The sequence below is a fragment of the Stomoxys calcitrans genome, chromosome 1 (genome assembly GCF_963082655.1).
Source record: "Stomoxys calcitrans chromosome 1, idStoCalc2.1, whole genome shotgun sequence".
In the NCBI taxonomy this organism is placed as follows: Eukaryota; Metazoa; Arthropoda; class Insecta; order Diptera; family Muscidae; genus Stomoxys; species Stomoxys calcitrans.
In genome coordinates, this window is record NC_081552.1 from 73,877,513 (window position 1) to 74,767,428 (window position 889,916).

Sequence of the window (889,916 nt, forward strand, 5' to 3'; positions counted from 1 at the left end):
GGGATCTTGACCTCTTGAGCCTCTGGAGGTCGCAATTATTATCCGATTTGCCTGAAATTTTGTACAGCGGATCCTCTCATAACCATCAACAAACGTATTTGTTATGGTCTGAATCGGTCTATAGCCCGATACAGCTCCCATATAAATCGATCTCTCTATTTTACTTCTTGAGCCCCCAAAGGGCGCCATTCTTATTCGAATTGGCTGACATTTTACACAGGTCTCCAACATATAATTTAATTGTGGTCTAAACCGGATCATATCTTGATATCGCTCTTATAGCAGAGCAAATCTTTTTTAATATCATTTTTTGCCTAAGAAGAGATGTCGGGAAAAGAACTCGACAAATGCGCCCCATGGTGGAGGGTATATAAGATTCGGCCTGGCCGAACTTAGCACTCTTTTACTTGTTAAAACTTACTTAGTCAGCCAGTGTACATTTCTTAGGAGAATTTACATGTTAAGTTTCAGAGCTCTGGATCGATCCGTAAAAAAGTTGAAATGGTACCAAACGTACGTTTCTTCCGTTTCCATTACTAATTTTCATATTTTTATAGCCACCACCGAAGGATGCGAGTGTATTCATTTTGTCATTCCGTTTGCAACACATCGAAATAACCACTTTCGACCCTATAAAGTATACATATTCATGACCAGCATAAAAATCTAAGAAGATCTAGACATGTCCGTCCGTCTGTCTGTTGGAATCACGCTATAGTCTTTAAAAACTGAGATATTGAGCTGAAACCTTGCACAGATCCTTTTTTGTCCATAAGCAGATTAAGTTTGAAGATGGGCTACATCGGACTATATCTTGATGTAGGCCCCATAAAGACCGATCGGCCGATTTACGGTCTTAGGCCCATAAAAGCCACATTTATTATCCGATTTTGCTGAAATTTGGGACAGTTAGTTGTGTTAGGCCCTTCGATATCCTTCGTCAATTTGGCCCAGATCGGTCCAGATTTGGATATGGCTGTCATATAGACCGATCCTCCGATTTAGGGTCTTAGGCCCATAAAAGCCACATTTATTATTCGATTTTGCTGAAATTTGGAACAGTGAGTTATGTTAGGCTCTTAGACATTCTTCGTCAATTAAGCTCAGATCGGTCCAGATTTGGATATAGCTGCCATATAAACCGATCACTCGATTTAAGGTATTGCGCCTATTAAAGGCGCATTTATTGTTCGATTTTGCCAAAATTTGAAATAGTTAGTTGTTTTAGGCTCTTCAATATTCTTCGTCAATTTGGCCCATATAGGTTCAGATTTGGATATAGCTGCCATATAGACCGATCTCTCGGTTTTAGGTTTTGGGGCCATAAAAAGCGCATTTATTGTGCGATGTCGCCGAAATTTGGGACAGTGAGTTGTGTAAAGTTCTTTGAAATTTTTCTGCAACTTGGCCCAAATCGGTCCAGATTTGGATATAGCTGCCATATAGACCGATATCTCAATTTAATGTCTTGGCTCCATAAATGGCGCATTTATAATCCCCTTTAACTAAAATTTGACACATTGACTTATGTTATGCTTTTCGAGATCCGTGGCGTATACCATATACGACAATAAGGTTTATTCTTAGGTATAGCTACTAAAAAGACCAAAAAAGGATCTACACAAACGAGGGCAAGCTTCTTTGGTTGTTTCGAGAACAATTGCAATTTTGAAATGACATCTTGATGGCGAAATGGCGGATGATTTGTGGTTGTTATACAAGTGAGACCTCCTTTAAATGCTTCACCGAAGGAGAAGCATTACTTGAGCAGAACGTAAATGGCTCGTCGTAATAATTGGTGAAAATTTAGTGTTATATCAAACATTTCACATTTACAGTTGCTTCATCTTTCTATTTGTTTGCGTAAAATTTTATGGACATAATTGTACGAAGTTCAAGAGCATCTTCTTTTCGCCCAACATATGCAGTAAGGTGGTTTGATTTGTACGAATGAAAAAAAGTAAAAACGTGCTTAGTTCGGCCGGGCCGAACCTTATATACAATACCTTGCACCATGGAGCGCATTTGACGAGTTCTTTTCCGGTTTCTCTTTTTAGGCAAACAAAGAATAAACGAAAAGAATGGCTATGCTAGACCATAGTAGAAGTCATTGTGTACAATTTCAGCCAATTCGGATGAGAATCGCGCCTTTTAGGGGCTCAAGAAGTAAAATAGGGAGATCGGTATATGTGGGAGGTGTATCAGGCTATAAACCGATTCTGACCATAATTGACACGTATGTTGAAGGTCGGTTTATATGACAGCTATATCAAAACATGGACCCATATATCCCATTAACAATCACAACCGACCTACACTAATAAGAAAGTTAGCGTGCTTTCGACAGACAGACGTACGCTAGATCGACTTGTCATGTCATGACGATCAAGAATATGTATACTTTGTGGGGCGAATGTTTCGAGGAGTTACAAACAGAATGATGAAATAAGTTTTTAAAATCGTATAGCAAAAATGTAATTTAAATTAAATTCTTAGAAATTTCTCTGAAGAAGCTATGTATCTAAAATAAAATCCTAATCCGCGCCTCTCGACTTTAAAAAGCTTTTTATAGTGGTGGCACAGGGTATTATAGATTTGTGCATTTGTTTACAACGCTAAGAATGAGAAGAGCTAGACCCATCGATAAGTATACGGATCGGCTTAGAATCATTTCCTGATTCGATTAAGCTAAATATGTCCGTCTGTCTGCCTGTCCGACCTGTCTGTATGTCCATGTATTCTTGTAATCAAGGTACAGATCGCATTTGTTGTCCGATTTTCACAAAATTTTGCAAAAGTGTATTTTTTGGTCCAAGAACGAACGCTATTGAAAATCGGTTCAGATTTAGATATAGCTCCAATATATATCATTCATCCGATGTGCCCTTTTAAAGCTGTAGAAGCCACAATTTTGGTCCGATCCTTACAAAATTTGGCACGAAGTGTTTTTTTTTACGGTCCAAAATGCTTGCAAAATTTTATTGAAATCGGTCCAGATTTAGATATAGCTCCCATATATATCTTTCATCCGATATGTGCTTTTGAAGCTGTAGGAGCCGCAATTTTGGTGCGATCTATATCAAATTTGGCATGAAATGTTTCGTGTGACGTCCCAATATGTGTGCAATACTTCATCAAAATCAGTTCAGATTTGAATATAGCTCTCATATATAACTTACGTCCGATTTGACCTATTAAGGCTGTAGAAGGCACAATTTTGGTCCGATCTTTACAAAATTTGGCACGTAGTGCTTTTTGTGACGTCCCAATGTGTGTGCGAAAGTTCACCATAATCGGATTCGATTTATATATAGCTTCGATGTATATCATTCATCCGATATGCCCTTTTAAAGCTGTAGTAGCCACAATTTTGGTCCGATCTCTAAAAAATGTTTCATGAGATGGTTTAATTGGCATCCCAATACGTGTGCAAAATTTCATCAAAATCGATAAAACTCCCATATATATTTTTTATACGCTTCGATTTTTAAGGCTGTAGAAGCCACAATTTTCGTACCATCGTAAGAAAATCGTATAAGGTAATATTCAATATTTCCATAGGTATGCAAAATTAAGGTCTGACTAAATTTGGATAAAAGTGCTATCTATTAAAAGTATTACGCATACTCGGTTGTGTAGGGTATTATATAGTCGGCTCCGCCCGACCTTTACCTTTCCTTTCTGATTTTTTTTCGGATTTATGTTTTGCAATCAAGGTATATTTCGTATTTGTTATCCAATCATCACGAAATTTTACACATATCACTTTTTATACCCACCATCATAGGATGGGGTTATAATAAACTAGACATTCCGTTGGTAACACCTCGAAATATTGATCGAGGACCCCTTAAAATATATTCATACATATTCTTGATCGTCTGAATCGATCTAGCCATGTCTTTCCGTTCGTCCGTCTGTCGAAATCACGATAGCGATCGAACGTGTAAAGTTAGCCGATTGAACTTTTGTAGAGATACCTAATGTTGACGTAGGTCGTAGAGGATTGCAAACGGACCATATCGGATCACATTTGGATATAGCTCCCATATAAACCGATTTACTGATTTAACTTCTTGAGCCCCTGGAATCCGCAATTTTTTGCCTGAAATTTTGCACCTAATCTGATGTAGCTCCCATATAATAATAATCTGATGTAGCTCCCCGATTTCACTGCTTGAGCCCCTGTGAGGCTCAATTTTTGTCCGATCTGGCTTAAATTTGGCATGTTGTGTTCTGCTATGGCTTTCAATAACTGTTTCAAGTACGATCCAAATCGGTCTATAATCTGATATAGCTTCCATAAAAACCTCTCTCTCCATTTGACTTCTTGAGCCCTTAAAAGACGCATTTTTTGTCCGATTTGGCCGAAATTTTGCAGGCGGTGTTCTGTTATGACTTCCAACAACAGTGCCAAATACTGTCCAAATTAGTGTATAACCTGATACAGCTCCCATATAAACTGGTCTCTATCATCCTTGTTCGATTCCTAGAGCTTTAATTTATTGGGATCAACTGGGATCTGTGGGACATTAACAAAGGTATCATTAAGCCCATTGACGTCCAAGTTTGTTGAATATCTATTAGTATCTTTCCCAATTCCTATGTCTCGAATAACCTTCAAAGTTCTCTTGGAGCCTATTGCAGAAGTAAAACGTCTGTAATAGTAGTCGTGACGTGGTCTCTTGCGTCCTGAAACGTCTCCACCTGCGATGCGACATATACCTCTCGTGAATAGCCGAACGAATATCCCGGGGGAACCACGGTTTCGATCTGGAGGTCACTTCTCTAGTCTTGAGTGGAACCGTAAGTTCCTGTAGGTCACGGATATTCCTCTGTAGAAAGTCAGTTTTATGATCGATAGTTTCCATACGAAATATCAGATACCAGTCGATAAGCACAGCACTCGAAAGCAAAAAATCCTGGTAGAGACTGGCAAAATCTCTATATGAATAAGATTCCCTAGTCCTGGTGCGCTCAAATTCATAACATTTGATAGATCAAGTCATGGTTCGAAAAACATGAGGCTGACAGTTGGTCGTATGGGAGGACTTTAGAAGTGTCACTTACAAAGTACAGATCGAGAAGCGTGCTGGAGGATGCAGAAAAATGCGTGGGAATTGTTGAATTGACAGGCAAAAGCCCCAAGGACGACGTTTCATACGTCAAGCCCGTGACATTTTTCGCAGAATCCATGGTGGTGGGTTCTCAAGATTCGACCAGGCCGAACTTAGCACGATTTTACTTGTTATTATTAATAAATCGAAGCAATTATTGTCCATACTTCGGTATGTTTAGAAGAATGCCATTTTTATCACCATTGAATGATGGTATACTAATCTAATCATTCCGTTTGTAACACCTCGAAATCTTCGTCTAAGACCCCCTAAAGTACATATATTCTTGATCCTCTCGACGTTCTGAGTCAATCTAGCCACGTCCGCCCATCCGTCCGTTCGTCTGTCGAAATCACGGTAGCGGTCGAACGCGTAAAACAACCCGCTTGAAATTTTGCACAGGTACTTTATATTGATGTAGGTCGTTGGGGATTGCCAATGGGCCATATCGGATCAGGTTTGGATATAGCTCCCATATGAGTATAAGCCGATCTCCCTCTTTGATTTCTTGAGCCCTAAACAAGCCGCAATTTTTGTTCGATTTGGCTGAAATATTGCGTGTAGTGTTCCGTTATGACTTCCAACAACTGTACCAAGTCTGGTCTACATCGGTCTATAACCTGATATAGCTCCCATATAAACCGATCTCCCGATTTGAATTCTTTAGACCTTACAAGCCGCATTTTTTGTTCGATTTGGCTGAAATTTTCCACGTTGTATTCTGTTAAGAATTTCAATTACTGTACCAAGTACGGTCCAAATCGGTCTAAAAACTTATATCACTCCCATATAAACCAATCTCCCGATTTGACTTCTTGAGGCCTTACAAGCCGTAATTTTTGTCCGATTTAGCTGACATTTTGCATCCGATGTTCTGTTACGACTTCCAACAACTGTGCCAAATACGTCTATAACCTGATAACATGCCCATGTTAAAGCAATATTGAGATTATACCTGAAAGTAATTGGTTACTGAATTTAGTTTCCGGTTACCCATTGACTTTATCGCGACTGTTTTGGTGGATATTTACTAACTGCGGGAGACTTCTTCCATAGGAATTTAGTCTTATTCCAGTTTCAGCTCAATGCTAAGGGACCTCGGAGTGAGAAAGAGAGGAGTGAAATCACTTAGTGAAGAAGATATATAAGAACGAAATATTCATAAATGTTGTTGGCATTTACTGAGGGGATGCTTATATACATATTTTTGTACGGCTTCCTATACAGGTTTTTTTCGCATTCTAGTATAAGCTATGTGAATCTCCAGTAGGTACCTAATTTTCATTCTGGCATGGCAATCCTACCTCATCTAGACTTACTATTTTCCAACCCTAGCAAACATGACACATTGCTAATTGTCAGATTTTCTCACAATTGTTGTGTGTTTATACAGTCATTGTGATTCTCGTCACTCACTGCAGTCATCTTAACTGCCGGCTCTAAACAAAAGCAGTGAATGAACACAAAAAGCGAAAATAGTTCGCACAATTAAAATGGGCGGCATATCTCAGGTATGTTTAACTTCCATGATTTTCTTAGATGTGCACTTTGATATGAAAAAATTCTCGTCAAACAACATCAGCAAGTTTTAGCTTCAGGTGAAAAATGCAGATTTAACGAGATTTTGCCCATTGATAAAATGGGGATATTCTTTTAACTATACTAGCTTCATAAGGCTTTTGATCGTTCGCTATAATACCAAGAATTTAAATAAATTTAATCCGATTTATAAACATTGCTCATTTAAGTCGGGGGTTCTAATAAAAGTCTATGTTCAGAAAAATCGGATTTCAATCTGGATCATATTTGACACGGATTTCAGGGGATTCCAGTAGCTAAAATTGTATGGGCTCAATGCTTTTAACATTGGAAGATCGGTCTATAGACAACTAAATGTTTCAAAAGAAATCGGGTTAAAAATACGCCTGTCATGGACTCTAGGCTTTAAATCTATATCTATGTTTTAGCTTCATCCACATATAGCTCAATCTGATTAAATTCGCCAATGATATATAGTGGCCTTATTCAACTCCCTTTAATTCCGGGCAAATCGTTAACCCTTCGAAGACAAGGAATAAACCGCTCGCTAAAGTTTTGATTTTATTGCATATTCCTTAATGGTTCAAATGTTGTTTCTTCTATGAAATAAATCGTGGGACATATATGTATCATTCGTCCTTAAAAGAAAGTGTCCTTCACTTAGACTGTCAGAAATGAAAACACACCCTACGGGAAATGTGTAGTAAACTGTCCTATATATACCGGTCCTAAACTGGAGATTAAGTTACCTGTCACAGGACATATCCTGGGAATGACAAGTTTAAATTGTCACAACCTATGATTCTTAATTATTTTTTAAAAAGTCGCTTAATTATTGTTAACAATTGCTTATCCTTTAAATATACGTGCTAAGTAATGTTATATCCCTTAAAAATACTTGCAAATTATACTCATCCATTTCGAACTGTCCCAGGACTTATCCTACGGTGTTGGTGGCAATTCGTCAGCGACAATTCGTGAGCGACAAACCCCTGTAAAAGTGATAGGACCGGTTTCTATCCCTAGAGGACCTACTCCGTAACAGGTTTGGGGCCTGTCCCATTTCCCGTAGGGCAGTAACAATCATGCCTACTCTACTTGTTGTGGTGGGATATTGACTTGAGGATTTTGAGCAATACTTATATAAAGGCTGATATGACCCATTTGCAATCACTTATCACCTATATTAATAACAAGTAAGGAAAGGCAAAAGTCGGGCGGAGCCTACTATATAATACCCTACACTTGCCCTGTAAGTGGAAATTGGGACCTATATCTTATTCTGAACTGCATTAAGTGGACTTCGGTGGAGATTTACAGATGGGTTATAAAACAGTCCGCATCGAATTTCGAGCTTCAAAATTGTAATAATTACGGCTCTATGTGTGCAAATAGGGCGGTGTATATGTATATGGAAGCTAAATAGAAATCTGAATCTTTTTTGATAAAATTTAATAAAATTCCAATTTTCGTGACTATTGGTTGAGAAATTACCACATTATTGAAATCGGACAAACATATATATATCTAAATCTGAGCCGATTTCGGGCAAACTCTTTAGGTATTGCGGTAGTCGATGAGAAATGTATTTCCCAAAATTTTGGGAAGATTGGTGAATATGTGTGATTGCGGTGGCTCTAGAACTGAAAATCGTGTGAAATATATATATATATATATATATATATATATATATATATATATATATATATATATATATGAGAGCTATATCTACATCTGAACCGATTTATATGAAATTCATCAGAAGTAAAGCCTTCCTGTCAAATTTCGAAAGAATCGGTTAACAAATGATACCATCATGCAATATTACTCCAAATCGGACGAACATATCGATGGAAGTCATATCTAAATCTGAACCTATTTCGGCCAAATTTTTTGATATTGTGGTAGTTGTGCAAAATTTTGGCAAGTTTGGTAAATAAATGCGCTCGCAGTGGCTCTAGAAGTGAACTTCGGGCGACATATATATATTAATTTTTCCGAATCTGAACCGAATCTTTCCAATTTCAATAGGCTTCGTCTCCTTGCTATAAATAGTGTCGGTGCGAAATTTGAAGATTGGATGAAAATTGGGACCTGTACTTAGTTCACAATTTAACATGGACAGAAAGACAGACGGGCATACCTAAATCGATTCAGAAAATGATTCTGAGTCGACCGATATACTTATTAAAAGGTCTACCTCTGTTCCTCCTGTACCACATTAGTGGTGTAGGATATAAAAAGTATCTGTGCAAAATTCAAGTCGCTCGTACGCTATCATGATTTTGGTACATGGATCGACTTAAAATGTGAAAACGAATACAATTTTTCGAGGCGTAACGAATAAAACTTTGCTTCCCATGCTATCGCGGTGAGTATAAACAAGTAAAAGTGTGTTAAGTTCGTCCGGGCCGAACTTTGGATACCAACTACACAGGATATCTACTACCATATCCATAGTTATAACTAAATAGGGGATGGTCTCGATCATGTTTTATTCAGGTCCTGAGAAATCATATACAAGTGGCAATTTCAGCGAAATCAGGCAAGAAATCCGCTTTTTATGGTATTAAGACTCCAAATAAGAAGTTCGGTCTTTATGACAGCTATATCTGTATAGTCTGATATAAAGTCTGATTCATATTAAGGTCAAATGTCGGGAGCTTTAAAACAACTCACTATTTAAAATTTTAACGAAATCGGTTGATAATTGCAGGTTTTATGGGCTTCAGACCCTTTATCGGCATATCTGTTTATATGACTGCTATAACTAAATATAGTCCGATCTAAACCATATTTGCGTCGGTTGTTGGGAGGCCTAAATCAACTCACTGTTTCAAATTTCAGCGAAATCGGACAAAAACTAAAGCTTTTATGGTCTCACCCTTTTTCGGGAGATCCGTCTATATGGCAGCTACAATATATAAAAATATAGTCCAATCTGAACCATATTTAAGTCGAATGTCGGGAGAAATTCAAAATAACCTACTGTTGTAAATTTGAACGAAATCGGGGAAAAAATAAGGTTTTTATGGGCTTCAGGCCCTTTATCGGGAGATCAGTCTATATGGCAGCTATATCCAAATATAGTCCGATCTGAATCATATTTAGGTCGAATGTCGGGAGGCTCAAAATAACTCACTGTTTCAAATTTCAGCGAAATAGGGCAATAAATAAATCTTTTATGGACTTCAAACCCTTTATCAGGAGATCGGTTCATATGACAGCTATATCCAAATATAGTCCGATCTTAGCCATATTCTGGTCGGACGTCGGTAGGCTAAAAATAACTCACTGTTTTCAGCGAAACCGGGTAAAAAATAAAGCTTTTATGGGCCTCACACCCTTTTATCGGCAAATCGGTCTATCTGGCAGCTATATCTAAATATAGTGCCATCTGAACCATACTTGGTTCGTATAACTATTCACTGTTTCAAAATTCAGCGAAATCGGATGAAAAATAAAGCATTTATGGGCTTTAGTCCCTTTATCGGCAGATCGGTCTTTATAGCAGCTATATCCGAATATGGTACGATTTGGTCCGTTCAAGAACTTAAGCAGCGTGCATCAAAAACGTATCTGTGCTAAATTCCAGCTCAATCACCCCACATTTTTTCAAAACCGAAAAATGCAAACATGTGAAATTGGTAAAGATACCTCAATTTTTTTTTTTAATTTTACGCAGATATATTAAAACATTAGGGACAATAAATGTTAAGTATTCCAAAAAAAGAAAAATAAAATTTGACCAATTATTACGACGAGTCATCTACGTTCTGCTTAAATGATGTCGGTTATTTCTCCTCCCGTGGGAAAACAATTAAACATGGTCTCATTTGTTAAACAACCAATCCGCCATCTCGTCATCAAGATATCATTTCATAATTGGCATTGTTCTTAACACAACCAAAGAAACTTGCCCTCGTTTGCGTACGTGTGCCAGTTAAATGAGAGAAAGAGAAACTTAAGCAAAGAGAACGAGCTGAGAATGTAAACACAGCACTAAACACAGCACTAACATTTTAATACCGTCTGTTTTCAGATGTTCGTCTAAGCCCACCTTCATTATTCTACCTTGTTGTCCTCCGAACTTAATGAAAATCGATAGAAAATCGAAAATTTTGAAGGAAAAGATGTCCGTTAAAAATTGCATCCAACTATTGCCGTATATGGAAGACTAGACTAGGCAAAGAACCTAAAACGATGACATCAGGAAGTGCAGTGACAGGAAAGTCAATGCAGTCTAAAGAACAGGGAGCAGACGATGAGATCATCACCTACTCTCAAGATGCAAATTTACTGGAGGACCAGTGATTGAGGTAATCCAGATAAACCTCCACCGAAGCGAGACTGCTACACACACTCTGATGGAGAAAATCAGCAAGGGCAAGATACATATTGTTTTAATTCAGGAGTCATGGACGACCCGGAACAAAGTTTCTGGACTGAACCATATCAACTACCAATTATTCTGTGCTAACACTGGTACTCGGCCGAGGACCTGCATTATTTGAATTATATATTTTCCCCAGAGTTGTCAACGTCGGATGCAACAGTGGTGAGACAGGGAGACGGTGGTGCATACCTGGCATCACTTCATCTTCCTTTCGAATCTCCGACACCGCCAACCACGTCGGAGCTGCAACGGCTGGTGAGTAAAGCAAAACAGACAGGAAACGAGGTACTAATAGGGTGCGCACCACATTTCGTGGGGTAGTACCAACACTAACAAATGGGGCCAAGCCCTGGCAGAGTTCTTGAATACTAAACACCTAATAACACTTAATGTTGGTAACACCGCTACCTTTGTTAATAGGATTAGGGAGGAGGTATTAGATGTGACGATATATTCAGAAAATCTGCTCGATGAGGTTCAGGATTGGAGGGTCTCCATGAAACACTCTTTCTCTGTCCATCGCTACATTTGGTTTAGAATAGCACGGCCAGCGCCTAATCCGATAAGATTCCGGAATAAGTTGAAAACCAACTGGACAAAATTCGAAAGGCTACTCAGAAGAAGACTTGGGCAAGATAATTTAGATTGTACATGTATAGAAGAGATTGACGAAAATGTCAACAGGATTACGACTGCACTGGTGGGGTCCTTCGAAGATAGTTGTCCTCTTCGGGAAAGAAAATTAGCCCAAGAAAAACCTTGGATTACCGGGGAGATTCCCAATAAAGGTCCGCAGATATTTTAACAGAGCACGTCGTAAAATAGCGGAAGATTTTTGGGATGTGTATTACACATGGCTCAAGGAATACAATAAGATTGTCAAAACATGCCTCCTGGAAGCTTTTCTGCAAACAGATCGATAGCGTTAACGACGCTATAACGATAAAAAAAAGTTTCTCTCAAAAAGCAGAGAGAGAGAGCAGAGACAACAGACGACATGTTGAGGCTTTTGATAAAAACCCATTTTCCACAGGATAGAAGGGACTCACGGAGACACCGGAATCTTGGAATAATGACGTTGATCGAAGGTTTGTAATAACGGAATTTATGGTGAAGGAATCCTTGAGGAGCTTCAAACTATTTAAGTCACCCGGACCTGATAGAATATTTCCGGCGTTACTACAGAAAGAGGCAGACTATCTGGCGTCTCGTTTGGCCAAAATTTTCGCAGCGTGCCAAGTACTTGCATATACTCCGAAAGCCGGGCAGGAGGCAAGGGTGGTGTTTATACCCAAGCTCGGCAAGGCAAGTTATGCGAGACCAAAGGCCTACATACCCATAAGCCTTACGTCCTTTCTACTCAAAACCATGGTACGTATTGTGAACACCGTGGTAAAGAGTAGGACATCCAGCGAACCGTTTCAATACAAACAGCATGCCTATGTCAAGGAAAGGTCGGTGGAGACTGCCCTGCACGTGGTTGTGCATAAAATAGAAGAATCCTTCGATGCCAAAACGTACATACTGGCGGAATGCATTGACATCGAGAAGGCTTTTAACAATGTGCGGACCGACACACTGATCCAATCCTTAGAACAGTACCGGGGGGACCCGGTCCTTGGAGACTGGATAAATCATATGCTAAGGAACAGGTGGATAAATTGTGTGTCCCATGGCATAAATATAAGAGAAAAAATGGCACAGGGAACGCCACAGGGGGGCATTTTATCACCACTCCTATGGGTGACCACCATAAATGACCTTTTACGGATGCTGACTGAGGAGGTCTTTGATGTTATAATACTTCTAAAGGGTAAGGATTCGAACGAGCTATGCAGATGGGCCGAAAGGGTCTTGCATATGGCATATGACTGGGCTAGACCCAGAGGTTTCAATGTTAACCCAGAGAAAACTGAAATATGCCTGTTCAAAGACGAAGGTGGGCCAATTTAACGCACCACGTTTCTTCAATAAGACGATTTCGATATATGACAAGGTCAAATACTTTGGTGTGATCTTGGACAGGAAACTGAATTGGAATTGTCACATTCAGGAGCGTACTGAGAAGGCTCACAGATGTTGGGCACTATGTAGACGGGCCGTAGGCTCGAAATGGGGCCTGAATTCTAGGATAGTCCACTGGCTCTACAAGAGCTTGATTAGACCAATACTTACTTACGCCCCAGTAGTTGGGTGGACTGCTAGGGAGAAAAAGTGCAGCATAAGGACCATAAAACAGGTTCAGAGAACATGTTGTCTTGGCATAGTCGAAGCGATGAGGACCGCGCCCACTAGGGCACTGGAGACTATTCTAGATATCCGACCCATTGACATACAGCTTAAGTGTGAGGCAGCCACTGCGGCTATGATACTTAAGGCGATGGGAGAATGGAATGAGAATGGGAGCAGCTCATGCCATCGCGGTATAATCGAGGCGACGATAGGAAACCTGGAAGGAAGGGAAGAGGTTTCGGATCGGATACCAGAGATGAACCTTGCCTTGAAGTCGAGTGCGAGGCACTGCTGCCATTGGCACAGTTTTGGATTGACGAAACCTTAGTACTGCCATCTGGAAGATCATGTTACACGGATGGATCAAAGCTAGAGGACAAATGGGACTGGGGTTTACATTGAGAACCCAGGGACTGAGATCTATTTTAGACTGCCTGACCATATTACTCGTCCTGCAGGCGGAGATCCGGGCGAACACGGAATGCGTGAAATGGTGTGGTGCTAACGTGAGGACGTCGAGTGTGAACATCTTTACCGACAGTAAAATTGCCATAAGGGCAATAGCAACCAGGACGGTAAGGTCACGAACAGTCTTGCTGTGTAAGAAGGAGATTAACGACTTCTCTGAGGATGGGAAAATACGCATCGTTTGGGTGCCGGGTCATAACGGAGTAAGGGGAAATGAAAGGGCAGACAATTTGGCGGTGAAGGCTAGAGCACTGCCGTTAATAAACTTGGATAACTCGAAGCCTTTCGAGTCGACGCAGTCCGAGTTTAGGGAGTGGGCGCATTGTTTTCTCTCTGAAAATGCACAATGGGACGACTGAAGATTCCAAGTGAAGAAGAGTGGACTGTAGGATCTTTTTGTTGTCGTTGGAAATTATTATTTCTCATAAGAGAAATATTATCGTCGTTGCAGCAGTTGCCCAAAGTGATAAGACAAACAAGTAAAAGCGTGCTAAGTTCGGCCGGGCCGAATCTTATATACCCTCCACCATGGATCGCATTTGTCGAGTTCTTTTCACGGCATCTCTTCTTAGGCAAAAAGGATATAAGAAAAGATTTGCTTTGCTATTAGAGCGATATCAAGATATGGTCCGGTTTGGACCACAATTAAATTATATGTTGGAGACCTGTGTAAAATGTCAGTCAATTCGAATAAGAATTGCGCCCATTGGGGGCTCAAGAGGTAAAATAGAGAGATCGATTTATATGGGAGCTGTATCGGGCTATAGACCGATTCAGACCATAATAAACACGTATGTTGACGGTCATGAGAGAATCCGTCGTACAATTTTTCAGGCAAATCGTATAATAATTGCGCCCTCTATAGGTCAAGATCCCAGATCGGTTTATATGACAGCTATATCAGGTTATGAACCGATTTAAACCATACTTGGCACAGTTGTTGGATATCATAACAAAACACGTCGGGCCAAAATTCATTCAAATCGGATAAGAATTGCGCACTCTAGAGGCTCAAGAAGTCAAGACCCAAGATCGGTTTATATGACAGCTATATAAGGTTATGGACCGATTTGAACCATACTTGGCACAGTTGTTGGATATCATAACAAAACACGTTGTGCAAAATTTCATTCTGATCGGATAAGAATTGCGCACGCTAGAGGCTCAAGAAGTCAAGACCCAAGATCGGTTTATATGGCAGCTATATCAGGTTATGGACCGATTTGAACCATACTTGGCACAGTTGTTGGATATTACAACAAAACACGTCGTGCCAAAATTCATTCAAATCGGATAAGAATTGCGCCCTCTAGAGGCTCAAGAAGTCAAGACCCAAGATCGGTTTATATGACAGCTATATCAAAACATGGACCGATATGGCCCATTTACAATACCAACCGACCTACACTAATAAGAAGTATTTGTGCAAAATTTCAAGCGGCTAGCTTTACTCCTTCGGAAGTTAGCGTGCTTTCGACAGACAGACGGACGGACGGACGGACGGACGGACGGACGGACAGACGGACAGACGGACGGACATGGCTAGATCGACATAAAATGTCACGACGATCAAGAATATATATACTTTATGGGGTCTCAGACGAATATTTCGAGTAGTTACAAACAGAATGACGAAATTAGTATACCCCCCATCTTATGGTGGAGGGTATAAAAACAATAGCCGTTAGTATGAATTCAACGTTATAAACTTTATTCATAGGAGTGAAGACAAGAAAACAGAGAAGAGAGGAGATGCTCACTTTTACGTGGTTGTGCCAGTGAAGTAAAATACCTTCACATATGAAAGGGAGATATTTTAGTACTTAAAACCTAAGTGCTTATTCTATTACCACTGAGCATATGTGGTAGAGAAATTCAAGTAAATCTTTTAGTTAGTGCATAATAAGAGACGTTAGGAAATTCAGTTTTTAGATTTACACGTAAATAGTAAGGGACAAAACTTCAATTTTGTGCAACATATTTAAAATGTATAGCAAATATACCAATATTAGCATTTTGCATACAATACCACGTAGCCCAGAGGTTAGCATGTCCGCCTATAACGCTGAACGCCTTGGTTCGAATCCTGGCGAGACCATCAGAAAAAAATGTTCAGCGGTGGTTTTCCCCTCCGAATGCTGGCAACATTTTTGAAGTACTATGCCATGTAAAACTTCTCTCCACAGAGGTATCGCACTGCGGCAAGCTGTTCGGACTCGGCTATAAAAAGGAGACCCCTTATCATTGAGCTTAAACTTGAATCGGACTGCACTCATTGATATGTGAGAAGTTTGCCCTTGTTCCTTAGTAGAATGTACATGGGCAAAATTTGCATTTACCACGAACACTTGATCAACATATGTTATTTTCTGTTCTCAGCGCCATTAGCCTAGTCAATATAATCCCTTTATGGTATATAAACTAGTAAAATAAGATAATGATAATAACATTTATGAACCCCTCGTTTGCATTCTCCAATGTCCTCTAATTTGATGCGTTTGGAATTCATCCTTTCTATTTGTTCACATCAAAATGTTTCCGCTTTTCACTATTTGAGAATAACGTTTATCACAAAAAATTTTTTACTTTGAAATGAATTATATTTTAAGGAGCGATAAAAAAAACTACACTTTCTATTTTTATACCCACTACCGAAGGATGGGGGTGCATTCATTTTGTCATTCCGTTTGCTACACATCGAAATATCCATTTCCGACCCTATAAAGTATATATATTCTTGATCTGCGTAAAAATCTAAGAAGATCAAGACATGTCCGCCCGTCTGTCTGTTGAAATCACGCTACAGTCTTTAAAAAGAGAGATATTGAGCTGAAATTTTGCACAGATTCTTTTTTTGTCCTTAAGCAGGTTAAGTTCGAAGATGAGCTATTTCGGACTGTATCTTGATATAGCTCCCATATAGACCGATTCTCCGATTTAGGGTCTTAAGCCCATAAAAGCCACATTTATTATCCGATTTAGCTAAAATTTGGTACAGTGAGATGCCTTAGGCCCTTTAACATCTTTCTTGAGTTTGACCTTAATCGGACCAGGTTTGGATAGAGCTGTCATATAGACCGATCCCTCGATTTAAGGTTTTGGGCCCATAAAAGGCGCATTTATTATCCGATGTCGCCGAAATTTGGGACAGTGAGTTAAGTTAAGATCCTTGACATACTTCTGCAATATGGCACAGATCGGTCTAGATTTGGATATAGCTGCCATATAGACCGATCTCTTGGTCTTAGGTTTTGGTTTTATAAAAGGCGCATTTATTGTCCGATGTCGTCGAAATTGGGGACAGTGAGTTGTGTCAGGCTCTTCAACATCCTTCTTCAGTTTGGCTCAGATCGGTCCAGATTTGGATATAGCTGACCGATCTCTCGTTGTAATGTTTTGGGCCCATGAAAGGCGCATTTATTTTCCGATGTTGCCGAAATTTGGGACAGAGAGTTAAGTTAAGCCCCTCCACATATTTCTGCAATTTGGTCTAGATCTCGATTTTAAGTCTTGGCCCCATAAAAAGCGCATTTATAACCCGGTATCACTGCAATTTAAAACATTGACTTATGTTAGTTCAGTTCGGTTTATTTTTATACCCTCCACCATAAGATGGGGGGTATACTTATTTCGTCATTCTGTTTGTAACTACTCGAAATATTCGTCTGAGACCCCATAAAGTATATATATTCTTGATCGTCGTGACATTTTATGTCGATCTAGCCATGTCCGTCCGTCTGTCTGTCCGTCCGTCCGTCCGTCCGTCCGTCCGTCCGTCCGTCCGTCCGTCCGTCCGTCCGTCTGTCTGTCGAAAGCACGCTAACTTCCGAAGGAGTAAAGCTAGCCGCTTGAAATTTTGCACAAATACTTCTTATTAGTGTAGGTCGGTTGGTATTGTAAATGGGCCATATCGGTCCATGTTTTGATATAGCTGTCATATAAACCGATCTTGGGTCTTGACTTCTTGAGCCTCTAGAGGGCGCAATTCTTATCCGATTTGAATGAATTTTGGCACGACGTGTTTTGTTGTAATATCCAACAACTGTGCCAAGTATGGTTCAAATCGGTCCATAACCTGATATAGCTGCCATATAAACCGATCTTGGGTCTTGACTTCTTGAGCCTCTAGCGTGCGCAATTCTTATCCGATCAGAATGAAATTTTGCACAACGTGTTTTGTTATGATATCCAACAACTGTGCCAAGTATGGTTCAAATCGGTCCATAACCTTATATAGCTGTCATATAAACCGATCTTGGGTCTTGACTTCTTGAGCCTCTAGAGTGCGCAATTCTTATCCGATTTGAATGAATTTTGGCCCGACGTGTTTTGTTATGATATCCAACAACTGTGCCAAGTATGGTTTAAATCGGTTCATAACCTGATATAGCTGTCATATAAACCGATCTGGGATCTTGACCTATAGAGGGCGCAATTATTATACGATTTGCCTGAAAAATTGTACGACGGATTCTCTCATGACCGTCAACATACGTGTTTATTATGGTCTGAATCGGTCTATAGCCCGATACAGCTCCCATATAAATCGATCTCTCTATTTTACCTCTTGAGCCCCCAATGGGCGCAATTCTTATTCGAATTGACTGACATTTTACACAGGTCTCCAACATATAATTTAATTGTGGTCCAAACCGGACCATATCTTGATATCGCTCTAATAGCAAAGCAAATCTTTTCTTATATCCTTTTTGCCTAAGAAGAGATGCCGTGAAAAGAACTCGACAAATGCGATCCATGGTGGAGGGTATATAAGATTCGGCCCGGCCGAACTTAGCACGCTTTTACTTGTTATATTTAGCTAAAGGGTGATTTTTTTGAGGTTAGGATTTTCATGCATTAGTATTTGACAGATCACGTGGGATTTCAGACATGGTGTCAAAGAGAAAGATGCTCAGTATGCTTTGACATTTCATCATGAATAGACTTACTAACGAGCAACGCTTGCAAATCATTGAATTTTATTACCAAAATCAGTGTTCGGTTCGAAATGTGTTCATTCACCGTAACGTTGCGTCCAACAGCATCTTTGAAAAAATACGATCCAATGATTCCACCAGCGTACAAACCACACCAAACAGTGCATTTTTCGGGATGCATGGGCAGTTCTTGAACGGCTTCTGGTTGCTCTTCACTCCAAATGCGGCAATTTTGCTTATTTACGTAGCCATTCAACCAGAAATGAGCCTCATCGCTGAACAAAATTTGTCAAAATTTGAACACATTTCGAACCGAACACTGATTTTGGTAATAAAATTCAATGATTTGCAAGCGTTGCTCGTTAGTAAGTCTATTCATGATGAAATGTCAAAGCATACTGAGCATATTTCTCTTTGACACCATGTCTGAAATCCCACTTGATCTGTCAAATACTAATGCATGAAAATCCTAACCTCAAAAAAATCACCCTTTACATAAAAAACCAATATTTAGTTATTCACAGTTGAACAATGACTTGTACTTATTTGTATTTGGTCCAAATCGGAACATGTTTCGTTATAACTGCTTTGGGACACAGGGTATGCAATTTTTACCGGGTTTTGATGAAAGGTGATTTACATTTATACGCGAGGTGGTGGGTATCCAAAGTTCGGCCCGGCCGAACTTAACGCCTTTTTACTTGTTCTTGACAGTTTAGTTTTTGTCTTGTCATGAGACTTTGTGCCTGTATATGATAGAAGCGAGACATATATTTGACTCACTCTCACTCCTTTTCGCATTACAACGAATATATATCTGGGACCTCGTTGCCCATTGGAGAGTTTCGTTTCCCGGGAAATGAGTAACCAGGACTTGCTCTGATGTTGCTGACCTAGAAAGCCAGGGGCCATTGGCTGGCCTAGAAAGCCAGCGGCCATTGGCTGGCCTTCAAAGTTGGTCACCATGACGGCCTGCCAAAATTTTGTTCGGATGCCAATTTTGTTCGGCCTGCCAAGAGCACATTAATGATCCGATTACCAAAAATATACTCAAAATACCCTACAAAAACATGTTTTCGTGTGTGGGTGAATCGTGGTAAGTTCGGCCAAGTCAAATCTTATATATCCTCCACCATTTATCGTATTTGTCAGGTTCTTTGCCCAGTATTTCTTCATAGGCAAATTAAAGATAATGGATAAAAATTGTCATGCTATTGGAGCCATATCAGGTTTTGGCTCGATTTGGACCTTACTCGGTTAGGATGTTAAAGACCATAGTAGAAATCATTGTTAAAAATTGCAGTTAAATCGGATAAGAATTGCGCCCTATAGGAGCTCAAGAAGCAATATCAGGATATCGGTTTACATGAGAGCTATATCAGATTTTCGACCGATTCAAATCATTTACTAACACGCATGTTGAAGGTCATAGCAGAAGTCGTAGTAAATAATTGCAGCCAAATCGGATAATAATTGCGCCCTCTATAGGCTCACGAAGTATATTCGGGACATCATTTTATATGGTAGTTATATCAGCTTATGAGCCGTGTTTGACCATACATGGCATAGTTGTTGGAAGTCAAAACAGGGGACTTCATAAAAAATGTTAGCCAAATCGGATAATAATTACTCTCTCCAGAGGCTCAAGAAGTCGAGATGCAAGTTCGGTTCATATGGCAGCTATATTAAAACTCCAGCCGAACTACACTGATAGGAAGTACTTGTGCAAAAATTCGAGCTCCTAGCTTTACATTTCATTCAAAAACGATTCAATGCTTGATAATTGTTGCCATTAAAGGAGGGAAGTATTTATGTCAACGCCTTCCAGGTGTTTTTCATGTCAGTGGATGATGGCAACAGAGCATGGCTCAAAGAAATGGAAGAAAATACAATCAAAACGACTATAAAGACGAAAATAAACACTCAGTGACACACTCTCAACTACAAATGCAAACGCAGAAGCAGAAAAAGTATAGATGAATGTGTGTCGATGGAAAAACATGACAAGATCCCATAAAAAATGATTGTTTTCAGTTTCAGTGACGTCTCCTTTAGTATAAGGTGTACACAATACGCATTCATGGCCCCAAAAAACGCTTTGCACACAGACAGATGTATTTGGGACACCTCCAACAATTGTTTATGGCTCCAATGTGCCATCCTGAAAGCTCTCACTTGTCTTCTACTACCCCAACATGTGTTTCCTTCTTAGCTTCGATGAACAACAAGGGAAACGAAAGCGCAAAAAGGAAATCGAGAGCAAGGGCATAAGGTAAAAAAAGGCGAACGGAGCAAACAAGACGTAAACTAAGTCAACAGTCATCGTAAAAACTTAGTGCCAACTATAGGTACGCCTTCTGACAAGTTACAACGTTTCGTTACACGTATTTGCCACATAAATTCTGATAAAACTCATCCCCCCCTCTAACTTGCTAACTATTGTACATAGTAGTCTCTAAGGATATGTAGACATAAACACACACACACATACACCTGGCACAAGCATTATATATTGCTATATTAAGCTACCCCTTGCGTATGTATGTGTGTAGGTAAACAACTAACCATAAGCATGATATTGCCAATACTTGTTATAACTGCTGACAGGGCTCCCATTTCCATTCCTTATAGCAGCAAGGCACCATAGACAGCTTCAGGTAAAATCCAAGGCGTAAGCTACAAATCAACTCAATTGTTCAATTTAAGCACTTTCTGCATTGGAGGATTTTGTGGCGACGCCTGATGGGAAGGGGTTGGCTTGTTTGCGTGTTACACGTCTATGACTCCTCGTAGGTCGTCGCTTTCGTGCGAGTTGATCCCTTTGTCAAGATTTAAGGCAGGCAAAAGGGTAAATAACAAATAAATGTTTACTTATCTCGCACACAAATATCAAGAATAACAAATTTTCTATGTCAAATATTTGCAAAGATAAGGCAAAAGAGAGAAAGCAAGAGGCCAAAGTAGATATCCCACTTAAAATAGGGTTAAATCACAAATTGCTTTTGATATCCGATATATGCCAGTAAGGGAATGAATTATTTGGGTTGCAAGTTTCAATAAGCCTCAATGATTTAGCACGAGAATCCTATCAATAGAACTTTCTGGTCAATAAAACAAAGAACTGGGCTTACATATCAAATACACGGCTGTTTTCATGGGTAAACAATAAAATGGGGGGAAAAAAGAATGCTAAGCAATTCTAAAAACAATTACGTATAACAACAACAAGCATGATATTGTCCATGGTAGCGTATGAGTTATATGAATTATGCTTCAACAATTAAAATAAATCATACGAGATGAGCGATGGGTAACAACCCAAAAGGTATTTACCCGTTGTATAAATACCCGGTTATTTGTTGTATAAATACCCGGTTATTTGCCCATTTATATCCAAAAGCTGGGTATTTAGAATTTCGCAGGTATCTTGGCTATAAAAAGATTTTTCAACAGATTTTTGATGATTTCATATTCTTTGTATATAAACCTGACCTTCTGATCTCATAAAATCGGATTTTAGTTATATATAGCCGCTATATAGACCGATCTCCAGATTTAAGGTCTTGAGGCAATAAATTGGTCATTTTCCATAAGATTTGGATGAAATTTTGCACAGTGAGTTCTGGTAGACCCCTATTCATTTCTGTCAAGTGCGGTTCAGTTCGGACTATATTTGCATACAGCTGCTCCATAGATGTAGGGTATTGAGGCCGTAAAAGATCCATTTTGTTACCCAAATTCGATGAAATTTGGCACAGTGTGTTCTGGTACCCATTCCTGTCATATGTGGTACAGATCGGATCATATTTGCATAAAGCAGTCATATATACCGATCTCCCGATATTGTGTAATGAGCCTATAAAAGGAGCATTTTTCATCCTATTTGGATGAATTGTGGCACAGCGAGTTCCGGTGTCTCTCTTAACCTTTTTGTTGAGTATCGTCCAGATCGGACCATATTTGGATATAGCTGCCATATAGACCGATCTCCCGATGTTGAATAATTATTTAACACGGACATTTTGCAGCCACACAGAATGGCTACGACAGTATTATCCTAAGCGATTGGAAGTCTGCATTTGTTTACATTGGAGCGACAGATCAGAAGCCTGGGTGTAGGCATAGAACGGACCCCAATGACTCAACATCTGGGGGTAGTATCAGGCCTTAGAATGATATCCGATGCTTGCACCTGGCTCTACCTGCTAACAGACGGCTGGTCTGCAGTGCATTCTGACGAAGACACCTGGTTAAGGGCTTGAGGTTGCAGCTGGTTAGGCTACCCATACGGCTCATATCCCACTACGACTACGATATATCAGTTGTCCAATTGACTCGGTTATTTGGTGAACTTTGCTAATGTTGCTAAGGCGATGAACGTTTATAACAAAGTAGAAGAAGAGGGATGCATACCTAGAAACATATGGAGCCTATGGACTGTCTTGGGCATAATTCAACGATGTTAAGGAATTATCAAGGCCTCGTCTAGACTGTGACGATGCAGGGTGGTACTGGGACCTATTCAAGCTAACATAAATTGGGTATCAACGCTCGCTAAGGCGATGAACGTTTATAACAAAGTAGAAGAAGAGGGATGCATACCTAGAAACATATGGAGCCTATGGACTGTCTTGGGCATAATTCAACGATGTTAAGGAATTACCAAGGCCTCGTCCAGACTGTGACGATGCAGGGTGGTACTGGGACCTATTCAAGCTAACATAAATTGGGTATCAACGCTCAACCAAAATATACCTACCGTTCCACCCGAAAAAAGTATTGGTGAAATTTGGCATGGACCAGCGGAGGCCTCCGTAGGGCAGAGGTTAGCATGTCAGCCTATGACGCTGGACGCCAGGTTCGAATCCTGGCGAGACCATCGGAAAAAATTTTCAGCGGTGGTTTTCCCCTCTTAATGCTGGCAACATTTGTGAGGTACTATGCCATGTAAAACTTATCTCCAAAGAAATGACGCACTGCGGCGCGCCTTTTGGACTCGGCTATAAAAGGGAGGCCCCTTATCATTGAGCTTAAACTTGAATCGGACTGCACTCTTTGATATCTGAGAAGTTTGCCCCTGTTCCTTAGTGGAATGCTCATGGGCAAAATTTGCATTTTTGGCATGGACCAGCACTTGATTTGGTCACCAAAGAATCCTTTAGATCCCTATTCCATTCATGGGAGACTACCGGACGGCAATCTCAATATTTTTACCACCTACTGGAATTTAGGTAGAGATGAAGATGATGGGAATCGGTGACATGTGTCTTTGAACTTGCTAAGATCGTTGAAGCAGCCGAAGTACAAAAACTACAACACCTACTGGTTCAACAAGGTGAGGCCAAAGGTTTAAAAAAACCACTAGGTTGAGAACTCAGTAGACAACTCTACAGTTATTGCTGAAAACTAATCCGAGGAACTTTCGTCGACACCGCTGGAGATTATTGGAAAGGGCCCTGTGTATATGCGTTATTCGTTTGGACTATGCTCATGGTGTACGCTAGCGGTGAAGAAAGGAACACAAGAGATATTTCGCTCGTTCATACAACATGAGGATTAATTCATATGTTACACAAACGAAGAGGGTAACGCAACAGAATTTGAACCCTGACCTTGGTTCGGTTTCCACAGATGAATCTCTACCACAGTAATGCCGTTACGGGGGTTTTCAAAATCCTCTGGTGGCGAGATGCCGCTCTCAAACCTTAAGTGGATACTGGAAGCCATTCTGCAGAAAAGAGGATCCTCATTATAAGTACTGGCTGGTCTAAGGAAAGCCTGCAGAGAACGCTTCAACAGGGCTAAAACCACAATGGCACCACAATCCTGAAACGTCTATAAGGCTGACCTAAGAAAATATAAGGGCAAGCTGAGAAAGGCTCGAAACAAATCTTGGGTGGAGTTCTGCAGCTCCGTGGAGATCTGAAGCATCTAGGCTAAGGAAGACCCTATCCTCGAAAACTTTTATGTTGGGATGTTTTCAGAAATCAGAGAATGTGTGGACAATGTCTATTGAGGAACTACTTGTTGATACACACATCCTGGGGAAATCTCAAACTGAAAACGTGGCGCTAGAAGAGGTTGTCGCTGATATGCATTCTTCGAAGGTCATTGGGGAAATTGTGTCTGAGTCTAAAATCTTTTGGGAGATAAATGTTTCGACTCCTTCAAGTCGCCAGGCCCTGACGATGTATCACCGGTTGAATTACACAGACTAGCTCCTCTGCTTGTATTAGCATGTCGTATATACCTGTGGGATGGAGGGACACAAAGGTCATTTTCAGTCCGAAGGCGAAAGATTTTCGTACTATCAGTTTGTTATCCTTTATGTTAAGGACTCTTGAGAGGTTGATAGAAATATAACCAACTCGCCTGTCTCGGAAACATCATATAGTAAGGCCAAGTCCACTGAATCCGCTCTATACGACCTAGCCGCCTACATAGAAGGTTCTCTCACTGTCAAGGAATATACTACAATGGTAGAATTTCTGGGAATCAAAGGTGTCTTAAAAATTGTGAAACCGACGCCAATCTCGAAGGGCTGGGTATTTACAGGCATCAACACTATCGTTAAAAGTTTATTAATAACTTACTCCCTAAAAGGTGTATTACGGCGGGATTGAGATCTGAAGATCTAAAAAGACGAGTCAGCAGAGGAACATCTCAAGAAGGTGTACGGTCTCTTCTACTTTGGCATATAGCCATTAACAAGATATTATTGTCTCTGGAAGAAAAAGGTGTACAAGTTGTCGCGTATGCTGATGACGTGGCAATTGCGGTTGGGGGAAAGCTTCCCAGTACTCTAAAAGATATACTTCAGAAAGCTCAAAGTGCGACAGCGAGGTGAGCTACCGAAAGTGGCCTAAGCGTTAGTCCGTCTAAAACAGAAGTAAATCTTTTCATCAGGAAATACAAGTTGCCTACAGTGGCACCTGTCTCCTTGGGTGGAGAGAATGGTCCATTTGCTAAAGGCGCGAAAGAACTGAGTATTTTGCTGTACAGGAAATGGAACTTGCCACAATTCCTACATTTTGAAAAGGGCAACTCTTTCCCTTTACATCTCCAAAAGAGCCATAGGCAATATTTGGGGGTTTAAACCGCGTTTCATGCACTGGCTGTATATTGGAGTTGTCAGACCTTTAATGCTGAAGTCTGGTAGACGGCGCCTTAACGAACAAACTAGGGACTGGTCATATAGAGAAGGATATCCGACCACTGTGGTGTGTATCAAGCGGAGAAAAATCTTGCAATTAAAGAAGTGGTGGAAAGGCTAAGATAAAATGTCACAACGACGGATATGTGGCCTAATTTAGACTTGCTTTGCTGTCGCTGGCTAGAGCAGACGTCTCAGTCATTGCGTTCGTCGTGACAGGCCATTGTCTGATCGGAAAATAAGCTGACAGACTGCAGGTAGCAAGTAACGACTTTTGCAGAAGCTGCGAGGATATCGAAGCAAAAGAGACTATGGATCATCTGCTGTATGTGTGTGCCGCACCCACACTTAGAAGGAATTCCACTTTAGGTTCTCATTTCTTTGAGAACTTGTCTGATTTAGCGGATGTTAACATTCGTAAGTTGTTGGGTTTTTTTAAGCGATCTGGATGGTTTACGGTAGGATTTGGAAGGCGTTTTCATTCTTCTGTTCCGTGTGGTAGCACAATGGACTAAAATGTCTAAATGAGTGGGACTGCCACTTCACCGGTTGTGAAGCTGTCGCCAAAATTTATTGTTTCAGCTGGCTTTAACTAAGTGAAGGAATGCCTTTGTTTCACTCAACTAACCACTGCTAAAGTTTGTCACATGAAGTTTTGTCACCATAAAATTTTGTCACCAATTGGATTGCCATTAAAAATAAACTTTTGTTAATCACTTTTCAGCAATTAAAAGCCAAGTTCAACTCAATCACCATATATCTAAGCAGGGCTTGTCTGTTTGGAAAAACAAACAAGAAATATGAAATATTTCCCCGCCAGACTTTGCCGTAATAAATTTGTAAGAGAATGTCAAAAGTGTCACTTTTTGCCTTGTCAATAAATCAAAACAGAAAAAAAGTTCAAATAATCTTTCGATGAACAGAAAACCTCGTAAGTTTTGTTTTTTTATTTTAATTTAAAAATTTTCATAACCATGTAATGCTTAACCCAAAGCCTTGGCGAGTAAGAGCAGCAGTCGTGGCAGCAGCATTTAACGCCAACAGGGCAAAACTCAAATGGAACTCAAAACTCAGGCAAATAAAAAATATGTAAGCCTAGGCAATGGCAATTGTTAAAAAGTTGTTGTTTGTTTTTGCCTTGACGTTGTAGGATTGGTTTTCTTCGCTCTTTTTTCTCTAAGGTATAATACCATAATTTATGACAAGCTTTAACATTTGAGACATTAAAAAGCTTAAAAGCTATGGAGTTGAAAAGGGAGTTTAGGCAAACCGCCATAAGGAATCATGAATTCAGTCTTAAAAATCCTTAGTCTAGAAATTTTCCACACATTACACCAAGATATCCTGGTCCTAGGACTGGGTGATGGTTAAGAGGCTTTCTTTGTTATGTTCTGCCCAGCCTCCTCGATGTCATCTCTTAGTTTGGCAGCCAACAACAACAAAGAAGAACTTAATTCTGATTTATGACTTCCATGTCCCCATGAATGTGGATATCAGTGTGGCCAAAATAGGCTTGAATGTTGCAATACCCAACATTTTGGATGCTACGCATAAATTGTATCGAATTCTTTTCAAACTAAGCCACAAAGTATGTAGAGCTGGCACACATACATAAAGACGGTGAGAAATTTAATCATGGAGAATTTTGAGTAGCCTTTTGCAAGGATTTTGCCTACAAGGTCTTATAAGAGATTTTTGGATAAGCGTTTGAGGTGTAAGGCTTAGTGCAAGACTTCCATCGGCGGGAGTGGGTTCAAATGTGAAGCTGGGGTCCAACTTGCAAGTCGATGACCGTTGAAAACCGAAAAGTTTTCCACAAGAAGGAATACCAGTTCACAGACACTCGATGCCCAACTAGGAAAGCATGCTTATCTTCATAAATAACACCATATGTTCTCCAATGGAATAGAAAATGCCACGCATGCAGCCGAAAGAGAAGCTCGTATTTGCGCCGTTTCTTGTGTTGCCACTTATAAAAGACGAGTAACACTATTTCTACAAATGGAGGACAAACTGCTGATACCTCTCCGCTCAATATTTCGTTGGACCAAGATGTGCCAAAAGATTAAAACAGCTAGGTATGAGATTTGCAAACAGTCCCACTTTTTTAACGCTCCACTCAGTGAACATTTGTAACGATAGGCCGTAGCTTATACTGGGAATCGGTATTGATACGTTAGCCATTATACGACCAAAGCACTTCTGCCGAGAATATATTTGCTGTCGAAGGAATGCTTCGACGGTTAAACCGAATGACGAATTTTGTATACCTTCATCCCATAGTAGAGTGCCCACAAATAAAGAAACAATTTTGTGGCAAAGACAAACGAAAAGTCATTTTTATTCTCCAAATTTTTGCCACACTCATTCATTGCTGATTGTGGACGGGGAAATTTTTGTTTCATTTCATTCACGTAAGTCTCTGGGGCCTTATAAACAGCCAATTTGCACGTATTTTTATTGCCAACTTTAATTTTGTTCGTGTTCGTGTTCGTGTTGGCGGCTACGCAGCAAAACCTCAAGCCAGCGAAGGAAAATATGTTTCCAGAGTCTTCAGGAGCGATGCCGACAAGCATTTCACTTGAACCCTTAACAAAGTCAAAGAAAGTTTTTTAACCTGATTAGGTGAGTTATGTTCTTAAGCTACTTTTTTAACACTCTCACAAGGAAAGTCTCCAAGCCAAGAGGCATGAGGAAGCTAGAACGTTAAAGTTGCTCTTTCCTTTTGCAACATCATACAGACGTGACTTCTCAGAAGTAGGTAATGAAACACTCTTTTATCATGGTTAAGGCTACAGTAAGCCTAGGAAAACAATACAAATTGAAAATATGTTTAATTACAGCAATGAAGGAGAATTATTGTTGGTTCATGGGGGAAAGTGTGCCGCATGGGTGTGTGCCTTGTGAAACGTTCCACAGTTGATGGGTTTAAAAATGAAGTCACATACTCACTCAATTTAAAATATGTGGCAAACTTTAACTTGTGTGGAAACATTTTTTTTACAATATATTTCTCATCGGTAGGAAGTGGTATTAAAACTTGATTTGGAAAGAAAAATTTTTCAAAAATTCTTTCTACACGAAATTTGGACAAATTTTCATTTCTAAAATTTTGTTCAATTCATTTAAAACAAAACTGTCAACATTATCGAAATTTCATTTCTATTGACATTTTTTTCAAAAAATGCTTTTAATGCTTAAATTATTCAAAATTTCTTCTCTATATGAAGTTTTGCCATAAATAAATTTCTATAGGAATTTTATGTGATTTTCTGTCCATAGTGGCATTAGGCGGATTTGTATCCGCACCCTCTTTTCAACCTTACCTAATCTATGTAATTTTCTAATACAACACACGATACAAAAATGCAAACTAAGAGGTTGTGGTATACTCTTTTACTTACCTGTAAAAGAACCACATTGTGGAAAGTGATGCTAATGTGCATCATCAAAGTGGCAAGCTAAGCAGTTTCTTATCAACTAACTAATTGGTTAGTTTGTAATAAAGAAAAAAGATTGACCTCTATTATCTGGAACATACGGGAAGTACTAGACGTTACATTTGTCTGAATTTCAACGGCTTCTTTTAAAACGTAAAAGGGCCAAGAACCTTTAAGTGTTGATAAAGACTCTTCAACAGGCCGAAAGCCACAATGGAAAGCGCCTGAATGGGTCATCTAAAAGGATGAGTTAAGAAAATTCATTGGTGAGCTAAGAAAGGCTAACAAAAACCGGTGCAAATACTTCCGAGTTCTCTACACTGATGGATCAAGGCTAGAGGACAGAGTGGGCCTGGGGCTTTGCATTGAGAACCCAGGGACTGAGATCTGTTTTAGACTGACTCACCATAATACCGTCCTGCAGGCGGAGATTCGGGCGATTACGGAATGCGTGTGGTGCTAACGCGAGGATGTCGAGTGTGAACATCTTTACCAACAGTAAAATTGCCATAAGGGCAATAACAACCAGGACGTTAAGATCACGAACAGTCTTGCAGTGTAAGAAGGAGATTAAAGCCTCCTCTGAGGATGGCAAAATCCGCATCGTTTGGGTGCCGGGCCATAACGGAGTAAGGGGAAATGAAAGGCCAGACGATTTGGCGGTGAAAGCCAGAGGACTGCCGTCAATAAACTGGGTTAACCCGCGACGAATGCGCATGCAACATTGTGGAACAGCGAAGCCGTCGGTAGGACGGCGAAAATCTTATAGGGGGATCGAGATCGAGCGAAGACGAGGCTTTTACTGAAAGGAAGCAAGAAGGAGGTCAGTAAAGCTATTGGTATCATAACGGGGCAAATAGGACTACGAGCTCACTTATGTAAAATCGGTGCGGCACATACTAACATTTCCTTTGTCATTGCCCGGCTTTCGCTTCCAACAGATACCAGTACTTATGTGGAGACACAATATCAGACATGAACCAACTTAGGATAGTGTTATTGAAAACAATTAAAGATTTTCTAAGTAGCACGGAATTCCTAACTTAAAATTTTCTTTTTTGAGGTTACTTTTTAGTTTTTAGAGCGCACAACAAGCCGATTACTGGCTTAGGTTAATGTCCATAGTGGCATGGGGCGGATTAATAAATGCACCTTCTTTTCAACCTAACTTAACCTAACCCTAACGTGGTGTCTGAGGAGCCTCCAAATCCAAGAGAATGAAGTAGATCTAATATACAAACTATAAGCAGAAATTTTGTATCCATATTATGGGTGGGATACCTATGGGGGGCCGCTCCATCTCCAAAGCCCGCTAAATGGAAATACTAATCAAAAATGACAATATGGTGCTCAAATCAAAGCTATTTGAGACTAAAGAACGAATCTGATATATGACGGTCCACTTCACCCCTAAATATACCCTCATACCGGACTTATTTACCGACCATACCAATTGAAGGCTGAAATGAAAGGTATTGGGGAGTAGAGCACCAATATGATATCCCAATTTGGGCGAAATATCTGAAAGGCCGTACCAAAGCCCCCAAACGGGACTTGACCGGGCCAGTATAGGGCTCAGACAAAATAAGAGAGTGAGAGAAGGCACTGCGAAAGGGGGCCCTGTCCAGCTATAGTTCATAAACTTGAATTTGGTAGGTAATTTTACTAAACCAAATTTCTATTTAACAAGTAAAATATTCCTTTGCTAGACAACGCTTTTATTAACCCTTGATAAAAGTTACGTCGTTTTCAGTTTAACGATCCGTAAAATCGATTTCAATATAATTTTTTAAAAACTAGTTCATAAAATTTTCTAAGTTTGAATAGTTTTGTGTAACTTAAAAAAAGCACAAGTTTTGACTTAAAATTTTGTAAAAATGTAGTTGTTTTGAAAGATTTTTTAACAGGACTAATCGGTGCTACTAACTTTCTAGGAATACCAGGATTTGCTTAATGTTATTACAAATTACTTAATTAGATTGTCATTTGCATTTGAAATTTTTTTTCTAATTAGTAAAGAACATTTATTTACAGAAATAACTAGATGGATAGGGCCCGCTCCGCTGCACCTTCTTTTACTTTATATGGAACAAAATGTTCTTAGGAATATTTATTTTCGACGATTAAAGAGCTTTTATTGAAATACCATGCTACGACTGACGAACAGTTTAACAATATAAGTTCCTTTATCTGAATCCCATATGATATTTATTGGTCTACGAATTTAAGTTTGGATGTAAGGTGTACAACGTGCTCTATTCTCATATATTTGAACCCCATATTGTCATTGGCCTCAAAACTGGATATAAAATTCGCTTTCTAATCTCAAATACCATTCAATTAAACCCCTTATTGAAAAAGCCAGCAAATATGTCCGGTTTGGGGTATGGACCCTAAAAACTATGAATATCGAGCTCCACTGTCTTGAAGACCCAAATTGTCTTGGTGAGCAAATACGTCCTACTTGGAGGTTGTTATAGTGGTGGCACGTTCCCTAGACAGTTGGTCCCGAATGCTTATGTCAGATTCATGATCTACTCCCAAATACCCCTCCAGTCGGCAAACATGACATGTCCACTCAGTGACTTGGCTTTGAAAAGATTCGTGTTCTACTCTAAAATACCTCTTACTTGAGCCTCACATTGCAATGGTCAGCAAATACTTCCTATTTGGGTGGGGTTATGGGGTTATTTTTTCCCGAATATTGTAATCAGATTCGTTCTTTACTCCCAAATATTTTTATTTTGAGCCCCATATGACCACAGCAATAAATTTGTCTCCTTTGGGGAGAGGCGGCCCCCCAAACACTTGGTCCCATATTTGGATATCAGATTCGTATTCTACACTCAAATACCTTTTATTTAAGTCCCATATTCCCATGGTCAGTAAATAAGTCCTGTGTGGGGGGTGTTTTGGGGAAGTGGAGACCCCCCAGAAACGTGGTCCCACATTTAAATATTAGATTCGTATTCTACTAGCAAATACCTTTCATGTAAGTCCCATATTGCCATGGTCGGTAAATATGTCCGATTTAGGGGTGTTTTGTGGGTTGGGGTGGCCCTCCTAACACTTGGTCCGACAATTGGATATCAGATACGTTTTCTTATCCTAAATACCTTTCTTTTGAGTCCCATATTGTCGTGATTGGTCTAAATATATGTTTGGTAGGTTTTAGGTTGGGCAGCCCCCCTAGGTAACCCATCCGAAATTTGGATACCAAATTTTTATTTTTAGGGTACTATATGAGAACACACAAAATTTCGCTTAAATCGCACTACCCATCTTCGAGATCTGGCGTTTCTGAAAATTAGGATAAGGGGCAGGGTAACATTGAAAACCAGTAAAGAAGGGCAAAAGTCAGGCGGTGCCTACTGTTTAATACCCTTCACCTACCCTATAAGTACAATGAGGGAGCTATATCTAATTCTGAACCAATTTTGATGGACCTCGGCGGATGTTTTTAGATGGGAGCAATTATGTTCAAATTGTAATAAATACGGTTAACAAATGTCAATATTATTGAAAATAAGTAAAACTCAGGCGAACATATATATGGAGCTTACTTCTTGGATATTGTGGTAGTTGTCGAGGAAAGCGTTATACAAAGTTTTGGCAAGATTGGTCAATAAATGCGCTTGCAGTGGCTGTAGAAGTGAAAATAGGACGAAATATATAAGAGAGATTTATCTAAATCTGAACCGATTTTTATGAAATGTACCGGTAACGTCAAGAGTCAAAAGAAAAATTTCAAGATAATCGGTTCAGAAATAATAATTCTACTGCATTATTACTGCAAATCGGACGAACATATATATATGGAAGCTATATCCAAATCTGAACCATTTTTTCCAATTTCAATGGGCTTCGTCTCTAGGCCAAAAAAACATGCCCGTACCTAATTTGTAGATGATCGGATGAAAATTGCGACCTGTAGTTTGTACACCAATTAACATAGACAGGCAGACGGACATAGCTAAATCGAATCAGAAAGTGATTTTGAGTCGATCGGTATACTTATCAATGGGTCTAGCACTCTTCCTTTTGGGAGGTACAAACAAATGCACTAAGTTATAATACTCTGTACCACAGTAGTGGTGTAGGGTATTAAACAAACACTAAATTTTGCTCACAAAAGTATTCGTCGGTTAATTTATCACAAAGTTTGGACAATATGTTGATTTCATTTAGTACTTTCTGTGGTAATCGTTAATGGTACAGGTAGCCTATATTCTTCTTGGCATCGATTTTCCAATTTTCGACTCATTTTTGGAGTAATATTGTCCCATTATTCCTGTAGCACGTGTATTGAATTGTCCAATCCGGGACTCCATTTCACAGCTGAAAAGTTATGTCGATATTCTTCAAAAATCTCCAAACAAAAAGTTGTTGGAAGTCATAATAAAAATCGGACAAAAATTAGGGCTTGTAAGGACTCAAAAAGTCAAATCGGGCGATCGGTTTATATGGGAGCTATATCAGGTTATAGAACGATTTGGACCGTACTTGGCACAGTTGTTAAAAGCCTTAACAAAACACTAAGAGCAAAATTTCAAACAAATCTGACAAAAGTTGTTGGAAGTCGTAACAGAACACCAAGTGAAAAATTTTAGCCAAATAGTACAAAAATTGCGGCTTCCAGGGGCTCAAGAAATTAAATCCGGAGATCGGTTTATATGGGAGCTTTATCAGGTTATAGACCGATTTGTACCGTACTTAGCACAGTTGTTGGAGGTCGTAGGAAAACACTACATCCAAATTTTCAGCCAAATCGTACAGTAATTGCGGCTTGTAAAAGCTAAGGAAGTCAAATCGGGCGATCGGTTCGTACCGTATTTGGCACAGTTGTTAGAAGTCGTAAGAGCACACTACATGCACAATTTCAGCCACATCGGACAAACAATGCGACTTTCAGGGGCTCAAGAAGTCCAATCGGTAGATCGGATTATATGGGAGCTATATCAGGTTATACACCGATTTGGACCGAACTTGGTACAGTTGTTATAAGTCATGACAAAACACAACGAGCGGACATGGCTAGATCGACTAGAGCGTCGGGACGATCAAGAATACATATACTTTATCTAACAATTAATTTCATATGAATTAAAATAGTCATACACGAGACACGGTCATACACGACCGTTTAACATATGTACAGAATGAAGAAAAAAATAATTTTGCAAAGTAATCATTAAACTAGCCAGAAGTTTAGAAACTTAGTTCATTTTAACTAAACCATGGGGTCACTTTTTTTGAGCGTGGTTTAAACAGCTCACTCACGTTTCGTGTTTTGTTTCACTGTCAAACATCTTCAGTTTGGTCTATAATTTAAGCTTGAATCGTCTTACAAACAAACAACGTTTGCAAATTATTAAATTTTATTATCAAAATGCGCGCTCTGTTAAGAGCGCTTCTTACATTTTAGGGTCAGTTTAATCAACCCACTGAATGAACGGAATTGTCGATTTTGGAGTAAAGATCAGCCAGAAGCATTGCATGCATCCACAAAAAGTCACAGTTTTGTGCGGTTTATGGGCTGGTGGCATCATTGGACCGTACTTCTTCAAATATGATGCGAATCGTAACGTAACTGTGAATGGGGGGCGCTACCGTGAGATGATGCCCAACTTTTTTTTTCGTCCAAAATTCAAGAGCTTGATTTGCATGACATGTGGTTCAACAAGACGGTACCACATGCCTCACAGCACGCGTAACAATGGACTTATTGAGAGCCGAGTTCGGTGAATATTTTATTTCACGTTCTGGACCGCCTAGATTGTGCGATTTAACGCCTTTAGACTATTTTTTGTGGGACTATGTTAAAGGTCATGTCTATACAGACAAGCCCGCTTCAATTGACGCATTGAAAGACAACATTGAAGCATTTATTCGTGACTAAGCGGATAGACTATTTGGTCACGGTCAATATTTGCATGAAATCGATTCAAATAAATATTCAATGCATTTTTCGGAATTTTATGTTTTTGCTCAAGAAACCATGGGTCTAAAATCAAAATTCAAAGCTTCCAATTTTCAACGACAAAGTCCGTCCGTGATAATTTTGTATGGGAGCTATATCCAAATATAAACAAATTTGAATGAAGTTTTACAAAGAAAGTACACCATTATATGGCAGCTATATCTTAATCTAAAGCGATTTATCAAAATTTATAGCATTTTCCTTAAGAAAGTAATATGTGACGAGTGGATAACAAATGTGACGTGCACCGTGATACCGAAAAAAGGACAGACAGACAAATATACGGAAACAAAACACAGACAAAGCCAAGGATCCTTCAATAGTTTTGTCTGGGCGTAGAAGATTAATAGGTTACGGACGGACTATGTCGTGAAAACCGGAAGCTCAATTTTGGCTTTAGACCCATGGTTTCTTGGGCAAAGCTTCTCAGAATTCGACGCAGATTTCGATTTTGATAATCGCTTGGTGTGTTTTTTTTTTATTCCACACTAACTGGCTCAGGCTGATCTGCGTATCTTCCATTATCATCGGCTTTATTATCAAATTGCAGCTCAGACAATGTGTTGTGGACAACACTGCCTGGATATACGAGCTTTTTATCAAGTTTAGTAGTTTTTTTATCAGTCTCCGTAGCTGCTATTTGGTCGAACAGCTCCCTTATCCTTACGGCACAAAGTGTGATGGAAAACAAATCAGTGGAAATAAATCTGCCATTTTTTAACGGATGAAGATATCTTCACGAAACATCCTATGATTAAAGCTTAGATGTTTACCAGTTCAAGTGCAAAATTCACAAGGCCCAACCATTTCAAATTGGGCGTCATGTCCGTTGGACATTTTGACGGGTCACCCAAAAACTTCATAGCATTAGAGGGCCCTGGGCCCATTGGTGGGCCTTCACCAATTGGTCACCTTGGCACAACAAATGTTTTTGGGCTGTCAAAAGCGCATTTTAGGTCACATTCTATTATTTGCTGGAAAGTGCTCAAAAGACCCTACAAAAACATACTTTTGTGTGTCGGGTATCTTTAATAGTGTCCAAGAAATTGTACTTGTACAACTTTTTTTCAATTTTCGCAGAGGCTGGTCCCTTCTATTGTTCGTAGTCCACGTATCGCTCCTCCACACACACTCACAAAACACGTTACGTTATTTCATGATCTTAACTCACGTTTAATTAAAAATTCGTTAAAAGTGAAACTAATTGTTCATAAGTATAGATGAAATAATTAAAAACTCAGGTGGCGTTAGTAATTTTTCTTAAGCAAATTTTATTGGAATAAGCAAGAACTTTACCAAACATGGGTAAAAGCATATTATCGTCGACGATACCTCATTTGAAACCTATTACTGAATTAACTGCTCAAAGAAATTTGGAATGTTAGTCCAATATATGCAACTCAAATGTTGACAATTATGTATATCTTGAGTTCACAATAACATGCTCGGAATTAAGCATAATTTTATAACTGTTAGTAAGTGTTGAATTGTCAGCTCCAGTAATATATTCTATTATTTCCTTTGTTGTTACCAAATATTGAAAGAAGAAAATAGTCGAAGACTCAAGTAATAGTAATGCGGATGAATACGTAGAGCGTCTGCTTTGTAAACGGAGGGTTCTTGGTTCAATACTTGGCTGCGTCAAAGGTAAAGATTTATTGAATTTATAATGGCAATGTTTCATACTTAATTTTGTCTTCTTCAACTGCTGAGCAATTGATAGCGTGGGGGGACAAGCGGAACTGGGTTATGTATTAAGATGTGTCCGCCAATCTCCAATTAGATGCTACGAAGGGTTCGGAATAACGATTTTTTCAATAATTTTACCTTTCAGTTTCAATGCTCGTTAGTTCATATTTACCAGTGGGAAGAACAAGTGAACTAAGTGAACTAACTGAAATTGTTGAATCCGTAGCGAATACACAATTTTTTAGCTCCATAGGACGTTTAATACTTCCCAATGTTAGTTCATTTTAACTATTATTGAGGCTCTACAATGCTTGAGTGTACCCATGTTTGCTGGCTAAGAAAAATTTCCGATCCTCCTGCCATAAAGGGGAGTTGCTTTACAATGGTATACATTTACCTAGAGAAACCGGACCGTGGCCAAATTTCAAATTTTCCATCACTCTTGTTTGTGTGCAATAGAAGTTCATCCTCACAAGACTGTTGAAGAATGCATTTAGGCGCTGTTGAGAAAGAAGTGGCATCTTTCTTCCTCAGAGACTCTTGCGGTGGGGCAGCTACTGAATTCCATCCTCTTCCGCTAGAGCACATCTTTAGCCTAATCTAATAAAATGGCCCTCTCGCATAGGGCTTGTTAAGTTCGGTCTTGGAGCTCTGGCTGCTGTTTTCATTGAGATAGGGGATTACCCGTTGTCAACAATCCGTCAGGCTTTAATGATAGTTCCTCAGAAATGTCTTCAGCAACAACTGCCGAGTCGTGTCCTAATTCCTCACCATGCAAATGCAAATTTGCCCCGGAACATTCCATTAAGGAACTGGGGCAAACTTCTCATATATCAATTGGCGCTGTCCGATGCAATTTTCAGCTCAAAGATGGGTAAGGAAAAAGTGGCAGTTATTTATAGTCTCACTTACACAATTTTAAGTCCATTGTGATACCACAGTAGCGACAGACTAAGGCTTCTGGCGGGAATCGATCCCACGACCCCTGCACTGGTAATCCAAGCATGCTACCTACTCGGCTATCGGGGCGCCTTAATGATAAGGGGCCTCCTTTTTATAGCCGAGTCCGAACGGCGTGCCGAAGAGCAAAGTACCTCACAAATGTCGCTAGCTTTAGGAGGGAATAACCACCGCAAAAAAAAATTTTCTGATGCTCCCGCCAGTATTCGAACCCAGGCGTTCAGCGTCATAGGCAACCTCAACCTCTGCGCTACGGCGGCCTCCATTCACCTTGTTGAATCCGTGGGATTCAACTCCTTCAGTTAATTTATTTGCGATAGCCGGAGTTCAGTAGGGATACCGCATGTCTTCAGTATCCGTGACTGAAAATTGGGATTTTAGAAGGATTCCTTGGTCTCTTCCTTAACCATATCCAGTGCTGCTTCTGGCCAAATTTCACCAATCTTTTTTAGTACGCAACGGTAAACTTTGATCCACAAAAGTTATTCGCTTGAAATGGCCCCTATACCAGCCTCGCACTGTCATAATCAGGAGGCGGCGCTGGAAATTCCGAAAGGTCTTCGGTGTATACCGATGATTTTCCGTCTAGTATCACACTCCTCATGTTGTTAGGAGAAAAGGGTTCTCCCTAGTTGATAGCGGCCTTCGCCAAGCTGTCCTAAGCGACATTAGCAAAGGCTCTGGACCCAGAATTCTATTTTTATCTTAAGAAGGGGATGGCTTGGGGAGGTAAAGTTTACAAACTTACCGTAGACTTTGGAATGACTGGTGTACCGTTGCCGAATTAGGGCAGGGGTCATACACAGTTACCTGGCCGCTACCATTCACTAAGCCCAGTAAAAAGACTCTCTTTCGAAATTGTTGAGAGATTTAAGATCCGTCACACTAAGCCTTTCTATAAACTTGACAGCAAGACGGCTTTTATTATTCCACCTTTTTAAGCGACCTATGTTTTTGGCAGAGAAGGCCAAGGTCCTTGGCAAATGGCAGGCATGCGAAGACGATTTTTGACCAGTCTTGTTTTCATTATCTGAACCAGATATCTTAATCTAAAGCCTCTGCAGACCAAATGTGGATTGATGCAACCAGGTGCAGCGGCTCAACCTGTGCAGGTTTCAAAAGCAGACAACATGAAACGGCCTAATACCACCAGCGTAGCTGTTGGGTCTTAGTAGTCTGTTTTAATCCACTGGAAACAGACGCAAACCACCGACATCTTAAAGAATGGTACTACTGTAGCTATACAGAAAGGCTGCCAGATTTCTGCGTGGAAAAGTTCAAACCCTCCCCCTTACCCTAAAAATAAAAATTTGGTATCTAAATTTCGGATGGGGCATCTAGGGGGGCCGCCCCACCCTAAAACCTACCAAACATACATGTAGACCAATCACGACAATATGGGACTCAAAAGAAAGGTATTTAGGATAAGGAAACGTATCTGATATCCAATTGTCGGACCAAGTGTTAGGAGGGCCACCCCAACCCACAAAACACCCCTAAATCGGACATATTTACCGACCATGGCAATAAGAGATTCAAATGAAAGGTATTTGCTAGTAGAATACGAATCTAATATTTAAATGTGGGACCACGTTTCTGGGGGCTCTCCACTTCCCCAAAACACCCCCCACACAGGACTTATTTACTGGCCATGGGAATATGGGGCTTAAATAAAAGGTATTTGAGTGTAGAATACGAATTTGATATCTAAAGTGTTTGGGGGGCTGCCTCTTACGAAAAACATCCCCCAAAGGGGACAAATTTACGACCATAGCAATATGGGGCTCAAATGAAAGGTCTGTGGGAGTAAAGCACGAATCTGATATCAATATTCGGGAAAAGTATCTATGGCGCCACCCCACCCCGACAACACCACCCAAATAGGAAATATTTGCTGACTATTGCAATATGAAGCTCAAATAAGAATAGAACACGAATCCGATTTATATTTTCATGGCCAATTCACTGAGAGGCCACCATCCTCAAAACATCCCCCAAGCCGGTCATGTTTGCCGACTATGGAAATATGGGGCTCAAATTAAAGGTATTTGGGAGTAGACCACGTATCTGAAATCAACATTCGGGACCAACTGTCTAGGGGACGTCCCATCACCATAACAACCCCCACATAGGCCGCATTTGCTCACCAAGACAATTTGGTTCTTAAAGAGAGTGGAACTAAATATTTATAGTTTTTAGGGCCAATACCCCAAACCGGACATATTTGCTGACTTTTGCAATAAGGAGTTTAAATGAGATTAGAAAACGAATTTGATATCCAATTTTGAGGGCAATGGCAATATGGGGTTCAAGCACGTTGCTGATATATTTTCCGGGCTTAGTGTTTGGGTGCCCACCCCAATCCCCAAAACACCCCTAAATCGGGCACATTAACCGACCATGTCAATGAGGAGCTTAAATGAAAGGTATTGGGGGGTACAACAAGAATTGATACTCACTTTCGGGACAAATTTTTTGGGGGTCTACCCCTTTCCCACAATAACCCACAGACAGCAATTTTTTACTGACCATCGCAATATGGGGCTCAAATAAAGGTATTTGGGAGTAGAATACGAATTTGAAATCCAAATGTAGGACCATGTATTTAGGATATCAGTCCTTTCCCAAAACACCCCAAAGGGAAACAATTTTTCGACCATGCCAATATGTGGCTCATATGAAAGGTATTTGAGATAAGAAAATGAATTTGGTAACCTATTTTGGGGCCATGTGTTTGGGGGACGACTCATCGTGTAAACTTCCCTAAACCAATAGCAACATGGTATTTGAGAGAAAAGCACGATGCTGACATTTTTTCAGGGCCAAGTATCTGGGGGACTACCTCTCCCCCGAAAACACCACTAAATCAGACATCATGTGAATTTCGGGCTGAAATGAAGTATTTTAAGAATGGAGTACATCTTACATCCAAACTTAAATTCGTAGACCAATAAAGACCACATGGGATTCAGATAAAGACACTTTTATTGTTAAACTGTTGGTCAAGCGATATACTATTTTCGTAGCATGGTATTTCACTTAAAGATCTTTAATTGTCGAAAATAAATATTCCAAGAAAACATTTGTCCCATATCAGCTAGTCTTATATATAAAAATTAATTTGTGTTTGTTTGTTTATTTGTTTGTCTGTTCCGTATAGACTCAAAGACGGCTGAATCGATTTTCATGAAATTTTCACAGATGGTAGAGTTTGAGCCCCCGGTGAAAATAGCTTACTAAATTTTTTTGGTATCCGAAGGGGGGTCCGCCGCCTCTCCCATACCACCATTTTCAAAAAAGCCAGATCTCGGAGATGGGTGCACCAATTTTTGTGTGCCACGAAATTTTGAATACCACCTTATGTTAGCCCAAACACACGAAATTGGAATAAAATTTTGGAGTCAAATAACCTGGGGGGACGCACCATCCCGAAACCCACCCGGACGGAAATGTTTACCGATTGGGACAATATGGGTAACAAATGAAAAGTATTTAAGAGTAGAGCGCGAAGTTGATATACAAATTCCGCCCAAAGTGTACAGGGCGTCCTCCAACCCCAAAAACCCCTCAAACAGGACTCTTTCACCGCTTTGGGCAATATGGGCACAAATGAAAGGTATTACAAAGCAGAGTACAAATCTGACATAAAAATGTATTTCTTCGTGTCTGAGGGGCCTCCCCACCCCCAAAACCCCCGCACGGACATGTTTACTGGTTGGGACAATATGGGTATCAAACGGAAGGTATTTAGGAATAGATTACGAATATGGTGCACAAAATTCACCCAGAGTATTCGGGAGGTCCCACATCTCCAAAAAATCCCCCAACAGGACCCTTTCACCGTTTTGGACAATATGGGTATCAAATGAGTGGAATTTAATAGCAGGGAACAAAACGGACATAAAAATTATTTCCTAGGTGTCATTGTACTCAAATGAAAGGATGTGTCAGAGTGCAATACCCCTCCCCTCTGTTTTATGGCCATGTGTATCGGTAATGGGTGGGCGATTTAAGCGAAATTTTGCTTGTTTATAGTATTTCAAAAACAAAAATTTGATATCCTTGTTTGGGGTGGGTTATCCGCGCCACCTCGAAAACACGCCAAATGGAAATATAAATCAATAATGACAATATGGGGCTCAAATGAAAGGTATTTGAGACTAGATCAAGAATCTGATATATGAGCGTCCACCTCACCCCCTAAAATACAACCATGCCGGATAAATTTACCGATCACAGCAATATAAGGCTCAAGTGAAGGGTTTATGGGAGTAGAGCACGAAAATGATATCTACATTTGAGCGAAATATCTAAAAGGCCGTACCAGCACCCCCAAACAGGAATTATTACCTGACCGTGCCAGTATAGGGCACAGATACAATAGGAGAGTGAAAGAAGGCGCAGCGGAGCGGGCCCTGTCCAGCTAGTATATGTATATAGTATACTATATATTGGGTTGCCCAAAAAGTAATTGCGGATTTTTCATATAGTCGGCGTTGACAAATTTTTTCACATCTTGTGACTCTGTAATTGCATTTTTTCTTCTGTCAGTTATCAGCTGTTACTTTTAGCTTGCTTTAGAAAAAAAGTGTAAAAAATATATTTGATTAAAGTTCATTCTAAGTTTCATTAAAAATGCATTTACTTTCTTTTAAAAAATCCGCAATTACTTTTTGGGCAACCCAATATATTCGTACCTTATTGCAGCTACAACTATAAAAGCTATGCCTCATAACAGCTTTCTATGTGTGTCATGATTTTACATTATTGTTGAAGAACTTGCTGCAATGTTTATATTTAGAAATTTGTCGGCCTCATTGGAAGCATGCCAATTTAATGTACTTAAAAATCATTCAATGGTTTTGAGTCTTTATTTTTATATTCCTTATCGTATCCTTTAACTCACTGAATTCTTAATTCCTATTAAAGCCTAAAAATTTTCAAGCAGTCAGATTTCGTTTGACTTTTGCTTTGCAGTACGTATCCCGTGATGCATAAAAGCAAATAAAAGTTAATTGGCTCTTTAAATGGCCAAACATTATCTCAAAGAAAATTCTATATTAGACAATTAACATTAACTACAGACAGCCTCCCCACCAAAAAACGACAAACTTTTAAGGCTAATCGTTTGAAAAAAAGAGACCAAACAACCAACAACACTTTAGCAAAGACACCAGCAATATTGGCTTAGCCATCCACCAGTCAACAACCCTCCAGCCTCTTAATTACAAATTAAATATTTAAATGTTTCTACATTTCCCGGGCACATTATGTTAAAACGACATCCGGCATCCTTTTTCACAGGCATATCCGGCGATAATGTTTTGGCAATTAACGCCTGATTACGCCCGAGTACATCAACACAAATATGCCAAGTATGCCCTACCCCCAACAAGAATTACATCCTAACGAATTTTGTACTTTTTGCTCTTTGGGCATATCAGAAACACCAACATACAGACGCATACTTAGCTGAGAAGAAGCTTATCCTAATACAAACGAACTTATTCATTCATGTACACACACACAAGTGTAAAAAGGACGTCAACCACAAAGGCAAATACGAAAATCAACAGCATTTCCACACAAAACAATGACAGCAAATAGGAACACACAAAAAGCGCATTCCCACCGCATAGACCAAGAGAATACCCGTCTCGTATGAATATTAATATGATGTTTCATTTGCCAGCTCAATAATGTGAGGGCTGCCAGATACTTAAAGAGAAAAACAAAAGTTCCTTGGGCCCTTTCGGTAAGTTCATTTCTCTATGAATGAGTTTAGACCATACATGGATATTGGATATCATTGCAGAAACAACATGCTAAGATTTATACAATTCGGTTAAAAATTTTTCTTTCTTGTATTATTGTGGAAACCGTTATAAATAGAATTCAACATGCGATTTTTCATACAAATCGTTTAAGAAATATGCCCCTCAGACCATCAAAAAATCAAATAGAGTATAATTGTATACCAGAAGTCATTAAAAGCATCATATTTAAAATTTCAACCAAATCGTTTAACAATTACACAATCCAGCAGCCCAAGGCGACGGATTGGTTTATTGCGAACTATACCCAAATAATGACCTACTTGGCCCGTTAATAAATGCAACTATGCTTCACCCAGCGGCTTCTACAATAAGGTCTCCCGAAAATAGTTGTACGCTTTAAAAGAACAAAACCGCCAAAGAAAATTCCAAAATGATCGCGGAGTGATATTGTTAAGAAGATCCGCAGACAGCAATAGGAAATATCGTAAGCAAACGTCTATTTGGTTGGTAATATCAAAAAATAACAGGTAAAAAAGACATTAAGTCCGGCGGGCCGAAATTTGAATACCCACCACCTCGGATATATATATTTTAAAAACCTTTCGTCATAATACAATGACAAATGCATCATTTAAAAACTCAAAGCACCTATATCTAAATAAATTTCGATCTGAACCATAAAAATTAACCTTGCATTGGCCAAAAAACTTTAATCGGGGGATCGGTATACGTATGTATCTGCCAGCTATATCCAAATATAGACCGATCTAAACCATTTTGAATACGGTTGTCGAAGAGACTAATACAGCCCACTGTGCCAAACTTCAGCGAAATCGAGTGATAAAAGTGCTTTTGTCCCAAGAGCTTAAATTTGGAGATCGGTATATATGGCGGCTATATACAAATATAGCCCGATCTTGACCATACCATAACGCCTGTTAAATTGAGAGATGGGTATATATGGCAGTTATGTCGAAATAAAGACCGATCTAAGCTCATACTCGGTACGAATTTCGTGGGGCCTAACGCAACTCATTGTGCCTTATTTCAGCAAAATCAGTTAATAAATTCGCCTTATATGGCTTTAAATCGTGAAATCGATATATATGGCAGCTATATTCAAATATGGACCGATCTGCCCTGTATTGATCAGGGACGTCGAATGGCCTAACACAACTCGCTGTACTAATTTTCTTCGAAATCGGACAATAAATGCGCCTTTTATGGGCCCAAGACCCTAAATTGAGGGTTCAGTCTATATGACAGATATATCTAAATCCGGACCGATCTAAGCCGTATTGAACAAGGATGTCGTTATTCAGAACCATCAAACGTTACCACCGCAAGAATTTTTACAAACAAGTCGCCAAAGCTTATGATGCTGTTACGGCAAACAAAAATAAATATGAAATATTGTCCGATTTGGACCGAATTCGGCACGGACATTGAGTGATCTAATAAGTACAAGTCATTGTTCAATTTTTTTTGGTAGCTAAATCCAAATATAGACTGATCTGAACCACATACAAAAAGGATGTCGAAAAGTTTAACATAAGTCACTGAGTCGAATTTCAGCGAAAACAAATTATAAATGCGTCTTTTAGGCGGCCAAGACTTTAAATCGAGAGATCGGTCTATATGGCAGCTATATCCAAATCTGGACCGATTTGGTCCAAATTGAGAGGGGTGTCGAAGGTCCTAACAGAACTCACTGTCCCAAATTTCGGCCACATCGGATAATAAAAGTGCCTTTTATGGGTCGAAAACCATAAATCGAGAGATCAGTCTATATGGCAGTTATATCCAAAACTGAACTGATCTTGGTCAAATTGCAGAAATATGTCGAAAAGCTTAACACCAATCACTGAAATCGGACCCAAAACCTTAAATCTAGAGATAGGTCTATATGGCAGTTATATTCAAATCTGGACCGATCTTGGCTAAATTGCAGAAAAATGCCGAGGGGCCTAAAACAACTTACTGTCCCAAATGTCAGCAAAACCGAAAAATGAATGCGCCTGTTATGGGCCTAAGACCCTAAATCGAGAGATCGGTCTATATGGCAGCTACATCCAAATCTAAACCGATCTGAGAATTAGAATTAAAGAAGGATGTTGAAGGGCCTAACACAACTCACCGTCCCAAATTTCAGCGTCTTCAGATAATAAATGCGCCTTTTATGGGCCCAAGACCTTTGATCGGCCGATCGGTCTATATGGCAGCTATATCCAAATCTGGACCGATATGGGCCACAACTTACTGTCCCAAATTTTGCCAAATTCAGATAATAAATGTGAATTTTAGAGGCCTAAGACTTTAAATCGGCGGATCGGTCTATATGGGGGCTTGATAAAGATATAGTCCGATATAGCCCATCTTCGAACTTAACCTGCTTATGAACAAAAAAAAAAGGATCTGTGCAAAGTTTCACCTCAATTTTTCTATTTTAGCGAGATTCTAGCGTAGCGAGATTTCAACAGACAGACGGGCGGACATGGCTTGATCGTCCTAGATTTTACGACGTCAGGATAATATATACCTTATAGGGTCGGAAATGGATATTTCGATGCGTTGCAAACGGAATGACAAAATGAAATGAATGAAACGTGCTGGATAATTTTAGGCAATAAATCCGCCTTGTATGACTCAAAATTGGATGGTCAGTCTATATGGCTGCTATATCTAAATATAGTGTAATCTGAACCATATTTTGGTCGGATGTCAGGCGGCTTTAACCAACTCACTATTTCAAATTTCAGCGAAATCAAGTAATAAATAAAGCTTTTATGGGCTTCAGACCCGTAATCGGCAGATCGATCCATATGGCAGCTATATCTAAATATAGTCCGAATGAAACCATATTTGAGTCGGATGTCGGGAGGCTTAAAAAACTAACTTTTTAAAATTTCTGCGAAATCGATTAGTAAATGCAGATTTTATAGGCATCAGACCCTTAATCGGCTAATCGATCTCTATGGCAGCTATATCTAAAAATGGTCCGATTTGGCCCGGTCAAGAACGTAACCTGCGTGCGGCAGAAAGAATCTGCGCCAAATTACAGCTCCATATCTCAATTTATGGAGGCTGTAGCGTGATAACAACAGACGGACGGATACATATGCAGACATCGTTAAATCGCTTTAGAATTGTACGACGATTCGAAATATGTACACTTTTGTTGGGTGGGAAATGGATTTTTCCGATTTGTTGTAAACGGCATGACTAAATAAATATACCCCCTAACCTATGGTGGTGGTTTGAAAAATGTTTTGAAAAAAGGGAGACTACGGAGAATAGTAGGTCATAACCAAGAGATTGGCGAAACCGACGCATGGGACAGAGAAATAATGGAAATATTTCAGTGGCTTAAGCTACCAGCACCCGTTGTAATAGTTGCAACTTTACTAGAGAAGAATGTTAACCCCATCTGCTCGCCATATCCACAGCATGCCTTAGGTGAGCATGCATTATACAGGGCCGATAGGTGGAAAGAATAGTATTTGTACCTAAGCTCGACAAGGCGATATAAGCGGCAGCAAAGACCTGTCGTTCTTGTCGGCATGGTCAAATCATATATACTCTCCACCATGGACCGCATTTGTTTTTTGAACGATTTATCCATAATGTAAGATGGGCAAGAGAGCAGATAAGAAATGCTATATGGACGCTATATCAAGTTATGAACCGATCCTAACCATACTCAGCACGAATTTTATTTCGCACATTTTTGGCATAATCGGGTAAGGATTGCGCAATCTTGAGGCTCAAGAAGTACAACGGGGAGATCGGTTTATATGGGAGCTATATCAACTTATCAACCGATTCAGACTATACTCGGCGGAATGCTGCAGGTCATAGTGGAAGCCATTGGGCAAAATGTCAGCTGAATTGGATAATAATTGCGCACTCTAAGAGCTCAAGAAGTACATTCTGATTTATGTGGCAGCTATAGCAGCTTATAGACTTATTCAGGCCATACTCGGTACATATCTCGAAAATTGGTGGTATTTTAGCGAAATTTGGTTTGCACTATTGCAGCAACCTTACGATTAAAATTGAAAGTTTAACAAATGAAAATTCCACTAAGGAACAGGACAAACTTCTTACATATCAATAAGTGCAGCCCGATTCAAGTTTAAGCTCAATGATAAGGGGACTCTTTTTTTTAACCGAGTCCGAACGGCGTGTCGCAGTGCTACAACTCTTTGGAGAGAAGTTTTTACATGGCATAGTACATCACGAATTTTGCCAGCATTAGGAGGGGAAAACTACCGCTGAAAATTGTTTCTGATAGTCTCGCCAGGATTCGAAATCAAGCGTTCAGAGTCATAGGTGGATTTGCTATCCTCTGCGCTACGTAGACCTCCTTATGGGGTATCCAAATTTTTGGGTAGATACCTAGGAAGTTGCCCCACCCCCAAATATTGCCAAATAGAGATATAGACCAATCGCGGGAATATGGGACTCATCTGAAAGGTATTTGAGGGTAGAAAACGAATCTGATACGGCCAAGTGCCTGGATGGCCACTCCACCCTAAAAACTCTACCCAAACCGAACATATTTGCCAAACATGGCAATTTATGGCTCAAATAAAATATCGTAGAGAGTGAAAGAGGGCCGGATTCGGCTAGTTTATTATAAATCCTAAGACTAGCCTACTTTCCATGGAGCGTATAATCCTGGCAGCTTTCTTTCTCAAGACCGTGGAGTTTATAGTAAATAGCATGCTAAATAATAGGACTGCAAACAATTACTCAAGTACAGACAAAACTCCCTTGTTTGAGAACAGTACAAGTACAAGCTACCCTTCATGAAATAGTACATAGTGCTCCTTTAATATATAGATATACACGTCGTATTGACGTTGAAGAGGCTTTAATAATGTGAAGATCACTACACTCGTCCAGCTGTCAGGGTTGCCTGGTCGACGATAGACTATGGATAATCGGGAAAACAAATTGTCTACGGTTTTTATGCCGTTGGGGTGCTTGCCACGGGGCTTTATTTCATCTACAATACTGAGGGTGACTACGCGAAACTTTCACAAATTTTACCCAAATACTTCCTATTAGTGTAGGTCGGTTAGAATTGTAAATGGGTCATATCGGTCCATGTTCTGATTTTGCTGTCATATAAACCACTGTTTATCCGATTTGGCTGAAATTTCACATGAGGTGTTTTGTTTTGACTTCCAACAACAGTGCCAATAATTGTCCAAATCGGTTAATAACTTGATTTTACTGCCATATAAACCGATCTGGGATCTTGACATCTTGATCCTCTAGAGGGCGCAATTCTCATCCGATTTGGCAGAAATTTTGTACAACGGCTTCTCTCATGACCTTCAATATACGTTTCTAAAATGGTCTGAATCGATCAATAGCTTAATATAGCTCCCATATAAACCTATCTCCCGATTTTGCTTCTTGAACCCCTACAAGGCGCCATTGTTATCCGAATGAACTGTAATATTACACAATGACTTCTACAATGCTCAGCATTAATTTATGGTACGAATCGGACTACAACTTGATATAGCTCCAATAGCATAACAGTTCTTATTCAATATTCTTTGTTTGCCTAAAAAGAGATACCGCGCATACAACTCGACAAATGCGATCAATGGTGGAAGGTATATAAGATTCGGCCCGGCCGAACTTAGCACGCTCTTACTTGTTATCTTGTCAGATTGGCCAATGTTAATTTTCCTCATAAGGGAATTGAGTATTAGTTTTGTCTAGACTACTGCTCAGACCCCTAGATCTAACTCATTCGAATGGTATTTCCAAGAATCAAAAGCATAGCAAACAGATTCAAATCCTCATTCAGTTTTGATCCGTGGCGACAAAGTGTCGCTCTGTGGCATGCCCCGTGCTGCTTTATCCCTTATCATCATGTCTTATGACAAACATGTTATTCAAGTGGGTTTAAATAACTTTGGCATAAAATCGCACCTTGTGCCAAAGTAAGTAGTAGGCTAATAACCATAAAATTATTGTAACCTTCACCATAGGATGGGGCTATACTACTATCATCATTCCATTTGTAGCTCATCGAAATATGGATCTGACCCCATACAAAGTATATATATTCTTGATCACCTTGACATTTTAAGTCGATTTAGCCATGTCCGTCTGTCGAAAGCACGCCAACTTTCGAAGGAGTAAAGTAATGTATTGAAGTTTTCTTTCTATTAGTGTAGGGCGGTTGGGATTGTAAATGGGGCAAATTGGTCCATGTTTTTATATAGTTCCTATATACACCGTTCTCCTGGATTGACTTCTAAAGGCTCTAGAAGGATCAATTCTTATCCGATTTTGCTGAAATTTCGCACGATGACTTTTTCTATATCGCCCTTAAATACGTATGTGGACTGAATCGGCTTGAACATGCCAGTGGGCTCAATCAGCCTTAAACCAGATATAGCTTTCATATTAACCGATCCCCAGTTTGACTTCTTCAGTCCTTAAACGACACAGTTCTGGTCCGATTTGGCTGAAATGCACAACGATGTCTCCTATGACCTTCAACTTACGTGCCAACTACAGCGCGAATCGGTCTATAACCTGATATAGCAAATGCAAATTGCAAATTTTGCCCATGAACATTCCACTAAGGAACAGGGGCAAACTTCTCACATATCAAGGAGTGCAGTCCGATTCAAATTTAAGCTCAATTGATAAGGGGCCTCCTTTTTATAGCCGAGTCCGAACGGCGTGCCGCAGTGCGACACCTCTTTGGAAGAAGTTTTACATGGCAAAGTACCTCACAAATGTTGCCAGAATTAGGAGGGGAAAACCACCGCTAAAAATTTTTCCGTTGGTCTCGCCAGGATTCGAACCCAGGCGTTCAGCGTCATAGGCGGACATGCTAACCTCTGCGCTACGGTGGCCTCCTGATATAGCTCCAATGGCAAATCTTGTCCATCATCCTTTGTTTGTCTATACAGAGATACCGTGCGCAGAACTCGACAAATGCAATCCATTATTTTACTTCATTTTTTAATATAGAAATGCAACCAGACACTAAAACTGTTTTCAGAAATCTCATTCCTAAGAATTTTGAGAAAATGTGTTTTGTTAGTTATTTTTGAACTATAAAATATTGCCGACATTAGGCAAGCTAATTTCCTTACCCTTATGACTGCCACTAATGGCATATTGTACCAAGAAAAGGAATCGAATAGAAGGATTCGTCTTCTTGAGCTCCTTAAATTACCATTTTAATTCGTCTGTGCGAAAATTTGGAACATGAAGCACGCGTATGACCAGTTATATACCAAATACAACCAAAATGGATCCACGAGTGTATTTAGTCCACGATAAACCGATTCCTCAATTTGATTTCTTTAACTCATTAACGTTTGCCCTATTAAGCAGATATTTGGACGGTGGGAGAATTATAAATACAGGCACAAACGGACAAGTATTATAGCTCCCATGATGTGGTGGAGGGTGTACAAATTTCAAACAATTTTGACAAAAGAAATCTTAAACTGGCATTAAAAGATTCCAAACTAAAATATCCCATTCCTAAAAAAGATGGAAGTGTCTAATTCGGCAGCTCTGTTTTCCTTTCGCACCATTTCCATTAACATAAGCAGGCGAAACAAGACTTTTCATTGAAAATCCTTTGTAAGCCAAATAAAACGAAAAATCAAATAATGTTCGACACAAATGCTGCTTCACTATGGCAGACGTATGGCGGCACACACACATATATGGCAGCACCTTCACACAATGCACTCATGAATCTGTGGAAAATTTACATAAATATCTCGAAGGATTGAAATGCTTAAAGGGTCTTCCTTCCGGATGTGTGATGAGTGAGCGATGTCTCCATATACCTACACATGTATATATCTATGCATACCGTGCATGCATACAATCCAATGCAAGGATATGTGTGCGAGTGCTATATGTAGCTTATTTCGACCAAAAGGTATGTGAGACCAAGATACCAGAAATATCATTCTAACAGTATGTCTGTGTCCCAGTGGAAGGATATGGAAGTGTTTGTATGTACTTGTATGCATATAAGTAAGTATGTGTTAGCGGGTGTTATGCATACAAATAGGGAATTAATGCATCATTGATAACATCATTGATGAGCTTTACTGAGAACGCTTTAGATGTAATTGATACGTTTGAATGTGTTTGTGTTTGAACCTCCGCCATAAAACATTTGGCTGATTCGTGGCAACGTAGATATGCATATGTTTGGCAATGCACAAGTCCACAAGAAAAAAAGGATAATCTCCTATAGATTTCTGCCAAATGATACTCCAAGGCACACTTAAGTCGCTTAATGTTCGGAATATTTGATTTGCGCGACCTGGTTTTGAGATTTCATAATGATTAGCTGGGTGAATGGAGTAAGTTTGCAGCATACGTAATTGGCTATTTAGATAATCGCAGTTGAATTGAATATTATCAGTTGACTTATGAGCTGAACGAGGTCAAGATTTGAGCTATATGGGGAAATGATTGATACGTGTGTTGAAAATGATGAGGCATTGAAAGCTTTTGGTAACCAAATTAGCATAACAGAAAATTTGTTGTACTTTATTCTCTAAACTGTGGACCCACCTCCTTACTCTAATTCTCAGAAACGCCAGAACTCGGAGATGGGTGATGCGATTTTAGCGAAATTTTATGTGCTCTCATGTAGCACCCTAAAAATAAAAATTTGGTATCCAAATTTCGGATGGGGTACCTAGGGCGGCTGCCCCACCCTAAAACTTACCAAACATATATTTAGACCAATCGCTACAATATGGGACTCAAAAGAAAGGTATTTAGGATAAGAAAACGTATCTGATATTCAATTGTCGGACGAAGTGCTAGGAGGACCACCCCAAGACCCAAAACACCCCTAACTCGGACATATTTCTCGACCATGGCAATATGAGACTCAAATGAAAGGTATTTGCGAGTAGAATACGAATCTGATCTCCAAATGTGGGACCACGTTTCTGGGGGTACACCCCTTTCCCAAAACATCCCCCAAACAGGACTTATTTACTGACCATGGCAATATGGGGCTTAAATGAAAGGTATTTGAATTCAGAATACGAATCTGATAACTTAATATGGGGACAAGTGTTTGGGGGGCCGCCACTTCCCAAAAACATCCCCCAAAGGGGACAAATTTACGACCATAGCATATGGGGCTCAAATGAAAGGTCTTTGGGAGTAAAGCACGAATTTGATAACAATATTCGGGAAAAGTGTCTGTGGGGCCACCCCACCCCCACAACACCACCAAAATAGTAAGTATTTTCTGAGTATTGCAATATGGGGCCCTAATAAGAGAGTTTTTAAAGTGGAACACGAGTCCAAAATATATTTTCAAGGCCAACTCACTGAGTGGTCGCCAATCCCCCAAAACACCCCCCCAAGCCGGTCATGTTTGCCGACTATGGAAATATGGGGCTCAAATTAAAGGTATGTGGGAGTAGACCACGTATCTGATAGCAACATTAGGGACCAACTGTCTAGGGAACGTCCCACCACCATAACATCCCCAAATACGATATATTAGCTCACCAAGACAATTTGGTTCGTAAAGAGAATGGAACTAAATACTTATAGCTTTTTGGGCCAATACCCCAAACCGGACATATTTGCTGACTTTTGCAATAAGGAGTTTAAATGAGATTTGAAAACGAATTTGATATCCAATTTGGAGGGCAATGGCAATATGGGGTTCAAATAAGTGATATATATGATATATGAGAATAGAGCTCGTTGCTGATATATTTTCAGGGCTTAGTGTTTGGGGGACCACCCCGATCCCCAAAACACCCCTAAATCGGGCATATTTACCGACCATGTCAATGTGGAGCTTAAATGAAAGGTATTGGGGGGTAGAACAAGAATTGATACCCATTTTCGGAACCAATTTTCTTAGGGTATACCCCTTTCCCAAAATACCCCACAAACAGCAATTTTTTACTGACAATCTCAATATGGGACACAAATAAAAGTATATGGGAGTAGAATACGAATTTGATATCCAAATGTAGGACCATGTATTTAGGGCATTACCCCTTTCCCAAAACACCCCCAAAGGGAAAACATTTTTCGACCATGCCAATATGTGGCTCAAATGAAAGGTATTTGAGATTAGAAAACGAATTTGATAACCTATTTTGGGGCCATGTGTTTGGAGGACGCCTCATCCTGTAAACTCCTCTTAAGCCAATGGCAATATGGGATTTAAATAAATGGTATTTCAGAGAAGAGCACGATGCTGATATTTTTCAGGGCCAAGTATCTGGGGGACCACCTCTCCCCCGAAAACACCACTAAATCAGACATCATGAGAATATCGGGCTGAAATGAAGTATTTTAGGAATGAAGTACACCTTACATCCAACCTTAAATTCATAATCCAATAAAGATCATATGGGATTCAGATAAAGGCACTTTTATTGTTAAACTGTTAGTCAATCGATGTACTATTTTCGTAGCATAGTATTTCACTAAAAGATCTTTATCGTCGAAAACAAATATTCAAAGGAAACTTTTGTCCCATATAAAGTAAAATATGGCGCAGCGGAGCGGGCCCGCGTCAGCTAGTGCTTGATAAACCTCGCAAAGATCAGTCTTGGACCTCCTAAAGTTATATATTCTTTTTCAAGTTTTTAGCCCAAAGGTCAGAGGTTTTCTTTACAAATATATAACACTAGCTGAACCGGGCCCGCTCCGCTGCCCCTTCTTTTCAACATTGGGGGGTTTATGGGGAAAGAGCGGCGCCCCAAATACATGGTCCCATACTTGGATATTCGTATTCTACTCCCAAATACCTCTATTTGAGCACCATATTGCGATGGTCAGTAAATAATTGCTATTCGGGGTCTAGTTTGGGAAAGAGGAAAACTTCCAGAAAATTGGTCCCGAAAATGGGTACCAATTTTGTGCCCCACTCTCCAATATCTTTCATATTAGCCCCACATTGACATGGTCGGTAAACCCGATTTAGGGGGTTTTGGGGAGTGGGGTGGTCCCCCAAATACTAAGCCCTGAAAATATATTAGCATCGTGATCTATTCCCATATATCTACATATCGTTTATTTGAACTCCATATTTGCATTGACCTCGAAATTAGACATCAAATTCGTTTTCTTATCTCAAATAACTTTCATTTAAACCCCTTATTGCAAAAGACTGTCCGGTTTGGGCTATGAGCCCCAAAAACTATCAATATCGAACTCCACTGCCTTGAAGACCCAAATTGTCTTGGTGAGCAAATACGCCCTATTTAAGGCGTTATTATGGTGGTGGCACGTCTCCTAGACAGTTGGTCCCGAATGTTGATATAACATTCGTCGTTTACTCTGAAATACTTTTCATTTGAGCCCCATATTTAAGTAGTCGGCAAACATGACCGGTTTGGGGGTGTTTTTGGGGATCGAACGTGGCCTTGAAAGGAGTTATGAGGGTGAGGTGGCCCCATAGACACTTTCCCGAATATTGATATCAAATTCGTGCTTTACTCCCAATGACTTTTAATTTAAGCCCCACATTGCTATGGTCGTAAATTTTTCTTCTTTGGGGGATGTTTTTGGGGAGAAACGGCCTCCCAAATACTTGGTCCCACTTTTGGACATCAGATTCGTATTCTACACTCAAATAGCTTCCATTTAAGCGCCATATTGCCATGGTCAGTAAATAAGTCATGTTTGATGGGTGTTTTGGGAAAGGGGTGTACCCCCAGAAACTTGGTCCCACATTTGGATATCATATTCGTATTCTACTCGTAAATACGTTTCATTTGAGTCCGATATTGCCATAGTGGGTAAATATGTCAGATTTTGGAGTGTTTCAGGGGTTGGGGTGGTCCCCCAAACATGGAATGACAAAATGAATATACCCCCATCCGTTTACACCGTATTAATTATAATTTTCTTTTCATGTTTTTATAGAACTTTTACACAATTGTGGAAGCTTGTCCCAGGGTAGGATGGTTAAAAAAACTGTCAAAGATTAGTTCATTTATTTTATTTATTCGAAGGACAGCCAAGTTGTCGAAACAGTAGTGAAAAGCATATGATCAACTTTGAAAATACTCTCCTGTACCTCTCGCTCTCTTTTTCTTTGTTCGGGTTTGCTTAGCCATTCAAATAATTTCTACCTCCCAATAGATGGCGCTGAATGATTCCAATCACATTGTCATCATTTTGTCTATTTTGAAATTCAATCGAATTTCCACTTTTGTCGGCCTATCTAATGTCACAGTTGCGCATGGGTAAACATCTTTGACTTACGGTCCGAACTTTGGATACCCACCACCTGGCGTATATATGAAAACCACCTTCCATCAAAATCCGATGAAAATTGCATACCTTATGTCTCATAGCAGTTATATCGAAATATGTTCCGATTTGGACCAAATAATATTAAGTACAAGTCATTGTTCAATTGTGTATAACAAAATATTGGCCTTTTTAGAAGCTATATCTAAAAATAAACCGATCTGAGCCACATACAACATGGATGTCGAAAAGCTTAATATAAGCTAATGTGTAAAATTTCAATTAAATCGGATTATAAATGCGCCTTTTATGGGGCCAAGACTTTAAATCGAGAGATCGGTCTACATGGCAGCTATATCCAAATCTGCACCGATTTGGGCTAAGTTGCAGAAAAATGTCGAAGAGCCTAACACAACTCACTGTCCCAAATTTCGGCGATATCGAACAATAAATGCGCCTTTTATGGGCCCAAAACCTTAAATCGAGAGATCGGTCTATATGGCAGCTATATCCAAATATGAAACGATCAGGGACAAATTACAGAAGGATATCGAAGGTCCTAGCACAACTCACTGTCCCAAATATCGGCCAATTCGGACAATAAGTGTGCCTTTTATGGGCCCAAAACCTTAAATCGAGACATTAGTCTATATGGCAGCTATATCCAAATATGAAACGACCTGCGCCAAATAGATGTAGGATGTCGAACGGCCTAACAAAACTCACTGTCCCAAAATTTCAGCAAAATCGGATAATAAATGTGGCTTTTATGGGCCCAAAACCCTAAATCGGAGGATCGATCTATATGGCAGCTATATCCAAATCTGGACTGATCTGGGCCAAATTGACGAAGGATGTCGAAGGGCTTAACACAACTCACTGTCCCGAATTTCAGCAAAATCGGATAATAAATATGGTTTTTATGGGCCTAAGACCCTAAAACGGAGGATCGGTCTATATGGCAGCTATATCCAAATCTAGACCAATGTGGGCCAAATTGACGAAGGATGTTGAAGAGCCTAACACAACTCACTGTCTTAAATTTCAATAAAATCGGATAATAAATGTGGCTTTTATGGGCCTAAGACCATAAATCGGCGGGTCGGTCTATCTGGGGCTATATCAAGATGTAGTCCGATATAGCCCATCTTCAAACTTAATCTGCTTATGGACAAAGAAAGAATTTGTGCAAAAGTTCAGCTCAATATCTCAATTTTTAAGGACTATAGCGTGATTTCAACAGACAGACGGACGGACATGTCTAGATGGTCTTGGATTCTTACGCTGATCAATAATGTATATACTTTGTAGGGTCGGAAATGGATATTTCGATGTGTTGCAAACTGAATGAGAAAATAAATATACCCCCATCATTCGGTGGTGGATATAATAATCGGTCCAGATTTAGATATAGCTCCCATATATAACTTTCATTTTTGTCCGATCCCTACAAAATTTGGCACTCGGTGTTTTATTTGACGTCCCAAAATTTCATTGAAATCGCTGCAGATTTAGATATAGCTCCCATATATATCTTTCATCCGATATGCCTTTTTAAATCTGTATGAGCCACAATTTTGGTCCAATCTTTACCAAATTTAGCATGATATGTTTCGTGTGACGTCTTAATTCGTGTGCAAAATTTCATCCTTATCGATTCAGATTTAGATATAGCTCCCACATATAACTTTCATCCGATTTGACCTATTAAGGCTGTAGACATAACAATTTTGGTCCGATCTTCACCAATTTTGCCACGATGTGCGTTTTTGTGACGTCCGAATATGTATGCAAAATTTTATTAGAATCGGATCAGATTTATATATTTCTTCCATATATATCTCTCATCCGATATGGTCTTTCGAGGCTGTAGAAGGCACAATTTTGGTCAGATCTTTACCAAAATTTGGCACGAAGTGCTTTTTTGACGTCCTAGTATGTGTGCAAAATTTCATCAGAGTCGTATCAGATTTATATATATCTCCCATATATATCGTTTATCCGATATGGTCTTTTAAGGTTGGTCCGACCTGTACCAAATTTGGCACGAAGTGCTTTTTCTGACGTCCTAGTATGTGTGCAAAATTTCATCAGAGTCGGATTAGATTTATATATGGCTCCCATATATATATTTCATCCGATATGCCCTTTTAAAGCAGTAGTAGCAACTATTTTGGTCCCATCCTTACAAAATTTTGCAGGAAATGTTTTATTTGACTTGGCACTACATGCAAACAATGTCATCAAAATCGAACCAGATTCAGTTAAAGTTTCCACATATATCTTTTATGCGTTTCGACTTTTAAGGCTGTAGTAGCTACAGTTTTGGTCCGATCGGTACAACATTTTTCATGAGATGAAGTGCTATATATTAAAAGTATTACGTATACTCGTTTTTCATTTTATTTGGCCATTACGGTTGGATCTAAAACCAAATCTTTTTCAAAGACACACGAAAAAATTGTCTGCCACATTATCCAACGAGTGGCGTAGAAAGATTGCCTCAGATTGAAAGAAAACTTCTTAAAACGTGACTAATCGATAATAGCAATAGAACTGATATTCTTATGTATGATTTGACCGTCTGTATTGCCTACTACGTATCTAAGATGAGTCGTTTTTTATTGCCGATATTATGGTGTAAAAGAAACTACTCCATTTCTCCTACATTTGCTCTACCATTGCCTATCCTTGGGCAGTTGTTAAGACTCTATTAAGACAAATTGGAATTGCACATTCATTCATAGAGTTGCGAAATATTAATGTAAATTGTCTTTCTTCTCCTCAAGTTTTAACACCAAAACACGTTTAGTTTTAATTAAAATTCCATGTTCTGCGGCAACGGGGCATTGGAAAATAAAGCCAAATGTTAAACGATTTCATCATTTATACAAATTAAGTAACATTGTGTTGGAAAAAACACATCTCATACACTAAAGGAGTGCCGGAGACAGAGTTGCCAAAAAGAAATAAAACTCTTACTAAGGAAGGACGAGTGATAAGTCCAATACTAGCTTTCGCCTCTGTAGTTTAGTAAGCGGCAGCGAGAATTTCGAAAAATTGATCGGGCTGCCAAATCATTCGGGGTCCGATTTCCAAAATCCTTTTTTGCTGAATAGTGCTCAAAAATCCCTACGGTGAGCTTGAGGTATACATGATCCACACTAGCTTCGGGAATATTCGATTTTTATACCCTCCACCATAGGATGGGGGTATACTAATTTCGTCATTCTGTTTGTAACACCTCGAAATATGCGTCTAAGACTCCATAAAATATATATTTATTCTTGATCGTCATGTCATTTTAAGTCGATCTAGCCATGTCCGTCCGCCTGTCTGTCGAAAGCACGCTAACTTACGAAGGAGTTAAACTAGCCGCTTGAAATTTTGCACAAATACTTTTTATTAGTGTAGGTCAAGACCCAAGATCGGTTTATATGGCAGCTGTATCAAAACATGGACCGATTTGGCCCATTTACAAAACCAACCGACACTAATAAAAAGTATTTGTGCGAAGTTTCAAGCGCCTAGCTTTACTCCTTCGAAAGTTAGCGTGCTTTCGACAGACAGATGGACGGACGGACGGACATGGCTAGATCGACTTAAAATGGCATGACGATCAAGAATATATATACTTTATGGGATCTTAGACGCATATTTCGAGGTGTTACAAACAAAATGACGAAATTAGTATACCCCCATCCTACGGTGGAGGGTATAAAAACAAAACACACACAAAATTCAGAAAAATGCATTGAGCCAAAAATGAGAAACAAATATGCAATAATGAGCGCGCGACGAACTTTCTTAACCGAGCTCGCATTTTGATAATAAAATTAAAAAAGTCAATAATTTGCTGTCTGATTCAGGTTTAAGCTCAATGAAAAGGGACCACCTTTTTTGAGCAGAGTCCGAACGGCTTGCCGCAGAGCGACCCCTATTTGGGGAGAAGTTACCTCACAAATGTTGCCAGTGTAAGGAGGGGATATCCACTACTGGAAAATCTTTTCTGATGTTCTCGCTAGGATTCTAATCCGGGCGTTCGACGTCATCGGCATATTTTATACCTTCAACCATAGGATGGGGGTAAACTAATTTCGTCATTTCGTTTGTAACACCTCGAAATATTCGCCTAAGACACCAGATATATAAATTCGTGATAGTTATGACTTTTTAAGCCGATCTTGACCTGTCCGTCCGATCGTCCGTCATATTTTATACCTTCAACCATAGGATGGGGGTAATCTAATTTCGTCATTTCGTTTGTAACACCTCGAAATATTCGCCTAAGACACCAGATATATATATTCGTGATAGTTATGACTTTTTAAGCCGATCTAGACCTGTCCGTCCGTTTGTCCGTCCGTCTGTCTGTCGAAAGCACGCTTACTTTCGAAGGAGTCAAGCTAGGCGCTTGAAATTTTCCACAAATACTTCTTATCTGTGTAGGTCGGTTAGGATTGAAAATGGGCCATAGTGACCGATATGGCAGACGGACTGACGGACGGACGAACGGACGGACATTACTGGTGAAATCATAGAAATCGGTTCAGATTTAAATATAACTCTCAAATTTGTATATCTCTCGATTTTCACTCTTAATCTTCCCAAAACTTTGTACAACGCTTTTCTCGGCGACTTACAGTATCGGAAATCGGTTCAGATTTAGATATAGCTCCCATATATATGTTCAGCCGACTTTGAGAAATATTGCAAGAAGCGCTCTTAAAATTACCAGTGAATTTCATGGAAATTGGTTAATTGGTCTATATCGCCCGATTTTCACTTCTAAAGCCACTGCAAGAGCATTGGAGCATGCTGACCAATCCTGCCAAAATTGTGCACAACTTTTCTCGATTTCTAGCACAATATCTAAGAAGTTTAGTTAGAATCGCTTGCGATTTATATGTAGCTCCCATATATATGTTCCTCAGATTTTGTCAACCGTAGTTATTACAGTTTGAACATATTTGCCCGAATTTTGATACGGATTAGTTAATAACTCATCTGAAAATATCCGCTTAAGTTCATCAAAAGTGTTTCAGAATTAGATATAGCTCGCACTTTGTACTATATAAAAAGTTCGGATAGATTTTTATACCCTCCACCATTGGATGGGGGGTATACTAATTTCGTCATTCTGTTTGTAACAACTCAAAATATTCGTCTGAGACCCCATAAAGTATATATATTCTTGATCGCCATGTCCATGTCCGTCCATCCGTCCGTCCGTCTGTCGAAAGCACGCTAACTTCCGAAGGAGTAAAGCTAGCCGCTTGGAATTTTGCACAAATACTTCTTATTAGCGTAGATCGGTTGGTATTGTAAATTGGCCAAATCGGTCCATGTTTTGATATAGCTGCCATATAAACCGATCTTGGGTCTTGATTTCTTGAGCCTCTAGAGTGCGCAATTCTTATCCAATTAGAATGAAATTTTGCACGACGTGTTTTGTTATGATGTCCAACAACTGTGCCAAGTATGGTTCAAATCGGTCCATAACCTGATATAGCTGTCATATAAACAGATCTGTGGTCTTGACTTCTAGAGCCTCTAGAGGGCGCAATTCTTATCTGATTTGAATGAATTTTGGCACGACGTGTTTTGTTATGATATCCAACAACTGTGCCAAGTATGGTTTAAATAGGTCCATAACCTGATATAGCTGCCATATAAACCGATCTTGGGTCTTGATTTCTTGAGCCTCTAGAGTGCGCAATTCTTATCCGATTTGAATGAATTTTGGCACGAGGTGTTTTGTTATGATATCCAACAACTGTGGCAAGTATGGTTTAAATCGGTCCATAACCTGATATAGTTGTCATATAAACCGATCTTGGGTCTTGGCTTCTTGAGCCTCTAGAGGCCGCAGTTCTTATCCGATTTGAATGAATTTTGGCACGACCTGATTTGTTATGATATCCAACAAATGTGCCAAGTATGGTTGAAATCGGTCCATAACCTGATATAGCTGTCATATAAACCGATCTGGGATCTTGACTTTTTGAGCCTGTAGAGGTCGCAATTATTATTCGATTTGCCTGAAATTTTGTACTACTGATTCTCTCATGACCATCAACATACGGGTTTATTATGGTCTGAATCATTTTGCACAGGTCTCCAACATATAATTTAATTGTTGTCCAAACCGGATCATATCTTGATATCGCTCTAATGGCAGAGCAAATCTTTTCTTATATCCATTTTTGCCTAAGAAAAGATGCAGGGAAAAGAACTCGACAAATGCGCTCTATGGTGGAGGGTATATAAGATTCGGCCCGGCCGAACATAGCAGGCTTTTACTTGTTTTTTTTTTTTTTTTTTGGTTTTTAACGACGCTTTGATTTGAACAAATTAAATCCAGTAAGGAAGGGCAAAAGTTGGGCGGTGCCGACTGTATAATACCCTACACCTACCCTATAAGTACAATGTACTCGTACAATGTACGTGTAGCCAATTCTGAACCAATTTTGATGGACCTCGGCGAGCAAATATGTTCAAACTATAAAAACTAAGGTTGACAAATGACAACATTATGGCAAATTACCCAAAATCTGACAAACATATATAGGAGAGCTATATCTAATTCTAAACCGATTTCGAGCAAACTTGTCAGATAATAAGGTACTTGTCGAGGAAAGCCTTGTGCAAAATTTTGGCAAGATTGGTCAAACAATGCGCTTGCAGTGGCTCTTGGTGTGAAAATCTGGCCGTATACATATATTACAGCTAATCTAAATTTGAGCCGTTTTCTATGAAATTCACCAGTAATATTGATTGAGTCATAAGAAAATCCTTCCTGCCAAATTTCGAGAGAATCAGTTTACAAATGACTATTTTATTGAAAATCGGACGAACAAATGGGAGCTATAAAAAGATTTGAACCGATTTTTTCCAATTCAATAGGCTTCGTCTCCGGCCGTCTGTCTGTTGAAATCACGCTACAGTCTTTAAAAATAGAGATATTGAGCTGAAACTTTGCACTGATTCTTTTTTTGTCCATAACCAGGTTTAGTTCGAAGATGGGCTATATCGGACTATGTTTTGATATAGCTCCCATATAGACTGATCCGCCGATTTAGGGTCTTAGGCCCATAAAAGCCACATTTATTATCCGATTTTGCTGAAATTCGGGACAGTGAGTTGTGTTAGGCCTTCCGACTTCCTTTGTTAATTTGGCCTAGATCGGTTCAGATTTGGATATAGCTGCCATATAGACCGATATCTCGGTTTTAGGTTTTGGGTCCATAAAAGGCACATTTATTGTCCGATGTCGCTGAAATTTGAGACGGTGAGTTAAGTTAGGCTCTTCGACGTTTTTCTTCAATTTGGCCCAGATCGGTCAAGATTTGAATATAGCTGCCATATAGATTGATTTCTCGATTTAAGGTTTTGGGCCCATAAAAGGCACATTTATTGTTCGATTTCGCCGAAATTTGGGACAGTGCTTTGTGTTAGGATCTTCGATATTTTTTTACATCTTGGCCCAAATCGGTCCATGTTTGGATATAGCTGTCATGTAGACCGATATCTCGATTTAAAGTCTGGGCTCTAAAAATGGCGTATTCATAATCCGATTTCACTGAAATTTGACACAGTGACTTATGTTCGGCTTTTCGACATCCGTTCCGTATGTGGTTCGGATCGGTTTATCTTTAGATATAGCTACTAAAAAAATCACTTTTTTGTTATGTACAATTGAATGACCTGTACTTATTAGTATTTGGTTCAAATCGGATCATATTTCGACAAAACTGCTATGGGACATAAGGTATGAAATTTTCACCGAATTTTGATGAAAGATAGTTTACATATATATCCGAGGTGGTGGGTATACAAAGTTCGGCCCGGCCGAACATAACGCTTTTTTACTTGTTTTTAAATCATATTAAATTGTCATATTAAACGATTTTCTGTGGTAAAAAACTAATTTGCCAGTCTTCCAGGAACCAGCAACACGTCGTTAAGGTTTGCAACTCCTGCTTTCACGCTGAATATTATAATTTCGGGGCTATGGCGGCCTACACATGAATTAAATCACACATTGTCCCGTTAAGTCATTATAATTGGGGTGAGGTGGTCCGCTAGATTTATGAGCAGAATAATGATATCAGATTCGCAGTACACAACCTTATACCTTTAATTTAACCTGATATTGTCATGATTGGTGTATACACCCGTTTGGTGAAGGGCGTTTATATGGGGGTTGTGCGCCACACTGCCTCTTGAGCACAAATTTGAAGGACGCACTTAACTCAAAAAAATCTATCACTTCATTCCCCATTGTTTTGATAGGTCAAATAACCTATTGGAGGCGATTTTAGGAGATAAAACAGCACCCAGGTTCTTGGACGCAAAGTTTAATGTCATATTCGTAATCTGCTCTCAAATGCCTATCATTTGAGTTTCATCAAGCTATGGTTGAGCAGTATTCCTATTTGGGGAGCTTATCGGGGATGGGGAGACTATCAATTACTTGGACCTCGTTTTTTATGTCATATTCGTAGTCTACTCCCGAATACCTTTCATTTGAGTCCTATATTGATATATACGTCCAATATGTCTATTTGGAGCAGTTTTCGGGCTTGGGCTACTTACTCCTGGGATGCTTGAACAAAACTTTTTATACCACATTCGATTTCTACTCTCCAATATCTTTCATTTGATACCAATATTGTCCTTATCGGTCAACTTTTGATTTTAGGTGGCGTTTTTGGGGTAACGGGGGAGGGTCCGCTCCCCTCCAACATCAACAAGTTACATAGCCTATATCTCCTTAATGACCATATTCGTAATCTTGTCGCGAATACCTTTCATTCGAATATGGTCCGGAGGCCTATTGCTCCTTCCGGACCATATTCGTAATCTACTCCCGAATACCTTTCATTCGATTCCCATTTTGTCATTATCGTCCAATAAATCTATTTTCGGGGGTTTTTGGGGTCGCCCCGACCCCCCAATTTCTTGGACTCAATTATTAATATGGAAATAGTACTCTACTCTTGAATACCTTTTATTTAAGTCCCATATTATCCCAATCGGTCCACTTTTAATTTTGGCTGGTACTTTTGGGGTAAGGAGGAGGGTCCGCCCCCAATGCGATATCAAAAAATTATATAGCCTATTGCTCCGTCCGGACCACTCGCCACAATCTGTGAAAATTTCAAAAAAAATCGGTTTAGCCGTTTTTGAGTCTATACGGAACAAACAAATTTACAAACCCACAAACAAACAAACATACAAACAAACACAAATTCATTTTTATATGTATAGATATTTTCGTCAACTAATAAATTATGTATGTCCACAAAAATTAAAGCTTTGAAAGAGAAAATTATTTTCAAAAATGTCGACATGTTTTGACGCCAAACGTCAGTGTAATATTGAACTTGCTCTCATAGACAAAAATCTGCTGACGAATAGGGTTTATCAAAAATTTCACACATTTCCTTTCTTAGGGAGTCTAAAATTTTTTGTTAGCATGGGTTTTGACTCGTCAAATTTCATTAAGACCCAAATCTGGGTTGATCTGAGCCAAATTGACGAAGGATGTCGAAGGGCCTAACACAACTCATTGTCGCAAATTTCAGTAAAATTGGATAATAAATGTGGCTTTTATGGGCCTAAGACCCTAAGTCGGCGGATCAGTCCATATGGGGACTATATCAAGATATAGTCCGATAAAACCCATTTTTGAACTTAACCTGTTTATGGACAAAAAAAGAATCTGAGCAAAGTTTCAGTTCAATATGTATATTTTTGAAGACTGTAGCATGATTTCAACAGACAGGCGGACGGACATGTCTAGATCGTCTTATATTTTCACGCTGATCAAGAATATATATACTTTATGGGGTCGGAAATGGATATTTCGATGTGTTGCAAATGTTCGGTCGGGCCGAATATTGGGATACAAAATAAATTTAGTTGAAGGGCATAATTTTATTCTACCTACCAAAATTCTTCCAAACCAGCAAAAATTAAAGCATTTGGGAACCGAGAGTTATATCAGGTTATAGACTAATTTGGACCGTATTTGGCACGGTAGTCGGAAGTCATAATAGAACCCCGCTTGCAAAATTTCAGCCAAATAGGGTAAACAATTGCGGCTTGTAAGGGCTCAAGGAGTCAAATCGGGCGATCGGTTAATATGGGAGCTATTGTATATTTGGTCCGTACTTGGCGCAGTTGTTGAAAGTCATAACAAAACACTACATGCATGAATTCAGCCTAATCGGGCAAAAATTGCAGCTTTCAGAGCTCAAGAAGTCAACTCGGGAGATCGGTTTATATGGAAGCTATATCGTTCATAGACTGATTTGGACCGTACTTAGCACAATTCTTCCAATTCATAACAAAACACTACGTGCAAAAATCGGAAAAAAATTGTGGCTTCCAGTGGCTCTGGAAATCAAATCGGAAGATCGGATTATCGGCTATATCGAAATCTGAACCGATATGGCTCATTTATTATCCCCGACGACCTGCATCCATATTAAGTATCTGTGCAAAATTTCAAGCAGCTAGCGTTGCGCGTTCAACCGCTATCGTGATTTCTACAGACGGACGGACAGGGCTAGTTCGACTCAGAGGTCGAGACGATCAAGAATATATATACTCTTAGACGAATATTTCGAGGTGTTACAAACGGAATGACTAGATTAGTATACCCCCATTCTATGGTGGCGGGCATAAAAAGACTTTAAAAGGTTTGGGCAAAATGCAATATCGCAAAATGCGTTGAGCAGACACAAATTTAATTACCAAGGCTTAAAAAAATAATTTCGAGGTAGACCCAAAACTAGGCAAAAGTTTGTCTTTTGAAAATTTTCTACTAAAATAAAGTCTTTAGAAAAAATTATTTTGATATGAATTTTTGTCTTTAAATAAATTCACGCCCCCTAACTGAATTTCTGTCCTTATAGAATGTTAGGCTGAAATTTTGTTTTAAGAAGAAAATTCATTGAAGTTTGTTTAGAAAAAATTTCATTGAAGTTTGTTTAGGAAAAAATTCATTGAAATTTGTTTAGGAAAATATTCATAAAAATCTGGATTTTCGTTGGAATTTTGTTCTTAAGGAAAATTATCTTAAGGCTGCCCCGGCCTAAGCAAATTTTGTCAAAGGCTTAGCAAAGTTCTGTCGTCTATAGGGTCAAACATAGGATTCAAAAACCTTTAGTGATAACACGGGTTTATTGGAATCGAGGGTTGACAATAAGGTAGCTTCCCTGCAAACACTTTTCATAATTTTGCAAGAGCGTCCGTCCCCATGATAAATAAAACAACTTCTACGCATTTTTTCTTCCGTATGAGTCGCGAAACACTCTTCTGGGATATCATCGGGCAATCCATTGTGTGTGCGAAACTTTTAGCAACTCTTCGCGACGATTGTTACGCAACTCATAGCATTATAGTCGCCCAGAAGATTTGCTTATAAATCGCCTATGTTAAATTTTCATACGTGGTGTGTTTAGAACTTGTATTAAATAATGTTATTCGATGTTACGTTTTGAGTAGACAACTATCACGATACCAAATTGTATTCTCACTTGGCTTACATGGCGATTGCTAGGTACTAAGTATGACGAATATGAAGAGGAGTTGTTACGATTTGATAAGAAAACTAATGCATTTTTAGATATTCCAAGCGAACGACGGGCAACTCTTACAGAATAAAATATATATTATAAATACTACAAATCATTTATTTATTACTCGTCCGGGCGAGTAATGCGCAACTCTTCTAGGAGAGTATTTTATTAATCTTCCAAAACACTAATTTTTTACTTGTCCACACGCTTATTGTGAGTTTGCTAGATCTTCCAAGACTCTTCTGACTTATTCGTTAGCAATTTATGTGAAAGATATACGGAACACACTTCCAGAAGAGTAGTTTTGAAGACACAACTCCTCACGACGGGGGAATCGTCTACAACTCTTAGACGAGCTCGTCCGCGATCATAACCTTCATCTAGGAGATTCGCCGCAGATTGTTTGGCGATCAAAAATGTTTGCAGGGTTTATTGGTTTAGTTCTGTGTGTTAATTCTTGTGTTATGTATGTGTATGACAATGTGGCGAAGACGCTTCTACAGCCGAACGTTATATGGCGTCTTATGTTTCAGTGGTAGGGCCACGCTCCATCCCTATAAAGATATAACTGCACATTTGGGAGTTCATGTAGAGCTAATACAAAATGTACGGAACAAAACGATTTCTATGGGGAGCGTATTATGAAAACAAGCTATCTACGAGCAGATGCGAGCCAAGCGCGGATGCAACTAAGTGCGTATGCGAGCTAAGCGCGGATACGATCTAAACGCTGATGCAAATTAAGTGCTGATGCAACTGGGTTCGGATGCAAGCTAAGTTCGGAGGCGAACTGGGTGCGGATGGGTGCGGATGCAAGCTAGGTGCGGATACGATCTAAACGCGGATCCAAACAAGGTGCCGATGCAACTAAGTGCGGATGCAAGCTAAGTGTGAAAGCGAGCTAAGCGCGGATGCAAACTAGTTGTGGATGCATGCTAAGTGCGAGGCAAAAACCTAAGGCTATGTCAGGAGAATTTGTTTCGATTGCGGACACTGTCACTTATCTACCTAAGCCAGTCTTTCTCTTGAACCAGAGAGGTAATGATGATGGCAGCAAAGTCCCAACTTTAAGACCACAAACGAACGTTTGATAGAGTCAGTAGTAGGACGTCAGAGAGTAATCATAAGCACACACGAGTCAGGTTTGTTTGACAAAATGAAGTAACCGAATCGTACGTATCGGCAGAAAAATTCGTAGGTGGGCAAAAAGTATGCACGTGGCATGTACGATTGGTAGTACAAGTAGTAGCCGTTTAATATAAGTAGCGCGGGATGAACAGTATTTATGTACGGACAAATATAATTGTTTGGGTTCCGAGCCATAATGGAGAACGGTCGCAGACGACTTGCTGTAAGTCCCAAAGGGTTATCAGTAAACATAATGAATGCGAACACATTCATGGCAACGTAGGCCTTGTTAAGGGCGTGGACGACAAACGCGCACTGTGAAATATTAAAACGGTCAAATATTAAACGACGAAAATCCCACGGGGGATCCGGAGAAAACAAAGCCAATAATGAACAAAAGTAAGAAGGTTATGAGTTATGGCTTTATCTATCATTACGGGACCTACGTGACTATGGACGCACTTATGCGGAGTAGGTGCCGCAATTGATAACGTGTGTAGACCTTGTGCCCAGCTTTCGAGAAGCACGAACAAAACGGAATCCTGGCAAAACTGCGGGAAATGTCGCAAAACTGCGGGAATGGTCCTACATAACGAGCGTATGGGAAGAAGTCAAGGTGATATTTAAACCCAAGCGACGAAAAATAAACCACAAAATGGCAAAGGATTAAAGGCCTATCAGTCTGCTGAACGCTGAGGTTCGAATCCTGGTGAAAACATCAGAACATTTTTTTCAGCGCTGTTATCCCCTCCTAGTATTGGGAACATTTATAAGCTAGTTTGCCATGTAAAAACTTCTATCCAAAGAGGTTTCGTACTGAAAATTATTTCTTATATTTATGCCATGGGTAAGCCGAAGATGCTAACCTATGCGCAACGGTGACATAAGAAAGGCCGACAAAAGTGGAAATTCGATTGAATTAAAAAAAAAAAAACAATACCAGTTAAAATAGGTTTATTAGATTTTAATGACAATTTGGGACTCGAATGAAAAGTATTCGGGAGTAGATTACGAATATGGTCAGGAAGGAGGTATAGGCTATATAATTTGTAGATATTGGAAGGGGGCGGACCCTCCCCCGTTACCCTAAAAACGCCACCCAAAATCAAAAGTGGACCGATCAGGACAAAATGGGTATCAAGTGAAAGAATACGAAAATATTAAAACTGGGGTTCAAGTAAAAAACTTGCTACAAGAGGTCGCCCAACCCCAAAAACTGCTTCATACAGGCATATTGGCCGTACATATCAATATAGGACTCAAATGGATGGTATTCGGCAGTAGACTACGGATATGACATAAAAAATTAGGTCCAAGTAATTGATGGTCGTCCAATCCCTGATAAGCCCCCCAAATGGGAATATAACTCGATTATAGCTTGATGAAACTCAAACAAGTAAGAGCGTGCTAAGTTCTTTTATACCCTCCACCATGGATAGCACTTGTCGAGTTCTTTGCGCGGTATCTCGTTTTAGGCAGGTTATGAACTGATTTGAACCATACATAGCACAGTTGTTGGATCTGATACCAAAACACCATGTGCAAAATTACAGCCAAATCGGATAAGAATTGCGCCCTCTAAAAGCTGAAGAAGTCAAGACTCATTATATGTTTATGTCGCAGCTATTTCAGGTTACGAACCGAATTGATCCATACTTAGCGCAGTTGTTGAAAGTGATACCAAAACACATCATGCAAAATTTCAGCCAAATCAGATAAGAATTACGCCCTCTAGTGGCTCAAGAAGTCAAGATCCAAGTTTGGTTTAGATGGCAGCTATATTTGGTTACGGACCAATTTGCGCCATACTAAGCACAGTTCTTGGAAGACATAACAAAATAGTAAATAGCTTTACTCCTTCGAAAGCTAACGTGCTCTCGACTGACAGACGGAAGGCCATGGCTAGATCGACTTAAAATGTCATGACGATCAAGACAATATATACTTTATGTGGTCTTAGACGTTTATTTCGAGGTGTTACAAACAGAATAACGAAATTAGTATACCCCCATCCTATGGTGGAGGGTATAAAAAGAAGTCCCCTCATCATTGAACTTAAATTTGAACTGAAGATTTTTTGCATCATTTTTATTGAAGGCACTGGAAATGGCACATCACGCATATCTGAATTGTAGGTCAGAAAAAACAACCCTCTATAATTTTCCCCGACTGAATTATTCTTGATGTTTTTCTAGATCCTTGTGATAAATGAAATCCTATTGAATCTTAATTAGGACGGCAAAATATTAATTGCATATGAGGCAGATGTAGTATTGTCGATCCAAGGTAGTGTGGAGGCTGGAACTGTCGAGATGGGCGACAGGAAATGTGTTGGGAAAGAATCCGAAGAAGACGGAGCTTATTGTTTCAACTCAGATAGGATAACGGCCTTGAATGATGGAATAACTCTACAACTGGCGAAGGAGGCGAAATACCTGTGCCTAGTCTCAATTCGAATCTGTCCGAAAAGTCAATTTAAAGATAATTTACTACCGTTTCAAGGTGTGTGTTGATCTTTGAGGTACTGGTATTATGGAAACTATTGTTGGAAGGACTCACGCACGAAAGTTCGATATGGTCCAAAAACTGAAACAACACAGGCAACTTGTTGCCTGCCTGCAAGAGATTCTGAATATGCAGCTTTGTAAGATTTATATTCGGATTTGTGTCGCCCAGGGTACTGGGAGTTTGGCATTTTGAAAGAGGTCGGGTACGGTTACTGCTCTTATATGGAAATTATGGATGCGAAGGGAGGGCTGAACAATGTTTATGAAGCCTGTATTTGCATCTGATCTAAATCTGTCTTTGTTGAAATTTAATGCTCACAGATGTCGGCAGACCAACCGTAGGCTCGAAATAGGGTCTGAATCCAGGGGTATTCCACTGGCTCAACATTCTAAGTCGTTCTAGCCATGTCCATCCGTCTTTCTCTCTGTCTATCGAAAAAACGCTTACTTTCGAAAGAGCAAAGCAGGGCACTTGAAATTTTGCTCAAATAATTCATATAAGTGTTGGTCGGTTAGGATTGTAAGTGGGCCAAATCGATCCATGTTTTAATATAGCTGCCAAATAAACCGATATCCTGATTTGACTTCTTGAGCTTCTATAGAGCGCAATTCTTATTCGATTTGGCTGAAATTTTGCACCTTGCGTTCCGTTATGAGTTCCAACAACTGTGCTAAGCATAGTTAAAATCGGTCTATAACCTGATATCGTATAGTTGCCATGGAAGCCGATCTTTAGATTTTATTTCTTGAACCTCTAGAAAGCGCAATTTGCACCCCATTTGGTTGAAGTTTTGCACGTGGTGTTTTGTTATGATTTACAACAACTGTTCTGTGGATTACCTGGTATAGATGCCATATAAACTTATCTCTCGATTTGACTTCTTAAATCTAGAGCGCACAATTCGCAATTTGATTTGGTTGAAATTTTGCACGTTGCGTTTTGCTATGACTTCCAACAACTGTGCTAAGTATAGTCTACATCAGTTCATAATAACCTCATTAAGCTATTATATAAACCGATCTACCGATTTGACTTCTTGAGTTTTTGTGATGATCAAAGTTGTGATGATCAACAACCAAGTGTGGTCTAAATCGGTTTATCACCTAATATAGCTGCCATATAAACCTATCTTCCGTGTTGACTTCCTGAGCACAATTATTACTCAATTTGAAATCTTGGAGGTGGTATTTTCACATCGGTCTATAAATTTATACAGCTCTTTTTATATTTGGAAAAGTCATTGAAAGAATTTGTCGCATGCGATCCATGGTGGAGGCTATATAAGATTAGGCCAGACCAAACTAAACTCGCGTTTACTTGTTTTATTTTTTTTTTTATAATTTACTTGTTACAACCTTGCTTTATGTTTTTTCAATTTTTTTTAAGAACGGCAACTCTTGTATTCAGTCGTGAAAGAAGACTACCGAAACATACCAAATATAATGATGGTGGACAAGAGGCCTCAACTTTTTGGTTTCATATCATCTGTCCTCGGAGACCATAGACGGAGACAGAAATCCCCCAAAAGACATGTGTATGCCATTGCTGTTATTGCTGCTGTTACCAATTCGCCATAGAGGAACCGTGAAAATCCTCATATGTCAATGTCAAATGGAAATGCTTAAAATTTAAATGCTCCCACTGGAGAAGTAGACATTGCTGATATGCGGGCCCAAAAGATATACAAAAACAAGGCAACTGACAGAAGACACTCTGTTTTATGGCTTAGTATGGAAAATAAACTGCACACAGAGAATAATAATAAACAAATAAACTGGAAGTAGCTTTAAGAGTATGTGGTAACATAGAACAAACATATTAGCAATAACCACAAATTGTTTTTTATACGCCTAGAATATAGAAGCTAGCAACCATGCTACTAATATGCAGAATAAGCTGAAGAAAATAAGGAAAATGTGTATAAACCACCAAAGAGACAACCTCAAATTCTTCTTTTGGCTCAAGATGGCTCAAGAAAAATCAGCAGCATTAGGTAAAAAACATTAGTCTGATGCCTTTGCTGATATTGAACTCACCTCACGTTAACTATCCGTGTGTGTGTAGAAGTCCATAAATGGACCACGCTTGCAAATTGAAGTGCAGCAGTGCTACAAAACCACGAAGGAATGATGCGGTTAGACCTGTTTCCAATACCAAAGGTTATGCATACTCGTATGTGAACAGCATATGCAGCATGTGCCGGATTAACTAGGTAAAGTCGCATTAGGAAGCAAATGGCAGAGATGGACAACCTATGTCATAGTCATTTTAAAAAGAAACCAATTTTCTCTTTTTCTAATTTTTCTTCAATTAAATAAAGCCTTTCTTTGGGCCTCAGCCTTCCCTTTCCTGTTTTCTCCACAAGCGCTTTAAATGTGTTTTCTCGTGTGACAGAGTTTATGTTCATAGTCAACTTGCTGGTCATGGTCTTTTATTTTATTTTTTGTTTTCCTCATACTGTAACTCATTATCAGTTAAATCATTTTCCACGTTTTTCCTGCTGTCGGCTTTTTGTTATATTCGTGTACGCTGGCTTTTGGTTAATGTTAAGGTGAAAACCGTTGTTAGATTACTTAATTATTTTGAGTAGAACTGAAAAGGCTGCTGCGCATGCGCAATGTTACAGCAACTATTTCAGTTGATGAATAAAATCAAATTATTCACTGTAGCAAACAAATTAGAGATTATGAATTTTCTTAAAGAGATAATTTGCTCGTTTACAAACGTCTATTTAGATAATATAAACTTGAGAAGTTTTTTACAAAAATCAGTGCATTATTTCTTAAATATTTGCCAAATTATTGCAAACAAATAAAAAGGCGTTAAGTTCGGCCGGGCCACCTCAGGTATATATGTAAACCACCTTTCATCAAAATCCGGTGAAAATTGCATACCTTATGTCCCATAGCATATATATCGAAATATGATCCGATCTGGACCAAATACTAATAAGTACAAGTCATTGTTTACTTGTGTATAACAAAATGTTGGCCTTTTTAGTAGCTTTATCTAAAAATAAACCGATCTGAGCTACATACAACATGGATGTCGAAAAGCCTAACATAAGTCAATGTGTCAAATTTCAGTTAAATCGGATTATAAATGCGCCTTTTTTGGGGCCAAGACTTTAAATCGAGCTATCGGTCTACATGGCAGCTATATCCAAATCTGAACCGATTTGGGCCAAATTGCAGAAATATGAGGAGGGGTTTAACTTAACTCGCTATCCCAAATTTCGGCAACATTGGAAAATAAATGCGCCTTTAATGGGCCCAAAACATTAAATCGAGTGATCGGTCTATATGGCAGCTATATCGAAATCTGGACCGATCTGAGGCAAAATGAAAAAGTATGTCACTGTCCCAAATTTCGGCGACCTCGGCCAATAAATGCGCCTTTTATGGGCCTAAGACCCTAAATCGGAGGATCGGTCTATATGGCAGCTATATCCAAATCTGGACCGATCTGAGCCAAATTGATGAAGGATGTCGAAGGGCCTAACACAACTAATTGTCTCAAATTTCAGCAAAATCGATTAATCAATGTGATTTTTATGGGCCTAAGACCTTAAATCGGCGGATCCCAAATTGAATATAGCCCATCTTCGAAATTAACCTGCTTATGGACAAATAAAGAACCTGTGCAAAATTTCAGCTCAATATCTCTTTTTTTAAAGACTGTAGCGTGATTTCAACAAGAATATATATATACTTTATAGGATCGGAAATGGATATTTCGATGTGTTGCAAACGGAATGACAAAATGAATATACCCCCATACTTCCTAAAAATATGTTTTCTTTCCTATACCATTAACGTTGAACTCCATGAAGGCATTAAAGCATTTTCGTTTCCTTACCTTACCGTCCCCCTACAGTTTTTCAAACGAAGCCAATACTTGGCATAGATAAATTTTTCAAGCGTAAATAATGCCTTTTTTTACCCATATCTTTAAATCGACAAGGTGTATTATGTACTCTCCCAAATTGAATATAATTACATTACATGCACTAGGCACTGCATCTCGTTTGAAATAACTCCCTGAAGCAATACCTAGGCTATTTGCGGAGATTCCATCTTTAGTCATGGCCATACTCTTTCATCCTTTTAAATGTTTGTCTTAATAGAGACATTAAAGTGCCACTTCGCTTTACGAGTCCTACACCAGAAACATCGACCGGTCACTTGTGTCAGTTTCAAAACCAATTGGGTACACAGAAAAAAAGTACACCTAAATTTTAGCGATTAAACGTGGTATTGACATATAAAAAACTAAAATGCTTTAACTATTTTTTTACCCTCCACAAAACGATGGGGGTATATTAATTTTGTCATTCCGTTTGCAACATTTCGAAATATCGTAAAAATCTACAACGATGCAGCCATGTCCGTCCGTCTGACCGTCTGTCTGTTGAAATCACGCTACTGTCTTTAAAAATTGAAATGTAGAGCTGAAACTTTGCACAGGTTCTTTTTTTGTCCATAGGCGGGTTAAGTTCGTAGATGGGCTATATCTTGACAGAGCCCCCATATACACCAATCCCCCGATTTTACGTCTTTTTTTGTTATTTAAGTCTATAGATAATAAATACCCTAATAATTGCGACCTCTAGAGGCTCAATAAGTCAAGACCCAAGATCGGTTTATATGGCAGCTATATCAGGTTATTAACCGATTTGAACCATACTTGGCACAGTTGTTGAATATCATAACAAAACATGTCACGCGAAATTTCATTCCAATCGGATAAGAATTGCGACCTCTAGAGGCTCAAAAAGTCAAGACCCAAGATCGGTTTATATGGCAGCTATATCAGGTTATGAACCGATTTAAACCATACTTAGCACAGTTGTTGAATATCATAACAAACCACGTCGTGCAAAATTTCATTCCAATCGGATAAGAATTGCGCACTCTAGAGGCTCAAGAAATCAAGACCCAAGATCGGTTTATATGGCAGCTATATCAGGTTATGGACCGATTTGAACCATACTTGGCACAGTTGTTGGATATCATAACAAACCACGTCGCATAAAATTTCATTCCAATCGGATAAGAATTGCGCACCCTAGAGGCTCAAGAAGTCAAGACCCAAGATCGGTTTATATGGCAGCTATATCAAAACATGGACCGATATGGCCCATTTACAATACCAACCAACTTCCACTAATAAGAAGTATTTGTGCAAAATTTCAAGCGGCTAGCTTTACTCCTTCGGAAGTTAGCGTGCTTTCGACAGACAGACGGACGGACGGACATGGCTAGATCGACATAAAATGTCGCGACGATCAAGAATATATATACTTTATGGAGTCTCAGACGAATTTTTGGAGTATTTACAAACAGAATGACGAAATTAGAAAACCCCCAATCCTATGGTGGAGGGTATAACAAGAAATTTTCAAAAGATCAAAATATCTGGTAGGTCTAAAAGGAACGTTAAAGAAAATTCGACTCAAAAGAAAGCAGGAATCTATTTGGCCATGAATTAATTTAGTCAAAAACGTAATGTTTAGCATGGTTCTACGACTTTTTAATGTAGGAAGCTTTATAAGATTTAATCGGTACTCATACGAAGGTAATGAACTTCTGTCCCACCCATTTCGACGGAGACAAAATAGTAGAAATTGTTTTTGAACTGATTCTATCAAATCAGAATGAATATTGTAGTACGGATCCCATACCACTGAACCGTACTCGAGATTACTTCTAACTAGCGACGTATATAAGTTTTTCGTCACAGAGAAATCGTTAAGTTCTTTACTCCAGCGTTTCATGAAGCCAAGAGCACTACGTGCTTTGTTTACAACCATTGAGATGTGTTGACGGAAGTTTAAGCGTTGATCTAGAAGAAATCCAAGGTCTTTAAAGCTATAGACTACTTCAAGTTGATTGGAACCCAAAAAGTAGCTAGTTTTAAGAGAGGTTATTCTTGAAAATGATATGTGTTTGCATTTGGAAATATTAAGTTCCATAAAGTTCTGTTTGCACCATTCGTAAAGAGTATCAAGGTCATACTGAATATAACACTGTTCATCAGAGTCTCTCGTTGATCTGAAGATCTTGACATCATCTGCATACATCAAAATATTCGAATGCTTTAAAGCAAAAGGGAGATCGTTTATGAACACACAAAACAGCACAGAGCCAAGGTGACTACCCTGTGGAACACCTGAAGAGACAACAATTGGTTTGGAAACTGTAGTACCAAATTTAACTCTTTGAGTACGTCCAGTCAGATACGATCTGATCCACTTAAGTAAAGATGGACTGAAACCAATAAGATCTATTTTTCTTTACAGAAGGTTTTGGTTGACTTTATCAAATGCTTTATTAAAATCGGTATATATAGTATCCGTTTGGTAGCGTTCCCTAAAACCATTGTTGACTTAACAAGTAAATTCTAAAATATTTGTTATAGTCGATTTCGATTTCCGGAACCCATGTTGGTAGGGAGACAACATAGAAGAGATTTGATGTGAAATAGTGTCAGCCGGATTTTTCTCTAATAGCTTCGGAATAGCATTCAAAATTGAAATGCCCCTGTAATTAGATACATCATTGCGATTTCCAGCTTTAAATAAGATTGCTTCCACAATTCCGGCAGATATCCATGCTTTAATGAAGTGTTTAAAAAGCCACATATATTGTCCGATTTTACTGAAATTTTGGGACAGTGAGTTGTGTTAGGCTATTCGGCATCTTCCTTCCATTTGGCGCCGATCGGTCCAGATTTGGATATTGCTTTCTCGATTTAAGATCTTGGGCCCATAAACGGCGCATTTAGTTCCCGAATTTGCTTACATTTGGGACAGTGAGTTGCGTTAAGTCCTTCGACATCCCTTTTCAATATCGCCCAGATCGTCTAAGATTTGGATATAGCTGACATACAGACCGATCTCTCGATTTAAGATTTTGGCCTATAAAAGGCGCATTAATTGTCCGAAGACGCCGAAATTTGGGACAGTGAGTTATGTTAGGCTCTTCGACATCTTTGTGCAACTTGGTATAGATCGGCCCAGATTGGGATATAGTTGCCATATAGACCAATCTCTCGATTTAAAGTCTTGGGCCCATAAAAGGCGTATTTATTGTCCGTTTTTGCCAAAATATGGGACAGTGAGTTGCGTTATGCTCTTCAACATCCCTCTTCAATATCGATCAGATCGGTACCGATTTGGATATAGCTGCCATATACACTGACCTCTCGATTTAAAGTTTAGGGCCCATAAAAGGCGCATTTGTTGTCCAATTTCGCTGAAATTTAGGATATGGTGATGTGTTAGGCTCTTCGACATCTTTCTGCTATTTTGCGCAAATCGGTCCAGATTTGGATATAGCTGCTATATAGACCAATCTCTCGATTTAAGGTTCTGAGCCCATAAAATACGTGTTTATTATCCGATGTTGCCGTAATTTAGGACAGTGAGTTGTGTTAGGCTCTTCAACATCTTTCTGCAACTTGGTATAGATCGGCCCAGATTGGGATATAGCTGCCATACAGATCGATCTCTCGATTTAAGGTCTTGGGCCCATAAAAGTCGTATTTATAGTCCAATTTCGCCGAAATTTGGGGCAGTGAGTGGCGTTAGGCAATTCGATTTGCCACAGATCGGTTCAGATTTCTATATGGTTGCCATATAGACGGGTCTCTCGATTTAAAAGCTTAGCCCGATAAAAGCCGCATTTATAATCCGATTTCGCTAAAATTTGACACAGTGACTTATGTTAGGCTATTCGATATCGTGTCGTATGGGGTTCAGATCGGTCTTTATTTGGATATAGCTACCTAAAAGACTAATATTTTGTTCCACAAAATTTAACAATGTCTTGTACTTATGGGGCCAATCAATGTCCGTGCCGAATTTGGTCCATAAATTTAGGAGCATATATTAAGCATTTTTCACCGGATTATTACGAGAGGTGGTTTACATATATAACCAAGGTGGTGGGTATGCAAAGTTCGGCCCGGCCCAACTTAACGCCTTTTTACTTATCGAAATTCGATTTTTTGTTTTTTTCTTTGTATCATGGCAAGTTGTTGGTTAAGAAGGCATATTTTAAACATATTTTAAGTTGTGCGAATGAAACTGTTGTTTAATAATACAAATTGTGAGTAACTATTTCTGCGTTCTGCTGTGTCCTCTTTCACACATATGTAATGCGGAGAAGTGCGAATGATCCAAATATATGTCTTGTTTCTATCATACACAGGCACAAAGTGGCGTGGGTAGACAAAAATAAAATTAAGAAAAATAGAAGGTGTTGTTTTTATTTATCTCTTAATAACATAATTTATTAAAAAAAAAAAAAAATAGTTATGTAAAAACAATATATTTTAAAAAGTGTTATGCTGAAGTAGTGCAAAGGAGAAACATTAGGATGTGAACAAGCGAAATAGGCACATTCCAAAGGAATTTAATTTGAGGCCATGAAAAAATATTATTTTATTTTAATATTTTATTATCTTTATAGAGATTGTGTTGGCTTGGAAAACGACTCTGATGATGGAAGATAACAAGTGCAGTATTCCCTCATGTGGATCCAGATTTCGTGGTTTAGTGTGTTGCGGACAATAAAATTATGATTGGGATTTATTACAATTCACTTTGAAATATATATATATATAAGATAAATTATTTTGTTTATTATACTCCTTACAGATGGTATCCACGACGATGAAGCTCATCTGAAGGATTGGCAATTTTTTCCTCTTTCTTTTAGAAAATATAATAATATAAACCAGTAAGGAAAGGCAAAAGTCGGGCGGTGCCGACTATATAATACCCTACACCACCTAGTGCATGTAGTACTTTTTGTATGTAAAACTTATCTCGAAATCTGGTAAGACTTTAATTTAGTTACCAATTAAAATAGCAATTTAGAACCTTGTAAGATTTTCCTACAATAGGACAAAAGATTGGGATTTCCACATCTTCTTGAAGCGGGCTTGTCTGTATAGACATGAGCTTTAACATAACCCCACAAAAAAATAGTCTAAAAGCGTTAAATCACACGATCTAGGCGGCCAATTGACCGGTCCCAAATGTGAAATAAAATGGTCACCGAACTCGCCTCTCAATAAGTCCATTGTTACGCGTGCTGTGTGACATGTGGCACCGTCTTGTTGAAATCATACGATTTGCATCATCTTTGAAGAAGTGCGGTCCAATGATGCCACCAGCCCATAAACGCATTGGTAGCTCTTGCAATGCTTTTGGCTAATCTTCACTTCAAAATCGACAATTCTGCTTATTTACGTACCCATTGAGCCAAAAATGAGCTTCGTCGCACAATGGAAGAAGCGCACAATGAACTTTCTTAACAGAGCACGCATTTTGATAATACAATTCAATAATTTGCAAGCGTTGTTCGTTTGTAAGACGATTCATGGTTAAATTATCGAACAAAATGGAGAAATTTGACAGTGAAACAAACACGACACGTGCGTAAGCTGTTTAAACCAGTGCTGCCAAAAAGATAATAGCTAAAAAAGCACCCTTTATTTCTAATTACTAATTCTATAAGGACGGTGGTAAATGTATTTTTCATGGCTATTATACATACGAAATTAAATGGTTCTAAAGTAAAGAGGCGTTAAGTTCGGCCGGGCCGAACTTTGGATACCCACCACCTCGGGTATATATGTAAACCACCTTTCATCAAAATCCGGTGAAAATTGCATACCTTATGTCCCATACCAGTTAAATCGAAATATGGTCCGGTTTGGACCAAATACTATTGTATTAAGTAAATACAAGTCATTGTTCAATTGTGTATAACAAAATATTGGCCATTTTAGTAGCTATATCTAAAATTAAACCGATCTGAGCCACATACAACATGGATGTCGAAAAGCTTAACATAAGCTAATGTGTAAAATTTCAATTAAATCGGATTATAAAAAGCCTAAAAAGAGGCCTTTCGCGTCGAAAAATTCAACTGTGCAAACTAATGCCAAAAAATCAACTCGTAAAAGCTAAACAAAATTTTACTTAGACGACTTAAGACGCTACTTCAAGTATGGTAGCAAAGAATGGCGCTAGCTTTGAAGCGTCCAGCTTTGAAGCGTCCAAGGGTAACGTCCCCGTTACCCTAAGTATCAGAAACGACAGAACTCGGAGATGGGGGTGCGTTCTCATATAGTACCCTAAAAATAAAAATTTGGTATCCAAATTTCGAATGGGGTACCTAGGGGGGCTGCCCCACCCTAAAACTTACCAAACATATATTTAGACCAATCACGACAATATGGGATTTAAAAGAAAGGTATTTAGGATAAGAAAACGTATCTGATATCCAATTGTCGTACCAAGTGCTAGGGGGACCACCCCAAGCCCCAAAACACTCCTAAATCGGACATATTTCTCGACTATGGCAATATGGGACTCAAATGAAAGGTATTTGCGAGTAGAATACGAATCTGATATCCAAATGTGGGACCACGTTTCTGGGGGTCCACCCCTTTCCCAAAACATCCCCCAAACAGGACTTATTTACTGACCATAGGAATATGGGGCTTAAATAAAAGGTATTTGAATGCAGAATACGAATATGATAACTTAATATGGGACCAAGTGTTCGGTGGGCCGACACTTCCCAAAAACATCCCCCAAAGGGAACAAATTTACGACCTTAGCAATATGGGGCTCAAATGAAAGGTATTTGGGAGTAAAGCACGAATTTGATATCAATATTCGGGAAAAGTGTCTGTGGGGCCACCCTACTCCCACAACACCACCCAAATAGTAAGTATTTTCTGACTATTGCAATATGAGGCTCTAATAAGAGAGTTTTTAAAGTGGAACACGAATCCGATATATATTTTCAAGGCCAACTCACTGAGTGGCCGCCCATCCCCCAAAACACCCCCCAAGCCGGTCATGTTTGGCGACTATGGAAATATGGGGCTCAAATTAAAGGTATGTGGGAGTAGACCACGTATCTTATATCGGCCAACTGTCTAGCGGACGTCCCACCACCATAACAAACCCCAAATAGGAAGTATTTGCTCACCAAGACATTTTGGGTCTTAAATAGAGGGGAACTGAATATTTATAGTTTTTAGGGCCAATACCCCAAACCGGACAAATTTGCTGATATATAGATATATGAGAATAGATCACGTTGCTGATATATTTTCCGGGCTAAGTGTTTGGGGGACCACCCCAATACCCAAAACACCCCTAAATTGGGCATATTTACAGACCATGTCAATGTGGAGCTTAAATGGAAGGTATTGGGGTGTAGAGCAAGAATTGATACCCATTTTCGGGACTAGTTTTCTGGGGGTCTACCCCTTTCCCTAAACACCCCCTAAGGAAAACAATTTTTCGACCATGCCAATATGTGGCTCAAATGAAAGGTATTTGAGATTAGAAAACGAATTTGATAACCTATTTTGGGGCCATGCGTTTGGAGGACGCCTCATCCTGTGAACTCCTCTTAAGCCAATGGCAATATAGGGTTTGAATAAATGGTATTTGAGAGAATAGCACGATGCTAATATTTTTTCAGGGCCAAGTATCTGGGGGATCACCTCTCCCCCGAAAACACCACGAAATCAGACATCATGAGAATATCGGGCTGAAATGTATTAGTATTTTAAGAATGAAGTACATCTTACATCCAAACTTAAATTCGTAGACCAATATAGATCATATGGGATTCAGATGAAGGCAATTTTATTGTTAAACTGTTAGTCAATCGATGTACTATTTTCGTAGCATAGTATTTCACTAAAAGATCTTTAATTGTCGAAAACAAATATTCCAAGGAAACTTTTGTCCCATATAAAGTAAAAGAAGGCGCAGCGGAGCGGGCCCTGGTCAGCTAGTATGGGTATAAAATGAAAGGTGTTTGGAAGTTGAGTTAAGTACACATCTGTTATAAGAATTTGGCCCAAGTTCTTTACAGGCCTCCCCAACCCCAAAAACTTCCAAAACGGGCATAAGTGCCCAACGCCACAAAATGGGTATCAAATGAAAGGTGTTTGGGAGTTAACTACGAATCTGGTATACACATTTGGGACAGACTCTGGGACCGGCCCACCTACTAAATACCCTTCAATGGTACGTGTAGTTCGATCGGGCTAATATGGGAATTAAAGGATAGATCTATGACAGTTGAGTTCGAATCTAATGTTGCTATAAGCATGCAAGTAGCTGGTTCACGTCCTGCCGCTCAGCAGGACATGCGGATTGCCACAATAAAGAACTCAAATAGATTCTCTTTTGGATCTTAGGGTGGGGGGACCGAGCCCCTTCACCCAATAAAAATACCACTAAACTTTCATGTAGGACGACCGAGTATATATTGTACTCAAATGAAAGGACGTGTCAGAGGGCATTCCCACTACTCTCATCCTATTAAAAAAAACAACAGAAATTAAAAACATGTAAGAGCGTGCTAAGTTCAGATAGGCCGAATCTTATATACCCTCCACCATGAATCGCATTTGTCGATTTGTTTGCGTGGTATATCTTTTTAGACAAACAAAGAATAATGGAGCTATATCAAGTTATTGTCCGATTCGGACCATAAATGAATTAAATGTTAAAGACCATTGTAGAAGTCATTGGGTAATATATTAGTCCATTCGGATAAGAATTGCGCCTTGTAGAGGCTCAAGAAATATAATTGGGAGATCGGATTATATGGGAGCTGAATCAGGCTATGGATCGATTCAAACCATATTTGACACGTTTGTTGATGGTCCTAGGAGAAGCCGTTGTACAAAATTTCTGCCAAATCGGATAAGAATTGCGCCCCCTAAAGTCTTGAGAAGTCAAGATCCCAGATCTCTTTAGGTATATATGGCAGCTATATCGGGTTATGCCCCAAATGGACAATTCTATCGAACGGGACAGTATGAGATTCTAATGAAAGTTATTTGACCATGTCAAAACGGGGCCGCAAACACTCATGGGTTTAGCGAAGCACACCGGGCCAGCTACAATTACATTAAAAAAAAGTGTGGCGCTTTATTTGTTTGTTTGTTGACTCAAAAACGGCTGAACCAATTTTAATGAAATTTTCACAGAAGGTAGAGTTTGGGATCCTAGTGAAAATATACGCGGGGGGTGAGGGAGGTGGTACCGGTCCCCTAAGCACAATCTGTAGAAACTTCACATCTAGGAAATAGTTGCATTGATTTGGGCGAAATTTTTTATGCCGCATTTGGTAACCCAAAAACACAAAATTGGTATAAAACTTTGGGGTCAAATATCAGTAGAGAATGCTCAACACCACAACTCATCCAAAAGAACGTGCTCACCGATTGGGACAATATGAGTATCAAATGAAAGGTATTTGCAGGTAGATTAAGAAACTTTTATAAAAATTTGGGATCCCGTTGGCCGATCGGGGCCTACATGTCCGTTACATTGATGAACATTTTCAATATAATAAGTCTTTAATTTGTCATGGGTTCTTTACAGTGTGCCTGTCCATCTAAAGGCTGAAAAGCATTAATGTCACCACAATGATTTGAATTCAATTACAGAGAAGGGGACATTAGTTAAGGTTAGATACCATCTTTAAGAAAGATTTTCAACAGCATGACAAGATGGGAGGGAGTAACGAAAAGGCATGAAACATTTCAAAACTATAAACATTAAAAAGGTAATGTGGAATGAATTATTTTATTCCCTGCAAGACTCCGATCTCTGGCAAACCGGTTTCACTTTGCGTTAAAACTTATAACGGCATTAAATTTTCTATCCTAAACTCTTTTATTGATTTTATTTTGCCCATGCCTTTAAATGATAAATCAAAAAATGTCTTGACAAAATTAATCTATTTACATAATGCAAATCAATTGAATGACATGCAAAAAAACCTTCCCTGCCAAAAATATTCTCCATGGATAGTTTTCAATGATGCCATAGGCAAAATTATTAAAGTACTGTTAGAAGTCATCTATTATTTGTGCAGGATGAACAAGAGACATTTATCACTACGATGACTGATGAGCCTTGTAAGCGAATAACTTCATTATACGGCCAAGTCGCTGACAGGCCTATGAGCGACGAGCATCCAAAGAACTTACAAAATCACTACGGAACACATGACAACGAGGAGGCTATTATCAGGTGAGTTGCCGCATATTGTAGTTGGCTCCACCAACCACATAGCACTGTAGTTGCTGCCTGGGCATTGGCTCTTGTAACTCTCTTCAAGGCAATAGGGAAGGTGGCATGAATGCTTACGGAATGACTTGACTGCCGCCTTCCTTGGTATGAATTATGCGTATGATTAAAACGTCACAGTAGCATGTCACGTAGTCGAATAAAAATGAAAGGCCGTACCACAACGAGAAGACACAACCACCGCAGAGTTTTTATCAGTAGCGATGCCATTATAAGCACCTGTATTCACATTGGGAGGATTTTTGAAAATATTGTCGCACAAGTTTTGTTAAACATTTTTAGGCAATTTTATAAAAATTTAGTTTTTGGGGGAAATTTTATAGGGATTTTGATTTTTATTTCTACAGGACCAGGAGGCCACCGTAACGCAGAGGTTAGCATATCCGCCTATGACGCTGAATGCCTGGGTTCGATTCCTGGTGAGACCATGCCCCTGTTCCTTAGTGGAATGTTCATGGGCAAAATTTGCATTTGCATTTCTACAGGAGGTTTTTTTTTACAAATTTTAATGCTTGGAGCCATCAACACTACTTCCAAACGATGTACAAAATCATGTGTATAGCATGGAAAAAACAGTGGCTAGTTCGATTTGAATCGGTTTATAACCTGATATAGCTCCCACATAAACCGAACTTCCGATTTAACACCTTGAATCTCCGACCTCCCGATTTGACACCCCAAGAAGCCGCAGTTGTTTCGCTGTACTTTTGCACGTAGTATTTTATTATGGCTTTCAATGTACATGGTAAGTATTGCCCAAATCGGTCTACAACCTCATATAACTCCTATATAAACCGATCTCCCGCTTAATTTTCTATGCCACTAGAAGTTTCAACTTTTGCCTGATTTGACAGAAATTTGATATAGATGTGTGCTTCCACTTGATTTAACACAAACCATGCAGGTGGGTTTCCCAGATTCGGCCTGGTCGAACTTAGCTCGGTTTTCCTTGTTATCACTTAGGCGGAAGGATAAAGTAAAAGTCCATCAGTATCTTATCGTTTGTAAACAAAACAATGAAAAAATTGATCGAGCTATGGATGAGGGAAGGAGTAACGCTGAAAAACTTCAATAGGGCCCAAAATCATGAAAAGAAACAAAAGATTGAGATGTCTCTCTAACTGAAGGATTAAGCCTTTTCGGCGTTCCTGGCTATCGAAGGGGCAATAAACAAATTGGAGAGAGGGTCGATAGTCGCTGATTTGGAACGTACGGGGTCCGCTCGAATATATCTCGGTGGACTTATAATATGATATGAAGCACGCTTAGCAGATAGTATAATGAAGGGGCGGGCGAAAAGAGGAACGCCTCAAGGGGGTATTTGATCTCACAAAGATGGCAAGGTTGGTTTAGGACAAACCCGAGGAAGAATGAGCGAGTGCTCTTCACTCTTTACATACTTACTGTACTTTAATCGGCTATGACGGAACCTTTGTTCCACTAGCCAAACGTAGAATAGCGTTCCAAGTCCCTCGATCTTCTGCGCACACTTTATAATCTCTGACACCAAGTTTCGTTGTGTCTCCCACCACTTGATCTTTCCATCGGGCTTTCGGTCGTCCCGGTTTGCTTGAACCATCGTATTTGCCGTCAAAAGACTTCTTTGCTGGAGCTTCTTCATCCATTCCAACAAAATGACCTAGCCAACGCAGCCGTTGTATTTTGATGCGTGTAACTATGCTGTCGTCGCCATACAGCTCATACAGCGCGTGGTTCATACGATGCCTATATTCTCCACTAACGTAAACTGGTCCATATACAATATTTTGCGAATAAACTTTCTCTCAAATACTTCAAGCACTGCCTCATCTGCTTTCACAAGTACCCATGCATCAGAACTATATAACAACACGGGTAATATCAGTGTCTTGTATAGGGAAATCTTCGTCTGTCGAGAGGTGGCCTTGTTTCTAAACTCATTATTTAATCCGAAGTATCATGTATTTACCAGTATTTTATGTGCTAGCTTGTACAAGGCGCCTTGGGAGTTGAAAGTCTTATCTCCATTTACTGCCAGACCCATTTTCGCTGACTCTCTTCTTCTCCAGCAGGATATTAAAGAGATCACACGATAGGCAGACGTCTTGTCTGAAACCTCGTTTGGTATTAAATGGTTCCGAGAGATTCTTTCCTATTCTTACTAAGGAGATATAAAATACCGGATTTCAGGTTCCCATCTTTCGATGTGGTGGTCGATGGAGGTGCAAATACCTGGACCTTGGTTCTCGATGATAAAGTGTTCTGAAGGAGAGCACATATCTCAAAATCACTGTGAACATTGCTATGGTGGAAGGCTATAGGTAGGAAGTATTGTACCAGAAATGTTGATGCAAAGACTGCCCTTCGTCTGAATTATTGAATGTTGATATGTATACTACAGATAGGTTTGGAAGCGAAGTTGGATAGGTAACCTATTGAGGTCTGTATTAGTGACTGTTCGATTAAGCAGGGCTAAGGAAGATCGGTATACTGAAGTAGGATTGGTACGGCTACAGTTCCATATTGGATACTTAAGATGCAGAGGGAAGACTGGAGTAGGTTTCAGACTACTTGTCACTGAGAACGATTTAAGATAAGATTTTTAGCATTCGCTACTCCGAAAGATATGCTATCTATTATATAAAAACTAGCTGAGCCGGGCCCGCTCCGCTGCGCCTTTTTACAATATATGGAATACGATTATCGTTTGAATATTTACTTTCGACAATTAAAAAGCTTTAAGTAAAATACCATGCTACGAAAATAGTAGAGGTATATCGTTTGACTAACATTAACAATATAAATGCCTTTATCTGAATCCCATATGATTTTTATTGATCTATAAATTCGATCGGAAAGTTTAGGGTCAATTAAGTTTCGATGTTAGATGTACTCCATTCTTAAAAGACTTGGCCCGATATTCTCACTGGGATTTTGGGAGTGTGAACTTCGTGCCCTACTTTCAAATACCTTTCATTTGAGCCCCATATCGGTAAATATGTATGTCCGATTTAGAGTTGTTTTCGGGTGTGAGGTGGTCCCCCAGACACTTGGCATCGTGCTCTACTCTCAAATAACATTTATTTAAATCCCATATTGCCATTAGTTTAAGGGGATTTTATGGGATGTGGGTTCCCCCTCACTATTGGCCACAAAATTGGTTATCATATTCGTTTTCTAATCTCAAATACCTTTCATTTGAGCCAGATATTGCCATGGTCGGTATGTTTTTATTCTTTGGGGGCTGTTTTGGGAAAGGAGTGAGGCCCCAAATACATGGTGCCACATTTGAACATCAGGTTCGCATTCTACTCCCAAATACCTTCATTTGAGCCCCATATTGCAATGGTGAGTAAATAATTGCTCTTTGTCGGGTGTTGTGAGGATTGGGTAGATCACAAAAATTGCTTCCAAAATGGTTACCTATTTCATGCTCTTCTCCCCAATTCCTTTCATTTGAGTCCCATATTGACGTGGATGGTAAACATGTCCGATTTAGGGATGCCTTGGGGAGTGGGATGCTCCCCAAAACGGTTAGCCCCGAAAATAAATAAACATCGTTCTCTACTCTCAAATATCATTTATTTGAACGCCTTATAAAATTGGTTTCCTAATTTGAAATACCTTAAATTTAAACCTATTATTGCAGCAAATATGTTCAATTTATTGTATGGGCCCTAAAAACTACCAATATCAAGCTCCACTCTCTATAAGACCCAAATTTTCATTTTGAGTTACGCCCTATTTGGGGGTTGTCATGGGAGTGGGACGTTTCGTAGACAGTTGGTCCCGAATATTGATATCAGATTCGTGGACTACTCCCAAATATTATCCATTTGAGAGCCATATTTCCATAGTCGGCAAACATGACCGGTTTGGGGGGTTGATTTTCGGGATGGGGCGGTCGTTCAGTGACTTGGCCTTGAAAGTATATGTCAGATTCGTTTTCTACTCTAAAATACCTTTTATTACAGCCCCATTTTGGAATGGTTAGCAAATACGTCCTATATGGGTGGTGTTATGGGGTTGAGTAGACACCTTTTCCCGAATATTGATATCAAATTCGTGCTTTACTCCCAAAGATTTTCTTAAATCGCACCACCCATCACCGAGATCTGCAGTTTCTGAAAATTAGGGTAACGGGAAGGGTCCGCCCTCCCTTCAGATATAAAAACAAGTAAAAGCGTGCTAAGTTCGGCCGGTCCGAATCTTATATACCCTCCACCATGGATCGCATTTGTCGAGTTCTTTTCCAGGCATCTCTTCTTTGGCAAAATAGGATATAAGAAAAGATTTGCTCCGGTTTGGACCACATTTAAATTACATGTTGGAGACCTGCGTAAAATGTCAGCCAATTCGAATAAGAATTTCGCCCATTGGGGGCACAAGAAGTAAAAAAAGAGAGATCGATTTATATGGGAGCTGTATCGGGCTATAGACCGATTCAGATCATAATAAACACATATGTTGATGGTCATGAGAGGATCCGTAGCACAAAATTTCTGGCAAATCGGATAATAATTGCGACCTCTAGAGGCTCAAGAAGTCAAGATCCCAGATTGGTTTATATGGCAGCTATATCAGGTTATGAACCGATTTGAACCTTATTTGACACAATTGTTGAAAGTAAGAATAAAATACTTCATAGGAATTGCGCACTCTAGAAGCTCAAGAAGTCAAGTCCCCAGATCTGTTTATATGACAGCTATATCAGGTTAAGAACCGATTTGAGCCACATTTACCACAGCTGTTGGATATCATAACAAAACACTTCGTGCAAAATTTCATTCCAATCGGATAATAGTTGCGCACTCTAGAGGCTCAAGAAGTCAAGACCCCAGATTGGTTTATATGGCAGCTATATCAGGTTATGGACCGATTTGAACCATACTTGGCACAGTTATTGGATATCATAACAAAACACGTCGTGCAAATTTTCATTCCAATCGGATAATAATTGCGCACTCTAGAGGCTAAAGAAGTCAAGACCCAAGATCGGTTTATATGGCAGCTAAAGGGTGATTTTTTTGAGGTTAGGATTTTCATGCATTAGTATTTGACAGATCACGTGGGATTTCAGACATGGTGTCAAAGAGAAAGATGCTCAGTATGCTTTGACATTTCATCATGAATAGACTTACTAACGAGCAACGCTTGCAAATCATTGAATTTTATTACCAAAATCAGTGTTCGGTTCGAAATGTGTTCATTCACCGTAACGTTGCGTCCAACAGCATCTTTGAAAAAATACGGTCCAATGATTCCACCAGCGTACAAACCACACCAAACAGTGCATTTTTCGGGATGCATGGGCAGTTCTTGAACGGCTTCTGGTTGCTCTTCACTCCAAATGCGGCAATTTTGCTTATTTACGTAGCCATTCAACCAGAAATGAGCCTCATCGCTGAACAAAATTTGTCAAAATTTGAACACATTTCGAACCGAACACTGATTTTGGTAATAAAATTCAATGATTTGCAAGCGTTGCTCGTTAGTAAGTCTATTCATGATGAAATGTCAAAGCATACTGAGCATCTTTCTCTTTGACACCATGTCTGAAATCCCACGTGATCTGTCAAATACTAATGCATGAAAATCCTAACTTAAAAAAATCACCCTTTATATAAAACATGGACCGATATGGCCCATTTACAATACCAACCGACCTACACTAATAATAAGTATTTGTGCAAAATTTCAAGCGGCTAGCTTTACTCCTTCGGAAGTTAACGTGCTTTCGACAGATAGACGGACGGACATGGCTAGATCGACATAAAATGTCGCGACGATCAAGAATATATATACTTTATGGGGTCTCAGACGAATATTTCGAGTATTTACAAACAGAATGACGAAATTAGTATACCCCCATCTTATGGTGGAGGGTATAAAAATAGTACCCTATTTTCACCGCAGGATCATTATGCACTATGAGTGAAAATATCATGAAAATCTGTTTGGCCGAGTTTGATTCTATAAGGACCACACAAACAAACAAACAAGCACAAATTCATTATTATAGATAAGAAGGTTTTGTACAATTTCCCAATGTTCTGGTCAACTGACACATGGGGAAGATAGCAAAAAAATGCAATGTTGTTGGGAGCTAGTTTGACTTTTTCCATCCATACCGTCAAAACAATTACTTATTTTCTCATCAAGTATCCTATACCTTAGCACATTCTCATCTCGAGTCAATTCGTCGCAGATCTTCAGCAAGAAAGAACTTAAAAATGAAAACAAAACCAACTCTAACCTGAATTGGCTCTAAGAATACAAACATTGTTGCATTGAACCATCACACAATTCCCTGAATCGAACTGAATCTCGCACAGAAATGGCGACAGGTTACACGATGATGGATTGTAATCAATTTGGAATATATTCGCATCAAGATGCTCTACCAAAGCAAGTTCCAGTAGTCGTTGGGGAAATTGATAATTAACATTTTTTATGAGTCATTTGTTTCAATTTTGCATTTTTTTTCATTCTAGACCAATCAAAGAAGAGTTAAACGGACGGACGGACGGACGGAATGTTGCAAACGGCACCATCAACTACAACATAGTTTGGCGATAATTGAGGTGCTGAGTGATTGTTGATAAGTACACTGTCCTTAGAACACCAGAGGCTATTGTTGGGTACTAAATATTGATTGAGGTAAGAGTGAAGAACCCCATTACCAACTGAAGGAAGTGAGTAAGAACTTCAAATGATTGCGTTTAGCAAAGTGAATTGCTTTGAATCTTCAAACTGGTTTGACCATTGACCATAGCTTGTTTAAAAACATTTTATTATGGTGAATATTAGAGATGACATGTTGAAATTGTTGACGCTAAAATGGTAAAATAGATTCTTGATAGGGTAATTTAAGAATAGCTGAAAGTAACACCTAATATTAGATCCAAGAGTAACTACTTACTTTTCTAATCATGCTTCATATCCATATAAGAGCACAGGTACTACCAGTCTTTTGTGAGCATTATTTTTCCCATAGTGAGTGTATTTGCTCTTGAATTTTTTGCTTAGTTACAGTTGAAGCATTCGGCCAATAATAATGGCTTATCTCGGGTTTTCCTCCATCTAAAATGTAGACACAAAGCTCTTCGAGGTGTCACCTAGATAGCTAGCTTGGTTAGGAGTTAAAATGTGTCCCGAATTCACCCAGAGAAGGATAAAATGAAGGGTTGGGGTGTCGGGTCAGTAGTCCAACATACGCAAATCTTTAAAAATTTACTTTGAAAATACGATGAAGACTGAAAACGGCACCTCCTAAGTTGACGACCCCCGCAAACGTTTTAAGGATCATGGTTTGAGTATTGCACCTCTAATGTCCGAACTCTTTATAGAGAGGGTGCAGTAAACGCACTGGCGGATGTACTATTGGAGACCCACAAAGCAGACAATAGTAAGTGCGATGACTCGGGAAAGGCTCCACAACAACATCGAGAGGCAACCCCATATATTATAGCTGCCATTAAACGAAGTTAGTCTTGGACTGAAAAACTTTGTCTTCAGGTTTACTCTGGTGGATGAGAGGCTAGCATAAGGACCAAATTCTTATGGTGGCCTTAGTTGCGCCCATGCCCCAACGGAAGACAAGGACGAACAAACCAAGCATATTTTGTTATACCCACCACCAAAGGATCATTCCGTTAGTAACATTTCGACATATTCGTCTAAGACCCCATATAGTATACGAGGGTTGCCTTTTATATGCAATATGCCAACTGACAGCTTTATCGTAAAGCTTGACATTTTTGAGGTTATACGTACTCAGAACATTTTGACATACTAGCACTATTTGTGTTGTTTACAGTAACATAAATGAATCTTTTATATAATTAAATCGTGAACATTTTCGTGCGATTATTTTTTTTTTTTTCAACTTTCGACGTGGATTAACTCAACTACAGTGCATCGATGAGCTTATTTAAATTTTTGGCGATGAAGCTCCATCAAGGACTAGTGTTTATCGATGGTATGGTGAATTCAACCGAGGTCGTAGTTCAATGCAAGACGAATTTCGCAAAGATCGTCCAAAATCAATTGTTGTCCCAAAAACCATTGATGCTGTGCGCCAACTGATATTGCAAGATCGTCATGTGACCTATCGTGAGATTGAGACAACTTTAGGCATTGGTGGGACCAGCATACATTCAATATTGCATGAACATTTGAACGTCAAAAAAAATTTTTCACATTGGATCCCACACAATTTGTCAACAGCTTGAAAAAGGCTCGTGTCGATTGGTCGAAAAAAAAGCGGTGCTTCGAAACACGTCTATGACATCGTGATAGGTGATGAATCGTGGAATGAAACGCGTACAAGCCCGACAAAAAGTTGCTCGCTCACGAAGCACTTCCAAGCATGTCGCAATCGTACCACTAGAACAACGAGGAACAGTTAATTCTGAGTGTTAAACAACCAGTTGTTTTTGTCAGTTGTCTTTTAATAAATCAGGGAAACCAACCGCCGAATACGGTGGTGAAGAGTGACCACGACAATGCGAACTCTCACACATCGGCTCAAACAACTGAATTTTGGAACACTCAAAGCATCAGTCTCCCGATCACCCTTGTCCGGTTCCTGAAAGCTTTCTAATTTTGCTAGTTTGACAGAAGCTTGGCTCTCGCTGTTGTTTCGAGTACTCAGGTTCGAATCCTGGCCAGGTTATTTTCTACGAACGCCTTGAACGATAATATGGCCGCTATACCGCCCATGAAATTAAAATCGTTCTTGAAGGTTTTAATGCGAAATTAGAAAAGGAAAATATCTTTGGCATAACAGTCGAAAAATTAAGCCTGCATGAAGAAACTTTCGATAGTGGATTGAGGATAATAGAATTCGCCGCGGCAAATAAGATGGTAGTCCGCAACTCCAGATTCCAACATCGAAGGATTCACTCGGTCACATGGATTCACTCGGTCACCATCAAACACGACAAACCAAATATATCATGTTGTAAAAGATCTAAGGCATGATCAAGCCAAGCGGCGAACAACGATTCGGATAATTACCTTGTTGCAGCAAAGGTTCCCACCCGCCTTAGAGCGCATCCGGTTGATACAATTTCTTGAAAACAGCACTCCCTCTCCCGATAATATTGCAGCGCTTTGGCAAGCTATTGGTCACTCCATGGAAAGGGACGCAACATCCGTGCTTGGGAACCAAACGCTTTCACCAATGAAGCCATGTAACGACCAAGAGTGCTAGAACCTAGTGAAGCCATGAATGAGGCATGCAGGGCATTTACAGTCAGTAGCAACGCGCCAGGCGAAGGAGAATTATAGGGAGAAAGGGAGAGAAGAGAACGTCTCTTCTGCAAGAAGAAAAAGGAAATAGAAAGACGTGGGAGCTAATCGAGATGACCAGGAACCAAAATGAAGTCCAAAACTTGTCAAGGTCCACGTAGAAATAACCCGGCCAAAAACAATAAGGCAGTTGCCGTCAGAACTTTTTAAAACCGGAAGGTCCACGCTGAAATGTATGCATCAGCTCGTCTCCGAAATCTGACTAGAACCCCGGCATACTATGTCTCGTACACAATAAAGAGGACATAATAGTATATTCCAAGTCAGAGGAATAAGTTGGAGGCCACCATAGCGCAGAGGTTAGCATGTCCGTCTATGACGCAGAACGCCTGGGTTCAAATCTTGATGAGACCATCATAAAATTTTCAGCGGTTGTTATGCCCTCCTAATACTGGCGACATTTGTGAGGTACTATGTCAGGTAAAAAAACTTCTCCTCAAAAGAGGTGTCGCACTGCGGCACGCCGTTTGCACTCGGCTTTAAAAAGATAGGCCCCTTGTCATTGAGCTTAACACTTAAACCGGACAAGTTTGCCCCTGATTGATATGTGAAAAGTTTTCTCCTGATTGATATGTGAAAAGTTTGCCCTTGTTCCTGTAATGTTCACGAGCAAAAATTGTCGAAGATGCTGTTTTGAAGTCTTCAGATGCATCCTGGAACTTGGATCAAGAAACGATTGCGGGAGCCTTTGAAATCTAGCTTCAGTCGGTTGGGGCGTTCGCGTCCTTCTATACCAAGCCATGTTCGCATTACTTATAATTATTTTTATAGACTCCCTATTTAACAAAACAAACTTAAATGGACCAAATGCAAAAACTTTACAAATTCCCCACATAACAAAACCAAAATTTGAATTTGAAATCTGCTGACATTAGCCATAAGCCTCACAAAGCGGTGTGTCAACTCTCTGATGATATTGAGAGATACGGCCTCACTACCCTCGCCAACCTATGTCCTACGAGCACGAAAATATTCGGTAGGACCCCTAATGTGAATACCTTCAAATCTTATACCTCACGCCCTTCCCCGAGAAACGTCTTAAATTAATGCCTTAGAAATTCATTTCTCATTTAGTTTCAAATTCACAAAATTTTTATTCATATGGAACATCGACATAATATATAATTTCTAATTGTCAAAAAATAAATGCTAAAAGAAAATTGAGAACTCTACAAACTTCAAAAATTCGGTACATGCTTAGTGGCCCTTAAAGGGTTAGTTTCAAAGCAAAATTAACGTTAAAAAACAACAATGCAAATCCAAATGTCTCTTGTAATTTGTAAAAAAAAAAACAGAAAATAGAAAAACGTAGATACTATGAATTACAAGAGATGAAGAGAGGCTGAGAGTGATCACATAATAGTAGTGTGTTTCATTCATGTCATCGGAATTTATTAATAAAGGCAAAAAAACAACAAATCAAGTGTGATGTGCACTGACTTATTCAACATAAGGAAGAGCTCTATGCCTCTCTCATGTTCTCACTCTCAACATGCCCTTAAATAGGATGTATTAAATCGATGCAAGATATATGGATGAATGTTTAAAAAAAAAATACTTACCAACATGCTCTGCCTATGGTGAAGGCCTCCCACACAAACGGGCTGTTGTTTTTGTTGCTGCTGTAGGCTGAGAAATTAAATGGGGTTTCTTGCAAAGATTTTTATGTCATGCAATATAATTTGTACAAATTGTTTGCTATACAAATATTTTTATTCAAAATTTCATTTAGTGGGAATAGTACTGTATATATATATTTTTTTCAAATTGTTTTCACTAAAGAATAGGACAGAAATTATTTAAACATTTTTCTTATTTGTTTGTTGATTTAAATTTTGTGCATAACTCAATAACACTCATAACGTTTTACCAAAACCAGTGTATAGCAAACAATCAGGGATTTTTTTTCCTTAAATAAAATAACTAATATATATATGTAGTCACATTAAATGGTTATCCCATTAGTCATTATAACCAAAATGAGAAATAACAGGCGATGGGTGTGAATATCTTCCAATGATGGTGGTAATGCCACGTTAGACGAAAGATCAACTGGAAAAATTAGCCCATTGAAGAAAGGATTTAAATACCAAACAATGGGTGAAATTATATGCAGATGGTGTACCAAATGTTGGCCAAACGGAAATTATTTATTCTGCATTCCAACAGGTGATTGTCTGGTCTTCTCAATACTCAAATAATAAAAGATTAAATGAGCGGCAAAAGTGATCACCGAATTAGGGCTGGGACTGCCTTGTGCTCCAAGAGGTTTAGTACCATTCCTTTACTAGAAAACACTCTACAGCAGTAGTGTGTCGTAATTATGATGTTGGAGATGAGATGACGTCTTTTCGAATGGTCCGGACTGACCACCAAAGCACACAGGAACTAAAAAAATAGAGGTGATGTCCGAAAAGGTATCGTGTCTACCCTGTGGGTAAAAAATAAAATAAGTAAAAATGAAAAATAAAGGCGAATTTTTGAAAAGAATTTTCAATAAATGAAAATTGTATCGGGTTTTTCTTAAACTTTGAGAGAGGTGGAAATTTCAATGAAGCCGGCCACTACATTCCTTAGTAGAATGTTCATGGGCAAAATTTGCATTACAGAAGAATAAGTCTCCTCCTCATTGCATACAAGATACCCTCGATCGTACTGTGTGAAAGGTTATCTAGAGTCAACAAAATAATTGGCCCCATCATTGCGCTACATATTCACACTGCGCCAAATCCTGGAAAAGACCCGAGAAAGAAAAATCGACACTTGCCATCTCTTCGTCACTTTTGCAAGCCAAAGGTATTTCAAGACATGTCTGAGTTTGGTATCACTGCAAAATTAACACTCTGATGGATGACGCTTACTGATACACGCTCCTCAGTTAAAATATGAAAACAACCTCTCCTAACCGTTCGATACCAAACGAGGGGTTAGACGTGAAGAAATCTTATCGTGTGATCTCTTGTATATCCTGCTAGTGATTATATGAGATGCAGGTGTGAATAGGCATGGCACACTACTCAAAAAAAATATATGCTACTCGCTTCTGCCGACGACATCGATATTATTGGTAGGTCATTGGAAGAAGCAATTGCAGCCTTTATAAATATCGAAAGGGAATTAATAAGAGTGGGTCTGGCAATAAGTGGAGATAAGACAAAGTGGATGGCATCAACTTCCACATAGTCCTGTACATCCAAACATATAAAGAAAACAAGTGGAAAGGCATTAAATTCGACCGGACCGAACTTCGGATACCCACCACCTCGAGTATATATGTAAACCATTTTTCGTCATAGTCCGGTGAAAAGTTTATGCACTTTATGCTCCCATATCAGCTATATCCAAATATGGTAAATATGGTCCGATTTTGACCAAATTCGGCACGAACATTGATTGGTCTAATGAATACATGTCACTGTTCAATTTTGGTTTAATATTGGTCTTTTTGGCAGCTATATCCAATTATAGACCGATCTGAAGCATTTAGGATACGGATATCGAAAAGCCTAACATAAATCACTGTGTCAAAATTCAGCGAAATGCGCCTTTTATGGGGCCAAGACCTTAAATCGAGAAATCGGTATATATGGCAGCTAAATCCAAATTTGGACCAATTTGGGTCATCGAACACAACTCACTGCCCAAAATTTTAGTGAAATCGGAGAAAAAACGCCCCCTTTATGGGCCAAAGACCTTAAATCGACAGATCGGACTATATCCAAATCTGTACCGATCTGGGCCAAATTGAAAAAAAAAAAACATGACGAAGGCCTAACACCACTCACTGTACCGAATTTCAGCGAAATAGGGCAATAAATGTGCGTTTTATGGGCCCAAAACCTTAACTCGAGAGATTAGTCTATATGGCAGCTATATCCAAATCTGGACCGATCTGCAAAATCAGCAAAATCGGATAATTAATATGGCTTTTATGGTCCTAAGACCTTATGTCGGCAAATCGGTCTATGTAGGACTATATCAAGGTATAGTCCAAAGTTTAAGCTCAATATCTTTATTTTTAAAGACTGCAGCGTGATTCCAACTGATAGACTGACGGGCATGGCTAGATCGTCATATATTTTTACGACAATCGAGAATATATATACTGTATAGGGTCGCAAATAGATATTTGGATGTCTTGCAAACGGCATTACAAAATGAATATACCCGCATCCTTCGGGGTGGGTTTAATGAATAAAGTTTGGAACTATTACTTTGATATAGGCAGTAAATTCATCTAAGTAGGTACCGCCGTAAACGAAACAAATGACATACGTTTTGAAATATAACGAAGATAATATGCGTACTCAAAAATGTGTGCAAATTTGCACAAATTGTTACTGGAAGTCAGTCGTTCTCGTACTTTATTTGCCAGCAGAAGAGAGCGAGAGAATTCGTGAAAGCGAGCACAATTTTGAGAGTTTGGTAATTGAGCGCATGCAGATTTCTACTGGAGTTTTTTTCCAGCAGAAATAAAAAGCAAATTACTTTTTGGGCAACCCAATATATACTTTATAGGGTCGGGAATTGATATTTCGATGTGTTGCAAACGGAATGACAATATGAATATACCCCATCCTTCGGTGGTGGGTATAAAAAGGGCCCAAGGGAAGACTGAATTTAAGAACTAAAAATATTAAATAGTTCGCGGCTTTATCCATACAGCAGCAATAATGCAATAATGTATGGAATGTAATGCTTTAAATGTATATAACTCTCAAAAGCTGCCTTTCAATTGACAAATATATAGAAGTTTTCCTTTTTGCCAAGAACTGGCCAATTTTCTCTTCAAAGTTCAAACTGGCAACCCATTGGCTCCCGCTGCACTCTTTCTACGTGGTATACATTCTATACCGTCAACAAGAATTAGTTCTGTGATATCCTCGTCATTGTCACCGTCGGATATTGAGGTTTCCATCATCGGTTATGCCTTGTTGTTATTGAAATGGACTGTTGCAATAACCTTGTTGTTATTGAAATGGACTGTTGCGCTCTTAGAGAGAGAGATGCCTTCGATACTAAATTGTTGAAATAGTAAACAATGTCCTACTGCTGTTTCGTCGTTTTCCGACAGGCTTGCTGTCACTCTGACTACACACACTGATCGTCAGGGTATATATTTATATCATCAACAAGGATTGCTTATAGTATTCTCGCATGCGCCACTATTGGATACCAGCAGTTGCAAATAAACTTTATTTGCATGTCCTAAGCATAGTATATATTACTTGTGCCAATGTTCCTTCTTTTTCTCTGCAGATAAATGTGGGCCTTGGTACAAAGCCATTGGTGTGATGTGTTCTTATTTGGCAGAATTTTTAATCATTTTCTGACATCCAAAATGCTCATTACCATGTATTTCCAGTTGTTTATTCTTCTAGCAGAATTAACATTTTTATCTCACTCCTTATCTGCTAATACCTTGGCATCAAATGGAATTTTGACTGTTAAGGCGCTATTACACGCTACTTTGTTGTCTTTTAACATGTAAAATTAAGCTCATCTATAGTTGTACATGTCATGTCATACAGATGAAACTAACATATGAAAATCTCTTTTCAAAATAGCATATGTTGTTATTTCGATTAGAGTGTGCTCTATTTCTTTTGAAAAAAACATAAAGAACTCTGTTGTTTTTGTTCCAGTCTAATGAAAGAAACCCCAAATTAAATTTTTTCTACAACTCCATCATTTAGCCAGCTTTCTCATCATTTAACAATCTGTACGCATATAAAAATAGGGGTTTGCTCACATTTTCAGGTAACGTCATGCGACAATAACTTATATGTGTGGTAGCAAAAATGATGAATCGGCTTTTAACACCCTAGAATAATGATCCACTGGGTTTTTCACGTCTAGATCGGGGGAAAACACTCTAGCCTTTACGACAAACAAAATAATTTTATCACGAAATTTTGCTTTTATTGTAACTTTGTAACGTTTCACTTCAACATATACACCGTTAGCCATAAACGTAGTATTATTGAACGTAACTAACTTTGTTTATTGTAATCCCTTTAGCAGCTTCGTCGATGGTAAAAAGGACCTTTATTTTGTGGCACAACCAAAAATTCGTTCATTGCAAAAGTGATTCAATAGCCGCAAACTGGCTATTCGTGTACTGGACCAATAAATATTCTCTTGTGTCGCTCCACATTGCTTTGTACGTACACAAGAAAATAATCCAAAGCACACCCATAGCCATGCAAATGATTTTAATTATGTACCGGCCACTGGTAAATACACATTTTCACACACAATATTTATATGTTCATAAGTCACAAGCATTAACGCGATAAAGAAATATTCATCATAAAGTAGGTATTTAAATGTGCGAAAACAACAACAACCAATTTTTGTTTCATTAATAGCATAACGAATACAGCAGACCAAAATACGAAACCATAATAGAGTTGCACGAAAATGAAAGTCTTTGAATCCGTCTATTGAATAAATCCAAACACACTCTGAAAGAGTTTGAATTACCAACTGAGATCTGCTTATAATTCGTAAAAATTTAAGTTTGAATTATGTTACAACGTTAAAGTGAACTTGACATCCTTTTCAATATGCACAAATTATGTACGTCGTGATCCAAAACTTACACCGATGGGTCAACCATATAATATGGAGGAAACTGCCATATAAATCCCAAAATTTCATACTTGTGGAAAGGAAATTTTAAGAAGAAAGCAAAATACAACATCCCCTTTAACTACTTCTCCCCTAAAACTAGAAAAATCAGTCTACTGATAGCAGCAATCACTGTCTGCTGATGTTAAATTACAAAATTAAAACTTATGAATAAATCCATTCAAAATTTTTGAGCTTCTAAACAGTAATTGAGGCATTTGCTGTATATTTATAAAAACATTTGCCAATTATAGGAGTTAATTTTTTGCTTAAAAGCTAAAAAATAGCAAATTATAGAATATTTAAAAAAATTGGCATTATATGCCTGTAAATTAAATGACAGGATGGAATATAATTTTTTTTTATATTTATGACATATTTGAGCTTTTCTAACTCATTAAAATTTGAAAACAGCAGAAAATGTTTGCTATTTAAGCAAAAAAATTACTACTGTCCCATTTTCAGCAGACTTTCTGTTGTTACAGCAAACATTTTTGAGGTTTTACTAACAAATTTCAGACAAGACAAGTGCCTACGGCAACATATTTTTATACCCACCACCGAAGGATGGGGGTATATTCATTTTGTCATTCCGTTTGCAACACATCGAAATATCCATTTCCGACCCTATAAAGTATATATATTCTTGATCAGCGTAAAAATCTAAGACGATCTAGACATGTCCGTCCGTCTGTCTGTTGAAATCATGCTACAGTCTTTAAAAATAGAGATATTGAGCTAAAATTTTGCACAGATTCTTTTTTTGTCCATAAGGAGGTTAAGTTCGAAGATGGGCTATATCGGACTATATCTTGATATAGTCCCCATATAGACCGATCCGCCGATTTAGGGTCTTAGGCCCATAAACGACACATTTATTATCCGATTTTGTTGAAATTTAAGACAGTGAGTTGTGTTAGGCCCTTCGACATCCGTCGTCAATTTGACCCAGATCGGTCCAGATTTGGATATAGCTGCCATATAGACCGATCCTCCGATTTAGGATCTTAGGCCCATAAAAGCCACATTTATTATCCGATTTTACGATTGGGACAGTGAGTTTTCTTAGGCCCTTCGACATGTTTCTTCAATTTGACCCAGATTGGTTCAGATTTAGATATAGCTGTCATATAGGCCGAACTCTCAATTTAAGGTTTTGGGCCCGTGAAAGGCGCATTTATTTTCTAATGTCGCCGAAATTTGGGACAGTGAGTTATGTTATGCCCCTTGACATACTTCTGCAATATGGTACAGATCGGTCCAGATTTGGATATAGCTGCCATATAGACCGATCTCTCGGTTTTAGGTATTGGGGCCATAAAAGGCGCATTTATTGTCCGATTTCGCTGATATTTGGGACAGTGCGTTGTGTTGAACTATTCGACATTTTTCTGCAACTTAATCCAAATCGGTCCAGATTTGGATATAGCTGCCATGTAGACCGATTTCTCGATATAAAGTCTTGGCCCCAAAAATGGCGCATTTATAATCCGATTTCACTGAAATTTGACACAGTGAGTTATGTTAGGCTTTTCGACAACTGTGTCGTATATGGTTCAAATCGGTTTATTTTTAGATATAAATAGCTACTAAAAAGACCAATATTTTGTTATACACAATTGAACAAGAACTTGTACTTATTAGTATTTGGTCCCGAGGTAGTGGGTATCCGCCTCTTTACTTGTTTTTAAATAGGATGGTGGGGACTGCTATTGCCCTCTGACTCGTCCTTTCATTTGAATACAATATATTATCTGTCATCCTACATGACTGTTTGGTGTTGTTTTTATTGGGAAGAGAGGGTCGATCCTCTCTACGCTAAGACCCAAAAGACACCAAGGAATAAATTTGTATATCAGATTTATACTCAACTTTAAACACCTTGCATTTGATACCCAAATTGCCCAAAGCGGTAAAAGTGTAATGTTAGGTTGTGTTTTTAGGGGTGGAGTCCCCTCCCGACACTTAGGGTGCCATTTTTATGCCAAGTTTGCACTCTAATCTTAAATATCTTTCATTTGATACCCATATTGTCCCATTCGGTAAACATCTCCGTTCGGGTAGGTCTTGGGATGGGGCGTTCCCCCCAGGTTATTTACCCGCCCATCTCAGAGATTAAACGTTTTTGAAAATTGGGGTAAAAGGGAGGGTCCGCTTCCCTTTCGATATCAAAAAATATAGCGCCCTATTTTCACCGGGGGCTCAAACCCTACCATCTGTGAAAATTTCATGAAAATCGGCTAAGCCGTTTTTGAGCCTATACGGAGCAGACAAACAAACTAATAAACAAACAAACAAAACATGTAAAAACGTGTTAAGTTCGGACTGGCGGACTTTGGATACCCACCAACAAGGATATAATAATCATCGTATTTTATTATAACTCCACTACTATATCCATAGTTAGGGGCTGGTCTCGATCAAGTTTCATTCAGGTCTCGAGAACTAATATACAAATAACAATTTCAGCGAAATCAGGTAAGAAATCCGCTTTTTATGGGACTAAGACCCTAAATAAGAAAATCGATCTATATGACAGCTATATCTATATAGTGTGATCTAATTCATATTTGGGTCGGATGTCGGAAGGCTTAAAACAACACACTATTTAAAATTTAAACAAAACCGGGTAATAATTACAGCTTTTATTGTCTTCAGACCCTTTATCGGCAGATCGGTCTATATGACAGCTATATCTAAATATAGTCCGATCTAAACCATATTTGCGTCGGTTGTTGGGAGGCCTGGAGGTTTCAAATTTCAGCGAAATCGGACGGAAGCTAAAGCTTTTTTGGGCTTCACATCCTTTATCGGAAGATCGGTCTATATAACAGCTATATCCAAATATAGTCCGTTCTGAACCACAATGTGGTCGGATGTTGGGAGACTTAAAACAACTCTGTGTTTAAAATTTCAGTGAAATCAGGTAATAAATGAAGCTGTTATGGGCCTAATACCCTATATAGTCTGATCTGAACCATATTTGTGTCGAATGACGGGTGTTTTAAAGCAGCTCACTGTTTAAAATTTCAGTGAAATCGGGTGATACATAAAGTTTTTATGGGCCGCATACTCTTTATTGGCAGATCGGTCTATATACCAACTATATCGAAATATAATCCGATTTAGTTCGTTCAAGAACACAGAACGGAAATTGGTATTTCGATGTGTTGCAAATGGAATTACAAATGAATATACCCCTATCCTATGGAGATGGGTATAAGAACAAACAAACAAAACGCAACAATTTAATTTTTAAATGATAGAAACAAGTAAAAAGGCGTTAAGTTCGGCCGGGCCGACCTTTGGATACCCACCACCTCGGTTATATATGTAAACCACCTTTCATCAAAATCCGGTGAAAATTGCATACCTTATGTCCCTTATGTTTGGACCAAATACTAATAAGTACAAGTCATTGTTCAATCGTGTATAACAAAATATTGATCTTTTTAGTAGCTATATCTAAAAATTAACCAATGTGAACCATACACGATACGGATGTCGAAAAGCCTAACATAAGTCACTGTGTCAAATTTCAGTGACATCGGATAAAAAATGCTCCTTTTATGGGGAGAAGACTTTAAATCGAGATATCGGTCTACATGGCAGCTATATCCAAATATGAAACGATTTGGGCCAAGTTGCAGAAAAATGACGAAAAGCCTAACACAACGCACTGTTCCAAATTTCAGCGAAATAGGGCAATAAATGCGCATTTTAAGGACCAAAAACCTCAAATCGAGGGATCACTCTACATGGCAGCTATATCCAAAACTGGACCGATCTGGGGCAAATTAACGAGGGATGTCGAGGGGTTTAACACAACTCACTGTCCCAAATTTCGGCGACATTAGAAAATAAATGCGCCTTTCACGGGCCCAAAACCTTAAATTGAGAGTTCGGTCTATATGGCAGCTATATCTAAATCTGAACCAATCTGGGTCAAATTGAAGAAAAATATCGAAGGGCCTAAGAAAACTCACTGTCCCAATCGTAAAATCGGATAGTAAATGTGGCTTTTATGGACCTAAGACCCTAAATCGGAAGATCGGTCTATATGGCAGCTATATCCAAATCTGGACCGATCTGAGCCAAATTGGCGAAAGATGTCGAAGGGCATAACACAACTCACTGTTTCAAATTTCAGCAAAATCGGATAATAAATGTGACCTCTATGGGCCTAAGACCCTCAATCTGAGGATCGGTCTATATGGCAGCTATATCCAAATCTGGACCGATCTGAGCCAAATTGACGAAGGATGTCGAAGGGCCTAACGCAACCCTCTGTCCCAAATTTTAGCAAAATCGGATAATAAATGTGGCTTTTAAGGTCCTAAGACCCTAAATCGGCGGAACGGTCTATATGGGGGCTATATCAAGATATAGTCTGATATAGCCCATCTTCGAACTTAACCTGCTTATGGGTAAAAAAAGAATCTGTGCAAAGTTTCAGCTCAATATCTCTATTTTTAAAGACTGTAGCGTGATTTCAACAGATAGACGGACAGACGGACGGACATGTCTAGATCGTCTTAGATTTTTACGCTGATCAAGAATATATATACTTTATAGGGTTAGAAATGGATATTTCGATATGTTGCAAACAGAATGACAAAATGAATATACCCCCATACTTCGGTGGTGGGCATAAAAATTTAGTTGAAGGCCATAATTTTATTGTATGCAAAATTTCAGCCAAATCGGATAAAAATTGCGGCTTTCAAGGGCTCAAGAAGTTAAATCAGGATATCGGGTTATATGGGTTGTAAACCGTACTTGGCACAGTTGTTGGAAGTCATAACGGAACACTACGTGCAAGGTTTCAGTCAATTCGGACAAAACTTGCTGCTTCCAAGGGCTCGGGAGATCGGTTTATATGGGAGCGATATCTAAATCTGAACCGATATGTACCATTTGCAATCCGCTATGACCTACATCAATATTAAGTATCTGTGTAAAATTTCGAGCGACTAGCCTTACGCGTTCGACCGCTTTTGTGATTTCGACAGACGGACGGACGTGGCTAGATCACCTCAGAACGTAAAGACGATCAAGAATATATATACTTTATGGGATCTTAGACGAATAATCCGAGATGTTACAAACGGAATGACTCATCCTTTGGTGGTCGGTATAAAAATTGTTGTGTCTATACAAGTGTCGAGCATATAATTTAAATTGTTTGCAAGCCTATTCGGTTGCTTGGGACTATTTTCTTGTGTAATATACAAAAGTATGAGTATGGTTATCCATCACTGGTCTATTTCCTCAAATACTCACCCTTTCTTTCTATTAGGAGAGATACAAGAGAATAATTCTTCATTCGGAAACGAATAATCCATTGCAGCTATCAAAACACTTTTGTCATTTTGGTTTACAACAATACAAAGGCCCTTTTACAGTAGACGATAGGGGTCGGTTTAAGAAAATGAATCGTGCTTTTTCCTTGTGAAAAACAATTTGCACCACCAAAAATTCACATGCCACCGACGGAAGAAATTTTGTACGACGGATCCTCTCATGACCATCAATATTCGTGTTTATTATGGTCTGAATCGGTCTATAGCCTGATACAGCTTCCATACAAATCGATCTCTCTATTTTACTTCTTGAGCCCCCAAAAGGCCCAATTCTTATTCGAATTGGCTGACATTTTACACAGGTCTCCAATATATAATTTAATTGTGGTCCGAACCGGACCATATCTTAATGTCGCTCAAACAGCAGAGCAAATCTTTTCTTTTATCCTTTTTTTTGCCTAAGAAGAGATGCCGCGAAAAGAAATCGACAAATGCGATCCATGGTGGAGGGTATATAAGATTCGGCCCGGCCGAACTTAGCACGCTTTAACATTTTTTTAACTAATTTTGGAAAGTTCGGCTCAATTTTTATATATTTCTCATTAAATTTTTTTTAATTGGTTTCTACATTTTTATACCCACCACAATAGGACGGGGTATACAAATCTAGTCATTCCGTTTGTAACACCTCCAAGTGTTGATCTGCGGCCCCGCAAAGTATTCATATTTGGGATCATCTCGACATTCTTAGTCGATCTAGCTAGCCACTTGAAATTTTGTACATATACTCCATGGCGGTGGGTACCAAAGATTCGGCCCTGCCAAACTCAGCACGCTTTTACTTGCTTTGAATAAAAAGAAAGTTTTTTTTTTAAATCAAAAAGCTGACCAAAGTCAAAAATTTCCTTTTTTATATCGAATAAGTCGAAAATTTTACTTTTTTTCCATTGAAAAAGTCTGTACGGGTTAATTCCAAAAATATTACATAGATTTTGTTATTCTTGCTGTTCACATTTTCTTGCTCTATTTGAACACATTTTGTTTATCAAAAACATCTGTCTAGTACTTTATGTTTATACTGTAATAGATAGACATCAATTATCGTTAAAATCGAATGATTTAAACTTTTTTTGGATATGATTGACGGACATGTGCACATGTACATTTATTTTCACCTAAACTATTACAATTACCAAGCATCAGGATGTGCCATGTAATCTCCTCATAAAAAAATCGATTTTCTGTAGTCGAAAAATATATTTTTTTTTCATCTAACTTTAAATCCCTACTCAAATGTCCAGAATGGAACCCTGGCTGTATACTCTCTCCTTTAGTATGCCAAGTTGCATATCCACCTCTCTTCTGCTTTTTACCATACCAGTGCCCCATATGTCGGCACTGGTCACACAATGTCAGTGTATATTCAGAAAATTATCTTGGAACTAAGACCCCTTTCTACGGAACATCTAGGCACACAACGCTTTTCTGTTTCTTTCCTCCGTATCGCTTTTTCAGGACAGTTTCGAATCGAGGACCAGTCACAGATAATTTGCCTCTTTCGATTGCAGGATGATCACGTACAAAGACTGGAGTCTAATATCCGTTATCTTAAATGTCCGAGTGAGGATGACCAGCTTCGTGTTTGCCTGGGACCGCCGTCAACCCTTTTCTGGTAGTCAATCTCTAGTTACTGACTTCTTGTTTAGACCTCGCCATTCTTCAAAACCATGAATCATGCAAATTGGTTTAGCAGATCAAACTAGGTTGGAGAAGTGGAAAGTGGTCAGCTTTGACAAACTGTATCTAACCCTGTTTCACAGATGCAGACCATTTTCCTGAAAGCCTATGTCCTTCTCCACAAATGCCTTGAACATTTTGTACCGCTCAGATCAAGAGACAAAAAGTAGTGGACTTATTTCGAATTTTTCGCCGTTTGGAGCATTGTGTGTCATCCGCATATTCGATAATTTCACGATTGCTATAAACCTAATGTTGCCAGATGGCTTCACCTGGAGATTGATTAAAGATCGGAATTATTGAGTTGCTTGCAAATTTCAACAAATGAATCGCTTATGGTGACATACGATCTAAAAGCATTCCTTACCACTTCTTCGTTTACTTTAACCAGCATTACATCAATGAAAATTACATAAATACACATTGCTAATTTGTAATAACAAATTATGATTACAAATTCTTAATGAAATCAAAAATTAACCTGCACAGAACTTTTTTGCAAACTGTCAAAACAAGCGTCATATAAACACCTTGCTGCCATCTCAATGATACCTCATGTATCAATTAATGACCAGGATTAACAAGATCGCCAGCCGTGAATACTAATGAGGTGCAACATCAGTCATTCAATTTCGCATCTAACATAATATGGCCAACGAATTCATGTCCAAATGTTGTCGGAAACATTTTAATTAATATTTTAAATTGACTTCACCAGTACTGTTTAATATGCACATGGAAGCCAAAGTTAAATGCTTTCCAAACATATTAAACAGGTCAATTAACAGCTGAAAAGAAACTTTTGCGGCTGCCTTTTGCCTATGCAATTAATCAAATGTCTGTAGTGCTGCAACCGTGTTCTCGAACCCAGCGCATGATAAAAATGCTCGTATGAGAATTTTAGATAGCCTTCACTTGACCAGTTACTGCCGCTAATGTCTTGCATAAAATTATAGTATTTTCAAAAAAAAAAAAAAAAGAAACTAATCACAACAGTCAGGAGGAACTGGAGCAGATGCTTCCATCAACTTCCAATGGCAATAACAGCCTTCAAGTTTAGCCTTAAAGGAAAGCAGCAAAAATCTGTTCTCCCTCTCTGGCTTTGGTCTGGTGATTGGCCATTGCAGGACTGTGTGTTTAACTTTCGTTTTAATTTAAATGAATTGATACACTGGCTCATATGGGCCCATCTTTGTGACTTATGCAACGATAGTCTCTCTTTGTCTGGTACCTATGGCGCAGAAAAATTCCTAGTTGTATGCCTTCGGTGGACGTGCCTTTGAATGTGGGTAATTTAGCAGCAATTTTTCAAGAGAGCATAATTGCATAATTTCAAACTTGTTGGCAACTTAATTGCACGAAGCGTGGTTCAAATGTAATCGAAGCTTAACTGCCAATCAACAACCGAGGAGCAACAGCAGCAGCCAATGCTGTGAGGTGAGTATGCTGGTACATGGTCAACATAGCACCATCACCAAAGTGGCAGAAACATGAAGTAAAGTGGCCCAAGCAAAGACTCAGAACATTGTGCTGCCTCAAATTTGTTTTCTTCTCTTACTCTTGGCATTGACTTCCTAGTCAGCTAAATTGCAGGTCTTCTTCGGGAATTCATCAAGCATCCAGAGGGGGGGGGAAAGGAAAAATACATTGCTTGGGCGATTACTAGAGTCGTTCATTGGAGGTACAACTTAGGTACTGTCTCTCAATCTTACTTTTTTCCCTCCAATATGAGACAGTAGCCTCTTCTTCAGTTATTATTCAAAGCCAAGGCGTTGCATTCTCAATGCTAAACATATAAAAATGCCAAATATATCTTAACCACCCGTCCTTTTTCCGCCTGGCAAAATCTTTAAGAAGCTTTGCTGTAAGCCAAGCTTGTCATGCTGTGCCACCATTTATTCAAGATGCTGGTAGAGCATTAAATGTATTCACATTGTTACCCTACAGTGGGTTTCTATGACCTGCAGTTACCACAAATGGTAAAAAGAATGTAGTGTCACAGTGGCACCAAATTTCAACTCCGTCAGGCAAGTCCAATGAGCATCTTTAAAACGGAACAAGTACAAACGATTTAAGTTTTACCCAGCCAAACTTAAAATACTGAGTACACGCAGAGAAAAGGTATGATTTTATGTGATCGTGTTGTCGCAACAATGTCATGATTGTGGTAACAATATATATTGCAATTTGTATCATATAAATCTACTAGTTGCACCGGGCCCGCTCCGCTGCGCCGGGCATGGTGGGTAAATTTTTACCCTTTGGGGGTGTTTTGGAAAAGAGGCGGTGCCCCAAATACATGGTCCCTCATATGGATATCAGATTCGTATTCTACTCCCAAAAACCTTTATTTGAGCCCTATATTATGATGGTCAGTAAATAATTGTCCCCACAGAAAATTTGTCCCAAAAGTAGATTTCAATTCCGTGCTCTATTCTCCAACACCTTTCATTCGAGACCCACATTGACATGGTCGGTAAATATGGCCGATTTAGGGGTGTTGTAGGGAGTAGGATGTTCCGCACCCCCCCCCCCCCCCCCCCCCCACACACACTTAGCCCTGAAAATATATCAGCATCGCGCTCTATGCTCTTGTACCTTTCATATGAACCCCATATTGCCATTTTCCTTGACATTGAATATCACAGGCGTTTTCTAATCTCAAATACCTTTTATTTAAGCCCCTTATTGCAAAAGTCAGCAAATTTGTCCAGTTTGGGGTATGGGCCTTTGAAGACACAAATTGTCACATCATCAGCATACAGTTTGCCCAAACATCAGCAAAGATCATTTAAATCCATGGAGAATAAAAGAGGGCCATGGATACATCGTTGAGGAACACCTTTGGACAATTCAAGTAAATTGGAACAGCTTGTCTTCTTTGTGACATATATGACAACATAAGTTTGCAGGCCGAATGAGAAAAATGAACATTTTTTCACCTCACTGTGGTCTAGAAGAATTAAAAAGGACACCTTTTTGTTGCCCGCGATTTGTCGGATATTCTCAATTACGTCAATCAGGGCAGTGTTGCAGCTATTCTCCTTTTAGTATCCCGATTGAGTGTCAGATAGCAAGTACTTCTCAGCTAAGAAACCACGAATTTGATCACGAGAAAGGCAGTATGGCCATTGGACGGTACTCCTAATTTGGTTTGGGTACAGGTATAATTTTTGCGATTTTCCACTCAGTTGGAAAAATCGTTTTAGTTAGTATTGTGTTGAAGATGAATGTTACATAAGAGAATAAGTAAGGCAGTATTGTCTGAATCAAGCGTGGAGCAATATCATCTAAGCCCGTGGCAGTGGATTTAATATTATAGATCCTTTTGAAGACTTAATTCTCATCAACACACCGAAGAGTAAATGAGTTTTCATTGGAAAGGTGCACAATTGCTCCTACACATCTGAAATTGGCTGGACATTGTCGATATTAACGATACGTTCTTTAAGATAATTTATGTTCACACTAGAACTGTCAGCTGGACGGAATTTTGTACCCATCCTAATATTGCGAACTTCTATCCATTTGCTTTTACAATCGATAGCGTTTTGAAATTTGTGTTCTGTATATTGCAATATTTATATGTTTAGAAATAATTTTTCTGGCAGATATGAATTGATGATGTAGAAAGGGGGGTTTAAGCAATTTCCAGCGTTTGTAAACAATATTCCTTTCATCAATCAGACTTTTGATACGCTCATTAAACCATGGTGGTTGCAATGATTTTCTTGTACAGATTTTATTGGAACGCAATTATTATAAGTTAAATATAATCAGATCGATTCGATGGGAAGCAGATTTCTCTGTTATTGGCACATACTGCCTTGTCTCCTTTCTTGTGTATGGGAACTAGTATGCTGAGGTTGCAATCATCGGGTGTGGGTTCTTCTAGACAGACTGCGGCGATGAGCTGATGCATACGCCTTACTAGCGTGTCGCCTCAAGTCTTAAACCTTTCAAACGGCAACCCAGCTTTTGCTGCCTTATTGTTAATCAGCCGGGTGACTGCTACGTGAATATCGTTCTGACTAGGTGGTACACATTCTATACTATCATCTGGGATTGGATCTGTGGTAAACGCATGGCCACCATCATTGGATACCAGCAACTGGTATAAGTGTATTTTCAACATTTTCAGTACACTATCTGTATCTATTACCAATTTTCCGTCCTTTCTTGTCTTCATTAGCTTTAAGAAACTCCAGTTCCTACGATTGGTTGCTTGTGGGAGGCTTTAGGTACCAAGTTCCAAGTGCTTTCTTCAAGCAATTGGGTCAGCCGAGTTGAGTATGCCGTTGCCTGTTGTGTTTGCAGTTTTCCGACGTCCGCCTTCTATGCAATGCCATATCTAACATTTTTCGCCACATTAAGACGGGTGCGAACCTTTGCTGCAACGAGGTAATGATCCGAATGGATTTTCGGCCCTCGAATCGACCGCACATCTAACATGCTGGTTGTATGCCTTCCATCTATCACAACATGATCTATTTAGTTTATTTTCTTTTGATGTTGGAATCTTGTGCTGCTCCTTAGCCTCAATCCATAATCGGAAGTTTCTTCGTGTAGGCTAAATTTACCGACTGTTCATCTTGTATTCTGTCGGGGCATGGGCGCTGATATTGAAGAATTAGGCCTTTGTGCGGATTGTTGTAAGCCTCTTATGCACCGGAGTAAACCTAAAAACAAGGTTTCTGAGTCTCGGACTAACAACAAATCCACACCCAAATTCAAGCCTCTCTTCATGGCAGCTATAATATAGGGCGTCACCTCTCACCCGAGTAGCCATCCTATTTCCTGTATGAAGCAATGTCTGTCCTGTACTTCTCCAAAACATTCGCCAGTCTGTATACTTCAACGAGTTTAGATATTCCAGGTGCAGATACGCAAGTCATGGTCCTTATAACGTATGCAGGGATTGTCAACATAGGGGGGATCCGTTTTCAATCTTCGTTTCTTTTTCTTCTGAGGATGGGGGCATATTTATTTCCTCATTCCGTTTTTTAACACATCGAAATGTCGAAAGCACGCTACTTTCGAAGAAATAAAGCTAGGCACTTGAAAATTTGCACGAATACTTTCCATTAGGTGAATCGGTTGAGATTGTAAATGGGCTATATCGCTCCATGTTTTGATATATATAGCTCCTATATAAACCTTTGCTGGATCTTGATTTCTTGTGACTATAGAAGTCGCAATTCTTATCCGATTCGGCTGAAATTTTGCACCAGTTGTTTTATGTTCACTTCCAACAACTGTGCTAAGCATGGTTCAAATCGGTCCATAACCTGATATAGCTTCCATATAGGGACACCGATTTAAACCTACCAGCTAGCCCGAGAACAAAGGGAAGTGCGTAGCTGCTAGTAGTTCGAGCGTCACAGAGCCAGACTCCAGGTTCCGTCAACTCTTAAAATGCTCCCAAGGGGGGTTTCGGATCATTAGAGAGCACTATGTGGAACCCAGAGGATTCATTCACTCACTCAGCCGACTCGCAAAAACAGTCCCATAAGGCACTCTTAGACGATTCCACTTCATTCTGGTACTCGTTTAGGGATTCCCTGTACAGGACCCAGTCCGGACATGGCTTGCTTTTGTTCGCCCCCTAATAATTTGACTTTATCTGCCTATACTGCCAAGCTCACAAACACTTTAGAAGGTTCTTTCTAAATTTTTCACAGTGCTGCAGTAGCTGCTTGATCGACCAATAGTGAAAATATCACAATCGTAAATGAGTCCCATGAGTTGTTTTTTACAAAAGCAATCCTTATTTGAAACGTCGTTGCGATACCGCAAAGGATAGGTTAGGTTGAAAGGGGGGTGGGGATAATATACAAGTAATCGGCTTGTTGTAGGCTCTATATACTAAAAGTAACCTCGTCACAGAAAATCTATGTCAGGCGACAAAGAGATAGAAGCTCCCGTTTTGTCTTTTCTAGGTATTTTCCATGATCTGGAGTAGTCTGAATATCTGTGAATTTACCTGTTACCAAGCCACAGTGCTAAGGCCTAATCATTTCAAAGAATTTCTTTTGCATTCATTGCGCTTGGTTTTACTTTGTATATGGAGAAAATACTTATTCCTCTGTTAGTGGTACAAAAAGTTTTGTTTCCATACTTGTGCACTGAACATATTGAGGTTATGTTTTTTTCATTTTCCTTTTTAGATCACACAATCAATTTGATGCGTCAATCGTAACACCATCTGTGCTGGCAACCGTTGGCGGCGTAAACTAAATCGCAGATGATTGGTTGTTGCTAGAAAAGGATTTTCTAATAGGGACTTGGCATATTTGCATTCAGTTTGTGAACGCACTCTTACACTAATCATCGAACTGTCACTGTCCATTTATTTTCATCATGGTAACAACATTTTCATAAAGTAAAGTACACTAACGAATACACCCAGAAAACAGATTTGTTGTCTCAACCAATTTTTTTTTTGCCAAGCGCAAGTTTGCTGTTGTGACAACCTGCTTTTTATGTCATGCTACCAAAAATAAAAATTGCTTTAAGCGGGCGTCGTCGTTCGGGTGCGCTTCGCTTATTTGTTCTTTTCTGCTTGCTGCTGCTTCTCCCTCGGATTTCTCTCTCTCGACTTATTACTCTTTAAAATTTATTCTATTAGTTTTGTCGGTGGTCGAGGGGAGATTTGAACTCATGATGTCATGTTTGGTCGTCTTTCATGCATCCTCTAGACTACCGACATCATTTTTTTTTATAATGGTACAGGGCAATAAGCATTACTGTACAGTATTAAGTTTCTTAATTAAATTTAAATTAAAAACAAGGGTAGAAACCATTTTTAAAAAAAAAATGTTTAATAACAAATACATACTTTTTTAAGCCGAATTTTCTAAAATAAATTTAAAGAAAAAATAACAAAAACAAGTAAAAAGGCGTTAAGTTCGGCCGGGCGGAACTTTGGATACCCACCACCTCGGGTATATATGTAAACCACCTTTCATCACAATTCGGTGAAAATTGTATACCTTATACTCATATACCTCATACCGATCTGAACTATATACGACACGATATCGAAAAGCCGAACATAAGTCACTGTGTCAAATTTCAGTGAAATCGGATTATAAATGCGCCTTTTATGGGGCCAAGACTTTTAATCGAGATATCGGACTACATGGCAGCTATATCCAAATCTGGACCGATTTGGGCCAGGTTGCACAAACATGTCGAAAAGCCTAACACAAAGCACTGCCCCAAATTTCGGCGAAATCGGACAATAAATGCCTCTTTTATGGACCCTAAACTTAAATCGAGAGATCGGTCTATATGGCAGCTATATGCAAATCTGGACCGATCTGTGCAAAATTGAAGAAGGACGTCGAAGAGCGTATCCAAACTCACTGTGTCAAATTTCAGTGACATCGGTCAATAAATGAGCATTTTATGGGCCCAAAACCATAAATCAAGAAATCGGTCTATATGGCAGCTATATCTAAATCTGAACCGATCTGAACCAAATTGAATAAATATGTCAAAGGGCCTAACACAACTCACTGTTCCAAATTTCAGAAAAATCGGATAATGAATGTGGCTTTTATGGGCCTAAGACCCTAAATCGGAGGATCGATCTATATGGCAGCTATATCCAAATCTGGACCGATTTGAGCCAAGTTGCATAAACATGTCGAAAAGCCTAACACAAAGCACTGTCCCAAATTTCGGCAAAATCGGACAATAAATGCCTCTTTTATCGCCCCAAAACCTAAAACCTAGATATCGGTCTATATGGCAGCTATATCCAAATCTAAACCGATCTGTGCGATATTGCAGAAGTATGTCAAGGGGCTTAACGTAACTCACTGTTCCAAATTTTGGCGACATCAGACAATAAATGAGCATTTTATGGGCCCAAAACCATAAATCAAGAAATCGGTCTATATGGCAGCTATATCTAAATCTGAACCGATCTGAACCAAATTGAAAAAATATGTCAAAGGGCCTAACACAACTCACTGTCCCAAATTTCAGCAAAATCGGATAATAAATTTGGCTTTTTTGGGCCTAAGACCCTTAACCGGAAGATCGGTCTATATGGCAGCTATATCCAAATCCGGACCGATCTGGGCCAATTTAATGAAGGAAGTCGAAGGGCCCAAGACAACTCACTGTCCCAAATTTCAGCGAAATCGGATAATTAATGTGGCTTTTATGGGCCTAAGACTCTCAATCTGAGGATCGGTCTATATGGCAGCTATATCCAAATCTGGACCGATCTGAGCCAAATTGACGAAGGATGTCGAAGGGGCTAACACAACTCACTGCCCCAAATTTCAACAAAATCGGATAATAAATGTGGCTTTTATGGGCCTAAGACCCTAAATCGGCGGATCGGTCTATATGGGGGCTATATCAAGATATAGTCCGATATAGCCCATCTTCGATCTTAACCTGCTTATGGACAAAAAAAGAATCTGTGCAAAATTTCAAAATTTCGGTAAGGGGTTAGCACAACCCCAGTATGGCAGTTAGCACAAGTACCGGTAGGGTAGTAAGCAAAACTACCGTGTGGGTGTTGTGCTAACTCTCTGTACCATTCAGAAAATAAAACGTTGTTGATACAATTGGCAGAAGCAAAATTAATTTATTTTTTATGGAACTGATATATCGGTAAGTAGCATCTTCTATTTACCCTATTTATTGTATCGTGGTTAAAATAGCTACTGAACTATGCAAATAACCAAACTGTGGTTCAAACAATTGAAATTGTTTTGACATTATTGTCTTTTTGTTCTTATAATCGAATTCCAACCAATGATTCCTCTAGGTGCAACGTATGCATATCATCAAAATTTAATACTGAAAGGTGTCGGTGAACAAATGACGAAGCTCATTTTTGGCTTAATGGGTTCGTCAATACATGTGCCTCAAGAGTGAACACTTCATCCACAAAAAAAATAACTGTTTGGTGCAGTTTGTATGCCAGCGGCCTTATTGGGCTATACTTCTTCGTCGACGATGCCAATAGTCACGATACCGTGAATGGACAATGCTACCGCACGATGTTCACCGATTATTTTTGGCCTGATTTCGAAGATATGGACCTGGACGACATATGGTTTTATCAGAACGGTGCCACAAGCCACAGAGCACATGTTACAATCGATTGAGTTTGATGAGCGTGTTAGCTCAAGAAATGGCCCACTTGATTGCAATGTGACGCCTCTAGACTATTTTTTTTTTTTTTTTTTTGTTTAAGCTACGTCAATTCATCGGCCTATGCAAAGATGAATTCATTTACAGGTAGAAGCAGTTGTCCAACAACAAAAAACCGAGGATACTATCTATCAAAATCAGTGCTAGGTGCAACTCTTATTTGAGTATGTTACTAGTTTGCGTCCTTTTTCGTTGTTTGTGTGTGTTGTGGCTCTTAACTATAATGCACACACACTACCGACTGTTATGAAAACTCATTGACAGGTAGTGTACTGCGCGGAAAAAAATTGAACTCAGTTGTTTGCGGTACACTACCTGTAAATGAATTTATCTTGGGTCTATGTCAACAAGCCTACGACTTTGAAAGAGCTCAGAGCCAAATGGCGGCCGTTTCAGCTAAAATGTGTGACCTAGTCATCGAAAATTGGGTTCAACGTATTGACAGAATTGGAATGAAGTCAAGATCCATTCATAAATGTTTTGATTGAAATTATGATTTTGAAATATATCTATGGCTTGCGTTTTATTTGAAAAAAGTTGTCAAGTCTCTAATGTAAAACGCGATATTTGATGTAATTACTGTCACATGCCAAGCATTATGGTATTTATCACGTCCAATGGCTCAAAACACTAACCGTATTTTTCGTCCCTGCCGTAAGATATGCCTGTACTAAAACTTATCATCTGATGATTGACTTCTGGATAAAAATAGTTCAGTCACTTCAAAACCTGTATACTTGCGATCACGTCATTCCATTCTTTTTTTCCCTTCCTACTCCACTCCACTCTCTATATTCGCAGAATTACCAACTTCTGATTTTTACTCTTCTCCAATAAAAGGATATACGAACATGAAAAAGAACACTTTTAATGACACCTACACATGTATATTATGTGTATATATTTTTTTGTATCCTTAATCATTGATTAGGGTACCTGTAGTTGTCACCTCTGCCAATATGGTAAAACCACAATTTATTCACGCTCTTCATACTAAGCAGCATGTCCAACATATGTTAGACACACCGAACCAGATTTTCGTTCAAAGCATCTGTCAACCACATCCTCATGGTCATGGTTTCTATTCGTAATTTTTCGATTTTGTTACTTTTTCATTCTGAGCCCCTGCATACATATTTGCTACACTTACTAATAGGCTGATTGTAGGTTGCTTTGGATTGGATGTTGTTGCAAGAGACAGAACCATTTAATACACACCCTGCCATTAGTTATCAGTTTAAAGGCCTATGTTATGTATAGTATGTTGTTAAAACTGTGTCCGAAGGTGTCTTTCGTGTTGTTTTCAAAAAAAAAAAAAAAAAAAAAACAGCCCAGGGCTACATAATTTCTTAATCACTTAAATGTTGGAAACTGACATTCACTATATGAAGAAGATTTACTTTAATAGAATCGGAAGGGGTAAAAAAGCTAAATATTTTGCAAGGAAGTAGACCATTGACTACACATAAATGGGATAGGAGAATTGGATTTTTCTATCCAAGATCATTTCTAAATTGAATTTCAAAAGCTTTTCCATCTCCCTTTTCCATAAAAATACTTTCTAGTCTATGGATTTTTGCTTTTAAAATCTGATACTAAATGGATTAGCATTTTCATATTCCTATAACTAGTTTGGTAGCAATTTTTCACAATATTTGTTTTTACTCCATCTACAATTACTCAACAACAATTTTCCATTGCAATTTCTAGATTTGTCCGCATCTCTCTAAAGAATTATTTGCATAAGTGACATCACTATTATTGTAATATGCACATGAACGTTAGATTTCAGAGGAGGCAACACTTCAACTAGGGAGTGCATTTGAAAAGTTGTAAATAAAGTCAACAAAATATGAGGGATATTTCTGAGAGCGAAGCACCCCATTTTTGTTTTGAGGACAACTCAGTTCGAAAGAAATTAATAGAAGCCAACTCTGCTAAAAAAAAAGTTCCTACATCTTTGATACTCAGCAAAAAATCAAACACGTTTCCATACATGTGAGCATTATGTTGTAATGCTTGCAGCATATGCATGTTCCTCAGTTAGCTGATGTACCCCACTCCCCCCGGCCCAGTTAGCAACATGCATGTCAATGCCAACCGGCTCCAATGAAATGCAACAAGTGGAAAAAAGTGTTTTCCATCGCTGTTCATGACGCTGCTTCTGCTTCCACGCATCCTCCATTTCATTCAACAACAATAACCGGATACAATCGGTCCATACAATTCCAAGAGGTTCAGAAACAGCCACAGACTGATGTTGTGCTCGTTGGTTAGACTTTATTCAATTTAAAACCAATTTATGTAGCATGTCAAAGGCATAAATTTCTAATAAATGCTGTCAATGTTGTAACACTTCAAGTAAACCTTCAACGAGAAGATACAACTCATACACATATTGCACAATATTAGGGTGTATCGACTGAACATTGAAATGGCAATCTTCATTGACACTTAGGTTAGGTTAGGTTGAAAGAGGGTGCAGATATTAATCCGTCCCATGCCACTATGGACATACACCTAAGCTAGTAATCGGCTTGTTGTGCGCTCTAAAAACTATAAAGTAACCTCTAAAAACAAATTTTTAAGTTAGGAATTCCGTGTTACTTACAAAGTCCTTAATTGCTTTCAATACCACTCCCCTAAGTTGATTCATATCGGATGTTGTGTCTCCACCTAAGAACCCCTATCTGTTGTACGCGAAAGCCGGGCAATGACAAAGGAAATGCTCCAACGTCTCATCATCTTCCCCGCATGCCCTACCCATGCTATCATTTGCCGCACCGATTTTACATAAGTGAGCTCGAAGTCCTATGTATTTTACTGTCGCGTTAGCACCACACCACTTAACGCATTCCATGATCGCACGGATCTCCGCCTGCAGGACCGTATTATGGTCAGGCAGTCTAAAACAGATCTCAGTCCCTGGGTTCTCAATGTAAACCCCCAGGCCCACTCTGTCCACTAGCTTTGATCCATCCGTGTAACATGATCTTAAAGATGGCAATACTAAGGTTCCATCAATCCAAGACTGTGCCGATGGCAGCAGTGCCTCGCCCTCTACTTCAAGGTTGAGTTCAGGTATCCGATCGAAAACCTCTTGCCTTCCTTCTAGGTTTCCTATCGTCGCCTCGATTATACATCGATGGTATGAGCTGCTCCCATCCTCAATCCATTCTCCCATCGCCTTAAGTCTCATAGCCACAGTGGCTGCCTCACACTTAACCTGTATGTCAATGGGTCGGATATCTAGAATAGTGTTCAGTTCCCTAGTGGGCGCGGTCCTCATCTCTCCGCATATGCCACGACAACATGTTCTCTGGTCCTTATGTTGCACTTTTTCTCCATCAAACTACTGAGGCGTAATTAAGCATTGGTCTTATCACGCTCCTGTAGAGCCAGTGGACTATCCTTGGATTCAGGCCCCATTTCTAGCCTACGGCCCGTCTATTTACATAGTGCCTAACATCTGTGAGCCTTCTCAGTACGCTCCTGAATGTGACACTTCCAAGATCACTTAAGTATTGACCTTGTCAGATATCGAAATCGTCTTATTGAAGAAACGTAGTGCGTTAAATTGGCACACCTTCGTCTTCCTCGTGAACAGGCATATTTCAGTCTTCTCTGGGTTAACATTGAGACCTATGAGTCTAGCCCAGTCATATGCCATATGCAAGACCCTTTCGGCCCATCTGCATAGCTCGTTCGGATCCTTACCCCTTAGAAGTATTACAACATCGTCTGCGAAGCAAACGGGTTCAAATCCCACCCATAGGAGTGGCGATAAAATGCCCCCCTGTGGCATGCCCTGTGCCACTTTCTCCCTTATATTTATGCCATGGGACACAGAACTTATCCACCTGTTCCTTAGCATATGGTTTATCCAGTCTCTAAGGACCGGGTTCACGCGGTACTGGTCTAAGGATTGAATCAATGTGTCGGTCCGCACATTGTTAAAAGCCCCCTCGATGTCAATGCATACCGCCAGTGTGTACGTTTTGGAATCGAAGGATTCTTCTATTTTATGCACAACCTCGTGCAGGGCAGTCTCCACCGACCTTCCCTTGACATAGCCATGCTGTTTGTATTGGAGCAGTTCGCTGGATGTCATACTCTTTATCATGGTATTCAAAATACGTTCCATGGTCTTGAGTAGAAATGATGTAAGGCTTATGGGTCTGTAGGCCTTTGGTGTCGCATAACTTGCATTGCCGCGCTTGGGAATAAACACCACCCTTGCCTGCTGCCAGACTTTCGGAGTATATGCAAGTCCATCCCATTCCACCATTTCCACACGCTGTGAAAATTTTGGCCAGACGGACGCCAGATAGGCTGCCTCTTTCTGCAGTAAAGCCGGAAATATTCCATCAGGTCCGGGTGACTTAAATGGTTTGAAGCTCCTCAAGGATTCCTTCACCATAAATTCCGTTATTATAAACCTTCGATCAACGTCATTATTCCAAGATTCCGGTGTCTCCGTGAGTCACTTCGTATGCTGTGGAAAATGGGTTTTCATCAAAGCCTCAACATGTCCTCGGATGTCTCTGCTCTCACCCCCATGTCGTCTACTAAAGCTTCAGTTTGGACATGGGTTTTTGAGAGAAACTTTTTTATCTTGGTGGCGTCATTAACGTTATCAATATCGCAGAAGGCTTCCAGGAGGCACGTTTTGCTGCTCTGGTAATCTTATTCTATTCCTTGAGCCGTGTATAATACACATCCCAATAAACTTCTGCTTTTTACGACGTGCTCTGTTAAAAAGTCTGCGGACCTCTTTCCCAATATTGCGAATCTCCCCGGTTATCCAGAGTTTTTCTTGGGCTGATTTCCTTTCCCGAAGAGGACAACTATCTTCGAAGGATCCCACCAGTGCAGTAGTAATCCTGTTGACATATTCGTCAATCTCTTCTATGCTTGGACAATCTAAATTATCTTCCCCAAGTCTTCTCCTGAGTAGCTTTCCGAATTTTGTCCAGTCGGTTTTCAACTTATTCCGGAAGCTTATCGGATTAGGCGCTGGCCGCTGGCTATTCTAAACCTAATGTCGCGATGGTCCGAGAAAGAGTGCTCCATGGAGACCCTCCAATCCTGAACCTCATCGATTAGATTTTCCGAACATATCGTCACATCTACAATAATACCTCCTCCTTAATCCTATTAACAAAGGTAGCGGTGTTACCAATATTAAGTGTTATTAGGTCTTTAGTATTCAAGAACTCTGCCAGGGCTTGACCCCGCTTATAAGTGTTGGTACTACCCCACGAAATTTGATGAGAGTTCGCATCGCACCCTATTAGTACCTCGTTTCCTGTCTTTCCTCACCGGCCGTTGCAGCTCCGACGTGGGTGGCGGTGTCGGAGAGTCGAAAGGCAGATGAAGTGATGCTAGGTATGCACCACCGTCTCCCTGTCTCACCATTGTTGCATCTGACGTTGACAACTCTGGGGAAAATATATAATTCAAATTTTTATGACAAATAACGCAGGACCTCAGTCGAGTACCAATGTTAGTATACAATAATTGGCAGTTGATATGGTTCAGTCCAGGATCTTTGTTCCGGGTCGTCCATGGCTCCTGAATTAAAACAATATGAATCTTGTCCTTGCTGATTTTCTCCATCAGAGGGTGTGTAGCAGTCTCGCTCCGGTGGAGGTTTATCTGGATTACCTCAATCAATGGTCCTCCAGTAAATGGGCATCTTGGGAGTAGGTGATGATATCATCGTCTGCTCCCTGTTCTTTAGACTGCATTGACTTTCTTGTCACTGCACTTCCTGATGTCATCGTTTTAGGTTCTTTGCCCAGTCTAGTCTTCCGACCCTTTATAAAGTCGGTAATGGATCCATTGTCGGGTCCCTGTTCTTTAAGCTGTATTGGGTTTCCATTCCCTGTACTGTCTGATGTTTCAATACTAGGATCTTTGCCTATCTTAGCCTTCCAAATCTTAAGTAAATGGACTTCTTGGGAGTAGGTGATGGTACCATCATCGGCTCCCTGTTCGTTGGGTTGCATTGAGACTTCTGTCGCTGCGCTGTCTAGAGTTCCAATATTAGGATGATGGTTTCGTCGTCGGGATCCTGTTCGTTAGGCTGTGTTTTGTCTCTCGCCACTGCACTGCTTGTTATTTTAGTATTACGATCTTGGCTTTCCCTAGTCTTTCCAATATTGAGAGATGCCGTGATTGTCTCGTTGTCAGCCCCCTGTTTGTTGGGCGATTTTGAGTTACCTGCCACTGCACGGTCTCATATCGCAGAATCAAAATGTCTGCCTGTCCTAGTCTTTCCAATCTTGAAAAAACAGCTTTGCTCCCGTAGTGCGCCATGCCTTTAGTCTTAGCCAAACTTTTCACGGAGACTTGATCAATGCCAACCACAAGGAGAGTTCCTTCCTCCTTCTCTTCCCTGTGGAAGACCTCCCACTTCTCTGCGACCAAACCTTGGTTTTGCTTGCCCAAGAATCTCAACATGCGTTCCGTCGCAAATTTACTGCCCCATCCCTTGATGAGGACGGTAGCCTTTGTGAGCTGGGGGATATTCATCTTTCTCACCAGATCGAGTTTTGCGCCCTCCAAGGGTGCGTGAATACCTCTGACGAGCTGTTTGACGGTATCAATACATTCCGCTGACGCAAAACGCAGCGTAAAGATGTCCTCTCTAAACTCGCAGCTCATCATTTGTATGGGTGGACCCTCTACAGAGTTCCACACATGTTCTCAAATCCGATCGCTGGTTAACTATCCTCCACTTGGGTCCGATGATCTGGTGGAATCCAACCGGATGCACAGCCGATATTGATGACTGCATTAGTCAGCTAATCTTTGTTGTGCTTCCTAGCCACTCTGGCGTAAGAGGGCGAATCCGTACCATTCTCAGCGACCATGTTCTCCTTCCGTTATGGCTTTGGCCTCCCTCACAGTCCTCGACGAAAACTTAGGGGCCGTGCGCGCTTCCTTCGTTCCTGTTCCAACTTTGTCTACCTCCGATGGACACTGTCTGGAGTCTCCATTGCGGAATGGCTGGCTTGGTTTTCCCAGAGTACTTGAAAGCGGGGAGCTCTTTTTCTTCTTCAGTATTTGAGCAGTGTTATGCTCTTCGGGGCTCTGATTCTTTTTCCAGCTTCCGTAGAAGTGCTTGGAATGTCAGTTCTATCCCTTCCAGCATCCTGCACTTTCGCCCTAATACGCTGCCGGTACTTACTCCTCTGTATCCTTCGTCGTGCACCGGATCGCTTTGTCTGTCTGCTGTCATCCCGATGGCCTCATCTCTCGATTCGGTTGCGATGACTGCTTCATTGACACAATCCGAGTCAGAAGCACCACCTTTAGGCTGGGGACGAACTGTGCATCGCTTTGGTTTATCCGTCTCTTCCTCATTAATTTGTCTGACGATTAGTTGTGCGCTTGAAACATTAATCTCGACTACAGGTGCCAAGTCACCCACACCTATAGGGGGAGGAGAACATACTGCGGTCTGACGCCACCACCGCTGATGTTGAGTCTTTGGAGTCCATTTCTAGCCTACTCCAAAAGGATTAAATTTTTTTTTTTCGTAATAGGTAGTACCTATTCCGAGATACGAATATATATTTATTTTTTCTTTGAGGAGCGAAATAAAAACCCGTCCGCTTCACTCAACGGCTACTCATATTTTCATTGACACTTACACGTGAACAATTTTGACTATTATCTTACCGGGAAAAGAACAGAATGAAATATGTCACAAGACACTGAACTAGATACATAGATGTCTTCAGGAATCCAAGAATTTTTTAAGAGTCTTAAGCTACGTTCAGATTAGTCAAATATTTGACCCAATTTGTTTAATCATTTTGCCCAAAATGTGTCAAATTTGTACATTCTTGATTGTGTATTGACGTTAGACACATTTGTTTGTACAGAAGCAAATCAGATTGCGTTAACCATTTTACAAAAAAAAAGGATTTTTATTTGCCCAAAATCGATTGCATAAAAAATTTGTGTTTCCTTGTTTGATCTTTCCAAAAAATTGTAACATCAAACAAGGAATCACAAATTTTACATACTATCGAATTTAGGGCAAATAAAAAGCCCTTTTTCGATATAATGGCAAACGCTATTTGACTTGTTTTTTAACAAACAAAATGTGTTAAATGAATGTTTCTTATGTGAATATAAGATCAAGAGTTTGCGAATTCGATATATTTGGGCAAAAATTATAAAACAATTTGGGTAAAACATTTAACTAATCTGAACTTACTTTTACACTTTTCTATTGATAACAAGATAACATTTGCTATGTTTTTTTTTTAATATTCCTAAATTTGTTAAACCAATTCCAAACTCATTTCTCCCATTTATTAAGCAATGACAGAACTCCTAAATTAAATTGACAAAATTCTGAATTTGCTAAAAGAAGGCCAGGATTTCCATTTCTTCTTAAAGCTGATACTACGTTCTTTTTTGTGGAAACATTTCGTTCTTTCGGTGGTTTGACAAGATTACCACATTTGTTTTTTTTTTGGGGTTTCTTTGGCCAAAATGTTGCCATTTACATATAAAAATTAATATGGCATCAAACAATTTATCATCTGTTAACGTGCATTTGCACACACAAATGTGAGTGGGTCATACTGAAATGCATATATGTTGTTGTAATTTCAACCAAAACCCACCCCTTCATAATTAATAAATAATGAAACACAAAACAAGTTAAAAAGAGACAAATTCAGCATTTATTTGTAAAAATAATTAGATTTTGTAGTATTTTCACTGTTATAGTTTAAATAAGCGCTACTTTCCATAAGCCTTTGTCAGCATCTTCCACTTTTATCCAAATATTGTTGTTGTAATTGCAGACCTAAAGCACAACACATTCTTTCACAAACATTGTCATTTCGTACAGAATGATTGAGTTGCTTGTTGCGAAAGAAATATTTTTTTTTCGTGTATATTTATTTATGTTTTAAAAATACTTTCTTATGTATGCCTCCACAAACACTTTATTTTTTTTCCACCCATAGTAAATACATGTGAGCAACATCACTAAAACTAACAAACACTCAGTTGCAATTACAAGTTTATTTTGCATAAGAAAATGATTTGTTGCACAGCGACTGTGGTTGTGTTTTCAATGGGCGTCCCGAAATGTACATCTTCCTTAGATGGGTTATGAGGAAAAGAAAACATTTCGGCAAATTTTTCCGTTTGTTTTTATACCCACCATCGACAACACATTGAATATCCATTTCCGACCCTATAAAGTATATATATTCTTGATGAGCGTAAAAATCTATGACGATCTAGCCATGTCCGATTTTGCTGAAACTTGGGACAGTAAGTTGTGTTAGGCCATTCGACATCCTTCTTCAATTTGGCCCAGTTCAATCCAGATTTGGATATAGCTACCATATAGACAGATCTCTCGATTTAAGGTCTTGCGCCTTTTCATTTATTGATCCAGATTTGAATATAGCTGCGATATAGACCGATCTCTCGATTTAAGGTTTTGGGCCCATAAAAGGCGCATTTATTATCCGATGTCGCCGAAATTTGGGACAGTGAGTTAAGTTAAGCCCCTCGACATACTTCTGCAATAGGGTACAGATAGATCCAGATTTGGATATATAGCTGCCATATAGACCGATCTCTCAATTTAAGGTGTTGGGCCCATAAAAGGCTCAATTATTGTCCGATGTCGCCGAAATTTGGGACAGTGAGTTGTGCTGGGCGCTTTGACATTTTTCTTCAATTTCGCTCAGAGAGGTCCGGATATGGATATAGCTGCCATATTAAAGGCGCATTTATAATCCGATTTTACTGAAATTTGACACAGTAACTTATGGGTTAGGCTTTTCGACTTCCGTGTCATATATGGTTCAGATCGGTTATTTTTGGGTTTTAGGTCTTATACACAATTGAACAATGTCTTGTTTGCTACACTATTCTTTGAATAGAAAGCATTAAACAATGGTCTAAAGCCGGACAATATCTTGCATTGGAATCTCAATAAGATTTTAAGACTACAAAAAGGAAGCGCAAACAGACATTTCCTTAGAACTTAGAACGTGTCTTGGATTCTTTATGTATCTTTAGATTTTTCTGGTCTCTGCCAAGTCGATCATTGAAAAGATCCTATCCATCCTAATATCACATTTACATCTTCCTTCCATCCTAATATCACATTTACATCTTCTTCCAACAATATAAGAAAATCAATGGAATTGTAATAACCACAAGTATTTGTCTTAACCATTAGTTAGTATCTCTCCATATATCATTAATACCGTATGACCCATCAAAATCATTCATAAACAATTTTCCAATGTGTGGCATTAAACAACGGTCTAAGGAGCTCCATACTTTAATATTAGTAGGAAGCTTTGTCGGTTTACCTAACTGTATGCTTCATGATTATGACGGTGACATTGTGGCATGTTGCATGCAATAATTGACACACTTGAGGAAAATAATGTCAATATCAAGAACGCTAAAAGTTATATGAGGCACATGGATGATATTAGCTAAGCATCTAAGAAATTTTAAGTGCTTTATTTTCAAGGATGGAATAACGAATGAATAGATATGGAGTTTCAAAATGATTTTGCATGTGATAGATATAAGGATATAATGACTAATGTAAGAGAATAAGAGCAATAGGAGTGTATGAGCACTCAATGTGTCAGCAACATTCTGCATATTTTTTAACATTTTCAAATATTTTTAGCATTGCGAAAAAATGTAATTAACTAGAAAACAAATTAATAATTCCTTAAAGAAACAAACAATTCATTAATATTGATCACGCTATAAATAAAATCAATATAACAACAAAGTTCTGGGAGAATTTCTTATAGAAGTAAAGAAAGAGGGGGTAGAAAACATACCGGAAATGTCCAGAGGACTGTCATCAATAAACTTGACGATTGTGATTACTTTCAGGGCTATGCAGTCCAACTTATAGCGTGGAGAGGAAGTAGGAAGGAAGTCAGGAAAGAACTTATGCAAAATAGATGTGGCAAGTGACAGCATGTGTTGGGCATGTGGGGAAAATGATGAGACGTTGCACAGTGGGATCGGATTTAGTGGAAAAAGGTACAGTAAATTTTTGGACGGATTAAGATAAATTCACGTCACGTGTTTTAGGGAGTGGGGTGGTCCCTCAAACACTTTGCCTTACAAATATATCAGCATCAAATTGGTTTTTATACCAAGTTCAATTAAATGTGGTAAAACAATTCTAAATCAAATTTTTACCAATTATAAGTAGATCTAAGTTGGTAATTCAAAAGTTAACTAAATTCGTTAATACTACATTTATAGCTAGCGTTTGATGTGTTGAAGCGAAACTTAACATAGTTACAACAAGTAAAAGCGTGCTAAGTTCGGCCGGGCCGAATCTTATATACCCTCCACCATGGATCGCATTTGTCGAGTTCTTTTCCCGGCATCTCTTCTTAGGCAAAAAAAAGGATATAAGAAAAGATTTGCTCTGCTATTAGAGCGATATCAAGATATGGTCCGGTTTGGACCACAATTAAATTATATGTTGGAGACCTGTGTAAAATGTCAGTCAATTCGAATAAGATTTGCGCCCTTTGGGGGCTCAAGAAGTAAAATAGAGAGATCGATTTATATGGGAGCTGTATCGGGCTATAGACCGATTCAGACCATAATAAACACGTATGTTGATGGTCATGAGAGAATCCGTCGTACAAAATTTCAGGCAAATCGGATAATAATTGCGACCTCTAGAGGCTCAAGAAGTCAAGATCCCAGATCGGTTTATATGGCAGCTATATCAGGTTATGAACCGACTTGTACTTTATTTGACATAGTAGTTGAAAGTAACAATAAAAAACGTCTTGCGAAATTTCAGCCAAATCGGATAGAAATTGCGCCCTCTAGAAGCTCAAGAAGTCAAGTCCCCAGATCTGTTTATATGACAGCTATATCAGGTTATGAACCGATTTGAACCATATTTGGCACAGTTGTTGGATATCATAACAAAATACTACGTGTCAAAATTTATTCAAATTGGATAAGAATTGCGCCCTCTAGAGGCTCAAGAAGTCAAGACCCAAGATCGGTTTATATGATAGCTATATAAGGTTATGGACCGATTTGAACCATACTTTGCACAGTTGTTGGATATCGTAACAAAACACGTCGTGCAAAATTTCATTCCAATCGGATAAGAATTGCGCACTCTAGAGGCTCAAAAAGTCAAGACCCAAGATCGGTTTATATGGCAGCTATATCAGGTTATGAACCGATTTGAACCATACTTGGCACAGTTGTTGGATATCATAACAAAACACGTCGTGCAAAATTTTATCCCAATTGGAATAGAATTGCGCACTCTAGAGGCTCAAGAAGTCAAGACCCAAGATCGGTTTATATGGCAGCTATATCAAAACATGGACCGATATGGCCCATTTACAATACCAACTGACCTACACTAATAAGAAGTATTTGTGCAAAATTTCAAGCGGCTAGCTTTACTCCTTCGGAAGTTAGCGTGCTTTCGACAGACAGACGGACGGACGTACGGACAGACGGACGGACGTACGGACAGACGGACGGACATGGCTAGATCGACATAAAATTTCACGACGATCAAGAATATATATACTTTATGGGTCTAAGACGAATATTTCGAGTAGTTACAATCAGAATGACGAAATTAGTATACCCCCCATCTTATGGTGGAGGGTATAATAAAAGAAAAACTTCAAACTAAAAGTATGTTGTTGCTCGTAAAAATGTCTCAAACGTTTTATTTTTCCGCGTGTTGTAAAAATTACGAATAACATTTTATATATCAAGGATGAAAGGCATTGTCAGTGTAAGAAAGTAAAAGTGTGTTAGGTTCGGCCGGGCCGAATCTTGGGAACCCACCACCATGGATTCTGCTAAAATATGGGAGCTAAATCTGGTTATAGACCGATTTGGGCCGTAGTTGGCACAGTTGTTGAGACACATAACATAAAATTTCAGCCAAATCGGATAAAAATCGAGGCTTGTAAGGGCTCTAGAAGGCAAATCGGGCAATCGGTTTATATGGAAGCTATATCATGTTCTTGGCACAGTTGTTGGGAGTCATAACCGAACACTATGTGCAAAATTTTAGCCAAATCGGATGAAACCTGAGGCTTCCATGGTTTGAAGAAGTCAAATCGGTTTATATGGGAGCTACATCAGGTTATAGAACGATTCAGACTGTACTAAGTACAATTGTTGGAGGTAATAACAGAACACTTCATGCCAAATCGGTCAAAAATTGCGGCTTGCAGGGCTCAAGAAATCAAATCCGAAGATCGGTTTATATGGGAGTTTTTGTGCCAAAATATATACAAATTGATTTTATAAGAAGTGATGAATTTAATTTGTGGAATATTTTTGTAAAGAAGCCACCTGATCAATCCATTGGCATGCATTTCGAAATGTGGCTGAGCACGCTCAGATTTTTTGTTATTGCATCTAAATCTAAAGACTCATTGTTACAAATTTCAGCGAAATCAGATAAAAAAATAAGGCATTTATGGGCTTTAGACCCTTTATCGTCTGATCGGTCTATATTGCAGCTTTATCCAAATATGGTCAGATTCGGCCCATTGAAGAACAAAACCAGCGTGTAACAAAAGAATGTATCTGTGCCAAATTTCAGCTCAATATCTCAATTTTTGAAGGCTGCAGAGTGTTACAACAGACGGATGAAATTTTACACAACGGCTTCTACATTAAGTTTAATTTTGGTCCGGACCATAAGTTAATATAGCTCCAATAGCATAGCTACTTTTTTCTTTTATCATATGTTTGCCTAAAAAGAGATACCGGGAAAACAACTAGACAGATGCAATCCATGGTGGAGGGTATATAAGATTCGGCCCGGCCGAACTTAGCACGCTTTTACTTGTTTTTATTTGTCCGTTAAAAATGTGTAGGTTTTTTATACCCACCACTATAGGAAAAAGAGTATATTCCTTTAGTCATTCCGTTTCCAACACATCGAAATATCAATTTCCGACCCTACAAAGTATATATACTTCGGATCGTTCTAAAATTCTAAGACGACTAATCGATTTCCGTGTGTCTATCCGTCCGTCTTTTGTAATCACTCTACACATACTGATTTGAAAATTGGCGCAAATACGTCTGTCCGTCCGTCCGTATGTGTCGAAAACACGCTAACTTTCGAAGGAGTAAAGCTAGCCGCTTGAAATTTTGCACAAATACTTCTTATTAGTGTAGGTCAGTTAGGATTGTAATGGACTAAATCGGTTCATGCTTTGGTGTAGCTGCCATATAAACCGATCTAGGGTCTTGACTTCTTGAGGGTCTAGAGTGCGCAATTCCTATCCGATTTGGCTGACATTTTGCATGAGATGTTTTGTTATGACTGTCAACAACTGTGTTAAGAATAGTTCAAATCGGTCCATAACCTGATATAGCTGCCATATAAACCGATCTGGGGTCTTGACTTCTCGAGCCACTAGAGGACGCAATTATTATCAGATTTAGCTGAAATTGTGTATGACATGCTTTGTTTTGACTTTCAACAACTGTGCTAAGAATAGTTTAAATCGGTCCATAACCTGATATACCTGCCATGTAAACCGATATGGGATTTTAAATTCTTGAGCCTCTAAAGAGCGCAAACATTATCCGATTTGGCTGAAATTTTGTGCAACGGCTTCTCTCATGACCTTTAACATACGTGTCGAATATGGCATGAATCGGTTTATAGCCTAATATTATTATTATTTTTATTATTATTTATTAATAGATTGATTAAGAAATACAAAATAATACATGCATGTATATAATATTGATTCTTAAGCATACAATCTATATATGGCTTAGCACATATGCTGCTTGCCATGTTAAAATATTTAATCATTTATATAATTTTCAAACATCAAAACAGTTTATTATTAATTTTCTATATTTGATACAGCTTTCTAAATAAGAGTACAGAGAGGTAAGATTCGTGCCATTTAGTATGTTTAATGTTTCATTTTCTTCGAGACTTATTTTGTTAAAATAAAGTTTCCTAAATTCTTTCAAAATAGGACATTTTCCAATAAAATGTAAAGTATTTTCAGGTTCATCTGTGTTACAGATAGAACATATGCCAGTAGTGTTACTTCGAAATGCCCTGGAATTCAGATCAAGCAATCCACCTCTGGCTTTAATGATCAAGCTGGTAGCACGAGCAGAAAGATTCTCTGTCAGTGTTGGGATCATATTATAATCAAGATATGGGTAGAGATCGTGAAACTGAGAATTTCTGGCTGCCGATTCAAAACTATATCGTTCCTTTACATTCAAGGCATCAATTATTTCCCTCCAATAGGCGCATAAGGGCAATCTATTGTTGGCGGGCAGATAGTTCAAATCCTGACATAATTCCGACCACACTTTTGCCCAGGAAATATTTAGTTTAAGGATTTCCTCTGCTAGAATTCGAGGAAGTCTACTAACTTCTAGTTGAAGTACCCTCTTGATGTAAAGAAAATGAGTTTTAAGGGTGGAGGAGTATAAGGAGTATAGTCCGGATTCTAGATACAACATATAATTAGGTGTGTTGTTAGGTAAGTAAAACATCTTTTTAATGAAAAAACGAAACAACTTTTCAACATCATCATATTTTTCGTAACCCCATACTTGAGCAGCATAACACATGATAGACTTTGAACAAGAGTCAAATATTTTTAATTTATTATCGTGAGAGATTCTTGGGTTATTTATATATTTCGACCACGTGGAGTTAATAGCAATTTTCGATGCCGATAATTTGTTCTTTAAATGGTCTTTGAAAGACAAATTGTACGCGATTTCCACACCGAGATAAGTATATCTGTTAACTATTTCTATATCTTCATCGTTGTAGCGGAAACGAAGACCGGACGATATCCTAGTACTCTTTCTAAAAACCATAACTTTCGACTTAGTAAGGTTTACTTTTAAGCTCCATGTACTGCAATATTCCTGCAAAGTGTCAATCATAATCTGTAAATCTTTAGGTGTATCAGACAAGATCACAATATCGTCGGCATAGAGTAGTATCTTCACGTGTGTGTTCGCGATATTTATTCCTCCAGTTAGAGCATCGGGTAAGTCATTTAAATATAGTGAAAAAAGAACTGGGCTAAGAATACATCCCTGTTTCACTCCCGACTCTACAGGAAAATATTCCGAGTATGTATTTCCATCCCATACTCTGCTTTTAGTATTCTTGTACAGTAATGTCACTATCGATACAATTTTCGTTGAAAGTCCTAAAGATGAGAGTTTGTAGAACAGACTGTTTCTTGGGATAAGATCAAAAGCCGCGGAAAAATCAACAAAAAAGGCATAAGTGGTCTTACCTTTAGCCTGGTTCAACTTCACAATGCTAACTAAATTGAAAATGTTGTCAATCGTAGAATAATCCTTTCTGAAGCCAGCCTGAAATTCATTCAAAATACTATTCATTGACAACCAATTCGTTATCCTATTCAAAAGAATAGAGTTGAAAATTTTACAAACCGAGTCAATAAGCGATAAGCCTCTGTAGTTGCTTGGTACGTTTACATCCCCTTTTTTGTGTAATGGAATCAGAATGGATTCAGTGAATGTGATTGGTATGTCTCCCTTAAGGAAGATTTGATTGAAAACGTATAACAGTTTTTGAAGGAAACATCTGGGAGCATGTCTGTAGAACTCATAAGGGATACCATCCTGCCCTGGGGACTTATTCGGTTTCAACTTCCTTATAACATTATATAATTCATAATATTCAATAGGGGAATCTAAGAGCGGGTCTACGAAAAACGGCATGCACCAACTAATTTCCTGGGATTGACCAGACTTATCCAAAAGCGAGCTGAAATATCGTTTGAACTCATTTGCATCAATGTTTCCTTTCATGCTGTTCGAACTGGTACTTAATGATTTAGATAGTTCCCACCATTCCTTGCTACACTTTACTTCGTCTAACCTCATCAAGTTGTTGTTAAAATATTCCAACTTCTTTTCACTACACAGCCTTCGAAAACTTTTCCTTGATGAGTAATAGAGCCTCCTATTGTTCTCCGTATTCATTCTTTTGTACAATTTTAGCCTTCTGTACATAACAGACCGTGCACGGAAGCAAGACCAATCAAACCATCTTTGCCTAGGTTCAAAAAATTTTCTATTCCTCCTGTGGATATGAGCCTGTCTAATTGCCCGGGAAATGCTCTCGACCATAACATCAACAGGTAAACTATTTATTTGACCTAGATCAAGTAGCATGGAATTAAGTTTTCGTACATACTGTGCTTTATATATTCCTTTCCAATAAAGACGGTGTTGAATGTTGTTATCGCCTCCACTGCCCATTAGCCTAGGAATTCTGATTTGAAGGCACAAAGGCATGTGGTCAGAATATGGTTTAGGGGGAATCACAAGTTTCTCGACATAATGAATGAAAGTAGTGGAACAGATACAGTAATCAATAACAGAGTTACCCATTACACCGCAGAAACTGTATTCTCCCTCAACGTCGCCATCTATCCTACCATTTAATATAATACCGCCAATGTTCTCAACAATGTTCAATAGTTGTTTCCCACGAGAGTTTGTAGTTATATCTTTGGACTTTCTAACGGAATTAATATGAGAAATACCACGAATCATGTTGTTGTCTAAAATCTGGACGTTGCCAATTCTGGCATTCATATCTCCCATTAGGCAAAAGTTTGTTGGGCCAAGATCCAATAAAAAGGAGTCAAATTTTTCAGCCTCATGCTTCCAGCTAGTACAGTTTATGTAGGTGGGAATTAAATAGACTGTGTTACCGCAAATATTTAAAGATAGAAATGGATAAGAGTATGACGTTATAAAGTTAGCTTTGAGTGAGATTTTTAACTCTTTTTTGAATCCATAGAGGCCTCCTCCACTTGCTCTACCAAATCTATTCATTTTAATTGCGTCCACCCAGTGTAGGTAGTAGTTTTTGAGGTATGACGAAAAGTTTGATCGTTTATTTGCAGTTACATGTGTTTCAAATAAAAGGAAAACATCAAAATTATTTAAAAAAGTTACAAAATTACCAGAATTGAGACAACTTTGTAGATTTGAAACATTATAAGATAGTATATGGCACGAATCAAACTGCTATTGTGTGAAAGAACCTGAGCTTACATTACTTGAATTAACTGGTTTTTGACAGTGAACTTCAAAAGAACAATCTGTATCTGCTAGAATATTGTTGAGATAATCTGCCTCACGTTGAGAAGGTGCAAGTATTTTACCATCTCCCCAAGTGTATCTTATGTCGTCAACGAAAATACAGAATTCACCTAGACGAACTTTTATATTGTTTTTGCTACTGGATAGTACTTTAGACAGTTTTCTTAGATTGTATCTATTCATCTGTTCAACGGCAGTATAATCTTTTTGTATATATATAGATTTTCCATTTAGTTTTGTCCTTGAATCGATTACACGCTGCGCTTGTCCATAAGTATCAAGAGAGAAGATAAAGGATTTGCCAGACGATAACATTCTTGTTTTCACGATATCAACTTCCATTTTCAAATCATCTTTACATATTTTTTCAAATCTCTTCTTAGCTGATAAGGTGCTTTTACACGAAAGCCCACTCACCACAACATTTGCCGACCTGCTTCGTCTATCTATTTGTTCAATTCGGTTCGTAAGCTTCTCTACCTCGATTTTCAACTTAGAGTTTTCAACTTTCAAGTCTTCCACTTCTTGCTTAATTGCAGCCACATCCTCCTTCTTTATAGCCTAATACAGCTCCCCTATAAACCGATCACCCTATTTTACTTCTTCAGCGCCTAAAGTGCGCAATTCTTATTAGGTTTGGCTGAAATTGGGTATGACATGCTGTGTTTTAACTTTCAACAACTGTGCTAAGAATAGTTTAAATCGGTCTATAACCTGATATAGCTGCCATGTAAACCGATAAGGGATCTTGACTTCTTGAGCCACTAGAGGGCGCAATGATTATCCGATTTTTCTGAAATTTTGTACAACGACTTCTCTCTTGACCTTTAACATACGGGCCGAATATGGCCTGAATCGGTTTATAGCCTATTACAGCTCCCCTATAAACCGATCACCCTATTTTACTTCTTCAGCGCCTAAAGTGCACAATTCTTATTAGGTTTGGCTGAAATTTTACACAATGACTTTTACTATGGTCTCAATATTCAGTTCAATTATGGTCCGAAATGAACCATAACTTGATATTGTTTCAATAACATAGCAATTCTTTTCTTTTATCCTTTGTTTGCCTTAAAAGAGATACCGTGGCAAGAGCTCGACAAATGCGATCCATGGTGGAGGGTATATAAGATTCGGCCCGACCGAACCTAGCACGGTTCAAATTTGTCTATATTTGGATATAGCTGCCATATACAAATACCGATCTCCCGAATGAAGTTCTAAGGCCCAAAGGTAACTTTGATACAATAAGCTGGGTTGGACCCTTGCACAGCCTTCCTAAATATGTTGGACATCAGACTGTACTTAGAAACTGTATTTTTCACCGTATTTTAACGAAAGGTGTTCAATATACATATCTGAGGTGATGTGTATCCAAACTTAACTCCTTTTTACTTGTTCTATATGCTTCTTAAATATACTACAGACCCTAGGGTTTGTGCCGTTCAGTCTGTTTGATTGGCCTACCATATCTTGGGACTTTGGTTCGGTAGTGGGTTTGGAATCCATAACTGGTATATTTACTTTGGCAGAAGGTGCGGAAGCAATTGAAGGTATATTTGTTACGATACTACGTGGCATTGGTATGTTCGCCTTTTGTCGGTTGTACATGTATAGACCTCCTTCTTATAAATTTTCCACTTTCTGTTCTCGTAAAGGGTAATTTTTTAGCTATTATCTTTTTGGCAACACTGGTTTAAACAGCTCACGCACGTATCGTGTTTTTTTTTCACTGTCACACATTTTCAATTTGGTCTATAATTTAAACACGAATAGTCTTACAAACGAACAACGCTTGGAAACTACTGAATTTTATTATCAAAATGAGTGCTTTGTTACGAAAATTCATTGCGCGCTTCTTCCATTTTACAAGAGCTACCAATGTAAACAGACAAAGTCACAGGTTGGTGCGGGTTGTGGGCTGGTGGCCTCATTGGACCGTACTTCTTCATAGATGATGTGAATTCTAACGTTACTGTGAATGGTGAGTGCTATCGTGAGATGATATCCAACTTTTTTTTTGCCCAAAACGCATGACATGTGGTTTCAACAAGACGGTGCCACATGCCACACAGCTCGCGTAACAATGGATTTATTGACATTTAGACTATTTTTTGTGGAGTTGTGTTAAAGCTCATGTCTATACAGATAAGCCCACTTCAATTAGCGCATTGGAAGAAGGAAGATACCGGCCGAAATGTTGGAAGAGTAGGCCAAAATTGGACCGTTCTATCAATGTGTGTGTTTTTTTTTTGTGGAAAACTTTTCTATTGGTCTTAAAAATCGCTCTTTGTAAGAAGATACGCCCTATTTCAATTCATTTTGCAAACTTCAAATGCGTTTATCTTAAAATCATAAGAGTGGCGTATACATCAAGATAGCATTGAACGGGATGACTATCAGCACTACCACTGGTTAAAACACTGAGTTCCTTTTTGTGTGGCGTTTATCGTTATCATGAAGGCTCTTGCTTAAATACTGAGTTCCTGCGATTGACACGGCGAGTTATTGCCATTAAATGACCCCACTCCCTTCACATATAAAAATGTAGCTACAACAACAACACTGACAAAATGAAATTATTTGTCCAGGTTCACCATCATTTTGCCTCTACTGGGAAAATAGAGAAGAAACAAGTAAAAGCGTGCTAAGTTCAGCAGGGCCGAATCTTATATACCCTCCACCATGGACCGCATTTGTCGATTTCTTTCCCGGTATCTCTTTTTAGATAAACAAATGATAAAAGAAAAGAATGGCTTTGCTAATTAAATTGAATGTTGGAGGCCACAGTTGAATTATGTATGTAAAATTTCAGCCAAATCGAATACGAATTGGGCCTCTTAGGGGCTCAAGAAGTAAAATAGGGAGAACGGTTTTCAGGGGAGCTGTATCAGAGCTATTCAGACCATATTTGACACGTATGTTGGAGGTTATGGAAGAAGCCGTTGTACAAAATTTCAGCCAGATCTCACGAAGTCAAAATCCCAGATCGGTTTATATGGCAGCTGTACCAGGTTATATATTGATTTGAAACATATTTGGCACAGTCGTTGGAAGTCATAAAAAAACTACTTATGCAAAATTTCAGCCAAATCGGATAGGAATTGTGCCCTCTAGAGGCTCAAAGATCAAGACCCCAGATCGGTTTATATGACAGCTATATCAGGTTATTGACCGATTTGAACCGCACTTAGCATAGTTATTGGAAACTATAAAAAAACACCTCATTCAAAATTTCAGCCAAATCGGATAAGAATTACGTTCTCTAGTGGCTCAAGAAATCAATCAAGAATACTTTATGGGGTCTTAGACGCATATTTCGAGGAGTTACAAACAGAATGACGAAATTTGTATACCCCCATCCTATAATGGAGGGTATAAAAAAAACTTTTCAATTAGTAGGGTTAAAATAATGGTGTTTTATACTACCTGAATATTAGTTTCTTGAGATCAATCCCACACTGAATCCATATAAGAGGTCTCCACGTTCTCTTTTCATATATAAACAGATTTTTGAATATCTACGCATTTCTTTGAAATAACGTCTTAAATCACAGTTCGTAACAAACAAACATCATATTAATAATTAGTGTTCAAAAGGAACTCAGCTGCGTTTCGAGGTGCAACATTGCACAAATCTATCAACTCAACTATCATATCATAACCAGTGTTGCCACATTTAGGAAAAATCCTACCACAACATACCAAATGGTCTACAAATCAAAAATGCCATATATTTTTTGAATATCCACCACCAAAGATTTGGCATTTTGCCATTCTATTTGCAACACATCAAATTATATATTTTCAACTCCATAAAGCGGTATACATACTAGAACGCCGTTATATTCATAGACATTCTACACATGCCCGTCTGTCTGTTTGTAGGAATCATTCTACAACCTTCAGTTCAAAGATGGCCCATATATTGATATAGCACTGATCTCCCGATAAGAAGTCTTGACTTCATAAAAATCGTGTTTTTGCCCCCATTTCAACGAACAACCATGCCGAGTTTGGATAAGACGATGTCCTGATTTAAGGGGTTGAGCCCATAAATACGCTTTACTACCCACTTTCGACGATTTAGTGAATTACACGGGCTGTGCGTACCAAATTAACCCGATGTAGTCCTTCATCGGCAAGGGTTGCCGCCTTAGTGTACAACACACTGCTACACACCCTTGTAACAGTAATTGTCCCCTGGCATCCATGGTTTTATTCTGCACTATTAGTACAAGAAAATTTACCAAAAATTGAGGTCAGCCTACCAACCTGCCAAGAGAATAAAAACCTACTAATTTTGGTAGGAACACACCAAAAACGGCAACACCCATCATAACTATTGATTTAGATAATTTATATTCCACTTCAGACTTTTTATCTTCTCTGATATAATTGCAGCTAATGATGTGGACGTGCCAGCAGACGTTCTAAATTGCATTCTGTTCAAGTGTAATCTGAAAACAAAATCAATGCCCATGCCACATAATATGTGGAAATTATTAGCTATAAATGTTTACGAGACAACATTATAAGAAAATGCAATCCAACCACCATAAAGAAGCTACTATACAAAAAGACAAGAATTTCCTTCTCATAGCTAAGCTATTCAATAAGGTGCATACATATAATTGCCGCCACGCAAAGAGAAAACGACAAAACTTTCTTTTCGATGCATGGTTGATCTTTAAAATATGAGTAATCACTTATCGCATGCTTTTAAACCTCTTTGGTCTTTAGGTAAGGATGTCTAAAAAATATATCAAATCCAACCTGTTTTTATACCCTCCACCATAGGATGGAGGTATACTAACTGCGTCATTCTGTTTGTAACTACTCGAAATATTCGTCTGAGACCCCGTAAAGTATAAACATTCCTGATCGTCATGACATTTTATGTCGATCTAGCCATATCCGTCCGTCCGTCCGTCCGTCTGTCTGTCGAAAGCACCCTAACTTTCGAAGGAATAAGGCTAGCCGCTTGAAATTTTGCACAAATACTTCTTATTAGTGTAGGTCGGTTGGGATTGTAAATGGGCCATATCGGTCCATGTTTTGATATAGCTGCCATATAAATCGATCTGGGTCTTGAATTCTTGAGCCTCTAGAGGGCGTCATGTCATTTTAAGTCGATCTAGCCATGTCCGTCTGTCTGTGGAAAGCACGCTAACCTTCGAAGGAGTAAAGCTAGCTGCTTGAAACGCACACGAATACTTTTTATAAGTGCAGGTCGCTTGGGATTGTAAATGGTCCAAATAGGGCCATGTTTTGATATAGCTGCCATATAAACCGATCTTGGGTCTTGAATTCTTGAGCCTCTAGAGGGCACAATTCTTAAACTATTTGACTGAAATTTTGCATGAAATATATTGTTAATGACTTTCAACAACTGTGCCAAGTATACTTCAAATCGGTTCATAATCTGATATAGCTGCCATATAAACCGATCTGGGTTCATGACTTCTTGAGCCTCTACAGGTCGCAATTATTATCCGATTTGCCTGAAATTTTGTACGACGGATCCTCTCATGACCATTAACATACGTGTTTATTATGGTCTGAATCGGTCCATAGCCTCATACAGGTCCCATATAAATCGATCTATCTATTTTACTTCTTGAGCCCTCAAAGGGCGCAATTCTTATTCGAATTGGCTGAAATTTTACACAGGTCTCCAACATATAATTTAATTGTGGTCCAAACCGGACCATATCTTGATATCGCTCTAATAGCAGAGCAAATCTTTTCTTAAATCCTTTTTATACCCAACACCGAAGGATGGGGGTATGGGGGTGAAATTTTGCACAGATTCTTTTTTTTGCCATAAGCAGGTTAAGTTCGAAGATGGGCTATATCGGACTATATCTTGATATAGCCGCCATATAGACCGATCGGCCGATTTAGGGTCATAGGCCCATAAAAGCCACATTTATTATCCGATTTTGCTGAAATTTGGGACACTGAGTTGTGTTAGGCTCTTCGATATATTTCTGCAACTTGGCCTAAATCGGTTCAGATTTGAATATAGCTGCCATGTAGACCGATATCTCGATTTAAAGTCTTGGCCCCATAAAAGGCGCATTTATAATCCGATTTCACTGAAATTTGACAAAGTGACTTATGTTAGGCTTTTCGACATCCTGGTCGTATATGGTTCAGAGCGGTTTATTTTTAGATATAACTACAATACTAAAAAGATCAATATTTTGTTATACACAATTGAACAATGACTTGTTCTTATTTGTATTTGGTCCAAATCGGATCATATTTCGATATAACTGCTATGCTATGCATTTTCTCCTTTTGATATACGAAATATTATAGAGATCGGTTAACAATAACCCGTGCTCCTAGGGCGTCCAAAGTTCGATGTACACAGAAAAAAATAATTCTTAGAAAAAACCATCTACGCAATTTGTATGTGAAACTTTAAATTTTAGCATTGAATCAAAGACATTATTTGTTGAAGTATGTAAGTAAGTCTTAACAAGAGACTTGACAGACAAAATATAGAAATTTCGTTGATTTTCAACAAACTCTTTAGTTGAGGTAGTTGTTAAAATAGCAAAATAACATTTAGCGCACAAAACTCCCATGCCATTCATGACTTGCAAACACAGGTTCGAGTCTCCCGGTCGGTCAAAAATATTATACCCTCCACCATAGGATGGGGGGTATACTTTTTTCGTCATTCTGTTTGCAACTCCTCGAAATAACCTTAAAGTATATATATTCTAGATCGTCGCGACATTTTATGTCGATCTAGCCGTGTCCGTTCGCCTGTCCGTCCGTCCGTCTGTCTGTCGAAAGCACGCTAACTTTCGAAGGAGTAAAACTAGGCGTTTGAAATTTTGCACAATTACTTCTTATTGGTGTAGGTCGGTTGGGATTGTAAATGGGCCATATCGGTCCATGGTTTGATATAGCTGCCATATAAACCGATCTTGGGTCTTGACTTCTTGAGCCTCTAAAGAACGCATTCTCATCCGATTGGGCTGAAATTTTGCACTAAGTGTTCTGGTATGACTCCCAACAACTGTGTCCCGTATAGTCTAAATCAGTCCATAACCTGATATAAACCTATCTTTGGTCTTGACTTCTTGAGCTCCTAGAGGACGAAATTATTATCTGATTTGGCAAGTAATGTTTGGTATCACTTCCGACAACTGTGCCAAGTATAGTTTAAATCGGTTCATAACCTGAAATAGCTGCCATATATATCGACCTTGGGTCTTGTCTTCTTGGGCTTCTAAAGGGCGCAATTCTTATCCAATATGGTTGAAATTTTGAATTTGGCATATGTCATTTTGATATGACTTCCAACAACTGTTCCAAGTATGGTCTAAATCGGTATATAACCTAATATTGCTGCCATGTAAACCGACCTCCCAGTTTGACTTTTTGAGCCTGTAGAGGGCGCAATTATTACTCGATTTGCCTTAAATTTTGGAGGTGGTGTTTTTCTATGACTGGTGTTTTTCTATTTGAAAAAATCATTCAAAGAACTTGACAAATGTGAACCATAGTGGGGGGTATATTAGATTCGGTCCGGCCGAACTTTGCATGCTTTTACTTGTTTTTCATTAAAATTATTTGAGAGAATTTGGCAACAACAAATATGAATTTCGTATTCAGATAAAAAATTTTTTTAAGTGTTTTGTACCTTTTTTTAGAGTTATTAATTGAGACACTTATTACTGTTTCCTTATTTAATCATAAGGAAAATGATGTCGGTAGGGTAGAAGATGCGTGCAAGACTACCAAACATGAGATCATGAGTTCAATGCTCTGCGGCATCAAAATTTAATTTAAGTTCTAGCATGAGATAGATGAACTAAGGCTACATTTACAATATGCAACATCCATATTCGTACACCCATGGGAAACCAGGAAAATCACAAAAATTTTTAGATATGTAATAGAAAAAAAAACACAAAAATCTTTCATATTGCTTATGGAATACAAGTAAGAGCGTGCTAATTTCGGCCGGGCCGAATTTTATATAACCTCCACCATTGATCGCATTTGTCGAGTTTTATGCGCGGTATCTCTTTTTAGACAAACATAGAATATTGAATACGAACTGTTATGCTATTGGAGCTATATCAAGTCATATTCCGATTGGGACCATAAATGAATGCTGAACATTGTAGAAGTCATTGTGTAATATTTCTATTCATTCGGATAAGAATTGCGCCTTTTAGGGGCTCAAGAAGCAAAATCGGGAGATAGGTTTATATGGGAGCTGTATCAAGCTTTTGATCGATTCAGACCATATTAGACACGTATGTTGAAGGTCATGAGAGAAGCCGTTGTACAAAGTTTTTTAAAATCGGATGAGAATTGCGCCCTCTAGAGGTTCAAGAAGTCAAGATCCCAGATAGGTTTATATGCCAGCTATATCAGGTTTTGAACTGATTTGCTCCATATTTAGCAAAGTTATTGGAAGTCATAACAAAACACCTCATGCTCTTCTGGCTCAAGAAATCAAGATCCAAGACCGGTTAATATGAAAGCTATACTAGATTATGAACTGATTTCAATCATACTAAGCACAGTTGTTGAAAGTGATACCAAAACATTACGTGCAAAATTTCAATAAAATTGGATAAGAATTGCGCCCTCTAGCGGCTCAAGAAGTCAAGACCCAAGATCGGTTTATATGGCAGCTCTATCAAAACATGGACCGATTTGGCCCATTTACAATACCAACCGACCTACACTAATAGAAAGTATTTGTGCAAAATTTCAAGCAGCTAGCTATACTCCTTCGAAAGTTTGCGTGCTTTCGACAGACAGACGGACGGACAGACAGACGGACGGACGGACAGACGGACGGACGGACAGACGGATGGACGGACTGACGGACGGACGGACGGACGGACGGACAGACGGACAGACGGACGGACGGACAGACGGACGGACATGGCTAGATCGACTTAAAATGACATGACGATCAAGAATATATATACTTTATGGGGTCTTAGACGCATATTTCGAGGTGTTACAAACAGAATGACGAAATTAGTATACCCCCAATCCTATGGTGGATGGTATAAAAATGACACAAAAGGATGTGGTACCCTATGTCGGGAATTACATGGTAGATGAAGCTATTTTCATTTAATTGAAAACAAACCCTGTATTCGTACAGGTGGTAGCGCTTTGTAGCTGTTGTTTTTACAGGAGTTGCAAGTACAACTTTATATCCGTGATTTCCCAAATAAACCGTGATTTCCCAAATAAACAAACCAATAAACCTTATGCAAGTCGTGCTGGAAATTTGATATGGGTAGAAAATCAAGTGAAAGTTTGGACCAACAACGAAACATTGTAATTGATCAGCATATGGATGAAAAATCCTTTCATGAGATCGCTAAAATAATGAAGCCCAGTGATTCTACAATACTTAATATCATACTACAATGCAAATATAGTGGCCAATTTAAAACCAGTAAGGAAAGGCAAAAGTCGGGCGGAGCCGATTATATAATACCCTACACCACCGAGTCTTCGTAATACTTTTAATATCTAGCACTTATATCCAAATCTAGTCATCATTCGATTTTGATGAAATGTTGTACACGTGTTGGCATGCCAATTAAAACACCTCAAGTAAAAATTTGTAGAGATCGGACAAAAAAGTCGAAACTAATGGTAATGGTAATTTTTTCCACTAAGGAACAAGGGCCAACTTCTCACATATCAATGAGTGCAGTCCGATTCAAGTTTAAGCTCAATGATAAGGGGCCTCCTTTTTACGGCCGAGTCTGAACGGCATGCCGCAGTGCGACACCTCTATGGAGCGAAGATTTACATGCCATAGTACCTCACTAATGTTGCCAGCATTAGGAGGGAAAAACCACCGCTGAAAATTTTTTCTGATGGTCTCGCCAGAATTCGAACCAAGGCGTTCAGCGTCATAGGAGGGCATGCTAACCTCTGCGCTACGGTGGCCTCCTTAAAAATTAAAACGCATAAATATATCTTTTATGCGTTTCGGAAACTTTACCTAAATCTGGATCGATTTTGAAATTTTTTGCTTGTAGTGCGACGTCAAATAAAACATCTCCTGCAAAATGTTGTAAGGATGATGCCAAAATTGTGGCTACTGTAGCTTTAAAAGGGCATATCGGATGAAAGAAATATATGGGAGCTATATATAAATTTGATCCGGTGCTGATGAAATCCTGCACACATACTACGACGTCAAAAAAGCACTTCGTGCCAAATTTGGTACCGATTGGACCAAAATTGTGCCTTCTACAGCCTTAAAATAACATATCGGATGATAGATATATATGGGAGCTATATATAAACCTGACCTGATGCTGATGAAATTTAAGACGTCAAAAAAACACTTCATGCTAATTTTGGTAAAGATCGGACCAAAATTGTGCCTTCTACAGCCTTAATAGGTCAAATCGGATGAAAGTTATTATATGAGTTATATCTAAATCTGAACCGATGTTAATAAAATTTTGCACACATTTTGGAACTTCGAAAAAACACGTTGTGCCAAATTTTGTAAGGGTCGGACCAAAATTGTGGCTTCTACAGCTTTAAAAGGACAGCTATGAGAGGGAGCTACATCTAAATCTGGACCGATTTTTTTCAAAACCAATAGCGTTCGTCTTTGTACAAAAAAAGAGACTTGTGTAAAATTTTTTGAAAATCGGACAACAAATGCGACCTGTACCTTGATACATGGACAGACAGACATACATTGCTAAATCGAATCAGGAAGTGATTCTAAGCCGATCGGTATACTTATCGATGGGTCTAGCTCTTCTACTTCTTAGCGTTGCAAACAAATGCACAAATCTATAATACCCTGTACCACAGTGGTGGTGTAGGGTATAAAAAATGCGACACAATGTAAACCGTTCCAAGCTTTCAAGAAGAAACTGCCCATACCTTACCCGTCTCATCGATCCGAGTCGCTCTGCGCTCTCCGGTTGTAAGTCCCGGATTGATCCGATGAAGTCCTCCATCGGCAAGGGCTGCCGCCTTAGTGTACAACACACTGCTACATCAACAACAACAACTATATCCATAGTTTTATCTAAATAGGGGCTGGTCTCGATCATAATTTATCCAGATCCCGAGAACTCATACACGGCCGTGCCGAACTTTGGTTACCCACCACCATGGATATAATAATCATAATCATCCTAATCATAATTTATTCAGATCCCGAGAACTCATATACAAGTAATAATTTCACCGAAATCACGCAACAAATCCGCTTTTTATGGGATTAAATTGGAAGATCAATCTATATGACAGCTATTTGTATATAGTCTGACCTGATTCGTATCTGGGTCGGATGTCGGGAGGCTTAAAAGGACTCACTGTTCTAATAACGCTTTTATGAGCTTCAGACCCTTAACCGGCAGATCGGTATATATGGCAGCTACATCTAAATATCGTCCGATCTTTGCCATATTTGGGTAAGATGGCGGGGGGCTTAAAACAACTCACTGATTCAAATTCCAGCGAAATCAGATAATAACTAAAGCTTTTATGGGCTTTATACCCTTAATCGGCAAATCGATCTATATGACAGCTATATCTGGATATGTTGCGATCTCAACCGTATTAAAGTCGAAGGAGAGGGGCTAAAAACAACACACTGTTTCAAATTTCAGCGAAATCGAGTAATAAATTCGGCTTTTATGGGCTCAGACCCTTAACTTGCAGATCGGTCTACATGACAGTTATATCTAAATATAGTCCGATCTGAACCATATTTGGGTCAGATGTAGGGAGGCTTAAAACAGCTCACTGTTTCAAATTTCCGATCCAAATATGGTTCACATCGGACTATATTTAGATATAACTGCATTATAGACCGATCTGCCGGTTGAGGGTCTGAACCCTTGAAAGCTGAATTTATCACCCGATTTCACTGAAATATGAAACAGTGAGTTGCTTAAAGCCTCCCTTCATTCGAGTTTAATATGGTTCAGATCGGACTATATTAAGATATAGTTCTATAGGTCGATATGCCTATTAAGGGTTTGAAACCCATAAATGCTGTATTTATTAGCCGATTTCGCTGAAATTTGAAGCAGTGTATTTTTATGAGTTGTTGTGAGTTGCCTCCCGCTATCTTACCCCAATATTATAAAGATCGGACGGTGTCAAGATATAGCTGCCAGTTATGGGTCTGAAGCCCATAAAAGATTTATTTATTATCCGATTTCTTTGAAATTTGAAAAAGTAAGTGTGTTTTAAGCCTCCCGATATCCGACCCAAATATAAATCAGATCAGACTATATAGATATAGCTGTCATATAGATCGATCTTCCAATTTAGGGTCTTTATCCCATAGAAAGCGGATTTATTTCCTGATTTTGCTGAAATTGATACTTCTATATGAGTTCTCGGGATCTGAATAAAATATGATCGAGACCAGCCCCTAGTTGGATATAGCTATGGATTGTCACGGTCGAACTTAACACGTTTTTGCTTTTTATATATAAGATATTGAAATTTATTATTTCAAAAAATTTTACTGAAATTTGTAAAGCCCATTTCGTCATAATCCCAAAGCAGCATTAACCAAATTTGGTCAGATTTGGACCAAATTCGGCACTGACATTAAGTGGTCTAATAAATACAATTCACTGTTCAATATAGGTCTTTTTGGCAGAAATGTCCAAATAAAGACCGATGTTAATCATGTAGCAAACGGATGCCGAAAAGCCTAACATAAGACACTGTGTAAAATTTCAGCGAAATCTGATCATAAATGCATCTTTTATGGTGCCAAGACTTTAAATCGAGAGATCGGTCTTTATGGCAGCTATATCTAAATCAGGACCGATCTAGGTCAAACTGAAGAAGCATATTGAGTGGCGTAACACAACTCACTGCCTCAAATTTCAGCAAAATCGGATAATAAATGTGGCTGTAATGGGCCTAGGACCTTAAATCGGCAGATCGGTCTATATGGGGGCTATATCAAGATATAGTCCGATATAGCCCATCTTCGAACTTAACCTGACTATGGCCAAAAAAAGAATCTGTGGAAAGTATCAGCTCAATATCTCAATTTTTAAAGACTGTAGTGTGATTTCAACAAACGGACGGACATGGCCAGATCGTTTTAGATTATTACGACGATCAAGAACATATATTCTTAGCAGGGATAAAAATGGATATTTCGATATGTTGCAAACGGAATGACAAAAGAATACACCCCCAGACTTCGGTGGTGGGTGTAAAATAACCCCCTACAATTTGCGTACAAAAAAAAAGAAACAAACAATAAATACAAATCAAACAACGGCCGGTTGTACGTACCGTATTGAGCCGATGGAGTCCTTCATCGACAAGGGTTGCCGCCTCAGTGTACAACACACTGTCACAACAACAACAAATCAAACAATAAACTCAAAATGCATAGTCTAAAGAAGAAGCATATGTAATTGGCTGACCTCTGTATGAACAAACCTCAACAGGGATCTCTATTTTTCAGACATCCAACTTTTATCTCTCATTCTCTCATAGTGCTCTTATATAATACCACTCTATGCGTGCGGGCGTCATAATGATTTCTATAAGCATACTCATTATCTTGCACCTAACTGGTTTCTCTCGAATTTTCACCTAACTACCGTGTTGTAATATGGCTTTGCATAAGCACAAACAAATGAGTCTTAAATGAAAGACAACAACAATGCTGTGTTAAATAATTTACCAATTTTTATATCTTCTAGTTCAAATTTAAAAAAATCCAGCCTTACCACGCACCTTCGTATCAAGAGTGCCTTTTATGCAAAATTTCAAGTTTGCAACATCAGCAAATTCTTCTGGGCGAATATCAGTCAGCAACACTACTATTTTATATATATAGACTAGCATACGCCCGGTCCACTTTGCTTCCCCTTTGATTGGTATTGATGATGACATTACATTGGATTGCAAATTGTCAAAGTCTATAAATTTCAAATGCCATGTTATGAAAACTACATAGTTACAGTGCATACGTAAAGGAATATTAAAAAATTCTTCTAATCGACTAATGCACATAGTCAAGGTATAACTGTGTGACAATTTCAAGAGCTTTAGCTCGATTCATAAAGAGCGAACTAATTTGTACCTTTTAGTACCTTAGTGTAGGAACTTCAAAAATATTTAATAGTCACTCAATACTGTCAAGGTGTAACTATATCTCAAATTTCAGAGCTCTAGCTCAATCCGTAAAGAAAGTGCCAATTTTTTCGTTTTAGTACCTAAATGTACGAAATTAAAAAGTTGTCTTGGTGCCCAATATATATTATACATCTGAAACCCTTTTCCAATTTTGAGAGCTCTAGCTAAATATGTAAAAAAGAAAGTACCATTTTGTACGTTTTAGTACCAAAATGTACCAATATCAAAAAAAAAAACAAATAAAAGCGTGCTAAGTTCGGCCGGGCCGAATCTTATATACCCTCCACCATGGATCACATTTGTCGAGTTCTTTTCCCGGCATCTCTTCTTAGGCAAAAAAGGATATAAGAAAAGATTTGCTGTACTATTAGAGCGATATCAAGATATAGTCCGGTTTAGACCACAATTAAATTATATGTTGGAGACCTGTGTAAAATGTCAGCCAATTCGAATAAGAATTGCGCCCTTTGGGGGCTCAAGAAGTAAAATAGAGAGAACGATTTATATGTGAGCTGTATCGGGCTATAGACCGATTCAGACCATAATAAACACGTATGTTGATGGTCATGAGAGGATCCGTTGTACAAAATTTCAGGCAAATCGGATAATAATTGCGACCTCTAGAGGCTCAAGAAGTCAAGATCCCAGATCGGTTTGTATGGCAGCTTTATCAGGTTATGCACCGAATTAAATCATACTTAGCACAGTTGTTGGATATCATAACAAAACACGTCGTGCACAATTTCATTCCAATGGGGTAAGAATTACGCTCTCTAGAGGCTCAAGAAGTCAAGACCCAAGATCGGTTTATATGACAGCTATACCAGGTTGTGGACCGATTTGAACCATACTTAACACAGCTGTTAGAAGTGATACTAGAGGCTCAAGAAGTCAAGACCATAGATCGGTTTATATGACAGCTATACCTGTAATGTACAAGACCACGGAGGGTTCTGGATGCGAGTTCTAAAAACTTTGTAAGCATCCTTCAGTATATGCCGAGTTAGGACAACGGGAGCCTTTTCTAGCTAACTTCAGTCGGGTGGGGGGTTCGCGTCCTGCTCTCCATAGACTATGTTCCCACTACAAAATTATTATTATAGACTCCCTATTTTTTTAACTGAGATACAGAAACCACATGGGCCAGTATGATAAAAAAAATACACCCGCTTTAATCCTACAAAAAAAATTGAACTTTGTATGAAATGGGTATTTTCCCGAAAGCCTTTACATTGGGTCTCTCAGTTGTTGTTGAGAGACTTGCCTCATAACCCTCACCTTCCTTTGTTCTAGTGGCATAATGATTTAGTCTAGAACCCCAAATTTAATGCTTATTATTTCATCCCTATCGACCTACATTCCAGTAAGAAAACATTCCAAATTCGGTTAGCAATCCATTATTATTTTTTATAAATATTTAAAATATATTAATCATAAAATTTCAATAATTATGCAGCTTAAAATTAGGTTAGAAATTCTATTGACTGTTTGCATAAAACAAAAGACAAAAAAAAAAATCCAAAGATATATGTGATTTTCAACAAAGACATAGGATATTGTTGAATGATTATAAAGCTAAAATATTTTAAAGAAATTAGTCTCACAACCTAAATAAATTACTCAAGTCGTATGAAATACATTTTTTAATTTCAATGATTTGTTTACTTAATTTTTTTATGTGTAGGCAAAATAGATTCTTTTTGAAATTCGCATAATGAGCAGTGGGGTACACAATAGAAATAAAAGAAACGTTTGGTACTTTTAAGAAGTTGCATTAACTTTCGGCAAACCCTTTAAGAAACAATCTTATATCTGTTGTTTCTGTTTCACTTCTTCATACATTTTGTAAAATTGATAATTGAGACCAAATCATAAAGACGTTTGCAATGACAGTGCGCCCACGAATGATAATGATGATGAGTATAACACTTAGAATCAACTGGTTTTACTAATAAACATTTGTTGGGCATCAGTGACGTCATTACCGTGGGAGCTGTACTCCAGTTATAAAAAGAAGAGAACACAAATTCATCAATGAATTTGTTTTTGTTATTATTGCAAGGCAATAGTCACAGAATCATTGCAAACATTTTTATACACTCATGAAAAAATATTAGTGCAAGACAATATAAATTTATATGAAAACAAAGCATTTACTTAAGACTCACCAGCAAATCGTCCCATTGTGAAGGCCTTCGTATGTTGCGATACTGCAGATGCTATTTAAAAGAGATTTATAATATCTTGCATAAATATGTAAAATTAAGTAAATTTCATGATACTTAAAACCTTTAAACCACAACAAAAATTATGCGATTTTCAAATGGAGAAATGTTCTTTTAAATTTAGCACATTGTGTATGAAAGCGATATTTTGCTGCTTATGAACTCCACTTCTTCTACGAGCTCCACAATGAACATACTGAAATTTTATGATTGTTACAAAAGTTGGCCTGTTTCAGATAGGCGAACTGGTACTAGTCAAATTAGACATCTCGGTGTATGGGCTGCATCATGGACAAAATGAAATGAACATTGTTGAGATTAAGATTACAATGGTCGGACTGGAAATTCCAGGGTATGCTCGGCATCAGGTGAAGTTTTATCAATCTGGCTTTTACTGTTGCGGCACTAACCGTCGTGGGCTCCAGCAGCAATCAGAATTTCAATGAGACTTGCTGTGTTCAGTGTTGGCTCGATCAGTGTTCTTTCTGTTGATTTCTCCCTGGCAGACAATTGTGGACAAAAGCACTCGGGAGAGCAGCCTCCTCGCAAAACCGAAAAAGGTCTGATATGGCAAAAGCGTACCAGTGTCGGTCTGGGTACGTCTGCCTGTGATGGATGCTGCCTCCCAGTAGATAATAGGTTTAAATATTCTTATTCTGGACAGGCGGCATAGGACATTGGACATAAGTCCAGTGCCACGTGATAAGATTAACCTAATTTTAGCAACCAAAGTCAAACTAGGGGAGAGCTGTACGGAAAATAACTTCTTAGGAAATTTGCACATTTTACAGCCTATCAACGGAAAACATACAGAAAGGAAGTCTCTCGAAATTTTGCAATCATTTTGGGGCTTGGTTTTACATATTAGATATGACCAAAGCAAAACGTCAAAATGTGGATTGTACCCTTTGCAACATCAATGTACCATTTTCAGGTCTAAAGTCATCATTCGGTAATTAGGCTTTACCAAGAAAAATGCTGCCACTACAGGGTGGTCTGAGTGAAATGAAGTACAAATTCAGGCAGTCAGCTGAGAATCGGGCAGAGGGTGATTAAAAGAAGAGAGTGTTTTTACAACTTTCTATAGAAGATATAAAAAAACAAAACAAATTCAATGAGAACGGTACAACCTTATCGCCAACCAAATTTATTCAATCAGGGTAGGAAAAATTACTTAAAATTCTTCTTTTGGTGAAAAATATCGTAAATTTAACAAAATATGGAAAACTTTACGGTCTAAATGTATGCATAAATAAATTCGACCCTTGGGTAAAAAAATCTCTTCTCCAATTATATCAACAAGAAAAAGCAGAAAAAAGATTGGAATTAGCCTGAGCCGTCCACTACATACCAGGTTATGAACCGATTTGATCCATACTTAGCACAGTTGTTAGAAGTGATACTATAACACTATGTGCAAAATTTCAGTCAAATCGGATGAGAATTGCGCCTTCTAGAGGCTCAAGAAGTCAAGACCCAAGATCGGTTTATATGGCAGCTGTATCAAAACATGGACCGATATGGCCCATTTACAATACCAACCGACCTTCACTAATAAGAAGTATTTGTGCAAAATTTCAAGCGGCTAGCTTTACTCCTTCGGAAGTTAGCGTGCTTTCGACAGACAGACGGACGGACAGACGTACGGACATGGCTAGATCGACATAAAATGTCGCGACGATCAAGAATATATATACTTTATGGGGTCTCAGACGAATATTTCGAGTAGTTACAAACAGAATGATGAAATTAGTATACCCCCCATCCTATGGTGGAGGGTATAAAAATTATATGTCAGACAATTTTTATACCCTCCACCAAATAGTACCAGTGTCACAAGTCCCAAAACTCTAGCTCAATCCATAAAGAAAGTGCGATTTTGTGTGTTCTAGTACCTAAATGTACGAATTTCAAAAAAAAAATCTTCCAGTTGCCCACTTTATGCTGTCAAAGTGTAACTGTATCCCAAATTTCAGAGCTTAAACTCAAATTGCAAAGAAAGTGCCGATTTGTAAGGTTTAGTAGCTAAATGTACAAACTGCAGTAAACATCTAATAGCTGTCCGATACTTGCTATCAAGGTATACCTGTATCAAAAATTTCAGAGCTCTAGCTCAATCCATAAAGAAAGTACCATTAAGTACGTTTTGGTATCCAAATGTATGAATTTCAAGAAAATCGTCTAGTCGTGTACAAATTGTGAATAGATTATTATATCATACATCAATTATTTCCCAGTTGTACCTACATCCCAAATTTCAGACCCCTCGCTCCATCTGGGACGAAAGAATGAAATGGTGCAAATTTTAGAACCAAAATGTACGAATTGTGAATAGATCATTTAGTCACCCACTATTTATTTCATAATTATATGTACATGCCAAATTTCTGACCCCTAGCTCCATCTTGTGCCAATTTTGGTACCAAAATTTTCGAATTACTAATAGATAATTTAGCCATTCTTCAATTATTTCCTAGTTGTACTTACATGTCAAATTTCAGACCTCTAGCTCTATCTGCGAAGTAGGTACCAAATGGTACCCATTTTAAGCAAATACGTCCTACTTGGGGGTAGTTATGAGGGTGGGTGGGTCGTTCCCCAGACAGTTGGTCCCGAATGTTGATATCAGATTAGTGGTCTACTCCCAAATATCATTCATTTGAGCCCCATATTTCCATTGTCGGCAAACATGTCCGGTTTGGGGGGTGTCTTGGGGGAATGCGCACCCACTCAATGACTTGGCCTTGAAAATATATATCAGATTCGTGTTCCGTTCCAATATACCTTTTGTTTGAGCCCCATATTGTAATGGTCAGCAAATATTACTAATATCCAATGGGGTAGGGTGGTCCCATAGACACTTTTTTCCCAATATTGATATCAGATTAGTGCATTTCTCCCGAAGACATTTCATTTTCATTTGAGCCCCATATTGCCATGGTTGATAAATATGTCCGATTTTGGGGTGTTTTGGGGCTAGGGTGGTCCCCCAACTACTTGGTTCTGAAATTGGATATCGAATACATCTTCTACTCTTAAATACCTTTCATTGAAGTCCCATATTTATGTGATTAGTCTATATATATATTCGGTGGATTTTGGGGATGTGGCGGCCCCCTAATTTAAATTTTTAGGTTACTATAAGCGGGCACACAAAATTTCCCTTAAATCGGACCACCCATCTCCGAGATCTGGTGTTTTTGAATAGAAAGGTAAGGGGGAGGGTCCGTCCGCCCTTCAGATATCAAACAAAGAAGTAACCTATTTTCACCACGGCGCAATGGTGAAAATTTCAAGAAAATCGGTTCAGCCGTTTTTGAGTCTATACGGAACACACAAACAAACTAACCAACATACTGTAAGCGGGCATACGAAATTTCCCTTAAATCGCACCACGCATCTGCGTGATCTGGTGTTTTTGAAAATAAAGGTATGGGGGAGGGTCCGCCCGCCCTTCAGATATCCAAAAAGAAGCTCGCTGTATTCACCACGGTCCAATGGTGAAAATTTCAAGAAAATCGGTTCAGCCGTTTTTGAGTCTATACGGAACATTCAAACAAATTAACCGACATATAAACAAACAAACACAAATTAATTTTTATTCCCACCACCATAGGATAGGGTGATGAGAATTTATCTAGTCATTTTGTTTGCAACACATCGAAATATCAATTTCCGACCCTACAAAGTATATATATTTCGGATGGTCGTAGAATTCTAAGACGATTTAACGATGTCCGTGTGTCTGTCCGTCCGTCTGTTGTTATCACTTTACAGCCTTCAAAAATTGAGATATTGAGCTAAAATTTGGTACATATACGCCGAAATTTGAAACAGTGAAATGCTTTAAGCCTCCCGACATACGACCCAAATATGGTTCAGATCGGACTATATTTAGATATAGCTGCCATATAAACCGATCTGCTGGTAAAGGGTCTAAGGCCCATAAAAGCTGCATTTATTAACCAATTGTGCTGAAATTTAAAAGAGTTATTTTGAGGCCCCCGACGTCAGATCCAAATATGATTCAGATCAGAAAATATTTAGATATAGGTCGATAAAAGCTGAATTAATTACTCAATTTCGCTGAAATTTTAAATGGTGAGTTGTTTTAAGCCTCCCTACATTCGACTTTAATATGTTTCAAATCGGAACATATTAAGATATAGCTGTAATATAGACCGACATGACGATTAAGGGTCTGAAGCCCATACAAGCTTAATTTATTACCCGATTTCGCTGATATGTATATCAGTGAGTTGTTTTAAGCCCCCCGCCTTCTTACCCAAATATGGTTAAGATCGGACGATATTCAAATATAGCTGCCATTTATAATGACCTGTTGGTTACAGATATGAAGTCCATTAAAGCTTTATTTATTATCCGATTTCGTTGAAATTTTAAATAGTGAGTTGTTTTAAGCCTCCCTACATCCGACCCAAATATGAATCAGATCAGACTATATAAATGTCATATACATCGATCTTCCAATTTAGGGTCTTAATCCCATAAAAAGTGAATTTATTGCCTGATTTCGCTGAAACTGTTACTTGTATATGAGTTCTTGGGACCGGAATAAAATATGATCGCGACCAGCCCCTATTTAAATGTAACTATGGATATATTTGTGGAGTTATAATGAAATAGGATGATTATTATATCCATGGTGGTGGGTATCCAAAGTTCGGCACGGCACAACTTATTGTAATACGTTTTTATATGTTTTTTTTGCAGCTGACGTTTTCAAGGCAAACTTTAAAATTCTGGCCCTATCCAACAGCCCTGTTCAAAAGTCCATCCATTTCGTACATTTTTGGTACTTTTTTAGTACCTAAATATACAAAATTCTAAAAATTCATATAGTGACCTCATTAAGGTTGCCAAAGTGTACCAAAATTCCAAAATTCAGAGCTCTAGCTCAACCCGTAAACAAAGTAACAAAAAAGTACCAATTTCGGCACTAAACGTACTATTTCTCCCACTTCTGGTACGATTTTCTTTAGTTTGAGCCCAAGAACATTCTCCTATCCCTATTCGTTCGACCTTGGCAAGTAGTTGTAATTTTCGTACTATTACGAAATTACTATTTAGTACCTTATCGTACGAGTATCACTAAACCCAGCCTTATCCAACGCCTCCGACCCATGGCCAACATTCGTGCAAAATTTCATAACTCTAGCTATAGCCGTTTTGGCTGGGCAGCGATCAGTCAGTCAGTCAGTTGATGACGCGACTCTTTTATATATAGAGATTGTCCTATTTTGATATAAGTGCTAAAGAAGGAAGCTGAAAAGCATACTAATTGAATTTTATATCATTTAAAGATGAAGTCTTCGTAATGCAGCCACACGTCTATAATTACAGAGTAACTGACACAAAATGTAACGAATTTAAATGACCACCTTTTATGTGTGAAAGTATTTTTTATACCCTTCACCATAGGATGGGGGGTATAATTATTTCGTCATTCTGTTTGTAACTACTCGAAATATTCGTCTGAGACCCCATAAAGTATATAAATTCTCCCCCTTTACCCTAATTATCCCCTTTACCCTAATTTTCAGAAACGCCAGAACTCGGAGATGGGTGGTGCGATTTAAGCGAAAATTTATGTGCTCTCATATAGTACCCTAAAAATAAAAAATTTGGTATCTGATATCCAATTGTCGGACCAAGTGCTAGGGGGACCACCCCAAGCCCCAAAACACCCCTAAATCGGATATATTTCTCAACCATGGCAATATGGGACTCAAATGAAAGGTATTTGCGAGTAAAATACGAATATGACATTCAAATGTGGGACCACCTTTCTGGGCGTCCACCCCTTTCCCAAAACACCCCCCAAACAGGACTGATTTACTAACAATGGCAATATGGGGCTTCAATAAAAGGTATTTCAATGCAGAATACGAATATGATATCCTAATATGGGACCAAGTGTTTGGGGGGGAGAGACTCCCCAAAAACATCCCCCAAAGGGGACAAATTTACCACCATGGCAATATGGTACTCAAATGAAAGGTAATTGCGAGTAAAATACGAATCTTATATCCAAACGTGGGACCACGTTTCCGGGGGTTCACCCCTTTCCCAAAACACCCCCCAAACAGGACTTCTTTACTGACCATGGGAATATGGGGCTTAAATAAAAGGTATTTGAATGCAGAATACGAATCTGATAACTAAATATGGGACCAAGTATTTGGGGGCCGGCTTTTCCCAAAAACATCCCCCAAAGGGGACAAATTTACGACCATAGCAATATGGGGCTCAAATGAAAGGTATTTGGGAGTAAAGCACGAATTTGATATCAATATTCGGGGAAAGTGTCTGTGGGGCCACCCCACCCCACAACACCACCCAAATAGTAAGTATTTTCTGACTATTGCAATATTAGGCTCAAATAAGAGAGTTTTTAAAGTGGAACACGAATCCGATATATGGGTTGCCCAAAAAGTAATTGTGGATTTTTTAAAAGAAAGTAAATACATTTTTAATAAATCTTAGAATGAACTTTAATCAAATATACTTTTTTTACACTTTTTTCTAAAGCAAGCTAAAAATAACAGCTGATAACTGACAGAAGAAAGAATGCAATTAAAGAGTCACAAGCCGTTGAAAAAATTTTTCAACGCCGACTATATGAAAAAGCAATTACTTTTTGGGCAACCAATATATTTTCAAGGCCAACTCACTGAGTGGCCGCCCACCCCCCAAAACACCCCCAAGCCGGTCATGTTTGCCGACTATTGAAATATGGAGCTCAAATTAAAAGTATGTGGGAGTAGACCACGTATCTTATATCAACAATAGGGGCAAACTGTCTAGCGGACGTCCCACCACCATAACAACCCCCAAATAGGACGTATTTGCTCACCAAGACAATTTGAGTCTTAAAGAGAGGAGAACTAAATATTCATAGTTTTTAGGGCCAATACCCCAAACCGGACAAATTTTCTGACTTTTGCAATAAGGAGTTTAAATGATATCAAATTCATTTTCTAATGAATTTGATATCCAATTTTGAGGGCAATGGCAATATGGGGTAAAAATAAATGATATATAGATATATGAGAATAGAGCACGTTGCTGATATATTTTCCGGCCTTAGTGTTTGGGGGACCACCCCAATACCCAAAACAAAATCGGGCATATTTACCGACCATGTCAATGTGGAGCTGAAATGAATTGATACCCATTTTCAGGACTAATTTTCCAAAATACCCCACAAACAGCAATTTTTTAGTGACCATCGCAATATGGGGCTCAAATTAAGGTATTTGGGAGTAGAATACGAATTTGATAACCTATTTTGGGGCCATGTGTTTGGAGGACGCCTCATCCTGTAAACTCCTCTTAAGCCAATGGCAATATGGGATTTAAATAAATGGTATTTCAGAGAAAAGCACGATGCTGATATTTTTTCAGGGCCAAGTATCTGGGGGACCACCTCTCCCCCGAAAACACCACTAAATCAGACATCATGAGAATATCGGGCTCAAATGAAGTGTTTTAAGAATGGAGTACACCTTAAATCTAAACTTAAATTCGTAGACCAATAAAGATCATATGGGATTCAGATAAAGGCACTTTTATTGTTAAATTGTTAGTCAAGCGATATACTATTTTCGTATCATGGTATTTTACAAAAAGATATTTAATTGTCGTAAACAAATATTCCAAGGAAACTTTTGTCCCATATAAAGTAAAAAAAGGTGCAGCGGAGCGGGCCCGGGTCAGCTAGTTATATATATATATATATATATATATATATATATATATATATATATATATATATATATATATATATATATATATATATATATATATATATATATATATATATATATATATATATATATATATATATATATATATATATATGATCAAAAAAAAAATATATATATATATATATATATATATATACTTTATTTAGCTATATCAAAACATGAACCGATTTGGCCCATTTACAATCCAATCCGACCTACACTAATAAGAAGTATTTGTGCAAAATTTCAAGCGGCTAGCTTTACTCCTTCGAAAGTTTGCGTGCTTTCGACAGACAGACGGACGGAAATACCTTGATCGACTTAAAATATCATGGCGGTGAAGAATATACATAATACTTTATGGGGTCTAAGCTGCATATTTCGAGATGTTACAAACGGAATGACGAAATTAGTATACCCCCCATCCTATGATGGAGGGTATAAAAATGCGAGCCGGCTCAGCCACATTTCGTATACCAATGGATTGTGTATACCAATGGATGCGATGTAATGTGTACAAAGAATTTGTTGATCAGGTAGCTTCCTTACAGTAATATTCCACAAATTAAAAACATATCTTCCAACAAAATGTCTAAAAACAAGTAAGAGCGTGTTAAGTTCTGCCGGGCCGAATCTGTTATACCCTACACCATGGATCGCATTTGTCGTGTTCTCTTTTTTTAGGCAAACAAAGAATATTGAATATGAGCTGTTATGCTATTTGTAGAAAATTTCAAGCGTCTTGCTTTGCTCTTTCGAAAGTTAGCGTGCTTTCGACAGACAGACGGACGGACGGAAGTACAGACGGACGTACATGTCTAGGTCGACTTAAAATGACATGACATGTTACAAACAGAATGCCGAAATTAGTATGGTGGAGGGTAAAAAAATAGCATAACAATTTTTTCAGCAGACTTGTGTTCTTAAAACAGCACATTTTGTTTGCGATTTATTTGACCGATATGTTTGCTAATACAGCAAACATATAAAAACAAGAAAAAACGCATGATGTCGCAACCGATGTCGCCGCAATTTGGGACAGTGAGTTGTGTTAGCCTCTTCGACATTTTTCTGTAACTTGGCCCAAATCGGTCAAGATTTGGAAAAGATGCCATATAGACCGATCTTTCGATTTAAAGTCTTGGCCCCATGAAAGGCGAATTTATAATCCGTATATGGTTCAGATCGGTTTATTTTTAGATATAGCTACTTAAAAGATCAATATTTTCTTATACATAATTGAATAATGACTTGTACTTAGAGGTGCTATGGGGTATAAGGTAAGCATTTTTCACCGGATTTTGACGAAAGGTGGTTTGCATATATGCCTGAGGTGGTGGGTATCCAAAGTTCGGCCCGGCCGAACTTAACGCATTTTTACTTGTTTTAAATAACCGTTGTCTCTTTTTGTGATTCCTAAAACTTTTGATACCCTCAACCATAGGATGTTGGTATACTAATTTCGTCATTCTGTTTGTAATTCCTCGAAATATTCTTCTAAGACCCCATAAAGTATATATTTTCTTGATCGTCATGACATTTTATGTCGATCTAGCCATGTCCGTCCGTCAGTCTGTCGAAAGCACGCTTACTTCCGAAGATGTAAAGCTAGCAGCTTGCAATTTTGCACGAATACTTCTTATTAGTGTAGGTCGGTTGGGATTGTAAATGAGCCATATCGGTACATGTTTTGATATAGCTGTCATATAAACCGCAATTCTCACCCGATTTGACTGAAATTTAACGTGAGGTGTTTTGTTATCATTTCCAATGACTGTGCTGAGTTTGCTTTAAATCGGTCCATTACCTTATATAGCTGTCATATAAACCAATCTTGGGTCTTGACTTTTTGAGTCTCTAGAGGGCGCAATTCCTTTCCGATTTGGCAAGAAGTGTTTTGTTATGACTTCCAACAGATGTGCCAAATATGGCTTTAATTGGTTCATAATCTGATATAGCTCCCATATAAACCGATTTGGGATCTTGACTTCTGGAGCCTCTAGAGGTCGCAAATATATATAATCCGATTTGGCTGAAATTTTGTATGTTGACCTCCAACGTACGTGTCAAATAGGGTCTGAATCGGTCAATAGCCTGATTCAGCTCCCATATAAACCGGTCTGCCTATTTTACTTCTTGAGCCCCTTAAGGGCGCAATTTTCATTCGAATTGGCTGAAATGTTACACAACGACTTCTACATTCGGTTTAATTATGGTCCGGACTATAAGTTGATACAGCTCCAATATCATAGCAATTTTTTTTTCTTTTATCATATGTTTGCCTAAAAAGAGATACTGGGAAAAGAACTAGACAGATGCGATCCATAGTGGAGGGTATAAAAGATTCGGCCCGGCCGAACTTGGCACGCATTAACTTGTTTTGTCTTATATTATTGTTTAAGCATTCAAAATGCCTATCTACTTGAGCTCATCTTTAATGCAAAGCCACGATCGTTGATACGAAAATCTAAACATAAATATTTGCTTTCTAAATATTTAAGTCTTCTAACTGTATTTGGTGTAAGAAACAGCATTTAGTCATTGGCACCATCTCTAACAGAGATGCAAAATTACAAATGCTACCAGGAATGTGTGTCTGGATACCTGTTCTAAAAAGTCATCATTTGAATTCTTCAGGATAGTCTTAACCAAAAGCTCGAATTTCTTAAACATAAAACATATGCAAATTGCCCATCTTGCAAAGCTAGGGAGTGTTAATAACAATTCCTCCCTGACAGTGTCTAAGACTTATTGATCCTGCAAACACAATATGTTGCACTAATTTTGTTTAAGCACATTCCGAAAAGATCGGTTTCCCAAAGTCAGCATTTGAATATACAATTCCATATATTATAGCAGTCAGTGTCTACGTGTAGCCACTTAATGTATTTCTCCATGGCAACGTTCAATATGAAAGAAATTTACACCAACCAAATACAGTTCGGTATCCCAACTAATTGCTATGGTCAAGGCAGAGGAGGATAAATGATAACCATTTTTTGTTGTCTCTTGCATACACGACACGCACAGTATTTGTAAAATCTGTCATGCGTGCGTGCTTTATCTTCTTTACTTTGTGGCAGCAGAACCTGTTTGATTTGGAATTTGTTTGAGACATTCGTTACATGTTCCATATCAGACAAGTGCCCTGGGTGCATTTGAATATGCAACAGGTTACTGTTTTAACTTTGTGACGGTTACTCCAAGCTAATCTTGAAAGTGGAAATGTTTAAATGTACTTTTAATTAAACTAAAGGCCAGTTGATTCCTGGCTCTTCCTCTTCTAGCGGTTTATATTTAGTAGGTTATTGGGCATGAACACCGTTACTGACAAGATTTATTGAATGAAATTGGTAGTAAACATGGTAGCAAGTGATAGCTATGAATTCCTTCTGCTGCTTTTTTTTTTGTTTTGGTACACGAAATCTATGGCAAAGTTTTATTATCGCTTTGTTTGGCCGCAAATTATTCGGCAGTTCATCTGAATTTCGAATACGAGGGTTGACTCTTAAATTTCGCGATTGGACAACCCTTGTGTTGCAATCTGCCAACTGACAGCTCTATCGTAAAGCTTGACATTTTTGAGGCTATACGTACTCAGAATGTTTTGCCATACGAGTGCTATTTATGTTGTTTACAGTGACTAAAAAGATTAATCTCGCCCAAAAATTGGAATTAAATCGTGAACATTTCGGATGAGAATTGCGCCCTCTCAAGAGGTCAATACCCAAGATCGGTTTATATGGCAGCTACATCAAAACATGAACCGATTTGGCCCATTTACAATCCCAACCGACCTACACTAATACAAATTATTTGTACAAAATTTCAAGAGGCTGGCTTTACTCCTTCGAAAGTTAGCGTGCTTTCGACAGACAGACGGACGGACGCATGGACAGACGGACGGACATGGCTAAAACGACTTGAAATGACATGACGATCAAGAATATATACGTTATGGGGTCTCAGACGCATATTTCGAGGTGTTACAAACAGAATGACGAAATTAGTATACCCCCATCCTATGGTGAAGGGTTTTCGCTTTTAGCGAAATTTTTTATGATTACTTTTTTAGATAATAGATTTTGAAGCCAAAGATCGTGCTACTTTCATTCAATATGACATTCCCTCATTACTTATGAAGAAATCTTCACAAAAGTATTATGTTATCATTGAGATTTGTTTAGTGTTTCGAAAAAGTAACCGTGAAAAACTTGTGTTTTCACCGGTGAAATGCGAACATAGTACCAGCCATAAAGATGCAATTTGAAAGACATATTTTTCCCGGGCATCCTAGAAATTATTTTTCCCAAAAGAAAGATTTCGATCAATTTCAATAACATCTTTTCAAACGAATTATTTTCCTAACATTTTTTTATAGACAACTAGCTGAACCGGGCCCGCTCCGCTGCGCCTTCTTTTACTTTATATAGAACAAAATTTCCCTTGCAATATTTATTTTCGACAATTAAAGAGCTTTTAGTGAAATACCATTCTACGAAAATAGTATATCGCTTGACTAACAGTTTAACAATATAAGTGTTTTTATCTGAATCCCATATGATGTTTATTGGTCTAAGAATTTAAGTTTGGATGTAAGGTGTACTCCATTCTTAAAATACTTTATTTCAGCCCGCTACACTCATGATATCTAATTTAGGGGTGTTTTTGGGGGTGAGGTGGTCCCCCAGATACTTGGCCCTGAAAAAATATCAGCATCGCGCTATTCTTTCCAATACCATTTATTTAACGATGAGGCGACCCCCAAACACATGGCCCCAAAATAAGTTATCAAATTGGTTTTCTTATCTCAAATACCTTTCATTTGAGCCACATATTGGCATGGTCGAAAAATGTTTACCCCTTGGAGGGTGTTTTGGGGAAGGGGTGATGCCCTAAATACATGGTCCTACCTTTGGATATCAAATTCGTATTCTACTCCCAAATACCTTTATTTGAGCCCCATATTGCGATGGTCGGTATCTATGCCCGATTTAAGGGTGTTTTGGGGAGTAGGGTGGTCCCCCAAATTCTTAGCCCTTTAGCCCTGATATATATCAACAACGTGTTCTCTTCTCATATATCTATATATCATTTATTTGAACCCCATATTGCCATTGCCCTCAAAATTGGATATCAAATTCGTTTAAACGCCTTATTGCAAAAGTCAGCAAATATGTCCGGTTTGGGGTATTGGCCCTAAGAACTATGAATATTTAGTTCCACTCTCTTTAAGGCCCAAATTGTCTTGGTGAGCAAATACGACCTATTTGGGGGTTGTTATGGTGGTGGGACGTCCGCCAGACAGTTTGACCCTAATATTGATATCAGATACGTGGTCTACTCCCACATACCTTTAATTTGAGCCCCATATTTCCATAGTCGGCAAACATGACCGGCTTGGGGGGTGTTTTGGGGGATGGGCGGCCACACAGTGAGTTGGCCTTGAAAATATATATCGGATTCGTGTTCCACCTTAAAACTCCTCTTGTTTGAGCCTCATATTGCAATAGTCAGAAAATACTTACTATTTGGGTGGTGTTGTGGGTGTTGTGTGGTGTCCCTATAGGCATTTTTTCCGAATATTGATGTCAGATTCGTGCTTTACTCCCAAAGACCTTTTATTTGAGCCCCATATGGCTATGGTCGTAAATTTGTCCCCATTGGGGGATGTTTTTGGGGAGAGACATAACATAAGTCAATGTGTACAATATCAGTAAAATCGGTTTATAAATGCGCCTTTTTTGGGGCCAAGACTTTAAATCGAGATATCGGTCTATATGGCAGCGATATGCAAATCTTGACCGATCTGAGTGAAACTGAAGATGGATGTCGAAGGGCTTAACACAACTCACTGTCCCAAATTGCGGGGTCATCGGACAATAAATGCGCTCTTTATGGCCCCAAGACCTAAAACCAGCTATATCCAAATCTAGACCGATCTGTGCCATAATGCAGAAGTATGTCAAGTATGGGTTTAATTTAGCCCACTGTTAAAAATTTCGACGACATCGGACAATAAATGCGCCTTTTATGGGCCTAAAACCCTAAATCGGAGGATCGGTCTATATGGCAGCTATATTCAAATCTGGACCTATCTGGGCCAAATTGACGAAGGATGTCGAGGGGCCTACCACGACTCACTGTCCCAAATTTCAGCAAAGTCGGATAATAAATGTGGCTTTTATGGGCCTAAACCCCTAAATCGGAGGTTCGGTCTATATGGGGGCTATATCAAGATATAGTCTAGATCGTCTTAGATTTTACGCTGATCAAAAATATATATACTTTATAGGGTCGGAAGTGGATATTTCGATGTGTTGCAATCGGAATGGCAAAATGAATATACCCCCATCTTTCGGTGGTGGGCATTAAAACATATTTTTAATACTTTATAACCATTTAGCGAAGAAAGGTGGATTTAATTACATTGACATAAAATAGCACCTATTAGTCGACTGACTTTTATCTATGAGAGCAAGTTTTATATAACACTAACGGTTGTCGCTAGGCCAATTGACATCAATTATTTATTATTTCATCTACCGAGTAAAAATTAGTGGGTAAAGAAAGAAAAAAGTTTACAACTGGAATAATATGGAAATTTCTTCGTATTTCTGATTTCTAGTTCTACTACCTTTTATTATTTTATTTCCAGTAAATTGGGAAAACTTTAGGACTTAAGCTGAGTATTCAGTCCAATTCACCAAGACACCAAGAGTCGTTAAAAATCAGTTGTTGTTTCAAAAACCATTGATGCTGCGCGCCAACTGATATTGCACGATCGTCATGTGACCTATCGTAAGATTGGGACAACCTTAGGCATTGGTGGGACCAGCATACATTCAATTGGTTGCCACACAATTTTGTCGAAAGAAATGCTCCAAAAATACGAACGCGATGCTTTGAAACACGTATATGTCATCGTGACAGGTGATGAATCGTGGTCTTACGCGTATAAGCCCGAAAGTAAACAGTGTTGGGTGTTTCGAGAAGAGCCAAATCCAACGAAAATTGCTCGCGCTCGAAGCACTTCTAAGCAAGTGATCACCTTTTTTTCGGAAAAACTGGACATGTCGTAATAGAACCACTAGAACAACAATGTTAAGTGGTACACAACCATTTGTTTGGCACTTGTCCTCCAAGAAATCAGGAAAACCAACCGCCAAAGACGGATGACTCTTCAACACGACAATGCGAGCTCTCACACATCGGCTCAAACAACTGAATTTTTGAGCACTCAAAACTTCGATTTGATGAGCGATACGCTGTATAGTCCTGTTTCGGCACCGAATGACTTCTTTTTATTCGCGTACGTAAAATATAAAATGAGAGTTCAACGGTTTTCGACACCTGAAAAAGCGGTTGATGCGTTCGGAATGCATGTTTTGGAGATACCTTAATCAGAGTGGCAAAAGTGCTTCGACAATTGGTTCAAGCGCATGAAAAAGTGCATAGATCTTAACGGGGAATATTTTGAAAAACAATAAAGCGATTTTCGATGATTAATATTTGTCTTTGTTCTCTAATCCCGAAATATAAAAGCCAACCCGTACCAGTGACTGAGTGATTGATTGTGACCGTTATCGATTATTAATTGTATATTTTATCGGCTAGTTCATCAGTTGATTTGATCATACAGAAGTAAAATCGAGAGTTCTTTGAGGTGATGGCAGGCAGCACCTTGGAGTAAGTGGGTTATTAGTTGAAATATTTAAATATTTGGTAACCTTTTCTTACCTCGTTCAACCTTCTACGTTTAAAGATGAGGTGATCTTTCGATTTAGTGGAGTTGCAAGTTTCACACATTTTTATACCCACCACCATAGGATGGGGGTATATTCATTTAGTCATTCCATTTGCAACACATCCTAATATCAATTTGCGACCCTACAAAGTATATATATTTCGGATCGTCGTAAAATTGTAAGACGATTTAACGATGTCCGTGTGTCTGCCCGTCTGTCCGTCCGTCTGTTGTAACCACTCTAGAGCACGGGCCAAATCGGACCCTATTTGGATATAGATGCTATATAGACCGATTTTCCGATAAAGGTTCTAATGCCCATAAAAACTTTATTTTTCATCCGATTTTGCTGAAATTTTAAACAGTGAGTAGTTTAAGGCTTTCCGACAACTGACCCAAATATAATTCAGATTGGACTATATTTAGATATAGCTACCATATAAAACGATCTCCCGATAAAGGGTCTGAAGACCATAAAAGCTTTATTTATTATCCGATTTCGCTGAAATTTGCGACAGTGGGTCATTTTAAGCCTCCCGACATCTGTTCAAAATATAGATTGGATCGGTCCATATTTAGATATAGCTGCCATATAGACCGATTTCCCGATAAAGGGTCTGAATCCCATAAAAGCTTTATTTTCTACCCGATTTCGCTGAAATTTAAAAGAGTGGGTTATTTTAAGCCTCCTGACATCTGTCCAAAATATAGATTGGATCGGTCCATATTTAGATATAGCTGCCATATAGACCGATCTCCCGATAAAGGGTCTGAATCCCCTAAAAGCTTTATTTATTACCCTATTTCGGAGAAATTTGAAACAGTTATTTTTTCTGAGCCTCACGATATCCGACCTTAATATGGTTCAGATCGGTTTATAATTGGATATATCTGCCAAAAAGGCCAATATTTTGTTCAACAAAATGGAATATAACATATATATTAGACCACTTAATGTTTGTGCCGAATTCCGGTCTTTAAGTTATCCAATTTTTACCGGATTGTGACTAAATGGGGTTTACATATATACCCGAGGGATGTTTTGGTTATAATGTTGATGTTGTGCAGGTATGGTTTGTCACAGCTATGGCCTGTATACAGCCTATTAATGGTTTCAATGTCAGATGATGACAGGGACACTCTGCGAATCAATGCTAGGTGGAGTGGGGAAAGGTTGCGAAAAGTAAGTACCAGTATTATTCATCGCTTTATTTTAGAACGAGAGCCATTCGTTTCGGATACAGCTGTGCCGTAACCTGACTATCTCAAAGTTATGGTTCCAAAATTCTCTATTTCTTTTATCGGTATAGGTGTAGCATATGCTCTCTGTTGAGTAGTGTGCCATATCTATTCACATCTACATCTCGTATGATCTTCTCCAACAGGATATTAAAGAATTCAAACGTTAGGCTGTCTGCTTGTCGGAAACCTCGGTTGACATTGAATGATTTGGAGAGAACTTTCTGAGAAACGTGTGTCAGTAAGTGCCATTCTGCAGAGTCTTATTAATTTTGCAGGGATACCAAAGTTAGATATGGCTTGGTACATATAGGGTTGTCGAAAACGATTTTGTAGTCTACGAACAGATGGTAAGAGTTGTGATGTCTTTCTCTGGTCTTTTCCAACATTTCGCGAGAAAGTCTAAAGCCGCATTGATTTTAAGTTTCAATCTTTCGCACAGTACGCTCGAGGGTATCTTGAATGCGATGTGGAGGAGACTTATTCCACTGTAGTTGGCACATTCTGTCTTGTATCCTTTCACACAGTATGCAGAGGTTACAATCATTGGGAACGCCTCCTTCCAGTTAGCATATTCTGACTTGTATCCTTTCTTGCGTACGGGACACAGTATGCAGAGGTTCCAATCATTGGGAATGCGTCCTCCTAGCCAGACCGCGCAGACAAGCTGATGCATACGCCATATCAGTGCGTCGCCTCCGGTCCTAAAAAATTCAGCGGACAACACATTGTCTCCTGCTGCCTTTTTGTTCTTCAGTCGGGCCACTGCTACTTGGACCTCATTCTGACTGGGAAATAAACAAACATTATTTTTTCATCTGTTGCATGAGTGGTACCCAAGTACGGATTACGTGGCATTTTGCATGGGGTGGGCAATGGATAACCTCTTCGCCATTATATAATCAGTTGGATCAGTCGAGTGGAATATGCCGTTGCCATCTGTTGTATTTGCAGCTTTTCAACGTCCAGCCTCCGTGCAGTGTCAGATCATACTTTTCTCGCCATGCACAAACGAATGCGAACCTTTGCTGCAACAAGGTAGTGATCCGAATCTATGTTCGCTCCTCGTATCGATCGAACATCTACCACAATGTAATCAATTTGGTTCTTTTCTTCTTCATCTCGGGACAACCATGTGGCTTTTTGATTTTTTTAGTTGAAATCTTGTGTTTTTCTGGTTTTTGCCGCGGCGAAATCCATTATCGGACCTTATCTCGTGTAAGCTAAATTTTCCGACTGTTGGACCAAAGATTTTCCTTCCATATCTTCGCATTAAAATCTCCCAGAACGATTTTAATATCATGGGCGTGGCAGCGGACGTATTTGTATACTGTCAAGCTATGATGTCCAGAGACTTCAAGTGCTCAATAATACTCAATACGGTAATGATGCTTCGACAAGCAAGTAGAGTAGAGTTTTCATAAGACCTTCGTTTGCAATTTAGAGATTTTACACAGTTAAAACACAGCACAAACTTCTTTTAAAATAAATCAAAGAATTTATTTTCAACGAATCGAATACTAATAATTAAAACCTCTCGGCTGGTTATAAGATAACTTACTTAATACTAACTTAAATTCTTTTTTTTGATACTTTTGGAGTTTGTGCAACAACTTCTTCTGAAGGTTTCTTTTTGTTCTTCAATACAGTATTGCGTTTGACGGCAAATGCTGTTAAGGGAAGACGAGCCTTTGCAGTAGGTTTGGGTGATTCATTTGCCTCGGTAGAAGATGAAGTTGAGGTGTTAGCATCAGTTTGTGGACTAGCAGTGGAAACTGTCGAAGATTCTTCTGAACTGATCTGTCTTTTGGTGACTTCTCTACGCTTTTCTTTGCCGGAGTTTGTAGAATCTGGCATGTTAGGAACATTTGGACGTTCTTTAGCACTGGCTTCTTTAGACTTTATCACATGAACAACATCCCTACGCCTGCGTGGTCCAGAACTTTCAGAAAATTCTTTAAGTTTTATATGGTGCGGTGTTTCCAGTTGATCGTTAGGTTTTTTCAGAACAATATGTGGCATTTCAAGCATATGGTCTATTTGTCTTACAAGACGTGCAACTTCCTGTGGTGCTTGGGTGGTCCCAATTTCCTCCGTTGGGGGTAATGTAGTCTCGCCCATTAAATTGTTTTCATCTCGCTCCTCACTCTTTGTTTCAACTGGTGGCACGCCGGCTTTTTCCTTATTCTTTTCACACTCACCTTGTTTATCGGCTCTTTCGGCCTTCCACTTGAGAGTATGATCATTGGGATCACGCTCCAAATGATCATGTGAGCCAACATGTTCTATGATATCTTCGGCAACTTCTTGTGGTGTATGATGGACACTAGGAGCCATGGCATTTGCTTCTTCTTCATCTGTTAGTTCTTCAAGGCAATGGATAATGCCCTGCAACAGAGAAAGATTGGTGGCCCTTTGAGCCAAATGAGCAACACTGCGAGTGGAACGATGAATATTATCCTCAATTTGCTTATCATTCATGTCCTTTAGCATATGCAGTAAATCTCTGGCAGCTCGTTTGCCATGTGGTTCTAAAAACATTGCAGGACATGTCATTTCTTGTGCAGTTTCATTCCTTTTCATTGCATTAGTCTCCTCACCCGCCTGAACCTCAGGCAAGTGTGCTACATCTCTGACTTGGCGTTTAACTTGGGAGAGCTTCTGAAGTTCCTCATTTGATGCCTCTGATTTTTGTTTTGCATATTTGTCCAACATTTCCAAGATATATCTGGCATAACGTTCTGTTTCTTTAAGTCTTTCGTGCTTCTCGTGTTTTTCCTCTCTGTTATTGAATTCTGGATGGGGTTTTATGCCGCTGTTTTCTTCAAAATTAGAACGAAGATATTCAAGGTCTATGGCATTAGCAACCACAATGAACACTGCAAACCAATAAAATATTTAAATCCAATGATTGTCTCTTCACTTATATTTTCAGCTTTGGCTTCGAACAACTCACCTAGTATTACAAGAAACTTCTTCATGTTGTAGTTTGCCGCGGTAATTTGGATAGACTGGCGAGCTTTGTTTACATTTCATTGGGTTTTATATTTGCCATGCTATGAGATGAGCAGAGCTCACTAACCACTCGTTCTTGTAACCCATATTCAATGTTGCGACAGAGTACTTCTTTTTTTTTTTAAACGCATGATTGTTTTTCTTTTTTTGGTGAGTAGGTTCCCAAACTCGTTTGGTTTGTATGACTTGTTGGAATATCGGGTATCAGAGTCGCACCTGCTATTGGATGCCGGTTATATAACATTCATGTGGTACAATTTTAATTATTTTAAATGTTTTGTTTTTTGATTTCACAGTCATTGAGCCAGAGATGTGTAAAAAGATGTTTAAATGGAAGGGTATTGGCACAGTGACCCATTTCGCAAAGAGGTTATAGAGTTCTTCTCCCGCACTTGGCTTCAAATTATTGGTGAAGAATGTGGGGAAGTTTGGTGAAAAGTTTGTTTGATAAATCCGGAAAAGTAGTTGAGTGCGTCACACATGACATTGACCGTTTTGCAGTTTAAGTTAGCTCTTAAACCTGTTGAAGTGAGCTATCACATTCGTTGTGCGATATCCACACAAAATAACTTTTGGTAATAGTACAGCAATGAAATCTTCTCAACAAACTGAAGAAAGATACTGTTGAAAAGAGAAGAAAGTTGAGGTATGAAGCACCCCATGTATAACTGATTCAATATTTTTACAACCATCTTAAACAAAATCTAGAAAACTGCTCAAACTGGAGAAGAATAACAGCGAGATGCTACACATTAATCTTGCTGATTATCCGTGGTTTTGAATATTTGAAGTTTGGGCCAGCCAAACTTGACGCTTTACTTTTTGTTGTACCCAACACCGATGAATGGGGGTATATTAATTTTGTCATTTCATTTGCAACACATCGAAATATCCATTTCCGACCCTATAAAGTATTCTTGATCGTCGCAAAAAGCCAAGACAATCAACCCACTTCTTTTGCAAATCGAAATCTTTTCAAAATCCTTCTGTTTTCGGAAAATTCGAGGAAGTTCCTATTTCAGAAACCGACCCATCTGCGTCGACATTTGGTTATAAAGTGAGAGCTAAACTTTGTATTGATTGCCAAAAAACTATTCATGCACGAAAAAAAATATAATTCGTTTGATATAAGAGAAATTTTCGCCAAGTAAACTTCTTTTCTGAAAAACGTTGGGCTTTGTCTACGATGAAAGTACATTGCTATGAATTCATGCAGAATTTGTGACAAATATAAAGTTTTTTAACCTGACAATACCTATCGTTTGTGATGTATAGAATATGTTATTCGGGGTTTCAACTAGTTTTTCTTCATTCGTAATTAGTTAAACGTTTTTATACCCACCGCCGAAGGATGGGGGTATATTCATTTTGTCATTCCGTTTGCAACACATCGAAATATCCATTTCCGACCCTATAAAGTATATATATTCTTGATCAGCGTAAAAATCTAAGACGATCTAGCCATGTCCGTCAGTCTGTCAGTCTGTCTGTTGAAATCACGCTACAGTCTTTAAAAATAGATATATTGAGCTGAAATTTTGCACAGATTCTTTTTTTGTCCATAAGCAGGTTAAGTTCGAAGATGGGCTATATCGGACTATATCTTGATGTAGCCCCCATATAGACCGATCCGCCGATTTAGGGTCTTAGGCCAATAAAAGCCACATTTATTATCCGATTTTGTTGAAATTTGGGGCAGTGAGTTGTGTTAGGCCCCTCGACATCCTTCGTCAATTTCGCTAAGATCGGTCCAGATTTGGATATAGCTGCCATATAGACCGATCCTCCGATTTAGGGTCTAAGGCCCATTAAAGCCACATTTATTATCCGATTTCGCTGAAATTCGGGACAGTGAGTTGTCTTTGGCCCTTTGACATGTTCCTTCAATTTGGTCCAGATCGGTTCAGATTTGGATATAGCTGCCATATAGACAGATCCTCCGGTTTAGGGTCTTAGACCCACAAAAGCCACATTTATTATCCGATTTTGATGAAATTCGGGACAGTGAATTGTGTAAGGCCCATCGACATCCTTCGTTAAATTGGCCCAGATCGGTTCAGATTTGGATATAGTTGCCATATAGACCGATCCTCCGGTTTAGGGTCTAAGGGCCATAAAAGCCACATTTTTTATCCCATTCCGCTGAAATTCGGGACAGTGAGTTGTGTTAGGCCTTTCGACATCCTTTGTCCATTTGGCCCAGATCGGTTCAGATTTGGATATAGCTGCCATATAGATCGATCCTCCGATTTATGGTGTTAGGCCCATAAAAGCCACATTTATTACCCGATTTTACTGAAATTTGGGACAGTGAATTGCGTTAGGCCCCTCGACATCTTTCTTCAATTTGGCCGAGATCGGTTCAAATTTGGATATAGCTGCTATATAGACCGATTTCTTGATTTAAGATTTTGGGCCCATAAAAAACGCATTTATTGTCCGATGTCGCTGAAATTTGAGACAGTGAGTTTAGTTAGGCTCTTCGACGTCCTTCTTCAATTTTGCCCAGATCGATCCAGATTTGAATATAGCTGCCACGTAGACCGATCTCTCGATTTAAAGTCTTTGCCCCATAAAAAGCGCATTTATAATCCGATTTCACTGAAATTTTACATAGTAACTTATGTTAGGGTTTTCAACATCCGTGTCGTATATGGTTCAGATCGTTTAATTTTTAGATATAGCTACTGTACTTATTCGTATTTGGTCCAAATCGGAACATGTTTTGATATAACTGATATGGGTCATAAGGTATGAAATTTTCACCGAATTTTGATGAAAGGTGGTTTACATATATACCCGAGGTGGTGGGTATTCAAAGTTCGGCCCGGCCGAACTTAACGCCTTTTTACTTGTTTAACCTGACAGTACCTATCATTTGTGATGTATAGAATATGTAATTCGGGGTTTCAACTAGTTTTTCTTTATTTGTAATTAGTTAAACGTTTAAAATGGACTGTGTATAATGAAAAGGGTGTCAAGTTCAGTTCTAACATAATTCAAATTCAATATTTCACCAATTATAACCAGATCTCAGTTGGTAGTTCAAACTCTTTCGGAGTATATTTGGATTTATTTCGATGCTATGATACACAATTATACTGATAGCCTCCCAGTTTCGCATAACTCCATTCTGGTTTAGTATTATGATCTGATGTATTATTTACGCTTCAAATAAAACAAACAAGTTCTTTTCCCACTATCTCTTTTCAGGCAAACGAAGGATAAAAGAAAATAGTTGCTACAATATTAGAGCTATATCAAGTTATGGTCCTATTTGGACCATAATTGAATTGAATGTTGGAGACCATAGTACAAGTCATATAATATTAGCAAATTCGAGTAAGAATAATATAGAGATATCGGTTTGTAAGGGAGCTGTATCAGGCTATAGATCGATTCGGACCATATTTGACACGTATGTTGAAGGCCATGGGAGAAGCCTAAATTTCAGCCAAATTGGATAATAATTATGCTCTCAGAAGCTCAAGATGTCAAGATCCCAAATCGTTTTATTTGGCAGCCATTTCAGGTTATAGATCGATTTAAACCATATTTGGCACAGTTGTTAGAAGTCATAACAAAACACCTCAGCGCAAAAAGTCAAGATCCAAGATCGGTTTATATGACAGCTATACCAGATTATGAACCGATTTGAATCATACTTAGCACAGTTGTTGGAAGTGATACCAAAACACCTCGTGCAAAGTTTCAGTCAAATCGGACGAGAATTGCACGCTCTAGAAGCTCAAGAAGTCAAGCCCCAAGATCGGTTTATATGGCAGCTATATTAGGTTATTAACCAATTTAAACCATACTTAGCACAGTTGTTGGAATTCGGAACATAACACGTCGTGCAAGATTCCAGCCAAATTGGATAGGAATTGTGCCCTCAAGATACAGGATTGATTTATATGACAGCTATATGAGGTTATGAGAGGCAACCGTAGCGCAGAGGTTAGCATGTCCACCTACGACGCTAAACGCCAGGGTTCGAATCCTGGCGAGAACATCAGAAATAAAATTCAGCGGTGGTTTTCCCCTCCTAATGCTGGCAACATTTGTGAGTTACTATGCCATGCAAAACTTCTCTCCAAAGAGGTGTCGCACTGTGGCATGCCGTTCGGACTCGGCTATAAAAAGCAGGCCCCTTATCATTGAGCTTAAACTTGAATCGGACTGCACTCATGGATATGTGAGAAGTTTGCCCCTGTTCCTAAGTGGAATGTTCATACCATACCCAGCACAGTTGTTTGGAAGTCATAACATAACACGTCATGCGAAATTTCAGCCATTTCGGAGAAGAATTGTGCCCTCTCCTCTAGTGGCTAAAGAAGTCAAGATCCAAGATCGGTTTATATGGCAACTATATCAAAACGTGGTTCGATATAGCCCATTTACAATCCTAACCGACCTACACTAAAAAGAAGTATTTGTGCAAAATTTCAAGCTGCTAGCTTTACTCCTTCGAAAGTTAGTGTGGTTTCGACAGACAGATGGACGGACATGACTAAATCGACTTAAAATGTCATGACGATCAAGAATATATATACTTTATGTGGTCTTAGAAGAAAATTTCGGGGAGTTACAAACAGAATGACGAAATTAGTATACAAACAGAATGACAGAATCCTATGGTGGAGGATATAAAAATGATTGTTGTTCTTTTCGCACATTACAACAACGTTTTACAACAAAAGGAAGGTCCTTTTACCATAGACGAAGCTGCTAAAGGGTTTACAATAAACAGAGTTAGTTACGTTTAATAATACCACTATGGCTAATGTTTGATATGTTGAAGCAAAACGTTACACGATTACAATAAAAGCAAAACTTTGTGATAAAAGTATTTTGTTTGTCGTAAAAATTTCCCTAACGTTGTATTTTTATGCATGTAGGGGAATTAGATCCTTCAAAATGTGCTTGTTTAAGCGGATGTCTTAGTTTTGTAGTACTAAGATATGGGCTTTTGAATTACTTTGTTAAATATTTCTGCTAATAAGCCTTAGTATTTTGATTTAAATATTCTAAAAAGTTTATTTTGCGCCTATTTTTTAATTAATTTAAAATTTTTTTTTTATTATTTTATTGGATATTGTCCATTTTTTTATTCTTATAAAATTCTATGCCAACATAATTATACGATATTTCTAATAAATAAATGTTGACTATTTTTACGAAAAGAAATCCTCATTTTGCCTTAACGACTTCTTTAAATTCTCCTTCGAACTTCATTAAAACCTATCGAAAATCCGTTTTTGGTGGAAATGAAAATTGATAAATGTTCTATCCAACTATTGCTCCACATGCCCATATTTTGCATTGTGTTATTATAAGTCCTTAGGACTTTTTTCTAATTTTTGGAGAAAGAAGGAAAACGAAGAGATATCTATGTTCTTACTGCTGTAAACTTGTTTCCTGTTTTCGTCAATTTTATTTAACGTTTTAAATATTATTGGATTTATTTTCGTCATCTATTAAATAATCTATGTCCTTATCAAAACTTGTAATTTTCAAAACAAAAAAAATCCTTTCGAAAATGTTTAAGCAGTAAATAAACGACAGAAATCTTTTATTAGCCTAACTTAACAATGTTTTCGTTTCCCAAACGTTATAGTATTACAAAAATTGCTTCCATGAAAAAGACTTGCATTCTTTTGGGGGGTCAGCGGAGCTCAGAGGTGAGCATATCTTCCTTTGACTCTGAACGCCTGGGTTTAAATCCCGGGGAGAACAGCAGAACAAATTTTCAGCGATGGTTTTCTCCTCCTAGTGCTGGCGACACTTGCAAGGTTATTACAATGCCACCACCATGGATTCTGCTAAAAATGTATGCAAAAAAAATTTAGTAGTCAAACCAGCAAAAATTAAAGCTTCTAGAATCCGAACAAGGATGATCGAGAGACCGGTTTACATGGGACCTATATCAGGTTATAGATTGATTTGGATCTTATATGGCACAGTTGTTGGAAGTCATAACAGAACACAGAGTACAAAATTTCAGCCAAATCGGGCAAACATTGCGGCTTGTAAGGGCTCAAGAAATCAAATCTGGAGATCAGTTTATATGGGAGCTATATCACGTTATAGACCGATTTGGACCGTACAAGGCACAGTTGTTGGAAGTCATAACGGAACACTACATGCAAAATTTCACCCAAATCGTACAAAAATTCCGGCTTCCAGAGGCTCAAGAACTCAAATCGGGAGATCGGATTATATGGGAGCTATATCTAAATCTGAACCGATATGGCGTATTTGCAATCCCCAACGACCTACATCAATATTAAGTATCTGTGCGGCTGACTTTACGCGTTCGATTGCTATTGTGATTTCGACAGACGGACGGACGGCGGACATGGTTAGATCGACTCAAAACGTCGAGACGATCAAGAATATATGTACTTTATGTGGTCTAAGATGAATATTTCGAGGTGTTGCAAACGGAATGACTAGATTAGTATACCCCCATCCTATAGTGGTGGGTATAAAAAGGAGGTCCCTAATCATTAACCTTGCACTTGTATCGGTTATTACTTATTGCTGTGAGAGAAGTATACCCGCTGATCCTTAATGGAATGTTCATGGTCTTATTTGCATATTTACTAATTGGCTCATTTTAATGAATTTCCGTTTATTTTGGGAATTTGACACAACTTATTAAATGAAGGAACCCAGGGGCCACTCCAACCCCAAAAGTTCCTGAAATAAACATATTGAACGTACATATCAATATGGGACTCAAATTAAAGGTATTCGGGAGAAGATTACGAATATGACGTAAAAAATGATATCCTAATATTTGCGGGTCGATCCACCTCCATTCCTTAAACAGGGTCGAAAAATAAAATGCATATACAAGGATTTTGTGTTATATAGCTTCATATCAAATTTACTTACTTTCACTTCTTCAGGAGTTGGGACTGTTATTATCTTCAGTACCAATAGTTATATTTACCTCCTAATAGTAAATTTAATAATTTTGAATAGTATCAAATCAGCTGAAACAAGTAAAAAGGCGTTAAGTTCGGCCGGGCCGAACTTTGGATACCCACCACCTCGGGTATATATTTAACCACCTTTCATCAAAATTCGGTGAAAATTTCATACCTTATGTCCCATATCAGTTATATCAAAATATGTTCCGATTTGGACCAAATATTATAAAGTACACTAGCTACATCTAAAAATAAGCCGATCTGAACTATATACGACACACATGTCGAAAAGCCTAACATAAGTCACTGTGTTAAATTTCAGTGAAATCGGATTATAAATGTGCCTTTTAGGGGCCCAAGACTTTAAATCGAGATATCTACATGGCAGCTATATCCAAATCTGGACCGATTTGGGCCAAATTGAAGAAGGACCAAATTGAGGAAAGATGTCCAAGGGCCTAACACAACTCACCGTCTCCAATTTCAGCAAAATCGGACAATAAATGTGGCTTTTATGGGCCTAACACCATAAATCGGAGGATCGGTCTATATGGCAGTTATATCCAAATCTGAACCGATCTGGGCCAAATTTGAGAAAGATGTCCAGGGGCCTAACACAACTCACTGTCCCGAATTTCAGCAAAATCGGACAATAAATGTGGCTTTTATGGACCTAACACAATAAATTGGATGATCGGTATATATGGCAGCTATATTCAAATCTGAACCGATCTGGGCCAAATTGAAGAAAGATGTCCAGGGGCCGAACACAACTCACTGTCCCAAGTTTCAGCAAAATCGGATAATAAATGTGGCTTTTATGGGCCTAAGACCCTAAATCGGCGGATCGGTCTATATGGGGGCTATATCAAGATATAGTCCGATATAGCCCATCTTCGAACTTAACCTGCTTATGGACAAAAAAAGAATCTTTGCAAAATTTCAGCTCACTATCTTTATTTTTAAAGACTGTAGCGTGATTTCAACAGACAGACGGACAGACGGACGGACATGTCTAGATCGTCTTAGATTTTTACGCTGATCAAGAATATATATACTTTATAGGGTCGGAAATGGATATTTCGATGTGTTGCAAACGGAATGACAAAATGAATATACCCCCATCCTTCGGTGGTGGGCATAAAAAGCCACTTCTGTTTTCGATTGATTTATGCCTAGGACACTCAAAACGGCAATTCAACAGGTCCTGACAACGTACCTGCCGAATTGTTGCGGTATGGAGCACACCCCATTACTCAATCAATCATCAGAGAGGGCTGGGAAACAAATGAAAGACGATCCCAAAGAAGAGTGACCTCACCTAATATAAAAACTGGAGAGGGATAACATTGCTAATCGCAATAAACAAAGTATTGGCAATCCTTCTGCTTCAGCATATTTCGCCTGCTGAAGGAAGAGGCGTTCTTGTGCCTTGCATATAATCATTGAACAGTGTGCAGAACTTAATACACATCTACATCTTTTATTCATCGACTTTGTGCGTGCTTTTCACACAGTTTCGCGAAGCTCTATGTGGAGCACGCTATTCAATAAGGACATCCCAGAATAGATCATTTCGATAATTAGAGAGCTGTATAGGAATGCAGAAGTTTCAGTACGTTTCAATGGAAAAGAGAGCCGTCATTTCGGGATCAATAAAAGAGTGAAGCAGGTGTGCAACTTATCGCCGACGTTATTTTTAATTTTAATAGATGCTGGCGTAGAGGCGACAAAAGCTGAAGCAACCTATGGCATTATCTGGGGATAATAGAGACTTCCTTTGAGACATCGACTACGCCGATGATATATACCTCTTTGTGCATTGCTTTGAGCATATAAAGGCAAAATTGTAACGCTTGAATGAAAACGCGGTCAAAGAGGATAGGATCTAATCTGACACCACTCACTAAACGGCCATGGCATTGAAAACGTGACAACTTTTCTTATCTTTGAAGAAAAATTACTATGGAAAAAGAATCAGAAGCAGACATCCATGAACTTATCAGCAAGGCTAGAGGTGCCTTTTTAAACTCAACAAAGTTTGGAAATGCAGTGACATTTCATATAATACAAAAGTGAAATCTATTCTTAATATGGCTGTACAACTTGAAGCTTGACACAAGGAACCACTCGCAAAATCCAAGTTTTTATAAATCGCTGCCTACGACAAATACTTCGGATTTTCTGACCAAGCCACATTTAAAATGAGGAAGAAGACCCCCGAGAAACACATGGATCCCCTGAACGAAACGAGAGTTGGAATCAACCTATATATCGTGGAATCCAGCCAAGGCTTTGACCAACGATAGGGTTAGATGCAGAGTGCTTGTTGTTTAACAATATAAGTGCCTTTGTCCGAATCCCATATGATTATTATTGGTAGACGATTTTAAGTTTGGATGTAAGGTGTACTCCATTCTCAAAATACTTTATTTCAGCCCGCTACTCTCATGATATCTGATTTAGGGGTATTTTCAGGGGTGAGGTGGTCCCCCAGGCACTTGGCCCTGAAAAATATCAACATCATGCTCTTCTTTCAAAAACCATTTATTTAAACCCCATATTGCCATTAGTTTAGGCGAGTTTACATGATGAGGGGTCCCCCAAACACATGGCCCAAAATAGGTTATCCAATTCGTTTTCTAATCTTAAATACCACATATTGTCATGGTCGAAATTTTTTTACCATATGTGGGTTGTTTTGGGGAAGGGGTGATGCCCTAAATACATGGTCCTAAATTTGGATATCAAATTCGTATTCTACTCCCAAATACCTTTGTTTGAGCCATTTTGAGATGGTCACTAAAAAATTGCTGCTTGTGGGGCGTTCTGGGAAACGGGTTGTCCCCCAGAAAATTGGTCCCGAAAGTGGGTATGAATTCTTGCTCTACACCCAGAACCTTTCATTTAAGCTTCACATTGACATGGTGAGTAAATATGCCCGATTTAGGGGTTTTTTTGAGATTGGAGTGGTCCCCCAAACACTAAGCCCGGAAAATATATCAGCAACGTGCTCTATTCTCATATATCTATATATCATTTATTTGAATCCCATTTTGCCATTGGCCACAAAATTGGATGTGAAATTCGTTTTCTAATCTGATTTAAATACCTTATTGCAAAAGTCAGCAAATATGTGCGGTTTGCGGTATTGGCCCTAAAAACTATAAATATTTAGTTTCACTCTCTTTAAGATCCAAATTGTCTTGGTGAGCAAATGCGTCCTATTTGGGGGTTGTTATGCTGGTGGGACGTGCCCTAGACAGTTGGTCCCTAATGTTGATATCAGATACGTGGTCTACTCCCAAACACCTTTAATTTGAGCCCCATATTTCCATAGTCGGCAAACATGGCCGGCTTGGAGGGTGTTTTGGGGAATGGGCGGCCACTCAGTGAGTTGGCCTTGAAAATATATATCGGATTCGTGATCCACTCTAAAAACCCTCTTATTTGAGCCTCATATTGCAAAAGTCAGCAAATACTTACTATTTGGGTGGTGTTGTGGGGGTGCGGTGGCCCCATAGACACTTTTCCCAAATATTGATATCAGATTCGTGCTTTACTCCCAAAGGCCTTTTATTTGAGATCCATATGGCTATGGTCGTAAATTTGTCCCCTTTGGGGGATATTTGATTATCAGATTCTAGTTCTAAACTCAAATACCTTTTATTTTAGCTCCATATTTCTATGGTCAGTTAATAAGTCCTATTTGGGGGGTGTTTTGGGGAAGGGGTGGACCCCCAGAAACGATTCTACTCGCAAATACCTTTCACTTGAGTCCCATATTGCCATGATCGGTAAATATGTCTGATTTAGGGGTGTTTTGGGAGTTGGGCGGTGTTGTGGGGGTGGCGTGGCCCCATAGACACTTTTCCCGAATATTGATATCAGAATTGTGCTTCACTCCCAATGACCTTTAATTTGAGCCACAGTGGCTGTGGTCATAAATGTGTACCCTTCGGGGGAGGTTTTTGGGGAGAGACGGCCCCATAAACACTTGGTCTCATATTTGGATATCAAATTCTACACTAAAATACCTTTAATTTAAGTTCTGTTTAGGGGGTGTTTTGGGGAAGGGGTGGACCCCCAGAAACGTGGTCCCACATTTGGATATCAGATTCGTATTCTACTCGCAAATACCTATCATTTGAGTCCCATATTGCCATGGTCGGTAAAGATGTTCGATTAAGGGGTGTTTTAGGGTTTGGGGTGGTCCCCCTAGCACTTGGTTCGACAAATGGATATCAGGTACGTTTTCTTATCCTAAATACCTTTCATTTGAGTCCCATATTGCCGTGATTGGTGTAAATATATGTTTGGTTGGTTTTAGGGTGGGGCACCCCCCGAGGTACCCTATCCGAAATTTGGACTCCGAATTTTTATTTTTAGGGTACTATATGAGAGCACACAAAATTTCGCTTAAATCGCACCACCCATCTCCGAGATATAGCGTTTCTGAAAATTTGGGTAAGGGGGAGGGTCCGCCCCCTTCAGATATCAAAAAATTTTGTACCCTATTTTCACCACGGGATCATTATGCACCATCTGTAAACAATTTCAAAAAAATTGGTTCAGCCGTTTCTGAGTCTATAAAGAACACACAAACATACAAACAAACAAAAAAAAAACAAACCTACAAACAAACACAAATTGATTTTTATATATAAGATCCTCCAATCGTAAATAAAGAACATTAATTGTTATATACTAGGTGGCCCGATAAGCTTCGCTACACCGTAAAGTGTTTGTGGCTTCCTTTTGACATGATCCAAATTTTAAAAGAATTTATATTTGTATTTAACTCTCAATTATCTTTAATTAGAATCCCGTATTGTCCCGTTCGGTGTACATGTCATCTTTGGGCCATAATTTTGGGGAAGGCGACCCCCCGGAATTGACCCCAAGTTTTTATATATGTTTTGTATCCTACTTTCAAATATCTTCCGTTTAAGTCCTATATTATCCTAGTTGTTGGGGTGGGCGGCCCTCGTGGGACTTTGTATATAAGTTTCGTATACCACTTCAAAATATTTTTCATTTGAAACCCATAGTGTCCCAACCGATAAACATTTCCATTTGGGTGGGTTGGGTTGGTGCGTTCATCTGAAACCCAACAAAGTTTATATACTTTTGAAAGGTCTTGACCTTCAAAGTCGATTTAGCGATGCCCAGCCGTCCTCCTGTCCGTATGTTGGAAGCACGCAAACTTTCAAAGAAAACAAGTAAAAGCGTGCTAAGTTCGGCCGGGCCGAATCTTATATACCCTCCACCATGGATCGCATTTGTCGAGTTCTTTTCCCGGCATCTCTTCTTAGGCAAAAAAGGATATAAGAAAAGAGTTGCTCAGCTATTAAAACGATATCAAGATATGGTCCGGTTCGGACCACAATTAAATTATATGTTGGAGACCTGTGTAAAATTTCAGCCAATTCGTATAAGAATTGCGCCCATTGGGGCTCACGAAGTAAAATAGAGAGAACGATTTATATGGGATCTGTATCGGGCTATAGACCGATTCAGACCATAATAACCACGTTTGTTGATGGTCATGAGAGGATCCGTCGTACAAAATTTCAGGCATATCGGATAATAATTGCGACCTCTAGGGGTCAAGAAGTCAAGATCCCAGATCGGTTTATATGGCAGCTATATCAGGTTATGAACCGATTTGAACCTTATTTGACACAGATGTTGAAAGTAAAAATAAAATACGCCATGCAAAATTTCAGCCAAATCGGATAGGAATTGCGCCCTCTAAAAGCTCAAGAAGTCAAATCCCCAGATCTGTTTATATGACAGCTATATCAGGTTATGGACCGATTTCAACCATACTTGGCACAGTTGTTGAATATCAACGAAATACTTCTTGCAAAAATTCATTCAAATTGGATAAGAATTGTGCCCTCTAGAGGCTCAAGAAGTCAAGATCCAAGATCGGTTTATATGGCAGCTATATCAGGTTATGGGCCTATTTGAACCATACTTGGCACAGTTGTTGGATATAATAACAAAACACGTCGTGCAAAATTTCATTTCAATCGGATAAGAATTGCGCCCTCTAGAGGCTCAAGAATTCAAGACCCAAGATCGGTTTATATGGCAGCTATATCAGGTTATGGACCGATTTGAACCATACTTAACACAGTTGTTGGATATCATAACAAAACACGTCGTGCAAAATTTCATTCTGATCGGATAGAATTGCGCACTCTAGAGGCTCAAGAAGTCAAGACCCAAGATCGGTTTATATGGCAGCTATATCAAAACATGGACCGATATGGCCCATTTACAATACCAACCGACCTACACTAACAAGAAGTATTTGTGCAAAATTTCAAGTGGCTAGCTTTACTCCTTCGGAAGTTAGCGTGCTTTCGACAGACAGACGGAAGGACGGACGGACGGACGAAGGACGATCAAGAATATATACACTTTATGGGGTCTCAGACAAATATTTCGAGTAGTTACAAACAGAATGACGAAATTAGTATACCCCCCATCTTATGGTGGAGGGTATAAAAAGCTAAGCCCTTCAAATTTACACAAATACTTCTTATAAGTGCAAGGCGGTTAAGATTGTAAATGGGCGATAACGGTCCATGTTTGGATATAGCTGCCATATAAACCGATCTTGGATTTTGACTTCCTGAGCCTCTAAGCGGCGCAGTTTCATCCGATTTAGCAGAGATTTTGTATAAAGTGTTTTGTTATGATTTCCAACAACTGTGCTAATAATGGTCCAAATCGGTTCATAGCTCTATATAAACCCATCTCTGATCTTGACTGCTTGAGCCTCTAGAGTGCGCAATTCTTATCAGATTCGATGATATTTGCGCAATGTCTTTTACTATGGTCTCCAACATCCAATTATCTTTTGTTTGCCTATAAGGAGACACCGGGCAAAGAACTTGAACTTGAATGCGATCAATGGTGGAGGTTATATAAGATTCGTCCCTGCCCAACTTTTACTTGTTTTGTATAACAGATATACAGAACTTCTGCTACTATTCCAAAAGCATAAGTCAGTGAACGGTTCTATTTCGTTACAACAGGCAGGGATTTGGAGCGGAACGGAATGGAGCATGGAGCGGAGCAGGCCTATTTTTGCCGGAGCGGAGCGGTTTCCAATCTTAAAATCCGCTCCGCTCAGACAAAAAACAAATCTTTAAAAAACAAATGTATACTTACATTGTTTTGGTTTGCGAAATTATTATTTTGGCGAATTAAAACAAAATTTTAAAACTATCAACACGAGGTAACTTTAGAGTTAACTTTCGTTAATTCGTCTTAAAGTTAAACCAAGCCAAAAACGAGCTAAGTTCGGTATGGCCGAAACTTGTATACCATACCCTTTATAGGCATAGGATTGAACGTATATTCATTCCGTTTGCAATACATCGTTATCTCCATTTCCGATTCTACAAAGTGTACATATTCTGGATCGTCGTAAAACTCCAAGACGATTTAACGGTGCATGTGTATTTGGCCATCTATCTGTCTGTTGTAGTCACGTTAAAGCCTTAAAAAATTGAAAAAAGTTAGTTTAAGTTTGGCACAGATATGTATTTTTAGCTGTTATATAGACGATCTGCCGGTTTATGCCTTAAGCCCACAAAAACAGCATTTATTGTCCGATTTCGCTAAAACCTTATATCTCGCTGGAATTTATTTAGAACAGAAAGTAAGATAAAGTTAGATTTACCGTTGTCCGTACCCAGGGACGTAGCCATGATTTACTTTGGGAGGGTCCCACCCCACACTTTTTCAAAATCGAAAATTGCCAAAATTCTTCTGTGAAATTGGTAGAGATACCTAAATTTTTTTTTTTTTGAAAATTGTGGTCGCTATTGTGTGGAACTGACCCTGCGTGCGGCGGTGATATTTGGTCATAAAGCCAGGGCTGGATTTTGTACTGATTGCCAACAGACTATTTAAAGGCCGATCCTAATCTTTCAAAGCCTTCCAAGTGTGGTTGACTTTGCGAATATCTTAGATTTATAGTGAAAGTTTCTGGGAATCAGCTACAGTATTTTGATGAAGTTTTTCCATTGCGCTCATTTTTGCTCTCAATCATTTCTCTTTATGATTTTAACTGATTATTGTTTGTGTCGTTATTGGTCATTTGACCAATTTTTACGAAGAACCTTAAATGATGTCGATCATTTTTTCTTCGAATCTAATTAAAATCGATCAAAAATCAGGCGCCGAATTACCGCATACGTGATCGAGTACGATTTTGTATCGAACGAGCTTTCGTCACGTATCTAATGGATGTATTACCGCACTCGAAAGCTATCATATCGAAATTTTTCAAATGGCTACCGATTATTTTTTGCATCAGAGTTGATTTTGTGTTTGTGGCAAATCAAAACAACACAACCAGGCTTTTGTTAAAATATTTGAATTTATTGAAATTTTTAAAAAGCAAACGTGAATTTATAAATAAACCAGTAAGGAAAGGCAAAAGTCGGGCGGTGCCGACTGTATAATATCCTATACCTACACTATAAGTACAATGTAGGACCTATATCCAATTCAGAACCAATTTTGATGGACCTCGGCGAGCAAATATGTTCAAAGTGTAAAAACTACGGTTCACAAATGACAACATTATGACAAATAACCCAAAATCTGACGTACACATATATGGGAGCTATATCTAATTCTGAATTTCTCAAAATCGGACTGATTTTGAGCAAACTCCTCAGATACTGTGGCAGTCGTCCAGGAAAGCGTTTTGCAAAATTTTGGCAAGATGGGTCAATAAATGCGCTTGCTGTGACTTTTGAAGTTAAAATCGGGTGATATATATATATGAGAGCTATATATAAATCTGCACCGATTTCCATGAAATTCACCAGTAATATTGAGAGTCAAGAGAAAATCCCTCCTGTCAAATTTCGAGAAAATCGGTTAACAAAATACCATTTTTCTGTAGTAGTACTGCAAATCGGACAAACATATATATGGGATCTATATCTAAATCTGAACCAATTTTGACCAAACTATATGTATATTGCGGTAGTCGTCGAGGAAAGCGTTGTGCAATATTTTGGCAAGATTGGTCTACAAATATGCTTGCTGTGGCTTTAGGAGTGACAATCGGCGATATATGTATATGAGAGCTATATCTAAATCTGAACCGATTTCCATGAAATTCAACAGTAATGTCGAGAGTCGTAAACAAATCCTTCCTGCCTAATTTCGAGATAATCGGTTAACAAATGACCATTTTATTGCATTATTACTGAAAATCGGACGAAGACATATATGGAAGCTATATCCAGTTCTGAACCGATAACACTCAGGAACTTGCATTTTTATACCCTCCACCTAGGATGAGGGTATACTAATATCGTCATTCTGTTTGTAACACCTTGAAATCGCATTTTTCGAGACCCCATAAATTATTTATATTCTTTATCGTCATACCATTTTAAGTCGATCTCGCCATGTCCGTCCATCCGTCTGTCCGTCCGTTCGCCTGTCTGTCGAAAGCACGCTAACTTTCGATGGATTTAAACTAGGCGCTTGAAATTTTGCACAAATACTTTTTATTAGTGTAGGTTGGTTGGGATTGTAAACGGGCCAAATCGGTCCATGTTTTGATATAGCTGCCATATAAACCGATCTTGGATATTATCTTCTTGGGCCTCTAGGGGGCGCAATTCTCGTCCGATTTGACTGAAATTTTGCAAGTAGTGTTTTGGTATCACTTCCAACAACTGTGTTAAGGTCTTGACCTCTTGAGCCTCTACAGGGCGCAATTCTCATCCGATTTGGCAGAAATTTCGCACAACAGTTTCTCTCATGACCTTCAACACACCTGTCTAATATGGTCTGAATCGATCAATAGCTTGATACAGCTCCCACATAAACCTATCTCCCGCTTTTGAACTGAAATAATTAGCTTGGACGGAGTTGATCCGAAATTTGCACGATTGTCACTTCCATATCTCCAGCCGTACTTTACGTACCTGTTTAATTCAATTTTGAGCTCCAGTGTGTATCCCATTATTTGGAAACATGCAAAGATTATCCCCATTTCCAAATCCAAGGTTGAGTATCGGCCGATATCAATTCTATGCTGTCTCTCCGAGGTTTTCGAGAAAATTATTCGTGGACAGGTGTCGGTATATCTTCACCAAGAGTCCCCATTGTCAGAAAGATTGTCCGGCTTCCGTTCTGATCATAGTTGCATTACTGCATTGGTTGAAGTGGCTGAATCGATCAGAAATGACATTGATGAGAACAAAATTGGCTTTCTGGTTCTTTTGGATCACTTCAAAGCTTTCGACACGGTTGATCACATGAATTTGTGCATGAAACTACGGAATTTTTATACCCTCCACCATAGGATGGGGGTATACTAATTTCGTCATTGTGTTTGTAACTACTCGAAATATTCGTCTGAGACCCCATAAAGTATATATATTCTTGATCGTCGTGACATTTTATGTTGATCTAGCCATGTCCGTCCGTCCATCTGTCTGTCGAAAGCACGCTAACTTCCGAAACAGTAAAGCTAGCCGATTGAAATTTTGCACAAATACTTCCTATTAGTGTAGGTCGATTGGGATTGTAAATGGGCCATATCGGTCCATGTTTTGATACAGCTGCCATATAAACCAATCTTGGGTCTTGACTTCTTGAGCCTCTAGAAGGCGCAATTCTCATCCGAAGGAAATTAAATTTTGCACGACGTGTTTTGTTATGATATCCAACAATTGTGCCAAGTATGGTTCAAATCGGTCCATAACCTGATATAGCTGCCATATAAACCGATCTTGGGTCTTGATTCTTGAGCCTCTAGAAGGCGCAATTCTTATCCGATTTGAATGAAATGTTGCACTACGTGTTTTGTTACGATATCCAACAACTGTGCCAAGTATGGTGCAAATCGGTCCATGTTTTGATATAGCTATCATATAAACCGATCTTGGGTCTTGTCTTCTTGAGCCTCTAGAAGGCGCAATACTTATCCGATTTGAATGAAATTTTGCACGAAGTTTTTTGTTGTAATATCTAACGACTATGCGTATGTATGCGTAAGTATGGTTCAAATCGGTCAATAACCTGATATAGTTGTCATATAAACCGATCTGGGGACTTGACTTCGTGAGCTTCTAAAGGGTGCAATTCCTATCCGATTTGCATGACGTATTTTATTATGGCTTTCAACAACTGTGCCAAATAAGGCTCAAATCGGTTTATAACCTAATACAGCTGCAATTAAACCGATCTGGGATCTTGACTTCTTGAGCCTTTAGAGGTCGCAATTATTATCAGATTTGCCTGATCCTCTCATGACCATCAACATACGCGTTTATTATGGTCTGAATCGGTCTATAGCCGGATACACCTCCCATATAAATCAATCTCTCTATTTTACTTCTTCCGCCCCCAAAGCGCACAATTCTTATTCGAATTGGCTGACATTTTACACAGGTCTCCAACATATAATTTAATTGTGGTCCGAATCGGACCATATCTTGATATCGCTCTAATAGCAGAGCAAATGTTTACTTATATCCTTTTTAGCCTAAGAAGAGATGCCGGGAAATGAACTCGACAAATGCGATCCATGGTGGAGGGTATATAAAATTCAGCCCGGCCGAACTTAGCACGCTCTTACTTGTTTTAACTCCACATCAACACCAACGAGTCTGGTTATGTCGTATCTGAGCGATAGACGGCAGTCTGTAAGCGCAGGGAATATGTGTATTCGAACCCCCTGTTCCCCAAGGCTCTATTATAGGTCCATTTCTTTTTTCATTATATGCGAACGACTTGCCTCGTTAACTAGCACACGGTCAGATTATAATGTATGCTGACGACGTGCAGATTTTTCGAAGCGGCTTTGTGGACAATGTGGCGACTGCATAAGTAAACTTAACGCGGACCTACATTGCGTTTATGACTGGGCGACTGCAAATGGTTTGTTGTTAACTCCAAGTAAGTCTAAATGTTTGGTTGTTCACAAAAATAAGAATTTCAACATGCGACAACCGGATATTTACGTTAATGGTCAGAGGATTGATATAGTGCGAAGGATTTAGGCGTGGTTTTTAACAGTTCTTTGAGCTGGTCTGATCATGCTAACATTGCTGCCGGACAGACTTATGCATGGCTTCGTCCTTTATGGATCACACACCCATAAATATCCGAATTCTTCTGGCGAAAACACTAATTTATGTCAAATAACCTAACGGCAGACGTAAGTGTAATAAAAAACTTGCTCTGGTAGATAAAAGTCTGCTGACTAATATTTATTCATTCATTCATTAGGGCACTCCCATAATTTGTGATAAAATTGTAATAAAATTGTTATTTTATCGGTAATATTTTTGCAGTTTTCGAAAAAGTATTGTAATAGTGAAAAACATGGGTATTGCACGAACGTAAACATGCAATTTGACTCGTCGAATTTCATTAAAGATTTCGTACATAACACTGAAGGAAATCACGATTTCATAGTTAAAAATTTCCTTGGAAGAAAATAGAAAATAAATATTAAAATATTTTTAATTTTATTTCGCTGTGCTCAAATCTAGGTCAAAGGCAAATGGACTAACAAATTTCTACTAGAATTTTCGTCCCTTAATCACTATGAGCTCCGCATCGATCGCCTTACATACTGTATTGTGAATTATAGAATTCCAAGAGAAAAAACGAGATAATTTTTTCGAAATAATTATTTTAAAATGTAAATTAACCTGGGTGATTTCTTCGGGGTTTTAAAATTGTGTGTTCCGAGACCTTAAAAATTTTCATGTCATTGCTGATGTAATTCAAATAGTTTATAATATTATTATTATTAATATTACTAATTATTCTATGGAAAAGTTTTTCAGAATAGCAAACAAAATATTTCATTCAAAGACATTTTTTAAGTATTGTTTTTTTTTTAACAGATTAAAACTTCAATTAAAACAATAATACGAAAACAAGAGAAAATTCATTGTATAACAAGTAAAAGCGTGCTAAGTTCGGCTGGGCCGAATCTTATATACCCTCCACCATAGATCGCATTTGTCGAGTTCTTTTCCCGGCATCTCTTCTTAGGCAAAAAGGATATAAGAAAAGAGTTGCTCTGCTATTAAAACGATATCAAGATATGGTCCGGTTCGGACCACAATTAAATTATATGTTGGAGACCTGTGTAAAATTTCAGCCAATTCGTATAAGAATTGCGCCCATTGGGGCTCACCAAGTAAAATAGAGAGAACGATTTATATGGGATCTGTATCGGCCTATAGACCGATTCAGACCATAATAAACACGTATGTTAATGGTCATGAGAGAATCCGTCGTACAAAATTTCAGGCATATCGGATAATAATTGCGTCCTCTAGGGGTCAAGAAGTCAAGATCCCAGATCGGTTGATATGGCAGCTATATCAGGTTATGAACCGATTTGAACCTTATTTGACACAGTTGTTGAAAGTAAAAATAAAATACGTCATGCGAAATTTTAGCCAAATCGGATAGGAATTGCGCCCTCTAGAAGCTCATGAAGTCAAATCCCCAGATCTGTTTATATGACAGCTATATCAGGTTATGGACCGATTTCAACCATACTTAGCACAGTTGTTGGGTATCATAACAAAACACGTCGTGCAAAATTTCATTCTGATCGGATAAGAATTGCGCACGCTATAGGCTCAAGAAGTCAAGACCCAAGATCGGTTTATATGGCAGCTATATCAGGTTATGGACCGAATTGAACTATACTTGGCACAGTTGTTGGATATCATAGCAAAACACGTTGTGCAAAATTTCATTCCAATCGGATAAGAATTGCGCACTTTAGAGGCTCAAGAAGTCAAGACCCAAGATCGGTTTATATGGCAGCTATATCGAAACATGGACCGATGTGGCCCATTTACAATACCAACTGACCTGCGCTAATAAGAAGTATTTGTGCAAAATTTTAAGCGGCTAGCTTTACTCCTTCGGAAGTTAGCGTGCTTTCGACAGACAGACGGACGGACGGACAGACGGACGGACATTGCTAGATCGACATAAAATGTCACGACGATCAAGAATATATATACTTTATGGGGTCTCAGACGAATATTTCGAGTAGTTACAAACAGAATGACTAAATTAGTATACCCTCCATCTTATGGTGGAGGGTATAAAAATATATGTCAAAAGTTGGTCTTCGGAACAATTTTTATAAAAAAAAAATTTGGCTGGAAAATTCCATGAAATTTGCCTTAAAAAACTTTTTATTACATTTTAATCTTTAAAAAAAAAAACATTGCGATTAGGACTTTAAACAAAATTGCATTAACCCGTTAGGTTAGGTTGAAAAGAGGGTGCAGATATTTGTCCGTCCCATGCCATTATGGACATACACCTAAGCCAATAATCGGTTTGTTGTGCGCTCTAAAAACTGTAAAGTAAACTCTAAGAAGAAAATTTTAAGTTAGGAATTCCATGCTACTTACAAAATCCTTAATTGTTTTCAATGCCACTCCCCTAAGTCGGTTCATGTGTGGCATTGTGTCTCCACCTAAGTGCCGGTATCTGTTAGACGCGAAAACCGGGCAATGACAAAGGAAATGCTCCTACGTCTCATAATCTTCCCCGCATGCCCTACACATGCTTTCACTTGCCGCACCGATTTAACATAAGTGAGCTCGTTGTCCTATGTGTTCCGTTATGATACCAATAGCTATACTGACCTCCTTCTTGCTACCTTACAGTAATAGCCTCGTCTTCTCACGATCTAGATCCCCCATAGGATTTTCGCCGTCCTACCGACCGTTTCTCTGTTCCACAACGTTGCATGCGCATTCGTCGTCCACTCCCTTAACTCGGACTGCGTCGACCCGAAAGGCTTCGGGTTAACCAAGGTTATTGACGGCAGTTCTGGCCTCTGGCCTTCACCTCCAAATCGTCTGCCCTTTTATTTCCCCTTACTCCGTTATGGTACGGCACCCGAACGATGCGGATATTGCTGATCTCCTTTATCTCTCCTTGTTATTGCCCTTATGGCAATTTTACTGTCGCGTTAGCACCACACCACTTCACGCATTCCATGATCGCACGGATCTCCGCCTGCAGGACCGTATTATGGTCAGTCAGTCTTAAACAGATCTCAGTCCCTGTGTTCTTAATGTAAACCCCAGGCCCACTCTGTCCACTAGCTTTGATCCATCCGTGTTACATGATCTTCCAGATGGCAATACTAGGGTTCCATCAATACAAGACTGTGCCGATGGCAGCAGTGCCTCGCCCTCGACTTCAAGGTTCATCTCAGATATCCGATCGGAAACGGAAACCTTCTTCCCTTCCTTCCAGGTTTCCTATCGTCGCCTCGATTATACCGTGATGCTATGAGCTGCTCCCATCCTCAATCTATTCACTCATCGCCTTAAGTCTCATTAACGACGAAAAATACTACCCAAGAACAGATCTACATTAGAAAAATTTTTGCTCGAGTTAGGATAGAGGTTTCGTAATGGAATTTGGATTGGCTTAAAGTGAATGACTGAAACCAGTTACAACGGAAGAGAAGAAACGGGAAGAAGGCTACAAACACTCGTTACGGTATCTGAGGAAGATGGAGGGTCTAGAGCCATCCACTCTGATGTTCCGTGACAAGCGTTTGATGCGCAAGCATAGGATCCATGTCAGGAAGTTCGAGTCTATAATGAATACTACATCGACGCGAACACTACAACAACTACCACGTACGCTACAAACAATACTGAGAACGACAGTGGAAGCACGACGTGCATAATACCAGGCCCAGAAAAGGGCAAAACTGTTAAACCGAGGCCTTTCGTTGATTCTGCCGCAAGAGCCAGGAAGGGTAGTCAAGAGAGTGCCCTCCCGACAAGGGTATGCCACTCAAATGACAAGCCCAATCCAGGGAACAAACGGCAGCGATCTGGCAAAAGAGCCAAGAAATTGGCCAGCTCGTCATCAGCGCCTGAGTGGCAGAAGGGCGTCTAGGTCATCAGTTGCGGTAATAATAAAGCTCTAGATTTTCTTTCGAGCTGCATCGGTGGCCTTGACCCCCTTTGGCCTGTCATGAAGATAGAGCTGGTCCCGATTGATTAGATCCCCCGTTGGACGACGCTGCGAGGGTGAATTCTCGCTCCATTATTGGAGGAAGAAGCTATACTCAGGCTACTTAAAGGCCAGAATAAACATCTGCTAGCGGAGAGCTGGACAATTGTAAGGGGACGAGCGAGTGATAAAGGTAATGGCAAGGACCTCTGGGCCAGGGTTGGCTCAGAATCCCTGTCACTCACTCGCTGGGAGTGGTCAAGTTCGGCTTGTGAGAATGATCCTGCCGGCCGATGAAAACAACGCCACCCAGGGTACTAGGGGCCATGGGCTGCCTGAAGCTAGTGCAGATTAACCTGCACCACTCGGAGGCAGCCACGGATGAGCTGCAGAGAGCTATGGGGAGAGATGGCACTGATGTGGCCCTCGTTCCAGAACCGTGGTTTCGAGGTAACATGTTTCGCGAACTCAGATCACGAAATCTGAATCTCAGGAGGGTGCCATACAGAAACCCGAGGAGGACCAACTGGGAGAAGTTCAGGGAACAGATGCGGAAATTGAGACCCCCTAGGGGTACTGGAGGACGCAAGGGAGCTGGAGACCGCAGTCGATCTTTTTACGGGATGCCTGAACGAGGCCTTTTTGAAGGCATGTCCCGAAAGAGTACCGCCACGGCGGGTTTCTCCACTCCTCCCGTATTTTTCTTTTATTCGAATATAACCTTTAGTACGAGGTCTCACATTTTCTTTTTTTCTTCCCTCTCTCTCTCTCTCTAGAGTACCACAATGGGCCAAACTGGGCCTCCGAGTGAATTCACCTTTGGTGGGCGACCCATTCAACCTAACCTAACCATGTTTTTGCTAAGAATTTTATGACAATTTTGTCCTTAGGAAAAATAATTTTAAGGCGGCCCTGGCTTGAGCGACATTTTGTCCTTGTAGAATATTATAAATTAGAAATTTTGTCATTTTAAAAAATCATACTGATATATTTTGTTTAGAATAAATTTAATTTAATTTTTTTCTTTAGACAGAATCGTTTCGATTTTTTTAATTTGGTAAGGAATTGCTTCCCGTATATGTTATAGAAAGAAAATTCCGTTGATCCGTTTATATGGTAGCAATAGAGACGGATTCAGACGGTACTTGGCATGTTCGTTGGAGGTTATAGGAGATATCATAATGCAAAATCAGTCAAATCGCACAATACTTGCGCCCTCTATTGGCTTAGGAAGTAGAATAGGGATGTATGATTATTCGGGAGTTAGAGGTCGGGAAGCAAGAACGGAGCGAAAAAAAGGGTGCCCGCTCCGGATACCTGGTTATAGGGCTTGTACTACAATTGGCACTACCGTTCACTCAACCAAATGTCTTATTCAAAATAGCAAATATGTTTGCTAAAATAGCAGTTTTTGTCTGCTGAAAATGGGAAAGCAGACATTACTGCTGTTTCAGCAAACATTTCGGTCGGCTTAATCAGTAAATAAAATCTACTATTTTAAGTACAAAATCTGCTGAAAAATTATTAATGTTATTTTTTATCTTTACCTGTTACTTCTTTTGATTACTTTACTAATTTATTTGATTTTTCTTAAGAAATTTTGTTGAAAGCGGTGACTTTAATTTGTGAAACATTACTGTAAAGAAGCTATTTCATCCATCCATTGGTAGGCATTTCGAAATGTAGCTGAGCTCGATCACATTTTTTGTTATTGCTCTACTAATGTGCACATGACTGGCATGGCCTTTTGTATCTAAATTTAAAGAAAAAAGGTGATGGAAAGTATGCATTCAGTGGAGATTATAAACATCCACTGAGACACACATTTACATTTGTATTTAATTTTTTCTTCTTACATTCCCTTAATAATTAATCAGCAGTAAGATTGCTGCTCTGAAATTGCAGAACTACTGATGTAATAGCAGAACTACTGCTACAATAGCAGCAAAATTAACTACTAATATTTAGCAGACAGTGTTTGCTATTTTCAGCATATTTTGTGTTGTACCCAAAACTTCCTTATTAAGCTTAATGACACAGTGAATGATAAACAAGTAAAAGCGTACTAAGTTCGGTCGGGCCGAAGCTTATATACTCTTCACCATGGATCTCATTTGTCAAATTATTTGTCCTATATCTCTTTACAGGCAAACATAGGGAATTGCTATGCTACTGAAGCTATGTCAGGTTATGAACCGATTCGAACCGTACTTGGTTTGGTGCATTGTAAAATCATTGCGCAAAATTTTAACCAAATTTGATACGAATTGCGCCGTTTAGAGGCTCAAGAAGTCAAGATCCAAGATCGGTTTATATGGCAGTCAAATCAAAACATGGACCAAATGGCCCATTTACAATCCCAAACGACCTACAAAAATTCGAAAGGGGTTAGAAAATTAACCTTGTACAAATTAAATACATAAGTATAGATGAAATAGTTAAAAACTCCGGCGGAGTTAGTAATTTTACTTAAATTCATTTCTTTGGAATAAGCAAGCATTTTCCAAATACGGGTAAAAACATATTAACGTCGACGATACCTCTTCTAAAACTTATTAATGACTGAGCTACCCGAAGAAATTTGGAATTTTAGATCAATATATGTAACTTAAATGTTTAAAATTTTTACTTTTCTAGCTGGACAGGGCCCGCTTCGCTGCGCCTTCTTTCAGTCTCTTATTTTATCTGAGCCCTACACTGAAACTGGAAGGAAATAAGTCCTGTTTTGGGGTGCTGGTACGGCCTTTCAGATATTTCACCCCAATGTGGATATCATTTTCATGCTCTACTCCCAAATAACTTTCATTTGAGCTTTATATTGCTGTGGTTGGTAAATATATCCGGCCTTGGGGTATTTTTGGGGGTGAAGTGGACGTCCATATATCAGATTCGTGATCTAGTCTCAAATACCTTTCATTTGAACTACATAGTGTCAAAACCTTCCATTTGGAGGGTTTTGGAGGTGGCGTGGCCCCCTAGATATCCCATCCTAAAAAAGGATGCCAAATTTTTTTTTTTTTTTTTGAGTTATTATAAACAAACCAAATTTCGCTAAAATCGCTCCACTCATCTCCGAGATCTGACATTTTTGAAAATAGGATAAACGGAGGGTGCGCCCATTAAAGTTTGGATGATAGATCAACTTCATTCTCTTGGTTTTGGTGGTGGATAAGAATTGCCAAACCCCTTGCCCCAAAAGTGGAAATTAGATTCAAACACCACATTTAAGCTACATATTGCTATAGTCGATATATATGTATGGGTTAGGGGAGGAGAGACGATCCTGAAACCCTTGGCCATAAGACATATATCAGATTTGAGCCCCTTTTTGCCATAATCCACAAATATGTCCAGTTTGAGGGGTATGTAGGGTCGGGCAGCCACCCACGCACTTAGCCCTGAAAAAATATCAGTATCGTGCTCAACTCTCAAATTTCTTCTTTTTAGCCCTAATTACCTTCAATATATTCAAAATCATATTTCAAAGCTGCCACTACGGATACCACATTTTTAAGGATATGTAGGTCCTCCTGTATCTATACCAATTTGAGGGTAAAAAGTGTATTCTACTACCAAAGACCTTGTATTGCTGTTCTATTCTATCCTGATCGGCCTTCGTATTTTATTATACTCTCCACCATAGGATGGGGGTATACTAATTTCGTCATTCTGTTTGTAACTACTCAAAATATTCATCTGAGACCCCATAAAGTATATATATTCTTGATCGTCGTGACATTTTATGTCGATCTAGCCATGTTCGTCCGTCTGTCCGTCCGTCCGTCTGTCTGTCTGTCGAAAGCACGTTAACTTCCGAAGAAGTAAAGCTAGCCGCTTGAAATTTTGCACAAATACTTCTTATTAGTGTAGGTCGGTTGGTATTGTAAATGGGCCATATCGGTCCATGTTTTGATATAGCTGCCATATAAACCGATCTTGGGTCTTGACTTCTTGAACCTCTAGAGGGCACAATTCTTATCCGATTGGAATGAAATTTTGCACGACGTGTTTTGTTATGATAACCGTCAACTGTGCCAAGTATGGTTCAAATCGGTTCATAACCTGATATAGCTGTCATATAAACAGATATGGGGACTTGACTTTTTGAGCTTCTAGAGGGCGACATTCCTATCCGATTCGGCTGAAAGTTTGCATGACGTATTCTATTCTTACTTTCAACTATTGTGTCAAATAAGGTTCAAATCGGTTCTTAACCTGATAGAGCTGCCATGTAAACCGATCTGGGATCTTGACTTCTTGAGCCTCTAGAGGTCGCAATTATTATCCGATTTGCCTGAAATTTTGTACGACGGATCCTCTCTTGACCATCAACATACGTGTTTGTTATGGTCTGAATCGGTTTATAGCCCGATACAGTTCCCATATAAATCTATCTCTCTATTTTACTTCTTGAGCCCCCAAACGGCGCAATTCTTATTCGAATTCGCCGACAATTTACACAGGTCTCCAACATATAATTTAATTATGGTCCAAACCGGACCATATCTTGATATCGCTCTAATAGCAGAGCAAATCTTTACTTATATCCTTTTTTGCCTAAGAAGAGATACCGGGAAAAGAACTCGACAAATGCGATCCATGGTGGAGGGTATATAAGATTCGGCTCGGCCGAACTTAGCACGCTTTTACTTGTTTTTTATTAATTTTTTTTATTGGATAGGGTGAGGTGGATTGCTCTGTAACACATCCTTTCATTTGAGTACAATATATTGGCGGCCGTCCTACATGACAGCTTGGTGTTGCTCGCACAGACGCTATTTGAGTCCTTTATTGTCGCGATTTACATATCCTGCTGAGTGGCTGGACGGCCGGACGTGACCCAGATTCTTGAATCCTTATACCAACATTAGATTCGAACTCTACTGACATAGACCTTTCTTTTAATTCACATATTATCCCACCCAAACCACACATCCTATTGAAGGGTGTGTAGTGGGTGGGCCAGTCCCAGACTCTATCCCAAATATGTATACCAGATTCGTAGTCAACACTCAAAGACCTTTCATTTGATATCCATTTTGTGACGTTGGATACTCATGCCCGTTTAAGGGGTTTGGACTCAACTTCCAGACACCTTTCATTTGATATCCATATTGTCCCAATTGGTAAATAAGCCTTGCTGGCGGGTTTTGGGGGGTGGAGGCGTCTCAGATACCAAGGAATATATTTTTATATCAGAGTCTTACTCTAGTGTTAAATAGCTTTTTTTTATATCAATATTGTCTCAATTGGTAAATATGCCCTGCGGGGGTTTTGGGGGGTGGAAGTCCTCTCCGACACCAAGGAATACATTTTTATGTCAGCTTTGTTCTCTACCTTTAAATACCTTTCATTTGATACCTATATTGCCCATATTGATACCTATATTGCTGTGAAAGAGTAATGTTGGGGTGTTTTTTGGGGTGGGTCCCCCCCCTCTACCTTTCATTTGAGTCCAAGTTATTGGACTTGAAGTTATTATAAACAAAATAAATTTCTCTTAAATCGCCCCATCTCCAAGATCTGGCGTTTTTGAAAATTGGTTAAGGGGAGGATCCGCCCATTAAAGTTTGGATGTTGGATCTACTTCATTCTCTTGGATTTGGTGGTGGATTGGAGTAGCCAAACTCATTGCCCCGAAACTCCCAAAAACCACATTGGAGATATATAATGCTATAGTCGGTACATATGTGTGGTTTAGGGGGAGTTTATGAGGTGAGACGTCCTTGAAACACTTAGCCAAGAAACAAATACAGATTTGAGCCCCATATTGCCATAATCCACAAATATGTCCGGTTTGAGGGGTATGCAGCCCTGAAAAAATATCAGCATCGTGCTCTACTCTCAAATTTCTCTAATTTGAGTCCCAATTGCCATTGGTTTAGGGGGAGTTTATGGGATGACACGACCACCAAACATTAGGCCTAAAAAATTGGATATCAAATTCATTTTCTACTATCAAATACCTATTATTTATGACTATAGCCAATCATGACCGGTTTGTAGGGAGTTTAGAGGCGGACCCTGAAGTAATATCAGCATTGTGCTAGATCGCGATTTTGTTTGAGCCCCATAATGTCAAGCATTTTGAAGGTGGCTATCAATATATTCAGGGCTACGGATCTCCTTCAGAGTCACACTAATTAATTTTTTTGTATTGGTTATCTACATTTTTTGGGGGTGGGGCCCCCCGACACTTAGGGTAACATTTCAATGTCAAGTTCGTACTCTGCTCTCGAATACCTTTCATTTGATACCCATATTGCCCAAAGTGGTGAAAGTATCCTCTTGGGCCTTTTTTGGGGTGGAGACCCGCCGAAACTTAAGAGTGTAATTTGTATACCAAATTCGTAATATACCCTTAAATACCTTTTATTTGATACCCATATTGTCCCAATAGGTGGACATGTCTGCTCGGGTGGGTTTTGGGATGGGGCGTCCCCCCAGGTTATTTGATCCCAAAATATTTTACCAATTTCGTGTCTTTGGTTTACCATAAGGTGGCATACACATAAAGATTTCACTTAAATCGGTGCACGCATCTCCGAGCTTTGGAGAAGATCGATTGATAAAAGAGTTAGCAAAGGCCTTAAAAGTGGAAATCGGGAAATGCATGTATATGGGAGTTATATATAAAACTGAACAAATTTCTATGAAATTAATCAGTCATCAGAAGAGTAATAATAACAAATTACTAAATTATTTAGTATTATTCCAAATCGGACGAAAATATATATGGGAGCTATATCTTAATCTGAACCGATTTCTATTAAATTCAATAGCAATACCGGGAGTCATTAGGGAAACCTTTGTGCCAATTTTCGTGTGAATCGATTAACAAATGACCAAATTATTGCAATACTAGTCCAAATCGGACGAACATATATATTGCAATTTTAGTCCGAATCGCATGAACATATATTTGGGAGCTATATCTAAATCTGAACCGGTTTCTATGAAATTATCACTAGTGCAAAATTTCGTGGGAATCGGTTTACAAATAACGATATAATTGCAATTTTAGTCAAATCGGACGAACATATATATGGGACCTATATCTAAATCTGAGCCGATTTCTATGAAAATCACTAATAATGTCGAGACTTATAAGAGAATCTCTTGTGCAAAATTTCGCGATAATCGGTTTACAATTGACGATATAATTGCAATTGTAGTACAAATCGGACGAACATATATATGGGAGATATATCCAAATATGAACCGATGTTTTCCAAATTCACTAGACTTCCAAGACGTCCAAGAAAATGCTTGTGCCAAATTTGAAGACGATCGGGTGAAAATTGCGACCTGTACTTATTAAACAAATTAACATGGACAGACAAACAGATTCTGATTCTGAGTCGATCGGTATACTTATCTACATCTCTTTCTTCTGGGTGTTTCAAACAAATTCACTAAGTTATAATACCCTGTACCACAGTAGTGGATGGAGTTTGAAAATGTTTCGCTTTTATGTTTTTAGCAAAAAGTGAAAGAGGAAAATAGTCGAAGGCTCAAATAATAGTGATGTGGATAAATGCGTAGAGCGTCTGCTTTGTAAACGGAAAGGTCTTGGGTCACACCCGGCTGCGGCAAAAGGTACAGTCTTATTAAATTCATACCTCATACTTTATATGTGTGTGTGTGTGTGTCTCTCTTTGTACTAAAGATGTCTCGCTTTCAGCAGCCTTGTGTACTCCGTCGGCCTTTTCCTTTTCTTTTTCCTATTTCAAACTTACTTATTATCTGGGCTTCAACCACTGCTGTTCTTCCTGGTAAGAGTTTCGTTCAATCTCCAATTCAGAGCTTTCTTTTCCATCCAATAAAGAGATAATTGTAAATTCCCAATTTCTAACCCACCTGTGTTTTCATTTTTTTCCTATTCTCCCCAAACTCACCTTGCGAGGAAAACATTTCTACTCCGAGAAATATTTTCCACGACTCCAGTGATTAAACCATCCACTTTCCTCCAGAGCTAACCCCCAACATTTTCATTGTGGTCCTTCGAACCGGATTTATTACTGGAAATCATCCCTTCATCACCATTTCATCCAACATACATATCATCATCGTCATCATAGAAAAAAAAGGTGAGTTTGTGCTTTGTTCTATTCCATAAAAAGTGAAAACAATAGTGCTTTTCTCCAAATATTCATTGTGCTTCAGTTGTGTTTTGCCGACGGCATTTCGACATTTCCTAAACAGTGCTTCGAAATAAAATTTTTCAAAAACCGTACTGAAAAAATTTTTTTTTCCAACTATTCGGTTATTAATTTTCTTAAAATTTGGTGGAAGTGAATTTCATTAAATTCCATAGAGAAATTTAAGTAACAGTGTGCTTTGCCTCTATAAGAATTGCCATTAATTTGCAAAAAAAATAACATAAGATTTTATATTTCAATCGGTGTCGCGGCAGTGTGTTCCTTTGGTTTCTTTTCTTTTTCAATCGTGGTGCATTGAAAGTGATCTTTGCCCTCTTTCATATGCTGCAGTCGCGCTGCCCATAGCATTATTTCGTCGTTGTTAATAGTTCTCGCACTTCCACAGCCTTTCCTACAAGCACAGTGATTGTTGTTATTGTTTTTTTTTTAGAACTAACCAACGTTGATCTCCATAACTAACATCCAATATACATACATCCATATATACACACAACTGAACGTACATACAAACATTTCTTGTTATTCGCTTCTATTGAGTTTCGTTGCGGGTGACATTGCTACTGCGAAGAGAATAAGAGACTTCTGTGTTGCTTTGAATTTGTTCATTCGCTCTTATATACTCTTTGTTTGCCGTGCACCCTACAGTCATTCCGTTTGTGTGGTCGCGACTCGGGGCGTTTGAGACATACCTTATATTTTGGTTCCATTGGCATATATATGCATTTGTGTGATACCCTGATCGGTCAGAGATATATATAGTGCACCCTACAGCCGGTCATAGTCGACTTTTGGTACAAAACTTTGATTTTTTCGAAAAGTAAATTTTTTTCTGATTTTCTTCACGAGACTGTTTTCGTTTGGTGTTCGTGTAAAGCAAAAATCGTATTTGCACCCTACAGTGAGCCAAGGTCGACTTTTGGATCCAAAAAGTTCGAATTTTCATAATTTTCAAGAGAATTTTTTTTCCTCTGCTGATTTTAAGAGTTTCAATACTATAGAGGCATTTCGAACTTATTTCAACCGGCGCAACTGTTCATTCTTCTGTTTTCCGGAAATATTACGCATACGCCTACGTCATTTTCAACGTTTTTTTTTCGATACCAGTTCCATTTTTTCGGATTTACTGTTCATTTAGATAGGTTTTTTCCCTAACCTATTTAAGAGAGTTAAGCGCGTCTGGTTCAGAGCTAATTCTACTTTTTTCTTTCAAGTTCGAATATGTCTTTAGAGTCGTTCATTCGCTTAGCTGATCGCCTTGTCGCATTCAATGCTGATATAGGTGATAATACGCTTCCGCTCTCATCGATTCACTTAATTAATATACACATGACAGAGCTGAAGTCATTATGGAGCGACATTAAGTCCACTTTCGATACATTCATGGCTGATCGTGATAGTGAGCAAGACGAAGACGAGGGCGGTGCAGACGATTCCGTAAATGCATCCGAGCTGGAGACCTTCCGAGCCAAGTTTAAGAGTTCTTATGTGACTTACTGCAACTGCTTGGCGACATTGTCACAGCTCGCGGAGGAGTTTCAGTTGCCGGCAACTAAGATTTCTCCAAGCCAACGTCTTGTCGCAAATCCACCTGTTTCCGAAGGTCATCCAGAATTTCAAGACACTCCGTCTTCTACGGGAAGGACTGATTATTCCTTTCATCTCCCGCCATGTGATACAGAGGTTTTCCACGGTGATTACATGTCCTGGCCTACTTTCAGAGACATGTTTACGGCAGTGTACATAAAGAATTCCAGACTTAGTTTTGTCGAGCGTCTGTTTCACTTGACGCTCGAAAAACGCGAGGCGAGGCTCGTGACATTGTTCAGAGGAGCCCTTTGACGAATGATGGTTTCCATTTGGCATGGAAAAATCTATGCGCTCGTTATGAGAATAGACGAATCCTTGTTAACGGGCAGCTAAAGGTTTTGTTCAATCTTCCTTCCATTTCCAAAGAGTCCGCCAGTGCACTTAAACAGTTGCAGCGCGACCTTACTTCTTGTATCTCGGCCCTAGAGTTGTATGACATTGATGTCAGAGGTTGGGACCCTCTATTCGTATTTCTCTGTTCGAATCGTCTTCCAGAGTCCACACTTACCTTATGGGAGCAGGGTCTCGCAGATAAGACTGCAATTCCTAAGTGGTCTGACCTTGACTCCTTTCTTACGAATAGATACCGGACACTGGAGTCCGTTTCTGAAATGCGTGCCAATCCCAATGCAAGGGATCAAGATTCAAAATCCAATAGCACGAATACTAAGAGTTCGAGAAATATTAATTCATTCCAAGTGAGAGTTTCGGGTCCACAATGTCCTTTATGTCCAAGAGAGTTCCATGTGATTAGGAAGTGTCCTAAGTTCATAGCAATGGACATTAATCAGAGAAAGTCCGAGATAAGGAAGCAAGGTCTGTGTTTGAACTGTTTTTCTAAAACTCATCACGTTCGAAATTGTACAAGCAAGAACACTTGTTTCCAGTGCCAGAGGAAGCATAATACTTTGCTTCATGAGAGTTCCGCTAATCCAGAGGCCAGTAACTCAAGAGTGCAGACTCCGGCAAATACAAATTCAGGTTTGAATGCAAACTCCTCACCTTTCGCTCCTAGTCCTATACAGTCCACTAGTTCTGGTACGGGAGTCGTTCAAACCTATTTCTCTTCCAGTTCTCGTGGCGTTTTGCTGGGGACTGCTTTGGTTGATGTGTTGCACTTGGGTGTTACGTACCAGGCACGAGTGCTTTTGGATTCTGGGTCGCAGGGTACATTCATTTCAGAGAGACTTTTCAATAGATTGCAGCTCCCATATAGAAAAGTCAATGCTCAGATTTCTGGTCTGAATGATTCCATGGCTGCTTCCGTTCGAAAGGAATGTACTCTGCTTCTATGTTCGAGATATGCAGATGCTCAAATTTCGGTTAAGGCCTTCGTTATTACTAATTTATCTGGTGCCCTTCCATCTCATTCAATACCCCCCTCCATCTTCTCTCAGCTGCCCCAATTCGAGCTGGCAGATCCACTATTTCACAGGAGTTCCAGTATTGATATTCTGATTGGTGGTGACTTCCTTCCTTCCATCATGCGGTCCGGCGTGAAGCATGATATTTGTGGTTCCTTGATGGGCCAAAATACCATCTTTGGATGGATTTTGACTGGCCCCATTCCGATCCAATCTCCATCTCCATATTCCAGAATTATTTCCAACTTTTGTGAAATCTCTTTGGACAAAGAGATTTCGAGATTTTGGGAGGTGGAGAATCTTCCAAGGAAGAACTTTGTGTCAGCAGCTGATAGATTTTGTGAGGAATTGTTCGTTTCAACTACTAAGAGGGATGAAGATGGAAGGTACGTTGTTCATCTTCCGTTCAAAAGAGATTTTCCCAAGAGTATATCTCTAGGTAATTCACGGACAAGTGCTATGGCCCAATTTTTGAGAAATGAAGTCCGCCTCCTTCGCAATCTTGCGTTCAAGGATGAGTATGATTCCGTTATCCAAGAGTACGCGAATTTAAGCCACATGTGTCAAGTTGAGACTTCTAGTTCTATGGGAAGTGCGTCTCATTACTACCTGCCGCACCATGCGGTTATAAAACCAGAGAGCACTACCACCAAAGTTCGGGTGGTTTTCAATGCTTCTTCACCTTCCTCTAATGGCGTGAGTCTTAATGACACTTTGCATACAGGTCCTGTGTTGCAGAGTGATCTGACTGTGTTGATTCTCAAGTGGCGATTCTTTCGGTATGTGTTCAATGCCGACATTCAAAAGATGTACCGGCAGATTAGAGTTCATCCCAATCACACACCGTTCCAAAGAGTTCTATTTCGAAGAGATCCAAGTGACGACGTTCAAGATTTCGAGTTGAAGACTGTCACTTTCGGTGTGAATTGTGCTCCATACTTAGCTATTCGCACTCTTTTCCAACTTGCTGATGACGTTCAATCCAGTCATCCTATTGCCAGTGAAATACTTCGCAGTTCTATGTACGTGGATGATGCCCTAGTGGGTGCACATTCGCTGCAGAAGGCAATGCAGTCTAAGGAGCAGTTGATATCCGCTTTGGCTTCGGCCGGCTTCCTCCTGAGAAAATGGACAGCAAATTCAAAGGATATTCTAGCAGGTCTTCCTTCCGATCATTTGCTGTGTGAAGATTTTTTGGACTTCGACGACAGTAGCACAGCAAAAATGCTAGGAATTCGTTGGAATGCTCGATCCGATTCGTTCTATTTCACTACCAAGCCATTCCCAGATTCATCCAGAGATACTAAAAGAGAACTCCTTTCCCAGATTTCAAAGCTTTTCGATCCTGCTGGTTGGCTATCGCCATGTATTGTGGTAGCAAAGATTCTTATGCAGAGGATATGGTCAGAGGGTACGGGCTGGGACGAGGTCGTTACCCCTGGCACACTTGCAAAGTGGAAAGAGTTTCAGACGTGTTATTCGGCTATAAATGAAGTTCGAATTCCGAGGTGGCTTCATTATGTTCCTTCCGCCGATATTCAATTCCATGGCTTCTGTGATGCTTCAGAAAGGGCATACGCAGCAGCTTTGTATGTGCGAATAGCTACAACTACTTCGGTCTCCACACATTTGGTCTATTCAAAGACAAGAGTGGCTCCTGTTAAGACATTGTCCATTCCGAGGTTAGAGCTTTGTGGGGCTGTTCTATTGGCAGAGATGTTAGATACATTACTTCCGACACTTAACATTCCCAAGTATTCTCTTTTCTGTTGGACAGACTCCACTATTGTCCTTTCCTGGCTTTCGAAACCTCCGTGTTGTTGGGCAACATTTGTTGCAAACCGAATTTCAAGTATAGTTCAAGTGGTTGACCCCTCCAAGTTCGGTCATGTTCCTTCAGAGACGAATCCTGCCGACCTCGCTAGCCGAGGTCTCCTGCCTCAGGATATCGTCGCAAATGAGTTGTGGTGGTCGGGACCTGAGTGGCTCCGCGACTCCCCTGAGTGTTGGCCTAATTCTGTTCAATCCACTATTCCCGAGATAGATTTGGAGCGTAAAGCCATAAAGGTTCATCATACTTACTTTCAGAACTACCAGGACGTTCTTGAACGTTTTTCTTCCTATCCACGAGCGCTACGTGTACTGGCTTATGTGTATCGATTCTTCTATCGTACTCATCCAAGATTTCGTTCCAGCTTTTCAAAGCAGTCCACTTTGATCACAAGTTCTGAGCTTGTACTGGTTAGAGATGGATTGATTCGAGTGTGTCAAAAAGCGTGTTTTCCAAATGAGTACAAGTGTTTGTCGTCACAAGAGCAAATTTCGAAATCAAGTTCTATTCTGAACTTAAACCCGTTCCTGGACGCTGAGGGGCTAATTCGTTCATGTGGCCGGCTGGAATCATCAGTCGGCCTTCCGTACAATGAGAGACACCCGATAATAATGCCCTACGGTTGTCAATATTCCAGGCTGCTCGTGAAGTTCATCCACCAACTTACTATCCACGGTGGGAATCAGCTTGTACTTCGTATGGTCAGATCACAGTACTGGATCCCGAAGGTCAAGAATTTAATCAAAACGACCATCCATAAGTGCAAGCCTTGCATTCTCTACAAGAGGCGTTGTCAGCAGCAGCTCATGGCGGCTTTGCCGCCAGAGCGCACCGAGTTCACTCGTCCATTCACTCGAACGGGTTTGGATTTCGCGGGTCCTTTCGACATAAAGAGTTACAGTGGGCGGGCCTGTCGTATTACGAAAGGCTACGTCTGCGTTTTCGTGTGCTTCTCCACAAAGGCGATACACTTAGAGGCGACGTCCGATTTGTCCACTCCCACGTTCTTAGCGGCTTTCCATCGTTTTGTTTCTCGGCGGGGTTGTCCGTTGCATCTATATTCCGATAACGGTACAACTTTCGTCGGAGCTTCCAGGATCTTAGAGAGAGAATTTATTCATGCTGCTCGTGCTGGAACTGAGTCGAACTATGCGCACCAGTCTTTGAGTTGGCATTTCATCCCGCCTGGAGCTCCTCATATGGGAGGACTCTGGGAAGCGGGAGTAAAGAGTTTTAAGTCCCATTTTCGAAAATTTGCTGGTTCCTTCAAATTTACATTTGAAGAGTTCTCGACAATCCTGTCGAGAATTGAAGCATGCCTCAATTCGCGCCCGTTGTCTCCTATATCCAGTGATCCTAACGATTTCGCTGCCTTAACTCCAGGTCATTTCTTGATTGGTACTCCCATTCTTGCTCCGATCGATCCACGCATTGAGGAGAGTCCTGTATCGATTTTGAACCGATGGCAGAGACTTAAGGCTATTCATCAGAGTTTTTGCGTTCGATGGAAGAACGAATATTTACGAGAACTACAAAAGCGAGTTAAATGGCAAAGTTCAGAAAAGAATATAGAAGAGAACACACTAGTCGTTATTCAAGATGACAACCTTCCACCAAATGTTTGGCGTCTAGGCAGAGTTTGCAAGACGTATTTCGGCACTGATCGCAGAGTTCGGGTTGCTGACGTGGTGACTCAGAAGGGCACCATTACGCGACCCATTACCAAGCTTGTCGTCATTTCCTCTCCGAATTAAACACAGATTTTCTATTCTTTCCCATCACTTCCCAGAGCTAATGTTGGGGGTTAGCTCTGGAGGAAAGTGGATGGTTTAATCACTGGAGTCGTGGAAAATATTTCTCGGAGTAGAAATGTTTTCCTCGCAAGGTGAGTTTGGGGAGAATAGGAAAAAAATGAAAACACAGGTGGGTTAGAAATTGGGAATTTACAATTATCTCTTTATTGGATGGAAAAGAAAGCTCTGAATTGGAGATTGAACGAAACTCTTACCAGGAAGAACAGCAGTGGTTGAAGCCCAGATAATAAGTAAGTTTGAAATAGGAAAAAGAAAAGGAAAAGGCCGACGGAGTACACAAGGCTGCTGAAAGCGAGACATCTTTAGTACAAAGAGAGACACACACACACACACATATAAAGTATGAGGTATGTGGGTGTATGCAAATGCAAATAGCTGCGAAACTTAGAAAGTAGATTAGGGGGACCAGGTAGGAACAAGGTTTGGCATTAACAAGATTCAAACACCACATTTAAGCTACATATTGCTATAGTCGATATATATGTATGGGTTAGGGGAGGAGAGACGATCCTGAAACCCTTGGCCATAAGACATATATCAGATTTGAGCCCCTTTTTGCCATAATCCACAAATATGTCCAGTTTGAGGGGTATGTAGGGTCGGGCAGCCACCCACGCACTTAGCCCTGAAAAAATATCAGTATCGTGCTCAACTCTCAAATTTCTTCTTTTTAGCCCTAATTACCTTCAATATATTCAAAATCATATTTCAAAGCTGCCACTACGGATACCACATTTTTAAGGATATGTAGGTCCTCCTGTATCTATACCAATTTGAGGGTAAAAAGTGTATTCTACTACCAAAGACCTTGTATTGCTGTTCTATTCTATCCTGATCGGCCTTCGTATTTTATTATACTCTCCACCATAGGATGGGGGTATACTAATTTCGTCATTCTGTTTGTAACTACTCAAAATATTCATCTGAGACCCCATAAAGTATATATATTCTTGATCGTCGTGACATTTTATGTCGATCTAGCCATGTTCGTCCGTCTGTCCGTCCGTCCGTCTGTCTGTCTGTCGAAAGCACGTTAACTTCCGAAGAAGTAAAGCTAGCCGCTTGAAATTTTGCACAAATACTTCTTATTAGTGTAGGTCGGTTGGTATTGTAAATGGGCCATATCGGTCCATGTTTTGATATAGCTGCCATATAAACCGATCTTGGGTCTTGACTTCTTGAACCTCTAGAGGGCACAATTCTTATCCGATTGGAATGAAATTTTGCACGACGTGTTTTGTTATGATAACCGTCAACTGTGCCAAGTATGGTTCAAATCGGTTCATAACCTGATATAGCTGTCATATAAACAGATATGGGGACTTGACTTTTTGAGCTTCTAGAGGGCGACATTCCTATCCGATTCGGCTGAAAGTTTGCATGACGTATTCTATTCTTACTTTCAACTATTGTGTCAAATAAGGTTCAAATCGGTTCTTAACCTGATAGAGCTGCCATGTAAACCGATCTGGGATCTTGACTTCTTGAGCCTCTAGAGGTCGCAATTATTATCCGATTTGCCTGAAATTTTGTACGACGGATCCTCTCTTGACCATCAACATACGTGTTTGTTATGGTCTGAATCGGTTTATAGCCCGATACAGTTCCCATATAAATCTATCTCTCTATTTTACTTCTTGAACCCCCAAACGGCGCAATTCTTATTCGAATTCGCCGACAATTTACACAGGTCTCCAACATATAATTTAATTATGGTCCAAACCGGACCATATCTTGATATCGCTCTAATAGCAGAGCAAATCTTTACTTATATCCTTTTTTGCCTAAGAAGAGATACCGGGAAAAGAACTCGACAAATGCGATCCATGGTGGAGGGTATATAAGATTCGGCTCGGCCGAACTTAGCACGCTTTTACTTGTTTTTTATTAATTTTTTTTATTGGATAGGGTGAGGTGGATTGCTCTGTAACACATCCTTTCATTTGAGTACAATATATTGGCGGCCGTCCTACATGACAGCTTGGTGTTGCTCGCACAGACGCTATTTGAGTCCTTTATTGTCGCGATTTACATATCCTGCTGAGTGGCTGGACGGCCGGACGTGACCCAGATTCTTGAATCCTTATACCAACATTAGATTCGAATTCTACTGACATAGACCTTTCTTTTAATTCACATATTATCCCACCCAAACCACACATCCTATTGAAGGGTGTGTAGTGGGTGGGCCAGTCCCAGATTCTATCCCAAATATGTATACCAGATTCGTAGTCAACACTCGAAGACCTTTCATTTGATATCCATTTTGTGACGTTGGATACTCATGCCCGTTTAAGGGGTTTGGACTCAACTTCCAGACACCTTTCATTTGATATCCATATTGTCCCAATTAGTAAATAAGCCTTGCTGGTTTTGGGGGGTGGAGGCGTCTCAGATACCAAGGAATATATTTTTATATCAGAGTCTTACTCTAGTGTTAAATAGCTTTTTTTTATATCAATATTGTCTCAATTGGTAAATATGCCCTGCGGGGGTTTTGGGGGGTGGAAGTCCTCTCCGACACCAAGGAATACATTTTTATGTCAGCTTTGTTCTCTACCTTTAAATACCTTTCATTTGATACCTATATTGCCCATATTGATACCTATATTGCTGTGAAAGAGTAATGTTGGGGTGTTTTTTGGGGTGGGTCCCCCCCCTCTACCTTTCATTTGAGTCCAAATTATTGGACTTGAAGTTATTATAAACAAAATAAATTTCTCTTAAATCGCCCCATCTCCAAGATCTGGCGTTTTTGAAAATTGGTTAAGGGGAGGATCCGCCCATTAAAGTTTGGATGTTGGATCTACTTCATTCTCTTGGATTTGGTGGTGGATTGGAGTAGCCAAACTCATTGCCCCGAAACTCCCAAAAACCACATTGGAGATATATAATGCTATAGTCGGTACATATGTGTGGTTTAGGGGGAGTTTATGAGGTGAGGCGTTCTTGAAACACTTAGCCAAGAAACAAATACAGATTTGAGCCACATATTGCCATAATCCACAAATATGTCCGGTTTGAGGGGTATGCAGCCCTGAAAAAATATCAGCATCGTGCTCTACTCTCAAATTTCTCTAATTTGAGTCCCAATTGCCATTGGTTTAGGGGGAGTTTATGGGATGACACGACCACCAAACATTAGGCCTAAAAAGTTGAATATCAAATTCATTTACTACTATCAAATACCTATTATTTATGACTATAGGCAATCATGACCGGTTTGTAGGGAGTTTAGAGGCGGACCCTGAAGTAATATCAGCATTGTGCTAGATCGCGACTTTGTTTGAGCCCCATAATGTCAAGCATTTTGAAGGTGGCTATCAATATATTCAGGGCTACGGATCTCCTTCAGAGTCACACTAATTAATTTTTTTGTATTGGTTATGTAAATTTTTTGGGGGTGGGGCCCCCCGACACTTAGGGTAACATTTCAATGTCAAGTTCGTACTCTACTCTCGAATACCTTTCATTTGATACCCATATTGCCCAAAGTGGTGAAACTATCCTCTTGGGCATTTTTTGGGGTGGAGACCCGCCGAAACTTAAGAGTGTAATTTGTATACCAAATTCGTACTATACCCTTAAATACCTTTTATTTGATACCCATATTGTCCCAATAGGTAGACATGTCTGCTCGGGTGGGTTTTGGGATGGGGCGTCCCCCCAGGTTATTTGATCCCAAAATATTTTACCAATTTCGTGTCTTTGGTTTACCATAAGGTGGCATACACATATAGATTTCACTTAAATCGGTGCACGCATCTCCGAGCTTTGGAGAAGATCGATTGATAAAAGAGTTAGCAAAGGCCTTAAAAGTGGAAATCGGGAAATGCATATATATGGGAGTTATATATAAAACTGAACAAATTTCTATGAAATTAATCAGAATCAGTCATCAGAAGAGTAATAATAACAAATTACTAAATTATTTAGTATTATTCCAAATCGGACGAAAATGTATATGGGAGCTATATCTTAATCTGAACCGATTTCTATTAAATTCAATAGCAATACCGGGTGTCATTAGGGAAACCTTTGTGCCAATTTTCGTGTGAATCGGTTAACAAATGACCAAATTATTGCAATACTAGTCCAAATCGGACGAACATATATATTGCAATTTTAGTCCGAATCGCATGAACATATATTTGGGAGCTATATCTAAATCTGAACCGGTTTCTATGAAATTATCACTAGTGCAAAATTTCGTGAGAATCGGTTTACAAATAACGATATAATTGCAATTTTAGTCAAATCGGACGAACATATATATGGGACCTATATCTAAATCTGAGCCGATTTCTATGAAAATCACTAATAATGTCGAGACTTATAAGAGAATCTCTTGTGCAAAATTTCGCTATAATCGGTTTACAATTGACGATATAATTGCAATTGTAGTACAAATCGGACGAACATATATATGGGAGATATATCCAAATATGAACCGATGTTTTCCAAATTCACTAGACTTCCAAGACGTTCAAGAAAATGCTTGTGCCAAATTTGAAGACGATCGGGTGAAAATTGCGACCTGTACTTATTAAACAAATTAACATGGACAGACAGACAGATTCTGATTCTGAGTCGATCGGTATACTTATCTACATCTCTTTCTTCTGGGTGTTTCAAACAAATTCACTAAGTTATAATACCCTGTACCACAGTAGTGGATGGAGTTCGAAAATGTTTCGCTTTTATGTTTTTAGCAAAAAGTGAAAGAGGAAAATAGTCGAAGGCTCAAATAATAGTGATGTGGATAAATGCGTAGAGCGTCTGCTTTGTAAACGGAAAGGTCTTGGGTCACACCCGGCTGCGGCAAAAGGTACAGTCTTATTAAATTTATAATTGCAATGTTTCATATTTAATTTGTCTTCTTCAAAACAGCTGAGCAATTGATAGCGTGGGTGGGGGTGGGAGACAGGCAGAACTAAATGCACTGAAAAAATTGTTATCCTAATTTTAAAGAATCGAGCCAAAGATTAGCTTAGATTAACTTTCTAAGGAAACATTCCCTATGGTGAAAAATATATTCCTTCATATTAAAGATTTATTATTCTAAATGGTAGGTTAATAAAACCTCTACTTTGCGGTGAAAAAACCAATTGAAGGTCAAAATATGGTTGGGTTAGGAAAGTAACCTTGGGACAAGACAACAATGAACCGTAGTTCATGTTTACTATTTTTAGGTCACGATGCTAAGATCAAACAAGTAAAAGCGTGCTAAGTTCGGCCGGACCGAATCTTATATACCCTCCACCATGGATCGCATTTGTCAACATCTCTTCTTAGGCAAAAAAGGATATAAGGAAAGATTTGCTCTGCTATTAGAGCGACTTAATATGGTCCGGTTTAGACCACAATTAAATTATATGTTGGAGACCTGTGTAAACTGTCAGCCAATTCGAATAAGAATTGCGCCCTTTGGGGGCTCAAGAAGTAAAATAGAGAGATCGATTTATATGGGAGCTGTATCAGGCTATGGTCATGAGTGAATCCGTCGTATAAAATTTCAGGCTAATCGGATAATAATTGCGACCTCTAGAGGCTCAAGAAGTCAAGATCCCAGATCGGTTTATATGGCAGCTATATCAGGTTATAAACCGATTTGAACATTATTTGACACAGTTGTTGAAAGTAAGAATAAAATACGTCATGCAAAATTTCAGCCAAATCGGATACGAATTGCGCCCTCTAGAAACTCAAGAAGTCAAGTCCCCAGATCTGTTTACATGACAGCTATATAAAGTTATAAACCGATTTCAACCATACTTCAACCATACAGTTGTTGGATATCATAACAAAACACTTCTTGCAAAAATTCATTCAAATCGAAAAAGAATTGCGCCCTCTAGAGGCTCAAGAAGTCAAGACACAAGATCGGTTGAAATGACATCTATATCAGGTTATGGACCGATTTGAACCATATTTGGCACAGTTGTTGAATATCATAACGAAACACGTCGTGCAAAATTTCATTAAAATCGGATAAGAACTGCGCCCTCTTGAGACCCAAGAAATCAAGACCCAAGACCGGTTTATATGGGAGCTATATCAGGTTATGGACCGATTGGAATCATACTTGGTACAGTTGTTGGATATCATAACAGAACACGTCGTGCAAAATTTCATTCCAATCGGATAAGAATTGCTCTAGAGATCCAAGAAGTCAAGACCCAAGACCGGTTTATATGGCAGCTATATCAAAACGTGGACGGATATGGCCCATTTACAATCCCAACCGACCTACACTAATAAGAAATATTTGTGCAAATTTTCAAACTGCTAGCTTTACTCCTTCGAAAGTTAGCGTGCTTTCGACAGACAGACGGACGGACAGATGGACGGACGGCTAGATCGACATAAAATGTCACGACGATCAAGAATATATATACTTTATGGGGTCTCAGACGAAGGTTTCGAGTAGTTATAAACAAAATGACGAAATTGGTGGAAGGTATAAAAAGAATTTTTTCATCGGTGAAGTAAAATTAGTATCAGTCAGCGATAAAAATTTGAAACGGATGGTTATGTTCGTTAGTAAATAGGGAATTCAATTTAAAGATAGCATTTTAATTTTGAAGTTTTGGTTATTTGGTTCGGTTTCATTGCAAAAATGCTATAAATAAGGAAATATCATAAGTTTTGGGACAAGTTTTTTTCAGTGTGGGTTACGTTATTAAGATTTTTTCTCCAATCTCCAATTGGATGCTTCAAAGGGTTCGAAAATAGCGATTTTTTCATTAATTTTTCCTTTCACTTTCAATGCCCGCTAGTTCATATTTTTCCTGTGGGAAGTTAAAAAATGAACTATTACTCTGTAAACAGAAATTCGTAGCTGTTATTAAATTATTGAACTCGTAGCGTCATAGGAAGTTCAATATTTCCCGAATTTAGTTCCTTTTTGAACTAGTGTTGAGATTCAAAGTTTTTTGAGTGCAGCTTTATTCCTTCGAAAGTTACGGCGGACATGACTAAATCGACTCAGAACGTCAAGACGATCAAGAATGTATTACAAACGAAAAGACGATGTGTTACAAACGGAATGACGAAATAAGTATACCCCCATCCTATGGTGGAGGGTTTAAAAAAAAAATCTTTTAAATAAAAGCATTATTTCTTAGTATATCAAAATCCTAAAAATTCTACTCTTTCTTTATTATGTACAAATAATAAAATGTTTATCTCTTCCTATTGCTCTTAATCTAAATCGATTTCCTTGCAGAAATCCAACCAACTCATCAGGCAGCGTTGATCGCGGGTGGCAACAAATTTGTTCTTAGGATGACGGCAGTTATATGTCTCCAGCATGCATTGATTTGGGAACTCGTGTAGGCATAGGCCGTTTGTGGCACAAACGGGATCAATTTCAAATTTGGTACATAGCAAATCACAAGGATCCATATGGGAGGTGGCAGCATCTTCAGCCTTAGTCTGGTGGTTGATGGCAGGTTTGTTTGGTATCATCTGGGCATTGTCATCGGTGACAGATCGCATGGCTCTATGATTTAGTTTAACCGATTTGGATTTGGCCAAAATATTGGCAATAACCTTGGGATCAGTTTCTAACTTGGGTTTGGCTGTAACCAAATCATTCTTGTCCCAAAATGGTTGGGCACGTCTTTGGCGTGTTACAATCTTTTGATGATGATTGTCTTTCTTATCCTCTTCGGAGTGATGATGACTTGCTGACTCATCCTCCTCTGAAGATTCTGAATCCTTGACATCTTCGGTTATGGGAGGACTGAGGGGTACATGTGGTACAACTGCCTCATCTTTAATATGGGGACGATGGAGTATGGGTGGCAGTACATCGTTTTGGCTTTTCTCATTGATATGCACAACTCCAGGCACAACTTCTTTCACCGCATCATCAGCAAAAAGAACAGGATGTACATTGGGTATTTCTTGTACATCCTTAACTATTACTCCATTGATATCCACCAAATTGGGTTTCACAGTGGTAACCATAACTTTTGGTACGGAAACCTTTTCTTTTGTCTCCATTGTTTCAGTGACATCTTTTACCATTGGTTTCACAGTGGTTACCATTTTTGATTGTTGCACTGGCATTTCAGTGGTAACCATCTCTAGTGATCTTCGCTTAACAATGTGATCCCCAACAGGAGAAACTTGGTTTACATTGGAAACCGGAGCCACAACCACGGGTTCACCTTTCATCATAACTTCAGGAACTTTGTTTACCTTGGGTTTAACGGTGGTTACTATGACTTGGGGTATCGGAACTTTATCAGCAGCCACCAAAGGTTGATCTTTGTTTACCACAACTTCTGCAGCATCATTATTGACTTTATGATCCTTGGTTGAGACTTCCAAAGGAACATGAACCATGTGATTTTCGGCATCTACCGATCTTCGTTTGACACTATGACCAGGACCCCCTATTACAACAGACGGCACCTTGGTGACCATGACAGGGTTCACAAAAGGTTGGACTTGTTCCTGAACGATTACTGGTACTTGTGCTTTCTCCATTACTTGATGAACTTCATTCACCATGGGCTTGACAGTGGTAACTACGACTTCTGGAAACTTTACCGAAGGAACTTTGGTGACGGTAACATCTTTCACAGGTTGAACGGGTACAGGAACAACCACAGGTACTTTAGATTTTTTCATCATAACCTCAGGAACCTCTTCTGTCATGGATTTAACGGTTGTTACCATAACCTCTGGAGCTTGTACATCAAGTGATCTTCTTTTAATTTCTTGGTCGGTGTTATGAATTTCGGTTATCCTGGTTATTTCTTTGACATTGGAAGGCACAACTGGCAGTGGAATACCTTTTACAGGGACCTGGTTTACATTTTGCTCAACTGGTACAGGTACCACTCCAACAGTAACCCCATTTTTTACTACTGCATCCACAACTGCAGGTTTAACAGTGGTCACCATGACTTCAGGTACTTGCACCATACCTTTAACGACATCAACTGATCTTCGATTTATGGCATGTCCTCCTCCAAGACTCGTTGATAGTGATTTAACAATAGCGTTTATTATAGTTTGCGGTAATCCCTGACTTATAGTGGGTTGACCTGTTACAGGAACAACAGGTTCTGCTTTCTTCATTACAACATCTGAAACTTCATTTTCCATGGGATTAACCGTGGTGACCACAACTTCAGGAACTTGAACGTCATCAACTTTGGGATCTATAACATTGGTGTTTTTCACCATCATCGCTGGCACCGGTACATCTTTCGTCATTTTAATATCCATGGCGTTATTGACCACAGGTTTAACCTCAGGAGTTGTTACCCTTACTGGGACATCTGTTGAAACTCGGATCACCTTTGGTACCATAACTCCAGAAACTTCATCTACCTTAGGTTTAACAGTGGTTACAACTACCCCAGGTACATGGACTGCAACAGATCTACGTTTTATCACATGCTCCATTTTGTCTTTCACATCAGATGCATCTTTCTCGACGGGAGAAACTGTAAGTGGAACAACTACCACTGGATCTTTTTTTGGCATGACATGAGAAGCTACTGTGGGCATTGTTTCACTCATTTTTACTACAGGTGCCGGTACAGGTACTTTCACTTCCGAAACTACATTCGCCAAGGGCTTTGCTGTGGTTACCATAATATCGGGGACTTTGCGAACAGGATCTACAAAGGGTGTTCCTTTAGATACCACAACATCCGAAACTTTATCATCGGGCTTTACAGTAGTCATCATAACTTCTGGTACCATTTCAGCAACCTTAGCTACTGTATGATCCTTCGCCATTGCTACTTCGGGGACTTGATCTACCATTGGCATTATCGTTGTAATCATAACTTCGGGTACTGCTTCATTTGAATTATGCTTATGATGTTTGCTGACTTCCACTACCAGTGCGGGAACTTCGGTGTCGACTTCCTTATGGCCTGAGAGTGGCATATTAACTTTATCTTCACTGACCACTGGAGGCACTGTCGCTGCTTGGACAGACAGCAGAACTGAAAAAAAAACCAAAACCAGTTGAATTAGAACTCTGAGAAACTTAAAACGAATCCCATACCAACCTGCCACTAGTATCACAAAAGGATTCATGTTTCCACGCCTACTACTGTATTCGCACTGAGTGTCTCTGTCAACAATGCTCAGAACTTTTATATGCTTATTTCAAAGTATTTCTATTTTGGTATTCGCTGTAACTTTCTTGGAGGAAGAAATTAACGAATGTTTCCAACGCATCGAATGGCTAAAAATAGTTCATACTCTTTAAATAACCAACAACATGAACCGGCGACTTTCAAACTCATAAATTTCATTAAAACCGGTTTTCAGTGCTTGATTCGATTAAAAAACATTGGATGTTGGCTTGGTAATACAAATTCCTTTAAGAAATTTATTTAAAAATATCTTAATTACACATGCATGTATTTACAGTACGTATGGTTTGAGAACATCTTTCACTTGTATGCTATGTTTATGTATAAATTTGTTAGTAATAAATTGCAATTTGTTTAATAAGTGCTGAATGGGTCTTGAAAGACTTTCAAAAACATGTTATGAGTTGGTATGGGCCATCTGGCCTTTCCCTATTTAATTATGCCTAAAAGTATACTTCAAAAAATTGTTTCAAGTTAAAGGCAATTATTTTAAGGCTTTAACAAATATGTGTATCTATAATACAATTTTGTAACATTTATTATTAAACTAATAAATCTATTGCAAAGAGCCGCTGGGAGTGACAAATTCCAGGAACTTTTTTAAATTAAAATTTCAAATAATATTTAAACATTAATAAGATAAATTTTGATTTTTTTTTTCAATTTTTTTTTTAACTTTTGCAAAACCACCTGGTATGCTCTTTGCAGAACTAATTTCGCTTTTGCTAGTAATTTTTATTTACATTTTTCGTTTTGAGACTTTTATAGATTGTCCGTCTGTTAACGCAAATTTTTGTGTGTTAGAGATTTGATTTTTTCACATGAGACAAAAAAAAAATTTGAAAAGAAATAATAATTTTTATACCATCCACCACAGTATGGGGCTATACGAGGGTTGCCTCTTATATATCGGGATTGAACAACCCTTGTGTTGAAATCTGACAGCTCTATCGTAAAGCTTGAAAATTTTGAGGTTATACGTACTCAGAACGTTTTGACATAGAGCGCTTTTTGTGTTGTTTACAGTAACTAAATCGTCAACATTTTCGTGTGATTATTTTTTACAACTTTTGACGTGGAGTGCCTCAACAACAATGCATCGAAGAAATTAATTCAATTTTTGGCGATGAAGCTCCATCATGGACCAGTGTTTATCGATGGTATGGTGAATTCAAACGAGGTCGTAGTTCACTCCAAGACGAATTTCATGACTGTGCATGATATTGCAAGGTCGTCATGTGACCTATCGTGAGATTGAGACTACTTTAGGCATTAGTGGGACCAGCATACATACAATATTGGATGAACATTTGACCGTCAAAAAAATGTGTTCGCGATGGATCCTACACAATTTGTCAATCGCGATTGTCGATTGATCGAAAGAAATGCTCCAATAATACGATCGGGTGCGTCTATGATATCGTGACAGGTGACGATTCGTGGATTTAAGCGTATCAGACCGTTTTTCTACACCTGAAAAAGCGTTTGATTAGTTCAGAATGCATGTTTTGGAGATACCTCAATCAGAGTGGCAAAAGTGCTTCGTGGCAATTATAGCCTAAATCAGTTCATAGCCTGATATAGCTTCCATATAAACTCATCCAAAAATTTTACTTCCTGAGCCTCAGGAGGGCGCAATTATCACTCGATTTGCCTGAAGTTTTGGAGGTGGTATTTTTCTATGAATAGCCATAAGAAGAACGTCGAAAAGGTCATATGCTTGTATAAAACGTTTAAAAAGTAGTAAACGTCATAAACATCGAAATTGCTCCGCTTCCTGTTTAGTTTCGACAACATATCATTGTTTTAGAATTTTTCAAAATTACAAATTTAATCAAAAAGTTTTTATTTTAAATCTATTTATAATCAGCGCTCTGCCTTCCGGAGCAGTTTGACCACGTTAAGATGTTCAGAAATACCGCCAGTATGTATTAGTGAGGGAAAAAAAACAGTAAAAAAAGGTTGTTGATGTTCTCGTTAGGATTGGAAGTCAGACGTTTTCTGCTATAGGAACACGTTCTTACCTGTGCTGCTACATTCTTCAATTCACAAAAGTTTAAACTAATTGTAAAATTTCCTAATTATTTCCCAATTCCGTCAAAGATTGGTTTTTTGGCTAAGTTTATGACGTTTTTTGACGTATGTATTAAACGTCGGCGTTTCCGACCGACTATTTCTGCATGCGATCCATGGTGGAGGATATATAAGATTCAGCCCGGCCGAACTTAACGTGCTATTATTATATCCACCACCATATGATGGGTGGTATACTAGTCTAGTCATTCCGTTTATAGCACCTCGAAGTATTGCAAATTTTCACAGACACTTCTTACTGCGTTAGATTGTTGGGGATTGCAAATGGACCATATCGGTTCAAATTTCGCTATTGCAACTTTGCCCATGAATATTTCATTAAGGAACAGGGACAAACTTCTCACATATGCATAAGTGATGTTCAATTCATGTTTTAAACTCAACGATTAGGGACCTCCTTTTTATACCCGAATCCGAACGACGTGCCCCTGTGTGACACCTCTTTAGGGAGACGTTTTTACATTGCATAGTACCTCACAAATGTCGCCAGCATTAGGAGTGGATAACAAATTTGGCTATAAACTGATCCCCTGTTTTGATTTTTTGAGTCCTTAGAAGCCTGTATTTTCATCCGATTTGGCTTAAATTTGGCACAAAAACTTGTGGTATGATTTCCAATATCTGTGTGTAAACTTTCAGAGGTGTTATGTTTGAAATGTCAAATGACAAATACGTGTCGTCTGATATCACCTTATTTAAGAAAACATTTTCTCAAATTTGTGCCCAGAATATCAGACCATATTTAAACCAGTAAGTGTCGTGGATTTGCTTTTAAATCGCTGCCCAAAAATATCACTTGACCTTGTTATAGGTAAACAGTGACAGTTTTACTAGCCAATCAAAAAAACTACAGGTAGTGTTATGCTCTAAGAAGTGGGCACCTGACTGCAGCGGGTCGTCTACTACGGACCCATCACTGGTTCAATGGCGACGGAACTGCAGATGCTTATGACGAAAACTAATATTTCATGTCTTGAGGGCATGAATTCTACAACAGAAATAAAATCGGGTAATGATTGACTCTTCTAGGACCACACAAAGTCCAATCGCCGGGTGGACTTATTTGAAGGATATATGCATTGAGTTGTGCATCAGAACCAAATTTCAGCGGTGGTTATCCCCTCCCAGTGTTGGCGACACTTTTTAGGTATTTACACCTTGAAATATTAGTCTGATGACGGACGGACCGACATGGCTAGATCGACTCAGAGCGTCGAGATGATCAAGAGTATAGATCAATATTTCGAGATGTTACAAACGGAATGACTAGAATAGTATACCCCATCCTATGATGGTGGGTACAAAAATGATTGAATCAATTAATTTTGGAATTGAAAATTTCCTAAATTTCAATCACGATCGTAATTTAAAAGAAAGAAACTAGAGGCTCAAGAAGTCAAGACCCCAGACCGGTTTATATGGCTGCAATATCAGGTTATGGACCAATTTGAACTATACTTGGCACAGTTGTTGGAAGTCATATCGAAACACGTTATGCAAAATTTCAGCCAAATCGGATAGGAATTGCGTCCTCTAGAGGCTCAAGAATTCAAGACCCCAAATCGGTTTATATGGCAGCTATATCAAAACATGGACCATCCCAACCAACCTACAACGATAAGAAGTATTTCTGCAAAATTTCAAGCGGCTAGCTTCACTCTTTCGAAAGTTATCGTGCTTTCGACAGACAGACGGACGGTCGAACGGACATGGCTAGATCAACTTAAAATGTCATGACGATCAAGAAAATATATACTCTATGGGGTCTTAGACGAATATTTCGAGGAGTTACAAACAGAATGACGAAATTGGTATACCTTCATCCTATGGTGGAAGGTATACAAATAGCATAACATTTTTTTCAGCGGATTTTTGTACTTTAAAGAGCAGATTTTGTTTGCTGATTTAGCTGACCGAAATATTTGCTGATACTGCTGTTTTAGCAAACATTTTTGCTGTTTTGAATAACAAATTTGGTTGAGTGTATGTTAAAAGTCGTAGAAGAAGTCGTAATACAAATCGGATAACAATTGCTCCCTCTAGGGGCCCAAGTATTATCGGGAGATCAGTGCCTACGGGAGCTATATCAGGTTGTGAACCGATTTAGACCATTGGTACACTCATCGAAATTTGTTATTAAAAATAACAAAAATGTTTGCTGAAACAGCAGAAAGTCTGCTGAAAATGGGACAGCAGAAATTTGTTCTAAAACAGCAAACATTTCCTGCTATTTTCAAAATTTTAAAAGTTAAAAAGCTCAAAAATATCGTAAATATGTGGACCCCTACAAACATGGTCCCGAAAATGGGTACGAATTTCGTGCTCTACTTCCAAATACCTTTCATTTGAGCCCCATATTGCCATGGATGGAAAATTTTCTCCATTTATGTTCAATTAAGGGGTGTTTTCTGGGGTGAGGAGGTCCCCCCGGCCCCTAAATTGTTTATCAAATTCGTTTTCTAATCTTGAATACCTTTCATTTGAGCAACCTATTGGCATGGTCGAAAAATATTTACCGTTTGCCATTGGCCTCAAAATTGGATATCGAATTCGTTATCTTATCTCAAATACGATTCATTTAAATCCTTTATTGTAAAAGCCAGCAAATATCTCCGGGTGGTGGATGAGCCCTAAAAACTGTGAATATCGAGCTCAACTGTCTAGAAGACCCAAATTGTCTTGGTGAGCAAATACGTCCCATTTTAGGGTTGTTATGGTGGTGGGACGTCCCCCTAGACAGTTGGTCCCCAATGTTGATATCAGATTCATGGTCTACTCCCAAATACCTTTCATTTGAGCCCCCTTTTCCATAGTCGGCAAAAATTACCAGTTAGGGGGTGTTTTGGGGGATGGAAGGCCACTCAGTGACTTGGCTTTGAAAATATATATCAGATTCTTGTTCTATTCTAAAAAAAACCTCGTATTTGAGTCTCATATTGCTATAGTCAGCAACTACTTCCTTTTTGGGTGGTATTGTGGGGGTGGGGTGGCCCCATAGACACTTTTCCCCAATATTGATGTCTTATTTGTGCTTTACTTCCAAAGACCTTTCATTTGAATCCCATATTGCTATGGTCGTACATTTGTCCTCTTTGAGGGATGTTCTCGGGGATGGGCGGTCCCCAAACACGTGGTCCCACATCTGGATATCAGATTCGTATTCTACACTCAAATACCTTTTATTTAAGCCCCATATTGCTATGGTCAGTAAATAAGTCCTGTTTGGGGGTGCTTTGGGGAAGGGGTGGACCTCCAGAAATTTGGCCCCACATTTGGATATCAGATTCGTATTTTACTCTCAAATACCTTTTATTTGAGTCCCATATTGCCATGGTCGGTAAATATGTCCGATTGAGGGGTATTTTGGGGGTTGGGTGTTCTCCCAAACACATAGTCCGACAATTGGATATCAAATACGCTTTCTAATCTTAAATACCTTTCATTTACGTCCTATATTCTCGTGATTGGTCTATATATATATATTTGGTAAATTTTGTGGGTGGCCCCCTAGGTACCCCATCCAAAATTTGGATAGAAACTTTTTTTTTATGTTACTATAAGAGAGCACACAAAATTTTGCTTAAATTGCACCACCCATTTCCGAGATCTGGCGTTTCTGAAAATAAGGGTAAGGGGGAGGGTCCCCCTTACCAACTTCCACATTTTCCACGACTATCCCTTTTAGAAAGGAAGTGAAACCGGTGGACATAGACATAATGTTCAAGTGGATGACGAAGACCCTGAATGACTCGCTTGTGTCAGTATGTCCTAGAACCAAGCCAAGGGGCAAACTGCGACCGCCATGAAGGACCACAAAATTGGTGGGTCTAAGGAAGGACTGTACAAAACTCCTCAACAGAGTAAACGACACAAGAGACCCACAAGATTGGAACGTCTATAAGGCTGAACTAAGAAAATACAAGGACGAGCGGAAAAAGGTTTAAAACAAATCCAGGGTGGAGTTCCACAGCTATATGGATGATACATCTGAGGCTTTTAGGCTAAGAAAGATCCTATTCTCGAAACCTATTACGGTGGGATATATTCAGAAGTCAGAGAATGTGTGGACAGTGTCTAGTGAGGAAATACTCTAACTACTCGTTGGTACACATTTCCCGGGAAATTCTCCAACAGACAACGTGGCGCCATAAGAGGTTGTCACTGATATGTATTCGTCGGTGGTTAGTCTGTCATCATTTATACTGAAGACTCCAGAGAGGTTGATAATACATATCTTAGGGCAATGATTCTTGGACAATGCCTGTTTCGGCAACAGCATGCATATAGCGCATATATAGAACTGGAGTTTCTAGGCATCAACACACTTTAGAATATAGGCATTAACAATTTATATATGGCGGTGAAGGCCAGGGGACTATCGTCATTAACCTTGGTTAATCCGAAGCCTTTCGGGTCGACGCAGTCCGAGTTTAGAGAGTGGGCGACGAATGCGTATGCAACAACGAAACGATCGGTAGGACGGCAAAAATCCTATGGGGAGATCTAGATCGTGAGAAGACGAGACTATTACTGAAAGGAAGCAAGAAGGAGGTCAGTATAGCTATTGGTATCATAACGGGACACATTGGACTACGAGCTCACTTTTGTAAAATCGGTGCGGCAAGTGATAGCATGGGCATGCGGGGAAGATGATGAGACGTTGGAGCATTTCCTTTGTTATTGCCCGGCTTTCGCGTCTAACAGATACCGGCACTTAGGTGGAGACACAATACCAGACATGAACCAACTTAGGGGAGTGGTATTAAAAACAATTAAGGATTTTGTAAGTAGCACGGAATTCCTAACATAAAATTTTCTTTTTAGAGGTTACTTTATAGTAACCTTTAGAGGTTACTTTATAGTAACAAGCCGATTACTGGCTTAGGTGTATGTCCATAGTGGCATGGGGCGGATGAATATCTGCACCCTCTTTTCAACCTAACCTCGGATGAGCCCGAAAGTTAACTGCAATCTACTGTATGGGTGTTTCAAGATGAGCCAAATCCAACAAAAGTTGCTCAAGCACGAAGCATTTCCATGAAAATGATCACCTGTTTTTTCGGAAAAACTGGATATGTCGCAACCGTACCACTAGAACAACGCAGAACAGTCCATTCTGAGTGGTACACAATCATTTGTTTGCCAGTTGTCTTTCGAGAAACGAGGAAAACCTACAGCCGAAGAAGGATCACTCTTCACCACGACAATGCGAGCTCTCACACATCGGCTCAATTAACTGCATTTTTGAGCACTAAAAACATCGATTTGATGAGTCATCCGCCGTATAGTTGGCTGACTTGGCAACATAAGAGGTCAACGTTTTTCGACACCTGAAGAAGCGCTGGATGCGTTGAGAATGCATGTTTTAGAGATACCTCAATCAGAGTGGCAAAAGTGCTTCGACAATCGGTTCAAACGCATGCAAAAGTGCAAATATCATAATGGGGAATATTTTGAAAAATAATTTTCGATGTTTAAAATTTGCTTGTGTTCTCTAATCCCGAAATATAAAAAGCAACCCTCGTAATAACTACGGTTGACAAATGACAACATTATTGCACTTTACCCAAAATCTGACGAACACATATATGGCAGCTATATCTAAATCCGAACCGATTTCGAGCTAACTTCCCTGGTATTGTGGTAGTCGTCGTGGAAAACGTTTTGCAAAATTTTGACAATACTGGTCAATAAATGAGCTTGCAATGGCTCTTGGAGTGAAAATAGGGCGATATACATATATGACAGCTATATCTAAATCTTAACCGATTTCTGTGAAATTCACATGTAATATCAAGAGTCATAAGAAAATCCTTCCTGTCGAATTTCGGTTAATCGGTTAACAAATAAGCACTTAATTGCAATATTTCTCAAAATCGGACGATCATGTATATGGGTGCTATATCCAAATCTGAACCGATTTCGAGCAAACTTCTCAGATATTGTGGTAGTTGTCGCGGAAAGCGTCGTACAAAATTTCGAAGATTGGTCAATAAATGCGCTTGCAGTGGCTCTAGAAGTGAAAATCGGGCGATATATACATTGAAGAGCTATATGCAAATCTTAACCAATTTCCATGAAATTCACCAGTAATGTCGAAAGTCAAGAGAAAATCATTTCGAGAGAATCGGTTAATCGGGGCAACATATATATAGGAGTTATATCCAAAACTGAATCGATTTGTTTCTAATTTCAAGAGGCTTCGACTCTAGGCCGAAAAACATGTCTGTACCAAATTTTAAAACAATATGATGATAGTTGCGACCTTTACTTTGTACACAAATTAACATGGATGGACGGACAGACAGCCGGACATAGCAAAGTCGCATCAGAAAGTGATTCTGAGTCGATCGGTATACTTATCAATGGGTCCAACTCTCTTCCTTCTGGGTGTTATGAACAAAAGCACTAAGTTGTAATACCATGTACCACAGTAGTGGTGTATGGTATATTGAAATTGAATTTTGTCCAAAAAAATTTTTCATAAAATCCAAATTGAGATTCCATTGAAGAATTTTATAGATAAAACTAGTAAAACAGCGTTAAGTTCGGCCGGACCAAACTTTGGACACCCACCACCTCAGGTATACATGTTAACCATCTTTTGTCATAATCCGATGAAAAATGCATAATTTATGCCTCCATAGTAGCTATAAAGAAATAAGGTCCGATTTTGATCAAATTCCGCACGAAAATTGAGTGGTATAATAATTACAAGTCATTGTTCAATTTTATTGAACAAAATATTAGTCCTTTTAGTAGCTATATCCAAATAAAGACTGATCTGAACCATATACGACAAGGATGTCGAAAAGCCTAACATAAGGCACTGTGTCAAATTTTTGCATAACCACATTATAATTGCGCCTTTTATCGGCCCAAGCCTTTAAATCGTGAGATCGGTCTATATGGAATCTATATTCAAATCTGGACTGATCTGGGTCAAATTAAAGAAGGATGTCGAGTGGCCTAACACAACTCAGTGTCCCAATTTCAGCAAAATTAGATAATAAATTTGGCTTTTATGGGTCTAAAACCTTAAATCGGCCGATCGGTCTATATGACAGTTGTATCCAAATTAGGACCGATCTGAGCTAAATTGCATGTGGATTTTGAAGGACCTATCCCAAATTTTGGCAAAATCGGACAATAAATGCGCCTTTTATGGGCCCAAAACTTTAAATCGAGAGATCGATCTATATGGCAGCTATATCCAAATCTAGACCGATCTGAGCCGAATCGAAGAACGATGTCGATGGGCCTAACATAACTCACTGTCCCAAATGTTGGCAAAATCGGACAATAAATGCGTCTTTTATGGGCCCAAACCTTAAATCGAGAAATCGGTTTATATGGCAGTTATATCCAAATATTAACCGATCTGAGCCAAATTTCAGAAAGATGTCGAAGAGCCTAACACAACTCACTGTCCCAAATTTCGGCGACATCGGATAATAAATGCGCCTTTTATGGGCTCAAATCTTAAATCGAGAGATCGGTCTATATGGCAACAATATCCAAATCTGGACCGATCTAAGCCAAATTGAAGATGGATGTCAAGTGGCCTAAAACCACTGTCCCAAAAAATTGTCAGCAAAATTCGATAATAAATGTGGCTTTTATGGGCCTAAGACCTTAAATCGGCGGATCGGTCTATATGGGGGCTATATCAAGATATATGCAGTCCGATATAGCCCATCTTCGAACGTAACCTGCCTATGAACAAAAAAAAAAGAATCTGTGCAAAGTTTCAGCTCAATATCTCTATTTTTAAAGACCGTAGCGTGATTTCAACAGACAGAAGGACGGACATGGCTAGACCGTTTTAGATGTTGACAGCGATCAAGAATATGAATCCGAAATACTAAATGTTGTTCAAAATTATATAAGCAAAACGAGTCAATGTAGACATAGCATAACCCAATATAAGTGAACCCTCAATATATAGTCAAGTCTCAACTGCATGCCACTAAGCGACACCTCTTTGTAATTTTTTTTTTTTTTTTGAACATGTGTCGCCGGCAATTGTGAGGGAGGTACCACCTCTGGAAAATTCGATTCAATTCAAACTATATACCACGTTATTTAAGTGAAAACAAACAATAAAAGAATGATTATTAAATCGTGGCACAGAGGAGTGGAAAAGTGGCCAATCCTCAAAAAGTATGGTATTAAGTAGCATAATCAAAAAGTGTCACACTAGTATCGTCGTCGAAAAAAGTGTCAAATTTTATACTAAAGTGGCACAACGGTTACGCTGACTGGCTATATACTGCAGTTGTCAGTCTAATAATGTTATATGGTGTTTGCGGTCTGGTGGACGACTCTTCAAAACTCCACCAACTGTTGATACTCAGGCGAATCTAAAGGATGGCTGACTACGCCATCTGATGCACTGAATCTAATGCTAAACCTTATGCTACTGGACATTGTGGGTAGACAAATTTGCTGCGACCACTACTGTAAGGCTTAGAGAGTTTTCCCCTTGGCTTGTGGAGGCTACAGACACTGTGTTATCCTAAATACAATGTCCGTTCCAGCCAGTGTGGATTACACATTGCCTGAACCGCATTTTGATTAAAAATACTGCACCACTATTCCTGATTGAACCGTTTTGAACTACGATATCTGGATACCCTTCTATACAGATGGTTCCAAACCAGGTATTCGGAATGGAGCAGGCCTAATTTTTTTAAATACACATTTTGTTTTTGGTTAACGAACTTTAACAAGTTCGCGAATTGGAACAAAAATTTAAAAATATTTAATTAACACGAGATAACTCAAGAGTTAACATTCGTAAAATCGTTATCGAAAACTTATTAGCGAGCCGATTTCTACCAATTTTAAAAGGTTTCATCTCAAAATCAAAAGCTAAGTTCAGTCGGGCCGAATATTGTACACCGTCCCCCATTGATCGCATTTGTCAAGTTCTTTGCACGGTTACTCTCTACAGGCAGACACTAAAAAGGATCAAGCAACAAACTCCATGGATTTGTATACCCTCCGCCATCATTCCGTTTGTTACATATCGAAATATCCATTTCCGTCCCTACAAAGTATATATGTTTATTCTGGATCATCGTAAAATTCTACGACGATTTAAAGATGTTCGTGTGTCTGTCCGTCCGTCTCTTGTAAAGTTAACGTTTGGCACAGATTCGTATTTTGTCTATACGCAGGTTAAGTTCTTGAATGAGCAAAATCAAACTATATTTAGATAGAGCTACCATGTAGTCCGATTTCCCGGTTTAGGGTCTGAAGTTCAAAAAAGCCCCCTTTAGTGTCCGATTTCGGTGAAATTCGAGACCGCAAGTTACACTCATATGCGGCCAACTGGCGCGCTTGCCAACCGATTTTATTGAAATTTAGAAAAGTGAGTTTTATTTGGCCTGTAGACATATGAAACGAGTATGGTATGGTATGGTATACACCAATCTACCTATTAAGGGTCTTAAGCCCATTTATTGCCCAGTTTCGATATAATCCGGAACAGTGAGTTCCATTCGACATTCAAACCGAATATGGTCCAGGTCGGATATAGTTGCTATATACGATTTGCTAAATTAGAGTTTTATTACGCGATTTCGCTTAATTTTGAAACAGTGATTCGTTGTTCGAACTGAACATGATCCAGATCGGACGACATTTAGATATCTCTGCCACATAGCTATTGGGTTGCCCAAAAAGTAATTGCGCCGAACCAAATTTGTTCCAAACCATATTTTGCTATAAATTTTGAACATGGAGTTGCGCTAGGCCATCCGGTATCCGAAACGCGTATGGTCCATATCAGATCATATTTGCATATTGCTGCCAAATGGACCAATCTGTGATCATAAGCAATAAAGTCCTCATTTATAACCTAGCTTCCCTGAAATTTCCAACAGTGACCTGTATAAGGCTTCTCAGCACCTGAACCGAATATGATCGGTTTATATGGGAACTATATACGTTTATGGACCAAATGAGACGATGCTTGACAAGAATGTTGAAGGTCATGAATAAAATCGGTTTGCGAAATTTCGGCCAAATCGGATGACAATTGCGCCCTCTAGAGGCTCAAAATATGAATGCGGTAAATCGTTTTTTTTTTTTTTTTTTTTTTTTTTGTTGCGGACTCTCAAAAATTATGTGATGCCACAGGAACAGGAAGATGCCTTCTAGTTTCTGTCATTGAACCCTTAAGTTTGCTTTAAAAAGCCCAACAAATGCGAATGTTCACATCACATAGACTTGCTGATTTTGCAACTGTTGGGTTTTTTAAAGCAATCTGGAGGGTTCAAATGGCAGGAACTGAACAAAAACATTGAGTCTGATGGCAGACGGCCACTTAAACCTAACCTAAACTTCTTGACGTAGTAGTTACTCATAGTCGTACAGCGCGGAGAGTTAGTGTGATGTCCATACTTTCTCAATTTCACCGCTCATGCAGGTTATTTCTGATCCTGCCATGCCGGTTTTGCAAGTTATTTTCACAGCTTTTGTAACATAAAGTTGAGTATACTTCAATAATTTGGGATCCATTTGGCATCGGCCTTATATGTATGCTTTCCAATCGGCCTTATATGCATGCTTTAGTTTATATTTAAACACCCGGCCCATACGGGATAACCATGAGCACCACACAGGCTGGAACTTTGAGCTCCGACTTGTGTGATGTCCATCGTTACCACGGGAAGCTAAGCTGAAAACTACCGTACGCGTCCACAGGTTGCGGATGGTGGAAAACTCCGTTTTTATGCGGAGTAGCTGCAAATGCGGCCGCGGGCAGTCAGTGATTTTCGAGAGGAGAGTCTCAGTGAGGAGTCAGGTGGCACTGGCTCTTAATTAAATACTGAGTGGAAATGATACTTGAGATGACAAGGCGAGCTATTGGCGCCTTCGGCTCGCCACAACGAGGGATACATGTGCAATCCCGCAAAACCCATGAGAATGAGAAAAAAAAGGAATAGTAAAAACGGAGCGTGTTAAGTTCGGCCGGGCCGAATCTTATATACCCTCCACCATGGATCGCATTTGTCGAGTTCTTTTCCTGACATCTCTTCTTAGGCAAAAAAAAGGATATAAGAAAAGATTTGCTCTGCTTTTACAGCGATATCAAGATATAGTCCGGTTTGGACCACAATCAAACTATATGTTGGAGACCTGTGTAAAATGTCAGCCAATTCGAATAAGAATTGCGCCCTTTGGGGGCTCAAGAAGTAAAATAGAGAGATCGATTTATATGGGAACTGTATCGGGCTATAGACCGATTCAGACCACGTATGTAGATGCTCGTGAGAGGATCCGTACTACAAAATTCCAGGCAAATCGGATAATAATTGCGACCTCTAGAGGCTCAAGAAGTCAAGAACCAGGCTATGAACCGACTTAAATCATACTTGACGCAGTTGTTGGATATCATAACAAAACACGTCGTGCAAAGTTTCAGTCAAATCGGATAGGAATTGCGCCCTCTAGAAGCTCATGAAGACAAGTCCCCAGATCGGTTTATATGACAGCTATGGACCGATCTGAACCATACTTGGCACAATTGTTGGATATCATAACAAAATACCTCGTCCAAATTTTCATTTCAATCGGATAAGAATTGCTCCCTTTAGAGGCTAAAGAAGTCAAGACCCAAGCTCGGTTTATATGACAGCTATATGAGGATATGGAGCGATTTGAACCATGCTTGGCACAGTTGTTGGACATCATAACAAAACACTTCTTGCAAAATTTCATTCCAATCGGATTAGAATTGCGCCCCCTAGAGACCCAAGATCGGTTTATATGGCAGCCATATAAAAACATGTACCGATATGGCCCATTTACAATCCCAACCGACCTACACTAATAAGAAGTATTTGTGCAAAATTTCTAGCGGCTAGCTTTACTCCTTCGAAAGATAGCGTGCTTTCAGACAGACAGACGGTGGGAGGGACGGACATGGCTAAATCGACATAAAATGTCACGACGATCATGAATATAAATACTTTATGGGGTCTTATACGCATATTTGGAGGTGTTGCAAACAGAATGACGAAATTAGTTTACCCCCATCCTATGGTGGAGGGTATAAAAAAATAGGATCAATTATCTTCGTGATTGAAACTTATTTTTATTTTTTTCTGTGTACCCAGAATTTACGAAAATTTGCAGGAGATCTCTCGCACCAGTTACAAACAATATCAGAACTTACGCCCATTTTCGTGAAATATGAAGCAATGAAAACCCTAGTAACAGTATTTGGCCACTCGACATTCATGATTTTATTCTGCACCCTTAAAATCCGTTTACACTACTCACTAAATCCGGATTTAAGCCTCTTGTCAGCTGATTTTATGATCGAGCCATTAAATCCGGACTTAAAGAGCAGTGCAAACGGGGCTTTAAAGAATACACAAAAAACGACAAGAAGTGGATTTTAAGTTAACCCCGGCGATTTTTCAGTAATTAACTTGGTATTTATATGATGGAAAAACCTACCAAAAATAGAGGCCAGCCTACCAACCTACCAAGAAATTAAAAATCTACCAATTTTTGTAGGAACCTACCAAAAACGGCAATACTGGTTGAAGGGCATAAACTTCTGTCAAACCAGCAAAAATTAAAGCTTCTAGGAACCGAACGAGGATGATCGAGAGACCGGTTTGCGTAAGAGATATATAAGGTTAAAGACTGATTTGGATCGTATTTGGCACAGTGGTTGGAAGTCAAGAACACCACGTGCCAAATCGGACAAAAATTGCGGCTTCCAGGCATTCAAGAAGTCAAATCGGGAGACCGGTTTACATGGGAGCTATATCTAAATCTGAACCGATATGGCCCATTTGCCGTCCCCAACGACCTTCATGAATATTAAGTATCTGTGCAAATTTTCAAGTGTTCAACAGCTATCATGATTTCTACAGACGGATGGACGGACATGGCTAGATCGACTCAGAATGTCGAGACGATCAAAAATATATATACTTTATGCGGACCCACGAATAGACGAATACTTCGAGGTGTTACAAACGGAAGGACTAGATTAGTATACCCCCATCCTATGGTGGTGGGTATAAAAATCATAGGCTGTAAGGAAATTGTATTCCCAAGACAAAAGTTATCATGACCGAATGTGAGGAGGAAAAGTGTTGCTCATTCCCTGTCAATTGCTCCTAAATGGGTCACGAAACTCAAGAAGTAAGGAAGAGGTCAAAATAAACAGTGCCTACTATAGCGAAAAGCTCATGTTATTGTTTAAAAAAAAAAACAAAATTTTTTAAAATTTTAAAATATTTTACATGCAGTACAAATTGTATTTAGGTTTAAAAATTTTCTTAAACAAAAAAACTTTTCCTAATTTTAAAGCCATTGAAGACAGATTAAGCTCTTTCTAATAATTAACAATTAAACAATTAATTTGGGGGGGGGGGGGAGGATACAGAGTCATTAACAATTTTTGCATGAATGTAAGTAGTATTTTGATTTGCAATAAATTATGCTAAAAATTAAATTTTTTAAAAAAATCTCTTGAATTTTACACAAACATCATTTAATTTAAATTTATGGTATAATACACCTCAGGTTAAAATTTAACAAGAAAAACATAGAATTTGGCAACATTAACAAATTGTTGTTGTTGATGATGACGTTTTTAAACCAAAATGGGGACTCTTAGACTTTATTTTACAAAACTATCTATCTAGGCATAAGTAGTATAACTGATCTGTATAATTCTCTAACAATATGTTAAGGGTAACTAAGATTTTTTGTTGAAGGGGGGGACGTTTATTTTTTGTTTTTTAGTAAATTGCTTTTTACAAAATAATATATAGTATATGTATAATTTTTAACAATAATGATTAGGATGTTTTCTGATTTTTGTTTGTAAAGTTTTATAGGAGGGGAATTATTAATTTTATTATTATTTTTTTAAATTATTACAACTAAAGATTTTTATAGTATTAAGTGTTTTGCATAATTTCTTAATTCTATTTAAAAAAAAAAAAAAAACGTAAAGGATTTCGTAACTAAATTATTATTTGTTTTTCTTTTTTTAAATTAGCTTAGAGATTTTATAATAAATTGGCCTTGGATTATTTTTTATTATTGTTTATGGCTTTGACTTCCAAAAGTTGTGGACATTTCTCGACAATATTCAAGAGAATTGTGTCGATGTAATGTTTAAGGCGGGTATTTTCTTCCTCTTTCTCCTGGAAGGCTTGTTGCAACTGAAAAATTGAAAACAATAAAAGAACACAGATTAATAAAATACATGAAGATTTAAAAAAAATTATTTACAAAAAAAAAGATAACCCAACACCTGGAATATTTATGAAAACTTAAGCATAGTTTTAGTAATTTTTTTAGTTTTTTCCTTTAATTTTTTAATATTGTCAAAGACATAAATCCCAAGTAAAAAATCCATTACAGATAATTAATCTTAGCAACCACAACCAAATATATACCATAATCAGCTAGATTCAGAAAAATCTTCAATTGTTTCAATTGCTCATGAATGGTTCTACATAAGTAAGGAGTAGATATCCCAAAGTTTACTTGGTGCGATTTGAAACATAAGTCCCTACTAACAAGTTCTCAAACACATGAGAACCTAAGGGGAATTCCTTCTGACCGCCAATGCGGGACACACACACACACAGCAGATGTTCTATAGTATCATCTTCATCGACGTCCTCACAGCTTCTGCAAAAGTTCCAACCTTCGGTCTGTCAGCATGCTTTCCGATCAGACAGTGACCTGTCATGACGGACACAATGACTGAGATGTGCGTTCTAGCCAACGACGGCAAAGCGGTGGACCTCGTCAAGTCTAGATTCTAGGTCACATAATTTTGGAGTGTTCACAACCTATCCTTTGTGACCATCTGTCATTCGTTGCCCCTCGGGCCTGATCATGAAGACCTAGCTTACATGGCGCTGGAGGTATACCTACATTTTACAGAATCCCAGGGAATCCGCTCTGCAATTCCCTGTGATATCTTTGTGGCACCCAGTACAGGTGTAATTTGAACTGTTCAGCCATCTCGTTGAGAGATCTGCGACAGTCGAGGGTGGTTTTGGAATTCATAAATACGTTCTCCAGGGACTTGATAGCTGCTTGGCTGTCTGAGAAGATATTTATACCAGTCGTCGTTATGACATTATATCATAAACACTCCAACACTTCTTGAATTGCAAGGATCCGCTTGATACACACTTCAGTAGCAACTTCTTCTTGATATGATCAGTTCTAGTTCTTCAGAGTACACTCCCAACTGGTAGTTCAGTTTAGGACTATCCGTATAGATGTGGATGTGGTACAGCACTTTTTATCAAAAAGCGACGAGGGCAAACTGTAATCCACATTGACATTGTATCAAGGATAACTCAATGTCCGTACCCGCTACACGATCAAAGAGATAGATCCCTTAGCCTCACAGTAGTTGTCGCAGCAAATTGTTTAGCATTAAATTCAGTGACCTAGATGATGTCGTCCTCAGTGCTGCTGTGATGCAAAATCAAGTCACCCCTAGGGTCAGGCTGAGTATTGAACAAAAGGTAGACTTTTGAAGCATCGTCCACCAGACTACAACACCATATAGCAATATTGGTATGACCACTGCAGTATACGCCCAGTGCATGACACGGTTTAAATAACTTTTTCCAATGGACAAGGGTTGCCTTTCATGCCAATTTCAAAATGTTGGATTGTAAGTTTACTTTCCTGACCAGCAAAACACCCAGTTATTTTTGGCTATCATTAAATGGAACATTCTTTCCTCCTAAGGGGACAGACAGATGCCACTGTAAGCAACTTGTATCTCCTGCTGAAAAGAACAACTTTTCTTACAAATATCCTTCTAAAATAATTTGAATAATTCTATTCTACTGTGAAGCGGCTGAGCCTAATCTAACCACGACATACACCGTTTAAATCTGAGAAGTATGGAGCCCGGTAAGCTGTCTGCACGCTGAACGGTCGACTGATGACGACAATTCATTTGAGATTTCTCTAACTTATTCTTATTTAATAATGCAATTATTTTGGGAAATCCTAAACTGAATAAGATTTTCTTTGGAAAGACATTGATCCAGTCTGGATGCCTGACTGAATAAAGTTTATTCAGCCCGGCTGAATAAGTTTTTCTATAAAAAAAACTTTAATTCAGCCTGGCTGAATAAGGTTCTCTATAAAAATACCCTTAATTTAGCCTGGCAGAATAAGGGTTTATATTGGAAAACTTTAATTCAGCTTGGCTGAATAAGGTTTTCTAAAGGAAAACTTTAATTCCGCCTGGCTGAATAAGGGTTTTATAGTTCAGTTGTCAGTTTCATTATTTCTTGTTGATACTTATACCCTGTATCAACAAGAAATAATAAAACTGGCAACCCCCTATGACGGCCTATGGAGTCAAAAAATGGTTTATGGTTAGAGCATGCTCCGTCTTAGGAGCAACAAATGCTGAGGCAACTTATAGAATTGGCTGGGGTATTAACGACTTCATTGGAGACATTGACTACGCGAATGATATATGACACTTTGCGCGCAAAGGCTATGTTGATGAATGTAGGAACAACACATTTTATACCGCTTACTAAAAACGGTCATTTAATGAAAGGTATTCGGTAGTAGATTATGAATATGGTCAGGAAGAAGAAATATGCTTTAAATTTGTTGATATCTGAAGGGGGCGGACCTTCCGACCCAAAATCAGAAGTGGGACGATAAAGACAATATGGATATCAAATGAAAGCTATTAAAAAAGTAGAATACGAATATGGTATGAAAATTGGGTCCAAGTACCCAGGAAGTCTTCCTAACCCCAAAATGTATAAAAACAGACAAATTGGTCTTCCATATCAATATGGGGCTTAAATGCAAGGTATTCGGGAGTAGATTACAAATCTGGCATACAAAATCAGATCGAAGTGTAGGGGGTCACCCCACTCCCAAAAACTCCCCAAATGGGCATATGAGCCATCATGAATATATGGGACTCGGTTTGTTTGTTTGCTCCGTAGAATCAAAAAAAAAAAGGAGACATAGGTTATATAATTTTAAGATATAGGATGGTGGCTGACTCTCCCCCTTACACCAAAAACGCCACCCAAATCCAAAAGAGGACAGATGGGCACTATATGGGTATCCAATGAAAGGTATTGGAGATTGAAAAATGAAAATCTTGGACCCAAAATATTACATTTTGGGTCCAAGTACCAAGCGGCCAGCCCCAACTCAAAAACTCCTCTAAACAGAAATATTCGATGTTCCTATTAATTTGGGACTCAAATGAAAAGTATCCATATGGCATAAAAAATTAGGTCCAAGTAATGGGAGGTCACCTCATCCCCATATACCCCCAAATGGGCATATCAGCCGACCATGGCTATATAGGGTTCAAATGAAAGATATTTTGGGAGTAGATTAAAAATATGACATTAAAACTTGCGTTCAAGTCAAGGTGGTTCTCTTCCTCCTAAAAATACGTCGAATAGATTAATTGACCCATTATGGCAATATGGGACTCAAATGAAAGGTATTTGAGAGTAGAAAACAAATTTGATATCCAATTTTGGGGGTACGCCCTAAATCACACCTTAAACTGAACTTTGTTTCCGACTATACCAATATGGAGCATATTTGAGTCGAAATGTTTCCCCTAAAAAGCACTTCTTATTACCCTAATTTTACAAATACCAGATCTCGGAGATTGGTAATGCGATTAGATCAAAATTTTTTGCACTCTAAAAAGCAGAGCGGGCCCTGTCTAGCTAATCACATATAAAACAAAAGTCTGAACCTTCAAAAGTGGTGTGAAATCTATTTTATTATATGGCTGCAGAAGTTGGAGCTTGACACCAGTGACTACCCGCAAAATCCAGTTTTTGTAAGTTGCTGCCTACGAAAAGCCATTCGAATTATCTGGCCAAACCGTATTTAAAATGACGAATTGCAAATAAGAACAAATACCACCCCAGTCGATCAAGAAATCCGGAAGATTTGAATTTGGTCATATCCTACGCCGACCGCGCGATGATATTGCGAGAAATGTCTTAGACTGGAAGCCGCAAGAATAGCGAAGAAGGGGGCACCCTAGAAACACATGGATGCGCTACTAAAAGAGAGTTGGAGTCAAGCCATATATCGTGGAATCAAGCCAAGGCTTTGGGCAACGATAGGGTTATATGAAGAGAGCTTCCAATTGCAAATAAAGGACATATGGGCAGATCCCAGAAATAGTTTACCACCCACCAAATTTTGAAATAAATCCAAGTGAAGTTTTTTGTTAACACAATGTTAGCGAAGTTATTAAATTTTATACATCTATAAAAAATCTGAACTTTGATGATATTTAATATAGAAATCATATCCAAAATCTACCCTACCTTGGGTCCCTTAGAATTAACATTAACATATTTTATGTGTTTTATGTGTTTATGTTACAGTTAGGTAAACGTAGATGGACCAAACTTATTAAATATTTTCATCCTCTTAATAGTAATCAGTTTTAGTAAAAAATAAAAAAGTTTATTCTATTAGAAACCTAAATATTAGACATGCAAAGTCAGGGCCTTGCATTGTAGCGTGGTTTACAAAAAAGCCTTTTTTAATTTTATTTTACAAATCCTATATTGTTCGACATGTAAACAAAATAAGCAAATTTTACAATACACTAAAAGAAAAAACTATAGCTAAATATTTTCTGTAGCGTGCGTCACGGTTTGTCCTGTCACCAACATTTCAATTTTATAAGTATTTTATTATTTTCTTTTCACCAGTACCAACTTTAAAAACAATTTTAATATTATGGACGAAACTAGCGGGGTGCCAGGAGGGGCTAAAATTTGGTTTCGATATCGTTATAACCCAAAACAGCCATTTGAATTGTGGAATTGTGGCTATGACAGAATATTTGTTGCACTAGCCGAATGTAGAATAGCGTTCCAAGCGCCTCGATATTCTACGGTCATTCTAAAATCTCTGACACCAAGTTTCGAGGTGTCTCCCACCACTTGATCTCTCCATCGGGCTTTTGGTCTTCCCGGTTTGCGTGCACCACCGTGTTTGCCTTTAAAAGACTTCTTTGCTGGAGCTTCCTCATCCATTCCAACAACATGACCTAGCCAACGCAGCCGTTGTATTTTGATGCGTGTAACTATGCTATCGTCGTCATACAGCTTGTGGTTCATATGTCGCCTATATTCTCCGTTAACGCAAACTGGTCCATATATTTTACGAAGAATCTTTCTCTCAAATACTCCAAGCACTGCCTCATCTGCTTTCACAAGTACCCATGCTTCAGAACCATATAATAGCACGGGTAGTATCAGTGTCTTGTATAGTTTAATCTTCGTCTGTCGAGAGGTGGCCTTGTTTCTAAACTGCTTACTTAGTCCAAAGTAGCATCCGTTTGCCAGTATTATTCTTCGCTTAATCCCAAAACTGGTGTCATTCGTTTCGGTTACGGCGGTGCCAAGGTAGATAAAGTTACTGACAGTCTCAAAGTTGTGGTTCCCAACTTTCTCCATATTCTTTATCTGCTCGGTTGTGCAAGGCTTTTGGGAGTTGAAACTATACATTTCGTCTTATCTCCATTTACTGCCTGACCCATTTTGACTGACTCTCTTTCGGTTCCTTTAAAGGCTGCAGTTACCACTTCCGGTGACCGACCTATGATATCGATGTCGTCTATGATATCGATGTCGTCTATGATATCGATGTCTATTCACATCTGCATCTCGTATAATCTTCTCCAACAGGATATTAAAGAGATCACACGATAGGCTGTCTCCTTGTCTGAAACCTCGTTTGGTATTAAATGGTTCGGAGAGATTCTTTCCTATTTTTACTAAGGAACGCGTATCAGCAAGTGTCATCCTGCAGAGTCTTATTAATTTTGCAGGGATACCAAACTCAGACATGGCTTGAAATACCTTTGAACGTAAAGGAGTATCGAAGGCGGCTTTGTAGTCAACAAAGAGATGGTAGGTGTTGATTTGTTATTCTCGGGTCTTTTCCAGGATTTAGCGCAGTGGTAGGTGTTGATTTGTTATTCTCGGGGCTTTTCTAGTATTTGGCGCAGTGTGAATATCCTATCCTCTTCGCCAACAACGGTGGACACTAGCAGTGGGGTAAAATTTTCTTTCCATATCCTCAGCATGTTACCTGTGTCAGTTACCAGATTTCCTTCTTTGTCTCTGCAGGAGGATGTGCCTGCACCCAAGCCATCGGTTTGATGTTTAATTCTTTGGTAGAATTTCCGGACTTCATTCTGACTCCTGTACATCTCAATTTACTCACACTCACGTCTTTGCATTTCCTTTTTCTTTCTGCGGAATAGACGTTTCTCCTCTCTCCTTTTCTCCCGATACCTCGCCTTTATCTGGCGCGTTACTACTGATTGCAGGGTTGCTCTATATCCCGCCTTCTTGGCTTCAGTGGCATCTCGACACTCTTTGTCGTATCAAGTACGGATTCCGCTGCATTTTCCATGGAGTGGGCAATAGTTTGCCACTGCGCCATTATATCATCGAAACAAGGAGTGCTTTCATCAAGCAGTTGGGTCAGTCGAGTGGAGTATGCCGCTGCCATTTGTTGTGTTTGCAGCTTTTCAATGTCCACCTTCCGTGCAGTGTCTGATCGCACTTTCCTCGCCATGTTCAAACGGGTGCGAACCTTTGCTGCAACAAGGTAATGATCCGAATCTATATTCGCTCCACGGATTGATCGTACATCTAATACGCTGGAGGAATGCCTTCCATCTATCACAACGTGATCAATTTCATTCCTCGTGTTTTGATCGGATGATAGCCATGTGGCTTTGTGAATATTTTTATGTTGAAATCTGGTGCTATTAACTACCATGTTTTTTGCCGCGGCGAAATCTATCAGCCTCAACCCATGACTGGACGTTATCTCGTGGAGACTAAAGTTTCTGACTGTTGGACCAAAAATGTCTTCCTTCCTTATCTTAGCATTAAAATCTCCAAAAACGATTGTAATATCATGGGCGGGGCAGCGGTCATATTCTCTCTCTAGGCGCACGTAGAAAATATTCTTGGTCTGCTCGTCTTTGTCTTCCGTCGGGGCATGGGCACAAATAAGGCTGAAGTTGAAGAATTTGGCCTTTATGCGTCTCATCCCCCAGAGTAAAGCTGGAGACAAGGTGTTTCAGTCTCCGACTAACCACAAATCCATAGCCATATTCATGCCTCGTGTTATGGCAGCTATAGTATAGTTCGTCACCTTTCCATCGCACTTCCTGTAAGGCGGAAGTGCCTTATACTTCTCTAATACGTCCGCCAGCGCGTATTCTGAACGTTCTCTATGAAGAGTGCGGACATTTCAGGTGCAGATCCGCAAATCATGGTCCTTTTTTCGTTTGCGTGGGTCGTCAACGTTGGGGGGGGGGTCCGTTTTTACTATTCTTTTGTTTCTCATAGTAGTTCTCATAGTTTTCCGGGGGCGGGTTACTGGCCCAGCGCCCCAACCGCATGGCTTTTGTGGGATTGCACGTGTATACCTCGTTGTGGCGAGCCACTTGCTCCAAGATTCGACGCTCACCCCCAGCCGCCCCTAACCTGGGAACAGACGCTGATGTTGGCCATTGGTTTTTTGGAGGCACCAAAAACTCGCCTTATCATCTCGAGTATCATTGGCACTAAGTATTAGATTAAGAGCCACTGCCACTTGACTCCTCACTGAGACTCTCCTAAAACTACTCCGCATAAAAACGAAGCTTTCCACCATCCGCAACCTGTGGACGCGCCCGGTAACTTTCAGCTAAGCTTCCCGTGGTAACGAAGGACACCACACAAGACGGAGCTCAAAGTTCCAGTCTGTGTGGTGCTCATAGTTACCCCGTGCCGGCCGGGACCCGTAAACAATACGCCCCGAAAAAGTCCACAGATAAATGTAACTGCCATATAAGTAAATATTGATTTTCTTCCTTTTAAGCCTATAAATGTCTCAATTTTTACCTAGTTTGGCTGTATTTCAAATTTCAATTTTGTATTCAAAGCACGTTGGTGCCCCCAAAATTAAATAGAGCTCCCATACGAGCCAATACGAGTATCCGTTTTTGCTTCTAAATCTCTCTTAAATGTTATTAATAAACGATAACACACATTATTCCGTTGAAAAAAAAATACAACTCCTTTTCATTATAAGCTAGTGGGACAATGCAGCGTTCATCACGTTGCGTGCGTCACATAGGGTTCAAAACTTTAAAGTTGTCGTTTGGTCATCTCTAAATCATAGAATATCAATTTTGAGGTTAACTACGCAACATTCGCCGGAAATGACCAAATTTTACACTAACCTCGAATGACACGTCAATTTTTTGTAGCGTGCGTCACATAACTGTATGACCATTTTTTCGAAAATGGCGTAAATATTCAGCGTTCGCCGCGCAGGATTCACCCATATATTGTAAACCCGGATCCTTTTCAAAATAATTTGAATAACTCTGGCTTAGGGAAGATATAGCTCTATCTTAATATTACTATTTGTAGATAGCCCGTTCATATTCTGTCGATTAAGTTGACTGGAAACACATATCAATTATTCACGCCATTCATTTACTGCGGGTGTTATGGCTGCCTTAGAATGCGATAATCGATGACACAACAACTGCGGTGTACTGTTACATAATTGCTTATACTTGTTTGTGGGCGCATTGATTCCTAGCCACCTTCCATGAGGGTGACGGTTCATCCCTGAATATAGAGCCGGCCGCTGTGAGATACTAATGCAATTATGATTACGACAAACCCCTGCGTAGGATAACCAGAGTTGCTCCGCCCCATTTGAGATCCGGATGGTATTTTTAGGCAATATACGTATCTTTCGAGACTGGACCCTCCCTGATCACTGTCATGCATGCAACAAAGGCCTCCATAACATCAATCATCTATTGATACGCTCAGCAAAACAGTATAATCTAACTAATCGCTATGAAACGCTACAATAGAAGCAAGCACTAGAGATGAAGACTACAACAAACTCGGAATAACCTTAGGATATAACAATTTGCATGCTTACAGCAATCGTGGTTACAACATACCCTACAACATTCCGACATTCAATTACCTTAAACTTCTTATCACTTTCGATGACCTATTGGGAACTATGTTTAAGGTCTTTAAGCCGGTCGCCAAAAAAAAATTGGGTAATCAACAATGAAACTTTGGTGACTTTGTATTCGGCAAACCTGCTAATGTCCTCTTGCGATCATATTCAATAGAGTCATTCAAATAGGCACTTTTGGTCCCAATCACTCTCCTTTTTTTCGTCATGGGAGAGGCACATCATGGAGTGCCTTCCCCGCACGCTTCTGGTCCGTGCCGGGATTGAAAGGAACCCCGGTCCCTGGTTCTGTCGGTTTTCCAGACCCGCCTCCATCATCGGTCGGTGTCGGTGAGGTTTAACCGGTGCATGGAGTGGGTACATTTCCGATCTTGCCCTGGCCTTACATCACTATGGGAGTATAGTCATATGTTGCAAGGTGCTGTGCGAACATAGCAGTGGGTCACAAGCGTCGTCGTCGTCGCCTTCTGCGTCCTTGTCGTCGGACTAGGTGACTCCCCCGACCTTACCCGTGCAACAATATACGCAACAGCAGCATCCCAGCCCAAATATTGCAAGGCCAGTGCCGGGAAGTGTATCATTATTCCAATTGAATTGCAACGGTTCCCGCGGCAAGAACATATCGGTTGCAGCGATCCAGAAGACAAAGCTGCCCAACACCTTCAGCTTGCACAGTTGTCACGGATACAAGGTGCTTCGTAGGGATCGCTCAACAAATGGAGGTGGGGGATTGGCGTTCGTGGTACACCATTCCGTGCAATATAGACCCATCGCGTCTACGCCTGGCGCTAGTGACCCCTACATGGAGTTCATGGGGATAGCAGTCGGGTCCGGTACTGCCGAGATAGAGCTATACAATGTGTACATACCGCCGGTTGGTAGCTGTGTCCCAATTAATGGCCAAGCTGACAAACCCGACACAAGTGGGCTATTGTCTGGCAATAATCGTCTCGTTCTAGGGGACTTTAATGAGGATCAGATTTCATGGCATTCTTCCCTAGGTAACGACCAGCGGGGCATAGCTTTGGTAGAGCAGACTAAAGGCTCCATGTTTTGCACGGTGAATGAGAATGCCCCCCACTAGGATTACAAGAAGGTGTAGTAGCTCGCCAGACATTTCCATTGCATCCCCTGATCTCCTGAGTGACGTATACTGGCAAGCCGTCATCTCTTTTGGGTCAGACCACGTCCTCACAATTCTCACCATCAACCGACCACCCGACTTCATAACCTCTGAGCGCCGGACGTTTGTCAATCAGAAGGAGGCCAATTGGGCTGCCTTCAGAGAGTGTACCAATCGGCGCTTCAGTAAACTGACATCCCCCCTCGGATGTGCTAGTGCCGAAAGGAAATTCCGAGACATAATTAACGCAGCAACCGCTCGCTTTATACCAGCCGGTCAACTACCCCAAGTGCGGTCTAATTTCCTGGCCCAGACAGTGGTATTCGCAGACGACCGTGATGGGATTTGTTGTACGGACCCCACTAATTGTGGTTAGAACACTTGGAGCAATGTTACTCTCGAACCAGATTGGCCAGATTGTTCAACCGTCAATTTATTGTGCATCCCGAGAGTGATGGTCGCCGTGGTCGCCGAGTCGATGGACAGCCATCACAATTTACCGGGGGTGAGGTTACGAATGTTATCTGTGGAGCCAAATCATCCAAGGCTTTGGGCCCCGACGGAATCTCTACACTAATGCTGAAGAATCTGGATTTACCTGAAGTTGAGTACTTTACTCACTGTCATCAACCTGATTTTAAACACTCTTATAGTTGCCGATGTCTGAAAAATGGGCAGAGTAATCCTACTATTGAAGCCTGGAAAGGACCCGGATTTGGGGGAGTCGTACAGACCAATCTCCCTTCTTTCACCAGTAGAAAAGACGCTTGAGGTATTACTCCTCTCGAGCCTCGTAGGAAAATTTCCATTCGCCGAGCATCAACATGGATTCCGAAGACTGTATAGCACAACAACTGCTTTGCATGCCATCACCGCATACATTTGCCGTGGCTTCAATCAGCCCAGACCATGTGATAGGACGGTCCTCGTGGCACTGGACCTATTGAAGGCATTCAACACGGTCAGCCATGCCAAACTATTTGTGGACATCGCCAACACGTCCCTCGAGCCAGGCCTGAAACGCTGGGTGGCGAATTATCTGTGTAGTCGCCAGCCATTTGTGGAATTTAGGGATAAAAAGTCGAAGCACCGCAGAGTGAAACAGGGAGTTCCCCAAGGTAGGATGATATCTCCGGTACTGTTTAACCTCTACCTATCCTTTATTCCACCCCCCTCCAGACGGCATGAAGATCGTATCATATGCGGACGATTGTACGATCATGGCAACATACCCCCCACCCATTGTTGACATCTGCGATAGATTGAACGTCTACCTCAACGAACTTGCCTAATATTTCTATCTGTCACCAAATCTTCAGCCACATTGTTCACTACAAATACGTGTGAGGTGAATGACGAGATGACTGTGATGGTCGTCACATTTGACAGCTCTTACACATTCTCACCACATGCCACAGCAATTTGCGATAAAGTCAAAGGTAGAAACAAGGTCTTCAAATCACTTGCCGGCAGGACTTGAGGTGCAGTTAAGGAAACCTTGTTGACCACGTACAACACAATTGGGCGGTCTGTGGTGGGTTGTGCAGCGTCAGCTTTTTGACACGCAGTGGAATAATATTCGCATCTGTCAGAATGCTGCCCTCCGAACTGCGATGGAATGTCTCCTCAGTTCTTATGTGGACCGCCTCCATCACGAGACAAAGATCATACCAGGGCGAAGACATAACTACATGCTGTCTAAGTAATATCTTTTAGACTGTTATACCAGAGACCATACAAATCGTCATCTTGTGGATAGATATCCACCGAGCAGAAGCCTTATGGTAGATCTACATGATCTAGAGCGTGAGGTTCAGCGCTACAAGAGAGAACCTCTAGATCAGGCGACATATCAAGCAGATCTAGGCAGCATTCATGCAGACACGGTAGCAGATGCAGTTAATACCTACCGGGTAAATTTAATCCTTGGAGAACAACCGCCTCGCACTGCACCTGAAGAAATTGACCCTCCCCGACAAACCAGAGTCAATTACGGTCCGGCACATGCAGCCGCCTTAACTTCTATAGAGTAAGGTTTGATGCCGATGTGCAAGATATCGTCACTGTTTTAACAGCTACAACAACAACAACCAACAGTATTCAAGCAAGACAAGACTGCATACAAGTTGTAATATACTAATGGGAAATGGGACAGGTGCCAAACCTGTCACGGGATAGGTCCTCTTGTGGTAGGGGCCGGTCCCAGTTCTCGTCCCATTACATGGAAAAAACTTATCTCTTTCATAAAGGTTTCCACCATTCTAACACCGTGGGATAGGTCCTGGGACAGTTCGAAAAGAATGAGTATACTTTGCAAGTATTTTTGGGGGGAGATAACATTAGTTAGCAAATATGTTTAACGGATAAACAATTTTTAACAATAATTGAGTGAAAATTAATTAGGAATCATAGGTTATGGCAATTGAAACTTTTCATTCCCTGTAGGATATGTCCTGTGACAGGAAACTAATTCTCCAGTTTAGGACCGATATATTTAGGGCAATTGACCACACATTTCCCGTAGGGATCCTTCAACAAAGTAACAGGTTTTATAAGTATCCGATACCATAAATAAACATAGTAAATGTAATGCAAACACTTCTTTGTTTTCTAAAGGTTTATGCATCAGCTTTTGGGTATGTCGAAACTGATGGTTCTGGAATTATGATTTTTTAACCTTATACTAATACCACATGTGTTGACCAAGCTTTAAGCTGTCATAAATATTTTCTTCGTTTAATGATATAAATTCCCAATTTATAAACCAAACCCTTAAATTATTAATGAATTATATTTCTTTCCAGGTTAGTTACTAAACAAAAGAAATGTATAAGATGAAATGTTTTAGAGTTTATGTTCAATGGGGGAGGGGGATAATGAGGCCATGAATTGTTTTAGTCCTTAGCCAAACAAAAAAAAAAACACACACACATATATATAGAGAATAAATGTTTCTAAAATTATTACCTGACTTAAGGAGGCTAATGTGGTTGAATCCACAGAATCCTGGAATTTTTCCATAAAATGTAAAAGAGAAAAGAAAGAAAACACAAAAATGAAAGTTACGTATGGAAAACAAAACTCACAAAAAGCAACATGAACAGAGTGAACAATGCTTTCAAAGCTTTAAGCTGTAACCACATTGCAGCCCTTAGTCAAGTTATTGATTTTATAGTGGGCTTATAGGTTAAGAGACCTCTAAAGCATGCGGAAACATTTTCTAAGACTAGAAACAATCAGAGCAAACAAAATTAGCATAAACAAAACGTGCTGGTACAAACTTAATATTTTTTTTTTTATGAGCAATATTTTTATTTTAAATTTCCAATTTTAGAAAAACAGCTTTCACTTTAAACGCTTGCAACCATGAAGACGGTGTGGGTGAATTACAATAGTTGAAGAAGTCATGCATATGCCATTTGAAAGTGCTCTTAATTATGATTATGGATCTATGGGATTTGAGGAAAATGTAACTTGCATTTAAGATGTAAAAGAGAGTAGAAAGATGCTATTAGATATCCAAACAGATGGATGCGATGGCAATGGCATAAGAAAGAACCCAAAGATTTTATAGAAGGATGGGTGATCCCGATCGCAGCAAGTATTTGAATACGTGCACATATGGTCTGTAGATGAAACTTTAAGCAGACTTAAAGTTTGGAACAAACATTTTTGAACTTTAGCTGAAATGTTCATAAATTTCTGTGAGGGGATAATCGCAACAAAAAACTGTTTTTGGTGTCAGCACTAGGAACCAAGGTGGCACTTTCCATGGAAGCAATATAAAAACAAGTAAGAGCGTGCTAAGTTCGGCCGGGCCAAATCTTATATACCCTCCACAAAGAATCGCATTTCAGGCAATCAAATAATATTGAATAAGAACTGTAATGCTGTTGGAGCTATATCAAGTTATAGTCCGATTCGGTTCATTCGGATAAGAATTGCGCCTTGTAGGGGCTCAAGAAGCAAAATTAGGAGATGGGTTTATATGGCAGCTGTATCAAGCTATTGATCGATTCAGACCATATGGGACACGTATGTTACAGGTCATGAGAGAAACCGTTGTACAAAATCGAAGCTGCCAAATCGAATGAGAATTGCGCCCTCGAGAGGCTCAAGAAGTCAAGATCTCAGATCGGTTTATATGGCAGTTATATCAGGTTGTGTACCGATTTGCGCCATACTTAGCACAGTTATTGGAAGTCATAACAAAACACCTCATGCAAAATTTCAGCCAAATCGGATGAGAATTGAGTGCTCTATTGGTTCAAGAAGTCAAGATCCAAGATCGGTTTATATGAGAGCTATACCAGATTATGAACCGATTTGAATCATACTCAACACAGTTGTTGGAAGTGATACCAAAACACTACATGCAAAATTCAGTTAAATCACACTAGAATTGCGCCCTCTAGAGGCTCAAGAAGTCAAGATCTCAGATCGGTTTGTATGGCAGCTATATCAGGTTATGTACCGATTTGCGCCATACTTAGCACAGTTATTGGAAGTCATAATAAAACACCTCATGCAAAATAGGACGAGAATTGCGCTCTCTAGAGGCTCAAGAAGTCAAGGCCCAAGATCGGTTTTATGGGCCGATTTCGCCCATTTACAATCCCAACCGACCTACACTAATAAAAAGAATGTGTGTAAAATTTCACGCAGCTAGCTTTACTCCTTAGAAAGTTAGCGTGCTTTCGACAGACAGACGGACGGACGGACATGGCTAGATCGTCTTAAAATGACATGACGATCAAGAATATATATACTTTATGGGGTCTCAGACGCAAATTTCGAGGTGTTACAAACAGAATGACGAAATTAGTATACCCCCATCCTATGGTGGAGGATATAAAAATGATTTAAGAGATAGTAAGTTCAAGATTTTTGCCGAAATAAGAGCAATTGTTTTATTGGCTATGAGAAACTTTGACAAAAAGTGCATGGAATTTAAAACACGCGTGAATGGCAGAGGCCTGGCTATCACTCTGCGAACGCTTTGAAATTATTTTAAAGGTCAAGGTCAAAAATAATTTTTTGGTTGTTGATAAAATCGGGCCTCACTTTGCTTTCGTTGCCTTAAATTGGAGTACAATTTTATATAGGAAATATCATTTTATACTATTCGAAACCACCGTAGCTCAGAGAATAACATGACGGTGAACGCTTGGGTGCCAATACCAGCAAGAACAAGAGAAAACATTTCAACGGTGGTAATCCCCTCCTAGTGCTGGCGACACACCTTAGGTTATCAGCCGTGTATACTTCTCATGTGGGTCGCTTTGCGGCAAGTCGTTCAGACACACGGCAATAAAAAGGAGGTCCTTATCATTGAGCTCAAACTTGTAACGAATTGCACTCATTGATATGCGAGAAGTATCCCCCATGTTGCTAAATGGAATGGGAAAGTGAATCTATGTTTCACCATTGCTGTTATAAATGAAAAGGGAGTAAATATTATGATCATGAATGTAATCAAAACAAGAAATATATGCACCCTCCACGAGTATGTCCTAAAAAAGATAAATCTTGGGATCTGGCGATCTATATTTTAAAGTAGGCCACAAGACTTTTTGTCTTCTTGTGCAGGAATAGCAAATAAATAAAAATATAAGAAGGCACTAATATACAACGGTTCAAAAATGTAGCCTTCACGAGTGAATGTGCGGCAAGAGACTAATAATAGAAAAGTAATACAATTTGTTGTGGCAATAAAACATGGTAATTTGCAGCACCATATTTCAACTGCGTGATAGGCACAAAACCACAAAGTACCGCCGAAAACCATATGTGTCATTATTAAGCTGTCAATGCAAAAATTTAAACGAAATATTTTTTTGCCGTTTTATGGGCTTCAACCGCGTCTCATGCACTGGGTATATACTGTAGTTGTCAGACCTATAACGCAGTATGGTGTTGTGGTCTGGTGGACGATTCTTCAAAAGTCCATCTACTGTTTAGTACTCAGCCGGATCCAAAGGATGGCTTGTTTAAGCATAACAGCGACACTGAGGATGACACCATCTGGTGCATTGAGTTTTATGCTACACCAAATGCCTCTGGATATCGTGGGAAGAGAAATTGCTGCGACCACTGCTGTGAGGCTAACGGTGCTTTCCCTTTGATCATGCGGCGCCTACGAACACGGTATTATCCTTGATGCAATGCCTGATATGCCAGTTAATGTGCAACACTATTCCTGACAGAACCCAAGCACGGGATAGCTGTGAGCACCACACAGGCTAGAACATTGAGGTCCGATCTGTGTGGTGTACATTGCTGTCACGAGAAGCTTAGCTGCGAGCTACCGGGCGCGTCCACAAGTTGCGGATAGTGGAATGCTCCATACGGAGTAGCTGCAACGGCAGTCGCGGACAATCAGCGGTATCGAGCGGAGAGTCTCAGTGACAGGCCGAGCGGCACCGGCTCTTGCACAAATACTGAGTGCCTATGGTGCTCGATATGACAAGGTGAGGTTTTGGGGCCTTAAGTAACCAATGGCCACCCTGTTCCCGCGGCGATCGGTTCTTTGGGCCGGAACGAGTTTGCTCATCTACAGGAGCTTGACGAGGATCGCCACCTCCACAAAAATGTGGCTACAACAACAACAACAATATCCCTGGTATTAGAAGTTATATAGTAGTCTATATACAGATGGTCCCAACTAAGCGAGCAGGTGTGATTTGGGGTGTACTCTGAAGAACTTGGAATGGTCATATCTAAGCCGTTACCCGGCCACTGCAGTGCATATCAAAGGGAAATCCTTGCAATTAAAGAAGTGGTAGAACGGTTAAGATGTAATGTCATAACGACGATTGGCATATATATCTTCTCAGACAACCATTAGAAATATCCCAGGGAAATTAAGAGCGGGCGAGACTAGGAACTTCTTTGAGAACTTGTCTGATTTAGCGGATGTGAACATTGCTATAAAGATATAAAGCCGTGCTGAGGCGCTGTCGGTTGTTGGGGCGATGATAACGGAGAAGAAGATAATCCGACCGATTAATTCGTTTAAGCCATACAAGTCGACTGGACCGGATGAAATATCGCCTGACATGCTGCAAAGAGCGGAACCGTTTGCCATGAGGCTTCCATGGGAGGGGTTTTTAGGGCTTTCGTATTGATTGGCTTTGTGCCGACTGAGTGGCGGGAGGTGAGAGTCGTTCACATTATCAAGGTGTGGAAACCGAGTTACTCCCGGCCGAAAGATATTAGGCCGATCAGTCTGACGTCTTTTATCTGGGAAGACAATTGAGTGACTGTTGGATACGTAAATCAGGGATCTTCTTGACCCATTGGTCAGTTGATAATGCACTCCACGACGTGATGAGTTACATAGAGGAGTGCTTGGAGACGGGGACTTCACTTAGGCGGCTTTCTTGGATATGGAATGGTCGTTGGGGTCCATTCGTCATTCTATGGTTGACATGGGGTCCCCCCTCGTCTGGTGAACTGGATTGATGTTATGCTCAAAGGCTGATTTATAAATGCATCACTGACTGAGGATGCCGTGAGGAAGATTTTGAAAAGGGGGACAATGGAGGGGGCGGGGGATAAATTCGTCCTCTTCTAGCTCTTGGTTATCAAGGGATCCGGGCGTACGTGGAGTGCGCGGCGTAAAACACTGCTCTCAGACTGAGGGTGTTAGGAACATGGCGCTCTTTAGATTTCGGGCACTCGTTTCTTCTACGAAAGGCCGCTGGCGTGGGACGTCTCCATCACATTGGCGACCCGACGAACTATTGTATGTACCGGGCGGATTTTTCTTCGAAGGCGACCTGGAGGTTGTCTTTCCGGGGGAGAGGGCTTTGGTCTGGGGGCAACCCGCCATACTGGGACTGGGATATGATCGTGAGCCAGGAGAGGCGGCCCTTTCAGTCTGTCGGAATTTATGTGGGCAGTCAAGCAACGCTGGCTGCAGGTCACGTAAGGTCATCGCTTGACGGGAGATGCAAGGAACGTCAGATTATGCCGGGTTCCGCGTCATCAAGGGGTGACGGGGAACGAACTGGCAAGGTTTGGAGCGCAGATGGACTCTGGCAGTGCGACGCCTATGGTGAACCCCCTCTATGTTGATTGTTTTGGATGGTAGATTCCTATTATGACGAATGTGCTGACTCGGCGTGGGCTAGCCTTGCAGGATTGGGGTTCTCCGGAACGAGGACGCGATTTTTCTCGAGCAGCGTAACCTTGGATTGTTGGTGGGCGTCGTACACATCAATGCTAGATCGCTGACATGGCGATGAGATTGGGAAAATGAGGATTTCTACAGGATCTGTGGGGTTGGGGAAGAATCTAAAACGGTTAATCATCTGCTGAGCCTGAGCCGCGCGCTGACGGGGAGAAGGCATAGGATTATGAGTGAATTCCTCTTCTCTTCACTGACCTCTCTGAAGTCTTTCTACCCCCGAGTCATTTTGGATCTCTGCAAGGGTCTAAGATGGCTGACGGAGCGGTATTCTAGTCGTTGCGACTTATTTTGATCTCTTTGCCGGCTTTTCATTTATATTTTTTTAATGGCTTTCGTCTCTCTCTCTCTCTCTCTCTCTCTACTCTCCTATTTAATTTATTTCTAAGACGAACACAGTGATCAGAGTGTGAAGTGTTTGCCTACTGCGTGTCCTTTCACCTCACTCAATCTCATAAATGGAGTGGTATGCATTAATGCTGTCATTTTGTTAACTGTATTGGGCCTCGTTTTGCTTAGTTATTGAATCAATAAATTAAATTAAAAAATTACAAAGTCATCTGCCAACAATTTGGCAGATATGGAGGCTATACCAAATCTGAATTTATGGTTACCATATTTGGCACAAAGACCACCATAACGCGTACTGTCAAATTTCATCGAATGCCAAGTGCGCATTCTGTGCCCCCACAGCTGCATCAAATTACAACCGATATGCCTATGTAAAAAACAACTAGTCGCAACAAGATCGTATCTAGATCGCCAAATCTTCTTAATTTCATTTGACGATCAGAAATATGTATTGTTTATGGAGTCGCAAATTAATATTTCGATATTTTGCAAACGAATTGAGAAAGTAGACATTGTCGTGGTGGGTATAAATATAGACAACAACAAAAAGGACTTTCAAACATAGTATAGCGCCATCTACCGGAGAGTGGGGGGATGTTAACAGGAGTGCTAAGGACTAACTAGTAAAAACTGATCATAAATAAACAAGTGAATTTAACAAGATCAATTACAGTTTAGAGAGCAGATTCATGTAATCAAATAAAGCAAAATGAGGGTGCATTTTGTTTGCAAAGCTGGTGATATCAGTTTCGAAATGCAATTAGAGCATATTTTAAGTTATTCAAAAAGCAAACTAAAATACTAGCAAAACTTATGAAGGCATTTTAAAAAAATGGATTAAAAGCTCCTCCTTTTATAGAAGCAAATGGTGCAAAAACAAAGTGCGAGCGGAAAAGTGAGCGGCGAGCGGAAAAGTGAACACACAAAACAATAAAAGTGCTTAAGTAAATCTTTCGAAATCGTGCTTAATGCATCTCAGGTAGCTTTCAACAGTTAAACATTTACCTGTGCTTGTGACATTTCTTCCAATTCTTGAGCCAAACTATTCAGGGTGCCATTCAGAAGATGGCGACCTTCTTCAACACCGCGGGTTAACACAGCCGCCTGCAGTTCTTCATTCTGTTCCTCCAGACCTGGGGGGAGATTTATAGAGGGATGTTGAAAGCTTTCCTTCTTTAAAAAAATTGCGGTACTTACTTTTATTCCTTTGCCTCATCTCCTCCAATTCCTGATGCAACTCTTCCAGTCTTATAGCCTCAGGTGAGGTGGTGGGCATGGCAGGTCCAGTTTCCGCTCTCAAACGTTCCAATTCTTTGCTCAACTCCAACATTAACTCCTCCGAAGTTTTCTTATCCTGCTCATATTTACGCTCCTTTTGCATAGCCTCATCGATTTCTTGTTGCATGGCGACAATTTGATCACGGGCCAATTCCAGTTTCTCCTCGGTACGATGCAAATCACTTGCTTGCTTATCACAGAGCACGCGCAGACGTTGGTTTTCTTCGCGCAAAGCATTTGCCTCAATTTCAATGGTTTTGATTTTAATTTGGCAATTTTCATTTTGCAAAGAGGCCTCACGTTCGACGCGAGCTAATAATTCACGATGGCGTTTTTGTTCTTCAGCTAAACGTTCTTCGGCACGCAGTTCAGACTGTAAGTGGGGGGAAGGAAGTCTAAGTTTGCTAAACGTTAAAATGTAAATTCGAACACTTTACCTCTCGAAATTGCTCCTCGAGCATGTGATACCGGGCTTGCAGTACAGCATATTCGGTCTTTGTGCGTGTGGTGCGATCTTCCGCTATTACCTGAGTGTCAGCCAAATCTGTGACCTGTCTTTGCAGTAATTCCAACTGTAATGATAATGCAAAGAGAAACAAATAGAAAATTACTAAACTGAAGAACACTGCAAAAAAAACGCATTCTAACTTTAAAGATTTTATTCATAGATAAAGAACCAAATGGAATTTGTCAATTGTTATCCAACCACGTACCACTACAGGCTGTGAACACAGTCTGGCTAGGGTGAGGTCTCAATATGTCAAAACATGACAGTGCACAGTGCACAAAACGGCGAATCTAGCGCGTCATAATTAAAATTTCACAATAGAGAAATAGTTATGTATTTTCGATGTTTCAAACCACTGACTTGTTATTTTATGTGCTCCTTAAACTAGCTGTGGACAGCATTACGGTTGGAAATTTTCAAATAGTGGCACAAAAAGTGACATTTGTAAAAAAATTGCATTTTTTTTTTTTTTGAAATGTTTCACAGAAAATGGCACATTATTTAGTTTTTATTAGAAAACAAAAAAACCTTCTGCTTTTTACATTAACAACATCGGTCAATCCGACTCTTAGACTCCCACCACCGTAAATCAATCCTAGGTTTACGGTCGAGACTTTTTGGAACCAAAAAGCCAAATTCAAATATGGACGGACGAACGGACTTCACAAAATCGATCTACGAAAAAATTGTTTTCATGAATTGTGACTTCTTTGTTTACTCATAAACAGCAACATAATTTTCTACTTTTTTTTTGCTTTTGTCTAATATCATATTTTTTCATTTAATGGAGTAGATCCATTTTTGTCCAAATTTTTCCACCCTGAAATCTTATTTTATTGTTTATGTTGATCGTTTTTAAAAGACTGAAGGTAAAATCAGCTGCAATATTTTAATATATATGCAATTTAAGCTACAATACCAAGCGAACTCTGCTTATAATATGGCACAACCAAAAGATGATTTTTCAAAAACTTTAGGCTATAATTGATGAAACCAAATCTAGTGATAATCAACGCTATGATATAAATTAAAATATATATATGAGTGTTTGACATAAAATTTGAGGAAATATGGAAGAATTCAACCGAGTTTTATAGATTTTCGCAGATCAATAAACAGCGATATAAATGATGACCTAGATTTAATTGCACCGGACAGTTTCAAAAAAGTTGGAGGCAAGAAAAAGAGTTATAATCATGTTCTTATCGCCACCAGTTTCAAAAATTATCCGCAATAATTGAAGAACATTCGACAAACGAGCTTATGGTGGTAACAAAGGCAAGACTCTATAAAGAAGAAAAGAATAATACATCTAATGTGGTCTCGTTGTTGTTAGTTAAGGTATATTGAAGTTGTTAACACATATCCAAGCTGAGGTGTTGCCAATTGCTAAGAAAAAGTGTTATCCGAGTGATAGTAACAGAAGTCTACGGCGAAGTAGATATTGAAAGCATGTAGATCACATTGCATCTGCAATCATAGAATGATATCCCCAAATTTGTAAAAAAAAAAATATATATGTATAAACTCGTGGAAAGGGGGAGAATTAAGTCACAGTCTACAGATAGGGTTGCGGCGGACTAGTGACCATCCCACTTATCGACAAAACTACAGTGATCACGAAAATCAAACGATAGATGTTCAAAATTTGTTTATTGGCCAAATTGAAGAAATTTGTCGATGGGTCTAACGCAACTTGTCCCAAAATTCAGTGAAATCGGACAATAAATACGCTTTTTTATGGGTCCAAGACCTTAAATCGAGAGTTCGGTTTATATGGCAGCTATGTACAAATCTGGACCGATCTAGGCTAAATTGAAGAAGGAAGTCGAAGGGCCTAACACAACGCACTGTAAGAAATTTTGGCTAAATCGGGCAACTAATGCGCCTTTTATCGGCTCAACACCTTAAATCAAGAGATCGGTCTATATGGCAGCTATATCCAAATCTGAACCGATCTAGGCGAAATGGAGGAAGGTTATCGACTGGCATGACACAACTCACTGTCCCAAATTTCAGAAAAATCGGACTATAAATGTGGCTTTTATAGGCCTAAGATCGGATCGGTCTATATGGGGGCTATATTAAGATATAGTCCAATAGTCCGAAAAAAAAGTCTGTGCAAAGTTTCAGCTCAGTATCTCAATTTTTAAAGACTGTAGCGTGATTTCAACTCACAGACGGACGGACATGGCTAGATCGCCTTAGATTTTTACGTTGATCAAGAATATATGTAGGGTCGGAAATGGATATTTCGATGTTTTGCAAACGGAATTACAAAATGAATATGCCCCCATCCTTCAGTGGTGAGTGGTGGTAAAAAGACTTGAAAGATAATAATGATGTCTAAATTTAACTTCCAACGAGGTATTGAGGAAGTGCCTTTTTAAAAACCACTTTAGCCACAACTTAAAAACAACAACTCGATCTGGCAAATTTTTACCTTCATGATAAAAACAACAACTCGATCTGGCAAATTTTCACCTTCATGAAAGCTGGCGTAGCACTAAGCATTCCCGCCAAATGTCAGCTATCTAGCTTTTATGGGTTTCAAGATATTAATTTTATACAGCTGAATTAGCCATTTCGTCCACTGTGCAGTGGTTCAAATCCCAACGGATGAAAAGGAATTCTCACCATCCCATGGCGAAACATCGGAGAGAGCAGCGCCGTAGCTTTCTCATCTGAATAAATAATGGGAATGGGTTTGAAAGAGCATCATGCCTTACAACAGAGTTAACACACCATAACCTTGGCTTATTCTTACTATAATTGCCTGAATGAAAATCATCAGGTGAATGGTGATTCCAAAACAAACGTATCGGTTAAAGGAGACACAGACACTTGGTTCCTTACAAATGCTGCGCCACGGACCTCTTTTAAGGGATTTTTTTTTTTTTAATAAATAGTTCTTAATATTTAGTAAAAATATACATATTTTTTTCAATACTAACACAATTATTTTTCAAAAATAAAATATCTTTTAGCACTTCATCCACAACACTGTCCGCCATTGGGTTTTTCACAAACATTGGTTCGTTCGAATGTAATGCAAAGGAACACTACGGTATGATTTGAAACTCAATGCTGCTGCTTCTGGTGATGGTTTCCTCTACGAAGATTGCCAGGCGTTGGGACATTATCAGCGCGAAGTAATAAAATCATGTTGTTATATTTGTTGTTGTTTTTTGTATACTTTTCTTTTATTATTTTTTTCCCCGATTTTAGCGTACAATATTACATTCGATTTTATCTACAACGTCGTCCGTTTTCTAAATACATTTTCAGTCAAACAACTGCAGCTACTGACTGATTAACGATGATGACGAAGATGGCAAAAACTATTACCACTGAAGTGTGATATGGCGATGGCGATGTCGATGTCGATGTCGATGATGTTGATGGTGAGTGATGTTGAAGGCGTTAATTGCCCATATTTTGCATATCTTCCTACTATTTATTATTATTTTTTTTTTTGTTTTGTTTCAATATTTTGTGGTTACTCGCATTTGTCTTGTTACTGTGGAGTGAGTCTTCTCTATTCCAGGCACACAAAATTAATAATTTGATGTTATTAATATGGTGTAGAAAACAAATGTTTAACTTGGCGCGCTTCATAAATTGAATTAATCACAATCGTTAGAGTGTTTTCTTTGGGGCTTAGCTCATTGACTTTAAGCGTTTCGTTCTGTAATGAAGTTCGTTGGCGTACGTACGTATGGTGTACTCAGTGTTTTCGAATATAATACACGGCCTTTCCATGTGTTACTCTCTGTATGGCTCTCTGTGTGGTGATAAGAAGAAAGTCATATACAGGGTTCGTAAGAGTATGATAAGAAATTTATTAAATAAGAGAAAAATGTGGCAGGAAGTTTACAACATTTTCATTAACAAAATTTTCACAGAAGAACAAAGAGGAACAAGTTAAGGTGAGTAACAAACAAAATTACGAGTATGGGGAGTCGGTGGAGACGGCACCACATGAAGTGATAAGAATGATCGAGATGAGTCTCAAACAGAAGGAGTACACGATGGCTGCCTTTTGCGATATTTAGGCGCCTTTAATAACGTGGAGATAGATCGACCCGATAGTCGCCGGATTGAACCACAGGGGGATCTTACCGAGTTTCTCCTCGTGAACGGAAGAAATGCTTCGCGGCGGGTTTATTAATACGAACTTGGAAAAAAGTGTGGTCCGAAGGCGATTGACAAGGGGAACGCCTCAAGGAAGGGTATTCTCGCCAATTCTCTGGGATAAACGAAGTCTTATCGGATATCAACGGAGATGAACCCAACGAAGACGCAGCTGGTGCTCTTCACTCGGAAATGTAATAAGATACTGCATTTCAGACTTCCGTCTCTGCACTTGTCAAGAGTGAAATACATAGGCCTAGTCCTCTATTCGAAATTGTCCTGGTTAAGGAATACGGAGGAAAGGCGCCTTCTATGCCTTTAGAAGGATGTTTGGTAGGAAGTGGGAAGTTCGCCCGAACTACAATAGATGTATGGGGTCTTTCAATATGAGCGTTACAAGTTTTCTTTAAATAAAACAAAAACGGTTTTGGATATTAATGAAATTCTGTATTCCTCTGAAAATGCGTTCGATGCATGGCCACCACGGGCACGCTTACAGCAGTCCAGACGCTGAACCCAATTCTCGACGGGTTTCAAGCACAAATTGGCCGATACTCCTGCAATTTCGCGTTCGATATCCGTACGAAGTTCATCAATCGTCGCTGGCTTGTTGACGTGGACTTGACGTAGCCCCAAAGAAATAGTCTAACGATGTCCAATTGCACGATCGAGGCGGCCAATCGACTGGAGCATTTTGTGAGATAACATGTTCTCCAAAATTGGTTTCCAATAAATTGATTGTGACATTTACTGTGTGGCTTGTGGCGCCGTTCTTTTGGAACCGCATGTCCTCCAATTCCATATCATCCGACTGGGTCCAAAAATATTATGTTGGCATTGAACGGTAGCGATTCCAACTCACAGTAACGGGCCGGCCTTGATCATCACAGAAGAAGTACGGCCCAATGATGAAGCCGGCCAATAAACCGCACTAAACATGGAGAACGTGTGGATTGCTGTCTGACCAATAACGCATAATTTGCTTATTGGTGAAGCCATTCAGCCAGAAATGAGCCTCATCGTAGCGTTCTCAACGTTGAGGCCACTGACTCCAAATTGCGGTAGTAAATTTTAATAATTTCCATCATGAAATGGCAAACCTTATGGAAAGGAAATGGTAAAAGAGCGTCAAAAATATGGCATTTGTTTGCTGTCCCTATCTGTGCTGACATATGGCGCATATGGTATAATGGAAGGCTGTGGAGAAGAGTTCACGGATCTAAAAACATCGAAAGGTGGACAAGCTGGCCTATATCTGGATCACGAAACCGTTAAAATCCACACCGCAGGCGAGTCTGGGCGGGATGCTGAATTTACAACCTGTTGAGGAATACATTCATGAGTGTGCCGTGAGTGTGGTGGAGCTTAGTCTGAGGAAACTCGGCATGCTGAGAGAAGCGGACACTGCCACTGTTGAGAAAAGTAGGCTCAGGATGTTCTTAGACTACCTGTCGCCGAGACCGATTCTTTCCCGGAATGGAGGATTGGGAGGCGGATGCTGTGTTTGAGTTAGGGTGTTCAGACCTCGGTGTTCACTGACGACACCTGGACGAAGGAAGGGACGGGACTGTGGGCTTACTCGGAGACACTCGACTTTGGTATGACAATTAATCGGCCGGACGGGTCTACGTTCTTTCAGAAAGAGGATTGTGCCTTTACGTTGACCGCTAAGGAGTTCCGGAAGATGTACCTGCCACTGAGAATGTACGAGGACAGTATGGTGGCCCTCAAGTCTTTCAATTCAAGTTTGAGAGGAGAGGATCCTCCAAGGCAGGCAGACCTGTGGCCGGTCTTGCGCACGTGCTTTTTGTTGAACTACTGAACATTGTAAAGGAGATGTCCAGGGCGGTGGCGATGACGAGTTGGGAATTTGTGGATGAATGTTGGATCCTCAAGAAATTCTGCAACATTCGATATACCTAATACTAAATATCGATAATATCGCTTATTTCCTTCATCTATGTATATTTAAAACAAAAATGAGAAGTAACAATCTGGGCATCGGTTTATATAGAAGCAATATGAATGCATGGACCGAAAAAAACCAAATTTAATGAACTTGCAGATGTGTATCTAGGAAGTCTCGGCAGATATGTGGATAAAACGGGTTCCATTGAACGACGAGGAACGCGATGAAATCTTCACGCATGCGCAGATGAGGAACACCAATGCTTGATACTTGGCAAGTGAATAATTGTGTGAGTGTGGGCTTACGCTCCGGGGAAGCACTGCCGGGGTAGCGTGATTAATAGAAGTTTGCTCCATATTCTATTCCTTTCAACGGGTTCTCAGAGACACTGATGATATGTGGCCGAATAAATTGTTGACAGAAAAATAAGCTGAGTTGAGTTATTGCAATATCCTGCTATCAAGTTATAAGACATGTTGACTGCTATTGTTATGGTCGAGACACAGATGATGCATATCCAAGAAAATGTTTACTTTTACCATCTCTTCTTGTATAAAACAACTTTTTCATGTTCTCAATCCTTAGCAAGATCGTGTTCAGTTGTTTAAAGTTGCAGTTGTCAAGTTAAATGGTATGACAATTTTCAACGTGGCCGTGGAGACACTGAGTATGCCTGACTCAAAAAGTCGTTAATACAAAACTCGTTGGGAAAATTCAACAAAACCGTTTTGAATATTTGAAAACTGCAGTTGTTGCGCCAAATAATATATTGAAGTTCAATATGGTCATAGAGACACTGATGATGCCAGTCCAAAAAAGTCGATAATGTAAAGAAACGTCGTCGAAAATTCACAAAATCGTCTTGAATTATACCATGGTGCAGTTGCCAAGTCTAGCGGTATGATTACTTCTAAAGTGGTGGCAGACACACTGATGATGCCCGACCCAAAAAGTCGTTAATACAAATCTCGTTGGGAACATAAAAAACCCTTATTAGATTATGGAAAATTGCAGTTGTCGTAACAAATGGTATGTTAAGTTCCAATGTGGTTGTAGAGACAATGATGAAAGAGTCATTAATAAAAGGAAATGTGGGCAAAACTCCATAAAATAATTTGGGATTGTCGATAAGTGCTGCAACCAAATCAAATGTTATGCTTATTTGCAACGTAGTTGCAAAGACACTGATGACACTAACGAAAAAATTCGTTAATAAAAGAAAACGTTGGTAAAAATCCACAAAATCGTGTTGAGTTAATCAACTTGCAGTTGTCTTGTGAAATAGCATGCTGACTTTCAACATGTTCATAGAGACACAGATGATGCATGTTCGAAAAAATAGTTAATCCAAGACACTTTGGTAAAAATCATCAAGGACATGTGTGATTTAAGAGACAATCTGAAATCTGACTCACTTGGACACTTTAGTCCATTACAATACCACAGGAACAGAAGAGGTAATATACCTTCTTGTTCTTACTGTTGACAGATCGCTTTATTAAGCCTAATAACCTGTGGGTGTTCACACCCACGATTTCAGATAAGTCTACAAAGAAATTTAAGTTGAACTTCTTCTTCATACTGGTGCAGGAGAGGCACACAACAAATGATCTATTGTATCCTCTTTGTCGACTTTCTCACAGATGCTACAAAAACCGTTGCTTGCAACCTTTAGTCTACCAGCATGTTTTCCAATCAGACAGTGACCTGACATGACGGTCTGGGTGAGAGAGACTTCGGTTCTAGCTAACGACTTTTAGTGCATATTGGGTCACATAATTTTGCAGCGTTTACAGCCCCTATTTGTGTTCATCTGTAATCCGTTGTCTTTTGGGTCTTATTATGATGAATAACCTTACATGTTACCAGAGGCAAACCCAAACATTCCAGTTCCCCTGGAGTTTGTAAACAAGTTTCTAGTCTTGCAAGCTTGTGCGTGCTAAAATTTCCTGGATTACCTCAGTGGCCCTGTTAGCCATCTGATTGAATTAAGAAGTACGTGTTAAATTATTGAAAAATTCCGTTGTCGTGTTTAATGGTAAGCTGAATTTGAGCGTGATCCGGGAGACTCGTTGTGGTATCGCAATGGACTAAAAGGGTCTATGTTAGTGAGTCGATTTAAAGACTGCCACTCCACAGAAGCTACGTATACCACAGAAGCATGCTTCCTAGTTAGTCTTACCGTTGAACCAAACAGATCGCTTTAGAAAGACACATAACTGTAGAATGTTCACATCCTCTAATTCACCAAATGAAAACGCACAAGCGGTACACCTCTTCTTGTTTAAACTAGGCCACATAATACTGAAGTGTTAACAAATTAATTTTGAAACGATCTAACATCCGTTTCCCTTTGAACCATATCTCGAAGAAATAGCTTGGTTTTCAGCAGTTTCCATGGAATGTGTAAGTAGTTTACAGACTTGCAATCTCATCTGTTCTACTGAATATATCTCTGTTGGCCGGCAGCCACATCAGATGGATTTTGAGCTGTTTAGCAATCTCGTTAAGATATGCGACAGTTAAGGAATTCTACATACCTACTGTTACCAACGATACTATAGTTCCAATCTGCTCTCTGCTTTAGGTATAGTGGTACAGTTTTTATTAAGCGATTTTTAATCCGGCTGAATATTGAACCTTAGCTGTATTTTTGAAGTGGCATCCGCCAGACCCCAATATCATATACCATTGTTGGTGTGACAACTACACTTACAGCCTTAGCTGTCTTATTGATATCTCCCTCCAAATGTATGAAATAAGCTTCATCTTTAATGTTGTCGATCGTAGCTAGAAAAATTCGGGGAAGCTTAGCTTAAGTTATGCAACATATAGGGCACGTTTACCACTAGATATAAAAGTCTGGTTCCGAATGTGGAATCATACTTTGTTTTCAAGTCAACATGATAACAAAATATCCCAAGTTGTCGAAAAGAGTTTGATTGCAGACTGCTACTATACACAGATCTCTTCATTCTTCCAAACGAAACTCTTGTCCTCTCATCCATCAATAAATCGCCACCCTGTATGTCATGCAGCAAGTGAAGAAGCCATAAAAGCAAAACAAAACAAACTGAATGAATAAGTTTGTTGCCGGTTTTTGTTTTTTTGTTTATTTAGCGAACATGAAATCATTCACACTATGTGATTCTTGCCAATGTGTCAGAACAACTAGAAGGTGGGTGCAGCAGCATTGATGGCAGCATTTTTCTGTGAAGACAAAACAACAAAAACAACCAACACTCTAAGGGTGTTTGGCATCCGAATGCACTAAATGCACCATTTTATCGAACACATATTGAATGGAAACTTTCAACATTTTAATGGCTAGCATTTGAAACCGCATATACTTGGTGATGTAGCAAAAGCCTCTGGCATTAGTAAATCTATAAAACACAAAAAAAAATAAAGAAAAATATATGCATAAAACTAATAAACAGTACTAGAGGAGAATCTTGCATATTGCAAAATCTTCTAGGGACTATTATGTGTTGAAAATACCATACATGATGTCTTTTTTATAGCAACCATATGGAATGACTAAAATATGAATGTACTGGATGAATGAAGATAGACAATGGAGAAAAGACCAAGAATGCAGAAACGCTTGACTGGAAGAATATATTTTTTTGGGACGGACGAATATGCCTGATATAGAACCATACAAATACAATACTTTACTTTGCGTTATATTTAGACATCACTGGTATAAAAGGACAGACACTCCAAATTAACACACTAGAAGACAAAAGCAATCTCAAAAAAAAAACCGAAATGTATGGAAAAATAAGATTTTAAAACAAGTAAAAGCGTGCCAAGTTCGGCCGGGCCGAATCTTATATACCCTCCACCATGGATTGCATTTGTCGAGTTATTTTCCCGGTGTCTCTTTTTAGGCAAATAAAGCCAACGAAAGGATAAAAGAAAAGAATTGCTATGCTATCTGAGCTATCTCACCATAGTAGAAGTCATTGTGTAAAATTTCAGCCAAATCGAATAAGAGAGGAAAATAGGATGATCATTTTATAGGTGAGCTGTATTAGGCTATAGACCGATTCCAGACCATATTTGACACGTAAGTTGAAGGTCATGGGGGAAGCCGTTGTACAAAACTTCACAAAAATCGGATAATAATTGCGCCCTATAGAGGCTCAAAAAGTCAAGATCCCAGATGGGTTTATATCGCAGCTATTGGGTTGCCCAAAAAGTAATTGCGGATTTTTTAAAAAAAAGTAAATGCATTTTTAATAAAACTTAGAATGAACTTTAATCAAATATACTTTTTTTACACTTTTTTTCTAAAGCAAGCTAAAAGTAACAGCTGATAACTGACAGAAGAAAGAATGCAATTACAGAGTCACAAGCTGTGAAAAAATTTGTCAACGCCGACTATATGAAAAATCCGCAATTACTTTTTGGGCAACCCAATATATCAGGTTATGGACCTATTTCAACCATACTCAGCACAGTTGTTTGAAACCATAACAAAACACCTCATGCAAAATTTCAGCCCAATGAGATAAAAATTGAGCCCTCTAGTGGATCAAGAAGTCAAGATGCAAGATCTGTTAAATATGGCAGCTATATCAAAACATGGACCGACATAGCCCATTTACAATCCCAACTGACCTACACCTATGAGAAGTATTTGTGCAAAATTTCAAGTGGCTAGCTTTACTCCTTCGAAAGTTAGCGTGCTTTCGACAGACGGACGGACATGGCTAGATCGACATAAAATGTCATGACAATCAAGAATATATATACTTTATGGGGTCTGAGATGAATATTTCGAGGAGTTACAAACAGAATGGAGAAATTAGTATACTTCCATCCTATGGTGGAGGGTAAAAAAAAAAACTTTTTTTAACATGCCTGAATAAGCTTTTCCATAGAAACATCTTGATTCAGCCCAGCTAAATAAGGTTTGCCTATAGGACAACCGTATTAAGCCAGGATGAATAAGGTTTACTATAAGAAAACTTAAATTCAACCTGATTGAATGAGGTTTTTCTATAGGAAAACTCTGATTCAGCCTGGCTAAATAAGAGTTTCCTATAGGAAAACTATAATTTAGTCAGCTGAATAACGTTTTCATATAGGAAAACTTTAATTCAGCCTGGCTGAATAAGGTTTCCCAACAGGAAACCCCTCTTTTCTCCAGGCACAATTAAAGATTTCCTATATGAAGACCTTATTCAGTCTGGATGAATTAGAGTTGTCCTAAAGGAAAACCTCATTCGAACTGCTTAGTAAGGTTTTCCTATAGGAAAACTTAAATTCAGCCTGACTGAATAAGATTTTCTATAGGAAAATCCTAATTCAGAAAAACTTTATTTTAGCCCGGCTGAATAAAGATTACCGTTACGAACCTTTTTAATTCAGCCTGGCTGAATAAGATTTTCCTACAGAAAAACTTTAATTCAACTCGACTGAAAAGGTGTCCCTATAGGAAAAATTTCATTCAGCCCGTCTACTAAGGGTTTCTCATAGCAAAACATTGATTCAGCCTGGCTTAATAAGGTTTTCCCATAGAAAAACTTTAGTTCAGTCTGGCTGAATAAGGTTTTCCTATAACAAAAATCTTAATACAAAAAAAAAACCTTAATTCAACCTGGCTGAATAAGGTTCTCTTATGGGACAAATTTTAATTTAGCCTGGCTAAAAAATGTTCTCCTATAGGAAAAATTTTAATTCAGCCTGGCTAAAAAAGGTTTTCGTATAGGACAAATTTTAATTCAGCCTAGCTGAATTAGGGTTTTCTTATAGCAAAACTCTTAATACAAAAAAACTTTAATTCAGCCTGGCTGAATAAGGTTTTCCCATAGAAAAACTTTAGTTCAGTCTGGCTGAATAAGGTTTTCCTATAGCAAAAATCTTAATACAAAAAAAACCTTAATTCAACCTGGCTAAAAAAGGTTTACCTATAGGAAAAATTTTAATTCGTCCTGGCTGAATAGGGTTTTTGCTATAGAAAAAATTTTAATTCAGCCTAGCTGAATACGTTTTTCCTATAGCAAAAATCTTAATACAAAGAAAAACTTTAATTCAGCCGGGCTAAATAAGGTTTTCCCCTATGTAGCAAAAAAAAAAAAAAATTATTTAGCTTGGCTCTACGAGTTTTTCTAATGGAAAACTTTATTTAGGTGCATTTGAATCCTACGGTTTTTGTGTCTAAGTTTTGTTGTTCTGTTTTGGAATCAGGTCAAGCCAATCTAGATCAGTGTTTTGTATGCGGAAGATGTTTCGCTTTTTCTTTGTCATGCCACACAATGACATACATTTCCGTTTTATATGATTTCGATATGTTATTATGTTTTTGTTATTGTAACACATTATTATCACTTCATTGGCATTATGTGTATGTATTCTTTTGTTGTTGTTGTTTTTTTTTTTTGTCGTTATGGGGAAATAAATTTGTTCACACACTGTGGACGCAAGAACGCCAAATCAACATCACCACCAAAACGAATCGCAGCACCAAGACTGAGTAGGCCAAAAACTAATAGACGCGATCACAATGTCTTTTTAAAACTTAATGTATGAAATGGCACCGCAAATGAGTGAAATTTTTAAAGTTTTTGGGAACTTTTGCCGATTTTTTGCATTTCGTGGGTTTTCGAAAAGAGTTTCCCACAAAAGCAATATGAACAGACAAAAAACGCGTTTCTACTCAAATTACATTAAATTAAAAACAAAACTCAAACACACACGACCCAAAGACGCTGTAGGAACACGTTTATCAGCCAATTACCGGGAATTTACAACAACAACCACGGTCAAGCTTCAAATGAAGGCGCAGTAATACAACATTTGGTAGCGCACAACGATGACGAAAGCATTAAAACAAAACAGAGTAATTATATTTCGAACCGTAAACGAAAGAAAAGACAAAAATATAAGAAACAAATTAAACGTTGAGGCGATATCGTCACCGAGTAGAGGCTGTCGTCGTCATCAACACGCGTCGTCGTATGGCCAACAACTGAAGTGACTAAACGGTTTTTCGCTCAAACATTTCGTTCAGAACCCCCATCCATAGGGAAAGAAAGACATTCTGAATGGAATGGCCTACGGTACTCTCGAGGCACATGGCTTTCCCATGGCATAGTCCCACAAGTTAGTTTGGCAGCAGAAGAAACTTTGGGTGTCATAACGCTCTTATTTCGAGTATTTTGAGCAGAACAACAGCTGAAAACACCACTCACTCACGAGCAAACAAGCCAGCGGAACACGAACCGAGCAGCTCAAACAGCGTCGAGCCAAAAGCAAAAACAAAAACAGAAAATATGGTCTGAACTGAAATGAAAAATCTGAAATAGCATTAAATTTAACAATTCAAATAAAAACAAAGACCCCCCCCCCAAAAAAAAAAAGCACTCTCCCCAACATGTTGGCTCTGAAATCTTAGAGTACAAACCATTTTAATCTCTAGTAAATGACTGAGAGTTGCTCTTCTACTGTCTTGGCCTAAATGAAGATCTAAAAATGGCCAATGAACCAAGAATAATACAAATCTATAGCATTTACAATCAAATGATATATGACCACAGCGAGTGAATTGAATGGGACGAACATTCCAATGGCCAATGGTGTGGAGAAGGGAAAGTGAAAATCTTTTAATCTTTGAATAGAACACAATAAAATTTAAGGTTTTTTCGGTTTCCATTGTGGTTGTTTTTGTAATCAGGTGAATTATAGTTTGTTTATATTTCATACATATACCTGGGTTGCCAAGCATTCACACAAAAAAAAAAAACACATAAAACAAAATCGCCTGATTATAAATTGAAACATAACAGGGCAGGCAGGGCCGAATCTTGTGCACCCACCTCCACGGATTCTGCAAAAAATTTATACAAAATATATTTGCTTGAAGGGCGAAATTTTATTCTACATACCAAATTTTTGTCAAACCAGCAAAAATTAAAGCTCTACGAACCGAACTAGGATGATCGAAAGACCGGTTTACATGGGAGCTATATCAGGTTAGCGGCTGATTTGGATCGTAATTGGGACAGTTGTTGCAAGTCTTAACAGAATACTGCATTCAAAATTTCAGCCAAATCGGACAAAAATTGCGGTTTGTAAAGGCTAATGAAGTCAAATCGGGAGATCGCTTTATATGGGAGCTATATCAGGTTATATTTATACCGATTCGGACCTTACTTGGCACAGTTGTTGTCAGTCATAACAAAACGCGATGTGCGATATTTCAGCCAAATCGGACAAAAATTGCGGCTTGAAAGGACTCAAGAAATTAAATCGGCAGATCGCTTTATATAGGAGCTATATCAGGTTATAGACCGATTTCGACAGACGGAAGGACGGACATTTATTTTCAAATAAAATATTAAAAGCCAACTATCAAAATGTTACCATTTAATTATACCCTACACGACTACTGTGGTACAAGGTATTATAAGTTTGTGCATTTGTTTGCAACGCTAAGAAGGAGAAGAGCTAGACCCATAGATAAGTATACCGATCAGCTTAGAATCACTCCCTGATTCGATTTAGCTATGTCTGTCTGTTCATGTATTCTTGTGATCAAGGTACAGGCCGTATTTATTGTCTGATTGTCTAGAAATTTTGCACATGCCACTTCTTTGGCCCAAGGACGAACGCTATTGATTTTGAAAAAAAAACGGTTCAGATTTATATATATATATATATATATATGTTTGAAGGCTGTAGAAGACACAACCGTAGCGCAGATGTTAGCATGAACGCCTAGGTTCCAATCCTGGCGAGACCATCAATTTTCAGCGGTGGTTTTCCCCTCCTAATGCTGGCAACATTTGTGAGGGACTTTGCCATGTACCGGAACTCCGTTCGCACTCGGCTATAAAAAGTAGGCCCCTTATCATTGAGCTTAAACTTGAATCGGACTGCGCTCATTAATATGTGAGAAGTTTACCCCAGTTCCATAGTGAAATGTTCATGGGCAAAATTTGCATTTGCAGAAGCCAAAATTTTTCTCCGATCTTTACAAAATTTGGCACGGGGTGTTTTATTTAAGGTCTACATATATGTGCAAAGTTTTACAAAAATCGGTCCAGATTTAGATATAGCTCCCTTATATATCGTTCATCCAATATGGCCTTTTAAGGCTTTAGAAGCCACAATTTTAGCCCGATCTTTAAAAGATTTTGCGCGAGGTGATTTATTGGACGTCCTAATATGTGTGCAAAATTTCCTGAAAATCGTTTCAGATTTAGATACAGCTCCCTTATATATCGTTCATCCAATATGGCCTTTTAAGGCTGTAGAAGCCACAATTTTTGTCCGATCTTTACAAAATTTGGCATGGGGTGTTTTATTCGACATCTACATATGTGTACAAAATTTCATAAAAATCGATTCAGATTTAGATATAGCCCCCATATATATCTTTCCTCCGATATGGAGTTTTAAGCCTGTAGAAGCTACAATTTTGGTCCGATCTTAAAAAAATTTAGTACGAGGTGTTGTGTTCGATGTTGTCGTATGTGTGCAAAATTACGTCAAATTCGGTCTATATTTAGATATAGCTCATATATATATCTTTCATTCGATATGGAATGTTCAGGCTGTAGAAGCCACAATTTTAGTCCGATATTTATAAAATTTTGCATGGGATGTTTAATTTGACGTCCCAAGACGTGTGCAAAATTTCATAAAATTCGATTTCGATTTCAATTTACTACTCCCATATATATTTTTTATCGGATATGTCAATGCTTCAATAGGTATGCAAAATTAAATTCTGACTATATTTGGAGATAAGTTTTATATATTAAAAGTAACACGTACACTAGGTGGTGTAGTGTATTATATAGTCGGCCCCGACCGACTTTTGCCTTTCCTTACTAGTTTTATTTAAAGAATAAATAAAATATAATTAATGTACAGCTAATGTCCAGGGTTGTCGAGCGTGGTTATTGTGGTAATTGTGTCATAGAGGCGTTTTCGCAATTAACACGATTCAAATACAACATACCAACGCCCGGCCCTTGAAGCCATCACACCCAATATGGTTGAAAAGTCTTCTAACCAAAGACGAAACGCATCCCATAGTGGTTGATGTGTGTTGAAGTCCTTTTCCATTTGCAAAGAAAATCTCCGATCATTGAGCTCGTCTCAAAAGAGAAACCAACAAAAATTGTAAAATTTAATGATCTTCGCCCTAACAGGCAAAAAAAAAACTTGAAAATTAAAAAATATAATTAATTTTATGATCAAATTAATAGAAAATAGAGCCAAGAAGAGTGGGTATGACCTTTGGCGAGCGTTTGGAGTGGATTTTATTATTGTTTTATTAAAATAAATTACTATTGTATATTTTATCGTAAGGCCAAAAAAAAAGGCATCCGATATGCCCTTTTAAAGCTGTAGAAGCCACAATTTTAGTCTGATCTTTACCAAATTTGGCACAAAGTGCGTTTTTTGACGTCCCAATATATGTGAGAAATTTCATTAGAATCGGATTAGACTTATATATAGCTCCCATATATACCTTTCATCCGATATGCCCTTTTGAAGCTGCAGGAGCCACAATTTTTGTCCAATCTTTACCAGCAGAAGATGTTTCGTATGACGTCTTAATACATGTGCAACATTTTATGTAAATCGGTTCAGATTTAGACTTAGCTCTCATATATAACTTTCATCCGATTTGACCTATTAAGGCTGTCAAAGGCACAATTTTGGTCCAATCTTTACCAAATTTGGCACGAAGTACTTTTTGTGATGTCCCAATATGTGTGCAAAATTTCATCAGAAGCGGATCAGATCTATATATAACTCCATTATATATCTTTAATGCCCTTTTAAAGCTGTAGTAGATACAATTTTGGTCCGATCTCTACAAAATTTTTCATTTCAAATTTCATCAAAATCGAATCAGATTTAAAAAAATATAACTTTCAGGCGTTTCGGGCTGTAGAAGCCACAATTTTCGTACCATCGTAAGAAAATCGTACAAGGTTCTATTCGATATTTCAATAGGTATGCAAAATTAAAGTCTGACTAGATTTGGAGATAAGTGCTATGTATTAAAAGTATTACGTATACTCGGTGGTGTAGGGTACCGTTTTATTTGGAATTTATTTTGTCGACATTGTTTGGAGATTATTTTGATTATAAAATAATTCCCAAATAAAGAAAGGAAAAAAATCAAAAAAAAAAGTTTGGTGATTATTTAATTTTTGGGGGCTATTTCATTTAGTTAAAAACTAAATTTTTATCGAGTTATTGCAAAAATTATTTCAAGAAATACCATTGAAATTTGCTTACGAATCCAGTAAAAGGCATATTTGCGTATTATTACCAGTTCAAAGTTAAAACTAAAGCGAAGAACAAGTGATTATGGAATTAGAAATCATTATCGGTAGACGCAGAAACAGCAAATTTTGTGTTTATTCCCAGTTAAGGGCAATTATTTGCTAGAAAATCTGCATATAAAGAAAAAGTTTATTAAACCCGGAAAGTCATCCTTATTTTGTTTACAATGATAATAGCCGTCTCGCATCGTCATTTTGACGAGGGACGACTGTCCAGGGTTAAGAGGTGGAAACCTCTTTAAAAAAAATAAGTAAAAGCGTGCTATGTTCGGCCGGGCCGAATCTTGGGAACCCACCACCATGGATTCTGCAAGAATATGGGAGCTATATCTAGTTATAGACCGAATTGGATCGTACTAGGCGCAGTTGTTAAGAGTCACAACCAAACGCTATATGCAAAATTTCATCCAAATCGGATAAAAATCGCAGTTGTAAGGACTCAAGAAGTCAAATCGGGAGATCAGTTTATATGGGAGCTATATCAGGTTATAAACCAGTTTGGACCGTACACGGCACAGTTATTGGAAATCATAACAGAACACTATGTGCAAAATTTCATCCAAATCGGATAAAAATCGCAGCTTGTAAGGACTCAAGAAGTCAAATCGGGAGATCGGTGTTTATGGGAGCTGTATCAGGTTATAAACCGATTTGGACCGTACCCTTCTAGTTGGAAGTCATAACAAAATACTATGCGCAAAATTTCAGCCAAATCGGATGAAAATTTAGGCTTCCAGGGGCTTAAGAAATCAAATCGGGAGATCGGTTTACATGGAGCTATATCCAATTCTGAACCATTGGCAATCCCCAACGACCTACATCAATAGAAAGCGTTCGAACGCCATCGTGATTTCAACAGACATGGCTAGTTCGAATCAGGATTTCGAGACGATCAAGAATATATATACTTTATGGGGTCCTAGATCAATATTTCGAGGTGCTACAAACGGAATGACTAGATTATTATACTCCCATGCTATAGTGGTGGGTATAAAAAATATTATTATTCACATATAAAAGGGTACATAAGAGCAAATTTGGAATAAGCGTGTAGAAGAACCGGTTACCAATAAAGTTCTGGCGAACGCATTAATAAACCGTGAAACATTCATTGCCCGTTTTGTGAAGTACCCTGATAGAAAAATGACGGTACTTTTCCAATACCGCCTGGTATTATTTTGTTTGCGTCATTGGCAAAGATTTTTAATACCATTTGGTATCAATTCAATACCAGACAAAAGAGGCTATTAAGAAGGAGGCTATTGTTGAGCTTTGTACAAAAAATATTGACGCCATTATAAAATATTGGTTAAAGAAATAAATAAAATATTTTAATAAAATTTGAGTGCGTAAAAAGCTATTCAAATACTCGAAGGCGGTGAAAATGAAAAAAAAAACATGATACTCTTTTGTGTGGAAAACGATGCTGTGTTGATGTATTCATATGAATACAAAGAATTGAGGTTGGTCACGGTGTAACATAACTTTTGGTAATTATTAACATAAATAATCATAATAAAGTTAGATTAAAAGTATTTTTAATAGTTTTTTTTTTTTGGTTCATTAGGGGATGGAATAATCAATAACGGTTTGGAACTAAAACCAATAACGGTCTGATGCTAAAACCAATAACAGATTGGTATTAAAACCAATACCAGTTCGGTAATAAGGCTAAGGTACTAAACGGTACGAAGCATTTTATGTTTCATCCTTACCACCCGGTATTGTTTTTATACCATACGGTGTTGTTTTACTATCAATACCGCATTCTACGGAAATGAGCATGTTTGATATGAACTTTTCTCTGGGTGTAGTTGATGATACAATACAGGTATTTTCTAATTTTTTGCATCAGGAGTTATTACATCTGCGCTTTGAAATAATGAAATTAATTAATTGGGGGTTATTTCGTAGCGCGGAAATCTTTTATTATTAGAAAACGGCCGGTCTGGGCGGTCTTAACGCCAAATTTCATTTATTTATAATTTGGTTTTGGGCCTTTTAAACGTAGGGCATTACGACAGGTCTCCCATCAGCCTCATCTAATCCACCAATCTTCCAGTCGGTGGTTGAAAAATTAAGATTACAGTCCCTTAGCCTCCCAAGTAGATGAGTTTTGATGGCTGGACTTTCATCTTACTTTGCTGAATATGGGTTTTCATACATAAACTTCAAATTCAACTATGCCGAATAAGGTTTTAGTGGGAAAAACATTGCCAAAATATTAATAGCTTCTACAGTGATATGTGAAAGAAAAACTTCTTTCACCCCAAAACCCAACCCTTTGCTATGTTTAGAAGTCCTAGACTTTCTTTCTATTCTTTTGACGACATCATTGTACAAAAATCATTTGTCATGTCTTGTGTTATTTCTCATTTTACTACGAATGCGCATTCTCCTTTGGAAATCCATGCAAGAACACCAAGACAACAAATGCCTTTATAATCTTCACAAAATGTACCATTCTATTGAGGAAAACATAGACGATGACAAAGACATTTCATGCTTTCCTACTATTCGTTCTTACTATAAGGGCTTAAGAAAAAACCCAATGAACCATAACACAACAAGTGTTTCATGTCATTATTCATGATGTTATCCCCCATTTGACATTTGAACGATAAACGTACACAGAAAATAAATCTATAGACCGGCGTGTATACAAATATCAAGAAAATATTTTTATTTTGACATTATTTTAATGGAAAATCAAGTGTAAGTGCATAATGGATGTGTAATAGATGAGAGTAACAGGTTCATTACTTTCCTTATGGTTTAGCTCAGGAAAATTATTTTTCAATCGTTTCGGTCTGCATGGAAGTGTAGACAAACAAAAAAAAAAAAAAAGCACAAGTGAAACGGCATTAAGTTCGGCCAGGCCGAACTTTAGATACCCACCACCTCGGGTAGATATGTAAACCACTTTTTATCATAATCCGGTGAAAAATGCAAAATGTATGTTCCCATAACAGCTTTATCGAAATATGGTCCGATTTGGACCAAATTCGATACAGATATTGAGAGGTGTAATAACTACAAATCACAAGACCTTAAATCGAGAGATAGGTCTATATGGCAGCTATATCCAAATATGGACCGATTCTGTGCCATATTCCAGGAAGATGTCGAGGGGCCTAACTTAACTCACTGTTTTACATATCAGCAACATCGGACAATAAATGCGCCTTTTATGGGTCCAAACCCTAAATCGGTCTACATGGTAGCTATATCCAAATTTGGACCGATCTGGGCCAAATTGAAGAAGAATGTCGAAGGGAAGGGCCTAACACAACTCACTGTCCAAAATTTCAGCAAAATCGGATAATAAATGTGGCCTTTATGGGCCTAAGACCCTAAATCGGCCGATCGGTCTATATGGGGGCTATATAAAGTTCGATAGAGCTCATCTCCGAACTTAACCTGGCTATGAGCAAAAAAAGAAACGTGCAAAAGTTTCAGCTCAATATCTCAATTTTTAAAGACTTTAGCGTGATTTCAACAGAGAGACTGATATGGCTACATCGTCTTAGATTTTTACGACGACCAAGAATATATACTCTTTATAGGGTCGGAAATGGATATTTCGATGTGTCGCAAACGGAATGGCAAAATGAATATGCCCCCATCCTTGGGTGGTGGGTATAAAAAAAGAGAAAAGTCTTTCTTACTTAAGATCATATTCAACTGCGCTGAATAAAACAGAAATCCATCTTACAAAGGTAAAGAAGTAAATTTTGCCTAGAGAAACCCGTATAACCTATAGAAGTCCTTCTCCTGTCAGGTTGTAAAAAGATTATCAAGCTACCTAGGAGGAAACTATTAAATATTATCCTGTCAACAACTTTTTTCTTCCTGAATACCATACATTTTTGTTATACCCTCCACCATAAGATGGAGGTATACTAATTTCGTCACTCTGTTTGTAACTCCTCGAAATATTCGTCTCAGACCCCATAAACTATATATATTCTTGATCGTCATGACATTTTATGTCGATCTAGCCATGTCCGTCCGTCTGTCTATCGAAAGCACGCTAACTTTCGGAGGAATAAAGTTAGCCGCTTGAAATTTTGCACAAATACTTATTATAGATGTAGGTCGGTTGGGATTGTAAATGGGCCATATCGGTCCATGTTTTAATATAGCTGCCATAAAAACCGATCTTAGGTCTTGACTTCTTAAGCCTCTAGAGGGCGCAATTTTTGTCCGATTTGACTTAAATTTTGCACGTTGTGTTTTGATATCACTTCCAACTAAATATTGGGTTGCCCAAAAAGTAATTGCGGATTTTTCATATAGTCGGCGTTGACAAATTTTTTCACAGCTTGTGACTCTGTAATTGCATTCTTTCTTCTGTCAGTTATCAGCTGTTACTTTTAGCTTGCCTTAGAAAAAAAGTGTAAAAAAAGTATATTTGATTAAAGTTCATTCTAAGTTTTATTAAAAATGCATTTACTTTTTTTAAAAAATCCGCAATTACTTTTTGGGCAACCCAATACTATGCTAAGTATGGTTAAAATCGATAAATAACCTCATATAGCTGTCATATAAACCGATCTGGGGTCTTGAATTTTGAGCATGACGCATTGCGTCGCAACTTCCAACAACTGCGATATGTATGGTTCAAATCGGTTCATAACCTGATATAGCTGCCATATAAACTAATCTGAGGTCTTGACTTCTTGAGCCTTTAGAGGGAACAATTCCTCCCCGATTTGGCTGAAATTTTGCATGAGTTGTAACGTCATGACATCCAACAAGTGTGCCGAATATGGCTTAAATCGATCCTTAACCTGATATAGCTGCCATATAAACCGATCTTGAATCATGACTTATTGAGCCACTAGAGGGCGCAATTCTTATCCGATTTGGCTGAAACTTTGCACGACGTGTTTTGTTATAATTTCTAACAACTGTGCCAAGTTTATGTGAAATCGGAGAATAACCTGATATAGCTGTCATATAAACTGATCTGGGGTATTGACTTGTTTAGCCTTTAGAGGGCGCCAATCCTATCCGATTTCGCTGAAGTTTTGCATGACGTGTTTCCCGATGACTTTCAATAACTGTGAAAAGTATGATTCAAATAGGTCCATAACCTGATATAGCTGCCATATAAACCGATCTGGGATCTTGACTTCTTGAGCCTCTGTAGGGCGCAATTATTATCCGATTTTTGTGAAATTTTGTACATCGGCTTCTCCCATGATCTTCAAGATACGTGTCAAATATGGTCTGAATCGGTCTAGAGCCTAATACAGCTCACCTATAAAATGATCTCTCTATTTAACTTTTTTATTCGATTTGGCTGAAATTTTACACAATGACTTATACTATGGTGAGATGGCTCCAACAGCAAAGCAATTATTTTCTTTTATCCTTTCCTTGCCTTTGTTTGCCTGAAAAGAGGCACCGGGTAAAGAACTCGACAAATGCGATCCATGGTGGAGGGCATATAAGATTCGGCCCGGCCGAACTTAGCACGCTTTTACTTGTTTTGTTATTAAAACGGCAGTTCATAAATTACCTAAAAAGCTCTCACATATATTTTTATTAGTCAGCCGGCATCTTTGTTGCCTCTGATTTAAAGGCTTATGACCATCTGCTTTTTAATCGCAAGTCCCACTAATTTAGCCTAATAAATTTCCTCTCCTCTGGCACATTGGTCGGAAAGTTGGCCAGCCAACGATTGTTTCGCTGTTCATTTAAATTTTTGTGAAGACTTATGGACCTCTAACAATTAAATGCTTATGACATATGGTTGCTAGTGTAGGGAAGTTCTCGCATATATGCTTAATTGAATCATAGCTAAGGAGGCAACAAACAGCATTGCTCATCATAGGCATGTATAGAAGGGGACAAATAGACATATTGACGAGTAACATTTTAGCAATTTGTGACAAGGTATAGATGATTGTGTAGAGGTAAGGCAAATAGCGAAAAGAACACTAAAATGTTTGGGCATTAAGACATTAGACTAAGTAAATATTATTCTTGCAACGAAAAAAAATTACGTTTAAAAATTTGTAATGTAAGCATTTGGAAAAAATCTTGTAGCTCAGGGTGTATGAAAACAAGTATATGGGCGTGAGGTGTGGCCGGGACGAATCCAATATGCTCCTACATTTTCTGCAATCAATGTAATTGAGAGAATTTTGAGTCCCTGGTACTCTGGTACAACCTCTAGTAAGAATGTGCACTAGTGAGTCAAACACCCTACCTACTCGGCTACCGGGTTGGGCAGTTGTACTATATGACTATATCTCATATACACATATTATTTCTGATACGCTACAAATACACACTGTAGAAGTTTGTATGTTGGTGGAGGTTATGAAACAAACACACATTGAATATAGCAAAAATACTTTCTACGAAATGAAAAATTATGAATGAGATCAGCATGACGACAATAACATTGAAAATATTTTCTTTTACATTTTGTTTTCTCTTTTGTGCTGATGAGCTGCCAAAACAAATTTTTTGTGTAAAAATAATAGGATTGGCCCCATTTATGGTGGAAATTTCAAAGTCGAAGAAAATCACCTCATTTTTTCAAGAATATTTTCGTAAATTTTCTAAGTTCATTACCAACTTCGACAATGCATGATGGCTCCAATGGCCAGTTTCATTTTTGAACTTGTCAATCTTCAACAAGTAAAAACGGTATACGTACGAAGATTTTCCTTTATGGTAAGTATATAACGTTTGTCGAGTTCTTTGCGCAGTATCTCTTTTTAGGGATACAAAGAAGAATGGATAAGAATTGTTATGCTATTGGAGATGTATCAAGTTATAGTGCGATTCGGACCATAAGTGAAATTAATGTTGAAGACCATAGTAGAACTCATTGGGTCAAATTTCAGTCCATTCGGATAAGAATTGCGCCTTATAGGGGCTCAAGAAGCATATTCGGGAGATCGGTTTATATGGGAGCTGTATCAGGCTATAGATCGATTAAGACCATATTTGACACGTATGTTAAAGGTCATGGGAGAAGCCGTTGTAGAAAATTTCAGCAAAATTGGATAAGAATTGCTCCCTCCAGAGGCTTAAGAAGTCAAGATCACAGATCGGTTGATATGGCAACTATATCAGGTTATGTACTGATTTGAACCATATTTATCGCATTTATTGAAAGTCACGACAAAATACTTCAAGCGCCCTCTAGTGGCTCAAGAAGTCAAGTTCCAAGATCGGTTTATATGGCAGCGATATCAGGTTATGGACCGATTTGAACCATACATATCACAATTGTTGAAAGTCATAACAAACAATTTTATGCAAAATTTCAGCCAAATCGGATGAGAATAGCGCCCAAGAAGTCAATATCCAAGATCGGTATATATGGCAGCCATATCAGGTTATGGACCGTACTTGGCACACTATTAAGAAGCATTTGTGCAAAATTTCAAGCGTCTAGTTTTACTCCTTCGAAAGTTAGCGATATTGCAACAGACGGACAGACATGGCTAGATCGACATAAAACGACCAAGAATATGTACACTTTATGGGGTCTTAGACGCATAGTTCGAGGTGTTATGAACGGAATGACGAAATTAGTATACCCCCCCATCGTATGGTGGAGGGTATACAAAGTAACCTCGAAAAAGAAAATCCAAGTCAGGAATTCCGTGCTACTTACAAAATCCTTAATTGTTGTCCATGCCACGCCCCTAAGCTGGTTCATGTCTGGTATTGTGTCCCCACCTAAGTGCCGGTATCTGTTAGCCGCGAAAGCTGGGCAAATGTAAACAGCGTTTACACGGCTCTTTAAATCCGGATTTAATGGCTCGATCATCAGTTTTCCATTTATAAAATCAGCTGGCGAGAGCCTTAAATCAGGATTTAATGAGCAGTGTAAGCAGGGTTTTTTTAGTTACACGTGTAACAAATGTAACTAACTTAGTTTGGTAAACCCTTTAGCAGCTTCGCCTACGGTAAAAGTACCTTTCTGTTGTAGCAAAACCAAAAACTCTCTAATGGCAAGGCCGCAAACCATTATTCGTTTACGGCACCAATAATTATTCTCTTGTGTCTTTCCTACTAGAGAGAGAGTGAGTGAGAGAGAGAGAGTGAGTATTTAAGCATATAGATCAGTGATGGATTAAAAGTGATGGGAAACTCGGAAATTGACAATTTTTTAAGTTTCGCCATAGGTACATCCAATGACAAAAATCATTAGAGCAACATGGAAGGCTTTTGTTCTCAGATTTGGCAGACATTTTGCTCAATGACTTCTGCTATGGCCTCCAACAACTATGCCAAGTAGGACCCAAATCGATTTTTAACCTGATATAGCTCCCACATAAACCTTAACCTCTATATATAAAATTTGGCGTGGCCGAATTTACCAAATTTTTATTTGTTCTGCACATAATGCACTATTTCATGGGATTTTATTAGATCTTCAGCTATTTGATTGCCACAGCAGAGGGGTTTTCGCCTTCACCCGCCGAACCATCACTATGGCGTTTGGCAATGCTACCAGTATCACTATAACGATTTATTTTTTTTTTTGTGGCTCAGGATGCGTAAAGCATTTTCTCATCCTGACCCGCAATAAAAAAAACACAAACATTTTGTTCACTTTGAGGTATTTGAGTCCGCCAACAAAAGCCGGTTGGGATTGTCCAACCAAATATAACGGCACATAAGTCACACAAATACCCTTGATCTCCATTACGAATAGTTTTCGTTTTAAATAATCTCAGAAGCATATTCTTTTGATGGGTTGCAAACAATATAATGAGATTTCAATATTATGCAGCTGTCATTTCTAGTCTGGCAGATATATCATGACTGTCAGATAGCAATCTTACCCTCTAAGGCTTAAGATGTCAGATCGGGAGATTGGTTTATATGGCAGCTATATCTAAACATATACCGATCCGGCCCATTTATAATCCCAGCAGACCTACTCAAATAAGATGTATTGGAGCTGTTAGCTTTACTGGTTCGAAAAATAGAATGGCTATTTTGAGCTAATACAAACGGAAAGATGAAGTAGGCATACCTCTATCTTATGGTGAAGGGTACAAAAATGTAACATCAACTTTCCATGCTGAGATTTTTATTGAGTTTTAAACTCATAGGCAACATTGTATTGCGAAAATGCAAATATGAAAATTACCTCAAAACTCAGCAACCAGTAAGGCGTAGGTTGGTTAACAAATAAATGGAAAACAAGTAAAAAGGCGTTAAGTTCGGCCGGGCCGAACTTTGGATACCCACCACCTCGGGTATATATGTAAACCACCTTTCATAAAAACCGGTGAAAATTGCATACCTTATGTCCCATAGCAGTTATATCGAAATATGTTCCGATTTGGACCAAATACTAATAAGTACAATTCAATTGTTCAATTGTTCAATTTTGCATACCAAAATAGTAATCTTTTTAGTAGCTATATCTAAATATAAACCGATCTGAACCATATACGACACGGATGTCGAAAAGCCTAACATAAGTCACTGTGTCAAATTTCAGTAAAATCGGATTATAAATGCGCCTTTTATTCGGCCAAGACTTTAAATCGAGATATCGGTCTATTTGGCAGCTATATCAAAATCTGCACCGATTTGGGCCAAGTTGCAGAAAAATGTCGAAGAGCCTAACACAACGCACTGTCCCAAACTTCGGCGATATCGGACAACAAATGCAGCTTTTATGGCCCCAAAACCTAAAACCGAGAGATCCGTGTATAAGGCAGCTATATCCAAATCTGAACCGATCTGTGCCATATTGCAGAAGTACGTCAAGGGGCTTAACTTACCTCACTGTCCCAAATTTCGGCGACATCGAACAATAAATGCGGCTTTTATGGGCCCAAACCCTTAAATCGAGAGATCGGTCTACATGGCAGCTATATCCAAATCTGGACCGATCTGAGCCAAATTGAAAAAAGATGTTAAAGGGCCTAAGAAAACTCACTGTCCCAAATTTCAGCAAAATCGCATAATAAAAGTGGCTTTTGTGGGCCTAAGACACTTAATCAGAGAATTGGTCTACATGGCAGCTATATCTAAATCTGAACCGATCTGATCCAAATTGACGAAGAATGTCGAAGGGCCCAACACAAGTCACTGTCCCAAGTTTCAGCAAATACGAATAATAAATATGGCTTTTATGGGCCCAAGACCCTAAATCTGAGGATCGGTCTATATGGCAGCTCTATCCAAATCTGGACCGTTCTGAGCCAAATTGACGAAGGATGTCGAAGGGCCTAACACAACTCACTGTCCCAAATTTCAGCAAAATTGGATAATAAATGTGGCTTTTATGGGCCTAAGGCCCTAAATCGGCGGATCGGTTTATATAAGGGCTATATTAAGATATAGTCCGATATAGCCCATCTTCGAACTTAACCTGCTTATGGGCAAAAAAGAATCTGTGCAAAGTTTCAGCTCAGTATCTCTATTTTTGAAGACTGTAGCATAATTGCAACAGACAGACGGACGGACATGTCTAGAACGTCATAGATTTTTACGCTGATCAAGAATATATATACTTTATAGGGTCGAAAATGGATATTTCGATGTGTTGCAAACGGAATAACAAAATGAATATACCCCCATCCTTCGGTGGTGGGTATAAAAATATTAAATCGTACGAAATAGTTAAACTCCGCCTACAGTGAACCAAAAAACATCATCGTCTTGAAATTAAAAAATTAAAAGAAAAAGAATATACACAACTTCATAAAACAACAACAATTCACAAAATTGAAGGGCATTTTAAAATAATTACCAAAGTCAAATCCATGTGTCAACTCAATTTTTTGATAGTACTCATATTGAGGTTATGTCACTCAATGAAATCCTACACATGCAGCTGCAAACGGTTGCAGCCAATTACAACTTTTCGTTTTCTAGAGATCCGAGGCTTTTAAACAATGAATATACGGTCGCTGTGTCTGCCTGAAAATTTTAAATAATTCAAAATTTGGCATTATTTTGCAGCTACTATTGTTAGTTGGAGGCCACCGCATCGCTGAGGTTAACACGTCCGCCTATGACGCTGAACGCCTGGGTTCGAATCCTGGCGAGACCATCAAAAGGAATGTTCAGCGGTGGTTTTCCCCTTCTAATGCTGGCAACATTTGTGAGGTACTATGCCATGTAAAACTTGTCTTTTATGTTCCTGAATGGAATGCTCATGAGCAAATTCGCATTTGGAATATTGTTAGTTATGGAAAAAAAGGGCAAGGCCTTCATTTATCACTTTTTTAACGGTGCTATTGACCTTTTTCTGGCAACACCTTTCTTCTCCTTCAAATGCGATATTTTGGGGGAAACATAACTGTGTTTATGAAGCGTCTAGGCAACAATACCGTTATAAATTGCGAAAAACTGATTATAGTTAAATAGTTTGACATGTTCTTAGAAGATTTACCTAAATAAACGCGTTGATCGCCAACATTGGTTTTTTTATTTTTGTCGTATGGGCGGTCGATTAATATTGAGGCTTTATCCAAGGGTGGATCGATTTGGATGATTTGCAGTTCCAACCAATCTATATCAAGACAAAGCATTCATGGACAATTTTGTAAAGCTAGCTTTACGTTTTTGAGCTTTCGACAGACGGACGTACGGATATGGACTACTGACAACAACAACAAAAATATACATATCATCATGATCTTAAAACAATATTTCGTGGGTTACAAAAGGAAGAACAAAGTTTGTAATGCCTTCTATGGTGGAGGGTATACAAATTTAGTTTCGAGACAATTTTTTATAAATTAAAACGAATTCTTTTTTTTTGTCTACATTCAACTAAGAGCCACACAATCACTTATTTAGGATGCCTCTTTCCATCAATTGACTCCTAATATTCCAATGGGAATGCACGATGGAACTGAAAACGAAACTTTTTGATGAAACCATGACATTTTGTCTTTTAATTAGTCGATAATTTTAAGTCTCACCACCATCACATGAAACACTACATGAGGAGAAAAGAAAACAGATACATTTTGGCTTTCGGATATGCTATACAATCAATGATACAAAAATGAAAATATTTGATTGCTCACATCAGCAATGGAAAAAGTTCGATTAATTAATAAAGTCACCAAATATACAGGTCAATTTCCGAGGTTAAGTAGAAAAAAATGCTGACAATGTACCACATGTAGAATCAAACACTAAAAAAGAAAGTGCAATGGTAGGCCGATAAGCTTAAATGCCAATGATATTTACCAATGGAATAACCAACACCAGAGAAATGTGGGAAATCAATTCATTTCGTTTTCTAAGAAACATTTTTTGGTAGCGAAAATTTCACTTTTTTGTTAAAAACTTGGCAACATAAAAAGGGTTAGAAAAGGCGCCTGTCTGTCTGTCCGTCCGTCTGTTGTAATCACTCTAGAGCCTTCGAGAGGGATACGTCTTTTTCATGCACGCTGGTTAAGTTCTTAAACGGGTCAAATCGGACCATATTTGGATATAGCTTGATATATAGACCGATTTTCCGATAAAGGGTCTAATGCTCATAAAAACCGATTTCATCCGATTTTGCTGAAATTTGATACAGTGAGTAATTAAGGGCTTCCCAACCCCTGACCCAAATATGATTCAGATCGGACTAAATTTAGATATAGCTACCACATAGACCGATCTCCCGATAAAGGGTCTGAAGACCATAAAAGCTTTATTTATTACCCGATTTCGCTGAAATATGCAACAGTGGGTTATTTTAAGCCTCCCGACATCTGACCTCGATATGGATTCCATCGGTCCATATTTAGACATAGCTGTCATATAGACAGATCTCCCGATAAAGGGTCTGAAGCCCATAAAAGATTTCGATTTCGAAATTTAAAACAGTGGGTTATTTTAAGCCTCCCGTCATCTGACCAAAATATAGTTCAGATCGGACTATAACTCGATATAGCTGCCATAGAGACCGATCTGCCGATAAAGAGTCTAAAGGGTCTGAAGCTTGGAGGTAGAAATATTTCTCCCCCTGGATAATGGCAAACAAATACCCAATTTATGACAGAGGCTCCAAAATCAATACTTATCATGAGCTATTTGTATGTGAGCAGGAGCACCTTTTCTGTCAGTAGCAACACTTAGCGCGGTTGAGAGGTACCAAGAGATAATGAAAAACAAAATACTTCAGTTATTCATTGATATAAAAAAGTAAAGGCGATATCTGCTGCCTAAACTAAGTGGCTTTGGTAGAAATATTTTTCCACGTAGTGTGAGTGGTGTGAGCTGGTTAACACCTTACAAAAAATGCAGAAGTTGAATAGAAACAAGTAGAAGCGTGCGAAGTTCAGCTGGGCCGAATCTTAAGTAAAACCCTCCGCCATGGTCAAGTTTTTTGCCGACAATTCTTTAAAGGAAAACAAAGGATAATGGATAAAATCGCCACACTCAGAAAAATTTGTTAGTAAAAACAGCAAATTTGTTTGCTGTAACAGCAGAAAGTCTGCTGCTAATGGAACAGCAGTAAATGTTTGCTATATCAGCAAAATTGTCTGCTGTTTAAAAAAAATTATCATCTTATCTATAAATTTTAAAGTAAGTAGCATAAACTTTTTTCCAATTTTCTACGACTGTCTCAATTTTAAACGAATTTAAATTACAGCAGACAAAATAGCCACTACTATCATATTCATGATTTTAACACAAAAAATTAACGCCTAAAATTGGTAAATATTTGTAAGCGGCTCAATTGTTGTTTAGAATCTCAAAAATGTTGTATGAATTCATTCCAAAGTTTAATATCTGTAATTTAATATCAGCAGACTAATTTCTCTGGGTACATGCTATTTGATCCATATCAGGTTATGCACCGATTCGGACCATAGTTGTTTTAGACCATAGTAGAAGGCATTGTGCACAATTTCACCTAAATTGGATAAGTATATCGCCTTATAGGGGCTCACGAAGCAATATCAGGAGATCGGTTAGGAGTTCAAAGGAGAAATAGTAATATCAACCAAATCGGATAAAAATTGAGCCCTCTACAGGCTCCATAAGTATAAACGGCAGATCGGTTTATATGGCACCTCACACAACTCGGATAGGAATTGCGCCCTCTTGATGCTCAAGAAATCAGGATCTATGATTGGTTTACATGGCAGATATATCAAAACATGGACAGATATGGTAGAATGTTAAGACGATTTCAGATGAATGTTTCGATGTCTTACAAGTGGAATGACGAAATTAGTATACCCCCCATCCTATGTTGGAGTGTAAAAAAGTATTTTACTAATTGTTTGTACCCCGTAAAATCGATATTAAAGCTACCACATAACCAATTCATTGTTATTGAGCCAAAAAGTGTTAAACTTGCTGAACAATAACAAGGCAGCAGGTACCGAGAGGTTAATAGAGGAGTAACCTAACACTGCAATGCAGATAAGAATTGTTTTTTTTTATAAATTCTCAATACGTCCATTCGAGATATAGGTTTATGTAGGAGGCATATAAATATATGGATCGACTTAAATCGTACTTGGAATATATGTTGAAGGTTAAAAACGAAAGATCGTTTCACATGGGATCTATATCAGGTTATATACCGATTCAGACTATATTGAGTACTGTTTGATGTCATAGGGAAAATAAACTAAATTTCAGCGAAATCAGAAAACCCCTGATTGGAAAAAAATGACTAAATAAGAATATAGCGGGTCCAACGACCTTGTAATCCAAATGTAATACTCAGAGAAAAACGTAGCTCAAGGAATAGCAAATTTCGCCTATCGCCTATGTCGCTGAACTTTTATTTAAGAAATCCGAGAACATCAAAATTTTCCAGCAAAGTCATTGCCTATTAAAAAAAAAAGCCGTTTTGAGAGAACGATTAGAGATAACTCTTAAAGATTTTGCATGGCAACAAATAAAGATTTGGCGGCCCGAACAATTTTCCGAAATTCTGAGGTAAGCATCTATAGGGCACTTGATCTCGACACACCTCAGCGTTTCCAAATGGCAGATTCCATGCGTTCCCAAATGACAGATTTTTCACTATTATCTTTTTCTATTCTATACCACTATGCGACATTTTAGAGTCTCTAAACCTTGGAAAACGCAGCTACCAAGTGGATTCCCCTACATTATGCCATTCGGACTCGGCTTTGAATACCTCATATCTTCCCTACCGTTTTTAAAGAGATACACCCAAGAAAAAAATCAAAGTCGTCTTATGAACTCATTTGTTCATAAAATTAAATCAACGCTCAGATTGTATCAGATCCATCACAAATTTGCCCATAAATCGAAAAGATTGGAAAAACTTTTTGTGCGCTGCTAAGAACTGAACTTGTGGTAGTGAGTTAACAAACGCCTTACCACATTGCACCACAGACGCATATGTACATTAGGGTGCGTCAATTTGTGTGGACCAAAACCAACCCATCAAGCGTTTATCAAAATCGGAATCTGCGTTGAATTCTGAGAAACTTTGCCAAAGAAACCATGGGTCTTAAGCTAAAATAAAAAAGAGATTCCGGTCCTTTTGCACATAGTGCGTCCGTAACTAATTTATCTATTACGCTCGGACGAAACTGAAACCCGGAAACTCGTCGGTGTCCACCATAAAAAGATACCACCTGACGGACGTACTTTGTCGTTGAAAAACGGAAGCTTGTTGGTGGCTCATAAAAAGACACCACCCGACGGATGGACTTTTCCCTTCAAAAACATATGATTTTGATTTTAGACCCATGGGTCCTGGGGCAAATTTTCTTAAAATTCGTCGTTGTTTCCGTAATGATAATCATAACGGTCGGTATAGAATTTGACAACGCGCGTTCGCAAAATCATTTCCGCTCGTTGTCTATATTTTCAACAACGCCTGTAAATGGTAATGACACCATTTTAACGTAATTTTTCTATCAGTATATTCATAGGAAGGCCACCGTAGCGCAGAGGTTAGTATGTCCGGCTATGACGCTAAACGACTGGGTTCGAATCCTGCCGTGACCATCAGAAAAAATTTTCAGCGGTGGTTTTCCTCTCCTAATGCTGGCAATATTTGTGAGGTGCTATGTCATGTAAATCTTTTCTCCACAAAAGGTGTCGCCGTTCAGACTCGGCTATAAAAAGGAGCATGCACTCATTGATGTGTGAGAAGTTAGCCCCTGTTCCTTCTATGCATAGGAAACTGTTTTATTTTTGTAAGATTGTTAAATTACCGCACAGTGTTTGGTTAGTGCCTTCGAGTTTGATCTCAACATTTAAGAATCAAATTAAAATTTTGCAATTTCTGCTTGTGCTGTGAACAAAACTTAAATCTCACTTTGCAGATTTGTTCAATTACAATTTCCGGTAAGCTTTGAAAATATTGAACACAGTTTCAAATAAGTCCTACATAGGTCTACGGAAAAAAACGCAAATATTGTAGCAACATTCCAAAATCCATACAATCATCTTACCTTGGCCTCAATTGAACGCCAGCACTAGTTCTAGATATTAAAAAAAAAAACAACTAAGATGCACATAAATTTCCGTTCAGCTTTGGTTGTAAAACATCATTGGCGATAAAAATAACGCATATACACACAAACACTTCGCTTACTTTTAATAATTCTAGATATTTTTTTTTAATTCAGATTCAGAAAAGTTAATGGCTTCTTTACACGATATTGTAACATCATAACTAATAATACAAATGGAGGGTGGCACAAAAACCGACTATCATGAATTTGTTCTCAAAGATTCCTGAGAAAATAAACGGCCATATGGAAAAAAATCGATAACCAAGGAGAAAATGTAAAAGCAACAAAATAAATAAAATCACTTGGCCATAAACAAAAATGGCAAGCACGATTGGCGTCAATTTTCTTTAGAGGAAATTTGAAATCTTTTCGCTATAGATTCTTAAACAAACACAACACTCACATCATCTATTTCCTCTTCTTCGTCGTGGGTATTATGCATGGTGCTTGGAGATTGATTTCTTTGAATTGTTTTTTTTTTTCTTGTATTTGTTTTTATTTTTATATATAGTATTATTAATTGATTTTTTTCCTTTCGTATTTGTTTTTATTTCACACTGGAGAATTTTCTCCCTTTGTCTTGTTCTAAACACTAACTAAACCACACGCAAATACTTGTTACTGACTAAATGTCGAATCAGCCAATCATAACATTTTATATGTCGTTTTCAGGTTTTTGTTATTTTTTCGCCTCCAGTTTTGACGTCGAGTCGTAATGAAATGTTTTGCCCGCGTGTCTCCTACAGTTTGTCCTCAGCACATTCCTTCTACGAGAAAGCAAAAAAAAAAAACACAATTAACTCATGTCGAAGTGCCCATATGAAGCGAATACCAAAAAATTATTGTCATTCATTGTTATACACTCGAATGTCGGGATTTGAATGGTGGTGCGCCTTTACGGGTTCTCTACATTTGGGGGAAATGGTGATATAACAACAACAACACCACAAAATTAAATTTATTGACATTTTTATTGAAGTGCCGGCGTCATAGTCGCTTCGTCCGACATTGCCTATATAGTATAGGCGACTGACCCAATATAGATGGGGGTAGCTCGCAGACTGACTAACCAGCGATTGACTGGCTGCCACAAGGCAACCACCCAACAACCATTCAACTATCGAATAATGTATGATCTCTCTGATGGTTGATGGTATCTACAAATTAACGATTGCCTTGTAAAAATGAATAGTAATTAATAAGTATATAAATGAAATTTTCCTATATGTGTAGCGCTTGAAATAAGCCCAAGAGGGGTTAAACATTTCAAGGTAAACAAATTTATTTTAGAAAATTTGGCTTTCTCTAAGGACTTAAAGTTAGGAAAGTTAACAAGTAAGAGCGTGTAAGTAAGAGAGTTCGGCCGGGCCGAATCTGTCGAGTTCTTTGCGCAGTCTTTGGTTTTAGTCAAACAAAGTATAATGAATAAGGACGGAGGAGCAGCTACATCATCTTATAGTCCGATTCGGGGCTCAAGAAGTGAAATCGGGAGATCGGTTTATATGGGAGCTGCATCAAGCTATAGATCGATTCAGACCATATTGCACACGTATGTTGAAGACCATGGGAGGAGCCGTTGTAAAAAGTGTGTGCCAAATCGGATGAGAATTGCGCCCTCTAGAGGCTTAAGAAGTCAAGACCCAAGATCAGTTTGTATGGCAGCTATATCAGGTTATGGACCGATTAGGGCCATACTTTGCATAGTTGTTGGAAGTGATACCAAAACTCTATGTGCGAAATTTCAGTCCAATCGGGCGAGAATTGCGCTCTCTAGAGGCTCAGGAAGTCAAGACCCAAGATCGGTTTGTATGGCAGCTATATCAAAACATGGACCGATTTGGCCCATTTACAATACCAACCGACCTACACTAATAAGAAGTATTTGTACAAAATTTCAAGCGGCTAGCTCTACTCCTTCGAAAGTTAGCGTGCTTTCGACAGACAGACGGACGGACATGGCTAGTTCGATTTAAAATGTCATGGAGATCAAGAATATATATACTTTATGGGGTTTTAGACGAATATTTCGAGGAGTTACAAATAGAATGACGAAATTAGTATACCCCCATCCTATGGTGGAGGGTATAAAAATTCCACGATTTGCTTACCCATCACCATTGGATAGGGGTATATTCATGAAGTCATTCTGCTTGCAACACTTCGAAATATCCATTGCCGGCGGCCCTGCAAAGCATATATATTTCTGATCATCGTAAACTTCTAAGACGTATGTCTATCCGTCTGTCAGTTCGTCGGTCTTTTGTAATCACTCTAATCACTCCTTAGAATTGAGATATTGAGTAGAAATTTGACACAGATCCGCATTTCTTCCAAACACAGGTTAAGCTCTTGAAAGAGGCGAATCGTACCACATTTGGATATAGTTCCCCCATAGACCGATCTGCCGATTTACGGTCTTCAGCCATTAGCAGGCGCCCTTGTTGTCCAATTTCGCTGAAATTTGGAACATCCAGTTTTATTCGGCCTGTGCGATTTCACTGATATTTGGAATATGGAGTTTTATTCATGCCGTCGGCATCCCAAACGAGTTTGGTTCATATCGGGCCATACTTACATAATTTAGTTTTGTTTGGTCAAGTTTGCGCTTTGAAATTCGTCATTACAATGCTTGTGACCCTATAATTGTGGAAATGAATCTAGAAATCAATAGGTAGGTTAACAACACAAGCAGAAATTATAGCCAGAACACTGAACTCAAGTGGACTCTCTCTCTGGGAAATCCTTTTTCATTTCCCAATGTCTGAAAAATTAACGGAGTAATGCAGCTAATAGATCAGTAAAGGATTCGAGTAAGGGAGAATCGTATAGACGGATCTTCCTTCTCTAGCCAGTAGCTTCCCAACCTTGTTGAAGAATTTTCAGTTGCTGAGCACCAGCAGGGATTTTGCATAGTGTATAATACGACGCTAAACTCCCGCGTTTAAAATGTGGCGAGAACATCCTTGAGAAGTCCATCTCTGTAAATCGTTTGATCCCCAGCCTGCCGTAACATTTGTTTAAGTGCGTTTGAAGGCCACCGAGCCAAATATGTTACCAGGTCCGCATATGGCATTGAACGTCTGGTTTTGAATTCTGGCGATAATGTCAGAAAAAATGCTGCGATTCTTGCTAATGCTGGCGAAATTTAGGTTTAGTAATTTGTCTTTACAAAGAGGTGTCGTGCCGTGGAATGCTGATCGGACTCGACTATTAAAGGGCGATCATTGAAATATGAGAAGTCTTCCAGCTTTTCCTTTCTGGAAGATTCGCGGGCAAGCTTGCGATCATTGACATACGAAAAACTGGATTTGTATGGTTTCAGTAATTCGTTGCTAGTTGAGCTCGTATTTAACTGTTCGTACACAAAGTGACAAGTTTGGTAATGCTATTTCTAACCCGATTGTTATTTCCTCGGGGGTTCCCCAAGGCAGCCATCTCGTCCCGATCCTTTCCTGTATATTTATTAATGGTCTGCCCACCACTATAAGGTATTCTAACGTATTAATGTTTGCAGACGATGTGAAAATCTTCACATCCCTCAGTGGTCCAGATGAACAGTGCTATCTCCAGTCTGACCTGGATTCCTTTTACGATTGGTGCGGTGTAAACCTGATGGAATTGAAATGTTAAGTAATGCGTTTTTCAAGAGGAAGTTCTTTTGAAAGCAGTTATTTTGTAAGAAGTAATGAGTAATAGTGTTTTGTTGTGACTTTCAACAACTGTGCCAAGTAATTTCCAAATCGGTCTAGAACCTGATATAGCTCCCATATAAACTTATCTCTCGATTTGACCTCTTGCGCCCCTGGTAGCCTCAATTGTCATCCGATTTGACTGAAATTCAGCAAATAATATTCTGTTATGTCTCCCAATAACGGATCCAAGTACGGTCAAAATCGGTATATAACCTGATATAGCTCCCATATAAACTGATCTCCCGATTTGACTTCCTGAGCCCCTGAAAGCCGCAATTTTCATCCAATTCGGCTGAAATTTTGCAATAGTGTCCTGCTATGACTCTCAACAACTGCGCCAAGTACGGTCTATAACTAGATATAGACCCCATATTTTAGCAGAATCCGTGATTGTGGGTTCCCAGGATTCGGCCCGGCCGAACTTAGCGTAAGTGGTTTAAGCTTTACTCCGTCTAAAACGAAGATTATTCTTATAAGCAGGAGATAAAAGCTGGCCACTGTTGCACCTGTCTATTTAGAAAGGAAAGATGCAATAATCTACTGAAAGCACAAAATGTGTGTTCGTTTTGCTGGAAAAAGGCAACTCTCATGCATTTGCAAGACCACCATTGCCAAGATTAACTGCAGACATCAATTGTCAGACCAACAATTTGATAAAGTTTGGTGGTCTAGTGGACGGCACATCAAAAATTCACCTACTGCTCAATATTCAGGCGCTTAAAAAATCGGAATTTGATGCAGAGAATACAATGATGTACCTAATGCCTCTGAACATTGTGGCTGCGCATGTTGTTTCGACAACTGCCGTAAGAGGCCTCCGTAGCGCAGAGGTTAGCATGTCCGCCTATGACGGTGAATGCCAGGGTTCGAATTCTGGCAAGAACATCATACAAATGCTGGCGACATCTGTGTGGTACTGTTCCATTTCGTATGGCAGCCATGTAAAAACTTCTCCACAAAGAGGTGTCGCACTGCTGCACGCCGTTCGGACTCGGCTATAAAAAGGAGGTCCCTTATCATTGAGCTTAAACTTGAATCGGACGGCACTCATTGATATGTGAGAAGTTTACCCTGTTCCTTAATGGAATGTCCATGGGCAAATTTCCATTTGCCGGAAGGTTGAGTAAGCTTTTTCTTTAGTCAAGCAGCGGCTTTCGACACTGCGTTATCTTTGATACAATGTCCGATATGTGTCGGAAGTGTCGCACAGTTCAAATTCACCTGACTCTTATAAAATTTGATGTCATTTAAAATCCATTTCGCCTGGGAGTAGAAAATAATTCCGGGAAACCGGAAGCTCGATTTTGATTTTAGACCCATGGTTTCATGGGCAAGTTTTCTAAAGATTCGTTCTATATTCCGATTTTGATAAACGTTTTGTCGACAAAAATATACTTTTAGTACGGATAAATCCACCATAGACCATGTCATTTAAAATCCATTTCGCCTGGGAGTAGAAAATAATTCCGGGAAACCGGAAGCTCGATTTTGATTTTAGACCCATGGTTTCATGGGCAAGTTTTCTAAAGATTCGTTCTATATTCCGATTTTGATAAACGTTTTGTCGACAAAAATATACTTTTAGTACGGATAAATCCACCATAGACCAGATAATTAAGCTACGCCAAATCCAGAAAGCGTCCAAGGTAGGGAGATCGATACTTGCCACCTTTTCGTAGACTATGAACATACGGCATAGTTAAGCGTATCAAAATACCACGATTACGTTGGCTATGTTCCTGTGGTATCACAATGGACGAAGATGTCTAAGTAAGACAGCCACTTAGACATAACCTCCCAAGTTGCAGTGTTCTTGGATCTGAATATTTAATTGCAACTACCTAACGAATTAATGATGAAGACACAAAATACTGTAACTTGTTTCTGATGATTTTTTTCCATCCCAACTTAATGCGTTTTCACCTATTTAGTGAAAGATGCAGAAAAATTTCGATCATTCAATAACGATTTAGAGCTCCTAAGTGTAGTATAGATTAAACTCAATATCCATTAAAACTTACGAGTCTAATATGATGGAAAATTCTATGTTTTCGCACTTCGTCCTTCGCGACAATTTCTTTATCGTTGAGAAAAATTCCTTTTTTTGTGTCAGCTTCAACACTTCATATAATCTAGTGACTTAACTCATTATTTTTTGAAAGGGCTAAGTCATTCATGATTTTAATTTAAACGTAGGTAATTTCTTAGTTATCGAGTTTTTTCTTATAAAAATTTCATCCGTAATTGTAAATCATTTCTCAACGACCCATCAAAACACAGTCATCCATAAAAAGGTTGAGTTTTTTATTTATTAACCTTTCTCTTCATATTGACAAACTTGCTGCAAAATTTCTTCGTTTGCATTTTTTTCAAAATAATCTCCCATCGGTCTGTGTCATCAGATTTGTTGAAAGGTATGACGATTAAAAAATTTATAGCCCAGTAATTATTTGGTCATTTTGTTGGTCATCGTTTGGACAGGAAAAACTGAAGTTTTTTTTCTTGCTTTTTCTAAGATTACTGAAAAGTTACGGCATTTAAGAAAACAATATTTTCAATTATGTTGTTTACTGTCCTAGTTTGTGAATTGTTTTCTTTTCTTTTCAGAGTCTGTTGAAAGAAGATGGATTAGACAACAAATCCAAACAATTTTCATTGTGTGGCCCCTGGCATTTTTCACTTCAACGGGTAAACAGAGATGAAGTAAGAGATTTAATAAGATCGTGGTAGTCATTGGAACTTAAATCTACAGTCATGATGAAAAGAAAAGAAAAAATCCAAAAAGATTATTTTATTCAAATCTATACAGAACTCAGAACAAAACGCCGAGTATTCAAGATATGATCCAATATCATTTTACCCTGGGACCTAATCTGGAAGTTTCCATCTATGTTATCTGATTTACTTTCCTTAGCAGAATAATGCCTTTGTGAATATTCTATAAAAGCTTATTTTCTATGAATCAATGCTTACTTGTTCATTGAGGTTTTCACACATTTCCAAGCTAATGCCATTCATTTTGTTGTTATTATGCTGATGAAGGTGATGATTGTTGTTGTTATTGTTATTATTTTCACTATTCAGAACCGCTGATTTCTCCTCGTAATCACAAATTAATTTATTTTTAAAATTTTTTAAATTTTCCAATTTAAAACCATTCGTGTTGGTATTATTGGTTTTATTATTCGACTTATTGGTTAGACTCTCCAAATTGATTATTTTACTACTTGTATTGTTGTTGTTGTTATTATTATATTCAGCCTCTACTAGTTTATTATCGATGAATATCAAAGAACTTGGACCCGAAGGTGATGGCACTATATCATCAAAATCTGCAGGATTCAAACTTAGAAAGGTCTCCTGATCAATCAGTACGGGCTGTTGACCATAGTCCGTTTCATAACCACTACAGCCCAGGGAATAGGCTGAATTGCTCATACACGATTGCTGCTGATTTGTATTGAAGTTCAAATTGAGATCTTCCAAACTTTCGCTCGATTGTTTATGACCCTGGGATTTATCACCAAAGGTCAGGGTATTGTTCAAGGATAATTTTTGAGTATTATTCGTTACAGCTGCTGGTCCAACAAATTCAAATTGCCCGGCCCACATATCATAGGCCAAATCGATACTATCCGGTTGACTTGCGGGTTGACTTGACATGATTTGCTTGAGTGAGGTGTTTGGTTTTTAAGGTGTTTTAGATGATTGTTTTTTTGGAGTTTTTTTTATTCACTCGAATCTTTTTCGACTTTTAAGGCACTTTCTTGAGTTTGGTTTCAAAAAGATGGAAGACTTGAGTTTTAATGCTTTGCCAAATAATTTTTACATGATACAATTTATGTTAAAGGCAAAATTGGCAAAAACTCTGTAAATAACATTTAAGGTGGATTTAAAAAATATGGAAAGAAAACGAAGAAATAAAAGATTTGTTGACATTATAGGTATGGTGATTAAATGATCTTGTGGACACACTAAAGTTTCATGTATTTTTTTATTATTTATTTTATATACAATTTTTGTAATTTCAACGAGAATTATTTTTTTCTGAAAGTGTACACTGATCGCCAGCGTGTGGCAGCAGAGAACATGTCTGTCTTTCATGTTATACGCCTTGATTCGAATCTTGGCGAGAACATCAGAAACATTTTTTGGCGATGTTTTATCCCCTCACTAATTGATATGTGCGTGTTCTTCATATCTGTAAAAGTTCTATACAAAGATGTGCCACTCTCGGCACACACTCGGGCATAAAAAACCGATCCTTTATCATTGAATAAAACATAAAAAGGCGAGCCCTTATTGATATGAAAGTAGTCTCCCAGCTGTTTCCAAATGAAGTCAAGTTTGAAAATTTTTGTACAAGTGGTGTAATTTTAACAAAATATACGACTGTGAAACCAGCTAGGTTGATGGTACTAGGTCAGCAGAGCAAACCTCAAAAGAGTTTGGAGTTTTTAGGCAAAAACTTTGTTTTATGGCCCTTTTGGTATCATGATCAAGATCAATGTCAAAGCGCTGCCAGATTTTGCGATTTATTCCCTTTTTTTAGTATCTTAATAGTAACTCAAAAACTCATATAAGATATTCAAATTTGGGTTCATCTTCCTAGGGGAGACGCGCCACCCCAAAAACCTACCTAAAGCGGGTATATAGGCCGATCGATACATTGTGGGACATGAAAGATATTTGAATGTAAAGTATGGATCTGACATAAAAACTAGGGGCCACAAATTGTTTTTCGTTTCCAAAAAGTTTTTATATCTCACGGTCTGTCTGTTGTAATGAAGACCGTTCAGGCCCACTTGGAACAGTTGAGTTTTTATTTTAAAGGTTAAGAAGACAGAAAAGACCGCAGTGCTATTGTTGATAGTAGGAAGTAAAGGCTCGCTTTCCAGACAGAGAAAAAAGTGCGAAAGATACTATTTAATGACAGTCCTTAATAATGGCCCCAAGATATGGATAGGGACGAGAAAGATACTATTTAGTACACGGTACCAGGGTACTGTTGTTGTTAGTGTTGTAGCAGTGTCTTATTCACTGAGGCGGCGACCCCTATCGATGAAGGACATCATCGCGTCAATCCGGTACGTGCAACCAGCTGTCATGGGATTGAACCAGTGTACTATTTAATATCAGGGTACTATAAGTACTAGAGTACTATTTAGTACTAGGGTACTATTTTATACCAGGACACTATTTAGTATCAAGGTACTAATTATTCAATCAAGGTCAATCAGGGCACTATCTAGTACCAGGGTACTATTTAGTACCAGGGTACTATTTAGTACCAGGGTACTATTTAGTACCAGGGTACTATTTAGTACCAGGGTACCATTTAGTACCCGGGTACTATTTAGTACCAGGGTACTATTTAGTACCAGGGTACTATTTAGTAACAGGGTACTATTTAGTACCAGGGTACTCTTTAGTACCAGGGTACTATTTAGTACCAGGTGACATATGGAGGCCGGTTACTTATACGGCAAAAGGCTTTCCATAATAAAACGCGTTCTAGATAATTCGAAAGATTCAATGGCTGGCCTGTGACGAAATTACGGAAGCGTTGAGTTCTGCAGCCTATTGAGGTCTATATTTGTTGTGCCGCCAAGGTTGCGCTTAGACTCAGGGAGGTCGGCATGCTGAAAGAGAACGGAATTCGAAAGAGTTTGGGTGATCTTGCAAACACATCTCTGAGGGAGCTTTCACATACATCAACTAAACGGCATTGTTCCGACATAAACTGGTTGTGTGCGGCAGCGCTTCTTCGTAAGATGTCTTATCTAGGTACAAAATTGTTTTAACATTTCAACAAGAGTATTCCATGCTGGGGCACCACAATGAGTCAAACAGTCCATCGAGTAAACACATCCAATGGTGGACTCGCAAATTGATCTTCTGTTGGATTATTAAGAGAAGGGTGATTTCTAGCGAGATTTCTGCGCCAAAGTGTTTGCAATTAAGGAGGTCTACTATGTTCACCTATGATGTCTAACGGCTGAGTTCGAATCCTCGATAGAATATCAGAAAACATTTGCAGCGGTGTTAACCCCTTTTAATGCTCCCGATATTTGTGAGGTGCTATTCTATGCCAGGCATAAACTTCCTCCCAAAAGGTTATAAAAAGGAAATCTCTTATCATTGAGCTTAATCTTGATTTGGATAGCACTTATTAGTATGTGAATCGTTTGCCCGGTTCCTTAATAGAATGTTAATGGGCAAACTTGAAACTTAGCATCAAGATACGAAATGGTACACCACCACCCTGTGAAAATACTGTGTTGCCAAATCGAAAAATTTTGGAAATAGAATTTTGAAATAATGTTGAGGTAATTTCCCAATTTGATTCTTTCTAATTGGGCCCAAATTGATTCTTTTTTCAAAAGATGAAGCTCGTAAAACCCTACACTTTTTTATTGGATTAGTATTTTGAAATACCTTTCCAACTATGTATAATACAAAAGTTGTAACATTCTCCCCCTAATTTTATTTGCAAATTGTTTACCTCAGGTGAAAATTTCCTCCGCAGGTGTCTAACTCGTACTTTGTGATTTGCAAAGACATTTGTAAACCGATTTTAAACTTAAATACAGATTCAGATTGCTTACAGAATTAATTTTGCTGTAACATGTTTTGAAATCCGATTCTTCAGTCAAAATTTATGGGGGTTAGACAATATTGAGCTACTTAACTCCAACTTATCGCATGCGACCTGATGGTGATGATAATGATGGCTATGATAGTGGGTTCAACTTCAAGGCAACCAAGCAGAAATTTTAATTTCCCTCTTAAACCAGCAAACATTGTCCGTGTAGTACGTACTACCATAACCAAAAATAGAAATATACACCAAACATGTTGTATAGTAAGTTGAATCAGATGGCAGAGGTCTACTGTTTGGCTGTTGGTTGTTTTATTTCTTCATTCATTTCTTGTCAATCTCTGCGTCTCCTTGCCATTTCCAAGTCATTTGCCAATAGTTGATGAAATAAACCGCCTACAAAGATTTGTAGATAATGACCACATGATTGCAAATTTAACAGCAGAATTTGCAGGGAGAGCACTTTGCTTAGACGGTGTAAAATGTGGTGGCAGTTAAGAGGGGGGAGAGGGCTATCATAGAGGTTTAAAGACAACATTTTCCGCATTTGAAAAGTATGAAATAATGAGATCACGTTTGACGTTTTTCCATATTTTGTTTTGCGTTGGGGGCAAGATATATAAAATGTTTATTTTATATAAGCATATGATTGACAATTTGGTAAAAAAAACAACATTGCATAATTTATTTAATAGTTAAACGGTAGTCTGGGGGTCAACTAAGTAGCTTAGCTGTCTGGGGAAGTTAAGAGACAATAAATTTAAGCCTTGATCCTATGGTAATATGGGATCGTGAAATGAAATGTTTTGATGTTGATTTTCAGTTTAACTGGGAGAATGTGAGTATCATACAAAGGTTATTTTAGGGAAGGATGTCATATAAGGAGCCATGTGCAGTCCCCTCATGTGTTTAATCAAAATCCAAACTTCAAAATTTCATAACTACAGGCAAATAAAAAATTTTCTAAATCGAAAAAAAAAAATGATTTTTAATGAATTAGTAGCTACTAGCAGGCAGCCTGATTGATCATTTAGGGGGTTCTATCGGGGTGGGGCTGTCCCCTGCACTTGGTCCCACACACTACTATAAAATATGATCTTACATTTAAGTGTCATTTTGTACCTATCGGACGGAAGGTGCCACTACATACTTGTCCACATATATGTGGCAAAAATCAATGGTCCAAAATATTAACAACAGATAAGTGTGCCGATATGCCTACGTAGCCATGAAGGGGAGACGACCTCTGGGACTTGATCCCAAACTTTAACATCAGATTCGTACTTTACCCCCACAGACCTATCATTTAAGCACCAGCTTATGAACGGCCGGCATGTTTTGCGGGGTTTTTTCATTACTTGTACCAGATTCAGCAGTACGACTAATGACACGTATGCGAAATTGACAAGATTGGAAGCTGTCTGGATGGGCGAGGGCCAACGGTCTTGGCAAAAAAACCCCCGTAGAAGAATGCTCTGTGTTTTAAGGCGACCTGTCCTGAATGGGGTAAAGCTGCCCGACCAAAAACTAAGCCAAATAAGGAACGTCGATGAAAGGATCAACAGGGGACAAAATGCGCTCTACTCTAATCGCAACGCGATATGAAGGAGTTAGGGACTTAGGCTTGGGGCGGTACACAGAGTTTTTACGGCAGTTGTTAGGCCGATTCTCATCTATGGATGACTGGTTTGGCATAGGGTACTGGACAACAGTACCATCCGTAGGGTCATCGAAAAGGTACAGGGTGTACGCCAATAGAGGCGTTGAATGCTATTCTCATCTTAAGCCTTTGCACCTGTATGTTTAGTGTGGGGCCAGGATGGTCGTCTTAAAACTGAGGGAGTCACGTACCTGGCGTTCATCAAAATTTGAAGATCCGACAAATCGTTGTCCCGAAAAGCAGTCTTCTGGCTGGGGGTACTCCACCCTCCCCTGCCACATTTTGTACACATAGATAGGTCGAAATTGGATGGGAGCACCAGGCCAGGAATCTCCAGGGAATCATGTAGGCTTCCGAACGGGTGCAGGTTCTTTCAGAAAAAGGTCTTTGCGCTACGGAAGGCTATGGGGACGATGTCGATTAGGGAACGGCGGACCAATCTTCCTATCACAATATACGTGGCCAACAGGTGGCGCTGGCATCGGGCCATGTGAAGTCTAGTTAGAAGATGCAAAGAACCCTTTCGAACCATGGGAAAGGCTGTCAGGATCCGCCGAAACCTGGGCCATCAAGGGGTAGAGGTGTGCCAAGGAGCCGACAAGATGACCAGGAATTGATGGCTCATTGGCCAAGAGCGAGTAATCTTGGTAGGGAGGACGTGTTCTACGATGACCTCGCGAATGTGTAGTGGTTTGGAGAAGGGGGTTGCAGGGTGGTAAAGGCATCGGGGCCAAGTATATCGAAAAACATGACGTCTCTTATCATGCGTCATTGCCATGTTAGGTCTTTGACGTCCGCGCTGTTGGCAGGGAAGGGCACATTTCTGGAGATAGCGAGATAACGAGGAGGAGTTGAAGACATTCGAACGCCTTTTGTATTAATTTCGAGACATGATAATTGGTGGATAATGGGTCTATGTCTGGACCTACCTGTACCACATTTAGTGTGAGTGTCAGAAGTAATGAGTGTGGGCCTCAATTAATAAATCAAATCAGGGGACCAACCAACACAGAAAAAATAAAAATCGATTTCAATCACGAAATTTATTGATCCAATTAATGTTTCAATTGAAACTGCTTCAATCACAAAAATTATAATATCAAACTGTTTTTAAAAAAAGGTGATTGAAAAAATTTTCAGTTAAACAAATTGCATATTGAATTAAAAAAATGTTTGCAAATTTTTTAAATTTCTAATTAATTTTTTATTTGATCCAATTAAAAAAACTCTTGGAATTTTTAATTCGTGTTTTAATTGATCCAAATAAACAAATGATTTTTTAATTGGATTAATTAAGAATTTAAAGGGAAATATGTAAATTTTATATTAAAATGTTTGCGGAAAGCGCGCTGTGTAAGGCACCCCCTGGATTTCGATGCAACATGGTTAACATATGTAATACTTCTGGAACACGAATTTGGGGTTTATGTTTGGGTCCTTCGAAATAAACACCTCCGCAGTAATTTCCAAAAATACAGCGGAAAATATTGTTTCTTGAATTATAAAAGACAGAGCAGCGAGGGGGGTTTAGGTCTAGCTACCGACATAGGCTAACAGCAATTAATATATTTTAATTTCAGTAGCTTTATGAATTACATACATTGGGGATGTAAACCCAACAAAAAATTTTTTATCTAGAATATGTTGAAATTAGATCGATGCTAAAGAGCCCGTTACGCCATTAATATGATTTTTTTTATTATAAATAAGATTAGAATTACGTCTAGAAATTTAAAACGGAAGTCGAAAGACTGTTTGGTTTGGGAGTTTTATCTTCTATATATAGAAAGTATTTATCAAAAACGGACAGTCATAACAGTGTTTATGGGTCTAAAACGTTTCCGATTTAATTAACAATTAAAAAATCGTTAAGTTCGGCCGGGCCGAACTTTGGATACCCACCTCCTTGGGTATACATGTAAACCATCTTTTGTCATAATCCGATGAAAAATGCATAATTTATACCCCCATAGCAGTTATATGGAAATATGGTCCCATAAGTACAAGTCATTGTTCAATTTTGTAGACCAAAATATTGGTCTTTTTGGTAACTATATCCAAATAAAGACCGAGCTGAACCATATACGACACGGATGTCGAAAAGCCTAACAAAAGGCACTGTGTAAAATTTTAGCGAAATCGCATTATAAATGCGCCTTTTATCACCCCAAAACCGTAAATAGAGAGATCGGTCTATATGGCAGCTATATCCAGATCTGAACCGATCTGCGCCAAATTTCAGAAAGACGTCGAAGAGTCAAACTTAACTCACTGTCACAAATTTCGGCGAAATCGGGCAATAAATGCGCCTTTTATCGGCCCAAGACATTAAATCGAGAGATCGCTCTATATGGCAGCTATATCCAAATCTGGACCGATCTGGGCCAAACTAAAGAAGGATGTCGAAGGCCCTAACACAACTCACTGTCCCAAATTTTTGCGACATTGGACTAATTTTTTAACTGAAAATCACAAAAATTACAACCACGATCGTAATTGAAAAATATTCGAATTCAATAAAAAAGGATTGATTCAATTAATTTTTTAATTGAAAATTTTGGATTTTCGATAAAATTTTTTATTGAAAACATTTTGGCCTTTTCTTCTTGTGGACCCATAGGTGTGTTTGTTTGAGGTGATGTATTTTCCATACCAACCTTCTGCCAAACCAGATGGGGCCTATATTTAGTTGTAGACCTACATAGACTGTATACGGTGTGGATTATGTAGACTCAAAAAAATAAGAAAGTCGTTTAATATGGGATCTGAAACCAAAAATGAACGGATATAGTCATTTAACAATAACAGCCGATAGCTCTATTAGTTCGAACTCTGATAACAGGCGCCCAAATGGATGCTGGTTATAATGCTTATCATTTCTTGAAATTGCCCATCCCTTTGCCCAAAATAATGTGGCCACCCATGTTTTTAATCATCGGAGAATTCTGGCATTCTGCCGCTAGTATTGACATCAACGACTCCCAAAAGTATGAAAAACAAAGCAAACAATTCCCCCCCAAGCAGAGCGTTTAAATTTTTCACCAATTCAAAAAATCTACACGGCAAAATGCATGGTGCACTTGCCAAGCAAAAAGCAGACAAAAACTCGGACATGCTTTGCAATAACTCTGCAGGAGACTCAACAGAAAAAGGGGACAAGGCAGTGCATAGGGGAGATGCCAGCAAGTCTAGATGACAAAAAGTATGTGGTGAATATTGAATTGCCCAGCAATCTATAAGCCAATGCAAGCGTCGATATGTCCGTCTATCGGTACACGATGCAAGTGAAAGTTGTAGGTTGAGATCACGTTGCAAGCATTGCCTTTGTGACCATGTGTTGTTGTTACCACCTTTTGGTGGTAACAACCATCATTTCATCTAAACTGGAGATATATATGACCATAATTATTAGCCACAAAACAACAATGACATTACCAAAGAAGCTGGCTGCCTTGGTTCCAACTCCCCTAGCAGAGAAATATCTGTTAAGCATTGGATAATCTCAGTCATCCAACAATGTGCTTGGTGGTAAGTGGAGGTAGTATGTTAGTTAGGCGATGATTATTTCCATTTTGTCCCTGCAAACAAAACTCGCTTTCATAATGGCCAATATAAACAAATGTTGACGAGTGATAATCCGTTAAGTGATTGGCCAAACGTTTAATAATTGAAGGCCGTTTGAAGATTTAAAGTTGAGCGTTGAGTTGAGCATTTTGGTCTCAGCTTTGTTTTCTGTTTTTGGTTTGTTTGTTTACTTTTTTATGGTTTTATTTATTGCGGCTTTAAAATACCAGAGAAAACTGTTCGCGTAGTCTTCGTTAAATAGCCAATTATAATGAACCGCAATATGAACTTTCAAATGAAGCGCCATTTTTCCCACACATCACATTGGTGTGGTTTCAGAGTAAAAGGCCAGCCAATGTGTTGTTGGGCCAATAATATCGTGCATGACCCATAGGTACTGCAAAGGAAAAGTTTTTGCCTCCATCATGTGTAGGTAACAACAACAATGTTTCACTTGTGGTAAATTAGGGAAAATTAAAAATAAAGGAAAGTAGGCACATATCGTGAATAGCAATGGAATATATTTTCCTGTAGATTTACGGGAAAAGTGAAATTAAATTGTTCCCTTAATGGAATTTTAAGAGATTTGGGAATAATTAATGGAATTTCGTAATATTTACTTAATCCATTCAGTCTTATTAAAATTATAGATGAATTTCAATATTTAGTAGAAATCAATATTGAAAAATTGAAATCATGATTTCTTGTTTGCCATTACCACCTATCGAAGTCCTCAATCACAAGGTGGGAGATGTCAGCTGGTGCCAAGGCAAATTGCAAATTTGACCATGAACGTTCCATTCAGGAGAGATGCAACCTGCCACACATCTCAATTAGTGCTATCCGATTCAAGTCTAAAGTCAATGATACGATAGGGGACCTCCTTTTTATAGCCGAGTCCGAACGGCGTGCCGCAGTGCGATACCTGTTTGGGGAAAAGTTTTTTCATGGCATACTACCTCACAAATGTCGCCAGCATTAGGATGGGATAACCAACGCTGAAAAATTTTTCTCATGTTCTCGCCAGGCTTCGTACCAGGAAGCCAGCGTCATAGGCGGTCATGCTAATCCCTGCGCTACAGTGGCCTCTAAGCTGGTGTCAGGGCAAAATTCAATAACGATTTTACTTTGCCACAGATCTAAAGCTTGGGCGTAGGTGTAGAATGAATAGTAAAGACCCAGAGGCTTCTGACGAAGGCACCTGATTAGGTCTTGAGGACAAGACCGGGCCAATATTGTGTTCGCATGTCTACCACTTGTGTAGGCCATGGGCTTTCTCCGGCAAAAACATAGACCTTGGAAAAGAGAAAGGATAAAAGGCGCCTTGCTCTCAAAACATTTGGAATATTTTTGCTGCAAGCTGATCTCTTTTATTGGGGAAGTATCATTTTTATTGAAGGTAAGGTTAGGTTAAGTTGAAGAGGGGGTGCAGATATTAATCTGCCCCATGCCACTATAGACACACACCTAAGCCTGTAATCGGCTTGTTGGGCGCTCTTACAATTAAAAAGTAACCTCGAACCGAAAATTTAAGTTAGGAATTCCGTGCTACTTACAAAATCATTAATTGTCACGCCCCTAAGTTGGTTCATGTCTGGTATTGTGTCCACACCTTAATGCCAGTATCTGCTAGACCTAAAAGCGGGTAATGATAAAGAAAATGCTCCAACGTCTCATCATTTACCCCGCATGCCCTACACATGCTATCACTTGCCTCACCGATTTTACATTAGTGAGCTCGTCGTCCGATGTGCCCCGTTAAGATACCCATAGAAATACTGACCTCATGATCTGGATCCCCCGTGGGATTGTCGTCGTCCTACCGACCGTCTCGTTTATTGACAGCAGTCCTCTGGCCTTCACTGTCAAATCGTCTGCCCTTTCACTCCCCCTTTCTCCTTTCTCTTTGCCATCCTCAGAGAAGGCATTAATTTCCATCTTACACTGCGAGACTGTTCGTGACCTCACCGTCCTGGTTATTATTGCCCTTATGGCAATTTTACTGTCCGTAAAGATGTTCACACTCGGCGTCTTTGCGTTAGCACCACACTACCTCATGCATTCCGTGATCACCCGGATCTCCGCCTGCAAGACCGTATTATGGTCAGGCAGTCTAAAAGAGATCTCAGTCCCTGGGTTCTCAATGTAGACCCCCCCAGGCCCACTCTGTCCTCTAGCTTTGATTCATCCGTGTGACATGATCTTCGAGATGTCAATACTAGGGTTCCGTCAATCCAAGAGTGTGACCGGGGCAGCAGTGCCTCGTACTCGACCTCAAGATTCATCTCAAGAATGCGATCGGAAACCTCTTCCTTCCTTCCAGGTTTTCTATCGTCGCCTTGATTATACCGCGATGGTATGACCTACTCCCATCCTCAATCCATTCTCCCATCGCCTTAAGTCTCATAGACGCAGTGGCTGTCTCACACTTAATCTGTCAATGGGTCGGATATCTAGAATAGTTTCCAGGTTAGATTGAAAAGAGAGTGCGGATATTAATCCGCTCCTATGGACATACGCCTAAGGGAGTACTCAGCTTGTGCGCTCTAAATACTAAAAAATTTAAACGCTAACCTTTATTGTAACTGTTTAACATTTCTCCTTGATGTTGAATGTTGGTCGTAAATTGGCCACTTTTTTAAGTAAAAGTCAATTCGTTTATGGTGAAACCCTTAGGATTGCGGTAAAAGGCAGGTAAATTAAAAACTATTTTTAGCCAAAAATAATTCATTTACAGCAAAAGATGCTATGTAACACCAAAAGATGACTCGTTTAACTTGTCCATCTCTTGTGTCTCTTCCATTTGCCAGAGAGTGTGAGCACGTGAGAGTATAAGGCGGGAGTAGGATTCGGTCACATTACAAGAGTGGTGTAATTGCTTTCTAAACGGTACCAGATTGTGTAAGGAAGCTCATCAAACGAAACTTGTGAGGATGAACTTCTGTCGGACAAAGACGATGAGCAGTTATGGTGGAGAATGTGAACCCTGACCACAATGATCCCATACTCCAGCATTCTAAAGTCATTTCGGCTGTTCTTAAGGTCCTCTTGATGGCAAGAGGATCTGACGGATGAATGAAGACGTGGTTCGTATGCCGGGAATGGGAGACAAAGAAGTATTTTAAATATTTATCTTCTTCTGTCGCTAAGCACTGAAGAAGTCGTAGTACACTCAAAAAAATAATTCGTTTGACATAAAGGAAATTTTCGCAAAGTAAATTTATTTTATGAAAAACGTTAGACTAAAAACACATGCTTTGCGATAAATTCTTGCAAGAACTTGTAATAAATATAAAGTTTTTATCCTGGCAATATCTGTTATTCCTGATATATAAAACATGATATGCGGGGTTTCATCTAGTTTTTCTTTAATTATAAATTATTTTTACGTCAAACGTTTAAAATGCATTGTGCATATTAATGTTGTAATATAATTCAAACTCAAATTTTTACGAATTATAAGCAGATCTCAATTGGTAGTTCAAACACTTTCGGAGTATATTTGGAATTATTTCAATGTTATGATACAAAAACCTTCCCTTTTCGCACAACCCATTATGGTTTTGTATTATGATCTGCTGTATTCGTTATGCAATAAATAAAACAAAAAAATTTTGTTATTGTTTGCTTTGTGATGGATATTTCTTTATGGCGTAAATGTTAGCAAACAATGTATGTGCCTTAGAAATTCTTATTGTTTTTTCTTGTACCTGGCAGCCATTTGTGTGTTCCTCTAATGATTTTTGTCATTGGACATATCAGCATTTTTATACTGAAACTTTGAAAATTTACACTTTCCGAAGCTTTTACGAAGCTGCTAACGGGTTTAAATTTCCCAAATGTTTAAATTTTTTGCGTGCATTTCTACAGTTAAATCTCCACGACGACGGATGAATGGAGACGTGCTTCGTGCTCGGGGAATGGGAGACATAGAACCGGTGTTCTTGCAAGGAGTATTTTAAATACTTATCTTCTTCTGCTTGGATATTTCCATTCCAAAATCAGAAAAACCATGCCGCATAAATGTAAAAGATTTTCGACCTATCAGTCTGTGTTCCTTTATGCTAAAGTCTCTAGTGAGGTTGACACATATCTTAGGGTGAAGATCCCTAAAGATCGCCCGTCTCGACAACAGCATGCCTATAGCAAGGGTAAGTCCACAGAAACAGGCCATTTATGGCTACACAGAAAGCTCATTCGCTGAGAGTGCATTCAATGATGTAAAACCGATGGCAATCATGAAGTAGCTGGAAACTCTAGTCATCAGTACTATCGTAAAAGATTTGATTGGCCACATACTAACTAAAAGATGCACTACGGCAGACTTGGGATCTGTAGATCTAAGCAGTTGAGATAGAAGAAGGGCGTATCAAGGAGTTGTACTGTTTCCACTTCTTTGGAATATACCCGTTAACAATATATTGTTGCCTATGAAAAAACTGGGTATAAAAGAGATCGCACAAGCTGATAGCCAGGGGGCTATTGCGGTTAGGGGAAAGTTTCCCGATATTCTTAGATAAATAGTTAAGAAAGCTCTATGCAAGACGGCGAAGTGGGCGGCCGAAAGATGTTTAGGCATATTTAGGAAGTCATTCCTTTTTGCAGGAGATACAAGGTACCCACAGTGACACCTGTCGTTTTGGGAGGCGGTAATCTTCGATTTTCTGAAAGCGGACAATACCAGGGTGTTTTGCTGAACTGAACTAAAAATCTAACACTTTGGCCAAAAGCGGAAACTCTTGCCTCATACCCCCGCAAGAGACCATCAAACTGCAAGCCGTGTATTGGTTATACACTGCAGTTGCCAGATGTAAATATAAAGGTATATAGCGTTGTGGTCTCATGGACGCTGCACCAAAAATCCATCCACTGTATAATAGTTCGGTGCGGATCAACAGCCGCATTAAGGCCGACACCTTCACTGAATTTAAAGCTTCTCCTATAGATAAGTGGCTAGATAAAATGCTATCAATTAGAATGATTTCTCAACCTGACGGACCACTGACGCATTCTTTAGGTCGAACAACGGTTACTTAGACTATGTTATCCTTGATGCATGCCCGATTTTAGCAGGCAGTGTATATAACTCATTGTCTGAACGGCTATTGTATTGAAAATGAGAGAGCTGATTGAAACTGCAATATTCCTAGTAACGGAAGTTACATAGACTTTCATAATTCGAAATCAGTTGAATTAATAGATGGAAAACAGCTAATTTCAAGAAATTGACAAACTAATGGAGCGACAAAATGTCAGTCGCCCCGCACGATAATATAATGACGACGGTTGGCATAAATATCTTCCCAAATAGGGAGTCTGCCATTACATTTCTGGAGAACGTATTTCTAAATGACCTGAACTTATGGCTGAATAGTTCAAAACGCATATGTTTTGGCAACCGGATAACAAAGTTATTTCAGGTTATTGTACAGCAGATGAGTTTGCATGATTGCATTTTCTTTATTATAACGTTTCGGTTCAACATATCAAATGTTAGCCATAAACGTAGCGTAATTGAACATAACTACATTTGTTTATTGTAAACCCTTTAGCAGCTTCGCCTACAGTAAAAGGAAATTTTCTTTGTTGTAAAACCAAAAACTATTTAATGACAAAAGCATTTCGATAGCCGCAAACGATTATTCGTTTACCGGACCAATAATTATCCTTTGTGTCTCTCCTTCTAGAACGAAAGAATGAGTAATTGAGCGTATAGACCGGAGATGAGCAAAAATACTCACATCATTGCACATTACAGTGTGTGTACACAGAAAGTAATCCCACGCAACCCCATCGGCTTGCACATAATTGCAATTGTGTATTTGTCACAGGTGTAGACACATTCTCCCACATAACATTTTTTTCGACTGAGTAAAGTATGTTGAGCATCTCGTCCAAGTGCAGATGGTAAACTCGGAAATTGAGAATTCCTCAGGTACAAAAATGCTGGAATGTCCAATGACAGAAATCACTATAGCAACAGGTACAAGAAAACACAACAAGAATTACCGTGATATTTACGCGATAAAGAAGTATCCGTCCCAAAGTAGGTATTTAAGTAGGCGTAAACAACAACCACCATAAGTAATTTTTTGTTTTATTTAAAGCATGACGTTCATAATCAGGGACGATAATCTTGATGCCTTGATACTTCTTTTTACTTTATAAAACTCGAAAGTACCTCGGTACCCCCGCGAGCAATTTGTTACCTTTTTCAAAAGTTTAAATTAAAAATTGAAAAATATCGAGGTTTCTGGGTTTTAAGACAAACTTTCTTTTGTCTACACATATACAACAGCCGTGTGTGTAACTGATTGGCCCAAATTAAGTGTTTTACCACGTTGGTTGAAGTAGATGGGCCTAAATAAAACAATTTCTTTTTAAATTCGCACATTCAAAAGTAAATACTTTTAAAAAGGAGTGGTCCTATTAAAAGCAATTTTAGTCTTAACTTATGTGCGGGTTCCGCAAAAATTTTATTTTTTTGCGGTAAAAAATACCATTCTGACTCGACTTTTGCACCATTTTCAAGACCACATATATCATTGGTAAAAATTTGATTTAATTTATATATAAAGAAAAACTAGTTGAAACCCCAAATAACATATTTTATACGTCAATAATGTAAGGTAAATAAATTAGTTAACTGAAATTTATCGCAAATAAATATGCACTTTCATCCGAAACAAAGTGCAACATTTTTCACAAAATGAGTTTACCGGTCGACAATTTCCTTTATGTGAAACGAATTACTTTTTGCGTCTATAACCTGACATATATTTTTTTAGTTTTCAAATTTTTCATCTGTTCTTAACTAAAATTTTCTTAGTGTAGCTGAAAGAAAATATCCCTCTATCTAAAAATCATTTACATCTTTTTTTGCAACAACAACTCATTTCATACCATCGAAATGTTAAAGATAACCCCACGAGGTATTAAAACAATGCCATATTACTTCAAGCACCTCCTTTGTGCTATGTCTCTTCAATATTTCCATTGATGACCTGCTGGCGATAAATTTGCTCAAGTATCCCCATGGAAGATTGTATCAATTAAATGAACGATGCAGCCTTGTCGTCAATATAGGCTGGCCACCAACTTCAATACCAATTTCAGCCATCTAAAGGCTTTTGTTGAAATCTTGAAAACAATCTTCGTAATGAAGGTAGGCTTGTGCCATGACTGCTGCTGCTGCTCTGTTGCTTCCCAAGTATTTCCTTTCTTTAGAAAATCAAGGCGTAACAAAAGCAACCTTCTACAAACGGCTAGCATTTCTTTCCCTTAGAATTTGTATTGTTCAGAATTGTACAGTGCAATGCCTAAGGTTATTTTTATAGAAGAAATAGAAAAAACACTACAAACAAATAACACAAATAATAAACCTTACATAAGCAATGGAATGGTAAGCAAAATAAAGTTTTGTTTTAGGGAACAAGAGAAAAACATTCGACATAGTTGATGTTATGATGTTTCCTAATTCTTCAAAAATTGGCCTTAATACTTGCCAATCAATGGAAAGCATCTGGTTATCGTAAATAGTATTATGAATCGACCTTCCAAAAAAAAAAGATGATCTAATCAAAAGCTCGAAAACAATGAATGAACCAAAACTACACTCATAGAAAATCATCAATTTAATTGATGATTCAAAATACAAATTATTCTCTGTTCCGACAAAAACAGAAAACACATAGAAATTGTGGACATAGAATAAGCTTTGGCGGCGGTGTCAGGAGACTTTTCAATAAGAATTTCCATAACAACAACTGACAGTCATCTCCATCCTCAACGCCATCCCGCCACTTGAATGTCGTCCATCTTTGCATGCGGCAATCTCTAAATGAAATCATTTGCCAACTAAAGTCTTTAACGGACATTGGACATTGCCTCATTTGTTGATCATGATCATAATCATCCTCTCCTCTTTATCATCTTTTGTTTTTTAAGAGTAGAATTCATGCAAGAGAATGCCTTTGACGTTATGAATCAGTTTTTATACCCACCACCAACGGATGGGGGTATATTAATTTTGTCATTCTGTTTGCAACACATCGAAATATCCATTTCCGACCCTATAAAGTTAAGTTTATATATATTCTTGATCGTCGTAAAAATGTAAGACGACCTAGCCATGTCCGGGCGTTTGACCGTCTGTCTGTTTAAATCACGCTACAGTCTTAAAAAATTGAGATATTGAGCTGAAGCAGGTTAAGTTCGAAGATGGGCTATATCGGACTATATCTTGTTATAGCCCCCATATAGACCGATCCGTCGATTTAAGGTCTTTGGCCCATAAAAGCCACATATATTATCCGATTTTGCTGAAATTTGGGACAGTGAGTTGTGTAAGGCCACTCGACATCCTTCTTCAATTTGGCACCGATCGGTCCCGATTTGGATATAACTGCCATATAGACCGATCTCTCGATTTAAGGTTTTGGAGCCATAAAAGACGCATTTATTCTTCGATGTCGCCGAAATTTTGGACAGTGAGTTGTGTTAGACCCTTCGATTTGGCCCAGATCGGTTCAGATTTGAATATAACTGCCATAAAGACCGATCTCTAGATTTAAAGTCTTAGCCCCATAATCCGATTTCGCTAAAATTTGACACAGTGACTTATGTTAGGGCTTTCGACATCCGTGTCATATATGGCACAGATTGGTCTATATTTGGATATAGCTACCAAAAATACGAATATTTTGTTCTACAAAATTGAACATTGCCTTGTACTTATTAGACCAATCAATGTCCGTGCCGAATTTGGTCCACAAATTTGGGGGCATAAATTATGCATTTCTCACCAGATTATTGGGAGAGGTTGTATACAGGCCAGGCCGGACTTAACGCCTTTCTACTTGTTAAAATTGACGCACATTGTCAATAGAACAGCCATGGTGGCTTTCCTTATTGTGCCTCTATCAAAATATACATTTGGACATCAAGATGAAGAAAGCAAAAAAGCTCAAATACTCAGCGTCGTCTCAACTCAATGAAGAGTACACACTGTGGCGGACTATTGCAAAAAAAAGCTATGAGCGAGAAGAGAAAAAGGCCTTTTGTAGAAGCTACCCACAGGGTGTAATAACAAGTCGAGTGGCCATTTATTTTAATTTATTTTAATTTGTTTTCTCAATGCTCAAGTGTTAAATACAAGCTATTTTTTACAAAGCAATGACTGTGACACATTTACATGAAATGGATCGCTAAGACTAATTTTTCCATGAATATTCCATTAAGGAACAGGGGAAATTTCTCTCAAATCAATGAGTGCAGACCGATTCAAGTTTAAAGCTCAATGATAAGAAACGGCGTGCCGCATAGCGACACCACTTGGTAGAGAAGTTTTAACCAGCATCAATTGTGGCCAGCAGTAGTAAGGGGTTTACCACCACTGGATCGATGATAAGAAATCCAAATTTCTAAGCTCTGAAGAAAATCTCTTCAATAAGTAATTTTCAAAATGATTCACACGGCGAAGTTATGATCAGATCGACAAATGGCTGCAGAATTCCGATTCTCGATAGGAACTATCATAACCCTAAAATTTTCAGATGGCTCTAAACTAAACGACAAGGTGGGCTTTGAGACGTACTCTCAAGACTAGGAATGATCATATCAAGAAGGTTACCCGACCACTGTAGTGTGAATTAAGCGAAGATTCTTCCAATTATGGAAGTGGTGGAACGGCTTATATATAATGTCATAACGACGATTGGCATTGATATCTTCTCAGACAGCCGGACAGCCATTAACCCTGGAGAACGTATTTCTGAATTCAAAAACCGCCTTCGACTGTCGTAGGTCTCTCAACGAGATGACTGAACAGTTCAAAATTCATCTGTTCTGGGTGCCGGGCCACTAAGATATCTCAGGAAGTGACGAGCTTACGAGACTAGGAACTATCTAACAAATTCCAACGGAACTAGAATCTGTGGATAAGCCTCTAACGAAATGTAAGCATAGTTTTCAAGATCTGGCCCGAATGCCAACGAATAACAGATGGTCACAAAGAGGGGTACAAAATTATGTGGCCTAATCTAGACCTGAAGCGATCAACCGCTTTGCTGTCGCTAACTAGAACAGACGTCTCAGCCATTGTGTCCGTCATGACAGGCCACTGTCTGATGGAAAAACCTGCTCACAGACTGAAGGTTGCAAATAAAAACTTTTGCAAAAGCTATGAAGACGTCGACGATGAAGAGACTATCGAACATTTGTTGTGTGTGTGTCCCGCACTGCCAATTAAAAGGAGTTTCACTTTAGGTTCGCATTTATGTGAGAACTTGTCTGATGTAGCGGATGTCAGCATTCGCAAATTGTTGAGTTCAACGGTGAGAACTAGAAGGCATCTTCTTTCTCTTCTTTTTGTGGTATCACAATGGACGAAAGCGTCTAAGAGAGTGCAATGGCAGACTTCGACTGAAACTTTACAGAAATTAGTTAGAACTTAAAAATGCGCCACGTGCAAAATTGCATTAGTTTATATGGCAATGGAAATGTTCATTTGCCATGAACATTAGCTGAAATCTGCTGCACTAAATGGTACAGAAACTCACAAATGTTGTCAGCATTAGGAGAGGATAACCACCGTACATTAAAATTTCAGATAATATACGCGCCATTTATGGCCTTCTCGATTCCTAGTAGGCCACATTGCTGTCAACTTGCAACACTGAAAAATGGTTTGCCCTTATTGTAAAGATTCGAGCCAAAGATAAGCAAACTTAATTTAAAGATGATCAATTTCTTACATTTAAAGGGAACATTCCCTCTGGTGAAAAATATGTTCCTTAATATTAAGGACTTGTATACCCCCCACCATAGGATGGGGGTATACTAATTTCGTCATTATGTTCGAAATATTCCTCTGATACCCCTCAAAGTTTATATTCTTGATCGTCATGCCATTTAAAGTCGATCTAGCCATGTCCGTCCGTCTGTCTGTCTGTCGAAAGCACGCTAACTTTCGAAGGAGTAAAGCTAGCCGCTTGATATTATGCACGAATACTTATTATTGTGGGTTGGTTGGGATTGTAAATGGGCCATATCGGTCCATGTTTTGATATAGCTGTACTCTAAACCGATCTAGGATCTTGACGTCCTGAGGCACTAGAGAGCGCACTTCTTATCTGATTTGGCTGAAATTTTGCAAGAAGTGTTTTGTTATGACTTCCAACAACTGTGCCAAATATGGTTTTAATTGGTCCATAACCTGATATAGCTGCCATATAAGCCGATCTGGGTTCTTGACTTCTTGAGCATCTAGAAGACGCAATTATTATCCGATTTGGATGCAATTTTGTACAACGACTACTCTCATGCACTTCAATATATGTGTCAATTATGGTCTGAATCGGTCTATAGCCTGATACAGCTCCCATATAAACCGATCTCCCTATTTTACTTCTTGAGCTCCTTAAGGACGCAATTTTTATTCGAATTGACTGAAATTTTACACAACGACTTCTACTATGGTCTCCAACATTCAATTAGATTATGGTTATTTTCTTTTATCCTTTGTTTGCCTAAAAAGAGATGCCGGGAAAAGAACTCGACAAATTCGATCCATGGTGGAGGGTATATTAGATTCGCCTGGGCCGAACTTAGCAAGCTTTTACTTGTTTATTTTAAATGGTAGGTTAATTAATCCTTAACTTTGCGTCTTGTTATTGAAGACAAAAATCTACAACGAAGGTCAAAATATCGTTGAATGTTAGGAAATTGGCCTTGGGGCGAGACAACAGTGAACCGTAGTTAAAGATGCAAAATAGCCAGGCACGGGATAGCTGTGACCACTACACAGGCTGGAACATTGAGTTCCTATCTATGTGGTGTTCATTGCATTACGAGAAGAAGAAGAAGAAAAAAAAATACAGAGTAGATGCAACGGCAGTCGCTGACAATCAGTGGTATCGAGCGGAGAGTCTCAGTGAGACGTCGGTCGTCTTGAAATGCTTAGTTCTTTTAGGTTTGAAAATGGGGGCTGGATCAAATCTGATATTCTGAGTTTATCTAGCCATGTCTGCCCATCCGCCTGTCCTTCTGTCTAATTCACAATAACGGTCAAACGCGTAGTTAGCCGCTTGAAATTTTGCGCAGATACTTCTTATTGATTTATGTCGCTGGCGATTGCAAATGGGTCATATCGGTTCAGATGTGGTATAGCTACGATATAAAGTGATCCTTCGACTGGACTTCTTGAACCCCTACAAGCAGTAATTGTTATGCGATTGGACTAAAACCGGAAACCGTAGTTTTTGTACGATTTGGCAAAAATTTAGCATGTAGTGTTCTTTTGTGACTTCTTGTAGTAGTGCCCAAGTACGGTTGAAATCGGCCTATAACCTGATATAGCACCCATATACTCTCTCGATTTAGTGTTTGGTTTGGCCGCAATTTTTCTCCGATTTGGCTAAAATTTTGCACGACTTGCAACAACCATGCCAAATACTACTGAAATCGGTTTATAACTTGATGTAGCTGCTATAAACCGATCTCTCGGTTTTACCGGTCTTGAGCCCCTGGAAGCCGTAAATAGCCGAATTTTAGCCGATTTGGCTAAAAGTTTAACGCTCCGAATTCCAACAACTGTTTCGAGTACGGTCCAAATCGGTCCTTAAAATACTATAGCTCCCATATAAACCAATCTCTTAATCATCCTTGTTCGGCTCCTAGAAGCTTTAGGTTAGGTTAGCTTGAAAAGAGGGTGCAGATATTAATCCGCCCCATGCCACTATGGACATATACCTAAGCCAGTAGTCGGTTCGTTGTGCGCTCTAAAAACTATAAAGTAACCTCTAAACTGAAAATTTTAAGTTAGGAATTCCGTGCTATTTACAAAATCCGTAACTGTTTTCCATACCACTCCCCTAAGTTGGTTCATGTCTGATATTGTGTCTCCACCTACGTTCCGGAATTGGTTGGAAGCGAAAGCCGGGCAATGACAAAGTAAATGCTCCAACGTCTCATCATCTTCCCCGCATGCCCTACACATGCTAACATATAAATGAGTTCGAAGTCCTATGTGTCCTGTTATGATGCCAATAGCTATACTGACCTCCTTCTTGCTTCCTTTCAGTAATCTTCGTCTTCTCACGATCTGGTTCCCCCCATAGGATTTTCGCCGTCCTATCGATAATTTCGCTGTTCCACAATGTTGCATGCGCATTCGTCGCCCATTCCCTCAACTCGGACTGCGTCGACCCGAAAGGCTTCGGGTTAACCAAGTTTATTGACGGCAGTCCTCTGGCCTTCACCGCCAAATCGTCTGGCCTTTCATTTCCCCTTACTCCGTTATGAACCGGCACCCAAACGACGCGGATTTTCCCATCCTCAGAGAAGGCGTTAATCTCCTTCTTACACTGCAAGACTGTTCGTGACCTCACCGTCCTGGTTGTTATTGCCCTTAAGGCAATTTTACTATCGGTAAAGATGTTCACACTCGACGTCCTCGCGTTAGCACCACACCACATCACGCATTCCGTGATCGCCCGGATGTCCGCCTGCAGGACCGTATTATGGTCAGGGAGATCTCAGTCCCTGGGTTCTCAATGTAAACCCCCAGGCCCACGCTGTCCTCTAGCTTTGATCCATCCGTGTAACATGATCTTCCAGATGTCAATACTAGGGTTCCGCCAATTCAAGACTGTACCGATGGCATCAGTGCCTTGCACTCGCCTTCATGGCTCATCTCAGTTATCCGATCGGAAACGTCTCTCCTTCCTTCCAGGTTTCCTATCGTCGCCTCGATTAGACCGCGATGGTATGAGCTGCTCCCATCCTCAATCCATTCTCCCATCGCCTTAAGTCTCATAGCCGCAGTGGCTGCCTCACACTTAATCTGTATGTCATTGGGTCGGATATCTAGAATAGTCTCCAGTGCCCTAGTGGGCGTGGTCTTCATCGTTCCGCCTATACCAAGACAACATGTTCTCTGAACCTGTTGTATGGTCCTTATGTTGCACTTTCTCCCCATTGCAGTCCACCAAACTACCGAGGCGTAAGTAAGTATTGGTCTAATCACGCTCCTGTAGAGCCAGTCTACATAGTGCCCAACATCTGTGAGCCAGTCCAAGATCACACCTAAGTATTTGACCTTGTCAGATATCGAAATCGTCTTATTGAGGAAGCGTGGTGCGTTAAATTTGCCCACCTTCGCCTTCCTTGTGAACAGACATATTTCGGCCTTCTCTGGGTTAACATTGAGACCTCTGGGTCTAGCCCAGTCATATGCCATATGCAAGACCCTTTCGGCCCTTTTGCATAGCTCGTTCGGATCCTTACCCCTTAGAAGTATTATAACATCGTCTCCTATAAGCTTTAATTTTTGCCTGGCTTGGCACAAATTTGGTACCTAGCCGCTCAACTAAATGAATTTTGTGCAAATTTTAAAAAGAATCCATGGTGGTGGGTTGTGTTCCCAACAAATACAAATGTTTGTATTTGTTTTTTTTTTCGATTATAAGGCGTGTGCTGTGCGGTGCTGTCCGCCCATCATTTCAATGAAATTAAATAGCCAATCTCTTCAAAGCCCGAATAAATAAACGAGGAAATGTTTCATTGATGCACTTGAGCGGGTTATGATTTAAAGAATTTTTTTGTTTTTATGCACTTCTTCAAGAATAAAATTATTTTTTTATTACATTTACACGTGACCACTAACAACGGCAAGGCGGTAAAATGTCTAATTACAATGCAGACCCAGACCCAGACAGAGCCCCTAAAAGGAAAGCCACATAAGACTTCCGTCTTCTTTTGTGTGAGCAACTGGGAAAATGTTTTTAGATTTTCTTTCTTGTCTTTTAAACAATATTTAAAATTTAATCTTCTCGTGTTGGATACATTTTACATTACACCTTTTTTTTTTGTTTTGAGGCAGAACAAACGTCTCAACCAGGGAAAACTACACTAATTCTTTGGGTTTTGTTTAAAGTTGTGGTGCTGTAAAAAAATCCATTTTTAATTTCAGTACATTCTTGGCTGCTCGTTGCTGATATTAACAAAAATTGCCTTCAAGCGTTAAATTATGGTTTTTTTCTTGGTGTGGTTTTGTTTTTTCTCTCCAGAACCTCAAAAGCAAAAAAGCCACAAGGAAAAGATGCAAACGGCACTGGACATAAAATCAGAAAAAAATATCTGGAAATCTTTGCCTTTGTTTAAGCCAGTCAGAGTCAAAGCAAACAAAGCAGAAAAATAAAAGGAAAATTCATGAAAAAGGGGTTATAAATGGAAATTAAAATCATCTAGCAAATCTGCCATTTGCTGTAATGCTTATATCTAGAATTCGATGGCCGGTCACGAAGAAAACTTTAGAACCCAGAAAGCTTTACGAATTCTTTCAAGGCACTTAACACTAATTTGTCCCTTCGTCTGTCCATTCAAAAAAAAAAAAGTGGAAAATAAGCAAAATCTTCATCGCTGCAGTAATTTTCGGCCCTGTCTAAATGCTTTTTTGTGCCTTCTCTTCAAGACCACTCAGCCATGCTTGGTTGCCTTTTCCGTAAGGCATTAAAAACTTGAGAAAAGAAAAAACACAAGATGGGCAAAACTACTAAATTAAGGTTTTTTGCTAAGGAGGACCACTGAAGAAAAATCCGCAAAATGGTTAAACAATTGAGAGCAATCCACAGTGTTTTGTCTTTTTTTTCTCTTTTTGTTTAGACCATTAAAAATGGTTGTTTTGCCTACTTAGTTACATCGGCTATGGCCACAAAAAGTTGTTAACTACTGTTTTTGATGAATTTTTCTACACCAGACATCAGCATTAGGTTTATTTTCTCAAACTACTCTAACAGTTTATTTGTTAGATTTTAAATTTACGTTAATGTCTATTGTGAATCATAACTAAATTTTGAAGCGAACAATGAAAACTATTAAGAGTTGACCATTTCGGAAAGAAATATAAGCGAATTACTAGGTGAACAGTTAACAACTATTTGATATAAGGCCATTTGGCCTTTTGCAAAGACCAAAGAGAAGGGCAACAGCAAATCTGTGGACTTTTTCATACATGTGTGGAGACTAGTCAACAAAATTGTGAAGCGATCACATCCCCAAAATGTTGTAACCATCTGGCATGTGACAATAAAATTGTTTCCAACCAAAATTCTAAGATTATTTTAATCAAGACGAAACATTAAACAATAAATTTAATGTTGACGAAATTTTTTTGAAAAAAATTTTTTTAAAAAGTTTCCGCCAAAATTTAAGTATTGAAAAAATTGTTATTAAGTTTTGAATTTAAAACTAGGAAAACCGCGCTAAGTTCGGCCGGGCCGAATCTTGGGGACCTACCACCATGGATTGTGCTAAAATGTACACACATGAACTTAGTTGAACATGAACAGGTGTACTTTACTGCCAAATCAGCCAAAAGTCGAAACCTATAGGGTTCGTAGAATTCTAATCGGGCGATAGGTTTATATGGGAACCCAACTAGGGCCATTCCTAACACAATTATTCGGCCGGCCAAGTTCGGCCGGGCCGAATCTTGGGAACCTACCACCATGGATTGTGCTAAAATGTACACACATGAACTTAGTTGAACATGAACAGGTGTACTTTACTGCCAAATCAGCCAAAAGTCGAAGCCTATAGGGTTCGTAGAATTCTAATCGGGCGATAGGTTTATATGGGAACCCAACTAGGGCCATTCCTAACACCATTATTCGGCCGGCCAAGTTCGGCCGGGCCGAATCTTGGGAACCTACCACCATGGATTGTGCTAAAATGTACACACATGAACTTAGTTGAACATGAACAGGTGTACTTTACTGCCAAATCAGCCAAAAGTCGAAACCTATAGGGTTCGTAGAATTCTAATCGGGCGATAGGTTTATATGGGAACCCAACTAGGGCCATTCCTAACACCATTATTGCGAGTCTTAATAGAACATGTCGTATGAAAATTTCAGCCGCATCTGATTACAATTGCGAGCCATTCAAGTCAAACTGGATGATAAGTTTATATGGGAGCTATATATACCAGGTTCTAGACCGATTTGGACCGTACTTGGCACAGTTGTTGGATGTTGTCCCCAGGGATTCGGAGCAGGTCTATTTTTGCCCTAGCGGGAGTACAGCGGGAACGAAGCTTTTCCAACCCATAGCGGAGCGGTTTCCAATCTCCAAATACGCTCTGCTCCGACAAAAAAAATCTTTTAAATACAATTTTTTTTCTTTGGTTTACAAATTTTTGTTATTTTCACGAATTAAAACAAACATATAAAATTATTAAATTAACATGAGATTATCGAAAATCCGTATCGAAAGCATATTTGAGAATAGATTTGTACGAATTTTAATTTTCGTCTTAAACTCAAAACAAGTAAGAACGAGCTGAGTGCGGTAGGGCCGAATCTTAAGAAGTAGTTAACGTCAGAAAATTCGAAAATGCTCCGCTATTTGCTTAGTTGCGGCATCATATCGTTGTTATATTGGTTGCCCAAAAAGTAATTGCGGATTTTTCATATAGTCGGCGTTGACACATTTTTTTACCACCTTGTGACTCTGTAATTGCATTCTTTCTTCTGTCAGTTATCAGCTGTTACTTTAAGCTTGCTTCAGAAAAAAAGTGTAAAAAAAGTATATTTGATTAAAGTTCATTCTAAGTTTTATTAAAAATGCATTTACTTTCTTTTAAAAAACCCGCAATTACTTTTTGGGCAACCCAATAGTTTTGTTGTTGCGCCCATATAAATTTTTCACAATGTAAATATGTGAAAAAAGTTTTTATTTTAAATCTATTTGTAATCAGCGCTTTGCCTTCGGAACTGTTTGACCAAGTAAAGACATTCACAAATTCTGCCAGGATGTATTAGTGAGACCGAAAAAAAAAATTTTAATGTTCTCGCCAGGATTGGAACTCAGACGTTTTCTGTTATAAAGGTTGATTTTTCAACGTTTTTCAAAAAAAATAACGCGCGCCTTAAATGGTCCATCCACTTAGTCCAATTTTGCAGATATTAATCCGTGCAGATATTAATCCGCCCCATGCCACTATGGACATACACCTAAGCCAGTAATCGGCGTGTTGTGCGCTCTAAAAACTATAAAGTACAGGTTACTTTATAGTTTTTAGAGCGCACACCAAGACGATTACTGGCCTAGGCCGGTATCTCGCGAATAAATGATTCAATGTTGTCTTCCAATGCGTCAATTGAAGCGGGCTTGTCTGTATAGACATGAGCTTTAACATAGCCCCACAAAAAATTATTTGAAGGCGTTAAATCGCACGATCTAGGCGGTCAGTTGACCGGTTCGAAACGTAAAATAAAATGTTTACCGAACTCGCCTCTCAATAAGTCCATTGTTCCGCATGCTAGGTGACATATGACACCGTCTTGTTGAAACCACATGTCATGCTGATACCCCATGTCTCACAATAGCGCTAACCATTCATAGTTACGTTACGATTCGCATCACCTTTGAAGAAGTATGGTCCAATGATGCCATCAGCCTATAAACCGCACCAAACTGTGCTTTTTCTGAATGCATTGGTAGCTCTTGCAATGCTTCTGGCCGATTTTCACTCCAAAATCGACATTTCTGTTTATTTATGCACCAATTGAGCCAAAAATGGGCTTCGTCGCTGAAGAAGAAGGAGCGCGCGATGAACTTTCCTAATAGAGCACGCATTTTGATAATAAAATTCAATAATTGCAAGCGTTGTTCGTTTGTAAGACGATTCGTGTTTAATTTATGGACCAAACTGAAGATGTTTGACAGCAAAACAAAACACGAAACTTGCGTGAGCTGTTTAAACCAGTGTTGTCAAAAAAATCACCCTTTAGCTCCCATAGAAACCAACAACACTATGGGCCGAATTGGCCTGCTATTACAAATACAAATTTGCTCATGAACATTCCATTAAGGAGCTGGGGCAAACTTCACACATATCAATGAGTGTTGTCCGGTTCCAAAGCAAGCTCAATCATAACGATATTGCTACCATATAAACCGAGCCTATAAAATTCGGTCCTGCCGCACTGAAAACGCTTTTTCATTTCTTATTTCACAAAAATATCCTATTTTTATATCCTACACCATAGGACGAGTGTATACTTAATGTGTCTTTCCATTTGTAACACCTGAACCTTAGAATATATCTTTGGGCACCAATACATTTTTAGTCACTCTAGCCATATTCGTCCCTTTGTCCGTCTGGCGAAAGTATATTTTCTTATTTATGTAGGTTGGTTGTGACTGTAAATTGACCAAATCGTTCCATGTTGAGATGTTGCTCCCATCTAAACGGATCTTCCGGTTTGACTTCTTAAGCCTCAAAAGAAAGCAGTTCTTATCCGACATGGCTGAAATATAGTGCTTTGTTACGACTTTCAAAAATCATGATAAGTAGAATCCAAATCGGTTGATCGCCTGACATACCTCCCTTACAGTGGCCAAGCATCTCCCCTGGTCGAAAATTCTATATTTTTGTTTTCATGGCCCCATAAAAGAGGCTAATGTTCCCATCAAGTTCAAGGCCTGAAATCATTGAAAATTATGATTATTTTTTGAAAAGAAAATGATGACTAAGATGATTGCATTGCCATATACCTTTAATTTCAAAACAAATTTGATAAGAAATAATACAATAACAAGTAAAAGCGTGCTAAGTTCGGCCGGGCCGAATCTTATACACCCTTCGCCAAGGATCGCAATTTTCAAGTTCTTTGAATGACTTTTTCAAATGGAAAAACGCCAGTGATAGAAAAACACCACCTCCAAAAATTCAGGCAAATAATGCGCCCTCCAGAGGCTCAAAAAGTCAAACTGGAAAGTCGGCTTATATGGCAGCTACATCAGGTTATATACCGATTTAGACCATGCTTGGAACAGTTGTTGGAAGTCAAACCAAAACGGCATAGGCAAAATTTCAACCGTATTGGATAAGAATTGTGCCCTCTAGAAGATCAAGAAGTCTAATAGGGAGATCAGTTTATATGGCGGCTATATCAGGAAATGGACTGATTTAGACCCTACCTAACACAGTTGCTGGAAATCAAAATAAAATACTTCATGCAAAATTTCGGCCAAATAGGATAAGAATTGCGAATTCCAGAACATCAATACCCAAGATCGGTTTATATGGCAGCTATATCAGTTTATCGACCGATTTCAACCATACTTAGCACAGTTGTTGGAAGTCATAACAAAACACGTCATGCAAAATTACAGCCAAATCCGATAGGAATTACGCCCTCTAAAGGCTCGAGAAGTCTTATCGGGAGATCAGAGAAATCAGGTTATGGACTGATTTAGACCATACTTGGCACAGTTATTGGGAGTCATACTAGAACACTTCATGCAACATTTCAGCCAAATTGGATATGAAGGTCGGTTTATATGGCAGCTATATCAGGTTATCAACCGATTTAGACCATACTTTACACAGTTGTCGGAAGTGATACCAAAACACTGCCAAATCGGATAAGAATTGCGCCCTCTACGAACTCAAGAAGTCCATTTACAATCCCAACCGACCTACACTAATAAGAAGTATTGGTGCAAAACTTCAAGTGGCTAGCTTTACTCCTTCGAAAATTAGCGTGCTTTCGACGGACGGACGGACATGGCTAGATCGAATTAAAATGTCATGAAGATCAAGAATATATATACTTTATGGGGTCTTACATGCAAATTTCGAGGTGTTACAAACGGAATGACGAAATTAGTATAACCCCCATCCTATGGTGGAGGTTGTCATAACAAGTTAGTTGCAAATACATAGTACTAAGAAAAGGTTCATTTCATATAAAATTCTATGGAAATATGACTTTGTACCAATGATATTATTTTATTTGCTTTTGCTAAGCCTATAATTAAAAAAAAAAAACAAAAAGTATAAAGAAATCTGCGCAAAACTTATTTTAAGCATAGCAAACGGCATAGTAAGTTTCACTTGCATAAATTATGCATAGTTAAAGAAATTGCATTTTTAATTATTAAATTGTGGTATGGTTGATTTTAAGCATATGCACATAGAAGAGTGCATATAATTTTCTTTTGTCGGCGGCAGCATATTGCAGTGAAAAGGCATGAATGGAGAAAAAATAAGGTATTAAATTTGCTTAAAGCTAACGAAATGCTACTCATTGAAAGATTTGTTTGTTTTCGCTTCGTTTGATAGGCAATGACCACAAAACATTTAAAAACTGTACAAGTTACTTAAAAATATGTATTCATTAAAAATCTTAAAATAGTATATGCTGGAAACGAACATTGCGGGCTAAACGAAACTACCATTACATTTGGTAATTTTAGTCCAAAAATCAAACAAAAGATTTGAATAAAACATTCTCCTGCAAAACTGTTTCGAATTTCCTTACAGCAATTTCATAAACAATTCTACGTCTGCATATCTCATTAAGTCGCAATGAAGAAACCTCCCTACTATCAATGAAAGAATGAAAGGCCAAAGAGCAGCACCGTTTACATTGAACTTTGGTGGGACTTAGATAATTAAAAATCTCAAAAATGTTGGTGAAAGGATAACCACAGCTCAAGAAAATGGTTGATGTTCTTGGCAAGATCAGAACCTAGGCCTACTTAGCATGTATTTTAAACCCTTGACGTTTATTTAGAACTCAACGTAATAACGAAAAAACAAATCTGTTTTAGTTTATTTTCTATATGTTTTTTCTGCTTATTAGCTAAAGACGAAGAAATTATTGATATTTTTGTGTGTATCCAATATTTCAGTTAACTTCGTGGAACCATTATGATTTTACCATTATGAATTAGATTAACGACGATATTTTTAAATTTCACTTTCTGTAATTTTTTTTTTATTTTTTTAATATTTTTTTTTATTTAATTTGGATATTTTTAATTACAACAAGATTTTGTAATTAAAAATATATTTTTTTCGCAAGTTTTCGACTGTAACAATTTTGTTTGTTTATTTTTAATTTTTGTTCGACCGTTCAATTAATTTTTTATAGGAATATTCTTACGCCTTTTTTCTCTCCTCAATTTTCGTAAATTTTCCTTTTTAGCATGTTTTTGTTTTCGTTTTTATTTAATTTTTCTTTATTTTTTCATTTAAATAATCTGAATATTCTTGACTGATAAGCCTGTCTTTATACAAGTTTCACGTTCATTAAAACCACATTGACATTTATTTCGTGTTAAATAACAAAAAAAAAAAAACACACATTTCAATTTATAACAATTACAATTCACAATAGGTATGTATTTAACTTAATCAATTTTTATTACATTGCTTGACCGATATTCGTTGAAAATTTAAATAATCCACAATAACAAAAGCTTAACCGATGTTCTTAGAACCGAGGGAAACACCTTCGTATAACACTTGGGAAAAAAAACTAGACTAACAAGACAAGAACCACAAAATTTTCATCTAATTTTCTGGTCACGTTCGATCAACTAAAGAAAATGCGCGATCTCGCAATTTTAAAATTCACGGACAACAGCAACACAACAACTCACGAACCCCCTGCGAGTGTAAACCCAAACAACCCAGCGACATAGAGAATATTGAAGGAAGGAAATACAGCAACAACTACAACAACGAGTATACAATCTTTCAACGAAATATATACAACAAGTACAATGACAACAACAATAAACAACAGCAGAATTAAGAATTTTTATTCTCACACTCTGTAAAAAAAAACACAAGCAAAAAGCCGATGGTAAAGAGGAGCAAGAACAACTACAACAACAATTGAAAACTACAATAATCATAAAACAAAAATTACGATCATAAAAATAATGACGGGACCCAACTGCCAGCCAGACAGCCAGCGAAAAAAACCGTATTTCATACCAGTAAGGCAACCCAGAGTAAGATCAGATGTTTTCATTAAAACGAAAAAAAAAAACAAATAAACAAAAAACTGAGAACTGAGAACACTGAGCAAAAGAAAATTTGCTCTATTTTCTTTTGGCCTGGGAGTAAATATAAGAGGGAGTGAAAGAGCGAGAGCCTATGATAGGGGATGCGGGCTGAGAAAATTGATTTGAGTCATTGAAAGTGAGAGCATGACAGTTTTTAGTCCATACATGGATTAAGTAAATTCAAAGGTCAAGCAGCATACCATGTGGGATGTGGGAGCATAAAAGCAGTGTTGCCGTTTTCGTTTCAATCTTGTATGCGAATTTGGTGTGCCATAAGGAAAGTAAATGTTACAAAATTATAAATAACTAGCTGAACCGGGCCCACTCCCCCGCGCCTTCTTTTACTTTATATGGAACAAAATTATCTTTAGAATATTTATTTTCAACAATTAAAGAGGTTTTAGTGAAATTCCATGCTACGAAAATAGTATTTGTATGTATACCGCTTGGCTGAACAGTTAAAATGTCTTTATCTGAATCTCTTTACTGATTTATGAATTCGATCCACGGATTTAGGGTCATTTGAGTTTGGATGTTAGATGTACTTTATTTGAGCCCGATATTCTGGGAGTAACAAAGTTTTGGGGGGTAGTGTGGACCCCCAGAAACTTGATCCCGTAAAAAAAAACTCCCAAATACCATTCATTTGAGTCCCATATTGCCTTGACCCGTAACTATGTATGTCCGATTTATGGGTGTTTTCGGGGTGAGTTGGTCCCCAGATACTTGGCGCTGAAAAAAATATCCGCATCGTGCTCTTCTCTCAAATACCATTTATTTCAACCCCATATTGCCATTGGTTAGAGGGAAGTTTTTGGGATGAGGCGTACCCCAATCATTTGGCCCCAAAAATTGGTTATCATATTTGTTTTCTTGTATCAAATTCCTTTCATTTGGTGGGTAAATTTGTACTCTTGGGGAAAGGGCGGTGCCCCAAATAGATTGTCCCACATTTGGATATCATTTTCGTATTTTAATACCTTTACTTGAGCCCCATAATACGATGGTCAATAAATATGAGTATCATATTCGTCCTCTACTCCCCAATACTTTTCAGGTGTGTTTTGGAGTTGAACCACGAGCTGTATGACGACGATAGCATAGTTACACGCATCAAAATACAACGGCTGTGTTGGCTAGGTCATGTTGTCAGAATGGATGAAGAACCTCCAGCAAAGAAGTCTTTTGAAGGCAAACACGGTGGTACACGCAAACCGGGAAGACCAAAAGCCCGAGGGAAAGATTAAGTTGTGGGAGAGACCTCGAAACTTGGTGTCAGAGATTTTAGAATGAGCGCAGAAGATCGAGGCGCTTGGAACGCTATTCTACGTTCGGCTAGTGGAAGAAATATTCTGTCATAGCCAATTAAAGTAAAGTAAAGTAAGTTTTGGAGAGTGGCCCTTAGCCCTGAAAATAAATCAGCATCGTGCTCTAGTCTCAATATCATTTATTTGAACCCCATATTGCAATGAACTCAAAGTTGGATATCAAATTCGTTTTCTAATCTCAAATTATTATTGCAAAAGTCAACAAATATGTCCGCTTTGTGGAGAGCTTCACTCTCTTAAAGACCCAAATTGCCATGGTGAGCAAATACGTCCTATTTGGGAGCTGTTATGGGGTTGGGACGACCCCTAGACATTTGGTCCCCAATGTTGATATCAGATTCGGGGTTTACTCCAATTTACCTTTCATTTGCGCCCCATATTTGCATAGTCGGCAAACATGTCCGCTTTAGGGGGTGTTCTGGGGAATGGGGCGGCGGCCATTCAGTGACTTTCTCTGAAAATATATATCAGCTTCGTATTCTACTCTAAAGTACATTTTATTGGAGCCCCATATTGCAATGGTCAGCAAATATTTCCTATTTAGGTGGTATTATGGCGTGGGTTAGGCCTATAACAACTTTTTCCCGAATATTGATATCAGATTCAGATATCAGAGCGTGATTTCAACAGACGGACGGACGGACATGGCTTGATCGTATTAGATTTTTTCGGTTTATATGGGAGCTATACCAGATTATAGACCGATTTGGACCTCACTTAACACAGTTGTTGAAAGTCACAAGAAAACACCATGTGCAAAATTGGGAGCTATGGGAGCTATACCAGCTTATAAACCTATTTGCACCGTACTTGGCACAGTTGTTGAGAGTCATAAAAGAACACTACATGAACAATTTCAGCCAAATCGGACAAAAATTGCGGCTTTTAAGGGCTCAATATCTCAAATCGGGAGATTGGTTTATATGGGAGCTATATCAGGTTATAGACCGATTTGAACCGTACTTGGACCGGTCTTTTATGGTCGTAACAAAACACAGCATTGCAAATTTTAGCCAAATCAGACAACAATTATGGTTTTTAGGGGCTCAAGAAGTCAAATCGAAGGACCATTTGATATGGGAGATCAATCTAAATCTGAAGCGATATGGCCTACTTGCAATCCTCATGGACCTACACGAATAAGAAGTCTCTGTGCGAAATTTCAAGCGGCTAGCTTCACGTGTTCGACAGCTATTGTGATTTCGACTTGGAATATCAAGACGATCAAGAATATATTTTTTTGTTGTCTCGCACAACAATATATCGATGTGTTACAAACGGAATAACTAGATTAGTATACCCCTTATATGGGTATAAAAAATTATTCGCCTTTGGCAACACTGATCACATGGCATATAACGTGAGAGCCTCCCAAGAAGAGCAACAATTGCAATAGAAATCAATTTTTCAACGCGACTAAGAGAAGAGAACAATACTGTCAATATACCATTTCTTAAAAAGAAGTGGTTTACAACCTGTGGAGAGTCCTTTAGTTGTATGGATATGGACGTTTGTCTTCGGTCTTGACTAACCACAAGATATTTAATTAAATTCTTGCTGTGTTCGGTTTTTAGGAAATTTCAATCGGAATTCATTTCAACTTCCTGTTATCGTTAAGCAGACACATATCGTAGTAGCATTAAGTGTGTAGTTTTATAAAAGTCGTAAGAGTGTAAATTGAATATTTACAGTGGTTTATGATAAACAAGTAAATTCTAAAAAGAAAATCTACTGTTTACAGCATGAGGAAATCAAAAGTCTTTTCCACAAACCACCCACAATGGAGGGTGAATTTTCACACCAATCTCATTGGTAGTCAGCCTGCAAATGGCGCCAACTGTTCATAAATAGAAAACGCTGGGACCAACGTTATAACTTCATTTCAGTTCTATAAAAGTCCGATTGGCGAATACCAAAAGTCTGGGTTCTAATCATGGGGAATACATGAAAAACAGGAGCCGAATTACCGCATACGTGAAAGAGTGCGCTTTCGTATCGAATGAAATTGTATCTCGTATTTAATGGATATTATACCATTTAATAATGGCCGTAGCGCAGAGGTTAGCATGTCCGCCTATGACGCTGAACGCTGGGTTCGAATCCTGGCGAGACCATCAGAAAAAACAAAAAAAAATTTCAGCGGTGGATTTCCCCTCCTAATGCTGGCAATATTTGAGAGGTACTATGCCACGTAAAACTTCTCTCCAAAGAGGTGTCGCACTGCGGCACACCGTTCGGACTCGGCTATAAAAAGAAGGCCCCTTTTCATTGAGCTTAAACTAGAATCGGACTGCACTCATTGTTATGTGAGAAGTTTACCCCTGTTCCTTAGTGGAATGTTCATGGGCAAAATTTGTATTTGCAATAATGGCCGATTTAAACATTCGCGTTCTTAAATTACAAAAACTCACAATTCACAATAGAAAGATTTCGAACGATTTTACTCATGCGGTAATTCGGCCCCAGATTTCTGGGAATCAATGAAAATGGAATCAATTTCGGAATACAAAGAATTAAGGTTGGTCACAGTGAAACATTACTTTTTGTCAAAAAATAATCGAAATAAAATTAGATTAAATTTTTTTCAATGTTTTTTTTTTATTTTTGTTCATTGGAGGGTGGAATAATCAACAACGTTTGGTACTAAAACCAATAACGGTCTGGTATCAATACCAATAACAGATTAGTATAAAAACCAATACCAGTTCGGTAATAAGGATGGTACCAAACGGTTCTAATCATTTTATGTTTCATCCATACCATCTGGTATCGTTTTTGTACCATACGGTGTGGCTTTACTATCAAAACCGTATGGCACTGAAATGAACACGTTTGATATCAACTTTTCTCTGGGTGTAATCTTATTTCCTTTTAAAAACTATCATGCTGCCCTTTTTCAATTTTTATTTATGAAATTTTTCCACTCTTATGACTAGGCACTGTTCACATATTTTATAAATACATGAGGCCTACTGCATAACTGTACTGATGAGCGATCCTATTGCTGAGAGTGAGAGTAAGTAAAACGGGAAACTGTGATTGACAGTGACGTTTTTATGAGTTCATAAAAAGATCAAAGGTTAAGACTTGCCAAATCCGTTTGGTGGTTAGGAGACAAACAGAAATAAGAACATGTGTGGGTGTGGGGAATTTGGTGCGTGCCGCTACAAAAAGATGAGTTAAAAATAAATGTGTTCCTTATTTAAAGTAAATGAGGGGGAGATAGGGATTTCATTGAATGCCATACAATACTGGAGAGAGTGGGTGGGTGTGTACGCTTTGGACTCACCCCCCACAACACCAAAATATACGCAGGGTCATACACAATGTAATTGAAAGAAAGAATCTCAGTACAAATTGATCCAACACAAATGACTAGAGTCCATAAATGTAGCTGTATATGAATGGATGCTCTTGCCCACTCCCAGTGTTTGTGGCCCTCACGATTAGCTATGAACATGAATTGCTTTATTTTTGTGCTTAGAGAAAATGCTATAAAATTGTCCATTGAAGAATACAACATATGGTGGAATTTCAAAAAAAAAATCATTTAAATTAAGAATGATAGGGGGAGAGTAGAGTAGAATAAAAGTGCTGGCAAATGTTTACAAAAGTCATGAAATTAAATGTACAACAGATACTGATATGCCATATGGTTTTCTCATAGGATGGTGTTAGTCATGTTGTGGGGGGGCAATGCGATGCATTGCAGATCAATTATTTGTTGGTGTTTTTTCATGGCCGACAGAAGAAAGACATCGTCGGATTTATTTAAATAACCAGGTTGGATGAATGAAGATAGATTTGGTTTTTATCTCGTAGAGTAACAAAGAGACATTTTAGACTGGCTGGCTTTTGAAAAAGTTTTAAATTTCCCAGATTTTTTACAATTTTGCTAAGGCAAGCTTTAGTTTATCTTTCGTATACATTTACCCGTTTCCCACAAATTCACTTGAAAATATTTTTCTCATTTCATATTATCCAATATTTCATAACAATTTTGCCATTTCTTTTTCTTTTGTTTTTATTTTCGGTTTCATAAATTCATTAAATAACCTTTAATTGCGTCGCACTATGTATGAGGAAAAAAATGTTATAACGGCCAAATAAATGTTATCTTAAATTTTCTTCTAATAAGCGATTAATGACGACAAGATATCACACACGAAAGCATGCTAGCCAGGGCATGTGAAGTTATCTCTCAATTGCCAAAACCCCACAAGTGTTGGCAATCAATTGAAAGCGTTTTGAAAAACCAAGTGTTTTTCTTTCCAATTTCTCTCGTTTTCAAGTATTTTGGGTATAATATTTTCCCATATAAAAGCCTTTTAACATTTTAAGTTTAATGAAGACAAAGATAAATAGATTGCTATCAATTAATGTTGTAATAGGCTTCTAGAGTTGAAATAGGCTTCGCCTAAGAAGCTCTTAGCAGAGCTCTTGAATAAACATCGCTCATGTAAAGATTACATTCATATATATATACACACATGGGAGTAATTTTCAATTGGCTTACTTTAACCGTTAGTGCAAAACACTTGAAAGAAATTGAAAAGTATTTCATCACTTCAGATTCAGAAAATCCAAGGGTCATTGATTTTTAAATAACTTCAGAACATAACATTTTTAAGTAACTCATCTAATATTTTTCAAATAAGTGGAAACCCCCGAAAATTAAGCAGCATATTTCATATATGACAGAGTTTGTAATACGGTTCTTGCCCAAATTGCGTCGATTGAGCTAACTGAACAGAAAATCGGAAACAAACATCACAATATGGGTAGATGGGTTTCTGGAATATTAATCCTTAATCAGAACCTCTAATTCTAGGTATGGATTGCAGTAAGGTTAGGCTAAGGTGGCAGTCGAGACTAGCTTCAATCGGCATAAAAGCCAATTCTTTTATATCAGTGTTATATGTGACCACGACCCGACAGAGCACAAGGACGAAGAGACTAAGGATACATTTTATGAGCGCCTAGAGAAAACAACTGAACGCACATGGCATTAAAATCGTTTTGGGAGAATGTGAAGATAGGAATGGAAAATATATTTGGTCCAAAAGTCGGGAAATTTAGCCTTCACAAGATAACTTCCGATAATGGATTGAGGCTAATAGTCCATAGTAGAGCACCATATTTCACAAAGTCACATGGATAAGCCAGATCAAGAAGTAAGGAACCAAATTGATCACGTTGCGGTAAATGGAAGACATGCATTCAGCGTGTAAGATGAACGACCGATCCGAGAAGCCAACATGGACTCGGATCATTACCTTGGTGCAGAAAAGGTTTGCACCCGTTTATAGATGCGGGAAACTATAGATAATCACAACATTCGATATTTCTAATAAAAAACATCGATAGTATTGGCACTTGAAGGCCACCCTGGCGCAGAGGTTTTCATGTCCGCCTATGACGCCGAGCGCCTGGACTCAAATCCCGGCGCGAACACCAGAAACATTTTCAGCGGTGGTTATCCCCTTACTAATGCTTGCTACATTTGTGAGGTATCCTGCCATGTTAAAACTTCTCTACCAAGTTGATAAAAAAGGAGGCCCCTAATCATTGAGCTAAAACAATAATCGGACTGCACTCATTAATATGAGAGAATTATCCCCTCTTCCTTAATGGAATGTTAACTTGAAATTTAGTAGTAGTAGAAAGTTAAGTATCGTAATCACCACCTATATGTCAAATGAAAATGAGAAGTAACATGTAAGAGCGTGCTAAGTTCGGCCGAGCCGAATTTTATATATCCTCCACTAGGATCGCATTTGTCGAGTTCTATGCGCAGTATCTCTTTTTAGGCAAACAGAGAATATTGAATTAGAATATGATATTGAGTAATATTTCAGTTCATTCTGATAAGAATTGCGCCTTGTAGGGGTTCAAGAAACAAAATCGGGATATCGGTTTATATAGGAGCTGTATCAAGCTATTGATCGATTCAGACCATATTAGACACGTATGTTGAAGGTCATGAGAGAAGCCGTTGTACAAAATTTCTTCCAAATCGTATGAGAATTGCGCCCCCTAGCGGCTCAAGAAGTCAAGATGCCAGATAGGTTTATATGGCAGCTATATCAAAACATGGACCGATTTGGCCCATTTACAATCCCAACCGACCTACACTAATAAAAAGTATTTGTGCAACGCGGATGGCTTAACACCTTCGAAAGTTAGCGTGCTTTCGACAGACAGACGGACGGCCGGACATGGCTAGATCGACTTAAAATGACATGACGATCAAGAATATATATACTTTATGGGGTCTCAGACGCATATTTCGAGGTGATGCGAACAGAATGACGAAATTAGTATACCCGCATATAAAAATCAGACGATCGATTTATGTAGAAGCAATATCAATACACAGACCAAATAAAATCAAATTTTATAAATTCAGAAAAATGAAAATTGTGCGATCTATTGGTGCAATGTTACTAATTGGCTACATTCAGTGTTGAATCGTATATTTTTATTAAATTTTGCAAAAAAATTGACTTTGCGGATAGTATCGATTGGAAAAATATCAATCGAAATTCAGACAAAAAATAAAATATCGATAGTGCCATCGATATTTTGCCTGGTTTACCCGTTTAAGCGTGGCGAGAAAAGTGCGATCAGACAACGCACGGAAGCTGGATTGATGAAAGTACTTCTTGCTGCGATGATATAACGGCGCAGTGGCAAACCATTTCCCACTCCATGGAAAATGCTGCGAAATCCATACATAGGTACCAGAAGCCTCCGCTAAGAAAAGCATGGTACGACCCAGAGTGTCGAGATCCTACTAAAGCCACGAATGCGGCATACACAGCAACCCTGCAATCAATACCACATGAAGGAGACGTCTATTCCGCAGAAAGATAAATTAAATGGGAAGACGGGAGTGTGAGCGAATTGAGATGTACAAGACTCAGAAAGAAGTCCCGAAATATTACCAAAGAATCAAACATCAAACCGATGGCTATGGTGCAGGCCCATCCTCCTTCAGAGACAAAGAATGAAATGTGGTAACCGATACAGAAACTGTGCTTGGAATATGGAAGGAACATTTTTCCGACAGTGGCGGCTGCCGATGGATTGTCCGCTGAACAATTTAGACCGGAGGCGACACGCCACGCCAAGGAGACAAGACAAAATGTGTCAATAAGTCTCCTCCCCATCGCATACACGATATGTGTGAAAGACTAAAATCTTAAGTCAATGAGAACTGGTCTTAGACTGCTGCTTTAGACACGGTAAATCATAATCACACTGCCCCAAATCCTCGAAGAAACCTTAGAAGAACAGGCCAACACTTACTATCTGTTCGTTGACTACAAAACCGCTTTCGACAGCCCTACAGATAGATATAGGTCCTTTATTTACAATTGCAATTTTTCATATAGAATAAAAAAAAAACAATAGTTTAATGTTCAGCGTGATTTTGCGGGTAGTTAAGCTCCAAGTTATACAGCCATATAGTAAAATAGATTTCACACTACAGTTAGAGATTCTGATGTTTGTATTATATGAGAGGTATCTGCATCTCCAAACTTTATTTAGTCGAGGAAAGGCACTTCTAGCCTTGTTAATACGTTCGCGGATATCTGATTCCAATCCACCGTCCTTTGTGATTTGGCTGTCAAGGTAAGAAAAGTCTTTAACGTCTTCAATGGCATGGCCGTCTAGTTCGTCTTAGTTCTGCAGACTGTTCAATGATTATACGCAAGGAGTTGATGTGGTCAGCAAAAGAACAAAATGCAGTCAAGTGTAAGCGAAATACGCTGAAGCAAAAAGCTTGCCATTACTTTATTTATCGCTTTTAACAATGTTATCCCTCTCCAATTTTTACACTGGGTGAGCTCACCCTTCTTTGGGATCGTGACCACGATTTCCTTCTTCTATTCTGGGGGACTAATATTGGTATTCCAGGCCTCTCTGGTGAATGGGGTGATTGATTGAGCAATGGGATGTGCTCTATACCGAAATAGTTCGGCAGGTACATTGTCAGGACCGGCTGATTTGGCGTTTTTGGGTGAGACCAATCTAATTGCTGTTCGGTGTTGTTAATTCCAATCCGTTTTCATACTTTATTTTTGCCCTTGGCCTTATGTTGTTGCCGCTCATTTGGCCTATATGTCCAAATGTATTTCAAGACATATTTGATTTTAATTTCCCTGCAAAATTGATAAGATTCTGCAGGATGACGCTTACTGATAAACTCTCCACAACAAGAATAGGAAAGAATCTTCCCGAATCATGTAATTCCAAACAAGGTTTCAGACAGGGATACGACTTATCTTGTGATCTCTTTAAGATTATGCTGGAAAAGATTATACAAGATGCAGATGTCAATAAGTATGTCATGGCACAGGATCACATGCTACTCGCCTATGCCGGCGACATCGACACTGAGAAACTATAGTTCACATGGCCAAATCCCGACGGATTTGTAATATCGCGATGCAAAAAAGCCAAAGGCTCTGAGACTGGACCCGACAGCCTCTGTGTGGGAGGGTAACTCGTTTAAGTTATGGTTAAGGTGTGCAAAGAGACACACGATATAAACAATCCAAAAGAATCATCATTTCGTATAGCAAACGAAGCATTGTTGGCTTAAAAGAAGCCAAAATAAAACCGACTTATCTGTCGTAAAGTCATTCCAAACGTTTTATTATTTTGTGTGCACAAATATATCCCAAGATTAGATGTCAGTAATGGCTTCGTTCGATTTATTTCGAGATTACTCAGAGATCACACTATACGAAACTTTGTAGATGGGTTCTCATCCGATGAACATGAATTGACCAGGGCTCCGTCTTCTCTCCTTCCATTTTTCTTACTTTCATCAACGATCGAAACCGGTCTACTCATTTGCGGATGACAGTTATCTCTGTCATGCGTACTCATTCAGGAAGCAGATTATGGACGATACACTCTACCAAGATTTGCTGGCCATTTCGGAGTGGGGACAATGAATTAAGAAGATTTCAGAAGACTCCGTGATGTTTGTTGGCACACCAAGAATTCGCTGACCCATTACGATCATCTCTGCCTATCAACGGTATAAATGTTGAGCAATCAGAAGCTTTTAATTTCTGGGCATGAAGATCCAATGTGATGTCCGTTGGGCTAAACATGTTATGCATGCCAAGTGACGAAAGAAGCATTCAAATGTGCAGGCTTTCTTAAACGGTGCAAGAATTAATTCACTGCTTCTGATCTTCTTAACATCTACACCACTTTCATAAGGCCGAAAATGGAGTACAACTCACATGTAGGGACTGGAGCATCAAAATCATCTTTGGAGCTACTTGACCGTGTACAGAGGAGAGCAAAGGCCTAGATTGGAGACAGTAGGGTATCCAACTCTATTGCCTCCCTTGAACATAGGCGTAATGTGAGTTGTCGGGCGCTGTTCTTATTCCTGATGTAAGGATGCTTGTCAGAAATACTAGACTTTCCAGTAGTTTGTAGTTGGTTGGCCTACGGACCGGACAATGCATTACAGAAAAAATTCGGTATAAGTACAACATACCAACGTACGGCCCTTGAAACTTTCACACCTAATATGGCTGATGAGTAATTGTAACCAAATACCGAAATGCGTCGCATAGTGGTTGGTGTGTCTCTGGTTTTTCTTTTCCATTTGCAAAGAAATCGACCTTAACCCGAAGCGTTTCAGGTCGACGCAATCCGAGTTAAGGGAGTGGGCGACGAATGCGCATGAAATATTGTGCAACAGCGAAACGATCGATAGGACGGCGAAAATCTTATGGGGGATCCACATCGTGAGAAGACAAGGCTATTACTCGAAGGAAGTAAGAAGGCGGTCAGTATAGCTATTGGTATCATAACGGGACACATAGGACTTCGAGCTCACTTATATGATAGCATGTGTAGGGCATGTGGGGAATATGATGAGACGTTGGAGCATTTCCTTTGTCATTGTCCGGTTTTCGCGTCTAACAGATACCGGCACTTAGGTGGAGACACAATACCAGACATGAACCAACTAAGGGGAGTGGCGTAAATAGCACGGAATTCCTAACTCAAAATTTTCTTTTTAGAAGTAACTTTATAGTTTCTAGAGCGCGCAACAATCCGATTACTGGCTTAGGTGTATGTCCATAGTGGCATGGGGCAGAATAATATCTGCACCCCCTTTTCAACCTAACCTAACCTAAGTTGGTACCAAAAAAATATATAAGGAAGGTATATAGGAATAAGGTAAATAAAGAAATAAATGAATGAGCCTTAACATTCATCAACATTATACAGCGAAATGTTTCCAAAGTTTAGTTTTACTGAGTAATTACAGATAGTTAGGAAGTGAGTTCCAGAGATGTACAGCAAATTGGAACATATGCCATTGGGAAACAAGACTCCTATGAATTTTGGGACCTCTATTAGACCTGGCGAAATCAATGAACCCATATAGATATTGTGGTGCCTGCGTGTATATCAGTTTGTTCAAGAAAGTAAGTAAGGAGACGACGTACAGGGATATAGAGTACACAGAGTCGCGTCGTCGAAAGCCAAAGACATGCCGTGTAACACTATTAAAAAAAGTGTTCAGCTTTCGTCTACTTACCGAGCCACAATAAGCATACACCTCCCAGCCGTAGAGAATGCCGGGAGAGACCCAACCCGTTGCGGTGTAACCGACTGAGTGGGCCAAAAAGCACGTAATTTCGAATATTCCTGGCCAACATCAGAGTCGATATGGTTAGTCCACGTAAGAGTGCTATTAACAATCAAGCCCAAATTCTAACGTACTTCATGAACTTCACAATAAGACAATTGATCTGTCAAATCATTTTTATACAAAGATCCCTGAGGAACACCTTTCAAAACAGGCAAAGATGATGACACAAAAGACTTATGGCTGACGGATTGAGTGCGGTATGATAGGTACGTAAATAAGACCAACGGACGTAGAAAAAAAAATTGATCCACAGTGTCAAATGCCTTAGAATGGTTCAAAAGAACAAGAAAATTGATCTTGTCATTACCCAAATTGACTCTGATCCTCTCAGTGACCTCTGCTAAGGCAGTTATGTAGCTGTGGTTATGGCGGAAAACGGACTGTCTCACATACAACAAAGAATTCTCGTTGACAAAAGATGACATCTGCAAATACAACAATTTCTCAAAGACTTTCGACAGGTAACTAAGGATCGCAATTGGTCTGTATTCCTTGGTGTTTTTAGGGAGTGGGATGATCTTGGCATGCTTCCACGATAATAGCCACGATAGCTTGTGGCCAAAATCCTGTTGAAAACATAGGTAATATGAGGGATAATAAGCGGGAGCAAGAGCCTTATACATCTGGAATCTATACCATCAGATCCAACAGCGTTAGACTTTATAGTCGCGGCACACTCAACGACATCGACTGGACCAACACAGCAGAAACCAAAACCAGCTTCATCACCGAGAGAGGGAGAGACATTGAAACCGTAGAGTGCCAGGGATCAACTGAAATCTGTCCATTGACGTTAAAGGTTGCTGTGCATCTGTTAGTATCTCTCCTATGTCTCGAATAACCTTCCATGTCCTCCTGGAGCCTGTTGCAGAACAGAAACGTCTGTCATAATAGTCTCTCTTGGCTGCCTAAGTCAACGTGGTCCCTTGCTGAGCGAGACAACATGCTACTCAGTCGTCATGAAACGTTTCCACCTACGATGCAAAATGTTCCTCGAGTGAATGGCCGAGCGAAAATCTCGGAATTCTTATACGATTCGGTTGAACATTTGCGCAATCACCGCACTCACGAGTCTAATATCTAAACCAAGTACGTCCCGAATCGCTCCATAACCTGATAAACATAGTCCCCATTTAAACCTATTCCCCAATTTGACTTCCGAAGACCCTACAGAGAGCAATTCTTACCCAGATAACTGTATAAAAACCCATGGGATGTTTCGCTTGACCTCCCATTATCCTATTTTTGTTTGTGCCTATAAAGTGATACCGTAAATACGATTCGGCCCGGCCGAAGTTAGCATGGGTTTACTTGTTACTCAATTTTAAGCAATCTGACTGGTCCAACGGCAGGAACTAGAAGGTATATTCTTTCTCCTGTTCTTGCGGTATCACAATGGAACAAAAAGGTTTAAATGAATGCAGATTGCCGCTAACCTAACCTAGCCATGTGCCATTTTCCATCAGGAAGTGATTCTAACTTCAACAATGTATGAAGCTCTTCTCTTTCTTTGCGTTGCAAACAAATGTGCAATGGTATCATTGTAGTGGTGCAGGGAATAAAAACTATTTAATGATAACTTTTTAATTTCAATTCGACATATGCATGTCTCGGTACTTCTAGCGCTGAGTTCCTTAAAGTATCTTGGAGAATGGTAAAATGGGATTTTTGATGTTGCCTCTATTACTTCCTCCAAGAAAAATTATTTCAGCAATAAACATGTTGTTTTGATGAGCAATACTATTTGACTAAAGGCAGAGTTACATACCCCGCGCAGCACTTATGCGTACTTAAGCAGTATGTAGCTCCAGCTTAAGACAGAATTTTCTAGAAAATTATAAGTTATGCCCTCTATAACAATTCTCCCTACTGACACATACAAAATTATTGTGCAATTTATTGCAAATTACAAATTTTGCCCGTGGACATTTCACTAAGGAACAGGGGTAAACTTCTCACATATCAATGAGTGCAGTCCGATTCAAATTTATTGGAATCCTGGTCTCGCCAGGATTCAAACCCAGGCGTTCAGCGTCATTGGCGGACATGCTAACCTCTGCGCTACGGTGGCCTATTATAAGTTGTTATTTTTAAATTGCTTACATACGTCATATGGGGCCTTTTCATTTCGTTTAATTGTCTGGTCTTATCACTTTTATCGTTAATTTCAACTGTTTGTGTTTATCGTTCACGTCTGTGCCATGGCTTGTTTGCCAGTGTCCAAAACGCCACTTTTGTTTTTATCTATCTAGTTTGTTAATTGACAATAATACAACAAAAATGCAGTGAAACGATTATGCAAAGCCCAAAAGTTAAAAAAAGCAACAAAAAAAAATCCAACAAACAATTCATTTTAATTTTTTTTTTTTTTTGTATAAACGTAATTGGACACTCATGGTATTTGACCAAAGCTAAGACACATTCAGTGAATCTTTTTATGGATTTTTTTTTTATTTCCACAGAAGTCTCATGACTTTGGTTAATATTTATTTTTCATTTTAATCTCTTACTAGTATGCATTTCCTCATTTCGTGTCATTCAATTAATCACACACCTATCTCACACATGTCAACAAACATTTTTTTGGATAATAATTTATCATGCATCCGATCATTTTGGTTTGGGGGAGTAACGCGGAACGGTTACTGTTGACATACCATCAGCAACACCTCAGCTTTTTTTGTAACGGCATTCACTTTTTCTTCAATTTCCTTACTTTTTGGTTTGAAGATTTTTTATGTTTTCCTCATCCGCTGGGTTTAACAATCAAGTGGCCGCCTTAGTGTCCACTTGGAGTAAAACATTTTCTTCTAGCAGAGAACACAAGGAATTCAAACTTTTTCCGGGGTCATTCTCTTGCAAGGAACACTTCATTTTTTGGGCAACGTAACTGAAATCGTAACCAAAGTAACTAGGCATAAAATAACAAGGCACAATTTAATGAAATCGAAACACTGCCAATCGAATGGTAATGAAACATTCACACACACACACACACGTTTGCAATTCGACTGCGGAACCGAGGAAAATCAAAGAAACAAATTAAACAACAAAAGGAATAAAAACGAAAAACCCGAATTCTATGTTTGAGAGAGTTGCACGCCTAGACGATGGAACCGTTGTCGTTGTTATAACACCGCGTCGTGTGTGTTGTTAACTCGTCAAACGTTAAAAAGCATCTAAATAAAGCATAGTAGCGCTTTACAGTGCCAACCAGCAGCCATAATAACAATAATAATAAAACAAAAACAAAAACAAAACAACGGCAAAAGAAAATCCACTGCACAGCGAAAAACAAGTACGATGAGAGATGTTCAGGGGTATTAGAGGTTTTTTAGTGCTGTTTATATCCACCAATACACCACCACAAAAACAAAGACTCTAAGGGCAGCGCATAAAATGCAACCAATTGAATGCACACAACACCATGAGGGGGCTTCCTCTGCCGCCAGAGAGAGCCACAATAAAGAGAGAGTAAATGAAAAAAAATTAAACATTTGAGAGCACAACCCGCCACACAATGCATTGCCAGCAGTAGAAAAACTGCCAACTAGAAAGATAACTTGTTTTTGTTTTGTCCGCAGAAATTTTTTGTGAATGAAGTCGGTCGTTCGGTTTCGTTTTCTTCTTCTACCACATTGCGAAAAGAAACCGGCATTTTTTGTATTTCAATTTTTAATTTTAAAAACCACACTGAACAAATATGCGAAAACTGAAAATATGGCAAAATTTATCTAATGTTAATTAGTGCTAAAACTGTTTTAGCAAATATTTAACTAATTGTTTAATAATAATTAATGCAGCTAATGACAAACATTCTACGCTCGTATAGTAAACATAGTACTGTACTGTATTGGTATTGGGGATAGATAACGTTTTTGATCGAACGGAAAACGATTCGCATATACGTACATACACATATGCAGGGGGAGTTTGAATATTCTAGGAAATAATAAAGAAATATTTATGGAGAAACACGAAATACCTATTTGGTGTAGGAGGGCTTTGGGCCATATTTTTACGGTAGCAGTATTAGGATTGGATTTTTGACTGCGATGAGGATTGGTATAGAAACGAGTTTGCGTTAGGGGTCTCCCTATGAAAAGTTGGTGGTATACAAATGAAGGTTAAGATAGGTTACAGCGGCCGTCTGCACTTAAACCCCCAAAACGACAATTTTGCTGCATAGACCACAAACTTTTTTCTTTTTATACCCACCACCACAGGAGGGGGGGAATACTAACTTCGTCATTCCGTTTGTAACACATCGAAATATTGATCTGAGACCCAACAAAGTGTATTTATTAGGACGTGTCGTTTTTTTTTTTAAATCGTATAGCAAAAACGTAAACTTCACACAATTCTAAGAAGTTTATCCGAAGAAACCATGTATGGGAGCTATATCTAAAACTTAACCAATTTTGATTAAATTATGCACACATATTGGAACATTAAGTGGAACATCTTGTGCAATATGTTTTAAAGATCAGATCAAAATTGTGGCTACTGGAGTCTAAAAATGTCATATCGGTTGAAAAATATATATGGGAGCTATATCTTAAACTGAACCAAGTTTGATAAAATTATGCACACATGTTGGAACATTAAGTGGAACATCTTGTGCAAAATTTTGTAAAGATCAGACCAAATGGCTACTAGAGCCTAAAAATGTCATATCGGATAAAATATATATATATATGGGAGCTATATCTAAATCTGAACCGATTTTGTTCAAAATCAATAGCTTTCTTGGACCAAAAAAGTGACTGGTGCAAAAATTTACGATATCGATCGGACAACAAATGCGATTTGTATCTTGGTTACAAGAATATCTAATATCGAAAGAACAGGAAAAAAGTTTTAAAGTCGAGAGGTGCGGGTTAGTATTTTATTTTTGTATTTTTTTCTTCGGAGAAACTTCTTAAAATTGTATGTAGTTTACGTTTTAGCTATACGATTTTTCATTTTTTTTTTTTCTATCTATAGAAATAAATCAAGCCGGCCTAATAAATATTCTTGATCGTCTTGACATTCTCAGTCGATTTAGTCGTCCGTCCGTGAGTTGAAAGCACGCAAACTTTCGAAGAAATAAGCTAGTCTTTTGAAATTTTGCACGAATACTTCTTTTGAGTGTAGGTAGGTTGGAATTGTAAATGGGCTTTATCGGTCAATGTTCTGATATAGCTGCCATATAAACCTATCCTGGATCTTGACATCTAGAACGTCTAGAGGACGCAATCCTTATCCGATTTGGCTGAAATTTAGCATGAAGTGTTTTTTTGTTATGACTTCCAACAACTGTGCCAAGTATGGTCCAAATCGGTTCAAAACCTGTTATAGCTGCCATATAAATCTATCTGGGATCTTGACTTCTTAAGCTTCTAGAGGACGCAATTCTTATCGGATTCGGCTGCAATTTAGCATGAAGTGTTTTTTTGTTATGCCATCCAAAAACTGTGCCAAGTATGGTCCAAATCAGTTCATAACCAGATATAGCTACCATATAAACCAATTTCGGATCTTGATTTCTTGAGCTGGTAGAGAGCTTGACAAATGCGATCCAGTTCGATCGGGGCGAACTTAACACGCCTTTCCTTGTTATCACGCAATTCGTTCGCCAACTCACAATCTAATCGAAATAGTATCAGATGATGATATAGCTTCCATATACTTATGAAGGTATGTAAATAATTCACCCGAACTAAACTCATAAAGCCATAGTTATTATAATTTTACATCGATTTATATGAAATATTCTATTCTTTACGAATTCTTTTATGATCTTACAATTTTATTCCAACATTTCTTACAAAAGAAGTTTACTTGCCAGAAAATTCGTTTATGGCAAATGCATTATTTTTTTGGGTGCACAGTTATGATTTCAAATGACAGACCAAAGCCCCGAATCTACGATCTCAATACTGTTAATCATAATAAGTTACCATAAAGAAATATTTGTCCAAAAATAACTGAATTTTGTTCTGTTGGCATTTCCAACATAAAAAAGGAAGCAAGGTATACCTTCGCTATATAACATCAACCGATTCTCTTTTTCACTTAAGGTGGGGAGAAAAAAACCTCATTGACCGCTTATAAGACAATTGGCCGTGCTGACGTGTCAAATCATTAAAGGGCAGTGAAATAAGATCCCGTATAGGGAGCACGAAATGCTCAAGAAGGACAAGTACGGTAACAGTCAATCTGTGTATTATAAATGCGGAGGGTAGACTGTCCGATTAAAGGTAAGATCAGTAGCATGCCCGGAAAAAAGGATGGGAGACGTATGCTGTGTTTGAGAACGATAAGACCTTCCACCACTTCTGTGATTGCAAGAAACTCCGCTTGATACACACACAGTGGTCAAATAACCTTCTCGATATCACTAGTCCTAGTTCTACAGAATACATCCCAAAGCCCATCATCTAGTTTGGAATGATCCATGTAACTTCTATTACCAGGGATATTGCAGTTCCGATTGGTTCGATCAGGAATTGTGACACAGTACTTTTTATCAAAAAGGGGCGCAGGCAATGCATAATCCTCGATGTCGTCCTGTGATTCACAAACAAGCCATGGCGAGGACCATTTCTGCAGAATTTTGTCTGAATTATAGTTTCAGCCTAATATAACGATGATCGAAGAAGCTGGGATCTTCCAACAATTCCTGATTGTATGTCCTTCCGATTATGTGTTCGGATATAAAGGTTACATATAGTATCTCCTGCCTGTTCCTGGTAACACTTTCGGTTTATTCCCTTTACAGATTACAACTTATAATATATCCAATAAGCAGCACATCTCCTTCGCTAATAGCCGAACTTTCTCACATATGTTGATTTGCATTAGCATCACTTCCTAAAATGAGGCTCCTGCCATCAGACGTTTTGGGCATCGGAAGCGGCCTTACAATGGTGGAGTTTAATCTGCAGACACCGGACCACAGTCAGGATTAAGAATCTCCACCATTGTTGCGTTAGTCTCATCTTCTGAGTCCGCTCAAAAAATTCGTACAATCTTCTCATGGTGAGTTTCCTCACGCATTTAGGTGCAGTTGAGAAAGCGTTTGAAACACTCTTCCTCAGGACTCTGGACAGTTGCGGTGTGGACGATTCCTCCTTAGATGCTTTAATAGCTGCTGCTGTCGAAGTACCTTTTGAATTCCGTCCTTCCCCACTGACGCACACCTTGAGCTCAATCCAAACGCATGGGCTCACTAGTAATGTAAAAGTAATTTTGTGGCAGAAATTAGAGATGAAATAGGAAAGCCTTAAAACTTGCAAAAAAAAAAATGTCCCAGAAGTATTTTCTCCAACCCTCGTTTTTCCATACTAACCATACACAAAAAAGTTGTTTGCCTTGCTCTAGCATGTTTTCCGTTTTTGTCTCGTTAACAAGTTTGTAACTTCATCATCTTCGAAACAAAATACCAAAAATGTTATAAAAACAACAGAGAAAATCGAACGAAAATCAGTTTTCCCAAAACACAAAAACCAGACTAGACACCATAAAATAACAAACGGACGAATGGCGACAATCAAATTCAAATCCAAATGTTGCAAGCCAACGAAAATAAAAAGATTTTTGTTTTTCGAGACAAATAACACATTGTCAACTACACCAAAATGTAACTAAAAACCAAATGCTTGTACTAACACTTGGCCACTGGAAACCCAGGTGAACTCACAACAATGCTATGCAATCCAATGGTCAGGTTTTTCATTTCTAGTCTTGTCGAGAATATAAAACCAGTGAAAAGGGTACTAAGTTCGGCCGGGCCGAATCTTGGGAACCCACCATCATGGATTCTGCTAAAAATCAATACAAAATAAATTTAGTTGAAGGGTATAATTATAACCAAACTTATGTCAAGCCAGCAAAAATTTAAGCTTCTTGGAACCGAACGAGGATGATCGAGAGACCGGTTTACATAGGAGCTATATCAGGTTATAGACTGATTTGGACCGTACTTGGCACAGTTGTTGAGAGTCATAAAAGAACACTACATGCTCAATTTCAGCCAAATCGGACAAACATAGCGGCTGTTAAGGGCTCAAGAAGTCAAATCGGAAGATTTATATGGGGGCTGGGCTATATCAGGTCATGGACCGATTTAGACCGTACTTCGTACAATTGTTGGAAGTCTTAACAGAACACCACTTGCCAAATCGGACACAAATTACGGCTTGTAAGGGCTCAAGTCGTAAAATCGGGAGACCGGTTTATATGGGAGATATATATGGGGTTATAGGCCGATTCGGACCTCACTTGGCACAGTTGTTGAGAGTCTTAACAGAACACTACATGCTCAATTTCAGCCAAATCGGACACAACTTGCGGCTTGTTAGGGCTCCAGAAGTCAAATCTGGAGATCGGTTTATATGGGAGCTATATCTAAATCTGAACCGATATTGGCCATTTGCAATCCCCAACGACCCAAAACAATATTAAGAGTCTGTGAAAAATGTCAAGCGGATAGCTTTACGCGTTCGACGGCTATCGTGATTTCGACAGAAGGGCATCTACAAAGATGGTATTTATAGACGGACCGACGGACGGACATGGCTAGATCGACTCAAAACGTCGAGACGATCAAGAATATATATACTTTATGGGGTCTAAGACGCATATTTCGAGGTGTAACAAACGGAATGACTAGATTAGTATACCCCCGTCCTATGGTGGTGGGTATAAAAAAATGTATTGAATTAGATAAAGACATGACCAGCAAGGTGGTGATAGCAGCTAGAACTCCTCGCAGGCGTTATGGCCAAATATTGAATGAAAAAAAAAAACCATGCAGGGAGGTAAGGTAAGTAGACACAAAAAAGCTACCACCACACATAATGAATGAAAAAAAAATCGTCTTGGTAACGAAAACGAGCCAACAAAAAGACTCGAACAATGTGTTGTGCCATGTTAACAACATATGCCAGCCAACTGCTAAACAGCAAGCAAATGAAAATGGACATTGAGAGCTAACCCAACGCTACCAATGACGTCTACTGTTTTGTTTTTCTTTGGCCACTAACTTGGTCTTCGTGGACATCTTGCTGGTTTTTTGGAAGGGCTTATACTTCTGTACCTTAAGTTAGCTGGCTTAAGGTTCTTACGATTTCAATAAACCACATCGAAAACAACATTGAGTAAGAAATAAAACAAAATTGGCTTAGCCTCCCAACTGGCTTAATGGGAAAAACAAAAACAAGTCCCACAAAGAGTACTTACGCACGCAATTTGGCTAAATCCACCAAATAACATTGGTTGTTTGTGTTAGATAAGAGGTGACATAAAGAAGCTTACCTGAAAGAACACAAGAAAAACAAGAAAAAAAAAAACAAAAATAAGCATTAGATTTGAGGAGTGTTACATAATGAGAAGCTATTACATAATTGAAGATATTAAAAAAAAATTATGAAATAATTCATCCACAAAGATGGTGTTTATAGCACTAGACATTAAGTTGAGTTTTAGGTGAAATGCTGAAAATAGTCCAATGTTCACAAAGTCTCTCCCTTAAATATTCAACCTAACGTACCAGTAACGTACCATAAATTATTGGCGCCATAAATTCTGGGTTTTAAGGAGCATAATTAGCGAGTAGACAACTATATTTGTCCCCTTATATGAAGTGTGCTACGTTGGCAGACGGAAAGTTAAGAATTAGTATATTTCGATCAACGGGTATCGAATTGCATCTTCATGACCAGAACATCAAGATCACGTGATTGCTTGATTGCTTGATACTCATACCGCCATCTAGCATATGTTAAAGTCCTTATTCTTCATTGGATGTCACTTAGAAATGACCATGCTGTCATTTCGTTCCGCACGAATACTTCTAGGTAGTAGGTAGTTTTACAGCAACTCAAAGATACCTACGATAGTGATATGTGCTAGGCGGTCATTTGTCTGTCTCTGTTTCCTGTGGCACGGCAAATCTAGGGACCGGGAATATGCTCAGAAAGAATTCGAAAGACCCAATAGTTGTGGTGTTGGTTTCAGGACGCAGCAATGTGGTTTCGGGCACATCGTTCTCTAGTTTATTGAGAGGATTGGTGCGAATGATTCTAAACCTCTCACCGATAAGGAGAGAGGCTCCCTTAATTGGGCTCGAAGGTCCGCACAACGGGATACCCAAAATAGCACTCGGTCACTTGGTGTACATCCCATCCCCAAGATAACTAAGGCGAACAACAGTAATCTGGGTCCAAGCACCATTGCTAATATCGCTAAGGCCAGCTTGATGATGGTGATTGTCGACGAGGGATAAGAAGAGGGCTGCATACGAGGGCTGCTAAATAAGCTTCTGACCTAGGCAACACCAAGTGTTGGTAGGTATAATCTGACAATCCATTGGAAAGTTTGACATTTTCTAGCACAATCGTACGTACACATCCGGAGTTATTGTCGCACGAGATAGTGGAAAGATCAAGTGGTGGGAGACACCTCGAAACTTGGTGTCAGAGATTTTAGAATGAGCGCAGAAGATCGAGGCGCCTGGAACGCTATTCCACGTTCGGAGAGCGGAACAAATATTCTGTCATAGCCAATTAAAGTAAAGTAAAGTAAAATAAATGTATTCCATCTTTATATACAGTATTTATTTATCAATACTTTATTGAATTCATTTTGTTAAGTTAGATTAACTTTATTACATTGAATTACTTTTGCCATATGGATTTTAATTGACGTTGAAAATCTGAACGTTAACTATGGTCGGATTTCTGCAGACAAATCCCAAAAACAGCTTCGGCGGAACTTAAGGTCTTTCTGATGATGGCAGGAACCATGGGTGTGTCGAGGAGTGGTTTGTGGACTAAGAATTCCTGGATTTGAACTTCTCAAGAGTACGGGAGATTGGAGACGCAGAGCCTGTATTCTTGCAAAGAGTAGTGTAAATGTTGTCCTTCTTCCGTCGCTTGGCACCAAAGTTTCAATCGTAACCAACTATCAAATTAACAAATCTCACTACTGTCAGACTTCCCTATGCATAGCACACAATTCAGATATGCCGCTCTTGAACCTTTGTTGGTGGTTGAAACCGCTTCTGCAGGGAAAAAGAGCCTCATAGTGAACAATGTTGCTTATGCACATCCACAGGAACAGTTCATATGTAAATGAAAAGGGTGAGCTACTTATCGAATATGTTGCAATTTGGCAGTTTGTAAACAAGAAAATAGACAGACAGGCAGGAGGTACTAGATGTTACCTTTGTATCGGAGAATATCAGCGAAAGGAATTGTGTCGTTATAGAAGTTTAGGTAAGTGGTCCCTCGCCGAAACAAAAGAAAGGGGAATTGGGAAAAACTTCGGCAGAGTTCTGCACTATTATCTCCTCTAGACCTGAAAAGGAAGTGGCAACTGTGTAGGATATAGGCATAATGGTCAACCGGATCACGAGGACTCTTAATAATTCGCTTTCTTCAGAATGTCCTTGAGCCAAACCAAGGGGCAAACAGCGAGCGCAATGGTGGACCCCAAAACTGGTTCGTCTAAGCAAGGACGGCAAAAAACTCTTCAACAGGGCGAAAGCCACAAGGGCACCAAGCGATTGGGACGTTTATAAGACTGCGCTAAAAAAAATACTAGGGCGAGCAGAAAAAGGCTCAAAACAGATCCTGAGTCGAATTCTGCAGCTCCGTGAAGGATATATCTGAGGCCTCTAGGCTAAGAAAGATCTTATCATCGATACCTATTGCGGTGGGATGTAGTCAAAAGTAAGATTATGGACGAAAATACTTTGGGCAACAAAAAGTTTCGACTCTTTTAAGTCGTCAGGCCCTGACGATTTATCACTGGCTGAATTACAAGCTCTGTCCGACGGACTGGTTCCTTGTCTAATGGAGATATACTCTGCTTGTATCAGCATGTCATACCTGTGAGATGGAGGGTCACAAAGATTATTTTCATTCCAAAAGCATGAAACCCTTACCACACGAAGACGAAAGTATGCGCTCTATTAGTCTGTCATCATTTATGCTGAAGATTCTAGAGAGGCTAAAAGAAACATATCTTAGGGCAAAGATTCCTGGAGATTGCATGTTTCGAAAACAGCATGCATATAGTAAGCCCACTGAAGCAGCCCTTCACGACCTAGGGGGCTACATAAACGAGTCTCTTACTGTCAACGGTTATACAGTAATACCATTTCTGGACATTGAAGGTGCGTTCAATAACGTAAAACCAAAGACATTCATGCGGGAACTGAGGCATCGATAATACTGAGGGAATGATTCCTAATAATCTTCTGACTAAAAAGTGTATTGCGGCAAGCTTTGTATCGGTAGGTCTACAAGTATGGATCAGAAGAGAGACGCCTTAAGGATGTTATAGCCATTAACAATTTATAATTGTTTCTGAAAGCAAAATGCGTAATAGTGGCCGCGTAAGCTAATGAAGTGGCCATTGTGGTTAGGGGAAAGTTTCCCGGCGCTTCTAGAGATATACTTGAGGAAGCTTTCCGAGCTAGAGAAAGTGGTCTAGGCGTAAATCTGTCTAAGAAAAAAGTTACTTTTGCAGCAGGAGATACAAGTTACCCACTGTGACACTTGTCTCCTTGGGGGAGAGTATTTTCCATTTACTGAAAGCGCAAAATACCTGGGTGTGTTCCCGGACAGGAAATTGAACTTCAAATCAAACACTTTAGAAAGGGCAAGAAAGGCAACTCTTGCTCTATACATCGGTAAGAGAGCCATTGGCAAAAGTTGCAGTTTAAACCGGGTGTCATGCACTGGGTGTACACTGCAGTTGTCCGCCCTATAATGTTATGTGGTGTTGTAGTCTGGTGGACGTTGCTTCAAAAGTCCACATACAATTCAATACTCAGCCGGATCCAAAGAATGGCTTGTTTGTGCCATGGCTGCGGAGTCTGACCCTTTAAGTCGGATTTGTAGAACGGTTCGGAAGCATGCTCAATTTCGAACCGAACTCCGACTCGGGCGTAATAGCCCGACTTCCACTCCGCGCTCAAAAACTCCGGTCAACTCTGCAGCCTTGGCATCATAGCCGCTCGTCTTCTTAATGCTACACCCACTGCCTCTGGACATTGTGGCTAGACATTTGCTGTGAGGCTTAGGGAACTTTCTCTTTTAGAAGGTTATCTGACCACTACAGTGTGTATCAAGCGGAGATCACTGCAATTAAAGAAGTGGTGGAAAGGCTAAGACACAATGTCATAACGACGATTGGCATAAATATTTTCTCAGGCAAGCAGAGTTTCATCTCTGGGGAATATATTTCTGAAATCAGAAGCCGCCCTCGACTGTAGCAAAGTTCTCAATAAGATGGCTAAACAATACAAATTTCATCTGTTCTAGTGGTGGGTCACAGAGATATCCCGGGGAATTGTAGAGTAGACATTCCTTGTGTAGTTTCTAGTCTCGTAAGCTCTCCAGAGGAACTGGAAGCGTGCGTATGCCTCTAACCACATGTAAGCTAAGTCTTAAGGATCAGACCCGAAGGGCAAAGAATAATAGATAGTCACAAAGTGCGGGTTGTGAACACTCCAAAATTATGTGGTCCAATCTAGACTTGAAGAGGTCCACCGCTTTGCTGTCGCTAGAACAGACGCTTCACTCATTATGTTCGTCATGACAAACACATGACAGACGGAAGGTTACAAGTAACGACTTCTGCAGATGCTTGAGGACGTCGAGGAGGAAGAGACTATTAAACATCTGCTGTGTGTGTGTCCCGCACTAGCAGTCAGAAGGAGTTCATCTTTAGTTTCTCATTTCTTTGAGAACTTGTCTGAATTAGCGGATGTGCCCATTGCCAAGTTGTTGGGCATTTATAATCGGTCTGGATGATTCAACGGATAAGGTTAGGCGACAATATACGATTTTACCCAGCCTATCGTCATTTTGGACACTAAAAAATATTTTATAGTTGTTTTTCCAACCATGAAATGGCGATTTAATTTGCAAATAATTTTATGCCAAAAATTTTTATACGGAAAACGAGTGTAAACGGTGGCGTATGACGAATGACATATGTGGGTATAATAATCAAAAATGTAAACATACGCACCCACGTCCGATAAATTCTGTAAAGAAATAATTGGTGCTGTGTCAGTGGTTCTCGCCAAATCATTGGGAGTTACGAACTTTAAGACATCTCTTCTTCCATTGGACTATATCCGTTGACATACCACGCATTTCTGACATGCAATATGAGAAACCCATTGCTAGGCCTTATGAATTAATTCTATTTTAAAGTACTGCTAACACACAATTTAGCGCAAGTCCGATATATGTATGTTTTTTTGTATACTTCAAATATATGTCGCCCAGAAATGTATTAAAACCTATTTCGATCAAGCGTACAACATCTTTGCCAAGTCATATCAAAAAAAAAAAAAATATAAAATATATTTTATAGCCCAAAAAAAGCTAACATCAATTAAGGCCATAAGCTATATCTCTGAAACGAGAGCTGTTGGAGAAAAACTATTGCCAGTTTTGGAAATATCGCGTCAATTTGAGGTCGAAATAACAAAAAAAAAAAAACTAGAGAAAACAAAATGAGTGATGACCAGTGTAATCGAATGTCCAATGATTCTTAATGATGCTTGCTAGAAGTTTCTCCAAATTTATACCCCACGGTACAGCTTTTGTACAGGGTATTGTAGGGTTAGGTTAGATTTAAGTGGCAGTCTGTCATCAGACTTAGACGTTTTCGTCTATTGTGATACCACAGGAACATCTAAAGTACATGTTTGTGTATTTAGCGAAAAACAACTTAAAACCAGGAAGGAAAGGCAAAAGTCGGGCGGTGCCGACTTTATAATACCATACACCTACACTATAGGCACAAAGTGGGAGCTATATCTAATTCTGAGGCAATTTTGATGGACCTCGGCGGATGTTTTCAGATGGGTTATTAAACAATCCGTATGAAATTTCGAGGAAATATGTTCAAACTGTAATAAATACGGTTGACATATGACAACAGTATTTCAAATCTGACGAACATATATATGGGAACTATGTCTAAATCTGAACCGATTACAAGCAAACTTCTTAGATATTGTGGTAGTCGTTGGGGAAAGCAAAATTAAAAAAGTACAAAATTTTGGCAAGATTGGTTAATAAATGCGCTTGAAGTGGCTCAAGGATTGAAAACCGGGCGATATGTATATATATGAGAGCTACATCTGAATCTGAACCGATTTCACCAGTAATGTCGAGTGTCATTAGGAAATCCTTCCTGCCAAATCTCACGAGAGAATCGGTTAACAAATGACCATTTTATTGCATTAGTACTGCAAATCGGACGAACATATATATGGAAGCGGTATCCAAATCGTCGTCAAGCCGAAAAACATGCGTGCACCAAATTTGAAGACGATCTGATGAAAACTGCGACCTGTAGTTTGTGCACAAATTAACATGGACAGACGCATAGACCGACAGACAGACGGACATAGCTAAATCGAATCAGAAAGTGATTCTGAGTCTATTGGTAAACTCTCAATGGGACTGTCTTCCTTTTGGGTGTTACAAACAAATGCACTAAGTTATAAAACCCTGTACCACAGTAGTGGTGTGGGGCATAAACATTTTCTAGTGCCCACAATGACGATAGTCTGGGTAGAATCATATATTATGACCTACCTTAATCTCAAAAACAAGAAATGTGGAAGAACAAGTAAAAGCGTGCTAAGTTCAGCCGGGCCGAATCTTACATACCCTCCACCATTGATCGCATTTGTGGAGTTCTTTTCCCGGCATCTCTTCATAGGCAAAAAAGGATATAGGAAAAGATTTGCTCTGCTATTAGAGCGATATCAAGATATGGTTCGGTTTGGACCACAATTAAATTATATGTTGGAGACATGTGTAAAATGTCAGCCAATTCGAATAATATTTGCGCCCTTTGGGGGCTCAAGAAGTAGAATAGAGAGATCGATTTATATGGGAGCTGTATCAGGCTATAGACCGATTAAAACCATAATAAACACGTATGTTGATGGTCATGAGAGGATCTGTCGTACAAAACTTCAGGTAAATCGGATAATAATTGCGACCTCTAGAGACACAAGAAGTCAAGATCCCAGTTCGGTTTATATGGCAGCTATATCAGGCTATGAACCTTATTTGACACAGTTGTTGAAAGTAAGAATAAATCGGATAGGAATCAAGAAGTCAAGTCCCCAGATCTGTTTACATGACAGCTATTTCAGGTTATGAACCGATTTAAACCATATTTAGCACAGTTTTTGGATATGATAACAAAACAAGTCGTGCAAAATTTCATTCCAATCGGATAAGAATTGCGCACTCTAACGGCTCAAGAAGTCAAGACCCAAAATCGATTTATATGGCAGCTGTATCAAAACATGAACCGTTTTTAACCATACTCAATACAGTTGTTGGAAGTCATAATAAAACACCACCTGCAAAATTTCAGTCAAACCGGACCAGAATAACGCCCTCTAGAGACTCAAGAAGTCAAGACCCAAAATCAGTTTATATGGCAGCTATATCAAAACATGGACCGATATGGCCCATTTACAATCCCAACCGACCTACACTGATAAAAAGTATTTGTGCAAAATTTCAAGCGGCTAGCTTTACTCCTTTGATAGTTTCCGTGCTTTCGACAGACAGACGGACGGACGGACAGACGGACGGACATGGCTAGGTCGACATAAAATGTCACGACGATCAAGAATATATATACTTTATGGGGTCTCAGACGAATATTTCGAGTAGAATGACGAAATTAGTATACCCCCATCCTACGGTGGAGGGTATAAAAACAGTCGCCAATTTGAAATAGAAACCCTAAATAACTCAGAGAAAACAGTCAACCTTTTTCCCCCTTGTTCACCTGTGTTATTGATCATAAAGTGAGATATGTCATGAAAAGTTCGAGAAATTGAACTAGGAACTGCTAGAAAGATATATAGCGAAGTTACATGTTCCACATGACGCAGATAGTTAGTTTTGACGAAATCTTTTCTTGATAGGGTAAAGGACGGAAGCTAACCCACAAGTTGAAACATTTCCAAATGCTCCATAAGCAAAACGTTATTATCCATTCGCCGCATATTATTAATTTATTAACAACACTTATACTCCCTGATGTTCCATATTAAGAAACTCCCATCTAAAATCAAATTAACATCAATTATGATTTGTTTATTAATGAACGATTATAAATTCTTAGAAATGCATTATCAAACTCATTATCCCAAATGAAGTGTTAGCAAGCTAAGAAATTAACATTAAAATAAATCAATGTGATTTTTCTCCCCCCCTCCCGCCAAATTACAAATGATCCCCTTAGTAGAAATTTCATTCATGTTGCCTGCAGCTGGGCCCAGACTGAATTAACAAATGGAATTTCAAATATTATGTAAACAATTTGTTATTCTACAGCCCATCATCCCCTACAAGAAACAAAAAAAAATCGCATGAAACCGAGAAGAAGATCTGAACATTTCAAATAAACAAAGGAATTAAAATCCAACACATGGGAAATAAACACATGCAGCAATTAACAAAGCACAAGAAAAAGGAGATGGAGATGGACCAGCATTGGCTCAAGGCATCAGTGATACACCAACCAGCCAAACAATTAGCATTAATTAATTAAAATGGGTTGGTAACTCTTCTCATTTGTACGTTGAACCAAAAAAATGGCAATTTCATAGCTTGCTTAAGGCCAGAGTTGCCAAAACAAACTTTTTTTTTTGATGTCTCAAAATCAGGGAAACAGATTTATCTTAAAGATATTACCCAAGTTACTCACAATCATTAGAGCACTGTATACGAAAACTTTGTAAGGCCGTTTGATGCAGTAATGTTTGCTTGTTTTTTTTTTTTTTGTTTATTTTTGCTGGCATTTTTCCGTAGAGTAATTTTTTATTTTTCACATTCCAGGTGCTGTAAATGTATACAAATTTAAATGGAGTAATCGTTGTAATGTTGCAGAAAATAAATTGTTATTGCCGCTGTTTCTTTTGCTTGTCTTGTATGAGGCTTGAAGTGGTAGAGCACCTTTTGTCTTTTTGTATGACTTTGTGGGATGGTATCTTTATGGTAAAATCTGATTATCAAAACAGTATGGGTCTGTCTGGCTTGTTTTTCTTTCTGCCTGTCTGTTTTGTTATGCATAATTTTCCATCTAATATGGAATGGTATGTTAAGTTTTAAATATGGGTAGCACAGAAGAAAACGCGGACGAGGAAACCGCACACACCTCAATATTGGCCAGGGCATAAAGAAACACAATTGTGGCTAATTTTTCTAGATGAGTGACTTTTTCGGTTCTTCTTCTTTTGCTCGTTATGTTTTTCACATGGCAATTATCAAAGACCGCTCTGAACTAGATCACTCGGTTTTGGTTATGTTAAATTAAATTAGAAAAAAATGCTAAACAAGAAAAATATTTGAATAACTTATTGCAGGCGTATTTCATTCTAATTTGAAACAAGTAGAGCTCAACTTGGATAAATATGCTATACTTCACATTTAAAACAGGCCGATATATGGCGCTGTGGAGAGAGACTTCCATATAAAGCTAGAATTTGGACAGATTATTACAAGTGCTAAGTTCGGCCGGGCCGAATCTTAGCTACCCTCCACCATGGCCCGCATTTGTCAAGTTCTTTGCCTGGTATCTCTTTATAGACAAACAAAGGATAATGGATAAGAATTGTTATGCTATTGGAGCCATATCCTGTTATGTACCGATTCGGACCATACTTAGATTGAACCTTGATGACCATAGTTGAAACCAGTGTGCAAAATTTCAACCAAATCGGATAAGTACTACGCCCCCCCCGAGGCTCAAGAAGTAAAATCTGGAGATCGGTTTATTTGGAAACTTTGGAAGCATGTATGTTCAAGGACGTAGGAGAAGTCGTTGTACAAAATTTCAGCTAAATCAGAGAAGAGCTGCGACCTCTAGGGGCTCAAGAAGTGCATTCGTGAGATCGGTCTATATGGGAGCTATATCAGGTTTTAAATCGATTGAAGCTATACTTGGCAAGTATATTGGAAACAACTGTGCAAAATTTCAGTCAAATTGGATAAGAATTACCCCCCTCCTACAGGCTCAAGAAGTATAATCGGGAAATCGGTTCTCATGGGAGCTATATCAGGTTGTGGACCGATTCAAGCCATACCTTGCACATCTTTCCAGTGTCGTAGAAAACGTCGTAGCACAAAATTTCAGTCAAATCGCAAATGCATTGAGCTCCAAAGAGCCTCAAGAAGTATAAACGGAAGACCATGGACCGATATGGCCCATTTACAATCCCCACCGACCTACACTTATAGGAGGTATTTGAAGCGCCTAGCTTTGCTTCTTCGAAAGTTAGCGTGATTTCCACAGGCAAACTGGCTTAAAATATCACGACGATCAAGAATGTATCTACTTTATGGTGTCCTACACGAATATTTCGATGTGTTACAAACGGAATGTTGGCATTAGTATAGCCCCATCTTATGGTGGAAATTATAAAAACTGAGCGACATGCATGAAAACTACCATAATTTTGCTGCCATACGGAAAAAGTCTTGGAACTACCACCATAAAAGTGGATTAAACAGTGGCACAGTGGCAACTAATTAATCGTGAAATTGTGTAGTGAGAGATCACTTCTCAAAGCTACCCAGTTATAGCGTCCGGTGTGTCCGGTGTGTCCGGCGTTTGTAGATAAAAAGCTCAAGGGCATTTCTTTTAGAAAACCCTGTACCACAGGTGTGGTGTTAATTACACTTAAAAAAAAGTTGTCGCAACGTTTAAGATTTTTCCTTGTTTGTAGAATTTTTGGCAATAAATAAAAACGAGCCAAAGAAACAAAACTTTAAAATAAAATGCTGTCTTTAAATTAAATTTCCCATTTACTAACGGGCATGACCATCCGTTTCGAATTTTGATCGCTGATTGATTCATATTCTATTTCATAGATGACTGTCCAATTATTATTTTTTGAAAAATTCTTATTTTAAACTTGGTATCACTGTTGCTTGTCCCAAGGTCAATTTCCTAACTTTCAACGATATTTTAATCCTAATTTTAGACGCAAAGTAAAGAAATTATTAGCCTACCATTTAAAATAAAAATTCTTAATAAGAAGAATTTTTTTTTAAAAAGGCAATGTTTCTTTAAAAATGGTGGAAAATTGATCATCTTTCAATTAAGTATGCTAATCTTTGGCTCAAAAGTAGAACAAAATTTTTTTCAGTGTAGGATATAAATACTAGAAGAGGCGAACAGTCAGAAGAGCTATATTCATGCTACTACTATGGTTAGGTAAGGTTTAATCGGCAATCTGCCATCAGACTCAGTGCTGAGTGCTGATAAACCCCATATTTATGCCAATCGACGAAATGGCATTACATCAAATCCATTCCACCACTTATTTAATTCCAAGGATCTCTCCTTGATATACATTACCGTGGTCGGGTAATCTTTTCGATATGACTTATCCAAGTTCCTCAAAGTACACCCCACCTGGTCATCTAGTTTGCAACCATCTGTATAGTGTAGAGTTTGTTGGCACTCTTACGCGGATGTGTCTTCATTGGGATGTCTAGTAGGGCCTGCCTAATAGATTTGCGGGCACTTAATAACGGCACTGGCACAAAATAAAGGATTTGGCTTTGCAGGCACAACAAAATGAAAACCACAATTTGATATAGCATTGACTTGGAAGTTGTTAGGCTCTTTTTGACTTCTGTCCTTTATATCTATTTCATCGTCCTTATATACTAATTTCACATAACGGTACTTAGACCATTCTGACAAAACCAATCCTTAAAAATACAACAGTTCCAATCATATGGTAATTTAGATTTATAGTGGGGCAACTCACACGGCACGATATGTCGTAATACTACAATAGAAGTAACTTCTACCACCAGGGATATCGTAGGTCCAATCGGCTCTATTAGGAATAGTGTAATCCACGCTGCCTGGAATATCGGGCATTGTTTCAAGGATAACACAGTGTCCGTAGGCGACGCATGACCAAAGGGAAAGCCCCCTTAGCCTCACAGCAGTGGTCGCAGCAATTTGTCTAGCCACAATGTCCTGAGTCAGTAGGTGTAGCATCAAATTCAGTGCATTAGATGGCGTCGCCCTCTACGCGATTGTGATGCAAAAACAACCCATCCTTTGAACAAAAGTTGAGCTTTTGAGGCGCCGTTCACCAGATCACACCAGACAGCATTATACGTCTGACAGCTGCAGTATATACACAGTGCATGACGCGCGGTTTAAATCCACAATTTTTTACAATGGCTCTCTTGCAAATGGCCTTTTCAAATTATTGGATTTTAATTTCAATTTACTGTCTAGGTTATATGCGCTTTCAGTTAACAGAACATTATTTTTTCCCAAGGCGACAAGTTTCACCGGGGGTAACTTGTATCTCTTGCTCAAAATAGCAACTTCCGTACTAGACAAATTTACGCCTAGACCACTTTCGACTCAGACACAATTCCTTCAACAACCCCCGACGAATGAATATCAATGACAGCCTCTTTTGTCCTCCTCCTTTGTCCTTTGGAGAGTTCCCCAGGGAATGTGTATCAACGATTAGTTCTAATGTTAACCCACTAGAAATTGTCCATACATTCTCTGACGGAATTCCTACCACCGTAACAGGTTTCGAGGATAGCATCTTCCTTAGCTTAGAGGCCTCAGATGTATCCTCCACGGAGCTGCAGAATACCATCCAACATTTGTTTTTAGCCTTTCTCAGCTCGCCCTTGTATTTTATTAGCTCAGCTTTATAGACGTCCCAATCGTGTGGTGCCCTTGGGCTTTCGCCCTATTGAACCTTCCTTAGAGCAACTAGTTTTAGTGTCCACCATGGCGGTCGCTGTTTGCCCTTGGCTTGGCACTAGGACATGCTGTCACAAGTGAGTCATTCATGATCCGCTTGACCATTATGTCTATATCCTTCGCAGTGTTCAATTTCATTTCGGGTCTAGCAGAGATAGACAAGCAGAATGTATGCCGAAATTTATCCCAATCCATCTTTTTCTGTTTAGCCGAAGGACCACATCTAAAGTATTTTGTCCAAGGCATGAACTAATGGACCGATGATCAGAGAAGCTGTGGTCACTCAACGCTTCTCCGTCGCATAGCTTTCCGTTTATATCCTACGATACAAAGATGACACCGAGTACCTCCAGCCTGTTTTTGGTAATAAAGGTGGGTTTATTCCCTTTATTACAAATCGCCAAAGTGCAACTTAAAATAAGTTCGATAAGCAGCTCACCCTTTCGTTGTTATCCGAACTTCCCCATGTCTGGTGTTGTGCATAAGCATCTATCACACAATGAGGCTCTTTTTCCCTGTAAAAGCGGCTTCAACCAGCAACTTAAGGCTTGAAGGCGGCATCTCAGAATCGTGAGCCATACATAGGGAAGCCAGCCAGTAATGAGACTTAGTAATTCCAAGACTGGCTACTACTGAATCATCAGTGCGAAGCGATGAAACAAGAAAAACATTTAGACCACTCTTTGCAAGACTACAGGTTCTGTATCTTCCATTCCGCGCACCTTTGATAAGTTTAAATCCAGGAATTCTTACTGCACCCATGATTCTTGGATAAGAACAACGTCAAATCCTACTGCAATCAGAGAGATCTTAAGTACCGCCGAAGCCGCTTTACAATGGTGGAGATTTATCTGCAGAAACCGGATCATAGTCAGGATTCAGAATTTCCATTACTGTTGCGTTAACCTCGCCTTCTGAGTCCGCCAGAAGTTCATCCTCACAACATACGTTCGATCTTGTCGTGTTGAGTTTCCTTACGCATCCATGGACTAATGAGTAAGCACTGGAATCACTCTTGCTCAGGACACTGGACTCTTGCGGTGTGGACAATTCCGCCTTGAATGCTTTACTAGCTGCTGTTGTCGAAGTTCCTTTCAAATTTGAGCCCAATCTCACCGTATGACCTACCCACTCAGGGCTTGTCGGGTCTCGGTTCGGAGCCTTCCCCTACTGTTTTGATCGTGGCGGAAAATTTTTATTCTCCTGCAATCCGTCATTTCGATAGTTTCTCAGACAAGTATTCAGCAACAACTGCTGAGTCGTCTTCTGATTCCCCAACCCCATCGCTTCTATTCACCTTCAGTTGCACTTTTCAGACTTGTTGAGATCTGCAAGACAGCTGGAGTTTAGTACGAATGCTGCAAGTCGCCGGTCGCCATCACACGGTAGTTCAAAGATTTAGATTACAGTCCCAAGAATCCGATGCATGGATTCTAGATCAGGGGGAGTCCTTGGTATCCAAGCGTTTGCCAGTGCTGATCCTGGCCTGATCTCGCCAATCTTACGATACATTTCAATTGAACATCGATCCCCAATTAGTGTGTAGCGGCCTCGATACCAGCCTGCATCGTCACAAACTGGAGGAGACCCAGATGATATAGATGACACTCCATGGACTATCTCATTCCAATTGTTCCTAAGTTAGCAGCCCTGTTCTTATCCCTTGTCGCCAACTACCATCACCAAGCTGTCCTTAGCGATATTAGCATACGTTCTTATACTCATATTACTATTGTTCGCCTTAGTTGCCGTTTCCAAAGCTAGACATGTAGCCTTTGGTGTAGCCTGTGTAACGAATCTCCGAGCCCAACTAAGAGAGCCTCTCTCCTTATCAGAGAGAGTTTTAGCATCGTTCGCACCAGGCCTTTAAATAAACCTGAGCGCGATGCGCCTATTATTATTCCAACCTCTTAAAGAATGCCAGAGAAGGCCCGTGGCCTAGGCTAACTATAGGCAGGCGATTAGTTTAGGTTCGGCCTTCTACTCAAGACTCGCACCAGGTGTCTTCATCCAAAGCCCCCTCAGTCGTCTGTCGGCTATGGGAGCCTGGAGCAGCCACTTTACACTCGAGGTCTCAGTAGCAGCCTGATACCCTCCCTGAAGCTGTTGGGTCGTTGGAGTCCATTCTCAGCCTACTCCCAAGCTCTAAATCGGCGGCTTCACTGGAAACAGGCGTAGATCATCAACCGATCAATAGAGAACACTATCGTAGGTACCCTTGAGTGACTTGAGTGTCCAGCATCCATTTAAAACATTATCTCCTTTTATTGGTAAGAAGAGGCTAATGAGACTGTTGCAACCCTATAACACCATAGATTACGGTCTGTGGAGAAGTTCAAAACTCTGATAAAATTTTCACCAGTTTATCTCTCACATATGGTTAAGCTTATGTAATGATGATTTGATAAAATGATATCGAAATAACACTATTTCTTTGCCAGATATTATTGTTGTATCTATACCAACATCAGTGCTACTTTTATCGCCATGAGTGTTATTTGTATGCTTTTTAATAAAGGTTTGTTGCACAGCAAAAGCATGTACTTTTTTCAATGGAGGTGATGTTTTTGTTTCACCTACCATGAAACTTGCGAAACACTTACTACCTAAAAGTATGCAAAAACACCTACAAGTATGCACCTTTATTACATAAGAGTCCTAGGTAATATTCTGCATGCCACAAAAACCTCTCAAAAATTCTACTCCACCACTGGTAAATGTAAATAAAGTTCTTACTATTTGCAAACATTTGGGGTTAATAAGCGATTTAAAGCAAAACAGAATTCGTAAAATCAAGAAACGTTTTGCCCACATTTATTGTAGTTTGTTTCTTTAGTCTACTTTTAGGCTAATGAACCAGAAAATGAACATTTTTCTCCCATGCACAGCAACAAACAGCCGGCAAGTATAACCCCCCCACAACAAAAAATCAATAATTTGCATAGCAATTTGCAGAGGAAAATTATTTTTGGCATGGAACGCAGGCAAAGCCAAAACAGCTGTCATTCCCACAGTCAATGCTGTTTCAAAGACAAATTGTCTTTAATTATAGCTAGCACAGAGCTCGATTGCTTGCTTGCTAGGCCAAGAAATGACAGCCAGCTGAATAACACCACATGAGCCGAATAACATTTTTATTTTTTTCGCAACTGATATCATGTTGACGCAAAACCTGTAACTTGGTGCGAGTGGGCTAGCCAAAGGCAACACCCACTACAGCAGGCTATTAACATTAATTTAACTTAGTGTTGAGGAATTGGATCGTTAGAGTTTGGAGGCATATTCTCACCCTATGCAGCCAACCACATTACAACTAATACCACAAAGTGTGGATAAGACAACTCATTTTTGGAAAATTCCAACATTAATATGCCTTTGGTGTCGATGATTTGAGTTGACTTCTTGGCTCATTACATTTAAAGGCAATCGATTTGGTTAGTTCTTGAGTTTAAGCCAAAGCGGAAAACCTATGGAACACGTGTTCGTAATATTCAATTTAACTTCCTCCAGAGAGCGCTCGCACACCTTTTACGGGCGACAACAGTTGCCGCCTGTAAATGCTGTCAAACAGGTTGGCAAAACAAGCTTCCAATGGTGAAGACTTTAAGCCTCCGAGTTCCCAAGACAGAATTAAATCCGTTTTATTTAATCATCGTAACGTAGTATGGCAAAAGCTTCAAGAACCGTAGGTAAGAAAACTCTTGCATAATGGCACAACAGCCACACCACACACCACAATGCATGGATTAGGCCAATCGATAGACATAAACCATACCAGGCAGGCAGGCGGCAGGCGGCAAACAGCAACATGAGCATATGCATAAACCATTGCGGGAGCAGCAGCTATCTCCTATGGAGCAATTGTTCCAACCAAGCTGGAGCAATTGCCCTGATGTATGCATATAGCAGAAATCTTATGCAAATTTTCCCAAACATGCGAACACCAGAATGTTTGATGGTGGAGTTTGTTTTTTATGTGAAAATCCAAACAACAAAGACAATGGCACCAAAATCTCTCTTTAAGGAAATGTTCGGGAGAAATACATTTGGAAAAACAAAACAAAAAAAAAGAAACATGTAAATCACGTAATGTTTTGTAACTCTTTTCATTTTAGTAATGAAAAAAAAAAACGGAAGAAAACGGAAAGGGAAGTGATATATAAAAGAACGTTTTTAAGATAACTTGGCAAGGTTACAACAACACAACAAAAACACTTGAAGTTTAGGGTAATTAAAGGTTGAAGGTACGGGAAATGTTTTAAAATGGTATGGTGTATTTGTTTAATAGAATTAACGGGAACAAGTAAGAGCCATATTAGACACGTATGTTGAAAGTCATGAGAGAAGCCGATGTACAAAATATCTGCCAAATCGGATGAGAATTGCGCTCTCTAGAGGGTCAAGAAGTCAAGATCCCTGATTGATTTAGTTGGCTGCTATATCAGGTTATTGACCGATTGCAACCATACTTAGCACAGTTGTTGGAAGTCAAAACAAAACACCACATGCAAAATTTCAGTCAAATCGGATAAGAATTGCGCGCTCTATTGGCCCAAGAAGTCAAATCAGATGAGAATTGCGCCCTCTAGAGCCCCAAGAAGTCAAGACCCAAGATCGGTTTATATGGCAGCTATATCAAAACATGGACCGATATGGCCCATTTACAATCCCAACCGACCTACACTAATAGAAAGTATTTGTGCAAAATTTCAAGCCGCTAGCTTTATTCCTTCGAAAGTTAGCGTGCTTTCGACAGACAGACGGACGGACATGGCTAGATCGACTTAAAATGTCATGACGATCAAGAATATATATACTTTATGGGGTCTGAGAAGCATATTTCGAGGTGTTACAAATAGAATGACGATTAGTATACCCCCATCCTATGGTGGAGGGTATACAAATGTAAAATAGGTGTCTTACTAATATTAATCATACGCTCTGGTGGCCAAAAAGTATATATTAACTACTTCTGATCAGTGTTGCCGTTTCTGGTAGGTTCCCACCAAATTTGGTCGGTTTTTATTCTCTTGGTAGGTTGGTAAGCCGACCAAGTGAATTACTGAAAAAATCGCCGGGGATGACTTAATGTTATTCCAATTCTTGTCGTTTCTGTGTATTCACTAAGAGTGTTGAATAAAACAATGAATGTCGTGGAGCCAAATACTGCCACAAAGGGTCTCACGCAACAAATTACAGGAAAAAGGGTGAATGTTCTGATATTGACTGTAACTGGTATGAATGTAAGTTGTTCCAAATTTCGTAAATTCTGGGTAAGAAATGCAGCTTTCCATACTTAGATGTTGAGGGGTTCATGCAACTCACTGTAACGGCAAACATGGGTAGTAAATGCACATTTCTTGGCCTAACCCCTTAAACTGGGACATCGCATCTTCCAAACTCGGCACGGTTGTACATTGAAATCGTTAAAACATTGGACTTTTATAAACTCAAATTTTCTTATCAGGAAAGGGTGCTATATCAAGATAAAGGGCATCTTTAAACTTTTGAGCTGTTGAGTGATTTCAAGAAACAGATGAACGGACATGTGTAGATCGCCTATGAATCCAACGACGATCTATTGGGTTGCCTAAAAAGTAATTGCGGATTTTTTAAAAGAAAGTAAATGCATTTTTAATAAAACTTTGAATGAACTTTATAATTGCCATTTTATTCGATAACCTTCTGCCATCTTCCTGGCAAATTTAGTATTCCACGCTCATAAAAATTCTGGCCTTTATCTGCAAAAAACTGAACCAAGTGCGATTTTATAGACTCATCATTGCCGAAAGTTTTACCATTTAAGGAGTTCTGCACAGATCGAAATAAATGGTAGTCTGATGGTGCAAGGTCAGGGCTATATGGTGGATGCATCAAAAGTTCCCAGCTAAGCTCACTCAGTTTTTGGCGAGTGACCAAAGATGTGTGCGGTCTAGCGTTGTCCTGGTGGAATATGACACCTTTACGATTGACCAATTCTGGTCGCTTCTCCTTGATGGCTGTATTCAATTTGTCCAATTGTTGACAGTAAACATCCGAATTAATCGTTTGGTTCCTTGGAAGCAGCTCAAAACATACCACACCCTTTCAATCCCACCAAACAGACAGCATAACCTTCTTTTGGTGGATATCAGCCTTTGAAGTGGTTTGAGCTGGTTCACCATGCTTGGACCATGATCGTTTTCGACTAACGTTGTTGTAAACAATCCATTTTTCATCGTTTTAAAAACGGATCGAATTCATTGCGTTTAAGGTGCATATCACAAGCGTTGATTCGGTTTGTTAAATTTCTTTCAATACATGTGGTACCCAGCTTTTTCACCAGCCCAAGACTTTTTATGTGATAATGAACGGTTGATTTTGGTATATTTAACTTCTCTCCTATCTCACGCTCAGTTACATGACGATCCAATTCGATTAATGCTTAAAATTTGTCAACGCCGACTATATGAAAAATCAGCAATTACTTTTTGGGCAACCCAATAGTTTATATACATTGCAGGGTTGAAAATGTATGTATTGATGTGTTGCAAATGAAATGGCAAAATGGGCAACTTTTCGGTGGAGGGTATTAAAACATTTACCGCATTCTTGGCTTTTGGTAGGGTTTGGTAGGATTTTTCTTGCATTTTGGTAGGAAATAATTTTCTAGAGTGACAACACTGCTTCTGATTACATTCAAGAATATTTTTTATACCCATCACCATCACCAGGCTGAGGAGCTATACTAATCCAGTCATTCCGATTGTAATACCTCGAAATATTGATCTACAAAGTATATCTATTCTTGATCGTCTTGACATTCCAAGTCGATTTATCCATGTCCGTCCGTCTGCCAAAATCACGATAGCGGTCAAACACATAAATATATCCGCATGAAATTTTGCTCATGCATATATATATACACTATAATAATATTGATCGTCGGTTCTTCTGTTCAATTTCTAGAGCCTATAGAAGCCTCAATTTTTGTCCGATTTCGCTGAAATGTTGCACTTAGTGTTCTTTTATGAGTTCCAACATCCTTGGAAAATTGGTATATAACCTGATATAGCTCCCATAAAAATCGGAATCTCGATTAGTCTTCCAAGGCCCCACGAAACTTCAGCTTTTGGCGGATATATTTTATGTCATATAAAGTACACCTATGCCCTTCAACTAAGTTTATTTGTGTAAATTTTGTGCAAGAATCCATGGTGGTAGATTCGGGTGGGCCGAACTTAGCACGTTCTTACTTGTTACTTTACTAGAGGATTAACTGTCTTCCAGATTCAAAATTCACCGGACAAAGTCATTATTTCGATTCGGAACGCCTGGGCTAGAATCCTGTCGAGAATATTATGAAGAACATCTCCTCCATAAGTCTAATAGAAAAAAGTCTAATCATTTCTTAAATGTAACTAACCAGCACACATTTTTAGCAAACAACAGACTTTTCAGCAGTTAGCATGTTGGTCTGAAATTGCCAATATTTTGCTATAACAGCAGCAAAATTAAATCGCCGTCAACAATCCCATGGCAGCCGGTTTTATGTACCGATATTATCCGTTTTAATGTTGACTGCCCTTTTTCATCATGGGCAGGCAGAAAACCGTGGGCCGTGGTTCTGTTGGTTTGCCACCCACTTCTAGTGCATGGAGTGGGTGCATTTCCGTTTGCGTTCTGGCCTGACGGCATTATATGAGTATAGTCACATTGCAAAGTGCTGTGCAAACGTAGTCAGCAGTGGGTCGCCAGCGTCGTCACAGCAATCTAGGAGATAAAGATGACCAACACCTGCAGCCTTTACAGTTGTCACGGTTACCATTTACTGCGTAGTTTAGGTAAGGTAAGGCTTGCAGTGCGCTCTAATTTCGAAAAATTAACCTCGACAAATAAAATCTAAGTCAGGAATTTAGTGCTACATACAAAATCCCTAATTGTATTCCATACAAATTTCATCCGCAGTGCCAAGTTATCGAAGGCACTGCGTCCAGACGGAAATTCTACATTGGTGCCAAAGAAATTCTATGTACCGAGTGCATGACACAGGTCCTCAACCTTTCTATGAGCACTATTCCATTTCCCTATGTCTGGCAAATGGCCAGAGTGATCCCGCTACTAAAGCCTAGAAAAGACCCTAGTAAAGGAGAGTCGTACAGAACGATCGCCCTTCTGTCGGCGGTATTCAAGATGCTTGAGGAAGTTCTCTTCCGAGCCTAGTGGGAGAATTTCTATTTGCCAAACACTAGCACAACGACTGCACGCCATTACCATGGTTTTGTACAGATCAGGCCATGTGATAGGACGGTTCTTGAGGTTAATGACCTATTGAAGGCTTTCGATACGGTAAGTCGCACTTCCGCAGGACCTTAAACTTTGGATCACAAATTTTCGGTATGTAATTTGTGGAATTTAGAAGTTGAAACCCTCGGAGAATCAACGAGGTAGTTCTCCAAGGAAAATTTCCCCAAAATTCTCACATATCCATGAATGCTGTTCGACTCAAGTTTAAGCTCAATGATAAGGGACGAGTCCATAGTACCTCACAATGTCGCCAGCATTAGCAGGGGATAACCACCGCTTACATTTTTTTGATGTTCTCGGCAGAATTCGAACCCAGGCATTCAGCATCATAGGCGGATAAGCTAACCTCTGCGCTACGGCATGGGGTTATCATGCCATAGCGCAGCGGGATGATATCTCCGCCACTGTTTATCTTCTCTACTGTAGACTGCATCGTAATCGTATCATATAGGGACAATTATGGTCGGTATGGCCCCCTCGTTGATGGCATCTGCGATAGGTTGAACTTCTACCTAACAAATTTGACCACCAACAATTCCAAAATACTTGGTGTCACATTTGACACCTTTTATAGGTCTTTCGTACATGCACCCACAGAAAAGTTAATACCAAACGTGCTTAGTTCGGTACCATACGGTATTGATAGTAAAGCAACACCGTATGGTAACAAAGTAATACCGCTTGGTAAGGATAAAATATGAAATGATTGGTACCGTTTGGTACCAGCTTTATTACCGAACCGGTATTAGTTTCAATATCAATCTGTTGCTGTTTTTTTGTGCCAAACCGTTATTAGTTTTAGTACCAATCCGTTATTGAATATTCCACCCCCCCTGAAAAAACCCATTTAAAATAATTTTAATCTCGTTTCATTTTAATTATTCGTATTAATAATCAGAATTTAATGACTACAAAACGTAATAATGTTACCCCGTGACCAATCTCGATTCTTTGTATTCAGCAATTGATTCCATTTCCGTTAATTCCCTGAAGTGGTTTTTATAGGAATACACAAACACCGCATCGTTTACCACAAGAGACTTTACCATGTTTTCATATAGATGGCGGTACTTAGAGCTTGCAGTATTTCCATTTTCACCGCTGTCGAGTATTTGAATTCGTTTCTACGCACACAAACTGTATTTACAGATTTTGTTATATTAAAACAAGTATTTTACAATGGCCTCTATATTTTAAGTACAAAGCTAAACATCACTTTTGCTGCGGTGACAAGAATGCAAATATGACGCCGTCAATTCTTAAAAAGCCTACTTCGTGTGGTATTAAATTGATACCAAATGTAGTTAAATAACACAAATATAATAATACCGGCCGGTATTGGTAAAATACTTTCCTTTTTCTACCAGTGTGGCGCTGCAATTTGTGACAAGGTCAGAAGTAGACACAAGATCCTCAAGACGTTTGCCGGCAGCACTTGCGGTGCTAACAAAAAAAAACCTTGTTGACTACATACAAAGCAGCTGAGCAACAAGCAGCGGAAAAAAATCCTGAATGCGACATACTGTCTCCTCAGAAGCCAGTAATCCCCCCCCGTGTGAAGGCACAAAAACATACTGTATGAGCAGTATCTGCTGGACTGCTGTCACCGAGACCATCCTAACTACTATCTTCTGGCTAGGTATACGACGCCCAGAAACGTCAGCGCTACAAGAGAGAACCTCTAAATCAGGCGAATCTAGATAGCTTTCACACAGTCACGGTAGGAGAAGCGGTGTACATCTACTGAGTGAATGCAATCCTTAAATTGCCCCGGCAAACCAGACTATATCCGGGTAAATTGCCTTCCGGCAGATGCTTTAGTGTTTCCCAAACATACCATTGCGGAACAAACATCCCATTGCGGAACAAACATCCCATTGCGGAACAAACATCCCATTGCGGAACAAATTAGAGGGGAAGTAACTTCTCACAATATCAATTGAGTGCTGCCCGATTCAAATTTAAGCTCAATGATAAGGGGGCGTTTCGCTGAAAAGTGACACCTCTTGGTTGAGAAGTTGTACATGGCTGAAATACTCACAAATGTTGCCAGCATTTGGTAAGGGGATAACCACCGCTGAAAAATGTTTTAAGGTTTTCTCGCCGGCAGGATTTGAACCCGGCCGTTTGGGCGCGATAGGCAGGCATGCTAACCTATGCTCCACGGTGACTCCGGCAGATGTAACCGCCTCAATTCCTACAGACCTAGGATTGATGCTAGGAGAATCGTTGAACACCTACCGAGTGACCGCCACCCATTGCACCTGAAAATTTAAATCTTCCCCAGGCAAACCAGGCTATCTAAATACAAAATTCTCAATGAGTGCAGTCCGATTCAAGTTTAAGCTCAATGATGAGGGGCCTCCTTTTTTATGCCGAGTCCGAACGGCGTGCCGCATAGCGACACCACGTGGTAGAGAAGTTTTAACACGGCAGGATACCTAACAAAAGTAGCCAGCATTAATAAGGGAATGTTGTTGATGTTCACGCCGGGATTTGAACCCAGTCGTTCGACGTCATAGGCGGACAGGCTAAGCCACAGTGGCCTCCAGGCAAACCAGACAAGTTCTGGCTAAATTTCCTTCCGGCAGATGCAGCCGCCTTAATTCCTAGACTTAAGATTTATGTCAGCGTGTTGGATGTGTGTCCCTGTTCTAACCTAAGGCCAAATGCCACCATTTTATTTGCCCACCCAATCCTACTCAAATTAGAACCAGGTCCGTTTGGACGAGTCCCATTGTGGTCGCAGAGTTCCTGGATCTGGATGTTTAGCGGAACCAAGCAGACAAATGATTGAAACACAGCTACAACAACAACTAACAGCGAGCAAAAAGTGTTGCTATGATCTGTGTATCAGTCTATGAGTGTATAACTCTCACATAAGCCGATCTCACGATTAAGTTTCTGAAGCTTCTATGGACCGCTGGAAATTTCCCCCCATAGTTCTTTGTTTCGTTTCCATGCCATTTATGGTCCATACCGGTAGATTTTAAGGTACAGATCCCACATAGAACGATCTCTCGATTTGACTGCTTGAGCCGCTAGGCTAGGGAGCTAAGAAAGGCACAATTATTATCCGTTTTGGATGCATTTTTGCACATGTTATTCTGGTATTACTTCCAACGTGTAGCTCCCATTAAACCCTATCTACTTCTTCGCGAGATAGTTCAAAGCACTTGCCAAATGCGATCCATAGTGAAGCGACCTAACTTTTTGAGCGATTACTGGTTTTAAAATTATATGTCCCACTTATTACTTCTCTTCCATTTTAATAATATTTAAAAAAAACATATATACTCTGAATCTCTAAAACTAAATTGTTTTTCTTATCTATTACCGTATCTGTATTTTTCGCCAATTGCTCTGCTACAAAGCCATTGACACTTCGCACCCCAGACCTTATCAGTATGGGAAATCTAATAGCGCTCAAAACTATCCAACACCTTCACAGCAAAGGTAATCACCGCGTTCACCACTTTGTGGTACCACGAAATGAATTCAAAGCCAAACAAAACGAAACGACTACAACTTTTGGACAAGGAAATCCATCAGCAGAAGGGGGGAAATCGTTTTGAACAAAGAAACAATGACCTTGTCGCGGTGATATGCGGGCATGAGGCAGTGGTAAATGGAAAAGTGACACCGAAAAAGAAATGAATTTCATTAATCCCCCGCCTCCCACGCATTATAGGCACACAAGTACTACGTTGTGGGGGTGTCCCTGACTGACTGATTATCTGTCTTGCAATGGCCCCAAAGAAATTCCAAACAAGACAACCAGCCAGCCAGTGGCTCCAAAACATACCTGCCAACAATCAGGTTTACCTTTTCGTTTTTCTCTTGGAAAAAAAAAACAAGGCAAAACACCACAACACAAGCAGTTGGATGACAATCGCCTCAAGTATTGTACTTTCGTTTGAAATCAATTTTCATTTCAACAGTAAACAAAATAAATTTCATACAAAACACCATAGGAACATGTAAATTATTATAGGGGCAGCCAGGAATTTTATGGCAGTAAATCGACCAATCTGGTTTTATTTGTATCATGGAATATTTTCGTGCGGCGGAATGACTATTTCGACTTACCTTATAATTAATATCTTGCACATTATCCAGACTGCAGTCGTACATTTCGTCTGTTGTATCACAGTTGGAACTACGACCAGATGAGTTGAAACTCGATGATCTGTAGAGTTGACTGAAAATAAAACAAAAGAAATGGAAGAGAGTAGAGAAGAAATCATATTAACAAATGTGATATATTTAAGAAATTTGTATTCCCAACAGTTATTAAAATTTTGTTTCAACAAAAAATTGTGTCAAAATTTCATTTCCATGGGAAATTTTGTCAACATTTCATTTCTATATGGGTTTTGGGCCTATATGGGCCTGCCAATCAGTGACTTGGCCCAAAAAATATATTTCCGATTCGTGTTCTATCAGATTCGTATTTTACTCGCAAGTATCTTTCATTTGAGTCCCATATTGCCATGCTCAATAAATATGTCCGATTTTGGGGTGTTTTGGGCTAGGGTGGTCCCCTTAACACTTGGCCCTAAAATTGGATATTGAATGCGTATTCTACTCTTAACTCCTTTCATTTGAATCCCATATTTTGGTGATTGGTCGATGCATAAATATTCGGTGGATTTTGTTGGTGGGACGGCCCCCCTAGGCACCTCATCCCCAAATTTGGATACCAAATTTTAGTTTTTAAGTTGCTATTAGAGGGCACACAAAATTTCGCTTAAATCGCACCACCCATCTCCGAGATCTGGTGTTTTTGAACATAATTGTAAGGGGGAGGGTCCGCCCCCCCCCCCCCCCCCCCCCCTTCAGATATCAAAAAAATTAAGTACCCTATTTTCACCATGGGTTCATAGTGCACCATCTGTGAAAATGTTAAGAAAATCAGTTCAGCCATTTTTAAGTCTTTACGAAACACAAAATCAAACAAACCGACAAACAAAAATTCATTTTTATAAATAAGCCTCGCTGAGCAGGGCCCGCTTTGCTGCGCCCGATAATGCTATGTTAGAGCGCAGTACTCTTCATTTGGAAATATCTGCTTAATTTCAATTGAAAATGTGTTCGAATTTTCCTCTGGATTTTTCTACACTTAAATATCTGCATTGGTCAGTAAAAGTATTGTTCGGGTGAGTGGTGGACCCCCAGAAACTTGGCCTCAAAAGTGGAATTCAATTTCGTGCTCTACTCCCAAAGATATTTCATTTAGGATCCATATTGTCATGGTCGGTAAATATGTCCAATATGAGGGGTTTTTTTTGGGGGGTGGGGTGACCCACAAAACGCTTAGTCGCGAAATTGGATATCCGACTCGTTTTCTACTTCCAAATACCTCTTATTTTAGCCCGATATTGCCATGGTCGGTAAATATATCCGATTTAGGGGTATGATTTGTCAAAATTTCATTTCTATAGGACTTTTTTTCAAAATTTCATTTCTATAGGAAATTTTGTCAAAATTTCATTTCTAAAGGAAATTTTTTCAAATTTTCCTTTCTATAGGAAATTTTGTCAAAATTTCATTGGTACAGAAAATTTCATTTCTATAGGGTTTCCTTTCTATAGGAAATTTTGTCAAAATTTCATTTCTATTCGAAATTTTGTCCAAATTTCATTTCCAGAAGAAGTTTTGTGAAAATTTCATTTCCAGAAGAAATTTTGCCAAAATGTCGATACAAAAGAAAATTTTTAAATTTTTCACTTATACTACAAGAAATGTTGTCAAGTTTTATGTCTATAGAAACCGTCAAAATTTAATATATATATAAAAATTTTTCAAAATTTGGTTACTTTAGAATATTTTTTCAAAATTTTTGTTTGGTTAAAAGTTTTATCTGGCTGTGAAATGACAGCCTAAACTGATAATAATTGCTAGCTCCAGTTGCTAAAGTAGTGAAATTTGGAGACTTTTTTTTATTAAAATTGAAATATTAAAAAACATGAACCGATTGGGCTCCTACAACCAAACCCAATCGACCTACATAACCAAATAGTATACATATTTGAAATACTTCGAGGGGCTGTTACTCGTTCAAAGGTTTAGGTACTTAAGCAAAGCCATCAATGAATAAGGTATAACGTCATTCACAATTGAAACAAAGTGTTCATGTTTCCGCTAAGCATTTTCATGCATTATTGTGACTGCACAAGTAATGCATAGTCTTAGTTCATACAAAAACCCGAAATGTATTGTGAATGTCTTTTTTCTTTCGTCATTGCGGAATAATGAACAGTGGACAAAAAAAACCATCCATATGGTTAGTGTCTTTGATGTAGTTAACCACAGTTTGGGAAGCATTGCAATAGGTTAAATCATCAGTGTTGCCACTGCCATTTTAACGCATTTTTTAAGAGATTCGTTGGTGCAAAACTTTATATGAGGAAAACCCAACGAGAATTTATGCAAAGACTATATCTAGTCTGTAAAACCCCGTTTACATTGTTCATTAAATCCGAAATTATGGCTGACTTCAACTGATTTTATAAAGCGAAAACATTTAATGGAGCCATTTAAACAGGTTTTTTGATGATTAGTGTAAAAGTGCTTTAAGGTTTCATTCTAGACAGGATGAAACAATGCGATTGAATAATTCCAATGTCAATCGGTTACACGAATCGGGCACGAACTTTCTAATAAGGAACATGGGACACTTCTTCTATAGCAACGTTTGCCTTCCGATTCAAGTTTAAATAAAGCAATTGGCGATATGACGGACCTTATGTAATAAAGCCCCAAACTGAAAATGAAATAAAGACCCAAAAATGGGGCTTTATTTAATTTTTTATTTTTTTATTTTTCAATTTGGCTTATATATAACTGGACAGGCCCGCTCCTCAACGCCTTCTTTCACTCTGTTATTTTTTCTGAGCCCTATACGGCCACGCCAGGAAATAAGTCCTATTTGAGGATACGGCCTTTCAGATATTTCGCGCCAATTTGGATATTATATTGGTGCTCTTCTCCCAAATACCATTCATTGGAGCCGTATACTGCTATGTTCGGTACATATGTGCGGTATGGGGGTGTTTTTGAAAGTGAGGCGAATCCGGATAAATCAGATTCGTGCTCTGGTCTCAAATACCTTTCATTTGAGTCCCATATTGTCATTATTGGATTTTACACCATTTGGCTGGTGGCTTTGGAGGTGGGGCGGCCCCCTTGATATCCCACCCACCTCCGAGATCTGGCGTTTTTGCATATAGTGTAAGGAAAGGGTCAACCCACTAAAGTTTGGATGTTACATCTTCTTCATTCTCTTGGATTTGGTGGTGGATTGGGGTAGCCAAACTCTTTGCCCCAACAGTGGATATCTGATTCATACTCCATTCCAGAAAATCACATTGGAGCTACATATTGCTATAGTCGGTATATATGTGTGGAGTTTATGAGGTGAGGCGCCCCTGAAACACTTTGCCACGAAACAGACACAGATTTGAGCCCCTTTTTGCCATAATCCACAAATATGTCCAGATTGAGGGGTATGCATGGTGGGGCGGCCACCCACGTATTTACAAACAAACAACAAATTTTGCCAACAAATATCAGCATCGTGCTCTACTCTCAAATTTCTTTAATTTGAGTCTCAATTGACATTGGTTTAGGGGGAGTTTATGGGTTGGCACGACCCCCAAACATTTGTCCTCAAACTTGGATATTATTTATCGCCATAGTAGGCAATCATGATCGTTTTGAAGGGCGTTTAGAGGCGGACTCTGAAGTAATATCAGCATCGTGCTAGAGCACGATTTTTTATGAGCCCCATAATGTCAAGCATTTTGAAGGAGGTTATCACGATATTCACAGCTAGGGGGTCTCGTTCAGATTCACATTAATTAATTTTTTTGTATTGGTTATCTTTATTCGAAATCATATTTCAAAGCGACCACTTGGAATACTACATTCTTAAAGATCCGCAGGTCCTCCTGTATCCATCCCAATCTGAGAGTAAAAAGCGTACTCTACTACCAAAAAAAGCTTTTATTTCTGTCCTATTCTATCCTGATCGGCCTTCATATATTATTCATATATTATTCTTAATTCCTTTTTTTTTGGGTAGGATAGGGGGAGGGGGATTGCCCTCTGACACGTCCTTTCATTTGAGTTCAATATATTCACGGTCATCCTACATTACAGTTTGGCGTTGCATATATTGGGAGGAGAGGGTCGCTCCCCCCCCCCCCCCCCCCCACGCTATAGACCAAACGACAATATATTTGAGTCTTTTATTGTCGCGATCTACTGTCCTGCGGAATGGTAGGACGTGACGCAGATACTTGAATGCTTATACCAACATTGGATTCAAAATATTCTGTCATAGATCTTTCTTTTAATTGACATATTATCCCGATCGAACTACACGTCCTATTGAAGCGTATTTAGTGGGTGGGCTGGTCACAGACTCTGTCCTAATTGTGCATATCAACTACCAAAGATGTTTCATTCGATACCCATTTTGTGACATTGGACACTTATGGCAATTTTGGGGGTAGACACCTTGGACCAAATTCTTAAAATAAATTCCAAATATCATTCGTTTGTACATATATTGTCTCAATCGGTAAATATGTCCTGTTCAGGGGTTTTGGGGAGTGGGGAGGCGTCTCAGGCACCAAGGAATAAATTATTATATCAGCATTTCACTCTACCTTTAAATAGCTTTCATTTGGTATCGATATTGTCCGAATCGGTAAATTTGTCCTGCTGAGGGGTCTTGGGGGTGGATAGGGCCCTCAGGCAGCAAAAAAAAATTTTTTTTGTCAGATTTGTATTCTACTTTTAAATAACTTTCATTTGATCCCCAAAGTGTAGTATTGGGTGGTGTTTTTGGGGTTGGGGCCCCCCGACACTTAGGGTAACATTTTAATGCCATGTTCGTACTCTACTCTTAAATACCTTTCATTTGATACCTATATTGCCCAAAGCGGTGAAAGTGTCCTCTTGGGGCTTTTTTTGTGGGTGGGGGACCCCCCGAAAATTAAGAGTGAAATTTGTATACCAAATTCGTACTCTACTCTTAAATACCTTTAATTTGATACCCATATTGTCCCAATCGGTACACATGTCCGTTCGGTTGGGTTTTGGGATGGGGCGTCCCCCCAGGTTATTTGACCCCAAAATTGTTGACCAATTTCGTGTTTTTGGGCTACCATTAGGTGGCCTACAACATTTCGATTAAATCGGTGCACCCATCTCCGAGATCTGACATTTTTGAAAATTGGGTTAAGGGGGAGAGTCCGCCCCGGGGCTCAAACTCCACCATCTGTGAACATTTCATGAAAATCGGTACGCATACGCGTACGCGTACAATATTGGCACGCAAATTTCGTCTTCCCTTATGCTTATTTGTTTCTTGTATAAAAGATTGGGCACCATTCCAAAGTACTGTGAAAAACTGATTTAATGAATTCAGCCGCGACGCTCGCCCAGAGTCGAATTCCGTAAAGGTCGCCCAAAACGGCCGTTGTGCCAGAGAACATTGATGCCGTGCCTGAACTTATCATGCGAGATCATCATGTGGCATTCCTTGGGCGATATTACATGAACACCTTGCAGTAAAAAAGGTTTGTTCTCGTTGGATTCCACACAACTAGACAGTCGCTCAAAAAGTACTCGTGTGGATTAGAGCGAAGAAAGGTTGAAAAAATACGATCGTGGTTCTTCCAAATACGTTGTTACTGTTGGCGAATCGTGGATCTATGCATATGAGCCCGAAACAAAACCGCAATCGACCTGGTGGATCTTCGAAGACGGGCCAAATCCTACGAAAGTTGTTCGTGAAAGAAGAACTTCTAAGCAATGTTTTCTTCAGCATGTCGCCTGTTTCTTTGTCATGTGGCAACTGCTCCGCTTGAGCAATGTCGGACGCTTAAATCTGAAAGGTAACCACAATTTGACTGCCTGAAGTCAAACACATCTCACACATCAGCTCAAACCAGCACACAGTGGGAGTAAATCGAAAAAAAAAAACTAGTAACAAATATGCAGTGTGAGAACAAATATGCAGTGTGAAATTTGGAATGGTTGGTGCTGAGGTATTAGCGAGATCGTGTGCAATTTCAGGGCCCTTAGTTGCCCGGGCGCTTTTGGTAGGCTCCAAAAGTTGGTCACCTCGCTATTTCGAAAATTTGTTGGGCTTTATGGCTTATGATCACAGATCGTCTGATATGGACCATACGCGGTTCGGATACCGGAAGGGCTAGTGCAACGCCACGTTTCAAATTTATAGCAAAAAATGGTCTGATCTGAAATGCTGCACATAATTGACACCCCAACTGACAAAACGGATACAGACCACTGTGCACCAATATATAGAAAAATAATAAAAAACAAGTAAAAAGCCTTAAGTTCGGCCGGGCCGAACTTTGGATACCCACCACCTCGGGTATATATGTAAACAACCTTGCGTCAAAATGAAGCAAAAAATGCAAGCCTTATGCCTCATAGCAGCTATATCCAAATATGTTCCGATTTGAACCAAATACTAATAAGTACGAGTCATTGTTCAATTGTGTATAACAAAATATTGAGTCTTTTTAGTAAAATAAACCGATCTGAGCCATAAACGACTCGGATGTCAAAAAGCCTAACATAAGTCACTACATCAAATTTCAGGGAAATCGGATTATAAATGCGCCTTTTATGGGGCCAAGACTTTAAATCGAGATATCGGTCTATATGGCAGCCGATTTAGGCCAAGTTTCAGAAAAATGTCGAAGAGTTTCACACAACTCACAGTCCCAAATTTTGGCGAAATCGTACAAAAAATGGCCTTTTATGGCTCAAAACCTTATATCGAGAGATCGGTCTATATGGCAGCTATATCCAAATCTGGACCGATCTGAGCCAAATTGAAGAAGGGCCTAACACAACTCACTGTCCCAAATATCGGCGGCATCGGGCAATAAATGCGCATTTTATGGGTCCAAAACCTTAAATCGAAAGATCGGTCTATATGACAGCTATATTCAAATCTGGACCGATCTGAGGCAAATTGAAGAAGGATGTCGAAGGGCCTAACACAACCCACTGACCCAAATTTCGGCGACATCGGACAAAAAATGCGCCTTTTATGGGCAAAAAACCTTAAATTGAGATATCGGTCTATATGGCAGCTATATCCAAATCTCAAAACATCAGAGCCAAATTGAAGAAAAATATCGAAGGGCCTAACACAACTCACTGTCCCAAATTTCAGCAAAATCGGATAATAAATGTGGATTTTATGGGGCTAAGACCTTAAATCGGCGGTTCGGTCTATATGGCAGCTATATCCAAATATGGACCGATCTGGGCCAAATTAACGAAGGATATCGAAGGGCCTAACATAACTCACTGTCCCAAATTTCAGCAAAATCGGATAATAAATGTGGCTTTTATTGGCCTAAGACCCTAAATCGGCGGATCGGTCTATGTTGAATGCTGTTGAAGCGTTCAATAACCATGTTTGGATGTTGTCTCAATCGGAGTGAAAAAATCTTGTTGGAGGATGATCCGAAAAAAACATTAAACCCATTGTTGATGATCAAAATTTACACTTTCATTACTAGTCCAGAAATTTATATTCCAGGCCTCGTATAGCCATTATGGATCCATGCCTTGACACAGCTAAACCAATCACAGTATATAAAAAAAATATTCATAGAACTTTCCAAAACCAACCCTTGGTGGGGGGCATACGAGTATAAGATTCGAGTCGGATTAATTTATTACACTTTTACTTAGTTTTAATTTAAATTTTTATTTTCTTAACCAGACTTCTACATCCATTATTCTATATTGATGGATATTTAATTACGAAATTAATAAAAATAAACGGAAAAAATTTCAACTTACGTGGCTAAGGCATTGGAGCCTAATTGCCTTCGACCGGAGCTAAAAGTAGTTAAAAAAATTAAAAAAATTAAATTCAGATATAAAAAATATGTTTTAAAAATTTTAAACATTTAATATATATGCATCTTTAAAAATATGTTTTTTTTAAGGTGGTTATTACAAAATTCAATCCACGTTGATAATTAATTAACTTCTTTAACATATTTCTATTCACCAAAATAATAATTTTTTATTTATATCAACGCCTAAAAGTATGCAAAATTTTTCGGTTAAGTTTTAAGTTAATATTTCGTAAAGTTATTTGTTACAGGCTTGTAGTAGACACAATAAAGCCATCATTTGGAAAACAAATACTCCATAGAATTTTTGTTAAGTCCAGCTTAGGCTAGGAAGTAATGGTAATTAACACATTTTGCTAAAAAAAATGTCTTTAGAAAATTAAAATGCATAGTACCATATGTTATACTCTTCAAATTAAAAAATGGAACATGAACTCGATTAAAAAATGCTTTAAATTGTTTTAATACTCCGATTTGCTTGTTTATATTTCCCCCCGCGCTATATGAAAATTGATTACCATTACCATCAACATTTCGATATGTTTTTTTGGTTATATTAAAAATGTTCCTCATCTTTTTCTGCCTTTTGGGCAATAAACCACATTTTTCGTAAACAGTCAGTGTAGTTTTTGTCTGCTTTCTTCCTCTATTGGCAAATTTAGGATAGACTATAACATAACTGAATCAAGCAACGAAAAAACACCAAAACATCAATTGCCACTGCTGCATTCCCCAGCATTGAAAACAAAATAAAAAACTAGTAAAAGCATGCCAAGTTCGGCCGGGCCGAATCTTGGGAACCCACCACCATGGTTTCTGCTAAGAATTTATACAAAATAAATTTAGTTGAAAGGCATACATTTATCGTACATATGAAGCCTCTGTCAAACCATCAAAAATTAAAGCTGAGCTCAAGACGTCAAATCCGGAGATCGGTTTATATTGGAGCTATACCAAGTTATAGATCGATTTGGATTGTACTTCACACAGTTGCGGCTTGTAAGAACTCAAGAAGTCAAATCCGGAGATCGGTTTATATGGGAACTATATTTGGTTATAGATCGATTTGGACCGTACTTGGCAGAGCTGATTAACGTCATTACAGAACACCATATGCAATTCAATTTCAGCCAAATCGGACAAAAATTGCGGCTTCCAGGGGCTCAAGAAGTTAAATCGGGAGATGTGAGCTATATCTAAATCTGAAATGCTATGACCCATTAGCAATCCCCAATGACTTACATCGATAGTGAGTATATGTGGAAAATCTCAAGCGGCAAGCTCTACGCGTTCGACCGCTATCGTGATTTCGACAGACGGACGGACGGACGGACATGGACATCAAGAACACATATACTTTATGGGGTCTTAGACGATTATTTGGAGGTGTTACAAACGGAATGACTAGGTTAATATACGCCCATCCTATGGTGGCGGATATAACAACGATAGTATTAGAATTGAGAATAGCAGATGAACCAAAAACACAGCAACCCAAAATGACGTCATTGTGACAAAGAGCATTAATAAGGCAAAAATCACCAATCACTAAATAATTCTAATGGTAACATCTGTTTGAGGGATGTGCTGAAAATAAACGCACTTGAAAAATGAACTAATTTTGTATGTCAAGAATGTATGGTACGAAAATAAGTTGTTTTTAAGACAATGGGGTTAAGTGGGGGATTTCCGGGGTATCTTAAGAAATACAAGATCTTTTAATTTAATCAAATGTTTTTTTTTTCTTTTTATCGAATAAATAAAACAGAAAAACTACGTACAAAGTCGATTTGATAGCAGTGTTGCCACTCAAGAATATTATATCCCACCAAAATTAAAGAAAAAACCTACCGAGCCCGACTAAAAACTACCAAATGTTCTAAAGCCAAAATGGGTGTCTATTATTTAGAGTTCACTATCTAGGGTTGGCCATTTTATCATTCCAATTGCAATGAACAACCGTGCGCAGCTCTAATGAGTCCATAAATGCGCATTTACTATCCATTTTCATAGTTAATAGTTAACTGCATGGGCCCCTCAAAATCTGAGGATGAATCAAAACTGACGGTATTTCTATGTAGCTAAAATATAGGCATTTAACTCACAATAGGCACATTTCTTGCCAAAAATGTACGAAATTCTGAAGAAATCCCTTGACACTCGTACCAGTTACAGTTAACAACAGAACTTACAAACTTTTTCTCCAAAAATTTTAAACAGTGAGACTCCATGTTAAGATATTTGACCCCCTCAACATGGTTATATTCTGCACGAATATACAGAAAAAACAGGAAGTTAAATAATTTTGACCTATTCTCGCCGACTTTTTATACCCACAACAATAGGGGGTATGCTAATGCCAATAGTCATTCCGTTTGCAACACCTCGAAATCATGCTCTGCGGCCCCATAACGTATGCATATTTTTGCTCGGTTCGATATTCTGAGTCGACCTTGCCATGTTCTTTCGTGAGAGTGGAAATCACCAGAGCGGTCAAAGGCATAAATTTAACCGCTTGAAATTTTGCACAGATACCTCTTATTGATATAGGTCATTGAGGATTGGAAATGAGTCATATCCGTTCAGATTTGGATGTAGCTCCCTTACAAACTGATGTCTGGAGGCCGCGATTGTTATAAGATGTGGCATATTGGAATATTTTTTTATAATTTCCAACATACGTCGTATGTACGGTACAAATCAGTCGATAACCTGATAGAGTTCCCACAAAAACCGATCTCCAGATTTGAATTTTTGAGCTCCTGAATGCCGCTATTTGTAGTCCGATTGAGCAAAAATTTTACACAAAGTTTTCTGCAACGACTTCTAGCAATCGTGTCAAGTATGGCCCGAATCATTTTATAACTTAGTATAGGTAAGGTTGGGTTGGTTGAAAAGAGGAGAAGAGATATTAATCCATATGGGTAATCGGCTTGTTGTGCGCTCTAAAAACTAAACAGTAACTTGAAAAAGAATTTCTAAGTTAGTAATTGTTTTCTCTACCACTTTCCCAAGTTGGTTCATTTCTGGTATTGTGTCACCACCTAAGTATCGGTGTCTAGTATCTCTAGCCGCGAAAGCCGGGCAATGACATAGGAAATGTTCGTTCCATCATCTTCCCCACATGATATCACTTGCTGCACCGATTTTGCGTAAGTGAGCTCGTAGTTCAATATGTCCCGCCATGATACCAAAATCTATATTGACTTCCTTCTTGCTTCCTTTCTTTAATAGCCTCGTCCTCTCACGATCCGGATCACCCCATAGGATTTTCGCCGTCCTACCGACTGTATCGCTGTTCCACGCGCCCTTAACTCGGACAGCGTCGACTCGAAAGGCTTGGGGTAACCAAGTTTATTGACGGCAGTTCAATGGCCTTCACCGCCAAATCGTCTGCTCTTTCTTTGCCCCTTACTGCGTTATGACTTGGCACTCAAACGATGCGGATTTGGCCATCCTCAGAGAAGGCGTTAATCTCCTTCTTACACAGCAAGCAAGTGATCGGCCGGATCTCCGCCTGCAGGACCGTATTATGGTCAGGCAGTCTAAAACAGATCTCAGTCCCTGTGTTGTCAATGTAAACCCCCAGGCCCACTCTGTCCTCTACTTTTGAGCCATCCGTGTAACATGATCTTCCAGATGGCAATACTAGGGTTCATTTTGAGCTCCTGAAAGCTCCAATTGTAAACCGATTTGGCTTAAATTTTGCACATAGTGGTTTGTTACAATTTCCAACATCCAAGTTAAGCATTGTTTAAATCAGTCTATAACCTGGTATAGTTCCCAACCAACCGATCCCCCGATAAGCCGTCCGACCCTTACAAACTTAAATTTTGAAAAAACCTACAAAAAATTTAGGTCAGCCTACCAACCTACCAAGAGAGTAGAAACCTACCAAAAACGGCAAAACTGTTTGGTAGACAACAAGTTTTTGATATGATTACTATGGAAATTTCAGTCAAATATTTGATCCAACTTGTTTTATCATTTTTGTCCCAAATATGGCAAATTTGTACATTCAAAAGGTAGAGGGGGCTCTACGATCTCAACTGGAGAACGCTTCTTCGGCATGGGAGGAAGTATCCAAGCGTTGCAAAGAAGTCGAGTTTGTTGGGACCACTCTGTGGACGATCGCGGGTGGCTGCTCCGTCGCCCTTGTTGTAGTCGGAGAGCGCTGGCAAGAAGGTTGCAACTTTCCCGCCACAGCTGGAGATCGAAGACAGCTGATTGTGGTAGCTCGTCTGATAAGGGGGGCTACCGGACGTTTCGGTGGAGTTGGCTCTCCTAGCCACAAGGGGGCGCAATTCTCATCCGATTTGACTGAAATTGTGCATTAAGAGTTTTATTATGACTTCCAGAAACTGTGCTAAGCATGTTTCAAATCGGTTTATAACCTGATATAGCTGCCATATAAACCGATCTGGGACCTTGACTTCTCAAGCCTTTAGAGGACGCTTATCCGATTTGACTGAAATTTTGTACAACGGCTTCTCCCTTGATCTTCAACATACGTGTTCAATATGGTCTGAGGCGATCTACAGCCTGATACAACTTTCATATAAACCGATCTCCCGATTATGCTTCTTGAGCACCTACAAGGCGCAATTTGTATCCGAATGGACTGAAATATTACCCACTTCTACTGTCTTGTCTTTAACATTCAATTCATTTATGGTCCGAATCGTACTATAACTTGATATAGCTCCAATAGCATAACAATTCTTATCCATTATCCTTTGTTTGCCTAAAAAGAGATACCGCCCAAAAAACTCGACAGATACGATCCTTGGTGGAGGGTATATGAGAGATTCGGCCTTGCCAAACTTAGCGCGCTCTTACTTGTTTTTTTTTTATACCCTCCACCATAGGATGGGGGGTATACTAATTTCGTCATTCCGTTTGTAACTACTCGAAATATTCGTCTGAGACCCCATAAAGTATGTATATTCTTGATCGTCGCGACATTTTATGCCGATCTAGCCATGTCCGTCCGTCTGTCTGTCGAAAGCACGCTAACTTCCGAAGGAGTAAAGGTAGCCGCTTGAAATTTTACACAAATACTTTTTGTAAATGGGCTATATCGGTCCATGTTTTAAAATAGCTGCCATATAAACGGATCTTGGGTCTTGACTTCTTGAGTCTCTAGAGTGCGCAATTTTCATCCGATTGGAATGAAATTTTGCACGACGTGTTTTGTTATGATATCCAACAACTGTGCCAAGTGTGGTTCAAATCGGTTCATAACCTGATATAGCTGTCATATAAACAGATCTGGGGACTTGACTTCTTGAGCTTCTAGAGTGCGCAATTCCTATCCGATTTGGCTGAAATTTTGCGTGGCGTATTTTATTCTTACTTTCAACAACTGTGTCAAAAAAGGTTCAAATCGGTTCATAACCTCATATAGCTGCCATATAAACCGATCTTGGGTCTTGACTTCTTGAGCCTCTAGAGGTCGCAATTATTTTCCGATTTGTCTGAAATTTTGTGCGACGGATCCTCTCGTGACCATCAACATACGTGTTTATTATGGTCTGAATCGGTCTATAGCCCGATGCAGCTCCCATATAAATCGATCTCTCTATTTTACTTCTTAATCCCCCAAAGGGCGCAATTCTTATTCCAATTGGCTGACATATTGCACAGGTCTCCAACATATAATTTAATTGTGACCCAAACCGGACCATATCTTGATATCGCTCTAATAGCAGAGCAAATCTTTTCTTATATCCTTTTTTTGCCTAAGAAGAGATGCCGGGAAAAGAACTCGACAAATGCGATCCATGGTGGAGGGTATATAAGATTCGGCCCGGCCGATCTTAGCACTCTTTTACTTGTTTTTATTAACTATTTCAATAATACTTCCATATACAATATAAACAAAAACAGTTCAAAGCTCCAAATATTACACATGGTAATTAGCAATTTATCAGTATCTCAAAGAATCAAAAATCCCAAGAAATTTCTTAATTAACTGTTTTTGTATGTCATCCTATTGCTAATATTTCCCCAGCCAACATCGTTTGCATACCATCCAAGTGGGACAAACTACGTTATTTAACCTAATTTAGCCCACTACAATCAAAAAAAAAAAAAAAAAAAAAAACAGAATTCAATGAATGAAATGTGTATTTATTTTTCTCCTTCTCAAACTATCCAAAAAAAAAAACTCAATCTCAGACAATAACGTGCGATAGAAAAACAAGTGGGTCGCAAGCAATTCATTGTATGCACCTGGGACGCAAAAGGAATAGAATTGCGACAGTGTATGACGCCTTTGGGACTTAGCCGAAATACTTATATGGAATTCCCATGAGGTTTTTGTCTATAAAGCCGCTATTACACGTCATGTAGTTGCCTCATGACACGTCATTTAAAATGCTTGCCAAAATTGTCAATACTACACTTAAAAAATGTTTGCTAAAACAGCAGTAATATTCTGAAATTAGCAAACATTTCGGCCAGCTAATTCAGTAAACAAAATCTGCTGTATAAAGTATAAAAAAATAGGTTTATTGGACGACAATGACAAAATGAGAATCGAATGAAAGGTATTGGGGAGTAGATTACGAATATGGTCCGGAAGGAGCAATAGGCTATATAAGTTTTTGATATCGCAAGGGGGGCGGACCCTCTTACTTACCCCAAAAGTACCACCCAAAACTAAAAGTGGACCGATTGAGACAATATGGGACTTAAATGAAAGGTATTCAAGAGTAGAGTACGATTTCCATATTGCAAATTGAGTCCAAGTGATTTGGGGGCCGCCCCGACCCCAAAACCCTCCAAATTGGTTTATTGGACGATAATGACAATATGGGGCACGAATGAAAGGTATTCGCGAGTAGATTATTAATATGGTCAGGAAGGAGGTATAGGCTATGTAATTTGTTGATGTTCGAAGGGGGCGAATCCTCCCCCGTTACCACAAAAACGCCACCAAAATCAAAAGTTTACCGATAGAGGCAATATGGGTATCAAATGAAAGATATTGGAGAGTAGAAAACGAATGTGGTATAAAACTTGGGTTCAAGTATCCAAATAGACCTATTGGCCGTATATATCAATATAGGACTCAAATGAAAGGTATTTGGGAGTAGACTACGAATATGAAATAAGAATGAGCTCCAAGTAATTGATAGTCGCCCCATCCCCGAGAAGCTCCTCAAATGGGAATACTACTCAATCATAGCTTGATGAAACTCAAATGATAGGCATTTGAGAGCAGATTACGAATATGACATAAAACTTTGTGTCCAAGAACCTAGGAGGCTGTATACACCAATCATGGCAATATGAGGTAAAATTAAAGGTATAACGTTGTGTACTGCGAATCTGATATCATTATTCTGCTCATATATCTAGCGGACCCCCTCACCCCAAACCAGTCGATCAATTATAATGACCGAACGGGACACTGTGTGATTTAATTAATGTGTAAGTCGACATAGCCCCGAAATTATAAAATTCAACGTGAAAGCAGGAGTTGCAAACCTTTTATGGGCCTAAGACCCTAAATCGGAGGATCGGTCTATATGGCAGCTATATCCAAATCTGAACCGATCAGGGCCAAATTGAAGAAAGATGTCGAAGTGCCTTAGACAACTCACTGTCCCAAATTTCAGTGAAATCGGATAATAAATGTGGCTTTTATGGGCCTACGACCCTAAATCTGGACCGATCTGAGCTAAATTGTCGAAGTATTTTGAAAATCGGATAATAAATGTGGCTTTTATGGGCCTAAGACCCTAAATCGGCCGATCGCTCTATATGGGGGCTATATCAAGATATAGTCCGATACAGCCCATCTTCAAACTTTACCTGCTTATGAACAAAAAAAAAGAATCCGTGCAAAATTTCAGCTCAATATCTCTATTTTTAAAGACTGTAGCGTGATTTCAACAGACAGACGGACGGATATGGCTAGATCGTCTTAGATTTTTACGCTGATCAAGAATATATATACCTTATAGGGTCGGAAATGGATATTTCGATGTGTTGCAAACGGAATGACAAAATGAATATACCCCCATCCTTCGGTGGTTGGCATATAAAAAGACTAAATGATGACTATTTAATAGGTAGTCATATGGTATGGTGGTTGTCTATGAATGACTATTCATGGACAACCACCATACCATATGATCCACTCTAAGCGAGTAGTACTAACATTTAAATTAGCGTCATCTGGCAGTCTTCAACTGATATTGTTTGATCCAATTGGATTTAGTTGATCCAATTAAAAACATGCCAACATGAACAGAGAGGGCTGAGTGGTAAAAATTAATCATCAGCATGTATCTTTGTTATGACAACCTATTGGTCCTTTGAATAAAGAAAAATAAAATATAGGAACATAGGAAGGGTCTAAAAGTAAAAAATTTGGTATCAAATTCTGGGGTGGGATGACTAGCAGAGCCGCCCACCCCCAAAACCCGGCAAAACGGATGTATAGACCAACCACTACAATATGGGACTCAAATTAAAGGCATTTGAGAGTAGAAAACGAATCTGATATCCAATTGCGTAACTACAATAAGTGTTTCGTGGGTCCCCCCTCAAATCGGACATATTTACCGATCATGGCAATATGGATCTTAAATGAAAAATCTTTGGGAATAGAGCACGAAATTGACTTTCACTTTTGGGACCAAGTGTCTGGGAACCACTACATCCCAAGAAGGACTTTTACTGACCATTGCAATTTAAATAATAGGTACTTGAGTGTAGAAAAATCCATAGGAAAATTGGAATACATTTTCAACTACAATTACGCAGAAATCTTCAAATTTAGAGTACTTCTCTCCAACATAGCATAATCGGGCGCAGCACAGCGGGCCGGGCTAAGCTAGTCTTATATATAAAATTGAATTTATGTTTGTCGGTTTGTTTTTTTGTTTGTTCCGTATAGACTCAAAAACGGCTGAACCGATTACCTTGAAATTTTCAAAGATTGTGTCTGGAAGGAAACATAGGCTATAAAATTTTTTGATATCGGAAGGGGGCGGACCCTCACCCTTACGCCGAAAGTTCTACCCAAAAATAAAAGTGGAGCGATCGGGACAATATGGGATCCAAATGAAAGGTATTCAAGAGTAGAGTACGAATTTCATAATAAAAGTTGGGTCCAAGTACCTGGGGTGCCGCCCCAGCCCAAAAACCCTAAAAATAGGCTTATTTGACGATCATGATAATATGGGACTCAAATGAAAGGTTTTCGAGAATAGATTACGAATATAGTCAGGAAGAAGAAATATGCTTTATAATTTGTTGAAAAGCGAAAGGGGGCGGACCCTCCCCGTTACCCTAAAAATACCACCCAAAATCACAAATGGACCGATAAAGACAATATAAATATCAAATGAAAGGTATTAAAAAGTAGAATACGAATATGATATTAAAAATTGGGTCCAAGTATTCAGGAAGTCGCCCTTACCCCAAAATGTCAAAAAACAGGCAAATTGTTCGTCCATATCAATATGGGGCTTAAATGAAAGGTTTCCGGGAGTAGATTACGAATCTGGCATACAAAATCAGATCGAAGTGTAGGGGGTCTCCCCACCCCCCAAAAACTCCCCAAATGGGCATATGACCCATCGTGACATCGTGAAATGAAAACATATTAAATTTTGGGTCCAAGTACCCAACTTAAAAACTCCTCTAAACAGCAATATTCGACGTTCCTATCAATATGGGACGCAAATGAAAAGTATGCGGCAGTAGATTACAAATATGGCGTAAAAAATTAGGTCCAAGTAATAGGACGTCTCACCCCTAAATACCCCCAAATGGCAATGCGGAGCTCAAATCAGCGAGATTTGGGAGTAAAGAATGAATTTGAAATCTATTTTTAGGGCAAAGTGCCAGTGGCCTCCCCAGCCTCAAAACACCCTCCAAACGGTTCATACTTACCGACCATGACAAAATGGGGTTCAAATTAAAGGGATTTGGGAGTGGACACAATTTTGATATCCATATTTGAATCGAAATGTCTCCCCTAAAAAGCACTTCTTACTACCCTAATTTCAAAAATACCAGATATCGGAGATTGGTAATGCGATTAGTACGAAATTTTTCTTCTACTATCCCTTTCGTAGTTAAGCTGCAGTCATTTTCAGCAAACAACAGACTTTTCAACCGTAAGCCTGTTGCTCTAAAATCGCAGAACTACTGTTGTAATAGCAGAACTTCTGCTACAATAGCAGCAAAATTAACTACTAACAGTCAGCAGACAGTGTTTGCTATTTTCAGCAAACTTTTTTCCATGAGTGTATCATAAGACACCTACATACCGTGTAATAGAGCCTTAACAAGCAGGCTTTGTGTGCTTTGGTTGTTTTTTTGTGTGGGGTGTGTTCTTTGGCAGTCCAATTGGCCAAATTTAATTATTTCTCTTTAAATGATGAAAGTCAGAAACACATGTTGATATGTTTATCGTCTGTTTTATAGTTGCCTTTCACACATTATTTTTTTGGTTTGTTTGTTGTTTTGCAGTTTCGCTTTTTTGCACTTTCATTGACAGCAATGGTGATGGTGTTTGTGAATGTAGACAATTGAATAGGAAGCCGGCAAATAAACTGGAAAATGTTGCTTATAAAGCATATTCCGACAATGTCTAATCTCAAGCTTAAGGAAACACACAAATTTGATAGTTGCCAACAAGTTTAACAAATACAATAAATAGCAAAAACGGAACATACTCAAATCACATCACATCAATTCGAAGAGATTCAGATTAAGTAAAAATTGAGGAAGTTCGGTGTTGTTTCTCAAAATACGAGTAAAAGGCTACTTTGCAGCATCGTATACCAAAGAATTATCAGTGAAAGTATCTAAACAATAAATTCAAAGTGGAATGGTATAGACAATAATAATATTAGATGTTGAAAACAAAGTTCTCACTTTGAGAATTGAAAATATTTCTGACTTAAACTTGTTCTATCTTAGGGTTAGGTTTAAGTGCCAGCCTGAAGTTGGACTAACTTGATGGTTTTGATCATTGTGATACCACAGCAGCGATAGACCAAAGCCGTTGGTAGAAATCGAATCCAAGACCTTCTTGATACTTATGTTACACTAGGTTGGATAAGGTTTATGTGGCAGTCTGCCATCAGTCTCTCTTAAACGTTTTCGCAACCTTCAATCTGTCAGCGTCAGCGTCCGATCGGAAAGTGACCTGCCATGACGCACACAACGACTGAGACATCTGTTCTAGCCAGCGACAGCCAAATGCCATTAAAATTTGAAGCCTCTTGGCAGGCCCCTAAAGTCGGCATTTCGAAAAATTGTTCAGGCTGCCAAATATTCAATTGGGGTTCGATTTTCAGAATACTTTCCATTAAATTTTTTTTATACCCTCCACCACAGGATGGGGGGTATATTAATTTCGACATTCTGTTTGTAACTACTCGAAATATTCGTCTGAGACCCCATAAAGTATATATATTCTTGATCGTCTGTCCGTCCGTCTGTCTGTCGAAAGCACGCTAACTACCGAAGGAGTAAGGCTAGCCGCTTGAAATTTTGCACAAATACTTCTTATTAGTGTAGGTCGGTTGGTATTGTAAATGGGCCATATCGGTCCATGTTTTGATATAGCTGCCATATAAACCGATCTTGGGTCTTGACTTCTTGAGTCTCTAGAAGACGCAATTCTTATCCGATTGGAATGAAATTTTGCACGACGTGTTTTGTTATGATATCCAACAACTGTGCCAAGCATGCTTCAAATCGGTCCCTAACCTGATATAGCTGCCATATAAACCGACCTTGGGTCTTGACTTCTTGAGCCTCTAGAGTGCGCAATTCTTAACCGATTGGAATGAATTTTTGCACGAAGTATTTATTTTGATATTCAACAACTGTGCCAAGTATGGTTGAAATCGGTTCATAACTTGGCATAGCTGCCATATAAACCGATCTGGGATTTTGACTTCTTGAGCCTCTAGAGGCCGCAATTATTATCCGATTTGCCTGAAATTTTGTACGACGGATCCTCTAATGACCATCAACATAAGTGGTTATTATGGTCTGAATCAGTCTATAGCCCGATAGAGCTCCCATATAAATCGAACTCTCTATTTTACTTCTTGAGCCCCCAAAGGGCGCAATTCTTATTCCAATTGGCTGACATATTACACAGGTCTCCAACATATAATTTAATTGTGGTCCAAACCGGACTATATCTTGATATCGCTCTAATAGCAGAGAAAATCTTTTCTTATATCCTTTTTTGCCTAAGAAGAGATGCCGGGAAAAGAACTCGACAAATGCGATCCATGGTAGAGGGTATATAAGATTCGGCCCGGGCGAACTTAGCACGCTTTTACTTGTTTTTTTTTTTTTTAATTTTGGCCGATATTGGCTTGCTTAAACACATTAATTTTTTCTTTATCTTTTGTAAAGAGGATATATATCATGGGAATTGTAAGTCAAGTTTAAACAAGATATGTCAACTAAAAAGGGCGCAATATGTAAATACTTTAAAATGGGCAATTTTTTTTTATTGGAAAAACCCCTCGAGCTCTCAAAATGCAAAGCCCATTCGTGCTTATGTTTTTATACCCCCCACTATAGGATAGGGGTATGCTAATTTCGTCATTCCCTTTGTAACACTTTGAAATAACCTCCTAAACCACATAAAGTATATAGCTTCTTGATCGTCGATCTAGCCCTGCCCGTCCGTCTGTGGAAAGCACGCTAACTTTCGAGGGAGCAAAGCTAGGCCCTTGAAATTTTGCACAAATACTTCTTATTCGTGAAGATCGGTTGAGATTGTAAATGGGCCAAATCGGATCACATTTTGGTATATCTGCCATATACACCGATCTCGGATCTTGACTTCTTGAGGGTGCAATTTTATCCGATTTTGCTGAAATTTTGCACGTTGCGTTTCGTTATGACTTCCAACATCAGTGCCAAGTGTGGTTTAAATCGGTCTATAACTTGATATGGCTACCATAAAAATCGATCTCCCGATTTGACTCCTTGAGCCTCTAGAAAGCGCATTTACCGCCCGATTTGATTGAAATTTTGCACAGCGACTTTTTCTATCACACTTAACATACGTGCCAACTATGGTCTAAAACGGTGTATAACCTGATATAGCGTCCATATAAACCGATTTGACTGAAATTTTGCACAGTAACTGTCTCTTTAACCTCTAGCATACGTGCTAGGTTAGGTAAGTTAAAGTGGCAATCCGCCATCAGACTCACTTACACGTTTTCGTCCATTGTGAGGCCACAGAAACAGAAGAAGGAAGATGCCTTCCAGTTCTCACCGTTGAACCATCCAGATCGCTTTAAAAAGCCCAATAATTTGCGAATGTTCACATCCGCTAAATCAGACAAGTTCTCAAAAAAATAAGAACTTAAAGTGGAACTCCTTCTGACTGCCAGTGCGGGACACACATACAGTAGATGTTCTATAGTCTCTTCTTCCTCGACGTCCTCACAGCTTCGGCAAAAGTTGTTACTGGCCAGTTCCAGTTCCCCTAGAAGGTGTACGGTAGTTCCTAGAGTCGCAAGCTCGTCCGCTTTACCATTTACTGGGATTGCTCTGTGGCCCGGCACCCGGAACAGGTGAATATTGAACTTTTCTGCCATCTCTTTGAGAGATCTGCGAAAGTGGAGGGCGGTTTTTGAATTCAGAAATAGTTGTCGTAATGACATTATATCTTAGCCATTCCACCACTTATTTAACGGCAAGGATCTCCGCTTGATGCACACTGCAGTGGTCGGGTAACCTTCTCGAAATGGCCAGTTCTAGATCTTTAGAGTACACCCCAAAGCCCACCTGGTCGTCTAGTTTGGAACCATCCGCATTGCAGTTTATGTAACTTCTACAATATTAACAGGAATATCATAGTTCCAATCGGTTCTATCAGGAATAGTGGTACAGTACTTTTTATCAAAAAGCGATACAGGCAGGTTGTAATCCACACTACTTGGAACATCGGACATTGTATTAACACAGTGTCCGAAGCCGCCACATGACCAAAGAGAAAGCTCCCTAAGCCTCACAGCAGTAGTTGCAGTAATTCGTTTCGCCACAATATCCAGAGGCATTAGGTGTAGCATTAAATTTAGTGCATCAGATGGTGTCGTCCTCAATGAGACTGTGATGCACAAACAAGCCATCCTTTGGATCCGGTTGAGTATTGAACAGTTGGAACATTGGAGGCCACCGTAGCGCCGAGGTTAGCATGTCCGCATATGACGCTGAACGCTTGGGTTTGAATCCTGCCGAAACCATCAGAAAAAAATTTTCAGCGGTGGTTTTCCCCTCTTAATGCTGGTAACATGTGCGAGGTACTATGCCATCTAAAACTTCTCTCCTTTTTATAACTCGGTTATAAAAAGGAGACCCATTATCATTGAGCTTAAACTTGAATCGGACTTCACTCATTCATATGTGAGAAGTTTACCCCTGTTCCTTAGTGGAATGTTCATGGGCAAAATTTGCAATTTGTATTGAACAGTAGGTGTACTTTTGAAACGGCGTCCACTATACCACAACACCATATAGCACTATAGGTCAGACTACTGCAATATAAACCCAATGCATGACACGCATTCTAAAACCCCAACTTTTGCCAACGGCTCTCTTGCAGGTATATAAGGCGGGAATCGCCTTTCTTGCCCTTTTCAGAATGTTGGATTTGAAGTGCAATTTCCTGTCCAGAAAAACACCCAGGTATTTTGCGCTTTCAGTAAATGGAACATTCTCTGCTCTCAAGGAGACAGGTAACTTGAATCTCCTGTTGAAGGAACTACTTCTGTCTTGCACGGATTTACAACTAGACCACTTTTGGTAGCCCACTTTGCTGTGGCACATAGGGCTTCCTGAAGTATTTATATCTGTAAGAGTGCTGGGAATCTTTCCCCTAACGGCAATTGCCACGCCATCAGCATCAAGTGACCACTTTTTCACATTTTTCTTCCAGAGACAATAATATATTGTTAATGGCTATGTTCCAAAGTAGAGGAGACAGCATACCTCCTTGAGGCAAAGCACCTTCAATGTCAAGAAATGCTACCATTGTATATTCCTCTTATCAGTCTTTTAGACGTTCCACTCGTGCAGTGCCTTTGTGGCTTTCACCGTGTTGAAGAGTTTTCTGCAGCCCTTCCTTAGACAAACCAGTTTTTGGCTTAGCTCTAGAACATGCTGACACAAGCGAGTCATTCAGGGCCTTCGAGATCCGCTTGACCATTATGTCTGTGTCCTTCGCAGATTCCACTTTCTTTTTTTGGTATAGAAGGGATAGCCGTGCAGAATATATGCCCAAATGTATCCTAATTCCGCCATATTTCTGTATATCCGAGGAAACATATCTGCATTCTCTCCAAGGCTGAAACTAATGTAAGAATGATCCGAGAGGTTGTGGCCATCCAACACTTACCAGTCGCATATCCTTTCGCTTATATCCTTCGATACAAAGATAACATTAAGTACCTCCTGCCTGTTTCTGGTAAGAAAGGTCGGTTTATTTCCTTTAATACAAATCGCCAGATTGCAACTTATAATATATTCGATAAGCAGCTACTACAACACCCCTTTCGTTGACATCCGAACTTTCCCATATCTGGTAAGGAGCCTTAGCATCACTTCCCACAATGAGGCTCTTTTTCCCTGAAGAAGCGACTTCAACCAGCAGCTTAAGGCTTGAAGGCGGCATCGCAAAATCCTGTGCCATATATAGGGAAGCCAGCCAGCAATGAAAATTATTAATTTCAAGGCAGGCCACTATTGAATTTTCAGTGCTTAGCGACGGAATATGAAAAACGTCTTTGTAACAAACCAGGCTCTAGTCTCCCATTCCGCATATCGCCGAAGCGGTCTTACAGTGGTGGAGATTTATTCGCAGAAATCGGACCATTATTAGGATTCAGAATTTCCACCACTGTTGACTTAGCCTTGTCTTCTGAGTCTGCAAGGAGTTCATCTTCACAAGATTCGTTCGATTTTATCATGATCAGTTTCCTTGTCCATCCAAGGGAAGTTGAGAAGCATTGGTACCACTCTTCCTCAGGACACTGGACAGATGCTTCACTAGCTGCTGCTGTCCAATTACCTTTTGAGTTCCATCCTACCCTGCTGGCGCACACCTTGAACCCAATCCAAACGCTGGCCCACTCATACGGGGCTTGTCGTATCCCGTTTCGATGCCTTCGCCTCCTGTTTTGATCGTGGCAGGGGAAATTTCAGTCTCCTGCAATCTGCCGGACTTAAGAAATGTGGTTGATAGTATCTAAGCCAAATGTTCAGCAACAGCTGCGAAGTCACACCGCTTCTATATACCTTCAGTCTCAATTTGTTGAATCCGTAGGATACAACTCCTTCAGTCTGCGAAACGGCCGGAGTTTAGTACGAATACTGCATGTCTCCGGCCGCAGTCAGTTTTATCCAATTTACCTATCTTCCAGTCGGCGGTTGAAAGATTGAGATTACAGTCCCTTAGTCCCAAGGATTCCCTCAGGATTTGAGGGAATCCTTGGTATCCATTCATGTGCCAATGGTCGGGAAAAAATATCTTCTTTCCTGACTAAATTCAGTGTTGCGTCGGCCAGATCTCCCCAATCATTTATATGATTAACGTTGATCCCCAGCCTGCATCGTCACAAACTAGAGGAGGCCCAGGCCATTCCGCAAGGACATCGAACTGTACAGATTGCAGCCGACTGACTATCCCACTCCAATTGCTCCTTGGCATGCAGTCCTGTTATTCTCCCTTGTCGAAAACTACCATCACAAAACTGTCCCTAGAGACATTAGAAAAAGTTCTTGGACCCATCTTACTATTGTTCGCCTTAGTTTTTTTGGGCGTGAGATGGTCTCCGGGTGACCGCAGGCATCTGGCTGACTGCGGTACCGTTTCCGAATCTTGACGTGAAGCCCTTCAGGTAGCCTGTGCAGCGAATCTTCGAGCTCAATTAAAGGAGTCTTTCTGTTTATCGGTGAGAGTTTTGGATCATTTGCACCAGCTTTCCAAATAACCTGAGAGCGATGCGCTTATTATTCTCCGTCACCTCATAGAGCGTATTGGTTTGCTAATGAAGACCGGTGGCCTAGGCAAAGATGTCCTCAAGACTCAGTGTCTTCGTCAAAAGCATCTGCAGACCAGTCGTTTGTCTGCTAGTGGAGCCTGGCTCATTCGCTCTACCAGACTACAAGAGCGCAGAGATTAGCACGACCCTGAACGCGATAAAAATTTTCAGCGGTGGTTTTCCCCTCCTAAGGTTGGCGACATTTTTGAGGTACGCACTGAGGCACGCCATTCGGACTCGGCTATGAAAAGTAGGCCGCTTAAACTTGAATCGGACAGCACTCACTGATATGTGAGAAGTTTGCCCCTGTTCCTTAATGGAGTGTTCATGGACAAATTTGCATTTGCTCCACTCAACGGTTCAAACAAGTGTGTCGATGGTCCAAATTACAGTGAAATCAGATGGAAAATGCGGTATGTAAAAGTGTTAGAGGGTGATCGGTTTCTATGAGAGTTATTTCAAGATTAAGTCCGATATAGCCCATAATTGAACTTAACTTGCCCATGGGCAATATGAGACAATTCCCTGCTCCATAGCTTCGTGTTGTGACTGGAGCGTTCTAATATCATTATAAAAATGACATAGACGTTTACGAAAATCGGCAATATGTGGAGTGTATTGAGTGGTAATAATTGAATGAATATTTCGATGCTGTGCAAACGGAATGACAAAATTATTGTAATATGACCCCCATTCTAGGGTGTCTGGTCTAATCGGCGCTATTAAAGTTTCACAACACATAGCATTCAACACTAATTGCCCTAGATTCCTTAACCAATAAAATTAACATAAATTAAAATCAAGTTAACAAGAAATCAGCCATACAAAAACTAATTTTAAAGTCGTGCGTAAACAGAAAGCGAACCCGATAAACAAATGTCTCTGCAAAATTTGCAACAACAAAAAATTGTTTGTTACACTTCATTGATTTAAGGTATTGCAAGAGCTTTAAAATAAAAGAAAAAAATGAAATAGTAACACTATGCGACTAAAAGTGGATTTTCTTTTTTGCTTACTTTACCCTTTAATTCAACGATATTGATCACTATATGAGCAATGGGTAAACTTCCACCAAGCAATTGCCCATTGACTTGAAAATTTTATACCAACTATGCCTTTGGAATTTCCCTAGCCAATGCGCTATGGTTGATTTTCATTTTTTGCACATTTTATCAACACACCGAGGGAGGTTTGCAATTGTTTTAATTTTTTACAATTCATTTGCCCATAGTTTCTTTGTATATTTAAAAAATCCCATTGAACTCAAGCATGACCGATGTTGGCAAAGTAAAAACTCAACACAAGACGTGAAAACATTAACATTAAAAAAAAAACATTACCTTTAAAATTACTGGGTTATCAAAGCCTTAATTGTTAGCAAAACTATGAAATGAGGATCCATGTTGTTAACAAGTGAAAATTGTTGAAACAAGAGATGGGTTAGATAGTTAATGGTAACAAAGTTATAAAAATATTTAACTTGGTTAGAGTAAAATTTTCCGAAACAAAACACTTTTTTTGTTAATTGGAACACTTTGGAAGATAATAAATTTTTTTTCTGCAAATTAGTAGCCCAACAACAGATTGGTTTTTTTTTAGGCAAATAATTTTCAATCACACTTCCTATAACAACTGACATTAATCCTACATAAGCTACACTAAAATCGTTACTACACCGATAAAATAATTTTGAAAAACAACAACTTTGGTCGAAGAAACAACTACGAAAGTTGTTAATTTTCCTGCAACAATTTATTTTAAATCTCAACGGCCCAAAGAACAAAAGTTGTTGTTGAAAGGTACTCTTTGCAAGCCAACATATAACAAAAAGCACAATATATCCATAAGCAAGGCAAACAAGTAAAAAGGCGTTAAGTTCGGCCGGGCCGAACTTTGGATACCCACCACCTCGGGTATATATGTAAACCACCTTTCATTAAAATTCGGTGAAAATTTCATACCTTATGACCCATATCAGTTAAATCAAAACATGTTCCGATTTGGACCAAATACTAATAAGTACAGTAGCTATATCTAAAAATTAACCGATCTGAACCATATACGACACGGATGTTGAAAAGCCTAACATAAGTTACTATGTAAAATTTCAGTGAAATCGGATAATAAATGCGCTTTTTATGGGGCAAAGACCTTAAATCGAGAGATCGGTCTAAATGGCAGGTATTTTCAAATCTGGATCGATCTGGGCAAAATTGAAGAAGGACGTCGAAGAGCCTAACTAAACTCACTCTCTCAAATTTCAGCGACATCGGACAATAAATGCGTCTTTATGGCCCCAAAACCTAAAACATAGATATCGGTATATATGGCAGCTATATCTAAAAATGGACCGATCTGTGCGATATTGCAGATGTATCTCAAGGGGCCTAACGCAACTCACTGTCCCAAATTTCAGCAAAATCGGGTAATAAATTTTGGCTTTTATGGACCTAACACCATAGATCGGAGGATCGGTCTATATGGCAGCTATATCCAAATCTGAACCGATCTGAGCCAAATTGACAAAGGATGTCGAGGGGCCTAACACAACTCACTGTCCCGAATTTCAGTGGAATCGGATAAAAGATGTGGCTTTTATGGCCCTTAGACCCTAAATCGGAGGGTCAGTCTATATGGCAGCTATATCCAAATCTGAACCGATCTGGGCCAAATTGACAAAGGATGTCGAAGGGCCTAACATAACTCACTGCCCCGATTTTCAGCGGAATCGGATAAAAAATGTGGCTTTTATGGCCCTTAGACCCTAAATCGGAGGGTCGGTCTATATGGCAGCTATATCCAAATCTGAACCGATCTGGGCCAAATTGACAAAGGATGTCGAAGGGCCTAACATAACTCACTGTCCCGATTTTCAGCGGAATCGGATAAAAAATGTGGCTTTTATGGCCCTTAGACCCTAAATCGGAGGGTCGGTCTATATGGCAGCTATATCCAAATCTGGACCGATCTGAGCCAAATTGACAAAGGATGTCGAAGGGCCTAACACAACTCACTTCTCCAAATTTCAGCAAAATCGGATAATAAATGTGGCTTTTGTGGGCCTAAGACCCTAAATCGGCGGATCGGCCTATATGGGGGCTATATGAAGATATAGTCCGATATAGCCCATCTTCGAACTTAACCTGCTTATGGACAAAAAAAGAATCTGTGCAAAATTTCAGCTCAACATCTTAATTTATAAAGACTGTAGCGTGATTTCAACAGACAGACGGACAGACGGACGGACATGCCTAGATCGTCTTAGATTTTTACGCTGATCAAGAATATATATACTTTATAGGGTCGGAAATGGATATTTCGATGTGTTGCAAACGGAATGACAAAATGAATATACCCCCATCCTTCGGTGGTGGGTATAAAAACCATCTAACCAACCAACGCATGTACCTTGCTTCAGGTGGTGCTTCGGGTGGAGGTGTTTTTGTTTTCTTTGTTCGGCACGCGCTGCTTTATCTTGTTCGTTTTACTGCTGCTCTCGAGTTTACCTTTGTCTCTCTCTACTATTACCCTTAAAAACAAATTTTAATAGTTTTGGTGCCGCAGAGAACTGAACTCTTGGTTGGTAGCCTTGCACGCATCCTCTAGCCATAGATAAATTATACATAGATAACACAACCGTAGTTGCGGTATATTCCGACATATTTGATTTATATAAAATCACATGATGTTCAACTCAAATCGCACGATAAACCACTCAAAAGCTCTTTTGTTTTGGTTTTATTTCCCAAAACACATATTCCAGATTAAAATAGCCGAAGAGTTAGTTATGAAATAAGGGTTGGTTTAAAAAAAAGGTTGACAGAAACAACAAATAAACAGGCAACGAACCGACATAAAATAATCTGTAATCAACAAATGCCTTATATTGGGTTGCCCAAAAAGTAATTGCGGATTTTTTAAAAGAAAGTAAATGCATTTTTAATAAAACTTAGAATGAACTTTACTCAAATATACTTTTTTTGCACTTTTTTTCTGAAGCAAGCTAAAAGTAGCAGCTGATAACTGACAGAAGAAAGAAAGCAATTACAGAGTTACAAGCTGTGAAAAAATTTGTCAACGGCGACTATATGAAAAATCCGCAATTACTTTTTGGGCAACCCATAGATATGGCCAGAAATTCCAATTACTTGTTCAGATCCATCGTAAGAATTTTTAGCCTTTTAGACCGAACGGCGCACTGTGGGGAATTCGACCCCATTCCAAGCTGTAATAAAGATTATGCACCATTCGAAAGGGTATAAAATTCCCTCTCATATTCCAGAAAATATGGTCTAAGGCTATCTAACCTGGTTGTAGTAGGTTAATGAACATGCACTTTTTTTGATTTTCAATTTAACATGATTTCGTATAACTTTTATACGAAATACCATATGTGATATGACTTTGAAACTTTCAACCTTTTTGTTTTAGTCGTTGAACGAATTTTAGAGATTTTGCTACAGTAACAATATATCGCAGACGAATTTAAAATTTGTATGTTTTTGAAAAAAAAAAAAACATTGATATATACTTGTATCAAGCTTCGAATCTTGGTTTTTCTAATTCAAAATCCAAATGTTTTTGGCACATTTGAAGCTTTCTTTTAAAATAAGTCGGAACCAAAAAAGCGCATATTTTTAGTATTATGCTGTTTATATTGCTTGTATGCCAAGTTTGCCCAACATCTTGGGCGGAAATTTAAATAAAGATTATTAAAGCTTGAAAAAGTGATCTGAGATTTTATGCAGATCTATTTTCTTAATCTTTGCTGCTATATGCAAATCCATATTCAGCGATATCTTTAAATACACTACCCTATAAAGTACTAGACATTTTAATTGAATTTTTTCGATAATCTTTTTGTTATTCTAGGGTCTTTAGCTCCGATTTTTATATAAAATCAACGCAACAATCAAAGTTACATTCTGATGACAAGCATACAATTTATCTAATGTAGTACTACGCTCTATGTAAGGGCATAGAGTCGTTATTTAATTACTATCAAATAGTATAGTTGTACTTCGATTCGATTCGATTTACTTAAAATTTATCACATATTTCCCTCATTTACGAACATCTGTGGTATATTTCGGTCCAATCATTTGTTAAATGCAAGACAACAGCATTTACAAGGAAGTTTGGATTTGGTTTAAGTGGCAGTCTGCCATCAGACTCACTTAGACGTTTTCGTCCATTGTGATAGCACAGGAACAAAAGAAGGAAAATCCTTTTAGTTCCTACCGCTGAACCATCGAGATCGCTTTATAAAAAGTGGAACTCCTTCTTACTGCTAGTGCGGAACACTTCGATGTCGTCACAGCTTCTGCAAAAGTCGTTACTGACAACCTTCAGTCTGTCAGCATGTTTTCCGATTAGACAGTGACCTGTCATGAAGGACACAATGACTTAGACGTCTTTCTAGCCAGTGACAGCAAAGCGGTAGACCACTTCAAGTCTAGATTAGGCCACATAGACCATCTATCGTTCGTTGTCCTTCGCTAGAGGCATACCCACAGATTCCAGTGTCCCTGGAATGTGTAGGGTAATTCCTAGTCTCGCAAGCTGTGCTCTGTGGCCCGGCATTCAGAATAGGCGAATTTTGAACAATTTAGTCATCTCGTTGGGAGATGTGCGACAGTCGAGAGCGGTTTTTGTGTTCAGAAATACGTTTTCCAGGGATTTAATAGCTACCTGCTTGTCTGAGAAGATATTTATGTCAATCGTCGTTACGACAAGAATCTCCGCTTGGTACATACTGCAGTGGTCGGGTAACCTCTTCGATATGACCAGTTCTACATTTATAGAGTACAGTCCAAAGTCGTAGTGGTCACCTAGTTGGGGACTAATTGTCTTTTCACACATTTCCTCCGGGAATTTATGGAGGTGCTTAGAGTTTTTACAATGCAATGTCGTGACATTTTTTAAACTTCTTTTATTTATTTATCATGCATAAATAAATACAATTAATATTTTTTTAAAACAAACTTTGCTTACTACACCTTTCTTATTTACTCTTTGCCAGTTTTCAAATTCAATTTTTGGAAACTCATCTAAAACGGCTATCATGCATCGCCATCATTAACTGCCATGTTGAGTACAAGCTTCAACAAGTTGAAAACATTTTCCAATTTGAATTCCAATAACGGTTTTCGCCTTTTTCGTAATTGAAGGGAAATTTTCCAGCGCCATCTTAAAAATGTCCCTATATAACGCCGTGGCGAAGAGAGTTTCTCTGTATTTCTTGTCTCTGCTCTAGCCTACCGACATCATATTCTTTATGATGAAATAAATCAATAAGTACTGCTGCACAGTAATAAGTGTCTCAATTGATTAAATTAAAAACAGGTATAACCCACTCTAAACATTTTTTTCCTGAATACGAAATTCACATTTTTTATGCCGAATTTCCTAAAATTAGTTAATTGAAAAATAAATAAAACTTTTTTTTTTCGCCGACAGGGGGCCTAGAACCTGGGTTTGCATGTCATGAATGGCATAGGAGTTTTGGGCTCTACATGGTAGCACGGCTATTTTTACAACTACCTCAACTAAAGAATTTGTTGAAAATCAACGAAATTTCAATAATTATGTCAGTCAAGTCTCTTGCAGAGACTTACTTACATATGTAGTTCAACAAATTTTGTCTTCGATTCAATGCTAAAATTTGTTGAGAATTTGAAGTTCCACATACGAATTTTGTAGTTGGTTTTTTCTAAGAGCTATTATTTTCTGTGTTAAAAAATGCAAATTTTGCCCATGAACATTCCACTAAGGGACAGGTGCAAACTTCTCACATATGAATGAGTGCAGTCCGATTCAAGTTTAATCTCAATGATAAGGGGCCTCCTTTTTATAGCCGAGTCCGAACGGCGTGCCGCGACATCTCTTTGGAGAGAAGTTTTACATGGCATAGTACCTCATAAATGTTGCCATCATTAGGAGGGGAAAACCACCGCTAAAAATTGTTCTGATGAACTCGCCAGGAATCGAACCCAGGCGTTGCGGACATGCTAACCTATGCGCTACGGTGGTTAACTTTAAGCTGTCATCTAACTTTGTTATGAATACACGAGATGGGAATTTATAACAGATGTCTAAATAATTGACTGAAAATTTTTTCAAACTGGCTTAGTTATTGCTGAACCCCAAAATGCAAAGGCAAATTTGCCCGTGAACATTCCATCAAGGAACCGGGGCAAACTTTTCAAATATCAGTGAGGCAGTCCAATTCAAGTTTAAGCTCAATAATAAGGGGCCTTTCGTTCTAGCCGAGTCCGAACGGCGTGCGCGGGAGAAGCTTTAACATGGGTATAGTACCTCACAAATGTTGCAAGCATTAGAGAGGAGATAACCACCGTTAAAATTTTTTTTCTGATGTTCTCGCCAGGATTCGAACCCAGAAGTTCAGCGTCATTGGCGGATATGCCTTCGTATCTCTTTATACCCCATCTTATAATGAAGATAGAAGGTAAGAACCCGTTACTGAAGATTGTGCATATTTTTCCTGTTGTACGGACCAGATTTTCAAAAGAATTTCTTAAATTTAAAAATCAAAAAACGTAAAAAAAATCGAAAAAATTCTGTAATGGAAAAATCTCGACGGTCGAAACTTAACCTACCGGGTAGGTTATGAATAGGAAAAGGAAGATTCCTTCCAGTTCCTACCCCTGAACCATCCTGATCGCTTTAAATAGCCCAACAACTTTCGAATACTCACATCCGCTAAACCAGACAAGTTCTTAAAGAAATGAGAACCTAAAGTAGAACTCCTTTTAACTATCAGTGCGCTACACAGTAGATGTTCTAAAGTCTCTTCTTACTTGACGTCCTCACTGCTTCTGCAGAAGTCGTTACTTCCAACCTTCAGCATGTTTACCGATTAAAAAGGGCCCTGTCATGACGGACACAATGTCCGAGACGTCTGTTCTAGCCAGCGAGTGTAAAGCGGTAGGCTTCTTTAAGTCTAGATTGGGTACGCCTAAAATAAAGTTAAACACTTATTCCACATTTTAATCTAATTTTGTTAAATTTTGATTGAAACAATTCACATTTTTAGTAAATTTTACTCATCTGTAATTAGTGGCATATAGTTCATTATCGTGGGTTTGGGAAGTCACCAGCCCTAAATAAAATGCCATTAGAAACCTTTTAAGGTTTATTACTGACACAAATTATTATTTAAGAAGGAAAATCCGTTTCTTACATTTTCTTCTATTTACCTGGGCTGTGCTGTTAAGCATCATGCGCATGTGCCGCCAACAAAAAGGCGTCAGCAACACACAGCTAACAGCTGAAACCATGCAAACCATTCCCGTTTCGCACAAACTGTCTGATGTACGCATTCGCCAAGAAAAGTCGTGCACGGTAACAAAAAAAATGGATAAATGCAAAAATATGAAATTAAATGACCAAGGTAAATTTGGTTACGATATCCATCTCTTTTTTCTGTTCAAATAATGTTTTTCTTTTTCGTCTCAGAACAAAATTACAGGAAGAAATGTAATATGCTGCAGAAATAAGTTCTAATCGCTTCGCGAATAGGCCGAACATGCAGCGTGAAACGTCCTGAAATTTCGGTAAGTATTAGCAATTAAAAAAAACAAAAATTATTCAGTTCTTTTACCGATCTTTATTCAACTTTGACTGCAGGAACTTTAAAAGTTGATGAAATATTTTAACGCAAAGGATTTCGCAATTACAGACGGACGTACACTTTTGATGGTAAGTATTAGTATGAAAAAAACTACGTATCTATACTCAATACTTTCATTTCTTTTTCAACAGTCCATAAAATATTGTGTCTAGGAAATTATGCGACTTATTTGGGAAATTCTCCAAAGCCATTGAAAACGAAATGTGTGAACGTTTTTATTTTAATAGTTGGTATATACGAAATTTATATTCGCAACGTGTAAATTTGAAATATGTTAATAAAATAAAACAAAGGATTAATTAGAGAATAAATAATTCATCTACAATCAAATGAACTATTTAATGCACATTGGTTAAATGTGAACGAAATAGAACATTGGTTAAATGTGAACATTGGTTAAATGTGAACGAAATAGAACATTGGTTAAATGTGAACATTGGTTAAATGTGAACGAAATAGAAGCCGATATATTGCCAAAATTTTGTTCAGATGTATTACCACACAGTAAATATTTCGGATGTTTTTTTCCATCAATTGTGTTGATTTCAGTTCAAAATATCTTTAACGATTGTTCATCATATACACTCAATAAAAAATAATTTGGTTCCATTTACAATATTTAACGTTGAACCATAACAAAGTTCATTTGATCTAATTATAATTTAGATCTTCATTTACTAAAAACAAAAGGCTTAGAACAAATCCTGTGTAGAATTCTGCAGCACCGTGAAGGATACATCTGCGGCCTCCAGGCTAAGGGAGATACTGTCCTCGAAACCTATTACGGTGGGGTATATCCAGAAGTCAGAGAATGTATGGACAATGTCTAGTGAGGCACACTAGAACTACTCGTTGATACACATTTCGCGGGAAACTCTCCAACGGACAACGTGGCGCCAGAAGAGTTTGTCAATGATATGCATTCGTCGGAGGTTATTTGGAAAATTGTGTCTGAGCCGAAAATCCTTTGGACGATAAGAAGTTTCGACTTCTTAAGTCGCCAGGCCCTGATGATGTATCACCGGTTGAATTACAAGCTGTGTCTGATAGACTGGTTCCCTGGCTTAGGGAGATATACTCTGCTTGCATCAGAATGTCTTATATACCTGTGGGATGGAGGGACACGAAGGTCATTTTCCTTACGAAAGCAGGAAACCCCTACCATACGAAAGCCAAAGATTTTCGTCCCATTAGTCTGTCATCCATTATGCTGAAGACTCTTGAGAGGCTGATAGAAACATATCTTTGGGCAATGATTCCTGGAGATCGCCTATCGCAGCAGCAGTATGTATATAATAAAGACAAATCCACTGAAACAGCCCTTCACGACCTAGTCGGCTACACTGAAGATACTCTCGCTGTCAAAAAATATACAATGGTACCATTTCTTGACAATGAAGATGCTTTCAATAATGTAAAACCGACGTCAATCATTAAGGAGTTGAAGTTTCTAGGCATCAATTCTACCGTAAAAAAAGTTTATTAATAACTTACTTACTAAAAGATGCATTACGGCAGGCTTGGGATTTGTGGATGTCTTAAAAGATGGGTCAGCAGAGGAACTCCTTAAGGAGGTGTACTGTCTCCTCTATTTTGAAATATAGCCATTAACAACATATCATTGTCTCTGGAAGAAAAAGGGGTAAAAGTGGTCGCGTATGCTGATGACGTGGCAATTGCGGTTAGGGGAAAGTATCCCAGCACTCTAAGAGATATACTTCAGGAAGCAAAGTGGGATACCGAAAGTAGTTCATTTCAGCAGGAGATACAAATTGCCTACAGTGAAACCTGTCTCCTTGCGTAGAGAGAATGTTTCATTTACAGAAAGCACAAAATACCTGGGTGTTTTGATGGACAGGAAATTGAACTTCAAATTCAACATTTTGGAAACGGCAAGAAAAACCGCTCTTGCCCCATACACCTGCAAGAGAGCCATTGGCAAAAGTTGGGGATTTAGACCACGTGTCATGCATTGGGTGTATACTGCAGTTGTCAGACCTATTAAGCTCTATGGTGTTGTGGTCTGGTGGACGGCGCTTCAAAAATCCACATACTGCTCAATACTTAACCGGATCTAAAGGATGGCTTGTTTGTGCATCACAGTCCCACTGAGGACGACACCATCTGATGCACTAAATTTAATGCTACATCTAATGCCTCTGAACACAAATTGCTGCGACCACTGCCTGAGGCTTTCTCATTGGTCATGTGGCGGCTACGGACACTGTGTTATCCTTGATACTATGTCCGATGTTCCAGCCAGTGTGGATTATACCCTACCTGAGCCGCTTGTTGATAAAAATTACTATACCATTATTTCTGATAGGACCGATTGGAACTACGATATCCCTGGTAACAGAAGTTACATAGACGTCTATACGGATGGTTCCAAACTAAACAACCAGTTGGGCTTTGGGATGAACTCTAAAGATCTAGGACTGGTCATATCGAAAAGGTTATTGGAACACTGCATTGTGTATCAAGCGGAGATCCTTGCAATTAAAGAAGTGGTGGATTGGCTAAGATATGGGTTGCCCAAAAAGTAATTGCGGATTTTTTAAAAGAAAGTAAATGCATTTTTAATAAAACTTAGAATGAACTTTAATCAAATATACTTTTTTACACTTTTTTTCTAAATCAAGCTAAAAGTAACAGCTGATAACTGACAGAAGAAAGAATACAATAACGGAGTCACAAGCTGTGAAAAAATTTGTCAACGCCGACTATATAAAAAATCCGCAATTTCTTTTTGGGCAACCCAATATAATGTCATAGTGACGATTTGCATAAATATCTTCTCAGGCAGCCAAGCAGTCATTAAATCCCTGGAGAACGTATTTCTGAACACAAAAACCGCCCTCGACTGTCGCAGATCTCTCATCGAGATGGCTGAACAGTTCAAAATTCACCTGTTTTGGGTGCCGGGCCACAGAGATATCCCAGGGAATTCTAAAGCGGACGAGCTTGTGAGACTAGGAACTACCTTACACACTCCAGGGACACTGGAATCTGTGGGTCTGCCTCTAGCAGCACGTAAGCTAAGTTTTAAGGACCAGGCCCATAGGGCAACGGATGATAGATGGTCACAAAGAGGGGGCTGTGAGCATTCCAAAACTAAGTGGGCTCATGTAGACTTGAAGAGGTCTACTGCTTTGCTGTCATTGGCTACAACAGACGTCTCAGTCATTGTGTCCGTCATGACAGGTCACTTTCTAATCGGAAAACATGCTGACAGGCTGAAGGTTGCCAGCAACGACTTTTGCAAAAGCTGTAGGGACATCGAGGAAGAAGAGACTATAGAACACATTGTGTATGTGTGTGGCCAGCACTAGCTGTTAGAAAGAGTTCCACTTTAGGTTCTCATTTCTTTGAGAACCTGTCTGATTTAAGCGGATGTGAACATTCGCAAGTTATTGGTCTTTTTCAAGCAATCTGGATGGTTCAATGGTAGAAACTAGAAGGCATCTTCCTTCCTCTGTTCCTGTGGTATCACAATGGACGAAAACGTCTAAGTGAGTCTGATGGCAGACTGCTTAAATCTAACCTAACTAAAAACGAATAAAAATGTCTTTAGCGCTATATAAAGTTCAACTTAATTCGAAAGTAGTTTATTTTAACTCAACCATTGGGTCACTTTTTTTTAGTGTACGAAATTTTAAAAGAAACTTTCAAAAATTGTACGTATAGAAATTTTAGATTTTTAGTATAGGAGATATGACCGCTCAAAGTCGACTAATTTTCGATTTAAAAAAAAAACACACATTTTTAGGAAATTCGGTCCGACTTTAAGTGTAGTATATCGAAAACTAGATAAGGGATTGTCAAAAACTGTGCTAAGTATGGCTCAAATACTTACACTTATCTAACATATACCGTTTTTAATCTTTCAATTATCTTGTTCGGTTCCGCACCTCGCCACTTTCCGTCGGGTTTCACATTGCTGAAAGCACCTTTAATGTCAAGAAATTCTACCACTGTATATTCCTTGAGAGCGAGCGCACCCTCTATGTAGGCTGCAAGGTCGTGAAGGGCTGTTTCTCCGAACTTGCCTTTACTATATGCAAGCTGTTGCCGAGACAGGTGATCTCCAGAGATCTTTGGACTAAGATATGTTTCCATCAACCTGTCTAGAGTTTTCAGCATAATGGATGACCTACAAATAAGACGAAAATCTTTCGCCTTCCTGTGGTTTGGAATGAAAATTATTTTTTTTGTGTCCCTCCATCCAACTGGTATATATGACATGCTGATGATGCAAACAAAGTATATCTCCCTGATTCAAGAAGTCCATCGGACACAGCTTGTAGTTCAACAGTTGATACATCGTCAGGGCCTGGCGATTTTTAAAACAATCAAAACTTTTTATCGCCCAAAGGATTTTCGTCATTAAAACAGTTTCCCCACAACCTCTGACGAATGCATATCTGTGACAACCTCTTCTGGCGCAACGTTGTCCGTTGGAAATTGTCCCGGGAAATGTGTATCAACAAGTAGTTCTAGAGTTTCCCCACTAGACATTGTCCTTATATTCTCAGACTACTAAATATACGCCACCGTAATAAGTCTCGAGGACAGAATCTTCCTTAGCCTCAGATGTATACTCCACGAAGCTGCAGAATTCTACCCAGGATTTTTTCTGAGCCTTTCTCAGCTCGCCTAACTCAGTCTTATAGATGTCGCAATCGGGTGGTGCTCTCGTGAGTTTTCTGCAGTCCGTCCTTAGACCAGCTCAGGGATCCACCATGCACTCGCTGTTTAGCCATTGGCTTGGCACTAGGACATGCTGACACAAGCGAGTCATTCAGGGCCTGCGAGTCATTCAGACGTGCAGAATGTGTGCCATAATTTATCCCAATCCGCCTTTCTTCTGTTTAGCCTATGGACCAATTCTGCAGTATTTTCTCCAAGGCTGAATCTTATACATCGACGATCAGAAAAAACGTGGTCATCCAACACTTCCCAGAAACATATTCTTTCGTTGATATTCTCCGATACAAAGGTAACATCTAGTACCTCCTGCCTGATCCTAATAATAAAGGTCGCTTCATTTCATTTCTAACAAATGGCCAGATTGCAACTTATAATATATTCAATAAGAAGCGCTCCCCTTTTGTCGATGTCCAAACTTCCCCATATCTTGTGATGTGCATTAGCAGCAATTCACACAATGATGCTCTTTTTCCCTGCAGAAGCGCTTTCAAGCAGCAACTAGGGAAGCCAACTAGTAATGAGACTTATTCATTATAAGACTGGCTATTACTGAATCTTCAGTGCTTAACGACTGAAGAAGAAAAACATTTAGACTACTCTCTGCATGAATACAGTCTCCGTGTCTTCCATTTCCCGTATTCTTGAGTAGTTCATGTACAGGAATTCTTAGTCCACGAGCCATTCCTCCAAGCACTCATAGTTCCTGGATAAGAACGACGTCAAATCCTCCTACCATCAGAAGGAGCTTTAGTGACGCCGAAGCGGCATTACAATGGTGGAGATTTATCTGCAGAAACCGGAATATTTACTTGTCGATTTAAAGCATAAATTGTTCTTTCAAAAGCAAAAATAGAATTGTTGCAGATATTTTCGCTGTTGTTTTTGAAATCATTCAAATATTATAAATATTGCGAATAATTAGAAAAAAAATTTACTCTAAACGCCACTTATATTATAGGATAAGGTGTAAACTAGAGGAGTGCACGTGAATCACGTGACTCGTGAGTGGGATCCAAATCCAATCACGTTTTTCGTTCGTAAGCGTGAGTAAGTGAAATCATGATCACGACACTAATCACGACTTACTAGACTCTCACGACAAACGAGAAAATAAGGACAATAGTTTAAAAAGGCAAAAGTCGGGCGGTGCCGACTATACAGTACCCTACCCCACCGAATCTATGTACTTCTTTTAATACATGGAACCTATGTTGAAATCAAGTCAGACTTTAGTTTTGCATACCTATTGAAATATTGAATAGAACCTTGTAAGATTTTCTTCCGATAGGACCTGAATTGTGGCTACTACAGCCTTAAAGGGTCATATCCACTTATCTGAAAATAGCAAACACTGTCTGCTGAATACTAGTAGTTAATTTTGCTGCTATTGTAGCAGTAGTACCGCTATTATAGCAGTAGTACTTCAACTTCAGAGCAGCAGGCTGACGACTGAAAAGTCAGTTGTTTGCTGAAAATGACTAAATGAACTAAAACACATATGTAAATGTGTTTCTCGGTGAATGTTTATAATCACCACTGAATGTATACTTTTTTTTTAATTTAGATACAAAAGGCCATGCCAGTCATGTACACAGTCGTGGAACAATGTATCCAATGGATGGATCAGGTAGCTTCGTTACAGTAATATTCCACAAATTAAAATCATCTCTTCCAACAAAATTTCTAAAAAATGCCTAAAGTAATCAAAACAAGTAACGGACAAACATAAAAAGTAGTATACAAATTGTTTTTTCGGCATACTTGTGCATTCAAAACAGCAGATTTTGTTAGTTGAAATAGCAGTAAGAAATGTTTGCTAATACAGCAGCCCTATGTTTGCTGAAATAGCAGTAATGTCTGCTTTCCATTTTCAGCAGACAACAACTGCTGTTTTAGCAAACATTTTTGCTGTTTTGAATAGCAAATTTGGTTGGGTGTCGGATAAAATTTATACATGGGAGCTATACCTTAATCTAATTCAATTTTAATGGAATTTTCACACGTAGTGGGACGTAAAATAAAACGTCTCATGCTCAATTTTGTCAAGATCGGACCAAAACTGTGGCTTATACTGGCAAACAATCGCAACATGTGATATTTTCGATAATTATAATAATAAATATCGTTAGTATCGAAACTATCGGAAATTTCCTATCACCTTTATTTCAAACGTAAATGAGAAAAAAAAAATCAAAAGATCGATTTATATAGAAGCACTATCAATGCACAAATGCAGAATTAAAGAAGTCAGTTGGAAGTCATGAGAGAAATCATTGTGAAAAATTCTAACCCAATCGGATGAAAATTGCGCCCTCTATAGGCGCAATGCATCTTAAAGGATACATTCAGCGTCGGATAGCTTATTTTTGTTCAATTTTGCAAAAAACTTAACTTTCCTAATAGTATCGATAGGAAAAATATCAATCGATATTCAGACATAAATAAAATATCGATAGTACCATCGATATTTTGCCAGCTCTATTATACAGGCTGTATAAAGGTCGTATCAGAGGCTGAAAGATATATATGACAGCTTTATCTAAATCTGAGCCGAATTTGATGAAATTTCGCACTCGTATTTTTTTGTAAAGATTTGACCGAAATTCTGGCTACTATAGCCTTGAACGATATATATGGAAGCTATATCTTAATCGGGACCGATTTCGATAAAATTATGCACATGTATTGAGGCGTCAAATAAAACATTTAGTGCAAAATTTTGTCAAGATCGGACCAAAATTGTAGAGACTACGGCCTTCAAAGGCCATATCGGATGAAAAATATAGATGGGGGCTATATCTTAATCTGATCCGATCTTTATGAAATTTTGCACATACATTTGGACGTCAAATAAAACGTCTGGTGCTAGATAGATAGATATGAGAGCTATTTCTAAATCTGAAACGATTTTTTGAAGTTTTTCACGCGTATTGGGACGTTAAATCAAACAAGTCAAAATTTTGTCGCCATCGGACCAATTTTATAACGACTACGGCCTTCGAAGGCCATATCGGATGAAAGATATAAATGGGAGCTTTATATAAATCTGATCCGATTTTTTTTAATCATTAGCTTTCGTCCCTGGACCAGAAAAGAGACTTGAGCAAAATTTCATGACAATCGGACAACAAATGCGACCTGTACCTAGATTACAAGAATACATGAATCGACAGACGGACATAGGTAAAACGAATCGGGAAGTGATTCTTAGCCGATCGATATATTTATCAATGGATCTACCTCGTCTCCCTTATAGCGTTGCAAACATGAGTCGTGATTTTATCGAGAGTGCCTTGAGAGTCGTGATATTCTCATGTGTCGTGAGTGGTGCGTGATCGTGCGTGAGCAAAATTCATCTCGTGAGTGTGAGTGCAAAATCACTCAGGTGTTAACTCAAGTTTGTCAAGTTATTATGACATTTTAGGTTAGGTTAGTTTGCCACTATGGACATACGTCTAAGCCAGTAATCGGTTAGTTGTGCGCTCTAAAAACTATAAAGTAATCTCTAAAAAGAAATTTTTAAGTTAGAAATTCCGTGCTACTAACAAAATCCTTAATTGTTTTCAATGCCACTCCCCTAAATTGGTTCGTGTGTGGTATTGTGTCTCCACCTAAGTGCCGGTATATGTTGGAGGCGAAGCCGGGCAATGACAAAGGAAATGCTCTAACGTCTCATCATCTTCCCCGCATGCCCTACACATGCTATCCCTTTCCGCACCGATTTTACATAAGTGAGCTCGTAGTCCTATGTGTCCCGTTATGATACCAATAGTTATACTGACCTCCTTCTTGCTTCCTTTCAGTAATAGCCTCGTCTTCTCACGATCTGGATCCCCCCATAGGATTTTCGCCGTCCTACCGACCGTTTCGCTGTTCCACAATGTTGCATGCGCATTCGTCGCCCACTCAGGCTGCGTCGACCAGAAAGGTTTCGGGTTGACCAAGTTTATTGACGGCAGTCCTCTGGCCTCCACCGCCAAATCGTCTGCCCTTTCATTCCACCTTACTCCGTTATGGCCCGGCATCCAAACGATGTGGATTTTGCCATCCTCAGAGAAGGCGTTTATCTCCTTCTTACACTGCAAGACTGTTCGTGACCTTACCGTCCAGGTTGTTATTGCCCTTATGACAATTTTACTGTCGGTAAAGATGTTCACACTCGACGTCTATGCGTTAGCACCACACCACCTCACTCATTCCGTGATCGCTTGGATCTCCGCCTGCAGGACCATATTATGGTCAGGCAGTCTAAAACAGATCTCAGTCCCTGAGTTCTCAATGTATACCCCCAGGCCCACTCTGTCCTCTAGCTTTGATCCATCCGTGTAACATGATCTTCCAGATGGCAATACTAGGGTTCCGTCAATCCAAGACTGTGCTGATGGCAACTGTGCCTCGCACTCGACTTCAAGTTTCATCTCATGTATCCGATTATGCCATTTTAAGGGTACGGCATACTTTTCACCATCCGACAATAGAAGAAACTGTTTGCTGTTTAAACCAAAAAACTACCGCTGTCCGATTTTCAGCAGACTTTCTGTTTTTGCAGCTTGAATTTTCACCAACAACTTTGCTTGAGTGCATCAAAATGGTTTCAAGAAAATTATTTTCCAGAATATAAATAACAAACGGCCCATGTATGATCAAAAAAAAAAAAAAAAAAAAAAGAATTCGTGTAACAATATTGCTGAAATGTCGCTTCGTTGTCTTTTTAGCAAAAATTATTAATTTTTTAAATAGGGAAGTACATAGGCGCTGTATGTTGGTAATAAAATGAACTACTCTATGTGAATAAAACGGCAAACGCTTTGTCTTTTTTAGTAGAAATCACTACAATTGCAGCATTATAATGTTTGGACATTACAAACCCTAGGAAAGTCAAATGAGCAACCATGGTACTTTCATTTTTTTCTTTTGTCATACGAGAGCTATCAGTTTTATGATACTCTGCTGACAAATTTTTCATTTTTTTTTTTGGCATTAGAGTTAGGTTCACATGTAGTAACATTTATGAGAGGCCTTTTCCACATATAACCAAAAAAAACATAACAATTATGCGGTAGGAAGACAAGAAAATTAAAAAAAAAAAACGCTTACATAAAATATGTATGGTCATAATAATTGGTCAATGAAATGGGAAAAACACCACAATTATATTTGAATTACACAGTGCCACATGGAAAATTTTGGTGGGAAAAGTTGGGTGGAGTAAAAAAAAATCTATAGCAGAAGCGGAAATATTTAAAACCATTTGATATGACGTTTGACAGAAAATTTGGGGAGATTTATTCCAGTTTGGTTCAACAACACAGATACAACATGATATAATTCAAAAGTGGAGTGGCGCCCAAGTAAGATCTAAAAGTTCGGCTGGACCGAATCTTATATACTCTCCACCATGGATCGCATTTGCCCGCTAAGAATTGCAATGCTATTAGAGCTGCATCAGGCTACAAGCCGATTCGGGCCATACTTGGTTTAGAAATTGAAGACCATAGTAGAAGTCATTGTGGAGAATTTCAGTCAAATCGGATGAAAATGTTTGCTTCTAGGGGCTCAGTTTATAGACCGATTGGGATCACATTCACCACGGATATTGGAGGTCAGAACAGAAGGGTCATTGGGCCAAATTTTAGCCAAATCGTCCACAAATTTAAACTTCTGTTGTGATTTCCAACATCCGAATCGTTCTGTAAACTGATATAGCCTCCATATACACCAATCCCCGGGTTTGCGACAAAGACTTCTGTTATGACTTGCAGCATCCGTGTCATGTATGAACCGAATCGGTATATATAATGATATAGGCCCACTTTAATACCCATATTGATACCCTAGAAGCCGCAATCAATTCTCGATTTGATTGCTACAAAATAATTCGAATACAAGCTGAGCTAATAAGGGTAAATTCTTATGCGGAATCCATGGTGATGGGTACCCAAGATTCGGCCCGCCTGAACTTGGCACGTTTTTCTCGTTTTCCCTCACGATCATCGGCATCATTATCATTACCTTCATCATTGTACCCATTTAAAAAACTGACTTTTTTAATCTTGCAACAAGGTCACTTATCATATACTCGTTAACTTTAACAATCCTTTGTTAAGATCAAGCAAAAAAGTTTACCTTATGACAAATTGTTTTCATTTCTTGGTTTTGTTTTTAAAATTTCCTTATGAAGAGTAGTTTCGTCTTAATCATCAAATCTCCCACCTAAGCCCCCGCATGTTCAATACTCTACTGTGGTTTTTTTTCCACAATTTATAGGTAAAGTCAAAGCGAGCAGCTTATTATTATTTTTTTTCTTCTACTGCCAACAATGTTTAACAAAATTTGACATTTAACGCCTGAGGTTACCGGGGATGGAAGGTACACAAGAGAAATACAAAACAACCTTTGGTTCAAAGAAAAAGGTGTGCTCACCAGTATGAATGTTGGCGTCAACACCATTTCTTTTGGTATAAAACTACACATCTGAGGTTGAGTTAGCTCCGCAAACTGTTATGCGTCTGGAATTTGAGGGGTCTCTTTGGCTAAACAAATAAAAAGAAATATGAATGATGTATCATTAATACGAAACAGTTTTTTGTTTTGTTTCTCTTTTCAGTGAAAAAAAAGAAAAGCCTGGCAAAAAAGTCCACAATGATCAGCCTTTGTCATTTATGGTGAGCTAACAAGCGCCTAAAATATGCTAAGAATCCCAAACAACTTTTGAAGGTTTAATGAGACATCTGTGGTAAGCGATTCCCCTCACTATCATTGGAAGAGATCAGTGAACCCAAAAAGGGTGGGAAATCAAAATAGTAGGCTTATAAAAATAAAATGAAGAAGAACAATAAAAACGCATAAAGTTCGGCAAGATCGTTAATATGAATGCCTGCCACAACCATGGATATATATCTAGTAATACTTCGAAAAAAGGTTAGGCAGGCCTCCGATTTTCATTCCGATTTTCACAAAATGTAAAACAAAAGATGTTCTTTTCTTTTTTTCGACGAATGTTCAAGTGCACAACAAAAAAGTTTGGCAATGTTGATGTGTTTTGTTGTTCTAAGTATTGATGGTTAGTCTTTCTGCTCTCTTAAGGCGCTTGGGAGAGCGAGGGGATTTACTGAGCCCTGTTTCAGAATAAAAGCGTGCTCTGCACCACACTCAATAGTCGTTGGGTATGTAGAACACCTTAATCCACCGATCAACTTAATCCACCATTCACCGATCCACGATCCACCATGCCAATCAAAGCGCTTCTGACAACAGCACACCTTTGCTTAACTTTTATAAGTTCTTTGCTGTGCTATTCTTTGAATAGAAAGCATTGAATTTAAATTATCTCGAGCTGGAATAGGTTCGAAAAGTCACGAAAGTTTCCTTTTCTTATTTCTTGCAAACCTTATCACATAATTGTTGGAATGCATTTTTTTATACCCTCCCCCATAGGATGGGGGTGCACTAATTTCGTGATTTTGTTTGCAACTCCTCGAAATATTCCTCTGAGACCCCATCAATTATATATATTCCTGATCTTCATGACATTTTAAGTTGATCTCGGCATGTCCGTCCGTCTTTCTGTCGATAGCACGCTAACTTTCTAAGGAGTAAAGCTAGCCGATTGAAATTTTGCACGAATACTTCTTGTTAGTGTAGGTCGGTTGGGATTCTAAATGGGCCATATCGGTCCATGTTTTTATACAGCAGCCATATAAACCGATCTCCCTATTTTACTTCTTGAGCCGCTAAAGGGCGCAATTTTTATTCGAATTGGCTGAAGTTTTACACAACGACTTCTAATATGGTCTTCAACATTCAGTTCAATTATGGTCCGGACCATCGGACCATAATGTGATATAGCTCCATAATCATAGCAATTTTTTCTTTTATCATATTTTTGCCTAAAAAGAGATGCCGGGAAAAGGACTAGACAAATGCGATCCATTAGATTCGGCCCGGCCGAACTTAGCACACTTTTACTTGTTATTTAGAAAGAATAAACTCAACTGATTTCAAACCTTAAAAGAAGAAACTTTAAACAAAAACAAGGTAACTGGCACGAAATGTTACCAAGTTCTGTCAAACAAAAAATGACATCCAAATGATTTTTATTTTACTGACAGTTTATTATAGTCTTTACAAGCCTTTGCTTCTGGGTTTATTTAGAAAGAAAGTTATTCGTGATAGAGTTGAAGCGTAATACTGTGATTGCGTTACATCGAGTTTTTCCTTAAGAAATTGATAACTTTTGTTTAAACGCAAACCATTTGGGATAGTTCAAAAACTTTATTATCGGCTTACAAGTACAATCAAAACATATATGAATGGAACTCGACTTCGTTCATGTGGCCACCGCGGGCACTTTAACATCTGTCAATACATTGGACGGCTCGCAAAGTAGGAGAAAATCGAAAAAAACTAGTGAAAAATATGCCGTTCTCACACGGCCAGAGAGACATCATTTGAAAAATTTTAAGTTGAATATTCCCGAAACCAGTGGAGATATTGTAGATTTCAAACGGACTATTTGTAGGGATTTTTGAGCACTATCCAGAAATCGGTCCACAAACGAAGATTTAGCACCCCAACAAATTTTCTAAATACCGAGGTAACCAATTTTAGGGGCCTGCCAAAAGGCGCTCGGACAACCAAGGGCCTTGAAGTTTTGCACGATCTCGCTAAATTTCAAAGTGATATCTCTACCCGTTCTAACATGGCATATTTTCGCACTAGTTTTTTTTTCGATTTTCTCCCACTATGCATCGTCGGCTTGTTGGCATACATCAATCATTTGACGTAGTCCCAAAGAAAATAGTCTAAGAGTCACCAAATCGCACGAACGAGGCTGCCAATCGACTGGGCCATTTCTTGAGATAATACGCTCATCAAACTAACCTTTCAGTAAATCGATAGAAACGTTTGCTGTGTGGCTTGTGACACCGTCCTGTTGAAACCACATGTCGTCCAGATCCATATCTTCTAATTCAGACCAAAAATAGTCAGGGAGCATGGTAGCGTTGTCTATTCACGGTTACATGACGATTGACATTGTCGACGAAGAAGCGTGACCCAATGACGTCGCTGGCATCCAAACCGCTCCAAACAGTTATTTTTTGTGTACGAGGAGTTGATTCGTCAAGCACATCGAACTCCTGAGTTCAGTCACTGAACATGATTTTGCTCTTAGAGTAGGGATCACCGAATCCGAATTCCGGTAGTTAATTTTTATGATTTGCATACGTTTAGCTATCGTGTACTTAAATTGACAGTGGCAGTTCACGATTAGTGTAAGAATGTGTTTACAAATTAAATTCAAAGTTTTCAGGTCCCTATTGAAGCCCCTATGTTTGGTTGGCTATTATTGGCGAATTCAGATACCTCACCACAATAGCGCAGAGGTTAGCATGTCCGCCTATGAGGCCTGGACGCCTGGGCTCAAACCCTGGCGAGAATATCAGACATTTGTAAGGTGCTACTATGCGTGGAACGCCGTTGGGACTTGGCAATAAAAAGGAGCTTAAAACTTGAAGTGGACAGCACTCATTGATACGTGAGAAGTTTGCCCTTGTTCCTTATGGAATATTGAAGAGCAAATTTGCGTGTGTTAATACCACAAAGTGAATAAAATGTTTGTGTGTCGCATCATAACCGTTATAACTTTGCCAAATGCCATGGTGGTGGTCCAAAAAAAAAAAAACTCTAACCACAACTTCATCGAGTGAAGGTCCGAATTCAACGAAATTTACGCCATAGTAATCAAATGGCTAAATGGCTAAAAATATCCCCTGATAGGATGCAACATATATAAAAAATGTAAAAAGGTGCTAAGTAAGAATCGCATTTGTAAAATTTTTTTAATTTTTAATTTTTTTTTTTTATTTTGTAACCGGATAAAACTTGCCATGCTCTTAAAGCTATATCAGGTTATGAACCGATTCAGGCCATACTTGGCTTGGATGTTGGAGACCATAGTGTACAGTAAAATGCAAATTTTGCCCATCAACATTCCACTAAGCAACAGGGGCAAACTTCTCACATATCAATGAGTGCAGTCCGATTCAAGTTTACTTTTTATAGCCGAGTCCGAACGGCGTGCTGCAGTGCGACACCTCTTTGGAAAGAAGTTTTACATGGCATAGTACCTTACAAATGTTGCCAGCATTAGGAGGGAAAACCACCGCTGAAAATTTTTTTTGATGATCTCGCCAGGATTCGAACCCAGGCGATCAATGTCATAGGCGGACTTGCTCTGCGCTACGGTGGCCTCCATAGTGTATAGTATTTGGTTAAAATTTCAGTCAAATCGGATAAGAATCGGGAGATCGGTTTATATGGGAATTATACCAGTTTATAAACCGATTTACATCATATTGGCATAGTTGTTGGAAGACGAGGCTCAAGAAGTCAAGATCCCAGATAGGCTTATATGGCAGCCAGGTTATTATGGAAGTCATAATAAAACACATCGCGTAAAACTTTAGTCACATCGGATGAGAATTGCGCACTGTAAAGACTCAAAAAGTCAAGACGCGAGATCTGTTTATATGTCAGCTATATCAAAAACGGATCGATATGGACCATTTACTATCCCAACTGACCTACACTGATAGGAGGTACTTGTGCAAAATTTTAAGCGTCTAGCTTTATTCTTTCCAAGGTAAGCGGGTTTTCATATTTATCGAAATATCGATAAATAAATAGAAATGAAAAAAAACAAGTAAAAGCGTGCTAAGTTCGGCCGGGCCGAATCTTATATACCCTCCACCATGGATCACATTTGTCGAGTTCTTTTCCCGGCATCTCTTCTTAGGCAAAAAAGGATATAAGAAAAGAGTTGCTCTGCTATTAAAACGATATCAAGATATGGTCCGGTTCGGACCACAATTAAATTATATATTGGAGACCTGTGTAAAATTTCAGCCAATTCGTATAAGAATTGCGCCCATTGGGGCTCACGAAGTAAAATAGAGAGAACGATTTATATGGGATCTGTATCGGGCTATAGACCGATTCAGACCATAATAAACACGTTTGTTGATGGTCATGAGAGGATCCGTCGTACAAAATTTCAGGCATATCGGATAATAATTGCGACTTCTAGGGGTCAAGAAGTCAAGATCCCAGATCGGTTTATATGGCAGCTATATCAGGTTATGAACCGATTTGAACCTTATTTGACACAGTTGTTGAAAGTAAAAATAAAATACGTCATGCAAAATTTCAGCCAAATCGGATAGGAATTGCGCCCTGTAGAAGCTCAAGAAGTCAAATCCCCAGATCTGTTTATATGACAGCTATATCAGGTTATTGACCGATTTCAACTATATTTGGCACAGTTGTTGGATATCATAACGAAATACTTGGTGCCAAAAATTCATTCCAATCGGATAAGAATTGCGCACTCTAGAGGCTCAAGAAGTCAAGACCCAAGATCGGTTTATATGGCAGCTATATCAGGTTATGGACCGATTTAAACCATACTTGGCACAATTGTTGGGTATCATAACAAAACACGTCGTGCGAAATTCCATTTCAATCGGATAAGAATTGCGCACTCTAGAGGCTCAAGAAGTCAAGACCCAAGATCGCTTTATATGGCAGCTATATCAGGTTATGAACCGATTTGAACCATACTTGGCACAGTTGTTGGATATAATAACAAAACACGTCGTGCAAAATTTCATTTCAATCGGATAAGAATTGTGCCCTCTAGAGGGTCAAGAAGTCAAGACCCAAGATCGGTTTATATGGTAGCTATATCAGGTTATGGACCGATTTGAACCATACTTGGCACTGTTGTTGGATATAATAAGAAAACACGTCGTGCAAAATTTCATTCCAATCGGATAAGAATTGCGCCCTCTAGAGGCTCAAGAAGTCAAGACCCAAGATCGGTTTATATGGCAGCTATATCAGGTTATGGACCGATTTGAACCATACTTGACACAGTTGTTGGATATCATAACAAAACACGTTGTGCAAAATTTCATTCTGATCGGATAAGAATTGCGCACGCTAGAGGCTCAAGAAGTCAAGACCCAAGATCGGTTTATATGGCAGCTATATCAGGTTATGGACCGATTTGAACCATACTTTGCACAGTTGTTGGATATCATAGCAAAACACGTTGTGCAAAATTTCATTCCAATCGGATAAGAATTGCGCACTCTACAGGCTCAAGAAGTCAAGACCCAAGATCGGTTTATATGGCAGCTATATCAAAACATGGACCGATATGGCCCATTTACAATACCAACCGACCTACACTAATAAGAAGTATTTGTGCAAAATTTCAAGCGGCTAGCTTTACTCCTTCGGAAGTTAGCGTGCTTTCGACAGACAGACGGACGGACGGACGGACGGACATGGCTAGATCGACATAAAATGTCACGACGATCAAGAATATATATACTTTATGGGGTCTCAGACGAATATTTCGAGTAGTTACAAACAGAATGACGAAATTAGTATACCCCCCATCTTATGGTGGAGGGTATAAAAAAACAAAAAGACTTCGAGCTCGAATTAATAACAACTGGACTCAAACCTAATCTAATCGCCCAAAGGATTTTCGACTCAGATACAATTTCCCCAACAACCTCCTACGAATTCATATCAGTAACAACCTCTTCAGGCGCCACGACGCCGTTGGAGAGTCTCCTGAAAAATGTATGCCAACGAGTAGTTGCAGTGTTTCTTCACTAGACATTGTCCATACATTCTCTGACTTCCGAATGTATCCTACCGTTATTGGTTTCGAGGATATAATCTTCCTTAGCCTAGAGGCCTCAGATGCCTCCTCTACGGAGCTGCAGAATTCCACCCATAATTTGTTCTGAGCCTTTTTCAGCTCACCCTTATAGACCTCCCAGCCGTTTCGGAGTTGTTTGCACGCCTTCCGCAATTTCCACTTTCTTTTCAGGTCTATAAGGTGCAGAATGTGTGCCCAAATTTGTCCCAATATGTCTTTCTTGTGTTTAGCCGAAGGACCACTTCTGGAGTATTTTATCCAAGGTCAAAACTAATATAACGATTATCAACCATCATTTGCCAGTCACATATTTTCCGCTGATATTCTCCGATACAAAGCTAACATCACTTCGCACAATGAGAAATAACTTCCCACAATTAGGCTATTTTTCCCTGCAGAAGCATCTTGAACCAGCAACTTAAGGCTTGAAGGCTGCATCTCTGAATCGTGTGCCATATATTGGCAAGTCAGCCAGTAGTTTAGGTTAGGTTAAAAAGAGGCTGCGAATATTATTCAGCCCCATGCCACTATGAACATACAACTGAACCAGTAATCGGCTTGCTGATTACTACTAAAACTTCAGTGCCTAGCGAAGATTAAGTAGACTACTACTGAATCTGTTATCGCTATTGTTAGCTGATTTGTCTGACATTTTGCACATTCTGTTACGACTTCCAACAACAGTGCTAAACTGCTCTTTAACCTGATATAGCTCCAATAAAAACCGATATCCGGATTTAAGATCTTAAGCACATGGATGTCGGAATTTTTATCCGATTTGGCTGACATTCGGCACATAGTGTTTTGTTTCGACCAAAAACTGTGCAATATACGGTCTAAACAGGTCTATAGCCTGACATAGCTTTATGCATAAATGGTTTTTATGGGCCCAATGTTTGGCGGCACCTTCCATACCCAATACCTCAAACGGGCATAATGACCAAACGCTTCAACATGAGACATGAAAGACAGATTTCGGGGGTGAGGCAGGCAACCAGACACTTGGCCTTTTATTTGTATATTAAATTCGTATCCCATCTCAGTAAGTTCGGATATATCGCAAAATTTGGGAAAATTTCGCCTTCGATCAAGGTACATGTGTATTTGATCAGATAACTGTTAAACACTTTTGGGCTTTTGCTCAAATGCGCAAGCAACATTGTGGAACAGGGAAACGGTCGGTAGGACGGCGAAAATTCTATGGGGGATCCAGATCGTGAGAAGACGAGGCTATTACTGAAAGGATGTCAGAAGGAGGTCAGTATAGCTATTGGTATCATAACGGGACACATAGGACTACGAGCTCACTTATGTAAAATCGGTGCGGCAAGTTATAGCATTTCCTTTGTCTTTGCTCGGCTTTTGCGTCCAACAGATACCGGCACTTAGGTGGAGACGCAATAGCAGACATGAACCAACTTAGAGGAGTGGTATTGATAACAATTAAGGATTTTGTAAGTAGCACGGAATTCCTAACTTAAAATTTTCTTTTTAGAGGTTACATTATAGTTTTTAGAGCGCACAACAAGCCGATTGCTGGCTTAGGTGTATGTCCATAGTGGCATGGGGCGGATTTATATCTGCACCCTCTTTTGTACCTAACCTTGTAAAGAAAAAGTAAAATCTTAATAATTAGTTTTCATTAACGAGCAAAAAAAAAATAATTTTGAAAATCGGATCATAAATGAAGACTTGGCAGCACCAACAAATTTTCGAAATACCGACGTGACCAACTTAAGGGCCTTGCCAAAAGACGTCCAGACAACCTAGGGCCTTGAAATTTTGCATACATTCCCCCCAACACCGCAACTCAACCCGTTTCAAAGCAAGAGTTGCCACTTTGCTAAGGAGTTTTATTAGGCTGAAATGTTCCTAAGTGTCACCTTCATTTAAGAAGACTTGATGAAGAATAACTTTTGTATATTCTCATCTTCAGCTGATATGAAAACATGGATGGAGGTTTTAGTGTTGTATCACATCGAAATTTACACAATTTGTTAAAACTTCGAATTAAAGTTGCATTCCCCTTTGTCTACTTGGCTTTTGCATTTTTCTGGCTTTAATTCTTCGTTTTTATTCGCGCAAAGACTCTCTATTCACAACTTTCCCAATGACAAATTGTTCACATATCCCAAGGCATACCATTACGCCTTTGTATAAGACTACATCCTCTCTTTCTAGCGCGAAACCGCAACCACAACATTTAAAATCATCAGATTAAAATAAGCCTACATGGGAGTGAACAAACAAAAACCCCTTCTTTGCAGCAAATCAAAGAAAACGCGCAGGCGCAATACTAACGTATATCTGCTTGAGCGAATCTTAGCATAACAAAAAGATGAGATGCACATTGCGGTTTTCTTATGCGATAAAAAAAGAAAATAATTACGAGAATGGAAATAAAAACCAAATATCAAGACATTAACTAAATAGACCTGGGAGTAAAATATGGGCAACAAAACCCAACACTTAGGCCAGCCAAGAGTGTTGGGGGAATAGGGAGGTGCAAAACAATCAGGGTGAAGTAAAAAAGAAATGTTTTCAAAACCTCACTAAGTAAAAGATTAAATCTTTTGTGCTAAGAAACGGTGAAACATCACAAGACACCATGTTGTAGTCCATAAATAATAGCATCAACAGGCAGTTGTTTAACTGAGATGATAGTGAAATGTGCAAGGCGTTGAAGTCATTTTCAACTGAATCATCATCCAATTGTAGGTAGATGCCTAGGCAATGGGACACCTCACATAGGAAGAAAAAAGAAACTGTTTTTGAAAATATTTCTCTTCTTTCTCGTAATAATGATATCTGACAACACAATCGTTGAGTTTAATCGTATCTTATCAAAATCATTGTGACTGCCATCAACCTCCAACTAAAGTTAAGGCCATATTGCCTGGCCTGTCTCTAATCTTTATGATGTGCCAGACAGCCAGCCAACCATTGTTGTTGTCACAGTGCCAATTGCTGGCCAAGAAAACGAAAAAAATAAAAGTGCAAAATGTGAAATACAACAAAAATTCATCTAAATGCAATTAAATTTTTGACAAAAAATATCTTCAACATGTCAGCGGCATGTCATTTTAATAATAACTCATTTCCGAAAGACCATTAGGAGCGGTAACATTGACCTGAATGTAAAACCCAAGTGTTTGGCTGATGGTTGGACTTTAGTTAATGCTGAAGTCTTAAAATATTTCTTGGCAATTTTTTAAAACAATTTGGTAGATTTATGATTTAAAAATTAAATTCTTTGCCAGTTTAATTGATTGATAGTGGGAAAACTTGAAACAAAGAAACATTTTCTGCATAATCTTTATTAAATTTTTTTGCTAAGTTTAGATGAGCCGTGTACCATGAACTTTCAGACTGCTCTACCAAAGTTTCGTCAATCCAAGACTGCGACGCTACCAACAATGTCTCGCATTCGATTTCAAGTGGTGTCCAAACCCAAAACCTCTGCCAAAACCTCTGCCAAAACCTCTTCCACTCCTTCCAGCCCCAGATTCAAACCCCATTTCGAAGTTATGGCCCATCTATGCCATGCCTAACATCTGTGAGCCTTCTCGGTACGCTCCCGAATGTGGCACTTCCAGTTCAGATTCCTGTCCAAGATCACTTCTATGTATTTGACCATATCGAATATCGAAATTGTTATGTGGGGACAATATGACGTGGTGCGTCAAATTTGCCCAAATGTTTTCATGGCGAACAGGCAGATTTCAGTCCTATCTGGGGGAATATTAGACCCCTACGCCTAACCCAGTCGTATGCCCTCTCCAAGACCCTTAAGGATTTTCTAGATTCCCTGGGAATTCGAGATTCCCAAGCAATCCGAGTTTCCCTAGGAATCCGAGATTCCCTAGGAATCCGAGATTCCCTAGGAATCCGAGATTCCCTAGGAATCCGAGATTCCCTAGGAATCCGAGATTCCCTAGGAATCCGAGATTCCCTAGGAATCCTAAATTCCCTAGGAATCCTAAATTCCCTAGGAATCCTAGATTCCCTAGGAATCCGAGATTCCCTAGGAATCCTAGATTCCCTAGGAATCCTAGATTCCCTAGGAATCCTAGCTTCCCTAGGAATCCTAGATTCCCTAGGAATCCTAGATTCCCTAGGAATCCTAGATTCCCTAGGAATCCTAGATTCCCTAGGAATCCTAGATTCCCTAGGAATCCTAGATTCCGTAGGAATCCTAGCTTCCCTAGGAATCCTAGCTTCCGTAGGAATCCTAGATTCCGTAGGAATCCTAGATTCCCAAGGAATCCTAGATTCCTTGGGAATCTAGGATTCCTTGGGAATCTAGGATTCCTTGGGAATCTAGGATTCCTTGGGAATCTAGGATTCCTTGGGAATCTAGGATTCCTTGGGAATCTAGAATCTAGAAGATTCCCAAGGAATCCTAGATTCCCAAGGAATCCTAGATTCCCAGGAATCTAGGATTCCTTGGGAATCTAGAATCTAGAAGATTCCCAAGGAATCCTAGATTCCCAAGGAATCCTAGATTCCCAAGGAATCCTAGATTCCCAAGGAATCCTAGATTCCCAAGGAATCCTAGATTCCCAAGGAATCCTAGATTCCCAAGGAATCCTAGATTCCCAAGGAATCCTAGATTCCCAAGGAATCCTAGATTCCGTAGGAATCCTAGATTCCGTAGGAATCCTAGATTCCGTAGGAATCCTAGATTCCGTAGGAATCCTAGATTCCGTAGGAATCCTAGATTCCGTAGGAATCCTAGATTCCGTAGGAATCCTAGATTCCGTAGGAATCCTAGATTCCGTAGGAATCCTAGATTCCGTAGGAATCCTAGATTCCCTAGGAATCCTATATTCCGTAGGAATCCTATATTCCGTAGGAATCCTAGATTCCGTAGGAATCCTAGATTTCCTAGGAATCCTAGATTCCCTAGGAATCCTAGATTCCCTAGGAAACCTAGATTCCCTAGGAATCCTAGATTCCCTAGGAATCCTAGATTCCCTAGGAGTCCTAGATAGGGATCCTAGATTCCTGCAGGAATATCAATATCAATAGGAATCCTAGATTCAATTGGAATCCTAGATTCCATTGGAATCTTAGGTTCCTAGATTCCATTGGAATCCTAAGTTCCTAGATTCCATTGGAATCCTAGATCCCTAGATTCCATTGGAATCCTAGATACCCTAGGATCCCTAAAAATCGCAGATTCTCATGAATCGTAAATTTCATAAGAATCCTAGACTTCCTTGAATTCCCAGATTCCCTAAGAATACTAAATTCCCAAGGAATCTGGCACTTATAGGTAGTGTAAGTTAAAGTTAACTATGAGAAAAATTTAATAAGCCGGTTTTAAATGTAATCGTGTTGCTGATGCATTGAATGTCGTGTAGTAGATTATTCCAAAGACATATGTTGCTAATTTAAAATTGTCGTTCAGACATGAGACTCCGCCTTTTAAAAGGTATTAACTTTCTTCCTCTATCAGATTGGGCAAATCTCTGTCTCTCAAACAAATACCTGGGTTTCTTTTCCACAATAACCTTATGTAAAAATATTAATGATGTGGTATTTAGAAAATTGTTGAAATTAAGTCCAAAAAGAGAATCTACATATTGCGAAACATGCTGACTCCTACTTAAACCATACACATAACGGACTGTGCTATTAGAAGCTACATTCAATTTGCTGAGGCTCGAAAAATCACAATTCGGTAAAAGTTCACCTGGAACTAGAAATGTTTTCGCCAGAAGAATTCGGATATTTATGGGTGTAAAAGAGTGTATGATCCATAAAGCACGAAGCTTTGCATAAGTCTGCCCGGCTGACAAGTAAGCATGGTCGGAGCTGCTCAAGGAACTGTTAAAAACCACGCCTAAATTCTTCGCACTAGACACGATATCAATCCTTAGACCGTTAACGTAAATATCCGATTGTCGCATGATAAAATTCTTGTCTTTGTGAACAACCAAACATTCGGACATGTTTGGATTTTACAACAAACCATTTGCAGTCCCCCAGTCATAACGCGAAGTAGGTCCGCGTTAAGTTTACTTATGCAGACGACTACATTGTCCACAAAGCCGCTTTGAAAAATCTGCACGTCAACAGCATACATCATTACCTGACCGTGTGCTAGTTGACAAGGCAAATCGTTCACATATAACGAAAAAATAAGTGGACCTATAATCGAGCCTTGTCGAACCCCTTAGGTACGAACAAGGGGTTAGATAATATATTCCCCGCGCATACAAACTACCGTATATCGCTCAGATACGACACAATCAGACTCGTTGGCGTTGATGTGAAGTTAAAAAAATTCCGCAGTTTCATGCACAAATTCAGGTGATCAACCGTTTCGAAAGCTTTAGAGTGATCCAAAAGAACCAGAAAGCCAATTTTGTTCTCATCAATGTCACTTCTGATTGATTCAGCTACTTCAACCAATGCTGTAATGCAACTATGATCAGAACGGAAGCTGGACTGCCTTTCTGACAACAGGGACTCTTGGTGAATTTATACCGACATCTGTCTATGAAGGATTTTCTCGAAAACCTTAGAGAGATAGCATAGAAATGATATCGGCCGATCATCAACGTTGAATTTGGGAATGGGGATAATCTTTGCATGCTTCCAAATAATAGGATACACACCGGAGCCCAAAACTGTGTTAATCAGGTATGTAAAGTAAAGTAGGAGATATGGAGGTAACATTCGTACAAATCTCGGATCAACACCGTTCAAACCAATTGCATTTGACTTAACACAGACAAAACTCTCATAAACTTCCTCATGGCTAACACAACTAAACTCAAAAGGACTGCGGGCCCATCATCTTCACCGTGAAATTGCGTGTCCTTTTGTATAGCATACCCGATGCTTACGAAGGTCCTGCTAAGTTCATATAAATCCCCATGATATCGAGTATTTGACTTGAGTTTACGATGTCATGTATCACCTTCCACTTACTCTTCGAGCCCACTGCGCAATCTAATCTTAAAGAATAATACTCCATTTTAGCCACATTAATAAAACTGTTAACTTTCCTCCTGGCTTCATGGAATTCTTCTTTCAGCTCTGTAGACTTGAAACGCTTCCATCTACTGTAAGCCAAATCCCTGTCCCCGATAAGCACCTTGATTCTTGAATTGAACCATGGCTCAGTGTTGGCCGAGGACCTTTTAATCCTTTGCATGTTTTTCGTCGTGAAAGTCTAAATGTTCATAATTCAAATTTCCATAATCACGATAAGATATGTCCTTCTCTCCATCCCGCAAAGCTAAATAGTAGGCCAAATAAATCAGATCATGCTTAGAGAAACATAGGAACAGAAATCTGATATCTTCTTCAAAGATATCTTCAAAGAAGTTTTGGGCAAAGAACAAATCTGAAAGTGTATTGACGGTTGAAGTGAAATGTGTAGGGTTTGTATTATTGGTGACGAATAGGCCAAGTATCAACATAGCATCAAGGAATCCTAGATTACCTAGAGATCTTAGATTCCTAAATTCCCTAGGATCCCTTAAAATCCCAGATTTTCTATGAAACGTAAATTTCATAAGAATCCCAGATTCCGTAGGTGTCCTAGATGCCCTAGGAATCCTAGACTTCCTTGAATTCTCAGATCCCCTAAGAATCCTAAATTCCCAAAGAATCTGGGACTTATAGGTAGTGTAAGGTTCCTGGAAAATCTGGGATGGCTTTTTTAAGCGTTCCGAGTAGTGTGTGTCTTCCTTCACTTGTTCGTGCCGTATCACAATACACGAAAATCTGTGATTGAGTGTTGCAGTCTGACACCAAAACCTACCCTAACCTAAAAAATTCCACAAAATGCTCAATTTGATCGGTAGTTTTATTGTAACGTGTTTCATATTGCAAAAATACATTATAGGAAAAATTTATCAGCAAAAATATTTTGTGTTCACACCTTCTGATATCAGTTTGCTATAATTTATGAATTTTTCATTGGACCTTCAAAATACCCCAATACAATCAACTTCCACAAGTTTGTCTACCACCCACTGATTTAATTCAAATTATACATAATTTGATAAATGATTTTCGGCAATTTTTTGCTGGTTGCCTTCTCTTAATGGCAAATAAGCAAAAAACAAGACCTCCCCTGTAAAGCGCACAGCTTATCATCCACAGTTTGACTAAACACTAATTACAACAAATAATGAGTGTGTTTTGAAAACAATTTCGACATTTTAATTTGATGCCTCTTCTACTCTAATACTGAGTGTAATTTTTTTTCTTCTGCTTTTGCCTACGACTTCAGTTTGTAGTATTTCGCATTACATTGTTTTTTTTTTTTTTTTTTTTTTTTTTTTTTTTTTTTTTTTTTTTTTTTAAGCAAATTTATTGAATAGGTATCATGCTTAAAGTAATACTACAACTAGTCTCTAATTACAAAGTGACTAACTAGTAGTTTTGATGCAGACGTACTAAAAAATAATTGGGTAATTAGATTAACCTAATACAAAATATTTGAATTAAGATAATTTATTTCTATTACGTAATATGCTATCTATCTTCTATCCTGTGAAGCGTGTTAACAAATCATGGGGTTTGAATCGTTGCAGTCTTCTGAATTGATTCGAATAATCGAGCAGCTTTAGGGCCTCAGGGTTAGTATGTTGCTGGAGCCGCATTGCATGTTTCTGAGCATGGTTAGAGATTTCCTCTTTTACAGTTTTCATTTTAAGATCTCGATGTAAGTCACTATTTCGGACAAACCATGGTGCATTGACAGCTGATCTCATTGCTTTATTTTGGAACCTTTGTATTTTTTCTATATTACTGTTTGAAGCACATCCCCAAAGTTGTATGCCATATTGCCACAGAGGTTTTAGCGTCTGTTTGTAGATCAGAAGTTTGTTGTCCGTTGATAAGACTGAGTTTCTTCCAATTAGCCAGCTTAAGTTACGGTATTTTATATCTAGCTCATCCCTCTTTTTATTAATATGATCTTTCCATGTTAACTTTGAATCTAGGGTAAATCCTAAGTACTTTGCGGAGTTTGCTACTGGTATTTGCTCAGAGTTTAAGTATAATGGTGTATTTCTAGTGTGTACCTTGGAAAAATCCACGTGAACTGATTTATTACTATTTAGTTTTAGTCCCCACTCTTTGGTCCAATTAGATATATTGTTTAAGGCAGATTGCAAGCAAGTTATTGATTCTTTTGAGCTTGAACCTGAAGACATCAAGACCGTATCATCAGCAAAAGTTCCTATGAAACAGTTTTCGTTTAGAGGCATATCATAAGTATAGATAAGATATAAAATAGGGCCTAGGATACTGCCCTGTGGGACTCCTGAGAGTATGGGGTGCAGTTCGGAATATTCATTTTCGTACCGTACCCTGTAGTATCGATCTCTCAGATACGATGTGAGGATATCGCTATAATTTTCAGGAAGCAGCATTCTGAGTTTGTTTATAAGTCCATTATGCCAGACGCCGTCAAACGCTTGAGAGATATCTAAAAATACAGCTGAACAAACCTCCTTATTTTCGAATGCCTTTTCAATGGTATCTGTAACTCTGTGAACCTGTTCAATAGTAGAGTGCTTCTTTCGGAATCCAAATTGGTGATTGGGTATTATATGCCTTGTCGAGACAATTGACTCCAGCCTTTTGCAGAAAAGCTTTTCGAAAAGTTTTCCAATTACCGGAAGAAGAGATATTGGTCTGTATGATTTGGGGTCATGCGGATTTTTCCCTGGCTTTTGTACCATCACTATTTCGGCAACTTTCCAACAGGTTGGTATGTATTTATGTGTTAAAACAGCATTCATAATAGTCGTTAATCTAACAAAGCCATGGTAAGGTAATTGTTTTAAGACATCTCCTTTTATAAGATCGAATCCTCCAGACTTTTTGTTTTTTAATTGTTGCACTGCATTCCATACTTCTTTAATTGTAATTTTTTCAAATGGTTCAAAGGAAGTATCTCGATAAGAATTATTGTTATTGTTGGTAATTATTGGTGACGGATTTGAAAAGGTAGATCTTAAAACGTGGGCGAATGTATTTGCTTTTTCGATATCGCTTTTTGCCCATTGGCCGTTATGATTTAAAATTGCAACTTTTTGTTGTGTTGGTCTATGTTTATTCTTTGCAGCTTTCCATAGGGAGTAATTAGAATAGATGGTTGGATTTAAATTTGCCAAGTAATTGTGAAAGGTTTGATTGTTGTGTTTTTTTGTCAATCTGCTCAGGTTTTTTGTAGCACAGTTTAACCTTCTTTTGTCCCGTGGCGATCGTGTTATTTGCCATTTTTTCCTTAATTTTCTTTTCTCTTTTATTTTATATAAAATATATTGGGGGTATGCCGTTGCACCTTGGGGGATAATTACCTTCGGTGTACTATTCCAAGCAGCTAATTGAATTATTTTTGTGAAAACGTCTACTTCTTCTTCGATGTCTTCCTTGCTATTAATGGGTGAATGCTTAACTGAGTTCGTAATGAGATGTTTAAAATAGTCCCAGTCTGTATACTTATTAGTTAAGACGGCGCAGGATTGTTTAACATTAGGTTGGCTCGAATACGTCAGATAAATCGGAGAGTGATCAGAACTTAGTTCATGACCTTCTTCTATTATAAGTTTGGTTCGTTCGATTTTTCTAGTTACAAAAAAATCGATCACGTCAGGAATTTTCGAGATATCTGTGGGCCAATAAGTAGGTTTGCCAGTTGAAATTACTGCACAACCCGTATGCTGCAGTGCACGGTAGAGTTCTTTGCCCTTAGGCGTAGTTAGTCTAGAGCCCCACTGGATATTCTTCGCATTGAAGTCACCTCCCATCATAAACTTATGTTTGTGTGCGTTAATAAGTTCTTCATACTGTTTGGATTTTATGTTGTGCCTCGGTGGACTATATACAGATGTTATAGATAACGGAGATTTGTCTACTATAATTGTAACCGTTGTAGCTTGAAATTCCTGTACACCTATCTTATTTTCGAGCCAATGCTCGATCGAGCTTTTAACAATGACCGCGCTCCCTCCTCTTGAGTTATTACTGGGGTGAACTGTGTGGTATATATCATAATTTTTTAACTTTAGGTAGGAGTCTTTGACAAAGTGTGTTTCGCTTATAAGACACACGTCGATATTTTTTTCTATTAATAAGAATTCTAATTCGTTTTTATGCCTCAGTAGACCGTTTGCATTCCATTGCATCACTTTTAACATTGATAACATTACGTTTGTATAAGTGTACCAAAGAAATTTTCTTCTAGTATGCTTAAACGCATGTCTAATGATTTATTGAAGGATTCAATGGCTTCTAATTTAGACAAGATTTTGCTAAGTGTGTTTTCGTAATTGGGCTTACTTGCGTTTGCTTGCTGTGTACTATTTAATTTCGTTGCTGCAGAGTATGATTGACTTGGACGTTGTTGTTGCGGTTGAATTCTTTGTGGAATTGATACTGTATTGGCGGAAGTGCACGGGATTGCTTGTGAGAGATTTTCGACTGGCTGAGGTTGCAGGGTTTTCTGTAATTTCTGTTTATGGTTGCGCAGTTTTTGTAGTTCTTTAGCTACGATACAGCCTCTATAGCTTGCCGGATGTTGCTCACCGCAGTTACAACATTTAGGAAGGAACACAGTAGGTTTTTCGCAGTTTTTTGTTTCATGTTTGCCGGCACATCTGGCACATCTAGGTTGTTTCGAGCAATAATTCTTCGTATGGTTGTAACCTTGACAGTTCTTACATTGTGGGATGTGTTTTGGTAATTTTATTGTTTCAATTTTAACAACAGTATTTAAAATATGTTTTATTTTATAAATACTATCTAAGTTTTCAGTAGGATCAAAACTTAGGATAAAAATATCTAGCGGATCTTTTGTGTAGAAGTGGGTCTTATTGAAAGCATTCAAAATTTTGAAACCTTGAGCTTTCAAGTCCGAAATAATTTCGATGGGGTCGCATGTATGGTGTAGATTCTTTGCAATAACGCGAATAGGTCTTTCATGCTTATTTTCAAAGGAATGCCATGGAATATTAGCCTCATTGAGGGCTTTTGTGACTTCTCTGTAGTCATTGACTTCAAAGGTAGATATTTTTTGGGAGTGTTTGTTTATTTGCTTTGCAATGAAGCCTTTCACTGCTTTAGGTTTAATTATATTACGAAGTTCTCCGAAATTTTCGACAGCACTTACTATAATAGGTGGTGGGCGAAGTGGCCTTGTGGGGGGCCTTGGCTCGGCGGTTTCCGCATTCTCTGGTGTTTTAGCAGGCATCTCTTGGACTGCTGGTGTAGTAGAGACTTCATCGTCAGTTTGCTGTGTCAGGGTATTGGACCTTTTCTGGCTCTTCTTCTTTTTCTTGAGGATCCATTCAGTTTCCCTAGCTAATTCCTCCTCGTCCGTTAGGTACACGGTTGGCTGGACAACATTATTTTCGGCATGGACGCCTGTATTTTCGCTAGAATCTTCCATATTTATTACATCTTCATTGATAGAGAGGTTCTGGTTTGCTGTTTGAATTTCCGCAAACTGTGCTCTTAGGGATACATTTTCCTGGTGGAGTTGATTACAAACATTCTCCAGTGTTTTAACTTTTTCCAAGAGCTCTACATTAATTTGCTCGAGCTCTTTAAGTTTAGAAACTCTGAAACAGCTAATGCTATTTCTTGGAGTGGCGGAGGACGAAGTGTCCTCCATTTCCCCTATTACTTTCAAAATAACTGCCAAATACTTTGGTGGTTATATATGGCAATGCTGTTCATTGTATCATATGGTAAACTGTGATACGAACTTGGCAGCACTGTCGTTGCCCCTATTATGGGAGACACGAACAGATGATTTGTTTTGTGCTGAATATAATTGTCTGTCCCTGTTGTCTATCGTAAAAATATATATTTACTTTTGCCAATAGTTTTCTGTTTTGTGACAAAATGTTTTATATATTGCAAACCATTCACGACACACCAGGTGCACAACTTCACGTCCAGGCAATCACCCGCGGCGCGAACCAATTGTGATTGGGCGTTAAGCGATCTAACAATTCAGGTTTGTGGTAAAAAACTTGAAAAAAGCAGGAGCACGGTAAAACGAGTACGAACGTGAATGAATGATGACTATAAAAAAAAATGAATTACATGCATTACATTGTTAAACAATTTTCACAATGAAAGTTATTAATCAACAAAAAATCGCAAGAAACGCAAAACAAAATTGAGATGTGGTCATAGCCCATAGTCATATGGCCTGCAGTTGTGTATCTAGAGCCATGGTTTAATGAAATAATTAACAACAAGCCAAAAGAAATTTCATTAAACAAATAAAACGAAGCACGCACAGAGCCGGGGGCAAAAAAGGTGCTAACTATCAATATGAAGTAAACTTTTGTGTTGATACAAAAATCAATGAAGCTCAAATTAGAACTACCCAATTATTGGTTAGGTCAATAAACTTTGTTCACAATTCGAGAGCAAGGAATTTACCACAATTACTACGATGCTTATCTTTAGAATTAACTAGAAATTAATGCAACTCCAAGATAGCTGTTCTTTCCTTTAGCCACATGAGAAAAGTTTTCATGAGCTGATTTTCTTAGGCAAGAAAGACCAGCAATTTCTTTGGAAGTTCTTGTACGAAAAAATATCTGTACGAGTAAGAGAATAGATAACAAACTGCTTGAAATATATCTTCCCGGAACGCTTAACAGTCTCAGTTTTCTATTATTGGCATCCTTCTTACTGAAAGGAAGTAAGAAGCAGGTCAGTATAGCTCTCGGTATCATAACGAGATACATAGGACTACGAGCTCACTTTTACAAAATCGATAGCATATGTAGGGCATGCGGGGAATATGATGAGACGTTGGAGCATTTCCTATGTCAATGAACGGTTTTCGTGGCTAACAGATACCGGCACATTCGGACCCCTTTTTCAACTTAATCCATTCATTATTGATTGATTAAATGTCAATAAATTAAACTATTGTATATTACTCGCCATTGAGCATCCCCTCTTCTTAGTCGATTAGATATTGAAGGTTTATTCTAATGGACTTGTTCAAGCTAAAAGCTTAAAGCTGTTGAGTCAAAATATTGAGTCAATTCAAAAAATATATATCCGTGCTGCTTAGTTTTGGGATGTATATAACGATCCCAAATATACATGATTGCCACTCTAGTTCATTTTGCATTGTTTTTAAAACATAATAAAATCACGATTCTCCCACGAGTACGAGTGCGAATACGGGTCTTTCTTGATCGATTTCAAACTTCACATAACCTCAGTTGACACAATGATTTGCATGAGGTTCTTTGTGCTTCCATTCGCTAGAGTGCTTGGAGTTTACAAACAACTGATTTGTTGCAATCAAACACAGTGAAGTTGTTGTGCGACAACTTGAGGTAGTCTGAATAAACTAAACATACATTTAGAACATAGTTTTTTATAAAGTTAGCAAGAAATGAATCAGAATAAGTTAAGAGAGTTATAAACACTAGGCTACAAATTAACAACTAAGTAATGTAGGTGGGAAAATTGCACCATTGGCTTACATTGGAAAATATGCATAAAAATGTAAAATCCATATAAAATTCTCATTTAAATAATTGAAGGAGGGATAAAGAAATATCTTCTTGATATTCAATTACGTATTCCAAATATTACTTAATATAAAAATAAACTCTTAATTCATATTCATAATAGATTTAATACTTTCTATAGAATTGATGAATAATGAATTATTTTCTATTGCAGGTTTTATAATGCGATCTGTGCAACAATTCTTTGCTATTCACAAACGAAAGAGTTATGAAATCCAACACAATGAAGTTGTTATGCGACAACCTGATTACCATGCGCAGCAGATTACTATGCATTTAGAACATGGTTTTTAATGAGCGAACAAGACACGAATCAGAAATTAAAACCGAAATAGTAATTGGAGTAGCTACAACTTGTAGTAGAGATTTATCATTGGGTTTTGGTTGATATAGAGTTTTGATACATGTATGGATAATATTTAATAAAGAATTCTAATAGCTAAAGACTTCACCAACAATAGAAACAACATTAATGTCCATAGTTCCCCAGCAACATTTATTCAGAATTTGTATTTATTTCAGGCTTAAACAGCTAGCTCCTTTCTTTTAGCCCCCTCGGGTTATTTTTTGTCTCCAAAGACGGGCCAGTAATAAGGAGGTGAAAATTACGGTTGTTGGCTATTTTCAAGAGCAAGATAGTTTTGACTACACACAGGTTATTGAAGCTGTTGAAAATTGCTGGAAAAGTCTATGTGTTGGGTCGGCTACTTTTGGGACCGCCCTTGTACATATCATATACGGATTTAGCGATTTGGGATATTGCCTGCATAAAATGGGCCTTTATTACACGATTTCGCTGAAATTTCAAACAGTTGGTTATCGCCGACGCCTCGTAGAATATGATTCAGCTCGGACCATAATTAGGTATTGCTGCCACATAAACTGGTCTCCCGATTTGGGATCCCGAGTCCTTAAAATACACATTTTTCATTCGTTTTCGATAAAATTTGAAAGAGTGACTTATTTTAAACCCCTACAAATCCTTTTCTTTATTCATCGTATTTATTTCACGATTTCGGCAAAATTTTTAATGTAACCCTCAATTGAAAATGTTACTGACATAGGATATGTTACATCATAGTTTGGTCTTCATCCGACCATATTTGGATAAATTTGCCATAAAAACCAATATCCTGATTTAGAGCCTTAAAGTCGAAACATTAAAGTTATTATTTGATTGGGACAATTATATTTAAACATTTTTTTGACCCTCGTTTGTTAATATCACTTATAATCCCGCAACCTATGGGCAGTCCGCCTCAAGTTCACTCATCTTTCAGATTTCTTAACTGCTTCCTTATGCTCCCACTACAGTTTTTATACCCACCCCCATAAAGATATCCACTTGAAATTTAGCACATAAGCTTCTTATTGATGTATAATTTTTAACTTTTTATACCCTCCACCATAAGATGGGGGGTATACTAATTTCGTCATTCTGATTGTAACTACTCGAAATATTCGTCTGAGACCCCATAAAGTATATATATTCTTGATTGTCGTAAAATTTTATGTCGATCTAGCCATGTCCGTCCGTCTGTCCGTCCGTCCGTCTGTCTGTCGAAAGCACGCTAACTTCCGAAGGAGTAAAGCTAGCGGCTTGAAACTTTGCACAAATACTTCTTATTAGTGTAGGTCGGTTGGTATTGTAAATGGGCCATATCGGTCCATGTTTTGATATAGCTGCCATATAAACCGATCTTGGGTCTTGACTTCTTGAGACTCTAGAGTGCGCAATTCTTATCCGATTGGGATGAAATATTGCACGACGTGTTCTACTATGACATCCAACAACTGTGCCAAGTATGGTTCAAATCGGTCCATAACCTGATATAGCTGCCATATAAGCCGATCTTGGTTCTTGACTTCTTGAGCCTATAGAGTGTGCAATTCTTATCCGATTAGAATGAAATTTTGCACGACGTGTTTTGTTACGATATCCAATAACTGTGATAAGTACGGTTCAAATCGGTCCATAACCTTATATAGCTGTCATATAAACCGATCTTGGGTCTTGACTTCTTGAGCCTCTAGAGGGCGCAATTCTTATCCGATTGGAATGAAATTTTGCACGACGTGTTTTGTTACGATATCCAATAACTGTGATAAGTACGGTTCAAATCGGTCCATAACCTTATATAGCTGTCATATAAACCGATCTTGGGTCTTGACTTCTTGAGCCTCTAGAGGGCGCAATTCTTATCCGATTGGAATGAAATTTTGCACGACGTGTTTTGTTACGATATCCAATAGCTGTGCTAAGTATGGTTCAAATCGGTTCATAACCTGATATAGCTGCCATATAAACCGATCTGGGATATTCACTTTTTGAGCCTCTAGAGGTCGCAATTATTATTTGGTTTGCCTGAAATTCTCGGATTCTCTCATGACCATCAACATGCGTGTTTATTATGGTCTGAATCGGTATATAGCCCGATACAGCTCCCATATAAATCGATCTCTCTATTTTACTTCTTGAGCCCACAAAGGGCGCAATTCTTATTCGAATTGGCTGACATTTTACACAGGTCTCCAACATATAATTTAATATCTTGATATCGCTCTAATAGCAGAGCAAATCTTTTCTTAATTCCTTTTTTTTTTTTTGCCTAAGAAGAGATGCCGGGAAAAGAACTCGACAAATGCGATCCATGGTGGAGGGTATATAAGATTCGGCCCGGCCGAACTTAGCACGCTTTTACTTGTTTCTATTTCTTATTTTATACGACAAGATATGCTCTTACATATCAGAGTGTTGGATGTGTAGACAATGATTAAGTCGGAAAGTCGTAATGTGGCTTATGCGTTGAATGTTCGAAAGAAAAGTTGCAGAGACCTCTTGCAGCAATGAAGAATTGTCTCTCCGAGTTTAGGCTGTTTGTCCTGGGTGATATAATTTTCAGCCCTCTATCAGATCGAGCAAATTTTAAATGAGCAAAGAGTATCCAGGTTCGTTGGTTTAAAAAATTTTGCAAAGCAGAATCGGACATTTAATGTTAAGATAGTTTTTAAAGGATACACAAAAAAACTTCAAGTGCAAATTGTGAAATACTTTCATGATGTTTTCTATTAAAGATGTTTTTGGTAATATCATTGAAAGCTACATGAAGTCTACAAATATCTTAAAACTTCAAAGCAAAGCATCAAAGAGTGGGCATCAGATATGATTTTGTAGCAATATGCGTATTTGAAATGGTGTAGAGAGGCGGCCTACCCATAGGTTACGCAGCATTCCATACACTACACCCACAGAAAAGTTGATACCAAACGTGTTCATTGCAGTACCATACGGTGTTGATAGTAAAGCACCACCGTATGGTACAAAAACAATATCGGATGGTATGGATGAAACATTAAATGATTAATACCGTTTGGTATTAGCCTAATTACCAAGTATTGGTTTTAATACCAATCTGTTATTGGTTTTAGCACCAGACCGTTATTGGTTTTTGTACCAAACCGTTATTGATTATCTCATACCCTAATGAACCAAAAAAAAAACAGTTGAAAATAATTGTAATCTCATTTTATTTTGATTATTTATGTTAATATTTACAACAAGTAATATTACACCATGACCAACCTCAATTCTTTGTATTCAGCAATTGATTTCATATGCATTGATTGCCAGAAGTGGAATACATAATATGAATACATCATCACAGCATAGTTTTCCACTCAAGAGACTATCATGTTCATAATGGAGAATGTCCTTAGAATTTGTACTAATATTCCATTCTCAGCGCCTTCGAGTATTTGAACAGGTTTTTACGCGTTCAAATTGTATTAAAACATTTTATTTATTTGTTTAACAAATATTTTATAATGGCGACAATATTTTAAGCTCAAAGCTCAACAACACTTCTGGCGCCGTAATTCAAAAGTCGTAATTGTTATTCTGTTACGTCTTCTAACAACCATGGTCAAAATCGATGTATAGGCTGATATAAGCTCTTGAGATATGCATGGAAACTGCAATTTTAATACGATTTGGGTGAAATTTTGGACGTTATGACTTCCAACATCCATGGTAGGTATTATTCAAGTCAGTCTATAAACTGATATAGCACCCATATAAACCAATCTCCCGATTAGCCTTCTACGGTAGCAGAATCCATGCTGGGGGAATCCCAAGATTCGGCCCAAACGGACTTAGCAGTGTTTTACTTATTCCAGTTTGTTTAATACTAAACACCAACAGCCATCTACATTCTGCGTGCTTTAAAAACCTGCTTGCACAATTATGCTGCTTTAACCCATATCCCTTAGCAGAAACTACAAGGTACCCACGATGACACCTGCCTCATTTGGAGGATATTAGATTCCATTTACTGAAAGCTTAAAATACCTCGATGTGCAATTCTCAGCCGGATCCAGAGAATGGCTCGTTTGTGCATCACAGCCTCATTGTGGATGGCACTGAATTTAATGCTGCACATAATGCCTCAGCGACTACGGCAACTGTGTTATGCTTGATACAATGTCCGACATCCGAAGTTGTGTAGACTACACATTGTCTGACCTGTTAGTTGTTAAAAAAAAAAAAAAATCTGTACCAAATTACCAGATGGAGCCGATAGGAGTTACACTTCCCTTGGTCACATAATAAAGATTACGTCGAGCTGGGAATGGTTATATCGATAATATTACCCGATCACTAAAGTGTTTCATGCGGAGATGCTTGCAATAAAAGAACTGTTGGAATGACTAAGATATTATGCCTTAAGGACGGTTCGCATAGATATGTTCTCAGACTGTCAGGCAGAACGTATTTAGGAACTCAAAAGCCGAACTACAACTGTTCTGCTTTACCAGCCAACAGAGATTTTAATTTTTATTATTTATTATACCCACCACCATAGCATAGGGGGTATATTCACTTAGTCATTCCGTTTGCAACACATCGAAATATCTATTTCCGACCCTAAAAAGTATGTATGTTTCGAATCGTCGTAAAATTCTAAGACGATTTTACAATGTCCGTGTGTATGTTCGACCGTCTGTTATAATCACTCTGCAGCCTTCAAAAATTGACATATTGAGCTGAAATTTGGCACAAAATTTCATTATGCTGCAAGCAGGTTAAGTTCTTGAATGCGCCTGATAGAACTATATTTAGATATAGCTGCCCTATAGACCGATCTGTCGATAAAGGGTCATAGCCCATAAAAGTTTTATTTATTACCCGGTTTCGCTGTAATTTGAAACAGTTAGTTGTTTTAAGCTTCCCGACATCTGACCCACATATGGTTCAGATCGCACTATATTTAGATATAGTTGTCATATATACCTATCTGCCGATTGAGGGTCTGCAATCCATAAAAGCTGCACGTATTACGGTACGGACGGTATTTAGATATACATGCCATATAGACCGATCTGCCCATAAAGGGTCTGAAGCTCACATAAGCTTTATTTATTACCCGATTTCGCTGAAATTTAAAACAGTGAGTTCTCTTAAGCCTCCCGACATCCGACACCAATATGGTTCAGATTGGACTATATTTAGATATAGCTGTCATATAGACCGATCTGCCGGTTGAGGGTCTGGAACCCATAAAAGCTGCACTTATTACCCGATTTCGCTGAAATTTAAAACAGTGAGTTCTCTTAAGCCTCCCGACATCCGACACCAATATGGTTCAGATTGGACTATATTTAGATATAGCTGTCATATAGACCGATCTGCCGGTTGAGGGTCTGGAACCCATAAAAGCTGCACTTATTACCCGATTTCGCTGAAATTTTATACAGTGAGATATTTTAAACTTTTCGACATCCGACACCAATATGGTTCAGATCGGACTCTATTTAGATATAGCTGCTATATAGACCGATCTGCCGATAAAGGGTCTGAATCCATAAAAGCCTTATTTATTACCCTTTCTTGTTGAAATTTGAAACAGTGACTTGTTTTAAGCCTCCTGACATCCGACCTAAATATGGTTCAGATTGGACTACCATATAGACCAATATACCGATTAATGGTCTGACGCCCATAAAAGCTGTCATATAGACAGATATGCCGATTAATTTATTACCCGATTTCGTTGAAATTTGAAATAGTGAGTTGTTTTAAGCCTACCGACATTCGAGCCAAATATGAATCAGATCAGACTATACAGAGCTGTCATATAGACCGATCTTCAAATTTAAGGTCTTAATCCCATAAAAGTAGAGTTCTTGCCTGATTTCGCTGAAACTGTTACTTGTATATGAGTTCTCGTGATCTGAATAAAATATGATCGAGGCCAACCCCAATTTATATAAAACTATGGATATAGTACTGGAGTTATAATAAAATAGGATGATTATTGAATCCTTGGTGGTGGGTATCATAGCTCCGCACGGCCAAACTTAACAAGTTTTTAATTGCTTTTTTATACCCACCACCAAAGGATGGGGGTATACTAATCTAGTCATTCCATTTGTCACAGCTCGAAATATTCGTCTAAGACCCCATAAAGTATATTATTGATCGTCTCGACGTCCTGAGTCGATCTAGCCATGTCCGTCCGTTTGTCGAAATCACGATAGTAGTCGAACGCGTATAGCTAGCCGCTATACAGATACTTTATATGTACATGTAGGTCATTGAGGATTGCAAATGGGTCATATCGGTTCAGCTTTGGATATACCTCCCATATAAACCGATCTCCCGATGTGACTTCTTGAGCCCATGGATGCCACAATTTTTGTCCAATTTGTTCTGTTATGACTTTCAAAAACTGTGCCAAGTACGGTTAAAATCGGTTAAGAACCTGATATAAACCGATCTCCCGATTTGAGCCCATGGAAGCCACAATTTTCATCCGACTCCCAACAACGGAGCCAAATAAGGTCGAAATCTGCCAATAACCTGATATAGCTCCCATATAATTCGATCTCCCGATTTGACTTCTTGAGCCCTTACAAGCCGCGATTTCATCCGACTTGGCTGAAATGTTGCATATAGTTTTCTGTTACGACTCTCAACAACTGCGCCAAGTACGGTCCAATTCGTTCCATAACTGGATATAGCTCCCATATTTTAGCAGAATCCATGGTTTCGGCCTGCCCGAACTTAGCACGCTATTACTTGTTTTCTTTTTGTGAATTTTCGAACAAATTTTATTTTAGTTTATTAATTTTATTAGTTATATATATATATATAAATTTTTTTTTTGGATAGCAGTTTATTTTATTTAAATTTTTTACATTTTTATTTATTATGTTTTGGTTATTTATTTGCACAGGTTTTACTAAACAATTATGCTAAACGATTTAGTTTTTAATAATTTAAAGGGTGATATTTAAGCTTTGATCTTTCTGGCAACATTGGTTTAAAAAGGCAAACATCTTCAGTTTGGTCTGTAATTTAACCATGAATCGTCTTACAAACGAACAACGCTTGCAAATTATTGAATTTAATTATCAAAAAGCGTTCTCCGTTAAGAAAGTTCATCGCGCGCTCCTTCCATTTTACGACGGAGCTCATTTTCGGTTCAATGGGTACGTTAATAAGCAGAATTGTCGATTTTGGAGTGAAGATCAGCCAGAAGCATTGCAAGAGCTACAAATGCATCCAGAAAAAGTCGCAATTTGATGCGGTTTATGGGCTGGTGGCATCATTGGACAGTACTTCTTCAAAGATGATGCGAATCGTAACGTAACTATGAATGATGAGCGCTACCGTGAGATGATACCCAACTTTGTTTTTTGTCCAAAATGCAAGAGCTTAACTGGCATGACATGTGGTTTCAACAAGATGTTGTCACAACAATGAACTTATTGAGGGGTGAGTTCTGAAACAATTTATTTGACGTTCGGGACCGGTCAATTGGCCGCCTAGTTCGTGCGATTGCATGCCTTTAGACTATTTTTTGTGGGGCTCTTGTCTCTACAGACAAGCCCACTTCAATTGACGCATTGGAAGACAACATTGAAGCATTGATTCGTGAAATACCTGCCGAAAAGTTGAAAACAGTATGCCAAAATTAGACTAAGCGAATGGACCATTTGAGGTGCAGTCACGGTCAATTTTTGCATGAAATAATCTTCAAACATTAAATTATATGGACCGTACTATCGATTCGAATAAAGATTTCGTGCACTTTTCTGATTTTTATGTGTTGTTAAAAAAAATTCTTTCCTATAGCTCTTAAAAACTCACTCTTAATAACGGGTTACACCTTAATTTATGAAAAAAGAGTTTAAATTAAAAAATATATATATGTATATATCATTTTACCTTTCGTAAATATCCATTTGTTTGTATACGTTAACTTATCTTTTCTTTTTTGTTTAAATAAAATATTTATTTATCTTTTTTTTTGTCAAAATTTTTGATAATTTTTCTTTTGATTTTTTTTCAAATTTCTTATTCTTCTTTATTTATTCTTTTCTATGTTTCACCACTTAATTTGCCATCATTTTGGCAACAGAATTTGTAAAAAAAAAACATTTTTAGCCACCACTCACAAAAATTACGGAGCAAAACAAAAAACCACTTTACACTTTCAAAATCATTGAAGCATAACACAACCCACAAATTTTTGTTAATAATACTTGAATGAGGGGGAGAGAAAATAAACAAAAATAACAAAAAAAGGTACTTCAATGAATAGGAAAACACGTCAGAAAGTGGATGAGCTAAAAAAAAACACAAACATACACTAAAAAAAACACGAGTAACACCAACAAAATAATGGTGAATAATAAGCCAACACAGCTCTAAATTCCAAAACCGAAAAAAGTGTAACATTTCACAACAATAACAATGAAATTGAATAAAAGCCCATAAAAATTGGCATAACTTCCGTTTCCGAGGCTAACAGATGGACAGACAAACAGACAGAAAGTAGCAAAAATAAAATGACTTCTCACAAAATAAACCGGTCAACACAACAACAACAACAATAATAAAAAAAGCACTCGAAACTCTGTTACGAGAGATTCATTCATACACATGGGCGGTTGGCGAAGCAGCATTTTATACTCGCACATCTTTTCATAGATAGACTCATTAAGAAATTAATTGAATGATCTCTGCACACGAAACTAGCAAACGCCACATCAGTTTTATCACATCACTGTAACAATAACACCACCACTGACATTAGTACAGAGCTAACCGAGAGACACCATCAATTAGTGAAAAATATATTCATGTACGGATTACGACGAACCCAACGTCAAACACAGATAAAATGATTATTTAATCGAATTTCTTTTCTCTTTTATATTTCGTGGTGTTTATCTTAGCCACTGTATAGTTCCTTAATTGTTTAACAAAATGTAGGCAACTTGTTGTCATATTATTAACATTTTAATTTAAGCAGTTAGGGTTTATTGCGCCTAAGCCAGCGTTATTTTTTTTTTAATATTTTTATTATTGTTATATTCAATTCACTTTAATTTACGTACTTTAACCTTTTGTGTGAAATTTTGAAAGATTTTTTGCGGGCTTTGCAGCAAGCCCAAATCCAAACACGCAAAAACCAAACAAAAAAGTTGCGGCGTTTCTAAAGAAGCGTTAGCGTCGCCAGCAGCAACACGTTTAAAACGTAAAACACAACCCTATGCGGTTGATATTTTTAATTGAAACGGGGTTTTCTTTCCTCCTTTGTTTATCGTCGTGTTTCTTAGCTTGTTTTTAAACTTGGCTTAGCGAGCTGGCGCGTCCAAATGGATGGTTTGTAAATTCTTTTTTGTTATTTTTCTTCTTTTGTTTTCTCTTTAAGATATACGACGAAATCATCCATCCATCCGTCTGTCAATCACTTTAAGCGCGCGCTTAGCCTTGCTCCGTCCGTCGGTTTAAACGTGTTTGCGACAACTAAAGCGAAACTACCTAAAAACAACCATGCATGGTTGAGATGACATGCCGGCAGCGGTAGTCATAAAACTACCAACCAAACAGCAAAACCATGTGAGAAAATTAGTTGAGTACGTAGATGAAGGAAAAAAAAAGAAACAAGAACAACATACATAGCAGCTGAGACAAAGAGGGTATTTGAAGAGAGCAAAAATGAGAGGAGGGTCATTTAAGAGGCCTCACCCGCAGAGGCCCAGAGAAAATGAACAAATCAAAAGGAATCGAACAAAATAAACTATTGGGCTGCCCAAAAAGAAATTGCGCATTTTTCATATAGTCGGCGTTGACACATTTTTTTCACAGCTTGTGACTCTGTAATTGCGTTCTTTCTTCTGTCAGTTATCAGCTGTTACTTTTAGCTTGCTTTAGAAAAAAAGTGTAAAAAAAGTATATTTGATTAAAGTTCATTCTATGTTTTATTAAAAATGCATTTACTTTCTTTTAAAAAATCCGCAATTACTTTTTGGGCAACCAATAAAATTATTGAAAAAATTAAAAATCAAAGTAAAGCAAAGTAGAAAAAAACTATATAAAATAGCATAAAACAACAAAATATTATCAATATGAACAAAAAATTTTTATTCAATTTTATAATAACTCTACTATATCAATATTGTTATCCAATTAGTGGCCGATCTGGATGATATTTGATTCAGTTGCCGATACAAGCCTTATACAAGTCACAGGTTAAAATTTAAGCGAAATCTGGTAACAAAAGAGGCTTTTGTATGGTCTGATGTGGACCATACTCGTTTCGGCTATCGGGTGGCCTAATACAACCCACTGTTCCAAATTTCGGCCCACTTGGGAAATAAATGCATCTTTTATGTTCCCATGTTCCTACATCGGCAGATAAGTCTATACGACAGATATAACTAAATATAGTTTGATGTGGACCATACTCTGTTCGGATATTGGATGCCCTAGTCCAACTCACTGTACCGAAATCGGATTAAAACACTTAACCGACAGATCGGTCTATATGGCAGCGAATATAGTCCAATCTGAACTATATTCGGTCCCAATGCCGGCCATAATAAAGCTCCTTGTTGCATCTTTTAGCGAAATCAGATAATAAATGCGCCTGCTTTGGGCTTAAACCCAAAAATCAGCAGATCGGTCTATATGCCATCTATAACCAAATATGGTATGATCTGGACCACATTTAGGTCTAATAAAACACACTGGTCCAAGTTTCAGCGAAATCTGGTAATAAATGCTTGCAAATGCAAATTTCTCCATCAACATTCCATTAAGGAACACGGCCAAAATTCTCACATATCAATGAATGCTGTCCGATTCAAGTTTTAGCTTTTGGCAATGATAAGGGACCTCCTTTTTATAGCCAGGTCCGAACGGCGTGCTGCAGATCGACACCTCTTTGGGGAGAAGTTTTTACATCGTCTAGTACCTCATAAATGTCGCCAGCATTAGGAGGGGATAACCACCAGGATTTGAAACCGAACGTTCAGCGTCATAGGCGGACATGCTAACATCTGCGCTACTTACTTTAATTGGCCATAACAGAAAATGTATTATTCTAGCCGAACGTAGAATAGAAGTACAAGCGCCTCGATCTTCTGCGTTTCTTCTCCAATCTCTGACACCCAGTTCCAACATATCGTTCCGCACTTGGCCACTCCATCGGAGATTTGATAGTCCTCTTTTGCGTTTTCTTTTATGGTCTCATTCAAAAGACTTATTTGCTGGAGCTTCTTAATTCATTCTGACAACATGTCCGTTGTATTTTGATGCGTTTAACTATGCTATCGTCGCACAGTGGCGCGGCCAGATGAAACAACATCAACATTTTCATGTGCACCTACAAAATTTCGAAAGAATCGATCTTTTCAATGATTTCAAAAATGATACGTATAGAAATGTCAGATTTTTAGTTTAGGAGAGAAGACCGTTCAAAATTGAAAATTTTTCTATTTTCAAAAAAACACACAATTTATAGGTAATTTGGTCCATTTGCAAGTGTTATATTTCGAAAACTAGATATGGGATTGTCATTTTTTATTTTTTTTATAGTTGGATATACTTAATAAATGTAGAACTATCTAAAAGAAAATAATTATTTCTTTGAGCTTCTTTAGATAAATCACTATTTAAAAAGTTCCCATTTTTTACTTTTTTTCAATTTTGTTAGAAAATAAAAAAATTAATCCTTTTATACATATTTTCAAAATAGTCTCCAATAAGTATGCAAAATTTAAAGACCTTAGTAGGTCCAGGGGCCGACATGAAGCGATTATGTTGGCCATCTGGAGCACTTCAAATTTTGAAGTGCTGCCAAATAGGCCGATCGTCATAATTATTTTTGCACAAGATAGAGCTCGTAAAGCGTACAAAACACCTGCCTACTTGTCTCGAATATCTATAACGGTATATGAGACAAGTTACAACAATTTTTTTTTGTAAATTTCAATCAAGTTATCTTCGGCATTTTGGGAATTGTGGCACTATTTCTTTACCAATCTGCAAATCCGATTACACCATAAAATAAAACAAAATAAAATAAAATAATATAAAATAAAATGAAACAACAAAAAAAATAAAATTAAATAAAACGAAATAAAACGAAATGAAATGAAATAAAATAAATAAAATGAAATAAAAAAAATAATAAAATAAAATAAAATAAAATGAAATGAAATTAAAAGAAATGAAATGAAATGAAGTGAAGTGATATGAAATAATATAAACTAAAATAAAATAAAATTAAATAAAATCAAAGATAAAATAAAAAATTCAAGGGGTGACTTTCCTTTAAACTAAAAATGGCCTCATGAAGATGTAGATCGATAGGAATGATATGGAATTCTAGAGAAAGGTATTTGAGAATAAACCAGGGATATAATATCAAAATTTGAAAATGTCGGTGGGTGACAATATCGGAAAGAAAAGAAGAAGATTAGTATGAATGTGATCATATTAGGGACTGAGTTTCTGAGGACCGTCAAAAAATCCCGGGACTTCAATGAGACTTGTTTAAGAATGGAGTACGAATGTGTTATCCGAATTCGGAGGCCCTTCACAAGGCCCACCAATTACCTCTTCCCATCAATGAGATTTTGAGAGAGAGAGACAAAGAGAGATGTGGTAGAGAGTAAGACTGGCGCGAGTGAACAACTAACACATGGGAAAATGACAACATTGAAAGATAAACAATGCTGCAGAGATGCTTAAATGTGCACAAAACTAAATTTTTTGGTACAATTTTAAGTTTTTGGGTAATGTAAGATAAAATCTAAGGTCTCCTAACATATTATCAAAATAGAATAATTGAGAAGTCTTTTATATTGATGGTCGCATGTTGTAAATGTAAGCTACAATGTATAAAAATATGTATTTCAGTTAGATTTACCAACAGCTTCAAATAATTTTTGACTGGCCACAGGTTTTAGGAAGAAAATTATTTTAATGTTAAATCAACGTAAAAATATTGTGTAATGACCTTCAAATATTGTAGACAAATGGAAATTTTGGATGGCACAGGAAATATATAAGTAATAACTAAATCCTACATATAAAAGACAAGTTGAGCATCAAAAATGGTTAACCGATTGCTTTGACATTTTGTAGGAACAAAAGCCTATTATATAGCCGATATCTGCTGAGTTCGGGGTCTCTCCTTATCCCTAAGATCCACCGAAATAAGAAAGTAGAAATTAAATGAATGCTATTTGGGCGTAGCATTCCATTAAGGAACAGAGTCATCCCACGGCCGATACGGGATGACTATGAGCACCACACAGGCTGTAACTTAGAGCTCCGACTTGTGTGGTGCCCATCGTTATCACGGGAAGCTTAGCTAAAAGCTACCGGGCGCGTCCACAGGTTGCGGATGGTGGAAAGCTCCGTTTTTATGCGGAGTGGCTGCAAATGCGGCCGCGATTTTCGAGAGGAGAGTCTCAGTGAGGAGTCAGGTGGCACTGGCTCTTAATTAAATACTGAGTGCCAATGATACTCGAGATGACAAGGCGAGTTATTGGCGCTTTCAAATAACCAATGGCCAACATCAGCGTCTGCTCCCAGGTTAGGGGCAGCTGGGGGTGAGCGTCGGATCTTGGAACAAGCGGCTCGCCACAGCGGCTCGTGTGCAATCCCACAAAACCCATGCGGTTGGGGCGCTGGGCCAGTAACCCGCCCCCGGAAAACTTAGAACTACTATGAGAAACAAAGGAATAGTAAATACGGACCCGCCCAGCGTTGACGACCCACGCAAACGAAAAAAGGGCCATGATTTGCGGATCTGCAAACCTAAAGTCAGTGAGATAATTGGGCCCTATCAATGCGGCTTTAGACCTGGTAAATCCACTGTAGACCAGATATTCACACTGCGCCAAATCCTAGAAAAGACCCGAGAAGGACAAATCAACGCCTACCATCTCTTCGTTGACTACAAAGCCGCCTTCGATACTCCTTTACGTTCAAAGGTATTTCCAGCCGTGTCTGAGTTTGGTATCCCTGCAAAATTAATAAGACTCTGCAGAATGACACTTGCTGATACGCGTTCCTCAGTAAGAATAGGAAAGAATCTCTCGGAACCATTTAATACCAAACGAGGTTTCAGACAAGGAGACAGCCTATCGTGTGATCTCTTTAATATCCTGCTGGAGAAGATTATACGAGATGCAGATGTGAATAGATATGGTACACTAATCAGAAGAGCATGTGTTATGCTACTCGCCTATGCCAACGCCATCGATATCATAGGTCGGTCACCGGAAGTAGCAACTGCAGCCTTTGAAAGAATCGAAAGAGAGTCAGTGAAAATGGGTCTGGCAGTAAATGGAGATAAGACGAAATGGATGGTTTCAGCTCCCAAAAAGCCTTGCACAACCGAGCAGATAAAGAAAATGGAGAAAGTTGGGAACTACAACTTTGAGACAGTCAGTAACTTTATCTACCTTGGCACCGCCGTAACCGAAACGAATGACACCAGTTTTTAAATTAAGCGAAGAATAATACTGGCAAACAGATGCTACTTTGGACTAAGCAAGCAGTTTAGAAACAAGGCCACCTCTCGACAGACGAAGATTACACTATACAAGACACTGATACTACCCGTGCTGTTATATGGTTCTGAAGCATGGGTACTTGTGAAAGCAGATGAGGCAGTGCTTGGAGTATTTGAGAGAAAGATTCTTCGTAAAATATATGGACCAGTTTGCGTCAACGGAGAATATAGGCGACGTATTAACCACGAGCTGTATGAGCTGTATGACGACGATAGCATAGTTACACGCATCAAAATACAACGGCTGCGTTGGCTAGGTCATGTGGTCAGAATGGATGAAGAAGCTTCAGCATAAAAAGTCTTTTGAAGGCAAACACGGTGGTGCACGCAAACCGGAAAGACCAAAAGCCCGATGGAAAGATCAAGTTGTGGGAGACACCTCGAAACTTGGTGTCAGAGATTTTAGAATGAGCGCAGAAGATCGAGGCGCTTGGACCGGTATTCTACGTTCGGCTAGTGGAACAAATACTCTGTAGTAGCCAATTAAAGTAAGTAAGTTAAGGGGGTAGGATAGGTTAGCGTGTCAGTCTTTTACAGACTCACTTAGACAATTTTAAGTCCATTGTGATACCACAGTAGTGACAGACCAATGCCAAGGTGGTAATCGAACCCACGACCCCCATACTGGCAATCCGAACACGCTGACAACTCGGCTACCGGGAGTGGGAATAAGTACTGTCCGATACAAGTAAAAGCTCAATCATAACGCACCTCCTTTTCATTTCCGAACCGTAGAGAGCCACATCTTAGTAGAAAAGTTTTCAGTGCTGATTATCTGAGGAAAATACTCAAAAATTACGCCAGCACTATTGAAAATTTTTCTGATGTTCTCTCCGAGATTTGAACCCAGGCGTTCTTGCTAACCTCTGAACTACGGTGGCCTCCAGTTGGGAGTAGAATTCAAGCTCTATTTTTAGCTCAGTATCAGAAGAGCCGTCCCTCCCCCCGTTAGGACTCGGCTGTCAATGAACTTAAACCTGAATCGGACAGCACTGAGTGTTAAGTGAGAAGCTTGCCCTGTTCCTTAATGGAATGTTCATTTCCACAGCATTTGTGAGGGGCGAACCCTCCTCCTTACACTTACGTGCACCAAGGCACCAAGTGCCTCAAAATTAGGGGCACTCAGTGACAAGTGAGAAGTTTGCCCCTGTTCCTTAATGGAATGTTCATAGGCAAATTTGCATTTGCATTTTTGATAGGAGGACCCTCCCACTTACCCAAAATTGACAAATCCAAGTGACGAGTGCTCCGATTTAAGGAAATTTTGTTTGCACATTTTTGAAAAATTTTTGGCATTCATCAACCTGGTGGAAGGCCCTCATAACTAAAACCAACCAAACGGACATGTATGCCGATTGGGACAATATGGGTACCGAATGGAAGGCTTTAGTAACTAGAATACGATTCTTATTTTCATATCAGGTACTATGTGCCTGGGGAATCACCCGAACTTAGAAAACATATGAACGGGTGTAGAGAACGAATTTGATATAAAAATTGACCACCAAGTATTTTGGGGCCATCCCATCCCCAAACTAATACATAGCCCCATCTAGGCAATATGGGGCTCAAATGTAAAAACTTTAGAAGTAGAGTACTAATTTCATTTGTGTTTGAGGGACCGCAGGACCTCAAAAAACACCCCATATTGATATGTAGCCGACTGGCAAATATGAAACTGGAAAGTAGAAAGTGCAGCATATAGCGATTGCAACAGGTTCAATCGCTATATACTTGGGGTAATGAGAATCCAGGCTGCCAGGGCACTGGAAATAATTCTAAATGTTCGACCCCTTAATACACAGATTATGTATAAAACAGCCGCAACAGCTATGAGACTTAAGAGTGTGGGAGAGTGCAGATATTGATACTTAGGAGCTGATACGATACCAGAATTGAACAAATTTAGGGGCATAGGATGGAATGGAGCCAGTGTGGAGTTGCTGAAACAGATTTTTCGATGCCTGTCCTAGGTGTATGCATGAGGTGGACTTAAATCCGCCATCTCCTGTCAATCTGAAATACTCCAACAAATTAAATATTGGGAATCTGAAAAGTATCCATAGCTCTGAACGACAAGATCGTCAGGGAACACCAGGCCCAGCTGGCAAAGATATACACTATATATCTGTCCATGTTCATTTGTGTACAAAGTGCAGGTCGCAATTTTTATCAGATTATATTCAAAATTGGCACAGGCAACGAAGCTTATTGAAATTGGAAGAAATCGGTTCAGATTTGTATATACCGACCGATTCTCAAGAAATTAGGCACGAGGGCTTCTCTTATGACTCTTGACATCACTGGTGAATTTATAGAAATCGGTTCACATTTATTTATAGCTCCCATATATATGTATTGCCCGATTTTCACCTCTAAGGCCTTTGCAAGCGCATTTATCTACCGATTTTCTCAAAATTTTGCAAAACGATTAACAAAAACACTTGTTAATCTATTTTCACAAAGGATTCCCCTATTACTCCCGGAATTGCTGTTGAATAACACGGCAATCGGTTCAGATTTAGATATAGCTCTCATACCTATGTATCGCCCGATTTTCATTTCTAGAGGGTTTATTTAGCGTATTTATTAGGAGATTTTCTTTAAATTTTCTACAATGTCTCCCATATATATGTTTTTCTTGATTTGCACCTTTAGGGCTTTTGTCAACGCATTTATTAACCGATCATTCCAAAAGTTTGCACAACAATTTCCTGTATGTTTCCCACTATGAGTACGGATTTCAGTCGAAATTCTACATTTCAAATATAAGCAAATTTTAATTTCGAACACTAAACCTATGTACCCAAAGTAGTTTACGGTATCAAAAGAAAGGCTTGTCCGAATTTAGTCCGACCTTACTTGTTTTTTTTTTAACATTTCAAAGATATTAATTTCTTAAAAAATTATAATTTTGTCAAAATTTTCAGCTGTATAATTGTTATAACCACCACCTTAGGATAGGGGGTATACTAATCTAGTCATTTCGTTTGTAACACCTCGAAAAATTGATCTGCGACCCCATTAAGTATATATATTCTTGATCGTCTTGGCATTCTGAGTTCATCTAGCCATTTCCGTCCATCCCTCTGTCCGTCCGTCCATCCCTCTGTCCGTCCGTCCATCCCTCTGTCCGTCCGTCCATCCCTCTGTCCGTCCGTCCATCTTCCCTCTGTCCGTCCGTCTGTCGAAATCACGACAGCGGTCGAACGCATAAAACTAGTTACTTGCAATTTTGCACAGATACTTCTTAATGATGTAGGTCTTTGGGGTTTGCAAATTGGTCATATTGGTCCAGATTTGGATATGGCTCCCATATAAACCGATCTCCTGATTTGACTTCTAAGCTTTTACAAACCGCAATTTTTATCGGAATAAGCTGCAAATATGCATGAAGTGTTCTGGCTCGACATGGAGGCCTTTTTTGTTCTGTTACGACTTCCCACAACTGCGCCAAGTATGGTTCCGATCTACCGATTTGACATCGTGAGCCCCTGGAAACCGCAATTGTTGTCCTATTTAGCTGAATTTTTGAATGTAGTGTTCTATTACCATGGTGGTGGTTTCTTAAGCCCTTCTTCCGCCTCCTAGTCTCATTTTTTATGTGTATAATAAATGCACATCCTTTTTTATACGCTCCATCATAGGATGGGGGTATACTAATTTCGTCATTCTGTTTGTAACTCCTCGAAATATTCCTCTGAAACCCCATAAAGTATATATAATCTTGATCGTCAAGTCATTTTAAGTCGATCTAGCCAAGTCCGTCTGTCGAAAGCACACTAATTTTCAAAGGAGTAAAGCTAGCCGCTTGAAATTTTGCAAGAATACTTCTTATTAGTATAGGTCGGTTGGGATTGTAAATGGGCCATATCGGTTCCTGTTTTGGTATAGATGCCATTTAAACCGATCTTGCATCTTGACTTCATGAGTCACTAGAGGGTGCAATTCTTATCCGATTTGTCTGAAATTTTGCATAAGGTGTTTTGTCATTATTTTCAACAACCGTATTAAGTGTGGTTCAAATCGGTCCATAACCTGATATATCTGCCATATAAACCGATCTGAGGTCTTGACTTCTTCAGCCTCCAGAGGGCGCAGTTCCTATCCAATTTGGCCGCAATTTTGCACATAGTGTTTTGTTATGTCTTACAACAACTATAAGTATAATCCAAATCGGTGCATAACCTGATAGAGCTGTCATATAAACCGATCTCCCTATTTTACTTCTTGACGATAACTTGATATTATAGCTCAAATATCATAGGAATTCTTTCCGGGAAAATGCTCGACAAATGCAATGCATGATGGAGGGTATATAAGATTCGGCCCGGCCGAACTTAGCTCGCTTTTACTTGTTTCTCCTTAAGAAGGACCATCAAAAAAAAAAAAAAGTTTTATAATTTTCTTTTCCTTGCCAAACAAGACACAAAAAAATACTTGACAATTTTCTAGAGCTGGCAAGAATTTGATGCAGACAGAAACGTGACTTGAATATTTAAAACACTCACAAAAAAGATTCAAACTCACAAAATAAGAACAAAATTCTTTACTTAAGGAACAAAACTTCATTTAAAAACAGATATTGAAAGAGTCAGGCAAGAAATGTTCCAAGAGTTCCCACTATTATCACCACACTATTGTAAAGATTTTCAAGCAAACCAACCAGCCAGCCAAAGAACAATCAACGCCAACATTTTATTTGAACAAATTTCTTGGCCAGTTTTAAGGTCTTGCGCTTCATGTTCCCTTAACCTGATGACGTTCATTGTCTTGGCAACACTTCAATGCATTTTCCCAGATTTAAGAAAAAAAGGCCAAGAGAAAAATTCATATTCATGATATTGCATCAATAGAACCTAGAACCTCCTCCCATTGTCAATGCTGTGAGTATGTGGCCCTGCTATCTTGTAGTAAAAAATTTACCTTACTACAAGTAGATATTCTTATTTTCTTGGTAATTAAGTTTCAGCTGCGTGTGAGTCAAGTTTCATTTGCATTTCTCTTCGTCTAGTTCGTCGTTGCTAGTTTGCTTTTAGTTGGGGTAGATAATTATGGGAAAATATTTCGATTTTTTTCTGTTCCCCTTTCGTTGTTTTCTATGAAAGAATGACGATAATGATGGTGGTGTTATTATAATTTTAAGGCATAGAAAAAAGTAATTAGAATGGGATGGGTAATGGAAGTTTAAATTTGCTGGAAGCCTAAAAGTTTGCTTTAAAATTGACTTATGGGGGAAAAACATTTCAAATACTTTGTTATAACTAGAGTTCGAATTTTTATGCAAAATCAAAATTTTGAGATAGTTTATTTGGAAAATGCTGTGATATTTCTTAATAAAATCTTATTTTGTAACCGTATGAATACAATTGCATAACAAAATATCACTGTATTTGTGAAAAAGTTTATGTCAAAATATCGATTTTGCATAAAAATCCGGACTCTAGTTATAATCATATGATACTTGTAATACCAACATACGCTGCATACTTTAAGGTTAGGTACTTTTGTTGCTCCCCATTCATAGCTTGCCTTTTATATTACATGACAGCTCGATCGTAAAGCTTGACATTTTTGAGGTTATACGTTCTCAGAACGTTTTGACACACGAGCGCTACTAGCGTTGTTTACGGTAACTTAAAAGATTCATCTCACCCAAAAAATGGATCTAAATCGTCAACATTTTCGTGCGACTTTTTTTTGCAACTTTCGACGTGGATTAACTTAACAACAGTGCATCGATGAACTAAATTAAATATTTGACGATGAAGCTTCATCAAGGACCAGTATTTATCGATGGTATGATGAATTCAACCAAGGTCCTAGTTCATTCCAAGGCGAATCAGTTGTTGCTCCAAAAACCATTGATGCTGTGCGCCAACTGATATTGCAAGATCGACATGTGACCTATCGTGAGATTGAGACAACCTTAGGCATTAGTGGGAACAGCATACATTCAATATTGCGTGAATATTTGATAGTGAAAAAAAAAGTTCCCGTTGGATCCCAAAAAAAAGCTCGTGTCGATGGTCGAAAGAAATGCTCCAAAAATACGAAATAACTGCATTTTTGAGCACTGAAAACATCGATTTGATTGGCACCGAACGACTTTTTTTATTCCCGTACGTACAAAAAAATGAGAGGTCAACGTTTTTGGACACCTGAAGAAGCGGTTGATGCATTCTGAATGGATGTTTTGGAGATACCCCAATCAGAGTGGCAAAAGTGCTTCGACAATTGGTTCAATCGCATGCAAAAGTGTTATAGATCTTAATGGGGGAATATTTTGAAAAACAATAAAGCGGTTTTCGATAATTAATATTTATTTTTGTTCTCTAATCCCGAAATATACTGAGGAGGCCACCGGAGCGCAGAGGTTATCATGTCCGCCCACGACGAGCACATCAGAAAACATATAAAAGCGTGCTAAGTTCAGCTCGGCCGACTTTTCTCCACCTCCACCATGTATCGCATTTGTCGGGTTCTTTTCCCGGTGTCTCTCTTTAGGCAAACATATTATTGGGTTGCCCAAAAAGTAATTGCGGATTTTTTAAAAGAAAGTAAATGCATTTTTAATCAAACATAGAATGAACTTTAATCAAATATACTTTTCTTTAACTTTTTTTCTAAAGCAAGCTAAAAGTAACAGCTGATAACTGACAGAAGAAAGAATGCAATTACAAAGTCACAAGCTGTGAAAAAATTTGTCAACGCCGACTATATGAAAAATCCCCAATTACTTTTTGGGCAACCCAATATAAAAAAGGAAAAAATTGCTATGATATTGGAGCTATAATATCAAATTATCGTCCGATTCGGACCATAATTGAACTGAATATTGGACACCATAGTAGAGGTTGTTGTGAAAAATTTCAGCTAATTCGGATAATAATTGCGACCTCTGGATGCTCAAGAAGTCAAGATCGCAGATCGGTTTATACGGCAGCTATATCAAGTTATGGACCAATTAAAACCATATTTGGCACAGTTGTTGGAGGGCATAACAAAACACCTCTTGCAAAATTTCAGCCAAATCGGGTAAGAATTGCGCTCTCTAGTGGATCAAGAAATCAAGATTCAAGATAGGTTTATATGACAGCTTTATCAGGTTACAGACCGACATATATATACCCCCATCCTATGGTGGAGGGTATAAAAAGGTTTCAGTGGTGGCTTTCCCCTCCTAATGCTGGCAACATTTGTGAGGTACTTTGCCAAGTAAAAACTTCCCCTCCAAAGACGTGTCGCACTGCGGCACGCCGTTCGGATTCGGCTATAAAAAGAAGTCCCCATTGATCATTGAGCTTAAACTGGAATCGGACTGCACTCATTGATGTGTGAGAAGCTTGCCCCTTCTCCTTAGTGAAATGTTCGCGGGCAAAATTTGCATTTGAATACTAAGGAATAACGATGATATTGTTTTAATAATTTAGCCGATAACTATTTTTGGAGTGAAGTGCCCCGATGGTTGAGTTGGTAGCGAACTGGTTTCACCACTGCAGGGTAGCGGATTCGATTTCCACGAAATGTTTTTTCCGCCTGCTACTTTGGTGTGACAAGGGATAAAAATTGTCAAAGTGAGTCTGATTTCAGACTGCCAATATAAAAACATAGTGATTGAGTTTGACGTCTACAAGTATTCCTTTAGATGACGCTAGATTGGAGGGTCCAAAACTAGGAACCTCGGTTACAAGCCGCTTCACTCCGAGACCTTAGGTCCATTGTTTTCGCCCTAAACGAACGTAGAAGAGAAAAAGAAGACAAAGAAAAACAGTTAAACATAGAAGACAGCACCAATACTTACTTATGCCTCAGTAGTTTGGTGAGGTCCATTGTTTTCGTCCTAAAAGAACGTAGAAGAGTAAAAGAAGACGAAGAAAAACAGTTAAACATAGAACACAGCACCAATACTTACTTATGCCTCAGTAGTTTGATGGGCTGCTATGGAAAAAAAGTGCAACGTAATGATAGGTGGGACGATGGATAGTCTGGGCACTGGAGAATATTCTACATATCCAACCCAAAGACACACAGATTAAGTGCGAGCAGCCACTGCGGTTATGTGACTTAAGGCGATGGGAGAATGGATAGAGGAAGAGAGCAGGTCACACCATCGCGGTATAGTCGAGGCGACTTGTTTGAAGAAGGAGAAGAAAGGTGTTGTCAGAAAAAAATCAATATCTCCGTGAAAAGCAGTGATGAATGAATTTTGTAAAATGAAAGTTGTTGGGCAAGGAAAGGCCTTTTTTCATGGATTTAGCTTGGATACTAACAATATCAACTGAGAAATAATGCAAAATATTGAAATATTTATATTTGCTGACAAAATGTCCGTAAAGTTTTAATAACTAGCACAGCCTGGCACAGCGACCGTAATATACATTGTTTGAAAACGAAACGAAAATGTCGTAACTTGCTGCAACCGTTTGCAGCTGCATGTGACATAACATCGATTTAGTGACATAACCTCTATGTGAGAACTAACTAAATATTGAGTTGACACATGGGTGTAAAATTAGTAATTCTTTTAAAATGCCAGTAAATGTTTTATATATATTCTATAATACGTTATAATACGACGTTGATGTTTTTTGTTTCGCTGTAGGCTAATTTTTAATCCTATTCAATTCCTGATGAATGAGTGTCAACTAGCTCTTTTTCATTTGTAAAACTCATTCCTAAACTGGGGTCGAAATTGTACATTTCCATTTTATGTTTTCCAACTTTATACCCAATTCACGTACTTTCCTTTATTCCTTCTTGAATTGGGACTTTAGTATCAATAGTTATATTTAGGTGCTTATAGAACTTTTTTTTTTATTGTTAATAGCATTAAATCCGAACTTACAATATTGCCGCAGACAAAATTTCAATGATATATTTAAATCTGTTGCCTGAATAGCGAAAGTTGTATGTTTAATATAACTTTTAGCGCCAAATAATAGTGTTTTGTGCCAAATAGTACTTTTTGGTACCAAATAGTAGTTTTTTGTGGCAAATAGTACCATTTGGTACCAAATACCACGATTTTCATACACATTTTAAGTGTTGCAAACCAACCCATGTACCCAATGTTGGATTTCCTGCTCCATTCGTTAAGTGGAACCGGAGAAAGTACAATTCGAACAGTTGTACGATAAATGGTAAAGATTTATGTGGCCCCTCTCAAACCAAATTCTTGCTTTAACCGCTTTGTCTTGACGTTGTCTACTATTCCTCCTCAAAAGATACATTTATACTATAACACAGCTAAAACATGTCCGATCATGCCCAAATTTCAATATTTGGTACCTTTGTGCCAATGACCCTTAAGTATAAATTTTAAGTCGATAGCTCAACTAAAACTATTTTTGTAGCACCTTCCAGGCGTACCGCAAAGCGACACCTCTTTGGGTAGAAATTTTTGCATGGCAAAGCATCTCACAAATGTCGCCAGCATTAGGAGGGGAGACCAACGCCGAAAAAATTTCTGACCTTACTATCAGGATTCGAACCCCTGCGCTACCGTGGCCCCCCATTTTCACATATAGAGCCATAAAGTGCATATTCGTTTTCGGTTTATATTCTGCTGCAACTATTTCTTATTGGAATTTTCATGGGAAATGCATATGGTATAGGGTATAGATAGATCGCATTGGAGGTTCTCTTTTAGGTCATCATTATTGCCCCATTTAGTTTTGCATACACTGAAGTCCCACAATTATCAATCTCAAAGCTCTAGCCAAGATTTTAAAATTTTGCGTATGCCCTTCTCCCATAATTCCTTGTGATCTCAATGGGCCCCGAAGCTCATGTTGAGACTCAGACGATAGGAATTCGTGCTGAAATTCTAGATCAACGAGTTTCTCTCTGCAAAAATTATTTTTTTGTGGTTGTTGCCACATTTGCACATGCATCTCAAGTGGAAATGATTACATCGAAAAACCGCAAAAATTGGACCAGAATGTGGTGACATGACAAACGACAACAACAGACGCTAAAGAAACACGACAAAGCCAACCAAAGCCGGAGTTTTTAAAAATATGTCTAAAGGAAACCTTTAAAGAAAAAAACAGCAATAAAGAATGCCACAACAGTCACTAGAAACTCAAAACTTGTTTCCGCTTGTGGCATTCAACAGTAGGCAACACAACGAGGGTTCTCCGCTGCTCTTGTGGTGTATTGTCGTAAAACTCATGGCAAGCAATCTTCCCAGGTTGGCCGGCCACCACTTGAATGTATGGGAGAATTTTATATTTAACATAATAATTATCGTGAAAAAAAAACGAACATCTAAAGAGAGGGAGTAGAAGGCATGAAAAATGGTAAAAAAAAAGTATAAACCAGTACAGAACGAGGAAAAAGTCAAACTGGAGTCGACTTTATTGTAGTCTACACTTCACTGAGCATGCTAACAAGCGAATTTCTTGTGCATATGCCAGGTACAACTTTTCTAGTGCGATTGAGACGAGGCTTTAGCGACGATTTATATCTAATGTCTCTATGTCTGTCTACAGGGCTATTGGAAGCACGACACAGCCATTACAAATAAAGGTATCAAACTGAAACTTCAGTACAGCTAAGTTGTGTGTACAAAGAAAGGTTCAGCTAGAAGATTGACTATATCTGACTATATCTTGATATAGATCCCAATCGATTGCCGCAGCTTTTTCATATCTTTGCAAACAAATCCATAGTCTTGTAATACTTTTAACAACAAAGGTGTTGATGATGTAGGGTGCAAGTACTTGAAGTAAAGTGGTAAGGCCTAAAAAACCATGGTGTTGGCTTACAGGCAATACCCAGAAGCCTTAGCTCTTGTATTGGAAGCTCAAAAGAAAGAAAGACACATTCCGAAACCATGACGTGGATGACGCATGCGCAGCAGAAAAAAAAATGTCGTTTTCTACGACATAGCCAGGCCAAGACAAGGTAAACCATGAAGAATTTAAGCCACCATCATCATCTCTATGCAGACAAGCGCACTCCTCAGCTCACAGGGAATTAAAAGAGGGCTATCGTTAAAGTTGTGGCTGCAAATCATGATGATTTGGAGAACAGAATGGCACTTAACAGCTAACGAAAAAAAACTACCAAAAATGCTCATAATGACGTTTCAAGAAAAAAACAGACAAAAATAAAAGTTTTTTTGCGATTCTATTATTTTTTCTTGATTCTACCGCAGAGAAGACTAAACAAACCTGTTTTAATTCTAGCAGGCAAAATTTTTGTAAAGTACTCTCTCTCTCTTTTATATTAAAGAGAAGAAGAGTAATAGAAGAGCATGCATGAAAAAATGGTTTTTCAATGTTTTTGTTCCAAACGTTTGTGGTAGCCTAACAACAACTCGAACGGTTGAGAGAGATGTTTTAATAAACCTTCCTTCAGATGCTAGTTGGGCTTTCTTTCCTTGTGGCCAAAAATTACCAGACTAAGATAACATCTGTTCTTAGCCAACATAACATGGCTTTTTGTTATTACCACAGAGTATAGTGACGATAAACACAAGCATTTTTGTTATGGCAGAAATTCTTGTATAATTGGCATGGCCTAAATACGATACTGGGCCAAAATAAGACACTCATAAAAGTGGACAAAAACCCTCCATACCCCAGCAAAATATTTCTAAATGTTGACTTCCAAAGCTACATTAAATGTCATGTCACATTAACATAGGGCTGTCGCTTGAAAAATGCTCTCCTTTTCAGCCAATTCAGTGAATTAAATGCGACTTTTTTCAAAGTTTTTCTAAAAAAAGTAGAATATAATTCAGTGAAATGGCTGAAAAAAAGTAGCATTTCTCGTGCGATGGAAGTAAAAGTTAAAAAACAAAAAATTTTCCTGGGACTTTATAAGGGTCGTTAAGCACTGGAGCGAATGCCGTATATATTTTGGGAGCAATGTTAAGCTTGTGTTGATAGCATAAGACACTTAAAATGCTATAAAACGAAGGGGAAGAGAATGGGTAATGTGAGTGACAACAGAATGTGTGGAAAAGATGAAAATTCCAACAAACAAGTCACACAAGGAATGGTCTTGTTAATTTAAATGTTTTCTATATCTGCCACCATAGGATGATCATTAAGTTATTCCGTATGCAACACTTTGAAATGCCCATGTACGACCCTACAAAGTATATATATTCTGGATCTTTCGTGAAATTCTAAGACGATTTAACGAGGTTCGAGCTTGTGCCCGTCCATCTGTCCGTCCGTTCGTAGAATAGCGTTGCAAGCGTCTCGATCTTCTGTGCTCATTCTAAACTATCTGACACCAAGTTTCGAGGTGTCTCCCACCACTTGATCTTTCCATCGGGCTTTTGGTCTTCCCGGTTTGCGTGTACCAAAGGCTTCTTTGCTGGAGCTTCTTCATCCATTCTGACAACATGACCTATTCAACGCAGCTGTTGTATTTTGATGCGTGTAACTATGCTGTCGTCGTCATACAGCTCATACAGACTGGTCCATATATTTTACGAAGAATCTTTCTCTCAAACACTCCAAGCCCTGCCTCATCTGCTTTCACAAGTACTCATGCCTCAGAACCATATAACAACACGGGTAGTATCAGTGTCTTGCATAGTGTAATCTTCGTCCGTCGAAAGATGGTCTTGTTTCTAAACTGCTTACTTAATCCAAAATAGCATCTGTTTGCCAGTATTATTCTTCGCTTTATCTCAAAACTGGACCAAAGATGTCTTCCTTCCCTATCTTCGCATTAAAATCTCCCAGAACGATATTAATATCATGGGCCGGGCAGCGGTCATATTCTCTCTCTAGGCGCTCGTAGAAAATATCCTTGGTCTGCTCGTCCTAGTCTTCCGTCGGACCATGGGCACAAAAAAGGCTGATGTTGAAGAATTCGGCTTTTATGCGGATTGTGGCTAGCCTCTCATCCATCGGAGTAAAGCTGCAGACAAGGTGTTTCAGTCTCCGACTAACCACAAATCCACAGCCAAATTCATGCCTCGTGTTATGGCAGCTGAAGTAGATTTCGTCACCGTTTGTAATGACGCCATTCCCAGTTCGACGCACTTCCTGTAAGGTGGTAATATCTGCCTTGTGCTTCTCTAATACATCCGCCAGCGCGTTTACTGTACCTTCTCTATTGAGAGTGTGGACATTCCAGGTGCAGATCCACAAATCGTGGTCCTTTTTTCGTTTGCGTGGCTCGTCAACGTTGGGGGGATCCGTTTCTACTATTCCTTCGTTTCACATAGTAAAGGGTGATTTTTTTGAGGTTAGGATTTTCATGCATTAGTATTTGACAGATCACGTGGGATTTCAGACATGGTGTCAAAGAGAAAGATGCTCAGTATGCTTTGACATTTCATCATGAATAGACTTACTAACGAGCAACGCTTGCAAATCATTGAATTTTATTACCAAAATCAGTGTTCGGTTCTCGTAGTTTTCCGGGGGCGGGTTACTGGCTCTGCGCTCCAACCGCATGGGTTTTGTGGGATTGCACATGTATTCGTCGTTGTCGGGAGCCGCTTGCTCCTCCTCCTAACTGATGTTGGTCATCGGTTATTTGAAGGCGCCAATAACTCGCCTTGTCATCTCGAGTATCATTAGCACTCAATATTTAATTAAAAGCCAGTGCCACCTCACTGAGACTCTCCTCTCGAAAATCGCTGACTGTCCGATTTCGCTGAAATTTGGCTCAGTGAGTTGCACTGGAGGTTCCTACCTACGACCCAAATATTGTGTATACCGGGCCATATTTACATATGGTTGCCATAAAGATAGATATGCCGCTGCGGCCGCATTTGCAGCTACTCCGCATAAAAACAGAGCTTTCCACCATCCGCAACCTGTGGACGCGACCGGTAGCTTTCAGCTAGGCTTCCCGGGATGACGATGGACACCACACAAGTCGTGCTCATAGTTTTCCCGTGTCGGCCGGGCAAAAATTGAGATATTGAGGTGAAAGCCCATAACAGACGCCTTTATGGTCCGATTTCGCTGAAATTTGGCCCAGTGAGTTGCACTGGAGGTTCCTTCCTACGACCCAAATATTGTGCATATCGGGCCATATTTACATATGGTTGCCATAAAGATAGATATGCCAATTTTGGATCTTAACCCCATAACATTACCCGATTTCGCTGAAATTCGCTATATGTTTACATATAGCTGCCACATAGTCCGATCTGCTTATTTAGGGCCTTAAGTCCATAACAGACGCATTCATTATCCAATTTCGCTGAAATTTGAAACAGTGAGTTCAATTTGACCCCTTAACCAACCATGCCAAATATGGTCGTGATCGAGCTATAAAGCTGTCATATAGACCGATCTCCCGGTAAAATATCTTAAGTCCATAACATTTCGCTGAAATTTAAAACAGTAAGTTGCTTCGAACCGAGTATTATATTCAGATTAGATGCTGCCATGTAGACCAATGCGCTGACATAGGGTCTTAAAACCATATCAGCCGCATTTATTATCCGATTTCGCTGAAATTTAAAATTGGGACTTGCAAAAGTTTCTCGGCATCGAAACCAAATCGGCCCATATTTGGATATAGTAGTGAATAATAAAATAGGTCAATAAATTTATCCACTTAATGCGTTTTTTTCTTTTTTATTTTTATTTTAGAATCTTTTCTATTTAATTTTATAGATGAAGGAGAAACGACATGTAATGACGCCTTCCTGTAAGACTTTAAAGAACACAGCTAAACTCTTCCATTTATTCAGCTAAAATCTTCTTTTAGGTGTAAATGTCGGTGGAAAGTAAGAGTCTCTGCCCAAGAACTTGAGACCAATCAGTCCCCCATCTTCATTTTGAAGATCGTGGAGAGTCTAATTGACGCACATATTGGGGATTTTTTCTCCACCCTTCACCGGTATGCGGCATGCTTACACTAAGGGTAGGTCCGAATACTACAAAGAGAATTTTGGTGTGGGCGACTTCATTTTGGAAGTCTTTTTGGAATTAAAAAAACTTTTAATATCGTGAAGTTATGACCAGAGCAATTCTGCAAAGAGGGGTTTTATCCCTTCTATTGTGGCTTCTGTGTTTTTTTGAGATGGTGAAAGTGAAGAACAAGCTTGGGTTAAACCTTAGAAGGACTGAACTGTTACTTTCGCCAGGAGGAGTGATCTGAGTGTTTTCAGTGGAATTGTCCAGATGCTCTCTTCGGGGCCAAGTACATGGGCTTAATTCTTAAGCTGGATTTCATGTCTTCTACAACTGTCGCAACCAGAGATGGTCCGTAAGACGATTTTTTAGGTTTCCGACTGTCAAAAAGTTGTAAAAGTCGAAAACGTCGTATACTTGTATAAAACGTAGAAAAAGTCGCAAACGTCATAAACCTTAATAACTCAGTGTAAAAGTTTGATTTTCAACAAATATTATTGTCACTTATTTGTTGTATATAGAAGAGTTTATATGTAAAAAAATTTCACAATAAAAGAAATATTAAGTTTTTTTTTTAATTTTTGCATTTACATTTTTCACACAATAAATTGAAAATATACGCAAATTTCAAGTCAATTTATAAAGTAACGTTTAAGGATTTTTTTGTGAAGCAAAAAATCAATAAATTATTAGTTTTCATCAATTATATTTAGAAATTGCAATTATTTTGTATCCTTTTGCGAAATTATTTGCTTCTCCCGTTTTAATTTGCTTTTTGAAAGCTGTTGTAAACGACATATGTTAAAAATGCATGACATCTGAGGAAGTGTCAAGTGAAATGGTACATGGAGTGTTAATTATGTTATTCAATAACAATACTTAAAAATAACATTACTTATTCAATAAAATACTTAACACGCCATCTTCCATTTCACTTGACATTACCTCACATTAGCATACTTAACACGCCATCTACCATTTCACTTGACACTACCTCAGATGTCATTCATTTTATAACATATGTCGTTGTCAACAGCTGTCAAAAAGCAAATTAAAGCGGGAGAAACAAATAATTTTGCAAAAGGATAAGAAATAATTAATAAATAAAAATGTTGCAACCACCCAATAACTCGCAACAGCCAGAGGGATTTAGCGAGGGCTTTTGCGTGTGCCACAATTCGTGAAGATCGGTTAACAAATGACCACATTATTGCAATATTGGTAAAAATCGTGTAAACCTACGGTAGCTTTTTCTAATTCTGAACCGATTTTTTCCAATTTCAATATTGTTCGTCTCCAGGAGGAAAAAATTACTTATGCCAAAATTTTTAGTTAATCAGATCAAAAATTCGACATATTTTCGTTCGAATTTTTTTTCTGTCAGAAACCTAGTTTTTTGGCTAGGTTTACGACGTTTTCGACGTATGTAATATACGTCGGAAATGTATGTCATATACGTCACTGTTTCTGACAGGCCATCTCTGGTCGCAACACGATAGAAAAGAGTTGGGGTCTTAGACCTGGGACAATGTACTGGATTTTTACTGTGGTTGTTTGGCCGATTCTCACCTATGAGTGTCGAGTTCTGAACAATTGTGCCCTCCGCAGAATGATCGATAAGCTTCAAGGTACGACGGCAGAGACAGAGGCGCTGAATTGCATTCTCGATATGTTGGTTGTGTGGCAACAAAAATCGCCACAATATTGAGGGAGCCAGGTACTTGGCGCTTTCCGAACTTAGACCATTTTTTATTGCTGCAAGGGATGGAGATGCGGCGTAGCGACATGCTATATGCGGCGCGACTGATTATATACCAGGGGAGTATTTCCTTGTTGATGGATTGGATGTCGTTTTTCCGAAAAAGGATCTCTGGACGGGGAGGTGAGGGGGCAGAACCCCGACCTTCCAGGGACCTTCTGTACACAACGGATGAGTCTAAATTAGATGTGGCAATGGAGCAGGAGTCTCCATTTAAATCCTTATTGCGATCGCGGTGCTTCAAGATACTGTTACAATTGGGATTTATTTTTGTTGAGGTCCCATTTAGTTTAATTTTCGTTATTTTAAATTTAAAATTGTACCGGTTTTCTTATTACATCATCACACATTGTTTCTAGTATTCCCTAGGATTTCTTCATTGCTCTCTGTTGTTATTCTCTTATTCGTAATTATGTCCGTTGTGTTTTGTCATTGGTAAGCATTGATTCCACCCCTTTGCTTCAATGTTCAATAGATGTAAGTGTGTGTGTTCGTCTTTTATTATGTAAACATAACTAAGGCCGATCGGCCTATAAATGACTATTTGGCAAGCAATTCAAAATCTTTCAAGCCCCATTGATCAGCCTCTTTTTTGAAAACACCTCACACCTGATTATGTTAAGTCATGTGTGCATATCTCTATCCGTTCAAATGTTCCAGAATTATTTTTAAAATTTTTCAATTTGGCAACACTGTGCGCTCGTCATGTCGATAGAGGACTTATGTTATCGAGAGGATACCAGATATCGAAGTTGTCAGATTGGGTATTCTCGAAATATCGACATAGTTAGCAAGAGAGGCACAACGCAACACAAGGAATCAGTCCTATCTGGGAACGGGTATGGTAAACGTATCAGCAAACAGCAGTTAGAGAGTTGTAAAGCAATCAGATCAATAACTCGTTGTTAAGTAAAGTAATTGTAAACGAACTGTGTTCTTATTGGAAGTAAAACGCCTACAGTAAAAACGTAACTACAATATATACGTTTATAAAATAGTCACAGGTGGCGAATCGTGGATCTATGGGTATGAAAACAATAATCGACCGTGTGGGTCTTCGGTGACGGGCAAAATCCTACGAAAGTTGTTCGTGGAAGAAACACTTCAAAGCAAATGGACGCCTGTTTCTTCGGCATAACTGGTCTTGTGTCGACTGTTCCGCTTGAGCAACGCACAGTGGCCCCGCCCATACGACAAAAATAAAATAACCTAAGTCGGCGATTAATGCTTTGATTTAGGCGAATCTTCTACGAACATGTCGAACTATTTAACTATTATAAGTTTTTCGCAACTTATAACGGCACTTTTGCCTAAACGCTTTATAAACACCGTTCTTCTTTCGCCAAAATATCGTATTTGAGAGAAGAAAAGCGAAGAAAGGTGTTGTCAGAAAAAATAAATATTTCCGTAAAAAAGTGATAGATGAAATATGTAAAACGGAAGTTGAAGAGCAAGGGAAAATCTTTTTTTCCCTCTCCATATTGCGATAAGGGCAATAACAGGACGGTAAGGTCGCGAACAGTCTTGCAGTGTAAAATTAGTTTTCTAATCTCAAATACCATTCACTTAAATCCCTTATTGAAAAAGGCAGCAAATATGTCCGGTTTGGTGTATGGACCCTAAAAACAAAGTATATCGATCTCCACTGCCTTGAAGACCCAAACTGTCTTGGTGAGCAAATACGTCCTATTTGTGGGTTGTTATGGTGGTGAGACGTCCCCTAGACAGTTGGTCCCGAATGTTGATGTCATATACATGATCTACTCCCAAATATCCTTAATTTGAGCTCCATTTTTCCATAGTCGGCAAACATGACCGGTTTGGGGGGTGTTTTCGCGGCCTTTCAGTGACTTGGCTTTGAAAATACATATCAGATTCGTGTTATTCTCTAGAATACCTCTTATTTGAGGCTCATATTGCAATGGTCAGCAAATACTTACTATTTGGGTGGTGCTATGGGGGTGGGTTGGCCCCATAGACACTTTTGCCGAATATTGATATCAGATTCGTGCTCTACTCCCAAAGACCTTTCATTTGAGCCCCATATTGCTATGGTCGTATATTTGTCTTCGTTGGAGGATGCTCTCGGGGATGGGCGGCCCCTCAAACATGTGGTCCCACATCTGAATATCAGATTCGTATTCTACACTCAAATACCATTTATTTAAGCCCCATATTGCCATGGTCAGTAAATAAGTCCTGTTTGGTGGGTGTTTTGGGGAAGGGGTGGCCGTCCAGAAACTGTCCCAAATTTGGATATCAGATTCGTATTTTACTCGCACATACCTTTCATTTGAGTCCCATATTGCCATGGTCTGTAAATATGTCGGATTTAGGGGGTTTTGGGGGTTGGGGTGGTCCCCCAAACACTTCGTCCGACAATTGGATATCAGATACGTTTTCTAATCTTAAATACCTTTCATTTGAGTCCCATATTGTCGTGATTGACGTATATATATATATATATTTGGTAGGTGTTGGGTTGGGGCTCCCACCCTAGGTACAGCATCCGAAATTAGGATACCAAATTTTTGTTTGTAGGTTACTATAAGTGAGCACACAAAATTTCGCTTAAATCGCACCACCCATCTCCGAGATCTGGTGTTTCTGAAAATTAGCGTAAGGGGAGGGTCCGCTCCCCCTTCAGATATCAAAAAATTTAGCACCCTATTTTCACCACGGGATCATTATGCACCATCAGAAAATCGGTTCAGCCGTTTCTGGGTCTGTAATGAACACACAAACAAACAAACCGACAAACAAACACAAATTGATTTTTATATATAAAATTTAATTTCGAGACATTGATGTTTCTTGGTTCTCTGTAGTTGGAGTTTAACTATTTCGTACTATTTTATACTTTCTTTTAAAACATTCTGGAAATTTTAAATCCCATTTCATTCCTGGTGTATGAAATCGACGAGTCAACCAGGCAGCTATTTTACATTTATAAAATTCATTCCTAAAACAGGGTCGAAATTGTATTGTAGCATTTTATGTTATTCAGCTTCATACAAAATTAACTCACTTTCTTTCATACCTTCTTGAATTGGGACTTTAGTACCAATAGTTATATTAAGGCCCTAATAGCACAAAGATTTTTTTCATTGTTTATAGCATCAATTCAGCACTTTACAACAGAAAACAAAATTTCCATGCAATATTTAAATCTGTTGCCTGAAAAGTGAAAATAATATGTTTTACTTGGCTGGCACTTTTTAGCGCCAAATAATTGTCTTTTGTGCCAAATATTGGGTTGCCTAAAAAGTAATTGCGGATTTTTTAAAAGAAAGTAAATGCATTTTTCATAAACCGTAGAATGAACTTTAATCAAATATATAATTTCCATTTTGTTCGATAACCTTTTGCCATCTTCCTGGCAAATTTAGTATTCCACGCTCATAGAACTTCTGGCCTTTATCTGCAAAAAACTGAACCAAGTGCGATTTATAGCCTCATCATTGCCGAAATTTTTACCATTTAAGGAGTTCTGCAAAGATCGAAATAAATGGTAGTCTGGTGGTGCAACGTCGGGGCTATATGGTGGATGGATCAAAAGTGCCCAGCCAAGCTCACTCAGTTTTTGGCGAGTGACCAAAGATGTGTGCGGTCTAGCGTTGTCCTGGTGGAATATGACACCTTTACGATTGACCAATTCTGGTCCCTTCTCCTTGTATTCAATTCAATTTGTCCAATTGTTGACAGTAAACATCCGAATTAATCGTTTGGTTCCTTGGAAGCAGCTCAAAATATACCACACCCTTCCAATCCCACCAAACAGACAGCATAACCTTCTTTTGGTGGATATCAGCCTTTGAAGTGGTTTGAGCTGGTTCACCATGCTTGGACCATGATCGTTTTCGACTTACTTTGTTGTAAACAATCCATTTTTCATCTCTAGTTATGATTCGTTTTAAAAACGGATCGAATTCATTGCGTTTAAGGTGCATATCACAAGCGTTGATTTGGTTCGTTAAATGAATTTCTTTCAATTCATGTGGTACCCATATTAAAATTGACGCCAAACAAATAAATGTAAACAAAATTTACAAATAGGTCGAAAGAGAGTCAGTGAAAATTGGTCTGACAGTAAGTGGAGATAAGACGAAACGGATGCTTTCAACTCCCAAAATGCCTTGTGCAACCGAGCAGATAAAGAAAATGGAGAAAGTTGGGAACCACAAATTGAGATAGTCAGTAACTTTATCTACCTCGACACCGCCTTAACCGAAACGAATGACACCATTTTTGAGATTAAGCGAAGAATAATGCTGGCAAACAGATGCTACTTTGGATTAAATATGCAGTTTAGAAACAAGGCCACCTCTCGACAGACGAAGATTACACTGATACTACCCGTGTAGTTATATGGTTCTGAGGCATGGGTACTTGTGAAAGCAGATGAGGCAGTGCTTGGAGTATTTGAGAGAAAGATTCTTCGTAAAATATATGGACCAGTTTGCGTTGATGGAGAATATAGGAGCCGTATGAAACACGAGTTGTATAACGATGATACCATAGTTACACGTATCAAAATACAGCGGTTGCGTTGACTAGGTCATGTTTTCAGAATGGATGGAAGAAGCTCCAGCAAAGAAGTCTTTTGAAGGCACGGTGGTACGGTGGTACACCAAACAACGGGATAACCAAAAAGGCCAATGGAAAGATCAATTGGTGGAAGACACTTAGAAACTTGGTGTCAGAGATTTTAGAATGAGCGCAGAAGATCGAGGTGCTTGGAACGCTATTCTACGTTCGGCTCGTGGAACAAATGTTCGGTCATAGCCAATTAAAGTAAAAGTAAGGTAAACTGTTTCTTAAATATGAAATACCAATGGCGTAGATAATATTTTTTATTGGGAAAAGGAAATCAAAGAATATAAAAACAATTAAAAAACGAGAGACTTCTGTTCAGCCTAACCCTTGTAAAAATAAAATATGTTGAAATGAGTGCAGTGATAAGTTTTCAGACAACGATAGCGAATATATAAACGAATTTTATTGGGGTATAGATTCAAAGTCCAGACAAATGAATTGGCTTGCTAATTGCATGGTACGAAACAATATACGAAGGCGTAGATCCGAAAGTAATAAAAGAAAATTGAGTTATCATTACATTTTAAACTACAAAAACCCTGCAGTTTTTGCTCAAATCTCTTCACATTTCACAAAATGTTTTAAAAGCAGCTCGAAATAAGTTAAATTTCACAACTTTATGTAAAAATAAGAAAAAACGTGCTGCCCCCACAACAAATCGGAACCAGCAAAGATGAGAATGGATTTTGTTGTACAACTTCCTGCAGTTCCTTGGCATTATTGCCGAAATAAGAGCAGAGAATTGTACCTTTCTCAGAAATTTCGAAATATTAAGGGATTGTATGATGTTTATAAACGGCATTTGAAAATAGTAAACAAAGAGCCTGAAATACTCTCTTTAAGTGTTCCGGCATATTTTTAAAACTTGTTTCCATATCGGTTTTCATTTGCCAAAGAGAGATAAATGTTTGATATACGCAAAACACAATCGTCTTGATCGCGAACAACAGTCTGCTTTCATGCAATTTGACTCAAATCAAAATCACATTAGAGATAAAAACCGATCTATGGAAATATCCTTGAAAGAACAAAAACAATCGTCTTTCCTTTGTATCAGTTTCGATCTTCAAAAGGTTTTGAACACACCTCATGAAAAAAATGTGACATTATTTTGTTCCCGGAAATATGGGTACTACAACGAAAGCATATACGAGAACGATACTAGAAATGGTTATCGTTTTCTCTGGGGAGATGGAAAACGAGGATGTAATGAAATATGTTCTATTATTTTTAAATATTTGGAGCTTCTTGACCAAAGGAAAACACACTCGTCAATAAGCCTATATTGCGACAGCTGTCCTGGTCAAAACCGCAACCAAAGTATTTTCTTATTAATGAATCGACCTTTGTTACCAATGTCGAGATAACATATTTATTGCCCGCTCGTACGATGAGTCATTTGTGTGCAACAGAACACTTTTGGGCACCAAGTGCATGGTACACAATGATATCCAACTCGCAAACGAACCCCAATAGTTACAAATGTTTTGTATTAAATCATACCGAATTTAAAAATTGGAAAAATATTTCCAAATTCATTGTGGTTGTCTTTACTACACCTACGACGCGCAATATTTGCAAAACACAATCCCATCGTGACCCTGAAATATGGATATTTTGAAAATTCGAAAACAAAAATCATTGTTACTAGTTGGCCGACCCGGTAGCCGAGTTGATAGCGTGCTTGGATTACCGGTGCAGGGGTCGTGGGTTCGATTTCCGCAAGAAGCCTTGGTCTGTCGTTACTCTGGTATCACAATGGACTTAAAATTGTATAAGTGAGTCTGTAAAGTACTGCCACTCTTACCTAACCTAACCTACTAGTGGACGGCTTAAAAACAACAGTTTCTTGTTAATCCAAGGTCCCAAATCCTTGCATAATCGCCAACTTCCCATTTCAACGAAAAAGTACAATGATTTGTTTACCTTTCGGAATAGTTGCGAAAAAAATTTAACTAAATATTTTAATTTCTTTAAACATAAGTTAGGTTAGGTTTAAGTGGCAGTCTGATATCAGACTCACTTAGACAATTTTAAGTCCATTGTGATACCACAGGAACAGATGAAGGAAGATGCCTTCAAGTTCCTACCGTTGAACCATCCAGATCGCTTTAAAAAGCCCAATAACTTGCGAATGTTCACATCCGCTAAATCAGACAGATTCTCAAAGAAATTAGGACCTAAAGTGGAGCTCCTTTTGACTGCTAGTGCGTGACACATACATAGTAGGTGTTCCATAGTCTCTTCTTCTTCGATGTCCTCACAGCTTCTGCAAAAGTCGTTGCTGGCAACCTTCAGTCTGTCAGCATGTTTTCCGATAAGACAGAGACCTGTCATGACGGACACAATGACTGAGTCGCCTGTCCTAGCCAATGACAGTAAAACGGCAGAACTCTTCAAGTGTAGATGAGTCCATATAGTTTTGTGGCCTCTTTGTGACCATTTTTCATTCATTGTCCTTCGGGGCTGGTCCTGAAAACCTAGCTTACATATCGCTATAGACATACCCACAGATTCTATTATCCCTGGAATATGTAGGGTAGTTCCTAGTCTTGCAAGCTCGTCCGCTTTACAATGCCCTGGGATATCTCTGTGACCCCGCGCCCAGAACAGGCGAGTTTTGAACTGCTCAGCCATCTCGTTGAGAGATCTGCGACAGTCTGTGTTCAAAAATACGTTCTCCGGGGATTTAATGGCTGCCTGAGAAGATATTTATGCAAATTGTCGCTATGACATTATATCTTAGCCATTCCACCACTTCCTTAATTGCAAGGATCTCCGCTTGATACACACTGCAGTGGTCGGGTAACCTTTTCGATATGACCAGTCCCAGATCTTTAGAGTTCATCCCAAAGCCCAACTGGTTGTTTAGTTTGGAACCATCCGTATAGAAGTCTATGTAACTTCTGTTACCAGTGATATCGTAGATGCAATCGGTCCTATCAGAAATAGTAGTACAGTACTTTTTATCAAAAAGCGACTCAGGTAGGGTGTAATCCACACTGGCTGGAACATCGGATATTGTATTAAGAATAACACAGTTTCCGTAGCCGCCAAAGCTCCCTTAACTGCGAGTCAGTGATCAGAGGCATAAGATGTAGCATTAAATTTAGTGCATTAGATGGTGCCGTCCTCAATGCGGTTGTGATGAACAAACAAGCCATCCTTTGGATCCGTTTGATTATTGAGCAGTAGGTGGACTTTTGAAGTGCCGACCACCTGACCACAACACCATATAGCATTATAGGTCTGACAACTGCAGTATACCCAATGCATGACACGCGGTCGACACCCCGAACTTTTGCCAATGGCCCCCTTGCAGGTGTATAGGGCAAGAGTTGCCTTTCTTGCCCTTTTCCAAAATGTTGGATTTGAAGTTCAATTTCCTGTCCAGCAAAACACCCAGGTATTTTGCGCTTTCTGTGAATGAAACACTCTCTCCTCCTAAGGAGACAGGTTCCACTGTAGGCAACTTGCATCTCCTAATGAAAAGAACTACTTCTGTGTTGCACGGATTTATACCTAGACCACTGTTAGTAATGCTTCCTGAAGTATATCTCTTAGAGTGCTGGAAAACTTCCCCAACCGCAATTGCCACGTCATCAGCATTCGCGACCACTTTTACACCTTTCCTTCCAGAGATAATAATATAATTGGAAATGGCTGCATTCCAAAGGAGAGGAGACAGTACACCTCCTTGCGGTGTTCCTCTGCTAACCAATCTTTTAAGACCCATCCACAGATCCCAAGCCTGCCGTAATGCATCTTTTAGTAAGTAAGTTATTAATAAACTTTCTTACGGTAAAGTAGATGCCTAGAAACTCCAACTCCTTCATGATTGACATCGGTTTTACATTATTGAAAGCACCTTCAATGTCAACAAAGACGGCTACATAGAGCCGACTATGTCGTGAAGGGCTGTTTCAGTGGATTTGCCTTTACTATATGCATGCTGCTGCCGCGACAGGCGATCTCCAGGAATCTTTGCCCTAAGATATATTTCCATCAACCTCTCAAGAGTCTTCAGCATAAAGGATGATAGACGAATAGGACGAAAATCTTTCGCCTTCGTGTAGTAGGATTTTCCTGATTTCGGAATGAAAATGACCTTCGTGTCCCTCAATCCCACAGGTATAGATGACATTATGATACAAGCAGAGTATATCTCCCTAAACCAAAGAACCAGTCTATCAGACACAGCTTGTAATTCACGACTTAAAGAAGTCGAAACTTCTTATCGCCCAAAGTATATCCGGCTCGGACACAATTTCCCAAATAACCTCCGACGAATGCATACTAGTGACAACCTCTTCTGGCGCCAGGGTGTCCGTTGGAGAATTTCCCGGGAAATGCGTATCAACGAGTAGTTCTAATGTGTCCTCACTAGACATTGACCATACATTTTCTGACTTCTAAATGTACCCCACCGAAATAGGTCTCAAGAACAGAATCTTCCTAAGCCTAGAGGCCTCAGATGTATCCTCCACGGAACTGCAGAATTGTACCCAGGATTTTTTGTTAAGCCTTTCTCAAGTCACCCTTATATCTTCTTAACACAGCCTTATAGATGTCCCAATCGTGTGGTGCTCTTGTGGCTTTTGCTCTGTTGAAGAGTTTTCTGCAGTCCTTCCTAAGACCAACCAGCTCTGGGGCCACCATGGCGGTCGCTGTTTGCCCCTTGGCTTGGCACTAGGACATGCTGATTCAAGCGAGTCATTCAGTGCCTTCGGGATCCGTTTGACCACTATGTCTATTTCCTCCGCAGTTTCCACTTCCTTTTCTGGTCTAGGATAGACGTGCAGAATTTGTGCCGAAATTTATTGCAATCCGGCGAGGGACCACTTCTGCAGTATTTTCTCCAAGGCTGAAACTAATATAACGATGATCAGAGAAGCTGTGGTCATCCAACACATCTTAGTCGCATATTCTTCCATTTATATCTTCCGATACAAAGGTGATAAATAGTAATCACCGAAGAGCTTAAACAGCCAAAATATAGCTCAATCTTGACCATGCTCGGTGCCAATGTTGAGGAGTCTAACGCAAGACATGTTGTCTCATTTCAGCGAAATCGGTTAGTAAATGCGCCATTTATGAGTCCATGGCCTTTAATCGGGAGATCCCTCAGTTAGGCATATATATCTCTAAATATGAAAAGATCGGGATCATATTGAACACGAATATTGAAGAGCTTAACACACCTCACTATGCCAAATTTCAGCACAATCGGCTAACAAACGCGCTTTTTATGAGCCCAAGACCTTAAATCGGGAGATCGGTGTCTATGACAGCTATATCCAAATATAGCCTGATCTTGACCAACCAATTTCGTCACATTGCATCCAAATCTGATAATAAATTAGCCTTTTATAGATCCAAGACCTTAAATGGGGGGATCGGTCTGTATAGCAGCTATATTCATATATATTGAAGAGCTCAACACATCTCACAATGCCAAGATCTTATATCGGGAGATCGGTCTCTATGGAAGCTATATCCAAATACAGCCCAATCTTGACTGTTCTCGGCACGAATATCGAGGAGCGTAACGTAACACATAGAGTCAAATTTCAGCGAAATCGGGTAATAAATTCGCCAGGACCTTAAATCGGGAAATTGGTATCACTAGCTATATCGAAATATGGAAAGATCCGGACCATCGGGACCGGATATCGAAGAGTTTATCACACCTCAATGTGCCAAATTTCAGCGAAATTGGGTAATAAATGCGGCTTTTATGGGCTCTAGACCTTAAATCTGGAGATCGGTCTCTATGGCAGCTGTATCGAAATATAGCCCGATCTTGAACACACTCGATACAAATGCTCGTGGTTCATACGTCGCAAGTTTTAGCGAAATCGTATAACATATATGGCTTTAATGGGCCTAAGACCTTAAATGGTCAGATCGGTCTACAAGGGGTCTATAACAAGATATAGTCCGATATAACTCATCTTCGAACTTATACTGCCTATTTTATCTCAGTTTTTAATGACTGTTGCGTGATTTCAACAGCCAGATCGTCTAAAATTTTTACGACGATCAAGAAACTTTATAGGGTCGGAAATGGATATTTCGATGTGTTGCATATGGAATGACAAAATGAATATACCCCATCCTTTGGGCAGATATAAAAATACACAAATACTTACTTACTTTAATTGGCTATGACAGAACATTTGTTCCACGAGCCGAACGTTAAATAGCGTTCCAAGCGCCTCGATCTTCTGTGCTCATTCAAAATTTTCTGACACCAAGTTTCTAAGTGTCTTCCACCAATTGATCTTTCCATTGGCCTTTTGGTCTTCCCGGTTTGCGTGTACCACCGTGTTTGCCTTCAAAAGACTTCTTTGCTGGAGCTTCTTCATCTATTCTGACAGCTCGTGGTTCATACGTTGCCTATGTTCTCCATTAACGCAACTGGTTCTTATATTTTACAAAGAATCTTTCTCTCAAATACTCCAAGCTGCTTTCACAAGTACCCATACCTCAGAACTACACGGGTAGTATCAGTGTCATATAGAAAGGACTAACTATTTTGTTCCGAACCTCAGACGTAATTGCTGATGATAGAGTTTAAAATATACTTCAAAGTCAAAATTCCATTAGCCAGACTAAAATGTTTGAAGGCGGCAGGAGCCGACGGGTTGCCTTCGAAACACTGAGTTCGATACATCGTTTGATGGTGCTCGATATTTTGTTTTGCCTTGTTCGCAGCAGGAGAATAATAAGAGAGTAGCAGCCGATGAGTTATCAGTTGTAGGCTGATAAGGCGAATGCTAAAGCTGAAAATGTAAATTGCACTGTGACAACGCATTACGACGCTTTCCGGTTGAAGTTTTCAGAGGTAATGCAAAAATTAATAAGGAGAGATCTGTGGTAGTAAATAAATAAAAGTTTATCCTAACCAACCTTGGAGGCGTATGTATTGATTAATTTATTTTTCGTTCCAGTGTATTTTATGTTACAATTTTTATTAAACTTGTATATTGACCATATTTTTCATACCGCACCCAGTTTAAAAAGCATAGTTAGTATACAAGCCAAAGGATGAGATGACATTTGGGGGATATTAAAATGTGTCACGACAATTGGCATGAAATTGTGGAGTTTCCATATAAACTGGTCCAAGCATATACATAATATTGCTTAAATGAGGACAGCATTAAATTTGGTATCTATTCATATAGAAATATGTATACGAATGTAATTGGGTAGACATGTTATTACACCAAAACCATGAATATGTACACCAATTTGGTCTCATTAGGAGTTAAATATTTCCAATTAATTATGAAAAAGCGACATAACCACAAATAAGATATTTACAAATCCCATGCCACTTTTTTTTTTTGTCTAGCAGTATAAAGAAATATTTAAAGTTTCTTGTCTTACTGTCTCAATGATCCCCAGCGACGGTGGGCTAAACTTTCAGGATTTCTGCGAGTTATTGGCAATCGATAGAAAAAAAGAAAATAAAAAAAGAGAAGAAAAAAACAAAAACATAAATATTTCAATAAGCACATTCAATAGCAACTTTAATAATAATATTAAGAGCAAGAGTATTGTTTGAGCAAAATGTAAGGGAACAAATAACGAGGTGTTGCATGTGACAAACAAACTCTTAAAATTATAGCAAAGTTTATGAAAATCAAAAGAGTAGGACACCACTAAGAGTAACTAAAGGCTTGGCAAATGTTGACAAACAGCTAGCTTTCTCTCTTAGAGATATCGTGAAAGTTGGTCGATGGGTGAATGCATTTTTCTAGCATTTCTTGGCAAGTGTTGAAAAAAGCCAAATGATTATGTAGCAATAAAATCATGATTCCAGTAGCAAGGAAAACAGAATAAATAACAAGTAAAAGCGTGCTAAGTTCGGCCGGGCCGAATCTTATATACCCTACACCATGGATCGCATTTGTCGAGTTCTTTTCCCGGCATCTCTACTTAGGCAAAAAAGGATAAAAGAAAATATTTGCTCTGCTTTTAGAGCGATATCAAAATATCGCCCGGTTCGGACCACAATAACATTATACATTGAAGACCTGTGTAAAATGTCAGTCAATTCGAATAAGAATTGCGACCTCTGGGGGCTCAAGAAGTAAAATAGAGAGATCGATTAATATGGGAGCTGAATGAGGCTATAGACCGATTCAGACCATAATAAACACGTATGTTGATGGTCATGAGAGGATCCATCGTACTCGATTCATCGCCCTCTAGAGGTTCAAGAAGTCAAGACCCAAGATCGGTTGATATGACAGCTATATCAGGTTATGAACCGATTTTAACCTTATTTGGCACAGTTGTTGAAAGTCATAATAAAGTACGTCATACAAAATTTCAGCCAAATCGGATATGAATTGCTCCCTCTAGAAGAATTCTAGTCCACAGATCTGTTTATATGACAGCTATATCAGGTTTTGAACCGATTTGAACCATACTTGCACAGTTGTTAAGAGTCCTAATAAAATACGTCGTGCAAAATTTCATTCAAATCGGATAAGAATTGTGCCCTCTAGAGGTTCAAGAAGTCAAGACTCAAGATTTGTTTATATGGCAACTATATCAGGCCATGGACCGATTTGAACCATACTTGGCACAGTTGTTGGATATCATAAAAAAACACCACGTGCAAAATTACAGCCAAATCGGAGAAGAATTGCGCCATCTAGAGGCTCAAGAAGTCATGACCCAAGATCGGTTTATATAACAGCTATATCAGGTTATGGACCGATTTGAGCCATACTTAGCACAGTTGTTGGATACCATAACAAAACACGTCGTGCAAAATTTCATTCCAATCGAATAAGAATTGCGCACTCTAGAGGCTCAAGAAGTCAAGACCCAAGATCGGTTTATATAACAGCTATATCAGGTTATGGACCGATTTGAGCCATACTTAGCACAGTTGTTGGATAACATAACAAAACATGTCGTGCAAAATTTTATTCCAATCGAATAAGAATTGCGCACTCTAGAGGCTCAAGAAGTCAAGACCCAAGATCGGTTTATATGGTAGCTATATAAAAACATGGACCGATATGGCTCATTTACAATCCCAACCGACCTACACTAATAAGAAGTATTTGTGCAAAATTTCAAGCGGCTAGCTTTACTGCTTCGAAAGGTGGCGTGCTTTCGACAGACAGACGGACGGACGGACAGACGGACGGACGGACAGACGGACAGACGGACGGACATGGCAATATTGACATGAAATGTCACGACGATCAAGAATATATATACTTTATGGGGTCTCAGACGAATATTTCGAGTAGTTACAAACAGAATGACGAAATTAGTATACCCCCATCCTATGGTGGAGGGTATAAAAATCAAATAATCGAATTGAAAGATTAAAATTGTATGATATTGGCTGCTTCATTTATTACATTTCCTGTGTTTTATCGATAACTATCCATTATATTTTTGTTTTTTTATTTTTGTACTATATAGTGCAAAAAACTATGTACTAACCCCTTATCGGTAGTTGTGCTAACTACCCTGACCCCAGTTAATACCATGTACATCTTATTAAATGTTTATACCCACTACCATAGGATGGGGGTATACAAATATAGTCATTCTGTTTGTAACAACACCTCGAAATATTCGTCTAAGACCCCATAAAGTATATATGTTCTTGATCGTCCCGACGTTCTGAGTCGATCTAGCCATGTCCATCCGTCCATCCGTCTGTCGAAATCACGACAATAGTCGTACGCGTAAAGCTAGTCGCTTGAAATTTTGCCCAGATACTTAATATTGATGCAGGACGTTGAAGATCGTAAAAGGGACATATCGGTTCAGATTTTGATATAGCTCCCATATAGACCGATCTCCCGATTTGACTTCTTAAGCCCCTTGAAGCCGCAATTTTTGTCCAATTTGGCTGAAATTTAGTGTACGTAGTGTTATGTTATGATTTGCAACAATTGTGCCAAGTACGACCGAATGGGTCTGTAACCCGTTATAGCTTCCATATAAACTGATCCCCCGATTTGACTTCTTGAGCTCTAACAAGCCGCAATTTTCGTCCGATTTGGCTGAAAATGGGTATGCGGTGTTCTGATACGACTTCCAACAACTTTGGCAAATACGCTATCTTGATCATCCTTGTTCGGTTCCTAGAAGCTTTAATTTTGCTGGTTTGACAGAAGTTTGGTATGTAGAATAAAATTATACCCTTCAGCTAAATTTATTTTGTATATATTTTAAACAGCATCCGTGGTGGGGGGGTTCTCAAGATTCGACTCGGCCGAACTTAGCACGCTTTTACTTGTTTTTATACCCTACACCACTACTGTGGTACAGTGTATTATAACTTAGTGTATTTGTTTGTAACACCCAGAAAGAAGAGAGATACCCCCATTGATAAGTATAGTGATTGACTCAGAATCACTTTCTGATACGTTTTAGCTATGTCCGTCTGTCTGTCTGTCCGTCTGGCCATGTCAATTTGAGTACAAACTACAGGTCGCCATTTTCATCTTGTTGAAATGCGATAGAGGCATGTGTTTCGGCACAGAGACGAAGCCTATTGAAATTGGAAAAAATCGGTTCAGATTTGGATATAGCTCCCATATATATGTTCGTCCGATTTGAACTTAAATCGCTATAACATCGTCATTTGTTAACCGAATCACTGAAAATTTGGCAGGACGGATATTCTTATGACTCTCGACACTAATGATTAACTTCATAGAAATCGGTTTAGATTTAGAAATAGCTGCCGTCTATGTATGTCGCCCGATTTTCACTTCTAGAGTCACAGCACTTATTGACCAATCTTGCCGACATTTTGCACAGCGCTTTCCTCGACAGCTACCACAGTATCTGTCGAATTCAATTTCTCGCCTGCACATGCGTAAGCCAATGTTTCCATTGTCACATGCTTACGATTTTGGGATTGCCATAGGGGTGTTTTTCCAATTTCTCCCAATCTATTACTAATTTGTATGTACGATTGTGCAACCTTTTTGTGATTTTCTTTGCTTCAATTACATACACACGTTCAAAATATTATTAAAATAAAACATTGTGATGTGTTTAATAAAAAACAAATGCAATCATCCATTGTCGTTCACTTTTTTGGCGGATGAGGAGAAGCCCAACATTCTTCAACCACCTCAAGGCACCCCGGCAAAATGGAACTTTGAGTTCCAAACTGTGTAGTGTTCATCGTTGTCACGAAAAGCTTTGCTAAGACCTACCGGGCGTGTCCACAGGTTGCGGAGAGTGGAGTGTTCCATACAGAGTAGCTGCAACTACAGTCGCGGCCAATCAGCGGTACCGAGTGAAAAGTCTAAGTGAGAAACCGGACGGCACCGGCTCTTGCACAAATACTGAGTGCCAATGTTGCTCGATATGACAAGGCGAGTTATTGCCGCCAATGACTATCTTGTTGCCGCGGCAATCCTGCTCATCCATGGAGCTAAACTAGGATTGACACACACCATGTAGCTACAACAACAACAACCTCGAGGCACAAAGGAACAATTTTTACTTTCGGAGCTCCTAGAGCCTCTAATTTGTGTCCGTCCTCCCGTCCGTCTGTCGAAATCACGATAGCGGTCGAACGGGTAAAGCTAGCCGCTTGAAATTTTGCACAGATACTTACTATTGACATGGGTCATTGGGGATTGCAAATGGGTCATATCGGTTTAAGTTTGGATAAAGCTCCCATATAAACTGATCTCCCGATTTGTCTTCTTGATCCCACGCAAACCGAAATTTTTGTCCGATTTGTCTGAAATTTAGCATGTAGTGTTCTATTATGACTTTCAACAATTGTGTCAAGTACGGTCCAAATCGGTCAATAACCTGTTATAGCTCCCATATAAAACGATTTCCCGATTTGAATTCTTGATCCCTTGCAAGCCGCAATTCTTGTCCGATTTAGCTGAAATTGTACACATAGTGTTATGTTACGACATCCAACAAGTGTGACAAGAACGCCTCAAATCGGCCCATAACCTGATATAGCTTCTATATAAGTCGATCTTCCGATTTAACTTCTTTAGCCCCTAGAAGCCGCAATTTTTGTCCGAATTGGCTAATATTTTGCACATGGTCTTCTGTTATGACTTCCAACAACTATGTCGAGTACGGTTCAAATCGGTCCATAACCTGATATAGCTCCCACATAAACCGATCTCCTGATTTGACTTCTTGAGCCCTTACAAACCGCAATTTTTGTTCGATTTAGCTAGTTTTGCACATTGTGTTCTGTTTTGACTTCAAACAACTGTGGCAAGTACGGTGCAAATCGGACTATAATCTGATATAGCTCCCATATAAACCGGTCTCTCGATTATCCTTGTTCGATTCTTGGAAGCTTTAATTTTTGCTGGTTTGACAGAAGTTTGGTATTTGGAATAAAATTATGCCCTTCAACTAAATTTAACTTGAATTTTCTCTTATTTGTGACACTTTTCTCTTATTTGTGACACTTTTAAACGTCAAGTTTTGACATCCTCAATGTTCATTGTACTTTTCCACTTTTTGTTTTCGGCAAGTCATGCAACCTCCTATTGTTGACCCTGATTGAAACCTATTCCATATCGAAATCGAACGGGAAGTTCAAGTCCATTATGAATCCAAAGTCAAAATCGTCAACTACTAAACATGAGTTTGATTAAAGCCAATATAATTTTGAAATCAATCTCGACTTGGTATAGCCGGAAAGAGTAGCTGTGTGGAAGTTATCAAACTTTTAGAATCCGTATACTTTTGCTCGATATGACTGTCTTTTGTCGTGACTATTGCTCTGTGTCGCTAAAAAACGAGTTGCAGGCTGCACGAATGAATTCTGCCGGTATTTTGGCCCATTCCCGTACAATGGCTTTCTTCAGCGCATCCTTACCTTGCTCTATAGAATGGCGCAAATAGAAAAGTTCATCGGATTGGCGTGTGCACGTGCTTTTTCTGACTGTGCCGTGTCTGGTTGGTACGTCCATGGTCTACAACCGACACAAAGTCGTATTTAATTGGACGCCAGGCTGGATGACAACAATTAAAAAGCGTTCATTGTCGGTCACAAGCCAAAAGTCAGAAGCAAATGCTTTTGGTGGCTTGTTAACAAAATAATCAGGTCGAATTTTCGCAGCAGCCATCCCAATCGCCATCTAGTGGATAAGGAACCGCCATTCGAGTTGGACATGGACAATGCTTTAGCTGTAAAACTGCTATAACACTACATGTTTTTTGTCGTAAGACAAAAAGTTGCACACTAGGACGCCTCGTTAGCCGAGCTGGTAGCGTGCTTGGATTATCAGTGCAGGGGTCGTGGGTTCGATTCCCGCCAGAAGCCTTGGTCTATCGCTACTGTGGTATCACAATGGACTTAAAATTGTCTGAGTGAGTCTGTAAAGGACTGCCACTGTTACCTAACCTAACCTAAAGTTGCACACATTTTAAAATAACACATGTTATTTTTTCGATTAGAGCGTGCTCTGTTGTTGTTAGTCGGATGAAAACAACTGCAAATTAAATTGTTGTCACAATTTTACCAGCAGCTTTCTAAACAATTTCTATGCATTCAAAAATCAACTGCTGTTAACAGGTTTAGGTTATGTCATACAAAAATATCATATACAAGCGTGATAGCAAAAATGAGGAATCATATCATATGTCATGTCATATGTCATGTCATAAGAGGAAAACTTATGGTGTGATAGTAGCTTTGGTGAGGATCAAACTCGCTTGGATTCATAGCTAAGACCCTGTTCGCTATCGAACACTACTGTACTACCTACCAATGCGCCCAGGTCTTTCTCTCGTTATGTCGTCAAATTTGAGGAAAAACCTTAATATTGTATATTTCCGATTTGTTTTTATTCAGCTATTTAAAATCAATTTTTCTTGTGGCAACACTGGCAGCAATGCATCTTTCATTACACTTCGTGTGAACGCCCATTAACGGTCTAGCACGTGAATAAATTATTCAAGAGTAACCAAACTTAAGAGAATTCTTAAGAGATGCCAATAGCAAGAGAAACACATTGAAAAAGAGAATAATGGCATGAGCGAAAAATCAAAACAAATTGTGTAAAAACGTTAACGCTCTTTGCCGCTGCCGATGTGTTTGTTGAAAACAAAGCATAAAAGAAAAACAAACGACAAAATAACTGAACGTTGTGGGGCTATGACGTGCTGTCAGGCTTGTATGAAGAGTCAGCAAGGCGAGTGAGTGAATGAATGACTGACTCATGCCTTGGCATGAACTGGAAAATGTTGTTTTTGGGGGAACTGCTGCTGCTGCTATGGCTGGTTAAAGCCAATAGTCAGTCAGGGTAGTTGGGTCAAGCAACTTTTTTTAGATTTTCATGATGATGATGATGATGAGGTTGTTTTTTTCACTTTTTGCATTGTGTGAAGGCAAAACACTACAACACGAAAATTACTAAAGCCCAGATTCAGATTTGGCATATGAAGTTGCAAACCGGTTTAACAATAAAAAAATCGACGCACTCACACACACACACACACACACACACATAGCACAGAAAGAGTAAAAATAAAGCAAAACTCGGAGAAAAAAAACTGCATACAAAACAAAAAAAAACCCCAAAAATGAAATTCATATGAAAACAAAAGACGGTAATAAAACATTCGATGCCCAAACGTAGACCACACGAGAAACGAGGGGGCAATTGAGTGACAAGTTAAAATGAGAGGGGCTAAGAAACCGGTCATAAAAGCAGTTGAAAGCAAAAAAAAAAAAAAAAAAATAATGGAAAAAATTAAAAAAAATAATAATAATAAACTAAGAGGCAATAACAACACACTTGTGTTGTAGTCACTGCTGTATGATGGTAGGTAGTACCAAGCGTTACGGCTACATTACGTGAATGACACAACAGATTTACGTATTGGCCTTATGAGACAACGAATGCGCAAATTAAACAGCGTTTGTGAGGGATTTCCTATGCAATAATGCCAGTGTATGTATTGCTGCCTTAACAACAAGTGATACGAGTATTAAATTAACTGCCTATTGTATTCATGGTGCGATAAAAATTCTTAACAAATAATTTCATTTAATATGGCCACTTACTTGGTGGGCGTGCGTCGCAGACTCATGCGTGTCCAATTATCGCGTGGTATAAAACTCAAGTCATCATCACTGAAAGTAAAATTGAAATAAAAAGAAAAGAAGCATTAGAAATTAAACATACAAATAAAAAAGAAACACTTTAAACTATGTATTTTGTCATAACTAACACATTCAAAAGGCGGGGGGACCCCAACAACCTGCTATTGTGACGTAAGCCTATAACTTCGATATTTTAAGTCGCAAACACCCAGCTGATTGCTAGGTGTTGGGCTCCCACGCTGCCTAACAAGTCAGCCAGACAGCTACATTGTCGACCATTGTTTAAGTATTGAATTTTTCACTTCTTTCTACCCCCTGTTGTTGGCTGCATTAAATCTCAATTATTGCGAATAATATTCATTGGTGGGTTATTAATGATCCGAAGGCATGTACAGACACACCGACCAGCTGCCACATGGCAGCAAGCAGACATGATTCGCATATTAATAGGAAGGAGGAGAAATCTATAAATAGACCAGTACCTAGTGACAGACAGGCGTAGTATGACGCTGCTTGGCTTTATCCAAATCGCACACAAGATGTTACACCTTCTGTGGGTCCTAGATATATGCCACTGTCTATACACTACGCATTTGGCGTGTTATGAATGAAACATATGATTAGGGGAACCTGCTTTGGTATGAAAAGTGTAAAAAAGGTAGTTTTTCTATGATTATCTCACAGGAAGCTAACGACGAGTTGGGTTAATTTGAATGGGTAGGCCAGCAATAAGGTGAGTTCCCTAAGACCACAGTTGGTAACCCATTTTAATACTCTAATTTTTTTTTTTTTTTTTTTTTTTTTTATTTTAACTATCATTATCACAGGTACATTTGTAATTATTGTAAACTTATTTTGAGATTTTACTTACAAGTATTACAGCAAACTTAAGCATTTTATAGTGATTTATCATCAAATTTTTATGGATTTATAAATGAGATGCAAGGTTAAGGCAAAAAGATAGAAAAAGACCTTATTTTATATACCGAAATTTAATAGAAACCCCAATTACAACAACTTCAAAACAGAAGTTGCGAAATTCTGGTTATCTGATTAAATTTCTAATTTCTTCATAGGGAGAAAATCTACAAGACATTTCAAACCTTTGAGTAAGTTCTGCCAAGTAAGAGCTTACTGTAGGTTGCTTAGAGGTCTCGTGCAAAGTACGAGTTGAGAATCTTCTGTGTAGTTTTAGAATAGTTTTCAAGTTTTTATTTTGTATTATCTGCAATTTTTTTAGATTCGATGCTGCACTCCGTTTGAACCATATTTGGCATCCATATGCCATTATTGGGCGAATACACATTTTGTACAGTAAGATTTTATTTTTCGGTGTTAGCAATGACCTTTTATTTATGAGAGGGTAGAGAGCTCTGCCGCATTTAATTGCTTTGTCAGCTATATCTATAATATGATGCTTAAAATTTAGTTTCTTGTCAAAAGTTATCCCCAAATATTTAACTGAATCAAGCAGCGGGATATCAGAACCATTGACTGATAGCGCTAGAGATGGTATCCTTCTGGGTGATTTATTATATGGAAATATAATTGCCTGTGTCTTATTGTGGTTAATTTTGATTTTCCATTTCTTGAAATAGCGTTGACATGCCATCAAACCTTTTTTCATGTTTTTAACGATAGCATTTGACACCTTTCCGCTTGAAATTAATGCCGAATCATCGGCGTAGAAGGCGACAGACTGTTCCTTTCCAATTTTAAAATCAGATGTAAATATAGAGTAAAGTATTGGAGATAAAATAGCACCTTGAGGGACTCCCGCGTTTATAGTTCTCATAGAAGATTTCTGGCCATCCACGTAAACGAAAAATGATCTCTTCTCTAAAAAGCTTTTTATCATTTTCTGTATGAATATTGGAAAATTGAATTCATTTAATTTATATACGAGCCCATTATGCCATACGGTATCGAAAGCTTTTTCGATATCGAGCAATACCACTCCTGTACTTTTTCTCTCAACTTTGTTGTCGGTAATTAATTTCAAAACTCGTTTCAGTTGATGAATTGTTGAAAGCCCTTCACGAAAACCAAACTGATATTTATGGATAATGTTGTTTTGTTCTGTAAATCTTTTTACTCTCGACAGGATGATTTTTTCAAAAACTTTATCTATAACAGTCAGCATGCTGATTGGTCTATAACTTGAAGCCAAGTTTGCTGCTTTACCTTTTTTAAGAATGGGAATTACCTTCGCTGCTTTAAAAGTCTGAGGAAAGTAGCCGTTACACAGACACCAATTAAAGATTTGTGTTAAAAGTACAAAAAAATTGTCACTCATTCTTTTAATTATCAATGGTTTTATACCATCTAATCCAGGTGATTTTTTATTTTTCAGTGATATTGTGTGAAATTTAACCTCTTCCGCTGTGGTAAGATCATATGGTTCAATTGTAATGCTCTGTGAGTTTAACCACTGAACATGTTGCACCACTTTACGATCAGCTGCCGAATGATCGCTGTGCGTAATTTTATGTGCTCTCTCAAAAGTGTCAGCAATGACGTTTGCTTTTATGTCAGCTCTCTCCATGTCTACACCATCTACGGTTAGTGTTTCAACGGCTGTTATCTTACACCTCATGGCCCTTGAAACTCTCCAAAAGTTTTTACTACCAGCTGGGAGTTTAGATAGAAATGTATTCCAGTTGTTGTTGACATCATTAGACACGTTTTCGTCAATCAGCTGTGAAATTCGTTTGATGAGTGATTTCAATAAAATCATCTGATCTGGATCATGTGCTCTTTGCAGTTTTCTTGTGAATCTTTTTCGCTGACCAATTAAGTAGACACTTAATTTGGAGAGATTGTTTTTATTGTTGAGTTTTCTGACAGTTGGTATTTTATTATTTACTTCTTGTAGCGTTTTAGTTATTAGAGACAATCGTTGTTCGATGTTGTTAGTGGTTATTTCTACTGAGTGTAAACACTCAAGTTTGCAATCAACCCAGTTGCGTATCTCATCCCAATTTGCTCTATTATATTGAGGAATTTTAATAATATTTTCTTCAACTGAACCAAAAATATCACATGAGATAGGAACGTGATCAGACGGTAATATTCCGGGATGAGAACGTATATTAGAAATTTGTAAAGATGAATTCGTCAAAAGAATGTCAACAACAGAAGGTTGTACAAAGGAGGTTCTTTGGCCAAAGCGGGTAAAAGAGTTTGGGGCGTGGATATAAAAATTACTTTGTAATTGATGATTGTAAAGACAGTTACCAGCAGAATTGTTACGAATACAATGCCAGCTGGTATGCAGAGCATTCAAATCACCAAATATGAAGAAATCACCATCATCAGTGGTAATCTTTTTAATATCGTTTAGAAAGCTGGAGGAAAATCTTGGGTTGTAAGCTGCTGTGAAGCGGACTGGACGATTGTTAATTTGAAGTTTTAAGGACACATTTTCCAATACTGTAGTTGAGTATGAAGATATAAGCTGATGCGGGATTGAGTATTTGATTGCTATAAGTACGCCACCTCCATGAGATCGCCTGTCTTTTCTGTATACTTTGTAGTTTGTTAATTTAAATTTGTGGTGTGATTTAAGAAATGTTTCGTTAATAAAGAGCAAGTCTATTTGTTTTTCATTTAAAAAGTGTTGTAGCTGTGCAATATTCGATCGATTTGTTATGCCTTGTGCATTCCAGTGCATAACACGAAGCGTTCTAATTGTAGAGGAATTATATGACATATTTGAGCATATTTCCTAAAACTCGCATTTTATCGAATTTGTTCTTGCATTTTTGCAAGGCATCGATAGCTTCAAAATAAATTTCCAAAATCTTATCATTCGGTAGATCATCATTATCATGGTACTGACCTTGATTTTGGTTAAATCTTTGTTGATTTCCAGGCTGCTGGTTTGGCCAAATACGGTTTGGAGGTTGCGTATGATTGCCAACCTCTTGAGGAAAGTCTTCTACAGAGTAAGAATACTCTACATTTCGGTTTCTCGAGATCCTGGGACCGTTTCTTTCGGTTATTCTTTGGCGTATGTCTAGGTATTCTTGACGAGAAGGGCATTTAGGGTTATCTGCCCTATGATTCACGTTTCTCCTGTTGCTTTTTATACAATTAAAGCATTTATAAACTACGGGTCCTTCTGATGACGTCTTATTCAATTGGCATGTTGATGAATCATGCAAACCTCCACAGATTAGGCAGGTGCTCTTCCTAAAGCAATTGGAAGCACCATGACCATACATGGCACATTTTGTGCACTGAGTTGGACCTTTTGTCCGTCTTAATGGATTCCTCCATTGGATAACAACGTTAAACAAATATTTCACCTTAGTTCTTACTTCCCTTTTAGAAATTTGCCCGCGATCAAATTCCACCGAGTATATAGCGTCGTTCTTGTTAGACTTTTGAGTAACTATCTCCGTAACACTAACTGGAGTTATGTTGAAGCAAGTTTTAAGTTCATCCGTGATGGTATTTATGGTTATCTGAGGTAAACCAAATAAAATCAACTTAAACTTCTTTTGATCCCTGACTGGGTGAGTGTAGAACACAATATTATTGCTTTTTAGTTTGCTTATCATCTCACTATAATCATTCAACGAGTTGGCCATTACCTTCGTACCAACAGACATCCTCTTATATTTGGCATTTTGACCAAGAAGCTTAATTACATCCGTAAATGAATGGGATGTGTCAATACCAATAGGCGGAACTTTGGTTGGGAAAATTTCGGTTCCCGCTTGATCATCATCGTCGTCCAGGTCAGAAAGTTCCTGGAACCTGTTTTCACGTCGAGTCTCAATAATCCTTCGATGTTTGTATTTTGGGCTATTACCCGAAAATTGCTTACGTTTCGAAGCCATTAAAAATTAGCCAACAATTCTGGTTAGTTTTTAAAATATCAGCTGATGTTTATTTACGCACAACCGTTTGACTTGGCTGTCAATGACAGACTGACTGAAAATACTCTAATTAAAATAAAAAAGACTATAGGGAAACATAAGGTGTAAGTCCAGGAGAACTAAGGCAATATTCCGTCGCAGTTCGTAGAGCTGCAGGTTAACTTGTTCAATTCCTATGGTCGACGGATGATCGCCGAGAACAGCTTTTACTTGGTAGGTCTGGACTGATTGCGCTACAATATAATAGTGAATGCATCACCCATCACCCATAGAATCAAATTGACCTCATTGGTTAATAAAAGTAAGTTAATGCACAGATGTTACCAAATCAACAACAACTGCTCATAAATCAACAGCAGTATTTTCTGAACGAAGTGTTTGAGAATGTGACAAGGTTTTTTTTATGAAAGCAAAACGTATTTTCGTGTGCTGCTGAGAATCAAACCTGTCTTCCATTTATACCATGATTGTACCATAGATGTTTTAACAGTCATTTAAAACTCGAGGTTGGTTTACATACACATTTTGGGCTGTTCATAACGGTTGGTACATGAAATTGACAACGCGAGTTCACAAAATCATCCACCCGTCACGGGATGACTATAAGCACCACAAGCGTTGGAACCCTCAGTTCCGATTTGTGTGGTCTTCATCGTCATTACGAGTAGCACAGTTGAGCTGAGAGCTACCGAGCTCGTCCATAGGTTGCGGATAATGGGATGCTTCATATTCGCAGTAGCTGCAACTGCAGTCAGCGGCATGCGGACAATGAGAGGCCGGCCTACACCAGCTCTTGCTTAAATACTGAGGGACTGTGATACTCGATAAACCGAACGAAAAATGGATACTGAGAGCTACCGAGCGCGTCCACAGGTTGCGGATAATGGGATGCTTCATATTCGGAGTAGCTGCAACTGCAGTCAGCGGCATGCGAACAATGAGAGGCCGACCTACACCGGCTCTAGCTTAAATACTGAGAGACTGTGATACGTGTGACGAGGCGACTTATTGGCGCTTTTAAGCAATCAATTGTCATGACGATTGTCATGGCGGCGATCGCAAGGTATGGTATCAATATCATTGATACCATACGGTATACATTTTTATAACCAATGACCATGACATTGTCGCGGCGATCGGTCCGTTGGAGCCATATTCAATATTTTCAACATAGCAACGTCATTTTTTAACATCGTAGTTGGACCCGCCTGACACGCTCTTTAATTTAGATGCGTCCTTTTGTAGCGCTGAACGTCTTGATCATTAATATCCAAACTGTACAGTGGTAACCCATACACAAGATGATGATTTGAATGACTGCTGCGATATAGGCTCTCATATAATTGTTCCGAGAACTAAGAAGTGGCCAGTCGCTGTTCATTAAGCAGCATTTTGCCAACTCTGGATCTAATTCCACTGCATGTCATTCACCAGGCGCTGCATAGTTTACCACATACTGTCCAATTGTCTTATATGCAGTCAATTAGGTCACTCCAAATGCCTCTGGCAAATGATTTTTTTCGACATTGTCACAAATTTCAGTTACTGGTGGGGAGAACCCTTACACTGATAGAAAAAAGATGTTACAAAATCATGCACCAATGTTGTATTTTAGGATGTTTGGTAATCGAAGTGATTGTAAGTGTTCACTTCGAATCCAGCCTGTTCATTTTCTCGAACTGCCGAAGATAAGCCTTTCTTTCCAGTCTTACTAATGCAAATTTGACCATGGAACAGGGGCAAACTTCTCACATATCAATGAATGTTGTCCGATTCAAGTTTAAGCGCTTGATAAGGTCTCACTATTGTGCATTTCCAATAGAGCATCCCTCGATTTACCTTCCCTTTTTTGCCACAGATCCTCCTGCGAAAATAGAAGGCCCAAAGTGCTTACGGTTACTTTCATCCATACTCCTCTGGAGTATGACAGGAGATTCTTGATTCAAGGTTTAGGCTTGCATCTTTCGTTTTTTCGACAGTTGCAGTGTGAGCCTATCAGAGATGGGTGTCCCATTTTAGGTAACAAATGTACAGCTGCGACTAGGGTGTACACTCGATTAGTCTTTATTCGATTAATCGATAATTCGGGACCTTTAAAATAATCGAACAATTGAAAATGAATTAATTTCAAATAAACAAATAAACGCATAATTTAGAACGGTTAATAGGTTAATTGTTTTGCTGTTAAAACAGCTTTAAAACATATAAATTGTGTCATTTGTCTGCATTTTTCGATCATTCAGGCCTTGCTTGGGGAAGATTTCTTTCGATTGGGTGAGAATTTTTGCTTAAGTTCAAAGAGGAAGATCAAATTATTTGCATCCATTTGGCCTATTTATAAATCAAGTCTACATACATACATAGGAAATATTTAATGGTTAAAATAAAAAAACACACTATTTTGTTTTATTAGATATATAAATCGATTGATCGACAACCTCTTTGGGCCTTTTTCAATTAATTGTTGAACCTGAATTTTCAAATAAACGATTAATCCAAAAATACAAATAAATGTACACCCTAGCTACAACTGAAAAGCATCAGCTCTGTCATTCTCGGGTCCATCGCTAACACCTCGATTGATCGACAACCTCTTTGGGCCCTTTTCAATTAATTGTTGAACCTGAATTTTCAAATAAACGATTAATCCAAAAATACAAATAAATGTACACCCTAGCTACAACTGAAAAGCATCAGCTCTGTCATTCTCGGGTCCATCGCCAACACCTCGATTGATCGACAACCTCTTTGGGCCTTTTTCAATTAATTGTTGAACCTGAATTTTCAAATAAACGATTAATCCAAAAATACAAATAAATGTACACCCTAGCTACAACTGAAAAGCATCAGCTCTGTCATTCTCGGGTCCATCGCAAACACCTTTATACAATAGTAGCAGGTATACAGTACTTAAACCAAGTCTTCTGTATTCTCAACAGTTACAGCTTTTCAGAAACGTGCTTAAGTTCCTACATCTTACAGCTACGACAGAACAGCGCCAGTTCTGTTTCTCTCGAACCCATCCTCACCCCGATCATCGTCGCTCTACCAGCGATCTTTCAATAATCTTCTCACTAAACATTCTTGATGATTGCATACGACTGGGCTAGACCTAAGGGTTTAAATGTTAACCCAGAGAGGAATGAAATCTGCCTGTCCACCAGAATAACGGCGGTGGGCCAAATTGATGCACCACGTTTCCGCAACAGAACGATTTCGATACCGGACAAGGTTAAATACTTACGAGTGATCTTGGACAGGAAACTGAATTGGAAGTGCCACATTTAGGAGCGTACCGATGTTGCGCACTATGTAGACGGGCCGGGCCAAAGGCTCGGAATGGGGCCAGAATACGCGGATAGTCCACTACCACGATTAGATCAATACTTACTTACTCAGTTTGGTGGACTGCAATGGAGAAAAAGTGGAACGCAAGGATGATACAACTGGTCCAGAGAACATGTTGTTGGTATGGGTTGGGCGATGACGATGTCGAGTGCGAGACACCGCTGGCAGCGGATGGATTGCCGAAAGGGCCGACGATTGATTGGATTGCCGAAAGATGGTGGATGGATTGCCGAAAGAGCCGAAAGAGGACGATGGATGGATTGCCGAAAGAGCCGACGATTTGACAGTAAAGGCCACAGAACTGCCGTCAATAAACCTGCTTAACCCGAAGCCTTTTGGGTCGACGCAGCCCTAGTTAGAGGCATGGGCGACGAACGCGCATTTTACACTGTGAAACGGCGAAAAAGTCCGTAGCACGATGAAAATGCCATGGGAAGATGACCATCGTGAGAAGATGAGGCTATTATTAAAAGGAGGTAGGTAGAAGGTCAGTATAGCTTTCGGTATCATAACGGAACATGAAGAAATACGAGCTCACTTAGGCAAAATAAGTGCGACAAGTGATAGCATGTGCAGGGCATGTGGGGAAGATGATGAGAGGTTAGATCATTTCCAATGCCATTGCCCAGCTTTCGCAATTAAAGCCACTGACACTTAGGTGGGGACACAATATGAACCGACTTAGAAACCAATAAAAATATTGTTAGTATCACAGAATTCCAGAATAACGTAGATGGCTGCCCACGGCACTCTTTCCGTGCCTTTTATACGGAAGGATACTTAGGTAGTACAAGCATTTTAAGTTTTTCAACTGAACCTTAATCGATAATTTTGGGAAAAAAATTTGTTTAATTATTTTATCCTCCACCCCAGTATAAGAGTAACGAAACTTCTTCATTCAGTTTGTAACGCCATTACATTTTAAGTCGATCTAGCCATGTCCTTCCGTCTGATGAAAACACGCTAACTTTAAAACGAAAATTTCGTTTGAAATTTTCCGAAAATACTTCATATTGATGTAGGTCGCTTGGCATTATAAATTAGCGAGATCGGTTGTTGCTGTAGCCGCACATTGCAAGCATTTTGATTCTTCTGCTGTCCTCTTAGTGCACCCTTCTCTCTGATATCATCGGTCCAGGGTGCCTCTGCAGTAAGATTCGTTGGTCTCACTGAACATCTAAATAGGTGATTGGTGTCATGGGATGTAGTGCCGCACTCATGGCAGATATTTGTAATAGTATCGTCAACCTTGAACGACACGAGTTCAGTCTGTTTCACCATCCGAATCTCAGTTGGGCCAAAGTAGTTCTGGTCCTTCTGAGCAGTTCTTCTCTTTACCAACAATGGGTGGTGGACGCCCACCACCAAAGACTATATTCGGTCGGTATGATAAAATCACACCAGTTACTGTATCTTGGTGGAGATATCGTAGACTCTCTTTGTATGAGTCAGATGTGAGCGGAACTGTGAAGTGTAAGCGGACTGCGTTCTTGAACATTCAAAAATTCTTCTTGTTTCTGGGAGGGGAGTCAGTCCATTGAGTCGGAAGTTCGGGTGATTCTGACAGCCCCGGAAAAACTGTTCAGATAAAAGTTCACATTGGTATTTAACCCTAAGGATCTTAGTCTCTTCGTCTCCTGTGATGGTTATTAGTGCCACGTTCTGACAGCTTTGTTGGTTTCGCACACCTTTCTGGTCCATATCGGGGCCGCATAGTGTACCGGTGTCCCCATTGCCTAATAGGCCGTCAACGGGGTTCCCTCGCCATTCCGCAGGTGCTGGAGGCAAAAGATTTGAGGACTCTGTTCTTGGATTCATGGTTTTTCGCAGATCGTAATAACGTGGGCCGATATTGAGAGGCAGTTATCTAGGGTTACCCCCAAGACTTTTGGTTGCCCTACCGTTGGGATCGTTTGTCCCTCAACCTGTATATCAAGCTCTCCGGTGTAATTGGTTGTCCAGGTGGTGAACAATGTCATTTGGTGGAGGAGATTTTTAAGTTAAAGGTTAATATTTTAGAACAGCTGAACTCTTTAATGATTACAAACGTGCGAGGAATCAGACCACTTTTTGTGTAAAGACGAAGAAAATTGCTTATTTTAGTCGTAAATTTCAAGAGGCATTGAACACGAAAGATACTTGGAGACATATTAGGTCAATTGGAATATGAAGTCAATTGGTAGTCATGTTGATTTGGATGAAATAAAAGTTTCTTCAACATATCTTTTCCTGAGCCAAACGTAAATTTCATTGTACATTATGACAGTGAATTTAGTAACGTAGACCATAATAGTAACAACACCTCACCAGACTTACGATTTGATCTTAGGGGTTTTGAACAAAGCGATATCGTTTGCGCTGTAAAATCGATAAACTCTAATGCCCGAGATTTTTTAGGATAATTCTACCCTTTATTCTTCCGTATATGCGCCATCTTTTTAAAAATATTATTTTAGGGAGTTGCTATCCACAATCTTGAAAACGGGCAAGGATAGTCCCAATACCAAAGAATAATCAGCAATTTAGGCCAATAGCAATACTTCCATACAACTCTAAGATATTTGAGACTCTAGTGAACCGGAAAGTATCAGGATATATTGCGAATAATTCGCTGCTAACAGGTTTTCAATCTGGTTTTCAGGACAAAGCACAGTTGCACTACTCCACTTTTGAAAGTAGTTGAAGATGTAAGGAGTGATATTGACAGCGATAAAGTTACTTTTCTTGTTCTCTTAGATCATTCGAAGGCATTTGATTCCGTTGATCCCAATATACTTTGCCTTAAACTGAAACTTTTATTAAAATTTTCTGAAAGAACAACGGATCTTTTATTTTCCTATCTTTCGAATAAAAACCAATCGGTATGCGTTGATAGACGGTGTTCTTGTTATCTTCCAAGAGGTGTTCCATAGGGTCTGTATTGGGTCCACTTCTTTTTTTCCTTGTATAGCAATGACCTTCCTGGACAGTTGCAGCTGTATATGAGCTCTTCGCCGGAGAGGCTGATCGGTGGGGTTTTAACAGTGACTTGGATAGGATAAACACATAGGCCAACGCCAACGGACTACTTTTAAATCCAGCAATGTCAAAGTGCCTTGTGATTGGAAGGAATCGGATGACAATGCCGACCAATCCTTATGTGACAATTGCTGGAGCCCCAATTGAGATTGTTTCATCTGCAAGAAACCTTAGGTTGAAGTTTGATGATAGATGATATATATGAGTCGACAGTACACCTCTTTGTCCATAAGAATGCTTCTGGGTAGGAAATTGATTCTGACGAAACTATTATATTCTTGCGAGGTTTTTTACGGTTGTGATGTTACTCATTGGAATAAATTGCACGTAGCCTTTAACGATGTCGTTAGATACATTTTTGGTTTGCGTAGAAGAGACCGGGTATCTGACTTTGCAGACAAGTATATGGTTTCTCCTTTAACTCGTACCTTAAGATACGCTCGTAGCAAATGTTCCACAAGATTATTTATACCAATGAGCCGTCATATGTGGCTTCTGTATTGCGTTTTGGCAACTCTATAAAAGGTAAATATCATGTATCTGAACAACAGTTCTTTGTTGATGCTATACGTCTCTGGAATAATCTTCCGAATAGTATTCAAATTATAAGTAGTGAACGGCAGTTCAAATCCTCGATTTATAATTATTTTATTTAATTATTCGTTTTGTCTTTTTTATAACTTTTTATTTATTTTCTTCATCCGTAACTTTGATTAAATTGTTAAATTTTCTTTCAAGTGTCTTTTTCTGCTTTTTTAAAATTTTTTTACTTGTTTTTATTTATATGTTGTATCAGTTAGTTTGCTTAAATTGTTAAATATTTTTCAACCAATTATTGTTCTACTTATGATATTATCTCCACGCAAGAGGGAGGTGGGGGAGGTTGGAAAGTTAGAGGTCAAACATGATTGGGGAAAAGACACCCCCTTGTAGGACTGCTTGTTTAACTCTACGGTGATTGGACTTATTTACGGAATCCGTGTTGATGATCCGCTGGGATCAGGTACGAACTAAGGCCAGGTAAGAGCAACGCCTCAAGTGTCTTTGCAACCGGAGACCAGAGAAAGATTGGCATGTATGACTCTCCCTGGACTGCAGGTGTACCCGGCTTTAAAATAGAGACCATTCGACCTATCTTCCATAAGACTGAAATCACCAGGTTGGAGATGGACCAATTTAGGACATACGTTAGGTTTTTCATTCCCACTTCACCCAATTGTTTGATCATCAGCATTGATTAACCATCGGGGTCCATAGTCTTCGATGACTAGGCTCTTCTTATGACATCGGCAACATCTATAGTTCAATTCTGAACGGAAGTTTCCGTGCATTTTTTAGGGTGCTCCTTCTCGCACTGGTTTAAGCTGAGTGCTCGATTAATTGTTTGCCAAAACTATTTGCACATAGTTTTGGGCCTGGCATGTGTTCCCTGATGGGTTGTTAAGGGATCTCACTGTTGTTGACCACAATCTATTGGCACCAGACTCTGTGTTGCACTTCTCGACTTGCTTCAACCATAATTTGCGTCTGTGATCTTTGACCAACTTGGCAATCTCTTCGTTAAGTTCAGGCCAGGTGCAGCGCATGGCGTTCCTGACACAATCTCACTTATACGGCCGGGAAATTTGGTCTGATGGTTGGTATTCGACCGGATGGAATGAAACGGGCAGCTGCTGCCATGATGATTGAGCGGAAAATCTTAACATTATTATAAATTCGATCCATGGTGGAGGGTTTATAGGATTCAACCCATCCGAACTTAATGCGTTTTGTTTTTCAACACTCTCCATATAACGATTCAAGCCAAGCCAAGTCTCATTATTCCTAATTTTGGGGATACAAGCATTTTAAGTTTTTCCAAAAGAATTTCTTTCCTTAAGCGATGTGTATGTATGTAACATTAATTTGTTCTTCAAATAAAAAACGGAAATACTCACTGTTGTGGTGTGGATGAATTTCCATGTGGAGCCAAATCTAATTCCACGCCTGAACTGCCATTCAGATTGCCATTGGTATCGGTTGAGGATAAAGCATGATCTACATGATCTTCATGAGCCGAATGTGAGAGGTGTATGCTGCCCAATTCATTTTCACCATAGCCCTCAAAAGATTCACCATCCGATAGGGAAGAGCATTGTGATTTGCCGGGATCTGTACTGGAGGGAGGGCTGGAAGGCGTAGGACTGTTATCACCTGAGACAGCTGCAGCAAATAGGTAATTGGCATTGGGAGCATTTGTCGTTGGGTTTTTAATGCCAGGCATGGGAGCCATAGTGATGCAGTAGTTTTATGTCTTCAATATAAGAATGTTGAAAGTGTTCCCAGTGGTTACTTGGTAGACAAGAACGCCTAAAAAGGAAAGAAAGAAAAATACAACTTTAATTTATTAACGCATTGAAGTTAAGGTTCTCCAAAATATTTCCTCCATCAAAAGAATTGGGATATCAGTCAAATGATGATTTCACAAATCAATAATTTATAGGTCAACCAGAAGATCTACTATCATATATACAATTAGCCTTAATTTGATTTCATTTGGTTTAGTATTATTGTAAAGAAATTTCATCCTTGGCATAAAAACCTAAAAAGTCTCGCTCACTCTACGTGCTTTGTTTTTCTATGTCTGCCCTTGAAGCCCCTCATGCCGGTCATTGGGGGATAGTAACAAATAGTAACTAGAGTGACCACAACTATTGACAATCACTGACATGACAAAGTCATTATGGTCACCTATATTATGAGCATAATACTCGCCTTTTTGTCTGCCTATCTGCCCATGCGCTAGTCTGGCAGAACCCCAAATATTGTAACAATAATCGATTGACATACAATTTATAGCCAACTACAAATCAATAGAAATAGTATCTGGTTTGCGAAAGTTCCTTCGTATGGTGGAATGTAAACGAAAAATATTAGGGTGTGATGAAAGATATTTGTGATATTTTGAAAGTGTCACTGAACTCTGCATTAAAACTAACTTCCAGAGAAATAGAGGGAGACAATGTTGGAGCAGTTACGAAGGAAACACGCGAGTCCCCAAAGTCTTCGGGGGACAAAGACCCCCTGGCCCGAAATAATTTTTCATTGGCTAAATTTCAATAAACATCCCGCAAAGGGAAAATTTCAATCAAATATTCTCTAGATACAAAATTTAGCTCAGGTCCGAAGGTTTCTAAATTATTTTTCTTAAGACACAACTTCAAAGAAATTTTTCCTAAAGGAATTTGTTGAGATTTTTGATATATTTTCTAATGACAAAATTAAAATTTTCTTAATGACATAATTTCGTAGAGACGTATTTTCAACTAAATATTCGCTCTAATTGGAAAAAATTTTTGTGTGGACACAATTTCAATAAATTTTTTTTTCTAAATGAAAATTAAATTTTTTTACCTCAGGTCCGGTCAAGCTAAATAATATTTTCTAACGGCAAAATTTTAATAATTAACGATTTTAAAGACAAAATTTTAATGGAATTTTTCAAGACCAAATAGTAATGACATTTGTTCTGCACACAGAATAAAATTAAATTTTCTCTAAACACAAAATGTCAATGCAATTATTTCGACAAAATTTTAATGAAACTTTTTCTAGAGACAAAATTTCAGTGAAAAATTCTTTAAAGGCAAAATTTGGCCTATGTCCAGGCTACCTCGACATTATTTTTTTAAAGACAACATTTTAATAAAATTTTCTAAATATAAAGTCGAAATTGCAATGACACATACTCTTCGGAAAGTATTTCGGGGAATGGGCGCTGCCCCCCTAATACATGGTCCCACATTTGGATACCAGATTCGTATTCTACTCCCAAACATCTTTATTGGAGCCCCATATTCCGGCAGTCTGCAAATAGTTGCCCAGAAAATTACTCCCGAAAGTGGGTATCAATTTCGCGCTCTACTCCCCAATAACTTTCATTTGAGACCCCCAAGCACTTAGCCCAGAATATTATCAGCATCGTGCAATATTCTCAAATATCATTTATTTGAACCCAAAATTGCCATTGGCCTAAAATTTGGACATCAAATTCAAATACCTTTCCTTTAAACCACTTACTGCAAAAGTCGGTAAATATGTCCGGTTTGGGGTATGGGCCCTAAAAACTATCACTATCGAGCTCCACTCTCTTTAAGATCCAAATTGTAAAGGTGAGCAAATACGTCTTATTTTGGGGTGGGACGTCCCCTAGACAGTTGGTCTCGAATATTGATATAAGATTCGTGGTCTACTCCCAAATACCTTTCATTTGAGCCTCACATTTCCATAGTCAGCAAACATGTCCGGTTTGGGGCGATGGGGCGGCCACTCCATTAGTTGGCCCTAAAAATATATTTTGGATTCGTGTTCTACTCTAAAATACCTCTTATTTGAGCCCCGTATTGCAATGGTCAGCAAATATAACTTATTTTGGGTGGTGTTATGTAGACACTTTTCCCGAAAAATTATATCAGATTCGTGCTCTACTCCCAAAGACCTTTCATTTGAGCCCCATATAGCTATAGTCGAAAATTTTTCCTCTTTGGGGGTGTTATTGGAGTGGGGCGGCCCCCAAACACATGGTCCCACATTTGTATATGAGATTCGTATTCTACACTCAAATACCATTTATATGAGCCCCATATTGCTATGGTCAGTAAATATGTCATCTTTGGGGGTGTTTTGGGGAGGGGATGGACCCCCAGAAACTTGGTCCCACATTTGGATTTCAGATTTGTATTCTATTCGCAAATACCTACCATTTGAGTCCCATATTGCCTTGTTTGTTTTGGGGGTATTATGGTCAGGCAGTCTATGTAGACCTCCAGGCCCACTCTGTCCTCTAGCTTTGATCCATCCATGTAACATGATCTTCCAGATGACAATAGAAGAGTTCCGTCAAACCAGGACTGTGCCGCTGGCAGCAGTGCCTCGCACTTGACCTCAAGTGTCGTCTCAGGTATCCGATCGGAAACCTCTTCCCTTTCTTCCAGGTTTCCTATCGCCGCCTCGATTATACCGCGATAGTATGAGCTGCTCCCATCCTCAATCCATTTTCACATCGCCTTAAGTCTCATAGCCGCAGTGGCACCCTCACACACAATGTGTATGTCAATGGGTCGGATATCTAGAATAGTCTTCAGTGCCCTAGTGCTCGCTCCGCCTATCCAAAGACAACATGTTCTGCGAACCTGTTGTATGGTCCTTATGTTGCACTTTTTCTCCATAGCAATCCACCAAACTACTGAGGCGTAAATAAGTATTGGTCTAATCACGCTCCAGTAGAACCAGTGGACTGTCCTCGGAGTCAGGCCCCATTTCGAGCCAATGGCCCGTCTTCATAGTGTCCAACATCTGTGAGCCTTCTCAGTAAGCTCCTGAATATGAGACTGTGCCAATTAAGTTTCCTATCCAAGATCACTCCTAAGTATTTGACCTTATCAGATATCGAAATCGTTCGAAAGCAACCGTGTTGCGTTAAATTGGTCCACCTTCGTCGTCCTCGTATTTCAGTTTTCTTTAACATTGTTAACATTGAGACCCCTGGGACTACCCCAGTCATATGCCACATGCAAGACACTTTTGGCCCTTCTGCATAGCTGATTCGGATCCTAACCCCATAAGAAGCATTATAACATCGTCTGCATAGCTGACGGGTTCACATCCCTCCTCAGTCAACATCCGTAATAGGTTATTTATGATAGTCTCCCAAAGGAGAGGCCTGTGGCATTCTTTCCCTTATATTTATGTCATGGGACCCGAAATTTATCCACCTGTTCCTTAGCACATGGTTTGTCCAGTCTCTAGGACCCGGTCCACCCGGTACTGGTCTAAGGATTGGATGAGTGTGTCGGTCCGCATATTATTAAACGGCCAATGTGTACGTCTTAGGGCGCTATTACACGGCATGTAGGTGTCTTATGACATGTCACTCTTTGTATTCAAATGTAATTGAAAATATTTGTCAAAATTATCAATTTACATAGGATTCATCATTCTTGCTATCACAAATTGAGAGAAATAAATCTGTGAAAATTATTTAATTCGGGTTTGCTTTCATTCGACTGAGAACAACAACTGATTTCTTTGTGTTTTTGTCAGGAGGAATAGAAACAAATTACATGTGCTATTTTGAAAAGTGATTTCCATATGCTAGTTTCGTTTGTATCACACGACATGTACAACTCAACATGTGCTTAAGTTGACATGTCATAAGACAACTACATGCCGTGTAATAGAGGGCAGTCTCCACCGACCTTCTCATGACAGAGGCATGCTGTTTGTACTTGAGCAGTCCGCTGGATGTCCTGCGAGTAACGAACTCATTTCCAGATTTATCCTTTATCGCAATTTGCATCGGCACACCCTATATCACATTGCCCTTGTTTAATTTACTTAAGACAGATATGTAGTATTTTGTTGGTATTATTTTCATGTCTGCATTGAAAATGTTATTTGCATTTGGTATGAAATTACCATCAACAGTGAGTGAATGGGTGAGTTCATGTTAAATTTCCTGTGTCTGCTGCTGCGTGATGGAAAGGCGGGCGACCTGTTGCTTCCACCGCGTGTTACAGAAACCGGGTGTTTGAAAGGAAAATAAAACAAAATCTTACCAAAAAAGAAAAATCAAAACAACAAACGTTTACATTTGAAAGCAAACACGCTACGGCATTTCCTTCCATTAACCAACAACGTTGGCGGCGAAATGCCAGAAGGAATATCACCAGCAAAGAAACACCTCGCCATCATCATCAGCTGAATTCGGTGGCTATCAGGGGTTACGTGAAGGAAATGGATTTCGTTTGATTTGTTTTTCTTTTCGGACACGAAACATTGGAAAATTAAACATTTTAAGCGATGGATACCACAAGCAGACACACAGTTTTGTATTAAGAAAGCAAAAATTAACAATAATAAAAAACAAGTAAAAGTGTGCTAAGTTCGGCCGGGCCGAATCTTATATACCCTCCACCATGGATCGCATTTGTCGAGTTCTTTTCCCGGCATCTCTTCTTAGGCAAAAAAGGATATAAGAAAAGAGTTACTCTGCTATTAAAACGATATCAAGATATGGTCCGGTTCGGACCACAATTAAATTATATGTTGGAGACCTGTGTAAAATTTCAGCCAATTCGTATAAGAATTGCGCCCATTGGGGCTCACGAAATAAAATAGAGAGAACGATTTATATGGGATCTGTATCGGGCTATAGACCGATTCAGACCATAATAAACACGTTTGTTGATGGTCATGAGAGGATCCGTCGTACAAAATTTCAGGCATATCGGATAATAATTGCGACTTCTAGGGGTCAAGAAGTCAAGATCCCAGATCGGTTTATATGGCAGCTATATCAGGTTATGAACCGATTTGAACCTTATTTGACACAGTTGTTGAAAGTAAAAATAAAATACGTCATGCAAAATTTCAGCCAAATCGGATAGGAATTGCGCCCTCTAGAGGCTCAATAAGTCAAGACCCAAGATCGATTTATATGGCAGCTATATCAGGTTATGGACCGATTTCAACCATACTTGGCACAGTTGTTGGATATCATGACAAAACACGTCGTGCAAAATTTCATTCTGATCGGATAAGAATTGCGCACTCTAGAGGCTCAAGAAGTCAAGACCCAAGATCGGTTTATATGGCAGCTATATCAAAACATGGACCGATATGGCCCATTTACAATACCAACCGACCTACACTAATAAGAAGTATTTGTGCAAAATTTCAAGCGGCTAGCTTTACTCCTTCGGAAGTTAGCGTGCTTTCGACAGACAGACGGACGGACAGACGGACGGACATGGCTAGATCGACACAAAATTTCACGACGATCAAGAATATATATAGTTTATGGGGTCTCAGACGAATATTTCGAGTAGTTACAAACAGAATGACGAAATTAGTATACCCCCCATCTTATGGTGGAGGGTATAAAAATAAATCGAAGATAGATTTACGATTGAAGTTGTCATGTTTGGAAAGACAGACGGAAACACGAAAGCGCCTAAACATGCAACTGCGATTAAAATTTTGGGCAATACTTAATAAAATCGAATAGTATTTTGGCAATGATACCTTATGTTAGCATTGAAGATTCACAAAGTAATGGCGAATCACGAAACTCCAGCAGTGGTCGTACAAGAGTGATAAAAAATCATGCGTTTGATATCTAGTATACATTTTCGACTCGGCATACTTTTTTTTCAACCAAAACGACCAGATTCTCTAAATGAAGTTGCGGCAAGCGATCAGACGTCGACCAAAATTGGCAAATAGCATTGATGGAGAGCCAAGAGAATGAAAATGAAGTAACGGTAATACGAGTGGTCTGTATCCAGCAATAGCCGGTCAACTTTCCCCACAGGTGTGGGTGCCTTGGCATCTGTAGTAGATCGCACTTTACAGGACGTACCTCCGAGTTCGCTGAAGTTTGGTATGTAATTGTGGTTCGACAGAATCAGAAAAAAATTGTTTGCCTGCCGCACTTTTACTTATACCCACTAACTGGGGGTATACTTACTTAGCCATTCTGTTTGTAAGACCTCGAAATATTGATCTGCGACCCCATAAAGTGTATACATTATTCTGAGTCCATCTAGCCACGTCTGTCCGTCTGTCCTTCTGTCCGTGTGTCGAAATCGCGATAGCAGTCGAACATGTAAAACTAGCCGCTTGAAATTTTACACAGCAACATCTTGTTGATATAGGAGATTGAAAATAGGCCATATCGTTTCAGATTTGAATGTAGCTGCCATATTAACCGATCTCCCGATTTCACATATGTAGCACCTGGAAGCCTCAATTTTTGTCCAATTTGACTAAAATTTTGCATGCAGTGTTCTGTTACGACTTCCAACAACTGTGGCAAATACGGTCCAAATCGGGTTTTAACCTGATGTAGGTCCCATATGAACCAATCGTCCGACTACTCTTGTTCGATTTCAAGAAGCTTTCATTTCGCCTGGTTTGACTTTTGATTATGCCTTTCAACTTTTGTATCAATTTTACGCAGAATCCATGATGGTGGGTTTCAAGGATTCGGCCCGGTCGAACTTGGCACGTTTTTACTTGTTTTGTTTCAATCTCGAACATTGTAAGGTCGCTTTGGCAGCACTAAAGCTCCTGCTGATGATGATTCATGAACCATGGGTGTTCGGAGGAATGGTTCGTGGACTAAGAATTCCGGGATTTAAACTACTCAAGGGTACGGGGAATGGGAGACACAGAGCCTGTATTCATGCAAAGAGTAGGCTAAATGTTTTTCCTCTTCCGTCGCAAAGCACTGAAAATTCAGTAGTAACCAGCCTTGAAAATAAAAAGTTCTTCAGTTTGGTCTACAATTTATCAAATTATTGAATTTTATTATCAAAATGCGTGCTCTGTGAAGAAAGTTCATCGCGCGCTTCTCACATTTGTTGGTCAGTTTAATCGACCCACTGAAGCGGCTATTCGGCCTATTATGACTAAATTTCACATTGTTGGACATTCAAACCACCGACAGGCTTACATAGAGTGCGAACTGAAGAAAATACCAGCTGTATCGGCCAGTGTTAATGATGACCATCAGTTATCGATTCGTCAACATTCGCAGCAATTAAGCCTCTGATACTCAACAACGTGGAAGATTGTGCGTGAAGCCTTTCAAAATACAGCTGGTGGCGAAAGACCTAAAGCAACGCAAAATTTTTGGTGAATGGACTCTTGGAAAGCTGGCCGAAGATCCACTTTTTTTTATCGAAAAATTGTGTTTAGCGACGAAGCTCATTTTTGGCTCAATGGGCACTAAGAATTGTCGATTTTGGAGTGAAGATCAGCCAGAAGCATTGTAAGAGCTACCAATGCATCCAGAAAAAGTCACAGTTTGGTGCGGTTAATGGGCTTGTGGCGTGACATCATTGGACCGTACTTCTTCAAAGATGATGAGAATCGCAACATAACTATGAATGGTGAGCGCTATGAATGGTGAGATGATATCCAATTTTCTTTGCTCATAGTTCAAGCGCTTAGCGTGCATGACATGTGGTTTCAACATGACGGTGCCACATACCACACAGCACGCGTAACAATGGACCTATTGACCTATTGTTTATACAGACAAGCGCGCTTCAATTGACGCATTGGAAGACAACACTGAAGCATTTATTTGTGAGATAGCGGCCAAAATGTTTGAAAGAGTATGCTATTTGAGGCGCAGTCGCGGTCTACATTTGCATGAAATAATCTTCAAACATTAAATAATTTTTCTAAACTTTATGCGTTTTTTCCTATAGCTCTTAAAAAACCACCCTTTATTATAGGTTGCACCCATTATCTCAACACCTTATGTCTCATGTCAATGGGTCGGATATCTAGAATAGCCTCCAGTGCACTAGGGGACGTGGTCCTCATTGCTCCGACTATGGCAAGACTACATGTTCTCTGAGCCTGTTGTATGGTGGCGTAAGCAAGTATTGGTCTAATCACGCTCCTGTAGAGCCAGTAAACTATCCTCGGATTCAGGCCCCATTTCGAATCTAAGACACGTCTACATAGTGCCCAACATCACTGAGCCTTCTCTGTACGCTCCTTAATGTGACATAATTCAGTTTCCTGTCCAAGATTACACCTAAGTATTTGACCTTGTCAGATATAAAAATCGTCTTATTGAGTAAATGTGGTGCGTTAAATTGGTCCACCTTCGTCTTCCTCGTGAACAGGCATATTTCAGTCTTCTCTGGGTAAACATTGAGACCCCTGGGTCTAGCCCAGTCATATGCCATATGCAAGATCCTTTCGGCCCTTCTGCATGGCTGGTTCGGATTCTTACTCCATAGAAGTATTATAACATCGTCTGCGTAGCATACGGGCTCAAATCCCTCCTCAGTCAGCTTCCGTAATAGTCCATTTATGGTGGTCACCCATAGGAGTGGCGATAAAATGCACCCCTGTGGCGTTCCTTGCGCCTCTTTCTCCCTTATATTTATGCCATGGGACACACAATTTATTCATCTGTTCCTTAGCATATGATTTATCCAGTCTCTAAGGACCGAGTCCACCCGGTACTGGTCTAAGGATTGGATCTGTGTGTCGGACCGCACATTGTTAAAAGCCCCCTCCATGTCAATGCATACCACCAGGGTGTACGTTGTGGAATCGAAGGATTCTTCAATTTTATGGAAAACCTTGTGCAGGGCAGTCTCTATCGACCTTTCCTTGACATAGGCATGCTGTTTGTATTTGAGCAGTTCACTGGAAGTCATACTCTTTATCATGGTGTCCACAATATATTCCATGGTTTTGAGTAGAAAGGACGTAAGGCTTATGGGTCTGTAGGCCTTTGGTGCCACATAATTTGCCTTGCCGGGCTGGGGTATAAATATCACCCTTCCCTCCTGTCAGACTTTTTAAGTATATGCAAGTCCTAGGCTCGCTGTGAAAATAGTTGTCAGGTGAGGCGCCAGATAGTCTGCCTCTTTCTGTAGTTACGCCGGAAATATTCCATCAGGTCCGGGTGATTTAAATGGTTTGAAGCTTCTCAAGGATTTCTTCACCATAAATTCCGTAATTATAAACCTTCGGTCAACATCATTATTCCAAGATTCCGGTGTCTCCGTGAGCCTCGTGGAAAATGCGTTTTCATCAAAAGCCTCAAAATGTCGTCCATTGTCTCTGATCTCACTCCCAGTCGTCTACTAAAGTTTCAGTTTGGAAATGGGTTTTTGAGAGAAATTTTTTTATCTTGGCGGCGTCATTAACGCTATTGACCTGTTCGCAGAAAAGCTTCGAGGAGGCACATTTTGCCGCTCTGGTAATCTTATTGTATTCCTTGGGCCGTGTGTAATACACGTCCCAATAAACTTCCGCTTTTTTACGACGTGCTCTGTTAAAAAGTCTACGGACTTCTTTCCCAATACTGCGAATCTCCCCGGTATTCTAGGGTTTTTCTTGGGCAGATTACCTTTCCCGAAGAGGACAACTATCTTCGAAGGATCCCACCAGTGCAGTCGTAATCCTGTTGACATTTTCGTCAATCTCTTATATGCTTGGACGATCTTAATTATCTTGCCAAGTCTTCTTCTTAGAAGCCTTCCGAATTTTGTCCAGTTGGTTTTCAACTTATTCCGGAAGCTTATCGGATTCGGCGCTGGCCGTACTATTCTAAACCTAATGTAGCGATGGTCAGAGAAAGAGTGTTCCATGGAGACCCTCCAATCCTGAATCTCATCGATCAGATTTTCTGAACATATCGTCACATCTAGTACCTCCTCTCTAATCCTATTAACAAAGGTAGCGATGTTACCAATATTAAGAGTTATTAGGTCGTTAGTATTCAAGAACTCAGCCAGGGCTTGACTTCGCTTATTAGTGGTGGTACTACACCACGAAATGTGGTGAGGGTTCGCATTGCACCCTATTAGTACCTCCGGGTCCCAGTGTTAGCATAGAATAATAGGTAGTTGATATGGTTCAGTTCAGAAACTTTGTTCCGGGTCGTCCATGGCTCGTGAGTTAAGGCAATATGAATCTTACCCTTGCTGATTTTCTCCTCAATCATTGGTCCTCCAGTAAATAGGCATCTTGGGAGTAGGTGATGATCTCATCGTCTGCTCCCTGCATTGACTTTCCTGTCGTCATCGTATTAGGTTCTTTGCCAATCCTAGCCCTCCAACTCTTTATAAAGTCGGTAATGGTTCCGTCGCCGGGTCCCTGTTCGTTAGGCTGCATTGAGTTTACATTCCCTGTACTGTCTGGTGCTTCAATATCAGGATCTTTGCCTATCTTACTCTTCCAATTCGTAAGTAAATGGGCCTATTGGGAGTAGGTGATGGTACCATCATCGGCTCCATGTTTGTTAGGATGCATTGAGACTCCTGTCGCTGCGTAGCCTAATGTTTCAATATTAGGATCTTTACCTATCCCAGTATTCCGAATCTTGAAGTCGGTGAAGGGTCCGTCCTCGGATCGCTGCTTGTTAGGCTGTGTTGGGTCTCTCGCCACTGCACTGCCTGCTATTTTGGTATTAGGATCTCTACTTATCCACAGGACCGTAAGAAGGTTTATTAATAACTTATTTACGAAAACATGTATAACGCTAAGAGTGGGATCTGTAGATCTAAATAGATGGGTCAGCAGAGGAACACCTCAAGGAGGTATACTGTCTCCTCCACTTTAGAATACAGCAATTAACAATATATTATTATCTCTGGAAGGAAAAAGGTCTAGGCGTCAATCTGTCTAAGGCGGACGAAGTTATTTTGAGCAGGAGATACAAGTTCACTACAGTGTAACCTGTCTCTTTTGGAGGAGAAGATGTTCCATTTACAGAAAGCGCAAAATACCTGGGTGTTTTGCTGGACAGCAAGTTGAACTTGAAATCCAACATTTTAGAAAGGGCAAGAAAGACAACGCTTGTCCCTGCAAGAGAGCCTTGGTCGACCTTCTGTTCACTAGTCAAACGTCAACCGGCTGTTCAATACTCAGCCGGATACAAAGGATGGCTTGTTAGTGCATCACAGCCGCCCTGAGGACGATACCATATGATGCACTGAATTTAATGCTTCACTTCTGGACATCGGGGCTGCGAACACCGCTGTGAGGCTAAGGGAGCTTTCTCTTTGGTCGGTGGTCGGCTAAAGACACTGTGTTGTCCTTGACATAAAGCCTGATGTTCCAGGCCGTGTGGATTACATATTTCCTGAGGTCCTTTTTAAATAAATTACTGTACTCCTATTCATGATAGGACCGATTGGAACTAAAATATCCCTGGCAATAGAAATTACATATACTTCTATACGGATGAATCCAAACTAGACGACTTGGTGGGCTTTGGGCTACTCTGAAGAACTAGGACTGGTCATATCCAGAAGATTACCCGACCACTGTAGTGTGTACCGAGCGGAGATTTTTGCAATTAAAAAAAATGGTGGAATGACTAAAATACAATGTCATAGTGGGCCATAGTTTGACAATGCACAGCTATGTTATTGGAATAAGGGGTACGATTTTTGGGCATTTGATTTTCTTTTTCTTTGTTCGTAAGACAAAAACTTGCGAATCACGATTTTGTATGAAGTGAATAACTTTTTTTTGCAAGCGTCGGTGAAAATTAGGAGAAAAATTGGCAAAAGAATAGTACTCTGCTTATAGTAAGGAAAATGGCAAAAAAATATTTAAGAAAACCATGAAACAATTATGGCTTTCATTGCCGGCATCATTTTTATACTGTCTGTCATCTTGCTTTCAAATTTCGCTCGCGAAACAATTTTAGATTTTAGCGACTTTTCCGAAAGTCGTGATTTTCTTATGAGTCGAGATATATCGTAGTTCGTAATTTTCTCGTGAGAAGTTATTAGCGTTGTTAGTCATGATTCACGTACGAATAATTTTAATTTAATCAGGCCCACGCACGATCACTTGATTGTATTTGGTTCTCACTCACGAATCACGTGACTCACGCACGCGATTCGTGAGACCTCTAATTGAAAGTACTAACCCACTTCACAGTGAGAGCTTTAATCGCTTAATGATTTTTATACCCTCCACCATAGGAAGGGGGGTATACTAATTTCGTCATTCTGTTTGTGACTACTCGAAATATTCGTCTGAGACCCCATAAAGTATATATATTCTTGATCGTCGTGAAATTTTATGTCGATCTAGCCATGTCCGTCCGTCTGTCCGTCCGTCTGTCTGTCGAAAGCACGCTAACTTCCGAAGGAGTAAAGCTAGCCGCTTGAAATTTTGCACAAATACTTCTTATTAGTGTGGGTCGGTTGGTATTATAAATGGGCCATATCGGTCCATGTTTTGATATAGCTGCCATATAAACCGATCTTGGTTCTTGACTTCTTGAGCCTCTAGAGTGCGCAATTCTTATCCGATTGGAATGAAATTTTGCACGAAGTGTTTTGCTATGATATCCAACAACATTGCCAAGTATGGTTCAAATCGGTCCATAAACTGATAAAGCTGGCATATAAACCGATCTTGGGTCTTGACTTCTTGAGCGTCTAGAGGGCGCAATTCTTATCCGATTTGAATGAATTTTTGCACGTACTATTTTGTTATAATACCCAACAACTGTGCCAAGTGTAGTTCAAATCGGTTAATAATCTGATATAGCTGCCATATAAACCGATCTTGGATTTTGATTTCTTGAGCCTCTAGAGGCCGCAATTATTATCTGATTTGCCTGAAATTTTGTACGACGGATTCTCTCATGACCATCAACATACGTGTTTATTATGGTCTGAATCGGTCTACAGCCCGATATAGCTCCCATATAAATCTATCTCTCTATTTTACTTCTTGAGCCCCCAAAGGGCGCAATTCTCATTCGAATTGGCTGACATTTTTGACAGGTCTCTAACATATAATTTAATTGTGGTCCAAACCGGACCATATCTTGATATCGCTCTAATAGCAGATCAAATCTTTTCTTATATCCTTTTTTGCCTAAGAAGAGATGCCGGGAAAAGAACTCGACAAATGCGATCCATGGTGGAGGGTATACAAGATTCGGCTCGACCGAACTTAGCACGCTTTTACTTTTTTTTCATTTTTTCAACGTTATGACCAAGGATGAAAGTGGTTGCCAATATTTTACCGAAATTGTCGTCTTTAACTCCTAGTAATAACAATTTAACGTTGTACAAATTGTTTAAAAATTCGCTGAATTTAATTCCCAATTTCTTCTACTAAAACCACCAGTTAACATTGCACTTAACACTCCCCATATACGAAGATGGCAGATAATTTGGTGAACTAGCCATTTAATGAGACCAATGACCTTATCTCTACGACCGAGCGACCTCAATGGCTGCTTGGCAGTTGTATAAGTTTGTGACTTAATGTGTGTCTCGACTCCACCTTCACCAATAACACAGACTTCTTTCTTGAAAATCGTAAAATTTGTTTTCAAAATTTCTTTCTCCATATGGTTGGGTTGAGGAAGACAAAGCAAAAAAAAAAAACGCTCATTTCATAATAATTATTCAATATCCCCCCAAACATACACACACAACAAACATATTTAATATGCCCCCTTGAGTTTATCCCCCCCCCCCCCCCCCCATTTTCCTTTACAATATCCAATATATTGAATATTGTGATTGATTGTCTGATTTATATGCATTACAAGTAACAAGAAACGACCGCACAACATTTGGCTTTTCAGAGTTTTAAATGCAATTTGGTGGCCATGCCCATGGCTCCCAACTCCGTATTATGATTGGTTCGTTAGGTATTCCCTTGCAGGTTATGCAAGCTCCGAGTCATCTTAATGCATTTTCCATGTACATAGGTATATGCTTTCCATGTCTTTTTTCTTCCAATTCCATTAATGGTTGCTTTGGAGCGGACAATGAATATGCTGGCCAAGCATAGGTAGACAATGGTAGACAACATTGTGTGGTTACTTTTGGTTTAATAAGGCGTTTCCTCCTTTACTTAGCTTGATGATTGTTTGTTTTGTTAGAAAAAAAACATTAACCTCTGAAGGAGAAATGAAATTAAATATTTTTGGAGTTTCTCTGAAAGCGAGTTGTGTTCAAGTTGCAAATAGCATATGAGGCATTCTCTAGAAAAAAGCCACCTCAAACAAGTAAAAAGGCGTTAAGTTCGGCCGGGCCGATCTTGGGATACCCACCACCTCGGGTATATATGTAAATCACCTTCCATCAAAATCCGGTGAAACTTGCATACCTTATGTCCCATAGCAGTTATAACGAAATATGTTCCGATTTGGACCAAATACAAATAAGTACAAGTCATTGTTCAGCTGTGTATAACAAAATATTGGTCTTTTATGTAGCTATATATAAAAATAAACCGATCTGAACCATATAAAACAGATGTCGAAAAGCCTAACATAGGTCACTGTTTTAAATTTCAGTGATATCGGATTATAAATGCGCTTTTGGCGCATTGGCCCCATGGCCAAGACTTTAAATCGAGATATCGGTCTATATGGCAGCTATATGCAAATCTTGATCGATCTAGACCAAATTTCAGAAATATGTGTAGGGGCTTAACTTAACTCTCTGTCCCAAATTTCGGCAACATCGGACAATAAATGCGCCTTTTATGGGCCCAAAACATTACATCGAGAGATCGGTCTATATCACAGCTATATCCAAATCTGGACCGATTTGAGCCAAATTGAAGAAGGATGTCGAAGGGCCTAACACAACTCACTGTCCCAAATTTCGGCGACATCGGACAATAAATGCGCCTAAAACCTTAAATCGAGGGATCGGGCTATATGGCAGCTATAACCAAATTGAAGAAAGATGAAGGGCTTTATGATGAAGGGATTAAAGGGCCTAAGACAACTCACTGTCCCAAATTTTAGCAAAATCGGATAATAAATGTAACTTTTGTGGGCTTAAGACCCTAAATCGGAGGATCGGTCTAAATGGCAGCTATAACCAAATCTGGACTGATCCGGGCCAAATTAACGAAGGATGTCGAAGGGCCTAGCGCAACTCACTGTCCCAAATTTCAGCAAAATCGGATAATAAATGTGGCTTTTCTTAGCCTAAGACCCTAAATCGGAGGATTGGTCTATATGGGAGTTATATCAAGATATAGTCCGATATAGCCCATCTTCGAACTTAACCTGCTTATGGACAAAAAAAATAGAATCTGTGCAAAGTTTCAGCTCAATATCTTTATTTTTAAAGACTGTAGCGTGATTTCAACAGACAGACGGACGGACATGTCTAGATCGTCTTAGATTTTTACGCTGATCAAGAATATATATACTTTATAGGGTCGGAAATGGATATTTCGATGTGTTGCAAACGGAGTGACAAAATGAATATACCCCCATCCATCGGTGGCGGGTATAAAAATGCTTATATTTTTTGACGATTATATATATTTTAGTACATGGAAGAACTAAAAGAAAGAGCATGATTTTTGGTCCGTGTAATGCAGGGTTGCCATACTGTCAGAGTTGAAACTTTTTAACAAAGTATGAAAGTATGCAATTCGGAACCTATTTCTATGAAATTTACCAAAAGTGTCGGCAGTCATAAGAAAATTCCTCGTGCAGAAAATTTCGTGAGAATCGGTGAGCAAATGATCAAATTATTGCCATATTAGTCCAAATCGGACGAACGTATATATGGGAGCTTTATCCAAATCAGAACCGATTTCTATAAAATTCATTCATGATGAACTAAGGAACATTTAGAGGTATGCTTGAAGAAAATCGTAGGGGCCAGGCATGAAGGATTAAAATTAAAAGAAAAAAAAAAACAAATTATTGTACATTTTTTAAAAAAAAATTGTGGTACAAATTTTAAAATTTAGGAAATTCTGCAGATAAAGCTCTTTGGGAGTTTTTGAATCCATTAATTTCTTTTAAAGTTATAGCGGTTCGAAGATTATTTTGTTCAAAAGTATGAATTCTGACAGCACACTCTATAAGCACTTTTTAAGTGTTTTTTTTCTAGAGAATTCCTCATATATGATGCATAGGAATATAGGATCTTATGTCACCTGCCTTAAACATTGTGGATGGTCTCATTCGTAAACAAAAGTTCATGTAAGAACTATCTATTGATTTCTGCCTTTTAGGAGAAAAAAAAAAACAAGTAAAAGCGTGCCAAGTTCAGCCGGGCCGAATTTTATATACCCTCCACCATGGTTCGCATGTCTCGAGTTCTTTTCCCGGTGTCTCATTTAGAGAAAACAAAGGAAAGGAAGGAATAAAAGAATTGAATTGCTATGCTATTGGAGCTATATCAAGTTATGGGTCGATTCGGACCATAATCGTATGAATATTGGAGACCATAGTAGAAGTCAATGTGTAAAATATCAGCCAAATCGAATAAGAATTGCGCGCTTTAGGGGCTCAAAAAGTAAAATAGGGAGATAGTTTTATAGGCGAGCTGTATTAGGCTGTAGACCGATTCAGACCATATTTGACTCGTATGTTAGAGATCATGGGAGAAGGTGATCTCTAATTACCACCCAAATCGGATAATAATTGCGCCCTATAGTGGCTCAAGAAGTCAAGATCGCAGATAGGTTTATATGGCAGTTATATCAGGTTATGAACCTATTTGAACCATACTTTGCACAGTTTGTGCAAGTCATAACGAAACACATCATGCTAAATTCAAGCGAAATCGGATAGGTTTTGCGCCCTCTAAAGGCTCAAGAATTCAAGACCCCAGATTGGTTTATATGACAGCTATACCAGGTTATGCACCGATTTCTCTCATACATGACACAGTTGTTGGAAATCATAACAAAACACTTCATGCAAAATATCAGCTAAATCGGATGAAAATTGCGCCCTGCAGTGGCTCAAGAAGTCAAGATCCAAGATCGGTTTATATGGCAGCTATATCAAAACATGGACCGATATGACCCATTTACACAAAATTATCTCAATTTTATCCGAATTTGTGTATTCGGCATTATCACAGACCATTTTTCAAAAATGTCGAATTTTGTTGTTGTCATCACCATCAAACATGAAAACAGTCCGCCTTCACCAAATCGGAGTCTATCTATTCTAATTTCTATCTAGACTTCGCTAAATTCGGTGCACAACTCTACATTTGTGAAATGCACCCTTATATGGGAGCTGCTATAAAATATTGTTCATTTCGTCCATGAAATTCACCGATTCGCCGTGAAAATGTCGCTTATCATATTTTAGACAAATTAGAACTAAAATGTGTGATTCAGAACAAAAATATCGAATATTTGGGTACGTTAGTATGGGACCTACTCCTTCAGTTGGACCCATACAGACCCTATTCGAAATTTATAAGCTTAAGATGTTTAATGTGGAGATCGATCTATATGGTAGCTATATCAAAAAATGGACTGGGAAGATTAAATCAAAACAAAATTTTCAAAATTTGACCAAACTCGGGCATTAATCATCAGGAATTAAACAAAGAGCGTTGAATTGCAGCACTAGAGAATAAAGTACCCAAATGCATTTCAGAAAAATTGGAAACAATTCTTACCTAGCAACCTAGCAGCAACATATGGAGAGCAAAACTTGTATCTCTGATCAGCTTTGATTTCGACTTCAAATGAAAATCGACTTCGACTTTCAATGACTTTTTACACAAAAAGTCGACTAATCGATTAGTCGAAAGTCGACTTTGGGATCCCTAATGTACCATAGGAAAGAAAGATAATTCCAATTCCTACCGTTAACCCAAAAGAGTCATAACTTGCGAACGTTCGCATCCGTCAGACAAATCTTCAAGTCTCCCAATTCAGACAAGTCTAAAACGAAATGTAAAGCTTTATTGGAACTGCCATGTCGGACACTATGAGTGAGACTTCTGTCTGGGCAAAGACAGCAAAGCAATAGACTCCTTCACTTCTAGGATCTCGTCCTGAAGACTTAGCTTACTTGGCACTAGAGGCATATACACAAATTCCAGTTCCCCTGGAAAGTGTAAGGTAGTTCCTAGTCTTGCAAGCTCAACTAGCTACAATTTCCTGGCATATCTTTGTGACCTGGCACCCAGAGCAGATGAATTTTTAATTCTTCAGCCATCTCGTTGAGAGATAAGTGACAGTCCTCAGAGTCCTGGATGTCTGAGAAGACTTTAATGACAATCGTCGTTACGCCATTGTATTTAAACCATTCCACCACTTATTTAATTGCAAGGGTCTTCGCTGGAAACAAATTACAATGGCCGGGTAAACCTTTTGATATGACCAGGCAGAGTACACCCCAAACCTGCCTGGTCGTCCAATCTGGAATCATCCGTACAGAAGTCCACTTTTATTACCGGGCATATTGTATTGTATATTCGGATCCATCAATACAGGACTTTTTATCACCTACACGCAAAAAAATAATTCGTTTCACCTAAAGGAAATTTTTACCAAGTAAACTTCTTTTGTGAAAAACGTTGGACTTTGTTTACGATGAAAGCAAATATAACGATTTTGTACCCTGACAATACCTTTCATTCTTGATGTATAAAACATGTTACTTGGTGTTTCAACCAGTTTTTTTATACATACATTAAGCCATTTTCGCCAGGTGTTGCGTTTTCGCATCAGTGACTTGGCGAATATTTACATGTATGTATTGGCTTTTCAAAAAGTTGCCTGTCGTACAGTGGGATGGGAAAAAATAAGTGGAAATAAGTGTGCCATTTTGATACTGATAGAGATATCTTCATGAAATTTTACATGATTATACCTGAGGTGTCATCCAGTTTATATGCAAAATTTCTCCCCAGAGGTACCAGGGGCCCATTAGTGAGCCTTTAAAATTGGTCACCTTGGCCCTACAAAATTTTGTTCGGACTGTCAAAAGCGCATTTTTGGTCCGATTTTCAAAAGTGCTTAAAAAGCCCTACAAAAAAAGGGATATCTTTCATAGTGTCCAAGAAATTTGACAAATAATTTTTTACGAAATTTTCGCAGAGGCTGGTCTCTTATTTTGTTGCTTGTGAAAGCATTTCGAACCGATTTAAAATTTTTTAACTGATTTGAAAAGCTGATAATATGTACTATTTTTTTTCTAGATATATGCTAAGGTCCGATTCTTCAGTCCATAGTTTTTGGCATTTTTTCATAAAAAAAGTAAAGTAATTGTTTCGTCTTTATACAGAAAATTTGGCCCAGCACTATCAACTTTACTTACTGTACCGCAAAGAAGACTTAATGTAGGTGCGTTTTAAGTGCAATTTTTTATAAATTGTGTTAACTCTAATAGGAGATCTGTGAAGTACAATGTTGGCATTTTTTAACAAAAAAAAAATGGGAAAACCCTTCGATTTCTCAAAACACTAAGTTGAGACCCCCATCTTTGTAATATATTTTCATTGCTCCAATTAACAAATAATTGCATGCAAAAAATATTTTGCGCCATCCAAGGATTGAGATCTGTACGGACATTTTGCTAAAAAATGCCAAAATCAGATCGAAGTATAGGGGGTTCCCCATCCCTCCAAAAACGCTTTAAATGGGCATATGACCCATCGTGACTACATATATGGGACTCGGTTTTTCTGTTTGTTCCGTAGAATCAAAAACGACTGAACCGGCCAGAGATTGAGTAAGTTTGTCTGGAGGGAAACATAGGCTATATAATTTTTAGATATCGAATGGAGGCGGTCCCTCCTCCTTACCCCAACAACGCCATCCAAAACCAAAAGTGGACCGATAGGCACAACATGGGTATCAAATGAAAGGTATTGGAGACTAGAAAGCAAATATAGTACTACAATTTGGGTCCAAGTACCCAGCGGGCCTCCCCAATCCAAAAACTCCTCTAAACAGATATATTCGACGTTCATGTCAATATGGGCCTCAAATGAAAGGTATTCGATAGTAGATTACAAATATGGCATACAAAATTAGGTCCAAGTAATGGGACCTAAAGTACCCCCAAATGGGCATAGTAGCCGACCATATCTATATGGGACTCAAATAAAAGGTATATGGGAGTAGATTACGAATATGACATTAAAATTTGAGTTCAAGTCTAAATTGCGCTTTTCTTTCCAAAAATAATTCAAATAGGTTGATTAACCCATTATGGCAGTATAGGACTCAAATGAAAGGTATTTGAAAGTAGAAAACGAATTTGATATCCAATTTTGGAGCCAAGTGTTTGGGGTTACGCCCTAAAGCGCCCCCCAAAACTGAACATAGTATCCGATTATGGCAGTATGGAGCTCAAATCAACGGTTTTTGGGAGTAAAGAACGAATTTGATGTCTATTTTCAGGGCAAAGTGCCGGTGACCGCCCGAGTCCCAAAACACTCTCCAAACATTTCATATTTACGGACCATGGCAATATGGGGCTCACATTAAATGAATTTGGGAGTGCAGCACGAATTTTATATCCATATTTAAGTCGAATTGTCTGAATGCCATCCCTCCCCTAACAAGGACATCTCATTACCCTTATTTTCGAAAACCACCAGATCTCGGAGATTGGTAATGCGATTCGTTCGAATTTTTTTTTTTGCACTCACACAATCAAAACAAAACATGGTTTCTATTGTTGGGGTCGGGTGCCTCGGGGGCCGTCCAAAACCTGCCAAATGGGTATATAGACCAATCACGACAATATAGAGCTCAGACGAAAGGTGCTTGAGAGAAAATAAAGAATTTGATATCCAGTTGAAGAGCCATGTGTTTGGGGAACTGCCCCACCCAAAACACCTTCCTTTTATATAAAAGCTATTTGATGTTTAAAGTGATTTATTTTCGGGAAAAGTCCCTGGGGCCCATCCCATCCTCAAACAGAATTTATTTACCGATCATGCCATTATGGGGCTTATATTAAATGTGTTTGAAAGTGGAGCACGAAGCGTATATTTACATTAAGGGCCATGTGTCTTTCTAAATCGGAAATATTTACTAATACGATAATATAGGACCCGCTTATGAAATAGGAGAAAAGAGAAAAACGAAAGGCATTAGAAAAATATGTAAAACCCTAAAAGAACGGCATAGAGACCTACTAGAGAGCCCCCCGCCAGCCATCCCGGAAAGTTCAGAATAACTCGGGTGCGGACGATTGTAGAGTTCAGTAAAGAGGTGTTAAACCATAATCAAGAGCCTTCTCCCCGACATCGCGGGCATTGGCACAGCAGTTGCTCTACCGGCTCTAACTCCTCCTCATCCCCACGGACCCTGTCAGGTCGCACCATGTCAGCGACCTGACATTACAGTGGCCGGTCTGGACTCCAACAACAATCCATGGTCACGCTTGCGCAGCTTGAGAACAATTGTTCCGAAAAACCTCGGACACAGAGCCTTGGCAACCCAGCAGCCTACAATGCCTGCCCACGCCAAGTCAGCATATTCGTCATAGAAGAAACCCACCATCCCATACAACTAACACAGATTGGAATTCACCATCACACTCCCAGAGTCCAACATACCAGCTCGTCAGCCGTTTTATGCAGGCACCTGCCGAGTTGGCTTAATCCTGCAGGGCTCTTAATCCCGGGTAAATATATTGCGCCTACGAACGCCCCATACATGGCCAAAGCAGCATGAGTACCAAGCACCATCCCGTAGCAATACGTCATTGAGAACCATCAGAAATCAGGTGCATAATCCAAAATGACTCAGCACAAGACTGAGCCAAAATAGGAATGCCACCGCAACACGGTATGCTATTCGCAAAGAATAGCAGCGACACCGTGTGGAAAATATTCAAACCATCAGAACTTCTACACTCACACCCACACGACCAGCTCCGAAGACTCAGCGGTACAGCAGCCTTCAACTCACAAACCTTTTCGATGCAGTCTACTAACCACTCATCACCTTCTTACCGTCTACCATTCTATTCCGTCTAATATACAGCCCATTCTTTCACATATCTTTTATACAGCACTTTGTACCCAGAAGAACAATTGTTAAGGAAAATCCAAAAATAGCACATCTTTCACTTCATACCGTAGTGAAGAGCTATTATATAATTTTCACCTAAAGGTCCTCCGTGGGGGGCACAATCTGACAGCAGCCCCCAAATGTCCATCAGCGCAGCCTGACTGTTCACATAAATCGTGACAGTCTAAGAGGGCCGCCGCTCCTGACTCAGGATCAAGGTCCAAGGGCCTGATGATCGCTAAAAAACATTGCGCCCATTCGGAAGTTTATGTGATTCTAGGAACTCAACAAAAATTCCCTGCCACAGTGCCCCCATCCATGCGGACCGAAGAATGGCGGAACGCCGTCAGAAGCTCCCTCCGCTGGAACACAACCTCCAGATCGCCATAGTCCGTCGCGTCGCCAATGTCACGTAGTCGCCCCACGCCAACGGCCTTCTGCAGAACAAACGAATGTACGCAACCCATGTCGCTGACCCCCTCAATCTGAGGGCAGTCGTCAACGCCGCGCACTCTACATGCAAGTGCAAAGGTTTCAGGTCAATAATCGCATTCAGCGCTACTCTCGTAGCACCCAATATAAGCACCGCCGAAATAACCTTTACCCACCACTCTTGCATTAGCCTCACCGTCGGTGTCCGATAGGAGTTCAACCTTACAACATTGCTTTGATCATGGTTTCCTTACGCTTCCAGTCGCACTTGAGAAAGCAGTGCCGTTATTTTTCGGCGCGTGGTACACTGCCTGCTTTTGCGTAAAATGCAATTTTGACCATGAACATTCACCCCAAAGGATTTTCGTCGCCCTACCGACTGTTTCGCTCTTCCACAGTGTTACATGCGTTTGTCGACCACGCTTTTAAATCGGACTGCGTCGACCCGAAAGGCTTCGGGTTGACCAGGTTTATCGACGGCAGTTCTCTGGCCTTCACTGCCAAATTGTCTGCCCGGCACCCAAACGATGCGGATTGTGCCATCCTCAGAGAAGGCGTTAATCTCCTTCATTGCTTCGTCTCTACAAAGAAAATTTGGCGTAAGCTTTCAATTTAGCTTGTATTGTATTAGGACTTATCGTAAATGAAATTTTTATAATTTGTGTGGATTCTAGTAGCAGACATGTAGAGTTAAATATTGACATTTTTTGGGAATGAACCGGAAACCCCCTTCGAGTTCTCAACACACAAAGCTGAAACACCCAAATTGATAACGCATTTTTGTTCAATGGGTGGTTTAAAAATTATAATGGCAGTGCTCGAATTGAGAGTATAAAATCGTTCTGGTTCAAAAGGTTTTTTTTTTTGTTTTAAATCCATTTATCTGTCATTGGTGAAGAATGAATGTTTCTTCGTAATCCAGTATTGCTCGTGATCAATTCCTATAAATGTTTTTTAGGGCGCAGAAGGAATCTACAGCTTGAGTTCCCTAGTATAGTCAGCCAATTTTTTCGATATCGAAGTCTCAATCATCTTCACGTTTTATACCTAGCACCATAGGATGATGGGTGGTATACAAATCTAGTCATTCTATTCTTGATCCTCTTGACATTCTGAGTCGAACTAGCCATGTCCGTCCGTCCGTCTGTCGAATACGCGATAGCGTTCAAAAGAATAAAGATATCCGCTTGAAATTTTCACCGATATTACTTATCGGTGTAGGTCGTTGGGGATTGCAAATGGGCCATATCGGTTCAGAATCGCAGATTTGACTTCCTGAGGACTTCTGTTTTGATTTCCAACATCTGTGACGAGTATGATCGAGATCAGTCTATAAACTGATATAACTCCACACAAACCGACCCCCGGATTTGAGCTACCCTATTAAAGACAGACCCCGGATAACTGCACAATGAGTGCAGTTTAATTAATGTTCAAGCTCAGCGACCTCACTTGGAAGAGAAGTTTTAAGATGGTAGGATACCTTACAAATGTAGCTAGCATTAGTACGGGAAAAACCACTGCTGAAATTTTTTTTTAATGTTCACGACGGGATTTGAAACCGGTGTGATGGCGGACATGCTAACCTCTGCGACACGGCGGCCTCCTATGTAGACCCCTTAAATACCTAATCTGACTTCTTGAAAAACTAGAAGCCGCAACAAATTCCTGATTTGATTATTGCAAAATAATTCAAATATCAGCTGAGTTAATAAAAGAAAATTGTTAGCGGAATCCATAGTGTGGGGTACCCAAGATTCAGTCCGGCCGAAATTAGCACGCTTTGCTCATTCTTTCTGTCCGAGGACTTGCTTTATACCGCTTGTGTGAATATGGTGCGTGCTTCCTCTCATCCAAAGTTTAAATTGTTTTTTATACCAGCGATGGTTTCAAAGCGTCTCACACTTGTTGGCCGTACTTGAATCATTTAGTTTTCCGATGTTACATTTCCTCTGAGAGTTTGGGATGTTAATTGGGTTAGCTGCAATTTAGATTGCAAGAAATTTCGCCTGAAAAACCGGCGAAATGTTCTCCTAATAGTAATTGGATATCTGCAGCGATGTTTCGCATTTGCGGTGCACCACATAAGTACTTGTCTTTTGAATCAACACAACTAACGCAATCATTTAACTCAAATCAACACAAACGACATGTACAAAAACACAAATGATTTTGTGGTAATGCTGATGTGTCTGTGTCTCAATGAGTTATGTTGATGTGGTGTTTGCAGCGTTTACATTCTCCTCCTTATATTCACACATAACACCGCCATATACAAAGATGATGTTAAAAGCGGTGGTACACGAAAAATTAAAATGAATGTGCGAGTATGAAAATACGTCACATGAATTGCGGTGGCGATACGTACCAACACCTCATTTTTATGAGTATAACGCAAATCCAGAAATTACCACCGCTTGAAGTTCTCTGATAGCAATGTAGTGAATCTGGTTGTGTGCAATGATATTATAGAACACTTCAAATAATCGGCCTCGGGATTTTCACCACTCCAGAGGGAAATTCCCCAGGCCTATTATCTGGTTAATTGTCATATAGAACTTGGAAGCTGATAATGTTTCGGTGCGCCGGTTCATTCTATGTTTGTCTTTTTTAGATTACGCTCATCCTAAATATGTTACAACCTCGGGTTGCTGATGCTAAGACTCTGTCTAAATGGTTGTGTTGTGAACTGAATGATGATCGACATATGCATATTTATGGCAAGGCAGCCTTTTTCTTTTCCGCTATCACCAAGCTGTCCATAGTAACATTAGCCAGGTTCTGGAACCTAAATTTCTATTGTTCGCCTTTGTTTTCTTAGGGATGGGATGCTCTTCATGTGATCAGTCAGGCTTATGGATGAGAACTATACCGTTGCCGAATTAAAAAAAAAGGTGCCGGTTTGTATTCCCGATTCAATTATTCAATTAAGAAAGCCCCTCTTCTTTTTGATGAGGAGCTAAGGATAAGTTACATCAAGTCTTTTATTTTCCTCCTCTTCATGTGTTTTTGCCTATGAATGACGTTGGGTAAGGCCTGGTGCAGCCATAAAATGCTATCATCATGGATCTTCGATGCCCACTCTAGATAAGTCGCTCTACTAGAAAACAGACGCAGGTCACGAACCACTAAATGCAGCTGTTCTGAGTGGCTACAAAAACTCTCACAGACCATGGTAAGGATTCTTCTTCATCCAATCTAATTGATCTAGCTTTTTTAATGATTCTTGTATCAGAGTCTCATTTCCAAACAAGCTGATGTTGTAACTGTTATTTGGTTTGTTTGCTTAGGCTACCGTTTTGCTACGGTTGTTAATTCATAAATACCAATGCTCATAAATCACATCTATAAGAGAATTCAAAATAGCAGATATTAACGAAACGGAACCAAAAATTTGCTAACTGTTATAACCAAGGCTATGAACTATGAGAAGAGCTCCGTTTAATGTCAAATGAAGTTTTTAAATATTTTTGTATTTTTTAATAAATATTTGGCCATAGCCAACACTGATGTTTGTGGATGTTCCCCCTTTTTTTTGAACACTATTATAATTATTTGTTTAGTTTTTATACCCTACACCACTACTGTGGTACAGGGTATTATAACTTAGTGCATTTGTCTGTAACACCCAGAAGGAAGAGAGATAGACCCATTGATAAGCATACCGATCGACTCAGAATCACTTTCTGATTCGATTTAGTTATGTCCGTCTGTCCGTCCGTCTGTCTGTCCATGTTAATTTGTATACAAACTACAGGTCGCAGTCTTCATCCGATCGTCCTGAAATTTATTATAGGCATGTTTTTCGGCCTAGAGACGAAGCCTATTGAAATTGGTTCAGATTTGGATATAGCTCTCATTTATATGTTCGTCCGATTTGCAGTAATAATGCAATAAAATGGTCATTTGTTAACCGATTCTCTCGAAATTAGGCAGGAAGGATTTTCTTATGGCTTTCGACGTTAGTGGTGAATTTCATAGAAATCGGTTCAGATTTGGATATAGCTCCCACATATATGTTCGTGCGATTTGCAGTAATATTGCAATAAAATGGTCATTTCTTACCCAATTCTCTCGAATTTTGGCAGGAGGGATTTTCTAATGACTCTCAATATTACTGGTGCAATCGGTACATTGAAATCGGTTCAGATTTAGATATAGCTCTCATATATATATATCGCCCGATTTTCACTCCTAGAGCCACTGCAAGCGCATGTATTGACCAATCTTCCCAAAACTTCGTACAACGCTTTTCTTGATGACTTCCTCAATGTTTGTAAAGTTTGGTCAAAATCGGTTCAGATTTAGATATAGCTCCCATACATATGTTCATCCTATATGCAGTAATATTGCAATAAAATGGTCATTTGTTAACCGATTCTCTCGAAATTTGACAGGAAGGATTTTCTCTTGACTCTCAACATTACTTGTGAATTTCATTGAAATCGGTTCAATTTTAGATATTTCTCTCATATATTGGGTTGCCCAAAAAGTAATTGCGGATTTTTCATATAGTCGGCGTTGACAAATTTTTTCACAGCTTGTGACTCTATAATTTCATTCTTTCTTCTGTCAGTTATCAGCTGTTACTTTTAGCTTGCTTTAGAAAAAAAGTGTAAAAAAAGTATATTTGATTAAAGTTCATTCTAAGTTTTATTAAAAATGCATTTACTTTCTTTTAAAAAATCCGCAATTACTTTTTGGGCAACCCAATATATATCGCCCGATTTTAACTTCTTGAGTCCACAAAAGGCGCATTTATTGACCCATTTTGCCATAATTGCGCGAAACGCTTTTTTCGATTTTGAGAAATATACGTCCGATTTTGAGGGTATTATACAGTCGGCATCGCCCGACTTTTGCCCTTCCTTACTGGTTTTTTATAATTTTTTTTGTGTATGTATATCCATTCTGTTTTGCTAGGGAACTAGACTGTATTTAAAATGTCTTGGGGGTTCAATAACCGCTTAAAATTGCCGTGGTTTTTGGATTTGGTCTTATACGTTTTATTATCTTCCCCCTTTACTCGAGGTCTCTTTCGCTCAATGGCAGCAGGGATTTCAGTTTTTTTTTTTCATTTTTGTAATTTTTTCTTCTCCATTTTCGCCCATTCATGACAAATTATAGTATACTCGTACTACTGCTACGTCTAATATTGTTTAATTGTTGAATTGATGACAAAAAGAGTACGAAACGTTGATAACTCGTACAAAAGACGACACCACAATAATAGGCGCGTAACATTTTTTTTTGCTTTTTTTACATGAAAGGTTTAAATTGTAATTCCATTTTTTTTAGTTCGCTGCCACCAATTCAGGTACATGTGGCTTGTGTTTGGAGGGGGGATTGGGGGCAAAAAGAAAATTGAAAGTATCTTGTGCTTGAATTGATTTTTACTGTTTTGTTAGCTGTTTAAATTGGCTTCAATCAAAGGAAAAATCTTTTGTTTTCTGTAGAAAGCGTACAAATTTTTTAAAAAGCAGTAGCACGTCTTTTGTTAGCGAAAAACAGATGTCGAAAGAAGATTAGAGCTTTTACTTGGCACTTATAAGACAACATTTTAGGCATAAAATTGTGCAGTAGTGGTGCAACCTAACAAAAGCTACAGGTCGTTCACTTTTCATTCTTATACCTTAAAAATTTCACCACAGGATGGGCGTAGGACCGTCTCATGATGTAAAGGAGAAAAAATGGTCTTCCTTTTGACACCAATAAGCAAATTACGAAATATTATTGCGATCGCTTTACGATAAACTGTGACGCCACGACGTCCAAAGTTGGATGTAGGGAGTCCAGTTGAGTATTTTAGGTCCTAGCTTGAAATTTCTAAACTAAGTATACATTTATAGGAAATTTATTACAAAAACACAGACTGTACCCTGCTCCACTACTTTGGCTGTGAAAAAATGTGTAGTCCGATTCAAAAATTCCTGCTGTTGCCGGTTAGCCATGTCCGTCTGTCCGCATATTCTTTCGGACTGTGTTAATAGTCCGTCTGTCTTTTTTTTTTTTTTTAATTAAGGTCGTGGCGGCAAGGGCTATCCTTAACCGATCGCCATAATATTTCGGATTTCGCCTCTGTCAAAAGGAACAAAAATGGAGGTTAATACTTTTTGCTTTTTTTTTTGGACACTCTAATGGGCCTATACTAATTTCGTTTGTAACAGTATTTACATTAGGGTGATGACTTATTTACAACCTCATATCCCTGTATCATACTTTGATGAGTTTTTATTCAAGATTAGATAAAATCTTACATCTAAGGTGATTCGATAAAAAAAAAACCTCACGCACAAAATGATTTTAAAATTTTTATGTCGACCTTTTGAAGTCACTGTAAGGTAAGCAGTTATAAATATATTTGAACACAAGCCTTAGAGCCACATCAAACACTCGAGGAAGTTAAATATCCACGTTGTCATTGGCGAGGATGAATTTTAGTGGGAGGTTGTCCTTGTTGCGGCATGCTCGAAACACCGGTTGCTCCGGGCAATGTTGATTAAAGATTCATATTTTTTCCAGTATGTTTTCAAGCATTTGAGATCTGTTGGGAAGTCATTCAAAGCTACAAGTAGTTCTTCAAAATCTTCAGCCCGAAACAATTGACTACTAAACCAATGATTAGCCCATGAATAAGAAATGAATGAACGGATTATATGTAACCTGTTCCGCGTTTCCGGCATCAGAATAAAGGCAAGAAAAGCTAGAATTGCACGAGATTTCCAGCGTGCATTGCAGATGTTTGGGATCTGGTTAAACTTTACAAAATGGAATTCACTCCTCTCAGTGAAGTGACGGAAGACACGAGTGAGGTAGAAGAGAATCTTCATCTGAATTTTTACATTTGTGAAGGCTGCTTTCACATTAACTCATCAATTCCTACACAAAGAAGTACGCGTTGATTGGTGATCTAGTCGATCCATAGAACTCATCGTCCATGACTACGCGAAGAACGGTATGCAGTTGCGGCAGTCGAACTAATACGCCTGTCATTTTGCCGGTATTCACACTTGTTGTATCGGCAACAATCATTACAATTGATCCACACGGCTGAACTCATCCAACCCGTTCCACAGTCTTTCTTCGATTGTTTGAGCTGCCCCATTTTTAAATTTGAGCGCAGTCAACTTAATTCCTTTGGTTTCATTTTTGAGGACCACGGCCTAATATTCGACGTTCTCAAGGTGTTTGCCTTCAAAGTGCATGCTCCACTTCTGCAGAGAAAGCATGCTTACCAAGTACAACTTCACCCGAACAGCTTCCTTGTATATAGCCTTGTGGACTCCTGACTGACATGGGGTTGGGGTATCAATGCCCACAGTGAAAAGCTGGTGGTAGATCATTCCTACTCCGTGGTACTACAGCTCTGAGCTTGCAATGTCTGTTGGATTATGCTTCCTTTTTCTCCTTGATGTTGCATTGTAATCCTCCCAAGGTCTATCTGTACTGTTGTCGAATGAGCCCGTGCTACTTTCGGAACAATAAAGTATCGCCGAGTTGGTAAATGTGGAAACAGCCGCTTCCATTGCCCTCTTTCGCTTGGATGTTATTGGCACCAGCAAATTTCCCGCTGGAATAACCAATGCGGCCATTGTAGAAGTTCTCATATTCTTTGCACATTCATTCGCCTTTTGCCATGGTTATGTTAAACAACTCCTTCAATAAATCAAAGTATTGTTTTTTTCCGTAGCTCTCGTATATTTGCACAAATGCCTTGATCAAATATACGCTAGAAGTTCAATGTTTTGCTCCACAGGAACTTAACCTCTATGGCAATTAGATCGGTCCTCTTTCTCTCCGTTCTTTGGTAGTGGTCTTAAGACATTTGAAGCGTCCAATGGCGTGGTTTTTCAGGAGCATGCGACTCCGTTCACTTACTGGTCCATCAGCAATTGGCACGTTGCATCTTCTTGATGGTGCTTGAAACTGGGCTAGGTTCATTGTCCAGGTTTCCTTGTTTTTCTCTGTGTTAAAAGAGCTCTTCTTGAATGACATGTTGTATAACTTTAATGGAAAATACCTTGCCGTTATTCAGATTTGTCTGAACTTGTTTAATGACACCAACCCATCAATGAACACCTATTTATACTACGTATTTTACAATATTTTATTACTCGGTATTAATGAATGGGCGCATCTTGTTGTACGGTGGCTAAATAAAGTGTGATTTTTTAGCTATTATCTTTTTGGCAACACTGGTTTAAACAGCTCTCGCCTTACAAATGAACAACGCTTGCAAATTATTGAATTTTTAATATCAAAATGCGTGCTCTGTTCAGAAAGTTAATCGCGCTCTTCTTCCATTTTACGGCAAAGCTAATTTTTTGCTCAATGGGTACGTAAATTAGCAGAATTGTCGATTTTGGAGTGATGATCAGCCAATAGTATTGCAAGCCACTACCAGTGCATCCGCGTAACAATGTACCTATTGAGAGGCGAGTTCGGTGATTATTTTATTTCACGTTCGGGACCGGTCTATTTGTTGACTATTTTTTGTGAGGCTATGTCAGCTCATGTCAATACAGACAAGCCCGCTTCAATTGACGAATTGGCAGACATTATTGAAGAATTTTTTCGTGAGATACCGGCTGAAATGTTGAAAAGAGTATGCCTGAATTGGACAAAGGAGATGGACCATTTGAGGCGGCCAACATTTGTATGAAATAATCTTCACACATTAAATTATATGAACTGTACTATCGATTCAAATAAAGATTTCATAATTTTTTTCGAATTTTATCTGTTTTTTTTTTACTTTATTATAGCTCTTAAAAAATCCCCCTTTACCTGAGTTAGCTCGTGTACGTTGCAAAACTTCCAAATGAATGACCCCTCATTAGTGTGGTATCTGTTACAAAATCGTCCCTAACAGGTAGCCAACGGAAAAACAAATCAATTGGGCTATAATAAGAAAAACCCAAAAGGCAATTCAGCATAAATTTATGAGAGTTTATTAGTTTCCTACCATAATCACAAAACCTTTTAATTCTCACTAATTTTCATTAAATCTGAGCATCATAAAAAAGTCGTCAACGGTTTTTGCCAAAGATGATTCCAAATGAGGTGCCTCAACTTATTTGTAACAACGAAGTATGAAAAGTATGTTGTTTGCAAATGAGCACTACTCAGATAAGTGTCATATGAGCCAAAGCAAGCAGACGAATGGGACACCAAGTGTTGTTGAGCGGCATTGACATACTCCATTGTTTTTGCACTTCCTTTTTTTGGATGAGAATCGCTTTTATCAGTGACGTACGAGTTGTCTGTCTCCAAAGTGATAGACTTACTTCCATTTTCCACATAAGCTATTACAAAGCACTCAAATTAATTTCAGCTCTCATAACATTAAAATGCGGCTGTCTGTATCTTATATTCAGTTACGATCAATGTGAGCCCTAGTAAGTATTGTTGAGGTGTGAGCTTGCCATTCGCTTCATGTCCGCCATGTGCATTTATTTTTAAGATGGCTTGCTGCTGTTCTCTTGTTGGTACTATATTTCGTTTTCGCGTTGAAACTCCATATAAAAATATAACTATATAACTATAGTAACTATATTTAACAGTTGTCTCCGTTTTAACTACTTCCCTCAAAGCTTTAAAGTAGCCAAAGTAATTGCGATTCCAAAACCTAATAAACCTTCTTCTGATCCTTCCAGTTATAGGCCAATCATCCTACTTAGTAATATATCTAAGTTTTTTGAAAAAATCATTCACTCTAGGCTGTACGAATTTGCCACAGAAAACCCATTAATCTCTCCTGCGCAGTTTGGGTTCAGAAAGGAACATAGTGCAGTCCACCAAGTTCACAGAGTTAAGAAAATAATCGAAAATAACAAACAAATGAGACGTTCTACGGGCCTTGTTTTACTGGACATAGAGAAGACTTTTGACACAATTTGGCATAATGGTCTAATCCACAAGTTGCTAAAAAATGATGCGCCTAAATACTTATGCAAAATTATTTTGGACTTCTTGGAATCAAGATCTTTTATTGTAACCGTAAACCAATCCCGATCTTCCCCAAAATTGTTGAATACAGGCTTACCCCAAGGATCAGTGCTATCTCCCTTGCTCTATTCCATCTACACTGCTGACTTTAAAGCGCCTTCTTTCGTGAAAACAGCATACTACGCAGATGATACGGCGTTAATAACTACAAGCAAGTTAACAACTGCACTTCTTAAAAAAATGGAAACCGGGTTGCTGGCTTGTAATAAATACTTTTCAAAATGGAAAATTAAGATTAACCCAAATAAAACCCAGGCCATTATTTTTCCTTTTAACAAGTCTCCTAAAAGATTGACTATCAGAAAACTTAACTTCGGTACTGAAAGAATTGATATTGCTGACAGGGTTATATATTTGGGAGTTACGCTCGATAAAAAACTTAACTTTGGAAAGCACATCGATGAAGTCTGCAAAAAAACATTAAGAATGATTCGTTCACTATGGCCTTTAATCCACAAGAAGTCCACACTTAACTATGCAAACAAAAATCTTTTATTCAAGAGTGTAATAAGGCCCTTTCTTACTTACGGATGTCCTGTTTGGCAAAACAAATGTTTAAAAATCATAAATAGGAGGCACTGGAGGTACTCTACGGCGCTACTTCATGACGAAACAGGCTACGAAAAACTGGATACATTTGTCGATAGACTTAATGATAATTATTTCAACAAAGTAAAATATTCGACTTATCAATTGATAAGGTCATGCAACGAATTAACATAAATTTATGGTCTTTTCTTTTTTCTCCCTTTTAATCAGCACATGGAAATCATATGCTTACCTTGAGTATTTTTATTATATTTTTGAGTATGTATATATTTTCTTCCAATTGTGTGAATTTCATGGAAAGGTTTTTCCCCTTTATTTTTCCTTTAAACTCATTATCTTAACTGTGCTATTGTAATTTAATATCTTTGATCCTAAGTCTTATATGCAGTAATATCCAAAAGATAAGATCTCATAACTCTGCTTTGTAAATATGAACATAATAATAAACCAATAAAGATGAAATTGAAAATTGAAATTGAAATTGTGTTTTAATTTTCTTTGTTTAGAAATGAGAAAACATGCAAATTTTTTTGAACACCCTCCAACAACAAACATGCTTTGGCCTAAACAAAATCGAACTAACCCATTAATGACCGTTGTACCTGTTTGAGTACAGTAAAAGAATTGGTTCAGAAAAGTGTTTCATTCCGTAAAAAAATAGGATGATCCTTATAAAAGAAGTACATAATTTTTTATGACTTGCGTTTTTGATGGGTTAAATAAGATTAATATGTTGAGGCTACAAAAGTACCAAGCGCATTCAGTGTAAACAGATTGTCCTTTTAAGGCTTTTACCAGTTTGCTATTAATGATCCTTACAAATGAAGTCCAACATTTCTCTTTTCATGGCCTTTTTCATCGCGAAGATCCTGGAAAAAAATTTCACGTTGTTCTTTTGAATTGCCGTTTCCTGAATCGGTTAATTGGCGTTCACTACGTGTGCATAGAAAAAAACCAGTAAGGAAGGACAAAAGTCGGGCGGTGCCGACTGTATGATACCCTACACTTACACTATAAGTGTAGTGGTGTAGGGTATAATAATTGCCATTTCAGTTTAACTGAAACAAGGCGATATCATTTCAAAATAAGGCAACATATTAAATATGCAAATGTTGATAGTGTAATACAGACTTTATCGCGTAAGGAAAACGACGCTGTTCCGAAAGTCATTAACGGAGTATCACCACATTTAACTGACTTTGAACCAACTCCAAGCAATGTGATAATGTCCGAATCAGAATATGGCCCTTCTGAAGGGAATTCCATGATCTTGTTCGGGATTTAGAATTGTCTATACGACAAACTGAACTTCAAGGTTCCAGACTTAAGCAATGGAAATATTTGCAAGAAAATGTAAACATTACACTTCGCAGGACCGAGGAAACTAGCTAGTTTGGATCACTTTTCAACGAAAGTACTGAAGATAGTAATTTGGCCTACTGCAACGATGTGAACGTATTGATTGAACAACTTGGATATAGCCATGTTCAAGAAAACTGGCGATTATTTATTGACGATTGCACAAGAAGTAATATAAACATTTTTATATAGTTTTCTATATTTTATTTATATATGTATGTATATCTTCTTTTTCCGGGCCTGAAAACAGTGCTTTTGCATAATGATGGATCGCTTCCTTCGGTTCCATTGGCTTGGCGTAAATATCCCGATAGTGAATACAAAAGACATCATTTTACCTCCGTTGCATATAAAATTGGGGTTATAAAAGCAATTCGTGAAAGCACTTGAATGGAGCATCATTCAAATACCTTGCACAGGTTTTTCCACGAATAACGAGCGAAAAATTAAAAGAAGTTAAAACATATATATGATTTTATATTAAACATTGAAAAAAAAAATTAATTTTAAATCAACCGGTGTCTTTATTGGTCCCCAAATACGGAAATCGGTAAAAGATGACATATTCATACAAAAAAGTAAACTTGAAGTAAAAAAGGCATGGAATGGTTTTGTTCTAGTGGGCAAAAATTTTCTTGGAAACATAAAAAGTGAAAATTGTGAGCAGATAGTAAACAATATGCTGTCGGCTTACCAATCAATGGCTTGCAAAAAGTCAATAAAATGACATTATCTACATGCTTATGTGTGCGGTTTTCCATTAAGTTTAGGTGCAAGGTGAACGATTTCACCGGGAAGCATCTAAAATTGAACAACGTTATATAGGAAATAATAAAATCAGTATGCTTTCTAACTACTGGTGAAAATTGAAGTGAAGTTCATAAAAAAACACAAAATATTTTTAAATGAAAAGAAAAAAAGTTAAAACACAAAAATTGCATAAGTCATCTATTTCTTAACCGATTTCATTGTTATTACCCATTTTGGAAAGCTCATTAAATTGTGTGGCCAGACAAATTGCTGTGACCACTGCCGTGAGATTAAGGGAGCTTTCTCTTTAGTCATGTGGCGAATACGGACACCTGAGCCGCTTTTTGATACAAAGTATCGTACCACCATTCCTGATAGAACCGATTGGAACTACGATATCCCTGGTAACAGAAGTTACATAAACTTCTATATGGATGGTTCCAAACTAAACGGCCAGGTGGGCTTTAGGGTGTACTCTAAAGATCTAGGACTGGTCATATCGAAAAGGTTACCCGACCACTGCAGTGTTTATCAAGCGGAGATGCTTGCAATTAAGGAAGTGGTGAAATGGCTTAGATATAATGTCATTACGACGATTGGCATAAACATCTTCTCAGACAGCCATTGAATCCCTGGAGAACGTATTTCTGAACACAAAAACCGCTCTCGACTGTCGCACATCTCTCAACGAGATGGCTGAACAGCTCAAAGTTCACCTGTTCTGGGTGCCGGGCCACAGAGATATCCCAGGGAACTGTAAAGCGGAGGGGGAACTACACTGCACATTCCAGGGATAATGGAATTTGTGGGTATGCCTCTAGGACCGTGTAAGCTTAGTTTTCAGGACCAGGCCCGAAGGACAACGAATAATAGATGGTCACAAAGAGGGAACTGTGAGCATTCCAAAACTATGTGGCCTAATCTGGACATGAAGATGTCCACCGCCCTGCCGTCACTTGTGAGAACAGACGTCTCAGTCATTGTGTCCGTCATGATAGGCCACAGACTAATCGGAAAACATGCTGACAGACTGAAGGTCGCCAGCAACGACTTTTGCAGAAACTGTAGAGACATCGAGGAAGAAGAGACTAAAGACCACCTTCTGTGTGTGTGTCCCGCACTGGCAGTCAGAAGGAGTTCCACTTTAGATTCTCATTTCTTTTAGAACCTGTCTGATTTAGTGGATGTGAACATTCGCAAGTTATTGGGCTTTTTAAAGTGATCTGGATGGTTCAACGGTAGGAACTAGAAGGCATCTTCCTTCCTCTGTTCCTGTGCTATCACAATGGACGAAAACGTCGAAGTGAGTCTGATGACAGACTGCCACCTAAACCTAACCCCTAACCTAACTTCTGTGCCACGGAGGGCACCAACGTAATACAGATTATGATTTCGTCCATAGAATGGGTAATTGCGAAGATGGGCTATATCGGACAATATATTAATATATCTTCCTTATAAACCGATCTGCCAATTTGATTTCTGAAGGGCGCAAGAAAACCATTTTCCAAAAAGCCGACTAATGGAAAATCCACTTTTTTATGGTCCCTAAAGGCGGCATCGTATAAAAATTAAAACAAAAACAAATTTTTTTTGCAAACATTTTCTTTTAATTGTCCTCTACTATTAAACATTTTTTGTGTATAAAACTATTTAATCCTTCTACGCTGTCTTTACCTATAAAATCGAAACTTCCCCGAATTTGTTTCTTAAGAACAGCCACTTTCGAACTTCTTGATGGACACCCGCTCGTTGGAAGCGAATTTCCGCAGTAATCTGTAATGTCAGCTCAAATCTTTTTGTTCGCAGGGAGAGATTTTTATACCGTACACCACTACTGTGGTACAGGGTATTATAACTAAGTGCATTTGTCTGTAGGAAGAGAGATAGATCCATTGATAAGTATACCGATCGACTCAGAATCACTTTCTGATTCCATTTAGCCATGTCCGTCTGTCTGTCTGTCTGTCCGTATGTCTGTCCATGTTAGTTTGTGTACAAAGTACAGTCGCAGTTTTCATTCGATCGTCTTGAAATTGGTATAGGCATGTTTTTTGGCCTAGAGACGAAGCCTATTGAAATTGGTAAAAATCGGTTCAGATTTGGATATAGCTCCCACATATATGTTCGTCGTAGAGGAAAGGTATAAGGTGTTATACAGTCGGCACCGCCCGACTGTAGTACACCCTTACTTACAGATTTTAATGGGGGTGCCCCGGTAGCCGAGTTGGTAGTGTGCTTGGATAACCAGTGCAGTCGTGGGTTCGATTCCCGCCAGAAGCCTTGGTCTGTCGCTACTGTAGTATCACAATGGACTTAAAATTATCTAAGTGAGTCTGTAAAGGACTGCCACTCTTACCTAACCTAACCTACTGCTTTCACTATTAAGTTTTACATATGATTTGCTATTTGAGTTAAAACAAGTAATAAGGCGTTAAGTTCGGCCGGGCCGAACTTTGGATACCCACCACCTCGGGTATAGATGTAAACCACCTTTCGTCATAAGGCGGTGCACAAATGCATAATTTATGCCCCCATAGCCGCTTTATCGCAATATGGTCCGATTTGGACACAATTGACACGGATATTGAGTGGCCTAATAAGTACAAGTAATTGTTCAATTTTGCAGAACAAAATATTGGTCATTTTGGTAGCCATATCCAAAAATTGACCGATCTGAACCATATACGACCGGGATGTCGAAAAGCCTAACATAAGTCACTGTGTCAAATTTCAGCGAAAACGGATTTTAAATGTGTCTTTTATGGTGCAAAGACTTTAAATCGAGAGATCGGTCTATATGGCAGCTATATCCAAATCTGGACCGATCTAAGCCAAATTGAAGGAGGATGTCAAAGGTCCTAACATAACCCACTGTCCCAAATTTCGGCAAAATCTTACCCTATAGGTTAATTTGTCCGCACTTGTATACCTACTCGGAATTCACAAATTACAACAACAATACAATAGATTACAAAAAAAAAAAACTAAATTACCAACCATTCTCTCCCTCTTTCATTATTCAATTACAGGTTTATGAATCTTCCAATGGTTTTTGCGTATCATTTACATATAGTCTTAATTCGCTCGCTGCGCATTCCAAGAAAAATGTTATGCAATAATGCAATGATTTATTTAAAATTTTAGTCATTTCGATGGAAAAGCTAAAACAAAACAAAAGCCAATGCTGACCAACCATCCTCGCCGCCATTCCTCTTCTCCCCCACTAACAATTGCCAACAATTGTTATTTACAAATGTATTTCGAACGTGAGAATTTATGAAAAACCAAATCTAACTGCAATTTCAGTTGGATGTCAGTCTTCGAGTGCCTTTCTTGCCTTGGAGGTGTTGGGATGGCGGGGTGAAAAATGTATTTTGTTGTTGGTAGTTTGGTGATGCATTTCCATGCAAAAGTCATGAGTATTCATGCATATTCAACGGTTATAGCAATTGCAGCAAATCTGAAGTACGGTACATGAAAACACTTTGCAAACAAACAACAGCAGAGTAAAGCAACAACAGCAGAGTAAAGCAACAACAGTTGAGTAAAGCAACAACAGCAAAACTTGCAATTAGAGATAGAAAACCTAGTTTTTTTTTAGCCGTATGGTGTTTTGAGACTTCTCAGCTCATCAGACATGTATGGAGGCGCAGTTATTTTGCGAGCAATTGCAAGTGCTTGTGCCGTTTTCAGATACACAAACTCTTTGTGGATGCTGTTCTTCTTCTTCTTATTTGTTCTGCATGCTTTCAGTTAGGTAATGCTGCCACTCGGTTGGGTAGGATTTGTTGAAAAGCAAGTGTTGCCAAAAGCGGACAAGTTTTGAGAATACCCAAATTCGAGCAAAATCAAAGAGAATTTAAACAAAGGCAATATACAGCCATCAGAATAGACAATTGATTTGCAAAAAGGCCATTAAAATTCTCCTTTCATCGCTAAACGGTCATAAAATATTAAGACAAATATTATTATTTTTTTTTTTGTTGCAACAACTTAGTTGCTAATATTTTTGTTTTTAAGGCCATTAAACTTGGCCATGATCCGGTTTCTGCATATAATTGCCACCCTTGAAAAACCTCTGTGGCGACTGTCGTCCCCCAGACACTTAGCCCAGCCAAAAGTATCAGCATTGTGCTTTACTCTCAAATACGATTAATTTAAACCCCATACTGCTGTTGGTTTAAGGGGAGTTTATGGGATGAGGCGTCCCCCAAAATTGGTTACCAATCAAAACTATAAATATCGTGCTCCACTCTCTTCGAGCCCCAAATTGTCATTTGGGGGATGTTATGGGGTGGGGACGTACCCTAGTAGAGCTGGCACAATATCGATGGCACTATCGATGTTTAGTTATTTGACTGAATTTCGATTGATATTTTTCCGATGGATACTATCGCAAAAGTTTAACTTTTTGCAAAACTAAACAAAAAGAAGCAATCCGACTCAGAATGTATCCTTTAAGATACATCGCGCCTATAAAGGGCGCAAATTTCATCCGATTAGTCTAAAATTTGGTACAATGATTTCTCTCATGACTCGCAACTGTCTTTGTTGGGCACTATGTAGACGGGCCGTAGGCTCAAAATGGGGCCTGGATCCTAGTATAGTCCACTAGCTCCATTGATTAGACCAATACTTACTTACGCCTCGGTAGTTTGGTGGACTGATATGGAGAAAAAGTGCAACATAAGGACCATACAACAGGTTCGGAGAATAGGCGGAGAGATGAGGACCACGAGCACTGGTCCGTCCGGACGGTAAGGTCACTCACAATCTTGCAGTGTAAGAAGGAGATTAACGCCTTCTCCGAAGATGGGAAAAGCTGCATCGTTTGGGTGCCGGGTCATAATGGAGTAAGGGGAAATGAAAGGGCAGACGATTTGGTGGTGAAGGCCAGAGGACTGCCGTCAATAAACTTGGTTAACCCGAAGCCTTTCGGATCGACGCAGTTCGAGTTAAGGGAGTGGGCGACGAATGCGCATGCAACAACAAAATCGGTGCGGCAAGTGATAGCATGTGTAGGGCATGCGGGGAAGATGATGAGACGTTGGAGCATTTCCTTTGTCATTACCCGGTTTTCGCGTCCAACAGATACTGGCACTTGGGTGGGGACACGATACCAGACATGAACCAACTTAGGGGAGTGGTATTGAAAATAATTAAGGATTTTGTAAGTAGCACGGAATTCCTAACTTAAAATTTTCTTTTTAGAGGTCACTTTATAGTTTTTAGAGCGCACAACATGCCGATTACTGGTTAAGGTGTATGTCCATAGTGGCATGGGGCGGATTAATATCTGCACCCTCTTTTTAACCTAACCTAACCTGGTATCACATTCGTGCTCTACTCCCAAATATATTTTGTTTGAGCCCCGCAAACATGTCCGGTTTGGGCGGGGTGTTTGTGTGTGAGTTTTGGGGGATGGGGAGGCCACTGAGTGACTTGGTTCATCTTACAATCCAAGGTCGTCCGTGAGACCTTGCCGTTCTGGTTGTTAAATCCTAATAGATGACTTACTAAACGCAAAGGTATTCGCACTTACCAACTCACGAATTCCGTTATCGCCCGAATTTACGCAGACATGACTGCTGTGTTAGCAAACAAATGAATGTTGTTCTATCATATTATCGCTCTGATATTTCAACTCACAAAATGTTTGCTGTTTAAAGACAAAAACTCAAAAAGTGCTTCGACAGCAGCAGCTAGTGAAGCATCTAATGAGAATTCGTCGACAGCGCAAATGTCGATTGTCCTGAGGAAGAGTGGTTCAACTGCATTCTCAACGGCCCTTGGATGCGTACGGAAGCTCATCATGACAAGATTTAACGAATCTTGTGAGAATGAACTCCTGGCGGAATCAGAAGACGAGGCATACGCAAAAATGGTGGAAGTTCTGACTATGGTCCGGTTTCTGCATATAAATCTCCTCCATTGTAAGGCCGCTTCGGCGGCACGTAAGGTCCTACAGATGGCAGAGGGATTTGACGTGGTTCTTATCAAGGTATTCCGGAATTTAAACTACTCAAGGGAACGGAGGATGGGAGATACAGAGCCTGTATTCTTGCAAAGAGTAGATTCAGTAGTAGCCAGTCTTGAAATAAATAAATCTCACTACTGGCTGGCTTCCCTATATATGGCACACGATTCAGAGATGCCGTCTCCAAACTCTAAGTTGCTGGTTGAAGCTGCTTCTCTAGGGAAAAATAGCCTCATTGTAGGAAGTGCTGCTAATGCACATAACCAGATATGGGGAAGTTCGGATGTCAACGAAAAGGGTGAGCTGCTTATCGAATATATTATAAGTTGGAATCTGCCTTCAGCCTTGGAGGAAATACTACAGAAGTGGATCCTCGGCCTAACAGAAGAAAGGCAGATTGGGATAGATTTCAGCACATCTATCCCTTCTAGACCAGAAAAGGAAGAGGCAACTGCGGAGGATATAGACATAATGGTCAAGCGGATCACGAAGGCCTTGAATGACACGCTTGTGTCAGCATGTCCTAGTGTCAAGCCAGGGACAAACAGCGACCGCCATGGTGGACCCCAGAGCTGGTTGGTCTAAGGAAGGACTACAGAAAACTCTTCAGCAGAGCGAAAGCGGCAAGAACACCACACGATTGGGACATCTATAAGGCTGAGCTGAGAAAGGCTCAGAACAAATCATGGGTGGAATTCTGCAGATCCGTAGAGGCTACAACTGAGGTCTCTAGGCTAAGGAAGATTCTGTTCTCGAGGTGGGGGTATATTCAGAAGTCAGAGAATGTATGGACAATGTCTAGTGAGGAAACAATAGAACTACTCGTGAAATTCTCCAAAGGACAACGTGGCGCCAGAAGAGGTTGTCACTGGCATGCATTCGTCGTTGGTTATTAGGGAAATTGTGTCCGATCCGAAAATCCCTTGGGCGATAAGAACTTTCGACTCCTTTAAGTTGCCAGGCCCTAAAGATGTATCACCGGTTGAATAACAAGCTCCGTATGATAGACTGGTTCCGTGGCTTACGAAGATATACTCTGCTTGTATCAGCATGTCGTATATACCTGTGGGAGGGAGGCATATGAAGGTAATTTTCATTCCGAAAGCAGGAAAACCCTACCATACTAAGGCGAACGATTTTAGTCCTATTAGCATGCCATTCTTTCTGCAGAAGACACTTGAGAGGTTGATAGAATCATATTTTAGGGCAAAGATCCCTGGAGATCGCCTGTTGCGGCAGCATCATGCATCATCATGCTAGTCGGCTGAATATGGGGGGTTTCTCGCTGTCAAGGAATATACAGTGGTAGCAATTCTTGACATTAAAGGTGCTTTCAATAATGGAAACCGTCGTCAATCATTAAGGAGTTGGAGTTTCTAGGCATCAGCTCTACCGTAAGAAAGTTCATAAATAACTTACTAGAACATGCATTACGGCAGGCTTGGGATCTGTGGATGGGTCTTAAAAGATGGGTAAGCAGAGGAACACCTCAAGGAGGTGTACTGACTCCTCTATTTTGGAATATAGCCATTAACAATATATTAATGTCTCTGTAAGAAAATTGATTAAAGTGGTCGCGTATGCTGATGACGCGGCAATTGCGGTTAGGAGAAAGAAATTCCCAGCACTCTTAGAGATATACTTAAGGATGCTCTACGTACAACAGCGAAGTGGGCTTTCGAAAGTGGTCTAGATGTAAAGCCGTGCAAGACAGAATTAGTTCTTTTCAGCAGGAGATACAAGTTGCCTAAAGCGGCACCTGTCTTCTTGGGAGGAAATTGAACTTCAAATCCAACATTTTGGAAAGAGCAAGAAAGGCAACTCTTGCCCTAAACACCTACAAGAGAGCCATTGGCAAAAGTTATGGGCTTAGACCGCATATCATGCATTGGGTATATACTGCAGTTGTCAGACCTATAATGCTATAGGGTGTTGTGGTCGAGTGGACGGCGTTTCAAAAGTGCACCTACTGTTCAATACTCAACCGGATTCAAAAAATTGCTTGTTTGTGCATTAAAGCCGCACTGAGGACAACACCATCTGATGTATTGAATTTGATTGCCGGGCACCAGAGATATCGCAGATCTTGCGAGACTGAGAACTACCCTACACATTCCAGGGATACTGGAATCTGTGGTTATGCTTCTAGCGACATGTCCTGAAGCATAACCAGGTCCTGAAAACTTAAGCTAAGTTTTCAAGACCTGGTTATGCTTCAGGCCCGAAGGACAACGAATGAAAGATGGTCACAAAGAGGGGCTGCGAGCATTCCAAAACTATGTGGCCTAATCTAGACTTGAAGAGGTTTACTGCTTTGCTGTCATTGGCTAGAACAGATGTCTCACTCATTGTGCCCGTAATAACAGTCAACTGACTAATCGGAAAACATGCTGACAGACTCAAGGTTGCCAGCAACGACTTTTGCAGAAGCTGTGGGGACATCGAAGAAGAAGAGCCTATAGAACACCTTCTGTGTGTGTGTCCCGGACTGGCAGTCAGAAGGAGTTCCACTTTAGGTTCTCATTTCTTTGAGAACCTGTTTGAGTTCGCAAGTTATTAGGCTTTTAAAGCGATCTGGATGATTCAACGGTAGAAACTAGAAGGCAACTTCCTTCTTCATAGGAAACCTGGAAGGAAGGGAAGAGGTTTCCGATCGGATACCTGAGATGAACCTCGAAGTCAAGTGCGAGGCACTGCTGCCATCGGCACAGTCTTGGATTGACGGAACCCTAGTATTGCCATCTGGAAGATCATGTTACACGGATTGATCAAAGCTGGAGGACAGAGTGGGCCTGGGGGTTTACATTGAGAACTCAGAGGACTGAGATCTGTTGTAGACTGTCTGACCATAATACGGTCCTCCAGGAGGATATCCGGGCGATCATGGAATGCGTTAAATGGTGTGGTGCTAATGCGAGTACGTCGAGTCTGAACATTTTTACCAACAGTAAAATTGCCATGAAGGCAATAACAACCAAGACGTTAAGGTCATGAACAGTCTTGCAGTGTAAGAGGATTAACGCCTTCTCTGAGGATGCGAAAATCTGCATCGTTTGGTTGCCGGGCCATAACGGAGTAAGGGGAAATGAAAGGGCAGACGATTTGGCGGTGGAGGCTAGAGGACTGCCGTCAATAAACTTGGTTAACCCGAAGCCTTTCGGATCGACCCAGTTCGAGTTCAGGGAGTGGCCGACGAATGCGCATGCAACATTGTGGTACAGCGAAACGGTCTGTAGGACAGCGAATATCCTATGGGGGGATCCATATCGTGAGAAGACGAGGCTATTACTGAAAGGAAGCAAGAAGGAGGTCACTACAGCTATTGGTATCATAACGGGACACATAGGACTACGAGCTCAAGTAATGTGTAGGGCATGCGGGGAAGATGATGAGACGTTGGAGCATTTCCTTTGTCATTGCCTGGCTTTCGCGTCTAACAGATACCGGCACTTAGGTGGAGACACAATACCAGACATGAGCCAACTTAGGGGAGTGGTATTGAAAGCAATTAAGGATTTCGTAAGTATCACGGAATTTCTAACTTTATAGTTTTTAGAGTGCACAACAAGCCGATTACTGGCTTAGGTGTGTGTCCATAGTGGTATGAGGCGGATTAATATCTGAACTCTCTTTTCAACCTAACCTAACCTAAACCATTGCAATGTCCTTATGTTGTTATACTTGTTCTTCTTCGTCGCCGTCCACCAGACTACCGAGGCTAAAGTTAGTACTGATCGAATAACACTCCTTTAGAGCCAGCGGATTATCTTCGAATTAGTATGTGATTTCAAGCCCAGGTCAGCTCATATTTGGATATAACTACCATATAGACCGATCTCCCGTATTAATGGTATTGGACCCATAAAAGGCTAATTGATTATCCGAATTCGCTTAAATTTAGTAGAGTGAGTTGCGTTAGACCTCTCGACATCCGCATAAGGATGCTCCAGATCGGACTATATTTGGATGTAATTGACATATATAACGTTGCCCGATTTCCCCGATCATTGACCTTTAACTTGAATCGAACAGCCCTCATTGAAATGTTAGAAGTTTGCCCCTGTTCTTTAATGGAATGTTCATGGCCAAGATTGCATTTGCAACAATCCCCAATTTAAGGTCATTTATTACCGATTTCACTGAAATTTTACTCAGTGAATTGAGGTAGGCCTATTGATATTTGTGCCGGTATGGTTAAAATTGGACGATATTTGAATAGTGCTGCCATATACACCGATATCCCGCGCCGAGTATAATTTAAGGCGGACCGTTGTTGTTGTTGTTGTAGCAGTGTGTCGATGAAGGACTTCATTGGGTCAATCCGGTACGTACAACCGGCTGCCATGGGATTGGAGGCGGACCGAAATTGGATATAGCTGTCATACATATATATACCGATCATGATAAAAGTAAATATTTTGAATGCTTGTTAATTCAGTAACCCTCCAAACAAAGCTATTGATAATTTTGAACGTACACCCAATGTTTATTTTTATGGCATTTAGGAAAATTTAATAACTCACCTTAATAAACAAATTGGTACAAATTGTTAGAGTTCTAAAGCACTTAGAGAACGTCTGAAATCAATTAAAAAAAATAAAATAAATTATTAATTTTGAAGATAGACTTTGTAGAAGCATTTGAAAAGAAATAAAAATAATTCATAAACAAATTTTTGCATTTTAAAAATTTATAAATTTGACAATTTGAATATCTTTTCTACAAACTCAATATTTTATTATACACATATTTGAAGCATTGAGATGGTGCTTATCTTCATCATAGAAAGGTATATACTAATCCAGCCATTTTGTTTGTAACACCGCGAAATATTTACTATACTTGATCGTCTTGACTTTCTAAGTCGATTTAGACATAAGTCGGTCGAAATCACAATAGCGGCCGAAGGAATGGAGATATCTAATTGAAATTTTACACAGATAGGTTAAAATAGGTTGTATGGGTTGCCCACTATAAGTGAATTCACTCGAAGGCGAGTTTGGCCCATTGTGATACCCTAGAAAGAAAGAGAAGAGTAAGAAGATGTGAGACCTTGGACCATAACTAGAGGTAAAAGGAGAGCCAGAGCCGGGGGTGAAACGCCTATCCCTTAAGCAAGCACGTATGTGCCTTCGCCAGATCTTATGTCACCCTTCATCGGAACCATCCCGTCTCGTCCACAAATCTCAGGAAACGTCCCAGATCACAGAAGAACCGCCTCCCCCGAAAGGAGAGCCTACCTCCCTGCAGAACCGGCGCAAGTATTCGATAGTCTCCTCCTCATCCTCATCAAGGCAACTCCTGCAGGAGTCATTATGCTGTATTCCATTGCACGCCGCCATGCTGTTACTGGCACACTGTCCAGTTATGGCCCCTGTTAAGGTAATCAGCGGCCTCTGATCGAACCCCAGTATCTCCTTTGTCCTCCTCCGGTTAATGACAATGACAAGGCTCCCTTGCGGTCCAGCACCCATCCGCCGCGTCCCATCTTGCCCCTGACGCCGCTCTGGCCATCTTATCTATTATGTTCAGTAGCTTGACAAATGGCATGTAGGCAAAACCGGTGACTGGTACGCTCGGCTCAGACGAACCCCTCTTGTCGCATTCGTCCGTACCCTCATTTCCGCCTCGTGGACTTGGAGCCTATCCAAACGATCCGCCACACATCTCAACCCCACTATCCTCGAACCTAAGGTCTTGAGCGACGCGATGGTTATCCCCATAAATCCTGAGTTTTGAGGGCGGTACATCCCTGGCCAGAATTTCTCTTGCGGATACTGTAATGGAACAGACCTCTTCCTTGAACGACTGTATACTTGTCCGGCAGTCTCAACGACATAGCGACATTTCTCTTACGGATACTGTAATGGAACAGACCTCTTCCTTGAACGACTGTATACTTACCCGGCAGTCTCAGCGACATACCGATGTTGAGTTCGCCGGGGTAGACCACCAATCCAGTCCCTGACTACATCTTGGAGCCAGCAGTGAAGATCGAGGACTCATCTTCCTCAAACACAACATTCGTCTTTCATTCATCCCTCACGGGAAAGCGAATCCTAAATGTCCTTATCCCAATAGGTACCGCTGCTAGGTAGTCGGAGAACCCCCTAAGTCTGCCCTCCGCATGAAAGTCAACCCTCCAGAATGGAACTGTGGCTGCACCTTTCTTTCTTCAGCACGCCGAGCTCCCCTAATGTGCTGCATGTGCCTAATGGGCTGCATATCGATTCCAGACCTGTCTTCGATGCGGATGTCAGTGCCCCTGCGACTTCGACGCAGGCCAGTCTGCACTTTCTTGAATTCCTTCCACAATGCCAGTGTCCCATAGTTCAGTACCAGTGTCACAACGCCGGTATACACTCAATAAATCATCTTGGGTGTTACCTCCCACCGAACATCCTCCTGCAGGAGGGAAAAGCGCACAGTGCCTTACGGCTCCTATGCTCCGTCTACGCCTTCCAGGACATTTTCGAATCGAGAACTATGCCAAGGTACTTCGCCTCCTTCGACAGGTGCAGGATGATCCCGTTCAAAGACGGCAGTCTGATTTTTGGTATCTTGTATCTGCGAGGGAAGAGCACTCTCCCCGTCTTCCTTGGGACAAACTTCTCACTGACACTTCCATGATCACGATAATCGTTGACAGATACCTGCCTGCGACCAGCAACACAAACGATGGACAAAAATAGTAGAGTTAACATAGAGGTATATTTCAGTGTAATTTAGAAAAATGTGGAGTATGGTCCAAATCGGTCTATAACCTGATATAGCTCCCATATAAACCGATCTCAATATTTAACTTCGTAAGCCTCCAGAGGTCACAACAATAACCCGATTTGTTTGAAATTTTGCATGCTGACATCTGTTAAGAGTCTCAACAACTACCACAAGTATGGTCCAAATCGGTCTTTAACCTGATATGCACTGTCGGACAAAATAAAGTGCGGTTGTGTACCCTTCTTCATAAATCCACAATATTTTTTATGTACGTGTATTTTTTACTGTGTGTTTTTTGCCCCGTTATTTGCTGGAGCGCCCCAATTATTTCCATAAATTATAAATTCCCCAATTATTTCCATAAATTTGAAATTTTTAAACTCGTTCGTTCAGGTTTCTGATGTAAAAGTACTGTAGTGAAAAAAAGGTTTTCGCGACATAATAAAGTGGGTTTTTTTATAAATTGTGCAATTTATAATATACTAGTCGAACCGGGCCCGCTCCGCTGCGCCTTCATTAACTCTCTAATATCTTTTTAGGGTGGTGACACTTCGCCCTGAATGCGGATACCGAATACGTGCCATTGTAGCCTATGACACTGAACGCGTTTGAATACTAGCGAGAACATTGTAGCAAACCTAAATGTTTCGTTCGATATTACTTTAATATATAGAAAATAAGCATGGACCATTATTTTTTCGAGATTAAGCACTTAACCGAAACTCAAAAAGATATGTTGGTACAAGATCGCGAAAATGAGTGAAATTGAAAGCTTTGAGTTCCAAGTATAAAATATCAGAATCGGGGGTCAGAAAAATTATTGCTTTGTATAAAATAAGGAAGTCAAATAAATTTTGAAAAAATGATGTCGCAGAAAATGCAAGACGATGATGCTTGAGGATGATTATAATGCAATTTGCGACAGCCAGAGATATAAAAGAGAAGGTTTTAAGTCCATTGTGATACCACAGTAGCGATAGAGCAAGGCTTTTGGGGCGATTCGAACCCACGACCCCTGCACTGGTAATCCAAGCACGCTACCAACTCGGATACCGGGGCGCCCTATAGAAGAGAAGCTAGAATTAAATATTTTGACTCGAACTATCCAAAAAAGACTTAATGAAAGGGTTCAAAAAGTGCCTTCGCTAAGAAAAAACCTTTCCTACGCGCAGCCAATAGAAAAAACCATTGGTTTTGCAAAAAGGTATATAAATATGCCTGAATCATTTTGGAACAAAGTTATTTGGACAGACGAGTCAAAATATGAACTAAAAAATTGCAAAAATCGTAAAACTGTGTGGTTTGGACCAGAGAAATGCAAGCGGTGTCATTTTTTTTTTTTGAATTGCGTTAAACTCCAAAAAAATGGATGTCAACATATAACGCAAACTGAAATCAAATTAGCAACAGCCCTCGACACACTCTCATGAGGCATATGAATAAAAGTCATGACACTCATTTGCACGTTTGGATGTTTGTTCGTTTGAATGATTCGTCGTGTAATATCGTTTGCCTTCATCCATCGTCATCAAATGATGACATTTGGATGCCCTACCTCACACTTCAGTGGCAGGCATGGCCTCTGCACCATGGAGAGGATTTTGTATGTCCTACAGTGGTTAAAATATATTTCATTCATATTAAAAAGTATCTAAATAAGACCAAAACAAGACGTAAAGTTAAGGATAAAGTTAAGGATACCATTTAAATAAAAAAAAGTTCGGCCGGACCGAATCTTATATACCCTCCACCATGGATCGCATTTGTCGAGTTCTTTTCCCGGCATCTCTTCTTAGTCAAAAAAGGATATAAGAAAAGATTTTCTCTGCTATTAGAGCGATATCAATATATGGTCCGGTTTGGACCACAATTAAATTATATGTTGGAGACCTGTGTAAAATGTCAGCCAATTCGAATAAGAATTGCGCCCTTTGGGGGCTCAAGAAGTAAAATAGAGAGATAGATTTATATGGGAGCTCTATCGGGCTATAGACCGATTCAGACCATAATAAACACGTATGTTGATGGTCATGAGAGAATCCATCGTACAAAATTTCAGGCAATTCGGATAATAATTGCGATCTCTAGAGGCTAAAGAAGTCAAAACGCAAGACGGTTTATATGGCAGCTATATCAGGTTATGGACCGATTTGAACCATACTTGGCACAGTTGTTGGATATCATAACAAAATACTACGTGCAAAAATTCATTCCAATCGGATTCATTCCCTCTAGAGACTCAAGAAATCAAGACCCAAAATCGGTTTATATGGCAGCTATATCAGGTTATGGGCCGATTTGAATCATACTTGGCACAGTTGATGTATATTATAACAAAACACGTCGTGCAAAATTTCATTCCAATCGGATAAGAATTGCGCACTCTAGAGGCTCAAGAAGTCAAGACCCAAGATCGGTTTATATGGCAGCAATATCAAAATATGGACCGATATGGCCCATTTACAATACCAACCGACCTACACTAATAAGAAGTATTTGTGCAAAATTTCAAGTGGCTAGCTTTACTCCTTCGAAAGTTAGCGTGCTTTCGACAGACAGACGGACGGACATGGCTAGATCGACATAAAATGTCACGACGATCAAGAATATATATACTTTATGGGGTCTCAGACGAATATTTCGAGTAGTTACAAACAGAATGACGAAATTAGTATACCCCCCATCCTATGGTGGAAAGTATAAAAAGAAGGCGCAAACAGACAAACCGATCGAAAGACACGTCGCATGTGGAGCAGGGTAAAACATGCACACAGAAACGGCATTGAAAATAACAACCGATGCTAAGCAATGGTCTTAAGCCGGACAATATCCTGCACTGGAATCTAAGTACGATTTTCAGACTAAAAAAAAAGCGCAAACAGAAAAAAGTATTTCTCCTTAATAATATTTGGACCATGAACATTCCATTAAGGAACAGAGGCAATGATCGTTTTTATGATCTCTGACACCCTAGACATAGCTTTGTTTTTGAAAAATATCAATAAAAAGATAAAATTTTGTACGAATCGTTTATTTAAATTTTTATTTAAACAAGTAAAACGGCATTTAGTTCAGCCGGGACGAACTTTGGATACCCACCACCTCGGATATATATAACACAGACTGACACAGCCCACTGTGTCAAATTTCATCGACATTGATGTTGGTCCTAAGGACTGGAGGTTCATACGTATATATGGCCGCTTTTTTTTTTTTTTTTTTTTTTTTTTTTTATTTATCACTATCCATGTTACAAAGTTAAAATATAAGATTTTCAATATAACATATTATGAGATTTTACATATAGTATTGCATCAAGTAAGGCTTATAATATAATAGAAAAATAAATACCTAGTAAAAGAGCCATGTAAGGAAAAAGATAGGCAAAACCTTTGATAATCTACAAAATTTAAAGAAATTTTCAGTCAACCACTTTAATCATCTTTTTGTTATAAAAGATGTAAATATGGTTAACCGTACAAATGTCTTATTAAATGGATATGTGAAGATCTGCATCTATCTTCAAATCTTTGTGAAATTTCATTAAATATTTCAGATAACAACTTAAAATTAAATCTTGAATGTAATGTATTCGTTGGAAATCTTCTTGGTAGATTTAAGATACATTTTAGGTTTTTGTTTTGAATGACTTGAAGTTTTTTGAGATTCGTTTGTGTCATCTGTGTTGACCAAATTGGGCAACCGTAAGTAATGATCGGCCGGATACACATTTTATAAATTAGTGTTTTATTTTTGACATTTAGTTTTGATTTTCTGTTTAACAGCGGAAACAATGCTCGTCCGCATTTTATAGCTTTCCCAGAAATATAAGATATGTGGGCATTAAAGTTGAGTTTTTTGTCGAATAACACGCCTAAATATTTCACCGAATCCTCCAGGGGAATGATCTCATTATTCACCGACAACTGAATACTAGGAATTCTTTTTGGCGATTTGTTATAAGGAAAAATTATTGCTTTTGTTTTGGCGGAGTTGATCTTGATTTTCCATCTGTCAAAATATTTTTGAGAAACAGTTATCGCCTTTTTCATGTTCTTGACTAAAGCATTCGAAACTTTTCCTGAAGTGATTAGGGCAGAGTCATCCGCATAAAACGCTGCCTTTTGATTTCTTGGGATACTAAAGTCCGCAGTAAAGATGGAGTATAAGTGGGGCGAGAGAATTGAGCCCTGGGGGACACCTGCTGGAATTGAACGTTCTGTGGATATTCCTTCACCTACTGTTACAATAAATGATCTTCCCAATAGAAAACTTTGTATCATTTTTTGCAAATAAATAGGATATCCAAACTGGTTCATCTTAAAAATAAGTCCATTATGCCAAATAGAATCAAATGCCTTTTCTATATCAAGAAAAACAACACCCGTTGATTTCCGATTTTCCTTGTTAGTTTTAATATAATTTAAAACTCGTTTAAGTTGGTGAATAGTAGAATGATCTCTTCTAAATCCGAATTGCTCCTTATTAATAATACGATTGTTCTCCGAATACTCTACAATTCTGGAGTGTATAACATTCTCAAATACTTTATCTAGACCACATAAAATGCTGATTGGTCTGTAGCTAGCTGCTTGCTTTGCGTCTTTGCCAGCCTTTAAGACTGGAACAATTTTCGCCTTTTTAAATTGCATTGGGAAATAACCGTTTAAAATACACCAGTTGAAAATGATGGCCAGTTTATGAAAAAATATTTCAGGCATTTTTTTCAAAAATATTGCTTTTATGCCATCGACTCCAGCGGCTTTGTTATTTTTTAATTGGCTAACTATTAATTTGATTTCATTACTAGTCGTAAGTGCTTCATTTGCAGTGTTTGGAATTCGTTGTGAATTTAACCATTGAATATGTTTTTCAACCTTACCTTCAACAGAGGAATGTGAACTCAAAGTGGTTTTATGTGCATTTTCAAACGAGTCAGCTATAAGGTTTGCTTTATCTGTGTTGCATAAGACATCAGTTCCGTTTGATTTTAAATTTCCAACTGAGCATTTTTTCCCTTTTATGGCCTTCGTTATTGCCCAAAACTTTTTCCTACCAGGTGGCAACCCTTGTAGAAAATTATTCCAGCTGTTATTTCTGTCTTGACAAGTGTGCCAGCTGATCAGTTTCGACAGCTGTTTCAAGACACATGTAAGGTAGATTCTTTCTTGAACATTATTGGATCTTTGTAACTTTCTGGTATATCTTCGTCTTTGTCCGATTAAATATATAGTTAATCGAGACAATCGTTGCTGCCAAGCTTGTTTTTCGACTTTTGGAACCTTTTCTGCGGCGCCTTGGACAATTTTCGTTATTCGGGATAAGGTAATTTCAATATTTGTTAATGAGATATTTAAAGGCTCTATGCTAAGGCTTTGTATTTTATTTTCAGCCCAGTTTTGTATGGCATTCCAGTCAGCAAGTTTTAGTTGTGGTACTAAAATTCGTCTTTCAGAAACTTGGCCGTATATTTGGCATGTGATGGGAACATGATCCGATTGGAGCTCACCTGGATGTGTCTCAAGCGGTGAAATATTAATGCTGGAATTTGTTAATAAAATGTCAACAACTGAAGGGCGCTTCGCCAATGTTCCCTGTGGATATCTGGTGAATTCTGTAGGCGCATAGATGTAAAAATTCGATTGAAGTTGATTATTGAATAAACAGTTTCCGGCAGAATTGTTGTGGAAACAATTCCAGCTTTTATGATGCGCGTTTAAATCTCCAAAAATTAAATAATCTTCTGATATAGACGTCATTTTATCTATGTCATGAGCAAAATTGGCTGTATATTTCGGGCTATAAGCTGCAATTAATCTTATTGGTCTATGGTCAATGTTAATTAGTATCGAAATGTTTTCCAATTCGTATGTTGGGATATGAGGCAATATTTGATGTGGTATTTTGTTTTTAATTGCAATTAGTACACCTCCACCGTGCGTTGGTCTGTCGGCTCTGTATATTTTATAGTTGGTTATTTTGAATTTATGATGCTCTTTTAAAAAAGTCTCATTAATTAAGGCTATGTGGATTTGCTTTTGGTGCAAGAAGTGTTCCAATTCAATAACAGAATTTCTATTCGTTATGCCTTGTGAGTTCCAGTGCATAACATTTAATCGATTTATTATATTAGGATTATATGACATGACGAAGCATATTTCCTAGTACTCTCATTTTATCAAATTTATTTGTGCATTTTTCCAATGCATCTATTGCTTCGAAAAATATTTCCATAATTTTATCGTTTGACAAATCGTCATTAGTTCTATTGTTCGAGTTCGATAATGGAACATTTTTACTGTTGTGGTCATTCTTGGGCCAGGAAGGCACTTGAAATTGCGCAGCTTGACGACTTGTAGATGGAAAGTCGTCATTTGACATGCTAAAGTCTTGAGACGGAATAAATTTGTTATATTTTCGGTTTGCAGTTACCTTTTGTCGAATTTCCATATACTCCTTTCGAGAAGGGCAACGTGGGTCATCCGCACGATGGTTTACATGTTTTAAATTCCTCTTAGCACAATTAAAACATTTGTACACAACAGCATCATCCTTGGGGGCTTTTTGTAATTGACATACTGAATAGTCGTGGGGCCCACCACAACCCAAGCACGCATTATCTCTAAAACAGTTTGAGGAACCATGGCCAAACATGGCACATTTGGAGCATTGTGTGGGGCCCCTGGATCTTTTTTGTGGGTTTCGCCAGTAAACGACGATTCCACAAACGTAGCGTATTTTACGAACTTCTCTCTTCGAAATTTTAGTGCGATCAAACTCAAGCATGTATAATGCGTCGTCGACGTTGGAACGAGCGGTTTTAACCTCTGTAACCTTCGTTGGTTGAATGTTGTACTTCGTGTTGAACTCTTCAATTATGAAAGCAGTCTCCAGCTGTGGAAGCCCAAATAAGGCCAGTTTAAAAGCTTTTCTATCCAATACTGGATGAGTATAAAATTTCATTTTCTTTTCTTTCAGATATTTTATGATTTCATCATAATATGCTAGGGTACTCGGCACAAGTTTTGTTCCAATTGACATCCTCTTATAATTGCATTTGGTACCAAAAAGTTTGATAACTGAACTGAAGCTATGGCAATTATCTACAATAATTGGTGGAATCTTATCTTCAATAGAAATGTTTTGGTTTGCATCCATTATGGAACTGTCGTCGTCACTTTCGTCGAGATCAGTTAAACAACTGAAACGATTAGAGTTTCTATCCATAGTCTTAGGAACTTTGAATCGTGGGTTGTTTCCCCAATATTGTTTACGTTTATTGTTCATTTTAATGGAAATAAATTCCAACAAATTGGTTTGTTTTATTTATTTTCCTTTTTGTATCAGCTGTTTAATTAACTACCGCACACGTTGATAGTCAATAGTAAACTGATATGGCCGCTTTATCAAAATATAAATAGTACGATTTTGACCATACTCGGTACGAATGTCAAAGGACATAACACAACTACTTTTGCTAAATTTTAGGGAAATCGGTTACTAAACGGTTGTCAATAATTATGTTTATGTGGGTGGGCCGGCCTTTCACATACATGACCAAATATTGATTTACAATAATTTTTTTTGGGTTAGAAAATCGATCCATCCGAAAAATTCGCTTAAATCGCTTTATTCCGCGGCAATTTAAAAGGACAAAAGCACAAAAAAATAATTACCATTCTTTTATCATGGTATCATTCTGCATGCTCTGTAAAATATTCAAAAAAAAAAATCAGTTTACCCGTTTATGAGTTCATGAAAAATAAGATTTTTATGACAACTTTCGGTTCATCCTCTTATGAGTACATGGAAAATAAGATTTTATGACAATTAAGCGTTGGTTTGGATGTTTCATCATTTTTTTTTTTTTTTTTAACTCGCACTCAGAATCATGTACTCAACATCCAAAAAGCTAAATCAACGCCACTCATAAGCAACATGCGGTAGCATACAAAGAAAAACCCAACACCTTAAACGTCATGTGTTTGTGTGTTCATTCAAGTAGCGCTGTTTTCAGTACATAGAAACATGATGTGTTGAGGCATGAGTTGCGTTCGACCGCTGCAAATCTCTGGTGTTGCTCCACACCAGAGATTTGCAGCTAAAGTCGAAAAACCACAAAGGCTAAAGTCGAAAACCCTTATACATACTGTAAAACATGGTGGAGGAAGCCTCATGGTGTGAGAATGTTTTTCCTCTTCAGGAGTTGATAGGCTCGTAAACATTTTTTCTAAAATCACCGGAAAGCACTATGTAAATATTTTGGAAGAAAATCTTTATAGCAGGAGGAAATGGGCTTGGGGAAGTTCGTCCTTCAACAAGACAACGACGAGTAAGATCGCTAAAACATATTTTGAAGAAAATAACGTTGAAAAATTAGAATGTCCTGCTCAAAGCCCTGATCTAAACCCCATAGAGCATCTTTGGGCTATCCTAGATGGCAAAATCCCGATGGAATCCAGATCAAATCTTTAAAGATTTTGGGAAAAAATGCAAAGTGAATGGAGGGTAATTCCAAGAAATACTTGGAAGAATCTTGCTTTAAGAAAAGATTGAGAGAAGTCAAAAAATAATTTTTCATAATTTTTATTCGATAAGTATTACTTTATTTCGTGAAATTCCTCGTGTGCCATATAGTTTGTATTATAAATAGAATAAAATAAAGTAGGAATTCAATGTTAAGTTCGTTATTAGATAAAATATTAACCAAATTACACACAAAAACTATAATTTATAAACATTTGAAAACAACAAATATATGTTGCAATTAAAAAATTTTATATTTTTAAAACCGCACTTTATTTTGCCCGACAATGTAGCTCCCGTATAAACTAATCTCTTAATTTGAGTACTTAAGCCTACAGAAGGCGTATAATTTAACTTATGACTTTTGAAGTTTGGGTGCATTCAGGGGACCGTGGTAGAATTTTTCGGCGAACATTTTTGTAGAATACTGTGATATGCAACAATCACAATTTAAAAGAGTTTTTAATCCTGTTTCCAAATAGGTGCCGAAAAGACTTCTTTTTTACAAAATAATCCAAAATATTAAAATGTGGCGCAAGTTCATGCAGCTAAACTTGAGCTGTTTTGATTCAAGACACTGAAACAGAATTAGGGCGGCCAAAGTCATCACTTTTTAGATCCACTCTGCTAAAAAATTAAATTTTGATATAAAACTAGGGGTTTTAACCATATGTTTATGCCTGTGATACCAGTAGTTGACAAATGAGCTTTCAGTTATGTTCTCTTTAATACCTCGTGCTTACAAAATCCGTTTTGTTTCCACAAAGAAAAACTTTAATTTTTAGGAAAAAAAATATGTACCATTTATTTTTTAAAAGACCTTCGTACAAAAACATCGATTATTTGAAATATAAATATTTTTTTAAATCTTTCTATTTGAAGGGTTTTTTAAAAGATTAGTAAAAAATTTCATAACAATTTTCATTTAGCATTTTTGTCCACTGGGTCAGCACTGTGCGTCATCCGCATAAGCGTGCCATCTCCTCTGAGATCCCACATGATTTCATTCATCACGAGGTTACACAGATTCGGCGAGAACACCCCTCCCAGGTGCATTCATCTTGTGACCCGCCTTCTAAACACACTATCTCACACGTTCGCATTGTTAATCCTGCCACAATGCATATTATTTGTCCACTGGGAGATTATGGGGTCAACCCCTTGCGGTCCAGTGCGCCGGCTATTGATCGTTGCCCATATGCAGAGTTACTTTCTGTATTTTTTTAACTCATGTTTATATTTCTTGGGATAACTTTTAGTTCAGGTTGAACCCGAAGTACTTTAATTCATCTAGGAAACCATGGCGCCCTAGCGCAGTGTGATTTCCTAGCTGAACGCATTGACCATAGACTCAAACCTTAAACCCCCGCATCGCGTAACAAATACTTCCCACCGATGTGGGTCGATGGAGATTGTAATTGGCCATTATCGGTACAGAGTTAGATATAGCTCCCCACTTATAGGACCACTTGATGGTCCTTCGATTTGTCTTCTTGAGGCCGATTGGACTGAAATTTGGTAACTGAAGTACATATATAGCCTCCAGCACCCACGTTCAATCCCGCCCACATGGGTTCGTTACAATATATAGCCTTCATATATATAACATCAATCTTTTCCGTATATTCGGGTCATCTACTAATTCCAATTAGTTCAATAAGATGAAAAACTTCAAAAACCGGATGTTCACAAGTACCATTTTCGGTCTTACATCTTGTCTGACGACTACCTGCAGGATTATCAGTGCCTACCATATGCATACACCTCCTTCTTCTCATTCTCGCTGCGGTAAACAATTCAAAACGCTCTAAGATTATTATGCTTGCCAACAAAATTATGCACTTGAAATAAAAAGTAAGGCGGTGGGGTAAGCAAAAAAAAAAACGGGAGGAAGAACCCAAGCCAATAGACACTTAAGCACTTGTGTTACAAGTAGTAAGGGCTTAAGTGTTTAAATCTGTTGAGCTAAGCAATAAAAACCATTGTAAGTGTGTGTGTTTTTTGAAGAATGATGAGAGGGTTTGGCAAACTTTTAATGCAGTTCTTTACTTTTTAAAATTTTTTATAGGAATGTATTTAAATGAAATGAATGCTCAATGTGCAGAATGCAGTCTGTCGGGCCATTTGCTATGAAGATGAAATATAATACCGGAGAGATACAGCTGCAACAGCAGTAGTATCATGCACTTGAATAATTGCATAATTTATTACTCTAGTACTTCCAAAGGCACTTCTTTGAAATATGGAAAGTTCTTTGGAAATTTGAGAAATCTGGCAAGGACCAGGCATAGAAAGTACATGAAACATTGAAGGAAATGTTGGGAAATTATATTACAATGTAGATCATTGGAGCAAGAAGATAGTATTTATACTTGGTTAGAGAAAAGAGTGTTGCAAAACATAAAGTTGAGCGAAAAAACTTTGATGCAATATTGAAAACAGTCATAACTACGGCCAAGATAGGTAAAGGTGTTTGTTTTACAAGAATACCAGGATCAGGTATGGTTAGTAACATCGTTGAATAAATGAAACAGTCGAAAGCGGCCAGATTATTGCTAAATAGATGATAGGTATCGACCAAGGACCCTTCCAGGAATTGGCGTAATATGTGTCAATGGTAAGTGTTGCAGATCTAATATATGAATGGACTCTTCCCTCTATAATTATCACATACTGTCTACACTCCTCATTTTCAGTGCCATAGTGTAGCGAGATGACAATATTACAGTTTGTGTGTTAGCCTAAAATCAATAAAATTGCGACTATTTTGTCCGATTCTGAATTTGCGGTTTTCACTCCATATCATTGTCAGATATGACTTATAGTATAGTAACATTACTTCTCTCAAATTCCCGGCTTTTTTTTATAATTCGCAGTTATCTCGGTCTCACATTCAATATCACCATAATAATATCCTTTCAGTAATAGAATTTATGCTATCAACACAAAAGAAATAACGCCTCTTAAATTAAAAATCCTCCCCAAAAACAAATCTGTCATTGTTGATTAAATTACAAACAAAAGTCTCCATCATTAACCCACCCCTCCAATACAATGTTAATATCGCACTACACAATCCCTCAGAGATTTTCAATAAGCATTTCTTCCCAATAACGTAATCGCACATAAACATGTGACAGACAAAAGAACAAGGCAACTAAACTAGAATTTTAAAAATTTTGAGTAGGGCACATTAGAGTCGTGTGTAGCGATTGTCATGTAATTAACACCACCAAATGTTTAAAACTGGCTGAACCATATGGGCCCGTATATGATTCAGGTACTTGCCAGCAAGGGAATAGCCAATAATCTACGAGTGAGAGACATGGCAATGTGTGGTCCTTCTTCAGTTGATAGTTAAGAGAAAAAATATTCACCAGAGATGAAAACCCAATGCTAACACGACAAGAATCTAATGAAAAAAAAAACAAAGAAATGCTTCCTCAAGGATGCTGTCAATACTTGAGTTTGAGATATGTTCATCTTTTGGCGGTAACAAAATATCCAATTACAGGGTAAACCAATAAAAGCCAATGTACCTACAAGTGCGTATCAACGGAAGATGTTCGACTATAATCTTTATCTTGATATAAGCATGATGGATTCTAAAAAACAGAAAAGGAATGAGAAATTAGGAATATGAATAAGGGATATCTTGTAGGTGGATATACAATACATTGTAGAACTATGTATTTTATAGCAACTTTTCTTTGCAACAGGAAAGATGTATGAAGTCTACTCTTTAGAAAGTACAATTTTATAGAAGTTTTACCAACAACCCTGCGGGATTTTATCCTATACACACTATATAGAAGTGTAGTGTAGTGTAGAAAGATCTAGTCTGAAGAAAAATCTAGATTAGGTTAGGTTTAAGTGGCAGTCTCACTTCGACGTTTTTGTCCATTGTCATACCACAGAAACAGCAGAAGGAAGATGCCTCTAGTTCCTACCGTTGTACCATCCATATCGCTTTAAAAAGCCCAATAACTTGCGAATGGCCACATCCGCTAACTCAGACAAGTTATCAAAGAAATGAGAAACTAAAGTGGAACTCCTTCTGACTGCCAGTGCGGGACACACACACAGAAGGTGTTCTATAGTAGTTGCTGCCAAACTTCTGTCTGTCAGCGATAAGACAGTGACCTGTCATGACGGACACAACGACTGAGACGTCTGTTCTAGCCAATGACAGCAAACCTCTTAAAATTTAGATTAGGTCACATAGTTTTGGAATGCTCACAGCATTCCATCTATCATTCGTTATCCTTCGGGCCTGGTCCTGAAAACTTAGCTTACTTGTCGCTAGAGGTATATCCACAGATTCCAGTATCCCTGGAATGTGTAAGGTAGTTACTAGTCTCGCAAGCTTGTCCGCTTTACAATACCCTGGAATATATTTTTGGCCCGGCACCCAAAACAGGTGAATTTTGAACTGTTTATCCATCTCGTTGAGAGATCTGCGACAGTTGAGGGCGGTTTTTGTGATCAGAAATTCGTTCTCTAGGGATTTAATAGCTGCCTGAGAAGATATGTATGCCAATCGTCGTAATGACATTATATCTAAGCCATTCCACCACTACCTTAATTGCAAGGTTCTCTCCTTGATACACACTGCAGTGGTCGGGTAACCTTTTCGATATGACCAGTTCTAGATCTTTAGAGAACACCCCAAAGCCGTCGTTTAGTTTGGAACCGTCCGTATAGAAATCTATGTAACTTCTGTTACCAGGGATATCGTAGATCCAATCAGTTCTATCTGAAATAGTGGTACAGTACTTTTTATCAAAAAGCGGCTCAGGTAGGGTGCAATCCATACTGCTTGGAATTTTGGACATAGTATCAAGGATAACACAATGTCCCTAGCCGCCACATTATCAAAGAAAAAGCTCCCTTAGACTCACGGAAGTGGGTGCATTAAATTCAGCGCATCAGATGGTGTCGTCCTCAGTGCGCCTGTAATGCACAAACAAGCCACCCTTTGGATCCGGTTAACAGTATTGAACAGTAGGTGGAGTTTTGAAACGCCGTCCACCCGACCACAACATCATATAGCATTATAGGTCTGACAACTGCAGTATATACCCAATGCATGACACGCGGTCTAAACCCCAACTTTTGCCAATGGCTCTCTTGCAGGTGTATAGAGCAAGAGTTGCCTTTCTTACCCATTTCAAAATGTTGGATTTAAAGTTCAATTTCCTGTCCAGCAAAACACCCAGGTATTTTGTGTTTTCAGTAAATGGAACATTCTCTCCACCCAAGGAGACAGGTTTCACTGTAGGCAACTTGTATCTCCTGCTGAAAAGAACTACTTTTGTCTTTCACGGATTTATCCCTAGACCACTTTTGGTAGCCCACTTCGCTGTTGTACATAGAGCTTCCAGAAGTATATATCTTAGAGTGATTGGAATATTTCTCCTAACCGCAATTGCCACGTCATCAGAAATGTCTATTTTGCATACGAAAATCTTCCTTTTATAAAGATTAAAGCTGTACGAAGTTCTTCCCTGCTGTGAGTTGTGTCTTTAAAAGAATTCCACCATGTAGGAAGTCGCAAATCAATCCAGTGGCGAGTTCAAATCTATAAGTAATGATTAAAGGTACGAGATATTTCTATGAAATATTCACCCGTTTTAAAAATGTGCCATGGATCTCCAATAAATTTCCAAAAATTGACTCAGATTAAGACGCAAGTGTGTTTAACGAACCGACGGACGGATATAGCTAGATCGACTTAAAATGTCAAGATGATCTAGAATATATGCACAGTGATTAGATTTTTTGTAAACCTGTGAACATGTTGTTTAAGTATTTCTATCGAGATGCGTAAAGACTCATATAAATAAGCGAACTATGCCAAAAAATGGAAAAAAGGACAACTTCATTGCATTATTTTTAAGAATTAATAGTAAAAAACTAATAAATCTTGCTCACAAAAGTATTCGTATATTTATCACAAGGTTCGGACTATATATTTGATGACTACTAATTCTTTTTCAAAGAATTAGAAAATTCAATCCGCTGTGCAGAAAATTTAATTCCATGTAAAAACCTACCCTCTTTGTTATGGGTTCATGTTTATTATACGTCTCATTTTTGTTGCAAATCAGGTCCAAAAGCATTAGCAGCTGCCAATATAGTTGATGTTTCGTCTGCATTTTCTTTGGACGGGTTGAGAATATTGTGTTGAGCCTGACGAATTTATATGGTGTGCGAAAGTACGAATGGGAAAACATTAATTTGGACCAGGGATTCGGAGAGGAGCAACAGTATGGAACGGACTCCACTCTGCTCCGACAAAATAAAAATCTTTAAGATACAATATTTTTTGGTTCTAAAATTATTAAATTAACATTCGATAAGTTTAAATTAACTCTCGTTAAATGGTAATCGAAAACATATAAGAACAGATTTGTACCAATATATAAAATTTCCCCTTAAAGTTAATACAAGTAAGAACGAGCTGAGTGCGGTAGGGCCGAATCTGGTATACCATACACTATTGATGGCATTTGTCAATTCTTTTTTATAGGCAGAAACTAAAAAGGATCCAGCAACAAACTCCATGGATTTGTATGCCCACCACCAGTGAAAAGGAAGTATATTCATTTAGTGATTCCGTTTGCAACAAATTAAAATAACATGATTTAACAATGTCTGTGTGCCTTTTCGTCTGTTGTAAACACGCTACAGCCTTCAAAAACTGAGATATTAAGCTAAAGTTTGACACAGATACGTATTTTGTCTATACGCAGGTTAAGTTCTTGAACGAGCAAACTCGGATCACATTATGATATATCTGCCATATAGACCAGTCTCCCAGTTTATGGTCTTAAGACCATAAAAACCGCATGTATTATCCGATTTCGTTGAAATTTTAAAACGTTAGCTGTACTAAGACCCCCGATATCGGAATCGAAATGGGCCAGAATTAGAGATAACTGTCGTATAGACCGACCTACCATTTAGGGTCTGAAGCCATAAAAGGTCGTATTTTCCTGTTTCGCTGAAATTTAGAGCAGTCAGTTGGACCAGATTTCCATTGAATTGCATCGGGTGGTCCCGATTACCATTCGACCTGCAGATCTGGGTTCTTAAGCCATAAAATACTCATTTATTACCTTATTTCCCTGAAGTTGTGACTCAGGGATGTAGCCAGTATTTTATTTAGGGCCAGGATTTTATTTTTTCAAAATCGAAAATTGCCTAAATTCGTCTGTTGCTGTGAAATTGGTAAAGATACTTTGTGGTCGGTATTGTGTGCAGGAATTGAACCATTGGAGGTGATATTTGGTCAGAGCTGAATTTTGTACTGATTGCCAACACACTTTTATGATTTCAACAGGTTATTGATTGTGTCGGTCTATTGGTTTTAAATAACTATTATTTCCATGAAATTCCATAAAATATAATTTCAAAAAAATTTATTTGGACCAATTTTCACTAAGAACCATTTACATTTTACTTAAATGATGTCGCTAATTTCTTTTTTGAACTTAATTAAAATCTATTGAAAATTCGTTTGTGATGGTAAAGGTGTCCGGTAAAAATTGCATCCAACTATTGCCGTTTATGCTTAAAATTTGCTTCATCTCTTTACAAGTCCTAAAATATTCCTAATTTATTGGAGATAAAATAAGAAAAGGTGGTAGAACTAACAAGTAAAAGCGTGCTAAGTTCGGCCGGGCCGAATCTTATATACCCTCCACCATTGATCGCATTTGTTCTATGCGCAGTATCTCTTTTTAGACAAACACATGGAGCTATATCATTGATATATACATCATTGAACATTGTAGAAGCCATTATGTAATATGTCAGTTCATTCGGATAAGAAGTGCGCCTTGTAGGGGCTCAAGAAGCAAAATCGGGAGTTAGGTTTATATGGAAGCTGTATCAAGCTATTGATCGATTCAGACTATATTAAACATGTATGTTGAAGGTCATGAGAGAAGCCGTTGTACAAAATTTCAGCCAAATCGGATGAGGATTGCGCCCTCTAGAGGCTGAAGAAGTCAAGATCCCAGATCGGTTTATATGGCAGCTATATGAGGTTCTATACCGATTTACGCCATACTTAGCACAGTTATTGGAAGTCATAACAAAATACCTCATGCAAAATTTCAACCAAATCGGATGAGAATTGAGCGCTCTATTGGCTCAAAAAGTCAAGATCCAAGATCGGTTTATATGACAGCTTTACCAGATTATGAACCGATTTGAATCATACTAAGCACAGTTGTTGGAAGTGATACCAAAACACGTCGTGCAAAATTTCAGTTAAATCGGACAAGAATTGCGCCCTCTAGAGGCTCAAGAAGTCAAGACCCAAGATCCGTTTAAATGACAGCTATATCAAAATATGGACCGATTTAAATTATACTTAGCGTAGTTGTTGGAAGTGATATTAAAAGACTACGAGCAAAATTTCAATAAAATCGGATAAGAATTGCGCCTTCCAGAGGCTCAGGAAATCAAGACCCAAGATTGGATTATATGGCATCTATATCAAAACATGGACCCATTTGGCCCGTTTACAATCCAAACCGACCTACACTAATAAAAGGTATTTGTACAAAATTTCAAGTGGCTAGATTTACTCCTTCGAAAGTTAGCGTACTTTCGACAGACAGACGGACGGACGGACATGGCTGGATCGACTTAAATGACATGACGTCCAAGAATATATATACTTTATGGGGTCTTAGACGCGTATTTCGAGGTGTTACAAACAGAATGACGAAATAAGTATACCCCCATCCTATGGTAGAGGGTATAAAAACAGAAACACCAAGAGATTTCTACGTTATTGCAGTTTCAAACTTTTCTTTCTCTGCCAACTATTTGATGTGAAATTACCTAGCGCCAACCGAAAGTTTAATATAAAACTTGCTCTCATAGATAAAAGTCTGCTGTCTAATATTATTTGAATACTTTTCCTCGCTTAAGGTGGGTATTAAGTTCGTGTTTTACAGAGAAAATTAATATTTTTCACGATTACTTGTTGATGTTGTGTTATGGGGATATTTTTTTAGTTTTTCAAAAAAGTAATTCTGAAAAACATGGGTATTTCACTGTGAAACCAAAACTTAATGCCCACCTTCGGGCAATTGGAATTTTTGTAAACATGCCATTTTAATAGTTTATCGCACATATATATATATATATATATATATATATATATATATATATATATATATATATATATATATATATATATATATATATATATATATATATATATATATATATATATATATATATATATATATATATATATATATATATATATATATATATATATATATATATATATATATATATATATATACTATTCTATTCATCCCGCTTGTAACACCTCGAAATATTGATCTGCGACAAACAAGGTACAAGGTGTTCTTGATCGTCTTGAGATGCCATCTCGCCTTGATCGTGGTCTGTGGAAATCACGATAAAGGTCAAACGCGTATAGCTAACAGCTTTAAATTTTTGCACAGATACTTTTTGTTGATGTAGGTCGTAGGGGCCATGTCGGTACAGATTTGCTCTTGAGCCCCTAAAAGTCACGTAGTGTTCTATTACAACTTATAATAATTTGAATATTTGCCTGATTTAGTAGAAATTTAGAATGTAGAAAATTTTTGCATAATCCATGGTGGTGGGTTTCCAAGTGCAAGAGCTTTCGTTATCAGGGGAAGAAGTTTTCCATCATTCTCCCTTCCACCTTTACCTTGTACCGAGTTTCTTCATCATAACGTTGTACCCGAGGCTCCAAGGGTTTCGGGTTTTGTCTTCTTCCAATTCCTGCCACTCTTCTTTCCAGCTCCTTCCTATTCCTGCATCGACATGCCTTACTGTATTGAATGTGTTTTGTCTGAGTCGCACTCCTACGGAGAGATTGCGTGTATCGCCGCCTTAGGGTGCGAACAGAGTGAGCGCTGATGCCGAGCCGAGCTTATTTTCATGCGAAAAGAAAATTTGTCTATAACACAGTGAATGCGAGTATAAGCGCTGAAATACTGTTTGTTCCATGTGTATTAAATCATTTGTATTAATAAAATTGCTGCGCGCCTCAAAGGATTCATTTGGTGAAGAGAAATTTTGCTTCTTCTTGTGTGATTAATGCAATTATTAACACCACAGAAATTGGAAAAACATCCAATTAGGAGAATTTGATTATTTATATATTGCCGGAAAAAATCCACTTATATTTGATCTATATGCATTTTTTTTTATACCCTGCACCATAGGATGGGGCTGTACTAATTTCGTCATTCAGTCTGTAACACCTCGAAATAAGCGTCTGAGACCCCATAAAGTCAGTCTGGACGTCCGCCCGTCTGTCGAAAGCACGCTTACTTTCGAAGGAGTAAAGCTAGCCGCTTGAAATTTTGCACAAATAATTTTTGTTAGTGTAGGTCGGTTTGGATTGTAAATGGGCCAAATCGGTCCATGTTTTGCTATAGCTGCCATATAAACCGATCTTGGGTCTTGACTTCTTGAGCCTCTAGAGGGCGCAATTCTCATCCGATTTGACTTAAATTTTGCAGGAAGTGTTTTAGTATCACTTCCAACAACTGTCTGTGCTAAGTATGATTCAAATCGGTTCATTATCTGGTATAGCTGTCATATAAACCAATCTTGGATCTTGACTTCTTGAGCCAGTAGAGCGGGCAATTCTCATCTGATTTGGCTGAAATTTTGCATGAGGTGTTTCGTTATGACTTCCAATAACTGTGCTAAGTATAGCGCAAATCGGTTTATAACCTGATATAGCTGCCACATAAATTCTCACAATTCTCATACGATTTGGCACAAATTTTTTACAACGGCTTCTCTCATGACCTTCAACATACATCGATCAAAAGCTTGATACAGCTCCCATAAAAACCAATCTCCCGATTTTGCTTCTTGAGCCCCTACAAGGCGCACTTCTCATCCGAATGAACTAAAATATTACACAATGACTTCTACAATGTTAAGCATTCATTTATGGTTCGAATCGGACTATAACTTGATATAGCTCCAATAGCATAACAGTTCTTATTCAATATTCTTTGTTTGCCTAAAAAGAGATACCGCGCATAGAACTCGACAAATGCGATCCATGGCGGAGGGTATACAAGATTCGGCCTGGCCGAACTTAGCACGCTCTTAATTGTTTATTTTTAAACCATTAAAGAACACGACTGCATGCAAAAAACTAAACATCATCAATGCAAACAAACGCGAAAAACGCTTAGGAACTTCTTTCTCGCACTCAATCGGCTTTGCTCTCCGCTCTGCTCGGCGTTCACTATGTTATGCACAAGCTTATTTGTATTGACTTGTTTGTAACCAGTTTTCTAGCATTCACAATCTTTATCGCATCGCCAATCTCGGCTCGGCTTTCAGCGCGCACTCTTAGTCTGATGCACTTGCTTCGTTTGCTCAGCCATCGCGTGATTCCATCGAGGATACTACAGTTCTGTTTTCCCCCGGCCATCTTAGTAATGGAATCTCCATGATGTCATGATCACAAGTCCAACTATTGATAGAAAAGCTGGATAACTTTTCTGATATTGACATCATTGGTCGAAAATAATATATTATTTTGGAGATGTGTTCCTCTAGGCGCTACTTGCGGTCTTGTATTCCTGTTCAAATTGTTACCCTTATAGGGAAAATGCTAAACATCTAGCGCTGTTGGAGAAGCTTGGAAGCAACTCCAATCCCATCGTAGTAGGGATAACTTCTCCTCCGAATCACTTATGTACCTCATTTCTACCACTTCTCTCGACTCATTACTTCCGACTTTGAAAAAGCATCGAGGCAAAAAACTCGTTTACTTCCTCTCATTTCCATAAGTTTCCTTCACTCAAGTATTACAAATCATTAGAACCACAACTTCATCAATTCACACCTCAACTAAAGTGACCTGACCTCACCCACTCAGACAATGGTGCATAGCCATACTTAATATGGCAACCATTTGTGTTCTATATTGAATCCATCGGTGTTCTTTTGTTGAATGTTTTGAAAAATGTCTCCCCTGTGTCATATTGTCACCTCCTTTGGAGATTAAAATAAATTTTGGGCCAACAATGGCCACTAAAGAAAAAATGAAAGAAAATTACCCATTTTCTATTTTTCCATTTCCATTGGATTACAGACAAAACGAAAAATGGGCCATAAAATATTTGACACAAATCTCAATGCAGTTGCATTGGTTGTAGCTGCATTCTGCTGTAGTCTATTCAAAGGGCATTTCATTGTCTGTCATCGATAGTTCTAAAGGCTTAAATTGGGGCAGGCGATTGAAGAAAAAAGCTGATGCAGCACCAGCACTAGTCACCATCGCGGGCCATGGATCTGGTGTGTGTGAGTGTGCGCTGGGAAAGGAAACAAACCAAAAAACACACTGGGGACTAGGAGATGAGGACTATCAACGAAATTCATTTTGAACCCAGCTGACGAAGAAAATTAAATTACAAAGTCACTTGAATGCATTTGGCATGTCTGTAGCTATGCCACTGTGAACATGCATGTGCTGGGGAATTTGATGACTTTGAACTTTAGAATTATCCAACAGAATGAAATAGATTAAGACAATTAAATTTTGTTGTTAAACAGTGCATGGAATGAAATGACGGAACAGATTTCAAAACATGTGTTTGGTGTAAAGAAATTTGTTATTGTGGGTGTAGTTGGGGGATTGTCGGGATAAGAAAAGGCATTACTCATTTGTCGAGTGCGCCTCTTGTCGTATGACAGCATCCGTTGGTATCAGAGGTACCGGCTAAGAACCCACCCTGTGTCATCCCGGAGGATTATTTCTTACTCGGAGCGGCTCTTGCATTATTTCAAGTTGGACCCCATATCATCTTCCGCAGGACTCCACATTCATAGAGATGGGTTTCTACCGGGTACATAGCGAATAAATACCTTTTAATACCCTACATCACTATTATGGCACAGGGTGTTATAACTTAGTGCATTTGTTTGTAACACCCAGAAGAAAGAGAGATAGGCCCATTGATAAGTGATACCAATCGATTCAGAATCACTTTTTGATTCGATTTAGCTATGTCCGTCTGTCTGTCTGTCTGCCTGTCCATGTAAATTTGTGCACAAACTACAGGCCGGAGTTTTTCCAATATTTGGTACAAGCATGTTTTCAGCCTAGATACGAAGCCTATTGAAATTGAAAAAAATCGGTTCAGATTTGGATACAGCCTCCATATATATGTTCGTCCGATTTGCAGTAATAATGCAATACAATTTTCACTTATTAACCGATTCTCTGGATATTTGGCAGGAAGGATTTTCTTATGACTCTCGAAATTACTGATGAATTTCGTAGAAATCGGTTCAGATTTAGATATAGCTGTCATATATATAAAGCGGCCGATTCATTCCTAGAACCACAGCAAGCGAAATATATATAATTCCCATATATATGTTCGGCAGATTTTGGGTAATTTTCAATAATGTTGTAATTTGTCAACCGTAGTTATTACAGTTTGAAAATATTTGCTCGAATTTTGATACGGATTGCTTAATGACCCATCTGAAAACATCCACCGAGGTACATCAAAATTGGTTCAGAATTGAATATAGCTCCCACATTGTATATATTGGGAAAGTGTAGGGTATTATACAGTCAGCACCGCCCTACTTTTGCCCTTCCTAACTGGTTTCGGTATTTATTTGCATATAAATACTTTTGCAGACATTTTGGGTATAAAAAAAATTGTCCACACTATTTTTGATGATTTCGTACTCTTTATATATAAACCTGACAGTCTGATCTTATAAAGTCGGATTTTAATTTTGTATATCCGCTATATAGACCGATCTCCAGACTTAAAGTCTTGAGGCTATAAATTGGTAATTTTTCATCCGATTTCAATGAAATTTGGCACAGTGAGTTCTGCAAATTTGCAAATTTTGCCCATGAACATTCCACTAAGGAACAGGGGCAAACTTCTCACATATCAATGAGTGCAGTCCGATTTCAGAATAAGCTCAATGATAAGGGCCTGCTTTTTATAGCCAAATCCGAACGGCGTGCCGCAGTGCGATACGTCTTTGGAGAAGAGTTTTGAATGGCATAGGACCTCACAAATGTGACCAGCATTAGGAGGGGAAAACCGCCGCTGCATTTTTTTTCTTATGGCCTCGCCAGGATTCGAACCCAGGCGTTCAGCGTCATAGGCGGACATCCTAACCTCTGCGCTACGGTGGCCACCAGTGAGTTTTAGTAGACTTTATATTCGGAGTTTGGTCTTTATGGCAGGTATTATCCAAATATGGTCTGATCGGGACGATATTCAACAAACAAGTTTAGAGGTCTATCAAATCACACTGTTTCAAATTTCATCGAAATCGGATGAAAAATGCAAATTTTATGGACTCAATACTCTATTTCGGGAGATCGGACTATATGGCAGCTACTTCCAAATATTGTACGATCTGTACGTTATTCAAAAAAAAAAAAAGTTTAGAGGGTTACCGGAACTTGCTGTGCCAAATTTCATCGAAATCGGGTGAAAAATTCTCCTTTTATAGGCTCATTACACAATATCGGGAGATCGGTATATATGGCAGCTATATCCAAATAAGGTCTGATCTGTACCACATTTGACAGGAAAACTGTGCCAAATTTTACCGAATTCGGATAATAAATGGATCTTTTAGAGTCTCAATACCCTATATCGGGAGATCAGGTGGTCGGTCTAAAGGCAGCTATATGCAAATATAATCCGATCAGAACCGCACATCACAGAAATAAATTGAGGCCTACCAGTGTGCCAAATTTCATCGAAATCGGACGAAAAATTGCCATTTTATTGCCTCAAGACTTTAAGTATGGAGATCGGTCTATATATATATAACTAAAATCCGATTTTATGAGATCAGAAGATCAGGTTTATATATAAAGAATACAAAATCATGAAAAATTTTTGAAAAATGTTTTTATACCCAAGATAACTGCAAAATTGTAAATACCCAGCTTTTGGGTATAAATACCCGGGCTTTTTTAGCCAATTTACCTGGTAAATACCTTTTGGGTATTTACCCATCGCCCATCTCTACACATTCACACTTTAGGCCGCTGCTACCATGTCTCTCTTCTTCTGCGCGGTACTCGTTCAGCTTATCTCATAGCGGCCTCCTAGTTTTGCTGCACGCAGGTTAAATTCTTGAACGGGCGATATCGGACCATATTTGAATATAGCTGCCATCTACATATATATATATATATATATATATATATATATATATATATATATATATATATATATATATATATATATATATATTAAAAACTCACTGTGCCAAATTTCATCGAAATCGGGTGAAAAATTCTCCTTTTATACCCATCGCCCATCTCTACACATTCACACTTTAGGCCGCTGCTACCATGTCTCTCTTCTTCTGCGCGGTACTCGTTCAGCTTATCTCATAGCGGCCTCCTAGTTTTGCTGCACGCAGGTTAAATTCTTGAACGGGCGATATCGGACCATATTTGAATATAGCTGCCATATAGGCCAATCCGGCGATAGAGGGTCTGAAGCTCATAAGAGCTATGCGCTGATTTAAGCCTCCCGACATCTGACCCTAATATGATTCCGATCGGACTTTATTTAGATATAGCTGGCATATAGACCGATTTGCCGTTTAAGGATCTGAAGCCCGTAAAAGCTTTATTTAGTACCTGGCTAGCTGAACCGAGGCCGCTCCGCTGCGCCTTCTTTTACTTTATAACAAAAACAAATTTTGCCCATGAACATTCCACTAAGGAACAGGAGCAAACTTCGCACATATCAATGAGTGCAGTCCGATTCAAGTTTTAAGCTCAATGATAAGGAGCCTCCTTTTTATAGCCGAGTCCGAACGGCGTGCCGCAGTGCGACACCTCTTTGGAGAGAAGTTTTACATGGCATAGTACCTCACAGATGTTGCCAACATTAGGAGGGGAAAACCACCGCTGAAAATTTCATATGATGGTCTCGCCAGGATTCGAACCCAGGCGTTCAGCGTCATAAGCGGACATATAGAACTTCGTTTATAGAACTTCTGCTACATTTTCTTAAAATGTTCATGATTTCGAAAATGTATCCCTTGCAGGAATTAATTCGTTGTTATACATGACGGTTTTTCTCTCCACTTGTTACCATAAAATCCTCACTCCCTCCTTTAAATCTGTTCTTGCAGATTTCTGATTTCTCCCTCCATAACCTCAACTATGTAATAAATTTAGCATTGAATCATTTGCAAGGGAATAACATAAACGAGTCAACAATTACCTTAACCTTGCTTGCTATCCCTTTAGATTAGCCTTTCTGGCATCTCACAAATTTCCAGCATTTCCATTAACCAGAAACTAAGATCCAAAGAATTTCGATCCTCAAAGAATTTTTGCTGGCTCGATCACTGCCTTGTGGTGTTTTGTCTACAAATAGGAGGTTTTGGTGGTGCTAATGGGAATGTTTATAGTTCCCACCATTATCCTCACCTACCACCCTACACTTGCAATCACAACGGCGATGGAGGGGACCATCTGAACATTGAAAACTGTCACAATCACAAAATTGTAAATTGCAACAAGAAATTATCAGTGACAAGCTGTTTTCGTTTCCTATTCACGAGTATTTCCAACGTTGTGCTTCGAGGCATATGACTTCTTGTTTACTGGGTTACAAAGATGCATTGAAAAATGGCTATGGGGAAACCAGACCAAATGGTAGAACACCGCCAACAACATTGGCCCAAGAATATTTATTTTTAGTCCCCAAAAGTCATGGCAATTTTTCAGGTCTTTTTGGAATTTTCTCCCCCTCCTCCTGCTACTTCGAATGCAATAAAAATACTTTTGTGTGTGTGGGGAGCTAAGAGTATTGGCTGTCGGCCGGCTGGTTAACTACATCAAAACGCCTTGCCAGCCAGCCAAGAACTCAACTCAAAAACACCCCACATTATGGCTTCTCTCGTACGCGCTCCCCACCCAACTACATATTCGTTGTCAAGCGACAAGCAAACGAAATGTATGGTAAATTGATTTTGGAAGCCACCAAATACAGTGACACATATCAGCAACATTTATAGTTAGCCTCAGGAGATGTGAAAACTCGAAACGAAAAACACATAAAGTTTTCCATAAAGAAATTAACTGAAATAATCGTTTATTGCAAGGCACTACATGCACAGACATACTTTTTGTGAGTGTATCCAACATTTTTGAAGTTTTTGAAGCTCACACTCCAGTGGCGATGGTACGAGGGTAACCTTTTTTATACTTCGGTATTGGACAACCCTTGTGTTGCAATCTACCAACTGACAGCTCAATCGTAAAGCTTGACATTTTTGAGGGTATACGTACTCAGAACGTTTTGGCATACGAGCGCTATTTGTGTTGTTTACAGTAACTTGAAAGATTCATCTCGCCCAAAAATGCAACTAAATCGTCAACATTTTCGTGCGATTATTTTTTACAACTTTCGACGTGGATTAACTCAACAACAGTGCATCGATGAACTTACAATAATTCAATTTTTGGCAATGCAGCTCCATCAAGGACCAATGTTTATCGATGGTATGGTGAATTAAACCGAGGTCGCAGTTCACTCCAAAAAGAATTTCGTTAAGGTCGTCCAAAATCAGTAGTTGTTCTAGAAACCATTGATGCAGTGCGCCAACTGATATTGCGAGATCGTCTATCGTGAGATTGAGACAACCTTAGGCATTAGTGGGACCAGCATACACTCAATATTGCATGAACATTTGACCGTCAAAAAAATTTGTTCACGTTGGATCCCACACAATTTGTCAATCGCTCAAAACAAGGCTCGTGTCGATTGTTCAAAAGAAATGCTCCAAAAATACGATGGCGGTGCTTCGACACACGTCTAGGACATCGTGACAGGCGATGAATTGTGGATTTACGTGCATGAACCCGAAAGTAAACAGCAGTCGACTGTCAAGAAATCATGAAAACCAACCTCCGAAGACAGATCACTCTTCACCACGACATTGCGAGCTCTCAAACAACTGAATTTTTGAACACTCAAAACATCGATTTGATGAGTCATCCGCCGTATAGTCCTGACTTGGCACGGAATGGCTTATTTCTATTCCCGTACGTAAAAAATAAAAAGAGAGGTCAAGGTGTTTCGACACCTGAAGAAGCGGATGATGCATTCAGAATGCATGTTTTGGAGATACCTCAATCAGAGTGGCAAAAGTGCTCCGACAATTGGTTCGAACGCATGGGAAATATCGTGATATTTGTTTTTGTTCTCTAATCCCGAAATAAAAAAGGCAACCCTCGTAGTAGCCAAGCCTTCTTTTGTAGTGCCACCTTTATGAATGTGCACGGATACACAGCTTTCTTGGCTTTGACTTTCGCCGTTAATGTGCGATTCACGATAAAACATTGCCTTAAGCCTTCCTTTTCTTAGAGAGGAAAGGTGTGGAAGCATTGGGTTTAATGCGGGTGCATAAACTTGTCTGTCATTCAGTTTTGATAACTGGGTCAAATTCCTGGTTGTCGTAAGGTGATTCTTATGCAGCATCTGAGCTAGGAGGCAGTTGGAGAACTTATGGAGGTGAACGAGAATAAACCAAAAGAACTTCATTGACAATTTCGCTGGAAGGGGATGAAATATGTAAATTATAAAAAGAGGTGTCCGATGCTAAGATTGAGGAGGATTTTAAAAATTTTGCCCTATGGCACTATGCATATACACCTAAGCCAGTAATCGGCTTGTTGTGTGCTCTAAAATGTAACCTCGAAAAAGAAAATCAAAGGATAACTGATTTGGATAATATTCAGCGTTCAACTTACTAACTCGGACCAACCATATAGACAAAACTATTGGCAAGATATGTGGCATGCTTCGCAATTTGTGGGCAGCCCGACTTTCTACACCATTCCATATTCGTATGCTTCGAGCAAAATCATATTTGATACCTACCCTCCTATACACAGAAAAAAATAACTTTAAGAAAAAACCAACTACACAGAAAAAATGAAAAACATGGCTCAATTAAGAAATGTGTTCATTCAATTAAAAAATTCGCTGAAATCAGACCCATAAACGAATTTGCATTATTGACTAACAATTTTGCAATGTGGATTTATGACAAGCTCAAAAATCCAATTAAAGCTGTTATTAATGCAATAAAACAATTTATTTGAAAGTTGTCTCTTCTCTTAAATAACATTTTTACCAATGTAATAAAAGGAAATAAGTAAAATTTTTTGCATTATTAAAACATATTTTATTTTATTGGATTTTTTTAATTTAAATTTTCTAAAAGAAAGAAGAAAACATTGCCTTCCCTTCATGAGCCTCTCTTCATTGTTGTGGATACCGTTTGTAAAAAGCATAATGAACAAAATAGTTTATATACATATTAAAGTGAGTCAGGAAGCTCTATGTGCAACAGCAACGTGGGCTACTGAAAGTGGTCGAGTTGCAAGACAGAAGTAGTTCTTTTCAACTGGTAATAAAGGTTGCCTACAGTGGAACCTGTCTCCTTGGGTGGAGAGAATGTTCCATTTACAGAAAGCGCAAAATACCTGGGTGTTTTGCTGGACGGGAAATTGAACTTCAAATCCAGCATTTTAGAAAGGGCAAGAAAGGCAACTCTTGCCCTATACACCTGCAAGAGAGCCATTGGCAAAAGTTGGTGGCTTGTCCGACCTATAATGCTATATAGTGTTGTGGTTTGGTGGACGGCGCTTCAAAAGACATACTGCAAAATCCGCACTGGGGACGGCACCATCTGATGCACTAAATTTAATGCTACATCGTATGCCTCTGTGCATTGTGGCTAGACAAATTGCAACGATCACTGCTGTGAACTTTTCTCATTGGTTATGTGGCGGCTACGGACACTCTGTTATCCTTGATACAATATCCAATTTTCCCTCCCAATGTGGATTACACCCTACCTGAGCCGCTTTTTGATAAAAAGTACTGTACGACTATTCCTGATAGCACCGATTGGAACTACGATATCCCTGGTAACAGAAGTTACATAGACTTCTATACGGGTGGTTCCGAACTAAACGACCAGATGGGCTTTGGGGTGTACTCTAAAAATCTAGAACTGGTCATATCGAAAACGTTACCCGACCACTGTAGTGTGTATCAAGCTGAGATCCTTGCAATTATGGAAGTGGTGGATTGGCTAAGATATAATATCATTACGATGATTGGCATAAATATCTTCTGAGACAGCCAGGCAGCTATTAAATCCCTGGACAACGTATTTCTGAACACAAAAACCGATCTCGACTGTCGAAGATCTCTCAACGAGATGGCTGAACAGTTCAAAATTCACCTGTTCTGGGTGCCGGGCCACAGAGATATCCCAGGGAATTGTAAAGCGTGCGAACTTGCAAGACTAGGAACAACATTCACATTCCAGGGATACTGGAATCTGTGGGTATGTCTCTAGCGACAAGTACAGACAGACTGAAGGTTGCCAGCAACGACTTTTGCAGAAGCTGTGAGGACATCGAAGAAGATGAGACTACAGAACACCTCTTGTGTGTGTGTCCCGCACTGCACTAGCAGTCAAAAGGAGTTTTACTTTAGGTTTTCATTTCTTTTGAGAACCTGCCTGATTTAGCGGATGTGAACATTCGCAAGCTATTGGGTTTTTTAAAGCGATCTGGATGGTTTAACGGTAGGAACTAGGAGGCATCTTCCTTCCTCTGTTCCTGTGGTATATCAATTATTATTTAATAAATTATTTTATTTTATTGAGGGATAAATAAAAACCACACTTTCTATTTTGCTTAATTTTTTTTTTGTGTACCCACGCCACTATGTGTCCGTCTATGTTAGAAACTAGACATATACTTGGCTAATTCGCACTACTTCGCATTGCATATGTGCGAAAGAGGACACAACCATACGCAGAAATAGATGCTCACAATTTGTATTATTAAACAACCATTTAATTCGTACAATCAAAAATATGTTCATCGTATGCGTTCTTTACCAATCACTTGACGTGATACAAAAGTAATCGGATTTCAATGTCTAAAATAATTAAAACATTAACACCTTGTTTGAAAAGTGTTAATAGGTCAATACCATGTTTAACCGGTCATGTGTAGGCCTGTATTTTTTCTGTGTACCAAAATGTGGGTGAAACGAAAATTCTCAACGAATTTTAGCATTGAATTGAAGACTTTATTTGTGTGATACGAATGAAACTAACACATGAAAATTACTTTTCAAAATAACACTGTTTTCTTTTCGATAAGAAAGTTGCGCTATTCCTTCTGACAAAAACATAAAGAAATCAGCTGTTTTTGTTTTAAGTTGAATGAAAGCAACCCCAAATTAAATTGTTTTCACAACTTTAACAATCCTTAGTCGTAAAAAATCAGCTTTTGCTCACATTTTTAGACCAATTTTCTGGGGGTCAATCCCTTTCCCAAAATACCCCACAAACAGCAAAATTTTTTTGTGACCATCGCAATATGGGGCTCAAATAAAGGTATTTGGGAGTAGAATACGAATTTGATATCCAAATGTAGAACCACCCCCAAAGGGAAAAAATTTTTCGACCATGCCAATATGTGACTTAAATGAAAGGTATTTGAGATTAGAACAGGAATTTGATAACCTATTTTGGGGCCATGTGTTTGGGGGACGCCTCATCCTGTAAACTCCCCCTCAAAACCAATGGCAATATGGGGTTTAAATAAATGGTATTTGAGAGAAGAGCACGATGCTGATATTTTTTCAGGGCCAAGTATCTGGGGGACCACCTCTCCCCCGAAAACACCACTAAATCAGACATCATGAGAATATCGGGCTGAAATGAAGTATTTTAAGAATGGAGTACACCTTACATCCAAACTTAAGTTCGAAGACCAGATAGAGGCACTTATATTATTAAACTGTTAGTCAAGTTAGCATGGTATTGCACTAAAAGATCTTCGAAAATAAATAATCCAAGGAAACTTTTGTTCCATAAAAAGTAAAAGAAGGCGCAGCGGAGCGGGCCCGGGTCAGCTAGTAAAGTATATATATTCTTGATCGTCGCAAAAATCTACGACGATCTAGCCATGTCCGTCCGTCTGTCTGTTGAAATCAGGCTACAGTCTTTAAAAATAGAGATATTGAGCTGAAACTTTGCACAGATTCTTGTTTTGTCCAAAGCTAAGTTCAATGATGGGCTATATCGAACTATATCTTGATATAGCCCCCATATAGACCGATCTGCCGATTTAAGGTCTGGGACAGTGAGTTGGACAGTGAGTTGTGTTAGGCCAGTCGACTTTCTTCTTCAAATTGGCCCAGATCGGTTCAGATTTAGATATAGCTGCCATCTAGACCGATCTCTCGATTTAAGATCGGGGCCCATAAAAGGCGCATTTACTGTCCGATTTTGCCAAAACTTGGGACAGTGAGGTGTGTTAGACCATTCGTCATCCTTCTTCAATTTGGCCCAGATCGGTCCAGATTTGGATATAGTTGCCATATAGACCGATCTCCCGATTTAGGGTTTTGGGCCCATAAAAGGCGCATTTATTGTCCGATGTCGATGTTGGGACAGCAAGCTGTGTTGGGCCCCTCGAAATTATTCTGCAATTTGGCCCAGATTGGTCCCGATTTGGGCCCATAAAAGATGCATTTATTGCCCGATTTCGTTGGAATTTGGGACAGTCAGTTGTGTTAAGCTCTTCGACATCCTTTTGCAATTAGGCCAGATCGGTTCAGATTTGGATGTAGTTGCCTGACTTCTTGAATCACTAGAGGGCACAATTCTTCTCTGATTTGGCTGAAATTTTGCATGAGGTAATTCGTCCTTAAACTGGTCCTTAAAACTTTGCTTACATGTCGCTAGAGACATACCCACAGATTCCATTATCCCCAGAATGTGTAGGGTAGTTCCTAGTCTCGCAAACTCACCCGCTTTACAGTTCCCTGGGATATCTCTGTGGCCCGGCACCCAGAACAGGAGAATTTTGAACTGTTCAGCCATCTCGTTGAGAGATCTGCGGCAGTCGAGGGTGGTTTTTGTGTTCAGAAATACGTTCTCCAGGAATTTAATGGCTGCATGGCTGTCTGAAAAGATTTCAATTCCAATCGTCGTAATGACATTATATCTTAACCATTCTCTCACTTCCTTAATTGCAAGGATCTTCGCTTGACTCACACTGCAGTGATCGGATAACCTTTTCGATATGATCAGTTCTAGATTTTTAGAGTACACCCCAAAGCCCACCTGGTCGTTTAGTTTGGAACCATCCGTATAGAAGTCTATATAACTTCTGTTACCAGGGACAGTGCCAATCGGTCATGCCTGGAACATTGGATATTGTATCAAGTGTAACACCGTGTCCGTAGCCGCCACATGACCAAAGAGAGAGCACCTTTAACCTCTCGGCAGTGGTCGCTGCAATTTGTCTTGCCACAATGTTCAGAGGCATAAAATGTAGATTAAGTATTGAGCTGTTTGGGAACTTTTGAAGCACCGTCCACCAGACCATAACACTATATAGCTTTATAGGTTCGACAACTGCAGTATATACCTAATGCATGACACGCGGTCTAAACCCCCAAATTTTGCCAACGGCTCTCTTGCACGTGTATAGGGCAAGAGTTGCCTCTCTTGCCCATTCCAAAATGTTGGATTTTAAGTTTAATTTCCTGTCCAGCAAAACACCCAGGTATTTTGCGCTTTCTGTAAATGGAACATTCTTTCCACCCAAGGAGATAGGCTCCACTGTAGGCAACTTGCTTCTCCTGCTGAAAAGAACTACTTCTGTCTTGTACGGATTTATACCTAGACCACTTTGCTGTTGCACGTAGAGCTTCCTGAAATATATCTCTTTGAGTGCTGGGAAACTTTCCCCAAACCGCAATTGCCGCGTCATCAGCATACTTCAAACCATTTTCTTACAGAGACATTAATATATTGTTAATAGCGATATTCCAAAGTAGAGGAGACAGTATTCCTCCTTGAGATAGTACATCGCGACAGGCGATCCCCAGGGATCTTTGCCCTAAGATATGTTTTTATCACCCTCTCAAGAGTCTACAGCATAAAGTATGACAGACTAATAGGACGAAAATCTTTCGCCTTCGTGTGGTGTTTTCCTGCTTTCGGAATGAAAATGACCTTCGTGTCCCTTCATCCCACAGGTATATATGACATTCTGATACAAGCGGACTATATCTCCCTAAGTCAGGGAACCAGTCTATCAGACACAGCTTGTAATTCAACCGGTGATACATCATCAGGACCTGGCGACTTAAAGGAGTCGAAGCTTCTTAGCGCCCAAAGGATTTTCAGCTCAGACACAATTTCCCTAATAACCTCCGACGAATGCATACCAGTGACAACGTCTTCTGGCGCCCCTTTGTCCATTGGAGAATTTCCCGGGAAATGTGCATCAACGAGTAGTTCTAGTGTTTCCTCACTAGACATTGCCCATATATTCTCTGACTTCTGAATATACCCCACCGTAATAGGTTTAAAGAACAGAATCTTCCTTGGCCTAGAGGTCTCAGATGCTTCCTCCACGGAGCTATAGTATTCTACCCAGGATTTGTTCTGAGCCTTTCTCAGCTCACCCTTATATTTTCTTAGCTCAGCTCTACAGATGTCCCAATCGTGTGGTGCTCTTGTGGCTTTTGCTCTGTTTCTCACTAGACATTATACATACATTATTTGACTTCTGAATATAACCCACCGTAATAGGTCTTAAGGACAGAATTTTCCTTAGCCTAGAGTCCTCAGAGGTTTCCTCCACGGAGCTACAGTATTCTACCCAGGATTTGTTCTGAGCATTTCTCAGCTCGCCCTTACATTTTCTTAGCTCAGCCTTATAGATGTCGCAATCGTGTGGTGCTCCTGTGGCTTTTGCTCTGTTGAAGAGTTTTCTACATTCCTTCCTTAAACCAACCAGCTCTGGGGTCGACCCTTGGCTTGGCACTGGGGCATGCTGACGCAAGCGAGTCATTAAGGGCCTTCGTGATCCGCTTGACCACTATGTCTATATCCTCCTCAGTTTTCACTTCCTTTTCTGGTCTAGAAGGGATAGACTTGTTGAATTTGTGCCAAAATTTATCCCAATTCGTCTTTTTTTGTTTAGCCGAGGGACCACTATTGCAGTATTTTCCCCAAGGCTGAAATTAATATAAATCAATATTAATATATATCCAACACATCCCAGTCGCATATTCTTGCGCTTATATCAAGTACCTCCTGCCTGTTCCTGGTTATAAAGGTCAGTTTATCCTCTTTATCCCCTTCGGTCTATTAACTTATAATATATTCGATAAGCAGCTCACCCCTTTCGTTGACATCCGAACTTCCCCATATCTGGTGATGAGCCTTAGCATCACTTCCTACAATAAGGCTCTTCTTCCCTACAGAAGCGGCTTCAACCAGCGACTTCAGGTTTGAAGGCGGCATCTCTAAATCGTGTGCCACATGTAGGAAAGCCAGCCAGTAATGAGACTTGTTTATTTCAAGGCTGGCTACTACCAAATCTTCAGTGCTTAGCGACGGAAGAAAACATTTAGACTACTCTGAAAGAATACAAGCTCTGTGTCTACCATTCTCCGTACCCTTCAGTAGGCTAAATCCCGGAGTTCTAAGTCCACGAATCATTCCTCCACACACCCATGGTTTCTGGATAAGAACCACGTCAAATCCCCCTGCCATCAGAAGGACCTTTAGTGCCGCCGAAGCGACCTTACAATAGTGGAGATTTATCTGTAGAAACCGGGCCATAGTCAGGATTCAGAATTTCTACCACTATTGTGTTAGCCTCGTCTTCTGATTCCAGAATGAGTTCATCCTCACAAGATTCGTTAAAATTTGTCATGATAAGCTTCCATACGCGTCCAGTGGCAGGTGAGAAAGCTGTGGAACCACTCTTCCTCAGGACAATGGACACTGGCGGTGTGGACGATTTCTTCTTAGATGCTTCACTAACTACTGCCGTCGAAATAATTTTTGAGTTCCGTGCTTTCCGCTGACGCACATCTTGAGCCCAGTACACCTTTGTGATCCACCCACACAGGGCTTGTCGGGTCCCGTTTCGATGCCATCCCCCCCCTATCTCGATTGTGACAGGGGGATTTTCAGTCTCCTGCAATCTGCCAGACTTTAGCGTTGTGGTCGATAGTTCCTCAGGCAAGTGTTCAGCAACAACTGCTAAGTTGTCTCCTGATTCCCAACCCCACCGCTTCTATAGACCTTCAGACCTTCAACTTGTTGAATCCGTAGGATAAAACCCCTTCAGACTTGTTGAGGTCTGCAGCCGGAGTTTAGTACGAATACTGCATGTCTCCGGTCTCCGGTCACCATCAACCTCATCCATCTACTAATCTTCCAGTCGGGGGTAAAAATATTGGGATTACATTCCCTTAGTCTTCCCAGTATCGAATTAGGATCTGAGGGAATCCTTGGTATCCAAGCATGTGCCATTGGTCGAGAAGGAATATCTTCCTTCTTGACTAAATCTAGTGCTGCACCTGGCCAGATCTCACCATTCTTTTTTAGCGCACAAAGATACATTTCAATTGAGCGTTGATCCCCGAAGGCAATTAATTTGTATTGGCCCCGATACCAGCTTGCATCGTCACAAACTAGGGAGAGGGAGTATACTGATGACAGTCTATTGACTATCCCACTCCAATTATTCTTAGGTATGCAACCCTGTTTTTCTCTCTTGTCGACAATCACCAAACTGTCTCTAGCGACATTAGCAAAGCTTCTTGGACCCATCTTGCTGTTGTTCGCCCTAGTTCTTTTAGGCATGGGATGCCCTCCAAGTGACCGCAGCCTTTTGGCTGACTACGGTGCAGTTTCTGAATCTTTGGGGTAGCCTATGCAGCGGATTCCCGAGCCCAATTTAGGGAGTCTCTCTTCCTATTAGTGAGAGTCTTAGGATCATTCGCACCAAGCCTCTCAATAAACCTCAGAGCGATGCGTCTTCTATTATTGCCGGGGAAGGCCGATGGCCTAGGCAAATCATAGGCATGCGAAGAAAGAATAGGTTCGGCTATGTCCTCGTCGAAAGCCCCTGCTGACCAGTCGTCTGTCGGCTAGTGGAGCCTGAAGCAACCGTTCCACCAGGAAGAAAGTTTCTGGTCCAAACCATGTCTACTTCAAATTTACTAAGAGTTCTAGCCAAGAAGGGATTAAAATCCAACCGAAAATGGAATCCGGAGTTCTACCTGTAAGTCATTACAAGAGCACTCGTAGGATCCCAAGTTGGGACGAAAAGACAACCACCCCGTTATCTTAAAGCCAATATGGATCATTGCAAAAGTTTCAAAATTCCCTTTTACTTTCTCCTTTTCTATACCCACCACCGTAGGATAGATGGTATATTCTTTTATTCATTCCGTTTGCAACACATCGAAATATCAATTTCCGACCTTACAAAGTATATATAAAGGGTGATTTTTTTGAGGTTAGGATTTTCATGCATTAGTATTTGACAGATCACGTGGGATTTCAGACATGGTGTCAAAGAGAAAGATGCTCAGTATGCTTTGACATTTCATCATGAATAGACTTACTTACGAGCAACGCTTGCAAATCATTGAATTTTATTACCAAAATCAGTGTTCGGTTCGAAATGTGTTCATTAACCGTAACGTTGCGTCCAACAGCAAAAATGAGATATTGAGCTGAAATTTGGCACAGATACGTCTTTTTGATGTACGCTGATTAAGTTCTTGAACGGGCCAAATCGGACCATATTTGGATATAGCTGCTATATAGACCGATTTTCCGATAAAGGGTCTAATGCCCATAAAAATTAAATTTTTCTTCCGATTTTGCTGAAATTTGAAACAGTGAGTAGTTTTAGGCTTCCCGACAACTGACCCAAATATGGTTCAAATCGGACTAAATTTAGATATAGCTACCATATAGACCGATCTCCCGATAAAGGGTCTGAACATTACATATTAACCGATTTCGCTGAAATTTGCAACAGTGGGTTATTTAAAGCTTCCCGACAACTGACCTAAATATGGATTAGATCGGACTTTATGTAGATAAAGTCCCCAAACCATTAAACCACCTCCACCATGTTTTACAGTAGCAACTGTGTTTCGTTCTTCAAGCTCTGTATTTGGTTTTCTGTACACTATGACCTTTCCATCGCACCCAAAAAGATTAAACTTGCTCTCGTCTGCAAAAATGACTGTTTTCCAACATGATTCGGGCTGTTTTACATACATTTTTGCGAAGTTTAGCCTTTTCACTCGGTTTATTTTATTTATAAAGCGCTTCTTACGTGCAGTTCTTCCTCTGTAACTATGCCTTTTGAGTGTATTTCGAATTGTTTGTGTAGTAACTTCCTTCCCTAAATATTCCAAAGTGTTTTTACGAAGAATGGTCGCATTTGTCTTCGGAGTTTTCTGAACTTGCCGCACTAGCCAACGCACATCTCCAACTGAAAGTGCTTTTGGTCGACCAGATCTTGGTTTATTGTCAACAGTTTTCGTTTCTGTCCACTTTCTGATGATGGATTGTATAGTAGATCGTGGTCTATTTAATATTTCACTGATAGTTTTTTGAGTTAAACCATTCCTGTGGTGTTTTATTATCAAAACTTTTACCTCATCAGAAACCTCGTTTTGCTTACGACCCATTTTGACAAAAACTATATTTTCAATGAAATTAAATATTTGCTGTCAAGGGCAAAGCCTCCTTTACTAAATAAAACAGAAAAGGGGGATTCCCAAATAATATTTGAATTTGACTTTGATGATAGCACATCAATGACGAATCCTTTTTTGTTCTGTTTTTGGTGTTATTATATAAAATTGCATTTTTTGCGCTAATTAAATTTATTTTAAAACATATTACGAAAAATAAACTATTGCATAAAACTGCATTATTTGTTTACTTTAAATTTTCTTCAATTACCCAAAATAAGTGAATTTATTATCAATTTTGCTAATGATGAATACTTTTTTTGACCGCTGTATATACAATATTAGACCACTCAATGTCGGTGACGAATTTGGTTGCTCAAGTTAAATTTCACATATATACCCGAGGTGGTGGGTATCCAAAGTTCGGCCCGGTCGAACTTAATGCCTTTTTACTTGTTGTATTTGAATAAAAGTTTAAGTCTTGTGGGTGGTGGGTATAAAAATCAATTTGTGTTTGTTTGTGTGTTCCTTATAGTCTCAAAAATGGGTGAAACGATTTTCTTGAAATTTTCACTGATGGTGCATAATGATCCGGTGGTGAAAATAGGGTACATAATTTTTATACCCTCCACCATAGGATGGGGGGTATACTAATTTCGTTATTCTGTTTGTAACTACTCGAAATATTCGTCTCAGACCCCATAAAGTATATATATTCTTGATCGTCGCAACATTTTATGTCGACTAGGCATGTCTGTCCGCCTGTCCGTCCGTTCGTCCTTCTGTCTGTCGAAAGCACGCTAACTTCCGAAGGAGTAAAGCTAGCCGCTTGAAATTTTGCACAAATACTTTTTTATTAGTGTAGGTCGGTTGGTATTGTAAATGGGCCATATCGGTCCATGTTTTGATATAGCTGCCATATAAACCGATCTAGGGTCTTGACTTCTTGAGCCTCTAGAGGGCGCAATTCTCATCCGATTTGACTGAAATTTTGCACATAGTGTTTTAGTATCACTTCTAACAACTGTGCTAAGTATGGTTCAAATCAGTCATAACCTGGTATATCTGTCATATAAACCGATCTTGGGTCTTGACTTCTTGAGCCTTAAGAGTGCGCAATTCTTATCCGAATAGAATGAAATTTTGCACCACGTGTTTTGTTATGATATCCAACAACTGTGCCAAGTATGATTCAAATCGGTTAATAACCTGATATAGCTCCCATATAAACCGATCTGGGATCTTGACTTCTTCAGCCTCTAGAGGTCGCAATTATTATCCGATATACGTGAAATTTTCTACGACGGATCCTCTCATGACCATCAACAAACATGTTTATTATGGTCTGAATCGGTCTATAGCCCGATACAACTCCCATATAAATCGATCTCTCTATTTTATTTCTTGATTCGAATTGGCTGACATTTTGCACAGGTCTCCAACATATAATTTAATTGTGATATCGCTCTAATAGCAGAGCAAATTTTTTCTTACATCATTTTTTGCCTAAGAAGATATGCCGGGAAAAGAACTCGACAAATGCGCTCCATGGTGGAGGGTATATAAGATTCGGCCCGGCCGAACTTAGCACGCTTTTACTTTTTTATTTATTAATATCTAATAGGGAGTGGATTCTCCCCCATACCAAAATTTTCAGAATCGCCAGATCTCGGAGATGCTTGGTGCCATTTAAGCGAAATTTTGTGTGCTCTCTTATAGTAACCTAAAAGCAAAAATTTGGTATCCAAATTTCGGATGAGGTACCTAAGGGGGCCACCCCACCTCCAAAACCTACTTAAATTAAAGGTATTTGCGAATAGAATACGAATCTGATATCCAAATGTGGGATCAAGTTTCTGGGGGTCCACTTCTTCCCCAAAACACACCCCAAACAGGACTTATTTACAGACCATGGCAATATGGGGCTTGAATAAAAGGTATTCGAATGTAGAATACGAATCTTATATCGAAATGTGGGACCAATTGTTTGGGGGCCGCCCCTCGCCAAAGAGGAACCCCCAAATAGAACAAATTTACTTCCACCACATAAATATGGGGCTCAAATGAAAGGTCTTTGGGAGTTAAGCACGAATCTGATATCAATATTCGGAAAAAGTGTCTATGGGGCCACTCCACCCCCATAACACCACCCATATAGGACGTATTTGCTGACCATTGCAATAGGAGGTATTTTAGAGTAATCTGATATATATTTTCAAGACCAAGTCACATAATAACCCCCAAATAGGACGCATTTACTCACCAAGACAATTTGGGTCTTCAAGACAGTGGAGCTCGATATTGGTAGTTTTTAGGGCTCATACCCCAAAACGGACATATTTGCTGACTTTTGCAATAAGGGGTTTAAATGAAAGGTATTTAAGATTAGAAAACGAATATGATATCCAATTTCGAGGCCAATAAAAGGTCTAAGTGTTTGGGGTACCACCCACTCCCCCAAAAAACACCCCTAAATCGGGCATATTTATTAAGTTATTGTGGAATAAAGCACGAAATTGATACCCACTTTCAGGACCAATTTTCTGGGGGTCTACCATTTTCCCAAAATACCCCACAAACAGCAATTATTTACTGACCATCGCAATATGGGACTCAAATAAAGGTATTTGGGAGTAGAGTACAAATCTGATATCCAAATGTGGGACCATGTATTTGGGGCACCGCCAATGCGTAAAATTTTACGGACCATGCCAATATGTGGCACATATGAAAAGTAAATGAGATTAGAAAACGAATTTGGGAGACGCCTCATCCTATAAACTCTCCTTAAAACAATGGCAATATGGGGTTTAAATAAATGTCAGTTGAGAAAAGAGCACGATATTGATATTTTTTTAGGGCCAAGCGTCTGGCGGACCAGCTCACCCCCGAAAACACCGCTAAATCGGACATCCTGAGAATATCGGGCTGAAATAAAGTCTTTTAAGAATGGAGTTGGATGTTAGATGTACATCCAAACTTAAATGACATTAAACACTCCGAGCGAATTCGTAGTCCAATAAAGGTCATATGGGATTTAGATAAAGGCACTTATATTGTTATACTCTTAGTTAAGCGGGATACTATTTTCGTAGCATAGCTCTTTAATTGTCGAAAAATAAATACTCAAAGAATAATTTTGTTCCATATAAAGTAAAACAAGGCGCAGCGCGGCGGGCGCGGTCCAGCTAGTGGTCTTTATACCTAGACGACTTTCAACTAGTGTTACTCTGAATGTCACAAACCAAGTCGAACAACACATTTGCGCAACGTACTTTTATTTTTTATCACTTCATCTAAAAACCCCAAAAGAAATCCAAAACTATCTCTATTCTCAATATTCAACAATGAAATTGAACATGAAAACAGACTGCCTTCACCAAATCGGAGTCTATCTATTCTAAATTCCATTTAGACTTAGCTTAGTTCGGTGCAAAAATCTCCATTTGTGAAATATACCCTTATAGGGGAGCTAATTTAAAATATTGATCGATTCGTCCATTGTTGGAATATAGTTTTACCATGCCGAGAAAATGTCGCTTGCTAAATTTTAGACAAATTGGAACAAAAATGTGGGTTTCAGAGCCTATATACCGAAAATTATGGGTACGTTAGTGTGGGATCTACTACTAGAGTTGGAGCCATACGGGTCATATTCCCATTTCATAAACTCAAGATTTTTAATCGCGGATATTAAATACAACTTTTAGGAGCAGATTTCAAATCTGGCTGTACAGTACTAAAGGGTGATTTTTTTGAGGTTAGGATTTTCATGCATTAGTATTTGATAGATCACGTGGGATTTCAGACATGGTGTCAAAGAGAAAGATGCTCAGTATGCTTTGACATTTCATCATGAATAGACTTACTAACGAGCAACGCTTGCAAATCATTTTCAGTGAATCATTTTCAGTGAATCGACAAATTTTGTTCAGCGATGGGGCTCATTTCTGGTTGAATGGCTACGTAAATAAGCAAAATTGCCGCATTTGGAGTGAAGAGCAACCAGAAGCCGTTCAAGAACTGCCCATGCATCCCGAAAAATGCACTGTTTGGTGTGGTTTGTACGCTGGTGGAATCATTGGACCGTATTTTTTCAAAGATGCTGTTGGACGCAACGTTACGGTGAATGAACACATTTCGAACCGAACACTGATTTTGGTAATAAAATTCAATGATTTGCAAGCGTTGCTCGTTAGTAAGTCTATTCATGATGAAATGTCAAAGCATACTGAGCATCTTTCTCTTTGACACCATGTCTGAAATCCCACGTGATCTGTCAAATACTAATGCATGAAAATCCTAACCTCAAAAAAATCACCCTTTATATCAATTAAAAGATATAGTACTATACAACCCATGCTCGAACATAATCGTTTTAACGTTTAAATTACTACTCAATTTAAAAAACCAAAGAGCGATGAATCGTAGAACTTGAGAAAAAGAAGTACCCAAATGAATATCTTAAAAATTGGAAACAATTCTTACTTAGCAGCAACATAAATAAAGCAAAACTTGTATCTCTGTGCAGCTTTCTTTTCGACTATTCGACTTCAAAATCGATTATTCGACACTTTAATCATTGAAAGTCGACATAGACTTTTTGAGAATTTTAACACAAAAAGTCAACTAATCTATTAGTCGACTTTAGGATCCCTAACGTAGGCAATGCCCTTGGACTATCCGAATCCAAGAGAGAAGGGCGATTGAGGAGACACAATGAGCATCATGGTGACTTTGGTAGATTCCTAAACATCTAATGGCGGGTATCATCCTCTTCCAACTTAATCTTATCTCAAAACTGCTAAAATCATCCCAAATTCTATCTTAAATAACTTCTCACAGTTTCTCATTAAGGTCTTGCTGGAAACCCCAAACTTGTATTCACCTTGACTCAGATGCAAAATGTATTCGTGCTGAAGACATGAACTCTTTTGTGGCTAGTTTTTGGTAAAATCATGCTGTTTGGAAAATCACGGTGTTGATGTTGCACTTTCATTTTTAATTGGTGTTGGGTTGAAGCCAATAAAACCAAACAAACATTGCAAAAACACAAAACGAAATGAAAGAAAAATGGAAAGACAGACATGCAATGGCATTGGCGAAAAGGATCACGGAAAATAATGCCTATAGTACCAGTTGACAAAGGCGGGGAGACATTCAGGACATTTAAGGAATAAAGAAGAAAAGAAACAAAACGCAAAAATCCTTAGAAGAACTAAAATGTCACATACATGGAACACATGTTAGGAAGGCTTAACCAAGAGGAAAGTGATAGAGACAAAAACAACCTTCTTCAGAGCATGACTAAGTGAAGCAATTATTATTTATCGAAACTAAGACACGATTTTAGTGTATTACCCTGCAGCAGGTATTTGCAGTGGCAGAAATAAGAAACGCAGAGGATGAGATATTTGATGGATGACAGTGGCGACAAACTGACGGATTGGTCAAACATTTTTGCGGTAAACACTTCTGATAATTCCTTACGAAGGCAACAGGAAGTGTGTCCTCTCCATAGAATACATATCAAATTTCAATATATCCTTAACAAACACTCACTTTGTGTTTGCTCTTTTTAAGCAGAGATTACATCTAAAAAAATGGATCTTCCACTAATTCTCTTTTCCAGCTACGACCTAAAAGGCATTGGCGAAAAGGAGATAATATGAAAAAAACATTAATAATTGTTGAATTTGTAATTTAACACGTTTTGCGGTCTGCACATTTTGTTTACAACCATCAAACGCAATGTTCCCTGTTTATAGAATCCAAGAACAGAAGTAACCGCAAACGAGATATTATTGTTGTTTGTCAATAATAAAAAATTGTTTTAGCAGCTTGCAATAAATGTTTAAAAAATTGCAATATTTTTTTATAGCTTCAAATGTTTTCAAGTTCATTGAACGAGTGTGGGTTTCATTAAAACGACCTTAGGGAAAAATTAATGTGTTGCTATTAAATAAAATGTAAAGAAAGTTAAACCAGTAAGGAAAGGCAAATGTCGGACGGAGCTGACTATGTAATACCCTACATCCCCGAATCTACGCACTACTTTCAATACATGGAACCTATGTTGAAATCTAGTCAGACTTTAATTTTGCATGCGTATTGAAATATTGAAAAGAACCTTGTACGATTTTCTTACGATAGGACCTTAATTGTGGCTACTTCAGCCTTAAAGGGCCATATCGGATGAAAGGTATATGTGAGAGCTACATCTATATCTGGACCTACTTCGATGAAATTTAGCACACGTACTAGCTCACGTTAAATTTAACGAAGATCGGACCAAAATTGTAGCTTCTTCTAGCCTTAGAAGTCCATATCGGATTAAAGATATATATGGGAGCTATATCCCAATCTGATTACATTTTAATGACATTTTGCACACGTATTTGGTCGTCACATAAAAAATCTCGTGCAAAATTTTGCAAAGGTCGGATCAAAATCGTGGCTACTACAGCTTTAAAAGGCCATATCGGATGAAAGCTTTATATGGAAGCTATATCTAAATCTGAACTGATTTTTATAAAATTTGGCACACGTATTGAGACGTCAAAAAAAAAATGTCGTGAAACACTTTATAATGATTGAACCAAAATTGTGGCGACTACAGCCTTTAAAGACCATATCGGTTTAAAAATATATATGGGAGCTTTACCTAAATCTGGTCCTATTTTTTTCAAAATCAATGGCGTTCGTCCTTGGACCAAAAAAGAAGCATGAACAGGCAGACAGACGAGCGGACATGCTAAATCGAATCAGGAAGTGATTCTCTAAGCCGATCAGTAAACTTAACAATGGGTCTAGCACTTCATGGGAGACACAAACTCGAGCAAAGTAGTTGTGCGACACGACTGCAATCGAAGCACTCGAATTAGTTACAACCAAGATTTCCCCATCTGCATCACACGCCAAGCCTCGTATTTACCAGACATACACCAGAACGTAGAACGTAGTCAGGATATTTTGGGGGGAGGCTCATCCCACATTTTTTCAAAATCGAAAATTGCCAAAATTCTTCGGTACCAATTGCCTTAAATACTGTATTGTGAATTATGGAATTCCAAGAAAAAAGCGAAAGGTTTTTATTTGCCGTAATTATTTTAAAATGTAAATTCATTTCATTGCTGATGTAATTCAAATAAATTCGAGACGAGCTCACTGATCGGAGATTTTTGCAATGCAATCAGAACACACACCAATCACTATGGACGCGTTTCGTCATTTGGTTAGAATAACTCATCGGCCATATTAGGCGTGGAGGCTTCAAGGGCCATACGTTGGTAGGTCGTACTTATACCGTGTAAGCACGACTTTAACAAAAGTCTGACACCCTTCACACTAGCTGTTCTCTCTGTCCACCGCATGTGTTTTCTTTGTTTTTTCTATACGACTACGACTTAACATCCATGGCATGCGCATGTCAATTGTGTGCATCTTTTGGAAGTTGTATTAATGGCTTCGAACGTTAGACAACAGAAACGGCTCTCGCTGCTGCTCCGTATGCCCATGCCCAAGGATTCGAAAAATAATTTTGAGGTGGGTCGGGCCTGTGCTGAAGTTTAGCTATTAAGAATGTAACGCTAAAATAATGTCTTTAGAAACATTTCATTAAAATTTATTTAGAAAAAATGTCTTTAAAATTTTATTTTTACTTAGAATTTCATTCCAATTTTGTCCTTAAGAAAAATAATTTTAAGGCGGCCCTGGCCTCAGCAAAATGTTGTCTTTGTGGAATATTATAAATATGAAATGTTGTCTTTTTAAAAAATGTTACTGAAATGTTTTGTTCAGAATAATTTTTTTTTTAATTTTATCTTTAAGCAAAATCATTTCCGGGGATCGCCTCCCCTCCCCCCCTCCCGCCTTCCATACGTCCCTGCTCAGAAATCCCCCACTCGCCGGTACGAGATTACTCTCTGTTACATGTCTTTCGATAGTTTTAGAGACTTTGAGGATAGTTGGGGGCGTTCAGTAGTTTGAGAACGTTCATTAGTTTCGGGACAATCAATAGCTTGTGGACGTTCAATAGTTTGTGGACATTCAATAATTTAAGAAAATTGAATGATTTGAATGGAAAGCTTTCTACAGTTTGGTGGCTTTAAGTAGTTTCGGAATTTGATTTAGTTGTCAATTGCAGGTTTTTTTTTTGGGGCAGTACAAAGTATATATGTCTATCATATATACATATTTTCCCATGAAAACTCCATAAAGGAAAAGGGGATTCTTTTTCTATTAAAGTTTTTAGTCCAATGGTATAGGCCGCCTTTTTTATGCCGAGCCTAAACGGTGTGTCGCTTAGCGACCCCACTTGTTAGAAAAGTTTTAACACGACTGGATATCGTAGGAAAGTCACTAGCCTGTACAAGGGGATAACTACCGGTGATAAATTTTTTCTTATTTTCATGCTGTAATTAGGATCCAGGCGTTTGGTGCCATTGGCGGACATGGTAATCTCTGCGCCACGGAGGCCTCGACGTCTGTCTGCCTGTCCGCTTAAATCACTCTACAGGCCCTTGTGGCGTAGAGGTTAGCATCAGCGCCTCTCAGGCCGAACGACTGGGTTTAAATAGACTGGGTTTAGATAGATAGCATCAGAAAAAAATGTCAGTGGTGGAAATCTCCTCACTAATGTTGGTGATATTTGTGAGGTATCTAGCCATTTTAAAATTCTTTACGAAGTGGTGGCGAAGCGCCACTCCCATTCGGCTCGGCATATGAAAGGAGGTCCTTATCATTGAGCTAACACTATAACCCGACTGTCCTCATTGATATATTTCCTGGTACCAAAAACTAAAGAGCCTCAACATAAGTTTTTACCATGGCATGTTATGATATTCAAGGCAATCCAGATATCGAAAAGATATTGAGCACATATGGAGGTCAGTGGTGCGATTCTCTAAATTTTTTCTTTATCGATCCGACATGGTTAACTAACGAAAAAATCGGTTGAATTAACGATTTGGTTATTTTGTAGACAAAGTTGGTAAAAGTTCACGACGAATATATACGAAAAGAAGAAACGTCAAAAAATTTATTTAGATTTTTAATATGAACCCGGTGTTTAACATTTTTTTAGACTTTTTTTTTTTGTAATTTTGTTGTATTGTATCGGCTATAGGTCCATTAAAACACAAATATTTAAGGTTTTTTTCTTTTATTTTTCTCCAATATTTCGGTAGACTCCGTCTACCATTTTCAAGGCTAGTTGTATTTAAATAAAAAAACAGAAAAACACAAATTTTAGTAAAAACGAATCACACAATAAAAACAGAAAAACAATAATTTTTAAGAAACTTTAATTCCTATTACATTTAATGAGTTGTTACACGAACTATTGTCTGTTGGCAACTAAATGTTCTCTTCTGCTGTGCTTGTTGACTGTGTGGCGGTATACCTTCGCGCAGCTTTCTATATCTTTCTTGAAATTCATTCTCTCGTCAGGCGGTAAGTCGATGATATGCAACATCTCGAGAGTGAATCTTCGTCTGTAATTGTTCTCTTGAGCTAAGATGTCCACATCGTTGAGGTTTGGCTTATGACCAGTCAATGCACAGTGGGCTGCTAGTGCAGTTTTCTGCTCGATTGGTCTATTATTGGCTTTTTGGTCAGATTTATGTGCAGATAACCTAGTTTTCAATTTCGTCATGGTAGTGCCAATATATGCCATCGGGCATATATTGGACTTGTCGCCGTTACATCTAATTTTATATACCACGTTTGATTTCTCCTCATTTTTAATTTTACATTTTGTCTTGCTGAATAATTCATTCACAGTTTTGCCTGTTTTTAATGCGAGATGGTATTTGTCCTTGTCGTATAGATTTGATTTGCCAAATCTTTCGGAGAATCCTTGTATGTATGTTAGCGATTTATAAATTTTTCCTTTTGTAGGCTGCTCTCCGTCTATGATTTTTCCAAGACGTTCCTTGGCCTTGCCTAATAGTGAATTAATTGTCCAATTAGGGAAGTCGTTGGCTCTAAGAATTGCCTTTATTTTCCTCTCATTGTCAGGATGAAAGTCTGGATCACTAATGCTAAATACTCTTCTTATAAAATTCGTTGCTGTGTTTGTTATTACTCTCTTGTGGTGTTTAGAGTAAAAATTGATTAATCTTCCGGAAGCCGTCGATTTCTGATACCAATCTATTTTTAGCTGGTTGCCATGTCTATAAACTACCGAGTCCAAATAAGGTAGTTTGCCATCATATTCTTCTTCCTTCGTAAATTGGATGTAGTTGTTGAAGGAGTTCAGAGTCTTCAGCGTCTCTGCCACGTCTGATTTCTTCAAAATCGCGAAAATGTCGTCTACATATTTTGTCAATATCTTAGGTTTTCTTATTTTGTCAAATGTGTTATTGAGAAGTTCCTCCATTACGATGTCAGCAATAATGGGTGAAGCGGGTGATCCCATTGGCATTCCTCTAAGCTGTTCATACAACTTGTCATCGTATTTAAAATATCTGCTGTCCTTAATGCAGAATGTTAGAATTTCCTTGAAAATTTCCCTTGGAATATTGGTATATTTTTCAATCTCGTCCCATTTATTCTCAATTGTCTGGAGTGCTAAATTTATTGGAATACTTGGGAACAAGGACACCACGTCAAAAGATACTAAAACTTCGTCATTTTCTATGGTCATGTTCTTTATTTTTTTTTGTTGATGCAGTTTTTATTATTCAAGAAGAAAACTTGATGCCCTAGAACAACTCCAGTACTGTAGACTGCCCTTATAACGTGCCTAGGGGCATCGCATATCCTACATAAGAGTGTCTCTCCCTGAGTCGTGCGCGACGCAACCTGTCGTTGCACTACCAGTCTAGAACTTCTATCAGTAATCCGAAGCCATGGTTTCTCAACCCCTCAAATCATTGAGCTATTACGCCAATTATTATTCTGATTCAGCTTCAAAATAATTTTATTTCAGTTTTGATCGCGGAAGTGAACGGACATAAATATCATTCAGTGCAAGTACAAGTTGAATAGTGAACAGTTGAAAGTTTTAATCACTTTTTCAATTCGAATTTATAAGAGTAAACGGGATATATGTATATAAAATTTTGTGTTAAATTCCGTGAGTGACAACTTTTCCTATTCAAATAATGATTTCTTTTCTTTATCCAAGAACAGAATTAGAAAAAAATGGATGTAATGATTATCACTATTTCTCAGTTCAATGACATGGTTACGACTTGTCACCAAATTGCAACATTTATCTAAATCCAATGAGAATTGAATAGCAAACAACATATTAAGAATTGTATATTTGAATGCCAATATACAAATAAAGTCATAGCTGAAAATAAGAAATTTTATATTTATTTCAAGCACAGTTATTGTAATATGTTTGTTAAGATTTATTTGCAGTAAAAATTAAAAAAAAATTCATTCCAACAATTGCTTTCAAAAGAGTTAAAATTTTCTTAAGCGATTTTTAGTAATAAAAAATAGTAAAAATTTCAAAAATTTTATTCTAGCAATTAAATTCATATGAGTTAATATTGTCATACATGATTATTTATCATATGTACAGAATGAAGAAAAAAATGTCTAGCCAGAAGTTCATATGATTTCGCTTTTTTTAATAAAGACATAAACTAAAATCGAATAAAAATTTCTTTAGCGCTATACGAAGTTCAATCTTATTGAATTTTAGTCAGTTTCAACTGAACCATGAACTGAAACTTATTCTGTGTCTATCAGCGATCCGGCAGGCCCACAAAATGCCCTTGTCTCTTTTTAATTACTTTTTTAAAAATAAATATGTTGAGCACTTAATTGTTCATGTTACGTGTTCACTTTTCGCCGATTTCGATGAAATTGATCTAAAATGAGTTATATAAGATCCTTTCACATCCTTTGGAAATAGGGTCCTTATCTTTTCTTGAGAAATAGGGTCCTTTTCTTTTCTTGTAGAGTATAGCCAATGACGCTGAACGCCTGGCTTCAAAATCATACAAAAAAATCAGCGGTGATTATCCCCTCCTAATGCTGGTGACATTTGTGAGGTACTGTGCCAGAAGCAGTATATAGGGTTTGGCCCGACCGAACGTAACGCGCTTTTACTTATTTCTCTTTGAAATTTGAATTTTTAAAATGTTCAAATATTGCCGGTTGGACTGATCGACTACAATTTTTTGGTTGTTAACGGCAAGTTTCGGTAAAATTTGAATACGGAATTGCACTTACCGACATATATCGTTAACTTCCGACAAATATCGTTAATTCTGTCGGTAAGGATTTAGAGAATAGCACTATAGGGTGATAATTTTTTTTAAGGCTGGAAATCACAGCACGACGAAAACTTGTAGGATCCACGAGTCCATCATCATTTGTATTTAAAATACTGGCGAAACTGTTATACCTGAAGAAGTGGATGGGTCTGACATCGGAAGACTGCAGGGTGCACTATGCAAAGATTCAAGGGTATGTTGGTGGTGATGGCACTCCACGAAGTGGTACGAAAGGTTAAGATGTCTTTTTCAATTGAAGGAGTCCGCTATGGCGGACTTGCTAGATATCAAGGGCGAATGTAATAACTTGGATATTAGGTCCGCACAGGGATTCACCCAGTGGACGACAGGATTATCAATGCAAACTTGGGAGTTGTGGTCAGAAAGCGGGGGAAAAGGGCACCGAATTAAGGGAGCGTTTTCGCCTATTCTCTAGAAATTCGTGATAGACGAAATGAAAAATTAAATTAATCGCGTATGTGATCGATATCGTGCTACTAATTCAAGGCAAGTTTCTGTCATTGGATAGCAAGATCATGGAAAAGACGCAGAGAAGAACCAAGATGGGCTATGCGCTATGGGAGTTAACCCATAGATGATTTACTGGATGTACACGGCCACTGTAAGACCAGAGCTGTCATAGCGGACAATGGTATGATAGAAGGTATTAGATAGCGGTACTCGTGCCAGATAGTTCGAGAACGTCAAAACACTGGCCTGCTACGGAATTGCAGGAGCATTGAGATCCTAACGGGCGGGCAGGTTTGGAAATGATACCAAATATGCAGCCTATTGAGGTCTATATTCGGGACGGTGCCATTTAAGTTGCCTGACATGCCAAAGTAGGATGGCATTCATTCTGAATACAATACATGCGGAGGGTAGACTAAGGAAAGTCTTTGAATACTTGGCCTCGAGACCGATTCGAAATAAGATCTTCCGGACTTGCTTTGCCGAAGAGAGGACTGGGAATCGGATGCTGTGTTTTAGGACGATCTCCACGAGCTGAATTTTCATTGATGGCTGGAAGAGATCAGGATGAGGGGGTAAGCTCAAAGATATTACTGGATGTAAACGGTATTCGTAAGAGCAGTGCTCATGTTAGAAACATTAGTATGGTGTGTGGAAAATTATTAATGAAAAGGCCTATACTGGAGAGTGCAAGAGGGTCCAAGAAGTGACCTGAGTCTTAGTCGCTTAATCGGTAGCTTTCGTACCTTTGGGGTGTATATATTTGAAACGGTAGCGTCAGGATGCACTTAGGCTGGCATTGAGATCATGACAGGTAACAGGAAATGCTATAAGAGAACGTATAAGGCCACATACCCATATAAGATACTATGGATACGAACGATTCGAGATATGATCTTCAAGATTAACATTTATGACAGGGCAGATTGGGCGAAGGATACCGTTTTTGAGATTCAAGAGACCTCGGTCTTCACTTCACTTCTTCAATGCACTTTACATTGGTATATCATTTAGACTGCTGGACGAGTGAGTAATTTTTCATATGAGTGCATGGCGATAGACTCACTCGAAATTCTGGAAACTAGTTTGCCATCGCAGAACTTTGAGCCTATAGTGGGGAGCTTGAGAATCCCACATAATGATTACTGGAGGAGCTGTCTTGATAGGGATGGGGCGATTTCTGTTCATACCGGTTCTTCTTCTTTGGGTGAGACAATTCTTCTCCGTACTGGTTTACAAAATCAAGCGTTTCTCTACCATGCCTATCCACGCTAAAATCTGCATGTTGGGCATGGTCTTTACTGGTGTGACACATACTCACAGAGTGGGTGGTGTGGAACATTGCTCCTACGTGTGATGTAGGCTTAAGAGCAGTTTACGGAAAAAATCGCAAGAAAATCTTGTGTTTTGCATGCCTCCTAAAATGACCCCACAGACACGAATACAAATTACGTTTTCGGCACTCTGGCCTAGGGGGCCCCCAGACTGGCCCTTGTAGCACCCAAATGAAATGACACCGATTATAGGGAATATAGTACACCAATTAAAGGAAAGACTGCATAGAACACGAAAGGGGCCTTTTAATAATTGGAGCCTTCTTTAGGAAAGAAATTTTACAAAAATCAAAAAAAAAATGCAAATAAAAAACTTTTTAAATCACTAAAAAAGACCGAACAATTTCACATGAGTACTTGGTATTCGGTGATCGCTTTCAGATGGGATCAGGGGTAGAAGCTGTCGTGATGAGGACAGGGAGGAAACAATCGAGCACTTGTTTTATTCATTTTAGGGTCTACAGCAGCCACAGGCTTTTCATTTGGGGAAGGTGGTTTTCCGATCTGTGTGTGCAAACGTATATGATGTGATGCTCCTTAATTCATTCATATATCTCTTCATCTCACTATCTCACCACGAGGTCTGAACTGGGAACTTTCTTGCAAGGGTATCACAATCACCTTTATGGATGGCTACCCATTCAATCTAAGCTCAAATCTAGACCCAAGGACTGATGTTCCTCCGGGGAATCACTGATCAAAAAATAACTGTTATTTTCAAATTTCCTGAGTTACGTTTTTTTCGATTTCCACTTTTTTTCTGTTATGTTCGTACAGATGTCTATTCTATATGTTGGTAATTTCAGCCATTTTGAATTGTCAGTTCGTTTTTGACAGATAAAAAGTTAAGTCGTATTTTGGTGTGCTCTTAAATTTTTTACTATTCGAAAAAATTAATCAAAGAAACTGTATGAAGTTTTGTATTACCAAAAAGCCAGTTTCAGAAAAGTTTCAAGGATTGAAAAACAGGGAAAAAATTTATATTGATGAATATATAAATACTTTTTGAAAAAATTTAAAAAAACGGTTATTTCTTGTTCAGACCTCGCACATCTGGGCGTGTCGAATAGGCGCTTACGTTCTGCTCTCTATTTATAACTCTTATTCTCCTAGTCTTATCTGGGAAGTCTCTTGCTAGGGTATAACAAACCGGCCTACGAGTGATCTCACCCTTATTATGGGCCACCCATACACACACACCTAGAACTGTAACATTAAATAAACACAACTTTACTGTAGAAAACGCCTAACAGTTGCGGTCAGGCCAAAGCTGGCTTATTAAGAGCTGGTGCTATATGAATGGGGGGTCCTTTAAATTTCCCCACACTCCCCAAATGTGTGCCATTATCTTTCACAACACTTTGGAACGAGTAAAAAGTCACGCTTTGAGGGGGGAAATTTCAATCTAAAGTGATTTGATTAGGTTAGTAGACCAATAACCCAAAAGTGTTAAAAGGACGCAGACCAAACCTCTATAGGACACTTTCTATAGCTTCCCTCAGTGCTACATTCGTCTCCACATTTTGCGACATAATCAGGATAAATAAGCGACTAGCCAAACCGGGTTCGCTCCGCTGCGCCTTCTTTTACAATATATGGAACACAATTATCCTTTGAATATTTATTTTTCACAATTAGAGAGCTTTAAGTGAATTACCATACTATGAAAATGGTATATGTTTGTCGGTGGACGAATAGTATAACAACATAAATACCTTTATTTGAATCCCATATGATCTTTATTGGTCTATAAATTCGCTCGGACGGTTAAGGGTCATTTTAGTTTGGATGTTAGCTGTACTTCATTTAAAAAAAAAAAAACTTTGTGTGAGCCCGATACTCCCATGGGGATTTTGGGAGTGGGCGGCCGCCCAAGGTGTTGGTTTGTGGGTTAGGGGGTGGTGTTGAAGCCAGAAACTTGATCCCGAAAGTGGGAGTCAGTTTCGTGCTCTACTCCCAAATACCATTTATTTGAGCCCAATGTTGCCATGGTCGGTAAATGTGTATGTCCGATTTAGGGGTGTTTCGGGGTGTGGTCCCCCAGACACTTAACCCAATATTGCCATTAGAATAGGAGGAGGTCCCACATTTGAATATCAGATTCGTATCCACTCCCAAATTCCTCTTATTTGAGGCCCATATTGCCGTGGCCAGTCAATAAGGCCTGTTTGGAGGATTTTGGGGAAGTGGCGGACCCCAAGAAACTTGGTCCTGAAAGCTGGTATAAATTTCGTGCTCTCCCCCAATAACTTTCATATGTAACCCATATTGCCATGGTCGGGGAAGTGGGGTGTTTGATGGTTGGGGAGGCTACTCGGTGACTTGACCCTGATAATATATATTAGATTCGTATTCTACTCTAAAATACCTTTTTTTTAACCCCAATTTGCTATGGTCGTGCTTTGGGGTGCGGGGGTGGCCCTATAGACACTTTTTACCGGATGTTGATATCAGATTCGTGCTCTACTCCCAAATACCTTTCATTTGAGCCACATAATGGTATAATCGGTAATTGTGCTCCTCTTTGGGGGTTGTTTTGGGAGAGGGGCACCCCACCAAAGACTTGGTTTCACATTTGGATATCAGATTCGTATTCTACTCTTAAATAGATTTTATTTGAGCCCCATGTTGCCATGGTCAGTATATAAGTCCTGTTTGGGAAAAGGGGAGGACCCCCAGAATCTTGGTCCCGAAAGTGGCTATAAATTTCGTTCTCCACCTCCAAATACCTTTTATTTAAGCTCGATATTGCCATGGTCGGTAAATATGTTCGATTTAAGGTGTTTTGGGGATGGGGCGGCCCCCCAAACATTTGAGTCCCTATGTGAATATCAGATTCCATTTCCACTCTAAAATACCTTTCATTTAAGTCCCATATTGCCGTGCTTGCTCTATAAGTATATTTAGTTCAATTTATCCACCTGTTCCTTAGCATATGGTTTATACAGTCTCTAAGGACCCGGTCCACCTGGTACTAGTCTAAGGATTGGATCAATGTGTCGGTCCGCACTTTATTAAACGCTCCCTCGATGTCAATGCAAACAGCCAATGTGTACGTCTAGGCATCGAAGGATTCTTCTATTTTATGCACAACCTCGTGCAGAGCAGTCTCCACCGACCTTCCCTTAACACAGGCATGCTGTTTGTGTTTGAGCAGTCCTACTGAACGCTGGATGTCCTACTCTTTATCATGGTGTCCACAATGCGTTCCATGGTTTTGAGTAGAAAGGACGTAAGGCTTATGGGCCTGTAGTCCTTTGGTGTCGCATAACTTGCCTCGCCGGGCTTGGGTATAAACACCACCTTTGCCTCCTGCCAGGCTTTCGGAGTATGCAAGACCTAAGCACGCTGTGAAAATATTGGTCAGGAAATATTCCATTAGATCCGGGTGACTTAAATGGTTGGAAGCTCCTCAATGCGTTCCATTTCCTTGACCATAAATTCCGTTATGATAAACCTTCGATCAACGTCATTGTTCCAAGTTTCCGGTGTCTCCGTGAGTCCCGTCGTATCCTGTGGAAAATTGATTTTCATCAAAAGCCTCAACATGTCCTCCGTTGTCTCTGCTCTCACTCCCATATCGTCTACTAAAGTTTCAGTTTGGACATGGGTTTTTGAGAGAAACTTTTTTATCTAGGCGGCGTCATTAACGCTATCGACCTGGTCGCAGAATAGCTTCCAGGAGGCTCTTTTTTCGGCTTCAGTAATTTTATTGTGTAATACACATCCCCATATACTTCCGATTTTTTACGACATGCGGTAGGTGGCATTGAGTTCTCTGTCACTGCACTGCCTGATGTTTATCCATACTAGCTTTCCTAATCTCAAGAAAGTCGTTGATGATGGTTCAGTCGTCGGGTCCTGTTCGTTAGGCTGTGTTGGGACTCTCGCCCCTGCGCTGCCTGATGTCTTAGAATTAGGATCTTTGCTTATCGTAGTCTTCCCAATATTGAGAGAGTCGGTGTCGGGCCCCTGTCCGTTAGGCCTTATTGAGTGTTCCGCCCCAGGGAGTGTGGATATTTCCAACGAGCTTTTTGGCGATACCAATGCATTCCGCCGACGCAAAACGCAGCGTTAAGATTTCCTCTCAATATACACAGCTTATAATTCGAATGGGTGGACCCCCATCATAGTTCAATACATGTTCGATAACCCGATCGTTTACCAAATGCCTCACCTGAGACCGACGATCTGGTGGAATCCTACCGTATGCATAGCCGATATCGATGACTGCATAAGTCATCTCATCACTGTTGTGCTTCCTTGCCACTCCGGCGTAAGAGGGCGGTTCCTTACCTTTCTCAGCGACTATTTTCCCCTTCCGCGATGGCTGTGGCATCCTTTTGGAAGTCACAGTCCTCCATGAAGACTCAGGGGCCGTCTCCACAGGACACTGTCTAGTGTCTTCATGGCTTGGTCTTCCCAGAGTACTTGAAAGCGAGGAACTCTGTTTCTTCTTCAGCATTTTAGCAGTGTTATGCTCTACGGGAGATCTGATTTTCTTTCCAGCTTCAGTAGAAGTCCCTGGAATGTCAGTTCTATCCCTTCCAGCATCCTGCACTTTCGCCCGATTGCGCTGCCGGTACATACCCCTCTGTCTCCTTCGTCGTGACCCGGATCGCTTTCCCGGTCTGCTTGTGAGCTTAGCAAAGCCATCGCTCACTTCTGCCGTCATCCCGCTGCCCTCATCTCTCGTTTCGGCAACGATGACTCTTTAATTGAATCCGAATCCGCTGTCTGAATCCGAATCGGAAACGCCACCTTTACTGAAAGGCTGGGGACGAACTGTGCATCCCTCTGGTTTATCCGTCTCTTCCTCATTAATTAGTCTGACGACTAGTTGTGCGCTTGGAGCATTACCCTTGACTACAGGTGCCAAGGCAACCACACCTATAGGAGGGAAGAACAACATGCTGCGGTCTGACCCCACCACTGCAACTGTTGGGTCTTTGGAGTTCATTTTGAGCCTCCTCCAAAAAGGCTTTAACATTTTTTCGTTATACCCTACGGGAAATGGGACAGGGGCGCTAAAATAAATATTATTGCTTCTCGCTTAAAGTTACTTAACGCCTATAACATTGATCATTATCTGGTAGTAGTCGTTAAATGACAATGTGACTATCAATTGCCGACGATTTTCTGGTCTTAAGAACTAATTTGCCAGTCTATATATTTGGTAGCCACCTTTGCGCAGATGTGTACACGACCACCTGTTCCTCTGAACGCCTGCGTTCGAAAGCTGGCTAGGACATTGGAATTAATTTTGAGATGATCATCCACACTATTCGTGGCGACACTTTTAGTAATCAAACCATGTAACACTGGATTGATATGTGAGATATATCCCTGCTATTATTGTGGCCACAACCGTGAAACTAAGGTTTGCATCTCCGCCTATGAAGCCGAACGAATCGTTATAATTTTGGTGGTATGGCGGCATAGATTGTTTTTTGCCCCTTGATTAAATAAATCACAGTGTCTTGTTGGGTTATAATGATTGGTCGAATGGTTTGAGGTGAGGTGAGGTGATTCCCTAGATATATGCTCGGAATAAAAATATCAGATTCGCAGTTCACATTGTCCACAACCCCATATTGTCGTGATAGGTTTATGCAGCTGCTTGGTGGGGACCGTGGGCCACTCCACCACGGGTTACTTGGACTCAATTTTAAATGTCATATTCGTATTATACAATATACTCTCCAATACCTTTCATTTGACACCCATATTGTCCCGATCGCACTACTTTGATTATGGGTGGTGTTTTTGTTTGCCCCCCCTTCCGATATCATCAAATTATATAGCCTATTTCTCCTCCAGACCATATTGGTAATCTACTCTCGAATAGCTTTCAGTTGAGTTTCAAAAGCCTATTTGAAGGAGTTTTAAGGCCGGGACAGCCCTCTAGGTACTTGGACCCAACTTTTGATCTCAAATTCGTATCTACTCCTGAATACCTTTTTGAGTCCCATATTGTCCCGATCCGTCTACTTGTTTTCTGGGAGGTACTTTTGGGGCAACAGGCAGGGACCGCCCCCATCCGATATCAACAATTTATATAGCCTATTATTTTTTCGCATCAACCTATACAGTCTGTGAACATTTCAGGAATGTCGGTTCAGCCGTTTTTTAGACTATACGGAACTAACAAATTTACAAACCCGCAAACATGCAAATAAATATACAAACAAACACAAATTCATTTTCATATTTAACGATATAACGTAGTAGATCAATTTCAGTCAATTTTTAATTTGGGGTGTTGCTAGGGGGAACATCCCATGCCAAAAATACAAAAACGGACATGGGACTTAAATGAAAGATATTTGGGAGTAGAAAACGAATTTGGTATAAAAATTAGCAACAATGTGTCTGGGAGCCTTCTATCGACCACCAAAATGGGCATATAAATGAACCCTTACCTTACCCAGGGGGAACGCCCTACACGAAAAAAACCAAAACGGGCACATAGACCTATCGGTATATGTGGGACTTGAATGAAAAGTATTTGGGAGTAGACCACGAATCTGATGTAAAAATCTAACCGCCAAGTCTCATCTGAGACATTCTGAGACAATCTAACTGCGCCCGTCCATCTGTCGAACGAACGACAGAGTTCGAACGAATGAAGATATCCGCCTAAAATTTTTGCACACACACTTCTTATTGACCACCTACATTATCCTGTTTGAGATTGCAAGTAGGCAATATCGATTCAGATTTGGATATGGCTCGCATATAAACCCATCTCCTAAGTTTACTTCTTGAGCCCCTATAAACCGCAATTGTTATTCGATTTTGCTGAATTTTCGCATGGAGTGTTTTTTATGACTTATGACTTCAAAAAACTGTGCCCAGTACGGTCAAAGCTGACATAGCACGCATATAAACCGATATTTTGATTTGACTTCTTTAGCCCCTGGAAGCCGGGGCAATTGTTATCCCGGTTGGTTGAAATTTGCATGGAATGTTTTGTTATGGCTTCCAATAAACGTGCTTAGTACGGTTCAAATCGGTCTATAACCTGATATAGCTTCCATCACCCGATTTGACATCTTAAGCCCCTGGAAGCCGCAATTGATATCCGAATTGGCTGAAATTCAGCACGTAGTGTTTTATGATGACAATAGCAAGTAAGTATTGTCCAATTAACTCTCATTTAATCGCATCATCCAAGCAGTCTTCTACGGCCCCTAAAAGCTTCAATTTTGCTAGATTATGCAGAGTTTTGGTATATAAAACAGTAAACGCTTCTCCTTAACTACGTTCATTTGAGCAAATTTAAGGCAGAATCCATGGTGGTTGGTTCCCAAAATTTGGCACAGCCGTACTAGGCACATTTTTACTAGTTTCCATTTCAAATTGATAAGATCTTTCCATTTTTACCTTTTTTTTTCAAAGGAATGACTTATTGTGACCTTTTGGTATCTTTCTATACACAAGAAGCACCTTGGGAACTTCTTAGTTCCCACAATATAGATCATAGAGCCCTCATTTCCTATTCCCACTTAAAAAAAACTGCAAGTAATAGTTTTGAAATGAAAATATATGAAATAATTTCTTTGGAACAAAAACCCCTCATTTGGCTGCTCCATGTATGTCTGGTCTCATTTTGGTTGTGTGTTTTTTTGAACTACTTTAATGAGACTTTATTACTCCATCAGCAATATATTTATATTTATATACTCTCCACTATACCATGGGACTATACCAATTTCGTCATTCCGTTTGTAACACATCGAAATATTGTTGTGAGACCCAATAGCGTAGGTATATTCTTGATCGTCTTGGATCGGATCTTGACTGCCTGAGCCGATAGAGGGCGCAATTATTATCTGATTTGCCTGAAAATGTGTTGCCCAAATGGGTTAATACCTGATAAAACTCTCATATAAACCGATCTCGGATCTTCACTTCTTGAGCCGCTAGAGGGCGCAATTATTAACCGATTTGGCTGAACTTTCGCATGAAGTGGTTTGTTTTGACTTCCAACAACTGTTGCAAGTATGACCTAACTAAGTCGGTTCACAACCTGATATAGCTCCCATATAAACAGATCTCGCACTATTATTTCGTGAACCACTATAGGGCGCAATTCTTATCCGATTTGGCTGCTATTTTGCAAAATGAATTCCTCTTTGGTCTCCAACAGCCAAACCAAGTGTGGCCCCAATCGGTTCATAATTTGGTATTGCTCAAATAGTACAGCAATTCATTTCGACTATCATTTGGGCAAGAACATGACAAATACGATCCATGGTGGAGGGCATATCAGATTCGGTCAGGCCGAACTTAGCACGCTTTTACTTGTTTGTTTTTTCTTTGTGGCCAAGATGTGCTTACATTTGGCCAAACTAAACTTCTTTTGCGCAAAAGTCTCGCTGACGCCAGCCAGCCAACCAACCAGCCGACTCTTTTAACTCAGTACCATACAGCGATATCGTACACCTTTGAATTAGGCAAATGGCAAATGTTTGAACAAATGGAAAAATGGTAACAGTTGTTTGTTACAAAAGGCTTTTCAACATTTTTGGCAATGTTCATTGGTGGTAGCTGCCTGTCTGTCTTTATTCGAGCTAGGAGACAAAAAGTCACAGTAATGTTAGTTTTTGAGTTTTTATCTGTTTTTTTTTTTTTTGTAGCTTTTGCCGAATACTTTTTGTTTTTTTTTTTCAAATTGTCTTCATTGAAATTAGAGATACTGGTAAAAACCACAAAAACAAAAAAACTCTGATTGAGTGAATAATTGTACACAACAGTTTTGAATTACTAGTGGTTTTTTGTTACTTTGGCCTAGCTCTATTGAGGAAGTTGCAGCTTGGAAGGTCAATGCAAAATTCAACTCTAGATCGCATAATTAACCAAAACGAGGGGAAACATTCAAATAATAACCTAAATCAAACAAATCGTTATTTAAATTGCACAAATGGCAGATTCCTAACTTTGGTAAGCATACCCAAATAGATAGGGCCAAAAGTTTTATACCCTTCATTTTGGATAGCGTTCGAATCTTATATACCCTATGGATCGCGCTCTTTCAAATATATAGTCCATACAGATGGACCGTACTAGCCTTGAAATTTCAGCCAAATAATTGCGCACCCTAGAAGCTGAAGAAGTCAAATCTATAGATCGGTTTATATGGCAGCTAAATCAGGTTATGAACCGATTTCAGCCATATTTGGAACAGTTATTGAATATCAAAACAAAACACCTTGTTCGAGATTTCAGCCGAATTAAATAGGAATTGTGCCCCCTAGAGGTTCAACATGTCAACATCCGAGATCGGTTTCTATGGCAGCTACATATATCAGGTTATGAACCGATTTGTTATTAGAAGTAAAAAATAAATACCTCATGCAAAATTTCAGCCAAGTCGGATAATCATTGCGCCCTTTAGTGGTTCACGAAATAATAGTGCGAGATCTGTTTATATGGGAGCTATATCAGGTTGTGAACCGACTTAGTTAGGTCATACTTGCAACAGTTGTTGGAAGTCAAAACAAACCACTTCATGCGAAAGTTCAGCCAAATCGGTTAATAATTGCGCCCTCTAGCGGCTCAAGAAGTGAAGATCCGAGATCGGTTTATATGAGAGTTTTATCAGGTATTAACCCATTTGGGCAAGGGCGCAATGATTATCATTGTCGGATAATCATTGCGCCCTTTAGAGGCTCAAGATCCGAGATCGGTTTATATAATCATTGCGCCCTTTAGAGGCTCAAGATCCGAGATCGGTTTATAAGACAGGTATATCAGGTAATAGACCGATTCAGTCCATATTTGATGCAGTTGTTGGAAGTCAAAATGGAACACCTCATGCAAATTTCAGTCAAATCATATACGAATTGCGTTTTCTAAGAGCTCAAGAAGTCTAGATATATATCATATCAAAACATGGACCACCCGACCAACGGAAGTATTTGGCAACATTTCAAGCAGCTAGCTTTACTCGTACGAAAGTTTGCGTGTACTTGACAGACGAACGGACATGGCTAAATCAACTTAAAATGTCCAGACGATCAAGAATTTATGTACTTGGTCAGGTCTCAAATTAATATTTCGATGTGTTACAAACGGAATGACGAAGATAGTCATTTATGGGATAAAAAAGGCAGAAATCGCGGTATATGGAGAAATCAGCAATTCTTGATTCGAACCGGACAGACAGAAATTCCAGTGTCTTTAAAAGGCAGCAATCGTTCAATGGTCACAGCGATAATTCGGACAGAGCTGAGACCACCCTTCAGTATCTGTAGTAACGGGTGAGAGTAGGATGGATAAAAAGCTATTGCCTATCTGATGCGCCCATATACAATGGATGGTTAAATTTTAAGGGTCGATGTTGATTTTGGATAAATTTCACGTCTAGCTAGTTAGTGTTTCTTCCGTGGTTCACATTGAGTTAGTCTGGAATTGAGAAATGAAAAGCAGAAAAAACTTGACGTTTAGGTGTGGTTCGCATCAGGGCTGCGGATACGTGCAATTCGTACTCAACTCCGACTCAGACTCCGGAGTCGACCACAAGCACTTTATTTTTTAAATTTGAAAAAAAAATTTAAACTTTCAAAAATAAAATAAAAAAAAAAAATTTTATTTCCCAAGCCGATATGCTTTTATAAAATAATAATTTTCCCAATATTTTATGACCACTTAACGAAGAAAAGTGGATTTTAATAACTATTTTTTTTTTATACAGAAACTATCGAAAGCAACAAGATTCTAAAAAGGATTCCAGAAATCTCACTGTTAAGAATTTTGAGAAGAAATTTTGTTTGATTTTTTGAGCTATAAAAAATTGCCGACCTTTGACAAGCCAATTTTCTTCCAAAAAAAACACGACCTTCTATGAAGGAAAAATTTTTTTTTATTAGTTTCATTCGCCTACTTTACACCAATCTAAATTTCCTAACTCGAGCTAGAATTTTTCTAAGACAACTATATTCTTAGGTGTTTTTCTACCCATTCGTCGTTAATGGGTTAAGTCAGTCTACGCATATTCGTCGATACGTTCAACAGATAGCCGAAATCAGGATAGCATTCGAACGAATGAGGCTATCCGCAGGAAATTTTTGGCCATTGCAAATGGATCATTTGGTTCAGATTGATTTTAGTTTATAATACTAATCAATTTATTTCAAAACACTTTCAAATTGTTTTGTGCTACTTTTCTGCGTACGGACTTTGAAGCTGCTCGAAAACTGGGCTTATTCGAAAAACGGGTGAAAATTATTAATATTTTTATACCCTACACCACTACTGTCGTACAAGGAAGACAGATAGAGCCATTAACAACCGAACATACCCATGGACTCAGAATCACTTTTTGATTCGATTTAGCTGTGTCTACAAATTTATTACACACATATTTTTTAGCCTAGAAACGAAGCCTATTTGCAGAAATTGCTTCAGATTAAGATCTAGTTCCCGTATGTATGTTCGTCTGATTTGGACCGCATACTGCAATAATATGGTCATTTGTCGACCGATTCTCGCGAAATTAGGCACGAAATTCATCTTTAGTAGCTTTTGTCTTCATACATAAATACATAGTTTGTGATCTTACTTAACAATATTACAATAATTGATATCTTTATTTCAATAATAGTTTAATAATAAAGTGTGATTTTTTAACAGCTATAGGAAAGTTTTTCAAAAAACAAAACACATAAAATCCAGGAAAATGCATGTAAATTGAAATGTTTGAAGATTATTTCATGCAAATGTTGACCGTGACTGCGTCTCAAATGGTCCATCCGCTTAGTCCAATTATGGCACACTCTCTCCAACACTTCGCCCGATACGTCAATTGAAGCAGGCTTGTCTGGGTAGACATGAGCTTTCACATAGTCCCACAAAAAATAGTCTAGGGGCGTTAAATCGCATGATCTAGGCGGCCAATTGACCAGTTCCGAAAGTGAAATAAAATGTTTACCGAACTCGCCTCGCCTAAGTCTATTGTTACGCGTGGGGTGTGGCATGTGGCACCGTCTTGTTGAAAACACATGTCATGGAAGTCAAGCTCTAGCATTTTGGGCAAAAAAAAAGTTGGATATTATCTCACGGTTGCGATCACCATTTACAGCTACGTTACGATTCTCATCATCTTTGAAGAAATACGGTCCAATGATGCCAACAGCCCATAAACCGCACCAAACTGAGACTTTTTCTCCTGCAATGCTTCTGGCTAATCTTCAATCCACAATCGACAATTCTACTTATTTACGTACCCATTGGGCCAAAAATGAGCTTCTTCCATAAAATGGGAGTGGTCCGGAAGGAGCAATAGGCTATATCATTATTTGATATCGCAAGGGGGCGGACCCTCCCCCTTACCACAAAAGTACCACCCAAAAAAATAGGTTTAAGTAGTTGGGGGCCTCCCCGACCCCAAAATAGGTTTATTGGATGATAATAACAATATGGGGCTCGAATGGAAGGTATTGGGGAGTAGATTACGAATATGGTTAGGTATGAGGAATAGGTTATATAATTTGTTGATGTTGAAAGGGGGCGGACTCTCCCCCGATACCCCAAAAACGTTCATATCAATATGGCTCAAATAAAAGGTATTAGGGAGTCGATTACAAATCTGGCATTCAAATCAGATTGAAGTATAATGGGTCACACCAACCTCCCCAAAACGTCCCATATGGGACTCGGTTTGTTTGTTTGTTCCGTTGACTCAAAAACGGCTGAACCGATTTTCTTTAAATTTTTACAGATTGTGTAGATTGGTCTGGAAGGAAACATAGTCTATATAATTGTTTGGTATAGGATGGGGGGGGGGGGTCGGACCCTCCCCCTTACCCCAAAAGTACTACCCAAAATCAAAAGTTGGCCGATAGACACAATGTGAACATCAAATGAAAGATATTAGAGACTTAAAACAAATATCGTACTACAATTTTGGGTCCAACTGTCCCAGCTGGCCGCCGCAACCCCAAAACTCAACTAACAGATATATTCGACGTTCATGTGAGCGTGGGACTCAAATAAAATGTATTTGGCAGTAGATTACAAATATATGGCATATAAAATTAGGTCCAAATAAGGAAAGGTCGCCCCACCCCCAAATACCCCCGAATGGGCACATTCGAATTAGACCATGGCTATATGGGACTCAAATGAAAGGTGATGACGAATATGACCTTATAATTTGCGTTCAGGTCTAGGTGGCGCTTTTCCTCTTAAAAATACTTCAAATAGGTTCATTGACTCATTACGACAATATGGCACTTAAATGAAAGGTATTTCAGAGTAGGAAACGAATCCAATTTTGGAGCCAAGTGTTTGGCGATGCGCCCTTAAGCACCCCCTAAACTGAAATTCATTTCCGACTTTGGCAATATAGAGCTCAAATCGACGGTATTTGGGAGTAAAGAACGAATTTGATATTTTCAGGGCAATGTGTCGGTCTGCGCCACATCCCCAAAACACCCTCCAAACGGTTCACGTTTACCGATCATGGCAATATGGGGCTAAAATTAAAAGGATTTTGTAGTGAAGCATGAATTTAATATCGATATTTGAGTCGAAATGTCTCATTACCCTAAATTTCAACACAAAAAAAAAACAGATCTCGAAAAATGGTAATGCGATTCATTCGAATCATGCCAATATGGGACTCATATAAAATGTATTTGAAAGCGGAGCACGAAGCTTATATTTACTTTAAGGGCCAAGTGTCTGGGTGGCCACCCCACCCCCGAAATACCCCTAAACCGGGAATATTTGCAAATGCAACATTTACCCATGAACATTCCACTAAGGTTCAGAGGCAAACTTCTCACATATCAATGAGTGCAGTCCGATTCAAGTTTAAGCTCAATAATAAGGGACAGCCTTTTTATAGCCGAGTGCGAACGGCGTGCCGCTGTGCGACACTTCTTTGGAGAGGAGATTTTACATGGCATAGTAGCTCACAAATGTTGCCAGCATTAGGCGGGGAAAATCACCCCTGAAATATTTACTAATACGGTAATATAGGACTCAAAAGAAAGGCATTTGGGAGTGGAGTGAAAATTTTCCCAGAAACCAAGCCGGACAAACTTCTCGTACATCAATGAGTGCTTTCCGGTTCAAGTTTAAACTCAATGATAAGGAAAATTTTTGTATAGCCTAGTCCGAAAGGCGTGACGCAGTGCGACACTTCTTTGGGGAGAATTTACATTGTACCTCGCAAATTTCGCCAGCATTAAAAGGACATAACCACCGCTTTAAATTTTTTTTGCGATGTTCTCGCCATCGCCCGCTGGTCGAAATCGCGATATGGGTAACCAGTCAAATGCTTCTAGCAACAAAACATACTTTTGCCGACTTTTAAATGTTTTTTGCTATACTATTTTTTTGAATAGAAAGCTTTAAACATTGGTCTAAAGACGGACAATATCCTGCAATGGAATCTCAAAACAAGTATTTACTCTATGACTCTTAAATAATGTTCGGATTTTGGTCGGAATTCTACACAGAGAAAATATTTAATGAAAATTTTTCAAAAACAAAATTTCAATCCAATTTGTTAAGACAATGAAATTTTTTCTAAAGCTTTAAATTTTAATTACTTTTTTCTAAATCATAAAATTTTAATCACTTTTTTCCAAACAGAGACTTTTAATAACATTTTTTTCAAACACAAAATTTCAATAATAATTTTTTTTTGTAACAAAATTTCAATCAAATTTTTTTTAAACTTAATTTTAATGCAATTTTTTTCTTAAGAATTTTTCAAAAACATCTCTCTCAAAGAAAAATTTTTAACAAAATTTTTTTTAACACAAAATTTCAAGGATTTTTTATCAGATAACGGCCGACGAAGATGGTCGCATAGTTTTTAATTTTTTGTTTGTATTTTTGTTACTCAACACTTTTATTTTCTTGAAAATGTCCACCAAAGGATGGGCGATGTTGAAAAATAAATGAAAATTGAAACAAAAAACAACGGCATTGAGCTTGAATTAAAATAAACATTTGGATAGTGAATTTAATTAGAACCATTGATATTCTAGCCAAATAAAGTCCGGGTCGAAACATATCTGGATATAGTTGTCATATAGACCGATTTACCGATTTTGGCTCTAAGGCCATAACAGACGCATTTATTACTCGATTTCGCTGAATTTTGGATCAGTAAGTTGTACAAGACTCCCGACATCCGATCCAAGTATGGTTCAGATTGAGCTATATTTATATATAGCAGCCATATAGACCGATCTTACGCTTTAGGGTCTAAAGACTACGAAAGGCGCATTTGTTATCCAAACTCCGTGAAATTTGAAACAGTGAGCTAATTTAAGACTCCAGACATCCGACGAGAATATACACCAGATCGGACCATATTTAGATATGGTTGTCATATAGATCGATCTGGCGATTTAAGGCTTAAGCACATAAGCGGTGCATTTATTATTCAATTTGGGTGACATTAAAAACAGTAAGTTATATTAGGACTTCCGACGTACGACGCGAATATGGTTCAGATCGGATCATATATAGATAAAGCTTCCATATAGACCGAGGGTCTTTATTACGCGATTTCACTGAATTTAGAACAGCGAGTTGGATTAGGCTTCCCAGTTGTCTGAGCCGGAGATGGTTAATATCGGACCATATTTCGATACATCTGCTATGTAGTCCGATTTACGGTTTGAAGCACATAAACGGCGCATTTTTTACCCGATTACGCTGAAATTTGGAACTTCAGGGTGCGTTTAAGAAATTTACATATTCGAAAAAACTCCCGAGCAGTGAGTTGGATGGGGAGGGGGCGCTTCTGAAGGGGAAGTCCCCAAGCTTGTTTCTCTCTCCTGTCAGTTGCCATCATGCTCTAGTCTAGGGAGCTGGTGGCCTTCGCCGACTAGAGCTTCTTTTCTAACGGTCCACACTCGCTTTGAAATTCCTCCTTGCAGACTCGTTTCTGTCCTTAATTCGATTCTGTCGTTTGTTAACTAATTTCGAGAGTGTGGAAGTGTAGCTAAACCCAGAAATGGCCTTCAACGAACCAACAGAACTCCGGAAAATATCAAAAGAGTGAGGCAGTCAGTTGTGCGTTCTCCCGGGGGTTCGTCTCGTGAACTCGCAGCTGCAATGGGAATTTCTGACATCACTGTTCGACGAATTCTCCATCAAGACCTTAAATTTCATCCTTGCACACGAAAAAATAAAACGTTGGAGACATTTTTACGAGAAACAAATTACAAATTACATTACCAAGTTTTTCATCCAACATGTCAAACGTTAGCTATTAACTTAGTATTATCAACTTCGTCTACAGTAAAAGTACCTTTCCTTTGTTATAAAACCAAAAATTCTTTAAAGACTAAAGTGTTTCGAAAGCCGCAAACGATTATTCGTTTACCGGATCATTAACCCAGGCGTTCAGCGTCATAAGCGGACATGCTACGCTGGCCTCCAAAAACTTTGTATTTAGCATAAATTCTTGCAAGAATTAATCGCAGAAACATGTTCCTTTATCGTAAACAAAGTCAAACGTTTTTCAGAAAAGAAGTTTACTTGGCAAACATTTAATTTATGTGAAAGGAATTATTTTTTCGCGTGTATAAATTGGCTGTTGTGAACGAATTAACTGAACGCGATTTTGTTGCCCGTTAAAAATATGCGTTATGGGAGTGGTTAAATCCTCGTGGCCTTCACATTGTGAACGAGTTATTGTCTGGTGTACTATGTCGGTAGTGGACACGAATTTCAAAAATCGACTTAATCAGAGTATGCACAATGGGAGATGCCATTTACCAGATGTAATTTTCAAGACTGCTGAAAAAATTAGGATATTGAATTCTCAAACCAAAAAAAGAATCAAAACAATAACTGAAGTAAGGTTTTTGTTATTAATCTTTCAAGTTAGTACGTTTCTCTGGCACTCCCTGTATTACTTACACCTGAACCAAATATAATTAAGATCTGCTTATATTTGGATATTAATATGGAAAATAAAAAAAAAGAATAATAAATATATCCATGCTGGAAGGTATCCAAAGTATGGCACGGCCGACCTTAATGCGTTTTTACTTGTTTTTTTTTTTTATTTTTTACTACACGCAAAAAAATATTTCGTTTCACATAAAAGAAATTTTCACCAAGTAAACTTCTTTTCTGAAAAACGTTGAAATTTGCTTATGATAAAAGTACACGCTTTTTTGCGATAAATTCTTGCAAACATTTGTGAGAAATATAAAGCTTTTTACACTGACAGTACCTTTCATTATTGATATATAAAATGTTATTCGGGGTTCCGATTATTCTTTCTTCTTTTTTTTTCCTTTTGTCTTCTTGGTTTGGCTCGAGGTTATTGAACAATTTACAAAAACAGGTGTTTGTATTTAAATATGTAATTTTTACCAATATTTCGACCAACGCCGGTGATCTTCATCAGGATTTGAACTATAAATTTAACAAACAAGTAATTATACAAAAAATTAAGATTATAAAAACATTTATAAATTTGAAAATAATTACATTTTGAAACAAAACAATAGACCTTTCCTTTACAGCGTACAAATTCGACTAAAGCTCTCTCACATTTTTGTACCAAATTCCTGTAAATCTGTGCACAATTGTCCGTGTCTTTCTTAAAGTGCATGCGTTTGTTTGTGGGGATGTCAATAATATGTAACATTTCTAAATTAAATCGTCTTTTCTGATTGGATTCTTGTACTAGTATGCACTTAAAATTTGGTATATGCACTGTTAATGTGCAATGTGCTGCAAGTGCAGTTTTTGTTCTTAAGGTTTGTATTTTATTTTCTGGTCAGATTTGTGAGATGATAATCTTGTCATTAATTTCGTTTTAGTTGTTCCCACATATGTTATTGGACATTCATTTGCTAAATCCCAGTTACATTTAATCTTATAAACTACATTTGATTTGTCCTCCTTTTTCATCCTTGATTTAGTCCTGCTGAATAGACTATTTAATGTGTTGTGGCTTTTTAAGGCAAGCTGGTATTTTTCCCTGTTGTACATATTTGAACTGGTAAGTCTTTCCGAAAACCCTGAAATATAAGTCGTTTTATTGAAGTTTTTTGGTGCTGGTCCCTTTCGTTTTTCTCCGTTCTATTCTTGACGAATTTTATAAGGTCCTTAATGGTGTTGTTTCGGAATCAGAGTTTTTTCTGAATTTTCCTTTCGTTTTCTTGTTGATATATTTTGTCATTGATTTTTAGTACTCTGTCGATGAAATTAGTAGCCGTATTTATTTTCATATCATTCAAATCATCCGAGAAGAATAAAAATAAATACGGCTACTAATTTTATCGACAGTGTACTAAAAATCAATGACAAATTATATCATCAAAAGGCGTTAAGTTCGGCCGAGGTGTAAACCACTTTTCGTCAAATCCGGTGACAAATGCATACCGTATGCCCCATAACAGCTATATCGAAATATGTTTGGACCAAGTACTAATAAGTACTAGTCATTGTTCAATTGTGTACAACAAACTTTTGATCTATTTTAGTAGCTACATTTAAAAATAAAACGATCTGAACCATATACAATGTCGAAAAGACTTGCATAAGTCACTGTGTCAAATTTCAGTGTAATCGGATTAAAAATTCGCATTTTATGGGGTCAAGACTTTAAATCGATATATCGGCCTATATGGCAGCTATATCCAAATCTGAACCGATTGAGGCCAAGTTGCAAAAAAAAATGTCGAAGAGCCTAACACAACTCACTGTCCCAAATTTTGGCAAAATCGGAAAATAAATGCGCCTTTTATGGGCGCAAGACCTTAAATCGAGAGATTGATCTATATGGCAAATCTGGGCCGATCTGAGCCAAATTAAAGAAGAATGTTGAAGGGCCCAACACAACTCACTGTCCCAAATTTTAGCGAAATCTGTTAATAGATGTGGCTTTTAAGGACCTAAGACCCTAAATCGGCTGATCGGTCTTAATGACAGCTATATCCAAATCTGTACCGATCTGGGCCAAATTGAGGAAGTATATCGAAGGGCCTAACAAAACTCACTGTCTCAAATTTCAGTAAAATCTGACAAAAAAATGTGGCTTTTATGGGCCTAAGACCCTAAATCGGCGGAATGGTCTATATGGGGGCTATATCAAGATATAGTCCTATATAGTCCATCTTCGATCTTAACTCGCTTATGGACAAAAAAAAGAGTCTGTGCAAAGTTTCAGCTCAATATATACATATATTTTAAGACTGTAGCGTGATTTCACCGACAGACGGATGGATATGGCTAGATCGTCTTAGATTTTTAAGCTGATCAAGAATATATATACTTTATTGGTTCGGAAATGGATATTTTGATGTGTTGCATACGGAATGACAAAATGAATATACCCCCATGCTTCGGTGGGCGGTATAACAATTAAATAAAACACCAACACCTGTAAATTGTTCGATGACCTCGAGCCAAACCAAGAAGACAAAGTTATAAAATTCCAAAGGTCAACAATAAAATCGCAGAATACTTTTTTTATTTAAAAATTAATTTATCGTCTCGCTTATTTTTATTCTACTTAATTTTAAAGTACATTGTGCATATGGAAAGGATGCCAAGTTCAATTTAATGTTGTAACATAATTCTAATTTTAATTTTTGCAAATTATTAGCGTATCTAAGTTGGTAAATCAAAATCTTCCAGAGTATATTTGGATTTATGTCCATGTTATGATGCACAATTATATTAAAAGCCTTCCATGTTGATCTAATGATTTTTGTCATTGGACGTACCTATGCGAAACTTTAAAAATTTTCAATTTCCGAGTTTACCATGCATCCATCAAGTTTTATACTCACTGTCTCTCTCTCTGGTAGGAGAGACACAAGAGAATAACTATTGGTCCGGTAAACGAGTAGTCGTTTGTGGCTATCGAAACACTTATGCCTTTAAAGAGATTTTGGTGTTACAACAAAAGAAAGGTATTTTGACAGTAGGCGAAGTTGCTAATGGGTTTACAATAAACAAAGTAAGTTACATTTAATAATGGCTAACGTTTGATATGTTGTAGCGCAACATTACATAGTTACAATAAAAGAAAAACTTTGTAATAAAAGTACTTTGTTTCTCGTAACGTTTAATTTGTTCGCGTTTAGCTGGCCCAGTGTGCTTCGCTACACTCTTAAGTGTCTGCGGCCCCCTTTTGAAATGCTCCAAATTTCATTAGAATCTCATATTGTCCCGTTTGGTAGACAGGTCCATTTGGGGCATAATTTTGGGGTGGAGCAACACCCCGGGAATTGACCAAAATTTTTTTATAACTTTCATATTTTACTCTCAAATAGCTTTCGTTTGAGTCCCATATTGTCCCGATCGAACTACATGTCCGTTAAGACGTGGGCATTTTTATATACGTTTCGTATATACCTTTTCATATGATAGCCATATTGCCCCAATGGGTAAACATGTCATTTTTGGGCGGTTTTTGGGGATAGGCAGAGCCCCGACGCTTGGGGTCAAATTGTTATATCAAGTTTTTAAATAACTTTCATTTGATGCCCATATTATCCCAACCGATAAGCATGTCCGTTTGGGTAGGGTTTTGGGGTAGGGCGTCCCCCACCGTTATTTGACCCCAAATTTTTATACCAATTTTGTGTTTTTGGGTTGCCATAAGGGGGCTTAAAACATTTTTGGCGTTTTTGAAAATTTGCAGTTAGAGGGAGGATCCCCCCCCCCCCCCCCCCCTCGCGGATATCACAAAATAAAGTAGTCATTTTCACCGGGAGGCCGGCCAAACTCTACCATCTGTGAACATTTCTTGAAACCGGTTCAGACGCCTTGCCTTTGAGTCTACTCGGAATAAACAAACAAAGAAAGGGCAAAACTTTAATGTTTTTATAATAGAAGATAAGAAAAGAAAAACAATTTTATTTTTCTATGCCTTTTATTAAAATTCTATATAATTTTTGATGTCTTTTTATTTTTTAAAAAGTATTTTTACGAAATTTCAAATTTAAATCCTTAACGCACAAAGCTCTTGTGCGCAATTTACAACGAGCACTTTCCACATCGAAATAATGGAAGAAGGGACACTGCTGTAGCACAGCATAGCCCTTGACACAGTAGATGAATAGATCACAACGTTCCATGTGAGGAAAAATATGATGACCATAGAGAGGGCAAAACGAATCCCCACTCTGGGCAGGTTTCTCAACAAAGGATGTTGAAATGTCGCCACCATTTGTTGCATCCTGCCCTGGTTGTAGACATTGCACATTAGAGGGTAAATCACATTTACCAATTTTTGAATTCCAATACAGATTGGTGCTGCACTCCTGCACCAAAGCCTGTCCATGATAGCACATAAAATATTGATAGCAATTCTGGGGATTGGCAATAAAAACTAAAGAAGTGGACTCCAGTCCTTGGCTCAGTATGTCTTGACAATGTTTATTGGCATTAGCCAAAATGTTATCAACATTGCTGGATGAAGGCGTCGAAGTTGAAGGCTGTGTTTGAGGCTGCTCTTGCTTGCACTGGGGTACATTTTCTATGGTATCGCATAATTTTGTTTGGGAGTTGAATACCATATGGGAAGGACAGGAAGCCTCTAAAGCTTCGCCATTATCACCACACAAAAAGAAGAGTCTGCAATCCAAGGGATTCTCCACGAAATCCCCCACAGCTTGATTAGCACAAATATCCTCTTGGCGTGGCAAGGGACGAGGGCGCCAAATGGCGGTAACACTACAGCAATACATAAACAAAAACATACATTTTAAAGTTAAACCTAAAAGAAATTAAAAAAAAATCTAAACCCAGTGAACTTCTATCAGAGATTATCTGTACATACCCTTAACACCTTTCGAAAGGAGTCTCATTGTAGTAAAGTTTTTTTTTTTTTTTTTAAACTGCTTTAAACTCCGTTTTACGTCTTTTACCTTTAAAAGCCTAAACTGATCTAAATGTAAGGCATATTTGAATAACATACCTCATTTGCCATTTTAACACAAAAAAAATCTGTGGATGACAGTTTCCGTTGCCTAAACTCATCATTTTTATCTTATTTCCATACGAACAAGAAGCATGACGGTTTTGTTTCTGTTTCTCCTTTATCAAATATTTGAAGTTCATTAGCAGATAAGCTTTTACTGTTGTTCGTTCATCTTCGATGAGCAAATATCATTTACAAAAATGTCTATGAAATCAATATGGCCGATTTTCGAAAACAACATTTCGAGGGAATCTTTTTTTTTTTATTTGAACATCCTAAATATGACCTCATTTTCAAAGTAAAACTCAATATAAGTGCGCAATTATCATTAAAGGCAAATTTTACAAAAGTGTTATATTTTTTGCTTCAAAGTGAAATGCTATGGGTAGGGGATAAGAGCAAGAGCAGAAATTTGTGTATAGAAACAGCTCGTGTCCGTAGATTTACATCAAGGCAGGCCTATTGTGTCCTTGTTTTTCAATTTGGCCAGTTTCCTTTATGTCGCCAAGCTGCAACAATACGGCATACAGGGCAAAGGTGCTAAGTGTGATGAAGAGACTTAAGGAGATAAGGATGGAAAGTGGGATACACATTCAACCAGTTAGAAGAAAAAAGCGAAATACGTATGGAACAATGAGGCTGCAAGAGCCTATGGGTCGCCAGATGAGCCAACAAAACTTCGCGCCACTCAAGTCCGAAATCCGAAACACTTACAACGGATACAAAATGTGTGCTGAGGATTTGGAAATCAATTTTTCACAAGGCAGATAATCTGTAGCAGCAATGAAGAGGATTTCTTAACTAGTCAGGGACTGCTTTGGAGATGGTGCTCTAAAGAAGAAAGTGATAACCTGGTCAATGAGTTATTCAAAATCGTGCCGGAGAAAGAAAGGGAAAGACGTGAATATCAGCAAATCGAGGCACTAAGAGTGTATTCCGATTTGGCCAAAATAGTAGCCTGTATAGAGAACAATAATATATGAGGTAGCTCCTCTTATCTGGGTTGCCAGCAGACATACGAAAATGGCATTCCGTCATGAAGAACTAAATTTAAAGACTTGAGTGTGAGCAAATCGAGGCATTCCAGAACCCGAATGAAGTTCGCAACACTATCAAAGACTACAGGAAGTGTGCTGGGGATATGGAAGTAACTATTTTTCAAAATGCGAATGCAAATGTAGGCGCAAACCATGCACTGTGATGGCGCCCATTGACAAAAATCAAAAATCGCGATTTTGGTGCAAAGACAACAGTTGTTGCTGCTCTAAAACAGTACATTGTCTTAAACGTGATGGAAAAGATGACCCATCAAAGTGATAAAATTTATGATAATAACAACAAAAAAAGGTTATCTACTAGCGGACGGAGAAGGGACCTTTCTAATACATTTTTCAATGCGATTTTGATGGCTAGTAAATGCTTTAATTGATGCTTAAAACATCTCATGAGTCGATTGGCGTTTAGGGTTCGATAATTTTTCGATATCAATTAAGAATTTCACAACATCGATTTAGAGTTTTAGTACCTTTACCCCGCGAAGCGCCTGACAAACTATACACAAAAATATGGGCTGAGATCCACATAGTACAACATTTCAGCTGCAGAAACTTGCAGACGAATCATTTCCATGTCTACTATTTTGGGTAGTTTTATAGGCTATATATAAAGTGAAAGTTCTATGGGTTAAATATAATGATAAAGTTCCTTGAGTACGCAAGTTCCATGACAAACTATACATCAAAATATCGATAGAGGTCTCAAGAAAGCACCTACATAGATGTAATCTGCACAAGTTTGCAGAGGAGTGTGTGACATCATTTACACTAAATCGACACAAATTTAGAATTTTCCAAATGTATGTGGAATTGCAGTACCTTGTCGCCGTGAGGGTCCTGACAAACCACACACCAAAATGTCGGCTGAGATCTGCAGATTACAACTAAAAACATTTCTGCTGCAGAAACTTGCAGGTGAATAAGTGGCGCTATTTCAACTTAAACAACCTCGATATGCATTTTGAATTTTATTTTTCAACATTCATTTAGAATTTTAGTACCTTGTATATGTGAGTTTCCTGACAAACTATACATCAAAATATCGATAAGAATATAAAAAGCTTAACTTAATAGATTTCAGCTGAAAACGATTGCAGATAAATGTGTGCTTCCCAAATCTTTGCTTTTATCTGACAAACTATATTCGTATCCGTGTGCATACCAAATTTAAGTAACTTTTATGTTGTTTAAAAAAATTTGTTGAACTCGCACAACGACGTTTGTAATCACTTGATTTTATAATGGTTCTGCAGATTTCTAATATTATTAGTTCTTAGAACAACTTCAAAATGGAGATTAAAGAGAATGGTTTATATTAATTTAATATTAATAATAATAATATTTTATCCTATGGCAGCTATATCTACAATACATCTGAACGCATTTAGTCAAAAAAAAAAAAACAGCACACTTGAAGAAGATTTTTTTTAAATCGGAATAAAATTGTGGATTCTGTGCTTATGTCACACAAAACTATTGGGTTGCCCAAAAAGTAATTGCGAATTTTTTAAAAGAAAGTAAATCCATTTTTAATAAAACTTAGAATAAACTTTATTCAAATATACTTTTTTTACACTTTTTTTCTAAAGCAAGCTAAAAGTAACAGCTGATAACTGGCAGAAGAAAAAATGCAATTACAGAGTCACAAGCTGTGAAAAAATTTGTCAACGCCGACTGTATGAAAAATTCGCAATTACTTTTTGGGCAACCCAATATATATGGGAGCTATATCTAATTCTTAACCGATTTTGTCCAAAATAAGCACACACCCACAGAGCCTGTATTCTTGCAAAGAGTAGTCTAAATGCCTTTCTTCTTCCGCCGCTGGCTGGCTTCCCTATATATGGCACAGGATTCAGAGATACCGCCTTCAAACCTTAAGTCGCTTATTGCAGCCGCTTCTGTAGGGAAGAAAAGCCTCATTGCAGGAAGTGATGCTAATGCACATAACCAGATATGGGGAAGTTCGAAAGAAGTGAGCTGCTTATCGAATATGTTATAAGTTGTGGTCTGGCGATTTGTAATAAAGGGGATAAAACGACCTTTATTACCAGGAACAGGCGGGAGGAACTACATATTACCTTTGTATCGGAAGATATAAGTGGAACAATATTCGACTGGGAGGTGTGGGATGACCACTGCTTCTCTGTTCTTCGTTATGTTAGTCTCAGCCTTGGAGAAAATACTGCACAAGTGGTCCCTCGGCTAAACAGATGAAGAAAGCCAGATGGGGATAATTTTTGGCACAATTTCTGCACGTCTATCCCTTGTAGACCAGAAAAGGAAGTGGAAACTAGACATAGTAGTCAAGCGGATCACGAAGGCCCTGACTGACTCGCTTGTGTCAGAATGTCCTAGTGCCAAGCCAAGGGGCAAACAGCGACCGGCATAATGGACCCCAGAGTTGGTTGGTCTAAGGAAGGACTGCAGAAAACTCTTCAACGGAGAAAAAGGACACAAAAGCACCATTTACAAGGCTGCGCTAAGAAAATATAAGGGCAAGCTGACAAAGGCTCCGAACAAATCCTGGGTAGAACGTTGCAGCTCCGTAGAAGATACATCTGAGGCCTCTAGGCTAATGAAGATTCTGTCCTCGAGACCTATTACGGTGAGGTATATTCAAAAGTCAGAGAATGTATGGACAATGTCTAGTGTGGAAACACTAGAACTACTCTTTGATACATATTTCTCGGGAAATTCACCAGAAGAGGTTGTCGCTGGTGTGCATTCGTCGGAGGTTATTAGGGAAATTGTGTCTGAGCCGACAATCCTTTGGGCGATAAGAAGTATCGACTGCTTTAAGTCGCCAGGTCCTGATGATGTATCACCGGTTGAATTGCAAGCTGTGTCCGATGGACTGGTTCCCTGGCTTAGGGAGATACACTCTGCTTGTATGTCATACATACCTGTGGGATGGTGGGACACGAAGGTCATTTTCATTTCGAAAGCAGGAAAACCCTACCACAAGAAAGCGAACGATTTTCGTCCTATTAGTCTGTTATCCTTTATGCTGAAGACTCTTGAGAGGTTGATAGAAACATATCTTAGGGCAAAGATCCCTGGAGATCGCCTGTGGCGGCAGCAGCATGCATATAGTAAAGGCAAATCCACTGAAACAGCCCTTCACAACCTAGTCGGCTACATAGAGGGTTCTCTCGCTGTCAAGCAATATACAACGGTAGCATTTCTTGACATTGAAGGTGCTTTTAATAATGTAAAACCGACGTCAATCATGATGGAGTTGGAGTTTCTAGGCATCAATTCTAGCGTAAGAAAGTTTATTAATAACCTACTTACTAAAAGATGTATTACGGCAGGCTTGGAATTTGTGGATCTAAAAAGATGGTTTGGCAGAAGAACACCCAAGGTGGTGTACTGTCTCCCCTACTTTGGAATATAGCCATTAACAATATATTATAATCTCTGGAATAAAAAGGCGTAAAAGTGGTCACGTATGCTGATGACGTGACAATTGCAGTTAAGGGAAAGCTTCCCAGCACTCTAAGAGATATACTTCAGGAAACTCTATGTGCAACAGCAAAGTGGGCTACCGAAAGTGGTCAAGATGTAAAGCCGTGCAAGACAGAAGTAGTTCTCTTCAGCAGGAGATACAAGTTGCCTACAGGGGAACCTGTCTCCTTGTGTGGAGAGAATGTTGCATTGACAAAAGCGCAAAATACCTGGATGTCTGGACAGGAAATTGAACTTCAATCCAACATTTGGAACAGGGCAAGAAAGGCAAATCTTGCCCTATTCAACAGCATGAGATCCATTAGCAAAAGTTGGGGGTTTAGACCGCGTCTCATGCATTGGATATATACTCCAGTTGTCAAACCTATAATGCTATATGGTGTTGTGGTCAGGTGGACGGCGCTTCAAATGTCCACCTACTGTCCAATACTCAATCGGATCCAAAAGATGTCTTGTTTGTGCATCACCGACGCACTGTGGACGACACCATCTGATGCACTGAATTTAATGCTACATCTAATGTCTCTAGACATTGTTGCTAGACAAATTGCTGTGACCACTGCCGTGAGGCTAAGCGAGCTTTCTCTTGGGTCATGTGGCGGCTACGGACACTGTGTTATCTTTGATACAATGTCCTATGTTCCAGCCATTGTGGATTACTGTACAACTATTCCTGATAGAACCGATTGGAACTTCGATATCACTGATAAGTTACATAAACTTCTATACGAATGGTTCCAAACTAAACGACCAGGTGGGCTTTGGGATGTACTCTAAAGACCTATAACTGGTCATATCGAAAAGGTTTCCCGACCACTCTAATGTGTATCAACCGGAGATTCTTGCAATTATGAAAGTTGTGGATTGGCTAAGATACAATGTCGTTACGACGATTAGCATAAATATCTTCTTAGACAGCCAGGCAGCCATTAAACCTATTTCTGAACACAAAAACCACCCTCGACTGTCGCAAATCTCTCAACAAGATTACTGAACAGTTCAATATTCACCTGTTCTGGTTGCCGGGCCACAGAGATATCCGCGGGAATTGTGTAAAGCGGACGAGCTTATGAGACTAGGAAGTAACCTACACATTCCAGGGATACTGGAATCTGTGGATATGCCTCTAGCGAAGAACAACGAATGATATATGGTCACAAAGAGGGGGCTGTGAGCATTCCAAAACTTATCTAGACTTGAAGTGGTCTATCGCTTTGCAGTCATTGGCTAGAACAGACGACTCAGTCATTATGTCCATCATGACAGGTCACTGTCTAATCGGAAAACAAGCTGACAGACTGAAGGTTTCCAGTGACGGCTTTTGCAGAAGCTGTAAGTACATCGAAGAAGAAGAAGAGACTATAGAACACCTTCTGTGTGTGTATTCCGCTCTGGCAGTCAGAAAGAGTACTACTTTAGGTTCTCATTTCTTTGAGAACCTGACCGATTTAGCGGATATGAACATTCGCAAGTTATTAGCCTTTTTAAAGCGATCTGGATAGTTTGTGGTTTCTACGAACATAGCGGACAAAACTATATATGGGAGCTATATCTAAATCTGAACCGATTTGTTCCAAATCAAGCACATTTAAAGAAGATAATGACAGTATAGTATGTGCAGAAATTTTTTTAAATCGAAGCAAAATTGTGGGTTTTGTTATCGCATAGACGAAAATCGGAAAAAATTATGTATATAGCTCCGGTTTTCGCGGGTTATAGTTAAAGGATCAACACCATTTTGTATATTTTAAATTCACTCATACTAAAAATTTCAGCCCGAAATATCAGTGTTTACTATTATTGTCACCTCTTTCCATACAAATGCCACCACTGTGCCATGGAGACAATTTATCGAACATAGCTTATAATTCAATCGGTGATAATTCATCAGGGCCGGGCGACTTAAAGGAGTCGAAACGTTTTATAGCCCAATTTCCCCAAAAACCTCCAACGAATGCATATAAGTGACGAACTTTTCTGACGCCACGCTGTCCTTTGGAGAGTTTCCCAGGAAATCTGTGTCAACAAGTAGTTCCCTCACTAGGCATTGTACATTCATTGTGACTTCTAAATATGTCACACTAATAGGTTTCGATGATAGGATTTTTCTTAGCCTAGAGGACTCATCCAGGATTTGTTCTGAGCCTTGTAGTTTTTTAGCTCAGCCTAATAGACCTCCCGATCGTGTGGTACTCTTGTGGCTTTCTCCCTGTTGAGGAGTTTCCTGTAACCTTTCCTATGATCAACCAGTTCGCTGAAACAAGCGAATCATTCAGGGCCTTGACCATAATGTCTATGTCCTCTGCAGTATCCACTACTTTTCTAGTCTAAACGATATAGTCGTGCAGCATGTGTTCCGAAATTCCGCTCCCAATCCGCCTTTCATTTGCTTAGCCGAGGGACCACTTCTACAGCATCCTCTCCAAGACTAAAACTAATATAACGATAGTCAGAGAAGCTGTAGCCATCCAATACTTTCCAGTCGCATATCCGTCCGCCTTTATCCTCCTATATGAAGCTAATATCTATACCTCCAGTCAGTTAGGTTTCGACGCCTTCCGCTCCTGTCTTATTCTCATTCAATCCGCTCATGCAATCCGCCAGACTTTAGAGATATGATCGATAATTCCTCAGACAAGTGTTCAGCAACAACTGCTGAATCGTCTCCTGATTCCCCAACTTCAAACGCTTTTATACACCTTCAGTTCCAACTTGTTGAATCCGTAGAATGCAACTCCTTCAGATTTTTTGAGGTATGCGAGACAGTCGGAATTTAGTGCCCGTAGCAGAGCGTTGCGTAGACGTTTCCGGTGTTTTATTTCCTCTATAGTTTCGTTGCTTATCCACGGTTTTTGGAATCGTCGAGCAATGCCTATGATAAAGGTGACATTCTCCGTACATGCTGCTGTTATGTCGGCCCATGTATGGGTGTTATTTTGCAGTTTCTCCGTTAATGTTGCCTTGTCTTCTCGTGCTGCTTTGGGATATTTTAGGTTTAGAGCTTAAACTTTGTACTTTTTGTTTTCGTCCTTTTCATTACAGCTGGGCGTTAACGTAGATTGGTCACAAAGAGCATGTGGTCACCATCGATGTCAGCTCCTCTTCTAGTTTTCACATCCATCAACGAATCCACAAAGAGTTTGCTGATGTACGTGATCGATTTGATTACGTGTTTCCATCTGGTGATTTCCAAACGTATTCCAACCAAACCGTATTCTGAATCCATAGGTCGTCATCGGGGTGTTGTCAATTCCATTATTTCTTGTTGATGTTTTTGTTATCGTGATTTTTTTAGATAGATAGAGGATTTGGCCATCGCATCGGTACCTAGTGCTGGGGCTGCCAGAGACCCTCTAGGCGGGGCTTTCTTGATATGACGATACCCGTCATATCTGATGAGCTTTCCCCAATCCACCACATGGAAAAGATTTCGATGGGAGAAGTAGTATGGAACTCCGCACCCTCATTCTATGGTGGAGAGTATATCAACAGTGTAATCAAAATTAAATTCAAAAGTATCAGGCGTATCATAGAGGCCCAACTTTGGCAACTTCCAAGATTTTTTTAAAACGGATCTATCTTGGATCAAGAGCACTCCATTAGGCCTTCATATCTAAACTTTTAATCAGATTCCACACTACAATAATCGAATCTTGAGTCTCAGAATTTCACATATCTTCAGTAATTAAGATGTGAATAGAACTGATAGAATCCCTGCAAACATTTTTTATCGCCAAATAATATTCTGCGAATGTTCTAGACGAAGGTTATGATCGCGAACGAGCTCGTCTAAGTGTTATAAACGATTTCCCCGTTGTCTTGAGGACACAACGGGGTGTTGTAGAGTGTTTAGCTAATCTTCCATATGAGTTGCTAATGAGTACGTCAGAAGAGTCTTGGAAGATCTATGAATCGTGTGGACGAGTAAAAAATAGTGTTTTAGAATATCAATAAATACTCTTCTAGAAGAATTCGCATTACTCGCCAGGGCGAGTAACAAATAAGTGTTTTAAAATATTAATTAAATATTATTCTGTAAGAGTTGCATGTTATTCGCTTGGAAGATCTAAACAAATGCACTCCAAAAAAATTAAAAAACAAATTAAGTTAGACTCGTCATATTCCTTATACTATTGGGTTGCCTAAAAAGTAATTGCGGATTTTTTAAAAGAAAGTAAATGGATTTTTAATAAAACTTAGAATGAACTTTAATCAAATATATAATTGCCATTTTGTTCGATAACCTTTTGCCATCTTCATGGCAAATTTAGTATTCCACGCTCATAAAAATTCTGGCCTTTATCTGCAAAAAACTGAACCAAGTGCGATTTTATAGACTCATCATTGCCGAAAGTTTTACCATTTAAGGAGTTCTGCACAGATCGAAATAAATGGTAGTCTGATGGTGCAAGGTCAGGGCTATATGGTGGATGCATCAAAAGTTCCCAGCTAAGCTCACTCAGTTTTTGGCGAGTGACCAAAGATGTGTGCGGTCTAGCGTTGTCCTGGTGGAATATGACACCTTTACGATTGACCAATTCTGGTCCCTTCTCCTTGATGGCTGTATTCAATTTGTCCAATTGTTGACAGTAAACATCCGAATTAATCGTTTGGTTCCTTGGAAGCAGCTCAAAATATACTACACCCTACCAATCCCACCAAACAGACAGCATAACCTTCTTTTGGTGGATATCAGCCTTTGAAGTGGTTTGAGCTGGTTCACCATGCTTGGACCATGATCGTCTTCGACTAACGTTGTTGTAAACAATCCATTTTTATACCCACCACCGAAGGATGGGGGTATATTCATTTTGTCATTCCGTTTGCAACACATGGAAATATCCATTTCCGACCCTATAAAGTATATATATTCTTGATCAGCGTAAAAATCTAAGACGATCTAGACATGTCCGTCCGTCTGTCCGTCTGTCTGTTGAAATCACGCTACAGTCTTTAAAAATAGAGATATTGAGCTGAAATTTTGCACAGATTCTTTTTTGTCCATAAGCAGGTTTCGAAGTGGGCTATATCGGACTATATCTTGATATAGCCCCCATATAGACCGATCCGCCGATTTAGGGTCTTAGGCCCATAAAAGCCACATTTATTATCCGATTTTGTTGAAATTTGGGGCAGTGAGTTGTGTTAGGCCCTTCGACATCCTTCGTCAATTTGGCTCAGATCGGTCCAGATTTAGATATAGCTGCCATATAGAACGATCCTCAGATTTAGGGTCTTTGGCCCATAAAAGGCACATTTATTATCCGATTTCGCTGAAATTTGGGACAGTGAGTTGTCTTAGGCCCTTCGACTTCCTTCGTTAAATTGGCCCAGATCGGTTCAGATTTGGATATAGCTGCCATGTAGACCGATATCTCGATTTAAAGTCTTGACCCCATAAAAGGCGCATTTATAATCCGATTTCACTGAAATTGGACACAGTGACTTATGTTCGGCTTTCCGACATCGTGTCGTATATAGTTCAGATCGGTATGAGGTATATGAGTATAAGGTATGAAAATTTCACCGAATTTTGATGAAAGGTGGTTTACATATACACCCGAGGTGGTGGGTAAACAAAGTTCGGTCTGGCCGAACTTAACGCCTTTTTACTTGTTCATCTCCAGTTATGATTCGTTTTAAAAACGGATCGAATTCATTGCGTTCAAGGGGCATATCACAAGCGTTGATTCAGTTTGTTAAATGAATTTCTTTCAATACATGTGGTAACCATATCAAAATTGACGCCAAACAAACAAATGTAAATAAAATTTCGCGCACTTTTTTTCTAAAGTAAGCTAAAAGTAACAGCTGATAACTGACAGAAGAAGGAATGCAATTACAGAGTCACAAGCCGTTGAAAAAATTTGTCAACGCCAACTATATTACTACTATATTACCGACAATTACTTTTTGGGCAACCCAATAAGTACCAATCGTCATATAAGCCAAGTGAAAGGTCTTTTTGGTGGTGTGAAAGTTGTCCACTCAAAACAAAACATCGAATAACATAAATAGTAGTCCTAAACGTACCACGTATGAAAATAAAAGCAATCGCAAAAAGTTAACTCAGGCGATTTATAAACCTTCTGGACGATTGTAACGCAATGAGTTGCGCAACAATTGTCGTAGATAGGCTAGCGCCTAAACTTCTGCTCATGCGGTGGATTGTTCAATGATATTTTAGAAGAGAGTTATACGGAAGATCAATTACATAAAAATCTTCCAGAAGATTGTTTTATTTATCAAGGGGACGAACGCTCTTTCAAAATTATGAAAAATATTTCCAGGGAGTACAAAATTTAAGTTTTGCCCATGAACATTCCACTAAGGAACTGGGGCAAAATTCTCACATATCAATGAGTTCGTTCTGTAAAGTTTAAGCTCAATGATAAGGGGCCTCCTTTTTATAACCGACTCCGACCGACGTGCCGCAGTGCGGCACCTCATTGGAGAGAAGTTGTACATGACTTAGTACCTCACAAATGTTGCCAGCATAGTAGGGGAAACCATCGCTGAAAATTTTATCTGATGGTCTCGCCAGGATTCGAACTCAAACGAAAGGTAATCAGGAGTGGAATACAAATTTGATATCAAAATTTGCTTCGACCACAAAACCGCTTCAAATAGGCATATTAAACGATAATGACAATATGGGACTCAAATGAAAGACATTTTGGAGTAGAGTACGAATATGGTCAGCAAGGAGGAATAGGATTTATAATTTGTTGATATTGGTAGGGGGCGGACCTCCGCCGTTACCCCAAAAACACCACCCAAAATCAAGGTTGACCGATCGGCACAATATGGGTATCAAATGAAATGTATTGGAGAGTAGAATACGAATATGGTATTAAAAGTTGGGTTGGGTCCAAGGAACCCGGGGCCATTCCAACGCCAAAACTCCCCCAAACAGACATATTGGACGTACGTATCAGTATGGAACTCAAATGAATGGTATTCGGGAGTAGACTACGAATATGATATAAAAAATTATGTCTACGTATTTGCGGGTCGCCCAACCCCCAAATGACAATTTTGCTCGATCATAGCTATCTGAGACTCAGATGAAAGGTATTTGGGAGCAGATTACGAATGTGGCATTACACTTTGTTCCCAAGAAACTAGGTGGTGCTTTACCTCAGGCGGTGCTAAAATCGCCTCCAATAGGTTATTTGATCAATTAAAACAATGGGAGATCAAGTGATAGATATTTTTGAGTGGAATGCGTCTTTCAAATTTGTACTCCAATGGCAGATGGGGTGTGGCGCACAACCCTCATATAGACACCCTCCACTAAACGACTGCATACACCCATCACGAAAATATGGTGTTAAATTAAGGGTATAAGGTTGTGGACTGCGAATCTGATATTTTTATTCTCCTCGTATATCTAGCGGACCACCTCACCCCAAAATAGTCGATTAATCATAATGATTACACTATGTATTTTAATTAATTTGGGGACATAAATAAATGGAGGCCGCCATACCCCCAAAATTATGACGATTCGTTCAGAGCTATACTAGAAGTTGCAAACCTTAACGTCAAGGTGGCCAACATTTTGCTTGTTTGTAATTGGATCGACTGAATGGAGACGCAAACACGAATGGAGAGAGGGAATAGTGGTCATAATTGATCATGCAGCATTTATTTTTGTTATGACTACCTATCGGTCCTTAAAATAAAGAAAAATAAAATACTGGCATTTCGTTGCCGTCGTTTACGGTTTTATTTTTTAACTTTCCCACCCTAAGACGAGCCAATAGGCGTTTCAGGTAGTTTAGGTGGCTATCTTAGCCATAGATACAAATGTATTTAATAGAGTGCGATTATCCCAGTTTGTGCTTAACGCTTAGAGGGGAAGGCTGAACAAATGTACGCAGAATCGGAGCTATTGGAGAGTCGGTTACATTACACAGGTGATATTTTTCTACGTTTCGAAAGCGAAAGCGTAATGGAGCGCGTTTGATTTAAATTTTACTCAACGATAAGAATCCTACTTTTTATAGTCGAGTCCAAGTGGCGTGCCGATAAGCACTGACTTTAGTTTCTCTTTTGGTCACTCGATTCATTCGCCAAGTCATTGAAAACTGCTGATTTTATAAAGGGAAAATAGCTGTTTTCAATGACTTGGCGAACGTATCGAGTGACAAGTAACAAGTAAAAGCGTGCTAAGTTCGGCAGGGCCGAATCTTATGTACCCTCCACCATGGACCTCGTTTGTCTAGAGGCTGAGGTGATCGGTTTATATGGCAGCTTTATCAAGTTTTGAACCGATTTGAACCATACTTGGTATAGTAGTTGCAAGTCAAAAGTTTCAGCCAAATCTTACAATAATTACGCACTCTAGCTCAAGAAGTCGATATCCGAGATAGGTTTGTATGACAACTATATCAAGTTTTAAACCGATTTGGACCATACATAGCAAGGATGTTGAAAGGAATACTTTAACAAAATGTGAGTCCAATAGCATAAGAATTGCGCCGTTTATAGGCGCAAGCAGTTAAGATCGGTTTATATGGCATGGAAACATGGACCATTTATAATTCCAGCTGACCTACACTAATAGAAAGTATTTGTACAAAATTTCAAGCGTCTACCTTTATCCCTCCGAAGTTTTGCGTGCTTTCCACAGACGGACGGACATGGCTAAATAGACTTTGAATGTCAAAACGATCAAGATTATACATATTTACTTAGCTGGGTCTCAGATGAATATTTCGATGTGCTACAATCGGAATGACGAAATTGGTTTATATCCCATCCTATGGTGAAGGATATAAAAAGAAGTATATTCACAGTTGTCGCAATTATTATTGAAGGAATATCCAGTGCTGAATTTTTTTTTTTTTTTTGATATTTATGCCATGGGTAAGCCGAAGATATTTACCCTTGCGCAACGGTGACATAAGATAGGCTAACAAAAGTTGATTGAATTCAAAAATAGACAAATCATGACAATATGATGGGAATCAACAGCGAGCATCACCAACAACAAATTCAGCGCCATCTATTGGGGGATAATAATTATTTGAATAGCAAAGCCAACCCTAACAAAGAAATAGAGCGCGAGAGGCACAGCAGAGAGTGTTCAACGTTGATAATATGTTTGACAAGTTGTCTGTCCTTCGAATATAAAAAATATAGGAACTTAACTTTGACGGGTTTAGATTTTATTTTTTTTTTTACCCTCCTACCCTGGGACAAGCTTTTACAATATATGCTTTCCACTACTGTTTTGACAAGTTGTCTGTCCTTCGAATGAATAAAATGGCTTATGGTACCACAAAAACACGAAATTGGTATACAATTTTGGGGTCAATATGGGTATCAAATGAAAAGTATAGAAGAGTAGTAACATGAGTATCAAATGAAAGGTATTTAAAAGTCCGTACAAATCTGACATAAAAAATATTTCTTGGTGACTTGGTGGTGAATCTGGTATACACATTTGAGACAGAATCTGGGACCGGTCCACCCACTAAATACCCTTCAATAGGAGGTGTAGTTCGAGCGGGATAATATGTGAATTAAAAGAAGGTCTATGTCAGTAGAGTTAGAATCTAATGTTGTCATAAGGATTCAAGTATCTGGGTCACGTCCTGCCATTCATTAAATTGTCTTTTGGGTCTTAGCGTGGGGGGACCGAACCTCTCCATCCAATAAAAACAACACCAAACTGTCATGTAGGACGACCGTGCTAAGCGTACTAAGTTCGGCCGGCTTGTAAGGACTCAAGAAGTCAAATCAAGAGAGAGATGGCCCATTTACAATCCCCAACGACCTACATCAGTATCTGTGCAAAATTTCAAGTAGTTTTATGCGTTCGACAGCTATCGTGATTTCGACAGACGGACGGACGGGCGGATATGGCTGGATCGACTCCGAACGTCGAGACGATCAAGAATATATATACTTTATAAGGTTTTAGACGAATATTTCGCGGCGTTACAAACGCAATGACTAGATTAGTATACCCCCATCCTATGGTGGTGGCTATAAAAACTAAAAAAAAAAAATGATGGCCTGACGGGAGAGAGTTCGACACCAGTGAAAAGTCTTTGTAGTATAGTACAATTTTTACCCTTAAAATTAAATTAACACAAGAAGGATCTGCAGATTTTTGAAAATGTTGTATCTCATGTGGTATCTTTGTAGTACGATTTTGAAAGCCTATAACCAATACAAAAACCAATTAAATTAGTGTGCATCTGAAATGGGCCCATAGCCCTGAATATCTTTATCGTCACCTCCAAACTGCTCAAAGAAAAATCCATTTTCAAACAGCCATTTTAGGGTATAGCGAAGCGCACCGGGCCAGCTAGTTTTTGATAAATTTTGAATTTTTATTCACAACTAAAGGGTGATTTTTTTGAGGTTAGGATTTTCATGCATTAGTATTTGACAGATCACGTGGGATTTCAGACATGGTGTCAAAGAGAAAGATGCTCAGTATGCTTTGACATTTCATCATGAATAGACTTACTAACGAGCAACGCTTGCAAATCATTGAATTTTATTACCAAAATCAGTGTTCGGTTCGAAATGTGTTCATTCACCGTAACGTTGCGTCCAACAGCATCTTTGAAAAAATACGGTCCAATGATTCCACCAGCGTACAAACCACACCAAACAGTGCATTTTTCGGGATGCATGGGCAGTTCTTGAACGGCTTCTGGTTGCTCTTCACTCCAAATGCGGCAATTTTGCTTATTTACGTAGCCATTCAACCAGAAATGAGCCTCATCGCTGAACAAAATTTGTCAAAATTTGAACACATTTCGAACCGAACACTGATTTTGGTAATAAAATTCAATGATTTGCAAGCGTTGCTCGTTAGTAAGTCTATTCATGATGAAATGTCAAAGCATACTGAGCATCTTTCTCTTTGACACCATGTCTGAAATCCCACGTGATCTGTCAAATACTAATGCATGAAAATCCTAACCTCAAAAAAATCACCCTTTATTACCAGACAGAAGTACCATGCAGAAACAGAATGTTAATAACATCAGCTTCGCTCAATTAACAATTCTTAGAAAAAATTAACTTTCGATGAGTCCTACGAAGCGGTCTATAATCGGGAGTAATTTAAAATGGATCTTCGGTGCGCCTCATTCATCAAACATCACTGACAACTAGTTTCACTAATTTTGTGTCACTCAAAAGAGTGATTCGACTCACACGAGCATGAAATCAGCTGATTTTGACAATCAAAGAAATGAAAGTTCTCATTTTCAGTGACACAAAGTAAGTGGGACAGGCTGTAAGCCTTTCTATATAATTCTCTTTCATTATTTCATCTTAAACTATGGATACTGAATTATCACATCTTTTACTTTTTCGATTCCTCCAAGTTTGTATAGCACTTAGCTTTAGAGCGTAAAACGCAAGCATTTACGGTATAATCCCAGCCCATATTTGGAGGACATTGCATAACCATTAGGTAACCAAATTTGCACATGTAATAGTAATTACAATTTAAGGGATGTGGGTAGACATCTACGGTATGTGCTTGACATTTATCTCGCGGTGAGCCATTGTCCAGCTAAGAAGAAAGAAGAAAATGAGTTACAAATAAATCCCCAAATCCTATTTTGAACGATCCAACTTACTTGACACTTAACATTTTGTGGATAATCACATTTAGAGGTATTTATATCGAAATGCAGCGTTGGAGAACAATGCATGGGTAAAGGCTGACCATGATAGCACATATAATAATCCGAACAAGATTTTGAATCTTGTAAGAATACTATATTCGAAGGATCATCATCGCTGGGACATAAGTTGACAACAGTACCCGAAGTAGTCGTAGTCGTTTGAGTAGATGAGGTCTTGGTAGTGGAGGGAGTAGTGGAGGGAGTAGAGGAGGGAGTAGTGAATAACGTACTGGAGAGCGTAGTGGAGAGAGTAGTTGGCGAGGTAGAGGCAAACGTGCTAATGGTAGAATTTGAAGGTCTTACTGAGGACACCGTGGAGGCCAGAGTTGAAGACGGTGCCGCCGAAGAACTTACTGGGTTTTCCTCAGGTGCATTGGGTTCCCCATCCTGATTGAAATCCTTGCAAACAGCAGGATCCGTGTCACATGTCTGATCAGTTTCAGAAAAATATGGGGTATCGTCATCACAATCGCCCTCAAATGACTCATCACCAAAACAATATATGTAACTGGTACAACTCTTATCACTGGCTATATAGGTATTCTCTCTATTCTCACATCCTTGGAAGAAATCTGCCAATATAAATCTACACGAGCACAATAGGATCACTAACGCTACGAAACATACTCTGTTGATGGCTGATGACATTTTGATGCGTTCTCTTCCAAACGGCTGTGGAGTCGTTAAAGTGTCTTAGTCGTCTAAACTGTTTGAAGACATTTACACTGAGACTTATTAAATGTGAATCTTTGTCTTCGCCTATTAGCTCAAAAACGTAGATATCAGGAAACATCCTACACCAAAGAAATGATTACAAATTATCTTGAAAGTTGCTAAAGTTGGCCCTGTACGATACGCCTGATTCGTTCGAATTTAATTTTTAATTACACTGTTGTTGTGATAGCATTGGGTAATTAAGTGTTGTACAAATGTAGTAGCATTCTTTGTTATTCAATAAACTGATATCAATGACCTTTGACAACATGTTGCACATACTATATGTATATATTGGAAAATGTAATGATTCATAGTGGAAAAAATCGAAGTATCAATTTTTATAAGGAATATTATGGAGAGTCAAAATCAATACTTATTCTAAATATAAAGAACTCTTATTAGGCAATGGAAAAACTTTCGTTCAAGATAAAAACTGCCTCGCCGTTTATGTGAAGTTTGCATTGCTTTTCCGAATTCATGCGTGGTCGTAGTAGTAAAGTGCTAACACCACACTAAGAAAAAAAAAAGGATATCACATTATGTAGTACAGAATTTACCCAAATATTGTTTAAAAAACTTTATTTTTATTTATTAAAAAACATTTTCTCTTCTGCTATGAAAATTTGCTAAATTACGTGTACATATCCTGTTATCAAAGAAATTGCAATTAGACCATATACTTAAAATGAGTATGTAAATTTTCTAAAAAGTTTGCCTTACAACCAGTTAAAAAAAAATACCGCAATTTTAAAAATACTCCCCGAAAGGAAAATTACATCCTAAATTGTATTCTGGGATATACCAAAAAAAAATTTGTATGGAAACATTGTTGTAGGAATTTTTACTGAAGCTTATTACCATTTCTTTTTGGCACATGTTAGTATGAAATCCACCACGTTGTAAGAATAAGTTTGATATAAATTTTTTTAGTTAGTGGGGAATGAAATATGGTGCACATTATCCTATAAATATGTAAATGCACTTTTAGGACATTATCATCAACATGTTGTGGAAGATATACTTTTTTACAAAACAAACAGCATGTTTTGTTATGACTTTTTTTATAAATTTTCATTAACGCGTAGTAATTTCTTACTAGGCACATAAACTGAAAAAATTAAGCAAATATTATTTTAGATGTCCGTGCTACTTCTCCCATCGAACGCCTCCCCAGGTGTTGGATTGGGGTACCGCAGAAATAAAATATGCAGGGCGAACCCACAATTTAGCACAAGCAGGGGGTGTTTCGCTTGCACGGATACGAATACGAACACGATGGGTCCGTGCAATAGGGTCGGCAGCAGATGAGCCAAAGGAAATGGCCAACGGTGGTGTGGCCCCGCCTAGTGGGTCGATGGCAGCCCCAGTTATAGGTTTCGGATGTGATGGCCCCATCCGCCATCCATCTAAAAAAAATCACGATTACAGAAACATCAACGAGAAATTATGAAAATATCAACCCCCGATGACGACCTTTGGATTCAGAACCCGGTTTAGAATTCGAACATGGAACCTCAGAACTCTCTCAGAAGCATCGAGACTTTACCAAGTCCAGAACGAGATGTCAAAATACAACCTAAACTTCCTCGGTTTAAGTGAAGTACGATGGCCGAAATCCGGAACTATAGATCTTCAAGTTGGCTACCACTTGATTTTTTCAGGCAATAAAATTCACCGAATTAATGTGGTCGGTCTTTTACCGTCGCCGAAAGCAAAGCGAGCTCTTCTATCATACAATGTTATATCTGAAAGCATCATGACGGCAAGATTATATTCAACATTCACAAAATATCAATTGTACGTAATACGCCAACCGAACCCGATGGCGACGAAACAAAGAATCAATTCTATTCTCAACTCGTCTCAGTGACACGCTCTCTATCAAAGGGAGACATTAAACTTGTTATGGGGGCTTTTAATATCAAGGTGGGCAATAACAACAGTAATCTAAAATCAATCTGGACTTGAGGACACAAGGAATGACGATGGCGAAAGATGAACCAAGTCAACCAATCTTTATTGGAGGCTCAAAATTCCGCCATAAAAATGTACAAAAAAAAACTTGGAAATCACCAGACGGAAACACCCGAAATCAAATGGACCACGCACTAAGCAGCCAACTCTTTCTTCTTAAGCCTAAAAGACCCCGAACCAGCACGAGAATACAAGGCAACATTAACGGAGAAGCTGCGAAGCAACACCCATACATGGGCCGACATAACAGCAGCATGTACGGAGACGGCCACCACTGCCATAGGTATTGGTAGACAATCCCAAAAACCATGGATAAGCAACGAAACCATAGAGGAAAAAAAAACACCGAAGGCGTCTACACAACGCTCTGCTACGGGCAAAATCAAGTGTAACAAAAACCGCTGCCAGGACTAAATTATCGCGGCTCCGCTTCGCTGGTCAAAGGCCTAGTTCGCAAAGATAAGCGAATATATTTTAATATTCTATTGGGAACATGTGTGGTGTTTACGAGTCAATAAAACGAATATAAAGCCAACGGCAAAAATAAAAGATGAGAACGGATCGAAATTAACAACACCCGAGCAGCAGTTAAAACGATGGCGCGGATTTTTCTGCTCCGAAGGACCAGCAAACGAGGATGTTAGCTCCGACCCTCTTTATCCTCCATAACGCCGAAATCCACGCAGGAATATATCTACAGACCCACCCACCTGCGAAGAAATTGGGCCGTTTTGGTCTCACTCAAAAATGACAAGTTAGACGGTCTTGACAACGTACCTGCCGAACTGTTGCTGTATGGAACACAACCCATTGCTCAATCAATCACCCCAATCATTACAGAGGCCTGGGATACAAATGTTATTCCCTCAGAGTGGAAGAAGGGATTCATGGTCACGATTGCAAAGAACGTTGACCTCAACCAGTGTAAAAACTGAAGAGGGATAACTCTGCTAAACGCAATAAATAAGGCAATGACAGCCCTTTTGCTGCGGCGCATTTTCGCCTGCGTCCGGCCAGGACGTTCTTATGCCGACCACAACAACTCTTTGCGTATCATCATTGAACAGTCTGCAGAACTTAATACACACCTATACATTTTATTCATCGCCTTCGAGCATGTTTTTGACACAGTTTCGCGAAGCTCAATGTGGAATACGCTGTTGAATAAGGGTATCCCAGAATAGATCGTGACGCTAATAAGGGAGCTGTATAGGAATGCTGAAGTTTTAGTCCAATGGAAAAGAGAGCCGTCCTTTCGGCATCGACAAAGTAGTGAAGCAGGTGTGCATCCTATCGCCGACGATATTTTTGATTCTGCTAGATTCCGTCTTAGAGGCGACAAATGCTTAGGCACCCTATGGCATACACTGGGGTATTAACGTCTTCCTCGGAGACATCGACTTTGCGGTTGATATACGCCTCTTTGTGCATTGCTTTGAGCACATAAAAGCAAAATTGGAAAATGCGGCCAAAGTAGGCCTGAAAATTAACATAGCTTAGACCAAATTGATGCGGATAGAAACCACAAATCTGACACACTGCTCCCTATAAACGGCCATGTTATTAAAGATGTTGATAACTGTAGGTTGGGAAATGGGCTTGGTTGGGTCATATCCTACGTCGGCCGTGCAATGAAATAGCGAGAAATGCCCTAGACTGGAACCCGCAAGGGCAGAGAAGGAGGGGACTGACTCGGCTACCGGGGCTGAATCTCAATCGGCTCAGGCTTCAATTTTGCTCTCAGTCACGGTCCACATTTGCGTGAAACAATCTTCAAACAATAAATTTTATGGACCGTACTATCGACTTAAATAGGATTTCATGCATTTTTCTGAATTTTATGTGCTCTTAAAAAATCACCCTTTATTATGAAAAAGGTAAATATTTGCATCATTTTAAGATTTTTTTTTTGGGGAATTTTGAAACTTTTGTGATATACTTTGGGTTTTTACTGTTTACTGTGGAGGGTATAAAAACCTCCACCATAGGATGGGGGGTATACTAATTTCGTCATTCTGTTTGTAACTACTCGAAATATTCGTCTAAGACCCCATATGTATATTCTTGATCGTCGCGACATTTTATGTCGATCTAGCCACGTCCGTCCGTCTGTCCGTCCGTCCGTCTATCCGTCCGTCTGTCTGTCGAAAGCACGCTAACTTCCGCAGGAGTAAAGCTAGCCGCTTGAAATTTTACACAAATACTTCTTATAAGTGTAGGTCGGTTGGTATTGTAAATGGGCAATATCGGTCCATGTTTTGATATAGCTGCCCTTTAAGCCGATCTTGAGTCTTGACTTCTTGAGCCTCTAGAGTGCGCAATTCTTATCCGATTGGAATGAAATTTTGCACCACGTGTTTTGTTATGATATCCACCAACTGTGCGTAGTAGGGTTTAAATCGGTTCATAACCTGATATAGCTGCCATATAAACCGATCTTGGGTCTTGACTTCTTGAGCCTCTAGAGTGCGCAATTCTTATCCGATTGGAATAAAAGTTTGCACGTCGTGTTTTGTTATGATATCCAACAACTGTGCCAAGTATGGTTCAAATCGGTTCATAACCTGACATAGCTGCTATATAAATCGATCTGGGATCTTGACTTCTTGAGCCTCTAGAGGTCGGAATTATTATCCGATTTGCCTGAAAAGGTACGACGGATCCTCTAATGACCATCAACTTACGTGTTTATTATGGTATGCATCGGTCTATAGCCCGATACAGCTCCCATATAAATCGATCTCTCTATTTTACTTCTTGAGCCCCCAAAGGGCGCAATTCTTATTCGAATTGGCTGACATTTTACACAGGCCTCCAACATATAATTTAATTGTGGCCTAAACCGGACCATATCTTGATATCGCTCTAATAGCAGAGCAAATCTTTTCTTATATCCTTTTTTGCCTTAGAAGAGATGCCGGGAAAAGAACTCGACAAATGCCATGCCAAATGGTGGAGGGTATATAAGATTCGGCCCGGCCGAACTTAGTACGCTTTTAATTGTTTTTTGCTGATTTTGATTGCTTTCTTTGCTGAAATCTTTTTTTTTATTACATTTTCTGTTAACTCTATAACAGAGCTCTGTTAATGTCTAACCATTAGGCTTAAAATTTAATTGGTTTATGTTTCTACTAGCTAATGTTAACCACTATAAATAACTGACTGAAGAGGGATTTGAACCCGATTGCCATGCAGACTGTGTTCTAAACATAGGGGTCTCAATGTTAGCCAAGAGATGAATGAAATCTGCCTTTTCACGAGGAAGACGAAGGTGGGCCAATTTGATGCACCACGTTTTCTCAACAGTACAATTGTGATATCTAACAACGTAAAATATTTAGGAGTAATCTTTGATAGGAAACTGTACTGGAAGTGTTACACTCGGGAGCGTACCGAGAAGGCTCACAGACGTTTGGCCTCATGTCGAATCAGAGAATAGACCACGGCTCCTGTAGCGCAATTAGACCAATACTTACTTATGCCTCAGTAGTTTGGTGGACTGCGATGGAAAAAAGTGCAACGTAAGGATAATACAACAGGTTCAGAAGACATGTTGTCTTGGTATAGGCGGAGCGATGAGGACCACGCCCACTAGGACACTGGAGACTATTCTTGATACCCGACCAAAAGACATACAAATTAAGTGTGAGGCAGCCACTTCGGCTATGAGACTTAATGCGATGGGAGAATGGGTATAGGAAAGGAGTTGGTCATACCATCACCATCTAAGCGACGATAGGAAACCTGGAAGGAATGGAAGAGGTTTCCGACCGCATACCAGCGGCACAGTCTAGGATTGACGGAACTCTGGTATTGCCATCTGGAAGACCGATTTATGCTTGAAAACTGTTGGGTTCAGCATCTGCACTTCTGCAAGCGTACGGACGTACATTAACAGAAATTAAGACTTTGATTGGTATTTACAACTGTTTGTTTCTCTTTTGTAGACGAGCTCATTGATCGGAAAAAAGGAAAAAACAAAAACTTTTGCAACGCTCTTCCCGAGTAAAAAAAATTGATATGGTCAGATCCAAATATATCTGGGAGAAGATGGAGTTGTATTTAATTAGATCCAAAAGGATATGTCATATCCAATTATATGTAATTACATCTGATGCTATAAATAATTATACCTGGTGGTAGATATAACTGGATATGCCACCACATATAAGTATATCCAAAGAGATATGGTATATATAAATGTATCTGTCCTTGAAGATGTATGTATGTATATATATATACCATAGTCTGGATTCCGAAACTCCACCACTGGTGCGTTAGCCCCGTCTTCTGATCCCGCCAGGAGTTATCCTCCCAAGATTCATTAGATCTTGTCATGATGAGCTTCCGTATGCGCAAGTGAGAAAGCATTACCACTTTTCCCAGGACACTGGACACTTGTGATATGGACGATTCCTCCTTAGATGCTTTACTAGCTGCTGCTGTCGAAATACTTTTGCGTTCCGTGCTTCCCCGCTGGCGCATATATATATATATATACATTTTGAAGCATTCCTTACCAACCTTTCGCTGGAGCAGCAATTCACAATTACATTTAACTATTACCCAAATGTGCCAATTTCTTAAAATATTCCGGGTATGGTGTCAACTTTTATAAAATATCCAGATGTGCCAACCATTAAAAAATACCTAGATTTCAGAGACTTTTTTGGTTATTCAACCATTTTAAGCTAGCACTAAAAATCCATAAAACTTTCTTTGCAAAATATATATTAAATTCATCTCTTTGATCATCACAGTTAGATTAAGTATTTTTCGTTAAAATCAGCATTTTATGCAAAATTAATATGACATTAAGAAGACCACCGTCAACACGCCTGATGACATCGTGGGAATTAATTTGGTGAGTCCAAAACACACTTACATATATTTCATTTCATATTTATTTGTTTTCAAATGTTTTACCATCAAATTAATTATCCATAATTTAAGTTTAATTTGCCTAATTTTTGTTTACCTAACCTATCTTTAAAATCAAGATTTGTTTTACAGAAAATGAAGAATTTTTAAAAATTCATTGAATTACACAAAACATAAATTCATGTTTCGTAGCTTATTAATAATCACCATCCACTTTTGAATGTAAACGTTTCTTGTTGATTATGAATCTTTAAAGGGCTTCATTATGACACGAAAGGTGAAGGCAATCTATTAGGAAGTGCAATTAGGCCTGACGAGAAATGGTAAGTCAGCAGGTTGGGAGGGTAAATAGTCCAGAGCAACAACCTTACACCTAATGCTGCTCACTAGCTAGTAATACCATCCGGGTTCTTAAGCTCACTAACACTAACACACACACATGACACAATAGCTACCTTACAATTTACTTTCATGTGGACGCATCCGAATTAGTCTCCAAAGGAAAAGAACTGGCCCAAGACTGAGCACGGCCGTTGCCAGAAGTTAGCGACTCCGGAGGGGATTGAACCAGAAGGGTGGATCGTCACAAATTGGACAAATTCGAGATCCCATTGTATCTAATTGTATCAGTTTGTATCCAACTGGATTTAATTTGATACAATTAGATCCAGTTATATATATACACGTATCCATTTTTCGAATATCAATTGTTTTTTACTCGGGTTAATGAAAACCTCTATAGTTACAAACAAAATGTTATCAATCGACCAAACAATCTCAACTTACCTTTTTCGTATGTCCCTAGCTGCAAGAAACACTGTGGCAACCTTGTGTTTTGGAGTTTCTGTTGGTGGTAAATGCAGCCACAAAACCTCACATTCAACAGGTACAAACGATCGTAATTACAAAATGATGAAAATGTCAATTACTAAGGTGAGAGAAACCAGAGAGTCACACCAACAAAAAAAATGGAGAGGTGAATTGCCAGAGCGTCAACAATAGCCACCTTTTTCCTTAGAACATTTATTTGATAGAATGCTCAAAACACTTTTTGCAATCAGTATTGCTGTTGGCGTTGCACCTTGTATTGCTACAGGTAACAGGTGCCTATGCTTTCTATATTTTTACTCGCACCTAAGAGTTGAGAGTAATGGATTTGTGGATGGGTGAAACATTTATTACATTTGGAATTTTCTCAACATAAATCAAACAATGCCGCATAGAAGAACGAAAAACTCCGAAACGATTTACCGGGAGGAGATTCACTTGCAAACACTCTCGTTCATAAAGCCTATTAGAATACAACATAAAGACGAATCAAAGATTTTATCATTGTTGTTGTTATTATTTATATAAAAACACTACGCACACCTTTACACACATGCATGGTCGTTAGTATACACACTACAACACAATTGTATTATTTGGTTTGTATGATTTTTTGTGCGGCTACGACTGACTATTCCTTTTGTATATAAAACGGTCTCATATGTTGTTGTTGTTGTTGTTATCGTTGGCTTTGCATTGTTTCATGCAGGGAAACAGGTAGTTAGTCAACAATCCGTCTCTCGTTTACCCTCTGCCACAGAGAAGTTCTTTACAATATGAATTGTTGTTTTTTATGTACGTTTTCTGTAATTACAGGTCAAGCTGGCAAACACTTTGGATTTTCGAATTTCAAAGAAACCTTACAGAATGTGTGTCTTGCTTTTTTTTCCGTTTAGTGATGAGTTTCTAAACTTCTTTGCAACTATCGTTTTATTAACAAACAAAACCGAACAACAACGCTCTTTACAAGACGTGGGTGTTTTTTGCTTTACTACTAATGGAAACTTATATCGCCTTTTTTGCTTCTCTCACACCGAAACAGCTTTTATTGCTCGCAATAAAAAAAACAGATTTGCAATTTTCACAAAATTGTTACACTTTCACTTGGGGGAGATTTTCTTTTTATTTTGTTACATGGAACTATTTTTTTGTTGTAATTTTTTCTTATTACTTGTCACCCAAAGCCAATGAGTAAGCACAAAGTTAGGTAGGTAACTTGGTAATGTTGTTTGTGATTTTTTTTACCGGTTTTAAATTGTTTTAACTAATTGGGGCTTCGCTAGGTTTTAGTTGGAAGATTTTCTGAGGTTAAAGCTTGATTTTTTTGTTAATTTAACACATAAATGTTGAAACCTAAGAAAATTCACACAATTTATAATAAAAAAAACATTACGAAAAATTTTTTATTTGATTATTTGTGCGCTTGTGGCATTCAGAAACCACATTCACGAGTGCACGATTCAATCCGAACTGTTCGAAACTGTTAGAACTGCCAACTGTTTGTTGGATGAATGCATATAAATGCCGACACTCAGCTGACAGCAGCAGAGAAACACAACAAACAAAAGCCAAAACATGAAATTGTTTCTCTTAAGAGATTTACGGCGTTCTCTTTTGCTACGAATACATACCAGAGATGATAATTTTGATTCTCTGGTACTATTTTTGATACTTTCCAAACATTCAAAGTACCACTATGACCACTAGTCATTTAGTACTTTTTCCACAACCTTATTTTATTATATGCATAACTGAAGAAAGCAGAATTTTAATTCTATTCACATTGACATTACTTTACTTTAAATGTATTTTGATGCGTGTAACTATGCTATCGTCGTCATACAGCTCATACAGCTCGTGGTTTATATATCGCCTATATTATCCATTATCGCAAACTAGTCCATATATTTTACGAAGGATCTTTCTCTCAAATGCTCCAAGCATCTGCTTTCACAAGTACCCATGCTTCAGAACAATATAACAGCACGGGTAGTATCAGTGTCTTGTATAGTGTATTCTTCGTCTGTCGAGAGGTGGCCTTGTTTCTAAACTGTTTACTTAGTCCAAAGTAGCATCTGTTTGCCAGTATTATTCTTCGCTTTATCTCAAAACTGGTGTCATTCGTTTCGGTTATGGCGTTGCCAAGGCAGATAACGTTACTGACTGTCTCAAAGTTGTGGTTCCCAACTTTCTCCATTTTCTTTATCTGCTCGGTTGTGCAAGGCTTTTTGGGAGTTGAAACCAACCATTTCGTCTTATCTCCATTTACTGCCAGACCAATTTTCACTGATTCTCTTTCGATTTTTTCAAAGGCTGCAGTTACTACTTCCGGTGACCGACCTATGATATCGATATCGTCGGCATAGGCGGGTAGCATGTGCTCTCTTGTGATTAGTGTGCCATATCTATTCACTTCTGCATCTCCTATAATCTTCTTCAGCAGGATATTAAAGAGATCACACGAGAGGCTGTCTCCTTGTCTGAAACCTCGTTTGGTATTACATGGTTCGGAGAGATTCTTTCCTATTCTTACTGAGGAACGCGTATCAGCAAGTGTCATCCTGCAGAGTCTTATTAATTTTGCAGAGATACCAAACTCAGACATGGCTTGAAATACCTTTGAACGTAAAGGAGTATCGAAGGTGGCTTTGTAGTCAACAAAGAGGTGGTAGGTGTTGATTTGTCCTTCTCGGGTCTTTTCCAGGATTTGGCGCAGTGTGAATATCTGGTCTAGGGTGGATTTACCAGGTCTAAAGCCGCATTGATAGGGCCCAATTATCTCATTGACTTTAGGTTTTAATCTTTCACACAGTACGCTCGAGAGTATCTTGTATGCGATGGGGAGGAGACTTATTCCTCTGTAGTTGGCACATTCCGTCTTGTCTCCTTTCTTGTGTACGGGACATAGTATGCTGAGGTTCCAATCATCGGGTATGCGTTCTTCTAGCCAGATTGCGCAGATAAGCTGATGCATACGCCTTATCAGCGTGTCGCCTCCGGTCATAAATAGTTCAGCGGGTAACCCGTCGGCTCCTGCTGCCTTGTTGTTCGTTAGTCGGGTTACTGCTACTTGGACCTCATTCTGACTAGGAGGTAAACATTCTATACCATCATCAGGGATTGGTTTTGCGGTATCCTCTTCGCCGCCAACATCGGACACTAGCAGTTGGGTAAAATGTTCTTTCCATATCCTCATCATGTTATCTGTGTCAGTTAACATATTTCCTTCTTTGTCTCTGCAGGAGGATGTGCCTGCACCAAAGCCATCGGTTTGGTGTTTAATTCTTTGGCAGAATTTCCGGACTTCATTCTGACTCCTGTACATCTCAATTCGCTCGCACTCACGTCTTTCCATTTTCTTTTTCTTTCTGCGGAATAGACGTTTCTCCTCTCTCCTTTTCTCCCGATACCTCTCCTTCATCTGGCGCGTTGCTACTGATTGCAGGGTTGCTTTATATGCCGCATTCTTGGCTTCAGTAGCATCTCGACACTCTTGGTCGTACCATGGGTTTTTTGGAGGAGGCTTTCGGTATCCAAGTACGGATTTCGCGGCATTTTCCATGGAGTGGGCAATAGTTTGCCACTGCGCCATTATATCATCGGAACAAGGAGTGCTTTCATCAAGCAGTTGGGTCAGTCGAGTGGAGTATGCCGCTGCCATTTGTTGTGTTTGCAGCTTTTCAATGTCGAGCTTCCGTGCAGTGTCAGATCGTACTTTTCTCGCCATGTTCAAACGGGTGCGAACCTTTGCTGCAACAAGGTAATGATCCGAGTCTATATTCGCTCCACGGATCGATCGTACATCTAACACGCTGGATGAATGCCTTCCATATATCACAACGTGATCAATTTGGTTTCTTGTGTTTTGATTGGGTGACAGCCATGTGGCTTTGTGGATATTTTTATGTTAAAATCTGGTGCTACTAACTACCATGTTTTTTGCCGCGGCGAAATCTATCAGCCTCAACCCATTACTGGACGTTATCTCGTGGAGGCTAAACTTTCCGACTGTTGGACCAAAAATTTCTTCCTTCCCTACTTCGCATTAAAATCACCCAGAACGATTATAATATCATGGGCGGGGTAGCGGTCATATTCTATCTCTAGGCGCTCGTAGAAAATATCCTTGGTCTGCTCGTCTTTGTCTTCCGTCGGCCCATGGGCACAATTAAGGCTGATGTTGAAGAACTTGGCTTTTATGCGGATTGTGGCTAGCCTCTCATCCACCGGAGTAAAGCTGGAGACAAAGTATTTCAGTCCCCGACCAACCACAAATCCACAGCCAAATTCATGCCTCGTATTATGGCAGCTATAGTGTAGTCCGTCACCATTTGGTAGTGACTCCATTCCCAGCCCATCGCACTTCCTGTAAGGCGGTAATATCTGCCTTGTACTTCTCTAATACATCAATCAATTCAATTAAAATAATAAAACGAGAATTAAGAGAAAATTCATTCAGAATTATATATTAGAAAAATTTTTGTTGAATGTATGTCTTTCGGAACAATTTTTATTAAAAAAAATTTGCTAAGAAAATTCCATTAATTCCATTCCATTAAAGAAACTTTAAATAACTTTTGGTTTAAAAAAATCACAAAAAAATTTTATCTTTTAAAAAATTACATTTACATATTAACCAAGAAAAATACCCAAAAATAGAGGTGCCTTAGAAAATTTCTAGCTCGAGTTACGAAAGAAATATGGTAATGATATTTGGATTAACGTAAAGTGTACTCGTCATGTTTTGGGGGAAAATTGGCTTGTCGAAAGTCCGCAATTTTTTATATCGCAAAAATCTAATGACAAATTTCTCAAAATCCTTAGGAGTGAGATTTCTGGAATCCGTATTAATGTATTTTTGCATTTGATGGTTTCCATATCAAAAAAATAAATTTATGGCAATAATCCTACTTCTTTTGACAGCAGGTGCGATATTGAGCCAACACCAATAATATTAAGAAAATGATTTTTTTGTTGTAAGGGCTTGGGCTTGCCTTCAAAAAATAATTTCGAGGTTGTCTTTAGAAAGTTTTTCGCTGAAAATGTTTCCTTAAAAAAATTCACTAACATATAGTCTTTAAAAAAATTTTATGTCTATAAAAATGATTTCGAAGGGGCCGGCCCGAGCTGATGTTTTGTCATTAGAAAATATTACGCTGAAATTTTTTCTTTAGAAAAATTTCATTAAAATTTGATTAGAAAAAATGTCATTCCAATTTTGTTTTTGCTTAGAATTTCATTAAAATTTTGACCTTAGGAAAAATACTTTTAAGGCCTAAGCAAAATGTTGTTTTTATAGAATATGACAAATATAAAATTTTATCATTATTGGCTACGTCCCTGGCTGTTACTATGTTAGTTTCTCACCGCTGAAACCGCATTTTTTCACGATTACTTTTTTGAAACATTACGAAAATAACAAGGATAAAAGAACAATTTTATTAAAATTTTGAGGGAATGTCTTACTGAATGAAATCATCAAGTTTTCTAGCTTGAAGGTCTATTATCTAAAAAAAAAGTAATCGGCGAAAAATATCGCGAAAGCGAATATAGTACCAGCCTTAAGTCTGAAAAACTATTTCAAAGAAAACTTTTCTTTTTATTTTTCCCTCGAGACGAGCTCACTGATCGAAAATTTTGGCAATGGGAAAGGAAAGCCAGAGATCACAACACACACCAACCACTATGGGACGCGTTTCGTCATTTGGTTAGAGTAGCTCATCGGCCACATTAGGACTGAAGGCTTCAAGGGCCATACATTGGTAGGTCGTACTTATACCGTATATACCGCGAAAACGTGTCTACGATGTAAGCACGATACTAACACAAGTCAGGCACCATTCATACTAGTCTGACACTTTAACTATAAAACTAAGATATTCGCAAAGGCCTATTGATAGTGTGTTGGCAATCAGTGCAAAATTCAGCTCTGACTTTATGACCAAATGTCACTGTCGATGGGTCAGTTCTTGCTCTCAACAGCGACCACAATCTCCAAAAAAAAAATGAGGTATCTTTACCAAACTCACAATAACAGAAGAATTTTGGCGATTTTCGATTTTGAAAAAATGTCGCTACTGTGGTATCACAACGGACTTTAAATTGTGTAAATGAGTCTGTAAAGGACTGCCACTCTTGCCTAACCTTGGGAGAAACTTGGCACGTCAAAAGTTAGCAGTTTTTATATCCCAAAAATCAGTTTTTGTATCAAAAATTTTTAAAAATCAAAATATTTGAATAAATTGCTACATCAATATAAATTATGAGCATATTAGCATATGCCCGGTCGCTTCGCTGCTCTCGATGGTACACCCAATATCAAGATGTAAGTGTATCGAAATGTTAATAGATTTAGCCTTATTCGTAAAAAAAGAACATTTTGAAAGTTTTTGTGCCTAAATGTACGAATTAGAAAAAAAAACTCAAGTCGGCCGATAAATACTATCAAGGTGTTACTGTATCGAAATTTTGAGATCTTTAGCTCAACCCGTAAATAAAGTACCATTTTTTTCGTTTTGGTACCTAAATTTCAAAACAATCTTCACAGATGTAGCTCGGCCTTTAAATAAAGTACCACTTTGTACGTTTTAGTACCAAAATGAACGATTGTCTAAAAAATCTCATAGTCGCTTCATAGTGCCTAGATGTAACTGTATTCCAAAATTCAGAGCTATAGCTCAATCCGTAAAGAAGGTGCCATATTGTACGTTTTAGTACCAAAATGTGCGAATATCAACAAAACCTTCTAGCCGTCCGGTACATTCTGTCAAGATGTACATCTATCCCAAATAGTACCAATTACAGCACCTAAGTAATTTTTATTTCACTCCTTGTACGATTTCATATTTGGTACAACTTCTCGTATATTTGTCAAGACTGCGATCATTTTCAGCAATTTTTTTAATTTTACCCTTCTTCGTAAAAAGCTATTTCCGATTTTTTTGGTAGAAAAATGTATGATTTGTTAAAAATTAGTTAGTCGGCCAACATATATGTCTTAGTAGAATCTACATGTTAAATTTCAGAGATCTAGTTCAATCCGTAAATAAAGTATGAAATGGTACCAAATACGCTACTAAACGTAAGTTTCTTCCGTTGCCATTACTATTATATTTTTCATACTTTTTCTGTCTACCCCCTTTATTTCGCAACAACAATCATTTAAGCCAAATTTCAAAGTTCTAGCTCTACCCGTTCGCCCCATGCAAAGTTCGCCTATTTCGTACCATTTTCTGAATTTTTTTGTTTCTAAATGTCCAAAACCATTTTGGCATCCCAATTTAGGTTGCCATAGTGTACCTATATTAAAAAATTTAAAGCTCTAGCTAAGTTAACAAACAAGGTACCAAAAAGGACCCATTGCGGTACTAAACGTACCATTTTTCCCACTTCCGGTATTATTTGGGGAAATTTTTGTCACCAAATCTTATTTTTTTGAAACGCTCTTTAATTGTAGCCCAAAATCATATTTCTAGGCCCATCCGTTCGCGCTGGGTAAAAAGTCATAATTTCGTACTTTTTAGTACCTAAACGTACGAATATCACAAAACCCCGTCTTATCGCGCGCCTTCGGCCCAAGACCCACGTTCGTGCCGCATCACAAAAAAAACTTTAAAAATGTTAATGCAAAATTTAAATTTTGGTTTTAAAAAATAATCTCGAGTTTAGGTTGTCTTTAGAGAGTTTTTTTTTTCTGAAAGTTAGTCCTTAAAAAAATCATTAAAATGTAGTATTTACAAAAAAAAAAAAAAATATTTTTAGAAAAATTTTTAAAGAAATTTTGTCCGGCCCGTGCTGAAGTTTTGTCAAAGAAGAACATTACGCTGAAATGTTGTCTCCGAAAAATATCATTAAATTTTTTTCAGAAAAAATTTCATTAAACTTTTTACTAAGAATTTCATTACAATTTTCTCCTTAAGAAAGATAATTTTAAGGCGGCCCTGGCCTCAGCAAAAATTTTTTTGTAGAACATTAGGAAATATGAAATTTTGTCATTATAAAAAATTTTTGTTTAGAATAAATTTAATTAAAATTTATTCTTTAGACAAAATCAAATGGGGAGGGGGGGCTCGGGTCCGAGGTAGCACCCCTCCCCCCCCCTGGGTAGGACCCTGATGGCTGCTATATCCAAATCTGAGCCAATTTCTACCAGTAATGTCGAGAGTCTTAAGAAAATCCTTTTCGCCAAATTTCAAGAAAATCGGTTAACATATGACCATTTTATTGCATTATAACTGCAAATCTGACGAACATATATAGGGGAGCTATATCTAAATCTGAACCGATTTTATCCAATTTCAAAAGGCTTCGTCTCTAGGCAGAAAAACATGCCTGTACCAAATTTGAAGATCGGATGAAAACTGCGACCGTAGTTTGTACACAAATTGCCATGAACAGACGGACATGGCTAAATCGAATCAGAAAGTGACTCTGAGTCGATCTGTATATTCACCGATCGTTCGTTCCTGGTTCCTTCTGGGCGTTACAAACAAATGCACTTAATTATAATACCCTGTGCCTCAGCAGTGGTGTAGGGTATTATAAATCAGTTTTCATATTATTTACAAATAATTTTATGCACTAAAAAGGCTTAATCGTTTGCCATCATACGGTTGTTGCTTATTCGTCGTTACAAATAATTTGGAATGAAAAATTTATAAAGTGCCTATTACGGTAGAAAACCAAATAAAATGTTTGGCTCAAAAAATTGGCGAATGGAAATAAAATAATTCAAAATATTGTATAAATGGAAAGTAATTAAACGACCATTAAAAATGCTATTAGTTTTTTTGAAAAAAATGGGTGTTAGTAGTTTCTCAAAAATTGCTTATTTTTCGTTTTAATAATTCAAACTTCTATATAACAAGTAAAAGCGTGCTTATATACCCTCCACCCGTGCTTATATTCCCGGCATCTCTTCTTAGGCAAAAAATGAATAAAATAAAAGATTTGCTCTGCTATTAGAGCGATATCAAGATATGGTCCGGTTCGGACCACAATTAAATTATATGTTGGAGACCTGTGTAAAATGTCAGCCAAATCGAACAAGAATTGGGCCTTTTAGGGGCTCAAGAAGTAAAATAGGGAAATCGGTTTACAGGGAAGCTGTATCAGGCTAAAGACCGATTCAGACCACATTTGACACGTATGTTGGAGGTTACAGAAGAAGCCGTTGTACAAAATTACAATTTCAAATCGGATAATAAATAGGCCCTCTTGAGGCTCAAGAAGTCAAGATCCCAGATCGGTTTATATGGCAGCTATATCAGGTTATAGACCGATTTGGACCATATTTGTCACAGTTGTTGGAAGTTATAACAAAACACCTCATGCAAAATTTCAGCCAAATCGGATGAGAATTGCGTCCTCTATTGGCTCAAGAAGTCAAGATCCCAGATCGGGTTATATAGCAGCTATATCAAAACATGGACCGATATGGCCCATTTACAATCCCAACGGACCTACACTAATAAGAAGTATTTGTGCAAAATTTCAAGCCGATAGATTCACTCTCTTGGAAGGTAACGTGCTTTCGACAGACAGACGGACGGACATGGCTAGATCGATTTAAAATGTCATGACGATCAAGAATATATATGCTTTATGGGGTCATAGACGAATATTTCGAGGAGTTACAAACAGAATGACGGAATTAGTATACCTCCATCCTATGGTGGAGGGTATAAAAAGTCAACAAAATAAATGAAACAAAAAATTATGTAAGTACCGTAAAAACAAATAAAACATTTTACCTTAATTTTCCAATAAACGCTTCTAGCCAGAAATTATCAGGATTATCGTTCCTAAACTGTATTGAAATGTAAATGGATGTTATTTCCATTACTCATAACGTGTTTCCCGTAACGTGGAATTTCACAAAGTACTACTCTTTTGTAATAATTTAAGACTAGAAAAACCTAATCAGTCAATATGACTGGTAACAGTTTTTATCTTCTTATATATAAAAATCAATTTGTGTTTGTTTCCCTATAGACTCAAAAACGACTGAACCGATTTCCATGAAATTTTCACTGATCACCCAGATTTCGGTGATAGGTGGTGTGACTTAAGCGAAATTTTGTGTGCTCTTTTATAGTATCCTAAAAATACAAAATTGGTATCTAAGATTCGGACGGGGTACCTGGGGGGCCGCCCCGCCTAAAAAACTACCAAATATATATTTAGACGAATCACGACAATATGGGAGTCAAATGAAAGGTATGTAGGATAAGAAAACGTATCTCATATCCAATTGTCGGATCAAGTCATAGGGGGACCACCACAATCCCCTAAAAACCCGTATGGGGCCACCCCACCTCCATAGCATCACCCATGTAGGACATATTTGCTGACCATTCCAAAATGGGGCTGATATATATATATATATATATATATATATATATATATATATATATATATATATATGTATATATATATATATGTATATATATATATATATGTATATATGTATATATATATATATATATATATATATATATATATATATATATATATATATATATATATATATATATATATATATATATATATATATATATATATATATATATATATATATATATATATATATATATATATATATATATATATATATATATATATATGTATATATGTATATATATATATATATATATATATATATATATATGTATATATGTATATATATATATATATATATATAATCTTAGATACCAATTTTGTATTTTTAGGATATATATATATATATATATATAAATATATATATATATATATATATATATATATATATATATATATATATATATATATATATATATATATATATATATATATATAGATATATATATATATATATATATATATTTATATATATACATATATTCAAAATTATTGCAATAAAGTGAAGTGCCTGGGGTAAGGTTAATTTGGAAAACGTCGTAATCTAGATGGAAGTTTCTTCCAAAGACGAATGAAAATTTTCCGTTCATAAATGAGATATCAAACTCTTATTGGCGTTATAATGTTCAACCTACCAGACCTTGAGAAAACCAATCTATCATGTGGGTATTAAGGCTCAGCAGAGTAAATTATTCCATGTAATATCTGAATTGAGCAAAGTCTAAGAAGATTTGTAAAATCCATGCCTTAAAACGCCGTAGCCATATAAGTCACACTTTCACGTCTTTTCACTCCATGTACAAAGCGTACAATGTTCTTAGAGACAACGCGCAGTATATTTCGATGGAAAGCGTCACAGTTAGCACAAATCTCACAACAATATTGCAGCTTTGATCTTCCACATGACGCGAAACATACCATATACTGCGCGAATAGTAGATTCAATGTGTTTATTCCACGATAGCCTGCTGTTAAACATGACACCAAGATTTCTAGCTTGTGTCACATATTCTACAGCGCACTTACCGATATAAATCCTTGGGAAATCATCCAGCTCCATAGCACGTCTGGATATCACCAGGCACTTAGTCTTGGTGGGGTTCAACTGAAGGCCATTAACTCTGGCCCATTGGCTTACAGGACGCAAGTTTTCGTTTATGTCCCAATGCAAGGAGTTAAGCCATCTAACGAGCTCGAAAAGCAAAGTTGGACATCATCTCGATAAATATGTGTATCACAACGTGTTGGCATATTGACAATATCATTGACACACAGAACCACATGAACATGTCAAGTAACCAGATAATCAACCATTTACGGAAACAGATTATATCCTTTCGGACAGATATGATTCCATAAGTTTCCAATTTTGAGGCCAATGCCAATATGGGGTTCACATAAATGATATTTGAGAATACAGAACGATGTTGATATATTTACAGGGCTAAGTGTTTGGGGGACCAGCCACTCCCCAAAACACCCCTAAATCGAGCATATTTACCTACCACATCAATGTGTGAAATGTATTGGAGAAAAGAGTACGAGATTGATACCCACTTTCGGGGCCAATTCCCCAAAACACCCCACAAGCAGCAATTATTTACTGACCATCGCAATATGGGGCTCAAATAAAGGTATTTGGGAGTAGAAAACGATTCTGTTATCCAAATGTGGGATCATGTATTTGGGGCACCGCCCCTTTTCCAAAACACCCCCCAAAGAGTACAAATTTTAGGGCCAAGTGTTTGAGGGCGCCTCATCCCATAAACTCCCCTTAAACCAATGGGAATATGTGGTTTAAATAAATGGTATTTGAGCACGATGCTGATATTTTTTTCAGGGCCAAGTGTCTAGGGGACCACTTTACCCCCGAAAACACCCCCACATCGGACATCATGATAAATTCGGGCTGAAATAAAGTCATTTTAAGAATGGAGTACATCTAACAACCAAACGTAAATGACCTTAAATCCTCCTAGCGAATTTGTAGACCAATAAAGATCTTATAGGATTCAGATAAAGTCATTTATATTCTTATACTGTTAGTCAAGCGATATACATATACGCTATTTTCGTAGCATGGTATTTCACTAAAAGCTCTTTAATTGTCGACAATAAATATTCAAAGGATAATTTTGTTCCATATAAAGTAAAAAGACGCAGCGGAGCGGGCCCGGGTCAGCTTTTATTTTATATATTTCATTAATTTTTTTTTTGCAATTTGTAGTTATTGATAAAAACATTAAATTTAATAAGTTTGTCACCTTCACATCTAACTAGGCATTTTGACCACCTAGGTAAAATATGCGAACAAAAATTTGCTCTTTCTGGTGTTGTGTCAACAAATTGTTTTTATACCCTCTACCATAGGATGGGGGTATACTAGTTTCATCATTCCGTTTGTAACAACTCGAAATATTCCTCTAAGATCCCATAAAGTATATATATACTTGATCGTCATGACATTTTAAGTCGATCCAGCCATGTCCCTCCGTCTGTCTGTCGAAAGCACGCTTACTTTCGAAGGAGTAAAGCTAGCCGCTAGCCATATCGGTCCATGTTTTTTGATATAGCTGCCAATAAGCCGATCTTAGGTCTTGATTTCTTGAGCTTTTAAAGGGCGCAATTCTTAGCCGATTTGGCTGAAATTTTTCGTTTTGGTATGACTTGCAACGACGGTGTTAAGTATGGTCTAAATCAGTCCTGATATAGCTACCTCTAAACCGATCTCCCGATTAGACTTCTTAAACCTCTAGTGGGCACGATTGTTATATTATTTGGCTGAAATTTTCCACATTTTAGTATGACTTCCAACAACTGTGCCACGTATCGTCTTAATCAGTCTATAACCAGATATAGCCGCCATATAAATCGATCACCAGATTTGACTTTTTGAGTCCTAGACAGTGTAATTCTTATCCAATTTGGCCGAAATTTGGCATATGTCGTTTTGGTATGGCGTCCAACAGGTATGGTCTAAATCGTACCAGGTATGGTCTAAATCGGTTCATAGCCTGACATAGCTGCCATACAAACCGATCTTCCAAATTGACTTTCTGAGCCTCTTGAAGACGCAATTATTACTCCAATTGCCTGAAATTTTGTAGGTGACATTTTTATATGGCTTATACGGCATGACAAGTACGGTCCATATCGGACAAAAACTGGTATAGTTCATATATATATGAAGAAGTCATTCAAAGAACATGACAAAAGCGATCCATGGTGGAGGGTATATAAGATTCGGCCAGGGCGAACTTAGCACTCTTTTACTTGTTGTTTTTCATTTTATATGTTCTAGGTGACAAAATTCATCTCGGAAATAACGACGGATGTTTAAGATCATCTACAAGCTTGAAGATAATTAAAATATTAACGCATCTTTAACATACATATATATCAAGATGTTTATATTAATAAATACATAAATATATAAATACGATTGGAAAGTGAATTGCGGAAAGCGTAACATTATTCTCTTAGTTTGACTGAAGAATATATATTGCTTTTTTTCAAATTTCTTTTTTTGACAAAGAAAAATTTTATACAACCGTCCAAAAAAATAAAATTGATTCACTAATCCAAGCAGAAAAAAACATTTTAAGTGTTAAAAAATTTTACCTAGAGATTGCAGAAGCCTTATTTTCAAGCCGAGGGGTTTTCTTTTAAGGAAATGGAGTTTTTTCCTTTAAAATACAGTGCCCTTTTATTAAGGTGCGACAGACTTTAATTCATTTCTTTGTTTGGTATTGGATTAGAGGCCTAATACCGTTAAATCAAGTCTGCATATCCTTAAGTTTTAAATCCAAAAAAACTTGAAGTTAGTTTTAATTTCTTTGTGTTATGGATTCATGCATTTTTTATTTTAAAACGCCGTGTACTTGCCTTATGTCCGGACTACATCTTTTACACTAGGACGCTGTCCTTGTTTATAAGTTGCACATCTTTGGCTCGAAATTATTACCAAAATCCTAAAGTTAAGGACACCGCATATAAGTTTGAGTAAACTTTTTTTGAGTGTAAACATTTAACGCTTGCTACAAACCTATTTTCTTCAAATTGAATAAATATTCCTTCAAAATAGTTCACGAATTTCTCAAATCTGGATATTATTGAATAAATTTAATTAAAATACAAGTTTTAACTTAAAATTTTGTTAAAAAAAACTTAGGTTGACAGATTTTGTAACAGAGATGATTAAATCCATTAACTTCTCAGTAATTCCAAACTTTTCTTTAATGAAGAAGCTTTTTAAACACGTTGTTTGTCAGTCATATAATTATCAATCGATTAAAAACGCATAATATCTGATACAAGAGCGTTTGATTTGTGACTTCGCTCTGTATAGGACAATAGATCCATGTTAGAAACTTCAAATAAAATGCCCTTAGAAACTTTTAAATGTTTATTACTGATACAAATTCTGATTTAACAAGTAAGAGCGTGCTAAGTTCGACCGGGCCGAATCTTATATACCCTCCACCATAGATCGCATCTGTCGAGTTCTTTGCGCAGTATCTCTTTTTAGGCAAACAAAGAATAATGAATATGGGCGGAGGAGGAGGTGGAGCTTTATCAAATTATAGTCCAATTCGGGGCGCAAGAAGCAAAATCTGGAGATCGGTTTATATGGGAGCTGTGTCAAACTATAGATCGATTCATACCATATTGCACACGTATGTTGAGGGCCATGGGAAAAGCCGTTGTACAAAATCTGTGCCAAATCGGAAAGGAATTGCGACTTCTAAAAGCTCAAAAAGTCAAGACCCAAGATCGGTTTATATAGCAGCTATATCAGGTTATGGATCGATTTGAACCATACTTCGCACAGTTGTTGGAATTGATATCAAAACACTATGTGCAAAATTTCAGTCAAATCGGATGAGAATTGCGCCCTCTAGAGGCTCAAGAAGTCAAGACCCAAGATCGGTTTATATGACAGCTATATCAGGTTATGGACCGATTTAAACCATACTTGGCACAGTTGTTGGATATCATAATAAAACACGTCGCGCAAAATTTCATTCCAATCGGATAAGAATTGCGCACTCTAGAGGCTCAAGAAGTCAAGACCCAAGATCGGTTTATATGGCGGCTATATCAGGTTATGGACCGATTTGGCCCGTTCAAAAACTTAATCAGCGTGCATCAAAAAGACGTATCTGTGTCAAATTTTAGCTCATTATCTCAATTTTTGAAGGCTCTAGAGTGATTACAACAGACGGACGGACTGACGGATAGACGGACAGACACACGGACATCGTTAAATCGTCTTAGAATTTTACGACGAACCGAAATATATATACTTTGTAGGGTTGGAAAATAATATTTCGATGTGTTGCAAACGGAATGACTAAATGAATATACCCACTATCCTTCGGTGGTGGGTATAAAAACAAATGTGCCATAGTCATGCGCAACGTCATAAGCCATTCAAAGCAATGCAGATGCATGTGCATGTGCCGCCGACAGAAAGGCGTCAGCAACACACACAGGTAACAGCTGACAATATGCAAACCAATCCCGTGTCGCACAAATATTCTGATCTACGCATTCGCCAAGAAAAGTCGTGCGCGGTAACAAGAAAATAATGAAAAAGTGCAAAAATATGAAATAAAATGACCAAGGTAAATTTGGTGAGTTACGATATCCATCCCTCCTTTCTGTTAAAATAATGGTTTTCTTTCTCTTTCGGAAGAAATATGCTGCAATGGTATAGTGGAAATTAGTTCTCATCTCTACTGCTCAGAATAGCCCAAACACGCAGCGTGACATGGCCTGAAATTTTGGAAAGCATTAGAAATTAAAGAAACTAAAAATTATTCTAGTCTTTATTTAACTCTGTTAGCAGGAACTTTTAAAATTGAAATGCGAAATACAATTTATGCAGCGATGAATTATTTTAACGCAAAGGATTTATACTACTAAAGGGTGATTTTTAAGAGATATAGGAAAGTTAAAAAAAAACATAGAATTCAGAATAATGCATGAAATCTTTATTTGAATCGATAGTACGGTCCAAATAATTTACTGTTTGGAGATTATTTCATGCCATGTCCAAATTTGTCATACTCTTTTTATACCCTCCACCATAGGAGGGCGGTATACTAATTTCGTCATTCTGTTTGTAACTACTCGAAATATTCGTCTGAGACCCCATAAAGTATATATATTCTTGATCGTCGTCACATTTTATGTCGATCTTGACTTCTTGAGCCTCTAGAGTGCGCAATTCTTATCCGATTGGAATGAAATTTTGCACGTCGTGTTTTGTTATAATATTCAACAACTGTGCCAAGTATGGTTCAAATCGGTTCAAGACCTGATATAGCTGTCATATAAACCTATCTTGGGTCTTGACTTCTTGAGCCTCTAGAGGGCGCAATTCTTATCCGATTTGAATGAATTTTTGCATGACGTATTTTTTTATGATATCCAACAACTGCGCCAAGTATGGTTCAAATCGGTCAAAAACATGATAAAGCTGCCATATAAACCGATCTTGCGTTTTGATTTCTTGAGCCTCTAGAGGTCGCAATTATTATCCGATTTGCCTGAAATTTTGTACGACGGATCCTCTCATGACCATCAACATACGTGTTTATTATGGTCTGAATCGGTCTATAGCCCGATACAGTTCCCATATAAATCGATCTCTCTATTTTACTTCTTGAGCCCCCAAAGGGTGCAATTCTTATTCGAATTGGCTGACATTTTACACAGGTATTTTTGTCTAAGAAGAGATGCCGGATAAAGAACTCCACAAATGCGATCCATGGTGGAGGGTATATAAGATTCGGCCCGGCCGAACACACAAATAAATGCTTCAATGTTGTCCTCCACTGCGTCAATTGATGCGGGCTTGTCTGTATTGACATGAGCTTTAACATAGCCCCACAAAAACTAGTGTAAAGCGTTAAATAGTTAAAGCGTTAAATCGCGCGATCTAGGCGGTGAATTTTTTTACTTTTTGTAGCAATAGTGCTTTCTTGCGAAATATCAGAACTTATTTGATATTTTCGTAACGGGAATTGTTTTTGTAAGATATGATTTATTGCATAATTGCTATAAACCATAAATTTAGTTGCCATCTTACGCACTTTAGAAGCTTTTATTTGTCTACCCAGTCGCTGTCCATATTTTTTTCCCACATAACTGTACATGCTTAGAACCAGGGACTCGGAACGGAGTGGAGCGTGAGGTGGGGTGGAGCGTGAGGCGGGGTGGAGCGTGAGGCGGGGTGGAGCGTGAGGCGGGGTGGAGCGTGAGGCGGGGTGGAGCGTGAGGCGGGGTGGAGCGTGAGGCGGGGTGGATTTTTTCCGAAGCGAAATTTTTTGAACCCGAAGCGGGAGTGAAGCGGTTTCCAATCTTAAAATCCGCTCCGCTCCGACAAAATAAAAGTCTTCAAAATGCCAATTTTTTGATGTACGAACACCTTTTTTTGGCGTATTAAAGCAAACAATTTTATTAGTTAATTAATACGGGATAACCCTAGAGTTAACATTCGTTAGTTCGTCTCAAAGTCAAAACAAGTAAAAACGAGCTAAGTTCGGTAAGGCCGGACCTTGTATGCCATCCACCATTTCCCTTTATAGCCACCACCATAGGATAGACATTGTATTCATTTAGTCATTCCGTTTGAAACATCGATATAATCATGTCCAACTCTACAAAGTTTATATATTCTAGATCGTCGTAAAATTCTAAGACGATTTAACGATATATGTGTATCTGTCCGCCTGTTGTCGCGACATCGGGCAAAATAGAACAATTTCCCAATTTAGTGTCTTTAGCCCATAAAAGCCGCATTTATTGTCCGATTTCGATGAAATTTGATACCGGGAAATATACTAAGGCCCCCGATATCCGAACCGAAAAGGGTCCATATCGAGCCGTTAATAGATATAACTGCCATATCGACCGATCTACCGATTTATTCCCCGACTTCGATGAAATTTGATACCGCGTGTTGTACTTAGGCCCCCAATATCTGAACCGAAAAGGGTCCATACTAAGCCATAAATACATATAGCTGCCATATCGACCGATCTAGCGATTTAGGAGCGCGTTTATCACCCGATTTTGTAGAAATGTAAAACAGTAATTTTTATTTGGCCTTTCGACATCCGCAACGAGTATGATCCAGATCGGACCAAATTTAGATATAGCTGCCATATAAACCGATCTGCCGATTAAGGCAAAACAGAGAGTTGGATTAGATTTCTCGTTGTCCGTACCAATTCGGTCCAGATCGGACTATATTTTGATATAAATTTGGAATATGGAGTTGCCTAGCCAACCCGATATCCGAACCGCGTGGTCCACATCAGACCATACAGCTGCCATATGGACCGATCTGCCAATCTGGGGTCTTAAACCATAAAACTGAATGTGAACCAAATCGATCCATACTCAGACATTATTATAGATATAGTACGTTTATAATAAAATAGGATAATAAATATATCCATGACGGTGGGTAACCAAAGTTCGGCAGGGCCGAACATAATGCGTTTTTTTTTTGTTTTTTATTTTTAAAAATTTATGTGTGAGAAATAGAGACGGATTCAGACGATACTTGGAATGGTTCTTGGAAGTTAAAGGTTATACTTATTCAGGATTAGGATTATTCAGGAGTTTGAGGTCGTAGAAGAAGTTATGCTTAATCGGATAAGTATTGCACCCCCTTGGGGCTCAAGAAGTACAACCGGGAGATCGGTTTTTTGGGAGCTATATACGGTTATGGACCGATTGGGATTATACTTTACAGAATGTTGGATGTCATAGAAGCAACAGGTTTGCAAAATTTCAGCCAAATCGAATGAGAATTACGCCTTCTGAAGGCTTAAGTAATCAATTCAAAAGATCCGTTTATATGGGGCCTTTTAAGGATATTTTGTCCGATCGAGACGGCGATCAAGAATACATATAATCGGAGTTGAATATTGCTTGATGTTCCGACTTCCAGCAACAATTTGTGCGAATTTGCAAAAAGTTTTGTGTACAGGAACACTGTTATTGTGTTTGCCGGTTAGGCAAACAATAAAGCGGTAGACCTCTACAAATTTAGATTGGGCCACATCATTTTCGAGCGTTCACAACCCGCACTTTGTGACTATCTGTCATTTGCTGAGCTTCGGGCTTCATTTTGAAGATGAAGGTTATATGACGCTAGAGGCATTCCAACCGATTCCAATACTCCTAGAATGTCTAAGGTAATTCCTAGTCTCGAAGGCTCGTCTGCTCTGCAATTCCCTGAGATATCTCCTTTGAGACAGTCAAAGGCGGGTTTTAAATGCAGAAAAACGTTCCAAATAGATTACAAGGCTGTGTGAGAAGATGTTTATGTGAATCGTTTTGGATAATGGCTGGTCCTATGTTAGTTTTTCGAGACATTTTTTTCGTGATTACTTTTTTTAGATAATAGACTTTGAAGCAAAAAACTTGCTGACTTCATTCAGTAGGACATTCCATCATTAGTTATGAAAAAATCTTCATAAAGATATTATGTTTTAATTGAGATTTTTGTACTGTTTCAAAAAGTAACCGTGAAAAATGTGTGTTTTCTACGGTGAAAAAAGGAATATAGTGCAACTACATCAATATTTGACAACGAATCTTGCCAACCACAAACCTTTTAACCGCAATTTTATAGAGAACTTTCTGTTCCTTAGCAGTGAATGACCCTTTAAGACCAATTCACACCTTATCAATGCTATGACGACTTCCTTATTGACAAAATAATTGTAGAACTGCCATGGCAGAGGCTTTGATTGATTTCATGCCAAGAACGTTGATTGCACCACACTGACCTCCTAATTGCATTTTCTAATATCGCTATCTTTTAGTTATGTATATTGGAGTGTCATTCCAGGACCAGGAGAATTTCGTGGTATCGATAACAAACTTACAACAATACATTTTCTTTATCTAATTGCAATTCAAAGTATCTTGTAACAATTCAAATAATTGCCATTTATAACAAGCAAAGTGCAATTTAACATAACGGGGAAATTCAAATGGGAAATGGCCGCATCACCGGTTGGTATAAATATGAACCCATTCTGCAATTTTTAACATGGTTTCAGTGAACGCTTTAACTTCGAAAGTTGATGTCTTCTTACTAACCGAGTATGAGAGACTGTAAGTTACCATAGCTGCTCGCAATGACAAGTATCAACGTTATTTTATTTTTTCCTTGCCTTTTTCAGTAAATCTTTTGATGTGTTTTCTGGTTCTGGTGCCAGTCGTTGTGATTGCAGCCAAGCATCCTTTGAGAAAGGTCGATTGTTCTTCTATTGAAAATGGCAAATATTTGGCAGATCCAAAAAGTTGCTCCCATTACTATAAGTGCATCAATGGCCGTCCCCATCGAAGATCCTGCCACCGAGGAATGTATTTCGATGAAAATTTAAATAGTTGTAATCTTCCACGCTTCGTCCAATGTATTCAAATGCGAAAAGTCGCCGTTAGGCTGGTACAGGCAAATGCCGATATGAATTATAGGCAAGAAGCGACGGAGTCATGCGACGATGAAACAACAATTGCGCCATGTGACACAACAACCCCTCCATGTCACTATACAGCTGCACCAACTTCTACGTGCCATCCTCCAACCCCTCCATGCAACACACCTTCAACAATCACTCCAAGTACTCCTGGAGATGGTAGCACACCTTCGTCAAACACTCCAAGCACGCCCGGAGATGATAACACGCCTTCGCCAACTACTTCAACTACGCCTGAAGATGGTAACACGCCTTCGCCAACTACGCCTGGAGATGGTAACACACCTTCGTCAAGTACTCCCGGAGATATGACACCTTCGTCAACTACTTCAAGTACGCCTGGAGATGGTAGCACACATGCGTCAACCACTCCAAACACTCCTGAAGATGAAATAACAACTACGCCTTGCCACCCTCCAACCCCTCCATGCTACACACCTTCACCAACCACCCCTAGTACTCCTGGAGATGATACCCCAACTTCGTCAACCAATCCAAGTACGCCTGGAGATGGTAACACACCTTCGTCAACATCTCCAAGTACACCTGGAGATGGTGACACACCTTCGTCAACCACTTCAAGTACGCCTGGAGATGGTAATACGCCTTGGTCAACCACTCCAAGTACGCCTGGAGATGGTAACACACTTTCGTCAACCACTCCAAGTACGCCTGGAGATGGCAACACACCTTCGTCAACCACTCCAAGTACGCCTGGAGATGGTAACACACCTTCGCCAACCACTCCAACTACGCCTGGAGATGGTTACACGGCTTCGTCAACCACTCTAACTACGCCTGGAGATGGTAACACACCTTTGTCCACCACTCCAAATACTCCTGGAGATGATGTAACAACTACGTCTTGCCACCCTCCAACCCCTCCATGCCACACACCTTCAACAATCACTCCAAGTACTCCTGGAGATGGTAGCACACCTTCGTCAAACACTCCAAGCACGCCCGGAGATGATAACACGCCTTCGCCAACTACTCCAACTACGCCTGAAGACGGTAACACGCCTTCGCCAACTACGCCTGGAGATGGTAACACACCTTCGTCAACCACTCCAAGTACGCCTGGAGATGGTAACACTCCTCCTTCAACCAATCCAAGTACACCTGGAGATGATAACACACCATCGACAAACACTCCAACCACGCCTGGAGATGGTAACACGCCTTCGTCAACCACTCCAAGTACTCCTGGAGATGGCAACACACCTTCGCCAAACACTCCAAGTACTCCTGGAGATGGTAACACACCTTCGCCAAATACTCCAAGTACACCTGAAGACGGTAACACACCTTCGTCAAACACTTCAAGTACTCCTGGAGTTATCACACCATGCGAAACAACACCACATCCCTGCGAAACACCGAAACCCCCACCTTGTGTAACTACAAAGCCTCCTTGTACAACACCTCCACCCTGTCCATCTGAAAAGAAGAATGAAATGAAAGAAAACTATTTACAACTAACCGGTAAAAGAGTGGTCCAATTATCCGCCAATATGTACCCCAAATCACTAGCACCGCTTAAATCTGCAACACCAACGATGACGATATGTACCGGTAAGCCTAATGGATCATTTGTGCGTGATCCCAACGATTGTTCTCAATATTACACTTGCTCAAGTGACAATAGTAAGCTGAACAAATGTCCCGGCGGTTTGTATTTCGATGAAAAGCTCAAAGTATGTAATTTCAAACGTTTGGTAGAGTGTAACGTTTGAAGACAACGGCATAAAGTTATAAAATAAATTAAAATAGTTGTAATAAATTAAAAATAATAAATAAAAAAGTATACTGCAATATTTGTTCCTTGTCAAGAAAAAGGTCGAAAAAAAATTTGTATTTGTTTTCATTTTATTGAAGACTAGGTGAGGAACGAACGAAGCTTGCAGCTCGAATCGATTATAATCTTGATGGGATTTTCAAGACAGAAGAAATACTCTAAGTAGAAGATTTTCAGATATTTTTTTGAAATTATGATACCTTCTTCACCATAGATGGCGGTGTCTGTATAGAGTCTTTCAGTTTAAATTTAGGCGCTAAGTTTTGTTGAGTTTGAGTTGTGTTGAGTTTCTTTTCTTGACGAAGTTTCTGCTTAGGTACAATGGACATATCTTCTATTTTCATTTCTCCCGGCTGCTGTTCTTGATTCTCCTTCGTTGTGCTTGTGGTGCTTTCCAAATCAGAGGACACTTCTATGGATTGTGGTATAGTCTGGAATATGCCCAAACCAATTTTCTGTTTAATCTCGACAATATTTTCCTGGGCTACTTGCCGTGCCTTTTCGGCACCCATTTCAAGCAATTGTATGAGCTCATCCTTCCTCTGCAGATGGTCATCGATGGCCAGACGTATGGGTTTTAAATGTTCCACCACCGCATCGGCCACACGCAATTTATAACGGCCGGTATCTATGGATTTGGCTTCCTCCACCACTTTGTCTATGGGAGTATTGGTTACCATGGAATGAATTACCACCAGATTTGAAACTCCTGGTCTGACATTGGGCTCATAGGTAACATCCGATGTGAAATCTGTGACGGCCTTTTTAATTTTCTCCACAATTACTTCGGGTGGATCACGTATATTTATGGTGGCTTTGGTATCCAAGTCGGATTTAGACATTTTCTTGGATGGATTGCGTAGTGAACGTATACGAGCGGCATCATGATTCTCAATTACGGCATGGCAAATTGGAAAAGTGGCCCCATATTTGGTATTGAAGATACGCGATAGGTGTTGGGTTAACTGGATATGTTGTAATTGATCTTCACCAACGGGCACATGGGTGGCTCTGCCAAAGAGATACATAGAAAAGAATCAAATATTGGTAAGGTTAGGTTTATATGAACTCACTTAGACGTTTACGTCCATACAGGAACGGAAGAAGGAAGATGCCTTCTACCATTGAACCATCTAGATTGCCTTAAAAGGTCCCAACAATTTGCGAATGTTCACATCCGCTAAATCAGACCAGTTCTCAAACAAATGAGAATCTAAAATGGAACTCTTTCTGACTGCCAGTGCGGGACACACACAACAGATGTTCCTTAGTCTCTTCTTTCTAGACGTCCGCACAACTTCTACAGAAGTCTTTACTTGCAAACTTCAGTCTGCCAGCATGTTTTTTGATCAATGACTGAGACGTTTGTTCTAGCCAGTGACAGCAAAACGATAGACCTCTTCAAGTCTAGATAAGGCCACATAATTTTGGAATGCTCACAGCGCCCCCTTTGTGACCATCTATTATTCGTTGCCCTTCGAGCCTGATCGGGCCTAGAGGCATATCCACAGATTCCAGTTCCCATTGTGTAAGGTAGTTCCTAGTCTCGCAAGCTCGTCTGCTCTACAATTCCTTGGGATATCTCTGTGGCCCGGCAACCAGAACAGGTGAATTTTGAACTGCTCTGCCATCGGCGGTTTTTGAATTCAGAAATTTAAGAGATTTAATAGCTGCGCGGTTGTCTGAGAAGATATTTATGCGAATCGGCGTTATAACTTTATATCTTAGCCACTCCACCACTTATTTCATTGCATGGATCTCCGCTTGACACACATTACAGTTGTCGGGTAACCTCCCCGATATGACCAAATGTACATTTGGCCATGACATGAACTTTCCATTAAGGAACAGGGGCAAACTTCTCACATATCAATGAGTGCTGTCCGATTCAAGTTTAAACTCAATGATAATGGGTCTCTTTTTTTATAGCCGAGTCCGAACGGCGTGTCGCAGTGCGACACCTCTTTGTGGAGAAATTTCTACATGGCTGCCGTACCAAACGGTACAGTCCTCACAAATGTCGTCAGATGTTCTTGCCATGATTCGAACCCAAGGCGTTCAGCCTCGTAGGCGGACACGCTAACCTCTGCGCTATGGTGGCCTCCTCGATATAACCAGTGCTAGTTTTTTAAGGTACAACCCAAAGCCCACCAGGTCGTCTAGCTTGGAACCATCCGTATAGAAATCCGTGTAACTTCTATTACCAGGGATATTGTAGTTTCAATCGGTTCTATTAGGAATAGTGGCACAGTACTTTCTATAAAAAGGGGCTCAGGCAATGTGATTCCACACTGACTGGAACATCGGGCATTGTGTCAAGGATAACACAGTGTCCGTAGCCGTCACATGACCAAAGAGAAAGTTCCCTTAGCCTCACGGCAGTGGTCGCAGCAATTTGTCTAGCCACAAAGTCCGGAAGCATTAGATGTAGCATTAAATTCTGTGCATCAGATGGCGTAGTCATCAGTGCGGCTGAGATGCACAAATAAACCATCCTTTACGAGGATCGCCACCTCCACATACAAATGTGTGTACAACAACAACAACAACAACCATATAGCATTATTGGACAGACAACTGCAGTATATGCCCAGTGCATTACATGCGGTTTAAAACCTCAACTTTTGCCATTGACCCTCCTGCAGGATCGAATTGATACCATCATGAGTACCAATTCGACCCCACGTTGTTGGGAAGTGATATTCTCCTTGGTAAGGAGCGGAGCACCATCTAAAACTCCTTCTGATCTATGGGTCACGGCACACGGTTGATTGCTTGAAACACCACACCGATTATCGAATGCCCTTCCTACGATTTTAGGTCTAAACCACAGCCACTACGTTGCTCCCAATTGGGGCCTCACCGTAGTCTGGCTGGAACCAAAATTCCAGGGGCTCCAGACTGCCATGGTACCAGACTAAGGCCTCTGGTCTGAACACATAGTCCAACTACTTTCAGTTGAACTCCAAACAGTTTCGGACTGGGCACCTAGTGGGATGATCCCCGGTTGCAACTCGTCATTCAGAAACCATCAGAAAGCAGATGACATAGCCCAAAATGACTCAGCACAAGACTAGTACAGGAATGCCACCGAAACATTCACACAAGGAATAAGGAATAGCAGCGACACCGTGTGGAAAACATTCAAACCATCAGAACTTCTACAGTCACACCCATACGACCAGCTCCGAAGACTTTAACGGTACAGCAGCCTTCAACTCACCAACCTTTTCGTTGCAGCCTATTGACCACTCATCCATCTTCCGTCCCCATCGCGTCAACCGTCCATCACCATTCAATCACCTCCCTACCGTCTATCATTCTACTCCGACTTTTAATCAGCACTTTCTTTCATCTAACATTGAAACAGCACTATCGTACCCAGGAGATAGTTAAGGAAATCCCAAAACAACACGATACCTGGGCTGCATGAAGAACTGGGTGAAGAACTATTATATACTTTTCACCTAATCGTTCACCGTGGTGCATAGGTTAGCATGCCCGCCTTGAGTGCCCAAACGCCCTGTTTCAAATCCTGCCGGAGAGAACACCTTAAAACATTTTCAAGCGGTGGTTATCCCCTCACCAAAGGCTGGCAACATTTGTAAGTATTTCAGCCATGTATAACTTCTCAACAAAGAGGGACACGCCGTTCAGACTCGGCATAAAACAGCTTAAATTTTAATTTAGTTTATCTATAATTTGTTCCATAATGGGATGTTTGGGAAACACTAAACCTTAGCCAATCGTCCCCCGTGGGCGTGCCAAGGAGACAGGTTCCACTGTGGGTAACTCGTATCTACTGCTGAAAAGAACTATTTCTGCCTTAGACGGATTTACATCTAGGCCACTTTCGGTAGCCCACTTCGCTTTCGCACGTAGAGCTTCCTGAAGTATATTTCTTAGAGTGCTAGGAAATGTTCCTCTAAACGCAATTGCCACGTACTCAGAACACGCGATCACTTTTAAGCCTTTTTCTATATATTGTTAATGGCTATATTCCAAAGTAGAAAGGACAGTACACGTCTTTGAGAGGTTTCTCATCTTTTTAGATCTACAGATCCCAAGCCTGCAGTAATGCATCTTTGACGGTAGTGCTGATGCCGAGAAACTCCAGTTCCTCCATGATTGACATCGCTTTTACATTTTTGAAAGCTATTTCAACGTCAAGAAATGGTACCATTGTATATTCCTTGACAGCGAGAGAACCCGCTATGTAGGCGACTAGGTCGTGGATGGCTGCTTTTGTGGACTAACGCTTACTATATGCATGCTGTTGCCCAGAAAAGCTATCTCCAGCAGTGTTACCGTTAGAAATTTTCAAATAGTGGCACAAAAAGTGTCATTTGTCAAGTGGCTTTTTTTTTTTTTTTTTTGTGAAAGTGACCCTTTTTTAATTTTTAATAAAAACAAAAAGCTTACAAAAAAACCAGGAGGAGTAACAAAAACAAAAGCATACAATAACCCTTCTGCTTTTTCCATAAATAACCAAAACAAAACTTGTTTAAATTGGTCCAAAATTTGGCGAAAGGTGTATAAAAGATAAGTTCACTCAATCCGAATCGCAGATGCCCACCACTGTAAATCAATCCTAGGTTTTCGGTCGAGACATTTAGCAACCAAAACCAAATTCAAATTTGGACGGACGAAAGGACTTCCCAAAATTGATCTACGATGTACAGAACATGTATTAGGTGATATATTTCACAAAAATAAACAATCTTTTTTTTCTGTCCAGTTACTCTCGTTCAGATCAAAATTTTTTAATTTTTCGAAAAATTTTACATTTATATGCCATTTGTGGGACGACAAACAATAGATAATCGCTACATAGTTGCATTTTTGAACAAGCGACAGAAACAGATGGAAAAGTGGCGCAAAAATGTTAAAAGTATGGCATTTAGTATCAAAATAAAAAAGTGACACACAAGTGGCATCGTCAAAAAAAAGTGTCAAATTTGATACTAAAGTGGCACAACGGTAACGCTGATCTCCAGGGACAACTTCCGCAGTATTTTCTCCAAGGCCGAGACTAGTACAACGATGATCAAATAAGCTGTGGTCATCCAACACTTCCCCGTCAAAGGTAACATCTAGAACCTCCTCCCTGTTCCTGGTTGTTGTTGTTGTAGAAGTGTGTTGTACACTGACGCAGCGGCCCTTGCTGATGAAGGACTCCATCGGGTCAATCCGGTACACACAACAGGCTGCCATGGGATTGCTTTGTTCCTGGTAGGTTAGGCTAGGTTGTAAATTAGGGTGCAGATATTAATCCGCCCCATGCCACTATGGACATACACCTAAGCCAGTAATCGGTTTGTTGTGCGCTCTAAAAACTATAAAGTAACCTCTATAAAGAAAATTTTAAGTTTGAAATTCCGTGCTACTTACAAAATCCTTAATTATTTTCAATGCCACTCCCCTAAGTTGATTCATGTCTGATATTGTGTCTCCACCTAAGTGCCGGTATCTGTTGGACGCGAAAGCCGGGCAATGACAAAAGAAATGTTCCAACGCCTCATCATCTTCCCCGCATGCCCTACATATGCTATCACTTGCCGCACCGATTTTACAAAGTGAGCTCGTAGTCCTATGTGTCCCCCATAGGATTTTTGCCGTCCTGCCGACCGTTTCGCTGTTCCACAATGTTGCATGCGCATTCGTCGCCCACTCCCTGAACTCGGACTGCGTCGACCCGAAAGGCTTCGGGTTAACCAAGTTTATTGACGGCAGTCCTCCGGCCTTCGCCGCTAAATCGTCTGTCCTTTCATTTCCCCTCACTCCGTTATGGCCCGGCATCCAAACCAAGCGGATTTTCCTATCCTCAGAGAAGGCGTTAATCTCCTTCTTACACTGCAAGACTGTTCGTGACCTTACTGTCCTGGTTGTTATTGCCCTTATGGCAATTTTACTGTCGGTAAAGATGTTCACACTCGACGTCCTCGCGTTAGCACCACACCACTTCACGCATTCCGTGATCGCACGGATCTCCGCCTGCAGGACCGTATTATGGTCAGGCAGTCTAAAACAGATGTCAGTAAACCCCCAGGCCCACTTTGTCCGTGGAAGATCATGTCCTCCGTGTAACATGATCTTCCAGATGGCAGTACTAGGGTTCCGTCAATCCAAGACTGTGCCGATGGCAGCAGTGCGTCGCACTCGACTTCAAGGTTCATCTCAGGTATCCGATCGGAAACCTCTCCCCTTCCTTCCAGGCGCCAGATAGTCTGCCTCTTTCTGTAGTAACGCCGGAAATATTCCAACAGGTCCGGGTGACTTAAATGCTTTGAAGCACCTCAAGCATTACTTCACCATAAATTCCGTTATTATAAACCTTCGATCAACGTCATTATTCCAAGATTCCGGTGTCTCCGCGAGTCCCATCGTATCCTGTGGAAAATGGGTTTTCATCAAAAGCCTCAACATGTCCTCCGTTGTCTCTGCTCTCACTCCCATATCGTCTACTAAAGTTTTAGTTTGGACATGGGTTTTTCAGAGAAACTTTTTTATCTTGGCGGCGTCATTAACGCTATCGACCTGTTCGCAGAAAAGCTTCTAGGAAGCACCTTTGGCCCTCTGGCAATCTTATTGTATTCCTTGAGCATTGTGTAATACACATCCCAATAAACTTCCGCTTCTTTACGACGTGCTCTGTTAAAAAGTCTGCGAACATCTTTCCCAATATTGCGAATCTCCCCGGTCATCCAGGGTTTTTCTTGAGCTGATTTCCTTTCCCGAAGAGGACAACTATCTTCGAAGGATCCCAGCAGTGCAGTCGTAATCCTGTTGACATTCTATGCTTGGACAATCATGCCCAAGTCTTCTTCTGAATAGCCTTCCGAATTTTGTCCAGTTGGTTTTCAACTTATTCCGGAAGCTTATCGGATTCGGCGCTGGCCGTACTATTCTAAACCTAATGTAGCGATGGTCAGAGAGAAAGTGTTCCATGGAGACCCTCCAATCTTGAATCTCATCGATCAGATTTTCTGAACATATCGTCACATCTAATACCTCCTCTCTAATCCTATTAACAAAGGTAGCGATGTTACCAATATTAAGTGTTATTAGGTCATTAGTATTCAAGAATTCAGCCAGGGCTTGGCCCCGCTTATTAGTGTTGGAGCTACCCCACGAAATGTGGTGAGAGTTCGTATCGTACCTCGTTTCCTGTCTGTTTTGCTTTCCTCACCAGCCGTTGCAGCTCCGACGTGGGTGGCGGTGTCGGAGAGTCGAAAGGCAGGTAAAGTGATGACAGGTATGCTCTACCGTCTCCCTGTCTCACCACTGTTGCATCCGACGTTGACAACTCTGGTGATAATATATAATTCAAATTTCTATGACAAATAACGCAGGTCCTCGGCCGAGTAGCAGTGATAGCAGAGAATAATTGGTAGTTGATATGGTTTAGTCCAGAGACTTTGTTCCGAGTCGTCCATGGCTCCTGAATTAAGGCAAAATGAATCTTGCCCTTGCTGATTTTCTCCATCAGAGCGTGTGTAGCAGTCTCGCTCCGGTGGAGGTTTATCTGAATTACCTCAGTCATTGGTTCTCCAGTTATTGGTAATAAAGGTAGGTTTATTCCCTCTATTGCAATTCCCCAGATTGCAATCTATAATATATTCGACAAGCAGCTCACTCCTTTCTTAATATCCGAACTTATCACCACTTCCTACAATGAGGCTTTTTTCCTGCAGAATCGGCTTCAACCAGCAACTTAAGGCTTGGTGAAGGCATTGTGTGCCATATATAGGGAAGCGAGCCCGGTAATGAGACGAAGTAGTCACAACCTAACAACAGGTTATGGCCTCAGGCTCAGTTTCAAGGAGACACAAAGAATTACATCATTTTTTTTTTTGCGAAGAGTGCGGTTATGGAGAATAACTACATACGTCCGGCAACGTAATCGGATTGAACCTCTGAATTGCCAGAATTACGACACATGGAAATTGCAAATTCGTGCGATCCTTATAAAGGATGACTTGTGGGCATATGTCAGTGGCGATTCACAATGCCCCGTGCCTGTAGATGCCGAAACCGAAAAATGGAAGATCGCCGACCAGTAAGCCAGCGCGGATATTTTGTTATCAATGGCACCATCAGAATTGGGTCTCATATCCAAATGTGAAACATCTAAGCAGATATGGCTGAAATTGGAGTCCACATTCCAGTCGAAGGGACCTGCCAGGAAAGCAACGCTACTAAAGCGTGTTGCTTTGGCACGTGTGAAGGAGGGTGAGAGTTATCGCGACCATATGAACGAATTATTCGACGCAGTGACCAAACTCAAGGAAATCAATGTAACCATGGGAGAATATTTACAGGCCATTTTGCTCCTGTACAGCTTGCCTGGCTCGTTCGAGACGTTTCGCTGTTCATTGGAGACAAGGACGAGCTGCCAACGCCCGATGTGTTAAGAGTGAAGAGGATGTATGTTTGGTCAAAGAGAAACGACGTCAAGGAAAATTTTAAAGATTACCGAGAGAGGATGGTGGTTTCAAATGTGGAAGATTTGGGCATTATGCCAGAATCTGCAGGTCAAAACAAAAGGCAAATCATGCCCACGAGAACGAGATCAGAAAAAAATTAAGTGAGATCGATCTGTGGGCGCTAGAAATTAGGTCATCTTAATGAACATGATTTGAAATTGCTTGCTGATATCAAGGACGCACACGGAATTGAAATTAAGAAAGGCCAACAATTACGTTACGCTTAAGCGAGAAACAGACATCAAATAGTTTCAGCAGTCGAAGTGATAATCGTACCAGTGAATTATTGGAGTGATGTCTGTGGCCCCATGAGAGTTAATTCGTACTCGGACGCAAGGTACTTTGTCACTTTCATTGACGACTATTCTCTATACTGCGAAGTTCATTTCTTGAAGCAGAAGTCTGATGTGCTGAGTGCTTTTATGAAATTTAAGTTAAGTTAATCGGAACAATAACTGGCAAGAAAATAAATTTCTCCAATCAGACAATGGCACCGAATATTTAAATAGACGATTCAATGATTACCTGGAAAAAGCTGGTATTAGACGGAGGTTGATGGCACCTCATACGCCGCAACAAAATGGCGTGTCGGAGAGGAAAAACACAACGTTTCAGAAATGGCCAGGTGAATGATGAAACAGGCAGGAGTACCTCCAGTATTTTGGGCGGAGGTCGTCAACACCGCCAATTACTTAAAAAATCGATGCCCCACTAGCACCTCATACTTGAGAAATTACTGACCAACCAAATGACAAAAAAAGGCGATTGCCAATAAATTCTTATTTCGCACTAAAATGGGCAATAAGAAGAAAGCTCGGCTAGTCGCAAAAAGGTGCTCCCAACTCGCCCGTCTTTCGATCGTCAACCATTCGACTGATGTCGGCTTTATCAGTCAAAAATGACCTAGAAATCCATCAAATGGATTTGTGACAGCATACCTGAATGGATATCTCAAGGAAAGAGTTTTCATGCAAGTACCTGGATAATAACAAACAGCTATGTCATGTTAAGAAGTCTTTGGCAGAATCTTTCGAGATAAAAGACCTTGGAGGAGTTAGCAAATGTTAGGGTATAGAATTTGACCAGAATTTTAAAAATGGTGAAATGTCATTGAAGCATTTGGAGTATGTTGAATCCGTCCTTGCATGTTTCAATATGCAAGATTGTAAACCGGTAATGACACAATGTAAATTGGATAAGCCTTAGGAGCCTGATGCGACAACAATGCAAAAACATCCCTACCAAAGCTTCCCTTATGTATTTGGTAGTCAACACTCGAGCGGATATAGCGTACGCCGTAATTTTTTCGAGCCAGTTTAATTCGAATTACAATACTGAACATTGGAAGAGGATATTGCGCTATCTAAAAGGAACGATCGATCTTGGATTAAGGTACACCAAAAATAACATTCAATTATACGCATTTGTGGGCTCTAATTGGGGTTCCAATCTATCCGACAGACGCTCTTACTCAGGATTCGCCTTCATAATGTCTTCCGGAGCAATCAGTTTGGAAGCTCGAAAACAGAGGACAGTGGCTTTGTCGAGCAAAGAAGCAAAGCTTCTTGTTTATACAGAAACTTTCAACGGATTTTTAAGGAAATCGGACTGCCGAAAAACTGGATTACGATTTTCAATGACAGGATACCACACTCGCACCAAGCATATCGACGTTCGACATCAGTTCTTGCAGGAGTACCAAAATTCTGATGATATTAGATTGGAGTACAAGAGGACTGAAGGGCCTTGGTTCTAGTAAGCATCAACTACATATTCGAGAGTTAGGTGTGGCAGAGATCCCATAAAAGATGTCCTACCTCGAGAGGAGGTGTTGGAAAGTACGAAGTAGTCACACCATTACTTTTATTGCAACACTGTATTGTCCTTTCTTTTTTATGTATATTATATAGTTAAAACTATTCTTTTCTTGACATAGCTTTCACATTGTGCTCATATTCAAAAAGGCCTTTAGTGCCGCTAAAGCGGTCTTACAATAGTGGAGATTTATCTGCAGAATCCGGACCATAGACAGAATTTAGAATTTCCACTACGTTGCGTTAGCCTCGTCTTCTGAGTCCGCCGGGAGTTCATCCTCACAAGATTCGTTCGATCTTGTAGTTATGTGTTTCCTCACGCATACAGCGGCAGTTAAGAAAGTCGTGGATCCACTTTTCCACAGGACACTGGACACTTGCGATGTGGACGATTCCTCTTTAGATGCTCAATTAGTTGCTGCTGTGGAAGCACCTGCTGAATTCCGTTCCTCTCCGGTGGCGCACACTTTGAGCCCAATCGTAACGGGTGACCTACCCAAACATGGCTTTTCTGGTCCCGTTTAGACGCCTTCCCCTCCTCCTGTATTGATCGTTGCAGGGGGATCTTCAGTCTCTTGCAATCCGCCAGACGTAAGAGATGTGGTTGTAGTTCCTCAGACAAATGTTCAGCATCAATTGCTGATTCGTTTCCTGATTACCCACCCCCACCGGCTCTATAGACATTCAGCTTCAACTTGTTGAATCCGTAGGATACGACTGGTTGAGGTCGGCGAGATTGCCAGAGTTTAGTACGAATACTGCATGTCTCCGATCGCCATTAGCTTCATCCAATCTACCAATCTTCCAGTCGATGGTTGAAAGATTAAGGTTACAGTCCCTTAGTCTGCCAAATATGGATTCAGGATCAGAGGGAATCCTTGGTATCCAAGCGTGTGACATTGGTCGAGAAGGTTCATCTTCCTTTTTGACTAAATACAGTGCTGCGCCCGGCCATCTCTCGCCAACCATTATTAGGGGCAATGATACATCTCAATTGAGCGTTGATCCCCGAAAGTAATTAATTTGTATTGTCGCCGATATCAGGCAAACTGGAGAAAGTTCAGGCAATTCCGCAAGGACGTTGGAGTATAAAGATAACAGCCCATATCCCACTGCAATTGTTCCTCCCTTGTCCACAACTACCATCACCAAGCTGTCCCCAGCGCCATTAGCACAGGTTCTTGGACCCATATTATTATCGTTCGCCTTAGTTCTTTTGGGGATGGAGTAACCTATAGGTGGATTCTTGTTTAAACCGTTGAGTGGAGCGGACGTATTGTTATTTCACTCCGCACTCTTTCATATGGAGTGCATCCCATCCCTAAAAGAACTAGGGCGAACAATAGTAAGATGGGTCCAAGAACCTTTGCTAATGTCGGGACAGTTTGGTGAAGACAGTTGTCGACAAGGGAAAAGAACAGGGCTGCATAACTAAGAATAATTGGAGTGGGATAGTCAATGGACTGTTATCAGTATACTTCGATGTCCTTGCGGAATTTCCTGGGTCTCCTCCAGTTTGTGACGATGCAGGCTGGTATCGAGGCCGATACCGACTAATTGCCCGAAAATCCCCCTGCCACAATTGAGACAGGAGGGGATGGCATCGAAACGGGATCCGAGAAGCCCTGTGATGATGGGTCACAAAGTTGGACTGGGCTCAAAGTGTGCGCCAGCGGGGACGCACGGAACTCAGAGAGTACTTCGACAGCAGCAGCTAGTGAAGTATCTAAGGCGAAATCGTCCACACCGCAAGTGTCCAGTGTCCTGTCCACTGCTTTCTCACCTGCCCCTGGATGCGTACGGAAGCTCATCATGACAAGATCTAACGAATCTTGTGAGGAGGAACTCCTGGTGGAATCAGAAGAGGAGGCAAACACATCAGTGGTGGAAGTTCTGATTACTGACTGTGGTCCGGTTTCTACAGATAAATCTCCACCATTTTAAGGCCACTTCGGCGGCACTAAAGGTCCTCCTGATTGTAGGGGATTTGACGTGGTTCTTATCCAGGAACCATGGGTGTGTGGAGGAATGGTTCGGGGAACTCAAGGGTAAGGGGAATGGGAGACACAGAGCCTGTATTCTTGCAAAGAGTAGTCTAAATGTTTTCTTCTTTCGTCGCTAAGCACTGAAGATTTAGTAGTAGCCAGCCTTGAAATAAACAAGTCTCATTACTGGCTGGCTTGCCTATATATGGCACACGATTCGGTAGGCCCTGATGATGTATCACCGTTTGAGTTACAAGCTGTGTCTGATAGACTGGTTCCCTGGCTTAGGGAGATATACTTTGCTTGTATATCTCTTGAATGCCATATATACCTGTGGGATGGAGGCACACGAAGGTCATTTTCGTTCTGAAAGCAGGAAAACCCTACCACACGAAGGCGAAAGATTTTCGTTGTTGTTGTTGTAGCAATGTGTTGTACACTGAGGCGGCAGCCCTTGCCGATGAAGGACTTCATCGGGTCAATCCGGTACGTACAACCGGCTGCCATGGATTTTCGTCCTATTAGTCATCCTTTCTGCTCAAGACTCATGAGAAATTGATAGAAAAATATCTAAGATGGGTCAGCAGAGAAACACGTCAAGGAGGTGTACTGTCTCCTCTACTTTGAATTTAGCCATAAACAATATATTCTTGTCTCTAGTAGAAAAAGTCGTAAAGTGGTCACGTATGCTGATGACGTGGCAATTGCGGTTAGGGAAAAGTTTGCCACCACTCTAAGATATATACTTCAGGAAGCTCTACGTGTTACAGCAAAGTGCAACGACCACTGCCTTGAGGTTAAGGGAATTTTCTCATTGGTAATATGGCGGCTACGGACACTGTGTTATCTTTGATACAATATCCGATGTTCCAGGCAGTATTGATTACGTCCTACCTGAGCCGCTTTTGATAAAAATTACCGTACCACTATTCCTGATAGAACCGATTAGAACTACGATATTGCTGATAACAGAAGTTACATAGACTTCTATACGGATGGTTCCAAACTAAACGACCAGGTGAGCTTTGCAGTGTGTATCAAGCAGAGATCCTTGCAATTAAGGTAGTGGTAGAATGGCTAAGATATAATGTCATTACGACGATTGGCATAAATATCTTTTCAGACAACCAGGCAGCCATTAAATCCCAGGAGAACGTATTTCTGAACACAAAAACTGCCCTCCACTGTCGCAGATCTCTCAACGAGATGGCTGAAAAGTTCAAAATTCACCTGTTCTGGGTGCCGAGCAACAGAGATATCCCAGGGAATTGTAAAGCGGATGAGCTTGCGGGATTAGGAACTACCCTACACTTTCCAGGGATACTGGAATCTGTGGTATGCCCCTAGCGACATGTAAGCTAAGTTTTCAGGACCAGACCCGAAGGACAGCGAATGATAGATGGTCACAAAGAGGAGGCTGTGAGCATTCCTAATCTAGACTTGAAGAGGTCTACTGCTTTGCTGTCATTGGCTAGAACAGACGTCTCAGTCATTGTGTCCGCCATGACATGTCACTGTCTAATCGGAAAACATGCTGACAAACTGAAGGTTGCCAGCAACGACTTTTGCAGAAGCTGTGAGGATATCGAAGAAGAAGAGACTAGTACTAGCAGTTAGAAGCAGTTCCACTTTAGGTTCTCATTCATTTAGCGGATGTGAACAAGTAAGTTATTGGGCTTTTAAAAGCGATCTGGATGGTTCAACGGTAGCACAATGGAGGAAAACGTCTAAGTGAGTCTGATGGCACCTTAAACCTTACCTAACCTAACATATAGGTGACCTCAGCCTGTTAACTGACTACTGTGCCGTTTCCGAATCTAGCGCAGCCCAATTAAGGAAGTCTCTCTTCTTATGGGTGAGAGGTTAAGGATCATTCGCACCAAGCATGTAACACTGATTGTAAGAGGACGAGGCTTTTACTGAAAGGACGTAAGAAGGAGGTCAGTATAGCTTTTGGTGTCATAACAGGACACATAGGACAACGAGGTTGCTATCCAAAATCGGCGTGGCAAGCGATAGCATGTGTAGGGCGCATGTGTGGGGCGCATGTGTAGGGCGCATGGTGAGCAATTGGAGCATTTCCTATGTCATTTCCCGGCTTTCGCGGCTAAAAGACACAGGCACATAGATGGGGGCACTATACCAGACATGAACCAACTTAGGGGAGTGGTATGGAAAACAATTAAGGATTTTGTAACCTAAGTTAAACTTTTCTTTTTCGAGGTTACTTTTAAGTTAGAGAGCGATTACTGGCTTAGGTGTATGTCCATAGTGGCATGGGCGAATTAATACCCATGGTCTCCGAGCCGAAAAACAGCCATCACAATTTACCGTCGACGAAGTTACGAATGTCATCCGTTGCGCCAAGTCATCCAAGGCGTTGGACCCTGATGCAATCTCTATACTGATGTTGAAAAATCTGGATCAACCTGGAGTCGAGTACCTTACGACTGACCTCAAACCTGTCTTTGAACACTCTTATATTAAGTACCCGATGTCTGGAAGGTGGAAGGTATCCGAGTAAGGGGGAATCGTACAGAACGATCTCCCTACTCTCCAAGACGCTTGAGGCACTACTCCTCCCGAGCCTGGTTGAAAAATTTCCATTCGCCAAGCATCAGAATGGATTTCGAAGACTGCATAGCACAACAACTGCCGTGGCTTCAATCAGCCCAGGCCACGTGATAGGATGGTACTCGTGGCACTGGACCTATCGAAGGTATTCGACACGGTCAGCCATGCCAAACTCTTTGAGAACATCACCAATACGTCCCAACAGCCTGACCTGAAACGCTGGGTAGTGAATTATCTGTGTGGTCGCCAGTCATTTGTGGAATTTAAGGATAAGAAATCGAAACACCGTGGAGTGAAACAGGGAGTTCCCCAAGGCGGGGTGATATGTCCGGCACTGTTTAACCTCTATTCCTATGCTCCATTCCACCCCTCCAGACGGCATAGAGATCGTATCATGCAGACGATTGTACGATCATTGCATCAGGCCCCCAACCCATTGATGACATCTGCGATAGGTTTAACATCTACCTTAACGAACTTGCATCTTATTTCGCTGCAAGAAGTTTGAATATATTTGCCACCAAATCCTCATCCACATTGTTCACTACATACACGCATGATGTGCGTAAGGGACTGAAAGTGATGGTCGACGGAGTGACAATTCCGACCATCAAGTGTCCCAAAATACTTGGTGTCAACTTTGACAGCTCTTACAAATTCTCCTCACATGCCACAACAATTTGCGATAAAGTCAAAGTAGGAGCGAGGTCCTGAAGTCACTTGCCGGCAGCACTTGGGGTGCTGACAAAGAAACCTTGTTGACCACGTACAAAGCAATTTGCCGATCTGTGGTAAGTAATGCTGCGCCAGTGTGGTCCCGTCAGCTCTGTAACACGCAGTGGAATAATATTCAGATCTATCACAATTCCACCCTTCGAACTGCGACGGGCTGTCGCCTCAGTTCTCACGTAGACCACCTTCATCAGGAAACAAATATCCTAATATTTGATCTCCCTCTTACTTCCTTTCAGTATTAGCCTTGTCTGCTCACGATTGGGATCTCCCCATAAGATTTTCGTCGTTCTTCCGGCTGTTTCAGTGTAGCATTTACCATTTCTGCCCTTTCATTCCTTTTACTCCACTATGGCCAGGCACCCAAACGATGCTGATCATGCCATTCTCAGAGGAGTTAATCTTCTTCTTACATTCCGACTGTCCGTGACCTCAACGTCCTCTTTGTTATAGTCCTAATGGTCATCTTTCTGTCCTTAATAGTGTTCAGAATCGACTTCCTCGTCCACCTCACGTTAGGTGCAAATCAGCACAAACGATAGAAATAGAAAACAAACACAAAAAACAAGAGTAGGAAGTCAGGAGGACCAAGGAAAAATTGTGTCTTCTCGAAATTGCAGGGCAGTGGCGGTAAAGTTACTCGAATATCTCTAACTCGTCCTTAAGCTGCAGAGGGGAGCAAGCTCGTTCTGGTCCATTGGACCGATCGTCACGAGAACTTTATGGCCTTTGGTTATTTAAAGGCGCCAATAACTCGCCCCGTCATGTCGAGTATCGCAGGCACTCAGTATTTAAGCAAGAGCCGGTGGCAGCCGATTGTTGTGTTTATTTAAGCTGTGAGTTTTATACTGCGGCGGCAGCCCTTTCCGTTGAAAGACTCCGTCGGGTCAATCCAGTACGTACAACCGGCTGCCATGGAGTTGACCGCTGATTGTCCGCGACTGGAGTTGCAGACAAATCGGAGCTCGGAGTTCCAACCCGTGTAGGGCTCATTGTCATCCCCCGCCAGAAACTTTTCCTCATCATCACACACTCTGCAGTCGGCCTCTCCCTGTGATCGCCAGCAGACTGAGATAGTTGTTCCTCAGACCCTTTATAAGTGACGTCTTGGTGCGCGAACTAATGTTGTTGTTGTAGTAGCCACATTATTGTATGTGTAGATAGCGATCCTTGTCAAGTTCAATAGTTAGCGAGTTCGATCGTCGCGGTAACGTTATGGGCATTGGTTGTTTAAAACTTTCAATAAGTATCAAGTACGATGCGTTTGTGCAACGCTGTGCTCTCAAAGCCATTCAATGTATTGAAGTTATATTGGAATCAACGTTTTATTATTTGTGCGAAGCCTTATTCCATTTGGACTTTCCTGTGACATCTCAGATGTGGGATAGGTGACATGCGGCAAGGCTATACAAAGGCGACTGAATATGGAAATATTCCGACAACGACCAAAGTTTTATGGGCCGGATTGTGTACCAACGACGCAATGGACGCAACCACCAATATTTGCCACGAATTTTCAATCACCACGTCAAATAAATACCACGAATGCTTTTGTGCAAAACAACCCTTATGTACACGTCAAGGATATTATAGCTCTGCTATTAGAATTTGCCCTTCAACAGAACAAGCAGGGACCTGCAAATTATTGGGTCGATTCGCTACAGCGAGTAGTTTTAACATGGTCACAATTTGCTGATGTCTTTCAGATATTGCTCATTTCGAAAACACAGCAGAAATTCACATTAAGATGCCTCAAACCACACACACCGTCCTAACGAAGCTCCACAGGAGTACTATTTCAGAATGTACGCAATGGGAAGAAAAGGCAATTTGCCGAATCGTACTATTGCACGACACTTTGTGAATGGTATAAACGACCCGGACTTGAAAAGAAAGATATCCAACGAATATTAAACGTTGCACGTTGCAGCTTTTGAGAGATATAAACGTTTACTACAACTATAATGAAGTAAGCAGCTGTAGGCAGTGCAAACAACGTCCAACGTTGTAAGCAAGCTGAAGTGTTTCAATTGTTCCGAATACGGACACTATTCCAACAAGTGCCTAGAGCCTCAAAGGAGAGAAAGATGTGCAAAGCGTAATAGAACGGCACACCATACCGATGATTGTAAAACAGGCCAACAAACTGCAAAACAACCCGACATGTTATGCAAAGACGTTCAAATAAACAAATTGGACACGGAAGCTTTAATTGACAGCAGCAACGATCGTAATCTTAAAAGAAAAACATTTGCATTGAAGGTCAACACAAGTATGGAGTGCGACGCCGTGCTTAAAGGATCCACTGGCGACGAATATACAATAAATGTGTTGAGAAAGTGATGACGAAATTATCGATAGACGACACAGAGTTTGTCGCCGAATTATTGGTAGTCGAAGGCCGAGATGTGTGCAGGCGATGAATGTCGACTGCAGGAAATCGAGTCACTGCGCACAGATGAATGTTTAACACTCGACGACACCGACAAATTGAAATCAACGATAAGCAAACATCGAAAATGTTTTGCTGAGAACGTTGCCGAATTAGGAAAGTTTACGCTAACGAGTAACATACCCGCATGCATGAAACCCTATCGGATACCATATGTCAAACGACCTATTGTGGCAGAAATAGCAAAGAAATTGATGGACTTATGCTTCTGGTATCGTGTTAGTGCAGAAAAAGAAAGGTGAACACACTATGTGTTTTGATTACCGACAGTTGAATCGTAGCATCAGTAAGATACCATGTCCGATGCCGATTATGGATGAACAGTTCGCTCGTCTATCAGGAAATTGCTACTTTATGAAGTTAGACCTACAAATGGGGTATCACCAAATTGAGGTCGGACAGACTCACGAAAATGCAAGGCATTTGTAACCAACGATGGGCACTACGAATTAAATAGAATGCCATTTGGACATGTAAATGCCCCAGCAGCATTTCATACTCTGATGAATATTATTGTTGAGATGATGAATCGTGGGGAAGTTTTAATATATCTAGACGACATCATCATCTCGAGTAAGACTCTTGAGGAAGGTATTGAACGTTTGGAACGAATTTTAAAGATTTTGGAGAAAAGTGGTCTCACGTTACGTATGGAGAAATGTATTTTCTTGGCCGACAAGATTTCGTATCTTGGCCACAAAATCACCAAATTTGGCATTGAACCTGGAGAAGCCAAGGCGAACGCTGTAAAGATTTCAAACGATCAGGAAACGTCACGGAAGTATACTGCTTCTTAGGATTAACCGGATATTTTAGAAAATTTGAGGAAAATTATTTCCTAATATCACGGCCCCTAACCGAATTGACGAAAAAGGAAAATCTTTTGAAATTTGAATGGACCACAACTACGAGCTCGAAGTTCTCACCGTTGTGGAGACGTTAGAACTAATTCAAATTTATCTTCCTGGAAAAAGATTGGTCTCGTAACTGATTACCCCGCCATAACTAGAACGAAAACGAATAAACAACTGATACCAAAGTGTTGCACGATGGTCTATGAAGTTACTGGAGTACCTTTGCGAATACGCAATCAGTCGCTCGCCAGACGAACCGCCAAAGGAATCCGAAGCTGCAGATTTCGTAATGAATATCAAGGCTGTGGACGATGGTTGGCTATTGAGTATGCAACTCCAAGATTGAAAGCTTAACACTATAATAGGCGTTTATCGTGAAATCTGATCAGGTTAAGCAATTCAAGGATGATTATTGTCTACGTCTTTACCAAAAGAGCACAAAATGGACCAAAATTCGTCACCCCGAGGACAATACGTTGGCGAATTTTCAAGTTGTGTCATGATGACGTCGGACATTTTGGTTTGGAAAAGTCTGGAAGAATGCGGTAATGTGTACGGGAATATATTGCTTCTTGTACCGAATGTTGCTACTATAAAGCGAAAGGAGGTAAGCCCGAATGGGAGTTTCATTCTGGTGATTTGAACCTCTGCCATTTTGGGCAAATTCACATTGATCATCTAAGGCCTTTCGTCAAAAGTAAACGAGGATGTACACACATATTGGCTATTTCCGATGCGTTCACGATGTACATCATAGTCAAGGCAGTGAAGAGTACGAAAACGGTACCTGTAATCAACTTCTAAACGAGCTATCAAGTTATTTCGCTTTACCCCGATGCATTCGGTTTACCCCGATGCATATCTCAGATCGCGATACCCTCTTTACTTCCAAGAACTTAGAGGATTATTGTAACCACAACGATGTACGACAGCTGTACGGACACTGAGGGCTAATTGGGAGGAGGAACGCGCCAATCAGGTTATCCTTTCATATCTACGAACTGCTGAGAACGAACCAAAGGATTGGGATGTAGATTTCCACAATCTACAATGAGCAGTGAATTTTCAACGAAACGCTACTACCAGACTCAGCCCCAACGAATTAATTTTTGTTTATAAGACGATTGATGTATTGCGAAACCGTATCGTCGCCGCAATTCAGGATGATTTGCCGGCTGAACCCGATATACCAATGGAAGACAAACGAAGGCTTGCTATAGTCCATATTGAGAAGGAGAGATTCAAATGGAAGAAACGATTTGATGAAAAGTACCAATCGCCAACTATATACGAAGGTGATCTTATTGTACTGGAGTACGAACCACAGGCAACGGGAGATTCTAAGAAGTTGGAGTCGAAGTATCGTGGTCCATATGTTATTTCTCGCGTACTTAAGAACGACCGCTATATTGTCGAAGATATCCCGGGCATGGAGATAAGTTAACGGAAGTTTGTTCAGTCTTCAGCTCGGATAAAAGGAAGCGTTGGTTCCAGAACGCCCCCGAACTGGACATTGACGATGACGAAGCTGAGGACAGCTTTAAGTCAGGATTGGCCGAGCTGTCAAGTACGATTTAGGCAACACTGTGTTTGTACAACGCTATGCTGTCATATTTGAAAACAACCGCTGAAAAGAAGAGGAAGAGAGTTCTGCGCAGAGAGTCGAGTAATGGACACGTTTGCTTGGTCATTGTGAAATTGAAGTAGTTTAGTGTTACTAACGTAATCTTAAATAAAAGCCATTCGCTATATTGAAATATTATTGGAATCAACGTTTTATTATTTTTGCGAAACCTTATCTCACTCGGACTATCCTACAATGACAATAGTGTCAATTGATTGAACACTTTTGGACTATTTAAACAGCTCAGATGAATGCAAAGACGTTGAATATTGTAATCTAGCAATAAAAATGAGACATTTAATAAAAATGAAAAATACTTATTCGTTGTTTAATACGTTTTATTTATTTATTATTTGTTTAGGCATTAATAGCCTTTTTGTCGATGTCGAAAAACAGTCTCAGGCGAACGAAAGGCAATCTTTTTGATCTATACTCGTCTATATAGACATATTTTGGTATTTACTTCCAACGAATCTATCTACACATCAAAATACTTCTTTTTTGCTCGAATCGTCGTTTAGGCAAACTCTTGAATTGCACGAAAAATTCATTTCAATATATACAAACAGATGATCGGCCATCGCGGTGAAATCGGTCTAGTCCTTCCTCGACTGTCTTACTGGGAATTATTATGTCATCCAGATAAGCTTATGCTTCACAAACGTTCATTAGCTCCGCTACACGGTTCACCGTTGTTTGGAAAACAGATGGTGCGTTCACCAAACCGAACGGCATTCTATTAAACTCGTAGTGACCATCTTACTTTACTTTACTTTAATTTGCTATGACAGGATATTTGTTCCACTAACCGAACGTAGAATAGCGTTCCAAGCGCCTCGATCTTCTGCGATCATTCTAAAATCTCTGACACCAAGTTTCGAGTTGTCTCCAAAAACTTTATCTCTCCATCGGGCTTTTGGGCTTCCTCGTTTGCGTGTACCACCGTGTTTGCCTTTAAAAGATTTCTTTGCTGGAGCTTCTTCATCCATTCTGACAACATGACCCAGCCAACGTAGCCGTTGTATTTTGATGCGTGTAACTATGCTATCGTCGTCATACAGCTCGTGGTTCATACGTCGCCTATATTCTCCGTTAACGCAAACTGGTCCATATATTTTACGAAGAATCTTTCTCTCAAATACTCCTAGCACTGCCTCATCTGCTTTCACAAGTACCCATGCTTCAGAACCATATAACAGCACGGGTAGTATCAGTGTCTTGTATAGTGTAATCTTCGTCTGTCGAGAGGTGGCCTTGTTTCTAAACTGCTTACTTAGTCCAAAGTAGCATCTGTTTGCCAGTATTATTCTTCGCTTTATCTCAAAACTGGTGTCATTCGTTTCGGTTACGGCGTTGCCGAGGTAGATAACGTTACTGACTGTCTCAAAGTTGTAGTTCCCAACTTTCTCCATTTTCTTTATCTGCTCGGTTGTGCAAGGCTTTTTGGGAGCTGAACCATCCATTTCGTCTTATCTCCATTTACTGTCAGACCCATTTTCACTGACTCTCTTTCAATTCTTTCAAAGGCTGCAGTTACTACTTCCGGTGACCGACCTATGATACCGATGTCGTCGGCATAGGTGAGTAGCATGTGTTCTCTTGTGATAAGTGTGACATATCTATTCACATCTGCATCTCGTATAATCTTCTACAGCAGGATATTAAAGAGATCACACGATGGTAGGTAGATGGTAGGTGTAGATTTGCCCTTCTCAGGTCTTTTCCAGGATTTGGCGCAGTGTGAATATCTGGCCTAGGGTGGATTTACCAGGTCTAATCTTTCACTAGGTTTAATCTTTCACACAGTACGCTCGAGAGTATCTTGTATGCGATGGGGAGGAGACTTATTCCTCTGTAGTTGGCACATTCGGTCTTGTCTCCTTTCTTGTGTACGGGACATAGTATGCTGAGGTTCCAATCATCGGGTATGCGTTCTTCTAGCCAGATTGCGCAGATTAGCTGATGCATACGCCTTATCAGCGTGTCGCCTCCGGTCTTAAATAGTTCAGCGGGTAACCCGTCGGCTCCTGCCGCCTTGTTGTTCTTTAGTCGGGTCACTGCTACTTGGACCTCATTCTGACTAGGAGGTAAACATGCTATACCATCATCAGGGATTGGTTCTGTGGTATCCTCTTCGCCGCCAACATCGGACACTAGCAGTTGGGTAAAATGTTCTTTCCATATCTTTAGCATATTTTCTGTGCCAGTTAACAGATTTCCTTCTTTGTCTCTGCAGGAGGATGTGCCTGCACCAAAACCATCGGTTTGATGTTTAATTCTTTGGTAGAATTTCCGGACTTCATTCAGACTCCTATACATCTCAATTCGCTCACACTCACGTCTTTCCATTTCATTCTTGGCTTCAGTAGTATCTCCACACTCTTGGTCGTACCATGGGTTTCTTGGAGGAAGCTTCCGGTACCCAAGTACGGATTTCGCGGCATTTTCCATGGAGTGGGCAATAGTTTGCCACTGCACCATTATATCATCGGAACAAGGAGTGCTTTCATCAAGCAGTTGGGTCAGTCGAGTGGAGTATGCCGCTGCCATTTGTTGTGTTTGCGGCTTTTCAATGTCCAGCTTCCGTGCAGTGTCAGATCGTACTTTCAACGCCATGTTCAAACGGGTGCGAACTTTTGCTGCAACGAGGTAATGATCAGAATCTATATTCGCTCCACGGATCGAACGTACATCTAACACGCAAGATGAATGCCTTCCATCTATCACAATGTGATCAATTTGGTTTCTCGTGTTTTGATCGAGTGACAGCCATGTGGCTTTGTGAATATTTTTATGTTGAAATCTGGTGCTACTAACTACCATGTTTTTTGCCGCGGGGAAAACTATCACCCTCAACCCATTACTGGACGTTATCTCGTGGAGGCTAAACTTTCCGACTGTTGGACCAAAAATGTCTTTCTTCCCTATTTTTGCATTAAAATCTCCCAGAATGATTTTAATATCATGGGCGGGGCAGGGGTCATATTCTCTCTTTAGGCGCTCGTAGAAAATATCCTTGGTCTGCTCGTCTTTGTCTTCCGTCGGCCCATGGGCACAAATAAGGCTGATGTTGAAGAATTTGGCTTTTATGCGGATTGTGGCTAGCCTCTCATCCACCGGAGTAAAGCTGGAGACAAGGTGTTTCAGTCTCCGACTAACCACTAATCCACAGCCAAATTCATGCCTCGTATTATGGCAGCTGAAGTATAGTTTGTCACCGTTTGGTGTCGTAGTGACGCCATTCCCAGTCCATCACACTTCCTGTAAGGCGGTTATATCTGCCTCGTACTTCTCTAATACATCCGCCAGCACGTATACTGCACCTTCTCTATAAAGAGTGCGGACATTCCAGGTGCAGATCCGCAAACCATGGTCGTCAACATTGGGGGGATCAGTTTGTACTATTCCTTGTTCTCATAGTAGTTATCAGTTTTCCGGGGGCTGGTTACTGGCCCAGCGCCCCAGCCACATGGGTTTTGAGGGATTGCACACGTATCCCTCGTTGTGCGCTTGCTCTAAGATCCGACGCTCACCCCCCTAACCTGGGAACAGACGCTGATGTTGGCCATTGGTTATTTGAAGGCGCCAATAACTCGCCTTGTCATCTCGAGTATCATTGGCACTCAGTATTTAATTGAGAGCTATGACTCTCCTCTCGAGAATCGCTGACTGCCCGCGGCCGCATTTGCAGCCACTCCGCATAAAAACGGAGCTTTCCACCATCCGCAACCTGTGGACGCGCCCACCACACAAGTCGGAGCCTAAAGTACCAGCCCGTGTGGTGCTCATAGTCATCCCGTATCGGCCGGGGGGAGTGACCATCTGAAGTCACAAAAGCTGTGAACTTTTTCAAACTGTAATAGCAAACTGTAATAGCCCATACGAAGATCAAGTTTGTTAAAATATCGATTACCCGCAAGCTGCGCATAGTAATTTCGTTGAGGGGCCTATAGTCGTCCTCTTTTCGACCAGCGCAGTACGGAGACGTAGATTTTCTTATAATGTCACTTTCGAGTAGTTCCCTTACAATTGCGTTAACATTCGAGCGTTTGGCAAATGCCATTCTGTACGTTTTTACATGAATCGACTGATTGGTCGAAACTTCAATCTCCATTCTCACTACATTGCACTTACCTAATTCAGAGAAGCAATCTCGGGTTTCGTCAATTATTCTTTGTAGCATTTCGTTTTCTACAATTTATCGCATGACTTTATCTTTTTATCTTTTATACCAGAGTCAATGAGTGCTTCACAATCGATGTCGTTGATTTTTACGTGTTTTCGAAGTTACTCGTTTGGCCCTTTCGCGATTTTTTTTATATTTGTGGTCGACGTTTATTCACATTTGCGGTCAGGTGATTGATGGGTCGTTATATTGCATGTCGTACATCTCCCTTTTCGTTGTGGCTCCGTGCAATTAAAAACGTAGTGGCCTTGCTTTCCACAATTAAAACATTTAAATTGTTTCGTATTCGTAACCTTTTCGTTTCCCACAACCACCACGTTCTCGTCGTTGATTCTTTTCGACTTGGACTGAATTGGGGTCAAAACACTTCCTACCTGGTTATAGCTGCAGTATGCGTTGATGTCGCGAAGCAAACTGTTGCAAGTTAGGTAATCGTTTGATATCTTTTGCTTCAGCCCAGAATCATTGATTCCATTTACAATGTTGCTGACAATTGCGGACTCAGACAAATTACCCTTATTTCCCATAGCACACATTCGACAATAATACTCCTGAGGCGACTCTGGAAGACGTCGTGTCAAGCGGGACATTCAAATGTGTACATGTGTAGCGTTCTCGTTGTGGGGAAAATTCGATAAAAAAAACTATTAACAAACTGAGGCCGAGACAAAAATACTTCCTGGGGTGAATCCACCCAGTATTTTGGCGGTCCCTGCAACTTTTGTTGTACAGCGTTTTTCAACAGCTTCACTCGATTAACAATTGGGTTGAATTTACGGATTCTTCAATAAAGGTTAAATTCTGGCAGGAGTTTAATAATTTCTGTAACATGTCCGTAGGGGCTGCTTTGTAACATTACTGGTGGAGATATTTGTTGCACAAACATATTGCGTTGTGGTGTTGCAAAAACCCTTGACGTAAATATCGGTGGTGGATTGTAAATCGTAATAATCGGTGGTTGGCGGTAAATCGATTGAATCGGTTGGTGATCAAAATTCGAAGTTATCGATGTTGGTAAATCTCGTGGTATCGAAGTCATCGTCGAGTTAACGTTAACACAACTCTTTGTAAAATTCGTTGTTGGTAGGTAGCATTTGCAAATGTGTCACTAACGACTGGCTCAACGTACCAGAAGCGCTGCAAACCTGTTGACCAATCACAGACGTTGTTGGGGCAATACTTGTCGTTGCATGCTGTTGTCGTTGAACCGGATATGATGTCGTTAACGCATGGACACTCTTTAGATTCGTTGTTTGGACCCTTGGTGGCGATGAATAAATTTGGACGGCGTGCGTGAATCAGGTCGAATAGTAACAGCATCGTTGTCGTATACCACGTTTGGTATGCTCGGCCATATGCCGGGCAAATACATACTGCATACATTTCGTTCTGACGCGTTTTGTTTTTTTGTTGTTTTTGGTTCTTGTCCATATCGTCGTATCATAGTACGTCTTACATTCATAAAGTTCTCCAAACGTGAAACTCTTTCTCGTATATCATCTGTTACTGCGTAGTATCCTAAGCACAAATCGTTGTTTTTCCTTAGTGGCTAATTGGCTTCGTATGCCACTTCTGAGAAAAATGTCAAGTGATCGAATACTTCTGGACTATTTAAACAGCTCAGATGAATGCAATGACGTTGAGTTTTGTAATTTAGCAATAAAAATGATACTTATTTAATATGAATGAAAAATACTAATTCGTTCAAGACGGCGTTGCTCCGTACAACCGTTCTCAAGCTCGTTCACTCGTCAACTCCCATTTTATTGAAAAATTCATCGTTGCATACATGGGTGTGCTCATCCGTTGCATAACATGCCACTTGATAATTGGCACTCAGTATTTAAGTAAGAGCCGGTGCTAGCCGGCCTATCACAAAATAATGAATACCAGAAACAGATTGCTACAAAAATGCAAATTTGCTCATGATCATTCCATTAAGGAACAGAGGCAAACTTCTCACATATCACAAAGTGCTTTCCGATTCAAGTTTAAGCTCAATGATAAGGAGCTCTTTTTTGTAGCCTAGTCCGAACGGCATGCCGCAGAGCGACACCTCTTTGTGGAGAAGTTTTTGCATTGCAAAATACATCATAAATGTCGCCAGCATTAAGAGGGAATAACCACCGCTGAAAATATTTTTCTGATGTTCTCGCAAGGATTCGAACCCAGGCGTTCAGCGTCAACGGCGGAGATGCTAATCTACGGTGGCCTCAGGACAGATTGCTACCATTCGATTTTATAATGCACTAGCTTAACCCGGCCTGCTCTGCTTACTACTACAATATGTATCTCCTCAGTACAATTTGTTTATCTACTACCAAATACCTATTATTGAACCCCATATAGCCATGATTGACAAATATTCACATTTTGGGAGGTATATTAAGGGTAAGCATTCTCCTATCACTTGAACCACATTTTTAATAACATATTTAAGTCCCATATTATCATGAACGTCTAATATGCCCACTTGGAATGGTTTTGGGACGGCCCCTTTGGTAATTTCTCCAAATTTTTAATAAACGATAATCATATTCGTACTCTTCTCTCGAATATCTTTGAGTTCTATATTTTCCTGATCGGTCCACTTTGATTTTGTGCGATTTTGGGCTTGGGCGGCTTCCTAGATATTTTGATCCAATTTTAAATATCATATTAATACTCTAATTCCGATACCTTTCATTGGAGTCCTATATTTTCCCGAACCACTATTTTATTTTGGACGCTACTCTTGGGGCGGCCTCCTCGGTACTTGGACCCAATTTTAAAAACCATATACGTATTTAACTCCAAAAAAGCTTTCATTTGAGTCCCATATTGTTCCAATCGAGACACCCCCTATTGGGGGGTTTTGTGGAATGGGTACTCTACTTTTAAATACCTTTCACTTGATACCCATATTGCTCAAAGCGGTAAAAATGTTGGGTAGTGTTTATGGGGGTGGGGACCCCCCCACACTGCTAAGTTCGTATTCTACTCTCAAATGCCATCCATTTGATACCCATATTGTCTCAATCGGTAGGCATGTCTCTTTGGGTGGGATTTGGGATGGGGCGTCCCCCAGGATATTTGACCCCAAAAATTTAAACTAATTTGGTGTTTTTGGGGTACAAAAGGTGGAATACAAAATTTTGCTTAAATCGGTGCACCCATCTCTGAGATCTGGCGTTTTTTGAATGGTGGTAAGGAAGAGGACCTTTTATCCGATATGGCCTTTTAGGGCTGTTGTCCTATTTTTACAAAATTTAGCACGAGACGTTTGGTTTGACGTCCCAATAGGTGTGGAAAATTTCATTAAAGTTGGATCAGATTTAGATATAGCTCCCATATATATATTTCATCTGATATGGCCTTTTAAGGCTGTAGTAGCCACAACTTGGTCCGATCTTTACACAATTTAGGGCGAGACGTTTTATTTGGTGTGCAAAATTTCATTAAAGTTGGATCAGATTATACCATACCATATTAAAAATTGGGTTCAAGTATCTGGGGGACCGGCCCAAGCCAAAAACCGCTCCAAATAGGTATTTTGTCAATGTGCGACTCAAATTAAAGGTATTAGGGAGTAAATTTAAAACTGAGGTCCAAGAAATGGAGGGCCGCCTCAACCCCCTAAACCTGTCACCAAATCGAAATATTAACTGATGACTATAGCTGTGTTTTATTTCAGTACTATATAGTGCAGTGCAGGCTTATGCAGAACATCTGTTGGCAGGATTGCCATGACAAGTTTCTCACAAATAAGTGTGGCCGCTTGCAGAAATACCTCTAAAGTGAATGGTACAACAAAATTAAAACTAATTATTTATGCAAATGCGTGCACATGTTTTTGGCCACACAGTTTTTGCAAATTTTAGTCATAAATTTTAGAAATAGTTCCACTCTTTTCCTTGTAATGTTTTGATAGGTTGGCAAATGGCATTACCATCTCATGACAAACAAACGGACTTGTACTGGAAACATGTTTTGCTTTTTATTTTTGCCCTGCACGTCTTGTCTACCCAGTACTAAAATAAAACACAGCATATATTGAGTACAAATCCAAGATATTTGAAAGTACATTACGAATATGAATATATGGCGCTCTAACTCCTAAAACTATCCCACATAGGTTAACTGACCAATCATGACAATGTGGGGATCAAGTGATATATATTATTGAAGTAGAGCGCGAACCTAGCATACAAACCTACACAATCTGAAATTTTCAGAGATTGTGAAAGTTGATGTGGAAGGAGCAATAGACTTTATAAGTTGACCCACCGTAAAAGCCGACCACCCCCTGAATGGGATATTTTTTACCGCTATAATATGGGGTTCATATTATCCACACCCTCAAACAGGACATGCTTACCAAACATGGCAATATGGGGTGGGGGGCGAGCTCCCACACTCGTGACACCAGAATTAGATACCAAATTTGCCTTTCCTTTGAGCCCCATATTGCCAAGATCGATAAATATGTCAGACGTACGGGGTTTTTTGGGATGAGGCGGCCACCCAGACACATGGTCCTGAAGATAGATATCAGTTTCGTGATCTTGCGTATTCTACTTACCAATAACTTTCATCTGAAACCCTTATTGCCATTATCGGCCAATATAGCTGTTTAAAAGGGGGCTTAGGGTGGGGACGGCTCCTTAGATACTTGGACCCTTTTTTTACACCATATTCGTACTCTACTCCAAAATACCTTTCATTTAAGTCCTATCGGTTCAATTTTATTTTTGGTCGGTGCATTTGTGGTAAGGAGGAGAGATCAAGAAATTATATAGCCTATTGCTCCTTCCAGACCGCATTCGTAATCTACTCTTGAATAGCTTTGACTTTAGTCCCATATTGTCATGATCGTCCAACATTTTGAGGGGGTTTTGTGGTCATGGCAACCACTTAGTACTTGGACCGAATTTTGTTATCAAATGATCCCAAATACCTTTCATTTGAGTTTCATATTGTCCCCACCGGCCCATTTCTATTTTTGGTGTTTCTTTTGGAGTAAGGGGGAGGGTCCACCCCCTTTTCGATATCAAAAAAATATGTAACCTCTATACTGAACAAACAAATTTACGAACTCGTTCCCAAATCCCTTTTATTTAAATCTCACAGTGGCCTATATTTTCGTTTGGATGCGTTTCTTTTGGATGCAGGACGGCTCCCCAGACACTTAGGTCCAAAATTCTTTTGCCATTCTCTTCTTTCCTCTTTCTATGGTGGTGGGTATTCTCCTTTCCTCATTCTATGGTGGTGGGTATAACAGAAATTAACGAAGTATTTAAAAATATTCCCTTTATTCAATCAACTCTTAAATGATTCACACCATCCGCTGCCTTTAAGATTATGTTAAGTGAGATAAACAAAAGACAGACAATGCAATGCACGGCTTTTATCATATTCTCTTTCTATGAATAGTGTTGAATGCTGTTGTTTTGAAATGATGTGTGGTGAGGGCAATATGCATTATTTCTATAAATGGATTCAGGGGCAATCAAAATGACATTCAAACCGTTCTCTGATGAACACCATAAAGATTAAACTCAAAGTTCAAGCCTGTGTGGTGCTCATACTCGCCCCGTGCAGGGTCGCGAAATAATCGACCAATGGTCCTTTGCCGCCTATCGTTCGCGCTGTCGTCGTTAAAAGCGTATACGCTACCAAGAAGCTCGCACAGGGAATGGCTTGCTGATTCGGTAGTATGATCTGCGTTTATAAGCGATCCAATCCAGTTCCCGCAAAGACTTTATCTCCAGTGCAATCAGGATCTCAAAAGACAAGCCCTGAAAGACGCTATAGCAGTCCAGAAGAATGTTACCCGATTCCAAAAAAATTAAAACTCCTGCCTCAGTGCGTCTATACAATGTAAATTTAGACTCATCCGTATACCCCCAGACCAGAGATAGTTTTCCGAGAAAACTACGTCCAAGCTTCAACAAGAAAAGACTCCCCTGGTAACATTGTAGACATGTAGGCTGCAAAAACAGTACATCAAGTTCAGTCATGACAGCCATATGAATGAGCTGATGTTCTGTCATCGACCGGAATGTTGAAGCAATTGATAACGTTTATAAGTTGTTGTTGTGGGTATTGTGCCCCGACTTGTTGTTCGGTCACCCCTACTATATACTTCGAACTACAATGACAGTTATAACTTACTTAAATAGCATTATATCGGCTGCCTGCAGCACTGGATATACATATAGGCCAAGTGGAATATCTTTAAGATTTCGTGATTTCTCTTTGAATTGAGGCAAATGACCCAAACGTGCCATGGTACACATGCAATTTAAAATCCAACCAAGTTCAGCATGTTCTTTCACAGTAGACTGCACATAAATTGTGGATTTTTCAGGATTTAGACCGCAAGCAAACATGGTAGCAGCCATTTCAAAAATATTTTCACGCAGCAAGGCTGGATTCTGAAATGAAAATAAAAACAAATATAGTTAAAAAAAAAGGAAACAAATTATGGCATGGCTGCTATGGATATCTAAATATGGGCCAATACACAAGATGTGAATTTGGCATAAAGGAATACATTGCCAATGAAATGAACACGATAGCTTTTATATACTTGGGAGTTGTTCCGAACGTTCCATCTTATGTGGAAAGTACGAAGTAGTCACAACCATTACTTTGATTGCAACACTGTGTTCTCTATTCCTTTTTTATATATTAGATTTAACAATTCTCTTTTGACATGTCATTTATTGTATTCATATTCAAATTTACCAATCAGTCTCTAACAGAACAAACAGAGGGCAAATTTCTCACATACCAGTGAGACCGGTTCAAGTTCAAGCCCACGCAAAAGGGAATTCCTATTTTGTAGCCGATTCCAAACGTCGTGCCAAAGAGCAAAACCACTTTGCGGAGAAATGGCGTTTTACGCCACCGCAGAAAAATTTTCCGATTTTATCGGCAGGATTCGAACCCTTGCGTTCAGCGCCAACGGCGTCATTAAGACTCAAAAGTTGCTCAGGCTTATTGATAAGCATCAAATTCAGGACATTAAGTTTAATCTTAAAATTGCACCGACTGTTACAGACAAATTTGAATTTCCAACTTTTAATGAGCAGCGGAGATACTTCCCTGATATCAATGAATGCTGTCCAAATATTTTTTTAAGCTCCATGGTAAGGGACCGCCTTTTTATGGCCGGGTTCAAAAGTCGTTCAGTCGAGCGACACCACATTTTAGAGACATTTTACTTGTCTGAATACCTCACAGATATTCCCATCTTAGCTAGGATTTGGTTAGGTAGTAGTGTAGCCACAGACCAGGACCTCTGGTGGTGGTCGAACCCACGACCACCACCCTGGCAATCCGTACGCTGCCGGGGCACCCGCCGTGATAGGCAACAACAGCTGACATTTTTTATGTTTTCGCCTGCGTTATAGAGATATGCCAACCTCTGGGAGTTTACTTGGGGTCCGATTAAAGTTTAGACTCAAAGGGAGGGGGCCTTTATAGCGACACCACTTGGTAGAGAAGATTTAACATGGTAAGAGTTGCCAACATGAGTAAGGGAAAACTACCGATGAACATTTTCTGATGTTCACGCCAGAATTTAAAACCCAGGCGTTCGGCGTCATAGGCGGACATGCTAACCTTTGCGCCACGGTGGCCTCTAACGTGAGGTTTACTTTTCAAAAATTGTTTGTGTCAACCTAAAGACCTTGTTTCCACTTCTGTCGAGAACATAAACAGCAAGGGTGATTGTCTAATGCTGGTGACATTTGCGAGGGCTTGCCAGACATGTACCACAGGTCTCGTTCGGAAACACGCCATAAATCTGCAATCTTCTTCTTTAACTTTGATTTGTTTATCAACTCACTTGAGGTATGGTTATTGAATGCATGTCCACAATGCAGTAACATACATCATCACCACTATTTTGCATTTCAGTCCACTTTTGTAGCGCTCCCAAGTAATTTCCTAAATGCAGTTGACCAGTGGGTTGTATACCTGAAAAGATTTTCCTAGGGTATTTTTGATTCTGAAAGATTAGCAAAGTTTAATAAAATCAAGCCATTAATACATATTTCATATGGCAAATACCTCTTTATCATCTTGTTTGCTCTGCATTGCTTCTTTTGTGCTCGATTTTGAGACTTGGGATGTCATCAAATGTCTTCGCAAAATCATAGCAGATACTTTTCTTGCTAATGTCATCTTTTGCAAAGATAATCGCCTCATAATTTGATTAAAATGATGTTTGGGCTATAATGTATGATATATGTTATAAAATATATATATATGGCTTTTTTTGATAAGCAAAAGTTATTTGATAACTTGCGTCACTTCAAAGGGAAAATACCTCAAGCTTCAAATACTAGTTTGCTTGCCGCATGCAACAACAACCAAGGCATTGGATAAAATCAAAAACATATAACAGCTGTTTGAAATGTAGCCAGATGTATGAGTAGCGAAAATTAAAAACGTAAGCACGTAACGTAAAAGTTTGTTCATTTAACTATGGCCACGATAGGGGTGTTTTTTTTTAACCCTAGTACTGACTTCATTCGCAGCAAAAATACCTATTAAATTATTACGAAATCCGAGAGACTCTATTCTTCGCCAAAATACAAACAAAAGTCAAACAGCAACACACAACAAAGATAACAGCATTGATCAGTGTTCAGTAAAGAACCCGACTGATGAAGTATTGCAATTTCAGTGTTTGACTTATTGAGAGGCAAGTGCGGTGAACATTTTTTTTCACGTTCGGGACCGGCGATTAAGACCGGCCTTAAGACTATATTTTGTGCGGCTATGTAAAAGCTCATGTCTACACAGAAAAGCCCGCTTCAGTTGTCCCATTCGAAGACAACATTGAAGCATTTATTCGTGGGATAACGGCCGAAATGTTGGAAAGAGTATGCCAAAATTGGACTAAACGGATGGACCATTTGAGGCGCAGTCATGGTCCACATTTGCATGAAATTCAACTAAAGATTTCATGCATTCATCTGAATGGTGTGTATTTTTTTTTAACTTTTCTATAGCTCTTACAAAATCAGCATTTACAAAATTTTATAATATCATAAAGAAATTGACTTGCGTGAAGTTAGCGACGTCGCTAACTTTCGATAACACAAAAAATTTTTAAATCGCTGAGTGACACAGAGTAAAAAACATCAAAAAGTACGGAAATTATCAACCGTTTTTACCTTCGGTCGCCAGAAAATTCAACTCTGAGTCATCTACTTCCAGCCTGGAGGCCAGGAACGGATTTCGTTCGAAAAAGTACATATACCAATTTACATGTACCCCAGAACTGTTTTTTGTTGAACAAATCTTCCAGATTTTTGTTTTGATACTGGAGGGCAGGACACTAAATCGGGTGTGGAAGTCATAAATGGACTTCAAAAAAGTGCGTATACCAAATTAAAGGGGAAGATCAACACCTTTCAATTGGTGTACCACACATATCCCAGAACATTTTTTCGTAGAACAATCCTTCCAGATTTCTGTTTAGAAACTGGAGGGCAGTTAAACAGGTAACGTATATCGTGTGGTCCCTGGTCACAATCGGGACATAACTTGCACGTCGGCATCAATCCTTGCTCTGTAGGAGTTGAGGCTGCTGCATCTGCCGGAACGTAATTGAGCCAGAACTACTCTGGTTTGCCGTGGGAGGTCAATTTCTTCAGGTGCAATGGGAGGCGGTCGTTCTTCAAAGACCACATTCAGCCGGTAGCAATTTATCGCATCTGCTACCGTATTTGCATGAATATTGTCTAAACCCGCTTGATCTAGACTTTCACTCTTGAAGCGTTGAACCTCACACTCTAGATCATGTAGATCTACCTTAAGGCTTCTGGGTGGTGGATATCTATCCATAAGGTGATAATTTGGATAGTCTCTGCGATAACAGTCCAAAAGGTTTTGCTTAGACAGCATGTAATTATGTCTTCGTAGGATCTTTGTCTCCTGATGGAGGTGGTCCACCAGAGAACTGAGGAGATAGCCCGTCGCAGTTCGAGGGCGGCGTTCTGAGAGATGTGAATATTATTCCACTGCGTGTCACAAAGCTGAACAGACTGGCGCTGGTTGTTACATAGTAGAGTCATGAAATGTGTAGAGCTATGAAATGTGATGCGCATAAAGTCCCCTAGATCCAGTAGATTCTGGCCTGCACGGAATGGTGTGTCACGAAGGCCAATCCCGCACCTCCCTTCATTGAGCGATCCTTGCGTAGCACATTGTATCCGTGACAACTGTGCAAGCTGCAAGTGTTGGTCAGGGGGCACAAAATCCTTTACACTAACGATTATGTAATTCTCTAATTCCTCGTTAACAGAAATCATTTGCTATGTTTTTCACTCCGGCAACTCTTTCCGAAAAAACGAAAAACACAAAGAACCATCGACAAAAACAAAAAATAATTCTTCTCATAGCCTGAAATTCTTCCTTTATTTATTTTAAAGCATCACATATCTAAATAAAGTGTACACAATTATTTAGAAAAAGTGCTATCAACACCACTTTTGCGGACAATTTTTTCATATTAAGAAACACACGCTACCACGTTTTTGAATTGATGGTACACACACAAATCCGAGCAGTTTTAAGAAAAAACGAGAGAAAAATGCCCTAAAGCCATTGTAAGTAATTTTCTTTATATATTTCGTTAAAAGAAACACCCAAGGCGGGTTTAACAAGGTGGTTTCACGCGAACAGCTGTTAACAGCCGACCAGGTTTGACAGTATTAAGATGTCATATTGTTTGCATTATCTTTGTTGTCATCTTCTTTCTTTGTTTGTGTTAGCAAACCGTCGATCACCTTGATGGCAAAATGGCGGATTGCACCATATGATTTGTGATTATACAAATGAAACCACCTTTAATTGATTCGTTATGGTAAACACCAAATAATTGACCGTCGTTTAGTTAACGAATTTCTATTCGTTAGAGAAAACAGCTGATTTTAAACGATGTCGATTATCGTTAAAAGTTGCTACTAAATACCAACTTCGTTAACTTTTCGGTTATCGCTTCTTAATTCAACGATTTTCGTTAGAACACTTTACTAAATTCCACTACAGTAGTGGAATCAGATGTTTTCGCTAACGAATAGAAATTCGTTAATTAAACGACGGACAATTGTTTGGTGTTTACTTTTACGAAATAAATGAAGATTAATATGTACGATTGATTTAGAGCATTTTTCTCTGGTTTTTTTCTTAAAACATTTCGGATATGTGTGTGTATAATCAATTAATAAGCGTGGTGGCGTGTGTTTTTAATATGAAAAAAAAATAATGGCCGCAAGAATTTTATACGAATAAAATGGTATTGATAGCACTTTTCCTAGATAATTGTATACATTTGATTTAGATTTGTGATGCTTTTAAAGTAATAAAAGAAGAATTTCAGGCTAAGAGAAGAGTTGTTTATTATTTTTGTCGATTCCTCTTTGTGTTTCTCGTTTTTTTGGGTAGAGTTGCCAGAAAGAAAAAATGGATAACGATTTCTGTTTACGAGAAATTAAAAAATAACAATCGTTCTTGTCGACATATTTAAATAAAAGATGTTCGTTATAAGTAACAGAATTGCGGTACTGGTTGTTATTTCCATGATGGTGAGTTTATTGTCTGTAAAGATGTTCACACTCGACATCCTCGCGTTAATACCACACCACCACACACATTTCACGATTAGACGAATTTTAGCCTGCAGGACTGTGTTACAATCAGGCAGTCGGAAACAGATGTCAGTCCATGGATCCTCAGTGTATCCCCCAGGTCACCTCTGCCGTCTAGCTTTAGATTGGTCACCTTCTTCTTCCTAGTGAACATGCAGCTTTCAGTACCTCAATTCTGTAACTTATAACGAAAATCGTTTAGTTTAACTTGTCGACACTAACGATTATGCTATTCTCTAATTCCTCGTTTACAGACATCGTTATCTTTTTCCTAGCAACTCTACCCAAAAACACGAAAAGTACAAAGAGGAAAGGATAAAAATAATAAAAAAAAATTTCTTATAACCTGAAATTCTTCTTATTTTAATTTAAACCCATCACAAATCTAAAGAAACACAAACACAATTATTTAGAAAAAAATAATTAAGAGCGTCCTAAGTTCGGCCGGGCCTAATAGTTACAGGGCCACCCACGCTGTCCGCAGAATTTTAATTCATTATGACTATGGATTTTTGCAGCATTAGCAAAAATCCATGATCAACGAAATTGTCGCAAATGGATTTTGTATATACAAAATCCATTTACCCCAACCAGCCACAGAGAAACAGAGATCAATGCAAATATCATTTGACCACCCATAGCGAGCCATAATGAAAACATATACTATGAAGAATTCATCAGCTAATTGTAAACATTTATTTATTAAGCTAGCGTTAAGGAAAATTTGAAATAAAGATTCAGATAGACTTGAAACTTACACAAGAGAAGTTTGTATCTAAAACTGGCGCAGTCGGTAGGATCCTACAAGGTATCCACGACTCAACACCATCCAGGAAAAGGATGAAAACATAAATCCTCGAAAAGGATTTACTTTCGGAATCCAGGAAAAGGTTTTGTCCGGGCAACAGGAAAAACCATACGACGGATAAAGGAAGAAAAAGGATGAAAACATAAATCCCCGAAAAGGATTTACTTTCGGAATCCAGGAAAAGGTTTTGTCCGGGCAGCAGGAAAAACCATACGACGGATAAAGGAAGAAAGAGGGAGAAACATACCAGCTCTAATTTATGGTAACTAATAAGAAAATAATATTGAATATTAAGAAATTGTGAAAAAAAAATTGTGAAAAATTTACGCTAAAAAAAAAAAAATTGTTTCTGATAGCTCTAATTTATGGTAACTAATAAGAAAATAATAGTGAATATTAAGAAATTGTGAAAAAAAAATTGTGAAAATTTTACGCTAAAAAAAAAAAAAAATTGTTTCTGATAAAAAAAAATCAGCAAAGAAAAAAGTTTTAATTTAGACAAAAAAAATTTAAATAATAGTAAAATGGCACTTAACGCAGTCACGGTTGACCCTATAAAGTATTTATCAAAATTACCGGTTTATAACGGTAGTTTTAGCGAACTCTACACCTTTATTGACTTAGTTGACAGAATTACGCAAATTTTAGAAACCTATGATGACTTGTCGAAGGGAATATTTTTAGACATAATTAAGTCAAAACTAAGTGGACCGGCTAAGGACATTTCCGAAATAAACAATCACCTTACAAGATGGACAGAGTTAAAAGAAACCCTTATTAACAACTTTGGCGATAGATTAACAGATGAACAGTTATATGATAAATTAAGATCAGTTAAATTTAAAACTAATGCAAAGAATTTTTATGACGAGATAATAACTTATCTCAGAAGACTTAACATGAAAACTCGATCATTACATCAAAACGAAGCGGGCTACAATGCTCTCATTGCAGCTAATAAAAGGGTAGCATTGGACGTATTTAAAAACAAATTAATTGAACCAATGCGTTCCATTATAATTTGTAGAAATCCAAATAATATCGAGAATGCGATGAAAATACTTTACGATACGAATTATGCTTTCTATAATCCTAATCCAATTCCAAATAAAAACGAAACAAATTCTACTCATGACAATAGAAATAAAAGCGTGAATCAAAATACGAACTTTAATAAAAATCAAAACTATAAATATCAAAATCAAAGACACAGACAAAATCAACATCAGAATCAAAATTATACCAGATATCAGGATCAATATCAAAATTATATTCCGAGACAGAATGATAGTAATAATCGAAACAACCCGTTTCAAAATAACACCGTTAGCAGTGATTCAACTAATCAGCCAATAAATGATAGTGATAGACCAACACCAATGGATATTGGAAATTTTTGTCAGACAGCTCCAATGAACTCACCTACATAGTAATTAACAAGTGCAAATTTTTGATTGATACAGGAGCCACAAACTCCTTAGTGAATCCAAATGTTTTTCATCAAAGTAAAATAGTACAATTAAAAGGACCAAAGGAAATGTTAGCTTTAAAAAATTCACATATAGTTACACATAAAGCCGTGGTGAAGGCTTTCAGGGAATTTAATTTGCCAAATCAAATGTTTGAATTTTATGTTTACAATTTTAATAATAATTTTGAAGGATTAATAGGCAACGACATTTTATTGAAAAATAAAGCGATTATAAATTACGAAGGGATGTATTTACTTCTAAATGGTTCAAAACTGCCATTACTTTCTGAGAAAATAACGACGAAAGTAAAGATAACTATTCCACCGGGAGAGCAAGATTGTAAAATATGTCTTCCTTTAGAAAATGGAGACGTATTAATTAATAATATTATGCAGGGTAATGGAATAATTCTCAATGAAGGTCTTTATAAATGTGAAAATGGAGAAGTGTGTGTAAAGATTAATAATAAATCAAATAAACCTATTGTTTTAGATACAGGAGTGATTTTGACGTATGAAGAAATTTCGGAAATTCATAATATTAATGATATTAGTGGAAAAATCAATAGCGAAATTATAGATGTTGATTCAGTTCTAAAGAAAATTAGAACCGAACACCTTAATTCTAAGGAGAGATTAGAATTGGAGAAACTAATTAGGGATTTTAAGGTTTTACTTTCTGATAATGGAAAATTGACTTTTACCCACGAAATTAAGCATACTATAGATACCACTGATGAAATACCAATAAGAAGTAAAATTTATCGGTACCCTTATGTATACAAAGATGAAATCCAAAAACAGATTTTGGAAATGTTAAGTAATGGAATTATTGCACCGAGCAGTAGTCCATACAACAGTCCTGTTTGGGTTGTACCAAAGAAATCAGATGCATCGGGCATGAAGAAATTTAGATTAGTCATTGACTATCGAAAATTAAATGATAAAACCATTGAGGATAATTATCCGATTCCAAATATAACAGATATATTAGACAAGCTAGGAAAATCGAATTATTTTTCTATTCTTGACCTCAAAAGCGGTTTTCACCAAATCGAAGTCCATGAAAAGGACAGACAAAAAACTGCATTTTCAGTAGATAACGGCCATTATGAATTTAATAGAATGCCATTCGGGTTGAAAAATGCACCGAGCACTTTTCAACGATTGGTAGATAATATTTTAAGGGAAAATGTTTCGAAAAGGGAGTGTATGGTTTATATGGATGATATTATTGTATTTTCCAATGGACTAGAAGAACATGTAAAAAATTTGAAATCAGTGCTTAACAAATTAAGAAATGCAAGGCTCAAAATTCAATTAGATAAATGTGAATTTTTCAGGAAAGAAGTCGAATTTTTGGGTCATACAGTAAATGAAGAAGGCGTGTCCCCGAACCAAGCTAAAATTGAAGTTATAAGAAAATTACAAATTCCTAGAACTGAAAAGGAAATAAAAAGATTCTTGGGAATGACGGGCTATTATAGAAGATTCATAAAAAATTATGCACACATTACTAAACCCATGACTAAATACTTGAAAAAGGACTCGATTTTAGATATAAAAGATATAAATTACATCGATGCATTTAACATTTTGAAGGAAAAGTTGGTTCATGCTCCAATATTAGTTTATCCCGACTTCAGTTTACCTTTTGAAATTACTACGGATGCGAGCAATGTTGCTATTGGAGGAGTTCTATCGCAGAACGATAAACCGATTGCATACGTATCTCGAACTTTGAATGAACACGAAATAAACTATTCCACCATTGAGAAAGAATGTCTTGGAATTGTATGGTGTTTAAAACAATTTAGGCCATATGTCTATGGCAGGAAAATTAAACTTTTTACTGACCACAAACCACTAATATGGTTAAATAACTTAAAAGAGCCAAATTCGAAATTAATGCGGTGGAGACTTCAAATAGGAGAGTATGATTATGAAATAAACTATAAAGAAGGACACCTAAATAAGGTGGCAGACTGTCTTAGTAGAATTGAAATTAATAATACCATATCATCAAATCAAAATTTTAACAATAATGAAAATCTAAATTCAATTAAGGAATTGCAAAAACCAATAAATATTTATGACAATCAAGTTATATTTCAAAAAATAATATCAGGCGCTGTATCAATTAGAAACTCAGTCATACATAACCACAAAAGAAAAGTAATAAAGGCAAAGGAATTTGACGATGATTTCCTGAAAACAATTATAGAAAATCATTTTGATCACGAAAAAACAAACGCACTATTTGTAGATGATGACATATTTAATAAATTAAAATCAATCTTATTTAAAGATTATAGTAATCTAAAAATTGTCAGATGTCTCAAGAAATTAATTGATATCCTCGACGAGGAGTATTTAGAAGAGATAATCTCTAATGAACATTTGAAAAATAACCATAGAGGATGCAATGAAAACTACAAAGAAATTAAAGATAAATATTATTACCCATATTTGTATAAGAAAGTATCGGAATTTATAAACAATTGTGAAGTTTGTATGCTGTCAAAATACGAAAGGAATCCAGATCTAGTTCCTTATAAAATATCTGAAACCCCTAGAAGACCACATGAAATTATCCATATGGATGTATTTTATTCCATAAATAAAAGTATATTTGTTACCATGATAGACAAATTTAGTAAAATAGCACTTATAACTCGTGTTACCAATAGATCAGACCCCGAATTTAGGAAATGCATCTTAAGATATTTAAGCTCTTATGGAAATATTGAAAAAATTGTAACAGATAACGAACTCGGAATGAAATCACATGGAATGATGGAGTTCTTAAAAGAAAAGAATATTGAAATTAACTTTACATCAAGTTTAAATCATAATAGCAATAGCGATATTGAAAGGCTACATAATACTATCAATGAACATTTAAGAATTCTCAAGCAAAGCAAAATTGACATTTCTATAGAAGAACAGATGATTCAAATAAATGGTTTCTACAACCATACTATACATAGTACAACAAATATAAAACCAATTGATTTTATTCAAGGGAAGATTAATGAATCTCAATACCCGGATATATATGATAGGATGCTAAAGAAAAAGGAACAAGTAATTAATAAACTGAATGAATCAAGGATAGGAGAAAAAATTCTAGAAGACGGCATCAATTATATCAAAGAGACTAGAGGAGGCAAAAATTATCAGAAATTCAGGAAAATAGAAGGAAGGAAAATTGACGACTCTCATTTAAAAGACCAAAATTCAAAACAAATTTATTATAAAACACATGTTAAAAAGAAAAAGAAATTCCAAAACGCACAGAACGTAAGATTCCCAGTGCAACAAACCACTAGAAGGGGTAATGCTGTTAAACGAAATAATTAGTAGCAACAATACAGGAGCATAAAATCGAATTTTAAAGATTACTGCATTAATTTTATACATATATATATATATATATATCTAAATAACAAATAATTATTATAATTGTCTAAATTGGTCTTCCTTGATCTTATATTCTATTAGATCACAATGACAACTTTGTTGGTACTAATAATTTTGATATATGGAATTCATGCGGAGAATATCGAAATAATCGATTTGGACAACAACAATGGTTATTTACCAATCAAAGTGGATGAAGTGCGGCTTATTGAGTATAATATGAAAGTATTACACATAATTAATATAACAGAACTAGAAGTTGCTAGAAACCAAATAGAAGTTAATATTAAGATGTTAAATGAAACGCTACCAAGTGACACAAAAAATGACTATATACATAGGACGTTGCTTAGGAATTTTAGGGAACTGGATACAAAACTTAAAGCTTTAACACCAAAAATAAGAAATAAAAGAGGATTAATTGACTTATTAGGGAAAACATTAAAAGTTATTGCAGGAACCATGGACAGTGAGGATGAAAAAGCAATCTATAATGCATTACATAATTTAGATACAGAAAATACCGAACTTATTAATGAAAATAACAAACAAATTAAAATAAACAAGGAATTACAGGAACAGATAGAAATTCTAAACAAAAATATTTTGAATATTGAAAGATATATTTCCAGCCAAATAAAAAGTCTTGTATTAAATACTCAGATTAGGGAACATTATTACTATTTGAAAGTATGTTTTCAAATACACAATGACATTAATTCTTTACTTCATTTTATCGACACAATAGAGGACGTTATTTTGACCAGCCGATTAGGTATCCTCACAAGAAATATTTTGACAGACCAAGAAACAAAACTGATAGAATCTGACGAAGAATTTAAAAATATTGATTTAGTGTCATTACTATATAAGCATAATATTATTATATTTACTCTATTAATTCCTAAATACGGAAAAGAAAAATATGAAAAATATCGTCTTTTTGAAATTTTGGATGATAAAAATGAAACAATTAGTTTTGAGCACAAAGAAATATTGTTAAAAGACGGTATTGTTTACGAATTTAATGAGAAATCGGAAAAAGCAAGCAATCTTGTAAAATTAAATGATGAATGTATTATCGATATTTTTACAAAATCCATAATAAAAAATTGCATTAGAATTAAGAAAAAGGCAGAAGAAACAATAAAAATTATAACGCCAGGCTCTATTGTAATACAGAAATTTCATAAAACCAAAATGAAAACTACTTGTGGTCATAATATTTTTGTAGAAGGAACAAAATGGATTAAATACAAAAATTGTACTTTATACCTTAAAAATCAATCTTTTACAAATGTCGAAAACACTATTAAACACCATTATTTAAACCCTGAGTTTATTAAAGCTATACCATTTACAAATACAACCAAAGAAGAACTTACTATGGAAATATTGGACACAAAAAATGTCCAAAATAGAAACAAAATTGAAAAACATCAAAAAGTGTCAAATTACCATTATACATGTCTGTATTTGTTAATATCAATTATAATTATACTTATTTCATATCAAAGTGTAAAAAGATTTAAGTTAAATCTATCATCGACTCCGAGGACGGAGCCCGAAACAAGCGTTGGGGGAGTTACAGGGCCACCCACGCTGTCCGCAGAATTTTAATTCATTATGACTATGGATTTTTGCAGCATTAGCAAAAATCCATGATCAACGAAATTGTCGCAAATGGATTTTGTATATACAAAATCCATTTACCCCAACCAGCCACAGAGAAACAGAGATCAATGCAAATATCATTTGACCACCCATAGCGAGCCATAATGAAAACATATACTATGAAGAATTCATCAGCTAATTGTAAACATTTATTTATTAAGCTAGCGTTAAGGAAAATTTGAAATAAAGATTCAGATAGACTTGAAACTTACACAAGAGAAGTTTGTATCTAAAACTCCTAATCTCGAGAGATCGGTTTATATTGGAGCTGTATCAAGCTATAGATCGATTCAGACCATATTGCACACATATATTGTAGGCCATGGGAGAAGCCGTTGTACACAATTTGTGCTAAATCGGATGAGAATTGCTCTCTCTAGATCGGTTTATATTGGAGCTGTATCAAGCTATAGATCGATTCAGACCATATTGCACACATATATTGTAGGGATCTTGACTTCTAGAGGCTCAAGAAGTCAAGATCCCAGTTCGGTTTATATGGCAGGTATACCTCACGCAAAATTTAAGTCAAATCGGATGATAAGTGCGCCCTCTAGCGTCTCAAGAAGTCATGATCCATACTTCGCACAAATGTTGGACGTGATACCAAAACACAACGTGCAAAATTACACCCAAACCGGACAAGAATTGCGCCTTCTAAAAGCTCAAGAAGTCAAGACCCAAGATCGGTTTATATGGCAGCTATCTTAGGCTCCGATTTTGACCAAACTCAGCATTGGAAGTGACTCATTGTTAGAAGTGATATCAAAACACTACTTGCAAAATTTTAGTCAAATCGGAGGAGAATTACGCCCTCTAGAGGCTCAAGAAGTCAAGACCCAAGATCGGTTTATATGGCAGCCATATCAGGTTATGAACCGATTTTGACCATACTCAGCACAGTTGTTGGAAGTTATAATAAAACACATCATGCAAAATTTCAGCCAAATCGGATAAGAATTGCACCCTCTAGTGGCTGAAGAAGTCAAAATCCAAGATCGGTTTATATGGCACCTATACCAGGTTATGGACCGATTTGGACCATACTTCGCAAAAATGTTGGAAGTGATACCAAACCACCACATGCAAAATTACAGCCAAGTCGCGTAAGAATCGCGCCTTCTAAAGCTCAAGAAGTCAAGACCCAAGATCGGTTTATATGGCAGCTATCTTAGGCTCCGATTTTGACCAAACTCAGCATTGGAAGTGACTCATTGTTAGAAGTGATATCAAAACACTACTTGCAAAATTTTAGTCAAATCGGAGGAGAATTACGCCCTCTAGAGGCTCAAGAAGTCAAGACCCAAGATCGGTTTGTTTGGCAGCTATATCAAAACATGGACCGATTTGGCCCATTTACAATCCCAACCGACCTACGCCTATAAGAAGTATTTGTGCAAAATTTCAAGCGGCTAGCTTTACTCCTCCAAAAGTTAGCGTGCTTTCGACAGACAGACGGACATGGCTATTTCGACTTAAAATTTCACGACGATCAAGAATATATATACTTTATGGGGTCTTAGACGCATATTCCGAGGTGTTAGAAACAGAATGACGAAATTAGTATATATGGTGGAGGGTATAAAAATGTTCACAAAAGTTGTGTACGAATAAATGGGTATTGATATTCGTATACAACTTTTGTAAACATTTTTTTTTTTCATTTTACGAAAAGCACGCTTATTTAATGATTGTGCAGACATATCTGAAATGTTTTAGCAAAATACAAGAGAAAAATACTCTAAAGCCACTGTAATTAATGATTTTCATTTCTCGTCGTTAAAGTAATCACTAAATAACTCTCCGCCGTTTAGTTGACGATTTTCTATTTGTTAGCGAAAATAGTTGATTTTAATGACGTCGATTATCAGCTACTACATACCAAATTCGTTAATTTTTCTGTTATCACATTTTAACTAAACGATTCTCGTTAAAACCCCGTTTACACTGCACATTAAATCCGGATTTAAGTCTCTCGTCAACTGATTTTATATGTAAAAAGAAAACAGATGATCGAGCCATTAAATCCGGATTTAAAGAGCAGTGTAAACGAGGTTTAAAACAATTTACAGAAATCCACTACAGTCTTTTCTGAGTTTACATACACAGGAACAATGAAGACCTAAATTGGTACTAACATGGTATTGACTTATAAAATGCTTTTCAAACAAGTTGTTAACTGCTTTAATTATATTTGAGTATGAAATCCGATCTTTCTTTTTTTTGCATCATGGTACGAAGGAATACGTGAAACATTTTTTTAATTCACGAATTAAATTGTTATTTAATAATACAAATTGTGAGTATCTAGTGTGAGTATCTAGCAGTGAACTACTGCTAGCTATTACAGCAGTAGTACTGCAATTTCAGAGTAGACATATGTAACGGTGTGTCTCAGTGGATGTTCATAAGCACCACTGAATGTATACTTTTCATAATCGTTTTTTTTTTTACATTTAGATACAAAACAGTCATATACATATTAGTAGAGTAATAACAAAATTGCGAGCTAGCTCAGCCACATTTCGAAATGTATTCAATGGATGGATCAGTGCCGCAATTCTGCAACTCATAGCGAACATCGTTTAATTAAATATGTCAACAAAAAACTCGTATGCACTAACGATGATGTTATTCTCTAATTCTTCGTTAAGGTTGGTACTACGTTCTTTTTTACGGAACAATTTCCAAAAATCGTTCTTTGGTGGTTTGACAAGGTTGATTTTTTTGGGTTTCTTTGGCCAAAATGTTGCCATTTATCAGCTGCTTACGTGCATGTGTACACACAAATGTGGGCGTTTGGTCGTACTGAAATGCATGTCTGTTGTAATTTCAACCAAAACCCACCCCTTCGTAATTAATAAATAATGAAACACAAAACAATTTAACAAGAGATAAATGCAGCATTTATTTGTAAAAATAGTTAGATTTTCTAGTATTTTCACAGTTAAGGCCGGTACTGTATTCGGTTTTCGCGTTGAAACTCCATATAAAAAAAAATAAACGAAAAAATTTGCCGAAATGTGTTCGTTTCGTCATAACTTGTTTTTCCATCTAGGGAAATTTACATTTCGGGACGCCGATTGAAAGCACAACTACAGTCGCTGTACAACAAGTCATTTTCTTATGCAAAATAAGCGCGATGGTCTCAAACTTCTAGTTGTAATTGGGTGTTTGTTAGTGTTAGTGATGTTGCTCAAATGTATTTACTCTGGTTGGAAAAATAAAGTGTTTGTGGATCCATAAATAAAAATATTTCTTTTACAACATGCAACTCAATCAATCTGCACGAAATAATAAATTCTTGCCATATTATTTTTTTTATGTGTAAATGGGAACATTTTGGCTAAAGAAACCCAAAAAAATCAACCTTGTCAAACACCGAGTGAACGGCTTTCGGAAATTTTTCCGTAAAAAAGAACGTAGTACCAGCCTTTATAAGTAAAATAAGCCCATCTTTCCAGAAGCCTTTGCCATTTTTTATATGGACTTTCAACGCGAAAACCGAATATAAAGGGTGATTTTTTTGAGGTTAGGATTTTCATGCATTAGTATTTGACAGATCACGTGGGATTTCAGACATGGTGTCAAAGAGAAAGATGCTCAGTATGCTTTGACATTTCATCATGAATAGACTTACTAACGAGCAACGCTTGCAAATCATTGAATTTTATTACCAAAATCAGTGTTCGGTTCGAAATGTGTTCATTCAACGTAACGTTGCGTCCAACAGCATCTTTGAAAAAATACGGTCCAATGATTCCACCAGCGTACAAACCACACCAAACAGTGCATTTTTCGGGATGCATGGGCAGTTCTTGAACGGCTTCTGGTTGCTCTTCACTCCAAATGCGGCAATTTTGCTTATTTACGTAGCCATTCAACCAGAAATGAGCCTCATCGCTGAACAAAATTTGAACACATTTCGAACCGAACACTGATTTTGGTAATAAAATTCAATGATTTGCAAGCGTTGCTCGTTAGTAAGTCTATTCATGATGAAATGTCAAAGCATACTGAGCATCTTTCTCTTTGACACCATGTCTGAAATCCCACGTGATCTGTCAAATACTAATGCATGAAAATCCTAACCTCAAAAAAATCACCCTTTAGTACCAACCTTTATATGAGAATCATGTTTTTTTTTTAATACAAATCATTTCAGCTATTGTCTTTCACTATTGCTCAACAGATTTATTTAGTTTGTAATAATTAATGAAACATATGTTTATTTGACTGTTACCAATGCTGCCAGGTGCATTTTTACGAAAAATGAGGTTTTAATCGGCAAACTCACTAAATTTTTGAATACGGCATCTCTATTTTAATAAGAGAATAAACGGATTTCCGAAATTGTTTCTCTTAAAAGAACGTAGTACCAAGGCTCATTTACGGTACCCTCAAAATTCTCTCTTCTCTTAATTTTCTTCTTTTATTCCTAATTTTTGCATCAAGTCTGTGATCCTAGTTAGCATAAATCGTTATCTATTTCTTTTCATTGATAACTCTTCCCAAAAAACTGAAAAGCAAAGATGTATAGGCAAAAAAAAAAAACTTCTTCCTATAGCCTGAAATTCTTCTTATTTTAACTTCAATCATCAAAAATTTAAATAAGATGTACGTAATTACATAGGAAGAGTGTTATCAATAACAATGAATTCGTATAAAACTTTTGCGAACATTTTTGTTCATATTAGAAAAGCAAGCTACTGTGCTTATTAATTAACTGTGCAGACGTATCCGAAAAACAAGAAAAAAGCTGGAGAAAAATACTCTAAACCTAATGGAATTAATGAATTTAATTTCTTGGCCTTAAGTAAATTCACTGAATGTCCCCCAGTCTTAGTCATGATATCCATAATACGTACGTATGGATTGGCATCGGCAAGGGCTGCCACTTCAGTGTACAACACACTGCTACAACAATAACGTTCCATGCACAATGTTCAAAATTCAGTTCATCACCCTTAACAGGGTGACATAAGCTGTGTTCGGGAACTCAGTGCAAATTTGCACAATTTTTTGCTGGAAATCGTTCACATAGTTTATTCGCCAGTAGAAGAGAGCGCGACGGTAAGAATTTAGAGAACCTGCAAATTTCTACTGGGACTTTTTTTGCCAGCAGTAATTTGCAACTCTGAAAGATGTTTTGTAAAGTTCAGCTGTTTTATGAAAAGCAGCCGTAACATGAAAGCTAACGCCAAAATGGATCAAAAAGGCAAAGGTAAGTAAAAAATATAAATATTGTTTATTGGTAATTATTAAATTTGTTTCATTTTTATTTACTTTTAATGAAGATTCATGGCAGCAGCTAGTGTTCAGATACAGAAAACTCGACAAATGAAGTTGTAATTTTACCTCAAGTCGGTTGTTCTACGCCAGAAGTTAAGTTATTTGAAAAATCTTGACAAATTAAAACATTGTATCCTTCCAGACACCAAGAAAAGAGCAAATATCGATTTCTTAAGTATTTTGATTGAATCATCCTCATCGGAGAGCTACGATGAAACCAACTCAGTTCCTTTGAAATTGTTAAAGAGGGAAGATGCTGCCTTGGGATTGAGTGGGTCTAGCTGGGCATTTAAACAAGTGACGCAAGGGATTAGAAAAAATTAGTGCAAATTAGTCTGCCAATTATGAACGGATACAGATATCTTCAATGATAGCAAAGTGTCCGTAGCCACCACATGACCAAATAGAAAACTCCCTTAGCCTCACATCAGTGGTCGTAGCAATTTATCTAGCCACAATATCCAAAAGCATTAGATGGTTAGTCCAAGGTATCTTTGTCAGCACAACAAGTGTGCCTTTGTATTCAGTGATGGCATGTTAAGCGTTGTAGTCCTACGCAGCCTTCGAAATGCATGCTGATGCTCGGCGAATGGAAATTGTCCAACGAGAGGAGCGAAAGCAGTAATCCCTCATGCGTCTTGGCTACTGATGAGAGAAGGTAAATCGTTCTGTACGACTCCCTTTGCTCGTGTCTTTTTCAGGTTTCAGTATCGCGATGAGACTGCCCATCTTCGAACTATAATAGTGTTCAGATAGGCTGAGGACTGTTGTAAGGTAATCGACTCCAGGCAGATCCAGATTCTTCAGCATCAATGTAGATATTCTGTCTGGAACCAGCGCTTTGGGCAACTTGACGCCACGGATGACATTTGCAGCTTCGTGCACGGTTGTTTTAGCAGGTGTTGTACACTGAAAGACTCCATCGGGCCTATGCGGTACGTACAACCGGCTGCCATGGGATTGCACGGGAATTTGTGATGGCTGTCCAGCGGCACGAAGATCACGGATATACAAATGGCTCCCCTTCTAACCTTTTTAACCTAACCTTTTGTCAATAAATTGACATTTATCTAATTAAAATACCTCAAAAGTATCGCCAGAATTTTCTATTTAAAAAAAATTGTTTTCCAAGCAAGCAAATAAAAAACCAATCAAAACAAAAATCAGCTGTTTTTCTGGAAGTTTTCACTGGAAGTCGTTCGCGTACTTTTGCTTGCAAATTTTTAAAAGAGGGATGGCTCTTACTCTCCTGCAAATTTTTACTGGAAAAGTATGCGAACATACATACAGCGGTCAAAAAAAGTATTCATCATTAGCAAAATTGATAATAAATTCACTTATTTTGGGTAATTGAAGAAAATTTAAAGTAAACAAATAATGCAGTTTTATGCAATAGTTTATTTTTCGTAATATGTTTTAAAATAAATTCAAAAAATAAATTTAATTAGCGCAAAAAATGCAATTTCATATAATAACACCAAAAACAGAACAAAAAAAGTATTCATCAATGATGTGCTATCATCAAAGTCAAATTCAAATATTATTTGGGAATCCCCCTTTTCTGTTTTATTTAGTAAAGGAGGCTTTGCCCTTGACAGCAAATATTTAATTTCATTGAAAATATAGTTTTTGTCAAAATGGGTCGTAAGCAAAACGAGGTTTCTGATGAGGTAAAAGTTTTGATAATAAAACACCACAGGAATGGTTTAACTCAAAAAACTATCAGTGAAATATTAAATAGACCACGATCTACTATACAATCCATCATCAGAAAGTGGACAGAAACGAAAACTGTTGACAATAAACCAAGATCTGGTCGACCAAAAGCACTTTCAGTTGGAGATGTGCGTTGGCTAGTGCGGCAAGTTCAGAAAACTCCGAAGACAAATGCGACCATTCTTCGTTAAAACACTATGGAATATTTAGGGAAGGAAGTTACTACACAAACAATTCGAAATACACTCAAAAGGCATAGTTACAGAGGAAGAACTGCACGTAAGAAGCCCTTTATAAATAAAATAAACCGAGTGAAAAGGCTAAACTTCGCAAAAATGTATGTAAAACAGCCCGAATCATTTTGGAAAACAGTCATTTTTGCAGACGAGAGCAAGTTTAATCTTTTTGGGTGCGATGGAAAGGTCATAGTGTACAGAAAACCAAATACAGAGCTTGAAGAACGAAACACAGTTGCTACTGTAAAACATGGTGGAGGTGGTTTAATGGTTTGAGGGTGTATGGCGGCTTCAGGAGCGGGAAATCTTGAAATTATTAATGGAGTAATGGATCATAAGTATTACATTGACATTTTAAAGAGGAATTTAAAAGATAGTGCTGTAAAACTTGGGCTTGGTAATAACTTTCAATATTATCAAGATAATGACCCCAAACATTCTGCTTTAAATACCAAGATGTGGATGCTGTATAACTGCCCCAAAGTCATTAAAACTCCTCCTCAAAGTCCCGACTTGAACCCAATTGAACATCTTTGGGAACATCTCGAACGCAAATTGAGAACGCGCAATTTTTCGAGCAAGAGTCAAATGCAACAGGTGATAATGAAGGAATGGACTAATATAGACCAAAATATAACCGCTAAATTAGTCCAATCGATGTCAAACCGTTTAAAAGAAGTTATAAGACGCGGTGGTCGAATAACAAAGTATTAATTTTTTTAAATTATGTTATTTATTTTTTTGTTTTTTGCAATGATGAATACTTTTTTTGTTTAATTTTTTGTGTTCAGCTGTAAAATGGCCCTTTTTGTTCCAATAAATACTATTTTTTTCTTTAAAAACAATGAAATTGTGTACATATATATCACACAAGCACTACTGCATCATTAGTTTAATAGGTTTTTATTCCAATTGTCTTTTGTAGACTTATTAAAAAAAAAAACATTGAATGATGAATACTTTTTTTGACCGCTGTATAATAGGTAGTGGTGAATTTTTTTCTTGCAACTATGTATGAATGAAAATGTATGTTTTAGTAGTTCCATGCAACATGAAATGGAGCTATTTGCAAATAAAAACAACTAATTACAGCGCATGTGTACTTTATTAGCCAAAAATTAAAAATCGATGTTTGTCGCCATTCTGTATTCATTGTATTTTTCAGTTGCAAAATAAACGTCTTGGCTTCAACCGAAAATTTCGCTAGAGGTGCATATTCAGCATACTGAACATTCAAAACACTGATATTGAATGAAAGCTTTATACTAATTTTTATTTCATGATTTTATCTTCTGGCAGCAAGTTGAGTTGCCATCCATAATCGACCCATCATAAGTCATCCAGGGTTTTTTTAGAAGTTAACTAGGAGCGTAACAAAAAGAAAACACAATCGGTTAATTTTTTTCGACTTTTTATTCTTTTTGTTTTATTTAATCAATTTCTTGTTGAAGATGCAGATCGATCGTTGGATATTCATAGAACTTTATGTAGTATTTAGTAATATTTTTACTTGAACATGTGAGGAAGCAAGAAGTAAGGAAATACAAAATAAAAAAACAGATTATTTTAACAGGTGGCTAAACACCCTCCCTTTTAAGTATATCATATGTAAATACGTAAAAAACTTTCCTTCAATATCCACTCATTGTTGGATGTGCGTACGTACGAGTGTTTGTAAATTCGACTCAGAAAAAAGGTAATTAAAAAAAAAAACACATTACGGTTTGACCTTAGTTTCGCCGAAAATAGTTTTCCCTTTTCACATTCGTTTCACCAAATAAATATTTAGGTGACCGCCAATTCACGCGAAATAATTTTTTCAAAGTCACAGTTCGAAAAATTAAAACATATCTTACAATTTGCAGAAACAAAGATACAAAAGATATAAAGAAGAAGAAAACCTTGGACTTGTAATTTGTTTTAAAATTTTTTGTAAATTTCGAACATACATACAAGATCAGCTGATAAAATCAACCCCAACATATTGACAAGTAAAAATAAAAAATTGAGACCAAATTGTAGATGTTTTTTAAATCTCAATTTAGGGCACACTGAGGTGAAGTGAAGTGAACCCAAAAACTAGTGACAAAAATAAAAAAAGTGGTTATTCAACAGTTGTTTTGTGATTTTGAGGTGTATTTTCACTATAAGGAGGAATTCACATTGCATTCACCATAAAATTTTTAGTGAAATGGTTTCACAGTTTTTTTTTGGTGAAGTCTATCATACGGGCCACCACAAACGAAACCAAGGTCATACCCGATTATTTCAACTAGTAGCCAAACACCATTTCAAGGATTTCATACGTAAAAAATAGTTTTTCTTCAATAACCACTGATCATTGGAGTACAAAGGTCATACCATTTTAAGATTGAACAAATATTTGGAATATCATCTATCCAATCTCAAATGGAAGGTATTAACATTTGTTAGAGTGCATCTTTGTTTGCTTACAAACTAAAATCTTAAGTCAATATGCAAATTCCAAATGTAAAGAGAATTGTCCACAGTTTAGGCTTGCAGTTGCTTGGATTCATTATCGGAAGCTTCGGAGGCCGATAGTTTGCCATTGCAATTTACATTTAATCTCTTGGCTATGCCATTCAATTTCATGGTAGTCAACTTTGCCAAGTCATCTTCATCAGAGGAAGCATCGGATTGTTGACGAGGTGAAAGACGACAACCTCGGGCTATATAATTGGATAGACGTCCCACGGAAGCCAATATTAAACCCAAAAATGGAGGTGAAGGTTTCAAGGGTCGCGATAGATATTCTGGATGATATTGTGTGCCCACATAGTATGGATGATTTCTAAGCTCTATAATTTCCATGCGCATTTTCGTATCATCGCAACCCACAAAGCGCAAACCATGCTCCTCCAATTGTGGCACATACTTGGGATTGACTTCATAGCGATGTCGATGGCGTTCATCTACTGTTTTGGGATTACCATACAATTGCCGGATAATGCTGGGCTCATCGGAGAAGATGGTGGTGCGTTTGCCCAAGCGCATGGTGCCGCCCATTTGTCCCGTATGATGTTCGGGCATATCGATAACTAAGGCGTTGGCTGTTTTGGGATTAATTTCTGTGGTGTTGGCATCTTCCAAGCCCAAAACACTGCGAGCAAATTCTATAACCGCGGCCTGTAGACCCAAACATATGCCCAAGAATGGTTTGCGGTTCTCACGACACCATTTGCAGGCCTTGATTTTGCCCTCAATGCCACGAGAACCAAAGCCGCCGGGCACCAAGACACCATCACTTTCGCATAGTAATTGCCATTCTTTGTGATACTTGGAAGGGGCCTCTTGCAGGGTCTCATTTTCTAAAAGGCTGGAATCGATAAAGTTGAGATTGAGATTGTAGCCCACCGCAAGGGCGGCATGTTGCAAAGCCTTAATCACGGAAGCATAGGAATCCTTGAACTTGGTATACTTGCCAACCAAAGCAATGTTGACGGTTTTGCGCAATGTTTCCGAGCGTCGGGCCAAATCCTTCCATTTCTGTAGACATCTTCAAAAAACAAAGAAAATTATCAACATAGAAAAATTTTACTATAGCGGTTTGATACTCACTTCTCCCTCTTGCTGGGCTGTATATGCAATTGCAAGCGTTCATTCAAGAATTCTATGACACCATTCTGCTCCATTAGTAGGGGCACATGATATATGGAACTTAAATCGTGTATACAAATAACTTGGTCTGGGGCCACATGACAGAAATTCGAAATTTTCTCTTTCACCTCGGAGCCAATGGGCTTTTCCGATCGGCAGACAATTAGATCTGGACTCAAACCAAAACCTCTCAATTCGCGCACAGAACTCTGTGTGGGTTTGGTTTTTGGCTCGCCTGTGGACGAGGGCGAGGGCACCAATGAGACATGGGCACAACAGAAATTCTCTCGCTTAACACGAAACTGAAACTGGCGGAAGGCTTCAACAAAGGGCATACCCTCAATATCACCTATGGTACCGCCCAATTCAATAATGCACACCTGAGGCTTTGATACTCCCCGTACCGGAGTTTCAGCTACACGTTCAACCCATTCCTGAATGGCATCCGTGATATGGGGTACAACTGCAAGAGAGATCCAAAACAAGCATATATTATTGGCAAAGTTGAAAAATTGGAGTTGATGTTTAAGGGAGCGGAGTACCCACCTTGTACAGTTTTTCCAAGATATTCGCCTTTACGTTCCTTCTCTATGACCAATTGATAGATTTTGCCTGTGGTTATATTGTTGTCGCGATGCAAAGTGACATCAAGGAATCTTTCATAGTTGCCCAAGTCCAAATCCACTTCACCGCCATCATCTAAGACATAGACTTCACCTGAAATGAGGAGAAAAGATGGTATGCAAATTTTAGAATTCCAAATCATTAATTTTTAACTAAAAAAAAAAAAGAATGGAAAAGAAGACGTACTTGCTTCTTACTGAGTTGGTTAAGGTCATAGTGGCTGTCTGTATCGGACTTATATAATAGAGAATTTAGTCTGCTGTACACCACAGTAATTGGGTGCCGAAAAGGATACGAAAACCCTTGGAAAGACGGAACCTGGACGCAGTCTAGCACTTAGGCCTTTACAACAGTATGCAATGTGTGTGTAGAAGCGGAGACCACCCCTAGACTAAGGCCGGGCTCCTCATTCTCCGGTTATGATTTATCGTATTGATATTCTTCTGGTTAAAGGAATTTGGATTTCTGAATATATGCCGGTTAGCGCCTTATCGTCCCGATAAATACAGCTGTGCTTTGTTTACCGATTGCTGGATAATATAACGATGTGTTCGCGATGTGCGTGAAGATAAATTCCGAATTTAACTAGCAGAGACACAAACCATTTTTTTAACAGAGTGCGAGAGAGAGAGAGTGAGAGAGTAACAGAAGTATTAACAGAGATCCATTGAGGGGTTAGCAGAGCTCTGTAAATACTTAACAGAACCAAAAACAAGAGAAATTTATTAAATTTCTTATTTTGTTTTATCAATTTTTGCAAATATTTGTAGGAGGAAAAAAACCATACCAAAATTTTGAGTTTAATATCAACGCTTTGAATCAAAGACGCCGAATGATATATCTATTACCGTAGTACTGAGCAAAAAACGAGCAGTTGGTTTTTTCAAATTCCTGTATTTTTTAAAAATTGCCGAACAATTCATGAAAAAAATTTTGTCGAATCTTGCAGCTGCTCCGTGTGCCCAGGTTCGCATTAACGACAAAAAATACCCTAGACTAGAGCTACCTTAGAAAAGTTTTAACTCGAGTTAGGAAAAAGGTATTGTAGGGAAATTTGGATTGGCGTAAAGTAGACGCCTGAAAACAGTTACAAAATTTTTTCCCGTCATGTTTTGGGCGAAAATTGGCTTGTCAAAAGCCGCTAATTTTTTAAATCCCAAAAATCAAACGAAAAAATTTCTCAAAATTCTTAGGAGTGATGGTTTCAATAAAAAAATAAAGTTATGGCAATAATCCTACTTTTTTTGACTGCAGGTTCTATTGTATGCCAAAATCATTAAATCTAGCTTTCTTCGCTAAACGGTCATAAAATATTAAGAACATTATTTTTTTGTTGCAGGAGCTTAGAATAAACAAAAAGTTTTTAATTCAAAATATTTGCAAAAATTGCTACGTAGATATAAATTATCTAAATTATGAGCATCTTAATTATCGCTTCGCTGCGCCCGATGGGACACCCAATATAAAGGTGTAACTGTATCGCAATTTTAATAGCTTTAGCCTTATCCGTAAAGAAAGAAAATTTTGAAAGTTTTAGTGCCTAAATGTACGGATTAAAAAAACGCTAGTCGGCCGATAAATACTGTCAAGGTGTAACTGTATCACAGTTTTGAGATCTTTAGCTCAATCCGTAAATAAAGTACCATTTTATACGTTTTAGTAGCTAAATGTACAAATTCCAAAAAATCTTCCAACCCTCCCGACATACTGCCAAGATGTATCTGTATCCCTAATTTCACAGATGTAGCTCAGACTATAAATAAAGTACCACTTTGTACATTTCAGTACCAAAATGTCGCTCGGTACATAGTGCCTAGTTGCAACTGTATTCCAAATTTCAAAGCTGTAGCTCAATCCGTAAAGAAGGTGTTATATTGTACGTTTTAGTACCAAAATGTGCGAATATCAACAAAATCTTCTAGTCGTCCGGTACATACTGCCAAGATGTGCCTGTATCCCAAATTTCAGATCTGTAGCTTAATCTATAAAGAAAGTACAAAATAGTACTAATTACCGCACATAAGTACTTTTTATTCCACTCCTGGTACGATTTCAACATTTCATATTTGGTACAAGTTATCGTATATTTGTCCAGACATCGATTATTTTTAGCAATTTTTTTAATTTTACCCTTCTCCGTTCACCGTAAAAGTAAATAAGCTATTTCGTACTTTTATGGTTCCAAAATGTATGACTTGTTGAAAACATATATTTCCTAGTAGAATCTACATGTCAAATTTCACAGCTCTAGTTCAATCCGTAAAGAAAGTATAAAATGGTACCAAATACGGTACTAAACGTACGTTTCTTTCGTATCTATTACTATTTTTCATATTTTTTTTTTCTATCTACCCCCTTCATTTCGCAACAACAATCATTTAAGCCAAATTTCAAAGTTCTAGCTCTACCCTTTCGCCCTATGCAAAGTTCACCTATTTCGTACCTTTTTTGGTACTTTTTTGTTTCTAAATGTCGAAAAACTCTTTTGGCACCCTAGTGTACCTAAATTCCAAAATTCGAAGCTCTAGCTCAATTAACAAAACGCATCACGCATTTTATTATGAGTGCGTACAATATAGAGATATAATTTCATCAAAATCGGACAACGGAATCGAGGCCAGGCGTAATGGGTTAAAATCTTGTCTTTAAAAATATTTATTGAAGTTAGTCTACAGAAAAATTGTAGAATGTTGTTTGGGACAGATAAGCATAATAAAAAAGACTTAAAAAATGTTTATGCTAAATTTAAATTTTGGTTTTAAAAAATAATCTCAAGGTTAGGTTGTTTTAAGAGTTTTTCGCTGAAAGTTAGTCCTTAAAAAGATTCATTAAAATGTAGTCTTTAGAAAAAATGTAATAAACATTTTGTCTTCAGAAAAAAATTTTAAAGGAGCCGAAAGCACACATCGTGGCCTTTCCAACGATGTATGATAGTACCTTATAGAATTCTTAAATGTCCTCCAGGAGCATTGGCCACAATCCTGTTTAGAATTTTTCTCAGAATCTATTTAAAAAAGACAGGAATTTGAAAAAAACCGACTGCTCGATTTTCGAATAAAGACATGTTTTGGAAAGCACACATCGTGGCCTTTCCAACCATGTATGGTAGTACCATATAGAATTCTTAGATGTCCTCTAGGAGCATTGGCCATAATCCTGTTCAGAATTTTTTAAAAAAATACAGGAATTTGAAAAAACCAACTGCTTGAATTTCGAATAAAGACATGTTTTGGAAAGCACACATCGTGATCTTTCCAACGATGTCTGATAGTACCTTGTTGAATTCTTAGATGTCCTCCGGGAGCATAGGCCATAATCCTGTTTAGAATTTTTTCGATAATTTTTTTAAAAAAGACAGGAATTTTAAAAAACCAACCGCTCGATTTTCAAATAAAGACATGTTTTGGAAAACACATCTTGATCTTTCCAACGACGTATGGTAGAACCTTTTGGAATTCTTAGATGTCCTCCAGGAGCTTTGGTCATAATCCTGCCCAGAATATTTTTTTTTATAAATTTGTCATTTTGCTCAGTATTACGGTAATATATATTTCATGTGGCGGTTTTGAATCAAAGCATTGATATTAAACTCCAAATTTTCGTATGGTTTTTTTTCCTCCTACAAATATTTGCAAAAATTGATAAAAAAATAAGAAATTTAATAAATTTCTCTTGTTTTTTAAGTATTTTCAGAGCTTTTAAGTATTTGCAGATCTTTGATAACCCCTCAGTGGATGTCTGTTAAAACTTCTGTTACTCTCTCTCGCACTCTGTTAACAAAGCGGTTTGTGTCTCTGCTCGTTAAATTCGCAATTTATCTTCACGCACATGATGCGTTTTCACTTCCGTACGTATTTGTAATGTTCGGCTTAAAAGATACACGTTTTTCAGAGGAAAAAATTTTCGTGAAGATAAATTTGAATATAACTTAGCCAAGACACAAACATGGCATTTTAACAGAGCTATGTTAAGTGAATAAAAGAGCACTGCTAACAGATTTTCTTTTATATTTTAAATACAATTTTTTTAGCATTTCTCACCTAATATTTTCTAAAATCACTTGCTAAAGAATTTATCTACAACTATAAAATGCCTAATACTAACCAAACCCTCAAACTTCTATCCCAAAAATATTTTTGATGCCCTATATGACCCATTTATAAAACGGCATTGTGGAGAACTCGTCATAGATAGATGAAATAAACTAATACCAGAATTAGCCCCTACCATAAGCTTTTAGAATCAGAAGTCCCTGTATTCAAATTATATTTTAGATCGAAGAAATTTGGCCCCTACAGTTATATTTGAATTTAACATAAAGCCCCACTGTGCTGGACTGGTCATAGATAGGCGATACAAACTAATATCAGAATTAGCCCCTACCAAGAACTAATCGAATCAGTAGTTCCCATATTCAAATTATATTTCAGATCGGAGAAATTTGGCCCCTACAGTTATATTTGAATTGAACATAAAGCCCCACTGTGCTGGACTGGTCGTAGATAGGTGATACAAACTAATAGCAGAATTAGCCCCCACCAAGAGCTACTCGAATTAGCAGTCCCCATATTCAAATTATATTTTAGATCGGAGAAAATATATTATTCCTTACCTCGATCTTACAAGAGTTTCTTTTTGAATACTCGTATGGGGTCAGATTAGAATTGAAAATCCTGGTTGATATGTTTGAAACAAATGATACTACAATTGGTTTCCTGACCACTTTCTTTTTAGAAAATCTTTATCATAAAAATGGCACAAAAATTTCAGAAATTAATTTTGCAGTGACTTGATTTTTCCATTTCAAAGTTTTTAACTTTTTACTAAAACAAAAACGGATTGAATTGATTTTTACCGATTTTTTGTTAAGCACTTGCTTGATATTAGCACTTTGTAAAACAAATGTAAGTCACTAAACTCTTCTAAACTCTTGTCTTAAGTGGATCAGGAAAGCAAAAGAAGATTGCTGTTTCAAACTAATCTCAGGGAAGTTAGGAGCTAATGTTATTTGGTTCTCACCAACAAAAAAATTTAGACGTGAGAAAACTTAACGGAAAAAATTAGTTCTCACAAAAAAAAGAACAGTTAGTCTGGCACAAACATCCAGACAATTCCATTGGCCTCTTTTCCATTCTAACATAAAATGTATTATGCACCCCAACAAACAAGGAAATAGAGGAAAAAAAAATAAAGATTCGTCTTGACCAGGGATTGAACTAGGCTCCTTGTATCTGGTAAGCCTAGACATTACATCTGAGCTATCCCAGCAGGTGTGTGTGGCTTCGCTTAATAATGACTTCACTAAATGGGCCGTGGCGTGGGAGGTTTTAGATACACATCAAATAGGCAGATGATCGTTATGCAGCAGATATGAAATGAAGAACATATAGATTAATGCCTAAGCGAAAACTGAAAAGTTCATTATGCATCCCAACAAACATTTCCTTGTCATCGCAGTGATGATAGAAAATATATAAAGGTCTGACCATAATTTGCCACATATTTTCGATGTCATGTGCAACAACAGATTTGTCATCAATTTTTGCAATTAAAGGGATACCAGATTATATCGTCGGCGAAAAGGGTCCTCAATTCTCATCTGGTGAATTCACCTAATTTTGTGAAACTCAACATATTACAACAGCGCCATTTCATCGGGCTTCCCATGGTTAGCAGAAAGGTTCGTGAAATGTTTCAAGACGTTTGTTTGAAAAAATATGGATGACACCATGTCATCAAAAGACGCAGTATTCAAATTCTTGTCTACCTATCGTTTTATGCCTACGATCAGCGAAAGTCTCCTGCAGAATTAATGCGTGGTAGACCTGTTAAGACAAATTGGTCACAATTACTGGAATCGAAAGAGTTGGCAAGAAAGGAATCATCGAATCCGAAGTACGAGATAAATCAATAAATAAATTTGGTAAAATGTTATTCGTAATAATGGACAATTGTAGACGGCATTTAAATCATATGAAGCCAAGAAATTCTGATTATCATCAGCCGACACAAACGAAACAAGACATTTCGACAGAATGGCAGCCAGAATTTCATGATATTCCAATTTCATCTTCTGTTCACCACCCTATTGCGTCCCAACCGGATATTGCTGATATATCAACACAACAACAGTCAAGCCATCCTCAAGGTCCTAGACGAAGTGTCAGAGTTATTCATTATTTATCTCCTTCAGAGCTTTGAATTTTAAGGGGGAGTAATGTTCTATATTGGTTACTATTTCAAGTTATTTTAATGTCATTGATTGATAACAAAAATAGTACGATAATTTTCAACAATGTTAGTGATGAGCCATCTTTTGAGTATTTAGAAATAAACAGTCTCCATCAATCAACTAAAGCGTGCGTTTCTCAAATACAAAAGAAGGCATACGTTGAACATATTTTTAATTGTACGAATCAAATTCTTTTTTAATAGTATAAATTGTGCATTGATCAAAACTATATTGTGTTCCCTCTCTCTAGTCTCCAGTGCGAAAAGAAGTGAAAATGAGTCAAATATATGCGTCGCTTCTATCATATAGAAATTAGGATTTGAACAAATAGAATTGACAATTCGCATTGCAACAAATTGGAGAGAATTGTAGAATGCAAATGTGGTATATATAACATATAAACATTATTTAAATTACCTTATTTTAATTAGCTTTGTGTTATCTTTTAATCCATAAAAACGGCGCAGATGATGGAAGATAACGTATGTGGATCTAGATTTCGGGCTGCTGTATGCAAAATGCTTCGATTGGTATTAATTATGATTCATTTTAAATATGTAAAGGGTGATTTTTTTGAGGTTAGGATTTTCATGCATTAGTATTTGACAGATCACGTGGGATTTCAGACATGGTGTCAAAGAGAAAGATGCTCAGTATGCTTTGACATTTCATCATGAATAGACTTACTAACGAGCAACGCTTGCAAATCATTGAATTTTATTACCAAAATCAGTGTTCGGTTCGAAATGTGTTCAAATTTTGACAAATTTTGTTCAGCGATGAGGCTCATTTCTGGTTGAATGGCTACGTAAATAAGCAAAATTGCCGCATTTGGAGTGAAGAGCAACCAGAAGCCGTTCAAGAACTGCCCATGCATCCCGAAAAATGCACTGTTTGGTGTGGTTTGTACGCTGGTGGAATCATTGGACCGTATTTTTTCAAAGATGCTGTTGGACGCAACGTTACGGTGAATGAACACATTTCGAACCGAACACTGATTTTGGTAATAAAATTCAATGATTTGCAAGCGTTGCTCGTTAGTAAGTCTATTCATGATGAAATGTCAAAGCATACTGAGCATCTTTCTCTTTGACACCATGTCTGAAATCCCACGTGATCTGTCAAATACTAATGCATGAAAATCCTAACCTCAAAAAAATCACCCTTTATATAAATTAATTTGTTTATAATAGTCTTTATAGACCATATCCCCCTTAATGAAGAGAGATTCATAATGGAAACGACAATTTTTCTTCTTTTTTCCGAAGTCTGGGAGCATTAAATAAAACAGTATATTTATTTTTTAAGCAATATATTTCATGTTTTATAGACAATTTAATGCAATGAAATAAAAAGTTAATCAAGTCAAAAATATCAATTATTTATTTTTATTAAAGCAGCAGGCAGGTTTAAGGGTGGTACGGTTTTTTATTGGGAAAAAATTCCGAAAATCGTTCTTTCGGTGGTTTGACAACGTTACCAACTTTTCGACGAAATAAAACCACAAACTATACAGCACTTTTGGCAACCCTACAACGAATGAAGAAACCAAACGATATTGTAGCTTCAAATACATCCCTGGATTAACAGATAACAAAAGCTTAAGAGCTTTAATAAACAAAACAAACAACATAAAATATGCATATAGAGCGAAGCAAACAAACAACAAAATATTCTCCAACATCAAAACTCCAATCAACAAACAACAACAAAGCAATGTTGTTTACGAAATAGAATGTAAGGAAACTGACGAACAAAGCTGTGCCTTAGTATATGTAGGAACAACAAAACGAACGCTGCAAACAAGAATGGGAGAACAGAAAGCTGAAATTGAAAAAGGAACACAGACAACAGCTTTGGCGCAACATATTTTGAAAAGTGGACATAGAGCAGACATAGTAAATGTCAAAATATTAGATAAAGAATACAAAGAGGGAAAGGGAAACGAATTAGAAAGCTTAAGAATACAACAGAAAATAGATAGGATAGATAGATTAAAGTTGTCTCAAATATAATTAATGTCGTGTTGTTAATGTATGTGCTTTTGTCGAAAAAATTCATGTGAATATATCCTTATTTTTTGTTATGTTAATTATATTTTTTGATGAAATTTTTAAATTAATGTAATGTTTTTATTAAATAGACGTATCGCCTGAAGATGTCAATAAAAATTGACGAAACGATGGGACAAATGAAATAAAAAAGGAATTTTAATTTATTTTTTTTAAGTCTAAAAAGCTTAAGATAAAATTTAACAGTTACCACATTTGATTTTGTTTTTGGGTTTCTTTGGCCAAAATGTTGCCATTTACATAGTATAAAAATTAATATGGCACCAGCCAATATATCAACAGCTTACGTGGATGTGCGTGGATTTTCATAGTTTTGGAAGAGCTTTCGTCCCCACGGTGAAAAGAAAAAATATCTCCTGGAAGATTTTTACGCAATTGTTCTTCGGCGTGAGTCGCGAAACAATCTTCTACGATGCCATGGGGCAATCTATTGCATGTACAGATGTTTTAGCAACTCTTCGCAACGATTCCCTTACAACCCATTGCGTTATAATCGTCCGTATGACTTGTGAAACACTCTTCTAGGTTATCATTGGACAATCCATTTCCTGTGCAAAAGTTTTAGCCAATCTTCGCGACGATTCAGCTTATTGAGTTATGTTATTCGATGTTTTCTTTTGAGTGGACATCTTCCACAACACCAAACTGAATTCTAACTTGGTTTATATGACGATTGGTAGTATGAAGACTAATAAAAAAATGTTTAATTTTTTTCTTAGTTACCTTTTTGAAAAACAACTTATTTTCATTTAAATTTTTAGATCTTTCAACCGAATAACGCGCAACTCTTTTAGAACCATATTTAATAAATGTTCCAAAACACTTATTTGTTATTCGTCCAGGAGAGTTTTGCGCAACTCTTCCATAAGACTATTTTATTAATTTTCCAGAACACTCATTTGTTATACGCCCACACGATTCTTGTGCTATTCTAAGATCTTCCAAGACTCTTCAGACTTACTCTTAAAGAACTCATATGAAGATTCGGGGAACACTCTTCCAGAAGATTCGTCTTGATAACACAACGCCTCACGACGGAGGAATCGTCTACGACTCTTAGGCGAGCTCGTCCGCGAACGTAACCTTCATCCCGAGGATTCTCGGAAGATTGTTTGGCGATCAAAAATGTTTGCAGGGTGTACACACAGATGTGAGTGTGTGGACCGTACTCAGATTCATGTATGTGTTGTAATTTCAACCAAAACCGAAATAAATATATAACGAAACACAAAACTGTATAAAAAGAAACAAAAGCAACTTTTATTTGTAAAAATAATTTGATCTTCTAGTATTTTTACTGGTACAAGTTAAATAAAAACCTTTGCCAACATCTTCCACTTGTATCAAAATAATCACCCTTATTCCCGTAGTCGAAGGGGAAAAGCTACAGCAGCCGTAGTCGAAGGCGCACTCAGAAAAATGGTGCGCATAAAATAAAGTAAAACACTTATTCCAAATAAGTTAAATAAGCAAATTTTAATCTAATTTGGTTAATTTTTGATTTAAACAAGGAAACTTTACTCATCTGCAAATAGTGGCATATAGTTCATTAACTTGCGTTAAGGAAGTCATTTTACTTAACCAAGTATCTTCTCAACAAGTTAAATAATCTTAAAGCAAACAGCGTTTTTATTTACCCAATATAAAAATGTTTTCCCAATATAAACAACGCTTCCTATATTCTTCAATTTGAATAATTATCGTTAAAAATAGTTTATGCATTTCTCAAATATGAGTACGATTGAATAAATTTAATTAAATTTCAAGTTTTAACTTAAAATTTTGTTTAAAATACACTTAGGTTGACAGATATTGTAACCATTCCCATAACTCACAAACGCTCAGTGTGATATACGCATTTTCCAAGAAAGGTCGTGGACGGGAGCAAGAAAAAAAAATGCAAAAATGTGAAATAAAATTACCAAGGTAAATTTGGTGAGTCACGACATCCATCTCTTCTTTCTGTTCAAATAATGTTTTCCATTCTTGTCTCAGAATAAAATTACAGGAAGAAATTTAATATGCTGCAGTGATATTCAGAAATTAGTTCTAATCGCTTCCGAATCGAATAGGCCGAACATATAGCGCGAAACGTCCTGAACAGAAACAAAAATTATTCTGCATTTAACTGATCTTTATTTAACTTTGTTTGCAGGAACTTTTAAAATTGAAATGCGTTCTACAATTTATGCAGTGATGGAATATTTTAACGCAAATTATTTCGCAAAGGATTTGTACTCATATAAGTTAATTAGGATAAAAAATTATGAATTTTAATGTTTTTTTTTATAAAAAAATGGTACCACTTCTTATTACTTACGAACAACTTCAAATATATGGAAATTAATTTTCACTTTTTCATCAAAATCCAGTACAAATTTTGTTAGGTTCTCCCGGTTTAAATGTCATGTAACCACCATAGAAGTTTTTTTAAGTTTTTCAATTTTATTAGCACTTGGTTCCGAGTCGGATACTAAAAGGAGGTCCCTTATCGTTGAGCTTAAAGTAGAATCGGACGGCACTCCATGATGTGCAAGAAGTCTTCTGCTTGTTTCTTAATGGAGTGTTTGTGGGCAATTATTCAAAGATACTTGGCGCCACATTTGGCAGCATTTACTCCACATGAGTAGGAATAAATCAATAAGTCGCTTTTCGGCAGCATTATGTCCAGCAGCCGTCCCAACCACCATGAAAAGCGGTCGCCGCATGGAAATGTCGATTAGATCTTTAGATTCTAGCTCTATAAAAGTAGGCCTTTAGATAAATCGGCGCATCAGATAGACCACCACAGCATTTATGACGACGAAGGAGAAGCAAACCTCTATATTACGATTCAGCCAGGTTAACTCCTTTTGGCAAGGCTAAACACCATTATGCAGGAAGTGTGCCCCGCATGCAGCCAGGGACAACACGACACAATTAATCTATTTATCTGTTCACCAGACCACTCTGAAAGCATCTAATTTAGCCAACGATTGTTTGGATGAAGACGGAAAGTTGTTATCACAACACAGAAATATGGTGACAAGCTGTAGGCCATACTTGCGCATTATTAAAATACAAAAGTTACAAAAGCAACATTAAACATGTTTGTAATGCATGTTTTTTGCCACCGTTATAACTTATTTTTCCATTTTATGTTAATTTTTCCAAAAAATAACAATCAAATGTTTAGCCAAAATAAAACAGCTGAAGCAAAACAGCTGTTTTCGAAAATTCGAAATTCCCTCTCCCATTCAATCAGAATAGGAGGATTTTATTCGAGGGAGAATTTTATTCTCTGGAAGTTTATTCCCAGGGAGTTTTCAGAATAGGGCTTATAATTACAGACGGCCACCAAGTATTAGAATGAAAATAAAACTACGTATCTATACTCAACACTTTTATTTCTTTTTTAACAGACTATTAAATATTGTGTTTATGGCGTAACGGAACTTCTTGCAACTTATTTGGGAATTTTTCCAAAGCCATTGAAGACTAAATGTGTTAACGTTTTTACTTTAATAGTTAATATATACTTTAAATTTATATTCGCAACGTGTAAATTTGAAATTTAACAAAATAAAACAAAGGATTAATATGAGGATAAATAATACATCTATAATTAAATGAATTATTTCATGAGCATTGCTTAAATCTGTTCAGATGTATTGCCACACAGTAAATATTTCGGATATTTTATTCCATTAATTGTGTTGATTTCAGTTCAAAATATCTTTCAGGATTGTTCATCATATGCACTGAGTAAACAATAATTTAGTTCCATTGATTTAACGTTGAGCCACAATGAAGTAATATAATGTAATTAAGGATGTAACTATATTTTAGACCTACATTAACTAAAAACGAACAAAAATTTCTTTAACTCTAAAGGAAGTTCAACTTTATTCTAAAGTAGGTTTTTTAATGCGAATTTCACATTTCATGCGATTCTGTAAATTATTCCCCTTCAACTCTTTGATAACAGAAAAATATTATGGTAAATAAAAAAATCAATATAAAAGTAGGTTCCATACTCTATCGACAAACTAGCGAATTCAATTAACTTATATATCGATCGTTTTCGTCAAATTTGACAGTCGAATTCGACCATCGCCAACCGGAATAACCAAGATCGCTAGACCAAGAGCACAACACGTTCTTTCACAATAGTTATTACTTCGTACAGATTGATTACAATAGATTGTTATGAAAGAAACATTTATTTTTTTCAATTTTTGCTTGGTTCTCTTTCGAGACGAGCTCAATGATCGGAGATTGCAAATGGAAAAGAAAAGCCAAAGATAGCAACACACACCAACCACTACGGGATGCGCTTCGTCTTTGGTATGAAGACTATTCAACCATATTAGGTGTGATGGCTTCATGGGCCGTGCGTTGGTATGTTGTATTTGAATCGTATTAATTGCGAAAACGCATCTATGATACAATTTCCACATTAACCACGCTCGACAACCCTGTCTATAAGCTGTACTCTTTCCCAATGCATGTATTTTTGTGTGATGACAGACTTTTTTTCTGTGGCAATTACTTTATTTTAGAAGTACATTTATTATTATTTATATATACACATACTTTCTGATTTATGCAACCACAAATACACAATTTTTTTCCAACCGAGTAAGTATATATGAGCAAGATCACTAACACAAACAAATACTAAGATACAATTAGAAGTTTGGCGATCGCGTTTATTTTATGTAAGGGTTCAGGGTGCTCTTATAAGGTGAGGTCATGCGATCAAGTGAGTACAATTTTTTTATTTTTGTTTTGATTTTGCAGTAAATCTAAATGTCAAAGGCTTGATAACACATTTGTGATTTTTTCTAAAATTTAAAAAAGATGTTCTTTTTGATCCGATATTCCACATGTAAGCAACAAAACAGCGTTAAAATGATGAAAATACAAATATAAAACACACTTGAAGCGGATAAGGTGTAAAACAAAGTTTATTTTTAAAACCATTTTGACATTTCAATTTACGGTATTTGCCACTCAAGGTAGTTTCGTTGGGGGTAGTTTTTTGTTATTGTGCTAATGACGATTCCTCTTTATTGTACCAGGGTTAGGGTTGGTATTCTATTCAGCTTTCGGAATAGCCGCTGAAATTTTTAATTGTTTCGCGAGCGAAATTTAACAGCCACAAATGTTTTTGTTTCCACACCAAAACACGTTTCATTATGCGCACTTATTCTCTATTTTATATACTTTTTCTCAAATAAATAAGGAAAAACGAACCACTGAAACCAATAAATTAAACAAAAATGTTTGCCATTTTTCTCATTAAAAGCAAAGTACTACTTTTCCGCCTATTTTTAGTCGACGTTTTTTATATTGAGTTTGACAGCATTCCGCCTAAAAAGCTAAACAGAATACTCAGCTTAAGACAACAACTAGTTGCGCAGCGGCAAAAGCAAGTTATAGCGAAACAAACACTTTTCTTCAATATTTTCCGCTCATTTTTTATATGGAGTTTCACCGCGAAAATTGAATATAGTACCAACCTTTAACCACTTTAATGGGATTTTTGGGCTTATCACAAATCTAAATTGCAAAATTGTTCATCAATGACACAAATTCCTTTATAGGACCAATTTCAGCAATGTTTTAATTGAATGCATGAATTTCCTAATTGAACCTAGTTTTTAATTTTTTCTGTGCCTAGGGCAAATGGACGTAAGGCCTTTGAGTGTAGCGGCGCGCTCTTCTGCCTAAAATAGTCTAATGTTATTCCCAAGTCCAATAAAACACAATTTTCAAAAATTGTTCAACATAAATCAATAATCCATCAATAAATTTTAAGTTTTATTCTCGCTTATTTCACATTAAATTTTTGTTTTTTAATATTTATATATTTTTTTATTAAACATACATATAAACTAATTGAGATATTGATTCCATGGTAAATGCTCTTTGTTGTTGTTGTTTTCTTAAGGATATTTTCTTAGGAAAACTAATACATTAGTCTAGAAAATCTTACATGAGATTCTTAAGTGCGTTGTGAATAAGTAAAAAAAAAAACACACACATAAAAGATATTCCAAAAATGTTTGTATTTAATACAAAGTAAAAATAATGATATAATGAAAACAGGTCAATTGAAACCATTATTTGATAATAAAAAGTAAATTTTGTGTAACTTAAAGGATATAGAGAGGAACTTAGATAGCAATATTTACACAGTGTCTTAGTATAGCTGAGAGCAAAGTTGAAGGGCTTAAGGATTAGGGAACGATTGAGATATTACCGTGAAATATGACTCCAGAATTTCAACGAGATTTCAAATGAAAAATCTAAATAAACTTTTAATTTTATCAAGTTGGTTGAAGGAAGAAACATCCAATGGTTTGGTAGATTCTTGTTTTTGAGTAAATTATTACCTTGCCTAATGTACTGTACCCTAAAAGTATTCATTTTCGCCATGTGACAATGAGACGTTTACATTTGAAGATCGATAGACGATGGCCAACTTCAGTGGCCAATCAAGAAGTCTTATTTCAAACATATATCTCCACTAAAGGTATATCAGACAATATGTGCTTGTCTTATGACATGTCAAATTTTGCATTTGCTGAGGTTGCACACATAGTGTGATACGAATGAAACTAACATATGAAAGTCACTTTTCAAAATAGCTCTTTTTTCGAAGCTCTATTTCTTCTGACAAAAACATAAAGAAATCAACTGTTTTTGCTGTCAGTCGGATGAAAGCAACGCAAAATAAAATTGTTTTCACAACTTTATGATTTAGCCAGCCTTCTCATAACTGTAACAATTTTAAAGCATTAAAGTATGAACTGTTGTTACATTTTTAAGGTTATGTCATACAAAAATAACATAGGGTTGGTATTCTGTTCGGCTTTTCACGTGACCAACGGTACAGAAAATTTGCTGTTCTTGAAACCATTAAAACAAACAAAAATTATGCCGGCAATGGTTTCAAGCGATGTCAATATCGTTTATTTGCAATTTCTCTCACAAAATACCCTGTTTAAAGTTATACAAAATGGCCTGTGCAGATTATTCACTTCACATGTTCGGTCATACAATAAGATCACCTCCTTAAAGGATCTAATATAGCTGGGTAAGGTAAGGTCAATGGAACTACATTTTCCCAAGGTAAAGGGTAAAAAACTACCCTTTCTCAACGAAAAGGGTAAAAGAACTACCCTTCTAAGGGATTTTTAAGGTTATCGACAACTATGATGGACACAATAAGAGATACCTTCATTTAATGCTTTAAAGCCGCATTAAACTCGTTTACATTGCTCTTTTAATCCGGATTTAATGGCTCGATCATCTGTTTTTCCTTTATAAAATCAGGGGGCGAGCGCTTTAAATCCGGATTTAATGAGCAGTGTAAACAGGGTTTTAGAAACCTTGAAATATATGAAAATATTTTCCTTTTTCTCCGATTTCGCATATTTTTAAAAGAAATTTTGTACAGAAATTTTGGCATTAGCTTAAAATTTATCCAGTCTACTTCTTAAAAATCATACTCCCTACCTCATTCCCTTTCCCTTCACTATTGACTCTTCTTACATATTATTTAATGACTTTGGTATGGTTTTTTTTTCTTCTTCTCAATATATTCTGGTGTCAAACGAAAACATCAATTCTTGACAAATATGTTCGTCCCTATACAAACAACAATCGTCTATCACTGTGCCAATGATATTAACGCACGCACATTGCTTACTTGGACTCTTCCAAGTCTTCCTTGTAAAGCTCTTTGAATATCAATTTTTGAATTTTAGTGCGTATTCGTAATTTTTGGGCCGCCGTCAATTGTTTCATATATGGATGCAGTGACAGCAAATAATGATAGTCATCATCTTCGGGCACCAATGGGGTGGGTGTGGGAGTCGATGTATCCATCGATGATGAACCATTAAAGTTACTATCCTCCGAGAGTCGGGGCCTCTTTAGCTTGAGCGCCGGTATGAGACCATTGGTATATGAGTATTTGGTAAAATTTAAATGCTCATGACTGCCATGCAGGCAAGTTGACACATTGAGGGGGAAATCATCGTTGCGTTCTTTGTTCATTGTTATATTGCTGCTGGGTGGTGGATGGTGTGCCTTATTGTAGAGTGGAGGTGGTGATACCGAACGTATTTTTTGCTGTGCTGCTGCTGTGGCCAGGCAAGTGTTGGGCAATACCAAAGCACTGGGCAATGTTGAGGTGAGTGATAGCGGCAACATCGAGGGTAGTGAGCTGTTAGTTGAGCTGCCATTCATGGAGGCTAGAGTAGCGGCTACAGCAAATGCTGTGGAATGGGCTACCGGTGGTGAGCCTTGGAATAAATTCAAAGCTGTCAATGGGGTGGACGATGATGGCGGCGAAATTGATGTAGTACTTGAGACAGAAGATGCTGATGATGAAGACAAAGAGGAGGATGATGAAGATGAGGCTGCCACTGTGGTTGTGGATGAGGCAGCGGGCATTACTTGCCCCAGACCCAAAGGAGACGGTGGAGATGAAGATATCAGTGGTATAGGCGGTGGGGCTATGTTAAGATTTTGCCCCATAGTTGAAGCTACTGTTGTTGTTGAGGATATGGTTGTAGCCTGCGGTTGCTGCTGCTGTGACAGTGACTGTTGTGGTTGCGATTGTTGTTGTTGCGTCTGTGTTAGTGTTTGTTGCTGCAGTACTGGGCTTGTTGACGCCAGCGTCAAATTTGTTGCTGCACTGTCTAAAGATTTCTTAGATAAATCCTGCACTTCCTTATCAAAGTTTTGCTTGCTAAGATTACGATTTTCTTCGACTTTTATCATGGACCCTGGCACCGAATTAATAACCGAGGTAAGTGGTTGTGAGTGTGCAGCTGGTGGTGTGGTTTCTGTGACTTCATCATCGTCTTCCTCAACATCGTCTTCATCGAATTCTTCATCAGAATCTTGCATGCGTCGTATAAGGCCATTGGTTAAATCCGGCTCGACCACGGTCTTTTCACAATCTTGACTTTGTTGAGCAAAGAAAAATGCTTGATCTTGTTCATTTTTGGGTACTCGATGACGCATGTGTTCGGCTATGGAATACAAAAAAAAAAAAACGGAATTTTTTAAAAAATACAATAAAAATCTATGTTTAGTGGTTTCATGGAAGGTGTGGCTTTTGTTTCGGGCAATGATTCACATTCCATTTATCTGTATCGCCACATATCTCTTTAAGTTTTCCCGGTGATGAGCTAACCCGACGCACCAACCCATCTTTTTTTCGTTCTACATGTGAACTCGTAGCACATTTTAGTTCACTTCCTTTAACGGATGTTAAAGGTAGCAACCCAGGTGACACCGCGAGGAGGTTTGCGTCCACATTTGAGATGAAGGAAGGCCAAGATAAGCCTGGCTTTTGCCAAGTCGACACCAATCCGGACCGTTGCTTGGTTTCCAACATCCCTGAGTCACACTTAGCCACTTCACCACTTCTTTTATTGCAGGGATTCCGCTTGATAAACATTTTGAGGGCAAAAGTGTCGCATTAAATTCAGTGCCTTCAGTATACAGATAGAACATGACACGCGGTTGAGGTTTCCCTATACAGACCCATCTGTGTTGATCTTCAGATTCCAAGCCTGCCGTTTTAGCTTAGTATTGATGTCTAGAGTTTCCAGCTCCTTCACGATTACCGCCCGTTTAACATTCATAAAAGGCACCCACAATATCAAGAAATGCAGTCTATCAAAAAATTTATTTAAATCAAAACGAAATGCATTTTCCGGCCCCATGGATACACATTAGTGATGTCTTCTGTTGCCACGTTGTTCGTTGTACAGTTTCCCGTGAAATGAGCCTCTGAACGTCTACCCGAAGTAATTTTTCATTTCATTTAATGGTATGGCTAGCTGTGACCGCAGATGGCCGCTCTCCAATCGTTTTCATCGAGCCTTGAGTCAAGGTAAATGCGACCATTTCGGTAGGTGTCTTGGAGCCATGGGCAAAGCAAACATTTCGGACGTTCCAATAAAACTCGGCACCGTCACATAAAGCACATGTAAACCAAGAATGGCTAAAAAAGTATGTTCCGCGCTTCATTTTGTTCATACAGCAGCTGTCCAATTCGGCAGATCCTAATTCGATGGAATTTTCTATTTGGGTCATTTTAGAGAACAAGGTAAGGACTAAAAAAAATATGACAGTATGTATGCGCTGAAGAAAACCATTGTACGGCTTGTAAAATTACAGTCCCCATAGATGGCCAACAATAAGTCTAATCCTTTTCCTTTCAAACCACACCATTCCATACGACTAGGCTTTGATTTGATCACATCACCTCTGGAATACTTACTCAAAAACAACAAAGCATAATAATGTATCCACTTCGATTCAAAAGTAGCGGGTTCAACCAAAAAATCACCACTATCCGAACGAGGTATACGTTTATATTCAACACGGAAATTGTCGCGTAATCCCTTCCATTTAGCTTTTAATACCACCTCTGCAAAAGAAAAACAAACATATTTAGGATGGGATTAGGGTAAAATATATACCATTAATACTTACTTGGCAACTTGTGTTCCGCTGATAATTCATCCCACATTTGTTCTAGGAATGCTTTGTTACAATGGAAATTACGATTCCATATTGCGGGACGCTGTTCAACGTCCCTTATAAATTGTTCTACGTTTAGGACAATGGTGGACTTTTTCGGAGCCATGTACGGAGCCGGCTTCGATAGCCGATGCTTGGATTTATATTTTGATTACTACGATACCAACTTTCTACAGAGATCCTTGTTAAGGAGCTTGTAAACTTGGGAAACCTTAAAGAGAATGTTTTTTTTTTTTGTAAAATTCATCCAATTGCCTTCAATTCGAAAGCATTAGAATCCCAAATCACTCGTTAAGCAACTCTGTTCAACACTCCTTCAAATGCTACTGCTGCATTCTCAACCGTTATGTTGGGCAAGCTTTCAAAACAACACATAAGGAAAATAAGACTAACAACAATACTTTGTTTGTTTTCTGGGCTACTGTTTGTCGATTTGTGATTTGCTTCGCATAGTTGGTAGTAGTGAGTGCTTCGTTTGCTTTGCTCTTATTCCTCTGCATTCCCGACTGTGTGAATTGAATGACTGCCTGGCTGGCCGACTTGTTACTTTGACGACACTTACAAAATCACACCACCGCGGCGAGATTTTGTATGACAGACGGTTTCATTGGTCTCTTCATTCTACGTCTTGAAATAGAATAGCAGAAGCGAAAAGCAAACAATCATCATACTTGGCGAATGTGATGGTGGCGCAGGAGGAAACAAAAAAAAAGCGTCAATATTCTTGCCGTTGCTCTTTGGCAAGCATAAAATATTGGCGGTAAATATGGAACGACGAAAAGTCCAGAGAATATCAAAAACATGGGCAGCAGTCGGCCGGTCGATCTTTTAAGCAAGGCAGCGTATCCCCAACCTTAGGAGTGACGTTAACTGCGCTGCGCTTATTACAACATACTGTTCCTTCCACGTTGATTCGACAGCAAAGCTAAGCGGCTTGGCTGTTTGCACTCTATGTATTAATTATTGTTAGATGGCGTTTGTTAATGCTTGTCCATTGATATGCACTACCCTACTAAGATAAAGCATATGAACAAATCTACATACACATGTATGTAAATATGTACGACGCGTTTTGAGCGTTTATCTTATTTCTCTCTGCTATGGCAAAATAAAATTTATATTAACTCTCATTGTTGCTTAGCATTAGCTCCTGCTGTCCAACGTTGTTGATCCCCCAACATGATGATGGATTAACAATATAATCATTAAGCTCATCAGACATCACCACATTGGAAAACAAGTTGAGAGCGATGGTTCGTTAACCATTTACAACAAACAGCTAGACAAAGTAATAATGACCGAAGACAAAAGGAGATAATGACGATAAGAATGCTGTTGAGTAAACACTAGTCTACAAAACATAAACTACGGTTCTTTACACTCAAAAAATGGTGCACATAATATAAAGTAAAAAACTTAGTTCAAATTGTTAGCCAATAATTTGGTTAAATTTTTATTTAAACAAGGAGAAATTGCACGATTTTAGTAAGTTTTATTCATCTGTAATTAGTGGCAAATAGTTCGTAAACTTGGGTTTGGAAGGTAATTTTACTTAACCAAGTTTCTTCTCAACAAGTTAAATATACCTACAGCAAACAACGTTTTTATTTAGCCAATATAAATAAGTTATTATTTCGAGTTCAACATATAATACAAACTTATATTCTTCAAATTGAGTAAATACTCTTTCAAAATAGTATACGAATTTCTCAGAAATACCAAGCCTAGCCTTAATGCAATTATAAAGGTGCGTTTTAACCAAGTCGTTTGTCGGTCATGCAGTCATCACTCGATTCAAAACTTAGAATATCATAATGCAAGCACGTTTGTGACTTCACTTTGTATGGGATAATAGAACCATGTTAGAAACCCAAAATAAAATGCTCTTAGAAACCTTATACGTTTCTAACTGATACAAATATTTAATTAAAAAGCAAAATCAGCCTTTTAAATTTGTTTCTATCTATGGGACAAACTTCATGTTTACCTGCGCTGCAGCTGAAAACTACGCTACCAACAACACGAATACCGTTTCGCACGCAAGCTTATGCTACGTTCAGTGTGATGTACGTATTCTTCGAAGAAAGTCATGGACGGTAATAACCAAAGGCGAAAAAGTTAAAACATGTGATATGAAACTAATAATTCGGATTTAATAAAAAAATCAGTTTCTACCATCGCATACAAATGTAAACCACTATGAAATAATCACTGTTTTGTTAGTGCAAATGCATGCACGAACATGAAAAATTATTTATATTACTGGCGCACACATAGGTGCCTAGTTGTAATATGTTTATATAGGGTAAATTGGTGAAAAATTAATTCAATCTGGTTTCTGCGGATATATTGTTTTTCTTTTTCAACTCTGAATAAAATAAAAGTCGAATTTTAATATGCGTCAAATGCAGCGATTTTACAGAAATTGGTTATCATCACCATGGCTAAGAAGACAAAGGGAACTTCTATGAAAATTGATATGGTGCTTTCCTCTTTGCGGATTTTTTACTATTGGGAATTTTCCCAACGCCACTGAGAACTTAAAGTGGGAATGCTTTTATTTGAATCGTTAATGAAATACATATTCGCAAATGTTTATATTAAAAATATTAATAAACAAAAAACAATATTAGTATTAAATAAATGAATGAAATGAAAAACAAAATAATATTATGAAAATGTATAGTCTATCTACAATTAAAATAATTATTTCGGGCGGATTAGTTAAAACTAAACGGAATAGAAGTAAAGATTTTGCAATAAATTTCTACAGATGCATTAACACAAAGGAACATTTCAAACATTTTATTCCATCAATTATTCATCATATGTATCGAAAAAAGAATAGTTTATTTCCATTTAATTAACGTTGAACCATCACAAAGTTCATATGAAGTAATTATTTTTTATATCTACATTAACTAAAAACAAATAAAAATATCTTAAACGCTATATGAAGTTTAACTTTATTCGAAATTAGTTTATTTTAACTCAACTATGGGTTCCCTTTTTGTATTAAACTGAACTTTAATACAAGATTGGGCCTTAAAAAACATAGGCATCGGCCCAAAACTAGTTACTAAGTCACTATACCATTTTTAATTGGTATATTGACTTAGTTTATTTGCATGAATAATTTTATGACCTTTAAAGTACCGTTAGTATTCATTCTTAAGAGAAATAGTAGCACTAACGTATTAACGTTAGAAAAAACAAAAAAATTAAATGCAATCAATTACTAGTGATGCTTCCGAGTGGGACCAGTGAAAACTGTTAAGGAAAAGATTGTAAACACGTTAAGAACGACCTTTAAGGTGTGGAGTTACATTCCACGCGAACACCTATGCGTGCTTAAGCAATCAGATGCGCCCACATCCGTTCTATGGGTTAAATTGCATATCATGCGCCTTTTGCATCACACGAATTTTAAAAATTAAATTATTTATGTCATTTACAAGTTAATTTCAATAGAAATGGGTCATAATGTGGTTTAATATGAAAATTATAAGAGAATTTCTCTAATTTACGGACAGCAAAATTTTTTTGTGAATACAAACATATTCAAACCATATGTTTTGCGCCCTGAACTGCGTTCAAAGTTGAAAGTTGGTTAACGTATTCCGTCAGATGCGTGTGTGCATTTGTTGTGTAACTCACACAATACAAACCAGCCTATTTTAATTTTTTTTTGGCATGAACGCATAAGTGCTGCGCGAGGTATGTAACTCCACCTTTAAGAAAGTAAACTTTGGATGGGACCACTAATATTTTGACACAAAAGATTAGATTGCAAACAATGTTGAAAAAAATTGGTATTGGTTACGGCTTAAATCATTTAAATTTTTCTGGTAATTAACTTGTGTTACAGGATTCCTTAGCAGAAAAGACTGTCAAATTTTGCTGATTGAAAAGAAAGAACAAGACAACATCTTTAATGGCAATATTATCGAAAATTATTTGTCATCTGATCGCTTTCCAAAACTTTATTTAGTTAGTCTTGCTTGTTCGGCTTGAAATAATAGAAAAAGCGCAGGGATGTTTTTCCAAAAATTTTTCCAATTTTCCTAAGGATTCTTTTTTGGTTATCGAAAAAAGAAAATTGTGAAAATGTAAGGGAACATATTTCCGAACCACTATATTTTTTTGTTAAACTTTTCATTTAGGGGATAAATTATCCATCCTTGAAAATTCGCAAGGTATTTTCAAATTCTCCGCTGTGCAGTGCGTACTACCTGTAAAGTAGTTGGTTTAAAAGTCACGGGAAAAGCATTCTTGACAAATACTTATGACATCCGTTTTTTTTTTTTGATGATGGCTACCCTTATGAATTACACATAACGGCAACTCTAGACAGCTGTCAAATCCATTGAAGATGAGTGCAGCAGGGAGTCCTGATTTGGCCGTTAACTGAGAAGCATTTTAACCTAGCTCTGTCATACTATTTTTCTATTTTTTCTTTATTTAAACACACAGTACAATTATTTGAAATAATAAAAATCTTGATTTTAAACCTTTATCCACTCGCCCATCCTTTGACACTTGAACCTGATTGTCTGCTGCCCTAAAGGGAGTGAAATACAAATTTATAAAGTCGAAATTCACATGGACTGAGTTATCAAATATACACAGAAATAGAAAATGAACATCGATGCTCAGAACATCCAAAACCTTTTCAAGTTTGTCCACAACAAATTCTTCATATCCAGAATTATGTTAAACAATGTAAAAAATTACCAAAACAACACCACTATACCCTAACATAACCTTTTTAGAAGTCCTACACTACGTCATTATTAACAACAAGCGAAAAATTTATTGCAAAAACTGCCGCATCACTGGCAAACGACAAAGAGAAAGAAAGAGAGAACAAAAACGTGCACACTCTAAGTTTAAAGGTTTTTTGACAGCTTTGAATTATAAACTAAATTGTTGTGTTATTGTTGTTATCGTATTTTCTGTTGTACTTGATTTGTCCACTAATGTCTGACACATGCAGATTGGACTCGAATACGTTATAAAAATGTATGCTCTTAATTTTTGGCGCGTTTAAAAGTTGATCTGAGTGTGTTTGCCGGAGATTGCTACAAATCAATTGCTGTGTTTTATTTTAGTCCTATTTAGTGCAAGTCAGATCCCAGCGGGAAAGTTCAGGAGTAAAAGCTGCTATTAAAAGGCCTTATTTTGGAGGCACAAGATATGCCAGAGACCTACCCTGTCCTACATGCCAGAGACCTACCCAACGTGTCCAAAAATATAGGGCCTTCCCTTCTCATATGCAAAAGTAGGACTTACAGATGGCCGTTTGCCGTGAGAGTCTTTGAACGTGTAGTGCAACAAAAAAAAAAAACAATTATGCTCTCTCAATTTGATTTGAGAGAGAGAACTTCGTTGAAAATTTTTCATTTAGAATCTCCGAAAACCTATTGTATTTTTATAATGAGAATTTTAATTTTATTTCATTTTAACATTTTGAAAAACTTAATTTGTTTGCTAAACCGATGTGCTATTTACGCACACCGAACTATGACTTCCAAAGGCCAAAAGCTTAATATGTGTTTGATTTCTGCTTGCCTTTGTATTTTCTTATGTGTATGAGATATATATTTATTTACAGGTGGTGGCAGTTGTCCAAAAACAAATTATTGAGTGCACTACCTGTCATAATCAGTAATTAGTGCAATTCCGATTTGAGTATGTTACTAATTCGCGCCATTTTTCGTTGTTTGTGTGTGTTATGGTTCTTAGCTATAATACATACACACAACCAAAATTCGTTGGCAGAACGTAAACTTCGCTAGAAAAAATTGCACTCAGCTGTTTACGGTATACTAACTGGTAATTATGTCTTGTGTTTATGTGTTGCCTAGAAATACACTTACAAATGGGTTTCTTTTCTTTTTTACCGAAGTGAATTTGTAAAGTGAAAACGATTCGATAACAAGACTTATATAACGGCAATATTTGGAAGGACGTTTACAGTTTGTTTTGCTTTGTTTGAGGTTGAAATATAGGCCTTATGGAAGGTTTTCCGCTGGGATGTTCTGAATAAAATATCAGTGTAAAGTTTTACTCTAGGCAAATTTATAAAGGTAAAGTCATTAGCCCAGCTGATGAAATTTTCTAATTCCAAAGTTGTATGCAAATCCCACAAGAACATCAAGTCGTGCTTTGTTTTGATTTTAAAAGTTTTTACATTTTGTTTCTTGTTTAATATTTTTATCGTTTGAATTTTTTAATTTACGCGTTTATAATCACAAATCTTTTGATCTTGTGGCTGCATATAAAAACTTAAATGTCAATTAGGAAGTGCCAACAAATGTGACAGCCTAGTGGGAATTTGCGCTACCATTCCCACAGGGATGTATAGTTTATGTCGTTATTGTTGCGCTAATGACTTTACCCTGTATAAATTTGCCTAGGTAAGTTATCGATATGATGCGATAACAGATAATGAGAAAGAATTTATTGCGATTTGTACTTTAAAGTAATAAAATAAAACAGCAATTTTTACTATTGAAATTGTTATATAGAAACTTGCAGTAGTTGCAATTTACAGGTGGTTAATAGATAGATCTGCCATCGCCTCTTTTAAGAGACATCACGTACAAAGATTAGAAATAAACGAGGAAGATTAAGAGAAGAGAGAATTTCAACAGAACTGTGTCTGTGTCAACAATTTTTGTGCTTTTAAACTTTATATTCTTGTTGCAAAACACTTTTTAACATTCTTGTTAGCTCCCTTTTGTTAATTTACGTGTGTTTTCTGCAGTCATTATGTTCACCCAATGCCATTTGCTTCTCTCTTAGATGACTATTAAGAATGAAACAAAAGAAATCGTCGGATTTCTAATCGTTGTTCGTGGTTGCCATTTGCTTGAGGGAAAATTCATCTATAGGCAATATATTGTCTGTGTTGCAATCAGAGGAGCTGGCAAACTATCTATAATAGCAACATTCTAAATTTCTTATAAAAAAATATCGAGTGTCGATACTATCGTTAATTGCCCAATGCATTTCAAACGAAAATGAGAAATAAATCGGGAGATCGATTTTTATAGAAGTAATACCAATGCGAATGCAAATTTTGCCCATGAACATTCCACTAAGGAACAGGGGCAAACTTTTCACATATCAATGAGTGCAGTCCGATTCAAGTTTAAGCTCAATGATAAGGGGCCTCCCTTTTATAGCCGAGTCCGAACGGCGTACCGCAGTGCGACACCTCTTTGGAAAGAATGTTTTCAGCATTAAGAGGGGAAAACCACCGCTGAAAAATTATTTCTGTTGGTCTCGCCAGTATTCGAACCCAGGCGTTCAGCGTCATAGGCGGATATGCTAACCTCTGCGCTACGGTGGCCTCCGCAATACCAATGCACAGACCGAATAAAACCAAACTTAAAGTTAGTTGGAAGTCATGAGAGAAATCATTGTACACAATTTTATTCCAATTGAATGAAAATGACGCCGTCTATAGACGCTATTCGGATAGGAACAAAAACACCACTCACTATAAACGGCCATGTCATCGAAAATGTTGATGACATGGCAGCAAAATAACAAAGGAGGGAGTATCAGAAGCAGACCTGTGCAAACTTATCAAGAAGCCTAGAAGTGACTTCCTTAAAATCAATAAAATTTGGAGATGCAGTGACATTTCACAAAATACAAAAGTCAAAATCTTCAAATGTAGTATGAAATCTTTTTCATTATATGTCTGTACAACTTGAAGCTTGACTCAAGCGATTTATCGCATACTTCGAATATACTTCGAATACTTCGAATTTTCTGACCAAACCGAATTTTAAATGAAGAATTGTGAATAAGAACAAACACTTCCCCTGTCGATGTAGAAATCTGGAAGGGAAAATGGACTTGGAAGGGTCATATTTTACGCCGACCGCGCGGTGATTTAGCGAGATATGTCCTAGAATTTAACCCTAAAGGACAGCGAATGAGGGGATGCCCGAGAAACACAGGGATCCGATGTACGAAAGGAGAGTTGGAATCTACCCATATATCGTGGAATCAAGCCAAGGCTTTGGCCAACGATAGAGCTAGAGAGAGAGAGCTTGTTGATTCCTTATGTTCACACTGAACATTTTACTATTGGCCATATTTTATTGTCATATATTTAATTTACTCCAACTGTTAATAAAGGACATATACATTTGTATATATTACGGCGGGTTTAAAAAACCATTTTGTTGCACATAGCTTTACAACCATTCCAACTAGAGTAAGTTGTAAAGCACACATCTGAATTTGAAATTTTGAATGGTTGTAAAGCACCATGATCCATTTGACATCTACTGCTGATGATTTCTTGTGGTCGAAAATGAAATCGCGATACGGTAAACCAGTAAACGAACGGTAAACGACTGTCAAGGAGTATAACACAACTCACATTTTAACATTTCATAGAGCCTACATTTAAGACCTTACCTAAATCGGTATATCGGAGTATTCGGCCACTACATCTAAATATGGTTCGATATGGACCATATTCAACAAGAAAGTCTAGGGGTCGGGTACAACCATCGTATGGAAAAATATAAATTTGTGACAAATTTCAGCTCAATATCCCAATTTTTAAGAGCAGCGGAGATGGATATTTCGATGTGTTGCAAACGGAAAAAGATTTTTCGTGGTGGGTAAAAAAATTAAAGCAATTCAATGGTGCTGGAAGTTTTGATTTGGTAGATCCACATTTGATAACAACTCAATAAGATCCTGTGGATCAAATAATACTAAATGTGTTAAATGCTTGTCGATAAATGAATGTATGCAATCAGTCAGGCTCCAAAAAAATTTCTGAGTGACTTCTTTTGTGTCCAAAAGAGAAGACAGAAATATTTGATAATAACTATTTATTTATTGAGAGCTATATCTAAATTTGAACCATTTTTCACCAAATTCATAGCGTTTGTCCCTACGCTAAAAAGTAGTGTGAGTAAAATGTGTACCTGTACCTTGATTGCAAACCACAAATACTAGAAAAAATAGATTTTTTCACGTCGAGAGGCGGACTTTATTTTACAGACATGGTTTCTTCATAGAACTTTCTTATACTATATATATGTATATATGGGCGCAATGCATCTTATAGGATGTCGGATCGCTTGTTTTTGTTCAATGTTGCAACAAATTTAACTACCGTTAATATCGACAGGAAAAATATTGATCGATATTCAGACAAACAATAAAATATTCATAGTGCCATCGATATTTTGCCAGATCTAATTGCAATATGTGTGTTTGTTGGTTTTTTGTACATACATGGCAACTCTGTTTTAATTGCGAAGAGGAATGTTATTATCAATGGCAGTGGCTGTCGAGTAAATGTTTTGCTCACAGAGAGTATTAAGGTGAAAAACGCGCACGGTACTTGAACTTAATGCACTTTGAATGTATCATATTGTATTGTAGATAAACATTTTGAAATTCACAAATAGACTCCTTGGTGGCGCTTGCAAGAATAGATAAATGAGAGTTATTTAAGTGCATGCCGCAAGCAGAATTTTGCTCTTAATGTCATGTTATTTCCGTCGTTTGCATTTTCTAATTATCCATTATAGCCTTTCCCGTGAAGGGAACTACGACCTAGTGGCCGAATATAGGGTTTCGTGAGTCTTAAGTTACATTCAAATTAATCAAATATTTGATCCATCTTGTTTTGTTTGATCTTAAATTTTTTTTGTTAAATCAAACATGGAAACACAGTTTTTACATGCAATCGAATGTAGGGCGTTGTCTCAGCAACGACAGAAGCCAAGAGAATAAGAATACGTGTGAATTGAGCATCAACGATAGTAAAGAAAAATTTAAGTTTGTGCAGCCCTGCTTTGGAGGCCACCGTAGCGCAGAGGTTAGCATGTCCGCCTATAACGCTGAACGCCAGGATTCGAATGCTGGCAAGAACATCAAAAAATGTTCAGCGATGTTTATCTCCTCCTAATGCTGGCGACATTTGTGAGTACCATGCATAGAAGGCTTAGTACCATGCATAGAAGCCATGTGAAAACTTCTTCCCAAAGAGGTGTCGCACTGCGGCACGCAGTTCAGACTCGTTCAGCCCCTGTTCCTTATTGGAATGTTAATAGGCAAATTCGCATTTGCAACCCTGCTTTAAATTGTACTTTTTTTAATTTTTTCCGGCAGAGCTACTAGTTTTGAAAAAATAAAAATAAAATAGTGAATGACATCTAGAAGCTTGACATTTGCTGTCAAATTTTTAGAGAAACTATAATCCTCTTATATTTTTATCCTCTTTCAATGTATGTTCATTATTTAAGAACAGGTAAACGATATCGACTATCAGCCGTATTCACAAAAATTTACTAATGAAGCATTAAAGTGCACAATAATTGTTAAGCGATTATTTACAATTAACCCATTTTAGCATTTCGTTTTCAAAAACCTACAAAGCAAGAGTTATTAAGTAGCGGTTTAGTGGAGCGGACGTGTTTTCCTTTCGCTCTTCAAAGAAAAATATCCGTATCTCGGAATAAATACTACCTATTACGAAAAAAATAAAGCCTTTTCGCAGTACACTCAATCAAATTTGTTATTCAAAGCAGCAAAAATGCATGACAATACAGCAGTTTTGGTCTGCTGAAAATGGGAAAGCAAACATGGCGCTGCTGTATTAGCAAACATTTTGGTCAGCTAAATCAGCAAACAAAATCTGCTGTTTTAACTACAAAAATGAGCTGGTACTTGTTTTGATTAAGCATTTTTTTAGAATTTTGGAAATTTTGTTGGAAGGAATGATTTTAATTTGTGGAATATTATTGTAAAGAAGCTACCTGATCAACAGATCTTTATAAACATGACATCGCATCCATTGGTACTCGTATACAATGCAAAGTGTGGCTGAGCTCGCTCGCATTTTTTGTTATTGCTCTACTAATGTATGTAAGGTAATGTAATATAACTGGCATGATCCTTTGTTTCCAATTTTAAAGAAAAGATTATAGAAAGTATACATCCAGTAGGCGATTAAAAACATCCCGTGAGACACACATTTACATTTGTATTTTATTTTTTCTTCTAACATCCCCTTCTTAATTAAGTAGTAGTCATTTTCAGCAAACAACAGACTTTTAAGCAGTCAGCCTGCTGCTCTGAAATTGAGGAACTACTGCTGTGATAGCAGCAAAATTAACTACTAATATTCAGCAGATAATGTTTGCTATTTACAGCAATTTTTTTCTATGAGTGTAGGCTTAAAATGGACTCCGAAGTCCCAAAAGCTGCGGTGGTGACGTCAAACCGTAGCATGCTGTCGTCCCCTCCTATAGGTGTGGGTGCCTTGGCACCTGTAGTCGAGAGTAATGCTTTATGCGCTCAACTAGTCGTCAGACTAACTAATGAGGAAGATACGTATAAACCACAGGGATGCACAGTTCGTCCCCGCCTTTAAGTAAAGGTGGTGTTTCCGATTCAGATTCAGACAGCGACAGTGTCAATGAACAGTTATCACAGCAGAATCGAGAGATGAGGACAGGCAGAATTGAGCAATGGCTTTGCTAAGTTCACAAGCAGACAGAGAGAGCAATCCGGAGCACGACGCAGGAGATAGAGGAGTGTGCACCGGCAGCGCAATCAGGCGAAAGTGCAGGATGCTGGAAGGGATAGAACCACTGATTCGGAGTGGAGCGGAGCAGACCTATTTTTGCCGGAGCGGGAGAGAAATTTTTTGAACCCGGAGCGGAGTGTTTCCAATCTCAAAGTCCGCTCCGCTCCGACAAAATGAAAATTTTTAAAATACCATTTTTTTGGGTTTCGAACTTGTTATTTTGGTGAATTTAAAATTATTAATTTAACATGAGGTAACTTTAGAGTAAACTTTTGTTAAATCGTTATCGAAAACATATCTGAAAAGAGATTTGTACCAATTTTAAAAAGTTTCGTCGTGCACGCAAGCAGCTGATAAATTGTTTAATGTCATATTAATTATACCCTTCACCACCATTGTGATACAGGGTATTATAAGTTTGTGCAATTGATTGCAACGCTAAGAAGGAGGAGAGTTAGACCCATTGATAAGCATACCGATCGACTCAGAATCACTTTCTGATTCGATTTAGCCATGCCCGTCTGTCTGTCCGTGAGTCCATGTATTCTTTTAATCAAAGTGCAGGTCGTATTTGTTATCCAATCATCACGAAATTTCGCAGATATCGCTTTTTTGGCCCAAGGACGAATGAATTCAGATTTAGATATAGCTTAGTATCATCTGATTTGCACTTAAATGGCCGTAGTAACTACAATTTTCAAACGATCTGCACAAAATTTGGCACGGAATGTTTTGTTGCTGACCTTAACATATATGCAAAACTTAATGCACTTATATGACAAAAAATTTCAAACGATCTGTTTAAAGGTAGATCCAGATTAAGATATATGGATATATCATATACATATATATTTATATATTGCCCGAATTTTAAATTGTAGGATAGGTGTAGGGTATTATATAGTCGGCTCCGCCCGACTTTTGCCTTCCCTTGCTGGTTTTTATTGAAACGTAGAAGCACGAAAAAGATAACGAGCAATACCGAATCATATTTAGATAAAGCTGCCATTTAGACTGATCTTGCGGTTTAGGGTCTTGAGCCCATAAAAGCCACATTATTATCCGGTTTCATTGAAATTTTAAACCACTCGTTGTACTAAGGCCCCAAATATCCGAACCGAAATGGTCCATATCGGGCCTTTATTAGATATAGCTGCCATATAGACAAACCTACCGATTTAAGAGCGTTTATTACATGATTTTTTAAATTTTGACCAGTGACATCCTTTCGACATCCGCAATGAGTTTGGTCCAGATCAGAGTCCAGAACATAGTCCAGATCGGACCATATTTAAATATAGCTTTCTTTTAGACCGATCTGCCGAATTAGGGTTTAAAGCCCCATTTGTTACCCGATTTCGCTAAAAATTTGAAGCAGTGAGTTCCACTAGGCCTCTCATTGTTCGAAATGGCAGAACTTAATGCGTTATTACCTGTTTTATAAAATTTGGCCAGCAATTGCTTCCGGTATGTGCTTAAGAAGGATGAGCTGTTTGTATAGGAGGAATAGACACGGATTCAGATCATATTTGGCATTGATGTTGGAGGTTATAGGAGAAATCATTATGCAAAATTTCAGTCAAATCAAATAGTAATTGCGCCCTCTAGACGCTTAGGAAGTAAAATCGGGAGGTCAGATTATACGGGAGTTGGCGATCGTAGGAGAAATTTCACCCGACTATACATGGTACAGTTGTTATTCTTTAACGATATGTGCAAAATTTCAGCCAAATCCGATAAGAATTGCACACTCTAGAGACTCAAGAAGTCAAAATCTCAGATCGATTTATATGGCAGCTATATCTCTCCAAAGAGGTGTCGCACTACGTCACGCCCTTCGGACTCGGCTTTAAAAAGGAGACCCCTTATCATTGAGCTTAAACTTGAATCGGACTGCACTCATTGATATGTGAGAAGTTTGCCCTTGTTCCTTAGTGGAATGTTCATGACAAATTTTGCATTTTGCATATCAGGTTATAAACCAATTAAGAACGTACTTAACATAATTGTTGGAAGTCGTACAAAAATATCACGAGCAAAATTTTAGCCAAATCGGATAAGAATTCCGACTTCTAGAAGCTCATGAAGTAAAGACCCAAGATCGGTTTATATGGCAGCTATATCAAAACATGGACCGATTTGGCCCATTTAGAGTCCCAACCGACCTACACTAATAAGAAGTATTTGTGCAAAATTTTAAGCGCCGAACTTTACTCCTTCAAAAGTTTGCGTGCTTCGACAGACAGACAGACGGACTTTAAAGGTCCTAGATCGACTGGAAAGGTCATGACGATCAAGAATATATGTACTTTATGGTGTCTTAGACGCATATTTCAAGGTGTTACCAACAGAATGACGAAATAAGTACACCCCCATCCTATGGTGGAGGGTATAAAAATGAATAGTCAAGTTAAAATATAGGAGCGCTACGGTAAAAAAGGTACCAACAGGACTAAGTCAGCAAAGGAGACTCCAGACAGAGTCCTGCGGAGGGAGACAAAATCGGAACACGAACGAAAGAAGCGCGCACTGCCCCTGTGTCTTCATGGAGGACTGTGACTTCCAAAAGGAGGACACAGCCATCGCGGAAGGGGAAAATAGTCGCTGAGAATGGTAAGGAGTCGCCCTCTTACGACAGAGTGACAAGCAAGGGCAATAGAGATGAGCTGACTTACGCAGTCATCAATATCGCCAGTGCAACTGGCAGGATTCCACTAGATCATCAGTCCCAAGTGGAGGATCTAGTTAACGAGTAGATCTTCAAACATGTGTGGAACTCTGTAGAGTCCTCCCATACAAATGATGAGCTGCGACTATAGAGAGGACAATTGTACACCGCGTTTTGCGTCGGCGGAATGTATTGAAACCGTCAAAAAGCAAAGCTGTGACCGATCTGATGACCAAGGCGGCCAGCTGACAAAGGCGACGTTCTTCATCAAGGATAGGACAGTAAATTTGCGAAGGAACGTTTGTTGGGATTCTTCGGCAAGAAAAACCAAGATTTGGTCGCAGAGAAGTCGGAGGTCTTCCACAGGTGGGAGAAGGAGGAAGGAACTCTCCTTGTGGTTGGCATTAATCAATTCTCCATGACAAGTTTGGCTAAGACTAAAGGCATGGCGCACTACGGGAGCAAGGCTGTTTTTTATTGGGAAGACTCAATCCTCATATTGAGACATCACGACGTGCAGTGGCAGGTGACTCAATACCGCCTATCAAACAAATTGCCGACGACGAGACAATCACCGACTGTCCCAATAATGGGAATACTAGGATAAGCAAAGATTCTAATATTAAAACATTTGTTGGTGCAGGGGCGAGAGACTCATCACAGCAGTACAGTGACAGAAAAGCCAATGATAATCAAAGAACAGGGAGCGTACGATGAAACCATCACCTATTCCCAAGAAACCAAGATTTATAAGACTAGGATAGGTAAAGATACTAATATTGTAACATCAGGCAATGTAGGGACGGGAAACTCAGTACAGCCTAATGAACAGGGAGAGGGCGATGAGACCATCACTCACTCCCAAGGAGCCCATTTCAGTAACGAAGCTCATTTTTGGCTCAATGGGTACGTAAATAAGCAGAATTGTCGATTTTGGAGTGAAGATCAGCCAGAAGCATTGCAGGAGCTACTAATACATCGAGAAAATGTCACAGTTTGATGCGGTTTATGTTCTGTTGGCATCATTGGACCGTACTTCTTTAAAGATGATGCGAATCGTAACGTAACCGTGAATGATGAGCGCTATCGTGAGATGTTATTCAACTTTTTTTTCCCAAAATGCAAGAGTTTGACTTGCATGACATGTGATTTCAAAAAGAGGGTGTCACATGCCACACACACAGTACGCGTAACAATTGACTTATGGAGAGGCGAGTTCGGTGAACATTTTATTTCACGTTTGGGACCGGTCAATTGGCCACCTAGATCGTACGATTTAACGCGATTCAACATTTGCATGAAATAATCTTTAAACATTAAATCATATAGATTTAAGATTTCACGCATTGCATGTGTTTTTTTCTTTTGAAGAACATTCCTATAGCTTTTAAAAAAATCACCCTTTAATAGGGTGCGATGCGAACTCTCACCTCATTTCATGGGGTAGTACCAACACTAATAAGCGGGCACAAGCCCTGGCAGAGTTCTTGAATACTAACGATCTAATAACACTTAATTTTGGCAACACCGCTACCTTGTTAATAGAATTAGGGAGGAGGTTTTAGATGTGACAATATGTTCGGAAAATCTAATCGATGAGGTTCAGGATTGGAGGGTCTCCATGGAACACTCATTCTGGCCATCGCTACATTAGGTTTAGAATCACATGGTAAACGCCAAATCCGATAAGCTTCCGGAATAAGTTGAAAACCAACTGGACAAAATTCAGAAGACTACTCAGAAGAATACTTGGGCTACATAATTTAGATTGTGCAAGCATAGAAGACATTGACAACAATCTCAACAAGATTACGACAGCACTGGTGGGGTCCTTAGAAGATAGTTGTACTCAAAGCAAATCAGCCCAAGAAAACCCCTGGATAAGAGGTCCGCAGACGTCCTAAAAAAAGCACGCCGTAAAAAAGCGTATGTGTATTACACACGGCTCAAGGAATACAATAAAGTTACGAGAGCTAGAAGTTTTTCGATGTCTATGGCGTTAATGACGCCGCCAAGATGAAAGTTTCTCTCAAAATCCATGTCCAAACTGAAACGTTAGTGGACAACATTGGAGTGAGAGCAGCGACAACGGAGGACATGTTGAGGCTTTTGATGAAAACTCCTTTTCCACCGGATGCGAAGGGACTCACGGAGATACCGTAATCTTGGAATAATGACGTTGATCCAAGGTTTATAATTACGGAATTAATGGTGTAGGAGCTACAAACCATTTAAGTCAACCGGACCTGATGGAATATTTCCAGCGTTGCTACAGAAGGAGGCCGACTATCTGGCGCCCCATCTGGTCACAATTTTCACAGCCTGCCTAGGATATATATACTCCAAAAGCCTGGCAGGAGGCAAGGAAGTTATTTATACCCAACCCCAGCAAGGCAAGTTATGCGACACCAAAAGCCTACAGACCTAAAAGCCTTACGTCCTTTCTACTCAAAACCATGAAACATTCGGCGAACTGCTCAACTACAAACAGCACGCCTATGTTAAGGGAAGGTCGGTGTAGACTGCCCTGCACGAGGTTGTTCATAAAATAAAAGAATTCTGATCCAATCTTTAGACCAGTATCGGGTGGACCCGGTCCTTAGAGACTGGATGCACTCAGAGAAAAAAGTTTGCTGAAAATTGCAAACACTGTATGCTGAATATTAGTGGTTATTTGTGCTGCTAATGTGGCAGTTGTTCTGCTATTACAGCAGTAGTTCTGGAATTTCAGAGCAGCAGGTTTACTCCTGGAAAGTCTGTTGTTTGCTGAAAATGATTACTGCCTAATTATAAAGGGGATGTTAGAAGAAAAAAATAAAATACAAATATAAATGTGTGTCTCAGTAGATGTTTATAATCACTGCTGAATGTGTACTTTCCATAATCTTTTTCTTTAAATTTAGATACAAAAGGCCATGCCAGTCATTTACACATTAGTATCGCAATAAAAGCGAGCGAGCTCAGTCACATTTCGTATACCAATGGATGGACAGTAATATTCCATGAATTAAAATCATCTTTTCCAACAAAATTCCACACGGGTTAAGTGCGAGACAGCCACTTGGGCTATGAGACTTAAGGCGACGGGAAAATGGATTGAGGATAGGAGCAGCTCATACCATCGCGGTATATCGAGGCGATCATAGGAAACCTATAAGGAATGAAGAGGTTTTCGATCGGATACCTGAGAAGGCACTTGAGGTTGAGTGCACTGTTTCCAACGGCACAGTCTTGGATTGACGGAACCCCATCCCATCTGGAAGATCATGTAAGACGGATGGATCAAAGCTAGAGGACAGAGTGGGCCTGGGGGTCTAGATTGAGAACCCAGGCACTGAGTTTTCAACTGTTTTCGACTGCCTGGCCATAATACGGTCCTGCAGGAGGAGATCCGGGCGATTACGGAATGTGTGGTGTTAACGCGAGGAAGTCGAGTATGAACATGTTTACGGACAGTAAACAGGCCATAAGGACAATAACAACCAGGACGGTTAGATCACAAACAGTCTTGGAATGCAAGAAGGAGATTAACGCCTTCTCTGAGGATGGCACGATCCGCATCGTTTGGGTGGCGGGCCATAGCAGAGTAACTGGGAATGATAAAACGGACGATTTGGCATTGAAAACCAGAGAACTGCTAAAATCCTGTGGGGAGCTCCAGATCGTGAAAAGACGAGGCTATTACTTTCGGTATCATAACGGGACACATAGGACTACGTGCTCACTTATGCGAAATCACTGCGGCAAGTGATAGCATGTGTAGGGCACGCGGGAAAGATGATGAGACGTTGGAGCATTTAGATGGGGACACAATACCAGACATGAACCAACATAGGGCCGTGACATGGAAAACAATTAAGGATTTTGTAAGAAGCACGGAATTCCTAACTTATATTTTCTTTTTTGAGGTTACTTTTTTATTTAGTATTAAGAGCGCAGAACAAGCTGATTACTGACTTAGGTGTATGTCCATAGTTGTATAGGGCAGATTAATATCAGATTAATATAATTTAAGTCCAGTTTTAAATTTTGCTTTGGTAAATCTATGACGTTTTAGTGCTAGTTCCGAAAAAAGTAATTCAGCTTTGTGACTATCGGTTGCAGATATTATCAAATTTATTTGTTCAACGCTTATTAAAAAAGCTTCAATTCACTAAGAACAAATGCATTTGTTCTGTTCACAAGCAACTGGGATATAATAAACATGCAGTGCAAACAGAAAAATATTCTTTATTTTCATAAATCGCTGCAGGTCGGATCTTAGGTTTGTTTTATTTAGTTTGCATCACTAAAAATTGGCCTTTCTAATTTATTACAAAATCTCTAAATTTGCATAAATAACCATTGGGACATCTCAAATTGGACTGATTATAACCAGCGTTACTTTGGAACTACTCCTATTGACTTATTTAGCGCCATTAACTTATTAAATAAGTGCTGAATGAATTCAAGGCATTGCAATAGATTTGAAATCTAGTGATCTGCGACGTACAAAAAAGTGAGACACCAATTAAAAAATGTTTATAAAGGGTGATTTTTTTGAGGTTAGGATTTTCATGCATTAGTATTTGACAGATCACGTGGGATTTCAGACATGGTGTCAAAGAGAAAGATGCTCAGTATGCTTTGACATTTCATCATGAATAGACTTACTAACGAACAACGCTTGCAAATCATTGAATTTTATTACCAAAATCAGTGTTCGGTTCGAAATGTGTTCAAATTTTGACAAATTTTGTTCAGCGATGAGGCTCATTTCTGGTTGAATGGCTACGTAAATAAGCAAAATTGCCGCATTTGGAGTGAAGAGCAACCAGAAGCCGTTCAAGAACTGCCCATGCATCCCGAAAAATGCACTGTTTGGTGTGGTTTGTACGCTGGTGGAATCATTGGACCGTATTTTTTCAAAGATGCTGTTGGACGCAACGTTACGGTGAATGAACACATTTCGAACCGAACACTGATTTTGGTAATAAAATTCAATGATTTGCAAGCGTTGCTCGTTAGTAAGTCTATTCATGATGAAATGTCAAAGCATACTGAGCATCTTTCTCTTTGACACCATGTCTGAAATCCCACGTGATCTGTCAAATACTAATGCATGAAAATCCTAACCTCAAAAAAATCACCCTTTAGTTGCTTTCGACTATTTGGGACTTTCATTGCCATGCTTCAAGATGTGTATACACGTCCATTCTAATTTCTTTCGATTACCTGTCGTGGACACTAAAAGAAATTGTTTTTGTCATATTAAAAAAAAAATGTCTTGATTAATAAAGTTATACAAAACATATTTATCTGCATATCGTTAGGAGATCGTTAAAAACTCTGTTTATTTTTTCAACAGATTTTTATCGAAATATTTTATTAGATGAAGTGCCTTTTTACACCCGTAAAAGCAGCTGGCATGAATACGATAGACCAAATCGGAGAATTATCTCCAAAAACAAAAGAAACCCCACTTTATGAGAAGATTGAGCGTACACAGGGGAAATCGACACCCAAATTCTGGTTAAAAGCGTGAATAGACAATTAGAAGCAGTTGTCGCATCTAAAGAAGGGCCCCGCGAAAATCAAGTCATGTAAAAATGATTTTTTTTTTCAAACAATAATTATGTGCTTTCTTAGTGTAAATGTAAACTTCTTTCATATGACTTTCCAAAAATTTTTAGGTTTTTCACTACATTTGTGACTTATCAAGAATTTAACGTCTTGAAATCCGGTTGTATATGTAACGATCTATATTCCATTGAAGTTTAGTGCCAAAAAAATAAATATCTATATTTTAATGGTGAGTATATAGCCATGTTATTTGCTAGACACACGTGCACTTAAACTTTATTTAGCGCATCTTGCCCAACCAAGATAGGTAATGCCTATACACAAACAAAAAATCAGTGCAAAGTTTCAGCTCAATATTTATTTTTAAAGACTGGACCGACGGAAGAAGAGACAGACGATTATGGCAGGATCGTCTTAGAATTTTACGATGATCAAGGACATGTAAATATTTTGTAGGGTCGAATGGATATTTCGTTTTGTTGCAAAGGGAATGACTTAATGAATATACCCCAATCCTTCGATATAAAAATAAGAGAATAAAAACATAATTAAGAACTACAAATTTAATAAACTACTTCAAATATTTATTTTAACTCAAGCTCATGGTCGTTGTATTTTATTGAAATTTTAATTTATTTAAAATATTTTGCCAATCCGTTGGTGGTCATTTTCAAAAAAAAAAAAAAAAAACTTACAAAATATATAAACAAACACGCATGACATAATATTTAACATCACCTATAGCACACTTCTTTAACTTGAAAAAATGTTGTGTGAAACAAAAATACAAACAAAAACTAAAAGCTTTGCGACCATCTTCGTCGGCCGTTGTCTGTTTTGATACAGGCATTTCTTATTGGATTTTGTTTACTCGTTTTTAAGTTAAAGTAAAAATATATTGAAACCAGATAAGCAGGACATAAATATAAAATGAAGAGCCGAAAATGCTCACCAAAAAACAGCACTATCCGAACACTGTGCTGCAGAACAACATGAGCCAGACTTAGAGAGAGTGAGAGTCATAGATAACGAGATAAATTACAGCAATAGACTGACACTGGAAATTTAACATATCATCAATACAACAACAACTAGACGTATGAACTACAAGGCAGACACAGAGGGATGTGCGAGAAACTACAGACCGCTTATAAAACGAGACGACAAAATCCAACAAGAAATGCCAGTACCAAAACAGACAACGGCCCACGAGGATGGTCGCTTAGTTTTTAGTTTTTAGCTTTCTGTTTGTATTTTTGTTACTCAACATTTTTGTAATTTGAAGTATGATGTGGGTGAAGATAAATATTATGCTTATACGTGTTTGTGTATATATTTTGTTTTTGGTTAGATTTTCTTGAAAATGCCCACCAAAGGATGGACGAAATATTGAAAGATAAACGATCGTTAAAAAAAAACAACAACGATCTTGAGCTTGAATTAAAATAAATATTTGAAAATATCAAAAAAGGTCGCATACAAATACACTTTGATTTAATAAACTAAAATTAAAAAAAAAAATTATAAAAATATATAAATTAAAATAATTACATAAAATTAAAAAATAATATTAAAAAACTAAAAAAAATTACATTATTTAAAAAATTTTAAAAATAAAAATATTAAAAAACAGATGCAAAATTGCTAAAAAATAAATAAAAAATATATAAAACATTAATTAAAAATAAATAAAAATAAAGTTAAAACAAATTTAAATAAATTAAAATATTTTAAGAAGCAAGAAAAGAAAAACTGTAAATCGCAAAAAAAAACCCAAAGCGTTCTAATCTTATATTCCCTTCTCCATGGATCGAATTTGTCAAGTTCTTTGAATGACTTTTTCAAATATATATGGGCTATATTTATTTCAGTCTATGGAAACACAATTCCTTACAGACTATTGCTTAGTAATAAATTAATTCTAAAATACCTTTAAAATATGTTGTTAAACTCTCTAAGTGATCTAACAATAGGTTCATCCATACCATAATTAGTTCTACGGGTCGGAACGTTAAATACTTCAAATTCCTTAAATCTACGAGGGGGCACATTAAAAGGGTTTAATAGATTAGGACAGTTTATATATCCACAAATAATTTTGTACAAAAACAAAATGGATTGAAAGCTTCTACGACGCGATGATGTTGGGAGATGACTTAGTTTACACCGTGACTCATAGGCTGGTATTGGATGATCAAAATACAATGAGTACACGGCGAAATTTATAAATTTACGTTGCACTCTTTCAATTCTACCAATTGATAATTGAGACGAAGGGTTCCAAATGATTTGTGCGTATTCCAAATTAGAGTGGACAAAATATATGTATAAAGTTTTACGGACATACGGATCAATGTAATATGAACAATGGCGTTTGATAAAAGCAAGAAGTTTATAGGCCTTAGGTAGGATAAAATCAATATGAGATTTGAAAGAAAGTTCCGAATCAAATACGACCCCCAGGTCAAGGATTTCTTGCACTTTCTTAAGTCTATTATCCTTGATAAAAAAATCCATGAATATAGGACAATGTACTCTCCCAAAGAAAACATGGAAGCACTTGTCAATATTAAGACATATTTTTTTTATCTCACACCACTTAACTAAAGAGAAATCAACTCGTTTCAAAATTTTCATATCATCTGCGTATAGCAGGTATATTGAGTAAGAAATGACAGAGGAAATATCATTAGTAAAAATGTTGAAAAACATCAAGTATTAAGTTATTGACCGATATGGACCGGGCAATTCAAGTATTAATTGGGCCCTCCAGAGGCTCAAAAAGTCAAACTGGGAGATCGGTTTATATGGCAGCTATATCAGGTTATTAACCGATTTAGACCATACTTGGAATAGTTGTTGAAAGTTATACCAAAACGACATATGCAAAATTGAATGCAACCATATTGGATAATAATTGCGCCCTCAAGAAACCAAAGAAGTCTAATCGATTTATATTATAGTATACCCCCCATCTTATGTTCTGGGTGCCCGACCACAGAGATATACCAGGGAATTGTAATGCGAACGAGCTTGCGAGACTAGGAACTCCTCTACACATTCCAGCGATACAGGAATCAGTGGGTATGCCTCTAGCGACAGGCCCGCAGGACACAAATTATATATGGTCACTAAGAGGGCTGTTAGCATTCCAAAAGTATGTGGCCTTATCTAGACTCGAAGAGGTCTACTGCTTTGCTGTCATTGGCTAGAACAGATGTCTCAGTCATTATGTCCGCATGACAGTCGCTGTCTAATCAGAAAACATGCTGACAGACTGAAGGTTGCCAGCAACGACTTTTGCAGAAGCTGTGAGACATCGAAGAAGAAGAGACAGAACACCTTCTGTGTGTGTGTGTCCCAGAAGCAGTTCCACTTTAGGTTCTCATATCTTTGAGAACCTGTCTGATTTAGCGGATGTGAACATTCGCAAGTTATTGGGCTTTTTAAAGCAATCTGGATGGTTCAACGGCAGGAACTAGAAGGCATCTTCCTTCTTCTGTTTCTGTGGTATTACAATGGACGAAAACGTCGAAGTGATTCTGATGGCGGACTGCCACTTAAACCTAACCTAACTTAACCTAACCTAGCACAGTTGTTGGAAATCATAACAAGACACTACATCCAAAATTTCAACCAAATCGGAAAAAATTGCGGCTTGTAAAGGCTCAGGAAGTCAAATCGGGAGATCGGTTTATATGGGAGCTATACCAGGTTATAGAACGATTTGGACCGTACTTAAGACAGAAAATCATATGCAAAACTTCAGCCAAATCGGACAAAAATTGCGGCTTGCAGGGGCTCAAGAAGTCAAATCGGGAGATCGGTTTATATGGGAGCTATATCTATATGTGAACCAGTATGGCCCATTTGCAATCCCCAACAACCTACATCGATACTTAGTATCTGTGCAAAATTTTATATCGTATCGTGATTTCGACAGACACGGACGGACATGGCTAGATCGATTCAGAATGACGCGACGATCAAGTATATATATATATATATATACTGTATGGTGTCTTTGACGAATATTTCGCGGTGTTACAAACGGCATGACTGGATTAGTATAGCCCCCATCCTATGGTGGTGGGTATAAAAATAAATAATAATAGAATAAATTTAAAGTGGATTTTGAAAACAAAAAAACTCACTGGCGTAACCTTTCTAGTTGATAGCGCCAACTTTGTCTTATTGTGTAAGCTCTGGCAAGACTTAAACTTTTGATTACACTGCAGGCCCGTGGTAGCTTATGTATGGATCGCTCACTGTTTAAGATCAGGTGTTTCAAAGGACGGAGCAGCCTTTCGATATTGGTGATGAAGATATATATTCCACTTTTCTTCAGCTGTTCCTGTCACATGGCAAATATCGACCTGCATGTTAGGTACAAAATCCCAACGATCTGCACAAGATAGGTTTACGGAATATGAGGCAAACAAAGCTTAAGGCACCTTTTTTGAAAGGAACCTGGGACACAAATTGATACAAAGCCTGGTCTGAAAAACACCGGGTGTGTCTTGTGTAATGAAAACAAAATCATATTTTATTCCTACGTGCGCTCTGAGAAATAACTGATCGTTGTGATATTCAAGCCTGCTACCTAAAATAAACGCGTTGGGACAAACAATAAATGTTCTAATAATTAGTATGGGTTGTGTAGCATTATATTTGATTATTTCTAAAACTAGCTTAACCGGGCCCGCTCCGCTGCGCCTTCTTTTACTATATGGATCAAAATTTTTCCTTGAATATTTATGTTCGACAATTAAAGAGCTTTTAGTGAAATATCATGCTACGGAAATAGTATATCGCCTGACTAACAGTTTAACTATATAAGTGCCTTTATCTGAATCCCATATGATCATTATTGATCTACGAATTTAAGTTTGGATGCTAAGTGTACTCCGTTCTTAAAATACTTTATTTCAGCCCGATATTGTCATGATATTCAGGCATTTGCTGACATTTTTAGCACTACCTACTCAGATAATTATTATGATTTATGTGGAACATATCCATACACAATCAACAGTTCAGCTTATATAAACGTGTCTGGGATTGGCGAAAACGTAGTACTTGAAAATTTAAGGTCACTGAAGATAACTTTTAATCCCGGTCCAGATGGAATTCCATCGAACATTTTAAAGCATTGCGCTCTCGAACTTTCGTATCCCCTTTATACACTTTTCAACAGTTCATGAATCTGCCGGATATCTGCCGGAATTGTGGAAGCAATCTTATATAAGACCGTTATTTAAAGCCGGAAATCGCAATGAGGTATCTAATTACAGGGGCATTTCAATTTTGAATGCTATTCCGAAGCTATTAGAGAAAATTCTGACTGACACTATTTCACATCAAGTCAATTCTACAATATATTGTCCCCCTACCAACATGGGTTCCGGAAATCGAAATCGACGACAACAAATATTTTAGAATTTACTTGTTTGGTCAACGATGGCTTTAGGGAACGCTACCAAACGGATACTATTGGGTTGCCCAAAAAGTAATTGTCGGTAATATAGTTGTAATATAGTCGGCGTTGACAAATTTTTTCAACGGCTTGCGACTCTGTAATTGCATTCTTTCTTCTGTCAGTTATCAGCTGTTACTTTTAGCTTGCTTTAGAAAAAAAAGTGCGCGAAATTTTGTTTACATTTGTTTGTTTGGCGTCAATTTTAATATGGGTACCACATGTATTGAAAGAAATTCATTTAACAAACCGAATCAACGCTTGTGATACGCAACTTAAACGCAATGAATTCGATTCGTTTTTAAAAACGATTCATAACTGGAGATGAAAAATGGATTGTTTACAACAACGTTAGTCGAAAACGATCATGGTCCAAGCATGGTGAACCAGCTCAAACCACTTCAAAGGCTGATATCCACCAAAAGAAGGTTATGCTGTCTGTTTGGTGGAATTGGAAGGGTGTGGTACATTTTGAGCTGCTTCCAAGGAACCAAACGATTAATTCGGATGTTTACTGTCAACAATTGGACAAATTGAATACAGCCACCAAGGAGAAGCGACCAGAATTGGTCAATCGTAAAGGTGTCATATTCCACCGGGACATCGCTAGACCGCACACACCTTTGGTCACTCGCCAAAAACTGAGTGTGCTTGGCTGGGAACTTTTTTGGGGAAGGGGTGGACCCCCAGAAACTTGGTCCCACATTTGGATATCAGATTCGTATTTTATTCCCAAATACCTTTCATTTGAGTCCCATATTGCCATGGTCGGTATATATATCCGATTTTGGGGTGTTTTGGGGGTTGGGGTGGTCCCTCAAACACTTGTTCCGACAATTGGATATCAGATTCGCCTTCTAATCTTAAATACCTTTAGTTTGAGTCCCATATTGTCGTGATTGGTGTATACATATATATATATATATATATATTTGGTACCCCATCCGAAATTTGAAAACAAAATTTTTGTTTGTAGGGTACTATAAGAGAGCACACAAAATTTGTTTAAATCGCACCACCCATCACCGATCACCACCCAGAAAGAAACACAAATTGATTTTTATATATAAGAAGATATGAACCAAAATTAAGGTTTTAAAGTCTAGCATTAAGCATGAAAATTTACCTAAAATAATGTCCAAAACCATTAGATGGCTGTTTAGAAAAGTAAACTTCTAGAAGAAGAGAAGAATCACTGTTGATGAAGGACAATTTGTCTTAATCAACGGAACATTGTGTACGCGCAAACAAAGCCTAAACACCTAGTATTCGCATTTTGAGGCAATAATGTGTGCGAAAATATGCCAAGGTATGAACTTTGGGCCCGCAAAAGACGCAATTAATACATTTGCCAGAACCAGGGAAATAAATGCACGCACGCACACACACCAACAGCCGGTACTCTGTTCCTTATAGCCCATACAAATGTTCACACAAACTTGGTATACGCGCCAGCATTCCGGATTTTGATGAATTATTGTTTACTTCCAACGGACGATGGGGGATTTTGTTTTTGTTGTTGAGCTTACTGAAATGACTTGGGATACTCAATTCCAAAAAACCCCCTCTTATGCCGCATTCGTACAAGCAACAAAAGAAACCATTAGCCAGCTTGCTACAACAATGTATTAATATTAGCACATACAGTACGACAGCCGGCCAGCCGGCCAGCCAGCCAGCCAGCCAGCTAAACGACCAAAGCCGGCAAAAGAAAACGGCAACCCAAAGCCCATAAAGAAAATGTGATAAAAACACTATACGAAAAGCAAACGAATGGAAATTAAAACAAGTCAGGACCATGATGAGCAGCTAGCTAGCTGGCTGCCAAGCAAAGCTGGCACACAAATGTCGAATGTCGTTTCATCGTCGCCACCGTCTGTGAATAAATGTTCATTTGTTTGTCCGTCCGTCCATACATACGGCTAGTCTTTAGACTGTGCAATGTTAGTATGGTGCAAAAGGCACAAAAGCAGCACGTCCCTGACAATGTCTGCTCATCAACATTTATGCCGCCAACACTGTAGCCAAAGCCATTCCCATTCCTATTTTCTTCACCACCACCACCACCATCTCCATCACTGCCCCACCGCCATCATCAACAACAGGCCCTTACACCACCATTCAACAATCGAGCAAAGACCACTGTCGTCAGCCACAATAGAAACTCATCGGCCCATTGAAAACATCTACATCAACATCTATAGACGTAAGGGGACCGCCGGGATCGACCCGTAAAATAGCGCTTAAGCTTATGGCATACAACAAAAGCAACAGCGAAAAGGTGCAGGAGGCTGAACAACAAGCAGGCAAGCAATCGGAGGAAAGCAAATAGCAAATAAAAGCCAGAATGAATGTGTCAGCCGCCAACAACTATTAAAATGAAGCAATAACACAAACCAAACCTCATCATCAGCACGTACAGCCATCGTGCAACGCCATCATCACCGACTTCTTGTTCTTATTGAGAGTCGCCGCCACCGTCACCGTCACCGCCATCAACAGCTTAATCATGATGAAGATCAACCTCATAATCATCATCCTTTTTCTCGCGAGCAATAAAAAACCTAAGCATACATACATACATTACTAAGCTAGTAGAGAAATTGATGTCCGACTGACTAGCTGGTGCTGCGTCTGATTCGTCTGTTAAAGGAACACACATAGTTAGTTAGTTGGCTGTCGCCTTCAGTCGAATTTGCAAACCAAAGTCAGTCAGCCAGTCATTCACTCAACTCAAAACTCAGTCGAGTCACTAATGTCTGAACTAGCAACCAAAAAGAAAAACACAAATCTGCTGTGTGCAGCGCGTCTATATAGAACAACTTCGTTGCTGGTTATTTTGTAGACCATGTAGCCAGTCAGTCAGACAGCTAGTTCGCTAGCAAACGAAGCCAATGAGTTATTGAAATATTCTGCAACGAGGGAAGCATGAAAACTGAAGAACAATGACACAAAAATATCAAATGGGTTTCAAACATGGTTCCCACAGATAAACGATGTTAGGGAAATCCTTTTAGGAGAAGTGCTCTCTTCTTTACTTGGGTATATAGCCTTAAAGGGGCTTGCTTGTGAGGGAAAGTGATCTATATTTTTTGTAGGACAATAGATAGAGTATTTGTAGTGGAAAGGGCATTTGTGGCCTAAGTTGGCAATTCAGGTGGCATGCATCAGCAAAAGGTTTATTTGTAGACATTGGTGGGTTTTAACTCCAAGTGATGTTTTGGCTTCCAATGCTGTATGGCTTTTTGGTCTGCCAACTCCGCCTTAACAGACGAGCTGTTGGCAGTAGTTGCCAGCTTTTGTGTTGTGGTAGTTTTTTTTAAATGATGGATAGTCTTGGGTTTTAGAGTTGTACTTAGGAAGCAAACAATTTTTTCTAAACATAATGTCTCAAGACATCGTAGCTAAATTATTTCGGATATACAGAACGTCGATGATTTCTAAAACAAAGTGTTTTGAAAATTATCTGTGACAGATCGAAGGATATAGGGACATAACTGAACAATGCAAAATTCATCAATTAAATCATAGTTTTTACATTTTTGTACAAACGCCTTTGGAGACCATCGTCGTGTAGAGGTAAGCATTAGAGATGAGCGCAAGAGTGATTTTCCACTCACGCTCATGAGAAATAATGTTACTAACGCACGACTTTTCTATATCGACTTACGTTCACGCACGCTCACAAGACAAACATTTAACTCACGCACGACTTACGAGGAAATCACGACCCCCAGACAATCACGACTCATGGGAAAATCACTACTCGCGAAAAACTCGCGTGTCACGGTTAAACAAATATTTTTCCATGAAGCGACTTTTTTTCCTAAAAAGGAGACTAGGTAGACCTAATGTTATTCTTGTAATCAAGGTAAGGTTATATTTGTTGCCCGATCAACATCAAACATTGTACATGCTATTTTTTTTGCGACACAATTTTGGTTCGATCTTTTCAAAATTTGCATGAGGTGTTTGCTTTGACGTCTCAATTTTTGCGTAAAACCTCATCGAAATCGGCTCAGTTTTAAGTATAGCTCTCATATATATATCGCATCCGATATGCCCTATTATGGCTGCTGTAGCCACACTTCTGTTCCGATCTTTTTAAAATTATGTATGAGATGTTTGATTTGACGTCTCAATTCGTCTAGTTTTAGATATATGTACATAGCTCCCATATATGTATGTCTTTCATCTGATATGGCCTATAATGGCGGCAACAGCCACAGTTCTGTCGCGATCTTTACAAAATTTAATATGCTCTTGGAATTGCTGAATAGTAGTAAGTAGACTCGGTGGTGTAGAATATTATATGGTAGTAAAGATGGGCAACTTTTGCCTTTCCTTACTGATTTTAAACTTTAGTCGTGATTTTCTCGGGAATCGTGATTGGTGTCGAGGGTATGAGTTCGCTCACTCCCGCTCACGCACGAAGAATTTTAATTCAATCACTGTCACGCACGATCACATGATTGGATTTGGATCTCACTCACGAATCACGATTCACGTGTTGGCATGTCCGTCTACGACGTCGAACGCCTGGGTTCGAATCCTGACGAGATCATCAAAGCAAATTTTTCGGCGGTGGTTATCCCTCCTAATGCTGGCGACATTTCTTAGGCATGGCATAGATATCTCTCCAAAATGGTGTCGCTCTGCGGCACGCCGTTCGGACTCGGCTATAAAAATAAGGTCCTTTATCATTGAGATTAAACTCAAATCGGACATCACTCATTGATATGTGAGAAGTCGGCCCTGTTTCTTTATGGAATGTTCATGGGCAAATTTGCATACAAATGCCTTAAGGAAAGTTTCGTTGCCTTTATGCTTAAGTCTTGTAATAACCCCTCGTTCTTGAAGACATTGTAGCACAAACAAAACAAAGCAGACATCATCATCAACTAAAAAGAAGGCTTCTAAGAGATAACAGCTAGCTACATCAGAAGGCAGCGATACAAAACAAAAAAATGACAAATCCCAATGAAAATAGCTGGGCGCAAGCAAAAGTCTCGTCATCATCATCATCATCTGCATTTCCATTAACATCTAGCAAATATTTCGAGTTCAAGCTTTATACTCTAAACAGCAATAAGGCAAACCAAAACAGAAAGAAAAATATAAATGTTCGTTGGCGACTTTCGATGCCAGGCCAAACTAAACCAAAGCGAGTATTACTGACTGCCCGCCACAGCTCACCAACATTATCATGCTCGAAAGCAAAACCTCGCACAACGTGCGGTCACCAAATATTAACGATGCGTCTTTGGCTACGACATATCAAATTTACCATTCGAACCAAGGGGGTGGGTGGTGCGTAGGCAAGCAGGAAAATAACTCTCTAGACTCCATTATCCATAGATCAGGGAAAGGCAAGCAACGGCGACGATAACCGCAACACTACTGAAGGCAAACAAACGGTGAAAATTAGTGTCTGGTGATTCCAGCTACACATGTGAATGGATGGACGACGTGTGAAATAATCATAGTGTTTGGGAAACAGTCAAAAGTGGGTTCTAAATAAAAAAAGCAAGTAAACGCGTGCTAAGTTCGGCCGGGCCAAATCTTGGGCACCCGCCACCATGGATTGCGCTAAAAATTTACCCTTCTTAACTGAGTTTGTATTTGAATTATGTTGGTCTCAAGAGTTCATATCGGGATATCGGTACATAGGGGAGCCCATATCACCATATTGACCGATTCGGATAAAACTTGGCACTGATGTTTTAAGTTGTAAGACAGGATTTTCGGCCAAATCAGGTGAAATGTAAGCTTCTAAGGGCTGAAAAGTCAAATCCGGGGATTGGTTTACATGGGGATTATATCTGTTTATAGACCGCTTCGGATCATACGTGGCATGTATGTTGGAAGCAATAAAACAAGTCTTTGTTCCAAATTGAATCCAAATCGGATGAAAATTGAGGCTTCTAAGGGCTGACGAATTAAAATCCGGGTATCGGTTTGTATGGGGACTATATCCAAATCTGAGCCGAAATGACCCATTTTCAAACCTCGACGATCTACATCAATCGACGGACGGAAGGCCATGGCTACATCGACTCTGAATTACGAGACGACTCTTTATGGGGTTGCATATCAAGATTTCAAGGTGTTATAAACGGAATGACTAGATTAGTATACCCATATCCTATGGTGGTGCGTGATAAAAAGAAGCGCATATTGAGAAAAAGTTATGCAACAGCCTATGAAAACCTATGTAACTACAAAAAATTATAAAAAAAAACACAGAAAGTAAAAGAAAAAATAAAAGAACTAAAAAAATATATATTAAAAAAATTAAATTAAACAAAAAAAAAAAACGATAAATAAACGAATAAATATCATTTCAATTGGTTATTTTAATATATAAAATCCACAAACCATTGAAAAGGTATATATACCAAAACAAAAGAAAAGCTAAAGATATAAAAGTTTTTACAACGACAAAAACGAGAAAAAAGGTACTTATAATGTCAGAAATGCCAATTGTTATAGGCCTTTTATACGGCACATCATGATGGTACTCATCGTGTGTACGTGTTGATTAATGCTTTTGCTAAAAACGGTACATCGATTTTTTCTTTTATTTATTGATTTGCCCAAAAGGTGATTGCGGATTTTTTACAAGAAAGTAAATGCATTTTTAATAAAACTTTCAATGAACTTTAATCAAATATATAATTGCCATTTTGTTCGATAACCTTTTGCCATCTTCCTGGCAAATTTAGTGTTCCACGCTCATAGAACTTCTGGCCTTTATCTGCAAAAAACTGAACCAAGTGCGATTTTATAGCCTCATCATTGCCGAAAGTTTTACCATTTAAGGAGTTCTGCAAAGATCGAAATAAATGGTAGTCTGATGGTGCAAGGTCAGGGCTATATGGTGGACGCATCAAAAGTTCCCAGCCAAGCTCACTCAGTTTTTGGCGAGTGACCAAAGATGTGTGCGGTCTAGCGTTGTCCTGGTGGAATATGACACCTTTACGATTGACCAATTCTGGTCGCTTCTCCTTGATGGCTGTATTCAATATGTCCAATTGTTGACAGTAAACATCCGAATTAATCGTTTGGTTCCTTGGAAGCAGCTCAAAATGTACCACACCCTTCCAATCCCACCAAACAGACAGCATAACATTCTTTTGGTGGATATCAGCCTTCGAAGTGGTTTGAGCTGGTTCACCATGCTTGGACCATGATCATTTTCGCCTAACGTTGTTGTAAACAATCCATTTTTCATCTCTAGTTATGATTCGTTTTAAAAACGGATCGAATTCATTCACAAGCGTTGATTCGGTTTGTTAAATGAATTTCTTTCAATACATGTGGTACCCAAATATCAAGCTTTTTCACCAGTCCAAGACTTTTTATGAACGGTTGATTTTGGTATATTTAACTTCTCTCCTATCTCACGCTCAGTTACATGACGATCCAATTCGATTAATGCTTTGATTTGGTCATCATCTTCATTTGGCCGACCTGAACGTGGCTCATCTTTAGGTGAAAAATCTCCAGAACGGAATTTGCGAAACCAATTTTGACACTATCTTCCTTTTAAGGCTTTATCACCATACACATCTCGTAACTTTTTAGCAACCTGCTCCGCGTTTTTTGCTCCTTTGTGGGCTCCATATTAAAATTGACGCCAAACAAACAAATGTAAACAAAATTTCGCGCACTTTTTTTCTAAAGCAAGCTAAAAGTAACAACTGATAATTTACAGAAGAAAGAATGCAATTACAGAGTCACAAGCCGTTAAAAAATTTGTCAACGCCGACTATATGAAAAGTCCGCAATTGCTTTTTGGGCAACCCAATATTTTTCCATACTTTCCTTCTCCTTTTATAACTTTATCTTGAACAGAACGTGCTTTTGAATAACTGTCAAGTATTGATTACACATTTCTATGTAAACGGTATTCGATAGACGCCAATCATCGAAAAAATCAAATGGTTTCGATTTTTAGGCCATGACTGGTGGTTATATGTACATGTGTCGTATACACCCTTATTTTCAGCAATAAAATTACAATGGCCACACATCATGATGTACAATGTAATGTCCCCATGTGAGTCTAAACCCAATCAAAGAGTCAATTTATTTTACATGCATTTTATATGGGAAAGCAAAAAACCGCCGCGGCTAGACTCAGAGTCTATCGTCATAACGCTGAAATAGATTCTATTTTATTTTGGCAGCGTCGCTCTCAATGTTCCCTTCTCTCACCACATTTCTCTCTAAAAATTTTGCCACATTTTTATGAAAATTCGTTACGTTGTCAACAATTTTCAGAGAATTTTACTAAAAATATGGTAACCTTACATGAAAAAAATTTACATATTTACAAACATGCAGAAGTTTGTGTGTTAACTTTAACAAAAATATAATTAAAAAACTATAATAAGTAAACAACATCTTCACTACCAGTCTGTCTGTTGCTGTTTCATCCCTCAAATTTGACTCCAGTCAGCGTCTTTTATTTGGTTTCACCGCTGACATTTTTTTTTTCGACTCCGACTCTTGACTCTTTGGTTGGATTTAGACTCTTACATTTACTTCTTCTGCCAATAATAGTAAATCTTCGCAAGAGATGTTATCATTGGCGCCAAAAAGATTGAGAGAGGGAGTAAGCATAAGCGAAGATAACTTTAACAAAACTCCGCGGCTCTCGTATAATGATTTCCTCATCGTATAATCCTTTCAATAGATAAGAGATTTGAGAAGCAAGCAGAGCTTATCAAGGCTCTGATCTCAGAGAGTAAAGGACGACTCTTTAATGTCATCGATAAGAGCATGAGTGACATTAAGAGTGAAGTAGCTAAACTGCACGACAAATTAGTCGAACTCAATGACAGGGTTGAAAAACTTCGCCGATAAAATCGATGACAAACGGTTAAATGGTATAACGGTTAAATGGTATATACAATTAATATATACAATGCCAAAAACCTGTATCAAATTTTTGCGAACATATGTGACACAATAATTATTCCTGTACATACCATAAAATAGATATATCGTATTCATAATATCCGCAACTAAAATAGTGCTGCGGACCTTGTGATAATAGTAAATCATACTAAGCCTTTTGACAAAAATTTTGTACTTAGAAATATTGCACGATTTAGGAAATCGAATAGTTCGAAGCTATTTTTAAGTCATGCTGGTTTTGACTCGAATAACCATAAACCTAAGTGAATGAAAATCTAACGAGCCACAATTGCAACATTTTCCAAAATGCTCTAAAATTAAAAAGGCAAAAACACATGAAGCCTATTTTCTCACTTCGTGGTCTCGTTTATGTAAAACGTTCTGGAACTGATCCCCCGTCACTAATTGAAAATATTGAAATTTGTGCACATTAATGCTCAAAGTTTAAACAATAAAATGGACGCACTTCCTGATACATTTGTAAACTCCGAAACCTGGTTCCATCCCGAAAAATGTGACAATATATAATCTGTAGCCGGATATAGAGTATTTAGATCTGATAGACATTCCCATACAGGAGGAGTTGCGTGGGAATGCTAAACCAGTCAATGCTCATAGGCTGTGTGTATATAAGTGCAACAGCCAACAGGCCCAACGCCGTTTGACATGCTAATGTCGCGCCTAAAAAGAATGTCGCTTGGTTGCAATGACATTGTTAATGCTGCAGATTTCGACAGCAATATCCTGATTGAAAATCAATTTTTATATGCCATGGAATAATTAGGTCTATTACCAACCAACCGTTCTTTTTCAACCCATTTTACAAGTCGTTCGTCCAGTCTATTAGACATATTCTTTGTGAACTGCGAATCAAAAGTTCTTTTTTTATGACCAGATAGCTGCACCAGGTTTTTCGAAGCATAACCTAATATTTCTTGCGTATGACTTTCACATAAATCAACAAGCCCAAAAATTACATTTTGTGATTTTGAAAACTTTTAACACCCATATTATCCCGATCGAACTGCACGTTCTATTGAAGGGTATTTAGTCGGTGGGCCGGTCCCAGACTCTGTTCCAAATGTGTATACCAGATTCGTAGCCAAATCCCAAAGAACTTTGACAGCCATTTTGTGACGTTGGACATTCATTTCCGTTTTTGGCGTTTTAAGGGCTGGGGTGTCTACGGGACCTTAGACACCTTGATCTAAATTCGTATAACAGATGTGTAGTCAACATCTACTACCGTTCATTTGATACCAATATTGTACCAATAGGTAAATATGTCCTGTTCAGGGGTTTTGGGGGTTGGGGAGGCGCCTCAGACACCGACATTTAATGTGACAGTTTTATGTCAAGTTCGTACTCTACTCTTAAATACCTTTGATTTGATACCCATACTGTCCCAATTGGTAAACATGTCCGTTCGGATCGGTTTTGCGATGGGGCTTCCCCCCAGGTTATTTGACCCCAATATTTTAACACCAATTTCGTGTCTTTGGGGTACCAGCAATCGTTGTTGACGCTTACGACTCTCAACCACCAAAACATGAAATGCCATTTTATGATTCGTTGAGCAACTAATTGTTTTTGCTTATGAGCATTAAATGATTGGTGGTTGTATTTTACATTTTGAGCAATCCTCACGAGGCTCACATGGATCGCAACTGAATCGATGTTCAAAATGAGTGTTGACATTATTGCGCGGGCTTTGTTATGGCTTGGGTAAAGAAAAATGAAGTAACTCTTTAATTTTTAAACGGACAGAGTTAAACCTATGAAAAAGGTTGTTGGATCCCATTAATAGGCCCCCAAAGTTGGTCACCTCGGCCTTACGAACGATTTTTTGGGCTTCCATTAATTTATTGTCCGATTTTTAAAAATGTTTCGTTGTTAAGTTGTGCTTAAAAACCAAAAAAGTGTGCTTTCATGTGCTGATGCCGATGCAAGAAAAATTAACTGAAAAAACAATTCTCCTGCTCAACAGCAGGCAAAGAATGATGAAAAACAGCCAATAACAACAGAAAAAGAAAAAAACTGAAAAACGATGCGTGCAGCTGTGCACAGTTCATTCGTTGCTGTCTGGACAACGACTGAAACAAAGAGAATAATAATGCGTGCAGTGTTGCCGCAACAGAAAATAATTTCCGACCAAAATGTTCAAAAAACCTATCAAATCTTCAACAAGCCGACCACAATTAAAAATTTTTAAAATTTTACTCCGAAGACAAAATTTTGATATTTTCTCTAAAACACGATTTTCCAAGGACAAAAGTTTCAATAAAATTTTTTCTAAATAAAAAATGTTTAAGCTATACTGCAAATTGCAAATTTTGCTCATGAATATTCCTCTAAGGACAGGGACAAACTTCTCACATATCAATGAGTGCAGTCCGATTCATGTTTAAGCTCAATGATAAGGGGCCTCCTTTTTATATCCGAGTCCGAACGGCGTGCCGCAGTGCGACACCTCTTGGGAAAGAAGTTTTACATGGCATAGTACCTCACATGTGTTGCCAGCATTAGGAGGGGAAAAACACCGCTGAAAATGTTTTCTGATGGTCTCGCCAGGATTCGAACCCAGGCGTTCAGCGTCATAGGCGGACATGTTAACCTCTGCCCTACCTAAGCTATACTACTAATAGCAAAAATTGTCTATTATTTTTGATAGTGACCACTGTTGTTCTATAATCTCTTACGTGATTCTTGCGGGTTGTTAGGGTCAATATGTTTCAAAATGCAAATAAAACAAGTTTATTTCATCATTTTCTCGACATTTCGTCAGCTTTTCCGACTTTTTCAAGAGACGCATTTAAAATAATTTGTTCTGTTTGTCACGTTTATAGTTTTTACTTACATATGTTTACATTCACATTATTATCTTAATTTATTAAAAAACTGGACATCACGACACATTTATAATAAATAAAAAACAAGTAAACATGCGCCGGGCCGAACTTTGGATGCCCACCACCTCGGGAATTTATATGAATCACTTTTCGTCAGAATCCGGTGAAAAATAAATGATTTATTCCCAGCAGCTTTATCAAAATATGGTCCGATTTGGTCCAAATTCGACATGAATATTGAGTGGTCTAATAAGTACAAGTCATTGTTCAAATTTGCAGAACAAAATATTGGTTCTTTTTGGTAGCCATATGGGGCTAAGACTTGAAATCGGTCTATATAGCAGCTACACCCAAATCTGAATCGATCTGAGCCAAATTACAGAAAGATGTCGAAGGACCTAACACAACTTACTGTCCCAAATTTTGGCAAAATCGGACAATAAATGCGCCTTTTATGAGCCAAAGACCTTAAATCGAGAGATCGGTCTATATGGCAGCTATATCCAAATCTGGGCCAAATTGAAGAAGGATGTCGAAGGGCCCAACACAAAGGAAAGGGCCGGCAATGACAAAGGAAATGCTCCAACGACTCATCATCTTCTCCGCATGCCCTACACATGCTATCACTTGCCGCACCGATTTTACATAAGTGAGCTCGTAGTCCTATGTGTCCCGTTATGATACCAATAGCTATACTGACCCCCTTCTTGCTTCCTTTCAGTAATAGACTGGTCTTCTCACGATCTGGATCCCCCCATAGGATTTTCGCCGTCCTACCGACCATTTTGCTGTTCCACAATGTTTCATGGGCATTCGTCGCCCACTCACTTAACTCGGACTGCGTCGGCCCGAAAGGCTTCGGGTTAACCAAGTTTATTGACGGCAGTCCTCTGGCCTTCATCGCCAAATCGTCTGCCCTTTCATTTCCCCCATCCTCAGGGAAGGCGTTAATCTCCTTCTTGCACTGCAAGACTGTTCGTGACCTTACCGTCCTGGTTATTATTGCCCTTATGGCAATTTTACTGTCGGTAAAGATGTTCAGACTCGATGTCCTCGCGTTAGCACCACACCACTTCACGCATTCCGTGATCGCCGGGATCTCCGCCTGCAGGACCGTATTATGGTCAGGCAGTCAGTCCCTGGGTTCTCAATGTAGACCCCCAGGCCCACTCTGTCCTCTAGCTTTGATCTATCTGTGCAGCATGATCTTCCAGATGGCAGTACCACAGTTCCATCAATCCAAGACTGTGTCTCTGGCAGCAGTGCCTCGGATACCTCTTCCATTCCTTCCAGATTTCCTACCGTCGCCTCGATTATAGCACGATGGTATGACCTGCTGCTTTCCTCCATCCATTCTCCCATCGCCTTAAGTCCCACAGCCGCAGTGGCTGCCTCACACTTAATATGTATGCCTATGGATCGGAGATCTAGAATAGTCTCCTGTGCCCTAGTTGGCGTGGTCCCCATCGCTCCGTTTATGCCCAGACATGTTCTATGAACCTGTTGTATTATCCTTACGTTGCACTTTTTCTCCATCGCAGTCCACCAAACTACTGAGGCGTAAGTAAGTATTTGTTTAATCACGTGTTCAGCCCATCTACATAGTGTCAAACATCTATGAACCTTTTCAGTACGCTCCGGAATGTGATACATAGAATTCAGTTTTCTGTCCAAGATTACTCCTCGACTAAAGGTGCCAAGGCATCCACACCTATAAAACACAACATACTACGGTCCCGTGCCACCACTGATGGCAGCTGGTCTTTCGAGTGCATTTTTAGCCTACTCCTGAAAGGCTTTAAATTTTTTGCGTAATAGGTAGTACTTCGTGACACAGATATTTTTCTTGAGGAGCGAAATAAAAATACATCCGCTCCGCTCAAAGGTTCCTGCAACCGTTAATAAAAAAATTTAAAAAGAAAACAAATAAAAGCGTGCTAAGTTCGGCCGGGCCGAATTTATATACCCTCCACCATGGATTGCATTTGTTGAGTTCTTTTCCCGGCATATCTTCTTAGGCAAAAAAGGATATACAGCGGTCAAAAAAAGTATTCATCATTAGCAAAATTGATAATAAATTCACTTATTTTGGGTAATTGAAGAAAATTTAAAGTAAACAAATAATGCAGTTTTATGCAATAGTTTATTTTTCGTAATATGTTTTAAAATAAATTCAAAAAATAAATTTAATTAGCGCAAAAAATGCAATTTTATATAATAACACCAAAAACAGAACAAAAAAAGTATTCATCATTGATGTGCTATCATCAAAGTCAAGTTCAAATATTATTTGGGAATCCCCCTTTTCTGTTTTATTTAGTAAAGGAGGCTTTGCCCTTGACTGCAAATATTTAATTTCATTGAAAATATAGTTTTTGTCAAAATGGGTCGTAAGCAAAACGAGGTTTCTGATGAGGTAAAAGTTTTGATAATAAAACACCACAGGAATGGTTTAACTCAAAAAACTATCAGTGAAATATTAAATAGACCACGATCTACCATACAATCCATCATCAGAAAGTGGACAGAAACGAAAACTGTTGACAATAAACCAAGATCTGGTCGACCAAAAGCACTTTCAGTTGGAGATGTGCGTTGGCTAGTGCGGCAAGTTCAGAAAACTCCGAAGACAAATGCGACCATTCTTCGTAAAAACACTATGGAATATTTAGGGAAAGAAGTTACTACACAAACAATTCGAAATACACTCAAAAGGCATAGTTACAGAGGAAGAACTGCACGTAAGAAGCCCTTTATAAATAAAATAAACCGAGTGAAAAGGCTAAACTTCGCAAAAATGTATGTAAAACAGCCCGAATCATTTTGGAAAACAGTCATTTTTGCAGACGAGAGCAAGTTTAATCTTTTTGGGTGCGATGGAAAGGTCATAGTGTACAGAAAACCAAATACAGAGCTTGAAGAACGAAACACAGTTGCTACTGTAAAACATGGTGGAGGTGGTTTAATGGTTTGGGGGTGTATGGCGGCTTCAGGAGCGGGAAATCTTGAAATTATTAATGGAGTAATGGATCATAAGTATTACATTGACATTTTAAAGAGGAATTTAAAAGATAGTGCTGTAAAACTTGGGCTTGGTAATAACTTTCAATATTATCAAGATAATGACCCCAAACATTCTGCTTTAAATACCAAGATGTGGATGCTGTATAACTGCCCCAAAGTCATTAAAACTCCTCCTCAAAGTCCCGACTTGAACCCAATTGAACATCTTTGGGAACATCTCGAACGCAAATTGAGAACGCGCAATTTTTCGAGCAAGAGTCAAATGCAACAGGTGATAATGGAGGAATGGACTAATATAGACCAAAATATAACCGCTAAATTAGTCCAATCGATGTCAAACCGTTTAAAAGAAGTTATAAGACGCGGTGGTCGAATAACAAAGTATTAATTTTTTTAAATTATGTTATTTATTTTTTTGTTTTTTTGCAATGATGAATACTTTTTTTGTTTAATTTTTTGTGCTCAGCTGTAAAATGGCCCTTTTTGTTCCAATAAATACTATTTTTTTCTTTAAAAACTATGAAATTGTGTACATATATATCACACAAGCACTACTGCATCATTAGTTTAATATGTTTTTATTCCAATTGTCTTTTGTAGACTTATTAAAAAAAAAACATTGAATGATGAATACTTTTTTTGACCGCTGTAAGAAAAGATTTGCTCTGCTATTAGACCGATATCAAGATATGGTCCGGTTTGGACCACAATTAAATTATATGTTGGAGACCTGTGTAAAATGTAAGCCAATTCGAATAAGAATTGCGCCCTTTGGGGGCTCAAGAAGTACAATAGAGAGATCAATTTATATGGAAGCTGTATTGGGCTATAAACCGATTCAGACCATAATAAACACGTATGTTGATGGTTATGAGAGGATCTGTCGTACAAAATTTCAGGTAAATCGGATAATAATTGCGACCTCTAGAGGCTCAAGAAGTCCAGATCCCAGATTGGTTTATATGACAGCTATATCAGGTTATGAACCGAGTTGAACCTTATTTGACACAGTTGTTGAAAGTAAGAATAAAATACGTCATGCAAAATTTCAGCCAAATCGGATAGGAATTGTGCCCTCTAGAAGCTCAAGAAGTCAAGTCCCCAGATCAGTTTATATGACAGCTATATCAGGTTATGAACCGATTTGAACCATACTCATCACAGTTATTAAATATCAAAACAAAATACCGATATGGACCGATATGGCGCATTTACAATACCAACAGACCTACACTAATGAGAAGTATTTGTGCAAAATTTCAAGCGGCTAGCTTTACTCCTTCGGAAGTTAGCGTGCTTTCGACAGACAGACGGACGGACGGACATGGCTAGATCGATATAAAATGTCACGACGATCAAGAATATACATACTTTATGGGGTCTCAGACGAATATTTCGAGGAGTTACAAACAAAATGACGAAATTAGTATACCCCCCATCCTATGGTGGAGGGTATAATAATAAAATTATTTTATTTTAGAAAAAAATAAAATAAATAAAAAATTAAATAGAAACTTAAAATAGCATAGCGCAGAAAAAAATAATTATTAAAAAATATATCAAATCATAAAAATTGAAAAATTATGTAAAAATTAAAATTTTGTAAAAAAAATAATAAAAAATAATGAATACAAGCAAAAGCGCGTTATGTTCGGCCGGACGAATCTTATATACACTCCATCATGGATCGCATTTGACACGTTCTTTAAATGGCTTTTTCAGATGTATAGGAGTTGCATCTACAGATGTAAATGGACCGTACACTGATAGAAAAATGACGGTACTTCGCCAATACCACCTGGTATTATTTTGTTCGCGTCGTTGGCAAAGATTTTTAATACCATTTGGTATCAATTCAATAACAGATAAAGGAGGCTATTAAGAATTGACAGCGTCACATTTGTATTGTCGCGCTAGAAGTGTTGCTGAGCGTTGTACTTAAAATATTAACGCCATTGCAAAATATTTGTTAAACAAATAAATAAAATGTTTAAATACAATACAATTTGAGTGCGTACAGGTACGAATACTCAAAAGCGTATTCTACATCAAAAACATGACAGTCTCTTGTGTGAAAACGATGCCGTGTTGGTGTATTCATATGGAAACCACATGGAATCAATTGCTGAATACAAAGAATTGAAGTTGGTCACGGTGTAACATTACTCTTTGTAATTATTAACATCAATAATCGAAATAAATTTAGATTAATATTGTATGGAATAATCAATAACGGTTCGGTACTAAAACCAATAACGGTCTGGTGCTAAAACCAATAACAGATTGGTGTTTACACCAATACCAGTTCGGTAATAAGGCTAGTACCAAACGGTACTAATCATTTTAAGTTTCATCCCTACCATCCGGTATTGTTTTTGTACCATACGGTGTTGCTTTACTATCAATACCGTATGGTACTGAAATGAGCACGTTTGGTATCAACTTTTCTCTGGGCGTATTTGTCAGGACTATAAGCTATATGAGGGTATAAACCTCATATCCATACTTGGCATGGCGTGCAAAATTCTGTCAAATCTGGTGGTAATTGCGCCTTCTAGAGACTGAAGAAGTCAGCGTTTTGATTGGTTAGTCTTTTTTGAAAAACCCATCTAAAATGTCTTAACTTTTTCTTTTGTAAAGAGTTTTTGAAACAAATTTGAACAACATTTTTTAACTTAAACGTATGCTATATGTCCGACAAAATAGGGAATTTCCAGAACTCCCATTTGTGATTATGTTTTTTTTTTTTACTTCATTCGTCACCTGAGCCCATGCAAAAAGTTTTTTGCACCAAACAATATTTGTAGCCTCCATAGACAATTTACTAAAAAATGCCGATTTGGAAATTTGGTATTTTTGTGAAAAAATTCGGGCAGTATTTATTTTTAGTTTTTAGGGACACTTATTTCTTAAAAAAAATTAATCTTAACTTTCGTTGTCAAAAATTGCAATTTCTCTCATCAATTTGGAATGAATGTCAGAGAAATGAATGTGTAAAATGAATGAATTTGAAAAATCAACAATGGGGCCCCTATTGTTTTGGGTTATAACTAATATATTAATTAGATTAAAAGTATATGACTAATTTGAACAATTTGTTTTTTTCGTTGGGTCGTAGCCCCAACCACTTCAATTCCTTATTAGACTTCAATCGATTCAAAAGTTTCTTTTTTCAATCTCGACTCTTGCCACTGTTCCCTTAAAAAATTTTTATCTGCGCACTTTTGGAGGCCCGAAACTTTGTGGTAGTACCGCTGTGTATCGCCAACGTTCTTTTGAAATAGATGGGATGGGATGGGGTGGAGGTGGGGTTAGGGTGAGCAAAGATCCTAAAGGAAGAGAGTTTTGGCTATTTTCAACACATCCCCAATAATGTCCCTACTATGCAAGTGCTGGCTGACTGGCTTAATGCTTATAGTGCCTGACAATTTAGTGCTGGGTTGATGTTTCAAACAGTTTTGGTTATAGCTCTATCTGTGCATATGTACACATCAAATTTTAACATACACATGTATATATAAAAGTACACACATGTACTATATATTAATCCTCACATACACACACACAATGCCTTTGCTGGCCTGCCTGGCTGTTCTGATGGTCCGTATTTTGCGTCCGTCCAACGTGATTCAGACTAACGTGCCTGCCATCCAGCCAGGGAGCCAGCCAGCCAGCCAGCCAGAGTTCTGTTGTATTTCTGTGTTGCAAATTGCGTCAGGAATTTCACAAGTTGAGTGGTATACCACTCAACTCAACCAATACAGTAGTTTGTAAATGGCAAAACCTCATCAGCATCAACTTCAGCAGCAGCAGTTGAAGCAGTGCTACTACTATCGCCATGGCCAGTGCCAACCAATTCAACCATCGTCAGCAATGCCACCTTCATTATTATCATCATCGTCATCATCTACATGTAGGAAGAGGAGGGGATGTCAGAGACTGATTGTTAAGCTGGAACACCACACACAACGAGCAGCAACAGCAAGTCAGCCAGCCAACAGGCGATTCAGTTCAAATGGTAATGGTGTTGATTCCTAAGGCTCACATTGCTGCCTGGCCGACTGTTAAGTTTGTCAAGAGCTCTCCACCCAATGCCAGACAAGGGGGATTCTGTATGCGGGGTGCTGCTGCTGCCAGAATCGGTGGCTAGAGGTTGGCCAGGCTGCCATCCAGCCATCCGTTCAACCAGGCCTCACTGCTTTTATAATACAATCATCATCGACTTGGGTGTGTTCTGCTTATACAATAAACGCCACCGTAGTGAACACCCAAATCCCATATAGAGCAACTAAAATACTACCAACCGAAGACCAGGGGTAGCAGAGTTAAATGAAAATTACTTTCATGACATGGAAAATAGCTAGTCCACATGCTGCTCTCGCTACTACATGTACATGTACATGAGGGACAGGGCAACTGCAACTGGTCGACGACTCTTCATTGCTCATCCTTCGAAAAGTGTCACAATTCTCAGTAGGTACGAATACAAACGGCTTAGCGGCGGGTAAGTGAATCGAGTGCCGCAGTGATGTAATTCAAATTACATTTTCTTTCCCAAAATTGAATTATTAAGATAGAGTCAGCCAGCAAGATAAAAAAGCAAGACGGAAGGCCACTATAATTGAGATTGGCAGCATGCGAATTTGTGAAATAACAAGGCGCTTGAGGAACGTCCGTCAATTTAGGGCATTTTTTGGTTTCGGGGAGGTCGGTAAATGAATGTGGCGGCGGCAAGAAGGACAAGCGGTGAATGTATAGAAACTCTTTTGAGAAAAATCACAGACAAATTATATTGTAGTAAAGAAAAATATGTTCCCTAAAAATCATTAGAAGCTGTGCTAAGCGCTCTCTAAACCCCGTAAATAGAAAACAACGGTACGAATACTACTAATGAAGACAAATATTTCCGGCACTGTTTTTTTTTTGTTGGTTGATTTTTAACACCGTGCCCATACCCCTTAGTAAAGAAGCATCTCATGGCTGAACACCTCACAAATGTCGCCAGTTTTAGTGAGGGGATAACCACCGCTTTTTTCTGTTGTCTCGCCAAGATTTGAAACTGGACGTGCAGTCATAAGCGGAAATTCTTACTTCTGCACTGGACTTACACAGCCATCATAAAATTAGTTCTGATCTAAACGGTAGTGTTATGGTCAAGAGTTCGAGGCTTATGTCGAAATCATGGAACCATTTCATTGAAGCACTCAATCAAGACCATATCGTTGAGACTGTCATTACAATTGCGGCAATCAATGTTCCACTGATATTTAACTCTCATACCAAAATTGGTAGGTTTTTATTCTCTTGGTAGGTTGGTAGGCTGACCTCATATTTTGGTAGGGTTTTCCAACATATAAATACCAAGTCAATTACTGAAAAAATCGTCGGGGATAACTTAAAATTATTTCACTTCTTGTCGCCACTGTCTTTGTGGAATAATATTCAGATCTGTCAGAAGCCTTAAGGTAGATCAACATAATCTAGAGCGTGAGGTTCAACGCTACAAGAGAGTACCTCTAGATGAAGGGGCATATCAAGCGGGTCTAGACATCATTCATGCAGACACGGTAGCAGATGCGGTAAATAGCTACCGGATGAATGTAGTCATTGGAGAACGACTGCCTCCCATTGTACCTGAAGAAATTGATCTCCCCCGGCAAAGTAGTTCTGGCTCGATTACGTTCCGGCAGATGCAGCCGCCTCAACTCCTACAGAGCAGGGATTGATGCCGACGTGCAAGATGTATGTCCCGATTGTAACCAGGGACCACACGATACACGTTACCAGTTTAACTGCCCATCCAGATCCACACGACTCAGACCCTGATCACTGTGGACGCACCCCATCCTAGTCGCAGAGTTCCTGGGTTTTGACACTCAACAGAACCAAGCTGAGGAAAGATAGAACACAACAAACTGCAACAACACTGTGTCTTCGTTTAGACTGCAGAATAAAACCAAATTTCGTAAATTATGGGTCAGAAATGCGGTTTTTGTGCGTTCAATGCCTTCAATGGAAAAAGAGGCCTATATGGCATCTGGTCCATATTCAGATGTTGAGGGGTCCATGCAACTCACTTTTACGGCGAAAATGGACAGTAAATGCGCATTTATGTATGTTCACAATCGGGGCAAAAAACGATTGTTATGCATTCACGAATTATTCTGTCATATCAAGATTCAGCCTATCTTTAAACTATGGGTAGTGTTATTTCAACATACAGATGGACATCTATTGCTAGATCGTATATGTATCTTCTTATTACGACGATATATTTTGTACAAAGTAGTAAGGTTGAAAATGTATAATTTGATGTGTTGCAAATGGAATGACAAAATTATCAACTCTTCAGTGGTGTGGGTATGAATTAAAACATAACCCACATTTTTGGCTTGCAGAATATGTGGTAGGTTTTGGTCGGGTGTGTTAGGATTTTTCTAGGAAATAATTTTCTTGAGTGGAAACACTGCTCTGCTTATGTAGAAAGTACGTCAACGCTAAATTTTTGAGGACGATGAAGTAGATGGGTGTCATGAAATGTAATGAAACTTCAAACAGGGAAATGAGAGAACAGCAGTTATATTGCAAATGCGAACGTAGAATACGTAATGAAATACTTGCTATGCGGCATTTAATAAACCACGGTACTGATGAACGAAACTCATGCAAGAAACACAAACTATTGACGCCGTTATAGAAAAATCACTAAACGGCGGCGCCATCATTTCAATAAGCTACAAACACAAAACTGTATTTTTGTCCATTACTGTTAAATAACAACAAGAAGTCGTTTATATTTAGTGACGTCTGCCCACAATGTAGGCGGCTAAGTTATGCCGCATGCAAGTTGGTTACCAAAACGCAAATGAATTTACAATTACTGACATGGGACTTTGATCAATGAAACGTCAACATTTGCTGTGCTGTCAAAAATCTTACTAGCCCCTGGGCTACTCAAAAATTATTCACCACACATAACGTCTTATTTTTACTATCCTTTGCTACAACTTTGCTACTATTCGACACACAGCCTATATAGTTCAAATCGCGATTAACCGTTTCTTGTTATTTGTTGAAGCATGTTATCGATAACTTACCAGCACAACTTTGCACTGATATTTTATCCAGAACATCTGACTTGCACAGGATGGGACTAACATAAAACACAGCAAGAGATCAACTTCAAATACGTGTTATTTGTCAAACTACTGAAGCTAGTGGACGAAATGACCAGGTGCGCCAGAGTCAAGGTAGGAAATATTACCTGCCCTCCTTGATCTGGCATTAGCCAGAAAAGGGCCAGCAACCACCTTGCTTTAGACAAAAGCTCTTCAAGTAATTTAACTGAAGGCATAGCTAATCACTAGGCATAGCATAATGGTTACTGTAGAAGCTGGCTAGATGTAGATGAAACGATAGAGCAATTGTTTCGTTCATGTCTGAATCTGTAGAAGCACAGTGAAGGCACCTTAGGGAAACAGTTTATCCAAGCTGTGAAATTTGAAACCTTAGAGGTCTCTCCAAATATATCAACATGACTAAATTGTACCGTCAGGGGACACGATAAAATAGCCAAAACCAATATAGTACCTATCTAGTGATGTAATCCCTGATACCCAAATCGGTCTACAACCTGATATAGCTCCCATATAAACCGATCTCTCGATTTGACATCTTGAGCCCCTGAAAGCCGCAAGTGTTGTCCGAATTGTTATGAAATTTTGCACGGAGTGTTTTTAATGACCAAGATCTGCGCAAAATATGAAATAAATCGGTTTGTGACCTGTTATAGCTCCTTATAAATCGATCTCCCGATCTGAGCCCCTGGAAGAAATCGGTCTATAACCTGATATAGCTCCCATGTAAACCGGCATCCCGATTCGAGATATAGAGCCCCTGGAACTTGTAATTGTTGTCCGTTTTGGCTGAAGTTTTCCACGCAGTGTCCTGTTATGACTTCCAACATCCGTGGTAAGTATGGTCTGCATCGATCTATAACCTGTATAGCTTCCATATAAAACCAATTTTGTACGTAAAGTACATATGTGCCAGAAATTTGTTTCTGCCACCCTGGATCTCTTCAGCTTGTGTTTTTGTGCCTTACGTATAAGCTTGATTATCCTATCCTTTCCAAAGACCGAGAACTAGTTTTTTTAAAGGTGTTATCATACGCTTTTGATATCGACCAAGTTAAACCTTGCACTACATATGCGATGTTAAAAAAACAGCCTTTTTACAATGTTAGCTGCGGATTTTTTAAATTAAATTGTTTCTCACCCTTTAACTACATATTACGTTTCATATTTTATACTCGTTTTGGATATTCCTATGGATCTAGTTCTGTAATTCTCATCTAATGCTTCACACTTGTTAGATTCAACAATGGCTCTCTTTGTAATAACAATGAAGAATTTTATTGCTCTTATTCACTCTCATATGAAAGAGATGCATAGGAAGCCCATAAATAAAGCTCTAAAGAATTGGGAGTAATGAATTTATGAATGAATGAATGCATATGTGTGCGTTGTTTGTTTTGTTTTTGAAATTTTATTTTTGTATGTCATTTCTTTTATTTCGCTTTTTTAATGGAAGATGTTTGTATTTAGGAACAGCTTTGGTAATGTCCATTAAATTGTGAATTTAACGCCAAAATGAATCGCATAAGGTAAAAACAAACAAATCTAGGCAATGCAACCATGAGAGATGGAGAAAGAGAGAGAACGGGCGAGTGAGTGAGAGAATTTCTCAAAATTGGCATATAACTTTCGTATATATGGCAAGCAGAAATACAGCAACAAGAATGCCTATTTTGTGGAGCAGCAAACAAAAAGCAACAACTGCCATTTGTGCTCGGGTGTCCATACACCATCAAAATCCATACATATGTATATGTATGTACCCCCATGTGAGTACTTACACTTTGGTACAATACATCACACAATGTGCCAGCCAGCCACCCATAGTCAACAGCAAGCGTGTGATGGCTGTTTGACGTGCTGCCTCATGGGTTTGGGGGAGCAAATGCTTATTGTCGAAGCAGCTGGTTGATGAACGAGGCGAAGAAGGTGAGGGAGCCCCATTAAATGACACAACAAAATGTGGGACTAAGGCGACAGCAGTGGCAGCCAGGCGATTATGCCACAAACAACAAAAAGCTATCAACCAAGCAGAATTGTGGCAGCAGCAGGCGTAGCAGAAACGACCAATACCATTAGTCAGCCAGCTAGCCGGCCATTTATTCTGCCAGACTGTCAACCAGTCCAGCCGACAGTTAGCAGTCCGGTCAACATTGGTGCAGAGAATAATATAAAATCAATAAATAAAAGAACCTCCACCAAGCAGGAGACATACTGTACAATCTCGTCCTTTATGAAAATAATAAGGACAATCATGCCACACGCATTCTCGTTGGAAGCTTTCCCATTAGCAACATAACTAGGCTAAAAGAAGCAATCAATACGCAAGTATGGAATGAGAAATGACTGAGAGAGGTAGTTAGAGATCGATTCAAAGGCATCAATAAATGGAGAGATATACGAAAAGAACATTTTCTCGTTTTCGCACGATACTTTGCATGGATGTTGGAAGTCATAATACAATTCATTGTGCACATAATTTGATCCATTTAGGGCTCAAAAAGTTTAATCGGAAGATGGGTTTATATGGAAGCTAGCTTAACAGAAAGCATTACCGATTCGGGCCATATTTGGATAAATAGACTTAAAATGTCATGGCGGTAAGACTATATGTATAAAGGAATCAATAAATTGGTCATTGGCCATTTAATTACTACAACAAACTTTATATTAATTTTGCTTGCCGCATCGAATCTATGTTCTATGCGTAAGGTCCAATTTGCCACACGAGTATTTCGACTGTATTCCACGAATGACACGTGTTTTGTTATACCAGCCACCGTAGCTTGACGTTGAACGCCTGGGTTCATATCCCGACATGAACACAAGAAAAAATTTTAAGTGGTGGTTATCCCCTCCTAATGCTGGCGACACTTGTGAGATATTTACCTTAGGTAATCAGTCGTGTAAACTTTTCTCTTAAGTTGTATGGCTCTGCGGCAAGTCGTTCGGATGCTGCAATAAAAAGGAGATCCCTTATCATTGAGATGAAACTTGTATCAAACAGCACTCGTTGATATGAGAGAAGTGTCTCGCTGTTACTTAATGGAATATTCATTTACAAATTTGTATGTTATACCAGCCCATAAACCACACTAAATTGTTCCTGTGTTTTTTGGGGATGCATCGGTAGCTCTTGTATGACAAGTGGCGTTTCTTCACCCTAGATGCGATATTTTTGCTTGTTTACGTATGCATTTATGTCCCAGAGCACGAGTTTTGACAATAAATGTCAACGATTTCCAGTCGTTGCTCGTTTGTGAGTTCCTCTCCATAATGAAATGGCAGAGTATACTGAACACTTTTCACTTTCACAGCTGACGTTTGGATACAATAATCAACCAGTGCTTTCACCCCGAAAAACTTAACTCGTGAAAACCACCCTTTATATTTATGTACTTTATGTGGTCTTAGGCTTATATTTTAAAGCCCATCCTAAGGTGGAGGACCAAAACTATATCGGGAATAACACGCTGCCTCTGTTTCTGAAGGGTGGACCATTAACTGCTCAACTGGTCTATATCCTCGGCGATGTCTGTCAGTCCACATAGATTTTCATAGTTTTACTTTATAATACCATATACCAATAGGCTACACAAAGGGGAAATTGTTCCCTTGAAATACATTATAACCTTTCCACGAGCCTGAATAACTTTATTATTCCTAAGGACTCAGTAGAAACTCATACCCCAGTGCCTTCGAAGCATTTAACAAATAGAGGGGCACCGTCATACCAGGCTTTCTAGAAAGTCGACATTAGTGTAAAATCTGTTAGAGATGTAGTCCGTCGTGTCACCCATATTCCGTAAGTAGGCCATTCTTGTAGTGTAATGCATGCAAGTGCATGTTTGATTTGATGCCAAGTACTCTTTGACGATATTTTAAATTCATTTCGAGCAAGTAGACGAGTCTTGGTTGACTCAAACAAATTCAACCGGGAGGCCAAATTACGACGCAGATTAGCAGAATTGGGGGCCGTATGTTAGCAATAAATCTATTCCTTACAAATTGAAAATTACTCATAGATAAAGTGGCAGCTGTCAAAAGGATCCACTCCGAAGAAAATAGAGCCATATTAGCAACCATACAACAACAAAAAAACGCATACACGTGTTAGGTGAGAACTAAGCCTATTCCGACTTCAATTCAATAAGTTTTTTTTAAGAAATAGTCACACTTTGCATTTGGGTCTCAATTGAAGCGGTGTGGACACCAACTAGGAAGAAATACTATGGCATATAAAAAATATATAAAACTTTTCGCAATATTAGGTAATATCAAATCAGCAATTTTATTTTCAGTAAGAACTACGTATTTTTCTAGCTTTTGAAATTCTTTAAATTTTGTTTTATTTTTTTTTAATTTTTTATGTTTAACTTAAAAATACCACATCAATACACACACTTTAAATACCTTTTTTTTATTATTTTTAATATAATTTATTTTTGTGATTTTTTTTAATTCCAAATTTTGCATATTTTTTTTAAATTCATTTTAATTTTATTAACATTTTGGTTTTTGATTTAATGTATTCAATTTAATCAGTTCTAGTTTTTATAAATGTCTTTATGTTATTAAAATATTCTTATTTTATTTTTTTTTTTTGTCCAAAAAAATTGCCATATCCTGTCTTAAAAATAATCTTTTGGAATCAAATTATGATTTCTCTATGATAATTATCTTCGAATCACAGTTAACTTAAGATTCTTCATTTAATTATAAAGGGTGATTTTTTAGCTATTATCTTTTGGGCAACACTAGTTTAAACAGCTCGCGCTCGTTTCGTGTTTTGTTTCATTGTTAAACATCTTCAGTTTGGTCCATAATTTCAGCATGAATCGTCTTACAAACGAACAACGCTTGAACATCTTTCAATTTTATTATCGAAATGTGTGCCTTGTTCATTGCGCGCTTCTTCCATTTTAAGACGGTGCTCATGGGTACGTAAATAAGCATATTTGTCGATTTTGGAGTGAAGATCAGCCAAAAGTATTGCAAGAGCTACCATTACATCCAGATAAAGTAACAGTTTGGGCTGGTGGCATCATTGGACCGTGCTTCTTCAAAGATGATGCGAATCGTAACATAACAGTCATGGTGAGCTCTACCGTGTGATGACACCTAACTATTGTATTTTTGCCCAAAATGCAAGAGCTTGCAGCATCCGAGTATGCCAAAATAGGAATAAGCGCATGGACCATTTGAGGCGCTGTCACGGTCAACATTTGCATAAAACATCGATTCAAATAAAGATTTTATGAATTTTTCTGAATTTTATGTTTTTTTTGAAGAACTTTTCTATAGCTCTTAAAAAATCATACTTTACAAGAGTAAAAACAATATACCTAGCATTTGGGAACAAATGTAATTCAACCTATTATCTCCTTGATATTTGCCTCACTTGCCAAATGGGGTTTTATTTCAACATGCTCAAAGATGATTTAATGAGTGGGCCATAAGCTATCCAGAACTTGAGCACATTATAGATTGAAATTTTGCTTGCTTGCGGTTTATTTTGAGTTTTTAGCTTAACGAGTGGTTTTGCGATTCATTTGTTTTCTCTACTTTATTTTTTTAATTATTTTTTATTTTTTGGAATGCCATATTTTTTAAAATTACCGGGAATTTCAGTTGCTTTTATTTTGTTTTTGCTTTAGCCACCACAAAATTTGTAAAACTGCGTTTCAGCCAAACAACCGACAGCCTTTGGCTGGCTGGTCGTTTTTGCGGCTTTTCTGTTTTATTTTTTTTTTTTTTTTAATTTCTTCTTTCTGCTTTTGTTAGCACAATGCTAGTTGTTGTTATTGTTTTCGGTATTATTGTTGGTCTTATCAAACACGTGTTGTATAAACGAGTATAAGTGTGAGAAGAGTTGTGTGGAGGAGAGTTGCAGTTCTCTCCTAGCCGCGTTGCCGCAAATTATTTCGCTATCAATTACAAATAAAAAAAAAAAACAGCGTTGTTCACAACAAATCTGTCAAAACGATGAGGAGCACAAAATTTTTAAGAATTATTTCACTTCCAACGCTGATTGCAGTCAGCTTACAACTGAACTAAAATTGAAAATTCAGCAGAGCATTGTGGAAGCGCATAACGACAGCTACCACGAAGGAAAAGCCCCCCAAAAAACACAAGCCAGTCTGCCAGCCATCCAGCAGCAGCAACAATGAAGGCAAAGCCAAAGCAGCAGCAGCCAGCCAGGCAACACCAACAACAAAGCCACAGCCGTATTAAAACGCTTTTTACGTTCATTTGGTCGGTCGTTCGTTCGTTCTGGCAAAGGCATGCTACCCCAGCCAGCCAACCAGCCCGGCAGGCAGGAGGTAGGCAGTGCGAGCATTTTCTGTGTGATTGCCAGCCAGAGCTCTAATGGTGACGAAGGTGATGATGATGACGATGGCAATGCTGATGATGACGACGACGGCGTTGAAGTGGATATGGGCATGGGCATGGTCGGTCCCAGGATGGATGGCTAGATGGATGGGATGTGTATGACTGTGTTTGTCGTGCATTAGCAATGTGTGTATTTTTACTGCCACCGAGCGTTTTGGTGGTGCTGCTGCGTCTGTACTTCCAAAACAGCCCAAGAACCCAAAGCCATCACCAATGCCATTAGTGAGTGCTGAAGTTATAGTTGTTGTTTTTGCTGTTGCTGTCGTTATTTTTGTTGCCGGTGTGTCGTTTTCTGTGTTCTTTTGCAAGCAAACGAGCAGTGCGAATGTGAGCATTTCGAATGATAGAATGAGTGTATGTGTGTGTGTGTGAGTCGAGAGAATGCCAGTGTGTGTATGTGTGCAATTTCACCATTCACATTTCACTTGGCCCAGCTTATGAATCGAGCCATCGGCTCGTTCATCGTTATAGCCAACCAGCCTGCTATTCTATCGACTCATCTCTCCTGGCTGCCAAGCAGGCAGGCATTCAGTCAGGATTGCTTCATGCTTTGCCAGAGACCAGCCATTCAGCCAGCCTGTAACTGTTGGTTTGCCTTGTTTGAATGATTGCCTGCCCGGCTACCACCATCACCACTAGGGTTTTGCCTGCCTAAGTTTGAGTACCACAGCTTGTGGGCAGGTTAGGCAGACAGCATACACAGGAGCACACATGTCCACAGTGACTGGCCAAGAAGTTGGCACTAAGCTTTGGAAAAATTTTATAAAATAAGTATAAGCGTGCTAAGTTCGGCCGGGCCGAATCTTTTATACCCTCTCATTTGTCAAGTTTTTTGTTCGGTATCTCTTTATAGACAAACAAACCATACTTGGTCTGGATGTTGGAGACTATACACAGACATAAATAACTCGTAGAAAAAACCAACTACCAAATTTGTATGTAAAATTTTAAATTCTCAACGAATTTAAGCATTGAATCGAAGACATTCTTTGTTGAATTGCGTAAGTCTCTACAAGAGGCTTGACAGACAAAATTATTGAAGTCGGCCAAAAAATTTTTTATATTTTTTTTTTTCATTATGCAGAAAATTCGGCATAAAAAATATGAATTTCGTATTCAGAAAAAAATGTTTGTGTTTTTTTTTAATTAATTGAGACACTTATTACTGTGCAGCAGAACTTATTGATTTATTTCATCAAAAAGAAGATATGTCGGTAGGCCGAGGATGCGTGCAAGACTACCAAACATGACATCATGAGTTCAATATCAACATTATTAAAATTTGTTTTTAAGGGTAATAGTAGAGAGTGACAGAGGAAATCCCGAGAGCAGCAGAAAAACGAACGAGACGAATCAGCGCGAGCCGAGCAAAGAAAACAGAAACAGCACCACCCGAACAAAGCACATGCGTTGGATGGTTTCTAGTCTTGCTTATGGATATATTGTTGTTGTTGTTATATGTTGGCTTGCAAAGAGTGCCTTTCAAGAACAAATTTGTACTTTGGGTGTTGAGATTCAAAATAAATTGTTGCAGGAAAATTACAACTTTCGTAGTTGTTTTTTCGACCAAAGTTATTGTTTTTCAAAATTATTTTTATCTACTATACAGATAAAAATAATTTTGATAATAATAATTTTTCCTTGTACAAAATTTCAGACCCATTGGATACGAATTGCGCCCTCTAGAGGCTCAAGATGTATAATCGGGAGATCGATTTATATGGGAGCTGCATCGGTTTTTATTTGGCTTGATACTTGGCTTGAATCGGTGTTGGAGGTAAAAGAAGAAGTCATAGTTCAAAATTTCAGCCAAATCGGATAACAATTGCGGCTTCTAGGGGTTCAAGAAGCCAAATCAATAGATCGGTTTTTATGGGAGCCATATCAGGTTTTGGACAGATTCGGACCATACTTGGAACATAATAGAAAACGATATAGTACAAAATTTCGATATAGTACAATTTGCGCTCTCTAGAGACTCAAGAATTTTAATCGGGAGATCGGTTTATATGGGAGCTGTATCAAAACAAGAACCGATATGGCCCATTTTAAATCACAACCGACCTACACTAATAGGAAGTATCTGTGCAAAATTTCACAAACAACCCGGCAGTAAACGCCAGAGGTTTGCTGACGATAAACTTAGCGAACGCAAAACTGCAATCAGAGTTAAGGATTTGACCAAAAAATGTTCAAGTGGAGCAATGGAACGACGAAACTGTCGCCAGCTGGGTCCGAACTGGACTCCGACTTCCGGTATATACTACGTCTCCGACCAGATGGTCAGGCTCCGTAGCCCTGTTTTCGACTGCCTTATCGTTCCAGCGCTCTATTTCACGAGCATACCCTTAACTTGGATCGCGAACTCACATTCCCAAAGTTTATCGAACAGAAAAGAACCTATGGAATGATCGGGACTGCGCAAAAAAGAGACGACCACTAAGAGAGTGGGAGAGAATAGGAATTTCCTTCCTTTGACTTTCGACGTCTACAATGGTAACATAGATACTTTAAAAAGATGTAGCTAGCTAGCATATTTAGCGGTTTTGTGTCCAGGTCATGTGGGGAGGACGACGACACTTTGCAGCATTTCCTATCATTCATTCGGCATGAAAAGGTCCCAATTATTGCAAATTGCAAATTTTGACCATGAACTAAGAAACAGGGGCAAACTTCTCACATATCAATGAGTGCTGTTCGATTCAAATTTTAAGCTCAATGATAAGGGGCCTCCTTTTTATAGCCGAGTCCGAACGGCGTGACGCAGTGGGACACCTCTTTGGAGAGAAGTTTTACATGGCATAGTAACTCACAAATGGTGCCAGCATTAGGAGGGTAAAAACCACCGCTGACAATTTTCTTCTGAAGGTCTTTCAAGGATTCGAACGCAGGCGTTCAGCGCCATAGGCGGACATGCTAACCTCTGCGCTACGGTGGCCTCCAATTATTGGTATTGGGTACAATGAAGGAGGATTGAGGAATATGTGAAAAGCGCAGGGTTCCTAAAATGGGTTTTTATTTTCGGTTTTGTTATCAACACCAAGCCGATCGGCTTGGGTTTATTCAGCGCAACGAACTTTATACCAGGGACGTTTTTCCTTTTTTTCCTAAGAATTAGGGAGTAACTTAGTATCCGAACGTATGAATTCATTCAAACGAAGGTCTTCTCGATCTTAAAGGCCTTGAAGACTGCCCGATCAGACTATCATGATATCGGCGCCGAAGGTTCTGAAGTCGGCCCATGTGATGTCGAACTGTCTGGAAGATGGAAGATTTTCAAACTATGAGTGAGGCTGTCAGGCTTTGCTTAGTCCTGGCCCATCAAGGGGTGATAAAGAATGATTCAGCTGACGGGATTTCGAGGATTGGATCGCTTATGAGTGTTGATCATGAAACTGAATCATGGGATGGACGTTTTCTACGGTTACAGGTTGGCCAAGCCACTGGCTGAGTTTTTTTACGTAAGAGAAAGGCACATATGTTGTAGATGAGGAAGCATATCGTTGAGCAACTGAAAGGAGGCCGGATTAGTCATTGCAATCTCAAGACTTCGACGCCATTCACAAGGACAGACGGACTTCTGCAAGGTATGTGGTGATGAGGTGTAGTTGGAAACGGTTGAGTAACTTTTATGTTACACTTCTTCCGGTGCCTGGATTCTGGCATACAGCTCTTTCAGCAGGGCATTTGCTCAAATATTTAGTTCTTTTTGTTTTATGGGCCACCGGATTCGGTGGAGACTCCACAACTTCACTCTGAACTTGCGTTCTTACTTCTGTTTGTGCTTTAACCACAGCCACCACGTTACTCCCCAGTAGGAACTTCACCTTGTTCAGATTGATACAGGGATGCCGTCGTCCAGTAGATGTACTTTGGTTCTAACTTTTAACAGTTACTAGTATCAGTTTGATCCCGAGATGATCTTGTCCTCAGTGTGGCAGTGAAGTGAAAATTCAACTCCAAGACCCATGGTTTTATTTTGATTCCATATTTGCTTTCATTCCGCCTTGTTTTCCCGGATTTGTTGTAATATTTCCAATGTCTACTGTGTTTTACACACTTCGTACAAGCTTAACTCTCCTATATTCGTATAGATTTTTAACACGCGCGGCACATGGGCTTTTTGTGTGCACAAAACCGAACAAACGAATGATTTTTCGAAACATGAAAACCTTCTGCAACATACATTCGTACATTCTCATACACATACACTTACTCACTGCAAACGACCAAGTAGGCCCGGCCACTAGTTCCAAACCTGTTAATTCCCTAGTTCCAAAGTAATATGGACTAGTTCCAATATTGTGGAACTACTTAAACTGGTGAATTTAACATGGATTTGACATTGGAATAACCTGTTGATACTGGAACTAGTACTTCTGTTAATTCCAACAAACTAGTTCCATAATTGATTTCTTCTGACCTTTGTCAATTTTCTCTCTCTCTTTGTGCCACTCTCTCTACTTAATCAATTTTGTAAGTTTTGTCAGTGGTCGACGATAAGCATTACTGCACAGCAATAAGTTTCTTAATTGAATTAAATTAAAAAAAATGTTAAAATCACTTTTCAACAAATTTTTTAATGAGAAATACACAAGAAATTGCGCAGAATTTTGTAAAAGAAGTTTAAAGAACAACAAAAAAAAACAAAAAACTTTGCCGTCCAGGGGACTCGAATCTGGTTTTGTGAATTTAGCAGTGACATTCGCATTTTTTTGCAAATTCTTTCTCGCACGCAAGAAGCGCGATAATTTTTTTAAACCGACCCCTGTCAGCAGTACCTGTTACTAGTTCGGTAAATAGTATTTGAGAGTCAAATGCATAAATAAGCACATTTCTTAGAAGGGAAATGTAGAGACAAAATTGGTTAAAAAATTGGATATTGAACTAGATGATGGTGCCAACTGGTTATTGGTTGGACAACTGGGGAGTGATTCGACTGACAACGACACTGATACAAACGCACGCACTTCAGCAAAACGACCGACCAACCAATATTCGCACAAATGACACTATACGAAAAATTCTCGGTCCGTCGTTTGGACGGTCGGTCGTTTAAGGTACGTATGTGACTTCTTCATATTGAATGTCTGCCTGCGTGGCCAGCCGACTGACTGCCTTACTGCCTGCATGGCCAGCCGCCTGCCTGGTCTGGTTTGGTCTGGTCTGGCTTTTTGGATGGATAGCTGAATGGATGAATGGTTTTTGGTTCGGTTCGTTTAGTGTGAATGTGCGAGTGTGTAAGTTGAAGACTAACAGGAGGCTACTACGGCCTCCACAGGCTGCTGTTGTACTCTCAGGAATGGATGGATGGATGAATGGTGGGATTTGTTTGCTTGAGAAGAGTTAGCAGAAGTGGCACAAACCATGAGGCGACTGGCAAGAGTCACTCAGCCAAAGCAAATAACAAGGGACGGCAAGCGAATGGTGTAGGTTTGGGTTGTTAGGTAGGTAGGTAGATTGGACAACAAGCTCTACTCGTTCAATGGATCCGCAAGCAGCGAACAATGATGACAATGATGGGTTTGGGATGTTTTGAGAACAAAACGAAAAGAAGGAACGGGGATTATTGATAACAGGAGAGAACGTAGCAGAAAATCGACTGGTGCTTTGAAACGGGTGGCTCAAGGCAAACAGAATAAGCTTAAGCATGGCAACGGCAAGTGGCAAAGCTTGCAAATACATCCTCCGCTTGCCAGGATAACAACCAAGTACGATATACATCCATGCAAATGATATTTTTGATCCTGGTAATCATGCCTTATATGCTGGGTCTCCTTCGAACTGTGAGTAAAGGAGCAAGTAGGCATCTTCAGGCAAACTGGCAACCAGCCCAGAACAAGGAATTTTAATACACATTACAAATGACAGCTCACAGAGTAGAAGAAACAATAACTATCGAGTTGCTGGCAACATTGTAAATATAGTCATAGACATCTACAACAACATTATGATAATCATCACTAGTTGCAACAAAAACGACTTCAGCAGCAGTAACTTTACCATCAACCATATTTTCATTAGCTTCAGCAACAACAACAAGAACAATCCCACGATATCCTGAATATCATCTCCTCTTGGTACTCCAGCAACAGCAGCGACAACAACAATCATCTCCCAACATTCCCTGCTATTGCCCATCTCAAAGAAATCAACAGTGGCTATGAGGACAATGTTGAAGCTGATGAAACAGATGCTGTTGGTGCTGATGACGATGACGATGGTTGTGCTCAACTCTCCCTCCCTGCCTCCGTCACTCTCTCACGCTGTCTTCGATGTGCCTTCCATTCAAAGCGGAAAAGATAACTTTACTTCTTCACATATCCGTCTAGCAATGGGTGATTGAAAGAGATTGTTGGGGAGAGGGCTATAATGAAAGTGTAACAAAAATTGCCGCCAACATTTTTGTCAAGCAGTTAACAAACAGGCAAAAAGCTGGCTATCATACACACAATCACTCACCTATACATATCCATATACATATTTGTATAAAACTACAGGATATCTCTAACGGTAATGCACACATAGCATAAGGACACTTTACTCATATGTATGTATTCAAACACTCACTTACACACACACAAAGTCCAATGCAAGACATAGATTCCCTGCAAAGAAGCTTTCGCCATAAAACTCGCTAGAGTTTTATTACGTTTTCATGACATTAAGAGGTAAGTGTAAGAATTAGGGGAAACTGAATTAATGGCGAACTAAGAGTAGTTCGAACAACACTTCATTTCGCCGACATAAATTTAACTTAATTTTCCAGCCGGGAGAATACATCTGGCGAGGCTAGATTTTCCCTTTTCATAGGCAAAGAAACTTCTTAATGACCCTAGAACCAGGGAACCGAATCTAAAGTTCAATAAGCAGAATCGACTGCTGGAACACTTGAAGCTCTCTAACTTAAGTTCCGGCATTGAGAAGCTATGGACTTCCATCAAGTCCCTCTCGAATCTATGCAGAAAGGATTATCAATCACCATTGGCAATGTAGTTTTTACCGATCAAAAGAGATGCGCCAGGTTGTTTAACCGTAAGGACTGAAAGGACAGAAAGTAGAGCCATTCGTCGCTAATGTGGTCTCTAAGAACCATCACAATTTACCGTGGACGTAGTTATGAACGTCATCTGCAGCACCAAGTTGTCCAAAGCGATGTGCCCAGGCGGAAGCTTCACAATGATGCTGAACAGCCCGTATACCGCAAATTGTGTACCTGTCTTAACCTGAGAACGAACCTCTTTATGATTTCCGATAGTTTTGAAAATGTGCAGAGTGATGCCGATACAGACGCCAGTTAAGGATAAGAACAAGGGATAATTGTACGAACCATTTGTTATAAAACGCTTTAGCCACTACTTCTCAACAATAGCATGGGTGTCGTAAATTGTCTGGTACGACTGATTTTCATGTCATCACTGCACATATAAGCCGAGGACTCAACCAGTTCAAACCGCCATTTAACGGTTCTTTTGGCTTTTGAGGACATCGCCATGAACATACTGAGTGCTTTTAATGTTCGACTTGAAAAGACGAGTTATTGGCGCCTTTAAACAACGAACGGCTATCATTAGCATCTGTTCTCAGGTTAGGTGCTTTGTACCAAGCGGCTTGCTATATAAAGCGACACATATGCAACCCCACATTTTTTGCAGGGTTGAGACTTTCTAGTAAAAAACTGGTGTGATGGAATGGGAGAGACGTTACAAAAACACCAAATGATGACGCCTTGTGCAAGATATCAATTTAGCTGTATATTTGGGGTTAGCCCGAGACTGAAACACCAAGTCTCCAGATTTACTCGGGGCGATCGATCGACCCTAGGGGCAAGCATTGATTCGGATCATGCCCTTATTACATCAAAGGTTCGCACTCGTCTAAGCGTGACGAGAAAAGTACGATCTGCCAATGCACGGAAGCTGGGCATTGAAAAGCTTCAAACACAACAGATGGCAACGGCACCCACTCCTCTCGACTGACACAATTCCTTGAAGAAAGCTTTTTTTGTCCCGATAATATAGCGATGCATCGGCAACCATTGTTCACTCCATTGAAAATACCGGAAAATCCGCACTTGGATATCGAAAGCGTTCCCGAAAAAACCCATGGTACGACCAAGAGTGTCCAATCACTGTTGAATCCAAGAATGAGGCATACAGAGCAACCTACAACCAATAGCAATGCGCCAGGTGATAGAGATGTCGTGAGAAAAGGAGTAACTCACATTCCGCACAAAAAGGAGGGAAATGGGAAAACATGAGTATATGCAATTCGAGATGTTCAGGAGTCGGAATGAAGTTCGGAAAGTCTATCAAAAAATAAAACCCATTGCTTTGATACAGGCACATATTTTTGCAGAGACAAAGAAAGGAAAAAAACACTGGTAACAGACACAGATAGTGCGGTAATGGAAAGAACATTTTGCCCAGTTCTAGTATCCTATAGTGGCGGCGACGAGGATATCGTGGATCCAAGCCTTGATGATGATGATGGCGTAGAATGTATACCACCTAATTAAAACAAGCAACGATTGGTTGAGCTAAATTATTTATGACCGGAGACGACATGCTTATATGGTGTATGCATCAGATCATCAGCGCGATGTGCCCATAAGTTTGCATACCCGATGATTGCAACTGGAGGTTTGCACAGGAGTTACAAGTTGTCGTAGTCACGTGATTGTGAGTGACCGTGATTGAAATAGAATTTTTTGTGCGTGAACGTGAGTGGGTGAAATCCTGCTCACGACACTAATCAGGACTCACGATTAGTGTCGTTTGAGAGCGGTCTCATCGACTTACTATTTTCCATTTTCGCACAGTGGTTCACGTAAAATGGATTTACAGAGTACCATTTCTAGATACCACCCGCTTTCGTGGGTAACAAACTTCGGCGCTTAAGTTCGGATACGTTACCAGACCCAAACCAAATTAGGGCATAGAATGGAGAACGACTAGGAACTTTGTGGGCGGCTTGGAATTCTTGACGTTGATTTTTTCGTTCCTAACTACAATAATTGCTTTTTGGAACCTAAAATAATCTGCTTATGTAAAATCAGCTTTCTATTTCTTTTGAGTGGTTCCCAGATTTGCAATCTCTACAATTTCCTGAAACATCAATGAATTCTGGCTCCCAGAATATGTATTTGGTAAAACGATGTATGACAATATAATCTGGAAACAGATAATGTTTGCTAAATAATGAATCCCTGTCTGTTTGAAATTATAAAATTTTTGGATAAAAATAGTTTACGAAATTTATCATTTTCCAATCATCGAATGACAAGCTTCGTTTTTTTGGTTTCATTTGCAAGCTTCATAAGAGTGCTCAAACTCACTGACAGGAAATGCTTGCAAATGCGAAGAAACAACATTTTTATACCCTCCACCATAGGATGGGGGTATACTTATTTCGTCATTCCGTTTGTAACACATCGAAAATTTGGTCTAAGACCCTATAAAGGATATACATTCTTGATCGTCATGACATTTAATTCGATCTAGTCGGCTTCTCCCATGACTTTCAACATACGTGTTCAATATGGTCTGAATCGATCTGTAGCCAGATACAGCTCCCATAAAAACCGATCTCCCGATTATGCTTCCTGAGCCTCTAAAGGGGCAATTCTTATCCGAATGAACTGGAATATTACACAGTGACTTCTACAATGTTCAGCATTCATTTTTGGTCCGAATCAGACTAAAACTTGATATAGCTCCAATAGCAATGATATAGCTCCTATATGGTCCGAATCGGACTATAACTTGATATAGCTCCAATAGCATAACAATTCTTATCCATTATTCTTTGTTTGCCTAATGGGAGTTACAGCGCAAGGAATTCGACAAATGCGATCCATGGTGGTGGGTATATAAGATTCGGCCCGACCGAACTTTGCACGCTCTTAATTGTTCGTTTTTTTCATTTTGGGAGCCAGTCGACAATCATACTGCCGTCATACAGACGCTGAATGCTGCATATACATACATACGGCCACAAACGATATAGAACACAGAAAAGGGAACAGAATAACACCAACGACAACGGCGTGTCGCCAAAGCCCAAAAGCCCCCTCAACGCTACAATAGGCAAAAGAAAAAAGCACCAACAATAAAAGCAGTCATCGGCAACAACAACAATAGTGGAGGAAGTGAAGTAGCAGCAACAGCGCAAACAGCCAACAAAAATTCGCAACTAGCTAATGACTAGCAGGGGAGCCAGCCACCAAGCAATCTAGTCAGCGTGTGCAAATTCAAGCACAGTCAGCATTTATGTGCCCAGGGTAAGAGTGAGAGAGGAGGAAAAAGGCATACCATTAACAAGCAATCAAACCATTGCCAGCAGAACCAAAGGCCGTCCAGCAAAAAGAACATACCCAAGCAACGCATTGCCAGCTAAAGCCATCGTCATCATCATCGTCGTCAGCAGCAACAACTCACTCTACTACCCCCATCAAGCATAATCAACAACTCATCGTACGAAGCCGAGCCACACAGTCAGCAACAATGCCCAGCCATAAAGGCAAGGCGGTCAGGCGAATAAAGCCAACCAGCAAGCCATCCAACCAGCCACTAGCTATCCATCCATTCGGTTGGGCTGCCATCCAGCCAACCATCCCGTCAGTCTGTGTCAGCAGGCGAGTCATGTCAGTCAGTCCAGGGTGATTTTTAAAGCCTAAATTGTCCACAAGCACACATGGGCATACCCAAATACCCACAAGAGATTCATTAAGCTACACTTCCATCCATACCACACCCAGCGGGAAAGATCGGGAGTAAAAACTGCTTCTAAAACGCATTATTTTGGAGACACAAGACTGGGATAGAGATCTTCCCTACTCCTTGCTATTTAACAAGGCGTGTTCAAAAATATAAGGCCTTCTCTTCTCATATCCAAAAGGTAGCCCTTACAGAAGGCCGTATGACGAAGGAGGTTTTGAACGTATAGGAAAAAAAACAATAATACTCTCTCAATTTTATTTGAGAGAGACAACTCAATAAACAATTTTTCTCTTTAGAATTTCCAAAAATCCATTTTTTGAATGAGAATCTTATTTTTATTTTATTTTTAAATTTTCGAAAACTCAATTTGACTTCGCCGGGACTAAACCAATGTGCTATCTGCTGGGCTATCGCACACTGAACAATAATTTCGTCAAAAAGCCTAATATGTGTTTGATATCTGCTTGCTTTTTGTTCGCATTTTTTTTTTTGGTTTTTATGGCTTTGTTGCTTTTTTTTCTTTCGTCGCTCTTTTGTTTTGCTTTGACTTGTCGATGACGATTGTCATCGTTTTAACTCGGGGGATGAAAAAAAAAACGATTTTTTTGTTTACTTGTGCAAGACATGGTGAACTCATAGCTTGCGATTGTCCTTATGGAAGGCGCTTTTGGACGAAGAGAGTTTAGAAAGTGAAAAAGATTCGAAAATCAGGTGGGGAAATTTTAGAAGGACCTTTAGAGCGGGTTTAGCTTTGTTTGATGTTGAATTATACGCCTAATGGAAGGTTTCTAACTGTCGCGCCTTCTCAAGTTTCCCGCTGAGCATATGTGCTAACGTATGTGTATGTATGCGAAGGCAAATAATGAGAGAGAAACAAACTCGTGCGAAATACGAAACCATCAGGTCGAACGATAGCACATACCAATATTTAAAGCAATCAACAACGCTGAGAACCTTATAACTGACAAGGACTGGTGATTAGAGTTGCCAGATTTTCGCAAAAAACTGTGAGTTGATCTAGAAAACTTATACAGTAATAAAAAGTTGCGGCAGTTTATAGTGAAAGAGAGTTTTTTTGTAATTGTATAAACAAGTAAAAGCGTGCTAAGTTCGGCCGGGCCGATTCTAATAATAATGGACAGGAATTGCTATGCTATTGGAGTTATATAAGGTTATGGACCGGGTAATACTTGGCTTGGATTTTGCAGACCATAGTAGATGTCGCCGTGCAAAATTTAAGTAGATCGGATTAGAATTGCGCCTTAAAGGGGCTTAAAAATTAAAATGGATCCATCGAGATGAATTTATATGGGAGCCATATCAGGCTATACACCGACTCAAGCCATATTTGACACGTATGTTAAAAAAAGAGTGGAAGAAGTTGATTTGTAAAATTTTATCCAAATCAGACAATAACTGCGCCTTCCACGGACTCAAGAAGTATAATCGGGAGATCGGTTTATGTGGGAGCTATATCAGGTTTTAAACTGATTCAAGCTATACTTGGCTTGGATCTTGCAGACCATAGAAGTCAGCCAATTCGGATAAGAGTTGCCCAAGAGGCTCTAGAGGGTCGAGAACTATAATCGGGAGATCGGTTTATATTGGAACTATACCAAAGCATGGACCGACATGGTCCATTTACAATACCAACCGACCTACACTAATAGAAATTTTTTTGTGCGAAATTGCAAGCGCCTAGCTTAACTCCTTCGAAAGTTAACGTGCTTTCCACATACAGACAAACGGAGAGACATGGCCAGATCGACTTAAAATATCATGACGATCAAGAATGTGAAATATTGGCCTTAGGCCAATATTTCAATGTGTTACGGACGGAATGGCGACGTTAGTATACCCCCATCCTATGTTGGATGGGGGTATACTGGTTGCCTTTACCTGAATCCCATATAATCTTTATTGGTTTATGAATTCGCTCGGATTGTTTAGGTTCATTTAAGTTTGGATGTTAGATGTATTCCTTTCTTAAAAGACTATTTGAGCCCGATATTCTCATGATGTCCGTTTTAGGGGTGTTTCCAGGGGTGAGCTGATTCCCCACAGACTTGGCCCTGAAAACAATATCAGCATCGTGATCTTCTTTCAAATGTCATTTATTTAAACCCCATATTGCCTTTGATTTAAGGGTAGTTTATGGGATAAGGCGTCCCCCAAATTTATTCTCTAATCTCAAATAGCTTTTTTAAGCCACATATTGTACACTTTGGGGCGGTGTTTAGGGGAAGGGGCGTTGCGCCAAATACATGGTCCCACGTTTCGATATCAGAGTCGTATTTTACTCCCACATACCTTTATTTGAGCCCCATATTGCGATGATTAGTAAATAATTGGTATTTGTGGGGTGTTTTAAGGAAGGGATAGATCCCCAGAAAATTGGTCCCGAAAGTGGGTATCAATTTCGTGCTCTGCTCCCCAATACCTTTCATTTGAGTACCACATTGACATGGTCGGAAAATATGACCAATTAAGGGGTGTTTTGGGGAGTGGGGTGGTCCCCCGAACACAGCCCTGAAAATATATCAGCATCAAGCTCTACTCTCAAATAGCATTTATTTAATTGCCATTGGCCTCAAAATTGGATATCAAATTCGTTTTCTAATCTCAAAGACCTTTCATTTAAACCCCTTATTGCAAAAGTCAGCAAATATATCCGGTTGCAATATAGAGCTCCATTCTCTTTACGACCCAAATTGTCATGGTGAGCAAATACATCCTATTTGGGGGTTGCTACGGGTGGGAAGTCCCCAAGACAAATGCTGAAATCAGATTCGTGATCTACTCCCAAATAACTTTCATTTAGCCCCATATTTCCAAGTAGCTAAACATGACCGGTTTATGGAGTGTTTTTGGGGATGGGGAGCCCACTCAGTGACTTGGCCCTGAAAATATAAATCAGATTCGTGCTATACTATACAATACCTCTTATTTGAGTCCCATATTGCAATGGTCAACAAATACGTCCTATTTGGGTGGTGTTATGGGGGTGGGGTTGGGTCATATTCCTGCTTTACTCCTAAATACCTTTCATTTTAGCCATATATTGCTACGATCTAAAATTTGTCCTCTTTGGGGTTTTTTTTTTTTGGGAGGGTTGACTCACAGGAACTTGGTGTCACATTTCGATATTAGATTCGTATTCTACTCGCAAATACCTTTTATTTGAGTCCCATATTGCCATTGTCGGTAAATATGTCCCCCACACACTTGGTTCGACAATGGGTTATCAGGTACGTTTTCTAATCTTAAATACCTTTCATTTGAGTCCCCTATTGTCATGATTGGTCTCTATATATATTTTGCAGGTTTTTGGGGGTGGGGCTGCCCCCCCTAGGCACCCCACTCAAAATTTGGATGCCAAATTTTTGTTTTAAGGTTACTATAGGAGAGCGTACACAATTTTGCTTAAATCGCACCACCAATCTCCGAGATCTGGCGTTTCTGAAAACTAAGGTAAGGGGGAGGGTCCGCAACACCTTCGGGTATCAAAAAATGTAGTACCCTATTTTCACCACGGAATCATTATGCACCATCTGTGAAAATTTCAAGTAAATCGGTTCAAATTCATTTTTATATGCATATAAGAAGAAGAATACGCCTCTTAGGATTTTATGAAGTATAACAAATAGTACATGAATATTATATTTATCCCGAATTTCGATGGCTTGATGTTTCTTTCCCTATAGGGTGGCCCATTTAACGGTAGCGCAACTTTTTAGTGACCATACTTGATTTACAAATATTGGCCGAACTTCATTGCTTAGAGAAAGTGTATCTTCTATCTAGAAAACAAACTGGAAGTCCCAAATTCTGAATGTGCTGAAAAGACACTCTGATGTTGGTCACTTTGTAGAAACGCCAAACTAGTCCTATGGGAGCGCAGTTTCCTCAATAAGAAGTAAAACATAAGGCGACATGAATTTGAATGAAATATTAACATTGCTTTCGGTATAATTTGTAGACATGACTGCTGATTAAGCAAACATAGTGCTGCTGTTTTAGCAAACATTTCGAACTGCATTTTTAGCTAACAAAATCTGCTAAAATATTGAAAAAATTTTGGAAAAAAATGTGCTGAAGTAAAGAATAAAGACTTTGTTGCTTTTAATTTTATGCTATTATTTATGTTTGGATTTCACGGCCGATCATGTGTTTTGATTACTTTGGACATTATTGACAAAGGGGGTCGGACATATGACCATCACAAATTATGTTTGAAGAGAAGATTTTAATTTGTAGAATTAGCTGATCAACAGATCCTTGTACGCATAGACATTGCGATCATTGATTTTCATTTCGAAAGGTGGTGAAAAATCTCCCGTCAATTTTATTGCTCTGCTAATGCCAACACTGTCGTGACTACTGGTTTAGTACCTCATTTCTATTTGTACACTCATAGAAAAAAGTTTGCTTAAAATAGAAAACACTATCTGCTGAATATTAGCAGTATATTTTGCTGCAATTGTAGCAGTAGTTCTGCTATTACAGCATTAGTTCTGCAATTTCAGAGCAGCAGGCTGACTGCTGAAAATTCTAAAACCATCTCTTCCAACAAAATTTCTAAAAAAATTTCAAAAAATTGCTTAAAGTAATCAAAACAAGTAACAGGAAAACATAAAAAATAGCAAAACATTTTTTTCAGCAAATTTTTGTACTTATAACAGCAGATTTTGTTAGCTGTTTTTTTTTTGCTATGTTTGCTGAAACAGCAGTAATGGCTGCTTTTCCATTTTCAGCAGACAAAAACTGCTGCTTGAGCAAACATTTTTGCTGTTTTTGGTTGAGTGTATCGATATTATATGAAAAAAACTCTATGGAATGTAAACAACCATTGAGATACACATCTCAATTTGCCATCCAGTCAATATCCCTTTCGAAAGCTTTTTTAAGTCTGGCTGTGTGAAAAAATTATATGGTTTACCTATAAGAGACACACATCTCAATTTTCCTACTGGTTAATATCTCATTCAACAAACTTCCTTAAATTTATTTGTGCTAACATTTTTTTTGTGTACCTATAGGGTTGCCTAAAAAGTAATTGCGGATTTTTTAAAAGAAAGTAAATGCATTTTTAATAAAACTTAGAATGAACTTTAATCAAATATATAATTGCCATTTTGTTCGATAACCTTTTGCCATCTTCCTGGCAAATTTAGTATTCCATGCTCATAGAACTTCTGGCCTTTATCTGCAAAAAACTGAACCAAGTGCGATTTTATAGCCTCATCATTGCCGTAAGTCTTACCATTTAAGGAATTCTACAAAGATCGAAATAAATGGTAGTCTGATGGTGCAAGGTCAGGGCTATATGGTGGATGCATCAAAAGTTCCCAACCAAGCTCACTCAGTTTTTGGCGAGTGACCAAAGATGTGTGCGGTCTAGCGATGTCCTGGTGGAATATGACACCTTTACGATTGACCAATTCTGGTCGCTTCTCCTTGATGGCTGTATTCAATTTGTCCAATTGTTGACAGTAAACATCCGAATTAATCGTTTGGTTCCATGGAAGCAGCTCAAAATATACCACACCCTTCCAATCCCACCAAACAGACAGCATAACCTTCTTTTGGTGGATATAAGCCTTTGAAGTGGTTTGAGCTGGTTCACCATGCTTGGACCATGATCGTTTCCGACTAACGTTGTTGTAAACAATCCATTTTTCATCTCCAGTTATGATTCGTTTTAAAAACGGATCGAATTCATTACGTTTAAGATGCATATCACAAGCGTTGATTCGGTTTGTTAAATGAATTTCTTTCAATACATGTGGTACCCATATTAAAATTGACGCCAAACAAACAAATGTAAAGCAAGCTAAAAGTAACAGCTGATAACTGACAGAAGAAAGAATGCAATTACAGAGTCACAAGCCGTTGAAAAAATTTGTCAACGCCGACTATATTACTACTATATTACGGACAATTACTTTTTGGGCAACCCAATACCTATTTTGCTTCTTATCACCCGTTTATGCGAGGAAACTCATTTGCTTGTGTTTTCTGATGTATTTCCATCAACAATCAATCTCCCGTGTGCAGTAAAGTAGCACAACAACGGTGCAAAGGTAATTTATGAAGGGAAATCCCCCCAACAAGATGCCTATGACGCATGTGTACTTTTTTTTAATTTGTCATAAAACTCGTGGGCGCTGTCTGTGCTCAAAACTCTTTTAGAAGCAACGTGTGCAATAAACAACAACAAAAGGTTAACATCAGTGTGTGCAGTGTGGATGTGTGATCGGAAACCTTTTTTTCGCATTTTCTTTCTAAAAATTTTCTTTCATTTTACTGCAGAACTACTGCTGTAATAGCAGAAAAATTTCCTACTTACAGGAGTATTCAGGATATTCAGGAGTTTAACATTGCTGAAGGTCTCCCATATTTTGCCAGTCTATTAACTAATAACCTGAATTTGGATGAAATATTAACATTGCTTTCGGTATAATTAGCAGACATGACTGCTGATTAAGCAAACATAGTGCTGCGATTTTAGCAAACATTTCGAACTGCATTTTAAGCTAACAAAATCTGCTGTTTGAAATACAGAAATCTGCTAAAATATTGGAAAAGAAATCTGACATTTTTGGCCATGCGTTATCACAGGAACAAAAACAAAAGGAATCTTATGGTTCAGTTGATCAAGACAGAGCGCGTTATATTGCTTATTTGTGTATGCTAATCACAAGGTTTCAAAAAAGTGAAAACCGAAAAATGAAAAAGAAATGAGAATATAATAATAATAACAAAATAACCTAAAATCAAGTTTCCACTTGGAGCAAATATAGATTTCAGAAATCTCGTGTTTTGCAACGAGATTTCCCATACATTCTCAATGTGAGCAAATCTACTTATTTGAGGAGATTTGCAGCAAATCTCCTTCCAAATTCAAATGCAACACTGCGTTTGCATTGAATACCGGTTATTATTGGGATTTTTGGGCAGAACTTTTTCTTAACATCTGACAATTTCTTATTGAAATTATAAAATTTAGTAGTAATTTAATAAAATCGTTTCACAAACTTAATTGCTGACTTCGATGTATATGCTGAACACAATAAAAATGCTTATCACAATAAAAACGCTGTCAAAAATGTCAATGTTGACAAATAAAAACCCCATAAATCGTAGTGCAAACGGGTTTGGGAGATTATCTCAAATCAAGTGGATTTAGGCTCTAGTGGAAACATGGTTTAAAGCGGAACTCCTTCGTTTGCCAGTGATGTTTTACAGTTAGTTACACACAACAGATCCTCTTCCTTGACGTTCTTAGATTCTCTAGGGATTGTTTACTTGCATTCTACTGGAGCCTGGAAAGGGTTCGACAAAGGGATTATTCGTGAGCGATGCCGCTACAGTGGCGCTTAGGCTGAGGGAACTTGGCATGCTGAGAGAAGGCGGACACGGTCACTGCTCCATTTTTGAGGATCCATACCTGCCGCAGAGACCGACTCCGGAGAGGTTGTTCAGGATTTGCTTCTACGGTGGAATGAAAGGCGTATGCTGTGTTTGAGTTGGTTGAAACCTCTGTTTTCACTAGCGCATCGAGGGTGGAGCTAGAGACGGGACTGGGGGTTAACACGGAGACACTCGACATCAGTATGTCGGTAAGACCGCCGGACGTGTGCACGATATTTCAGACAGAGGTCTGCTCCATTACGTTGGCCGCAACGAGGATCCGGAAGATGGACGTGCCACCTTCGAACCTCAGGATATATGTGCACAGTATGGCGGCCCTTAAGACCTTGAATTCAAGGACAATGAGGTCGAAGTGCTTTGCGGACGCTTTGGGGCCCGGAACGGACTCCTGACTCATAACGTTGTGTTAGCCTCGTATTCCCGGACATATCGGTGTTCTGGGATATGATAAGGCGGACAAGTATGCCAGAAGAGGTTCCTCCTAGCAAGTAAACCTCTGGACGTACCTTTTTGGGATATACTGAACAAAGTCGGATTGCCAGGACACTCTGGCCAACTATTGACCGGAAGAAGACCAGGGAGTTGCTGGCTCTTGGCAAGGGTTAACTGAGTAGGATTACAGGAGTCATAACCGGACACTGTACCATAAGCCATATGGCCGAGCCCATGAGAGTCCCGCACAATGACTGTGGATAATGCTCTACTCATGCCCGGGTCTACAGGGGCATATGCTTTCCATTCTACTGTGGACGATGTCTTGCTGAGGATGAGACGATCGAACATCTGCTCTGTCCATGTCCAGGTCTACAGGGACATAGTCTTTCCATCCTACTGAGGGCGTTCTTCTCCAATATCGGCCAACTTGCAGATGTGTCTCTGGGAAGACTTCTCAGATACGTGGATAAGACGGGTTTGATTCAAAGAGGAACGCGATGAGATTTCAACATCAATGCTTGGCACTTGGCGAATGAATGTGTGCACTCACAGAAAAAAGCCTGCTGATAGCAGCAAACACAGTCTGCAGGCTGTCAGTAGTTAATTTTACTGCTATTACAGCAGTAGTTCTGCTTTTATAGCTAAATGTTTGCAATTTCAGAAGAGCGGTATGACCGCCAAAAATTACTGTCGAAAGAAAAGATTGCAACCAGAAACAATACCTAAAATAATCAAAACACGGGATCGGTGGCAACAGGCAAACATAAATAATAGCCCAACATTCCACAGATCACGAGTGGTGTGCGAAACAAAACAACATACTATGAATCTAAATGTGCCAAAAGGAAGATTTACGGAAGATTCATGAGTGAGATGCTGACCAGTAGTCCAATGGAAATGTGTTTCGCAGCAATAAAATTGACGAGCGTGTGTACAAGGAATCTGTCGATCAGGTAATTAGTTTTCAGTAATATTTCACAAATTAAAATATTCTCTTCCAACATAATTTCTCATGGCCATTAGATTGACTCCCTTTGGAAAAAGGCCTAAAATAATCAAAACACATGGCCGGCCTAATAGGCAAACATAAAAAAGAAACAAAAAGCAAAACATTTGTTTGTGAGTTCAACAATAATGTCTTCAATATTTTAGCAATATTTTCGTATTTAAAACAGCAGATTTTGACAGGGGAAATAGCAGTCGCAAATGTTTGCTAAAAAACCAGCCCTATGTTTGCTGAAACAACAGTAATGACTGCCTTCTCATTTTCAGCAGAGTATTTCGAGTATTTCTATTCGCTGAACAACGTAGATTGCATAGCACGACGACTGCTTGCTTGCCATCAGTGTATATTTTAAGCGAGGTCTCAATCAGGTCAGGCCGGGTGAAGCACGGTCCTTGCGGCACTTGGCTATCCGAAGGCTTTCGATACGTTACGCCATGCCACACTTTTTAAGGTAATTACCAACACGACCCTCCCGCCGGCCTTAAAATGTTAGATACCGAGTTATTTGGTTAGCCTGTCTTTTGTGGAATTTAGAGATATTAAGTCGAAGCCACGGAGAGTGCAATAGGGAGGTCCGCAATATGGGGGTCATATCTCCGGCACTGTTTAACCCTTACCTATCCTTTAATCCGACTTCTTCTCGAATCCTAACGAGAACATCAGAAAAAATTTTCTGCGGTGGTTATCCCCTTCTAATGCTGGTGACATTGGTTAGGTACTGTGGCATTTGAAAAAATACTAAGGGAGCCATGTAAGAGCTTCTCCCCAAAAGAGGTGTCGTACTGCGGCACGCCGTTCGAACTCAGCTTCAAAAAGGAGGTCCCTTATGATTGAGCCCAAAACTTGGATCGAAAGTTTGTTGACTGCTTACAACGCAATTGACCGGTCAGTGGCAAAGTATGCAGCGCCGGTGTGGTCTCACCAGTTGAGCGACACATAGTGGAATAAGCTTCAAACCTGTCACAATACTGCATTACGAATTTCAATGGGCTGACTCCTCAGTTCTCAAATGGACGACATCCGTGAAAAGGCAATAATCCTATCGATACGAAAACACAATTACATGTTATCAAAGCAGTATCTATTGGGCTTGCATAGATCATTCTAATCACCATCTTGTGGATAGGTATATCCGACGCCCATTTTCGTTCAACGCTTCTCTTCAAAACCTGATGGAATATTTCCGGCGTTACTGCAGAAGGAAGCCGAATATCTGGCGTCCCATCTGGCCACTATTTTTACAGCGTGCCTAGGACTTGCATACACATCGAAAGCCAGGCAGGAGCCAAGGGTGGTGTTTATACCCAACCTCGGCAATGTAAGTTATGCGACACCAAAGGCCTACAGACGTATAAGTATTAAGTCCTTTTTACTCAAAATCATGTGGAGGCTACCGCAGCGCAGAGGTTGGCATGTCCGCCTATGACGCTGAACGCCTGGGTTCGAATCCTGGCGAGACCATCAGAAAAAAAATTTCAACGACTGTTTTCCGCTCCTAATGCTGGCAACATTTGTGAGGTACTATGCCATGTAAAACTTCTCTCCAAAGAGGTGTCCAACGGCGGCACGCCGTTCGGACTCGGCAATAAAAAGGAGACCCCTTATCATTGAGCTTAAACTTGAATCGGACTGCACTCATTGATATGTGAGAAGTTTGCCCCTGTTCCTTAGTGGAATGTTCATGGGCAAAAATTTGCAATTTTACTCAAAATCATACAACGTATTGTCGATACCATGATAAAGAGTAGGACATCCAGCGAACTGCTCAAACACAAACAGCATGCCTGTGTTAAGGGAAGGACGGTGGTGACTGCCCTGCACGAGGTTGTGCATAAAATAGAAGAGTCCTTCGATGCCATTGTCGGTATGCATTGACATAGGGGGGCTTTGAACAATCCTTAGATCACTACCGAGTGGACCGGATCTCTAGAGACTGAATAAACCATATGCTAAGTAACAGGAGGCTAAATTGTGGGTCACATGACATAAGTATAGGGGAGAAAGTGGTACAAGGCAAGGTAAGGTGCAGAAGGGCCGAGAGGGTAAAACTGGGCTAGACCCAGGGGTCTCAATGTTAACCCAGAGCAGACTGAGAAAGACGAAGGTGGGCCAATCTGACGCACTGACATTACAGAAGCATGATTAGACCAATACTTACTTACGCCTCAGCAGTTTGGTGGACTTCGATGGAGAAAAAGTGCAACGTAAGGATAATACAACAGGTTCAGATAACATGTTGTCTAGGCATAGGCACAGCAATGAGGACCACGCCCACTAGGGCACTGGAGATTATACTACATATTCGACCCGATTGGATACCTGAGATGGCACTTGAGGTCAAGTGCGAGACACTGCTGCCAGATTGATGGAACTCTGGTATTGCCATCTGGGAGATCATGTTACACGGATGGATCAAAGCTAGAGGACAAAGTGGGCCTGTTTTCGACTGCCTGAACATAATGCGAGAGATTCTGGCGATCACGTAATGAGTGAGGTGTTGTAGAGTTCACGCCAGGAGTGTGAACAACTTTACGGACAGTAAACTGGCCAGGACAGCAAGGCCACGAACAGTCTTGAAGTGAAAGAAGGAGAATAATGCCTTCTCTGAGGATGGCACAATCCGCGTCGTTTGGATGGCGGGTCATAGCAGAGTAAGAAGAAATGAAAGAGCAGACAAAGCCTTTCGGGTCGATGCAGTCGGAGGTAAGGTCGTGGTCGACGAACGAATGTAACACTGTGGAACAGCGAAACGGTCGGTAAGACCGAGAAAATTCTATGGGGAGATCCAGATCGTGAAGATGAGGCTTTTACTGAAAGGAAGTAAGAAGGAGGACAGTATAGCTTTCGGTGTCATAACGGGACACATAGAACGGCGAGTTTACTTATGCAAAATGGGTGCGGTGCGGCAAGTGATGCAATGTGTGGAAGATGATGAGACGTTGGAGCATTTCCTATTTTATTGCCCGGCTTTCGCGGCTAACAGACACCCGTACTTAGGTGGGGACACAAAACCAGACATGGACGAGCTTAGGAGCGTGGTATGGATAACAATTAAGGATTTTGTAGGTATCACTGAATTCCTAACTTTGATTTTCTTTTTCGAGATTACTTTTTACGTATTTAGAGCACACAACAAGCCGATTACTGGCCTAGGTGCATGTCCATAGTGGCATGGGGCGGATTAATATCCGCTCACTCTTTTCAACATAACCTAACCTACTCTTCAAAACCCCTATAAAACCTGTTGAACAAGTGACTGGTGTCTATGCCTTTTTTTTATCTGGAAACTCTACCCACTGCAAAATTTCTGCGCCTTTGAAATTAATTCACATTGGCACCCATTCATTCCATTGCCAAAAGGAACTCAGCACAAAAACCAAAGCAACGAACTCATAGAGAAATTCGCATACATTCGCCTTGAATCATCATAATACTCCACTACCCAGAAGAGCTAGACCGACATATAACCCAGGAAAAAAACAAATTAACGTTTTGCGGACACAAGACATAAAATCAAATAGTTTAGAAGCAATTTTATGTCAATAAGCATGAACTGGCTCAGGCACAAAAACTTGCGTACGCATATACTAGGAGTATGTGCTGCAAAAGAAGCAATAATATGAAACGTTCGTACTGTGGTGCCACACCACACCACCATTTCGTGCCTTGCGTCGCCTTGCATTGGAAGGCGGTGGACAAGCATGTGGTTGGGCAACAGAAAAGCACAAACTGACAATCATTTGGAGTGATGGCATAGACATTCATTCAAAACTTGGCGAGAAACAATCAGTGCTCCCCCTGCAGCTAAGCATCTTTGGCAAAAAAAAAGAGAACTGTAGACAAAGACAAGGCAAGAAGTGCCAGCGAGCCGGATACGAGGTTTAAAGCAAAAAGTTGAGTTAAGAATTATGTTAAGAAAATGCCAAAGTCAAGAAAATTTACAAATTCGAGAAAGCTTAAAAATCCATCCCTGCTATGCCATCAGCAACAGGAGAACTAGTACTGCTGATGATATAGTCGCAACAAAAGCCTTGGTTAAGATAGCACCAGATTTCGGTACTTCGATAATAGAAAACGGCCAGTAGTTAAGAATCAGCTCCATGTAACTCCCTTTAATCACATTAGGTAAAATACTAATTTGCCCAATATCATTCTATTAGAGAACAGGGAGCCAACTTCTCACATACGAATGAATGCTCTCCGAGTCAAGTTTTTAGTTCAAGTTTAGTTTTAGTTCTTTTTGTAGTCAAGTCCGGACGGCATCACTCTGAGGTGAAGTTTCTACATGGCATAATACTCCAGAAAGGTCGCCATCATTATGTAGTGTACATTTTGGTTATAGTTTGGAACCTCATAGTTCCAAATAACTGAAAATTTCTAGTAGGCTTTTGTAGTAATTTGAATCTTGTCCTTTGGAAGAAATGTCAGGCGGAATTGAATTTCGTCTTGATAATAAGAAAGATTTTCTCAAATATTAAATTTGAAGGAGGAAATATTCCAGAATCATTTCTCCTAATAGGTAAGGGATTTGTAATTGCTTTTGATTTTTGTTTTAGATGATTAATACGTTAATATTTAATCCTAGCAATTAATACATATATCGATCGCGAAGGAAGTTTAGCAGAAAAGAGCAAGAAATTGGTTCATTTCGCAATCTATTTTAGCGATTGAACTTTAGAATCGCATTCCATCTCAGCCCTTTATAAGCATATTTGTGGGCACATTTTGTGACTAGCATTTTGGTTCAAAGTTTTTTTTTCCGCTTCAAGGAAGTTTTCGAAAACATTTCAAGTGGATTGCAGAAATTTATTGTGGCAATAATTGTGTATCTGCCTACAATTAAGCAGGACTGTCATATACAGCGGTCAAAAAAAGTATTCATCATTAGCAAAATTGATAATAAATTCACTTATTTTGGGTAATTGAAGAAAATTTAAAGTAAAAAAATAATGCAGTTTTATGCAATAGTTTATTTTTCGTAATATGTTTTAAAATAAATTAAAAAAATAAATTTAATTAGCGCAAAAAATGCAATTTTATATAATAACACCAAAAACAGAACAAAAAAAGTATTCATCATTGATGTGCTATCATCAAAGTCAAGTTCAAATATTATTTGGGAATCCCCCTTTTCTGTTTTATTTAGTAAAGGAGGCTTTGCCCTTGACAGCAAATATTTAATTTCATTGAAAATATAGTTTTTGTCAAAATGGGTCGTAAGCAAAACGAGGTTTCTGATGAGGTAAAAGTTTTGATAATAAAACACCACAGGAATGGTTTAACTCAAAAAACTATCAGTGAAATATTAAATAGACCACGATCTACCATACAATCCATCATCAGAAAGTGGACAGAAACGAAAACTGTTGACAATAAACCAAGATCTGGTCGACCAAAAGCACTTTCAGTTGGAGATGTGCGTTGGCTAGTGCGGCAAGTTCAGAAAACTCCGAAGACAAATGCGACCATTCTTCGTAAAAACACTATGGAATATTTAGGGAAAGAAGTTACTACACAAACAATTCGAAATACACTCAAAAGGCATAGTTACAGAGGAAGAACTGCACGTAAGAAGCCCTTTATAAATAAAATAAACCGAGTGAAAAGGCTAAACTTCGCAAAAATGTATGTAAAACAGCCCGAATCATTTTGGAAAACAGTCATTTTTGCAGACGAGAGCAAGTTTAATCTTTTTGGGTGCGATGGAAAGGTCATAGTGTACAGAAAACCAAATACAGAGCTTGAAGAACGAAACACAGTTGCTACTGTAAAACATGGTGGAGGTGGTTTAATGGTTTGGGGGTGTATGGCGGCTTCAGGAGCGGGAAATCTTGAAATTATTAATGGAGTAATGGATCATAAGTATTACATTGACATTTTAAAGAGGAATTTAAAAGATAGTGCTGTAAAACTTGGGCTTGGTAATAACTTTCAATATTATCAAGATAATGACCCCAAACATTCTGCTTTAAATACCAAGATGTGGATGCTGTATAACTGCCCCAAAGTCATTAAAACTCCTCCTCAAAGTCCCGACTTGAACCCAATTGAACATCTTTGGGAACATCTCGAACGCAAATTGAGAACGCGCAATTTTTCGAGCAAGAGTCAAATGCAACAGGTGATAATGGAGGAATGGGCTAATATAGACCAAAATATAACCGCTAAATTAGTCCAATCGATGTCAAACCGTTTAAAAGAAGTTATAAGACGCGGTGGTCGAATAACAAAGTATTAATTTTTTTAAATTATGTTATTTTTTTGTTTTTTTGCAATGATGAATACTTTTTTTGTTTAATTTTTTGTGTTCAGCTGTAAAATGGCCCTTTTTGTTCCAATAAATACTATTTTTTTCTTTAAAAACAATGAAATTGTGTACATATATATCACACAAGCACTACTGCATCATTAGTTTAATATGTTTTTATTCCAATTGTCTTTTGTAGACTTATTAAAAAAAAAACATTGAATGATGAATACTTTTTTTGACCGCTGTAGTTCTGGTATCCATATGGATACCAGAACAATACCCGGATGTAACATTTCCAATTGTTCATTGGATTGGACCTTTTTTTCGAACATTTTCGCCGATGGACATTTTAACAAGAAAAATTTACAAACAAAACAAAAGAAATCAAATTTCAATATATCGTCCAAACAATGTCTTAATGGAACTCAAATAGAAGTTAATTCAACGTATTAGATTAAGTTTTCACCTTCTTTACTCTACACATATCCACCGTTATCAAATTGTACTCGAGCACCTCAAAACTTTAAGCTCAATTTACCCTACCTAAATACCATGCCAATAACGATCGTCAACTGGCCAGATGACAGCATGGGACAAATGTGGTAAGTCAATTTTTTTTATATTGTATAAATATATTAAGTAGTTGGTAACACCGCTACCTTTGTTAATAGGATTAGGGAGGAGATATTAGATGTGACGATATGTTCCGAAAAACTGATCGATGAGGTTCAGGATTGGAGGGTCTCCACGGAACACTCTTTCTCTGACCATCGCTACATTAGGTTTAGAATAGGACGGCCAGCGCCGAATCCGATAAGCTTCCGGAATAAGTTGAGGACCAAATGGGCAAAATTCGGAAGGCTACTCAGAAGAAGACTTGGGCAAGATAATTTAGATTGTCCAAGCATAGAAGAGATTGATGAGAATGACAACAGGATTACGACTGCACTGGTGGGATCTTTCGAAGATAGCTGTCCTCTTCGAGAACGGAAATCAGGCCAAGAAAAACCCTTGATGACCGGGGAGATTTGCAATATTGGGAAAGAGGTTCGCAGACTTTTTTAACAGAGCAAGTCGTAAAAAAGCGGAAGTTTATTGGGAAGTGCATTACACATGGCTCAGGGAATACAATAAGATTACCAGAGCGGCAAAACGTGCCTCCTGGAAGCTTTTCTGCGAACAGGTCGATAGCGTTAATGACGCCGCCAAGATAAAAAAATTTCTCTCAAAAACCCATGTCCAAACTGAAACTTTAGTAGACGATATGGGAGTGAGAGCAGAGACAACGGAGGCTTTTGATGAAAACCGATTTTCCACGGGATACGGCGGGACTCACGGAGACACCGGAATCTTGGAACAATGACGTTGATCGAAGGTTTATAATAACGGAATTTATGGTGAAGGAATCCTTGAGGAGCTTCAAACTATTTAAGTCACCCGAACCTGATGGGATATTTCCGGCGTTACTACAGAAAGAGGCAGATTATCTGGCGCCTCGTGTGGCCAACATTTTCACAGCGTGCCTAGGACTTTCATATACTCCGAAAGCCTACCAGATGGCAAAGGTGGTGTTTATACCTAAGCCCGGCAAGGCAAGTTATGCGACACCAAATGCCTACAGACCCATAAGCCTTATGTCCTTTCTACTCAAAACCATAGAACGTATTGTGGACACCATGATAAAGAGTATGACATCCAGGGAACTGCTCAAATACAAGCAGCATGCCTATGACAAGGGAAGGTCGGTGGAGACTGCCCTGCACGAGGTTGTGCATAAAATAGAAGAATCCTTCGATGCCAAAACGTACACACTGGCGGTATGCATTGACATCGAGGGGGCTTTTAACAATGTGCGGAGGGACACACTGATCCAATCCTTAGACCAGTACTGGGTGGACCCGGTCCTTAGAGACTGGAAAAACCATATGCTAAGGAACAGGTGGATAAATTGTGTGTCCAATGGCATAAATATAAGGAACAAAGTGGCACAGGGGGGCATTTTATAGCCACTCCTATGGGATGCGGATGCTGACTGAGGAGGGATTTGAACCCGTCTGCTACGCATACGATGTTATAATACTTCTTAGAGGTAAAGATCTGAACGAGCTATGCAGAAGGGCCGAAAGGGTCTTGCATATGGCGGGGCTAGACCCAGAGGTCTCAATGTTAACCCAGAGAAGACGGAAATATGCCTGTTCACGAGGAAGACGAAGGTGGGCCAATTTAACGCACCACGTTTCCTCAATAAGACGATTTCGATATCTGACAAGATCAAATACTTAGGTGTGATCTTGGACCGGAAACTGAATTGAAAGTGTCACATTCAGGAGCGTACTGAGAAGGCGTTCAGATGTTGGGCACTATGTAGCGGGCCGTAGGCTCGAAATGGGGCCTAAATCCTAGGATAGTCCACTGGCTCTACAGGAGCGTGATTAGACCAATACTTACTTACGCCTCAGAAGTTTGGTGGACTGCCATGGAGAAAAGTGCAACATAAGGACCATACAACAGATTCAGAGAACATGTTGTTTTGGCACAGGCGGAGCGGAGACTATTCTAGATATCCGACCCATTGACATACAAATTAAATGTGAGGCAGCCACTACGGCTATGAGACTTAAGGCGATGGGAGAATGGATTGAAGATGGAAGCAGCTCAAACCATCACGGTATAATCGAGGCGACGACAGGAAACCTGGAAGGAAGTGGAGAGGTTTCCGATCGGATACCTGAGATAAACCTTGCCGTCGAGTTCGACGCACTGCTGCCATCGGCACAGTCTTGGGTTGACGGAACCTAGTATTGCCATCTGGAAGATCATGTTACTGGGATGGATCAAAGCTAGAGGATAGAGTGGGCCTGAGGGTTTATATTGAAAACCCAGGGACTGAGATCTGTTTTAGACTGCCTGACCATAATACTGTCCTTCAGGCGGAGATCCGGGTGATCACCGAATGCGTGAAGTGGTGTAGTGCTAACGCGAGGACGTCGAGTCTGAACATCTTTACCGACAGTAAAATTGCCATAAGAGCAATAACAACCAGGACGGTAAGGTCACGAACAGTCTTGCAGTGTAAGAAGGAGATTAACGCCTTCTCTGAGGATGAGAAAATCCGCATCGTATGGGTGCCGGGCCATAACGGAGTAAGGGGAAATGAAAGGGCAGACGATTTGGCGGTGAAGGCCAGAGAACTGCCGTCAATAAACTTGGTTAACCCGAAGCCTTTCGGGTCGACGCAGTCCGAGTTAAGGGAGTGGGCGACGAATGCGCATGCAACATTGTGGAACAGCGAAACGGTCGGTTGGACAGCAAAAATCCTATGGGGGGATCCAGATCGTGAGAAGACCAGGCTTTTACTGAAAGGAAGCAAGGTCAGTATAGCTATTGGTATCATAACGGGACACATAGGACTACGAGCTCACTTATGTAAAATCGGTGCGGCAAGTGATAGCATGTGTAGGGCATGCGGGGAAGATGATGAGACGTTGGAGCATTTCCTTTGTCATTGCCCGGCTTTCGCTTCCAACCAATTCCGGAACTTAGGTGGAGACACAATATCAGACATGAACCAACTTAGGGGAGTGGTATGGAAAACAGTTACGGATTTTGTAAATAGCACGGAATTCCTTACTTAACATTTTCTTAATAGAGGTTACTTCATAGTTTTTAGAGCGCACAACAAACCGATTACTGGCTTAGGTGTATGTCCATAGTGGCATGGGGCGGATTAATATCTGCACCCTCTTTTCAACGTAACCTAACGCTAACCTAGTAAGTAATTGGAATACTCCATAAAAAGAAAACATACATTTAATAATAGAAGTTTACTTTTATCTACATATCCTATTAGCAAGATTTACTAGATTTAATTTATATCATTTCAATTAGAAATTAGAACTAAATTCAGGACAAGAGCGAAAACGTGACAACAATTTATGTTATTTCTTATTTTTCATTCCTTCCTTATACATAATTAATATTTTGGTCACTGCATTTTATTTAATCCTCATTCACTCTTTCAATTCTATGTTCTCTGCAATATTTTAAAATATAATGTTTTTCGAAACAAAGTTTTTTTTTCACGAAAGGTTCGGTACTCCCGCTAAAGGACACTCTCGTGGGCAGTTAGGTATTAAAATACTTTACAGCATGGCAGGGTGGGTGTAAGATATTATGTGACCGATTGAAATCTGGAGTCACGCCTTCTTAATAACGTTATTCTCCTACTTCTTCTTACTATACTATTCCTTACCATCTGTCTATTAATTATAAGAGCTACCTAAAATGTTCTGGGGCTAGTTGGTTGCCAGTTCCGAGGTGAATAGGGCCATTATTTGGTAGATCGTTACAATTAGGAGGGTAACATTTATTCTGTTCTTCCCGGCACGATTCAATACCTCTGCGACACGGTGGCCCTCACTTAAGAGGCACATAATGATATAGGGATATAGGCCGGTCGGTGAAACGCTCCTTACACTCTTTAAAAGCTGGTCAACTTATTTTTCTTTTAGAGCTTGCGCAACTTTGTGCGTGCAAAGCTGTAACAGAGTTTCCGTTTAGTGAGATCTCCATGCGTGATTCCTATATAGAAGCTAAAGTCAACCTTGTTTTTTAACTGCATAGACGACATATGGGCAACATCTTATGACCTCAACATAATCAGGCTTTCCAATTAAAGTTCTGCCCTTTGCTTATCGCAACTATACAGCAAACTTCAAAAGCCAACCATTGCTATGTGCTCAAATTTCATCTCATCCTGCCCTAGAAACAGCCCTCGAAATATAAAACATCCTGCCTGCCAGCCAGCCAGCAAGAAGTTTTACACCAAACAAACAAAGCTTAACAGAGAAGTAGCATAACGAAAGTAGGGCCACAAATGGCAAAGCCAAAGCTATAAGAATCCACCACAATCCTCGACTGGCAATAATAACAACAACAACAACAACAGTTGCCGCATCAGCAGGAGCAGTAAAAATAATTTTATGTCGCACTAGCACAGAACATGCCATGCCAGAGCTGAAATAAAAGAGAAGAATCCGGAGGAATCCTCGAAATCTATGGCACGTAAGCACAAGAGAAGAAGGTGCAAAAACACATATAAAGGCGACATGGCACAAGAGCGAACGTATGGCTGGCTGGCTGACTGAAAGCCGGGTATATGGATGCACACATGTATCGTTGAGTGGCGACGACATAGCACAACACAAACGACAGAGGAAAGGAAGTGCCAGAAACAGAAATAAACTCGCTGATGAACGGACGTAGCAAAAAAGGAAGGAGTGCAGCAGCTACCAGCAGTTACGTTCCAGCAATGCCATGTCAGCCATCCAGCCAGCCAGTCAACCAGCTTGCCTGTCCGTAATTGTATGCCAAGGCATCATGACAAGCTTTGCTCGTAACATTTCAACAAAATTATACGTGTACCACTATGCCAAAGCCAGACGGCGAAGCAAAGGCAACGGCAAAGGCAGGCGGCAACCACCGAGCCAGCAATTGCCCCAAACCAGCAACTCCTAGTCAGGAGGACACAGAATGTAAAAAGGACGCAACCAAATCCCCCGGAAAAGCCCAGTGCAAACCTCTTGACATGGGGGTGGGGGTGGTGGTGGTTTCGTCAATGGTGTAAGGTAAGTAGGAAGAGGTGAGACCCCCCCCCCCCCCACCAACCGAGAAACTGCGAAGAATTGAGTTGAATTTAATATTTGCTGCCATAGTTCTTGATGGTGTTATTACCAGCCAGCAGTTACATTCGATGCTGAAAGATCCCGTTGCTGCTGCTGTGGTTATATGCTGCTATGCCCAAACTCAATGATGAGTTTGGTGATAATGCCAAAGACCATGTGGAAGACGAGGATAATCATGCTATTGATAATGATGACGTACGTCTGCTCTGATAGTGTTGGGTGACTACCAACTCCATGTCTGCTTCCCACACACTCATTCGCACATACATACATACATATGTAATTTCATCATCCTCCCTTAGCGGCAAACGCTTGGAGTGACAAGAAAACGGCCATTATTAAGCTTAGGCATTTACGTGTTGGGTATGCCTAATATACGTTAGCTTAGTTGTTAATTGGATTCAAGGATATGGCATGTTTCCTGTTGCCCCAAAGAGGGAAGACGACATAACCATTGATGCTTTCAGCATCTACAACTTGGTTAACTAAGATATTGTAAGGGTGTAAATTAAGGTAACTGCTGCTGGTAAGGCGCTCCTTAGAGCAAATGTATTAACTAGTAAGTACAATTCTTTGGAAAAGCGCATTGCCCAAGAAGGAAAGCAATACCAAATGAATGCTTCAATGAGCGAATGTTTGTTCTGTTCTATACCCAAAAAATGTTGCATAGTTAAGGGAGGGAGGAAGATGGAAATTTATATTTTACTCAATTTACTTCAAGGAGGAAGTTTGCCTTTTGTAGAGAAAGTGTATTGAGTAGCATGTTGAAAACTTTGGAAAAGCGCATTGCCCAGTTAGCAAAAATAAGTTAAAACGAGCTAAGTTCGACCAGGCCGAATTTTGGAAACCCCACCACCACGGATGCTACTAAAAATTTACAAAAATTAACTTTTCTGAATGGCACATGGGTACTTTACGTACAAAATTTCTGTCAAATCAGTCAAATCTTGAAGTTTCTTGGGGCTGTAGAAGACTATTGAGAGATCGCTTTATATGACAGCTATATACGTTAATAGACCAATTTGGACCATACTTACCAAGAGCGTTGGAAGTCATAACAGAACACTATCTGCAAAATTTCAGCCAAACGGGACAAATGGAGCTTCCAGCCGCTCACCACCTCAAATTTGGGAGCCATATCAAGTTACAGACCGAACACTACGTTCAGCTAAATCGGATAACAATTGCGGCTTGCAGCGACCCAAGATGTCAAATCGGCAAATAGCTTATAGACGCATTTCGACCGTACAAAGGACCAACTTATATGGGAGCTATATCCAAATCTAAAGCGATATCCAAATCTAAACCGATATCCAAATCTAAACCGATATCCAAATCTAAATCAAGATGTTCCAGAATATATATGCTTTATGTGGTCACAGATTAATATTTCAATGTGTTGCGAACGGAATGACTAAATTAAAATAACCGCCATACTATGGTAGTGGGTCTAAACTGTAATCAATATATGCCAATGAATGTGTTATACTCTACACCCAGAGAAATTAGTCAGCCAATTTTAGGCGTACATTTTTTGTTTGAAAGCATTAATATGATTGTAGTAGCTATTTAGTCCGCTATTTTTTGAAATATTAAAAAAATGCTAATTATAGAAAATTGGGAAAAAATAATTTGCACTGTATGCCCTTGATTTATAAGATGGGATGAAGCATACACATTCGAATATTTAGGTCATTTTTAATCTTTTATCAGCAGAAAATGTTTGCTGTTTAGCAAAAGTGTGTGTTTATTAAGTTGCCAGAATCAATCAGAAAAATCTCTTATTTGTATTATGATAGTATTATGGTAGTTTTTAAGTAGTAAGAGGCATCGTTTAAAAAAGAACACTGCTTCAATAAGAAGTCAAAAATGTTGCGTACTTTAGAGAGGAATCAGAACAAAAAGTGTCGCGAATCTTAGGGAGCAAAATCTAATCGAAATTTGCTAAATATCTTCAGTTCATGTTTGCTTTCCACAATCGCGCATTGCAAACATCTTTTTTCGTTGATTTTTCTACTAAAGTTATCGCTTCAAGTAAAACAAATCGTTTTCTTTTTCTTTATAAAAGTCAAAAGTGTTGGTGGACCTTGCTCCTTACATTAATTTTTTAACAATTAAAAGCGAGCTAAGTTCGGCCGGGCCGAGTCTTTTATGCCCTCCACCATGGATAACATTTGTCAAGTCCTTGCACTGTATCTCTTTATCGGCAAACAGAGGATAATGGATAAAAATTGTCACGCTATTGGAGCTGTATCAGGTTATGAACCGATTCGGACCATACTTGTGTTGGTTGTAGGAGACCAAAGTGGAATTCATTGAGCATAGTTTCAGCCAAATCCGAAAAGAATTAAGCCCTACAGGGCCCATCCCATGGCGGCCGGTTGTACGTACCGGATTGACCCGATGAAGTCCTTCATCGGCAAGGGCTGCCGCCTCAGTGTACAAACACACTGCAATAACAACAACAACAACAACAACAACGGTTTTGTTTTATTATCTGCTGTATTCGTTATGCAATAAATAAACAAATAATGTTTTTTGTTGTTTTCGTACATTGTGATGGATATTTCCTTCAAAGAGGGTAAGAAAGAAGAAGAGTGGGTTTCTGCTGTCTTCCCTATACCGTAAAATAACTCGCGCTAAGGACACAATCTTTTCCATGTATTCCAATTGGATTCACATTGATGGTTGCAACATTTTCGGGTTTTTCTGTTTTGATTCCAGGCATTCGTTCGCACATTTTTTTGTATTTTCTTTGCAACCGAAAGTTGGAATAAAAGGAAAAACAAAATATCGTAAGCAATTCAAACATATTGTGTCTTTAAACATACATTCTCACTCGTCATCCCGAATAGGGCTCTAACGCCAGCTCTTCTTCTTTTTACGCTCTTTGATTTCTTTATCGTGTAAATGTTACCAAACAATGAATTTGCCTTAGCAATTCTTATTGTGTTTTCTTGTACCTGGCAGCCATTTTTGTGTTGCATTTTTGCGACGAAACTTTAAAAATTGTCACTTACGAGTTTACCATCCCCACTTGTCCGAGCTGCTCAATATGCTGCCTGTTCTTTGCTCAGTCAAAACAAAAAGGGAAAAAATGTTGTGTGTGAGAATGTGTCTATACCAGGGACAAGCATACAATTGCAACTAAAGGGTGATTTTTTTGAGGTTAGGATTTTCATGCATTAGTATTTGACAGATCACGTGGGATTTCAGACATGGTGTCAAAGAGAAAGATGCTCAGTATGCTTTGACATTTCATCATAAATAGACTTACTAACGAGCAACGCTTGCAAATCATTGAATTTTATTACCAAAATCAGTGTTCGGTTCGAAATGTGTTCAAATTTTGACAAATTTTGTTCAGCGATGAGGCTCATTTCTGGTTGAATGGCTACGTAAATAAGCAAAATTGCCGCATTTGGAGTGAAGAGCAACCAGAAGCCGTTCAAGAACTGCCCATGCATCCCGAAAAATGCACTGTTTGGTGTGGTTTGTACGCTGGTGGAATCATTGGACCGTATTTTTTCAAAGATGCTGTTGGACGCAACGTTACGGTGAATGAACACATTTCGAACCGAACACTGATTTTGGTAATAAAATTCAATGATTTGCAAGCGTTGCTCGTTAGTAAGTCTATTCATGATGAAATGTCAAAGCATACTGAGCATCTTTCTCTTTGACACCATGTCTGAAATCCCACGTGATCTGTCAAATACTAATGCATGAAAATCCTAACCTCAAAAAAATCACCCTTTATTTGCTGGCCTATGCGTCTGCCGGGGAAAAATTTCTTGTGTACGTACAAAGTAAAGGGCAATAGAGTGAGTATTTTTGCCAACCAGCGGTCTATGAGCTCATATACTCACCCTTACTCTCTAGTGGGAGAGACACAAGAGAAAAATTATTGGTCCAGTACACGAATAATCGATTACGGCTATCAAAGCACTTTTGCAATTAAAGAATTTTTGGCTTTACAACAAAAGGAAGACCCTTTTATCATAGACGAAGCTGCTAGAGGGTTTACAATAAACAAAGTTAGTTACGTTTAGTAATACTACGTTTATGGCTAACGTTTGATATGTTCAAGCGAAACGTTGCACGGTTACAATAGGAGCAAAACTTCGCGATAAAAGTATTTTGCTTGTCGTTAAAATTTCCCAAACGTTTAATTTTTTTTTCATGTTTGGGATCTATATCAATTTATGGACCGATTCAGGCCATATGTGGCACGTATGTTGATCCAAAATCGATTTATATGGCAGCTATATCGAAACACGGACCGATATGGCCCATTTACAATCCCAACCGACCTACACCTGTAGGAAGTATTTGTGCAAAATTTCAAGCGCCTAGCTTTATTTCTTCGAAAGTTAGTGTGCTTTTGATAGACGGACATGGCTAAATCGATTTAGAATGTCAAGACGATCAAGAAAATATAAACTTCGTTGGGTCTCAGAACAATTTTTCGATGTGTTACCCCCCATACCCCATCCTATAGTGGGGGTATAAAACTGCGAATAACAGCACCAACATAAATTTTTTCAATTCAATTCGGGTATTTACTCCATGCCAACAAGCCCTTAAAATTCTTATTTTAAACATTTCGTTTAAGTTAAAGGTTTTACAAATCGATGGAATTTAATGGGGACTTACAACATAGAAGCCATATTTCTTCAATCCCATGGCAGCCGGTTGTACGTACCGGATTGACCCGATGGAGTTCTTCATCGGCAAGGGCTGCCGCCTCAGTGTATAACACACTGCTACAACGGCAACCATGCTTCTTAGCATTTTGTAAAAAAAAATTAATAAAAAAAGCCGTCAAAAAAAAACACCTCATATAACGAATTGGCGAAAAACTATATTGATATTAAAGAAACAGGAACCAATTGGAATATTTTAAATAGAGCTGGGCACAATGAAACAATTTTTATATTTGGTTAAATGGCCCTTGTGGGTAATGACAGCAACAGCAACGTTTTCCAATTGAATTGGCAAGATTTTGTCTTCAGATATTCTATATTACCTTTCAAAAGCTTTTATTTCTTGTTGGCTCTCTTGGATACACTCCTTCCTTAATTTCTGTCTACAAGTTTTCAATCGGGTTTTAATGAAGTGACTTTACCAGCCACTGTAAGACACTTTCTCAATTTTCCGCAAACCACATTTTACTTTTTTGCTAGTGTGTTTGGGATCATTGTCCTCACGGAAATCCTAATCCGGAAGCATTTCGCACGAAAAACATGGTAGCATAATTTCTTCCAGAATCATGACACGTTGAGTTGCATCCATAGTACAGTTGAACCTCGATTATACGGCTCGATCGGGACCGAGTTTAGCAGGAAAAACCGAAAACACGGTTATTGGAGATTTTCCTTAAATCTCATTATTTATGTATTTTTATTGATTTCTCTTAATACCGTATAGAGCTTCAAAGACTACATATAAATTGGCATATAGATAGTTTTTCAAATACTTATACATAATTATTCACAATACTTATGCAGTGTTATTTATTTTTGCTCGTGTATTCTTTGTTTTTATACCCTATATCACCACTGTGGTACAGGGTATTATAACTTTGTGCATTTGTTTGCAACGCTTAGAAGGAGAAGAGCTAGACCCATTGATAAGTATAGCAATCGGCTACGAATCACTTCCTGATTCAATTCGGCTATGCCCGTCTGTCTGTCCATGTATTCTTGTGATCAAGTTACAGGTCGCATTTATTGTCTGATTGTCATGAAATTTTGCACAAGTCTCTTTTTTGACCCAAGGACGAGCGCTGCCGATTTTGAACGAAATCAGTTCAGATTTAGATATAGCTCCCATATATATCTTTCATCCGATATGGCCTTTTATAGCTGTAAAAGCCACAATTTTGGTCCGATCTTTACAAAATTTGGCATGGGGTGTTTTATTTAACGTCCTCATATGTGTGCAAAATTTTATAAAATCAGTTCAGATTTAGACATAGCTCCCATATACATCTTTCATCCGATATGGGCTTTTATGGCTGTAGAAGCCAAATTTTGGTCCGATCTTTACAAAATTTGGCACGAGGTACTTCATTTAACGTCCTCATATGTGTGCAAAATTTCATAAAAATCGGTTCAGATTTAGATATAGCTCCCATATATATCTTTCATCCGATATGGCCTTTTATGACTGTATAAGCCACAATTTTGGTCCGATCTTTACAAAATTTGGCACGAGGTGCTTCATTTAACGTCTTCATATGTGTGCAAAATGTCATAAAAATCGGTTCAGATTAAGATATAGCTCCCATATACATCTTTCATCCGATATGGGCTTTTATGGCTGTAGAAGCCACAATTTTGGTCCGATTTTTACAATACAAATCGGTCTTGATTAAGACATAGCTCTTATATATATCTTTTGTCCGATATGGTCTTTTAAGGCTGTGGAAGCCACTATTTTAGTCCGATCTTAACTAGATGTAATACTATGTGTTTTTTCATAAAATTAGGTTTGGATTTAGATATAGATCCCCGATATATCTCTCATCCCGATCTCTAGATTTGAATTGTTGAGAACCTTCAGTGAGATTGAAACAGCCTTTTAGCTTTAAGATATACACAAAAAAATAACTCTTAAAAAGAACCAACTACCAAATTTGTATGTGAAATTTTATATTCTCAACGAAGACATTTTTTGTTGAAGTACGTAAGTAAGTTTCGACGAAAGGGTTGACAGACAAAATTATTGAAGTTTTGTTGACTTTCAACAAATTCTTCAGTTGAGGTAGTTGTACAAATAGGCGTACTACCATGTAGTTCATCACTTGCAAACCCAGGTTCGAGTCCCACGGTCGGCCAAAACAAATTTTATTATTTTTTTTCATTAAACTTATTTAGAAAATTCGGCATGAAAAAATATGAATTTCGTATGCAGAAAAAAAAAACATTTTATAGAGTGGTTTTTGCCTTTTTTTACTTAATTAATTGAAACACTTATTACTGTGCAGCAGTACTTATTGATTTATTTCATCATAAAGAAGATGATGTCGGTGGGCTAGAGAATGCGTGCAAGACTACCAACCATGAGTTCAATACTCTGCGGCACCAAAATTATTAAAATTTGTTTTTAAGGTAGGTAATAGTAGAGATAATAGGTAAGGTAAGGTAATAGTAGAGATTGACAGAGGAAAACCCAAGAGCAGAAGTAAAACGAACAAGACAAAGCAGCGCGAAACGAACAAAGAAAACAACAGGTAAAAGCGTGCTAAGTTCGGCCGGACCGAATCTTATATACTCTCCACCATGGATTGCATTTGTCGGGTCCTTTCCTGGTATCTCTTTTTAGACAAACAAAGGATAAAAGAAACGAATTGTGCTAATTGAATTGAATGTTGGAGAACACAGTAGAGGTCTATGTGCAAAATGTCAGCCAAACCGACAAGAATTTTTAGAGGCTCAAGAAGTAAAATAGGGAGATCGGTTTATATGGGAGCTGTATCAGGCTAAAGACCGATTCAGACCATATTTGACACGGAAGAAGCCGTTGTACAAAATTTCAGCCAAACCGGATAATAATTACGACCTCTTGAGAAATCAAGAAGTCAAGATCCCCCATCGGTTTATATGGCAGCTATACCAAAACATGGACCGATGGATATAGCCCATTTACAATTCCAACCGACCTACACAAATAAGAAGTATTTGGCTTTACTCCTTCGAAAGTTAGCGTGCTTTCGACAGACAGACAGACGGACGGACATGGCTAAATCGACTTAAAATGTCACGAAGAACAAGAATATATATACTTTATTATGGGGTCTTAGTCGAATATTTCGAGGAGTTACAAACAGAATGACGAAATTAGTATACCAGCATCCTATGGTGGAGGGTATAAAAAACCACCACCCGAAGCAAAGCACATGCGTTGGCTGGTGCGATGATTTTTTGCCTTGCTTAAGGATATGTTGGCTTGCAAAGAGTGCCTTTCAACAACAAATTTTTACTTTGGGTCGTTGAGAATCAAAATAAATTGTTGCAGAAAAACTAACAACTTCCGTAGTTGTTTTTGCGACCAAAGTTGTTGTTTTTCAAAATTATTTTTATCTGTGTATAAGTACAAAGAACACAAGAAATGCTCTCCTTGGTGTGCAAAGCTAAATAAAATCCGGTGTTACCTCATTTCTTTTAATACAAAATGAGATTTTGGTATATTTGTTCAAATTGAAATCAATTTTGTTCCAGAGAAATGGTATTAGATACGCCATCCGTCCTAACGACCTGCTAGGCCGAGTATACAAATTGTAATAGGAATCTGAATTTGTGTTCTTACACCGGTTAGACGATCGTTTAGAACCGAATTATGCGATCGAATTGGCGATTTTTGCCAAGAAGTCATAAAGAATTCTGTGGTGCTCATTGCATTAAGCCCACAATTAAAGAACAAGGGAAACAAGACCTTTCATGTGATAAAAAACCGACCCTATTTGATTTAATTTTTAGGACATAAGTATACGAATTATTTCATTTTAAAGAGAAAGCAAAAAAAGTGTTATCATTTTTTGGTTGGGTCGTAGCCCCCAAGGGAAAACGTCTAGCTAAGCCAATGGTTTATGTGCAAATGTCAGAGGTATGGGCGGTATTACATCACGATGAACCAATTGGTTCAAGGTCGGTATGTGTGCCATCCCTGAGTGCTGGCGGTCTTAGGGTCGTTGAAAAAATTAAGAAAACTAATAAAAAGATTTGAGGAAAAGAGGAAGTGTGGTTTCAGCATTCAGTAATTGGAAGTAAATGTAAAATGGAGAAAACGCGCATATAAAAGGCAAAATGTTTGGAAAAAACAACTATTTTGTGTTAAAAAAAAGTACCGGCGACGGTAACGAATTTATGCAAATTTTCACAACTATTAAACTGTCGAGTGGTGCCCTTTAGTTTTTTTTTTGTATTTTTTTGAAAGGAAATATATAATTGAAAGCAGAAATAAATGAGCACACGCCAAATTTAAAGTGAATTTGGATGAGTATTTGATGAGAGTAACTTTCAAAAGGTGCTGTGGTAATTGCGAAAAGAAATTTTCTGCTTGGAAGTGGACAGATCCGAGAAATAGCAAGGGCGATTAGCTGACATCGGTAAGCGAGTTCATAATGTGTTCCGTCCGTTTGTCCATACTGCTTGTCGCCAGATTACGTTTTGGGTAAAGCGCATTATGCACCTCTGGCGAAATTTTCGTTACCATAAAAAATGCATTCGCATTTACTAAACGAAATTTTCGTTACCGCTACCATTACCGAAAATTTCGCTTTCATAACAGGGTGACATTATTAGCATTGGTGAATTTTTTCTTGCAACTACGCATGAAAATGTATTTTTTAATAGCTCCATGCAACATGAAATAAAGTTATTTGCAAATAAAAACGATTAATTACAGGACATATGTACTTTATTAGCCAAAAATGATAAAAATACGGTCAAAATTATAAATTGATGTTTGTCGCCATCTTGTATTCTACACAACTATTTTTCTGCGGCGACATAAATGTCTTGGCTGCAACCGAAAATTTCGCTAGTAGTGCATACTCAGCTTAACCAGCGACCTGTCACCAAGAAAAGTGTCGATTACGTAACACCCTGTCCATCTACAGCACCGACAAAAACCAGAGTAGACTATTATACGTGTGGGCCGTGATCTGTTTAGATAGATAAATGGTGTCCAGGTGAAGGCATTGTACCTTCCACATGAATCGCAGTCCATATCGTCCACACAAAGAGAATATCAATACTGGCATATGTATCCAGAAACGAAGCACGCTATTAGGCGCTAATTTAAAAAGAAGCAATTTGTCTCGACTCAAGGCTTTTTTCAACCCCTATTTATTTTGTCATAAATTAATGTAATTTTAGTGGTATATAACGTAATTTTTTATGCTTTTTATTTATTCTTTTCAAATTTAAATGATTAAATACTTTTTGTGACTTGTGAGGAACTTTACAAAACAGTGAGGGGGTTTCTATTGCTGCTTAAGCCTTGAATATTTAGGCAAAAAGGAAAACGTCTACATAAATGAGCTCAATTAGGTAGGGAAAGAAAAATCCTGACAGAGAGTTATCGGGTCCACTATGGACCTAGAACCCCATCCAAAGAATTGTGAAAGACCCGCGGGAAAAAAGTATATAAAAGATTCAAGAAGGCACACATTGTTTTTTTTCGTATTTATTTGTTTTGCTTATTTAGATTTTTAATAAAAATAATATGTTATATGTACTGTATTATCAGAATTGAAATGGAGTGCGTTTGCGTCCCAAGTTTGGGAGGGTAAACGGTTGAAAGAGAGAAGTAAGTGGTAGAGGGAGGTTGTGGGGTCCATATGAAATGTTATAAGGGTCATATGGACAAAGGAAGGGTGGGCTTAGTGTGCGTTTGGACCTCCAAAGCACCCAAGTCCCAAAGAGTATCCCTGTGTGTATTGTAAACGTTTGTTCGATTTTTTTTGTATATTCATTATAAAAAATGATGTAAATGATGGGTGGGTTGAGGATCTCCCTGAGGCCAAAGAAATGCTGGAAGACCTGGCAACTGTGCGTGGTCATAACAATTATAAAAAAAATTATGTGAATTGGATAAACTTTCATTACGTGGAGTCACGAGTCAAACCTGTTTGTTGATCCACATTTTCTTTACCATCACGTGGCAAGAAAAAATTGCTCCCCGAGCCTACAAACTTAGAATTCATCAACGAGGATTCCATATAATTAATTGCAAATTGCCACCTAAGCCTGTAATCGGCTTGTTGTGCATTCTAAAAACTATAAAGTAACCTCTAAAAAAAATTTTATGTTGGGAATTCCGTGCTACTTACAAAAGTCCTAATGGTTTTCCATACCACTCCCCCAAGTTGGTTCATGTCTGGTATTGTGTCTCCTCCTAAGTGCTGGTATCTGTTAGACGCGAAAGCCGGGCAAGGACAAAGGAAATGCTCCAGCGTCTCACCATCTTCCCCGCATGCCCTACACATGATATCACTTACAGCACCGATTTTGCATAAGTCAGTTCGTAGTCCTATGTGTCCCGTTACGACACCAAAAGCAATACTGACCTCCTTCTAACTTCCTTTCAGTAATAGCTTCGTCTTCTCACGATCTGGATCCCCCCATACGATTTTCGCCGTCCTACCAACCGTTTCGCTGTTCCACAGTGTAGCGCATTCGTCGCCCACTTCCTTAATTTTAAAGAAATTTTTTCGAAGGATAAAATTTCAGCGTAATATTTTTAAAGACAAAACTTCATCACAATGTTTCCTAAAGACTAAATTTTCATAATTCAACGTAACATTCTCTTCAGACCTGGCCGGGCCCCAATCGAAATTATTTTCTTAAAGACGAAATTTCATTAATATTTTTCCTAAAGACAATATTTCAATAACATTTTTTTAAAGACTACATTTTAATGGTTGTTTTCTAAAGACTATATTTCAGTGAAAAATTTTCTAAAGACAAACTTTTGCCCAGCCTACCTGGAAATTATTTTATAAAGCCATTTTTGAACAAAAAATGTTTGTGCCTTCTGCATGCATTTTGCGACACTACATTTTGCCTAAAAATTTTTAAAGTTTTTTTATTATGCTTTTCTGTCCCAAACAGGAACGAAAACAGAATGAAGTATCACAAAATTAAATGTTTTCTATGTAAGGATAAAATTTGAAAGATTTTTTTCTAAAGGCAAACTTTCATTGAAATATTGTCAAACATTTCGATAAATTTCAATAACATCTTTCAAACAAAAACATTTTCAAAAATTTTTTCTATAGACAATTTTCAATAAATATTTTTAAATAAATTTGAACTCATAACGCTTGGCCCTCGATTCCCTTGTCCAATTTGGATGAAATTTCTTGTATTCATAATTTAGAGCATTCATATGAACGTAGTCACTTTTTTTAACAGAAATTTTTTAAAGAAAAATTAAAATTTTTTTTTTTTCAAAATAAAAATTATTTCCTAAACCACAATGTATTTATAACAAAAAAAAAAAAATTTATATGTTATAACCATTTGGCGAAGGAAGTTGGATTTAATTACATCGACATAAATTAGCACCTGCTGGTTTATCACCATAAATTTATTCTTTTTAATATAGAAACCATCAATCTCACTCCTAAGAATTTTGAGAAAAAATGTTTGTAGTATATTTTCCGACTTTTGACAAGCCAATTTCCCCCAAAACATCTAGTTTTAGTCGTCCACTTAACGCCAATCTAAATTGCATTAGGATACCTCTTTCCTAGCTCGAGCTGAAAATTTTCTGAGACAGCTCCATTCTTGGACATTTTTCTACCCATTCGTATTTATTTAAGCCTCCTCGGCCAAAAAAACGCATTACAACGATATATACTCCTAAATAAACATTACAAATTTAATACTTCACAGTTACAAAAAGATGTAAGATTCTTAGCCTAATTCATTTTAATTGGCTCCCCAGCCATAACAAGATTATGTAAAAATTTCAACTGCTGGATTTTTTGACAAGTCCCATGTTAGCAATACAAAAAGACTCAAGCAACAGCACTAAGTTTGATCTGTAGAATAGAAGTTGATATGTTTTAAGCGAAAAGCATTATTCGAGTGTGAAAAGATTCTTAACTCGGCGGGCAATACATTCCAACACCTGGTCACACGAATACAGAATGATCTTACGAAAACAGAAATAAATATACGGGGCAAGATTATTTGAGTACTCCTACTCGAGCGGGAAAAATTAAAGTATCTATGCAGTGTTACCGGTGTTCCACTTTTTATAACTCTGTATGTAAAAGATTAAAATATTTCGAAGATCAATAAAACGGTCAAAAGAAGTTCCCAAAAAGGGTTTGACATACCCTGAAATGTGGTCACGAACACGTACATTATATACAAACCTAGCTACAGCATTCATCACCCGTTTCAGTTTTAGAAGATTATAGTCAAACGTTCCTGACGTTATCTCCAAGCCATATAAAAGCTGAGGCATTAACAGAGCGTGAGCAAGTCTGACTTTCACCCTCGACGGGAACCATAAACACGAAAATGGAGAGAGTCAATATGACAACCGAAATTAAGGTCTTTATCAATCACTATCCCCAAACATTTAATCCTATCAACAAAATTTACTCTAGAATTCCCCACAAAAATATCAAATCCAGGCTGCGTCTGGGATCCTGACTGGCAACTGTAATGCCTTAGTTATTGAAGGGTTGATAGAAAGCAAGTTAAGACTAGACCATAACAAGATTCGTCCTATAGAAGCATTAATATTCGTCTCCAAAATATTGCTAAAACCACGATCCGCACTGCAATATATATATATATTGTCTGCAAAAAGAAAGGTTTTACACATGCTAGGTCCAAGGAATTCAGAAAAATCATTAATGTAGAGTATAAAGAGAAGAGGTCCTAAGACCGATCCCTGCGGCAAAATCAAATCAGAAGTTTAGGGAAATAAAAGTTTAAGAAACTTGATAGGAATACCATCAACACCAATAGACTTAGCCTTAATTTTTCCAAAAGCTACCGCAATCATCAATATTTACACAACGAATGGAATCGAATCTCCGAAAATTGTTAACCGTATCAACATCACCATCATACACTAGACTGTTATCGCAAAAGCAACAAGAACCCTTAAGAACACGCCGAAAGCCCTTGGAATCTAAACTACCAAATCGTTCAGAATACTACCGATTTCTTTCCTTCCGTACAACGGATTTGGCCTTGTTCCGATACTTACAACTGGCACGAACGCAAAAAGATAATCAAAAAGCAAGGTGATACGAGCACCCAAGTCATCGACATCAGAAGTGTTAAAGAAGGCAGATAAGCACTGCATCGCACCGTCCCAGTCAATATTTCCATAGTCCCCGCACTCTATTATGTCATCAAAAGCAGCCACAATGATATTAAAAGATGAAACAAGTAAAAACGTGCAAAGTTCGGCCGGGCCGAATCTTATATACCCTCCACCATGGATCGCATTTGTCGAGTTCTTTTCCCGGCATCTCTTCTTAGGCAAAAATGATATAAGAAAAGATTTGCTCTGCTATTAGAGCGATATCTAGATATGATCCGGTTTAGACCACAATTAAATTTTATGTTGGAGACCTGTGTAAAATGTCAGCCAATTCAAATAAGAATTGCGCCCTTTGGGGGCTCAAGAAGTTAAATAGAGAGATCGATTTATATGGGAGCTGTATCGGGCTATAGACCGATTCAGACCATAATAAACACGTATCTTAATGGTCATGAGAGGATCCGTCGTACAAAATTTCAGGCAAATTGGATAAGAATTGCGCTCTCTAGAGGACCAAGAAGTCAAGACTAAAGATCGGTTTATATGGCAGCTACATCAGGTTATGGACCGATTTGAACCGTACTTGGCACAGTTGTTGGATATCATAAAAAAACACGTGGTGCAAAATTTCATTCGAATCGGATAAGAATTGCGCCCTCTAGAGGCTCAAGAAATCAAGACCCAAGATCGGTTTATATGACAGCTATACCAGATAATGAACAGAATTAAACCATACTTAGCACAGTTGTTAGAAGTGATACTAAAACACAATGTGCAAAATTTCAGTCAAATCGGATAAGAATTGCGCCCTTAGAGGCTCAAGAAGTCAAGACCCAAGATCGGTTTATATGGCAGCTATATCAGGCTATGGACCGATGTGAACGATACTTGACACAGTTGTTGGATATCATAACAAAATGCGTCATGCAAAATTTCATTCCAATCGGATAAGAATTGCGTGCTCTAGAGGCTCAAGAAGTCAAGACCCAAGATCGGTTTATATGGCAGCTATATCAAAACATAGACCGATATGGCCCATTTACAATACCAACCGATCTGCCCTAATAAGAAGTATTTGTGCAAAATTTCAAGCGGCTAGCTTTACCTCTTCGGAAGTTAGCGTGCTTTCGACAGACAGACGGACGGACAGACGGACATGGCTAGATCGACATAAAATGTCCCGACGATCAAGAATATATATACTTTATGGGGTCTCAGACGAATATTTCGAGTAGTTATAAACAGAACGACGAAATTAGTATACCCCCCCATCCTATGGTGGAGGGTATAAAAATAAGTGCGTGGTGAGAAATGAATGGACACTGAACTTGATTAAAGTAACAGGTCATTGAGCCGTCACTTACGAGCATAAAATCTATTAAAGATGATGATCCATGAGCAACACTATAATGGGTCGGTCTAGATTGTGTACAAAAGATAAATCAAGCCTACTACAAACATATCGCAATAAGGTAGACCTCGATACATTAAATAAATCGCAGCTAAAATCACCGACAATAATGGGTTAATGACATTTTCTTTAAAGACCGAATCACCCAGATTAAGTTACATTTTCAAATAATCATTTCATATGAAACCATTTCGTTTTTTCCTCGGAGTTTTATAATTCACAATACAGTATTTAAGGCAAATGATAGGGAGCTAATTGTAAGTTAGGGTCGAAATCTATCTATCAATAGCAAGCAGCGTTGGTTCTAGTAGAAATTTATTAGTTCTGCCGAGATGCACACAGCGAAATATTTTTTAAAATTTACTTTTTCAATTGTTGATTTTCTTTCCAAAAAATTATTTCTACAATGAAAAGATTGCAGTAAAAAAATCTTAATACCCACCTTATGTTTTAAAATAGTATTAGTCAGCAGACTTTTATCTATGGGAGCAAGTTTTATATTAAACTATCGAGTAAAACTCTACCGAGTAAAAATAAGTGGGCAAAGAAAGAGAAAAGTTTACAACTGCAATAACGTTTAAATGTCTTCGTATCCTTCTTCGGATATCTGATTTTGATTTAGTGTTTCCCAAACATCCCATTGCGGAACAAATTAGAGGGAAACTAACTTCTTACAATATCAATTGAGTGCTGCCCGATTTAAATTTAAGCTCAATGATAAGGCGACCTCCTGTTTTATGCCAAGTCCGAACGGCGTGTCACTGAAAAGTGACACCTCTTGGTTGAGAAGTTGTACATGGCTGAAATACTCACAAATGTCGCCAGCATTTGGTGAGGGGATAACCACCGCTGAAAAATGTTTTAAGGTGTTCTCGCCGGCAGGATTTGAACCCGGACGCTTGGGCACGATAGGCGGGCATGCTAACCTATGCACCACGGTGGCTCCCATATCTAGTTTTACCAACTTTTCTTATTTTATCTCCAATAAATTAGGAAAACTTTAGGACTTATGAAGACATTTCGCAAATTGTAGGCATATACGCCAATAGTTGGATGCAAGTTTTACCGGACATCTTTTCCATCAAGAACGGATTTTCGATCGATTTTAATAAAGTACGGAGGAGAAAACAGCGGCATCATTTAAGCAGAACGTAGATATTGGGTTGCCCAAAAAGTAATTGCGGATTTTTCATATAGTGGGCGTTGACAAATTTTTTCACAGCTTGTGACTCTGTAATTGCATTCTTTCTTCTGTCAGTTATCAGCTGTTACTTTTAGCTTGCTTTAGAAAAAAAGTGTAAAAAAAAGTATATTTGATTAAAGTTCATTCTAAGTTTATTAAAAATGCATTTACTTTCTTTTAAAAAATCCGCAATTACTTTTTGGGCAACCCAATAGCTCGTCGTAAAGTTTGACCAAAAATTATTTCCAATTTGTTTGCATAAAATTTTATTTTATGGAAATAAAAGTCATTTATAATCAATTGACCGACACAATAACCTGTGAAAATCATAAAACTAGACTGAGAGTAAATTGAAATGAAGCTGATTCGCCTAAACTTTCACTATAAAACTAAGATATTCGCAAAGACAACCACATTTTCAAGACTTTGAATGATAGGGATCGGCCTATAAATAGTGTGTTGGCAAGCAGTACAAAGTTTAGCTCTGACTTTAAGCAAATGTCACCGCCTATGGGCCAGTTTCTGCACCCAGTAGCGACTAAATTTTCCAAAAAAAAATTTGAATAAAATCCTGGCTGCGTCCCGGAGATATACACATATATAGCCCAAGATATAATTATATCTAAGGCCAGATATAGTTATATATGGCATATCTCTTTGGATATAATTATACAAAGCAGATATAATTATATCTGGTCCCATATCCAATTATATCTACTAACAGATATAGTTATTTACATCATCAGATATAATTATATATAATTGGATATGGATCTAATAAGATCCAACTTTATCTAAACCCAGATATATTTGGATCTGACCATATAATTTTTTTTTTTTTTTACTCGGGAAGACGTGTTATAAGCGCATTTAAATAATCAATGATCGGTCTTTTGGATCGGAACGAGCTTGTTTTCTTATAGGAGCTAGATGAGGATCGCCACCTCCACATATAGACATGTGGCTACAACCGCAACAACATTGGACAGATGGGGCCCCTACATCTGTAGTAACGCCGGAAATATCCATTGGTTCCGGGTGACTTAAATCGTTGGAAGCTCCTCAAGGCGTCCTTTACCAAAAATTCTGTAATGGTGAGCCTTCGATCAACCACCTTATTCCAGTATTCTAACAACTCGAGCAAGTATGAACCTGATTGGTAAAGAAGCTCACTTGGCCTATTGAAGGTGTGTAGAAATAGAGTTTAAAATCTGTACTTTTAGTTAAATCTGTTTATAGCAAAGATTAAACTAGAAGTACAGATTTTCAACTCTATTTCTACACACCTTTAATAGGCCAGTAGCGAAAACAGGTAACCCAAGCATAAATTATTACATTCGATTTCTATTTCTCCCACTTCATGTAATAACTAATGATAATTTCATTCAAAGTATAGTAATGAAGAAACCAAAGAATCTCCAAAAGAGCTGATGTATTCCATGTGCTTACAATTTGTGCAATCAGAATGAACAATTGTTTTATCTAGCGGGAAAAACAACCGAGGCCTGCTCTTCAATCATGCTGTTAATGATGGTGACGCATTCTTTGTTGTGTTACCATCCTCCAATTTCTCACCACATGTCCTTTGTCAATGTGTTTGACATACGTGATTGCAGGGTTTACAAACGGCAGGGATATAAATATGCAGCCATATATTGCAAATGTGAGGTATGAAAAATACAATATATTGCAAATAGACTACATCTGCCAACGCATGTTGTCCATCTATTGACCACTTCTTCGTGCACTGGCTCTACATCCCAACAGCATGGACCAAGTGCAAATAGGAAAACAAAAAAAAATAGAAACGTTGAATATATGCAATTTATTTTATAACAAACTAAAGGGGCGGCTATTGGGGTAGACACTATGGTCTGGTAATCATTCAGAACGTGTGCTCCAGCAGCAGGCAGGCCATAGTATTCTGTCTGGGATTTGTTGCATCCATGTTCAAAGAATTCAATGCACGATTGCCTATGGGCGGGCGGTCCACCACAGATGATATCACATCAATATTACTTCCAACACATGCCTGCAATGAAATAGGTTTATAACACATTTACATGTATGTTTATGAACTTGTGATTATGCACAAGCCCCTTATGCGGCTGAGGGGAAAGTTAAAACAATACGAAAATAATGCAAGTTTCAACCAATCGCTACCAAGTGTAATGAGAATCTAAATAAAATCTTCGTTCGAATACCTAGCAACATCGAAACATGAATGCTCATCTGCTCATTAAAATAGAAGTTGTTCTTTTCAACACACAGCTGCGATAACGCCCGTGAGGTTAAGGAAGTGTTCTCTGTGGTCAATCAGCTGCTACGGAAACTGTGATATTTCTGATATAATGCCCGATATCGCATGCAATGTGGACTACACCTCTTTTATTTGATGAAAATTATTGAAACTACTGTATTCTCAATAATAGGTGTGTAGACTTCCAAAATGACCATATTGACACTGGAGTATACTCTAAAAAACAAGGACTGGCCAAATCGAGAAGCTTATTTGATCACTATACCGGTATTAAGACACTCGTTTTTTGACAATAATCAAGGCACGATATAATCATATCGAGCAAATGTGAATGGATTCTGAGTCGTGAATGTCTCTTGGTCGTGAGCGCCTCATGAGTCGTAAGAGTCTTGGGGGCCGTGAGTCATGATTTTCTAGTGAGTCGTGATATTTAAGTCGATACATATTTTTAGTGATTTAGGTGGCGTGGTCTTAAATGGTAAAACTAGGAGCGATAGTAATGGAGAGTTCACTTTCTGTGGCATGATTTGAAGTTCGGTAATAGACTATTGCATTTGCTCCGCAGTTTACCTGGAACTTTTAGATGACCAATCTGTCCCATCCAAACCCTATTTAGATCTTAATTGTTATAAAGTTATCTATTACTGCTGGAAATTCGGACAAACCATGCTCGTTACCAGAGAAACTTAAATGGAATGCAAGTAAGTCGATAAGATATTGCAAATCGCTGATTGAACTGGTTTCTTCTAGTAGTGATATTGATGAGAAGGTCAGCATACTGTTGACCAAGATATATAAATCTGCAGGTGGATCAGGTAATAGGAAATTTTTTTAAAGTAAGAACAGGTGGTTCTGCGCTCAGTGTGAGGCGGCAAGGCGACGAATGCTTGCGAAGCTAGGTCTATATCATATATATGATATTTCGATTTACCGAAAGCAGTATGTGGAAAGTAAGAAGTTTTACAGGAACTTATGTGAACGAAAAAAAATAATGTCTTTGGTGAGTTCGGACATTGACAGATTGAATGAGGTGAGAAATTCGGCCGACTGGTGGAGACTGGCCAATGTTTTGAGGAACCCTTTAGAATTGGCAGCAATTCGAATGCATGCTCCTTTTTGTACCCTCTTGGCTGAGGATGTACAAGAAGCTACTATTTTCTGGGCAACGTCCAACTTTATTGGTCATTTTTAAGACTCTCCTTTTGAAATGAGAGAACTGCTATTCGTATTGAGAGACGCAAAACTTGACAAGGCTCCAGGTTTGGACAGGATCCCTTTCGAGTTCTACAAATATGCGCCGGATATATTTCATCAGGAGGTTCTTAAACTTTTCAATTTTATTTTTCTACGAGCATCTATTCCCGTGGCGTTCCGTAGGTCCATTATTATGCCTCTGCACAAGAAAGGTGACGTTAATGATGGATCCAACTAAAGGGGTCTACCGCTTTTGGACACTCTGTATAAACTATTTACGGGTATTTTACTAAATAGGATTGATAGTTGGGTAAGCCATAAGGGTGTAATGAACGAGTTCCAGGCTGGATTTCGGAAAGGTTACTCGACCGAGGATAATATTTTTACTCTAACTAACTAAATTTATGTGTACCAGATAAATTTCAACATCAGAAGAAAAACTTATGCATTTTTTGTCGATTTTTCGGCCGCATTCGATAGGATTCCGCGTAAATCTTTATTCTACAAGCTAACTGCCATGGTCCTCTTAACTGAAAATGGCAAGGATACTTCAAATGATTTATCAGAACAATATAAGTAAGGTGTGGGACGGTAGTCTTTTATCGGATAGTTTCGTGGTAACTCAGGGAGTCAAACAGAGTTGCCTGTTGAGCCTCCTTCTGTTCTCACTATATTTGAACGACATGCACGAAGAACTGCCGTCCGGTTTGGTTATTGAAGATATGGAAATCAAGCTGGTTATGTACGCAGACGACATAGTCCTGTTGGCCGACTCTCCTTTACAGCTGCAGAACATGATAGATGCTCTCCGTAATTATTGCTGGAATGGGATCTGGAGGTGAATCTAACTAAATCTAAGATTATGATTTTCAGGAGCGGCACCCAAATCGACAGAAATCAGCAATGGTCATATGGATCTCATCCCGTAGAGTTAGTTAATGAATATAAGTATCTTGGGATTACCCTCACCTATAATATGTCATTCAAGAAACATCTTGATAATAAATTAGAGGCATCTAAGTTAGCAATAAATGCCAAATGGACACGATATTTACGTAACGACAGAATTACACTTAAGATACAGCAGCAAAGTCGATTTTATTCCACGGTGCTCAGGTCTGGGCGTTCGAATGTTATGAACAAGCGGAGAAACTTTTAAGATTTTTTATTAAGAAGATCCTATTTCTACCTAATAATACCCCAAATTATATGGTTCATCTTGTGGCTGGCCTCCCCAGTATGTATTTTGAAACACTGAAAATGCACTTCAATTACATGGCGACAGTACTATCGATGCCTCAGGATAGGCTCCCCCGAATAGTGGCCAAGAAGATTATTGATGCTGGCATCGTATGGGTAAAAAAACCTGAGGGAATTATCTTCGGATCTAGGGATTGTTATGGACTCCAGCCTTAGAGGCCGAGAGCTAGCTGCATTGTATAAGTCCGTATTAGATGGTTTAATTTTACGTGAACGTTCATTATGGACGGAGAGGGCTACGCAGTGTATATTCCATGATGTATATCTAAATCTCCAATATAAAATTCCATCATAATTTGTGGATATTTACTGGTGGTCTACTCAATATTAATGCAAGATCGTTTAGAAATAATACAGACGGTATTTGTACAATATGCAACTTAGATGAGCCGGAAAACACTTACCACTTCCTAGCCATCTGTCCAATTTTTGCCCATGAAAGAATAATTTGTTTTGGTAAAAATATACCCACAACCAATGAGTGTTATGAAATTTAAAACGGCAAAGACTTCATGCAACTACATACACATTTAACAAATTGTTAGAAATACAAAAGTTTAATACAAAATGAATTTTCTCCTTGAATAATTAATCGAATAATTAAACTTGATACAAATGCAATATTGTAATCTATGAAATACAAAGCCAATCTGACACACAACATATACATACATATGTTATGTCAAAACTAGATTTTTCATAATTCTAATAGCATTATTTTTTTAACAATGTAAATGAGTTATTATTATAATAAAATCTAATCTATTTTTAGTGTCGTGAGCATGATTTCACTCACTCACGCTCTAATACACAGCACGAAAACAACCACATACAACAACGACACGCCCGGCACGGCATAGCTGTGTGCACCACACAAGCTGGAACATTGAGGCCCGATCTGTGTGGTGTTCTTGCTACCGGGCGCGTCCACACGTTGTGGATAGTGGAATCGTCCATACGGAGTATCTGCAATGGCAGTCGCGGACAATCAGCGGTATCGAGTGGAGAGTCTCAATGAGAGGTCAGGTGGCAGCGGCTCTTGCACAAATACTGAGTGCCTATGATGCTCGATATGACAAGGCGAGTTATTGGCGCCATTAAATAACCAATGGCCACTCTGTTCCCGCGGCGATCGGTCCTTTGGACCGGAACAAGCTTGCTCACCTACAGGAGATTGACGAGGATCGCCACCTCCACATGAAAATATGGTTACAACAACAACAAAAAGAACACGCCTCAATCTCATGACAGCCTGTTGTACGTACCGGATTGACCCGATGGAGTTCTTCATCGGCAAGGGCTGCCGCCTCAGTGTATAACACACTGCTACAACAACAACACGTCTAGAGGTTTATTTTATTTCTGTCTTTGTCTCATTCATTGTGTCCATCGTGGAAGGTCTATATTTGATGGCAAACATGATGATAGTTTGAAATTTGCAAATAACGATATCTGTAGAATCTGTGCGGAGATCAACGAGCAAGAGACTAGGATATTTGTTGTGGTCGTGTACCGGATTGAATTTGATTTCTTGGCAGTAAATGGAGATAAAACGGAATGAATGGTATTAACCCCCAAAACCCCCCGTATAACCACCAGATAAAGAAAATGGAGAAAGTTGGGAACCACCATTTTGAGGTAGTCAGCAACTTTATCTCGGCACTGCCGTAACCGAAACCGCAGTGATCGGTACTTTGGATCGCAACGAGCTTGGCCATCTACAGAAGCTTGACGAGGATCGGTACCTCCACATGAAAATGTGGCTACAACAACAACAACACTATACAATACACAGATACTATCTCTATTGTTATACGGTTCTGAGGCTTTATTACTTGTGAAAACAGACGAGGCAGTGCCTGAGAAAGATTCTTCGTAAAATATATGGACCCGTTTGCGTTAATGGAATGTCGTATGGAGTGTCGTATGAATCATGAGCCGAATGACAACGATAGCATAGTAATACGTATCAAAATACCACGGCTGCGTTGACTAGGTCATGTTGTCAGAATGAAAGAAGAAGATCCAGCAAAAAGCCTTTCGAAGGCAAATACGGTGGTACACGCAAACCCGGACGACGAAAAGCCCGATGGAAAGGTCAAGTGGTGGGAGACACCTCGAAACTTGGTGTCAGAGATTATAAAATGAGCGCGCGAGATCGAGGCGTTTGGAACGCTACTCTACGTTCGGCTCGTGGAACAAATGTTCTGTCATAACCAATCGATAATCATGAGAAGGTAAGCGTTTTTATTGAGCTCCGTGAAAAATTAATTAAATATTAAAATAAAGTTGTGTATCGTAGTCCGATCTACGACATTTTTGCGCTGCTGTCATCTGCCTAATAAGCTTATTGCATCTCGTACTTGGATACCACATTTATTTCGTGGTTTTTTGTTCCCATCTCTCTGCGCTCTTGTTGTTGTTGCTGTGTGTTGCCTCGTTTTCCCAGCATTTCATTTGATTTGTTTTGCCATTGCCATTGTTCGCCTTTGAATCATGGTTCCTGCACCTGTTAAACATGCTATTCCTAAAAGCTGGAAGTGTCCTGTTTGTGACAAAATCATCACCCGTGGTGTTTACAGTATCGGGTGTTTTGGCTGCCCCAATTATTTCCACACTAAGTGCGTCAATATTTCTAGTAATGAAATCAAAACAAACAAGTCGTTGCAGTTCACCTGTAAGAAGTGCAGTGGTGATAAAGTCAGTTCTGCGCGTTCCACTTGTGTTTGCTAATTCCACCGTTTTGGGAGGTGCATCACCCAATAGCAGTCAATTTGCTAATGATAGTGCCGGGGAAGCGCGTTCCAGTGGTGTCGGTAATTCCAGCGTTTTGGGGACAACATTATTCAATAGCAGTCTGTTATGTTCTTACGAGATGGTCGATCAATAGAAAGTCGATGTTTAAAACATAGCAATCAATTTATTTATTTAAACAATACTTTAAATGATATTAATGAAAAATAAAAGGTAATTAAGCAAGTATGATGAAATTGTCTTTAAGAGATGTGTATTGGTTGACGGTTACAACTTGACTCAGCGTGTGTGCAGAAATACAAAAACTGTTGAGCCAGCTGCGCTGCCATGAAGTTGCCAGATTGTTACAATAAAACAGAAGATTGTTAGGGTTACCGTAACACAGTCAATCTAATTCTGTTGGCGCCGTGCATTCTCAGAGTGGTGCGCTTGGTCTCCTTACTGGTTTGCAGAGTATACGTGTTAGCCCCTCTGAGCAAGCAGCAGATGATCGTCTCAGTTGTATTCGTGGGCTTTTTGATGACTTTATTGAGTCCATGAAACTAAAATTTAATGAGCAGATGCAGAAATCTTTGCAGGGTTTTCAAACAATGGTGTATGGTGTTGTTGCCTCCTTTCGAAGTGAGTTTATTGCTTCAATTCAGAAAGTCACGTCGGATGTTCTTGTTTGTCAGCAAAATATTGCCAATGTTGATGCTGGGCTGTGTGAGAGAATACGGCAGTTGGAGCAGTTTAATTTGGTTCAGCAAAGACGTCTCAATCGCGCGGATATCCTTATTAGTGGCATTCCGAGATGAATTACCAATCTGCGTGAGTCAGTGATACAAATTGCCCGCTTGTGCGGAGTGCAGGTTGCCCCCAGTGATATTAATCATTGCTGTTATATTTCCGGTGGTAGGATGGTGCTGGTCAAGTTCAATTCCGTTCATAACAGGGATTTGATTATGGCGAACTATTCTAGGCTTAACTCCATCAGGCTTAACGATGTAATTGGTGGCGAGGTTGATTCCCGTGTGTATTTAAATGATCATCTTACCGCACCTGCTTCTAAACTTGTTTTTAAATGTCGTAATCTGCGATCACAAAAGCGAATATTGAGATATGTCTTTATAAATGGAGATATTCCCAAGGTGTGCCTTACGTATCTGGATGGTGACGTTAAAACAGTAAGTGCGACTGAATGTGATCAATTATTTGGAAGTACTGAGTCAAGCAACGCTAATGGAAATGTGGCTAGCACCGTTACCAATGGATCCCGTGCGTACTAGTCTTTTATTTTTATTATTTTGTATTTTTTTTTTTGTATTAAAATTAATTTTTCATTGAGCCTTTATAGCGTTATTAGTTATGAATACTTGCAACTTAGGTAATATTACATGCGATAATTCGTTTTTTCGCTCCTCATTGTGTGCTTATAGTGATAATTTAAATGTAGGGCAATTTAATTGCCGCAGTTTTAACCTCTCTGAGAGGTCATCTAAAATTAACGAAATTAGAAATGTTGTTGTTGACAGTTTGTTAAGTGTAGTAGGTGTTTCCGAAACTTGGCTAAAACCAAGTATACCGTCGAGTCGATTTGAAATTTTGGGATATTCTTTGTTTGTCTCTAAGTCTATTAAGTACAAAGTTGATTATAGTGGTAGTCAATATGGGATTGTTGAATGTTTGTTTGTAGAAATTTTACTTGGTTCTAGAAATGTTCTTGTTGGTGTTGTATATCTTCCGCGGGGAAATTTTCAGGCATTTGAAAGTGAAGTTGCTGATGTTTTGGTGAGATACTCTGACGTCATAATTTCGGGAGATTTCAATAATAATCTTTTTGATTTGTCGTCTTCTTATAGTGTGCGCTAAAGTTGTAGGCGGCTTAATGTTTCAATTGTCCACAACTCTATACCTACTCATTTTAGTGCTGTACATAATTCTACTTCCTTACTCGACTTTGTTCTTGTAAGTGATCGTAGTTGTGTCTGTGTTACTAACCAGGTTGATTGTCCCAGTATATCGGATCATGCGTTTATTTTCGTGTCCCTTAACGTTTCAGTCCTTAATGTTTTGCAGTTCTTTGAGTATGTTGATTATAATGTTTTGAGTTGTGATGATTTGCTGGAAATTGTTTCGTCTACTAATTTTTCTGCTTTGTATTCCACTAGTGACGTAGTAGTTTAGTAGCTGTCTTGGGTCTATCCATAATACGTTTCCTATAAAAAAAGGGTGATAAGGACTAGGAGTGAGGATTGGTTTAGCAATCCCCTCATTTCATATCATCTATCGCTTCGAGATTTGGCTTTTAAATCTTTCTTGGAGAATAGATCCAATGTAAAGTGGCGAATTTTTTGTAGAGCCAGGAATAGAGCCAAATCTGTTATAAGAAAAGTTAGAAGAGAAGCGAATGTACAGCAGTTTGAGGGCAATAAAAGCACAAAGCAGTTATGGGCGTTGTTAAAATCCAATACACTTTGTAGTTGCAAGTCGTATGATTGTGATTTGAATGTGGGGGATTTGAATACGACCTTTAATAGAAACCAATTTGACTCCCAAAGTAGTTCTCTCGGGGAGTATGACTATAGTGGTTTTGCTTTTCAACGTGTGGAGTTGTGGGAGTTGGATAAGGCATTTTCTGTCATTAAGTCCAATGCAGCAGGTGTAAATGGTTTCTCATTAAAATACCTTAAGAAAGTCTATCCTCTTGTGTCTTGTCATCTGTTACATCTTGTAAATTCTATTTTGCTAACTTTTTCATTTCCGTCCGATTGGAAATTAGGCAAAAACAGTCTTATCACGTTCTGAAGGAGTTCCGTCCGATTTCTATTATACCTATTTGTTCAAAGATTGTCGAGCATGTTATTAAATGTCAAATGTCTGGCTATTTGGAAAGTAATCGTTTTATTTGTGATGCCCAGTGTGGATTTTGGCGAGGTAGGAGTACAGCCTCATTGTTATTGGGTTTGACAGATTCTATCCGGTCAAACATGGGTGGATCACGATTTTGCGTGCTATTGTCTTTAGATTTGGAAAAGGCATTTGACAGAGTGGATTATGGCCTTCTTCTTAGTAAATTAAAGTCCGTTTATAAGTTTTCGACCAGTGCATGTACATTGTTATGCTCGTATCTTACAGGAAGGAGCCAGTTTGTTTGTGTTGATGGTAAATTTAGTAGTGTTCTTTCTGTAAGAAGCGGTGTTCCTCAGGGTTCAGTACTAGGTTTCTTTTGTGTTATTTGTCAATGACGTTTTTTCTCGTCTAGAGTGGATTATGGCCTTCTTCTTAGTAAATTAAAGTCCGTTTATAAGTTTTCGACCAGTGCATGTACATTGTTATGCTCGTATCTTACAGGAAGGAGCCAGTTTGTTTGTGTTGTTGGTAAATTTAGTAGTGTTCTTTCTGTAAGAAGCGGTGTTCCTCAGGGTTCAGTACTAGGTCCGTTTCTTTTTGTGTTATTTGTCAATGACGTTTTTTCTCGTCTAGATTGTTGGTGCACTCCATTTGCATATGCTGATGACATCCAATTGCTTTTTAAGGGTGATAACCGATTTTTGAATGTTTTTCAGACGAAAATTAATTTTGCGATGGAGTCGTTACGTGAGTGGATGGCGGAGAATACGTTCAGCGTTAACGCTTCTAAAACCAAAGACCTTTTTTATCTTCGGGCTGTCACAATAATGTTAGTGTTAGACATAATAATGTAGATATAGAATTTGTGCAAAGCATTGATTGTCTTGGTGTTCAGCAGGATGACAGGCTTCGGTTTGATCGGCACGTTGGTTCCGTGGTGTCTAAGGTTAACTTTTCTTTAAGAAGCCTGTATACAACGATTTTATATTTACCGCTCTTTGTGAGGGAGCGTTTGACGCATGCATTAGTTTTGCCGGCCATTTTATATATTGTCTGAAGGTGTACTCCAGTGCGTCGCAAGGGAGCATGCATCGTATTCAGGTCGCTTTTAACAATATGATTCGTTTTGTTTACGGTGAAGGTCGTCGTGTTCATATAACGCCCTATGTGTGTCGTTTTCTCGGTTGTGATTTCCCGTCGTATGTTAATTATCGTTTGCTTTTGTTTCTTGTTAAGTTATTGAAATGTCGATCTCCCATTTTCCTAGTTAATGAATTTAATTTTTGTCATTCAACCAGAACTAATCAGTAGGTTCTTCCGAGGGTAGATCATTTTTTGAGTAGTAATTTTTTTGTAAGAGTTACACGTTTGTACAACTCGTTGCCTACGAATATAAAAGATTTTAGTTTTTCAACAAGATCTTTATCAAATCGTCTTCGTCTACACTTTCAGCGCTTCTAATTTTTGTGTCAAATTGTCAACAACTTTAACTATGTTATATAGTTTTTTATCGTGCGTATTATTGATAATTTATTTATTTTTTGATTTTAGTATTACTTATTGTTTTCCATTTTGTTTAAATCTTTTTTATTGTTAAGTGATCTTTTTTAATTATTTTTTTTTTCAAGCTGTTTTGTTTATAATTCTTGATAATTTGTTTTTAAAGCCAAGAGTATTATTGTGATTTTTTTTGTATATTTTGGTTTAAGTATTACTTTTTTACTTTTTTTATTATGATTTAATCATTTTTTTTTAATTTATTACGTTGATCTTTTTTGAGAAGGATTTTTTTATCAGTTACTGATTATAATTTTTAGTAATTTATTTTTTATTTGTTAGATGCATTAAGTGTTTAATAGGTTAAACATTTTTTCCATTTTCTAAGTTTTCAAGTTTTTTATTTTTAATTGAGTAGTTTTTTAACTTATTTTACAAAAAGTACGTCTTATGCATAGTGTGATTATTTATAGGGCTGATGGATTCGCATTGCATGAAATGAAATAAATAAATAAAATAAAGTAAGAGTCCCTAGAAGCTTTTTCACATGATTGGTTTGAAATTTGACACATAAAGTTCATTAACACCCTTCCTACACCGACCAACACCCACACTAAGATTGGTTCATATAGGTCCACATATCTATTTCAATACGTTGGTACAGCTTGCAACTTGTTTTTTGACTGACTCGGAGCAATGGTCAAAGCAAAGGGTTGTCATATCGAGCAAAAGTGAGTGCATTCTGAAATTTAGATTACTTATACACAAGCAGGGGGTGTCCCGCTTGCACGGATACAAATACGAATACCAAGGGGCCGTGCAATAGGTTCGGCAACGGATGCACCGAAGGAATGGGCAACGGTAGCGCTCGCATATCTTCAGATTTACCTTCAGATTTCAAAAAAGCCCCGCCTAGAGGATGGCAGGCAGACCCAGCACTAGGGGTACCGATGCGGACGCCTAATCCGCCATCCATCTAAAAAACACGATTACAGAAGCATCAGCAAAAAATTATGAAACTGACAACCTTATGGATTAAAAAATATACACAAAATAAATAAAGATATACACAAATATACTTGGGAATCGCGAAAAAAGAAAAAAACCCGAATTCACCCAGAAAAAACCAACATCACCTAGACATGGGCCGTTGCTAGACAATCCCAAAAACCAAGGATAAGCAATGAAACTATAGAGGAAATAAAACACGTCTACGCAACGCCTTGCTTCGGGCAAAATAGGTGCTAAAAAAACAGCAAGCAAGGGCTGAATATCGCGCCTCCGCCTCACTTATCGAACTCCAAGTTCGTAGAGATAACGAATATGCTTCAATATGCTGTCAAAGTCAGTCGAAAATGAAGGTAATATTGGAAACATGCATGGCGTTTACGAGCTAGGAATTCCGTGCTACTTACAAAATCCTTAATTTTTTTCCATACCACTCTCCTAATTTGATTCATGTCTGGTATTGTGTCCCCACCTTAGTACTGGTGTCTGTTACCCGCGAAAGCCGGGCAATGACAAAGGAAATGCTCCAACGTTTCATCATCTTCCCCACATGCCTTACACATGCTATCACTTACCGCACCGATTTTGCATAAGTGAGTTCGTAGTCCTATGTGACCCGTTAGACACCAAAAGCTATACTGACCTCCTTCTTACTTCCTTTTAGTAATAGCCTCGTCCTCTCACGATCCGGATCACCCCATAGGATCGGTCCTACCGACTGTTTCCACAGTGTTACATCCGCGTTTGTCGCCCACGCCCTTAAATCGGACTGCGTCGACTCGAAAGGCTTCGGGTTAACCAAGTTTATCGACTCCGTTATGGTCCAGCACCCAAACGATACGGACATTATCCTCCTGGTTGTTATTGCCCTAACGCGACGTCCTCGCGTTAGTACCATACCACATCACACATACCGTAATAGCCCGGATCCCCGATTGAATGACCTTGTTGTGGTCAGGCAAACCCTGGGTTCTTGATGTAGACCCCCAGGCCCACTCGGTCCCATCGGATCCATCCATGTAACATGATTTCCAGACGGCAATACTAGGGTTCCGTCGGTCCAAGACTGACGTCTCAGGTACCCGATCGGAAACCCCTTCCTTCCAGGTTTCCTATCGTCGCCTCGATTATACCGCGATGGTATGAGCTGCTCCCATCCTCAATCCGTTCTTCCATCGCCTTAATCGGATATCTAGAATAGTCTCGTGTGACCTAGTGGGCGTGATCCTCATCGCTCCGCCTGTGCCAAGACAACATGTTCTCTGAATTTGTTGTATTGTCCTAACGTTGCACTTATTCTCCTTAGTAGTCTACTAAATTACTGAGGCGTATGTAAGTATTGGTCTAATCACGTTTCTGTAGAGCCAGTGGACTATCCTCGGATTCAGGCCCCATTTCGAGCCTACGGCCCGTCTTCATAGTGTCCAATATCTGTGAGTCTTCTCAGTGCGCACCTGAATGTGACACTTACAATTAGGTTTCCCATATAAGATCACTCCTAAGTATTTGACCTTATCAGATATCGAAATCGTTTGCGGAAACGTGGTGCGTCAAATTGACCCACCTTAGCCTTCCTCGTGAACAGGCATATTTCAGTCTTTTCTGAGTTAACATTGAGAACCCTGGGAATAGCCCAGTCATATGCCATATGCAAGACCCTTTCGGCCCTTCTGCTTAGCTGGTTCGGATACTTACCCCTAAGAAGTATTATAACATCGTCTGCAAAGCATAGACGGGTTCAATTCCCTCCTCAATCAGCATCCGTAATTGGTTATTTATGGTGGTCACCCAAAGAAGTGGCGATAAAATGCCCCCTGTGGCGTGCCCTGTGCCACTTTCTCCCTTTTAGTTATGTCATGAGACCCGCAATTTATCTACCTGCTCCTCAGCATATGCTCTATGGAGTCTCTAAGGACAATGTGTCATTCCGCCCCCTCGATGTCAATGGAAACCACCAATGTGTACGTCTTGGCATCGAAGGATTCTTCTATTTTATACACAACTTCGTGCAGGGCAGTCTCCACCGACCTTCCCTTGTTGTTGTTGTAACCACAACAACAATATCCTGTAGGTGAGCAAGCCGTGGAAACAGGTTGGTCATTGGTTATTTAAAAGCGACAATAACTCGCCTTGTCATATTGTGCAACATAGGCACTCAGTGCAGCAAGAGCCGGTGCCACCCGACCTCTCACTGAGACTCTCCACTCGATACCGCTGACTGTCCGCGACCGCAGTTACAGCCGCTCCCGATGGAGCATTCCACTAGCCGCAACTTGTGGACGCACCCGGTAGCTCGCAGCTAAGCTTCTCGTGACAGTAATGAACACCACACAGAACGGACCTCAACGTTCCAGATTGAGTGGTGCTCACAGCTATTCATAGAGGTGGGTCACACAGCTGTTCATAGAGGTGGGTCAGTGGTTCTATTCTGGTGAATACTTTCTCCATGTTATTTTCGGCATTTCACTGAGACCAAAGTACAGAAACTGGTATCACATTCAGTTGTTGTTTTTAAACGCCATAACCATTTGCAAACTGCTTGCCCACACAGAGTACCTTCACATTTTTGAACTTGACAGACTACAGATTTTAGAAATAAATAAAAACCAATCAAGCACGCTTCTTTGAAATTAGAGGGACGTGTTAATGTTACAGCATTCGACCTACATTATAGATTCTTACAGTAAGCTAAAAGCAGAAAGGTGCGCAACTTGGAGGAGCTATTGAAGGAAACCGACGATTGTGCCAGGAACATTAAAAAAAAGTGCAAACAAATATACAAATATTTGCAAGTTACTGGCATGAACTTGAAGAACTGCATTTTTTTATTATTGTTATAATGCAAACAAACAAAAAAACGATAATCGTGCCATTTGCAATGACAGGCTGGCATTCTCAATATATCGCCACATAATGAATTAAGTGATTGAATTAAAAACCTATCCTAAAGATTGTTACCCATGCAACAGAAAATTAAGCAAGTCGTTAGGTTTACAAAAAGTGATAACAAAAGTGTGTCGAATAATTGTTTTTGTTTACCAATATTCGTCTCCATTTCATTCAATGACTCAATTTTTTATATTTAGGACAACACTTAAATTTTTAACTTAACCTAACCTAACACTCATAATTAGGTCATTGGGTAAGTAGGTTTATCTATCATTTAACAAATAAATATTGATAGGAACTCGAATCGATAATATTAGGAATCAATGTCGAAACGTTGATGTTTATGAAATAAAGTATTTTACAAACTATGAAAAATTTCATGAAATATTTGAATGATTTTTTTTTAAACAGAATCAACGAAAAAAAATTTTGTCGTTGAGAGAAAAGGCGAAAAGGAGTATCCTACGTAAGGCGACCACAGCTATTAAGAAACGTAAGTGTTGCTCAAACAAAATGTTATCAAGAAAGCTCAATCCTAAATGGACAAGGAACCCTTGTTTTAACTAACTACAAAGCGATGGGCCGACCACTAGCAAATTGTGCTGGTCCATAGTGGGCCACAGCACATACTAGCCGTGGTCTTGACCAAGTCAAGCAATGTCACATGACACTCCTCGGTGGTCTTGAATTATCGAAGGCTTTTCATAGATCAGGCATTCAATTATTTTTGAGGATATAGCCAACAAGTCCTTCCTGCCAATTTGCAAATTTTGCATCGTGAATTCTTTGTGTGATCCCCAGCCGTATGTGGAAAATAGAGATAAGAAATCCAAGTCCCTTAAAGTAAAACAGGAAAGTCCCCAAGGTAAGATGATATCCCCAACACTGTTTACCCTCTATCTTGCATTTATTTCACACTCTCCCCACGACATCGAATTATGGCTTCAAGCTCCCGCGTTTGACTGCTGCGATAGGTCTAACTAACCGATCTTGCCGCTTATTTTGCTGCAAGAAATTTGAAGATTTCTGGAACCAAATTTCAGCCACATTGTTCACTACATAGACAGTGAAAGTACGAAAGCCGCTAAATGTGAAATTTGATAGCGTAAAAATTCTGACAACGAACACCAGGGCCTGGCCGGGAGATATTATTTACCAGAAGAGTATTTCCTTGTTAACGGGTTGGACGTCGATTTCCCGGAAAGGGCTCTAGAGGCCGTGGGTACTCCGGCTTTCCCGGGAACTTCTGTAGACCTGAATGGATCTTAATTGGATTGGGGCTTCAGAGCAAGACTTCATTGAGTTCCTTGGAGTTCCTCCTGAAGGCACTGGAGCCCATGATAGAGATCAGAGAACAGATTGAAATCATTCGGTTTTAAACGCATTCATATTTTCGTAAAATGAAAGCTGGCGCCCTAAAAATAACTCGTGATTCGCACCATTCGCTCAGTATTCGTTGACAACTTTGATGTGGTGCGAAACATGGATTTAGAAATTGTAGAAAAAATTAAAACACGCTTACCCCAACAGCACCGCCAAAATCAAAAGTGGTCCGATTGGGACAATATAGAACCTAAATTAAAGGAATTCGATTGGGTCCATGTATCTAGGGCGCTCCAAACCCAAAAACCTCTCTTAACCTAAAACCGCGCCAAATAGGCATTTCGGATGATCACGCCAGTATGGGACTTAAATGGAAGATATTCGGGAGTAGACAACAAATATGACATTAAAAATGAGGTCCAAGAAATGGGGGCCGCCCCTACCCCTTAAACCAGTCTCTGAATCGTAATATCGTAAAATCAATCATGACTTCTTACCGAACATGACGATATGGGGGTGGGGCGGGCTTCCAAACTCTTGGTACCAAAAGTGGATAACAAATTCGTGTTTTACCTCCAAATATCTTTTTTCCCATATTACAAAGGTCGATAAATATGTCCGGCTTGTGGAGTCTTTTGGGGGTGGGGCGGCCAACCAGACAATTGCTCCTAAAAATAGATATTAGTTTCGTGCTCTACTTTCTAATACCTTTCAATTGAGTCCCATATTTTAATGCTCGGTCTGTATGCCTGTTTTTAAGGGGTTTTTGGGGAATGACGGCCTCCAAATACTTTGACTCAAATGTCAATACCATTTTCGAATTATACTCATTAATAGCTTTCGTTTGAGTCTCATATTGCCATTATCGGCCAATATGGCTGTTTAAAGGGGGTTTATGGTGGGAACGGCTCCCTGGATACTTGGACCCAATTTTTAATATCTACTACAAAATACCCTTCTTTTGAGTCCCATATTGCCCTGATCAGTCCAATTTTATTTTTGTGCGTAGCTTTCCGATATCAACAAATTATATAGCCTTTTGCTTCTTCCAGACCGTATTCGTAATCTACACTCGAATACCATTCGTCCAATATGCCTATTAGAGGGGGTTTCGAGCTCGGGCGACGCCCTGGGTTAACAGTGAGTTTACTGAGTTTTTACAGTAATTTAACTATAAAATTGCAACGGTTTGAAATGATGAAGTACTTTTGCATATTTTTGAGAGGTGGGAGATGGGTTATTCAAACAAGTGGTCGCTTCTCTTTATTGGAATAGTTTATATCAAGAAATAAGTCATGAAAAATCGTTCAAATAAAAATTTACCAAAAAGTTTCAGGGTGATTCGGGTTAATATCAAATTCGTACTCTACTCCCAAAAACCTTTCATTTGAGTCCCATAATGACCCAATCGATCCACTTCTATTTTTGGGTGTTGCTTTTGGGGTAAGGGGGAGGGTCCGCCCACTTTCCGATATCAAAAATTATATAACCTCTTGCTTCTTCCAGACCAAACTGCACAATTGCATGAAAATTGGTTCAGCCGTTTTTGAGTCTATACGGAAGAAACAAGTTTACAAAACCCGCTTCCAAATCCCTTTTATTTAAATTTCACATTGGCCTATATGTTCGTTGGGAGTTCTTTTGGATGCAGGACGGCTCCCCAGGCACTTGGGTCCAAAATTCTTTGGTATTTCCTTCCCCAATACCTTTCCCAATTCTATGATGGTGGGTAGAACAAAAAATTAAAAAAAGTATTTTAAAATATTCCCATTAAAAGCTATAAAGCTCTATTCAATCAACACTAAAATGATTCATACCATTCTTTGTAATTGAGAGTGCTGGCTGAGATAAACAAAAGATATGCAATGCAATGCACGGCTTTCGTCATATTCTCTTTCTATGAATTGTGTTGACTGCTGCGATTTCGAAATGATGTGTGGTGACGACAATATTATTATTTTTTACGAATGGGTTCATAGGCAATGAAAATGACATTCTACCCGTTCTCTGATAGCGACATACATGGACAGTCAGAATGCGCAAACGCAAACTACTTCTTCATACATTGGAAATGCTGTGCTCTGCTGGGTTTTGCGCCAGCAGGGATGGGGAGCTGTGCACAGGTGGAGGCGGACTTCGGCAGGGTGTGCAAAGACGGGAGGGAGCATCGCACACCCTAAAATTATCGCTACGGACGACGCTCTCGTCGGTGAGAGATAACTTTTATATCTAGTGCGTTAGATTAGATTGAGTTAAATTCTTGATCCTCTGGACATTCTAAGGCGATGTAGCCCAGTTCGTCCGTCCGTCTGTGGAAATCAAGATAGCAGTCGAACGCGTAAAGCTAGTTATCCGATTTAGGTGAATTTTTCACGTAATGTTCTGTTACGACTTCCAATAAACGTGTCATGTATTGTCCCAATAGGTTTATAGCCTAATATACATAGCTCCCATATGAGCCGATCTTCCGATTTGACGTTTTGAGCCTCTGAAAACAACAATTGTTGTTTGATTTGGCTGACATTTTGCACATAGTGTTTTGGTATGACTTCCAACGTCAATGATTAGTATTGTCCAATTCGGTTTATAACCATATAAACCGATTCCCGGTTAGCTTTCTACGACAAAAGCAATAATATTTGCCTGGTTTTTGCAGAAATTTCGTACATAAAGCAAAACTATGCCCTTTCACTAAGTTAATCTTGTTTTTATCCTTAGCAGAATTCATGGTGGTGGGTTGCGAAGATATGGCCTGGCCAAACATAGTACTTTTTCTACCTTCTTTTGGATCAAACATAATGGACCTAAGGTTTCAGAGTAAAATTGCTGGCAAATGAGGTTGAGTCCCGTACCCTCCAACCTATCCTTGGTTAGGTAAGGTCTAAGTTGGTTCATGCCTGGTAAGGTGTCCCCACCTAAGTACCGGTGTCTGTTGGACGCGAAAGCCGGGCAATGACATAGGAAATGCCCCACCGTCCTCCCCACATGTGTTACACACGCTATTACTTGCCGCACCGTGAGCTCGCAGTCCTTTGTGTTCTGTTATGATACTTATCCTCACTATTCAACCTATCCCAACTATTCCAAAATAGTTCGTGTCACATTTGACAGCCCTTACAGCTCCTCCCCACAAAGATGCAGTCGCCTTAATTCCTACTGGGCTAGTTCTGAGGCACACGCCAGCCAATCCTCCTCGACTTACAAATTTATCACTCAGACCCGCTTGATATGCCTCTTGATCTAGAGGTACTCTCTTGTAGCGCTGAACCTCATGCTCTAGATCATATAGTTCTACCTTAAGGCTTCTGGGCGGTGGATATCTATCCACAGGATGATGATTTGGATGGTCTCTGCGATAACAGCCTAAAAGGTATTGCTTAGACAGCATGTAGTTATGTCTTCGTACTGGTAGGATCTTTGTCTACTGATGGAGGTGGTCCTCGTGAGAACTGAGGAGACATCCCGTCGCAGTTCGGAGGGCGGCATTTTGACAGATCTGAATATTATTCCAATGCGTGTCACAGAGCGGACGGGACCACACTGGCGCTGCATAACTTACCACAGATCGGCCAATTGCTTTGTACGTGGTCAACAAGGTTTCTTTCTCTGCACCCCAAGTGCTGCCGACAAGTGACCTGGCGCATCTCTTCGGATCAGTCACGGTTACGTCACCAAAAGTGACTGAGGTCCTGTCATCCCGTCTACCGAGGTTCGAGCGTGACTTAACAGTAGACCACAGCTTGCCTAAACCGGTGTTTAAGTTCCATTGCTCTAAGTGTTCCAGCCACAAATTCCGCGAGTACCACACAATTATGGTCAGATAATAACCCACTTATGTCGGGGTTTTAAGCTTGGCCATTAATTGGGACACAGCTACCAAACGGGCGGTATGTACACGTTGTATAACTCTACCTTGGCAGTACCGGACGCAGAAGGCGACGTCGACGACGCTTGTGACCCACTGCTGTCTATGTTCGCACAGCACCTTGTAACATATTCAAAATGACTATACTCCCGTAGTGATGTGAGGCCAAAGCAAGATCGAAAATGTACCCACTCTATGCACCGATTACACCTCACCGACACCGACCGATGATGGAGGCGGTTCTGGCAAACAGAACCAGGGTCCGGGTTTTTTTCAATCGCGGCACAGACCAGAAGCCGGCGGGGAAGGCACTCCGGGATGTGTCTCTCCCATGACGAACAAAGGACGAATACGTACACTGGGCGGTACACCTTTCCGATGAAAAATTCCATCGGGTCAATCCGGTGCGTACAGCCGGCTGCCATCGGATTGTACTTTTGGCACTTTAAATAATCTTTACCATCACCTATCTGTTTGCCCATCCACCACCACCAGTAAACCACCCCAAAGGGGCTACAATTATTGCAAACATTGAAGCAGCAGATACCTATCAAGAAAACAATTGCACACTATTATGTATGTGGGCATTGTTTGTGGATGTGAATGTATGAATGTACACGACGACATTTCATTTGGCTTTTAACCAAATGCAAAACGCTTAAGAAAAAGTATAGCAAAAACCACTCTTCCTTTTTTGTTCAGCAATGATCACGTAGAATAGGCGGTAGAAAGACAAGGAACAAGAATATAAACAAAAACTTAATATTAAATAATACACAGTGTGACCTTCGGAGATACATTATGGCAAAAAAGATTGCTATGGCCATAGAAAGGCAGCAACAACTTGTGAACAATTAAAAAAAAACCTATTTGAAGGCAATCTGAAACAGGAATGATCCCCACAGGGAAAACAAACGCCAAGTGTTCATGCAGAAAATAGCATTATTTTTCTGAATAATGTGGTAGGTTCATCTTCTTCTATAAACTCTTGGCCTTGAACTTGATAGTGATCTTTCGTTTACATCTCACATGTTGTTGTTGTAGCCACATTTTTATGTGAAGGTGGCGATCCTCGTCAGGCTCCCGTAGGCGAGCAAGCTCGTTCCGGTCCAAAGGACCGATCGCCGCGGGAACAGGGTGTCCATCTCATATCTCTTATATTTGTGCGAAACTGAATTTAATTTTTAGAAATGCTCTACAGTGTAAATCTAAACATTTTTTTTTCCCCAGACACAAATACCTCAAACAAATTAAGCAATAACTGCAAAAAAATATGTAGGTTAGGTTGAAAAGAGGGTGCGGATATTAATCGCCCCATGCCACTACGGACATACTTACTTTAATTGGCTATGACAGAACATTTGTTCGATCTACTGCGCTCATTTTATAACCTCTGACACACAGTCTCGAGGTGTCTCCCGGTTTGCGGGTACCACTGCGTTTGCCTTCAAAAGCCTTTTTTGCTGGAGCTTCTTCATCCATTCTGACAACATGACCTAGCCAACGCAGCCGTTGTATTATCATACGTGTAACTATGCTATCGTCGTCATGCAGCTCATACAGCTCGTGGTTCATACGGTGCCTATACTCTCCATTAACGCAAACTGGTCCATATATTTTGCGAAGAAACTTTCTCTCAAATACTCCAAGCACTGCCTCATCTGCTTTCACAAGTACCATGCCTCAGAACCATATAACAACACGGATAGTAACAGTGTCTTCTATAGTGTTGTTGTTGTTGTTGTTGTAGCAGTTTATTGTGTACTATCTTTCGTCTGCTTGATTCTGTTGAGTGTCAAGACCCAGGAACTCCGCGACTAAGATGGGGTGCGTCCACAGGGATCTGGGTCTGAGTCGAGTGGGTCTGGCCGGGCAGTTAAACAGGTGACGTGTATCGTGCGGTCCCTGGTTACAGTCGGGACATACATCTTGCACGTCGGCATCAATCCTAGCTCTGTGGGAATTGAGGCGGCTGCATCTGCCGGAACGTAATTGAGCCAGAATCACTCTGGTTTGCCGGGGGAGGTCGATTTCTTCGGGTGCAATGGGTGGCGGTCGTACTCCAAGGACTACATTCACCCGGTAGCCAGTTAACGCGTCTGCTACCGTGTCTGCATGAATGTTGTTCAGACCCGCTTGATATGCCGCTTGATCTAGAGGTTCTCTCTTGTAGCGCTGGACCTCACGCTCTAGATCATCTAGATCTACCTTAAGGCTTCTGGGCGGTGGGTATCTATCCACAAGATGATGATTTGGATGATATCTGCGATAACAGCCCAAAAGGTATTGCTTAGACAGCATGTAGTTATGTCTTCGCACTGGTAGGATCTTTGTCTCCTGGTGGAGGTGGTCCACATGAGAACTAAGGAGGCAGCCCGTCGCAGTTCGGAGGGCGGCATTCTGACAGATCTGAATATTATTCCACTGCGTGTCACAAAGCTGACGTGACCACACTGGCGCTGCATAACTTACCACAGACCGGCCAATTGCTTTGTACGTGGTCAACAAGGTTTCTTTGTCTGCACCCCAAGTGCTGCCAGCGAGTGACTTGAGGACCTTGTTTCTACTTTTGACTTTATTGCAGATTGCTGTGGCATGTGGGGAGAAAGTGTAGGAGCTGTCAAATGTGACGCCAAGTATTTTGGGACACTTGATGGTCGGAATCAATTCTCCATCGACCATCACAGTCAGCTCAGAACTCACCTCACGCGTATTTGTAGTGAACAGTGTGGCTGAAGATTTGGTGGCGGATATCTTCAGATTTCTTGCAGCGAAATATGAGGCAAGCTCGTTGAGGTAGACGTTCAACCTATCGCAGATGTCATCAATGGGTGGGGGGCCTGATGCCAAGATCGTACAGTCGTCCGCATATGATACGATCTCTATGCCGTCTGGAGGAGGTGGGATGGAGGAAAGGTAGAGGTTAAACAGAGCCGGAGATATCACCCCGCCTTGGGGAACTCCCTGTTTCACTCTACGGTGTTTTGACTTCTTATCCCTAAATTCCACAAATGACTGGCGGCCACACAGATAATTCGCGACCCAACGTTTAAGGCCTGGCTGGAGGGACGTGTTGGCGATGTCCTCAAATAATTTGGCATGGCTGACCGTGTCGAATGCCTTCGATAGGTCCAATGCCACGAGGACCGTCCTATCACATGGCCTGGGTTGATTGAAGCCACGGCAAATGTGTGTGGTGATGGCATGCAAAGCTGTTGTTGTGCTGTGCAGTCTCCGAAATCCGTGTTGATGCTCGGCGAATGGAAATTCTCCTACGAGGCTCGGGAGGAGTAATGCCTCAAGCGTCTTAGCCACTGGTGAGAGAAGGGAGATCGGTCTGTACGACTCCCCCAAACTCGGGTCTTTACCAGGCTTCAGTAGCGGGATCACTCTGCCCATTTTCCAGACATCGGGAACTATAAGAGTGTTCAATGACAGGTTAAGGACAGTGGTAAGGTACTCAACTCCAGGTAAATCCAGATTCTTCAGCATCAATGTAGAGATTCCGTCGGGGCCCAACGCCTTGGAAGATTTGGCGCCACGGATGACATTCGTAACTTCGCCCACGGTAAATTGTGTTGGCTGTTCATCGGCTCGGAGACCACGAATACGGCGAATGGCTCTCCTCCTTGCCCTGTCTCTCTCGGGATGCACGATAAATTGACGGTTGAACAACCTGGCGCATCTCTTCGGATCAGTCACGGTTAACTCGGCAAAAGTGACTGAGGTCCTGTCGTCCCGTCTACCGGGGTTCGAGAGAGACTTAACAGTGGCCCACAATTTGCCTGCACCGGTGCCTAAGTTACATTGCTCCAAGTGTTCCAGCCACAAATTCCGCTTATGTTCGTTAACTACCCTGTTTATTTCCAGATTCAGCTCGCTGATTCTGGGGTTAGCGGGGTCCATAGCACGAATCCCATCACGCTCGTCTGCGAGTACCACTGCTTGCGCCGGGAAATTGGGTCGCACTTGCGGTATTCGACCGGCTGGTATAAAGCGAGCGGCTGCTGCGTTGATGATGTCTCGGAATTTCCTCTCGGCCACAAGCACATCAGAGGGGGGTGGCAGTTCATTGAAGCGGCGATTGGTATACTCTCTGAAGCCAGTCCAATTGGCCTTCTTATAGTTGATGAACGTTCGGCGCTCAGAGGTTATGAAGTCGGGTGGTCGGTCGATGGTGAGGATTATGGGGAGGTGGTCTGACCCCAAAGAGATGACGGCTTGCCAGGATACGTCACTCAGGAGATCAGGGGATGCGATTGAGATGTCTGGCGAGCTGCTGCACCTCCTCGTAATCCTAGTGGGGGCATCCTCATTCACCGTGCAAAACGTGGAGCTATCTATCTGCTCTGCCAAAGCTATGCCACGCTGGTCGTTGCCTAGGGGAGAATGCCATGACGAGTGATGTGCATTGAAATCCCCCAGAACCAGACGACTATGGCCAGATAGCAACCCACTTATGTCGGGGCTGTAGGCCTGGCCATTAATCGGGACACAGCTGCCAACCGGCGGTATATACACGTTGTATATCTCTATCTCGGCAGTACCAGACTTGACTGCTACCCCCATACATTCCATGTATGGGTCACTAGCGTCAAGCGCAGGCGAGATAGGTCTATACTGCACGGAATGGTGTATAACGAAGGCCAATCCCCCACCTCCATTCCTTGAGCGATCCTTACGTAGCACATTGTAGCCGTGACAACTGTGCAAGCTGCAGGTGTTAGTCAGCTTTGTCTCCTGGATCGCTGCGACCGATATGCTCTTCCGACTCATAAAATCCACAATCTCATCAATCTTGCCTCGCAGTCCATTGCAGTTTAACTGCAGGAACGATACATTTCCCGACACTGGCCTGGCAATAGTAGGGCTAGGGTGCTGTCTTTGCATAAATTGCCGTACGGGAGAGGTCGGGGGGGTCACATAGTCCGACGACGAGGACGCCGAAGGCGACGACGGCGACGCTTGTGACCCACTGCTGGCTGTGTTCGCACAGCACCTAGCGACATAGCCAGTATGACTATACTCCCGTAGCGAAGTTAGGCCAGAGCAAGAACGGAAATGTACCGACTCCAAGCACCTGTTACACCTCATCGACACTGACCGATGATGAAGGCGGTTCTGGCAAACGGAACAGAACCAGGGTCCGGGGTTCTTTTCAATCCCGGCACGGACCAAAAGCATACGGAGAAGGCACTCCGGGATGTGCCTCTCCCATGACGAAAAAAGACGAACACGTACACTGAGGCGGCAGCCCTTGCCGATGAAGATTCCATCGGGTCAATCCGGTACGTACAACCGGCTGCCATGGGATTGCTTCTATATAGCAATCTATAGTGTAATCTTCGTCTGTGGAGAGGTGGCTTTGTTTCTAAACTGCTTACTTAATCCAAAGTAGCATCTGTTTGCCAGTATTATTTTTCGCTTTATTTCAAAACTGGTGTCATTCGTTTCGGTTACGGCGGTGCCGAGGTAGATAACGTTGCCGACTATCTCAAAGTTGTGGTGACAAACTTTTTCCATTTTCTTTATCTGATCGGTGTTACAAGGCGTTTGGGAGTTGAAACCATCCATTTCATCTTATCTCCATTTATTGCCAGACCCATTTTCATTGACTCTCTTCCGATTCTTTCGAAGGCTGCAGTTACTATTCCGCTGACCGACCTATGATCATGATGTCGCCGGTATAGGCGAGTAGCATGTGCTCTCTTGTGATCAGTTGTGGTTGTTGTTGTAGCCATATTTTCATGTGGAGGTGGCGATCCTTGTTAAGCTCCTGTGTGAGCAAGCTCGTTCCAGTCCAAAGGACCGATCGCCACGGGAACAAGATGGCCATTGGTTATTTAAAGGCGCCAATAACTCGTCATATTGTGATTAGCGTGTCATATCTAGTCACATCTGCATCTCGTATAATATTCTCCAACAGGATATTAAAGAGATCACACGATAGGCTGTCTCCTTGTCTGAAACCTCGTTTGATGGTTCCAATGGTTCCAAGAGATTATTTCCTATTCTTACTGAGGAACGCGTATCGGCAAGTGTCATTCTGCAGAGTCTAATTAATTTTGCCGGGATACCAAATTCAGACATGATCGAAAGTAGCTTTGTAGTCAACAAAGAGATGGTAGGTTATGGTTTGTCCAGGATTTGGCGCAGTGTGTATATCTGGTCTAGGGTGTATTTTCCAATTCTAAAGCCGCATTGATAGGGCCCAATTATCTCATTGACTTTAGGTTTTAATCTTTCTCACAGTACACTCGAGAGTATTTTGTATTCGATAGGAAGGACTTATTCCTCTGTAGTTGGCATTATGGACATACACCTAAGCCAATAATCGGCTTGTTTTGGGCTCTTAATACTAAACAAGTAAAAGCGTGCTAAGTTCGCCCGGGCCGAATCTTATATACCCTCCACCATGGATCGCATTTGTCGAGTTCTTTTCCCGGCATCTCTTCTTAGGCAAAAAAAGGATATAAGAAAAGATTTGCTCTGCTATTAGAGCGATATCAAAATATGGTCCGGTTTGGACCACAATTAAATTATATGTTGGAGACCTGTGTAAAATGTCAGCCAATTCGAATAAGAATTGCGCTCTTTGTGAGCTCAAAAAGTAAAATAGAGAGATCGATTTATATGGGAGTTGTATCGGGCTATGGACCGATTCTGACCATAATAAACACGTATGTTGATGGTCATGAAAGAATCCGTCGTACAAAATTTCAGGCAAATCGGATAATAATTGCGACCTCTAGAGGCTCAAGAAGTCAAGATCCCAGATCGGTTTATATGGCAGCTATATCAGATTATGAACCGACTTGTACTTTATTTGACACAGTTGTTGAAAGTAACAATAAAAAACGTCTTGCGAAATTTCAGCCAAATCGGATAGGAATTGCGCCCTCTAGAAGCTCAAGAAGTCAAGTCCCCAGATCGGTTTATATGGCAGCTATATCAGGTTATGGAGCGATTTGAACCATACTTGGCACAGTTGTTGGATATCGTAACAAAACACGTCGTGCAAAATTTCATTCCAATCGGATAAGAATTGCGCACTCTAGAGGCTCAAGAAGTCAAGACCCAATATCGGTTTATATGGCAGCTATATCAAAACATGGACCGATATGGCCCATTTACAATACCAACCGACCTACACTAATAAGAAGTATTTGTGCAAAATTTCAAGCGGCTAGCTTTACTCCTTCGGAAGTTAGCGTGCTTTCGACAGACAGACGGACGGACGGACAGACGGACGGACGGACGCACAGACGGACGGACATGGCTAGATCGACATAAAATTTCACGACGATCAAGAATATATATACTTTATGGGGTCTCAGACGAATATTTCGAGTAGTTACAATCAGAATGACGAAATTAGTATACCCCCCATCTTATGGTGGAGGGTATAAAAAGTAACCTCGATATATATTTAAGTTATCATAACAAAACGTTTTATATTTGGAAGTAGATTACGAATCGGTTGTTTCCAAGCAGGGCTAAGTATATCAGGGGCAGGGTGTATGCCAGGCAAGCCGCCAAAGGAATATTTTGGTTGACCGGGACAATATTGGACTCAAATATAAAGTCTTTGAAAGTGGAAATCAAATATTCAAATTTGGCGTCGCCAATAAGCTCACATTGGTCATTCCGGACAATATGGAACGCAAATAAAAGTCGTTTGGAAAAAAAAGTACGATGGTCTTATCCAAATTTGGGGACACCTAAAGAAAGTCCCCAAGACGGAATTATGGGTCGATTGGAAAATATAGAATTTAAATTAAACGAGTTGGGGAAGAGATTGCGGATTTGATATATTTGGGACGAGCGGAGCGGCCCAGCTTCATCCACTTCAGTCCGCACCAAATCACCGATTATAAGTACTATTAAAGCAAATAAAGCAATTTAAAAACGTGCCGAAATCTGATAAAAAATCCCTTTTATAACGCAAGAATTTTATTCGATATACATTTATACAGCTTTATCTTGTTACGTTCCGATCTAGACTATATCGGACAAAGGTTTTGAGGTTTCAAAAAAACTCACAGTTACAAATTTCGTTGATATCGGGTATTAAATACAATTTGGGCCCATTCTTTATACTTTTAATCGCAGATCGGTCTATACGGTAGCTATATAAAAGAGTCCGATCTGGACCATATTCAGAGTATGTTGAGGACCCCAACCAAATATCTGTTCTAAATTTCAGCGGAATCGGATAACAAATGCGCCGATTATGGCACAAGACCATATATGGGGAGATCGGTCTATATGACAGCTATATCCAAATATAGTCTCATCTCAACCATATTCGGACTGAAGTGCTCGAGGCTTTATACAATTCACTGTTCTAAAATACAGAGGAATCGGATAATAAATGCGATTTTTATGAGTTTCAGACCCTAAATGTGGAGATCGGTCTATATGGCAGCTATTGGGTTGCCCAAAAAGTAATTGCGGATTTTTCATAAAGTCGGCGTTGACAAATTTTTTCACAGCTTGTGACTCTGTAATTGCATTCTTTCTTCTGTCAGTTATCAGCTGTTACTTTTAGCTTGCTTTGGAAAAAAAGTGTAAAAAATGTTTATTTGATTAAAGTTCATTCTAAGTTTTATTAAAAATGCATTTACTTTCTTTTAAAAAATCCGCAATTACTTTTTGGGTAACCCAATATATCCGTATAGTCGGATATAAAACAAATTTAGCACTAATGCCTAAGTGTGTAATATGAATCTATGTTGCAAATTACATGCAAATCGGTTGTATATTGTGACTTTCAAACAATGGTATTAATTGCACTTACCTCTCAATTGCTAAAAAAACTCTTTACTAAAATGCATACATTTTTTATATCCTCCACCATAGGATTAGACTTCCTGAGCCTCTAGAGGGCGCGATTGTTATCGAATTTGGCTGAAACATGTTTGCACATGTCGTTTTACAATAGTATGACTTCCAGCAACTGTGCCTAGTATCGTCTAAATCGGTCTATAACCAGATATAGCCGCCAAATAAATCGAACACCTAATTTGACATATTGAGTCCTAGGCGGCGCAATTTTTATCCAATTTGGCTGAAATGTTGCATATGTTTTGGTATGACTTCCAATAACTGTGTCAAGTATGGTCTAAATGGGTTCATAACCTGACATAGCTGCCATATAAACCGATCTCCCAATATGACTTTCTGAACCTCTTGAAGGCGCAATTATTACTCGATTTGATGACATTTTGGAGGTGATATTTTTCAATGATTTCTACGACTTCTAACAGCTATGACAAGTACGATCCATATCGGTGAATAACTTGATGTAGCTCATATATATATATTGCTAGTCATTTAAAGAACTTGACAAATGCGATTCATGGTGGAGGGTATATACGATTCGGCCTGGCTGACCTTAACACGCTTTTACTTGTTTGCCACTAAATTCATCAGCCAAAGAAGTGAAACATATATAAAGTTCAAATTTCAATATATGTTATACTATGATTTATTGAATAAAAATATTTTGCTGTAAAGTTTTGATTTTGGCACTAACATCTTTTTGGCGGTTAGGGGTCGATACAACAACTTGGGTTCGAGTTGATTAAGTAAATAAAAATAAACTTCCACTTTGAAATAAAGTACAAGTAAAGTTAAGGGAAATTACACTTACCATGCTCATAAGGTGAGAATGTGCCGGCATCTATGTTGATGTATGGATCGATTTTTATGGAGGTAACATCCAAACCACACGATTTCAATAAAGTACCGAACGATGAGGCAATGACCCCTTTGCCAACACCGCTTATAACACCACCGGTTACTAAAATGTATTTCATTTTGTTTGAATTGTTTAGTTTACAAGTTAAAATCTAAAATAAAAAATTTGAATAGAATTCAATAATGCCAAAACGAGCAAAAAATGAAATTTTACAATACCTTTCTTGTTTGAACTGTTGAGTGGAGCGGACGTTTTGTTATTTCGCTCCGCAAGAATTTTTCTGTAACTCGTAATAGGTAGTTATTTTCGGAAAGCTATCTGCGCCTGTTTCGAGTGAAGCGGAAAATCTAGAGGCCGGGAGTAGGCTTAGAATGGACTGCAAAGATCCAACAGCTGCAGGCCGTAGCATGTTGTCTGGTACTGAAACCTCGACTGGTGGAGCGGCTGTTCCATGCTCCACTAGCCGAGACTACTGGTCAGTAGGGGCAAGGCTGAACCTATCATATCCTCGCATGCCTACAAATTGCCTAGGCCATGGGTCTTCCCCGGTAAGGCAAGAGGTTGGAATAATAGAAGGCGCATCGCTGTCAAGTTTATTGAGGGGCTTGGTGCGAATGATCCTGAGATTTTGTCTAGATTCCGAAACTGCACTACAGTCAGCCAAAAGGCTGCTGTTACCTGGAGGGCATCCCATGCCTAAAAGAACTAGGGCGAACAATAGTCGGATGGATCCAAGAACCTTTGCTTATGTCGCTAGGGACAGCTTGGTGATGGCAGTGGTCGGCAAGGGAGAAGAACAGGGCTGCTTACCTAGGAACTATTGGAGTGGGATAGTCAATGGACTGTCATCAGCATACTCCGATGTTCTTGCGGAATTTCTTGGATCTCTTCCAGTTTATAACGATGTAGGCTGGTATCGGGGACGATACAATCTAATTGCCTTCGGGTTGGCGAGATCTGGCCAGGCGCAGCACTGGATTTAGTCAGGAAGAAGATATCCCTCCTCAACCAATAGCGCACTCTTGGGAAGGCATCGAAATGGGACCCGACAAGCCCTGTGTGAGTGAGTCATTTGGTTGGATTGGGCTGTGGGCCATCGGGAAAGGACGGAACTCAAAAAGTACTTATACAGCTTAAAGCTGACGAAAGATAGAACACAACAAACTTCTTCAGCAGCAGCTAGTGAAGCATTTAAGGGAATCGTTGTTCTTGTTGTTGTAGCAGTGTGTTGTACACCGAGGCGGCCGCCCTTGCCGATGAAGGATTCCGGTAGGTACAACCGGCTGCCATGGGATTGTGTCTTGAGGAAAAGTGGTTCCCCTGCTTTCTCAACTGCCCCTTGATTCGTACGGAAGCTCATCATGACAAGATCTAACGAATCTCGTGAGGATGAACTCCTGGCGGACTCAGAAGACGAGGCTAACACAACAGTGGTGGAAACTCTGAATTCTAACTATGGTCCGATTCCTGCAGATAAATCTCCAACATTGTAACGGCGCTTCGGCGGCACTGGAATTGGCAGGGGGATTTTACGTGGTTCTTATCCAGGAATCATGGGTGTGTGGAGGAATGGTTCGTGGACTAAGAATTCCCGGATTTAAACTACTCTGGGGTACGGGGAATGGGAGACACAGAGCCTGTATCCTTGCAAAGAGTAGCTTAAATGTTTTTCTACAATACTTCTGTCGGTAAGCGCTGAAGATTCAGTAGTTGCCAGCCTTGAAATAAATAACCCCCATTCCTGGCTGGCTTCTCTATAGCCTTAAGTTGCTGGTTGAAAAAGCTTCTGCAGGGAAAAAGAACCTTATTGTAGGAAGTGATACTAATGCACATAATCAGATATGGGCAATCCTATGGCAGCCGGTTGTACGTACCGGATCGACCCGAGATGTAAGCGCAAGAATATGCGACTGTGAAGTGTTGGATGACCACAGATTCTCTGATCATCGTTATATGTGTTTAAGCCTTGGAGATACTGCAGAAGTGGTCCCTCGGCTAAACAGAAGAAAGACGGATTGGGATACATTTCGGCACAAATTCTGCATGTCTATCTCTTCTAAACCTCCTCGAGACTTATTGCGGTGGGATATATTCAGAAGTCAGAGAATGCATGGACAGTGTTTAGTGAGGAAACACTAGAGCTACTCGTTGATACACATTTCCTGGGAAACACTCCAACGGACAACGTGCCTCGTGCAACGGCTCCTTTAAGTGGCCAGGCCCTGATGATGTATCACCGGTTGAATTACAAGATGTGTCTGATAGACTGGCTCCTTGGCTTAGGGAGATATTGTCTGCTTGTATCAGAATGTCATATATACCAGTGGGATTGAGGGACACAAAAGTAATTTTCATTCCAAAAGCAGGACAACCGTACCATACGAAATAGAAATATTTTCGTCCTATTTAGTCTGTCATCCTTCATTGAGGTTGATAGAAACATATCTTAGGGCAAAGAACCCAAGAGATCGCATGTCTCGGCAGCAGCATGCATATAGCAAGTGTAAGTCCACTAAAACAGTCCTTCACGACCTAGTCGGCTGCATAAAGGATACTCTCGCTGTCAAGAAATATACATTTCTTGACATTGAAGGGGCTTTCAATAGTGTAAAACCGACGACAATCATCAAGAAGTTGGAGTTTCTAGGCATCAACTCTACCGTGAGGAAGTTTATTAATAACGTACTTACTAAAAGATGTATTACGACAGGCTTGGGATCTTTGGATCTAAAGAGAAGGGTCAACAGAGGAACATCTGAGGGAGGTGTACTGTCTCCTCTACTTCAGAATATAGCCATTAACAATATATTATTTTGTCTGGAAGAAAAAGGTGTAAAAGTGGTTGCGTATGCTGATAACGTGGCTATTGCAGTTAGGGAAAGTTTCCCAGCACTCTTAGAGATATCTCTCAGCGGTATCGAGCGGAGAGTCTCAGTGAGAGGCAGAGCGGTACCGGCTCTTGCACAAATACTGAGTGCCTTTGATGCTCGATATGGCAAGGCGAGGTATTGGCGCCTTTAAATAACCAATGGCCACCTTGTTCCCACGGCGATCTTCGGTCATGTGGCGGCTACGGACACTGTGTTATCCGTGATACAATGTCCGATGTTCTAGGCAGAGTAGATACACCCTGCCTAAACCGCTTTTTGATAAAAAGTACCGCACCACTATTTCTTATAACTATATCCCTGGTAATAGAAGTTACATAGACTTCTATACGGATGGTTCCCAACTAGACGACCAGGTGTGCTTTGGTGTACTCTTAATATCTAGAACTGATCATATCGAAAAGGTTCCCCTACTGCGGCAGATCTCTCAACGAGATGGTTGAACAGTTCAAAATTCACCTGTTCACGGTGCCGGGCCACAGAGATATCCCAAGGAATTGTAATGCGGACGAATTTACGAGACACAAAGAGGGAGCTGTGAGCATTTCAAAATTATGTGGCCTAATCTAGACTTGAAGAGATTTTTGATGTAGTACGGGCCACAGAGATATCCCAAGGAATTGTAATGCGGACGAATTTACGAGACACAAAGAGGGAGCTGTGAGCATTTCAAAATTATGTGGCCTAATCTAGACTTGAAGAGATTTTTGTTGCAGCCAGGCCACAGAGATATCCCAAGGAATTGTAATGCGGACGAATTTACGAGACACAAAGAGGGAGCTGTGAGCATTTCAAAATTATGTGGCCTAATCTAGACTTGAAGAGATTTTTGTTGTAGCAGAGTGTTGTACACTGAGACGGTAGGCCTTGCCGATGAAGCATCTCAACGGGTCATTCCGGTACGTACAATCGGCAGCCATGGGATAGACATGAAGAGGTCTAACGCTTTGCTCTCACTAGCTAGAACAGATGTCTTTGTCATTGTGTCCGTCATGACAGGTCACTGTCTAATCGCAAAACATGCTACAAGACTGAAGGTTTCCAGTAACAACTTTTGCAGAAGCTGTGAGGACTTCGATGAAGAAGAGACTATAGAACACCTTCTGTATGTGTGTCCCGCACTGGTAGTCAGGAGTTCCACTTTAGGTTCTTATTTCTATGAGAACCTGTCTAATTTAGCGACAGTGAACGATAGCAAATTGTTGTGGTAACACAATGGACGAAAATGTCCAAGTGAGTCTGATGGCAGACTGCCACTTAAACCTTACCTAATACCCTCGGACCAGCACACTATGTAAAATCAAATTGCATCTACGAACAACAATGTATAGAATAATCAACGGCGCAAAAAAGAACAGTAAATTTATTTAAGGGAATTCTCTGTAGATATGGAGAAGACGAAGGCGGCGCAGTTTTCAAACAAGCGAACAAAACACGCAATAGGGCGAATTTTTTGTTTTATGAAAAAAAAACTAGGATGAATCCGAAATATCCTAAAAATTCAAAGAAAATCTTAAACAATCGGAAGATTTCGTACATATTTTCACTACTTAATTCGTGGGCATGTGAGCTTCTCTTGAGCAACACTACCAGTTTTATTTTGCTTGCGACAACTTTTCGCACAAAATCAATAATTTGTTCCAAAAAACTGCAATAAGTATGCAGCTCTGCGAAATTAATACCAGCTTAGCTTGCTATTTAATTGGTTTGAACATTAAATTAAATACTACAATTTGGCCGCGCGTTTTTCTTATAGTAGTTTTTTTGCAAAAATTTAGCAAACTAACCACATGTGGTATGGGATCCCAAAGTCGACTTTTTGTATCAAAGTCGAAGTAGGCTTTCAATGAATAAAAAAGTTGAAAAAGCCATGATATAATTAGCATCCACCGCCCAGACGCCTTAAGGTAGATCTACATGACTTAGAGCGTGAGGTACAGCGCTACAAGAGAGAACCTCTAGATCAAGCGGGTCTAAACAACATTCATGCAGACACGGTAGCAGATGCGGTAAATAGCTACCGGGTGAATGTAGTCCTTGGAGAAGGACCGCCACCCATTGCACCCGAAGAAGTCGACATCCCCTGACAAACCAGAGTAGTTCTGGCTCACACACAAAATAAGAGTTGCACTAATCACTGATTTTGACAGATAGCGTACTCAATATTTTGTTGTTGGGCAACCGCCCCTACCTGTAAATGAATCATCATTTTCATGTAAATATCTCCATATTAGCATTTTTAATATAACTGCAGTTATGTGTTTGGAAAATACCTTTGAAAGATATTCATTGCGAAAATAATTATTATTTTCTAGCTTTATTGTTAAGTGGCGCGCACATCTTGTGTAGTGTTGATTTTTGCCAAACGTCAAAATTTGTCAATATTAGAAAAATTGGTCGATTGGCACAGCAAAATAAATTTCTTTACCTCACCAGTGTAAAAAACAGCCCCCTGCGTCATTTTTACATTTCACCGTAGGAGATTGCTATCATTCAACACACGCTCTTTACATGAAAATGATCAAGAGATATTAATTTACAGGTAGTGGCAGTAGCCCCACAACAAAACATTGAGTGCACTATCTGCCAAAATCAGTGATTAGTGCAACTTTGATTTTGTGTATGTAACTAGTTCGCGCCATTTTTCGTTATTTGTGTGTGTTATGGTTCTTTACTATGATATACACATACAACCACAAATCGTTGACAGATAGTGCACTTCGCGAGAAAAAATTGTACTCAGCTGTTTACGGTACACTACCTGGTAATTACGTCATGAATGAAACGTCAAAATTTGCTGTGCTATCAAAAATCTTACTAGCCCATGAACTACTCAAAAATTATTCACCACACTTAACGTCATATTTTTACTATCCCTACAACTTTGCTATCATTCGGCACACGGCCTAAGTGTGATGAAAAATTTTTGGGTTGCCCAGGGCTAGTAAGATATTTGACAGCACGGCAAATTTTACGTTTCATTGAGCAAAGCCCCATGTCAGTAATTGTAAATTCATTTGCGTTTTGGTAACCGACTTGTGTGCGGCATAACTTAATACAACTTACAGTTTTGTGTTTGTAGTTTATTGAAATGATATCGGCGCCGTTTAGTGATTTTTCTATAACGACGTCAATAGTTTGTTAACCTGGCATGGGTTTCGTTCATCATCTTCATGTTACCATCTCCATAACCATATCTCCATATTGCAACGTTCGCATTTGCAATATAACTGCTAGCAGTAATGGAAAATATTTTTTAAAAATATTCATTACGCAAATAATTATTATTTTCTGGCTTTTTCCTGTATTATTATGTGACGCGTATATCTTGTTTACTTTTGATTTTTGACAAACTTCAAAATTTGTGTTAGAAAAAATGGTCGATTGGCACAGCAAAATGACATAAATATTTTTCTCAACAGTGTAAAAAACAACCCTCTACGTCATTTTTACATCTGACCATAAGAGATTGCTATCATTCGACACACGCTCAAATCGATATTTTTAAACACAAAACGTCGGCTTCATACTTAAGAGAATAAAAAAATAGAAGCTGCTTTATGTTTAGCACTACAGAGCGGCACCCAAGTAGGTCTAGACAACATTCATACAGATGTGGTGAATGTAGTCCTTGGAAAGCGACCTCGACCTATTGCACCTGAATAAACTTACTCGCCGGCAAGCCGGAGTAGCCTTCTTCAAGTGCGTTCCGGTAGATACAGCCGGCTCAAATCCTTCAGAGCTACGATTGAAGATAACATGTAAGATGTGTGTCCTTAGCCATTCCACCACTTCTTTAATCGCAAAGATCTCGGCTTGATACACACTGCAGTGTTCGGGTAACCTTCTCGATATTACCATTCCAAGTTCTTCAGAGTACACCCCAAGCCCACCTGGTCGTCTAGTTTGGAACCATCCGTGTAGAAGTCTATGCAACTTTTATTACCAGGGATATTGTAGTTCCAATAGATTCTATTTGGAATAGTGGTACAAAACTTTTTATCAATAAGCGGCTCAGGCAATGTGTAATGCCTGGGAAATCGGGCATTGTATCAAGAATAACACAGTGTCCGTAGGAGCCGCATGACCAAATGAAAAGCCCCCTTAGGCTCACAGCAGTGGTCGCAGCAATTTGTCTAGTTATGATGTCCGTCGTCCACCAGACCACAACACCATATAACATTATAGGTCTGGCAACCGCAGTATATACCCAGTGCATGACATGCGGTTTAAACACCCAACTTTTGCCAATAGCTCTCTTCTAGTCGTATAGGGTAAGAGTTGACTTTCTTGCCCTTACCAAAATGTTGGATTTGGAGCGTGTGTCGAATGATAGCAATCTACTATGGTGAGATGTAAAAATGACATAGGTGGTTGTTTTAAAAACTTCTACCTCAACGAACTTGCCTCATATTTTGCTGTAAGAAATCTGAATATATTCGCCACCAAATCTTCAGCCACATTGTTCAATACAAATACGAGTGAGGTGAATACTGAACAGACTGTGATGGTCGATGGAGAAATGATTCCGACCATCAAGTGTCCCAAAATACTTGGCGTTACATTTGACAGCTCTTACATATTCTCCTCATATGCCACAGCAATCTGCGATAAAGTCAAAAGTAGAAACAAGGTCCTCAAGTCACTTGCTGGCAGCACTTGGTGTGCAGACAAAGAAAACTTGTTGACCACGTACGTAAGTTATGCAGCGCCAGTGTGGTCTCGTCAACTTTGTGCCACGCAGTGGAATAATATTCAGATCTGTCAGAATGCCGCCCTCCGAACTGCGACGGACTGTCTCCTCAGTTCTCATGTAGACCACCTCCATCCGGAGACAAAGATCCTACCAGTGCGAAGACAAAACTACATGCTGTCTAAGCAATACCTTTTGGGCTATTATCGCAGAGACTATCTAAATAATCATCTTGTGGAAAAATATCCACCGCCCAGAAGCCTTAAGGTAGAACTACATGATCTAGAGCGTGAGGTTCAGCGCTACATGAGAGAATCTCTAGATGAAGCAGCATATCAAGCATGTCTAGACAACATTCATGCAGACACGGTAGCAGATGCGGTAACTGGCCTCCGGGTGAATGTAGTCCTTAGAGATCGACCGCCTCCCATTGCACCTGAAGAAATTGACCTCCCCCGGCAAACCAGAGTGGTTCTGGCTCATTTACGATCCGGCAGATGCAGCCACCTCAACTCCTATAGAGCAAGGATTGATGCCGACGTGCACGATACACGTCACCTGTTTAACTGCTCGGCCAGACCCACTCGACTCCCTTTAACTGCTCGCGTCCCTGTGGACGCACCCCATCTTCGGCGCAGAGTTCCTGGGTCTTAACACTCAAAACAATCCAGTAGATGAAAGATAGAACACAATAAACTGCTACAACAACAACAGTCTTTTTTCTGTTATCTAGTTTTAAGTGTTAAGTTTTTATTTATAATTGTTATTGTTTACAGGCCATGCTCTGTGAGAAGAAATAAATTCTTATTTATTTTTAACCATTATGTTCAAAATTCAGAAGAGGCATGAAGCATCTCTACCTTCAATGTGTATAAGAACAGGACGATATTAGTTCTAAGAGTTATGTTAACAATTCGTGATAACACATTCTCATTGTAACTGAAAATAAGAAGACTCAAATAAAGTATTTGCTTACTTACTATTGGCTGGTACTATGTTCGTTTTTCGCAACAATTTTTCGTGATCACTGTTTTTAGATAATAGATTTTGAAACAAAAATTTACTGATTTTATTCAGTAGGACATTCCCTCATTAGTGATGCAAAAATCTTCATAAAAGTATTATGGTTTCAAAGAGGTTTTTGCAGTGTTTTAAAAAAGTAACCGTGAAAAATTTGTGTTTTCAACTATGATAAACGAATATAGTACCAGCCTTATGATGTAAATGGGCAATTTTGACACACATAATGAAATACCAATGATACATAAAAAGTGGGATGTCATAAGACAAAAGCATGTAGTGTGATAGAGCCTTTACACCAAAGTCATTTTCGCTCCCATTTCATAACGGTGCATGGCACGGGTCTGGTATTTTGAGAGGAGACGTAATTCGATATCCTCTATCGCTATCCATCAAAAAACAAAATTCCGAAAAAATGCCACATTTTCGCGGAAGTGCTGCATACAGCGGTCAAAAAAAGTATTCATCATTCAATGTTTTTTTTTTAATAAGTCTACAAAAGACAATTGGAATAAAAACATATTAAACTAATGATGCAGTAGTGCTTGTGTGATATATATGTACACAATTTCATTGTTTTTAAAGAAAAAAATAGTATTTATTGGAACAAAAAGGGCCATTTTACAGCTGAACACAAAAAATTAAACAAAAAAAGTATTCATCATTGCAAAAAAAAAACAAAAAAATAAATAACATAATTTAAAAAAATTAATACTTTGTTATTCGACCACCGCGTCTTATGACTTCTTTTAAACGGTTTGACATCGATTGGACTAATTTAGCGGTTATATTTTGGTCTATATTAGTCCATTCCTCCATTATCACCTGTTGCATTTGACTCTTGCTCGAAAAATTGCGCGTTCTCAATTTGCGTTCGAGATGTTCCCAAAGATGTTCAATTGGGTTCAAGTCGGGACTTTGAGGAGGAGTTTTAATGACTTTGGGGCAGTTATACAGCATCCACATCTTGGTATTTAAAGCAGAATGTTTGGGGTCATTATCTTGATAATATTGAAAGTTATTACCAAGCCCAAGTTTTACAGCACTATCTTTTTAATTCCTCTTTAAAATGTCAATGTAATACTTATGATCCATTACTCCATTAATAATTTCAAGATTTCCCGCTCCTGAAGCCGCCATACACCCCCAAACCATTAAACCACCTCCACCATGTTTTACAGTAGCAACTGTGTTTCGTTCTTCAAGCTCTGTATTTGGTTTTCTGTACACTATGACCTATCCATCGCACCCAAAAAGATTAAACTTGCTCTCGTCTGCAAAAATGACTGTTTTCCAAAATGATTCGGGCTGTTTTACATACATTTTTGCGAAGTTTAGCCTTTTCACTCGGTTTATTTTATTTATAAAGGGCTTCTTACGTGCAGTTCTTCCTCTGTAACTATGCCTTTTGAGTGTATTTCGAATTGTTTGTGTAGTAACTTCCCTAAATATTCCATAGTGTTTTTACGAAGAATGGTCGCATTTGTCTTCGGAGATTTCTGAACTTGCCGCACTAGCCAACGCACATCTCCAACTGAAAGTGCTTTTGGTCGACCAGATCTTGGTTTATTGTCAACAGTTTTCGTTTCTGTCCACTTTCTGATGATGGATTGTATTGTAGATCGTGGTCTATTTAATATTTCACTGATAGTTTTTTGAGTTAAACCATTCCTGTGGTGTTTTATTATCAAAACTTTTACCTCATCAGAAACCTCGTTTTGCTTACGACCCATTTTGACAAAAACTATATTTTCAATGAAATTAAATATTTGCTGTCAAGGGCAAAGCCTCCTTTACTAAATAAAACAGAAAAGGGGGATTCCCAAATAATATTTGAATTTGACTTTGATGATAGCACATCAATGATGAATACTTTTTTTGTTCTGT

The 889,916-nt window shown here is 38.9% G+C and overlaps 8 protein-coding genes and 3 long non-coding RNA genes across 28 annotated transcripts; 3 read left to right on the forward strand and 8 right to left on the reverse strand.

Moving 5' to 3' along the window:
• Nucleotides 1–170,342: 170,342 nt before the first annotated feature.
• On the reverse strand, nucleotides 170,343–171,958 carry LOC106095044 (uncharacterized). The gene is made up of 2 exons (XM_013262285.2): nucleotides 171,767–171,958; nucleotides 170,343–171,689 (listed from the first exon to the last, which is right to left on the reverse strand). The coding sequence occupies exons 1-2, from the start codon at nucleotides 171,789–171,791 to the stop codon at nucleotides 170,383–170,385; spliced, it is 1,332 nt and encodes a 443-aa protein (XP_013117739.2). The 5' UTR covers nucleotides 171,792–171,958; the 3' UTR covers nucleotides 170,343–170,382.
• A 33,191-nt stretch (nucleotides 171,959–205,149) lies between these two features.
• Nucleotides 205,150–209,487, forward strand: LOC131996040 (uncharacterized). The gene is made up of 2 exons (XM_059365467.1): nucleotides 205,150–207,584; nucleotides 209,085–209,487. The coding sequence occupies exons 1-2, from the start codon at nucleotides 205,150–205,152 to the stop codon at nucleotides 209,485–209,487; spliced, it is 2,838 nt and encodes a 945-aa protein (XP_059221450.1).
• Nucleotides 209,488–216,750: 7,263 nt separating this feature from the next.
• On the reverse strand, nucleotides 216,751–230,459 carry LOC106092345 (uncharacterized). Its single transcript, XM_013259175.2, has 2 exons — nucleotides 219,591–230,459; nucleotides 216,751–219,524 (listed from the first exon to the last, which is right to left on the reverse strand). The coding sequence occupies exons 1-2, from the start codon at nucleotides 219,616–219,618 to the stop codon at nucleotides 216,751–216,753; spliced, it is 2,802 nt and encodes a 933-aa protein (XP_013114629.2). The 5' UTR covers nucleotides 219,619–230,459.
• Nucleotides 230,460–235,171: 4,712 nt separating this feature from the next.
• Nucleotides 235,172–651,959, reverse strand: LOC106092346 (rab11 family-interacting protein 4B). 11 transcript variants are annotated; one of them, XM_059370577.1, is made up of 12 exons: nucleotides 650,485–651,959; nucleotides 550,597–550,650; nucleotides 504,612–505,023; nucleotides 491,384–491,452; nucleotides 483,718–483,762; nucleotides 382,482–382,520; nucleotides 374,709–374,820; nucleotides 256,219–256,353; nucleotides 255,701–256,154; nucleotides 255,509–255,636; nucleotides 248,929–248,967; nucleotides 235,172–235,978 (listed from the first exon to the last, which is right to left on the reverse strand). In XM_059370577.1, exons 3-12 carry the CDS (start codon nucleotides 504,944–504,946, stop codon nucleotides 235,844–235,846), a joined length of 1,491 nt encoding a protein of 496 aa, XP_059226560.1. In that variant the 5' UTR covers nucleotides 504,947–505,023; nucleotides 550,597–550,650; nucleotides 650,485–651,959; the 3' UTR covers nucleotides 235,172–235,843. The 11 variants fall into 11 exon arrangements, with proteins under 11 accessions (XP_059226560.1, XP_059226564.1, XP_059226579.1 ...); XM_059370581.1 differs by lacking the exon at nucleotides 483,718–483,762 and having other exon boundaries at nucleotides 650,485–651,958; XM_059370596.1 differs by lacking the exons at nucleotides 483,718–483,762; nucleotides 491,384–491,452; nucleotides 504,612–505,023; nucleotides 550,597–550,650; nucleotides 650,485–651,959 and adding an exon at nucleotides 449,645–450,036.
• On the forward strand, nucleotides 296,136–296,821 carry LOC131998187 (uncharacterized). Its single transcript, XR_009398642.1, has 2 exons — nucleotides 296,136–296,222; nucleotides 296,416–296,821. It is a non-coding gene; the product is annotated as an uncharacterized LOC131998187 (long non-coding RNA).
• Nucleotides 324,640–325,123, reverse strand: LOC131998186 (uncharacterized). The gene is made up of 2 exons (XR_009398641.1): nucleotides 325,023–325,123; nucleotides 324,640–324,946 (listed from the first exon to the last, which is right to left on the reverse strand). It is a non-coding gene; the product is annotated as an uncharacterized LOC131998186 (long non-coding RNA).
• Nucleotides 624,903–643,054, reverse strand: LOC106085503 (uncharacterized). The gene is made up of 4 exons (XM_059365482.1): nucleotides 642,079–643,054; nucleotides 641,803–642,011; nucleotides 625,794–625,891; nucleotides 624,903–625,730 (listed from the first exon to the last, which is right to left on the reverse strand). Exons 1-4 carry the CDS (start codon nucleotides 642,772–642,774, stop codon nucleotides 624,925–624,927), a joined length of 1,809 nt encoding a protein of 602 aa, XP_059221465.1. The 5' UTR covers nucleotides 642,775–643,054; the 3' UTR covers nucleotides 624,903–624,924.
• Nucleotides 651,960–670,965: 19,006 nt separating the features above from the next.
• On the forward strand, nucleotides 670,966–673,247 carry LOC106085504 (mucin-2-like). Its single transcript, XM_059370789.1, has 2 exons — nucleotides 670,966–671,067; nucleotides 671,136–673,247. Exons 1-2 carry the CDS (start codon nucleotides 671,058–671,060, stop codon nucleotides 673,166–673,168), a joined length of 2,043 nt encoding a protein of 680 aa, XP_059226772.1. The 5' UTR covers nucleotides 670,966–671,057; the 3' UTR covers nucleotides 673,169–673,247.
• A 36-nt stretch (nucleotides 673,248–673,283) lies between these two features.
• On the reverse strand, nucleotides 673,284–706,322 carry LOC106085509 (tryptophan--tRNA ligase, mitochondrial). Its single transcript, XM_013249787.2, has 5 exons — nucleotides 706,255–706,322; nucleotides 705,996–706,157; nucleotides 705,772–705,933; nucleotides 704,091–704,353; nucleotides 673,284–674,241 (listed from the first exon to the last, which is right to left on the reverse strand). The coding sequence occupies exons 2-5, from the start codon at nucleotides 706,131–706,133 to the stop codon at nucleotides 673,422–673,424; spliced, it is 1,383 nt and encodes a 460-aa protein (XP_013105241.2). The 5' UTR covers nucleotides 706,134–706,157; nucleotides 706,255–706,322; the 3' UTR covers nucleotides 673,284–673,421.
• Nucleotides 706,323–725,599: 19,277 nt separating this feature from the next.
• Nucleotides 725,600–884,119, reverse strand: LOC106085505 (CTP synthase). Of its 8 annotated transcripts, none has more exons than XM_059360434.1 (6): nucleotides 884,104–884,119; nucleotides 879,647–879,708; nucleotides 879,381–879,579; nucleotides 728,370–728,540; nucleotides 727,785–728,286; nucleotides 725,600–727,722 (listed from the first exon to the last, which is right to left on the reverse strand). In XM_059360434.1, the coding sequence occupies exons 3-6, from the start codon at nucleotides 879,544–879,546 to the stop codon at nucleotides 726,717–726,719; spliced, it is 1,845 nt and encodes a 614-aa protein (XP_059216417.1). In that variant the 5' UTR covers nucleotides 879,547–879,579; nucleotides 879,647–879,708; nucleotides 884,104–884,119; the 3' UTR covers nucleotides 725,600–726,716. The 8 variants fall into 8 exon arrangements, with proteins under 8 accessions (XP_059216417.1, XP_059216416.1, XP_059216414.1 ...); XM_059360433.1 differs by lacking the exon at nucleotides 884,104–884,119 and adding an exon at nucleotides 883,854–884,093; XM_059360431.1 differs by lacking the exon at nucleotides 884,104–884,119 and adding an exon at nucleotides 883,854–884,093 and having other exon boundaries at nucleotides 879,647–879,752.
• On the reverse strand, nucleotides 850,650–854,179 carry LOC106085506 (uncharacterized). The gene is made up of 2 exons (XR_001220957.2): nucleotides 853,962–854,179; nucleotides 850,650–850,875 (listed from the first exon to the last, which is right to left on the reverse strand). It is a non-coding gene; the product is annotated as an uncharacterized LOC106085506 (long non-coding RNA).
• Nucleotides 884,120–889,916: the final 5,797 nt, after the last annotated feature.

Bases quoted from the DNA above. Each gene is read 5' to 3' on its own strand.
- LOC106085503 (XM_059365482.1), bottom strand. From the start codon at position 642,774: ATGTCATCAGCCATCAACAGAGTATGTTTCGTAGCGTTAGTGATCCTA. The intron at 642,012-642,078 runs GTAAGTTGGATC...CTTTCTTCTTAG, and splicing joins CACAAAATGTTAAGTGTCAA to CTGGACAATGGCTCACCGCG. The intron at 625,731-625,793 runs GTATGTACAGAT...AATTTCTTTTAG, and splicing joins CCTTTCGAAAGGTGTTAAGG to GTTTAACTTTAAAATGTATG.
- LOC106085505 (XM_059360434.1), bottom strand. From the start codon at position 879,546: ATGAAATACATTTTAGTAACCGGTGGTGTTATAAGCGGTGTTGGCAAA. The intron at 728,541-879,380 runs GTAAGTGTAATT...TCCTCATTTCAG, and splicing joins ATTCTCACCTTATGAGCATG to GTGAAGTCTATGTCTTAGAT. The intron at 728,287-728,369 runs GTGGGTACTCCG...TCTCTCTTGCAG, and splicing joins TCTTGGAAAAACTGTACAAG to TTGTACCCCATATCACGGAT.
- LOC106095044 (XM_013262285.2), bottom strand. From the start codon at position 171,791: ATGAAGAAGTTTCTTGTAATACTAG. The intron at 171,690-171,766 runs GTGAGTTGTTCG...ATTGGTTTGCAG, and splicing joins GAAGTTTCTTGTAATACTAG to TGTTCATTGTGGTTGCTAAT.
- LOC106092345 (XM_013259175.2), bottom strand. From the start codon at position 219,618: ATGAATCCTTTTGTGATACTAGTGGCAG. The intron at 219,525-219,590 runs GTTGGTATGGGA...TTTTTTTTTCAG, and splicing joins TTTTGTGATACTAGTGGCAG to TTCTGCTGTCTGTCCAAGCA.
- LOC106085509 (XM_013249787.2), bottom strand. From the start codon at position 706,133: ATGAGGCGATTATCTTTGCAAAAGATGACATTAGCAAGAAAAGTATCT. The intron at 705,934-705,995 runs GTATTTGCCATA...CTAATCTTTCAG, and splicing joins GCAAACAAGATGATAAAGAG to AATCAAAAATACCCTAGGAA. The intron at 674,242-704,090 runs GTAAGTTATAAC...TCTCTTTGGCAG, and splicing joins GCCGATATAATGCTATTTAA to AGCCACCCATGTGCCCGTTG.
- LOC131996040 (XM_059365467.1), top strand. From the start codon at position 205,150: ATGCGTGCCAATCCCAATGCAAGGGATCAAGATTCAAAATCCAATAGC. The intron at 207,585-209,084 runs GTTAGAGCTTTG...TCCTATATCCAG, and splicing joins AAGACATTGTCCATTCCGAG to TGATCCTAACGATTTCGCTG.
- LOC106092346 (XM_059370574.1), bottom strand. From the start codon at position 297,471: ATGTCAAGTCAACCCGCAAGTCAACCGGATAGTATCGATTTGGCCTAT. The intron at 256,155-256,218 runs GTAAAGTGTTCG...CCCCACTTACAG, and splicing joins TCGAGGAGCAATTTCGAGAG to TCTGAACTGCGTGCCGAAGA. The intron at 255,637-255,700 runs GTAAGTACCGCA...ATCTCCCCCCAG, and splicing joins GATGAGGCAAAGGAATAAAA to GTCTGGAGGAACAGAATGAA.